Below are 1153433 nucleotides of genomic sequence, written 5' to 3'. Positions count from 1 at the left end.
TGTGGCCGTAGGCGGAAGCAAGCCTCTCACTTGCTGCTCTTCTCCTTTGCAGTCTGGCAGGCTTTTCCAGAGCTGAACACTAAGGGCCAGATTTAGCATTAGCTCAGGTCAGAATAATGGAGTGAAAAAGTCCCCAAAAAAGTCCCAAACGCTAAAACTGCGCACAAATTTGCAACTTTTTTCTGCTCTGCACTATGCTCGCCAGTTTTCTGAAAGTGGGCGTGTTTTCTTATGTAAATTAATCTAATCTAATGTAAAAAGTCGCAAAAAAGTGGCAATTTCACTCCAGTGAGGACCATGCTTATCTTATGAGACTTTTTAATAGAACATGCGACTTTTTCATAAAAACTTGCGACTTTTTCATAACAACGTGCGACTTTTGTAAAGCTGCTTACTGACGGATAAACTGCTACCGTCAAACCAGATTTATTACAGTCTTAAAGGGCCGATCATAAATCTGACTTGGCTAAAACTGACTTTAGCCATATGTTAAAGGGGAGTGAGCTGTCAGAGTAATGATAAATCTGTCCCTAGGCCTTTTTCTTCTTTCCTTCCTCTTCCTTTTTTTGCTCCCTAAAGCCTGTCTGCAGCGTAGAGCGCCTAGGAAGCTCCGGCGCCCAGCTAGCCGCCTCTAGTCCCACGCCAGCCACCTCACCCGTCACAGTCTCCCGTCTGCCTACCTCTTTACAAGGCCTTAGCCGAAACTCCCCCCACCTCCCCCGCGCTCTGGCCACCTCCTGGCCTGCATGTGCTCACCCACTCAATGGCTCTCTTACACACAGTTCCCCTTAGCAGAGGGGGACATTCCTTCTGCTGGCCGGCCATAAACGGGCAGGCACCAGCCCCAAAGCCTGGCCCAGCTGCCTTGAACCCTTTAATTTCCAAATGCCAGTATACCGGGAGGTTGTGATCAGGCCTTGGCTGCCTGGACTAAGAGCTAGGTGGGAGGCCTGCAGGGGAGGCTCGGGGAGAAGCCATTAGCAGCCAAACCGTCCCCGAGGCCTCTTGCGCTTTTCTCCTCTGGGAAGCGCCAAGTCGCTGTGCGTAGCGGCGTCGATTCATGCTGGCCGATCTGAGCGGGAGATGACAAAAATGGAAACGAGGAAGCGCAGACGGTCTACAGCACCCGCTCTTCCCTGGAGGTCTCCCATCCAAGTACTGACCGAGCCCAACCCTGCTTTGCTTCTGAGATCAGACGAGATCAGGCGTACCCAGGGTGGCATGGCCGGTAGACACCACCTGTCTTGTCGCCCAGGCAGCCTTCCTGGAGCTTGCACGGAGTCGAAGCGGCGCGCACGCTTGGTGAGCCGAGGACTGGCCAGGAACAGGAGGTGGCGCCGGAACAGCGCTAAACGGCCAACGCCCTCGGGACTTCAGTGACGGACTTCCTTCCCCTCTGTCCAGCATCGAGGGACATCTGGTTGGGGGCATGGCAAAACGCCTAACACAGTCAGGAGCTTTCGAGCCGTGAATTCTGGCACAGCGCCACTCTGGCCCATTAGGGGACGGGTCTGAACGGCCAATGGGTTAAGACCTGCCCCCCCCCCATAGCCCACCCCTCCCCATGCCGACAGGTGTCTTTTTTCAGCCATGAAAGATTTGCCGCCGTAGCGCCCCAGCAGCAGGTGTCTGTAAAAAAAAACGCTCAGGACAGGCTTTCCGCAGGCCAAGAAATGATTCCAGCTGTGAAAGGCGGAGCTGCAAGTTGGGATAGAGCGAGGTGTCCGGAGGTGAATGAAAAGGGGTATTCCGGCCACAAGCAATTCTCGCTCCCTCACCCAGCTAGCAGTTATCATCTGTCCAGTGGGTGGCGATAATTGCTTCTGGCCGGGATGCCCCTTTGAAGGAAGAAGGTGAGATGGGTGCGAATGATTGCAAGCTGCTTTTTCAGCAGGCTTCTCTTTGCTAGGGCGTATTGCCCGCAAGGATGTTGTGCTGGTGTGGCGCTGTAAATGAGCCTGCAGGTTAGCGGTGATTGCCTCCAGCCCTGCTGGAGGCATGGGTACTATGGAAGTGAAGCCTAGTCTCAAAAGTAAGAAGCAAGAATGGTGGTGGGCAGGAGTCTAACAAGCATACTGGGGTTTTGCAAGGGTTAAAGAGCAGGAGAGAGAAAGCGAATGCAATGAAGCAAGTGAGCGGTTGAAAAAGTGAATGTAAACTAGGCATAGAGGAGAGTGACCCCTGCTGGTTGACGTGAGGAAAAGCAAAAGCAAAAGTAAAAGCCTACAGCACCTGGTATTCCCAGGCGGTCTCCCATCCAAGTACTAACCAGGCCCGACCCTGCTTAGCTTCCGAGATCAGACGAGATCGGGCGTGTTCAGGGTGGTGTGGCCGTAGGCGGAAGCAAGCCTCTCACTTGCTGCTCTTCTCCTTTGCAGTCTGGCAGGCTTTTCCAGAGCTGAACACTAAGGGCCAGATTTAGCATTAGCTCAGGTCAGAATAATGGAGTGAAAAAGTCCCCAAAAAAGTCCCAAACGCTAAAACTGCGCACAAATTTGCAACTTTTTTCTGCTCTGCACTATGCTCGCCAGTTTTCTGAAAGTGGGCGTGTTTTCTTATGTAAATTAATCTAATCTAATGTAAAAAGTCGCAAAAAAGTGGCAATTTCACTCCAGTGAGGACCATGCTTATCTTATGAGACTTTTTAATAGAACATGCGACTTTTTCATAAAAACTTGCGACTTTTTCATAACAACGTGCGACTTTTGTAAAGCTGCTTACTGACGGATAAACTGCTACCGTCAAACCAGATTTATTACAGTCTTAAAGGGCCGATCATAAATCTGACTTGGCTAAAACTGACTTTAGCCATATGTTAAAGGGGAGTGAGCTGTCAGAGTAATGATAAATCTGTCCCTAGGCCTTTTTCTTCTTTCCTTCCTCTTCCTTTTTTTGCTCCCTAAAGCCTGTCTGCAGCGTAGAGCGCCTAGGAAGCTCCGGCGCCCAGCTAGCCGCCTCTAGTCCCACGCCAGCCACCTCACCCGTCACAGTCTCCCGTCTGCCTACCTCTTTACAAGGCCTTAGCCGAAACTCCCCCCACCTCCCCCGCGCTCTGGCCACCTCCTGGCCTGCATGTGCTCACCCACTCAATGGCTCTCTTACACACAGTTCCCCTTAGCAGAGGGGGACATTCCTTCTGCTGGCCGGCCATAAACGGGCAGGCACCAGCCCCAAAGCCTGGCCCAGCTGCCTTGAACCCTTTAATTTCCAAATGCCAGTATACCGGGAGGTTGTGATCAGGCCTTGGCTGCCTGGACTAAGAGCTAGGTGGGAGGCCTGCAGGGGAGGCTCGGGGAGAAGCCATTAGCAGCCAAACCGTCCCCGAGGCCTCTTGCGCTTTTCTCCTCTGGGAAGCGCCAAGTCGCTGTGCGTAGCGGCGTCGATTCATGCTGGCCGATCTGAGCGGGAGATGACAAAAATGGAAACGAGGAAGCGCAGACGGTCTACAGCACCCGCTCTTCCCTGGAGGTCTCCCATCCAAGTACTGACCGAGCCCAACCCTGCTTTGCTTCTGAGATCAGACGAGATCAGGCGTACCCAGGGTGGCATGGCCGGTAGACACCACCCGTCTTGTCGCCCAGGCAGCCTTCCTGGAGCTTGCACGGAGTCGAAGCGGCGCGCACGCTTGGTGAGCCGAGGACTGGCCAGGCACAGGAGGTGGCGCCGGAACAGCGCTAAACGGCCAACGCCCTCGGGACTTCAGCGACGGACTTCCTTCCCCTCTGTCCAGCATCGAGGGACATCTGGTTGGGGGCATGGCAAAACGCCTAACACAGTCAGGAGCTTTCGAGCCGTGAATTCTGGCACAGCGCCACTCTGGCCCATTAGGGGACGGGTCTGAACGGCCAATGGGTTAAGACCCGCCCCCCCCCCATAGCCCACCCCTCCCCATGCCGACAGGTGTCTTTTTTCAGCCATGAAAGATTTGCCGCCGTAGTGCCCCAGCAGCAGGTGTCTGTAAAAAAAAACGCTCAGGACAGGCTTTCCGCAGGCCAAGAAATGATTCCAGCTGTGAAAGGCGGAGCTGCAAGTTGGGATAGAGCGAGGTGTCCGGAGGTGAATGAAAAGGGGTATTCCGGCCACAAGCAATTCTCGCTCCCTCACCCAGCTAGCAGTTATCATCTGTCCAGTGGGTGGCGATAATTGCTTCTGGCCGCGATGCCCCTTTGAAGGAAGAAGGTGAGATGGGTGCGAATGATTGCAAGCTGCTTTTTCAGCAGGCTTCTCTTTGCTAGGGCGTATTGCCCGCAAGGATGTTGTGCTGGTGTGGCGCTGTAAATGAGCCTGCAGGTTAGCGGTGATTGCCTCCAGCCCTGCGGGAGGCATGGGTACTATGGAAGTGAAGCCTAGTCTCAAAAGTAAGAAGCAAGAATGGTGGTGGGCAGGAGTCTAACAAGCATACTGGGGTTTTGCAAGGGTTAAAGAGCAGGAGAGAGAAAGCGAATGCAATGAAGCAAGTGAGCGGTTGAAAAAGTGAATGTAAACTAGGCATAGAGGAGAGTGACCCCTGCTGGTTGACGTGAGGAAAAGCAAAAGCAAAAGTAAAAGCCTACAGCACCTGGTATTCCCAGGCGGTCTCCCATCCAAGTACTAACCAGGCCCGACCCTGCTTAGCTTCCGAGATCAGACGAGATCGGGCGTGTTCAGGGTGGTGTGGCCGTAGGCGGAAGCAAGCCTCTCACTTGCTGCTCTTCTCCTTTGCAGTCTGGCAGGCTTTTCCAGAGCTGAACACTAAGGGCCAGATTTAGCATTAGCTCAGGTCAGAATAATGGAGTGAAAAAGTCCCCAAAAAAGTCCCAAACGCTAAAACTGCGCACAAATTTGCAACTTTTTTCTGCTCTGCACTATGCTCGCCAGTTTTCTGAAAGTGGGCGTGTTTTCTTATGTAAATTAATCTAATCTAATGTAAAAAGTCGCAAAAAAGTGGCAATTTCACTCCAGTGAGGACCATGCTTATCTTATGAGACTTTTTAATAGAACATGCGACTTTTTCATAAAAACTTGCGACTTTTTCATAACAACGTGCGACTTTTGTAAAGCTGCTTACTGACGGATAAACTGCTACCGTCAAACCAGATTTATTACAGTCTTAAAGGGCCGATCATAAATCTGACTTGGCTAAAACTGACTTTAGCCATATGTTAAAGGGGAGGGAGCTGTCAGAGTAATGATAAATCTGTCCCTAGGCCTTTTTCTTCTTTCCTTCCTCTTCCTTTTTTTGCTCCCTAAAGCCTGTCTGCAGCGTAGAGCGCCTAGGAAGCTCCGGCGCCCAGCTAGCCGCCTCTAGTCCCACGCCAGCCACCTCACCCGTCACAGTCTCCCGTCTGCCTACCTCTTTACAAGGCCTTAGCCGAAACTCCCCCCACCTCCCCCGCGCTCTGGCCACCTCCTGGCCTGCATGTGCTCACCCACTCAATGGCTCTCTTACACACAGTTCCCCTTAGCAGAGGGGGACATTCCTTCTGCTGGCCGGCCATAAACGGGCAGGCACCAGCCCCAAAGCCTGGCCCAGCTGCCTTGAACCCTTTAATTTCCAAATGCCAGTATACCGGGAGGTTGTGATCAGGCCTTGGCTGCCTGGACTAAGAGCTAGGTGGGAGGCCTGCAGGGGAGGCTCGGGGAGAAGCCATTAGCAGCCAAACCGTCCCCGAGGCCTCTTGCGCTTTTCTCCTCTGGGAAGCGCCAAGTCGCTGTGCGTAGCGGCGTCGATTCATGCTGGCCGATCTGAGCGGGAGATGACAAAAATGGAAACGAGGAAGCGCAGACGGTCTACAGCACCCGCTCTTCCCTGGAGGTCTCCCATCCAAGTACTGACCGAGCCCAACCCTGCTTTGCTTCTGAGATCGGACGAGATCAGGCGTACCCAGGGTGGCATGGCCGGTAGACACCACCCGTCTTGTCGCCCAGGCAGCCTTCCTGGAGCTTGCACGGAGTCGAAGCGGCGCGCACGCTTGGTGAGCCGAGGACTGGCCAGGAACAGGAGGTGGCGCCGGAACAGCGCTAAACGGCCAACGCCCTCGGGACTTCAGCGACGGACTTCCTTCCCCTCTGTCCAGCATCGAGGGACATCTGGTTGGGGGCATGGCAAAACGCCTAACACAGTCAGGAGCTTTCGAGCCGTGAATTCTGGCACAGCGCCACTCTGGCCCATTAGGGGACGGGTCTGAACGGCCAATGGGTTAAGACCCGCCCCCCCCCCATAGCCCACCCCTCCCCATGCCGACAGGGGTCTTTTTTCAGCCATGAAAGATTTGCCGCCGTAGTGCCCCAGCAGCAGGTGTCTGTAAAAAAAAACGCTCAGGACAGGCTTTCCGCAGGCCAAGAAATGATTCCAGCTGTGAAAGGCGGAGCTGCAAGTTGGGATAGAGCGAGGTGTCCGGAGGTGAATGAAAAGGGGTATTCCGGCCACAAGCAATTCTCGCTCCCTCACCCAGCTAGCAGTTATCATCTGTCCAGTGGGTGGCGATAATTGCTTCTGGCCGGGATGCCCCTTTGAAGGAAGAAGGTGAGATGGGTGCGAATGATTGCAAGCTGCTTTTTCAGCAGGCTTCTCTTTGCTAGGGCGTATTGCCCGCAAGGATGTTGTGCTGGTGTGGCGCTGTAAATGAGCCTGCAGGTTAGCGGTGATTGCCTCCAGCCCTGCTGGAGGCATGGGTACTATGGAAGTGAAGCCTAGTCTCAAAAGTAAGAAGCAAGAATGGTGGTGGGCAGGAGTCTAACAAGCATACTGGGGTTTTGCAAGGGTTAAAGAGCAGGAGAGAGAAAGCGAATGCAATGAAGCAAGTGAGCGGTTGAAAAAGTGAATGTAAACTAGGCATAGAGGAGAGTGACCCCAGCTGGTTGACGTGAGGAAAAGCAAAAGCAAAAGTAAAAGCCTACAGCACCTGGTATTCCCAGGCGGTCTCCCATCCAAGTACTAACCAGGCCCGACCCTGCTTAGCTTCCGAGATCAGACGAGATCGGGCGTGTTCAGGGTGGTGTGGCCGTAGGCGGAAGCAAGCCTCTCACTTGCTGCTCTTCTCCTTTGCAGTCTGGCAGGCTTTTCCAGAGCTGAACACTAAGGGCCAGATTTAGCATTAGCTCAGGTCAGAATAATGGAGTGAAAAAGTCCCCAAAAAAGTCCCAAACGCTAAAACTGCGCACAAATTTGCAACTTTTTTCTGCTCTGCACTATGCTCGCCAGTTTTCTGAAAGTGGGCGTGTTTTCTTATGTAAATTAATCTAATCTAATGTAAAAAGTCGCAAAAAAGTGGCAATTTCACTCCAGTGAGGACCATGCTTATCTTATGAGACTTTTTAATAGAACATGCGACTTTTTCATAAAAACTTGCGACTTTTTCATAACAACGTGCGACTTTTGTAAAGCTGCTTACTGACGGATAAACTGCTACCGTCAAACCAGATTTATTACAGTCTTAAAGGGCCGATCATAAATCTGACTTGGCTAAAACTGACTTTAGCCATATGTTAAAGGGGAGTGAGCTGTCAGAGTAATGATAAATCTGTCCCTAGGCCTTTTTCTTCTTTCCTTCCTCTTCCTTTTTTTGCTCCCTAAAGCCTGTCTGCAGCGTAGAGCGCCTAGGAAGCTCCGGCGCCCAGCTAGCCGCCTCTAGTCCCACGCCAGCCACCTCACCCGTCACAGTCTCCCGTCTGCCTACCTCTTTACAAGGCCTTAGCCGAAACTCCCCCCACCTCCCCCGCGCTCTGGCCACCTCCTGGCCTGCATGTGCTCACCCACTCAATGGCTCTCTTACACACAGTTCCCCTTAGCAGAGGGGGACATTCCTTCTGCTGGCCGGCCATAAACGGGCAGGCACCAGCCCCAAAGCCTGGCCCAGCTGCCTTGAACCCTTTAATTTCCAAATGCCAGTATACCGGGAGGTTGTGATCAGGCCTTGGCTGCCTGGACTAAGAGCTAGGTGGGAGGCCTGCAGGGGAGGCTCGGGGAGAAGCCATTAGCAGCCAAACCGTCCCCGAGGCCTCTTGCGCTTTTCTCCTCTGGGAAGCGCCAAGTCGCTGTGCGTAGCGGCGTCGATTCATGCTGGCCGATCTGAGCGGGAGATGACAAAAATGGAAACAAGGAAGCGCAGACGGTCTACAGCACCCGCTCTTCCCTGGAGGTCTCCCATCCAAGTACTGACCGAGCCCAACCCTGCTTTGCTTCTGAGATCGGACGAGATCAGGCGTACCCAGGGTGGCATGGCCGGTAGACACCACCTGTCTTGTCGCCCAGGCAGCCTTCCTGGAGCTTGCACGGAGTCGAAGCGGCGCGCACGCTTGGTGAGCCGAGGACTGGCCAGGAACAGGAGGTGGCGCCGGAACAGCGCTAAACGGCCAACGCCCTCGGGACTTCAGTGACGGACTTCCTTCCCCTCTGTCCAGCATCGAGGGACATCTGGTTGGGGGCATGGCAAAACGCCTAACACAGTCAGGAGCTTTCGAGCCGTGAATTCTGGCACAGCGCCACTCTTGCCCATTAGGGGACGGGTCTGAACGGCCAATGGGTTAAGACCTGCCCCCCCCCCCTAGCCCACCCCTCCCCATGCCGACAGGTGTCTTTTTTCAGCCATGAAAGATTTGCCGCCGTAGCGCCCCAGCAGCAGGTGTCTGTAAAAAAAAACGCTCAGGACAGGCTTTCCGCAGGCCAAGAAATGATTCCAGCTGTGAAAGGCGGAGCTGCAAGTTGGGATAGAGCGAGGTGTCCGGAGGTGAATGAAAAGGGGTATTCCGGCCACAAGCAATTCTCGCTCCCTCACCCAGCTAGCAGTTATCATCTGTCCAGTGGGTGGCGATAATTGCTTCTGGCCGGGATGCCCCTTTGAAGGAAGAAGGTGAGATGGGTGCGAATGATTGCAAGCTGCTTTTTCAGCAGGCTTCTCTTTGCTAGGGCGTATTGCCCGCAAGGATGTTGTGCTGGTGTGGCGCTGTAAATGAGCCTGCAGGTTAGCGGTGATTGCCTCCAGCCCTGCGGGAGGCATGGGTACTATGGAAGTGAAGCCTAGTCTCAAAAGTAAGAAGCAAGAATGGTGGTGGGCAGGAGTCTAACAAGCATACTGGGGTTTTGCAAGGATTAAAGAGCAGGAGAGAGAAAGCGAATGCAATGAAGCAAGTGAGCGGTTGAAAAAGTGAATGTAAACTAGGCATAGAGGAGAGTGACCCCTGCTGGTTGACGTGAGGAAAAGCAAAAGCAAAAGTAAAAGCCTACAGCACCTGGTATTCCCAGGCGGTCTCCCATCCAAGTACTAACCAGGCCCGACCCTGCTTAGCTTCCGAGATCAGACGAGATCGGGCGTGTTCAGGGTGGTGTGGCCGTAGGCGGAAGCAAGCCTCTCACTTGCTGCTCTTCTCCTTTGCAGTCTGGCAGGCTTTTCCAGAGCTGAACACTAAGGGCCAGATTTAGCATTAGCTCAGGTCAGAATAATGGAGTGAAAAAGTCCCCAAAAAAGTCCCAAACGCTAAAACTGCGCACAAATTTGCAACTTTTTTCTGCTCTGCACTATGCTCGCCAGTTTTCTGAAAGTGGGCGTGTTTTCTTATGTAAATTAATCTAATCTAATGTAAAAAGTCGCAAAAAAGTGGCAATTTCACTCCAGTGAGGACCATGCTTATCTTATGAGACTTTTTAATAGAACATGCGACTTTTTCATAAAAACTTGCGACTTTTTCATAACAACGTGCGACTTTTGTAAAGCTGCTTACTGACGGATAAACTGCTACCGTCAAACCAGATTTATTACAGTCTTAAAGGGCCGATCATAAATCTGACTTGGCTAAAACTGACTTTAGCCATATGTTAAAGTGGAGTGAGCTGTCAGAGTAATGATAAATCTGTCCCTAGGCCTTTTTCTTCTTTCCTTCCTCTTCCTTTTTTTGCTCCCTAAAGCCTGTCTGCAGCGTAGAGCGCCTAGGAAGCTCCGGCGCCCAGCTAGCCGCCTCTAGTCCCACGCCAGCCACCTCACCCGTCACAGTCTCCCGTCTGCCTACCTCTTTACAAGGCCTTAGCCGAAACTCCCCCCACCTCCCCCGCGCTCTGGCCACCTCCTGGCCTGCATGTGCTCACCCACTCAATGGCTCTCTTACACACAGTTCCCCTTAGCAGAGGGGGACATTCCTTCTGCTGGCCGGCCATAAACGGGCAGGCACCAGCCCCAAAGCCTGGCCCAGCTGCCTTGAACCCTTTAATTTCCAAATGCCAGTATACCGGGAGGTTGTGATCAGGCCTTGGCTGCCTGGACTAAGAGCTAGGTGGGAGGCCTGCAGGGGAGGCTCGGGGAGAAGCCATTAGCAGCCAAACCGTCCCCGAGGCCTCTTGCGCTTTTCTCCTCTGGGAAGCGCCAAGTCGCTGTGCGTAGCGGCGTCGATTCATGCTGGCCGATCTGAGCGGGAGATGACAAAAATGGAAACGAGGAAGCGCAGACGGTCTACAGCACCCGCTCTTCCCTGGAGGTCTCCCATCCAAGTACTGACCGAGCCCAACCCTGCTTTGCTTCTGAGATCAGACGAGATCAGGCGTACCCAGGGTGGCATGGCCGGTAGACACCACCCGTCTTGTCGCCCAGGCAGCCTTCCTGGAGCTTGCACGGAGTCGAAGCGGCGCGCACGCTTGGTGAGCCGAGGACTGGCCAGGCACAGGAGGTGGCGCCGGAACAGCGCTAAACGGCCAACGCCCTCGGGACTTCAGCGACGGACTTCCTTCCCCTCTGTCCAGCATCGAGGGACATCTGGTTGGGGGCATGGCAAAACGCCTAACACAGTCAGGAGCTTTCGAGCCGTGAATTCTGGCACAGCGCCACTCTGGCCCATTAGGGGACGGGTCTGAACGGCCAATGGGTTAAGACCCGCCCCCCCCCCCATAGCCCACCCCTCCCCATGCCGACAGGTGTCTTTTTTCAGCCATGAAAGATTTGCCGCCGTAGTGCCCCAGCAGCAGGTGTCTGTAAAAAAAAACGCTCAGGACAGGCTTTCCGCAGGCCAAGAAATGATTCCAGCTGTGAAAGGCGGAGCTGCAAGTTGGGATAGAGCGAGGTGTCCGGAGGTGAATGAAAAGGGGTATTCCGGCCACAAGCAATTCTCGCTCCCTCACCCAGCTAGCAGTTATCATCTGTCCAGTGGGTGGCGATAATTGCTTCTGGCCGGGATGCCCCTTTGAAGGAAGAAGGTGAGATGGGTGCGAATGATTGCAAGCTGCTTTTTCAGCAGGCTTCTCTTTGCTAGGGCGTATTGCCCGCAAGGATGTTGTGCTGGTGTGGCGCTGTAAATGAGCCTGCAGGTTAGCGGTGATTGCCTCCAGCCCTGCGGGAGGCATGGGTACTATGGAAGTGAAGCCTAGTCTCAAAAGTAAGAAGCAAGAATGGTGGTGGGCAGGAGTCTAACAAGCATACTGGGGTTTTGCAAGGATTAAAGAGCAGGAGAGAGAAAGCGAATGCAATGAAGCAAGTGAGCGGTTGAAAAAGTGAATGTAAACTAGGCATAGAGGAGAGTGACCCCTGCTGGTTGACGTGAGGAAAAGCAAAAGCAAAAGTAAAAGCCTACAGCACCTGGTATTCCCAGGCGGTCTCCCATCCAAGTACTAACCAGGCCCGACCCTGCTTAGCTTCCGAGATCAGACGAGATCGGGCGTGTTCAGGGTGGTGTGGCCGTAGGCGGAAGCAAGCCTCTCACTTGCTGCTCTTCTCCTTTGCAGTCTGGCAGGCTTTTCCAGAGCTGAACACTAAGGGCCAGATTTAGCATTAGCTCAGGTCAGAATAATGGAGTGAAAAAGTCCCCAAAAAAGTCCCAAACGCTAAAACTGCGCACAAATTTGCAACTTTTTTCTGCTCTGCACTATGCTCGCCAGTTTTCTGAAAGTGGGCGTGTTTTCTTATGTAAATTAATCTAATCTAATGTAAAAAGTCGCAAAAAAGTGGCAATTTCACTCCAGTGAGGACCATGCTTATCTTATGAGACTTTTTAATAGAACATGCGACTTTTTCATAAAAACTTGCGACTTTTTCATAACAACGTGCGACTTTTGTAAAGCTGCTTACTGACGGATAAACTGCTACCGTCAAACCAGATTTATTACAGTCTTAAAGGGCCGATCATAAATCTGACTTGGCTAAAACTGACTTTAGCCATATGTTAAAGGGGAGTGAGCTGTCAGAGTAATGATAAATCTGTCCCTAGGCCTTTTTCTTCTTTCCTTCCTCTTCCTTTTTTTGCTCCCTAAAGCCTGTCTGCAGCGTAGAGCGCCTAGGAAGCTCCGGCGCCCAGCTAGCCGCCTCTAGTCCCACGCCAGCCACCTCACCCGTCACAGTCTCCCGTCTGCCTACCTCTTTACAAGGCCTTAGCCGAAACTCCCCCCACCTCCCCCGCGCTCTGGCCACCTCCTGGCCTGCATGTGCTCACCCACTCAATGGCTCTCTTACACACAGTTCCCCTTAGCAGAGGGGGACATTCCTTCTGCTGGCCGGCCATAAACGGGCAGGCACCAGCCCCAAAGCCTGGCCCAGCTGCCTTGAACCCTTTAATTTCCAAATGCCAGTATACCGGGAGGTTGTGATCAGGCCTTGGCTGCCTGGACTAAGAGCTAGGTGGGAGGCCTGCAGGGGAGGCTCGGGGAGAAGCCATTAGCAGCCAAACCGTCCCCGAGGCCTCTTGCGCTTTTCTCCTCTGGGAAGCGCCAAGTCGCTGTGCGTAGCGGCGTCGATTCATGCTGGCCGATCTGAGCGGGAGATGACAAAAATGTAAACGAGGAAGCGCAGACAGTCTACAGCACCCGCTCTTCCCTGGAGGTCTCCCATCCAAGTACTGACCGAGCCCAACCCTGCTTTGCTTCTGAGATCAGACGAGATCAGGTGTACCCAGGGTGGCATGGCCGGTAGACACCACCTGTCTTGTCGCCCAGGCAGCCTTCCTGGAGCTTGCACGGAGTCGAAGCGGCGCGCACGCTTGGTGAGCCGAGGACTGGCCAGGAACAGGAGGTGGCGCCGGAACAGCGCTAAACGGCCAACGCCCTCGGGACTTCAGCGACGGACTTCCTTCCCCTCTGTCCAGCATCGAGGGACATCTGGTTGGGGGCATGGCAAAACGCCTAACACAGTCAGGAGCTTTCGAGCCGTGAATTCTGGCACAGCGCCACTCTGGCCCATTAGGGGACGGGTCTGAACGGCCAATGGGTTAAGACCCGCCCCCCCCCCCATAGCCCACCCCTCCCCATGCCGACAGGTGTCTTTTTTCAGCCATGAAAGATTTGCCGCCGTAGTGCCCCAGCAGCAGGTGTCTGTAAAAAAAAACGCTCAGGACAGGCTTTCCGCAGGCCAAGAAATGATTCCAGCTGTGAAAGGCGGAGCTGCAAGTTGGGATAGAGCGAGGTGTCCGGAGGTGAATGAAAAGGGGTATTCCGGCCACAAGCAATTCTCGCTCCCTCACCCAGCTAGCAGTTATCATCTGTCCAGTGGGTGGCGATAATTGCTTCTGGCCGGGATGCCCCTTTGAAGGAAGAAGGTGAGATGGGTGCGAATGATTGCAAGCTGCTTTTTCAGCAGGCTTCTCTTTGCTAGGGCGTATTGCCCGCAAGGATGTTGTGCTGGTGTGGCGCTGTAAATGAGCCTGCAGGTTAGCGGTGATTGCCTCCAGCCCTGCGGGAGGCATGGGTACTATGGAAGTGAAGCCTAGTCTCAAAAGTAAGAAGCAAGAATGGTGGTGGGCAGGAGTCTAACAAGCATACTGGGGTTTTGCAAGGGTTAAAGAGCAGGAGAGAGAAAGCGAATGCAATGAAGCAAGTGAGCGGTTGAAAAAGTGAATGTAAACTAGGCATAGAGGAGAGTGACCCCTGCTGGTTGACGTGAGGAAAAGCAAAAGTAAAAGCCTACAGCACCTGGTATTCCCAGGCGGTCTCCCATCCAAGTACTAACCAGGCCCGACCCTGCTTAGCTTCCGAGATCAGACGAGATCGGGCGTGTTCAGGGTGGTGTGGCCGTAGGCGGAAGCAAGCCTCTCACTTGCTGCTCTTCTCCTTTGCAGTCTGGCAGGCTTTTCCAGAGCTGAACACTAAGGGCCAGATTTAGCATTAGCTCAGGTCAGAATAATGGAGTGAAAAAGTCCCCAAAAAAGTCCCAAACGCTAAAACTGCGCACAAATTTGCAACTTTTTTCTGCTCTGCACTATGCTCGCCAGTTTTCTGAAAGTGGGCGTGTTTTCTTATGTAAATTAATCTAATCTAATGTAAAAAGTCGCAAAAAAGTGGCAATTTCACTCCAGTGAGGACCATGCTTATCTTATGAGACTTTTTAATAGAACATGCGACTTTTTCATAAAAACTTGCGACTTTTTCATAACAACGTGCGACTTTTGTAAAGCTGCTTACTGACGGATAAACTGCTACCGTCAAACCAGATTTATTACAGTCTTAAAGGGCCGATCATAAATCTGACTTGGCTAAAACTGACTTTAGCCATATGTTAAAGGGGAGTGAGCTGTCAGAGTAATGATAAATCTGTCCCTAGGCCTTTTTCTTCTTTCCTTCCCCTTCCTTTTTTTGCTCCCTAAAGCCTGACTGCAGCGTAGAGCGCCTAGTAAGCTCCGGCGCCCAGCTAGCCGCCTCTAGTCCCACGCCAGCCACCTCACCCGTCACAGTCTCCCGACTGCCTACCTCTTTACAAGGCCTTAGCCGAAACTCCCCCCACCTCCCCCCGCGCTCTGGCCACCTCCTGGCCTGCATGTGCTCACCCACTCAATGGCTCTCTTACACACAGTTCCCCTTAGCAGAGGGGGACATTCCTTCTGCTGGCCGGCCATAAACGGGCAGGCACCAGCCCCAAAGCCTGGCCCAGCTGCCTTGAACCCTTTAATTTCCAAATGCCAGTATACCGGGAGGTTGTGATCAGGCCTTGGCTGCCTGGACTAAGAGCTAGGTGGGAGGCCTGCAGGGGAGGCTCGGGGAGAAGCCATTAGCAGCCAAACCGTCCCCGAGGCCTCTTGCGCTTTTCTCCTCTGGGAAGCGCCAAGTCGCTGTGCGTAGCGGCGTCGATTCATGCTGGCCGATCTGAGCGGGAGATGACAAAAATGGAAACGAGGAAGCGCAGACGGTCTACAGCACCCGCTCTTCCCTGGAGGTCTCCCATCCAAGTACTGACCGAGCCCAACCCTGCTTTGCTTCTGAGATCGGACGAGATCAGGCGTACCCAGGGTGGCATGGCCGGTAGACACCACCCGTCTTGTCGCCCAGGCAGCCTTCCTGGAGCTTGCACGGAGTCGAAGCGGCGCGCACGCTTGGTGAGCCGAGGACTGGCCAGGAACAGGAGGTGGCGCCGGAACAGCGCTAAACGGCCAACGCCCTCGGGACTTCAGTGACGGACTTCCTTCCCCTCTGTCCAGCATCGAGGGACATCTGGTTGGGGGCATGGCAAAACGCCTAACACAGTCAGGAGCTTTCGAGCCGTGAATTCTGGCACAGCGCCACTCTGGCCCATTAGGGGACGGGTCTGAACGGCCAATGGGTTAAGACCTGCCCCCCCCCCATAGCCCACCCCTCCCCATGCCGACAGGTGTCTTTTTTCAGCCATGAAAGATTTGCCGCCGTAGCGCCCCAGCAGCAGGTGTCTGTAAAAAAAAACGCTCAGGACAGGCTTTCCGCAGGCCAAGAAATGATTCCAGCTGTGAAAGGCGGAGCTGCAAGTTGGGATAGAGCGAGGTGTCCGGAGGTGAATGAAAAGGGGTATTCCGGCCACAAGCAATTCTCGCTCCCTCACCCAGCTAGCAGTTATCATCTGTCCAGTGGGTGGCGATAATTGCTTCTGGCCGGGATGCCCCTTTGAAGGAAGAAGGTGAGATGGGTGCGAATGATTGCAAGCTGCTTTTTCAGCAGGCTTCTCTTTGCTAGGGCGTATTGCCCGCAAGGATGTTGTGCTGGTGTGGCGCTGTAAATGAGCCTGCAGGTTAGCGGTGATTGCCTCCAGCCCTGCTGGAGGCATGGGTACTATGGAAGTGAAGCCTAGTCTCAAAAGTAAGAAGCAAGAATGGTGGTGGGCAGGAGTCTAACAAGCATACTGGGGTTTTGCAAGGGTTAAAGAGCAGGAGAGAGAAAGCGAATGCAATGAAGCAAGTGAGCGGTTGAAAAAGTGAATGTAAACTAGGCATAGAGGAGAGTGACCCCTGCTGGTTGACGTGAGGAAAAGCAAAAGCAAAAGTAAAAGCCTACAGCACCTGGTATTCCCAGGCGGTCTCCCATCCAAGTACTAACCAGGCCCGACCCTGCTTAGCTTCCGAGATCAGGCGTGTTCAGGGTGGTGTGGCCGTAGGCGGAAGCAAGCCTCTCACTTGCTGCTCTTCTCCTTTGCAGTCTGGCAGGCTTTTCCAGAGCTGAACACTAAGGGCCAGATTTAGCATTAGCTCAGGTCAGAATAATGGAGTGAAAAAGTCCCCAAAAAAGTCCCAAACGCTAAAACTGCGCACAAATTTGCAACTTTTTTCTGCTCTGCACTATGCTCGCCAGTTTTCTGAAAGTGGGCGTGTTTTCTTATGTAAATTAATCTAATCTAATGTAAAAAGTCGCAAAAAAGTGGCAATTTCACTCCAGTGAGGACCATGCTTATCTTATGAGACTTTTTAATAGAACATGCGACTTTTTCATAAAAACTTGCGACTTTTTCATAACAACGTGCGACTTTTGTAAAGCTGCTTACTGACGGATAAACTGCTACCGTCAAACCAGATTTATTACAAAAAATAGTGGTAGGTTGTGGTGGCTCACTAGCAAGTAGTTAAGGTATGGTGCTGCAAGCTCATATAGAGGGAATCACCCCACCCTCTCTTAAAGGCAAATGTAGTAATAGAGTAATGAGCGAGCACTCATACACTTGGCAACCAAATTGACATGTGCAGAAAATATTTATTATATCCCCATAAAATAAAAGTAATAAAATTTATAAGAACAATGTAGCAATAATATACAACATTACAATCACATATATTGTGGTAGATATGATCAACACTATATTCATATGACTCAATAGTGTCGATAAATTCAATAATATATATCACACCAAGAAACTTCAAGTATATGCTGTTATTTGGGAAAGAGGGGGTATTATCTTCTAGCGCTCTATCCCAATTTGGGAAACTGAATGTCACTGAAAATGTTGTAGCTGTATTCACTGGGAGCGCAATATGTTCATAAAGTGTCCACAGGAATCCTGATAATGTGAAAAGTCTCTTATAGCATATCCTTTTAAGCTCGATATGAGCTTTGGATTGGAGAAAACTTTAAATCGATGTTTGGCTTACCGTCTAGCGTCTGCTGTCTCCCTATTGCTTCAATGGAGCTTTAAATATTTGCCGGCTTATTCAGTCGCTCCATACAGCAAGCTGGTTTAAATTTCGCAGGAGTTCCAAAGATCGCAGGAGTTGCCACTCTGTTCCGCAATTTCCTTTGGTGCAGCTTTCGACGATAAGAATAGTTAATCCTTTACTGTAGAGATTTTCTTCTGTATGGCCATACAGTATTATCGGAGGCTTTTCAATGCAGGTACATCACTTGTTTCACCATACGCGTTACGGGTAGATTCACTCTCCCTTCCTCAGTGGTCCTTTAAGACTGTAACAAATTTGCAACTTTTTTCTGCTCTGCACTATGCTCGCCAGTTTTCTGAAAGTGGGCGTGTTTTCTTATGTAAATTAATCTCTAGACAGATTTACTATTGGGACTATTGTAAAAAGTCGCAAAAAAGTCGCAATTTCACTCCAGTGAGGACCATGCTTATCTTATGAGACTTTTTAATAGAACATGCAACTTTTTCATAAAAACTTGCGACTTTTTCATAAAAACGTGCGACTTTTGTAAAGCTGCTTACTGACGGATAAACTGCTACCGTCAAACCAGATTTATTACAGTCTTAAAGGGCCGATCATAAATCTGACTTGGCTAAAACTGACTTTAGCCATATGTTAAAGGGGAGTGAGCTGTCAGAGTAATGATAAATCTGTCCCTAGGCCTTTTTCTTCTTTCCTTCCTCTTCCTTTTTTTGCTCCCTACAGCCTGTCTGCAGCGTAGAGCGCCTAGGAAGCTCCGGCGCCCAGCTAGCCGCCTCTAGTCCCACGCCAGCCACCTCACCCGTCACAGTCTCCCGTCTGCCTACCTCTTTACAAGGCCTTAGCCGAAACTCCCCCCACCTCCCCCGCGCTCTGGCCACCTTCTGGCCTGCATGTGCTCACCCACTCAATGGCTCTCTTACACACAGTTCCCCTTAGCAGAGGGGGACATTCCTTCTGCTGGCCGGCCATAAACGGGCAGGCACCAGCCCCAAAGCCTGGCCCAGCTGCCTTGAACCCTTTAATTTCCAAATGCCAGTATACCGGGAGGTTGTGATCAGGCCTTGGCTGCCTGGACTAAGAGCTAGGTGGGAGGCCTGCAGGGGAGGCTCGGGGAGAAGCCATTAGCAGCCAAACGGTCCCCGAGGCCTCTTGCGCTTTTCTCCTCTGGGAAGCGCCAAGTCGCTGTGTGTAGCGGCGTCGATTCATGCTGGCCGATCTGAGCGGGAGATGACAAAAATGTAAACGAGGAAGCGCAGACGGTCTACAGCACCCGCTCTTCCCTGGAGGTCTCCCATCCAAGTACTGACCGAGCCCAACTCTGCTTTGCTTCTGAGATCGGACGAGATCAGGCGTACCCAGGGTGGCATGGCCGGTAGACACCACCTGTGAATGAATCTCTAGACAGATTTACTATTGGGACTATTGTAAAACGTCGCAAAAAAGTTGCAATTTCACTCCAGTGAGGACCATGCTTATCTTATGAGACTTTTCTAATAGAACATGCAACTTTTTCATAAAAACGTGCGACTTTTTCGTAAAGATGTGCGACTTTTGTAAAGCTGCTTACTGACGGATAAACTGCTACCGTCAAACCAGATTTATCACAGTCTTAAAGGGCCGATCATAAATCTGACTTGGCTAAAACTGACTTTAGCCATATGTTAAAGTGGAGTGAGCTGTCAGAGTAATGATAAATCTGGCCCTAGAACTTTTACCCAAACCATTTTTTTTTTTTACCCAAACATTTTTTTTTTATCAAAGACATGTAGAACATTAAATTTAGAGAAAAATTTATATATGGATGTCGTTTTTAAAAAAAAAAAATTACAACTGAAAGTGAAAAATGTAATTTTTTTGCAAAAATTTCGTTAAATTTCGATTAATAACAAAAAAAGTTAAAATGTCAGCAGCAATGAAATACCACCAAATGAAAGCTCTATTAGTGAGAAGAAAAGGAGGTAAAATTCATTTGGGTGGTAAGTTGCATGACCGAGCAATAAACGGTGAAAGTAGTGTAGTGCAGAAGTGTAAAAAGTGGCCTGGTCATTAAGGGTGTTTAAGCTAGGGGGGCTGAAGTGGTTAAATACCAATTCTAATTGAACCAGGAAAATGTATTGGATGGATCAAACACCTCTTGTGAATTTTGCTGTTAAGCCCCTTTTTTGTTAGAGAACAGCAAGTTGTGCAAAAAGTACTGAAACATTGAACAGTTGGACATGTACATTCAAAAGTTTAGAGAAGGTCACATTAAGTTCACCTGTAAAGGTTAGGCTTCCTGCACTTTTTTTTTTTCAGTTTACATTCCGTTTTTTGCATCCCGTATACGGAGCCATTAATTTCAATGGATCCGGAAAAAAAAAAAAAAGGAAGGTACACGTTTCCGTATTTCCGTTCAAAGATAGAACATGTCCTATTATTGTCCGCATAACAGACAAGGATAGTAATGTTCTATTAGCCGCCAGATGTTCCGTAAAAATCGGAATGCATACGGATGTCATCCGTATTTTTTGCGGACCGCAAAATACCGAAAAAGCCATATGGTCGTGTAAAGGAGGCCTTAGAGTGCATTTTAAGTTCATCCTGAAATTTCACCCGCAAGCGAAATATAGCTAACTGTTTATGAGAAGTGTATTTCTGTCCACTACACAGTGGAGCGAGATACTCCTAAACAGCTGTTCCGCTGGGACCCGCACCAGTGTCGAGAACGGAGCCCTGCAAGTGAAGGAGGGCGCACTGCGCATGTGCAGCCGCCTCCATTCATTTTCTATGGGACCGGCCGCAAAGAAATGAATGGGAGCGGGGGCCGCGCATACCTATATATCCTAGCGATGTGCCCCTATTGTCCATGATGAGACAACCCCTTTAATGGCCTTTTCTGAGGAGAGGCCATCAGTATAAAAATCCTAAAAAAAAAACTTGAATTCCTATGAAACATACACTGCTCAAAAAAATAAAGGGAACACTTAAACAACACAATGTAACTCCAAGTCAATAACACTTCTGTGAAATCAAACTGTCCACTTAGGAAGCAACACTGAGTGACAATCAATTTCACATGCTGTTGTGCAAATGGGATAGACAACAGGTGGAAATTATAGGCAATTAGCAAGACACCCCCAATAAAGGAGTGGTTCTGCAGGTGGTGACCACAGACCACTTCTCAGTTCCTATGCTTCCTGGCTGATGTTTTGGTCACTTTTGAATGCTGGCGGTGCTTTCACTCTAGTGGTAGCATGAGACGGAGTCTACAACCCACACAAGTGGCTCAGGTAGTGCAGCTTATGCAGGATGGCACATCAATGCGAGCTGTGGCAAGAAGGTTTGCTGTGTCTGTCAGCGTAGTGTTCAGAGCATGGAGGCGCTACCAGGAGACAGGCCAGTACATCAGGAGACGTGGAGGAGGCCGTAGGAGGGCAACAACCCAGCAGCAGGACCGCTACCTCCGCCTTTGTGCAAGGAGGAACAGGAGGAGCACTGCCAGAGCCCTGCAAAATGACCTTCAGCAGGCCACAAATGTGCATGTGTCTGCTCAAACGGTCAGAAACAGACTCCATGAGGGTGATATGAGGGCCCGACGTCCACAGGTGGGGGTTGTGCGTACAGCCCAACTCCGTGCAGGACGTTTGGCATTTGCCAGAGAACACCAAGATTGGCAAATTCGCCACTGGCACCCTGTGCTCTTCACAGATGAAAGCAGGTTCACACTGAGCACATTTGACAGACGTGACAGAGTCTGGAGACGCCGTGGAGAACGTTCTGCTGCCTGCAACATCCTCCAGCATGACCGGTTTGGCATTGGGTCAGTAATGGTGTGGGGTGGCATTTCTATGGAGGGCCGCACAGCCCTCCATGTGCTCGCCAGAGGTAGCCTGACTGCCATTAGGTACTGAGATGAGATCCTCAGACCCCTTGTGAGACCATATGCTGCGGTTGGCCCTGGGTTCCTCCTAATGCAAGACAATGCTAGACCTCATGTGGCTGGAGTGTGTCAGCAGTTCCTGCAAGACGAAGGCATTGATGCTATGGACTGGCCCGCCCGTTCCCCAGACCTGAATCCAATTGAGCACATCTGGGACATCATGTCTCGCTCTATCCACCAACGTCACGTTGCACCACAGACTGTCCAGGAGTTGGCAGATGCTTTAGTCCAGGTCTGGGAGGAGATCCCTCAGGAGACCGTCCGCCACCTCATCAGGAGCATGCACAGGCGTTGTAGGGAGGTCATACAGGCACGTGGAGGCCACACACACTACTGAGCCTCATTTTGACTTGTTTTAGGGACATTACATCAAAGTTGGATCAGCCTGTAGTGTGTTTTTCCACTTTAATTTTGAGTGTGACTCCAAATCCAGACCTCCATGGGTTGAAAAATTTGATTTCCATTTTTTTTTTGTGTGTGATTTTGTTGTCAGCACATTTAACTATGTAAAGAACAAAGTATTTCAGAAGAATATTTAATTAATTCAGATCTAGGATGTGTTATTTTTGTGTTCCCTTTATTTTTTTGAGCAGTGTATAAAGGATTAACAAAATTCCTAAATGCAGTTTTGACTAGTATCAATGGTGCAGATTTTTTTAAATGGAGTATTTTAGGGGGATTGTAATATAAACGTCCCTCAAAACCATTTTAAAACTATACGGGCCCCTAAAAAAAAAGTTTAGCAAGAAAAAGATAATAAAGCAAAACAGGCAGGTGTAAATTCGGTCTGACAGAGCTTGAGAGCACAGCCACAGCTACTGGGGCACATTTACTAAGATGGCTTTTTTTGCGGTGGGGGGGTCTTAGTTTCCCCCTTGCTCTGCCATTAGATTGGTCTAATTTATGATGAGGCGAGTGTCTGGTCATAAATTAGGCTCATCTATGGTTGTTTTTCACCAACATTTACGGTTTCCAGTCGTAAATAGTAGTACATTTTGCTCAGCCACCGAACACGGAAAACCAGCCATGCAACTAAATATTGTCGCACGTCCAGTTAAAAAAGCACCCGTGACTCCTTTTTTTAACAAAAAATTTAAAAATTAAAAAAAATCACAAATCCCTTCATAAATGACCCCCACTTTGTGAGAACTCGGGGTCGGTGCAACAATGTTTTCGTGATTGTAGTTTTCTGCTCCATGGATACAGCAAACTGTGCAAAAGTTGCATTAAAAGTTGATTATAACACTGCAGCGATATTATGTGACAGAGGACGATGAGTACCGATACTGCTAAATAACGTTATGTATCTGGCTGACATTAGCGATGTGCTAATATGCTTTATAACTCCCTGCCTGCCAACGTTCTCTTAAAATAAAGACTTTTAAAATATGCTACTGAGCCTCTAGGTGCTATTAGGACATTGCTTCAGCACCTGGAGGCTCGGTCTACGCACCCTTTGGCACGCCCAGGTCCAGTTGATCGACTTTCGCATTCTCCTCAGTGTCCCGTAAATCCTGTGCATGCGCCGCCCCGTTTAGTATTCGGCGCAGTGAGTGAAGGACGCGCTCCTGCTGCCGGCTTCCTCACTGCACCGTAGCGAGTGTTTTTTTTTTCTTCTAATAAGCAGAAAAGGGGGCACTAATGGGAGCATTATTGTTACTGAGGGCCATTATTGGTACGGGGGGGGCACTAATGGGGGCATTATTCATTCTGGGGGCATTACTCTTACTGGGGACACTAATCGGGGGCGCTAATAGAGGCATTAATATTATTGGGAACCAAAGTATGACAGCGACTTAAACGCCTCCGAACCGCCTAATGCAGGATCGCGTTCTGGAGGCGGCAGCCCTGCGCACAGTCACGCATATACGCGTCATCTCGCGAGACGCGAGATTTCGCTCAAAGCCGGCCCGCGCATGCGCATCGCGGGCCGGCAAAAGTTAGAGGATAAGTTCGTCACCAGCCTGCCAGCAACGATCATTGGCTGGCAGGCTGGCGATTTTCAAATAAACGAATGAAAAGCCAGATAACACATCATATTAGTAAATATGATGTGTTAAATGGCTTGTCTGCTCCTCTGCTGGTCCTTTTCGTCGGTTGGTTCCAGCAGAGGAGCAGAGATCACTGTGAGTAGCACCAACACTACACTTAGCCCCAGATCACCCCCCATCACCCGAATTAACCCCTTGATCACCCCTTGATCGCCCCTGTCAATCACCTAGTGAAAGGAAAAAAGTGATCAGTGTAAACTGTCACTTTTTTTTTTCACTGGTATTGACTGATAGGTTTTAGGATAGTTTAGGCCCCTTGGTTAGGTAGTTTAGCGTCAGTTAGCGCCCAGCCCACCGCACCGCAGTCACTGATTCGCTGATCAGCGTATCGCTAATCAGCATTTGTACATTTATAGTATCTGTAAGTGATCAAAACTGATCACAGTCAGATCTATAATTGTATTAGTGTCACCTTAGCTCACCCTCCACCCAAAACGCAGTGTTTGCCCGATCAGGCCTGATCGGTCGCCCACACGTGCGTTCACCCACACCCGCCCCAGTGACAAAAAATATATTTTTTTTTGATCACTGCACAATCACTTTCCAAGCACTGCGGCGATAAAAAAATCAGTTTTGATATTTTTTATCAACCGCAGCGGCCTCCGGTACTTCGCTAGCCTCCCCTTTGTAAGACAGGCTTGCTTTTTTTCTTGGGTAGTCTCAGGGAATACCCCTAAATTTAGTAGTCCAAATGTCAAACAGGGGATATTCTTCTGAAGAGGCCTACAGGCTTCTGACCCAGTCGGATGAGGAATGGGAACCCTCATCTGACGAATCTAGCGGGTCAGAATATGAACCTGTAGAGAGCAGTGGCTCTCTGACCCAAAGTTCGGACGAGGAGGTCCCTGATAGAACCAGGCGTACCCGGCCCCGTGTCGCTAGACCACAGGTTGCGCAGGATCCGCTTCAAGAGCAGCAGAGTGGGGCTGGCGCTGTCGGATCACGTGGTGAGGCATACACCAGCAGCGCAGCCCTCCCTGGACCTAGTACCAGCACTGCCGTACAACATGGTGAAGTGGCGAGCACCAGAAGGGCAGTTGAAGCTGGTACAGTGGCACGTGCAGTAGTTACCCCGTCGCAGCCACCGCACAAACAGGCCCGTAGAGCCCCTAGAGTCCCTGAGGTGCTGGCAAATCCTGATTGGCAGTCACCAACTTCAGCCGCACCTGTAGTTCCCCCTTTCACCGCCCAGTCTGGAGTTCGGGTTGAGACAGCTCAAATCGGTTCGGCCCTGGGATTTTTTGAGCTGTTCTTGACTGCGGAGCTCTTGGACTTAGTCGTGGCAGAAACAAATCGTTATGCCACTCAATTTATATCCGCCAACCCGGGAAGCTTTTATGCCCAGCCTTTCCGGTGGAAACCAGTCCAAGTTTCCGAAATTAAAATTTTTCTGGGCCTTCTCCTCAACATGGGTCTAACCAAAAAGCATGAATTGCGGTCATATTGGTCCACGAACCCGATTCATCACATGCCCATGTTCTCTGCTGCTATGTCCAGGGCACGATTTGAGGCCATCCTGCGTTTCCTTCACTTTAGCGACAACACCACCTCCCGTCCCAGAGGCCACCCAGCTTTTGACCGGCTCCACAAAATTCGGCCCCTCATAGACCACTTCAACCAGAAATTTGCAGATTTGTATACCCCAGAGCAAAACATCTGCGTAGACGAGTCCCTAATACATTTTACCGGGCGCCTTGGCTTCAAACAATACATCCCAAGCAAGCGCGCCCGGTATGGGGTCAAATTGTATAAGCTCTGTGAAAGGGCCACAGGCTATACCCACAAATTTCGGATCTATGAGGGAAAAGATCAGACCCTGGAGCCGGTCGGTTGCCCTGACTACCTGGGGAGCAGTGGGAAGACAGTCTGGGACTTGGTGTCACCCTTATTTGGCAAGGGGTACCATCTTTATGTGGACAATTTCTACACAAGTGTGGCCCTCTTCAGGCAGTTGTTCCTAGAACAGATTGGCTGCTGTGGCACCGCGCGAACTAGTCGCGTGGTCTTCCCCCAACGGCTTGTTACCAGCCGTCTTGCAAGGGGGGAGAGGGCTGCCTTGTGTAACGAAGAACTGCTCATGGTGAAATGGTGAGACAAGCGTGACGTTTACATGCTCTCCTCCATTCACGCAGACACGACAATACAAATTGAGCGAGCAACCCGTGTCATTGAAAAGCCCCTCTGTGTCCACGACTATAATTTGCTCATGGGAGGGGTGAACTTCAATGACCAGATGTTGTCTCCGTATTTAGTTTCCCGACGCACCAGACGCTGGTATAAGAAGGTGTCTGTATATTTAATTCAATTGGCTGCATATAATAGTTTTGTTCTCTACAGTAAGGCTGGGAGAACACGATCCTTCCTCAAATTTCAGGAAGAGATCATCGAGAACCTCCTGTAGTTAGCCGTCTACACGAGCGACATTTCCCCAGTGTCGTTCCTGGTACCTCAACCCAACCGTCACCCCGAAAAAGATGTTGTGTCTGTAGCAGGAGTGGAATAAGGCGTGACACACGCTATTTCTGTCCTGACTGTCCTGACCACCCTGTCCTATGCTTTGGAGAGTGTTTCCGGAAGTACCACACACAGGTACACTTAGCATAGGGATTGCATCTCACAGGACAGGCACACAGGGCTATTAGGGCCCTTTTACTCACAGCTGCTGCAAACCTCTCCTTTCACCTGGGATAAAGTGCATAATGTACTTCGCCACATCTTTGGGCGATTTGCGCTTTGCACATTGTCCCATGGGGAAGGAGAGGTTTGTCCTATAAAAGGTAAAAAAATATATATAAAAAAACAAGGTAAGCAAAAAAGTTAACTTCAGTTCAAAAAGTTAAAAAAAAGTTTATATGTTCTGTTCAAAAGTTATTATAAAGTTAATAAAATGTATTGTGTTGCGGCCTTTTTTTTTCTTTTTTGTTTTGTTTTTTTTACCTTCCAGGTGGACCAACCGATCGACTAGCTGCAGCACTGATGTGCATTCTGACAGAAGCATTGCGCTGCTGTCAGATTACACACAAGTCGGTGTATGCGGCGCTGCAAGACGAGATTTCTCCTCTGCAGTAAAAGATACGTTTGCCGAGGCATATGAGCTGAGGAGGTGGCGGTGTTCATATGCTTTGGCAAACACTTTGTATATATATAAAAATAAAAAAATCCCGGCAATGATTTATTCATCCACATCGATTGATGTGAATGGAGAAATCTGGTTTGCCAGGGCATACGGGCTAAGTGGGTTTGGATGTTGGGCGGAGCTCCTATGTCCTGGCAGACGCCTTTCCCCTCCTTTTTTTTTTTTTGGCAGAGATTTTTTCATCCACATTGATCGATGCGAATGAAGAAATCTGTGCCGTTCATTTTTTTCTTTCAGCCCGGAGGCTGAACGAAAAAAAAATCTCATTACCCGTATGCTCAATATAAGGAGAATAGCAGAAACTCCTAATGCTGGGCATACATGTAATGATTGCGGAGACCCTCAAATGCCAGGGCAGTACAAACACCCCACAAATAACACCATTTTGGAAAGAAGACACCCCAAGGTATTCACTGAGGGGCATATTGAGTCCATGAAAGATTGAAATTTTTGTCTCAAGTTAGCGGAAAGGGAGACTTTGTGAGAAAAAAACCCAAAAAATCAATTTCCGCTAACTTGTGCCCAAAATTTTTTTTTTCTATGAACTCGCCATGCCCCTCATTGAATACCTTGGGGTGTCTTCTTTCCAAAATGGGGTCACATGTGGGGTATTTATACTGCCCTGGCTTTTTAGGGGCCCTAAAGCGTGAGAAGAAGTCTGGGATCCAAATGTCTAAAAATGCCCTCCTAAAAGGAATTTGGGCACCTTTGCGCATCTAGGCTGCAAAAAAGTGTCACACATGTGGTATCGCCGTACTCAGGAGAAGTTGGGGAATGTGTTTTGGGGTGTCATTTTACATATACCCATGCTGGGTGAGATAAATATCTTGGTCAAATGCCAACTTTGTTTAAAAAAATGGGAAAAGTTGTCTTTTGCCAAGATATTTCTCTCACCCAGCATGGGTATATGTAAAATGACACCCCAAAACACATTGCCCAACTTCTCCTGAGTACGGAGATACCACATGTGTGACACTTTTTTGCAGCCTAGGTGGGCAAAGGGGGCCACATTCCAAAGAGCACCTTTCGGATTTCACCGGCCATTTTTTACAGATTTTGACTTCAAACTACTTACCACACATTTGGGCCCCTAGAATGCCAGGGCAGTATAGCTACCCCACAAGTGACCCCATTTTGGAAAGAAGACACCCCAAGGTATTCCGTGAGGGGCATGGCGAGTTCCTAGAATTTTTTATTTTTTGTCACAAGTTAGCGGAAAATGTTTTTTTTTTTTTCTTACAAAGTCTCATATTCCCCTAACTTGTGACAAAAAATAAAAACTTCTATGAACTCACTATGCCCATCAGCGAATACCTTGGGGTGTCTTCTTTCCAAAATGGGGTCACTTGTGGGGTAGTTATACTGCCCTGGCATTCTAGGGGCCCAAATGTGTGGTAAGAAGTTTGAAATCAAAATGTGTAAAAAATGGCCGGTGAAATCCGAAAGGTGCTCTTTGGAATGTGGGCCCCTTTGCCCACCTAGGCTGCAAAAAAGTGTCACACATGTGGTATCTCAGTACTCAGGAGAAGTTGGGCAATGTGTTTTGGGGTGTCATTTTACATATACCCATGCTGGGTGAGAGAAATATCTTGGCAAAAGACAACTTTTCCCATTTTTTTTATACAAAGTTGGCATTTGACCAAGATATTTATCTCACCCAGCATGGGTATATGTAAAATGACACCCCAAAACACATTGCCCAACTTCTCCTGAGTACGATTAATAACAAAAAAAGTAAAAATGTCAGCAGCAATGAAATACCACCAAATGAAAGCTCTATTAGTGAGAAGAAAAGGAGGTAAAATTCATTTGGGTGGTAAGTTGCATGACCGAGCAATAAACGGTCAAAGTAGTGTAGTGCAGAAGTGTAAAAAGTGGCCTGGTCTTTAAGGGTGTTTAAGCTATAGGGGCTGAGGTGGTTAAAGAGGACCTTTCATGGGTCCAGACATTATAAACTAACAGGATACGTAGGGCATAGTGCAGGGATATAACTGCACTTACTATTTTCCTGGGCGCCGCTCCGTTCGCCCGCTGTGGCCCCCGTTGTATTCTCCCGCCTGGTATGCTAATAGCACCGGAGCAATGAGGAGGAGACGCAGTCTTTCTCAGTGGGCGTCTTCTTCTCCCTGTAGATCTGTCCAATCGCAGCGGAGAGCGTCACAGCCAGGGAGAAAAAAAACCTCCTCTTCTCCCGCGCTCTGACGCTCTCCGCTGCGATTGGACAGCCAGGGGAGAAGGAGACGCCCACAAAGACTCTGTCTCCTCCTCATTGCTCCGATGCTATTAGCATACCAGGCGGGAGAATACAAGGGGGGCCACAGCGGGAGAACGGAGAGGCGCCCAGGAAAATAGTAAGTGCAGTTATATCCCCGCACTATGCCCTACGTATCCTGATACTTCGTTTATAATCATCGAAAAATCCAGCAATTGTTTCTCCTTCATGCACGGAAACCGCAGGTAAGACCTCGGTACTCGAAGCAAAGAATAAATATTGGATCCAGCACAGTGCTCGGTCCAATATGGTTTCTTTACTTAGTTTATAATGTTTGGACCCATGGAAGGTTCTGTTCAGCCATACCCCCACAACCACTTCAGGGTGTGCTTTAACTTAGCCAGTAATTTTTTTTTAAATGTGGCAACCCTAGTTGCTATGGGCAACTAATTTTTTTAAAAATATATATAAATCTCCCCCATAGTCTCCTGCCTCAGCCGCTTGGTAGATTGTGGTCACAGTTCACACTTGCAGCAGATTGTTTTTTATGCCCTTGCGACCAGTAATTCGCAACACGCCATTGTGACGACACGTGACTCTCCGCGGCAGACCGGAAGTGTGACGCAAGTATCGCGATAACATCCTGCATCCACTGAGCAGTCGGCGTGAAGCGGTCGTCGAGCAGGCAGTGTAGCCACAGTTCCGTCTACTCTTGTGTTACTGATCCTGGAAAGCTGGCGTCCATGAGGGACTCGATGAAGATTTTCGTCGGTAACGTCGACGACCGGACGACGCAGGAGGAGCTGAGCGAGCTCTTCGAGAAGCACGGCACGGTGGTGAGCTGCGCCGTCATGAAGCAATACGCGTTCGTTCACATGAGAGGGGAGGACCGCGCCATGAAAGCGATCGAGGAGCTGAACGGCCGGGAGCTCCACGGCAAGAAAATGGTGGTCGAGCTGTCCAAGCCCCGGCCCCAGAACACCTGGAAAATATTCGTCGGTAACGTCGGCCCCGGCTACGACGCCACCGAACTGCGAGCCTTGTTCGAGGAATACGGGAAGGTGATAGAGTGCGATGTGGTGAAAGGTAATGGCGGAGGATGGGCGGCGAGAAAGAGAGTTAGGAGGTCGCGGGCAGAAAGGAAGGGAACTAAAATGGCCGCCTGTGTGCTGGGGACATAAGATGGCGGCTGTTAGTGCGCGCGCTGTACCTCATAGCGAGCAGTGCGCCTGCGTCCTCCATGACGGCTGTGCCCATAGCACCTCAGGGGGTTCACCTGACAGAATAGGTAAGTACTTACCTGCCAGATCCTGTACCAGCAGTCACAGGTCTACATTTCTATAGCCATGTAAATAGAGTCCAGTGGGATCTGGCAGGTAAGTACTTACCTGTTCTTTATTTCAGATCCCAGGGGTTGTTGGATTTTCTCTAAGCACTAGACAACCCCTTGAAGCTAGTTAGATGCCTCCCCCCCAGAGCCATCAAATACCGTATACTGCCGTTTCCAGCGCTGCAGCTCCGGTTTCTGGTTACATGTCAGTCACTAGCCTACCTATCACATCCTGGGCCCACACCGATACCGGCCCTCTGCACGGCGCTATATTATCCGCTCACATCTATAGAAATGTCCGATCCTCGTCTACAAAACGGACAAGAATAGGACATGGTTTATCTTTTTTGCTGCCTGACAGAACAGACATACGGATTCAGGCAGCGCGCGGTGCGCTGTCCGCAATAATTTTTTTTCCGCCTCATTGAAATTGTTCCATATCTTATCTGCAAAAAATGCAGATCGGACGAGGAGCAAAACTTGGTCAGTGTTCATGAGACCGGATCAGGGAGCAGACAGGACACTTAACCCGGTGACCAACTTTTCTGTTGCAGATCCGCCAATTCCAGGACTCCTGTCATCCAAGATGGCGACACTACTCCTTAGAGATGCACACTGTGCATCGGTAGTGAATCACTTCCTGCTGCCCTTGGATTGGCCGGCTCTGCTCATGTGAATAGTGTCGGCCAATCCGAGAGCAGGAAATGTCCTGGAGTACCGATGCAGTGGGAAGGGGCCAATCTACAGGTGAAAAAATGAAATTGAGGTCACCATACAAGTGTTCTGTACGTCCCCTAGTTACTAAGAACTTCTCATAAACGGGAGGATCACTAAGGATATTCAGATGAAAGGTCCTCTTTAATTATTATCCTACCTGATAGTGCGGCCCCCACCGATGTCTTGGCACTTTTTTTATTTCATTTTTTTTTATAAAACCAACCCCCCCCCCTCCTAATTCATCCGCTGTGGTCCCTGTATCTTTTGGCGCCTCATATGCTAATGAGGCGTCTTGGTTATACTAGGCGTGGACTTGTATTTCTTCTGGGTGCGGTTATCTTCTCCCTGGCTGCGAGCTGCGTCCCGCCAGTAGAGGGAGCTCAAGTTCCCGTGAGAATAGCAGCTCCTTCTCCTGGCTAAGAGTGGGACGCTCTGATTGGATGCGCTCGAAGCCAGGGAGAAGATAACTGCGAAAACAGGAGAAATACAAGTCCATGCCTAGTATAACCAAGACGCATCATCAGCATATGATGCACCAAAAGATACAGGGACCACAGCGGACGGATGGGGGTGTTCTTTAGGGGGAAAGAAAGTGCCAAGACATCAGTGGGGGCCGCACTATAAGGTAGGATAATAAGGGAGTCTGTCACCTCCATATGGCCATATACAGCGCTCACATGGCTCTGTAGCACACCTATACAGGATTGTCACGGTACCTTTGTTCTTTTCTTTAGATTTGCACCAGCAGGAAAACAAAGTTTAATTCTTATGCAAATGAGCACTCGCAAGTGCCCAGGGGCAGCATTCAGTGTGTAGGTGCCCAGGCTGCCCTGCCTTTTCACTTTACTCCTCCCCAGTCTCTGCCTTTGCCCATCGATGAGGCAGGAGACTTGGAGGGCGGGCAGAGGAAGAGGCTGGGGAGGAGTAAAGTGAGAAGAAGGCAGGACAGATCGGGCACCTACACACTGAATGCCACCCCTGGGCACTTGCGAGTGCTCATTTACATATGAATTAAACTTTGTTTTCCTGCTGGTGCAAATCTAAAGAAAAGAACAAAGGTACCGTGACAATCCTGTATAGGGGTGCTACAGAGCCATGTAAGCACTGTATATGGCCATATGGAGGTGACAGACTCCCTTTAAGGATATCCTGGTGACAGGTTCCCTTTAAGGCACTCATGTTGATTAGTGCATTGTCAGGCGGAGATGGCGGCGGGGAAATGATTTTCTCTCTGCTGCGGTCACAGGTTGAGTTTTCGACTGCACCATGGCCCAAGTGGTGAGAGGTGGTAGAAGTAAATATATTTCCTCGATTGAAATAGCAATCTGTTGTTAATCGACCGATCAGCGCCCTACATGTAACGTCGTCTTGTGGGGAAATGGCAGCCGAATTTCTGAGAATCTGCTGTCTACTCGTGTCGACTCAAATTATCGTCACCGATATGATTTCTGCTCGGCACCAGTTGTGCGGTGTATCGTCGTGCTTCACGCGTGATCTGTACAGAACCATGATGGATGTGGGAAGCGGTGGCACTGATTTCCCCGGTCTTTGTTCCTGCACTGCTCGTACCCATGCACGGCAGAGGGCATCAGGAGTCTACCTCCAGGACAGCGTAGCAGCCATATGTTTACTGCAAGGTTGGACCTCATCCTAAGAGTCTTTGGCCAGGGTCACATCACAGTTTTTTTTTGTTTTTTTTTTCGTTCTTCTGGTCCATTAGAAGAATAGAAATATAAGAAAAACATGGACCCTGTATTTTAAAAGAGTTCTTTGTGCTTTTAATATTGATCAGGATAGGTCATCCATATCAGATCGGCAGAGGTCCGGCACCCCCGCCGCACAGCTGTGTGAGGGGAAGGTGCGTGTCTGCCGGCTCTCCCTGCTCACTGCTATGGCAAATCAGCAGCGAACAATAAGAGAGACCGCACGGGCACACTTTCCCACGCCTTCCCTTTATACAGGTGATCTGCAGGGGTGATGAGTGTCAGACCCCCGCCGGTCTATTAAAAGCCGGAGAACCCCTTTAAGCATCCTTTTATACACATTTGGCATCCTGCATGCAGGAATTTTTTTCTGTCTGAGATCTGTTATTTTTAGAGATTTTGACATTCGGTCACGCTTCGTTTGGTGGTAAAAGCAGAATTGCGTTATGGATTCCGTTATCACAGACCGTAACGCAATTCTATGACGAATCCCTTTAGGTCAGTGGTTCTCAACCTTTCTAAAGCCGTGACCCCTTAATACAGTTCCTCATGTTGTGGTGACCCCCAACCATTACATTTTTTTCCTTGCTACGTCATAACTAATTTTGCTACTGTTATGATGACCCACCAAAAACACGCACAGACACCAATACACCAAATGTTAATTCAAATACACAAGTATTCATTCATAACCACAGAACTTTAGCATAAATACAAAATATTTGTAAACCAAATAAATAACTTTAAAATAAATAATAAACAACAAATACCCCCTAAAAAATAAATCTGTACACCTCAAATAACTCAGTGGTGCTCACAGTACCCCCCCCCCCCAGAAAAAATAAAAATAAATCAGTGGTGCTCAGGGTCCCCCAAATAAATAAATCAGCGGGGCTTCAGGTCTACCCCAAAATAAATAAATCAGGGGTGCATCAGGTCTACCCCAAAATAAATAAATCAGGGGTGCATCAGGTCTACCCCAAAATAAATAAATCAGGGGTGCATCAGGTTTCCCCCCAAATAAATAAATCAGGGGTGCTCGGGGTCCCCCAAATAAATAAATCAGGAGTGCTCGGGGTCCCCCAAATAAATAAATCAGGAGTGCTCGGGGTCCCCCAAATAAATAAATCAGGAGTGCTCGGGGTCCCCCAAATAAATAAATCAGGAGTGCTCGGGGTCCCCCAAATAAATAAATCAGGAGTGCTCGGGGTCCCCCAAATAAATAAATCAGGAGTGCTCGGGGTCCCCCAAATAAATAAATCAGGAGTGCTCGGGGTCCCCCAAATAAATAAATCAGGAGTGCTCGGGGTCCCCCAAATAAATAAATCAGGAGTGCTCGGGGTCCCCCAAATAAATAAATCAGGAGTGCTCGGGGTCCCCCAAATAAATAAATCAGGAGTGCTCGGGGTCCCCCAAATAAATAAATCAGGAGTGCTCGGGGTCCCCCAAATAAATAAATCAGGAGTGCTCGGGGTCCCCCAAATAAATAAATCAGGAGTGCTCGGGGTCCCCCAAATAAATAAATCAGGAGTGCTCGGGGTCCCCCAAATAAATAAATCAGGAGTGCTCGGGGTCCCCCAAATAAATAAATCAGGAGTGCTCGGGGTCCCCCAAATAAATAAATCAGGAGTGCTCGGGGTCCCCCAAATAAATTAAGCCTTGCTCAGCCAAATAATTAAAATAAAATTAGCCAGGCTCAATTAAATCATTGGTGGCAGTGGTGCTCAGCGGCGGTGTCATTAACGAAAAAACTCAGACCTCAGCAGACAGGCCCGACTTAACCGTCCAGACGTCAGGCTCCTTCAAGCACAGGCAGTGATAGGACATCACTTCCTGTGCGCGAGGATAAGGGGCCGCTGCCGTTGTGCGGGCGACCCACAATAGGAAGCCTCAGGCGACCCCGCCGGAAAGGGCCGATCGACCCCTAGGTTGAGAACCGCTGCTTTAGAGGCATTCTGTTATTCATTCCGTCATAATAGAAGTCTATGGCCTGCATAGCGGAGAGGACCCCCCTGCATAACAGTAACAGGACGGATCTGTTTTGCAGCCCATAGACTTGTAGTATGATGGAATGAATAACAGAATGCCTCTAAAGGGATTCCGTCATAGAATTGCATTATGGTCCGTGGTAACGGAATCTATAACGCTGTTCACCTTTTACCACCAAACAAAGCGTGAACAAATTTCTAAATATGAAATTCGCTCATCTCTAAAAAATAACAGATCTCAGACAGAAATGGCTAAAACGGATGCTAAATGTGCAGAACTGTTTTCCAGCACCGCTTTGAGTGCTGATGCCTTCCCGCAGCTTACCAAGCACAGTGCCGTACGTTGTATAGCCTCTTGGTGTTGCAGATCAGCCTCTTTCACTTCAATGGGACTGATCTGCTCCTAGGCCACGTGATCCATGAACCTGTTGTCACTAGGAAAGCAGAGTAGGCCGTGGCATTACCTGTGCCCACTGCAGGGGTTCTGATAGGAAGGCAGAGGGAGTCTCTTCCTTCTCCCTAGCTCCAGATGCCGTGGTCAGCCTTGTTTGTAGAGTCTGAAGGGTTAAATGGCGGGGTTCCGCAGGATTGCCATCCCTCAACATTGAGGCCGAGTGCTGACTGTATGATAGAGCCAGCGGGTGCCGCATATAGAGCAGGCTCACCGCAGCAGCCTGCTCCATACAATTGCAGGTGCATAGTGTTCTACATGTATGGCGTTATGCGTTAAGGGGTTAAATGTAAGAACCCTTTTCCTTATTTATCTGTTCTAAATGATCAGAAAAATAAACAGTGATGTGAACCTGGCCTTTCCCAAGTGCTCCCCACGGCCATAACCCAGCCGCCTTGTACCATGCAGATTAATTCTTGTTAGTGTTTACTTCCCATTAAAATATTTTTCTGAAGTGTCGCCTTATTTACGGTCACCCACCCGATCTTACATCTGGAAGTGGAGAGTTTCTGGTATCTTACTGACAGTACAACTGCGGAGGCCATAGTATGCCCATAGGTGGCATTGGGTACCTTGACATCTGTACTGCCCAGTATGCTGCCTGCATCTCTGTATGCCTGATGTCACATTGGGATGAAGACCTCAAAGTGGCGCCTTTTAAAGGTGTTGTGCAGCCCCTAAATGCGATAAGATAAAAAATACTCTCCACTTAATCCCCCTCTGTTCTGTATTTATACTGCTGAGGCCAGTGATTGGTTGCAGCTCTGACTTGTGCTATACAGGCACATTATTGCTGCAGTCAAGTAAACTGATCTCAAGGTGGACCTTAATGGTGGGGGATAAAGTGATTATAGGATCTTTTTATTTTATTGCGTTTTGGGGCTCTTGATATTTTTAACAAAGTAGGGCAACACCTTTTAAGATAAAATGTTTGACATCTTCCTCTTGTAAAGAAGATGATGGGTCACGTGTCATTTCATCTGTATCTGCTCGGCTCCAGGCGTTTTAGCTGATCTCTCCAGTGAGAAGCATAGATGACGGGCCCATTATATAGTGGAACTAAAAAAACAACAACCTTAATGGATCGTGATAAATCCATTAAATGGATTGTGATGGATCCTTTTTAAAAACTTCACCTGATCAGTCCTGATGAAATGGCCCCAGGACCTGGACGGAGCATCCATTCCCCCCGGGTACTACAGTCTCTAGATAGAAAGCTAGTTATCCAACACAGTTGCACTTATATGTCCATAAAGAAGAGCATATTCAGTAGTCTGACCTGTTGGTTAATTTGGAGCTTAGCGATTGTTCACATTAAGTTGTTACATGAGAATTTGTGATTTAGATTTTTTTGACTGGCCCTCTGACCTAAGGCCTATCGTAGACATTTCAAGCTTATACGGTGTAGGTAACAAATTCTGAGAGATGTATAACATATTTTCTTTTCCTCTCCTTGTATGCTACTTCATCAGACTATGCGTTCGTTCACATGGAAAGAGAAAGCGAAGCTAGGGACGCTATCGACAAACTGAATGGCAGAGAGATAAGAGGCAAACGGATAAATGTGGAGATGTCGAATAAAGCTCATCGGCCCATGAGCAGTAACGGTAGTTCTCATAGCGGTCGCTCACATAGGTCTCATGAATACCGAGATGCACCACAGAGCCGCTCTGAGACGTATAACCGCAGGAGAGCACCTGAAGCGGCGTATGCATCCTATGCACTGAAATCACCATATGAGCGCTATGGTGGAGATTCTGCGCGATATGACAGTAGAGTGCGTCCATCTTCCCCAATGTATTACTCACGAGACAGGAGTCCCCTGAGGAGATCGCCCACAAGATCATACTATGAGGGGGCAATGGCCTCGGCTGCACTTGCATCAAAATATCGTTCTGCAACATCAGACTATAGTTCTTTGTCATCCGCCTATGGGGTCCAGACAACTCCGTCATTTTCGTCTGCCTTTAGCAGCCAGACATACGCGTTGTCTTCTGCTTATGCTAGCCGAGCCCCTACTGCTGGAAATCAGTCAGGATACGAGAGCCAGGCCTCTGCATATACTGTAGATCCCTCTTCATATAATACCCAGGCAGCTGCAGCTTATCGGCCACAACCAGCCTCGGGATATGCTACACAGGTTCCTTCAGTGGCGTCGGCCTACAGCACTCAGACGCCAGCCCACGCTTATGGATCCATTTCTACCACGGCTACTCCCTATGCGCCGGCAGCTGCACTGGGTACTGCATATCGTCAGCCGCAGACTTCCGCCTATGATCCCTCCCAAATGTCAGGTCTTGGAGCACAGCCTGCTTATTCAACCATACCGGCTACAAATGACGTGCTCTTGTATGAGCGCACCTGTCTGTCACCGCCCCGAAGTTCTGCTTCCGATAGTTTCAAGAAAGCGGCAGATGCTTATAAAAGGTAAGTAACTGAAAGGTATATGTGCGCATAATTGACAAGCGTTGGCTATGCTGTGTTAAGGGTATCGTCTCTTGGGTCTCAAAAAGATGTCCTGTTTTCTCATAGCAGGAAATGGGCATGCAGTTTTTTTGCCAGGCCTGGTCAAATCTTTGCCACTCTTAGAAGCCAGCTACAATGACCTACTCTAAAAGCGGGATTGGCTTTAAACCTCACATGAGGTGTTGCCTCTGCAATGTTCAGCATAGAGCTCTCTATGGTAGTTAGAGCATGACCCCTCTCTAGTAGTAAAAATGAGATCTGTTCTCTCCTCTTCATTTTCAGGTAGCGATAGTAGTCCCCTCCAATTTCTCCAGTAGCCACAGTAGTCCATGTCTTCCTCAAAAAACCTTACCCAGCAGCCAGCCTCCTTTTTCAGTATAGTAGTCAGATGCTAGACACCAGTAGAGCGGCAGTTGTTGTGCAACTTGGTGAAGTGCTCTAAATGCTCCAGCGATTGCCAGGTTTCCGTGAAGCCTGTAGACAAAATAAAGAAGAACCCCTAGTTTACTGTGACTTGTTTTCAGTCAGCGCGAGGCGGTTTTTGTAAAGGCTTACAGAAATCTTGCAGATGCGTTCTAAAAGTGCTCATGCATGCATACATATTTATTATGGCTTTTTGCCCAGTTTTTGAATTTTTTTATTTCCTAATGGGTTACACACACTTTTTTTTTTTTTTTAAACCACACACATTAATATTTTCGAGCTACTACTTGTGTGGTTGACATTTGCTTTTATCATACCTTTTCTCTAGCATTAAAAATTACTTTTGTTTCGACCGCAGGCTTGCTCCTGACCGCCGTTACGCTGAAATAGCTGATTATCGCCGATTAACACAGAAGCCACAGGATTCCTACCACCGATCGCCGCCCAAGTCTAATGTGGATTTTCGTCGTGCAGCTGAAACACAATCTGAATACCAGCAGCAATATGCCGCTTACAATGATTATCTAAGGGCGGCACAAGCAGCTGGCTATCCGCGCCGTATGTAACACCTCTTTTGGGTGGTTGGCAATAGTCAGTTTCGGATGAGTTTTTTTATATTATAGGATGACTGTCAAACAATGTCCCTTTGGCAGGCAATCATATTCCACGTGATTGATGGTCTGCTAAAGGCCCTTTTTTTTTTTTTTTTTTTTTTTTTTTTTAAACCCCTTTTGCTTATGTGTTCTTTTGCAAGGCTTTAATGTAGGTTGTCCAAATACCCATATTGAAGACCTATCCCCAAGAGTCGGACCCCTTCCAATCTGCCTATTCTGAGAATAGGTCATCAGTATGGGAAACCAGACAACCCCTTTAAGGCTTTGTAGATAAGTTTCATTTTCTTATATATGAGAAGGAGCAATTCCTTGATTTGTGTTCACATCATCTACAAATGTATAGGGGAGGGGGGGGGGGGTTTGCTTGTGTTCCCTCCATATCTTCTAACCCTGTTCTAATGTTACTAGATACAGCATATAAAGGAGATAACAGTAAAAGTTGTATCTGACTATGGCGTTCCCGTCTTGTGAAATACTTTGAACATTTGAACACAAGTAAATAGCATTTCGAGGTGACGTTTAAGTTTGGTAGTACTTGGGGGGGGGGGGGGGGGAGCACACACCTCTCCTAACCAAACTTCTCTAACTGTTTAACCTCATAAGCTTAATAGGGGGAAAAAAAGTGTGTGTGCGCCACCTTGACTGCTTACTTTGAGCTCTTTTTATCAATTAGCTTGACTTATGTCAGATCTCCTTGTAGTACACACTAAAGCTACCTTATATATAGCAAATAAATAAACTTTTTGACACCGTAAGGCCATGCAAGCCATCTGAATGAGCTACATTTTCTGATCTACTTTAACCACAAACGTATGCATTTCTGATGTAAATATTACGTAGTATACAATTTAAGTGCAAACTATATTTTCCTTGCAACACTCGCCGGTCACTCATGTTAAAGCGCCTGTTGTATTTTTCACAAGCAAATCCAATTAAACTTTCTATTTTTGTTTTCAACTTTTCTTGAATTATTTAAGTCTCTACACCTTGCCTAACTTTAACCCCTTAAGGACACACGACGTACCGGTACGGCATGTTTCCCGAGTCCTTAAGGACACATGACGTACCGATACATCATGTGCTGTTCCGATCACTGGCGGGCGGAACAAGGTGCCTGCTCAAATCATTGAGCAGGCACCTCGGCTAAATGCGCGGGGGGGGGGTCCCGTGTCGGCGATCGCAGCAAACCGCAGGTTTGCAGCGCTTTCTGCAGTTTCTGATCCCCCTCGGTCCCTGACCGTGGGGATCAGAAACTTTTTAAAATGCCCAAAATTAAAATTCCCCCCCCCGCACCCCTGAATGATTTTATGCAGGCGGGATCGCGATCCCCCGCCCGCCGCCTCTTGAATATTCATTGGCGTCCAGTGGGTATACCAGAGTGTCAGCACATAAAATACACTACACATATTAGGTATCGCCATGTTTGTAACGACCTGATCTATAAAACGGTCATGTTACTTTCCCCGCACGGTGAACACCATAAAAATAAAAACTATGAGGAAATTGAAATTTTGCCCACCTTCCCAAAAAAGGTAATAAAAGTGATCAAAAAAGTCGCATGTACGCCAAAATAGTACCAATTAAACCGTCATCTCATCCCGCAAAAATCATACCCTACCCAAGATAATCGCCCAAAAACTGAAAAAACTATGGCTCTTAGACTATGGAAACACTAAAACATGATTTTTTTTTTGTTTCAAAAATGAAATCATTGTGTAAAACTTACATAAATAAATAAAAAAGTATACATATATCACACGACCTAAAAGCTATTTTGTCATCTTGCGTCACAAAAAGTGTAATAGCAAGCGATCAAAAAGTCAAATGCACCCCAAAATAGTGCCAATCAAACTGTCATCTCATCCCACAAAAAATGAGACCCTACCTAAGATAATCGCCCAAAAACTGAAAAAACTATGGCTCTCAGACTATGGAGACACTAAAACATGATTTTTTTTTTGTTTGTTTCAAAAATGAAATCATTGTGTAAAACTTACATAAATAAAAAAATTGTATACATATTGGGTATCGCCGCGTCCGTGACAACCTGCTCTATAAAAATACCACATGATCTAACCTGTCAGATGAATGTTGTAAATAACAAAAAATAAAAACTGTTCCAAAAAAGCTATTTCTTGTTACCTTGCCTCACAAAAAGTGTAATATAGAGCAACTAAAAATCATATGTACCCTAAACTAGTACCAACAAAACTGCCACCCTATCCCGTAGTTTCTAAAATGGGGTCACTTTTTGGAGTTTCTACTCTAGGGGAGCATCAGGGGGGCTTCAAATGGGACATGGTGTAAATAAACCAGTCCAGCAAAATCTGCCTTCCAAAAACCGTATGGCATTCCTTTCCTTCTGCGTTTACGACCACATATGGGGTGTTGCTGTAAACTACAGAATCAGGGCCATAAATAATGAGTTTTGTTTGGCTGTTAACCCTTGCTTTGTAACTGGAAAAAAAATATTAAATTGGAAAATCTGCCAAAAAGTGAAATTTTGAAATTGTATCTCTATTTTCCATTAAATCTTGTGCAACACCTAAAGGGTTAACAAAGTTTGTAAAATCCGTTTTGAATACCTTGGTGTAGTTTCTTAGATGGGGTCACTTTTATGGAGTTTCTACTCTAGGGGTGCATCAGGGGGGCTTCAAATGGGACATGGTGTAAATAAACCAGTCCAGCAAAATCTGGCTTCCAAAAACCATACGGCGCACCTTTCCCTCTACGCCCTGCTGTGTGCCCGTACAGTAGTTTACAGCCACATATGGGGTGTTTCTGCAAACTACAGAATCGAGGCGATAAATATAGCATTTTGTTTGGCTGTTAACCCTTGCTTTGTTACTGGAAAAAATTTATTAAAATTGAAAATTTGCCCAAAAATCTAAATGCTGAAATTTTATCACCATTTGCCATTAACGCTTGTGGAACACCTAAAGGGTTAACGATGTTTGTAAAATCAGTTTTGAATACCTTAAGGGGTGTAGTTTCTAGAATGGGGTCATTTTTGGGTGGTTTCTGTTATGTAAGCCTCACAAAGTGACTTCAGACCTGAACTGGTCCCTAAAAAGTGAGTTTTTGAAAATTTCAGAAAAACTTCAAGATTTGCTTCTAAACTTCTAAGCCTTGTAACATCCCCCAAAAATAAAATATCATTCCCAAATTGATCCAAACATGAAGTAGACATATGGGGAGTGTAAAGTAATAACTATTTTTGGAGGTATTACTATGTATTATAGAAGTAGAGAAATTGAAACTTGGAAATTTGCCATTTTTTACAAATTTTTGGTAAATTTGCTATTTTTTTTAATAAATAAAAATGAAGTAAAATGAAGTAAAAAAATTACTTCATTTTACCAGTGTCATGAAGTACAATATGTGAAGAAAAAAATGGCCTGGATAAGTCAAAGCGTTTTAAAGTTATCAGCACTTAAAGTGACACTGGTCAGATTTGCAAAAAATGGCCTGGTCCTTAAGGTGAAATAAGGCTGTGTCCTTAAGGGGTTAAGCTGGTGTTATATCCTCTTTAGATGAGATGTCCTATTCGCAGAACAGTTGATAAATGTCTGACTACTGAGCCCCCCACTGATCCTAAGAATCATGAATGGAGACGCTCTATCCACAGTTGGGGCTGGCAGAGTGATCTTTCACAGTTCCATATACTTGGGGGGGGGGGGGGGGGAGACACAGGACAGCTGTTATCACAATCAGACACTTATCACCAAACCTGTGTATAAGTGATAAGATGTCATTCTGGGACAGCAGCCTCAAGCAGGTTTTGTTTGTCAATAATTTTATAAAAGTTGCTTGAAGAATTTACTCTGATCTACCACCCGGGAGCCAAGTGCAGATATTATGTGTGTGCTTTCCTGACTTTGCCAATGAGCCTCAGGTATCCAATTTGAAATGGCTTAAAGGGGTTGTCTGTGTTCAGAGCTGAACACGGACATACCTCCATTTTCACCGAGGCAGCCCCCCTGACTTTAGCATCGGAGCAGTTTATGCTCCGAAGCTCTCATTTGCCCTGCGCTAAATCGTGCAGGGCAAAGGCATTTTTAGGAGTTGCGGTGATAAACGGAGCTGTCCATAGGGTTGCCAGGAAGCCCGGTGACATCACTGCCACTGATGGGTGGGCTTTAGTGCTGCCCAGCCAGTAAAACTGCTAAGGCAGCGCTAAAGCCGGCCCATCAGGCGCTAAAGTTTCCGCCCGGCCGTGTGCTTATAAACAAAAGAGCCCTTGCCCTGCGCGATCTAGCGCAAGGCAAGGGAGCGCATCGGAGCATGAGATGCTCTTATGCTAGCCTCAGGGGGGCTTCCGGGGTGAAAATAAGGGTGCCAGGACATGTCATGTTTGTCATGAACAAATAAAACCTTAGTAAAATAGTTTTGAAAGCCTTCATCATAGAGTAATGTTCTTTAAGAAATGCATAAAAAACACATTTGACACAAAACAATTGGAATCGTTTATATGGGCAAATTATCAGGACTAAACAGTTGTACGAATGCTTGTTCCTGATAATTACCCAACATGATGGGTAGGTTGTCAGTAAAGTTTTGAATACTTGACGTAAAGTTGAAATAAAGGAAACCTAATACATCCAGAAATGAGGTGTGGGTAAGCCAAAATAATCTTTGCGATGTACATCTCCACAGGAGTAGTTATCTTCAGTTCAATAAAGTATCCACAAGTAAAGATGTACATGTAGCTACGGTTTATAATATAAATGGGGTTCAATAAGTAGTAAGATAGCATCAAGATATGAAAAAAACTGTGTCAAGATGTTCAATCAGAAATACAAGACACTAATGATTTCAGTTGACCGGGATCCCATCACGTAGTACATTGGAAGACTAACTTGAGGCAGTCACCTGCAAATACATTTGTGTGCCTAAAGAACTAATGCTAATGGAGTGTTTGGATAAACCATGAATCTGTGGTATCAAATAATTTCACGTAAGTACCATTTAAAATGTTAACAGAATAGTAATGTCAGGTACAGAAGCGAAACACCTTGCAGTGAGACCTGGATCAATACTTAAAATGGAGTTCTGAGGGCAGATTCTCATGGTAAAAAAAACATTGTTTATCCGGCTTAAAAATCCACAATGAATTCCATAGATGTTACATGCAGATTTTGGTGGTGATATCGGAAGAAATACAGTCTCTGCAGAGGGCGCAGTCACATGACCGATCTCCAGAGCGAGTCCGAAAAAGTGCAAGTAAATGGATAACCAGAGAAGCGACAGATGAAGAAATAGAGAAAATAAAGACGCTTTTACACTGACAAATTATTGGGCTCATTATTTGGAACTAACATTTCTATGAACACTTGTTAAAGGGCTTCTGTCACCTCCCAACCACCAATTTGACTTATTATATTTGATAATGTAAGCAGATTCCATATATGCCCCTCTTACCTCGGGCTGTGCATTAATTACAGTAAAAAACATACTTTTATTATATGTAAATTTCTTCACTACCAGCAAGTTGGGCGGACTTGCTGGTAGCCGCCGCATCCTCTGTTTGAAAAAACGCCCCCTTCTCCACTTGATTGACAGGGCCAGCGAGCGCTCTCCTCCTCGCTGGCTCTGCCTGCAGCCTCAAATCCTGCGCCGTACCGGTCGCCATTCGGCGCAGGCGCTCTGAGAGAAGGACGGCCGCTTCTTCCTCAGTGCGCCGATGACGTCAGTCCTACACCCGGAAGAGAAGACCTCTCTTCCGGGTGTAGGGCTGACGTCATCGGCGCAGGTGCACTGAGGAAGGAGCGGCCAAGTGAGCATCCTTCTCTGAGCGCCTGCGCCGAATGACGACCGATACGGCGCAGGCGTGGGATTTGAGGCTGCAGGCAGGGCCAGCGAGAGGAGGAGAGCGCTCGCTGGCCCTGTCAATCAAGTGGAGAAGGGGGTGTTTTTTCAAACAGAGGATGCGGCGGCTACCAGCAAGTCCGCCCAACTTGCTGGTAGTGAAGAAATTTACATATAATAAAAGTACGTTTTTTACTGTAATTACTGCACAGCCCGAGGTAAGAGGGACATATATGGAATCTGCTTACATTAACAAATAAGTCAAAAACTGAAAATTGGGGGGTGACAGGAGCCCTTTAATGATAATTGCCTCTTGAAAATGTGCCACCAATCACCTGATGAGTATGTCACCCAAAATCATTGTATATGAGCAGCAGGTTGTGCTGCGTAAACAGCTGTAGGGGGATTGTGGACGGAGTTGCAGTCGCTTGTCCCCATATTGAGGAGATGATTGCTGCATGTTATCCCCTCAATTGATGATTAGTGAATTTTCGGTTCCTTCCGAATAATTATTGGATGCTAGAAATGTCTCTATAACTGACTAGAAGACATTTTGCCCAATTGACAGAGGGGGCATATCACAGACAGAAGCAGGGTGGTGGTTTTGATTAAAATTGCCCACTATCTAGTCCACTCTAACTTAGCTGTTAGGGACTGTTGAGGGCAGTGGTTACTGAAGGCATGCACACCTAGTGAACAGCCTCTGGAAGGCCAGGCAGGCTACCATTAGAACCATTTCATCTGATGACCAGGATGAGTAGTTTTCTTGTCCACCATCCAGCCACAGATGGCACCTTTATTACACCTCTGTCTGAACTATTTCTAAGCACTTAGCAAAAGGAAATTTAGTGCCATAGCATCCATTACATGTCCTGCCATTGACAGACAGCCACTGTTAACCTTTGCAGTTATGTCGTGAACGGAAAACCTTGGAGTGCTATGTACTGGAACTCAGGTACGTCATCCGTGCTCGGTTGGTGGAGGGGAAGGTGAGAGCTGCTGTGTGCTTCAATATGTACTGGAACTGTATCGTCTTAAAGAGGACCTTTCACCGATTCTTACCCTATGAACTAACTATACAGACATGTGGAGCGGCACCCGGGGATCTCACTGCACTTACTATTATCCCCGGGCGCCGCTCCGTTCTGCCGCTATGCCCTCCGGTATCTCCGCTCACTAAGTTATAGTAGGCGGAGATACCAGTCCCTAAGTTATGGTAGGCGGAGTCTGCCCTAGCGCTGGCCAATCGCAGCGCAGAGCTCACAGCCTGGGAGGTTATTTTCTCCCAGGCTGTGAGCTATGCAATGCGATTGGCCAGCGCTACAGAAGAACAAGGGCAGACTCCGCCTACCATAACTTAGGGAACGGAGATACCGGAGGGCATAGCGGCAGAACGGAGCGGCGCCCGGGGATAACAGTAAGTGCAGTGAGATCCCCGGGCGCCGCTCTCCATGTCTGTATAGTTAGTTCATAGGGTAAGAATCGGTGAAAGGTCCTCTTTAAGCAACAAATCTGGGTTCAGTTTGGGACAATAAGAGTGGGGGGCTTGGCGGGGCTGATCTGATAGCAGTGGGGGCATCACATGGCAATGGTTGGCGTGGGGAAAATGTCAATGGAGGGGCTGATGGCACTGGGGGGAACTGATGCACTTGGGCTGATCGCAAAGGGTGTTGGGGACTGATGGCAGGGGGTCTGATGAGTTTTTATAAAGGAAAACAGTCATTCATTTTTTCTTATTAGAGTACTCGATTATTTGTAAAAATAATAGTTTGCTGCAAACCTAGACAGCATCGCACATAATTAGGCCTAATTCACACTTTAGTTATTTGGTCAGTTATTTCCATCAGTTATTGTGAGCCAAAACCAGTAGCGAAGGATACTCAGTCATAAGGTATAATGGAAAGCTTTCCTCCTGTACTGTGTTTTTGACCCGCACTTGGGTTTGGCTCACAATAATTGATGGAATTAACTGATCAACTAACTGAAGTGTGAACTAGCCTTATAATGATTTATAAGCATGTGAGACCTGGAATCTACTGAATAAGGCCTCTTGCACATGACCGTTTTGGTTCACAACCGAGCCTCAGTTTTTGCGGCTTGGATGCGGACCTGTTTACTTCAATGGGGCCACAAAAGATGTGGACAGCACACTGTGCTGTCCGCGTCCGTTGCTCCATTCCGTGGTCTGCAAAAATAATATAACCTGTCCTATTGTCTGTTTTGCGGACAAGAATAGGCAGTTATATCAATGGCTGTCCGTGCCGTTCTGCAGATTGCAGAACACACATGGACACAATCCGTGTTTTGCGGATCTGCAATTTGCGGACCGCAAAACACAACGGTCATGTGCATGAGGCCTTACACTGATATAATGCTGTCAGTGTAATTCACTAGATTCCAAGTTTAACAAGGAGACAAAGCCTTATAAATGGAGACAGAAATTGAGATACAGACATAGATATTGTGACAGAGATAAAGGGATATATACAGGGTGGGTCATTTATATGGATACACCTTAATAAAATGGGAATGGTTGGTGATATTAACTTCCTGTTTGTGGCACATTAGTATATGTGAGGGGGGGAACTTTTCAAGATGGGTGGTGACCATGGCGGCCATTTTGAAGTCGGCCATTTTGAATCCAACTTTTGTTTTTTCGATAGGAAGAGGGTCATGTGACACATCAAACTTATTGGGAATTTCACAAGAAAAACAATGGTGTGCTTGGTTTTAACGTAACTTTATTCTTTCATGAGTTATTTACAAGTTTCTGACCACTTATAAAATGTGTTCAATGTGCTGCCCATTGTGTTGGATTGTCAATGCAACCCTCTTCTCCCACTCTTCACACACTGATAGCAACACCGCAGGAGAAATGCTAGCACAGGCTTCCAGTATCCGTAGTTTCAGGTGCTGCACATCTCGTATCTTCACAGCATAGACAATTGCCTTCAGATGACCCCGAAGTCTAAGGGGGTCAGATCTGGAGACATTGGGGGGCCATTCAACTGGCCCACGACGACCAATCCACTTTCCAGGAAACCATCTAGGAATGCTCGGACCTGACACCCATAATGTGGTGGTGGGTGCACCATCTTGCTGGAAAAACTCAGGGAACTTGCCAGCTTCAGTGCATAAAGAGGGAAACACATCATCATTTAGCATATCCAGTGGTCTTGAGGTTTCCATTGATGAAGAATGGCCCCACTATCTTTGTACCCCATATACCACACCATACCATAAATTTTTTGTTCCAAAAGTCTTGGAGGGATCTATCCAATGTGGGTTAGTGTCAGACCAATAGCGGTGGTTTTGTTTGTTAAAGAGGACCTTTCACTAGTTTAAAAACTAACTATGGGCAGAGCGGCGCCCAGGGGTCCCGCTGCACTTACTAGTATGCCTGGGTGCCGCTCCGTTCGCCGGTAGAGGCTCTGGTGTGTGCAGCTCCCTCTGTTGTACGGGGCAGAGTTTTTGTATTAGGGTTGTCCGTTGCTGCAGCGCTGGCCAATCGTAGCGCACAGCTCATAGCCTGGGACTCCCAGGCTATGAGCTGTGCACTACGATTGGCCAGCGCTGCAGCAAGGGACAACCCTAATACAAAAACTCTGCCCCGTACAACAGAGGGAGCTGCACACACCGGAGCCTCTACCGGGCGAACGGAGCGGCGCCCAGACATACTAGTAAGTGCAGGGGGACCCCTGGGCGCCGCTCTGCCCACTGATATAGTTAGTTTTTAAATTAGTGACAGGTCCTCTTTAACTTCACCATTCACATAAAAGTTTGCCTCATCACTGAACAAAATCTGCGTAAACTGAGGGTCCTGTTCCAATTTTTGTTTTGCCCATTCTGCAAATTCAGTGCGCCGATCTCGGTCATCCTTGTTGAGATGCTACAGTAGCTGGAGTTTGTAAGGGTGCCATTTGTGAGTAGCTAATATCCGCCGAAGGGATGTTTGACTAATGCCACTCTCCAGTGACATGCGGCGAGTGCTACGCTGTGGGCTCTTGCTGAATGAAGCTAGGACAGCCACTGATGTTTCTTCATTAGCGACAGATTTCATGCGTCCACATTTTGGCAAATCCAACACTGAACCAGTTTCACGAAACTTAGCAAGCAGTTTGCTAACTGTAGCATGGGAGATGGGTGGTCTCGTAGGGTGTCTTGCATTGAAATCTGCTGCAATGACCCGGTTACTGCGTTCACCAGACATCAACACAATTTCTATCCGCTCCTCACGTGTTAACCTCGGTGACCTGTCAATGGCTGTAAACAAAGAAACTTGTAAATAACTCATGAAAGAATAAAGTTACGTTAAAACCAAGCACACCATTGTTTTTCTTGTGAAATTCCCAATAAGTTTGATGTGTCACATGACCCTCTTCCTATCGAAAAAACAAAAGTTGGATTCAAAATGGCCACCATGGTCACCACCCATCTTGAAAAGTTTCCCCCCTCACATATACTAATGTGCCACAAACAGGAAGTTAATATCACCAACCATTTTATTTAGGTGTATCCATATAAATGGCCCACCCTGTAGAAAGAATCACAGTGGTAAACAAGAGTGATGAAGAGAGAGCTTTAGATAGAGGAAAATAAATAGTGATATAGAGAAAGCAATTGATAAAAAGGACAGCTATAGAGAAACTGATATACACAGACAGAAAAAAAAATAGAAGAAAATAGAGATAGAAAGGAATATAGAGGTAGAAAGAAAAAGATAGCTATAAATAGAAACAAAGAGAGATGAAGAGACAGATTAAAGGGCCCTTTACATGGCCTGATGGAACAGGTAACTGTTGGGAAGGAAGCGTTCCTTCCTGACAATCACTTGCTCGTCAGTGGAGGAGGCCGCTGCATTTACATGTAGTGATCTTCCCCACAGTATGGGGAGAAGTGATTGCTAATGTCATTGCTCATCCCCATACAGAATGATTGCCAGCAGCAGAGTGCTGTTTAGACACCATGATCTGCTGCCAGCAAACAGGATCATTGATGAGCTTAAATTATTATTACCAAATGAACAAGCGTTTCATACTAACGCTCGCTAGCTCTAATCTGCCCTAATATTGGGCAGTGTGAAGGGGCATTAAAGGGGTTGTCCGTTTTTTACTTGCAGATAGGTCATCAATATCAGATTGGCAGGGGTCTGGCCCCCCTGCCGATTATCTGTTTAAAGGTACATTGCCTTCTCTTCAAACAGATGATTGGCTGGATGTCAGACTGATCTGATATTGTCTTCATGTTTGCTCAGCTCTGTCTGTGATCGCCATGCTTTCAGTTCTGCATGGGATCCAAGTGTCTGTCTTTGCATGTACTGGTCTGCTTGTGTTCGCCATGTATCCTTTATCTAGTTCTGCATGGGTTCCTGACTATGTGGATTGTCTGTGTTACGGTACTTGGTTTGTGTCTGAACAGTGCTCTGTGTTGCAGGTTTGTTTGGTTTCCTGAAATACTGGACTTGAGGATGATCACCAGCTGTACTGGAGCCCGGCCCGCTGGTCACCACCCCCCCAGCTAAAATATAACAAAACACTTTCAAAATAAATTTGGCTGGCTCACAGTAATTTATTTTTGCGACTTTTATTAGATTCCCCCCTATAAATACAAAAGTCTGATAGACGTTCTATAAGTTGTGCTTGGTCATTACTTTTTTATAAAGTATTCGTTTTGGCTCACTGGTCTGTTTTTCTGTATGCTTGTTTGTAGGGCAATCCAAATCTTTTGACATGTTTAAAAATGATCAGTTGCAGTCGGCAGATTCTGGTCTCTAACCACAATCTGCTGCTGGCAAACAATGATTCAGTATAGGGAAGAGTGATGGCATATCGATCACTCCCTATACTGAGGAGGCGATCGCTGCATGTAATAACATTGGTCTCCTCTGCTAGCGAACAGGCGATTGCCGGTAAGGAACGCTTCCTTCCTGACAATCGCTGGCAGAATCAGGCTGTCTAATACACTCTTTAGTGTCCTTGTGGGCATTGCAGCAGACACAGTTCTTCCCAGCATTTCCTGGCCATGTGAGAGATCAGAGGAGTGGACCCGAAAGAAGTAGCCGTCAGCGCTCAGAATTACGGAGAGGAGCCTAGGCTGAGGTGAGAACAGCTGACAGCAAACAGGCATATGGGATATTTGCTGCGACATAGGCAGGGAGACAGAATTTACAGCTGTTAGGATCAGAAAGAGCACTGGCTTCACTCCTCTTAACTGGAGATATTCTTGCTGGGACAATGAGACCTGAGACATACAACTTCAAATCAAAATGCTGCTTGATACAACTAACAAAGTGCACTCCAGCTTGAGTTCCTCAAAGGCAAAAGGATGGGACATGCTCAGCTCTGCACCCAATGTTAACAACAGGACTGGCCATAGATCCTACAGGGAAATTTCCCAGTGGGCCGGGGGACTCCCAAGACCTCAGGCCACGAGTCGGTACATAGCAATCTGATGCTCTAAGCATTAATCATGATAGGTGCATCTGGTACTTATTCCCCTGGCTGGCAGAGGAAAGTGCCCTCCTTCAACTGTACTGTTGTCCTCAGGAAGGTGATAGAGTTGAATGCTGCAGCTGGGATGGCAGTATTTTGTGCTGCACTACACTATTGTTGGCCCTGGCCACTTATATTGGTCCTGCCCTCTGTCAATTTGGACCCACCTACAACTTGGGGCCTGCTAGGTGGGGGTCCAACACCTGGGATCCCGCCATTCAGCTTGCGAGCGCTGCTGCCTTTTCAAACAGCTGATCGTCGGGGGGTCCTGGGTGTCAGACTCCCACCAATCAGATACTGATGACCTATCCAGAGGATAGTTCATCAGTAAAAAAAAACATCTCGGAAAACTCCTTTAACAGCCAGAGTCCTTTGTGATGTCATTGTCCCTGGATGCTGAGGCTCCCTGTTGGGACATGCATAGTGTTCCATCTAAGGAAATTTTCATACATGCTGCCATTTTGAATTGCAGTTGGACAGACCTGTCAGTTTAATGACAATGGCTGTTGTGAATGAGTTGGACTGCAAAAGTGAAAGCCAGCAAGGAGAACCCTACGCTGGTCTGGATCCTGCTTTTAACTGAACCAGGTAGAGCAGTAGCACTGGGGAACTTCATTATCAGCACATGCATCAGAAAGACAGGTGTGTTCTCCATCATCCTGGCCCAAAAACCCATGGAATGTAAAATTTGATGTGAACCCGCAACTTAATGGACAAGAAGCAACAGCAAGAAATGGTTCCACACCTGTGGTGGCCACTTGCTGCCCCCTTGATGCGATGGGGAATGCAGCCATGCAATCTCTAAATCCAGAGGACCATCCTGTCAGAAAAGGGTGTGGTGACATGTCTGTTCTGCACTTGCCAAAATATGCTGCAGCATTATTCCAGTCTGCACAATAGTGCCTTTTTGGACCACACCTCTCTCCCTATGGGCACGTATCCTTAGCTGACACACACACACACAAATGCACCCTCACCTGCTGATGTACATGGTTGCACACCTGACCAAGGGATGAAGTCATCATGACTACTACACAGCCAAGGTCCTAGTTATGTCATCATCCCTGGATGCTGAGGGGGGTGACACGCATGGTCTTCTATCTATGAGAATTTTCATATGCACTGCCATTCTGATTTTCTGCAGGCTGCCACTTAGGTTTGCAGTTGGAAATACTTATCAATCTATGGGTTGATTTGCAAGGGCTCAAGCCACCAAGGAGAAAGCCTAGTCTCTGCACAATTACTTGTAGCTCCACGAGAGCACAGGGACCTGAGGGGTTAACTGTCGCTGATCTGCTGCCAGTACCCGCCTCCTGTATTAAAGGTTAATTATCATTGGTGACGCAGTGCTCCCACCCCCTACAACTCCCCCAGTATTAAACTCATTGGTGGCAGTGGCCACAGGGTCCCTTCCCCTTCTCATTGGTGGCAGTGGCCACAGGGTCCCCTCCCCCTCATTGGTGGCAGTGGCAGCTTCTGATCGAAGCCCCAGCAGTGTAATTGTGGGGCTCCGATCGGTTACCATGGCAGCCAGGACGCTACTGAAGCCCTGGCTGCCATGGTCAGCTCCCTGCTGCTGTGTGTACTATGCACAGGGCAGCAGGGAGAGTGTAAGATCCTATTCACCCTAATAGAGCTCTATCAGGGGGAATAGGACAAGGGATTAAAAGATCCCAGGTTCTAGCCCCTAAGGGGGGGAAATAGTTATTAAATAAACTGTTAAAAAAAAATAAACACACCAAATATAAATCACCCCCTTTCCCAATTTTACATACAAAATATATAAACAATAAATAAAACATATCACATCGCCACGTCCTAAAAGTCCAAACTATTAACCACCTCCCGTCCGCCCATAGGAGGTGGATCTCTATTTCTGAATGGACGTTCCAAAACGTCCGTTCAGAAACTGCAGCTGCACGCTAATCGTGCAGCTGCTGATTGGGTTGCCCGCTGTCAGTGACAGCAGGGCAACCCAGAGAGAAGGCAGGGACAGTGCCCAGGTGTCCCTGCCTTCTGGATCGCTGCATACACAGCGCTCACCGAGAGCTGTGTATGCAGAGCAGGAAGCGCTATGCGCTTCCTGTTCCGGCCCGGCGGTCATGTGACCGCCGGGACCGGAGAGTGCAGGAGCTGTGTGAGGTCTTTCACAGACCTCGATCAGCCCTGCACTGAGGCTGTACAGCGCAGTATTATGCTGTACAGCCTCTCTGGGGGGGTGTATTTCTCCTGTAACTGGGGCTACTATGTCAGCCCCAGTTACAGGAGAAATCAAAAGTGAAAAAAAAAAGAAAAAGTGAAGTAAATGTCCCCCAGAGGTCTTGTATGACCTTATGGGGGACGAAAAGTGTAAAAAAATAAAAAATAAAGGGTTGAAAAAATAAAATAAAAAAAAGGTTTCACATGTAAAAAAAAAAATTCCCCAAGTAAGGAATAAAAAAAAAAAGAAATAAAATAGACATATTTGGTATTGCTGCGTCCATAAAAACCAGCTCTATAAAAATATCACATGACCTAACCCCTCAGGTGAACACCGTAAAAAAAAAAAGTGTCAAAACAAGCAATTTTTGTCACCTTACATCACAAAAAGTGCAACAACAAGTGATCAAAAACGCGTATGTCCCACAAAATGGTACCAATAAAACCGTCACCTCATCTCGCAAAAAATGAGCCCCTACATAAGAAAATCTTCCAAAAAATAAAGAAACTATAGCTCTTAGAACATGGAGACACTAAAACATAATTTTTTTGGTTTCAAAAATGCTATTATTGTGTTAAAGTGAAACAAATAAAAAAAAGTATACATATTAGGTATTGCCGCGTCCGTAAAAACCAGCTCTATAAAAATATCACATGACCTAACCCCTCAGGTGAACACCGTAAAAAGAAAAAAAAAAAACTGTGTCAAAACAAGCAATTTTTGTCACCTTACATCACAAAAAGTGCAACAACAAGTGATCAAAAATGCGTATGTCCCACAAAATGGTACCAATAAAACTGTCACCTCATCCCGCAAAAAATGAGCCCCTACATAAGAAAATCTCTCAAAAAATAAAAAAACTATAGCTCTCAGAACATGAACACATTAAAACATAATTTTTTTGTTTCAAAAATGCTATTATTGTGTAAAACTTTAATAAATAAGAAAAAGTATACATATTAGGTATCGCCACGTCCGTAACAATCTGCTCTATAAAAATGTCACTTGACTGAACCCCTCAGGTGAACGCTGTAAAAATAAATAAATAGAAACTGTGCTAAAACAACCAATTTTTTGGTCACCTTGCCCCATAAAGTGTTATAATGAATGATCAAAAAATCATATGTACCCAGAAATAGTAGCAATTAAACTGGCACCTTATCCCCTAGTTTCCAAAATGGGTTCACTTCTTGGGAGTTTCTACTGTAAGGGTGCATCAGGGGGCTTCAAATGGGACATGGCATCTAAAAACCATGTGGAGTTCCTTTTCTTCTGCGCCCTGCCGTGTGCCCATACAGCAGTTTATGACACATGTGGGGTGTTTCTGTAAACTACAGAATAAGGGCCATAAATATTGAGTTTGGTTTGGCTGTTAACCCTTGCTTTGTAACAAAAATTTTTTTTTTTATTAAAATGGAAAATCTGCCAAAAAAGTGAAATTTTGAAATTGTATCTCTATTTTCCATTAATTCTTGTGGAACGCCTAAAGGGTTAACAAAGTTTGTAAAATCGGTTTTAAGTAACTTGAGGGGTGTAATTTCTACAATGGGGTCATTTATGGGGGTATCCACTATGTAAGCCCCACAAAGTGACTTCAGACCTGAACTGGTCCCTAACCGCCTCCAGACCGCCTAACGCAGGATCGCGTTCCAGAGGCGGCAGCTGCAGGCAGAGTCACGCATATACGCGTCATCTCGCGAGATGCGAGATTTCCTGTGAACACGCGCACACAGGCGCGCGCGTTCACAGGATCGGAAGGTAAGCGAGTGGATCTGCAGCCTGCCAGCGGCGATCGTTCGCTGGCAGGCTGTAGATGCAATTTTTTTAACCCCTAACAGGTATATTAGACGCTGTTTTGATAACAGCGTCTAATATACCTGCTACCTGGTCCTCTGGTGGTCCCTTTTGCTTGGATCGACCACTAGAGGACACAGGCAGCTCAGTAATAAGTAGCACCAAACACCACTACACTACACCCCCCTTGTCACTTATTAACCCCTTATTAACCCCTGATCACCCCATATAGACTCCCTGATCACCCCCCTGTCATTGATCACCCCCCTGTAAGGCTCCATTCAGACGTCCGTATGTTTTTTACGGATCCACAGATACATGGATCGGATCCGCAAAACACATACGGACGTCTGAATGGAGCCTTACAGGGGGTGATCAATGACAGGGGGGTGATCACCCCATATAGACTCCCTGATCACCCCCCTGTCATTTTTTTTCTTTTTCTTTTTTTTTCTTACAAAATCTCATATTCCACTAACTTGTGTCAAAAAATAAAATCTCACATGAACTCACCATACCCCTCACGGAATCCAAATGCGTAAAATTTTTTAGACATTTATATTCCAGACTTCTTCTCACGCTTTAGGGCCCCTAAAATGCCAGGGCAGTATAAATACCCCACATGTGACCCCATTTCGGAAAGAAGACACCCCAAGGTATTCCGTGAGGGGCATAGTGAGTCCATGAAAGATTGAAATTTTTGTCCCAAGTTAGCGGAAAGGGAGACTTTGTGAGAAAAATAAATAAATAAAAAATTTCCGCTAACTTGTGCCAAAAAAAAATAAATTCTATGAACTCGCCATGCCCCTCATTGAATACCTTGGGGTGTCTTCTTTCCAAAATGGGGTCACATGTGGGGTATTTATACTGCTCTGGCATTTTAGGGGCCCTAAAGCGTGAGAAGAAGTCTGGGATCCAAATGTCTAAAAATGCCCTCCTAAAAGGAATTTGGGCCCCTTTGCGCATCTAGGCTGCAATAAAGTGTCACACATGTGGTATCTCCATACTCAGGAGAAGTTGGGCAATGTGTTTTGTGGTGTCATTTTACATATACCCATGCTGGGTGAGATAAATATCTTGGTCAAATGCCAACTTTGTATAAACAAATGGCAAAAGTTGTCTTTTGCCGAGATATTTCTCTCACCCAGCATGGGTATATGTAAAATGACACCCCAAAACACATTGCCCAACTTCTCCTGAGTACGGCGATACCAGATGTGTGACACTTTTTTGCAGCCTAGGTGGGCAAAGGGGCCCACATTCCAAAGAGCACCTTTAGGCTTTCACAGGTCATTTTTTACACATTTTGATTTCAAACTACTTCCCACACATTAGGGCCCCTAAATTGCCAGGGCAGTATAACTACCCCACAAGTGACCCCATTTTGGAAAGAAGACACCCCAAGGTATTCCGTGAGGGGCATGGCGAGTTCCTAGAATTTTTTATTTTTTGTCACAATTTAGCGGAAAATGATGATTTTTTTTTTCTTACAAAGTCTCATATTCCACTAACTTGTGACAAAAAATAAAAATGTCCATGAACTCACTATGCCCATCACGAAATACCTTGGGGTGTCTTCTTTCCAAAATGGGGTCACTTGTGGGGTAGTTATACTGCCCTGGCAATTTAGGGGCCCTAATGTGTGGGAAGTAGTTTGAAATCAAAATGTGTAAAAAATGACCTGTGAAATCCTAAAGGTGCTCTTTGGAATGTGGGCCCCTTTGCCCACCTAGGCTGCAAAAAAGTGTCACACATCTGGTATCGCCGTACTCAGGAGAAGTTGGGCAATGTGTTTTGGGGTGTCATTTTACATATACCCATGCTGGGTGAGATAAATATCTCGGCAAAAGACAACTTTTCCCATTTTTTTATACAAAGTTGGCATTTGACCAAGATATTTATCTCACCCAGTATGAGTCCCTTATACATTTTACTGGGCGCCTTGGCTTCAAACAATACATCCCAAGCAAGCGTGCCCGGTATGGGGTCAAATTGTATAAGCTCTGTGAAAGGGCCACAGGCTATACCCACAAATTTCGGATCTATGAGGGTAAAGATCAGACCCTGGAGCCGGTCGGTTGCCCTGACTACCTGGGGAGCAGTGGGAAGACAGTCTGGGACTTGGTGTCACCCTTATTTGGCAAGGGGTACCATCTTTATGTGGACAATTTCTACACAAGTGTGCCCCTTTTCAGGCATTTGTTGCTAGAACAGATTGGCTGCTGTGGCACCGCGCGACCTAGTCGCTGGGGCTTCCCCCAACGGCTCGTTACCACCCGTCTTGCAAGGGGGGAGAGGGCTGCCTTGTGTAACCAAGAACTGCTCGCGGTGAAATGGAGAGACAAGCATGACGTTTACATACTCTCCTCCATTCACGCAGACACGACAATCCAAATTGAACGAGCAACCAGTGTCATTGAAAATCCCCTCTGTGTCCACGACTATAATTCGCTCATGGGAGGGGTGGACTTCAATGACCAGATGTTGGCTCCTTATCTACTTTCCCACAGGACCAGACGCTGGTATAAGAAGGTGTCTGTATATTTAATTCAATTGGCTGTATATAATAGTTTTGTTCTCTACAGTAAGGCTGGGAGAACAAGATCCTTCCTCAAATTTCAGGAAGAGATCATCGAGAACCTCCTGTATCCAGGAGGTTCCGTGGCCCCATCCACCAGTGTACTGAGCCGTCTACACGAGCGACATTTCCCCAGTGTCGTTGCTGGTACCTCAAACCTACCGCCACCCCGAAAAAAATGTTGTGTCTGTAGCAGGAGTGGAATAAGGCGTGACACACGCTATTTCTGTCCTGACTGCCCTGACCACCCTGCCCTATGCTTAGGGGAGTGTTTCCGGAAGTACCACACACAGGTACACTTAGCATAGGGATTGCGTTTCACAGGACAGGCACACAGGGCTATTAGGGCCCTTTCACTCACAGCTGCTGCAAACCTCTCCTTTCACCTGTGACAAAGTGCATAATGTACTTCGCCACATCTTTGGGCGATTTGCGCTTTGCACATTGTCCCATGGGGAAGGAGAGGTTTGTCCTATGAAGGTAAAAAAAAAAAAAGTTAACGTTCTGTTCAAAAAGTTAAATAAAGTTTATATGTTCCGTTCAAATGTTATTATAAAGTTAATAAATTTATTGCGTTGCGGCCTGGTTTTTTCTTTTTTGTTTTGTTATTCTTTACCTTCTAGGTGGACCAACCGATGAACCAGCTGCAGCACTGATGTGCATTCTGACAGAAGCATTGCGCTGCTGTCAGATTACACAAAAGTCGGTGTATGCGGCGCTGCAAGACAAGATTTCTTTCTCTGCAGTAAAAGATATGTTTGCCGAGGCATATGAGCTGAGGGGCGCGGTGTTCATATGCTTTGGCAAACACTTTGTATATAAAAATAAAATAAAAATCCCGGCAATGATTTATTCATCCACATCGATTGATGTGAATGGAGAAAATCGGGTTTGCCAGGGCATACGGGCTAAGTGGGTTTGGATGTTGGGCGGAGCTCCTATGTCCTGGCAGACGCCTTTCCCCTCCTTTTTTTTTTTTGGCAGAGATTTTTTCATCCACATTGATCAATGCGAATGAAGAAATCTGTGCCGTTCATTTTTTCTTTCAGCCCAGAGGCTGAACGGAAAAAAAAAATATCATTACCCGTATGCTCAATATAAGGAGAATAGCAGAAACTCCTAATGCTGGCCATACATGTAATGATTGCGGAGACCCTCAAATGCCAGGGCAGTACAAACACCCCACATGTGACCCCATTTTGGAAAGAAGACACCCTAAGGTATTCGCTGAAGGGCATATTGAGTCCATGAAAGATTGAAATTTTTGTCCCAAGTTAGCGGAAAGGGAGACTTTGTGGGAAAAAACCCCAAAAAATCAATTTCCGCTAACTTGTGCCAAAAAAAAAAAATCTTCTATGAACTCGCCATGCCCCTCATTGAATACCTTGGGGTGTCTTCTTTCCAAAATGGGGTCACATGTGGGGTATTTTTACTGCCCTGGCATTTTAGGGGCCCTAAAGCGTGAGAAGAAGTCTGGGATCCAAATGTCTAAAAATGCCCTCCTAAAAGGAATTTGGGCCCCTTTGCGCATCTAGGCTGCAAAAAAGTGTCACACATGTGGTATCGCCGTACTCAGGAGAAGTTGGGCAATGTGTTTTGGGGTGTCATTTTACATATACCCAATGCTGGGTGAGATAAATATCTCGGTCAAATGCCAACTTTGTATACAAAAATGGGAAAAGTTGTCTTTTGCCGAGATATTTCTCTCACCCAGCATGGGTATATGTAAAAAGACACCCCAAAACACATTGCCCAACTTCTCCTGAGTACGGCGATACCACATGTGTGACACTTTTTTGCAGCCTAGGTGGGCAAAGGGGCCCACATTCCAAAGAGCACCTTTAGGATTTCACAGGGCATTTTTTACACATTTTGATTTCAAACTACTTCTCACGCATTAGAGCCCCTAAAATGCCAGGGCAGTATAACTACCCCACAAGTGACCCTATTTTGGAAAGAATACACCCCCAGGTATTTCGTGATGGGCATAGTGAGTTCATGGAATTTTTTATTTTTTGTCACAAGTTAGTGGAATATGAGACTTTGTAAGGAAAAAAATAAAAAATCATCATTTTCCGCTAACTTTTGACAAAAAATAAAAAGTTCTATGAACTCACTATGCCCATCAACGAATACCTTAAGGTGTCTACTTTCCGAAATGGTGTCATTTGTGGGTTTTTTCTACTGTCTGGGCATTGTAGAACCTCAGGAAACATGACAGGTGCTCAGAAAGTCAGAGCTGCTTCAAAAAGCGGAAATTCACATTTTTGTACCATAGTTTGTAAACGCTATAACTTTTACCCAAACCATTTTTTTTTTACCCAAACATTTTTTTTTATCAAAGACATGTAGAGCAATAAATTTAGAGAAAAATTTAAATAGAAATGTAGTTTTATTTGAAAAATTTTACAACTGAAATTGAAAAATGTCATTTTTTTTGCAAAAAAACGTTAAATTTTGATTAATAACAAAAAAAGTAAAAATGTCAGCAGCAATGAAATACCACCAAATGAAAGCTCTATTAGTGAGAAGAAAAGGAGGTAAAATTCATTTGGATGGTAAGTTGCATGACCGAGCAATAAACCGTGAAACTAGTGTAGTGCAGAATTGTAAAAAGTGGTCTGGTCATTAAGGGTGTTTAAGCTAGGTGTCACGACCGCTATCCCAGCAGCAGTCGTGTCGCACCAGACGGAGGGGAAGGGGGACCCTTATCTATGGATGGGAATAGTATGACCACCCCTGACTAACCCTAAGCTGGCACCTGTCTGCCCTGATAACCTAGACGGGGTGTGAACCCGTGCGGCGAGCAGTATGCCTAAACCCTCAGTCACCCTAACAAGCCTAGAGTGGGGAAAGGCCGATGGGAGCACTAGTCACCATCACTCATGTCTAGGAGAACAGCAGGGGAAGACAGCAACCAACAAACTATAGCAGAGATAGACTTATCCAGTCACGAGCAGAGAAGGCGATCCCAATCACGACAGTCCACGCCAGACAAGAGCTCCACAGCAACACCATCAAACGATCTCCTTCAAAGGTCAGAATAGAACTGGAAGTAAGGACTATATCTGGCAATGACTGCAAGTGAAACTGAAACTAATATAGTAGCTGGGAGTGGCAGACAGGACTCACCTGAGAAGGATGCCTACAAACTCCCAGTCAGGACAAAAAGGTTCACAAGGCAAAACCCGGATGACATACCCTGAACCATGGAGCAAACTCACAAGCTATCGCGAGTAGCAAGTCGCTGCGACCTTCTCCTCCCAGACCTGTCTTGATCAGTCACAGTCGTGACAGTACCCCCCTTTCTACGAGGGGCCCCCGGACCCTCAAGACCAGGCCTCTCCGGATGGGAGCTATGAAAAGCCCGAATGAGTCTGTCCGCTTTTATCTCTGAAGCTGGAACCCACATTCTCTCTTCGGAACCATAACCTCTCCAGTTCACCAGGTACTGAAGAGAGCGGCGAACATATCGTGAGTCAACAATCTTTTCTACCTGAAACTCAAGACTGCCATCAACAACCACCGGTGGAGGCGGTAGTGGCAATGGTTCAGGAGGTTCTACATATCTCTTAAGCAGAGATCTGTGGAAGACATTATGGATCCTTAGAGTCTGAGGTAGCTCCAGACGAAAAGCCACCGGGTTAATGATCTTAATTACCCTATAAGGACCAATAAATCTCGGACCTAATTTCCACGAGGGAACCTTCAACTTGATATTTCTGGTAGACAACCACACCAAGTCATTCACCCCAAGGTCCGGTCCTTCAGAGCGCCTCCTATCAGCCACACGTTTGTATCTACCACCAATTCTCTTCAAACTTTCTTGCACACTCTGCCACACTGAAGAAAGTGAAGACGCAAATCATTCCTCCTCGGGAATCCCAGACGGCCCCCCCTCACTAAACGTACAAAGGATGGAAACCATACGCACCAAAAAATGGTGACTTATCGGTGGATTCTTGACGACGATTATTAAGGGCAAACTCGGCTAACGGTAAATAAGATGACCATTCCTCCTGATTTTCGGAAACAAAGCATCTCAAATATGTCTCTAGGTTTTGATTGGTACGTTCAGTCTGACCGTTGGACTGTGGATGGAAAGATGAAGAAAACGACAGATGAACCCCTAAACGAGAACAAAAAGCTTTCCAAAATTTAGAAACGAATTGGGTACCACGATCCGAAACAATATCGGAAGGGACCCCGTGAAGCTTCACGATGTGGTCAATAAAAACCTGAGCCAGTGTGTTAGCATTAGGCAATGCGGCAAGAGCAATAAAGTGCACCATTTTACTGAATCTGTCAACAACTACAAGAATAACAGTCTTCCCCGCTGATACTGGTAGATCCGTAATGAAATCCATTGATAGGTGCGTCCAAGGCCTGTTGGGGATGGCTAGAGGTAAAAGACGCCCTGCCGGACGAGTATGATCTACCTTAGAACGAGCACAGGTAGCACATGCAGACACAAAATTCAACACCTCCTGGCGCCACTTAGGCCACCAGAACCGACGAGACACTAATTCAGAGGTTGCCCTACTACCTGGGTGTCCTGCCAGTGTGGAGTTATGGTGTTCTTTTAGTATCTCCAGGCGTAAATTTTCTGGCACAAACAGTTTACCCGAGGGGCAGGAGGCCGGGGCGTCCCTCTGAGCTTCCAACACCCTCCCCTCTAAACCTGAGTGTAATGCAGAGACCACCACCCCCTTTTGCAAAATGGGCTCTGGTACCTCAACATCACCCCCTCCAGGAAAACTTCGAGACAATGCATCCGCCTTAGTATTTTTTGCCCCCGGGCGATAGGTTATTACAAAATTAAACCTAGTAAAAAATAACGACCACCGAGCCTGTCTAGGGGTGAGACGTTTAGCAGACTCCAGATATAATAAGTTTTTGTGATCAGTAATCACCGTGACGGGATGAACCGCCCCCTCCAAAAAATTACGCCACTCCTCAAAAGCCAACTTAATAGCCAAAAGTTCCCTGTTGCCAATATCATAGTTCCTTTCTGCAGTAGACAATTTCTTCGAAAAGAAAGCACACGGACGCCATTCACCAGGGGACGGGCCCTGAGATAGTACCGCTCCCACCCCCACCTCTGATGCGTCAACCTCTACAATAAAAGGAAGCGAGACATCTGGCTGTACGAGAATAGGGGCCGAGGTGAATCTCTCCTTCAGAGATGCAAAGGCAGTTTTGGCTGCATGTGACCATTTGGAAAAATCGGATCCCTTTCGGGTCATGTCCGTCAGTGGTTTGACCACCAAGGAATAGTTCTTTATAAACTTTCTATAAAAATTGGCAAACCCCAGGAAGCGTTGCAATGCCTTCAGGTTCTCAGGCAGATCCCAGTCTATAATCGCCCGGACTTTCTCTGGATCCATGCGGAAACCTGAATCTGACAACACATACCCCAGAAATGGCAGTTCTTTTACGGCGAACACACATTTTTCTAACTTAGCAAACAATTTGTTGGCCCTTAATATCTGCAGCACTTGTCTCACATGGATCTTATGTGTATCCAGATCCGGGGAATAGACCAGGATGTCATCAAGATATATCACAACAAATCTCCCGATAAGGTGACTAAAAATATCGTTGACAAAATGTTGGAATACCGCAGGCGCATTAGTAAGACCAAATGGCATGACCAGATTTTCATAATGCCCTTCCGGAGTATTAAAAGCCGTCTTCCACTCATCCCCCTCTTTGATGCGAACAGGTTATAGGCTCCTCTGAGATACATTTTGAAAAACCATTTAGCACCAGCAACCTGATTAAAGAGGTCGGGAATGAGAGGAAGAGGATAGGGATCTCGGATAGTTATCCGGTTTAATTCCCGGAAATCCAGGCAAGGACGTAGGCCCCTATCTTTCTTTTTAACGAAAAAGAACCCTGCAGCCACAGGTGAAGAAGAGGGTCTGATGTGTCCCTTAGCCAAACTCTCCGAAATATAATCTTTCATAGCCTTCCTCTCCGGGCCGGAAAGATTGTATAACCGGGTTTTAGGTAGTTTTGCCCCAGGTAATAGATTAATCGGGCAATCATATGGACGATGAGGTGGTAACCCCTGACAACCCTTCTCAGAGAACACATCCATAAAATCTGACAGAAAGGCAGGTAAAGATGTTACAGAGAGTGTAGAGCACCTACTACTCAAGCAGTTGTCCTTACAATGTTCACTCCACTCCACAATCTCCCCGGCCTGCCAATCCACCACTGGATTGTGAGTCACCAGCCAGGGAAGCCCCAATACCATAGGAGCCGGAAGACCGTCCAGGACATAACAAGAGATATGCTCTTTATGGAGGTCCCCTACCTACAGATGGATATTATGGATGATCTGAGTTAACTCTCTCTGAGTAAGAGGGGAGGAGTCGATGGCAAAAACAGGAATAGTTCTGCGTATCGGTTCCGGAGTAAAACCCAGAGCCTGAGCAAACCGTGAATCCACCAAGTTGACCCCCGCCCCACTGTCCAAAAAGACGGAACAGATCTCAGTCTTATTGCCCGCCTCAACGGTAGCGGACAACAAAAACTGAGACATGCGTATGGAGGAAACGAATACGCCCAGACTGTTATCCTCCGCACAATCTGGGGACTCCGGCGGCTCCTTTGTTTGTGGTCTCTTGGGTTCTGAGGGACAAACCTTTACAAAATGACCCCTCCCCCCACAACGAAAACAAACCTCTGACCTACGGCGGAACTTAGGAGGATTCACCCGTCTAGTGGCGCCCCCTATTTGCATTGGTTCGACTGGATCATAACAAACCGATCCCTGCCCTATAGAGGCCTCCGTAAAATTTAATAGTCTCTCCCTGAGTCGTCTGTCGATTCTTATGGACAGAGACATAGCAGCCTCCAGAGACCCAGGGACCTCGTATACCGCCAGCGCGTCTTTTAATTTTTCAGACAACCCCTGGCAGAACTGACTCCTAAGGGCCGAGTCGTTCCATAACGAATCAGTAGCCCACCTACGGAATTCGGAACAATATAGTTCAGCAGACCGGTTCTCTTGCCGAAGTCTACGTAGCTTAGACTCAGCCAGTGAGACCCTGTCCGGGTCATCATATACGAGACCCAGGGCTTCAAAAAACTCCTCCACTGATCGTAAGGCCAGAGAGTCTGATGGTAGGGAGAAAGCCCAAGCTTGCGGATCTCCTTGCAGGAGAGAAATTACAATGCCCACCCGTTGTTCCTCACCGCCGGAGGATCTAGGGCGTAACCTGAAGAACAATTTGCAAGCTTCTCTGAAGGTTACAAATTGGTCTCTCCCTCCTGAGAACCTATCAGGTAAAGCCACTTTTGGCTCAGGAGTACCTTGGTTTCCCGTAGCAACGGTGGAACCCAAGGATTGCTGCTGCTGCTGCAGCACTGTTGCTTTTAATCCTGCCACTTCAAGGGATAATCCCTGTAATTGTTGTGGAACAGAAAAATACAAAGCAAAACAGCAAGCAAAAAAAAAAAGAAATGTCACTTTTTTTTTTTTTTTAAAAGGCCAGATATACTGTCACGACCGCTATCCCAGCAGCAGTCGTGTCGCACCAGACGGAGGGGAAGGGGGACCCTTATCTACGGATGGGAATAGTATGGCCACCCCTGACTAACCCTAAGCTGGCACCTGTCTGCCCTGATACCCTAGACGGGGTGTGAACCCGTGCGGCGAGCAGGATGCCTAAACCCTCAGTCACCCTAACAAGCCTAGAGTGGGGAAAGGCCGATGGGAGCACTAGTCACCATCACTCATGTCTAGGAGAACAGCAGGGGAAGACAGCAACCAACAAACTATAGCAGAGATAGACTTATCCAGTCACGAGCAGAGAAGGCGATCCCAATCACGACAGTCCACGCCGGACAAGAGCTCCACAGCAACACCATCAAACGATCTCCTTCAAAGGTCAGAATAGAACTGGAAGTAAGGACTATATCTGGCAATGACTGCAAGTGAAACTGAAACTAATATAGTAGCTGGGAGTGGCAGACAGGACTCACCTGAGAAGGATGCCTACAAACTCCCAGTCAGGACAAAAAGGTTCACAAGGCAAAACCCGGATGACATACCCTGAACCATGGAGCAAACTCACAAGCTATCGCGAGTAGCAAGTCGCTGCGACCTTCTCCTCCCAGACCTGTCTGGATCAGTCACAGTCGTGACACTAGGGGAGCTGAGGTGGTTAAAATTCGCCTGTCTATTGAAGTCTATGGCGGTTCGCCCGTTCGCGAACATTTGCGGAAATTCGCGTTCGCGAACGGAAAATTTTATGTTCGCGACATCTCTACTGGAGATATTTTGGATGCCGTTGGCGGGGACCACTGCAGCTGGAGGAGAGGGACAATTGGGACCAGACGGCCAGGACAGTAGAGAGGCTGACTGGGTGATTAATGCTGCGCCCATGCCAGCAAGGAGGAGTGGGGCAGCAGCGGGCCTGGGATGCCAGGGCAACACCAAGATTATGGTTGGGGTGGCATAATGTACGGTAGTCAGACCCCTTTAGTCTTCTTTTCAGGTACACTTGCAGCTCATCGTTAAATCGATTTGGAGCCATTTTTCAATAGGACAGTGCCAGGCTGCATGTTCCTCATGTAAGAATCCTGCGTCGTCTAAACGTGCTACCTTGACCTGCAGCATTTCTGGATTTTTCTCAAGTACTTCTGGAACGTCATTGGTCAGCAATTGCAAAGAGAGCTGCCAGCAGATCTTGATTTTGTGTTACCAAGTGCATTCAGTATGGCATAACATTGCTCAGACAATTATTAGTAACTTCACTGATAGCAGGCCAAAGTATGTATCTGCGTGTATTTCTACACATGGTGCTCATACTCGATACTGAAAAAATGTAGATGTTTTGAATGTTTTGTTACCTTTTTCATCATTTGTATATAGAAACATATAGAAAACATAGAATGTGTCGGCAGATAAGAACCATTTGGCCCATCTAGTCTGCCCAATATACTGAATACTATGAATAGCCCCTGGCCCCATCTTATATGAAGGATGGCCTTATGCCTATCCCATGCATGCTTAAACTCCTTCACTGTATTTGCAGCTACCACTCTGCAGGAAGGCTATTCTATGCATCCACTACTCTCTCAGTAAAGTAATACTTCCTGATATTACTTTTAAACCTTTGTCCCTCTAATTTAAAACTATGTCCTCTTGTAGGAGTTTTTCTTCTTTTAAATATTCTCTCCTCTTTTACCTTGTTGATTCTCTTTATGTATTTAAAAGTTTCTATCATATCCCCTCTGTCTCGTATTTTTTAAGGTCCTTTAATCTTTCCTGGTAAGTTTTATCCTGCAATCCATGTACCAGTTTAGTAGCTCTTCTCTGAACTCTCTCCAAAGTATCAATATCCTTCTGGAGATATGGTCTCCAGCACTGCGCACAATACTCCAAATGAGATCTCACTAGTGCTCTGTAGAGCGGCATGAGCACCTCCCTCTTTCTACTGGTAATGCCTCTCCCTATACACCCAAGCATTCTGCTGGCATTTCCTGCTGCTCTATGACATTGTCTGCCTACCTTTAAGTCTTCTGAAATAATGACCCCTAAATCCCTTTCCTCAGATACTGAGGTTAGGACACTATCACTGAGCTTATATTCTGCTCTTGGGTTTTTACGCCCCAGGTGCATTATCTTGCACTTATCAACAATAAATTTTAGTTGCCAGATTTTGGACCAGGAACATCAACCCTGTTACAAATCTTTGTGTCATCAGCAAAAAGACACACCTTACCATCGAGGCCTTCTGCAATTTCGCTGATAAAGATATTAAACAATATGGGTCCCAGAACAGATCCCTGAGGTACCCCACTGGTGACAAGACCATGGTCTGAATATACTCCATTGACTACAACCCTCTGTTGTCTGTCCCTCAGCCACTGCCAAATAGTGATGGACGAACATCTGCTGGGACGGTTCGCGAACGCGATCAAATGTTCGCGAACCGCAGGTTCACGGCGGGTCCCATTCATTTTAATGGCAGGCGAACCTGAAAAAACACCAGGTCATATTTGCAGCCACAAAATACTTACTAGATGTGCACACATAGTCCCACAACATGGACACTGACTTACCAAAAGTATTAAGCGAATCTGCGATCTACAAGCATTATTTTTTTATATGTGAAATTTCGCCAAAGTATTAATTGCAAGAGCATATGCACTAGGAAGGCGTGGCCTACAGCAACTGGTTTGCACTGACTAGAAACTACATGGATGCGATGGTTGGAACCAAGTTCAGCGACGAAGAGGAAGAACTCCTGGTGACTGTAAGCAATCTTACATTAAAGTAGTGTATTTGATTACATTTCACCTGCATGTCTGAACAATAGCTTTATATGCATAAAGAGTGTTATAAAAAAAATCGCCAGTGCGACCTTCTGCGATTCTAATTTTTATTAAGTGCACTCAACTTTACAATTTATAAGGTCTCACTAGATATTAGTGATTGTTGCAGTAAGTATTCCTGTGACATCACACCCACTATGTTAGTAGCATATTTGTATGGAAAGCAGAGAAATATATTTCACCCCATACCGTACCGTCACTTCACTAGACAGGTACATCTCTGCTTAGCTGGACAATATCTGATAGCTCAGACCCCACCCACATACAGTCGTAATACAATCCCATCTTCTAACCGTAACAGTAAGGCCGCATACACACGCGCGTGTTTTTTCACAACTACAGACCATAAAAACCCGGGCTGGTGTCCTGCAGAGTGGACGAGCGCCCGGCGTCATTGGTTGCTAACTCGCTATGACGCTGTGCGCTTCTTGCCGCCACCGCTGTGCAGTAATACACTTGTATAGATCATACAAGTGTATCACAGTACAGCGGTGGTGGCCGGAAGCGCATGGCGTCATAGCAACCAATGACGCCGTGCGCTCGTCCACTCTGCAGGACGGCAGGCCGTGTTTTTATGGTCCGTAGTTGTAAAAAAAACACGCCCGTGTGCAGACGGCCTAAATCTAATATTTCCACTTCAAAGACTTAACCGCTTCACGTCCGCCCATAGGATATAAACGTCCTATGGGTGGACGTCTATTTCTGAACGGACGTTCCAGAACGTCTTTTCAGAAAGTGCAGCTGCACGCTAATCGTGCAGCTGCTGATCGGGTTGCCCGCTGTCAGTGACAGCAGGGCAACCCTAAGACAAGGCAGGGACAGTGCCCAGGTGTCCCTGCCTTCTAGATCGCTGCAGACACAGCGCTCACCGAGCGCTGTGTCTGCAGAGAAGGAAGCGCTGTGCGCTTCCTGTTCCGGCCCGGCGGTCATGTGACCGCCGTGACCGGAGTGTGCAGGAGCTGTGTGAGGTCTCTCAGAGACCTCGATCAGCCCTGCTGTGAGGCTGTACAGCGCAGGATTGCTGCTGTACAGCCTCTATAGGGGTGCATTTTTCCTGTAACTGGGGCTACTATGTCAGCCCCAGTTACAGGAGAAATCAACTGTGAAAAAAAAAAAAAAAGTGAAGTAAATGTCCCCCAGAGGTCTTGTATGACCTTATGGGGGACGAAAAGTGTAAAATAAAAAAAATAAAAATAAAAGGTTGAAAATAAAAAGTTTCACATGTGAAAAAAATAAAGTCCCCAAGTAAGGAATGAAAAAAAAATAAAAAAAATAGAAAAAAAAAAAAAAGTATACATATTAGGTATTGCCGCGTCCGTAAAAACCAGCTCTATAAAAATATCACATGACCTAACCCCTCGGATGAACACCGTAAAAAAAAAAAAAAAAACTGTCAAAACAAGCAATTTTTGTCACCTTGCATCACAAAAAGTGCAACACCAAGTGATCAAAAAAGCATATGTCCCACAAAATAGTACCAATAAAACCGTCACCTCATCCCGCAAAAAATGAGCCCCTACATAAGAAAATCTCTCAAAAAATAAAAAAACTATAGCTCTTAGAACATGGAGACACTAAAACATCATTTTTTTGGTTTCAAAAATGCTATTATTGTGTTAAAGTGAAACAAATAAAAAAAAGTATACATATTAGGTATTGCCGCGTCCGTAAAAACCAGCTCTATAAAAATATCACATGACCTAACCCCTCGGGTGAACACCGTAAAAAAAAAAAAAAAAACTGTGTCAAAACAAGCAATTTTTGTCACCTTGCATCACAAAAGGTGCAACACCAAGTGATCAAAAACGCGTATGTCCCACAAAATGGTACCAATAAAACCGTCACCTCAGCCTTCAAAAAATGAGCCCCTACATAAGAAAATCTCTCAAAAAATAAAAAAACTATAGCTCTCTGAACATCGACACATTAAAACATATTTTTTTTGTTTCAAAAATGCTATTATTGTGTAAAACTTTAATAAATGAGAAAAAGTATACATATTAGGTATCGCCACGTCCGTAACGATCTGCTCTATAAAAATGTCACTTGACTGAACCCCTCAGGTGAACGCTGTAAAAATAAATAAATAGAAACTGTGCTAAAACAACCAATTTTTTGGTCACCTTGCCCCATAAAGTGTTATAATGAATGATCAAAAAATCATATGTACCCAAAAATAGTACTAATAAAACTGGCACCTTATCCCCTAGTTTCCAAAATGGGGTCACTTCTTGGGAGTTTCTACTGTAAGGGTGCATCAGGGGGCTTCAAATGGGACATGGCATCTAAAAACCATGTGGAGTTCCTTTTCTTCTGCGCCCTGCCGTGTGCCCATACAGCAGTTTATGACTACATGTGGGGTGTTTCTGTAAACCGCAGAATCTGGGTAATAAATATTGAGTTTTGTTTGGCTGTTAACCATCGATGTGTTAAAGAAAAAAATTGATTAAAATGGAAAATCTGCCAAAAAAGTGAAATTTAAAAATTTGATCTCCATTTTCCTTTAATTCTTGTGGAACGCCTAAAGGGTTAACAAAGTTTGTAAAATCGGTTTTGAATACTTGAGGGGTGTAGTTTCTACAATGGGGTCATTTATGGGGGTATCCACTATGTAAGCCCCACAAAGTGACTTCAGACCTGAACTGGTCCTTATAAAGTGGGTTTTGGCAATTTTCTTATAAATTTGAAGAATAGCTTCTAAACTTCTAAGCCTTCTAACGTCCTAAAAAAATAAAATGACATTTCCAAAATGATGCCAACATAAAGTAGACATATGGGGAATGTTAAATAATAAATATTTTATGAGGTATCACTTTCTGTTTTAAAAGCAGAGAAATAGAAATTTAGAAAATTGCGAATTTTTCAAATTTTGGGGTAAATTTGGGATTTTTTCATAAATAAAGGTGAAATATTTTGACTCAAATTTATGATTATCATGAAGTACAATGTGTCACGAGAAAACAATCTCTGAATGACTTGGATAAATAATGGCGTTCCAAAGTTATTACCACATAAAGTGAGATATGTCAGTTTTGCAAAATTTGGCCTGGTCAGGAAGGGGGCAAATGGCCCGGATGGGAAGTGGTTAAATACCGTACTTTTTGCAGTTTACTTGAGTAAATTATTTTCAATACTATTATTTTTAAAAAGTGGGATTATATTCTTGCATTTTTATCTTGCAGCGGATGTTGGGGGCGGGGATAAGACCGCACCAGGTCCCACGCTAGGGAAGCAGCGAATTGTTCGGGAGCTGGCATTTGAGATCTGGCGCAAAACGGGTCTCAAACACCGACGTCTGGACATCATTAAAAAATGGTCAGACATGAAGCGCAGACACCCCCGGTTTATAAAAAGAATACGGGACGAAAAATGCCCAGGTAGATGCGTAAATAACTTTTGTATGTTTTGCCAACACTCTGTAATGTATACAGTGCTAAGCAAAAGTATTGGCAAGCTTTCAGTAGAAAATACTAGATTAGCTTCAGCTAAATTAGGTTAGGTAGTTCATATTATTTTAAGCAGTTAGTAATAAAAGCTATATTTTAATGTCAATGATTAATATACACATGTCAAGAGTAGGCAACTAGTAGTACTGCACTATATGAAAATAGAAGCAAAAGTATTCACCCCCCTTGACTTCGTTCTTTTTTTTGTTGCCTCACATCCTGGAATTAACATGAATTGTTTGAGGATTTGCATCATTTAATTTGTAGAACATGCCCACAACTTAGAACTTTTTTTTTAATTGGTTAATTGTAAAGCATAGAACAAATAGGGCAAAATAACAGAAAAGGTCAATGTGCATAACGATTTACTCCCCTAAAGTCAATACTTTGTAGAGCCACCTTTTGCGGGAATCACAGCTCCAAGTCGCTTTGGATAAGTCTCTATGAGCTTGCCACATCTTACCACTGAGATTTTTGCCCATTCCTCCTTGCAAAACTGCTCCAGCTCCTTCAAGTTGGATGTTTTGCGCTTGTGAACAGCAATCTTTAAGTCTGACCACAGATTTTTTATTGGATTGAGATCTGGGCTGTGACTAGGCCATTCCAACACATTTACATGTTTCCCCTTAAACCACTCAAGTGTTGCTTTAGCAGTTTGTTTGGGGTCATTGTCCTGCTGGAAGGTGAACCTCTGTCCTAGCCTCAAATCACGCACAGAGTGGGACAGGTTTTGCTCAAGAATATCCCTGTCCATCTTTCCCTCAACTCTGACCAGTTTCCCTGCTGAAAAACCTCCCCACAGCATGATGCTGCCACCACCATGTTTCATTGTGGGGATGGTGTTCTTTGGGTGATGTGATGTGTTGGCTTTGTGCCAGACATAGCGTTTACTTTGAGTGTCGAAAAGTACAATTTTAGTCTCATCAGACCAGAGCACCTTCCTCCATACATTTTGGGAGTCTCCCACAGGCCTTTTCGCAAACTCACAATGTGCCTTTTTGTTTTTAGCTGAAAGTAATTGCTTTCTTCTGGCCACTCTGCCATAAAGCCCAACTCTATGGAGCGTCGGTTTATTGTTGTCCTATGTACAGATACTCCAGTCTCTGCTGTGGAACTCTGCAGCTCCTCCAGGGTTACTGTCACGGGTAGAGTTACGGGAATCAAGATAGAGCGCAGGGGCACCCCCTGAGCTGCCACCCGGTCCCCTGTCCCTGCCTACTTGCACCACCCGCCCTAGGTGACGGAGCGCAACTGGGCGACAGTCCCTAACCTACTAAGTGCAAGCAGAGAGAAAGAGACAGCCGGGAAGAGGACAGCCACTGAGAAGTTACAATAAGCGGACAAGAGGTAGAACAAAAACGGAAGGCGAGGCGGGTCAACTAGCCGAGGTCAGTCCAGGAGGTCACGTCAGATCAAGGGAAGAGGCAAAGACAAATCTGTAAACAAGCCGAGGTCAAAATCCGAGAGGTAGCGTCAAGGTACAGGGAGCAGGCTGAAGAGGTGTCAAGAGGCGGATCGAGGTTCAATTCCAGAGGTAGCTTAATAATAAAGTACACAGTCCATAGGACGAAAATCACAGGCAACCTGCAGCATGCAGGCCGCCTGTATTTATAGTGGGGAGTGAGGGTCATGTGACGTGGCCAGCGTCACATGACCGACAGACAGACAAGTCGAGCACCGAGTGATCAGCTCGGCTCTCAAGGCAGACCTAGGAGCAGGGAGCCTCCCAGCTAGCAAAGCCGCCCTGGGAATGAGGCCAAACACATATCCTCGCTCCCGAAGCTAAGCAGCAGGTCTGCGGCTGATGGGAGACCGAGTGCGCCTTCGGCGCCCCGTTACAGTTACCTTAGGTCTCTGTGCTGCCTCTCTGATTAATGCCCTTTTTGCCCTGTTTTGGTGGGCGGCCGTCTCTTGGCAGGTTTGCTGTTGTGCCATGTTCTTTCCATTTGGTTATGATAGATTTGATGGTGCTCCTGGGGATCATCAAAGATTTGGGTATTTTTTATAACCTAACCCTGAGTTGTACTTCTCAACAACATTGTCCCTTACTTGTTTGGAGAGTTCCTTGGTCTTCATAGCAATGTTTGGTTAGTGATGCCTTTGGCTTACGTGTTGCAGCCTTTGGGGCCTCAAAATAGGTGTGTATATATAATGACAGATCATGTGACACTTAGATTGCACACAGGTGGACATCATTTCACTAATTATGTGACTTCTGAAAGTAATAGGTAGCACCAGAGCTTTTCATGGGCTTCCGAACAAAGGGGTTGAATACATACGCACATGGCAATTTTCTGTTTTCTATTTCTAAACAATAATTTTATTTCGATATTTTTCTCATTTCACTTCACCGACTTAGACTATTGTGTTCTGATCCATCACATAAAATTCAGATTAACAAAACCTTTAACAGAAAGCTGTAATGTAACAAAATAAGCAAAAAGTCCAGGGGGGTGAATACATTTGGAAGGTACTATATATACAGTAAGGCCTCATGCACACGGCCGTGTTCCGCGGCCGAGAGCAGTCCGTGGTAACCCGGCCGGGATTCCTGCTGACAGCAGGAGCGCACGGCGTCATTGGTTGCTATGACACCGTGCGCTTCATGCCGCCGCTGCTGTACAGTGATACACTGACATGCCGCCGCTGCTGTACAGTGATACACTGACACGCCGTGCGCTCCTGCTGTCGGCAGGAATCTCGGCCGGGTTACCACGGACCGCTCTCGGCCTGTGTGCATGAGGCCTAATGCAAATAAGTATTTCATCCCTTTAAAACTGATTAATTAGTACCTGGTGGGACACGCCCCAAATTAACCAAATTACATCCAACATCTCAACCTAGCTGTGGTTGTATTGTATATATATATTTAAAGGGATTCTGTCACCTCGTTTTAGCCACTAGCATGTCCACAATATACCTGTCCCATAAAGCTGTGTCCTTTTACTGTGTTTAATCGCGAGATTACGTCAATATAACTGTGAAGAAAAGAGGAGATTCGGAGGACGCAGGCGGTGCTGGGCTCCTTCACAGGGGCCGTGGCTGGGCACCAAGAAGGTTAGTACAGCCCCTTGGGCACCTTACCAGGCTCATTTACATATCTGTAAAATCATGCATGTCCGCAGCTCTATAAGCTAAAACGAGGTGACAGAATCCCTTTAAACACACAGCACGATAGAGATTTCGGATGTAACCAGCTGATTTTGTACAAGTGACGGACTGAACCATCACTGGGTCTGCAGTAGAAGCCTGAGGGCTAGCCTCCTTCCTACGGGCTATGGACCCAGGACTATGGAGACCCCCACTCTGACCTATTTGGGTTAGAGGGAACTATAAACCATGATTTATTGGTTGAGTTTATAGGCCACATCTTTCCTATTCCCCATAAAAGTTGCATGGTGTGAATCCATAAACGCAATAAGGGTTAACTCTGCTCTGAGACTCCCAATGAATGTGTTAGTTTATTTGTCCCTTTGTTCTATTGTGTTAGTGATGGGATTAAGAAGTAGCCGACTCTAGTGTATAGAAGTAGATCATCCTATGATACACTCAGGAGATAATCCCATCCCATGGGTCTCCTCTTGCCCTATTGTTTCATCAAGACACTTTGGAGGGGATGTCTGTTTGCATGCTGTTCATTTTTGATTGAGTTATGCGGCATAAAGCTGGAAGCCACTGTAATTATATATAGATCCCTCCATATTGAAATTTCTTTATATCTAATGTTGTTAAGATTTCTGAGTTGTTTCTCTAAAATCTGAACATTCTGTGATTACAGAAGTTCCTATTCCCTTCATTTGGAGAAGGCGATCGGTGGAGGCTGTGGAGGTGGTGGAGGTTGAGGAGGAAGAGGAGGAGGAGGCCGGACCCTCCCAGCCTATTGAGCCACCCCCACCAGATGTGGGAGAAGTAAAAAGAGGTAGAGGTGGAAAGTGCTGGACCCTCCAGCACCGCCCCATCTCAGGACTCGGAGGAAGAGGAGGCGATCACCAGCCCCCACCAGGAGGGTAAATATGTGCACATAGCAATATGATTATGTATCCATAACATGTACATAAACATTAAAAAGGTCAACAATGAGGGGACAACATACACTATAGTAATACAAAAAAAACAACACTGGACAATAACTCTTTAATCTACATTAAAACCATTAACTTAACAAATAAATAATATTAAACTCTATTGAACTATCACTAACTAACAAACAAAATAAAGTTATACTGTACTGAAATATCACAAAATAATAAACTATATAATCATCATAAATATCACTAACGTATTGAGATTTAAATAGTTAATGTGTATAAAGACTTTAAATAAAAAAAAATAAAAAAGGTAAAAAATAGACAAACAGACATATTTTGTTCCGCCGTATACGTATCAACCGTCTCTATAAAAATATCCTATGACCTAACCCCTCAAGTGAACACTGTAAAAAAAAAAAAATATAAACAATAAAAAAAAAAAATTATTTGTCACCTAACGTCACTAAAAGTGCAACACCAAGCGATCAAAAAAGGCATATGCCCCCCAAAATAGTAACAATCTGTCATTTCATTCAGCCAAAAATGAGACCCTACCATTAAACAATCGCCGAATAAAAATAATAATATGGCTTTCAAACTATGGAGACACTAAAACATGAATTGTTTTTGCTTCAACAATGCTTTTATTGTGTAAAACAGAAATAACTAAAAAATATGGAAACATATTAGGTCTTGCCGCATCTGTAACAACCAGCTGTATAAAAATATCATACGAAGTAACCCCTCAGGTGGACACCTTTAAAAAAAAAAAAATCCCCAAAAAAGGCATTTTTTGGACAACTTTTATCACAAAAAGGTGTAATAGCAAGCGATCAAAAAGTCATATGCACCACAAAATAAAGGTTTAAAGGTTTAATAAGAATTGCAAATAATGTTCGTATATTTTTTTTCCAACAGTACTGAAGACATTGAAGTGACAAAAATGCAGAAAGAGCACCGCCAGGATATGCGGGCCATTCAGGAGCGGATGAAGGCCATGGAGGAGAGGCACTGCCAGGCCATGAGGGGGGTGCAGGAGATGCTCCTGCTATTGGAAAAGTTGCCATAAAAATATATATTTTTCCTAATAAGTTATATAAATCGTTTATACAGTTATAATGTGTATTTTGGTTATTGTAATATTGCTCTGTTTTAGTGTAATAGCTCGGCCTAAATCAGCTAGAACTGACAGCAGCCGGTAAATACATGTCAAATACATATAGGGTCCATTCACACGTCTGTAAAATGGGTCCGCATCCGTTCCGCAATTTAGCACAACGGTTACAGACCCGTTGATTTTCAAATTCAGTCAGCAAAATTAGACATTCGCAGGATAAATAAGTGTCAGCCAGTACAGGCCCCAAAAATTAGCCAACAGGCGTTCACCTGACAGCAAAGAACTTTGTATTCTGTGGCTGGAGGGACATTAGCCGTTCACAGGATAAATAAGTAAGTGTTGGCCAGTACAGGCCCCAAAAATTTGCCAACAAGCGTTCACCTGACAGCAATCAACTTTGTGTTCTGTGGCTGGAGTTGCATTAGCCGTTCACAGGATAAATAAGTAAGTGTCGGCCACTAGTACTAGTAAGTGTCAGCCCCAAAAATTAGGCATTCAACGGACATAAAAGGCCTTTTATGCCGCTGTATTTACCTAAGACAGGGACCATTAATTCTTCTGGGTGGTGGCGGATATTTGTGGGCTGTCATGAGGAATTTCAATCAAACATGGTCTACTGTGTTGAATTTCTCCGAGATCCATGCCTCATTCATTTTTTGAAATGTGAGGTAGTCCACACTGTCGTGAGCTAGGCTAGTGCGCTTATTGGTCACGATCCCCCCTGCTGCGCTGAACGTCCTTTCGGACAGGACACTAGATGAGGGGCAAGCCAACAGTTCCATGGCAAATTGTGCCAGCTCTGGCCGCAGGTCTGACAGGGGGTCTAAGTACGTTGCCACCCAGTACTGGTCCTTGCCCTTTATGCTTTTTATACGAGGGTCCCTCTTAAAACACTGGAGCATGAAGGCCCCCATTTGCACTAAACTGGAAGCGGTGTAGTGGCCTGGCTCCGGCTCATCATCCAGGATAATGTCGTCCTCGTTCTCCTCCACGGACAACATCAGGGATCCCAGAAAGGTTTAAAGCATGCTCTTCTTGCTCCTCCTCATCCGCCCCGGCACCATCCTCCTCTGACTCCTCTTCAGACTCCGACTTCCTCATCTTCCAGCTCCTGCTCCTCGACAGCTTGATCAATGACACGACGCAATGCACGCTCCAGAAAGAAGGCGTAAGGTACGATGTCACTGATGGCGCCCTGGCTGCGACTGACCAGTTTGGTGATCTCATCAAATGGCCGCAAAAGTCTGCATTCGTCGCGCATGAGTAGCCACTGGCACGGTGAAAAAAAAAACAAGCTCCCCAGAACCTGTCCTGCTGCAGAGTTCGTACAGGTAGTCATTAACTGCACATTTCTGCTGGAGCAGCCTATCAAGCATATACAAGGTGGAGTTCCATCGCATCGGGCAGTCACAAATCAGACGTCTGACGGGCAGGTTGTGTCGCCGCTAAATGTCAGCAAGGTGAGCCATAGCCGTGTAAGATCTTCTGAAATGGCCAGAGATTTTCCTGGCCTGCCGCAAGACGTCCTGGACCCCGGGGTATTTGCCAATGAATCGCTGCACGACTAAGTTCAGGACATGTGCCATGCACTGCACGTGTATCATTTTGCCCTGGTTCAACGCGCTCCGCAGATTGGCACCGTTGTCGCACACCACTTTACCAACTGTCAAATTGAGCAGGGTTAGCCACTGCTCTGCCTGTGAACGCAGAGCTAAAAGGAGTGCAGGAACGGTGTGGCTCTTGGCTACCAGGCACAACAGATGCAGCACAGCATGGCAAAGTCTCACCTGGCACGTCGAATAGGTTCTGGGGATCTTGGGGGGCGCAGCGGAAGAGATGGTAGCAGCGGAAAAGGAGGAGTCAGCCGAGGAGGAGAGGGAGGATGGAGTAGGAGGAGGAGAAGAAGAGGCAGGCCTGCATGCAATCCATGGCGGTAACACCAAATCTACACGGGTGCCACAAGTTGCATGCTTGACGGCCGTCAGAAGGTTAACCCAGTAAGCAGTAAAAGTTATGTACCTTCCTTGCCCATGTTTGCTAGACCACGTGTCTGTGGTAAGATGTATCTTGGCACCGACACTGTGTGCCAGAACTACATTCACTTGCCGCTGAACGTGGCCATATAGCTCTGGGATGCCCTTCTGGGAGAAATATTTCCTTCCTGGGACCTTCCATTGCGGTGTTCCAATGGCCACAAATTTTCTAAAGGCATCCGAGTCCACCAATTTATATGGCAGTAGTTGGCAGGCTAGCAGTTCCGACAAGCCAGCGGTCAACCGTTGGGCAAGAGGGTTTTTCGGCGCCATCATCTTTTTACGCTCGAACATTTGGGCCACGGAAGCCTGCCTTTTGCCAGATAAACGTGAGGATGGCACGGTGGAAGGTGGAGTGGAGGACAATTGGGAGGAGAGAAGAGAAGGAGAAGAGGCAGGACGTGGAGCGCAGGGAGTGTGGCTTTGTGGATTCTGACGGCGTTGCTCCCACTGGGCTTGGTGATGGGAGGCCAGGTGCCTTCTTAAGGCGGTCGTCCCTAGGTGAGTGTTGGGCTTACCGCAACTTATGCATTGACAGCAAAGGCTGCAGATGGCAACACTATTGTCAGCAGCGGACACGTAAAAAAAAAGCCCACACTGCAGAGCCATGTGTCCGTGCATGGTAGATGGCTCGCTCCTGATACATTTGCAGTCTGCTTTTTGCCTCCTGTGCAATGTAAGTCCTGCCTGCTTCTCCTCCCTATCTGCTGCTCCGTCTCTCCCTCTGAACTCCCCTCCTCTTCCTCTCTTGTGGGCACCCACGTGATGTCCATCGACACGTCATCATCGACGTCACCTTCCCCACCACTAACATTAGAGATCTCGGAGTAGGCAGCAACAGCGGCGACCAACCTGCTTGGGCTGATCTGGGTAATATCGTCAGACTGCTGGGTGGCGGCTGTTGCTACCTTGTCTTCCTGATCCAATGCAAAGAATGGCTGAACATCGGAAATGTCTTGTAATGGATCGGAAAATAAATCCTGTGACTCGAGCGGAAGGGATATGGTGGTGGTGGTGTCTTTGGGGGTGCACACAGCAGAGAGTGAAGAGGGTGCAGATAGAGAGGATGAGGAGGGTGCAGAAGCGGAAGGCTGAGTGAGCCACTCAACCAAGTCTGGTGCGTCCTTTGACGTAATCGCACGCACCTTCTGCAACTTTCCACTTAGGCTATGGCCTGGTGCTCCTGCCCAACCCCTACCACCCCTGCGGAAGGGCCTGCCTCTTCCTCTGTCTGTCATTTTTTAAATGACCCTGTGACAAAAGTCTCTATAGAAGCGCAGTATTTGTGCAAGAAGGTATATAACACCCCGCTTCAATCAGCTGTTTTTGGGGGCGACTGGTATATTACACCAGTTATAATAATTTTTTCCAATACCGTTTGTCACTGTGTGTAGCAAAGGGAACGCAGCAAAACAGCAAACAAATGCTGCAGTACCCAAATACACTATAAAGAAAGTATATTGGTATATAACACCCCGCTTCAATCTGTCGTTTTGGGGGGCGACTGGTATATCACACCAGTTATAATAATTTTTTTCCAGTACCGTTTGTCACAATATACTGGCCCAACTGAACCAAATATCACAGTGCAGCAGAAAATACTGACACCTGCGCCAGAGTATTCAACTGTATCGCTGTCCTGAGGACATTTATACAGTTAAAAATTCAGGAGGGGCCTGCGGCTGCTGACCAGGTACATAAGAGAGAACCAGATCATTATGATCCTGGCTAGCGGCAGTGAGGAGGGCTTGGTTGGCCCTCCTAGGCATCGCCCCACCGGGAATTTTCCCTGTAGGGTCTATGGCCAATCCGCCCCTGAAGGCAAAATATTAACAGATATAAAATTAAAAGTCAGCTTGATGGGCAAGCACATGGTGGATAACTTGTAAAGTTGGTAAATGCAACATAAGACACTGAGGCCACAGTAATCATACGGCTGCATACACATTAAATGGAATGAAACTGGGAACAACAGAAAGAGAAATGACTCGGGTATTCTGGTTACGAGTAAGCTAAGCAGCAGTACTCAATGTCTGGCAGCAGCTACAAAAGCAAATACAATTTTAGGGTGTATAAAAAGAGAGATAAAAGCCTGTGATCCCAATGTAATATTTTCTCTTTATAAAACCCTCGTAAGGCCACATTTTGAATATGGGATTCAGTTTTGGGCTCCATTTGCTATAAAGGATATAGGAGAGCTACAAAGGGTTCAGAGGCAGGCAACCAGATTATTAAATGGGAAGGAAGATCTCTCTCATAATGAGAGGCTTGTTCAGCTTGAAAAAAAGATGCCTTAGAGGTGATCTCATTAAGGCCTCATTGACACAACCGTATTTTTACTCTGCGTCTGAGCCACATTTTTTGTAGATCGCACGTGGATTCATTTCTGTGGGGCCACATGGATGTCATACTTGTCTGTCCTTGTCTGTGCTGCAAATCATAGAACATGTCCTATTCTCGTCAGTTTTGTACAAGAGAATTGGCATATTAACAATGGCGCCCGTGGGATGCACACGGCCTGTATACGCGATTTGCGGACTTCAAAATGGATACGGCCATTTGAATGTAGCCTTACATGTGGGGTCATTTAGATATGAATATAGGAGAAGGATTCTTTACAGTTAGTGTAGTCAAACTGTGGCACGCCCTTTCCCAAGAGGTAGTAAAGGCAAAAGCTATGTCACCATTTAAAAAAGGGATACTTATCTATTAGCAAATAGCATTGAGGTTTAGAATTAAAGGGGTTTTCTGGAATTTTACTACTGATGACTTATTCTCAGGATAGGTCATCGGTGTCTGATTGGGGGGGTGGGGTCAAACACCTGGGACCCCCGCCAATCAGCTGTTTGAGAAGGCTTCGAAGCTCTTGTGAGCGCCACAGCCTTATCTGTGCTTACCAAGCACAGTGCCATACATTGTACAGTATATCAGCTGTGCTTGGTATTGCACCCAATTCCATAAGAGTGAATGGGGCTGAGTGCGATACCAAGCACAGCCGCTATACAATGTACGGTGCTGTGCTTAGTAAGCACATAGAAGGCCGTGGCACTCACAGGAGTGCTGGTGCCTTCTCAAACAGCTGATCAGCAGGGGTCCCAGGTGTTGGACCCCACCAATCAAATACTGATGACCTATCCTAAGGATAGGTCATCAGTAGTAAAATCCCAGAAACCCCTTTAATTTAATATGTAATGTTATATAATTCATTGAGAAAGGCTGAACTTGATGGGTCGGGGGCTTTTTTTCAACCTATACAATAATGTATAATGTTACAACAGCTTAAAAAGTCAGAATAAGAAAACTATATTTAACTATTTCCATGTATAAAGTGCCCAAAGGCCACAAAATACAGGGTGGGCCATTTATATGGATACACCTTAATAAAATGGGAATGGTTGGTGATATTAACTTCCTGTTTGTGGCACATTAGTATATATGAGGGGGGAAACTTTTCAAGATGGGTGGTAAGCATGGCGGCCATTTTGAAGTTGGCCATTTTGAATCCAACTTTTGTTTTTTCAATAGGAAGAGGGTCATGTGACACATCAAACTTATTGGGAATTTCACAAGAAAAACAATGGTGTGCTTGGTTTTAACGTAACTTTATTCTTTCATGAGTTATTTACAAGTTTCTGACCACTTGTAAAATGTGTTCAATGTGCTGCCCATTGTGTTGGATTGTCAATGCAACCCTCTTCTCCCACTCTTCACACACTGATAGCAACACCGCAGGAGAAATGCTAGCACAGGCTTCCAGTATCCGTAGTCTATGTGTTTTGGTGTATCAACATCATAGATAAAGGTCCTCCTCTTAACGGGAGTCTTTCACCTAATCTGAGCGTTTTAGACCGCTCAGATCAGGTTATAGACTCTTTGACCCTCATTACAATGTTACCTTTGTTTTCTGTGTCCCTTGTCCAGATATTGAAAAATACACTTTTTAAACGTATGCAAATGAGCTTCTGAAGGTGCAGCTTTTCATATTGCGCATGCGCCGGCCAACTAAAGACAGCCGACCGGCGCATGCGCAATATGAAAAGCTGTTCCTCTGCCCATAATGGGCAGAGCAGTGCGCAGGTGCGGGCCAGTTCCCAGCCTGACTTATTCTCTTGCCGCTCGTGACATCCGCCGGCTGGAGGCAGAGGAGGAGGTAATAATAGGACAGAAGGGCGGGCCAAAGGGCTGAAAGAGGTGTGTTTTTCTGGGCACATCGCCCAGTAAGGCTGCCCCTGGGCACCTTCAGAAGCTCATTTGCATAGGTTTAAAAAGTGTATTTTTCAATAATGAGGGTCAAAGAGTCTATAACCTGATCTGAGCGGTCTAAAACGCTCAGAATAGGTGAAAGACTCCCTTTAAAACACCTTTATGTGAGTGAATGTTTGGGCCATTAAGTAAGGTGTTGGCATTCTGGCCTGTTCAGCTGATTGGCTGATATGTAATACTATCAGCCAGGGTTTCTCTTGGTGATAACAGCTGATTTCCTTGGGTTCCAGCATTGACTGATTGGTGGTGTGACTACTTTAAAAAATTAAGTTGTCATCATGAGACAACACCTTTAAGTTTTAACATACTTTATATACTAGAGTAGATTTTGTAATGCATTTTTGTCAGTTTTATGGCATAAGTACACTGAAACATATAACTTTGGGTTTGATGTCCCATTTACGAAGCCCATGTACAGCTTATTTTGACATGTCCAAAAGTGTTGGAAGAAGTGGGCAAGGCTTCAGAGATATATCTGTCACTTTTCTGGTTTTATTTCTGTAAAAATTGTTTAAATTTCCACAAACACTTGTGAGTGGTCCCCCATCTGAGTGCCCCCCTCCCCCATGAATGTTTACAACTGCAGAGGAGCATCCTAAGATAACACAGTGATAACTCTCTGAGTGCAGGTAATGTAGTAGATGTTCCTACAGTCCTATACATCACCCCAGATAACACAGTGATACCTCTCTGACAGCAGGTAATGTAGTCAATGTTATGGCTTCTTAACACTGGCTGAGCATTGGCCAGATTATTGCTAGCAAGCGTTTGTAGGAACATTGGTTAGAACTGCCGATGTAAAGATACTGCCGATCACCCTATGAACGAGCAAAACGCTCTTTCACCGGGTAAGGCCTCATGCACACAACCGTTTTTGTGGTCCGCATCTGAGCCGCATTTTTTGGTCCTCTTCTGGTAGCAGCAGGGAATCAATAGTGAGGAGGAGCAGGGGCGTAGCTATTGGGAAAGCAGGGGAAGCGGCTGCTTTGGGGCCCTGACCCAGAAGACTAAAACATTTTTCTCAGGGCCCCCTCAACAATATTACACAATGAAATTATATACAGTGACAGTATAGACAGTGTAGAAAACAGATGGAACAGCTGCCGGGCCTGGTCTGAGAGAGCGATCTTTACTAGCCACAGGAATGTGGGCGGCATGAAAGGAAGGGGTTGCGAAAAAATTACTGGGGAAGGGGGGTCCCATTCGAAAATTTGCTGTGGGGCCCAGTCATTTTTAGCTACGCCACTGAGGTGGAGGTGCCAGCTTGGAGGCCTGCACATAACTTCTTGACGCTAATTAGCGTCAAGACGTTAAGACTAAGCATTATGACTTGTGTCCAGTTCTTGGGCCGCCCACTGTGGCAATGCCTACAGCAAAAATTGTGTGCATTGCCAAGGTGTGTGGCCTTAGAATTCCGAACCTATAACCTAAAGTCCAGCGCCAGGCCTGCGGCTGTAAGCCCTGAGCAGAGGCACTCTGCTCCTGTGCACAGTTAGCATCTGTGCCCTTGGTGGGCCCCCCTGCTCAGCGGGCTAAGGGTGGCCTCCCTGTTGCCCGGCTAGCTACGCCTCCGAAGCATACAGTTGCAAGAAAAAGTATGTGAACTCTTTGGAATGATATGGATTTCTGCACAAATTGGCCATAAAATGTGATCTGATCTTCATCTAAGTCACAACAATAGACAATCACAGTCTGCTTAAACTAATAACACACAAAGAATTAAATGTTACCATGTTTTTATTGAACACACCATGTAAACATTCACAGTGCAGGTGGAAAAAATATGTGAACCCCTAGACTAATGACATCTCCAAGAGCTAATTGGACACTGAGGTGTCAGCCAACTGGAGTCCAATCAATGAGATGAGATTGGAGGTGTTGGTTACAGCTGCCCTGCCCTATAAAAAACACACACCAGTTCTGGGTTTGCATTTCACAAGAAGCATTGCCTGATGTGAATGATGCCTCACACAAAAGAGCTTTCAGAAGACCTACGATTAAGAATTGTTGACTTGCATACATTGTAACATAGTACATAAGTAACATAGTACATAAGGCTGAAAAAAGACATTTGTCCATCCAGTTCGGCCTGTTATCCTGCAAGTTGATCCAGAGGAAGGCAAAAAAAAACTGTGAGGTAGAAGCCAATTTTCCTCACTTTAGGGGAATAAAAAATTCCTTCCCGACTCCAATCAGGCAATCAGAATATCTCCCTGGATCAACGACCCCTCTCTAGTAGCTATATCCTGTAATATTATTACACTCCAGAAATACATCCAGGCCCCTCTTGAATTCCTTTATTGTACTCACCATCACCACCTCCTCAGGCAGAGAGTTCCATAGTCTCACTGCTCTTACCGTAAAGAATCCTCTTTTATGTTTGTGTACAAACCTTCTTTCCTCCAGACGCAGAGGATGTCCCCTCGTCACAGTTACAGTCCTGGGGATAAATAGATGATGGGAGAGATCTCTGTACTGACCCCTGATATATTTATACATAGTAATTAGATCTCCCCTCAGTCGTCTTTTTTCTAAAGTGAATAACCCTAATTTTGATAATCTTTCAGGGTACTGTAGTTGCCCCATTCCAGTTATTACTTTAGTTGCCCTCCTCTGGACCCTCTCCAGCTCTGCTATGTCTGCCTTGTTCACTGGAGCCCAGAACTGTACACAGTACTCCATGTGTGGTCTGACTAATGATTTGTAAAGTAGTAGGAATATGTTCTCATTAGAGTTGAGCGAACACCTGGATGTTCGGGTTCGAGAAGTTCGGCCGAACTTCCCGGAAATGTTCGGGTTCGGGATCCGAACCCGACCCGAACTTCGTCCCGAACCCCATTGAAGTCAATGGGGACCCGAACTTTTCGGCACTAAAAAGGCTGTAAAACAGCCCAGGAAAGGGCTAGAGGGCAGCAAAAGGCAGCAAAATGTAGTTAAATCCCCTGCAAACAAATGTGGATAGGGAAATGAATAAAAATAAAAATAAAATAAATAAAAATTAACCAATATCAATTGGAGAGAGGTCCCATAGCAGAGAATCAGGCTTCACGTCAGCAGAGAATCAGTCTTCATGCCATAGCAGAGAATCTGGCTTCATGTCACCCACCACTGTAACAGTCCAGTGTCATATATTTAGGCCCCGGCACCCAGGCAGAGGAGAGAGGTCCCGTAACAGAGAATCTGGCTTCATGTCAGCAGAGAATCAGTCTGCATGTCATAGCAGAGAATCAGCAGGCTTCACGTCACCCACCACTGTAACAGTCCATTGTCAGGTATTTAGGCCCAGGCACCAAGGCAGAGGAGAGAGGTCCCGTAACAGAGAATCTGGCTTCATGTCAGCAGAGAATCAGTCTTCATGTCATAGCAGAGAATCAGGCTTCACGTCATCCAACACTGGAACAGTCCATTGTCAGATATTTAGGCCCAGGCAGAGGAGAGAGGTCCCGTAACAGAGAATCTGGCTTCATGTCAGCAGAGAATCAGTCTGCATGTCATAGCAGAGAATCAGGCTTCACGTCACCCACCACTGTAACAGTCCATTGTCATATATTTAGGCCCAGGCACCCAGGCAGAGGAGAGAGGTCCCGTAACAGAGAATCTGGCTTCATGTCAGCAGAGAATCAGTCTTCATGTCATAGCAGAGAATGAGGCTTCACGTCACCCACCACTGTAACAGTCCATTGTCAGATATTTAGGCCCAGGCACCCAGGCAGAGGAGAGAGGTCCCGTAACAGAGAATCTGGCTTCATGTCAGCAGAGAATCAGTCTTCATGTCATAGCAGAGAATCAGGCTTCACGTCATCCAACACTGGAACAGTCCATTGTCAGATATTTAGGCCCAGGCACCCAGGCAGAGGAGAGAGGTCCCGTAACAGAGAATCTGGCTTCATGTCAGCAGAGAATCAGTCTGCATGTCATTGCAGAGAATCAGGCTTCACGTCACCCACCACTGTAACAGTCCATTGTCATATATTTAGGCCCAGGCACCCAGGCAGAGGAGAGAGGTCCCGTAACAGAGAATCTGGCTTCATGTCAGCAGAAAATCAGTCTTCATGTCATAGCAGAGAATCAGGCTTCACGTCACCCACCACTGTAACAGTCCATTGTCATATATTTAGGCCCAGGCACCCAGGCAGAGGAGAGAGGTCCCGTAACAGAGAATCTGGCTTTATGTCAGCAGAGAATCAGTCTTCATGTCATAGCAGAGAATCAGGCTTCACGTCACCCAACACTGGAACAGTCCATTGTCAGATATTTAGGCCCAGGCACCCAGGCAGAGGAGAGAGGTCCCGTAGCAGAGAATCAGGCTTCACGTCACCCACCACTGTAACAGTCCATTGTCATATATTTAGGCCCAGGCACCCAGGCAGAGGAGAGAGGTCCCGTAACAGAGAATCTGGCTTCATGTCAGCAGAGAATCAGTCTTCATGTCATAGCAGAGAATCAGGCTTCACGTCACCCACCACTGGAACAGGCCACTGTCAGATATTTTTAGGCCCCAGCACCCAGGCAGAGGAGAGAGGTCCCGTAACAGAGAATCTGGCTTCATGTCAGCAGAGAATCAGTCTTCATGTCATAGCAGAGAATCAGGCTTCACGTCACCCACCACTGGAACAGGCCACTGTCAGATATTTTTAGGCCCCGGCACCCAGACAGAGGAGAGAGGTCCCATAACAGAGATTCAGGCTTCATGTCAGCAGAGAATCAGTCTTCATGTCATAGCAGAGAATCAGGCTTCACGTCACCCACCACTGGAACAGTCCATTGTCAGATATTTAGGCCCAGGCACCCAGGCAGAGGAGAGAGGTCCCATAACAGAGATTCAGGCTTCATGTCAGCAGAGAATCAGTCTTCATATCATAGCAGAGAATCAGGCTTCATGTCACCAACCACTGGAACAGGCCACTGTTAGATATTTTTAGGCCCCGGCACCCAGACAGAGGAGAGGTTCATTCAACTTTGGGTTGCCCCGCAATATAATGGTAAAATGAAAATAAAAATAGGATTGAATGAGGAAGTGCCCTGGAGTACAATAATATATTGTTAAGGGGAGGTAGTTAATGTCTAATCTGCACAAGGGATGGACAGGTCCTGTGGGATCCATGCCTGGTTCATTTTTATGAAAGTCAGCTTGTCCACATTGGCTGTAGACAGGCGGCTGCGTTTGCCTGTAATGACGCCGCCTGCCGTGCTGAATACACGTTCAGACAAAATGCTGGCCGCCGGGCAGGCCAGCATCTCCAACGCATAAAAGGCTAGCTCTGGCCACGTGGACAATTTGGAGACCCAGAAGTTGAATGGGGCCGAACCATCAGTCAGTACGTGGAGGGGTGTGCACAGGTACTGTTCCACCATGTTATTGAAATGTTGCCTCCTGCTAACACGTTCCGTATCAGGTGGTGGTGCAGTTAGCTGTGGCGTGGTGACAAAACTTTTCCACATCTCTGCCATGCTAACCCTGCCCTCAGAGGAGCTGGCCGTGACACAGCTGCGTTGGCGACCTCTTGCTCCTCCTCTTGTAGTGGCCTCACGGACTAAGCGTGGGCACTACACGAGTGTCAATGGGGGTGTGCGTTCCTTCCTTTCACTAGGGACAGAAGTGTCATTTTCTATTGTGAATATTTTATGTAAATTATAAAGTATTGTTGTTATATGTAATGTTTTTCCCTGTTTTATGTAGCATCAGGCCTAGGCCCTGTAGTTAGTCATCCCAGACGCTAGAGGGAGCTAGAGTACCCCTAGTATAAGTATTCAGGCCCCAGACAGGGAAGGGAGTTGAAGGTCAGGAGTCTGCAAAGACAAGTCAGAAGGCACAAGCCAGAGCCTTCTCCTGACATGCAACTAGATAGCCCAGGCTTCTAGTTGCCACCAGGAGACTAGTAGAGGGATCCTAGTCTACCTCCTGATCCACAGAGCCATGGTTAGCTCAGAAGATCTATCCCAGGGGAAGAGGGCACCTCCTGGAAGCAACCCTGTAGTTCCCACAAAGTCCAGCAGAGCCAACATGTCCGGCTAATACAAGTAAGCTGAAGGGCAGAGAGACTAGAGGTATGGAGCAAGAATGAGCACCTAAGGAGGATTATTTACCAAGGATAAAAGCCTACAATAAGGTATCTGGGCCTTGGGATTAAAGCCAGACAGGAGTCCGAAAGGGACAGTGTACACTAATCTCCGAGGAGTCTGTACAGCCTGATTCTGCGCATGTGGAAGTTTCCCCTCTGTGTATCTTGCCTAACCACCATATACCTGCCATAATTGTGTAACCTGCTTGGGAAGTGTACTTGATATGTGGAACTGAGTTGCCAGCTAACTGTACAAAGTGGAATTTACTACAGTAAAGTAAAGTTTGGTTCACCTTCCATCTGTGTTCCTTGCTTATTAAGACCTTCCACCGGTGTGCCACCGTTACCGGCACTGGCGTCACGTACATCAAAAGGGACCTTGCCCCAGGCACATAAAACACCTGCAACATCCAGGGCACCTCATCCAACACCAGGCCTGGTCCCTAAACACAGAGTGTGCCCCAGAGGACTTTTGTGCCAGCCTCTCCTTCACTGCTGTATGCCTGCCCAGGGTTTCCATACATAACGGTGAGTAACCCTCGCTTGCCATTGACCGTGACCTCACATTCGCATTACCCTGCAGGTCTGGCGTACCGCATAAATTGGCGTCACGAACAGGATACGGAACATATCCGCGCCATTGTTGGATTACAAAACTGTGTGCTGAAAATCATCTTAAAGTGACCAAGCCCTAATGGTTTTATTCAAAATTACTGGGCCAAAGGACTGTCCTAAGTAGCGGTGTGAAAATAGTGTTTTATGGACTGTTTGCTGCTTGTTTAAGCCACCGCTTGCTGTCAGTGAATAGACAGCGTTTCTACTAAAGATGGCCGCTGAGCTTGCTTGAGATTACTGCTGCGTCATCTTCATCCTGAATTGGCGGTAAAAGTTGGCGCCTTTTTGCTGAGAAGAGCGGGAAAAAGCTCAATATTGGCGCCACCGCCTGTCTGGACATTTGCATGTCTGCCAGAATGGACTCCGCCTTCCCCATACTGGAGTACCTGGGGGGCGGCCTCTCAGTGCAATGGGAGGATCTGTCTGAACTTATTGGCGCCACCCTGTCGCTCTCCAGAGAAGGATCGAGCATGTTGGAGAGTAAAGACTGCTCTGCTGAGATGTCCGCGCCTGATTTACTGAACATGACTGACGTTGGTGTAGAGCCAGAAAAGGCTCCACCGGCCTACTCTCCGGGACCGGAGAGACCCGCCTGCTCGCCACTGGGGAAAGAACCGGAGCACTGCTACGGCTCCCGGAGAGACTTCTTTCAGCCCTCATTCAAGTGGTCGACACTTATGGCAGAGATCCGGGAGGCCGCTATAAAGAGGAATACTAAAACCAAAATATACTATGAAGAACTGACCAAGTCCATTTACGACCGTCATCCTAATACCCAACCCCGCCTGGAAAGGAGAAGGGGGTTGGTGCTGTCCTTTGACAAGACCCGTGGCTACGGGTTCATACAAGACCACATTACTGGCAGAGACTTGTACGTCAACCGGAGGTCTGTCAAGAGAGGTTACCTCCCTGAGCATCTGCACAACCTCCGCGAGGGAGAGGAGGTAGAATTCACCCCTGCCGAGAGCCTGCGAGGCCCATATGCGACTGCCGTGACCCGTCCCAAGAAGGAACCGGAGTACTGGGAGGCAGATGAGGACTACTCTGGCTGCGAGTGCAAACCTGAGCGCTCTCCAGAACCGGCCCATCACGCATTCCAAGAGCGGGGCTCTTTCATTGGTCCTAATGTATTTTGGCAGCCAACTGTGTTGGAAAAATGGGTGAGTCCCTATCCGTCCCCCGAGCTGCCTCGCCGGGAGAAAACCATCCAGGACATGGAGAATCTAAAAGGACTTTGCGTTACCCTGGAGAATATCCGGAAGGGTAGGAGACCCGATGCGCCACCGGAGCCTGCAGCGGCCACGTCCGATGCATCCTGCACTGTACCTGCGCCGGCGGCGACAGCAGAGGACAGCGATTCTGAGACCGACAGCATAGGTGACCAGATCGTCCGTCTGGAAGAAAAGTTGCGGGAGCTGCGCAAGATTGCCACCGCCAGGATCCAGACCCTGCCTAGGAAGGACGAGGTAAGGGTGCCTGTCACCACCCGTAGACCACCTTCTACCACCTCCGCACCGTCGGTGCTCCCCAGACGGCCCTCTAACTCTATGACTTGCTGCGCAGAGTCAGTCATTCCACAGCCCACCGGACCGCTTGCGGCGGCAGTATCGAGTCCACCACAGCCTACAATAATTATGCCTGGACCGGTGCGGTCCTCAAATGTCCTTACCCCTAGGCCTATGGGGCCGATACCTATAAGGGGTCCCTTCATGCTACAGCTGCCCCCTAACACTGTAATGTGGGCACATCCACCTGTAGAGGATTATTACAGGTCTTATTTGCCAGCAGAGCCGGGCAACTATGATACGCCCTTGTGAATTAGCCTGCTAGGCCTTTGATTTATCTTGCCAAGGGATGATTTTTGAAAATTTAACCCTTCCAGGACAGGAGTCCTTTGTTTCTGGTCCTTTGTTGCTGCTGCCAGTTCACCCACGGCTCAGTGGTAGTGGTCATCCACTGAAATAATAAAGTCAGCAAAGCCAAGTTTGTTTCCAGGACCTCCTGCCTGCTTCTACTATCACACACCAAGTTGTGCCTGTTCCGTTGTTGCACTTTTTACCATTAACCCCCTTTTCAGGTTGATCAGGGGTATTACAGCACTTGTTTTTAGCTGTCATTTTTATTGTGCAACGGAACTCCAAGGATACGTGCCCAGTGATAGACTCAAAAGTACCTGAGCCTCTGAGATCTTTGTTTTTAAGGAAATGTGCCCAGAGATGGACTCCACTGCACGAGAGCCTCTGTGATTTATAAGAAAGCAACCTGGGTACGGACTCATATTTATTCTTTGAGCCTCCAAGAACTTTTAAATTGTTTTTTTTGCTATTCTTGTAAGGACAATTTGCACTTATGGACTATCCTGGTAATAATGTTACGCTGTGCCAGGTCAGCGCCCCTGTTCCCTCATATGATCCTGAGAGAAGAGAACGACGCCCCTTTTCACCGAACTTGTTCCTAAGCCAGTTGGAACTGCCTGATATGTGCATATTTTATGCTTCTGCAAATGTAGATGTGTTTTCCTGCTTTGCTGTTTGGTCTCTTTTTCAGGTGCAGTATCCAGCTGGGCAGGGCCCCTCCATGTTGCGCCGAGGTCGGGCAACGTTAAAGCGTGGGGGTATGTAGTGGCCTCACGGACTAAGCGTGGGCACTACACGAGTGTCAATGGGGGTGTGCGTTCCTTCCTTTCACTAGGGACAGAAGTGTCATTTTCTATTGTGAATATTTTATGTAAATTATAAAGTATTGTTGTTATATGTAATGTTTTTCCCTGTTTTATGTAGCATCAGGCCTAGGCCCTGTAGTTAGTCATCCCAGACGCTAGAGGGAGCTAGAGTACCCCTAGTATAAGTATTCAGGCCCCAGACAGGGAAGGGAGTTGAAGGTCAGGAGTCTGCAAAGACAAGTCAGAAGGCACAAGCCAGAGCCTTCTCCTGACATGCAACTAGACAGCCCAGGCTTCTAGTTGCCACCAGGAGACTAGTAGAGGGATCCTAGTCTACCTCCTGATCCACAGAGCCATGGTTAGCTCAGAAGATCTATCCCAGGGGAAGAGGGCACCTCCTGGAAGCAACCCTGTAGTTCCCACAAAGTCCAGCAGAGCCAACATGTCCGGCTAATACAAGTAAGCTGAAGGGCAGAGAGACTAGAGGTATGGAGCAAGAATGAGCACCTAAGGAGGATTATTTACCAAGGATAAAAGCCTACAATAAGGTATCTGGGCCTTGGGATTAAAGCCAGACAGGAGTCCGAAAGGGACAGTGTACACTAATCTCCGAGGAGTCTGTACAGCCTGATTCTGCGCATGTGGAAGTTTCCCCTCTGTGTATCTTGCCTAACCACCATATACCTGCCATAATTGTGTAACCTGCTTGGGAAGTGTACTTGATATGTGGAACTGAGTTGCCAGCTAACTGTACAAAGTGGAATTTACTACAGTAAAGTAAAGTTTGGTTCACCTTCCATCTGTGTTCCTTGCTTATTAAGACCTTCCACCGGTGTGCCACCGTTACCGGCACTGGCGTCACGTACATCAAAAGGGACCTTACCCCAGGCACATAAAACACCTGCAACATCCAGGGCACCTCATCCAACACCAGGCCTGGTCCCTAAACACAGAGTGTGCCCCAGAGGACTTTTGTGCCAGCCTCTCCTTCACTGCTGTATGCCTGCCCAGGGTTTCCATACATAACGGTGAGTAACCCTCGCTTGCCATTGACCGTGACCTCACATTCGCATTACCCTGCAGGTCTGGCGTACCGCACTCTGCCTTCGCCTTGGGCTTCCACTTGTTCCCCTGTGACATTTGGGAATGCTCTCAGTAGCGCGTCTACCAACGTGCGCTTGTACTCGCGCATCTTACTATCACGCTCCAGTGCATGAAGTAAGGTGGGCACATTGTCTTTGTACCGTGGATCCAGCAGGGTGGCAACCCAGTAGTCCGCACACGTTAAAATGTGGGCAACTCTGCTGTCGTTGCGCAGGCACTGCAGCATGTAGTCGCTCATGTGTGCCAGGCTGCCCAGAGGTAAGGACAAGCTGTCCTCTGTGGGAGGCGTATCGTCATCGTCCTGTGTTTCCCCCCAGCCACGCACCAGTGATGGGCCCGAGCTGCGTTGGGTGCCAGCCCGCTGTGAACCTGCTTCATCCTCATCCTCCTCCACCTCCTCCTCATCCTCGTCCTCCTCGTCCTCCAGTAGTGGGCCCTGTCTGGCCACATTTGTACCTGGCCTCTGCTGTTGCAAAAAACCTCCCTCTGAGTCACTTCGAAGAGACTGGCCTGAAAGTGCTAAAAATGACCCCTCTTCCTCCTCCTCCTCCTCCTGGGCCACCTCCTCTTCCATCATCGCCCTAAGTGTTTTCTCAAGGAGACATAGAAGTGGTTTTGTAATGCTGATAACGGCGTCATCGCCACTGGCCATGTTGGTGGAGTACTCGAAACAGCGCAACAGGGCACACAGGTCTCGCATGGAGGCCCAGTCATTGGTGGTGAAGTGGGGCTGATTCGCAGTGCGACTGACCCGTGCGTGCTGCAGCTGAAACTCCACTATGGCCTGCTGCTGCTCGCACAGTCTGTCCAGCATGTGCAAGGTGGAGTTCCACCTGGTGGGCACGTCGCATATGAGGCGGTGAGCGGGAAGGCCGAAGTTACGCTGTAGCGCAGACAGGCGAGCAGCGGCAGGATGTGAACGCCGGAAGCGCGAACAGACGGCCCGCACTTTATGCAGCAACTCTGACATGTCGGGGTAGTTGTGAATGAACTTCTGCACCACCAAATTCAGCACATGCGCCAGGCAAGGGATGTGCGTCAAACCGGCTAGTCCCAGAGCTGCAACGAGATTTCGCCCATTATCGCACACCACCAGGCCAGGCTTGAGGCTCACCGGCAGCAACCACTCGTCGGTCTGTTGTTCTATACCCCGTCACAACTCCTGTGCGGTGTGGGGCCTGTCCCCCAAACATATGAGTTTCAGAACGGCCTGCTGACGTTTACCCCGGGCTGTGCTGAAGTTGGTGGTGAAGGTGTGTGGCTGACTGGATGAGCAGGTGGAAGAAGAGGAGGAGGAAGCTGAGTAGGAGGAGGAGGAGACAGGAGGCAAAGAATGTTGCCCTGCGATCCTTGGCGGCGGAAGGACATGCGCCAAACAGCTCTCCGCCTGGGGCCCAGCCGCCACTACATTTACCCAGTGTGCAGTTAGGGAGATATAGCGTCCCTGGCCGTGCTTACTGGTCCACGTATCTGTGGTTAGGTGGACCTTGCCACAGATGGCGTTGCGCAGTGCACACTTGATTTTATCGGATACTTGGTTGTGCAGTGAAGGCACGGCTCTCTTGGAGAAGTAGTGCCGGCTGGGAACAACATTGTCACGGCTGAGGATGGGGGAAACCCTCAGCCGTGTGCCGAAGGATGGTGGTCGCTGCTTGACCAGGACAAATAGGATTAGGGAGCAGGTCACCTCCTACAGCGTCCCTAACCTGACCCTAACTCCTACCTGCATGGGCCGACCTTGAAGGTAGGAGGACCCATGCGCAGGAACCTGGGAGCCCTAACTTACCCTCCGTCCGGTCCCTGGGCTAGGAGTCAGAGTAAGACATCCTGTTCCTTCTGGATACGGAGGAACAGGAGTCTCACTGGCCAAGCTGCAAGCAAGTGGAAACAAATGCAACCTGTGGCAATGGCAGGTACATGCCACAAACATAGCAGAGACCTACCACAGACAACCAAGCCTGGAACCCATGTGGATGTACTGCCCACAGACAGCAGGACTCAGCACACAAACACACAACACACGGGAACCCAGGACCACAGGTACAATAAAGAAACATAAAGCCGAACACATCTTCCAGACACCAAAGGACATATATATTTGCTTATGACCAGAAGGTTGGCCCCCACTGGCAGTTGGTAAGTAACCAGGAGGATGTCTACAGCCAGCATGGCTGAAACACCCTCCCTGGCTACTGCCTACAACTGAGGCTTTATAGGGCCAAGAGGCCACACCCAACAATCAGACACACCCCATGACTCACACACACTGAAAGGGAGTTAACCCTTCCAAAACCACAGAAGGGAAAACATAACTTAAAGGGGAAGTGTCCAAACAACAAACACACTGTGGCTGTTGCCGCAGGCAACGACATGGGTGGCAAGCGTGTCCTGGGAGTCAGCCCGAAGGCCGGGACACTGCCACCACATGTACAACATACAACCAAACGTTGCCACGGACAGCCACAGTGAAGGGAAAATGTCAGTGCACACCAAACATAAACAAAGTGCACACAGACATACAAAAGTGCTTACAAACGCGCACACAACTCCGAGGGAACCGCACACAAAGCTGTTGTCCGCGGCAACCGCACTTGAGGCTAACAACCTTATGCCTCAAGCTGCGGTTGACACTACAACCCAAAACCGCGGGCAACAGTATGCGGCTCCCAAGGAGTCACGGCCAAAACCGTGGCCGTGACAAACATACTGTGGGACAGCAAGCGACATGAGCTGTTTGAAGCTGTCTGTGTCCACCAGCCTAAATGACAGCATTTCATAGGCCAGTAGTTTAGAAATGCTGGCATTCAGGGCCAGGGATCGAGGGTGGCTAGGTGGGAATTTACGCTTTCTCTCAAATGTTTGTGAGATGGAGAGCTGAACGCTGCCGTGTGACATGGTTGAGATGCTTGGTGACGCAGGTGGTGGTGTTGGTGGTACATCCCATGTTTGCTGGGCGGCAGGTGCCAACGTTCCTCCAGAGGCGGAGGAAGAGGCCGAGGCGGCGGCAGCAGCAGAAGAGGCCGAAGCGGCAGCAGCAGAAGAGGTAGCAGGGGGAGCCTGAGTGACTTCCTTGTTTTTAAAGTGTTTACTCCACTGCAGTTCATGCTTTGCATGCAGGTGCCTGGTCATGCAGGTTGTGCTAAGGTTCAGAACGTTAATGCCTCGCTTCAGGCTCTGATGGCACAGCGTGCAAACCACTCGGGTCTTGTCGTCAGCACATTGTTTGAAGAACTGCCACACCAGGGAACTCCTTGAAGCTGCCTTTGGGGTGCTCGGTCCCAGATGGCGGTGGCCAGTAGCAGACAGACTCTCTTGGCGGCGGGTGTTCTGCTTTTGCCCACTGCTCCCTCTTTTGCTACGCTGTTGGCTCGGTCTCACCACTGCCTCGAATTCTGAAAGTCAGTGGCACGACCTTCATTCCATGTGGGGTCTAGGACCTCATCGTCCCCTGAATCGTCTTCCACCCAGTCTTCCTCCCTGACCTCCTGTTCAGTCTGCACACTGCAGAAAGACGCAGCAGTTGGCACCTGTGTTTCGTCATCATCAGAGACGTGCTGAGGTGGTATTCCCATGTCCTCATCATCAGGAAACATAAGTGGTTGTGCGTTAGTGCATTCTATCTCTTCCACCCCTGGGGAAGGGCCAGGTGGATGCCCTTGGGAAACCCTGCCAGCAGAGTCTTCAAACAGCATAAGAGACTGCTGCATAACTTGAGGCTCAGACAGTTTCCCTGATATGCATGGGGGTAATGTGACAGACTGATGGGCTTGGTTTTCATGCGCCATCTGTGAGCTTTCTGCAGAAGACTGGGTGGGAGATAATGTGAACGTGCTGGATCCACTGTCGGCCACCCAATTGACTAATGCCTGTACCTGCTCAGGCCTTACCATCCTTAGAACGGCATTGGGCCCCACAAAATATCGCTGTAAATTCTGCTGGCTACTGGGACCTGAGGTAGTTGGTTCACTAGGACGTGTGGCTGTGGCAGAACGGCCACGTCCTCTCCCAGCACCAGAGGGTCCACTAACACCACCACGACCATGTCCGCGTCCCTTACTAGATGTTTTCCTCATTGTTACCGTTCACCACAATAAGAAAAATATTATTCGGGCCAATGTATTGAATTACAATTCAGGCCTTTTTTTACAGACACCTAACACTATCTGGCTATCTATTTAGGTACCGTATTACACTAATACAGGCACACCAGTAATGACAGATTTAGCTGAATATAAATTTGAGGCCTATTATTTAGGCGCTGGGTGACAGGTATACGTTTATGGACAGAATTAGACTTGGATCTGCACTGTAGCGTGTGTGTGAAGTTCTTGAGAATTACCCTATCAGCACCTTGAATCTAATATACCCTTTTAGGGATAGATTTAAAGTAGGCCTGATACAGCAGAAACCACTAATTTTGAGAATTGCAAATTTGGGAATTGTTTTTCAACCCAGAACAAAAACTGTGCTTTGACGGACACTAAAAATAACTTGACCAGCTAAAACAGTACAGATTTGGATGCATATAAATGTGAGGCCTATTTTTTAGGCGCTGGGTGACAGGTATACGTTTAATCACAGAATTAGACTTGGATCTGCACTGTAGCGTGTGTGTGTGAAGTTCTTGAGAATTACCCTATCAGCACCTTGAATCTAATATACCCTTTTAGGGATAGATTTAAAGTAGGCCTGATACAGCAGAAACCACTAATTTTGAGAATTGCAAAATTGGGAATTGTTTTTCAACCCAGAACAAAAACTGTGCTTTGACGGACACTAAAAATAACTTGACCAGCTAAAACAGTAATGACAGATTTGGATGAATATAAATGTGAGGCCTATTTTTTAGGCGCTGGGTGACAGGCTCAACTTGCCCCTGATGTAGTATATGGCCAAAAAATAACCACACTATTGATGGTTAAATGCACTTTGTGACAGGCTCAACTTGCCCCTGATGTAGTATATGGCCAAAAAATAACCACACTATTGATGGTTAAATGCACTTGATGAAAGCTTGACCCTGATGTAGGATATAGCAAAAAATAACCACACTATTGATGGTTAAATGCACTTGGTGATAGCTCGTGCTGGCGCACCACAAGCCACAAAATGGCCGCCGATCACCCCAGAAAAAAGTGACTGAAAAACGCTCTGGGCAGCCTAAAAACACTGAGCAATTGAATAGCAGCAGTTCAATGATCCACAGCTGTAGATCGATCACTGAATGAAGTCTTTTGGAGGACTTAATCACTGCCTAATCTCGCCCTAACGTCGCAGCTGCAACCTCTCCCTACACTTGTATCAGCAGAGTGACGTGCAGCGCTACGTGACCCAAGCTTATATAGAAGCTGGGTCACATGCTGCACTGGCCAATCACAGCCATGCCAATAGTAGGCATGGCTGTGATGGCCTCTTGGGGCATGTAGTATGACGCTTGTTGATTGGCTGCTTTGCAGCCTTTCAAAAAGCGCCAAGAAAGCGCCGAACACCGAACTCGAACCCGGACTTTTATGAAAATGTTCGGGTTCGGGTCCGTGTCACGGACACCCCAAAATTCGATACGAACCCGAACTATACAGTTCGGGTTCGCTCATCCCTAGTTCTCATCACTATGCCCCTTTTGATGCAACCCATTATCTTATTGGCCTTGGCAGCAGCTGCCTGACACTGTTTTTTGCAGCTTAGTTTGCTGTTTATTAAAATTCCTAGATCCTTTTCCATGTCAGTGTTACCGAGTGTTTTACCATTTAGTATGTACGGGTGACTTGTATTATTCCTTCCCATGTGCATAACTTTACATTTGTCAGTGTTAAACCTCATCTGCCACTTATCTGCCCAAGTCTCCAATCTATCCAGATCCATCTGTAGCAGTATACTGTCCTCTTCAGTGTTAATTACTTTAAAGAAGGGAGAGTGAATCTACCCGTAACGCGTATGGTGAAACAAGTGATGTACCGTATATACTCGAGTATAAGACGAGCTTTTTGGCACATATTTTTGTGCTCAAAAAGCCCCCTCGTCTTATACTCGAGTCTAGGTCTGTATTATGGCAACTTACATTGCCATAATACAGACCAACAGTGGCGTAGCTATAGGGGTCGCAGCGGTCGCAATTGCGACCGGGCCCCTAAGTCAGGGGGGCCCACGGGGCCCCCCAGGAGATAATGAGTAAAGCCCTGGATTATTTATTTGGCTATCTTACTTTGTTTTAGCTCCGGTAATAGCAGGCAGTGCGGGGTTGGCGCTCACTCACTGACGTCATGCGCCTGCGCCGCCTAGTGGGAGAAGCAGGCGCGTGACGTCAGTGAGTGAGCGCCGCCCGCCCGCACTGCCTGCTATTTCCGGAGCTAAAACAAAGTAAGATATCCAAATAATCAGAGTAAAGAGCTCAGCAATGAGCAATGATTAAAGTTAAAGTAGTTACTGATTATTTTATAAATATACTGCTGTGAGCGTCGGGGAGGGGGATCTGTGGATGGCACTGTAGGGGGATCTGTGGATCTCCCCCCTAAACAGTGCCATCCACAGATCTCCCCCCTAAACAGTGCCATCCACAGATCCCCCCTAAACAGTGCCATCCACAGATCCCCCCTCCCCTAAACAGTGCCATCATGGCACTGTTTAGGGGAGGGGGGATCTGTGGATGGCACTGTTTAGGGGGGATCTGTGGATGGCACTGTTTAGGGGGGATCTGTGGATGGCACTGTTTAGGGGGGATCTGTGGATGGCACTGTTTAGGGGGAGATCTGTGGGTGGCACTGTTTAGGGGGGAGATCTGTGGATGGCACTGTTTAGGGGGGAGATCTGTGGATGGCTCCCTGTATTTAATGCAGAGTGTGTGTGTATATAATGCATATACTCTGCATTAAATACAGGGAGTCAGAGTCAGACTCCCATCAATCTGAGTCACCCTCTTGCAGATGTGTGTATATAATGTAGAGTGTGTGCATTATATACACATACACTCTGCATTATAGCTGCATTTCCCACCCTAGTCTTATACTCGAGTCAATAATTTTTCCCATTTTTTGGGGGTAAAATTAGGGGCCTCGGCTTATACTCGGGTCGGTTAATACTCGAGTATATACGGTACCTGCATTGAAAAGCCTCCGATAATACTGTATGGCCATACAGAAGAAAATTTCTACAGTAAAGGATTAACTATTCTTATCGTCGAAAGCTGCACCAAAGGAAATTGCGGAACAGAGTGGCAACTCCCGCGATCTTTGGAACTCCCGCAAAATTTAAACCAGCTTGCTGTATGGAGCGACTGAATAGGCCGGCAAATATTTAAAGCTCCATTGAAGCAATAGGGAGACAACAGACGCTAGACGGTAAGCCAAATATCGATTTCAAGTTTTCTTCAATTCAAAGCTCATATCGACCTTAAAAGGATATGCTATAAGAGACTTTTCACATTATCAGGATTCCTGTGGACACTTTATGAACATATTGCGCTCCCAGTGAATACACCTACAACATTTTCAGTGACATTCAGTTTCCCAAATTGGGATAGAGCGCTAGAAGATAATACCCCCTCTTTCCCAAATAACAGCATATATTTGAAGTTTCTTGGTGTGATATATATTATTGAATTTATCGACACTATTGAGTGGTATCGAATATTCTATAGAATATTTCAACATTGAATTTTCTACCATTCAATTTATCGAATATTTCTATCGAATATATTTTTATTGAATATAGTATCGATCATATCTACCACAATATATGTGACTGTAATGTTGTATATTATTGCTACATTGTTCTTATAAATTTTATTACTTGTATTTTATGGGGATTTAATAAATATTTTCTGCATATGTCAATCTGGTTGCCAAGTGTATGAGTGCTCGCTCATTTTCCTATTACTACATAAAGACTTACAAAAGTCTCTGGCATATGCTAACATCCCTGTTAGCGAATCTACGATACGTAAAACACTAAACAAGAATGGATTTCATGGGAGGATACCACAGAGGAAGCCACTGCTGTCCAAAAAAAACATTGCTGCACGTTTACAGTTTGCACAAGAGCACCTGGATGTTCCACAGCAGTACTGGCAAAATATTCAGTTGATAGATGAAACCAAAGTTGAGTTGTTTGGAAGAAACACACAACACTATGTGTGGAGAAAAAAAGGCACAGCACACCAACATCAAAACCTCATCCCAACTGTAAAGTATGGTGGTGGGGGCATCATGGTTTTAGGCTGCTTTGCTGCATCAGGGCCTGGACGGATTGCTATCATCGAAGGAAAAATGAATTCCCAAGTTTATCAAGACATTTATTTTGCAGGAGAACTTAAGGCCATCTGTCCACCAGCTGAAGCTCTACAGAAGATGGATGTTGCAACAGGGCAACGACCCAAAGCATAGAAGTAAATCAACAACAGAATGGCTTAACCAGAAGAAAAATATGCCTTCTGGAGTGGCCCAGTCAGAGTCCTGACCTCAACCTGATTGAGATGTTGTGGCATCACCTCAAGAAAGTGATTCACACCAGACCTCCCAAGAATATTGCTGAACTGAAACAGTTCTGTAAAGAGGAATGGTCCAGAATTACTCCTGACTGTTGTGCACGTCTGATCTACAACTACAGGAAACGTTTGGTTGAAGTTATTGCTGCAGAAGGAGGTTCAACCAGTTATTAAATCCAAGGTTTCACATACTTTTTCACCTGCACTGTGAATGTTTCCATGGTGTGTTCAATAAAAACATGGTAACATTTAATTCTTTGTGTGTTATTAGTTTAAGCAGACTGTGATTGTCTATTGTTGTGACTTAGATGAAGATCAGATCACATTTTATGACCAATTTGTGCAGAAATCCATATCATTCCAAAGGGTTCACATACTTTTTCTTGCAACTGTACATACAGACAATACATACCATGCCATAAGGAGGGACAAACAATTGATGTCATGACTTCTCCAGGTAAAAGAAGAGGCCCTGTAGCTGCCACAGGTTTGGAACCATGCATCATGTGTTCAGGCCCACTAGTCTCATGAAGCAATACCGCACACATTATTTTCCTAAAGTACTTTCCAGCAGCAACTACAAGCAATTACTCTTGCATAAATTCTACACACATTCCGTGAAATCGCCGACATACTGATATATCTGTCATGTTAAGATGCCCATTATTATTATTGTACTGAATCAAGAAAAAAAGTGAAAATGATTTGCCTCCAGATATGATGTCTTTTAATAACTGAGTATAACACGTGCAATCTTAATTTATTAAGCGTTTCAATTTTGATTTGAAGAGTTTCAGAGATAACACGTCTTCAATGCAGTATCAAAGTGACATACGGTACTTGCTATTTAGAGGGGACTATTTGTTTTACTGCTAGACTATTCTTGGATGCTGAAAGTGCTAGCAGTTTAAATGTATGCCAGGGACAGATAGCAAGGAGAGAGAAGTCTATTTCTGTATATGTGACATCATGACAGATGTCACATACAGTAGCTTTGAGAGATCTTAAGTACTTGGGAGTTACAAAGTGAAGCATGTGACAAAGACCTTTAAAAATTAGTATTATTAATATGACATGACACAAAATAAATGTAAGAACCCTATAAAAAACTTTTGTCCAAAGTTTCACCAAGTCTGAACTCATAGGACAGATAAACTAGGAGGGGTTTTGTTAGACCACCCACTCACCATTTATGGCTACCTATCTGACCACATGGTACCCAGCTGATGGTACTTATGTGCAATAGGTCACGTGTATTTTTTTTGACCAGGGACAGCAGGCTGGTAAGGAGGAAGCAAGCATTTTAAAGAGGGGATTCCTGGTTAGCTCTCCCAAGAACCTACTGCTGCAATACATTATTTAAGCCATAACCTGCTGGCCAGGGACTGCAGGAGCCTGTAATTCCAAAGCCAAGACAAATTACAGATTGATAACAAGGGAAGGGTGAGCGCAAAGATGACTACCATCGATCCACATATACAATATACCAACTCATACAATGTCGGAGAAGAAGATTACATGCCTCAGGAAGAAGACTGGGATAGGGATCTACTCCTAGACCCTGCATGGGAGAAGCAACAGAGAAAGGTAATATTATGTAGAACATTCATACTTATTATTACTTTCACAGATTGTTTCAATATAAGGGAAAGATTCATAGAAAAATCTATTCGTTTATTATCATGATGGGTCGGGAACCAATGTTGAAAATAGTAGTTAACAGCAGCAAGGAAGCTTCAGGCTGACTGCCCTGTGGGTTTAGAAGTCTGCTCAGCTGGCCCTAGAACAGGTGCTCCCACCAGAGCTCTTCCACCCCACACATGCAGCTCCCCTCCCTGTCATCGGCCTGGCTCAAGATGTCCACTGATGCTTTTTTTGGAAGGAGTGGGCTCAGCAAGAGTGATGGATTGTTTTTCATTCTCTGACCAGCCCCTTCAGTTTAGTTGGAGAGATGCAAGGTGATCCTTGTAAGGGAGGGGGCATAGGGGTGGGAAAGAGGGCCCGCATCTGTGGTTTAAGGAGCAGCTGGTCCCTTGTAATAACCCTGGTATGGTTGATGCCTTATAGGTTGGTGACATTTCCAGTAGAAGGTGTCATCATTATGTGGAATGTATGAGGAGGGTGATCAGGTGGCACAGTGGAGACTTTATGGTTGGGATATGACTTCAACATACAGATATAGAGGCAAGCATGGTTATCAAATCTCTAATGACATCAGTCTAGTCACTCTATCTGCCTGTGTCATTAATGTTTGGAATGGCATGAAACAGTGTTTGGTTTATGTCAAATGGAGGGTGACCTCCAGTTTTCCACAGACTTAATCAATATACTGTGTGTTGGCGATCACAGCGCTTAGCCAACATCTATAACCCTGGAACAGAACGTGCTCAACCAGTGCCGGGCTGCAATCACAAATTAGTAATAGGAAATACATTGTTCAGAAGGACAATCGCTGCTCAATTATCTGAATACAGACCATCATATACAATATCAAAAGAATTATTTCTGTGCATAAACAATCAACGTAAAATAATAGTTCTACTAAATAATACTAATAGCCCTCACTAATGTGAAATATTACATAGTATAGAACATAAATATAATCTAGTTCCCATAAACATATAAGCAATTTACCTATATCTGCAGCGTTTGAGAGATATAAAGTAATACAAGTAATGATGATGATGAGGATAATAATGAAGAAAACAGCACCTTCACAGCCATTTAGAGAAAGCAACTGATGAACATCCGTCTATTTACTAACCGAATTATCATCAATCTTCTTATCGTTCGCCTCCTCTTGCTGCATCAGTTTTCCGCTTCTGGATGTAATGGAATGGTTTTGATCACTGTCTGGCAGCGTGCAGAGAGATCTCCATTCCCAAATTAATTTACATAAATCATTTTTTATTGTTTTAGTGCATATAAAATAAAAATGAAACAACTCTGCCAATGGTCTTGATTGAAAGTGAACTGTTTTTTGTGCTCACAGTTGTCTGCAGACCTATATGTATTCATGATACATACTACATACATACTACATACCTTGTGTGGTCTGACCTTGCAGTCGGGTGTTACTCTTTTACTTCTGATTCATAATCCCCTCATACATTTGGCTGGTTGGAAAGAAGTAGGGAACAGATAGAAGAGAGTAACATCTGACTGTAACATCAGATTACACAGGGTTTATTTGTAGTAACAATGGAGGAACAAAGGTGGACATAAGTTTTCAGGTACTTACATTAGATATCTATCTCTCTTTCAATGCTGCCTATCCTGCTGCTGGTTATACATGAGGCTATGGCACCGTACTGATGGCACAGAACAGCTGTTGGAGTGATGTTTCATCCTTACTGAGGGCCACTGCAGTTAGGTGACAAGGCTGTAATTGGGGTAATTCTTTTCACAAAATACAAATTAAAGGGTATTGCGGGATTTTAATATTGATGGCCTATGCTCAGGATAAGCCATCAATATCTGATAAGCCAACACCACGCACCCGAACTATCAGCTTTTCAGGAGCAGTTCAGTGGGAGCAGCGCTGCAGTAACCAGTTCAGTCCACTAGCCAACGGACAGAGTTCTGGTGCCTATTTCCAGCATCGGAGCTACCCGAAAACATCTTATTGGTGGGAGGGTGGGGCGCTGGATCCCTGACGATCAGATATTGATGGCCTATTCTGCGGAAAGGTCATCAATATAAAAGGAGTGGACAACCCTCCTGGGAACCTGTCACTTTGTACATGCAGTCTGATCACTGCCAGCATTGTGTTCTAATACAGAAGGAGCTGAGCAAATTGATATACAGGGTGGGCCATTTATATGGATACACCTTAATAAAATGGGAATGGTTGGTGATATTAACTTCCTGTTTGTGGCACATTAGTATATGTGAGGGGGGAAACTTTTCAAGATGGGTGGTGACCATGGCGGCCATTTTGAAGTAAGCCATTTTGAATCCAACTTTTGTTTTTTCAATAGGAAGAGGTCATGTGACACATCAAACTTATTGGGAATTTCACAAGAAAAACAATGGTGTGCTTGGTTTTAACGTAACTTTATTCTTTCATGAGTTATTTACAAGTTTCTGACCACTTATAAAATGTATTCAATGTGCTGCCCATTGTGTTGGATTGTCAATGCAACTCTCTTCTCCCACTCTTCACACATATGTATAGTTTAGTGGGAAAAGATTCGGTAAAACTTATATTTTATTCATTTAAAGCTCTGCTTATTCGGTGCTTGCGGTACAACCACATGGGGAGTATATGCTATAGATTTTCTATGATGGAATTGCAGGAGGAAAGTTCATAGTGTTTTACAGTAGCAGCAAACAAATCTCAGCCAAACTGTGCAGAATCCTGCATAAATTGAGATACAGTCTCAGGGTCACTGAGTTTTGGTAAATACATGAGCATGTTCTCGCTGCAGAGGGGACGGAATTGAGACGGGCCCATGGACTTTATTTTTTTAAATCAGATTTTTTTTTTCGACCCATGGACTTTCTGTTGAGCCTATCTCCTCATTCTAGTTATCTGTGGGGGTCTCAGCACTTAGACCCCATCAATCAAATTGTTTGAAATGTCTCTATGACATATCAAAAGTTTTACCAATAGTGACCCTTTAAATCCTTAGCATGTCAATTTAAGCTGCAGATTTCCGCAACAGATGTCACCCTTTGCAATCCAGTAAAATCATATGGATTTGAGACAAAACCTGTGGACAAACCCTTAGGCCTCTTTCACACGAGAGATATGGATCGTGTCAGGATTACTCATGGTTTAGCAGGCAAGTTCCATCAGTTTTTTCTGAGATTGCATTCAGTGTGTGTGTTTTTTCCGATTGTATCTGGATTGCATGCATTTTTCAGGTTTGTGAAGAAAAACTGAAGAATAATCTACATCTCCAAGCAACCATCAGTGGAAAATGCATTGCATCCGGATGCTGTTTTTCACGCAAGCCCCATTTACTTCTATGGCAGCCAGGGCTACGTGAAAAATACACAATGTAGAACATGCTGCGATTTTTCCTTAACGCAAAGATAATGCGTGAAAAACAATGCTCATGTACACAGACCCATTGAAATGAATGGGTCAGAATTGAGTCCAGATGCTGTGCACAGTGGAAGACTGGGAACTTAAAATGGCCCTAGAAAAAAAAATAAAAGTGGCCCCATGTTGTAGGTAGGTCCAAACTGACAGAAGGCAGGGCCAACAGACGTAGGCAGGACCAACAGAAGTAGGCAGGGCCAGCAGTACCATAATGCAGCACTAAATACTACCACCCCTGCCGCAGTATTCAACTGTATCATGGTCCTGAGAATGGCAATGCAGTTGAAGGCAGGAGGGCAACTGTGGCCACCAGCCAGTTGCATAAGTATCTGATGCTCCTAGGATTGATTAATGCTGAGAGCATCAGATCATTATGAACCTGGCCAGCGGTCGTGAGGAGGACTCGTTTAGCCCACTGGGAAATTGCCCATCTGTAAATTTCCCTGTAGGGTCTACGGCCAGTCCACCTCTTGCTATGTGTTCACTGCTCGCAGTGCGTGTAAAGAGCCCTTAGGGTGTAGTTTTGTCCTTAGGGTGTACTGCACTTCTTGTTTTGTAATATTCTCACAGCAGACACAAGAATACTGCCAGATGGAAATCACTGGGTTATGGTTTTAGTCCTAAGGTTGATTCCACACACTGCAAAAAATTTACACCATAGATTTCTCTATCAATCCAATTTTGCCGGAAAATTTGACCACTGATTTCATCCTACATTGAAAACAGTGAAATTGTTAGCATTTCCACAACAGAATGAGTATGCGGCAGCTTTGAAAATCCATACCGTAAATAGTTTTCAGTATGGAAAATGTCCACAGCATGTGAATGAGGTTTTGTAAAGTCTCATCCACTTGACTGGTACTGTAATCTGCTGCAGATTTTACATGTACAGGTAAAAATCTGCAGCAAATCTGACCCGTGTGAAGAGGGCTGCCAATAGGAATTTCAGGGTCCTTTACAGGCAAACTGTGTGGGCCCTTCTCACATTCATAGCCATAACTGTTTTGCATCAGGTCATTTTGCCATACACATAAGATTTTATGTTAAAATTTCTATCAGCTTTTATTATGGGTTAACAAAGGGAAAACATTTGTGCCATTTTTATTGACGCTGTTTACTATATTGTATGGGTTTTTATAGTTATTATGATTTCAGGGATGCCACATACTGTTTTTGATATTTAAAGGGATATTCCGGTTATATTAAGTTATCCCCTATCCACAGGATCAGGGATAACTATTAGCTTGTTGGGGGTCCCTGGGACCCCCACCAATCATGAGAATGGGGACCCCATACCCTATGGAGGGGAAAAATGAATATAACTGGAATACGCCTTTAACAGTACGTTGCAAAAATACATTTATGGTAATGTTTTTTGCTCCATTATTTTTTTTTGTAACTTTGCAGAAAAATGTACCTTTGTCATTTAAGCTTTTCTTTTACCACACAAGAAAAGCTGGAAAGTAAAAGCTAAATTTTTCTGTCATAACCTTTACAGTATTTTACAGATCACTGCTGGGAATTAAACGCCAGACCTTCTGTATGGCAAGTTAAAGGCTTACCACTACACTATAGAAACAATCTGTTACAGCAGGCTTTTCTGTGCTTAAAAAGCCACTAAATAGTATTACTGTTTTCTTCACAGGCATTATATTAAAAAGTGTAAAGTATACAGTACTATACTGTTTAGTAGATTTTTAGCCTCATAAAATATTGACTTTCTAATAGTATAGCTCTATAGTGTAGTGGCAAACCTGCTGTCTAACCATATAGAAGGTCTGGGGTTCAATTCCGAGCTAAGACATCCAAAATAACTTTTTTAGTAAAGGTTACAGCACAAAAATGTAACTTTACAGATACTCTTTTATGGTAAAATAAATGTTAGAAAGTAAAAGTTACATTTTTCTGCAATCTTAATATTACAAAAAAGGAATGTATCAAAAACCATTACAATAAATGCATTTTTGTAACATATTGTTAAATATCACAAAATAGCATTTGGTATCCCTGTAGTCATATAAACCATACAATTTTGTGAACACATTACTTATGGCGATCAGTAAACAGTGTAAATAAAAATAGTGTTTTTGTTTTTTTTCATTTTAGTAATACTGTTTACTTAATATTATGCCTGTGAAATAAAACAATAAGGCTACTTTCACACTTGGGGTAGGGCAGATCCGACATGCTGTTCACCATGTCGGATCCGTCCTGCGGCTATTTCGCCGTGCCGCCGGACTGCCACTCCGTCCCCATTGACTATAATGGGGACGGGGCGGAGCTCCGGCGCAGCACGGCGGTGCACGGCGAAAGGCCGCCGGACTAGAATTACTGCATGTCAGGCTTTTTAGTCCGGCGGCTTTCAACGTGCCCCGCCGTGCTGCGCCGGAGCTCCGCCCCTGTCCTCATTATAGTCATTGGGGACGGAGCGGCGGTCCGGCGGCACGGCGAAATAGCCGCAGGACGGATCCGACATGGTGAACAGCATGTCGGATCCGTCCTGCCACAAGTGTGAAAGTACCCTAATACTATTTAGTAGTACAGTGTACCTCTATACTATAATGGCAAATCAGTTGCCTGTCAGGCAGAAGGTTGGGTTTCACCTATGACCTTTAAAATAATCGTTTTAGTAAATGTCTGTCTGTTGGGAGAGGGCCCCTTCCACAAACAACCCACATGGAAGTAAAGGGCCACACAGCTTCATTAGTGTTCACTGCACTGAAGTGAATATTAGGCTGATTAAGTCAGAGACTGGAAGTGTCCTCTAACAGGCTACAATGGACGCCTGAATAGGCCATGACAATGGAGCAGTGGGCTCCCATGGACTTTCTAGTTACAGTATATATAAATATAGAGAGAGAGAGGGAGAGAGAGTTTCAATGTATTTATAGAACTATAGAAATAGGTAAAATATACCAAATTGCCACCATAATCACCCTGATTAACCCCGGCAAAACAACTGAATTTTTTTTTATAGGGAATTGATTCTAACTACATTTTTAAATAAAAAATAAAAAAGGCTATAACAAAAAAAAAAAGTTGGATTTTTTTTTATTAAGTTATGAAAAAACAGCCCTAGATGTCAGGGTAACAAACACATAGATTTTTTGGGGGGAAGTTAGAAAAAAATAAATATTGCTAAAAAGGTTGTTGGTCATTTAGGACCGAAACACTTTGGTCGTTAAGTGGCTGAATGAAAAGTGGTTGCAAAAGCTAAGCCAAGATAACGCCTGGTACTGTTTTCTTTTTTTCTACCTTTTAAATTACAAATGTGTTGGAAAATATCTAAAACAAAAAGTAGACGAGAGCAATTTATAAATTGAAAGAAAATTGTTGTACATTGATAAATCTGCCCCATCATGTTTAAACAGTGCTGCCAACAATACAGGAAGATCTTGTAAGATGACTTATGCCCAAATTAAAGTTCAGCTTAGAAGATTGTTCAGGAGGGATCATAGAGGGAATGGAGATTGAGCCATCAGATAGCCAGATTTTTCACACAACAGCAGAGTCTGCAGCTTGCTATGTAGTGTAAAATAAGAAGCTGCAGAGACCAAATGAAGCAAAATAGGTAATATGAACCTATTGTGAAAATGTTTTAGCCCAAAATACATGTAAACCACTAAGAAAAGTGTTTATAGTCTAAATGTTAAAGGGGTTCATCACAGTAAATGTAATAGTAGAAGCAGTAAGGCTTGCACATCACTGCTGCAGCCAGGATGCTGTGATCGTGTGGTTTGGACAACTTGTCCTCGATCTGGGGCTGTAAACTGTGGGTATATGACTGTTTTCTTTACTTACTGGGAACCTGGTGGAGGTTATTTTTTTTATTGAAAAGCAACAGATTTTGTGCCCTTTCTTTTGCGCCATTTAGGTAGACATGTTTAATGATAACAGTACAAATGTCTTTAGGTCATCTGTATGATATCCTAGCTAAAGGATTGCCACAGAATGGCCATGAAATGCCAGTCAAGTGGCCAATGCAAATTAAAGTCCTCTCCCGTTTGTTAGAAATCTTTTCTTGTTTATTCGGAGGCAAATTTGTCATGTCTCTAAAGCTCCTCTTTTACAAACTGATGTGCATGGTGTGAACGGTCCCTTTTTCTGTTGTAAGTGGTTAAAAAATGCATTGCAGAACAAATAAGCAACTATTTTGAAGTAAAATGTGGCAGCAAAATTACATTCATCAAATTGGGATCAGGAAGGAAATGTTTCCCTTGTTGGTTTATGTGTTATGTTAGTTACACAGTTACATACAGAACAGTAGGTTAAAAAAGACCCCAGTACACCAATTATACCATATTAATTGTTAAAGGAATTATAACCCTCAATGCCATTTGCTATTAGGCCCCATCCACACGTCCGCAATTCTGTTCTGCATTTTGCGAAACGAAATTGCGGACCCATTCATTTCTATGGGGCCGCACAATGTGCTGCCCGGATACGGAATTGCGGACCCGCACTTCCGGGTCTGCAATTCCGCTACCGAAAAAAATAGAACATGTCCTATTCTTGTCCTTGTCTTGCAATTACGGACAAGAATAGGCATAGTCTATTAGTGCCGGCGATGTGCGGTCCGCGAAATGCGGAACGCACATTACCGGTGTCCGTGTTTAGCGGATCCGTGGTTCCGCAAAACACACACGGATGTGTGAATGGACCCTTAGATAAGCATCTGATCCTTTTTCAAATGCTGAAATAATATCTGCCATTACTGCCTCTTGGGGAAGGTCATTCCGTAGTTTGGTTACTCTAACTGTAAAGAATCTCTTCTTGTATTGATGTCTAAATCATCTTTCTCAGCAATATACAGAATAAATAGGACCTCACAGCACATATAGACGTTTAACTTTTAAAGTAACTAATGCAAATGGCCCTTCTGACCTGGGTACGTCTTTTTTATGTGCTGTATATTTTTAAAACTTCACTTTTATTTATTTATTGTTTAAAACATCCATTTTAACATTAAAGACACTGTGGATGTTTTAAAATGGACGTTTTAAATAATAAATAAATAAAAGTGAAGTTTAAAAAATATAAATCATCTTTCTTTCACACATAATGAATGTCCCCTGGTCCTAAAGTCCTTGACACAAATAACTCCTGTGCCAGTTCTTTGTATTGACCACAACTGTATATATACATGTAATTAACATCACCTCTGGGCTAATTTTACATGGGCAGGTCTTCTGTCTGGGCGCTGACCATTTTTACAATGGACAGCACCCAGACATAACACTGATAAATTAAAATTAATGGGTTTCTTCACATTGGTTAAAAATGTTGTTTTCTTCAGACACATGAAAAGGCATGCAGCAATCTCCGCCATTGCATGAAGACGAGGGAAGGCTATTGCAATCCCTCATCCTCATACAGAATCATGGTTTCTGAGCAGCAGATCACTGTTTAGACCACACAATCTGCTGCCCAGAAACTATGATCGGTTGGGCCTGGATGAACAAGCCTTTTGCTCATTCATCGGGTGATCCCTGGCACATTTACACGGGCAGGAACGATCGTTCCTGATAATCTGGACAATTATGGTCTCGTGTAAATGCAGCATAAGAGTGGAGCCTACACAGAGATAAGGTATAATGGAATGATTTGCTCCCGTTCTGTGTATTTGACCCCCATCTGGTTTTGGCTCACAATCACTTGTGTTCTGTAACAGAGAATTCTGCTACATAGTTCTAATGCTTGCACTTTACGGCTGAAGGTCAGTGGTGTAATGTGGGTTGCCAGCACCCGGGGTGAATCAAGTATTGCGTTCCCTAACCTCATACACTGACTGTTAGTGGGGGCTTAAATTGGAAATGGGAATGGCCTAATAAGGAGGAGTATTACTGTGGAGGCCTACGTGGAGTCTGCACAGCAGGCCCATGGGAACTTTACTTGTGCTACTCAGAGTATTACTCATACAATTCCCATGGGCCTGATGTGCAGACTCCATCTAGGCCCCCACAGTAATAATCCTCCATATTAAGCCATCTTAGGCCCCAACATGGGGCTGAAAAGGCACTCACGTGGTTCACAGCCCAGCCAGCCCCCTGTGACTTACCATGCAGAATTCTGATGGGCCATGGCTGGCACTTGCCGCCCATCACTAAAACTCCCCCTGTTCTGTCAGGTGCACCCCCTTAAACCAAAAAGGAAAAAGACACCCTGTCCTCGCTGCCCTTCCTGCATGCTGGTCTGTTGTTGCTCCACACTAGGGTGGCATGCACCCTGCCTGGTTTAGCCTACAGGCACATGCACCCTGATGACGCGTCAGTGGACATGTGCCCGACGCTCTTGTAGGCTGCAGCCTGAACCAGCCTGCACATAGTGAGCAGCCTGCGACAGAGTGAATGCCATTACAAGCACACTACATGCATTCACTGAGTAGTGATGGTGTTTGAAATACTTGGTTTCAATGTGCCTCAGAGACTGGGTGCCCCTCAGAGACTGGCCAACCTCCCCTCGCCCCCTTCCCCCCAGGCTTTGGCACTGCTCAGGGTCTTCCTCTGAAGAACCACACCATAAATAACTCTTAGCAGTATATTCTAAAGGTGCCTATATACCTTCAACAGCTACTGGATCTCTCCAGACTCCCCCGCACACATACACGTTCCCTTTAGCCAGGCATGTATGTGTTTTCTATGGGGAGAGAAGGGAAAGCTGCTGGCAGACACAATGGCAGATTATTTCATGAGCAAACAAAAGGATCGGCAAAGAAATACAGCACACCGAATGCTTCTCTCCCTGTTATGGGAGAGTTGAGAGCTCTCCATGCACATTAGATTGTCGGCTGGTCCCGCTAAGAATGGTGGGTTCAGACGACAAAAGTATAATGTGTTAGGGGTCTTAAGACACTATATAGATTTTCCCATCTTGTCCATTCTTAAAATGGCCATTCCCATTACTTAACTGTCAACGGATCCTGTTGCTGTTGACAGGATCCACTGAAAATCATAGGTGCCAACCAATGCCTGCTGTCAGTAAGTGATCAGGCAGAGTGGATAAGATACTCATCCCTTTGTACCCACCTAAATATCAAAGTTTCTGGAGGTGCCTGTCAGCCACTTATCCACTGCCTATTGCCATAAACTTTTATGCTATCTAACAGTAAGTAGACATAGAAGGAACGAACAGGTGAGGAGACTCCGACTTCATATTGACAGTTATAATAGTGATCTATTATAACTGTCATTAGCATGAGTCATTCCTATATGGAATTAATCCTTTAATTGGCACAGGCATGTGATATATAGCATGTCACGCTGTCCTGTAAGGTTCGCTGGATGAGGTGTGAATGGTCACATTGCTGAGGTGTGAAGACGTCTGACAGATGTATCTATGACATTGATCCTGTATCCCAAATATGTACCAGATATCTATATTTAACCTTGCTAGTTACATAGCACATACATTTACACGTTTTACTGCCTGGACAGCCACTCTGTGTTTGGGGCTGATTTTCATAGGAACACAAGGGGCTTCACCAGGTTACAACCGCTCTGGAGCTCCAGATTTTAAATGTGACTTAACAGAGTATGGATGTTGTATTTTTCTGCAATGTTCTAACATACATGTGTTACATGAAGACAATGGGGTTAAGCTAATGAAAAGTGTAATTAGGGAGAGGTGATTTACCAATAATACTAGTGTCACTTATTGTATGTGGAAAAAGGTGATTTTCTTCTTATGAGGCATCAGGGCCATGGTGTGACTTCTATCTAGAGATAGATAAAGCCTAGAATAACTGGGAACATGTTAGAAATAAGTTAAAAGTGGTAAAGAACATTATGTCACAAATATTAGTTTAGAAGTTACAAAAACCCACCATTATACCATTAACCCATTAACTACCGCCCAACCCTATTATCCAGATGGCAATGATAACATGAGAAGAGTGAATTTAATAAGTGATTTGGTGTGAAACGTAAATACATAAAAAAAATAAACAATATACAGTATATGCAGAAAACTATTTTCAGTATTCACCCTGCAAATTATAGAAATTATGCAGTAACTCATATGTACCCTTACACAATTCAGTAAAAAAAAAAATAATACAATTTTTCATGCATAAAACAAGGCCTCATATAACCATGTCAATGAGAAAATAAAGAACTCTGTTAAATGCACAGAGTAACAAGGATAGGTCATCAATAGCAAATTGGTGGGGTCCTGGCTGCTGGCACCCCCGCTGATCAGCTGTATGAAGAAAATGCAGTGCTTGTACGAGCGCTGAGTTCTCTTCCCTGTTTACTTGCTCTCTGTCGACAGTGTAGTGGTAAGCAGGTGTAATTGCATCTGCTCCATCCCATTCACTTCATTGGAATAGCTCCGTGAATACGAGGGCTACGTTCTCTTCATACAGCTGATCGGCGGAGGTGAAAAGTGGACAACCCCTTTAATCTTTCAAGCAGCACAATCACAGTTCAGATACTGGCCTAATAAGACAAGACTTGGATCATCTGTGAGAATATACACTGTATGCAGCCATGCAGTTGCATGAGCCTACCTCTGATTTTATTAGCTGTGTTAAGGGTCCTTACAAATATGAGTTTTGTCTGGCACTTTTTTGGCAGTAAAAAAAATACCAGATAAAGTAAATTTATTTTTTTGTCGCTTTCTTTGGACATTCTTTTCAGCTTGTTTACCCAATAGCGTTTTCTTGATGGCATTTTTATCCTATAGAGAAGCTGATGTCAAATATTTTATCCCATAAAAGTGATGTCAAAATGCCAAGCTAGAAAGACAAAATACTTTTCTAAACGACTTTAGGTGCTATTTCACAAGCAGGATGGTCATCATTTAGGCCGTTCTGACCTAGATGGTCACCATTTAGGCTGTTGTGACCTAGATGTTCAGAGGTGTTTGAAGCTATGGTTATGTGAAGGCACGCAAACACAGGCTCTAGTAGAGAGGATTGTTTGATTCACCAACAAGCAGCAATCACAGTTTTGTTGTCCATCATCCAGATACAGGAGACACCTTCATTACATACGCCTGTCTCTGTCCGGACCATTTCCAGGCGCTTAGCAGAAGGAAATTTGGTGTGAAGGTGCCCATTACATGTCCTGCCTTTGATATCCAGCGACTGTTGCCTTTGTGGTGTGAACAAAAATGGACTGGAACCATATTGTCTTTAGCGACGTATCTAGGTTCTGTTTGGGATCTGACAATGGTCTGATTCGAGTATGGAGGCTTTGTGGTGAGTGCTTCAATCCTGCGTTTGCTGTGGAGGGATACACTGCCCCAACTACTGGTGTGATGATCTCACATACGGCAGTCGGTCTTCCCTAGTAGTGATATGTAGGACACTAACAGCTCAGCTCAGGACGTCCTTCTGCCACATGTGTTGTCCCTCATGACAGGGCCTCCAACTGGCATTCTCAGAAGGATAATGTTCACCCACACACAGCAAGGGTTGCACCCTTCCTTGGCCTGCCTGGTCGCCAGATTAATTGCTAATTAATTATTAATTTTTATGTTACTTTTGTCAGTTTCAAGTTATTTTATTGACCATTGTGAGTTTTTCTTTCTTTAATGGAAGGGTAACTACAATTTTGTCCACATGTGTATATTATCATTACATTCACACATAGAAAGCTTCATTCCATTTACAGTACAACTCCTTCTTGGTGCATTATATTTTTTTGTCAATGATTGTATATAAAGATAAAGACATCAACCTCTCCATCTCATCCTATTTTATTTATTTTCTGGGAAAAAATTAATTTGGAAAAATTACTGATTGGCCATCAATGTAAATACAAATAACGAGCAAAATGACGGGGCAGCAAAACCCCAGGGGGCAGATCTCATCGATTACACGTGGATGGCCTATCCTAAGGAACCCCAGGATAGCAGTATGCTAAATAATACTATATTTCCATTTTTGTCTAGTTTATCTAGTTTGTCTTGCTGATAATACAATGTACAATGACCACTTGGGGCAAGTCTTCCTGTCTATGGCCTGAATACTTCCCAGGTCGTATGTCACTAATATTAGTAGTTTCTAGTAGTATACATGTAGTTCCATTCGTTTTTTACCATGTGAGCATTCTTTACATAAGAAATGTTGTCCTCTAGGAAAATACAAAGTTATGGAAAGCAAAAAGAACACATTGTTTCTGTTATAGTACATGTATATGGCAGTATATTATAGTTTAAAGAAGAATTAAAATTACATTGACCTCCATATTATCATATACAAGTGGTAGAACCATGTCCATAAGTGTTGTCTGTTACAATGTATGGTGATGTTTTAAAGAGAACCTGTCACCTCAAAATGTACCGTATATCTATCTATATCTTTCGGTCTATCAGTGAACTACATTCACAATGTGGAGATAGCTTTTTTTCTGCTTTTCTCCATAATGTAAATAAATACGTTTTTTTTCCACATATAACATGTATTCCCTATACACAGGGGGGATAAGTGCCTGATCACTGGGGGTCTGACCACTGGACCCCCAGTGATCATGAGTATGGAGGTCCATGGGTCTCCCTAGTGAATAGTGCACATGTGAGACCTTCACTTCTATGGGACTGTTGGAGATAGAGCTGAGCGCCATCTCTGGCAGTGAAAGAGCGGTCATTACATGTGCACTACCTCTCCTTTCACTTGGGAAAACTCTATTCTCAAGATCTCTGAGGTCTTGTGGTATATCATTGAGACATTTGAGAAGATCACATACGGGCTGTGTGAAAGGCCCTTTAACTGAGTTCCGATCAACTTGTATATCGTTGATCAGCAATCATTGTTGGTCTGGAATGCGCCTGTGTTATAGGACCCTAATTTCCAGAACAAAATTGCTCTGAGCAGTGCCAAAGGGGGTTCAATGCTATATGCAACCAATAACAGTGGTGGTCCCAGATAACAGGCTTAATCAATCTTCTCACATGTAACTACGGTACGACCCATCAGAAGACCTTTAGGACTGGATATCCTTATTCCAAGCCAAAATGTGCTGTGTCTTTAAACTAGTTTTCTGGGAATATATGTTGATATCTTGAGGTCTGGCCCCCGGGACTTCCACTGCTCAGAAGAACACATTATTTGAAGTCCAAGGCTCAGATGCATATACAAGCAAACTGTTGTGTCTGTCTAAAGAATGAAGGGGCTGTGGTACTCCCTAGAGAGCTTCTATGTTCTGTAAGGTACAGGAACTTAGAATTTTGCCAATTATAAATTGATGACCTATTTTAAAGGTGTTCTCCAGAATTCACTTTGTCTTATTTATTCTTTCCATTTTCTAATGCACTTTACTTACTTTTTTTTCTGTCTGGATTTCAAGATCAAGTTGCATAACCCCATCCACTCACCGAACCCCGTCAACATCACATCCATTGCAATGTAATTAATTCTTCAGATCCAAAAATAGAGCCTCTTTCTTCTTAATTTGCTGACTAGAGGCATGTCACCACATCACATGCATGTCTCTCGCAGCAGTGTATATACACCTGGGGAACCAGCATTCTCTATCCTCTGATCCCCTGTCATCCACAGCGCATATATTGGTGGCATGGTACCATTTATTGGTGGCATGGTACATTCAGGGTGGTGAGGAGTGGGAGGTATTATTGAAGGCCAGACTTTGTAGATGTACTGTGGCATGGAAACACAGAGGCGCAATAATCATGGTTTTGGTTGGAATGACAGACCGTAAATAAAGAGGCATTGATGTCAACAAAGCAGCGCAAAGGTCAGGCACTGAGAAAATGGTAAAATATAACTTGAAAATCTGAAACTGGACATTGCTAAAATGTCATGTGAAATGGATTGGGCATAGTTCTAAAATTGCAATAATCGATCCGAAAACCCATTTAAAGGGTTAAAGAGGTTTTGCTCTTTGTTGTCTGAACAAAGGGACATCAACTAAAGCCTAAAATGAAGGGACCGTGCCCAAACTAGCGACATTCCTTACTAGATGGTTTGTCAGGAACTGCAAAACAGCCCCCATTTAGGCCATAACACAGCACAAAGCTTGAACCCCAGTGATGAGTCCTTCACTAGATAAGCCATTAATCCTCTCCAGTATCCTCTCCAGTAGTCCTCTAAATGTCAATATAGCATGTAGATTTTTGTTAACATGACATCATCACCATCATCAATTTTAACTAATCAACTATTTTTCTTTATTTAGAGAATGTCATATTTATTTTCTTGCTGCCATTTTTCACCGTATATTTAGACAAAAACACCAGGTTTATGGAAGGCTATGGGAAATATGAAAATCAGGACAAACAGGTGTTTTTGTGGTGCCGTTATTTATTAAGTGTTCTTGCATGGCACATATATATTCTTATTATTATAGCCAAATTTACCACCCTAACTCCTCCCACAGTTTTTACCCTACATAGGCAGTAATATACCGAAACGTGCGGATTGTTCCCGATTGGTGTGCTATTACTTTGTGGAACGTTTCACCGAATGGTTCACAAAATATCGGCGTTTTTGTGGCAAAATTGGTCCCATAGGAATGAATGGCGGAATGTTCAAAACTAGAGTGGGAGCTGACAAAAGCTAGAGTGTGAGCTAAAAAATCAGGACATGATTTCTAAACTGCCACCACTCCCTCATTTTCAAGCCCACGGCTAAGCCATAGTCCTGATAGTTTTCAGAATATGACCATTTGTTTGCAACTCACGCCGCCTATTAACATTCATTGAAACTCCACTCTAGCCACCTCAAATTTGAAGGGCAATTTCTAAACTGCGACTGTGCCTTTATTTTTAATATTTCAGAGACATACTGCATCAAAATGTAGGTGTGGGTATTGTGATTCTCACAAAATAAAGCTCTTCGCTGTAGGATTTATAATTTTTAAACTACAACCGTTTGAAGATGGCAACCGCCAGTGAAGTGAGCAAGTTGGAGCAGTTTGTTTTTAACCGCTCTTCTCTGCCATTGCTGTAGAGTGAGTTGCCATAGGAACCCAGGTGTGGGAGCAGCCAGCAGAGTGACAAAAGCTAGAGTGTGAGCTGAAAAATCAGGACACGATTTCTAAACTGCCACCACTCCCTCATTTTCAAGCCCACCTACACAAATCGGCTGCTAATGTTTTTATAAATGTATGTTTTAATGTAACTGTGAAGCACTTTGGGCAACAACATTGCAATTAAATGTGCTATATAAATAAATAAAAGTTGAAATGCATTTCTCACTCTATCAAGCTTGTCATGTGCACTTTTTAAATTTGATCAATCAATTGGTTAGTGTAATGTTTACTATCTTTACTCACTCCAAACACTCCACCCAGTTACTCCGCCCACTTCAGTTGTAGACTACTGGTGGAGGCAAGAACACCTCACACAATTTCCCCAGAAATGTTAGCTTTTCTAGTTTTTTTTTTTTTTTTTCAGGGAATGGGGGGGGGGGGGGGGGGGGTTAAGGGGGGGGGGTTAATGGCATGTATTGGTCTGGGATATTTTTCCTCATTGCCTGCCATTTTACTCCCATAGACCTTCAATTGTTTTTGTCATTACATATTAATGATTCTCTATTTAAAAAAGAAAAAATTGTTGATTAGTGTAAATTGATGATGCTGAAGATGTCATGTTAACAAAAATCTACATGGTACATTCACATTTATTTAATTTTACCATGCCAGTTAAGGAAAGATGACCATAGGAAACAAAGGGGGGAATTTATCATTAATTAGCCGTAAATTACTGTAAAGGCTACCTCCTGTGACACAGGCCCTATTAAGACCAACGTAGCCCACAGTAGTCTTGACAAATCAGTGCCAAAGTGCTATGTCTTATTATCTAGGGTCACAGAGGACAGTGGTAACAGATCAGGTACATGCTGAAAGATAGCAGACAGTTGGCGGGGTTATTATTAGCCAGTGCGATGTAAAGGCCCAGGACTGGTGTGCAGGACTGCATCCTGTCTGCTACATGTAGTAACAGCTGCTACATGTCTGCTTAAAGCAGGGTTTCTCAACTCCGGTCCTCGGGACCCACCTACCGGTCAGGATTTGAGAATATCCCACAGAATGAATACCTGTGGTAAGTCCTGATTCATGGACACTAATTATATCACCTGCTCAATACTAAGGAAATCCTGAAAACATGACTGGTAGGTGGGTCCCGAGGACCGGAGTTGAGAAACCCAGGCTTAAAGGGAACCTGTCACCTCCCAAAACCATCCCAAGCCGCCAGCAGTACCTGTGTGTAGCCAGCAGTGTGTTTCTGGTGATGCTTTTCTTCCTGAAGGCAGATGCAGCAAAAGTACTGAAAACGTTTTATCCCCTGCCCGGCGCGCTTCTCCACACATGCTTGAAGTCAAGGAGGCAACCGTGCCCCCTTCCCTGCCCCTTCGCTGTGACTGAAAGGTGGCAGTTCGGCTGGCTTTGCCGAACTCTCGTGCATTAGCGCTGTCAGTCACAGCGAAGGGACAGGGAAGTGTGCGTGGTTACCGTGACTTGAAGCAAGGAGGCCGCTGCCTCCGTGACTTCAAGCATGTCTAGAGAAGCGCGCCGGGCAGGGAATTAAAGAACGTTTTCAGTACTTTTGCTGCATCTGCCTTCAGGAAGAAAGGCATAATCAGAAATACGCTGCTCGCTACACGCAGGCACTGCTGGCGGAAACATCTATTGAAAATGTAATGCCCAGCCACAATATTTTTATTTACTTACTGTTTAAACATTATTGTATGCTTCCGTTTCCGTTTGTGATCCGCATTTTTAGTGGGGTTTCTTGTAATCACCCTTGTTGGTGAGTTTTCTTGCTGCCCTTTTATGCCATATTTTTTAGGCAAAAGCGTCAACCCTAGATGGAAATCTATGGTAAATATGAAAAGCAGGACAAACAAGCACTTTTTGTAGTGTCATTTTTGGGGGGGTCAATGGCATGTTTTTTTTGAAATCACAGCATGCTGTTCTTCTGCTGTTTTTTCCATCATTGCCTGGAGTGTTGCTTCCATAAACCTCCATTATTTTTTACAGCTTAAAAAAAGTGCCATATTATTATTTTTTTTGCATGATGTTTTGTTTACCAATGCTTTTGTACCATACAGCTCTCACTGTAGCCCATACAATGTAAAGTAGTCAGCGTACAGCTTGTATAACAGTGTAAATTTGGTGTGCCCTCAAAATAAGTCAACACACAGCCATTAATGTCTAAACCGCTGGCAAAAAAAGTGAGTACAACCCTAAGTAAAAATGGTGCCCAATTAGCCATTTTCCCTCCCCAGTGTCTTGTGACTCATTAGTGTTACAAGGACTCAGGTGTGAATGGGGAGCAGGTGTGTTAAATTTGGTGTTATTGCTCTCACACTCTCTCATACTGGTCACTGGAAGTTCAACATGGCACTGGCCTAGGCTATAGGAAGATTGCCAACACCCGGAAACTGAGCTGCAGCACGGTGGCAAAGACCATACAGCGGTTTAACAGGACAGGTTCCACGCAGAGGCCTTGCCATGATCGACCAAAGAAGTTGAGTGCAAGGGCTCAGCGTAATATCCAGAGGTGGTCTTTTCAAAATAGACGTATCAGTACTGTCAGCATTGTGGGGGGATCAGCCTGTCAGTGCTCACACCATACGCCGCACACTGCAACAAATTGGTCTGCATAGCTGTCGTCACAAAAGGAAGCCTCTTCTAAAGATGATGCACAGGAAAGCCTGCAAACAGTTTGCTGAAGTGAAGCAGACTAAGGACATGGATTTCTGGAGCCATGTCCTGTGGTTTGATGAGACCAAGATAAACCTTTTTGGTTCCAATGGTTTCAACCAAGTGAGGAGTGCAAAGACAAGTGTGTCTTGCCTACAGTCAAGCATGGTGTTAAAGGGCTTCTGTCACCCCACTAAACAGTTTTTTTTTTTTTTGGTTAGTTATAATCCCTATACTGCGATTTATGCATACATACTATAATTAATCATTTCGGTTCAGCAGATTATGTTAAAAACGTACTTTAAAAATATGCAAATTTCCTTGCTACCAGCAAGTAGGGCGGCTACTTGCTGGTAGCAGCCACATCCTCCTATCCTAAAGACGCCCCCTCCGCATGTTGATTGACAGGGCCAACAGACGGGATCGTCCTCTGGCTGGTCCTGTCTGCTATCAAGATCTTGCGCCTGCGCCGTAACGGTATTCAGTCGGCGCAGGCGCACTGAGAGGAGGACGCTCGCTCGGCCGCTCCATCCTCAATGCGCCTGCGCCGATGACGTCTTCAAGTATACCCTGAAGAGATTTATTATTAATAATCATTGGTGGTATAGTGTTAATAACTGTCATTTTTATTAAATTATTTATTCCCATTTCGTTGGTTGTTTTTGTGGCAGCATGCTTATTACGTACATACTTACCTGATTCGAGCATCCAGCGACGTCACCAGACTCTCAGCCTCCTTCCAGCAATGCTGGCGTCTTCTCTTCCGGGTGTACTTGATGACGTCATCGGCGCAGGCGCATTGAGGATGGAGCAGCCGAGCGAGCGTCCGCCTCTCAGTGCGCCTGCGCCGACTGAATACCGTTACGGCGCTGGCGCGAGATCTTGATAGCAGACAGGACCGGCCAGAGGACGATCCCGTCCATTGGCCCTGTCAATCAACATGCGGAGGGGGCGTCTTTAGGATAGGAGGATGCGGCTGCTACCAGCAAGTAGCCGCCCTACTTGCTGGTAGCAAGGTAATTTGCATATTTTAAAAGTACGTTTTTAACATAATCTGCTGAACCGAAATGATTAATTACAGTATGTATGCAAAAATCGCAGTATAGGGATTAAAACCAACCAAAAAAAAAAAACTGTTTAGTAGGGTGACAGAAGCCTGGGAGTGTCATGGTTTGGGGCTGCATGAGTGCCGCCGCCTGTGGGGAGCTACAGTTCATTGAGGGAACCATGAATGCCAACATGTACTGTGACCTACTGAAGCAGAGCATGATCCCCTCCCTTCGGGAACTGGCCGCAGGGCAGTATTCCAACATGATAACGACCCCAAACACACCTCCAAAACAACCACTAACTTGCTAAAGAAACTGAGGGTAAAGGTGCTGGACTGGCCAAGTATATCTCCCGACCTAAACCCTATTGAGCATCTTTGCGGCATCCTCAATCAGAAGGTGGAGAACCGCAAGGTCTCTAACATCCACCAGCTCCGTGATGTTGTCATGGAGGAATGGAAGAGGATTCCAGTGGCAACCTGTGAAGCTCAAGTAAACTCCATGCCCAAGAGAGATAAGGCAGTGCTAGAAAATAACGATGGCCACACAAAATATTGATACTTTGGCCACAATTTGGCCATTTGTGGTTTAGATGTTAATGGCTGTGTGTTGAGTTATTTTGAGGGCACACCAAATTTACACTGCTATACAAGCTGTACACTGTATCAAAGTGTCATATCTTCAGCGTTGTCCCATGAAAAGATATAATAAAATATTTACAAAAATTTGAGGGGTGTACCCACTTTTGTGAGATACTGTATATATATATATATATATATCTTTGTTATAAACCAACTGTACAATAGTAATGAATGAAAGGAGAACTGGTTGGCACTACTTGCAGAGCTGCCTGAGCGGTGAGGGGGTGAGCCTCACTACGCATTACGCTCTAGCACTTGCATGTGCTACATATTGGTGAGTGTTCCTATCCGGCTGCGCAGCCATGATGGCATATCATAGGCAAGAGGAATCATTCCCATCTAATTTAGCAGTGTGGTGTGTAGTGAGGCCACACAGCCTCCCCCCACCCCAGGCAGCTCTGCAAGTGGTGGCAACCAGTCCTGCTCACATTCTAGGACAGGTTGCTGGCAGCCATTCTATATAATTCCCGGAGAATCCCTTTAAACTCGAGCAAGTTCTGTCAGTAAAAAATTTACTTAGTTCCCTCAGGTTTGCTTCAGTGTTTTCTTTGCTTGTGTAAATTTTTCGAGTTTTTCTACATGGATGTCATCAGTTTTCATGGGTATTTCACATGCATGAAAAAATGAAGAATTACAGCATTTCCTAGCAACCATCAGTGAAAAAGAGACAGTCCTTCAGTCTGATCCTTTTTTTTTTTTTTACCTTGACCCAATGGGCAAGTCCAGTGTGAGAAACAGAACTTCATTTGGTTGCATTTTTCACACAGACCTATTAATTTCTATGGGGTCCTTCTTGCGTGAAGACCACAAAAGATAATAGAACATGTCACATTTTTTGCACATAGCGATCTTCCATTAGAAAACATTTCTTGTGCATCAACCCATCACGTGTATGTGCCCATAGATTATAGAAACATGGCATGCTATGCTAAAAATGTTTCTGTTGGACCAGCTGCAGGTTTGGGAGATGATATGCAGTATGTCAGCTATTCTGATCCAGTTAGAAGCCACTTATTTTATTAGAGACTTACATGATCTCTTTACAAGCTGGAGAGATCTGTGGAGAATTCTTCACTGTTGCCCAGCAGATGCCATCAGAGTAGTTGAAGAGTTAATTATGCACCAATTTAGCCTTATATACCAGTGTGTATTGTGTGCTGCTACTGTGGTACCACTGACCCTAGAAGCTACTTGTTTCTGATATGTTTCAAACATTGCCGACATAAACATTCTTTATATTTATTGCTGAAAAATTCACTTAGTAAAGGGGTAATTCAGGATTACCCAGTTCACAGTGTATCTAATGACTATCTTCATATGCATTGTCATTCCTCTTTTTTTCTTTTGTGTATTTTTTTGTGGGGTTACTTTATATTTAATTTATTAAAGGCTACGTTTTAATAGGAGGTACTCTGTGATTATATGATATATACATACCGTCCTAAATATTTTCCCTCTGACGGGATATTGTCCTAGCTGTGAAATTTTGGATAATAATTAAGCCAGCATCTCATCTGCAGACAACTGTTTCAGGGTGATTACCCCTCATCAGTGCAAAGCAGAGAGTACTGGCTTAACCGGGTGAGAGGGCTAGGTCAGGATTTGGTCATGTGTCAAGGCCTTTCAAAAGGTCGAACATTGACGTATAGCATAGCTATATCCTCACCCCATTTATGGTGCTCTTGTATTCCCCAAATTCTGACCTAAGCCTCTCACCTAGTTAAGGGTACTTTCACACTAGAGTTATTCTTTTCCGGTATTGAAATCCGGTAAAGGGTCTCAATACTGGAAAAAAACCACATCAGTTTTGTCCTAATGCATTCTGAGTGGAAAGCAATCCGTTCAGTATGCATCAGGATGTCTTCCGTTCCATCCCTTGTATGGTATTTGACCGGAAAAAATACTAGTATTTTTTCCAGCCAAAATCCCAAAACAATGCCGCACTTGCGGTGATGTATTAATGTCGGATCCGGTACCAAGTGTTCCGGAAATTTCTGGATAGCTGGATCCGGTTTTCTGGTCTGCACATGCGGCGGGATATAGGAGGAGCTAGTTTCTGTTCTGATCTTCGTAAAAATGTTAATACCGGATCCGTTATTCCGGATGAGACGGATTCGGTATATCACCGTCTAAAGGATCCGGGAAAAAAAGCTATCCGTTTGTATACGGATTGCTGAATCCGGCAGGCAGTTCCATTGCCGTAACTGCCTGCCGGATTCTAACAACACTAGTGTAAAAGTACCCTAAGCCAGTACTCTCTGCTCTGCACTGATGAGAGGCAATCACCCCGAAACATCTGTCTGCAGATGAGATATTGGCTTAATTATTATCCAATTAATTTCTCAAGGTCTTTTAAAAGGTTGAACATTGACTTATAGGATAGCTACCTTATATCTGGTGGAATAAGAGTCAGAGCTTGTTAAGACCTCATTTGCATTCCCTCCTCCCAGAATTCCAGAAGAGTGTGCATGGCCTATAAGACTCCTCACGCCATTTAAGATCCTCTCCACGAGGAGATGTTATATTCTCCAAATCCTGTATTAAGAGAGGCATGGACTTGCCAGAGATGAACATCATATCACTGATTTACAAAGTTGCATATTCATCTGGAACATGCAGTTCATAGAAAGGATGCTCTGGAGTTAGAAAAAGTGCAAAGAAGAGCAACTAAACTAATGAGTATTATTGAGCGCGAGTATTCAAATAAAATAGAATAGAAAAGTTGCCTACCCCACGCCGGTATTTTGCGTGCATTACGTGAATAATACATTGCCGATTTTTGCAATCAAGAATATAATCTCGAATTCGCAAATTCACGAATATATGACAAATATTCTACAAAATATTCGCGAAATATCGCAAATTCGAATATTGCCCATGCCACTTATCACTACTAATGAGGGGCCTTATTTATGCTGAAAAGTTAAAATTATTTAGTCTTCAGAAGAGATGTCTAAGGTGGCCATAAATAACTTATGTAAATGGCCCGTACAAGAAACATGGTGAAAATCTGTTCCATGTAAAATCTCACAATGGCTCTTCATCCATCTGGAGTAGAAAAAGTTCAGTTTACAGAGGCAACACCAACATGGGTTTTATGAATCTGTGGAGTAGCCTCTCTCAGAACATGGTCACAGCAGGGACAGCAGATGGCTTCAAAAAGGCTTTGATGAATTCTTATAAACATCAAAGCTTATGTAATTATAAATCGATGTATAAATACTAATCCAGCCCGATCACCACTTAGGGTCAGCAAGATATTTTTTTTCTCCTTTAGGCCTCATGCACACGACCGTATGGCTTTTTCAGTGTTTTGCGGTCCGTTTTTCACGGATCCGTTGTTCCGTTTTTTGTTTCCGTTGTGTTTCCGTTTTTGTTCCGTTTTTCCGTTCCGTTTTTCAGTATGGCATATACAGTATACAGTAATTGCATAGATAAAATTGGGCTGGGCATAACATTTTCAATAGATGGTTCAGCAAAAAACGGAACGGAAACGGAAGACATACGGATGCATTTCCGTATGTGTTCCGTTTTTTTTGCGGACCCATTGACTTGAATGGAGCCAAGCACCGTGATTTGCGGACAAGAATAGGACATGTTCTATCTTTTCACGGTACGGAAATACGGAAATACTGAAACGGAATGCACATGGAGACACTTCAGTTTTTTTTGCTGAACCATTGAAATGAATGGTTCAGTATAAGTACCGCATACTGAACTACAAAAACGGCCAGTATACTGAACGCAAAATACTGTCGTGTGCATGAGCCCTAAAAGTAGAGTAGGTCATGCCTCATGTTTTTTTACCATGCTCAGGATCAATTTGGGGAACAAATGTACCTAAGATTTACCTTTTACTTTGCATCCACGTTCTTTCCTCTACCCTAGTTGAATTTGACACGCATTTTTTTTTTTTAAACCGTGGTAAGTAACTGTCCAACAAAAACCCCTTTGATAATGTCAATAAAATATATTGGACACAATAATAAGATAAAAATATTTGCCATTAATATCCGATCAGTGGAGGTCCAACACCACCACCGATCAGCCGTTCCCTGCAGCCTCCGTTGCTCCATGAACTAGCACTTTGAAAGGAACAGTCTAGTGGCTGTGCTGGGTTACTTCCTTAGCTTCCATTCACTATAATAGCAGCTCAGCTGCAGTAACCCAGCACAGCCTCTACACTTTGTAAGGAGTAGTACTTCCTCTATTCAAAGTGCTAGTTCTAGTTGCTAGCTGCTATTGAAGTGAATGGGAGCTCAGCTGCAGTAACCCAGCATGGCCACTACACTTTGAACGGAGGTGTGCTTCCTGTTCCATTCAAAGTGCTAGTTCTAGCACTGGAGGCTGCAGGGAACGGCTGATCGGTGGCAGTGCCGGATGTCGAACCTTCAGCTCAGATATTAATGACCTGTCCTGAGGATAGGTCATCAATATCAGGAGCCTGGAAAACCCCTTTAAAGCTATTCTTAAAAACTGGTACCAATATTCCTGTCTCTCCATGTGACATCATCAAGTGACAACTATACATTTTATTAATAAACAGTTCTTAAAATTATCAATAAAACTATAAATACTCTAAACTTATTTTTTGAAATTTTGGTATATGTTTACAATTATTTTGCTGGTGAATAATGAAAGCATCTTCGTTATCGGTCCATCAGTATCTCTAATAAATATGCCATGGAAAAGTCCATCATTTTGAACATACAGTTATTGAGAACCCATCATATAAAGATCGTGTCTGAGCTATAATGGTTTCCGTGTGTAAGGGGAGTAGCAGGAGGAATCCAGCATCATATAACAGCTGCTATTCCAGACTGCGGATCCTTTAATGGTAATGTCTAAATTAGCTCAAGATTCCTACACTGTAGAGGAGGGGTGAGTATGGAGGAAACGCAGGGCCTGAGGTCACTTGTGTATTTCTAAAGGAGGATCTGTCTTAATTAGGGTATATAAGAGACACGAAGAAACATTTAAGGGTTGTAACAGAAGCGTGAGTTGAGGAGATCTTGGAAGCTTTATATAATTTGGAAGAGACTTTGGTTACCAGTGGTGCCCATTCTTAAATTGCATAACCCTAAACAGTAGCAGTACATGACATGCTGTACATGTGGAAAGATAGTCAAAGAAAAGGAAAGAAATTAGATTATGAAGATATTATGAATACTCTATAAAATAAGTACATTGGTGGACAGTTAAGATCCACTCTACACCAACATTTAAGGGTTTGTCCCAATAAGGCAATGTATCCACTATAAACAGGATAGGGCAAAATTGTCTGATTATGAGAACTGGGGCCTGTGTGACCCGGTTTGAATGGAGCAGCCGTTCTTTTCAGCTCTGTGGGGGCTACCAGAGATAGCTGGATGCTTGTACTCTCTGTCAGCCCCATAGAGTTGAATGGAGCAGCAGGCACGTGGAGTGGCAGTATACTATTGAACTCTATACCTAAATCCTTTCTAAGGCCTCATGCACACGGCCGTTCCGTGTATTGGGGACCGCAATTTTCGGTCCCCAATGCACGGGCAATGTCCGAGCGGTGGCCGGTACGGATCGAGACCCATTCAACTTGAATGGGTCCGTGATCCATCGGTACCACAAAAAAATAGAACATGTTCTATGTTGTTGCAGTGTGGAGGCACGGACAGAAACACCACGGAAGCACTCCGTTCCGTACCACAGCTCCGGATTGCGGACCCATTCAAGTTAATGGGTCTGCATCCGTGATGCAGGGAGCACACGGCCAGTGCCCGCATATTGCGGACCTGCTGTTTGCTGTGACCTGCATGAGGCCTTAGTATCATCAAATTTAGCTTCTTTGCCCTATTTGTCCAATATTTAAGGCTACTTTCACACTCGCGTTTGGTGCGAATCTGTCATGGATCTGCACAAACGCATGCGTTCACATAATACAACCGCATGCGTCCGTTCAGAACTGATCCGTTTGTATTATCTTTAACATAGCCAAAACGGATCCGTCTTGAACACCATTGAAAGTCAATGAGGGACGGATCAGTTTTCTATTGTGCCAGATTGTGTCAGAGAAAACGGATCCGTCCCCATTGACTTACATTGTGTGTCAGTGAAAACGGATCTGTTTGGCTCAGTTTCGTCAGACGGACACCAAAGCGGAATGGAGGTGGAATGGAGCCAAACTGATGCATTCTGAGCGGATCCTTATCCATTCAGAATGCATTAAGGGCAAAACTGATCCGTTTTGGACCGCTTGTGAGATCCCTGAACCGATCTCAAACGGAAACCAAAACGCCAGTGTGAAAGTAGCCTAATGCTGGTGGTGTCCAAGAGGATGTCTATCAAATATAATGTTTAGAGCAGCAATCAATACTGTGTAGACTTGAACTGGAATGCATCAGCCCATCCTCAGACCCACCTCGGTCATCCGATCAGCATACAAAACAAATTGACGGCAGCATCTCCAGAAGTGAATTTTATTCACAGTGGGTCCATGAATAAATGTGCAAATAATGCCAGAAAGTGCAACGTTTCGATTACATAGTAGTCTTTATCAAGCATCTTTATCAACTCATCTAGGAGATATGACCAGTGTGTCTTGTAGAGGACTGTGTATGAGAATTAACTGAAATCGTGTCATGGTGAATTCACACACAAGAGATAAACTTAATGTAAAGGAAAAACATGGTGACTCAAAGACTTTTCAAAAGATTTAAACATTTGTTGCCTTTTACTAGCAGCTTAGGCAGGGAGCTAAATCACCTTCAAGAGATCAGTCCTGTATGGAGACTTATTGGCAATGCTCCATGGGAAATGAATATGAAAAGAGGTATCTCCCAATAAAGAGAACCATCTCGCCAGCGCCACCTATTGGAAGTGGCCCTCTATTAGTCAAGATCTGACTTTCCAACAAGCCCTGGAATTTGACAAGGGAACATAGCTTGGCTTTATCTGGCTTGGCTATATTCCCCTGCCAAATCCCAGGTCTTGTTGGAAAGTCAGATCTTGATTCATAGGGGGCCACTTCCAATAGGTGGCGCTGGCGAGATGGTTCTTTTTCTTGGGAGATACCTCTTTGCACATTCCCTTTTTCTTTAAAGGGACTGGAATGGTCTTGTGCTGGAGCTCAGTCTTTGCCTATTGTTAGTATCAGGGAGATTTTTTAGCAAGTAGCAGATGTAAAGGGGCAGCTTTATTGCAATAAAAATTACAGATGTAGCACAAAATGAATTGATGTTTAATTTGTTAAATGTCAAAAAGCTACAACTCCCATCATGCAGCTATGGCATGACTCGTGAAAACAACTTCTGCAGATTGCAGCTTGGTTTTATCACCATATATTTGACAGAAAGCTGACAGGTGCAAAGAAGGTACCGGTAATTGAAAATGGAGCTCATGTAGGAAAGCCTGTCCGAATCTGTGTCCAGGGCAAACAAACTAAGACGCATCCCAATTCACTGGACGGTGCCTTTACTTATCCTCTAGACCAGTGATGGCTAACCTCCGGCACTCCAGCTGTGGTGAAACTACAACTCCCAGCATGCTCCATTCATTTCTGTGGAGTTCTGAGAACAGCCAAGCAAGGGGGGCATCTTAGGAGTTGTAGTTTTACCACAGCTGGAGTGCCGGAGGTTAGCCATCACGGCTCTAGACTGACCCTCACAACTGCCATGATGGATCAACCGATGTACAGTATATAAGCACATACTGTATTTATGGAGACCACATCAAATGGATATACTGTTTATAGGCACTTTAACTGGTCGTAGTCACTGACCTTAAAGAATATTTCTGCTTAAAACACGGGTCCTTGAGCTCTCCTCTTCTGTCAGGTTGTTAAAAGACATGTCTTAGGCTACTTTCACACTTGCGTTGTTCTTTTCCGGCATAGAGTTCCGTCACAGGGGCTCTATACCGGAAAATAACTGATCAGGTATGTTCCCATGCATTCTGAATGGAGAGTAATCCGTTCAGTTTGCATCAGGATGTCTTCAGTTCAGTCGTTTTGACTGATCAGGCAAAAGAGAAAACCGTAGCATGCTACGGTTTTATCTCCGGCTAAAAAAACTGAAGACTTGCCTGAATGCCGGATCAGGCATTTTTTCCCATAGGAATGTATTAGTGCCGGATCCGGCATTCAGAATACCGGAATGCCGGATCCGTCCTTCCGGTATGCGCATGCGCAGACTGAAAAAAAAGTGAAAAAATAAATGCCGGATCCGTTTTTGCCAGATGACACCGGAAAGACGGATCCGGCATTTCAATGCATTTTTTCGACTGATCAGGCATTTTTAAGACTGATCAGGATCCTGATCAGTCTTACTAATGCCATCAGTTAGCATACATTTTGCCTGATCCGGCAGGCAGTTCCGGCGACGGAACTGCTTGCCGGATCTCTCTGCCGCAAGTGTGAAAGTAGCTTAAGATATATTCTGTTTCAGGGAAAGTTGGGTGATATAATTTAGCCACACTGTAGCTGCACAGGGGATAAATCACAGTTTTCTCTGGGTCTAGTATGACTACTGTGCATGCACCAACTACAGGATCCTCCATCCTGAAGAGGAGGTGCTCGGCTTTGCTTGGGTGTAGGATGAGATCATTGGTCTGTGCATAGTAGTCATCTATGCAGATACTGTACACTACGATGCAGGCATACGATTACAGGGTCAGACGAGATGTCTGCCCTGTGAATCATGGGGTTGGGGGAGCTCAGCTGCTCTGCGGGACTCGGGGCCACTTCTCAGTTCATCAAAGTCCTAATATATATTAATAAAAAGTTTTTTTTCTCAGGAACGGTGCAATCGAAGAACATAAATGAGGTATGTGTTTACGTAGCAGGATCAACCCTACCAGGCATTATACCTGCTTTATTAGGATTGATCCTGCTGACAGATGTTCTTTAAACTCTGTTTCCTTGTATGATCCACTACTGATTTTGGCTTCAAATACTATAAAAAAAACTCTCCACCTGAGGCATCACCTCAAGCTTTACAATACGTTTACAAATTCCTCATCATTGCTTAATTTGGCAGATTTTCTTTTAGAAGTATTGAAAAGCTGAGCGGTGACTCTTATCAGACCTGTAAAATGCTTTTCCACCCAAAAAAATCTATAGGTGGCCATACACATTAGGTAGAAGTTGGTTATGGTTGAGCAGTTGAAGTTGAACAATTCGCTGAAAGATCATTTTGCCTAAGGCACATTCTAGTCCATATTGGCCGTTACAATTCTTCATACTGCCCATTCATGTTCAGTGACACCGGGCAAAGGTAGAATTATCTTTTTGGGAATATTCTTTCAAAGAAAGATCTTTCATCCAGGAATAATCTTTCTTTGAACAAAAGACCTTTCATCGGCTAAAAATGTCAAACATGGCCGACTTCTTTTCAGACGATAATGGTCTGTGATCAGCCGGCTAAACGACCTGATGAACATTCATTTTGATTTAAATTGTCCATTTTGATCAACTTTAGACTATTATGTATGCCCACCTGAAGAATCTGCTAAATAAAATAAAAAAACTGAAAATAAGAAATACGTCTGTGAAATACAGATAAAGAAGAAATGTACCCACAGATGAATCAAAGAGTTGTGGTAGCATGAGGAGTGGACTTCTGCCATTGCTGGTGCTGTTGTTTCAGTTTTTGTCATTAGAAGGCCTAGAGGAAACAAATTCAATAGACATGGGTTATATTTACTTGCCCCTTCTATGGGTAAGATAAATCTGTTTCTGCTATCAGGGTATATGGTCCTGATCACCATTCCCATGGTAGTGATCCTGGATGAAGGGTGATAATCCCCCCTGCACAGTAATATTCCAGTCCATGCAGCGATAATCTAGAAGGTATGGAAATCATTTGGACTGTCATGTACACCAAACTCTGGCCATGGTGGGCATACAATGCTGTGGTGGTCAGTTGTTCTGTGCCTCTTAGACCAATGAATGACATCAGTCAGATTTTGATGAATGACTTAAGCGCATTGATAGTGTGGCTAGAAATACAGTGATTTAAATCTATGCATTGTCTATACAATCGAGCACTATTTTATGGCTGAAGTAGAGGTGTCATGAGGTATGCAGTGTCCTAAATAGACCATCTCTGCCATGAAGGCTGCAGGAAGATGTTACCAGCACATTGCAGACAGTAATAGGATCTCCCACCTGTCCTTCCATTTGGTATGGGATAGCCAAGCTCCCTCATTCCAAGATGATGTACAGTGTACATCCCATAAAGCCTCTTTGGGACTCTCCAGGATATCGTTACCCTAAAAATAGCATTCTAGGAAGCTGACAGATCTGTGGGTTTGGCCAGACGCCTGAAAAAAAGGTTGCTGCTACTAGTAAGATAGACAAACTAATGGACTGTGGCAAAAATATATATCTTTTTTTAAAATTAAAGGGAACCTGTCACCAAAAAAATCGCTTATTAAGTACCTTATAGTGCTACATAGTAGTGTCCTATAGCACTTTTTCGTCGTTTCCCAGCATTTAGCCTCATTGAGAAATCGATGTTTTATTCAGCTGCTACCCCGTGTTTCAAGTCAGGCTTAAGGTCAAGGGGGCAGCGGCCTAGGCGTCTCCAATCCTGCTCTCCCCGCCTCCCGCCGCCTTGATTGACACGCCGCATCGCAGTGCCAGGACCGCGCTTTCAGCCCGCATGCGCAGTAAAGGGCTGCTGTAGCGCCATCCCGGCTCCGGCTCGTACACTCAGCCGGCTTCAGTCTCGCTACAGCACATGCGCCCGCTCTGTATGCGCAGGTAGAGAAGATGGCGGGCGCGAGTATGTAAGGCTGGCGGGCGCATGCGCTGTAGCGAGACTGAAGCCGGCTGAGTGTACGAGCCGGAGCCGGGATCGCGCTACAGCAGCCTTTTACTGCGCATGCGGGTGAGAGTGCGGTCCCGGCACTGAGATGCGGCGTGTCAATCAAGGCGGCGGGAGGCGGGGAGAGCAGGATTGGAGACGACTAGGCCGCTGCCCCCTTGACTTCAAGCCTGACTTGAAACACGGGGCAGAAGCTGAATAAAACATCGATTTCTCAATGAGGCTAAATGCTGGTAAACGACGAAAAAGTGCTATAGGACACTACTATGTAGCACTATAAGGTACTCTGAACAGCTTAATAAGCAATTTTTTTGATGACAGGTTCCCTTTAAATCAATAAGCAGAAGAAATTTTATCTGCACAAATATCTTCATATGTATTTGAAAAAAAATAACTGTCAGTATTTACCAGTCTGTCTGTAGTAACGATGATAAAGTAGAAAGAAGAATACTAGGACTAATGACAGCCTAATAATTTTTTTTTATATCTATGATAGCATTCTGCTAATATTGCCACTAAGATAATTTTCTCTATTTAATAATGGATAACTAATGGATTTAATAATGGATAATTAATGGATTTAATAACTTGTAACATCCTAAATATATCAATGTCATATGTCTTCTCGGTTACAATCTCTTCAAGTCACTGGCTTTAAAGAACATTTTCTGCTACAAAATAAAAGCTCACTAGTAAATATAGGCCCTGCAATTGTCAAGCTGTTAGGGTACAGAGTAGCCATAGACCCTACAGGGAACTTTCTCAGTGGGCCAACAACAAGGGGTCCACTTCAGCCCTCCTCATAGCCGCTGGCCAGGTACATAATGATCTGATGGTCTCAGCATTAACTAATGCTAGGAGCATCAAGTAATTGTGCACCTGGCCAGTGTCCACAGGTGCCATCCTGAATTCAACTGTATTGCTGTCCTCAGGAAGGTGATACAGTTGACTGCCACAGCCAGGGCGGCAGTGTTTTGTTCTGCAATGTGGTATTTGGTTCTTCTGGGGCGGTATATTGCTTGTGGTGGCCTTGCCTACTTCTGTCAATTTGGACCTGCCTACAACATGGGGCCACTTTTAGGTTTTTTCCAGGGCCACTTTTTAAGGGTTATTCTCATCTCAGACAATGGGGGTATATCGCTAGGATTTTCCACTGCATTTTATCCCCTATGTGGAGGTCAAGGGCAGACTGGGAATTTAAAGGGGTTGTCTCATCTCAGACAATGTAGGCATATTGCTAGGATATGCCCCCATTGTCTTATAGGTGTGGGTCCCAACCCCTGGGACCTGCATCTATATCGATGCGCAGCTGTCCTCCATTCGTTTTCTATTGGGACGCCGAAAATAGCCAAGCGCTATTTCGGCTATTTCTGTCGGGCTCATAGAAGTGAATGATGGTGGTGGCCAGTCATGCGCGCTTCCATAAATTTCTATAAGGAGAGTGCTAGGTAGTGGCTGGACCAGAGTCCTCCAGCCACCATGTTGCAGGGCTCCGTTTCCGATATTGGTGCGGGTCCCAGCAGTGGGACCCACATTTATAGCGATATGCCCCCATTGTCTGAGATGAGACAACCCCTTTAAGTTCCCAGTCTGCCCCTGAACTCCACACAAGGGATAAAATGCAGTGGAAAATCCACAACGAATCTGCAGCACAATATGCATGAATTACATTCCGATTTTGCTGCAGATACGGGTGTGTGTTCACCCTCTTTATGACGAAGAGCAAAACTTGTGGTGGAAATCCACAGCATAAATTGATGCTGCAGATTTTAAATTTGCACTATAGGTCAATTTACTTTTTGCCAGGAAGTGGTTGAAATTTCTATAACATCTCATCCACTTTGCTGATACTTTAAAATCCACTTTGTTTATACCAGATGTGAACATATCCTTAAAGTCCTTCTTAGGCTACTTTCACACTAGCGTTCGGAGCGGATCCGTCTGATGTTTCATCAGACGGATCCGCTCCGATAATGCAGACGTTTGCATCCGTTCAGAACGGATCCGTCTGCATTATTACTTAGAAAATTTTCTAAGTCTGAAAGTAGCCTGAGCGGATCCGTTCAGACTTTACATTGAAAGTCAATGGGGAACGGATCCGCTTGAAGATTGAGCCATATAGTGTCATCTTCAAGCGGATCCGTCCCTATTGACTTACATTGTAAGTGTGGACGGATCCGCTCGCCTCTGCACGGCCAGGTGGACACCCGAACGCTGCAAGCAGCGTTCAGGTGTCCGCTCACTGAGCGGAGCGGAGGCTGAGCGATGGCAGGCGGATGCATTCTCAGTGGATCCGCCTCCACTGAGAATGCATTAGGGCCAGACGGATGCGTTCGGGGCCGCTCGTGAGCCCCTTCAAACGGAGCTCACGAGCGGAGCCCCGAACGCTAGTGTGAAAGTAGCCTAACCATGTTTTAGGTAAATCTGAGTGACAGTATTGCGGCACAATCGATCAAGATCAACCATAGTTTTATCAATGATATTTGACCTGCATTCACAGTCATCAGAAGCTAACAACACAATGATAACTGGCCAATGTAAATGGGCTTTTGTTCAGAGTTGGTCATCTCTAGTATTGAGGATACGAGCTTTGTTTCTCCTATATGAAGCCAGATATTCCTCCCCCTCCGGATAGTGACATACATAAATGTAAAAATTTCAGGACTAGAGAGGATATACAGTTGCAAGAAAAAGTATGTGAACCCTTTGGAATGATATGGATTTCTGAACAAATTAGTCATAAAATGTGATCTGATCTTCATCTAAGTCACAACAATAGACAATCACAGTCTGCTTAAACTAATAACACACAAAGAATTAAATGTTACCATGTTTTTATTGAACACACCATGTAAACATTCACAGTGCAGGTGGAAAAAGTATGTGAACCCCTAGACTAATGACATCTCCAAGAGCTAATTGGAGTGAGGTGTCAGCCAACTGGAGTCCAATCAATGAGATGAGATTGGAGGTGTTGGTTACAGCTGCCCTGCCCTATAAAAAACACACACCAGTTCTGGGTTTGCTTTTCACAAGAAGCATTGCCTGATGTGAATGATGCCTCACACAAAAGAGCTCTCAGAAGACCTACGATTAAGAATTGTTGACTTGCATAAAGCTGGAAAGGGTTATAAAAGTATCTCCAAAGGCCTTGCTGTTCATCAGTCCACGGTAAGACAAATTGTCTATAAATGGAGAAAGTTCAGCACTGCTGCTACTCTCCCTAGGAGTGGCCGTCCTGTAAAGATGACTGCAAGAGCACAGCGCAGACTGCTCAATGAGGTGAATAAGAATCCCAGAGTGTCAGCTAAAGACTTACAAAAGTCTCTGGCATATGCTAACATCCCTGTTAGCGAATCTACGATACGTAAAACACAAAACAATAATGGATTTCATGGGAGGATACCACAGAGGAAGCCACTGCTGTCCAGAAAAACATTGCTGCACGTTTACAGTTTGCACAAGAGCACCTGGATGTTCCATAGCAGTACTGGCAAAATATTCTGTGGACAGATGAAACCAAAGTTGAGTTGTTTGGAAGAAACACACAACACTATGTGTGGAGAAAAAGAGGCACAGCACACCAACATCAAAACCTCATCCCAACTGTAAAGTATGGTGGTGGGGGCATCATAGTTTGGGGCTGCTTTGCTGCGTCAGGGCCTGGACGGATTGCTATCATCGAAGGAAAAATGAATTCCCAAGTTTATCAAGACATTTTGCAGGAGAACTTAAGGCCATCTGTCCAACAGCTGAAGCTCAACAGAAGATGGGTGTTGCAACAAGACAACGACCCAAAGCATAGAAGTAAATCATCAACAGAATGGCTTAAACAGAAGAAAATACGCCTTCTGGAGTGGTCCAGTCAGAGTCCTGACCTCAACCTGATTGAGATGCTGTGGCATGACCTCAAGAAAGCAATTCACACCAGACATCCCAAGAATATTGCTGAACTGAAACAGTTCTGTAAAGAGGAATGGTCCAGAATTACTCCTGACCGTGGTGCACGTCTGATCTGCAACTACAGGAAACGTTTGGTTGAAGTTATTGCTGCCAAAGGAGGTTCAACCAGTTATTAAATCCAAGGGTTCACATACTTTTTCCACCTGCACTGTGAATGTTTACATGGTGTGTTTAATAAAAACATGGTAACATTTAATTCTTTGTGTGTTATTAGTTTAAGCAGACTGTGATTGTCTATTGTTGTGACTTAGATGAACATCAGATCACATTTTATGACCAATTTGTGCAGAAATCCATATCATTCCAAAGGGTTCACATACTTTTTCTTGCAACTGTAATAAAGACAAGAATCATCATGTAAAGAATTGAATGAATCATGTTGATGTCATTGGGCTTAGCTCCTACTTCTAAGCATATTGGCATGAGAAGGACATTCGAGCTACAATATGTACAGGAGAAAGGTACTCTAAGTCCTAATATACAATATGAATAACTTTATAATTTTCCTGTGAATTATGCTTTTATGAAGGATGCTTAGAGGTATACAGAAATGCATTGCAAAAATGCAAACATGTCTTCCATGGGAATGAAAAATGCAAAGCTGCCACCAAACACATAAAAATGAACCAGAATGGAGATGAACACAAACGAATCATAGTCATAACCCAATATAAATCAATGGATACTGATTATAATCTATATATATTAGCCCTATATTTTTTTACAAAAACAAACAATTGTACATTACCAATAATTTTGTTTCAAGTGCGACTGGTTATATTGGGGGCACATTATTTGTTTAAAAATGGGAATATCCTTGAAATAATGATTAGTTTGTGGTATTTCCTGTACATACCAACAACCGCGACACTCGCTTATCTTTTAATTGTTCCCTATCCCAACTGTGTATCTGAATAAAAGTGCCAAACCATCTGATTCTGGAATTGGAGCTATGGGATAGGGTGGCATCATTAAACAGCTGCGCACAACTGTCAATGTTGTGGGCAAAAGACATTAAGGTCTACCACAGTGCATCAGTAGGGAGTTCCATAAGGCCCCTCTCTTGTTAAAGGATAGGTCATCAGTATGTGATCAGTGGGGGCCCGACACCTGCAAACCCTGTTGATCAGCTGTTTGAGAAGGCACCGGTGCTTTCTGTGAGCACCGTGGCCTTCTCCATGCTCCATACATTGTATAGCGGCTGTGCTTGGTATCGCGCTCAGTCCAATTGAAGTGATTGGGGTCCGGAGGTGTATATCAGTATCTGGCTAGGCTGGCTCCAATGAACTGGGGCATGAAGTAGAGGGAGAGAAGCAGCACAGAACATGTAATTGTCATGAACCAGCGAGTGTGAACCCACTGTGCCACTGACTGGCTATACTCTGGAGGGGCGTGTCTAAGCAACTACCTGGTTTTCACTAGAGCCTCTGATGGTCAGGATAGACTTGAGCCATTAGGGTAGTTGCCACGGGCTATTCTAGAGCAATCCCCGAGTTAGTGGCAGCTGGTCCAGGCGAACCAGGAGGTATCTAAATAGGTACCAGAAGCACAAGCGTAGTCAGGCGGGCAGAGACGTACCAGGAGCAATGGAGCAGAACCGAAGGATAAGGCAGATATGTGGTCAGAAAGGGAATAGGTCAGGGCAGGCGGCACAGGAACAGGTCAGGCAATCCGGTTCGGCAAAGGGAGAGTCAAAGCAAGCAGGCGGGGATCAGACGATAAGCAGAGTCCAGGAACGAAGTATAGATCAGGAGCACACAAGAGTATCAGGAACCGGCAAACTCAAGGACCTTGACACTGAGGCCTTTGGGAAGGGGGCTGAGCCACTTAAATATATGGAGGAGAGCCAGAGTTGGTCAGCGAGGTCACCTGACCTAACCCACACAGCCCAGGGAGTGATGCGCTCCACCCATAGAGCAGTGTAACATGAAACCAGCCGAACTTATGCTCTGTCCAAGGCTGAGTGGAAGCTGTGGAGCGGAATCCTCAGAAGCAATAACACCTACAGAAACAGAGCCCAGGACCGCAGTGGTGAAATGGGAATCACTACAGTGTAGAGAGGCGATACTAGACAGCTAATCAGTGCACGCACTTCAGTAATACAGGTGTTCTACCAGCGAAATGCCCATGCTGATTGGCTGGATGTGCCAACTACTCTCTCTCTTGCCGCAGAGAGAGTAGTTGGGACATCCAGCCAATCATCATGGGCATTTCGCTGGTAGAACACCTGTATTACTGAAGTGCGTGCACTGATTAGCTGTGCCTTTGTGGCATTGAATTGTGGCATTAATTGTTGAATTTGAAAAAACCATTGTACAATATATTGAAAATACTGCAACATGGGGCCATTGTCACTTGAGGGACCACTTGAAATCAGTTAAGTAATAGGCTGAATAACTCACTCGTCATTCATTTTGTCTCCACAGACCTTCACAGCCTGGTGCAACTCTCACCTTAGAAAAGCCGGTACACAAATTGAGAACATAGAGGAAGATTTCAGAAATGGCCTGAAACTGATGTTACTGCTTGAGGTTATCTCTGGTAAGTGGTAGATGATGAGACACCTTACTGAAGTGATACAGATAAAGATGGCCACACACATGAAGGCCCCTTTACGTAGGCCAACTTTGCAAACAATTATAGGGAATAAAACCTGTGTTCCCAATAATTGCCTGTGCATCAAAGGAGGTGAAAGCTTCATTTACATGCAGCAATGACCTCCACTGTATGGGGATGAGTGATGGCTGCTGCTATTTCTTGTCTGCATACAGATTCTGGGCAGCAGAAACACATTCTTTTAGGTGTCAACATCAATGATGCTCTCACCAGATGAACGAGCATTTGCACAGAGCAAGTCTGTGATCTTCCAGTGAAGCTCCAGATGGAGGTCATATGTGTCACTGCAGCCAATCACTGAACTCAGCAGTGACCTGACCCTAAGCAGCATGTGATCGATCGTGCTGTGATAAGTCTGTGTGTGGCCTCAGATTTAGATGTCGTAAAGAGGTATTCCTGTTTTTATGATTACATTTAGGCAGAATAATCAGTTATATACTTGTATTTAAAATTTTGCTCGCAGACCTTTATTATATCTGCACAATAGCCCATTTTAGTTCGTAAAATGCATCTGTAAGAGATCTGAATAGGATTAAAGATGGCATCAATCATGTGGCCCCCAAGCCTGTCATGTGACCTCTGACACTCAGTTAATTGTCCAGATATCTAGCAGGTGAATAGTAGTTTATTGAGATGCAGCACATACAGTCAGGTCCATAAATATTGGGACGTCTACACAATTCTAACATTTTTGGCTCTATACACCACCACCACAATGGATTTGACATGAAACGAACAAGATGTGCTTTCACTGCAGACTGTCAGCTTTAATTTGAGGGTATTTACATCCAAATCAGGTGAACGGTGTAGGAATTACAACAGTTTGCATATGTGCCTCCCACTTGTTAAGCGACCAAAAGTAATGGGACAATTGACTTCTCAGCTGTTCCATGGCCAGGTGTGTGTTATTCCCTCATTATCCCAATTACTATGAGCAGATAAAAGGTCCAGAGTTAATTTCAAGTGTGCTATTTGCATTTGGAATCTGTTGCTGCCAACTCTCAAGATGAGATCCAAAGAGCTGTCACTATCAGTTAAGCAAGCCATCATTAGGCTGAAGAAACAGAACAAACCCATCAGAGAGATAGCAAAAACATTAGGCCTGGCCAAAACAACTGTTTGGAACATTCTTAAAAAGAAAGAACGCACTGGTGAGCTCAGCAACACCAAAAGACCCGGAAGAACACAGAAAACAACTGTGGTAGATGACCAAAGAATTCTTTCCCTGGTGAAGAAAACCCCCTTTACAACAGTTGGCCAGATCAAGAACACTCTCCAGGAGGTAGGTGTATGTGTGTCAAAGTCAACAATCAAGAGAAGACTTCACCAGAGTGAATACAGAGGGTTCACCACAAGATGTAAACCATTGGTGAGCCTCAAAAACAAGAAGGCCAGATTAGAGTTTGCCAAACGACATCTAAAAAAGCCTTCACAGTTCTGGAATAACATCCTTTGGACAGATGAGACCAAGATCAACTTGTACCAGAATGATGGGAAGAGAAGAATATGGAGAAGGAAAGGAACTGCTCATGATCCTAAGCATACCACCTCATCAGTGAAGCATGGTGGTAGTAGTGTCATGGCGTGGGCATGTATGGCTGCTAATGGAACTGGTTCTCTTGTATTTATTGATGATGTGACTGCTGACAAAAGCAGCAGGATGAATTCTGAAGTGTTTCGGGCAATATTATCTGCTCATATTCAGCCAAATACTTCAGAACTCATTGGACGGCGCTTCACAGTGCAGATGGACAATGACCCAAAGCATACTGCAAAAGCAACCAAAGAGTTTTTTAAGGGAAAGAAGTGGAATGTTATGCAATGGCCAAGTCAATCACCTGACCTGAATCCAATTGAGCATGCATTTCACTTGCTGAAGACAAAACTGAAGGGAAAATGCCCCAAGAACAAGCAGGAACTGAAGACAGTTGCAGTAGAGGCCTGGCAGAGCATCACCAGGGATGAAACCCAGCGTCTGGTGATGTCTATACGTTCCAGACTTCAGGCTGTAATTGACTGCAAAGGATTTGCAACCAAGTATTAAAAAGTGAAAGTTTGATTTATGATTATTATGTCCCATTACTTTTGGGACCTTAACAAGTGGGAGGCATATATGCAAACTGTTGTAATTCCTATACCATTCACCTGATTTGGATGTAAATACCCTCAAATTAAAGCTGACAGTCTGCAGTTAAAGCACATCTTGTTAGTTTCATTTCAAATCCATTGTGGTGGTGTATAGAGCCAAAAATATTAGAATTGTGTCGATGTCCCAATATTTATGGACCTGACTGTATGTATGCAGTATATACAGTATTATTGCTTGCAGCAGCTCCTCATCATGTCTGTCAGTGTCCGGGTAGAAGCACATCTAACAATGTTCTCCAGCTCCCCTATATGTCTTATGTTTGTGTGTTTGTATTTTTCTTTTTACAGTTAATTTATTAACAACATGACAACATCACCTAGAGACAGGCAGCCATTTTAAAAAATACTTGAAAACAGGCAGCCATGTAAACACACATACAGTGAAGCAGTTGTTGTAATAGCCACAATGACCACCATGAGTCCTAGGGCCCTCACTCCTAGTGTCTCAGTTGTATATTAATCAGTAACATTGTGATGTCTTTTGTTTTGTACATGAACCCTCTGAATTTGAAAGCGCTGCGGAATATGGTGACGCTATACAAATAAATATTATTATTATTATATAGTTATCCCAGGAAATGTCCTGTGTGCTGACCCAGCACATATATGTCAACTAACAATGTTGCTTACTGAATGTCAGTGAGGTGTCACATGACCAGGGGCGGACTGAAGGCTTAAAGTGGCCCTGGAAAAAACTCTAAAAGTGGCCCCGTTTTGTAGTCGTGTCCAAATTGATGGAAGGCAGGGTCAGCAATACCATATTATGGCACATTATACCACCCCAAAAGAGCCAAATACACAAAATACTGCCCCCATCAGCACAAAATACATCCCCAAAAATTACCACTGGCCGGCCGTGAGGAGGGTTCAGGCAGCCCCCTGTGCATCGGCCCACCAGGAAATCTCCCTGTAAGGTCTATGGCCAAGCCGCCCCTGCACATGACTGATGCCACATTTCAGTTAGGCCATGAATGCATTACATAGGACTGACTGATTGATGGGCTATACCATTCTGCTGTGCTGTCAACAACCTGATATAAGAAAGGCATGTAAGCAAAGTTTTTAATAATTAAAAATGTTATAATTTTCTATTATATAACCAAATAAATTAAAAATATAAAAACTGGAATACCCTTTTAAGAACAGTAATTTACTGTATGTTAATCAGGTGGGAGAGAGCCACAACCTTTATTTTCTATTTTTTATAGAACTGTCATGGTCATGTGATTCTCTTTACAGCTAGGGCATCCTAGTAACTTGGAGTTGCCCATGATTTGCAGCAGAATTGCCGCACTTTGCGCACAACTTCAATGTTTCCTAATGAGAAATAAATTTGTCAGTGAACTTGCAAAATTTTTTGAAATCTAAAATGGGCAAAAGTTCTTTCTACAGCATGTTTGCCTGTAGGAAAACGCTGAAATCACATCCAAGTCACTAAGACTTTTTGAGTAACTTGTGGAACTGTGGGCCTAAAAGGAGGAACAACTGTCTCATTTATGGATCAGTACACTGACTAGAAGTTCATCAGGCTTTGTCCGTTTCCAACCTTACCCATTGTGTCAGAATGTATAAAATGTTGAATTGACCTTCACTGCTCTGTTACAGGTGAGAGACTGCCTAAACCAGACAAAGGAAAAATGCGCTTCCATAAGATTGCAAATGTGAACAAGGCTCTTGACTTTATTGCCAGCAAAGGAGTGAAATTGGTTTCTATTGGTGCAGAAGGTGAGTTGTAGCTCAGAAAGATCACTGACCATCTTCTGGTGCCAAATGAAAGCAGAGTTGGATTTGGTGAGGTTATCTGATGTTTAGGTGGATATACTGTATACTAATCAGAATATACCTGTATAGTTCATACAGCACTTACATAACAATTCCTTCCATTCACATTTTTCATTTAGTTGTGTTCATGAACTGGAGCAGGCAAAGAGGTGGGTGACAGAAATAAATCTAGGGAAGAAACCAGTGGCGTAACTAGAAATGAATGGGCCCCAAAGCAAATTTTTGAACGGGCCCCACACCCCCCAAAACTTCTTCACAACTCCCTCCTCCTGCCGTGCAACCCCCACTCTTGAGGCTAGTCAAGATCAGTCTCTCAAACGAGACCCCACAGCAGCTCCCTCCATTTCCTACAGTGTCAGTGTATAATACTGTTGACAATAAAATCTTTTAGTTCTCCTCCTGGGTGGGCCCCTTCTGAGTTCGGACCCCAAAGCAGCTGCTTCCCCTGCTACCCCTATAGCTACACCCCTGCTTCCTTGTACAAACTCTGCACAGCTCACACATGCCTAGAAGACTCGCCCATAGAAATCAATTAGGTCCCCTCCTGTCCATTGTGTTTATAGCCCATGGGGTTGCCATAAAGCAATTTTTTTAATGCTCTGTAAATGCTGTTAAGAACAGATCAGACCAGATGGCCGCCCCCATAATCATGTTCAGATAATAAAATAAAAAATCTACAATCAGAAAATAAAAACAGATTAGAAAATGGAGATGTGTAACTATTTGGTTTTAACTGGGAGATACAATTTTTTGTGACACAGCTCCTTTAAGAAAATTGTTTGATGGCTGCCACGCAGGCCATGGACACAATGGTCTGGAGGGGACCTCACTGACTTCTATAGGAGAGTCTTCTAGGCATGATCTGTGATCTGTGCAGAGGGCAGGGGGAGCAGATAAGCTATGATATCACCTATTGTGAATGGGGGATCCTGTCTTATCTATACACAGAGGCGATATAATTACAGACAGGATTAGAATGACATTTTATGGAAAGAACCCTCCATGTGGCAAAGCGTCAAGGGAGAGGTTGGCCACAAAAATGAGTGGAGATTGGGTACAACAAGAGTAATGGTGATGCCCTCATTGCACCAACGGTCTAGTTTGCACATTAAGAAAAATTATCATAACTCATTAACGGAGCCTCGGATCAACAACCCCCCCCCCCCCAAAAAAAAACCACAGAGTTTTAGGCCTCATGCACACGACCGTATCCCCTTTAGGTCCACAAAACACGTATCCGCAACACACTGATGTTGTCTGTGTGCCACATGACACGGTCACGTGGCTGCTGTACAGAACTGGGATGGGCAGCATCTATGGACTCATTTGGAGATGAGCAAAGGTATCTAAAATTCGAATTACTTAGCCACAAAGCACATTTCTTTGTACATAGCAGGCACAATGACGTGGAACAGCGATTGCGATACACCTCCCCTGTCATTAAACCTCTAAGATGCCGGGTTCATCGCTGATTGCGGCATCTGAGGTCCATATTAAAGCATTTTACTGTTTGCAAAAAAATAAAAAATTAAATCATACTTACCTCATCCATTTGATTACGAAGAGGCTGCCAGGCCATCTTGCTTGAAGATCCAGGGTGAAATCTTGTATTTGATGACGTCATCACGTTGGCCGGCATGGTGACATCATACTTCACCACGCACAAGATTTCACGCGGGATCTTCAAGCAAGATGGCTGTGGCAGCCTCTTCGCGCTCAAATGGATGAGGTAAGGATGATTTTATTTATTTTTTACCGTATGTTTACGATTTTCAGGGGAAATCAATTCGTTACCACGAAGCACAAGGCTTCGTGGCGAATCGAATTTCTCCTGAAATTCGGATCAAAGTCCACTTCGTGAACTTCGATTTTCTCAATACTAGACTCAATGCTCATATGCACCCATGGCCACCCAGATGGACATTAGAAATAATAAAAGAGATGAGAGAACATCGAAGAGGAAAAGTGCACTGCGAACACTATATGTTAAAAATATCAGCTTTATTGCACATCATAAGTGAAAATAACACATATTTGGTAAATACATCAAACAACACATGACAAGACACCTACTAGGGCCAAAAATAACACAGTTGGACAAATGCGTATACGCCATAAAATGCAAGTACCATAAGTAACAAGGCCACAATGGAGGATAACAGATATACAGACCCAGTAGGCGCCACAAACGTGTTGGGGCTGGTGTTTGCGGCGCCTACTGGGTCTGTATTTTTAGAAGGCCCATTTTTTATAGGTGTTTCATTAAAAATAATAAAGTTGACAGATTTTATAGTAACAATTATTTTAACTCATAAAACATTATCAAAACAAGCAAAAATAATGAAAGGGGTATTCCCATTTCAGATATATATGGCAAAGCCACAGGATATGCCATAAATGCCTGACACATGCAGGACCCTCCAGACCTTGTCCTAGATGCTCTGCTTACAAGTTCTAAGATGCGGACTATGTTACACTTTTTCTGTAACTACAACTCACTTCTATGGGACTTGGACTTAGCATAGGCAACTTGGCTTTGTTCATCATTCAAACCACTTCTGGCATTAAGTGCAGGTCCCAGAGGTGGGCCCACATCTATCAAACATTTATGGCATATCTTGTAGATTTGTCATGGATTTCTGAGAAACATTTAAGACCCCTTTCACACGAGCGAGTTTTCCGTGACGTGAATGCATAGCACCCGCACTGAATCCGGACCCATTCATTTCAATGGGTCTGGGTACATGAGCGTTATTTTTCATGCATCACTTCTGCGTTGCTTGAAAATCGCAGCATGTTCTATATTCTGTTTTTCACACAGCCCTGGCCCCATAGAAGTGAAAGGGGCTGTGTTGAAGCTGCTTTCAATTAAGGCAATTAAGATACACTCTGGTGCTCCAAATCAAGGTACCCCAAGGGGTTAATATCCACGCGTGGTAGAGACAGACACTGACACAGGTGGGTCAAAGACAATCTCTCTTTCTTTTTTTATTATAGTAAGTTTAAGCAGTTTATATATCTTCAGGGAGGGCATTCCTTCACTGAGGCCCATGCATTGTTTCATTGGCTAAAAAGTTAAGAAGAAAAGCGATAACACTTGGCATCTGCGCATTGTGCACTATCTTACATACTTTGGTATGTGAACTAATGTAAACATCTGTTTGCCAGCGCCATATTGTAATGGCTTCTCACTAATATAAATACTGCATACAGTCAGGTCCATAAATATTGGGACATCGACACAATTCTAACATTTTTGGCTCTATGCACCACCACAATGAATTTAAATTGAAACAAACAAGATGTGCTTTAACTGCAGACTGTCAGCTTTAATTTGAGGGTATTTACATCCAAATCAGATGAACGGTGTAGGAATTACAACAGTTTGCATATGTGCCTCCCACTTGTTAAGGTATCAAAAGTAATGGGACAGAATAATAATAAATCAAACTTTCACTTTTTAATACTTGGTTGCAAATCCTTTGCAGTCAATTACAGCCTGAAGTCTGGAACGCATAGACATCACCAGACGCTGGTTTTCATCCCTGGTGATGCTCTGCCAGGCCTCTACTGCAACTGTCTTCAGTTCCTGCTTGTTCTTGGGGTATTTTCCCTTCAGTTTTGTCTTCAGCAAGTGAAATGCATGCTCAATCGGATTCAGGTCAGGTGATTGACTTGGACATTGCATAACATTCCACTTCTTTCCCTTAAAAAAATCTTTGGTTGCTTTTGCAGTATACTTTGGGTCATTGTCCATCTGCACTGTGAAGCGCCATCCAATGAGTTCTGAAGCATTTGGTTGAATATGACCAGATAATATTGCCCAAAACACTTCAGAATTCATCCTGCTGCTTTTGTCAGCAGCCACATCATGTACTGATGGAATCAAATGTATTGTTTTCTAATGTATTGCATCCTATCTACAGAAATTGTTGATGGAAATTTGAAGATGACCCTGGGTATGATCTGGACTATTATCCTGCGCTTTGCTATTCAGGACATTTCAGTTGAAGGTAAATATAATACATTGCACTCGCCATTATTAAGGATTGTTCATATCTGCATTGAAGGTGCCGTTAGAGGCCTCCATTCCAGATTGTCTCAAAAACACCAGAAAACATAGAACTGTATGCTGCGCTATTTTGTCCGATAAAATGTCAATCTTCCTAACGGCAACCAGGAAGACCCTATTATGGTCAATAGGTTCTATCTTTCACCATTAGTTTCAGTTATGTGCCAGATATGGCACTTCTAATTTTTTCATTGTTCTGCTACTGTAGCTGTGAAAACTGCTTACCTGATTTTATTGAACTATTTTATATACTTTTTTGTTAAATGCTTTATACAACTGTCGATTATGAAGGTTAAACTCATGCCAGACACGTCTACCACTGATCACTCATACATTTTCTTATTAGACTTTGATTATACACAGTCGATTCACATTATGACCACCAACTAATATCTTGAGTAACCACCTAGTGCGGCACAGACAGCAGCTAGACTGGTAGGTTACCACAGGTATCTGGAGCCATGGAGACTGCAGTGCATCCCACAGCTGCTGGAGGGTGCATGGGAGAGGATCCATAGATTTGGTTTTGGTCCCACAGATACTCAATTGGGTTCAAGCCTGGGGAATTAGGGGATCAGGGAAGTACTTGGAAGTATTGCTCTTCCAACCAATGTAGGACATTTCTAGCCGTGTGACATGTCGCATTGTATTGCTGGAAAATCCCATCCACTCCAGGAAAGACAATCAGCATGTATGGGTGTACATGATCTGCAAGAATGTATTCATACCCAAATCAGTTGAGAGTGCCTTCCACATGGATGAGTGGGTTCAGAGAATAGTACGAAAATATTCCCCAGACTATAACACTGCCACTACCAGCTTGTGTTCTTCCAGCAATGGTTGCTGGGTGTTTGTTCTCTTGCCTGACATGCCAACGTCTAGCCGTTCGATGAAGCAGAAAACTTGACTCATTGAAGTAGGCAACCAATCAGCGGAGGTCCAATTCTGATACTGCTGTGAAAATGGAAGCCTTTTCTGCTGATACAATTTTGTTAGCAGAGGTGCAGTGACATCTGTCTGCTTTGGAGCCCCATACACAGTAGGGTTCGCCGAACTGTTGTTTTAGACACATGTCTGGTGGTAGCCCACTGGTTCATTTTGGCAGTGAGCTGCTCCGCTGTATAGTGTTGGTCCGCCTTTGCGCAACTTCGTAGCCAACACACATCAGTGGCATGTGGTGCTCCGCAGTTTCCACATCACTTATTCACAGTGATACCATTTGTCCACTCATAATACACTTTCACCACACCAGCATGAGAACACTTAACAAACTGCACAGTTTCAGAAATTCTGCCAAATTTGGCGTGAACACCTTATATACCCACCCAAGGATGTGTGTTCAGACATCCTATCACACATCTTATATACCCACCGAGGGATATGTGTGCAGACAGCCTATAGCACACCATATATACCCACCGAGGAATATGTGTGCAGACAGCCTATCACACCTTATATACCCACCAAGGGATATGTGTGCAGACAGCCTATCACATACCTTATGTACCTACCAAGGGATATGTGTGCAGACAGCCTATCACACATCTTATATACCCACAGAGGGATATGTGTGCAGACAGCCTATCACACACCTTATATACCCACTGAGGGATATGTGTGCAGACAGCCTATCACACCTTATGTACCCACTGAGGGATATGTGTGCAGGCAGCCTATCACACATCTTATGTACCCACCAAGACAGCTCACCACACATTACTTCCTTCATGAGCTACATGCTGCTAACATTGAAAGTGTGAAGTGGTCATAATAATGGGACTCGACCATGTATATTGCACTGATTGGAGTGATTATAGCAGAGTGGTGACTGTCAAATATATTAGTGTGTAAAATACATGCTGTCTGTATGATGCTACACACTTATTTCTGTTAGTTGTCAGATTTGCCAAACCCAAGACATTAAATTCATGCGGCTTAGGTTATTTTCCCAACCTAAATAGTTCTTAGGATGATCCACCCTGCTCATGTTTTATAATGTAATATAACCTTATTGTGTTCAGAAACATCCGCTAAGGAAGGATTGCTCCTCTGGTGTCAAAGGAAGACTGCTCCTTACAGGAATGTCAACGTGCAAAACTTCCACATCAGGTAATGTAAGATGAAAGAAAAGCAAATGTCAAATATTTTGCAGCAATATGAACATTTAGAAAGGAAGCAAGAAGTGTAAGTCCAACTGCTAAGTTGACAGCGATGGAGTGCTAACCACGGAAGATCCCTCAGCAGTGTGCCAGTCCTACAGTAATTGTGAGACATAATGGGATGTAGACCCTCACGGGCCCCTACTTCATCTGCAGGACACAGACACTATAATACAAGCTTTTTATATTTTACCTGATCATTGCACAACCTTATTTATAAAGATATACAAGCCCTGGAATGGAGATGAGTGAATCGATTCATACAAACTGATTTGTCTCATCAAGAGTACTTCATGTGTGAGAGGCTGTCCCTGCTGCTGAAGAAGCTCCCACTACGGCTTGATTGACAGGGCCAGACATCTTGTCCAGCCCTGAAAATCCTGTGCATGCGCTGCTGCTCCAAGTAGCGGCGCAAATGCACAGGCTCTGGTTCCGCTACTGGAGCAGCGACTATGCATGAGCTGCTACACTTTGGGTAGTGGCGCATGAACACAGCAGCAACACAAGCATGAGATTGTCAGGGATAGGTGAGATGTCAATCAAGCGGCAGGGGGGCCTGCTGCAGCAGTGGGGACAACCCCCTGCAGGTGAAGAACTCCTGGTGATGAGACAAATGGATTTGCTCATCAATATCCTGGATGTAATGATCCTGTAAGGCTACTTTCACACTTGCAACAGCCTTCTCCGGCAGGTCGTTCCGGTGCGGGAACAGCCTGCTGGATCCGTGCTACCGCTAGTGCACCCTGCACCCGCACCACTGCAAACATGCCTTCTAATTTACAAATTTTACTGAATCGTTTCCCACTAAACTATATATCAGTCTGCTCAGCTCCTCCTGCTCTATAACACGCTGCCTGCAGATTGCACAGCTATTTGTGGTGACAGGTTCCCTTCAAAATCAACCGGTTCGTTGTTGCCACAGATTAGCTCTATTGTGTTACAATGGGCCTAATACATGTGCAGGTCCACTAACCAATCATCGCAGAAATCCACGTTTTAGTTTCAGATTTCTGCCATGGAGTTTCTTCAAATTCGTACCCTGTGGGCAAAGCCTAAAATTGCACTGTGTGAATAAGGCCTTATAGATAGCTGTGCTGGATCCAGCTTACTGTTGTAGAAGTTCTTAGCCCATGTATATTCATTCCTACTGTGCTTTGTGTCTACATATACATTTTTGGAGGAAATTCTCATTTAACTGTTCCAGACCTTTTACACAAATTGTGAGTAATTCAACCAACATTTACCTCACTATACAAAGCGACAGATTTACAAGGTGCCAAGACTCTAAACTCTTCACACATTCTTCTTTCCCAATAACCAGGATCAAAGACCGCTTTCCATTCCTGTCCTGATTTTGGCTGCTGTAATAAGCTCTGCCTTTTGACAACCGTCTCTGGAATTCGCTTATGAGAGGGAACTACAGAGCGCATCTGCTGACATCAGTCAGGACAACTATTTTTACCCCACAGTGTAGCTAATGTCATTCTCTTTATATCTGGGATGCCAGAAAACAAGTAAAATATGCAGAACTTTTCAGAGCCTAATATTTCCTATTGAGAACATTCCTGAGGAACCTAATCAGCATTTAGATTAACTAAACTGTGCCTATGGGTCCTGTTTGATGGGCCATGCCAATAATGAGTGCCAATCGATGACATAAGTCAATTGGCACTTGTTTAAAAGGTCTTTCACAGGACAGATGCAAGAATGATCACTATTACGATTGTTTGGCCCCCATTCATTTTGCATATTGCATAGCTGCACGTATATTGTTTACACATGCAAATGGGGGTGTTGTACGAAAGAAGTATGAGAGTTTGTTCCCAATAATTGGCTCAATCTTCAGCCAATCAAAAGGGGTTGCCTGGCTGTGGAAGAGTTGGATTTCTTTAAGAACAGCTTAGAGTGGTATAAAAAAATAAAGGAAGGGATACTCACCATCACTGGTTCTTCAGCACCTATAGGTCCAAACCTGACACCTAGGAATCTCTGGCATTTCCTGAATGTCAAGCCAGGATCAGGAAGTAGAGAACAGCAAGGACTCACTAAGCATCGAAATGGTGGTGAGATTAACGAGGGTCAGTATGTCAGTATCCCTTCTTTTATATCACTCCAAGCCATTTGTAAAGATGCCCCCTCCCCAGGCGCAAACCCTTCAAGGGCTGGATCCTCATAGTTACTGTGTTAGAACACATTATGTTAATTAAAGGGGTTGTCCAAGATAATTAGAAATCTCAGACATGTCCCCAAATGCCATAAAATAGAACTATGGTATACTTACCTTTTTGTCTGGCATCACTCTCTGTGCCACCAGTCCGGTCCTTCTCCCGCTTCTTATTTATAGACTGCAGTGGTGACATGCAGGTATACAGCACATGACTCCTGCAGTCAATCACTGTCCTCAGTGGTATACCACCAAGAACAGTGGTTGGCTGCAGTGGTCAAGTGCCGTATACTTGCATGTTGCAGTTTTCTGCTCTAGAAAAAGATGCACTTATACCATTATTTTTTATCTTACAGCATTCAAGGCATGGCTGAGATTTTTAACTATCTTGGAAAACCCTCTTAACGTTATACCGATGCAACAATCCTTAGCTTGACACTTAAAGAGTTTAAAAAAAAATTGACATTTCAATGACTTTTTCTGATTTGATATGACATTGTGAACCTGTCATCAACTTTATGCTGTCCATACTAACGGCAGTATAAAGAAGAGACAGGTGAGTTAATTTCAGCAGTCTGTCATTTATAAGTTAAAAGTAAGTGGTTGCCGAGAACCAACATCACAGTCATTGCAGACTAGGCCTGGAAAACAGTCACGAACTGAGAAGTGTCATGGTTATTCATGAATTCTTGCTCTTCCTGTCCACCTGCTAATGAGTGACAGTCTTCTACTGTTAAGGTCTTACCTTGTCCTCACGGTGGCTGCCATTTTGGACATGTGTAGACTGCAGTCTCTTATAACCTCTGAGTGCCCAGCTCCAAGAATTTTAAGGCTGATGCCTTGTCTCGCAAGTATTCTGAGTTGTCCAGGGAGGACTCCATGCCGACACCAGTCATACCTTCCGATCATATCCTGGCTGCTATCTGCACCAACTTGACCTCTCCTCTTGGGAAACGGATCTTGGCTGCTCAGTCCAATGCACCCACGGTGAGACCTGCTGGCAAATGTTTTGTGCCTGAGGGGTTGCGCATCAAGCTGCTGCGCACATACTACAATTCAAGGACTGCCGGTCATCCTGGTAAGAACCAGATGTCCTGGGCTGTTTCACGTCAGTTCTGGTGGTGGTCTCTCCGCACTGATGTTGCCGCGTATGTGGCTGCGTGTTCTGTCTGTGCGCAGAACAAATTTTCCCGCTGCCTACCCTTGGGTCTACTGCATCCCATTCCCAATGGGGAGCGTCCCTGGGAGCATCCCTGACTTTATTGTGGAACTTCCTGCATCCAAAGGTTACACGGTTATCCTCATTGTCGATCGGTTCTCCAAGATGTACCACTGTGTTCCGTTTAAGAAGCTGCCTACCGCTCAGGAGCTAGTCTCTGTGTTTGCCAGGGAGGTCTTCAGTTTACACGGGTTGCCTAAGGAGATTGTCTCAGATGGCGGGAGCTAGTTTGTCTCTAGGTTTTGGTATGCCTTTTGTTATCAGTTGGTTATTCACCTCTCCTTCTCCTCAGCCTACCATTCGCAGTCTAATGGTGCCGCTGAGCATCAAAAACCAAGCCCTGGAGCAATTTCTCTGCTGATATATCTCTGACCATCATGACAATTGGGTTGATCTGCTGCACTGAGCGGAGTTTGCCAGGAACTCTGCCATCAACTCATCCTCCGGAATGTCTCCGTTTATGGCAAATGTTGGTTTCCAGCCCTCTGTGTTGCCTGAGTCGTTCTTGCCACAGGACATTCCGGCTGTGGAGGATCATCTTCGTGCCCTCTGTTCCTATTGGGTGCGGATTCAAGAGTCGTTACGGGTTTCTGCACAGCGTCAGAAGCTCCAGGCTGACCAGAGGCGTTTGCCTGATCCTTCGTACTGAGTTGGGGAGAGGGTGTGGTTATCGACTCTTAATCTCAACCTCAAGGTGCCTGCTCCGAAACTGGCCCCCGTTTTGTTGGACCTTTTCGCATCCTCCATAAGATCAACCTTGTTGCCTATGCCCTTGACCTTCCTCCTGGCATGCGTATCTCCAACGTCTTCCACGTCTCGCTTTTGAAGCCACTGGTTTGCAATCGCTATACCGCTTCACTTCCTCGCCCTTGTCCCATTCCTGTGGGCAATCATGAGGAGTATAAGATTAGCAGCATCCTGGATTCTCATCTGCTCTGAGGTTAAGTCCAATTTCTGGTTCACTAGAGAGGTTATGGTCCTGAGGAGCGCTCCTGGGTTTCCAACGTTGATGTTCGGGCGCCCGCCCTTCTCCGTGCTTTCCATGCCTGCTTTCCAAAGGAACAATTATTAGCTCCGCGGAGGAGGGGACATTGAGGGGAGGGTATTGTCAAGGTCTTACCTTGTCCTCATGGTGGCTGCCATTTTGGACATGTGCTGACTGCAGTCTCTTATAACCTCTGAGTGCATCATCACTTGCCTGCTGCCTGGGCATCGCACAGTGATGATGTTGCAACACCTAACTATATCAGTCTGCTCAGGCTTCAGGTTCATTGCCCTTGCGTTTGTGCTTCAAGGTGCATATCAGGCAGTCTGAGCATCTTGTGTGTTCCTGTGTATGATCCGGCCCGGCTGACGTTTCCTCTGGCTCTCGACCCCGCATCGGCAGACGTACCTCACCCCGGCTTGGACGACTACCCGCTTTGGACCTGATTCCACTTGGACGACTACCTGCATTGGACTTGACCGGCTTCTTCCTAACCTCACTGTCCCTGATGAATGTTTATGTTCCTTTAAATAAACAACTTTATTTTACCTGCGTATGCATGTGGTCTGGTTTCCTGGCTCCCGTGACATCTACCTAGTTTTCTCCCTTTATGTCTAGTAGAGAACTGCCAATCATCAGCAGATGGGTGAGAGAGCAGGAGATTAGGAATAACCATGACTCTTCTCAAGTAGATTTGACTCTTTTCAAGGCCGGGGCTGCAATGATTATGATGCTGGTTCTCTGCAACCACTCACTTTTAGCTGATGAGTGACACACCGCTGAGATCAGCATTTCTGTCACTATTTTATGCTCCCTTCAGTGAGGTCAGCATAAAGTTGATGACAGGTTCCCTTTAAAAACTGCTCCATATGTATATTACAGTGATTTTTTACTGTGCCACACAATATCTTGAATATTGTGTATAGAGCTATTAGGATGATGCCAACCTTTCTACATCATTGTTAAAGTGCATTTCTGTGTTCTATAAATGTATGAGTACCATGAATTCATGTTTTAAAGGGGTTATCTGGGAGTACAATATTGATGACCTATACTTAGGGGTCAGACTCTGGAATTAATTCTTTCTTAAATTTTGTGCACTTTGTACCTTTCTTTTTCTACTCCTTCTCTTAAGCACCAGTGGACGCTGTATAAATTATATGTATCCTCTGTGCAAGTAGTCCTTTGTCTCAGAAGCTTACTCACCCTTGTTCTCTTTCCCTTTTCTCCTCTGTAAAGCTGGAAGGATGGCCTTGCACTGTGTGCCCTCATCCATAGACACAGGCCTGACCTCATTGACTACTCCAAACTGAGAAAGGTACAGAAAGCTTTGACCATACTCGTCATCGTTACTAGGGGAAAGGACATCTGATTTTGTACATGTTCCTGCTGGACTTTCACTAGACTTCAAGTCAGAATCCGCAGTTTCCAAAGGTTCAGAGTAATTCTGAAATATACTGAATCTATCTGTATACTTCTGTATAGTCTGTCAGATGCTTTATGCCTAAGAAACCACGTTTAATGTCAGGAAGTTAAACACATGTGAAAACGTTTATTCTCAGGACAGGTTATCAATATCAGATCAGCGGAGGTCTGACTACCAGCAACCCTGCCGGTCAACTGTTTGCAGAAGCCAATGATGTCACGTTTATCAGTTACGTGGCCTAGGCACGGCTCAGTCCCATTCATGTGAATGAGGCTGAGGTGCAATACCAAGCACAGCTGCTATTCAATGGATGGCACTGCGCTTGGTGAGCTGTTAGGAGGCAGCGTCACTTACAAGAGCAACAACGCATCCTCAAACAGCTGATCATGGGGGTCCAGGGTAGCAGTCGTGGGTCTGATCTGACAATGATGACTTGATGAGCGAAGTGAGCTTCGGATCCTAGATCCGAAGTCGCTTCACTCAGAACTTCGGATTAATGATATATGTCTCTGTACAGCATTAAAATGTACGGCATCCAATGAGACGGTCAGTTATTCCCAAAGTCTTGCGAGACTTCAGTGAATAACTTCAGTATTAAATTTTTCAACTGGAAAACCGTTTTAAAACTTGGATCCAAACCGATTCGTACCTCGGAACTGAAGCTGAGTTCGGATCCAAGTTTTAAAGTGGTTTTCCAATTTAAAAATCAAATACCGAAGTTATTCATCGAAGTCTCGTGACACTTCAGGAATAACTGACTTCGGCTCATCGGAGGCCGTACATTTTAATGCTGTACAGAGACGGCTCTCCGCACAGCATTAATCCAAAGTTTTAAGTGAAGCGACTTCGGATGTAGGATTCGAAGCTTGCTTCCCTCATCCCTAATGATGACCTATCATGAGGATAGATCAATATAAAAATCTCATAAAACCCCTATATTAATAATAATAACCTGCCTTATGCCCCCAGACTGAAATATAAAAATGGCCACCTTTATTATCTTGTAGGGGAGCATTAATACTTTGTCGGCTCCGAAAAAGATTATTGCTGTGTGTGGCACTATTATTTTGTTGGGGATGTCGTTTTACTGTATGGGCCACAACTAATGTCTGGATGTCCAGCTCATAATATGGGCACTATTTGGCACTATTAGTTTTGGGGATGGTATCTGGCATTAGAGTTTGTGCGACACTATTTTTTAGGGGGTCACCATCTTTATGACATTATTTCTGCAATACAGGTATTTGGGGGGACTGTGCCACACAGCAAGTACAGTAATAGGGTGAAATGGGCCAACAAGAGCACAGAATTGGGGGTACCAGCAAAATGGGGTTAGTGTAATATTGGTCTTTGTATAGTGTATATTTTTTCCAGTAACATTATGGAGGTAATATTTAATCACTGTATGGTGGTAATATTAAGTCCTGGTATAGTAATCATTTTTGCTTATTGTAACTGTATATAAATCATTTTAAGACCTTGCATAGTAATATCATTGAAAATATTAGTCTTTGTATAGTCTTCTCTAAGGCTACTTTTACACTGGCGTTTTGGTTTCCGTTTGTGAGATCCGTTCAGGGCTCTCACAACAAGCGGTCCAAAATGGATCAGTTTTGCCCTAATGCATTCTGAATCGATAAGGATCCGTTCAGAATGCATCAGTTTGCCTCCGTTCCGCCTCCATTCCGCTCTGGAGGCGGACACCAAAACGCTGCTTGCAGTGTTTTGGTGTCCGCCTGGCGATGCGGAGGCAAACGGATCCTGACACAGAATGTAAGTCAATGGGGACGGATCCGTTTTCACTGACACAATCTGGCACAATAGAAAACGGATCCGTCCCGCATGGACTTTCAATAGTGTTCAAGACTGATCCGTTTTGGCTATGTTACAGATAATACAAATAGATCCGTTCTGAACGTATGCATGCAGTTGTATTATCTGAATGGAAGCGTTTGTGCAGATCCATGACGGATCCGCACCAAACGCGAGTGTTAAAGTAGCCTTAAGTAACAATACAGTAATATTATTGAGTCAATATGAAGTGGGGCCAATATAGTGGGGGGAAGGGGGGGGATACGCATTCCTTGGGCCTTATGTCCCTGTTCATTTCCAGGGAATTTGTCACCATGATTTTGGAAAAGAGGTAATGGGGGGAAATAGGACAATATAAAATAGCAATCTGGACTCCTTATCTGCAATACCATTCATGCAGTACTGCAGATAATAGTCCAAGATCGAGGTGACAGATTCCCTTTAAGAGCCTAGCAACGCCCCCTGGAAGCGCTAATGATCAGAACTGTAGCTCTCTGAACACCCCCTTCTGAATTAACTAAATTGTTGTGGGTACAATTTAATTAACACTAGCATTTAGCACTAATCTATTTATGTAGATTTTTCAGATATATTTCAGATATATCTGTAAAATTATGCCGTGAGCTGGATAGACCCCTTAAAGGGGTTGTCCGAGATAATAAAAAAGGTAAGCAATGACCCAAAATGCTTTAAAATAAAAAATGATCACATACTCACCTCTTTCTCCAGCAGTGTTCTCTGTACCTCTGGCTTGGTCCTTGTTTCTTCACAAACTGCAACAGTGAAATATGGATATATAGCACATGTCCACCGCAGCCAATGACTGTCCTTAGCAGTTTCAGCCATGTATCTCAGACAACCCCTTTAATATTGATATACTGTTTTGCACATTTATTGTTCCATGCTATAAAATACCTTAATTGATAACCCCTATAGGATGACCCCATTGGTAACTTGAACACCGCCTTTGAGGTAGCAGAAAAGTACCTGGATATTCCCAAGATGTTGGACGCAGAAGGTGTGTGATTTATTAAACGTAAAGGTGAGGACTGAAATGTCTGCGTGCGATGGTATACATTATTGATATTCTTCTCTTCAGATATTGTGAACACTCCCAAGCCAGATGAGAAGGCAATCATGACATATGTGTCCTGCTTCTACCATGCATTTGCTGGAGCTGAACAGGTAATCATATTTTTCATAATGTGCAATTCTATTTGCAGTATTTTGATGTTCTTCATTTTACCTAAATATTAGTGTTGATTGAGCACCAAAGTGCTCGTGTGCTCGAGTAGAACACTTTGCGAGGCTTTAGAACACCCGAGCATTAAACCAGGCACCCCCTGCTCTGAAGAGGGGAGGGTGTCGGGACTCTAGTTCGGCTTAGGAGTCCCTGCTCTGACTCCATATATAGCTATGTCCATACATATGCTTTGGGACACTCAGTGTATTTAAATATAATTCTGACTCTATTTATGAAAAGTTTCTGGTGGGTACATTACAGCCAAGAACCTTAACCGCTACACTATAGAGCTACATGGCCAGTTATTCAAAATAAATAAATAACAAATAAAATAAAAAATATGAGACTAGTAGTAAGTATTCCTATACAGCAGAAATCTCTCTTTTTTTTTTTTTTTGTAACTGGCCATGCAGCTCTATAGTATAGTGGTTAAGGTTATTGGCTGTAATGTGGAAGGTTGTGAGTTCAAATATCGTGAGAAACTTTGCTGAAATAGAGGCTAAATTTAATTTAAACATATATATTTTTAGCCATAATATATTTACATATATTATATATTATTATATATTTAGAATATATAATATATTATATTATATGTATATATATTATGGCTAAAACAATTTAATTTAGTCTCTATTTCTGAAATGTTTCTGGCAGGATTTAAACTCACAACCTTCTACATTACAGCCAAGAACCTTAACCACTACACTATAGAGCTGCATGGCTAGTTACTAATAAAAAAAAAATAAAAAAAAATAATGAGACTTCTGCTGTATGTGAATGCTTACTACTAGTAAGTATTGCTATACAGCAGATGTCTCATATTTTTTTAAAAAATGTTAGTAACTGGCCATGCAGCTCTATAGAGTAGTGGTTAAGGTTCTTGACCGTAATGTAGAAGGTTGTGAGTTAAAATCCCACCAGAAACTTTTCAGAAATAGAGGCTAAATTAGATTTAAATACACTGACTCGAGCATCGCAATTGAGCACGCGCGATATTCGGCCGAGCATAGTGATGCTCGAGCTGAATTGGTGTTCGGCCGAGCATGCTCGCTCAACACTACTAAATATATCTTTCTTTCCTACAGGCTGAGACTGCAGCAAACAGGATCTGTAAGGTTCTTGCAGTGAACCAGGAAAATGAAAAGTTGATGGAAGAATATGAAAAGTTAGCAAGTGAGGTTAGTTTAACACTCCACTGCTACTTAGTTTCACCACACTAACTGTAAAGAACCCTTTCCTATATTGATGATCTATTACTCCACGTGTAAAAAATGTCTCTTTGCTGTTGTTGGAGTGTTGGCATGAGTAAATCATGTGCCATTTATTTGTACTGACCACACAAAAGTCTGATTTTTTATAGCCTCTCATGGCAAGATGAAGTCCCTTACCATGTAATAATCTAGTCAGCCAACTATGAGTCCTCTCCAGCTCTCATATCCTTTTTATAATGTGGAGCTCAAAACTGAATCCCATATTTAAGATGTGGTCTTACCAAGGTTTTAAGCCTCATTCACATGTCTATGTCCGTGCTCAAATCCGTGAGAAGGTGGTCAGTGATGCATCTGTGAAACTGTCCGTGAAGGATCCGTGTTGGGTCGGTGGGTCTGTTTTTTGCTGTCTGTTTGTCACTAAGACTGAACAGCTGAAAAATAATTTTCAAAGCATCTTTTCCTAATAATCCGTGAAACACGGATGCAACACGGATGGCATCTGTGTTGCATCCATGGTTTTCAAGGACCCATAGACTATAATGGGCTTGATGGATTCGTGAACACGGACAAAATAGAGCATGCATCCGTGCTGAAAACATGGATCCACGGACCGTGCTAAAACACTGATGTCTGAATACACACATTAAAATTAATGGGGACGTGTGCTGTCCGTGGAGAACACGTACAGCACACGTCCGTGAAACACTGACGTGTGAATGAGGCTTTATGGAGGGGTAATATTACATTGGGATCACACTTTTATGTCGCTCCTTTTATACACCCAAAACTAATTAGGTATTTACAGCTGCTGCCTGATATTGAGTACTGCTGCTTTGCTTATTTACTTATAGTGTAGAAAACAAGGGCACGATTATCAAGGATACATCCCATTCAACTGCAACAGGGTTCCTTGGGGAGGAGAACCCCAATTATTGAAGGGAAGCTTACACACTCTACAACTGCAAACAAAGCAGGATAAAATAGATGAAGGGGAAGGGGTGGGTGTTCTGCCAACGCTCTTAAAAAACATGACAAGTCAGGTTGTTGAAAAAGTATTGAGTATTAACCACAAACAGTGGCGTACTTATCATGGAAGCAGAGCACACAACTGCTATGGGGACCAGGGTGATCTGTTCCACTTTTTCCCAGGAAGGAAAAGTCGGTAAGGTGGAGAGTGGCTTAAAGAAAATCCTACAAATCATGACTCTTACTGGAGAAGGGGGGAGATGAACTAAGTTTTGCAGTCCATGGGGTTCTGTGAGATCTATGTATACCTCTTACCACAAATGAGCTAAAACATGGACGGGTGCCACTGTACATTTTTCTGTAGGGCCCCAACTTCTCTATGTCCAGGGGTTTTACCTGGATTTTAATACTGAGCATAGGTCATCAGTATCTGATCGGTGGAGGTCCGACACTGGGGACCCTCATCGATCAGCTGTTTGAGAAGGCACACACGCTCCTGTGAGAACCGCGGCCTTCTCACAGTTTACCAAGACGGCTCTGTACATTGTATAGCGGCTGTGCTTGGTATCACGCTCAGCACCATTCACTTCAATGGGGCTAAGTGCGATTCCAAGCACATCCTCTATCTAATGTACGGCGCTGTGTTTGGTAAGCGCGGAGAAGGCAGCGTTCCTCACGGGAGCGCTGGTGCCTTCTCAAACAGCTGATCAGTGGGGCTCATGGGTGTTGGACCCACACTGATCCGGAGGATAGGTTGTCAGTATCAAAATTCCGAAAAAATTCCTTTAATATATAGCAGACAACTTTTTTGGCCTGGAAAAATCTGTGTAATGGAAACAGCTGCCACTTTATGTGAACACATAAGAAATATGCAAAAACTGCAAATATCAGGAGCATAAAACCTTTACAGTAGAATATTCTTAGAAATGATAGCACTTAAAGGGGTTTCCGGTAAAAATGTTTTTTTTTTTTTTTTTTTAACAAGTTCCTGCAGCATGGTCCCTGAAATAGAAGGTTCATACTTACCTTCTCCATGCTGCTCCGGTGGTCTGCGCTGACTCCGCTCTCTACATCGTCTGGTCCGAGCACTGTATACATCCGGGTGGCTATGGTCATGCACCACTTGAGCAGTGATTTGGCCACAAGCAGCATGTCACCACCGAAGCCAGTCATTAGCTGGAGTGGTGCATGTGACCATGCCCATAGCCAGCCAGATGTAAAGAGTGCTAGGACCGTAAGATGGAGAAAGTGGAGGCAGCGCAGACCACTGGAATGGTGTGGAACAGGTAAGTAAGGTAAAAATACGTTTTACCGGAAACCCCTTTAAATTATGGGATTACAAATGATCCTCCGGGCCTACTGTCAAAGACTGCAAAGGGTCACTTTGCAAGAAAAGTATGTGGGACCCTTTCATGTAACAGCTGGTTTGTTGAGAGTGAGGAGCTTAACATAGAGCTCCTTTCTAGCAAGCTTTACTTATGGTTTCTAATCCACCATTAACAGCTATGACAGTAATTAAACAGTCCTTTACATGTAAAAAAAAGTAGATCTCAGGGTATCTTCATGTTGTTTTGATAAGATGATGGTTCGCTTAACGGGCTCCTCTGTTGCTGCCTAGGCTACACATATGGGATGTCCACTCCTGATCTTATTACAAGGTTAGCTCCAAATTATATTGTTTTTAGAGCCCCTTGTTTTATTAGGGCTTCTTTATTTGTGTAAAGCTCGGGCCCACCAAAGGATCCACTGGTACTCTGATGGACCAGTGTGACCCTGGCATTACTGTTCTGACCACTATTCATGTTGTAACTAAAATCATTTTCTTCACATTCTTTAGCTCCTGGAATGGATCCGCCGTACTATCCCATGGTTGGAAAACAGAACTGCTGAAATATCAATGGCTGCAATGCAGAAGAAACTGGAGGACTTCAGAGATTACCGAAGAGTTCACAAGCCACCCCGTGTTCAGGAGAAGTGTCAGCTAGAAATTAACTTTAACACCCTGCAAACCAAGCTGAGGCTCAGCAACCGTCCTGCTTTCATGCCATCAGAGGGCAAGATGGTTTCTGTAAGTATAATAGAATAAGAGGAGAAATGAAGTCATGCTACATATTTTATTCAATTATAAAAAACACATTAAATACCTATTATTGCCGAATTTTTGAGAACAATCATTTATGGTGATATTTTACATCAGGATATTGCCAATGCCTGGAAAGGTCTGGAGCAAGTAGAAAAGGGTTATGAAGAGTGGCTTCTTCTAGAGATCAGAAGACTGGAGAGACTGGAGCATCTGGCCGAAAAGTTTAGACAGAAGGCCACGCTTCATGAGTCTTGGACCAGAGGTAGGTGGACAACTGCTTCATTTAATGACATAGGAAAGCTTACCGCATGCAATTTATTAATGATTTCTTGGATTCTGTGGGAATCATTGAGAAAAAAATGTGACATGGTCTGTTGTGTGACTGCAACAGTATCAATATGGAGGCATCATACAGGAGCACACAGACCAAAAGGGGCTCACTGCAACAGTTGCATGACTCTGTATGCTGTAATTTCCCCCCAGTATCACCTTCAGACAACCAGAATTTTGTTATTTTATTCTATGACTACGTGAAGGGACTTGGAGCCTTGATAAAAAAAAATGGAGATCAGGCCCCTATAAAGATTTACTGAGATTTATCACATGCCAGATATTTTTTTATGAATTTGTTGTTGGTTGCAATTATAGTATAGAAAGTAAAGTAGGAGAAAAATGACTTTTGATTTCTCTGCCGCATTATGAGGACATTAAAGGGCTCTTCTGAGCCTTAAATGCTGATGACCTATTCTCTGGATAGGTCATCAGTATCTGATTGGTGGGGGTCCAACACTTGAAGGCAGCGACCTTTGCCAGCTTTTCCTTGGCCGAGTGACGACACGTAAATTGGTCACATGGCCTAGGCGCAGCTCTGCCCAATTGAAGTGAATGGGGCTGGGCTGCGGTACCAAGCACAGCCGCTATAGAATGTACAGTGCTTTGCTTTAGTGAGCACAGGGAAGTTGTGGCACTCACAGGAGCACCGCTGCCTTCTCAAACATCTGATTGGTATCAGGTCTCAGGTATCGGACCACCACCCATCATGTACTGATGACTAATCCAGAGGATAGGTCAGTAAATCTTGGAAAAAAATTTACCTTTTTAACTCGATCCAAGGGCCACACATTACATTCAGTGCCTTATGTTCCCACCTAAAATTTAATCTGCGAATGGGGGATTTTGGACTTATGCTCTTGATATGGGTTGGGGTTCCTGATATCAGACCCCCCCCCCCCTATCAACCTCTTTAATAAATCTGATAATACAAATACTGTATATTACATAGATAGAAAAAGGATGCCAAATGCAGCAGGGTGAGCAACTGGCTGCCAGTTGTCCACCACTCATGCATACGTATGGGACGTATCATAAGCCAATCTACTCAATATTATAGTTTCAACTATTTCCTCCAAATAACTCAACAGACACATGAAACACCTAAGTAGGACGACCGGATTGAAGACTTACCTTCTAATATCTACCCTTCTGTTCTGTGCAGGAAAGGAAGAACTGCTTTCTCAGAGAGATTATGAATCAGCTTCTCTCATGGAGATTAGAGCCCTTGTGCGCAAACATGAAGCATTTGAGAGTGATCTGGCTGCCCATCAGGACCGTGTGGAACAGATTGCAGCCATTGCCCAGGAGCTGAAGTGAGTTTAGCCTTACATTTTCTGTTGCAGTCAGTGACAGATGTATGTAGCTGTATACTCCTGTCTGAACAATTGTGAGAACCGCTTTAAAAAGTCCTGCCGTATGTAAAGACTTAAAACTGTGCCTGTTTTCTGGAGTAGAAAGTCACACATTTTTTGTAAGCCCACTTTTGCACAGCAATGTGCGACCTTTCCCAGTTTTACATCGCACTCCACTTTTCTAAAAGGTTGGCGGGGAAGGTGCCAACAGATTTATGTTAATTTACACCAGTAAACAATGAAGATTAAACCTGGCGTAGATTCCAGCTTGTGGCGCATAGACCTCTCGTAATGTGGGGGGAATCTCTTAATAATTTTATCACATCTTACACTAGTGGACTTTATATGAAACCCGGCGTATGAAATGTCAGTTTTAGTAAATTTCCACCAGTGTGTGATTTATTTAAATACTCTTTTGTTCATATTTTACATAAACCTAGTCTTGGTTCTTCATGCAGACCTTCTACTGATTTGTCAGTTGCATGTATTCATACCATAGCAGTCTCCTGTTGCTGTATATAAAGCTTTTAATATTCTGTGCCCCAACAGCGAGCTTGACTACCATGATGCTGCTGCTGTCAATAGCCGCTGCCAGGCAATCTGTGACCAGTGGGACACTCTTGGTACCCTCACACAAAAGAGGAGAGATGCTCTTGAGGTAAAATAACTGATAAATAATATTGAAACTGACAATATTATCTTAAAAGGAAAGAACATGATGTAATGATAATGTTATCTTCAAACTTACAATGCAGATATAATATTTTTTTCCAGCGTGTAGAAAAGCTTTTGGAAACCATTGACCAGCTGTATCTGGAGTTCGCCAAGAGAGCAGCTCCTTTTAATAACTGGATGGATGGCGCTACAGAGGATCTGCAGGATATGTTCATTGTACACAGTATTGAAGAGATCCAGGTGAGAAGTGCAAATAAGTATCACCACATCAGGCGTGGTATAGTAATCTGAAAAGTAAACTGTCCTAGAATGCAGCACAGACAGGTATGAGTAGCAACCAGCAGTAATCTGAAGGTCACGCTGGACTATAACATAGCCTGAAAATCAGAACAGCAGAATGAACATAGAAAGTTACCCAATATTTTATGCACTATATAAATATAAATGATGCATTTGGAAAGTCTTCAGTTCAGACCCCTTCACTTTAACATTATGTTAAAAAAATATATATACAGTACAGACCAAAAGTTTGGACACACCTTCTCATTCAAAGAGTTTTCTTTATTTTCATGACTATGAAGGCATCAAAACTATGAATTAACACATGTGGAATTATATACATAACAAACAAGTGTGAAACAACTGAAAATATGTCATATTCTAGGTTCTTCAAAGTAGCCACCTTTTGCTTTGATTACTGCTTTGCACACTCTTGGCATTCTCTTGATGAGCTTCAAGAGGTAGTCCCCTGAAATGGTCTTCCAACAGTCTTGAAGGAGTTCCCAGAGATGCTTAGCACATGTTGGCCCTTTTGCCTTCACTCTGCGGTCCAGCTCACCCCAAACCATCTTGATTGGGTTCAGGTCCGGTGACTGTGGAGGCCAGGTCATCTGGCGCAGCACCCCATCACTCTCCTTCATGGTCAAATAGCCCTTACTTTCAAAGTTTTCCCAATTTTTCGGCAGACTGACTGACCTTCATTTCTTAAAGTAATGATGGCCACTCGTTTTTCTTTACTTAGCTGCTTTTTTCTTGCCATAATACAAATTCTAACAGTCTATTCAGTAGGACTATCAGCTGTGTATCCACCTGATTTCTCCTCAACGCAACTGATGGTCCCAACTCCATTTATAAGGCAAGAAATCCCACTTATTAAACCTGACAGGGCACACCTGTGAAGTGAAAACCATTTCAGGGGACTACCTCTTGAAGCTCATCAAGAGAATGCCAAGAGTGTGCAAAGCAGTAATCAAAGCAAAAGGTGGCTACTTTGAAGAACCTAGAATATGACATATTTTCAGTTGTTTCACACTGGTTTGTTATGTATATAATTCCACATGTGTTAATTCATAGTTTTGATGCCTTCAGTGTGAATCTACAATTTTCATAGTCATGAAAATAAAGAAAACTATTTGAATGAGAAGGTGTGTCCAAACTTTTGGTCTGTACTGTATATATAATTTTCCTTCGTCAGTCTACACTTGTCTACACTAATACCTCATTGACATACAGTAAGTACTTGGACCCTTTACTCAGAACTTAGCTGAAGCACCTTTGGCAGCGATTACAGCCTCCACTCTTTTGCACACCTGGATTTGGAGATTTTCTGCCATTCTTCTTTGCAGATCCTCTGAAGCTCTGTCAGGTTGGATCGGAACCATAGGTGGACAGCCATTTTCAGGTCTATCCAGAGATGTTTGATTGAGTTCAACTCAAAGCTCTGTCTGGGCCCCTCACAGAGTTTTCCCTAAGCCACTCCTACAGTATGTTGTCTTGGCTGTGTGCTTAGGAACATTATCTTGTTGGAAGATTAACCTATGGCCCAGTCTGAGGTCTAGAGCACTCTGTATCAGATTTTCATTAAGAATATCTCAGTAGTAAGTACTTTGCACCATACACTCAATTCAGCTTTCCCTCAATCCTGACCAGCATGCTCGACAGCATGATGCTACCATCACCATGCTTCACTGTAGGGATGGTAGTGCCTGGTTTCCTCCAGACATGGTGCTTGAGGCCGAAAAGTTCAATTTTGGTTCTTACTGTCTGAAAGTCTCTTAGGTGCTTTTTTTGCAAACTCCAGGCTGACTTTCATGTATCTTTCTCTGAGGTTTCTTCCTGGCCACTCTACCATAATCTCAGATTAGTGGAGTGCTGCAGTGATGGTTGACCTTCTGGAAGTTTCTCCCATCTGCGCACAGGATCTTTGGAGCTAAACCAGAGTGATCATTAGGTTCTTGGTCACCTCTCTTGCCAAGGCCCTTCTCCCCCAATTACATAGTTTGGTAGGGCGGCCAGCTCTTCTTCCATTTAAGAATTATGGAGGCCACTGTGCTCTTGGAAACCTTCAGTGTAGCAGAACATTTTTGTACCATTCTCTAGATCTGTGCCTCCACACAATCCTGTCGGTAAGCTCTACATGCAGTTCTTTCCCCCTGATGGTTTGGTTTTTGCTCTGATATGCATTGTCAGCTGTGAGACCTTATATAGACAGGGCTGTGTCTTTCCAAATCGTGTTCAGTCAACTGAATTTACCACAGATGGACTCCAATGAAGGTGTAGAAACATCTCAAAGATAATCAAGAGAAATGGGAGGCTCCCAAAGCTACATTTCCAGTGTAATTGTGTAACATCCCAGAGTAGGTCACTAAAACTCTGTCACCCTGCTATATGATGTTAAAGTGTGAATGTGTTATCACCCTGTGCAATCTGGCATTGCATTGGTATAATCTGGATCTACTGGGACTGTTTAAGATGTATATGCTGTAATTCTCAATGTACACCAGCAGGTGGCAGCAGTATGTAGGCAGTCTACAGTTAGTTAGTTAGTTAGTTAGTTAGTTAGTTAATAGACCTAGACTGGAATAGACCATTCCAGGCTAGCTTCCCCCCTATATGAGGAGCAGTGGAATGTTCCCACATCCTACTTCAGAAGGAGGAAAGAAAGTTCTAGGCTGTGTACCAGCCACCCCCTGTTGGGGTAGGCTGTGTGAATAGGAGCTCCCAGAAATAGGGACCCCAACCAGGGATCCAAGCCTCCCTGAGGCCCAAGATCAATAATCCCAGCCTGAGTCCCTTACCTCAGCTGGAAGAACAAAGAGAAGCAGCCATCTTCAGAACTATCAGATCTCCAGGAAGAAACCACCATTCCCTGCGAGCAATCCTGTAAGTACTCTGGCATTCTGGCATTCTGGCATTCTGGCATTCCTCACCTTGTACGTGAGCTCATAACATCTTAAAGGGCCCTGCTACAGTACCTGCGCAAGCTGCAACTGGCGTCACGAACTCATATACATATAAACTTACCCACTGCATAGCAACCCCACTGACCCAGTGTCCTGCTCATTGCAATTGCAAAGGTCTGAATACTGATGTCTATGTAGAATTTTAGATTTTCCTTTTTAATGAGTTTGTAAAATTCTGTTTTCACTGTTTCATTATTGTGTATTGAGTGTAGATTGATGGGGGGAAACTTAAATTTTTTTGGTTTCAGCACAAGGCCGTAACATAACAAAATGTGAAAAAAGTGAAAGGGTCTTTCCGAGTGCATTGTATATACTTTTATTATATATGTAAACTGTAAATGGGATTCAAATGTATTCCATAGAGGAGAACTTCCAAAAGAACAATATTATATCCGTATTGGTGTGTTCTACGATTACAACGGGCTGTCCCGGCAAGTCAAGAAGCACCCACATGCCACTTAATTGACAGGCAGACATCTTGCCCAGCACTGACAATCTTGTACCTTTGCCACTGCTCCAAGTTTTAGCCCAAGTGCAGAAGCTCTGCTTCCCCGACTGGAGCAGCAACTGTGCATGCACCACTACACTTCTGGGTAGCGGTGCATGAACAGTCTCTGCTTCGAACACATAAGCAGAGCCTCTGCGCTTGCGCCACTATTCAGATTGTCAGGGCCAGGTGAGTTGTCTGGCCCTGTAATTCACTGTACAGTCTGGCAGTGTCAGCTCTGGTTGGATAGTGTCAGACTATGCTGGGACACCCCCCCAACTGGTAACGGCCAGTCAGCAATTCATTTTTAAATTTCTAGCAGTAATAATAAAGGAATGGCTCAACATAGAGTTATAAGAAAAAATGCTCCAAAATTGCTATTGCACAGAGAGTACAAGTAGATACTAAAACAGACATTTCACGAGAGGTGAAAGGTCCTCTTTAAAGCATTTTTAATATTTTAAGCATTCTGTTAATATTGGTTTGATCTATTTTAATTCCAGAGCCTTATTACAGCACATGAACAATTCAAGGCAACTCTCCCTGAGGCTGACAAGGAAAAAATGTCAATTTTGGGCATCCAGGCCGAAATTCAGAAAATTGCTCAGACTTATGGAATCAAGTTATCTGGAATTAACCCATACACCAACCTCACCCACCTTAATATTGCCAATAAGTGGGATTCGGTAAGTAAACAGAGTTTAAAATAGTATATTAAGGAATACTTCTGAAGCTTAAATGCTTAAGACCTTTTCACTATCAACAGGTAAAACAACTGGTTCCCCACCGAGACCAAACCCTGCAAGAGGAGCTGGCCCGTCAACAGGCTAACGAACGTCTGCGTCGCCAGTTTGCAGCACAAGCCAATGTCATTGGTCCCTGGATCCAGACCAAGATGGAGGTTGGTTCAACAGCATTAACATTTTGATGGTATTATATAAAGACTAATGCACTGTCCTCTCCTGAATGTTGCAAGACAAGTAACCTTTAAACAACGGTACATTGTGAATTATACTACCAGTTGTTAAGCACCCCCACCATACAGCTATGAAAAGAGTTTGATGGAATATATATTGTGTCCAGCATCTAGTTGGAAAGTACATATAGGAAGAGTATTGTAAGTTGTTGCCAGTAAGTTAGCTGTTTTTAGCAAATCAGCATTACTGGGAATGTTATCAATAATGCTAACATTCCCAGTAATGCTAAAAAGGACGCTCTACCCAAATGTCCTTTTTAGTTAGATGAAAGAAGGAGCCCTTAACTACTATTTTATAGGAATTTTCCCACACAATATTAAGCCAACCCTGAGAACGGAGGAGATGAATGGTTCATGCAGAGACAGCTGAGTACATTTTATTGACACTTATAACCTGAATTTAGAGAGTGATTGTACATGTATGCCAGGAGCTGAGACACCCCCATACACAATGCTAAGTGAGCAAAGCATTTTTTGCACTGAGAGTATGTAATTTCTGTAAACCATGCTATTGGTCATGATGATTTTGTTTTACATGTGACACTTCTGTTGAATTACCTATATTTAGGAGATTGGTCGCCTATCCGTGGACATTAGCAGTTCTTTAGAAGACCAGATGAACCACCTTAAGCAATATGAACAGAATATCATCTCCTACAAGACCAACATTGATAAACTTGAGGGAGATCATCAACTCATCCAAGAGTCCTTGATCTTTGACAACAAACACACCAGCTACAGTATGGAGGTAAGGAAGTCACAAAAGACTTACATGTATTTGAAGAGTACATTAAGATAATATTTTATAATAACTGCACTATCATTTTGTTCCGTTATAATAATAATATTACAATAATCAGCTTAACTTCAATAATCGTGTTTTAAAAAATACAAAATTTTTGTTAGAGGAGATTCCCTCTTCAGGGCTTCCTCCAAATAGCAGAGTGGAGAGTGGCTACAAAGAGTATCTTTTGGTTTGAGGACCCAGCCTACCTTTGCATAATTAGACAGCCCATTGAACTGTGTAATACTTAATTTCCCCATGGTGGCACTGCAAGGAAATTTTACACTTGCTGCTAGGTCCATCCCTAGATTGATGATGGTCACTGAAGGTTCCAGACGTTGACATGCTGTGATTAGTTGTTTGTCAGGGGAACCTACTAATAAATTGCCCAAAGTGGACAAAAGAATCTTTGAAGAAAATATTATATTCTACAGTTTCTAAGCTACTGTATGCCCCATTATTTAGATTACATACTTTACTACATTCTTCATCGTACAACTCTGTACATTAAATTCTTTATAATCAAACAAGTTAGCTAAATATTTCTTTGATTCTATTCTCATTCCTTTCTATATTATCTCCTACGTTTTCTCTCAGCACGTCCGTGTGGGATGGGAGCAGCTCCTCACTACAATTGCTAGGACCATCAATGAAGTTGAGAACCAGATTCTGACCCGTGATGCTAAGGGCATCAGCCAAGAACAAATGAATGAGTTCCGTGCATCATTCAACCACTTTGACAGGGTGAGTAGTCCGAAATCATGAAGACCAAGTTGGCTAAAAAAAATTAGTCTTTACATACTTATAGATGAATATCATATTTCAACTTTCCTGCCACAGAAGTTATCAAATCCCTTATCCACAGATATTGTAATTTCAAATAATTAATCCTTCCCTAACTGTACACAACTCGAAAAAGGAACACATAGAACAGCTAAACGAAGGCTAAAAAAAATAGGTTGCTTGTTATGTAAGAACCTGCAATTCCTATCATTGTTAAAAAAAAGTTGATTATCTTTTATCTACAGAAGAGGAATGGTATGATGGACCCAGATGACTTCCGTGCTTGCCTGATTTCCATGGGTTATGATCTGGTAAGGCTGTGAACAAAAAACAGCTTAGTAGTAAATGACTTTAGTCGATATTTCTATATTTTATTCACAATTATTTAATTTGGTTCCTTCATTTCCTAGGGTGAAGTTGAGTTTGCTCGCATTATGACTTTGGTTGATTCTAACAACACAGGAGTTGTGACCTTCCAGGCCTTCATTGACTTTATGACTCGGGAGACAGCAGAAACAGACACTGCCGAACAAGTGATGGCTTCATTCAAGATCCTTGCATCCGATAAGGTCGGTACAAAATAAAACAAGCCTAGAAGTATATTAATAGCATCGTAAGCTCAGGAAAGATCCATCAACCCATTCCTAGATTTGTTGTCCCTTTTAGCCAAACTTCCACAAAATATTTTAACATTTAACGCATCAGACCAACAAAATTATTTTATTGTGTTCCAACTTTTTTTTACTTAGGGCCTGAGTAAAGGTGGCTAAAAAATCTACAACTCACACTCAATACACAAACATTAATCGCTCATACATTAAAGGGGTTTTCTGGTTTGCATTAACATCCTTTAAAATAATTAAGAAACTAGCTGTAATTTTGTAATGTATCTGATGATAAGACACACCCTAGTTTTAGAGGAGGAAAATAGGAAAAAAAAATTTTTCATTAGAACAGACCGCAATATTTATCAGAATCACAAATTAGACCCCAATCTTCATCAGACTTCAGATCAGTCCTCCCATATCAGACCTCCATATCAGACGTCAGATCAGGCCCCCACATCAGACCTCAGATCACACCCCCATATCAGACCTCAGATCAAATCCCCATATCAGACCTCAGATCAGATCCACATATCAGTATTTAGATCAGACCCCCACATCAGATCTCAGATCAGACCCCTATATCAGATCAGACCACCACTTCAGATCAGACCCCCACATCAGACCAGACCTCCACATCAGAACAGACCCCCACATCAGACCTCAGATATCCATATCAGATGAGACCCACCATGTTATACCTGTGATCAGACTCCCATATCAGACCCCCAGATTGGATCCTCATGTCAGACTTTAGATCAGACTGCCATATCAGATTATATCCCCATGTCAGATTTAAGATCAGGCCCCCATTAGAGATAAAATAAATAAATTAACTTGCCTCCCCTGCTCTGCTGCCACCTGCAGGTCCGGTGGTCTCTCCTGCAGTCACTGCTCCCTGGTCTTCTCCAGGCACCCAGAGAAAGACCAGGGAGCAGTGAGTTTCCTGTGATGTTATCTCTGTTGGTGTGTCAAAGCAGCAGTAAGGGCAATGATGGGGGGGTGTATTTGTAACTAGCTGGGTGAGAGGAGATATAAATTAGATGGAAGTTGTTAGGGGTGGTGCTGGGCTGTGGCAGAGAAAGGGGGAGAGTATCATGGGATTGGTTGGATACAGCATCAGGAAGTGCTACATACAGGATGGAAATAAACCAGAGGGATTGGTTTACGGGCCAGGATACTCCAAATTGAAAAAAAAGTATGGGTAAGATGTACGTGAAGTAAGCAAATAAATGAGCTTATCTGTTAAAAACTGGTAGTTGGCAGCGTTACATTAGTCTGACTTATCTTCTTTGATTTTCAGAACTACATCACCATCGAAGAACTTCGCAGAGAGCTGCCCCCCGAACAAGCCGAATATTGCATCAGCCGCATGACAAAATACATGGGTTCCGATAGTGTTTCTGGATCTCTAGATTATATGTCCTTCTCCAGTGCTCTTTACGGAGAGAGTGATCTTTAAAAACACCTTTCCCCGATTCCCTTGACTGTTCCCAAGCTCTACTCCCCTTCCCTGTATCTCAGTCATTTATCTAAAGACAAAATGACCTTCCTAAAGTGTAGCAAAGAACCAAATAAAATGTATATATACACTTTACTAAACAAAATATGTCAACCTCATATATCATCAAAACATCATTAAATGAAAGGTTTATCATTTAGGGTATTTATTTTGTTCATTTTCATGCTCGATGGAGTTATACACTGTGACATTATCAATTTTAGAAATATTTGACATTCTTAAGATTATTCTACAGTCTTATGTTCCAGAACCACCAAACCTGGATGCACCTTTATTCATTATCATAGTTCTACCTATTTAAAAAAAAAAAAAAAACATATTACATTAGTCATCTCGAATTATTTATGGTATCACCAGAATGTGCACCAGGCTGTGTTACTGCTCTCATCCAAATGGTAATGACTGGAAATGATCCAAATAAATGTTGGACTGTGCTGCTATTTGGAGTTCTCTAGGGCACCATGTCTACAGAATGAATTATCTGAACCCCATAAGTGTATATATACATTTTAAATCAAGGATTGCTGTATTTTCATGAAGGTAGATTTTGTAGTTTGGCTTTTCCGGCAAGCATAAATGATACTTTTATAATGTGCACGAATCCTTGAAGCAACAGAGGTTATTGAAAGTGATAAAAAGAGTGGGACTTAGTATCCAGGTTGGTGAACTCTCGCTGAGCCAATACATATTAGTAATGCGCCTGTTTACCCAGTGTGGTGTGCTTATGGTTCGGGAACTCATTTTTTTTAAAACATAACATTGTCAACCATTTCTCTGACCTACTCTCAGAAAACCTCCTCTAAATATCAGAGGAAATAAATGTGAATATTTAATGGTTGTCGATTGTATTGTTCTTCTTTAAAGACCAATCGTCCAGACAAATGAGCTGCCTACGTCACTGGGGATAATTATTATATAATAGGAACACAAATTTATAGAATGGCGACATGAAGATGACAGACTAGACTTGTGGTTAGTAGGAAAGCAAGACAAGTATCAGTATGTGCTTAGTCAGGATGGTAACACAGAATAAAAAATCATTAAAAAGGTATTCTGGTTACATCAAGTTACCCCCTATCCACAGGATATAGGATAACGATTAGCTTGGTGGGGGTGCAACCACTGGGAACCCCACTGATTACACTCACCTAAAGAATTATTAGGAACACCATACTAATACGGTGTTGGACCCCCTTTTGCCTTCAGAACTGCCTTAATTCTACGTGGCATTGATTCAACAAGGTGCTGATAGCATTCTTTAGAAATGTTGGCCCATATTGATAGGATAGCATCTTGCAGTTGATGGAGATTTGAGGGATGCACATCCAGGGCACGAAGCTCCCGTTCCACCACATCCCAAAGATGCTCTATTGGGTTGAGATCTGGTGACTGTGGGGGCCATTTTAGTACAGTGAACTCATTGTCATGTTCAAGAAACCAATTTGAAATGATTCGAGCTTTGCGACATGGTGCATTATCCTGCTGGAAGTAGCCATCAGAGGATGGCTACATGTTCTCATTCTGTTTACGCCAAATTCGGACTCTACCATTTGAATGTCTCAACAGAAATCGAGACTCATCAGACCAGGCAACATTTTTCCAGTCTTCAACAGTCCAATTTTGGTGAGCTCGTGCAAATTGTAGCCTCTTTTTCCTATTTGTAGTGGAGATGAGTGGTACCCGGTGGGGTCTTCTGCTGTTGTAGCCCATCCACCTCAAGGTTGTGCGTGTTGTGGCTTCACAAATGCTTTGCTGCATACCTCGGTTGTAACGAGTGGTTATTTCAGTCAACGTTGCTCTTCTATCAGCTTGAATCAGTCGGCCCATTCTCCTCTGACCTCTAGCATCCACAAGGCATTTTTGCCCACAGGACTGCCGCATACTGGATGTTTTTCCCTTTTCACACCATTCTTTGTAAACCCTAGAAATGGTTGTGCGTGAAAATCCCAGTAACTGAGCAGATTGTTAAATACTCAGACCGGCCCGTCTGGCACCAACAACCATGCCACGCTCAAAATTGCTTAAATCACCTTTCTTTCCCATTCTGACATTCAGTTTGGAGATCAGGAGATTGTCTTGACCAGGAGCACACCCCTAAATGCATTGAAGCAACTGCCATGTGATTGGTTGACTAGATAATTGCATTAATGAGAAATAGAACAGGTGTTCCTAATAATTCTTTAGGTGAGTGTATAAGAACAGGTGCTTTATACACTGTGGGGATCCCAAAATGAACTGAACATTGGCAATGTCGCTCCTTTCTATGGGACTACGGGAGATAGCCAACTACAAGCACTTGGCTATGTGCAGCATTCGCATAGAGATGTATAAAGCGGGAGGGCGCATGCTCAATCTGCCGCTCCATTCATTTTGAGGGTCCTCCTGGGATAAGTGCCCCCTGTTGCCATCATCAGTGGAGCTCGCAGCAGTCAGACCCCCATCATTCTAATAATTATCAACTATCCAGGTCATAGGGGATTACTTGATGTAATCAGAATACCCCTTTAAGTGTATGTGGGTTCACAAATAGCTTTTTCCAAAAATAAACATGCTGCATTTTTCCTGCATTTTCTAGCACTTTTTGGTCTGTGTTTTTTTAAAAAAAATTGCAGCATGCTCTAGGTGTGGAGTTTTTTCAGGTGCCCCGCGATAGGCTTCACCATTGGGCTTGAAAAAAGCCTGAAAAAAAATACAACCGTCTGCATCCGTTCTGAATGGATCCGTTTGTATTATCTTTAACATTGCCGTTTGGCTCAGTTTCATCAGACGGACAACAAAACGATGCAAGCAGCGTTTTGGTGTCCGTCTCCAAAGCAGAAGGGAGACTGAACTGATGCAAACTGATGCATTCTGAGCGGATCCTTTTCCATTCAGAATGCATTAGAATGCAAATTGATCCGTTTTGGACCGCTTGTGAGAGCCTTGAACGGATCTCACAAACGGAAAGCCAAAACGCCAGTGTGAAAGTAGACTTAGCTGCTCATCTCCAAATAAAGCACCACATGTCTGGGGGAAGAGTACAACCCAGGGAGGTCTCTCACTTGGTCATATAGTAATGTCTAGGGAGACGATCTGAAAAAGGGAAAAGTAAGAATATTATATATGGCTGAAATCAGGCCTTTGGTAGAAGTAGACATCTTACAAAGCTTTCCAAAGGTAGTTGGAAAAGATACAGGTTGTCCCCCAATTAGAGTGAGAAAAAAAATGTTTAAAGGGTTTCTGTCACCAGAAATACCTAAATTAAACTGGCTGACATTAGTGAACTGCTAATGTCAGCTGAACCTAATTAGCCTATTCCTAGTTTTATCCACACCCCCGTTACTCCATAAATGTAACTTTTATAATATGATAATTAGCCTCTAGGAGCAGGGGGGAGTTGCTCCTGCTTCTAGAGGCTCCGTTCTCCCACCTCTGTCACTTCCCTCCAAGTCTTATTTGACAGGCCCAGGCAGCGTTCGCATCCTCCTGCAGGCCCTGAGTGCATGGTAAATCTCGCGCAGGCGCAGTAAGAAAGCCAGTGAGCGCCCTCCAAATGTGTTGGAAGATGCGTCGCACACATAAAAGACATGGGACCTAACAGTAGGAGTCTTCGCATTGTACACAATAGTCCCCATAATAAAAAGTTAGGATGTACAGGAGAATTTCAAAGTTCTCCATCCATTTCGTGTAAGCTAAAAGGGCCTACCAAGCCTTAGGCCTCATGCACACGACCGTTGTGTGCACCCGTGGCCGTTGTGCCGTTTTCCGTTTTTTTTCGCGGACCCATTGACTTTCAATGGGTCCGTGGAAAAATCGGAAAATGCACCGTTTGGCAGCCGCATCCGTGAGCCGTGTTTCCTGGCCGTGAAAAAAATATGACCTGTCCTATTTTTTTCACGGCCAACGGTTCACGGACCCATTCAAGTCAATGGGTCCGTGAAAGAACACGGATGCACACAAGATTGGCATCCGTGTCCGTGATCCGTGGCCGTAGGTTAGTTTTTATACAGACGGATCCGAAGATCCGTCTGCATAAAAGCTTTTTCAAAGCTGAGTTTTCACTTCGTGAAAACTCAGAACCGACAGTATATTCTAACACAGAAGCGTTCCCATGGTGATGGGGACGCTTCTAGTTAGAATACACTACAAACTGTGTAAAAGACTGCCCCCTGCTGCCTGGCAGCACCCGATCTCTTACAGGGGGCCGTGATCAGCACAATTAACCCCTTCAGGTGCGGCACCTGAAAGGGTTAATTGTACTATCATATCCCCCTGTAAAAGATCAGGGCTGCCAGGCAGCAGGGGGCAGACCTCCCCCCCCCCTCCCCAGTTTGAATATCATTGATGGCCAGTGCAGCCTCCCCCCCCCCCTCCCTCTATTGTAATAATTCGTTGGTGGCACAGTGTGCGCCCCCCCCCCCTCCCTCCCTCTATTGTAATAATTCGTTGGTGGCACAGTGTGCGCCCCCCATCGGCCCCCCCTCCCTCTATAGCATTAGCAACATTGGTGGCCAGTGTGCGGCCTCCCATCTCCCCCCCCCCCCCATCATTGGTGGCAGCGGAGTTCCGATCGGAGTCCCAGTTTAATCGCTGGGGCTCCGATCGGTAACCATGGCAACCGGGACGCTACTACAGTCCTGGTTGCCATGGTTACTTAGCAATAGTACAATAGTAGAAGATTCATACTTACCTGCTGCTGGCTGCTGCTGCGATGTTCGTGTCCGGCCGGGAGCTCCACCTACTGGTAAGTGACAGGGTCTGTGCGGCGCATTGCTAAATGAACTGTCACTTACCAGTAGGAGGAGCTCCCGGCCGGACATGAACATCGAGCTCACAGGTAAGTATGAATCTTTAACTATTGTACTATTGCTAGTAACCCGCTGCCACCAATGATCGGGGGGGGGGGGAGATGGGAGGCCGCACACTGGCCACCAATGTTGTTAATGCTATAGAGGGAGGGGGGGCCGATGGGGGGCGCACACTGTGCCACCAAGGATTTATTACAATAGAGGGAGGAAGGGGGGGGGCGGGGGGGCGCACACTGTGCCACCAACGATTTATTACAATAGAGGGAGGAAGGGGGGGGGGCCGCACTGGCCACCAATGATATTCAAACTGGGGATGGGGGGGGGGGGTCTGCCCCCTGCTGCCTGGCAGCCCTGATCTCTTACAGGGGGATATGATAGTACAATTAACCCCTTCAGGTGCGGCACTTGAGGGGTTAATTGTGCTGATCACGGCCCCCTGTAAGAGATCGGATGCTGCTAGGCAGCAGGGGGCAGTCATATACACAGTTTGTAGTATATTCTAACTAGAAGCGTCCCCATCACCATGGGAACGCCTCTGTGTTAGAATATACTGTCGGAAATGAGGTTTCACGATCTAACTCATATCCGACAGTATATTCTAACATAGAGGCGTTCCCATGGTGATGGGGACGCTTCAAGTTAAAATATACCATCGGATTGGAGAAAACTCCGATCCTATGGTATATTAACTCCTGACTTTACATTGAAAGTCAATGGGGACGGATCCGTTTGAAATGGCACCATATTGTGTCAACGTCAAACGGATCCGTCCCCATTGACTTGCATTGTAATTCAGGACGGATCCGTTTGGCTCCGCACGGCCAGGCGGCCAGGTCCGTGGATCCTCCAAAAATCAAGGAAGACCCACGGACGAAAAAACGGTCACGGATCACGGGAAAACGGAACCCCGTTTTGCGGACCGCAAAAAAATACGGTCGTGTGCATGAGGCCTTAATTCTCCAGAGATGTGTGGCCCAATAATATTTAAGAATATCAGCTATTCAGTGTCATATACTAACAGGCAATGCATTACAATACAGATGTATTGTAATGCATTGCAGAGGGGATCAGACCCTCAAAAGTGAATGTCATAAATAAAGTAAAGTAAAAAAAGTTATAAAAAAAGTGTTTTTAATAAAATTAATAAAGTAATAAAATGAATAAAGTAAAAAAGAAAAAAAAACGCCCCTTTCCCCTTATTTTATAATAAAAAACAGAAAAAAAAAAAAAACACATATTAGGTATCGCCGCGTCCGTAATGACCGGCTCTATAAATATATCACATGATTCACCCTGTCCGATAAACACCATAAAAAAATAAAAATAGTGTAAAAAAAAGCCATTTTTGTCACCTTACATCACAAAAAGTGCAACACCAAGCGATCAAAAAGGCGTATTCCCCCCAAAATGGTATCAATTAAACCGTCACCTGATCCCGCAAAAAATGAGCCCCTACTTAAGACAATTGCCCAAAAAATTTAAAAACTATAGCTCTCAGAACATGGAGACGGTTTGTGACAAAACTGCTATTATTGTGCTAAAGTAAAAAAAAAAAAAGTATACATATTAGGTATCGCCACATCCATAACAAACAGCTATATAAAAATATCACATGACCTAACCACTCAGGTGAACACCGTAAAAAAAAAAAAAAAAAAAAAAAATGTAAAAAAATGCCTTTTTTGTCACATTACATCACAAAAATTGCAACAGCAAGTGATCAAAAAGGCATATGCCCCCCAAAATAGTACCAATCAGACCGTCACCTCATCCGGCAAAAAATGAGACCCTACCTGAGAGAATCGGTCTAAAAATAAAAAAGCTATGGCTCTCAGACTATGAGACACTAAAATATCATTATTTCGGTTTCAAAAATGCTATTGTGTAAAACATAAATAAATAAGAAAAAGTTGACATATTAGGTATTGCCACATGCGTAATGATCTGCTCTATAAAAAAGTCACATGACCTAATCCCTTGGTTAAACGCTGTAAAAATAAAAAATAAAAACTGTGCCAAAACATCAATTTTTTTGTTACCTTGCCTCACAAAAAACGTTATATAGAGCAATAAAAAACCATATGTACCCCAAAATAGTACCAATTAAACTGGTACCTTATCCCGTAGTTTCCAAAATGTGGTCACTTTTTTGAGTTTCTACTGTAAGGGTGCATCAGGGGGGCTTCAAATGGGACATGGCATCTAAAAACCAGTTCAGCTAAATTTGCCTTCCAAAAACCATATGGCGTTCCTTTCCTTCTGCGCCCTGCTGTCTGGCCGTACAGCAGTTTACGATCACATGTGGGGTGTTTTATTTGGCTGTTAACCCTTGCTTTGCTACTGGAAAAAATGGATTAAAATGTAAAATCTGCCAAAAAAGTGAAATTCTGAAATTTCATCTCCATTTTCCATCAATTCTTGTGGAACACCTAAAGGGTTAAGAAAGTTTGTAAAATCAGTTTTGTATACCTTGAGGGGTGTAGTTTCTATTATGTAAGCCTCACAAAGTGACTTCAGACCTGAACTGGTCCTTAAAAAGTGGGTTTTGAAAATTTTCCAAAAAATTTCAAGATTTGCTTCCATACTTCTAAGCCTTCTAACGTCCCCAAAAAATAAAATGTAATTTTCAAAATGATCTAAACATGAAGTAGACATATGGGGAATGTAAAGTAATTACTATTTTTGAAGGTATTACTATCTATTATAAAAGTAGAGAAATCAAAATTTTTGGTAAATTTGGTATTTTTTTATGAATAAAAATGGTTTTTTTTAATTATTTTTACCACTGTCATTAAGTACAATATGTGACGAGAAAACAATCTCAGAATGGCCTGGATAAGTAAAAGCGTTTTAAAGTTATCACCACATAAAGTGACACATGTCAGATTTGCAAAAAATGGCCTGGGCAGGAAGGTGAAAACAGGTCCTGGGTTGAAGGGGTTAAATCTTTCAGTGGTACTGCAATGAGAAGAGTTTCAAAGAGACAACTTTAGAATGGTCATCTCAAGCGAAGATATGCAGCCCAATTATAAAAGTGGCAAAGCATTCCATCTGTCAAGGAGCCGTCTAATCTCAGTAAACAAAGATGGAAAGTTATAGGCATGTCATATGAGGATGTCCAAGTAGTGGGAGTGGGAGGACTGGTCACACCAATGGTAATGAAAATAATGCTTTAAAGAGGTTAATTGAATGGCTGGTAGATTTAAAGGAAGAGCTTCCATTTTGGAAGTTTTGTTCACTTTATAACCAGAAAGCCAACTTTATCTAAGATAGAAGGTAAGTTAGGTACAGTGACATGTGGATTAGTCAGGGAGAGGAGAACATCATCAGCAAAAAGAGAAAGTTTAAGTTCCTTGTCTTGCACCAGAACCCTTTGTATATCAGAATGTAGGCGTACCGCAGCACTCTAGTGGCTAAATACATAAAATGAAAACAAGGGAGGAAGGGCAACCCTGCCAAGTATTGTTAAAAATTCTAAATGGGCAGGACGTTGCATGAGGAAATTTTATGGCTGCCGTAGGGAGGGAGTACAAAGATCATATGGTTGTGATAGAGAAGTTTTCAGCTTTCCTCTGGCAGCCATTTTAGAGACTCTGGTTCAAGACAGAATTTTGTGTTTAATTTCTTAGTGCCCAATAAGAAGATGGCGACTGTCCACCTGCCAATTTGAGTGACTTGCTAAAAATCTGTGTTTGTATTAGCAATAGGCTAATTAGCCATAATGAATTATGCAAAGTATGGCTTCAGTGTTAACCAATTATGATGATACTTTGAGAAGTTACACCCGTCACACCCTGTTGGAAGGTGTATAAATAAAGGGGCTTGACCCTCCCATGGTGGAAATCTAGCTGAGTTCTATACCTCTCTGCTGAACTCCGATATTCCTATTCGCGACTCACCTGCAACACATGGCTCGATCTCCTACGTGACTGACCATTGTGTTAGCCAATGAAGGGACCAGAAAAAACAAAGGCCTCTAAAGTGTAGAACATAAAAGACCAATTCAGATGGTCAAAGGCCTTTTCAGCGTCTAAGGTCTGTTTCACACTGGCTTTACTCGTTCCAGCGGTTTTTGTCTGGCCACTTCTCTGCATATTTTCAGTACTGTACTCAATTTTTAATTACATGTAATTACAATAGTATTCAGATCCAGGCGCTGGTATGAAAAATGTAGAATATTATTTGCTGCATCACATGAATTGTAGTTTTGTGGAAACATTTCTGAATTTGTGATGTGCAATAGTAGTATGTCCGTGAAACCAACCCAAACTGAAACACTGGTAGGTTATTTCTTTCCCTGTAGTGTTACATCAATCAAAGTGATTTTGTGCCACTTCAGCTTCATGGAGGCCCTTGCAACCCATGATGCATCTCAGAATTGTCTGATGCACATATCCAGGGCTATCATTTGGTACATCTGGGCAGATACCAGAGCCCAATGGGCCACAAGACACGTTAAACACTCCACTTGTCAAGGAAAAAGTAGGGTAAACTAGGTGCCCCCTGTGACTGAGACTCAAGAGCCCACATATACCTCGAGCTGACCCTGTACTCAGCCTCCATTAAGTTGGATACATTTTATTGGGTTGTTCAGACTAAAGGGTTTACTGAGGATCTGTGATTTGGACCATAGTTTAAAATAATAGACAGGAATGAAGATCTATTAGAGATCAGCATTTGGGCCATACATGTGATGAAGATATCCCAATTAAGAAGCTTTTTTGAGGAGATACGTACACCCCATGAGTTAACAGAATCTTTTAGCATCTGATGCTTTAAATTCCTCTGCATCCATTTTCAGCAATGTTCTTGATGGATGGGATTTTGGCATGTCAACAGAGCAACATTGTAATGATACATAAGTATCCTCTTTCCCCCTCACCACAAAAATGTCATAACGGTCAATCAATCAATCATCGCTCCTTCCTTGACATTCATAACTTACCTAATTCTAATATCACCACCTCTCATTGCTTTTCATAACAATACAAGTGGTCCCTCAATTTATATTTTAACTTGAGACCATAATTGTATTGAAAAATAGTAATTGGTTCCAAAGCCCCAAAATGTTATTCCAAGGTACGAGAAAATGAAGATTAAGGAAAAATATACAGATAATGGACACGGATAAATCAGGTACCATATTTTTCGCTCCATAAGACGCACTAGACTATAAGACCATAGTATATATTGGAGGAAAATAATATAAAAAATATTTTTAGCAGAACTCAAATCAGATCCCCAAGCTCCATCAGACCTCCGACCATACCCCCAAAGCTCCATCATACTTCAGAGCACACTCACAAGCTCCATCAGACCTCTGTATCAGTACCTCATTCCTCCCAAGATCAGACCCCCATTATAACCTTCCTCAGATCTCAGATTAGACTCCCAAGCTCCATCAGACCTCAGATCTGACTCACAAGCTCCATCAGACCTTTGTATCAGAACCCCATTCCTTCTCAGACCTCAGATCATAACACCATTCTTCCTCAGACCTCAGATCAGCTGCTCGTTGGGCGAAAAATATGGAAATTACATGCAAAAATCAGGAATGGATGCTGAAAGCTTTAAATCCCTTTCTATGATGAGGACAGGATCTTATTCAGGATCCCATACAGTATACAATGTATCAGAAAAATAAAATGAAGCTGGGTTCACCTGGTGTCCAGGTAATCTTGGCACAAGTAGACAGCAGTACAATTCATTTGTTGATGGGCATCAGAAGTGTCTGAGGCATTGCATGTTGATCATAAAGTAAAAACCAGCACCTTCTTAAAATCTGTGACGATCCTTTATTTTTGAGTACAGCAAACACATACAAATAATCACGGCACTCCGACTGTAAACACGTTTTGGACATACTACATGTCCTTAATCATAGGAATGAATGTGGACAACACTTATTTTAGCCTTTAAAAAGCAAAGGACACCAGAGGGCAGGGGCGTAACTAGAAGTGACTGGGCTCCACAGCAAATATTTGTAAGGGCCCCCCCCCCCAGCGCGCTTCGCACCTTCCTCCTCCTGTGTAAACCCCACTCCTTTGGCACAGTGTAGCGGTATACTGTATATTGTGGGGCACAGTGTAGCGGTATACTGTATATTGTGGGGCACAGTGTAGCGGTATACTGTATATTGTGGGGCACAGTGGATGCCAGTATCAGGTGCCTCCCCCCATGTGCCAGTATCAAGTGCCCCCCGCTCCCCCCGCTCCCCCCATGGCAGTAACAGTCGGGTATTAAAAAAAAAAATATAAACACTTCTACTTACCTCCATGTCAGCGATGCGATGCAGCCTCTTCCTGTGTCCCGCCCTGTATGTCCATATATGGAGTCAGTGCTTATATTTCAGAAAAGGTTTCTGCAGGGATTCGAACCCCAGACCTTCTATATCAGAGGCAAAGCATCTAACCACTAGACCATAGGAGACACCTTGCTGCTGGCTGAAAAAATTTGAGACTTCTACTGTTATAGCTGGCTAAGTGTACATCTATACACATGACAGCTGCTCATATATAGAGATATAGCAGAGCTGAGTGTGCTGGGACAGCTGTCATATAGAGATATAGCAGTGCTGGGTGTGTTGGGGCAGCTGTCATGTGTATAGATGTACACTTAGCCAGCTATAACAGTAGAAGTCTCATTTTTTTTCAGTCAGTTGTAATGCAGCCTTTATGGTTGTGAGGGTTAATGCTTTGCCTCTGATACACTCAGAGATTGGAGGTTGTGGGTTCGAATCCCAGACACATCAGAAGACTTTAGGAGACAGAAAGATTAGATCATATTAGCGAGGGGGGGGGCTTGGTCATCTGCTGTGAAGGGGCCCTGAACCTGAACAGTTAAGACATCGATAGAACTTGAAAATAAACGGTCACACACGCTTGGCAGCCCGGGCCCCCTTGGCAGCCCGGGCCCCGAAGCAGCTGCTTCCCCAATAGTTACGCCACTGCCAGAGGGAATGCATCACAATGGTAATGTGAACTACGTCAGGAGACAATAGGAGTCATGTAATGTAAAATAATAATAATAATATTGTACCTATATGTTATAAAAAATGCTTTTTTGTAAAATTATTTTTTACATTGAAGCTTTCTACAAATAAATGAATAGCAAAGGGTTTTCCAAGGAGAAAATAAAAAAAATGGCCAGACAATGTTAAAAACTGAAAAAAAGCATTGTCTACCTCCACTGATCTGCTGCCTCTGCCACTCCGATGCTGCTCTGGTCTCCTCTGTTCCATTTCCTGGATCGACATGCCGTAAATGCCAGCAAAGGCCTGTTTAGTTAATCAGTGGCCTTAGTAATAAGGGTGCACTCACAAGCTGTGGACTGTGTTGCTGAAATTCTGCGACTGAAAATCAGTTCAATTTATTTGAATGGGGCAGCAAGCACGTGGATTTCTGCAAGCTTCGTTCAGGTGAATGGAATTGATATTTCTGCAAAAAAATAAAAATACAGCATGTGTGTGCACCCTGACCCAACTAAGCAGTTTTGCACACTGTAACGGATCTCCTGGCACCCCGAGCGGGTACCTCCGTCGAATGATGCTCCTAGCGCTTCCCGAGGACTCCAAGCACTCCACTTGACACCATAACCGCCACAGACCCCACGAACCGCCGAAGCTTGGTTGAGGTCTCTCCCTCTCCTACCCACCCTGGACCTACGACAAGGCTCCAGGCTCCAGTGGGTGAACCTCTCCTAAATCCAGAGAGCAGGAACAGCTCTTACAAGAGCTAATAGTATAGCCAGGGGAGTATAGCAAATCTTCAGCGTATAGCAATCCCCAGTGTCGATCAGTTACCCAAACACCAGCCTCAACATGATGAAGGGTAAAACAGGAACTCTTTATTGAACACACAGCATTGACTTATATACACATGACATACTGAGGACATGACATAGCAGCCAATCCTGTACAGTTTAAACACAAAACTAACCCTATTCAACAAACACAATGGCATTGTCTGTGACGCAATTAACAAACACACTGGCATTGTCTTTGACGCAATCAACAATTAACATACAAACAGATATCTTCACCCCCTCCATAATGAATGAATAGGGGACGAGGAGACACATGTGATAGGATTATCTCCTGAGTGTATCATAGGAGTCGGCTGCTATTATAATCAACTATCTTAATCCCATCACTAACACAATCAGTGGGAGTCTCAGTGCAGAGTTAACCCTTTTTGTGTTGCTGAATCCACACCATGCCTTTTTAATGGGCCATAGGAAATATGTGGCATATAAATTACACACATAAATCAGGGTTCATAGTTCCTTGAAACCCCAAAAGGTCTGAGGGGCATGGGAGCGTCTGACGAAGGATGCTAGGCTCCGCCCCCCCTCTACCGTGCTGCTTGACTCATGGCCTGTTCGCCTCCTCTGGGATGAGGTGCTGCCGAGGGACGCTGGTGAAGTGCTAGACGTCTCCCTTCCTGCCTGTGTGCGTTGATGATCTCCGCTTGATTCGACTGGTCGGCTCCTGTGATGCTGGGTCCTGCGCCGCCAGAGAGGTTGGGAAAAGGTTGAAGTGGATGGTCCGGCGTTTACTCCTGCCTGCGTGTCGGCTGGGTTCTGGAAAACTGCTGTGGATCGGCTCTGGATCCAGGTGGTCGTGCCGGGGGTTGTGAGTCGCTTGTTTGGAGGAGCGGAGGAGACTGTTGGTTGTCCGTCCCCCTTCCCCTTGGAGGGGCAGGTGGAGATGGGACCGAGGTCTCTCTACCAGTCCTACAGGGATGCTGGACGGTCGGTCCAGATCCCCAGCCATCTCCGCAGGGATACCTGGAGGAGGAGGTAAGCGAGCCCTCCCCTTCCCAGCTACTTCCCAACCGAGTTCTGGGGGCAGGGGATGAGCCTGCAATACCCACTGATCTCTCTCCCCAACCACAGGGGGACAGCACCCCTAACTCGAATGGTGCAGATGGGACCGCGGTCTCTGCACCAGGCCTACCGGGATGCTGGACGGCCGGTTCAGATCCCCCACCAACCCTGCAGGAATGCCAGGAGGAGGAGGTAAGCAATTCCTCCTCTCCACAGCTGATCTGCAACAAGGTCCTGGGGATAGGATTCCCTGACCCCATCCCAGCGGAAGAGCTGGCATCAGGGCAGAGCGCAGTCGGCCTCTGGCCTCCCCTATCCTCTTATCCAGAGCCTGACTCCCCACAGGCTACCCCAGCAGAAGAGCTGGCATCTGGGCAGAGCGCAGTCAGCCTCTGCCCTCCCCTATCCTCTTCTCCACAGCCGATCTGCAACAAGGTCCTGGGGATAGGATTCCCTGACCACATCCCAGAGGAAGAGCTGGCATCTGGGCAGAGTGCAGTCGGCCACTGCCCTCCCCTATCCTCTTCTCCAGAGCTGGACTTCCCACAGGCTACCCCAGCGGAAGAGCTGGCATCTGGGCAGAGCGCAGTCGGCCTCTGCCCACCAAGTACCTACAGCTACAAGCTAGAGAGCAACAAGGAAGCAAGGAGTAGCAGATGCCCCCTCAACAGCTGGGGACATACAGAACAGAGCCAGGCCCCAAAATTCAACAGGTCCAGTATTGGGTTGTGGGTGGACTGCCAGACTAACTCAGATACCGACCGGCATGAGGTCAGGTATCTGGTTAGTCTTCCCTGGGAGGGGGAGATGTGTGGCGAAACCAACCTCGCCACTGAGTGTTGGAGAGGCCTGGCTACCAGCCTCTTGCCTCAGGATTATGGCCCATACTAACTTTAAAGGAGAAGACAGACACAGCTTAAATCTGTCTTTGGAATTGTATTTTATGTTATGTGAGGGTACACAGATAGCTAATTTTATTGTATTCGTGTATTCTGAGTGCCATTCACCTAATGATATGCACTCAGACTATGGGGCTATGTTAAATGTCTGTGTTTGCTGTGGGGGTGTGACATTGTGTGTTTGGGTGGTGATTTCTGTCCTGTTGTCGCCACATGTGTATTGGTGATTTCCCTTTGTCCTGAGAGATAATTGAATTGCTCCTCGGGTGTCTCCAGGGCAGAGAGGAGGAAACCATGATGCATTGTGGGGATGTGTTGTGTCTGTGTATCCTGAGTGCTACGTATCTGTCCTGTGTCACAGTCTTCCTTCTGGTCCCCTAGGGGCGTGTCCACCAGATGGGGACCTGCATAAATACAGGCGGGTAGCCCTCAATAAAGTGTTCCTGTTTTATACCTTCATGAAGTCTTGGCTCATGTTTGGGGGATGGAATAACTACACTCTTGGGGATTGCTATATCACAATACTCCCCTGAGTATAAGCTCTTGTAAGAGCTTGCTCCTGGTTCCTGTCTCTGGATTTAGGAGAGGTTCACCCACTGGAGCCTGGAGACTTGTCGTAGGTCCAGGGTGGGTAGGAGACGGCGAGACCTCCACCAAGCTTCGGCGGGTCGTGGGGTCTGCAGTGCTGATGGTGTCAAGTGGAGTGCTTGGAGTCCTCTGGAAGCACTAGGAGCATCTATCGACGGAGGTACCCGGTCGGGGTGCTAGGCATTCCGTTACAAACAGAGTGTTCTTCCTGAGCGCCCTCGGAGGGAGGAAGAAAATAATACGCCAACAGAGGGTGAGAAAGAGGGGAAAGGAAAAAAAAAAGAAAGCGGGGTGAGAGAAAGACAATTAGACGGTCGTGGACTACGGAGTATAGCGATCGCAGTCTCTTATGTGTATACCCCTGTTGTAATTTCGATTTGGACCTTTGAATCCAACCCTCGGGAAGAAAAAAAAAAAAAAGGAAAAACCTTTTTCACTATCCACACTGATATCAACAAGACTAATCCTCCACGACACCCCTAAACTCTTCCCTACTAACCAGGATTAACGTGGATTCGGACTGCTGGACACGGCTGTTTGGGAGTTAACGTTTAAAAGATTTCTGGACACTTGATAACTGTTAAAGTCTGATTGCTGGACCTTCTTCTCGTTTGTTTTTTCTTCTTTTTTTCTCTCTTTTTCTCTCCCCACTCTCCCCTTTCCTCCCCCTTCTGGTATTGATACTCTTTATGTTGAATGGCTTACACCCTTCGGCTGTGGTATATAGGGGGTGCTGAACTTGGTGGAGACGCATACTTAGGTTGTTCTATGTTGTAGATTGTACCCTGCATTTATATTTCTGAGTAACGGTCAGGAGGAGTGGTGATTGGGTTTGGATAAGTGGGGGGGAAACGAGGGGGAAGTGGAGGAGAAAGGGAGTAGGCGGGAGGGGGAGGAAGGAGTATTGGTATTGGAAAGGGAGGTTGGAAATTGGAAGGAAAGAGACAACAGTAAGGTAAAAAAGATGTCCCCCAAGAAAAAGGAGGAACAACAAGCCCCTACTGGTGCTAGCAGTAGGAGGTCAGCAACAGGATTAGAGACCGGGTCGAAACAACAGGGACTAAGTAAATTTCTGGTACCAAACTCTCCAGGCGCTAGCCCCTTACAGAAAGAAAAAAATATAGAGGTAGAGTCTCAAGTTTTGACACAGGAAAATGGATCTTCGGGTGGCGTCGGTGAGCGGGGATCCACTGTAGTATTTACAGAAATAGATGTAAAAATGATGACGGACATATTTTGCACGGTCTCGAGGATGGAGAATCTAATGGGGAATATGGTGACACAGATCGGGGCAGTGCAAACGGATGTCAGTGTAATAAGGGATGAGATGGAGAAAATAAGGCAGAGATTGCATGAGATGGAAAAAAAGATCCCCGTCCTGGAGATCTCAGTTCAGAACTTAGAGGAGCAGGTTGTATCCCTAAAACAGATGAACAGCAAGATGGAACAAAAACGAATAAATCAAGAAGATAGAGCAAGAAGAATGAATATAAGATGTGTCGGGATCCCAGAACGGGCAGAAGGGGATAACTGTACCGAATTTATGGAGAGATGGGTAAAGGACAATTGTAGAGAGGGCATCCTTTCCCCTTTGTTCGCTATCGAGAGAGCACATAGGGTTCCCACCAAAATAGGGCCACCAGGTGGACACCCTAGACACATGTTGATTAAATGCTTACTGGATAAGGACCGGGATACAATATTGTCGGATGCTCGAACTTCCGAAAAATATCAGATACACGGTAAAAAGATAAGACTCTTCCCGGATTACTCAGCCGAAACTAACGCCCGTAGAAAATAATTTATAAGTGTTAAAAAGATATTAAAGGGACTCTGTCACCACTTTCTAACCCCCCCTTTTAAAAGTATTGTTCTCTCCATGGCGCCCTTGTGATTACAAAGGTGTTGTTATAACATAAATTCGCCTTCTCGTTTTGATAAAAATACCTTTTATCTAACCTGTCAATCTTGTGGATAAGGTGCCCAGGGCGTTTCTGAAGGTCTGAAGCTGCCGCCCGCCGCCGCTGCCGTTGGTGCCCAGCTCCTCCCCTGATCCTTTCAGCGCCGCCTGAATGTAAAGTAATCCGCCTCCGGCTCTCGCTCAGTGCCCCCTCCTCCTTTTCAAAGATCCCGCGCGTGCGCACAGGCCTGTGCCTGATGCGCCCGTGCGGACATTTACAATCAGCCTCATTGAGCGAAGTGCGCATGCACGCACTTCGCTCAACCTCCTCATAAGACGAGCACTGCAGCCAGCCACTCAGAGCCTGCCAAGCGCTGTATGGAGCTGCAGGCTCTGAGTGGCTGGCTGCAGTGCTCGTCTTATGAGGAGGTTGAGCGAAGTGCGCGCATGCGCACTTCGCTCAATGAGGCTGATTCTAAATGTCCGCACGGGCGCATCAGGCACAGGCCTGTGCGCACGCGCGGGATCTTTGAAAAGGAGGAGGGGGCACTGAGCAAGAGCCGGAGGCGGATTACTTTACATTCAGGCGGCGCTGAAAGGATCAGGGGAGGAGCTGGGCACCAACGGCGGCGGCGGCGGGCGGCAGCTTCAGACCTTCAGAAACGCCCTGGGCACCTTATCCACAAGATTGACAGGTTAGATAAAAGGTATTTTTATCAAAACGAGACGGCAAATTTATGTTATAACAACACCTTTGTAATCAAAAGGGCGCCATGGAGAGAACAATACTTTTAAAAGGGGGGGTTAGAAAGTGGTGACAGAGTCCCTTTAAGGGAGGCAGGCCTGAAGTATAGTCTATTCTTTCCGGCAAAATTAAGGGTGGAACATAAAGGAAGGGTGGAACTATTTCAGATGCCATTGGAGGCTAGTGAATGGGCGGATGGGTTGGGTCTTTGAGGGTAAGGTGTGAGGGGGGGGATAAGGAGCAATATGCAAAGTAATGGAGTCGCCCCGACTGCTGAAGAGCAGTAAGGGGGGCTATTTAAGGGAGGGGGGAGGTGGGTTGGAGAGGAGGGAGAAAGAGGACGGGGAATTATTATTTTTTTTCTTCTCCCCTCTCTGCTGGATGGTTAGGATCCTTTCATTGAACGTGAGAGGTTTAAGAGAGAGAGTAAAGAGATATGCTATCCTTGAGTGGATGAAGAGGTTCTTGCCAGCCATTGTTTGCCTCCAAGAGACACACCTAGACAAAGAATCTCTAAGGTGGTTAGAGAAGAGATGGATAGTGGAAGGGTACCATTCGGTACATACTACTTATTCAAGAGGGGTTTCAATTCTGATACATCACGGGATTAAATTTGAGTGTGTTGCATACGAGGCAGACGACTGTGGTAGGTACCTCTTTTTGCAATGTAATATAGAAGGGGCTAAAATAGTAATTGCAAATATATATATTCCTCCACCATATAAGTCAGATGTTCTGTATGAACTACATAGATTTATGTTGAATAGACAAGAATGTATAATGATAGCGATAGGAGACTATAACGCTGTAATGGATCCACTCAGGGATAGGTTCTCTAGCAGAGGGGGAAGAACACAAAATGTGGATTTGTTTAAATTGGCCTCGGAATTCAACTGGATAGATGTGTGGCGCTTTCAGAACCCGGAGGAAATCATGTATTCTTGCTATTCCAAAACCCATCAAACCTGGTCAAGAATAGATATGGTCTTGGGAAATAAAAATCTAATGTCTCAAAACAGGATTAAGATGAAATATGCACCTATGGTCCTATCGGATCATAGTGCAGTGGTAATGGAACTAGATTTGAATAGAAAGAACAACCTCCCATTGTTCAAGTTCAATGCCCATTGGCTGTCATTGATCTCAGATACAGAGAGCATAATGGATGAATTAAAAAAATTTTTCCAGGAGAATAACAATTCTGCCAACAGATTGATAGTCTGGGACACTGCCAAAGCATTTTTGAGAGGACTTTTGTTTAAAAAGGTGAATTATTGGAAAAAAAGCAATAAGGAAAGAGGGGATCTATTGGAAAAGAAATTAGAAGAAGTAAGAATGGCATGTATGATGAATCCCACTGAATATAATAGGAAGGAATGGGAGGAGGAACAAGAAAAGCTAAAAATATATGAGCTAGAGAAAAGTAGGAAAGAACTGTTCTTCCAAGGGTTTCGGTTGGCTTCAGAGGGAGAAAAAGTCTGAAAAATTTTGGCAAGTATTGTAAAAAATCAAAGAGGTAAGTCCTGACTAGGGGCAATTAGAGATAATAAGGATGAAATAATTAGTTCACCGGAAGGAGTCAAAAAGGTTTTCATGGAGTATTTTCAGGACTTTACAAAACTAGGGTACGCCATTCAAGAATAGAGTTCGACTCATATCTAGACCAGATTGGCTAGAGAAAGATATCCCGGGCTCAAAAGGAATATTTGGATAGAGAAATATCAACCGTAGAAATTAACAAGGTTCTGGGTAAGGTAAACCCTGCAAAAACACCAGGGTGTGATGGCCTCCCCTTTGAAATATATAAGGTCTTTGCCCAGGTTTTAACACCAGAATTAAAAATAACATTGAATGAGGCACAAAAGATAGGTGATTTACCAGACTCCATGAAAGAGGCAATCATTACATTAATTCCAAAAAAGGGTAAAGAACAACTAGATCCTGGATCATACAGACCAATATCCTTGTTAAACACGGACGTTAAAATTTTGGCAAAGGTTTTGGCAGGGAGGCTCTCCAAAGTGATTAAAAGTATAATCCATGAAGACCAGACTGGTTTTATACCTGGTAGAACTATATATTCAAATATAAGAAGGTTGTATCTTAATATTGAGGCTAATAGAACAGACACAGGTGACAAAGCAATACTTTCTTTGGATGCTCAAAAGGCATTTGATTGTATTGAATGGGAGTATTTATGGGCAGCCTTAAAAAGGGTCGGTATAGGCGAGGGGTTTATAAGATGGATTCAGTTTATATATTCTAATCCAAGGGCTAGAGTGATGGTGGATGGGAGCTTGTCCCTGCCTCTTGCCCTTCACCGGGGCACTAGGCAGGGATGCCCTCTCTCCCCATTACTATTTGCTATAGCAAATGAACCCCTCGCAAGTATAATAAGAAATGATAGGGAGTTCAAAGGTTTTCAATATGCGGAAGGAGATGAAAAACTATTAATGTATGTCGATGATATTTTATTATTTATGCACAATACAGGGGATCAGTTTAGCAGAGTAATAGATAAAATAGATAAGTTTGGCTCTTTTTCTGGATTAAACATTAATTGGGGGAAATCGCATATGATGTTATTGGGAGATGGTCAATCACAGAAGGACTCAAGGGTGCATGTGCTTGAGAAACACGAGAGTTTTAAATATTTGGGCATACAAATCTCCGGTAATATAGAAGACTATGAAAAACTAAACGTACTTCCCATAATAAAAGAACTCACAACTAAAATACATATTTGGAAAAGATTACCACTCTCTATCCAAGGTCGGGTAAATTTAATAAAAATGTTTTTTTTCCCAAAGTTACTTTATGTTTTACAAAATGCCCCAATAAGATTGCCGCAGAAGATATTTAGATTATTGGATCGTCTAATGGGGGAATTTATTTGGAAAGGTGCTATTCCTAGGATAAAAAAAGAAGTGCTTCAGTTCCCAGAAAGAGAGGGTGGTTTGGCGGTTCCTAACTGTTTTTTGTATTATTTGATAACACAATATAGTCAGATAAGAGATAGTTTGAATGGTGTATTGGGAAGACAGGAATTAAATAAAATGGGATGGAGAGGGGAATTTAATCACTTAGAGATATTGGAATCGGGCACATTAGGGAAAAATATTACAGGAAATAGAGTAATGAATTTAATGGATCACATATGGGGGCAGATTAAAAAACTATTGGGTATTAAAGGTTTCCTCCACTATACACCTATTTGGAAAAATGTAAAGGGAGTCTGTCACCACATTTCAGCATATTAGACCGATCAAATAGGGTTATATGATCCACCCAGAACTTAAAAACTGTACCTTTGTTGTAGAAAACGGACTTTTCTTTTAGCCGAAAATGAACTTATAAGGTTATGTTAATGAGCCCTCTCAAGTGCCCAGGGCGGTCTCTCAATCCTCGGAGCCCCAGGCAGCACCTCCTCAACGGCTCATAACCCCGCCCTCCGTGCGCCTCTGCCCGCCCGTTTACTCCTCTCCCCTATCCTTTTCCACTTCTGCTGTGCGGTCCAAATCGTAGCGGGCGCATGCGCAGTAGGTATTGCGATGCCCTGCCAGGAGCGGGCATCGCATTGCGCATGTGCCCGCTACGATTTGGACCGCACAGCCACAGTGGAAAAGGATAGGGGAGGGGAGTAAACGGGCGGGCAGAGGCGCACGGAGGGCGGGGTTATGAGCCGTTGAGGAGGTGCTGCCTGGGGCTCTGAGGATTGAGAGACCGCCCTGGGCACTTGAGAGGGCTCATTAACATAACCTTATAAGTTCATTTTCGGCTAAAAGAAAAGTCCGTTTTCTACAACAAAGGTACAGTTTTTAAGTTCTGGGTGGATCATATAACCCTATTTGATCGGTCTAATATGCTGAAATGTGGTGACAGACTCCCTTTAAATCTAAAGGAACTGCAAACGATTAGGAGTTATATCGATTGGAAAAAAAAGGGGATAAAATATCTAGCCCAAATATTTGAAGATGATAAATTGAAGGACTTTAATACACTTGCTAGGGAGTTTGGGATCCCCCAAAAGGATATTTACAAATACCTCCAGCTTACGAACGCTTTGAGGACAGCGGTAAAAGTAGATAAATATAGAAAAGAACAATCAGATAGAATATATAAATTCACTAACGGAGGAGAAAAAAAGAGGTATAACAAAAAAAAGATACGGGATATTGATGGAAGGTAAGAAAGAACGGATTAAAATACTTGCTAAAAAAAAAATGGGAGAAAGAACTTCAGCCTTTCTTTTCCGAAGAGAAATGGAAGGATGCCCTTAGAAGTTACGCTATGGTGTCGGACAGGGGTTCACATAAAATATCACAGTTTTTTTTATAGTACATAGATTACATCGATCTCCTAAGATGCTTAAGAAAATGGGTGTGAGAGTTTTAGATAATTGTCCAAAATGTAGTGGAGGGAACGCAGATTTAATACACTGTTTTTGGAGATGCCCCAGACTTTTCAGATATTGGAAGGAGATAGCAAAGATTGTATTTGTATTCCTGGATGTTCAGTAGAGATGGCCTGAATAGTTCGCCGGCGAACATAGCTTGTTCGCGGTCGCCGCTGCGGGCGAACATGTGCGATGTTCGGTCCGCCCCCTATACATCATTATTGAGTAAACTTTGACCCTCTACCTCACAGTCAGCAGACACATGCCAGCCAATCAGCAGCAGACCCTCCCTCCCAGACCCTCCCACCTCCAGGACAGCATCCATTTTAGATTCATTCGGAATCTGCTTTCACAGAGAGAGGACGGAGAGTGTAGCTGCTGCTGATTCAATAAGGAAAGCGTTAGCTAGGGCAGTGTTCTGTGTCCTGCTGTAAGGACAGCGTCCTGACAGCACCCCGAAAAGCCCTTTTCAGGGCTGTTACATCAGTCTGCTTTTTTTTAAAATATATATATATTGCAATTGCCTGGCTGCCCGTGTGTGAGAGGCTGCAGGCTCAGTCATAGACAGCACTGTGTGCACAGTGCACACCATTCATACAGGGTGTGACAGAAAATCCATTGCAGATAAAAAAAAATTCTATTTAATATTTTTCTGTGATCTAATCACATTTGCAAGCCTGTGTTTGTCAGGCCCCCACACATACTGTATTGTGTCCACTGGCTAGTGGCTGGTTCTGCCTGCACTCATACCGTTACAGGGTGTCATTCGCCCAAATACCTTTCAGGAAAAAAAAAATCTATTTAAAATTTAACTGTGATCTAATCACATTTGCAAGCCCGTGTGTGTCAGCCAGGCCCACACAGACTGTACTGTGCCCACTGCCCACCACTTATATAGAGTGGCACAGTACCTTGCACGCATAGTAACACTTATCTAATAAAAAATGACAGGTAGAGGCAGGCCACGCCGCAGGGGCCGTCGTGTTCGTGGTGCTGTGATTTCCACTGGCCCTGGAATAATGCCCAGTGTTCAGAGGCCACGTACCCTGAACCCAAAAAATTCTGAGAAAATAGTTGACTGGCTTACACAGGACACCCAATCTTCAACAGCTTCAGCTAAGAACCTTGACGCACCATCCTCCTCCAGCTCAGCTTTGGTCACCAATCTCCCGCCCGCCGCCACCACCACCACAGCCGCTTCACTTGATCCCTCAGAGGAGTTATTTACACATCAGTTGGATGAAATTAGTGATGCACAACCATTATTGCCAGGGGATGTAGATAACAGGGATATGTCTCAGTCAGGCAGCATTACACACATGGACGTACAGTGTGATGATGATGATGTTGTACCCGCTGCTGCTTCCTTTGCTGAGGTGTCAGATACAAGTGAAGCGGTTGATGATAACGATGTGTCCGTGAATGCTACGTGGGTGCCTGCTCGAAGAGAAGAAGAAGAGGGGGAAAGTTCAGAAGGGGAGACAGAGAGAAGGAGGAGACGAGTTGGAAGCAGGGGGAGGTCGTCGCAAGGAGCTAGTGGCACAGTCAGACAGCCTGTATCGGCACCCGGGGTCAGCCAGACAGCACGCCAATCAACACATGCTGCTGCCACCACCAGAATACCGTCATTACAAAGCTCAGCAGTGTGGCATTTTTTTTGTGTGTCTGCCTCTGACAACAGCGATGCCATTTGCAACCTGTGCCAAAAGAAACTGAGTCGTGGGAAATCCAACACCCACCTAGGTACAACTGCTTTGCGAAGGCACATGATCGCACATCACAAACATCTATGGGATCAACACATGATGACGAGTAGAAGCAGCACACAAGCTCAAAGCCACCATCCTCCTCCTGGTCCAGCATCTTCAGCCAAGTCAACCACTGCTGTCCTCCTTGCCCCCTCTCAACCACCCGCCACTCCGCCTCTCACCTTCAGCAGTTCCATCTCATCTGCCCACAGTCAGGTGTCTGTAAAGGAAATGTTTGAGCGTAGGAAGCCAATGTCCCAGAGTCACCCCCTTGCCCGGCGTCTGACAGCTGGCTTGACGGAACTCTTAGCCTGCCAGCTTTTACCATACCAGCTGGTGGAGTCTGAGGCCTTCAAAAAATGTGTTGCTATTGGGACACCACAGTGGAATGTACCCAGACAAATTTTTTTTTCAAAAAAGGCAATCCCAAACCTCTACTCAGTGATTGAAAAGGAAGTCATGGCATCTCTGGCATACAGTGTTGGGGCAAGGGTCCATCTGACCACTGATACCTGGTCTTCAAAGCACGGTCAGGGCAGGTATATCACCTACACTGTGCATTGGGTCAACCTGCTGACAAGCATGGAATGCGTGGCTCTGCAGCGGAGTTGGTGACACCGCCACGACTTGCAGGCAGGCCTATTGCCACCTCCTCTACTCCTCCTACTCCATCCTCTTCCATAACCTCCTCGGCTGAGTCCTCTTCTGCTGCAGCGTCTGGCTGCACATCAACTGAATCCCCCCAGCTCCCCAGGGGCTATTCCACATCCCGGATACGACAGTGTCACGCTGTCTTGGGGTTGACTTGCCTGAAAGCAGAGAGCCACACCGGACCAGCACTCCTGTCCGCCCTGAACGTACAGGTGGATCAGTGGCTGACCCCGCACCAACTGGAGATCGGCAAAGTGGTGTGTGACAATGGAAGCAATTTGTTGGCGGCATTGAATTTGGGCAAGTTGTCACATGTGCCGTGCATGGCACACGTGTTGAATCTCATCGTACAATGCTTTGCAGGCTTACAGGACGTCCTCAAGCAGGCCAGGAAGGTGTGTGGCCATTTCAGGCGTTCCTACACGGCCATGGCGCACTTTTCAGACATTCAGCGCCAAAACAACATGCCAGTGAGGCGCTTGATTTGCGACAGCCCGACACATTGGAATTCAACACTCCTAATGTTCGACCACCTGCTCCAACAAGAAAAAGCCGTCAACGAGTATTTGTATGACCGGGGTGCTAGGACAGCCTCTGCGGAGCTGGGAATTTTTTTGCCACGTTACTGGACGCTCATGCGCAATGCCTGTAGGCTCATGCATCCTTTTGAGGAGGTGACAAACCTAGTCAGTAGCACCGAAGGCACCATCAGCGACCTCATCCCATTTGTTTTCTTCCTGGAGCGTGCCCTGCGAAGAGTGCTGGATCAGGCTGTAGATGAGCATGAAGAGGAAGAGTTGTGGTCACCATCACCACCAGAAACAGCCTTGTCATCATCGCTTGCTTGACCTGCGGCAACGCTGGAAGAGGAGTGTGAGGAAGAGGAGTCAGAGGAGGAATGTGGCTTTGAGGAGGAGGAAGACCAACCACAGCAGGCATCCCAGGGTGCTCGTTGTTGTCACCTATCTGGGACCCGTGGTGTTGTACGTGGCTGGGGTGAAGAACAGACCGTCAATGACATCAGTGAGGACGAGGAACGGGAAATGAGTAGCTCGGCATCCAACCTTGTGCAAATGGGGTCTTTCATGCTGTCATGTCTGTTGAGGGACCCTCGTATAAAAAGGATGAAGGAGAACGACCTGTACTGGGTGGCCACGCTACTAGACCCCCGGTATAAGCAGAAAGTGGCGGAAATGTTACCGAAAGTCAGAAAGGATGCAGCAGTTCAAAACAAAACTAAAAAATATGCTTTACACAGCTTATAAGGGGGATGTCACAGCACAACGGGAATCTAACAGGGGAAGAGGTGAAAGTAATCCTCCTCCTACCACGACCACGGCGGCAAGGACAGGACGCTTTACAGATGTGCTGTTGATGGAGGATATGCAGAGCTTTTTCAGTCCTACACATCGCCACAGCCCTTCGGGATCCAGCCTTAGAGAACGACTCGACCGACAGGTAGCAGACTACCTCGCCTTAACTGCAGATATCGACACTCTGAGGAGCGATGAACCCCTTGACTACTGGGTGTGCAGGCTTGACCTGTGGCCTGAACTATCCCAGTTTGCGATAGAACTTCTGGCCTGCCCCGCTTCAAGTGTCCTGTCAGAAAGGACCTTCAGTGCAGCAGGAGGCATTGTCACTGACAAAAGAAGTCGCCTCGGTCAAAAAAGTGTTGATTACCTCACCTTCATTAAGATGAATGAGGCATGGATCCCGAAGGGACTGACAGTGGGGGATACGTTTGACTAACAAAAGGCCTGATGACATGCCTTGGCCTCAAAATGGTCCCCACGCTGCTGTATTTAATGTCTGCATACCGGATGACTTTCGTGAATTCTCCGCCACCAACTAGGGTTCAAGCCGCAATGTTTTAGTCACCTTTCTGCCTTGAAAACATAAATTTTTCCGGCCGCTGCTACAACAGCGGCTGCAACAATAAAATTATTTTTCAGGCATGTGTACATGCCTAATTTTTCTGGCCTCTGGTGCTGCACTGTGGCTGCAAAAACAAAACAAAAAAAAAAGGCACATACAAGTGTCAATTCCCCTTCGTGATCGTTACCTTGTTGTGGTGAAGGGGCTTGCATATCACAATGAAGCGATCATCACCTCTATGAGTGTGCTGGCAATGTTGCCACACCCCAGATAAGGCCGTTGCTTCATTATGATCAGACCAAAAGCGATCGGCTGGATAATTTTTCATAGAAAAAACATAAATTTTTTGATATATTTTTTTAAAGTTGTATGGGTGGGTTTTTAATACATAAAATAAAAAAATCATAATAAAGTCTCTTAATAGTTTATTAGAAATAATGCAGACAATTAAAAAAATCCCCATCAATTCCAATACAAAGCAAGTACAAAGCTCAGAACTAAATTATTCCAGGATGTCGTAATGGTTCGTTAATTCGACAATGGTTAATCAATTCGACACACGTCCCCAGATAGGGGACGTAACAGGGATTAAACTGATAGGAATAGTACTAGTTAAGACACCACTCATATAGGGTGTCACAGCACATTGCTCCGTGCACGCGCAGTGCCCCAACTTGGGACTGAGTAAGAGGACCGACCAAGCTGCTTTTTCCATCTCCCGGTTCCTAAAATCAATTCATTTTGGTGTATCAGAGTTTGGTCTGTCACTGTGAAGGCAGTCGAAGGTACCCGGCCTAATTTTTTTTTCACAGAAGGCAATCCCACCCTGATATTGGACGTAACAGGGATTAAACTGATGAGAATAGTACTACAGAAAATACCACTCATATCCGGTGGGGCAGTAAATTGCACGATGCAGACGCAGTGACCGTGGCGTGGATTCAAACAAAGGGGAGGGAGCCAGCATTTTTTTAACCATCTCCCCGTTCGAAAAATCAATTTAATAAATGGACCCCAGATTGGGGACGTAACAGGGATTAAACTGATGAGAATAGTACTACAGAAAATACCACTCATATCCGGTGGGGTAGAAAATTGCACGGTGCAGACGCAGTGACCGTGGCGTGGATTCAAACAAAGGGGAGGGAGCCAGCATTTTTTTAACCATCTCCCCGTTTGAAAAATCTATTTAATAATTTGACCCCAGATTGGGGACGTAACAGGGATTAAACTGATGAGAATAGTACTACAGAAAATACCACTCATATCCGGTGGGGCAGTAAATTGCACGGTGCAGACGCAGTGACCGTGGCGTGGATTCAAACAAAGGGGAGGAAGCCAGCATTTTTTTAACCATCTCCCCGTTCGAAAAATCTGTTTAATAAATTGACCCCAGATTGGGGACGTAACAGGGATTAAACGGATGAGAAGAAAGAACTACAGAAAATACCACTCATATCGGGTGGGGCAGTAAATTGCACGGCACAGACGCAGTGACCGTGGATTCAAACAAAGGGGAGGGAGCCAGCGTTTTTTTAACCATCTCCCCGTTCGAAAAATCAATTCAATTCACCTTTCGGGGACCCTTGGTGTTGTACGTGGCTGGGTGGAGGAAGAAACCTTCAATGACATCAACGGGACATGGCTAGCTTGGTATCCAACCTTGAACAAATGGGGAGTTTGCAGTTGGGCAAATGGACTGTTTGCGGTTGTTTGCGGTGCATTAAAAGGGGAGTTTGATCTGTCAATGTATGTGAAGCGGGCGTAACCCTTACACTACCTGATCGATACAACATCATACCTGATCGTATACACACACTGAATGTTTTAACTACGTTGTTAAAAAAAAAATTGGATTGTTAGGTGATTTATGCCCTTTATGGATTAACATCCAACTCTGCGTCAACTATGTAATTTTCCATGGGAGTTTTGCCATGGATCCCCCTCCGGCATGCCACAGTCCAGGTGTTAGTCCCCTTGAAACAACTTTTCCATCACTACTGTGGCTAGAAAGAGTCACTGTGGGTTTTAAAATTCGCTTGCCTATTGAAGTCTATGGCGGTTCGCCGGGTTCGCCCGTTCGCGAACATTTGCAGAAATTCGCGTTCGGCGTTCGCGAACGCAAAATATTATGTTCGCGACATCACTAATGCTCAGGTGTTTGAAGACCCAGTAGTTTGTATATTGGGAGCAACTGAACATCTGAAATTGAAGAAACTACGATTTGGTTTTGGGTAAAGTACTATTTCAAGCTAGACTCCTTATACTTAGGAAATGGATAAAGGAAGACCTGCCCACAGTGGGACAGTGGCGTGAAGCAGTGGCTAATCTTATTAAAACTCAACGGGTTTCTCAGTGCTATACTAAAATTCCAGTAGGACTCGATGAGATATGGAATAAATGGCCATATTAGGTCGAGGAATTATTATTATTTTTTTTCCCCCAGTTCCTCTCTCTCCCCTTCTTTCCATGGGGTGGTGGGTGGGTAATCTGGGTGATAAATAATAAGGATAATATTTATTATAGTGGTAATACGGATTGTGTTGTATTATGTTATTGATGCGTTGAATGTGTACTTATTATATAAAAAAAATAAAAAGAATAAAGTAATAAAAAAAAAATATATATATATATATATATTGTACGCAAATGTTCTAAAAAATGCTTTTTTGTAAAAAAAAATGTTCCATTGAAGCTTTCTACAAATAAATGAATAGCAAAGGGTTTTCCAAGGAGAAAAAAAAAATGGCCAATGTTAAAAACTGAAAAAAAGCATTGTCTACCTCCACTGATCTGCTGCCTCTGCCACTCCGATGCTGCTCTGGTCTCCTCTGTTCCATTTCCTGGATCGACATGCCGTAAATGCCAGCAAAGGCCTGTTTAGTTAATCAGTGGCCTTAGTAATAAGGGTGCACTCACAAGCTGTGGACTGTGTTGCTGAAATTCTGCGACTGAAAATCAGTTCAATTTATTTGAATGGGGCAGCAAGCACGTGGATTTCTGCAAGCTTCGTTCAGGTGAATGGAATTGATATTTCTGCAAAATAAAAAAAAACACAGCATGTGTGTGCACCCTGACCCAACTAAGCAGTTTTGCACACTGTAATGGATCTCCTGGCACCCCGAGCGGGTACCTCCGTCGAATGATGCTCCTAGCACTTCCCGAGGACTCCAAGCACTCCACTTGACACCATAACCGCCACAGACCCCACGAACCGCCGAAGCTTGGTTGAGGTCTCTCCCTCTCCTACCCACCCTGGACCTACGACAAGGCTCCAGGCTCCAGTGGGTGAACCTCTCCTAAATCCAGAGAGCAGGAACAGCTCTTACAAGAGCTAATAGTATAGCCAGGGGAGTATAGCAAATCTTCAGCGTATAGCAATCCCCAGTGTCGATCAGTTACCCAAACACCAGCCTCAACATGATGAAGGGTAAAACAGGAACTCTTTATTGAACACACAGCATTGACTTATATACACATGACATACTGAGGACATGACATAGCAGCCAATCCTGTACAGTTTAAACACAAAACTAACCCTATTCAACAAACACAATGGCATTGTCTGTGACGCAATTAACAAACACACTGGCATTGTCTTTGACGCAATCAACAATTAACATGCAAACAGATATCTTCACCCCCTCCATAATGAATGAATAGGGGACGAGGAGACACATGTGATGGGATTATCTCCTGAGTGTATCATAGGAGTCGGCTGCTATTATAATAAACTATCTTAATCCCATCACTAACACAATCACTGGGAGTGCAGAGTTAACCCTTTTTGTGTTGCTGAATCCACACCATGCCTTTTTAATGGGCCATAGGAAATATGTGGCATATAAATTACACACATAAATCAGGGTTCATAGCTCCTTGTAACCCCAAAAGGTCTGAGGGGGTCTCCATTGTTCTCGGTCCATAGTCCTCAAGCTCCTCCAGCAGCCCCAGTGACGGTTCAGTCCGTCACACACACACTCTGCTTGGGCTTTGAGAAAAGCATCTAATAGTTCAGCCCGAGCAACAGGATGGGGGGTTGTTTTAACCCTTCATAACAGGGGCTGTGTAGCTGGTCTTGTTGAAAGCTTTCAATCAAAGCTGTACAACAAGACCAGGAACGCAGCATTATGTCCTTTAAATCAGAAGATATAGCCTTTAGAAATCAGGTTGGGAGTGATAGCAGCTGAAAGTAAAAGCAGATTTCAGCTGCTTTCACTCCCGACTCGATTTCTAAATGCTATATCTCTTTACCTATTGCAGGTAATGCTTAGATCCTGGTCTTGTTTTAAAGCTTAGATTATTTCTAGCTGCTATATAGCCTGAGAAAGTTTAAAGCAGCCCCACTTAGGGGTTTATATGTATCAAACTGACCCAGAAGGCAACATTTAGGCTTAATTCACACATCCAAATTGCATAAGTTGTCCCAGCCCAATGGTTAGATCCATATGCTGTGGTGCAGTAAGGTCATTAAACACATGCTCTGGATACAAGGGGGAGATTTATCATCTCACTGCACCAGTAGCAAAAATTTTAAGCCACCTTATTTTCCAAAATGGGGGTGTGGTGAGTCCAGGAAGGGGAGCGGCAAGGGGACCTGGCACATTTATCTTCATATGTGCTAGTTTTCTGGTGCAAATAAAGACAGAAAACTAGGGCAGCTCTGAGCTGCCATAGATTTCATTCTGGCGCATGATGTGCCCATCCTCCGGCAACACAGGAGCTTTCAAAGACTGGTGTAAAATGCCACACTTGGATAAATCTCACGCAAGTTATCCAGAATCCAAACGTGAATCCGATCAATCTCTAATCTTGAGGTCTTTATGGCATCCAGAGGCATTCATTTAAAGGCAGCACGGTGGCTCAGTGGTTAGCATTACTTCTATGGGGTCCTAGGTCCAAATCCAACAATGTAAAGAAAGATCACTGAATAAAGTGGCCTAAATGGGAGGAAATGGTCAACCCCAAACACTGTAGCGTGTTTATAACTGGGGGAGCAATTCCTCCGCAAGTGATCCGTTGCTAACGGCAATCCCCAGCAAAAATGCGTACAATGGAGGATACCTGCAGCGGACCACATGCACCACAAAAAAATCCTACACAAGATTATATAATGTGTGGATGAAAATATAAAAATACATAATGCGAACAAAATTTAAAAGATGTATCGCACTCACCATCCGTGTTTACGCTTCTTTATTGGTAATGGCAGAGTTACATTCAGGGGCAGACTCACATGGAGTATCAGTTAACAGCGACGGCCGTTTCGCGGTATGACCGCTTCCTCCGGCTGTTTGATCCACTCTGGGAATCGTGTGTGCGCTGACCTATAACGTCATAAGGGGGAGGGTTCAACCGACCCATCACTCAAAAACCCCTGACGTCACATCAGCAGCGCACAGGTGAAACACAGGCGCATCGATACATTGGTGCAAAATTTAAAAACAAAGATGACAAAAATGAAATACAAATAACAACAGTTGCACAAGAATTATAAAAAGGTGACACATAGTTAATATAAATATCAGAAATGGCATCTAAGCCCTCTGGAGGCAAGCTGAGTAGAAAAATTACAAAAATACAATATATATATATATATATATATATATATGTACATAGCCGCTATTTTCCTATAGTCAATAATACATTTGGAAAACAGTCACATATCGTCCTATTCAATGAATGCTGATAAGTCATTGCGTTCATTAAGCCCTAAACAAGCGGTAGCATCTGTTTTAATAATAAACCGAGCTTCCTTCTGAAGCAGGGTATGGTGTCTGTCGCCTCCCTGAGACAGTGGGGGAACATGTTTCAAACCCGCAAATCGCAGGGCGTTTGTATATGTATCGAACATATACGGTGCCATGCTGGCACCGTATATGTTCGATTAGGCGAGTACGTCCCTTGCCTGTTTTTATTGAGTTGCGGTGTTCTCGTACCCGCTCCATTAAGGATCTTTTAGTCTTTCCTACATAAAAGGATCCACACACGCAAATCAATGCATAAACTACGTACGTTGTTCTGCAATTCATAAATTGGTGCACGCAATGTTCAAAACCTCCAAAAAAAAAGGGCGGCCTTGAAACATGTATCCGCACAGGGAGCAGTCACCGCATCGATAGTTGCCAACCGGCTTACCGAGTGACAACCAATCGCGCGGTTTTCGCTCGCTGTAGCGGCTTCGCACCAAAATATCCCTAAATGTGCGACATCTTTTAAAAGCTAGTATAGGTTTCTGATCTAAAATTTCACCTAGATCTCCTTCTGCCTTCAAAATCTCCCAATTATTTAGTATAGTTCTTTTTATACAATTGGCCATGGAGCTATGCTTAAATACGAACACAAATCTGTCCTTTTTCTCTGCATCATTTTTCACCCCACTCTTTCTGCGTTTCATCAATGATCGCTGCGTATGAACGCTTGCCCTTTCCAAAGCTGTGTCCAATTGCTCTGGCGGGTATCCGTGTTGAATCAATCTATACCTCAGTTCATTCGCCTGTCTCAGGAAACTTTCATCCTGCCTGTTAATACGTCTGAGTCTTAAAAATTGTCCATAAGGGACTGACCTAGTTATGCTACAAGGATGATAGCTCCCATGGTGCAGTAGGGTGTTGGTAGCAGTCGGTTTGCGATACCCTTCGTTATGCAGGGCACCATCTCCCACAACGACGCGAACGTCCAGGAACTCGATGGTCGGCCCCCCAAAATTGAGGGTGAACATCATGTTCATGTCGTTCACGACGTTGAGATAGGCCACAAATTGCTCGCACTGCTCCTGTGTCCCCGACCACACCATGAAGATATCATCCACGTAGCGTAAGAATAGACGTATACAACTGAGAAATGGATTAGACGTTGAGAAGACAAACCTGTCCTCGAATCTGCCCAAGAATATGTTAGCGAAGGTACAAGAGACAGGTGTCCCCATGGCCGTCCCGTAGATTTGCCTATACCACTGATCATTAAAGAGAAACGTATTGTTCTCCAAAATGAACAACAGTGATTCCTCTACAAATTCTGTAAATAAAGGGTTTCTCCCCGAATGTTCAATAAGTTCCAGAACCGCGTTAACACCTCCACGTTGTGGAATACGGGTGTAAAGATTGACCACATCTAGGGACACCAAACTCCAACCATCCTGCCACTGGAAACCATCAAGGTCCAGGAGGAAGTCGTTGGTGTCACCAAGGTATGTGGGGAATCTAAATAAAATAGGATGCAGTAACCAATCTAGGTACCTTGACAAGGGCTCAGTCACTGACCCAACCCCCGACACTATAGGGCGTCCAGGGGGATGGGTCAGTGACTTATGCACCTTAGGGAGAAAATACCAAGAGGGTTTATTCGGGAAGACAGGGACCAATTTATCAATGGTAGATCCATGGAGAACACCTGCCTCAATGTACCTCCGCAACAAATTCACCAACTTGGATCTGGTCTCAGGTACTGGATCCGAGGGTAACTTTTCATAAGTAGAGACATCATTCAGCTGTCTCTCCGCCTCAATCACATAGAAATCGCGGGACATTACAACAACATTACCCCCCTTGTCCGTCGGCTTGATAATGAGGTCTGAGTTCCGTAGCCATTGTATGGCCGTGAACTGCCTTTTATTTAAATTCTCCTTCTCTTTCGGATATATTAAGGCTTTCGTGTCTCTCAGAATCCTCTTATAAAAAACATCAATTATCGAGCCGTCGGGCATAGGGGGGCAAAAGGAGGATGGAATACCTCCTCTGAAATCGCTATGTGCGGTAACTGGTGCGGGGTCGAGACTCAAATCTGTCTGCCAAAAACTCCAAACAGGTTACTTCTTGTATATTAAAGGGTTCAGAGATGGTATACCCTATTGGATCTATATGTACAGGAGTATCTCCTTCTCTTGTGATATTGTGGGAGATCGAGACATTACTAAAATGCTTTTTTAAATAAAGTTTGCGAACATTTTTAAACAAATCAATTTCAAATGTGGTCCTGTCGAATTGTTCTGTCGGACTGAACCCCAGTCCCAAATTGAGGACCGAGGTGCAGTCCGAGGGCAATTCCACGCCACTAATATTAATTACGAGGTTAGAAGGAGAAGCATTATCTAACTCCTCCACGAGACCTGTTTCTTTCTGCGTGCCGATCTGCGCACGCCTTCTTCTTCCCCGCCCCCCTCTCCTGGTTCTCCTCCTAAAGGGGGATTACTACGGGGTTTTGTGGATGGATTATTGAATCATCGGATGCACTGGATTCCGATTCTGTCGTCCAATAGTCACTTTTTGGTCTCCGGAATGGGCGGCGCTTCTTAAACCTCTTTTTATGCCAATCAAAAATTCGCCCTGTATCATAATCCATTTTATCCCGTAGGAATTTGTCCTTTTTTTCTTTAATCTCGGTTTGTGTTATTATAAGCTTCCTATTAAGTCGTTTTTCAAATGCAACAAATTGGATCTCAGATAGACGTGATTTTAATTCATCTTTCGCTTTTTTTAAATCTGTGTTGACTATGTCATATTCTCTTTCATTTCTGTTCATAACAGCTTGTAGGATTTTTATTGAAAAGTCCTTATGCAGCTCCTTCCATTCATTAACAAACAGTGTGTTCTCCTCAAATTGTGCCAGCTCTTTATAGATGCGGAGTCCACGTGGAACCCGCCCACTTTCATTATAGGACCTTAATGAGTTTATGGTCCAAAAAAGCTGCACTTCCATGTCAGCAAGTTGCATGACCTTATATTCTAAAGTCCTTGTACTACAGGACTGTAGTAAGTCCTTAGAATTGCACTCCAAAAAATATGAGTCCGCCCCCACTCTGCCTGTCGTGACACTAGGGGTCGTGTCTTCAGCCATGTTTCCAAACGTACAGGTGCCAAAGGTAGGACGTGCTCTCTGGAGGCAAGCTGAGTAGAAAAATTACAAAAATACTAAATATATATATATATATATGTATGTACATAGCCGCTATTTTCCTATAGGAAGCTCGGTTTATTATTAAAACAGATGCTACCGGGTGTTTAGGGCTTAATGAACGCAATGACTTATCAGCATTCATTGAATAGGATGATATGTGACTCTGTTTTCCAAATGTATTATTGACTATAGGAAAATAGCGGCTATGTACATACATATATATATATATATATATATATATATATATGTGGGGGGTTAGCTCTTCTCCGGGGGTGATTCACACAAGTATCGTGGCCAGACACCAAGTTTCAGGTCCAAACATCACTTTATTTGGCACCTCAGCAAACCAAACATAAATGATACAAAATAAACACCTGCCCGGCTGGGCTCTAACTAAACATGTAATAACCTGACTCACCTAAAGTCACAGTTCACACCCTGTGAACACAAGCGGCTTTCTCAGCCAATGTCCCACAGCCTCCTGGCTGTACAGAGCACAGTACGCCCACTGTCTCCAGTCCAGTGTCTCAGCACACATGGGGAATTGTGGTCCCCCAGCCCTCCTGGCTTGGACCACACAGAGCCTCCAGGCCTCTGTCCACAGGTAACACACTCCCCCCTTGCTGACACCCTGGGAGGTGCTTTTTGGCAGCCTGATTACTTCCAGCTGGTCTCGCCTGTGGTGGAATAGGGGTGTGGACCGAACTATCCACCCCTTCCTTGCCTCTAACCTGAGTGAGACCTATCACTGTCTCACAATATATATTTTGTATTTTTGTAATTTTTCTACTCAGCTTGCCTCCAGAGGGCTTAGATGCCATTTCTGATATTTATATTAACTATGTGTCACCTTTTTATAATTCTTGTGCAACTGTTGTTACTTGTATTTCATTTTTGTCATCTTTGTTTTTAAATTTTGCACCAATGTATCGATGTGTTTCAGGTGTGCGCTGCTGATGTGACGTCAGGGTTTTTTGAGTGATGGGTCGGTTGAACCCTCCCCCTTATGACGTTATAGGTCAGCACACACACGATTCCCAGAGTGGATCAAACAGCCGGAGGAAGCGGTCATACCGCGAAACGGCCGTCGCTGTTAACTGATACTCCATGTGAGTCTGCCCCTGAATGTAACTCTGCCATTACCAATAAAGAAGCGTGAACACGGATGGTGAGTGCGATACATCTTTTCAATTTTGTTCTCATTGTATCCTGCTTTATTGTCGCACCCCGTTATCCTGGATGGTCGGAGAAGGCCAGGTTTGTGTTCCTTAACCACCTCCGGACCGCCTAACGCAGATTCGCGTTCCGGAGGTGGCAGCGCGGCGCACAGTCACGCATATACGCGTCATCTCGCGAGACGCTAGATTTCGCTCAAAGCCGGCCCGCGCATGCGCATCGCGGGCCGGCAAAATTTAAAGAACAATTTAGTCACCAGCCTGCCAGCAACGATCATTGGCTGGCAGGCTGGCGATTTTCAAAAAATCCAATCACAAGCCATATAACAGAACATATTAGTAAATATGATCTGTTATATGGCTTGTCTGCTCCTCTGCTGGTCCTTTTCGTCGGTTGGATCCAGCAGAGGAGCAGACTGAACTGTGAGTAGCACCAACAGTACACTGTAGCCCCAGACCACACCCCTGCACCCCAATTAACCCTTTGATCACCCCTTTGATCGCCCCTGTCAATCACTAGTGAAAGGAAAAAAAGTGATCAGTGTAAACTGTCACTTTTTTTTTCCCACTGGTATTGACTGTTAGGTTTTAGGGATAGTTTAGGCCCCTTGGTTAGGTAGTTTAGCGTGAGTTAGCGCCCAGCCCACCGCACCGCAGTCACTTATTCGCTGTTTAGCGTATCGCTAATCAGCATTTGTACTTTTATAGTATCTGTAAGTGATCAAAACTGATCACGGTCAGATCTATAATTGTATTAGTGTCACCTTAGCTCGCCCTCCACCCAAAACGCAGTGTTTGCCCGATCAGGCCTGATCGGTCGCCCACACGTGCGTTCACCCACGCCCGCCCCACCGCAGTGACAAAAAATATATATTTTTTTGATCACTGCACATTCATTTTACACGCACTGCGGCGATAAAAAAATCAGTTTTGATATTTTTTATCAACCGCAGCGGCCTCCGGTACTTCGCTAGCCTCCCCTTTGTAAGACAGGCTTGCTTTTTTTCTTGGGTAGTCTCAGGGAATACCCCTAAATTTAGTAGTCCAAAATGTCAAACAGGGGGTATTCTTCTGAAGAGGCCTACAGGATTCTGACCCAGTCGGATGAGGAATGGGAACCCTCATCTGACGAATCTAGCGGGTCAGAATATGAACCTGTGGAAAGCAGTGGCTCTCTGACCCAAAGTTCGGACGAGGAGGTGGAGGTCCCTGATAGCACCAGGCGTACCAGGCCCCATGTCGCTAGACCACAGGTTATGCAGGATCCGCTTCAAGAGCAGCAGAGTGGGGCTGTCGCTGCCGGATCACGTGGTGAGGCATACACCAGCAGCGCAGCCCTCCCTGGACCTAGTACCAGCACTGCCGTACAACATGGTGACGTGGCGAGCACCAGAAGGGCAGTTGAAGCTGGTACGGTGGCACGTGCAGTAGTTACCCCGTCGCAGCCACTGCACAGACAGGCCCGTAGAGCCCCTAGAATCCCTGAGGTGCTGGCAAACCCTGATTGGCAGTCACCAACTTCAGCCGCACCTTTAGTTCCCCCTTTCACCGCCCAGTCTGGAGTTCGGGTTGAGACGGCTCAAATCGGTTCGGCCCTGGGATTTTTTGAGCTGTTCTTGACTGCGGAGCTCTTGGACTTAGTCGTGGCAGAGACAAACCGGTATGCCACACAATTTATATCCGCCAACCCGGGAAGCTTTTATGCCCAGCCTTTCCGGTGGAAACCAGTCCAAGTTTCCGAAATTAAATTTTTTTTGGGCCTTCTCCTCAACATGGGTCTAACTAAAAAGCATGAATTGCGGTCATATTGGTCCACGAACCCGATTCATCACATGCCCATGTTCTCTGCTGCTATGTCCAGGGCACGATTTGAGGCCATCCTCCGTTTCCTGCATTTTAGCGACAACACCACCTCCCGTCCCAGAGGCCACCCAGCTTTTGACCGGCTCCACAAAATTCGGCCCCTCATAGACCACTTTAACCAGAAATTTGCAGATTTGTATACCCCAGAGCAAAACATCTGCGTAGACGAGTCCAGAATACATTTTACCGGGCGCCTTGGCTTCAAACAATACATCCCAAGCAAGCGTGCCCGGTATGGGGTCAAATTGTATAAGCTCTGTGAAAGGGCCACAGGCTATACCCACAAATTTCGGATCTATGAGGGAAAAGATCAGACCCTGGAGCCGGTCGGTTGCCCTGACTACCTGGGGAGCAGTGGGAAGACAGTCTGGGACTTGGTGTCACCCTTATTCGGCAAGGGGTACCATCTTTATGTGGACAATTTCTACACAAGTGTGGCCCTCTTTAGGCATTTGTTTCTAGAACGGATTTGCGCCTGTGGCACCGCGTGAACTAGTCGCGTGGGCTTCCCCCAACGGCTTGTAACCACCCGTCTTGCAAGGGGGGAGAGGGCTGCCTTGTGTAACGAAGAACTGCTCGCGGTGAAATGCAGAGACAAGCGTGACGTTTACATGCTCTCCTCCATTCACGCAGACACGACAATCCAAATTGAGCGAGCAACCCGTGTCATTGAAAAGCCCCTCTGTGTCCACGACTATAATGCGCTCATGGGAGGGGTGGACTTCAATGACCAGATGTTGTCTCCGTATTTAGTTTCCCGCAGAACCAGACGCTGGTATAAGAAGGTGTCGGTATATTTAATTCAATTGGCGCTGTATAATAGTTTTGTTCTCTACAGTAAGGCTGGGAGAACACGATCCTTCCTCAAATTCCAGGAAGAGATCATCGAGAACCTCCTTTATCCAGGAGGTTCCGTGGCCCCATCCACCAGTGTAGTTAGCCGTCTACACGAGCGACATTTCCCCAGTGTCGTTCCTGGTACCTCAACCCAACCGTCACCCCGAAAAAGATGTCGTGTCTGTAGCAGGAGTGGAATAAGGCGTGACACCCGCTATTTCTGTCCTGACTGTCCTGACCACCCTGCCCTATGCTATGGAGAGTGTTTCCGGAAGTACCACACACAGGTACACTTAGCATAGGGATTGCATCTCACAGGACAGGCACACAGGGCTATTAGGGCCCTTTTACTCACAGCTGCTGCAAACCTCTCCTTTCACCTGGGATAAAGTGCATAACGTACTTCGCCACATCTTTGGGCGATTTGCGCTTTGCACATTGTCCCATGGGGAAGGAGAGGTTTGTTCTATAAAGGTAAAAAAAACTAAACAAAAAAAAAAATACCGGTAAGTAAAAAAGTTAATGTTCAGTTAAAAAAGTTAAAAAAAGTTTATATGTTCTGTTCAAAAGTTAATAAATTTATTGCGTTGCGGCCTGGTTTTTTCTTTTTTGTTTTGTTTTTTTTACCTTCCAGGTGGACCAACCGATCGACTAGCTGCAGCACTGATGTGCATTCGGACAGAAGCATTGCGCTGCTGTCAGATTACACGCAAGTCGGTGTATGCGGCGCTGCAAGACGAGATTTCTCCTCTGCAGTAAAAGATACGTTTGCCGAGGCATATGAGCTGAGGAGGTGGCGGTGTTCATATACTTTGGCAAACACTTTGTATATATAAAAAAATAAATCCCGGCAATGATTTATTCATCCACATCGATTGATGTGAATGGAGAAATCTGGTTTGCCAGGGCATACGAGCTAAGTGGGTATGGATGTTGGGCGGAGCTCCTATGTCCTGGCAGACGCCTTTCCCCTCCTTTTTCTTTTTTTGGCAGAGATTTTTTCATCCACATTGATCGATGCGAATGAAGAAATCTGTGCCGTTCATTTTTTTCTTTCAGCCCAGAGGCTGAACGGAAAAAAAAAATCTCATTACCTGTATGCTCAATATAAGGAGAATAGCAGAAACTCCTAATGCTGGGCATACATGTAATGATTGCGGAGACCCTCAAATGCCAGGGCAGTACAAACACCCCACAAATAACACCATTTTTGAAAGAAGACACCCCAAGGTATTCGCTGAGGGGCATATTGAGTCCATGAAAGATTGAAATTTTTGTCCCAAGTTAGCGGAAAGGGAGACTTTGTGAGAAAAAGATCAAAAAAATCAATTTCCGCTAACTTGTGTCAAAAAATTTTTTTTTCTATGAACTCGCCATGCCCCTTATTGAATACCTTGGGGTGTCTTCTTTCCAAAATGGGGTCACATGTGGGGTATTTATACTGCCCTGGCATTTTAGGGGCCCCAAAGCGTGAGAAGAAGTCTGGTAACCAAATGTCTAAAAATGCCCTCCTAAAAGGAATTTGGGCACCTTTGCCCACCTAGGCTGCAAAAAAGTGTCACACATGTGGTATCTCCGTATTCAGGAGAAGTTGGGGAATGTGTTTTGGGGTGTCATTTTACATATACCCATGCTGGGTGAGATAAATATCTTGGTCAAATGCCAACTTTGTATAAAAAAATGGGAAAAGTTGTCTTTTGCCAAGATATTTATCTCACCCAGCATGGGTATATGTAAAATGACACCCCAAAACACATTCCCCAACTTCTCCTGAATACGGAGATACCACATGTGTGACACTTTTTTGCAGCCTAGGTGGGCAAAGGGGCCCATATTCCAAAGAGCACCTTTCGGATTTCACTGGTCATTTTTTACAGAATTTGATTTCAAACTCCTTACCACACATTTGGGCCGCTAGAATGCCAGGGCAGTATAACTACCCCACAAGTGACCCCATTTTGGAAAGAAGACACCCCAACGTATTCCATGAGGGGCATGGCGAGTTCCTAGAATTTTTTATTTTTTGTCACAAGTTAGTGGAAAATGATGATTTTTTTTTTTTCTTACAAAGTCTCATATTCCACTAACTTGTGACAAAAAATAAAAACTTCCATGAACTCACTATGCCCATCAGCGAATACCTTGGGGTGTCTTCTTTCCAAAATGGGGTCACTTGTGGGGTAGTTATACTGCCCTGGCATTCTAGGGGCCCAAATGTGTGGTAAGGAGTTTGAAATCAAATTCTGTAAAAAATGACCAGTGAAATCCGAAAGGTGCTCTTTGGAATATGGGCCCCTTTGCCCACCTAGGCTGCAAAAAAGTGTCACACATGTGGTATCTCCGTATTCAGGAGAAGTTGGGGAATGTGTTTTGGGGTGTCATTTTACATATACCCATGCTGGGTGAGATAAATATCTTGGCAAAAGACAACTTTTCCCATTTTTTTATACAAAGTTGGCATTTGACCAAGATATTTATCTCACCCAGCATGGGTATATGTAAAATGACACCCCAAAACACATTCCCCAACTTCTCCTGAATACGGAGATACCACATGTGTGACACTTTTTTGCAGCCTAGGTGGGCAAAGGGGCCCACATTCCAAAGAGCACCTTTCGGATTTCACTGGCCATTTTTTACAGAATTTGATTTCAAACTCCTTACCACACATTTGGGCCCCTAGAATGCCAGGGCAGTATAACTACCCCACAAGTGATCCCATTTTGGAAAGAAGACACCCCAAGGTATTCGCTGATGGGCATAGTGAGTTCATGGAAGTTTTTATTTTTTGTCACAAGTTAGTGGAATATGAGACTTTGTAAGAAAAAAAATAAAAAATAAAAAATCATCATTTTCCGCTAACTTGTGACAAAAAATAAAAAGTTCTATGAACTCACTATGCCCATCAGCGAATACCTTAGGGTGTCTACTTTCAGAAATTGGGTCATTTGTGGGGTGTTTGTACTGTCTGGGCATTGTAGAACCTCAGGAAACATGACAGGTGCTCAGAAAGTCACAGCTGCTTCAAAAAGCGGAAATTCACATTTTTGTACCATAGTTTGTAAACGCTATAACTTTTACCCAAACCATTTTTTTTTTTACCCAAACATTTTTTTTTTTATCAAAGACATGTAGAACAATAAATTTAGAGCAAAATTTATATATGGATGTCGTTTTTTTTGCAAAATTTTACAACTGAAAGTGAAAAATGTCATTTTTTTGCAAAAAAATCGTTAAATTTCGATTAATAACAAAAAAAGTAAAAATGTCAGCAGCAATGAAATACCACCAAATGAAAGCTCTATTAGTGAGAAGAAAAGGAGGTAAAATTCATTTGGGTGGTAAGTTGCATGACCGAGCAATAAACGGTGAAAGTAGTGTAGGTCAGAAGTGTAAAAAGTGGCCTGGTCTTTCAGGGTGTTTAAGCACTGGGGGCTGAAGTGGTTAATATCTCAGGTGGGAGGACGGTGCCCTCAATATCTCTCGTTATATATAAAAATACATAAATCACTGAAAAAAAGTGCACCACAATAATATGCGACTGACCATACTGGCTAGTCCCTCACGCTGATGTTAAAAGCTGAGACTTTAGCCAATACCTTCCAGTCAGGAACATATCAGAGCCCTGCGCACCCCGTCAAGGTATCTCAGTGTGGCGTCGGTCCTACCGCTAAACTACCTATCGTGTATGAACACAGTCTGATAGGTGCTAAGGACCGAATCACAGCCAAACTCCTACATACCTCCATAGTAAGATCACTAATACAATGGAAGAGAGGAGGAGGCTGCGAGCCCCACCTATAACAGGCCATGTGACACAGGCTACCTGGTGCACCAGAAATCAATGACAAGCATTAGCATATTCAATACATGTAAAGAAAAATCACTAAATAAAGTGGCCTAAATGGGAGGAAATTCTCAACTCCAAACACTGTGGCGTGTTTATAATCGGGGGAGCAATTCCTCCGCAAGTGATCCGTTGTTAACGTCAATCCCCAGCAAAAATGCATACAATGGAGGATGCTGACAGCGGACCACATGCACCACAAAAACATTCTACACAAGATGAAATAATGTGTGGATGAAAATATAAAAATACATAAATCATTGAAAAAAGGTTGCTCCCCCAATTAGGCCACTTTATTCAGTGATTTTTCTTTACATCTATTGAATGTGCTAATGCTTGTCATTGGTAACATTCTGGTGCACCAGGTAGCCTGTGTCACATGGCCTGTTATAGGTGGGGCTCGCAGCCTCCTCCTCTCTTCCATTGTATTAGGGATCTTACTATGGAGGTATGTAGGAGTTTGGCTGTGAGTCGGTCCTTAGCACCTATCAGACTGTGTTCACACCAGTGGCGGATCCAGAGCCTGGTCTCAGGAGGGGCACTTTCAGATTATTTTCTGTCCGCCGCCACAAAACAATGGTGCTTATAGAATAGACTACTCAGTGTAGAGGTATACTGTATATTGTGTGGCACAGTGTAGGCTATATGTGTATAACAAACATATTTCACATGAAAACTTGACTTGGCCCTTGGGGATCCCGGACACCACTTCAACACTTGGCTGGGGGCTCTGCGGAGCTGATGTGTTTTATCCTAATGAGAAAGATTTCTTAATAAGGATTTGGAGAAGGGGCAGAGGGATAGCAGAGCAGAGAGCAATAAAGCCCACCATAATGCCCCCCCAGTAGAAATAATTCTCCTTATAATGTGACAGTGCAAAAAATGCCCCCTTGTAATGCCCCCAGGTGAGCTAATGTCCCCATAGTGCCCCCATAATGTGCCAGTATAAAATACCCCTATATAGTGCCCCCAGTAAATGCCCCCATCGTGCTCCACACCCTCCTTCCTCCTAGTGCCCCTCATAATGTACCAGTATAAAACGCTCCAGTAGATGCCCTCAGTGTCCCCCATAATTTGCAAGTATAAAATACCCCTTCTTAGTGCCCCCCGTAGATGACCCCATAGTACTCCTCTCCCCCCTTTCCCATAGTACCCACCATAATGTGTCCCAGTATAAAATTGTACTGTACAGAGCGCCCCATATAAAATACCCCTTCTTTGTGGCCTCAGTAGATGCCCCTATAAAGCCCCCAATCATGTGCCAGTATTAACAGCCCCCCCATGTGCCAGTATTAATAACAGCCTCCATGTGCCAGTATTAATAACAGCCCCCCATGTGCCAGTATTAACAGCCCCCCATGTGCCAGTATTAATAACAGCCCCCCATGTGCCAGTATTAACAGCCCCCCATGTGCCAGTATTAACCCCTTAGTGACCACCAATATGCCTTTTTACTGACGTAAACAAAGGGGGTTTAAGACAGATAGCTGGTGTTAATCAATGATTATATGTACCCAAAATGGTGCATTAAAAACTATAACTTGTCCTGCAAAAAATAAGGCCTCATAAAGGGATATTGATAAAAAAAACTAAAAAGTTATAGCTCTTGGAATGCAATTTTTTAAAAATGTGCGTGGTCACTAAGGGGTTTTTAATAACAGCCCCCCATGTGCCAGTATTAATAACAGCACCCCATGTGCCAGTATTAATAACAGCCCCCCATGTGCCAGTATTAATAACAGCCCCCCCATGTGCCAGTATTAATAACAGCCCCCCCATGTGCCAGTATGAATAACAGCCCCCCCATGTGCCAGTATTAATAACAGCCCCCCCATGTGCCAGTATTAATAACAGCCCCCCATGTGCCAGTATTAATAACAGCCCCTCCCATGTGCCAGTATTAATAACAGCCCCCCCATGTGCCAGTATTAATAACAGCCCCCCCATGTGCCAGTATTAATAACAGCCCCCCATGTGCCAGTATTAATAACAGCCCCCCCATGTGCCAGTATTAATAACAGCCCCCCCATGTGCCAGTATTAATAACAGCCCCCCATGTGCCAGTATTAATAACAGCCCCCCATGTGCCAGTATTAATAACAGCCCCCCCATGTGCCAGTATTAATAACAGCCCCCCCATGTGCCAGTATTAATAACAGCCCCCCCATGTGCCAGTATTAATAACATCCCTCCATGTGCCAGTAATAACAGCCCCCCATGTGCCAGTAATAACAGCCCCCATGTGCCAGCAATAACAGCCCCCCATGTGCCAGCAATAACAGCCCCCCCGTGCCAGTAATAACAGCCCCCCCCTGTGCCAGTAAAAGTATTGTATATATATATTTTTTTAAAACACAAAAAAAAAAACACATACTTACCTACATGTCAGCGATGCGATGCAGGCCTCTTCCGGCCTGTGTCCCGCGCTGTATGGCTCAGGTGGCGCAATGACGTCATCGCGCCGCCTGTGCCGGCCTCTGATAGGCTGCCGGCCTAGTGCCTGCAGCCTATCAGAGGAAGGGAAAGGGACACACCTCTCCCTCCCCTGCCTCAGCATAGCCATCTGTATCGCTGTGCTGAGGACGGCGATACAGATGACTATGGAGATAAGCGCTTCCACAATGGAAGCGTTCATCTCCCTGTGCCCCGCCACCGCCGCCGCCAGCTTGGGGGGGGCAATTGTCCCGTTGCCCCCCCTGGATCCGCCACTGGTTCAGACACACAATAGGTAGTTTAGTGGTACACTGAGATACCTTGACGGGTTGCGCAGGGGTCCGATATGTTCCTGACTGACTGATATTGGCTAAAGTCTTAGCTTTTAACATCAGCGTGGAGGTCTAGCCAGTATGTTCAGTCGCATATTAGTGTGGTGCACCTTTTTTCAGTGATTTATACAAATCCAACCATGGACTACATCTGCATGAAGTTTGTATGTTCTCCCCGTGTTTGCGTGGGTTTCCTCCCACACTCCAAACACATACTGATAGGGAATTTAGATTGTGAGCTCCACTGGGGACAATGGGGCGCATTTACTAAGACTGCCTTTTTATGCCCGTCTTGTGCTGCCCTAAGATTGGTCCTTGCGTCTAGCGATAAAACAGGGGCTGGAGTCATTTTTTTTTACCAACATTTACGCTTGTTTCCAGGTGTAAATGTTAGTAAATTTACCGGGATGGGTATAAAACCGTCCGCTCGACAATATTTAAAAAGGGGAAAAATAGATAGGTGGTTGGCTCTCGCCTAGTGGTTATGATGGGTGCTACTAACTCACAACTTGGGTGCCCGACCCCAAAAGAATGTAAGTAATGAGAAAAGAAGAGGAGTGAGCACTCACAACATTTGGACCACAGGATATAGGGATATATTTAATTCTAGTAGGACCTGCTAGGTCCAATAAAATAATTCCAATCACGTACAATTCATATAATAAAATACACTAAAATACAATAAAAATATATAATTGGTACCAGTGCACAAAGTGAGGGGTGAAAATCCTAATATCACAATCCTTTGACGGTTAGTATTCAGAAATGTCACTTTAAAACACCTATTTCCTAACGAAAAACACTTGTAATGGAGAAAACCACTATTAACACTTGTGATGCCGCGAACCGTAGTTCAAATTGAAGTGTCCCAAAAGTAACTGTGATGGGTCACTCCGGTTGGTATTTTATCTCCTGGTGCATACAGATGAAAGATTCTAATGCTGTAGCAAAACAAGTCTCTCCAAAGTTATTTGGTATGACCGCCCAGAACGGCAAGTTTATAGCCACTGTCGTGCTAAATTAGCAATTCAGGTTCCTACCTGGTTCCTAATGCCGCTTCCCGCTGCTGCATCTAACAGTCCTTCCACGAGAGGCGATGCCGGCTGTTTCAGCGTCTTCCGTTGCACGTCTCGGGTTGATGACGTCACAGTATCGCGGGATTAGGCAAGGATAATATCTTATCAGTGGCGTCCGTAGCTGTATGTTGGAGCGGTACTTGTGGCTGGAAATTTTCCTATTGTTATCGCATGACCATGCAATACTTTTAGTAGGGGTCCAGCAGATTAGATGGGCGCTTTTCTTCCTGTCACCAGACGCGTTTCGGGGCGTCTACACACCTTCCTCAGTGGTTAAAGCGCCAGTCATCACTCTCCACCTTTTATAGTTCATTCGGTAATCTGGAAATTCTGGATTCTGGATTATTTGAGTATAATCCCTCCATTGCGGTTTTAGTGCGGTATAGTTGCGGTTTCTCCAACTGAATTGCGTTTTTTTTTCATAAAATGAAACTAGAACACTACATGGTTGTGTAATACCAGATATTAGATTAGAATAATACTTTAATAAATATAAAATCATATAAATTATAAATAAACACACATCTCTATCATACAAAACAAATCATTATCAAACACGGAGTCAGCACATATATTATCACAACAACGACACAAATCACCGACAGCACCATTATTCAGGAAAAGAAAGACAAGGAGAAGTAAGAGAAAAGGAGCCACGACACCGGAGACACTCACAAACCCAGAGATGGGATCAATAATTAATTTAAGTTCTAAAACCCTCACTACTCCACAAATTAATGTATTAAATAAGGGGCTGAAGTTTGCCCCGTCCAATACTGTAGATAAATTCTCAACCTATATAGGTGTTCAAATTTTTTTTATTAGGAACCTTTGCCTGAAGAAACATTATATAAGAAATCCCCAAATCAGGGAATTTCCTGATAGGAAACCAATAGAGTCATTCAAATATACCTCTCTAAAAAAGAAATCCAAAATGTTCCCACGGAATGAAATTAGTAGGGAAATTGCAACATTTCAGAAATGTGTAGAAGATGACCTGAGAAAGATTAGAGTTAGACCCCCTAATAATAATAACCTAACTAAACGGGATATTCAGGCCATCAAATCACTTCAAAAAGACAATAATGTAACTATACGCCCGGCCGACAAGGGCGGGGCGACAGTAGTTCTAGATACTGACCAATATAATAAAGAGTGTCTGAGGTTGTTAGCGGATCATAAGACATACATTAAGCTCAAGGGTGACCCAATACAGAGGTTCAGCCAAGGTTTGGAGGACCTGTGTAAGAAAGGGTTGGAACAGGGAATTCTCCTCAAACAAGAATCGGAGTTCATCTTGGGCACAGAAAGAAGGTTACCTACCGTCTACTGTTTGCCCAAGGTACACAAGAGTTTGATAGATCCTCCGGGACGCCCTATAGTGTCCGGGATAGGATCTATCACCTCCAACCTATCGAGATACATAGAAACCCAGCTCCAACCTCTAGTGAAGAACACCAAGTCCTACCTAAGGGATACCACACAGATTATCCAGATTTTGGAGGGACTGGTGATAGAACCAGGTTGGATTATAGGGACTCTGGATATCCAATCCCTATATACAGTTATAGATCATCAACAGGGGTTGGAGGCGGTCAAACGGCAATTAATAAAAAGCGGTACATTTGAAGACTCCCAAATTCAACTAATACTGGAAGGGATCCAGTATATTTTACAACATAATTATTTCTATTTTGAGGGGGAGTACTTTCTGCAGAAGTGTGGCACCGCCATGGGAACCAGATTTGCCCCAAGTTACGCCAATTTATTTTTGGCGGAATGGGAATCAAATACCATCGATCCTAGACTTGGGGCCGATCTGGTCCTATGGCGGCGCTACATCGACGATGTAATATTTATCTGGAGAAAGGGGGAGACAGAACTGCTGGAATTTCTGGAAGCGATCAACAAAAATGATTTGAATTTAGTCTTTACATCGAATATCAAGGAGGAAACAGAATTTTTAGATTTATTGATAAAAAGAGAGGATGATCACTATTCTTGCAGTACATATCAGAAACAGACTGCTAAGAATGGCTTCATCCTCTTCAGTAGTTGCCACCTACCCAGGTGGCTACTAAATATCCCTCTAGGACAATTCCGGAGGATTAGGAGAAATTGTACGGCATCAGATAGGTTTGAAGAAGAGGCAGCTAGAATGAAACTTCAATTTTTAGATAAAAAGTATCCTGTTGCCATTTTGGATGAATCCCTAGATAAGGTGAGAGGACTTGAAAGAAAGTCCTTCTTTGAAGACACAAGGATAATTGAGACATTTGAAGATCCCAAGATGGATATCAAGATGATTCTGCCCTTTAATAGCAACTATAAAAAGATTAAGAATATCATAACTAAGCATTGGTATCATATACTGAGTGACAAGGTAATTGGTTCACAATTGCCCAATACACCTAAGATAATATATACAAAGGCCCCAAGCCTGAAACTTAGAGTAGCCCCGTCAGTAAGAGAGAAAAGATCCATAACAAATTTAGGTTCTTTTATGAACCTGAAAGGGTTCTTTAAGTGTGGGAGGTGCATAGGATGTAAAACGAGCCTACAAGAAAGGAAAATAGACACAGTACACTCAGCACATAACTCTTTTACTTGGGAGATTAATGATTGCCTTACATGCAATTCATCTGGAGTCATTTATTTGATACAGTGCCCATGTAAACGGCAGTATATTGGCAGAACGAAAAGACTATTAAAAATTATAATTAACGAACACGTCTCAAATATTAAAAAGGGATATGCAAAACATTCACTCTCCAAACACTATGATGAAGTACATAACAGAGATCCGTCCAAGTTATTTTTTGTAGCGTTGGAAAAAATTAACAAACATTGGAGAGGGGGTGATTATATTAAGAGGATGTCCAGAGCTGAATCCAAGCATATTTATGAATTTGGCTGCCTGCTACCAGCAGGCCTAAATTCAGACCTGGAGATTTTCAGCTTCTTATAAGGTGGTGGTCCCTTCTCTGATGGGGGGTCCCATAGTTTGCCGTTTATCGGCACTGGGACCCCCCCTCGGAGTGGGGATCATCACCCCTAACCTCTGAACCCCATCATCTATTTGCTAGCAGTACCCCGACCTCCCCTTATGTAGATTAATTATAGGAACAGTGTCTCCAAATATAAATAAAGACTTCTCAGCCGATGGACTATAAGGGAATTTTTAAATGATTTGTTTTGTATGATAGAGATGTGTGTTTATTTATAATTTTAAGATTTTATATTTATTAAAGTATTATTGTAATCTAATATCTGGTATTACACAACCATGTAGTGTTCTAGTTTCATTTTATGAAAAAAACGCAATTCAGTTGGAGAAACTGCAACTATACCGCACTAAAACCGCAATGGAGGGATTATACTCAAATAATTCAGAATTTCCGGATTACCGAATGAACTATAAAAGGTGGAGAGTGATGACTGGCGCTTTAACCACTGAGGAAGGGGTGTAGACGCCCCGAAACGCGTCTGGTGGACCCCTACTAAAAGTATTGCATGGCCATGCGATAACAATAGGAAAATTTCCAGCCACAAGTACCGCTCCAACATACAGCTACGGACGCCACTGATAAGATGTTATCCTTGCCTAATCCTTCGATACTGTGACGTCATCAACCCGAGACGTGCGACGGAAGACGCTGAAACAGCCGGCATCGCCTCTCGTGGAAGGACTGTTAGACGCAGCAGCGGGAAGCGGCATTAGGAACCAGGTAGGAACCTGAATTGCTAATTTAGCACGACAGTGGCTATAAACTTGCCGTTCTGGGCGGTTATACCAAATAACTTTGGAGAGACTTGTTTTGCTACAGCATTAGAATCTTTCATCTGTATGCACCAGGAGATAAAATACCAACCGGAGTGACCCATCACAGGTACTTTTGGGACACTTCAATTTGAACTACGGTTCGCGGCATCACAAGTGTTAATAGTGGTTTTCTCCATTACAAGTGTTTTTCGTTAGGAAATAGGTGTTTTAAAGTGACATTTCTGAACACCAACTGTCAAAGGATTGTGATATTAGGATTTTCACCCCTCACTTTGTGCACTGGTACCAATTATATATTTTTATTGTATTTTATTATATGAATTGTACGTGATTGGAATTATTTTATTGGACCTAGCAGGTCCTACTATAATTAAATATATCCTGTGGTCCAAATGTTGTGAGTGCTCACTCCTCTTCTTTTCTCATTTAAAAAGGGGACTTGCAACTATTTTTCGACTAAAACTGCGCTAATATCTGTAAAGCGCTGCCGAATACGTCAGTGCTATAGAAGTGTGTAAAATACATAATAATAATAATAAAAAATAAATGAATGAGTCTCGGATATAAAAGGAAGAAGTAAAGTGCACCCTGCACCCTTGTATGCGGTACAGCTCGGGTACACGGCCGGAAATGCTGTGTCTGAATAAAAGTCTTCTTACTATTACGGCGACAACGCTACCACCTAGCGGCGAAAGGTAGAATAGCATATTATTATAATAATAATAATAATAATAATAATAATAATAATAATAATAATAATAATAATAATAATATGCGAATATGGACGTCTGGAGAGTGACACAAACCCTCGCACACGCTGTACCCTGCTGTTCTAAATATTCTATTAGTACCGCCAGCCCCATGAGACGTACAGTACGTCTACGCCCACAAGCATGTCACCTGACCCTGTCACATGACCCCTGTTTACATCCTCTGTGCACAGTGGCCGGCGGCGGATCTGTGTGACGATGGCTGCGGACGGCTGCTGGCTGCTGCTTCTCCTCCTGGTGCTGGGGCTGGTGAGCGCGCTCCCCCCGGTGCGGTGGCTGCAGGAAGACCCCGAGGACATCGAGCTGAAGACCGTGCTGAGACTGGCGGAGCGGGAGTACAACCGCGTGAGCGGCCGGGAGGACGTGTACCGGGCACTGCGCCTCCGCGACCTCCGCAGACAGGTGACTGCCGCCCGGGGCATTCTGGGAGTTGTAGTTTCCGAATGTCACCCATGGTTCTGTCACACTGCCATGGCTTCTGTAATAGACGCTAGTGTGCGTGATCCGCCTGGCACCAGTGGTGCCCAATATGCCGGATCCCGCGCCCCGGCTTTCGTCCGGTTTCTTCTTTCCCTGCACAGTGGAGGGGACGGTGTATTTCTGCCACCTGAGCTGATCTGCTGGGGTGCAGGAACCCCACCCCAGATATTAAAGGGGTGCTCTGATTAGAGAAAGTTAGCCCCTAACCACAGGATAGAGGATATTAGATTGGTGGGGGCCCTACAGCTGGTACCCCCCCCCCCCCCCCAATCATGTGAATGGGTCCCCGTACCCCGTGGTGCTTCGGACAGAGCAGCTGGTTAGAAATTTGTGCCACTGCTCTATTGATTTCTATGGGAGCGCCCATTACAGTGCTCGGCTATCTCCATAGAAAGGAATGGAACGGCGATGTGCATTTCCAACTAGCCACTGTGTCCATTTCAGGGGACTCCACGGGGTAACGGACTCCACGGTCCGAAGGACTCCATTTTCATATAATGGGGTAGGACCCCCACCCTTCTATAGTCGTCCTCTATCCTGTGGCTAGGGGATAATAAAATCCTGGAATACCCCTTTAAGGAGCGCTGCCGGTTCAGTTCTAATAGCAGTACATGCAGTGTACGAGGCAGTGGTGAACGCTCCTGACTTCTGTTAGAGATGGAGCTGACTTCCCAGCAGTGTTATATACGGTATTATATCACTTCTATCTGAGCCTATTTTCTTGTTGTGTTTTGCAGTTGGTGTCAGGTATAAGGTACGATTTCACTGTCTTCCTGGGACGTACATTGTGTAAGAAGGAAGACGAGGAGGTCCCGGATAATTGTAGTCTTCACAGCTTGGCGTCACTGATGGTAAGTCACGAGATATGGCCGCCCGTCGGCTGCTTACATAAAGCAAAGGCTGGGAGTGACACAGACCGGTCACGCCTGATCCTGGGACGACTCATCCTCACCACCGGTGTCAGCTGATGGTCTGGTGACTTGTGGAATTTGGCCTCTTTTCAGTCTCTGGGGAGGGACTGCAGACATCAGGTGGCGTCTGAACATGCCGACTCCGATAAGAGTCAGTGTTCAGAGATCGCCGGCTGTTACTGTGGGTATGGGTGCAGATCCTTTTACACAGTACGGAGTAAAATGGATGCCCCTGCACGTTTTCCCCTTTAATACTGACAGCTAGGGGTGCGCCCATTTACTTGTGATCATTTACCCCCAGTATTTTGCGCTCTTACATTCATTTCATCAAACAATTGTACCAGAAGGGACTTCCTATCTGCCTTGTGGTGTCAGTGCTGGATCGGTAATATACCACCCATACCATCTTCATATAAAGGGGCCTGTCGGGTTCTGTTGTTTTGATGAGAAGATCCATACATTACTATTCTTCCCGACAAATCTGCCGAAATTATTGACTGAGGAGCAGTCAAACACAGATGTGAAGTAAGCCTTACTCATGTTAAAGGGGTTGTCTGGGTTCAGAGCTGAACCCAGACATACCCCCATTTTCACCCCGGCAGCCCCCCTGACTTGAGCATCGGTGCAGTTCATGCTCCGATGTTCTCCTTTGCCCTGCGCTAAATCGCACAGGGCAAAGGCATTTTTTGGAGTTCCGGTGATGAACCGGGCTCTCCATGGGGCTGCCAGGCGGAGGCTTCTGCCCAGCACTGATGGGCGGGCTTTAGTGCTGCCCTGGCCTGTAAAATGGCTAGGGCAGCACTAAAGTCCGCCCATCAGTGCCGGTGATGTCACCGAACACACTTCAGGGTCGAGGCCTCCGCCCGGCAGTGTGTTATAGTAAATAAGAGCCCTTGCCCTGCGCAATCCGGCACAGGGCAAAGGAGAGCATCGGAGCATGAAATGCTCCGATGCTAACAACAGGGGAGCTGCCCGGGTGAAATTATGGGTATGTCCGGGTTCAGCTCTGAACCCGGACAACCCCTTTAAGGACGTGAACAAACATGGGGGCGTGTGGGTCCCTGGAGCCTCACCGTGTCCCCCCTATGTTGGGCTCACATGCTGGGTGGTGCAGCAGCCTTGGCATACCATACCCAGTGTTGTGTGGGCGCTTATGAATCTGAATAGGATCCGAGCACAGTATCGCCAGGAGTTGTACTACCCAGCATGCAGTTTCATCTCCCCATGCCCTGAATATTGGAGGGGCTAGAGTAATATTGGCAGCACACTTTAAAGGGAGTGTCATCTATATTTTTAATAATTAAAACCAAATACATATTCTTTTTTTAAATCTGATTGTAGATTAATATTAAGTTTTAGATTAGTCTTACAGCATCCACATGAACCATAGAAACCTGTAGCCTGGAGATGGCTCCTAGACATCTGTGGGAGAGTGTTGTAGGCATGCTCTGTGACCTATGTAGAGGTCATTGTGCAGGGAGGAGATGATCTGTCACCGTCACCTATTGTCAGTAGTGGATCCTATGTTATCTGCCTCCAGATCTATAATAGAAGTTTTATCCGTCATTGTAATTCTGCCCGTAATGATAATGGGATGACTACTGAAAAGAGATCTCTACAGAACACTAAAGGGAAGATCTATTAAAACTGGTGTAAAGTAGAACTGACTTAGTTGCACCTAGCAGCCAATCAGATTCCACCTTTCATTTTCCAAAGGAGCTGTGGAATCCGATTGGTTGCTATGGGTAACTAAGCCAGTTCTACTTTACACCAGTTTGATAAATAACCCCATAAGTGTCACCCTTTGGTAAGGCCGAGTGGCCAGAATAAAAACTGCAAAATGTCAAATTTTATTTCTATAATGACGTGGAAAATTTAATGAAACAGTCACCAAAAATAATTTTAACATAAAAACTTGATCTAAACAAAGCTCATTTTCCATTTAATAGGAATATAATAGGAGTGTGCGGTTTTCAACAGCTTCTAGTTACTGGTTTATATGGCGAGTTATGGGGTCTTCAGGGTTCCAGCTCTTTGCTGGAGGTTGGTGAACTGAATGGTTCATTTTGTTTTCTAGGAAATACAGTGCAGATATTCCATGCTGGTGTTTCCATGGGTGAATGAGACAAAAGTGCTGGATCATAGATGTTCTGAAGAAGGTCTGTAGATCTCCATGTCCACATGTGCGGTCAGTGTCCTCTCCTGTGTAATCTCCATGACTCTCCTTCTGCAGGTGTTAGCGCTGAACCCTCCTCTGACCAGGACGTCGATTCCGTGAAACCAGAGGTACAGTCCAATAGACCCACCTTCCTTACCCCGATATCTTTCTGTGGTGGAGTTTACATTGGTGATTCCTGTTTTAGGACGAGCTGCTGGAAACGCTATCTTTATTCAAGGACTTTGTGACCACCTACAATAAGAAATACAAAGATGATGAAGGTGAGCACCCCGGCATCTCGGATTCATCTTGAAGATGGGATTTGTTTGTCATGTTTCCGGATCCATTGCTATAATTAGATTTCTTCACATTTCTAATCTTGATTTTTCAGAGGCTTTGATGAGGCTACAGATATTTTCTCAAAATTTCAAGAAAGCAAAGGAGATTCAGGAAAAGGACCAGGGAACTGCTGAATATGGTGTCACTAAATTCAGTGATCTCACAGGTAGGAACCGGATACCTTCTGGAGGAGAAGACCGTAGACTACAGAGGAAGTAGGAAATGCTGCAATACCCCGCCAGTAGTGATGGAAGTTAAACTGTCCCTGTACTTTGAAAAAACGTTTGATGTGTCAAAGGTTTTGATCAGTGGGGGTCTGAGTGCTTAGACCACCAGTCACGAGAAGCACTCACATTATAGAGAGCTCTCTCCTCACTGCAGGTAACATAGTCAAGAGTAGGCCATCTCCTACAGTGAAGAGAGAGTCGTCTACATGAGCGCTTCTCTCTCATCATTGTAGTGATTGGTGGGCTTCTCAGACCCTTCACCCATCCAAATCTTTGATATGTTTTTCCAAATTACAGGAACATTTTAAACCCATTCCCCCGTTCTGATGGAGCAGCAGGTCGTGCATGCACACGGGCGCTCCGTTCATTTTCTAGAGGAGCGCCAGAAATAGCGGAGTACAGCTGTTACCTCCGGCGCTCCTGTAGACAATGTGTGCATGCACAATCTGCTGCTTCATCAGAACGGGGGAAGGGGACCCCTATTGTGATCGGTGGGGGTCCCAGTGGTTGAACCAAAGTGATCAGCTAGTTTAACCCTATTCTGTGGATAGGGGATAACTTAAAAACTTGGCACAACCCTTTTAAAGATCATGGAGAGGAACATTTTGTGGAACATGTAAGATTATATAGCTGAAGTATGAGTGACTGTCACTTCCCTTCCATACATGAGTTGTGTGGAAAATCTCTCCTCTGTCATTTGGGGATATCTAGTGTGGTTTTCTTCAGCTATAAATAATTGTACAATTATGATTCATTATCACAAAGTACCTCTCATTGATTTCCACTTAACATGGAGCATTATATTGGTTTTCTAAGAGTTTTCTTCTTGTAATAAGAAATACTACCCTTACTAATGTATCCTTAGGCCAAAAGGGTCACATAGCAGTTACTTTGGATTTTTTCTGGCAGTTCTCTGCACATTGCGGGGTTAAGAGCATCACTGTGCCCCTGTATCCTAGAGACTGGGTGGGCTACCAGTGGTGATAACATTATTCTGTGGGTCAGTGTAATTCTGCAGAGACATGCTTTAGTAGCCTTGAAAAAAATTCCTTGCGTTGCCAACTCCTGAGAGTCAGAACCTTACTTATTTTTCCATGCATGGAGCTGTGTGGGGGCTTGTTTTTATAGGACGCTTTTTTGGGGGGAACCAAGGTAACCGAGCAAGAGAAATAACATGATATTTTATGTTGGATACAGTGATGCAAATTATGTTTATTTTTTTATGACTTCGGTTTGTTTTTATGATAAATGGGAAAAGGGTAATTTTTTATATTATATATATATATATTTTTTTTTTACATTTTTAAAAAGTTATTAAACCTTTCTTTCTTTTTAGTCCCCCTAGTAGATTTAAACATATGATCCCTTGAATGCTTTTACAGTACACTGCAATACTGTACTGTGCTCTTACTGTTATCCTATTACACCCTGCCTCTAACAGGTTGTAAGATGGCTGGCTGCCGTGACAACTGCTTGGCACTGAGGCACTGCGTCAGTGGGTGGGGGGTGATTTAGGGACAGAGGGAGCTCCCTCTCTGTGTAAAACTGCTTAGATGCTACAGTCGCTACTGACCGCAATATCTGAGGGGTTAAATGTTGCAGGTGGGTGTCAGCATGTGTATGGCGCAGACTGCTCCTGAGCATACGCCATACATTGCTCATACACATGTAATGTAAATGTACGTCATTGAGGAGCTTTCCAGTTAGAAACATGTATTACCTATCTACTGAATGGCGGACTCTGGTTGCCTATCCTTCACCAATCACACCCCCACAGTATGGGGGAGTTTGTATGGAGCAACAGCTGTTCAGCCCCTTATTTAAAGGGGTATTCCTGTTATCCCCTGTCCACAGGATAACTATTAGATCGGTGGGGGTCCTACCGCTGGGACCCCCACCAATCACAAGAACAGGGGCCCCGGCCGTATCCCCTGCAGCCCCTGAAATGAAAAAAGCGGCTGGTCTGGTAGGACCTGAATCTATAAATTGTGTTACTCACATGAACTGTCTATAACTTTTAGAGGAAGAGTTCAGGACTCTGTATCTGAATCCATTGCTGTCTAGCCAGCCTTCTCGTCCTATGAAGATGGCTCTGGCGCCAACCGATCCGCCTCCTGCACAGTGGGATTGGAGAGAACATGGAGCGGTAACCGAAGTGAAGAACCAGGTAGTGCACCATTCTTCTATCTTGACAAAGGTTGGGCATTAGGTCAGTTTCAGCAATTTTCTTAGTTTTGCTTCTTTATTCCTTTCACAACCGTTCCATGAATCCTGTTGTGTAAGGACTTGCACAGCTTCGCTGTTTGGATAGATGTCTTGCAATCAGTTCTTAACGTTCTCGCGTTGCATCAACTATACAGCACATGCAGAAGAAAGGGGAAATCAGCATTTTTCAGATGTTCCTATGAGTTTTTTTTATTATTTTTCTGCATCTTCCTATGTTACTGTATGGCTTTTAGTGTCTTTCTTTCTTCCTGTACAGGGCATGTGTGGCTCATGCTGGGCATTCTCCGTAACTGGAAATATTGAGGGGCAGTGGTTTTTGAAGAAGGGGTCACTCCTCTCCCTCTCTGAGCAAGGTACTGTAAGAGTGAAATGAATAGCACAAATGTTCCCTTGGCTTTTAAAGTGTACACATCTTTTTATTTCAACTTCTGGCAAGTCATAGAGACATGTCAAACGCTTTAATCAGTAGGGTCTGGTGCTGAAATCCACACAAATTGCTAGAATGAAGGGGTGGAAGCATTTAACACTTTGCCTTTTATCAATTTTCCTCTCCAAGAGGTGGGGTTCAGCGATGTTTGGGCTATATACCTGAAAAAACAGGGGGAGGGGGTTGCAGCTCTAAACTGATTCTGCCCCCTCATAGCACCTGGACTCCAACCAATTAAAATATATGACCTCCACGTTTTTTTTTCTTAAATTTTTACTCCCCTTAGGCCTCTTTCACACAGGCGTCATGTTTTTGGCCCGGATAAGATGCGGGTGCGTCGCGGGAAAATGCGCGATTTTTCAGCGCGAGTGCAAAACATTGTAATGCATTTTGCATGCGCGTGACAAAAATCGGCATGCTTGGAACCCAAACCCGAACCCGGACTTCACAGAAGTGCGGGTTTGGGTTAGGTGTTGGGTAGATTGTATTATTTTCCCTTATAACATGGTTATAAGGGAAAATAATAGCATTCTTAATACAGAATGCATAGTACAATAGGGATGGAGGGGTTAAAAAAAAAAAAATAATAATAATTGAACTCACCTTAATCCACTTGTTTGCGCAGCCTGGCTTCTCTTCTGTCGTCTTCTTTTGAGGAATAGGACCTTTGATGACCTCACTGCGCTCATCACATGGTTCATCACATGATCTTTTACCATGGCGATGGATCATGTGACGGACCATGTGATGAGCACAGTTACGTCACCACAGGTCCTATTCCTGTGCACAGCAAAGATGAAGACAGAAGAGATGCCGGGCTGCGCGAACAAGTGGATTAAGGTGAGTTAAAAAAAAAAAATTTTAACCCCTCCAGCCCTATTGTACTATGCATTCTGTATTAAGAATGCTATTATTTTCCCTTATAACCATGTTATAAGGGAAAATAATAATGATCGGGTCCCCATCGTCTCCTAGCAACCGTGCGTGAAAATCGCACTGCATCAGCACTTGCTTGCGGATGCTTGCGATTTTCACGCAGCCCCATTCACTTGTATGGGGCCTGCGTTGCGTGGAAAATGCACAAAGAGGAGCATGCTGCGATTTTCACGCAACGCACAAGTGATGCGTGAAAATCACCGCTCATGTGCACTGCCCCATAGAAATGAATGGGTCCGGATTCAGTGCGGGTGCAATGTGTTCACCTCACGCATTGCACCCGCGCGGAAATCTTGCCCGTGTGAAAGGGGCCTTAGGGGACTTGAGTATGCTGTTGTTCAATGCTTATGCCATAGACTGCAATAGTATACTATTGCAGCCTACATTATTTTTACTGGCTGTTTATTAAAGGGTCACTGAGCTTTCACAAAACTTTTGATACGGTTTGACCAGTGGTGGCCTGAGTACTGAGACTCCCATTCATCTCTAGAACAAGGAGAGAGAAGCACCCGCATAATTTGCTCTCTCTGGTCGCTGCAGGAGACGGAAGCGTAAGGGGCTCATAGACTTTCTAGCGAGTCCATCTCCCTTCCTCTCCTGCAGCGAGAAGAAAGACCCTGCTATGTGAGTGCTTCGCTCTCCTTGTTCTAGAGATCGGTGGGGGTCTCCGCACTCAGTCCCACTGTCGCTATGAGTTTTGTGAAAACTTAGTGACCCTTTAAAATAAAATGAATGCAGAGGACATATTAAAGCCACCAGTCATGTGTTCCGCAGATCAGTATCACTGGGATGTGCCTCAGTGATCGGAAGAGATTACTTGTGAGAGACAGCATTTTAAATATTGTAAGACACAGAGGAGGAGATTAACTAATGGAATTAGTGATGAGCGAAGTCCTTGACATTCAATGTAGCAGAATCTGTCAGGAGATTTTATTCAAGTTCAAATACATTTGACCCTAAAAGTGCTCCAATTGCCCTTAAAAGTTGTGTGTGACACCCTGAGGTCTCCTGGGACTCTACGCAAATCATTTCAAGCTCTTTAGTGCCAAGACAGCATTAGTAACCTTAACCTCTTAAGGACACAGGGCGTACCTGTATGTTCTGTGTATTTCTGATCACCTGAAATCAATCAGCAGGCACCGTGGGTCAATGCGCCGGGGGACCCCCCCCCCCCCTCCGTGTCTGCGGTTTGCTGCGTTTCTGGGTTATTCGGGTCACTGGGGACCCAATAACTCGGAACAGGATGGTGATCGGTGGTGTGATAATACACCAACAATCACCAGCCTTAGATCCTGAGAGGTGATGGTGACATCACCTCTCAGGATCGCTCTCATTGGTCGGCTGCAGGGGCGGGCATTTCAAATTGCATCAGCGCTCCTCTCCTCCTCCTCCTTTTCAGTCTGGGAGCCGAGGAGAGAGAAGCGCTGCACGTTTCTCCAGCCAGCACCCCCATCTGTTGAGAGATCCAGAGCATCGTCCAGCACCCCCATCTCTGCCCCAGCACCACCAGGTATTTAGAGAAAGGTTAGGTTAGGCAGGGATATTCAGGGAAAGTTAGGGGGAAAAAAAAAAGTTTCTGATTGCATCACCCTAAATCGGGGGTCTGGTGTCCACAGCACAGCTGTGTGACCCTAGACCCCCCAGGGGTGCTGCAGCTTTTTGGCACCATGTCCCATTTGAAGCCCCCCTGATGCACCCCTAGAGTAGAAACACCATAAAAGTGACCCCATCTAAGAAACTACACCCCTCAAGGTTTTCAAAACGGATTTTAAAAGCATTATTAACCCTTTAGGTGTTCATCAACAGTTTATGGCAAATGGAGATGAAATTTCAGAATTTCTATTTGTGGTAACCTTGCCTCACCAAAATATAATATAGATTAACCAAAAATCATATGTACCCTAAAAATAGTCCCAACAAAACTGCCACCTTATCCCGTAGTTTCCAAAATGGGGTCACTTTTATGGAGTTTCTACTCTAGGGGTGCATCAGGGGGGCTTCAAATGGGGCATGGTGTAAATAAACCAGTCTAGCAAAATCTGCCTTCCAAAAACCATATGGTGCACCTTTCCCTCTACGCCCTACTGCGTGCCCGTACAGTAGTTTATGGCCACATATGGGGTGTTTCTGCAAACTACAGAATCGGGGCAATAAATAAAGCATTTTGTTTGGCTGTTAACCCTTGCTTTGTTACTGGAAAAAAATTAATTAAAATGGAACATTTGCCAAACAATTTAAATTTTCAAATTTCATCTCCATTTGCCAATAATTCTTGTGCAACACCTAAAGGGTTAACAAAGTTTGTAAAAATCAGTTTTGAATACCTTGAGGGGTGTAGTTTCTAGAATGGGGTCATTTTTGGGTGGTTTCTATTATGTAAGCCTCACAAAGTGACTTCAGACCTGAACTGGTCCCTAAAAATGGGGTTTTTAGGAAACTTTCAGAAATTTCAAGATTTGCTTTTAAACTTCTAAGCCTTGTAACATCCCCAAAAACTAAAATGTAATTCCCAAAATGATCCAAACATGAAGTAGACATATGGGGAATGTAAAGTAATAACTATTTTTGTAGGTATTACTATGTGTTTTAGAAGTAGAGAAATTGAAACTTTGAAATTTGCAATCAGTCATGATAGATCCACGAGCTTACCTTCAGATCACTGGAGCACTAACCGTGACTACAACAAGAGCGACCAGACCTTGTCAACATTTCTGTAGTTGGGTTGTACAATCCATTACTGGATACTTGTAATGCCACTGACTGCAAATCCTATGCGTTCTTTCTTTCAGAGCTGGTGGATTGTGATGGTGTGGATATGGCCTGTGGAGGAGGTCTCCCATCAAATGCATATGAAGCTATTGAGAAGCTGGGTAGGTGCCCATGTCACATATCACGGTAATCCTTGAGTGGGCAGGACACATACTGATCTCTATAAAGGCTATCTGTCCTAATGCTAGACTTGTTCAAACCCTCACTAATTTGAATCTCACAGAAGTGGTCTGATGTCATGACAAATTCTTCAGAACTTCTCATGCTTGACATGGCTGCAATAAGCTTTCAAATAATATCAGGCTCCTCTTTCTAAGTTCAATATTTTGGGAGCAGCATGAACAGTTCTTGGTCCTGTATGTTGGGCTGGCCATACTTATTAATTAGCTGTCGGCTAAATGTGTTGGTGTGACAGCTATCTCTCCCGACTACCCCATACACATACTTGTTAGGCTAGGCCGAGCATCATATATAGAGAATGGGGAGAGGGATACAGGCTGTGATCAGACACCCCTAACAGTGGCTTTGCAAAAGGATCAAGTTGAAATTCAAATGTCCTCCCCTGACATGTGCGATAGGGAGAGTCAGGAGGCCCACCTACACATTAGCTGGCCTGTTGGTCCCACTGAAATTGGTAATGATCTAATCTTGACCAGCCGGCCATCTAAGGACCGTTTACATCTGCGCCAGAGGCTCCATTTGGGCCTCCTTTGCAAATTCCTTTTAAAATACCAGAGATGAAACAAAAGTCCTCCATGCAGGGCTTTTTGTCTGCTCAAGTTCTGTGCTCCAGAATGGAGCCCGTAATAGTCAGTGGATTTCATTTGGCGCCATTCAAATCATCTGCTCCTAGAACAGAGCAGGAGAGTGGAAGTAAACAGCGTTGCTATGAATGCTGCCTTATGGAAAGTGTATAGTAACATAGAACGCTTACTGTCGGCGTAGAACGCTGAAGCCATGCTCCTGTCCCTTTGTCCCAGCTCTGGGAAGACACCCTGGGAAGGTAGGGAGTGGAGCGGGACTGCAGCATTCTGCACTGACAGTAGATGTGCTACGCTACTGTACACTTACTTTAATCGCTGAAGGCTGGAAGCCCCCCGATCCTTGTTCTCTTCCCCGCGCTTGCTAACAGAGAAGCACAGGGGAGAGAGACCTAAACTTCGGAGCTGCCAGCAGTGGTAGCACGTCGGGCAAGGACACAGTAGAGATAGGGCCCATATAGCGAGGCAGGGACTGGGGGAGTGACAAGAGACAGGCTGGAAACCTCTGTAGGTTACACCCCGGCATCTTCAGCGCTCAGTAGAACGCTAAAGACTGAAGATGGGCTCTGCTTTGCAATGCTCGGAGTGCTGGTAAGGAGACATTTCACACCCTCTTTTCTAGTGAAAATAAATCTATTTTACTAATAAAGTATATTACAAAAATGTTAATATTCCTGTCCCTACATCATATTAAAGATAGACTTATCAGAAAAGTATTTAGACAGCTCACCTGCTATACCGTCCCGGATGCACAGAGAATGTAGGAAAGCACAGCTGCAACCGTGAGAATCAACAAAGTCCAGCATCCGGTGAAAAGACCATGGAGACTTTATTGTGGGTCCTGAAAACCAAACCGGGAACATCATGGACACATTAAGTCGCCTACCTGTTTCGGGTCTTAACAGTATGGCATGACATCGAAACCCAAAATCACACGACACAGTAATTAGCTATCAAACACACATATTGGTTTCCCAAGTGTTAATATAGCAAAGTCTTCCTTGTAACAGTAGATATACAAGGTTATTAATGTACAATGTTGATCCATGGATAATTCCGGTTTCCAGCGGAGAACAGGAACGATGGTGTATATTTGCATGAATATTATGTCGTTTGGAAAAATCCGACATGGAATCTGCGACAGAAAGCCGTCTGCAGATTTGCAGTTTGAAGTGCTGTGGGTCCGGACATGGATTTGCCCCATTCAATGGAAAAAAAACACATGTGGCTAACCCTCCACGTCCCCCTCAGAAACCTTATCAAAAAGAAATCTGCGCAGAAAAAATTAGCATCTAAACAAACAGCAATGCGGATTCCCATTGAGAACAATGCATTGCGGATTTCATGGCAAATCAAACCGTTGTCTGAATATAACTGGGGTTTTCAACCACCATAACTGTGTCATTTCAGTATTGTCTGAGGGTTTACATCTCTGTATTCCATGGCCGTCCTCTCACAGTATATTCCTTTGTATTATGTAGGAGGACTTGAGTCAGAACAAGACTACAGCTACCTGGGCCACAAGGAACCGTGCAGCTTCTCTACCAACAAGGTCTCGGCTTATATCAACAGCTCTGTGGAGATCCCAAAAGATGAGACCCGTAAGTAGAAGGTGCCTCGTGCTCCTGGGTTGGAAATAGATATTCTAATAGCTAAGACCTGAGTATTATTGATGAGAAGGTGGAAGTCTGTTTACAGAACCCAGTTCCTCCTTCACAGAAAACGACTCTTACTTAAAGGGCTTATACCCGGAATTAAAAAGTAGCTATATGCAGAGTAGAGTACTGCACAGGATTATTTTAAAGGGGTTGGCGTTGGCCACTTTCTGGCTACTGATGACCAATGTGTTTGTAAGATGATTATATGGCACTTACTAATAAAGCCTGTGGCATTTTCTATATTTAATAAGGTATTCTCCCTTGTTGGCCGGGTCTTTTGTGCTGTCCACACAGGAGTCCTGTCCATAAAATGGCTGCTGATGGAGGATCATGTGACCAGGCAAATCAGTCAGTCTCCGCCATTAAAATAGACCACACCTGCACTAAACTCTCAAAAGTGCAAGTGTAGAGGGCATATATGTTGAATTTGAGCCGAGAAGGTTGAGTGATGTGTCTGGAGTTATTTTTGCTTGCCTCCATCATCAGCCATCTTATGGACAGGACTTCTGTGAAGATTTGCCTAACAAGGGGACATGACTTATGAAGTATAGCAAACGGCACAGAACATCAACAAAGGCTCTATTAGTAAAATTGTCATATAATCGCCTTACATACGCATTGGTCAAAAGTAGCCTGAAAGTGTCCAACAGCTGTAACTACATTAGTACAAAAAACTGCAGTGTAACTTTCACCCTTAGGCCTCTTTCACACAGTCAGTATTTGGTCAGTATTTTTGCATAGTTATTTGTGTCGGTCCAAAACACAAAAGAGGCACAAATATGTCTATTATACCTCTTCTCTGTAGATTCCACTTCTGGTTCTGGCTTACAAATACTGACCGTGTGAAAGGGGCCTTACTCTCCTTTCTGAAGTCTTGTCTATTCAGTTTTTGTGGGAGGGCAGCAGCTCTCACCCCATGTGACCGTCAAGCACCTGTATCTCCCAGAAGTGCATTGCAGTCAGCTCTCGTTAACCTCTTCCTCTCCTGCATAGAAAATAGTCCTCCATACACAGCTCCAGCAATTCCACTAATACATGGCAAAATGGTATATAATGCCCCACCCCAATATCCTTCTCTACTGTTTAGAGCGTGACATAACCATATATTTCTATGAGTTTATAAGTGGGGATGATGCATGAAATGTGTCACTGAGAATACTAAATCAGCACTGAAAGAAGGAAGAGAGCAGGGAAGTGAGCATGTTGGTCCACCATTAAATTCAGGAGAAGGTGGACCAGAATAATAAACAGCAGGGGGCGCTACCAGAGAGGGAAATGGGATGTACATAAAAAAACTAATAACATTTATACCGCATGCATATTGAAATGCCCTATCCATTGCATAAAAACACTTTTCTTGGGATAAGCCCTTTAAAAGACATCATTTATTTTCATAAATCAATAGTATAAGCAAAGATAAGAAACTTTGTAATATATTTTATTACAGAAAAATTATTCTTTACTTATCAGACTCCTCTCCTTCTTCACCTTGCCTTCCGCACTGATCACTCATTTGCAATCCACTAATAAAATCCAGACACTGTAGTCCATACATTCAGAAATCAGGTAACATTTGCTGCCCATAGAAGTCTAAGGGGATGGGGAGGTAGCAGTTGCAGAAAACAAGAGACAGGGACACACATCAGCTTCTACTGTCTCTTCCCTGTACTGGATTCACAGCAGTACTGCTCATTACTGCTGTATAATATCCTCCATGCCGCTTCTGAGGGTGTGCTGCAGAGAGATAGATCTCTTCTATGTGTGCAGTATATGGGAGACATCATTACATCTAGTCTCCAATCACCAGCTCAGAGTCAACTGAGTAAGAGATGGAGCCTGCAGAGGGGGGAACTGGTGAAGATTCCATATACAAGTCATCTAATGGGCAGATATAGTGCTATATCTCATGTACACACAGCTTATTCTGCAATAGCTATTCTTTTATGCCATGGTGTCATTTCTTCTCAGAGATTGCAGCCTGGTTGGCAAAAAATGGTCCGATATCCATAGCTCTCAATGCTTTTGCAATGCAGGTAAGACCCTCCGAATGCATTTTTTTTTTTTTGTATTATTGCCTTGGCTCCTACATCTTTCAGTTTATGCTCCTTTAACATAGAAAATGTAATAAAGTTATCTGGTTGAGACAGTCGGCTGGAGCTTGATGATTAGTTTAGTTCAGTGAAAACTATAATCACATTTACAGTTCCTCAGCAGTGAATATGAGGTTACACAATACGCCAATTAACTATAGGGGCTCATTCAGATGGCCGTATGTTGCTTTCCACATCTGATCTGCAATTTGTCCCAATTGGGTCCGTAAAACTGCGGAATGCAATTTTTTTTTTTTTTTTGCGTACAGCAAAAGAACATACAGCCATCTGAATAAGCTCTAATTCATATATTGAAAGGATGCTGGGAATTGGCAGAGCCTCAAGTAAATATCCCAGGCGCAGAGTCCCAGGAGCCATTGTGCCTGGGAATCTGCACCTCCTCAATGAGCCTCTGAAACTGAGCAGACTACTGATGGCCGCACTGTGCAGGCGCTGAAGTACGGCACAAGCACGGGATATCTGGCGCATTGCCCCAGAAGAAAGAAAACACTGCTGTCCATCAAGAATGAAGAGGTTGCAGCAAACTTGATTTGAAGCGTGAGGGCTGTTGCCCCCTTCGAGTTTTTCATTCACATACACTGAGCAGGGGGAATTGTATGTTGTATGTATTGTTGTTTTATTGTGAATTTGGCCATCTGATTCCACAACAAAGGACAGTATTGCAGACAAGATGACTTTGAGCTTTAAGGTACTGTGGTTGGTTGGGTGGGGGGGCATTGAGATTATGTTAAAAGAACCTGTCTGGTAATGTGAAACAGGCTGGAAGGTCTCAAACAGCAGCACTTGATGCCCCGTTCTAAAGAGATTCAGATAAAGATGTGAAACATAAAAATCTGCTGTGACTCCAGCCCACCACAGTGAGAGCCATTATCCACAAATAGAAAAAGTCTTGAAACTTCCCAGGAGTGGCAGGCCTACCAAAATTTCACCAAGAGTGCAATTCAGTTCCATTTCAAGAGATTAAAATACAGATGCAAAACAAAATCATTGAACTCTACTAGTCTGGAAAGGGTTACGGAGTCAATGATAAGGCACTGGGATTCCAGGGAACCACAATGAAAGCCATTATCCACATGAAGAAAACTTAGTAGTGAAGCTTGCCATGATTGGCCAGTGTAGCAGAATTTCACCGAGCGCACATTGATGACTCTAGAAGGTCACAAAAGAACCCAGATGAACATCAGAAGAACTGCGGGCCTCACTTGCCTTATTTAAGGTCATTGTACACAATTCTGTACACAGAAAGAAAGACTCTGGACAAAAATGGTATCCATGGTTGAGCTGCAAGGACAAGCCACTGCTCATATAGGACTATGTTGCCCCTGCAGGACCTGGACGATTGGTAATAATTGATTGAACCACACATTTTGATCTCTATTGGAAAATCCTGAAGGATATGTCCGCCTGAATATTTGTGACCTAAAGCTCAAGAGTAGTTGGACAATGATCTGACTCACAAGCAAGTTGACCTCTGGCTCAAAAGAAACAAAATTAAGGTTTTGGAGTGGCCAAATCAAAGTCCTGAACTGAATCCCACTGCTGTGGCAAGACCTTAAAGTGAACCTCAGGTTCAAGAAAAAGAATTCACATTAAAGGGGTTGTCTGGGCTTTTACTATTGATGACCTATCCTCAAGATAGGTCATTAATATCAGACCCCCCTGCTGACCATCTTTATGAGGAGACTTCTCACGCAGTGCTTGCGTGCAATCCTTTGTCGCTCTTCCTGTTCCCGCTACTGTCTATGGCAAAGACCATAGACAGCAGCAGTGGACAGGAAGAGAGAAGGGAGACTGCATGTGTGCACAGTCTCCTCATACAGCTGATTGGCAGGGGAGCCGGGTGTCGGACCCCCGATGATCTGATATTGATGACTTATCCTGAGGATAGGTCATTAATAGTAAAATCCCGGACAACCCCTTTAACTGGGGAGCGAGTAGAACACTTATATGTTGACCTCCTTTTCATCATTTTAGCTGCAATTTCTCAAATTCCCAGTCTGCTTTTCTGTCATCCAAGATGGTCCCACCACTTCCCAGACTACCTGATGCACACTGTGCATTTGGTAGTAGCCCAAGTTCCAACTTGGATCAGAATTTTTTTTCATTTATCCCACCTCCAAAAATGAAAAGTGATAAAGTTGTATGTACCACAAAATTCTATCAATAAAAATCCTGCAAAAAAAAAAACAAGCCCTCACATGAAAAGCAAAGAGTATCGCTGTGTCCTAAAGGCCGGAACTGGCTGCAAGGGGGTCATTTACAAATCTGAAATATGTACTTTTCGTATGTATTTCAGGTGCAAATGGCGGCAGGCCTGTCTCGTTCATCGTTTTCTACACCTGTTTTCCAGTCATAGAAAATAGTCTAAATGTAAGACGGCTCGGAAGCTGTCTTACATTTAGAACTGGGGCTGGATAACTTTGGGCCTTTATTAAAACTGGTGTCTAAAACGCCGGTCTTAATAAATGTGCCCCTAAGTGCTTAAAGGCTAAATACACTGTGCCAGACATTTTTAGCTTTATGAAGATTTCTTTTTTAGATTTTTATTTTTTTTATTGCTCTACTGTGTGTGAAAAAATCTCCACAAACAGTCTTGATTATGGTATCTTACCTTTTATTCCTTTAGGCCCCTTTCACACGAGCGTGACGGATTAGGTCCGGATGCGTTCAGGGTGCGTTCAGTGAAACTTGCACTATTTTGCAAGCAAGTTCAGTCAGTTTTGTCTGCGATTGCGTTCAGTTGTTCAGTTTTTTCCGCGCGGGTGCAATGCGTTTTGATGCGTTTTTCACGCACGTGATAAAAAACCGAAGGTTTACAAACAACATCTCCTAGCAACCATCAGTGAAAAACGCATTGCACCCGCACTTGCTTGCGGATGCAATGCGTTTTTCACGCAGCCCCATTCACTTCTATGGGGCCAGGGCAGCGTGATAAACGCAGAATATAGAACATGCTGCGATTTTCACGCAACGCAGAACTGATGCGTGAAAAACACGCTCATGTACAAAGACCCGTTGAAATGAATGGGTCAGGATTCAGTGCGGGTGCTATGCGTTCACGTCACGCATTGCACCCGCGCGGAAAACTCGCTCGTGTGAAAGGGGCCTTAAGGGTCCATTCACACGTCGGTAGTGTATTGCAATACACCCGGCCGGCACCCCCATAGAACTGCCTATTCTTGTCCACAATTGCGGGCAAGAACAGAACATGTTCTATGATATTCGGGAGCCGCGGACTGGAAGATCGCTCCGGAAATGCGGATGCGGACAGCACTCTGTGTGCTGTCCGCATCCATTCCTGCCCCATAGAGAATGAATGGGTCCGGATTTGTTCCTCAACGTTGTGGAACGGATCCGGACCCATTCTACGGACGTGTGAATGGACCCTAACCTTGTACTTCTCTTCGTCTTGCGGGAGAATTCATCACATTTCGTTCTGCTAGAAGAGAAGCCACTTTTTGCAGGATTGATTTGTAGTACAATCAGTGAATAGTTACCCCGTAGGTGTTTTTGGACTTTCACGTTGGTGAGCGGAGATCTAATGGGCCTCGTTCTGAAAATCTCTTTTGTGAAAAAGTGTCATAGCCCATAGAAGCCAATGAAATCAATTCTTTTATTTTCAGATATGAAAATGAAATCTGACTCTGTTTTTCTTAAAATAGTTTTTAAACATCCAGTGTGCTGTGTATATGGAAGCTGCTGGGCACCAGCGTCCGCTGTTCAGGTCCCTTATCTATTGAGCACTGGTTCCTTCTGCCCACATCTATGCCTTTATTTTCCACCAGAGGGCATGAATCACAGAGAGGACTTCTTCAGGATAAGTGTGGAGCTCCAATTATAGGTGTTTTAGTAGTGTCGTTTTTACCTGTCACTATTGTTTTCCTAGTAGTACTGTGCTCCTAAAAAGGAGACGATGAGTATAGAAATAGTGGGATTCTGCATAGAACACATTATATGGTCACATTCACTTCATCCTCGGATCTGGCTATCTGATCTAGGAGAAAACATCTGGCGAATGGTGGGTTTACACGGCCCGTTGTCAGGGACAAACATTCCTACGAGTGCCCATTCCTGATAATCTGCCCGGCTAACGGTGCAGCCGATCGCCTGATAAACGTGCAGACAAGTAAATGATCGTTTCTGGGCAGCAGATCATGCGGTCTAACCAGCGATCTGCCCAGCTGTATGAGGCCGAGCCATCACGGTAGACGTCACTCGTTCTCATACTGTGGAGGTGATCACTGCATGGAAATGGAGCTGTTTACCCCACACTGAAAGAGCAGCTGGTTGTCAGAAAGGAATGCTTCCTTCCCAATAATCGGCTGCTCCTAGGACCGTGTAAAGCGGTCTCTACGCATAATGCGATTTACACAATCTTCCCCAAGTTACCCCTTAAGGCTGCTCGTTCGGTAGAGGTGATGCACTGTATCTACATGCTGCGATCACCTCCACAGTCTGAAAACTAGCAATTGCTATTGCCCTGTCAATCAGGAAAGAGGGAGGGGCTGACAGGAAGTAGGAGGAGCAAGGGTGCACATAGTGGCCTGGGACCGCCCTTGGTGCACTTAATTGCTAATTTGCATATCAATGAATTGTACCTTTTCTCCAGAATGCAGCCATGGATTGCTAAGTGAAGGCTATCATTAGATTCATCTGGGCCAGCCCTACAAGGCTGCTTGCCTGGTTTAATAGTGGATTTCTCGGAGACAGATTCCTTTTAGTGATCTGTTTTTAAGCTTTTCTAACTTCATAACATTTTTTTTATATTTTTCTGTTGATCTTCTTGTAATTATATAAGTATGTTTAAGTACATTGACCCTTAAAACATTTCAGTGTTCACTGTATAAGGAAAGGCCATCAATGTTATAACCTGGAAAACACCTTAAAGGAAATCTGTCCCCACAATTTCCGAGTATTATTAGCAGTAATACATGAGTAGCAGATCGCTATGTGTTTTATCTTCAGCCTGATCCCCCTCCCCATTCAACGCTACGCAGCAGTACATTGTTCCGGACTGCTGAGCTCAGCTGAGGAGTCCCCTCATTTCTGTGCGCAAGCTCAGCAGTTTGGACTGTGGATTTTAGAGCCGCTTTTAAGCTACTTTCACACTAGCGTTTTTGCTGGATCTGGAAGGGTTTAGCAAAAACGCTTCCGTTATTGATAATACAACCATCTGCATCCGTTATGAATGGATTCGGTTGTATTATCTTTAACGGATCAGTCATGAACTTCATTGAAAGTCAATGGGGGACGGATCAGTTTTCTATTGTGTCAGAGTTAAACGGATCCGTCCCCATTGACTTGCATTGTGGGTCTTGCTCCGCATCTTAGGCTGGAAAGCATTCCGTTCTGTTCAGTTACGTTTTGTCCCCGTTGACAATGAATGGGGACAATATGAAAGCGTTTTTCTCCAGTATTGAGATCCTATGACGGATCTCAATACCAGAAAGTAGCCTTAGACAGACAGGGGACAGCTTGAAAATAAAATATACCGGTCTGGAGTCTTTATCTTCAGTACTACTCATGTATGCAAATAATACTGCCAATTTGTGATGACCTATTTGGCCCCCCCCCCCCCCCCCCCCAAACCTGCTGCACCTCCAGCAGTAAATTACCGCTCCACCTCCTCCATTCTCAGCATCTACACAGTTCAGCTAAAATAAAAGCAATTCTGTACATTGATGCGTCCTCCACAATCCAGTATATCAGCTCTCCACTTCAGAACGACTACTGGTCCCATTACTGATGCTTTTCTGTTCTCTTATTTGTTTCAGTTCTATCGTAAAGGCATATCCTATCCATTCCGCATACTTTGTAACCCTTGGATGATCGACCATGCTGTTCTTTTAGTGGGCTATGGAGACCGTAAGTTGTCTATTCTGCCTTTTATTCTCACATCGATACAGTATGCTCTTTATTACAGTTTATTTCTCTATAGGTGACGGCAAGCCTTTCTGGGCGATCAAAAACAGCTGGGGAACAGACTGGGGAGAGGAGGTAATTACTGATCTGTGAAGCCAAGGTTCTCTATTTCGTCATAATTCACACAACATACATGGGGGCATGTTCACAGGCAGCATTATGTCAGTTTAATTCAGTAGATCCCAGGTCTCCCAGCCTTATAAATCAGTTTAATGCTGTGCGATCCTGTCAGGGGAGCAGAGGACTGAACGGGGTCGCACACTGTCACACGCAGCGAGTTTCTCGCATTGAACTCGCTCATGTGTCTGACCTTAGAGGGTTTGTCCCATCTTGCCATTTCCATGGCTGAGAGCACTGGCCAGTGGAGACGGAGTCCCAGAAATGGCTGGGAGGCTGCACAAGTTACAGGAGTTACACCGACTCTTGGCTGTCTTCTGAGCTCCGGCCACCATGTTGGCCCATCTCGCCATGGAAATGGTGAGATTGGACAAACCCTTTTAACTTCTAGAGCAGCAGTTCACTCGGCAGACACGGCAAAACATCTGTGGGTTCAGTTTTGGGCTTATGACAGAGACTTCTATGATGAACAAAGACATCAGCCCCGTTACCTCAGTGGGGATCCAAGTTCGGGTTTTCCAACAAATGCTGTGCCTTTTTATTATATGATTTCCGTTTTCATAAGTTACATTTTTTAATCAGAAAATATTTTGCTACTGTGTCTTTTGTAGGGTTATTATTATTTGCATCGTGGGACTGGGTCGTGTGGAATGAACACCATGTGCAGCTCTGCGGTAATAGGTTAGAGTCCTCTCCAGAAGGCATCCCACTGATCTTCCAGCCAACATGGATGAGTGTGTACTTCAGCAGACTAGGCTAAGGTCCCCCACAGGGCGTGATTATAGTGACGTATATACCTCTGGTTATCAGTTCTTCACTAATAGTCTGTTTTAATGATAGCACTGAATGAATTTTAACTAATATATTTTACTATATGTTTTTAATATTTTGGAATGACTTCGATGTTGTTGTCTTCTGCGGGCTACACGTAGCAGAATTAAGTATGTCAGCTATGAAGTGTCAGATTTATTGTATGTAGCAGCAGATAGCTGTCATAAGTGGGCTCAGGTATAATATATATTCCTTATACATTGTATATTGTTCTAGAAAATCTGTTTTATCTTTTAAAATGCGATCTGTTTTTATGTACCCATAATTGTCTTGAATGGCTCAAACATGATCCATGTATGATCTGCAGTTTGTCTAGATACTGAAGGGCATCTGTCGGCAGATTTATACCTATGACACTGGCTGGCTGACCTGTTACATGTACAGCTGAAGGCATCTGTGTTGGTCCCATGTTCATATGTACCTGTATTACTGAGAAAAATGATGTTTTAAATATATGCAAATGAGCCTCTAAGTGCAACGGGGGCGTTGCCTTTACTCCTAGAGGCCCCACTCTCTCTGCAACTGCTGCATTTTGACAGGGCCACACAGTGAAAACATCATCGCACCTGGCTCTGACTTCTCCTAGTCATTGAAAATGCAGAGGCCACAGCAGTTTCAGAGAGAGCAGAGCCTCTAGGTGTAACGGCAACGCCCCCATTGCTCCTACAGGCTCATTTGCATATATTAAAACATTTTTCTCAGCAATGCGGGCATATATGAACATGGGACCAACACAGATGTCTTCAGCTCCCAAGTGCACATGTAACAGGTCAGCCAGTGTCAGAGGTACAGATCTGCTGACAGATGCCTTTTAAAGGGGTTTTCATATTGATGGCTGATCATCAGGGTATGCCAGCAATATCTGATCAGCAGAGGATATCAGATCAGCTGTTTGGGAGTAGCTTCACGGAAGGGAATGGGAGCAGTACTGCCGTAGCTATACAATGGACAGAGCTTTGTAGTTCCTCCCCCTGTTTTTGGCGGTAGAACTATTCCCAAACTGCTGATTGGCAGGGGTGCCGAGTGTCAATCTGATTTTGAAAGCCAGTCCCGGAAAACCCCTTTAAGACCTTGGGAGCGCTTATTTCCCATTGTTGCCCCAATCAGCCATGAAATGAGCAGATGCTTGATGGCTGATCGCATCTTTTCTGCACATCGGCCATGTAAATGGAAGGGCTGCTGCCATAATGTAAAGTGTATGAGAGGAGAGGACTACCAGCAATAGCATCCATGATGGCTCTTTCCTGTGTGGTCTCTGATACTGGAACAAAACAAGGACAAGAGAGGCCTTCATGGTTGTCCACCGGGCAGACAGTAGTCCTAAAAGGATCAAATCTGTGCATAAGCTAAAACAAATGAAAAAATATATATTCTATTAATGCTGTGGGATAGATATAATGGTGACGAACATTTAGGTATGCTGGTCAAGTGATCCAGGCATTACACTGTAAAGAGCCTACCATTGGCTGTCCATTACACAATCCATGGAGATGGATCTAGTCAGACTTATTTGGGAACTTGTTTGAAAACTATAAATGTCCTTTTATAACGGCCTGATGAGAGGTATTTTTGGCTTACATTCACACTGGATGGATACGCTGCAGATTGTGCGGCATTTCACAGTGGCAGCAAAGTAGATGAGATTTTAAGAGTTTAATTGGGCCGTCTGTGTTCAGGAAGAAACCGGACAACAAATGGGCTCCTCCTGTAAAAAAGAACTGAAGGTTACATAGCTAGCAGATCGACATCACATGACCGCTACAACCTATCAGAGGCATTAGCAGTGTACCAAAGAGGCCAGCGATTGGCTGCAGTTGTCACATGTTGTAGTGGGGTAAACATGGCCTGGCTGAGAGAAGCAGGTCAGTAGCCTGGGATCTGTCAGGTGAGTAACGCTCGGTTCTTTTTACCAGGAGGATCCCATATGTTGTCCAGTTTCTTCCTGAAACTAGAAAACGCCTTCGAATCAACAGGGTGTCAATTCATGCTGCGGGTTTCACCCTTTGCAATTCATAAGATCAAGTATGCACCAAAATCCACAACACATCTGTATGTAACACGTACTGATTTAGCCACAGATTGCATGCAGCAGTTCAGTAGTGGAAATTCTGCCCCATGAGCTTGTACCCTTATGGTCCAGACATTTATGGCCTACACACTGGGTGACTACAACTTTTCAGCACTTTTTTTTTCCCACCGTATGCTCCACAGTGTTGAGGGACCCAGATCCTTGTACAATAGCTGCTATGTGTATAAAAACATGGGGAGACCCATTCATTTTTCATCCACCAGTGTAACATGTGTTGCTCATTTTTCCACTGGATTGAACAAGAAGAAAGGTACGGCAGCGCTGAACGCTTCATCTACAGTCATTAAAGCATTTTGCTAGTGCCAGCATTCATTTATTACGATGCTTATTATTCATTAACACATATCAGAACCGCGCAGCAATTCCCAACTGGTCCCATTATAAATCACATCCATGACCAGTGATGCACAGAAGACATAGTAGCATCTTTCCAGAACAAATAACCATTAAACAGAACAAGATTCTGCAGGGATTACACAAAACTTGCGAAAAAAGGATGGCTGAGACTTCATGTCAGGTTTGAAGTGAGTGCCTAAACCTTTAAAGGGGTTTTCTTATCTCAAACATTGGGGGCATATTGATAGGATATGCCCCCAATGTCTGATAGGTGTAGGTCCCGCACCTATCTTTAGAACGGAGCACGCAAAGTGAAGAATGGAGCAACGTGCTTGCGCGGCCGCACCGCTCAGCTATATTCAGCGCTTCCATAGGAATGAATGGAGGGCAGTTGCGCATGCACGGTGCGCCCTCCAGCACTTCGCAGGCTCGGTTCTAAGTATAGGTGCGGGTCCCAGAGATGGTACCCGCACATTGACATTGGGGACATAACCTAGCGATGTGCCCCCAATGTCTGAGCTGAGAAAACCCCTTTTAACTAAACTTTATTAAACCTTTATTAAATGTCCTAAAAATAATTTTTGTAATGCACTTACATTTTTTTACATTTTCATGTGAAATAGGCCGCTGAAGTTCAGGTGTTTATGTCGCTATAGACTCTGTATCGGTGCAGTGCGGCTGCAGTGGAATCTGTATTTCCATACACAGCGCTGTATGGAAGTACGGATTCTAAAGCGCGAATAGGCACCTGAACTTCAAGTGCCCATTCTGCATGGTAAAGTAAAAAAAATATATAAAGTGTATCGCAAAAAATATATTTTTGTACATTTAGAATCGGATTTAATAAAGTTTAGTTAAACTATTCAGGTAAAGTTGTTTGTCTTTTAATGCTGTCTTTTTTGGCTTTTTTTATGTGAGAAGTGATTGACCGAAGTGGACAGATTCCGGTGAGGACAAACCGCAGCGTAGCTCAGTACCAGCAAAGTGTATGAGATTAAACAAATCTTATGTACACGTTGCGGCTTTTTTTCCGTATGGTAATTTCCAAATCTACAGCATGTCAGTTATGTTTGTGGGTTTTATTGCAGCAGAATCCGGATCAAATCCGCAACACAGACATAATTAGAAATTGCAGTTTTTGGTGCGCTTTGGGTGCATAAAACGTACAGAAATATGCTTAGAAATTTGTGTGGGTTTTCTGCACACCCTTGTGCAAGTACTCAAGGGTACAGCCAACGGTGTGTCTGGCCGTGCTCATGTTTGACAGCCAGTAGCTGCACAGTTTTACTAGAAATCCACACCGTGGGACCATATCCTACGGACCTCTTGACACGGGCTGACTCGGCAGGCAATTATTGAGAACAAACTGGTCATTCCTGATAATTGCCTGCTCCCTGGGGACAAGAAATCACTGTTGCAATCGCTCGTCCCGTAGAGAATCATTGCTTTATGAGCAGCAGATCCCGGATTACACAGGCCGATCAACTAAAAATGTGTGAGCCCAACCCACATGGTGTATGACCAGCTTTAGGGAACCACTCTTCATATAGCATAACCCCTATATGTAGTCAGCTTTTGTATTTGGCGTTACGTGGTTTCTGCTGTTCATCGCTGGGTGTGCCTCTGCCCTAAAGCTACTTGTGCTTTATTCATCAGCCGTACGCACATCCTGTTACTGGATATTACAGCTTGGTCAGACCTGAAAAAAAACGTAATTATACAACTCCTTTATGGAAGTTTTGAGTGTGAATTAAGTTCCAACATGTCTGAAGAAAGTCATAATTTTATGTATTTAAGACCGAAAAGAAGTGTTTATTAGTTTTATGCAAAGACCTTTTGATAGTTTAGACTGCACAAAGTACGTAGGAGCTCATATTGCCATTAACAAGAAGCGTTCTCCCAAATGGCTCCTTCAAATGATGTTTAGTAGTTACAAGAAATAATTTTATATTGCCACGTAGGTTACATGTATGGCTGTCTTGCACAATGCTACCTAGGTGATATAACTCTGTAATAAAGCTATGCATTATGCAAAGAAACTAAAACCTTTCTAACTGCACAAAACGGGTTTGAGTATTGTACGGTATAAGCTAAATTCTGGTGTATACCTGAGTGATTATACGTGATTCCTTTTAACATTTGTGGTCTTAAGTTATATCAAATGGTCTTCCTTCTCACTTAACGTTGCAATAAAATACATTTGCCTCTTTGACTTGTTTATTTCAATTTTCAGGGAAGATTGACCAATTGTCTTAAAGGGGTTGTAGAAGATTTTTTTATATAAAGCATAGACTGTAAGTTATTTTGCCTATACATGAGAAGTACTATCCTCTGGGCTGGGGCTTCCCATCATAATTACTAATATTATGTCCATGTAACATATTAGCAAGCTCTAGTAGTAAATGTCGATCACGGGAGCCTGTAGGCACGCAATTTGTGACACGCTAGACATGGCCACCAAGAAGACCACACTTTGGTCATATGTGGCTTTGACCAGTAGGATGTTGCAGTGTGTGTAAGGTATTGGATAAAACTTTGCAGATACTAGACTACACCAGGTTCATGCCCTCTTGTCAGAAAACCAGGGGAAGTGTAATCTGTGATGTACGGTCAACAATGTAAGAAAGCAAACTTCCAAAAACAAAAATTTTGCCTCATTTTACCCACAAATACTATTTCACAAATGCGATAGGACATTAAATAGTGCCATTAAAAACGTCAATTTCTCTTGATAAAGAAAAAAAACAAAAAAAACCCTCCAGGTTATCTTGATGGTCACATAAAAAAAAGTTACGGATCTTGGAAGGTGGGGATAAAGGAGCAAAATTGATCTTTAAGGGCTTAATGCCCTGCTACAGTTGCAAGAAAAAGTATGTGAACCCTTTTGGAATGATATGTATTCTGACTCAGATTGTTGTAATAGCGATTTATCCCTAGTGAGACCTCTATGCCTGGCCTGTATGAGCAGATATAATCACTGCGGACAATCCTTATCAGATAGCTTGAACTCGCCAACACAGAGTTTATCCGAGTAAGTTACTTTATTCTGTAGCCAGATAACAGAGTACAGCAGAACAGATGGATTCTGATATTGTGCGGTCAAAAGATGATGCTTTTGCAAGCTTGAATGAGAATACATGTGTACCTGTTGAATCCCTGGAGCAGAATGAATATACAGGAAGTGAGGTACACAGAAGAAGGGGTGGAGCAAAGAAATAAATGACAGATCATGAACAGAAAAACAAAGTGCAATACCAAAAACGACCACTAGATGGGAGCATATGACCAAATATAGAATATATGAATGGTTCAACGAAATAAACTATAAATTTAACTGTGTAACAGCACAATATGGATTTCTGCACAAATTGGTCATAAAATGTGATCTGATCTTCATCTAAGTCACAAAAATAGACAATCGCAGTCTGCTTAAACTAATAACACACAAATAATTAAATGTAACAATGTTTTTTATTGAACACACCATGTAAACATTCACAGTGCAGGTGGAAAAAGTATGTGAACCCCTAGACTAATGACATCTCCAAGAGCTAATTGGAGTGAGGTGTCAGCCAACTGGAGTCCAATCAATGAGATGAGATTGGAGGTGTTTGTTATTGTTTGAATTGTTGACTTGCATAAAGCTGGAAAGGGTTATAAAAGTATCTCCAAAAGCCTTGCTGTTCATCAGTCCGCGGTAAGACAAATTGTCTATAAATGGAGAAAGTTTAGCACTGCTGCTACTTTCCCTAGGAGTGGCCGTCCTGTAAAGATGACTGCAAGAGCACAGCACAGACTGCTCAATGAGGTGAAGAAGAATCCTAGAGTGTCAGCTAAAGACTTACAAAAGTCTCTGGCATATGCTAACATCCCTGTTAGCGAATCTATGATACGTAAAACACTAAACAAGAATGGATTTCATGGGAGGATGCCACAGAGGAAGCCACTGCTGTCCAAAAAAAAACATTGCTGCACGTTTACAGTTTGCACAAGAGCACCTGGATGTTCCACAGCAGTACTGGCAAAATATTCTGTGGACAGATGAAACCAAAGTTGAGTTGTTTGGAAGAAACACACAACACTATGTGTGGAGAAAAAAAGGCACAGCACACCAACATCAAAATCTCATCTCAACTGTGAAGTATGGTGGTGGGGGCATGATGGTTTGGGGCTGCTTTGCTGCGTCAGGGCCTGGACGGATTGCTATCATCGAAGGAAAAAGGAATTCCCAAGTTTATCAAGACATTTTGCAGGAGAACTTAAGGCCATCTGTCCACCAGCTGAAGCTCAACAGAAGATGGGTGTTGCAACAGGACAACGACGCAAAGCATAGAAGTAAATCAACAACAGAATGGCTTAACCAGAAGAAAATACGCCTTCTGGAGTGGTCCAGTCAGAGTCCTGACCTCAACCCGATTGAGATGCTGTGGCATGACCTCAATCACACCAGACATCCCAAGAATATTGCTGAACTGAAACAGTTCTGTAAAGAGGAATGGTCAAGAATTACTCCTGATCGTTGTGCACGTCTGATCTGCAACTACAGGAAACGTTTGCTTGAAGTTATTGATGCCAAAGGAGGTTCAACCAGTTATTAAATCCAAGGGTTCACATACTTTTTCCACCTGCACTGTGAATGTTTACATGGTGTGTTCAAAAAAACATGGTAACATTTAATTCTTTGTGTGTTATTAGTTTAAGCCAGGGATGCTCAACCTGCGGGCCTCCAGCTGTTGTAAAACTACAACTCCCACGATGCCCTTCTGTAGGATGATAGCTGTAGGCTGTCAGGGAATGATGGGAGTTGTAGTTTTGCAACAGCTGGAGGGCCGCAGGTTGAGCATGCCTGGTTTAAGCAGATGTGATTGTCTATTGTTGCGACTTAGATGAAGATCAGATCACATTTTATGACCAATTTGTGCAGAAATCCATATCATTCCAAAGGGTTCACATACTTTTTCTTGCAACTGTATATGAAACTGGTTTTGTCTTTATTTTGGGATAAAATTCTGACTTTTCCTTCAATTTACTTGTAAAACACATTCATCAATAGCGTGTTGCAGGCCAAAATTATTTTCTGCTCCAGCTTCAGATGTCCAGGTGTTTGTGGGCATTCCTGTGGAGCACGTTGGTTTTTGGCTTTTTTTTTTAACCGCTTCACGTCCGCCCATAGGATATAAACGTCCTATGGGTGGACGTCTATTTCTGAACGGACGTTCCAGAACGTCCGTTCAGAAAGTGCAGCTGCACGCTAATCGTGCAGCTGCTGATCAGGTTGCCCGCTGTCAGTGACAGCAGGGCAACCCTAAGACAAGGCAGGGACAGTGCCCAGGTGTCCCTGCCTTCTAGATCGCTGCAGACACAGCGCTCACCGAGCTATGCGCTTCCTGTTCCGGCCCGGCGGTCATGTGACCGCCGGGACCGGAGAGTGCAGGAGCTGTGTGAGGTCTCTCAGAGACCTCGATCAGCCCTGCTGTGAGGCTGTACAGCGCTGGATTGCTGCTGTACAGCCCCTATAGGGGTGTATTTGTCCTGTAACTGGGGCTACTATGTCAGCCCCAGTTACAGGAGAAATCAAGTGTGAAAAAAAAAAGTGAAGCAAATGTCCCCCAGAGGTCTTGTATGACCTTATGGGGGACGAAAAGTGTAAAATAAAAAAAATAAAAGGTTGAAAATAAAAAAAAGTTTCACATGTAAAAAAAAAAAAGTCCCCAAGTAAGGAATGAAAAAAAAAAGTTAAAAATATAAAAAAAAAAAAAAGTATACATATTAGGTATTGCTGCGTCCGTAAAAACCAGCTCTATAAAAATATCACATGACCTAACCCCTCGGGTGAACACCGTAAAAAAAAAAAAAAAAAAACTGTGTCAAAACAAGCAATTTTTGTCACCTTGCATCACAAAAGGTGCAACACCAAGTGATCAAAAACGCGTATGTCCCACAAAATAGTACCAATAAAACCGTCACCTCATCCCGCAAAAAATGAGCCCCTACATAAGAAAATATCTCAAAAAATTAAAAAACTATAGCTCTCAGAACATGGACACATTAAAACATAATTTTTTTGTTTCAAAAATGCTATTATTGTGTAAAACTTTAATAAATGAGAAAAAGTATACATATTAGGTATCGCCACGTCCGTAACGATCTGCTCTATAAAAATGTCACTTGACTGAACCCCTCAGGTGAACGCTGTAAAAATAAATAAATAGAAACTGTGCTAAAACAACCAATTTTTTGGTCACCTTGCCCCATAAAGTGTTATAATGAATGATCAAAAAATCATATGTACCCAAAAATAGTACTAATAAAACTGGCACCTTATCCCCTAGTTTCCAAAATGGGGTCACTTCTTGGGAGTTTCTACTGTAAGGGTGCATCAGGGGGCTTCAAATGGGACATGGCATCTAAAAACCATGTGGAGTTCCTTTTCTTCTGCGCCCTGACGTGTGCCCATACAGCAGTTTATGACCACATGTGGGGTGTTTCTGTAAACCGCAGAATCTGGGTAATAAATATTGAGTTTTGTTTGGCTGTTAACCATCGATGTGTTACAGAAAAAAATTGATTAAAATGGAAAATCTGCCAAAAAAGTGAAATTTAAAAATTTGATCTCCATTTTCCTTTAATTCTTGTGGAACGCCTAAAGGGTTAACAAAGTTTGTAAAATCGGTTTTGAATACCTTGAGGGGTGTAGTTTCTACAATGGGGTCATTTATGGGGGTATCCACTATGTAGGCCCCACAAAGTGACTTCAGACCTGAACTGGTCCTTATAAAGTGGGTTTTGGCAATTTTTTTTATAAATTTTAAGAATTGCTTCTAAACTTCTAAGCCTTCTAACGTCCTAAAAAAATAAAATGACATTTCCAAAATGATGCCAACATAAAGTAGACATATGGGGAATGTTAAATAATAAATATTTTATGAGGTATCACTTTCTGTTTTAAAAGCAGAGAAATTGAAATTTAGAAAATTGCGAATGTTTCGAATTTTTGGGTAAATTTGGGATTTTTTCATAAATAAAGGTGAAATATTTTGACTCAAATTTATGATTATCATGAAGTACAATGTGTCACGAGAAAACAATCTCTGAATGACTTGGATAAATAAAGGCGTTCCAAAGTTATTACCACATAAAGTGAGATATGTCAGTTTTGCAAAATTTGGCCTGGTCAGGAAGGGGGCAAAGGGCCCAGATGGGAAGTGGTTAATCATAAGAATTGTCTCAAAAATTCTAAACTGCACTCCCCTCCTTACCTGTCATAGCTGTGGCAGGTGGAAATAATTCTAAATTATTCAACAAGTGTGTGCCACTTTCATACATTTCTCTCACAGGCCTTTACCTTTATACCAATAAACAAATGTGAAGACAACTTTCAAATTGTGCCCCGTTGATAAATCAGGGCCTACATTTTTTTTCACTTGTTTCCCCGCATAATCATTCATGACTTACTGGCCCAAAATGAGATTTTTCGAGCTTGCTGCCTAGGTCTATGTCCTGCAGTTCAGCTGGCTTCATTTCTCTGGTCGAGCATGCTCAGTTCTAGTACTAGGGAGTCACAAGAGGCAATAACTAGGAACTAATGTGAGAGGCTCAGCAGTGAGGGAGCGCAGTATAAAACACATGGGGTTGGGGTGGAAGAATTAATGTACAGCAGCCAGGGGGGTGAGAACAGCCTGTCATATACATAGCAATGCATGATGGGAGCTGTAGTCTGCCCCCCCACATAGGCTGTTGCTGAAGTCAAGGCCACTCTTGCTGCACGGATGAGGAGCACATAGGGGGCGGCAGAGTGGCACAAAGGGTAATTATAAGTAATCCTACCCAAGCAGCATGCAGGGCTCACGCCACTTGATCTGTTGGAGTTCGGCTGACGTTTATTGTGCCATTTTCTTGAAAGGTTTACAAGTTCATAAGAGAACAGTGAGTCTTTTTCCTATACACTCCCACCCCATTGTAATTACAGGTAATTGGATGTGTTTAGGATGTAGTATTAGTGTCTTAGTGTTGCACGCTGTGTAATGATCCTGCTGTCTTCTCTCAGGCTTCATGTCGGGACAACAGAAAATCCCATTATATCTAATAGGTTAGATCATAAGGTAGTAGTGTATACTAATTGATGATTATAAAGCAGTTTCTGTGACAAACAAGCAGTCAGAATTACCTGCAATACACGAGAAAAGAACCAGTCCAATGTCAATTCACAACCCGCCAGAGAAACAATGGCGCAAATCACTACTGCAGGTGCCCGAGTTGCACCAAAACCAAATTTTTCTATGATGACTTGGACACAGCCAAAATAGCATGATATTGGGAATTTTCAAAATTGCTACATACTGTTTATCCCATACTGTCACGACGGGGAGTAGCGGAAACCCCCCATCGCGCAATGCTCTGGCTACCAGGCCGCAATGCAGGGAAAAGGGAGCTGGTCACCTCCTAACGCTTCCCTCAACAGGCCCTAGTCTCCTAACTGTATGAGCCCCCTTCAGTGGTAAGAGGACTCATACCCACGTGCCTAGAGATCTAGGAATCCCTGCATTGCCCTACAGATGATGACAGGGCAGAGAATACCTGTGCATCCACGACACGGATGACAGGCGTCTCCAGAGGCCCAGTAGCTGACAGGATGCAAGACTGTGGGTGAAACAGTACAGCAGGTAAGTCACACAGCAACATAACAATGCTATCTACACTTACCTGCCGCAGCCGAGACGGACGGATGCTCCAGGCTGGGAAACCCACAGTCTTGCCTTTGCTTAATGTATATATGTGGGCGGGTGGCTCACACCTAATAGCTATGATGGGTGCTGCTAACTCTAAATTGGGTGCCCGATCCCAATGGTAATGAGGCTTGAATGTAAAAAGGGAGAGTGAGCACTCACAACATCTGTATAATATGGAATTAGTTTTACTGAGACCTGGTTGGTCAGATAAGGTTAAACACTAATACATTAAACACTGATGCATTCACAATAAAATACAGTACAATTAACTTAAAATATATAAAATTGTTGTAATATGGTACCAAATATAATTTCCACTGTTGTGGTCGGGGTAGAAAGTTCGTGGCCGCACTCCGTAGCACTTGTAGCAAAAATGTCAGTAACTATGCATAGAGTGGGTAGAAGCGTCGTAAAAGTTCCTCATATAGTACACTTCTAAGCGGACTCCTTGTGTAATAATTCCTTTAGGAGAGTTCACTCCTATTAAGACAGTGAAGGCAATGTTCCAGACTTGTAATTACCAGTTCCTACCTGGTTCCTTTGACAGTATGTCCCACTGTGTGGCGTCTCCTCGAGGCGAGCGGTGCCGGCCGTCCGAGTATCTTCCGCCGCAAGTATCAGGCGGGTGACGTCACAGTATCGCGGGATCCTGGTCAGCGGTCTGCGCTGAAGGCTGTGTCTGTATTAGCTTTGCCAGGAATTCATTCATGCATGGCCATGCAATCCATAGGGAGATCCGGTATATTCGGTGGGCGCTTTTTCTCCTCTGTTTACCAGACGCGTTTCGGGGCGTCTACACCCCTTCCTCAGTGGTCTAGTTATTACTAGACTGGTACAGAGGCAGAGAGGACCCTGGGGCGGAGGGCTGTCATCAGGCTGTAAGAGGCAGAGAGGACCCTGGGGCGGAGGGCTGTCATCAGGCTCTAAGAGGCAGAGTGCATTGTTTTATATTCACAAAAGTACTGCTCCATGAAGGGTGAATGCCTATACTAGCGACTCAGATCGTAGTGGTATCGAAGCACTGAAACAGTACCTGCAGCCATTATCTTCCACTTCCTGAGTGAAAACCCCAACTGTCTAATGGTCATATCTGTTGATCCCTTTCTCCAGTCCTCAAAGCATGTACTCTCATTGTGGACTGCGTTGGGTTATCTCTGCCTACATTCAAAAAGAAAACATTTTTATTGAGTCAATCTTTCATTGTAATGTGCTCTGCGGTGGAACGGTAACTGTGCAGCACCATGCAGGGACACGGTGACAACACCCCTTGGTGTACGGTGTACCATGACTGCGCAATTGGACCATGAGGTGGCAGCACATTACTAAGAAGATCCAAATGCTTCTGGCTTCATATCACAGTATATACCTAGGAGAACTTAGTGTATCCGCATATCTTCTTTATTACAAGCAAGCTACCTCGGACTTTTTTTAAACAAAGCACATCCCATTAATTTCCAAAATGTGCTATAAACCATAACGTGATTATGTAACATTATATAAAAGTACTTCCTGCACTTGTCATCCTGCCTAGCTATTGCACAGTGTCTTGTTACCCTTTTATAGTCATGTGTCCTATTAGGAACATATTGTGCAATCATCTAATCAAGGTGTTTTTTTTTTGTTTTGTATTTCTTTGAGCTTATAGAATTTGGTAAAATGAAAAACTAAGGCTACTTTCACACTTCTGGCAGAGTGATCCGGCAAGCAGTTCCATCGCAATCTGCATGTAACTGGACAGCATTTGTAAACGGATCCATCTCACAAATGCATTGCAAGAACGGATCCGTCTGTCTGTTTGTCAAACGGATCCGTTTCTATTTTTTTTTTCCACATTTTTAAAGGTCTGCGCATGCACAGACCGGAAGGATGGATCCAGCATTGCGGTATTTTTAATGCCGGATCCGGCACTAATACATTCTTATGGAAAAAAAATACTGGATCTTTCAGGCAAGTGTTCAGTTTTTTGGGCCGGAGATAAAACTGCGGTATTATCTCTGTCCTGATCAGTCAAAAAGACTGAACTGATGCATCCTGAACGGATTGCTCTCCATTCAGAATGCATGGGGATAAAACTGATCAGTTCTTTTCCGGTATAGAGCCCCTAGGATGGAACTCTCTGGCGGAATTATTTTTTTTTCTGTGAACAAGGCTATACTCATGATGCGATAAGCAGAAAAGAGGAAATCTCACAAAGGAGGTACTTTGAAACTTTTAAGGAGGTAGGCCTCATGCACACGACAGTTGTTTTTTGCGTCCGCAAATTGTGCGTCCGCTAAAAAAAACGGATGCGGCTTCTGTTTTTTTTTGGAGGATCCGTTTTTTTCCATAGATCCCTTGTAATAAATGCCTATCCTTGTCCGCAAATGTGAAAAAAGTAGGACATGCACTACTTTTTTTGCTGAAGGGAAACACGGACAACGGACGCGGAACACAAATGGATGAACTATCAGCATTTTTTTGCTGACCCATTGAAATGAATGGGTCCCCATCCTATCCGCAAAAAAAAACGGAACGGAGGCCGAGAAAAACAACTGTCGTGTGCATGAGTCCGTATAAGAAGACTGTGGTTAGAAGTTGAGTGCAAAGACTGTTCAGCGCAGGCAGAAAATGTTTGGTGTAAAAGCTAGAATTCACCAAAAAAAAACACAGTACAGTGGGCTAAAATCCATGTTAGCTGGACAGAGGAAGAATGGACAGAATCATCTGGAGTAATGAGAGCAGAATCTGCGACATGCCAGAACCGCAGGGGCGACACGTGAGGTGCACGGTGGGCCGATGAGGGGGAGTAGTGATACAGTTCATCGGTTTACTCACGGTTAGCAGAAAGCCTCCCTGGGCCGGCAGCACAGTGATGAGGAAGACAGCACGAAACCTTCCGGGCACACTCTGTGGTAGGGGAGCACCAGCCAAGATGGAGGTTGAGGTGCCCTTGATGACGGCGGTGTTTAGGGTGCTTGTGGCGGCTGGGTCCCTTGGTGGTATTTGTTGTGACGCCAGTACCGTTTATGGTGGTACAACCAGTTGTAGTAATATTGAAGAATGAGGTAGACAGTGGTAGAAAACAACTCACAACTTTTACTGTAGCTGGTTTAAGTTGCAGCATAAACATGCAGACAGAATACAGTCTCTGGCTATATAGAGGAATTCTGTTGATCCACTGTTAATAAGTTTGGCTAGGTCCTGACTCAGGCTGTGGTTCAGTATAATTCTTACTGGTAGGTGACTTTGCTTCCGGTCCCTTTTTAATCCAGTGTAGTTTGGTGAGGTTGCCCGTGGCTAGAGAATCCTTCACCTAGACTCCCAACGGTCTTTGATGCCTGGGTAGTGGCTATTATCCTTTGGTTTAAAGGGAACCTGTCACCTGGATTTTGGGTATAGAGCTGAGGACATGGGTTGCTAGGTGGCCACTAGCACATCCGCAATACCCAGTCCCCATAGCTCTGTGTGCTTTTATTGTGTATAAAAACCGATTTGATACATATGCAAATTAACCTGAGATGAGTCAGAGCTTGAAAATATGACTCAATATGTATCAAATCGTTTTTTTGACACAATAAAAGCACACAGAGCTTTGGGGACTGGATATTGCGGATGTGTTAGCGGCCATCTAGCAACCCATGTCCTCAGCTCTATACACAAAATCCCTGCGACAGGTTCCCTTTAAGTCCTTTTTCTACTTTGTCCCTTCTTGGACTAGACTTCACTCCTGAGCAGACTTGTGCTTGATCTGCCCACTCCCTAACTAGCAAAAAACTGAACCCAGACTAGACCTGAGCTGGGCTAGATATCCCAGAGTGGTGCTATCCCCATCTAGTGGTGGGATGTATAAAGCACACTTGACCAGCCTATGAACAGGGATACAACAGATGTAGCAATGCAAAATGACATGCAATACAGCAATGACAATGAAGCAATACATTTGCAGTTCCACGTGTCCTGAGTGGGACGCTGCCAATCTCCCTGTTCAGTTGAGATGAACTGTATGAGATTTGTATCCAGACTGCATTACCGCTCCCATGAAGCACCCAGTTGGTGTTATGATCTGGAGATGTATGACAAGGAGAAGTGTGGGCAAAATGTACGATTAATGGGACTGTCAATGGCGAAAAATCCATAAATGAAATCCTTCTGCACGTGATCTTTTCTGAAGTAAAGAAGCTCTTCTATTTCACCAGGTTCAGCTCCATGTCATGTGGCTGCTGTGTGCAAAATAGGATAATATTACACTGCTGGAATGTCCTGGAAGTAGTCCTGACCTTAACCCCATCGCAAATCTACCGAGCCGATTAAAGAAACTTGTTAGAAGCAACCAAAGAATAAAACAATTAGAGAAGCAGTAATACAATCTTGGCTTTACATTATAACACCTGAAGAACTGAAAAACTTGGTTCTCTCAATGGGAAGGCGTCTAAAGGTTCCCCAACTATGTACTCATTGACATGGTTACAGGTGGTTTCACTTTTTTCCCCCCGTGTTTCACTTTTCTGCTCCATAATTGCTGTTCTACTACGAATCCTCTCATAAAATTTGCTGCAATACAATCTACATGAAATTATCTTTTGAACGAGTTCTCGGTTATTTCATCTTTATGGCTGATCAATTATAATCTTGAATTTTTTATTTTTATAAAACATGTCCAAGACACAAATAAATTCACTATTCTGTTTATATAAATAACTTATTAATTTATTTTAGGCAACTTCACAGGTTTAAACCTGTGCAACAGGGCGAATGTTGTGCTTTCCTATCCTGCATTGCTTCTGGAGCCTGGATATGATGGGGGCATGATTGTACAGCAGACACAGGGTTCGTGACCAGAGATGGTACAGTATAGGGCCTGTCAGTGGACCATAGGGTTCATCATAAACAAGTGCGCCCAGGTCCCAGTTCCTTCTTAGGGTACCTGTACACGGGGCATATATGTGTGCAGAAAATCCGCATGAAATCCACACCAAACCGCACGATAAACACACACACAAATCTGCATTATTTATTGTTTTGTGTTTTTTTGTGCAGATTTTCTGTTTATGTTAACTACACCATTGAAGCCTACGGGGCTACAGAAGGTGTGGAACCGCTCAAACAATTGACATGCTGCAGATTTCAAAATCCACACGGCAGGTCAGTTTCATGAAATTTGTCAAATCTCATTCACTTTGCTGGTACTACAGGGTGGGCCATTTATATGGATACACCTTAATAAAATGGGAATGGTTGGTGATATTAACTTCCTGTTTGTGGCACATTAGTATATGTGAGGGGGGAAACTTTTCAAGATGGGTGGTGACCATGGTGGCCATTTTGAAGTCGGCCATTTTGAATCCAACTTTTGTTTTTTCAATAGGAAGAGGGTCATGTGACACATCAAATTTATTGGGAATGTCACAAGAAAAACAATGGTGTGCTTGGTTTTAATGTAACTTTATTCTTTCATGAGTTATTTACAAGTTTCTGACCACTTATAAAATGTGTTCAATGTGCTGCCCATTGTGTTGGATTGTCAATGCAACCCTCTTCTCCCACTCTTCACACACTGATAGCAACACCGCAGGAGAAATGCTAGCACAGGCTTCCAGTATCCGTAGTTTCAGGTGCTGCACATCTCATATCTTCACAGCATAGACAATTGCCTTCGGATGACCCCAAAGATAAAACACCCATAATGTGGTGGTGCACCATCTTGCTGGAAAAACTCAGGGAACGTGCCAGCTTCAGTGCATAAAGAGGGAAACACATCATCATGTAGCAATTTCATATATCCAGTTGCCTTGATGTTTCCATTGATGAAGAATGGCCCCACTATCTTTGTACCCCATATACCACACCATACCATCAATGGTGCACATTGAACACATTTTATAAGTGGTCAGAAACTTGTAAATAACTCATGAAAGAATAAAGTTATGTTAAAACCAAGCACACCATTGTTTTTTGTGTGAATGGCCGACTTCAAAATGGCCGCCATGGTCACCACCCATCTTGAAAAGTTTCCCCCCTCACATATACTAATGTGCCACAAACAGGAAGTTAATATCACCAACCATTCCCATTTTATTAAGGTGTATCCATATAAATGGCCCACCCTGTATATTATGCTGACGTTTCTATAAACAAACATCAGTGCAGAGAAACTGCACGTAATCTGCACCGTGTACAGTTACCCCTAGGGTCCATCTGCAGACATGATGTGTGTGGTATGGTAAGAGAGAGGGTCCTAGACTGGACTGTTGAAATACACGTGTACTGACTGTCCGTGTACACAATGTGCTCATCGGTACCAATGCTCGTATCTGCAGGTCATAAACGTCAGGAAGACGGTCAACTCCTCCCAATAACTGGTGCCAAACCAACTCAACCCAAACCAGGAAAGGAAGGGGGGAGGACATGAAACACATGCATATGCGCCATTTTGGGAAATCTGTCGATCTACAAGACTGACATCGCTAGTGTCAAAATGGGGAAATTAACCACCCAGCTGTTCTGAGGGGTGAAAATTAAAATAGGGGGATACCCCCCTTAACAATCCCCCGCCATTCTCTACTTACTGCAACAGCCCGACACAGCGACATGTTATCCACTGCAGCCAGTGATTAACTATGCTTTTTTTACACATACTTTTTTCCCCCTGGAAAACCCCATTAAAAAGCAAAGGCAGGACCCTACCTCAATGAAGTAATTCAGACCAGTGTTCCCCAACTCCAGTCCTCGGGATCCACCTACCGGTCATGATTTGAGAATATCCCACAGAATGAATGCCTGAGGTAAGTCCTGAGGCATCAACATTAATTGTATCACCTGCTGAATACTAAGGAAATCCTAAAAACATGACCGGAAGGTGGGCCCCGAGGGCTGGAGTTGGGGAACACTGATTTAGACGGTTTTCTAACTTGAGGTTTCCATTTTAAACCTGGCCCATTAACAGTAGCTGTGAGCTGAAACGGGTTGTCTTATACACAACTACTACTAGATTCTTTTTTTTTTATTCAGTAGATGACAGCAACTCTCCCACGATGATCCAGTTTCTATTCTTTCTGTATCAAGTACAGAAAAAAAAAATATCTGAATTTTTTTTCTTTTTAATTCTTTATTATTTGTAATATCAGCATACAATAAGATATAATAAAAGGGGATAAAATACTGCTTACATTTCAACGTATTACTTTCAGGTAACTCCTTTTCCTATAACATTTTTATAATATAAACCTCACTAACCCACCCGTAACCCTCTGCCCAGGAAGAGAGAGGGAGAAAAGAAGAAAAAGAAAAAACACTCACATTATTTTTTCCAGTACCTCACACGTGGCTCCCATATCTCTTTGTACAACCCTTCTAGGCCGTTATTATAAAATATGATTTCTTCTCATTTCTTATTATATTCCACTGCCAGTTTTGCCCTAATGTATTCTTAATGGAGAAGGATCCGCTCAGAATGCATCAGTTTGCCTCCGCTCCGTCTCCATTCTGCTCTGGAGGTGGACACCAAAACGCTGCCTGCTGCATTTTTCTGTCCGCCATGTGGTGCGGAGCCAAATGTAAGTCAATGGGGACGGATCCGTTTTCTCTGACACAATCTGGCACAATAGAAAACGGATCCGTCCCCCACTGACTTTCAATGGTGTTCAAGACGGATCCGTCATGGCTATGTTAAAGATAATACAAACGGATCCGTCTTGGCTATATAAGACATAATACAACCGGATCGGTTCATGACGGATGCATGCGGTTGTATTATTGTAACGGAAGCGTTTTTGCAGATGCACGACGGATCCGCAAAAAACGCTAGTGTGAAAGTAGCCTAATATCCATGTCATTCTCTGAAACAACACATCTCTCAAATAACCACGTATATACCTCAGGGGATCCACTGTAAAGTTTTGCTCAGTATACCCATTGCTTCAATTGTTAAAGTTTTAGATGTTGTTCTTCCTCCATATAGTTATATTGATTACCGGCAGCACGTCCCTGATTACATAGGAAGATGTGCCGTGGATAATTATGCATGTTTCCTTCTGAATCAAAGATGCAAATCAGCCAACAAACAAGTGTTTGCTCATTTATCTGCTGATGGGCGGCACATTTATATGGGCCAGTTATTAGGATAGAACCTTCCTATGAATGCATGTTCCCAATAATTGGCCTAAAAATCACCCAGTCTAATAGGATCTTTAGACACCATGGGGGGGTCATTTATCAAACTGGTGTAAAGTAGAACTGGTTTAGTTGCCCATAGCAACCAATCAGATTCCTCCTTTCATTTTTGACAGCTCCTTTTGAAAATGAAAGGTGGAATCTGATTGGCTGCTATGGGCAACTAAGTCAGTTCTACTTTACACCAGTTTGATAAATGACCCCCCATGGCGTCATTGAGTTTCAAACAATTTAATAATCTCAAATATGATATGAATTAGTACACATACTACTGAAGTATCCGTTAGTTGAGGAACATTCAGGATAAGGGGTTCAGGAATATTCAGTATAAAGGGGATCAGTTCAGTATTAATGATGACATTTCCTTGTGGTTAGTTTAGTAAATTTAGTTTTAGTACTTTTGTGGGGTATAAGCAGTGGTGTACCTTGCATGGAGGCCAACCACATGACTGCTGTGGGGCCCTCGCTTTCACTGCTTCCTGACATAGTGAAATGAATTTCCTGTAGTCGCCACTCGGGGGAGCTCACCGCACAGAGATTTATACAGGTCCTATTAAAGGGATTGTCTGCGTACAGAGCTGAACCCGGATATACCCCCTTCTTCACTATTCCGGCCCCTCTGAGACTACTTTGCAACAACTTAGATGGCTATTACCTGCTGATTGTAAGCAGGCATTACACTGCCACCTTTAAAGAGGTTGTCTCAGCTCACTATTTGCTTTGGGCGGAGCTGAAATATGAGATACAAAGCACAGCGAGCCGGACAGGGAGGAAGTAACCCGCCCCTTGCTTGTGCATGCTCGCTCCTGAGGCGGTACGCAGGGCCGGCCTTTGGGGTGTGCGGGCTGTGCGGCCGCACAGGGCGCCATAGCAACAGGGGCGCTGGGCGGCCGACAGCTCGCAATGTAATATGCGGCAGCAGGCGAGGCGGCACTTGTGTTCTGAGTTCTCCCTCGGGGCGCCCCCTCCCCTGTCTGACCTGATTCGTTCTTACTCCCCTGTGTCTGATCTGCCTGCTGCTGCCCCCGCCGCTGCCAATAAGAAGAGAGACGGGAGGAGGAGAGGAGGGGCTGTGGCCACTGCGCCACCAATGAAGATAACTGACCTGAAATACAAATACAGGAGGCGGGTGCCGGAATCAAATAGCCGGCACCCGACCTCTGTGACAGGGAGCTGCGATCAGCTGCAGTTGAGTTAACCCTTCAGGTGCGGTACCTGAGGGGTTAACTGCTGCTGATCGCAGCTCCCTGTCACAGAGGTCGGGTGCCGGCTATGTGATTCCGGCACCCGCCTCCTGTATTTGTATAAGAAACGTTGGTGGCACAGTGCGCCCCCCCCTCCCCCAACACCCCAGTATAAGAAACATTGGTGGCTCAGTGGGAAGTGCCAATGACTGTTAAAAAATAATTTAAAAAAATTAACTCACCTCCTCCAGTTGATCGCGTAGCTGCCGGTCTCCTGTTTCTTCAGGACCTGTGGTGACGTCACTGAGCTCATCACATGGTCCATTACCATGGTGATGTATCATGTGATGAGCACAGTGATGTCACCACAGGTCCTTTGACAGGTCATGAAGAAAGAACAGAAGACGATCAATTGGAGGAGGTGAGTTAATTATTTTTTTATTTTTTAACCCTCATTGGCACTGCCCACTGCGCCACCAATGTTTATTATATTGGGGGGGGGGTGCACTGCACCACCAATGTTTATTATATTAGGGGGGCGCACTGTGCAAATGTTTATTATATTGGGGGGGGCCCACTGCACCACCAATGTTTATCATACTGGGGTGTTGGGGGGGGCGCACTGCGCCACCAATGTTTATTATATTGGGGGGGGTGCACTGCGCCACCAATGTTTATTATATTGGGTGGGGGGGTGCACTGCACCACCAATGTTTGTTATATTGGGGGGGCGCACTGCGCTCATGTTTGTTATATTGGGGGGGCACACTGCGCCACCAATGTTTATACTGGGGTGTTGGGGGGGCGCACTGCGCCACCAATGTTTATTATATTGGGGGGGCCCACTGCGCCACCAATGTTTATTATACTGGGGTGTTTATTATACATCATTTACTAATGGATAAAATCATGGGTCCCTGACTTTCGAGTACTCCAACAATAACGTATAAGAAAGTCCCAAACCTAGGCCTGCAAATAGACCCAAGTGTCAAGAAGCCACCCACCACTACATCTAATTGGCTGTCACTCAAAGGTTTTGATAGATGCGGACGTTGCCAGAACTGTAGGACTACATAATTCCCAAAGAAGACTACTAGGGTAGCATCCCCATACAATACTTTTGTCCTGGAGATTAAAGATAGTCTCTCCTGTGACTCTAAGGACGTTATATACTTACTAGAATGTTCTTGTCACAAACAGTATGTCGGGAGGACGAAACATCCTCTCAAAAGAAGGATCGCATACGGCCAACAGTAGGAAGGGCTTTGAAGTGCATTCTCTCTCGAAACACTACAGAGACTATCATAATAGTGACCCCATGACACTGAAATACACAGCCTTAGAGAAGATTAAGAGACCATGGAGGGGGGGGGCAATCACATTGCCAACATGTCAAGAAGAGAGTCCAAGAGGATATTCGATTTTGACACCATGATTCCGATAGACCTCAACTCCGAAATGGAACTTTTTGGTTTCCTTTAAATTTGGGTCTTGGGTCGGTCAGAGATGAGACATCGACGTCAGGCTGTTTTTACCAGTACGTCAATCTCTCCTTCCCGGCTGGGCCTCGTCCCTGTATCTACGTCCCTATTTCTATGCTGCCTATTCATGCTTTCTCCCATATCCACGTCTCCTCCTTTATTTTAGAACTATACAGTGCTTTATACATACTGGTGAGACACCCACCAGTGTTCTTTATATATATATATATCCACTGATCCACTGATTTTTATAATTATTTGGTATCATTATGCAATATTTGACTTCAACTTAACTAATGAAGTGAAAATCATGGAAAATGCAGGCAAAACGCACCTAAACCGCAGGTGCGTTTTTCTTTCTCCTACTGCGTTTCTTGACAACAATTGCATGTAAATGTTATTTCTATGTTTTTATGTACGGTCCTTTTGTATTTCCGTGTAATTTTTGGTATTTCCATTGGACTTCTTGTAAAGTTTTAAAGCTCTACATATTCCATGACATATACTGTATATGTTTTCTGCTTCTTCTGCTTACCTGTACATTTTACTGTGTTGAGACTGAAATATATGATCCACCTACTGTGGCAAGCACTAGAAGACATGCCATCCAAATTACCTATTTAGGTACTTTTATTGAGAGCCACATATTTCAGACAGATCCAGTCCGCTTTTTTAAGGTCTCTAACGTTTACTCATAGGAACCTCCCACCTATTTAACTTCCTATAAAAGGAGGTCCCCAAATACTCACTGTTGACCACTGAGGAAGGAGCATTGTGGCTCTGAAACGCGTTTGGTGACCCTAACAATGACATATGAAAACCCCAAAGAACAAGTTTTATATGTGTTCCTATTGAAGACTATCATATTCTCCACCCCTGTCAGGCTCGATCAAGCCGACCTCTACGATTCAAACAAGCCCGCTTGCAAGGAACCAGTAATTCTACCATCCACATCATGTGGGACACCACGTATGACGCCAGGGACACGTGGAAAGCCACGATCCTTGAATCCAGCTACCGAGCGCCAGAGAAAACCTTTAGGAGCAGTAAAGTACTAAACCTCTGATTTTATGGCAATCTGGCCCAGCGATATGGTACATGACTAACTACTTGGGGTATAAGTGACAGTTGATGCAGCTTAATCAATGAGTCTTGTTTCTGTTTGATTTCTTTTACACTGGAAATGACTGTTTACTAATAACACGCTGTTACCCTAAATACTAGCGAGGATTATTGACCTGCTGAACAATCAATAGACATAATCCTTGTTCTTTCCGTTTGCAATAATTGTGCGACCTGTTGATATCCACACTAGAGCGTATTATAGCTCTGATGGACCACAAACAAGCCAGTACTAACCGCTGAACGGAACCCTCTCCCTCTATATCTGAAATTTAAGAACTAATATTTCAGTCCGGATAGGTTCTCTGCAGCTTCTTCCTTTGATGTTTGGGCACTACCACATGCACAACTGCGCTTTTTAAATATATTTTATGAACATATTTTTTGTCCATTTCCATTTTATCCGACTATGTCTTTCATTTTAACTTGTCTGCAGCCTTGAGTTTTTTAGCCTGTGTATTCTGTCTTATGTTTTTAGTCGTATTATATGTATATATGATTTAGCCAACATCTGATTGTCTAAACCCACATCTATTCCTATTATATGTGCCACTTATTTTTTAATATTAAATGAGCCTCCTATTTTTTTAACTAAATTATGTTCTAGTGGTCCATGTAGATACGGATATTTGAGTGCCCCCCAACCGATTTTCTTATTTACCCACTCTCTCAGCTAAACATGGGAGGAGTAAGTTCAGTGAACCCTGTTTGAGGCCTGTTTGAGGCCTACCTATTTCCCCTCCTTTTTTTTAGGGTAGCAGGGTGTCCAATTGAGGGACAGAGAAAGGTGGGGGTACAATGTGAAATGATCCCTAACTTGATCAAACCCAGTGACCCCACCTGATAAGGAAAGTAACAATATAACACAAATACTTAATCTCTCCACCACAGAACTAAGGTCAGCACAGGTTTCACTACTACAAAAGGGCTTGTCATTTACACCCGTAGTAACATTTGATAACTTCACATGGATCAAATATGTGAATTTTCACGTAAATTAGTTTTACATAAACCACATAGTAAAGATACACAGGACTTTGGTAAACTCCTTGATAAGGACAAAAGAACTCTACTGACTCTTTAGACAGTCACGAAAAATAATGAACTAAAACAATAGATGCCAATATAATATATGGACTAAGCCCTCACTCTATTGATAGAATCTGAGACTCTTAGCCAATATACTTTGATCAAAACACATCTGTGCCCGCCTACCCGCGGCACGGTGGTCTCAGTCAGGCAGGTCCTACGCTAAACCTACCTATTTCGTTGTGCATCTATATTCAGGAGAACAGATCCTGCACATATAGTGTGCTGCTCCTAGTTACCTCTGTGTGCATCGAGCAACCGTTGAGAGGAGAAGCACGCACAGCTATATGTACCACCTAATCAAGGTCACCTATTAGATAGGTGGGGCAAAAGTGCACATGAATGCTGCTCCCAGGATAGAAGCTTCTATTCATGTTTTAGTGCATTATTTTCTGCATATTTACTATCATATCGTGCAGGATGTTTTGTATCTTTATTTTTTTGTTATTTTTTTGACTCTTGAGACACTGCAAATGGAGGGGGAGGGACAGATTATAGACATTATTATAGACTTTAACCAATTTGAAGCCGGGGTCAAGATGGACCCCGCCCTTCTCACAATTTTAAAATGTTGAGACGTTTGTGGCTTTGGTGTGTGGTGACATCTAGAAGCTGTCAACCAAGAGACCTCAGGAGATGCTTAATCTTACTATTGAAATGTAGGCAGCCCTTGATGAGTTAAAAAAAAATGACTCTGTAATAATAAAATCAAGTGATAAAGGAGGCAATGTGGTGATTGAAATGTATTCCATATTACCTAGCAATCCACTGATGGATTACCTTAAAGGGATTCTGTCATGACATTTTAGGCCTATAACCTAAACATATGGCCAGGTCCTTCCAAATTGCATGAATCCGAAACTGTACTTATTAAATGTGCCTGTGGCTCTATTAGCACATAAAACAGGTTTTTATAACCTGTCATTCACCTACCTAAGGTGCCCAAGGGGTGCAGCCGGGCACACTGTATGAAGCAACGTCCCCTTGGGCACCTTAGGTAGGTGAATGACAGGTTATAAAAACCTGTTTTATGTGCGAATAGAGCCACAGGCACATTTAATAAGTACAGTTTCGGATCCATGCTATTTGGACAGACCTGGCCATGTTTAGGTTATAGGCCTAAAATGTCATGACAGAATCCCTTTAAAAAAACTATTCAATATTCTCAAAAAAGCGAAGGATAGGCTAATATCTAAAGAAAAATTTGATTATCTATATAACAAATACCTAACAGTGGCCACTTTTTTATTCATTACCCAAAGTGCTTAAGAACAAGGTACCCATACCGGGGAGACCAATAGTCTCAGGTAATGATGCTTTGACCGAACCAGCCAGTGAATATGTCGATGTGATCCTGAGGCCCTTCGTCACCTCCCTGCACTCGTACATGTGACACTGGGGATGCAGTCACCAGAATTAATGATATAGTCCTTAATGAAAAAACCTTATTGGCAAGTCTAGGCGTTGAATCACTTTACAGTAATATAGATCATAAACTATGGTTGACTTGAGAGCAATAAATATTTTCTGCATACAAAAAACACTTCCTTTCATTCACATTTAATTGTGTAATGTTTTACAAGCAATGTTATGTAATGTAATGTGATACTATGCCATTTATTTCAACAGGGGAGGTAATGATTGGCAATGGTTGGCAGGAACAGGGCTAACCACCTTCCCCTCTTTGTAGAAGTGGACTGATCCTACTTTCTGCCAGGAAGGGTGGTTCTCGTCTAGACAGAAAGAGGAGAAGAGAAGAAAGTTCCTGTTCTGATAGTAGGAGAGTGAGGAAGCACATTCAGAGCTCCCATCCCCAGGAACCATATAATTCTCTGTGTTGGAAACTCAGAAACCAGATATTCTTCTCCTGTGAGAACCACTTAAGCGTGCCTCAAGAAAACACTTGAGAGACAAGGCAGCAGAGTGATCGGTGAAATATTGCTTTACAGACACTGCTGCAAGGTGAGGGACAAAAGCTCAGACTACCTACCTAAACAATCTCTAGGCCAGCCTAATATTAAGCCTGTACTACAGTGAGCACTTTTATCCACAAGTGCTTGATAGTGCCAACCTACTGGCATCAGCCAACCACCATAACTCATTAACTTGTGCCAGAAACTGCACTTTGTACCTACTGCTGCTGGATGTGCCACAAGTTCGCTACATGTAAATACAGTGGTCTTCTTCGCTGAACGCTTCCTTCCCAACAATCAGCTGTGACATTAGAGCATCTAAACCCACCTTAAGCTGTTGCCAGCCTCCTCTGAGGGCAATAGGATTAAGTTAAAGTTTAATAGCAAAATCCTTCTCACCCCAACTCTGCCATAGGCCAATTTCATACAAGTGCTATAAATACACTCCGTGTGTCAGAGGTACTGTATTTCCCTTCCTGAATGCTTCTCCTATGTGATGGACTCACGGCATTATAATGATTTATGATGTTGTCTGTTTTTGCCAGATCTCAACTCTAATTAATTGTACTGATGACATTATTTGAATAGAATTCATTAGAGTTGAGATTGGGCAGAAACACACAGCATTATAAATCATTATAACGCCGTGGGTCCATGTCATAGGAGTAGCATTCAGGACAGAAAATACCTCTGACACACAGAGTATAATTGACGCACTGAATAAGCTTGTGTGAAATTCCTCATACATACCATCTAATATGTATCAGTTCCCCATACATATTAGATGGTAGGCTGATCCCACAAAAAAAAACTGTGTGTCATCTAAAGTGTATGCTTAGCCTTAGGTCACATACACACAGCAGCAGGCTCGGACTGGCCCTCAGGGGTACAGGTGAATCCCCCGGTGGGCCCCTAGTCTCCCACCCCCCGCACAAGTGGCACATAACACAGTAGACTTACTGCACTACATACACATATTCAGTGTACAGCTCCTCAACCAGCCTATGTTCATATAAAAACTTGATAGATTATTAAAGTAACTCCCCAGTTTATTATTATAGACACGATCAGAGCTGAGATGACTTCTAGGTATAGAGGAAAGCCACCAGTGTCCTCTTCCCCAGGACCTACCTTCTCAAAGTTGCTGCAGGGACCCCCATATTCAATTATCTGGTAGCATCTTGCTGCTGTATGAGCAGGAAATATTTGAATGTATCCGTACGGTGGGCCCCCATTTTACTGGTTGGACCTAGGCACCCCAGTCCGACACTGCACAGCAGTGGATTTTCTGCACAGTTTTTTGTGTGAATTTAACAGCATTTTCTGTGTTACATTTGTGGCAAGAAGTCAGGTGAGAGCTGCTGTATAATATTTTTGTACATCCAAAAAGTTAATATAATTAGGAACCACTCATTACATGTCCCGGTTTATACAGATAATTTGTGGTCGTGGCTCATCAGGAAACCGCGAATCCTACGGGTGACTACTTGACCTGCCTAACTAATAGGACTAAGCGGCTTGAGTTGTGCCATAACCGCTGTGTCGTAGGGGTACCTGAATAAGAGGGCATCCCTAGAGGAATTAAACTGAATGAGGGAGGGTAGGGGGGGTATGCCGAATCCACGCAGGACGAGGTGGCGTGGGTGCGTCTAGCTATATGAAGGCGTGGGGGGAGGGGGCACCCCTCCCAGAAATACAGGCCAATAAATCGGCCTTAATATTTGTGGTCGTGGCTCATCAGGAAACCGTGAATCCTACGGGTGACTACTTGACCTGCCTAACTAATAGGACTAAGCGGCTTGAGTTGTGCCATAACCGCTGCATCGTAGGGGTACCTGAATAAGAGAGCAAAACACCAGAAATGCGAAATTAGGAATTTATTACATACAATTCTTACATCACCAAGTGCTGAAATGCAAGCAACATTTCCTGCTTAGGTTGGGGAATATATCTATTAAAGCAGGAGGATCGCCAGCGGCCTAATTTGCGAATAATATGAGCCGGGACCTTGTTTCTGGACGCAGCGGATGCAACGCCAATCCGGAATGAGTAACCGGACACGGTGGCAGGATTCAACACTAGATTCGAAACTAAAACACGGACATGCTCAATGAATTGTGACTTGTGAGGTGGTTAATGGCCGTGTGGGAAACGGCAACAGCGGCCCCTGAGGATCATGACTTGCTTGGGTGGTTAGCAAGTGTTGCAGGACCATGACGGGACACCAGGCATGTGCCGTCGGGAAAAAGGTCACCTCTGTAGGGAGACCAGTCTGGGACATCTTGGTGACCGGTAAGGATAAAACCAGACCACCGGGACTACGGATCAGCTGATTGATTCTGATGAACCTGCTGTTGGAGTTCTTGCAGGTGAACTCTTCTGGTCTTAGGAAGCCGTAGAAGGCAAGGTAGACAGCTGCTTTTAACACCAAACTGGGAAGAAGTCCGAACGGAGCTCTGTCAAGCATGTCCGATAGGTCTCGGAATAATTTGCCGGCGCGACTGGATTTCTCAAATCCTCTCAAAGCGGCCTTGATAATGTGCGCAGAAAACAGGGAGCCCCTATCCGAATGACTAAGCGAGGTGAAATGCTGGACTCCTGCGAGATAGGACCAGATGGTATTGTGTGATAGTTTACACTCCGAATGGCAGTAGCCAATGAAGGCCAGGACATAGTTGATGAAATAGGTATCTCGCTGGGGATACTTCTCTTGGAACTTGCAAAACAAGCTCCAGCCCGTGGAGTAGCTTCTGGAGGTATTGGCCGATAGGGATCTGGCAACTAGTCGATGTGCAAATGGCTGGTTAATCCAAAAACAGGGTTGAAAATGGTGGGACTGCGGTCCCTGTGGCGCGTGCTTCCGGCATTACCTGGGAAAAGAGGGAAAAATTAGCCCGAGACAAGGCGTCGGCCGCCACATTCTGGGTACCACAGATATGCGAACAGCAATAGCGGAAATTGTAAGTCAGGGAGAGCTGGACCAAACGTCTAGTGAGAGACATGACGTCTGCATGAACCCAGGAATCTTTCTGACTTCATCGGGCCAAGTCCCGCCCAACCAGTGGGTGCCAAAAATGGCGGCAAACCCTGTAGTGGCTAATGCATCCAAAAAGACCATAGGGAAAGTATTACTGGCGGCCGGAATAAAGAAGGAGACTCCATTCCAATGACACAGGAAATGATCCCACATGACTAAGTCTGCCATGGCCTGCGCATCTAATTGAACTGTACTGTCTTGGTTGGCTGCATCGGGGAGGAGGGCTAGTAACCGAGATATGAATGACCTGCCTTGAGGAATGATTTGCATGGCAAAGTTCAGCATGCCCAAGAGTGACTGCAGATCCGCCTTGGTTGTGACTCTGCCTAGCGTGAACCTGTGAATGACGTCTCTAATCCTGACTAATTTCTCTTCTGGTAACCTAGCTACCATGTTGTTGGAGTCCAACACAATCCCTAAAAAGGTGATGACAGTGGAAGGGCCTTCGATTTTCTTAGGTGACACGGGAACCCCAAGCTTGGAAAAGACTGCCAACAAGGTGTCAAGGGCCTGCGGAGGTCTGTTAGGGGGTTCGATCAATAAGAAGTAGTTGAGGTAATGAATGACGTGATCGCAGCGTAATTTGGTTTCTAAGATCCAGTGAAGGCTCTGTGCGAACTGGTCAAAAAGCCAGGGGCTACTCTTGGAACCAAAAGTGAGCTTGGTGGCGAAATAGTAAAGGTCCCGCCACTTGATGCCATGCCATTGCCATAGCGAAGGCATGATAGGGAGGAGTTTGAAAGCATTGTATATGTCAGCTTTAGACAAGTAGGTGCGGGGCCCACACTGCATTATGGTGGCTATAGCAAGGCCAATTGTTGAGTATTTCATGCCCACTTCTTCAGAAGGGATTAGGGAATTGAGGCTGGGGATATGGGAACCGTGAGGGGCAGAGAGATCGTAAATTAATCTTTCTTTGTTGCTGAACTTTCACGTCACTACCCCTATCGGACTGACCCTCCAGCGATTGAACGGTGAGGTCGCGAAAGGCCCTATAAGAAAACCTTTTCCGAGCTCGGTTTTAATCAATGTCTATGGCGTTAGGTGCTTTATTGGCCGACTGTAGGTTGCTGCATTCGTACGTCATCTCAGGAAGTGTGATCAAACCTGTATGGAAGCCCCTCTTGAACCCCGAGATGAGAAAATGAACGAACTCAGGGTCGTGATGACCCTGCAGACATTGCTGTAAATAATCAGTGTCCACTACGCTCAGGTAGGATTTATCCGGTTTTAATGTACACACCACCTTGGGGTGAGCCCGGAAACAATTGGTGCACACGTGGAGAAGGCGACATTGAACATACACTCATCTAAAGAATTATTAGGAACACCATACTAATACGGTGTTGGACCCCCTTTTGCCTTCAGAACTGCCTTAATTCTACGTGGCATTGATTCAACAAGGTGCTGATAGCATTCTTTAGAAATGTTGGCCCATATTGATAGGATAGCATCTTGCAGTTGATGGAGATTTGAGGGATGCATATCCAGGGCACGAAGCTCCCGTTCCACCACATCCCAAAGATGCTCTATTGGGTTGAGATCTGGTGACTGTGGGGGCCATTTTAGTACAGTGAACTCATTGTCATGTTCAAGAAACCAATTTGAAATGATTCGAGCTTTGTGACATGGTACATTATCCTGCTGGAAGTAGCCATCAGAGGATGGATACATGTTCTCATTCTGTTTACGCCAAATTCGGACTCTACCATTTGAATGTCTCAACAGAAATCGAGACTCATCAGACCAGGCAACATTTTTCCAGTCTTCAACAGTCCAATTTTGGTGAGCTTGTGCAAATTGTAGCCTCTTTTTCCTATTTGTAGTGGAGATGAGTGGTACCCGGTGGGGTCTTCTGCTGTTGTAGCCCATCCGCCTCAAGGTTGTGCATGTTGTGGCTTCACAAATGCTTTGCTGCATACCTCGGTTGTAACGAGTGGTTATTTCAGTCAACGTTGCTCTTCTATCAGCTTGAATCAGTCAGCCCATTCTCCTCTGACCTCTAGCATCTACAAGGCATTTTTGCCCACAGGACTGCCGCATACTGGATGTTTTTCCCTTTTCACACCATTCTTTGTAGACCCTAGAAATGGTTGTGCGTGAAAATCCCAGGAACTGAGCAGATTGTGAAATACTCAGACCGGCCCGTCTGGCACCAACAACCATGCCACGCTCAAAATTGCTTAAATCACCTTTCTTTCCCATTCTGACATTCAGTTTGGAGTTCAGGAGATTGTCTTGACCAGGATCACACCCCTAAATGCATTGAAGCAACTGCCATGTGATTGGTTGACTAGATAATTGCATTAATGAGAAATAGAACAGGTGTTCCTAATAATTCTTTAGGTGAGTGTAGTTACAGGCTGAGAAATTGTAATTATTACATATTCGGGATGTAACTAGAAATTTGACAGGACGACCCAATTTGTCGACCATGCCAATGCCCTTGTGGGCCTCTGACGGGCCGGCAGCAGAGGTACTGGGGGTTATCTCCATACCTCCAGCTACCAGGTGACACCAGTCAACGGTGTGAAAAATAGATTGACATTGAGCACAAGATGGGGCTTTGAGGCCGGCAAAATGTCTGCAGAAGAGCTCGGTGTCAATATTGGCCCAGTTATTGGAGAACTGGAACTGACTAAGAGCTGCCGCGGCTTTTGCAGATGTAATGGTGTAGCAATGGTAATCATAAAATGAGATACCGCCGTACTTATGCCCCAAGTCAATCACTCTGTAAAGATACAGATCTAGCTCTTCTCTTCTATCTGGGCGCACTGAGCAAATGACATCTCGATACAGACTAAATGCCAGAAGAAACTCAGGAATGGTGAGTTTCCTATTGAGCCTGTGGTCATGACTCCTGAGTACCACGGAAACGTTACCACAGGCGATGACCCTGTTGTCAGAAATGTCCCTGGTGGCAATCAATAAGGATGCGAGATTCACATCTCTTCCCTCTAGAATGTCTTTCTTGATGTTAGCTGGGATGAAATTAGCTGGCGTGATGATGGGCACAGAGGGTATGGTACCTGAGGGACCTGCGGCTGAGGTGGAGGCAACTGTAAGATACTGAGAGGGATTACTGGCGGGGACCTCCCGGGCCTCTACAGTCTCTAACCGTGCCTGGATGTTATTAATCGATGAAGTCAAGTTGTTGACCATTGCATGCAATTGGGTAAGAGAAGTCTGTAGAGTCGACATAGACCCCTCCTCTTGCTGTGGGCCTGTGGTACTGGCAACCAGTAAGCGGTACAGTTCTGCCTTCCTAGCCGAAGCCGAGAAAGGGATACCCCTTTTCAATAACTCAGAAGTAAGCCTAGGAACAGTCCAACTCCGGAGCGACGGAATACTGCCCGCTTCAGACATCCTGGTGACATTCTCATCCACAGAACCCTCCACGATATCAGACGCATGCGACATTGCTGACTGTGGACAAACATCAGTATTTTAGAACGGTACAGCGTTGAGGTGCGCCATCACCTGAGTGAACAACCATGTGTGCAATCATGAGTGGAACATGCAAGCGCCGGCGCGGAAGCAACTTGTAGAACCGTGACGTGAACCCACGCCCTTGACACAAGAACCACCTATGTGACACTGAACTCGTGACGAGGCAAATACCGTGAAGCCGAAACCGAGGAAAGCGTGGAAGTAGGAACTGAGAACAACCATGCCAACGTTGATCATGACGTGGACTTACCGAGACTTCAGAAAGAACCTGCATAAATGAAATAATAAAGAACTTATAACGGACATGATAACAGCAAAATGCAACTAAGAAGTAGTAGTGACACCTGCACCTGCACATGCAGAGATATTTTTTTATTTTTTTCCTTCTAGCTGATCCAACGGAAATACCGAAGCCACGGAAAAGGTGAAGCTGCAACCTAAAACTAAATGATGGGCAATTACCTTGCGGCACACGCTACGGAACCTTAAAGAGTCCCCTTGTTTTTGTTTGTTTTTTTCACCACCCAAACTCCGACTCTGTGCCCCCACCCAACATGTTTCTACTAAATACTATACCCCCTATATATTCTCCCTTTTTTTTTTAATATATATTTCATACCCCCTTCTGCTATATATTTTTTTCAAGAACCACTATCACCTTCTGCCTGGAGGCTCCAGCAGACCAGATGAATCAAGAGCCTACCAGAAGCAAACAGCCTTGCACGCACCCCTGCCTCACTACGAGCACGGTGGCCTGTGCTATACATTACAATGCGCCGAGAGCAGAGACGCGCTGACTCCTGCAACCTGAGAGTCTGCCGCATGGGGAGCCGATGCTGCCAGGCAGAAACTTTCCGGTGCGGTGGTGCTCCTTCTTACCTAAAGGAGATTAGTATGCCGAGAGGCAAGAAAGAAACACGCGAAGTAGAGCAGGTGAGCCTCCTCAAGCAGGACACACGTAGCATGCACTAGGACGCCGAATACATGCAGGACGAGGTGGCGTGGGTGCGCCTAGCTATATGAAGGCGTTAATCGGCCTTAATATTTGTACCTTCTAACAAGGTAACAATAAGATTTACCATCTAAAATAAGGAGAGAGAAAGAAAAAGCAATGATCATGTGAACTTCTGTTAGGCTGGAGATCCCTCTACTGAGCTGGAAAAAGTATATCTGATGTTAGCATTAAAGAGATTTTTTTTATGTCCATATGCAGTTTTAGGGAATTTCACCACCACCACCACCAGGGACCTCCCTTTATGAACAAAAGCAGAGAGTTGCTCTGTAAGAGAGACTCCTACTTTGGCGCATTTGGACAAACTGCCCTATTCATGTAAAAAAATAAAAATTTGTTTGGAAAACCTCTTTGAGGTCTTGATACGATCAGATCAAATCAAATCAGACTACATAACATTTACCCAAATATGTCTCTACTGTATAATGACCAGGGTATTATCCTACCTACTACCTGGTAGCACGTTGGTATCCAATGCCCATCCCCAGCAGGTGTTTATATCACATATACCTTGTGTTCATTCAAGTTTTTGTAGGGATAGTAGAGATTTATCTAGTGCTAATAAAGAAATCGGAGAGTTTTAGATTTTTATGGTGAATCTACCCCATAGTTTTATATAGTTCCTACTCCAACCATTTTAATTGTGATTTACAGCTTCTACAGTGCATTGGCCATGACAAATGGCACAAATAGGTTTGATCCATATGATAATATCCAGTTGTATGCCTCCATTTCTGTAACCATTCCTGTACTGTTGAATACATCTTAACGTATATGCCCCAGTATACACAACATTACACCCCAACTGCCTATTTATCTGATTCCATTTGCCTCTGTAATACAGTGTTCGGCTCCATAAAGATCACTATACTTGCCTGTCATGTTGGATAATCTCTGTAGGATAGTCATCTAATCATCAGACATTCCAGATATTTTTCCTATACTGTGGCCACCTTTACTCAGACTAGGCCACCATGTTGTGCAGCTGTCTATACAAGGGGAAATCTGTAGATACTGTTCACACACAAACATTTATTCCACTAACATTCACACTTGAGCTGAGCCCTAAATCTCAGTCTTATCCATGTGACTGAAAAAAGAAACTAGGATGGATCTCAAAGGTATTCTTTATTTATCACGTTCAGCATGTTCTCATATCACATCACAAGTTATTTTCATACAATGCTGAAGGAAATAGCTACCTTTTCTACTCAGTATCGCTGTGTATTAGTGCAGATACCAGAATATGACAATATTATAGAGGTAGATTCTTCAAAGCTAATGCCAGGGCTAGTCAGTGATCCTGGAGAATTCCTTTCACAATGGCGTCCATGCCTGTGTCTAGCTCAGAATGATACCTCATAATAACAGCGTACTCAACGCCTTTTTATACCTATTCTTATTCGTAGCCTTACAGCCTACTGATGCCATTTTAAAATCTCACGATAATATAAAATTCATGACTAATGACTACACTAAGGGCCTGTCCAGATATGCTTTTGTTCAAATTAAGCATGTACAATTGGAAAGACTCCAACATACACGCTAAAAATGTTCAACACTCATTAGCCTGATGGAGACTAAAAGAGAGTCCTTTGGGCACTGAGGGGCCAATATGAGTCAGTATACTGCGGAATAGAAGTTATGGAACAGTGTAGTGCACCACACTATTTTACACCTTGATAACCTTAACTTTGATAACCTTAGGATACCTTACAGGCGTTCTCTGGTTTTATAATGATTTTTTTTGTATCTGCCCAAACACTGCATATTTTTGCCCCATGTACGGTAACTGTATTCACTTCAGCACTTTAATTCCCCTTTTCTCAATATCACTGGATCCTGGCAGGATGTCTACATGCAGAACTTCCTGTTTTTATCAGCTTCTTGTTGGATTAAACCTCTGTATTTTTACACAGGGTTTGCTCCTCTGCCAGGATGCAATGATGCTGAAAACAGGGAAAAGAAGGTACTGACATGAAAAACAGGTATCTGGGGAAAAACTATGAAGTATTTGGGCAGACAAAAAATCTGAAACCCATGAATCCCATTAAGAGAAAGTCTGTCATGCTTAGGACCATACACCTACCCAACCTAGACTCCTCTTCAGTCCCCACAGCCCACAACACTTTACATACATAACAGTAAATATAGAATTTTGATGCTTTTCTATCTAAACTGACTTATATCTCAGTGGTGTACCCTTAACGTAAAATACCCTTTTACGCTCAACACAAAATATTAATTCAAAAAAATAGTTCTGATTTAAATTAAGCTATATTAATTCAATAACTAAAGTACAGTTTACAGCTAACAACATTATACAATCATTTACAACTTTAAATTAAATAAAATCAATGTTAAAAAAAGTACATTGTAATAAAGCAGAGAACATAAAATAATTGCTGAAATAAATTACTTGTAGAATTGAAAAAACTGTTTCGCTTCGAACAGTTCCAGCAGTAAATCTAGCTGATGTGTAAGAATTTTATCAACATAATTATTGTTTCACACGTTTGTCGACAGTTCTCATGGTTTTTGTCGATGTCTTTATAATAATAAGAAAGACATTTAGATGAGGCTTCTCAGAAGGGAACAGTTTTTTGGCTGAGATGTAAATGAACGAGACCCTTGGTGTCTGTATGTTTTCCAAGTACTGCAGTCCAGGATTGCATTTAGTATGTACATTACACATGTGCAGGGTCCAGGCCAACATGTCTCCTATCATCATGATAAATATATTTGATTTTCTTAGATTGATTACTGTAGAATATTGGCTCACTATAGCTGGTTTTAAGATGTGTATACTTTTGCACCTTTCTAGGACTCTTGGCTCATTGTCCTTTGATGGTGGATTCCCTGCACATAGATAATCAGAGAAGACTTATTTGGATACAAGTCATAGATCTGTGTACATGGTCAGTGGTTAGAATTTAGCAAGCCTTAATCAGCTGGGGGGCATCTTGAGATGTTCTTGTGAGGGAGATTGTGTAGATGTTAGAGATGAATGTGCCCCATCCTCGCCGGAAAGCCCGATCGATTGTCTGCAAAAAAGAGAATATACAGGTGATGGATGTGCATATTACTTATCAAGCTCCAGTTTGGTATGTAATTCAACATTTCCATTATGATTAGGGGGCAGCTGGGTGAAAAATGCGCTACAAAAAATATTTTATTACATTGCTAAATGTGTGTAGGAATAAATATGATTGATATTTGCTATGGAATTAATGGGAAAAATATCAAAAATATATAAAATTAGTGACATCTTAGGAATAAAAAACGACCCCTGTTGCAGCTCGCATATAGCACTGTATTATACTGCTGCAGAACGATTTTCAGCCAGTTACCTAGAATTTCACATTCATCTCCCACTGCAGCAGCAGAAACTATTTGGTATATAACCCTCTTTTTGAAGATCTGTCAGGAATAAAGATCGCCTTTATTATAATAGTTATTATAATGTTTGCTGTGATATTATATGTTTTTCAATTCATATCTCACCGTTCTGAGTCCTAGCATATCAAGGGTGACACGTCCAGGATGCTCAGAAGATGAGATCCTTCTTTTAAGAAGATGAAGGCGAGTTGATATGCCATGTCTGGTGTCCATGTGATGCCCCCATCATACCAGAGGTGATGAGCTGGATTTTGGGGACATCCGCCCCCCTCCTGAACAAGTTATGAAGGATTACAAAATATTGTTCATTCTTTGGTTAGGAAGCCCCCATCTCTGTGCTAACGACATCCCGGGGAGCAGTTTGGCTGTTTCCCAGGTACGAGGCGGACAGCTCGACTCTCTCTTTATGCAGCCTTAAACCAATTCATAAATGGCTGCTGGCCTTGTAATACAAATACATAAATACACACTGTATATATATATATGTGAATCACACCGGAATATGTTACACTACGACATATAACCATAAAACATATAATATCACAGCAAACATTATAATAACTAGGGATAAGGCTTCTTGTTTTTTATTCCTGACAATGGCATTTTTTTATTTTTTTAAATTTTACTTTTTTTTAAACATTTTTTAAATGTTTGGCAGCTGCAGATATGGTGTAGAATAAATTAATCTCCCAGAGCATAGTGGTAATATTAAACCTTAACTTTTATTTTCTATCCCTTAAAAGAACTATAATATATCATCTCACATAAATGCCTTTTTTTCCCACAAATTTTTCAGATTTTTAGGGAAGGATAATTAACCATGAAATTAGTGATGTATTCTGTGGGTACCCTAATATAGCGGTTAGTGTCCCACTGAGTGTGTATTCTCCAACAAACAGCAAAGACATCCAAAACATGATACTTCTTGTCACAGACTTTTATACTGATGACCTTTCTTCTGAATACCTGTCTTCTGATACTTCATCAGTATCTCATCAGTGTGGTCTGATACCCCAGACCCCTGCCGATCAGCTGTTTGAAAAGGCACCAGTGCTCGCAGTAGTGCCATCACCTTCTCGCAGCTTGCCAAGCACAGTGCCGTACATATAGTATAGCGGCTATGCTTGGTATCGCAGCTCATCCCTGTTTACTTCAAAGGAACTGAGTTGCGCCTATGTGACCGATGAAAGTGAGGCGCAACTCAGTTAGGCCTAGGCTAAGCTACTGGAAGCACCACTGCCTTCTAAAACAGCTGATCGGCGAGGGTCCTGAATACTGTATTGCCATCCTCAGGACAAATACAAATTCATGTTTTCATGTTCTGGTGTGGGCAGCAGTATTTTGTGCTGCAATGTGGTATTGCACTACATTATCGGCCCTGTCTTCTTCTGTTGACCCTGCCTACTTGTGTTGTCTCGCCTTCTGTCAGTTTGGACCCACCTACAACATGGGGCCACGTTTTTTTTCCAGGGCCACTTTAAGTTCCCAGTCTGCCCCTGTTAGGCCTACATGATTCCAGGGTTTTCCCATTTACTTAATTTATGGCATATCAACAGGATTTTCCATAAAAGCCTTGAAATTGAGTCCTACCTCTGAGACCCTCATCTATTTGAAGAATGAGAGATGCTTAATTGGCTTTTTCCATAAATCCCTCTCTACAATGGAGAGCTGTGTTCAAGCATGATCACGTCTCCATGGTAATGAGAAAGAGGGAACAGGACCTGATTCTACTAATAGGCAAGGGTCCCAGACCAGGACCATCACTAGCCATAAGAATCAGAGGGCTTTGTTCTGCAATAAACCCCAATGCAGGAAGATTCCTTCCTGCATTTGGGTCATTACCAAGGAAACCGGTGTTGGCCCAGTAATGTCACAGGCTTCCAGTAGTCTGATGAGTGAGAGTAGCATGCTGGGAGGACATGATCTCAATCATCCGAGCATTCCTCTGTATACAGATCACTGTCCGGAAGCCATTAAATCATCTCTGATCTGTGTGCAGAGGAATGCTGGTGCCACACAGATCATGTTATACCTGCTTCTTCCAAGTAAAGAAAAAAAGTAAATAAAATAAAAATGAAAAATGTAAAATTTCATAAATAAAAAAAATAAGAACATTTGTGAAATAAAAAAAGCCACCCTAGTATCTTTTCTGTGATATGGATGCATTTAATATTGACATTGTGGTTGCATATACTAATGCGTCCATTTCACAGTATATATGCTATTTTAAATCCACACAGATTATTTTGTCACTAGTTTTGACTCTCTAGCCTTGAAAATATTTGCCACTAGGCATGCAAAAAAACTTTTGTACACTTTGTGCCCATTTACAGATGCTGCATATCACTTAAAGGCAGGGGGCGCACTAGGAAGACCTTTGTTCTCAGGCAGTCTAGCAATGAAGTCATTAGGGAAAAGTGCACATATCTGGTATCATTATGTACAGGAGAGGGCGGGGATTGTTCTGAGATATACATCTGGCTGCTTAAAGTAATAAAATGTTTTATAAAATGTTTTAAAAGAAATAAAAAAAAGGAAATGTGGTTTTTCCACTGTTTTTCCATTTTGTGTGACCTAAAATGTAACAAATAAAAAGATGCCAATATGTGAAGTAAAAAACATGGCATTCCAAAGGGTTAAAATTCTGAGATTACGATGCTTTGGTTTTGAAAGCATTAATTTAATCCAGAAAAATTATCTAACTGCTCTATAAGGTCACAAAGAAACTTTGTGCCGCAGTAAGACAAAATTGACCACAATTCTCTAGGAGATTTTGGTTTGCGTTTCTCTGCATCAAGCAGTTCAATCTTATGTGTTAGTTATGTATGTGCTGCTATGTTATGTGTGTATAACTGTTATAAGCTGTCTGGTTGTAGTAGTGATAAAGGTATCTTATTGTCACCACCTAGCATGTGTTGGTTGGGGGAAGTCATCACTGGTGTGCTCATACAGATAAAAGAGAATGTTTAGGGACCAGGGTTTTTTATGAGATGACCTATTCTTAGGACTTCAATGGGAGCAGTTTTGAAGCTCCTGTCGCTACAACGTTGCTGATGCTGTAAAGTTCTGGTGCTGATTTCTGTTGACGGAGCTACACAGACAAGCTAATTGCGGGTGTGCGCGGTTGTCGGAAACCTGTCAATTAGCCAGTGATGGCCTATCCTGAGGATAGGCCATTGCATAAAAACCCTGGAGAACCTGTTTAAAGGGGTTTTCTGAGATTTATTAACTAATGACCCGCTCATCAGCATCTGATCGGTGGTGGTCCGACACCTGGGACTCAAACTGATCAGCTGTTTGAGAAGGCACCGATGCTCACAGTAGCACAGTGGCCTTTTTTCGCAGTTTTGTCTAGGCCAGTGACGACACTTTCATCTGTCACGTGGCCTAGGCGCAGCTCAGTCCCGATACAAGGTATGACACTGATCGGACCCCCACTGATCAGATACTGAGGAAATATCCAGATGATCGGTCATCAGTATAAAAGTCTCAGAAAACCTCTTTAAGAATAGTGAGAAAACTTAGACTACTGACAAAAAACGAATATAGGACCAATTAGAGAAATGAATTGATGACATTTTGTTTGACTGCGAGATATTTTAGCTAAATGTATATGGGAGATATTCCTGTTAATGTTTTATTTATTAATATTACAAGGTACAAACTGTTCTAATAAAAATCAATTTTATTTGAGCTCAAGGGTCAATGAGCTCCTGCAGAGTGGTATGGTATTAATGAGCCCAAAGTTCAAAGATTAACTTACCGTACATCAAATTATGCCAACCCGGCCAACTGGAATTAAATTCAGTAGAAGAGTAAAGGGGGTAATTTAGGTGGATTAGGATGTAATAAAAAGCTAATTTTGAAGGGCTATAAACAGCACTTACTGTAACATACACATTAGGCTGCCCGATAGCTTGCTGCATTATTATTGTACATACAGCAAATAAAAATCACATAAAAACGCATAAACTTTAATTGATGCATATAATAGCATGGTCCTACACTATTTATGTGTGATTTATATCTATGGCGAGTCTGTCATAGAGCCTACACCGAGCATGAAATCAAACAATGACATATGGAGAGATTCCCATTACTTTATATAAAAGTTACTACAAGGCAGTATTTTCAGTATAGACACAGTCTAATATACAGTATGTATAAATATAAAGTTTTACTCTACAGCCTACTGTATAGAATGTAGGGATGGACTAAATGTACCGAGGGCTGGATGGATTGAATGTACTTTACCATTTACTTTCCGCCCAGTCTAGTAAATTGCTTTGCACCTATAATGTTTGCCTTCAGTTGAAGCTGAGAATCCTGTAGGCACCATCACCAATGTATATATCAATACCTCAAGATCATGTCAGCAGAAAAATACTGAGTAGTCTGCAACTCTGCATGTAGAGTTATTGTCAACCATGAACATATAAGACAGAATCACAGAAGCAGACTGCCTGTCTAATGAATATTTCTGTTAATATATCATTGATTCATTATAATCTATTACCTTTTTGTAATGTTTCATCTTCTTGCATTTCTGTTTCTGTCCTTCATTCTCTGTCTCTTTGCAACTCTCAGAGTCATTTGACAACCTTCTTCCTTCGGAGGAACTGGGTCTTTCAGGCTCTTGGTAATCATAGGTATCGTCCACTTGTGATACCTCTGCTGATTGAGAGGCAGGGGGTTCTTCCATTGCCTGACGTGACCTGGGCAATCGTAGGCTCTTAGAACTCCACTTTTTTCTACAGTAATGAAGTTTTGGTGCCTCAGTGATCAGAGGAATTTCCCAGGAAAAGTTGTTGTTGTCTTTTTTTTCTAAGGTTTCATTCAGACCTTGGTAATCATCTTGAGGTTCTGTCTCCTCCAGTCGGTCATAAATTCCAGAAGACTCTAGAAATGGTGCAGGTTTTGGAGATCGTGGCATGCGCAGAGAATACGCTCTTCGGAATTTATTAGAGGACATTGTTTCTTCTTGAAATGTTTTATATTTATGTTATCACAAAATGAAAAATTCTGACAATAAAAAATAGTAAATTAAAAACTACCAGCGAGCATTTCCTTGGCCTGGTTGTCTGGTTGTCTCCACAGTTACTTCTTGTATTAATTTCAGATGCGTATTCTTGGTTACGTTCACCTTTCAGTGGATCTGCTTGTCTGGCGTCTTTGTCTGCTCAGCTCACAGAGCGTCTAATGAAATGATCCTCGTGCCTTTCAAAGCACATTTCCATCAGAAAGTTCCTCTTTGTAGCAGACAAGTGTCGTTTCTTCTGAGACAGTACAGTGTTTCTTATATGCCCTTTTAACCAGAGTATTGTTTCACTACAAAAAGAGTTAGTAGGAAGAGCTGCTTCCTCTAAATACTTTCTGTCCAGCCTTGTGATTATTCGTTTCACAGGAATGTTTTATGAGTCACAACTTTGCATGCTGGAGCCTGTGTTTGAGGTGATCATTGCCACATCTCACTGTTCCCTGGACTACGGTCATCAAATGCTGATAGAGCTGGCCAAAGGTTGTTAGTGCCTGGAGCATAGAGGAAAGCAGTAAGGGACATAAAAAAGTCAGCACATATTTCATCTTGGACCACACGACCCTCTGACCAGCAAACTTACACACAAATTTTAACTTGGCCTTTCCAGATTACTGGTTCAATTTTTACAAAATGTCTTCACAGACAACAAAGACCCCAGGAGACAAATAATGTAAAAATGCATCCAGGGACTTGTATAAATGAATTATCTGTATTTTCAGATTGTAGTTGGCCCTGTACTACAGGCTCAGCTTCAGAAACCTCCAGCAATCAGCTGTTATAGCTGTAATAAAAATAAGATAAAATGAGTCACTGGGTTTCAAAGGTACTTGCGCTGCTGGTCTCCCGAGATGAAGTGGGTTCTTCACGAATAGGAAATGTTAATATAGTGGGACCGCGCTGCTCCTCATTTACACACAGAGCGTTTTTCCACGAATGCAGGTGTTCACTTTATCTGGCCCAAGACAGACACCCTTCAGTTGGATCGCAGTATGCTTCTACGCAGATTGGAACTCAGCATATCTATGCTGGATTGTCATAGGCTCCTCTGCAAGGTGTCATAAACCACACAATAGTGAGAGTACCTCCGGCACAGTTCAAAATTCTGTTTTATTATACTCACAGAAATAAAATAAAAATTTGGGCATATCAATATAGCAATATTCTTTCCCTTGTGGCCTCCAGTACGTAGGAAGAACCCTCAGGAAACTGGAAGTTAGAATACAGGAGCATATCCATAACATCAAAAAAGGTCTAACTACACATAGTGTTTCTATGCATTTTAGGGAGCACCATGAGAAGAATCCTAGAGGTCTAAAATTCATGGGAGTGGAACTGGTTAATAAACAGAAGAGAGATCGAATGGATATACAAATTAAGCACCCTTCAACCTAAAGGGATGAATATTGAATTCGACCTCAAGCCCTGTTTAGTTTGAATGTATTTGGAATATTGGCATTGTAGTGTGCCGGAGCAGTGGAAGTGTGGAGTAGTGAACTGCTCAACAGGGGGAGGGAACCTACCTGGACGTGTGACTTCATGAATGAAGCACTTGGAAGGTAGTCATTGGTTGACCCAGCCGTGTTTGTAACATAATTTTCAATGAGTGTCAGCATAAAGGAAAAAAACTATATAATTTCAATATTTTATATGTGGATTTCTGAAAGATGAATGGAATGTGTTTTTATTTGTGTTATAAGTGTTTTTGTTGGAATATGAGGACTTTGGAGACGTCCTTTGTGCAATTGGATTGGTAATATAATTATCAGCTGTGCCATGTGGGGGGAAGGGGGTTAAATAACCTCCAGCCCTAGGCATGTTAGATTCTCGCCCCTGACGAAGCTACATGTGAAACCCGGGTCGGGCTGTGCGGAAAGAATATTGCTATATTGATATGCCAAAAAAACATTTTATTTCTGTGGGTATAATAAAACAGAATTTTTAACTGTGCCGGAGGTACTCTCACTATTGTGTGTTATAGCTGTGGAAAGCTGAAGCCATACATTTCTTCTGCAACAAAGCGGACTAAGGCGCCTCTTACACTGCCCAATGCCAGGCCAATAACGACAATTGACGATAATCAAGACAGTCAGTGCTCACTTAAAGAGTCTTTCATAGGACCCAATGCAAAATGAATGTCAGCGGCACACCCCCTGTACACAAGGCAATGTGTTGCTGACATACAATGCTTTTAGGTGCCGCATGAAAGAAGCGATCACCTAACAAAAAGCATTTTGCTTGTTTGTCGGGTGAAGGGTAGCACCTTTACACAGGCTATAAACCTTCCTATGAATTTTCATTCTTGATAATTGGCCCTAGCCTTGAAGGAGTTTTCTTAGATTTTAATACCGATGACCTGTCCTCAGGATAGGTCATCAGTATCTGATCAGTGGTGGTCCGACACCCGGGACCCCCACCAATCAGCTGTTTGAGAAGGCATTGGTGCTTGCAGTACTACCACGGTCTTCTCACAGCTTTCCCTAGGCCAGTGATGACACTGAGCAAGACCGAGAGCAGCTCAGCCCCATAGAAGTGAATAGGACTATGCTGGGACAGACCTCCCAGGTGTCCCTCTTTTGGAGGAACAGTCCCTATTTTGGACCCAGGTCCCTCTGTCCCTCTTTTCTCCTTAAAGGGAACCTGTCACCTACAACATACATCCCAAGCCGGCAGCAGTACCTTAGAGTAGCCGAAGCGGCCTCCTTGCTTCAAGTCACGATAACCATGCCCCCTTCCCTGCCCCTTCGCTGTGACTGACAGCGCTTATGCACGACAGTTCGGCTGGCTGTCAGTCACAGCGAAGGGGCAGGGAAGGGGGCATGGTTATCATGACTTGAAGCAAGGAGGCCGCTCTGGATGTTATCTATAGTTTATAAAGCTTGGTCCCGGGTTAGATGATTATTATGGTATTTTTCATTATTCTTAACCCTCATATATACATCACACAAATTATTGGTAGTTCTAATTATTGGGGTGACTTTTATCTACCTAATTAGTAATTGAAACTTCCACACATTCCAAAATCATGTTCAGTACATTTTATTAGTTTCTCATAAGCATAGTAACATAATAGCTGTGGGGAACCCCTAAAAAAGTAGGAGACCAATAAAAATGTATTCAACAAAGAGAAGAAAATATATCGGCTCTCATCTGCCCCTATCTGTCGCAGAAATTCACAGGTACTTTATTGGTGTGGTTAAAAATACATCCAGTACAAAAACTTTCTCAGTCTACGCGTTTCGGGCTACCTAGTATGCAGGCCCTTACTCATGACATACTACAGAACAACTGAGTGCAGTAGATATAGTGGGTCCACATCTGAAAACCTTGATTGGGAGATCACATGACCCACAATAAATACCGCCTCTCACATGCATCAAAATCCAGTTAAAAAAGTCACAATTTGCTAAAAAATATATTAAACCATAACAAACACATGTATTGGAGTGGGATGCAACACTATATCATATTCTTCGCTATTGTTGCAAAATTAAATCTAATCTTCTATTCAGTCCCTCTGGATAGCGGCTATTTAATTGGAAAATCCAAAAGGATTCCCTGTTAAGGAGTTTCCTCCTATGGTCTCCTCCCCTGATCAGTGCTTTAACCCTCTCAATTCTCTGCACAGAAATGTCGGATGTATCCCCACCATGAGAAACCGCAAAGTAGGAAATGACCACTGACAAGATGCGGCTTCCATGGTGTGGCACGTCCGAGATATGTCTGCGTATCCTCACCTTGAGGGGATTGGTAGTACAGCCAATGTATTGTAGATTGCAAATCCCACATGTAATAAGGTAAACTGCATATGTTGTGTTACAGTTAAGATATGATTTGATTTTAAACTCCTTGTCTTTAACAGTGGATTTGAAGGATTTGGCTATTACTGTATGGTCACAACATATGCATTTACCATGTCCACATTTGTAGCTACCTGTTGTTGTCAACCAAATTGGCTGTAATGTTTTTTTCTCTTGATAGAGACTAGGGCTAACATGTGTGGCCACTGTGGGAGCTCTGCGGGCAGCACACCTAACCCCCCCCCCCCCATTTCTATTTTAGCCCATTGCTTATGATATGCTAAAATCGGAAGATGTTGTCTAACGATTTAGCAAATTTCAGGATATTCTACACTATATTGCGTTACAAAAATGCTTTGGGCAATTTTTTCGGGTGAGGATAATTGTTTAATAGATTCATCCTTTCTTTTTTTGGGATAGATTAATGAATTCCTATCCACATCCAGTCCAGGGTCTGATATAGGCATCTGGAGATATGTTTTTTGGAATAACCTCTCTGTGTTAGTCTGCTCTTAATATTTTCTGCTTCCAATATAAAGGAATTGGTATCTGTACAATTTTGCCTAGCACGGATTATTTCACCCTTGGGTATGTTATGTACCATATGTGATGGGTGACAGGAAGATCCATGTAATATGGTATTGCCTGCCGTGGATTTCCTAAAGGTGGATGTACAGTAGTGACCTTGTCCCATTGTGACAGTGCCATACACTGCACATAGCTGTTGGAGTAACGCTCATGTAGCTGACAGCTATTCCTCCCATCTCCCCCATATATATATGTGTATACATATTGTGGGGTTTCGCTCTGGTAGATAGGGAAAGCGGACGCAGTACTGAGGCAAAATACAAATTTTTAACTCAAACTTCAGTGTTTATTCACACTTGCAGCATTTGCATAAAACAACACGTCACTTTTCAGTCTTCGGTGTTAATTCACACACACAATGAAAAGTTCATATTGCACAAGTCACCTTGTTGGCAGTTCTGCCTCCAGTAGTCCACAGCAGGCTTTAAGGGGTCTGTTTCCCCTGCACATGGGTCTCAGCCCTCCAGTCCGGCACAAAACCTCAGATCCCAACACAAAGAATCAGCTGCTGAGCCCAAATGCCTATTTTAGGACAGCCAGGTGCTGCCAAAACCCGGACCGGAACTTAAACTCCGGTCAGGTATTTGACCTCACCTGACTGGAAACCAGCCCAGCCGCACATGTTGAGAGGAAAATACCTGCCTTTCCCGACAAAACCCCTTGCTGTGTCACATACCCCCCCTTTGTTCAAGCCTGAGAGGGTGAACACACACCAGACAGTGTACCTGGGACAGGGCATCCGCGTTTCCCTGCAACCGGCCTGCCTGTGTTCCACCGAAAAACGTAAAGTTTTGTAAGGACAGAAACCATCGGGTGACCAGGGCATTTCTGTCATTGGCCTGGCTCATCCATTTGAGACCAGGCGGAACTTTCTTCCCAACAAATAATAGCGGAGAGACTCGAGTGCCCACCTGATGGCCAGGCACTCTCTCTCTACTATACTATACCTGGTCTCGGCTGGGGTGAGCTTACGGCTGAGGAAGACAACGTGATGTTCCTCCCTGTTGACTTCCTGAAACAGACAGCACCGAGGCCTACTTCGGAGGCATCGGTCTGTACTATAAACTACCTTTTGAAGTCGGGCGTCACCAAAACCGGGGACCCACACAGGGCCGACTTCAAAGCGGAGAAAGTCTCTTCCGCCCTATCATCCTAGCAAACCATTACTGACTTGTGTCCCTTCAAGAGCCCTGTCAATGGCACGGCCACCGTAGCAAAGTGGGGAACAAACCTCATGTAATAGCCCACTATTCCCAGGAATGACTTTACTTGCCTAGCGGTGACAGGTCAGGGCCAATTTCTTATCGCCTCTATTTTTTTTACTTGGGGTTTGATGACTCCACGCCCAATGACATACCACGGGTACTTAGTCTCCTCTAACCCAATCGCACATTTTTTTGAGTTAGCGGTTAGTCCAGCCTTCCGAAGGGAGTCCACTACAGCCTGCACTTTGGGTAATTGACTTTCCCAGTCGGTACTGTGGATGACTATATCGTCCAGGTAAGCCGAAGCATACTAACGATGTGGACGAAGCACAATGTCCACAAGTCGCTGAAAAGTGGCGGAGGCGCCATGCAGACCAAAGGGTAACACCTTATAGTGATACAGCCTCTCATGTGTGACGAAGGCAATTTTCTGTTTGGTAGCCTCCATTAAGGGCACCTGCCAGTACCCTTTCATGAGGTCCAAAACAGAAAAGTACCGTGCTTGTCCTAACTTCTCGACTAGCTCATCCACCCGGGGCATGGAATACGCATCAAACTTAGAAATATCGCTAAGTTTACGAAAGTCGTTACAAAACCGCAACGTCCCGTCCGGCTTGGGTATTAATAATATAGGACTGGCACGCTCACTTTTTGACTTCTCAATGACGTCTAGCTGCAACATTAGCTGCACCTCCCCTGAGATGGCTTGTCGCCGAGCTTCGGGTACCCGGTATGGTTTAAACCGGACTTTTGCCTGAGGCTCAGTGACAATGTCATGCTGGATTATGGAAGTGCTTCCAGGGAGGTCCGAGAACACATCCGTGTTCCGACTAACAAACTCGCTGGCCTCCTGAATCTGTTTAGAGGAGAGGCTGTCAGCAATTTTTACTGTGGCAGCCGCTTCTCTTGCATCAGACAGAGGGGCCGGAACCTCTTCTCCTAGATAACCCGGCTGTGGGCTGTCTTGAGTACAGGTTTCCCTATCTTTCCATGGTTTGAGTAAATTCACATGGTAAACCTGCTCCGGCTTTTGCCACCTTGGCTGGTGTACCTTGTAGTTTACATCTGCAATTTTCTCGAGTACCTCGTAGGGCCCCTGCCACTTAGCCAGGAATTTACTGTCCACAGTCGGCACCAGAACCAAAACCCGATCACCCGGGTTAAAGATTTGGACCCGAGCGTGACTATATTATTATAGACCCGACTCTAGGCTCGCTGAGCTGGTTCCATATGCTCCCTAACAAGAGGCAACACTGTCTCTATCCGATCTTGCATCTGTGTAACGTACTCAATGATACTTTTATGTGGAGTGGGTTGTTGTTCCCACGCCTTTTTGGCCACGTCCAAGAGACCGCAAGGGTGTCTGCCATATAGCAGTTCGAAGGGCAAGAACCCAGTAGAGGCCTGGGGTACCTCTCGCACTGCGGACAGGACATAGGACAGAAGGAGGTCCCAGTTCTTTCCATCTTTAGACACTACCCTTTTCAACATATTTTTTAATGTTTGGTTAAACCTTTCTACCAGACCGTCAGTTTGCGGATGGTAAACGGACGTCCGTAGTTGTTTTATGTGCAGCAACTTACAGAGTTCCCTCATCACCTTGGACATAAAAGGGGTCCCCTGGTCGGTCAGAACCTCTTTAGGTTGTCCTACTCGGGAAAACATTTCCATTAACTCCTTAGCTATGAGTTTGGTCAGACCGTATGAGGTATACCGCCCTCTGGCGGACTTCGGTACTGGGCCTATGAGATCCATAGCTATTCAGTCAAACGGTACCTCGATAATTGGGAGAGGTACTAGGGGACTACGGGAAAGTGGCTGGGGGCTATTTATCTGGCAGGTCGGACAAGATTTACAAAACTCTTCCACCTTTTTGAATATGCTGGGCCAGTAAAACCACTGTAGAATACGAACCTGAGTTAACCCCCGAGAACGTGTTGGTGGGCTAGATCTAACACGAGTTTGCGATAAGCCTTGGGGACCACCAACTGTTCAATAGGCTCACCCCATAGTTGGTTTACCCGATACAACATATCCTGATGAACCACAAAACGGGGAAACACTGACTCTACCCCAGGTTGTTGTGGTTCACCATCTACTATTAACACATTTTCCCAGGCTCGGGATAGGGTTAGGTCCCGAAGTTGGGGGTACCAGAATTATCCCCGCAGACATTGAGGTCTGCCAATTCAGGACCCGGTGGCGAGTACTCCACGTCTCCCACCATCACACTTAGCGGGGTTGTCTCCCCCTGTTCCACCGAAGTGGCGGTCACCTCTACCGCTGGCCCTTTGGTCTCGGGTTCCCAGGGTTCTGGTCTCCCCCCTGAGCAGGGCTACTCTGCTAGGGTTACCCCTGTCTCATGGGTATCGGTAATTCTCGTAGCAGGCCACAGTGCCGGGAAGCCCGGGAAGTCTCTCCCTATTATTAGTTCATAGTGTAGATTGGTGGCAACGGCCACATTGTGGGTCCACCTGCCAGCAACCGTGGATAGAGACACCATAGCGGTGGGGTAGTCTTGTAAGTCTCCATGAATACACATTACCCCGACTTTCCGGACAGTATACTCAGCGGGCCGTACCAGTGTAGCCCTTACCAGAGACACCAGACTCCCTGAGTCCAGCAACGCCACCGTCAGAGTGTTTCCTACTTCCACCTGGCACAAGTGGTTGTTGTCTATAGTCTCTGGGGTACTGGAGCCACACAGCTTTCTGGCATATAATGACTGGTGGTAGCCATAGTTAGTGTCCACGGGCTCACCCTGACGGGGACAGTCAGCCCTTACATGGCCAGGATCATGGCACCGCCAGCAGACTATCGGAGCCAGATCCGTAGGGGGTGCATCCCAGGCAGGCTTTGTTGGCACAAGTCGCCGGGCCTGGGGTGGAGATTTCCAGGGTTTGACTGCCCCCCCGCTCCCAAAAGAACTTAGTAGCCTCATAGTGTTTCACCAGGTCCACCATCTCAAGGGCATTACCAGGAGACACCTGGCTGATCCAGTGCTGGAGAGGGTATGGCAAAGCCCTCCAGAATACATCAGCCAACAGCCAACAGATGGTCCAGCATAGCAGTGGAACTCAGCACGTAAGGCTGCAGCCATTTTTGCAAGAGGTGTAATAGATCATAATACTAATGTCTGGCGGGTTCAGCCGGGTTAAACTCCCACTGATGCACCCGCTGGGCCCGGACCAACACATTCACCCCCAGTCTTGCCAGAATCTCACCCTTTCCTGTTCGGTAATCGGCCGCTTGATCGTCCGCTAAGTCGAAATACACCTGCTGGGGTCCAGATGCCAGAAACGGAGCGACGACCTCAGCCCATTGATCTCAGGGTAGCTTCTCCTTCACGGCCACTTTTTCGAACACCGCCAGATAGGTTTCGACGTCATCCGAGGGGGTCATCTTGGGGATCGCCGTGTGGACCGCTTTCCGGGCATCGTGGACGCTCTGGGATGCTCCTGCCGTCTGTAAAGCCATCACATGTTGTAACAGCAGCTGGTTTGTTTCTTGCTGCTGCTTATTAGCCTTCCGCTGCTGCAAGTTAGCCTCCACGAGGGCTTTCATGACAGCTTCCATTTTGTTGAGGGACACGGTTTTTAATCTCGCTGGTTTGATGTAAGACCTACAACCGTGCCCGGAAAAAAACTAAAATATTTTGGCCTTCACGCCGGCGTCACTGCGCTTGCACGCATCCTCCACCAATTATGGGGTTTCGCTCTGGTAGATAGGGTAAGCGGACACAGTACAGAGGCAAAACTTCAACTCAAACTTCAGTGTTTATTCACACTTGCGGCAGTTGCATAAAACAACACATCACTTTGCATTCTTTGGTGTTAATTCACACACAAATGGAAAGTTAAATTTGCACAAGTCATCTTGTTGGCAGTTCTGCCTCCAGTAGTCCATAGCAGGCTTTAGGGGGCCTGTTTCCCCTGCACATGGGTCTCAGCCCTCCAGTCCGGCACAAAACCTCAGATCCCAACACAGAGACTCAGCTGCTGAGCCCAGCTGCCTATTTAAGAACAGCCAGGTGCTGCCAAAACCCGGACCGGCACTTAAACTCATGTCAGGTATTTGACCTCACCTTGCTGGAAGCCAGCCCAGACGCACATGTTGGGAGGAAAATACCTGCCTTCCCCGACAAAACCGCTTGCTGTGTCACAATATACATACATATACACACCCTCAGCATGTCTTTTCAATATGGAGAGGGTAATAAGCTGTTAACAGGCTTGTTTGCTAGTGGCTTCCCTCAAGTACAAAGGATCTAGAATGTTGAAAGTCAACATGCCAAACCTTTTTAAGGCCTCTTTCACACGAGCGAGTTTTCCATCCAAGCTTGATGCGTTTAGCAAACGCATACCATCCAGACTGAATCCTGACCCATTGATTTTAATGGATCTGTGCACATGAGCGTTGTTTTTCATGCATCATTTCTTCGTTCAGGAAAAATTGCAGCATGTTCTATATTCTGTGTTTTTCATGCACTTCTGGTTCTATAGAAATGAATGAGGCTTGCTTGAAAAACGGATTGCATCCGGATACAATCTGGATACAATGTGTTTTTTCACTGATGGTTGCTACAAGTTGTAGTTTGTAATTCTTATTTTTTTTCACATGCGTGAAAAATGCATCAAAAACCGATTGCACACGCTTGAAAAACTGAAACAATGCATGCAATTCGCAGACAAGACTGACTGAACTTGTGTGCTAAACCATTAGCTTTTTCCTGAACAGATCCTGACATAATCTGTATCAGTCGTGTGAAAGGGGCCTAACCCTGTCATCTTCTACTGGATGACAATCAGGTCACCCTCATAGTGACTTGGGCAGATGAGGTGATGTTGGTGGTTTGGGCTGACTTTAATGTGTATGGGCATCTTTAGACATCTTATTGATCTTGCTAACAGTGGCGGAGTTGTGTACACATTTACTCTCATATGGAAAAAATGCGTGACCATTACTTCATTCAAACTCCTCCAGAATTGGGACTTGGAACTAGTGATGATCCTAGCCATAAGACATTTAAAACCTATCCTGTAAATAGTTGTCACAGTACATGTGTTTCATGGGACAACCCCTCTAACAGCTCATGCTAAAAAGGGAAGAAACTGTCAAACATGGCATTTACCATGGCTGATCAGAGCAGGTCTCTGCCATGTGTCTCATGTCCCTCTGGTGCTTTCAGATTGCACTCAACCTTGAATACTCAATCAACCCTATGCCCCATTGTACTGCCATTCTTGTGGCCCCTTTTCAGCCTCCGAATACAGCTCTGCTTTTCTTTTTGTCCCATGTTCTGGCTCCCACGCCCCCCTCAGCATGTCCCTACCTACTAAGCACATGCTTTCTCCTACTCCTCTATATGAGTCCCACTGCCTCTCCTTTCCTATTCACCTGCGCCTATTAGTCCCTTTCAAATGGTAGTAAATTTGCATTTGCTTCCCCTTGGGGCAGCACTGTTAGAGGCATTGTAAATTTAAAAAAAGGGAAATTTTGCCCTGGCCCAACCGGCCTATTGGGAGTCCACCTGGTAGAGCCGATGTCCAATTTACCTCTGCTTCCCATTAAGTTAGCCAAAGCTTCTGTTGATGTAAGATTAGAGCATTACTTACTGATGAAGGGACCAAGTGAAGTCCCGAAACGCGTTTAAGGAGTACGGAGGATTATTGCCAATAGAGCAATAGCAACATACAAAGAGGGACCTGGAAGTAGAAGCACTCCCCTAACATCATTTTCACTCTCAAACCGGCCTGGCAGATCCCGATCACGTGACCAACACTAGGTCACGTGCACACCTAACAACAGACGCGCGCGCTTGGATACCACGTGGGACGCCGACAGCCGGAGAACAGAGCTGCAAGCAACATCTGGTTGGAGCACCGACGGAAGACATCACCGCGTGGTGGGTAAGTGATCTCTGAACCCAAGACAGTACGGGACGCCGTACCAAGGTCCAGAACACCAATTCCCCCACAGGTTGTTGTTTCTTTCCTCCACAAGCATAAGCTTCACATCGTATACTATACAGGATAGTGCTTTTTCATCCATTTTTTCTTTTAGCGCTACCTTATATAAGCTAAAGTCCCACAAGGGACCATACTGTGTATGACTATATTTTACAAGACTTGACAACTTCTTTTTATCGCAACCTATACATCTATCTATTTATAAAGGGACATAGACTGATCACCAACTGCTGGGATAGGATATTATATCCATAGAAGCCCACCAGAAAAAAATCCAACACATGGTCAATAGCACCAGTAGTACATCTTATTGACTTTTCCAACTTTTTTCATCCTGGAAAAGTATATTATTATTTTTCACAGATTTTTATTCCTTATTTCTATGTCCTAACATTTTTTATCACCTTTTTTATCACCTTTTCCCCACCACTCTATATACCATTTATCCTAACGGACTAGACACCACTAATTTTCCCACACGGATCCATCCTAAAAAACTGGTACCAGCCACCCCTTATCTGGCACCCACCACAAGTGCCCAGATTCCCCCACTCACTCACCTATGCTATAAAAATCCCTACCTTATTTTTAAACTAGTATTTTAAATAAAACTACCATTATTAATCCAATTTATGAGTGTGCCTGCTATCTCCTTATTTTAAACTCTCTTTCTTTGACTGGGTGAGTCAAACCAGCAGTTCAGCACCTCAGCCATTCTATTGAACAGTTGAGCTGCCTTATCTCTCTTTTTTTCAAAGATTAGAGCATTACTGCCATTGACACAATGACTTATCTAAAGCAGAACTCTCTTCTCCCTTTCAATCAGCATTTTCTAGGAACGTCAAGTCTACTGTACACTTTTGTGTCATCAGCAAATAAACCTTACCTACCAAACTTTCGCCGATGTCGCAAACATATTAAAAATAGGACCCAGAACAGACCCTTGTGGTCTCCGCTAGTCTCCAGTCTCTCTTCAAAATGCAGACCATTAACTACAACACTGTGATATATATCCTTAAAGTAGTATTTCCATCTCAAACATTGGATAGGATATACCATCAATGTCAAATAGGTGCAGATTCCCCCCCCTGGGACCCACTCCTATCTCCAGAACAGGCCCCCTTAAGTGATGAAGAGCACACTGCGCAAGCGTATCCATCCTCTATTCACCACTATAGGAGTACTGAAAACAGCCAAGCACTGGCTTGGCTATTTCTGGAAGTCCCATAGTGGTGAAGGAAGTGCACTCTCCATTCACCAACATGGGACTTCTGAAAATAGCTGAGTGTGTTTGGTTTTCTATTTTCAGGACTCCCATAGCAGTGAATGGAGAGCACGCTGTGCATGTGTAGTGTGCTCTCCACTTCAGGGGGCCCCATGCTGAAACAGGAATGGGTCCCAAAGGAAGCCAATGACTGATATAAGTGGTGATATGTCTCTAAGCCACGTGTAACCCAGCAGGGGACACATCACTGCTGAGGCCAGTCATTGGGTGCAGTGAAACACTTGACCCTGCCCATCCAGAAGTTACAAGGTAGAGACCGGAAGACCATAGAAACAAGTCAGGGACCCCTGTAGGACGCAGGTGAGTATTGTTATCCCAATGGTACAACAGTCTGGGCTTCAAGTTAGAAAAAATTTTGAAAGTTGGAAAACCCCTTTAAACACCCCAATAATATTAGCAAAGAAGTAACTGTAACTATTAATTTCTGAGGTAAAGAAAACTGTGAAATTCAGTTTCGTATAAACACATCACCTGAAATGTAATTTGCTGCAGTGTTACAGAGGATCCTAAAAGTTTGGGTGAGGTTGGAGTTTCTCATCCACCTGGAATGTAAAGCGTCAGACTTGGCATCACACTCTCGTACACACAAGAATAATTATAACAAGTTAATTGCTGGTTAAAATACTTGAGGCATGTCTCAGAGAAAATATACTTCTTAAATTATCATGTGCTGAACAATGTCCAAATCCCTTAAAATGTTCCCTTTATGTATTTTAAAACAGAAGGAAGTGCACAGTTACATCATGGATTCTTGTGCTCTAGCTAGGATAATCATACTCTTATATTTCTTTATTAGTGTAGCTGATTTCTTTCTTATTTTACCAAGCCATATAGTTCACTTACAGGGGTTATCCCACACAAATTACAAACCGGATTCCAAAAAAGTTGGGACACTAAACAAATTGTGAATAAAAACTGAATGCAATGATGTGGAGATGGCAAATGTCAATATTTTATTTGTAATAGAACGTAGATGACAGATCAAACGTTTAATCCGAGTAAATGTATCATTTTAAAGGAAAAATACGTTGATTCAAAATTTCACGGTGTCAACAAATCCCCAAAAAGTTGGGACAAGTAGCAATAAGAGGCTGGAAAAAGTAAATTTGAGCATAACGAAGAGCTGGAAGACCAATTAACACTAATTAGGTCAATTGGCAACATGATTGGGTATAAAAAGAGTTTCTCAGAGTGGCAGTGTCTCTCAGAAGCCAATATGGGTAGAGGATCACCAATTCCCACAATGTTGCGCAGAAAGATAGTGGAGCAATATCAGAAAGGTGTTACCCAGCGAAAAATTGCATAGACTTTGCATCTATCATCATCAACTGTGCATAACATCATCCGAAGATTCAGAGAATCTGGAACAATCTCTGTACGTAAGGGTCAAGGCCGTAAAACCATACTGGATGCCCGTGATCTCCGGACCCTTAAACGACACTGCACCACAAACAGGAATGCTACTGTAAAGGATTCACAGAATGGGCTCAGGAATACTTCCAGAAATCATTGTCAGTGAACACAATCCACCGTGCCATCCGCCGTTGCCACCTGAAACTCTACAGTGCAAAGAAGAAGCCATTTCTAAGCAAGATCCACAAGCTCAGGCGTTTTCACTGGGCCAGGGATCATTTAAAATGGAGTATGGCAAAATGGAAGACTGTTCTGTGGTCAGACGAGTCACGATTCGAAGTTCTTTTTGGAAATCTGGGACGCCATGTCATCCGGACCAAAGAGGACAAGGACAACCCAAGTTGTTATCAACGCTCAGTTCAGAAGCCTGCATCTCTGATGGTATGGAGTTGCATGAGTGCGTGTGGCATGGGCAGCTTGCATGTCTGTAAAGGCAAAATCAATGCAGAAAAATATATTCAGGTTCTAGAACAACATATGCTCCCATCCAGACGTCATCTCTTTCAGGGAAGACCCTGCATTTTTCAACAAGATAATGCCAGACCACATTCTGCATCAATCACAACATCATGGCTGCGTAGGAGAAGGATCTGGGTACTGAAATGGCCAGTCTGCAGTCCAGATCTTTCACCTATAGAGAACATTTGGCGCATCATAAAGAGGAAGGTGCAACAAAGAAGGCCCAAGACGATTGAACAGTTAGAGGCCTGTATTAGACAAGAATGGGAGAGCATTCCTATTTCTAAACTTGAGAAACTGGTCTCCTCGGTCCCCAGACGTCTGTTGAGTGTTGTAAGAAGAAGGGGAGATGCCACACAGTGGTGAAAATGGCCTTGTCCCAACTTTTTTGGGATTTGTTGACACCATGAGATTCTGATTCAACATATTTTCCCCTTAAAATGGTACATTTTCTCAGTTTAAACTTTTGTTCCGTGATTTATGTTCTATTCTGAATAAAATATTAGAAGTTGTCACCTCCAAATCATTGCATTCAGTTTTTATTCACGATTTGTATAGTGTCCCAACTTTTTGGGAATCCGGTTTGTATTCATCTCCTATCACTGATCTGATATTTATCAGCTATTCTGTGGATAGGTTGTAAATACATTTCATGGGTTAACCTCTTTAAGTGAGTTTTGGTTTGAGAACCTGTTTTTCAGAACTATTGATAACCTATGCACAGGATGGGACATCAATACCTGTACACAACTATCTCCGGCAGTCCCATAGAGAGGAATGGAGTGGCAGTGTGTATGCCTGAGCTGCTATTGGGACCCCCGGTCTGGTGATTGTGTCATGGCCCAGGAGGAGCCTGAGCAGAGGATGAGGATAGTAGTAGTTCTGGCAGTAGCAATTTGTCACAGTGGCTATTCTCTCGCTACTGCTCCCTAGGACCGGAGCAGTGACAGGAGGGTGCACTCTTTCTTCCCTTGAGGCACAACCTGGTTCTTGGACTCCTGACTGATGGTAATTTGGGTGCCCATGATGTTAGGTCTTCATATGGGTGCAAGGTAGGGCATGTAGAGTGCAATGACCAGTGTATAGTGTAGCAGTCAGAAAACCAGGCAAGTGGTACAATAAATGTCTCTCTTTGAAAATAAGAGTTGTACCACATCCATTTATAACAGACACAGTTCCAACTGCACACAGTGTAATTCTCTCCCAGATAACAATGTATGGGAGTTATGGCCCTCTTTCCTCTCTATCTTGCTAAGGTCTCTCTCAGTGGAATCTATAGCTGGCAACAGTACTTTGACAATAATGGCTGTAGTGTCCACTGTGGAATACAGGGTTTTGAAGGCATGTCTGGCCAGAGCATGTGCAAGGGTGAAATGTGTCTTAATGGTGTCTTTCACTGCAGTAAAGTCTGAATTGCTATAGTAGCAGGTTACCTTGTTGACTCCTATGCTTGTCCATACATAATACAAGTACTCCTTTATCTTCCTATTTCTGTTATCTTGCAGTAAATCTCACAGAGATCTGTCAGTCTCTAGGCCTACAGAGAAGGAGCATAGCTCACTGCTTCCTTCCTCTCTGAACTCTCCCTAGAACTCTCTAGGGCTAGGGATGGAGCCAACCACCACCTAACAACCTGCAAGGGCTGAAGCAGGATTATCAACCTTGGCTATGCCATCCATACATGGCTATGCTGAGTATAATACAAAACATTGCAATACATAACATTACAACACATTTGCAGATACCCCCTGCTTTGGGGTATTGCAATTGGTGGGTATCCCAGCAGTCAGACCCCCATTAATATAACAGTTATTCCCTATCCAGTGTTTAGGGTATAACTTCTTCTAACCAGAATACCCCTTTCATTCTATAAATCAGTCAAGCTCACAATAATTATGCAGTGACCCAGAGGGCCACTTCAAAGGGCTAACATTTGCAATTAAAGGGGTTGTGCAGCTGGTACATTTTGATAGGATAGGTCATCAATAGCTGATCTGTGGGGTCCAACTCCCAGCAACCCCACTAATGAGCTGTTTGAAGGGTAGACCATGCTCGTGCAAGTGCTGCTTCCTCTTCTAGGTCCCGGGGGCGCAGTAATATTGTATGCACTCCTCTGGTACCTGAATACAATCACACATCCTTTCAGGCAAGTCTAGAGTGTCTGTATATTGCATTGATACAATTTTGGCTGTGGATCAGAGTACAGTCTGTGCAGGAACAATGTGTCACCATGCAGTATGTGTCTATAACAGCATCAGACTGTTTAGAAGTTCTTTTGACTCTATACTGGAAAGCCAAAATGAATTTAGCAGTCGTATATTCACAAGGCTTCCACAAATATTTGGAAATAAATGGTTAAGTCACGCCAGTTTGTTAAGGTTATCTCTGTCCAATAGGAAAATCTATTTGCTTGCAGAGGTGGCTCTGATTATAGGAGTGCTATTGGTCAGGTAACTGGTCACCTTGTATCTACTCTACGGTACATTGCACTCAGTGTTTGACGTCTTCCGAGCAAGCTATTTACAAAGCACCTCTCGGTCCTTCACATCATTGTCGTAGTACCTTGTATTTAGAATGTGGGGAATAGTTTTGTTGTTGATCCTTAATGTTACCAAAATATTGTGTACATTTCAAGTAGGTTACTACATGTTTAACCCTTTCAGGACATGTGTCCTTCACAGCCTAAATGCCTCCATTATGACCCAAAGTCCTGGAAGTGACTGTAGGTCTCAGAAGCAAACAAATGAACAGGATAACCTCTAAGCTAGAGCCATGTCATTCACATTGGTGGCTGGCAGGTAGCAGGACCACAATCAGGGTCATGGGCACACTCAATCAACATGTCGGAGAGTAACCATTGAGTTTCTCAAGAGAGTACGCTCAAGGAAAGTTTTTGTAGGAATCGATAAGGAGGAAAGGAAAACAGTCAATGTCACTGCACAACATGTTATTCACACTTCGTATATAAAGGCCAAATGTGCATATAGTGACAGTATCAAGCCTCACCTCTGAACATGTACTGTATAGGCAGTGCAGTATAGTATTGGGGTTTTTATCAGACTATAGCGTTAGTAGGTAACAAATTGGTTGACTTTTCTGAGTTCTGATTAGAAAAATGTTCCTTAGGTTATACTTACAAGTGGATTTTTTGCAATGTTTCCACTGCAGACTTTTTTCTCATGTTGGTGCTTCCTAAGACACACGACTTTTCTGCTAAGCCACCCCAGTTTTTGAGCAAGATTCAAAAGATGTCCAAAAAACATAATACATGTGGTATGTATGTCAGTAATTTGGTGCAAATTAAGCCAGAACTATGGTATTTAGCATAGTTAAATCTCCCCCATAGTGTTAAATTATAACATATCCACAGCAGTTCAGTACAATAAAGTAAATAATCTCTACAGTTTAACCCTTTAGGGTGTCTGGTATCTAGCTTGAGGATCCCAAAAGCCTCTTTATTAAATATTCTGGTTAGAGGACATAATCTCTATGCGACTGCCAGAGATAGCGGAGTACAGCACTTGGCTATCTCTGGCAGTATAATAGAGAATGAATGATGCTCAACCTGCTGCTCCATTCATTTTGTGTGTATGGTGAGTGGTGGGGTCCCAGTGGTCTACTCCCCACCAATCTAATAGTTATCCCCTATCCAGTGAATAGTTTGTACCTCAAATGAGCTAGAGCAAACGTTACAAGAAATACAAATATAGGTGCAACCTAGGGTAGGTATGTTCATATGCTGAGTTCTGACAAAGACAGCCAAATGGGAGCTCACCTGGTGTGGTTGTGCCGGCACTCGGAGACGCATCACAAATTGGTCCTGCTCATCTTCTATGTATGCCTCTGAAGCGGCTGATTAGCATACTGGGTGCCCCAGCACTGATCCAGAGTCTGATGACTGGAACCAGTTATACTAGCGCTCCCACTGCCCGGTTTGAAACGCCTAGCTCCAATGAAGTGAATGGGGCTGAGCGCGATACCAAGCACTGCCGCTATACAATGTACAATGTGCTAGGTGAGCTGTGAGAAAGCCAATGAGGCTCACGGGAGCTCCAGTGCCTTCTCAAACAGCTGATCAGCAGGAGGTCCCGGGTGTCGGATCCCCACCGACCAGATACTGATGACATATGGTTATCAGTTAGAAAATCTTGGAAAACCCTTTTAACTCATGATTGTCATGATTTTGTCACTGTTAAAATCAAGTTCTAGTTAAATGACAAAGGGCCCACACCGATCCAATGACACATCCAGACAATAAATTGCCTCACACTCAAGTCTCTGGTACACCGTAAGTACGTAAGTCAAACCAGTGGCAAGGGATGAACCAAGGCTCATGTTCTTATACACATCCTGATTATAGGCCCTTTGTATATGTGAATCGAAAAAGGTATTCTAAAGGGTCCCCCACTCATATTACTAGGACATTAACACTCCCATTGGCACCCACTCTCTCGCAGCCTAGATCCCCTGCTATGGACTCTTGCTCAACTTCTGTGGTCCAGGGCCCTTGTAGTCCTTCTCAACTGGATTATCCTGTTCATAGTAGTGCAGATCCACACAGAAGATCCCCTCAGGTTTGTTCTCTTACACCTAATAGCACTTTCCTCACTACACTAGGTAACCCAAGTTTTTATTTTGCAATTCTGAGGGACAGGATGCCAACTGCAAATTTACTCTAACGGTACTTTCACACTAAAGTTTTCCGGTATTGACTTCTGTCACAGGGGCTCAATACCGGAAAAAAACGCTGAATGGAAAGCATTCCGTTCAGTATGCATCAGGATGTCTTCAGTTCAGTCCCCCTTACGGTATTTGGCCGGAGAAAATACCGCAGCATGGAACACTTGCCGGAATGCCGGATCCGGCAATAAATGCTGGATCCGGTACCTAGTGTTCCAGAAAACCGGATACGGTTTCCCGATCTGCGCATGCGCAGACCTTTAAACATGTGAAAAAAAAAAATACCGAATCCGTTTTTCCAGATGACACCGGAGAGACGGATCCGGTATTTCAATGCATTTGTCAGCTGGATCCGGATCTGGAAACAAATGCTATCCATTTGCATACGGATTTCCGGATCTGGCAGGCAGTTCCGGCAACAGATCTGCCTGCTTTAATCCTCTAACGCAAGTGTGAAAGTACCCTTACTTGTGGTTTTAGTGAAGACATTCTGGCTGACTGCGCACCGCTCAATCTACCTCCCACATCCTTTTAATCTATACTCCAGTGTGCTGGCACCAAGAGCTACACAGGGCAACTCTCCACCGGGCCTGATGTGGAGGAGGATTCACTTATTACCATTCATCATTCACCTTTGCCATCACCCGATGAGCCATCGGCCTCTCAAGTCACTCACTTGGATGGCGTCTCTATTTCTCATCCTATGTAGTTACAGAAGCAGCGTAGCTTGCTGTGCTGCACTATTTGTGTAGTTCCCATTCACTGCAATAGGAGCTAGGGAAACAGCGGAGCGCCGGCCCGCTCAGCGGTTCCTGTAAGCCTGGCCACCTAGCGCCATCACTAAGCCTCATCTGTCCATGAAAACCACCTTCTGCTAGTTTGGACCCACCTAAAAAATGTGGTCAATTAAATTTTTTTACATTTTTTTACATTTTAAGTTCCTAATCTGCCCCAGTGAAGAGTTTAATCATTGCTTTGCTGGAATAGTGTGTACTATTCCAGCAAAGCAATGATTAAACTCTTCACTAGTTTTGAGTTCTACTGTTATGCTATTTATAATGTACTAATTAAGATATCGTATATATTTTGTTAATATTTTTGTTGGAATCAAATGAAACTTTCCATCTGTGAATGCAATGATGATATATGTAAGTGATTACAATTTTAAAGAGAAAGGGTACATTTATTGGGGAAACTGTACAGTTGAAAGGAGGCTCTAGTACCCTGTTGGACCGCCACTAGCCTGGATACAAAGATGAGATACAGTTGGGCATGGAGGCATACAGGTTCCGTATAGTATCATGTGGTACATTTCCCCAAAGATGTTGCAGCTGAGCCTGTAGATCCTGCACACTTGTAGGGCGCTGAAGCTGGTGTCTCAACTGGTCCCATAAATGTTCCATTAGTGATAAAGCTGGCAACGGGGAAGGCCAAAGAAGGGTTTCAAACTGGTGGAGACATTCCTCATTAACCCTTGATGTGTGTGTGTGCATCATCCTGCTAAAAAATGCCAGTTGGAAGCCCTTTCATGAGAGGCAACACATGTGGCCGCAGGATGTCCTGCACATATCACTGAGTTGTTAGGGTCTCTTGTATCACTGCTAGGGATGCCTGCTGTATGCCATGACTTCCCATATCATTGCACCAGCAGTTGGAGTAGATTCTCTTCACAGCAAAGACTGCAGCGCTTACCATGGGGCCTGCATACTTGAACCTGACCTTCATCAGATTTAAAACTGAATCTGGATTTGTCACTAAAGGTTCCAGTCCATTGCAGTCTGTGTTTCTTGTTCATGACACCACTGCAAACAAAGGAGATGGTGGCAGGTTGTCAATAGCAAGACATGTAATGGACACCATGACACCAAATTTCCTTCTGTTAAATGCCTATAAATAGTCCAGGTGAACTCAGGGGTGCCACCTGTGCCTGGATGGTGGACAAAGAAACTGTCAGAACTGTTCATGCTTGTCAGCTGATCAAATGATCCTCTCTATTGTTGGTCTGTCGCTGCCAGAGCCTGGTTGCCATGTATGTGTGCCCTCATGTAACCACTGTTCCCAACACCTTCTAAAAGCTAGGTCAGAGTGGCCTAGATGGCAGACAATTTGTCAAGTGATGCGCCCCCTCTCAAAGTTTCTCAACTGGGCAAAATGAGTGCAATGTAAAAGCATGTCTCGTAGTCAGCGATCTCTCACCAAGAGGTACACTACCCAAAAGATCCTCTGAGAACTTTTTCATAGGGCAGAGGGGGAAGCACTTGTATGCCCTCTTGTGGCAAGACCCAGTGTCTAATCATACCACACCTGTAATCATTTAAATATCTGCCTGTGATATATATATATATATTTTTTTTTTTTTACTCAAACAAATAAGTCAAAAATATTAGACCTGTTCATTTATTTATTGAGGCAAAAGATCCAACATAATATCTGTAAGTGGCATAAGTATGTGAACCATTGCTTTCAGTATCTGGTGCAATCTCCTTTTTCCCCCTTTGTGTAGCAATAACTGCAACTAAACTTTTCTGATAATTGTTGAGGAACTTTAGTTCATTCCTCTGTACAAAACAGCTTCAACTCTGTTATGTCGGTATGTTTCCTCCCATGAGCTGCTCGGTTCAGGTCCTCCCACAACATTTCTATTTGATTAAGGTTAGGACTTTGACTTGGCCGTTCCAAAATTTTATTTTTACTCATTTTTAACCATTCTTTGGAAGAATGACCTGTATGCTTGGGGTCATTGTCTTGCTGCATGATCCACATTCTCTTGATATTTAGTTCACGGACAGATAGAAACGTAGAAACATAGAATGTGTCGGCAGAAAAGAACCATTTGGCCCATCTAGTCTGCCCAATATACTGAATACTATGGATAGCCCCTGGCCCTATCTTATATGAAGGATGGCCTTATGCCTATCCCATGCATGCTTAAACTCCTTCACTGTATTTGCAGCTACCACTTCTGCAGAAAGGCTATTCCATGCATCCACTACTCAATTTGTCAAGTGATGTTGTTACATTTTCCTTTAGAGTTTGCTGGTATAATTCAGGATTCATTGTTCTATCAATAATGGCAAGCAATCCTGGCACAGATGCAGCAAAGCAGGCCCAAAGAATAATACTGCCACCTCTGTATTTCACAGATAGGATGAGGTTTGATGCTGGAATGCAGTGTTTTCTTTCTCCAAACATAACATTTTTCATTTCTACCAAAAAGTTCCAATAGCCTTCTGACTTGTTCAGGTAAACTTTAACGAACTGTAAATGGGCAGCAATGTTCCTTTGGAACGCAGAGACGTTATCCTTGCAATGGAATCCTGCCATGCACATTGTTGCTCAGTGTCATCCTGATGGGGGACTCATGAACATTAACATTGACTAACATAAGATAGGCCTTTAGTTGCTAAAGGCCCGTTGACGCCGGGCATGTCACGTGACCAGGAAGTGCGGGGTATTTAAACAGGAAATCTGCTGGTCACAGATTGCCTGTGAATGGTGTATATACCTTATCAGCGCTTTAGATTGTGGATTGTTCTGACCTTCTGGCTTTGGCTACTCCTTTTGACTGCGATTCTTGGATTCTGATTAGGCTTTTCTGCATCTTCTGGTTTGATCCTGGCTTGGTTCTTGGACTCTTTTCTGCCTGATGTGTTTGGACCTGGACTTAACCATTTGTATATGAACTTGCCTTGGTATTGTTTAGTGATCTGCTTTCTGATTTGGCTTTATTGTTCTTTCTTGGTTTTGATCCGGTACATTTGACTCTGAGTACTTTGTTCTGGGTTTTTCTCAGTATTTGTGTGCCTGCCTGTCCCTTTATTTATTCTTTTTCTCTGCTTTTCCCTGGTAAGCCCCAGTATGTAAATAAGCAGGGACTGTCAACCAGTTGTGGTTTGCCACATAAGGCGGTCATGCAAGTAGGCAGGGACAGAGGTGCAGGTGGAATTTAGGGTTCAATTGTTCCCCTCGTGACAGTTCCTTTGTAACCTTGCAATTACACACCTTGCTCTTGGCATGATCTTTGTTGGTCAATCACTCCTGGTCTGGGTAGTAATGGTCTTGAATTTCCTCCATTTGTACATAATCTATCTGACTACGGATTAGTGGAGTCCAAACTGTTTAGAGATGGTTTTGCAACCTTTTCCAGCCTGATGAGTGTGACGATCCTTACTCTTGGGTCACGTCACAGGCGGGAATTATATTAGCAAGCTCATCAATTTACCACATAAATTCCAGCCCACCTATTCTAGATGACGGAATTATTCTAAATGACTCCTTTAGATTTCTAACACGGCAATATTTCCTATCGCAATTGCCACCACCATATATACTATTATGCAATAGCGGCCTATATTCACTGATTCTCTCAACCCAAACTAAACACCGTAACACCAGTCATCTATATGGGACCTAAAATCCCCTGAATCACTGCTGGTAACGTTATTCCCTTCGGAAGAGCAAGTTCTATAACACAACAAGGAAGAGACTTATACATTTTAAAATTTAATACACAATAGTGCAGTACAATACAAAAAGAAATTGTCAGATAAAAACAAATATATACATACAATAATGATGCTGTAGACAGATAAAATAAAATGGATAAAATACAGAGTATTAGCTTACTGAGATGCAGCAATAATATTCCAGCTGTGGGGACAGCAGAGAATAGTGGCAGTCACTTCAAACTATATGGATTCCCAAATGGCTAACATAAACTGTTCCCAACCACCCATTTTCATCCCCCCTTAGCAAAGGGGTGGGCTGTGAAGGAACCTCCCTCTCGGTCCAGACTTCAGGGAAGTCTGACATTATTCAGGTTTTTGCCACACCTTCCCGAAAGGTCAAACATCCAGTCCTTTGCTCTTGTGGATATTGCGTCAAGCCACTGTGTTCCAATTTTGTTTCTAGTTCCAAGTAATTAAATTCACAGGCTACCACCCTTAAAACTTAGCTTTTAATGTTAATCTAAAATATACACAAAAGACCCTCCAACATAGAACAAAATAATGAACAAACATAAAAAAATGGAGCAATAGAGCTGGGTTAGTACTTGATAGGGTTAGTGTTACAGTTGTTACAGTTACACTCTGGCTGATACTTTGTTGCAACTATGTATTTTGGTTATTTAAGACATGAAAGCCGGGTCATTTGGTACTTGCCCGATTTGAACAGTGATACCCCAGATTGCTATGCCATGGAGCCCATTCGGATAATAAAGGACTATGTGAAAGTAAAGACTTTGGCTCCATGGCGATTCTACTGTATTCGTGTAGTCCGAGTGCCATTTACCTAATAATATGCACTCAGACCGGAGCTATCTGGGGATGTGTTACATGTCTATGTTTACTGTAATGGTTGTGACATTGTATGTTGGAGTAGTGATTTCTGTCCTATTGTCTCCATGTGTGTATTGGCAATCTCCCTTTGTCCTGAGAGATAATTGAATTACTCCTCGGTTGTCTCCGGGGCAGAGAGGAGAAAACCAGAATGCATTGTGGGGATGTATTGTGTCTGTGTGTCCTGAACTGTTGTTTATCTGTCCTGTGTCACAGTCTTCCATCTGGTCCCCTAGGGGAATGTCCACCAGATGGGGACTTGCATAAATACGGGCGGGTAGCCCTCAGTAAAGAGAGATTCTGCTTCTTACCCTCAATTCGTGCTTTGACTCATTTTGTAGAGCATCACTAATCACTAGCCCTTGCAAGAGCTCTCTGGATTTCATCTACACCTACAGGAGCATGGATGACTGCTAAAAGGAACCTAACAGCGCTCTCTAGAATTCGGGAACAAAGACATCTAAGCGGTCCAACCCTCAGCCAGCCTGAGGCAACCGTAACAATTGGTGGCACAGCTGTGGGATAGTCCTTTATTTCCCAGGAGAGTAGCTGAACGGATGGAAAGTACTTATGACAAGCTGAAACGGGCTACCTTAAAAGATTTGTTGGAGAGCCGTGAAGGAATTGCCAGCAACCGGCCCAGGAGAGAGCTGATTGCGGAGTTAACCGAGCTGGACCGGAATTGTACCATGGCAGAGGCATCATCACCCGGGGAGGATGAGGCCACCCGAATGGTAAAAGCCAGGATGCTGAGGTACGGACCAAATATCTCAGAGGAGAGGATTGCCGCACTATATACTGAAGCAGCCAAAGAGATACAGGATCGGAGGGACCATGAGTACCGTATGTATACGACACCGCCCCCTGTTGTACCCACAGTAATGACAACTGTCCCCTCTAGTCCTGGGAAGAAAAAGATCCCTTATGCTGCGTTTAAACAATTTCAAGAGACTGAGGTATTGATGAATACCTGGCAGATTACGAAAGATTGTGTGCCCTACATAAAATAACCACCGACGATTGGATTACATTACTTACGGGTAAATTAACTGGTAGGGCTGCTGATGCCTTCCGGGATATGCCAGCTGAGGAAGTTACCCAATACATATGAATAAAAGAGGCATTGTTAAAAAGGTATGCTGTGACACCTGATACGTATCGCCAGCAGTTCAGAGAAATGGCCAAGAAACGCAGCGATACACACACAGAATTGGCCAACCGATTGCACCGAGCTGCTAATCATTGGATTACGGGCAGTCAAGCGGTTACCGCTGAGGAAATGTTACAATTATTTCTGCTAGAACATTTTTACAAAGGATTGGAGCCAAAATTATTACTATGGTTGTTGGACAAGCAACCCACCACGCTCAAGACAGCTGCCCATCTCGCTGACGAATACGCAGATCGGGTACTACACGAACTTCCAAGCTCCAGACCCACGGGATACTTACAGACCACCTCCTCGCAATGAATTTCGGGCTCCAATTCCACCAGGCCCCACCAGGTACCAGAGACCAGTTAATACCAGTTATGACAGAGCCAGAGGAACCTGTCACAACTGCCACGAACCAGGATATTATGCCAGGCAGTGTCCACTCAACACAGAACGCCCCTACTGAAACCGACCAAAGCCACAAACCACTGCTGTACCAGCTCGCCACCCTAGTGCCATGTGTGTGTCATCACCCTCCACTCCAGAGGAATACCTAGGGTAACTCCATGAGGCCAACCCTATCTACGCAGCATCAGATGACAACCGTCAACACCACAGACAGCAAGTACAATTAGAAGGGCGGTCAGTGGAAGGACTACGTGATACTGGCGCCACCATCACGCTTGTTAAAGGCAGTCTTATTCCGGCTCACAAAAGGTCTGGGCAAACTGTGGCTGTTCGAGTGGCAGGAGGAGCAGTATACCGGGTACCCACAGCTCGAGTACATTTGAATTGGGGTGCAGGGGAGGGTCAAGTGAATGTGGGCATTATGGACAATTTACCAGCGGAAGTTTTATTGGGAAATGACTTGGGGGCCGATGACATCTGCCTATGCCCCCTCCTATAGTGCAACAGCCCATCCTGTAACCACCCGGTCGCAAGCCAGGACTGAGAGAGAACCTTCACCAGTGCGGGAGCCACAGGTAGGACAAACTCCCACCCTGACTTTCCCTCAGCCCCCAGTCCAATGGGATACTCTTGAGACATTTGAAGCTGAGACTAAGACTGAATCACAGAATTGCAGTGGCCAATATGGGGGAACTGCTCAAACCCCAAACACTGTAGCGTGTTTCTCATTGGGCGAGCAGTCCCACCGCATGTGAACCACAGAAATATCGTGGCAAATATGGGGGAGCTGCTCAAACCCCAAACACTGTAGCGTGTTTCTCATTGGGGGAGCAGTCCCACCGCATGTGGACCGCAGCAAACGACCATCCCGAGCAATTAATGCGTACAAAGGAGGATGCCAGCGCGGTCCACATGCACCACAAAAGCATCCTACACAGACCAGAGCATTGTGCGGATGAAAATACAATTATATAAATCACTGAAGAAAATGCACCAAACGGATATGCCACTGACTATACTAGCTGGTCATACAAGCAGATATTAAAAGCTGAGACTTTTGCCAATATATTCCTGTCAGGAAAATATCGGAGCACATCATGCACCCCTTGCCATGCTGAGTAACCGTGACGTGGTGCATAATGGGCTCTGATATTTTCCTGACACTTTGACACTACCTATGTCATCGCCAGCTGTCACGATGAAAGGCTACGGAAAACTTTCCATATAAATATGCTCAAGGAGTACAATGAGAGACCTGAGGAAGTGACTGCAATATGTAGTCCAGCACATGAAGACCCTGATAATCTTCCCATACCTGATCTCTTAAATAGGAAACTGCACCCCAACATACTCAGCCAAGTGCAGATGGGAGAAAAGTTAAGTACCGTTGAGAAGGGCCAGTTAAGTGACATGCTATACCAAAAGAGGTTTACCTTTTCCCAAGACCCAGGGTATACACTCCTCACCACCCATCAGGTGGACACCCCAGGTCAGATGCCCCTTCGCCAGGCCCCTTACCGAATCCCTGAGGCAGTTAGAGATGGGATGAAAATGGAAATATCTGAAATGCTATGATTAGGAGTAATTGAGTCCTCCGACAGTCCCTGGGCTTCCCCAGTAGTGTTGGTACCAAAAAAGGACGGTACCACTAGATTTTGCGTAGTATATAGAAAGCTAAATGACAAAACGGTTACTGATGCATACACAATGCCCTGGGTAGATGAGTTGCTCGATCGCATAGCCAGAGGGAATTACTTAACTACCATTGACCTCTGCAAAGGTTATTGGCAGATCCTTCTGGCCAAGGAGGCTGTCCCCAAGTCGGCCTTCGTCACCCCGTTTGGCTTGTACCAATTTTTAAGGTCATGCCATTCGGGATGAAGAATGCCCCAGCTACGTTCCAGCGCTTGGTAGACAGACTCCTTGATGGCTTCCAGGATTTTGCTTGCGCATACCTGTATGACATAGCGATTTACAGTGAGTCCTGGGAGGTACACTTAACTCAGGTAGGAACTGTTCTGGGTCAGATCCGGGCCGCTGGCCTGACTCTGAAGCCAGAAAAATGCCATTTTGGGATGGCTGAAGTGCAGTACCTGAGACATAGAGTGGGATGCGGTAAACAACGCCCTGAACCAGCGAAAAAAGAAGCGGTCGCTAACTGGCCAATCCCACTTACTAAGTCACAGGTACTGGCATTTCTGGGCACTGCAGGGTATTACAGACGGTTTGTACCAGAATATAGCACCATTGCAAAACCCCTGACTGATTTGACGAAAAAGAACCTCCCCAGACAAGTCCTGTGGTCTCCCCACTGTGAAGAAGCCTTTCAAGCTCTAAAAAAGGCTCTTGTGAATGCTCCTATTTTGGCTGCCCCAGTCCCTAACAAACGCTTTATTGTCCACACAGACGCTTCCATGTTCGGGCTGGGGGCAGTTCTAAGCCAAGTCGGAGAGGACGGGGGGAGCATCCTGTTGCCTACATCAGTAGAAAGCTCCTACCACAGGAGGTCAGTTATGCCACGGTGGAAAAGGAGTGTTTGGCCCTGGTGTGGGCCCTAAAGAGACTAAATGTCACAGATGGTGTTGCAGAAAACTGAAAGTTACAAATAAACATCCGACTGACTTGATCCCAAACTAAGGAACATATGGGTGAGCCCTATAAAACCCCTAGAGCTCTCCCTGACTACTATGCCCATGCAAAGATCTTTATGATAGACGATTGCATGCCCTCGTACCTAGACTGTGTGACACCTGAAAACCCTATAATAGTGAGGGGACACGACCACCGGCTCCCTGCACTTAATACGGGGGGAATCAGGGTCACCTAGAATCAAGCCAGAATGGAAACACAAATAAAGGAAAAAGACTTATCTGAGGAACCAGCAGTTGCAGCCTCTAGCAGTGAACACAATCCAGGAAGTAGTATAAACCACAAAGTGAGGCAGTATGGGAGGGAATATAAAGGGAGGCAATATAAAGGGAGGCAATCAGTGTAAATAGATGACAGCTGGGAGAAGGAAAAGAGATGACAGTGAAACCAAAACAAAGAACATCATGCAAGAGGTACAGAAGAACGTCTGCCAGAGCTTCTCAGAGAGCTGGCGGTGACACTAACCCCATACTTATATGATCAAGAATTTACACTCATCACAGACCATAATCCTCTCGTCTGGCTAAACCGTGTCTCCGGGGACAATGGTCGGTTATTGCGCTGGAGCCTGTCATTACCAGCTTTCAATTTTATTATTCAATACCGACCAGGAAAACAAAACGGTAATGCCGATGGTTTGTCCCGGCAGACTGATATCAGCCCAGAGTAAAGTTGTTCTGGACAGCCTCAAGTTGCCCCGAAAAGGGGTAAAACCGTGTCTGCCAGAGTGTTCCACAAGGGGGGAGCTATGTTACAGTTGTTACAGTTACACTCTGGCTGATACTTTGTTGCAACCATGTATTTTGGTTATTTAAGACATGAAAGCCGGGTCATTTGGTACTTGCCCGATTTGAACAGTGATACCCCAGATTGCTATGCCATAGGTTGTAACTCGGTTGTAACGAGTGGTTATTTCAGTCAACGTTGCTCTTCTATCAGCTTGAATCAGCCGGCCCATTCTCCTCTGACCTCTAGCATCCACAAGGCATTTTTGCCCACAGGACTGCCGCATACTGGATGTTTTTCCCTTTTCACACCATTCTTTGTAAACCCTAGAAATGGTTGTGCGTCAAAATCCCAGTAACTGAGCAGATTGTGAAATACTCAGACCGGCCCGTCTGGCACCAACAACCATGCCACGCTCAAAATTGCTTAAATCACCTTTCTTTCCCATTCTGACATTCAGTTTGGAGTTCAGGAGATTGTCTTGACCATGACCACACCCCTAAATGCATTGAAGCAACTGCCATGTGATTGGTTGACTAGATAATTGCATTAATGATAAATAGAACAGGTGTTCCTAATAATTCTTTAGGTGAGTGTATGTCCTGGGGGTATATGAGTATGAAGAAGCACTGTTGGTACTTGGAAAAGGTGACTAACATAGGTGAATTCCAGTTCTGCAATCTTATGAAAAACCAACGTCATTACAGACCAATCCAGTCCTTTACTCTTGTGGATATTGAGTCAAGCCACTGTGTTCCAGGTTTGTTTCTAGTAGTAGTACCAAGTAATGCCTGATATTTTTGGTACTACTGGCTATCTGTTACCACGTCCTGCCTTGTCTTTGATTACTGTGTTTGGTTACTGAACTGCTCTCCTGGTGACAAACCTTGACTATTTCCTGTTGAGTATGCTCTTGCTTTCTCTCTTGGTTACTGCATTTGGCCATGTGTCTCTGCTCAATGTTCCAACTTTCATGTCTTCTTTTTCCATCTCTCATGTTGCCTAGTTCGAACTCTCCAGTCTCCAGGCCACAGTGCCCCTGTCTTTATGCCTCAGCAACTCTGTCCATGGGCCCCAGAAACCCTGTCTCTAGGCCCCGCTCCCCTGTCTCCATTCCCCAGCTCCCTGTTCTCTGGGCTGCAGTTCCCCTGTCATCTGTCTCCAGTCCCCAGCTCTGAGCCACAACTCATCTATCTCCATGTCCCAGCTCATCTGTCTCCAGGTTGCAGAAACCCTGTCTCCAGATTCCACATCCTGTGTCCTGCAACCAGCCTGTGACCTGTGCCCAGACTAAGTGATGGACCATGTGATTGGAGCATGTGATCTGACGTCATCAAAGGTCCTTTAGCCCATAGTTCATCTTTTTAAAGAACTGAAGACCGGGAGAACTACGCGAACAAACGGAGAAGGTGAGTTAATTTTTTTATTTTTTTTAACCCTCAACTGATCACCTACTATGCATTCTGTCATCAGAATGCTATTATTTTCCCTTATAACCATGTTATAAGGGAAAATAATACAGTGTATAGACAGTCACCTAGCAACCGTGCGTGAAAATCGCACCGCATCCGCACTTGCTTGCGGATGCATGCGATTTTCACGCAACCCCATTCACTTCTATGGGGCCTGCGTTGCGTGAAAAACGCAGAATATAGAGCATGCTGCGATTTTCACGCAACGCATAAGTGATGCGTGAAAATCATCGCTCATCTGAACAGCCCCATTGAAATGAATGGGTCCAGATTCAGTGCGGGTGCAATGCGTTCACCTACCGCATTGCACCCGCGCGGAAATCTCGCCCGTGTGAACGCAGCCTAAGTCTCTGCCTTTGTGACCATCTGCCTGTGCTGTGACCACCGTCTGGGTGCTGCTCTGGGCGGTACTTCTAGTACTTGATTGCTGTTGCCTTTTGTCTTCTGGGCCTATTTCTGGTTGCTGCTCCCAGTGTCTCCTGGCATCACTTAAAAGGGGTTCTGCACTTTGTTTCAACTGATAATCTATCCTGTGGATAGATCATCAGCTTCTGATCGGCGGGGCTCCGACACCCGGGACCCCCACGCCGATCAGCTGTTTGAGAAGGCAGCGGCGCTGCAGCAGCGCCGCGGCCTTCTCACTGTTTACCTCAGGCCCAGTGACGTCACGACCAGTATCACTGGCCTGGGCTGGTCTAAACTCTGTTCCCTTGAATGGAGCTTAGCCCCGCCCAGGCCAATTGATACAAGTCGTGACGTCACTCGGCCTGCGGTAAACAGTGAGAAGGCCGCAGCGCTGCTGGAGCTCCGCTGCCTTCTCAAACAGCTGATCGGCGTGGGGGTCCCGGATGTCGGACCCACGCCGATCAGAAGCTGATGATCTAGCCACAGGATAGATCATCAGTTGAAACAAAGTGCAGAACCCCTTTAAGATCTGCAACTAACTACTACTCCCAGTATTTCCTAGGCTCTATGCCCATGCTCTGGATTCTCCCCGTGCTCTGGACTCAGTTATTACTCAATTCATAAACCTGCTACACCTCAACTTACAAACTGGCTTTACTACTCCATGATACTTCTTTGGCTCCTCCACGTCTTCCCTGTGTATCTCTGTTCTTCCTTATTACTCATTGATTGTTTATGTTCTCTCACCTTTCTGTTCTTTACTGCTGCACCCGCTACAGGATCCAGATTTCTTGTTAATGTTTCACTGTAACGAACTGAAATTCTGTAAGGTTCTGATATAGGCATCTATAAAATGTTTAGATACCCTGGACAGTGGCGTGCCCGGGGGTGCGGCCCGCCCCGGGTGCCGGCTCTCACGGGGGTGCCACTGCCAGGCCCAGAAGCAATGAGCGCTTGCATCAATACAGATAGAAGCGCTCATTGCTGAAGCGCTGACGCCCACATACTGCTGCGGTGCACGGGTTCCCTGCCCCGCCTCCGATCACCGCCATAGGCTTCAGGCCTAGTAGGCCTGAGGCCTATGCGGTAGTGAAATCCCAGCGCAGGCGCACGCTATGACGTCATCCCGTGCGCCTGTGCCGAGACTCAGCAGCACAGAGACGGGACTCTGCGAGCAAGCGCAGGTGAGTATTCAGCTTTTAGGTTTCTTTTTCTTTTTTATTTTATGTGCCAACTTTGGGGGACATGAGGGGGGTGCACACAGGAGGACATGTGGGGGGGGAAATATGGTGGGATACTGTGTGGGGGCAAATTATTATGGGAGGGATTACTAAGTGGGGGCAATAATTATGGGAGGGATTACTATGTGTGGGCAATAATTATGGGAGCAATTACTATGTGGGGAGCAAATTACTATATGGGCAATCTGGGGGAAACTACTGTGTGTGGGTCAGTGTGTGGGGAACTACTGAGTGGGGGCAGTGTGGGGGAAACTACTGTGTGGGGGACACTACTGTATGGGGAAAGTGTGGGGGACACTACTGTGTGGGGGCAGTGTGGGGGAAACTACTGTGTGGGGGACACTACTGTATGGGGAAAGTGTGGGGGACACTACTGTGTGGGGGCAGTTTGGGGGAAATTACTGTATGGGGGAAATTACTGTATGGGGGAAACTACTGTGTGGGGGCATTGTGGGGAAAACTACTGTATGGGGGCAGCGTGGGGAAAATTACTGTATGGGGCAGTGTGTGGGAGATTACTGTATGAGGCAGTGTGGTGGAAATTACTGTGTGGGGGAAACTACTGTGTGGGGGCAATGTCGGGGAACTACTGTATGGGGGAACTACTGTGTGGGGGGCAGTGTGGGGGGAACTACTGTATGGGGGAACTATTGTGTGGTGGGCAGTGTGGGGGAAACTACTGTGTGGGGGGAACTACTGTGTGGGGGCATTGTGGGGGGAACTACTGTGTGGGGGCAATGTCGGGGAACTACTGTATGGGGAACTACTGTGTGGGGGACAGTGTGGGGGGAACTACTGTATGGGGGAACTATTGTGTGGTGGGCAGTGTGGGGGAAACTACTGTGTGGGGGGAACTACTGTGTGGGGGCATTGTGGGGGGAACTACTGTGTGGGGGAAACTACTGTGTGGGGGAAACTACTGTATTGTGGGAACTACTGTGTGGGGGCAGTGTGGGGGAAACTACTGTGTGGGGGGCAGTGTGGGGGAAATTACTGTGGGGGGCAGTGTGGGGGAAACTTCTGTGTGGGGGGCAGTGTGGGGGAAATTACTGTACGGGGCAGTGTGGAGGAAATTACTGTGTGGGGAAACTACTGTGTGGGGGCAATGTCGGGGAACTACTGTATGGGGGAACTACTGTGTGGGGGGAACTACTGTGTGGGGGAACTATTGTGTGGTGGGCAGTGTGGGGGAAACTACTGTGTGGGGGGAACTACTGTGTGGGGGCATTGTGGGGGGAACTACTGTGTGGGGGAAACTACTGTGTGGGGGAAACTACTGTATTGGGGGAACTACTGTGTGGGGGCAGTGTGGGGGAAACTACTGTGAGGGGGGCAGTGTGGGGGAAATTACTGTGGGGGCAGTGTGGGGGAAATTACTGTACGGGGCAGTGTGGAGGAAATTACTGTATGGGGCAGTGTGGGGGAAACTATTGTGTGGGGGCAGTGTGGGGGAAATTACTGTGTGGGGGCAGTGTGGGGAAAACTACTGTGTAGGGCAGTGTGGGGGAAACTACTGTTTGGGGGAAATTACTGTTTGGGGGCAGTGTGGGGGAAACTACTGTGTGGGGGCATTGTGGGGGGAACTACTGTGTGGGGGAAACTACTGTGTGGGGGAAACTACTGTATTGTGGGAACTACTGTGTGGGGGCAGTGTGGGGGAAACTACTGTGTGGGGGCAGTGTGGGGGAAATTACTGTGGGGGGCAGTGTGGGGGAAACTTCTGTGTGGGGGGAAATTACTGTACGGGGCAGTGTGGAGGAAATTACTGTGTGGGGAAACTACTGTGTGGGGGCAATGTCGGGGAACTACTGTATGGGGGAACTACTGTGTGGGGGGAACTACTGTGTGGGGGAACTATTGTGTGGTGGGCAGTGTGGGGGAAACTACTGTGTGGGGGGAACTACTGTGTGGGGGCATTGTGGGGGGAACTACTGTGTGGGGGAAACTACTGTGTGGGGGAAACTACTGTATTGGGGGAACTACTGTGTGGGGGCAGTGTGGGGGAAACTACTGTGAGGGGGGCAGTGTGGGGGAAATTACTGTGGGGGCAGTGTGGGGGAAATTACTGTACGGGGCAGTGTGGAGGAAATTACTGTATGGGGCAGTGTGGGGGAAACTATTGTGTGGGGGCAGTGTGGGGGAAATTACTGTGTGGGGGCAGTGTGGGGAAAACTACTGTGTAGGGCAGTGTGGGGGAAACTACTGTGTGGGGGAAATTACTGTTTGGGGGCAGTGTGGGGGAAACTACTGTGTGGGGGCAGTGTGGGGGAAATTACTGTGTGGGGGAAATTACTGTATGGGGCAGTGTGGGGGAAGCTACTGTATGGGGCAGTGTGGGGGGAACTACTGTGTGGGGGCAATGTGGTGGAAATTACTGTGTGGGGAAAATTACTGTGTGGGGGCAGTGTGGGGGAAATTATTGTGTGGGGAAAATTACTGTATGGGGCAGTGTGGGGGAAATTACTGCGTGGGGAAATTTACTGTATGGGGCAGTGTGGGGCAAATTACTGTATGGGGCAGTGTTGGGGAAATTACTGTGTGGGGCAAATTACTGTGTGGGGGCATTGTGTGGGAAATTTCTGTGTGTGGGAAATTACTGTATGGGGCAGTGTGGGGGAAATTACTGTATGGGGGCAGTGTGGGGGAAATTACTGTATGGGGGCAGTGTGGGGGAAATTACTGTATGGGGCAGTGTGGGGGAAATTACTATATGGGGCAGTGTGGGGGAAATTACTGTATGGGGCAGTGTGGGGGAAATTACTATATGGGGCAGTGTGTGGGAAGTTACTGTGTGGGGCAAATTACTGTATGGGGGCAGTGTGGGGAAAATGACTGTGTGGGGCAAATTACTATATGGGGCAGAGTGTGGAAAATTACTGTGTGGGGCAAATTACTGTATGGGGCAGTGTGGGGGAGATTCCCGTAAGGGGGCAGTGTGGGGGAGATTACTGTATGGGGGCAATCTGGTGGAAATTACTGTGTGGGGCAAATTACTGTATGGGGCAAATTACTGTATGGGGCAGTGTGGGGGAAATTTCTATGGGGCAGAGTGGGGGAAATTACTATATGGGGGCAGCATGGGGGGCCGTGCTATTGGGGAAGAACTGTATTATATCTAATTCTATTATATCTGGGGACACTATACAGGGATTATTACCTGGAGTACAGTATAGGGTGTTATTATTACTGGGGGCACTCTACGGGACATTATAACTGCTGTGGACACTATAGGGACATTTGGGGTAATTTATCAAACTGGTGTAAAGTAGAACTGGTTTAGTTGCCCATAGCAGCCAGTCAGATTCCACCTTTCATATTTGACAGCTCTTTTGGAAATCCAGTTCTACTTTACACCAGTTTGATAAATGACTCCAATTATGTCTACTGAGGTCACTATTTTTTCAGCAGTATAGTACCTGGGGCATTGGGGGGCACAACGGGCACAGTATTGGGGGTGGCAGCAGGATGACACTGTTGATGGAAAAACTGAGAAATCTAACGTGTCTGTGTTACAAACTCTGTAGAGACGAGATGCGGCTGAAAGAATTTGTCATGGCGGTCTAATGAAGGAGAAGAGGAAAGAGAAGGTCTACATGACAGGAGATGTCCCTGGATGTAAGAGGTATGTGGTCAAGTATTGGGGAAGGGGGGGGGGGGTGTCAGAGAAAGGACCCGTCCCGGGTGCCAAAAACCCTAGGCAAGCCACTGACCCCGGAAACATTACCTGTTTGTTTTGCAAATCTGAGATGTACTCAGAGATCTCAGAGGTCTTTAGATTGTAGCTTTTTACATTAAACTGCAAAGGGTGCATTCAACAATATATATCACATAGGTGGTATCACAGTTGATGAAGGAATGAATGGCATCTAGTACTTTAACCCCTTCCCCCGTATGCATTTTAGGCCTTAGTGACCAAGCAATTTTTTCCATTTTTTGTTGCATTCCAAGAGCTATAATTATTTTTTTATTTTTCGTTCAATGTAATTGTAGGAGGGTTTTTAAAGGCACCATTTTGGGGTACACATAACTTACTAGTTATTTTTATTAACTCTTTCTAGGGGGATGGGAAAAAACTGTTATAACTGTGATAAGTTTTTATGTTGCAAATTTTGCTACATTCACTTTGCAGTAAGAATATGATAACTTTATTCTCTGAGTCAGTACAAATGCAGAGATACCAAATATGCATAGTTTTTTTTAAGTTTTACTACTTTTGCACAATAAAACCCCCTTTTTTAAGGAAATGTTTTTGCATTGCCGCATCCCAAGAACCATAAGTTTTGTGTGAGGGCTTGATTTTTGTGAGACATTGTTACTATTTTGTGGTTCATACATTTTTTTGATCACTTTATTACATTTTTTGGTCAAGAATAAGCAAAAAACAACAATTCAGTTTTTTTTTTACTGCGTTCACCGTGTGGGATAAATTACGTGATATTTATATAGTGCAGGTTGTTATTCAATGGAAAAAGTTTTTCTCTTTTTAACTTGGAGATTATTTTTTAACCAAAAACTTTATATGATTCTTTATTTTACAGTTAATAGTCCCACATTCAATCTTCTGATCACTTCAATAATACATTGTACTGCTTATGCAGGACAGTGTATTATACTGTTAGTAATATACTGACTATCAGCACTTTCAGACTGCACCAGAGAGGCATATACACTGAGGACAGGCCTGGGGTCCTTCATTAGACCCCAGACTGCAATGCTAAGACATCATCACTGTATGATCTCATTTGCGGGGTGCCAATGCCTGACAGAGGGAGCTCCTCCCTCTTAACCACTTAGATGCTATTGATAATGCCCTGTAAGGGGTTGAACAGCCTGGATTGGGACTTCTGCAGGAGACCCGTGCAGTGCTTATTCTAGGCCACCGTAAAGCCTAGTAATGACTGCCTTGACCTTTTTATATTATGGGAATTTAACATTGTTAAAATCATGTGAAAGCAAACAAACATTATATGCAACAACACACTGCTCCATGTGCAAAGCCACACTGAAAACATGGACAAATTGTGCCTGACCTATCTCCCAGCGACATGGTGGCTTCCAACAGATGGGACCTACACTATCAGACTTGCCTCTACTGGACCTAAGCCTACGAAATTCAGGGCAATGTAGAATTCAGCTATATTATACTCTGACTAAATACCCTGGGCAGGAGTGCAAGGCCCAAATGGAGGCAGCCTCTCCCTCAAATGTTTTTTGCATTGTACATTTGGGCAAGTGGCTGCCTTCGACTCCCACCCACTTCCTTGTGAAGCATCTGAAAAATAGCGAATCATTTTGAAACATTTTTCCATTACAGAGTTCACTGTACAGGATAAACATATTTATATTTTAAAAGTTCTAGAGTTTGGGGACATGGTCGAGCAAATCTGATCATCATAATCATGATCTTTATTTTTTTATTGTTTATTTTTATTTTATTATGGTGAAAAGGCGTTAGGTATATAGGTTTCATGTGGCTAAAATTCTTTTCTTTCAATTTGGCTTTTATCCCTCTCCCATATGCCACAGAATGGAGCTAGGTGCTTGAAAATGTGATGATCTGCAGATATCAGTGACACCTGCTACTTCCTCAATTTGTATAACCTTATGGCTTGTCCTTCTTGTTGTTGTAATTTCAATATTGAGGAGTGCATGTTGACATAAAGATTAGAACCCTTAGTACATAGGTTATTTGAGATTAGAGAGACCTTGTATAGGACATTCAGGACTAAACAATACCCTGGAAATTCACACTGAGCTGACATGAAGTTCTTAATAAGAATGTGACATAACATCACTTTACTGTGAAGACTCAAACAAATCCACAAGATCAATTACATCTTTAAAGTACATTGCCAGACATTTCTAGTAGCGTGAGATATGATGATGTGTTAAAGGAATTCAGTCATGTGTCCTCCCCTCATCGCCACCTCCCTCACCTCAGCGCCGCCTCCGAAATCGTCCGCTCTCCTCAGCCAGATCCCGCGCGTGCGCACTAGGTATAACCTGATGCGCCTGTGCGGACTCCTGGAAGCGGCCTCGTTGAGCGAAGTGCGCATGCGCACTTCGCTCAAACTTGCCTTGACCGCCCTATTGCAGCCATCCAACATCTTACAGCCGGGTGCAAAGCTGTTCGGAGGTTCGGAGCGCACAGGCTGCTTTTCTACAGACCTTTTGATCTATTTCTAGTTATACCTAGTGCGCACGCGCGGGATCTGGCTGAGGAGAGCGGACGATTTCGGAGGCGGCGCTGAGGTGAGGGAGGCAGTGATGAAGTGAGGTAGGCGGCTCTATTGAAAGGGAGGGCGCCGATTTCTAGTCGGAAGGCGGCTGCAGTCGGGCACCCTGCATGATGAGACGTCCCCTTGGACAAATTTGGTACGTGAGTGACAGGTTATAAAAACCTGTTTTATATGCTAATAGAGCCACAGGCACATTTAATAAGGTCAGTTTCGGATTCAGGGTATTAGTAGGGACCTGGCCATATGTTTAGGTTATAGGCCTCAAATCTCATGACAGAATCCCTTTAAGATTCACATGTCATGTGTTGGGTTCACTGGCGTAACTATAGGGGTCGCAGCGGTCACGGTAGCAACCGGGCCCCCCTTGCCAGAGCATCTTATAAAGGGAATACTAGTGAGCGCTTTCATAATGGAAGCGCTCACTAGTCTGCAGGAGGAGGGGGAGAGAAGCGCAGTGAGCGCTATACAGTGCTTACCCCTTCTCCTGCTCGCTCTTCTCAGGGCCCGCGCTGCTGTGTCCTGGCTGCCTGCAGGGTCAGGATGTACAGAGCGCAGAAAACTGGTGTAGGAGATTATAAAAGTTAGCTCAATCAAGAGTGCTAAAAAAAGTATAGGTGTATCCTCAACCTTAATAGTACATAAATCCTTATGGAATCCAAATGAGGAAACAGGATATTTATAGCAGATCTTGATGAACACATTAGAAACAGCATTGCTGCAACAGCACCTTAGGCAATAGCGCCCAACAATAAGGCCATAGGTTACCAAGATACATAGTATCATCCAATGACAAGATAAATGTCAGCAGTCAAAGATTGCCACACATAACCTAGATAACTAGTAATGAATGCAGTATCTTGATGGAGCTATACTTTGTCTAGAAATGTAATGCAAATGCCTCACTAGAGTCAGGAAGGAATTTTTTTCCCCCTAAAATGAGGACATTTGGCTTCTACCTCACAGGGTATTTTCAACCAAAATCAGGAGTGGATCATAAAAAGCAGAGAAAGTATAAAGGACAGATATGACTTCTCCTTGGTCCAAGGCAACGAGTTTCATCGGCAGGACTTAATTACATAGCACCAACATATTCCACAGACATTATAATCACTCGCTGTCCACACTGGAGCTCACAATCTAAATTCCCTATCAATATGTCTTTGGGAGGAAACCCACACAACACTGGGAGAACATACAAACTTCACGAGGATGCTGTCTTTTGTCGGATTTGAACCTAGGAAACCAGTGCTAACCATTAAGCCACTGTGTCTTGTGGACTAGTAGGAGAGTTCAGAGTTTAAGGCCCCCTTCACACGAGCATATTTTTGGTCCGCATCCGATCCGCATTTTTTGAGGATAGCATGCGGAGCCTTTCACTTCAGCGGGTCCGCATCTGTATGTCTATTCCGTGGCCCCACATAAAAATAGAACATGTCCTGTTTTGTGCAAAATGAGAGGCATTGTTACAAAGGATCTGCTAAAAAACGGATGCAACACGGACATCACACAGACTCCATCCATATTTTTTGCTAAATATACATACGGTCGTGTGAACGCACTTTACCTCTGCAAGAAATGGGTAGAGGTGTAAGTACAAAACAGAAAGATCTGATGGATTAAAGTAGAGCCAGTCTATTAAGTGGAATGCTGGTCAACAGTGAGTTATAGTAGTTGAGGCAAGAAATGCTTAGGGTCTGAATCAGTGTTTCTGCATCTTTGTAATGTATTATCATTACCTTTTTTGCTGCTTTCACTGGTTGATGTTGATGTTAGGATGTGACTCTGCAGGCAGCAATGTTAGCTCCTGCCCCATGGTTAGAGGAAGCAAGCTGCATTAGTGAAGAAGAAATCTCAGAGACGGCAACTACAGTCAACAATTAGAAGAGTAGGTTCAGCACTCAGTAAAGTACTTAAGCCTTTATTTGAAATTGGATCATGCTATGACTAAGGGCCCTTCTACACGGGCCGAGTGTTGGCCAGATCATTGCTAACAAGTATTCGTAGGAACACTCCTAGTGATTATCTGCTGGTGCTGCCGATTACCCAATGAATGAGCGAAACACTCGTTCATAGGGTAATTGGATCTTTCATGCGGACACCTAAAATATTGTTGGCTGGTTGTTCATCAGGTGATCGCATCTTTTATGCAGCCACAAAAATCCTCATTTTCTGGAGGCAGATTGTGCTGTCTAAACACGCTCTGCTGCCGACAAATAATGATTCTGTATAGCAGGGGAAGATTGGGAGCTTAAAGTGGCTCTGGAAAGATAAAATAAAAGTGACCCTTATTTTGTAGGCAGGTCCAAATTAACAGAAGGGGGGGTGGGAGGACACAAGCAGGTGGGGTCAACAATATCATAGTGCAAAATACCATCCCAGCAGAACCAAATAACACAGTGTAGACAGGGGCGTAGCTAAATGTTCATGGGCCCTGGTGCATAAGTTTAGCGTGGGCCCCCCTTCCCTCAGTGCTTTGTGGTCAGGAGCAGGGGAGAGCATGGCCTTCATGTTGTCTGAGGCAAAAATGTAAACAGCATCCAAATTCTTGACCTAACCAGAGGTGTAACTTGATCTCCATACACTTTCTATAATACTGGTGTCTTCTTATGTGGTACAAGGGTCTTTGGGCCCCCTTAGGCACCTGGGCCCGGTAGCCACTGCTAACTCTGCACCCCCTATAGCTACGCCCCTGAGTGTAGAACAATATACTGCCCCAAAAGCTGTCCCTCTGTGGTTGCCATCAATAGATACCATCTTCTGTCCTCCTCCAGTTGTCTATGGGCCACAGCAGTTGAATTCAGGAGGGCATGTGTTATCAATAGCTGGGTACATGAGTACCTGATTCTCACAGTGTTACTGTTGAGAGCTCATTATGTATCCGGTCAGTAGCACAGAGGAGAACTTGGGTGGCCCCCTGGGGCGTCGGCCCACCAGGAAGTTACCCTGTAGGGTCTATGACCAATCCACCCCTGCTCTATGGGGACGAGTGATGGCATTAGCGAATGCTTCTTCCCATACTGTGAAGGAGATTGCTGAATATAATAGCACAGCTTTCCTTCACTGATGAGAAGGCGACTGTTGGAAAAGCTTTCTTCCCGAAAATCGCCAGCCTCATCTGCCAGTGTAATACAGCCCTAAGAGGGTTTGTACACACTCAGCGCGTAGGTTAAGTTGATTTTAATCTGTATGTGCTCCAATTTTTGAATAAAGGATTTACTGTTTGATTGAGTGCTGAACATACTCTTCTAATTGGATTACATTACCTGGGTACCAGCCTGTGTTTGTGCTCCGGGGGAGCTGACACTTCGCTTAATTTTTGTTCATCCAACTAGAGTCAACAGAAATGTTAGCCTTGTCAAAAACTATCCAGCGCCACCTGGTGTAAGGAAATATATCTGCTTGTTATAGCAGGCAGAACTGTCTGAAGAACAAGGTTTTCATCTCATAGAAATAACTGGCTTAGGACCCTTAAGGATGGCATATAGGACAATATCATGTCTTTCTTTTCTCTAGTGCTTTTCTGTGTTTCAGTCTATGTAGCCTTATCGGCTTGTTTCTTTCAGGATACACTTTACATTTTAGGTAACATTTCAGATATATGTAGAATACTAAATGTAGTATTAGGAAAACTGTAGAAATGTTTAACAAAAACTCTTCACTACAGTTTGTAGTTCACTGATTTTCTTCATTTTCTGTAAATATACCATTACTAATAGTGATAGCGGCAATATTCGAATTCGCGATATTTCGCAAATATTTGTGTGAATATTCATCATATATTCGCGAATTCGAGGATTCGCGATTATTTTCTTGATTGCGAAAATCGACAATGTAATATGCGCGTAATGCACGCGCAATACAGGCGTGGGTCACTGTTGATACATTTTTCAAACTGCTAGAAGTTTCCTGAGACTGGAGAAAATGGTTGGCACGGCAGAACATTACAATAGCTTTATATGCAGATAGAATGCTACAATGTATTCGTGATTGCATTAATTGGCAATTAATGATGCGCATATTTTGGCACAATACGTGCAACATCACATTTTAGCAGGTCTGACTACATATTACTGATTGGTGCACAAAGTATTGTACTATGTACTATGTACTATGTACTATGACATCACAGGACTATGTCTGTAGCATGTATGTATGGACAGCAGAACTTATCACACTACCTAACACACTGCACCAGCTACACTATATCACTATCTAACCTACACTGACTATCTCCCACTATCTGTATTATATATATATATATATATATATAAGCTATCTAACTATCTATCTAATGTAATGACGCAGTAAAGCACAGAGCACAGACAATGACACTGCTCTCTCTCTCTCACAACTCCATAAGACTACAGAAAATGGCTACTGGGGAGGTTCTTATATATAGTAAGGGGAAGGCAGCTTTCCTATTGGTTGCTAGGGATGTTGCTAAGCTCAGACAAAGACATTGCAGCCTTCTCATTGGTCCACAAGCAAGAAGGGAGGTTACTGATGAAAAACAAATCTAGAATATTCGAGAATACGAATATACACTCACCTAAAGAATTATTAGGAACACCTGTTCTATTTCTCATTAATGCAATTATCTAGTCAACCAATCCCATGGCAGTTGCTTAAATGCATTTAGGGGTGTGGTCCTGGTCAAGACAATCTCCTGAACTCCAAACTGAATGTCAGAATGGGAAAGAAAGGTGATGTAAGCAATTTTGAGTGTGGCATGGTTGTTGGTGCCAGACGGGCCGGTCTGAGTATTTCACAATCTGCTCAGTTACTGGGATTTTCACGCACAACCATTTCTAGGGTTTACAAAGAATGGTGTGAAAAGGGAAAAACATCCAGTATGCGGCAGTCCTGTGGTCAAAAATGCCTTGTGGATGCTAGAGGTCAGAGGAGAATGGGCCGACTGATTCAAGCTGATAGAAGAGCAACGTTGACTGAAATAACCACTCGTTACAACCGAGGTATGCAGCAAAGCATTTGTGAAGCCACAACACGCACAACCTTGAGGCGGATGGGCTACAACAGCAGAAGACCCCACCAGGTACCACTCATCTCCACTACAAATAGGAAAAAGAGGCTACAATTTGCACAAGCTCCCCAAAATTGGACTGTTGACGACTGGAAAAATGTTGCCTGGTCTGATGAGTCTCGATTTCTGTTGAGACATTCAAATGGTAGAGTCCGAATTTGGCGTAAACAGAATGAGAACATGTATCCATCCTCTGATGGCTACTTCCAGCAGGATAATGCACCATGTCACAAAGCTCGAATCATTTCAAATTGGTTTCTTGAACATGACAATAAGTTCACTGTACTAAAATGGCCCCCACAGTCACCAGATCTCAACCCAACAGAGCATCTTTGGGATGTGGTGGAACGGGAGCTTCGTGCCCTGGATGTGCATCCCTCAAATCTCCACCAACTGCAAGATGCTATCCTATCAATATGGGCCAACATTTCTAAAGAATGCTATCAGCACCTTGTTGAATCAATGCCACGTAGAATTAAGGCAGTTCTGAAAGCAAAAGGGGGTCCAACACCGTATTAGTATGGTGTTCCTAATAATTCTTTAGGTGAGTGTATATCACTATATTCTAAATATTCGCGATTCGAATATTCGCGCCCAACACTAATTACTCATACTAGACAGGTTTTATGGTATTTGAATAACTAGGAAGTACTACATTATCTAGTGCTATTGTCTTGTTTAGTGAGTTTATTCTGCACTTTGAACATCCCATTTCTGCATTTTCTAATTGAGTAAAAGATGGGCAGGGTCCCCATGCAAGGTCCTCCTATTTTAACCACAGAAACCCGCTAGGAACAGTCTTGCTGATTTCTGGATTACCAAAACAGTTGCCTCATGTCTGAGAAATGTGTCAGCTATGAGGTAAAAAGTCAGGACATACACAAATCTCATAAGGCCCCATAGCAAAACTTACTATGATCCCCCCAGCCCACCTAGTTTCTCACTATACATACCGTACATCAAACACTCTCAGGCAATGTGGAACGCAAAATGCAAGAGCACCACTTTCTGATGAATGTACAGTCAGGTCCATAAATATTGGGACATCGACACAATTCGAACATTTTTGGCTCCATACACAAACCACAATGGATTTGAAATGAAACAAACAAGATGTGCTTTAACTGCAGACTGTCAGCTTTAATTTGAGGGTATTTACATTTAAATCAGGTGAACGGTGTAGGAATTACAACAGTTTTCATATGTGCCTCCCACTTGTTAAGAAACCAAAAGTAATGGGACATAATAATAATCATAAATCAAACTTTCACTTTCTAATACCTGATTGCAAATCCTTTGCAGTCAATTACAGCCTGAAGATTGGAACGCATAGACATCACCAGACGCTGGGTTTCATCACTGGTGATGCTTTGCCAGGCCTCTACTGCAACTGTCTCCAGTTCCTGCTTGTTCTTGGGGCATTTTCCCTTCAGTTTTGTCTTCAGCAAGTAAAATGCATGCTCAATCGGATTCAGGTCAGGTGATTTCCTTGGCCATTGCATAACATTCCACTTCTTTCCCTTAAAAAACTATTTGGTTGCTTTTGCAGTATGCTTTGGGTCATTGTCCATCTGCACTGTGAAGCGCCGTCCAATGAGTTCTGAAGCATTTGGCTGAATATGAGCAAATAATATTGCCCGAAACACTTCAGAATTCATCCTGCTGCTTTTGTCAGCAGTCACATCATCAATAAATACAAGAGAACCAGTTCCATTGGCAGCCATACATGCCCACGCCATGACACTACCACCACCATGCTTCACTGATGAGGTGGTATACTTAGGATCATGAGCAGTTCCTTTCCTTCTCCATACTCTTCTCTTCCCATCACTCTGGTACAAGTTGATCTTGGTCTCATCTGTCCATAGGATGTTGTTCCAGAACTGTTAAGGCTTTTTTAGATGTCGTTTGGCAAACTCTAATCTGGCCTTCCTGTTTTTGAGGCTCACCAATGGTTTACATCTTGTGGTGAACCCTCTGTATTCACTCTGGTGAAGTCTTCTCTTGATTGTTGACTTTGACACACATACACCTACCTCCTGGAGAGTGTTCTTGATCTGGCCAACTGTTGTGAAGGGTGTTTTCTTCACCAGGGAAAGAATTATTCGGTCATCCACCACAGTTGTTTTCTGTGGGTTCCGGGTCTTTTGGTGTTGCTGAGCTCACCGATGCGTTCTTTCTTTTTAAGAATGTTCCAAACAGTTGTTTTGGCCATGCCTAATGTTTTTACTATCTCTCTGATGGGTTTGTTTTGTTTTTTCAGCCTAATGATGGCTTGCTTTTTTGCCTAATGATGGCTTGTTTTTTCAGCTCTTTGGATCTCATCTTGAGAGTTGTCAGTAACAGATTCCAAATGCAAATAGTACACTTGAAATGAACTCTGGACCTTTTATTGGCTCATTGTAATTGGGATAATGAGGGAATAACACACACCTGGCTATGGAACAGCTGAGAAGCCAATTGTCCCATTACTTTTGGCCCCTTAACAAGTGGGAGGCACATATGCAAACTGTTGTAATTCCTACACCGTTCACCTGATTTGGATGTAAATACCCTCAAATTAAAGCTGACAGTCTGCAGTTAAAGCCTGTCTTGTTCGTTTTATTTAAAATCTATTGTGGTGGTGTATAGAGCCAAAAATGTTAGAATTACGTCGTTGTCCCAATATTTATGGACCTGACTGTACATGTTTTTTTTTTTTTATTAAGAGAAAGAAATTGTAATAAAAAAAATATAATGAAATAAAGTTACGCTCCACTTTATTTGACTTGTATTTCAAGTGCTTCATAAATATGTCACTCAATTTGTACACCATATTTCTCAATGTTATTTACATCACATAACTGTAGTAAATACATTAAGAAATATCCTCCATGCAGATCTACATTTTGTCTGCAGTTTCCCCCAGTGCATGGGAATTTATACAGCTACCCCTGAGTAAAATGGAATGCAAAAATCTCTTTTCATTTCTGGAAAACAAGGAGTTGCATGTGGACTCCCTCCCTGTAGGACTAGGTCATATAGCAGCGTGTGGTTTGCCTCCATGAAAGGTACCCCATTGTAAAAAGTATTTCATATGCTTCAGACTCCATCACCAGCCATTGATGAGGATGTTGCTATTTTAAAGGGCACATGTCACACAGAACATGGTATCTGAGCTGAGCAGTATGTTATAGAGCAGGAGGAGCTGAGCAGATGATATACAGTATCTCACAAAAGTAAGTACACCCCTCACATTTTGGTAAATATTTTATTATATATTTTCATGGGACAACACTGAACATATGAAACTTTGATACAATGTAAAGTAGTCAGTGTACATCTGTATAACAGTGTAAATTTGGTGTGCCCTCAAAATACCTCGAAACACACAGCCATTAATGTCTAAACCACTGGCAATAAAAGTGAGTACACCCCTAGGTGAATATGGCCAAATTGTGCCCGCCCCGGTGTCATGTGACTTCTTAGTATTACAAGGTCTCAGATGTGAATAGGGAGCAGGTGTGTTACATTTGGTGTTATCGCTCTCACACTCTCTCATAATGGTCACTGGAAGTTCAACATGACTCCTCATGGCAAAGAACTCTCCGAGTATCTGAAAAAAAGAATTGTTGCTTTACATAAAGATGACCTAGGCTATAAGAAGATTGCCATCACCCTGAAACTGAGCTGCAACATGGTGGCCAAGACCATACGGCAGTTTCCACTCAGAACAGGCCTCACGTGCTCAGTGTCATATGCAGAGGTTAACTTGTAGTGTTGATCGAGCATGCTCGGCCGAACACCAGTTCGGCTCGAGCATCTCGATGCTTGGCATATGGCGGTATTCGGCCGAATACCGCATGTGCTCGAGCGCAATCCTTGAGTCTCCGCCCCACACGTTTGTTGCCTGCTACGCAGCCAATAAACATGCAGGTAAGTACTGCCCTTCACTGTAATGCCGTAGCCATGTTGGTTATTGGCATTACAGTGATTGGCTGACCGGAACGCGTCATCGGGTGCTATATAGCACCTGAGGACACGTGTTCTCTCCTGGGGAAGGAAAAGATAGATCAGGAAGTGAAATTAGTTTTTTTTCTGTAGAAAAACTTGTCAGGGACCCAAAAGTCCTTTTAAGGACTATTGTGTGTGGCAGCAGCAATATATATTTTTAGCGCAACCTGCGCTTAATTGATAAAACTTTACAGACACAAAAGTCCTTTTAAGGACTATTATTGTGTGTGGCAGCAGCAATATATATTTTTAGTGCAACCTGCGCTAAATTGATAAAACTTTACAGACCCAAAAGACCTTTTAAGGACTATTGTGTGTGGCAGCAATATCTATTTTTAGCGCACCCTGCGCTAAATAGCGTGCAATAGTTAGACCGCTGCAGACAGCGATATTATCTGCGCTACATCTCCTGTGTAACCTGTGCGCATCCCAAAAATATCAGTAAAATAGTGACATCCTGTGTACTTTTTCTGTAGACGGTGTCCGCTGCGGACAGTGACATTAGCTGCGCTACATCTCCTGTGTAACGTGTGCACATCCCAAAAATATCAGTGACATCCAGTGTACTTTTTCCATAGACGGTGTCCGCTGCGGACAGTGACATTACCTGGGGTACATCTCCTGTGTAAGGTTTCCACATCCAAAATACCTATGACATTCCCTGTAATTTTATATTAGCCGCTGCTGACATCAGCAACATTATCTGCGGTATTTATCCTGTGTAACGTGTGCGCCTCCCAAATACCTTTTTTAATTTTTTGGTGCATACACTTACAAATCCTATGCTACTGTACGTGTGACATACTTTCAAGCATATATAACATTTAATATGAAGAAGGCGAGCAGTAAGGGACAGGGAAGTGGCCGTGATGCTGATGGTGCACGCAGAGGCCGTGGCCCTGGACGAGTTGAAATTGTGCCTGCTGCCAGAGCAGAAGAAAAACAATCATCCATGATATCTAGCTTTATGTCCCAGTTTGCAGGGCGGCGCAGGACAACGCTCTTGAAGTCAGACCAGTGCGACCAGGTGGTCGGTTGGATTGCAGCAGATAATGCTTCCAGTCGATTAAGCACCACCCTGTCTTCCACCAAGTCCAGTCGCAGTAGCCAAGAGTCTGGTCAACACAATCCTCACCCTGATCCTCCTTCCTCCCACCATGGAGAATCTTGCCAAGTAATCCCACACTCGGATATTCCGAGGAGCTCTTTTCAGCGCCATTCCTTCATTTGGGCCTCTCAACAAGCCCGCTTAAAGAGGGACATGAGATCTTGTGCCCTGATTCCCAAACTCTCGAGCTTCCACAGTCACAAGAAGATGACGGTGGGGAACAGCAATTAGTGTTTCACGAGGTGGATGATGATTATGAGACACAGTTGCCAATAAGTCAACGGCAATTAGTGTCTCGAGGTTCATGATGAGGATGAGACACAGTTGTCAATAACTCAGGTTGTTGTTAGGTCAACAAGTCAGGAGGATGAGCAGAGTGAGGAAGTGGAAGAGGAGATGGTGGACGATTAAGTCACTGACCCAACCTGGGAAGGTGGCAAGCCGAGAAAGGACAGCAGTACAGAGGGGGAGGGATCCGCAGCACTGCAACAGGCTGGAAGAGGCAGTGGGGTGGCAAAAGCGAGAAGGCGGGCCACACCAAACAGGCCTGCAACTGTTCCCGGAGAACCCCCTTGCGGCAATCTCCCTTGCCAAGGGGTAGGTGTTCCGCAGTCTGGCGCTTTTTTGAGGAAAGTGTGGACGACAAAAGAGTTGTAATTTGCAACCTGTGCCATACAAAAATGAGCAGGGGCGTGAACACTAGCAACCTCACCACCACCAGCATGATCCGCCACATGACATCAAAGCACCGGAATAGATGGCCCAAACGCCTGGGTCCACAATCTGTGTCTGCGGGTCACACCACTGCCTCCTCTTCCCCTGTGTTATGTGCTGGCCAAACCCCTGTCAAAGGCGCAGGCCCGGATGCCTCCTGCCCTGCACCTGGACCTTTACAAGCACCATCAGCGACCACATCCACTTCCGTGTCCCAGTGCAGCGTACAAATGTCCTTATCCCAGGCATTTGAACGCAAGCGCAAATACCCAGCCACCCACCCACCCACAGACCATAGCACTAAATGCGCAGCTTTCCAAATTACTGGCCCTGTTGCCATTTAGGCTTGTGGACACAGAGGCCTTCCGCAGCCTGATGTTGGCGGCCGTCCCTCATTATGCAGCCCCCAGCTGCCACTATTTTTTACGGTGTGCCGTGCCCACCTTACACCAGCATGTGTACCGTAACATCAACCGTGCCCTGACCAACGCAGTTACTGGGAAGGTCTACTTAACCACTGACACATGGACAAGTGCTGGTGGCCAGGGACGCTACATTTCCCTGACAGCATACTGGGTGAATGTTGTGGAGGCCGGAAGCGAGTCGTACCCTGGGATGGCACAGGTGCTACTGACGCCAAGGATTGCGGGCCTTAATTCCATCAGGGTTTCCGCCACCACCTACGTTAGTGGCTCCAACCCCCACTTCTCCTCCGCCTCCTCCTCCACTTCCACCTCAGAATTATCCTATTACAGCACCAGTCAGCCATCAGTCGGTAGCTGGAAGCAGTGTAGCACTGCAGTGGGGAAGGGTCATCAGGCAGTGCTTAAGCTGATCTGCTTAGGTGACAAACAGCACACTGCCGCAGAGCTGTGGCAGGGGATAAGAGACCAGACTGAGCTGTGGCTCTCGCCACTCAACCTAGAACCAGGCATAGTTGTGTCTGATAATGGCCGTAACTTGGTGGCGGCTTTGGAGCTCGGGAATCTCACACACATCCCATGGCTAGCCAACATCTTCAACTTAGTGGTTCAGCGGTATCTCAAAACCTACCCCAATTTGCTTGAGCTACTGGTGAAGGTGCGCAAGTCATCGACAGCTTCCGCCGGTCTGGCAACACTGCAGCAGCGCTTACAATTGCCAGCTCACCGACTGTTGTGCGACGTGAGCACGCACTGGAACTCCACGTTCCACATGTTGGCCAGGCTTAGTGAGCAGCAGAGGGCAGTAGTGGAATACCAGCTGCAACATGGTCATCGCCTTTCCAGTTAGCTTCCGCTCATCACAAGCGACAAGAGTGTATGGATGTCTGACCTCTGTGAGGTTATAAGAAACTTTGAGGAATCAACACAGATAGTGAGCGGCGATAATGCTATTATCAGCGTAACCATCCCACTTCTGTGTCTACTCAAACGCTCGCTGCTCCCAATTAAGGCCGACGCTTTGCATGTGGAAGAGGTGGAAATGGGGGAAAACATTATACAGGGTGATAGCCAGACCACCCTCAGTTCGTCTTCTCAGCACAAATTGGATGAGGAGGAGGAGCAGGAGACGGTTGCCTCCGCTACAGAGTGTGGTACCAATGGAAGTTTAATTCCATCTGTTCAGCGTGGATGGGCAGAAGAGGAGGAAGAGGATGAGGAGATTAAGAGTCATCCTCCTGATGATGACAGCGAAGCCTTGCCTGTTGGGACTCTGGCACACATGGCTGACTTTATGTTAGGCTGCCTTTCCCGTGACCCATGCGTTTTACGCATTTTGGACAACACCGATTACTGGTTGTTCACCCTTTTTGACCCCCGCTACAAAGAGAACTTCTCATCTCTCATTTCTGTGGTGGAGAGGACGAGCAATACCAGAAGGTTCTTGTGGAAAAATTGCTCCAAAAATTTCCAGCTGACAACGCTGGCAGCAGAGTACGTAGTTCCTTGGGCATCTGAGGAGGGGAGATGAGGGGAACACACAGCAGTTCCAACAGAGGCAAGGCAACACTCTTCAAGGCCTGGGACAGTTTCATAACACCCCGCCAGCACCCTGATGCATGGCCTAGTGTAACAAGGAGAGAAAAGTTTTGGAAGATGGTGAAGGAGTACGTAGCAGACCGTGTCAGCGTCCTCAATGATCCCTCTGTGCCTTACAACTACTGGGTGTCCAAGCTGGACACGTGGCACAAACTGGCGCTCTACGACTTGGAGGTGCTGGCCTGCTCTGCCGCCAGCGTTTTGTCAGAGTGGGTATTTAGTGCTGCTGGGGGCATAATAACTGATAAGCGCATCCGCCTGTCAACTGAAAATGCTGACAGGTTGACTCTTATAAAAATTAACAAGGCCTGGATTGCCCCTGACTTCTCTACTCCACCAGAGAAAAGCGGCTGATTATAAAGGCACTTTAAATGTGTTTTTTTATAATGTACTGAATACACAGTATTCCCATGCACCCCTTCCAACACAAAAAAGGGTACATGGTTCAATCTTCATTTTCTCGTCCTCCTTCTCCTCTTCCATCATATCAACATGCTTATTAGTCTGCCCTCGCTCCTAATGTTATAGAGGGTCTGCTCACCTGCAGGCCCTCGCATGTAATGTTTTAAAGGGTCAGCTCACCAGCAGGCCCTCACCTACAATATTTTAGAGGGTCAGCTCACCTGCAGGCCCTCGCATGTAATGTTTTAGAGGGTCAGCTCACCAGCAGGCCCTCACCTACAATCTTTTAGATGGTCAGCTTACCTGCACACCCTCGCATGTAATGTTTTAGAGGTTCATCTCACCAGCAGGCACTCACCAACAATCTTTTAGAGGGTCAGCTCACCTGCAGGCCCTCGCATGTAATGTTTTAGAGGGTCAGCTCACCAGCAGGCCCTCACCTACAATCTTTTAGAGGGTCAGCTCACCTGAAGGCCCTCGCATGTAATGTTTTAAAGGTTCAGCTCACCAGCAGGCCCTCACCTATATTCTTTTAGAGGGTCAGCTCACCTGCAGGTCCTCGCATATAATGTTTTAGAGGTCAGCACACCAGCAGGCCCTCACGTACAATCTTTTAGAGGGTCAGCTCACCTGCAGGCCCTTGCATGTAATGTTTTAGAGGGTCCGCTCACCAGCAGGCCCTCGCCCATAATTTTTTCAATGGTCAGCTCAGCAGCAGGCACTCGTCCATAATTTTTTCGATGTTCCGTTCAGCAGCAGGCACTCGCCCCTAATGTTTTAGAGAGTCAGCTCTGCAGCAGATCCTCACCCCTAATGTTTTAGATAGTCAGCTCAGCAGCAGGCCCTCACCCGTAATATTTTAGAGGGTCACTTGCTCCTAATGTTTTTGAGGGTCACCATCGGGCCATCAATCATCATTTTTCAAGGGTGTATGATGCCCTCCTTTATGTGTAATAAAGGGTGTATTGTAGTGCCGGTTCCTTGTCATTTTTGGCAGCCCTTTCCCACTACCTGAACAATTGTACCACAATGTGAATGAGACCCTCCATTATCTGATATACAGGTTGTATCGGAGTGCCTCTTCCTTGTAATTTTTGGCAGCACTTGCACTTTATATACAAGTAAATATACAGGAAAGAATGTTTCCTAACAATTTTTACTCAGAAAATCGATTTTATCTTCGGTTTTGTTCGTATTAGTGTCAGTCTGTAAAAGTGGAGTACTACTCGGACAACATCGTTCCCAGCAGCGACCTGGGAGTCCAAGATGCATCAAGACATCTTCCCAATGCTGTTTCCGAACCATTTAAGTGGTGTTTCCATCAATTTCTGACCTTTTCCTGTGAACCAGACACCCTCCCCTCTTCAGAGCAGGGGGTGCCTGGTTTAATGCTCGGTTTCTCCCATTGACTTCCATTGTGCTCGGTTGCTCGGTAGAGCACCCGAGCATCCCGAGGTGTTTGACCCGAGCACCTGAACACCTGAGCACTTTGGTGATCAATCAACACTATTGACTTGTCAAAATAGATGTATGAGTGCTGCCAGCATTGCTGCAGAGGTTAAAGGGGTGGGGGGTCAGCCTGTCAGTGCTCAGAACATACGCCACATACTACATCAAATTGGTCTGCATCGCTGTCATCTCAGAAGGAAGCCTCTTCTATGTTGCACAAGAAAGCTTGCAAACAGTTTTCCGAAAACAAGCAGACTAACGACATAGATTACTGGACCCATGTCCTGTGGTCTGATGAGACCAAGATAAACTTATTTGGTTCAGATGGTGTCAAGTGTGTGTGGCGGCAACCAGGTGAGGAGTACAAAAGACAAGTGTATGTTACCTACAGTCAAGCATGGTAGCGGAAGTATTATGGTTTGGCGCTGCATGAGTGCTGCTGGCTGTGGGGAGCTGCAGTTCATTGAGGGAACCATACATTAATTGGCCTCCCCCTCACTAGACTCTCCCCTCTCCAATCTATTCTTAATGCAGCAGCCAGGGTCACCTATCTGTCCAACCGCTACTCTGATGCCTCCGCCCTGTGTCAGTCATTGCACTGGCTACCCATACACTATAGAATCCAATTCAAACTGCTCCTCCTCACCTACAAAGCCCTCCACAGTGCTGCACCACCCTACATCTCTTCCCTCATCTCTGTCTACCACCCTACCCATGCTCTCTGTTCAGCCAATGACTTACGACTGACTTCCACAAAAATCCAAACCTATCTCGCCCGGCGCCAAGATTTCTCCCGACCTGCACTGGTTCTCTGAAATGCCCTACCCCAAGAAATCAGGCTTAATCACAACATGCACAGTTTTAAGCATTTGCTAAAAACACATCTTTTCAGGGTGGCCTATCACCTCCCTTGATCTAACCTCCCGAAGCCCATTTATCATTCCCTGAAGCTGAGCCTCCACTGCACCCAGAAGCACTTCGTATATTGCATGCTGAATGGCTCATGTGGCTTTATATCTGCTCCCCTATTCTCCCAAGATGGCTGGACTATCGTACATAACAAGCACTTCTACCTTTTGTGTCACCCCTATCCCCTCATAGATTGTAAGCTCTTGCGAGCAGGGCTCTCATTCCTCTTGTTGTAATAATCGACTTGTCGGTTGCTATGTTATTTATGACTGTTTGTACATGAACCCCTGAATTGTAAGGCGCTGCGGAATATGTTGCCGCTATATAAATAAAGATTATTATTATTATTATTAAAAATGCCAACATGTACTGTTACATACTGAAGCAGAGAATGATCTCACTTCAGAAACTGGCCGCATGGCAGTATTCCAACATGATAATGACCCCAAACACACCTCCAAGACAACCACTGCCTTGCTAAAGAAACTGAGGGTAAAGGTGCTGAACTGACCAAGCATGTCTCCAGACCTAAACCCTATTTAGCATCTGTGGGGCATCCTCAAATGGAAGGTGGAAGAGTGCAAGGTCTCTAACATCTAACAGCTCCGTGATGTCATCATGGAGGAGTGAAAAAGTATTCCAATGGCAACTTGTGAAGCTCTAGTGAACTCCATGCCTAAGAGAGTTAAGGCAGTGCTGGAAAAAAATGGTGGCCACACAAAATATTGACATTTTGGGAACAGTTTGGCCATTTTCACTTAGGAGTGTACTCACTTTTGTTGCCAGTGGTTTAGACTTTGATGACTGATGAATTATTTTGAGGGCACACAAAATTTTCACTGTTATACAAGATGTACACTGACTACTTTACATTGTATCAAAGTGTTATATCTTCAGTGTTGTCCCATGAAAAGATATAACAAAATATTTACAAAAATGTGAGGGGTTTACTCACTTTTGTGACATACTGTACACTGACAAACAAAATGGTAACAATGTTTTGAACTTTGGACTTTCAGGCTCCATATCTCACCATCCACTACAGCTTCGAACATGAGACTACCATCATTTTATAGACAATCATCTTGGCTATCACATACATAAATGGAACTTACAACTGTTTAGCATATGATTAGTTATGCAGATTCTTGTCACGATACTGCATTGTTACTGTTTTGCTCCTGGTGGTGGAACAATCTTTTTCTTCTTGCATACTACAAATTACAACCTCTTCTCACATTCCCTAATAGCTCAGTGTGTTATTAGGTTGATTCCCAAGTGAAAAGTCACTGGTTCGAATTGAGAAGCAGCCATGAAGAAGATTTCCCAAGAAAAGAGAAGACTCATCATCCAGGTCACCGATAGCGGTATCTCTGCCAAGAAAATTACCAAACTGCATCATGTAAGTGCAATTACAGTTGAAAGAATAGGATATGAAGTCCGTCCATCCATCCCAAAGCCAAAAAGTGGACGTCCAGGCCAGAAATCCAGGAGTCAACAAGTCAGCTCATCACAAGGTCTACCAGTCCTGGCGTGACAAACACGGCCATTTAGGTGGCTCTTATGCTTTGTAATAGTGAGATCACAGATTTCCGTGCAAGCACAAGTCTTGAATGGTGGCCCGAAAAAAGGCGAAGAAGCCTCGACTTCAATATCGTCATAAGGAGTGTCGGATCGAGTTTGCAAAAAAGAACAAACAGTGGACAGTAGAATATTGGAAACCGGTCATTTGGAGCGATGAGACAAAAGTAAATAGACTGGGCTCTGATGGATGCAAATGGGTCTGGAGGAAAAAATGGAAAAGGGGGCTAATGGATCGAGAAATTGAAGGAACTGTGAAGTTGAATGGGGGAAGCCAGATGATATGGGGTTGTTTCACAGCCAAATGTGTTGGATACTTGACCAGGGTCAATGGTGGTCTCAATGCTAAGCTATATGTGAGTATCCTACAAGACAAGTTACTTCGTACACTCGAGTACTATGGGTATGAAAAGGATGACATAGTGTTCCAGCATACGTCGAGATTGGCAAACAAATTATTCAATGTCAATCAAGTAGAGGTGCTGGATTGGTCCCCACAGTCTCCAGACCTCGACCCAATCGAACACTTGTGGGTAGAGTTGAAGAAAAAGCTGTATTTGTACCCAAGTGAATCGACTAGTAAGCACCAACATTGGGAATGTGTAGAAGACACCTGGGAACAGGTTTCAGTTGAGAAATGCTTGAATCTGATCAAGAACATGCCCAGAAGGATTCAGGCAGAGTTGAAAGCCATAAGTGGATTTACAAAATAATGAAAATTCTAATTTAGAATTTTAGGAGAAAAACAGTAACAGTGCAGTTACTCGGCTTTAGTTCCCAGGTACTAGTCGGAACTTAAGCCGAGTTTAGTTTCAAGTTTTAAAGTGGTTTTCCACTTTAAAAATCAACCACCAAAGTTATTCAAAGAAGTCACGCTCGACTTCACGAATAACTTACTTTGGCTCATTTGAGCCCATACATTCTAATATTGTATTGAGACGGATCTCTGTACAGTATTACTCCAAAGTTTTGAACGAAGCCACTTCGGATGAAGCATCCGAAGCTCGCATCACTCTACACTAGTAGTGTCACCTTTAAAGCTGTAGTGGATGGTGAGATATAGAGCCTGAAAGTCAACAGTTCAAAACATTGTTACCCTTTTGCTCGTCAGTGTATAGTTTTGCAGGATAAAATTCAGTATAACCTGTATTTTAATCATTTAAATTCCTGCTCATTCTGGGCTTTGAAGTCCAAGAGGCGGTCCTATCAGTGATGACAACCTTCCCTCTATGACTGTGTATACAGAGATAGCTGTCAATCACTGATAGGACCACCTCCTTGACTTCAAAGCCCAGAATGAGTATGGATATAAATGAATAAAATACAGGTTATACTGAATCTTATCCTGCAAAACTATACATCAATCTGCCCAGCTCCTCCTGCTCTATAACAGGGTGCCAGTAGCTTACATGGCATTTTCATAGTGACAGGTTCTCTTTAAGCTCTTTAGTATCTCAGACAATACATATCATGCTTTTCTAACTTGTACTGAATTTCAGTAGCAATTTCCTCACTCCCGTTTTACTTACGTCCTTCCATAAAATTCAATGGAATGTACAATAGAAATCTTTAGCAGAGCGTATCAATTGTTTTCTATGGGTGAAGTGTGTGCCACAGGGATCTTTGTGCAGTATGTCAAGGAAGTCTTTTTTTAGCAAAGGCAGTAGAGCATGGCTTCACACTGTGTATAATAAAAAGCTGTGAAATACGGATTATCTTTAGCTTCACACTTTGTACATAAAAAAACATGTGACATAAAGATTATTTTTTTTATAATGAGGGGGTGACATACGTAAATGCTTGACATATGATAGATTTTTTTTAAATTCTACATAAAATACACCAGTTTGTCCCAGTTGTGAACACTTAAAGGGGTTATCCGATAATTAATACTGATGACCTATCCTCTGGATAGGTTATCAATATCAAATTGACGGGGGTCCGACACCCAATCAGCTGTTAGGAGACGCCGGGCACTCCGTGAGTGCTGCGGCCTCTTCCTAGGTCATGTGACGTCACATGACCTAGTTGCAGCTCAGGAGTAAGGAGTGTGGCTTTCAGTGCAACAAAAAGCTAGAACGACACCCTCGTTGCTCTGACCAGTTAATTTGCATATGGGAAAAATAATAATTTCTCTGGAATATGGGCAACAATTTGGATGGGATCAAGAGTGTTTAATTCAGGGGACCAGCACATATCTAATCAGGGCCGTCATTAATATTGATTGGACCCTGGGCAAGAATTTACTTGGGCCCCCTGGATCCCACCTTCCCACACCCTAGCATGCAATCACACCCTCTACCACAACACACACACAAAAATCCACACACCTTGTAGCATAGTAAACTTTAATAATGATGAGTGGCTGTTAGAGGTGTTCCTTGGCAGTAATGTAAATACTGCCTAGGCATAGGCAATATTCGAATTCGCGATTAGAATATTTGCGATCAACACTAAGGGGTAGGCAACTTTCCTATTGGTTGCTAGGGATTTTGCTAAGTGCCGATATTCGCAACAAATTTGCGATAAATTCGCAATCAACACTATTCGTGAATACGAATATATAGCACTATAGTCTAAATATCCGCGATTTCTTGAATATTCGCGCTCAACACTAGTAAATACTGCCCTTTTTTTATGAAAAGGCAGTGTTTACATTAAAAAGCTTGCAGAGACATGCTATAGGCACCAGAACTACTACGTTTAGCTGTTGTGGTTCTGGTGACTATAGTGTCCCCTAATATAGAGAGAAAAAAAGAATCAGCACAAAAGTATCAAATAAAATGGCTGTATCATTATTCTAAAAATTAAAAAAGCACAATTTCTGACACAAATATATAGCATTTTGCAGATTACTTTTTTTTATTACAATGTGCAGATAGTACTGTACTACTAACCCCTCCATCCACCCCTACATACAGGCTAATACAGTGCCACATACCTCTTACTTCCAGTGACGTCTCTTTGATGTAGATGTTCTCTTTCCTCATCTTCTCCTTTCAGACCTTCAGACCAGGCCACCATTTTTCAGCCATTTCTCGTCTCTGCAGTTTGACAAACAGAATCTTAGTTTACTACTTTTCCATCTTCCTCACATCTTCTGGACAAATCATCCTACCACCCCCAATACTGTGCCGCTGTGATCCCCAATACTATACTGCAGAAACAGATAAACCCCCTGATCATAGTAGTATCATGCAGATAGTGCCCTTCAATAATTATTGGCAAACAGTGTCATAAAATAACTGCGCCCAGCAAATAGTACCCCTGACACTGATAGTGTAAACATAACGTCCTCCAAAAATAATTGTGGTAAGCTTATACTGTGCCAAGGTGCCCCCACAGTAATAGTGCTCCCAAAAGTCCCACCAATTGTAATAATTCTATGCTAGAGCACACATGGTAGTAATAGTGCTCCTACAGTGCCCCCAACATGTCCCCACTGTGCCCTAGAAGTAATAATGCTCCCATAATGCCCATACTAGTAATTATGTTCCCCATAGACCCCCAGTAGTAAAAAAGCCCATCATAATGCCCCCCAGTAGAAATAATTCTCCTTATAATGTGCCAGTGCAGAAAATACCCCCTTTTAATGCCCCCAGTTGAGCTAATGTCCCCATAGTGCCCCCATAATGTGCAAGTATAAAATACCTCTATATAGTGACCCCAGTAAATGCCCCCATAGTGCTCCTCTCCCCCCTTATTCCTAGTGCCCCCCATTACATACCAGTATAAAATGCCCCATATATAGTGCCCCAGTAGATGCCCTCAATGTCCCCCATAATTTTCAAGTATAAAATACCCCTTCTTAGTGCTCCCCATAGATGAGCCCATAGTACTCCTCTCTCCCCTTTCCCATAGTACCCATCATAATGTGCCCCAGTATAAAATGCCCCTATACAGAGCCCCTCATATAAAATACCCCTTCTTTGTGGCCACAGTAGAAGCCCCCATTGTGTTCCTCTCCCCCTTCCCCCATATAAAAAATAACCTTCTTTGTGGCCTCAGTAGATGCCCCCATAGTGCCCCCAATAATGTGCCAGTAAGAAGTGCCCCCATAGATGCCCCCATAGTGCCCCCAATAATGTGACAGTAAAAATGGGCCCCATAGATGCCCCCAATCATGTGCCAGTAACAAATGCCCCCATAGATGCCCCCAATCATGTGCCAGTAACAAGTACTCCCATAGATGCCCCCAATTATGTGCCAGTAACAAGTACCCCCTCAGATGCCCCCAATCATGTACCAGTAACAAGTATCCCCATAAATGCCCCCCAATCATGTGCCAGTAACAAGTGCCCCATAGATGCCCCCAATCATGTGCCAGTAACAAGTGCCCCCGATCATGTGCCAGTAACAAGTGCCCCATAGATGCCCCCCAATCATGTGCCAGTAAGTAGTACCATATAAAAAAAATAAACACTTATACTTACCTCCATCAGGCTGGCAGCGACGCGATGCAGGCCTCTTCTGGCCTGTGTCCCACGCTGTACGGCTCAGGCGGCGCGATGACGTCATCGCGCCACCTTCACCGGCCTCTGATAGGCTGCAGGCCTAGTGCCTGCAGCCTATCAGAGGAACGGGGAAGGGAGACGCCTCTCCCTCCCCTGCCCCACCGCAGCACATCTATCTGTATCGCTGTCCTGAGGACGGCGATACAGATGACTATGGAGATGAGCGCTTTTACAATGGAAGCGCTAATCTCCCTGTGCCCTGCCGCCACCCCCCACTTGTCACCAGAGCTGCGCCACCTGGAGCCATCGCCTCACTTTGCCTAATTGGCGGTGCAGCCCTGCTAGCGCCACCTGGAATTTTGTGCCTGGGGCAGCGGCCCCACTGGTCCCCCCAAGCTACGCCACTGGCCAGCGGGGCTCAAGAGGCAGCTGCCTTGGGCCACCCAGGAGCAACTGGGCCCGGGCAGCTGCCCATTTTGCCCCATGTTAAAAACAGCCCTGTACCTAATGATTCATTTAGATTGATATGAATGTGGTGACAGATTCCCTTTAATCATAAATTATTAGTTTGTGCTGATCTTTAATACTTTTTTGAGGGTGAGATTATGTGGTAAGTGTAGTCCATTTGTTTGTGAGACATCATATAACTTGATAAACATATAGGCCCTGATTTATTATACCTTCACTCTAGAATTCTAAAGTCACAAAAATAGGGCTCTTGCGACTTTTTGCACTTTTACGCCTGAAATAAGCGTAGAAAATGGTAAATGAGACAGTCCTGCTGGCCCGTCTCCTTTCCCGCCCACGCTACGGCCACAATTTTAGACCTGGCGTGAGAGGGGCGAGGTCGCAGATAGCGGCAAAACTAACCATTGCGCCGCCATCTGCACCTGAAATACGCCTAATTACGCGTATTTCAGAATAGTAAATCACCCCCATAGTGTATATATAGTAGATTTTCTGCATATAGTGCATGTATAGTAGAATATATGCAGGAGATCTACTATAACCTATGGGAAAACAAAAAAAAACAATATATACCCCAACCAGGGAATAATTACATAAGGAGTAGTTAACTGGCATAAGCCTATGGCAAACTACCACAATACAAAACCTACAAAGACTGCCAGACCGCTTATGATATATTATTACTTTATTGCAAAATTATAAATTTAAATTATAAATTTAGAAACATGATTAAAAGAAAGTATGGTGCAGGAGAAAAGAAAAGACGACATCACTGGAGGATAAACACAGCGGATACCATGTCCATACATCAGTCCATCTGTATGATATATTAGAGGATAAAGTGCAAATGCAAACATGTCATATACAATCTAAGGACATAGAACAACTACCCATGCTGTGTCTCCTCCAGGATGGCGCCAACCCCAACGCGCGTTTCGACTCACCTTCGTCTGTGGGTAGTGTCATCACTGGGGGACACAGGTTAAATACATCAGTCAGCCAATAACCACATGAGAGATAATGATCTTACTCTATGTCGTCTCTGCGACTCAGGAAGTGAGGTAGAAACACATAGGCGGCGCCAGGGAAATACATGTGAGCTATGTCATATCACGTGATCGCCCCGTGATCACGTGGTGACGATGTTAGCACGGAATCGCGTCACCAAGTATCGCGAGTCCGTGTGTCCACCATCATAGAACCATTGCCCATGTCAGATCTAACAGATGACGTCATAGGAACTCAATAATATAAATGTTATAAAATACCAAGCACAAAGAAAAGAAACAGAAATAAGTAGGAGCAAAACAAAAGGGCGGCGCCAAAATTTGAAATAAGTAAAAGAAAAAGAGCATCAGAATTGAAGTATAGATTTCGATCTATGGTTCGAAAAAATAATAATAAGTATTAGGCTGGGTTCACACGGGCGTTGCGGGAAAATGTGCGGGTGCGTTGCGGGAACACCCGCGATTTTTCCGCGTGAGTGCAAAACATTGTAATGTGTTTTGCACTCGCGTGAGAAAAATTGCGCGTGTTTGGTACCCAAACCCGAACTTCTTCACAGAAGTTCGGGCTTGGGATCGGTGTTCTGTAGATTGTATTATTTCCCCTTATAACATAGTTATAAGGGAAAATAATAGCATTCTGAATACAGAATGCATAGTAAACTTAGTCCACTTGATCGCGTAGCCCGGCATCTCCTTCTGTCTCCTTTGTTGAATAGGACCTGTGGTGAGCATTAATTACAGGAACAGGACCTTTGATGATGTCACTCCGGTCATCACATGGTACGTCACCATGGTAAAAGATCATGTGATGACCGGAGTGACGTCATCAAAGGTCCTGTTCCTATAATTAATGCTCACCACAGGTCCTCTTCCACAAAGGAGACAGAAGGAGATGCCGGGCCGTGATCAAGTGGATTAAGGTGAGTTAAATTATTTATATTTTTTTTACCCCTCCAGCGCTGTTTTACTATGCATTCTGTATTCAGAATGCTATTATTTTCCCTTATAACCATGTTATAAGGGAAAATAATAATGATCGGGTCTCCATCCCGATCGTCTCCTAGCAACCGTGCGTGAAAATCGCACCGCATCCGCACTTGCTTGCGGATGCTTGCGATTTTCACGCAACCCCATTCACTTCTATGGGGCCTGCGTTGTGTGAAAAACACAGAATATAGAGCATGCTGCGATTTTCAGGCAACGCACAAGTGATGCGTGAAAATCACCGCTCATGTGAACAGCCCCATAGAAATGAATGGGTCGGTATTCAGGGCGGGTGCAATGCGTTCACCTCACGCATCGCATCCGCACGGAATACTCGCCCGTGTGAAAGGGACCTTAATGAAAACATTGGTGAAGAGACATATCCATACATAATAGAGAAAGTATTGATCCTAAAAAATAGAAAATATGAAAACTTGTGAAAAAGTTTGAGAATGTAAAAACATGATGATGATGCTAGAAATGAAACGTAGTGAATCATAGCATATCAATATGTATATGTCCTAAATAATCCTTGAAGTGTCCTAGTGACCTAAAGAACAAATGTGTTGTTACAGTGCATTACTTATAAAAACAATAATAGAGAAAAAAGAGAGAAAAAAGAAAATAAAGAAAATTATATAGGAAAGATTCACATGATTAGATTATATAAATTTAGATCCATGATTCGAAAATAAATATCGAACCCTTGATTCATGATTCGAAAATAAACATCAATGAATTATATCGATAAAAAATGAATAAATACATGATTAGAAGAGGCTATTCTTGGATTGTATAAATTTCGATCCATGATTCGAAAATAGATATCGATTGGGTTACATAACCTACGATCCATGATTCGAAAATAAATATCAATAGATTATATCGATAAAAAATGAATAAATAAATAATTGGAAAAAGGCTATTCTTTAAGACAAAAAACCCACTAAAAAAGAAAAGGGAAATAATACTAAAACTTTGGACAGTGAATAAAGATAAGTGAAAATTATCATTGTATGTGTTTTAAGTGTGACCATGTCCTATATTCTGTGCATGTCACTTGCAAGAAGGTGAAACCAAGAGTGCATCATTAAATTAGGCGTATTTCAGGTGCAGATGGCGGCGCAATGGTTAGTTCTGCAGCTATCTGCGACCTCGCCCCTCTCACGCCAGGTCTTAAATTGTGGGCGTGGTGTGGGCGGGAAAGGAGACGGGCCAGTGGGACTGTCTCATTTACCATTTTCTACTCTTGTTTCAGGCGTAAAAGTGCAAAAAGTCGCAAGAGCCCTATTTTTGTGACTTTTTGACACCAGAATTCTAGAGTGAATGTATATAATAAATCAGGGCCTATATGTTTATGATGTCTCACAAACAAATGTACTACACTTACCACATAATCTCACCCACAAAAAAGTATTAAAGATCAAACTAATAATTTATTTATGATTAAAGGGAATCTGTCACCACATTCATATCAATCTAAATGAATCATTAGATGTAGAACAAATAATATAAGTTATAATACTTCTCCAGTTATGAATATAATCATATCTATATTTAAAATATGCACATCACAAGATACAAAGCAGACCATAATTCAAATTTGACCCACATTTAGTTAGTGTACTCATTAGGCGAGATCTGAACATCCTGTTAGCGGATCGGGGGACATGGATACAGGTCAAAAAGTATACATAAATGGTATGCGCATCAGATTACACATCAGATAGGACATTGTTTAGTATAGCTTTGTTATCATTTAGTATTGAACATCTGTGAGGAGTAGTCATTCTATTTCTTAAGTTAAGGCTTAATAGTAAGAATAGTTGCAAAGATAACAAGACCACTGAATTAATATCGGCCCTTAAGGGGCCAGAGACTAGATTACACTAAAAATTACACTTCTATATACTAAAAGTCCTTGGGGGGGGGGGGGGGGCTGTTGAGCCAATAAGTCCAAAGGCAATAATAACCCTAATATGTATTAGCAGCTATACTTGTGGGAGAGCACAATGTTCAATGGAGCAATGTCCAAAGAGATCAATATCATCCCCAGATTTTGACAAGTTGCAGTAATCCAATGCTATACTTTGTATAGGATATATAGAGTACTTTACCCCTCCTGTGTTCGGCCCGTTTGTGCACCAGTTTGTCAGATGCGGTGCTTTAAGCTTCCAGGACCTATCGGTAAAGTCTATGGGGTTTACACCCTTGCCTGGATAGCAGTGTGATTTCTTTGCTCTGCTTTGACCTTCCAGGACCTGTGGCGTCCCACGGGGTTGGCTGGAGCGGTCAGATGACTTGAATTTCCAGGCGGGGTTTTCAAATTAGAAAGTTGAAAAGTTGAAAACAGACGATTTCCAAATGTTGTTCCTTGATGTTCCCTCACTGTCTTTACCATACGCGTTTCGGGGTAACAGGCCCCTTCCTCAGTGGAAATGTGTTTAATGTGTGTCAATCAGTACAGAAAACGCAGAGGGAATGGAAGGATAAATGGATACAGATAGGTAGTAGAGAAGTCAATGGAATGGTATTAGAAAAGGTAGCAAAACTAAAAAGTTTAAAATTTAAATAATGCAGGGGAAGAAGATGTAGAGGACCTCAAATAAGAAGAACAATCAGGATAAAGGTGGAGATTAAATAAAATTAAAATAAAAATGCACAAAAAATTATAAGTGATAAAAATAAAAAGGGGATATAGGAAAGATATAAAGAGGAAATGAAAATTGAAAAAAGAAAATTGAAAAGAAACAGAGATGGAACAGATGGAGGAAAAGTCAGCTAGTGAGGGAAAAATAGGTGGAAAATTACCCTGATGCTAGTAAGGATACATTAGTATGCGGCACTAGTGGGGTAATGGCCGGTCAATAGGCCTGTGGGAGAAAAAAGGATAAACATATTAATATACGGTATAGAATAAACCTATTGATATATAAATTCAACCATACAAATAATTAGAGTAGACATTGTATCTCATATTCTCTGTTCAGTCCCTTTGGTTCCAGACTCTCCAGTCTGTGAATCCAGTATGCCTCTCTAAGTTTAAGCTGCCTTATCCTGTCACCACCTCGTTGGGAAATCGTAGCATGCTCAATAACCTGAAATTTTAATTGGGCAATGTTATGTGCAGCTTGATGAAAATGTGCTGGGACTGGGAGTAATATGTTTTTCCTTCTGATACTTGATTTGTGTTGACAGATTCAGTTACGAATAGTTTGAGGTGTCTCACCGACGCAAACTTGACGCAAGGGCATTTGAGAAGATACACGACATAGTCTGAAAAACTCGTGTATTGGAAAGGATTTCCCTGATTGCGGATGAAAAATATTACGGCCTTTTTTTACGTTGGAACACTGTAGGCAATGGAGACATGGGAAAGTTCCCTTCTTTTGGATGCGTAGGAAAAGTTGTCTAGGGATACTTGATGCGAACCCTACGTCTGCTATTACCAATAGGTCTCTAAAGTTTTTTCGGCCATCTATTACAGATCAATACAAGGTTATTAAACTCTTCGACGGTAGGATATGTTCTCTTTAGTAAATGCCAGCGTCCCCCATGATATTCTGAACTTTCCTCACACATGGATGGAATGTGTGCATAAATGGGATTCTTTTGGAAGCTGATGTAGACGGAGGTTTCTGATGGACTTTGGGATTAAGTAAGTTGTGTGGATAGCCTCTCTCCAGGAAACTGTGTTTTATTTCATCTAGTCTTTGGGCTTGTTTGTGGCCATACTGTACTATCCTACGAATTCTCTGGAACTGAGAATTAGGAAGTAATATTTTAGTGGGATGTGATGAAAGCTAGAGAAGTGTAATAGGTTGTTGCAGGCGGTAGGCTTTCTGTATAAGTCTGTGGAGAGATATCCCTGTTCATCCTTTGTGACTACTATGTCCAGAAAGTTAGTGGATGTTGGGTCAGAATGTATAGTAAATTGGAGTTCCGGGTAGACAGAATTGAAATTCCGTTAATGTGTCTAATGTGCCGTTCCATATACAGAAGATATTGTCTATATAACGTTTCCACAGATGACGTGTGTATTGAATCGATGTCCGGGTGAAGGTACGTATCCTCAAAATCAGCCATGTAACAATTAGCATAAGGGGGTGCTACATTCGATACCATGGCTGTCCCCTATTTCTGCAAGTAAAAGTTATCTTGGAACATGAAGAAGTTCTGGGAAAGAACTACTTCAAGGAGTTACATACACAATGCTATCTGTACTTTCACACTTGCATTAAACTTTTCCGGTATTGAGTTCCGTCCTAGGGGCTCAATACCGGAAAAAAACTGATCAGTTTTATCCTAATGCATTCTGAATGGAGAGCAATCTGTTCAGTATACATCAGGATTTCTTCAGTTCACTGTACGGTTTTTGGACGGAGAAAATACCGCAGCATGCTGCGGTATTCTCTCCGTCCAAAACTCCGGAACACTTGCCGGAATGCCGGATCTGGCATTATTTTCCATTTCAATGCATTAATGCCAGATCCGGACCCAAGTGTTCCGGAAAAACAGATCCGGTTTTGCAGTCTGCGTATGCGCAGACCTTTAAAAATGTGCAAAAAATAAATACCGGATCCGTTTTTCTGGATGACAACCGGAGAGACGGATCCGGTATTGCAATGCATTTGTGAGACGGATCCGCATCCGGAACAGTCTACAAATGGTATCCGTTTGCATACAGATAGCTGCATCCGGCAGGCAGGTCCGGCGACTGAACTGCCTGACGGAATCCAACAACACAAGTGTGAAAGTACCCTATTACGTCAGGATGCCATCCAGCCCTGCTCAGGAGTTTGTGTGTCGCTCTTAGTCCTTTCTGGTGATGTATAGAGGTGTACAAACTTGTAACATCCCACGTAACCAAGAATGTGTTGGTAGAGAGTGAATTTAGTTTCCAGGAAAGATGTGTCTAATAAGAAGGACCTTGTAGTTTTGATATAAGGTGTTAGGATTTTTTCTAGGAAGATTGACAGGGGTGACAGGATAGAATTAGTGGACTATTGGGCGGCCTAGTGGATTTTGGAGATCTTTATGTATCTCTGGTAAGACATAGAAAATGGGAATTACCGGATTCTTATTGGTCAACAATTTAACTGACGCTTCATCTATAACTCCTCTCCATCTTGTGATGTGCCTATTTTTATTATGGATATGATTATATTCATAACTGGAGATGTATAACTTATATTATTTGTTCTACTTCACTATGCTCTCATGTACTAAACAATTGTATTTATGTTATCTATTTGCTGCAGTCTGAAGAAGGCCATGCGGCTGAAATCTCACTACCGCAGCCGCAATAACTATTAAATAAACACCAAATTGCATTTGGTGCTGGAGTTTATTTTATCTATTATTTATGGGGTGGGAACCCAACAAGGATCAAATCCAGTGTATATATATATATACACTGCTCAAAAAAATAAAGGGAACACAAAAATAACACATCCTAGATCTGAGTTAATTAAATATTCTTCTGAAATACTTTGTTCTTTACATAGTTGAATGTGCTGACAACAAAATCACACAAAAATAAAAAAATGGAAATCAAATTTTTAACCCATGGAGGTCTGGATTTGGAGTCACACTCAAAATTAAAGTGGAAAAACACATTTAGGCTGATCCAACTTTGATGTAATTTCCTTAAAACAAGTCAAAATGAGGCTCAGTAGTGTGTGTGGCCTCCGCGTGCCTGTATGACCTCCTTACAACGCCTGTGCATGCTCCTGATGAGGTGGCGGACGGTCTCCTGAGGGATCTCCTCCCAGAACTGGACTAAAGCATCTGCCAACTCCTGGACAGTCTGTGGTGCAACGTGACGTTGGTGGATAGAGCGAGACATGATGTCCCAGATGTGCTCAATTGGATTCAGGTCTGGGGAACGGGCAGGCCAGTCCATAGCATCAATGCCTTCGTCTTGCAGGAATTGCTGACACACTCCAGCCACATGAGGTCTAGCATTGTCTTGCATTAGGAGGAACCCAGGGCCAACCGCACCAGCATATGGTCTCACAAGGGGTCTGAGGATCTCATCTCGGTACCTAATGGCAGTCAGGCTACCTCTGGCGAGCACATGGAGGGCTGTGCGTCCCTCCAAAGAAATGCCACCCCACACCATTACTGACCCAATGCCAAACCGGTCATGCTGGAGGATGTTGCAGGCAGCAGAACGTTCTCCACGGCGTCTCCAGACTCTGTCACATCTGTCACATGTGCTCAGTGTGAACCTGCTTTCATCTGTGAAGAGCACAGGGCGCCAGTGGCGAATTTGCCAATCTTGGTGTTCTCTGGCAAATGCCAAACGTCCTGCACGGTGTTGGCCTGTAAGCACAACCCCCACCTGTGGACGTCGGGCCCTCATATCACCCTCATGGAGTCTGTTTCTGACCGTTTGAGCAGACACATGCACATTTGTGGCCTGCTGGAGGTCATTTTGCAGGGCTCTGGCAGTGCTCCTCCTGTTCCTCCTTGCACAAAGGCAGAGGTAGCGGTCCTGCTGCTGGGTTGTTGCCCTCTTACGGCCTCCTCCACGTCTCCTGATGTACTGGCCTGTCTCCTGGTAGCGCCTCCATGCTCTGGACACTACGCTGACAGACACAGCAAACCTTCTTGCCACAGCTCGCATTGATGTGCCATCCTGGATAAGCTGCACTACCTGAGCCACTTGTGTAGGTTGTAGACTCCGTCTCATGCTACCACTAGAGTGAAAGCACCACCAGCATTCAAAAGTGACCAAAACATCAGCCAGGAAGCATAGGAACTGAGAAGTGGTCTGTGGTTACCACTCCAGAACCACTCCTTTATTGGGGTGTCTTGCTAATTGCCTATAATTTCCACCTGTTGTCTATCCCATTTGCACAACAGCATGTGAAATTGATTGTCACTCAGTGTTGCTTCCTAAGTGGACAGTTTGATTTCACAGAAGTGTGATTGACTTGGAGTTACATTGTGTTGTTTAAGTGTTCCCTTTATTTTTTTGAGCAGTGTATATATATATATATATACACTGCTCAAAAAAATAAAGGGAACACTTAAACAACACAATGTAACTCCAAGTCAATCACACTTCTGTAAAATCAAACTGTCCACTTAGGAAGCAACACTGAGTGACAATCAATTTCACATGCTGTTGTGCAAATGGGATAGACAACAGGTGGAAATTATAGGCAATTAGCAAGACACCCCCAATAAAGGAGTGGTTCTGCAGGTGGTGACCACAGACCACTTCTCAGTTCCTATGTTTCCTGACTGATGTTTTGGTCACTTTTGAATGCTGCCGGTGCTTTCACTCTAGTGGTAGCATGAGACGGAGTCTACAACCCACACAAGTGGCTCAGGTAGTGCAGCTTATCCAGGATGGCACATCAATGCGAGCTGTGGCAAGAAGGTTTGCTGTGTCTGTCAGCGTAGTGTCCAGAGCATGGAGGCGCTACCAGGAGACAGGCCAGTACATCAGGAGACGTGGAGGAGGCCGTAGGAGGGCAACAACCCACCAGCAACTCCGCCTTTGTGTAAGGAGGAACAGGAGGAGCACTGCCAGAGCCCTGCAAAATGACCTCCAGCAGGCCACAAATGTGCATGTGTCTGCTTAAACGGTCAGAAACAGACTCCATGAGGGTGATATGACGGCCCAACGTCCACAGGTGGGGGTTGTGCTTACAGCCCAACACCGTGCAGGACGTTTGGCATTTGCCAGAGAACACCAAGATTGGCAAATTCGCCACTGGCGCCCTGTGCTCTTCACAGATGAAAGCAGGTTCACACTGAGCACATGTGACAGATGTGACAGAGTCTGGAGACGCCGTGGAGAACGTTCTGCTGCCTGCAACATCCTCCAACATGACCGGTTTGGCATTGGGTCAGTAATGGTGTGGGGTGGCATTTCTTTGGAGGGCCGCACAGCCCCCCATGTGCTCGCCAGAGGTAGCCTGACTGCCATTAGGTACCGAGATGAGATCCTCAGACCCCTTGTGAGACCATATGCTGGTGCGGTTGGCCCTGGGTTCCTCCTAATGCAAGACAATGCTAGACCTCATGTGGCTGGAGTGTGTCAGCAGTTCCTGCAAGATGAAGGCATTGATGCTATGGACTGGCCCGCCCATTCCCCAGACCTGAATCTAATTGAGCACATCTGGGACATCATGTCTCACTCTATCCACCAATGTCACGTTGCACCACAGACTGTCCAGGAGTTGGCAGATGCTTTAGTCCAGATCTGGGAGGAGATCCCTCAGGAGACTGTCCGCCACCTCATCAGGAGCATGCAAAGGCGTTGTAAGGAGGTCATACAGGCACGTGGAGGCCATACACACTACTGAGCCTTATTTTGACTTGTTTTAAGGACATTACATCAAAGTTGGATCAGCCTGTAGTGTGTTTTTCCACTTAAATTTTGAGTGTGACTCCAAATCCAGACCTCCATGGGTTGAAAATTTTGATTTCCATTTATTTTTTTTTGTGTGATTTTGTTGTCAGCACATTCAACTATGTAAAGAACAAAGTATTTCAGAAGAATATTTAATTAACTCAGATCTAGGATGTGTTATTTTTGTGTTCCCTTTATTTTTTTGAGCAGTGTATATATATATATATATATATATATATATATATACAGCTGGGTCACAAAGAAAAGTCTGGGAACGTTTGTTTTCTTCTCTCTTTTCCTCAGACAACTGGGCTGTTAATGGGTGCTCTCAGTTTGGGGACGACACGGATGGACTGTTCTGAGGCCTGTGCATGCTGCAGCACCAGACATATGGTATAAACTGTGATTTGTTTTGGGGACAGTGGGTGGTAAATCACTGCAAAAGGGGCACCACAATGATATGCAACTGACAACTCTGGCTAATCCCTACAGCTATCTCTCAGTGTGGCATGGGTTCCTACCACTAGACTACCTAGGGTGTATGCATTTTTGCTGGGGGTTGCCGTTAGCAACGGATCACATGCAGTGTTTGGGGTTTTTGAGCGTTTCCTCCCATTTATGCCACTTTATTTCAGTTATTTTTCTCGATATGTTTAGAATGTGCCATTGTGTACTGCTGGTAGGCTTCTGTTACACCTGGTAGCCTGTGTCACATGGCCTGTTATAGGTGGGGCTCGCAGCCTTATCATCTCTCCGACTACCTGAGTGATCTCACTATGGAGGTATGTGGGAGCTTGGCTGTAAGTTGTATCTTAGCACCTCTCAGGCCGTGTTCACACACTATAGGTAGTCTAGTGGTAGAAACTCATGCCACACTGAGATACCTTGACGGTGGTGCAAAAGGGCTCCATTGTGTTCCTGACAGGAATACATTGACTAAAATCTCAGCTCTTAACATCAGCCTGAGGGATTAGCCAGTACTGTCAGTCCATATCATTGTGGTGCACCTTTCGCAGTGATTTATGTATTTTTATATTTGCATCCACACATTATTCCATCTTGTGTAGGATGCCATTGTGGTGCATGTGGTCCACTGCCGAAATCCTCCATTGTATGCATTTTTGCTGGGGATTGCCATTAGCAATAGATCACATGCGGAGGAATTGCTTCCCCGATTATAAACACGCCACAGTGTTTGGGGTTTTTGAGCATTTCCTTCCATTTAGGCCACTTTATTTCAGTTCTTTTTCTTGACAGTGGGTGGTAGTTTCAGGTCCTGGTAGTTAGAGAGAAGTAGGTTAGTGACCCCCGAGTTATCACAATATAACTCTGCATGAATCACTGGTATTTAATTCCGGAGATTTCTTGCACAAGTCATTCCAATTTAGGGAGCCAACAAAACATCTTCATGAGAAAATACAAGTCCAGTTGCTCGGACTTATTACTAATGATATACCAGGATCTGGATCAATGAGACCCTTCACAGACATATTGAGTTGCTGTTTTTTTTTACTGTAGGGAATAGCACTGCAGACTGTGCTATTCCATACAGCGGCATCCAATAAATAATGTATACCATGTATCTGTTAAACATGCACGTCCACACATGGAAGCACAATGCAGAACACAGTGTGAAAAGTGTCATCGCCATGCATTCGCAGACAGACAAACACATACAAAAAATTGGTAAATGGTCATTAAGGGGTAAACATCCCGTCATGAGACGTTGCAGTAAGAGTTGTAGAAGCAATAACTTGCCATCAAGCATTCTTTATTGAGGCTTGCTTTTGTGGATGTTACATAACGTTGTCTGCATCTTGTTTATAATACTTTATCCTGTCTAGCTGACGATTTGGCCTCGTTGCTACTTCTTTATGTGTGTGATACTGGCGCATTAATCCTGCACTTGTCTGGCTGTATAGGCTTAATGCTATCATACGTCAAGGTTATGTAGCAACATGCTTTAATTTGTTTGCTAGTTGGAGAGATGAATTGCAGATTAGAGGCTCTCTGGACTCGGAATGTGCAGCCATTACTTGTAGATAACCCCTCTTTCCTAACTGCTTACATTGTTCCCAGTTGTCCCTTCATTTGTACTTTCCTTACAGCAGAACACAAGACTGAAGTTGGGAGAACTGTAAATGACATTTGTTTTTTAAATTGGAGAGACTCTTACTAACATTACTTGCACCTTCCAAATGTAATTAGTTTTATTTCAGTTTACGTTATTTCCTCTGTTGAAGCAGCTGGAAACATGATCTGACTCTGGACTCATTTATGACAAATCAAACATATACTGTATACCGACCAGCCATAACATAAAAACCTTCAGTGATTTAAATTGTCTTGTTACAATGGCATACGTGTAGCCTGTTCAGCATACCATGCACGGTCTGCCAGGTTCACCAAGAACTGCCGAGCTTGCCCTTCAACGCCCCTACCACTACAGGGCCCTGCCTACAGCGGAACAGATGCCCTGATAAGAACAATCCCACTATCAGAAGTCTAAGGCTGGGTTCACACGAGCGTGTCCGGATTAGTTCCGGATGCGTCCCGGTGTGTTGCGGCAAACCCGCGCGAGTAGGAATGCAATTGCAGTCAGTTTTGACTGCGATTGCGTTCCGATGTTCAGTTTTTATCGCGCGGGTGCAATGTGTTTTGCACGCGCGTGATAAAAAACCGACTGTGGTACCCAGACCCGAACTTCTTCACAGAAGTTCAGGTTTGGGTTCGGTGTTGTGTAGATGTAATTATTTTCCCTTATAACATGGTTATAAGGGAAAATAATAGCATTCTGATGACAGAATGCATAGTAGGTGATCAGTTGAGGGTTAAAAAAAATAAAAAAATTAACTCACCTTCTCCGTTTGTTCGCGTAGTTCTCCCGGTCTTCAGTTCTTTAAAAAGATGAACTATGGGCTAAAGGACCTTTGATGACGTCAGATCACATGCTCCATCACCGTGGTGATGGACCCTGTGATTGGAGCATGTGATCTGACGTCACCAAAGGTCCTTTAGCCCATAGTTCATCTTTTTAAAGAACTGAAGACCGGGAGAACTACGCGAACAAACGGAGAAGGTGAGTTAATTTTTTTATTTTTTTTAACCCTCAACTGATCACCTACTATGCATTCTGTCATCAGAATGCTATTATTTTCCCTTATAACCATGTTATAAGGGAAAATAATACAGTGTATAGACAGTCACCTAGCAACCGTGCGTGAAAATCGCACCGCATCCGCACTTGCTTGCGGATGCATGCGATTTTCACGCAACCCCATTCACTTCTATGGGGCCTGCGTTGCGTGAAAAACGCAGAATATAGAGCATGCTGCGATTTTCACGCAACGCATAAGTGATGCGTGAAAATCATCGCTCATCTGAACAGCCCCATTGAAATGAATGGGTCCAGATTCAGTGCGGGTGCAATGCGTTCACCTACCGCATTGCACCCGCGCGGAAATCTCGCCCGTGTGAACGCAGCCTAACTAGATCACCCTGAGTGGTCCCTGCTGGCGGAATGGAATCTATCGTGCATTCATCAGGTAGCTGCTGGCAGGTAGAGCAGACAAGTCAAGTAGTAGTACTAGATGTAGTAAGGCTACTTTCACATCTGCGTTGTGCTGTCCGGTTTTGGGATCCAGCACAAGCTCTCAAAACCGCAGCACAATTCTTCAGTTTTGTCTCAATTCATTGTCAATTGGGACAAAACCGAACAAACTGGAACAGAGTTCCCACCAGAATGCATTCCGTTCCAGCTTGTTGCGTATGTTGCAAGCAGCATTTTTCTGTGCGGCGTAGGAAACTGAAGAAGTAGGTTCCAGCAACAGAAACCATGTAAGTCAATGGTGCTGGATCCGTTTTTTTCCGAGACACGAAAAAAAAAAACGGATCTGCAGCCCATTTCAACATAATACATCCAGATCCGTTCTGAATGGATGCAGCTGGTTGTATTATTATAACGGAAGTGTTTTGCTGTGGTTTTGAGATCCCCTGCCGGATCTCAAAACCGTACAGCAAAAATGAAAATATGAAAGTAGCCTAAGTCAAGTAGTAGTATTAGTTGGGGGTCAGTAACCGAGCAGTCAAACATCAAAGCCAAAAGAGTATTCAATAGGTATGTCAGAAAACAAGACAGAAAAAATGTACAGAGACACAAAAGCAGGAGAATGGTCGCTAGACAGTCCGAGGTCAAACACAGTAGTGAGCTAGGAGAAGGCAAAAAAAATTATCAGGTAAACGAACCGGGTCAGAAACGCAAGAATATGAAATATATGCATAGAGAACTAACAAACATATATGAACCAGGTACCACGTGTAATCATTGGCAAAAAGCACTCCAATATCAGTCTGTAGGACAGAGTAGAAAATAAAGTACATATCACAGTGATTGGCTCTCAAGCCAAGCCTCCTTCATCTTATTTGCAGCAAAACAGGTCTGGCTACACCTCTTCCTGCCTGTTTGCCTAACGTATGGATCAGTGACTGTTAGAATTGGTCGAGTAGTAGGATATATCAACCCCATATACGGTGTATGGCGCAAGTCGGGTCTTTAAAGATGGTGCTCTGTCAGGAAATTAACGAGAACCATAGCGCCTGTTTTACACAGCAGACACCTGGAAACGAAGCCCATGATCAGTCGCCAATCACAACTCTTAACCCCTCAGATGCCATGGTCAATTGTGATCACAGCATTTGATTGGTCTCGATTGGCCCAGCAAAAAAATTGGCTTTTACACGGTTCTGTAGATGTAAATATAAATAAGTTAAGGGAGACAGAATATGGTGATGCAAAAAAAAAAAAAGTTTTATCTTTTTAAACATTAAAGGGGTTCTCCGGGCTCTCCTATATTGATGACTTATCCTCAGGATAGGTCGTTAATATTAGATCGGCACCCCCTCTGATCAGCTGTATGACATATGAGAATGCCATAGACAGCAGCGGTGAGCAGGAAGAGAGACGGGAGATGGCACATGCACACTGCGCGCGCTGTCTCCTCTTACAGCTGATTGGGGGGAGTGCCAGGTTTCGGACCCCTGCTGATTTTATATTAATGACCTATCATGAGGATAGGTCATCAATATAAGAGAGCACAGAGAACCCCTTTAAAACACAAGAAAAACGAAAAAATGTAGCTTTGCTGTAATTGTACTGACCCAGAGAATGAAGTTAAAAGATCAATTTTACTGCTGATAAAATGAAACCCATAAAACTATTGCAGATTTGCGCTTTTTACCATTTCCACCCCATTTGGATTGTTTCTATCTTCCCAATTCATCATTTGCAATATTAAATGGTGCCTTAGAAAGTACAACTTGTCCTGCAAAAAAACAAGCTATGTGAATGAAAGAATAAAAACGTTATGGCTCCAGGAAGGCAGGGAGTAGAAAACCCTGAAAATTAGCAAAGAGTGTGGAAGGCAGAGGAAGGAGGAAAGGAGCCTGATTGTAACAGCGGCTGCTGTGCACCGCTGTTCCCCTAAACAAAGATTATTATTGATGATTTCTTAATACACATGCGTATTGTATGCTGCAAGATACTATCTGGAATTATCCCAGTCCTCCGTATAGAAAGCAAAAGAAAAAAGGTAGCGGATCTGCGCAAACTGGACAAGTGGTAAAGGTGAAACAATCAAAAGTGCAGTCTGTCAGTATATGCTCAACACAACTAACAAAGTCTGCGTGCTGTCTCTTAGCCCACGGGTGTTCACACTTCTCTTGTTACAGCAATATACTTCAGGTACCGCAATGCTCGATTCTGCCCATTATTCCAGGTTTGCAGCCTTAAGAAAAGATGCATACAAAGTGCTCACCGCGTATAGATAAAAAAAAGTCACACTTTATTGTACTTACAAAGTTGTTGTCTTAATCAAATCACATAAAATATCACTGCCCAACCCGGGTTTCGCTCAGCTTTGTCAGGGGCGTGCCAAGATTCAGTTCTGGTACGGGTAAATTTTTTCTTTCGCTGTTCCCCTGCTTACCGCCGCTGTCCCAGGCGCCGTGTTCAACGCATTGGCAGATCCAGGAAGGGGGCAACGGGGCAATTGCTCCCCCCGAGAATGTAGTCAAACATTCCGGGCCCGGCGGCGGTGGAAGCGTCAGGGAGAGATGAGCGCTTCCATTGTGGAAGCGCTCATCTCCATATTCATCTGTAACGCCGTCCTTCGGAGTAGGGCAGGTGAGAGGCGTCTCCCTTGCCTGTTCCTCTGATAGGCTGCAGGCCTAGTGCCTGTAGCCTATCAGAGGCCGGTGCAGGCCGCGCGATGACGTCATCGCGCCACCTGACCTGTACAGAGCGGGACACAGGTCGGAAAAGGCCTGCATCGCATCGCAGTGTCATAGAGGTAAGTATAAGTGTTTATTGTTTTAATTATTTTTAGTACAGTATGGCAATAAGGAGGGTGGGTGGGGCCCTATATACTGGCACATTATGGGGGGAGCACTATGGAGAGGTGGGAAGGAGCACTATGGGGGTATCTAATGGGGGCCCTATATACTGGCACATTATGGGGGGCACTATGGAGAAGGAGGGAAAAGAGCACTATGGGAGCATTATATAGTGGCATTTAATACTGGCACCCATTTTGGTGCCACTATGGGAAAGGGGGGAGAGAAGCATTATGGGGGAATCTATGTGGGGCAGTCTATAGGAGCATTTTATACTGCCACATTATGAAGGGCAGTATGGGGACAGGGGAGGAGCACTATGGGGGCATCTTCTGGGGGCACTATATAGGAGGATTTTATACTGGCACAAATTATAGGGGCACTATGGGCACCTTAGCTCAACTGAGGGCACTAAGTGTATTTTGTAGTGGCACACAGTACGGGTCATTGGAACACATGAGGGCATTCTGGAGACATTGACTGGGGGCACTAAGAGGAGGTATTTATTTTTATTTTTTTACTGCCACACAACGGAGCATTTTTTTGTACTGGCGCACATTATAAGGGGGCTTTATTACAACTGCGGGACTATGGGAGCATTTTTATTTCTGGGACACAATTACTGATGGGGGCACTAGTCTGTAGGAGCACTACAGGGAGTGCAGAATTATTAGGCAAGTTGTATTTTTGAGGATTAATTTTATTATTGAACAACAACCATGTTCTCAATGAACCCAAAAAACTCATTAATATCAAAGCTGAATATTTTTGGAAGTAGTTTTTAGTTTGTTTTTAGTTTTAGCTATTTTAGGGGGATATCTGTGTGTGCAGGTGACTATTACTGTGCATAATTATTAGGCAACTTAACAAAAAACAAATATATACCCATTTCAATTATTTATTTTTACCAGTGAAACCAATATAACATCTCAACATTCACAAATATACATTTCTGACATTCAAAAACAAAACAAAAACAAATCAGTGACCAATATAGCCACCTTTCTTTGCAAGGACACTCAAAATCCTGCCATCCATGGATTCTGTCAGTGTTTTGATCTGTTCACCATCAACATTGCGTGCAGCAGCAACCACAGCCTCCCAGACACTGTTCAGAGAGGTGTACTGTTTTCCCTCCTTGTAAATCTCACATTTGATGATGGACCACAGGTTCTCAATGGGGTTCAGATCAGGTGAACAAGGAGGCCATGTCATTAGATTTTCTTCTTTTATACCCTTTCTTGCCAGCCACGCTGTGGAGTACTTGGACGCGTGTGATGGAGCATTGTCCTGCATGAAAAACATGTTTTTCTTGAAGGATGCAGACTTCTTCCTGTACCACTGCTTGAAGAAGGTGTCTTCCAGAAACTGGCAGTAGGACTGGGAGTTGAGCTTGACTCCATCCTCAACCCGAAAAGGCCCCACAAGCTCATCTTTGATGATACCAGCCCAAACCAGTACTCCACCTCCACCTTGCTGGCGTCTGAGTCGGACTGGAGCTCTCTGCCCTTTACCAATCCAGCCACGGGCCCATCCATCTGGCCCATCAAGACTCACTCTCATTTCATCAGTCCATAAAACCTTAGAAAAATCAGTCTTGAGATATTTCTTGGCCCAGTATTGACGTTTCAGCTTGTGTGTCTTGTTCAGTGGTGGTCGTCTTTCAGCCTTTCTTACCTTGGCCATGTCTCTGAGTATTGCACACCTTGTGCTTTTGGGCACTCCAGTGATGTTGCAGCTCTGAAATATGGCCAAACTGGTGGCAAGTGGCATCTTGGCAGCTGCACGCTTGACTTTTCTCAGTTCATGGGCAGTTATTTTGCGCCTTGGTTTTTCCACACGCTTCTTGCGACCCTGTTGACTATTTTGAATGAAACGCTTGATTGTTCGATGATCACGCTTCAGAAGCTTTGCAATTTTAAGAGTGCTGCATCCCTCTGCAAGATATCTCACTATTTTTGACTTTTCTGAGCCTGTCAAGTCCTTCTTTTGACCCATTTTGCCAAAGGAAAGGAAGTTGCCTAATAATTATGCACACCTAATATAGGGTGTTGATGTCATTAGACCACACCCCTTCTCATTACAGAGATGCACATCACCTAATATGCTTAATTGGTAGTAGGCTTTCGAGCCTATACAGCTTGGAGTAAGACAACATGCATAAAGAGGATGATGTGGTCAAAATACTCATTTGCCTAATAATTCTGCACTCCCTGTATTACTACTAAGTGCACTCTGGCACAGAATTATTAATATTGTTGGGATTTTGGAGAGCACTATTACTGTGGGGGCACCCTGGCACAGTATCAGCTTAGCACAGTTATTTTTGGAGGACATTATGGTTACACTATTAGTGTCAGGGGCACTATTTGCTGGGTGCAGTTATTTTTTAGGGCATTGTGTTTCAATAATTATTGAAGAGGGTGCTATCTGTGTGTAACTAGTATTTTCAGGGGGTTTATCTGTTTCTACAGTATAGTTTTGGGGGGGCACAGCGTCTCAGTATTGGGGTGCATAATGGGATGTTGAGTAGGTGGGAGAAAAAGTAGGAAACTAAGATGTCTGTCTGTTTGTCAAACTCTGCAGAGATGAGAGATGTCTGAAAGAAAGCATCATGGCGGTCTGGTCTGAATGGAGAAGATGAAGAAAGAGAACATCTACATCAAAGGAGACGTCACTGGATGTAAGAGGTATGGGTGGGGCTGTGTGTGGGTGTGGCTTGAGGGTGGGTGGGGACACAGGGGCCCCATAATCTCCTATTTCCCGTGGAAGTGCCCCTCCCGAGACCAGGCTCTGGATCCGCCACTGGTTCAACGGTGATCTGCTGCCAGTGCTTCCCCATTCACAGCTGCAGTCCTGGGCTCTGTCCGTGTAGGTACTGTTTGTTCTGGGATCCGCTCCACAGTTTTCTTTCAGCCATGGCCACAGTATACTTGCTGCTTGTTCCCTGCAGTACTTCCTTAAGGGCCGGTGCGCATCACTTCCTGTGCTTTATGGGTTAGATCATGTAACCTTACTGACCAATCGTAGCCCTCCTGCATGTATATAACTGGCTTAGCCCCCTTTCCAGATTCCTGAGCGTCAAGGTCCTAGTATCCTGCTAAGGTTGCTGATATCTCGTGCTTGTGTTGCTGGACTCTGCTACCTGTTTGATCCCTGCCTGCTTTCTTTGACTCTCCTGTTTCCGACCCGTATTGCCTGACCTGTACCTGTGCTGCCTGCCCTGACCTATTGCTTGTTTGACTTAGTCTCTGCCTCATCATTCGGTCCTGCACTGTTGCTCCTGTTTACGACTTGGCCTGCTGACTACGTCTGTACCTCTGGTACCTTGCTCAGGTACCTCCTGGTCTACCTGGGCCAGCTGCATCGTGTGCCAATCCTCCTCAAGAGGTAGCGACCTGGTGTTCCCCTCGGGAAAGTCTATCCCCACCATCAGGGGTACTGTGAAAGTCGAGGGGTTCACTTAGACAACTCCCTTGGAGGTAGGACATGTGGCACAGTGGGTTCACACCCGCTCGTTTGTGACACTGATAATTGAAGAAAGAGGTATTTTTCTCTAATAAAAGATATTACAAAATTTTGTATCTTCAGATTTATGTGAGCATTTGTAACTTTGCATATTTGTGGGTATGCTTTAAGCAGAAAAATGAGCAAGCATAAGGATCGGGGTAATTAGAGATGTTAAAAAAGTATGATGTTAGATGACTCAATGAAAGCAGGTTTTGTGTGGTGTTCCTAGTATGCAGTGGTTAGTAGCTACCAAAAATGGTTGGCTGAGCCAGTGAACTAGCATCAGGGTCAGGTACACCCAAGTTTCATTGATGCATCACAGCTTGCTACATATGGGATGGCATAGCGATAGACCAGGGATGCTCAGCCTGCGGCCCTTCAGCTGTTGCAAAACTACAACTCCCAGCATGCCCTAATAACTGTAGGCTGTCCAGGCATGCTGGGAGTTGTAGTTTTGCAACAGTAGGAGAGCCGCTGCTCGGGCATCCCTGCTATAGACCTTACAGACAGGGACCTCTCTCCTTTGTACCAGTCTGTAACTTGTCTTGTTCATGCTTAGTTCAATTGTCTGTATTATGTATGTATACCCCTTCTCATACGTACAGCACCATAGAATGAATGGTGCTTTAATAATAAATAAGAATAAGAAAATAGATGTATCAGGGTGCAGTGTGCCTACAATGGGCAAATGAGCGTAAGAACTAGACCATGGAGTAATGGCTGAAGGTAGTCTGGTCCAATGAATCAGTGTCTTTCATCTGGATAGACATATGTGCATGTGTTCTTTAATTGAGGAAGAGAAGACAAGCCGGTGCATTTAGTGTGATACTCTGGACAATGTTTTCCTAGGTTCTGCCTAGGTTCTGTCTGCCCTAGATTTTATTTAGTTTTTTTTATTTTTAAGTTTTCGTTTTGCACTCCCTGCCTTCCCAGAGCCATAACTTTTTTATTTGTCTGTTCACATAGCCATATGAGGGCTTGTTTTTTGCGGGACAAGTTGTAATTTTTAACGCCACCATTTAATATTGCATATGATGTAGTGGGAAGCGGGAAAAAAATTCCAAATGGCGTGAAATAAAAAAATAAAAAAAAGCTATTCCACCACAGTTTTATGGGTTTTCTATTTACTACATTCGATGTACGATAAAACTTACCAGTTACTTTTATTCTACAGGTTAGTACGAATCCGGCGATACCTTATATGTAAAGTTTTTCTTGCGTTCTAAAAAGTGGGACAAAATTAGTTTTATTTTTTTTGTTGCCAAATTTTGACTCCTATAACTTTTTTGTAATTGTGTGTATGGAGCTGTATAGGGGCTTATTTTTTTGCAGGGCGATCTGAACTTTTCAATGATACCATTCTGGGGAGTGTATGACTTTTTGATCACTTTTTATTACTTTTTTTTGTAGTAAATGAAGCGACAAAAAAACGGCGAATCGGCCATTTGGACGCTTTTTTCCGTTTTGCTGTTTGCCGTATGGAGAATATATTTTTATATTTTTATACTATGGGCGTTTTCGCACATCGCGATACCGATGATGTGTATTTTTTTTATTTTATTTTATTTCTTTCATTATTTTTTTCCCACACTTTTTTATAGTTCCCGTAGGGAACTATAACATGCAATCATTATATTGCTATTCTCATAGACCCCAATGTACTAGCATTGGAGTCTATGAGAAAATTGCTTGTTTCCTATGGAGCCCTATTACAGGCAAGGGCTCCATAGGAAATACTATGCAGTAGCCTCCTGTCATTCACAAAGATCTGCTGCAGCATACACACTCCACCTCCTCCGATCGCCACACGGGGGAGCGTGAGGCTCACTGAAAGCGGGCGTTTCCGGTGTTTCACGCGCTCAGATGCCGTGGTCAGGATTGATCACAGCATCTGAGGGGTTAAATGTCCGCGATCAGAATTACTGCCGATTGCGGACATGAGTCGCGGATGTCTGCTATAAGAAGCAGGCGGCCACATGCGGGCGCCATCTTTAAAGAGTGATATTCTGTTGTGGTGGTGGCTCACTCCCTATTACCTATGGTATGGTGCTGCCAACCCAATTGAGAGGACACCCTGCCTCTCCAAAAAAGAGAGATGACTAAAGTAGGTATGTGTTGGGCGAGCACTCTAACATCAGGCTTGAGCTAACACAGATCACACATTTATTGCATAGAAAATACATAAAACAAAATATAGCAATATAACTAATATAAAATCAATATAAAACAAATAGTCGCAATATATTCGCAAAGGGGGCAATTCCAATGCGCCACCATAAATGTCTGTGTTGTAATATGGATCTCTTTACCATACATGCGCATGTAATACTCTTTGTTTCATATGCGAAGCCTGAGGGATTGGTATTGTGTCGCAGAATAATCGCAGATAGTGGAGGTATTAATATTACTTTCGGATAAGTTCTAATATAGTTCGAAGAGTGATAGTATTAAAACTATCATAAATAGTCGTGTGTGACTTTAAGTCAAGTTGTAATAGATGACGATGTCGGCTATTCAGCCGCTTACCTCCTTCCTTCGGGGCTTGTCCGTGGTGTCTCCGCTGACTTGACGAGGGGCGAGCGGTACGGGAAAATTCTGGCGTCTCGCGTCGCACTCCTCGAGTATGTATTGTCGAGATCTGTATTGTCGAAAGCTCGCGGGAAGACAATCGCGATACTTCGGTTTCATCCGGATCTAGCGTCTCTTGTATGTAAAATCAAAATCCAGTTTTTCGATTTCTTTATGGAAATGTCCGCATGGCCATGCGACTGGAGATACTTCAGCAGGTGTGCGACGTTACCAGACGCGTTTCGGGATATGTCACTATCCCTTCCTCAGTGGTCACCATCTTTAAAGACCCCGCTTTACGGGTTAAGATTGCTGAAGACCAAGTATTAATGGCAGGGGCAACACTGAAAACATTATTTAGGGACAGATTGAGGAACATGAAAGAGTTCAAGGTGTTGATTTGGCCTCCAAAATCCAAAGACCTCAGTCATCAGCATCTGTGGGATGTGCTGTATAACCAAGTCCGCTCTATGGAGCCTTCCCCTCCCAACTTACAGGGGTTAAAGAATCTTCAGCAACGTCCTGTTACCAGATTCCACAGAACATCTCCAAAGGTGATGTGGCGTTCATGCCTTGGTGGGTTAGACCTGTTACACTGGCACAAGGGGAGCTATAAAATATTAGGTGGTTTTAATGAAAGCCCAAATTATTTTTATTTCTTTTAGCTGGAAGTGGCTCTACTGAAATATTGAGTTTGCATGATACAAAGTTGTCCTGTTATATCATTGTATTGCAAGAAGTGAATTCTGTGTGACCAGGCGAAATGTTGCTTTTTTATATAGGTTATGCATAAGGGTTGCTGAATACTCATGAATCCATTTATTTAGAGACAATCTAGTCATGTAATTTATATTATCCGATCTGCCGCTGTACTGTAAATGTACAGCGGCACTTCTACAATGCATTGTTTAATCTAGTCTTAATCCAATTATCTATGAAGAATTAATTCATGGATGAGTGGCCAAACTAATTCTCTCTCTGAAAATCAATAAGAAGTCTGTGACTGGATATGTGATCAGGGAGTAAGAAGAGATTCTTTGCTTGTATGCGGTTCTATACTTGGAATCAAAGCACAAATGCAGTAAATGATATTTGTAACCAGAGTACTCCCTGAAATTGTGTACTGCACGCAAGGCAGCACCGAGGAAGGTCTAGTGGTTCTAGTAGGAAAATCATTTGTAGCTGCATGTAATAGTGCTGGTAGATAGAGCAGTCAGAATGTACCATGTCTTACTGCACCCAGCTACTGTAAACTATGATACAAAGTAGAGAATCAGTCATTTGTCCAATGCACAGTGTGGGGATTCGCTCAGGTAGTTAGGACTAGGGTTGTTTCGGGTATCGAACTTTCGATACCCAGTCTAAACTTTTGTCCCGGTATTGATACAATACTGGGATTTGCCTTTTATCGATACTAGGCCAGTATCAGAGAACATGAGCGCGCTGCTGTCAGCGCGGCCATGTTCCCTCAGCAGCACGGGGAGAAGGAAGCAGTCTCTCCCTCCCCTCTATGCTGCCGCTGCCACCAATGAGAGCACAGAGGGGTGGAGGAGGGGAGGGGCTGTGGCCACTGCGCCACCAATGATAACTAACGTTTAATACATTACAAATACAAGCGGCAGAAACACATTGCTGTGATCCATGGCAATTAAGGGGTTAACCTGAGAGGTTAACTGCTGCTGATCGCAGCGCCCTGTCAGAGGTCAGGCAATGTGTTTCCGCTGCTGGCTGTATTTGTATATTAAACGTTAATTATCATTGGTGGCGCAGTGCCTCCCCCCCCCCACAGTATTAAAAACATTAGTGGCAGTGGCCACAGAGTCCCCTCACCTCCTCTCATTAGCGGCAGTGGCAGCTTCTGATCGGAGCCCCAGCAGTGTAATCCTGGGGCTCCGATCAGTTACCATGGCAGCCAGGACGCTACTGAAGCCGTGGCTGCCATGGTCAGCTCCCTGCTGCTGTATGTACTATGCACAGGGCAGCAGGGACAGTGTAAGATCCTATTCACCCTAATAGAGCTCTATCAGGGGGAATAGGACAAGGGATTTAAAGATCCCAGGTTCTACCCGTAAGGGGGGAAATAGTTATTAAATAAACTGTAAAAAAAAAAGTTAAAAAAATACACCCCCTTTCCCAATTTTACATATAAAATATATAAACAATAAATAAATTAAATATTACCGTACATATCGCCACATCCAAAAAGTCCAAAATAAAAAAAAATATCTCTTATGCGGTGAACACTATAAAAGAAAAAAAGACAATAAAAACTGTGCGATTCGCCTTTATTTTTTTTGGGCACCCTTTCCCCCCCAAAAAATAGGATAGGACTGTTCTATTATAGGCTGGACGTTTCATAAAATGCGGAATGCACGCTGCTTTTTTTGGCGTTTTATTTTTTTTTGCGTGGTATCGAATGGTATCGGGTATCGCAATCGTTTTTTTTGGTATCGAAACCAAATAAAATTTTTTGTATCGAAACAACCGTAGTTAGGACTAGCGGATGCAGTATAGAGTCAAAGTACACAGTTCTTGAATCAAACAACTGTGTTTATTCACACATTGGTGTATAACAAAATGCAGATAAGGTGTATCACAAAAGGCAGGTGGCTTGGTGTTTGTTCACACACAAGGAGAATCCATAAACAATAAAAGTCACCTTTTCTCCTGGGTGTTAATTCACACCCTGTAAGGCTACTTTCACACTGGCGTTTCTGGGTCCGCTTGTGAGATCCGTTTCAGGGCTCTCACAAGCGGCCCAAAACAGATCAGTTTAGCCCCAATGCATTCTGAATGGATAAGCATCCGTTCAGAATGCATCAGTTTGCCTCCGTTCAGCCTCCATTCCGCTCTGGAGGCGGACACCAAAACGCTGCTTGCAGCGTTTTGATTCCCGCCTGACGATGCGGAGCCAAATGGACCGTCCTGACTTACAATGTAGGTCAATGGGGACGGATCCGTTTTCACTGACACAATATGGTGCAATTGAAAACGGATCCTTTTTTTTTTGTTCATGGTAATGCAAACGGATCCGTTCTGAACGGATACAATCGTTTGCATTATCGGTGCGGATCCGTCTGTGCAGATACCAGACGGATCCGCACCTAACGCAGGTGTGAAAGTAGCCTTAGCCGTTCAGCCTCATCAAGTCCATAGGCAGCCTGTTCGCCTTTAGAGGGGCCTGAGTCCTCCAGCCCGGCTCAAACCTCAAATCCTAGCACAGCCCTCAGTTCACAGCACACAGACTCCTGAGCTCCACTGTCAGAGGGAGGTAAATCCACACACCTGGCAGTGCTGGCTGGTTTTTATGCCTGGCAAAACCTGGCCTGAAACATGGGGAGTAGTCACCCACCCAGCACTTTGACTACTCCCAGTAAGAGCCGTCCCGGATCAGCTATGACAGCCAAGCTAAATCTTTAGGTATCAATTAGCAATAGCTGCTGCTGACACATAAAACACCGGCTCTTACTTCACCGAGGCCAGGAACCTCGGTGACACATACCTTCCATCCACGATGATTCCAGGTACCTTCTTACAACAGGTACAAACTAATGGAATGATGATAAATAAGACCATAGGTACAAACTAGAAATGAGCGAATGGATTGTAAAAAATAGTTTTGTCTCATCTGCAAGGCTTCTTCAGCTGTGGGGGGCTGTTCCCGTAGGTGAACAAGCGCCCAACTGCCGCAAGTTTGATAGGGCCAGACATTTAGCTCAGTCCTGTCAATTCCCAGCCTGAGAAGACACTGCTTTGAAGGTGAAGCAGAGTCTGTCCCCGTGCTCGGCTAAACAGCGGTAAGAAATTATCAGGGCTAAATGTCCAATCCTGTTAATCTTGCAGCAGGTCGGTGCTTCACTCTGCAGGGACAGCCCCTCACAGGTGAAGCAACCATGTTCAGGAGACAAATCGATTTGCTTATCTCTTGTAAAAAGTAAAATCCCACCCAGGGTGGCGATCCTTATATAGTCTGGGACAAATCATATTTCAGCCTTTTGCCCCTTGACAAAGGTGAGCGCAAAATGTGCGTCGGGTGGTGGTGGTGGTCTGCTTTAATACAGGATCTTCACTGCTGGTTGGTATTGATACTTTTGCTCTAACTGTTTATGCTAGACATCTCCTTACTATGATTGACCATAGGTTCTTTATTGAATCATGTTTATATGTAGCTTTCTTTAAGTTATTTGATATTCTCAACAGCATTAATCTATGGTAATGTTTTCTCAATCACTTCTACCAACAGCCTCTTCATTAGTGCACTAGCGCTTTACCTTTATACATCCTGTTCTCGGACCACCACTGTAGTGTTGCTTTTAACTTTTTAATGTGTTTGTGTCTTGCCAATCATGTTTATATTTTGATGTTAATAAAATGAACTGTTTAACCATACCTATTTTTTTGTGTTGTGATTTGACCATACTACCGAATTCCATATAGTGATGAGCGGCAGGTCCCATATTCGAATTCGCTATATTTTGAGATTCGCGATTGCGAATAATCTAAATTGTAAAAATTGCGTAATACGAAGTTGATCAAAAAATAATATATAGCAGTAAATACAGTGCTATATATTATAGCGAATATTCGAGAAAATACAAACAGAGCAATTTTGCTAAGCTAATATAGTGCTATAATATTTATTTTTAATAGTGTAAATTTTTTCGAAATCTGGAGTTCAGAAGAGAAAAAAAAATATAAGACTATATAAAAAAAATGATTATGGCACTAGATTGGCTAAATTGCTCTATATTTGTATTTAGCGAATATTCGCTATATTGCTATATATTCTTGTTTTAGAATATGACGAATATTCTAAAAAACGAATATATAGCAATATAGCGAATATTCGTAAAATACACATAAAGACTGCAATTTAGCTAATATAATGCCATAACCTTTTTTTTTCAAAGTTGTAATTTTTCTTCAAATCTGAAGTTCATAAGAGAAAAAAAATTACGACTATGAAAAAAAGTTTATAGCACCATATTACCTAAATTGCAGTCTATATGTGTATTTTACGAATATTCGCTATATTGCTATATATTCTTGTTTTAGAATATGACGAATATTCTAAAAAAAGAAGTTACAGCAATATAGAGAATATATTCGGTATTTAGAATATTTGTCTTTTTTTATTCAATGGGTACTGTTATTCCACTTTGGCATACTCCTCCCTGACAAGCGTCCCCGTCACCATGGGATCGCCTGTGGGTTAGAATATACCATCGGATCTGAGTTTTCACGATGGTATTTTCTAACCCACAGGCGTTTCCATGGTGACGGGGACGCTTGTCGGGGAGGAGTATGCCGAAGTGGAATAACAGTACAGATTTTTTTTTAAAACGAATATTCTAAATAACTAATATATTCGCTATATTGCTATATATTTGTTTTTTAGAATATTCGTAATTTTTTTTCCATATGAAAACATGATTCCTTCCTGCTTAAGTTGCTTGTGGGCCAATGACTCATTGACCCACAAGAAAGAAGCAAGGAGGAATCATGTTTTCAGATGTAAAAAAATGACGAATATTCGATATAGCGAATATATAGCACTATATTCAAAATATTCGTGAATTAGTGAAGTTGCAATAGTCGCGATATATATTCGTTATTCGAATATTCGCGCTCAACACTAATTCCATACACAGTACCTCTTTTGGTCCCATATTCCAGCCGTTGACCTTACATCTTCCTTGGTTGTCCCTTCTCGTCGCCTGGATTCTTCCTTCCACTTCTTTAGAAATCCAGACTACTTTTTTATTCCACTAAAGTAAAAGAGAGTGTTCTTTTTACCTCCATTGAGATGGAATACCTTTTTTTGCTGGGTAGGATAGTAAAAAAAAGAAACTTTTTTTTGTTTTGTTTTTTTTCATGCGTGTACGAAACAGCTGTTGCCTGTTATATCCATACCCGATTTTACTGTTTTTGAAATCAAGATTGGAATTTACCGAATGATGAGTGCCATCTATTCTTACCCTTTTCTTTCTAATATAAATTATCATACATCCTTAGGAAATTAGTCATGCTTGACGAACTCTGAAGCCTTGCTACTATTTCTGACATATTTGTATATGATGGAAAAAGTGAAAGGGATTCATAATGATGACCTTTGGTTAAACACTGTATTATCAAAGTATTTACCCCGAAAACTGGTGAAATACACTGATGAATCTGCCCTTTTGTATCTCCTCCTACTTTACTTTTCAAGATGCTCCTGTAATAGGAGGCTGAACTCTTTAAATGAAGCAACACATATACGACCCACATTACGTTGTTGTGTACTCAGCATTACAGGAGTAAAATTCATATAACAGTGTTACTGCTAACCATACATTGCAAGACATAACATTTGCAAGCCCTACTACTAGCAGCTGGCTCTAGGTTACTGCAGGACTAAGTGAACAACATTCATGGGGAGGTAGGTTGGATGCAGGAAAGCATGTGGCATCCTAGGTATGTTGTGCAAACTTTACACCCTTACCGGTAGAGGAATAGAAAAAAGGGTTAATAGCCAGGATGAAAGTTTCCTCTGATCCTGGCTTTGGATCTGAAATCTGTTCTAAATGCCAGAGCTGTTAGTAACAGCCAGGTCTTAGAGCAGTAGAGCTCTGGGAGCCTTTAATCTCCCTCTACTCCAGCGCGAACTAAAGGCATCACAGCCTCCGTTAAGGGGTAAAAAAAATATAGTCTCCTCTTAGGTACAGTAGGTACAAGTCTGACCTATTCCCCATAACCCTCTCAATGGTATCCTTTGTCCTCTCTGTTGTTTGTACAGGCTGGGCAATGAACATCAGAACCGTATCCCTTGTGTGAGTTGTAAAGGATAATGGAAGAATTACATATTTACCTGTTGCAGGACATGCTAGAAGTGGTGTCTGCTAGTGGCTTGGCAAAGTTGTGTCCATCTTACCATGTATTGTTCAGAAATACCTTCTGCAACTTCACACATTCGTTATTCTGGACATTATTTTCAATTTGCTGTTTCAGTCAGGGACTGTCTGGGGATTAGTTTCATAAACTTTACCCTAAATTAATCCCACAGATAAAAGTCATACTTTTAGGTCTGATGACTGTGGAGGCCAAAACTCTTGGTTCACCATATGTTCTTCTGTGAATGCTGCATATACTCAACATCAGGATGAGTACGACGTATGGCCAGTCACTCCGCCTTGCTGAAAGCAACATAATTTACAGTTACAATAACTGTGCATATCAATGTATAAAGCTTTGTTCACATCCTTATCAAAGAATATTGGACCTACAATCCACATACCTATAGCTGCACACCAAACAAGTTTTAGATCATAGGGTGACCATTGTTGCAGCTTGTTTGAATTTTCTATGTACAAGTACCTATTATTCTTTGATTTAAATAATGAGATTTCCAGGGGAATAATATTGATGGCCTATCATCAGGAAAGTCATCAATATCTGATTGTTGGAGATCCAATTTCCAACATCTCCACCAATTAGATGTTGGAATATGCCATGGCGCTCAGGTAAGCACAGCGGCCTGATCACAATTTCCCCAAGCACAGCGCTGTACAGTCATGGCCAAAAGTTTTGAGAATGACACAAATATTAGTTTTCACAAAGTTTGCTGCTAAACTGCTTTAAGATCTTTGTTTCAGTTGTTTCTGTCATGTAGTGAAATATAATTACACGCACTTCATACGTTTCAAAGGCTTTTATCGACAATTACATGACATTTATGCAAAGAGTCAGTATTTGCAGTGTTGGCCCTTCTTTTTCTGGACCTCTGCAATTCGACTGGGCATGCTCTCAATCAACTTCTGGGCCAATTCCTGACTGATAGCAACCCATTCTTTCATAATCACTTCTTGGAGTTTGTCAGAATTAGTAGGTTTTTGTTTGTCCACCCGTCTCTTGAGGATTGACCACAAGTTCTCAATGGGATTAAGATCTGGGGAGTTTCCAGGCCATGGACCCAAAATGTCAACGTTTTGGTCCCCGAGCCACTTAGTTATCACTTTTGCCTTATGGCACGGTGCTCCATCGTGCTGGAAAATGCATTGTTCTTCACCAAACTGTTGTTGGATTGTTGGAAGAAGTTGCTGTTGGAGGGTGTTTTGGTACCATTCTTTATTCATGGCTGTGTTTTTGGGAAAAATTGTGAGTGAGCCCACTCCCTTGGATGAGAAGCAATCCCACACATGAATGGTCTCAGGATGCTTTACTGTTAGCATGACACAGGACTGATGGTAGCGCTCACCTTTTCTTCTCCAGACAAGCCTTTTTCCAGATGCCCCAAACAATCGGAAAGAGGCTTCATCGGAGAATATGACTTTGCTCCAGTCCTTAGCAGTCCATTCACCATATTTTCTGCAGAAGATCAATCTGTCCCTGATGTTTTTTTTGGAGAGAAGTGGCTTCTTTGCTGCCCTTCTTGACACCAGGCCATCTTCCAAAAGTCTTCGCCTCACTGTGCGTGCAGATGCGCTCACACCTGCCTGCTGCCATTCCTGAGCAAGCTCTGCACTGGTGGCACTCCGATCCCGCAGCTGAATCATCTTTAGGAGACGATCCTGGCGCTTGCTGGACTTTCTTGGACGCCCTGAAGCCTTCTTAACAAGAATTGAACCTCTTTCCTTGAAGTTCTTGATGATCCTATAAATTGTTGATTGAGGTGCAATCTTAGTAGCCACAATATCCTTGCCTGTGAAGCCATTTTTATGCAACGCAATGATGGCTGCACGCGTTTCTTTGCAGGTCACCATGGTTAACAATAGAAGAACAATGATTTCAAGCATCACCCTCCTTTTAACATGTCAAGTCTGCCATTTTAACCCAATCAGCCTGACATGATGATCTCCAGCCTTGTGCTCGTCAACATTCTCACCTGAGTTAACAAGACGATTACTGAAATGATCTCAGCAGGTCCTTTAATGACAGCAATGAAATGCAGTGGAATTTTTTTTTTGGGATTAAGTTAATTTTCATGGCAAAGAAGGACTATGCAATTCATCTGATCACTCTTCATAACATTCTGGAGTATATGCAAATTGCTATTATAAAAACTTAAGCAGCAACTTTTCCAATTTCCAATATTTATGCAATTCTCAAAACTTTTGGCCACGACTGTACATTGTATAGCAGCTGTGCTTTGGTATTGCATCTCATGCCCTTTCACTTGAATGATACTGAGCTGCACATAGACCATGTGAACATGGCCTCTTCAAACTGCTGATTTGTGGGGGTGCCAGGATTCCGACCCCCACTGATCAGATATCGGGGGAGGGTTACAAACAGTGGATGCATATTATGCACTTTATCTGTTGTCTCCTGAAATATATCTCCTAACCTCTATGCCTCACCTCATTTGAGTATAGGTTCTGCTCAGCCGCTCAAGCCCCAGGCCTCATATCAATACTACATACATGCTTAATCAACTAAAGTCCCCAGTTCCGTGCCTCATATGTTCACAAATGGGAAACAGACATTGGCTTTCAACTTTACAAATCTCAATGAGTAAAACAGAGCAAAAATTCCATTAACATACTGATGGTCAAACCCTCCTATTATGTATGCATTTACCATTTCTAGGATATTCAGCTCCCAAAGTAGCCAAGTGACTTCCTTTGCTTTTTCCCCTAGGCTCTTCTCACACACTGGTCCATTGATTTTTGTAAACCTATTTAATAATAATGTAACCAACCAGATCTTTTTCTGCTGTTACAGACACACATGGTGCACACAGTGAAGAATAATCAAATAATCCTTCCCTAACAATCCCCTATTGCTTCTGTTCTGGCACTCCCCCACGTTCTCTACGTCTTTGTTCCTCTTGACACATAGGAAATTACCACTAGGCCATCCACTGGCTCAGAACGATCACCATTAGGGACTAGAGACCAGCCAAGGATCGGGATCAGCATGACTTAAAGTATGGCTTATTTTATACTGTTCTACCTTTAAAAAATTGCAGACTGAACAAACCTTTTGAATAAATCAAGTGAAGGCCCGCCAGGCTTTTAAATAGCTGCTTGGTAAAATCAGCTTTTCACAATAGAAGCACTTGCTCTTGGCGCACTCTTATATTCTGCTTAGTAAATGGTAAAGAAAGGAGTATATGAACACATTCTTTTTCTATATATTTTGTCATGACAATATGAAACTTGATTTGCAGCTTACCGCTGCCGGATTCAGCACTTTCCAGTCTACAGTATAATACACTCACAGCTCAAATTACGTCCTTCTGTCAGTGAGCAGATATAGAAGATTCAGAGATGTTTCTTCATACTTAGTTTGTGCAAGAAAAAATCCACAGTACTGACAAGAAGGCTCAAACGCCAAAAGCCCGGGTGAAAATGAGTGACCTTGAGAATAAATAATATTCAGCGAGACCTACCCTAAACACCCTTTCGTTTTATATAAATATAAGAACACAAACAACAGGTATTCATGACCAAAAGTGAAGTGAATAGGGAAAATATTCTGTTAATCACCCTGTCTGAGCCTGCCTAAAGCCACCTCCCTAATAGCCACCTCAACATGTGCAATCCAGCACTCAAACCTGCTTAAAGAGGTTGTTTGCTTTTTTTATATTGATGACCTATCCTATCCAGCACTGCCTTTTCCTCACTGTTCACGGTCTCACTGTCGCATCTGCAGAGGTAAGCAGGTGTGTTTACAAGTATGCCAGACCTTTTACTTCAATGGGATGGCTCCTTCCAGTTCAAGAGAATGGGACAGAGTAGTTATAATTACACCTGCTCACTGCTGCAGTTGTGATGGCGAGCAGGTAAACAGTGAAGAGAAAGCAGTGTTCGTACAAGCGCTGCTTTCTCTTCAAACAGCTGATCAGCGGGGGGTGCCGTGAGTAGGACCCCCTCCGATCTGATTTTGATGACCTATCTTGAGGATAGGTCAATATAAAAGTGGACAACCCCTTTAACTTAACCTGACTGGTCTTCAGATATTGTGGGAAGAGGTTATACAAATAAGGTTTAATGCCACCAGATGTAAGGCTGTTCTCCTATAAGTAAGTGTTCAACCTTTTAAAAGGCCTTGAGACATGACTTGGATAATAATGAAGCCAGCATCTCATCTGCAGACAGCTATTTCGGGGTGATTGCCACATCTGGTAGCATTAGAGGCAGAGCTTGTCAAGAGCTTATTTGCATAGCCTGGTCCTTAGATATTGAAGATGCCAACTCCAGTGACCAGGAAATTTGTAAAGTCCTATGCATACAAGATATAACAGGGTGGATATACAACACTGGGAAAATAGCCACACAACTAATATCAGTATATAACTGACCGCATTAGAAATAAAATTAATTATGTATACTAGATTTGTAGGTTTGTAGCACCCAGAGAATCTGCACTCATCCAACATACACAGCCTGCCACACTGTTCTAGGTGCTTTGTGTCCCCAAAAGGAAGGTGGAACCAAAGTTCAGAAGACAGCTAAGGGAAGGTTTTTAAGCCTGCAAAGTGAAAAATCTATATTGGTAGTGGCTAAATCCCATGTGCTGTTGGAATCTTCTTAAAAGTAATGTGACCCTGTGACATCAGATAGTCCTTACAGGGCGTGAGATTTAGACGCTAACATCCTACAGTACAGTCTGTTCTGTGTCCTGGACAGGGAAATAGCAGAAACAGAGGTGTCTACAGACCTGGGTGGGGAAAGCTAGCCACCAAGTGTGTTCTGCTCAATTCAGAAAGAACTGGGCATAAGGCTGCAAGCTGAAGTCAAATTACAGAGCCAGACTACCACCTAAGTACGAGCCCCAAAGCCAATTACAGAGGAGTGTATGACAAGAGGGAAACAGCGTGATACCAGTACAAGCACTGAACTGAAACTCAAAGTGAGTTCAAGTCATTAAAGGGAATCTCTCACCAGTGACCTCCCTATCCAACACTTAGCTGCCGTTCACCTGATTAAAACACTTTTTTTGTGTTGATCAGATGCTCCATTCCTGAGTCACAATACGTTTTCCTAATATGCAAATTAGGCCTGTCTTTGGTGCAATGAGTGCATCACCGTTGTTCTTGTTGCACTCAAGCTCTACTCCTTTCTGTGGTTAGCCCTCCCTCATTGCTTTGCCACTGCCTGACCATGTCAATGAAAGCAGCAAGGGAGGTGCTGGCCACAGAAAAGAGCAGCGTTTGGACGCACAAGAGCAATGGTGATGCCCTCACTGCACCAAATGTCTAATTTGCATATTAAGAAAGGTATGAAAACTCGGGAACGGAGCCTCAGATCAATAAAAGAAAAACAGCATTTCAATCAAGTGAACCACACCTATGTATATATATATATATATACACATACACACACATAAGGATCCACCTTATCTACTGCCTTCTGCACAGGTCACTTCCATAGAAGTTAACCACCTCAGCCCCCATAGCTTAAACACCCTTAAAGACCAGGCCACTTTTTACACTTCTGACCTACCCTACTTTCACCGTTTATTGCTCGGTCATGCAACTTACCACCCAAATGAATTTTACCTCCTTTTCTTCTCACTAATAGAGCTTTCATTTGGTGGTATTTCATTGCTGCTGACATTTTTACATTTTTTTGTTATTAATCGAAATTTAATGATTTTTTGCAAAAAAATGACATTTTTCACTTTCAGTTGTAAAATTTTGCAAAGAAAACGACATCCATATATAAATTTTTCTCTAAATTTATTGTTCTACATGACTTTGATAAAAAAAAAATGTTTGGGTAAAAAAAAATGGTTTGGGTAAAAGTTATAGCGTTTACAAACTATGGTACAAAAATGTTAATTTCCGCTTTTTGAAGCAGCTCTGACTTTCTAAACACCTGTCATGTTTCCTGAGGTTCTACAATGGCCAGACAGTACAAACACCCCACAAATGACCCCATTTCGGAAAGTAGACACCCTAAGGTATTCGCTGATGGGCATAGTGAGTTCATAGAACTTTTTATTTTTTGTCACAAGTTAGCGGAAAATGATGATTTTTTTATATATTTTTTTTTCTTACAAAGTCTCATATTCCACTAACTTGTGACAAAAAATAAAAACTTCCATGAACTCACTATGCCCATCATGAAATACCTTGGGGTGTCTTCTTTCCAAAATGGGGTCACTTGTGGGGTAGTTATACTGCCCTGGCATTTTAGGGGCCCAAATGTGTGGTAAGTAGTTTGAAATCAAAATGTGTAAAAAATGACCGGTGAAATCCAAAAGGTGCCCCTTTGCCCACCTAGGCTGCAAAAAAGTGTCACACATGTGGTATCTCCGTACTCAGGAGAAGTTGGGCAATGTGTTTTGGGGTGTCATTTTACATATACCCATGCTGGGTGAGATGAATATCTTGGTCAAATGCCAACTTTGTATAAAAAAATGGGAAAAGTTGTCTCTCTTATAGGGGGCTATGATATGCACAATTAACCCCTTCAGGTGCAGCACCTGAGGGGTTAATTGTGCGGATCACCGCCCCCTGTAAGAGTTCGGGTGCTGCCAGGCAGCAGGGGGCAGTCATGTACACAGTTCTCAGTATATTCTAACTTGAAGCGTCCCCATCACCATGGGAACGCCTCTGTGTTAGAATATACTGTCGGATCTGAGTTTCACGATGTAACTCAAATCCGATGGTATATTCTAACATAGAGGCGTTCCCATGGTGATGGGGACGCTTCAAGTTAAACTATACCATCGGATTGGAGAAAACTCAGATCCTATGGTATATTAACTCCTGACTTTACATTGAAAGTCAATGGGGGACGGATCCGTTTGAAATTGCACCATATTGTGTCAACGTCAAACGGATCCGTCCCCATTGACTTGCATTGTAATTCAGGACGGATCCGTTTGGCTCCGCACGGCCAGGCGGACACCAAAACGACTTTTTTTTCATGTCCGTGGATCCTCCAAAAATCAAGGAAGACCCACGGATGAAAAAACGGTCACGGATCACGGACCTACGGACCCCGTTTTTGCGGACCTTAAAAAAAACAGTCGTGTGCATGAGGCCTTATTCTGCAGTTTACAGTAACACCCCATATGTGGTTGTCCACTGCTACAGGTGAAACTCGAAAAATTTGAATTTCATGCAAAGTTCATTTATTTCAGTAATGCAACTTAAAAGGTGAAACTAACATATGAGATAGACTCATTACATGCAAAGCGAGATATTTCAAGCCTTTATTTGTTATAATTTGGATGATAATGGCTTACAGCTTATGAAACCCCAAAGTCACAATTTTGAGGTACCCTTTGCTCAGGGGGTATGGATTAATTAGCTAATTTGAGCCTAGAATATTAATCCTTTTCACAAAATTTTAATTTTAAGCTGCATTAAGGCAATTCCTTTTCATTTGCATTACTTAAATAAATGAACTTTTGCACGATATTCAAATTTTTCAAATTTCACCTGTATATGGGCGCACGGCTGAGCTTAGAACAGATGGAGCACAATATGGCTTTTGGAGGGCAGATCTCACTGGAATAATTTTTAGGCGCTGTGTCGCATTTGAAGGTACCCTGAGTTACCCCACAGTGGAAACCCCCAAAAAGTGACCCCATTTTGGAAACTACACCCCGCAAGGAATTTTTCAAGAGGTGTAGTGAGCTCTTTGGCCCAATATGCTTTTCATAGAATTAGGCCTCATGCACACGACCGTTGTGTGCATCCGTGTACGTTGTTCCGTTTTCCGTGATTTTCTGCGGACCCATTGACTTTCAATGGGTCCGCTGAAAACTCGGAAAATGCACCGTTGTTCATCCGCGTCCGTGATCCGTGTTTCCTGTCAGTCAAAAAAATATGACCTGTCCTATTTTTTTGACGGACAATGGTTCGCGGACCCATTCAAGTCAATGGGTCCGTGAAAAAACACGGATGCACACAAGATTGTCGTCCGTGATCCATGTCCGTAGGCTACTTTCGCACAGACGGATCCGCAGATCCGTCTACATAGAGCTTTTTCAGATCTGAGTTTTCACATCGTGAAAACTCAGATCCGACAGTATATTCTAACACAGAGGCGTTCCCATGGTGATGGGGACGCTTCAAGTTAGAATATACTAAGAACTGTTTACATAACTGCCCCCTGCTGCCTGGCAGCACCCGATCTCTTACAGGGGGCTGTGATCCACACAGTGCAGCCTCCCCTACGCCCCCAATTAAAATCCCCCCCCATCATTGGTGGCAGCGGAGAGTTCCGATCGGAGTCCCAGTTTAATCGCTGGGGCTCCGATCGGTTACCATGGCAACCAGGACGCTACTGCAGTCCTGGCTTCCATGGTTACTTAGCAATTTTAGAAGCATTAAACTTACCTATGCTGTCTGTGACCGGCCGGGCGCTCCTCCTACTGGTAAGTGACAGGTCTGTGCGGCGCATTGCTTATAGCACAGACCTGTTAACAGTAAGAGGGAGCTCCCTCCCTCTCCCATCGGGGGGCTGCTGTGCCTTTGCAGCCCCCCGATGGAGAGGGAGAGAGCCCCCAGACAGCCCCCAGACAGCTCCCCTCCTTACCCTTCCCCGTCTGCGAAGTTCTGACCACTACTGAGCAGACGAGGAAGGTTCCCATGGCAACAGGACGGCATCTCAGGCATCCTGCTGTCCATGGTGCTGAACAGATCTATGCTAAAGGCAGAGATCTGTTCATACAAAGTGTAAGTAAAATACAGTACAAAACACTATATAGTGTACTGTACTGTATTATACAGACATCAGACCCACTGGATCTTCAAGAACCAAGTGGGTCTGGGTAAATTTTTTTAAAAAAAAAGTGAAAAAAAAGTAAAAATAAAAAAACACATTTATCACTGATTAAAAATGAAAAAAATAAAATTCCCTACACATGTTTGGTATCGCCGCGTCCGTAACGACCTGATCTATAAAACGGTCATGTTACTTTCCCCGCACGGTGAACGATATAAAAATAAAAAAATAAAAACTATTAGGAAATTGAAATTTTGCCCACCTTACTTCCCAAAAAAGGTAATAAAAGTGATCAAAAACTTCGCATGTACGCCAAAATAGTACCAATCAAACCGTCATCTCATCCCGCAAAAATCATACCCTACCCAAGATAATCGCCCAAAAACTGAAAAAACTATGGCTCTTAGACTATGGGAACACTAAAACATGATTTTTTTTGTTTCAAAAATGAAATCATTGTGTAAAACTTAAATAAATAAAAAAAAAGTATACATATTAGGTATTGCTGCGTCCGTATCGACCGGCTCTATAAAAATATCACATGACCTAACCCCTCAGGTGACCACCGTAAAAAAATAAAAATGGTGTAAAAAAAGCCATTTTTTGTCATCTTAAGTCACAAAAAGTGTAAAAGCAAGCGATAAAAAAGTCAAATGCACCACAAAATAGTGCCAATCAAACGGTCATCTCATCCCGCAAAAAATGAGACCCTACTTAAGATAATCGCCCAAAAACTGAAAAAACTATGGCTCTTAGACTATGGAGACACTAAAACATTTTTTTGTTTTAAAAATGAAATCATTGTGTAAAACTTACATAAATAAAAAAAATTGTATACATATTAGGTATCGCCGCGTCCGTGACAACCTGCTCTATAAAATTACCACATGATCTAACCTGTCAGATGAATGTTGTAAATAACAAAAAAGAAAACGTGCCAAAAAATCTATTTCTTTTTACCTTGCCACACAAAAAAGTGTAATATAGAGCAACCAAAAATCATATGTACCCTAAACTAGTACCAAAAAAACTGCCACCCTATCCCGTAGTTTCTAAAATGGGGTCACTTTTTTGGAGTTTCTACTCTAGGGGTGCATCAGGGGGGCTTAAAATGGGACATGGTGTCAAAAAAAACAGTCCAGCAAAATCTGCCTTCCAAAAACCGTATGGCATTCGTTTCCTTCTGCGCCCTGCAGTGTGCCCGTACAGCAGTTTACGACCACATATGGGGTGTTTCTGTAAACTACAGAATCAGGGCCATAAATAATGAGTTTTGTTTGGCTGTTAACCCTTGCTTTGTAACTGGAAAAAAAATATTAAAATGGAAAATCTGCCAAAAAAGTGAAATTTTGAAATTGTATCTCTATTTTCCATTAAATCTTGTGCAACACCTAAAGGGTTAACAAAGTTTGTAAAATCAGTTTTGAATACCTTGAGGGGTGTAGTTTTTTAGATGTAGATGGGGTCACTTTTATGGAGTTTCTACTCTAGGAGTGCATCAGGGGGGCTTCAAATGGGACATGGTGTCAAAAAACCAGTCCAGCAAAATCTGGTTTCCAAAAACCATACGGCGCACCTTTCCCTCTACGCCCTACTGTGTGCCCGTACAGTAGTTTACGGCCACATATGGGGTGTTTCTGTAAACGGCAGAGTCAGGGCAATAAAGATACAGTCTTGTTTGGCTGTTAACCCTTGCTTTGTTAATGTAAAAAATGGGTTAAAATGGAAAATTAGGCAAAAAAATTGAATTCTCAAATTTCATCCCCATTTGCCAATAACTCTTGTGCAACACCTAAAGGGTTAACGAAGTTTGTAAAATCAGTTTTGAATACCTTGAGGGGTGTAGTTTATAGAATGGGGTCATTTTTGGGCGGTTTCTATTATGTAAGCCTCGCAAAGTGACTTCAGACCTGTAGTGGTCCCTAAAAATTGGGTTTTTGTAAATTTCTGAAAAATTTCAAGATTTGCTTCTAAACTTCTAAGCCTTGTAACATCCCCCAAAAATAAAATATCATTCCCAAAATGCTACAAACATGAAGTAGACATATGGGGAATGTAAAGTCACCACAATTTTTGGGGGTATTACTATGTATTACAGAAGTAGAGAAACAGAAACTTTGAAATTTGCAAATTTTTCAAAATTTTTGGTAAATATGGTATTTTTTTATGCAAAAAAATTAACTTTTTTTGCATACGTTTGCAATTGCACAACATTGTGTCAACGTCAAACAGATCCGTCCCCATTGACTTGCATTGTAAGTCAGGACGGATCCGTTTGGCTCCGCACGGCCAGGCGGACACCAAAACGACTTTTTCCTTCATGTCTGGTGATCCCCAAAAAATCAAGGAACGAACACGGAAACAAAAATGGAAACGGATCACGGAACAACGGAACCCCGTTTTGCGGACCGTGAAAAAATACTGTCGTGTGCATGAGGCCTTAATAAAACCCTTGGCTGTAAAAAATAAAAATTACATATTTTACTGAAAAATGGCACTTTAGGCCCAAGTTTTTCATTGTCACAAGGGGTAACAGGAGAAAGTCACCTCAAAATTTGTTACCCATTTTCTCCTGAATACCTCAACACCCCATATGTGGTTGTTGACTGCTGCATGGGCATACGGCAGAGCACAATATGGCTTTTGGACGGCAGATTTCACTGGAATAATTTTCAGGCGCTGTGTCACATTTGAAGGTACCCTGAGGTACCCCACAGTGGAAACCCCCAAAAAGTGACCCTATTTTGGAATTTTTATAGGGGTGTTGTGAGCACTTTGGCCCAATATGCTTTTCATAGAGTTTAGAAACCCTTGGCTGTAAAAAAGAAAAATTACATATTTTAATGAAAAATTGCACTTTAGGCCCAAGTTTTTCATTGTCACAAGGGGTAACAGGAGAAAATCACCACAACATTTGTCACCCATTTTAACCTTTATAAGGCAACACCCCATATGTGGTTGTCGACTAATGTTGATCGCAAATTTTTATCGTGAATATCAGCACTTCGAGAATTCGCGAAGATCTAGAATATGGTGTTATATCTTCGTAATCGCGAATATTCTAGTTTTTTTTCATCGGTAGTAGCTTCTTGCTTGTGGGCCAATGAGAAGGCTGCAATATCTTTGTCTGAGCTTAGCAACATCCCTAGCAACCAATAGGAAATTTGCCATTTTCTGTTTTTTGCAGTTCTGAGAGACAGCAGTGTCATTGCTGTGCTCTGTGCTTTGCTGAGTCATCTGGATCTTTATTCAATTACATTAGATAGTTGGTTAGCTCATATATATAATACGGATATTTAGTGGGAGATAGTCAGTGTAGGTTAGATAGTGATATAGTTTAGCTGATAGGTTCCAGGCAGGGTGTTAGGTAGTGTGATAGGAATTACTGTGCTGTGATAGGTATTAGTGTCTTGTCTTTCGTCTTTGAAAAAAAAAAGTCATTTGCTTTCTGTTTTTCTGTGCTGTGATATGGATTACTGTGCTGCGATAGGGATTAGTGTGCTGTGATAGGGATTAGTGTCTTTAAAAAAATATGCCATTTGCTGTCTGTTTTTCTGAATCCCTATTTTCTTAGTTTTTTGCTCCATTGTCCCAAACCCAATAAAGTCATCCCAAAGTCCCTCTTTATTTTTTTGTATAGTTTTTTTTGGCTGTAAATACATTTTTTGCTGATCATGAGCGCCTGTTGGTGTGTCGGCAGCCGTGGTTGTGGTAGGGGAGTTGGCTCCAGTGCTGGATTACTGCCAGCACGGGGCTGCTCATCTAGCAAAAGTGAGCCACGTCTGTATTGTACACGCAATGGGCGAATATTACATTGCCGATTTTCGCAATCAATAAAATAATGACTGGAGATCACGAATTCTAGAATTTGCAAATTTATGGAGAATATTAGGCCACAAATTAGCAAAATATTGTGAAAATGAATTCTGCCTATGCTACTCATCACTATTGTCGACTTCTGCATGGGCGTAGCAGAGCTTGGAACAGATGGAGCACAATATGGTTTTTGGAGGGCAGATTTCACTGGAATAATTTTCAGTAGCTGTGTCGCATTTTAAGTTACCCTGAGGTACCCCAAAATGTGACCCATTTTGGAAAACTACACCCCCTAAAATATTCATGTATACTTGCAATGACACTTTCATTACATGTCGTACTGTACTGTGCAAGTCATGATAAGGTAACTAACACCACATCATGACATACATAGTACGTCATTCATCACTAAGGTGTTAAAAGGGTTTTCAGGGAGTTCGATATCGAAGAATCCGCAGGAGCAATGCAGCCTCTTCTGTGCATATATATAAGCAGTGCCATACATGGTATACCAGCCATGCTTGGTATTGGAGCCCAGGCCTGTTTACTTGAATGAGAATGAGCTGCAAATAGGTCATGTGACCAATAAACAGGACATCACTGGCCTAGGAAGGGGCTGTGGCAGTCATCGGAGCGCTACAGCCTCTTTAAACAGCTGATCGATGAGGTGTTGGGAGTCAGACCCCCACGGATCAGATATTGATGACCTATCCTGGGGCACTTTTTTTTTCCAGAGTGTCAGACTTCACATTAATACAAATATATGCACCATCTACTGACTTTTTCAGCCCCTGCTGATGCGGTCTTCAACCTGTGCTGAAGCTACAATGCCCAGCATGTGGTATCAAGACATGCAGGGATCTGAAGTCTCAATACAGTGGTGGAGCCTCATGTTGCAGAGCTTTGGTATGGAGGAATGTGTATGTGCTTTCTAACATTTGTTTATACTGTTATTACCCTTCATTTCTGATGTAATGGGTCATGAGGAGGACCACTGTGCTCTCTGGAACAACAAACCCAGTTATGAATAAGCCATGTGAACTTTGAAGAGAGTCTTTCCACAGCGTGGGGCCTCCAGCTTTCCTTATATTCTCCAGTTATTTAGCTGATCTCAGCACAACTATTCTTTGTCTGCGTCCAGGCCTCTGATCCTTTCTTAGATACGTGCCACTGCTGGCGTGTGATCTGAGTTTGCTGTGTACATTTGTTAATGCTGTAGAGATTATTGCATTCTGCTCCTCGTTGGCCTCTGCAATGTTATAATGACTATTACATACAAAATGAAATATATAAATAAATGTCACGAATTTGAATTTCTATTTAATATTCTCACATAAGAAATGTCTAAAAAAAAAAGAAAAACATGGATCGCACATCCACATGCTATGCATTCATCTATAACTGCATCTCAGCACAATTACCATCGCATCTCAACGTAATAAATAGTATAAAGCCCCCTGATATACATACTGTATATGAGGCATTTGTATACATTTTGATCAAAATGTGTAACACCTCCGAGTGGTGTTTCCACTCCTACACCCTGCTACTGTCCTTAATGGTCTAACATAAAGTCATCTATGCATTATGCTCTAGGTCCTCACCATAATGTGCATCTATAATAATGTTTGCAACTGTTTATAACATATAATATGCATGATTCACCAGCAGGTGGCAGCCAACCCAGCAGAGCTGTAATTATGTAGAATAGAGCTAACCATTCCATTCTAACCCCCTCTCTGGAGAGAAGTGGGTGAGTCCTATTACCTGGAGGAATGGTGGGGACCAGTCAGAACTGGTTCTAGTGCTAGCGGTAGTGTGTGTGCTGGTAGGGACTCCATGTTGGAGCTCACCGGATTCTACCACATTCCTTGGCTGAACATAAGCCCGACCAAAGAGTGAAGCACAGCATCACAAAGAAAACAAAGACACTAATTAACTTGTCAGGACAGCAGAGTCAGATATAACAGAGCTGAGTTTGCCTGCCATTTTAATGCTAAAGTCTGCTGGAACCAAGATAAAGCCTGAAATCTGTTTTGGAAAAATGTTTACTCAAGTAAAGGTACCATTGAACTTCATCTCAAGGTCTGGACTCAAGTTCTTCCTTAATCCCTCAATTTTTCCCCCTTATTTATTGCTTCGGAGCTAAAGCCTGGAGTCCAGCGGTATCCAGGTAGGAGCACCGTGACAAACATAAAGAGAGATTTTAGGCCGCAACATACCACTCGGCATTTCCTACACCTGGGACGCGTTATATAGATGGCCCTAGGGGAGGCGACCGTTGCAAATGCATAAGCCTATTCACCACTCCAAGTTTGCCTCCTCGAGTGGGACATTCTCTAATTTTGCGTGGCACCACGTGGCGACCACGAACAATGCAGCACTGCTACCAGTTCTCAGTTGGAGTTCCTGAGAGAACATGAAAAGGTGAGCTTTTGGCATCTGTTCACATGGTGGGGTACTGCATGGTTGCCAGTGTTGCTGTGGTGCTGTGCTGGCAGGTTGGTGGGACCCAGTGCTAGGTTGGCTTTTACTGCTGGGTCCCACTGCGTGGTGGCTTGCAAAATTTGAGTAGGTCTCACTCGAGGAGACAACCATGGCGTCGTGAGCGGGCTTATGCATTTTGATCAAAAAGTATGTCTCATGTACAGTATGTATATCAGGGAGCTGTATACCATCTATTACGTTGCGAAGCGATGTTAATTGTGCTGAGAAGCAGTTATATGAGTATTACACTCACTGGTAATCTGTTTTCCTGGAAGTCTCCATGACAACACATCCTGAGACTGACTTCCTCTGATAGGACAGAAAAAACACAGGTTTAAATCCCACCCCACCCCTCCATCACGAGTGTATTTCCAACGTAACCAGGATAAAGGGATAATAAGAAACCAAAAATATAATCAATATATGTACTAAAATAAATGGGTGGGAAGTATGTGCTGTCATGGAGACTTCCAGGAAACCAGATGTCACGGCTGAGGATGGGGAAAACCCTCAGCCGTGCGATGCCACGAGATGTTAGAGGCTGCTCGGCCAGAACAACAGAATAAGGGAGCAGGTCACCTCCTAATGCATCCCTAATCTGACCCTAACTCCTAGCTGCATGAGGCGACCTTGAAGGAAGGAGGGCTCATGCTCAGGAACCTCGGATCCCTACTCACCCTCCGCCAATCCCTGAACTAGGAGCTGGGTAGACCACCTGTTCCTCCTGGATGCGGAGAAACAGGAGTCTAAACTGGCCGGGCTGCAAAGGAAACAGAAACAGACATATTGCAGTATCCCAGGGGGTCAGTAGAGCAGCTTTAGGTAAGCGGGGAGTCGTAGTGCAGGGCAACCCACTAACCTGGGATTCACTGTCGTCTTCAATCCGGGTCAATACTGGAACAGGCAGTTAATAAATGTCGTGACGCCAGTGTCAATTGAACGGTGACACACCGTGTAGTGGTAGGTGGAATAATGGAGCAGTCCAGATATTCATATAACAGGTCAACTTTACTGGATGAAGTTATAGTAGGATGAACCGCCAGTGAATACAGTTCCAAAGTTATTCCACAGTTTACCATACAGTTAACAGTAGTGATTCAGGCTTTTACTTACAAAAAGACTAACTTCAAGACAGGCCTCCTAGGATCAGGGATTCCCTCTTATGCTACTTGCAGCAATACCCTCAAGGTCCAGACACCTAAATCTTGGTGATAACCCTTGAGCAAGGACTTGGTAGAGGTCTTCTTCCCTCCTGATGGCAGGCTCTATCTTTGGAGTACCTCAGGTATAATTAACCTGGAGAACTGGGTGGGAATGACCTTCCACACCAGTAGTGCAATCTCTGCCCTCTTGACGGAGCCCTGAATCTCTTAGAACTTACTCTAGAAACTTCTAACTCCCTTCCTAGGCTAGGCCCTAGCCTATTTATACTGAACTAGGGGCTCCCTCTGCTGGCTGAAATAAGGATTGCCTGCAACAGGCCTAACTCTCTTAAAGGGAGATACACGTTATGATATAGCAGTGTCGGGTAACCTACCCGTATGCTGCACACCCCCAGACTTTAACGTGAGTAAGGCCTCGTACTCACACACACCTTCCTGAATCGGCATAAAATGGTACATAATTTAAGCACTACATACGATAAACAATTATTTCACACAGAAGACATAACATTTGTAACTCACTGGACAAATGACACAAGGGAAAGGGGCGTCTTCTTACTTCTTGGACACGGCCGCTGACCTGGCACAGCGGACTTAAGGTGAACCAGGTTAGTCCATTTTTCTTGGTTGCAGGATAATAACAGAACTACCCAGGGGTTTCCTGCGGGTGTATAACAGGCAAGGGCTCACGTGGAGGAGTCCATTCTTGCGCACAAATGTCCAGCAAGCTATTTCCAGTAGCAACTGCTCGAGAGGAGACACCACCAGCATAGTCAAAGTCCCCTAAACGGACAGGCGGACGTCCCCTGTTCATCCGGGTGGACCTTCTCAACACAGGGGTCTCCTCTTCCCTTAGCATCGAGGTAGAAGAGAGAGGAGCAACAGGAGGGTCTCCATCAGTGAGACCCTGGTCAGGTACAACAGGAACAACAGGAACAACAGGAACAACTAGATCCCCTAGAAGGGGGACTGGATCCGGGGCATCTTGAACCGGCTCTTCTGGAGGTGAAGATACAGTAGGGGCCGGAGCGGGCACCAACAAATTCAACCATGGTGTCAGGAGCCAATGCATGGGATCAGTGTCATACCTTAGATTACTGACAGCCTGCATAGGATCCTCGGGCTGTATTGATGGCTCTGACACAGGTGATTCAGATCCAGAACTCTCAGCACTGGGTTCTTGCGTCAGGCAGAGTTTTAACCGGTTTCTGTGCACAATTTGGGATCCCCTGCCTTCCCGGGTGATCTCATAAGTGTGGGTCCCAACATTTGGGATTGCAGTGACAACATAGGGACTCTGCTCCCATTTACTGTCCAGTTTACTTGTACGGCGGTTATTTTTTAACCACACCACAGCCCCTATTGTCAAGGGTTCTGCATGGGCTGCTTGATCATAGTCTCTCTGCTGTCGGTCTCTAGCATAATCCATACGTTCCTGAACAATGGCTTTGCCCGTATTCAATCGCCTTTGGTGCTCAGCAACCCAATCGGTATTAGGTAATGGGTTGATGCAATCAGGTACGTGTATGTCCAAGGAGTGATCAGCAGGCAATGTCCCTTGGCGCCCAAACATCAAATAAAAAGGGGTATACCCAGTGGAACAATGGATGGTATGGTTGTACGTGTACATGAGCTGTGGCAACAGACTGGGCCAATCTCCTCTGGTTTCAGGAGGCACGGCCCTCAGCATCTCTATCAAGGTCTGATTCATTTTTTCACACAATCCATTACCTTGAGGATGGTAGGCCGTTGTCCGGATCTTCTTACAGTTGTGTAAGCGGCACAGTTCATGGAACAGATGGGACTCAAAAGCAGGTCCTTGATCGGTGAGGATCTTTTCTGGACATCCGTAGGGCAGAAGGAAGTGTTTCCAGAACAGTTCGGCTGTAGTCTTGGCCGTCTGGTCTCTCACAGGCACCGCTACAACAAACTTAGTGAAGTGGTCAATAATAGTCATGGCATATGCATACCCTGAGCGACTAGGCTCCAACTTCACATGGTCGATGGCGACAAGTTCAAGAGGACGGGTACTTACAATGGGTTTCAGTGGTGCCCTCTGGTCGTGGTTCTCACTTCGTTTTAAGGCACAGGCTACACACTCCCGACACCACCTCTCAATGTCTTCTCTCATGCCCACCCAATAAAACCGCTGGCGGATATTAGCCTCAGTCTTTTGGACCCCATTGATTGATTGTGGTACATCTCCAACACCATACCTGCATCTCGTCGGGGTATAAGAATCTGGTGCACTCTTTCGTTGGACACTGGGTCTAGGCTTCTCCGTAGCAATAGGCCTTTTTGTATGAAGAGCTGATGGCGCTGTCTCCACAGTTTGATGAGCTCTGGATCTGCACTCTTACGCCTAATCCTCTCAGGGGCTCTGCCACTAGTAATAAAGTCCATCAACTCACCCAGCACTCTACTTTCAGACTGTAGTCTCACCCACCTTTCCTCTTTGGGCTCAGGCCTACTGGAGGGTGAAGGGGCTGCGGCTCTGTCATGGGTAGCTCGAGCCTGATCCTGTTGAGCAAATTTGTTATAGAAGGCCGGCATCTCTACATCTTCCCAAGCATCTCGCCCATCATCAGGAGCTGTCTCTGTGGGAAGCCTGGATAAAGCATCAGCATTATCATTAGTACGTCCAGCACGATATTTTACAGAGAAATCATAGTTGGCGAGGCGAGAGGCCCATCTCTGCTCCAAGGCCCCCAATTTAGCTGTATTTAGATGCGCCAGAGGGTTATTGTCAGTGAATGCAATGAACGGGGTGGCGGCTAGATAATCTTTGAATTTCTCCGTCACTGCCCACACTAATGCCAGGAACTCTAGTTTGAAGGAACTATAATTCTGGTCATTTTTCTCAGCTCCTTTCAGGGAGCGGCTTGCATAAGCTATCACTCTTTCTTTTCCCCCTTGGATCTGGGCCAACACAGCTCCCAGGCCTCGTTTGCTAGCATCGGTATACAGATGGAAGGGCTTGCTGTAGTCTGGATAACCTAACACAGGAGGCTCGGTCAGTTTCTTTTTTAACAATTGGAACGCTATCTCCCTTTCCTCATTCCACTCAATGGGCACAGGAGTTCTAGGACTTTTCTTGGGTTGCCCCCTCAAGAGTTCCTGGATAGGATCAGCTATTTGAGCAAAATGGGGGATAAAACGTCTATAGTAGCCTGCAAAACCAAGGAAACTCCTCACCTCTTTGACGGTAGTGGGGACCGGCCAATTACGGACAGCCGCTAGCTTATCCGGGTCAGGTTGCACGCCCTCTTCGCTTACCACATGCCCCAGGTATTTTACTGCAGGTTTGAGCAAGTGACACTTGGATGGCTTTACTTTCAAGCCATATTTGATAAGGATTTCAAATACTTCTGCTAAATGTTTCAGATGGTCCTCATATGTTTTTGAGTACACAATGACATCATCTAGATACAGCAGCACTGTTTCGAAGTTTTTGTGACCCAAACACCGCTCCATTAGTCTCTGGAAAGTCCCTGGGGCATTACACAGCCCGAACGGCATACAATTGAATTCGAACAGGCCCATGGGAGTGGTGAAAGCAGTCTTTTCCCTATCTGCAGGGGCCATGGGTACTTGCCAGTAGCCACTGGTCAAGTCCAATGTGGAGAAATAGGCGGAGGAGCCCAGAGCAGTTAGTGACTCCTCAATGCGGGGCAGTGGGTATGCATCTTTGTGGGTTATTTGGTTAATTTTCCTATAATCCACACAGAAACGGATACCACCATCCTTCTTCTTTACAAGGACCAGGGGGGCAGCCCACGGGCTACGGCTGTCCCGGATTACATTAGAGTCTTTCATCTCTTGGATCATTTCTTTTACAGTCTGATATGAAGTAGGCGGTAAGGGTCTGTATCTCTCCTTGATAGGAGGATGAGAGCCAGTAGGTATGGTGTGTTGTATGGCACTAACCTCTCCATAATCAGTAGCATGTTTACTGAAGGCCTGGTGGTGCTCTTTGACAAGCTGTAGGATCCCTTCTTAATGATGTTGGGGGGTAGTCTCGTCCCCTACATGGAGCTCTTCCCACCAGGGCACTTGTGGCTGGGTCACCGACGGACGTCCACTGACTGCAGCTGGCGGCTTTTCTATCACTGGAAGACGAATGATGTCTTGGAAGGACACCTGAGAAAGCTGGGCAACACGGCAATGCTTAGTAAGCGCAACAGGATGATCACTCAGGTTAATCAGACGGACAGGTACTTTACCTTGGGAGACGTTCACCAGGCACTTGGCAGCTCTCACATAAGGGTAGTTGTCCATCTGGATTGGTTCCACCAGGGCTGGATAATCTTGGCCTTGGACTCCCAGGATAGCACGACACCATAAAAGAGTTTGAGAATTAGGAGGCAAAGTCACAGGCTTAATATCACGGATCCTGGCAGTACAAATTTCTCCTTTCCCATTAGCAAACCTCTGCTGAGCACTTAACACAGTAATAGTCTTCTGAATCACCCTCTTGGATGCAGAGGAAGCAGTGGGCAAAGTCTGGTGTAATACGGCAAGTATTTCAGAATAACAGTTTTTGAAGACATTGGTGCCTAGAATGACAGGATGTCCTCCTCTGTCGCCGGCCTGTACTACTATCACCCCCTGTTGAGGCAAGGTTACTTCTCCCACCTGCAGGGTGGGTTCCCAGTATCCATGAATCTTTACCGGTTTGCCATTGCTGGCGATAATCTCTACCCAGGATTCAGGCGGCTGGGTTAACTGGTTGGTGTCCCAGAACTTTTCAAATGCGGGCAGCTGAATGGTAGTGACCTGGGACCCAGTATCTAATAGGGCTTCAAAGGGGACCCCGTTGATCTCTATAATGATTTTAGGATGGGATCCTACATACCGGGGCATCCAACTTGGATCCTTTGGACCTAATGTTCTACCTCCCGAGGGGTGGTCCTCAGCCTCGAGGGTAGCCCGTTTAACTGCCAGCACGTGGATTCTGTGTGTCCCACCTTTTTACAGTATTGCCACACGGGCCGCTTGCGATCTTTGGAACGATCTCTATTACGCCTCCCAGGATCCCTGGGGTGAGTCTCTTGGTATGGAGGTGGGAACGGCCTAGGAGGTGACAGGAACTCTTACTCTGACATTATGGGTTTTTCCCATTCCTCTATCTTTCTGCACACTCTCTCTAGACTTTTAGTGAGGTGATTTACCTGTTCCGTCAGCATGGCAATAGTATCGGTAGCTGAAGCTTGAACAGCTTGACCGGCCTCAGCTTGGTTAGTGATAAGCGGTTTTGGCCTGCAGGCTGATGACTCAGGTGGGGTGCTCAACTCCGTAGATACTGCTGACCCCAGAATTTTTATAGCCAGTTCTTTAAAGTCCAGAAAGGTACTGTTAGGGTGCTGGGCGGACAGCATCTTTAATTGGGTCCTTATTTGCTCACTAGACACCCCGGTGATAAATTGTTCCCTCAGGGTCTGGTCCTGATTATCAGCCTCCTTGGGATCTATCTGGATTACAGCCCCTAAAGCCTCCTGAAGTGATAGGGCATAGTCACGGAGGGACTCACCGGACTTCTGTTTCTTGCCAAAGAAGTGCATCTTTATCTCTGAGGCAGTCCTTGTTTCAAAAGTGGCCCTGAGGCGGGTGAATATCTGCTCTAGAGTACTCCGCTCGGCAGCAGGCCAGGATAATACTTCTCTGCGGGCAGCTCCCTCCAGTTGTGCTAGCAGGATTTCCATTTGCTGGTCGGCATTTATGGGGTACAGTTTGAATAATGCCAGCAACTTTTCTTTAAAGTCTCTTAGGGTATGGGTCTCTCCTTTATAGCGGGGAAACCATGGGGCCCCAAAATAATAAGGCATGGTAAAGGGCATCATGCTGGGGGCTATAGGACGATTAGGAGCCGCAAGCTCTCCCGGGGCCGGCTGCTCGGGCACTCCCGGTTCTGACATGTTAGCTTATTACTATGTGGCCGCTGGCGACTAAAGGGGCCGGAACAATCCCCTTCCCTCCGGGTTACAAGTCCTTACCGGTATCGCCGGGCTTGCGCAGGCCAAATCTCGAGAGACTCCGGACGTCCTGAGTACGCGGTGACGTAGAAGAAGCAGGGCCGCGGCGGTGCGATGATGAAGAGGGGCGGGATTCTCTGTGTCTTTGAAGGGATCCGCCCACGAAGGTCCTCAGCAGCGCGGGAAACTTTACTCCAGGCGGCCGGTGGCCATCTTGGTCACCATTCCCTGCCAGCAAGCAGGGTTGTTGACAAGTGAATAAATTGTAATCCACAACCACGATTTTCTTTTCCTGGGGGTAGCGCAATACAGCACAGCGCCTCCGATTCCTCCCAGGCACAATTGTAATCCACCGACTTGAAAATAAAGGGTATAGTCCTTGCAATACGGTGATGGAATAGTTAAAGCACACAGTTCACACTTCTCTGCACTCCAGAAGCATGCGTATCCTGTTTGTGACGCCAAAAAGAGCGATGCAGTATCCCAGGGGGTCAGTAGAGCAGCTTTAGGTAAGTGGGGAGTCGTAGTGCAGGGCAACCCACTAACCTGGGATTCACTGTCGTCTTCAATCCGGGTCAATACTGGAACAGGCAGTTAATAAATGTCGTGACGCCAGTGTCAATTGAACGGTGACACACCGTGTAGTGGTAGGTGGAATAATGGAGCAGTCCAGATATTCATATAACAGGTCAACTTTACTGGATGAAGTTATAGTAGGATGAACCGCCAGTGAATACAGTTATTCCACAGTTTACCATACAGTTAACAGTAGTGATTCAGGCTTTTACTTACAAAAAGACTAACTTCAAGACAGGCCTCCTAGGATCAGGGATTCCCTCTTATGCTACTTGCAGCAATACCCTCAAGGTCCAGACACCTAAATCTTGGTGATAACCCTTGAGCAAGGACTTGGTAGAGGTCTTCTTCCCTCCTGATGGCAGGCTCTATCTTTGGAGTACCTCAGGTATAATTAACCTGGAGAACTGGGTGGGAATGACCTTCCACACCAGTAGTGCAATCTCTGCCCTCTTGACGGAGCCCTGAATCTCTCAGAACTTACTCTAGAAACTTCTAACTCCCTTCCTAGGCTAGGCCCTAGCCTATTTATACTGAACTGGGGGCTCCCTCTGCTGGCTGAAATAAGGATTGCCTGCAACAGGCCTAACTCTCTTAAAGGGAGATACACGTTATGATATAGCAGTGTCGGGTAACCTACCCGTATGCTGCAATATGGCAATGGCAGGTAAGTGCAACTAGTACCACACCTACCTGCCACAGACACAGAGCCTGGAGTATAAGTGCTGCTATAAGTGCTGCTGTCCACAACAACACAAGAGACAGAGCACACACCACACAGGAACCCAGGAAACCATACGCTGCAATAAATAAGCATAACACAAACACATCTTCATAACATCGTGTATCACAATTTATGACCACAAGGGTGGCCCTCACTGGCAGATGGAATAAGGGACCAGGAGGGTGCCTCCAGCTTACAAACAAGGCTGGAGTACCCCTCAGACATCAGGTCTCAACTGAGGCTTTATAGCCCATGTAGCCACACCCACACAGACACACCCAGTGTTCACACACACACACAGAAGGGAATTAACCCTTCTCACACCAGGGAAGGGAGAACAGCCACATACAGGGGAAGTGAATAAACCCTTATCACTCTGCAGCTGTTACCGCAGGCAACGACCTGCGTGGCAACCGTGTCCTGGGAGTCAGCGAGAAGGCCGAGACACCGCCACCACATGTACAGAAATCACCACGTTACCTCGGGCAGCCACAAGTGAAGGGAAACCATCCCAGTGCACACATCCAAACTTCGTGCACACCAGATATATAAAAAGGCACACCTACAAACGCAGGTTGCCAGGTGTAACCGCATGCAGCTTGCAGCAAGCTGCAAAGCACAAACATGTTGCCAGCGGCAACCACACGTGAGGCAACAATCCAGCCACCCTCACCATGTGATTGACCAAAACCAAACCGCAGGCAACAGCATGCGGATCAGGAGTCACGACCATAACCATGGTCGTGACACCAGATTACCGGTGAGTGTAATACTCATTTCCCTAGTCGTCTCCATGACACCACATCCTGAGAAATAACAAAGAATATATTAGGGAGGGGGGACTTTTCGTCCAAAGGCCAAGTCTTTGCTAGAAAAAGCTTGTAATGCTTGGTAAAGGTATGTATTCTTTTCCAGGTTGCCTCCCTACAAATCTGTTGTAGAGAGGCTGACGATCTTTCTGCCCAAGAAACAGCATGCCTCTTGTAGAGTATGCTCTAAGTGAAGAGGGGGCTTCCTTCCAATGTATAGGCTTCTGAAATAGCTGTTATTAACCATCTGTAAATAGAACTTTTTGCCCCTCTTTTACCTTTATTTGGCCCCCAAAATTGCACAAAAAGGTTCTTGTCAATTCTCAAATCCTTTGTCACTTCTAGATACCTTAGTACTGCTCGTCTGATGTCTAAGGTATGAAAAATAGCCTCTTGATCATTTTTGGGATTGGTACAAAACGATGGTACTACTATATCCTGCGATCTATGGAAAGTAGAAACAACTTTTGGCAAAAAACTGTGATCTAACTTAAACTCTAACTTGTCCTGAAAAATACTAAGGAAAGGATCCTGAATAGACAAGGCCTGGAGTTCGCAAACTTGTCTCGCTGATGTTATAGCTACCAGAAAAATGGCTTTTAAGGTGAGCCATTTTATAAAAAAAGATTCTAATGGTTCAAAGGGGCCCGAAGTTAACCCTGAAAAGACTGTGTTAAGGTTCCAAGGGGATTCCATATTCCTGATTGTTTTTCTAAGCCTGTCTGCGGCTTTCAGGAACCTGGCTATCCAGAGAAACTCTGCCAGACTAGTATAATATAAAGCCCCCAATGCAGAAATCTGAACCCTAAGGCTGAGTTCACACGAGCGTGTCCGGATAAGGTCCGAATGCGTTGCGGCAAACCCGCGTGAGTAGGTACCCAATTGCAGTCAGTTTTGACTGCGATTGCGTTCCGTTGTTCAGTTTTTATCGCGCGGGTGCAATGCGTTTTGCACACGTGTGATAAAAAACTGACTGTGGTACCCAGACCCGAACTTCTTCACAGAAGTTCAGGTTTGGGTTCGGTGTTGTGTAGATGTTATTATTTTCATTTATAACATGGTTATAAGGGAAAATAATAGCATTCTTTAATACAGAATGCTTAGTAGGTAGTCAATTGAGGGTTAAAAAATAAAAAATTATTAACTCACCTCCTCTTGATCGCGTAGCTGCCGGTCACGTCTTACTTCTTTAATCATGAGCTGCCGGCTAAAGGACCTGTGGTGACGTCAGATCACATGGTCCAATCACATGGTCCATCACCACGGTGATGGATCATGTGATTGGACCATGTGATCTGACGTCACCACAGGTCCTTTAGCCGGTAGGTCATGATTAAAGAAGTAAGTAGAGACCGGCAGCTACGCGATCAAGAGGAGAAGGTGAGTTAATTATTTTTTAACCCTCAATTGACCACCTACTAAGCATTCTGTATTAAATAATGCTATTATTTTCCCTTATAACCATGTTATAAGGGAAAATAATACAGTGAATAGACTGTCATCTTAGCAACCATGTGTGAAAATCGCACCGCATCCGCACTTGCTTGCGGATGCTTGCGATTTTCACTCAACCCCATTCTATGGGGCCTGCGTTGCGTGATAAACGCACAATATAGAGCATGCTGCAATTTTCACGCAACGCATAAGTGATGCATGAAAATCACAGCTCATGTGCACAGCCCCATAGAAATGAATGGGTCCAGATTCAGTGCGGGTGCAATGCGTTCACCTCCCGCATTGCACCCGCGTGGAAATCTCACTCGTGTGAACTCAGCCTAAGGGTCCATTCACACATCCGTTTTTTCTTTCCTGATCTGTTCCGTTTTTTGCGGAACAGATCAGGACCAGATCTGGACCCATTCATTTTCAATGGGTCCTGGAAAAAAACGGACAACACAATGTGTGCTGTCCGTTTCCGTTGTTCCGTTCCGCATGTCCGATTAAATATAAAACTTGTCCTATTCTTTTCCGCAAAAATCGGATCCTGGTACAATACAAAGTCAATGGATCCGCAAAAAACGGAAGACATTCGGATGTCATTACGTATGTCATCCGTTTTTTGCGGATTCCGTTCCTGGAAATGACATTGAAATTTTTTTTTTTTTTTTCAAAGAAATCCAAACAACTTTATTTGCTTATTGAAATTTATACATGTTTCCGTTTTTTGCGGATCCGCAAAAAACGGATGACATACGGATGACATACGGAAACATTTTCAGGAACAACGGATCCGCAAAAAACGGACCGAAATTCGGATTATAGAAAAATACTGACGTGTGAATGTAGCCTAAGAGTATTAGGAGAAAGCCCCAGGTCTAATCCGTCCTGAAGAAAATCTAATATTGCCGATATATTGGGCCTAAACTGATCGAACAAATCTCCACACTAGAAATGAGCGAATCGAATCCCATGAAGTGGAATTCAATCCTAATTTCAGGATAAATTTGATTCACCTAGAAGCCGAATTTCCTTGTGCTTGGTGTCAGCGAGTCAGGGATAAACTAACTCTCCTTAGGGAGAGAGCACCTTAATCAGTGTGAGGAGACTTATAGGCCATACATGCTCCTCTGCATCCCCTTCCCTCCCAGAATTCAAGAGGAGCATGTATGGCCTATAAGTCTCCTCACACTGATTAACCCCTTAGGGACTTAGGGCGTACCGGTACGCCCTGTTTCCCGAGTCCTTAAGGACTCAGGGCGTACCGGTACGTCCTAACTTTAAACAGACATTGCGTCGCGGCGGGGGTTAATAGTAACAGGATGCCCGCTGAAATCATTCAGCGGGCCTCCTGTCACAACGCCGGGGGGGGTCATGTGACCCCCCCGTATCAGCGATCTCCGCAAATCGCAGGTCAATTTAGACCTGCGGTTTGCGGCTTTTACCTGCGGTTGCGGCGGCTGTGCGGCGGTGCCATCGGGTCCCCATGCGGCTGTAGCGGGGACCCGATGGCATGGAAGGCAGCGCAATGTCTAAGGATGGCATCGCGCTGCCTTCCGGTGAAGAGCCTGTGAGATCCAGCCCCCTGGATCTCACAGGCCGGAAGCTGTTTGAGTAATACACACACTATTACTCATACAGCCAATGCATTCCAGAAGTATTGGAATGCATTGTAAAGGATAAGACCTCCAAAAGTTCAAGTCCCAAAGTGGGACAAAAAATAAAGTGAAAAAAAAAGTTGAAAAAATAAAGTTTTCCCCCCAAAAAATTCAAAGTTTCAAGTAAAAATAAACAAAAACGTAATTTTCCCCAAATAAAGTAAAAAAAAAAAATTGGTACAAAATAGGGGAAAAAAAAGTATACATATTAGGTATCGCCGCATCCGTATCGACTGGCTATATAAACATATCACATTACCTAACCCCTCAGATGAACACCGTAAAAAATAAAAGATAAAAACTGTGCTAAATAAACCATTTTTTGTCACCTTACATCACAAAAAGTACAACAGCAAGCGATCAAAAAGGCATTTGCCTACTAAAATTGTACCAATCTAACCGTCACCTCATCCCGCAAAAAATGAGCCCCTACCTGAGACAATCGCCCAAAATATAAAAAAAACTCTGGCTCAGAATATGGAGACACTAAAACATCATTTTTTTTGTTTTAAAAAAGCTGTTATTGTGTAAAACTTACATAAATAAAAAAAAGTATGCATATTTGGTATCACCACGTTCGTATCGACCGGCTCTATAAAAATATCACATGACCTAACCCCTCAGATGAACACCGTAAAAAAAACAAAAAAAACTGTGCTAAATAAACCAGTTTTTGTCACCTTACATCACAAAAAGTGTAATAGCAAGCGATCAAAAAGTCACACGCACCCCAAAATAGTGCCAATAAAACCACCATCTCATCCCGCAAAAATCATACCCTACCCAAGGTAATCGCCCAAAAACTGAAAAAATTATGGCTCTCAGACTATGGAAACACTAAAACATGATTTTCTTTTCTTCAAAAATGAAATCATTGTGTAAAACTTGTAAAACTAAAATAATGGGCGAGCACACTTCATTTGGATCATAAAGTGCATAAAATTTAATTAAATCCAATAAATCAACACGTGTATATACATAAAATCAAGTCATTCAATGAAATAAAATACAATAAAATACCTATGTGCTTGGAATAGTACACTTAGATTAATACCACAGATTCACGATAAATGGGATGATTTTCCACAATGTATTGAAGTCCAATTGATGGTATTGAGACCAGAGTATTATAAACCTGTTGATATCATATGAAAGTCCACTAGTTCAGTGAGGTATCTTGGGTTCTCCTGTCCAGGAGATCTCTAATCACAGGTCTATTTCATAGATATTGCACAAAAGGTATATGCTGGTGTTGTGACTCCAATGTGGATAGAACGTATATAGATCTCCTATTTCAGTCTCTGGTCGACTGCATACATTGGACTCCTGTATATTCCCCAAACCTTGGGTGCTGGTTTTCTACACCAGTTTGCTGAATAATATTTAAAAGTCCCGTAATCACTGTGAATATTTCAACTTGTGTGTAAAAGCTTCCTACCTCCCTCGCGGTGGACGGACTGTTTCAAGCGTGAGTCGGGCGGCGCGGGACACTGCCGGCGTCTGACTTCGTTCAGCTGCAGCTGACTTACCCGAGATCTCACGAGATTTCGTCCGGCACGATAGAGAGGGCACAGTGAATCTCCAATATGTTTCTGGTTATTGAAAAAGTCCTTCAATTCAGTTTCATAGCATGGCCATGCTTGTAGACGTGGAGGTGCTTTTGCTACAGGTGTGCGATCCGGCCCATACGCGTTTCGGGAACTCTCCTTCCCTTCATCAGTGGTGTCGCATCACCTGTGAGCCTCCACCTTATATATCTTAGATAGCACCAAAATATGGATCACTGGATTATTTCTTCTAAAAAGCAAGCATGCGTTTTTTGTGCGTGCAGTTTCTAGGCATCTGTTTGAATACTTTTGCGTTTTTTTACTTACTAATCCCATCAATATAAATATGTCTGTCTGAACAAAATTTATAATATAGACTGCGCTTGGAAATTATTCAATTTTAAAGCGCCAAATATAAGTCACTGAATTTCTTCTTCTAAAATACCAGCATGCGTTTTTTATATATGCGTTTTTTGTGCATGCGGTTTTTATGCGTTTTTTTAGTGCTCATGCGTTTTTTTACTTCCCTTGTTCCTTCCATCAATATGAACAAGTCTATGAAGACAGAATTTGTAATATGGATTGCATATGGAAATTATCCAATTTTAAAATTACATTTGTGTATTTAATAAATTCACTTATTTCCTAATAATTACACCTTTATAATACATTCCAAATGTTTAAAATGTTAAGATGAGACTTAATATGATAAAAGTTATAAAATGATCTCCATATCCCTGCATTAAAAAAGTAATTCACCATATTGGAAGGCTATCCCTTTGGTCAAGTGTTCCAACCGCGGATCCTTATAAAGATATATGAACTACAGTATGCACTCATAGTTTGACACTACATTATCCGCTAATATCATTTTATAACTTTTATCATGTTAAGTCTCATCTTAACATTTTAAACATTTGGAATGTATTATAAAGGTGTAATTATTAGGAAATAAGTGAATTTATTAAATACACAAATGTAATTTTAAAATTGGATAATTTCCATATGCAATCCATATTACAAATTCTGTCTACATAGACTTGTTCATATTGATGGAAGGAACAAGTGAAGTAAAAAAACGCATGAGCACTAAAAAAACGCATAAAAACCGCATGCACAAAAAACGCATATATAAAAAACGCATGCTGGTATTTTAGAAGAAGAAATTCAGTGACTTATATTTGGCGCTTTAAAATTGAATAATTTCCAAGCGCAGTCTATATTATAAATTTTGTTCAGACAGACATATTTATATTGATGGGATTAGTAAGTAAAAAAACGCAAAAGTATTCAAACAGATGCCTATAAACTGCACGCACAAAAAACGCATGCTTGCATTTTAGAAGAAATAATCCAGTGATCCATATTTTGGTGCTATCTAAGATATATAAGGTGGAGGCTCACAGGTGATGCGACACCACTGATGAAGGGAAGGAGAGTTCCCGAAACGCGTATGGACCGGATCGCACACCTGTAACAAAAGCACCTCCACGTCTTCAAGCATGGCCATGCTACAGTATGAAACTGAATTGAAGGACTTTTTCAATAACCAGAAACATATTGGAGATTCACTGTGCCCTCTCTATCGTGCCGGACAAAATCCCGTTTGGAAATCTCGTGAGATCTCGGGTAAGTCAGCTGCAGCTGAACGAAGTCAGACGCCGGCAGTGTCCCGCGCCACCCGACTCACGCTTGAAACAGTCCGTCCACCACGAGGGAGGTAAGAAGCTTTTACACACAAGTTGAAATATTCACAGTGATTACGGGACTTTTAAATATTATTCAGCAAACTGGTGTAGAAAACCAGCACCCAAGGTTTGGGGAATATACAGGAGTCCAATGTATGCAGTCGACCAGAGACTGAAATAGGAGATCTATATACGTTCTATCCACATTGGAGTCACAACACCAGCATATACCTTTTGTGCAATATCTATGAAATAGACCTGTGATTAGAGATCTCCTGGACAGGAGAACTCAAGATACCTCACTAAACTAGTGGACTTTCATATGATATCAACAGGTTTATAATACTCTGGTCTCAATACCATCAATTGGACTTCAATACATTGTGGAAAATCATCCCATTTATCGTGAATCTGTGGTATTAATCTAAGTGTACTATTCCAAGCACATAGGTTTTATGGTATTTTATTGTATTTTATTTCATTGAATGACTTGATTTTATGTATATACACGTGTTGATTTATTGGATTTAATTAAATTTTATGCACTTTATGATCCAAATGAAGTGTGCTCGCCCATTATTTTAGTTTTACATATTTACCCTTCTGAGGGTGGGTGTCCCTCTAATTTGGGCTAGTAGCACCTGTTCCACATTTCCGTCCAGAGTGAGCCACCGCCCTATTGTTTGTACACTATATTGTGTAAAACTTACATAAATAAAAATCCGTGACAACCTGGTCGGATCCATGACAACCTGGTCTATAAAAATATCACATGACCTAACCTGTCAGATGAATGTTGTAAATAAAACGGTGCCAAAACAGCTATTTTTTGTTATCTTTCCTCACAAAAAGTGTAATATAGAGCAACCAAAAATCATATGTACCCTAAACTAGTACCAACAATACTGCCACCCTATCCCGTAGTTTCTAAAATAGGGCCAATTTTTTGGAGTTTCTACACTAGGGGTGCATCAGGGGGGCTTCAAATGGGACATGGTGTCAAAAAAAACAGTCCAGCAAAATCTGCCTTCCAAAAACCGTATGGCATTCCTTTCCTTCTGTGCCCTGCCATGTGCCCGTACAGCGGTTTACGACCACATATGGGGTGTTTCTGTAAACTACAGAATTAGGGCCATAAATATTGAGTTTTGTTTGGCTGTTAAGCCTTGCTTTGTAAAAGTAAAAAAAATATTAAAATGGAAAATCTGCCAAAAAAGTGAAATTTAGAAATTGTATCTCTATTTGCCATTAACTCTTTGTCATTAACTCTGTGAGCAACAATAGTATACACAGTAAAAGAGCTACTGACCGGACCCAAACTAGGGAGGATAAAGGGTGACCCCTGTCAGACCCTCAAAGCTCTCCCTATGCTGCTAAAGCACATGCCCGGATCCAAATGGCGGAACGAGGCATGCCCACGTACCTAAGACTGATGACCACTGTAACCCCTACAATAGTGGAAGGGGCACGGCCACCGGTGCCCTACTCAGTATATGGAGGGAACCGTGGCCACCTCAGATCCAGTCAGAAAATAATCAGGTACACAACAATGTCTGTACACTTAGCTGAAGGTGTTGCAGCCGCAGAGAAGACGGATCCAAGGAAAGCTGGCAATATCCGGAGTGCTTGCTGCAGCAGAACACAGGTCCAGTGAACTGATAGCTACAAGTGAAGATACTAAAGCAAGAGCTACAACTGAAATGAGAACTATAATCCACGCCCTACAATAGGAGGAGGGGTGATATAAAGAGAGGGAAATCAAACGCATGAGGAACAGCTGGGAGGAAGGAAACCAAAAGTAAACAGAGCAGTGAGAACTCCTCCCAGCTCTAGTAGTGACATCATCACAGGGGTGGAGAAACAGAGCTGTGAGAACGTCCCAAAGCTCTGGTAGTGACAGTACCCCCCCCCTCTACGGGTGGACTCTGGACACCCAGGACCCACCTTCTCAGGATGAGCCCTATGAAATGCCCTGATGAGGCGAGTGGCTTTAATGTCCGACACCGGAACCCACATCCTCTCCTCAGGACCATAACCCTTCCAATGAACGAGGTACTGAAGAGAACCGCGGACAATGCGAGAGTCCACAATTCTGGAAACCTCAAACTCCAGATTGCCATCAACCAAAATCGGAGGAGGAGGCAAAGAGGAGGGTACCGTGGGCTGGACATATGGTTTTAAGAGAGATCTGTGAAATACATTATGTATCTTTCAAACCCGTGGAAGATCAAGACGGAAGGCAACAGGATTGATGACTGACAAGATTTTATAAGGCCCAATAAACTTGGGACCCAATTTCCAGGAGGGAACCTTCAGTTTAATATTTCTTGTAGACAACCACACCAGATCACCCACATTCAGGTCCGGACCAGGCACACGTCTCTTATCAGCCACACGCTTATACTTCTCACTCATCTTTCTAAGATTACTCTGAATCTTTTGCCAAATGGTAGACAAAGACGGGAAAAATCTCTCCTCCTCAGGTAAACCAGAAAGAGCCCCTCCCGAGAATGTCCCAAACTGCGGATGGAACCCATATGCACCAAAGAATAGTGACTTATCAGAAGATTCCTGACGACGGTTGTTCAGAGCAAACTCAGCAAGAGGGAAAAATGAACACCAATCCTCCTGGTTCTCTGCCACAAAACAGCGCAAATATGTCTCCAGATTCTGATTGAGGCGCTCAGTCTGACCATTCGACTGCGGGTGAAAAGCAGAAGAGAAGGACAGCCGAACCCCCAGGCGAGAACAGAAAGCCTTCCAGAACCTGGACACAAACTGCGTGCCTCTATCGGAAACAATATCAGAGGGAATGCCGTGCAATTTAACAATATGGTCGACAAAAGCTTGCGCCAACGTTTTAGCATTGGGTAAACCAGGGAAAGGTACGAAATGAGCCATCTTGCTAAAACGGTCCACCACCACCAGGATCACCGACTTCCCCGAGGAACGAGGAAGATCCGTGATAAAGTCCGTGGACAGGTGTGTCCAAGGACGGGAAGGTATGGGTAACGGGAGAAGGGAACCTGAAGGCCGTGAACGAGGGACCTTAGCGCGAGCGCACGTCTCACAAGCAGCCACAAAACCCTCCACCGACTTACGAAGAGCCGGCCACCAAAATCTCCGAGCAATGAGATCTACCGTGGCTCTACTCCCGGGGTGACCAGCAAGAACCGTATCATGATGCTCCTTAAAGAGTTTGTGACGTAGCTCAGGAGGCACGAACAACTTCCCAGAAGGACAACGGGCAGGTGCCTCAGTCTGGGCAGCCTGGACCTCGGCCTCCAAATCGGAATATAGAGCAGAAACAACTACCCCCTCCGCCAAAATGGGACCCGGGTCCTCAGAGTTTCCTCCTCCCGGAAAACAGCGAGAGAGAGCATCAGCCTTCACATTTTTTATCCCAGGTCGGAATGTAACAACAAAATTGAATCTGGAGAAGAACAGAGACCATCTGGCCTGTCTCGGATTCATACGCCTGGCCGACTCCAAGTATGCCAGATTCTTATGGTCGGTAAAAACGGTGATAGGGTGCCTGGCCCCCTCCAACCAATGGCGCCATTCCTCGAAAGCCAACTTGATGGCCAACAACTCCCTATCTCCCACATCATAGTTTCTCTCTGCTGGGGAGAGTTTTTTAGAGAAAAAGGCACACGGTCGCCATTTGGCAGGAGAAGGGCCCTGGGACAAAACCGCACCCACACCCGCCTCGGAAGCATCCACCTCAACAATAAAAGGTAAGGAAACATCGGGATGCACCAAGACGGGAGCAGACGCAAAACTCTCTTTAATCTTAGAAAAGGCTGCAAGCGCCTCTTCCGACCAAGAGGAAAAATCCGCCCCCTTTTTTGTCATGTCAGTAAGGGGTTTGACAACAGAGGAATAATTCAAAATGAACTTTCTGTAATAGTTCGCAAAACCCAGAAAGCGCATCAATGCCTTCTGATTCTCAGGAAGCTCCCACTCAAGTACAGCACGGACCTTCTCCGGATCCATGCGAAAACCAGAAGCAGAGAGGAGAAAACCCAGAAATTGAATCTCCGATACCATAAAAAGACATTTCTCCAGCTTGGCGTACAATTTATTTTCCCGCAGAATCTGCAGAACCTGAAAAAGATGATCCTGATGGGTCTGAACATCAGGGGAAAAAATCAAAATATCATCAAGATACACCAATACAAATTTCCCCATTAAATGGTAGAAAATACTATTAACAAAATGCTGAAAGACGGTCGGAGCATTCATCAGGCCGAAAGGCATAACGAGATTCTCGAAATGCCCGTTAGGGGTATTAAAGGCCGTTTTCCATTCATCCCCCTCTCTGACCCTGACCAGGTTGTACGCGCCTCTCAAATCCAATTTGGAAAACACCTTGGCCCCAACAATTTGGTTGAAGAGGTCCGGGATCAGAGGAAGGGGATAGGGATCGCGAATCGTGATACGGTTCAGCTCCCTAAAATCTAGGCAAGGTCTCAGAGAGCCATCTTTTTTTTTAACAAAAAAAAAAACCAGCGGCCACAGGTGACTTTGAGGGACGAATATGCCCCTTCTCGAGACTCTCGGAGATATAAGTTCGCATTGCGATTCTTTCCGGTTGTGAGAGATTGTAGAGGCGTGCTTTTGGCAGCTTGGCGCCGGGAATGAGGTTAATGGGACAGTCAAACTCCCGGTGAGGAGGTAGCTCCTGAACACCGCTCTCGGAAAACACGTCCGAGAAATCAGAGAGAAATGATGGCACAGTTTTAGTAGACACCTCTGCAAAAGTCGCTGTGAGACAATTCTCTCTACAAAAGTCACTCCACTCATTTATTTGCCTTCCTTGCCAATCAATAGTGGGGTTATGTCTAGTGAGCCAGGGTAACCCCAAAACTAGAGGAGAAGGCAATCCGTTAAGGACAAAACAAGATATATCCTCCACATGAGTGTCACCTACAGCTAGCCGGATATTGTGAACAATGCCCTTCAGAGATCTCTGTGAGAGTGGAGCAGAGTCAATAGCAAAAACAGGTATATCCTTTTCTAATGTGCAAATCTGAAAACCATGCATGGCTACAAATTGAGTGTCAATAAGATTGACGGCCGCTCCACTATCGACAAAAATCTCACAAGAAATGACTTTGCTCTCTAGCGCCACCCTGGCAGACAGGAGAAAACGGGAACTGCAGGTCAGAGGAAAAGCATCAATTCCTACATCAACTTTGCCCAAAGTAGCAGATGAAGCAGAATTTGATGATTTACCTTTTGAGGTTTTTCTCTTATTATCGCTCTTAGTACAGTTCAAGAATCTCCTAGACGGACAAACATTTGCCAAATGACCTATGCCCCCACAACAAAAACACACCATACTCTGAGGACTAAATCCTCTTTTAGCAGGGGCAAGTCGACCTAGCTGCATGGGCTCCTCCTCAGAGGGGAGCGAGACAGGATGAGGCCCCTGCAAACTGAATGAGTCCGCACCACTGCCCCTAGACTGACAATGGCTGGACAGAGAGGTCTCGTTTCTTTCTCTTAGACGCCTGTCAAGGCGTACCGCCAATGACATGGCAGACTCTAAGGACGTTGGTCTCTCATGGAAAGCAAACGCATCTTTCAATCTCTCTGAGAGACCATGACAGAACTGACTCCGGAGTGCAGCATCATTCCAACCCGAATCAGCTGCCCATCTCCGAAATTCAGAACAATAAAGCTCCGCAGACAGTTTGTTCTGGCATAAAACACGTAAGTTAGATTCGGCCAGAGCAACACGATCCGGGTCATCATAAATCTGCCCCAGGGCCACAAAAAAATCTTTCCACGGATCGAAGGGAGGGATCCCCTGATGGCAGCGAAAAAGCCCAAGTCTGAGCATTACCCCTGAGCAGGGAGATGACAATCCTCACCATCTGCTCCTCCTTACCAGAGGAGTGGGGACACAAGCAAAAATGGAGTTTGCATGCCTCTCTAAAGCGAACAAAATTCTCACTGCCCCCGGAGAACGTTTCCGGAAGTGAGACCTTTGGCTCGCAACAGACTCCATGAGCCGGAGCAGAGCCCAATGCTTGAAGCTGAGTCATAGATTGACGGAGATCCGCTACTTCCAAAGAAAGACCCTGCATGCGGTCAACCAGGCCAGAAAGCGGATCCATGTCAAAAAAGGACGGTTTTGGTGGATTATAATGTCACGGCTGTATGTGAGCAACAATAGTATACACAGTAAAAGAGCTACTGACCGGACCCAAACTAGGGGGGATAAAGGGTGACCCCTGTCAGACCCTCAAAGCTCTCCCTATGCTGCTAAAGCACATGCCCGGATCCAAATGGCGGAACGAGGCATGCCCACGTACCTAAGACTGATGACCACTGTAACCCCTACAATAGTGGAAGGGGCACGGCCACCGGTCCCCAACTCAGTATATGGAGGGAACCGTGGCCACCTCAGATCCAGTCAGAAAATAATCAGGTACACAACAATGTCTGTACACTTAGCTGAAGGTGTTGCAGCCGCAGAGAAGACGGATCCAAGGAAAGCTGGCAATATCCGGAGTGCTTGCTGCAGCAGAACACAGGTCCAGTGAACTGATAGCTACAAGTGAAGATACTAAAGCAAGAGCTACAACTGAAATGAGAACTATAATCCACGCCCTACAATAGGAGGAGGGGTGATATAAAGAGAGGGAAATCAAACGCATGAGGAACAGCTGGGAGGAAGGAAACCAAAAGTAAACAGAGCAGTGAGAACTCCTCCCAGCTCTAGAAGTGACATCATCACAGGGGTGGAGAAACAGAGCTGTGAGAATGTCCCAAAGCTCTGGTAGTGACACTCTTGTGGAACACCTAAAGGGTTAACAAAGTTTTTAAAATCAGTTTTGAATACCTTGAGGGGTGTAGTTTATAGAATGTTGTCATTTTTGGGTGGTTTCTATTATGTAAGCCTCGCAAAGTGACTTCAGACCTGAACTGGTCCCTAAAAATTGGGTTTTTGGAAATTTCTGAAAAATTTCAAGATTTGTAACATCCCCAAAAAATAAAATATCATTCCCAAAATGATCCAAACATGAAGTAGACATATGGGGAATGTAAAGTAATAACTATTTTTGGAGGTATTACTATGTATTATAGAAGTAGAGAAATCGAAACTTGGAAATTTGCAATTTTTTACACATTTTTGGTAAATTTGGTATTTTTTTTATAAATAAAAATTTATTTTTTTGACTTAATTTTACCAGTGTCACGAAGTACAAAATGTGACGAAAAAACAATCTCAGAATGGCCTGGATAAGTCAAAGCGTTTTAAAGTTATCAGCACTTAAAGTGACACTGGTCAAAAAATGGCCAAGTCCTTAAGGTGAAATAGGGCTGAGTCCTTAAGGGGTTAAGGTGCTCTCTCCCTAAGGAGAGTTAGTTCCATCCGACCCGGACACAGGCCTCTCACCCAGTTAAGCCAGTACTCTCTGCTCTGCACTGATGAGGGGCAATCACCCCGAAACAGTTGTCTGCAGATGAGGTGCTGGCTTATTTAATATCCAAGTCATGTATTAAGGCTTATTTTAAGAGATGAACATTGACTTATAGGATAGCTGCCTTATTACTGGTATCATTAGAGGCAGAGATTGTTAAGAGCTCATTTGTATCCCTTCCCTCCCAGAATTCCAGAGGAGCATGTATGGCCTATAAGTTTCCTCACACTGATTAAGGTGCTTTTTTCCTAAGGAGAGTTAGTTCCCCCCTGACTTTGATATATTTAAACACTAATATTTTTTTTAGGAAAGCAACAATCATGGTCACAATATTGATATTATCACATGATTATGATATGGTTTTATTACTAAATTCTATTTTAATTGATATATGGAGAGGACGGAATTATCCCGCAATTCATGTCTGTAATAGTCTTAGTATGAATTATACCAACAAATGGATGGAATTATTATATATGAGTTTCTATTAATATAACTTTTGATCATGGTTTAATATAGCTCATAATGTTTATTTATATTCTTCCTTCCTTAGTTTTAAAGTATAAGATATTGGTAGATTGCCCTTTTGTAAATGGTGTCCAGGGAAGTATCATGTGCCGACTGGTATCTGTAGATGTTGCGTTTCACGTGACCTTTGTGTTCACTTGACAACGATGAAGTCAGTTTGCCGCACTCATTGCAGAGTTTCGGCGGCTGCGATGCGGTGGATCACGGGGTCAATGTGATCATGTGATCACTATGCATCGCGAGATTTGGCGGCCATATTGATTCCATTTGGCGTGATACTGCCCTTAATGTATGCTTGGCTTATAGACCTCCAGGTGTGGTTATTTATTAGTAGGTATAGGAAATAGGTAATCCTGTGATGGGGTATAAATAAGAGGTAGTGTGATGGTTGGGTACACCCCCAAGAGGAAGGGAGGCGAAACGCGCGTCGGGGCTGGTGTTCCCCCATGGTCCTCAGTCTGTATATGTTACTTCTGCCTTTTTGTAAAATTGTTGTTATTCCTTTGGTGTTGCATAGTATAGGCTATTTTGACCTTGTACCCTACTTGATATATGTCATTGGTACATTTGATTTTGGAATTGGGCTTGGTAATTTATTGCAATGTGGATAACCATATTTGGGCAGTAGCAGGGTTTATACATAAAAGGCCAGGATATTATTGATATTCTGGTAAATGTATATGTTGTATATTATATACTCGCTGGTAATTTATCTAACATGTGACTGGGTGTATTCTGGGGGGAATGCTGTTGTCACGGCACTTCATGTATTGCTGCTAAAAAATTATTTTTATTTATTGTATCATGTTATTTATCATATGTAGTGAAAATTTGTAGTAATAAAGTTGTGTCTTTACATTATACAGTATGTATGGATTCTAATAATTAGTGAATCTTACAAAAAAAATGCGCTTCGTTATGAAGTAATTTGTCACAAAGCAATTTTTTTTGTGAAATTTGGCAAATCAGCCGAATCGAACTTTTATGAAATTCACTCATCTCTACTCCACACCAAGAGGCGAATTTCCTCCAGACTTTAAAATACACCTTATTTGTATTCTGTTTCCTGCTAAGGAGTAAAGTGGAAACCACTTTATTAGATAACACCAATTTTTAGAGGATGGATTCTTCAGAATCCAGGCCGACATCTTTAGGATTTTTAAATTTGGGTGGAGAATGGGACCCTGATATTACAGATCCGATCTCAGAGGTAGTAGAAGGGGGGCTTCTATGCTGAGCGACTTTAGTAGTGCAAACCAGCACCTCTTGGGCCAGAAGGGAGCTACCAAAATCAAGGCACATTTTCCTCTCTGAAACTTCTGAAGGACCTTGGGAATTAGGTGAATGGGCTGGAATGCGTAATCTAGGCGAGATGTCCAGTCCTGATTGAAGGCATCCACCGCAGTTGGGAGATCTCTCGGATTGAGGGTGAAAAATGTATTTATTTGTCTAAAGTTTGAGGATTGTTGTCTTATGAGGTATGACCATTTGCCCTGGTAGGTTTCCTGCTGAACTAAAGCCCCCCAACCTTGAAGACTGGTGTCCGTTATGATTACAAAGGGATGTTCCTGGTTCCAGTATACTCCCTTCTTTAGGTTACTGTCTATGAGCCACCACTTTAGGGAGTTTTTTACATTTCCATCTAGAAAAATATGTTTGTCTAGAGTCACTTGTGACCTGTTACACCTGGATATAATAAGTTTATGAAGGGGTCTTAAATAAAATTGAGCCAAGCAACCGCTGGGATACATGATGAGAGACCTCCTAGAATCTTCATTGCCATCCTGATATAGCAGAATCTCCTCTTTTTGAATTCTCTTATCTGATTTAGCAATTTTTCTATTTTGAGAGATGGAAGGAATGCTCTCCGAGAAACGGAATCCAAAGATACCCCTAGAAACGTTTTCCGTCTGCTTGGGGAAAGTTTTGATTTCTCCCAATTGATGATCCACCCCAACGATTGGAGGTGGGTTAGAACTATCTGTAAATGGTTTTCTAATAGACTTTCGCTGTCCGCTATCACTAAAAGATCGTCCAGATACAGGATGACACTGATTGCTTCTTGTCTTAGTGCTGCTACCACCTCCGCCATGATCTTGGTAAAGACTCTTGGCGCTGAGGAAATTCCAAAAGGGAGACATACAAATTGATAATGTTGAATATGACCCTTCGTCTGGATTCCAAATCTTAGGAATTTCCTTGATGTTTTATGTATCGGGATATGGTAATAAGCATCCCTCAAATCGATTGAGGCCATTACCGCTTTCCATTTTATTCATTTTACTGCTGTTCTTAAAGCTTCCATCTTGAACTTCTGATATGTAACATGTTTGTTCAAGGGTTTTAGATTTATTATAATTCTGGACTTTCCGCTTTTTTTATTTATTTATTAGGAATAGGCGAGAGTAGTGGCCGTCTCCTAGCTGATTTTTTGGGATAGGTTCTATTGCTCCTAATTTTAGTAAATCTTCTATGCCAATTTTTAAGGTACCTTGCTGAGAGGGAGGAGAAGTGGTAATAACAAACTTTTCTGGAGGGGAAGATTCTAACTCTATACGGTAACCCTCTCTTTTGATGTTTAGGTTCCACGAATTTGATGTTATTTGCTCCCAAGTGCTTAAAGGGAGCTTAGTCTTCCCTCTACTTATATGGCATCATTGTTTCGGACTAGAGGAGGAGGTTTCCCCTGTTAGGGTTGAAAAGGTAATTTCTTCCCCTACCACCTTTTGCATAACTCCACCTCGCCATTTTTCCCTTATCTTTCCTTTGCTCCGATTTGTACTGACGGCCACGAAAACTCTGCCTTTTTGATTTTTATCTCTCTTCTGGAAAGCCTTTTTTCCGGTCGGTGGCGTTTTTTTTTAAAGATCTTGTCTAGATCTGGTTCAAAAACGTATTGGCCGTAAAAAGGAAGGGAAATGAGCTTGTTTTTGGATGTAATATCTCCTGCCTATGCTTTGAGCCATAGAACCTGTTTGGCTGTGTTAGATAAAACTGCAGTGCATGCTGAAAGTTTTACGGATTCAGCCGCAGCATCAGCTAAGAAAATAGTTGCCATTTTTAGTAACGGAATTGTGGCGAAACCAACCTCGCCACTGGGTTTTGGAGGGGCCTGGCTACCAGCCTCTTGCCCCAGGATTATGGGCCCTCTCATCAGCCAGGCTTCCTTTGTTCACAAAGGACTTGTACTAACTTGAACCCCTGGTCTAATTCGTGCCATTTTGGGATGTTAAATGACTATGTGTATTGAAAAGGGTGGGACATTGTATACGTTGAGTAGAGAAGACCTAGTAGTGTCTCTCTGTGTGTATTGGAGATGTCCTTTGTCCTGAGAGATAATTGAATTACGTCTCGGTTGTCTCCAGGACAGAGGACATTGTGTATTCTCCTGCCTGTGATGATTGCGTCAACCCAGAGTGAGGTAATTGTATCGCGGGCAGAGGTGAGGATTTTGTGTGGGAGTGTCTGAGTGTATTGTATGTGGTTATTGGCTGACTGTTTTTACAAAACCCTGTGGGTGGTAATCTTGTTGGAAAATGTGTATAAATCAATGCTTGTGTGTTCAAATAAAGAGTTCCTGTTTTACCCTTCATCATGTTGAGGCTGGTGTTTGGGTAACTGATCGACACTGGGGGATTGCTATACGCTGAAGATTTGCTATACTCCCCTGGCATAACTACTAGCTCTTGTAAGAGCTGTTCCTGCTCTCGGGATTTGGGAGAGGTTCACCCACTGGAGCCTGGAGCCTTGTTGTAGGTCCAGGGTGGGTAGGAGACGGTAAGACCTTAACCAAGCTTCGGCGGTTCGTGGGGTCTGCATCGCTTACGGTGTTAAGTGGAGTGCTTGGGGACCTCGGAAAGCACTAGGAGCAGCTATCAACGGAGGTACCCGGTCGGGGTGCTAGGAGATCCATTACAGGAATGCTCTCCAGAATCCGATCTCTCGCGTTTTATTGATTAGATGAATCTCCAATTGCTCTAGCCACAGATTAAGGGTTCTAGCTACACAAGTAGAAGCCAACCCTGGCTTAAGAAGGGCTGCCGTAGCCTCCCAGGTTTTCCTTAGTAGGCTCTCTGCTTCCCTATCCATGGGGTCTTTAAGTTGCGCTGAATCTTTAAATGGCAGGGCTGTATGTTTTGCTACCTTAGCCACAGGTGCGTCCACTCTGGGAATCGATTCCCAATCCTCATAGTTAAAAGGATAGCGCCTCTTGATACCCCTAGGAATGAATGAACCGTTATCTGGCTTTTCACATTCTGACTTGATTAACTGTTGAAAATTATCTGGAACTGGGAATACAGACTTTCTTTTTTCAGTCAGCCCCCCAAATATCTCTTCCTCCACGACTTAGACTTTTTAGGCACCTCCATCTGTATTGTGGCTCTAATCGCTTTTTATAAGCTCATCAATGTCATCCGGATTAAATAAGAAATGTTTATATTCATTATCTTCATCAGAAGATGCATATGTTTATTCCACATTTTCTTGTCTTTTTAGGAGCATAAGCAGAATCCTTTTCTCCCTGAAAAGTGTAAGGGAGAGAAGGATCAACTAACCAGGGTATAGGGGTGATACACCATGTGGCTGATACCAGGCTACTCACAACTCCTGGATTTGCTGCAGTCTCGACTCCAGAGCCTGGCGTGATGAGGGCAATCATCTGTAAACGCTCCCGTCCAGCAGCAGACACTGTACTACTCTCCTCCTGCTGAAAGGATTGCGCTGTCTGGACACCATTGAGCAGGTCCTGCGGCCTTTTATCTTTTGTGTGACCTGCATCGCCCCCAGCGTCTGACATTTCGTGCCGGCAGCCAGAGAGAGCGCATCACAGTGTCGCACCGGCCGCTATCCTCCTTCCCCTCTGCATATAATCCGCTGCATGTGGATCTTCGCATGGGACAGCTACCGTCTTTGCCCGTGCACAGGCCCCAAGAAGAGAAGGGAGAGCCGCCCTCCAGATCCAACCTCGGCCTGTATTATGTCTTCTCGGGTGGGCCCAAAGAGCCTCCATGCACCTCTCCTGCTTCCTATCCAAGTAGGACAAGAAAAACACTGGTGATGGAGGGGAGGGGTGGGATTTAAACCTCTCTGTGTTTTTCCTGTCCTGTCAGAGGAAGTCAGTCTCAGGATGTGGTGTCATGGAGATGACTAGGGAAAGATCAATGCATAGCATGTGGATGTGTGATCCATTTTTTCCTCATTTTTTTTTTATTATTCTCACTCTCACTCATTCTGTTCAGTTTTTTTTACAGAAAAAAATTAAAGCAATGTTTCACTTAATGCAGGGGAGAACACGTGAAGTTCACGATGGGCCGAAGGGTACAACAGTTCATCGGTTATTCACGGTTAGCAGATGCCTCTGTCAGTATGGGGTCTGTGTCCCCACCGCAGAGTGGCAGATCGCTGTCTGCACATCGCAGCATTATGGGTCCCAGTACTGGCTTACCTTGTAGGAGACACAGCGCCCGCCAGCATACCGCCGCATCCGTCCTCACTGCCAGGTGTAATCTGATGCGCAATAGCACGCGCGCGCGCACCTCTCCCTTTCTTATAGGAGTAGACAGCTGGTCCCTGATTACTGTCCCCACCCGGAGGCGGGACTATTTGTATTTAAGGCAGCTTCACTCATCATGAAGTGCCCAAGCGTGGTTATTGTACCTCTTGACTCCCGCTGAAGTGTCCCACTGTGTCTGTTTATTGGATTTCCTGGATTCTGACCTCTGCTTCATTTGACTACGCATCTGCCTGCCGTCTGTTTATTGGATCACCTGGATTATAGACCTCTACACTGTCTGACTATGCATCTGCCCATCGCCTCCTGTAAGTCTGCCTGAATCCAGACCCTGCACTGCCTGACAACGAGACCGCTTATATCTGCATGCTATATTGCTCTGAACTTTGTGTTGCCTGTATCTGTCAAGTGACTTTTGAATACTGTCTGCCAGTAAAGACCATCTGTTCCTTTACTCTGCCTTTGTTGGACTCTGTTCACACTACTGCAGGTAGCTGCATTCTGGGTAACTGGTGCAGCCACCAGGGTCCTGACTCTGAGAGTCAGCAGTCAGCAATATTGGGCTAATTCCCAGTCCTCTATCAGCTGACACAGAGGATCCACATCCTCTGGTCGTAACAGTACGATTGGGCCATAGATCCCGCTGGCTCTAAACCAGGAATGTCTGAACTACTACAGGAACTTGAACACCAGCGTACCACCCAGAAACAAGTGATAAATTACTTGCAGCATGTAGCTGCTCGCCTGGACTCCCTTTCTACAGCACAGTCTGCACAGGCTCCTAATGCTCCTGCTGTCCCTGTTGCGGCTGCAGCGCAGCCAAGCTTTTCCGGACCACGATTATCTGCTCCGCCCCGTTACAGCGGCAACCTGAAAACTTGTGCTCGGATAGGCTAAGGGTCATGCACCTACCTACGTCTTTCCACTATGAAAGCAGTAGAGTTATGCCGGAACTGCTGAACGGAGGGTAGGCTGAAGAGGCCCACCCCAATGAGGTATTAAAATAAAGAGGGTTTAGGGAAGGTGGGGCAAAACGAGCTGTCAGCAACTTGCGAATGCCGCAGTGAGTTTAAATAGCGCTTGCCCCGCCTCCCCTCACACAAATGCAGCAAGATGCTCTTGCCTAAAACTTGTGCTCGGATCGGCTAAGAGTCATGCACCTACCTCCCTCCCTCCACTATGAAAGCAGTAGAGTTATGCCGGAACTGCTGAACGGAGGGTAGGTTGAAGAGGCCAAAATACAACAAGACATAGATTCAAATAATTATATTGAATGATATTGTTTACAACACCAGATTCCTGAGAGTCTTGGACATTTCACATTGTAGATCATGTATGTATCACGTATAGCATGCTGACTTCCATCTGCCTAATTGTCTAATGATATGCACCGGAGCATTATGTTTGGATGCCGCGGAGGCTGCTCCAATGCGGAAAGAGTGCCCTGTTATCGTGCTGGAACAACCCCTACGTTGCTTAGTAATATGCGAATGAATCTCATAAAATTCTGGCTACTCCAAGGCGCTGCCAGAGTGGTAACAGGGGAGAACCACCAGGGGCAATCCCAAGGACAAGTAACCATTCCCCTAAGGCCTACACTGGACACCACCGGTTATTGGTGGGAAAATACCTAACTCCCACTTGTTGTCCTGCTAGGGCCGTCTTTGAAGAGGCTAAGGTAAGAGTGTAACACGTACCATCCCAAATCAACTGATTCTTTCTTAAATAGGACCTACATTTAGCAGCACAATCTGAACATAGCCCCTGTAAACGGCTGACGGGAAGGACGAACCACAACGGCCCCCTTCTGAAACCCCTTTAATAGCATACTTAGCGGATATGCTGAGAACAAGGAGGTTTGATTAGGGTACAACATATATAAATGATGTTGTATCCCAGCTAGATACAACTTAATCGTGCTGTATGCCAACTTAGGGTGAGAGTGGCAAAATGCGGCAAAAGCCAATAGGTAAGCTATGTCATCCACTCCTGCCGGTGAAAAATACTTTTTTAAGTCATTGAATAAGCCCCAGGCCATCTGGTAAGTCTTCCGGGTATTACTAGACAGGGCTTTAGACATGAGAGCCCTGGTGGTAGCAAGGTGATTTGCTAATCCATCACTAACTGGTCGAGACGGGGGGCAAGCGACGGTATCCGGTCCGCCTGTGGACAAACCTGGAAAAAAATGACAAGTTACGCCTAGGCAAGGCATCTGCAGCCACGTTATTTATATTTAATTGACCATACCCAGGGCCTACTCATGACCTCTTTAAAGAACCCGTGCTACCTAATGCCTGTAATGTGGCCAGCTACCGCAACCGTGCCAGTAGCCATGACGTTGATCGAAACCGTGCCTATATCCTGCACCAATCAACTAATAAGCATGGCTATAGTCCTGTCAGGACCAACATTGCTGCTGCGTTGTATGTAGTAATCGTGACCGGACCGCTGAGACCACACTGCCTGTGGCCATTACCGGCTTACTAGCCTTGTACCTGTCGTAGTAACAGGGTTTGTAATCTCGCGCCTGTCGTGACAGTACTTATGATCATGCCTGTAGTCGTGACAGACTTCGTAATATCGTACCTGTAGTCGTGACAGGACTTATGATCGTGCCTGTAGACGTGACAGGACTTGAAACCTCATGTCTGTAGTCGTGACAGACTTCATAATATCGTGCCTGCAGTCGTGATAGGACTCATAACCTCGTGTCTGTAGTGGTGCCGGACTTCGTAAAATCGTGCCTGTAGGCGTGACAAGACTCATGCACTCGTATGGAGATTGAGGGAGGCCGAGCATACCCGTATGAAAACTGTTAACTAAGCCGTTGAGCACGAACTGTACCCAAACTGGGTCTGGACGAGCGTCTAAGTGACAACTAAGGAGTTCCACATTCACCATGCTTAGTCATGCAGGATTATTGCCCTTTTGAGGACAAGAAACTCAGGGGTGGGCCCTAAAGCAAAAGCACACAAATGCAACAATCTAGACTGGCTGTAGTGGCACGCAGGATAATTGAAATTGTTAAAAATTTGTGGTTTACCTAAATATTTAATTGGCCGACCCAACTTATCCACCCCAGAGACTACCCTGCTAACTGACGGGCCCGGAACAGCGCTAGACTGGGAATGGTTCCGTTGTGTAGTTAATATTAGAAGAATTTGCTTCAGGGACCCTTTGGACCCGGGAGATAAATATTTAAGTTCAGATAGCCTATTAAGACTGGTATAAATCGGGAAGAAAGAAAAAGATTTAAAAATTTAAGTGCTGGTGAACTCTGCGGCTGGGGATATAGGTTGCTTGACCTATATACACTGCCTACCCGAATGTAACTATCCGTATCGTGGGATTATTCCAACAGATTATTCTCAGATCTCTGCTTTCCGGCTATTTATCCTACAAGCTGGGATCTTAAATCTGTGTCCCTATATGTCGCATTCGGGGGGGGGGGGGGGGAGGGCAGTATTGTCTATTATGATTTTTCCTATCCCTAAGTTCACTTTGTTTGTACTCTAATATTGCACCCTGCCGCTTGTGTGTCTCGCACGAAGGTGTCTGCAGTGCACCAAGTGAGGTCACTGAGTATGAACCACGCTTAACCTAAAAACTAGATTGCAGCTCCCCCAACATGTTTCGCCACAGGTGTGGCATCTTCAGGGGAAATGGAGCTACTGTCAACACGAGCGCCATCTGAATCAGTGTTTTTAATTACCGTGAGTGGGTCTTTCCTCATCGGATGTCCAATCAGTAGCCGGCGCTCATGTGATGATAATACAATCTGACCAATCACCTCAGTCAGCACTGATTCGTCAAACTTGCGTGTCACCAGTATCTTTAATGTCCATGCGCAAGAACTTTTAGTTTTATTTAAGATCGTAAGTTACTTCTGCGCATGTACTGTGGATCGAATATCTCCAGTTGCGCTTGCCTACCGGTTCGTCTCCGAGAGTCTAAGTGGGTGCGCATGCGCTATATCTTAGAAGACTAATTCATAGAGGAGCCTTGAGACATATATCCAGCAAGGGATGGTATATAGAGGGCTACGTATTCCCCTGAGACCAAATGCACATTTGGAGGATACACAATTTACTAAGGGCTGGGAAGGCCTATTGACAGAGTGCTCATTGAGACTATTGAAGTATCTAGCTGAATATGAGAAAGAGCATTTCAAAAAAGTGGATCAACATCTAGAGAAGGAGATTAAAGAAATACAAGATTTCAGTCAACACCCAGATTTTCTCGACCTTGAACAAAAAATAAAGAAAAACATAGACGCAATACAAAACGAAATCAAGGAAAGAAAACACGGAAAATATATGAGGGATCGTGCTGATTTCGAAAGTGAGTTTATATCTGGAGGAATAGGGGTAATAATAGAAACCCACAGCGGGGATATAAAGAAAACTCTGAAACAAAGACCTCGGGCACAGAAGGATCAGTTCACAGCTCCACTGGACAGGGGAACCGATTAAAGGGTATAAAACGTAAAACCAAAAAGAGACAGTACCCTCCAAATAAATCCTCCCTAGAGAGACATGAACCCTTCAAGGTATGCCCGAGAGGAATCTCAGGAAAACAAGCCACGCCAGATTCAAATATTATAGCAATGAGTACAAGTATGAATCCCACTGTATCCTATCCATCCTCATCCACACAACCTTTCTCATTTGGCTCATCCCACGGGGGAATATGGGACAAAACCTTACAATGTATCTGCCATCTACAATACAACCCCCAATTCAGACGCATCTGACTCAGACAAATATGGGCTTGGGAGAAAAGACTACCCCCATTGCCCCCCTTTTTTTAGGACAAGCAGGGGTTCAATTGAGGGACCGGGAAAGATGGGGGTACAGCAAATAGCTGTGACAACATCTAATGAAGATCTAGACGATAAATACATTATAAATCTGTCTACACATTTAATAACAAGGTCACAAAAAACCCTTCTGAGTAAGGGTCTTACCTTTTCACCGGTTCCACAGTGTGACAAGTTCCTATGGATTAAGGATATAAATCTCTTCGCACGAAAATTGGCCCTACACAAAATACATAAACAAGAAGAACATGATGCACGTAGACCATTCGAGAATGAAAGAAGATGTGTAGAGGTATTAGAAGAACTGTTACAAGAGAGCGAAGGTTACCAGATTAGTCCTGATCCCCCCTTCTCGACTTTAAAACCTAAATCGAGAATTTCTCCATCATTCACACAATTTCAGGAGATAGAGACCTTTGTCCAGTTAGTTACACAGGACATAAAATCACTGAAAATGAGGAAGGATCATATAGAATCTAATCTAAGTATCCAGGAACTGGAAGCCCTGGAGACACAAAAAAATAATGAGAACATCATAATAAAACCAAGTGATAAAGGGGGCAACATAGTTATCCAACATAAAGGAGACTATGTTGATATGGTGTTGAGATTATTGAGGGATAAAAAAACATATAAGGCCCTATCTAATGACCCCACAAAAGAATATCTGAATGAACTTAAAAATCTTCTTCTTGAAGCACTTCAAGATAATATAATAACAAAAGATGAATACCAGTACCTATATAACAAAAGCCCCACAATCTCCACCTTCTATGCCTTACCAAAGGTACATAAGAACAAGAAACCCATCCCAGGGAGACCCATAGTCTCGGGTAATGATAATTTAACACAGACCATCAGCGAGTATGTGGACCAAATATTAAGACCATTTGTGGCCACTCTGCCCTCATACATCAGGGACACAAAAGATCTCCTCCTCAAAATAAATGACATCACGTTGACACTATCTTAGCAAGTCTAGATGTAGAATCGCTCTACAGCAACATCCAGCACCCATTAGGAATACACCCGGTTGAACATTATCTTAACACAAGGAGTCAAAACTTTAGGAGGCACAATTAGTTTGTTTTGTCATCACTTAAGTTTGTTTTAGAACACAATTTTTTTGTATTTCAGGGACAATTTTATAAACAAATTAACGGGACCGCGATGGGGACGTCATGTGCCCCAACGTATGCAAATTTATTTTTAGGGTGGTGGGAAAATAATCACGTTTTTACGGAGGGAATGTCGTCGTATGTCTGCCACATTATATTTTGGGGCAGATATATCGACGACATTCTCATCCTATTGGATGGAGGTCACTCACTATATTAATGAATTTACTCAGACACTGAACAACAATAATATAGGAATGAAATATACTTACGAAATTCAGGATAAGGAGATTGTGTTCCTGGACCTAAAAATAAAGAAAACAGAAGGTGGACATATGGTCACAGAGGTCTATAGAAAACCCACTGCAACAAACAGCTATTTACATTGGAATAGCTGGCATCCTTCTCCCCTGAAAAGGGGAATTCCGACAGGCCAGTATTTGAGGGCACGCCGTAACTGCTCTGACAAGGCCTCCTTTGGTAAAGAAAGTGAACAACTGTTCCAAAGATTTAGGAAGAGAGGATATCCAAATAGATCCCTAAAAAATGCATACAATAGAGCTAAAAGGGTGGACAGAGAAGATCTACTAAAGGTAACAGCACCAAGAAACAGTGAAGTTATTAGATGCATAGGGACATATGATGGATATAACAGAGAGATATATGGTATCCTCAGAAAATACTGGCATATAATACAATCTGACAGAGACCTAAGTATGGTACTGATCCGAAATCCATCTGTAACGTACAGGAGAGGCCCAAATTTAAAGGACCAATTGGTTTATAGTCATCTAGTGGAGAAAGGAACTAATACTGGAAAGACAAGGGAGAGGTATCGACGCTCATCACCCTGTGGAGATTGCACCTTTTGTAAGTATATTCCCCGTATAAAGAAGTTCACTAATCCTGGGGATAAAAAATAATATGAAATTAGACAACTTATTACTTGCAAAACGCAGGGAGTGATATATATAGCCTCCTGTCCATGTCCCAAACTATATGTAGGGAAAACCATACAAGAACTGAGACGCCGTATTTCAGGCCACCTTAGTACAATTGAAACTGACAAAGATACCCCTATACTGTAGCTAGGCATATTAAAAATATCCATGGAAATAAGAGCTCCGTCTTACGGTTTTGGGGAATTGAAAAAATATCCATGGGACAAAGAGGGGGCAACCTGGACAAGAAACTTTTACAAAGTGAGGCTCGCTGGATCTACAGATTGGGCACTATGAGTCCATATGGACTGAATGAAGGTTCCTTCAAAGCATTTATCTAGAAATAAATGAGATATACAAATCACAGGAGAAAACCTAGAACACTGCATTATAATATTAAAATAATATAGGAAAAACAACAATGCAGAAGGAAGAAAAAGACCAATATTTAACCACAGTCACCTGTAGTCATAGAAATAAAAAAAAATAAAAAAAATGATAGATGAAATATCCATCTGATTGAACACTGCAAAACTACTGAATATTAACAGTAGGATCGAAATCACACCAGTGAATATATTGATACACCCTGTATGACAGGAGTCTTTAAACTCATGAGCTATAGTATACACAAAAAAATATATCAGAAAAAGTATATCATTTATATGGAGATTGATCATTGTGAAATCAAAGAATACTTTAGTAGAATGAAAAATCACACTGGTGGAGATAATAGGATGTGTATATATTCACTCTGTAGATTTGCAGATACCTACCTTTTGTATAACATCCGGGATTCGAGACATGCGCAATGAGAGAGGTGCCTTTGAATGATGGAGAAAACATATAGGATAAATGTGGGTGGAAAATGTTTCAAAACTACCAATTTCTAAGTCCCCGCGCATGCCCCCCTGCTCTAAAGGCTGGGCCGGAGACTGAGTTGTAACTCATGCACTGTGACATCTCCTCTACTAATTAGTCTTCTAAGAAATAGCGCATGCGCACCCACTTAGACTCTGGGAGACGAACCGGTAGGCAAGCGCAACTGGAGATATTCGATCCACAGTACATGCGCAGAAGTAACTTACGATCTTAAATAAAACTAAAAGTTCTTGCGCATGCGCATGGACTTTAAAGATACTGGTGACACGCAAGCACCGTGCAAACCCTGAATAACAATACCTACACCTTAGTATGAATGATGTATAGACAACCGCCACGTACAACCGTGACTAAATACACGTGAACTATAGTCGTGAACCACTATACCCCGATCCTGTACACGTGACAGGACTAATGACCGTGGACGTGGACTATAGTTAGGGTAGAGCTTACCATGCTGAGCCTGTAGTCGCAACGGAACTAGAAATTGAGTCTGAAGATGTGACAGACGTATCAATGCTGCTCCTGTAATCGTGACAGGACTACAAACCGAGTCTGTAGTCGAGACAGACATTGGAGTGTTGCCTATAGTCGTGACAGGATTTCACATTGAGTCTGTAGTCGTGACAGACATTGCACTGTTGCCTGTAGTCATGACAGGACAAGTAAACGAGTCTGTAGTCGTGACAGACATAGCCCTGTTGCCTGCAATCGTGACAGGACTAGTAATCGAGTCTGTAGTCGTGACAGACATAGCCCCGTTGCCTGAAGTCGTGACGGGACTTGACATCGGGTCTGTAGTCATGACAGACAATGTATCGTTGCCTGTAGTCGTGACAGACATTGCCCCATTGCCTGAAGTCGAGACAGCACTTAACACCGAGTCTGTAGTCGTGACAGACCTTGCGTATAAAAATAAAAATATATATATATTTTTTTTTTATAAATTTTTTATTTAATGTTTTTTTTTTTATACATTTTTATTTGATATATATATATATATATATACAGTACAGACCAAAAGTTTGGACACACCATCTCATTCAAAGAGTTTTCTTTATTTTCATGACTATGAAAATTGTAGATTCACACTGAAGGCATCAAAACTATGAATTAACACATGTGGAATTATATACATAACAAACAAGTGTGAAACAACTGAAAATATGTCATATTCTAGGTTCTTCAAAGTAGCCACCTTTTGCTTTGATTACTGCTTTGCACACTCTTGGCATTCTCTTGATGAGCTTCAAGAGGTAGTCCCCTGAAATAGTTTTCACTTCACAGGTGTGCCCTGTCAGGTTTAATAAGTGGAATTTATTGCCTTATAAATAGGGTTGGGACCATCAGTTGCGTTGAGGAGAAGTCAGGTGGATACACAGCTAATAGTCCTACTGAATAGACTGTTAGAATTTGTATTATGGCAAGAAAAAAGCAGCTAAGTAAAGAAAAACGAGTGGCCATCATTACTTTAAGAAATGAAGGTCAGTCAGTCAGCTGAAAAATTGGGAAAACTTTGAAAGTAAGGGCTATTTGACCATGAAGGAGAGTAATGGTGTGCTGCGCCAGATGACCTGGCCTCCACAGTCACCGGACCTGAACCCAATCGAGATGGTTTGGGGTGAGCTGGACCGCAGAGTGAAGGCAAAAGGGCCAACAAGTGCTAAGCATCTCTGGGAACTCCTTCAAGACTCTTGGAAGACCATTTCAGGGGACTACCTCTTGAAGCTCATCAAGAGAATGCCAAAAGTGTGCAAAGTAGTAATCAAAGCAAAAAGTGGCTACTTTGAAGAGCCTAGAATATGACATCAAAACTATGAATTAACACATGTGGAATTATATACATAACAAACAAGTGTGTTAATTCATAGTTTTGATGCCTTCATAGTCATGAAAATAAAGAAAACTCTTTGAATGAGAAGGTGTGTCCAAACTTTTGGTCTGTACTGTATATATTTTTTAAACGCACCATTTTTTTTTTTTTTAGACATATACCTTAATGGAATGCCATGACAGGTACCGACTGCAGGTACCAACTAGCCCCATACGTGAACAGTTGAACTACTAGAAACGCCAACAGGAAATCTAGTGCCTGTGGAGGAGGCGGAAAAATGGCGCACCCGTGATGAAACACAGTCTAACCCCCTGTCCAGCAGCATGCGTAAATAGTATGACAAACAAGGCCCCTACCATGGACATAACATACTTGCTCATGCAGCCTACACTAACACACACACCGCCTCCTGTGAGCGAGAAAGAGCAGATGACACCCGAACTGCCCTTACCAACAATGACCCAGAACGTGATACCCAGACGTAACGTGACAGACGTAACGATTACTGCTTGTAGCTGCACGGACTCAACCAAGTCTGTACACGTAACCAACATATACTACAAGTAGCCGTGACCGGACTTCACCGTGTCTGAAGATGAGATACCCAAGTAGCTGCCTGTAGTCGTGACAGGACTTTGATATGTCTGTAGAAGTGACAGAAATATGATTGCCTGTAGTCCTGACAGGACTTAAACATGTCTGTAGACGTGACGGACGTATGAATGCCTGTAGTCGTGACAGGACTTAAACGTGTCTGTAAACGTGACAGATGTATGAATGCCTGTAGTCGTGACAGGACTTAAACGTGACTGTGGATGAGACAGCCGTAACACTACCTGAAGTCGTGACATTATGCGACGTGACTATAAATGAGGCGGACCTGCTAACGTGCAGAAATCTTAGCGTCTGAAAACGTGCCAGACCACACTTTTTTTTTTTTGACGGTCACCCCTGTCTGTGGAACGTGTCTTAATTTAACGCCACATCTTGACCATACCTGACTGCAGCCAGCCTGCTGGAAGAAATTACGTAGCTAATCGGAGGGAAGACAGAGTATTAGAAATTGATCCTTGTCCCTTCCCACCATGACCGTGACCCCTCTATAACCCCCTCGAAATGCTTGCATTTCCCCTGATGCAGAGATGGTGCTTAGGTTTACGTTGTAGCTACTGATGTTGGACCAAACCAGAATTTTGTGGTAACATAGAACCTATAGGGGAAACAATATGCAAACAGCCGCTTATCTTTCAATAATTCAGATGACACCCCTGGGCCACATGAAAACACCACCATTCCCAGGAGCAGCAAGCTTGCACGCAGCGCACCACAGTGTGACCCTCCCTCCCCCCCCTTTGACCGCTTCAATGCCCCTTATGTAGAAATTCAAGCAATTACTGTCACCGCCAGTTCTGTGAGAAGGTCTGGCAGACGTCCTTTTCTACCTCTTGCATGACGTTCTTTGTTTTGGTTTCACTTTGTCATCTCCTTTCCTTCTCCCAGGTGTCACCTATTTAGACTAATCGTCTCCCTTTATATTCCCTCCCATACTGCCTAACTTTGCGGTTTATACTACTTCCTGGATGAAGTGTTCACTGCTGGAGGCTGCTGCTGCTGCTGTTTGCTCAGATAAGTCTTTTCCTGTATTGTGTTTCCTTGCTGGCTTGATTCTAGGTGACTCTGACTCCGTCCGTATTAAGTGCAGGGAGCCGGTGGTCGTGTCCCCTCACTATTATAGGGTTTTCAGGTGTCACACAGTCTTAGGTACGTGGGCATGCAATCGTCTACCATTGAGGGCATAGCAGTCAGGGAGAGCTCTTAGGGTTTTATAGGGCTCACCTATATGCTCCTTAGTTTGGGATCAAGCCAGTCGGACGTGTCACGAGTTGGAGGTCCCCGGAGAGACCACCGCGTTGTCAAGCAATAAACGGAAATCAGGTACAGACACATAAGAGTTTATTGCACAAACAGAAACATAGAAAGCAGCACAGATAAAACATGAGCTCTATGTACCGTCAGCACAGTGGGAGAAAACCCCCACTGCGCCACTGTCTAGTAATACTCCAGAGGGGCGTAACTAAGCAACTCCTGGTTTTCACTAGAGCCCTAGATGGTAGGGTTAGACTTAGCCGCAGAAAGTTGCCAGGGTCCACTCTGGAGCGTGACCTAGACAGTGACAGCAGGAGCGAATGGACTACAGGTACCAGAATGTACCGACGGCACATAGGCAAACATAACAGACAGGTAAATACAAAACAGAGCAAATAATAACACAAGCAGGAGTTCATGCAAGGGAGCAGGAGTGGCAATGAGCAGAGAAGGACTTGCTCCACCAGTATTAAACTGCATGGCCTTGTCATGCCACTCTGCTGCAAAAGCTTGCTGAACACAGACATCAGAATAAACACAAAGTAACTAAAACATAACTGGCAGAACAGAAAGACAGGGAAAAGGACGCAAATGAACAAGTAGGGAAACTCACAGAGCACAGACAGACAGACACAGATCCCATGGGTCAGCAGCATGGGAGAGAAAGTACAAACCAGGAGCAGAGCAGGACAGGACAACACACACCAGGAGAGCTGAAACAGAACTGAGGAAACCTCAGGCTTATATACAGGTTCCATGGGTGCAGCAGAGAGACCACACCCATGGAGCAGACAGAGAATTAACTCCTAATAGGAATACAGGGGAGTTAACCCATACAGAACCACAAAACACACAGAAACGAAACATCAGCGAGGAGCGCTGAACGAGCAAGGACGGAAGGTCACAGTCAGAGGTAACGACTGTGACAGGACGTTTATTCATAAGTTCCAGCTATCTGCAATATCATCCGTGACATTATAAACCACCGTAACCGTATTAAGCAAGAGTGTGCAAAGCAGTAATCAAACAAAAGGTGGCTATTTTGAAGAACCTAGAATATGACATATTTTCAGTTGTTTCACACTTGTTTGTTATGTATATAATTCCACATGTGTTAATTCATAGTTTTGATGCCTTCATAGTCATGAAAATAAAGAAACTCTTTGAATGAGAAGGTGTGTCCAAACTTTTATTCTGTAGTGTATATTGTTCTGAATTTCGGAGATGGGCAGCTGATACTGGTTGGAATGATGCTGCACTAAAAAGTCAATTTTGCCATGGTCTTTCGGAAAGATTGAAAGATGCATTTTGCTTTTTATGAGAGACCAGCCTTGTTAGAATCTGCCATGTCTCTAGCTGTTCGTATTGACAGGCATCTTAGAGAGAGAGAGAGAGGAGACTACTCCTTCCTGTCATATTCAGCCCAAGGACATTCAGTGCGCAGGGGTCTCAGTCTCTCTCAATCCCCTCTGAGGAGGAGGCCACGCAGCCGGGTTTGCTTGCCTCTGATAGTAGAGGATTCAGCTCTCAGAGGAGGGTTTGTTTCTGTTGTGGGGGTATAAATCATTTGGCTAATGTTTGCCCCTCTAGGAGATTCATGGAGTTTTCTGAGGGTAATAAAAAATAAAAAAACTCTAAAAACTCTCTATTTGCTACTATTGGCAAGTTTGATGCAGAAATTGAAGGTTTGCCGTTTGCTTGTAGTTCCCATTTTCTCCTACCTGCCAGGGTGGCGCTAGACAGCAAGAACATTGTTTTGAGATTTTTGTAGATAGTGGAGCAGCTTTCAATCTCATTGATAATCAATTTGCTATCAATTCAGCTCCACTTTCTCAAAGATCGTTAAAGGGTATAGTTCACAATATCCGTTTGACTGTGGGTGACGCTCATGTTGAGGATATGTCATGTTTCGTCCTAAGTGGATTACCTACTCCTCTAGTGTTGGGGATACCCTGGCTCACTAAACATAATCCCACCATTAATTGGCAAGCAAGGCAAATAAATGGTTGGAGTGAGTTTTGCAGAGAGAATTGCCTCACGGCATCTCTTTCAGAGGTTTCTACCAAGACTGTACCATCTTTTCTCTCTGAATTTTCGGATGTGTTTTCCGAGAGTGTTGTCCAGGAGTTGCCCCCTCACCGGGAGTACGACTGCCCTATTAATCTCATCCCAGGCGCTGAGCTGCCAAAATCACGTTTATACAATATCTCCCAATTTAAAAGAGTCGCTATGCGTACTTATATCTCTGAGAGCCTGAGAAAGGGACACATCCGACCCTCGAAGTCACCTGTTGCCGCAGGGGTTTTTTTTGTTAAGAAAAAAGATTGTTCTTTAAGACCTTGTCTGGATTTCAGGGAGCTGAACCGTATCACAATTCGTGACCCATATCCGCTTCCTCTGATCCCGGACCTGTTTAACCAGATTGTTGGGGCTAAAGTTTTTCCTAAGTTGGATTTAAGAGGGGCATACAACCAAGTCAGGGAAGGGGATGAATGGAAGACGGCCTTCAATACCCCTGAGGGTCATTTCGAGAATTTGGTTATGCCCTTTGGTTTGATGAATGCTCCGGCCGTCTTCCAACATTTTGTGAACAGCATTTTTTATCATTTAATGGGGAAATTTGTTCTGGTGTATCTAGATGACATTTTGATTTTTTTCTCCTGATTTCCAGACTCATTGGGACCACCTACGTCAGGTCTTGCTGATTCTGCGGGAGAATAAATTGTACGCTAAACTGGAAAAATGTGTGTATGCGGTTCCGGAGATTCAATTTCTTGGTTTTCGTCTCTCCGCTTCTGGTTTTCGCATGGACCCTGAAAAGGTCCGCGCTGTGCTTGATTGGGAGCTTCCTGAGAATCAGAAGGCGCTGATGCAGTTTTTGGGTTTTGCCAATTATTACAGAAAGTTCATTTTGAATTATTCCTCTGTTGTTAAGCCACTCACTGATATGACTAAAAAGGGGGTAGATTTTTCCTCGTGGTCGGTAGATGCGCTTAAAGCCTTTTCTAGTATCAAAGAGAGTTTTGTTTCCGCTCCCATTTTGGTACAACCTGATGTCTCTCTACCTTTTATTGTTGGGGTGGATGCTTCTGAGGTGGGTGTGGGTGCGGTCTTATCTCAGGGTCCCTCTCCTGCCAAATGGCGACCGTGTGCCTTTTTCTCAAGGAAACTCTCCTCTGCAGAGAGAAATTACGATGTGGGAGATAGGGAGTTGTTGGCCATCAAATTAGCTTTTGAGGAATGACGCCATTGGTTAGAGGGAGCCAGACACCCTATTACCGTGTTTACTGACCATAAGAATCTGGCCTACTTGGAATCGGCCAAGCATCTGAACCCGAGACAGGCCAGATGGGTCTTTGTTCTTTTCTAGGTTAATTTTGTTGTCACGTTCCGCCCTGGGGTTAAAAATGTGAAGGCGGATGCCCTGTCACGTTGTTTTCCGGAAGGGGGGAACTTTGAAGACCCGGGTCCCATTTTGGCTGAAGGGATGGTCGTCTCTGCTCTTTATCCTGATTTGGAGGCAGAGGTTTCCTGAGCCCAGGCAGAGGCTCCTGATCTTTGTCCTCCTGGGAGGTTGTTTGTGCCTCTCGCTTTACGACACAAGGTTTTTAAGGAGCACCACCATACTGTCCTTGCTGGGCACCCGGGGAGCAGAGCCACAGTGGATCTCATTGCTCGGAGATTCTGGTGGCCGGCTCTTCGTAAGACGATTGAGGGTTTTGTGGCAGCCTGCGAGACCTGCGCTCGTGCCAAGGTCCCTCATTCACGGCCATCGGTTCTCTCCTCCCGTTACCCATTCCTTCCCGTCCTTGGACGCATCTGTCCATGGACTTCATTACGGACCTGCCTCATTCCTCGGGGAAGACTGTGATTCTAGTGGTAGTGGACCGTTTCAGGAAAATGGCGCATTTGATTCCCTTTCCTGGGTTACCCAATGCTAAGACGTTGGCGCAAGCGTTTGTTGATCACAATGTTAAATTGCATGGCATTCCTTCAGACATCGTTTCTGATAGGGGCACGCAATTTATTTCCAGATTCTGGAAGGCCTTCTGTTCTCGCTTGGGGATTCGGTTGTCGTTTTCTTCTGCTTTTCACCCGCAGTCGAATGGTCAGACCAAACGCGTCAATCAGAATCTGGAGACATATCTGCGCTGTTTTGTGGCGGAGAATCAGGAGGATTGGTATTCTTTTTTGTCCCTTGCTGAGTTTGCTTTAAATAACTGTCGCCAGGAGTCCTCTTCATCCGCAGTTTGGGACATTCTCTGGAGAGGGGTCTTCTGGTTTACCTGATGAGGAGAGATTTTCCTCATCTTTGTCATTTATTTGGCAAAAGATTCAGGGTAATCTGAAGAGGATGAGTGAGAGATATAAGCGTGTGGCGGATAAGAGACGTGTGCCTGGTCCAGACCTGAATGTGGGTGATCTGGTGTGGTTGTCTACAAAGAATATCAAACTGAAGGTTCCCTCCTGGAAGTTGGGTCCTAAGTTTATTGGGCCTTACAAGATCTTGTCCGTCATCAATCCTGTTGCCTTCCGTCTTGATCTTCCTCAGACTTGGAAGATCCATAATGTTTTTCACAAGTCCCTATTAAAACCTTATGTCCAACCCACTGTACCCTCCTCTTTGCCTCCTCCTCCGATTGTTGTTGATGGTAATCTTGAATTTCAGGTCTCTAGGATTGTGGATTATCGCATTATCCGCGGTTCTCTCCAGTACCTCGTTCATTGAGAGGGTTATGGTCCTGAGGAGAGGATGTGGGTCCCAGTGGCGGACATTAAGGCCACTCGTCTCATCAGGGCTTTCCATAGGTCTCATCCTGAGAAGGTGGGCTCTGAGTGTCCGGAGTCCACCCGTAGAGGGAAGGGTACTGTCACCGCCAGTTCTGTGAGAAGGTCTGGCAGACGTCCTTCTCTACCTCTTGCATGACGTTCTTTGTTTTGGTTTCACTTTGTCATCTCCTTTCCTTCTCCCAGGTGTCACCTATTTAGAATAATCGTCTCCCTTTATATTCCCTCCCATACTGCCTCACTTTGCGGTTTATACTACTTCCTGGATGAAGTGTTCACTGCTGGAGGTTGCTGCTGCTGTTTGCTCAGATAAGTCTTTTCATGTATTGTGTTTCCTTGCTGGCTTGATTCTAGGTGACTCTGACTCCGTCTGTATCAAGTGCAAGGAGCCGGTGGTTGTGTCCCCTCACTATTATAGGGTTTTCAGGTGTCACACAGTCTTAGGTACGTGGGCATGCAATCGTCTACCATTGAGACCCTTGCATGGGCATAGCAGTCAGGGAGAGCTCTTAGGGTTTTATAGGGCTCACCTATATGCTCCTTAGTTTGGGATCAAGCCAGTCGGATGTTTATTCATAAGTTCCAGTTATCTGCAACATCATCCGTGACATTATAAACCACCGTAACCGTCTTAAGCATGGATCAGGTTTCAGCCTTGATTGACCGCATGCAAGGTCTTTCGCTGGAGGTAGCAGATCTCCGTAAAACTGTGTCTCAGTTTCAGGTGACCGGTTCTGCTGGCGTTCATGGAGTTTGTTCCGAGCCTAAGATCTCGCTTCTGGATACGTTCTCCGGGGGTAGTGAGAATTTTGTTCTCTTTAGAGAGGCTTGCAAACTCCATTTTCGCCTACTTCCCCATTCCTCTGATCATCCGTGACAATTACATGGTTAACCACAGATAGACTGTTGCTCAGCCTGCAGTACCATCCATGGTCAACAGATGGCGCGCTTGCACCAGGCTGAATGGGAGCGAGCGTTACTGCAGATGCTTTCCTCCGAACCCTGCCGCCCGCACAGCGCCTAGCTGGTGAGTAAAACCTCGATGAGCAGCCTATGGAGACCTGCCTGCCCCCATACCCAACCTACCTCGATTTTACCGGCACCCGCCGAACGCCACAAACCATGAACACACGCTGACCATCCCTGAGCCGCACACCACACTTGACAAAACCGGAAGTGACGCGAACAAGCTGTCCCGCAAAACGAGCTGTCGGCAACTTGTGAATGCCCCAGTGAGTTTAAATAGCGTTTGCCCCGCCTCCCCTCACACAAATGCGGCAAGATGCTCTTGCCTAAAACCTGTCGCGGGTTTCTTAACCAGTGTACAATTCACTTTGAACTGCTTCCTCATCACTTTCAATCAGACCGAGCTAAAGTAGCGTTCATTATCTCTCATCTCGAGGGTGAGGCTCTGGCCTGGGCGAATCCAATATGGGAGAGATATGGCCCTATCACCAGTAATGTGGCACTATTTATGGACTCTTTAAAGAGGGTGTTTGAGGAGCCAGGTGGAGCTTCTTCTGCGGCCTCCTCGCTGCACGTCCGTCAAGGAAGCTGGTCGGTGGGGCAATATGCGATTCAGTTCCGCACCTTAGCGTCTGAAGTTAGTGTCTCAGTGGAATGAGGAGGTTTTGGTGGCGGCCTTTTGGGAAGGTTTGTCTGGACGTATTAACCTCCTCAGGACCGCCGCACGCAGGATTCCTCCTGGACGCGCCGGCGCGTCCTCTCACGAGACGCAAGATTTCGGGCAGAGCCGTCCCGCACATACGCAGTGCGGGCCGGGAATCGTTACATCAGAAGTTCGTCACCAGCCTGCCAGCCAATGATCATCACTTAAAAAATCGAATCAGAAGCCATTTAACACCTAATATTTATAAATATAAGGTGTTAAATGGCTTCTGTGCTCCTCTGCTGGTCCATTTCGTCGGTTGGTCCCAGCAGAGGAGCACACATCACTGTGAGTACACACCAAACACTACACTTAGCCCCAGATTACCCCCCATCACCCCAATTAACCTCTTGATCACCCCTGTCAATCACTAGTGAAAGGGAAAAAAGTGATCAGTGTAAACTGTCACTTTTTTTTTTCACTAGTATTGACGGTTAGGTTTTAGGTTAGTTTAGGCCCCTTTGTTAGGTAGTTAGCGTTGGTTAGCGCCCAGCCCACCGCACCGCAGTTACTGATTCGCTGATTAGCGTATCGCTAATCAGCATTGGTACTTTTATAGTATCTGTAAGTGATCTGTAATAGTATTAGTGTCACCTTAAGTGCCACCCAAAACGCAGTGTTTGCCCGATCAGGCCTGATCGGTCACCCACACGTGCGTTTACCCACGCCCGCCCCGCCGCAGTGACAAAAAATTATAATTTTTTTGATCACTGCACAATCACTTTACAAGCGCTGCGGCGATAAAAAAAAAAATCAGTTTTGATATTTTTTATCAATCGCAGCGGCTTCCGGTACTTTGCTAGCCTCCCATTTGTAAGACAGGCTTGCTTTTTTTCTTGGGTAGTCTCAGGGAATACCCCCTAAATTTAGTTGACCAAATGGCAAATAAGGGGTATTCTTCTGAAGAGGCCTACAGGATTCTGACCCAGTCGGATGAGGAATGGGAACCCTCATCTGACGAATCCAGCGGGTCAGAATACAAACCTGTAGAAAGCAGTGGCAGTCTGACCCAGAGTTCGGACGATGAGGTTGATGTCCCTGATACCACCAAGCGTACCCGGCCCCATGTTGCTAGACCACAGGTTGCGCAGGATCCGCTTCAAGGGCAGCAGAGTGGGGCTGGCGCTGTCGGATTACGTGGTGAGGCATACACCAGCAGCGCAATCCATCCTAGACCTAGTACCAGCACTGCCGTAGAACATGGTGAAGTGGCGAGCACCAGAAGGGCAGTTGAAGCTGGTACGGTGGCACGTGCATTAGTTCCCCCGTCGCAGCCACCGCACAGACAGGCCCGTAGAGCCCCTAGAGTCCCTGAGGTGCTGGCAAACCCTGATTGGCAGCCCCCAACTTCAGCCACACCAGTAGTTCCCCCTTTCACCGCCCAGTCTGGAGTTCGGGTTGAGACAGCTCAGATCGGATCGGCACTGTTTTTTTTTTAGCTGTTCTTGACTTCGGAGCTCTTGGACTTAGTCGTGGCAGAAAAAAATCGGTATGCCACTCAATTTATAGCCGCCAACCCGGGAAGCTTTTATGCCCAGTCTTTCCGGTGGAAACCTGTCCAAGTTTCCAAATTTAAAACTTTTCTGGGCCTTCTCCTCAACATGGGCCTGACAAAAAAGCATGAATTGCGGTCATATTGGTCCACGAACCCAATTCATCACATGCCCATGTTCTCTGCTGCCATGTCCAGGACACGATTTGAGACCATCGTGCGTTTCCTGCACTTTAGCGACAACAGCACCTCTCGTCCCAGAGGCCACCCAGCTTTTGACCGGCTCCACAAAATTCGGCCCCTCATAGACCACTTTAACACCAAATTTGCAGATTTGTATACCCCTGAGCAAAACATCTGCATAGACGAGTCCCTAATACATTTTACCCGGCGCCTTGGCTTCAAACAATACATCCCAAGCAAGCGCGCCCGGTATGGGGTCAAATTGTATAAGCTCTGTGAAAGGGCCACAGGCTATACGCACAAATTTCGAGTCTATGAGGGTAAAGATCAGACCCGGGAGCCGGTCGGTTGCCCTGACTACCTGGGGAGCAGTGGGAAGACAGTCTGGGACTTGGTGTCACCCTTATTTGGCAAGGGGTACCATCTTTATGTGGACAATTTTTACACAAGTGTGCCCCTCTTCAGGCATTTGTTTTTAGAACAGATTGGCTGCTGTGGCACCGCGCGACCTAGTCGCCGGGACTTCCCCCAACAGCTCGTTACCACCCATCTTGCAAGGGGGGAGAGGGCTGCCTTGTGTAACGAAGAACTGCTTGCGGTGAAATGGAGAGACAAGCGTGACGTTTACATGCTCTCCTCCATTCACGCAGACACGACAATCCAAATAGAACAAGCAACCTGTGTCATTGAAAAGCCCCTCTTGGTCCACGACTATAATTTTGAGCTGTTCTTGACTGCGGAGCTCTTGGACTTAGTCGTGGCAGAAAAAAATCGGTATGCCACTCAATTTATAGCCGCCAACCCGGGAAGCTTTTATGCCCAGTCTTTCCAGTGGAAACCTGTCAAAGTTTCCGAATTTAAAACTTTTCTGGGCCTTCTCCTCAACATGGGCCTGACAAAAAAGCATGAATTGCGGTCATATTGGTCCGCGAACCCACTTCATCATATGCCCATGTTCTCTGCTGCCATGTCCAGGACACGATTTGAGACCATCCTGCGTTTCCTGCACTTTAGCGACAACAGCACCTCTCGTCCCAGAGGCCACCCAGCTTTTGACCAGCTCCACAAAATTCGGCCCCTCATAGACCACTTTAACACCAAATTTGCAGATTTGTATACCCCTGAGCAAAACATCTGCATAGACGAGTCCCTTATACATTTTGCCGGGCGCCTTGGCTTCAAACAATACATCCCAAGCAAGCGCGCCCGGTATGGGGTCAAATTGTATAAGCTCTGTGAAAGGGCCACAGGCTATACGCACAAATTTCGAGTCTATGAGGGTAAAGATCAGACCCGGGAGCCGGTCGGTTGCCCTGACTACCTGGGGAGCAGTGGGAAGACAGTCTGGGACTTGGTGTCACCCTTATTTGGCAAGGGGTACCATCTTTATGTGGACAATTTTTACACAAGTGTGCCCCTCTTCAGGCATTTGTTTTTAGAACAGATTGTCTGCTGTGGCACCGCGCGACCTAGTCGCCGGGACTTCCCCCAACAGCTCGTTACCACCCATCTTGCAAGGGGGGAGAGGGCTGCCTTGTGTAACGAAGAACTGCTTGCGGTGAAATGGAGAGACAAGCGTGACGTTTACATGCTCTCCTCCATTCACGCAGACACGACAATCCAAATAGAACAAGCAACCTGGGTCATTGAAAAGCCCCTCTTGGTCCACGACTATAATTTTGAGCTGTTCTTGACTGCGGAGCTCTTGGACTTAGTCGTGGCAGAAAAAAATCGGTATGCCACTCAATTTATAGCCGCCAACCCGGGAAGCTTTTATGCCCAGTCTTTCCGGTGGAAACCTGTCAAAGTTTCCGAATTTAAAACTTTTCTGGGCCTTCTCCTCAACATGGGCCTGACAAAAAAGCATGAATTGCGGTCATATTGGTCCGCGAACCCACTTCATCATATGCCCATGTTCTCTGCTGCCATGTCCAGGACACGATTTGAGACCATCCTGCGTTTCCTGCACTTTAGCGACAACAGCACCTCTCGTCCCAGAGGCCACCCAGCTTTTGACCAGCTCCACAAAATTCGGCCCCTCATAGACCACTTTAACACCAAATTTGCAGATTTGTATACCCCTGAGCAAAACATCTGCATAGACGAGTCCCTTATACATTTTGCCGGGCGCCTTGGCTTCAAACAATACATCCCAAGCAAGCGCGCCCGGTATGGGGTCAAATTGTATAAGCTCTGTGAAAGGGCCACAGGCTATACGCACAAATTTCGAGTCTATGAGGGTAAAGATCAGACCCGGGAGCCGGTCGGTTGCCCTGACTACCTGGGGAGCAGTGGGAAGACAGTCTGGGACTTGGTGTCACCCTTATTTGGCAAGGGGTACCATCTTTATGTGGACAATTTTTACACAAGTGTGCCCCTCTTCAGGCATTTGTTTTTAGAACAGATTGGCTGCTGTGGCACCGCGCGACCTAGTCGCCGGGACTTCCCCCAACAGCTCGTTACCACCCATCTTGCAAGGGGGGAGAGGGCTGCCTTGTGTAACGAAGAACTGCTTGCGGTGAAATGGAGAGACAAGCGTGACGTTTACATGCTCTCCTCCATTCACGCAGACACGACAATCCAAATAGAACAAGCAACCTGTGTCATTGAAAAGCCCCTCTTGGTCCACGACTATAGTTTTGAGCTGTTCTTGACTGCGGAGCTCTTGGACTTAGTCGTGGCAGAAAAAAATCGGTATGCCACTCAATTTATAGCCGCCAACCCGGGAAGCTTTTATGCCCAGTCTTTCCGGTGGAAACCTGTCAAAGTTTCCGAATTTAAAACTTTTCTGGGCCTTCTCCTCAACATGGGCCTGACAAAAAAGCATGAATTGCGGTCATATTGGTCCGCGAACCCACTTCATCATATGCCCATGTTCTCTGCTGCCATGTCCAGGACACGATTTGAGACCATCCTGCGTTTCCTGCACTTTAGCGACAACAGCACCTCTCGTCCCAGAGGCCACCCAGCTTTTGACCGGCTCCACAAAATTCGGCCCCTCATAGACCACTTTAACACCAAATTTGCAGATTTGTATACCCCTGAGCAAAACATCTGCATAGACGAGTCCCTTATACATTTTGCCGGGCGCCTTGGCTTCAAACAATACATCCCAAGCAAGCGCGCCCGGTATGGGGTCAAATTGTATAAGCTCTGTGAAAGGGCCACAGGCTATACGCACAAATTTCGAGTCTATGAGGGTAAAGATCAGACCCGGGAGCCGGTCGGTTGCCCTGACTACCTGGGGAGCAGTGGGAAGACAGTCTGGGACTTGGTGTCACCCTTATTTGGAAAGGGGTACCATCTTTATGTGGACAATTTTTACACAAGTGTGCCCCTCTTCAGGCATTTGTTTTTAGAACAGATTGGCTGCTGTGGCACCGCGCGACCTAGTCGCCGGGACTTCCCCCAACAGCTCGTTACCACCCGTCTTGCAAGGGGGGAGAGGGCTGCCTTGTTTAACGAAGAACTGCTTGCGGTGAAATGGAGAGACAAGCGTGACGTTTACATGCTCTACTCCATTCACGCAGACACGACAATCCAAATAGAACGAGCAACCTGTGTCATTGAAAAGCCCCTCTCCGTCCACGACTATAATTTGCTCATGGGAGGGGTGGACTTCAATGACCAGATGTTGGCTCCTTATTTACTTTCCCGCAGGACCAGACGCTGGTATAAGAAGGTGTCTGTATATTTAATTCAATTGGCGATGTACAATAGTTTTGTTCTCTACAGTAAGGCTGGGAGAACAAGATCCTTCCTCAAATTTCAGGAAAAGATCATCAAGAACCTCCTGTATCCAGGAGGTTCCGTGGCCCCAACCACCAGTGTAGTGAGCCGTCTACACCAGTGACATTTCCCCAGTGTCGTTGCTGGTACCTCAAACCAACTGCCACCCCGAAAAAAAAATTGTGTCTGTAGCAGGAGTGGAATAAGGTGTGACACCAGCTATTTCTGTCCTGACTGCCCTGACCACCCTGCCCTATGCTTAGGGGAGTGTTTCCGGAAGTACCACACACAGGTACACTTAGCATAGGGATTGCGTTACACAGGACAGGCACACAGGGCTCTTAGGGCCCTTTCACTCACAGCTGCTGAAAACCTCTCCTTTCACCTGGGACAAAGTGCATAATGTACTTCGCCACATCTCTGGGCGATTTGCGCTTTGCACATTGTCCCATGGGGAAGGAGAGGTTTGTCCTATAAAAGGTAAAAAAAATAAATCACTGGTAAGCAAAAAAGTTAATGTTCCAAAAGTTCAAAAAAGTTTTTAAAAGTTAATGTTCTGTTTCAAATGTTCTAAAGTTAATGATAATAAATTGATTGCGTTGCGGCCTGTTTTTTGTTTTTTTTTACCTTCTAGGTGGACCAACTGATGAACCAGCTGCAGCACTGATGTGCATTCTGACAGAAGCATTGCGCTGCTGTCAGATTACACAAAAGTTGGTGTATGCGGCGCTGCAAGACGAGATTTCTCCTCTGCACTAAAAAAGATACGTTTGCCGAGGCTTATGAGCTGAGGGGCGGTGTTCATATGCTTTGGCAAACACTTTGTATATAAAAAAAATAAAAATAAAATCCCGGCAATGATTTATTCATCCACATCGATTGATGTGAATGGAGAAATCGGGTTTGCCAGGGCATACGGGCTGAGTGAGTTCATGGAAGTTTTTATTTTTTGTCACAAGTTAGTGGAATATGAGACTTTGTCAGAAAAAAAAAAATCGAAACAAAAATCATAATTTTCCGCTAACTTGTGCCAAAAAAAATATCTCTGTCAAATGACAACTTTGTATAAAAAAATGGGAAAAGTTGTCTTTTAGAGAGATATTTCTCTCACCCAGCATGGGTATATGTAAAAAGACACCTAAAAACACATTGCCCTACTTCTCCTGAGTATGGCAATACCACATGTGTGACACTTTTTTGCAGCCTAGGTGGGCAAAGGGGCCTAAATTCTAAAGAGCACCTTTAGGATTTCACAGGGCATTTTTAACACATTTGGATTTCAAACTACTTCTCACGCATTAGGGCCCCTAAAATGCCAAGGCAGTATAAATACCCCACAAGTGACCTGATTTTGGAAAGAAGACACCCCAAGTTATTTCGTGATGGGCATAGTGAGTTCATGGAAGTTTTTATTTTTTGTCGCAAGTTAGTGGAATATGAGACTTTGTAAGAAAAAAATAAATAAAAAAATCATCATTTTCCGCTAACTTGTGACAAAAAATAAAAACTTCTATGAACTCATTATGCCCATCAGCGAATACCTTAGGGTGTCTTTTTTCTGAAATGGGGTAATTTGTGGGGTGTTTCTACTGTCTGGCCATTGTAGACAAACTGAAAAGACTAGCGTGGTATTAGCAGGAGCTGCTCAAACCCACATGCAGTCGTGCATATATATAGGGGAGCAAATCCTGCACTTGTGGCCCGTTGCTAATGGCGATCCCCAACAAAAATGCATACGGTAGAGGATGCCCGCAGCGAACCACAAGTACCACAATAGACATCCTACACAAGGTAGCAATTGTGTGGATGTCATAATCAATATAACAATATAACAAATTAATAGCAAAGACAGGTGCACTGTGCGGTCTTACTAAACCCTCAAACTGATTTTAAAATTGAGAGATTAGTCAACATGTCCTACGGTGTAGGACATGTCTAAGCCCGGGCACCACGCCAAGGTTTCTCAAGTAGCCCGGGACATAACACTCTCCTAACTGAGCCGTATGGGCAATACCAGAAGCCAATGGGCAAATTACAGGAGCATGAGGCCGACTCACAAACAACTCACCAGTTACCTCCAGCATGTAACCATGCTTGCAGTGGGAGGAGGGAGGAGTCTGCGAGTCCCACTCAAGACTGGTTGATATAGCCCAGGCCTCACAGGTGCACCTAAATGTGGCCTATAGATGGAAAACAGACACATTTAAATTGGAGTTTATACACCTCCAGGAATCTCAATATATACAAACTGAAAAGACTAGCGTGGTATTAGCAGGAGGTGCTCAAACCCACATGCAGTCGTGCATATATATAGGGGAGCAAATCCTGCACTTGTAGCCATTGTAGAACCTCAGGAAACATGACAGGTGCTCAGAAAGTCAGAGCTGCTTCAAAATGCGGAAATTCACATTTTTGTACCATAGTTTGTAAACGCTATAACTTTTGCGCAAACCAATAAATATACACTTATTGCATTTTTTTTTATCAAAGACATGTAGAACAATAAATTTAGAGAAAATTTTATATAGAAATGCAGTTTTATTTGAAAAATTTTACAACTGAAAGTGAAAAATTTCATTTTTTTGCAAAAATTTCGGTCAATTTCGATTAATAACAAAAAAGTAAAAATGTCAGCAGCAATGAAATACCACCAAATGAAAGCTCTATTAGTGAGAAGAAAAGGAGGTAAAATTCATTTGGGTGGTAAGTTGTATGACCGAGCAATAAACCGTGAAAGTAGTGTAGTGCAGAATTGTAAAAAGTGGTCTGGTCATTAAGGGTGTTTAAGCTAGGGGAGCTGAGGTGGTTAAGGACGAACTTGCAGGTCGTGATGTGCCTACCTCCCTTGAGGCTCTGATCTCTCTGGTTATTAAAATCAACATACGGTTTTTGGAGCAAGCTCGGCAGGTCCGTTGGGAAAAAAGACTTTCACAACACCTGCTTAAGTCTAATATGTCTCAGCCTCCATTACGCACCTTTTTTTCGGATCCTGAACCGATGCAGGTGAATTCCACTCAGCTCTCGGATGAGGAACGTCATCTTCGTATGTCTTCTGGACTCTTCCTCTACTGTGGTGGTCCGGGTCACCATGTCCGCAACTGTCCCCAGAAGTCGGGAAACTCCAATGCTTAGGGTCTTTGGGAGAGGCGGCCATAGGCGAAAACTGTTCCACTCTCCAAATTCCTGTGACTGGTTCTTGGGGGCATCAAAGTCTCCATATCCGCTTCCTTGGATTCCGTGTCTGCGGGGAACTTTATACACCAAACTATGGTGAGTCAATACCACATTCCTGTACGCCTGCTTAAAAATCCCCTGCTGGTGACTGCCGTCAGTGGACAAGTACTGACGGATCCAGATTTCTCTATATGTGCTCCCTGAACTGTCCCATTCTCTTTTGCTGGGGTTGCCCTGGCTTAGGATGCACAATCCAGTAATCGAGTGGAGCTCTGGAGAGGTTCTTCAATGGGGACAGCTGTGCCAAGGCAAGTGCTTATGTTCTATTCAACAAAGGGTCTCTATATCCCTCCCTAAAAACCTGGAGGCCTTGCCGGTGGTCTATCATTCCTTTGCGGGTGTGTTCGATAAAAAAGAGGCTGAAATACTACCATCCCATCGCCCCTATGACTGCCCAATTGATTTACTACCTGGGACATCTCCTCCTCGGGGTCGTGTTTATCCTCTGTCTCCTGCTGAATCACAGGCTACAGCAGATTACATTAAGGAGAACCTTGAGAGGGGTTTCATCAGGAAGTCTTCTTCACCCGCAGGGGCAGAATTCTTTTTTGTGAAAAAGAAAGGTGGGTCTCTTCGCCCCTGTATAGACTACCGTGGTCTGAATAAGATCACCGTCAAGAATAAATACCCTTTACCATTAATTTCAGAATTATTTGATAGACTCCGTGGGGCTCGGATCTTCTCTAAGATGGACTTGCGGGGGGCATATAATTTAATACGGATTCGTGAGGGTGACGAATGGAAGACAGCTTTTAATACCAGGGATGGCTACTATGAATAACTCGTGATGCCCTTCGGACTCAGTAATGCCCCTGCTGTCTTCCAGGAGTTTGTCAATGATATTTTTCGAGATCTGCTCTATTCTTGTGTTGTTGTCTATTTGGATGATATTCTTATTTTTTCCAGAGACATCAGAACTCATCGCAGGCATTTGCAGATGGTCTTACAACGCTTACGAGAGAATCGTCTGTACGCTAAATTGGAAAAGTGTGTCTTTAAAAAGTCGTCCCTGCCCTTCCTGGGGTACATCATCTCGGATCATGGTCTCAAAATGGATCCTGGAAAGGTGGCAGCAGTGCTCGACTGGCCCCGTCCCTCCGGCCTGAAGGCAATACAAAGGTTCTTGGGTTTGCCAATTACTATCGTCAATTCATCCGTAATTTTTCTACCCTGACAGCTCCTATTTCCGGTCTGACCAAGAAGGGTGCCAATCCCAAACAATGGTCCCCTGAAGCAGAGACGGTATTTTCCTCCCTCAAGCAAGCCTTTTCTTCAGCTCCAGTCCTTAGATGCCCAGAACCCAACAAACAGTTCTTCTTGGATGCATCCTCCGTGGGAGCCGATGCGGTCCTGTCACAGAAGAATGCCTCAGGTCGTATGTCTCCTTGTGGGGTTTTTTCTAAGTTATTTTCCACTGCCGAAAAAAACTATTCTATTGGGGACAGGGAAGTCCTAGCAATTAAGTTGGCTCTAGAGGAATAGAGATATCTTCTGGAAGGTTCTAGCCTACCGGTCATAATTTACACCGATCATAAGAACCTGACCTATTTGCAGACAGCTCAACGACTCAACTCTCGTCAGGCTCGTTGGTCTCTCTTCTTTGCCCGATTTAATTTTCAACTGCATTTTCGGTCCGCTGACAAAAATATCAAGGCGGACGCTCTCTCCAGGTCCTTTGAAACTACAGATTCAGAAGACGAACCCCAGTTCATCATTGAACCAAATAAAGTAGTCCCAGTGGCTCCAGTCAACCTGTCCAAGGTTCCCCCAGGTAAGATCTTTGTTCCAGAATCTAAACGAAGGAAGGTTTTACGGTGGGGGCATGCATCCAAGATTGCTGGCCATCCAGGTCAACGGGGGACCTTGAATCTCATCTCCAGACATTACTAGTTGCCATCCATAACCGCGGATATTGGAGACTTTGTGGCTTCCTGTACCTTGTGTGCCCAGAATAAGTCTCCCAGACTGAAACCTACAGGTTTATTATTGCCTCTACCGGTGCCTGAGGTCCCCTGGCAGCATATTGGTATAGACTTTATAACCGATTTACCTGTCTCCGAGGACTGTACAGTCATTTGGGTTGTCGTTGACCGTTTTTCTAAGATGTCACACTTTATTCCGCTTCCAGGTCTGCCATCTGCTCCTTGTCTGGCTGAGCTATTCATTTTACATATCTTCTGCCTTCATGGATTTCCTCTCCATATCGTCTCGGATAGAGGAGTACAATTCCCCTCCCGGTTCTGGAAATCTTTATGTAAGTCTCTGAATGTCTCTTTGGACTTTTCTTCTGCCTATCATCCACACACTAACGGCCAGGTGGAACTCATGAACCAAATATTGGTCAGCTTCCTGCGAAATTTCACCAATGCCCATCAGGACGACTGGGTGAAGCATCTTCCCTGGGCAGAATTTGCTGATAACAATAGAGTCAACCAAGCCACAGGTAAATCTAAATTTTTTTGTGGTCTACGGACGACATCCAAGTGTTCCTCTTCCCGTGCGGCCTTCTTCTGGAGTTCCTGCGGCAGATTCCTGTGTGGAGCAGCTGTCTCGGGTTTGGTCTGACACTAAGGTATCGCTTCGGAGAACAGCGGACCAGATGAAAAGGTCTGCGGATAAGAGGCGCAGACCTCCTCCTCAGTTTGCCATTGGAGACAAGGTATGGCTTTCTTCTAAGAATATCCGTCTCAGACTTCCCTCTTACAAACTGACTCCGCGATTCTTGGGACCCTTTTCTGTGATCAACAAAATGAATCCTGTTGCCTACAAGGTCAAACTACCTGCTACCTTGCGGATTCCCAACTCATTTCATGTTTCGTAACTTAAGCCAGCTGTCTTTAACAGGTTTTGCAAAAGCACTTCACAGAACCCTCCTCCTGTCACTATGGATGATGAGTTTTAAGTCAAGGACATTCTAGACAGGAGGATTATCAGAGGTAAGACCTTTTATTTGGTAGACTGGAAGGTCTACGGGCCTGAACAAAGGTCATGGGAATCCGCAGAGAATATTCATGCCCCTCTGTTGCTGAAGAAATTTCTCTCCAGGTCAGCCGTGTGGAGGAGGGGGCGTAAGAGGGGGGGTACTGTCAGTATGGGGTCTGTGTCCCCACCGCAGAGTGGCAGATCGCTGTCTTCACTTTGCAGCACTATGGGTCCCAGTACTGGCTTACCTTGTAGGAGACGCAGGTGCCCGCCAGCATACTGCCGCATCCGTCCTTACTGCCAGGTGTCATCTGATGCGCTATAGCACGCGCGCGCGCACCTCTCCCTTTCTTATGGGAGTAGGCAGCTGGTTCCTGATTACTGTCCCCACCTGGAGGCGGGACTATTTGTATTTAAGGCAGCTTCACTCATCATGAAGTGCCCAAGCGTGGTTGTTGTACCTCTTGACTCCCGCTGAAGCGTCCCACTCTGTCTGTGTCACGACTGTGACTGATCCAGACAGGTCTGGGAGGAGAAGGTCGCAGCGACTTGCTACTCGCGATAGCTTGTGAGTTTGCTCCGTGGTTCAGGGTATGTCATCTGGGTTTTGCCTTGTGAACCTTTTTGTCCTGACTGGGAGTTTGTAGGCTGTCATGGTCTTACCTTCTTGCTGTTCTCCTTCGTTTGACATGTGCTGGCGGCCATCTTGGTTTCTGGGTTTCTTGTAGCCTTCCACCCTGCGGCTCCTCCTTCCCACTGGGAGGAGCTGGATGCCTAGCTCATATATATATATAGGAGGTCTGTGGCTTCAGTTCCTTGCTTGGTCCTCTTGTGTACACATGCTTCTAAGACTGCTGCTGCTTCTGGTTCCTGATCCTGGCTTCGTCTGACTACCCTGCTGGTTCCTGATCCTGGCTTCGTCTGACTACCCTGCTGGTTCCTAATCCTGGCTTCGTCTGACTACCCTGCTGGTTCCTGATCCTGGCTTCGTCTGACTACCCTGCTGGTTCCTGATCCTGGCTTCGTCTGACTACCCTTCTGGTTCCTGACCTCTGGCTTCGCAAAGACTCTGCTCGGTTTCACCATCCGTTTGGACTTTTGCTTTACAGCTTTATTTTCAATAAAGCCTTCTTATTTTCTCTTATCTCTTGTTGTACGTCTGGTTCATGGTTCCGTGACATTAGGACCAAGCCATGAATTCTGACGGTACAGGGCCATCCTCGCTACCCACGCTGGTTGCCAGACTTGATCAGCAGGATCACCTGTTGGGTCGGTTCGCTGTGGCGTTGCAAACCCTGCTTGAACGCACGGCTCATTTCGCTCCCGTTGCCGATGGGTCGGTTGTCGCTCCTGGGCTCGCTCCTACTGCCGCTCCGGTTGTTGCGCCAGAGTCTACCCCGACACCTGTTGTTGCGCCTGCGGTGTTTCGGGGTATGATCGGTTCTGCCCCTCTTCCACAGCGCTTTGGGGGAGAGCCAACTCAGTGCCGAGGTTTCCTTAACCAGGTGGGCATTTATTTCGAGTTGCTGCCACATGCCTTTCCTACTGAGAGATCAAAGGTGGGCTTCTTGATCTCGCTGCTCTCGGACAAGGCCTTGGCCTGGGCCAGCCCTTTATGGGAGAACAACAATCCGGTGGTTGCCGAGTTTTCCGGTTTTGTTGCTTCTCTTCGGAAGGTATTCGATGTGCCGGCTCGTGCTGCCTCTGCTGCGAAGCTCCTTATGTCCATCAGACAGGGTTCACGATCCGTAGCTGAATACGCCATTGAGTTTCGTACCCTGGCAGCAGAGGTGGGCTGGAATAATGAGGCTCTGGTCGCTGCTTTCTCTCATGGTCTCTCGGATGCCTTGAAGGATGAGGTTGCAGCTAAGGACCTACCAGTTGAGCTCGAGTCTCTTATTTCATTCCTGATTTTGATTGACACCAGACTCAGGGAGAGACCTTCCTTTAAGGAGAACCTGCGGAGGTCTTCTAACAGATTGGTGCCTACGTTTGCTGTCCCACCCGTGCCTCCCTCTCCTCCCACGCCTCCTGGGGATGACTTGTCTGGGGGTGAACCCATGCAGCTGGGGTTTGCTCGCCTGTCCGAGGGGGAGAGGGCACTCCGGAGACGCGAGGGCCGATGCATGTACTGTGGTCTCGGTGGGCATTTTCGGTTGGCATGTCCGAACCGTCCGGGAAAACGCTCGTACCTGAGATCCTGTCGGGGGCAGATCTTGGGTGGAGTCTCCTCGTCCCCGGTTTCCCGTGTTGACAAACCACTGATCACTGTTGTCCTCTCCTGGGTCGGGGGCTCGGTGACGACCCAGGCGTTGGTGGACTCTGGTGCTGGTGGTTTGTTCATTGATAGTGTGTTCGCTGCCGCCAATTCCATTCCTCTGCAGGCTCGAGGTTCCCCACTGGCTCTTGAGGCGATAGACGGCAGACCCCTTCTGCCGCCACACGTGACTCATGAGACCCTTCCAGTGGGGATAGCCATTGGTGCCGTTCACAGAGAGTCGGTCTGTCTCCAGGTTATTTCGTCTCCACACTACTCGGTGGTCTTGGGGTACCCCTGGCTCCAGAAGCATAATCCGACTTTCGATTGGAGATCGGTCGAGATCCTCTCGTGGTCACCGCAGTGTGGGGCTAGTTGCATCCATGGGCCTGTCAAGTTGCTGTGTACTTCCTCGGACTCTCTGTTGCCTCCTGAATACGAGGAGTACCGGGATGTATTCGATAAGGTGCGCGCGGTTGCCCTACCTCCGCACCGCCCATACGATTGTGCCATAGAGTTACAATCTGGTGCCGTTCCTCCTCGTGGCAAAGTCTATCCACTGTCGGTAGCGGAGAATGAGGCCATGGAGGAGTACGTGAGGGAGGCGCTTTCACGCGGACACATTCGCAAATCTTCGTCCCCGGCAGGGGCTGGATTTTTCTTTGTGAAAAAGAAGGGCGGTGAGTTGAGGCCTTGCATCGATTACAGGGGTCTCAATCGCATCACGATCAAGAACGCTTACCCGATACCCTTGATTTCCGAGCTGTTCGATCGCCTTAAAGGGGCCACGGTCTTTACCAAACTCGACCTGAGGGCGGCATATAACCTGGTAAGGATCAAGGCGGGCGATGAGTGGAAGACCGCGTTTAACACCAGGACCGGTCATTATGAATCCTTGGTTATGCCCTTTGGGTTGTGCAATGCGCCCGCAGTCTTTCAGGAATTCATCAACGATGTTTTCCGTGACCTGTTGCAGCAGTGTGTGGTCGTCTATTTGGATGACATCTTGGTATATTCTGAATCCATGGAGGTCCACATTCTGGATGTCAGACGAGTGTTGCAACGGTTACGAGAGAACAAGCTGTTCGGTAAGCTTGAGAAATGCGAATTTCACCGATCCCAGGTAACCTTCTTAGGTTACATCATTTCCGCTGAGGGGTTCTCCATGGATCCTGAGAAGGTTTCGGCTGTCTTACAGTGGCCCCAGCCCAGTGGTCTTCGTTCCCTGCAGCGCTTTTTGGGCTTCGCCAATTATTATCGGAAGTTCATCAGGGACTTTTCCATGCTGGCCAAGCCTCTCACGGATCTGACCAGGAAGGGCAGTAATTCCCAGGTCTGGCCGCTCGAGGCCATCCGAGCTTTTGAGGCCCTAAAGTCCGCCTTTGTGTCGGCTCCGATTCTGTCGCATCCCAACCCTGGGTTGCCCTTTGTCCTCGAGGTGGACGCGTCTGAGACGGGAGTAGGCGCCCTTCTGTCTCAGCGTAGAACACCAGAGGGTCCTCTGCTTCCTTGTGGGTTTTACTCCCGGAAACTGTCTTCCGCGGAGTGCAACTATCAGATTGGTGACAGGGAGTTATTGGCCATCGTGCAGGCTCTTAAAGAATGGAGGCACTTGCTCGAGGGTTCGGTGGTTCCGGTTCTCATCCTGACGGACCACAAGAATCTGACCTACCTTTCTGAGGCCAAGAGATTGACACCACGTCAGGCCAGATGGGCTCTGTTCTTGTCACGTTTTAATTACGTGGTCTCCTACCTACCCGGTTCCAAGAACATCAGGGCGGATGCCTTATCACGGCAGTACTCCGAGCTGTCCAGGGAGGAGTCGATTCCGACTTCGGTCATACCTCCGAATCAGATCCTGGCCGCCATTCGCACCAGCCTGACCTCTCCCCTGGGTGAGCAGATTTTGGCGGCTCAATCTGGTGCTCCCTCTGGGAGACCCAACGGCAGATGTTTTGTGCCTGAGGAGTTGCGCACTCGGTTGTTGCGTACCTACCATAACTCCAAGACCGCGGGGCATCCTGGAAAGAATCAGCTGTCCTGGGCTGTTTCACGTCTGTTCTGGTGGCCTTCCCTACGTTCCGACATCGCCGCATATGTAGCGGCATGCTCCGTTTGTGCCCAGAGTAAGTCCCCTCGGCACCTTCCGTTGGGCCTTCTGCAACCCATAGCCACCGGGGAGCGCCCATGGTCACACCTGGGGATGGATTTCATTGTGGACCTCCCTGCATCCCGAGGCCATACGGTCATTCTCATGATTGTGGATCGGTTTTCCAAAATGTGCCACTGTGTTCCTCTCAAGAAGTTACCCTCTGCACAAGAGTTGGCCACGATTTTTGCCAGGGAGGTCTTCCGGTTGCACGGTTTGCCCAAGGAGATTGTGTCGGATCGGGGGAGTCAGTTTGTGTCCAGGTTCTGGCGCGCCTTTTGCTCCCAGTTGGGGATTCATCTCTCCTTCTCCTCGGCCTACCACCCTCAGTCCAATGGGGCCGCAGAACGATCCAATCAGGCCTTGGAGCAATTCCTTCGTTGCTATGTCTCCGACCACCAAGACAATTGGGTTGACCTCCTGCCTTGGGCTGAGTTTGCCAGGAACACGGCGGTGAACTCTTCCTCTGGGACGTCTCCCTTCATGGCCAATTATGGGTTCCAACCTGCCGTGTTACCGGAGGTATTCTCTCCCCAGGATATTCCGGCTGTGGAGGATCACCTTTCCGTCCTACGTGCTTCTTGGGTACAGATCCAGAAGTCCCTTGAGGTCTCTGCGCAGCGCCAGAGACTCCAGGCTGATCGCAGACGAGCGCCTGCTCCTTCCTACCAGGTCGGAGACCGTGTATGGTTGTCCACCCGCAACCTCAACCTTCGAGTGCCCACTCCCAAGCTGGCGCCTCGCTTTGTTGGTCCCTTCCGAGTGCTTCGCAGGGTAAACCCGGTAGCCTATGCCCTTGCGCTTCCTCCTGGCATGCGGATCTCCAACGTGTTTCATGTCTCCCTGTTGAAGCCACTGGTGTGTAATCGTTTCACTTCCTCGGTTCCTCGGCCTCGTCCGGTCCAAGTGGGCAATCGTGAGGAATATGAGGTGAGCAATATCCTGGACTCACGCCTGGTCTGCGGTCGGTTGCAGTTTTTGGTCCATTGGCGTGGTTATGGTCCAGAGGAGCGTTCCTGGGTTCCCTCCACAGATGTCCATGCTCCTGCCTTGCTCCGAGCCTTCCACGCACGCTTCCCTCAGAAACCGTTTTGTGCTCCGCGGAGGAGGGGCCCTTGAGGGGGAGGTACTGTCATGGTCTTACCTTCTTGCTGTTCTCCTTCGTTTGACATGTGCTGGCGGCCATCTTGGTTTCTGGGTTTCTTGTAGCCTTCCACCCTGCGGCTCCTCCTTCCCACTGGGAGGAGCTGGATGCCTAGCTCATATATATATATAGGAGGTCTGTGGCTTCAGTTCCTTGCTTGGTCCTCTTGTGTACACATGCTTCTAAGACTGCTGCTGCTTCTGGTTCCTGATCCTGGCTTCGTCTGACTACCCTGCTGGTTCCTGATCCTGGCTTCGTCTGACTACCCTGCTGGTTCCTAATCCTGGCTTCGTCTGACTACCCTGCTGGTTCCTGATCCTGGCTTCGTCTGACTACCCTGCTGGTTCCTGATCCTGGCTTCGTCTGACTACCCTTCTGGTTCCTGACCTCTGGCTTCGCAAAGACTCTGCTCGGTTTCACCATCCGTTTGGACTTTTGCTTTACAGCTTTATTTTCAATAAAGCCTTCTTATTTTCTCTTATCTCTTGTTGTACGTCTGGTTCATGGTTCCGTGACATAGGCATCCTTCTCAGGTGAGTCCTGTCTGCCACTCCCAGCTACTATATTAGTTTCACTTTCACTTGCAGTCATTGCCAGATATAGTCCTTACTTCCAGTTCTATTCTGACCTTTGAAGGAGATCGTTTGATGGTGTTGCTGTGGAGCTCTTGTCCGGCGTGGACTGTCGTGATTGGGATCGCCTTCTCTGCTCGTGACTGGATAAGTCTATCTCTGATATAGTTTGTTTGTTGCTGTCTTCCCCTGCTGTTCTCCTAGACATGAGTGATGGTGACTAGTGCTCCCATCGGCCTTTCCCCACTCTAGGCTTGTTAGGGTGACTGAGGATTTTAGGCATCCTGCTCGCCGCACGGGTTCCCACCCCGTCTAGGGTATCAGGGAGACAGGTGCCAGCTTAGGGTTAGTCAGGGGTGGCCATACTATTCCCATCCGTAGATAAGGGTCCCCCTTCCCCTCCGTCTGGTGCGACACGACTGCTGCTGGGGTAGCGGTCGTGACAGTCTGTTTATTGGATTTCCTGGATTCTGACCTCTGCTTCATTTGACTACGGATCTTCCTGCCGTCTGTTTATTGGATCACCTGGATTATAGACCTCTGCACTGTCTGACTATGCATCTGCCCATCACCTCCTGTAAGTCTGCCTGGATCCAGACCCTGCACTGCCTGACAACGAGACTGCTTATATCTGCACGCTATATTGCTCTGAACTTTGTGTTGCCTGTATCTGTCAAGTGACTTTTGAATACTGTCTGCCAGTAAAGACCATCTGTTCCTTTACTCTGTCTTTGTTGGACTCTGTTCACACTACTGCAGGTAGCTGCATTCTGGGTAACTGGTGCAGACACCAGGGTCTTGACTCTGAGAGTCAGCAGTCAGCAATATTGGGCTAATTCCCGGTCCTCTATCAGCTGACATAGAGGATCCACATCCTCTGGTCGTAACAGCCTCTCTGGGCCAGCAGTGTAGTGAAGGGGAGAACAGCATTAGATTCTCCGGGGCACACTCTATTACAGGGGACACCGGCCAGGTGGTGATCGAGGTGCCCTTGATGGCGATTGGGTTTCTGAGTGCTTGTGCGGCTGGGCCCCTGACTTAGGTAATGTCGTGACGCCAGCACCTTAATGGTACTAAATTATGAGAGTGGTTGTAGTATGGAGATAGAAGAACGAGGTGGGGTTTGAATCCAACTAACAACTTTACTGTAACCAGGATCTCAACAGCAATTTACATCCAGTTATAAAACAGTCTCTTATGAACATGTAGGTTGGATGTGGCAAATCCCAGTTGTAAAAAATGAAAATCAGACACTTTCACATGGGTTTAAGCAAAATGAATTGGGGGTGAATTATCGTTATTGCAATTGTTCTTCCCCCCTATTCACTATGCATATTGTTGGCAGCACATCCTTTGTTTACACTTAGCATTTTAGGTGCTGTATGAAAGATGTGATCACCTGACAATTGAGCATTTTGTCAGGTGGTCAGTGGTACCTTTACATTGACCTTTTATTCAGAACATGCTTTGTTCTTTCATTTTCAATAATTGTGAACGGTCTTGATCCTCGCGCATGTAAAAGACTCTTTTCCACTAACTCCTACATTCTTTCCACACTTTACTCTCTTAATCTTTCTCTTTTACATGACCTTCTTTTCTTTTGCTGTAAAGTTTATCATATTTTATTACTTGGTTGAAAGTCATTTCTCCCCTCTAAATCTTTAATAAGGTACTGTTTGCCCTGGCATTTCTAACATTGTGTGCAGATCAAACTCTTCATATTTCTTTATGGCATTGAGAGCTGTATCCTGGATCCCAAAGTTATGTGATGCAAAATACTTTTGTGTAAAAAAAAAAAAAGAAAAAAAAAAGTTTTATAACCATAAGGTCAAATAGCAAAACTTTAAATAGGGTTCCGATTCACCATGACCACCTTAAAAGGGTTTTCCAACTGTTTTATACAGATGACCTATCCTCAAGATAGGTCATCACTATCTAATCGGTGGTGGTCCGACACCAGGGACCCCCACCGATCAGCTGTTTAATAAGGCCCAGGCGCTCACAGCGCCATGGCTTTCTCGCAGCTTACCCTATGCCAGTGACATCATGTTTACCAGTCACAGGCAGAGGCACAGCTGCTATACAATGTATGGTGCTGTGCATGGTAAGTTGTGAGGAGGCCGCAGGGGTCCCGGGTGTTGGCCCACATCTATCTTATACGGATAGCCTATTCTGAGGATAGGTCATCAGTATAAACAGTGGGAAACCCCCTTTAGGCAGCAGGTTTAAAACAAGAACAGCTTTTATTATTTGGTCTCCCTAATGCATAGGCAAAAGGCACACTGTGATGCCACAATACAGGTATAAACACCCAGTGATATCCCAGTATAAATGGCACAGTGTTGTAACAGTACAGTCAAACAAAAGCACAGTGATGTCATGGTATAGGGCTAGAAAAACAGTGATGTCATAATAAACATAACACGGAACTGTAAGTACAGAGAAACAAAAACAGTGACGTTATGGTACAGGGATAGACAAACAGTGATGCAAAAACACAGTGATGTCACAGTACAAGGATACAAAATCACAGTGATGTCACAGTACAAGGATACAAAAACACAGTGATGTCACAGTACAAGGATACAAAAACAGTGATGTCATGATATACAGATGTAGCAGGGTTAACACACAAACTCAACTCAAATTTTTTAACTCCGCGTTATTTTGAAACAAAAGCCAATGAAAAGCTATTGAAAGTGTTTGCTTAACGCATTTAGTTTAGATAAAACGTCTCATAAAGCATGTGTGTTAACTCTACTACATCTGTAGGGATACAACAATACAGTGATGTCACAATACAGGGTGTGAGGCGTTATGCTTAGGATCGCCTTTGCTGGGGTCAAAGGACACTTGTTTGTTTCCCCCATTTCAGACCAAACACAGAGAAATACGTTTTAAGCTGACTTGTAGCCAGGTTTATTAATAAGGTTGCAAATAAAAATAACAAAACAGCAAAAGAAAACCTGGCCTGTCCGGCGCTTACTATACATATAACGTCCCTGTCTACCGGCTGGAGGGCTTCTCCTTGTCAGCTCACAAAACAAGGCTTTCAGAAACCTTTTACTCACGTTTGGCTCACTCACACAGACAGGCTTTCTGTGTCCCCAGGCAGAGACTGACTGACCTCCTGGCTCTGTTATATCCCCACCCTCAGTGCTGCTTCATTCATTATCTCACGGGTGAGAGTCTTCCACCTGCTACTTCACATAGGAGAGGAATCTTGGAGAAATATACCTCCCTTCCAACCATCTTGTCACTCTGCTATTTTTCTCTCTGTTCAGGTTCATCCACTTAAGAGGGGCATGATCAGTGACTAAACAAAACTTTCGACCCAACAAGTAATATTTGAGGGATTCTAAAGCCCAGTTGATGGGAAAACACTCCTTCTCTACAACTGCATAGTTCTTCTCATGCTTAGGCTACTTTCACACTGGCGTTTCTGGGTCCGCTTGTGAGATCCGTTTCAGGGCTCTCACAAGCGGCCCAAAACGGATCAGTTCAGCCCCAATGCATTCTGAATGAATAAGGATCCGTTCAGAATGCATCAGTTTGCCTCCGTTCAGTCTCCATTCCGCTCTGGAGGCGGACACCAAAACGCTGCTTGCAGCGTTTTGATGTCCGCCTGACGATGCAGAGCCAAACGGATTCGTCCTGACTTACAATGTAAGTCAATGGGGACGGATCCGTTTTCACTGACACAATATGGTGCAATTGAAAACGGATCCGCCTCCCATTGACTTTCAGTGTAAGTCAAAACGGATTTGCATTTTTTGTTCATGGTAATGCAAACTGATCCGTTCTAAAAGGATACAAGCATTTGCATTATAGGTGCAGATCCGTCTGTGCAGATACCAGACAGATCCGCACCTAACGCAGGTGTGAAAATAGCCTTATTTAGTTTTCAATTTAAGCAAAGCATGGGATGTTCCTCTCCATTAATATTGTGTGACAACACTGCCCTTATTCCTGAGTTAGAAGCATCTGTCTGTACCACAAATTCTTTTTTAAAGTCAGGGGTTATCAATACTGGTTGAGAACAAAAGAGCCTGTTTTAGAGTCTGAAACGCCTCCTCTGCTTCATCGTTCCACTTTATCATCACTGACCCTCTTTCCTTGGTGAGATCAGTTAAAGGGACTGCTATAGCTGCATAAATGGGTATGAACCGCCTATAGTAGCCAGTAATCCCCAGAAATGCCTTCACTTGTTTCTTATTTACAGGTTGGGGCCAGTTCTGTATGGTTTCAATCTTGGCAATTTGGGGCTTGACTAGACCTCTTCCAATAATGTAACCCAAGTACTTGGCTTCTTCTAGACCAGGGGTCTCCAAACTTTTCAACAGGAGGGCCACATTGAAGATTTTACAAGTATTCGGGGGCCGGAAAAAAAAATCAGTTATGTATTAAATTAAATGTATATATTTTACATGGATCGTTTTTGTAATCAGCATGATATGACTGAGAACAAAAGAGAAAAAACTTTAGCAAAACAACGCAAAGACACCCGTGTCCCTATCAGCGGTGTCCCCATCAGCACAAAAATGTCCCCATCAGCACAGCAATGTCCCCATCAGCACAGCAATGTCCCCATCAGCACAGCAATGTCCCCATCAGCACAGCAATGTCCCCATCAGCACAGCAATGTCCCCATCAGCACAGCAATGTCCCCATCAGCACAGCAATGTCAGCATCAGCACAGCAATGTCAGCATCAGCACAGCAATGTCAGCATCAGCACAACAATGTCCCCATCAGCACAGCAATGTCCCCATCAGCACAGCAATGTCAGCATCAGCACAGCAATGTCAGCATCAGCACAGCAATGTCAGCATCAGCACAGCAATGTCCCCATCAGCCGTGTCACCCTTAAGCACAGCAATGTCCCCATCAACGATGTCCCCATCAGAACAGCAATGTCCCCATCAGCGGAGTCCCCATTAGCAGCTGATAGGGGCCACCACTGATGGGGACACTGCTGTTGGGGACGCGGCTGATGGGGACACCATTGATGGGGACACCCGTGTCCCTATCAGCGGTGTCCCCATCAGAACAGCAATGGCCAAATCAGAACAGCAATGTCCCCATCAGAAAAGCAATATATTACCATAAAAAAAAAAATATTCCCATCAAAAAAACAATATTCCCATCAGAAAAACAATATTCCCATCATGGGGACACCCACTGATGGGGACGCTGCTGTTGGGGACATTGCTGTGCTGATGGGGACACCACTGATGGGGACGCTGCTGTTGGGGACATTGCTGTGCTGATGGGGACACCACTGATGGGGACACCATTGATGGGGACACCCGTGTCCCTATCAGCGTTGTCCCCATCAGCACAGCAATGTCCCCATCAGCGGTGTCCCCATCAGCACAGCAATGTCCCCATCAGCGGTGTCCCCATCAGCACAGCAATGTCCCCATCAGAACAGCAATGTCAGCATCAGCACAGCAATGTCCCCATTAATGATGTCCCCATCAGAACAGCAATGTCCCCATCAGCGGAGTCCCCATTAGCAGCTGATGGGGACACCACTGATGGGGACACTGCCTTTGGGGACGCGGTTGATGGGGACACCCGTGTCCCTATCAGTGGTGTCCCCATCAGAACAGCAATGTCCCCATCAGAATGGGGACGCTGATGGGGACATTGCTGTACTGATGGGGACACCATTGATGTGAGAGGGGGCAAAATAAGATATATACAATTTTGCTCCACAGGTGGGGAAAGTGGAATATCGATAAAGAGGGGAAAATGGAATATATACAGAGGGGGCAAAATGGATATAAATAGAGGGGCCCTGTATATATCCATTTTGCCCCCTCTGTATATATTCCATAATCATTTATCCCCTGTGTGTATATATTGCATTTTTGCCCCCTCTGTTATCTGTTTAATTTTTTTTCCATTTTTTTTGCCTTTTTTTCTTATTGAAATATATTTTTGTTCCCCATTGGTCCCCTGTGGAGGATTTCTTGCCTGACATTTAGTTCCATGCCAGGTGCCCCCCTGTGAGTTATAGCCAGGCAGTGGTGGTGTGCACATTTAAAAAAAAAATACTTACCTCGTCAGACTGCTCCGCTCCCGCCTTCTTGCTCTTGCTTGCAGCCCACAATCCTGTCTTCCAGCGTGCGTTGTGTGATCCCGCGAGACCTGGCTGGCGCGATATCACAGCGCCACCAGGCCTGAATGGGTGGAGGCGGAGCCCGAATGGATGGAGGCAGGGCTGGGGTTGGTGGGGCGGCGCAACTACTCACAGAGGCCGGGGGCCCAAGCGACCAGCCATTTACATAAAAATGTTAAAATTACTTGCGATGGGGCGACGGAGCTGCGGGCCCCCCCCACCGCCGGGCCCGGTCGCGGTCGCATCCTCTGCGACCGCGATCGTTACGCCCCTGGGCGGTTGTGCGGATTTGGTTCCTGCAACCTGCCAGCTGCGGGCGGGCCGGATCGAACGCACAATCGGGCCGGATGTGGCCCGCGGGCCGGGGTTTGGAGACCCCTGTTCTAGACCAATGCTACATTTCTTGGCGTTTACGGTCAACCCTGCTTTCCTCAAATCATCAATCACTGCTAGAGATGAGCGAATTTAATATTTTGAAATTCGTTCACGCTTTGTTTACTGGTAAAAGGTGAATTGCGTTATGGATTCCGTTACCACAGACCATAACGCAAATCTATTCCTTAAAGAGTCATGTAGGGAAAAGCAAGCCTAGAACCAAACTTCACAGGATTCCCATTTACCACTTTTATATTATCTCTGGCTCGCGTAAGGGTAGGGTCCTTCATTTGCTCACTTTGAAAGTTGTCTTTCCTAACGTCTAGGTCAGACAAAACCTGAAGTGTTACCCACCCCATCCTTCTAGTTACCCCATCTACCTCATCTAGCTCTCCTGCCATAACAGAGAATGGAAAAGAGGTGGAGCTATCGGCCAATACCTCAACTACATCCCCTAGTGGGGAGTACTCTAATGGTTCTGGGCCTATATCAGGTGCTGTCAATATCGGCTATGCACCTCTTTTTGTTTCCAACTTGGACTCCCATAATTTCCAAAAATATGGAAAATCTCTCTCAAGAATAACCTCATGCAGTAGTGCTGGAACTAATCCAACTTTATGAAACACTGACCCATAGAGAGTTGTAATGTAAGCAAGGGTTGTCTGGTGGTACTTTGTACCTAAGGTACATAAATCGGTTAAAAATCCACCTGGGCGCCCAATAGTGTTAAGAATAGGGTCAATTACTGAACCCCTGTCACAGTATGTACAGTCATGTGAAAAAATTAGGACACCCTTTGAAAGCATGTGGTTTTTTGTAACATTTTTAATAAATGGTTATTTCATCTCCGTTTCAACAATACAGAGAGATTAAAGTAATCCAACTAAACAAAGAAAACTGAAGAAAAGTCTTTTCAAGATCTTCTGTAAATGTCATTCTACAAAAATGCCTATTCTAACTGAGGAAAAAGATAGGACACCCTTGCCCCTAATAGCGAGTGTTACCTCCTTTGGCTGAAATAACTGCAGTGAGACGGTTCTTGTAGCCATCTACCAGTCTTCGACATCGGTCTGAGGAAATTTTACCCCACTCCTCAATGCAGAACTTTTTCAGCTGTGAGATGTTTGAGGGGTTTCTTGCACGTACAGCCCTTTTCAAGTCACCCCACAGCATCTCAATGGGATTCAAATCTGGACTTTGACTTGGCCATTCCAGGACTCTCCATTTCTTCTTTTTCAGCCAATCTTTGGTTGATTTACTAGTATGTTTTGGGTCATTGTCATGTTGCATGGTCCAGTTCCGCTTCAGCTTTAATTTTCTAACTGATGGTCTCACATGTTCTTCAAGCACCTTCTGATACACAGTAGAATTCATCGTGGATTCTATGATGGTGAGCTGACCAGGTCCTGCTGCAGCAAAGCAGCCCCAAACCATGACACTTCCACCTCCATGCTTCACAGTTGGTATGAGGTTCTTTTCTTGGAATGCTGTGTTTGGTTTACGCCAAACATGTCCTCTGCTGTTGTGTCTAAATAATTCAATTTTGGACTCATCTGTCCAAAGAACATTATTCCAGAAGTCCTGGTCTTTGTCAACTTTATCTCTGGCAAATGTCAGTCTGGCCTCGATGTTTCTCTTGGAAAGCAAAGGTTTCCTCCTTGCACACCTCCCATGCAAGTTAAACTTGTACAGTCTCTTTCTGATTGTAGAGGCATGTACTTCTACATCAACAGTAGCCAGAGCCTGCTGTAGTTCTCGAGATGACACTTTAGGGTTTTTGGAGACCTCTTTTAGCATCTTGCGGTCTGCTCTTGGGGTGAACTTGCTGGGGCGACCAGTCCTGGGCATGTTGGCAGTTGTTTTGAAAGCCCTCCACTTGTAGACTATCTTCCGGACAGTGGAATGGCTGATTTCAAAATCTTTTGAGATCTTTTTAAATCCCTTCCCAGACTCATAGGCTGCTACAATCTTTTTTCTGAAGTCCTCTGACAGCTCTTTTGCTCTCACCATGGTGCTCACTCTCACTTCAACAGTCAGGAGCACACCAAACTAAATGTCTGAGGTTTAAATAGGGCAAGCCTCATTCAACATGCAGAGTAACGATCTACTAATTATGTGCACCTGGTGTGAGATCTGAGCCAATTTAAGAGGGAATACATGTGAGGGTGTCCTATCTTTTTCCTCAGTTAGAATAGGCATTTTTGTAGAATGACATTTACAGAAGATCTTGAAAAGACTTTTCTTCAGTTTTCTTTGTTTAGTTGGATTACTTTAATCTCTCTGTATTGTTGAAACGGAGATGAAATAACCATTTATTAAAAATGTTACAAAAAACCACATGCTTTCAAAGGGTGTCCTAATTTTTTCACATGACTGTAGATTGGCTACTCCGTGCACTTCTAAATGGGATATCTTCATATTTGAGAGATACTAATGACTTTTTGAGAGCCATAAGAGATATACAGTGACAAGAAGGGGACCTTTTAGTCAATAGATGTGGAAAGTTTGTATACCACGATACCACAGGAATTGAGGGTTCAGGCAGTCAGTAAGATCTTGGAATGTCAGAAAAAAGTGAAGAATATATTGAGTTTGTGAGTGAAGCTCTAGAGTTTGCGTTGACACACAATGCCTTCGATGGTAATTGGTACTACCAAAAAACGGGAACAGCAATGGTGACACCAGTCTCCTGTACTTTTGCAAACCTGTTCTTAGCAACCTTTGAGGACGAGTATGTGTTCACCACCAAAAATATGTTTGCGAAAAACATCAAACTTTTTTTTAAGATTTATTGATGATGTCTTTATAGTGTGGAGAGGAACTGAAGTGCAATTTGAGGAATTTGGGGAGTACTTGAACACTAAAAACAGTATGAATATGAGATTCACTAGCAAAATAGACCCAAGGGAATTGGAATTTTTAGATGTGAAGGTTAGTGTACAAGAACGGACATTAGTCACCAAAGTGTATAGAAAATCGACTGCCACAAATTCCCTCTTGCATTTCAGGAGCTCCCACCCCGTATGGTAAAAATGCTTTACCATACGGGCAATTTACAAGGTTAGAAAGAATAGCAAGTAAGGACGTAGACTTCATTGAACAATCTAAGGAACTGAAGAGAAGGCTATCAGAGAGGGGTTACCCCGAGAAAATAATAGACAATTTGAAACGGGTTCACTTGTCTGGGTACAATGCTTGCACTGTGCCTTTAAAAATTCTCCTCCAACCTGGATGGCTCTCTGTATTTCTTCTTCCTTGGTTAGCTCTCTTAGGAGGAGCCAGTCTGGATTCCTGCTGTAATGATTCAAATAAGTGCACACGACTTCCTTTGTTCTTTGAATCAGACAAAATGCTCTCCTTTTATTAAAAAACAGAAATTCTTAAAAATGTCAGACCACTATCCGGCGCTGCAGGCATAGAAATCAGTCCTTGAGATGAATAAGATTCTTTTTATTATAGTCAACACGGTCGGGATATTTAAGACGCTGTTTTGGCGGGTTAAAAAGGGGGAGGTTCGGGGGTGGGGTGGGAGTGTTTGGTATAATGAACCTGATTGCCGGTATCTTTTAGTGATCAGTGGCAAATGATGTTAAGTGTCTGACCCTTTCTGTGATGTGCAGACTGGGTGGCGCAGGGTCAAGCGCTCCATGGTCTGATTACATACATTGTTTCAACAGTAAGTTTCATAATACACATAGTGATACATTTAATGATGCATTGCATGGAAACATTTGATGATACTTATAGTGGTGCGTTTGGATTACAGCGGCGCTGCTGATTCCACACTAGGTCGGCACCGCAGTGAACATTATTCCTCCACATAGAGCTGAGGGCATACCTTGCTCCCCCCTTTTACTATGCAGCGGTTCGCCTGTCAGTTATTCTTGCAGGATCTCCTGGCTCCTCCTGCATACTGTGATACTCAGCGCTGCCCGATCTCTCAGACCAGGATCCTCGCGGTCCACAGATCAATATGGTATGGCGCTGGTGTTTATATTTGCTTTATTCTCCATGTTAATTTGTGTAGTGGCTTCTAAGGAGTTCTGAACCCTTATTCCCAGAGGAGGTGGCATGATTTAAATATATGTGGCAAATGGGGTATCTTAATTTTTAAAAAGAGCCAGGCTATGAGGTGCAATTATCATCATATGCCGGCTACTTATATACGGTGCAAAGAGTATGAATAGTACTGTTTAAAACCCTTTTGACCAGCTGTGGTCTTTTTAGGGAAATAGGTAAAATAGATTCGATTAAAAGAGTAAAAGAACTCTTATACAATACAAGATGTGTTATAAGTAGAGTTGAGCGAACACCTGGATGTTCGGGTTCGAGAAGTTCGGCCGAACTTCCCGGAAATGTTCGGGTTCGGGATCCGAACCCGACCCGAACTTCGTCCCAAACCCGAACCCCATTGAAGTCAATGGGGACCCGAACTTTTCGGCACTAAAAAGGCTGTAAAACAGCCCAGGAAAGAGCTAGAGGGCTGCAAAAGGCAGCAACATGTAGGTAAATGCCCTGCAAACAAATGTGGATAGGGAAATGAATTAAAATAAAAATTAAAAAAATGAAAATTAACCAATATCAATTGGACAGAGGTCCCATAGCAGAGAATCGGGCTTCACGTCAGCAGAGAATCAGTCTCTTCATGCCATAGCAGAGAATCTGGCTTCATGTCAGCAGAGAATCAGTCTCTTCATGCCATAGCAGAGAATCTGGCTTCATGTCAGCAGAGAATCAGTCTTCATGTCATAGCAGAGAATCAGGCTTCACGTCACCCACCACTGGAACAGGCCACTGTCACATATTTAGGCCCCGGCACCCAGACAGAGGAGAGAGGTCCCGTAACAGAGAATCTGGCTTCATGTCAGCACAGAATCAGTCTTCATGTCATAGCAGAGAATCAGGCTTCACGTCACCCACCACTGGAAGAGGCCACTGTCACACATTTAGGCCCTGGCACCCAGACAGAGGAGAGAGGTCCCGTAACAGAGAATCTGGCTTCATGTCAGCACAGAATCAGTCTTCATGTCATAGCAGAGAATCAGGCTTCACGTCACCCACTACTGGAACAGGCCACTGTCACATATTTAGGCCCAGGCAGCCAGGCAGAGGAGAGAGGTCCCGTAACAGAGAATCTGGCTTCATGTCAGCACAGAATCAGTCTTCATGTTATAGCAGAGAATCAGGCTTCACGTCACCCACCACTGGAACAGGCCACTGTCACATATTTAGGCCCCGGCACCCAGACAGAAGAGAGGTTCATTGAACTTTGGGTTGCCCCGCAATATAATGGTAAAATGAAAATAAAAATTGGATTGAATGAGGAAGTGCCCTGGAGTACAATAATATATGGTTAAGGGGAGGTAGTTAATGTCTAATCTGCACAAGGGATGGACAGGTCCTGTGGGATCCATGCCTGGTTCATTTTTATGAACGTCAGCTTGTCCACATTGGCTGTAGACAGGCGGCTGCGTTTGTCTGTAATGACACCCCCTGCCGTGCTGAATGCACGTTCAGACAAAACGCTGGCCGCCGGGCAGGCCAGCACCTCCAAGGCATAAAAGGCTAGCTCTGGCCATGTGGACAATTTGGAGACCCAGAAGTTGAATGGGGCCAAACCATCAGTCAGTACGTGGAGGGGTGTGCACAGGTACTGTTCCACCATGTTAGTGAAATGTTGCCTCCTGCTAACACGTTCCGTATCAGGTGGTGGTGCAGTTAGCTGTTGCGTGGTGACAAAACTTTTCCACATCTCTGCCATGCTAACCCTGCCCTAAGAGGAGCTGGCCGTGACACAGCTGCGTTGGCGACCTCTTGCTCCTCCTCTGCCTTCGCCTTGGGCTTCCACTGGTTCCCCTGTGACATTTGGGAATGCTCTCAGTAGCGCGTCTACCAACGTGCGCTTGTACTCGCGCATCTTCCTATCACGCTCCAGTGTAGGAAGTAAGGTAGGCACATTGTCTTTGTACCGGGGATCCAGCAGGGTGGCAACCCAGTAGTCCGCACACGTTAAAATGTGGGCAACTCTGCTGTCGTTGCGCAGGCACTGCAGCATGTAGTCGCTCATGTGTGCCAGGCTGCCCAGAGGTAAGGACAAGCTGTCCTCTGTGGGAGGTGTATCGTCATCGTCCTGTGTTTCCCTCCAGCCACGCACCAGTGATGGGCCCGAGCTGCTTTGGGTGCCACCCCGCTGTGAACATGCTTCATCCTCATCCTCCTCCACCTCCTCCTCATCCTCGTCCTCCTCGTCCTCCAGTAGTGGGCCCTGTCTGGCCACATTTGTACCTGGCCTCTGCTGTTGCAAAAAACCTCCCTCTGAGTCACTTCGAAGAGACTGGCCTGAAAGTGCTAAAAAGGACCCCTCTTCCTCCTCTTCCTCCTGGGCCACCTCCTCTTCCATCATCGCCCTAAGTGTTTTCTCAAGGAGACATAGAAGTGGTATTGTAACGCTGATAACGGCGTCATCGCCACTGGCCATGTTGGTGGAGTACTCGAAACAGCGCAACAGGGCACACAGGTCTCGCATGGAGGCCCAGTCATTGGTGGTGAAGTGGTGCTGTTCCGCAGTGCGACTGACCCGTGCGTGCTGCAGCTGAAGCTCCACTATGGCCTGCTGCTGCTCGCACAGTCTGTCCAGCATGTGCAAGGTGGAGTTCCACCTGGTGGGCACGTCGCATATGAGGCGGTGACCGGGAAGGCCAAAGTTACGCTGTAGCGCAGACAGGCGAAGAGCGGCAGGGTGTGAACGCCGGAAGCGCGAACAGACGGCCCGCACTTTATGCAGCAGCTCTGACATGTCGGGGTAGTTGCGAATGAACTTCTGCACCACCAAATTCAGCACATGCGCCAGGCAAGGGATGTGCGTCAAACCGGCTAGTCCCAGAGCTGCAACGAGATTTCGCCCATTATCGCACACCACCAGGCCGGGCTTGAGGCTCACCGGCAGCAACCACTCGTCGGTCTGTTGTTCTATACCCCGCCACAACTCCTGTGCGGTGTGGGGCCTGTCCCCCAAACATATGAGAACGGCCTGCTGACGTTTACCCCGGGCTGTGCTGAAGTTGGTGGTGAAGGTGTGTGGCTGACTGGATGAGCAGGTGGAAGAAGAGGAGGAGGAAGCTGAGTAGGAGGAGGAGGATACAGGAGGCAAAGAATGTTGCCCTGCGATCCTTAGCGGTGGAAGGACGTGCGCCAAACAGCTCTCCGCCTGGGGCCCAGCCGCCACTACATTTACCCAGTCTGCAGTTAGGGAGATATAGCGTCCCTGGCCGTGCTTACTGGTCCACGTATCTGTGGTTAGGTGGACCTTGCCACAGATGGCGTTGCGCAGTGCACACTTGATTTTATCGGACACTTGGTTGTGCAGGGAAGGCACGGCTCTCTTGGAGAAGTAGTGGCGGCTGGGAACAACATACTGTGGGACAGCAAGCGACATGAGCTGTTTGAAGCTGTCTGTGTCCACCAGCCTAAATGACAGCATTTCATAGGCCAGTAGTTTAGAAATGCTGGCATTCAGGGCCAGGGATCGAGGGTGGCTAGGTGGGAATTTACGCTTTCTCTCAAATGTTTGTGAGATGGAGAGCTGAACGCTGCCGTGTGACATGGTTGAGATGCTTGGTGACGCAGGTGGTGGTGTTGGTGGTACATCCCATGTTTGCTGGGCGGCAGATGCCAACGTTCCTCCAGAGGCGGAGGAAGAGGCCGAGGCGGCAGCAGCAGAAGAGGCCGAGGCGGCAGCAGCAGAAGAGGCAGCAGGGGGAGCCTGAGTGACTTCCTTGTTTTTAAGGTGTTTACTCCACTGCAGTTCATGCTTTGCATGCAGGTGCCTGGTCATGCAGGTTGTGCTAAGGTTCAGAACGTTAATGCCTCGCTTCAGGCTCTGATGGCACAGCGTGCAAACCACTCGGGTCTTGTCGTCAGCACATTGTTTGAAGAAGTGCCATGCCAGGGAACTCCTTGAAGCTGCCTTTGGGGTGCTCGGTCCCAGATGGCGGCGGTCAGTAGCAGGCGGAGTCTCTTGGCGACGGGTGTTCTGATTTTGCCCACTGCTCCCTCTGTTGCTACGCTGTTGGCTCGGTCTCACCACTGCCTCTTCCTCCGAACTGTGAAAGTCAGTGGCACGACCTTCATTCCATGTGGGGTCTAGGACCTCATCGTCCCCTGCATCGTCTTCCACCCAGTCTTGATCCCTGACCTCCTGTTCAGTCTGCACACTGCAGAAAGACGCAGCAGTTGGCACCTGTGTTTCGTCATCATCAGAGACGTGCTGAGGTGGTATTCCCATGTCCTCATCATCAGGAAACATAAGTGGTTGTGTGTTAGTGCATTCTATCTCTTCCACCCCTGGGGAAGGGCTAGGTGAATGCCCTTGGGAAACCCTGGCAGCAGAGTCTTCAAACAGCATAAGAGACTGCTGCATAACTTGAGGCTCAGACAGTTTCCCTGATATGCATGGGGGTGATGTGACAGACTGATGGGCTTGGTTTTCATGCGCCATCTGTGCGCTTTCTGCAGAAAACTGGGTGGGAGATAATGTGAACGTGCTGGATGCACTGTCGGCCACCCAATTGACTAATGCCTGTACCTGCTCAGGCCTTACCATCCTTAGAACGGCATTGGGCCCCACCAAATATCCCTGTAAATTCTGGCGGCTACTGGGACCTGAGGTAGTTGGTACCCTAGGACGTGTGGCTGTGGCAGAACGGCCACGTCCTCTCCCAGCACCAGAGGGTCCACTAACACCACCACGACCATGTCCACGTCCGCGTCCCTTACTAGATGTTTTCCTCATTATTCCCGTTCACCACAATAAGAAAAATATTATTCGGGCCAATGTATTGAATTAAAATTCAGGCCTTTTTTACAGACACCTAACACTGTCTGGCTATCTATTTAGGTACCGTATTACACTAATACAGGCACACCAGTAATGACAGATTTAGCTGAATATAAATGTGAGGCCTATTTTTTAGGCGCTGTGTGACAGGTATACGTTTAATCACAGAATTAGACTTGTATCTGCACTGTAGCGTGTGTGTTAAGTTTTTCAGAATGACACTATCAGCACCTTGAATCTAATATACCCTTTTTGGGATAGATTTAAAGTAGGCCTGATATAGCAGAAACTACTAATTTTGAGAATGGCAAATTTGGGAATAGTTTTTTAACCCAGAACAAAAACTGTGCTTTTACAGTCACTACAAATAATTTGACCAGCTAAAACAGTACTGATTTGGAGGAATATAAATGTCAGGCCTATTTTTTAGGCGCTGTGTGACAGGTATACCTTTAATCACAGAATTAGACTTGTATCTGCACTGTAGCGTGTGTGTTAAGTTTTTCAGAATGACACTATCAGCACCTTGAATCTAATATACCCTTTTTGGGATAGATTTAAAGTAGGCCTGATATAGCAGAAACTACTAATTTTGAGAATGGCAAATTTGGGAATTGTTTTTCAACCCAGAACAAAAACTGTGCTTTTACGGTTACTAAAAATAACTTGACCAGCTAAAACAGTACTGATTTGGAGGAATAGAAATGTCAGGCCTATTTTTTAGGCGCTGGGTGACAGGCTCAACTTGCCCCTGATGTAGTATATGGCCAAAAAATAACCACACTATTGATGGTTAAATGCACTTGGGTGACACAGGCTCAGCCTGCACCTGATGTAGTATATGGCCAAAAAATAACCACACTATTGATGGTTAAATGCACTTGATGAAAGCTTGACCCTGATGTCGGATATAGCAAAAAATAACCACACTATTGATGGTTAAATGCACTTGGGTGACACAGGCTCAGCCTGCACCTGATGTAGTATATGGCCAAAAAATAACCACACTATTGATGGTTAAATGCACTTGGGTGACACAGGCTCAGCCTGCACCTGATGTAGGATATAGCAAAAAATAACCACACTATTGATGGTTAAATGCACTTGGTGGTAGCTTGTGCTGGCGCACCACAAGCCACAAAATGGCCGCCGATCACCCCAGAAAAAAGTGATATAAAAACGCTCTGGGCAGCCTAAAAAAAGTGAGCAATTCAATATCAGCACTTCAATGATCCACAGCTGGAGATCGATCACTGAATTAAGTCTTTTGGAGGAGTTAATCTGCCTAATCTTGCCCTAACGTCGCAGCCGCAACCTCTCCCTACGCTTGTATCAGCAGAGTGACGTGCAACGCTACGTGACCCAAGCTTATATAGAGGCTGGGTCACATGCTGCACTGGCCAATCACAGCCATGCCAATAGTAGGCAAGGCTGTGATGGCCTCTTGGGGCAAGTAGTATGACGCTTGTTGATTGGCTGCTTTGCAGCCTTTCAAAAAGCGCCAAGAAAGCGCCGAACACCGAACCCGGACTTTTACGAAAATGTTCGGGTTCGGGTCTGTGTCACGGACACCCCAAAATTCGGTACGAACCTGAACTATACAGTTCGGGTTCGCTCATCCCTAGTTATAAGTTATAAAATATGTATAAAACAAAATTAGAAACATCTGTTGGTATTACACTCATGACTATCGCTGTAGTCCCAAAGCTATCATTATGTAACTGTAATGAGATGGATAGATGGACCACTAGATCTCTAGCTGATCCCTTATTTGTGGACGTAATGGATGTACTCCAATAGGGCAGGGTTGTATGGCGTAATTTCTGGTACGCATATATCAGGATGTGTTCAAACAGAACAGATATAGATATATATATATATTAGGGGTGCACCGAAATTTCGGCAGCCGAAAATATCGGCCGAAAATGTACCTAATCCATTTCGGCCGATATTGTTACATATCGGCCGAAAATATGGGGTGTGGGATTTGTCACCCACCATCTGCGGGCGGGCGCCGGGCGGGCGGTTTACTGCATCTTTATTTCACCTTGACGCTCCAGTAAGAACTCTGCAGGCAGAGCGGAGGGCGGCGTAACGTCACTTACTCACGTGACGCGCCTGCTCCGCCTCCTTCATTCATAAAGTGGGCGGAGCAGGTGCGTCACGTGAGTAAGTGACGTTACGCCGCCCTCCGCTCTGCCTGCAGAGTTCTTACTGGAGCGTGACGATTGTAAGGTAAAATAAAGATGCAGTGAGTAGTCTGCTGTGAGCAGCAGGGCCGGGGCTGTTATGGGTAGGGGGATCGGTCTATGGCACTGCTATGGGGAGGGGGGATCTGTGCACTGTTATGGGGAAAGGGATCTGTGCACTGTTATGGGGAAAGGGATCTGTGCACTGTTATGGGGAAAGGGATCTGTGCACTGTTATGGGGAAAGGGATCTGTGCACTGTTATGGGGAAAGGGATCTGTGCACTGTTATGCCCATAGCAGTGCACATATCCCCCCCCTCCATAACAGCGCCACCCACAGATCCCCCTCTCCATAACAGCGCCACCCACAGATCCCCCTCTCCATAACAGCGCCACCCACAGATCCCCCTCTCCATAACAGCGCCACCCACAGATCCCCCTCTCCATAACAGCTCCACCCACAGATCCCCCTCTCCATAACAGCACCACCCACAGATCCCCCTCTCCATAACAGCGCCACCCACAGATCCCCCTCCATAACAGCGCCACCCACAGATCCCCCTCTCCATAACAGCGCCACCCACAGATCCCCCTCTCCATAACAGCGCCACCCACAGATCCCCCTCTCCATAACAGCGCCACCCACAGATCCCCCTCTCCATAACAGCGCCACCCACAGATCCCCCTCTCCATAACAGCACCACCCACAGATCCCCCTCTCCATAACAGCGCCACCCACAGATCCCCCTCTCCATAACAGCGCCACCCACAGATCCCCCTCTCCATAACAGCGCCAATCATTAAAAAAAAAGTATTTTAAAAGTATTTGGGCAAAAAGGCAGTTTCGGTTTCGGTTTTCGGTCAAGGGCATCCTGAATTTTCGGTTTCGGACCAGAATTTTCATTTCGGTGCACCCCTAATATATATATATATATATATATATATATATATATTATAATCCAATATATGAGTCAATAGGAAAATAACTGGTAGGGGAAAATTAATAATGATGATAATAATAATAAAAAATTGGTAAATAATAAATAAATATAAATGGTGTATAATGTAACGCACCTAGTTGATCAGTTAGGATCTCAACTGCGGAAGCAATGGACATCCACTATTATCCCACCGCCCTTGTTTTTGGCTGTGGGATTCGCGGTTACTCAGTATGTACCCCAGGCGTCTCTCTCAGTCTTGGGCGGAGAGTTTGGGGTAACAAAATCATTTACCGCTATCCATCTAATTAGTTACTGCTGGAAAGGAAGGTTCCCCAGTATTACAGGAGTCACAAGTTAGTATAAACTTGTGCACAGTTCAGAGTTAGTATATAGTATGCCCTCAGTTTAGTCTATAGTATGCCATAGGTTCAGGGTTAGTATATAGCATGTCCTCAGTTTTAGTATATAATAAGCAGTAGGTTCAGAGTTAGTATAGCATGTCCTCAGTTTAGTATATAATATGCAGCAGGTTCAGAGTTAGTATAGCATGTCCTCAGTTTAGTATATAATATGCAGCAGGTTCAGAGTTAGTATAGCATGTCCTCAGTTTAGAATATAATATGCAGCAGGTTCAGAGTTAGTATAGCATGTCCTCAGTTTAGTATATAATATGCAGCAGGTTCAGAGTTAGTATAGCATGTCCTCAGTTTAGTATATAATATGCAGCAGGTTCAGAGTTTGTATAGCATGTCCTGAGTTCAGTGTTGGTTTGGGAATATCGCCTCACACCAGCAGGAACCACCCCACACTGAGTTCCAGGACCTTAATCAGAGCAGGTAACAGGCATATACTTGCGGTTAGTTGGTCCTGGCTAGGAAGCCAGCAGTGGGGAAGCCAGTGGCAAGAAGGTAGGCAGTCCTTCACAATGTTGTTAGGGATCCAGGTCTGGATATGTGGACAGAGTCCTCAGATGCAATGGAGCTAGCAGGGTGCGCACTCCATTAGTGGAACACCCTGCTTAGCACCTGTCTTCTATTTAAGGCCTGGAGGTAAGTGGGCGGAGTCACAGGGAGCCGCTGCGATCCAGGCTGTACTGTTACAGTACCCCCCCCCTTAAGGGACCCCTCCGGGGTACCCCACTAGGAGAGGGTCGGTTAGGAAATCTTCTATGGAACAATCTTTGGAGTCTGGGAGCATGAACGTTTTGCACATCTTCCCAAGAGTCATCCTGAGGACCATACCCCTTCCATCTAACGAGATACTGGATCTTCCCCCGTCTTCTTCTGGAATCAAGGAGCTGCTCAACTTCAAATTCATCTTCTCCTTGGACCTCTATCGGGGGCAAGGGTCGAGGATCATTTGATGGGAACGGTCTAGGTCTAAACGGCTTCAGTAGTGACACGTGGAATGTGGGATGTACCTGTAATCGAGGAGGAAGGGTGAGTCTCACCGTGTTGGGGTTAATAATCCTTTCTATCGGAAAAGGACCCAGGAATTGTCTTCCCAATTTCTTGGAAGGTACCCCCAACCGAAGGTTTCTTGTCGATAACCAAACCGAGTCCCCGACCTGGTAGGGAGGATTTTCTCTCCTACGACGGTCGTAGTAAAACTTCTGTCTTTCCTTTGCCCGTTGAAGGTTGTCTTTTAGCGTCTTAAGGGTAGTTTGCAAAGTAGTCAGATAATCGTCTGTGGCTGGAACGTTTGTGGGAAGGCTGGTTTGAGGAAGAGATTTAGGGTGAAATCCGTAATTAGCAAAGAATGGAGAATGTAATGTGGAGGAATTTGTAGAATTATTATAGGCGAATTCAGCGAGAGGAAGTAGGCCCTCCCAGTCATCCTGGAGAAATGAGCAGTGACATCTGAGAAACTGTTCCAGACACTGATTCACCCTTTCAGTCTGCCCATTAGTTTGGGGGTGATAGGCGGTAGACATTCTGTGGTCGATTTGAAGTCTGGAACAAAGTGCTCTCCAGAATTTGGATACGAATTGCGAACCCCTGTCTGATATGACCTGGCTAGGAATTCCATGTAACTTAATAATATTAGACAGGAATACCACAGCCGTTTCCTTGGAGGAGGGTAACTTCTTGAGGGGTACGAAGTGTGCCATCTTAGTCAGCAAATCCACTACCACCATGATGGTGTTGTTTCCTCTGGAAAGGGGAAGTTCAACTATGAAATCCATCGAGACCCATTCCCAGGGTCTGTTGGCGATGGGAAGACTCATTAGGAGACCATAAGGTCGGTTCCTGTCAGTTTTACATGAGGCACAGGTCACGCACGTGGAAACGTATTCCTCAATTTGTTTGGTCATCTTTGGCCACCAGAAGTTCCTGCGTATCAGGGTTGTGGTTTTAGCAATGCCGGGATGTCCCGCGAGGGGTAAATCATGGCAAAGTTTGATCACCTGATTGGTGAGGGAGGGTGGTATATACAGTTGGCTGTCCTTGTAAAGGAGACCCTGTTGGTTCTGCGAAAGACCAGGGGGGGTATTAGCATGGTCATTAATTAGAGCATCCTTGAGCTGGGTTTCCAACGTTATGGTGGCAAGGACGAGTTTCTTCGGTGGAATGATCCATGTGGGGGCCGTGTCTGAGGTGCGAATTTCAGCCAGTCGTGACAAGGCGTCGGCCTTCCCATTTTTTGAGCCTGGTCGGTATGTAATTTGGAAGTTAAACCTGTCGGAAAAAAAACTCCACCGTACTTGGCGGCCTGATAGTGTTTTATTGGTTTTCAGGTATTGTAGATTACGGTGATCCGTATAAATTGTGATGGGGTGTATTGATCCTTCAAGTAAATGCCTCCAATTTTCCAGGGAGCATTTTATGGCGAGGAGTTCCTTTTCGCCTATGGGGTAATTGAAGTAGATCCCGATAGGATGTAACGGAGTTGAAAAAGAGCTTCGCTGGGACAGAACGGCTCCTATGGCTGCCTGGGATGCGTCTACTTCCAGCACGTAGTGATGGTTCGGATTTGGGAGAGTCAGTATCGGTGCCGTAGTGAACCTGTTCTTTAATAACTCAAACGCTGATTGGGCGTCCTTGGACCAAACGAACTTCGTGTTGACACTAGTTAAGCGGGTTAGTGGTTTAGTGGTAGCGGAGAAATCTTTAATAAATTTCCTATAGAAGTTTGAGAACCCCAGGAACCGTTGAAGAGCTTTCCTGGAATCCGGGATCGGCCAATTTTGGATGCAAGTGATTTTTGAGTGATCCATCTGGATACCCTTGGGTGAAATTATGTATCCGAGGAAGGGAAGAGAAGTAGTCTCGAACACACATTTTTCCTGTTTGACGTATAAACGATGAACACTTAACCGTGCAAGAACCCAACGGACATGTTTCCTGTGATCGTGTAAGTTATCGGAATACACTAGTATATCATCAAGATAGATGATTACACATACGTCCAGTAGATCCCTAAAGATGTCGTTAATAAAATTTTGGAATGTGGCAGGGGCGTTGCACAACCCAAAGGGCATCACTGTATACTCGAAGAGTCCATACCGAGTGCGGAAGGCTGTCTTCCATTCATCACCTTTTCTGATCCAAATTAAGTTGTATGCGCCTCTCAAATCCAGCTTGGTGTAGATTGTTGCGGTTTGTAATCTTTCTATGAGTTCGGATATTAGCGGCAAGGGGTACCGATTTTTGATTGTTACTTTGTTCAAGGCTCTGTAGTCTATGATGGGCCTTAGGCTTGAGTCTTTGTTTCTCACGAAGAACATCCCTGCTGCTGCCGGGGAGGTTGAAGGCTGAATAAAACCTTTTCGTAAATTCTCTTCTAGGTACTGTTTGAGGTGTACAAGTTCTGGTTGTGCCAATGGATAAATTCTACCCGTGGGTATCTCACTACCCGGCAGCAAGTCTATGGGGCAATCGTAAGATCTATGGGGCGGAAGAGATTCTGCCTTCTTTGCGCTGAATACCTCAGCAAAGTCTGCGTATTGGCTGGGAACCTGGTTCACTCCCACGTGCATGAGAGATTTGAGAGGAAAGCAGGTCTCCATACAATAAGGTGACGTAAACTGAACTCTCCCCTGTTTCCATAGGAGGGTTGGCTGGTGTATTTGCAACCATGGCAACCCAAGAATCACGGGAAACAATGGAGAGTGTATGATATCAAGGGATAAGAATTCTGTGTGGTTATTTTCACATGTCACCATGAGGGGTTGAGTCTGACTGTGGATAGGACTAGAAGTGGTACCGTCAATGAAACTCACGGATATCGGAACGTTTTTTCTCATGTGGGGAATTTTATTTCGCTCAACCAGATGCATGTCGATAAAATTCCCCGAAGCTCCCGTGTCCACCATGGCTTCAACGATAATCCGGCTTTGGTCCCACTGTAAGGTGAGAGACGTGTATATGTAACCACCTGTACTATTTTTTGTACTGCCTAAGGTACAAAACGTGCCGCTCTTACCTTCGCACTTCTTACGTATCGCGGGGCATCCGTCAACGGTATGGTCAGCAGACGCACAGTATAAACAGAGGTTGAGGTTACGTCTCCTGGCTTTCTCTCTCTCGGTCAGAGGTCCTCGGATCGCCCCAATCTCCATCATCTCTACAGCAGGACCCTGGCTGGACGGTCTTGGGTTGGGTGTGAAGCCTGAGACTCTCTCGGCTCTGCGTTCCCTTAGCCGTCTGTCAATGGTGGTGGCCTTCTGCATCAAGGCATTAAGTGTAAGTGGTAAATCTCCTCGGGCTAATTCGTCCTTCAGGGCCTCAGAAAGACCTAGGCGGAACTGATTCCTAAGAGTGAGGTCATTCCATTCAGTCTCCCGGGCCCAGCGAGTGTATTCCGCAATAAAGTCCTCTACAGGTCGTCTCCCTTGTTTAAGGCTGCGTATAGCGGTCTTAGCGGTCAGCTGTTTACTATGGTCCTCGTAGAGAAGGGCCATTTTTTCAAGGAACAGAGGGAAGGAATCCAGGACTGGGTCTTCCTTTTCTAAATAAGTATTGGCCCATGCTCTGGGCTCCCCCCTGAGGTAAGAGATCATGGTAAGTACTTTTGTTCTGTCAGTTGGGTAAGTCCGGGGCTGCAGCTCAAACATTAGTTTGCACGCGTTCAGGAAATCCCTGAACTGCCTTCGGTCACCCGAGAATATCTCAGGTGGGCTGACCTTGGGTTCTGGTCCATCACGGGGGTGTCCTGGCCCCTGAGTGACAAGTTGCCGTAGTGCCTGGTTTTCTAGCTGGAGATGTTGTACAGTCACGTTGAGGGTCTCCACCCTCTTAGTGAGGGTGACGAGGTGACCTGCAACCTCCGCTGGATCCATGAGGGTTCCACTAATATGTAACGCACCTAGTTGATCAGTTAGGATCTCAACTGCGGAAGCAATGGACATCCACTATTATCCCACCGCCCTTGTTTTTGGCTGTGGGATTCGCGGTTACTCAGTATGTACCCCAGGCGTCTCTCTCAGTCTTGGGCGGAGAGTTTGGGGTAACAAAATCATTTACCGCTATCCATCTAATTAGTTACTGCTGGAAAGGAAGGTTCCCCAGTATTACAGGAGTCACAAGTTAGTATAAACTTGTGCACAGTTCAGAGTTTGTATATAGTATGCCCTCAGTTTAGTCTATAGTATGCCATAGGTTCAGGGTTAGTATATAGCATGTCCTCAGTTTTAGTATATAATAAGCAGTAGGTTCAGAGTTAGTATAGCATGTCCTCAGTTTAGTATATAATATGCAGCAGGTTCAGAGTTAGTATAGCATGTCCTCAGTTTAGTATATAATATGCAGCAGGTTCAGAGTTAGTATAGCATGTCCTCAGTTTAGTATATAATATGCAGCAGGTTCAGAGTTAGTATAGCATGTCCTCAGTTTAGTATATAATATGCAGCAGGTTCAGAGTTAGTATAGCATGTCCTCAGTTTAGTATATAATATGCAGCAGGTTCAGAGTTAGTATAGCATGTCCTCAGTTTAGTATATAATATGCAGCAGGTTCAGAGTTAGTATAGCATGTCCTCAGTTTAGTATATAATATGCAGCAGGTTCAGAGTTAGTATAGCATGTCCTCAGTTTAGTATATAATATGCAGCAGGTTCAGAGTTTGTATAGCATGTCCTGAGTTCAGTGTTGGTTTGGGAATATCGCCTCACACCAGCAGGAACCACCCCACACTGAGTTCCAGGACCTTAATCAGAGCAGGTAACAGGCATATACTTGCGGTTAGTTGGTCCTGGCTAGGAAGCCAGCAGTGGGGAAGCCAGTGGCAAGAAGGTAGGCAGTCCTTCACAATGTTGTTAGGGATCCAGGTCTGGATATGTGGACAGAGTCCTCAGATGCAATGGAGCTAGCAGGGTGCGCACTCCATTAGTGGAACACCCTGCTTAGCACCTGTCTTCTATTTAAGGCCTGGAGGTAAGTGGGCGGAGTCACAGGGAGCCGCTGCGATCCAGGCTGTACTGTTACACATAAATAACTACGTCTGTATATAGTTATTGTATAGGTGTTGTGGTGTATATTAACGATACTTCCATCGCTATACTATTGGCCCTAATTCTCTGAGATGTTGTATAGATATATATTTCTCTATATATATACACGTATGTATAAATATACACACACACACAGTCATATACCAGTGCCTGTTCGTGAACCTAGGTCAAATTGATGTGTGTTGGCCAACCCTTAACCTATATATGTATATTGTTTATCATAGGATGGTCTCACTGATTTCGTTCAGGCCTCGTGGGCTCAGTGTGTCTAATTGGTACATCCAATATACTTCCCTTTTTTGTAGTCTTTCAAAGCGGTTAAAGGGATTCTCTGGTATGAAATCAATTGGGGTAATTTTAATCTCATGTTTTTCTTTTTCCGGTGTGGATGCACAATGTCTGGACACCCCATGTTTCAGATACTGTTTGCGGATATTGTACCTATGTTGGTTCACCCGGCAGTGGAGGGCTTGGGTAGTGCGGCCAACATGTTGCAGGCCGCATCCGCATTCAGTGAGGTAAATGACGTAGGTGGAATGGCAGGTGAGGTGATGTTTTATGGGAAATGATGTGCCATTGCAGTTGGAGGTAAAGGAAGTTTGTTTGTGTGTGATAATTTTACAGCACAGACAATTCTTAGCTCCGCACCTATAGCTCCCTTTTTCTTTTTCTTTCCCTTTTCCCCGGCTCAGTTCGCCTACCCCTATTGTTTGGGTATGTTGTTTGGGTTTGCTTGGGGCTAATATATTTTTTATGGTCGGTGCTCGTCTGTAGGTAATTTTCGGTATGATAGGTAGGTATTTTGCTATATATGGATCTTGTAGAAGGATATGCCAGTGATTTCTCAAGATTTTTTGTATCTGTCTATTGGATGTATTGTATTGTGTGATGAACCGGACTATTTCTATAGGGTCCTGCTGTTTAGTGGTAATTGATAGGCATTTATCTTGTGACTGTAGGCTGCTCTTTTTTATGGCGTCTTTAACCAGTTTTTTGGGGTAGCCTTTATCACGGAACCTATTTTCAAGAATTTTGGTCTGGGTTTTGAAATCCTCATTTTTTGTGCAGTTGCGTCTAATCCTTTTGCATTGGCTGTAAGGTATATTTTGCAGCCACTTTTTGTGATGGAAACTTGAATAGTGGATACAGCTGTTAGTGTCCAAACAACATTAAGGATAAATAATATTTCCCCCCTTTGTGTTCCAGCATTCATAACTTTTTTATTTTTTTATTTTTCTAAATTCTCTTTATTTTGCAGGTTTAGGCCTCATGCACACGGCCGTTGCCCGGCCATTCTGTAAATTGGGGACCGCAATTTGTGGTCCCCGATGCACGGGCACCAGCTACGCGGCTGCCACAGATGGATTCAGACCCGTTCAACGGCCTGTGAATGGGTCCCGATTGCAGACCCATTCAAGGGCTGCAATACGGCACGGCCGGGGGCATTGAGGCATTGGGGGGGGAGGTAAATACATTATGAGGGACTTCAACTACCCAGATATACTGTAGACTGTGAAACTGAATGCTGTAGATCTCATAAAAGAAACAGGTTCTTGGTAATAACTAAAGACAATTACATTTCCCAACTGGTTCAGGATCCAACCAGAGGGACGGCCATACTGGACTTAGTAGTAACCAATAGACCTAACAGAACAACAGATGTGCAGGTTAAGGTACACCTGGGAAATAGTGATCATAAATGCCAAACATACCATAAGACACAAAAATACCAAACTTCAAAAAAGCTAAATTTGACCAGTTAAGCAAAGCCATTGGCCTCACTAACTGAGACAATTTCCTCAAAAATAAAAATGCAGCCACAAAATCAAATTGTGAGAGGTACATACCTTATGGGAATAAAAGGGTAAGGAACAAGAAAAAAATTATGTGAAAAAAATAGAAATGTAAAGGAAGCAATAAATGACAAAAAGAAAGCATGTACAGTATCTCACAAAAGTGAGTACACCCCAAACATTTTTGTAAATATTTTATTAGATCTTTTCTTGGGACAACACTGCAGATCTGACACTTTGATACAATGTTAAGTAGTCAGTGTACAGCTTGTATAACAGTGTAAATTTGGTGTGCCCTCAAAATACCTCAACACACAGCCATTAATGTCTAAACTGCTGGCAACAAAAGTGAGTACACCCCTACGTGAAAGTGGCCAAATTGTGCCCATTTAGCCATTTTTCCTCCCCGGTGTCATGAGACTCTTTAGTGTTATAAGGTCTCAGGTGTGAATGGGGAGCAGGTGTGTTAAATTTGGTGGTACTGCTCTCACACTCTCTCATACACACTGGAAGTTCAACATGCCACCTCATGGTAAATAATTCTGAGGATCTGTAGAATTGCTCTACATAAAGATAGTCTGGGCTATAAGAAGATTGCCACCACCCTGAGACTGAGCTGCAGCATGGTGGCCAAGACTATACAGTGGGTTAACAAAAGAGGTTCCACTCAGAACAGGCCTCGCTATGGTCAACCAAAGAAGTTGAGTGCACGTGCTCAGCGTCAAATCCAGAGGTTGTCTTTTCAAAATAGACGTATGAGTGCTGCCGGCATTGCTGCAGAGGTTAAAGAGGTGGGGGAGTCAGCCTATCAGTGCTCAGACCATACTCTCCACACTCCATCAAATTGGTCTGCATGGCTGTCGTCCCAGAAGGAAGCATCTTCTAAAGATGATAAACAAGAAAGCCCACGATCAACTTGCTGAAGACAAGCAGACTAAGTACATGGATTACTGGAACCAAGATACAGTGGGATGCGAAAGTTTGGGCAACCTTGTTAATCGTCATGATTTTCCTGTATAAATCGTTTGTTGTTACGATAAAAAATGTCAGTTAAATATATCATATAGGAGACACACACAGTGATATTTAAGAAGTGAAATGAAGTTTATTGGATTTACAGAAAGTGTGCTATAATTGTTTAAACAAAATTAGGCAGGTGCATAAATTTGGGCACTGTTGTCATTTTATTAATTCCAAAACCTTTAGAACAAATTATTGGAACTCAAATTGGCTTGGTAAGCTCAGTGACCCCTGACCTACATACATAGGTGAATCCAATTATGAGAAAGAGTATTTAAGGGGGTCAATTGTAAGTTTCCCTGCTCTTTAAATTTTCTCTGAAGAGTAGCAACATGGGGGTCTCAAAACAACTCTCAAATGACCTGAAGACAAAGATTGTTCGCCATCATGGTTTAGGGGAAGGATACAGAAAGCTGTCTCAGAGATTTCAGCTGTCTGTTTCCACAGTTAGGAACATATTGAGGAAATGGAAGACCACAGGCTCAGTTCAAATTATGGCTCGAAGTGGCAGACCAAGAAAAATCTCGGCTAGACAGAAGCGACGAATGGTGAGAACAGTCAGAGTCAACCCACAGACCAGCACCAAAGACCTACAACATCATCTTGCTGCAGATGGAGTCACTGTGCATCGTTCAACCATTCGGCGCACTTTACACAAGGAGATGCTGTATGCGAGAGTGATGCAGAGGAAGCCTTTTCTCCGCCCACAGCACAAAAAGTGCCGCTTGAGGTGGGCTAAAGCACATTTGGACAAGCCAGCTTCATTTTGGAATAAGGTACTGTGGACTGATGAAACTAAAATTGAGTTATTTGGCCATAACAAGGGGCGTTATGCATGGAGGAAAAAGAATACAGCATTCCCAGAAAAACACCTGCTACCTACAGTAAAATATGGTGGTGGTTCCATCATGCTGTGGGGCTGTGTGGCCAGTGCAGGGACTGGGAATCTTGTCAAAGTTGAGGGACGCATGGATTCCACTCAGTATCAGCAGATTCTGGAGACCAATGTCCAGGAATCAGTGACAAAGCTGAAGCTGCGCCGGGGCTGGATCTTTCAACAAGACAACGACCCTAAACACTGCTCAAAATCCACTAAGGCATTTATGCAGAGGAACATGTGGTGTGACTTAAAGAGAGCTGTCCATGCTGGGAAGCCATCAAACCTGAATGAACTAAAGATGTTTTGTAAAGAGGAATGGTCCAAAATACCTTCAACCAGAATCCAGACTCTCATTGTAACCTACAGGAAGAGGCTGTAATTTCTGCAAAAGGAGGATCTACTAAATATTGATTGCATTTCTTTTTTGTGGTGCCCAAATTTATGCACCTGCCTAATTTTGTTTAAACAATTATAGCACACTTTCTGTAAATCCAATAAACTTCATTTCACTTCTCAAATATCACTGAGTGTGTCTCCTATATGATATATTTAGCTGACATTTTTTATCGTAACAACCAACGATTTATACAGGAAAATCATGACGATTAACAAGGTTGCCCAAACTTTCGCATCCCACTGTAAACCTTTTTCGTTCAGATGGTGTCAAACGTGTGTGGTGGCAACCAGTGAGAAGTACAAAGACAAGTTTGTCTTGCCTACAGTTAGGCATGGTGGTGGGAAGGGAGTGTCATGGTCTGGGGGTGCATGAGTGCTGCCGGCTGTGGGGAGCTACCGTTCATTGAGGGGACCATGAATGTCACCATGAACTTTGGAAACGTAGACGCAGAGAGGTATTTCAACATGATAACGACCCCCAAATGCACCTCCAAGATTACCATTGCCTTGCTAAAGAAACTAAGGGTAAGTGCTGGACTGGCCAAGCATGTCTACAGACCTAAACCCTATTAAGCATCTGTGGGGCACCCTCAAACGGAAGGTGGAGGAGCGTAAGGTCTCTAACATCCACCAGCTCCGTGATGTCGTCATGGAGGAGTGGAAGAGCATTCCAATGGCAACCTGTTAAGCTCTAGTGAACTCCATGCCCAAGAGAGTTAAGGCAGTGCTAGAAAATAATGGTGGACACACAAAATATTGACACTTTGGATGTACTCACTTTTGTTGCCAGCGGTTTAGATATTAATGGCTGTATCTTCAGTGTTGTCCCATGAAAAGATAGAATAAAATATTTACAAAAATGTGAGGGGTGTACTCACTTTTGTGAGATACTGTAAATCACAAAAACAGGAGGGTAGCAAGGAAGCATTAAAAACTGGAATATGTAAAAGACAAATAAAGCAACCAAACTGAGGACAGAGAGATTCATTGCCAAACAAAGTAAAACTAACCATAAAATGTTCTTCAATTATATAAATGGTAAAAAGTATAAATCTGAAGGTGTCGGGAGGGAGGAGCTGTAGAGAGCAATGAGGAGAAAACGAATCCATAATTTTTTTTTTTCTCCCCTGTATTCACTGAGGAAAATAAATGCAGATGAAATGCAGAGTGTAAAAGTAAATTCCCCATTAAAATCGCCGGCACCAGATGGCATACACACTCATATGAGAATTAAGTAATCTCAAACACAGACCCTTATATTTTATATTGAAGGACTCTATATTCCACTGTTCCACAGGATTGGCGCTTAGCAAATGTGGAGCCAATAATCGAAAATGTATCAAAAACAGAGCCCGGAAACTATAGGCCGGTAAGTTTAACATCTGTGTAAGAGATGCTATCCCGGAGTACCTCAATGAAAATAAGTGAATAATGCTGTATCAGCATGCGCCTCAATATGGTACCCTATGGTTCCCACCACTAGGTCATGGAGTAATCTCTAGAGAAACCGAGCGAATAGCCATCCACTGCGACCTTCTGACCCCAGGCACAACAGGGTCAGCTATAGGTCGTGACACTCTCGTGACACAGAATTGTGCTTTTTTTCCTATTCCATCCCATAATATTTTTTTAAGTTTTAGAAAATATTACATGGAACATAAAATGTTGCCATAAAAAATACAGCTTGTTCTGGAAAAAAACTAAATCTTACGTCGACAGAAAAATAAAAAAGTTATGGCTCTTGGAAGGCAGGGAAGAAGAATGGGCAAAATTGGATTGATCCTGAAAGAGTTAAATATTATGGATACAAAGCAGCTGAATGAGGGCAATGAATTGTGTGGCCACCCAGTTGTAACTAGCAAAAGCTGGCTGTGGAAGAGGAGCACTAACAGACGCTTGGCCATCTGCTTGCACTCTGCTCTTTTCATTGTTGGCAAAATACGGTTAGCTCATGCCAGTCCATTCTTACCAGCATGCGTTATGCTGATATATGGCACCATGTTTTTCATGTAACTTCAGCACTGCATAGAAGACTTTATTTGAAGAGTAATTTCAATGTAGCCCACAAGAGGGAACCATAGCTTCAGCTGAAAGTGGCTTCATAAAATAAAAGCAAGCACTTGGATACAAATGACTTCTCTGGAGAGTGACAAAAGTTCTGCCTTATTTGAAGGGATGGTTATTTAGCTGTGCTGAAATAACATTAAGTGAAGTAATAGTCTTAATTATTTCCCAGCTAATCTAAGTGTGCAGACTGCAGAGAGCTCCCAGCCTTTTTTTGCATGGTGCCACATTTATATTTTCTGAGGTCCCAGATGGATGGAGCAAGCATCTAGAATGCTTACCCCATCCATCTGGGACCTCAGAAAATATAAAATATAAAAAAGTTACTGTAATGTTGGCGCTACCTGGACCAGCGCACACAATGCAATCTGTCAAGCGGTGAGCGGTAATGGATTACGCTATACAAAACAAGTGTCTCACATAAAAAAGTGTCTAATATAAAAAAAGGAAAATTCTCATTTACAGTATTAAAATAACAGATCTCGTGCGAATTCCAAGTGAGGGACGGGTCTTACATGTGTTGGGCGCCACAGGGGACATCTCATATGTCAAAAGAAGATTAGACAGTTGCCCAACCAAGCCCTCACATTTTTATAGAAAGTGCTGAGTTTGCAAGTAGCCAGGACCAGATTATGGTTGGTGGAGGCCCCTGGGTGAAAAATCTGGTGGGGACTTCATAATGTTAAAAGGGTTTTCCAGAACTATTTTAATAGGTCATCAATATCAGATCAGCGGGGGCCTGACACCCGGCACCCCCACCGATCACCTGTTTGAAGAGAAGGCCTTCCCCTTATTGTTTACCTGCTTGCCATTGACAGCGGCAAGCAGGTATAATTACAAGCCATCCAGTTCACTTCAATAGGACAGCTTCCTTTTCAGTGTATACCACAGAGCCGTCCCATAGAAGTTAATGGGATGGCTTATAATTACACCTGCTCACTGCTGCAATGTCAAGGGCATGCAGGTAAACAATGAAGGGAAGGCAGCGCTTACACAGATTGTGGCATTCTCTTCGATCAGCTGATTGGCAAGGGTGCTGGCTGTCAGATCCCCTCCGATCTAATATTGATGACTTATCCTGAGGATAGGTCATCAATATTAAAGTCTTTTACAGTAGATCTCAAACTGTAGCATTTGGATATACAAAACAATGAGCATACAAGGGGTGTTCAATAAGTTTTCCACCTCAACATGTTCTGTCAGTGTTAGAGAGCTGAGCTTGTCTGTGCAGGTTGAGACATTTCTGGACATGCAACAAACATAGAAGCAGTTCAGTCTAATGAAAGCAGTGGAAGTGACATGATGGCAAGTGCAGTACAGTGTGGGCTTACAAAGAAATTGAGGGATTTGGAGTTTCGTTCTGTGATTAAATTCCTTACAAAGGAAGAAAAGAAGCCTAAAGAAATGTATGAAAGGATGATTGCTGTATACGCTGATAATGCACCATCGTACTACCAAGTAATGTTTTGGGCCAAGCAGTTTAAATGGGGTAGGGAATCAACTGAAGATAACCCCTGTTCAGGGCGACCTGTTGAAGCATCTTTAGAGGAAATGTGCAGTAAAGTAGAGGCCATAATTTTGGAAGATCGTCAGGTCAAAGTCAGTGTTGTAGCTCATGAATTAGACATTTCAGTTGGCACAGTTTCCAGTATCATTCATGGTGTTTTGATAATCTCAAAGGTCAGGTCCAAGTGGATGCCACGAATGTTGACGCCTTAGCAAAAAACTTGTTACCAGCAGTTTAGCCAAGAGAATTTAGACATGCTTAGAGAAACTCCAGGAGACTTCTATTCTCAAATTATTATGGATGATGAAACATGGGTCCACCACCATGATCTGAGACCAAATAAGAGTCCACACAATGGAAGCACAAGGGGTCACCATCTCCAAAGAAATTTTGTGTGCAGCAGTCAGCTGGAAAGATCATAGCAACAGTTTTTTAGGATACAGAAGGCATTTTATTACTAGAATTCATGCCACACGAGACAACAATTACTGAAGCAACTGAAGCTTCAACAATAAAGGCATTATGTGAGGCAATCACAGAGAAGTTATTGGCAGGTGTGTTGCTGTTTCACGAAATGTGCCAGCTCACAAGTCTCGCAAATCACAAGCTGTTGTCAGGGAATGTTGCTTCATGAAGCTTAACCATCTACCCTACAGTCCAGACCTGGCCCCCAGTGATTAGTTTCACTTTCGGAACCTGAAGATATTTCTGCATGGGCAACAATTTCCTGATGATAATGCAGAGGGAGTAACAGGGTTCCTGCAGCAGCAAGAAGTCTCCTTCTATTCTGAGGGCATCAGATCACTGTAGGTGAAGTGGAATAAGTGTGTTGAAGTCAAGGGGAATTATATTGAAAAGTAGTAAGTTTAGTTTTCTCATAAAATGTTTTCATATTCAGGTAGATAACTTATTGAACACCCATCATATATATTTTTATTTTATTAGGCCACATTTAGAAGTACAACAATCCCTTCATACAATCAGATACAGTGCAGGATGACCCAAAGCAGTCAGAAGAGTTACTCACATTCTTGTTATTGATCCCATCTGTAAAAAGGAACAGTAGAAAAAAAGTGTTTGCATAGCAAGCTGTATTTTCTATTAGTACCATTTTGGGGGGAACTGTTGACTTTTTGATCACTATTTCTTCCATTTCTTTTGGGGGGAGAAGCGATCAAAAGCAGCATATTGACCTTTTTTTTTTCAGCTTTCACTGTGCATGATGTTTTATTCTTATATGTAAAGTTGGGCAGGGAGAGGAGGGGTGATTTGAACTTGTAATATTTTCTGGGGGTTTAATATTAAAAATTTTTAGCTGTCATTTTTAGTCCCATTAGGGATCTTGAACATTGGATCGCTTATACCATAGACTGCAGTAGTATACTATTGCAGTTTTTGGGATTTTTACTGTCTGTCTATTAAAGGGGTTTTCCAATAATAATTATATTTCATGTAATGCCCCCAGCCTGCCTTCTCAAAAAAAGGAACATACTTACTCGCTCCACGCTACTCCAGTCCTCCTCAGCTGGTCACATGCACCTCCTCAACCAATGACTGGCTTCAGATCTGAGTCTGACATGCTGTTTGTAGCCACATCACTGACCATGCCCATGACCACAAAAATATAAACAGTGTGGGGACCGGAAGATGGAGATAGTTGAAGACTGGAGCAGCATGGAGCAGGTAGGTATATATCTTCTTTTTCGGGAGGCAGGCTGTGGGCATTATATAAAATATAATTATCACTGGAAAACCCTTTAAGCCCTGCCGTAGGTTGACACCCACCATGTATGGAGTGGACATAGCATGTGGGTGTCTATTCTATACACCACTCACTGTACACTTGTCTTTCCATCCTTTAGGGATATAATTACACGTGGCGGTTGATGTGCTGTTATAACTGCATCAGAAAGATGTATGTTTTTGTGCTGCAGTTGCATTTTCTAAAGGTGCCACATTTAATCACAGTGGGGAACATTCATCATGACTGGAGGACCCATACACCAGTCTTGATCTCCCAGCACTGGTGTGCGATGTGCCTAATTTATTAGAAGCAGATGCCTCAATAAATTAGTCACCTCTCTGCTCTGCCGCGTGCCAGAGACTGAAGTCTACATCAGGTAGGGGCTGGCATAGACTTCAGTAATAACTTAAGTCAGCTTCTGGCGAAAGTTATAGTAAGTCCAGCAGTCTGCACGAAGCCCAGCCCCTCCTGCTAAGCCCCACTCCTTTCCTTGCCCCTTATGAAACGAGTAGAAGGCTCAAAAAGTCACAAATTATTGTGCAAACGCTTGTATCCGTTCATAATGGATCCGTTTGCATTATTCATTTAAAAAAAGTCTAAGTCAAAACGGATCCGTCTTGACTTACATTGAAAGTCAATGGGGGATGGATAAGTTTTCAATTGCACCATATTGTGTCAGTGAAAACAGTTCCGTCCCCATTGACTTACATTGTAAGTCAGGACGGATCCGTTTGGCTCCGCATCGTCAGGCGGACACCAAAACGCTGCAAGCTGCGGTTTAGTGTCCGCCTAAAAAGCAGAACGGAGACCAAACGCAGCCAAATTGATGCATTCTGAACGGATCCTTATCCGTTCAGAATGCATTGGGGCTGAACGGATCCATTTTGGGGCAGCTTGTGAGAGCCCTGAAACAGATCTCACAAGCGGACCCAGAAACGCCAGTGTGAAAGTAGCCTTAGTTAAATGTGTGGTCTGAATCTACATCAAAAGTATGTGCATCCTACGCAGTTCTGATGTGGTTTAACTGTCTGTCAACCGCTATATATGAATATAGATGACGTTCCATGATTTTCAGAGGTATGTCTCATTTTTGTAACACAACAAGCATAAAATTGCAACAAAATTTTGTTTAACTACTTATTTTTAAATGGTAGTGAATAACAGGCAACTCAACCATCCAAAACTGCACCGATAGGAGATACGGTAGACACGGTATGATAGATACAATCGACAAGGTGTGGTAGAGGTATGTTTTGGGACTTGCATGTCCCTTCCTCAGTTGTACCACTGAGGAAGGGACGCGCAAGTCCCACAACACGTCTGGGGAATACATGAATGCAGTAAGATAGGAAGCTTCCGATTTACCGTACCACCCAATTACAACATACCGAACCGTTATACAGCTAAACAACATCGCTGACTGTACAACTCAGCTGGGATCCGAACGAGGAGAGATTCCTACAATCCTCACGGCGGGTGAGAATCCTACAACCCCCATACCAAGCATTCGGCAATTAACACGGCCTGCAATCCGGGATTAAAGAGCAAGCCAACACGTGGGACGCCACGTGGGACGTCAACTTCAGCTAAACCAACGCCTACACGCTGCAGCGAAGTTACAACTACAAAAGCTGCCTGTGAAGAGATGAATGAGGAGGGCACTGTTCATCGAGGCTCTTCAGTATGATGTGCGGCACAGCAGGCAGTTCCCTGTGTCTGCAGCTGGTAAAGGCCCCTTCTTTTGCTTAAAGGGGTTATGCTATTATTTATGTAAATCAGACATTATATAGTACATAACAATCTCTTCATAACAAAGCTGGAACCAGCCCTGTACCTCACATGGATCCAGAGATCTCCCCATTTATTGCTCTAATTGCTCTGCAAGATTTATTTCAGGCTGGCAGTCAGGAGCGGATTGGCCATAGACCTTAGAGGGAAATTTCCCAGTGGGCCTGGACCCTCCTCACCGCTGGCAAGTGGAAGTTTTTGGGGATATATTTTGTGATGGACTGTCTTATTTGGCTCTGTTGGGGTGGTATAATGTGCCACAATATGGTATTGCTGGCCCTGCCTTCCATCAATTTGGACCCAACTACAAAACGGGGCCACTTTTAGTATTTTTTCCAGGGCCACTTTGGGTTCCCAGTCCTCCCCTTGCTGGCAGTTTAGGCGGCATGCACTTTCTCAGGTGTTGTGTCTATTATGCTGCAGCTCTCTCCCTATCACAGCTCACAGGGTGTGTGCTTTCTGCTGCAACTTTCTCCCTGTCATAGCTCAGGGGTGTGTCCTTTCTGCAGCATCTTTCTCCCTATCACCACTCAGGGGCTGTGTCCTTTCTGCTGCAACTCTCTCCCTATCACAGCTCAGGGGCCTGTCCTTTCTGCTGTAACTCTTTCCCTCTAACGACCACAGCTTCTAACAGAAGATAGAACTGGTCACAGGTAAAGATTTAAATTGAGCATGTGCGGCCACCTCAGTGAGATGGGCAAAAAATAAAGAAAAGAACAAACAGCAGGTGGCACTACACAGATATATTATATTGAATAGCTCAGTGGCTATACAATTTTTCTTTATTACATGCAATTACAAAATTATTCAGAGCCAGGTGCTGGTTTGAAAAACATTGAATATTTTTCATTCCACAACCCCTTTAAGTGGCGGAGGCCACAGGGCGCAAATTCCGGGTGCCCTCCCCTTAATTCAGCCCTTTAAGGGGCACTTTTATTTTACATTCGCTATCATCTTTCAAGAAGGAGAGTTAATAAATCAGATGGTGGAGTTAGTAATATATCTCTTAATAGCAGCAATGCTGGACTTAAATATTTAATGGAGATGTAACACCATGGACTCCAACGCCATCCATTGTGTACTGGCATTGCCGTTGTACTGCAGCCCAGTTGAGGTGAGCTGAGGTGCAGTACACCAGTTCACAAGACAGTGGGTGAAGCCTTCGGTCTTCTGTATGCCGGCTGCTGCTCAAAAAAGCTGATCGGTGGGGGTACCGGGAGTCAGACCCTCACTGATCTGATATTGATGACCTATCCTGAGAATAGCTCATCAATATCTAAGAAAATCCCTTTAGCACCTACAAAACTGAAGGTTCATAGATACTTGGAATCTATCAATTGTATCTAGCCATAGAGATATAAACACATAAACACAAGTTAATACACCAATTTCGTGACTCTAAAAACCATATTTAATTAATATTTCAAAGCCAACAAGCAAGCTATCACATCCTAAAAACACATAAAGATAATGAAAACAAGAACCAAGATGGTAGTCCGGGGTACATAGCTAATTTGACGTACACAATAGCAAATATCCATATAAACAGGGGCATACACAGATCTCATAGACCCCCACTGCAAAAAAATAGTATGGGCCCCCTGTTCCACCTAGTTTCTTCTTATGTGTGCATCAATCATTCCCATGCAATGCAGAATCCAAAGCACAATGCTTCAGACTTCTGATGAATTTACATTTTCTTTTTATTTAAAAATAATTTTTGGGTAAAAATAAATTGTAATAAAAAGTCACACCTGGCCTCACCCACTTTATCAAACTTTTATGTCAGTAAAGTGGAACCGATGCATCATAAATAATGCACTGATTCTGCGCGCCATGATTCTCAATGTATTCATGCCAGACAACAGGCATAAATACATTGATAAATTTGCATCCCTTCTATTGCAAAACTATCTGCCTGCAGCCACATGCTGCGGTAATATCTCCGTCCAAAATTCCGGATCAGTTGCCGGAATGTATTAGTGCCAGATCCGGCATTAAAAATACCACAATGCCGGATCCGTCCTTGTGACAAAAAATAGATACGGATCCGTTTGTCCATATGACAAACGGAGAGACGGATCCGTTCTTGCAATGCATTTGTGAGACGGATCTGCATCCGGATCCGTCTACAAATGCTGTCCATTTGCATCCAGGTTGCTGGATCACTCTGCTGCAAGTGTGAAAGTAGCCTAACATTCCCCTTGCCAAAGAGACATGACCTTGTACACACCGTTACTGTCCAGTTAGTGTGAACAATTGACTGCATAGGGACACTCCTTATTGATATGGGGAACAGTAATTCCCTGTGGTCTATTTATTCATTTCCAGGAGGAATAACAGAGAAAGGACATACCACAGCGTTCCAAGATGCTCCAGAATTGTGATTGTATGAGGAAAAGAAAAGTTCAGCTGCAATGGTCCCTCTTACTAAGGAAGCATTCACATGACAGTGTGAAGACTGTGTCTGCGTTGGGGACCGCATACCGGCTGTGTGGTTCCGCGATCCGCAAGATGCAGCTAAACCTTTACTGACTGACTTTGTATATCGTCCACCAATATCAAAGAAAGCATGGGGGTGTCTTTACTACGTAATCCCACCATTATGTAATGGAATGCCCGCAAATAGAAGGGTGGCTTTATCCTGTATTCCCTTCCCTGCACCATAGCCTGAAGAAATTTGGCTTGTAGCACGATCACTATGATGTCTATGAGGAAGCTAAGTTATGGCTCTAAGGCTTGAGGCGACTTACCTTAGGCAAAAGGCTCAGAAGGGGAGGTATTTATCGTCTCCGTGTCTTCTGGCAATGTCACAGGAGGAGGGCCTTTAATCCCGTGCGCTCCTGGAAATGAGACACCTCCGGATGGGAACAATCCGGAACATAAAACAAGCGGGAAGGAGCAGCCTAGGGCTTCTAACGATTCCCGAAGCAGCAGGGGCACCTGAGAAGTAACTGGATCTGCCTGAACTTACCACTTGGTCCTACCCTGGGTACCTATGGGTATATATCACCGGGTGTAGGCCATTAGTATTCAATGTCCCTATGATGACAGTCCGTATAAGGGGGAAGAGAACAAGAGCTGTGAAAAAGGCACACTTTGAGCAAGTTGCTACATTTTTGTTAAGTGCAATGGTTAAGTGCAATCATTAGAAACAGTGCATAAATTCACATTGCGGCACCTAGAAGGATAATACACACAATGGGCAGGTTATCTTGAACGTTACATAACAGTAAACTTGTTACTTGTGCAAAATTATCACAGTATAAGATCACAAAGAGCTCAGGTATCACGTTTGAGTCCTTTCTTTGGGTGTAAGCTTTTATGTTGCAATAAAACATTTAATATAAAATAGTGCAATTTTATAAGTGCAAGTATAGGCTCAACAATAACTTGAGTCCTTTTTCCTGGAAGTGCTTGAAGTTGTAGAATCCTCTGGAAACTGATTAAAGTTCATTGCAATCCACAGGGCAAAAGTTAATTGTAATCCAAAGGGTTAAAATATTTAATAGCAGCAACAGGCTATCAAGTAACCTGAGAAAGGGGATAAAACAGTTAACTTGGACATGAGGGGGTTAAGTGCTGATGGGGGGAGTCCTTACTGACATGACCATCTGGATGAGGACTAACATTGGCAACCTGAAACAAACGGTTAAAACAGCACACAAATGCCAAACAGGTCCTCACCCGTCAGGTAGCAGTCCATGGCATGGCTCCCAAACAATATCACTGTTGATTTTCTTTGATAGTGGGACACCTTACAGGTAGGTGTCCAGCTCCTCGTCACTGCTGGAGCTGCTAAACCTCATCAGAGGGTGTTCCAGCCTCTGTTGGTAGCTTAGAGTGGCATTAGTAGTATTGCGCCACTGCCCTCTACCGGTGGCTGTAGGGATTGGCTGTGCTGACAGCTTTGAGAAGGCTGCTGTGACACGCTGTATGCCGGAATCCACAGCCGGTACAGGAGATGGCAGAACTTCTGGCTGCAGGGGTTCAGGAAGGCCTGGAGCAGTTTGTTGGGGCTGCTTCCAAGGGAGCACGTAGGGGGGCATGAAGCATGTCTGGACCTTGGGGTTAAAGGTCAGGACACTATTATTAATCTGTCCTACCCTCAAGGTTGGTGGTGGTGACAGGTCTGGAATCAATGGTGCAGGTGCAGGTTGGGGCTTCTCCCTGAACTGCATATGGCCATCTGGAGTTTCCTGCAGACAACGGGTCCTGCCCGCAGAGCCTGGATCCTCCTGCCAGGTCTCTGGGGTGATGGCAGGGGAAAGTGGCTTGTCCAATAAAGTGACTCTGGTGGCAAAAAGTCCTTGCATGGACCGCATGGGGGTATATGGACCGTCGGCCCACAAACAGTTCAGTGCCGGAGTAACTATCCTGCACGAATCTGACTCCTCTCTCCACTGAGAACCACAATACGGTTCCGGTTCTCCTGGTTAATTTTGGGTCTCCAGGCTGAGGGTTGTCGATCACCTGCTTTACCCACTCTTCAACCGCGGATTTATATTCCCATGCGGTCTGGGCAAATGCGGTTATCTCGTGAGGCACGTCGGGATTAAGGCTGCGCAGTTTCTCATAGCTGGGCGGCGGAGTGGAATCACCAGCCGCCTCCGCCGCACCAGTAGGTGGTTGTGGTGTTGCAGGCCTAAGGCTGATGGCAGGTGCTGGGGTTTCTGGACGTGGCGGAGGGACGGACACAGATCGGGCCGGGGCCTCAGGGAGCGCGGCAGCTCCTACCCGTTGTCGCGGCCGGGCGGCCGGTTCCAGTGCCTCCTGTTGGTCTTCATGGGATTCAGGCGCCATCTGGTTTTCTGGCTTCTCCATGGTAAAGGTGAGTGTGGCGGCAGTGTCCTCCGCGGGAACAGGCATGACGTCAATCTCCATCTTTATAGGCACGTCTTCTTCCGCAGGGGTGCTTGACGTGGCGGAGGGATCCACGGCCTCCGGGAACTTGATCAAGTCCGGGTCTTTGGAAGCAGGAGCCGGGACTTCAGTGGCGGTCTCCTCCGGAATGCTGGGCAAGGTAGGCGGAATATCTCTCTTGGCCAGGGAGGAATCCACAGCCTCCGGGACAGTAGCAAATATGGAGGGCCCACTCTTCTTGACAATCTGGGAGACTTGGATCTCCGGGGCACGTTCCTCGTACACAGGTTCGCCTCCAATCGCCATTTGGTCCCATTTTGGCTGGATGAATGCCATCTTGGTGACTTCTTCCATCTGGCAGATAGCAAGTTCTAAGGGCGCAGCCCAGAGGGAGGAGTCTTTATCACCTCAGCTTGCACTAGAAAGTTCACTGGGGGCAGTCTCTATTTTTCCCGCTCCCAGGGGGGCGTATTCGACATCTTCGCGCCTTTCTTGAGAGGGTGTTGCTAGATTTTCCCGCTTCTGGGGGGCGTAAACAGCATTTTCGCGCTCCTGAGAGGGCGTTGCTTTGTCTCTGGGCATGAAGATGAGGCGCCATTTTAACGAATATGGTGAATTTCACAATGTCGAATTAACTCTTTGAATGCTGGAGCGCACGTCTAGCGCTTTCTGGCACAGCAATACAAGTGAGAAAGTCACTTTTCAGGGTCTTTGCACAGGCGGCAATGCTTGCAGTACTGTGAGACATGTGACGGGATCCGTTTTTAGCGCACAATTGGATCTGGTTCTGTAGTTAGGGATGGACACACAATACAATCCGTATCCTGTTCGTGACGCCACTTTAATGCAACGAGCAGGACACTGGGTCAGTGGGTATGCTATGCAGTGGGTCAGTATAGGTATGTGTATAAGTTTGTGACACCAATTGCAGCTTGCGCAGGTACTGTAGCAGGGCCCTTTAAGATGTAATAGCTCACGTACCAGGTGAGGAATGCCAGAGGGGGATATTGTCTCTGTATAGCAGATATGGTAGTGTCAACGGTGTCTCCTACCTTGGTACGGCTGGACCCCTGTATTCTGGATCACATGCAATAAATTGAGTATGGTCAGTAGGAGTACTTCAGGAATAATTGAGATCCAAACAGGTAATAGGATCCAACTTGTCTTTACTTAATGATTTGCAGCTTTGATCCATACAGGTTACAGCAATAGTCTTGAATCCCAGCAGGTATTGGCAATATGTGGCAGGAATTTATATCTATTCTGCTTCTTATACATATGCCTAGTAGATCTGGCAGGTATCTATCTTCTGCTCTGTCTTTAGTCTGCTTAGTTTGGGTCTGACTAGCTGAAGAGGTATTTAGCTTCTCTTTGGCTTTAAATCTGTACTTACAGGACTGCTCGCAGGGTATGGTGTTGTCTTCCTGGAGATCTATAGTGCTGTAGATGGCTGCTTTCTTTGTCCACCAGCTGAGATAGGTGACTCAGGCTGGGAAGGGTGATCTTGGGCCTCAGCCGAGGCTTGAATCCTAGGTTGGGATCCCTGTTTCTGGGAGCTCCTACTAACACAGCCTACCCCAGCAGGGGGGCTGGCTCACACTGCCTAGAACTTTCCTTCCTTCTCCTGAAGTAGGATGTGGGAACATTCCACTCCTCCTCAGAAAGGGGGGAGCTAGCCTGGAATGAACTATTCCAGTCTAGGTATACTAAGTGGTTTGGGTCTGCTACATACTGCTGCCACCTGCTGGTGTACATTGAGAATTACAGCAAATATATAAAACAGGCATAGAAATACATATCATGGCAATGCACAGTTATATCACACCAGATGGAAATACACATGTACACCTAACATTATGAAGCAGGGTGAGTTTAGTGACATACTTCAGGATGTTACACATGCAGGGAATTTATCATGCCCTGTACTATAGCATTCTGGCTTTAGAGTCGCAAAACAGGGCTTTATGACTTTTTGGGCTTATTTGCACACAAGAGGGGGCGTAATTACCATAGCGGCAGACCATGCGACTGCTATGGGACCCAGGGCAAGAGGGGGCCCAGTATTAGTTGGGATTATCCCCACTTCTACTGGAGGCGAAAACTTGGTCAGGACTCTAACCTCTAACTCTAAAGGAACAACTTTTAGCAAATGAGGCAGTAGAAAAAATGTCCCAAGGGTCATTGAAAAGGGCTTAGGCAGAAACCCTTCTGTCCTGTGGGGGGCCTGGTTTGATCCTTGCTATGGGGCCCTTACTTCTCTATGTACGCCACTGGCACACAGATTTAGAGACATTTTGGATTTTCACACCACTCACTCCAGTTTTGAAAAGTGGATGAGAAAGTGGGTAAAAAGTCCCCAAAATTGTTGCAATCTTACTCCAGTAAAGAGGTGTTATCAAAAGTGGAGACAAGGTGACTGACTTAAAGATGCAGCAAACTTATCAAACATTGTGTGACATTTGTCAATGTCAATGCAGACTCCTGCAAAACAAAAAATTCTCCTCATGATAAATCTCCTCCCATATGTCAAATTCTGCACAGACTATTTAAACAGCATGTGGACAAGATAAGGTACAATCTTAACCACATTGTTGGTAGTGTTGTACACTGCGGCTTTTCCAGAATCTGGATGGTAGATCCACAAAAGTATTCTCCCTGGGTGAATATACCCTTACTGTTTCCAGGTGCACTGGAACATCGGTGCTTCCTGACATTGGCATTGGAACATTGGGGTTCCCTATTTCCACAGTCAAATTGTGTGACAAAATTTTCCTGCATGCCAACAGTTTCTTGTCCAGAGCTTTTGTTTGACTGAACTCGGACATATTCCCATCTTCATCCCTCCGTCCCCCTAAGGCTACTTTCACACTAGCGTTCGGAGCGGATCAGTCTGATGTTTCATCAGACGGATCCGCTCCGATAATGCAGACGTTCGCATCCGTTCAGAACGGATGCGTCTGCATTAAAACTTAGAAAATTTTCTAAGTGTGAAAGTTGTCTGAGCGGATCCGTTCAGACTTTACATTGTAAGTCAATGGGGAACGGATCCGCTTGAAGATTGAGCCAAATGGTGTCATCTTCAAGCGGATCCGCCCCCATTGACTTACATTGTAAGTCTGGACGGATCCGCTCGCCTCCGCACGGCCAGGCGGACACCCGAACGCTGCAAGCAGCGTTCAGGTGTCCGCTCACTGAGCGGAGCGGAGGCTGAGCGCTGGCAGGCGGATGCATTCTCAGTGGATCCGCCTCCACTGAGAATGCATTGGGGCCAGACGGATGCGTTCGGGGCCGCTCGTGAGCCCCTTCAAACGGTGCGCACGAGCGGACACCCGAACGCTAGTGTGAAAGTAGCCTAATATGAGCTTCGGAGCATTTTATGCTAGTAGTGTAATAATATAAACAAAAAGGCCTTTTCCTGCGCAATTCAGCTCAGGGCAAGGGAGAGCATCGTATAAATCACAGAAAAAATGCACCAAACGGATATGCCACTGACTATACTGGCTAGTCATAAATGGCAGATATTAAAAGCTGAGAATTTTGCCAATATATTCCTGTCAGGAAAATATCGGAGCCCATCATGCACCACGTCACGGTCTCTCAGCATGGCAAGGGTCCTACCACTACGCTAACTATGGTGTGAACAAGGTCTGAAGGTGATGTAATCCAACTCACAGCCAAGCTTCCACACAACCGCCTAGCAGGAAAATGTGAATAAAGTAAGACTGTAAGCCACACCCATATCGGACCGTGTGATGGAGGCTACCAGGTGCAAAGGAGTGTTTAAATGCCAGGTAAAGGCACGTACACTACATATAAAACAAAACAAAATCACAGAAATATCGTGGCAAATATGGGGGAACTGCTCAACCCCAAACACTGTAGCGTGTTTTTCATTGGGGGAGCAGCCCCACCGCATGTGGACCGCAGAAAACGACTATCCCCAGCCAAAAAAAGCATACAATGGAGGATGTCGGCGCGGTCCACATCCTTACACAACCGAAGCATTGTGCGGATGAAAATATAATCATATAAAGGGAGAGCATCGGATCATGTCAGAGGGGCCGGAGGGGTGAAGACAGTGGCGGATTGGCCATAGATCTTACAGGGAAATTTCCCGGTGGGCCGATGCCCAGGGGGCCACCTGGGCCCTCCTCATGGAGGGCCAGTGGAAGTTTTGGGGATGTATTGGCAGTATTTTGTGATGACTGTGGTATTTGGCTCTGATGGGGTGGTATAATGTGCCATAATATGGTATTGTTGGCCCTGTCTTCTATCAATTTGGACCCAACTACAAAACGGGGCCACTTTTAGGCCTCTTTCACATGGGCGTCATGGATTTGGCCCGGATAAGATGCGGGTGCGTCGTGGGAAAATGCACGATTTTTCCGCGCGAGTGCAAAACATTTTAATGCGTTTTGCACGCGTGTGAGAAAAATCGGCTTGTTTGGTGTTGTGTAGATTGTATTATTTTCCATTATAACATCGTTATAAGGGGAAATAATAGCATTCTTAATACAGATTACTCACCTTAATCCACTTGTTCGCGCAGCCTGGCTTCTCTTCTTTGTTCAGGACCTGGGTAAAGGACCTTTGATGACATCACTGCGCTCATTACATGGTCCATCACATGATCCATCACCATGGGGACAGACCATGTGATGAGCGCAGTTACGTCACCACAGGTCCTTTTCCTCCTGCACAGCAAAGAAGAAGACAGAAGAGATGCCGGCTGCGCGAACAAGTGGATTAAGGTGAGTTAAATTATTTTTTATATTTTTTTAACCCCTCCTGCCCTAATTTACTAAGCATTCTGTATTCAGAATGCTATTATTTTCCCTTATAACCATGTTATAAGGGAAAATAATAATGATCAGGTCCCCATCCCGATCGTCACCTAGCAACCATGCGTGAAAATCACACCCGCACTTGCTTGCGGATGCTTGCGCTTTTCACGCAGCCCCATTCACTTCTTTGGGGCCTGCGTTCCGTGAAAAACGCACAAAATACAGCATGCTGCGATTTTCACACAATGCACAAGTGATGCGTGAAAATCACCGCTCATGTGCACAGTCCCATAGAAATGAATGTAAAAACACCAAGTTGGAGCTCACCTCACCATACACCACGGAGGAGCATGGACACAGAACCGGAACCAAGGCTGAGAAGTAGCGAAAAAAGTAGATTGTTCAGCTTCACCTCGCAGTGCGTGTTTTATTAGGAAACATGCTTAAAAACCAAGCATCAGGCTCATTTCATCAACATGTTTCGGATCAACATATATTACAGATCCTCCCTCATGAGGAAGGATCTGTAATATATGTTGATCCGAAACATGTTGATGAAATGAGCCTGATGTTTGGTTTTTAAGCACGTTTCCTAAGGATCTGTAATATATGTTGATCCGAAACATGTTGATGAAATGAGCCTGATGTTTGGTTTTTAAGCACGTTTCCTAATAGAACACGCACTGCGAGGTGAAGCTGGACAATCTACTTTTTTCATAGAAATGAATGGGTCCGGATTCAGTTTGGGTGCAATGCGTTCACCTCACGCATTGCACCCGCGCTGAAATCTCGCCCCCGTGTGAAAGAGGCCTTCGTATTTTTTCCAGGGTCACTTTAAGTTTCCAGTCTGCCCCTGGGTGAAGATGGGGATATGTCCGGGTTCAGCTCTGAACCCGGACAACCCCTTTAAAGAGAACCTGTCATCGGGATCAATCTTATTAAGCCAGATACAATGCCTGGTAGAGTTGATCCCACTGAGTAAAATTATATATTTCTTATGTAACTCAGTTTCACGGTTCATGTATAGTTAAGGTTTTTATTATTATGTCAGTGAGGTGTTTGATGCTCGGACATGCCCCTCAGTGCACCTTAGATCTGACGCTATGTCTCAATTGCCACTCCTCCCTCCTCTTGATCAACAGAGCCAGGCATCTCCTGTCCCTGGGCCTGGGTTGTAGCTTACACCAGCGGTGGCGGTATCTGCAAATGTTTTATTATGTATTGTTCTTTATGTTTAGGCCAAAAATGGTTGACAAAGGTTTGGCAGGAACAGGGCTAAATATCATTTTCCTCCCATCTTGGTAGGCGTGGGCAGTCCTACTTCCTGCCTGTAGGTGGAGTCCTAACTGTGAGGAGATAGGAAGCACATGCCAGAGCTCTTACTCCAAGGGACCGTATCCAGTTCTCCTGTGAGATTCTTACTCCAAGGAAATTGCTGAATCAAGAGCACTGCTTTAGTGTGCCTAGACAGCAGAGTGATCAGCAAAACCACAGCTTCACAGACCCTGCTGCTAGTGAGGAAAAATGGGTCAGACACCCATCAACTAGAACCACCAGGACATACTAACTTTAAGCCTTCCTGCCATTTAAGTGCCATCCAAACTGCCACCATACCTCCCCATCTGGTGCCAGAAAAGTGCTCCTTACCACTGCTGTATGTGCCACAGTTATATTTTGCACTAAGTAAAAAGAGACTTTTATATGTTTACTTCTGGCCTGATTCTTCAAACCACCCTCCCACTGCACTGATCTCCACAGAGCAACGGCTGGAGGGAGTATACTGTGACATAACACCTTATCAGGACCACTACTCAAATCCTCAGCACCGTCTTCTCAGGGGCTCGCTGCACATGCACAGTACATCTGTTTCCACAGCAGCACAGAGGACTACTGCACATACACTGGTTCTGGAAGTCAAGGCGCACGATTACAGGGCCACATCACTTGCATAATTAGAAAGGTTTAATTGCACATGAACAACTCAAAAAGAAATGTATTATTTTACCCAGCAAGGTCAAACCTATCCGTCACTGTGCCTGGTTTGATACTGTTGATCCTGCTAAAAGGTCCTTGTTAAATTCATGTTTTAGAGCTTGCAAGTCTTAATAAGAACAAAAATTGACTCATTTATGGTTTCTGAAGTTTCACAAGTTCACAACTATCCTACCATAGTTATGACAGAGTTAACAGTAACATGTTGAACTACCCCTGCCAGCAGTGTCTCATCAGCGGTGACATATTGTGAGCCTGACCGTGGAAATGAATGGTTGCAGCAGTATTCCTAAAGTGAACACAGGGGACCAGCTGGCATCGCTGCAGTCACATGTAGAACAGGCCATTCTTTGTTGGGGTGACCTTTTTAATGCATTAGTTGCTCCAAGTTCTTCATTCCCCCTCTCAATGTGTTCACGTGTGAGCTGCTTTATGACTTTGCAGGGATATAGGATAAATCTTGGAATCTAGTGACTAACGCTAGCAGGTGCTTAGTATGTATTTATCATGACAAGCTTTTCTAGTTCCGGACACATCAGTGGCTCATTATTGATGTATTAAGCCTCATGCAGACATCCGTGGAACACGGTCCGTGGGTCCGTGAGATACTGGACTGGCATTGCAGGAGCGCACGGCGTGAGCTCATGCAATGCCAATCCGGTATCTCACGGACCGTGTTTCCCGGACGTCTGCATGAGGCTTTATACTGAGCATTTGAAGATCAATACGGCATAATTATGAAAGCTGCTGAGTGGTGAAGTTATGACGTCACCAGTAGCAACTGATTATTTTCTAAATTGCATTGAAAAATAGAAAATGACTGTAATAAAGCATCTGAGTTAGAACCAGTGTACAGAACAAATACCCTCAAATATGGGCTGTTTTATAGCACTTCTAGCTCAGTAATGATGTTTCTGTGCCGTGGAAATATCATACTCAGAAGATTTTGGTTAGAAGACCAGTGAAGCACTATATTTCCATGATAGTTTGCTAATTATTGTCTGCTTCAGCCATACTTTCCTACTGTCCTCGATATACTAATGGGTTCTCAGATGTCTCCCATTCCTTGGCATCCATACAGTTTTATTAGCATAAAACAGAGATAAACATATAATGGACTGAGACTTGGTGGTTACTGATGTCTGCTACACTTGTTCTCTACCCTAAAAAAAGCATTCCATAGATGTCAGTGATCTCTTACTACAGTTTATATAGAGGATATTTGTACAGCCACTTCACTTATTAAGCCTTGTTCACACTTAGTTCAGTCGGGGTGTATGTGGCGCAGTTCAGAACATAAAAATTAACCACTTCAGGACAACCCGCTTTAAATATACATTCACAATTGCAGGGCTTTGTGCAAAACTGATGGATATTTATGTCCATATCTCTGCTGGAGATTGTGTCTCACATTGCAGCACCAACACCTAGATCATAATGTTACTTACAGCCTCTGGTGCAGGTGACATCCTCAGGACATTTTATAACTCTGGAACTGGAGATAACGCTGATCCCAGTAATTAAAAACCTTAAATGCTGCAGAAAATAGGGAATGTGTCATCAAAATGGTTTTACAGTGTTCTTCCATTGACTTCATAGCCCCCAGAACTATAGACATAATAATAATGCTTTGGTATACTTAGTATATGTAACTACGACAGTTGTGCACAAGACCAAAGACCTGGACTTCACCTATAGCAGTCTCCTTTCCCAAGTTCTAACTGTGGCTCATGGTACTCAAGTACCCCCATGACTTACAGCAGGACTGAAGTGTACAACAACCAGACAGTTACAAAATGTACTGTATTCTGTGCACTGTATGTTCCAAAAGCTGTATATGGAAAGAGTGGGAAGTTGCTAGCTACTGTTGCTAGGCCAGGCTGGCAGCACCCCTTCCATTTGTCAGAGAAAGGTAATGCACCTAAATTTTGGCTACAGATGTATGCATACTGGTGAGAGTAATAAGCTTCAGGTTCCCCATCATATAAAAAAAAACAGAAAGTCTCTCTGTTCAGAGACTGTATTCTACTAAGGATACTGCAGAGATATCATATGGTGAGAGTGAGAGAGGTCAGTTGCACCCCTTAGACCAGGAAAGCAGAGACTGTATAACCTGGTTAAAAAGAGAGAAAGAGAGAGCAGTCTTCCATACACAGCCTTGGGAACTGCATATTCTAAATGTAAAGATTGTGCTTAATATGTACAGTGCCTTTGTAAAGCATCTATCGAAGTACAGAGGAATTTCTGCATTAAACCCGGCCTCATCATTGTGTGCACCAACCTGCATTACTGACATATCATTTAGGGAGCCTGCCTTGCACCTCAAAAACGCATCTACACCAAGGGTGCCCCATCTAACACCAGGCAGGAGCCTCAAAACCAAAGTGTGCCTCGAAGGGAAGAAAAGATGGGCCCCCCTATCACTGCACAGCCCAGGGAACAACATAGCAAGGACTGCTACTGTGAATACAACTATTCCTATCCTCTCCACATCCCATACGGTTTGCTGCTTCCAGTGAGCAAGAACATTGCAGAGAGGACAACAGGGAGGCCTTGCAAGCCAAGGTCAGCTGAGGTGTGCTGGTTGCACCTGTCACATTGTTTGTTGCATTATACTGGTCTTCAGAAATAAAACCGTTCATTGCACCACCTGCCTCAGCATTATTGTCGCCATCCACCTGCATCTCACGCTACCTTAGGCACTGAGATTGAATAGGCCTCATTTAATGGGTTGACACTTTTCTGAACACAATTTGTGTGGGGGTTAAAAGACGCATTGTCTTCTACTCACATTTACATTTTTTAAATCAGATAGTTTTTATTAAAACACTTTAGAGATCATTTATGAAATGACCACACTCCTTCCCCTCACCCCTCCCCTCTCCACTTCAGTGCACGGTTCTTAGAAAATTATTCCTACAAATAACAAATCTGAAGAGCGTACAACCAATTATAGCAATTTCAAGGCTCAAGTCCACACCCAGTTTTCGCAGGTGATGGCCCACAGAAGAATCCAGTGTCCATCCTGTTTGGTCATTTGTTAAGTCCAGTCCTGAAGTAGAGACAGGCCCACCATTATTCTTGGGGCCCAACCCCTATATAATCAATAAAGTTTAATAGGTTATGTATCAAAGAAATAGACCCTAGTAACAGGGGAGTGGTTTGAAAGGTGGCCATTTTTTCTCTCCAGAATCTTTGGCTTTCTTCATGGTATCAAAGCCTGGGTCGTCTGGTACTCTGGTGGGCCACCCTGAGTACAGGTCACCAGCGTTTTTCCAGAGATCAGTAGAAGTTTATAACACTTGATGGGCATGACCAAGTTCAGGCTGTGCTAACCTCCTAGACAATTCTTATCAATTACATCCACACATATTTTCTTTTCACCAACATTTTACTAACCAATGTCTAAACAATATGAGACACCCTTCTTCTCAGAAAAGTGTACATAAACCACACAAGGTAAGTGGTCTTGGGTAGTGTTGGCTAAGGTTGGGCAATAATATAACATTTCTGATGAGGAGGATATTGAGACATCACAATAACTATATGCGAGCATATATACCATCACTTACACACATATGAAAATTATGGCCATGTGTTGACAACCTCAAATACACTAATTATGATGCTGCCCCCTAAATTCTGCTGCCCTAGTCACCTGCCCAAATAAAGCCCTAACTACAGGCACATAAACCATAAATATAGTTTAAACTTCTTGATACTTTTGCATGTGTCTTTGTTCCTAAGGTGAATAGATTTCTGAAGCCATGTGTTGTCAAACGCATAGCCACAACTAAAAACATATTTTTAACCCTTTCCTGACATGGCAATTTAGTGGTTTAGTTTTTTACTATTTCTGAAGTCATTTTTTTTTATTTTTCATTCACAGTTTCATGGGTTTTGTTTTTTTATGGCGTTTCTTAGGCGGTAAAACTGATCTGTTCCCTTCATTCTCTGGGCCAGTATGATTACACCAATACCACATTCGTATTGTTTGGCTAGTGGTTCGATACTTAAAAAAATATAAACTTTTTTTTCTTTTCATTACCATATACTTTTTAATATTTAAAGATAACCTGTCAACACAAAATGCAGTGCAATCTGAAAGCACCATGTTATAGAAGAAGCTGAGCAGACTGAGATATAGTTTTATGGGAAAAGATTCAGTAAAACATGTAATTTATACATTTATACCTGTGAAAAACGATCAGTACAGGGAGTGTGCATATCGAGGTAGCTGTCAGTCACTGATAACACCTTCTCCCTGTACCAATAGTTTTTCACATCACAGGACTGCAAAAAAGCAAAGATATAAATGTATGAATTACAAGTTTTACTGAATCTTTTCTCACAAAAATATATATCAATCTGCTCAGCCCTTCCTGTTCTATAACAGGGTGCTTTCAGATTGCATTGCATGTTGTGATGACAGGTCCTCTTTTTAAGTCTACGGAGTTGTGCGAGGGCTCATTTTTTGAGGGGTGATCTGTATTTTTCAGTGATACCATCTTAGTGTGTTCAACTTTTTGATCAATTTTTATAAATTTTTTGGGGAGGTGAAGTGACAAAAAAACTGAATTGTCCATTTTGATTCACCATGCAGGATAAATACATTGATCATAGTTTGGGCATTTTGGGACTCAGTGATGTCTATGAATTTCAGTGTTTATTTTTATATTTATTCTGGGGAAAGGGGAGGGTGATTTGAATTTTTACATATTTTTTTTTTACATTTTTAAAAACTTTTTTTTAGGCCCCCATGAGGACCTCATTATGCAATTGCTATTTCTATTCAGTAATGGGATTTAATGCATTACTGAATAAACAATTCAGTATATTTTGATGTAGTGCTGCCACCTGCAGGTCTACATTGTAATACACCTGTGATCATCAGAGCCTCCAGCAAATGATCTCCTTTCCCCATTTTCTGACTCTGCTCTTTTGTGGACAGTAAATTCAGTTTCTCATTTGGCCCCTTCATCAGCCTGTATTAGTCTATACTCTGACTCTCTGGAGAGCGGTCTGCTTTAAAGGGAACCTGTCACATTGAACATGGTGCCTAAGCTGAAGGCCGAATGTCGTAAAGCAAGAGTCGCTGAGCAGATTGATATACAGTTTTGTGAGAAAAGATTCATATAACGTATATTTATTTCATTTAAATTCCTGCTCATTCTGAGCAATGAAGTCAAGGAGGTGGCCCTATCAGTGACTGACGGCTCTCTCTGTATACATAGCCATAAAGGAAAAGTTGTCAGAAACTGATCGGACCTCTTTGACTTCAAAGCTCAGAATGAGCAGGAATTTAAATGAAATAAAAGTTAGGCCTCACGCACACGACCGTTGTGTGCATCCGTGACCGTTGTGCCGTTTTCCGTTTTTTTTTCGCAGACCCATTGACTTTCAATGGGTCCGTGGAAAAATCGGAAAATGCAACGATTAGCAGCCGCATCCGTGATCCGTGTTTCCTGTCCGTCAAAAAAAATGACCTTATCAATTTTTTTGACGGACAACGGTTCGAGGACCCATTCAAGTCAATGGGTCCGTGAAAGAACACGGATGCACACAAGATTGGCATCCGCGTCCGTGATCCGTGGCCGTAGGTTACTTTCATACAGACGGATCCGAAGATCCGTCTGCATAAAAGCTTTTTCAGAGATGAGTTTTCACTTCGTGAAAACTCAAATCCGACAGTATATACTAACACAGAGGCGTTCCCATAGTGATGGGGACGCTTCTAGTTAGAATATACTGAGAACTGTGTACATGACTGCCCCCTGCTGCCTGGCAGCACCCGATCTCTTACAGGGGGCTGTGATCCGCACAATTAACCCCTCAGGTGCTGCACCTGAGGGGTTAATTGTGCATATCATAGCCCCCTATAAGAGATCAGGGGCTGCCAGGCAGCAGGGGGCAGACCTGAAGGGCACCTGCGGCACCTGAAGGGTTAATTGTGCTGATCACAGCCCCCTGTAAAAGATTGGATGCTGCCAGGCAGCAGGGGGTAGTCATGTACACAGTTCGTCGTATATTCTAACTAGAAGCGTCCCCATCACTATGGGAACGCTTCTGTGTTAGAATATACTGTCGGATCTGAGTTTAATGATGTAACTCAAATCCGATGGTATATTCTAACATAGAGGCGTTCCCATGGTGATGGGGACGCTTCAAGTTAAAATATACCATCGGATTGGAGAAAACTCTGATCCTATGGTATATTAACTCCTGACTTTACATTGAAAGTCAATGGGGGACGGATCCGTTTGAAATTGCACCATATTGTGTCAACGTCAAACGGATCCCCATTGACTTGCATTGTAAGTCAGGACGGATCCGTTTGTCCGTGGATCCTCCAAAAATCAAGGAAGACCCACGGACGAAAAAACGGTCACGGATCACGGACCAACTGAACCCCGTTTTGCGGACCGTGAAAAAATACGGTCGTGTGCATGAGACCTTATACTGGAACTTTCCTAATGAAACTATAGATCAATCTTCTGAGCTCCTCTTGGTCTATTAACATGCCGCCTGCAAATTACAGGTTCCCTTTAAATATAACTTTCAGTGTTCGGTCTCACCAGTCACTTCCATATTTATTAACCCAATGTTTATTCCTGGTTTTAACCACCTCCGGACCGCCTAACGCAGGATCGCGTTCCAGAGGCGGCAGCCCTGCGCAGAGTCACGCATATATGCGTCATCTCGCGAGACGCGAGATTTCCTGTGAACGCGCGCACACAGGCGCGCGCGCTCACAGGAACGGAAGGTAAGAGAGTTGATCTCCAGCCTGCCAGCGGCGATCGTTCGCTGGCAGGCTGGAGATGTGTTTTTTTTTAACCCCTAACAGGTATATTAGACGCTGTTTTGATAACAGCGTCTAATATACCTGCTACCTGGTCCTCTGGTGGTCCCCTTTGTTTGGATCGACCACCAGAGGACACAGGTAGCTCATTAAAGTCCCACCAAGCACCACTACACTACACTACCCCCCCCCCCCCCCGTCACTTATTAACCCCTTATTAGCCCCTGATCACCCCTGATCACCCCATATAGACTCCCTGATCACCCCCCTGTCATTGATTACCCCCCTGTCATTGATCAACCCCCTGTAAAGCTCCATTCAGACGTCCGCATGATTTTTAAGGATCCACTGATAGATGGATCGGATCCGCAAAACGCATCCGGACGTCTGAATGAAGCCTTACAGGGGCGTGATCAATGACTGTGGTGATCACCCCATATAGACTCCCTGATCACCCCCCTGTAAAGCTCCATTCAGACGTCCGCATGATTTTTACGGATCCACTGATAGATGGATCGGATCCGCAAAACGCATCCGGACGTCTGAATGAAGCCTTACAGGGGCATGATCAATGACTGTGGTGATCACCCCATATAGACTCCCTGATCACCCCCCTGTCACTGATTACCCCCCTGTCATTGATTACCCCCCTGTCAAGCTCCATTCAGATGTCTGCATGATTTTTACGGATGCACTGATAGATGGATCCGATCCGCAAAACGCATCCGGACGTCTGAATGAAGCCTAACAGGGGCATGATCAATGACTGTGGTGATCACCCCATATAGACTCCCTGATCACCCCCCTGTAAAGCTCCATTCAGATGTCCGCATGATTTTTACGGATGCACTGATAGATGGATCCGATCCGCAAAACGCATCCGGACGTCTGAATGACGCCTTACAGGGGCATGATCAATGACTGTGGTGATCACCCCATATAGACTCCCTGATCACCCCCCTGTAAAGCTCCATTCAGATGTCCGCATGATTTTTACGGATGCACTGATAGATGGATCCGATCCGCAAAACGCATCCGGACGTCTGAATGAAGCCTTACAGGGGCATGATCAATGACTGTGGTGATCACCCCCCTGTCATTGATTACCCCCCTGTAAAGCTCCATTCAGATGTCCGCATGATTTTTACGGATGCACTGATAGATGGATCCGATTCGCAAAACGCATCCGGACGTCTGAATGAAGCCTTACAGGGGCATGATCAATGACTGTGGTGATCACCCCATATAGACTCCCTGATCACCCCCCTGTAAAGCTCCATTCAGATGTCCGCATGATTTTTACGGATGCACTGATAGATGGATCGGATCCGCAAAACGCATCCGGACGTCTGAATGAAGCCTTACAGGGGCGTGATCAATGACTGTGGTGATCACCCCATATAGACTCCCTGATCACCCCCCTGTCATTGATTACCCCCCTGTCATTGATTACCCCCCTGTAAAGCTCCATTCAGACGTCCGCATGATTTTTACGGATCCACTGATAGATGGATCGGATCCGCAAAACGCATCCGGACGTCTGAATGAAGCCTTACAGGGGCATGATCAATGACTGTGGTGATCACCCCATATAGACTCCCTGATCACCCCCCTGTCACTGATTACCCCCCTGTCATTGATTACCCCCCTGTCAAGCTCCATTCAGATGTCTGCATGATTTTTACGGATGCACTGATAGATGGATCGGATCCGCAAAACGCATCCGGACGTCTGAATGAAGCCTAACAGGGGCATGATCAATGACTGTGGTGATCACCCCATATAGACTCCCTGATCACCCCCCTGTAAAGCTCCATTCAGATGTCCGCATGATTTTTACGGATGCACTGATAGATGGATCCGATCCGCAAAACGCATCCGGACGTCTGAATGACGCCTTACAGGGGCATGATCAATGACTGTGGTGATCACCCCATATAGACTCCCTGATCACCCCCCTGTAAAGCTCCATTCAGATGTCCGCATGATTTTTACGGATGCACTGATAGATGGATCCGATCCGCAAAACGCATCCGGACGTCTGAATGAAGCCTTACAGGGGCATGATCAATGACTGTGGTGATCACCCCCCTGTCATTGATTACCCCCCTGTAAAGCTCCATTCAGATGTCCGCATGATTTTTACGGATGCACTGATAGATGGATCCGATCCGCAAAACGCATCCGGACGTCTGAATGAAGCCTTACAGGGGCATGATCAATGACTGTGGTGATCACCCCATATAGACTCCCTGATCACCCCCCTGTAAAGCTCCATTCAGATGTCCGCATGATTTTTACGGATGCACTGATAGATGGATCGGATCCGCAAAACGCATCCGGACGTCTGAATGAAGCCTTACAGGGGCGTGATCAATGACTGTGGTGATCACCCTCCTGTCATTGATTACCCCCCTGTAAAGCTCCATTCAGATGTCCGCATGATTTTTACGGATGCACTGATAGATGGATCGGATCCGCAAAACGCATACGGACGTCTGAATGAAGCCTTACAGGGGCGTGATCAATGACTGTGGTTATCACCCCATATAGACTCCCTGATCACCCCCCTGTCATTGATTACACCCCTGTCATTGATCAACCCCCTGTAAAGCTCCATTCAGATGTCCGCATGATTTTTACGGATGCACTGATAGATGGATCGGATCCGCAAAACGCATCCGGACGTCTGAATGAAGCCTTACAGGGGCGTGATCAATGACTGTGGTGATCACCCCATATAGACTCCCTGATCACCCCCCTGTCATTGATTACCCCCCTGTAAAGCTCCATTCAGATGTCCGCATGATTTTTACGGATGCACTGATAGATGGATCGGATCCGCAAAACGCATACGGACGTCTGAATGAAGCCTTACACGGGCGTGATCAATGACTGTGGTTATCACCCCATATAGACTCCCTGATCACCCCCCTGTCATTGATCACCCCCCCTGTCATTGATCACACCCCTGTAAGGCTCCATTCAGAATTTTTTTTGGCCCAAGTTAGCGGAATTTTATTTATTTTTTCTTACAAAGTCTCATATTCCACTAACTTGTGTCAAAAAATAAAATCTCACATGAACTCACCATACCCCTCACGGAATCCAAATGCGTAAAATTTTTTAGACATTTATATTCCAGACTTCTTCTCACGCTTTAGGGCCCCTAGAATGCCAGGGCAGTATAAATACCCCACATGTGACCCCATTTCGGAAAGAAGACACCCCCAGGTATTCCGTGAGGGGCATATTGAGTCCATGAAAGATTGAAATTTTTGTCCCAAGTTAGCGGAATGGGAGACTTTGTGAGAAAAAAATAAAAAATATCAATTTCCGCTAACTTGTGCCAAAAAAAAAAAATTTCTATGAACTCGCCATGCCCCTCATTGAATACCTTGGGGTGTCTTCTTTCCAAAATGGGGTCACATGTGGGGTATTTATACTGCCCTGGCATTCTAGGGGCCCCAAAGCGTGAGAAGAAGTCTGGTATCCAAATGTCTAAAAATGCACTCCTAAAAGGAATTTGGGCACCTTTGCGCATCTAGGCTGCAAAACAGTGTCACACATCTGGTATCGTCGTACTCAGGAGAAGTTGGGGAATGTGTTTTGGGGTGTCATTTTACATATACCCATGCTGGGTGAGAGAAATATCTTGGTCAAATGCCAACTTTGTATAAAAAAATGGGAAAAGTTGTCTTTTGCCAAGATATTTCTCTCACCCAGCAAGGGTATATGTAAAATGACACCCCAAAACACATTCCCCAACTTCTCCTGAAAACGGCGATACCACATGTGTGACACTTTTTTGCAGCCTAGGTGGGCAAAGGGGCCCATATTCCAAAGAGCACCTTTAGGATTTCACAGGTCATTTACCTACTTACCACACATTAGGGCCCCTGGAAAATGCCAGGGCAGTATAACTACCCCACAAGTGACCCCATTTTGGAAAGAAGACACCCCAAGGTATTCCGTGAGGGGCATGGCGAGTTCCTAGAATTTTTTATTTTTTGTCACAAGTTAGTGGAAAATGCTGATTTTTTTTTTTCTTACAAAGTCTCATATTCCACTAACTTGTGACAAAAAATAAAAACTTCCATGAACTCACTATGCCCATCAGCGAATACCTTGGGGTCTCTTCTTTCCAAAATGGGGTCACTTGTGGGGTAGTTATACTGCCCTGGCATTCTAGGGGCCCAAATGTGTGGTAAGGAGTTTGAAATCAAATTCTGTAAAAAATGACCTGTGAAATCCGAAAGGTGCTCTTTGGAATATGGGCCCCTTTGCCCACCTAGGCTGCAAAAAAGTGTCACACATCTGGTATCTCCGTACTCAGGAGAAGGTGGGGAATGTGTTTTGGGGTGTCATTTTACATATACCCCTGCTGGGTGAGAGAAATATCTTGGCAAAAGACAACTTTTCCCATTTTTTTATACAAAGTTGGCATTTGACCAAGATATTTATCTCACCCAGCATGGGTATATGTAAAAAGACACCCCAAAACACATTCCTCAACTTCTCCTGAATACAGAGATACCAGATGTGTGACACTTTTTTGCAGCCTAGGTGGGCAAAGGGGCCCATATTCCAAAGAGCACATTTCGGATTTCACAGGTCATTTTTTACAGAATTTGATTTCAAACTCCTTACCACACATTAGGGCCCCTAGAATGCCAGGGCAGTATAACTACCCCACAAGTGACCCCATTTTGGAAAGAAGAGACCCCAAGGTATTTCGTGATGGGCATAGTGAGTTCATAGAAGTTTTTATTTTTTGTCAAAAGTTAGTGGAATATGAGACTTTGTAAGAAAAAAAAAATAAAAAAAAATCATCATTTTCCGCTAACTTGTGACAAAAAATAAAAAGTTCTATGAACTCACTATGCCCATCAGCGAATACCTTAGGGTGTGTACTTTCCGAAATGGGGTCATTTGTGGGGTGTTTGTACTGTCTGGCCATTGTAGAACCTCAGGAAACATGACAGGTGCTCAGAAAGTCAGAGCTGTTTCAAAAAGCGGAAATTCACATTTTTGTACCATAGTTTGTAAACGCTTTAACTTTTACCCAAACCATTTTTTTTTTTACCCAAACATTTTTTTTTTTATCAAAGACATGTAGAACAATAAATTTAGAGCAAAATTTAGATATGGATCTCGTTTTTTTTGCAAAATTTTACAACTGAAAGTGAAAAATGTCATTTTTTTGCAAAAAAATCGTTAAATTTCGATTAATAACAAAAAAAGTAAAAATGTCAGCAGCAATGAAATACCACCAAATGAAAGCTCTATTAGTGAGAAGAAAAGGAGGTAAAATTCATTTGGGTGGTAAGTTGCATGACCGAGCAATAAACGGTGAAAGTAGTGTAGGTCAGAAGTGTAAAAAGTGGCCTGGTCTTTCAGGGTGTTTAAGCACTGGGGGCTGAAGTGGTTAAAAAAAATGGCTTTAGGTGTTATAGAGACTGTAAATTACATCGGTTGCAGGATTTTCTTCTTTACGGGTAGTTTATATCATTGGCTTGTTTTAGGGGAAAATGTCCATCCCCATAATCGGAGCATTTTAGGAAACCTCAGTTTTCTTTTTCTTTTCTTTCTTTCACTTCTCTCATTAAATCCATAAAACTTTTACCGTATAAATGTGCTTTAGGAAGAAATGTTTCCAAAGAGTGTTTTTAAAGTGCTGCGAAATGTGAAAACGTTTCCATAAATTTTTGGACAGAAAGGATAGCATAATCTGCAGAAAAAAAAAAGGATTCTGAAGTGCCCGTAATCCATATGCATCCTCCAGATATCATGGCTCAGTTAGGTTCCACAGGGTCGGGCATTCTGGATCTACACATATAGCAGAACACATGCAGCGCTCCTCAATGTTATAGCATTTCAGCACATGTTGCAGCACTATAAATGGAATCTGGAAATTCTAGATGTGTAGATTCCTTTTTATGATGCTTATTAAAGGATATTATATCTTGTGTGCATTTACATCATGTGTACAGCTGTTACAGTTACTTGCTGGAGTCCTCTCTGCAGTGTCATTTGTACAGATACCTAGCCACCAGTATCCTGCCATTAACCCCTTAGTGACCACCCATACGTGTTTTTACAGCAGTCGCTAGGGGGCCTTGGGCTGGAGCATCGCCTTTTTACGGTTTTAAGTTAGCGATAAAATCAATTGCTGTAGCTCCGTGCCCGCAGCTACCGGAGGTAGCTGAGGGCTCGGGTCAGTGATCAGAGACCGTGACAAGCGGTCTCTGATCACGTGATCGCCGTGATACACTTTATCACGGTGATCACAGAAAATGCCAGCAGTGGAGCTGCCCGCACTAAACTTTCTCGCTCCTCTCATGTAAGAGAGGAAGGAGAAAGTCTCTTGTGCAGCAATCGGGTCCCCCAGCGCTTCTGGCCCGAAGCTGGGTCCCAATCCTCACCCCCCCCACCCCCCCTTACTCTCAAGAAAGATGGCGGCGGCGACTGAAAGCCGGTCGCCGCCGCTCACCGCCGCTCACCGCCGCTCACAGTAAGGGTTCTCTTACTGTGAGAAGAGAAGTTCAAATTATGCCCCGATCGGGGCAATATGGCCCCCAGATATGTTTAAATAAAGTTATTAGGGCGCCCCCCACCCAACATCTAATTAATAAATAAAAAAATGGCGCAGACATGCGCACTGGTTACTGTGCTGAAGATCTGCCTTCAGCACAGTAACCATCAGGGACCAATAATAATGTGCTCTGTAGGAAAAATATGTCTTTAAATTAATACTTGTGTAAAAAACATTTTTTTTTCACCTTCTTAGCATTCATTTCTTTAAAAAACTAGTGGTTCAAAATTCTCATTACACCCATAGATAAATACGTTAAGGGGCCTAGTTTTTAAAAAGGGTTCACTTTTGGGGGGTTCTATTATTCTGACACTTATAAGCCTCTGGCTTGTTGCAGGAAAAAATATGTACTTCAAAAATGTTAAAATTTATGTTAAAATGTTAAGTCTAAATATAAAAAAAATAGTAAAAATGTTTTGTAAGTGCAGCCAAAATAAAGTAAAGATGTGGAAATATATTTCTGATGCCGACGCAGTGACTGTCTCCCTGCGCCGGCATCTTCACTGCGCAGGGAGCGGTCCAACAGTCACTGCGCCTGCGCCGAATACAGAAGCACACGGCGCAGGCGCGAGTAGTCTGTCAATCTAGAGTAGAGGGGCGGGCTGGAGCGCGCTGGGCGGCAGAAATGGTGAGTGGACGGCTCATTTGCATACCAATAAAACTACGTTTTTTAGGGTAACCACTGCAGAGAAAGGAATTACAATAGCATGGTTAGGTAGAGCAGACACTAGCAGATCTCTAGTGTCTGACAGCTAATTAGGTCAAAATGTGGTGGTAGAAACCCTTTAAGAGTTTTCAAGACAAAGATTACATCGCATTGAAAGGCATATAAGGCACATATAAAACATTACAAAAGAGACAAGACGTTACAAAAATGCTCAGTTCCATCCTTCAACAGTCACCAGCCCTATATTGTGTTAGAAACGGTGACAGTTACACAGAGAGAGAGCTGCACCGGAAAGGACACACTCCCTGAGAAAGGACATGCCCATTGAGTTGCCAGTTTGAAATAAATGTAGCAGTGCAATTTTCAGCAATAAATGGGGGAAGCCCTTGATCTACTTGAGGCACAATGCTGGCTCCAGCTTTGTTAGAAATGAATTGTAATGTATTATAAGAGATGAATTTTTTATATTAATCATTGAATAACCCCTTTAACATGATTTTCATTTTTTTATATTAATCACAGGGTAACCCTTTAAGCCACCTCAATTGTGTAGCAATTATATTTATTTGAGACATAAATAAAAAAATCTACAATATATAGTGACATTTTTGGGAGGAATTTTTCCAGTTTTAATGTGACTGGGGGTTTACAGACACAGTCTGCATAAAAAATACAAGCTAACTATGATGTTGCGAAATTGAAGGAACTTCGAGAAACTTTGCAACAACTTTTTTGAAAAAATTGCACAGTGTTCAGTGCAACTATGAAGCTGTATTATGTGGGATCAGAAGTTCGGGAAAAAATAGACTTAACATGACTTAGGTGCATACAGGTTTTACTAAACTATGATAAAATATATATACAAAGATATACAAAGACAAAGATTAAGTAAAGTAACAGTCACTGAGTGTCGTCAACAAATGGCGGGCTTCATCGAGAGCTGAGCTCTCGGTTCCAAAACAAAGTGTTTTTTTTGCTCTCCTGGCTCCTCTTAGCCCACCTAAAGGTTACTGCGCATGTACAGTTACTTCATTCAGTGTCAGGTATCGGAAATCTCCAACCATTTACATTACAAATAATTAAAGGGGGGAAAACAATTAAAAACACTTTAAAGGGCTTCTGTCACCCCCCGCCCCAACCCCCAATTTTCAGTTTTTGACTTATTATATTTGTTAATGTAAGCAGATTCCATATATGCCCCTCTTACCTCGGGCTGTGCAGTAATTACAGTAAAAAACTTACTTTTATTATATGTAAATTTCTTCACTACCAGCAAGTTGGGCGGACTTGCTGGTAGCCGCCGCATCCTCTGTTTGAAAAAACGCCCCCTCCTCCACTTGATTGACAGGACCAGCGAGCGGTGGAAATATACTGTGGGTCCTGCCCAACCTGCCAGATAAGTGCCCCAACCTCACATTTCCGGAGTCCCTTGGTGCCTCTTCCCATCATTGAGGTACCTTTTGAAAGAATTGCCATAAACTTGGTGGGTCCCATTGTTAAGTCAGCTAGGGGGCACCAGTATATCTTGGTTGTGTTGGACTATGCCACACGATACCCGGAAGCGGTACCCTTGCGAAACATGGCGTCCAAAAATATTGCCCGGGAATTATTTTTCATGTTCTCCCGCACGGGGATCCCTAAAGAAATTCTCACGGACCAGGGTACCCCCTTTATGTCGAAGGTCATGAAAGAGTTGTGCAAGTTGTTCAAAATCACCCAGATAAGTACCTCGGTGTACCACCCACAGACAGATGGGTTGGTCGAGAGGTTTAACAAGACGCTGAAACAGATGTTAAAAAAAGTTGTAGAAAAGGATGGTCGGGACTGGGACTGTCTCCTGCCATACCTTATGTTCTCTGTTAGGGAGGTGCCTCAGGCTTCTACAGGGTTCTCACCATTTGAGTTACTATATGGCCGTCACCCGAGGGGTTTACTCGATGTAGCTAAAGAAACCTGGGAGGCTGAGGCTACTCCCTATAAGAGCGTCATTGAACATGTGGCTGACATGCAAGACAGGATAGCGACAGTGATGCCCATTGTTAAAGAACATCTGCAAAGAGCCCAGGAGGCTCAAAGCAGAATTTATAACAGGTCTGCCAAGGTAAGGGACTTTAATCCCGGGGACAGCGTCCTGATTCTAGTTCCCACTGTAGAAAGTAAGTTTCTGGCAAAATGGCAGGGTCCCTATGAGGTAGGTTGTGGAAAAAGTGGGCGAGGTGAACTATAAGGTGCACCAACCAGGAAGGAGAAAACCCTACCAGATTTACCACGTAAATCTGATCAAGTAATGGAAAGATCGGGAGTCATTGGTGGCCGCACAGACCATGAGTAAGGAGGTGTCACCACCAATTCCTCCGGTAAAAATTTGTGAGGCATTGTCAGTACCCCACAAACAAGAAGTAAAGGAGTTTCTACAGGAAAATAGAGGAAGGTTTTCTGACCTACCAGGCCGTACCCACCTGATAGAACATTCCGTGAGAACTGAACCCCACAGTAAGGTGAATCTAAAGCCCTACAGGATACCAGAAGCATGAAGAAAAGCGGTATCCTCTGAGGTCAGGCGCATGGTTGAGTTAGGGGTCATTGAGGAACCTACCAGTGAGTGGTCAAGCCCTATTGTCTTAATCCCGAAGCCTAATGGGACTTGGAGATTTTGTAATGATTTCCGGAAGCTAAATGAGGTATCAAAATTCGATGCGTACCCTATGCCCAGAGTAGATGAACTAATTGAGAGGCTTGGGAAAGCAAGGTACATCACGACCCTTGACCTTACAAAAGGGTATTGGCAGATACCATTATCAGATGATGCAAAAGAAAAGACGGCATTCTGCACTCCAGAGGGGCTGTTCCAGTACACAGTGATGCCGTTCGGGTTGCATGGAGCCCCTGCTACATTTCAGAGGTTGATGGACATGATCTTGAAGCCACATCGTGACTATGCTACCGCTTACCTTGATGATGTGGTCATTTTTTCATCTGCTTGGAGAAGTCACCTCTGGAAGGTACAGGCCGTTATAGACTCCATTAGTGATGCTGGCCTAACCATAAACCCTGAGAAGTGTGCAGTGGGTCTGGAGGAAGCAAAATTTCTGGGCTACATTATTGGTAAAGGGCTGGTTAAACCCCAGATCAATAAAGTAGAGGCGATACAAGACTGGCCTAGGCCCTTAACGAAGAAACAAGTCAGGGCCTTCCTTGGCATGACAGGGTACTACCGCGGGTTCGTACCGAATTTTGCCTCGATGGCAGCACCATTGACTGACTTAACGAAAGGCCCTAAGTCAGTAATGGTGAAGTGGACTCCAGAGGCAGAAAAGGCCTTTCAAAGCCTAAAGTCCGCTCTCTGTCAACAGCCGATGCTCATTTTCCCGGATTTCAGAAAAGAGTTTCTGGTCCAGACTGATGCATCTGAGACAGGCTTGGGAGCGGTCCTGTCACAGGTGATAAATGGGGAGGAGCACCCAGTGATGTACCTAAGTAGGAAGTTGACCCCAGCAGAGAAAAATTATGCCATAGTGGAACGAGAGTGTCTAGCCATTAAATGGGCTCTGGAGTCTGGAGTCACTTAAATATTACCTGCTGGGTAGGAAATTTCTGTTGGTAACAGATCACGCTCCTTTAACTTGGATGAAACAAAACAGGGAGAAAAACGCAAGAGTGACCAGGCGGTTTCTCTCCCTGCAAAATTTTAATTTCAAGGTTGAACATAGGCCGGGGAAATTACAGGGGAACGCAGATGCTTTGTCCAGGATACACTGCTTGTTGGCTAAAAATATCCAGACCTCCGGTCTGGAGAAGGGGGGGGGGATATGTGGTAAGGTGAACAGAAAAGTGTATGGTAAAGTCCTGGAAGGGGTGTATATCCCACCCAGCTTCCTCAACTGGGTGAGGTAAATAGAATCCAAAAGGTTAAAATGGTCTCAGCAATGTGTAGGTTGCTGAGACAGTTTTGTTAAGTTTATGGGCTGGATTTTATTGGACTGGGAGAAGGTAGGATTGGTAGAGGGACCTCCCCAGTCCACCCAATTCTGGGACAGGTTTTCCCCTAGCCTGAGGGATCCCAGCTGAAGCCAGCTGGGATCATCAAGGGGAAATAAAGCACAGTCTCGGCTGTCAGTCTGAGGAGAGTAATGCCTGGAGAAAGTCTGGGAAGCTGGCTGCGCTGCTGGCTAGAGAAGCCGAATTCTCTGTGTGAACGGTGTTCAATAGGTGAGTTAGGAACTTCACTGTATTAGCCAGAGCCCAGACGGGCAGGTGTTTATTTTAGTTTGGTTTACGTTTTGTGGTGTTGGACCTTCACCTTACCCAGTGAATTATAACTGGGGTTGCCTGTATTGCCGGAGTGTGATAAATAAAGCAACATTTGGACTTTAACCCTGTGGTCTGCAAGAGAATCTGTCATCGCCGCCCTACCTGAGAGTGTAACCCCTTGCAAATGGCAATCAATATTTTTCAATGATCTTGGATGGTCGTTATCACGTTGATAACATATATCACCTCCTTTAGTTACCCATAACACATTGTGGTCTAAAATAAAAACACATTTATTTGAATAACTTTTCATTTGTATATCTTCTTTAATATAAAGCTTTTGATATCTTCAGTGTAAGCCTTTTAACCAGTAATATCATTTTATTTATATACTCTTGATTATTTATAATGGCAATTAACACCAGTAATATTACACATTTCTTCAGGAATTTTCTAATATACTTAAGGCTACATTCACACGTCCGTATTTTTCTACATCCCGATTTTCGGTCCGTTTTTTGCGGATCCGTTGTTCCTGAAAATGTTTCCGTATGTCATCCATTTTTGGGGATCCGCAAAAAACGGAAACATGTGAAAACTAAAATCCGACAGTATATTCTAACACAGAGGCGTTCCCATGGTGATGGGGACGCTTCTAGTTAGAATATACTGAGAACGGTGTCCATGACTGCCCCCTGCTGCCTGGCAGCACCCGATCTCTTACAGGGGGCTGTGATCCGCCCAATTATTGTGCGAATCATAGCCCCCTGTGAGAGATCAGGTGCTGCCAGGCAGGAGGGGGCAGACCCCCCTCCCTCCCCAGTATTAAATGTGCCCAGTGCGGCCTCACCTCTCCCCCCCGCATCATCGGTGGCCAGTGCGGATTCCCAGTATTAATAAATGTGCCCAGTGCGGTCTCACCTCCCCCCCCCCCCCCCATCATTGGTGGCAGTGCGGATTCCCAGTATTAATAAATGTGCCCAGTGCGGTCTCACCTCTACCCCCCCCCCCATCATTGGTGGCAGTGCGGATTCCCAGTATTAATAAATGTGCCCAGTGCGGTCTCACCTCTCCCCCCCCCCATCATTGGTGGCAGTGCGGATTCCCAGTATTAATAAATGTGCCCAGTGCGGTCTCACCTCTCCCCCCCCCCCCCATCATTGGTGGCAGCGGAGAGTACCGATCGGAGTCCCAGTTTAAATCGCTGGGGCTCCGATCGGTTACCATGGCAGCAAAGACGCTATTGCAGTCTTGGCTGCCATGGTTACTTAGCAATAAATACAAGCATTATACTTATCTGCGACTGCGAGCTGCGATGTCTGACCGGCCGGGAGCTCCTCCTACTTGTAAGTGAAAGGTCTGTGCGGCGCATTGCTTTTAGCACAGACCTGTCACTTACCAGTAGGAGGAGCTCCCGGCCGGACACACATCGCAGCTCGCAGTCGCAGGTAAGTATAATGCTTGTATTTATTGCTAAGTAACCATGGCAGCCAAGACTGCAATAGCGTCTTGGCTGCCATGGTAACCGATCGGAGCCCCAGCGATTTAAACTGGGACTCCGATCGGTACTCTCCGCTGCCACCAATGATGGGGAAGGGGGGGAGAGAGGTGAGACCGCACTGGGCACATTTATTAATACTGGGAATCCGCACTGCCACCAATGATGGGGGGGGGGGGGGGGAGGTGAGACCGCACTGGGCACATTTATTAATACTGGGAATCCGCACTGGCCACCAATGATGGGGGGGGGGAGAGGTGAGACCGCATTGGGCACATTTAATACTGGGGAGGGAGGGGGGTCTGGCCCTGATCTCTTATAGGGGGCTATGATATGCACAATTAACCCCTCAGGCGCAGCACCTGAGGGGTTAATTGTGCAGATCACAGCCCCCTGTAAGAGATCGGGTGCTGCCAGGCAGCAGGGGGCAGTCATGTACACAGTTCTCCGTATATTCTAACTAGAAGCATCCCCATCACCATGGGAACGCCTCTGTGTTAGAATATACTGTCGGATCTGAGTTTTTCACGAAGTGAAAAATCAGATCTGTAGAAAACTTACTGGGAATCCGCACTGCCGCACTGGCCACCAATGAATATAGAGGGAGGGGGGCACATTTAATACTGGGGAGGAAGCCTAATTTCCAGGAACGGAATCCGCATAAAACGGATGACATACGTAATGACATACGAATGTCTTCCGTTTTTTGCGGATCCATTGACTTTGTATTGGTCCAGGATCCGATTTTTCAGGACAAGAATAGGACATGTTTTATATTTAAACGGACATGCGGAACGGAACAACGGAAACGGACAGCACACATTGTGATGTCCGATTTTTTCCAGGACCCATTGAAAATTAATGGGTCCAGATCTGGTCCTGATCTGTTCCTGAAAAAATGGAACAGATCAGGAAAGAAAAAACGGACGTGTGAATGGACCCTAATGTTGTATATTGGTTCATACTTCATATCATTTCGTATATTGTTTGCAGATGTCCCCAGTTTCCCTATGTCAGGCATCCTCAAACTGCGGCCCTCCAGCTGTTGTAAAACTACAACTCCCACAATGCCCTTCTGTAGGCTGATACCTGTAGGCTGTTCGGGCATGCTGGGAGTTGTAGTTTTGTAACAGCTGGAGGGCTGCAGTTTGAGGATGCCTGCCCTATGTTATATCAATAATTAAAAGTTGTGTCCTTTTCTATAAGAACACATATAATAATAAATACTTACAATATACTTGACACACATATACTGAGTGTATATGCTATATCAGGTATATACTCCTAGGAGACAAAAAAAAAGATTCTTTCTTTATTGGGGATAGCTTGTAGTTAGGGGAGGAGCAGAATGGGTTGTCTTTGGTTCCTGTGTTGTCCACCTTTTCTCCTCCCTTTCCCTCTATATCATCTAAGTCCACCCCTCCTGGTTGGGCTCTGTGAATCAGTTATTGTCTCCTTAGCACTGTATGAGGTCAGATCAATGGTCCACATATATTGAGTAGCAAACATAACATTTAACATATATTTGAACAGACATAGAAACAGATAAACATAAAAGGCACACTTCACACATCTGAGTTCTTTAAACTCGTAAAAAATCCCTTGGAGCTCCAATAAAACAAAACACTGGTTCGTCTCCACACACTCAGTACCTCAATTTATACATTCACTTTTTCCTTGCCGTTAATATGCCTTATTGTTAGTGATGAGCGGCAGGTGCCATATTCGATTTCGACGAAATTCGCGAATATTCGATAGAATATTCGTTTTATATTCGTCTAAATCTAATATTCGTCATTATTCTTATCGCGATTAATATACGATTTAAATAATCGCGTATTGCGATTTGAACTCAAAGACTACTCTCCTATTGAAATAGCAATGCGATTAATTCAAGTTATAATAATCGAATTTCGATTTTAACTTAGCACTGCTATATTCCATATTAGGCTAGAATTAACGAATATGGAATATAGCAGTGCTAAGTTAAAATCGAAATTCGATTATTATAACTTTAAATAATCGAATTGCGATTTCAACGTAATTCTCAAATCCGACAGTACATTCTAGTATATGGAGACGTTCCTATGGTGATGGGGACGCTCCATGAGCACGGAAGTCGGCAGAAGCGGCAACGGGCACTGACTGGAGCAGCCAGGAAGCCAGGAATCCAAAGGACAGGTAAGAACAACTTTAGGGAAGTGGAAAAAAAAAAAAAAAGAATATTCGAAATATCGAATTTATATCACTATATTCGAAATATTCGCAAATTAGCGAAGTGCCGATATTCGCGAAAAAAATTCGATATTCGAATATTCGCGCTCAACACTACTTATTGCTAGTACAGTATGCACACACACTTTGCTTTCCTTCATACAAGTACCCAGGTTTCCTGTAACTCAACAACTTACTCACACACAGCTGTTCATAGCTTCCAGAGATGCACTGAGAGAGAGAGAAACATCTTATAAACTCAGTTGCCCGTTTCTGGCTAAAAATGCACATTCTCTTTATCTTCTCTCCTATAAACAGAAAGACAAAACACTAAAAAGTGCATATAACAAAATAAATACAATGCCACATAGACGTAATCATTATATAAGGGATACCCCATGTTATATGCAAACAATAATCATTAAAATCACTTATTTATATACACACACACTTTTTGCTTCTTTATTTCCTCTACACATGCTGCACATTTTCCCTGAAAGATAAGAACTAAATAACTAGAAAAGCTACAATTTCTGGGGAAATTGTGTGAAGTGTTCTAGCCTCCACCAGTAGTCTACAACTGGAGTAGGCGGAGTAACTGGGTGGAGTGGCTTGAGTAACTGTTGTGTGGTTGGAGTGGCCGGAGTAACTGTGGAAAGGTTAGACTGGGCAGAGTAACAGTGTGGAGTGTTTGGAGTGAGTAAACATTACACTAACCAATTGATTGATCAAATTGATAGAGTGAGAAATGCATTTCAACTTTTATTTATTTATATAGCACATTTAATAGCAATGTTGTTGCCCAAAGTGCTTGACAGTTACATTAAAACATACATTTATAAAAACATTAGCAGCCGATTTGTGTAGGTGGGCTTGAAAATGAGGGAGTGGTGCCAGTTTAGAAATCATGTCCTGATTTTTCAGCTCACACTCTAGCTTTTGTCACTCTGCTGGCTGCTCCCACACCTGGGTTCCTATGGCAACTCACTCTAACAAACTGCTCCAACTTGCTCACTTTACTGGCGGTTGCCATCTTCAAACGGTTGTAGTTTAAAAAATATAAATCCTACAGTGAAGAGCTTTATATTGTGAAAATAATAAGACCCAGACCTACATTTCGATGCATAGTATGTCTCTCAAATATTAAAACTGAAGACACAGTTGCAGTTTAGAAATTGCCCCTCAAATTTGAGGTGGCTAGAGTGGAGTTTCAATGAATGTCAATGGGCGGCATGAGTTGCAAACAAATTGTGATATTGTGAAAACTATCAGGACTATGGCTTAGCCGTGGACATTTTTAGTGGCAGCAAGGATAGCTGAACGTTTTGATATAAGATTGTGTAGGTGGGCTAGAAAATGAGGGAGTGGTGGCAGTTTAGAAATCCTGTCCTGATTTTTCAGCTCACGCTCTAGCTTTTGTCAGCTCTCACTCTAGTTTTGAACATTCCGCCATTCATTCCTATGGGACCAATTTCGCCACAAAAACTACGATATTTCGTGGACCACTCGGCGAAACGCTCCACAAAGTAATAGCACACCAATCGGGAACAATCTGCGCGTTTCAGTATATTACTGTCTATGTAGTGTAAAAACTGTGGGAGGAGTTAGGGTGGTAAATTTGGCTATAATTATAAGAATATATATGTGAGATAACAGTAAGTGGTCTTGCCATGCAGAACACTTATTAATCTTCTCTCTGTTTCTTCTTGTGTATAATCTGTATTAGACCAAATAACAATTAACAATGCAACATTTCAAGCCTTAATCACTTATTTAACTTATCACTACATTTCTTTTATATCAGCGTACTTAGTTTTCCCTGTTCCCCCCACTTCTTTTGTTCTATGAACAAAGAGATGTAACTTCCTAGACTCAAAAGCAAAATATGTGTGTACTCGTACCCACTCATATCAAGTGCAGAATCTGGGAGATGGTGGCAACTTACCTATATGAACAATTAAAGCCCTGCTTAAAGGTATATAAGAGAGATTAAATCAATGACCCCAATAGTATCCCTTTTAATAAAGTATCTGTCCCCTATTTAGGATTTTTTTTGCATAATACTCTTTATAAGTTCTGTGTAGATGAAGGGGTATTCCCATCTAAGGCTACTTTCACACTGGCGTTTCTGGGTCCGCTTGTGAGATCTGTTTCAGGGCTCTCACAAGCTGCTCAAAACTGATCATTTCAGCCCCAATGCATTCTGAATGGATAAGGATCTGTTCAGAATGCATCAGTTTGGCTCCGTTGCGCCTCCATTCCACTCTGGAGGCGGACACCAAAACGCTTCTTGCAGCCAAATGGTGCAGAGCCAAACGGATCCGTCCTGACTTACAATATAAGGGCTCGTTAACACGACCATATGTCTTTTTCAGTGTTTTGCGTGCCATTTTTCCTGGATCCGTTTTTCAGTTTGTTTTTTTCAGTAGTGTTTTTACTGTTCCGTTCCATTTTTCCGTTCCGTTTTTCCGTATGGCATAGGCATACAGAGTATACAGTAATTACATATAAAAAAATTGGGCTGGGCATAAAATTTTCAATAGATGGTTCAGCAAAAACGGAACAGATATGGAAGACATATGGAGTACATTCCATATTTGTTCTGTTATTTTTTGTGGACCAATTGACTTGAATGGAGCCACGGAACGTGATTCGCGGGCAATAATAGGACATGTTCTATGTTTCAACAGAATGGAAAAACGAAAATACGGAAACGGAATGCATACGGAGTACATTCCTTTTTTTTTGCGGAACCATTGAAATTAATGGTTCTGTATACGGAACGCAAAAAATGTCCCGTGTACGGAATGCAAAAAACGTTTATGTGAACAAGCCCTACGTCAATGGGGACGGATCCATTTTCACTGACACAATATGGTGCAATTGAAAACGGTCCGTCCCCCATTTAAGTCAGGACGGATCCGAAAGAATAATGCAAACGGATCCGTTCTGAACGGATACAAGCGTTTGCATTATTGGTGCAGATCCGTCTGTGCAGATACAAGACGGATCCGCACCGAACGCAGGTGTGAAAGTAGCCTTTTTACAGGCGTTTTTATCGGACGTTTTTAAGGCGTATTTTGGGGCGTTTTTGTATTTTGGAAACGCGCGTAGTACGCGCATTTGTGTGATTAACCACAGAGGCATCCAATGAAAAACTGCCACAATACGCAGGACAATACGCCCCAAAGAAGCTCCTGTACTTCTTGGGGCGTAGGGCGTTTTACAGCACGTTCGTACGCGCTGTAAAACGCTCAGGTGAGAACCATGCCCATAGGGAAACATTGGTTTTTGCCTGTTGAGCGTTTTACAGCGTGTAGGAACGCGCTGTAAAACGCTCAGGTGTGAACCTAGCCTTAGACATTAGGGGCATATTGCTAGGATATGTCACCAGTGTTAGATAGGAGGTTGAAAAAGTGGGACCAGCTTCTATCTCCAGAATGGGCACCCTAAAGTGAAGGAAAACACATTGCACAAGCGTGACCACCCTCCATTCACCGCTATGGGAGTTCTGAAAAGTAACCGCCTGCTGCCTCAGCTATTTATGGCAGTGAATTGAGAGGTGGTCGTGCATACTCAGTGCTCTCCCCATTCACTTCTATGGGACCTCAGAAAATAGCAGAGACCGCTCACCTGGCTATTTTCGGAACTCACATAGAAGTAAATTGAAACGTGTGTGCGGTGTGCTCTCCGTTCCTTAGAAATCTCTGTTCTGGAGATAGGAAAAGGTTCCCAGAGGTGAGTCCTGCACCAATCTGACATTGCTGGCATATCCTAGCAATATGCCATCAATGTTTGCAATGTAAGCTATATACATCTATATATTCTAGCTCAGCCAGTGTTGTTAAACTGGAGGTGTAACCATGATTATTATATCTATTTTGGACTCTGCCAATTATTTGCTTTACAATCCGTCTTTAAAATTTTACTTGGAGGTCATGCAGGCTCCCTATATCTCATAACATTATGTATTTTCATAAGAGATTTGGCAGTCTGTCCATCCATCTCAGATGTTTCATATACTATACAGAACAGCCCAGTTCACTTTGGTCAATGTTCTCTCTGGTGCTCCTTTATGGGTTAAAATACAAAATGATCGTCTCTACCCTTATTGCTCCTCAGTAAATTCAGTTTCTCAGTTGTTCCCCTCATCAGCCTGTATTCGTCTACACTCTTTAACTCTCTGGAGAGCGGTTTGCTTTAAAGGGAACCTGTCACATTGAAGATGGTGCATGAGCTACAGGCAGGAGGAGCTGAGCAGACTGAGAACATTCAGTAGAACTAGCATTCATTCATTCATATATTCCTGCTCATTCTGAGCTTTGAAGTCGAGGAGGCTCTCCTATCAGTGACTGACAACTCTCTCTGTATATACAGTACAGCCACACAGGAAAAGTTGTCAGTCACTGAAAGGACCACCTCTTTAACCTAAAAGCGCAGAATGAGCAGGAATTTGAATGATGTTAGGTTAGTTTCACACTAGCAGTAAAGAGATCCTGCCGAGCTCTTTGGGGCAGGTATTTCTTGACGCTACCTTAATTACCGCCGGCTCCATTAACCATAATGGGGACTGGTGGAGATGCGATTGAAACCCGGCAAATATGGCAAGAATTGGCTGGACAAAAACTGCTGCTGGACGCGAGAGATCCGGCAGGAAATTCCCTTCCAGAACCACCTGCCGGATCTCTTTGCTGCTAGTGTGAAACTAGCCTTATACTGAAACTTTACCTACAAAACTATACATCAATCGTTTGAGCTCCTCTTACTCTGTTTGGTTGCGTTCCCATGACGGACAGAAAACGTTTTTTTGTGCATCATGGGATACTGATCAAGACGGATCCGGCATGAAACACAATGTAATTCAATGGTGCCGGATCAGTTTTTTCAGATTCGAAAAAAAAAGGGATCTCACGCCCATTGACTTACAATGGCTTTAGTGCCAGATCCGTCTTGTTCATTTTAGAGATAATACAACCAGATCCGTTCATAATGGATGCAGACGGTTGTATTATCATAACGGAAGCGTTTTTGCTGTGAAAGTAGCTTAATATGACTCAATCAACCAACCACCATCTTACACTAAGCTCCAGATTGAGTTACAATGAAAGGGGGACATCTATTGCTACTGCAAAGAATAAATATAGTAAGGCAAGATGAGACACAGTTCACACCACCTCCCAGCCGGGAAACAGCAGAGTATTCCAGCACTGTGCTTCTCATTGCCGTGTATGAGAGCTACCGAAACAGCATGGCACAGCACGCTATGCTGTTTCTGAGTTAGGGAAATATCAAAGCTTGCTGTGCTACGCTGTTTCAGTAGCTCTCATGCACGGTAATGAGAGTTACTGAAGCAGCAGAGCGCCGGAACGCTCTGCTGTTTCCCAGCAGCGAGATGAGACAACCCCTTTAAGGAAACAGCGTAGTGCCTGTCTGCTCAGCTGTTTCCATAAGCCTGGCCACTTGGGGTCTTTGCTTAGTCCCGTCTCACATACAGCGTGTCAGTGTATCTGTAGATGATAAAAGAAACACATGGGGGTACTCGTGCAGCGAGCCCCTAAGGAGCCAGTGCAGAGCATGGGAGTGGTAGTGGCCCTGATCCCTGGGGTTTGGTACAGGGAAAAAGAGATGTGAAAGGATCAGACAGACGTGGTAGAACAAGAACCTTTTTTCTTTACTGAGTGCAAAGCATGAGTTACAGTACATCCAGCTGTCGTCTGTACAAGGTACAATGTCTCTAGCCATGAATGATGAGGTATGGTGGCAGGTAAGATGTCAGAAAATAGCACTCTAGAGTAGTCCTTCTGTCTCTCCTGATTTCCCTTCACTGACACTTGCTGCTATAGGTATCCACTAGTGTGATGCAGGCTTCTGAGTGTTCTTGTTCTGAACTGTGGTGATGGGTGTCTTAACTTGTTATCCCCTCACATGCAGCAGTGTCTGTATAGCTGTAGTGCTGATCACTCTGCTGTCTTTGTATGCTGTAGCTTGCAGATGGAACCCTGGGATCCTATAGTCTCCTTGCAGTAGTCGTCCTCTCAGACGAGCTGTATCTTCAGTCCCAAGGCCATTGGAGCTGAAGCAGATGGACAAGCTCCCTCATTCCAGGCTTGCTAAGCTAACTCTGGAACTCTAGAGCTCCCCTTCCTGGTGTAGGACCAGCCCGCTCCCAGCAAAAGTGGAGGAATGGAATGGTTAATTCCATTCCTTATGCTAACCATACATTATCATTCTGAAACATAAGACGCATACAGAAAACAATATGATATAACAATACATAATAAACAATTGTAGATACCCTATCTGGGGTATTGCACTCATTTTATAGGAGGGCTGTGACCTCTCTACATGTATACGTTCCTGCAAAGCAGTGCAAAAACTGGGGGGGGGGGGCAGAGATAGAAATCTACTCTATAAGGTGCGGTCCCCTGCAGCGTGAGGCTCCTACGATATGAAGTTTTCATGGAGTTTAGCCCCATTGTAGAAGTGCCCGGAGCAGATCACTGGTTAAGTGAAGTTTCACGGCTCGGAGCATGTGATTGAATTTATTTGGCTCCAGATTATATTGTTAGGTAATCAGGGGAGTGGCTGAATCAGAGAGTTTCTTGCTGAAAATCCCCCGATTTAGAGACACGGTGCATATGACGTGTGACAATTGTGCAGTGTTAAGGTAAGTGTGGCAGTGCAGGGGTCATCTGCAGGCCCCTCACGTATCTTGGATCTAGCGGGCTGGGTGCAGGGGAGGTTGGTAGATTTCATTATGCATGAATTCTTTTATACTTTCTTACCCGTGTGGCTGCTTGGAATTCAGGATTCATATGGCAGGAAATAGACAAAAGAAAAGTTGTGCATCCAACTCAAGCTCGAACCTGAATGCTGCCTGCTTCTGTTTATTCATCAATGTAGTTAATCCAAGTTATTGATTCATTTAAGAAGTTTTTACATATAAAATAATACGGCGGAAAACAGTCATCATTGTGATCTCCTTCTAGATCAAGAGGATTCATTCAGAGTTCTGCACATTCTTTGCCATAGAGAGTGGAGGGCTGATAGGGAGGTGGGGGAGGACGAGATACACTGGGCGACACTTGTCTGTGACTGAGGCCTTCTTTGGGAGGAGGATCCTCATAACTGGTTTTTCTCCTATCCTTACATGGATGTTTCCCAGCAGTGCATATTGAAATGTTCTGCTTGTCTTATTCTGAATGGAATGTGATAAGAGATCCACTCTGTGTGGATGTGCCTGATAGAACAAGTCCCGCAATCTACATATGAGAGGGGTGGGCTGAGAGTGGGACTGGGGGAACAGGTGTCAGCCCCAGGTGAGAAGAAGTGTGTCTGCTACACACTTACAGTATAACATGGCACCCTTTTGTATGGTAGATGTGCCTCCTTCATATGCATAGCAGTGCAGTATATGTTGGGCACCTGTGCTATATGCATGTTTGTTACTTTTACAATATACTTTCCAAGAGAGAATTCCATATAAGCCACAAAAGTTCATATTAACTTGGAAACATTTTGCACAAATGTCTGACAGCTCATTATTATTTTTCATCTTTTCGTTTAGCTGTTAACAATTTGGTGTCTTGACAGCTCCTATTGTGGTCACTGTGTACAGGAGTGTTTTTTTTTAGTTATCAGCATTGTGATTATTAGCCTCCAAATTTAAACTAGAGATCAGCTTTTCCAAAGAAACATTCTCTGCCATCAAAATGAACCAAATTAAGCCAAAGAAATTTTAGCCTTAGGGCTCAAGGACGTGGTATGGAATCATAATAGTGATTCCTTGTGTTTGCATGCCTCCAATTTTATGCCTCCGAAACATGGCCTGTTCCACTGGACTCTGCATATAAGGTGGTATTCTCTTCTAGAAGTATTCTTCTCTTCTAGAAGTGTTGTTTCCAGGGGAGGAAGGGTCAGATTTACTAATACCGATGTTTCATAGGCAGGGGTGGACTGGGAACTTAAAGTGGCCCTGCAAAAAAATACTAAAAGTGGCCCTGTTTTGTAGTTGGGCCCAAATTGATGGAAGGTAAGGCCAGCAATACCATACCACCCCAACAGAGCCAAATACCACAGTCATCACAAAATACTGCCAGCAGCAGCACAAAATACATCCCCAAAAACTTCCACTGGCCGGCTGTGAGGAGGGCTCAGGCGGCCCCCTGGGCATCAGCCCACCTGGAGATTTCCCTTTAAGGTCTATGGCCAATTTGCCCCTGTTCATAGGCCAGTCTTAGTCAACTGTCAGGTGGAATGGATCTGCCAGAGAGGTGTAGGCCTCTTAATCACTTGTCACATCTTTGGGCTATGGCCTGTGTGCAAATTTTCTAGTGTAAACAAAGTTGCAAATTTGGGCACACACCATTTTTTTATACAATTTGTGAGGTTTTTGAGAATGTCCACCGCTCATGGCACCTTTCAAAAAGGTGGATGGGGCTTAGCAGAAAGGAGAGAGATCACCCTCGACCCAACAAATTTATCATTGTTTATGCCAGGGAAATGGAGTAAATTATCCCTAAAATCTATGCCGGCTCATAGCTGACGTACATTTCAGTTTGGGGCTGACAGAGAGCCAACAGGCCAACAGATATTTGACTAAGACGTACCAGTCTTGGTACATCTGCCACCATGGTACGGCAGCGCACTGAGTGTGTTCAGCTCTTTACCAGTGAACATGAGCCCTTTTACAAAATAAGGGTAAAAAAAATGCCCTGAATTAGCCCTAGGGGAGAAATAAATACTGTACATTCACACCCAGCTAGTCACTTGGGGTTGAAGTCAGGACAGGAAAGTAGAAGTTCACACCTAGAGTTACAGTCTTTCTGGTAAATTACAGCTGCAGTCAGATGTAAGCTTAGTAAAGGAAGCATGTGTCTACTTTTTTCCAGAAAGTATGCCACTCTTGTCCATGGACTATATTTGGTATTGCAGTTCAGTCTCACGTTACCTCCATTAAATCAGTTTTCAGGGCCTGGTGCACTTTTTCTGCATTGGATAAATTTTTTTCTAGAACCCTATTTCCTTGCACTGTTTTATACACTCGCTGTGGATTTTTGATACAGAATCTCCATGAAATATCCTCAACATGTTTTCCTTTTGTATTTTTTTCCCTTGTAGCTCTTTGTGAAGAGTGAGGCATTTGTGAATTATTATCAGTGTTTACAATTCGCTATTTTCTCCCCATCGATAAAACACCACTTTATTGACTATTTTTGAAGGCAGCTTTTTTGGCATTGTATGTAGTGCACAAGCTGGTTTCTGTGGCACGAACATGGGTGGACTGAGAAATATGGGCCAGTGGGTGCAGCTATCGGGTGCAGAGATAGCATCGTCATCTGGACCTGAGTTGGGTGTCTACAAGCACCTCTGCCATATTAGACATCAATATTACCACATGGTAAGTAGGAGGCCCTGTTATGGATTTTGGATTTGGGGCCCAGGAGTTTGTAGTTATGCCTCTGGGCCTAGATTTTAATGAATGGCTTATCAAAAGGTACTATACTGTAACTACCAGTTTACCATACTAGTGTTGCATCAACTAGTGACGGAATTTATACTTTAAAATCTTAACAAAAGGTGCACAAACTTCAGCAAAAATGTCCCCTGAGGGCTGAGGCAGTGCTAAGAATCAGAAGAACTCTGAACTTTGAAGGAACAGATAATATGGCAGTTTATGTTCCATGGGCCTTATAATCCAGTTCACAGGATCTTGAGTATGAATTATTGATCAACTGCAGCAATATTCTCATATGTTCATCAGTCTGGGTTCATAAGCAGAACATTTTAAAATAAATTGTAATAACTTGTAAGAAACGAAGTCTCCTCATAGTTGAGCGTCCCTGATGTACATAGCACACATAATAAGCATTTATGGCATACCCATAGGACATGGGTATGCCGTAAATGTCGAAAGGCTTTTTGGAACTGTCCAAGTTATATTTATTCAAATGAATATGAACCTTGTATTCTTTTTCATGTATTCTGCTTCTTGAATCACAATCTCTGCTGTACTGTACAATTGACCGAAATGTCTTGGTATGCTGAAGCATTAAGATTTCCCTTCATTGGAACTAAGGGGCCTAGGCAAACCTCTGAACACAGCCCCATAGCATTATGTCTTCTCCATCAAGTTTAACAGTTGACACAATGCAGTCAGGCAGGTAGCGTTCTCCTAGTACTGCACCACAGTACTCGGTGAACCTGTTCTGTAACTTTACGTGGTCTGCCACTGAGTTGCTGTGGTTCCTAAACTCTTCTACTTTGCAATAATACTACTCACAGTTGATCATGGAATATCTAGGAGGGAAGAAGTTTCACTTTGTGTGATGTTGATGATCCAGTATAATATCAACTGCAGTGATGTGCTGTTCTTGCACGTATGACCACAGAGGCCATGTTTGGCTGCAGCGGTCTTGTGACCAAGAATAGATCCCCATAATTTTGGGTCTCGTGCGGACTGCTGGGAGTGGCAGTGCTAGAACGGAGGGCTTTTTTATTTTCTAACACACGGACTACCCCTATAATATTAGATTCTAATCTGTTAGTGCATAGTATACAATGAGTTTTTGTCCCTGTGTTTTCCTCCTCACATTCCTGTTTTGTCAAGTGCAGATTACTTCTGTTTAATTCCCTAATATCCTCTTATAATGAGAACTGTTCCCTTTTAAGTAAATGTGTAAATCGAACATCTATTTGTGCTCACTATTTGTATGCATAAGCTCCTTACAGTAATGACGTTAGGTCTTCGGCAGGCACACATTTTCCATAACATTTGGTGCAATCTTTTTTTTTTAGGGTGCCATAATTTGAGCACATTTTTTTGGCCACGCAAAGTCAACAAAAGCGAATGGCAGCTGAGCTGCAGTAGGCTTGCACAAACACTTCAAAGTAGACAGAGCTTTCTAGTTCCGGTTTTGTCCACTGTGTTGTTTCCTCCTCCAGCAGCTACCGAAAACAGTTGATCAGTGGGGGTGACGGGTATCGGACCTTCACCAATCTGACCTATCCTGGGGTAGGTCATCAACATCTAGAAAACGGAAAACCCCTTCAAAACTTGGAATCCATGTTTGAATTACATAGGTTCAAATAATATAAGCAGATTGGTGGAAATGGTTTGAAGATGAGATGGAGAGAAAGGAATTTATAGGGATTGCTTGTTTTTCCTCCTTTTTCTGGGGGATAGTAAAGTAAAGCAGAGGCCTACTTAGGCCTGTCTCTGTACTAAGCAGCCATGTAGCTTACATACACTGCCTTTCCAGATTTGTGAACAGAGCTCAGCCATGTGCACAAGCCTCATTTGTATGCGGATAGTGTAGTGTCCCACTAGGTAGGCGTGGGCACTACACAAGGGTCAATTGGTTCACGTGTCACTTCTGCTCACAAGGGACAGTAATATTATATTTAACTATGTACTTTAATGTATTTTCTATGTGCTTTTGTATGCAATGTTTTCCCTGTTTCATGCATAGCAGGCCTATTAGGGTGTAGTTAGGCATCCTAGACACTAGAGGGAGATAGGGAGCCCCTAGTATAAATGTTCAGGCCCAGACAGGGAGGAGTTAGGTCTGTAGTCAGGAGTCTGTGGAGACAGAAGTGAGAAGGCACCAGCCAGAGATATGCTGAGGGCCTCCTCCTGACATGCAGCTTGATAGTCCAGGCTGCTAGCTACTACCAGGAGGCTAGTGAAGAACTCTAGCCTGCCTGTAGATAAAGTGAGCCTCAGTTAGCTCAGAAGATTACCCCAGTAGAAGAGATGTGCCTCCTGGGAGCAACCTGCAGCATCCCTCACAGAAAGGACAATACAACAAGTTCAGATAAGTAACTTGATGAGCAGAGGGATTTTAACATAAAGCAAGAGCCAATACTGGAGGAAGGATTTATTACCAAGGATTAAAGCCACCATTTAGGCATCCGGGCCTTGGGATCCAGCCAGCTAGAATAGCTGAAGGGGATAGTGCAGCATAGTTCTGCTAAGCATCAACTTTATACCCTCCAAGTATCTTGCAAGATTATACCTGCCATATTGTGAAGTAAACCTGCTTGTGGAGTATTGCTACAAGGGATTGCATCATCATTATCATCTGTATGTACAAAGTTGGACTGTTTCCAAGTAAAGCAACGTTTGGTTTACCATACCAGCTGTGTACCTCTATTACTATTCCTACCAATCGGTGTGCCACCGTTACAGGCATTGGCGTCACGATCCTTAAAGGGACCTTGCCTCAGGCACTCAAAACACCTGCAACATCCAGGGCACCTCACCCAACATCAGGCCAGGTCTCTCCATACAGAGTGTGCCCCAGAGGAACTTGTGTCTACCTCTCCTTCACTGCCGCATGCCTGCCCAGGGTCCTCCAAAAAGTGAGTAACCCTCGATTGCCCATAACCGTGACCTCACTATCGCACTACCCTGCAGGTCTGGCGTGCTGCAATAGCTCATAAGCATCCTGTAATGGTGGCTGAAGAAACATGTTATCTATGAGGTTGTCTGAGTTAAAGTTTATTTCTGAAAAAGTTAGGAAAGCTATCATAATAATGAAAAAAGTATATTCACTGTCCCAAACTCCCAGGATGTCGTGCTTTCATCTGCAGCGATGACTTGCCTGTATAATGCATGAGACCACTGCCGCCAGTCACAGGTTTTAGCACTATATAGTATGATGAGTATGTTTTTTTCACAAAAAAAATAAAATAAAATTAGAGGCACATTTATTAAGACCGGCGTTTTAGACGCCGGTCTTAATTAGTGTTGAGCGATCCCGAACTGCAAAGTTCAGATCCGTACAGAACATTGAGAGTTCCAGTACCTGGACCCGAACACAAACTTTGCCGCAAAAGTTCGGGTTCGAGTTCGGTGATCAGGCATTTAATAAAGCTTGTTGAAAGGCTGCAGGGCACTTAGAAGGCATCACAGCCATGCCTAGTAATGGCATGGCTGTGATTGGCCGGTGCATCATGTGACCCAGCCTCTATACAAGCTGGATCACGTGTAGTACCGCCCATCAGCTCTGAGTAGTGCAGCGACAGGAAGCAGACAGCTGAAGTGAGGGACAGTGTTAGGAATTTCATCTGGCTATTTATTCTGAGGGTGACCTATAGTGATTTTTTGTGGGTGCAATGCACCATCTTTGTACCCCTGACACAAAAATATAATAGTTAATCTGTCTGTTAGTTCGGTGGGTGACATATACCAATTTTTGGTGTGAAGTACACCTGTACTACATACAAGACAGGGAAATTAATATAGTTAATCAGTCTGTTAGATCGGTGGGTGACATACCCATTGTTAGTGTGAGGTACACCTGCACTGCATACATGACAGGGAAATTAATATAGTTAATCTGTCTGTTAGTTCAGTGGGTGACCTCAAACAATGAGGAGAGCATCAAATGGCCCTGGTCATGGTGCTGCTGGTGTTGGTGGAGCTCCTGTTGCAGGGAGAGGACGTGGTCAATCTGTGCCAGCTAAACGCCCAAATAAAACACCTTTCTCAGGTGCACGTAGGCGACAGAACGTTCAGCGTTATTTTGTAGGCCCGAATACCGGTGTAAGAATGGTGAGGCCAGAACAAGTTGTGGTGGTAGTAGATTGGATTGCTGACAGTGCCTCCAGTTCCTTCACATTGTCTCCCACCCGGTCCCCTGCTGAAAGCGCAGAGTTGGCACCTGCAGCCCATGGGCATCTGTCTTTCACCTCACCCCCTTGCAAATCAGCCAAGCAGTCTGAGCCCCAAGTCATGCAGCAGTCTCTTATGCTGCCCGAGAAGTGGAAGAGATTCAGTGCACTGATGCCCAACCACTTATGTTGCAGGATGTGGACATGGGAGGACCACCGCAGCACGTCTCTGATGATGATGACGATGCACAGGTACCAACTGCTGCGGCTTTCTGCAGTGTGCCAGACCAGCAGGGGGGCAGGGGTGAAGAGTGGGTGGAAGATGATACATAGTAACATATTATATAAGGCCGAAAAAAGACATTTGTCCATCCAGTTCGGCCTGTTATCCTGCAAGTTGATCCAGAGGAAGGCAAAAAAAAAAAAAGTGAGGTAGAAGCCAATTTTCCCCACTTAAGGGGAAAAAAATTCCTTCCTGACTCCAATCAGGCAATCAGAATAACTCCCTGGATCAACAACCCATCTCTAGTAGCTATAGCCTGTAATATTATTACCCTCCAGAAATAATCCAGGCCCCTCTTGAATTTCTTTATTGTACTCACCATCACCACCTCCTCAGGCAGAGAGTTCCATAGTCTCACTGCTCTTACCGTAAAGAATCCTCTTCTATGTTTGTGTACAAACCTTCTTTCCTCCAGACGCAGAGGATGTCCCCTCGTCATAGTCACAGTCCTGGGGATAAATAGATGATGGGATAGATCTGTGTACTGTCCCCTGATATATTTATACATAGTAATTAGATTGTCCCTCAGTCGTCTTTTATCTAAAGTGAATAACCCTAATGTTGATAATCTTTCAGGGTACTGTAGTCCCCCCATTCCAGTTATTACTTTAGTTGCCCTCCTCTGAACCCTCTTCAGCTCTGCTATGTCTGCCTTGTTCACAGGAGCCCAGAACTGTACTCAGTACTCCATGTGTGGTCTGACTAGTGATTTGTAAAGTGGCAGGACTATGTTCTCATCACGGGAATCTATGCCCCTTCTGATGCAACCCATTATCTTATTGGCCTTGGCAGCAGCTGCCTGACACTGGTTTTTACAACTTAGTTCCACTAAGTCCTTTTCCATGTCAGTGTTACCCAGTGTTTTACCATTTAGTATGTACGGGTAACTTGCATTATTCCTTCCCCTGTGCATAACCTTACATTTGTCAGTGTTAAACCTCATCTGCCACTTCTCTGCCCAAGCTTCCAATCTCTCCAGATCCCTCTGTAGTAGTATACTGTCCTCTTCTGTGTCAATTACTTTACACAGTTTAGTGTCATCTGCGAAAATTGATATTTTACTGTGCAAGCCTTCTACAAGATCATTAATACATATATTGAGGAGAATAGGGCCCAATACTGACCCCTGAGGTACTCCACTAGTGACAGTGACCCAATCTGAGTGTGTACCATTAATAACCACCCTCTGTTTTCTATTACTGAGCCAATTACTTACCCACATACAGACGTTTTCTCCCAGTCCAAGCATTCTCATTTTATATACTAACCTTTTATGCGGCATAGTGTCAAATGCTTTGGAGAAGTCCAGATATACGACATCCATTGATTCACTGCTGTCAAGTCTAGAACTTACCTCCTCATAGAAACTGATTAAATTACTTTGACTTGACCGATCCCTCATGAAGTCATGCTGATATGGCGTTATTTGCTTATTTTCATTGACGTACTCCAAGATAGCATCTCTTAGAAAGCCTTCAAACAGTTTACCCACGACAGATGTTAAACTTACCGGCCTATAGCTTCCGGGCTCTGTTTTTTTACCCTTTTTGAATATTGGCACCGCATTTGCCTCATGTCCCTCATTTATATCTTCCCGGACTGGGCTTTAGACAGGACTTTATATAAAGGCAGACCCCTCCCCCTCTCCAGTTTTGACGATCCTTTCTAAACAGACTGTAAACCCTCGAACATTAACTGCCCAGTCATAGCTATCATCCAGCCATGTCTCAGTTATTCCCACTATGTCATAGTTCTCCTCACACATCACTAATTACAGTTCCCCAGTTTTATTAGTCAGGCTTCTGGCATTAGTATACATACATTTGAGAGGTTTATGCATATTTTTTACCCTATACCTTTCCTTCTGAACTGTTCTAGTCCCTCCTTCCATTCCTCCCCGTCCTATTACCTTGCCCCCGGTCTCTATCTGCACTAACTTCCCATCCTATAACATAATTACCCTCCCCCCCAGTCCCTAGTTTAAACACTCCTCCAACCTTCTAGCCATCTTCTCCCCCAACACAGCTGCCCCTTCCCCATTGAGGTGCAGCCCATCCCTACGATAGAGCTTGTAGCAAAGAGAGAATTCGGCCCAGTTCTCTAGAAACCCAAACCCCTCCTTCCTACACCAGTTCTTGAGTCACTTGTTAATCTCCCTAATCTCCTGCTGCCTTTATTGTGTGGCTCATGGTACAGGTAGTATTTCGGAAAATACTACCTTTGAGGTCCTTGCCCTAAGCTTTTGATGGAATCAAGATCATGCGAGTGACATGTGCAGTGTCGAGGAAGAGGTGGTGGTCACACAGCACCAGCCACACAGCAAAAGAGGGCGCAAAGTGCAAAAGCAGAGTGTCTGTCCCCCTAGCCAGTACGCCTGCTACTGCCCACCGCACTCAGGGACTGAGCACACCAAAGCCAGCTCCAAGGAGTTCCCTGGTGTGGCAGTTCTTCAGACAATGTGCTGACGACAAGATGAGAGTGGTTTGCACGCTGTGCAATCAGAGCCTGTAGGGAGGCATAAATGTTCTAAACCTGAGCACTACTTGCATGATCAGGCATGCAAAGCACGAGCTGCCTGGGAGTACACACCTGAAAAACCACGAAAGATCTCAGGCTCCTCCTGCTCCCTCTTCTGCTGCGGTCTCGGCCTCTTCCTCCCCCTCTGGAGTGACAGTGGCACCTTCCATCCTGCAAACAGAGGATGTGACAGCAACACCACCACCATCACCAAGCATCTCCACAATGTCCCATGGCAGCGTTCAGCTGTCCATCCCCCAAACACTGGAGAGAAAGAGGAAGTACCCTATATTTATTAATGATCTTGTAGAAGGCTTGCATAGTAAAATATCAATTTTTGCAGATGACACTAAACTGTGTAAAGTAATTAACACTGAAGAGGACAGTATACTACTACAGAGGGATCTGGATAGATTGGAGGCTTGGGCAGATAAGTGACAGATGAGGTTTAACACTGACAAATGTAAAGTTATGTACATGGGAAGGAATAATGCAAGTCACCCGTACATACTAAATGGTAAAACACTCGGTAACACTGACATGGAAAAGGATCTAGGAATTTTAATAAACAGCAAACTAAGCTGCAAAAACCAGTGTCAGGCAGCTGCTGCCAAGGCCAATAAGATAATGGGTTGCATCAGAAGGGGCATAGATGCCCGTGATGAGAACATATTCCTACTACTTTATAAATCATTAGTCAGACCACACATGGAGTACTGTGTACAGTTCTGGGCTCCAGTGAACAAGGCAGACATAGCAGAGCTGGAGAGGGTCCAGAGGAGGGCAATAACTGGAATGGGGCAACTACAGTACCCTGAAAGATTATCAACATTAGGGTTATTCACGTTAGAAAAAAAGACGACTGAGGGGAGATCTAATTACTATGTATAAATATATCAGGGGTCAGTATAGAGATCTATCCCATCATCTATTTATCCCTAGGACTGTGACTGTGACGAGGAGACATCCTCTGCGTTTGGAGGAAAGAAGGTTTGTACACAAACATAGAAAAGGATTCTTTACGGTAAGAGCAGTGAGACTATGGAACTCTCTGCCTGAGGAGGTGGTGATGGTGAGTACAATAAAGGAATTCAAGAGGGGCCTGGATGTATTTCTGGAGTGTAATAATATTACAGGATATAGCTACTAGAAAGGGGTCGTTGATCCAGGGAGTTATTCTGATTGCCTGATTGGAGTCGGGAAGGAATTTTTTATTCCCCTAAAGTGAGGAAAATTGGCTTCTACCTCACAGGGTTTTTTGCCTTCCTCTGGATCAACTTGCAGGATGACAGGCCGAACTGGATGGACAAATGTCTCATTTCGGCCTTATGTACTATGTTACTATGTACTATGTTACCCCCCAAACCACCCACGATCCCTGGTCCTGAATGCCAGCATTTCAAAATTCCTGGATTTGAAATGCTGTCATTTCGTCTGGTGGAGATGGAGACTTTCAAAAACCTTATGGTGGTGGCTGTCCCACAGTACATGGTTCCCAGCCGCCACTACTATTCCAGACGAGCCATCCCTGCCCTGCACAACCAAGTGGTGGACAAAATCAGGTGTGCACTGCGCAACGCCATCTGTGGCAAGGTCCACATAACCACCAATACTTGGACCAGTAAGCACCAACAGGGACGTTATATCTCCCTAACTGCACACTGGGTAAATGCAGTGGCGGCTGGGCCTGAGGCGGATAGAAGTTTGGCGCATGTCCTACCGCCACTGAGGATTGCAGGACGTTTTTCGTTCCATCCTGTTGCTGCCTCTTCCTCCTACTCCGCTTCCTCCTCTACTGCCTCCTCATCCGGTCAGTGTAACACTGCACCACCAATTTCAGCATAGCCGGGGGAAACGACAGCAGGCTGTTCTGAAACTAAACTGTTTGGGAGGAAAAAACCCACACCGCGCAGGAGCTGTGGATGCGCATGGAACAACAGACTGATGAGTGGTTGGTGCCGCTGAGCCTCAAGCCCGGCCTTGTGGTGTGCGATAACGGGTGAAATCTTGTAGCAACTCTGGGCCTTGCCGGTTTGATGCACATCCCTTGCCTGGCACATGTGCTGAATTGTTCTGGTAGACGCGCTGCTGATGGCATTCCCACCTGACAGCGGGGGCATAGTGTCACGGAACCATGAACCAGACGTACAACAAGAGATAAGAGAAAATAAGAAGGCTTTATTGAAAATAAAGCTGTAAAGCAAAAGTCCAAACGGATGGTGAAACCGAGCAGAGTCTTTGCGAAGCCAGAGGTCAGGAACCAGAAGGGTAGTCAGACGAAGCCAGGATCAGGAACCAGCAGGGTAGTCAGACGAAGCCAGGATCAGGAACCAGCAGGGTAGTCAGACGAAGCCAGGATCAGGAACCAGCAGGGTAGTCAGACGAAGCCAGGATCAGGAACCAGAAGCAGCAGCAGTCTTAGAAGCATGTGTACACAAGAGGACCAAGCAAGGAACTGAAGCCACAGACCTCCTATATATATGAGCTAGGCATCCAGCTCCTCCCAGTGGGAAGGAGGAGCCGCAGGGTGGAAGGCTACAAGAAACCCAGAAACCAAGATGGCCGCCAGCACATGTCAAACGAAGGAGAACAGCAAGAAGGTAAGACCATGACAGTACCTCCCCCTCAAGGGCCCCTCCTCCGCGGAGCACAAAACGGTTTCTGAGGGAAGCGTGCGTGGAAGGCTCGGAGCAAGGCAGGAGCATGGACATCTGCGGAGGGAACCCAGGAACGCTCCTCTGGACCATAACCACGCCAATGGACCAAAAACTGCAACCGACCGCGGACCAGACGTGAGTCCAGGATATTGCTCACCTCATATTCCTCACGATTGCCCACTTGGACCGGACGAGGCCGAGGAACCGAGGAAGTGAAACGATTACACACCAGTGGCTTCAACAGGGAGACATGAAACACGTTGGAGATCCGCATGCCAGGAGGAAGCGCAAGGGCATAGGCTACCGGATTTACCCTGCGAAGCACTCGGAAGGGACCAACAAAGCGAGGCGCCAGCTTGGGAGTGGGCACTCGAAGGTTGAGGTTGCGGGTGGACAACCATACACGGTCTCCGACCTGGTAGGAAGGAGCAGGCGCTCGTCTGCGATCAGCCTGGAGTCTCTGGCGCTGCGCAGAGACCTCAAGGGACTTCTGGATCTGTACCCAAGAAGCACGTAGGACGGAAAGGTGATCCTCCACAGCCGGAATATCCTGGGGAGAGAATACCTCCGGTAACACGGCAGGTTGGAACCCATAATTGGCCATGAAGGGAGACGTCCCAGAGGAAGAGTTCACCGCCGTGTTCCTGGCAAACTCAGCCCAAGGCAGGAGGTCAACCCAATTGTCTTGGTGGTCGGAGACATAGCAACGAAGGAATTGCTCCAAGGCCTGATTGGATCGTTCTGCGGCCCCATTGGACTGAGGGTGGTAGGCCGAGGAGAAGGAGAGATGAATCCCCAACTGGGAGCAAAAGGCGCGCCAGAACCTGGACCCAAACTGACTCCCCCGATCCGACACAATCTCCTTGGGCAAACCGTGCAACCGGAAGACCTCCCTGGCAAAAATCGTGGCCAACTCTTGTGCAGAGGGTAACTTCTTGAGAGGAACACAGTGGCACATTTTGGAAAACCGATCCACAATCATGAGAATGCCTGTATGGCCTCGGGATGCAGGGAGGTCCACAATGAAATCCATCCCCAGGTGTGACCATGGGCGCTCCCCGGTGGCTATGGGTTGCAGAAGGCCCAACGGAAGGTGCCGAGGGGACTTACTCTGGGCACAAACGGAGCATGCCGCTACATATGCGGCGATGTCGGAACGTAGGGAAGGCCACCAGAACAGACGTGAAACAGCCCAGGACAGCTGATTCTTTCCAGGATGCCCCGTGGTCTTGGAGTTATGGTAGGTACGCAACAACCGAGTGCGCAACTCCTCAGGCACAAAACATCTGCCGTTGGGTCTCCCAGAGGGAGCACCAGATTGAGCCGCCAAAATCTGCTCACCCAGGGGAGAGGTCAGGCTGGTGCGAATGGCGTATTCAGCTACGGATCGTGAACCCTGTCTGATGGACATAAGGAGCTTCGCAGCAGAGGCAGCACGAGCCGGCACATCGAATACCTTCCGAAGAGAAGCAACAAAACCGGAAAACTCGGCAACCACCGGATTGTTGTTCTCCCATAAAGGGCTGGCCCAGGCCAAGGCCTTGTCCGAGAGCAGCGAGATCAAGAAGCCCACCTTTGATCTCTCAGTAGGAAAGGCATGTGGCAGCAACTCGAAATAAATGCCCACCTGGTTAAGGAAACCTCGGCACTGAGTTGGCTCTCCCCCAAAGCGCTGTGGAAGAGGGGCAGAACCGGTCATACCCCGAAACACCGCAGGCGCAACAACAGGTGTCGGGGTAGACTCTGGCGCAACAACCGGAGCGGCAGTAGGAGCGAGCCCAGGAGCGACAACCGACCCATCGGCAACGGGAGCGAAATGAGCCGTGCGTTCAAGCAGGGTTTGCAACGCCACAGCGAACCGACCCAACAGGTGATCCTGCTGATCAAGTCTGGCAACCAGCGTGGGTAGCGAGAATGGCCCTGTACCGTCAGAATTCATGGCTTGGTCCTAATGTCACGGAACCATGAACCAGACGTACAACAAGAGATAAGAGAAAATAAGAAGGCTTTATTGAAAATAAAGCTGTAAAGCAAAAGTCCAAACGGATGGTGAAACCGAGCAGAGTCTTTGCGAAGCCAGAGGTCAGGAACCAGAAGGGTAGTCAGACGAAGCCAGGATCAGGAACCAGCAGGGTAGTCAGACGAAGCCAGGATCAGGAACCAGCAGGGTAGTCAGACGAAGCCAGGATCAGGAACCAGCAGGGTAGTCAGACGAAGCCAGGATCAGGAACCAGAAGCAGCAGCAGTCTTAGAAGCATGTGTACACAAGAGGACCAAGCAAGGAACTGAAGCCACAGACCTCCTATATATATGAGCTAGGCATCCAGCTCCTCCCAGTGGGAAGGAGGAGCCGCAGGGTGGAAGGCTACAAGAAACCCAGAAACCAAGATGGCCGCCAGCACATGTCAAACGAAGGAGAACAGCAAGAAGGTAAGACCATGACACATAGTGGAAGCACAAGGCGAAGGCAGAGGAGGAGGGGCACCGCGAGCACCTCAGAAGGGAGGGTTAGCATGTCCGAAATGTGGAAAATCTTTGTCAGCATGCCACAACAACCAGCACCACCAGCTGATATGTAACGCAGGAGGCAGCATTTCAGCAACAATGGTGGAACAGTACGTGTGCACACGCCTACACGTGCTGACTGATGGGTCTACCCCATTTAACTTCTGGGTCTTCAAATTGAGCACATGGCCTGAGTTTGCCTTTTACGCCTTAGAGGTGCTGGCCTGCCCTGCGGCCAGTGTATTGTTCGAACGTGTGTTTAGCACGGCAGGGGGGAGATCACAGACAAGCGCAGACGCCTGTTCACAGCCAGCGTGGACAAGCTCACGTTCATTAAAATGAACCAGGCAGGGATCCCACAGGACTTGTCCGTACCTTGTGCTGAGTAGACAACTATACCGGCCGCACCCAGCCATTGTTATACTCCAGCACACTTTCTATTTGCGTTCTCTTTTCCATTTCCCAATGTTTTGGGGCCTTCCCAAATTATAAAATAAATAAAGGGAAAAAAAACAACAAAAACAGTGTTGGCTACCTCCTCCACCGCCGCTTCCACCTAAACCGAAACGTCCACCACCTCCTTAACCTCCTACTCCACTATGACCTCCGCCTCCTAGTTCAAGGGTTATTATTTTTTCTATTCTATGTTATTTTAAGTCATTTCCCTATCCACATTTGTTTGCAGGGCAATTGTCATGCTCTTACCCCCATTTTGCTTCCTTTTGCAGCCCTCTAGCCCTTACTACGACTATTTTACAGCCATTTTAGTGCACCAAAGTTCGGATCCCCATTGACTTAAATGACTTTGACCCGAAGTTCGGCCTAACCCTGCGTACCCGAACATCCACGGGTCCGCTCATCCCTAGTCTTAATAAAGGCCCATAGCTGGCAGTAGATCCGCCAAAGTTATGAAGAGGCGCTAGCCTCTCCATAACTTCGGCACATCGAGCGCCAGTTGTAAATGTAGGACAGCTTCTTACATTTAGACCATTTTCCAGGCTTAGAAAATGATGAATAAAACAGGCCTGCCAGCCTTTCCCGCCCATGCCACGCCCACAATTTTAAACCTGTCGTGAGAAGGGCGAAGTCGCAGATATATCGGAGTATTTCAGCTGAGTAAATGACCCCCTTAGTATGGCTGTGCCCTAAGTCATATTTCTAGAGGTTGCATAGTTCTACACATTTTCATAGGTGTTAACGTTATTCTATATATTTTTTTTAAATTGAAACCATGAAATAGTCCTGCTGTGACCAAGTTCTGACGTAGACTATTCTACCTCAGCAATGTAGCTGTTTTGTAAGCATTCCTTTGAAGTATGTTGTTTTTTGTCTTTTATTTATCATTGGGACATTTTGAAAAGTCCCAAAAAATTGTCTCAACTGCACTCCTCTCCCAACCGCCCAGTATTTAATGCTATTTTATATATTTATGCTTTGAAATGTGCCTAGAATAGCTTTTGTATGGGGTTAATTACCCTGGCACAGCCCCTGCAGGAAGTTGGGTGTGGATGCTGGATCTGCCCCTAGCTCAGTCAGTGGAGAGTATAGTTAGTTATCAGTTCGAGGAGGTAGTGAGAGCTGATAAATGTGCTCACTCCTCACAGGACTTGACCAGATTTCCAGAGAATCACATTTTCTGAGGATTATCTACTGAGGGGATAATTTCCATAGTACACCATAAAGGGAGAGAGATGAGAGAAAGAAGGCCCAATATCTGCATGGTCAAGCAGTGGAGTCAGTCAGACAGTAATGTATTTTGCTGATCAAAGCTGATAGACTTTACTGCTGTGAAAGGGACGTTGCAAATACACCCTTCACACTTGGCCACAGTTTGGCCAACTGTATCTTTAACCCTGTTTCCTTCAATTGTAAATTACAGCCACCAATGAAAGAGTAATATTGCCAGCCATATATTCTGCATAGAGATCCAAGAGGACTATAATTCCCTTTCTTACGCAAATCCATACATTTCTATCACTGCACCTCTTTTGCCGGGTAGGTGTCCAAATACTCAGGCTGTCCAAATCATCTGGTAGTTTATACTACAAAAATATTTAGACTAGCACATTCATAGTCGCAGGTGCACATCCATAAAGCTAGCATGCAGAAAGCAAACAAAAAAAGGTATGGCAGCACAACATCTCACATACAAACAATAAGACTGGGAAATAAGGAACATTCTAAATTAAAATTGTATTATACCTACTATAAATGAAAAAAATAGAAGCTCTTTGCGCACATTTTTAATTAAACGTGTGTCGGGCCCATCTACCAGGTGTCAAGGTGGCTTCTGCAGATGGGTCTCTCCTGGGCTTGACCTAAACCTACAATGTTTAGGGCGGTGTAGGAACCATCTACATTTATACTCTGCTCAGAAGCCCTGGGGTGATGGGCGGGGAGTGCTCAATCTAAAAGAGGCAGCTACCCTCAATATATAAAACAAGAAAATTTAGACTAGCACATTATATATTGCTAGCACAGTATATCTGCATCTGGTTAAACTGCTGAGATCTGCGTTATCTCTGATCCTGGCAGTGAGAGCCAGCTTGCAGCGTATAATACAGCTGTAATGTAGTGTTCTGTGACATATTAGTACATCACACAGCATGAAAGGGTTACTGTAGCTGTTAGCCATGTGGGTTTTAATTGTAGACATTTAGTGTGGTGGGGGGGGGTCTTTATATGCTTTGGTGGTAGTATGTTTTAATGCATGTTTTTTGTGGCATTTTTGCAAGCCATGCATTTTGAAAATGGAATGGAATTATATGGCACAAAAAGCCAGCAACTGACTAAATTGCATGCTGCAATAAAAAAAAAAACTGCCATGGACCCAAAAAATGCACTGCAAATAGAAAAAGATCACATAGACCTCTTTCCCACAAGTGACTTTTCCACCCAGATGAGTGTTGCAAATAGATGGCATCCGGACTGAATCCTGACCCATTCATTTCAAAGTGTGGACAAAACACTGAACGATATCCAAATTGCGTATCCTAATTTGAGCACTGCAGGTTTCTTGTGAAGTGGAACCTATTCATACCAAGCAGAAATCAAAGTCATGAAACCGCGCTGCTCCCAATCAACTGGAACGGACCATCACAAGATGGGACTTCTGAACAGCTCCAGATATTCCACCGGTGTAGCAAATCACTGCTCCACCTGGTAAAGCCTTCAAAGCCTCACGGAACTCAATACCGGGAAAGTTTAACGCAAGTGTGAAAGTACCCTAACTTCTGGTGGTGGTTTTTTTTTAATGCACCAAAAATGCACAGAATAAAAGCAGCAAAAACATGTTAGCAATTGCCATTAATTTATATATACCCACAGACACTCACACAGTATATATGAATCCACACTTATTCTACTGAGCTGTATAAACAGCTTATTTGGCACACTTAATGGATGTGCAATTGTGCACTGGTTAGACAGTTTTCTTTGCTATTTATCCAGTATGTTTGTACAATGTTCTGCAACATATAGCCAGGCAAAATATATAGCATATAGCAAACCATTGTTAACAGTGTATCTCTAGAACAGCTGCATTAGGCTACTTTCACACCTGTGTTCGGTGCAGATCCGTCTTGTATCTGCACACACGGATCCGTACCGATAATGCAAACGCTTGTATCCGTTCAGAACGGATCAGTTTGCATTATTCATTCAAAAAAAAGTCTAAGTCAAACCGTTTTCAATTGCACCATATTGTGTCAGTAACATAGTAACATAGTAACATAGTACATAAGGCCGAAAAAAGACATTTGTCCATCCAGTTCGGCCTGTCATCCTACAAGTTGATCCAGAGGAAGGCAAAAAAAAAAACCCTGTGAGGTAGAAGCCAATTTTCCTCACTTTAGGGGAATAAAAAATTCCTTCCCGACTCCAATCAGGCAATCAGAATAACTCCCTGGATCAACGACCCCTCTCTAGTAGTTATAACCTGTAATATTATTACACTCCAGAAATACATCCAGGCCCCTCTTGAATTCCTTTATTGTACTCACCATCACCACCTCCTCAGGCAGAGAGTTCCATAGTCTCACTGCTCTTACCGTAAAGAACCCTTTTCTATGTTTGTGTACAAACCTTCTTTCCTCCAGACGCAGAGGATGTCCCCTCATCACAGTCACAGTCCTGGGGATAAATAGATGATGGGATAGATCTCTGTACTGCCCCCTGATATATTTATACATAGTAATTAGATCTCCCCTCAGTCGTCTTTTTTCTAACGTGAATAACCCTAATTTTGATAATCTTTCAGGGTACTGTAGTTGCCCCATTCCAGTTATTACTTTAGTTGCCCTCCTCTGGACCCTCTCCAGCTCTGCTATGTCTGCCTTGTTCACAGGAGCCCAGAACTGTACACAGTACTCCATGTGTGGTCTGACTAATGATTTGTAAAGTAGTAGGACTATGTTCTTATCACGGGCATCTATGCTCCTTTTGATGCAACCCATTATCTTATTGGCCTTGGCAGCAGCTGCCTGACACTGTTTTTTGCAGCTTAGTTTGCTGTTTATTAAAATTCCTAGATCCTTTTCCATGTCAGTGTTACCGAGTGTTTTACCATTTAGTATGTATGGGTGACTTGCATTATTCCTTCCCATGTGCATAACCTTACATTTGTCAGTGTTAAACCTCATCTGCCACTTATCTGCCCAAACCTCCAATCTATCCAGATCGCTCTGTAGCAGTATACTGTCCTCTTCAGTGTTAATTACTTTACACAGTTTAGTGTCATCTGCGAAAATTGATATTTTACTATGCAAGCCTTCTACAAGATCATTAATAAATATATTGGAGAATAGGGCCCAATACTGACCCCTGAGGTACCCCACTAGTGACAGTGACCCAATCTGAGTGTGTACCGTTAATAACCACCCTCTGTTTTCTATCACTCAGCCAGTTACTTACCCACATACAGACGTTTTCTCCCAGTCCGAGCATTCTCATTTTATATACTAACCTTTTATGAGGTACAGTGTCAAATGCTTTGGAGAAGTCCAGATACACGACATCCATTGATTCGCCGCTGTCAAGTCTAGTACTTACCTCCTCATAGAAACTGATTAAATTAGTTTGACATGACCGATCCCTCACGAAGCCATGCTGATATGGCGTTATTTGCTTATTTCCGTTAAGATGCTCTAACATAGCATCTCTCAGAAAACCTTCAAACAGTTTACTCACAACAGATGTTAAACTTATCGGCCTATAGTTTCCAGGCTCTGTTTTTGGACCCTTTTTGAATATTGGCACCACATTTGCCATGCGCCAATCCTGTGGGACATTCCCTGTCAGTACAGAGTCCGCAAATATCAGAAATAAGGGTCTGGCTATGACATTACTTAAACGGATCCATCCCCATTGACTTACATTGTAAGTCAGGACGGATCCGTTTGGCTCTGCATCGTCAGGCGGACACCAAAACGCTGCAAGCTGCGTTTTAGTGTCTGCTTCAAAAGCGCAACAGAGACCAAACGCAGCCAAACGGATCCTTATCATTATAGGCAGTGCTGAGAGGTCAGGACGGGAGCTGCTGCATACTCACGCTGTGAGTAAGATGCTTGGAACTCGCTTGTCTGAAAGGGGCTAAATTCCCAACAAATTTTCAGTGTGTGAACATATCCTTATATCAGTCCCATAGGTAAACTAAGTGTTCTGTCCTCCTTATGTGTGAAGGTACATAGCTTGACAGACAGCTAAACCTTATCCTGGCAATGAATTGGAAAATGGAGTAACGTCCAACTTTATCTTTATTGCAAGGATGTAATCAGTATGCGGTAAAACAGCGATGCTACAGTGAGCTTAGATGTAGAGGATGACTCAAGAGACTTCCAAGCCATGTGCTATCCTCATGCAGTGATGACTGTGAATGAAGAAAATGGCTGCTATGTGCAGGGATGATGATGTCACTAAGATATGGAAGCTGAAGTAGACCAAACTTGTAGTATGAATAGCTGCAATTGTAAGTAAAACGGCCACTAGATGCTGCTATTACACAATCAACAGAGAATGATACAGAAGACATATTAACTATGTATGAAAGTTATGCATAAATTAACAATAAACTTGCTAAAGGCACATTAAGTCACTTTTGGAGAGAGCAACAAAATCAGTTCAGTAATGGGTCTGAGGAAGAGTTTAGGCTCATGTTGCCTGCAGACTTTAACTTCCACCTTTCTGACCTTCCCATCTTCACTTGGAAACACCTTGGTTATCAGTCCCAAAGGCCAGTCATTTCTTTTTGACTGAGGGTCTTTGACAAGGATAACATTACCAACCTCCATGTTGGGTTTGCTGGTTTGCCATTTATTCTGGACATGTAGTGTAGAGAGGTATTGGTTCCTCCATTTATTCCAGAAGGCATCTGCTAAGGGGTCAAGTCTCCTGAGGGAACTGTCTTTAAGAACACCCTTTTGATTTCGGATGAATCCAAGATCTTGAGCATAAACTTCGTGTTGGATACAACGGATGATAACGTCTCTTGCCTGTGTGAGCTCGTCCACTGTATGAGCCTTGTGACAGTAATGCCAACCTTTGCAGTGCTCTGATTCTGTGGGTGTGGTTCTGAAAGATTTGGCTATGTGGATCAAGCTAGCTATAGATCTCCACATAGAAAACTTGTTGAATCGTTTGGATCCCAGCTCTCTATTGGAAACTTTTGTGGTGAGTACAGAAACATGAGGACGAATCTCTGCATCAAAGTTTGGCTCCAGTAATTCAAATGTGTCTTTCTGAAGAGTGCCAAGCACAGGTTTGTAGAGGAATGGTGGTCCTGTGAGCCATGTGGTATCTTTAAGGTGGGCTGCAGGAAAAGCTCTTGTAGCATAGTCTGCAGGGTTGAGGTCAGTTGGTACATAGTGCCACTGGGTAGGTTGTGTAGACCTCCTGATTCTTTGAACTCTTGGATGATCACAGGGGCTGCAAATCCAAGTGGATTGTATAGACTGCTAATATTGGACAGGACTCCACGTCGTGTGAAGGGTCCCAGCTGAGCCCTAGGCTGCTCTGCATGGGAAATGGGTCTGTTGCCAAGTCTAGATCCTTCAAATCACTGGAATGATCTTGAGTAGGAAAGGCGTCAATAACAACTTTGCTGTTTGAAGCTATCTTATGTAGCCTGAGGTTTGAACAGGAAATCATACTTTGAGTCCTTTTGAGTAGACCGATTGCGGCCTCTGGTGAGGGAAGCGACTTTAAGCCATCATCTACATAGAAGTCTCTTTCAACAAACTTCTTAACGTCCTCCCCATAAACTTTTTCATCTTCTTGGGCAGAAAGTCTGAGTCCATAAATAGCGACTGCAGGAGATGGGCTGTTGTCAAAAACATGCACCTTTATGCGATATTCTATGATGTCTTGGGTAGGGTCGTTGCCCTTGAACCAAAGGAATCTTAAGAAGTTTCTGTGCTGTTCTTTAACTAGGAAACAATAGAACATTTGTTGTATGTCAGCAACTACAACAATGGGTTCTTTGTGGAATCTGATGAGGACACCGAGAAGTGTGTTGTTGAGGTCTGGTCCTGTCAAAAGAACATCATTGAGAGAAACTCCCTCATATTGTGAACTGGAGTCAAATACTACTTGGATTTGTCCTGGCTTTTTAGGGTGGTAAACGCCAAAGATTGGTAAGTACCAGCATTCTTCCTTTTCTTTTATGGGTGGAACTACTTCTACATGACTGTTCTCCAATATCTTGTCCATGAATAAGAAAAAATGTTCTATCATTTCTGGTCTTTTCTGGAAGTTGCGTTGGAGTGAACAGAAGCTTGATCTCTGTTGTTGGGAAGACGGCGTCTCTGTGTTTTGAAATGTAGTAGTGCAACCCAGGAGTTCGTTTTATCCTTGAAGAATCCTTGCTCCATTATGTTTAAGAAGGCCTCATCTTCAATAGAGGGAGCTATCTTGTGGTCTTCATTTGTCCTCTGGAACACCTTGTACCCCAAGTGGTCTTGGTCTTCACCACAAGGATGGTTCTCGATTTCTGAAAAGTCAGGATATAATACACTTGCCGGCTTCTCTCTTACAAGGAACCTGTTAGGATAAGGCTGAAGGAGGGATAGACGACCATTCACCAAGGTATTTGTGTAAAGAGAATTCACTGTAGTAGGCTTGTGAAAGTTTCCTAGGCAGACATCACCTATAATGAGACCCACCCTTGGTCAAGCCTCTGGGCATATGGAGAATTGTGAGGACCGTTTATTTGTTTTCTCACCTTGTGGACTCTTATGATATCTCTTCCGAGTAAAAGTACTATTTGGGCCTCCAGGTCGAGTGCAGGTACGAGATGCGCTATGGATTTCAGATGTCCATGATGTAATGCTGCCTCAGGTGTAGGAATCTCTTCTGTATTGTTTGGCATCCGATTGCATTCGTTCAAGGTAGGTAAAGGTAGGGATGCTTCACCATTTATGGATTCGATTTGGAAGCCAGTAGCTCTTCTGCCTTTTTCTTCACTCACACCTGTGCAAGTTTTAAGTGAATATGGAGAGCTGTGTCCTTTAATATTGAAGATGTCAAAGAAAGTCAAGTTAGCAAGAGATCTATTACTCTGATCATCACGGATGGCATGCAACCTTACTGCTTTCTCTTTATGACCAATAGGGTAAACTGTGCAAGATTTGTTTCTAAGACCTTTTCCGCAGACTTCGGTGCACTGGGGTGTCACTTCAGGAGGTACTGTGTCTCTCAGGTTTGAAAGTCCATGGAGCTGGCCCAGGGTGTAAGGCTGTATTGTGCTCTTCACTGTTGCATTCAGAGCATTTGATGTTTACGGTACAGTCTTTTGCAAGATGAGAGGTTGATGCACAACACCTGTAACAAATGTGGTTCTCCTTGAGGAAAGTTTTGCGGTCCCTGAGTAGTTTTTTTCTAAATCCTCTGCATTTCAGCAATGAGTGCGGTTTCTTATGTAGAGGACATTCCCTGCATGGGTCTTTTGTTGAGATCTTCTCAGCCACTGAGGTACTGTAGGTTTTGTTTTAGGGGTCTTTGGAAGATACACTGGTCTTGTGTATTACAACAGGTGTACTTTTCATGTTACGGAGTAAGACAAGCCTACCTGGTTTGGAGTAAGTGGTGTCAAACATCGAGAAGTCAAAGCTGGGATCATTCCTAGTTTTTGGTTGCTGGTGCACGAAGTCCACAAAGAATGAGAATGGAGGAAATGGGACGTTGTGCTGTTGCTTGTATGTGGAACCTTGAGCAATCCACTTCTCTTGCAGGTTATAAGGTAGTTTTTGTACTATGGGGTTTACACCACGCGCAGTATCTAAGAATGCCAGACCTTCTAAGTCTCCTTCAGCTTTGGCAACTTGGAGCTCTGTCAGCAGGCCACTCAGTTCTCTCAGTTTCTGGAACCCTTTGTTCTTGGGGAAATCCTCAATTCTTTTGAAGAGTGCATTCTCTATCACTTCTGGTGAGCCGTAACAGTCTCAAGTCTCTCCCAGATCATGTTTAACCCAGTGCTTGGGTAGTTAATATTAAAGGCTCTAATCCATTTTGCAAGGTCTGCCGATTCATTTCCTGACGACTTGACAAGAAGATCAATTTCCTCACATGCAGATAGATTTAGGTCTCTGATTGTATTTCTGAATGATGATCGCCATGACCTATAGCTTTCAGGTCTGTCATCAAACGTGGAGAGCCCCTTGGTAATTAACTCACGTCGGGCAAGGAATTTTAGAAATTCTGACATACCTGGATCTTTGTTTGGTGGATTGTTGCTGTAGTAGTCACCATATACTTGTTCTTTCTTAAAGGATTTGACTATACTGCGATAATTTGTAGGCCTGAATGCAGGTTGCATTGGGGGTTGATGTCCTATGAAACTGTTGTCTCTTTCAAAGCGGGGTTTTTGCTTAACTTTGGTCACTTGTTGTGTGACAGGCGCCTATTGGGGTTCTTCAGCAGGGGTTGACGCTGCTTTTGAACTTGAATTTAGGCTGTCATCCGACTCCACATGTTGCATGATGTAATCTGAATTGCGTTGCAAATTATCATCATGATCAGGTTCAGATCCAACTATGCTGCTGGGTCTATCACTTGCAGAGTTTGCTGCTTCTTCTAACGCCTCTGCCTCTGCTACAGCAGCTGCAGTTTCCTTTTCCACAGTTAGCTTTTCCAGAGCTGATTGTTGTTCAGCCAGGGTTGCTTCCATATGTACTTTCTCCACCTTTAACTGTCTTTCTTGCTCGGCAAATGTTGTTTTGGCAGGCTTTAGCTTTTGCGCGGGCAATGGCAACCGTGTAGCTGCTCACTGATCTTTTTGAACTTCTGGAGTTGGCCGAGATGCGAGACCTTGTCTCATACAGTTCGGATTCTCTTGACGACATAATGATACTGCGAAAAGGTTTGCACACTTGCAACTGTCGTGGATGATGATGCTGCACCTTGCAGGGTTCAGTACCATGCGGTCTAGCCTGTTAGAGGTTGTTGACTCGCAGGGTTTGAGGAATCAGTGTCTAGTATCTAGCTTGTAAGAAGCCGTTGTTCTACTGCGGCCAGGGAGTGTCAGTTCCTCGTATCTAGCTCGTAAGCAGCCGCTGTTTTACTGTTCTGTCCTCCTTATGTGTGAAGGTACATAGCTTGACAGATAGCTAAACCTTATACCGGCAATGAATAGGCAATGGAGTAACGTCCAACTTTATCTTTATTGCAAGGATGTAATCAGTATGCGGTAAAACAGCGATGCTACCATGAGCTTAGATGTAGAGGATGACTCAAGAGACTTCCAAGCCATGTTCTATCCTCATGCAGTGATGACTGTGAATGAAGAAAATGGCTGCTATGTGCAGGGATGATGATGTCACTAAGATATGGAAGGAAGCTGAAGTAGACCAAACTTGTAGTATGAATAGCTGCAATTGTAAGTAAAACGGCCACTAGATGCTGCTATTACACAATCAACAGAGAATGATACAGAAGACATATTAACTATGTATGAAAGTTATGCATAAATTAACAATAAACTTGCTGAAGGCATGACACTAAGACCACTATATTTGCTTATGTATTTAAAGCATACAGCAGGCAATGCTAACCCACTTCTCACTGCTCAGGCCACACTCCAGCTTGTAGCTATGACTGTACAGTATATTGAGATCTTTTAGGCTACTTTCACACTGGCGTTTCTGGGTTCGCTTGTGAGATCCGTTTCAGGGCTCTCACAAGCGGCCCAAAATGGATCAGTTCAGCCCCAATGCATTCTGAATGGATAAGGATCTGTTCAGAATGCATCAATTTGGCTGCGTTTGGTCTCCGTTCCGCTTTTGAGGCTTGCAGCATTTTGGTGTCCGCATGACAATGCAGAGCCAAACGGATCCGTCCTGACTTAGAATGTAAGTCAATGGGGACGGATCCGTTTTCACTGACACAATATGGTGAAATTGAAAACAGATCCGTCCCCCATTGACTTTCAATGTAAGTCAAGATTGATCCGTTTTGACTTAGACCTTTTTTTGAAAGAATAATGCAAACGTATCCGTTCTGAACGGATACAAGCGTTTGCATTATCGGTGCGGATCCGTCTGTGCAGATACAAGACGGATCCGCACCGAACACAGGTGTGAAAGTAGCCTTAGATATTAGCCTGTAGTACCTTCAAAACATACTTTGCCTTGACTATTACGGGGAGACATGTTGGTATCTTTTATATATACAGTGGTGCTTACAATTTTGTGAACCCTTCAGAATTTTCTCTATTTCTGCATGAATTTGATCTAAAATGATCTAAAAGTAGGTAGATAGCCAAATCAAACTAATGAGTCAAAAACATTAGACTTGCCATATACAGTCCTGATCAAAAGTTTAAGACCACTTGAAAAATGGCAAAAAATCATATTTTACATTGTTGGATCTTAACAAGGTTCCAAGTAGAGCTTCAACATGCAACAAGAAGAAATGAGAGTGAGACAAAACATTTTTTGAGCATTCAATTAATTGAAAATAATGATTAAACTGAAACAGGCTGTTTTTCAGCTGATCCAAATTTTAGGACCACATGCCTTTAAAAGGCCAAATCTGTGCAAAGATGTGGATTCATTGTCATTTTCTGTCAGGTAGTCACACGTTGTGATGGCAAAGGCAAAAAAAACTCTCCCTTTTTGAACGCAGTCGGGTTGTTGAACTGCATAAGCAGGGTCTCTCACAGCGCGCCATCGCTGCTGAGGTGGGACGCAGTAAGACAGTAATTTGGAATTTCTTAAATGATCCTGAGGGTTATGGAACAAAAAAGTCAAGTGGAAGACCCAAAAATAATTTAATCAGCACTGAGCCAGAGGATCCAATTGGCTGTCCGTCAAGACACTGGACGATCCTCGACCCAAATTAAGGCCCTTACTTGTGCTGACTACAGCCCCATAACCTTCAGATGGCATCTGAGACTTAAGGGCTTCAAAAACAAAAAACGTCTTCAAAGACCTCATCTCCTTGAACGCCACAGAACTGCTCGTTTGGACTTTGCAAGAGAGCACCAAACATGGGACATTCAAAGGTGGAAGAAAGTTTTATTCTCTGATGAGAAAAAATGTAACCTTGATGGTCCTGATGGTTTCCAACATTACTGGCATATGACAAGCAGATCCCACCTGAGATGTTTTCTACATGCCACAGTGGAGGGGGCGCCATAATGGTCTGGGGTGCTTTTTCCTTCAGTGGAACAATGGAGCTTCAGGAAGTGCAGGGGCGTCAAAGGGCCGCTGGCTATGTCCAGATGTTGCAGAGAGCATTCCTCATGACTGAGGGCCCTCGTCTGTGTGGTAACGACTGGGTTTTTCAACAGGACAACGCTACAGTACACAATGCCTGCAGGACAAGGGACTTCTTCCAGGAGAATAACATCACTCTTTTGGCCCATCCTGCGTGTTCCCCTGATCTAATTCCAATTGAGAACCTTCGGGGATGGATGCCAAGGGAAGTTTACAAAAATGGACAACAGTTCCTAACAGTAGATGGCCTTCGTGCGGCCGTCTTCACCACTTGGAGAAATGTTCCCACTCACCTCATGGAAACGCTTGCATCAAGCATGCCGAAACGAATTTTGGAAGTGATAAACAATAACGGCGGAGCTACTCATTACTGAGATCATGTTTGGAAGTTGGATTTCTGTTTTGGTGGGGTTTATTTTTTTTTTGGAGGTGTGGTCCTAAACTTTTGATCAGCTGAAAAACAGCCTGTTTCAGTTTATTTGTTGTTTTCATTAAATTGAATGCTCAAAAAATGTTTTGTCTCACTCCCATTTCTTCTTGTTGCATGTTGAAGCTCTACTTGGAACCTTGTTAAGATCCAGCCATGCTAAACATGATTTTTTGCCATTTTTCAAGTGGTCTTAAACTTTGGATCAGGACTGTATTTATTGAGATAAATGATCCAGTATCACATGTCTGTGAATGGCAAAAGTATATGAACCTTTGCTCTCAGTATCTGGCACCCCCCTCCCACCTTGTGCAATAGTAATTGCAACTAAAGATTTCTGGTGATTGTTGATTAGTCCTGCACAATGACTTGGAGGCGTTTTAGTCCATTCATTTTAACATAGGGGGAGATTTATCAAACTGGTGTAAAGTAGAACTGGCTTGGTTGCCCATAGCAACCAATAAGATTCCACCGTTCATTTTTCAGAGCTCCTTTGGAAAATGAAAGGTGGAAACTGATTGGTTGCTATGGGCAACTAAGCCAGTTCTACTTTACACCAGTTTGATAAATCTCCCCCATAGTTTGTAAGGCTGAAAAAAGGCTGAAATCTATCCATCAAGTTCAGCCTGTTATCCTGGAAGTTGATCCAGAGGAGGGCAAAAACCCAATGAGGTAGAAGCAAATTTTCCTCATTTTGTGGGAATAAATTACTTCCCGACTCCAATCAGGCAATCAGAATAACTCCATGGATCAACAAGCTTTCTTGAGATCTAATAACTATAACTTGTAATATTATTTATCTACAGAAATACTTCCAGGCCCTTCTTTTAGTGAGTTTTGAAGAATGACTTGTGTGATTAGGGTTGTTGTCCTGCTGAATGACCCATGTTCTCTTGAGATTCAGCTCAAAATTTCCTTTAGAATGTACTGATATAATTCAGAATACACTGTTCAATCAATGATAGTAGGCGGTCCTGGCCCTGATGCAGCAAAACAGGCCCAAACCATGATACTACCACCACCATGTTTCACAGATGGGATGAAGTTTTTAAACCAGATAGTTCTACTTTGGTGTCATCTGTCCACAAAAAATTTTCAAGTAGCCTTCTGGCTTGTCCAGATGATCATTAGCAAACTGCAGATGGGCAGCAATGTTCCTTTTTCGAGAACAGTGGCTTTCTCATTGCAATCCTGCCATGCACACCATTGTTGTTCAGTGTCCTCCTGATGGTAGAGTCATGAACATTAACATTAGCTAATGTCAGAATGGATTTTAGTTGCTTAGAGGTTACCTTGTGTTCCTTTGTGACCTTGAGGACTATTACATACCTTGCTCTTGGCATGATCTTTTTTTGGTCGACCATTCCTGGGGAGGGTAATAATGGTCTTAACATTCCTACATTTGTACACAATCTGTCTGACTGTGGATTGATGGAGTCCAAACTCTTTAGAGATGGTGTTGTAACCATTTCCAGCCTGATGAGCATCAACAACTATTCTTCTAAGGTCCTTAGAAATATTTGTTTGTGTTGTGATATTCTCTAACAAACATGTGTTATGAAAATCAGACTTTGCTAGATCCCTGTTCTTTAAATAATATGGGTCACCCACTCCCTCTTGATTGTCATCCCATTATCTGCTTATCCTAAAGGTCCACATACTTTTGCCACTCACAGATATGTGATATTGGAAAATTTTCCACAATAAATAAATGACCAAGTCTAATATTCTTGACTAGTGTTGATCGTTCACCAAAGTGCTCAGGTGTTCGGATGGAAGTCAATGGGAGAACCTGAGCAGTAAACCAGGCACTCCCTGCTCTAAAGAGGGGAGGGTGTCTAGTTCATAGGAAAAGGTCAGAAATTGATGGAAACACCACTGAAATGGTTTGGGAACAGCATAGGGAGGATGTCTGGATGCATCTTGGACTCCCAGGTCGCTGCTGGGAACGATATTGTCCGAGTGGTACGCCACTTTTACAGACTGACACTAATACACACAAAACCAAAGATAAAATTGATTTTTGAGGAAAAATTGTTAGGAAACATTTTTTCCTGTATATTTACTTGCATATAAAGTGCAAGTGCTGCCAAAAATTGCAAGGAAGAGGCACTGCGATACAACCTGTATATCACATAATCGAGGGCCTCATTCACATTGTGGTACAATTGCTCATATAGTGGGACTCCTACACTCATAAAGCCTATGCACTAAGTGAAAGGGCTGCCAAAAATTACAAGGAACCGGCACTACAATACACCCTTTATTACACATAAAGGAGGGCATCATACACCCTTGAAAAATTATGATTGATGGCCTGCTGGTGACCCTCAAAAACATTAGGAGCAAGAGCGTGCTGGTGACCCTCTTAAACATTACGGAAGAAGGCCTGCTGCTGAGCTAACCATCTAAAACATTAGGGGTGAGGGTCTGCTGCAGAGCGGACGCTCTAAACCATTAGGGGCGAGTGCCTGCTGTTGATCTGAGCATCAAAAAAATTATGGGCGAGTTCCTGCTGCTAAGCTGACCATTGAAAAAATTGTGGGCGAGGGCCTGCTGGTGAGCTGACCCTGTAAAACATTATGGTTGAGGGCCTGCGGGTGAGCTGACCCTCTAAAACATTACATGCGAGTGCCTGCAGGTGAGCTGACCCTCTAAAAGACTGTAGGTGAGGGCCTGCTGGTGAGCTGACCCTCTAAAACATTATATGCGAGGGCCTGCAGGTGAGCTGACCCTCTAAAAGATTGTAGGTGAAGGCCTGCAGGTGAGCTGACCCTCTAAAAGATTGTAGGTGAGGGCCTGCTGGTGAGCTGACCCTCTAAAACATTATATGCGAGGGCCTGCAGGTGAGCTGACCCTCTACAATATTAGGAGCGAGGGCAGACTAATAAGTATGTTGATATGATGGAGGAGGAGGACGAGAAAAGGAAGATTAAACCATATACCCTTTTTTGTGTTGGAAGGGGTGCATGGAAATAGTGTATTCAGGACATTCGAAAAAAACATATTTATGCCTTATACACATGTCAGTGTTTTGGTCAGTGATTTCCATCAGTGATTATGAGCCAAAACCAGGATTGGAGCCTCCACAGGCATAAGGTAGAAGGGATAGATCTGTACCTGTTTTGTGTTTATAGCCGCAGTTTTGGCTCAAAATCACTGATGGAAATCACTGACCAAAACACTGATGTGTAAATGAGGCCTTTTAAGTGACTTTATGTTCAGCCTCTTTCCTCTGGTGGAGTAGAGAAGTCAGAGACAATCCAGGCCTTGTTCATTTTTATAAGAGTCAACCTGTCAGCATTTTCAGTTGACAGGCGGATGCACTTATCAGTTATTATGCCCCCAGCAGCACTAAATACCCGCTCTGACAAAACGCTGGCGGCAGGACAGGCGACTACCTCCAAGGCGTAGATCGCCAGTTTGTGCCATGTGTCCAGATTGGACACCCAGTAGTTGTAAGGCACAGAGGGATCATTGAGGACGCTGACACGGTCTGCAACGTACTCCTTCACTATCTTCCAAAACTTTTCTCTCCTTGTGACACTAGGCCGCGCATCAGGGTGAGGGTGCTGGCCAAGGAACTACGTACTTCTGCTGCCAGCGTTGTCAGCTGGAAATGTTTGGTGCAATCTTTCCACAAGGACCTTCTAGTATTGCACCATTTTGCTTGTCCTCTCCACCACAGGAATGAAAGATGAGAAGTTCTCTTTGTAGCGGGGGTCGAGAAAGGTGAACAACCAGTAATCGGTGTTGGCCAAAATACGTATAACGCGATGGTCACGGGAAAGGCAGCATAACATAAAGTCAGCCATGTGTGCCAGAATCCCAACAGACAAGACTTTGAGAGTCATCCTCCTGATGAGGACAGCAATCTCCTCATTCTCTTCCTCCTCTTTGGCCCATCCACGCTGAACATGGAATAAACCTGCTACGGGTACTATCCTTTGTAGCGGAGGCAACCGTCTCCTGCTCCTCCTCCTCAAATTTGCGCTGAGAAGACGAACTGAGGGTGGTCTGGCTATCACCCTGTGTACTGTCTTCCCCCATTTCCACCTCTTCCACATGCAAAGCGTCGGCCTTAATTGTGAACAGCGAGCGTTTGAGTAGACACAGAAGTGGTATGGTGACGCTGATAATAGCGTTATCGCCGCTCACCATCTGTGTTGATTCCTCAACGTTTCTTAAAACTTCACAGAGGTCATACATCCATGCCCACTCCTCGCTTGTGAAGAGCGGAAGCTGACTGGAAAGGTGACGACCATGTTGCAGCTGGTATTCCACTACTGCCCTCTGCTGCTCACAAAGCCTGGCCAACATGTGGAACGTGGAGTTCCAGCGCGTGCTCACGTCGCACAACAGTCGTGGGCTGGCAATTGTAATCGCTGCTGCAGCGTTGACAAACCGGCGGAAGCTGTCGATGACTTGCAGAAATGGGCACACACACGGCGCACCTTTAGGCTACTTTCACACTAGCGTTCGGAGCGGATCCGTCTGATTTTTCATCAGACGGATCCGCTCCGATAATGCAGACGTTTGCATCCGTTCAGAACGGATCCGTCTGCATTATAACTTAGAAAATTTTCTAAGTCTGAAAGTAGCCTGAGCGGATCCGTTCAGACTTTACATTGAAAGTCAATGGGGAACGGATCCGCTTGAAGATTGAGCCATATGGTGTCATCTTCAAGCGGATCCGTCCCCATTGACTTCCATTATAAGTCTGGACGGATCCGCTCGCCTCCGCACGGCCAGGCGGACACCCGAACGCTGCAAGCAGCGTTCAGGTGTCCGCTCACTGAGCGGAGGCTGAGCGCTGGCAGGCGGATGCATTCTCAGTGGATCCGCCTCCACTGAGAATGCATTGGGGCCGGACGGCTGCGTTCAGGACCGCTCGTGAGCCCCTTCAAACAGAGCTCACGAGCGGACACCTGAACGCAGGTGTGAAAGTAGCCTTACCAGTAGCTCAGGCAAATTGGGGTAGGTTTTGAGAAATCGTTGAACCACTAAGTTGAAGACGTGGGCTAGGTATGGCATGTGTGTGAGCTTGCCGAGCTCCAAAGCCGCCACCAAGTTATGGCCATTATCAGACACAACCATGCCAGCTCAGTTTGGTCTCTTATTCCCTTCCAGAGCTCTGGGGAGGTGTGCTGTTTGTCACCTAAGCAGATCAGCTTAAGCACGGCCTGTTGACTCTTCCCCACCACAGTGCTACACTACTCCAGCTACCGACTGATGGCTGACTAATGCTGCAAGAGGATAATTCTGAGGTGGAATGTGAGGAGGAGGCGGAGGAGGAGAAGTGGGGGTTGGAGCCACTAACGTAGGTGCTGGCGGAAACCCTGATGGAATTAGGTCCCGCAATCCTTGGCGTCGGTAGCACCTGTGCCATCCAAGGGTACGACTCGCTCCCGGCCTCCACAACATTCACCCAGTGTGCCGTCAGGGAAATGTAGCTTCCTTGGCCACAAGCACTTGTCTATGTGTCAGTGATTAAGTGGACCATCCCAGTAACTGCGTTGGTCACGGCACGGTTGATGTTACGGGACACATGCTGGTGTAAGGCAGGCACGGCAAAAAACAGTGAAAAACAGTGGTGGCTAGGGACTGCGCAACGAGAGACGGACGCCGACATCAGGCTGAGGAAGGCCTCAGTGTCCACAAGCCTAAATGGCAACATTTCCAGGGCCAGTAATTTGGAAAGTTGCGCATTTAGTGCTATGGCCTCTGGGTGGATGGCTGGGTATTTGCGCTTGCGTTCAAATGCCTGGGGTTTGTTTTCTGCGCTAGGACACGGAAGTGGATGTGGTCACTGATAGTGCTTGCGAAGGTCCAGGTGCAGGGCAGGAGGCATCCGGGCCTGCGCCTTCGACAGGATATTGGCGAGCACGTAACACAGGGGAAGAAGAGGCAGTGGTGTGACCCGCAGAAAGAGATTGTGGACCCAGGCGTTTGGCCCACCTATTACGGTGCTCTGATGCCATGTGACGGATCATGCTGGTGGTGGTGAGGTTGCTAGTGTTCACGCCCCTGCTCTTTTTTGTATGGCACAGGTTGCAAATTACAATTATTTTGTCGTCCGCATTTTCCTAAAAAAAGCGCCAAACTGCGGAACACCTACCCCTTGGCAAGGGAGATTTCCGCAAGGGTGTGCTCCGGGGACAGTTGCGGGCCTGTTTGTGGCCCGCCTTCTCCCTTTTGCCACTCTACTGCCTCTTCCAGCCTGTTGCGGTGCTGCAGATCCCTCCCCCTCTGTACTGCTGTCCTCGCTCAGTTTGCCACCTTCCCAGGTTGGGTCAGTGACTTCATCGTCCACCACCTCCTCTTCCACTTTCTCACTCTGCTCATCCTCCTGACTTGTTAACTTAACAACAACCTCATCCTCATCATTAACCTCAGAAACTAATTGCCGTTGACTTATTGGCAACTGTGTCTCATCATCATCATCATCATCCACCTCGTGAAACACTAATTGCCGTTCCCCACTGTCATCTTCTTGTGACTGTGGATGCTCAAGAGTTTGGGAATCAGGGCACAAGATCTCATGTCACTCTTCAAGCGGGCTTGTCGAGAGGCCCAAATGAAGGAATGGCGCTGAAAAGAGCTCCTCGGAATATCCGAGTGTGGGATCACTTGTTTGGCAAGACTCTCCATGGTGGGAGGAAGGAGGATCAGTGTGAGGATTGTGTTGACCAGACTCTTGGCTACTGAGACTGGACTTGGTGGAAGACAGGGTGGTGCCTAACCGACTGAAAGCATTATCTACTGCAATACAACTGACCACCTGGTCGCACCGGTCTGACTTCGAAAGCGTTGTCCTGTGCCGCCCTGCAAACTGGAACATGAAGCTAGGTATCGTAGATGATTGTTTTTCTTCTGCTCTGGCAGCAGGCACAGTTTCATCGCGCCTAGGGCCACGGCCTCTGCGTGCACCATCAGCATCATGGCCACTCCCCTGTCCCTTACTGTAGAGGGGTGTGGAGTATTGTGGTCCACTGTTTTTGATACCTCCTGGCGCAATAACACGACCTAAAGTGGTTGGAGACAATTCTTAAATTTTTTTTTGCATATACGTGACAACGCGTTTTGGAGTAGAATAACACTCCTTTTTTAAGTCTGAGGCTGTAAATCCACGTGCATACAGTGCGTCCTTCACTGAATACTCCACACCCCTCTATTGTCTCTCATCACTCCTCCAGGAGGACTGGCAACTCTACAAGTGAGGAGCGAACGGTACCAGCAGCACCGACCACCACTTAAACACACGCCTACACTAGTGTTGTGCCTATGTTGCATAATCATTACCTCCTTTTAAACTACCCACCAAGAAACTATTACCCTATGAGCGCCTCTCTCCCTCTCTCGCCACATATGCTGTCCCTTACTGCTCGCATTCTTCATATTAAATGTTATATATGTTTGAAAGTATGTCACATGTACAGTAGCGTAGGATTTGTAAGTGTATGCGGAAAAATATAAAAAAAGGTATTTGGGATGCGCACACAGGAGATGTAGCGCAGTTAATGTCACTGTCCGCAGCAGACACCGTCTACGGAAAAAATACACTGGATTTCACTGATATTTTTGGGATGCACACACGTTACACAGGGTAAATACCACACCTAATGTCGCTGATGTCAGCAGAGGCTAATATAAAATTACAGGGCATGTACAGGTATTTTGGATGTGGAAACGTTACACAGGAGTTGTAGCGCAGTTAATGTCACTGTCCGCAGCGGACACCATCTACGGAAAAAGTACCCTGGATTTCACTGATATTTTTGGGATGCGCACACGTTACACAGGAGATGTAGCGCAGCTAATGTTACTGTCCGCAGCGGATACCGTCTACGGAAAAGTACACTGGTGTCACTGATATTTTTGGGATGTGCACACGTTACACAGGAGATGTAGCGCAGATAATGTCGCTGTCTGCAGCGGCCAAACTATTGCACGCTATTTAGCGCAGGTTGCACAAAAAATAGATATTGCTGCCACACACAATAGTCCTTAACCGCTTCCGGACCGCCTAACGCAGGATCGCGTTCCGGAGGCGGCAGCCCTGCGCACAGTCACGCATATATGCGTCATATAGGATCGGAAGGTAAGCGAGTGGATCTCCAGCCTGCCAGCGGCGATCGTTCGCTGGCAGGCTGGAGATGCGATTTTTTTAACCCCTAACAGGTATATTAGACGCTGTTTTGATAACAGCGTCTAATATACCTGCTACCTGGTCCTCTGGTGGTCCCTTTTGTTTGGATCGACCACCAGAGGACACAGGTAGCTCAGTAATAAGTAGCACCAAGCACCACACTACACTACACCACCCCTGGCACTTATTAACCCCTTATTAACCCCTGATCACCCCATATAGACTCCCTGATCACCCCCCTGTCATTGATCACCCCCCTGTAAGGCTGCATTCAGATGTCCGTATGTTTTTTACGGATCCACGGATACATGGATCGGATCCGCAAAACACATACAGACGTCTGAATGGAGCCTTACAGGGGGGTGATCACCCCATATAGACTCCCTGATCACCCCCCTGTCATTGATCACCCCCCTGTAAGGCTGCATTCAGATGTCCGTATGTTTTTTACGGATCCACGGATACATGGATCGGATCCGCAAAACACATACAGACGTCTGAATGGAGCCTTACAGGGGGGTGATCACCCCATATAGACTCCCTGATCACCCCCCTGTCATTGATCACCCCCCTGTAAGGCTGCATTCAGATGTCCGTATGTTTTTTTACGGATCCACGGATACATGGATCGGATCCGCAAAACACATACGGACATCTGAATGGAGCCTTATAGGGGGGTGATCAATGACAGGGGGGTGATCACCCCATATAGACTCCCTGATCACCCCCCTGTCATTGATAACCCCCCTGTCATTGATCACCCCCCTGTCATTGATCACCCCCCTGTAAGGCTGCATTCAGATGTCCGTATGTTTTTTACGGATCCACGGGTACATGGATCGGATACGCAAAACACATACAGACATCTGAATGGAGCCTTATAGGGGGGTGATCACCCCATATAGACTCCCTGATCACCCCCCTGTCATTGATCACCCCCCTGTCATTGATCACCCCCCTGTAAGGCTCCATTCAGAAATTTTTTGGGCCCAAGTTAGCGGAAATTATTATTTTTTTCTTACAAAGTCTCATATTCCACTAACTTGTGTCAAAAAATAAAATCTCACATGAACTCACCATACCCCTCACGGAATCCGGGGTGTCCACCTAGGCTGCAAAAAAGTGTCACACATGTGGTATTGCCGTACTCAGGAGAAGTTGGGCAATGTGTTTTGGGGTGTCACTTTACATATACCCATGCTGGGTGAGATAAATATCTTGGTCAAATGCCAACTTTGTATAAAAAAAATGGGAAAAGTTGTCTTTTGCCAAGATATTTCTCTCACCCAGCATGGGTATATGTAAAATGACACCCCAAAAAACATTGCCCAACTTCTCCTGAGTACAGCAACACCACATGTGTGACACTTTTTTGCAGCCTAGGTGGGCAAAGGGGCCCACATTCCAAAGAGCCCCTTTCGGATTTCACCTGCCATTTTTTACAGATGTTGATTTCAAACTACTTTGCACGCATTTGGGCCCCTAAAATGCCAGGGCAGTATAACTACCCCACAAGTGACCCCATTTTGGAAAGAAGACACCCCAAGGTATTTTGTGATGGGCATAGTGAGTTCATGGAAGTTTTTATTTTTTGTCACAAGTTAGTGGAATATGAGACTTTGTAAGAAAATAAATAAATAAAAAAATCATCATTTTCCGCTAACTTGTGACAAAAAATAAAAAGTTCTATGAACTCACTATGCCCATCAGCGAATACCTTAGGGTGTCTACTTTCCGAAATGGGGTCATTTGTGGGGGTTTTCTACTGTCTGGGCATTGTAGAACCTCAGGAAACATTTTACCCAAACCATTTTTTTTTTTTACCCAAACATTTTTTTTTATCAAAGACATTTAGAACAATATATTTAGAGAAAAATGTATATATGGATGTCGTTTTTTTTGCAAAATTTTACAACTGAAAGTGAAAAATGTCATTTTTTTGCAAAAAAATCGTTAAATTTCGATTAATAACAAAAAATGTAAAAATGTCAGCAGCAATGAAATACCACCAAATGAAAGCTCTATTAGTGAGAAGAAAAGGAGGTAAAATTCATTTGGGTGGTAAGTTGCATGACCGAGCAATAAACGGTGAAAGTAGTGTAGTGCAGAAGTGTAAAAAGTGGCCTGGTCATTAAGGGTGTTTAAGCTATGGGGGCTGAGGTGGTTAAAGGGCTTCTGTCACCCCACTAAACTGATTATTTTTTTTTTGTGTACTTATAATCCCTATCCTGCGATATTGCTATACCTTATGTTATTAATAATTTTCGTTCAGTAGATTTTGCCAAAAACTTACTTTTATGATATGCTAATTACCTTTCTACCAGCAAGTAGGGCGTCTACTTGCTGGTAGCAGCCGCAGAAAACCGCCCCCTCCTCTTGTTGATTGACAGGGCCAGCCGCGATCTCCTCCTCCGGCCAGCCCTGTCAGCATTTCAAAAATCGCGCGCCTGTGTTGATTCGGCGCAGGCGCTCTGAGATAAGGAGGCTCGCCTCCTCAGCACTCCCTCAGTGCGCCTGCGCCGATGACATCTTCTCTTTTGATGACGTCATCGGCGCAGGCGCACTGAGGGAGTGCTGAGGAGCAGAGCCTCCTTATCTCAGAGCGCCTGCGCCGAATCAACACAGGCGCGCGATTTTTGAAATGCTGACAGGGCTGGCCAGAGGAGGAGATCCCGGCTGGCCCTGTCAATCAACAGAAGGAGGGGGCGGTTTTCTGCGGTTGCTACCAGCAAGTAGACTCCCTACTTGCTGGTAGAAAGGTAATTAGCATATCATAAAAGTAAGTTTTTTGCAAAATCTACTGAACGAAAATTATTAATAACATAAGGTATAGCAATATCGCAGGATAGGGATTATAAGTACACAAAAAAAAATAAAACAGTTTAGTGGGGTGACAGAAGCCCTTTAAAAGGACTTTTGGGTCTGTAACGTTTTAGCAATTTAGCACAGGTTGTGCTAAAAATATATATAGCTGCTGCCACACACAACAATAGTCCTTAAAAGGACTTTTCGGTCTCTGACAAGTTTTTCTACAGAAAAAAAAACTAATTTTACTCCCTACTCTATCTTTCCCTTCCTCAGCACAGCTCTCCCTGACTAACACTGAGCCGAACACGTGTCATCGGGTGCTATATAGCACCCGATGACGAATTCTGGCCAGCCAATCACTGTAATGCCAGTAACCAGCATGGCTACGGCATTACAGCGAAGGGCAGCACTTACCTGCACGCTTATTGGCTGCAACTCTGGTGTTTGGCCGAGCAGGCTCGATCAACACTATTCTTGACTCTTTTGTTTGATATTGGTCTATTTTTAGGATTTGTGTGAAAATCTCATGTAGTTTTACGTCAAATGCATACAGACATATAGAAAATCCTAAAAGGTTCACAAACTTTCAAGCACCACTGTAGATGGTATAGATGTCTTCTATTAAGTTTATTGGCTTGACAGTAAGGTTTTGAAGTAGAATTACAATACAATAGGGATGTGGATAATAAATGATGCCTGTGCAAGTACCTACCCAGTAAACTCTGGGCCAAAGTGTCAATGTTGATTATGAAGAAATCCACGAGGGGCATTGACCTGTTTGAATGATTTAGATGGAGTAACAAGCATATGACAGTAATAAGAACAGAATAGCTAAAGGTCAGACAGTACTGACTGTAAGCCCATTAAATGTGTTTATTTAATTACCCCAAATGCAGCAGTTGTCAATTGCCACCATTATTACATACTGAGATGAGGGTTTACATATTACTTGTAAAATGACCAGATTTTTTATTTTAAATAATGTGAGTTAAAATCTAATTTCCTCAGTAGAAATTTACACTTGCCTACAGCTAGAACAAAGGTGTACTGTTGAATATTAATTGTGCTGGAAAGATATTGCCAATTTATCTCCGATGGGTTTCTGGCAATAAAACATTACCTCTTTCTGGAATGGTAATAGTTTTAATCGGGAAATACAGAAAAAAAGCCTGGAGACTGAGATTTTAAGATTGGACTCTTTCAGCTAATGTACTTGGAACGGCAGTTTAGAATTGTAATTTTTCACACTGGGAGAGTTTATGTGAGCTGCTCTTGGGCGTCTCTCTTCCTTTAATGTACAGGCGTGTTAATTAAATTTCGCACACATGTGTTTCCTTCACCTTATTTTCTTGTATATCTTTTTGAACCAATATTGCCAGAAGCTTTCTAATCAACGGAAATGCTCCTTTGTAGCCACTGGGAATCTGCTTTCTTCTATTCCCCTAAGTAGGGGCTTTTATAGTTTAATGCCGACAGAACAAACATTTTTGTATGCAAACGACATAAGCTTCATCTTTATGTTTGTTCGCTGGCTTTTCTATCCAGCATCATAACTCGGTCACATTTCCTTTTTTTTTTTTTTTTTACATTCATTCTTTTTTATATTGTACAATTTTGTTTTATACCTCTATAACTTTCTTACCATATTGAAATGTCTTTTCCTTGTTTGCCTACAACTGTGCTGATGTGTGAAATAACTATGCAAAGCCGATAAAAAGGCAGAACTATAATTTTGTTACAAGGCAAAAAGTGTGTAAATGATTTTAGTTTATGTGATGGAGAAGGCATACATTTTTCTCATTTCAACCTTTATATGAAATGTTACCGGTTTTAAAGATGCTTGCTCCAATAGATGTTCGGTGATGCTTTGAAAGGAGAATTTGCACTTTGCAGTGCAGAGCTCTGAATGTTAAAATAGATCTTAAGCTTTGCATATAGTGGGTTTTGTTTGTATGAGTGGTTTTTCATCTGTAAGAGCCAAGAAGGAAATGAGTTACCCATGCTGTTGAGCTAAGTTTTTGAATGCACCACAGCTAAGGTTGGCCTTAAATACTAAATTTCTGGACCACCTTCCCTCTCAGAAATATTAGATGACAAAGTTTGACAGGTAACTTTGTATAATAGGAAAAAATATTCCAGCTCACCTAACTGGTCTGCATGTAATCCCGGCTCCAGAGGCCCTAGGGAAGTGTTCCCATGGCAGGCAGAAAATAGTAAAGGAAGGGTCCCGGAGACAAATAATATCCTCTTTCAGCTCTTCTTTATTAGTTATGGACATCGACAGACATAACCATCAGTGGCACGGCAAGATTGACGCGTTTCGGGTGAGTACCCTTAGTCGTAACGAATTGCTAGCTGTGGCCCCTCAATATAAAGGGGTTGAAAACACCCCTCCTCAAATGGGGAGGAACCGGTTTCAAGCAACATCCATTGCACCACACCTAGGCACACCTTTTTTGTTTCAGCTTGCATCAATCAGTTTATAATTAGTAGTAGACTGTGCGAACCTTTCCCCGACATCTTAACCCCAGGTTGCCCTGTGATTATTTTCAACAGAAGTCGCACAGTGTGAATACTTCACTACATAGAAAACATAAATTATATGTAAAAAAAACCATATTTGATACCAACATTGACACACTAAAACAAATATAAATACAATGGTCCTATGTGTTCAAGCAGGTTCATGTTAGCAGCCTAATACTGGCAATCTCATGGCAGACTTATCAAAAAATATATATATAATGACAAAAGTACATTGTTGTATGTCAGTAGGGCTGCAAAACCACTATTACCCGGTAAAACCGGACGTTTTGAATATAATTGCAAGATAGATCAAATCACAGATGGAATGTAATAAGAAAATTTTTAGCTACACTCCTGTGCAAATTCGTTGGAGATCTTTTCTTGCAATATCCAAAACAAAACAAGACAAGAAAATAACCGCATTATATAATGTTGACATTATAGTACTAGTGACGAACAGAGATGCACGGCCCTCATAGTAGTATGAACTCTCACATGGACAATATTATTGTTGTAGTCATGTGTATCTCATTGATACCCCCAGAATGGCAATAAAGACATCAGAGATGTGTGCCCGCCCAAATGTGAATAAGCCTAACATGAATGTTGATAGTGACACATATCACAAAATTCTGCTGCGTTTGTCAGATATCTTATTGATATATATAGATGAGTTCTTTCTTGAGGTTGAGACCCCTTGGCACCCTAGTACCCAGTCTAAAAATCCAGTAAGCCTCACGTAACAGGATTTTCTTACGATAGTCTCCACCCCTTTGCGGAGCTAATACACGTTCAATGGCATACGCCTGAAAAAATGATACTTGGCGGGCATGAACGTGTATAAAATGTTTAGCTATGTTTGAAATGTTAAGAATATTGGGGTTGGCGATATAGTTGAGATGTTCTAACACTCTGGTAACTTTGTAATCTGTGAAATACATTGGTGTTGCAAGGCTTAGGCACCAGGGCAAAGTATCCCAGATCTTTTGCCTACTGTTTGTATCCTGGGCCTGAGATTCCTATTTTCAACTCTATATATTGCTCATTTACTTACCAGTAGGCTCCCAGAGATGTGACCGTCATGATCACACATTGATGTCCTACTTTAATGATCAGCCAGCAATGTTTAGTTATGGAAAAAAAAAAACTTTTATGAAAGATTCAGTGCATGCGCAGTGCTGCCTTTTTATTTTCATGTGTAGAATAGTGCTCTTCTCTGTACGAGATATGAGCTTTAGGCAGAATTTACTCAAGTAATTGGTAATAAGGAGGAGCAGAAGTGCTCTATTTATACCAAGTAGTAGAACAATACACTTTTTATGTATGAATGAGCAGTTCCATGAAGGGTCATCTACATGGAGCTCTTATCATTAACAAAGTTCACAACTGTTGAGACCTTATTGATCTTTTTGAGATCAAAGGGTCTATCACACTGCCCAATGTTTGAGCAGGACAAGCAATAATAAACATGTTGATGGTGCTCTTCTTCATTGTTCTATCACACAAAGAGAATGGGAGAAGAACAATTACTACTGCAGTCGCTATTCCCTCATTTAGTTCTAATAATTATCAGTAGCACAGCCCCGAATACACAGGGAGATGTGCTACCGATAATCGTACATCTTTCATCCCGATGAAAGATACAAATCAACCAGCTTGTTTATCGACCGATCAGCAGCACAATTATACCAGACAATTATTAGGAACGACTGTACTTATGAACGCTTGTTTCTGATAATTGGCCCTAAAACCGTCCAGTCTAGTAGAGCTTTAACACTCTGTAACCAGGTCTTATTCACTATGTACAAAAGTTCAAGCAGTTACCGATATACACTATCCTATAGCAGAGTCATCAAATCAAAAACGAATTCCAGTAAAAGTAACAACCCTTAAAATACAATACACTTTATTTTACCTTGTTAAGAAATCATCCAAAAAATTCATAATAAAGGTGACGGTCAATAGTCCATCTATTCTATGATATGACATATATGCATGTTCTAACAAGTACGTATATACTCCAGATAATACTCAATGATAATGGAGGTACACATCTAGGTGTAGGGTAGGGAATTCTTTCCCTAAGATTACCCTATACTCTAACTCAGCCAAGAGACTGCCCCTGATGGTGGAGACTCTGTCCTCGTACCTGGGCTATCACACCCTAGATGGCCCTAGTGGGTCCTTGCACCCCAACACACCCTCACTGACCCTGACCGGGTCCTCGTACCCCGACGTGTTTCCCACAAGCAGTGGGTTCCTCAGGGGGTCAATGTAGTAGGAATATAGGAAAAAATTGATTAAAAAATTTAAGATTTAGATACTAAGATATACAGATAAGATCAAACAGAGATGAGGAAGAATAATCCAGATGTAACGAGAACAGTCAATTCAAAACAGAAACACTACTCGGTGTACAATCGCACTCAGCATGGCTCATATATGCCAGAGATAACCAAATATCAGTCCCATAGAAGATCAGGCGACAGGCAGGGCTTAACGTGAATCTGAAAATGAAAGAGAAATACTAGATCTTCAGAACATCCAAATCAATTAAACCCTACACATGAAATAAGAAAAGGGTGTCACTTACATAGGCGTTAGTCAGTTGTATAATGGCAAATCAAGTCCATGAGATATAGGCAGACATGGAAAATGGAACAATTAGATAAGATATCGCCAAAACAGTGGAACAGGATCATTGTATATTCGATCCAGGATAAAAGCCTGTCCAGGACTAGATGGAGAGTGTGTCTTAGGCTACATGCACACGACTGTGGTGTGTTTTTTTTCGGTCTGCAAATCACAGATCTGCAAAACACGGATGGCGTCCGTGCATGTTCTGCAATTTGCGGAACGGCACGGACAGCCTTTAATATAACTGCCTATTCTTGTCCGCAAAATGCGGACAAGAATAGGACATGTTTATTTTTTTTGCGGAGCCACGGAACGGAGCAACGGATGCGGACAGCACACGGAGTGCTGTCTGCATCTTTTGCGGCCCCATTGAAGTGAATGGGTCTGCATCCGAGCGGCAAAAACTGCGGCTCGGATGCGGACCAAAACAACGGCCGTGTGCATGAGGCCTTACAGCTCAAAATGCTTAGAAAAAGGGGGAAACCAGCAGACACACTCTAAGGATACCTCATGATACATAATATGGCCCAATACTGTATAACACCAAAGGCTAAAGTCACTTTAAAGTAATCAAAAAGAGAGGAGATGTAATAAACAAGTAGAAGAGAAAAGAGGTAGAGCAGTGTTCACCTTTAGTAATGGTGGTCCAAGAAAAGATGAAGAAGCCTCAACTTCAATATTGTCATAAGAAGCGCCGGCTTCTTTGCAAAAAAGTGTGGATAGTAGAAGATTGTAAACTGGTGATTTTGAGTGATGAGACGAAAGTCAATAGACTGGGCTCTGATGGGTGCAAATGGGTCTGGAGGAAACAAGGGAAAAGGGGATAATGGATCAAGAAACTGAAGGAACTGTCAAGTTCGGTGGAGAAGGCCTGATGATATGGGGTTGTTTCACAGCCAAAAGCATTGGATAATTGACAAGGATCGATGGTGGTCTAAATTCTGAGCCATATGTGAGTATCCTACAAGATGAGTTACTTCGTACACTTGAGTACTATGGGTACAACGACAACGACCCAAAGCATAAATCGAGATTGGTGAAGAAATGGTTCCATGACAATGAAGGAGAGGTGCTGTATTGTCCCCCTCGGACCTCAACCCAATGGAACCCTTGTGTGTAGAGTTGAAGAAAAAGCTGTATTCGTACCCAAGTGAGTCGACCAATATATACTAACACTGGCAATGTGAAGAAGAGACCTGGGAACAGATTTTGGTTGAGACATGTTTGAATCTGATCAAGATTAATATGCCCAGAAGGATTCAGGCAGTGTTGAAAGCCAAATGTGGATTTACAAAATAATAAAAATTTAATTTTAGAATTTTAGGAGCAAAACAGTAACAATGCAGTTACATGACAAGAATCTGCATAACTAATCATATGCTAAATTGTTTTAAGTCTAATGTATGTATGAAATAGCCAAGATGATTGTCTATAAAAAGGATGGTAGTCTCACGTTTGAAGCTGTTATGGATGGTGAGATATGGAGCCTGAAAGTCAAAAGTTCTAAACATTGTGTTCTCAGTGGGGAAAAGTGAGTAAACAACTTTGGCAATGGCTGCATTCCCTTGAAAACAAAAGGATCAGATGTTAAAATTCAACAAGACCAATCCTTCCTTTCCTCAGATATCATCTGTTGGGGGAAAGTCAACATACCATCATACACATGAGATAGTCAGACAAATTAGTACTGTAGGTTCATCCAACTTCAGTGTTATGTGTACAGGGCACCTTTAAGCTATACATGTGTAAGATAAAAGTTGATCTAACGCTACAGTTTCAAAGGAATCAAAAGATGTTTCAGACTCAAAGCCCCACAGTAGATGGGCCACTGTCATAAGACTCCAGAAGCGGCTTATTTCATGGACATAAACACACATGAATACAGAATGTGCATGTTAATGGTGGAGTCAGGAGGACTGTCTATCAGTCGAACCAGCTCATAGGATAGGTATTTCACGGGTATGCTCAGGGATATGAAATTTTATGTTCTTTGTAATTCCATACTCCAGGATCAAAATAATTGATGGGCAGGGGCACATCAATTGCTCTAGAACAGCTACTGGATATTGGATTTTCTCCTTTCACAGAAGCTAGTAGAGTGATAGAGTGATAGATCTTTATACTGACTTTATACCAAACTTTCGTAGCTGTCCAAAAAGTGGACAAGTTGGCCATAGTATCAGTTCAGGTAACTATACCATGCTGCATTAAAACTAGAATTTACTGCATTTGATAACTGGCACATGTTCTTTATGTCCACAACAGTATGCATCCAAGAATCTGTATAATTACCCCAGTTAACAAGAGATTTTCCGCCAGTGTCTCATATGTGGATCATGAGGCAGACTTTCAAGGTGAATCCACTAGCTACTGTGTATTTCAAGACTGGAGATTTTGATTTTAGCAGAATTCAGATATACCTGATGTTCAAAGGCAACCTGGTGTATAGTCTTTTATATACACATAATATACTGCATATTAGATGCATTGTCCTAGATACGAAACATTAGAGGCCAACCTATCAGAAAACCCAGCCATCATTATTTATGACATCCATATTGATGGTTTCATGGAATCATGGTTTGTCTGGATACTGTGCAAAAAAGGACGACATTCCCAGAATGATAAATGTGAGGTAATCTTGCTTAGGAAAGAGAGAACATTTTTCCGTCTGTAATTGAAAATCCCCAGTAATGCAATTGAAATCACCTAATTAAGACTTGTAGCTGTGCCAAGTAATAACATTAAAATTGGACGTTACATTATATTTGAGGCAATGTTACAATGTCTTTAGGCACTTAAATTTTATATGTATTAGATTAATTGAGGAAAGACGTATTGCTCACTGAATGTGCAGACTGCGCTCCACCTTTTTTAAGCTCATACAAAAAAATGCTACTAATTTACCAAAAGTTCATTGAAGTTTTACTAATGACGACCTTTTCATTTCACAGCAAATCCAGCTAATTTTAGTAGAAAGTGCAACCATCTAATTTCCGTTAGAGCTAGCAAATATATGATGGTGGGAAGAAAATGAACTAAACCTCTTGGGCTTTGGTTCTGCTAACACAATGTTCCCCAACCAGTTACTCAGGGGCCATCATGTGGTTCTCCAGCTGATGACAAATATATAAACACTTCTGTACTAGATCCACCAGGGATGCTATAACTTTAGAAGAACTTGGTACTACAGTAAAAGATGGTCACTGTTGGTTAACATTAAGGTTTGTTTTTTATTTTATTATCTTTTATAGGCTAAAAAAATTGAAAGTAATTAATTCAAGCAATCTATTACGGTAAGTCACTCAAATTTATTTTCTTGCCCTTCTTTAATAAAAGTATAAAATAATCCAATGTTTTGCATTTTACATTCGTTATTGAGCCTTTTCCCTTTGGCTTACATGCAAATATAAATGCAATATTCTTAATCGATAGTTACTCGATTTTTTCTGGAGACCTGGATATATCTCAATTAAAGTCCCAGTACAAGAAACCCATATATATGGGTGAGTCCCAGTGGAAAATATCAAAGCTGTATCTTCAGTGCTTATATAAAGGGCATAGTTTCGCCTTTTCAGGCCTGCATAGTTAGTCAATACAACCAGCTTTCACGAATAGATATATGTTTTGGTTACTCACAACCTTTTGCGCTGATCGGGAGATTCTTTATATGGGAGTTATTTCAGGTGGCGTCCCACAATTCACATCCCAATCCAGCAATGTTGTTTTCCCTCTGCAGCAGCTCTCAGGATCTCGTCTCAAAATCTCATGGGACTTAGTCCGTCTGTAGGTTTTTGTGAGTCAAGCAGAATTCCTCTCTTGCATAGTTGATTTTAGTACATGGCCATGTGTAAATCACAGTCACAGTGGGACGCCACCTGAAATAACTCCCATATAAAGAATCTCCCGATCAACGCAAAAGGATGTGAGTAACCAAAACATATATCTATTCGTGAAAGCTGGTTGTATTGATTAACTATGCAGGCCTGAAAAGGCGAAACTGTTCCCTTTGTATAAGCACTGAAGATACAGCTTTGATATTTTCCACTGGGACTCACCCATATATATGGGTTTCTTGTATTGCATTCATTTTATTTTATTTTTATGTATGTATTTTATCTGATACGATTTTAATTGATCGATTTATCGTAATCGATTATTTTACAATCGATATTCTATCGATAATACTGTGCTATTGATGTCAGTATACACACTCAATTTATTTTACTGTGTTTAAATAAATACGTTTGGTTCCACATCTCTCTTAGTGTTTTGAGTGCCGGTCCAATCTCCATTTATTGTTCACTTTATTAAGAGCAAGGGGTGGCTCTTTTTGTCCAGAGCACCAATCGTGATTGTCCACAGTGAGCCATCTGTTTATTTTTTCCAAGTGAATTTTTATTTGCCCACATTTGCCTGAGATAAGATATACATTGTTGAAATCTCTTTGGTCTGAGTTCAAACCAGAGATGGGGGTCATAAACAGTGTTAATTATCTACCAAGTCCCAAAACTTTACTCTCCCTTACCCTATGCATTTTTTTTTACTTGCATTTGATTAATGTCTGCTAACATACACAACAATCTTCAAGGCCCTACTGTCTGAGAACAAGGTCTACTAAACTCCACTATGTCATCAAAAACACATACCGAGAAAGGGTGGGGGGGGAGGGTTTTGGGGAGATTATGTTATATGCTACAAGAGGAAACTAATGTCATATGAAGTAGGATGTGATACTGATAATCGTCTTCTGTACATGATGGATTGTTTGGACAATATGTCATTATCTTGATTTTACTCTTGTGCCTAAGCATCGTATGGAATCATATTTTGCTTCTGAAATGCTTTTATCATAAAATAAATAAAATTTTATAAAAAAAAAAAAAAAACACATACCGTGTTTCTCCGAAAATAAGACAGTGTCATATATCATTTTTTTTCTCCAAAAAAAAGGGTTAGGGCTTATTATTGGGGTAGGGCTTATTTTGGTTCCATGAACATATTTTATTTTATACAGACACATGCCAATTACAGAAGAGTCCCTGGACAGTGTTTATATTAAATATGACAATAACCCCCCTCATCCATAGGAATACACCAATATACTGCATTCCTTTGGATGAGGGGGGTTATAGTCATATTTGCCACAGATTTTTCCTTCTGGTACCGTATATTGCCCCTGAGCTGTCCTTACCCAAGGGACCTAGGCAGCAATCTATGGTACCAGGGAGAGCAGATACGGCACTGGAGAGATGTAGGGAGCTCCTCCAGGCAGCAGAGAGGAGAAGGAGATCCTCCTGCTGCCTCCTTCATGTAAGTAAGAACGTGCGGGCTGGCGGCAGTACAGGGCATACAGAGAAGCCGCCAGCCGGTCCAACGTGAAAGTGAAGGGAAGCGCGGGCTGCCGGAATAATTTAGCATTTAGTGAAGCCGCCAGCCCGTCAGGTGCTGCTTAGTGCCGTGATGTATGCGCGGGCTGTCGGCTTCACTGAAGGCTAATTCCCTGAAGCCTGCGCTGCCCGCCCGCCCACAATTACATGGCAGCTCAGGAGCCATTAGTGAGCGCTCCTGAGCTGCTGCAGCCCGCACATTTCCCCCCACCTTCCCTTTTGTATAAAATAAAATACGTCTGTATCTAGGGCTTATTTTTGGAGTAGGGCTTATATTTTAAGCCTACTCCAAAAACCCTGCAAAATAGTGCTAGGGGTTATTATCGGGGTAGGGCTTATTTTCGGGGCATTTTCCTTCGACACTCCAAAGACAGCAGGTGATGGTAATGTTCGTAAAGCACTGTGGAATATGCCAGCCAGTCAGTAAATAATTCAGTAAAATAAATAAGAGACTCAGAGGTGTGGAGCACTGAGCACTTCCCATGGCAATGTCTTAAAAAGAACAAGGAAGAGGAAAGACGAGAACAGTTTAATATGCTGGAGAAAGAAAGGAAAGATGTAGACAAAAGAATCTCAGATGCCCAACCTGTACCCCTGATGTTGCAACATAAGTTGTGGTTTTGTGGCAGCTCAAGAGCCATAGGTTGGAGTTCATTGACATAATGTTAGGAAAAACTTTAGGAAAAACATGCAAGATCGCATGAGAAAAGGACTGAAAAGTTCACCCATAAATGCACTGCTAAAATTTCATTTCGGACCTGATGGGGGTTGTAGGCTGTGAACTGCACATTCTTATCCTCTTCACCGTGCAGTAAGTAATTTGCAGGTAGGGTACAGGTGAAATATTGCTCTCTATCTGTGATGTCAAGGACTTTTCATTAGGAAATACACCTTAAGCAACATACAGCTGTAAGAATATCGGACTTATCGTATTATTTTTATCATACTATTGCAGTTTCGCTATTATACTGTTCTTATCATTGCCGCTTTGAATCTACCTCGTGACTTTCATGTGAACATTATCTTGTGTAAATATTCCTATCAATTGGGAGGAATTTCTTTAGTACTTACTTTATCCTGTATTACACCAGGCGATTGTCGGGCCAATCATATGAACGCTCGTTAGCGATGATCTGGCAGTGTAATACTGCTGCCAATTACCCAATAAACAAGCAAACTCGAGCAAAGCTTGTTCCTCGGGCAATCCAAATCTTTTAACAGGTTTAAAAATCATTGTTTGCCTGCGGAAGATTGTGTCTAATCACGATCTGCTGCTGGCAAATAACTGGACAGCATAGGAACGAGCGATGGTATAACGATCGCTCCTCTCCATACTGTGGAGGGGATAACTGCATGTAATAGCAGCGGTTACCTCCGTTAGCAAGCAGGCGATTGCCGGGAATATCATGTCAGATTAATATTTGTTAGTTGTTCGACGTTACAGAAAATTTCACAAAAGGAAGAAACTCCACTGTCTGCAAGTAGGCATATTGGCCAGCAGTCTGTTCTATACCTAGAAGTTCTTCCTCCCCTCCCCCAGCAATTTCCACCACTTTCCCTTTAAAGGGGTTGTCTTATCATGTACAATGGGGGAATATCGCTAGGATATGCCCCCGTTGTCTTATAGGGTCCACACTTATATCGAGAACGGAGCCCCTCAAGGTGGTGGCTGGAGGACTCCGGTCCGGCCACCACCAAGCCGGCTCCCCATAGAAGTCAATGGGAGTGTACCGCACATGCGCAGCCCCTGCTACCATTCATTTATATGGGGCCAACAGAAATTTTGCCAGCCCCATAGAAAATTAATAGAGGCCGGCTGCGCATGCGAAGTGCTCTCTCCTTCACTTGCGGGGCTCCGTTCTCGACATAGGTGCGGGTCCCAGCGATATGCCCCCATTGTCCATGATGAGACAACCCCTTTAACATTCTTGATGTTGCTAAAACCTCCGGCGCTACACACAGCATGCTTCATGTCATACATAGCTCTGGTTGGTAAGATTCTTTTAGACTACTTTCACACTGGCACAAGCTTTTCCGGCAGGCTGTTCCGGCGGGGGAACAGCCTGCCGGATCCGTACACGCACACGTGCGCTGCATGCCTCTCGGCATGTTTGCCGTGCTACAGCTGGATCTCCGGACGGTCCCCATCATAGTGAATGGGGCTGAGGCGGGCTTTAGGCAGCACACGTGTGCAAATGGTAGTATGGGTCCGGCAGGCTGTTTCCCTGCTGGAACAGCCTGCCGGAAAAGCTTAGCGCCGGTGTGAAAGAAGATTTAGGTTTCATGGTCTTTCTAATATTGGTCATTCACATTACTGTTACTATCAAGTGATTCCTCATTGATTCTGTCCAGGGATGGAATTTCAGCTTCTAACAAAAGGTTTCCTAAGTCCAGAGTGTTATAATGTCCAGTAACGCGATATTCATTTACTTTCACGATCCATCCAAATTGCGCAAATGGTGTAAAAGAGAAAAAGATATAGCACCACGTGTCTTCTCTGCAAACAACTAGTAGAATGGCATTACAACCAAAATCTCCTTTCCTGTGGTAATCTTTACTGAAAGAAGTTTTACTTAAAGGGGTTATCCCATAAGTAATGTAAAGAAATGAAAATCAAATATCATATAGCACATGACATCCTCTTTTTACAAACTTAGAACCAGCGCTCTACCTGACATGGATCCAGAGTTTGCCCCATTCATTACTCCAGTTGCTCTGCTAGATTTATTTCAAGCTTACACCTCAGGGGGTGTGTCCTTTATCAGAGGGCTGCAGCTGGTGGCGGTTGAGGTAACAGCTAGCTCAGGTTACTTCAGGTAACAGCTAGCTCAGGTACAAGTAATTCTCTTTCCAGATGCTTTATTATGATCAGCTCCATTCTGGTTCCTTGTCACATCACGTGATCCGCACTGTGACTACCTGACTTCTACAGCGTCTGCTGTGTGGACTGGAAATCTCTAGGCATGGCTTTGAGAGGCTCAATCTCAGTCTCATAAGCATCCACAGAGAGACTGACCTCTGGTCCACACAGCAGACGCTGATAATTCAGCCAGCGAGAGAATTACCTGCACTACCTAATACTTGATATATTTTACAAAGAAATAGTTTGGAGATTTATATGTAATTTAAGAAAGTAAAAAAAAGGGAAACTAACCCATTATAAAGGCCCTATTACACTGCCCGATGCTCAGGCAGGATGAGCACCGATCAACGATAAACAGGTCGATCAGTGCTCGTTTGCTTTGGCCTATTGCACAGGAGAGGATCGATGGCCACCGCGGCTGTTCTTCCCTCATTCAGTTCTATTGACCATTGGAAGCATGTTCCTGATTACACAGGGAGATGGGCTGCCGATAATCGTGCGTCTTTCATTTCAATCTTGATTGGCTTTTATTACAAATCAACAAGTTGGTAAATGATCTTTATTAAAAATGAGATGGTGAGAGTGGCATAAAACATAAAAAGGCTGATACTATTAATTGGCTTCTTTTGTGACAGAATTTTGGGCCAAAACGGCAATTTTTAGGCCACTATGACAGGCCTCTTTCCTGTGAAGCGGAGGTGCAGTGGATTATGTTTTTTTGGCGGCATAAATATATAAAATGAGATGTACCAAAATGCACCAAAAATGTGCCAAATTGTGCCACCAATTACGCCAGAATACGGGCGCAGCCACGATACTATATGTGTCCAGAATGGAAAAAAATTCAGTGAAAAAGAGTGGCTATTATGTATGTATATACGTGTAAACTAGTGAGAAATGGTTCCTTATGTGGCATTCTTGTCTTTTCTGTAGAGAAGAGCAAGGCGATGAGTATGAAGAGACAATAATACATCCCTATGGTGTATAAAACCCTTCAAATTAAGCCCACCTACACTCTATATGTGTCATCAGTTAGGCTGCATTCACACGTCACGTCACAACACGTGAAAAACAGCTGTGTGACGAATGTTTTCGGAACCATTGCAGTCAGGGCTGGGACAAGGTCCACCACCAACAGAGGCTGAGCTGCCCAAGTGCCCCCCCCGCCACCATGTATATATGTATGTTTGTTATTAATCATCATCCAGATCCCCCTCCCCTAAACAGTGCCATCCACAGATCCCCCTCCCCTAAATAGTGCCATCCACAGATCCCCCTCCCCTAAATAGTGCCATCCACAGATCCCCCTCCCCTAAACAGTGCCATCCACAGATCCCCCTCCCCTAAACAGTGCCATCCACAGATCCCCCTCCCCTAAACAGTGCCATCCACAGATCCCCCTCCCCTAAACAGTGCCATACACAGATCCCCCTCCCCATAACAGTGCCATACACAGATCCCCCTCCCCATAGCAGTGTCATCCACAGATCCCCCTCCCATAGCAGTGCCTTGCACAGATCCCCCTCCCCGACGCCCCCAGGAGTACATTTATAAACTAATCAGTAACTTTAACTTTAATCATTGCTGATCTCTTTACTTGAATATCTTACTCTGTCTTAGCTCCGGTAACAGCAGGCAGTGCGGGCGGGCGGCACACACTCACTGATGTCACGCGCCTGCGCCGCCTAGTGGGAGGAGCAGGCGCGTGACGTCGGTGAGTGAGCGCCGCCCGCACGTACTTACTGCTGTTACCGGAGCTAAGACAGAGTAAGATATTCAAGTAAAGAGATCAGCAATGATTAAAGTTAAAGTTACTGATTAGTTTAGAAATGTGCTCCTGGGGGCGGCGTGGACCTGTATATTCTAACCCCCAGGCAAGCGTCCCTGTCACCATGGGAACGTCTGGGGGTTAGAATATACCATCGGATCTTCTGACTCAGTGGCCTGCCTGCCGCCCAGAGGCTGGGGAGCTGGCCTGCGCCCTGAGGCTGGAGCCTCCCCAGCCTCTGTGTCGGCCCGGCCCTGATTGCAGTCTATTCACAGCCAGTTTTCATGGCCAGATGGACCCAACTGAAATCAATGGGACCGTTTTTAACAGTCGCTTAGACAGGAATGCACTTGTCTAAGGCCTCTTTCACACGGGCATCATGTTTTTTGCCCGGATAAGATGCTGGTGCGTTGCGGGAAAATGCGCGATTTTTCCGCGCGAGTGCAAAACATTGTAATGCGTTTTGCACGCGCGTGAGAAAAATCGGCATGTTTGGTACCCGAACTTCTTCACAGAAGTTCGGGTTTGGGTTAGGTGTTCTGTAGATTGTATTATTTTCCCTTATAACATGGTTATAAGGGAAAATAAAAGCATTCTTAATACAGAATGCATAGTACAATAGGGCTGGAGGGGTTAAAAAAAATAATAATAATAATTTAACTCACCTTAATCCACTTGATCGCACAGCCGGCATCTCTTCTGTCTTCTTCTTTGCTGTGCACAGGAATAAGACCTTTGATGACGTCACTGTGCTCATCACATGGTCCAATCACATGGTTCATCACCATGGTGAGGGACCATGTGATTGGATTATGTGATGTGACGTCACCACAGGTCCTTAGCCGGCAGCTCAACATTACAGAAGAAGACAGAGATCCGCAACTACGCGATCAAGTGGACTTGGTGAGTTAATTTTTTTTTAATTTTAACCCCTCCATCACTATTTTACTTTGCATTCTGTATTCAGAATGCTATTATTTTCCCCATATAACCATGTTATAAGGGAAAATAATAATGATCGGGTCCCCATCCCGATCGTCTCCTAGCAACCATGTGTGAAAATCGCACCGCATCCGCACTTGCTTGCGGATGCTTGCGATTTTCACGCGGCCCCATTCACTTCTATGGGGCCTGCGTTGCGTGAAAAACGCAGAATATAGAGCATGCTGCGATTTTCACGCAACGCACAAGTGATGCGTGAAAATCACCGCTTGTGTGCACAGCCCCATAGAAATGAATGGGTCCGGATTCAGTGCGGGTGCAATGCGTTCAACCCGCGCGGAATCACCGCCCGTGTGAAAGGGGCCTAACAGTCATTAAAAACAGGTACACTAGTGAAAATGGCCTTTCAGGGGTTAAAAGAAAAAACTAATTACACACCTCATCCACTTGCATGCACAGAGACAGTAGCCCCTCACTTAGGACTCTTGCACACGTTGTGTGCGCGTGGCTGTATTGTAGCCCACATACGACGGGTCCCCAATACACGGGCAGCGGCCCGTGTGCATTTCACATCACAGATGTGGACCCAATTACTTGAATGGGTCCTCAATCACGGAGATGCGGAACAGAAGCACGGATCGGAACCCCACGGAAGCACTATGGAGTGCTTTCGTGGTGTTTTTGTCCATGCCTCCGCACCGCAAAAAAATTGAACGGATCACGGGCCCATTCAAGTTGAATTGCGGTCCCCAATGCACGGAACGGATGCACAACGTTCGTGTCCAAGAGGCCTTAGAAACACAGGCTGAAAAAAAACATCCGTCCATCCAGTTCGGCCTGTTATCCTGCAAGTTGATCCAGAAGAAGGCAAAAAACCCTCATTAAGTAGAAGCAAATTTTACTAATTTTAGGGGAAAAATTCCTTCCCGACTCCAATCAGGCAATCAGAATAACTCCCTGGATCATCGACCCCTCTCTAGTAGCTATAGCCTGTAATATTATTACACTCCAGAAACACATCCAGGCCCCTCTTGAATTCCTTTATTGTACTCACCATCACCACCTCCTCAGGCAGAGAGTTCCATAGTCTCACTGCTCTTACCGTAAAGAATCCTTTTCTATGTTTGTGTACAAAACTTCTTTCCTCCAGTTGTATTGGACATCCCCTTGTCACAGTCAGTCCTGGGGATAAATCGCTCCCAGCTGGGGGCACATGGTGACATCATCATGGTGAGAGCCCAGGACCTTCTGCACAAAATGAAGAACGACTATCCTTGTACACACAAGTGGATAAGGTGAGCAATTATTTTTCTTTGCATATAAAAATGCTGCACATTATAACTGCTGGGGACCACCATGGGGAAGATTATTAAAGCTAGGGGTCATTGTGGGGGACATTATGTATACTGCAGGGGTTGGGATTTAAATAAAAAAAGCCAATGAAAATAATCAATTTTTAATGGTCATTTTAACGGCCATAAAAAAAATGTCCAGATAGCCAGAAAATGGATGCAAAAATGGTTGAAAAATGGTCATGAAGAACTGTCAGTGTGCAAATGTAGCCTTAGGCTAGTTTCACACTCGCATTTTGGGCGGATCCGTCATGGATCTGTAAAAACAGATCCATTACAATAATACAACCGCATGCATCTGTCATGAACGGATCCGTCATGAACTCGATTGAAAGTCAATGGGAGACGTTTTCTATTGTGCCAGATTGTGTCAGAGAAAACGGATCCGTCCCCATTGACTTACATTGTGTGTCAGGACGGATCTGTTTGGCTCAGTTTTATCAAGCAGGCAGCGTTTTTGATGAGACTGATCAGAGGCAAACTGATGCATTCTGAGCGGATCCTTTTCCATTCAGAATGCATTGAGGCAAAACTGATCCGTTTTGGACCGCTTGTGAGAGCCCTGAACGGATCTCACAAGTGGACCCAGAAACGCCAGTGTGAAAGTAGCCTTAGGCATTGTGTGTACGTTCTGTTTGTTCCCTGCTTCAGATCCTCCAGATAATACTGAGGAGAGAAACTTGCTCTTAAACATTGTAGGATTATCTTGAGAATGAGCAGTGGGGGTCATCCACTAACTTTCCAGTGGGACATCTCCAGCCAGACACACCTACCTTGCTGGCTTCTCACCACTCTCTAGCTATTTATATGAAGTCACAAAAATCAGGGCAAGATCTCTGGACCACATATGCAGTTTTTAAAGAGGACCTTTCATCAGTATAATTTTAATAAACTAATAACCCTACCTAATAGTGCGGCTTCCACTGATGATCCCCCATTTTTTTTTTTTTTTTCAAATCGCCCACCGAATGTTGAAATAATAGCCCCGTTTGTTCTGCTGCAGCGCCTGTCACTCAAGCGCTTTTTTGTATGGGGCGTTGCTAAACTTTTTTCTTTGCTATGGGCCTTGGCTGAGAGCGCAGCCAATCAGAGCGCTCCTCTCTCAGCCAGGCAGAAGGAGCTAAAGTGCAGCGATGTCTAGGGGATGATTATGATACTTACCCTGCCGCTCGTACCGCTGCTTCCACACCCGTCGCGTCCCTCGGCCGGTCTATCTGATATTTCGCTCATCTTTCTATCTGATCTGCCTGGCTGAGAGAGGAGCGCTCTGATTGGCTGCGCTCTCAGCCAAGGCCCATAGCAAAGAAAAAAGTTTAGCAACGCCCCATACAAAAAAGCGCTTGAGTGACAGGCGCTGCAGCAGAACAAACGGGGCTATTATTTCAACATTCGGTGGCCGATTTAAAAAAAAAAAAAAGGGGGAACATCAGTGGAAGCCGCACTATTAGGTAGGGTTATTAGTTTATTAAAATTATACTGATGAAAGGTCCTCTTTAATGCAATTTTTTCAGCCAAAGCCAGAAGTGGTTCTAAAAAGATGGAAAAGTATGAAGAAAAGACTGATACTACTCCTTTATGCCCATTCTACATTTACCTAAATAAAAATTCAACACAAAATGCCACAAAAACTACATGTGTTTTTCCAGCCTAAGGCAGGGGCTACACAGCGGTCTTAGATATGACGTGTCTACGGATACACTGGTCACAAGTTTCTAGAGTTGGCAATGTGTTCTACAGTACATATACACTGGTCTCTATTTTCTCTGGTTGGCCCTGTGTTCTATGTACACTGCGTGCAGAATTATTAGGCAAATGAGTATTTTGACCACATCATCCTCTTTATGCATGTTGTCTTACTCCAAGCTGTATAGGCTCGAAAGCCTACTACCAATTAAGCATATTAGCTGATGTGCATCTCTGTAATGAGAAGGGGTGTGGTCTAATGACATCAACACCCTATATTAGGTGTGCATAATTATTAGGCAACTTCCTTTCCTTTGGCAAAATGGGTCAAAAGAAGGACTTGACAGGCTCAGAAAAGTCAAAAATAGTGAGATATCTTGCAGAGGGATGCAGCACTCTTAAAATTGCAAAGCTTCTCAAGCGTGATCATCGAACAATCAAGCGTTTCATTCAAAATAGTCAACAGGGTCGCAAGAAGCGTGTGGAAAAACCAAGGCGCAAAATAACTGCCCATGAACTGAGAAAAGTCAAGCGTGCAGCTGCCAAGATGCCACTTGCCACCAGTTTGGCCATATTTCAGAGCTACAACATCACTGGAGTGCCCAAAAGCACAAGGTGTGCAATACTCAGAGACATGGCCAAGGTAAGAAAGGCTGAAAGACGACCACCACTGAACAAGACACACAAGCTGAAACGTCAAGACTGGGCCAAGAAATATCTCAAGACTGATTTTTCTAAGGTTTTATGGACTGATGAAATGAGAGTGAGTCTTGATGGGCCAGATGGATGGGCCCGTGGCTGGATTGGTAAAGGGCAGAGAGCTCCAGTCCGACTCAGACGCCAGCAAGGTGGAGGTGGAGTACTGGTTTGGGCTGGTATCATCAAAGATGAGCTTGTGGGGCCTTTTCGGGTTGAGGATGGAGTCAAGCTCAACTCCCAGTCCTACTGCCAGTTTCTGGAAGACACCTTCTTCAAGCAGTGGTACAGGAAGAAGTCTGCATCCTTCAAGAAAAACATGATTTTCATGCAGGACAATGCTCCATCACATGCGTCCAAGTACTCCACAGCGTGGCTGGCAAGAAAGTGTCATGAGTTGGAGGTCCCAGGAGAGACCACCGCGTCGTCTTGCAACAAACGGAAATCAGGTACAGACACACAAGAGTTCATTGCACAAACAGAAACATGGAAAGCAGCACAGACAAAACATGAGCTCTATGTACCGTCAGCACAGCGGGAGAAAACCCCCACTGCGCCACTGTCTAGTAATACTCCAGAGGGGCATAACTAAGCAACTCCTGGTTTTCACTAGAGCCCTAGATGGTAGGGTTAGACTTAGCTGCAGGAAGTTGCCAGGGTCCACTCTGGAGCGTGACCTAGACAGTGACAGCAGGAGCGAATGGACAACAGGTACCAGAAGGCACCGACGGCACATAGGCAAACATAACAGACAGGTAAATACAAAACAGGGCAAATAACACAAGCAGGAGTTCATGCAAGGGAGCAGGAGTGGCAATGAGCAGAGAAGGACTTGCTCCACCAGTAGTAAACTGCATGGCCTTGTCATGCCACTCTGCTGCAAAGGCTTGCTGAACACAGACATCAGAATAAACACAAAGTAACTAAAACATAACAGGCAGAACAGATAACAGACAGACAACGTTAAAGAGGACGGGAAAGGACGTAAATGAACAAGTAGGGAAACCCACAGAGCACAGACAGACAGACAGACAGACACAGATCCCATGGGTCAGCAGCATGGGAGACAGTACAAACCAGGAGCAGGGCAGGACAAGACAACACACACCAGGAGAGCTGACCCAGAACTGAGGAAACCTCAGCCTTAGGCCTCTTTCACACGACCGTTGTGTGCACCCGTGGCCGTTGTGCCGTTTTCCGTTTTTTTTCGCGGACCCCATGACTTTCAATGGGTCCGTGGAAAAAACGGAAAATGCACCGTTTTGCAGCCGCATCCGAGATCCGTGTTTCCTGGCCGTGAAAAAAATATGACCTGTCCTATTTTTTTCACGGCCAACGGTTCACGGACCCATTCAAGTCAATGGGTCCGTGAAAGAACACGGATGCACACAAGATTGGCATCCGTGTCCGTGATCCGTGGCCGTAGGTTAGTTTTTATACAGACGGATCCGAAGATCCGTCTGCATAAAGCTTTTTCAAAGCTGAGTTTTCACTTCGTGAAAACTCAGAACCGACAGTATATTCTAACACAGAAGCGTTCCCATGGTGATGGGGACGCTTCTAGTTAGAATACACTACAAACTGTGTACAAGACTGCCCCCTGCTGCCTGGCAGCCCTGATCTCTTACAGGGGGCCGTGATCAGCACAATTAACCCCTTGAGGTGCGGCACCTGAAAGGGTTAATTGTACTATCATATCCCCCTGTAAGAGATCAGGGCTGCCAGGCAGCAGGGGGCAGACCCCCCCCCCTCCCCAGTTTGAATATCATTGATGGCCAGTGCGCCCCCCCCCCTATTGTAATAATACGTTGGTGGCACAGTGTGCGCCCCCCCCCTCCCTCCCTCTATTGTAATAATTCGTTGGTGGCACAGTGTGCGCCCCCCATCGGCCCCCCCTCCCTCTATAGCATTAACAACATTGGTGGCCAGTGTGCGGCCTCCCATCTCCCCCCCCCCCCCCATCATTGGTGGCAGCGGAGTTCCGATCGGAGTCCCAGTTTAATCGCTGGGGCTTTCGATCGGTAACCATGGCAACCAGGACGCTACTACAGTCCTGGTTGCCATGGTTACTTAGCAATAGTACAATAGTAGAAGATTCATACTTACCTGCTGCTGCGATGTTCGTATCCGGCCGGGAGCTCCACCTACTGGTAAGTGACAGCCTCAGGTCTGTGCGGCGCATTGCTAAATGAACTGTCACTTACCAGTAGGAGGAGCTCCCGGCCGGACACGAACATCGCAGCTCCCAGGTAAGTATGAATCTTTTGCTATTGTACTATTGCTAGTAACCCGCTGCCACCAATGATCGGGGGGGGGGGGGGGGGGAGATGGGAGGCCGCACACTGGCCACCAATGTTGTTAATGCTATAGAGGGAGGGGGGGCCGATGGGGGGCGCACACTGTGCCACCAACGATTTATTACAATAGAGGGAGGAAGGGGGGGGGGGCGCACACTGTGCCACCAACGAATTATTACAATATAGGGAGGAAGGGGGGGGCCGCACTGGCCATCAATGATATTCAAACTGGGGAGGGGGGGGTCTGCCCCCTGCTGCCTGGCAGCCCTGATCTCTTACAGGGGGATATGATAGTACAATTAACCCCTTCAGGTGCGGCACTTGAGGGGTTAATTGTGCTGATCACGGCCCCCTGTAAGAGATCGGGTGCTGCCAGGCAGCAGGGGGCAGTCATGTACACAGTTTGTAGTATATTCTAACTAGAAGCGTCCCCATCACCATGGGAACGCCTCTGTGTTAGAATATACTGTCGGAAATGAGGTTTCACGATCTAACTCATATCCGACAGTATATTCTAACATAGAGGCGTTCCCATGGTGATGGGGACGCTTCAAGTTAAAATATACCATCGGATTGGAGAAAACTCCGATCCGATGGTATAAAAGGGACTCCAGACTTTACATTGAAAGTCAATGGGGACGGATCCGTTTGAAATGGCACCATATTATGTCAACGTCAAACGGATCCGTCCCCATTGACTTGCATTGTAATTCAGGACGGATCCGTTTGGCTCCGCACGGCCAGGCGGACACCAAAACGACTTTTTTTTCATGTCCGTGGATCCTCCAAAAATCAAGGAAGACCCACGGATGAAAAAACGGTCACGGATCACGGAAAAACGGGACCCCGTTTTGCGGACCGTGAAGATATACTGTCGTGTGCAATAAGCCTTATATACAGGTTCCATGGGTGCAGCAGAGAGACCACACCTATGGAGCAGACAGAGGATTAACTCCTAATAGGCACACAGGGGAGTTAACCCATAAAGAACCACAAATAGCACACAGAAACAGAACTTCAGCGAGGAGCGCCGAACGAACAAGGACGGAAGGTCACAGCCAGAGATAGTGGCTGTGACAGAAAGGGTATAAAAGAAGAAAATCTAATGACATGGCCTCCTTGTTCACCTGATCTGAACCCCATTGAGAACCTGTGGTCCATCATCAAATGTGAGATATACAAGGAGGGAAAACAGTACACCTCTCTGAACAGTGTCTGGGAGGCTGTGGTTGCTGCTGCACGCAATGCTGATGGTGAACAGATCAAAACACTGACAGAATCCATGGATGGCAGGCTTTTGAGTGTCCTTGCAAAGAAAGGTGGCTATATTGGTCACTGATTTGTTTTTGTTTTGTTTTTGAATGTCAGAAATGTATATTTGTGAATGTTGAGATGTTATATTGGTTTCACTGGTAAAAATAAATAATTGAAATGGGTATATATTTGTTTTTTGTTAAGTTGCCTAATAATTATGCACAGTAATAGTCACCTGCACACACAGATATCCCCCTAAAATAGCTAAAACTAAAAACAAACTAAAAACTACTTCCAAAAATATTCAGTTTGATATTAATGAGTTTTTTTGGGTTCATTGAGAACATGGTTGTTGTTCAATAATAAAATTAATCCTCAAAAATACAACTTGCCTAATAATTCTGCACTCCCTGTATACACTGGTCACTAGGTTCTAGGGTTGGAATTGTGTTCTATGTATACACTGGTCACTAGGTTCTAGGGTTGGAATTGTGTTCTATGTATACACTGGTCACTAGGTTCTAGGGTTGGAATTGTGTTCTATGTATACACTGGTCACTAGGTTATAGGCTTGGTCTTGCATTCTGCATTCGAGTTTTTTTTTTTCTAGAGGAAAGAAGGTTTCTACACAAACATGGAAGAGGATTCTTTACGGAACGAGCAGTAAGACTATGGAACTCTCTGCCTAAGGAGGTGGTAATGGTGAATTCACTAAAAGAGTTCAAGAGGGGCCTGGATGTATTTCTGAAGTGTAATAATATTACAGGTATAGTTATTAGATTTCTGGAGAAGGGTCATTAATCCAGGGAGTTATTCTGGCTTGGTCTTGCATTCTATATATACATTGGCCACTAGGTTCTAGGGTTGGTCCTGTGTTCTACGTATACACTAGTCACTAGGTTATAGGCTTGATACTGTTTTCCACATACATATACCCTGGTCTACAGTTTCTAAACTTGGTACTGTGCTCTATATATACACTGGTCACTAAGTTATAGGCTTGATACTGTTTTCTACATATACCCTGGTCCCCAGGTTCTACGCTTGGTACTATGTTCTACGTATACACTGGTCACTAGGCCTTAGGGTTGGTACTGTACCCTGGGCTTCATACACAGGTAATAGGTATCTCAGTTTCTGTAATATCTCAGATTCTCTCCAAATGTAATGTTTTTGCCAGCTCTGCCAAAAATACCATAAAAGCTTGTCCTGTTGGCAGAACCCTTTGTTATTTGAGGGTCATTGATTTCTTTTTAAAACATCCTAGATAAACAGAAAGGTTAGGCACCTGCTGTTTGTGTGCCCAAGGCTATGAATGTTTTCTGCCTGGCTAATGCTTTAGGCTGAGTTCACACGGGCGTTGCAGGATAAGATGCTGGTGCGTTGCGGGAACATGCACGATTTTTCCGCGCGAGTGCAAAACATTGTAAGGTGTTTTGCACTTGCGTGAGAAAAATCGTGCATGTTTGGTACCCAAACTCGAACTTCTTCACAGAAGTTCGGGCTTGGGCTCAGTGTTCTGTAGATTGTATTATTTTCCCTTATAACATGGTTATAAGGGAAAATAATAGCATTCTAAATACAGAATGCATAGTACAATAGCGCTGGAGGGGTTAAAAAAAATAATTTAACTCACCTTAATCCACTTGCTCGCGCAGCCCGGCATCTCTTCTGTCTTCATCTTAGCTGTGTGCAGGAAAAGGACCTGTGGTGACGTCACTCCGGTCATCACATGGTCGGTCACATGATCTTTTACCATGGTGATGGATCATGTGATGACCGGAGTGATGTCATCACAGGTCCTTTTCCTGCACACAGCTAAGGCTACTTTCACACTAGCGTTCGGGTGTCCGCTCGTGCGCTCCGTTTTAAGGGGCTCACGAGTGGCCCCGAACGCATCCGTCTGGCCCTAATGCATTCTCAGTGGAGGCGGATCCACTGAGAATGCATCCGCCTGCCAGCGCTCAGCCTCCGCTCAGTGAGCGGACACCTGAACGCTGCTTGCAGGGTTCGGGTGTCCGCCTGGCCGTGCGGAGGCGAGCGGATCCGTCCACACTTACAATGTAAGTCAATGGGGACGGATCCGTTTGAAGATGACACTATATGGCTCAATCTTCAAGCGGATCCGTTCCCCTTTGACTTTCAATGTAAAGTCTGAACGGATCCGCTCAGGCTACTTTCAGACTTAGAAAATTTTCTAAGTAATAATGCAGACGGATCCGTTCTGAACGGATGCAAACGTCTGCATTATCGGAGCGGATCCGTCTGATGTGAAAGTAGCCTAAGATGAAGACAGAAGAGATGCCGGGGTGCGCGAGCAAGTGGATTAAGATGAGTTAAATAATTTTATTTTATTTTTTTAACCCCTCCAGCGCTATTGTACTAAGCATTCTGTATTCAGAATGCTATTATTTTCCCATATAACCATGTTATAAGTGATGCGTGAAAATCACTGCTCATGTGCACAGCCCCATAGAAATGAATGGGTCCAGATTCAGTGCGGGTGCAATGCGTTCACCTCCCGCATTGCACCCGCGCGGAATACTCGCCCGTGTGAACTCAGCCTTACATGGGCAGCAGGAGAGTTATGTGATGCCTCAATCCCTATAGACTATACCGAACACAAGTTTTTTAAAAAGGTTTTTATGCAAGTTTTCTATAAAAAAAAAAAAAAAAAGCATATGGGAAAAACACCAGAATGTGCTGCATTCAAATAAATGCCACAGCCCAAAAAACAAAAAAAAAAGAGCCATAAAGTTGTCACCCAAAAAGCACTGTTTGTAGTGTGTTTCCTGTTTCCTCATAGATAGTGTTGAGTCAACTTTGCAGTTCGGGTCCGTGCCGAACTTTGCGAGTTTGGGTACCCGAACCCGAATTTGACGCAAAAGTTCGGGTTCGAGTTTGGTGTTTGGGCATTTAATAAAGCTTATTGAAAGTCTGCAGAGCAGCCAATCAACAAGCTTTTAAAGGGATATTCCCATCATACACAATGGGGGCATATCGCTAGGATATGCCCCCTTTGTCTGATAGGTGCACCTCTGGGATCCGCACCTAGAACGAGAACTGAGCGGGGAGAGCTGTGGCTGGAGGACCCCACCACCAAGCGCTGCAAACCGCTGCTCCCATACAAGTGAATGGGAGCGCAACAAGCACATGCGGCCCCTGCTCCCATTCATTCATTTTATTTCTATGGGGCAGACGGCTATTTTCGGTGGCACCATTGAAATGAATAGAGGGAGGCTGCACCTATCAGACAATGGGGGCATATCCTAGTGATATGCCCCCATTGTATATGATGGGAAAACCCCTTTAAGCTGTGGGCACTTAGAAGCCATCACAGCATGTGAGCTGACCCTGTAAAACATTATATGCGAAGGGCATATATGTGAGGGCATAATATGTGACGAATAAGCATGTTGATATGATGGAAGAGGAGAAGGAGGATGAGAAAAGGAAGATTCAACCATATACCCTTGTTTGTGGTGGAAGGGGTGCATGGGAATACAGAGTATTCAGTACATTATAAACAACACATTTAAAATGCCTTTATGTTCATCAGCTTTCCTGTAGTGGAGTCGAGAAGTCATGGTCAATCCAGGCCTTGTTCATTTTTATAAGAGTCAACCTGTCAGCATTTTCAGTTGACAGGCGGATACGCTTATCTGTTATGCCACAGCATCAGACGTCAGTAAGGGGTGGCGGGCCTCGTGATTTTGGAAGTCAAAGTATCAGGCAGCCAATATCCGTTTTGGTGACTTCCAAACCGTGAGACAGACATTTATATTGATATCTTCTACCTGCCTATTCTTGCCACCCACTTACCATATCGTCTTTTGATTTATCTTTTTATATCTATGTTTAGCATCTTACTGCTTAAGCCTTATCAGCATGAAGTTCTAACTATACCCTACCCCCCCTGATGAACCCATTTTAGTGGTGGAAACGCGTCGGGATCTCCTGGGTGGTCATTCCCCCTGACCACCTTTAGGGTTATTTAGGGAATAATAGTTGAGGAACGAGGACACAGAGTCACCACCATTAGGATTCTTCTCTGGGCTGAGGGGTACTACAGGGTGATAACTAGGGTAATTTTATCCCCCTCCCCTGAGACCCCCACCCATTCCTCACCATACATACATATTGTGTTATCAAGTGTGGTATCTGTCAGATTGGAATCCTAATCCAATCATAGTTCGGGCATTAGGTTTTAAAAAGTTATATTAAACATTATAGTTTTAAGGGTCGTATATTTGTGGATATAAATAATTTCTGCTATAATGCCACCAGCAGCACTAAATACCCGCTCAGACAAAACGCTGGCGGCAGGGCAGGCCAGCACCTCCAAGTCGTAGAGCGCCAGTTCGTGCCACGTGCCCAGCTTGGACACCCAGTAGTTGTAAGGCCGCTGACACGGTCTGCTATGTACTCCTTCACCATCTGCTGCTCACAAAGCCTCTTATTATTATGCTCCGTTTCCTGGTTTTAATAATAAATTAAACCCCTGGGAGGTGACCCCATTTTGGAAACTACACTCCTCAAGGTATTTATTAAGGGGTGGAGTGAGCATTTTGTTGTCACAGGAATTTAGCAGAAATTAACGCAGTGATACCGAATATTTCTATTTTATTTTTTTCTGTTTTTGTATCGCCATTTTCTGGGAGCAATATTTTGATTTTTCTGGCAACGGTGTCTTGTGGGGGCTCATTTTTTGTGGGAGGATGGTACCATTTTCATGTACATAGTACTTTTTGGTTGATAAATATTACACTTTTTATCAGTTTAAGTGACCAACAAAATGGCTGGGCCTCAGTCCTCTGTACATGACAGGCCCAGAAGCACTTGTATGGCTTCTAGAGGCAACAGCAACCATTGGCACCCTTTCATAGTCATTGCATGGGGAGCCAATGGGCTCATAGAGAGTTCTCTCTGCAAACCCCATAGATGCAGCGGTCAGCATTGACTGCATCATCTATTTGTTAATCCAACAGCACTGGCGTTTTAAACAATGCTGGGGGATAACAGCAGGGGCCCCTGCACTGATCAGGCACACATATGGCGCCTGTAATAAAGGTACCATTTACACAGGGCAATGATCCAGAATTAATAGTTTGTTCCGGATCATTGCTTGCTCTGCACGGGAATGAATGATCGTTACTAAGGTCATTCATCCCCATACAGATTGTTTGTTGGCAGCCTATCCTTGTTTACAGGAGGATGTCCAGAACAACGATGCCTGTGCCACATAAACAATTGAAGCACCCGCCCATTTGTTAGGCGATTGTGGAACATTTATATGGGCTGGTTACAGAAAACAAGCATTCAGGCATTCGTACTGCCCATGTAAGTGAGTTTTTAGTGTAGGGTTGGCCCTGCTTTTTTTTTATATACACTGGTCACAAGGGCTGTATTCACCACTACACTACCCTAGGTACTAAGCCTGAATATGCTCCCATTAAAGCCCATATACACTTGCCAATTAGCGCCATGATTTGCTCTTTTCTGAATGAGAATTGGTCAGCAGTAACAAAAGAGAAAATCAACAATAAAACTTCATTTATTATCAGTTGTGATGACATAAAATATAAATGCTGCACATAGTCACATAAAGAATAGATAACACCAGGCCACAGCTACTGGTTCCCAGCCAATACAGAACAGCAAGGATACATTCCAATGCAAACAATCTGCAAAAACTATGCAAAAAAGAAATAAAACCAAATATTTTAAACTCTGCACTCAGGGCTCATGCACACAAACGTTTTTTGCGTTCCGTATACGGGCCGTATTCTGATTCCGTATATGGTCCGTATACGGAATCATTAATTTCAATGGGTCCACAAAAGTTGCGGACACCACACAGAGTGCTGTCCGCATCCGTTGCTCCGTTCCGTGGCCCCGCAAAAATTATGAGGCATGTCCTATTCTTGTCCGTTTTGCGGACAAGAATAGGCATTTCTATAATGGGCCTCCTGTTCCGTTCCGCAAATTGCAGAAGGCACACGTGCGGTATCCGTTTTTTGCAGATCCGCAATTTGCGGACCGCAAAAAACGGCACGGTCATGTGCATGAGTCCTTATAGGGATGTTTGTTAATTTTTCAGTGATGGCCAGTTCGCCCGCGAACACATGCGGGCTGCCATCTTGACTCACAAGTACGGCGATGCACAGGTAAGTCCTTACCTGTGCCTGTGCGCGAGCCGGTCTGAAACAAATGTGGTCACGGGGAGCAGGCAGTTCCGAGAACAGCCCCCGGGGGCCTTCATCGGGCTGTTCTCGGAACTGCCTGCTCCCGGTGACCGCATTTGTTTCAGACAGGCTCGCGGTGCAGGCACAGGTAAGGATTTACCTGTGCATCGCCGGACTTGTGAGTTAAGATGGCAGCCCGCATGTGTTCGCGGGCGAACACGGCAAACTGGCCATCACTGAATTTTATTGCAGATTTGGAAGTCAATGGAGAAAAACTGCAACAAGTCTGCAAACAATCTGCAGATTAGAAAGTCTTCACCACAGGTCAATCTCCAGTGCAGCATGAGGATGAGATTGGGAAGAATGTTAGCCACATGTCTGCTACCGTCATCTTCTGTCAATTTTATGTATGCAAATCCACCCAGAAAATCCCCAGCATTTTAATCCTGTGCGGATATACCCTAAATATTTCCTGCCGTCACAATATATCAGAGTTCAATTGCTGTTTAACCCTTTAACCACTTTTTCTACTAACAGCCACAGCATCAGACATAAGGGAGAGGGGTATTAATCTTAGGCCTCTTGCACACAAAAGTTTTTTTTCTGTTTACGTTCCATTCTTTGCGTTCCGTATACGGACCGTATACATAACCATTCATTTCAATGGATCTGCAAAAAAAAACGTAAGGTACTCTGTATGCCTTCCGTATTTCCGTTCCGTTCAAAGATAGAACATGTCCTATTATTGTCCGCATAATGGACAAGGATAGTACTGTTCTATCAGGGGCCAGCTGCTCTGTTCCGCAAAAAAACGGAATGCACATGGACGTCATCCGTATTTTTTGTGGACCGCAAAATACTGAAGAAGCCATACGGTCGCTTGCAAGAGGCCTTATTGCGAAGGCTTACCCGCTCAGCGGTGGTGTGCCAATATCCATACCTGACAGTATTCCCACAGTGACTCCACCAGCAGAATAATGAGTGCAGCTGTGGAGTATACTGCAGGATGTAACTAAGAATCAGTACAGGGTAAGTAATGTAATGTATGTACACAGTCACTCCACCAGCAGAATAATGAGTGCAGCAGTGGAGTATAATACAGGATGTAACTTAGGATCAGTACAGGATATAGTAATGTATGTACACAGTCACTCCACCAGCAGAATAGTGAGTGCAGCTGTGGAGTATAATACAAGATGTGACTCAGGATCAGTATAGGATAAAGTAATGTATGTACACAGTCACTCCACCAGCAGAATAGTGAGTGCAGCTGTGGCAGGATGTAACTCAGAATCAGTACAAGATAAGTAATGTAACGTATGTACACAGTCACTTCACCAGCAGAATAGTGAGTGCAGCAGTGGAGTATACTGCAGGATTCAACTCAGAATCAGTATAGGGTAAGTAATGTATGTATACAGTCCCTACACCAGCAGAATAATGAGTGCAGCTGTGGAGTATACTGCAGGATGTAACTCAGAATCAGTACAGGATAAGTAATGTAACGTATGTACACAGTCACTACACCAGCAGAATAATGAGTGCAGCTGTGGAGTATACTGCAGGATGTAACTCAGAATCAGTACAGGATAAGTAATGTAACGTATGTACACAGTCACTACACCAGCAGAATAATGAGTGCAGCTGTGGAGTATACTGCAGGATGTAACTCAGAATCAGTACAGGATAAGTAATGTAACGTATGTACACAGTCACTACACCAGCAGAATAATGAGTGCAGCTGTGGAGTATACTGCAGGATGTAACTCAGAATCAGTACAGGATAAGTAATGTAACGTATGTACACAGTCACTACACCAGCAGAATAATGAGTGCAGCTGTGGAGTATACTGCAGGATGTAACTCAGAATCAGTACAGGATAAGTAATGTAACGTATGTACACAGTCACTACACCAGCAGAATAATGAGTGCAGCTGTGGAGTATACTGCAGGATGTAACTCAGAATCAGTACAGGATAAGTAATGTAACGTATGTACACAGTCACTCCACCAGCAGAATAATGAGTGCAGCTTGTGAGTAAAGTACAGACTATAACTTGTCATGATAGAACTTCCCCTTTAAAGGGGTTATCCCATGATTAATGTGAAAATGTAAACCAGACATCATATAGTACATGACAATCTGTTTGTAACAAAGCTAGAACCAGCCCTGTACCTCACATGGATCCAGAGATCTCTCCATTCATTGTTCTGCTAGATCTATATCAAGCTGGCAGCTCAGGGGGAGTGTCTTTTCTCAGGAGGACTGTCCTTTCTGCTACAGCTTTCGCCCTATCACAGCTCAGGGGGCGTGTCTCAGCTCTCCCTATCACAGCTCAGGAGGCAGTTGAAGGATGAAACTGAGCATGTGCGGCCTTCTCAGTAAGTAGGACAAAGGAATAAGAAAAAAAAAAAATCAGCAGGTGGCGCTATACAGATACATTTTATCGAATAACTCAGTGGCTATACTAAATTTTTAATTATATGCAATTATAAATGTATTCAGACCCAGATGCTGCTTTGAAAACTGTAAAATATTTTTCGTGGGACAGCCTCTATAAGGGCCTTGTTAGTGACAAGTTTCCTTAAGGCCTCTTGCACACGAACGTGTGCGCCCCGTCGGTCCGCAATGGGTCCGCAAATCCAGAGGTGCGGAATGGTGCGGAACGGAAGCACGGAACGTAAACGGTTTCGTCCCGTACCTCCGTTCCGCAAAGGGATAGAACATGTCCTATCTTTTTGCGGAATGGGCGGATTGCAGACCCATTAAAGTGAATGGGTCCGCGATCTGCTGTGGCTGCCCCACGGTCGTGTTCGTGCATTGCGGCCCGCAATTTGTGGTCTGCAGCACGGCCACGGGGCGCACACGTTCGTGTGCAGGAGGCCTAACTGTGGCCATAGGTGTAAGTATTTAACCTTGACTGAAGGAATTTTTATTCATAGCTGTACACACAGTAGTGATATGGGCGCCAGTGACCAGTTTGATGCATCTATGGTCATTATCTGTACAAGCACATGCCACACATTTAATGCAAAAAAGAACAATATTACAATAGTTTACATAATAATAAATAGAACAGCAATAGACTCAGGCTCGTAAGTACAATGGAAGCCGCTTTCTCAGCCATGTCCGGTGAGAGTACTGTGTACTGTTCTTGCTCTAATTGGGGAAGCACAGGCTGCCTGCTCCCCACTAATCGGCATGCTGTTTGCTGTGTAGTTTGTGTGGTCAGAAGTTTTAGATGTCTATGAGTAGGGATGAATATATAGAAATCCGCAGCACTCACCAGTCGAATGAAAAAAATCTGGTTACTTTATTAAAAACAGCTGTTATTATGCTGCTGGTTTTAATAAAGTAACCTGATTTTTTCATTCGACTGGGGAGTGCTGCAGATTTTTATATATTTGTTACATGACGGGACTTCCGGACAGGATCTCTACCCATTACCACTACCCTTGTTATTGATCTGTTTTTCCCAGATTGGGATCTGTAGTGCTGCTTACCCTGCATTTATCTATGAGTAGGGATGAGCGGACCCGTGAATGTTCGGGTTCACCTGGTTCGGCCGAACTTCGGGTCAAAGTTCGGGTTGAAGACCCGAACTCGAACCCGTACCCAATTGAAGTCAAGGGGATCCGAACTTTGGTGCACTAAAACGGCTGTAAAATAGTCGTAGCAAGGGCTAGAGGGCTGCAAAAGGAAGCCAAATGGGGGCTAAGAGCAGGACAATTGCCCTGCAAACAAATGTGGATAGGGAAATGACTTAAAATAACATAAAATAGAAAAACAATTAAAAATAATAATCTTGAACTAGGAGAGGGAGATCAAAGTGGAGTAGGAGGTTGAGGAGGTGGTGGCCCACGGTTTAGGTAGAAGCGGCGGTGGAGGAGGTAGCTAACACTGTTTTTGTTTTTTCCTTTATTTATTTATTTTATAATTTGGGAAGGCCCCAAAACATTGAGAAATGGAAAAGAGAACGCAAATAGAAAGCGTGCTGAAGTATAACAATGGCTGGGTGCGGCCGTAATACTTGTCTACTCAGCACAAGGTACGGACAAGTCCTGTGGGATCCATGCCTGGTTCATTTTAATAAACGTGAGCTTGTCCACATTGGCTGTGGACAGGCGGCTGCGCTTGTCTGTGATCTCCCCCCTGCCGTGCTAAAAACACGTTCGGACAATACACTGGCTGCAGGGCAGGCCAGCACCTCCAAGGCGTAAAGGGCAAGCTCAGGCCATGTGCCCAATTTGAAGACCCAGAAGTTAAATGGGGCAGACCCATCAGTCAGTACGTGTAGGCGTGTGCACCGAATTGACTTAAGTTCTGAACTCATGCCCTTGACTTCTACTTCCCCTACTTAGGGATTGCAGCACTTAGTGCTGCCCGTGACTAAAGTAACTGTTTAGTTTAAATTTGAGCCACCATAGCCGGCTCCCTTTTTCTTTGTAGCTTATCTGCTGGTGTTTTATTCATAATTGTTGTGTTTTTGTCTGATCAGTCTGTACCTGCCCCAGTGGCGTGCTTAGGGTGTTTGGCACCCAGGGTGGGTCCTTTCTCTGGCACCAATACTTGACCACATACCTCTTACATCCAGGGACATCTCCTGTCATGTAGACCTTCTCTTTCCTCTTCTCCTCCGTTAGACCGCCATGACAGTATTCCACCACAATATTTTTCCCCCACATGTCCTCCTATGTGTTCCCCCCATGTCCCCCAAAGTTGGCACATAAAATAAATAAATAAATAAAGAAAATAAAATAAAGAAAAAATAAATAAATAAAAGCTAAATACTCACCTGCGCTTGTTCGCAGAGGAAGGTGCGCACACTTCACTGTGCTGCTGCATCCCGACACAGGCACGCGCGATGACGTCATCACGCACGCCTGCGTCTGGATTTCACGACCGCATTGGCCTCAGGCCTACTAGGCCTGAAGCCTATGGCGGTGATCGGCAGCGGGGCAGGGAACTACGCGCTCCCGTGCCCCGCCGCAGTATGTGGGCGCATCAGCCCTCCAGCAATGAGCGCTTCCATCTGTATTGATAGAAGCATTCATTGCACCCCCATGAGAGCCAGCACTTGGGGCGGACTGCCCCCCCTAGGCACGCCAATGACCGGGCCGGCGGTGAACTGCGCACGCGCCGGATGTCGACCGGTACTTGGGATGATGGAACAGCCTTATAGGGCGGGACCAGCAAGAGGTTGGGGAGGGGTAATATGAAAAGAAGGCAGAGCAGCCTGGGCACCTACAACAAGAACCCCACCCCTGGGCACTTGCGAGCCCTCATTTGCATATAGATAAAACTACGTTTTTCAGCCGGTAAAAGTCAGAAGAATACAACAAAGGTACTAGGGATTGACCGATATTGATTTTTTAGGGCCGATACCGATAATTTGTGAACTTTCAGGCCGATAGCCGATAATTTATACCGATATTCTGGGAATTTTCATTTTTGAACTGCGCACTGCGCCACCAATGATTAATACTGGGGGGCTTGGGGGGGCGCACTGCGCCACCAATGAAGAGAAATCTCTCATTAATTCATATACAGGAGGCGGGAGCTGGCTGCAGAATCACATAGCCGGCTTCAGACCTCTATGAGCGGTAGCTGCGATCCTCGGCACTTAAGGGGTTAACTACCGCAGATCGCAGCTACCGCTCATAGAGGTCGGGAGCTGGCTATGTGATTCTGCAGCCAGCTCCCGCCTCCTGTATATGAATGAATGAGAGAGGTATCTTCATTGGTGGAGCGGTGGCCACAGCCCCTCCCCTTCTTTTGTCCTCTCTCCTCTAATTGGTGGCAGCTGCAGCAGCAGCACAGGGGGAGGAGACACTGCTTCCTTCTCCCCTGTGCTGCTGAGGGAACACGGAAAGCGCTGAGAGCACCGCGTTCTGTGTTCCCAATACGTTATCGGTCGGTATATCGGCAAAATAGATGCCGATACCGATAACTGTCAAAATCCTGAATATCGGCCGATAATATCGGTAAAACCGATAATCCATCGATCCCTAAAAGGTACCATTGGAATCTTGTGTAGTTGTGCTAGAGAGCCATGTAAGCAGTTTATATTGTCAGACAGACTCCCTTTAAGACAGCAAGAGATACCACGTCAGAAGCTCATCTACAAGACATACGACAATATCTAAGTCAATTTGGCCCTTCAAATATCCCAGATGAATCAGCTTCCAGTCTAGAGGAGAACTTCTCTTCCTCAGAACTTTTATGTTATAAAAGAGCTCAAAAATGGTAAAAGCCCAGGTCCAGATGGTCTGACTCCACGCTTCTATAAGATGCTCAACGAGGAACTATCCCCAATCATCCTACAGATACTCAATCTCTGAAGAATGCCCCTTTCCTCATCAAGCCCTTCAGGGCCACATTACGGTTATTCCTAAGCCAGATAAAGATCCCTCCTCATGTTCCAATTACCGACCAATCTCCCTGCTTAATGTGGACTTGAAAATCAATGCAAAATTGTTAGCTTTACAATTACACCCACACATTCCTAGCTGCATCCACAGGGAACAAGTGGGTTTCGTCCCAGGTAGGGAAGCACGAGAGAATACCCTGAAATCTATTGGAATAATTGCCATATCCAGGTTGACAAAGACACCCTTATGCCTGCTCACAAATGCGGAGAAGGCATTTGATAGGGTTAGCAGTTTTTAGCAAAAACACTGGACTGTATAGGACTGGGGAATAGGATGATCAGCAGGATCCTGGCACTTTATTCCTCACCCTTGGCACAGGTGCGAGTCAATGGCTCATTGTCTGATCCCTTTAATATTTGGAACAGGACACGCCAGGGATGCCCCCTCTCCCCATTCCTATACATTCTAGTTATGGAATGTTTGGCCAATTCTCTCAGATATAACCCATCAATCATGGGTATACAAATAGGGAAAACCAAACACAAGTTATCACTATTTGAAGATGATCTCCTGCTATATTTGTCCACCCCCAGGTTGGGGCTACCCTCGGTCCTCCGAGAATTTGAACTTTTTGGACGTGTCACGGGGTTCCGAAGGTGCACTCGGTCCCCCATTGCCCGCAGAACTGTTGCTTAGCTTTTGGAATGAGGTTCTGTGTTTGACCTCATTCCCAGGGCGGCTTTACTAGCTGGGTGGCTCCCTGCTCCTAGTCTGCCTTGAGCGCCGAGCTGATCACTCGGTGCTCGACTGGTTGGTCTGTCGGTCATGTGACGCTGCCACGTCACATGACCCTCACTCCCCACTATAAATACAGGCAGCCTGCTGGCTACAGGTTGCCTGTTAATTTCTAGGTTCCTGGCTATTTGTTGGACTACTGAATATTTACCTGATCCTGTTCCCTGACGATCCTCTGCCTGCTCCTCCTGTACTGCGCATACATCCTGGTATTGTGACCTCGGCTCCCACCTGACTACTCTCTTAGGACTCCTCTTGTACTTCGCTACTCTCCTGGTATTTGACCCCGGCTTCTCCTGACCATTCTTTGCTTAATTCGTTGTTCTGTGTAGCTCTCTTGGTTCTGACCCGGTCCGTTCATGTTCCGTATTTTGTCTTGTCTGTCTTCCCTGCACATATCCTAAGTTAGGGACTGCCGTCCAGTTGTCCCCTGTCATCAGGACTCGTGAGGCAAGTAGGCAGGGCCAGGGGTGAGGGTGGAGCGCAGTGGTCACTACCCTTCCCCCTGTGTGTGTGTGGACGTGACCGTTACAGGACGTCTTAGTAACTTCAAAGTAAACATTCAGAAGTCAGAATTATTAAACATCACTTTGCCCCACCGAGAGGTTGCCCATATTTGAGAAACATTTTAATATCGATGGGCCTCACATTCCATCAAACACTTAGAATCTGCTTATCGGCAAACCCTGCTCAATTTTTAAAACTTAACTATAAACCAATACTTAGATCCATTGAAATAAATTTTCAAAGATGGTCTCCCCTCCAAATCTCATGGTTTGGTAAAATGCATGCTCTTAAAATTGACATTTTACCCAAACTCTTGTATCTGTTCCAGACGATCCCCTGTGATATCCCTCAAACATCTCACCTCCTAAAGGTGGCCTCCCAATTTATCTGGAACTGTACTAGGGTGAGGTTAAGCTACAGTACCTTATCCCATCCAAAGATCATGGGAGGAGCGAGTCTACCTAACTTTCTCTCATACCACATGGCATCGATCGCAAACTATGTCCTAGATCTCTTTCATAACCGCGCTACAAAACTGTGGGTAGAGATAGAACACGAACTAGAACCACATTTGGCAACAGATATTTTCTGGCTACCACTCTCTCTCCAGAGACAATTACCTCAAACTCACCACTTATTCGAACACTAGCAAAGTCATGGGGTAAGTTGCATCTAAACTTATACTAATGACTACGCCCGGACCGTTAACGGTCTTGTCAAGCTATCCAGATTTACCTGAAGGCATCAAAACCCTCCCAACTTTCAGAGATTCTAATATAGTCATGACCAGGATTCAGGATTTTTATAATGAACTAGGATTATATCCTCTTAATGAATTGTCACACCTCTTGCCTAGCCCCTCAGGACAATGGTTTCATTACTTTCAACTTCGTAAATTCCTCAACTTCCTGGCTCCTGGATCGCAGTTATCGGCTTCTCTAACAGACTTTTAAAAATTATGTGTTGCAGACTCTGGACCTAGACATGCTATCTCACTTATCTACAGTCTGATGGGCACTGGGGAAGTTGGGGATGGTACAATTAATACTCAGTGGACTGCCCCTAGATTCATCCCTGCCTGGGAGAAGGATCTGGCTATAACCTTAACTGCAGAACAATGGGGAAGATCACTTTTATTTACACAAAAATCCTCTGTGTCCAGTCAAATCCAGGAACTTAACTATAAAATATTGAAACGTTGGTATAGGACACCGGTAAAGATCCACCAGTTTTATCCCTCGGTACCCAATACCTGCTGCGATGTTTAGTAGCAGTTGGCTCCATGCTCCACATTTGGTGGGACTGCCCAGGAGTGGCATCACTGTGGCAAGATGTCTTCACTTTATATAATGCTCTCTACCGGTCTAATATATTGCCCTCCCACTAATAGCACTATTGTCTATTTACCCAGGACGGATTCAACAAGTAAAGAGAGGAGTACTCAGAACCTTTATACAATCCATGAGGCAGATACTTCCCCGTAGATGGCGGTTAACCGAGAGCTTACAGAGAATAACCTGGGTATCTGCACTCGATAATTTGGTTCATATGGAAGAGATGGGAGCAGAGGCTCATAACCAGATGTCTGTTTTTGCACAGACTTGGGAACCTTGGTTTTAATTTCGGAGATCTATGCAATTTTCGACTTTGTTGACTATTGTTGTTGTCGCCTCTTAAGATGCATAGATAACCAGTCACTTACTGTACCTGATACTCACCTTTCTCCTTCTTCCCCTTCCCAGCATGTATCTGTCTAGTCTCCCCCCCCCCCCCCCGAGTATGTATTTGTTAGTCCACTGATCATTATATTTGCTTATATATGGCACTTATCTCGTTATTCTCATTGTTATGGGTACTCATAGTTACCTACTAATTTACACAATGTTTGACTTATGCTATGTCTTGGTAATTCCTACAAGATTGTATCTTCTTACTGTCTATTCTACAATTCTCTTAATAAAACAGATTGAACCATAAAAAACACCCACAAAATAGGAGCTTAGCAGGCATGGCAAGTGAGTAAACATAAAAAAAGTCTCGACAGACTCTTTTGGTAGAAAATGTAGAATATGTTTTTAATAAAGGGCATGTCCAACATTTCTAATTATCTCAGACAACCCCTTTAATAAAGAAATGAACAGTAACATCTTCATGTTTTACATCACTGATACCAAAAGGTCATGTTTTACATTCTGCTGTGGTGCCATTTCTCCCAGGACAAGGGCTGCAGGAAAAATGTTAGAGGTTGGGGGTGGTAGTTATCTGTGAAGGTGTTGTGTACAGCTCCTGCGTCTGTGTCACTAGTGAAATACTATATTTGCCTTTTAGCTGTCTTCTGTGGTGGAGGAAAGGTAACACTGGAGAGAAAAACACTGCTTGTTATGGTCAAAATGGCACGTTGCAAAAAAAATCCAAGAGCAGAGGCACGTCCAGGCTGGTGGCCTATGACCCGAGGTCTCTCTAAGTCCTGTTAGTAGAGCCAGCAGGTCCATCACTGATGGTTTCAGGCGGTAGGCAATTAGAGTTGCATAACCAGTTTACATAGCAGGATGTAATTTGCCAAGGGACAGTGACTTCACACAGATGGGGTCATGAAAACTAGGACACTTTTTTTGCTTACCTGTTGCTGTTATTTGGAGATATACAGTTCATGTTGTTCTCTAGAGGAGGCCATTTTAGGTTGGAGAGAGGCTAGAATAACTATAGGAAGACCTCATACATGCAGCTTCATGTGTGGCAATTCGGGCATACACACTGCTGCCCCATTCATTTGTATGGGACTGCTGGAAACATCTGGATATCTCCAGCATTCTAATAGAGATGAATGGCGTGGAAGTGCGCATGCTCAACCATCCGCTCATATCAAGGGGCCCTGCAGGGTACGGTGTTCCCATTTTCAGTGGAGTACTCATATGCCATATGCTGTTCTTCACGTAACGCCTATATACATAATACATTCATCTTATGTATTTTCAGTGGGAAGAGGTGAAAAAACTTCTGCCAGACAACTCTGACACTAACTTGCCTCCTGTGGGAACCAAGGATTGAAATTCAAGATGTCTGTCCTTCCCCCAACCTCAACCTTGGGAGCAGGTTGGGCCACCCCCATACACATTACATAGGGGTGTTTTTATTTATTTATTCTTGTCCGAGAGGCGGCCGGACAAAAAACGCAGCGTGTTGGAACAGCCTACTGCCAGTGGGAAAGTAGCCTAAGTCGTTTTTGGAAGAGGTGGTCATATCTTAATCCATTTTGCTGCTTCTAGTTGTATATTGTTATTCCTATTAGCCATATCCTATTAGGATTCAGTACAACCATATTACACATTGTTAGATGTGAGTGGGTATGCGCTACATTTTGCATCACAGCGTGAGTTATCACACACAGATATTTGGCAGTCACTTTCTCTGGTGCCACACCTCTTGTGGGACAACCCTACTAGATCCATGCTGAAATGTGTTTGCTTCCCTGGGGCACAAAGTACAAATACCTATCTCACAGTAGTAGAACTCGTTGTTTGACTCCACATGTATAAAGTCAGCACACGGCACAATTTCCACTGACTAGACTACAGAGGAGCACAGCTCAAGGTATGTATCTCCTACATTTATTTCTACATGTTATAGTGACTTCAATGCATTATTTTGTGAATTCGGTTTTAGTAATTGCATCTCCATAACCCTTCATAGCTGATGCCTTGTTCTGTGTTAACTAAAACACATCAATGGATAAAGCGAGATGCTTTCAACTGGCTTTAAAGGGTCTCATAGAGACATATCAAAAGTTTTGATCAGTGGTGGTCTGAGTGCTGAGACCCCCACTGATCACTAGGACGAGGGGAGAGAAGCTTGCACATATCGCGCTTTCTCTCCTCGCTGCTGAGGACAGAATTAAAACATCTACAGTCCTTCTCGTGCAATGAGGAAAGAGAGTGCACTATGCGCATGCTTCTCTCCCCTCATTCTAGGAATTGGTGGGGGTCTCAACACTCAGACCCCCACCAATATAAACATTTATATGTATCTGATGTTAATGATCCTTTAAAGCCTGGAGCCAGTCACATGCTAAGAGACTGCCCCAAGGGGCATCACCTTTACTTATTTTAAGTACAAACAGGAGTAAAATAAAAGTGTGACATGTGTGGAAATATTAATTTATCTCCTGTGAAGTCTACTGTACTTTTTTCTTCGATGAAATCCAGATTTTTTAGAAACTCTCTTTTTTATTTTTTACTATTTTTAATGATATTTTACAAATTGAAAGGGTTTTCTGAGATTCCGATATTGATGACCGATTCTCAGGATAGGTCATTAATATTAGATCAGCGAGGAGCCTGCCAATGTTCAGCTCTTAAAATTAGCCTTGAGACATGACTTGGATATTAAATAAGCCAGCACCTCATCTGTTTCGGGGTGATTGCCCCTCATCAGTGCAGAGCAGAGAGTACTGGCTTAACTGGGTGAGAGGCCTGTGTCCGGGTCAGGGGAACTAATTCTCCTTAGGGAGAGAGCACCTTAACCAGTGTGAGGAGACTTATAGGCCATACCTGCTACTCTGGAATTCTGGGAGGGAAGGGATGCAAATGAGCTCTTAACAAGCTCTAGTCATGTCTCAAGGCTTATTTTAAGAGCTGAACATTGACTTCTAGGATAGCTGCCTTACTACTGGTATCATTAGAGGCAGAGATTGTTAAGAGCTCATTTGCATCTCTTTTCTCCCAGAATTCCAGAGGAGCATGTATGGCCTATACGTCTCCTCACACTGAATAAGGTGCTCTCTCCCCAAGGAGAGTTAGTTCCCCCCTTTCATCACTGTGTAATGTATAGGACACCACTGCCAGTCTGTGATACTGCTGCAGCGGGAACATACTTTCCAGGCATTGTATGGATCTGAGCATAGTTGCTGTGTTTACATGCTGAGGCAATCATGTCAGCAGACACTAGAGATAAGGATGGGGTTGTATTATCCCATGAACAAGTAAGCTAAGTAAGAAAACAAACATCTTGGAGAACCCCCTAAATAACGGCTGTGGACCTAAAGCAATTGCACCACTGGTTGCTAAAGGGGTTCCTTGCGAAATTCATTAATGGGCTCCCAAGATTTTTCTAAAACTATCATTCCAAGCATTCCGCGAACCTGCAGCTATCAATGCATGCTGGGAGTTGAAGTTTGATTAAAATTTCAACTGATGAAGAACCACAAGTACCATGGGATGATGCATTCAAGTAACAAATATCATAACCATACTATTACTGAGCAAAGTGTATGAAGACCAATGTTACCAATAATACTATTATACATGGGAAACAAATACTGCCACACCATACCACATATTACTACTAAATAGTCACTGAAGTCCACCATACAGTAAGTGAATTATAACCACGGTAAGACCAGTATTACCACCACACAGTGGTAGACACCAGTAAGGCTACTTTCACACTAGCGTTTTGGCTTTCCGTTTGTGAGATCCGTTCAGGGCTCTCACAATCGGTACAAAATGGATCAGTTTTGCCCTTATGCATTCTGAATGGAGAAGGATCTGCTCAGAATGCATCAGTTTGCCTCTGTTTAGTCACCATTCCGCTCTGGAGGCGGACACTAGAATGCTGCCTGCAGCGTTTTGCTGTCCTCCTGACGAAGTGGAGCCAAACAGATCCGTCCTGGCACACAATGTAAGTCAATGGGGACGGATTTTCTCTGACACAATCTGGCACAATAGAAAACTGATCCGTCCCCCATTGACTTTCAATGGTGTTCAAGACGGATCCGTCTTGGCTATAGAAGACATAATACAACCAGATACATTCATGATGGATGCATGCGGTTGTATTATTGTAACGGAAGCGTTTTTGCAGATGCACGACGGATCCGCACAAAACGCTAGTGTGAAAGTAGCCTTACTCACAAGGTGCTCTACAGATTGTATAAGTGATTATACTACAGCTACATCCAGTGACTCACTAGTGACTTCTTCTCTGATTGAAGTTGTTCACTTGCCCTTTTCTTCTCTACCTGGCCAAGGGTGCAAAGAAGACTTCTAGCCATGACTCGTCTCGGCAGAATTTGACACCTAGACATAGTTGGCTTCTCACTTTTCCAGGACATCCCTAACATTTCCCTGCCTCTACACAAACTCTCCATCCACATTTCCAGATACTAAGCCCCCATAATTCCCAACTCGTCCCCCATACAGTAATAATCCCCCCTTTAGGAGGCCTTTTAGGCCCCACACACTATTAATACACCTTTTCGGCTTGGCTAACAAGTGACTTTTAATGCGACACACATTGTGTGATCAAAGATAGTGCTGTAGCACAGCCAGTATCTCAAGTAATGAAATTAAAGGGGGTGGTATTGCAACAAGAAAGTTTCTGTGACCATGACCTGACAGTTTCAAGAAGTCATCAGGTTTGGATTGCGAGTTGCAACAAAATCCCATTCATTTTATTATGAGACAGGCTGTCCTGCACCGGGACATGTGTTGTTATTAAAGTTGCTCCAGCCTTAGATCCTACAAAGTAATGGTATCTCTCTTTAGTGGCTCACAAAGTAATAATGCTCTTTCAGCATTTCAGTCATGTGTAGACATAGTCTTAAAGGGGTTGTCAAGTCATTTTTAAGTGATGGCCTATCCTCAGGATCACTAGTGGACCGATATCATTTGTTTTGTGTAGCTCTGTTGCTGGAAGTTGGCGCTGGAGCTACGAGCACCATCAACATTGTAGTGGCCAGCGCTCATCAGTACAATACTGCTCCCATTGACTGGGAACCGCAATGCAGTGATGATAACTGTCCACTATAATGCTGACAGAGCAGTGAATTACTGGCCATCACTAAAAAAAAGTCTGGAGAATGCCTTTAAGACCATGTACATACATGACCGAAATGCTGAAAGAGCATAATTACTGTGTGAGCCACAAAAGAGAGTGACCATTACCTTGTAGGATCTAAGGATGGAGCTACACGGCTGTCTGGGGATAGACCATCACTTAAACAAGGCTGGGCAACCCTTTTAACATGTTTCCCTATGTGAACTCAAAGTATAGTACAAGTACTCGCGCTAGTCAAAGCATACTCTTATCTAAAAGTAAAAAGTATCTTATACTTGCCGTTGGTGGTATAGTTAAAGTCCCGCTTGATTTTCAGTTGTGCTTGTGGAGTAGGAGTAGAGACTTCAGCTGAAGTCTCTACTCCTCAAGCACAACTAAAAACCAAGAGGGACTTGAACTATACCACCAACGGCAAATATAAGATACTTTTTACTTTTAGATAAGAGTATGCTTTGACCAGCGTTGGTACTTGTACTATACTTGAGTGTTCATAACTAGGGGCAGTGGCAGGAACCCCTCAAAATACGTACCCAGCAGCAGCCACTAGTGATTGGATACAGCATACTGGAGTATTAGAGCGGTAGCTCAGGTGTCATTGCCAATTTATAGATTGTATTTTATACTATGTTTCCCTATGTGATCGTGGGGCATCTAAACTTATCTAAACACAACTGAATTCAAACTCACTTTTCATTTATAAAATCCATTTTGTTGGCTTTTCCTATAGTACTTTACTGTTTTTCCAGTCTTCAGAACAGCCGAAAGTCCACTTGACCTAAGATGGAGGCTAAATGTGAAATTAATTTACGTAGCTGACCTTACCCAAGTTCCCACCCATTTTTCAAAATTGGAGCGAGTGGTGTACAAAGGCAAAAAGTTGCAAATTATTGTATAAATAGAATGACCCTCCAAAAAGCCCTATTTTGCTGCTTTTTGGTGCCAAATTCTAAAATACAGGGCGTAATAAATTCTCCCTTTGTCTCTGTGTCAGCCTCATGTAAATGTTCACTTATTCTTTTTTCTAAAGCTGATCATTAGGAGACCAATTACCACTGGCTTTATACATTCCTATTCAGTATATTCAGTTTCTACTTCACAATCTCTTTCTATGGTAATTTATTAATTTCTGGGACACGTTAGCCCGGTACTATACTTTTCATAATGTCATTTTCTCTGATCCAGCTTGAATTCATCAAGCATATGCAGCTCCAATCTTCTTAAAGAGAAGCTGACCTGAAAATCAGGCAGTCGGCAGTCATGGATTGGTGTTGTATAAAACCCATTCAATTTCAGAAACTTCTCCATCAGCGTTTATGGCTCACATAAGTGCGCTTTCTATACATGAATGTGAATAAAGCACATAGGCTGCTCAGGAAAGAAAAGTTACCGTTTTTACACTTTTCTGAGCTGATGACATTCAGAGTGGAACGTTTTATAAGATGCATTCCTAGTTTATTGCCAAAATTGCCACCTTGTCCTTATGTTTTCTGGAATACACCGAGACTAATGGCACAGCACTTGAAGAACCATGATAGTTGAAGCGGGTTGATCTTCACTTAAACAGCAGGAATTTGCAAATCGCTAAAATCCTCTCATTATCAGAACAACTCCATATTAGAGAGGGCAGAGGCAGGGGCTGTGAAACTGTCAGCAATGCCGGCAGCCGCTTATCCATATTTATTGTGATGATACTAAAACGAGTCAACGAGCTATGACTAGGCCGATTCACCATGGTATTTCTCCATCATGCAGAATAACTGGTACGTGCTTTATCACCCACTTTGATATGCAAACGATTATCCTATATTCTCCTATAGCATATATTAGTACAATTTCCATATTTCTGAAAGGGGTTTATAAAAATCCATGCACATGCCGGAAAAGCAACCGATTAAACAGCATGGGAAATCATATATGTGAACATACCTTTGCCGTTCCCTAAATTGGGTTCCTTTTGTTAGGATCCTAGCACCTATCTGAGTCTGGGTACACTCAACTTTTATTTAGTGCACACAACTTGCTGCCTGGGGTAAAAGATTTATCTGCCCAATAACCCAACCCAACAAGGGGTCCCAAAAGACTTGTGTGGCTGACACCTATGCTTCCTGAACCACCCATAAGCACACATTCTCAACCTTGATGGTGGCTTTTCTCTCCTGAAAACACAAAAGGATCTGCCATCAGAGAAAAGTCAGGACATCTCATGCAGATTCCTTTTGCCAAAATACTTTACAGCTTTGCCTGTTTCTGCTCCAGAAGCCAGGCAAAAAGGCAGGAGAGGGCACAGATTGAAAGCTGTGAAAAATCCTGCCTGTTCTAGCTCTTGAGATAGAGAGGAACGAGGGGGCTGTGCTTGACATTTAGTTAGATATGGGCTCTACTGAAAGCCTTCTCTCCTTCTGCTCAATGCCAGTTATTGGTCATCACCTTGGTTTGTCTCTCTATGCATTTTTTGAGTTTATTTGTATTTATTGACCAGGATCATTTATTTGACTATTCTTTTGCCTTGACCCTAGTATTGGCTACTGTGTATGACCTCAGACTGTTTCAGACTATTCTCATGCCTGTTACTGTGTACTGTTTTATCTTGGTTTGACCCGGCTTGTCTCTGTTATGGATACTGGTTTACTGATTTGGCTTTGATGTTGCTCCCATCTGGTTCTGACCCCAGCTAATACAACTATTCTACCTGTTGAATCCACTTGCTAGCAGCTACACTGTGAACACGACCTAGGAGTCCATACTACCAGCAGGGACCACCAGGGGCATACAAAGATCTCATTCAATCAGCATGACAGAGTGATATCAGCTCCTTTGTCCTTGACACTTTCTCCTACCCCAGTGATGGAGAACCTTTTACAGACTGAGTGCCCAAACTGCAAACGAAAACCCACTTATTTATCGCAAAGTGCCAACACGGCAATTTAACCTGAATACCAATATAGTATATCTTCCATGTACTTTATCATTTAGCTATAATAGCCTGCATGCAATGCCCTGCCTGTGCTGTTCATAGTGCGCCCTGCGCTGATGAATGGCAGGGGAAGTCTAAGGCATATTGGTACAACATAGACTTTTTCCAGGGTGCGGGTGCCCACAGAGAGGGCTCTGAGTGCCACTTCTGGCACCCGTGCCATAGGTTGGCCACCACTGTCTTACGCTAACAAGAAGATCACTGAAATAATGTCAGCAGGTCATTTTGTGGCAGGGCTGCAATGCAATGAAAATGGCGTTTTTGTAATTAAAGGGAACCTGTCACCAGGATTTTGTGCATAGAGCGGGGGACATGGGCTGCTAGATGGGCACTAGCACATCTGCAGTACCCAGTCCCCATAGCTCTGTGTGCTTTTATTGTGTTAAAAAACCGTTTTGGTCCATATGCAAATGAACCTGATATGAGTCCTGTGTCCGGAGATGAGTCCAATTTTCTGAGCCCAGCACCGCCCCGCGTCCTCCGAATCTCCTCCTTGCTGGCTGACGTCACAGAGCTGGAGCGCCGAAATCTCGCGATGCGCGAGCTAGCGCATGCGTAGTTAGTTCCCTGTGCTGATGCCAGCACAGGGAATGAACATGATGCCGACACTGCGCAGGCGCTACCTCGCGCAATGCGAGATTTCGGTGCTCCAGCTCTCTGACGTCAACCAGCAAGGAGGAGATTCGGAGGACGTGGGGAGGTGCTGGGCTCCTTTCCGCTTGACTCATCTCCGGACACAGGACTCATATCAGGTTCATTTGCATATGGATCAAAAGTTTTTTTAACACAATAAAAGCGCAGAGAGCTGTGGGGGCTGGGTATTGCAGATGTGCTAGTGCCCATCTAGCAGCCCATGTCCCCCGCTCTATGTCCCCCGCACAAAATCCTGGTGACAGGTTCCCTTTAAGTTAATTTTCACGGCAAGGAATGCCTTTTAAGTTAATTCCAAGTCACCTGATCACTCTTCATAACAATCTACAGTTAATTCAAATTGCACCAAAAAAAACTGAAGCAGCAAACCGTGAAAACCAAAATTTGCGCCAGCCTTAAAACTTTTGGCCATGACTGTTTGCATTTGTGTGTGAGTTAATCATATTACTGAGAAACACAAGCATAACATACAGTAGAAACTCCCTAACTGTATTGTTCCTGGTCAGTTTTGGACCTAGAACCCGAGTGTTGCTAAGCACCTGCATCACCATGCTGCCATTTTTTCCCTGGATCCTCTGACAATCTACTGAGTATGAGGAACTGTAAGACACCCTCAGTTTTAAGATATAAAAGCCACCTAGCTGATACATAAGGATAGCGTAATGGTCCAGTCCTCACACAGATGAAGGATACACGGTTGGGGGGCTCCAGAGGGTAAAATAACAGCTCCATTTTGCCAAGGGAATGAACTCTCCTTTAAATGATGGAATCAAGGGCGGGCTAAAACCGGATTTGTCTACTCCACCTATGGGTATGCCCCCCTCTCTATCAGAGGATCGCACGTTGCCATTTCTCATTGAATGGCCACGTACTGTCAGACTCCCCTATTAACCAACAATCATTGCGTCCAGGACTCACCTGAAGACGCATCTCACCGTACATAATACAGACAGGACCCTGATACGCCCCCACCATCCTCCACGCCTCTCGATGAGAGCCGCCGTTGACTGAAGCAAGATGGCGGTGCGCTCCACCAGATGCTGCTGTGGAACGCATCGCCATGTGGGATGACCCAAGATGGCCGTGCGCTCCACATACAGCGATCTTGGAGCGCATAGCTATACAGCCGGCAGGAAACATACAGGAGGACTAAAAGATGGACGTGCACTTCACGCACAGCGATCGTGGAACGCACAAGTCTGAGGCCGGCAGAGAAGGGGGCACGTGAATTGCTATATATTACAGCTCAGGAGGCTTTAATGAAGGGTCTAATGGTGTCTTGCTACAAACTACACCACTTCACACGATATATGGGGGGAAAAATATGGAGATGAGAGGGACACCATATTAAGTTTGTTTATAAAGGGGGTGCGACGCATTAATGGTAATTACAATTGGCATAAGTCAGGACAAAATATAGGGGGATAAAAAAACTAGATAAGAGAAGTATAATAAATAAGAGACCTCTCCCATGCCAAAATGTACCACTACACAACTATAGTAAATATGATCATTTCTAAGCTATCAGATGACGGACAGCTTTCATATACAAAAAGAAATGACGCTTCCGGCGTCTATATTAAATTCTGTCAGAAATACGAGGTGAAGCTATAAAGTACAGATAAGGGGCAACCTATCAGATATAACAAGAGAAGGTCAGTCTCTCGTTCAGTCCCCCAGGTGACTGAGACCTAAACCTATAGATCCACTCTGTTTCTTTTTGGAGGATTCTACGGTCCCAGTCACCTTTCCTGGGGAAGGTCTTAATAGTTCCAATGCCGAAAAAGATAGTGACCTAAGATCTCCATTATGACATTCCCACATGTGATTTGCCAAGGGGGTATTGTTCTTTTTCTTAATATCATTTACATGCTCAAGGATACGTCGACGGAATTCTCTAAATGTTTTCCCCACATAGTCCAAGTGCAGGAGCACTGGAAGAGGTATACTACCCCTTTGCTCCTGCAATTGATAAAATCCCTAATGATATAACTTCTATTTGTGGCTGAACATACATTCACTTCTGAATTCCTCACATAACGACAGGTCGAGCATGTTCCACACCGAAAAATACCCAATGGTTTCCTATCTAACCATGTCCTAGTTGGAACCGGAGGTGAGAAGTGGCTATGGACCAGTCGGTCTCATAGACATCTACTACGTCGGAATGTGATACTCGGACGGGGTAATAAGACATCAGCCACGTCCGGATCCATCCGGAGAATTGGCCCATATTTCTCAAGTATCTCCCTCACCCTTCGATTCTCGACATCGAAAGTGGAGATAATCCTGATGACCTCCTCCCCTTAGTATCCGGTTCCCTAGGGACCAAGAGAGTATTCCGTTCCCGTGACTCGGCATTCAGGAATGCATTCCTAAGGACCTGCTGGGGACACCCTCTCGCTCCCTAAAGCGGTTACGGAGTCTTCTCGGTTCATGGTAAAAGCTCTCTGGGTCTGAGCAGTTTCTTTTCATTCGCAGATACTGACCACGAGGTATCCCTTTTTTTTAGGTTCATGAGATGATAGCTTTCCCAGTGGAGTAAAATGTTTGTGGCGGTTCGTGTAATAAAAAATGGATCCTGTGAACTGATGCACAGGATCTGTTTTTTTACAAGATCCTTTTTTTCTGTTCTTCTGACGGATCAGAACGTAAAATGAAACGGAGATGTGAAAATCTCCCTAAGGGGAGACCGTGCCCATTTAACGGTCCACAAACCTGACATCATCCATATTTTTCGAATCCGTGTTTTTCGCATAGCAAAATACATATGGTTGTGTGCATGAGGACTAAACCTGATCTGTGCTTCTGTCGTCATGAATTTTCTTCACTTTGTGTCAGCACGCATCTGGTGACCTGCCCGTGATAACGGACACTTGTTTACAATTTTGACATCCTTATCGTGTTTTATATTGCGGGAAGTTATTCTGCGTGTTCCCTTTTGGCCGTTTGTACTTGAAAACACTATTAATGTTTGCTTCAAGGTCCCGGGATGTGACATTGGTGTCTGATGCACAGGCTGAACTCTGCTCCACATAAATTGCCAGCTGTATATTTATTTTACTGTCTGCCACTTTTTAACCTGGACAATATAGCATGGAGCTCCAGTGCCGGTGTGGATATAGAGCTGTTTACTCTGCCAGCTGGAGGAAAGGGCAGGCCGGCTCAAAGTCTGTATCTAGGGAAAGGTCCATTGTAATCTTCCACTGTAACGGGAGTTTGTGTACAGGTAGCACAGACACAAAGTGCAGGCAAACAAGCAACACGCGGCGTGTCCAATGACGTTTTCTGGATCATTTTTTTCTTTTTGCAATCTAATGGGTAATCCTGTTTGGGCACAGCATGTTAGTGGGCTCTGACCTGGCAGATGGGAATAAGCATTGGTTGATAGGATGATACGCTGAATTACACCACAGACTGTATAAGTGGTGCATATTCCTGCAGAGGTCCTAAAATATACCAGTTATGATGGACAGTATACAGGGAGTGCAGAATTATTAGGCAAGTTGTATTTTTGAGGATTCATTTTATTATTGAACAACAACCATGTTCTCAATGAACCCAAAAAACTCATTAATATCAAACTGAATATTTTTGGAAGTAGTTTTTAGTTTGTTTTTAGTTTTAGCTATTTTAGGGGGATATCTGTGTGTGCAGGTGACTATTACTGTGCATAATTATTAGGCAACTTAACAAAAACAAATATATACCCATTTCAATTATTTATTTTTACCAGTGAAACCAATATAACATCTCAACATTCACAAATATACATTTCTGACATTCAAAAACAAAACAAAAAAATCAGTGACCAATATAGCCACCTTTCTTTGCAAGGACACTCAAAAGCCTGCCATCCATGGATTCTGTCAGTGTTTTGATCTGTTCACCATCAACATTGCGTGCAGCAGCAACCACAGCCTCCCAGACACTGTTCAGAGAGGTGTACTGTTTTCCCTCCTTGTAAATCTCACATTTGATGATGGACCACAGGTTCTCAATGGGGTTCAGATCAGGTGAACAAGGAGGCCATGTCATTAGATTTTCTTCTTTTATACCCTTTCTTGCCAGCCACGCTGTGGAGTACTTGGACGCGTGTGATGGAGCATTGTCCTGCATGAAAATCATGTTTTTCTTGAAGGATGCAGACTTCTTCCTGTACCACTGCTTGAAGAAGGTGTCTTCCAGAAACTGGCAGTAGGACTGGGAGTTGAGCTTGACTCCATCCTCAACCCGAAAAGGCCCCACAAGCTCATCTTTGATGATACCAGCCCAAACCAGTACTCCACCTCCACCTTGCTGGCGTCTGAGTCGGACTGGAGCTCTCTGCCCTTTACCAATCCAGCCACGGGCCCATCCATCTGGCCCATCAAGACTCACTCTCATTTCATCAGTCCATAAAACCTTAGAAAAATCAGTCTTGAGATATTTCTTGGCCCAGTCTTGACGTTTCAGCTTGTGTGTCTTGTTCAGTGGTGGTCGTCTTTCAGCCTTTCTTACCTTGGCCATGTCTCTGAGTATTGCACACCTTGTGCTTTTGGGCACTCCAGTGATGTTGCAGCTCTGAAATATGGCCAAACTGGTGGCAAGTGGCATCTTGGCAGCTGCACGCTTGACTTTTCTCAGTTCATGGGCAGTTATTTTGCGCCTTGGTTTTTCCACACGCTTCTTGCGACCCTGTTGACTATTTTGAATGAAACGCTTGATTGTTCGATGATCACGCTTCAGAAGCTTTGCAATTTTAAGAGTGCTGCATCCCTCTGCAAGATATCTCACTATTTTTGACTTTTCTGAGACTGTCAAGTCCTTCTTTTGACCCATTTTGCCAAAGGAAAGGAAGTTGCCTAATAATTATGCACACCTAATATAGGGTGTTGATGTCATTAGACCACAACCCTTCTCATTACAGAGATGCACATCACCTAATATGCTTAATTGGTAGTAGGCTTTCGAGCCTATACAGCTTGGAGTAAGACAACATGCATAAAGAGGATGATGTGGTCAAAATACTCATTTGCCTAATAATTCTGCACGCAGTGTAATGTCCCTAATGTACGGCTGATTCTTTAGCTGTACTTAGTGTAAGAACTCTAAGAATTGGTACTTCACATTAAAACTTAGTAGAAAGTGAGTCAATGAATGATCAAATGATTTACCATTTGTAGAAGACGTGCGAGTTCAGTGTGAGAAACTTGCGGCGTGTGGCCGTGAAAGTCTGTGTTCTGACATCTGCTCCTCTGACAGGATCGTGCAGCATTTTAAAGATTTATAAGGCTGTGAGTCAGTGTGAGACCTGGAATCTATTGAATTACACTGACATAATGGAGGTCTCTCAGGGACACACAACCTTATAAATGACTATAAGGCCTCATGCACACGAACATATTTTCTTTCCATGTCCGTTCCATTTTTTTTTTACGGACTGTATACAGAACCATTTATTTCAACGGGCCCTCCAAAAAAATGGTAGTTACTCTATGTGCATTACATTTCTGTATGTCCGTATTTCCGTTCTGCAAAAAAATAGAACATATCCTATTATTATCCACATTACGGACAAGGATAGTACTGTTCTATTAGGGGACTGTTCCGTTCCGCAAAATACGGAATGCACACGGACGTCATCCGTATTTTTTGCGGACCCCAAAATACATATGTAACACCCCAGAGCGGTGTTACCACTTCTGCACCTTGCTACTGTCTGTTGGTCTAACCTCATGTCATCTTATACATTTATTCCAAGTCCTCCACACTGTGCATTTCTAATGTTATGTAACTGTTTATGTAATGTGCCTGGTTCACCAGCAGGTATCAGCAAATCTGGCAGAGCTATAGTTAGAGATAGAATGGAACTTACCATTCCATTCTAACCCCCTCTGGAGAGAAGTGGGCGAGCCCTATGTAACGGATCTCCTAGCACCCCGACCGGGTACCTCCGTTGATAAATGCTCCCAGTGCCTCCCGAGGACTCCAAGCACTCCACTCGACACCGATACCACCACAGGAACCAGGAAAAGGAACAGCTCTTACAAGAGCTAGGAGTAATAGCCAGGGGAGTATACAAGTATAGCAATCCCCACACACATGAGACGAGGCTCTATGTTGAGTGTAAAACAGGAACACTTTATTGAGGGCTACCCGCCCGTATTTATGCAGGTCCCCATCTGGTGTACACGCCCCCAGGGGACCAGAAGGAAGACTGTGACACAGGACAGATACGTAGCACTCAGGATACACAGACACAACACATCCCCACAATGCATCATGGTTTCCTCCTCTCTGCCCTGGAGACACCCGAGGAGCAATCCAATTATCTCTCAGGACAAAGGGAAATCACCAATACACATGTGGGAACAACAGGACAGGAATCACCACCCAAACACACAATGTCACACCCTCACAGCAAACACAGACATTTAACATATTCCCAGATAGCTCAAGTCTGAGTGCATATCATTAGGTGAATAGCACTCAGAATACACAAATACAATAAAATTAGCTATCTGGGTACCATCACATAACATGCAATACAATTACACAGACAGATGGTTCTTTCACACACCTCAAAACCCCACATGTCCCCATATGGCTTGGATCTGAGCGCTCAGATGCCACAAACACAGTCGAATCGCCATGGGGTTTAAGTTTTGCATGGGCTGATGAGAGGGCCCATAATCCTGGGGCAAGAGGCTGGCAACCAGGCCCCTCCAAAACCCAGTGGCGAGGTTGGTTTCGCCACACCCTACTTCCTGCAGGAAGGTTGACCAATTAGCTTCAGTCTAGCTGACCCCCAGCTAGGGGAAGGTGTGCAGAGGCACGTCTCTGTTGGACGTGCCCATACAAGCCAGAGCACCTTAAGCTCTGCTGCCATGGAGGTCAAAGCTTGAAGCCTCAGGAGCCAGGAGGAAAGTTCCCTGGCATAACCTAGAGTCAGACTACAGAGAAGAAGTGCAGCATACAGAAGAAGTGGAGTTATACAGCCAGCCTGTCAGTACAGCAGAGTGAGAGAAACAGATATAGCAGAGTTGAGTTTGCCTGCCAGTTTAATGCTAAAGCCTGCTGGAACCAAGACAAAGCCTGTAAACCATTGGAAGAAGCGTTTATGCAAGTAAAGCTGATGTTGAACTTCATCTCAAGTTCTGGACTCAAGTTATTTCTTCAAATCCCTCAATTATTCCCCCTATTTATTGCTTCAGAGCCAAAGCCTGGGGTCCAGCGGTATCCATGTAGGAGCACCATGACACACATATAGAGACATTTTAGGCCGCACTATACCACTCAGCATTCCTAAACCTTGGACGCGACTTAGAGGACCCTAGGGGGAGGCCACCCGTTGCACATATGGTCGTGTGCATGAGGCCTAACACTGTGCGAACCTGTCAGAGGAGCAGAGGTCAGAATGGGAACTCACACTGCCACACGCAGCGAGTTTCTCACATTGAACTCGCTCGTCTGTGTCTGGCCTAAGAGGATGATAATTGCAGCTAGGGGTACTCCGCGTGGCATACCACAGTAGTCACAATGACAACTGCATTACTTTATCTTTATTCTCTTGAGCACTGCAATTGATGTGTCCACACTGGTGGTAAGATGTCTTCATAATCATTCTCATAATGGATTGGCGTGGGTCTGACCACTGGGACCTCCACCGCTCCCCTGTCCTGATGAAGCGGCAGGTTGAGTGTACACCCTCCCAGTCCAATCATTCTCTATAGGAATGTCAGAAATAGCTGAGCGCTGTGCTTGGTCATCTCCGACACTCTCCTAGCGAGAAAGAGGGGAAATCTGTGGCAAATCTTCTTGTAACTCCCTGTGGATTCTGGCATATTTTCTGCACCAAAATAAGTGTATCTACACTACAGTATGCTGCACACTGTAGCCGCTTATCTCAGCTTATGGCAGGGTCAGCTTGGTTGTCTTCCCATGTCTTACCCTCTACAGGCTGAGATGTTAAGTGGGCAGAACTTCTTCACTCACATTGTCAATGTGTTCCCTCTGTGTTATAATCCTTGGGGATTGCATTCACTGTTCTGCAAATGGGTGAACGACGCTCTGCCTAGAACAGGGATGGCCAACCCGAGGCTCTCCAGTTGTTGCAAACCTCCCAGCATGCCCAGACTGCTTACAGGTATCAGTCTACAGCAGGGCATGGTGGGAGTTGTAGTTTTACAACAGCTGGAGAGCCGCAGGTTGGCCATGCCTGGCCTAGAAGAAGGAAGACCTGTAACTCACAGTTCACTCATGAAAAACCTCAGTGTCATTATGGAATATCATATCATTGTCAGTATTTACAATGGGGGGCATTGTTCACACTGTGGGTGCAGCCAGCCAGTAGCGCAGGGGCAACACGTGAGGTGCACGGTGGACTGATGAGGGGCCAAATTATAACACACAGTTCATCAGTTTGCTCATGGTTAGCAGATAGCCTCCCTGGGCTGGCAGCACAGTAATGAGGAAGACAGCACGAAAACCTCCGGGGCACGCTCTGTGGTAGGAAGCATCAGCCAAGATGGTGGTTGAGGTGCCCTTGATGTTAGGGGTGCTTAGGGTGCATGTTGCGGCTGAGTCCCTTGATGGTTTTTGTCATGACGCCAGTACCGTTAATGGTGGTACAACCATTAGTAGTAATAATGAGGTAGACAGTGGTAAGGTGCAACTCACAACTTTTACTGTTGATGACTTTGGTTGCAGCTGTACAAAAATGCAGTCTCTAGATGTTAACAGAGTTGATTCTGCAAATCCACTGTTTCTAGGCTTTATTTGGAGGTTAGCCGGATATTTTCTTTATCAGTGTAATTTGGTGAGGTGGCGGGAGGCTATGGTATCCTTCACCTGAATATCCCAAAGGCCCTTGATTCCTGATTTCTGGCTTTTATCCTTTGGATGTATAGGTCTGTTCTTTGGTCCCTTTCTGGACTAAACTTTCATCAGAGCAGAAGTGCTAGATCTGCACTCTCTCACTCTCAGCATCAGTCTACTACTCACTGATCTCCACTGAGAGACCTCAACTCACTAACTAGGCCTGAACTAGGTATATATAAGACCTAAGTTATATCCCCATCTAGTGGTGGGATGTATAAATTACACCTAATCTGCCTGGTAACAGGGACTTTGCAGATACATTAGTACAAAGTCATACAATACCGCACAATACAATTGTTAAGATAAAAAGTGCTATTAAGCAGTGCCCACACACACGTAGTGGGACGCTGCATGGGCACTATAGGGGACATATATATATATATATATATATATATATGTCCCCTATAGTGCCCAAAGTGTAAACAATGCCCCCCATTGTAAATACTGTCCCCTATAATGCCCCACATTGTAAATAACATTTCTTATTTTGCTGCTGGCAAAACAAACCTCCTCCACTTCCACACAAAGTTCTTATATATTTCATTTTGGGTGGTCCGGACATGGACCCATTCATTTCAGAGGGACAGCAAAAAATGCAAACGGTGTACTGTACTCAGCGCAAATCCGTCCTATTCTCCACTTTGTGGACAAAAATAGGCATTTCTACTACTGGGCCCTTGAAAAATGCGGCATGCATGCTGCTGGTATCCGTATCTTGCGGACGGCACAGCACATACGGTTGTATGCATGAGGCTTAATGGAGCGAAACAACCATTTGATCTTGAAGGTCAGAGCGGTTCCCATTCATCCTTTGGGACATTCACCATGACCTGTCTTTGCTTCCATGTGACATATAATAGGTCTCCAGATGGTTATTGATTACACTGAGCGATCTCTACAGCAGGGCACGTATTTTATGGTAATGTGCATTATCCATCATTTAAGCTTCTTTTACTATTAATTTCATCTAAGTGGACATCAAGGGGAGGTTTATCATGAGAGCATTTTTTTTACAGTAGTCTGTGTTGAGGTAATTTGCATCAAATGTCACCTTATGTTCGAAAAATGTGGTGCAGCTTTAGGGCCCTTGCACACGAAGACCGTATGCCCTCCGAAACAATAGCCCCACAGGTGGCCCAACGTGCACAGCACCATTGTAATCTATGATGTTGTGTGCCCCCCTGCGCACAATCAATGCCGCTACGGGACATATGGCCCGCTCACAGACCACATGTTTCGGAGGGCATACGGTCGTGTGCAAGGGCCCTTTAAGGGGTTTTCCAGGCTGCAATGGCTGACCTATCCTCTGGGTAGGTCATTAATATCTGATCATTGAGATCAGCCATGCCCTGAAGCCTCAGACGCTGGAGGTAGCACTTTGAATGGAACAGGAGGCACAGTGCCATACAAAGTGTAGTGGCCGTGCTGGGTTACTGCAGCTGAGCTCACATTCATTTTCCTTCAGGCTGGGTTCACACTTGAGCGTTTTACAGCGCGTTCAAACGCGCTGTAAAACGCTCAACACATGAAAACCAATGCTTCCCTATGGCCCTGGTTCTCACTTGAGCGTTTTACAGCGCGTTTGAATGCGCTGAAAAACGCCCTACGTTCAAACAAGTTCTTGAGCTTCTTTGGGGCGTTTTGACGCGCGTTTGTGGCCATAGGACACTGCAGTCAATCACACAAAAGCGCGTCAAACGTGCGTTTACTATTGCAAAAAACGCGCATAAAAACACGCGACAAAAACGCGCATATAAAATACGATCAGTTCTGAACCCAGCCTTACTGAATCACAGCCGTGTGCAGTTTGTGTTCTTCATGGACAGCACATGCCTTAGTGTGCTTATTCACACATCCCTGTTTTTCCACTAACAGCGGGTCAATGTGAAAACAGTCATGCACTTCTTTGGTCTGTGTTGTGGACTAAACACGCTCATTGACATCTACAGGTCCGTGAAGACCACTGACAGGACACAGATGGCATCCATGTTCTGTCAGTGGTTTTCACAGACCCTTGGTAGGAATCCCCTTTTCAGCCTAGCAGATGACACTTAGGCCTCATGCACACGGCCTTAGTTTGGGTCCGCATCCGAGCTGCAGTTTTTGCGGCTCGGATGCGGACCCATTAACTTCAATGGGGCCGCAAAAGATGCGAACAGAACTCTGTGTGCTGTCTGCATCCGTTGCTCCGTTCCGTTGCCCCGCAAAAAGAAAATAGAACATGTCCTATTCTTGTCCGTTTTGTGGACAAGAATAGGCATTTCTACAATGGGCCGCCATTCCATAAATTGCAGAAGGCACACGGGCGGCTTCCATTTTTTCCGGATCCGCGGTTTGCGGACTGCAAAAAACGGAATGGTCGTGTGCATGAGGCCTTAGAGGGGAAAAAACAGACCCAGGCTGTCATGGATGAAATGCAGGCGTTGTCACAGACACGGTCATGTGATATCAGCCCTCAGTGTGAGACCCCCATCAGCCCTCATAGTCACATCCCCCAGAGTTCTTTGCCAGCCCATCAGAATAAAATAACGAAAAACTCCTCTTACCTCTCCTGCCCCCCGGCTCCTCTCTATTTCCAGCAGCGCTCCCTTGTCTTCTCTGGCTGGAGCTGCACTGTCGTGCAGCGTTAGGTCATAGTGCGTGCACTATATCCTGATGCTGTGCGGGTGTCACGGATCAGAGTGGGGGTAACGCTAATCCGTGGGATGTCATTCAATATGAAAGATAGCTGCTATGCCAGGATGGTAGGAGGGCTCATACTCTGGAACCAAAGATCCCTACTAGCCCTCAGGGTGGCCCTGGACTAGGAGCAGAGTAAGGGCTCATGCACACGACAGTATTTTGCGTTCAGTATACTGGCCGTTTTTTGCGGAACATATACTGAACCATTCATTTCAATGGTTCAGCAAAAAATACTGAAGTGTCTCCGTGTGCATTCCGTTTCAGTATTTACGTACCGTGAAAAGATAGAACTTGTCCTATTCTTGTCCGCAAATCACGGTGCTTAGCTCCATTCAAGTCAATGGGTCCACAAAAAAAACGGAACACATACGGAAGTGCATCTGTATGTCTTCCGTATCCGTTCCGTTTTTGCTGAACCATCTATTGAAAATTTTATGCCCAGCCTAATTTTTTCTATGTAATTACTGTATACTGTATATGGCATACGGAAAAAAGGAACGGAAAAACGGAAAGGAAACACAACGGATCCGTAAAAAACGGACCGCAAAACACTGAAAAAGCCATACTGTCGTGTGCATGAGCCCTAAGACGACCTGTTCCTCCACATCACGGACGAACAGGAGTCTCAGTGGCCAGGCTGCAAGGAAAGAGGCACATGTACAGCATATGGCAATGGCAGGTAAGTAAACTAGTATTACACGTACCTGCCACAGACACACAGCCTGGAACCCATGCACGAGAGCTGCTGTCCACAAGAACACAAACGGACACAGCCCACACCACACATCACACAGGAACCTAGGACCATAAGCTGCAATAAAGATAAAGACACCACTAGACATATAACAATACAAGAACAATAATGTCTAACATAACTTATGACCACAAGGGTGGCCCTCACTGGATAGATGGTATATAACCAGGAGGATGACTCCAGCTAACCATGGCTGAAGTACCCCTCAGCTACAGGCATCCAGCAGAGGCTAAATAGCCCAAGTAGCCACACCCACACAGAAGGGAGTTAACCCTTCCTACACCAGGCAAAGAATGGAAACCACTTAAAGGGAAAAGCACAAACAAGCATTCCACTGCACCTGTTACCACTGGCAACGGCATAGGTGGCAACCATGTCCTGGGGAACAGCCAGCAGGCCGAGACACTGCCACCACATGCACACAACACCACACGTTGCCGCGGACAACCGAAAGTGAAGGAAGGTGTCACAGTGCACACATACATAAACCTCGTGCACACCAGACAGAGAAAGTGCATACATACACACACACATAGCCAGAGGCAACCGCACGCATCAACAATGAGACGCCTAGCAACCAGCTCAGGCTGCTACACTGCCAACAAACACCTGTTGTCCGTGGCAACCGCACTTGAGGCAAACTACTAACAGCCCCCAGCTGCGGTTGACAAAACACCCAGACCGCGGGCAACTGCATGCGGCTCCCAACACCTAATGCATACTAGTGAACACTTCCATTATGGAAGCACTCACTAGTATTTGCTTTATAAGACGCACAGACATTGGGAAGTGCGTCTTATAAAGCGAAAACTACAGTAAAAAAAAAAAAAAAAAAAGCCCAGGGATGGGCAAACTGCGTCTCTCCAGCTGTTGTAAAACTACAACTCCCAGTATGCCTACAGCTATCAGCAGGGATTTGTAGTTTTACAACAGCTGGAGAGCCGCAGTTTGCCCATTACTGGGATAGGTCATCAGCATCTGATCGGTGGGGGTCTGACCCCCTGCCCATCAGCTGTTTGAGAAGAAAAAACCTACAGATGAAGGTTCGCCAAATGCGCGTCGGGTTTGGCGCCATCCTGGAGGAGGCACAGCAGGGGTAAACGTTCTATGTCCTTTTGATTACGAATGTATCTGGCTTTGCACTTTATGTCAATTATGTGTACATACTTGGACTATTTGTGGACGTGTTATCCGCTGTGTGCGTCCTCCAGTTGAGGTCCCTTTAGTCCCTTCACCTATGTTCTTTTAATCATGTTTGTAAGTTATATGTAATCATGCAATAAAAAGACATGAATTTATAAGCGGCCTGGTAGTTATTTGTAGGTTTTTTGTTATGGTGTGTACCATAGGCTTATATTAACAATTATTCAAATTAACATAAGCATCCCTGTGTAACGGATCTCCTAGCACCCCGACCGGGTACCTCCGTTGATAGATGCTCCTAGCGCTTCCCGAGGACTCCAAGCACTCCACTTGACACCATAACCGCCACAGACCCCACGAACCGCCGAAGCTTGGTTGAGGTCTCGCCGTCTCCTACCCACCCTGGACCTACGACAAGGCTCCAGTGGGTGAACCTCTCCTAAATCCAGAGAGCAGGAACAGCTCTTACAAGAGCTAGTAGTTATGCCAGGGGAGTATAGCAAATCTTCAGCGTATAGCAATCCCCCAGTGTCGATCAGTTACCCAAGCACCAGCCTCAACATGGTAAAGGATAAAACAGGAACTCTTTATTTGAACATACAAGCATTGATTTATACACATTTTCCAACCAGGTTACCACCCACAGGGTTTTTGTAAAAACAGCCAATAACCACGTACAATACACTCAGACACTCCCACACAAAATCCTCCCCTCTGCCCGTGATCCAATTACCTCACTCTGGGTTGATGCAATCATCACAGGCAGGAGAATACACAATGTCTTCTGTCCTGGAGACAACCGAGACGTAATTCAATTATCTCTCAGGACAAAGGACATCGCCAATACACACAGAGAGACAATGGAACAGACCTCACTACTCAGCGTATACAATGTCCCACCCTTTTCCATACACATAGTCATTTAACATCCAAAATGGCATGAATTAGACCAGGGGTTCAAGTTAGTACAAGTCCTTTGTGAACAAAGGAAGCCTGGCTGATGAGAGGGCCCATAATCCTGGGGCAAGAGGCTGGTAGCCAGGCCCCTCCAAAACCCAGTGGCGAGGTTGGTTTCGCCACACCCTGGTTGGGGCATATATAGGGTTTTTAGCTGTTTGATAAGGCAGCGGCGTTGGCAGTAGCACTACGGCTCTCTCGCTGTTTCCTGCAGGGCCGTGACATCACGACTACTATCAGCCCCACTTAAAGGGGTTGTCCGGGTTCAGTGCTGAACCCGGACATACCATTTTTTTTCACCCAGACAGCCCCCCTGAGGCTAGCATCGGAGCATCTCATTCTCCGATGCGCTCATGTGCCCTGCGCTAAATCGCGCAGGGCACGGGCTTTTTTGTTTTCAATAACACACTGCCCGGCAGTGTGTTTGGTGACGTCACCGGCTCTAAGGGGCGGGCATTAGCTCTGCCCTAGCCGTTTTACTGGCTAGGGCAGAGCTAAATCCCGCCCATCAGTGCCAGTGACGTCACCGGGGTTCCTGTCAGCCCCATGGAGAGCCCAGGAACTCCTAAAAATGCCTTTGCCCTGTGCAATTTAGCGCAGGGCAAAGGAGAGCATCGGAGCATGAACTGCTCCGATGCTCATGTCAGGGGGGCTGCCGGGGTGAAAATGGAGGGATGTCCGGGTTCAGCTCTGAACCCGGACAACCCCTTTAAGTGAATGAGGATGAACTGCGCCCAGGCCATTGATAGTAGCCGTGACATCACTGGCCTGTGGGAAACAGCGAGAACACCATAGCACTACCGCCCACACTGTTGCCTTCTGAAACAGTTGATTGGCAGGTGTCAGACCCCTGCTGATCAGATGCTGATGATCGAAAGGATCAGTAATATAAAAACTACAGAACCCCTTTATTGAAAAAAAAAATGAAAAAAATGAAAAAACACCAACCAAAACCGTCGCATTACCGCACCATTCACATGAAACTATACATATTATATAACAAAATGACCAACACAAAATAGAGAACTATAATAATTTATTTTGGTGTCAGTTTGCAAAAGTTGCAAAAGCACTCATTAATATTTGCCCTATAAGATGCACTGACATTTTTCCCCGCACTTTGAGATAGAAAAAATAGTGCGTCTTATAGGGCAAAAATACGTTATTTTGGTAGTCCAACACATGAAAAAGTTGCAATCGTTTGAACCACATGCGCTAAATCACAAAAAAAAACAACAACACACCTCACCATCGCCCTGGCTGTGACGCTTTCCTTTGTGATTGGACAGCGCTACAGCCAGGGAGAAGGAGACGCCCACGGAGAAACCCTGGTGCCTCCTCCTCCCTGTACCGATGCTATTCGTTAGCATACCAGCCGGGAAAACTGCAGGGGGCACAGCGGGGGAACGGAGCGAGGCCCAGAAAAAAATTGTAAGCTCTCTTAGATCCCTGCTCTATGCCCTACTTATTTTATAATGTCTGGACCCATGAAAGGTCCTCTTTAAGCCTCTATAAAACGACATGATTTCTGGACAATTACTGGGAATAAGTGTCCATAGGAGCGCTCACTCCCGATATCTGACCGGTATAAACGTGCTGCTGATCAGCCGATAAACGAGGAATCACTCATTTGTCGGCTCATTTGCAAATTTTATCAGGATGAAAGATGTACGATAATCATCAGCACATCTCCTGTGTAATCAGGACTGTGCTGATAATGAGGGGCCTGGGGAAATGATTGTGGTAGTGATCCCCCCCCATTCACTTTGCATCAGCATTTATTTTTATTTTTTTGCAGCCTCTTGAAATAGAGCAATGTAACCCCCAGATCAAAAAATGTTGAGTACCCCTGGTATAGAGTCTACGCATACTAATACTAAGCTATGCAGTCTACGTATACTAATACTAAGCTACGCAGTCTACGTATACTAATACTAAGCTACGCAGTCTACGTATACTAATACTAAGCTACGCAGTCTACGCATACTAATACTAAGCTACGCAGTCTACATATACTAATACTAAGCTACGCAGTCTACACATACTAATACTAAGCTACGCAGTCTACATATACTAATACTAAGCTACGCAGTCTACATATACTAATACTAAGCTACGCAGTCTACGCATACTAATACTAAGCTACGCAGTCTACATATACTAATACTAAGCTACGCAGTCTACATATACTAATACTAAGCTACGCAGTCTACACATACTAATACTAAGCTACGCAGTCTACATATACTAATACTAAGCTACGCAGTCTACATATACTAATACTAAGCTACGCAGTCTACGCATACTAATACTAAGCTACGCAGTCTACGTATACTAATACTAAGCTACGCAGTCTACGCATACTAATACTAAGCTACGCAGTCTACGTATACTAATACTAAGCTACGCAGTCTACGCATACTAATACTAAGCTACGCAGTCTACATATACTAATACTAAGCTACGCAGTCTACGTATACTAATACTAAGCTACGCAGTCTACATATACTAATACTAAGCTACGCAGTCTACGTATACTAATACTAAGCTACGCAGTCTACGTATACTAATACTAAGCTATGCAGTCTACGTATACTAATACTAAGCTATGCAGTCTACGTATACTAATACTAAGCTATGCAGTCTACGTATACTAATACTAAGCTACGCAGTCTACGCATACTAATACTAAGCTACGCAGTCTACATATACTAATACTAAGCTACGCAGTCTACGCATACTAATACTAAGCTACGCAGTCTACGTATACTAATACTAAGCTACGCAGTCTACGTATACTAATACTAAGCTACACAGTCTACGTATACTAATACTAAGCTACGCAGTCTACGCATACTAATACTAAGCTACGCAGTCTACATATACTAATACTAAGCTACGCAGTCTACGCATACTAATACTAAGCTACGCAGTCTACATATACTAATACTAAGCTACGCAGTCTACATATACTAATACTAAGCTACGCAGTCTACACATACTAATACTAAGCTACGCAGTCTACATATACTAATACTAAGCTACGCAGTCTACATATACTAATACTAAGCTACGCAGTCTACGCATACTAATACTAAGCTACGCAGTCTACGTATACTAATACTAAGCTACGCAGTCTACGCATACTAATACTAAGCTACGCAGTCTACGTATACTAATACTAAGCTACGCAGTCTACGCATACTAATACTAAGCTACGCAGTCTACATATACTAATACTAAGCTACGCAGTCTACGTATACTAATACTAAGCTACGCAGTCTACATATACTAATACTAAGCTACGCAGTCTACGTATACTAATACTAAGCTACGCAGTCTACGTATACTAATACTAAGCTATGCAGTCTACGTATACTAATACTAAGCTATGCAGTCTACGTATACTAATACTAAGCTATGCAGTCTACGTATACTAATACTAAGCTACGCAGTCTACGCATACTAATACTAAGCTACGCAGTCTACATATACTAATACTAAGCTACGCAGTCTACGCATACTAATACTAAGCTACGCAGTCTACGTATACTAATACTAAGCTACGCAGTCTACGTATACTAATACTAAGCTACACAGTCTACGTATACTAATACTAAGCTACGCAGTCTACGCATACTAATACTAAGCTACGCAGTCTACATATACTAATACTAAGCTACGCAGTCTACATATACTAATACTAAGCTACGCAGTCTACATATACTAATACTAAGCTACGCAGTCTACACATACTAATACTAAGCTACGCAGTCTACATATACTAATACTAAGCTACGCAGTCTACGCATACTAATACTAAGCTACGCAGTCTACATATACTAATACTAAGCTACGCAGTCTACATATACTAATACTAAGCTACGCAGTCTACACATACTAATACTAAGCTACGCAGTCTACATATACTAATACTAAGCTACGCAGTCTACATATACTAATACTAAGCTACGCAGTCTACGCATACTAATACTAAGCTACGCAGTCTACGTATACTAATACTAAGCTACGCAGTCTACGCATACTAATACTAAGCTACGCAGTCTACGTATACTAATACTAAGCTACGCAGTCTACGCATACTAATACTAAGCTACGCAGTCTACGCATACTAATACTAAGCTACGCAGTCTACGCATACTAATACTAAGCTACGCAGTCTACATATACTAATACTAAGCTACGCAGTCTACGTATACTAATACTAAGCTACGCAGTCTACATATACTAATACTAAGCTACGCAGTCTACGTATACTAATACTAAGCTACGCAGTCTACGTATACTAATACTAAGCTATGCAGTCTACGTATACTAATACTAAGCTATGCAGTCTACGTATACTAATACTAAGCTATGCAGTCTACGTATACTAATACTAAGCTACGCAGTCTACGCATACTAATACTAAGCTACGCAGTCTACATATACTAATACTAAGCTACGCAGTCTACGCATACTAATACTAAGCTACGCAGTCTACGTATACTAATACTAAGCTACGCAGTCTACGTATACTAATACTAAGCTACGCAGTCTACGTATACTAATACTAAGCTACGCAGTCTACGCATACTAATACTAAGCTACGCAGTCTACATATACTAATACTAAGCTACGCAGTCTACATATACTAATACTAAGCTACGCAGTCTACGTATACTAATACTAAGCTACGCAGTCTACATATACTAAGCTACGCAGTCTACGTATACTAATACTAAGCTACGCAGTCTACGTATACTAATACTAAGCTACGCAGTCTACGCATACTAATACTAAGCTACGCAGTCTACGTATACTAATACTAAGCTACACAGTCTACGTATACTAATACTAAGCTACGCAGTCTACGTATACTAATACTAAGCTACGCAGTCTACGCATACTAATACTAAGCTACGCAGTCTACATATACTAATACTAAGCTACACAGTCTACGCATACTAATACTAAGCTACGCAGTCTACATATACTAATACTAAGCTACGCAGTCTACGCATACTAAGCTACGCAGTCTACGCATACTAATACTAAGCTACGCAGTCTACGCATACTAATACTAAGCTACGCAGTCTACGCATACTAATACTAAGCTACGCAGTCTACGCATACTAATACTAAGCTACGCAGTCTACATATACTAATACTAAGCTACGCAGTCTACGCATACTTATTCTAAGCCATACTAAAGATGGCATGCCTCATATCTTCTACTGCATTGTATACATAAGCTGGAATCTCTCATGTATACAATGCAGTTGCAAGAAAAAGTATGTGAACCCTTTGGAATGATATGGATTTCTGCACAAATTGGTCATAAAATGTGATCTGATCTTCATCTAAGGGTACTTACACACTTGCGGCAGGACGGATCCGACATGCTGTTCACCATGTCGGATCCGTCCTGCGGCTGTTTCGCCGTGCCCCCGGGCTGCCGCTCCGTCCCCATTGACTATAATGGGGACGAAGCGGAGCTCCGGCGCAGCACGGCGGTGCACGGAGAAAGCCGCCGGACCAAAAAACCTAACATGCAGTAATTTTAGTCCGGCGGCCTTGAGCCGTGCACCGCCGTGCTGCGCCGGAGCTCCGCTCCGCCCCGGTCCCCATTATAGTCAATGGGGACGGAGCGGCGGTCCGGCAGCACGGCGAAATAGCCGCAGGACGGATCCGACATGGTGAACAGCATGTCGGATCCGTCCTGCCGCAAGTGTGAAACTAGCCTTAGTCACAACAATAGACAATCAGAGTCTGCTTAAACTAATAACACACAAAGAATTAAATGTTACCATGTTTTTATTGAACACACCATGTAAACATTCACAGTGCAGGTGGAAAAAGTATGTGAACCCCTAGACTAATGACATCTCCAAGAGCTAATTGGAGTGAGGTGTCAGCCAACTGGAGTCCAATCAATGAGATGAGATTGGAGGTGTTGGTTACAGCTGCCCTGCCCTATAAAAAACACACACCAGTTCTGGGTTTGCTTTTCACAAGAAGCATTGCCTGATGTGAATGATGCCTCGCACAAAAGAGCTCTCAGAAGACCTACGATTAAGAATTGTTGACTTGCATAAAGCTGGAAAGGGTTATAAAAGTATCTCCAAAAGCCTTTCTGTTCGGGGGCGTGGCCGGAAGCCGATATGAGAGGACGCATGTAGAGGAGCTCCGAGCCTAAATCCCTAACTTCTACATTATCCTGAAGCTTATTCACCGCAAAAATTACCTCCAGAGCCAGCAGGAGGTCGGGGAAGTCCCGCAACACAAACATGTCCCGAAACAAACCGCAGTCTGCTGCAGAGCGGCTACGGGAGTTTGCTCGCGTGGAAGACCAAGATGGCGCGGGCGCACAGGCCTTACCAACAGCAGAGGTGACGGAAGAGCCGGCGCATGTGGGAACAGACCAAGTGACAGCCGAACCATCCCTTAAGCAAGTCACCGAACAACTGCTTCACGCAATATCTACCTGCCGCACATCGATGGTGGGTAAGCTAGAGGAAGTAAAGGTGGACATAGGCCTACTCCGCCACGACATGCAGGCTATCCGGGAGCGCGTGAGAGAGGCCGAGACCAGGATCTCTAATGTGGAGGATCGATTACAGCCGATACCTACGAAAGTGCAGGAGCTGGAGCAAAAAGTTAACTTTTGGCAACAAAAGTGTGACGATTATGAAAATCGCACACGCCGTAATAACTTACGGATAATTGGTATGCCTGAAAAAGCTGAGGGCAACAATCCGTGCGAGTTCGTCACCACATGGCTGCGCAGCTCCTTTCCAGAGGCGTCTTTCTCAGCAGCGTTTATTATAGAGCGCGCACACCGAGTACCCGCCAAGCCCTTTCCACCGGGGAACCCACCGAGACCACTACTAGCAAGACTCCTGAATTCGATGGATAGAGATCACGTGCTGCAGATGGCGCGCACCAGGCGAGAACTTAAATATGAAAATAATACCATCATGATTTTCCCGGACTTCTCAGCTGAATTGCAGAAAAGAAGGGCGACATTCATCTCAGTTAAAAGGAGGCTGAGGGAAAAGAATCTACCTTACTCCATGGTGTATCCGGCCCGTTTAAGAGTAGTGGATGGAGAAGTGAGCAGATTTTTTAATAATCCTGAAGAAGCCACTGACTGGCTGGATAGAAGAGGAAGAAATGCAGGGGCCCCAAGATAAAGATGCGGACAAACAAACCTTGCTGACGACAAGACAAGGAGAGCCGGGGACTTGAGTATATAATTTGTGATAAAGTTATACATGAAAATATAGTCAGCCTAACGAAAATTAAGATATTGCTAGGCCCTGTTATGGAGTTTCTTCTCTGTAGATATTTATAGCCATGATAATATCAGAACAGGATCAGAAAAATGAGACAGGAAGGAGATGGAGTGAATAGATCTGTTAAATTATAAGCTATATCAAGAATACAGAGCAGGCTGAAAAAGGGAAAAAAAAAAAGAAAAGGAGTGGAATCCCTTGGTGATCTAATGGTCCAAGCCATAAACCAGCTATCCGTTGGAAGTTAGGGAGGGAGCTTATGTTTTGAATGTAGTTCTTTTTATTATTCTCATATCGGTTATAAGATCTTTAGTGCAACTGGTAAATCACCAAATGCACACCCCGTTAATACGCAGTGCCACTCAACAAATGTGGTATATGCACCAAAAGCGTATTGTATGATTCTCAGTTACGTCATGCGAGCGCTCACAGTTTATGTCAGGAGGAGCCTGACAGTTCAAATTTCATATGTTATATGCTGTATCAATCATAATGTACCAAAGGGAGAGAGACGAGAGGTAAATGAGGTCCTTGAAACTAAAACATCATGTCAGAACTTCGTATAATGTCTTGGAATGTAAGGGGACTGGGAACTGCAAGGAAACGCAGCATGGTATTCTCGGCTGTCAGGAAATTTAATCCTCATATCCTATGCCTACAGGAGACTCACATGATACCCGAGAATACTGGGCGGCTGCAAAAACCTTGGGTACAGTGGATGCAACATTCATGTCACACGACTCTGTCCAGAGGAGTGTCACTAATGGTGCATAAATCTCTCAGATGGGAACTAGAACAGTGTCAGATAGATTCGGCAGGGAGATATGTATTTGTGGCAGCATACATTAATTGTAAGTTATATGTAATCCTGGGTGTGTACATTCCGCCGCCTTTCTCCATGCAGGTGATACACCAAGCTGTGAGTTTCGCAGCCTCTTACCCATCAGCCAGCATACTAAGCCCGGGAGACTTTAATATGACTCTAGATAAGGACCTAGATAGACATCAACAGGAGGGGTTGGTGGATAGCAGGACTCACAATAAAACAGCCCTTGCAGCATTACTAGAGGAGGTAGGTTGGTCAGATTTGTGGCGTCTTAAATATCCTGATGTTAGACAGTACTCATGTCATTCAGCTAGCCATAATACGCTGTCGCGAATAGATCTCGCCCTGGGTAACTCAAATATATGCTCTTTGGCATATGATATAGAGTATGGTTCTAGAGGTATATCCGATCACACGCCAGTACAACTAAAGCTGATATTGGATGGGGGAGTGATCAGACGCTCAACTCGGATTAATCCCTTTTGGTTGACCCTGTTTGGACCGTCTGATCGCATTCCTGATCAGCTGGCGGTCTTTATGGAAGGCCATGAAGAAGAATCAAACAATATGTTGCTATGGGAAACTATGAAGGCATATCTCAGGGGCTGTTTGCGTTCCTCCATATCATATATTAAAAAAACAGCAGCTAGACAGGAGGAAAGACTGGCAGCTGAGTGCTCAGGGTTGGAAGCAGCGTACATAGCTGATCCCAGTGACGAAAACAGAGTGGCATGGCTGACAACAGGAAGGCAATATTTAACCTTACTTAAAGAGAAAGCTCAAAGGAAAATGTTCTTCACCAAACAAACATACTTTGAAATGGGAAATCAATCTAGTAAACTTTTAGCCCATATAGTCAGACAGAATCAGGCCTCCCCTGCGGTACTGTGAGTAAAAGCGATAGATGGACAGACGCTTTCTGATCCGGACTCTATAGCAAACAGGTTCCAAGAGTACTATAGAGAACTATATGAAACTAGGGTGAACTATGAGATAGAAGACGTTATGCATTATTTTGAGGATTTGGAATTCCCTATTCTGTCGCAGGAGGCGGTGGAGAGTCTGGAGGCACCTATAACAGCTCTGGAAATACAGGAATCCATAGCACAGCTAGCTAGGGGAAAGGCTTCAGGTCCAGATGGGCTCCCCTTAGAAGTCTACATTAAATATGCTTCCCATATAAATCCAGTGCTACTGCGTATGTATAGAGAAGCATTTGAGAATGGCTGCTTTCCACCATCATTGTATGATGGAACTATTGTGGTGCTTCTGAAGCCGGGGAAGGATGCGGATGAATGTGGATCATATCGCCCGATATCCTTATTGAATATCGATTATAAAATTATAGCAAAGATTTTAGCCATACGACTTGGAAAAGTAGCATGCTCCTTGGTGCATTCAGATCAATCCGGATTTTTACCAGGCAGGTCTACCACTGATAATATTAGGAGGGTGCAGGTGGTGACCCAGATCGGGATTCAAAGGCAGGAAAAATGGGCTTTAGCGTCTTTGGACACAGCAAAGGCATTCGACTCTGTCGAATGGCCCTATTTATTCCAGGTTCTTAAAAAATTTGGGTTTGGCCCTAGATATCTACAGTGGGTGGAAATGCTATACAAATTCCCAAGTGCAGACATATCGGTAAATGGGATGCTCTCAGAAAGGTTTAGGCTGGGACGTGGCACCAGACAGGGATGTCCTCTGTCACCATTATTGTTCGCCTTAGCCATAGAGCCATTAGCTATAAGGATCAGGGCAGACTCACAATTCCAGGGTACTCGTATAGGAGAGCAAGAAGATAGAGTAGGTCTATACGCTGATGACATGGTGCTCTTCATGTCACAGACTGAGTCCACGCTTCCTAGGGCAATAGCAATAATAGAACAATTTAGCCAATTCTCTGGATTAAAAATAAACTGGTCCAAATCGACTTTATGCCCACTATATCAAATGGATGATAACGTTGTTCGAGGGGAGTTACCCATTGTAAATAGCTATAAATACTTAGGTATCTATATAACAAAAGATGTTGCGGCCTATCATGATCTAAACGTACAACCGCTTATAACATATTGCAAAGAAAAATGCAGGATATGGCAGGGTCTGCCCTTATCAGTTTCAGGGAGAATAAATCGGATAAAACTGATTGTATTACCGAAATGTCTGTACATTCTACAGCATGCTCCATATTTAATTCCAAAAGTCACTTTTCTGAAAATTAACTCCTTGCTTTCACCCTTTATTTGGGGAGCTAACAGACCTAAATTGTCAATAGGGAATTTAACCCGACTTAAAAAAGAAGGGGGCATGTCCTTACCAGATATACACTTGTACTACCTTGCAGGGCAATTAAGGAATATCAAATCATGGTTATACCCAGAAGGTTCTCTTTGCAGACAGGAAAAACAGCTTGCTGAGTACCTAGGTCTCACTAACCTATGGCCGGTCCTAGAACAACCGAAATTATTCCCTCGTAAACTACTACCAATTCACAGAGTAGCAATCCAGGTATGGGCGGCCTGCAAGCGCTTACATGTGATGGAGACGGATCTATTGGAGACCCCAGTTTGGGATAACCCCATGTTCCCTGATTTGTTGATTCTACAGGATAAAGCATTCTGGAAGGAGCGCTGGGTTATCACGATGGGAAATCTATATACTAATAATGTATTCAATGACTTTGAATCTATGAGTCGTAAATATGCACTACCAAGACAGGCATTCTATAGATATCTGCAGTTGAGACACGCTCTGCAGTCGCATTATCGGAACTCCCCAGTCCTTTTTTCCTCTTTTCCAATGATTGGTATAATACGCTCTCAAGGGCCACGAGGCTTCATCTCAGTATTATACACTCACCTCTTGGATGCCAAGCTGAAAGGTACCCCGATGTTAGCATTAGATAAATGGAAAGCTAAGATCCCTGACTTATCTAACGAAGAAATAGAGGATATACTAGAATCCCCCACATTAGTGTCACCGGCTATAAATAACAAATTTATTCAAGTATGCATAATACACCAAAGTTACTTAACCCCGTCCAGACTATTCAGGATAGGCAGACGTGCTCATTCCGAATGCCACAGATGTACATCAGAGGGAGCTGATTTCTGGCACCTTATCTGGGCATGTCCAGTATTACAATCATTCTGGAGTGAGGTTGTAAACTTACTAGCAGATCTCATAGATAACACACTCTCACTAGACCCGAAAACTTGCATATTTGGAATACTGGATGAAACTGTATATTCACATCATACTAGGATATTTCTAAGAGAAACATTATTTTTAGCACGCAAGGCTATAGCTATGAGATGGATGGGCGATAGGGCGCCCTCTCTAACGCAGTGGAAACAATTGGTTAACACTATCATACCATATGAAAACATAGTGTACAAGAACAGAGGCAGCTCATCCAAATTTCAAAAAGTGTGGGGGAAATGGTGCTTGTCTTCTAGGACAGCCTATTCAGCTAGAAGACTAATTGAAGCCTTAAATGCAGAACAAGTGGGATAGAAGTAAAACCTTGACATGTGGAAATTGTGGGTACAGGTAAAAGCATTAGGAACTATGAGGAGTGTGGTACTAAAGAACTTTATTCGGCTATGCAAATATCTCTTGTCTGGAATAGAAAAAATGTACAAAGATTGGATACAGCAAAAAAGTTTATTCTGTTTTCCTTTTTTCTCTTTTATTTTGCAAAGTCATATCATTTTATATGTAATTGCTAAACTAATGATGTACATTATGTCATAGAATGTGCTCAAGGTCTATCATCATACTTGACTTTGTGTGTTCAATAAAAAGAATAAAAAAAAAAAAAGCCTTGCTGTTCATCAGTCCACGGTAAGACAAATTGTCTATAAATGGAGAAAGTTCAGCACTGCTGCTACTCTCCCTAGGAGTGGCCGTCCTGTAAAGATGACTGCAAGAGCACAGCGCAGACTGCTCAATGAGGTGAAGAAGAATCCTAGAGTGTCAGCTAAAGACTTACAAAAGTCTCTGGCATATGCTAACATCCCTGTTAGCGAATCTACGATACGTAAAACACTAAACAAGAATGGATTTCATGGGAGGATACCACAGAGGAAGCCACGGCTGTCCAAAAAAACCATTGCTGCACGTTTACAGTTTGCACAAGAGCACCTGGATGTTCCACAGCAGTACTGGCAAAATATTCTGTGGACAGATGAAACCAAAGTTGAGTTGTTTGGAAGAAAAAGAGACACAGCACACAAACATCAAAACCTCATCCCAACTGTGAAGTATGGTGGTGGGGGCTTCATCGTTTGGGGCTGCTTTGCTGCGTCAGGGCCTGGACGGATTGCTATCGTCGAAGGAAAAATGAATTCCCAAGTTTATCAAGACCTTTTGCAGGAGAACTTAAAGAGGACCTTTCACTTGTATACAAACTAAAAACCATCTATATCAGTGGGCAGAGCGGCACCCAGGGGTCCCCCTGCACTTACTAGTATGTCTGGGCGCCGCTCCGTTCGCCCGGTATAGGCTCCGGTGTCTGCGCTCACTGGACTGATTTTTTGTATGAGGCGTGTCCCTTGCTGCAGCGCTGGCCAATCGCAGCGCACAGCTCATAGCCTGGCTATGAGCTGTGCGCTGCGATTGGCCAGCGCTGCAGCAAGGGACACGCCTCATACAAAAAATCAGTCCAGTACAACAGAGGGAGCGCAGACACCGGAGCCTATACCGGGCAAACCGAGCGGCGCCCAGACATACTAGTAAGTGCAGGGGGACCCCTGGGTGCCGCTCTGCCCACTGATATAGTTAGTTTTTAGTTTGTACAGTAGTGAAAGGTCCTCTTTAAGGCCATCTGTCCACCAGCTGAAGCTCAACAGAAGAAGGGTGTTGTAACAGGACAACGACCCAAAGCATAGAAGTAAATCAACAACAGAATGGCTTAACCAGAAGAAAATACGCCTTCTGGAGTGGCCCAGTCAGAGTCCAGACCTCAACCCGATTGAGATGCTGTGGCATGACCTCAAGAAAGCGATTCACACCAGACATCCCAAGAATATTGCTGAACTGAAACCGTTCTGTAAAGAGGAATGGTCAAGAATTACTCCTGACCGTTGTGCATGTCTGATCTGCAACTACAGGAAACGTTTGGTTGAAGTTATTGCTGCCAAAGGAGGTTCAACCAGTTATTAAATCCAAGGGTTCACATACTTTTTCCACCTGCACTGTGAATGCTTACATGGTGTGTTCAATAAAAACAAGGTAACATTTAATTATTTGTGTGTTATTAGTTTAAGCAGACTGTGATTGTCTATTGTTGTGACTTAGATGAAGTTCAGATCACATTTTATAACCAATTTGTGCAGAAATCCATATCATTCCAAAGGGTTCACATACTTTTTCTTGCAACTGTATACAGGATGGCATCTCATGTATACAATGCAGTCCACATATACAGGATGGCATCTCTCATGTATACAATGCAGTCCACGTATACAGGATGGCATCTCTCATGTATACAATGCAGTCCACATATACAGGATGGCATCTCATGTATACAATGCAGTCCACGTATACAGGATGGCATCTCTCATGTATACAATGCAGTCCACGTATACAGGATGGCATCTCTCATGTATACAATGCAGTCCACATATACAGGATGGCATCTCATGTATACAATGCAGTCCACGTATACAAGCTGGCATGCCTGAGCTGAATGTGAACCAGGAGTGAATGTGCTAGGAGGGGACGTAAAAAGCAGCCAGAGCTCCATGGCCACGACACCTCCATGCCCATCCCCCAGCGGAGGACAGGATTTTGCAGTATTAACCCCACCCGCCCCGCTTTCCTCTCCCCATCAGTTGGGCATGGCATACATTACTCCTCCCGCAGCCGTATCTGCTCTGATCTTCATGCACACCCAACCTTTAAATATTCTAGGGATGAGCGCGGAGGACACGCCCCTGCCTATAGACAAGTGACAAGCCGGTCTTCTAGAATATGGCGGCCTCTGTCCTATAGACGCAGACACTCCCTCTCCAGACTGTCGTCCGCGAGTCTTCCCCTGTCACCAGTGTCATCCATGTGAGGAGCAGCCGGGGTAGCACGGGGAGCCGCACTATCGCAGCTGATTGACGCCCGTCCCGTCCCCTCATCGTAGCGTTCTCGTGCGCGCGGCTTCTGCCCGACAAGTGAGCGATCACAGCGGAGTCGCCTGCAGCTGATCTGTTGTGTCTTGTCTCCTCTCCTCCAGATGCTGCGGTGTGTGAAGGGAGGCTTACGCTTCCTCTCTGTTCAACGTGTCTCAGTGCTGAACACAGCCTGCCAGAGCAGCCAGCATGTGGAGTACAAGCCCATCAAGAAAGTTCTGGTGGCCAACCGAGGTAACTAGTGCACTGCAATCATTGGTTTCTTCCACAGACCCTGCTGGCTATGTCCTGGATGCACCACTTATGTGAAGTTCCCTTCTGATCCCCCCCCACCAGCAGGACAGTGCTGCAGATATAGAGCCTGAAGTATTCATCCTGTACCCTAATAATGGCTCCCAGTCTGACAGACCCTCCGCCAATGTGCCCGCTGAGGCTTTGTGGCGGATGAGTGGGGCAGTTATGGGACCTGGGCATTCTGCACTCTGAGGGTGTGTTCACAACACCTTTGAACACTGCGTTTGTGGAATGCACAGGGAACGCCCGCTGCACGTGCACCGAACTTATATATACAGCTTCACTGACCGTATACCAAAAGGGTCAGATCCATAGAGGCCTCCTTATGACTCTGATGGAAGGAATAGTTAGTCTAGTACAGGGAAAGAGTTAATGTCAATATAACTGGTGTTCTATGGAAGTGAAGGGGTTATTGCCAGGATCCTTGGTGGTCTAGGGCAGTGTAAGGATTTGGTAGGCTCCCTGGTGATCTAAAGCAGTGTAGAGGTAAATTCCAGGGTCCCTGAAGGTTTTAGAGCAGTGAAGGAGTTATGGTCCTTGGTCATCTAGGCCAATGAAACAATGAAAGGGGTTAATTGCAGGCTCTCTGGTGGTCTAGGACAGTGAAGAGGTTAATGTCCGGGTCCTAGCGGCCTTACGGCAGCAAGGGAGCTCTATCGTCACGATCCTTGGTCATCAAGGATAATTAAGGGGTTAATAGCAGGATTCCTGTTGATCTAGGCTAGTAAAAGGTTTAATGTCCAAATCCCTGGTGGTCTAGGACAGTTAATGTCCTAATGTCAGGGTCCCTGGTGGTCTAGGGCAATAAAGAGGTTAATGTGAGAATCCCTGAAGTTTTTTGGGCAGTTAAGAAGTTTCTGTAAGGATCCCTGGTGGTCTAGGGCACTAAAGGGGTTTTGTCAGGACCTTTGGTGGTCTAGGTCAGTGAAGGGGTTAATGTCCTGATCCTTGTGGTTTTGGGCAGTGAATAGGTTAATGTCAGAATTCCTGGTGGGCTAGAGCAGTGAAGGGTTTAATACCAGAATTCTGGGTGGGCTAGGGAAGTGGAGTGGTTAATGTCAAGATCCCTGGTGGTCTAGGACAATTCATGGGTTAAGCTTTTATGCCAAAGGTGGACAAACATATATTTTCTGTGTAGCTTTTATTATCAGGATTAGCATTAATATGAAGTTTTATTCTGCCCAGTTCTAGCCCTGTAAGTGCCTTGGAGGAGGAGCTTCAGTGTGTGTGCTCCATGCAGTTCCATCTGCTCTGAGTGACAGCTCTCACATTCAACCAGGAGACCACGACAGCGGTCAGAGGGGAGCAGAGAGCACTTCACAGTGAAGTTCCACCTCCAGGAGAGGTGCTGATCCAGAATCTGGCAAAATAAAAGTACATATTCCCACTACTCCTGATGAGAAAAGGTAGGTGTGTCCGCTTCTCCCAGCCGCTATCAGTGCATCTGTTATAAAGTGATGCTTCCTCTCCCGTATCAGTCACCTCCAGAACTTCTCTCCAGGATTCTCTAAATTTCCCAGAAGGTTTTATTCACCCAGTATGTGGGTTCGTCTCCACAAAGGACATTTACCACCGGTCCAGAAATTTGAAAGAAGAATATCCAGCTCAATTCAGGTGAAATTATAAATGACCTTTATTCCAGCGTTAAAATCCGTAATGCAAGTATACATCTACGCGTTTCAGACCTCTTAGATATATGGGTCCTTCCTCATGACAAGCATGAATATGAAATGGAAGCAGCCCCCTATATATCCTAGACTAACCCCAGGTTGATAGCCATCACCTGGGAGGAGGAGACATAGGGAGGCGCTTCCATGCAATTTAATTAGGTTAAAAAAAACTTCAAGCCAAAACATGAAAAGGTTGAGGTTGAAATGTAAATTCTGACACTAAAACAATAGTGGTAAATGGGATTCAGTGTTTATAAATAATCAACATAGGGACATATAAAGAAGTATATATGTATATAGCATACAGTTAATATTGTAGAATAAGGTCGTGACGCTCAAGTCCCTGGGGCTGGCGTGATCCTAATTGGAATATCCAGAAGGCTTCCCTGTTAAGGAGTTTCCTTCTATGATCTCCCCCTCTTGGTGGCAAAAAGACCCTCTCTATGCCTTTGGCTTTTAAACCAGACACATCCCCTGCATGTGTTATTGCAAAATGTAGGCTGGCTGCAGAGACATTCCGGTCCCTGTAGTGTCGGCATCCATCATCACATTGCAGCAGGTAAAAGTTCTACAAAAGGGATTATCCTTTTCACCTACACATCACTTCGATCTGTACCGCACCATTTTGGATGTCAACAAGTTCGCCCGGAACCTCACACTGAGGAATCATTTCCGGGGGTAACATTTGGAGGATACACCAGATGCCGCTGCCTCTTCCTCCTTGCATATTCCACCGGACTCGGACGTGACCCAAGGACTTGGCAGCACAGCCCCCCCGATTGTACCTGTATGTAACCTCCATAATGATTTAGATATTGTTAATGTTACATCGATATTGCGCAGTAATACAATGAGTGTTTCTGAAATGGTTCTTTGCAATTCCCTTCAAACTGCTATACAAAATGAGGGAGGTCATGTCAGCTCTTCCAAGCAATTTTTACCCCATACAGTCCCGGTCGGCAGCTCTTGATAAATATCACAAATTGGTGGAAAGGGACTTATGTCTCTTATATGATACCACCAAGTCACGGGGTCAATCCAACATGACTCCGGCAGAAAGAGCTGCCCTCCGGGACCTAGGGGAAAGAGAAGACATTATTATTAGAGGTGCAGACAAGGGTGGGTCTGTGGTTATTTTAGACAGAGGATTATATAAGTCTAGTGACCACCATGCTATGTGACACCCAGGTCTATGTCCGACTATCCGGTGATCCACTAGTATCGTTCCAAACTGAAATGAGGAATATTTTGGAGTTGGGGCTATCATCTGGTTGCCTCAGCACTAGGGAAAAGGAATACATTTTTGTGGAACACCCTATAACTCCTATTTTCCATGCGCTACCTAAAGTCCACAAGAATGTATTCCCTCCACCCCTCAGACCTATAGTAGCTGGAATAGGCTCTTATTCTGAGCGGTTCTCTGAGTGGGTGGACTCCCTCTTACAACCTCTGGTGCCTTCAATACCTGGCTTTTTAAAAGATACGAGATCAGTATTGCAGGCTTTCTCTGATTTTAAATGGAGGGAGGGATATTCATGGGTAACAGCGGACGTCACGTCGCTGTATACTAATATCCCTCATAATCTGGCGATCACTGCATTAAACTGGTTACACTGTGACACTTAGGGAGTATGCTGCTCTGGTGGTGGATTTCCTCCTCAGGTACAATTACTTTTTATTTGATGATATTTTTTATCTGCAAGTGTCAGGGGTGTCGATGGGGGCCAAGTTCTCTCCCTCCATTGCAAATATTTTTATGGCATGGTGGGGGGGTCACTTTCTCCTCATCGACACCTCTCCGTTTTTGGACCGTCTGCTCTGGTATGGACGCTACATCGATGACCTGCTGATGGTATGGTCTGGGGATGTGGCGTCCATACCAGAGCTCACTAGACATTTCAACTCTTGTGTCGATTGTATCCAATTTGTGTTTCTAACCAATGACACTGAGATCTATTTTTTGGATCTGTGCCTGAGGGGGGAATATTTCCACCAACAGAGTCAGCACATGCACCTATCGGAAACAGCTTGCTGGGAACACCACACTACTAGCCCATTCATGTCATCCCTCTCACACCATCCACAATATCCCCAGAGGGGAATTGATTCGTGCTCGCCGCAATTGCTCTGACCCACACGTCTTTGAAAGAGAAGCTTCCAATATAAGGGATAGACTCCTACGCAGGGAATACTCACATAACATTGAACGGGCTACCAAAATGGTTCTTGATATTAACAGGCAGTCCCTAGTTTTTCCTGAATCCTCCACAAAGTTTAAACAACTGGGGAGTACTGACACCAAACAATATGCCACATATTTTATAACACAATTTAGCCAGGAATTTCCTGCTATATGCAAGATTATGAGAAAATATTTTCATGTTCTTAATTTTGATGACAACTGGGCAGAGATTGTGTCAAATGGAATAAAATGTGTGGCCAGGAGATCACCTACCCTGGGCAATATCATCAGCCCAAGTTTCTTCTCAGATAGGGAGAGACCACAAGCCACATGGCTGCACTGCAAAGGTAGTTTTAAATGTGGACATAAGAAATGTATTTGTTGCGATCACATGATGATAGAGAAAACATTTCGATCTACTGCAAATGAGAAAGAATATAAAATACAATCATATATTAATTGCAACACTCGACATGTAGTCTATCTCATCACATGTATACTGTGCTCTTTGCAATATGTGGGCTGTACTGTTAATCCATTAAAAAATCGGATACGGAAACACATATCCGACGTACCGCACTACAGAGACCGGAATGTCTCTGCAGCCAGCCTACATTTTGCAATAGCACATGCAGGGGATGTGTCTGGTTGAAAAGCCAAAGGCATAAAGAGGGTCTTTTTGCCACCAAGAGGGGGAGATCATAGAAGGAAACTCCTTAACAGGGAAGCCTTCTGGATATTAAAATTAGGGTCACGCCAGCCCCAGGGACTTAATAAGCGTCACGATCTTATTCTACAATATTAGGCCTCATGCACACGACCGTTGTGTGCACCCGTGGCCGTTGTGCCGTTTTCCGTTTTTTTTCGCGGACCCATTGACTTTCAATGGGTCCGTGGAAAAATCGGAAAATGCACCGTTTTGCAGCCGCATCCGTGATCCGTGTTTCCTGGCCGTGAAAAAAATATGACCTGTCCTATTTTTTTCACGGCCAACGGTTCACGGACCCATTCAAGTCAATGGGTCCGTGAAAGAACATGGATGCACACAAGATTGGCATCCGTGTCCGTGATCCGTGGCCGTAGGTTAGTTTTTATACAGACGGATCCGAAGATCCGTCTGCATAAAAGCTTTTTCATAGCTGAGTTTTCACTTCGTGAAAACTCAGAACCGACAGTATATTCTAACACAGAGGCGTTCCCATGGTGATGGGGACGCTTCAGGTTAGAATATACTAACAGAACTGTGTACATGACTGCCCCCTGCTGCCTGGAAGGTGCTGCCAGGCAGCAGGGGGCAGCCCCCCCCCCCCCCCTGTAGTTAACACATTGATGGCCAGTGTGGCCGGCCCCCCCCCCTCCCCTGTAGTTAACTCATTGGTGGCCAGTGCGGCCGGCCCCCCTCCCTCCCCTGTAGTTAACTCATTGGTGGCCAGTGCGGCCGGCCCCCCTCCCTCCCCTGTAGTTAACTCGTTGGTGGCCAGTGCGGCCGGCCCCCCTCCCTCCCCTGTAGTTAACTCGTTGGTGGCCAGTGGGCCCCCCCTCCCTCCCCTGTAGTTAACTCGTTGGTGGCCAGTGGGCCCCCCCTCCCTCCCCTGTAGTTAACTCGTTGGTGGCCAGTGGGCCTTCTCCCCTCCCTCCCCCTCCTAATTAAAATCTCCCCCCTATCATTGGTGGCAGCGGAGTGTACCGATCGGAGTCCCAGTTTAATCGCTGGGGCTCCGATCGGTAACCATGGCAACCAGGACGCTACTGCAGTCCCGGTTGCCATGGTTACTTAGCAATTTGTAGAACCATTATACTTACCTGCGAGCTGCGATCTCTGCCTCCGGCCGGGAGCTCCTCCTACTGGTAAGTGACAGGTCCGGCCGGGAGCTCCTCCTACTGGTAAGTGACATGACCTGTCACTTACCAGTAGGAGGAGCTCCCGGCCGGACCTGTCACTTACCAGTAGGAGGAGCTCCCGGCCGGACGCAGAGATCGCAGCTCGCAGGTAAGTATAATGGTTCTACAAATTGCTAAGTAACCATGGCAACCGGGACTGCAGTAGCGTCCTGGTTGCCATGGTTACTGATCGGAGCCCCAGCGATTAAACTGGGACTCCGATCGGTACACTCCGCTGCCACCAATGATAGGGGGGAGATTTTAATTAGGAGGGGGAGGGAGGGGAGAAGGCCCACTGGCCACCAACGAGTTAACTACAGGGGAGGGAGGGGGGCCGGCCGCACTGGCCACCAATGAGTTAACTACAGGGGAGGGGGGGCCCACTGGCCACCAATGAGTTAACTACGGGGGGGGGGGGGGGGTGTCTGCCCCCTGCTGCCTGGCAGCACCTTCCAGGCAGCAGGGGGCAGTCATGTACACAGTTCTTTTAGTATATTCTAACCTGAAGCGTCCCCATCACCATGGGAACGCCTCTGTGTTAGAATATACTGTCGGATTTGAGTTTCACGATGTAACTCAAATCCGACAGTATATTCTAACATAGAGGCGTTCCCATGGTGATGGGGACGCTTCAAGTTAAAATATACCATCGGATTGGAGAAAACTCTGATCCGATGGTATATTAACTCCTGACTTTACATTGAAAGTCAATGGGGGACGGATCCGTTTGAAATTGCACCATATTGTGTCAACGTCAAACGGATCCGTCCCCATTGACTTGCATTGTAATTCAGGACGGATCCGTTTGGCTCCGCACGGCCAGGCGGACACCAAAACGACTTTTTTTTCATGTCCGTGGATCCTCCAAAAATCAAGGAAGACCCACGGACGAAAAAACGGTCACAGATCACGGAAAAACGGAACCCCGTTTTGCGGACCGCAAAAAAATACGGTCGTGTGCATGAGGCCTTAACTGTATGCTATATACATATATACTTCTTTATATGTCACTATGTTGATTATTTATAAACACTGAATCCCATTTACCACTATTGTTTTAGTGTCAGAATTTACATTTCAACCTCAACCTTTTCATGTTTTGGCTTGAAGTTTTTTTTAACCTAATTAAATTGCATGGAAGCGCCTCCCTATGTCTCCTCCTCCCAGGTGATGGCTATCAACCTGGGGTTAGTCTAGGATATATAGGGAGCTGCTTCCATTTCATATTCATGCTTGTCATGAGGAAGGACCCATATATCTAAGAGGTCTGAAACGCGTAGATGTATACTTGCATTACGGATTTTAACGCTGGAATAAAGGTCATTTATAATTTCACCTGAATTGAGCTGGATATTCTTCTTTCAAATCTCTGGACTTTACCGCATCCAGGTGCGGCATCCGTGCACAAAGGGTGTTCACAACCAACGCAGGTATCAATGGCCTGGGCGGGGATAAGCTCTGTTCACTTGAATGGAGCATAGCCGCGCTCAGGCCATTAATACTAGTCGTGACGTCACTGGGCCAGCGGTAAACAGTGAGAAGGCTGCGGCACTACTCCCAGCGCCGCTGCCTTCTCAAACCGCTGATCGGCAGGGGTCCCGGGTGTCGGACCCCCGCCGTTCAGATGCTGATGATCTATCCAGAGGATAGATTATCAATTTAAAAAAACTGCAGAACCCCTTTAAGCTGATGTGGGGGGGAAGGGGACTAACACCCGGTACCCCCTCCGATCAGCTGTTTGCCAGTAGCTTCAACCTTGGACGTAGACATTTACATCTACTTTGTGGACTGATCTTGTCATGGTGGTGCTGCTTCCAAAGTGGTCCATTACAAAGTAGAGGCAGCTGATCGCTTCGGGTCTGGAGTGTTGGATCCCGATGATCGGGGGACGGACCATCACTTAAAGGGGTATTCCCATCACAGTCAATGGGGGCAATGGCATATCGCTATGATATTCCCCCATTGTCTGATAGGTGCGGGTCCCACCGCTGGGACCCGCACCTATATCAAAAACGGAGCAGGGAGAGCTGTGGCTGGAGAACCCCGGATTTCGCGGGGTCTGTCCACCACCAAGCGCTGCTCCCATAGAAGTGAATGGGAGTGCACCACGCACGCGCGGCCCCTGCTCCCATTCATTTCTATGGGGCAGACGGAAATAGCCGAGCCAGCGCTCGGCTATTTTTGGCGGCCCCATAGTAATGAATGGAGGGCGGCTGCGCATTTCCCCGCTCCGTTCTCATTGTAGGTGCGGGTCCCAGAGGTGGGACCCGCACCTATTAGACAATGGGGGCATACCCTAGCGATATGCCCCCATTGTCTGTGATGGAAATACCCCTTTAATAAAAGGTGGACGACTCCTTTAAGAAAATTGCCGCAATAAAAACCACGTGTAGAACCACGGCAGTGCTTTTGGAGCATGGTCCATCCGCAGCATTTTTGCTACTCTGTTGGCGGCAGATTGGCTGCGGTTTCTTTGATCCACAGCAGACTATCCTGTTTTCCATTACGCCCCACGACAGCACCTGTGAGAGATCCTACCCCTTCCGGACAGGAAACAGGAACTTCCCAGATCTTTAAAAGGGTCCTCTGTACTCCACTGCTCAGTTTGTGACAAGATTCCTAGGACTGCCAAAACACCTATACACAGTGAAACACCTCACACATAAATATCTTAAATATATGCCATTCAGTATATCTCCTCTTTAAGATAAATTCTATAAAACTAAATATATATGTACATTTAAAAAAAAATCTTTTTGGGAGAAAAATAATGTAGGTGCTGTCATGGGCTCATGGAAAACAGATTACCGGAAAGGCCCCTTTCACACGGGTGAGTTTTCTGCGCAGGTGCAATGCGTGAGTTGAACGCATTACACCCGCACTGAATCCGGAACCATTCATTTCTAAGGGGCTGTGCACACGAGCGCTGATTTTTACGCATCACTTGTGCATTGCGTGAAAATCGCAACAAGCTCTATTTTGTGCGTTTTTCACGCAACGCAGGCCCCATAGAAGTGAATGGGGCTGCGTGAAAATCGCAAGCATCCGCGGATGCGGTCCGATTTTCACGCACGGTTGCTAGGAGACTATCAGGATGGGGACCTGATGTTTATTATTTTCCCTTATAACATGGTTATAAGGGAAATTAATAGCATTCTGAATACAGAATGCATTGTACAATAGGGCTGGAGGGGTTAAAAAAAATAAAAAAAATAAAATAAAAATATTTAACTCACCTTAATCCACTTGCTCGCGCAGCCGGCATTTCTTCTGTCTTGTTCTGTGAGGAATAGGACCTTTGATGACGTCACTACATTCATCACATGGTCCGTCACATGATCCATCACCATGGTAAAAGATCATGTGATGGACCATGTGAGGAGCGCAGTGATGTCATCAAAGGTCCTATTCCTCAAAGAAGAAGACAGAAGAGATGCCGGCTGCGTGAACAAGTGGATTAAGGTGAGTTAAAATTTTTTTAATTTTTTTTTAACCCCTCCAGCCCTATTTTACTTAGCATTCTGTATTCAGAATGCTATTATTTTCCCTTATAACATGAAATAATACAATCTACACAACACCGATCCCAAACCTGAACTTCTGTGAAGAAGTTCGGGTCTGGGTACCACATTCAGTTTTTTATCACGCGCGTGCAAAACGCATTGCACCCGCGCGATAAAAACTAAACAACGGAACGCAATCACAGTCAAAACTTACTGCAATTGGGTACCTACTCGCGCGGGTTTGCCGCAAGGCATCCGGGCCTTATCCGGACACGCTCGTGTGAAAGAGGCCTAAGAGTAATCAATGTATTTCCATTACGCCCCATGACAGCACCTGTGAGAGATCCTCCCCCTTCCGGACAGGAAACAGGAACTTCCCAGATCTTTAAAAGTGTCCTCTGTACTCCACTGCTCAGTTTCTTCCTGTCTCCTGTCCATAGGACAGGGGGATGGTTCTTTCCCAGGTCTATTAAGGGGCTGCAGGACCTCTAGGGTAATTACCTTAGGCCTAGTGGAGGTACCTGACGGCATAAGTCTCCACTATGAGCCGCTGTAAAGCCCAGTCGTTCCCTCTTCATTGTGCCATGGGGGGATCCCTGGTGTCAACCTCGTACCCTTCGGTCTGTGGCCGGCGAAGTTCGGCGAGGAGGGGGGAGAAGTCGTCCTCTCCTCGTGTTTAACGAGGGCGCACGGAAAGTGACACTTGCGTTCCACCTGAACAGAAAGGTGAGGGGCCAAGAAACATGGTAGGTGGTTCGTGGCCTTTTTGAAGAGGGGACACTTGCCAGCCAGCATAGAAGGAAGCAGCAGGTTTTGACCAGACGGCCAGATCTTCCTTCCATACCCCTTGAATGCATGCAAAATGCAGGAAGAAGGGAAGATGCAACAGCGCACTGAAAGACGGGAACTACACTCTGAATCCAGCATGGTGCTCCGGGGGGTAAGAGGATTATCCCTGCTATCTCCTTTTTAGGAGATTATTTTTTCCTTTTTGGTAGCTGATTATGGGCTATGTGTTAATACAGGTTAAGGAGGCCACAAGAAAAGCTACGCACAAGACTAAAGCCAGAGAATGTGGAATTTGAAAAGAAAATTGAGCCCATCTTACCCCAAAGCTTGTTGTCAACCCTGTCTGGATAAATTGGTAGCGGAAGAATCCCCATCCTTACTCCCAGAATATTCAGGATTTAGTTAAAATGGAGGTTCGTTCCTCTGTGGAACAATTTGAAAAGTCACTTCCAGGCTCGTCCAAATATAGGAAAACTCAGGTGATTGAATGTGACACTACTGAGTCTGATTCAGACGAAGAAGGAGCAATTACAAGCTCAGATTCTTCCCCTGAAAATCTTGAGTGGAGGATACAGATTTATTACTAAAAGCAGTGAGGTCCACAATGGAGGTAGAGGAAGAGAAAGAGTATAGTTCCAGACAAGAAGTAATATTTGAGAGTCTGAGACAAAGAAAAGCTAGAGTATTCCCCATTCAGGATTGCATTAAAGGACTAGTTAAACGTGAATGGGACAAACAGGATAAAAAGTTCTTTATCCCTAGAGCTGTTAAAAGAAAATACCCATTTAATGGTGAAGAAATTGCAGCCTGGCGGGTTGTCCCTAGGGTAGACGCCCCGGTAGCAAAAGTGAATAAAAGATCAGCACTTCCGTTTGAAGATCTAGGATCCCTTAAGGATCCGATGAATAAGAGAGCGGACACCTATCTAAGAAAAAAATTGGGAGGCATCCACGTCGTCTTTTAAGCCTAATATCGCAACCACCTGAGTGGCCAGATTGCTTAAAGTCTGGTTATGAGAATTAGAATCGCATATAGTGAATAAGACCCCAAGAGAGCAATTACTGGAGGCGATACCTATCATACTAAAGGCAGTAGACTGACCAAGTCGGTACTAATACCGGTTCCCACAGAAGAAATAGGGGAAGGATTTTATTCGACTCTCTTCCTTGTCCCCAAACCTAACGGGACTTAACGGACCATAATAAATCTAAAAGCGCTCAATTAGTATTTAACATATCAAAAATTTTGAATGGAATCAATAACATCAACAGTTCTTCACCTATTCCCCAACTCCGTGATGGCCTGTATAGATACGCCTACTACCATGTACCCATACATCCTTTATCTCAAAAATTTCTCAGGGTGGCATTACGGATTGGGGAATCGATAGCTCATCTACAATTCAGAGCTCTCCCCTTTGGATTATCACAAGCGCCAAGAGTGTTCACGAAACTAATGGCAGAGGTGATGGCACAAGTAAAGAGATCGGGCATTATCATAATTCCTTATCTAGATGACCTCCTTATGGTAGGGCAGTCCCCAGATGTCCTGGCTAGTCAAATTCATGCTAAGTAAATTAGGGATGGAGGGGTTAAAAAAAAATATATATTAAACTCGCCTCATCCACTTGTTTGTGTAGTCCAGCTCGTCATCTTTCTTCTTCTTTGAGGACCTGAGAGGAAAAGGACCTTTGGTTACGTCACTGCGCTCATCACATGGTCCATCACCATGGTGTTGACCATGTGATGGATCCTGTGATGAGCGCAGTGACGTAACCAAAGGTCCTTTTCCTCTCAGGTCCTCAAAGAAGAAGAAAGAAGACGAGCTGGACTGCACGAACAAGTGGATGAGGTGAGTTTAATTCTTTTTTTTTTTTTTTTTTAACCCCTCCATCCCTAATTTACTTACATTCTCTATTAAGAATGCTATTATTTTCCTTTATAACCATGTCATAAGGGAAAATAATAAAATCTACACAACACCGATCACAAACCCGAACTTCTGTGAAGAAGTCCGGGTTCGGGTCTGGGTGCCAAACATGCCTATTATTCTCACGTGCGTGCAAAACGCATTAAAACGCTTTGCACTCGTACGGAAAAATCGCGCATATCCCTGCAACGCACCCGCATCTTTTCCCGCAACGCCCGTGTGAAAGAGTCCTTAAGGCCAAGACAGCTCCCTGGGATCTTAATATAGTACTTTCTAGGTTAACCAAAAGTCCATTTGAGCCCATAGATTATATTTCCTTGAGAATGTTGTCTTACAAGACTGCATTTAACATCTGCTAGACGAGTGTGGGAGCTTTCCGCCTTATCTGCCTCTCCACCTTATACCTTGGTACTGGAAGATAGGATAGTGTTTAGACCAGACCCAGCTTTTCTACCAAAGGTTGTCTCAGATTTTCATAGATCCCAGGAAATTGTTCTCCCGTCTTTTTGTCCGAATTCCTCGTCTTCACTTTTGGGGACATTTCATGCACTTGATGTGAGGAGATGTGTCTGTAGATACTTAAGAGTCAACAAGGGAGTGCAGGAAAGCCTCTCAACTTTTTGTTCAGTGCCAGGGTCCAAACAGAGGGTTAAAAGTTACAAGTCGCACTTTAGCCAGATGGATTATGAAGACAATAGGCTTAGCCTATTCTCTGGCAGGTCTCCAGGTTCCTATGGGATTCTCAGCCCATTCTATGAGAGCAGTGGCATCATCTTGGGCAGAGAAGGGGTGTGCCGCCATTGAAGCTGCGACCTGGAACTCTCTGACCACGTTTTACAAACATTACAGATTGAATTTATTGTCTGCTCAGGACCTGCCCTTTGGGAAAAAGGTGCTGCAAGCGGTAGTCCCACCCTAAAATTATCTAGTCTTATCTCTCACAGGTGCTGTCATGGGGCGTAATGGAAATACATTGATTACTCTTACCGGTAATCTGTTTTCCATGAGCCCATGACAGCACCTACATTATTCCCCTCCCAAAAATAAAATAAAAAATGTACATATATATTTAGTTTCATAGAAGTTATCTTAAAGAGGAGATATACTGAATGGCATATATTTAAGATATTTATGTATGAGGTGTTTCACTGTGTATAGGTGTTTTGGCGGTCCTAGGAATCTTGTCACAAACTGAGCAGTGGAGTACAGAGGACCCTTTTAAAGATCTGGGAAGTTCCTGTTTCCTGTCCGGAAGGGGTAGGATATCTCCCAGGTGCTGTCATGGGCTAATGGGAAACGGATTACCGGTAAGAGTAATCAATGTATTTTCTGCCATCTCAAGAGTCCACAAAGACCACAGTGGGAATAACATTGTGGTCTGCCATCTGCTTCTCAGTCCTGTGTGAATTCTGACTTGTGTTTGTCCCCCCCGTGCAGGTGAGATTGCCACCCGAGTATTCCGGGCGTGCACAGAGCTCGGCATCAGGACAGTGGCAGTCTATTCTGAGCAAGACACTGGGCAGGTGCACAGACAGAAGGCGGATGAGGCCTACCTCATAGGGAAGGGATTACCCCCGGTCCAGGCCTACCTACACATTCCTGACATCATAAAGGTGGCTAAGGTAAGCGATGCATTCCATGAAGTTGGAGGCATGAGTGAAAACGGCAGTAATTCACTATAATCTCATGTGCTTACGTGACAATTCAGCCTGGTAACCCACACTGGAGCTTGCCCTTCTTCAGAAGTTCTCTGTGGCCGTTAACCTGTTGTCTTCCTTCACGTGATCCTGCCTCTGATCCGTGTCTGCTATTCCATTACAGGGTGTAGTCTCCCACATGGATGGCAGGCTCTGTAGGACACATGGGTTTAGTGCACAGTGTGGGGTGGACTTCTTGCAGACATGACCCATCCTGTGATGACCTCCTGTAAATGTGCAGTAGGAATACATGTTTTATTCATGGTTTAGGCCTCATGTACATGACTGAATGTTCTTTCCATAACCGATCCACAATTTTTGTGGGGCCAAAAAGATCCGTATGTCTGGTCCGTGGCTCCGCTAGGAAGATAAAACATATCCTATTTTTAATAATTTCGGCTGTCTCACAGTATTTTTGCGTACATAAAATTTATTACTCACTTAAAATATACTTGGTTTAGTGTCGACATATCAGCATAAATACATGTATAATTTAACATTTATCCATGTATTTATGCTGATATGTCGACACTAAACCAAGTATATTTTAAGTGAGTAATAAATTTTATGTACGCAAAAATACTGTGAGACAGCCGAAATGATTATTAATTTGTTTTTCCATCAGTTGGTAACTGATAGGCTGGGCTCCAGTAGTTTGCTGGTAGAGCTTTTCTCAATATATATTATCAGTTCATATCCTATTTTTGTCAGTTTTGCGGACGAACATAGGACATTTCCACAGGAGTTAAAAAGGGAAAGCAAAAAATAATCCCATAGCAGTGGTTGGAGAGCATGATGTGAGGGGGTCTGTCGGGGCCCTCACTGATCTCTGTTTCAGTACTGAGATACTTTATTGCCCCTTCTACTTCACTGCCCTAGAACAGCAGGTGACTTGACCAAAATGACCCCCTGTTCCATCCTTTTCTACATAGGAGGGGGTTTGAGAGGGTTGACCACCACAATCATGCGGTTATAGTACGTGAACTTTATCCCACTTTCCTCCTTTTTTAGTCTTTGTATTGACCCCTCTGGGTGTGACGCACTGTAGCATTGTCTTCAGATTGAGCCCGTTTATATTTTTTGTCGTTTTTGGAGTTTCCTTGGACTTCACTAGAGTACAACACCCAAGAATGTAGAAGTCAAAAGCAAAATTTTTACTTTTATTTTCTTTTTTCACATGTACGTTATATCCCCTGTCTTAGGGGTTTGGACACTGGGTTGTATTTCCACATCTCCTGTGTATGGATGGCTTCTTGGTGTCCCCTTCCCGCAGCTTATGCTTACACTGGGTGCCATTATTTATCTCCTTATCACCAAGCATCTCATGTCTTCACCTCCCAAGTGACTGATGGAGAAGTAACCTGCTCCCAATTACCATTCCTCACTATAATCCACTTCGAGGTGTACTCACACGCCATATTCTTCATCCTGGCTGCCATGGCCTGTTTCTTCCTGTCCTCGTGGTTGTACAAGGTGCAGAGTAACATTGATGGGCGCAAATCTTACAGGTCACCAGAAATAGCTGTGGGGACATTTGTCTTGCCTTTGTCTTGCTAGGGCCTCTTGATATTCAACTGAGGATGGCGATACAGTTAGATGCTGTGGTGGGGCGATGGCTCCTAGTGTCTGTAGCCTATCAGAAGCCGATGGAGGCAGCGTGATGACATCATCACCATATCCACACCTGAGCCAGACTGCATACCCATGTGCTATGACCCGGAAGCACAATATTATAGTGCCTATAGGAAAATATTATTCATATAGTCACCGATCCTGTGGCTTTTTGTGGTTATCAAAGATCAAACGTATGCATATTCGTATCAAAATTATACATATAACGGTCTAAACGTTGTGTTACCTGTATCTCTATGCGCATGTCACCTGACCCCTCTGTGCGTAGTCTCTGGAAGCACGCTCCGTACAGCGGTGGGAGGCACTCGTCCATCCCTCACTTCGCTCAGTGCACACGTCAGGGGTGCTGCTTCGCCATGTGATTATATGGCGTCATGTAATTATGGTAACTGCATGTCAGACTTGCTCGCACATAGAAGAGCTCTCGAAGGAGATTACATGGGTCAGTAGCAGAGGGGTCACGGTTACCAGAACTTGCCGGGCCGCGAACTGATGTCATGCTGCCCATACAAGCGCTAGAGATACATTAATACCTAAATTCATACATCCACACTTTGACCTAAAGAGATCATGATCGGTATAAAGAGATTCACGTCACCTCTGTCCCCATAAACAGTGTGATGACATACAGAGGTGCGTAACATAGCCACAATTCATACAAATTATGGTAAGTAATTGACCCTTTGTTCACGGGTTCCCATGATTTCTGACATCCCTGTATGGTTGCATTGGTATACTCACATGTCCATTTGTAAGATCCTATATGTCCTTATAGTGACATCACAACGTCCATAGTGTTAGTGTCCAATTAGCGACATCTCTATACCTCTATAAGACTGAAAACAAAATACTGATGGTCCGTGACATACATGCTCACTAATATTGGTAGCCTTATTAGTAACATGGATACTCTTACCACCCCAGTGATACAAGAAGTCAGTAGTCCATCTGTAAAAGGCAAAAAGATTATCACGGCACAAATACAAGAATTGGCTACTGTGAAAGAACAAAAATAAAAACTCAGATATACATCTGCACCAACATATATTCTGTGTCCTTTTAAAAGGAAAGGAGACCGGGCAAAGGCAAAGTGGGCACACTTTAAGGTGGCATATTTTCTGTACTGGCACATTATAAGGGGTATATTTTCTCCTGGCACACATTATAAGGGAACATTTTTTTTTTTCTACAAAGAAAAAATGTGGGGGATTCAGTCAGCACAACCCTATATGCAGGTGCACATCGCTATGGCGAAATACATATACAAAGAAAAGAACACAAATGCAATAGCACTCTGCAACCAGCACTCCGCCCTGCCTCCATGCTGGATGTTGAATGAGTCATTGGTGTACATTTTGGCCAAAGCGTAATAAGCCACTCACCACGTCAAGGTCGCCTCTGAGTGGTCCCTAACACTAGTTCCTACCTGTTTATGGGCCATGACAGCCACACAAGGTCCAGGGAGTGCAGGTGCAGCATAACTTATCCCATACTGTGAACACTGTAAAAAAAAAAGAACCCCCAAAAAAGACAGAATCGCATTTTTTTTTTTTTACACCAAATAAAAAGCGATCAAAAGGTGTTGTATACCCAAAAATTATACCAATTAAAACTACAAGTCATTCTGCAAAAAAATCAAGCCCTCACACAGCTGTGCAGAAAGAAAAATAAAAAAGTTATGGGTTTTGGGATGTGCAATTTCTTTTACACTTTCAGTAGGATACTGACATGCGCTGTGCAGACACTGGAACCCCGCAACTTAATTTGCGGGGTGCAGTGTATGACAGAAGGCGCCCTCTCCTGAAACAGCTCAGATGCTGCAGTCACTATTGACCGTGGTATCTAAGGGATTAAACGGCTGTGATAGGCGCCTCTGCCAATCTGAACCATTAGGTCACCTGCACACATTGCGGAATACGTCCTTTTTCTTTTTTGCTTGGATTTCTGTGCAGAAGAACCACAGCGTAGTACAGCACCAGCAAAGTGTATGAGACTACACAAATCTCACATACACCTTGCCGATTTCTTTTTCAGTGCGCCGCACAGATTTCAAAATAAAAAGCATGCCAATTATGTTTGCAGTTTTACCTGTGAATTTCACCTCTTTCAATACAAGGGTGAGATCTCCGGCAAAACCACATCTAATCCACACCAAAAACCGCTGTTAGACATTGCGGATTTTGGTGCGGATATGCTGCAGGTGGCCTTGGAGCAGAAGCCTGGCTGTTGTGCGAGAGCCGAGCGCCTGCTGCAAGGGAGACCTGTGCAGCCCTTAGACTAGGTTGCGGTAAAAGGCAGCGGATTAGCCTATGACTGCTTACAAAGGCGTCTTGGTGGTCACCAAGTAGTTAAAAAGGTTATCCAAGTGTAAAAAACCCTTAAAAAGAGTCTGTGTGTGTGTCTGATGCTCCTCACTAGATGCCACCATAGCTCAGAAGTATTTTGCGTTTCCATTTGTGTGGCCCCGCTCCGTGGATCACTGTTTTCGTTTAGCTAAGGACAGGAGTGTGGGAGGGGTTTGCCTTTATGTAAAGTTCTGTCTAAAGCCTCATTCACACGTCCATGTCCGTGCTCAGGGCCGTAAAAATGTGGTCAGTAATGTCTCCGCGAAGTTGTCTGTGAAGCGTCTCTTCCGAATGATTCGTGAAACATGGATGGCATCTGTGATTTTCACTGACCCATAGACTATAATGGGCATGATCCATGAACACGGACAAAATAGAACATACTTCCGTGCTGAAACCACGGACCGATGCGTGAATACACACATTAAAATGGTTACCGTGTGCTGTTCGCATCTGTATGTCCGTTTTTGTGCCTTCCGCAAAAATATAGAACACGTCCTATTCTTGTCTGCATTACAGTCAAGGGAAGGACTGTACTATTATGGGCCAGGTGTTCCGTTCCGCAAAATGTGATATACACATGGTCATTATGCGTGTTCTGTGGATCCGCAATTTGCAGACCGCAAAAAACTGTTACGGTTGTGTGCAAAACTATTCCCTCAACTCCTGCTAACTATCAAGTGGTTCTTGTTCAGGCCTTCAAGAGGAGCTGTCACCACAAAGAGCAGTGCGGTCTGAAGGCAGGAGGAGCTGAGCAGACTGATGCATAGTTTTCAAATCAATAGAAATATAGGCTGGCTCACAGTATTTTTGCATTAAAATTTTTATTAATACACTAAATTAAATGACTTGTACCATCATACAACATACATACATGCATACATGTGTAAATATAGGTATATAAGTGCGGAGCTCACGCACAATCCTATATATCTGGAGTACTCCTAATAGGACCAGTACTCCAGATATATAGGATTGTGCGTGAGCTCCGCACTTGTATACCTATATTTACACATGTATGCATGTATGTATGTTGTATGATGGTACAAGTCATTTAATTTAGTGTATTAATAAAAATTTTAATGCAAAAATACTGTGAGCCAGCCTATATTTCTATTGATTTGATCTCTTTTTTTCAGCTGGTAACTGAAAGGCTGAGCTCCAGTAGTTTGCTGGTGGAGCCTTTTCTTATTTGATAATGATGCATAGTTTTATGGTAAAAGATTTAGTAAGACCTGTAATTTTGTGCATTTATATCTCAGCTTTTTCTGCCTCCTGTGAATACCCATTGGTACAGGGAGGAGGTGTTATCAGTGATAGCATTGTGTTGGCATACAGAGATAGCTGTCAGTCACTGATAACTCCTCCGTCCTGTAAGTGGAAAAAGCAGAGATATAAATTTATAGATGTTACTGAATATTTTCCCACAAAACTATACATCAATCTGCTCAGCTCCTCCTGCTCTATAACATGGTGCTTTCAGATAGCATTGCATCTTGTGGTGAAAGGTCCTTTTTTAAATAGTCATAATATGCCCCACAAGTGAATTAACTAGGCCGCACCACAGGCCGCCAGACTGCAGCTCCTCCCTAGTAGCGGTGCCCTGACCAGAGCCACCAGCAGCCTCCCCCGATTAGTACTGCCCCTCCAGGCTACCATTACCTCCATACCCCCTCCCATCCAGGCCGAAAGCACAATGAGGTTGGGTCTTCACTCTATGCATGCATTGTAAAAACCACGTGCATTTTTGCCAGGTTTTTATCATTTGGTAATCTTCCCTGCAGTATTTACAGGGGGAAAACATTTTTTAACACATTTATTTTGTAAAAGCCATGTGGACGCTTACTGCCTCACCAAAGCATGGCAATCTTGGTAATTTTTTTATTTTTTTTACAATGTTCTGTAGTTTTTATTGCGGTTTCTTTTATCATTTTTATCAGTAGAAGATGTGGCTGCCAAAAGTGAAAAGCCACTAAAATCTTACCGGTAGGTTCAGGGCGAGCAGTTCTGTCATGGTTGCCCATCAGGGATGAGCGAATCCCTTCATACAAATGGATTTGTTGATTTGATCGAGTTCTTCATCTGTAGAGGCTGTCCCCGCTGATGAAGAAGATCCCGCTGCCACTTGATTGACCTGTCCGGTACATTTTCTTGAAGTTTACGCCACAAATCTAGTGTGAGCCTGGCTTTACTTCTGCTGGGATCCAGTGCAGATTTTGGGCAAGAGAAGATTATGGAGTTGATGTAGATGTTCCCTAAGTCCAGGATGATTGGTTGTATGAAAGATGGAGGAGATCAGCGGGCACCAGCAAATGTCTGCCTGGCTTTATTAAAATGAATGCCTAAATCTATGCCCACGTACGCAGTGCAGGGCAGTGTCCTGAGACCTATTATGTTCAATTAGCGGCTTATGCTGCTCTGTTTGCCGTATTAAGATCAAGGGACGTGTCTTCAGTTAATCCTGGTGATTCTGGGTTTGTTAATTAGAATTCTGCTTGTAGCTTTTGTGTCGTAGAGTAATTGCTCTGTTATTTCCCGTAATCGCTGGCCGCTAAGCAAGGCCTGCGCTGTTCATTTACCAGCAGTGGTTATCGAAACGCGTGGTGGTTGTGGCGTCTTACTGTATTATCAGCATTGTGTGCTGCTCCCCAGGAGTCTACTGTATTGGATGTGTTCACATTCAGCGTCATCCCTTCTGCCTGTAAAGTTTACACTTGGCTGTTTCCCCTTTTTTTTTTAGGAGAACGAAGTGGACGCGGTTCACCCTGGCTATGGCTTCCTGTCGGAGCGTTCGGATTTTGCACAGGCCTGTAACGATGCTGGTGTACGATTCATTGGGCCCAGTCCTGAGGTGGTACGTAAGATGGGAGACAAGGTGGAGGCCCGCACTATCGCAATCGGCGCCGGTGAGTACACGTCACCTAAAGCCTACAAGTGACCATCTATTCGTGCATTAGAGCAGGCGTCAGCAATGTCCGCCACTCCAGCTCTTGTGAAACTACAACTCTCAGCATGCTCCATTCACTTCTATGGGAGTTCTGAGAAAGGCCAAGCAAGTGTGCATGCTGGGAGACGTATTTTCACCGCAGCTGGAGTGCGGGAAGTTGCCAATCCCTGCATTGTTGTAAGTCTTCTCTTTTACGTGGCAGCCATTTTTACCTGCAGTGCAGCCGCATCAGTTGTTCCATTTGAATTCACTTGTTATTTTATTAGGATAGTGGATAAGTAGTTGAACGGGACAACCCCTTTAAGAAACCTGGCCAATAGCAGAAAATTGTATAAAATAAAGAATATCATGTTACTGCTGAGGCCAGTGACTGGCTGCAGTGGTCTTGTGAATGATATGCACGTAACGGTGGCGGTAGGGGAATTAATTAGTTAGTTTTCTATTTTATACCATTTCATGCCGTGGCCAGCTTTTTTAATATCCTGAAATATTCCCTTAAAGAAGTTTTCCGATTACACAAAAAAAATAACCGCATTCAACCTTAATGCATTCTATAAGTCAGTTGGTGAAGTTCTGAGTGCATCATGACTCCTCCATGGAGTCTGTAGCATCAGGTCCTCTTCTTCCCCTCCCAGCTTGACCATCACAGATCCAAGCCTCCTTGAAGACCCGCTGGAAAAACCCTACGACAAAGCATCATTGCTGACATCACGTCTACAGGGCAGGGTCCAGGAGAATGAACAGAACGCTGCCCTCAGAGGCAAAGACATTGATGTTGTTGTGTACAATCCTCACCGCACCTCAGATGTAGACGTGTGGTCATCGGGAGAGGGAACCAACACAGTGGAAAATGTCATGTGACTGCGATGGAGTGCAGGAATACAAGGCATTACAGATAAATAATCTCTAGTGTGCTGTCCGCATCTGTATGTCCGTTCTGCAGAAGATAGAACAAAATGTGGATCGCTGACCCATTGGAGTCAATAGGTCTGCAAACTAATGCCGACTGCACACAGACTGTATCTGTATTTTGCGGATCAGCTGTTTGCGGACTGCAAAATATGGTCATGTTCATGAGGACTTAGTAAGTGATAATGTCTGTTTCCTGTCAAGTGCAAAATCAGAATACCTATTTAAAAGGCATCAGTCAGCAGATCTGTACCTATGACACTGGCCGACCTGTTATATGTGCGCTTGGCATCTGAAGACATCTGTGTTGGTCCCATGGTCATATGTGCCCACATTGCTGAGAAAAATGATGTTTTAATATATGCAAATGAGCCTCTAGGAGCAGTGGGGGCGTTGCCGTTACACCTAGAGGCTCTGCTCTCTCTGCAACTGCCGCAATATCTGTACTTGGATTGACAGGACCAGGCAGTGTAAAAGTGATGACACCTGCTTGATCCTGTCAATCAAAGTGCAGAGGGAGCAGCAGTTGCAGAGAGAGCTGAGCCTCTAGGTGTAATGGTAACGCCCTCATTGCTCCTAGAGGCTCATTTGCATATATTAAGACTTCATTTTTCCCAGCAATGCGGGCACATATGAACATGGGACCAACACAGATGCCTTCAGCTGCCAAGCGCACATGTAACAGGTCAGCCAGTGTCATAGGTACAAATCTGCCGACAGATGCCCTTTAAAAAGGTTTAATGAGATTTTCCTCTGGATAGGTCATCAGTAGGGATGAGCGAACTTGCGTTTTAAAAGTTCGGGTTTTTACCACGGGCGATAACTGAAGTCTATGATGGAATGCATAACCGAATGCCTTTAAGAGGCATTCTGTCCTAATAGAATACTATGGGCCGCATAACGGATCCGTCTGGTTTAAAAAAAAAAAACTGACATTCCATCTTAGAATTCTGTTATGTCCCGTGGTAACAGAATCCATAATGGAATTGTAATAAAACTCAAACTTATAAAACACAAGTTTGCTCATCCCTAGTCATCAGTATCTGAATGGTGGGGGTCCAACACCCGGACCCCCAACAATCAGCTGTTTGAGAAGGTAATGGTGCTCGCAGCAGCGCCACAGTCATCTCCCCGCTCGCCAAGAACAGCGCCATACATTTGATAGTGGCTTTGCTTGGTATTGCAGCTCAGCTCCATTCGTTTCAATGGGGCTGAGCTGCAACTGGGCCACATGACCGATGTACAGTGATTTCACATGGCCTAGGAGCAGCCTGTGATGCTCACGGCCTTCTCAATCAATTGGTGGGGGTCCTGGGTGTCGGACCCCCACTGACCAGAAACTGATGATCTATCCAGAGGAGAGGACATTCGTAGAAAAGTCTTTGAAAATCCCTTTGTCTTGGCTATTAAATTTGTAAGACTCTAGATCCACTAGTTTTAACAAACGGTCACTAACAGTGCCACCTATTATTGAGTTTGTTGGGGTTGCCGTACTTTTTTTGTCGAAAGTGTGAGTGAACGCTAGTGTGAACAGCCTCTAATAGGACCTTGTGACATGATTGTTCACTTTGGCACATATTTAGCCTTTAACCTTGGTGGGGGCATTGTTCACACTCGCCGAGATGCTGTGTCAGACATTCAGGCCCTTCAGGGTCTTGCCTTGCTGATGGAGGCTGAGCGCCAGTGTGATAGAGTCTAATACAGAGCGGGAAACACACCCTTCTCTTCATTCGGCGTTTGGCCAAATTACTCACGGCGCACAATGTGATTCCCTACAACGACGGTCTATGTATGATATGACACCTAATTTTCTTAGTGTGACCTTCCTCTGGGGCTGCTTCTTTCTGTTGTCTCTTCTCGACCTTCTCTGTCTGTAGAAAAGAGGGCGAGGAGGGAAGGATGTTTACTTAATGAGGTTGCCTTCTTCTATTGCTTATCATAGATGACTTGTATTAAGAGTTCTACCATCAGCCTGCTGCTAATTGTAGTATTTGCATGAGGATAATCACTAAATGCAATACTTAAATCAATTTAAATGTCCATGAATTGGTAGAATCTGTTTAACTGCTAGCATCATGTTTAATGGTCCCCTGGAAGCAGGAGGTCAGAGAACGCTTTAAGAACAATTATGGCTGTCAAGATTGTTGGTGAGGCATCCGTCAACCAGATATGACCTAATAAAATATGTCCTTAATGCTTGATTGATTTGAATTCTAGCAACTTAAAAGAAGATTGCCAATACTGAACATGAAACTTAAGAATTTAAGACGTATGGACATGAAGAACCAGCAGGTTTAAAGGGAACCTGTCACCATGATAATGCAAATGAATCTGCAGGCAACATGTTATAGAGCAGGAGGAGATGAGCAGATTGATATAGTTTTGTGGGAAATTATTTATTCATTTAAAGGGGTTGTCTGTGTGAAATTATGGGTATGTCCGGGTTCAGAGCTGAACTCGGACAACCCCTTTAAATTGTGATCTTTGAAGTCCAGGAGGTGGTCCTATCAATGGGGTGGTCCTATCAGTCATTGACAGCCTTCCCTCTATGACTGTGTATACAGAGATAGCTGCCAATCCCTTTATAGGGCCGCCTCCTAGACTCCAAAGCCCAGAATGAGTATGGTTATAAATGGGAAAAGTGCAAGTTTTACTGAATTTTCCCCCCATAAAACTATATATGAATCTGCTCAGCTCCTGCTCTATAAAATGCTGCCTGCAGCTCAGACACCATGTTCAACCTGACAGGTTCCCTTTAAAGTACTGGGTGTCCTGTGTAAATACTTGTAACAGGTCTGTTCATCTATACCAACTGCTAGATTTTCCATAAACCTCAAACAGGGGTATAACTTGTTGCGAGGTTTGGTCCTTTTGCCCTATCTTCTGCCTGGATGGCCCAGTGTTTGTTTGCCTCCTCCCTTCTATTTAGGAGATAAGGTTGTGGTAACCTCGTGCTAGGGCCGAGCTGAACATGCATGGGGTGATCAGGACTTCAGGAGAGATAACTGTCTGCAGGGCGAGTGTTCACCCGGCCTCCTTCTGCTTGGGCTCCATAGTAGCCTCGAGGGCTTCATATGCTGATGTGTTGTAAAGAAGGGTCTCCTCTGCTGGGGCCATGGTTGGACCAGCAGTGATTACACATTGCAGGCGTATCCTTAACAGTTTGGCGGTACGTGCTGTACACTTAAAGTGATGGCGTTATAGCGTTAGTACCATAAATGTATATTGTGGGTATGGAGCAAACATAGAAGCGTGGCCCATACCATCCACGGTGCTGATGCATTGGTAAAGATTGGAGATTAAATTGCTCCCAGGCGCTTAACCCCTCAGATGCTATGGTGAGTAGTGACTGCAGCAATTAAAGGGGTTTTCCAGTAGGGTTGTTGCGGGTATCGAAATTTCGATACCCAATCGATACTTCCATTTTTTCGATACTGGGCTGCGCTGCTGCGCAGTCTAGTATCTCCGAACATGAGCGCGCTGAGTGCGCTCATGTTCCCTCAGCAGCACAGGGGAGAAGGGGTTACTCTCTCCCTCCCCTCTGTGCTGCTACTGCCGCTGCCACCAATGAACGGAGAGAGGGGCGGAGGAGGGGCGGGCGCACTGCGCCACCAAGGATAGGAGTTTTCCTGGCTCTGGACTTAGTTAAGTAGAGGCTACATAGAGCGGCGCCCAGAGATGTCCCAGCTACTTACTATTATTTCTGGGCGCCGCTCCGTTTGCCCGCTGTGCCCCATTACTGTCTCCTGCTCCATATGGTAATTACTATCGGAGCAATGGGAAGGAGACATCAGCTTCTCTAGTGGGCGTTCCTTCTCCCTGGCTGTAGCACTGTCCAATCGCAGCGCAGGGAGAAGGAACTCCCACTAGAGAAGTGGCACCTGAGGGGTTAACTGCCACTGATCAGCTGCCAGTACCCGCCTCCTGTATTAAGGGTTAATTATCATTGGTGGCGCAGTGTTTCCCTCCCCCCCATTAAAATCATTGGCGCAGTGCTCTCCCCCCCCCCCCCCCCGCCCCATTAAAATCATTGGTGGCACAGTGCGCCCACCCCCCCTCAACCCCCCCAGTATTAAAATCATTGGTGGCAGTGGCCACAGGGTCCCCTCCGCTCCCTCTCATTGGTGGCAGTGGCAGCTTCTGATCCTGCAAATCAGCTGTTTGAGAAGGCACCGCCACTTCTGTGAGCACCGCTGCCTTCTCCGTGCTCCCCAAGCACAGCACCGTACATTGTATAGCGGCTGTGCTTGGTATCTCGCTCAGACCTATTCACTTCTATGGGGCCGAGCTGCTCCTAGGCCATGTGACCGATGAATGCGTCATCACTTGGCCTAGGAAAAGCAGAGGGAAGGCCGCAGCACTACTGCGAGTGCTGGTACATTTCTCAAACAGCTGATCGGTGGGGGTCCTGGATGTCGGCCCCCACCGATCAGATATTGATCATGACCAATCCAGAGGATAAAACTCCCAGATAACCCCTTTAAGTAGATGGACATAGAAAGGGGGCTACCTTTGTCACCTGATTGGCACCCCCACAACATGATCATGGCAAATGAGGGTCTAAAGCAGTGTTTTCCAACCTGCAGTACGTGTACTTAAAGGGGTATGCGCCACAGGCTGAGGAGGTACGCAGGACTGGCTTTAAACTGCATTGTCTTCTCCAGGATGACTATACCGCTTAGGGTTGTCCAAGTTATTTTTGATGACCTATCCTCACACTTGTATAGGAACGGGACGGTGTAATTACACCTGCTCACCGCTGCAGATGCGACGGCGAGCAGGTAAACAATGAAGAGGAGGCAGCGCTGGTACGGCGCGCGCCTTCTATTCAAATAGCTGATCGGCGGTTGGACCCCTGCCGATCTGATATTGATGACCTATTCTGAGGACAGGTCATCAATAAATATAACTTGGACAACCCCTTTTAATACTGCGATGAGGCATGGGAGACTATGGGAATTATTTATCAAAACTGTCTAAAAGGAAAACTTTATTAGTTTCCCATAGCAACCAATCAGAGCTCACCTTTTATTTCTTAAAGTGTTTTAAAAAAGGTGAGCTCTGATTGTTTGCTATGAGCCACTAAGACCGTTTTGATAACTGTGGCCCTATGTCTCCCTGCCCCGTCGTTCACTCTCATAGGCCGCAGGCCTTTGGGCTTGAACCCTATTGGAGGACAGCACAGGTGACGCGATGATGTCATAGTTATTGTGCCGCCTGAGCCAGGATGTAAGCAGCTCAGGATGCAGACTGGAAGAGGCCAGTGTCCTGCGTCACATCACAGATGGCGGCATGGAATGGCAGTGAGGTGAGGATATGGTTTTGTTATTTTTCGATTGGGAAGCATATTGTTGGGTTACTGTTATTATTAATGAGATGCACTATTCTGGGCTTTACAACTTTTGGGGGTACTATAACAGGGCATTATAGTGAGCATTATAACTACCGAAGGTCACTGTGGTGAGCTTTATTACTACTGGGGCACTATGGTGGACTTTATTACCCTTGGGGCACTCTTGTGGGGCATTCATACTACTGGGGGCACTATAGGCAGGCATTATTACTTATGGGGGCATTATTTCTACTGGGCGCATCATGGTGGGAACTATAGGGGAATTACTACTAGGGGCATTACGGTGGGCCATATCACCACTGGTGAACTATGGGGAACATTATTACTACTGTTGGCACGGTGGAGGCATTATTACTTCTGGGGCACAATCGGGGACATTATTAGTATTGGCGGCACTATTACTACCAAGGACACTCTGGGAGAGAATTATTACTATTAATTGGACTTTTGGGAGCACAATTACTAAGGGGGAACAACCCGGCACGGTAGTAGCTTAAAGGGGTTGTCCCACAAAAAATATTCCACAGTTTTCAAATCAACACCTGGATCTGAATTCTTTTGTAATTGCATGTAATTAAAAATTTTGCATATCATAGTAACATAGTACATAAGTACATAAGGCCGAAAAAAGACATTTGTCCATCCAGTTCGGCCTGTTATCCTACAAGTTGATCCAGAGGAAGGCAAAAAAAAACCCTGTGAGGTAAAAGCCAATTTTCCTCACTTTAGGGGAATAAAAAATTCCTTCCCGACACTCCAATCAGGCAATCAGAATAACTCCCTGGATCAACGACCCCTCTCTAGTAGCTATAGCCTGTAATATTATTACACTCCAGAAATACATCCAGGCCCCTCTTGAATTCCTTTATTGTACTCACCATCACCACCTCCTCAGGCAGAGAGTTCCATAGTCTCACTGCTCTTACCGTAAAGAATCCTCTTCTATGTTTGTGTACAAACCTTCTTTCCTCCAGACGCAGAGGATGTCCCCTCGTCACAGTCACAGTCCTGGGGATAAATAGATGATGGGATAGATCTCTGTACTGACCCCTGATATATTTATACATAGTTATTAGATCTTCCCTCAGTTGTTTTTTTTCTAACGTGAATAACCCTAATTTTGATAATCTTTCAGGGTACTGTAGTTGCCCCATTCCAGTTATTACTTTAGTTGCCCTCCTCTGGACCCTCTCCAGCTCTGCTATGTCTGCCTTGTTCACTGGAGCCCAGAACTGTACACAGTACTCCATGTGTGGTCTGACTAATGATTTGTAAAGTAGTAGGAATATGTTCTCATCACGGGCATCTATGCCCCTTTTGATGCAACCCATTATCTTATTGGCCTTGGCAGCAGCTGCCTGACACTGGTTTTTGCAGCTTAGTTTGCTGTTTATTAAAATTCCTATATCCTTTTCCATGTCAGTGTTACCGAGTGTTTTACCATTTACTATGTACGGGTGACTTGCATTATTCCTTCCCATGTGCATAACTTTACATTTGTCAGTGTTAAACCTCATCTGCCACTTATCTGCCCAAGCCTCCAATCTATCCAGATCCCTCTGTAGTAGTATACTGTCCTCTTCTGTGTTAATTACTTTACACAGTTTAGTGTCATCTGCGAAAATTGATATTTTACTATGCAAGCCTTCTACAAGATCATTAATAAATATATTGAAGAGAATAGGGCCCAATACTGACCCCTGAGGTACTCCACTAGTGACAGTGACCCAATCTGAGTATGTACCGTTAATAACCACCCTCTGTTTTCTATCATTGAGCCAGTTACTTACCCACTTACAGATGTTTTCTCCCAGTCCGAGCATTCTCATTTTATATACTAACCTTTTATGTGGTACAGTGTCAAATGCTTTGGAGAAGTCCAGATACACGACATCCATTGATTCGCCGCTGTCAAGTCTAGAACTTACCTCCTCATAGAAACTGATTAAATTAGTTTGACATGACCGATCCCTCACAAAGCCATGCTGATATGGCGTTATTTGCTTATTTCCGTTAAGATGCTCTAAGATAGCATCTCTCAGAAAACCTTCAAACAGTTTACCCACAACAGATATTAAACTTACCGGCCTATAGTTTCCAGGCTCTGTTTTTGGACCCTTTTTGAATATCGGCACCACATTTGCCATGCGCCAATCCTGTGGGACATTCCCTGTCAGTATAGAGTCCGCAAATATCAGAAATAAGGGTCTGGCTATGACATTACTTAATTCCCTTAGGATACGGGGGTGTATGCCTTCTGGTCCTGGCGATTTGTCTATTTTGATCTTTTTAAGTCGCTGTTGTACTTCTTCCTGGGTCAGACAGGACACTTTTAATGGCGAATTTATTTCAACATTCAGCATTTCATCTGACAGTTTATATTCCTCAGTGAATACATTGGAGAAAAAAATATTTAACAGCTTTGCTTTCTCCTCGTCGCTCTCTGCGACTCCCCCCTCATTACTCTTTAAAGGGCCGACACCTTCAGATTTATACTTTTTAACATTTATATAATTGAAGAACATTTTAGGGTTAGTTTTACTCTCTTTGGCAATTAATCTCTCGGTCTCTAGTTTGGCCGCTTTTATTTGTTTTTTACATGTTCTGTTTTTTTCCTTATAGTTTTTCAGTGCTTCCGTGCTACCCTCCTGTTTTAGGGTTTTATATGCTTTCTTTTTGTCATTTATTGCTTTCTTTACAGTTCTGTTTATCCACATTGGTTTCTTTTTGTTCCTTAACCTTTATTCCCATACGGTATGTACCTCTTACAATGAGATTTTAGGATGTTTTTAAAGATGTCCCATTTTGTGGCTGTATTTTTATTTTTGAGGACTTTGTCCCAGTTAGTTAGGCCTATGGCCTCTCTTAGTTGGCTAAATTTAGCTTTTTTGAAGTTTGGTATTTTTGTTCCTCCCTGTAGAAACGCTCTTTTGAATGATAATTGGAAGGTTATTACTTTATGGTCACTATTTCCCAGGTGTCCCCCAATCTGCACGTCTGTTGTTCTGTCATGTCTATTGGTTAATACTAAGTCCAGTATGGCCGTCCCTCTAGTCGGGTCCTGAACCAGTTGGGAGAGGTAATTGTCTTTGGTTGTTGCCAAGAATCTGTTTCCTTTATGAGATATACAAGTTTCAGTTTCCCAGTCTATATCTGGGTAGTTGAAGTCCCCCATAATAACTACCTCATTATGATTTGCCGCCTTGTCTATCTCGTTTAGTAGTAGATTTTCTGTGGACTCTGGTATATTAGGTGGTTTATAGTAAACTCCTATTAGTAATTTATTGTTGTTTTTAGCTCCATGTATCTCTACCCACAGTGACTCCACATGTTCATGTCCCTCACTTATATCTTCACGGACTGTGGGCTTTAGACAGGACTTTACATAAAGGCAAACCCCTCCCCCTCTCCGGTTTTGACGATCCTTTCTAAACAGAATGTAACCTTGTACGTTAACCGCCCAGTCATAGCTATCATCCAGCCATGTCTCCGTTATTCCCACTATGTCATAGTCCTCCTCACACATCACTAATTCCAGTTCACCAGTTTTATTAGTCAGGCTTCTGGCATTAGTATACATACATTGTTATTCAATAAAATGTATCTGTATAGCGCCACCTGCTGTTTTTTTTCTTATTATTTTTTTGACCTGCTCACTCAGAAGGCCGCACATGCTCAGTTTCATCCTTCAACTGCCTCCTGAACTGTGATAGGGAGAGCTGAGACACGCCCCCTTAACAACAGCAGAAAAGACACTCCCCTTGAGCTGCCAGATTGATATAAATCTAGCAGAGCAATGAATGGGGAGATCTCTGGATCCATGTGAGGTACAGGGCTGGTTCTTGCTTTGTTACAAACAGATTGTCATGTACTATATGATGTCTGGTTTTTAATTTTTTACATTAGTCATGGGATAACCCCTTTAACACAAATATTTTTTGGGGACACTGTTTACAGCGCTATTATCGTCAGGGACACTATTTGCTGGGCACAATTATTTTTGAGAGCACTGTGTGGCAATAATTATTGAAGGTGGCACGTTTTTTGTGGTACTAGTATTTTCATGGGGACTATCTGTTTCTGCAGCATAGTATTGGGAGCACAGCAGGCACAATACTGGGGGTGGTAGGATGGGGTGTTTAGAAGGTGGAGAGGATGATGAAAAAGTAGAAACCTAAGATGTCTATGTGGCAAACTTTGTGGAGATGAGACGTTAAGTTGTCATGGCGGTCTGGTCCGAATGGAGAAGATGAGGAAAGAGAACATCTATATCAGAGGATACGTCACTGGATGTAGGAGATATGTAGTGCTGTATTCTCCTGTATGTTTAGTTTAAGAATGTAATATAATTTAAATAGTAATAGTCATACATCTTGGATCCTAATGTAGTGTCTGTCATTTTGATAGGGAGATTAGCGCTGCATGCTGTCAAATCTGAAGAACTTCTTGTTACTAAAAGGGGTACCTGGTGTGAAGAGGTTGAAAACCACTGGTATATGGCAAAAAAATTAAATAAATCTCTATGTCCTCAAAGGCCAAAGTAACTGCACTGTTAAATAGATTTTCTGCCAAAAACTCAATAATGGTGATGAGCAGAAAATAAATGGAATGGCAACAGGGTGGTGTGCACGTTTTGTACAATCCTGCAGGTCATGAGAAGTCTGTACTGTATGGTACTAACATGTTTGCAGGCAGTTTATTGGATTTTAAAAGTAATATTTCATCAGAAAATGACAGATTTACAGAAAACCTGTCAGGTGACTTAATCCGTTGTGTCCAAGAGCACTATATGATGGCGTTATGGCAGCCGAGCTCCGTGATCTGTAGGTTTATTGTACTGCTGAAGTCCTAAATACATCCGGATAGCAGCACTGTCCATACAGATATACGCTGTATGCAGCCCCCCTGCCGCCCCGCTCTCTGCCTCTTTCTTTGAGGTACGGACTGTACTCAATCCTCTCCTCGGGTCTGGCTGTGTGCCAGCCATGCCCGTGCTGCAGACCACAAATTGCGGTACGCAATGCATGGGCACAGACCGCGTGCTCACCGTCTGCAGATGCGGACCCATCCAACGGTCCGTACCGTTAACAAATGTGTGCATGCACTACTTTTTTGCAGTGCTGAGGCATGGACAGAAAACCATGGAAGCACTCCGTACTGCTACCGTGGGCTTCTGAGCTGTCCCTCCATTCCGCACCGTATCTTCCGGATTGCGAACTCATTCAAGTGAATGGGCCTGCATCTGTGATATGATGCGCACAAGGCTGGTGCCCGCATATTGCGGACCTGCTGTTTGCAGGCTCCAATATGGGCACGGACCTGCCACAGTCGTGTGTATCAGTCCCTAGCTTGGATCCCCTCCGATCAGCTGTATGAAGAGAATGTAGCGCTTGTGTGAGCTATGCCTTCTCTTCACTGTTTACTTGCTCAAAAGTCTGTGATTGGAGTTGTCACCGATCATGGACTCTGCTGCTAACTATCTGCTGTGTAAAACATGAGGCACCCGGTGACTATGTCGCCCACTCAGCTACTGAGTGGGTGGCATCTTTAAGGACCCAACATCCATTGTACATGTATGGGAACCTTATTTACCGTATAGTGTTAATAATAAGATATCTTCCAGCTGCTGTCTTTCTCCTGAACTTATGTTTCAATTGAGGAAGGGATGTGCAGAGCGTAATCTCGGTGATTGGACATTTTAGAGGTGTTTATTGGGTGCTCTTTTCATACCCTTCTTCACTTGTCATATTTAAAAGAGACTGATGCGCTTTAGGTAGGTGCTTTGCAGCACCGTTATTGTCCAAAAAGCTTTCTGCCTTGGTGCCAGTGTTGAAATGTACCCACTTAGAGCCTCATATACATCTGACAGAACGCTCTCCCTCCACCAAGATTCATACCTGTAAATGAATAGTTTTGGCGATATTACAAAATATGTTCTCAGAAGTGATGCAAACCGCCAGCCTGCATCGCTAAACTGCTATGAGCTATGTCCACTTAGGGGGATTTATGGGAGGAAGCCAGCATTATTACCTCCGCTGGTGCTTGACTTTGAAGGTAAATTGTTTATAAAGGAAAACAAAGAGCATTGTTTTATTATGTGCCGTTCTTCTAGATGCCAGATCTGGGGTTCAGCACTTATTACAAGAATGAGCACCACATTTTAGGGTTACATTTACCCACAGAGCAAGAATACCTTTGAACCTTGAATTGCTTTTTTAACCCTTTATGGACCCAGCTATTTTCAGGCTCAGGGACTTTATTTATTTTAATTTTTAATTTTATTTTTTTCTGTGATCCAAAAGATGGGGGACTTGTTTTTCTGCAAAAAAAAAAAAAAAAAAGTGATTCCCTTAGGCTTCGCTCACAGATGGTCCTCTGTACGATATTTACCGTATATGCCCTATTGCTGAGAAATATGTAAATAACTGTTCTCTATGTCCCAGGACATCACCCCGTCCTCTCCTCCTAATCCTGTGTCTGGCTGTAAGGCAACTGGCTGCAGCAGGATCCTCCTTCCCCCTCTATTCTGTCTGCGCTAGGACAGAAACATAGTCTCCCCCTCTGAGTATTTCCTGTAATCCCCTGTACTGTGTGCAGGACTTCTGCTTTACTGCTGGTGTCAAGTACATACTGAAAGTGAGGGCAAGTGCATGTCCCGTTAACTCCTAGCTGGAGTAGATTTCAGACAGCAGTGTGCGCCTCTTAATAAATTGGTTGAATCTTCTTCCAGGTGAGTTTTCATTAAGACTGGTGTGTGAGAGGTGACTCCTATTGACTTGAAATTTGCCATGGATTTGCTGAGGAATATGACGTGCATTGTAAGCTTCTCTGGCAGCATCTCCGTTTCCATGATCAGGCTGCCTGATCCAGCACGAATGCCAGCTGTGGGTCGGACAAAAAAATGCTGCATGCAATGGTTTTTGTCCGGCCGAAACCTGGCATTTGTGCCGGAAATCGTCCAGATCACTGCTGGACTTCATTGCAGTCAATGGGGATCTGGTGGTGAAGTAGAGGATGCGGTAGGCTGCTCTGTGCCGTTCATGTGCATGAAGCCTAAAGGGAATGAACGCCTATCTTCTATCACTCTGTGCTGCCGATATGTGAAGCGGATAATGGTTATAATTTCATAGTGTCAGTGAAGGTTCTGGCAACCTTGGAGAAACTTAAGTCCTGACCTCCAAATTGACCTCCAAATTTTCTTCACAGGTGTTCCCGTTGTTCCAGGCACAGATTCTCCTATAACTTGTGTAACAGAAGCCAAGGAATTCTCAAACAAACATGGCTTCCCCATAATCTTCAAGGCTGCCTACGGAGGTGGTGGACGAGGCATGAGAGTGGTGCGGAGTTATGAGGTATGGTTTACAGAGCTCCTAACATGTTCACCTGTATTTTTACCACATCGTGGATTTAATGAAGATAGGTGCTTCAGATTCTGGTTTTATAGTGTATTCTGTGCCTCGTGTACCACACATATAGGAATTATTGACACCGAGGTCTAGCTAAAAGAATGCTTATCAAGAAAACAGATCTCCTGCATGTAAGTGGCCATTACCGATCCTTAGCCCGGTCTGTTTAACTCACTAGTGTGATAAGGCTGTGTTCACACTGCTCTTCAAGCTTCCAGTTAAAGCCTCTGCCTACATTTCTCTCCATTTTGCAAGGAAAAAAGGTGCATTGTGTGTTCATTTTCTTGATGTCTGTAGAAGGAAACAGGACGGTTACTTGGGTAATGTTTGTAAGATAATATCGATATCTAGCAATCACACGGTATATGTCTTCCACCCACCCATTGTGGAAATAAATCATACTTGCTGCCCCTGTCTCAGCTCCCTGGATTCCTTCTGCAGTCTTCCGGTCCCCTTCTTTAAACGTCCAGACAGATGAGTCACACTTCCCATTGTAGCCAATGGCTGGCCTCAATGGTGTAGTGTCCTCAAAAAGCAGGTCTTTGTCTGGAAGTTTAAAGGATGGGCACCGGAAGACTGCAGATGCGAGTCATGGAGCTGGAACAAAGCAACGGGATCCAAGTATGTTTTTTTTAATTTTTATTTTATTTTTTATAAACGGGTACAGCAGTCTCAGCTTGAAATTTAAAAAAGGTCCCCAAAGCTGGACAAATCCTTCAAAACCTTAAGGACCCTTGCCGTACATGTACGTCACAGCTGGAGGTGACTTAAGGACCAGCGACGTACAGGTACGGCAGGCTGATCGGGCACGTGCAGGAACTGCGCCCACCCGATCAGCGGCACGGACCCGGCAGTCACTGACAGCCGGGTCCCTGCTGCATATGCCGGCATCAGTGAAGACAACGATGCCGGCGTATTAACCTCTTATATGCTGCGGTCAAAGCTGACCACGGCATGTAGAGGGTTTGCGGAGGGTACGGGTGCCCTCTGCATCTCCATCGGGTCCCCGCATTACAGTGACGGGGGCCCGATGGCAGAGAAGGCAAGCCCGATGCCTTTCATAGAAATCGGGGCTTGCCTTCTACAGAAGCCTGTGAGATCCAGCCCTTAGGCTTGGTCTCACAGGCAGGCTGTCAGCATAAAGGCTGACAGCCAATGCATTACAATACAGGTTGTATTGTAATGCATTGCAGAGGGTATCAGATCCCAGAAGTTGAAGTCCCATAGTGGGACAATAATAAAAATAATTCCCCAAAAAACCCATAAAATTGTGAAAAAAATAGAAAAAAACCCGACATATTGAGTATTGCCACGTCTGTAACGACCGGCTCTATATAAAAATATCACATGATCCACCCCCTCACCTGAACGCCATAGAAAAAATAAAATAAAAACTGTGCTAAAACAACCATTTTCTTTGGTCACCTTACATCACAAAAACAGCAAGTGATCAAAAAGGCGTATGCCCCCCAAAATAGTACCAATCAACCGTCACCTCCTCTCGCAAATCTCGCAAAAAATTAGCCCCTACCAAAGACAATCGCTCAAAAAATAAAAAACTATGGTTTAGAATATGGAGACACTAAAACATGATTTTATTTAATTTTTTCCGTTTCAAAAATGCTTTCATTGTATTAAAAATGAAAAAAAAATATATATATATAGGTACATATTAGGTATCGCTGTGTCAGTAACAACCAGAGTCTATTAAAATATCACATGAACTAACTCCTCAGGTGAACACCGTAAAAAAATAAACCTTACATCACAAAATGTGTAATACCAAGCGATCAAAAAGTCATACGCACCCCAAAATAGTACCAGTCAAACCGTCATCTCATACCGAAAAAAATGGGCCCCTACATAAGACAGTCGCCCAAAAAATAAAAAAACTATGGCTTTCAGAATATGTAGACACAAAAATTTTTTTTGTTTTTTAAAATGCTTTATTATGTAAAATTGAAATAAACAACCCAAAAAAGTAGTCATATTTGGTATTGTCGCGTCCGTAACAACCTGCTCTATAAAAATAGCACATGATCTAACCTGTCAGATGAACATTGTAACAAAACAAAAAATAAAAACTGTGCCAAAACAGCAATTTTTTGTTACCTTACCTCACAAAAAGTGTAATATAGAGCAACCAAAAATCATATGTACCCTAAAATAGTACCAACAAAACTGCCACCTTATCCTGTAGTTTCCAAAATGGGGTCACCTTTTTGGAGTTTCTACTTTAGGGGTGCATCAGGGGGTCTTCAAATGTGACATGGCAGCTTAAAATTATCTCAGTTAAATCTGCTTTTCAAAAACCATATGGCGTTCCTTTCCTTCTGTGCCCTGCCGTGTGCCCGTACAGCAGTTTACGACCACATATGGATGTTTCTGTAAACTACAGAATTGGGGTAATACATATTGAGTTTTGTTTGGCTGTTAACCCTTGCTTTGTTACTGGAAGAAATGGATTAAAATGGAAAATCTGCCAAATAGTGAAATTCTGAAATTTCATCTCCATTTCCTTTAATTCTTGTGGAACACAAAGGGTTAACAAAGTTTGTAAAATCAGTTTTTAATACCTTGAGGGTTGAAGTTTCTAAAATATGGCCATTTTTGGGTGGTTTCTATTTTGTAAGCCCCACAAAGTGACTTTATTTTTTCAATCAAATCGTTTTTATTATTCAAATAAAATTGGCATATTACAAGACAGTTTGCGTTTACAATTTTTCTGTAATTTTCCCCCCTCCACGTCTCATATACACAGAATTGTATAAAACATTATCACATATCCAAATATTTGATACATCTCCCACAGCTATTGTACATAATGAATATACCAATACAAAGAAAAAACAGTTACAAGATTATTTGACTGTTAAAACCCAACAATCCCCACCCCCCCTCCCCCAACTACCAACCCCCCCCCCCCAGATCAGAGCATGAATTTTCAAGACTTTTTTATATTACGACATGAGTGTGAGACAACCATTCATTCCACAACTTTTCAAGCTTCTGAGGACATCCTCTCCTAACAAACACTCCCCTCTCTAAAGTCAACATATCATGAACCTTTCTCACAAATTCCTCCACTGTTGGCGGACTCCCCTGGATCCACCTAAAAGCAATCAACTTCCTGGCCACATACAATAGTCTCCCAACTGCCACCTTGACCGCCTCTCCCCCACCAATCTCCTTCACATATCCCAGCACACAGATCTTCGGGTCCTTCTGCACCCTCAACTCCAGGTTACGATTAATCAAAGTCAACACCTCATCCCAAAAACTACTTAGCACTGGACAAGACCAAAGCATATGAAACAGATCTGCACCTTCCGCCATACATTTTGGACAATTGTCATCAGTTCTAACCCCAATTTTCCGTAAAAACACTGGAGTTTTGTAGACTCTGTGGATGATAAACAGTTGTGACAACTTGCCCTGTTCACTTACAGACACTCTCGGGACTGCCTCCAATATATCTTCCCACTGTTCCTTAGGGATGTCCCCCAGATCCTTTTCCCATTTCCTCATCCTTGTAAGAGGGAATCCTATCAAAAATTTGTCTAAAAGCAGAGTATACACCTGTGATATCAGACCTCTCTTTCCTCCAGCTGGAAGAACCAGTTTATGAACCACATCCATTTTTGCAATAATGCAACCCTTCCTCATCGTGACATCATAGGCGTGTCTCAGTTGCAAGTATTGATAGAACCACACTTTAGGAATGTTGAATTCCTGCTGTAGGCCTTGAAATGATTTAAATACATTAGTCTCGATCAATTGACCTATCCTCATTACTCCATGGGATTCCCCATTTCGGACTCCTGATAGAGAAATGAACTCTGGCATCAAGTTATTGTTCCATATTGGGGAAAGCTCACCTACCCCACCAACACCCCTGATCAATTTCACCTTTGTCCACACTTTTTTCATAAGCTCTATAAGTGATACTTTCTCTCTCCCCCCATGCATCCCTGCACCCTCCAGAATACCCATAAGGTCCCTACTACCCAACCAGTGTTGCAGTATCTTCCCCGTCACATCTGGTAGCTGAAATTCCATCCAACCCTTAAAATGTTGACACTGAGAGGCTAAGAAATAAATCCACGCGTTAGGGACAGCCAAGCCACCTTCAGACTTGGGATATTGCAGCGTCTCCAGCTTAATCCTAGCTTGACTATATTTCCAGATAAGATCTCTGAATATCGAATGTATTTTCCTAAATCTCTCAACTGGGATCCATACAGGGGCGTTATTCAATATGTATAGCAACTGAGGCATCATTACCATTTTTAAGAGATTCACTCTGCCCACTACCGACAAAAAGAGTCTACCCCATGTCCTTGCCTTCAGCCTAAAAGTATTTAGCAAAGGAGTTAAATTAAGATCTTCAAAATCCAGCAGTCTAGGTGTTATATATAGCCCCAAATATTTAAACTTGCCCACCCAGGGTATCAAACTATCTGCCTGCACACCAGAGAGTGCCTGTCCGTCTACCGGCATCAAGGCAGACTTCTGCCAATTTATCCGAAGCCCAGAGAAGCCACCAAATCTTTCTATTAAAGCCATGGCCGCATCCAAAGAGCCCCCAGTGTCACCCAAAAATAACATAGTGTCATCAGCATACATTGCCACATTATTTTGCGTCTCACCATATCTAAACCCCACAATATGAGGTGACAGGCGGATAAGGGCTGCAAGTGGTTCAATTGCTAAAGCAAACAACAAGGGTGACAATGGGCACCCCTGTCTGGTGCCTCTGGCCAAAGAAAAGCTATCTGACAACCCCCCATTAGCTCTGATCCGTGCCTTTGGACTTGAATACAACACTTTCACCCACTGAATAAATCGAGCACCAAAGCCCATGACTCTCAAGGTTTCCCATAGGTAGTTCCATTCAACACTGTCGAACGCCTTGGCGGCGTCTAACGCAAGTAAGGCCCTATCTCCTCCATTATCAGCTGGAATATTCAGACTAGCATATACTCTACGGATATTTATAGCAGTCGATTTCCCAGGCATAAAGCCCGTTTGATCCGGGTGCACTATATTTAGTATTACCCTGGACAGCCTGTTCGCCAACACCTTCGCCAGGAGCTTCACATCTGCTGTTAATAGCGAAATTGGTCTATAGCAGTGATGGCGAACCTATGGCATGGGTGCCAGAGGCGGCACTCAGAGCCCTCTCTGTGGGCACCCGCACTGTGAAAAAAGTCTATGGTGTACCAATATGCCTTAGACTTTTCCTGCCATTCATCAGCGCAGGCGCTCTATGAACAGCACAGGCAGCGCACTGAATGTAGGCAGGCTTTAATAGCTAAATGATAAAGTACATGGAATATATACTATATTGAACTATAGTATTCAGGTTAAATTGCCGTGTTGGCACTTTACGATAAATAAGTGGGTTTTGGGTTGCAGTTTGGGCACTCTGCCTCTAAAAGGTTCGACATCACTGGTCTATAGGAATCAGGAACTTTGGGATCTTTCCCAGGCTTAGGAATAACTACTATGATAGCCTCCTGCATAGAATGTGGTAGCGAACCCGTCTCCAGAGAATGTTCAAGAACCTTAAGTAATTCAGGAAGAAGTACCCCTTGCAACTTTTTATACACCTCCACTGGTATACCGTCTGCCCCCGGCGCCTTACCGTTCGCCATCCCCCCAAGAGCTACCTCTAACTCCTCCAGCGTGATCGGCTCTTCCAGTCTCTCTCTATCCTCCTCTGATAACACTGATAGCTGAGCCTCAGCCAGAAAGGCGGACAAGGCCTTCTCAGAGCTAGACGCCTTGGAAGCATAGAGAGAGACATAAAAACCTTTTAGAATATCTAATATCCCTTTTGTATCCTGGCTACTATTCCCATTACCATCCATTAGCTCTTGTATACAAGAAGAACCCCTCTGTGCCTGAGAAACCACTGAGAGCAAATGCCCAACTTTCTCTCCCTCCTCAAAAGATCTTTGGCGGTAAAAACTACATTTCCTCTCTGCAGCCTGTAGTAGGTGACACCTCAGTTGTTCCTGAGCTACCTCCAGCGCCTCACTATTATCCATGGTGGGGGTTCTACCAAACTCCCTTTCAGCCTCAGTTACTTGTACATGAGCTTTAACATCTGCCTCTCTGGATTTAGATTTATGCTTACTTATTTCTTTGATCAGTACCCCTCTCAAAAACGCTTTCATGGCATCCCAGACTCCGTGTATTGAAGCCGTCCCTCCATTAATAGAAAAGTACTCCCTGACCTCCAGAGTAATCTCAGACAAATCACCAAGTACATTCAGCCAATGCGGATTACATTTCCACAACCTCGGTCCCTGCCTAAGCACGCCCAGGCACAAATCAATCTGCACCAAGGAATGGTCAGACAACGACCGAGGGTGATAAATAACATCTCTTATCAGTGGTAGCATTACATCATTAACCAAAGCCAGATCTATGCGTGATAGTGAATGATGCGTAGCAGATCTACATGAAAACACCCGCTTATCCGGGTTACGCAGCCTCCAAACATCAAGTAAACCAGTTTCCCTCATAATATTCTTAAGAGCCACACTCCCCGGTGATCCACTGGCACCTTCTACCCGACATCTATCTATGGAGTCATCCAATGTGCAATTGAAGTCCCCCACTAGCAGCCACGGCAGTCCAGGGAAGTCCGCCACAAAGGTCATAATATCCCGTATTAAAGGGGAAGCAAAAGGTGGAGGCACATACACTGACACCAACACCACCTGGATCCCATCAATCTTGCACACTACACACACATACCTGCCCTCATCATCCACACATTGCTTCAGATGTTCATACCTTATACTTTTATGCACAATCACACTTACACCCCTGGAGTGAGAGGAATGGATTGCATGTACCACATGTCCTACCCAATTTTTGTTCAGCCACTGCACATTATCATTGGACAAATGCGTTTCCTGCAGGCAGCAGATAGCTGGCTGAAACCGACCCAAATATTGAAATATACATTGTCGTTTTCGTGCATCAGCCATTCCCCTCACATTCCAGCTCAACACTTTAATCACCTGTGTCATGGTGAAAGATTACGGCATGTTCGAATCTCACACCCCATACTAATGTCACTCTCTCATAATTCACGCCCCTCACCCATCTCTGACCCGTCACCCTCCCCCCCCCCCATCCCTCCCCCTCCCCAGTAATCAGGCTGCCCAATGCTGAACAAAAATCATTTCTGATTCCAACACTCTCCCTCAGGTAGAGAATCCTCTCCACAACTGGGAAATACATTTCTTATCCCAACCTCCTACTCCTGCATCAGGATCTACCATGTGGTAGCAACACTCAATACACTTTATAACTGGTATAACGTTCAAGTGACATTAAGGTGCAGTCTTATGCATATATAAAGTGAACACAAACTGCAAACTATTTCCTTCAAGTGTTCAGGGCCCCACTTCTCAGTTGCCGCTCATGGACGTCCAGCCACTGTGTTGCTTCTTCAGGGTCCTCAAAAAATCTGGTGGATCCCAATGCCACCACTCGCAATCTAGCCGGGAACAACATGGCGTACGGAACTTGTAGCACTCTGAGCCTTTTCTTTATATCTATAAATCTGCTCCTCCTCCGCTGCACCTCATTGGAATAATCCGGAAAAATGGACACTCTGACCCCATTCAGGACCATCTCATCATTGTCCCTTGACTGGCGTAGGATATTGTTCCGATCTTTAAAATGTAAAATCTTCGCCAGTATGGGGCGAGGAGGCCTGCCTGGCGGGAGCGGCCGCGAAGGGACTCTGTGCGCCCGCTCAACCGCGTACAGGGAAGATAGGCCCTTCTCATGGAATAACTGGTGCAACCATTTCTCCTCAAACTCTGTAGCATTGGCCCCTTCTGTTTTTTCTGGCATTCCAACAATTTGCAGATTATTTCTCCGCGATCTGTTCTCTAAATCATCCGCTTTGGCGTATAAGGCAGCTATATCTTTCCCATTCATTTTGGACGCCATTTGCAGAGGTTGAATAACGTCTTCCAGTGAGGATACTCTCTTTTCCAAATCAGAAGTGCGCTCAGAAATCTTGTGCAGGTCGTGCCTGATTATGGACACATCTGATCGCAGGCTGCCCACTTGTACTGTGAGCACTTTAAGGGTACTGTTGCAGCTTGCCACAGCCACCATTATATCTTTCAATGTGGGCTCCCTTGTAGAATCAACCCGCAGGTCTACTGGAACTATTGCTGGGGCTGAAGATTTGAGTACCGGCTGACCGGCCGAAACCGGATCGTCGCCGTCCATGGATCCGTCCTCCTGATCAGAGGAGGTAGGTATATCAGTCCCTTTATCGCTAGCCGAATCGCCCACTCCACCGTCCAGTCTGGCATATTTGCTGAGTTTAGCAGCCGCGCTCTGGCTCACCGTCTCCTGCAGCGCCGACACCTCTCCACTTCCGGCGCCATCTTGGCCCTTCTCCAGGCGGTCTTGTTTCGCCAGTTTGGACGATTTCCTCGGCATTTTCAGGCTCCCGATTTTTGTCACCACAATCACCGGACACCTTCCTCTCCCCAGGTAAAGTATTTTCAGGCAGTTTGAGTGCGCTTCCAGTGTAAATGAGCAGGATTCTAGCAGGAGCAGTGAACAGTGCGTCTTACTCCATGCACTCACAAGCCACGCCCCCCCGTGAAGCCACAAAGTGACTTTGGACCTGAACTAGTCCTTAAAAATTGGGTTTTGGAAATTTTCTTAAAAATGCTAAGATTTGCTTCTAAATTTCTAAGCCTTCTAACGTCTAAAAAAAAAATAAAGAAAAAGAAAATGTCATTTACAAAATGATCCAAACATGAAGTAGACATTTTGAAAATGTAAAGTAATAACTATTTTAGGAGGTATCACTATCTGTTTTAAAAGCAGAGAAATAACATTTTTTAAATTTGCTAATTTTTCCACATTTTTGGTAAATTTGGTATTTTTTTTTTTATAAATGAAATATTTTGACTCAAATTTACCACTGTCATGAAGTAGAATATGTGACGAGAAAGCAATCTCAGATAAGTAAAAGCGTTTTAAAGTTATCACCACATAAAGTGACACATGTCAGATATGCAAAAAATGCCCTGGTCCTTAAAGTGTAACTGCCATTTCACTACCAAAAATGAAATTCCTAACCTATGTGATGCTGATGGGAAAATATTCATGAAGCTGCATTTTTCAGCTAATTTTACTTTTTCTGATGTTTTTATTCAGCCCTTAGCAACCATATTTCTCTGTGCCTCTATTTCAGCAACTTCCTCTGCTGCTCTTCCTGTGATCATCTTTGCCCTTCCTTGAGGCCATCCTGTATTTCCCTCCCTTCCCATAAACCCTTGCTCTCTTCACATGAACTAGCAGGACCAATCTGAGCGCAGATAACTTCCCACATTACCCAGAGCGGTGTGTATCCTCACATACAGCTAACCAGAGACAAACCCTGCAATTACACTAAATCAGTAAGCATTTCTTTTAACCTCTTAATAGCCAGCTGTCCCTCATTCTCTTCCAGACTGACAGGGGGGGGGGGGGGAGAGCTACTTTAGCTGCTTATATCTCTGGTTTGGTACCAGCTAGAAATATGGGCTTTGTATTGTCTGAAAGCTTTAAAACAATACCAGAATGTCATAAATCTGCTCAGTACAGGGGGAGATATCAATGATAGAAATCAGGATGCTGTGAATGAAGCTGAAAGTAAAAGTAAAAGCAGATTTTACCCATGATTATTCCCGATTCTATATAGAGCTGTCATTCTGGTCTTGTATGAAAGCCTGGATTGTTAGCGTTCAAACAAGACCAGTTGCATATTTCTAGCTGCTACCATTGAGAAGATATCACCATCTAAAGCATCCCTCCCCCCTCCACTTTCTGCCTCAGCCCAGCTTCAGGCTGTCAGGGCTGAGCTCCTCCTCCCAGAGCTCATCCGTCTCTTGTTATAAGGCCCCATTCACACGTCCGCAATTTCGTTCCGCATTTTGTGGAACGGAATTGTGGACCCAATAATTTCTATGGGGCCACACGATGTGCGGCAGCGATCTGGAAATGCGGACCCGCACTTTCCGGGTCTGCATTTCCGTTCCCGAAAAAAAATAGAACATGCCCTATTCTGAATAGGCATATTCTATTAGTGCCGGCGATGTGCAGTCCGCAAAATGCGGAACGCACATTGCCGGTGTCCGTGTTTTGTGGATCCGCTAAACACACACTGATGTGTGAATGGACCCTTATACTGAGAAGACGGACTGCACATGGCAACGCTGTGAGATCAGAGCTGCTGAATAGGAAAGTAGCATGCATTTGTGGGAGTTTTTAGCAGGTGAAACTGAAAATGATCAAATACTATATTGGGTGTACTATACTATTAGGGAATAAAAAATGAAACGGCAGTTACACTTTAAGGTGAAAAATGGCAGTGTCCTGAAGGGGTTAATAGGGGAGAAGAAGGGTTGCCAAGCTGTGTATCTTGTCTAGGAGATATTTAGGTGCTGCAGGGGCTGAGTTTTCTTGTGGTCTAGTGGTGGGGGTCCTGCACCCTGTATTGTGGTGGGGACAGTGTGCTTGCTTAGGCAACCTGTTTATGAAGGCATGCCTGGGAGCACGGAATCGGGTGGACATGAGGACTGTGTGTGCCACCCATCATCCCCCCCATAGAAAGAAAGCAGAGACTCACTCAAAACCCTGGTAGCTAAAGCAGAGGGACGATAAGAAAGTATAGCTAACCATACTGGCAGACTGGGTGTGACTATATATTAAAGCATTCCGGGATATGTGCTTCAGGGTGTAAATTCGGGTTTCTAATCTAGAATTAAAACTTCATAGCTGCATGTTGTTTATTAGCTTCATTCACTTGCATCCCGGACGCTCCATGCCTTTCAATATGGGACAAAGTTGGAAGAGAAACCAATAGATAGCGAGATAGAAAGGTGTAGCTAAAATAAACTTGAACCCAAACTTCCTGTTTGTTTTAAAGTCCTACGATCCTGGAAGTGGCAAACCTGATTGAAGCAACATTTGCAGTATGAGATGGGAGGTGTAACGTGAGCTGGTAGAAAGAGTGACCATGACCGAGCCACAGCTCCACTGTATGGAGGAGAGGTCTGAGGCACAAATACCTGGGCTTTCAATGGAATTTCAGAGCTGAGCTTTTAGTTGTCAGTGCCCATAAGCCATAGAGCCCCTCACTATCTGGATAATGCCACTGTACATGTAGTGAATAATTGTGCAGACATTATTCTGCTTACTAGCAGTGTTAATGTGCTGCATTCCCATCACGCATGGTGTGTTAGGGTCACTTGGTTTTCCACCTTTGCCCCTTTCTTTTCATTTCCGTTTGCCTCCTCTGTAACACATTCCCATACATGTATCTCCTGATGTTTATTACTTAATGATGCCCTCCGGGTCCCTTGCAGCTGATTAGGATAAATACTCATTGGATTTCCCAAGCCATAAATATTCTGATCCCTTCTTAGTTCCCCCACCACTGTAGCTCCAGGCCCCGGCTCTGCATGCTGAAAGGTTTTATTTCCATGTATCCGGCTGTAACAGATGGTCTTCTGCTCCCGCTTAAGAAATATTAATAAGAGGCTCTATGAGCAGCTGAGATGCAGCATTTTCTGTATGTTTATTTCACATTTCTTACAGATCCCTGGCAGTAGACGCTCACCATGCAGCGTTCAGCCTTTTTATTTGCGGGAAATTTTAAGGGAACCGGTCACTAGGAAAATGCAGTATATTAGTGTTGAGCGACTCAAAGCATCCGAAGTGGAATTCGATCTGAAGTTTATGAAATATTTGATTCGCTACGAATCCAAATTTTCTTGCGCTTCATGGTAACGATTAGTTTTTTCCTAAAATGGCGGCTACACATGTTGTAAAGGAAAGGAGCCCGGGATTGCAATATGACCCATAATGCTATGCAGCCAGCCAATCAGCAAGATGGCCAGCCTCTGTGATGTCACATCCCTTTAAAAGCCTCACCCTGCGTTGTCTCCGCCATTTCACTGTGAGCTGAGCATAGAGAGAGCGGTCACAAGTGCTAGGCAAAATGTTCAAGGAGCCTTTAATTGTGGAGTATTGGATAGGGAGACTACAGGGACAGTGTAGGGTGAGTTTTTACACACTGTAGGGTGAGCATATTTTCATCAGACCTCTGTATCAGACCACCATCAGACCCCTATTCCTTCTTAGACCTTAGATCAGATCCTCAATTCCTCCTCAGATCAGATCCCCAAGCTCCATCAGACCTCAGTTCAGACCTCCAAGCTCCATCAGACATCAGTTCAGACCCCCATTGCTCCTCAGATCAGACCCCCAAGCTCCATCATACCCCCATTCCTCCTCAGATTAGACCCCTGTCATACCTCCATTCCTCCTCAGACTTCTGTATCATACCTTTATTCCTCCTCAGACCTCAGTTCAGACCCCCATTCTTCCTCAGATCAGATCCCCAAGCTCCATCAGACCTCAGTTCAGACCTCCAAGCTCTTTCAGACATCAGTTCAGACCCCCATTCCTCCTCAGATCAGACCCCCAAGCTCCATCAGACCCCAATTCCTCCTCCGATTAGACCCCCGTCATACCTCCATTCCTCCTCAGACTTTTGTATCATTCCTGCATTCCTCCTCAGACTTCTGTATCATACCTTTTATTCCTCCTCAGACCTCAGTTCAGACCCCCCATTCCTCCTCAGATCAGACCCCCAAGCTCCATCAGACCCCTGCCATACCTCCATTCCTCCTCAGACTTTTGTATCATACCTTTATTCCTCCTCAGACCTCAGATCAGACCCCCATTTATTCTCAGACCTCAGATCAGACCCCCAAGCTCCATCAGACAAAAATAAATAAATAAATGAACTTGCCTGTCCTGCTCTGGACTGTGCTGACACTCGCCATTCCCTGGTCTACTTCTGGCCTGAGCTGCCTTTCGACCTGACATTGCACAGCAAACTTCTATGTAACTGGACAAGATAGAGGAGGCCACAGTGGGATATGGTGGTCCAGTATAGACATGCGTTAGCTTATGGCGTATTACATCTCTGTAAATCTCAGAGGATGTACACAATTAGTTGGCCCTTCAGCTTTCCAAGCAGTAGCTTTAATAAAGAGAAATGAAGTAGACTTATTGAGTCGATAGAAGAGGGGGATTGAAAATTGTGGACTTGGACAGATGCAATATAATCTAGAATATAACTCGCTATCGTTCTTCTTTGTGTCTAGTGAGCGGAGGGGAGGAGGCTATCCTAGACAGAAAATGAATGAGAGAAGCCAGTGCCATAATGGAAATGGAAAGTCGCGCTCATTAACTAGAGCGGCAGAATGAAATGAGATTTAAATTGTGATAAAAGTGCGAGATTTGAGTAAATGAAGTCATCGGCAATTCCGGGGCGATTCCTCCAGCAATACTTTACGGCTTAATAATTTGTCTTTTTTGTTGATGGAGCAAGTGCCTGAGGAATGCCATAAAGTCTTGGTGCTGTAGCCTATATAATGGGTCTCATGTGTCCCTTAGTACTGTTGTGGTCCAGTTTCCACCAGGATTTTCCAGTTGTCCTCCTAATGGACCCAGTTCTACTTGTTAACTTACATAAAGGCTCAAATAATGCAGCACTCTATTTTTAATTAGTACCATTCGTCTAAGGCTACTTTCACACTGGCGTTTCTGGGTCCGCTTGTGAGATCTGTTTCAGGGCTCTCACAAGCGGCCCAAAACAGATCAGTTTGGCTCCGTTGCACCTCCATTCCGCTCTGGTGGCGGACACCAAAATGCAGCTTGCATCGTTTTGGTGTCCGCCTGACTATACGGAGCCAAACGGATCCGTCCTGACTTACAATGTAAGTCAATGGGGACGGATCCGTTTTCACTGAAACAATTTGGTGCAATTGAAAACTGATCCGTCCCACATTGAAAGTCAATGTAAGTCAGGATGGATCCGTTTTGACTTAGACTTATTTTTTAAAGAATAATGCAAAGGGATCTGTTCTAATCTGAACGGATACAAGCGTTTGCATTATTGGTGCGGATCCGTCTGTGCAGATACCAGACGGATCTGCACCGAATGCAGGTGTGAAAGTAGCCTAAAATTGGCATTAGACTGCGGACGCCCTTAAAGCAGGATTGAGCCAATAGTATTGTAATATCGTGAATGTAAAAGCAAGTTAGAATGTCATTGGCCAGAATTAACCTTTGCTGTACCAGGTGACACTGGTTTGGCCCTCCATGGATCTTCCTGATGTCTGTAGAGCAGAGCTGGATTATTAGTGTCACATTATGTCTATGATATGGTCATTAACACATCTGAATCTCTGCAGGAGTTGGAAGAGAATTATACCCGGGCATATTCCGAGGCCCTGTCTGCTTTTGGAAACGGAGCTCTGTTTGTGGAGAAGTTCATTGAGAAGCCACGTCACATAGAGGTCCAGATACTTGGTGAGTAAACCTTTCAAGCACAGAGTGAATACGGTTATTTGCTATGGAGATATGACATATGCATGAATCTTATTCTTCCAGTGCAGAGTGTTATGGCGGAGATTTATTTACCCCTTAAGGGCCGGAGTTTTTTTTTTTTTTTTTGCGTTTTCGTTTTGCGCTCCTTACCTTCCCAGAGCCATAACTTTTTTTTTTTTTTTTCTGTTCACATAGCCATGAGGGCTTGTTTTTTTCGGGACAAGTTGTATTTTTCAACGCCACCATTTAATATGGCATATGATGTAGTGGGAAGCAGGAAAAAAAATTCCAAATACGGTGAAATTGCAAAAAATAAAAAAAAACTATTCCACCACAGTTTTACGGGCTTTTTATTTTCGATGTGCGATAAAACTGACTGGTTACTTTTATTCTACAGGTCAGTACGAATCCGGCGATACCTTATATGTATAGTTTTTCTTGCGTTTTGATAGTGATAAAAAAAGTGGGAAAAAAAATCAGTTTTATTTTTTTGTCACCATATTTTGACCCCTATAACTTTTTTGTAATTATGTGTACGGAGCTGTATGGGGGCGATCTGAACTTTCCATTGATACCATTCTGGGGTGTGTATGACTTTTTGATCACTTTTTATTTTTTGTAGAAAATGAAGCGACCAAAAAGGCGAATTGGCCATTTGGACGCTTTTTTTCATTTTACTGTTTGCCGTATGGGGAATATATTTTTATACTATGGGCGTTTTCGCACATCGCGACACCCATGATGTGTATTTTATTTATTTTTTTAGTTCTTTTATATTTATTTTGGGAAAAGGGGGTGATTTTAGAATTTCAAATTTTTTTAAACACTTTTTTATAGTTCCCATAGGGAACTATAACATGCAGATTGCTATTATCATAGACTCCAATGCACTTCTATTGGAATCTATGATGATTTTACTACTTTCCTATGGAGCCCTTTTACAGGCAAGGGCTCCATAGGAAATGCTATGCAGTAGCCTCCTGTCATTCATAAAGACGGGCTGCTGCATACACGCTCCGGCTCCTCCGATCGCCACACGGGACCGGAGCACAACCGAAAGTGCGCACTTTTGGTTTCAGTGCGCTCAGGGGTTAAATGTCCGCGATCGGTTGTACTGCCGTTTGCGGACATGAGCCGCGGGTCTCTGCTAAAAGAACCAGGCGGCCACCCGCGGCTATGGCGCCCGGAGCTGGTGCCATCTTTAAACACCCGCCCAGCCCCGTACACGTGAAGTGGTTAAAACCAGGGCAAAGGAAAACAGTCTTAATTGCCCACAGCAACCATATTCCACTCTCTTTGCAAATGAAAGGATCAATCTCATTGGTTGCTTTGGGCAACTAAGCCAGTTTACCTTTGCTCTGGTTTTGATAAATCTCCTCCTATGTCCGAAGAACGTTGCTCCCTCTCGGGCAAGCAGTCGCGTTCCATACAGAGATATCCTGGAATGTTGCCTGTGAGGAGCGGTAAGCTAGGGGCACACAGTAGATCACTTTTTTTTTTTAATACATACCCAGTACAAGCAGACAGTATCGAGCAGAAGACCTTCTGACCCTCTTGCCAATTGCAGATAAAATACTAATATTTATCTAGAGCACACGTGTCATGGACGAGATGTGATGCTAGAGCACACGTGTCATGGACGAGATGTGATGCTAGAGCACATGTGTCGGGGACGAGATGTGATGCTAGAGCACACGTGTCGTGGACGAGATGTGATGCTAGAGCACACGTGTCGTGGACGAGATGTGATGCTAGAGCACACGTGTCGTGGACGAGATGTGATGCTAGAGCACACGTGTCGTGGACGAGATGTGATGCTAGAGCACACGTGTCGTGGACGAGATGTGATGCTAGAGCACACGTGTCATGGACGAGATGTGATGCTAGAGCACACGTGTCGTGGACGAGATGTGATGCTAGAGCACACGTGTCGTGGACGAGATGTGATGCTAGAGCACACGTGTCGTGGACGAGATGTGATGCTAGAGCACACGTGTCGTGGACGAGATGTGATGCTAGAGCACACGTGTCGTGGACGAGATGTGATGCTAGAGCACACGTGTCGTGGACGAGATGTGATGCTAGAGCACACGTGTCGTGGACGAGATGTGATGCTAGAGCACACGTGTCGTGGACGAGATGTGATGCTAGAGCACACGTGTCGTGAACGAGATGTGATGCTAGAGCACACGTGTCGTGGACGAGATGTGATGCTAGAGCACACGTGTCGTGGACGAGATGTGATGCTAGAGCACACGTGTCGTGGACGAGATGTGATGCTGTCACCTGCAGTCTATTAACTGAAGCGTCTTCTACTATCTCTGCTGTTCAGTCTACAAAAATTTGGTTGCGTAAGTGAAGGATTAGTTGTTTGGGTGGTTTTCTTGAGCTCAGAAATGGTTTATAGTCCCTCCATGACTGCATGTATGCCTGTACTATATGTGTTTTAGACTCTTTTTGTACTCCTGTAGATAAGGGGCATGCCTGAACATGCTGTGGATTTGTTTGTGGAAATGCTGCAGGTTTGCCGCAGACTTCACCCTTTGCATTGTGAAGGATGAAATCCGCAACATAAATTGTCACTTTCTTGGAAGTTCATAATTTCCCCCTAAATCTCTTTATGACTTAAAAACATCGCAGAACCCTGGTTTTGCAACTTTTTTTTATGCCATTGCAACTTTTTTAGTCACAGCTGCCACTTTGCCCAGGTTTAAGAGAAGGGGGCATAGTGAGGGTCGGGATGGGGACAGTGGCACAGTCATTATTACTTACACCAGCTACGAGCTCCCGTAGATGACATTCCTGCACCTCGTCATAAATGACATACCTCCTCCAGTGGCGCAGAGCCTATCCAGACTGGTGCAGTGGATGCAGTTCTTGATAAATCAGGGCCTTTGCACATTTACAATCTGCACCGCATGTCAGGTTCATCATTTATGTGCACCCCACTTATGTTACTGTGTACGCCCTGCTAATGGAGGATCCTGAACCTTGTTTTATCAGGTGACCAACATGGCAATGTGATACATCTTTATGAGCGAGATTGCTCCATCCAGAGACGTCATCAGAAGGTGGTGGAGATAGCACCAGCTGCTCAGCTAGACCCACAGCTACGAGACCGACTGACCCATGATTCTGTGAAGCTTGCAAAGCAGGTGAGGTTAACTGGGTTCTCTATACTTATACATTCAGGATATTGCAATTTTTAGAAGGTTCTCATGTACGTAGCTGTGGATATCTGTGATGGTACCATGGATCTAAACCAGTCATGCCCAACTGGCAATCCCCATGTGCCTATCGGTAAAGGATAATTCATATGGTTCATCTGACAGAATGGTGATCAGACGTTAGCGTTCCTGTATGCTGAGTTGGAAGATCTCCTCTGTGGCCTCCTCCTAATTTCCAGAAGTTTTGAGTGCCCATGTATGGATATGTGCAGTTGTAGACTTTTTTATGTCCGTTTTTCTGGGTTTAGGTTCCATCCCTAGGGATTTTGCCAAAAATAAGACCATATCTGTTTGGGAAGTTCCTTTATCTAGAATGTTGTTCGATATAATCTATGAAGAAAACCCATGTCACCAATGCAGCAGTGTAATATGTTTGTAATCGTTGACCTGGGTCATGGGTGAAGTCAATGGCCTCTTTTGACACCACTATAATATGTTTGATATATCACTAATAATTTATACCCTACAAAATCTGCTGTGCTGGTTTATGTTAAGGGGTCCATACACCTTCAGTAGCTGACTCCCCCACTCCAAGCATGTATTCAATAGGGAGAGAGGCGAAAGCCGCTTCCACCTCTGGCGGTGGCTTACCTCCCAGGAGAACAACAGGATCTGGTGTTGAAATGCGATGCACCTGATCTTCTCTCCAGGAGGTTATCTGTTTGGGAGGAGTCGTGAGTTCTCCATACACATTAGATTGTTTGCCTGATTTGGTCTACAATGGGTGTACTCGCCATTTTAAAGCCCGGGTCTTCCTCACTGGGATTTGTTTACTTGGCTGCAATGAATACATATCGTGTGCCCCATGTCACTGCTGTGGCCAATCACTATCATTAGTGATATACAATGCTAGAGCGCTGTGGCCAATGGCTGGATGCAGTGGTCGTGCTAGGTATGTGGCTACTTTACTGCAGCCATATAAACACTGTCCAGAGGGGAGGAATGGAACGTGGCACTGGAAGCGGTGGGGGATTAATCTGTTGAGTATAGGACTTTTTTTTTATTTTTATTACACTTAGTAGCTTTTGGTTCCTTAAAGAAAAATTCTGTCTTTAAAGGGGTTTTCCATACTTTTGATGGGTCAAATATCAGATCCGATCAGTTGTATTAAAGAAGGCACGTGTCGTCTCCTGTCTCTCTTCCTGCTTGCCATAGACCTAGCAGCAGCGAGCAAGAAGAGACAGGAGATGGCATATGCGCACGAATAGGTCATTAATATTAGAAGCCTGAAAACCCCCTGGCATTTTTATTATGTAGACTGTAGGCACGTAGGCACTTACTAATGTATTGTGACTGTCCATTTTGCCTCCTTTGCTGGCTGCATTCATTTTTCTATCACATTATACACGCTTGTTTCCATGGTTACAGACCACTCTGCAATCCATCAGTGGTGGTCATGCTTGCACAATAGAGGAAACAGCACCAGCCTCCATGTATGTGCGCTCCCACGGTCCCAGCCACCAGAGAGGCTGATGCTTTTTCTGATGGATAGCTGGGTGGTCTACAACCTTATTTATTTTAATCAGCTTTAAGAAAAGACAAGTACGTTAGTATGTTTCAACATAATCTCCCTAGTCACTGCTGTTGTGGTTTGAACGTGTTTAGTCAAATCTGTTGTGACTGTGGGGCAAGAAACAATTGCTGCCTCGCTTATGATTTGCACAAAAGAAGAGTGCCATTTTACTTATTTTGGGCTAAAAGTATTTTTTTCAATTGGTCTTCATTAAAAAAATTCTGCAGTGTTTTTTTTTTTTTTTTTAGATACAGGAGTTGAAAATCAGTCTGTTGGTAGACTATGGCTTCTGACTCCTGTCAGCTGACGGTTCATGTGAAGCCTTATCTCTGATCTCATAAACACTCATTTAAAGGGGTTGTGCAAGTAATTTTTTTTGTTCTTTGTATGTTTCTAACTAATCAAATGTAAAAGATTTACCATGCACTTACTGCATCTGTAGTTGCTCCTTTCTCATATTTCACTGAGGGTCACATGACCTGTGATGTCAGCTTCTCTCCCTGCTCTGATAATGTTTCGTGCACAAGCCTGAGAGAGCAGATATGTGTCTGTACACTAGACATCACTGTGCTGGCCATGCCCCCCTGCACTGCCGGCTGCTGCTTATTGCTCTCTCCCTGGATTTTTAACCCCTTCAGGGCAGCACAGATTCAGGGCTGAAGTCTTTACTGAGTAGCTGCAGGCAATGAGGAGACAAATGCTGGGTACAGGAGCTGAAAGAAGTTCTGCAGAGCATTGTAGGTAGGGGGAAGACCCTGTGTCTATTAGCAGTGTCATTGTACAGCTAGGACTTGTAGTTCTATACATACAACATGCTGCTGAGTCTCCCAGCAGGCAGACATGTCACTCAGGGCAGCACTTGTATTCACTCCCTTTGCAGAGCATGGGGAGGGGCAGAGATTGTAGTTATTGCAGGTAAACAAAGGGCCAGAAGAGAACCAGGGAAATGAGGAAATATATATATGAGGAAGTATAAATGAGGAAATATATATATATATATATATATATATATATATATATATATATATATATATATATATATATATTTTTTTTTAGCTCCGTTATATATTGCTGCCCATCAGAATTACAGTGCTATACAGTATATATTTTTTTCATAACAACCCCTTTAAAGAGGACCTTTCACCGATTCTTACCCTATGAACTAACTATACAGACATGTGGAGCGGCGCCCGGGGATCTCACTGTACTTACTATTATCCCCGGGCGCCGCTCCGTTCTCCTGCTATGCCCTCCGGTATCTCCGTTCCCTAAGTTATGGTAGGCGGAGTCTGCTCTAGTGCTGGCCAATCGCATTGCAGAGCTCACAGCTTGGGAGAAAATAACCTCCCAGGCTGTGAGCTCTGCGCTGCGATTGGCCAGTGCTAGAGCAGACTCCGCCTACCATAACTTAGGGACTGGAATCTCCGCCTACTATAACTTAGTGAGCGGAGATACCGGAGGGCATAACGGGAGAACGGAGCGGCGCCCGGGGATAATAGTAAGTGCAGTGAGATCCCCGGGTGCCGCTCCACATGTCTGTATAGTTAGTTCATAGGGTAAGAATCGGTGAAAGGTCCTCTTTAAGCCATATTCTTATTACCGTATTTTCCGGCATATAAGACGACTTTCTAACACTAGAAATTCTTTTTAAAAGTCGGGGGTCGTCCTATACCCCGGGTATACTAAGATCCGATGGTATATTCTAACCCCAGGCATTCCCATGGTGACGGGGACGCTTGCCTGGGGGTTAGAATATACCATCGGATCTGAGTTTTCACGATCTTAGTGAGATCGTGAAAACTCAAATCCGATGTTATATTCCAACCCCCAGGCGTTCCCATGGTGACGGGGATGCTTGCCTGGGGCTTAGAATATACAGGGCCCTGCCGCTCACAGGAGTAGATTTATAAACTGTAATCCCTAACTTTAACTTTAATCAGCGCTCATCTCTTTACTAGGGTACCTTATTCTCATCTCCAGTAACAGCAGGCAGTGCGGGCGGCGCTCACTCACTGACGTCACGTGCCTGCTCCTCCCACTAGGCGGCGCAGGCGCGTGACGTCAGTGAGTGAACGCCGCACGCACTGCCTGTGACCGGAGATGAGTAAGGTACCGTAGTAAAGAGATGAGCGCTGATTAAAGTTAAAGTTAGGGATTACAGTTTATAAATGTACTCCTGTGAGCGTCGGGGATGGGGATCTGTGGATGGCACTGTTTAGGAGAGGGGGATCTGTGGATGGCACGGTTTGTGGGGTGGATCTGTGTATGGCACGGTTTAGGGGAGGGGGATCTGTGTATGGCACGGTTTAGGGGAGGGGGATCTGTGGATGGCACGGTTTAGGGGAGGGGGGATCTGTGGATGGCACTGTTTAGGGGAGGGGGATCTGTGGATGGCACTGTTTAGGGGAGGGGGATCTGTGGATGGCACGGTTTAGGGGAGGGGGATCTGTGGATGGCACGGTTTAGGGGAGAGGGATCTGTGGATGGCACTGTTTAGGGGAGGGGGATCTGTGGATGGCACTGTTTAGGAGAGGGGGATCTGTGGAAGGCACTGTTTAGGGGAGGGGGATCTGTGGATGGCACTGTTTAGGGGAGGGGGATCTGTGGATGGCACTGTTTAGGGGAGGGGGATCTGTGGATGGCACTGTTTAGGGGAGGGGGATCTGTGGATGGCACTGTTTAGGGGGGGGCGGGGGAGATCTGTGGATGACACACACAGCATAAGATGCTATATAGCATATTGGTAGACCATAGACTTTTTCCAGGGTGCGAGTGCCCACAGATAGGGCTCTGAGTGCCGCCTCTGGCACCCATGCCATAGGTTCGCCACCACTGCTATATAGTGTCATCCATAGATTCCCCCCCCCCCCCCCATAGCAGTGTCATCCACTGGATCCCCCTCCCATAACAATGCCATCCACAGATCCCAGTCAGTTCCCTGGACTGGAGAAGATCGTCTTGAAGACAGGGAGGGCTGGGCATTCAGGGGTAGTCCTATACGGCGAGTATAGCCCAAACCCTATATTTTAAATGGAAAAGTTGGGGGTCGTCTTATACGCCGGAAAATACGGGTAGTCTGATTAAAAAGCTATCTATATAATGAGTGTTTATGAGGTCAGATGATCAGGCTTTACATGAGTCGTCAGCTGACAGGACTCAGAAGTCATAAGCTTCAAACAGACAGATTTTTTTTTTTAACACCTGTAACTCAAAACCTGTAAAATGAAATCACTAAAAAAAATTTGCCCCAAAGTTTTTCATAGCCTTTAAAGTATCCTGTAGTCCTGATCTTGCCCCATCAGACTATCACCTGTTTGGTCCCCAGAAAGAAGCCCTACCAGGGTGAAAATTCACGTCTGATGAAGCGGTGAGGACAGCGGTGCATTTATGCATTGCAGCTCAGCCTAAAACTGTTTTTTATGAGGTAATCCTCATTAAAGTTAATGAAAATAAATTCTACAGCCAGAGTGCAGGTAATTTTTGACTCGCCCTCGTATGCTCTTTGTAGTGGTATACAGTATAAGTGTGATCATGAAACCAGAGCAGAAAGCCCCTTTTGGAGCAAGATGAAAAGGTCCATTGGGATATCGCAGCCTCATGTGATTATTCGTGTATGTTCTGATATCTGGTCACTGCAGACATTTGTGTTCATTCTTGCTTCCAGTAGAGGGCAGTGGATCTACGATGTAAAGCTTCACTTTGTTCCACTGTGTATAGGGAGCTTTATTTTTATGGTGCGGGCTCTTTCTTTTCAGGCTGTGTAAAGCCGCTGTGATGTAATGAGTCCAGGTCACGGCTAGTTTTAATAGAAAGTAATCTGACCTTGTTTAGAACTTGTTTCCTTGAATATTATATCCTAATTACTGGAACTTCAGAATTTAAAGGGGTTGTCCATGAGTTTACAATTGATAGCCTGTCCTCAGGATCTGATTGATGGGGTTTGACATTGACACCCCACACCCTGCTGATCAGCGCGGATCCCATTTTCTTTACCGACAACCATTACGGAAGAGCCATTTACGTCGAATGACAGAAACAAACAGCGTGAGATAAATGGTGCAAGATGGACACCCTGCACTTTAGTGGGGTCTATCAGGGAGCCCAGCATTTTACAGGAAAAAGAGTACAGCAATACCTATTGTGTCCAGCTTTCTCATTATTTTAATTTTTTTACGAAAATGGCGACAAAGGTCCCTAACGGAGCCTCCAACCAAGACGTGCAGCTGACTGGAGGTTGCCTTCATCGGGCATGTACATATAAGGGGTCATTTATTAAGACCGGCGTTTTAGACCCCTATATCTGGTGGTGGATCCGCTGAAGTTATGAAGAGGCGCCGGACTCTACATAACTTCGGCGCATCCAGAGCCAGTTCTAAATGGAAACCAGGTCCTAGCCATCCTATATTTAGACCATTTTCTACGCCTAAAACGGGTGTAGAAAATGGTGAATCAGACGGGCCTGACGGTCCACCCCCTTCCGCACCCACTCCCACAATTTTAGATATGCCGTGAGCAGGGAAAAGTCGCACATTGCAGCGCAACTAACCGTTGCGTCTGAAATCTGCCTAATATAGGCGTATTTCAGAATAATAAATGACCCCCATCATTTTTAAGTTTGATAGACGCTCCATCCATACTCCTGGTTCCACACTTTTCTATCCTGCAGAGTCTGGTGATAAAACGTATACGTTAACATATAATTTTTTTTTTTTTTTTTTTACAATAGAATTCTATGGTGAACAGATGCCACAGTACGGCATCTGTCTGAGGCGTCCGATAACGTATACTTTTTTTTTTTTTTTTTTAGAATGGCACTCTATAGCGAATGGATGCCACTGTATGGCATTTGTCTGAGGCGTCCCTAAGCCTATATGTTTTTTTATATGTTAAACGGATGGCAAAAACCTGAGGTGAACCCAGCCTTATTGCAGGCCGTATTGTGCTGCATTCGGGCAGAATAGCTCGGAGACTGCTCGTTATCATATGTGAATTCCATGTCTTGGCATCTGAATGGGTGATTGACCTTGACACGCCGCGTAGGTAGGCATCGCTCCGATTTTACATTCAGTGCCTTCCTGTCTCTCCTCCTCATAAGCGCCTGATACGCCGTGAATTCAGATACTCGTACAACTCCCTTTTCTTTTATTACAGCCATTTGTAAACACTGTTAAAAGAAATTGGCTTGGCGTCCTAGCTGCCCTCATGTCTTGTGGGTTTTGGAGGTAATCCAGATCCGGAGCCTATTTTGCCGGCTGAGAGCAGACATCGTGGGGCTGATACAAATAGAAGAACCTATCTTACTGCTGCTTCTCTTTCATTTAGTTATGTTGCTTTACTAAACTGGGAGATAGTACTTGAAAACAAATGTGATCCTGTTAGTCCTTCTTCGTGTATTTTTTGTTTTTTGAACCTAGCTTCCTGAATGTCCACATACCATCTGATGATGGGTAAGTGAGCACACTTGACCTACCCGGTAGAAGTGCCTTGTGGAGAGACGCTCTGGTGAGATCTTGAGTAGATTGCAGACGAGCTGTAGAGCGGCACACAGGCAAGAAATAGTGCGAGGCTCTCCAGCTGGCGAGAGTTCCTGCCGGGCAGTGCCAAGTGTTTCAAAAAAGGTTTGCTAGGGAAATAGGGAAAGGTGGCAGTGCCCAGCATGCAGTAACCATCTAGCCTGGTGGTTTAAAGGCCAGAGTATTGTTTGATGCCTGAGGAGCTTCTGTAGCTGATGATTGTGCTGCCATCTGTTGTGCTGTTTTCCTCTCCCTCTTGGGTTGCACCCTAATTAAAGAATCCTTCATTCTTCTTCCTTTTTTTGTGTGCAGGTTTATTATATCGCGCTTTAACAATATCTCAAAGGATTTGAGAGTCCTTCAGATATTGTAGTGGGGCCGTTCTAAGCCAGGGACTATCATTATGCCATTTAGAAGCTGGAAGTGGACCTGCCAGTGTTAACTGTATGAATGCACGGTATTAAATCCACAAATAAGACCTATGGGTATACATACTGTAAACCGGTATAAAAATAACCTACTGCATAATGAAAAATATGACTTAATGATATGTAGTATCTGCACCTTTATTTTCCGTAAAAGAAGCCGTAGTGAAAACACCTTTACGGGTGCTTACTACTTCATCTGTTGATTACCGGCAGCAAGTTTCCCATGACAACTCTTCCGGTCCTATCTTCTGACAGGCATAGTGTTAGGACAAAGACGTCTTGTTGAGCCATGTCGCTATCCTCGAGGTGCTTACATGCTCGCCCTATATGAGCTTTTTTTTTTCATTTTTTTTTTTGTGAACAATGATGTGATTGGTCATTTGGATTCACGTAACAGTCCAGATTTACCAATGTGTTTGCTCCAAAAGTCTGTCTAAAAAGTGGCGCAATCTGGCACATGTAGGGTTTCCTCCCTTTTTTCTGACGTGCTCAACGAGGGGCGGGGCTTTTCAGAAAGGGAGGAGCTTCACAGGACCATTTTGTGCAAAAATGATGCCACAATTCTGGCGTAAAATTCAGTCTCAAAGTAAGTCAACCAGTAGATGGTATAGAGTCGGGGAAAAGTGGCCCTGCGCCAGATTCGTCATCCAGCCTGAGCCCCTATGATAAATCTGGTGCAGGTCTAGACAGCCGGTCTAAGCTTACACCATCGTTAGTATTGGTGCCACAGTGTACATTTCCTGGAAGTGGTTCAGGAGAAATCGGTAGAAAATCTGCAACAAATCTGCATAAAAAATCTTACGCTTTTCAAGCAGATTTCACCCTTTATATTGGCAAGAATATGCAAGGAAGAGAACCACCTTGCCAGCACCACCTCTTGAGAGTGACTCCTTATGAGTCAAAATCTGACTTTCCAAACAATCCTTTGGATTTGACAAGGGAATACAGTCCATTCGAATATCCAAACTTCCAGTTGTTTCAGGGTGCTTGCCCCTCGTCAGCACGTAGGATTCTGCTGGGTGCAATGTGGCTTAGGCAGAGTACTGAATCTCCTTAGAGACCAGTCTTGTATGGAGACTTACTGGAAGTACTCCATGGTATGGAGAATTATTGGCAGCAGTAAGCAAAAAGGTATCTCCCAAGGAAGAAAACCATCTCACCAGGACCACCTCTTGGGAGTGGCTCCTTATGAGTTTGCATATTTGTTTCCCATGGTGCATTGCCAGTAAGTCTCCATTCCATGGAATACAGGAGCTTTCCTTCAGGCTGTCACCCATGTTATCTATGATGATATGTGCATGAGTAATGTGTAAACTGTGTACATCTTGAATTTTATTTTAAAGCGGTGTGGTGCATCAGAAACTCTGGTTAGGTCAGACTTTGTCGCAAACCAGAATTTTTTTATTTTTATGAATTTTTGCAAAACATTAGGTTTTGATGCAAAATTGCATGAAAGCCCCGTTTATTGCAAATAGCTGGGTGCAATTTTCGCAATATGGAAGGTATCAGAAATTATTTGGCGGTGATAGCACTGCTATGCTTTTTATTGCCAGAGCCTTGGTGTTAGATAAGGGATGTGCCTATATACCCATCAATCACAAAAAAGGGATAGCAGTAGAAGGGATGTGGATAGATTTATGGTACTGCAGTGTAGATTAACAGAATAGATTAGGCTTAATAGTATTCTCATCTTTTGTAGTTGTGGACTCCATGGGCACAGCTCTATAAGGCCTCATGTACACAAAAGGGGAAAAATGGCCGAGTGACAGCAGCCATTTTTACAACCAATTGAAGACTATGGGGCTATTCACATGGCCGTTACTTTAATGGCCAGTAAATATTGGCTGCCAAAAAATCAGACTTCCCATTTTTGACAGTTTTCAGAGCCAGGCGTGCAACGGTCTATCAGAATTTTTTCTTTCCCCCTGTCATGTGCATGTAGCCTGAAGAACATATGAGATACTAAACCAGTGGTGTTCTTGGAGGCTACGTTGTCAGCGCAGTAAGGCTATGTTCACACGTAAGGGCATTCAATTTTTTTTTTTTAAATCCTGGTCCCCATAGTGCCCCCCCGGACATCAAATGGTCCCCATAGTGCCCCCCCGGACATCAAATGGTCCCCATAGTGCCCCCCCGGACATCAAATGGTCCCCATAGTGCCCCCCCGGACATCAAATGGTCCCCATAGTGCCCCCCCGGACATCAAATGGTCCCCATAGTGCCCCCCCGGACATCAAATGGTCCCCATAGTGCCCCCCGGACATCAAATGGGACATCAAATGGTCCCCATAGTGCCCCCCGGATATCAAATGGTCCCCATAGTGCCCCCCGGACATCAAATGGTCCCCATAGTGCCCCCCGGACATCAAATGGTCCCCATAGTGCCCCCCGGACATCAAATGGTCCCCATAGTGCCCTCCAGTATACTGCCAGCAAAATAACCTCCAAAAACATCTTGAACGCATGGGGCCCTCGCTACTCATTGGATGCTGCAGGACCTATGCTCCCAACCTGATCATGTGACGTCATCGTGCTGAGAGTGCTGAGAGTGCAGGTTCTGCTGCATCCAGTGAGGAGCGAGTGTTCTCTGCATGTTCTAGTAGATGAGTATATTTTATTTTAACCTGTAAAAGGCCCTTCTAGATGTTTTTTAACAGCCATTAGATGGGCTCATTCCTGTCTATACACCCATTAAAAACAGGCCCATCGATTTTCAGTGGGGTCTGTCTGGCCTATTTTTTGATGGCAGCCATTCACTGACTGTTAATAAAGATGGCCATGTGTACAAGTTCCCAGTCTTGAAGAAGGGAAAAAAAAAGGTTGTGCTGCTCACAAACGTGAAGTGGGGTCTGTGGATGGTAGCACAACGCATTTTGGCTCTGCATAAGCGCCTTCATCAGGTGTATAAAAACATTGGTAAACAGTAGATATATAGTAGACTACAAATGAGCGGACAAGAGCATTTTTGCGCCATTCAGGTAAAATCATCTATTGAGTTCAGCAGTAAATACAGAAAATAAATAAGAAATGCAATAAATGTATTAAATAAATGGGTAGAAACATAGTGAATGTGCGAAGATGACCTCTAACTGCACAGTATAATGCTAAAGGCTCACAGGCAAAACGCTCCCCTTTACGTCCGTGTCATGTCCTCCTAATACATGAACAGTTCACACTTTTATTCATTCAGAATTTCTTGAGGAGCCGAGATGTCAAACTTGTTTCTAGATTTAAGCATTTCCAAAAATCTACAGATTACTTAATTTAACGCCTACTTGTTACTTCACCGGCCCTTGATGACCTTTGTGAAATCTGTTGCTTCTCATTCTTTCTGTTTAAACGTTTTTAACCCTGTTCGGCTTTCATAGTCGGCTAACTCAGGAGCATAGCCCGCTATCGGCATCTGCGGCGTATGTCGCATGTTTAAGCCACGTGGCCTGTGACTCCTAAATCTATGGCAGCACCGTACACTGCTGTCCCACAGATCATACGTGATCCTTCTCTTTGAATTGATAGAGCCGCAGCCGCACTGTTCAGAGCAGTGTCGCGCCAATTCATCCCAGTCACTCCAAAAATGCTCTAATGGGTTTTTAATAAGTACTTTGCTCCAGTCAAGCATATCCCTTTCCCTGGCACCTGCCTTTTATTAGATTTATTAGTTTTAAGTTACTTTAGCTTTCCTAATTTGGGGTTGTACGGTCGGAGGCCATGTTCACACCTTCACTATGTCTCTATGCATTTATCTTAAATATTTTTATTACATTTCTGACCCTTTTTATGCATTTATTGCTGAACTCAATGGATGACCGCTACTAATAAATTTCGAGATATGTTGACTAAATGGAGGCAAAATACTCTTGCGCCCATCTGAACTGCACGACGTATGCCCGCGGTATAGCACCCGATGACGGCATTTATCCAGAGCAGAAATATGTTGATTTGCATTAGAGAATAAAGTAATCCTATTGCTCAGTATTCCATGGTGATCCCTTCTTTGTTTGAGGTCACTAAGCAGCGTCAAGTTTTTCAATGAGGTATGCCTTGATTGATGTAAAAAATGAAAATCAACAATCTAACAAAGCTAGAACCAGCCCTGTACCTCAAATAAATCCAGGGTAATCCCCATTCACAGCTCGGGAGGTGTGTTCGTTCTCAGGGGGCATGCCCTTTCTGCCGCAGTCCTTGCGAATTTCACAGCTTATAACAGTAGATATGGCTGGTGGCAGTTGAAGGGGGGGACTGAGCATGTGTGTCCACATCAGTAGCTGGACATGCACATTACTATATAGATTAAACACCAAGGGGGCACCATTATAATAAAGTCAAGAAAATATCTCACCACTGGAGTATTTTGTAGCAGAAAGTAAAGTACAAAAGTAAATGGTGGGACAAGTCCTTTAAGTAGCCAACACACTAGCTGCTTGCATCTCCTCTCTTCAGGCTCCCTACTGGCACACAGCGCCTTCTTCCCTTCACCCCTTATATCCACCATCCTCTCCACCGGTCCGCCACCAGACCACTTGGCCAAAGCAAGCAGCTGACCCATCCGCCACAGCAGGGGGCGACCCAGGAGAACTCCCAGCTAGGTGGTCAGTGGGCTTATATATTTTTTTTACTTTTGGACTGCTAATATATTTATGGACATATCCCCTATGCTGATGTTAATAGGTTTTTCAGGAAATTTTAGCTTACTTGATGTATTATATAGTAATCCCATAGACAAGGGGCTAGGTGTATGCTTTGTACAACACTAGATACGTTAGTGCTATAAATGTCTACATTGGATTTCTGTATATGTGTTTTTGAAGTGAAGAAGATGAGAAATTGGACCCAAAGCTTTGTGTGTAATGGAAGACTGCCGTGGTCCTAGTAGCTTCTGAGTCCTGAATCCTTGAAGAGGTATTAATAATTATCTACCTGGAACATCATGCATCACTCACATCATGAAAGGTTCTCTTTGGTGTGTGGGAGAGATGCATTGTTTGTTCCGTGCTGACCTGCTGGTGACACTAGGCTGGATATGGAGAGGGGGAATCGCAATATTCGCTGCTGCTGTAGTCCCCTTAAACAAGATATTTAACTCTCGAGCAGTTCCTGTAAAAGTTGCGGATTATTCTAACGAAGCCTTGTTTCATCTACATGATATTAGGGGAGAAGGTGTTCTTCATTGAGAGCTAGGCGTACTTTCTTTGGATGGAGGCCATGAGATTAGAAAATAAAGGAGACTTGATTGTCTCGGGCTCTGTGCTTATGCCTTGTTTGCCCGCCAAGAAATAACCAATCACAGATTGCATAGTTGTGTGCCAGACATCTGCTCCCCTTAGAGATCAGTGATCACCTTGATGAGCATGTTCCTGTCCAGGCAGTTCCTGTCCGCCCCCGGTAAGAAAGGATTGCGGTAAATTATACCTTCAAAATGGTACAGTCATTGGACACCATCTGTAGGCCTGTTTTCTGCCATGGTTGCTGCAAGGTTTGTTCTTGCCCTAAGGCCCCTTTCACACGGGCGAGTATTCCACGCGGATGCGATGCGTGAGGTGAACGCATTGCACCTGCACTGAATACCGACCCATTCATTTCTATGGGGCTGTTCACATGAGCGGTGATTTTCACGCATCACTTGTGCGTTGCGTGAAAATCGCAGCATGCTCTATATTCTGCGTTTTTCACGCAACGCAGGCCCCATAGAAGTGAATGGGGTTGCGTGAAAATCGCAAGCATCCGCAAGCAAGTGCGGATGCGGTGCGATTTTCATGCACGGTTGCTAGGAGACGATCGGGATGGAGACCCGATCATTATTATTTCCCCTTATAACATGGTTATAAGGGAAAATAATAGCATTCTGAATACAAAATGCATAGTACAATAGCGCTGGAGGGGTTAAAAATAAAAAATAAAAAATTTAACTCACCTTAATCCACTTGTTCGCGCTGCCGGCATCTCCTTCTGTCTCCTTTCTTCAGGACCTGGGTAAAGGACCTGTCGTGACGTCACTCCGGTCATCACATGGTACGTCACATGATCTTTTACCATGGTGAATCACCATGGTAAAAGATCATGTGACGTACCATGTGATGACCGGAGTGACGTCATCAAAGGTCCTGTTCCTGTAATTAATGCTCACCACAGGTCCTATTCCACAAAGGAGACCGAAGGAGATGCCGGGCCGCGATCAAGTGGACTAAGGCCTCTTTCACACTTGCGTTGTCCGGATCCGTCTTCAAAATGCGTTCAGTGTTACTATGGCAGCCAGGACGCTATTAAAGTCCTGGTTGCCATAGTAGTAGTGGGGAGCGGGGGAGCAGTATACTTACCGTCCGTGCGGCTCCCGGGGCGCTCCAGAATGACGTCAGGGCGCCCCATGCGCATGGATGACGGGATCCATGCGACACGTCATCCATGCAGGTGGGGCGCCCTGACGTCACTCTGAAGCGCCCCGGGAGCCGCACGGATGGTAAGTATACTGCTCCCCCGCTCCCCACTACACTTTACCATGGCAAACAGGACTTTAGTGTCCTGGCAGCCATGGTAACCATTCAGAAAAAGCTAAACGTCGGATCCGGTAATGCGCCGAAACGACGTTTAGCTTAAGGCCGGATCCGGATTAATGCCTTTCAATGGGCATTAATTCCGGATCCGGCCTTGTGGCAAGTGTTCAGGATTTTTGACCGGAGCAAAAAGCGCAGCATGCTGCGGTATTTTCTCCGGCCAAAAAACATTCCGTTCCGGAACTGAAGACATCCTGATGTATCCTGAACGGATTTCTCTCCATTCAGAATGCATGGGGATAATCCTGATCAGGATTCTTCTGGCATAGAGCCCCAACAACGCAGGTGTGAAAGAGCCCTAAGGTGAGTTAATTTTTAAAAATTTTAACCCCTCCAGCGCTGTTTTACTATGCATTCTGTATTCAGAATTCTATTATTTTCCCTTATAACCATGTTATAAGGGAAAATAATACAATCTACAGAACACCGATCCCAAGCCCGAACTTCTGTGACGAAGTTCGGGTTTGGGTACCAAACATGCACGATTTTTCTCACGCGAGTGCAAAACGCATTACAATGTTTTGCACTCGCGCGGAAAAATCGCGGGTGTTCCCGCAACGCACCTGCACATTTTCCCGCAACGCCCGTGTGAAAGAGGCCGAAGTGCTAAACAGACAGGCAATTGAGGAAGCATTTCCAAATAATCTGACGGCTACCAGGTCTCAGGGCAGAATCTCCCATTTTGCTGGGTCATGGGGGTCCCTGACTATTGCTACACTGGGGATCATTTTACCAGATTTTGGCAGCAAAAACTCCCACCAAATGGTAAATCCCTAAAAGATCAGTGACGACATGTAAGAAGCAGGTCAGATAACTGGAAGAATCTCCAAAAGACGCAATGTTTGGCTTGTATAAGCCCTTCTCAAGAATGAAAGTCTAAGGATTCGCGTAAGGGCCGACCGTAATCCCATGGAGATACCTCCTGAGCGGCTGTACATTTTATAGGTAAGGTTTTTGTCTCTATTTTATACCGCCCCCTGCTCTGTGCCTTTTTTTTTTATTTATTTATTTATTTTTATCTCTGAAAACCGCATTAATGCCCAGGATCTTTCCATTATAAATAGTTCTGCATATTTGGATGGTTCGCTTATAGCGAGGTCTTGTAAATGACATAAATTCTGGATGTGTTTTTTTCCCTTTTTTTTTCTAGCCACACGGTCATTTGTTTTAGCTTTCTATGCAGATTTGCTCTTGCAACATCTGGTGCACAAGGTACTAGTATAGGCTCCGTCTGTAAATGTTGAATTATGTATTTGTACATCATTTCCCACCATATACATGTGCTGGAGTATATCTTGTATCCATTAGAGATTCAGAAGGTCATGCTCATTGTAAAAGTCTCTTCAGGAACCCGCCATAGCAGCAAATTAGTGAACAGTTGCAAATTGCAAGCGACTTCTGCCAATGAATCTGGAACCAGCCGCCTGCAGTGACTTCCATTACTTAACCCAGCGCTTCACTCGCACTGTGCTTCTGTAATTGTATGGCTGTCAGCTTGGTATCGGGGAGGTGCCGCTGTAGTCCTCTTCGTGCCCCCTAAGGACAGTGACCAAAGTAATGAATTTGATACATGAGCAATATAGAATGGGCGTTCAATGATGGCAGTAGTGTATTTCAGGGTTACTTTGCCCAGAGTTTATAGAAGCAGGACCTAGGCCACAAGAGCGGTGATGGCCTTGTGTAGGTAAAGTCTGCAGTACCGGGAATACGGATGATATTGTATTAAACATACTGTGGGGATTTGCTCTTGTAGACAGGATTAGCGGACGCAGTATAGAGGCAACGACAACGTCTTTAACTTAAACAGTTCAGTGTTTTATTCACACATAAGGATAAGCAAAACAAAAAGTCAGTTTCAAGGAAAACAGTCAGTTTGGTGTTTGTTCACACCATGCAGCAATGCAGAAGTCCTTGGACATAGCAGAAACCACCTGCTCTCACGCCAACAAGGTAGCAGGCCTTTACCCAGGCCCAAACTCCCAGGTCCCAACACAGAGACTGACAGAGCTTCACTGTCAGAGAGGAGTAAATTCCCACCACCTGACAGTGCTGCCTGTGTTTTATAGCCCAAACCAAGACCCGGCCTGGAATGTGGGGAGCAGCCACCCACCCTGCACTTTGGCTGCTCCCAGTAAGAGCCGGCCCGGATTGGCTTTACAGCCACTAAATCGCAAAACCATGTCAGCCAGCACTAGCTGCCGCTGACACATGAAATTACCGACTCTTACCTCACCAAGGCCAGGAATCTCAGTGACACATACCTTCCGTCAATGACGAACCCTTGCGCCTTCCTACAATACATAAAAATACACATGCTATGGAATTTTTTCTCACAGAAATTGACCTGTGGTGTGAACTTTTAAATCGACTGCAACTCAGTGGGGGTTTTCACCATAGATGTCACCCCCTTCAGTGTAGTGGGGCAAAATTTGCTTATTATCCATGCAGAGTTGCAGCAAAATCCACCGGCGTGTTTGTGCAGGAAGGATCAGCCATGTGTGGACCGACTTTTGGGTTGTTTTGGTGCAGTTTTTGAAACCAATGTCAGGAGTCGAAGAGTGGCCCTGGGCAAAATTAAAACCAGGGCCCCAAATGGCGGTTTATTATGCCAACAGTTCAGTATTGAATACACTGCAATCCGATCCAGTGACTTTTATACTCTGTTGTCATTCCCTATTCCTGTCTATTCCTTCTGACCCAGTTTACTTTTTCCAGCCATGACTTGTATCTGCAACGTTTGCAACACAAACATCTTTGCCCCCTTACTTTTCCAGCATACTTCCTGCCTTTTCCTAACCTAAAGCGACTCCTCATCCTGCTGAGAACCCCAATTTTGTGCCTTCTGCTGCAGCCGCATGAACTAGAGAATCTCTCGATGCTGGATCCTGCGAAATCTAGCAGGTTGTTCTCTCCCCGAATAGCCTGCTGGATCTGTTTGATGGAGTTGTGAACCAGGTCTAAGAATGGATCTTTCCATTGCAGAGATGGGCTGCGAACATCTGTGAAAAGTTATTTATTCCCAGACAACCCTTTTATTGCAGCACTGATTATAGCAGCTCCACTTTTTACATGTTTCCTTTATTCCCATTTAGACTTGCACTGGATTCTCTGCAGGGCATACATCTGCACGTGATTCTCTCCAGGACACACATGTAGAGCTTATACAGTTTTTCTAACTTTATTTTAGGACAATTTCATAGATTTCTTACAATTATTAAGTGTATAATAGTGTTTTCCAGTAATTTTTTTTTTTTCCTGTTCAGGCTACAGAATGTGCATCTGTTGTTTACCCTGCGTACAGACTACGCAGCAAAATGAAAACTAGGTATTGCATGTTTTATCTGGACTGTTTGTAGTCCATCCAGAAGATAAAAGGGTTTATGCCAGGATCAAAAACGTATTCCCTATTCACAATATACTGAATAGGCATCTACTTATTAGTGGACTGACTGCTATGACCCCCACCAATCCGGAGAACAGGGGTCCCGATACCCCTGAAGGAATGTAGCGGAGCATGTGTACCACCCATTCATTATTCATGGAAATGCCAAAAGTAGCCAAGTACAGCGCTCGCCTACCTCCGGCAGTCCCATTGAGAATGAATGGAGCTGGGGAACATGCACTTAACTGCCGCTCCATTCACCCAGGGAAATCGGATTCGGGACACCCGTTCCTGGAATTTGTGGGGGTTCCCAGGAGTTGACCCTCACAGATCAGATGCTTATATCTAGGGATGAGCGAATCGACTTCTGATGAAACATCCAAAGTTAATTCACATAAAACTTTGGTCGAATAAACTGTACGAAGCGAACGCTCCGTACAGTATTACAGTATATTGGCTCCGATGAGACGAAGTTATTACTTTGCGAAGTCTACTGTAAAAAAAACAATTTCCCGAACTCTGGTTCGGTTCCAAGGTACCACTAGGTAGGGTCTTATTTTTTGCGGGATGAGATTGGTACCATTTTGGGCTAAATATGCCTTTTTTAACGCTTGGTATTACACTTTTTGTGAGGGAAGGTGACTGTTCCGATGCTCTCCTTTGCCCTGCGCTAAATCGCGCAGGGCAAAGGCATTTTTTGGAGATCCGGTGACATACAGGGGCTCTCCATGGGGCTGCCAGGAAGCCAAGTGACGTCACCGGCACTGATGGGCGGGATTTAGCGCTGTCCTAGCCAGTGAAACGGCTAGGGCAGCGCTAAAGCCCGCCCATCAGAGGCGGTGACGTCACTGAACACACTGCCGGGCGGAAAACAAAAGAGCCCGTGCTCTGCGGGATCTAGCGCAGGGCAAGGGAGCGCATCGGAGCATGAGATGCTCCGATGCTAGCCTCAGGGGGGGCTGCCTGGGTGAAAATAAGGGTATGTCCGGGTTCAGCTCTGAACCCGGACAACCCCTTTAATTTTGGGAAAAGAACGCTTTTTTTTAATTTATTTTTTACTTGAAACTTTTTTTATTTTTTATTATGCAAAACTTTTTTTAAACTTTTTTTTCCCTGCAACTTTTGGGGGTCTGCTCCCCTGTACAATGCATTACAATACTTCTGTATTGTAATGCATTGGCTGTAAGTGTATTACACAGTGTAAAACACTTACAGCCTTCATGCCTGTGAGATCCAGGGGGCTGGATCTCACAGGCTTACATGGAAGGCAGCCATGATGCCTGTGGAAGGCATTAGGCTGCCTTCCCTGCCATCAAGTCCCCGTCACAGCAGCGTGGGGACCCGATGAGGAAGGGGAAGGAGCTCCCTCCCTCCACATACCCCGCACAGTGAGTGTTAATGCGTCGGCATCGGTGTCTTCGCCGATCGGCGCATACAGCAGGGGTCCGGCTAACAGGAACAGCTGGTCCCCTGCAGCTGATCGTGCAAGCGCAGCTGCTGCACCCGCCCGATCAGCGCTCTGTAGTACTACGCCGCTGGTCAGGAAGTCGCTTTACGCAGCACCGTACTATTACGGCGCTGGTCGGGAAGGGGTTAAACAATAATATTTCCATACAAAGTAAAACATCAAAATGTATTATTTCCATTTTCTTAAGCCTTACCCCCACAATTCCCTCCCAAACTCCCACCCCTTTGCAATGCGTCTCCCATCCCCCCCGGTCAAAAAGAGACGGAACGGGGATAGTGAGGAGGTTGAGGCAGGGAAAATAAAAAATTCCATTCTCCCCATACCTTAAACCATTGATCCTCAGAGTTTCTTTGTTAATATAAAATATTTTCTTCTTGTTAACGAGATTTAACCATGTATTTATACTTGGAGTATTGGATGAGAACCAAGCCTGTGCAATCAAGAGCCTCGCCAAAAACTTTATTTTAACCAAAAGAACCTTTTTGTGTTTATGGCACCCAACCTTGGAAAGGTCACTCAAAATCCAAGACTCTACCGTAAATGGAATCGCCACTTTCAGTTTTTAGGTTAATATAATTGTGAATTGCCCCCCAATATTCTTTTAGTTCTATTATCTGCCTCAGGTGAATCACACCGTGGACAGTTAGAATTGTTTCTCAAACCCCATTTGTTAACCCCTTAAGGACCCTGGGATTTTCCATTTTAGAGTTTTCGTTTTTCACTCCTCGCCTTCCCATATCCTTATGATGGCTTATTTTTGGTGGAAAAAGTTGTACTTTCTAATGGCACCATTTGCGGTTGCATACCATGTATTAGGGAGCCGGACAAAAATTCCAAATGGGGTAGAATTGGGAAAAAACGCAATTCTGATAAAGATTTTTTTTTTTTTTTGCACTGTGCAGTAAAATTGACCTGTTATCTTCATTCTCCAGGTGAGTACGGTTCCAACGATGCCACACTTGTATAATTTTTCTTGCATTTTAATACTGGAAAAAATTATTAAAACCTTTGAGGAAAATTTTTTATTTTTTTTCAGAACCATGTTCTGACCCCTATAACTTTTTAGTAGCCATTTGTACAGGGCTGTGTGAGGGCTCGTTTTTTGCGGGATGATCTGTTCTGTTCTTTTCAGTGATAACAATTTGAAGTGTGTGCGACTTTTTGACCACTTTTTATAAAAAAATTATTGCGCAGTTAAAGTGACAAAAATGGCAAATTGTCAGTTTTTTTTTTTTTCGCGCTACGCAATTTGCCATTAATATTGTTATATTTTAATAGTATGGGCATTTTCGCATGCCGTGATGCCCATGATTATTTTTTGTATTGGTTAAGTATTTTTATTTTAAGGAAAGGAGGGTGATTAGAACTTTAAATATTTTTTTGTTTGTAAATTTTTTTTCCCCTTTTTAAGTCACCTTGGGTGACAATAACTGGCAATCATTCGATTGCCCGTAGTATTCAGTGATGGCTAAATAGCCATCATTGAAGACTTCATTTGCACTATATCAATACAAGGCTGCCACCTAATGGCCTGTATTGATATATACATCTAATTCTCCGAAGCCTGCTTAAAGGCTTCAGTCATTTAGCGCAAGGTAACAGATTCCCTGATCTCAGCCGGAGAAAGATGTTACCGGAGCGGAAGTGCGCGACTTCCGGTTTGCGCAGATGCCGTGGTCACATTTGACCACGGCATCTGAAGGGTAAGATGTATGCGATCAGCCTTATGGCTCTCTGCTATTTAAAATAGCAGAAACCCCGCGGCTAAGGCACCCGCTGCACGTGCGAGCGGGCGCCATGTTTAGGGATTGGACCCATGACGTACAGCTACGTCATGGGTTCTTAAAGGGTTAAACCATAAAGGTGTAATATAGATTCTGTGTAAAATATAAAATTTTAACCAATATGTAATAAAAATTATGAGAAACTAATCCTACATTCACCAGTATATTATCCCAGTCATCCAATTGAATCATTGGGCAATCCCCTCTCCAGGCATTTTGCCCAGGGGAATGTATATTATTAGATCGTGCTTTTAAGTAGATATTTATAACCTTAAGAAATCTTAACCCTCTGTGCTGGCTTTACTATTAAATCCTGCAGAAATGTGGAAGTGTCTATATAAAAAAGCGAGCATCTGTGAAAAGTTTTTTATTCCCAGACAACCCTTTTATTGCAGGACTGAAATATAGCAGCTCCACTTTTTACATGTTTCTATTATTCCCATTTAGACTTGCACTGGATGCTCTGCAGGGCATACATCTGCACGTGATTCTCTCCAGGACACGCATGTAGAGCTTGTACAGCTTTTCTAACTATTTCTGAGGACAATTTCATAGATTTCTTATGCCCGCTGTGGCTCCCGTTGTATTCTCCCGCCTGGTATGCTAATTTTAGCATCGGTACAGGGAGGAGGAGAGTGCCCTGTTTCTCAATGGCTGTGACGCTCTGTGATTGGACGGTGCTACAGCCAGGGAGAAAAAAAACCTCCCCTTCTCCCTGGCTGTGACGCTATCTGCTGTGATTGGACAGCGCTACAGCACGGGAGAAGGAGACGCCCACAAGGACTACGTCTCCTCCTCATTGCTCCGATGCTATTAGCATACCAGGCGGGAGAATACAACGGGGGCCACAGCGGGCGAACGGAGCGGCGCCCAGGAAAATAGTAAGTGCAGTTATTTCCCTGCACTATGCCCTACGTATCCTGATACTTAGTTTATAATGTTTGGACCCATGAAAGATCCTCTTTAAATGCATAGTGCATTGCATATGTACTTACAGGAATTTAGAAAATTTCAGAAATTGTATTCCAATAAATATGGTTTAAGTTCTATCTAGGTAGCCGGATTACTTACAGATGTAGTAGAGTTAACACCACATGCTAAACTAGACGTGTTAGCTAAACCATTTTCCGGCGTATAAGACGACCCCCAACTTTTCCAGTCAAAATATAGGGTTTGGGCTATACTCGCCGTATAAGACTATGCAACCAGGGGGTGGCTAGGCAGCCGTTCGTGATGGCTGCATAGTCTTATGATAAGACTATTCGCTGTTGTGAGATTGTGAAAACCCAGATCCGATGGTATAGTCTAACCCTGAGGCATTCCCATAGTGATGTGGACGCCTCGGGATTAGAATATACCATTGGATCTGAGTTTTCACGATCTCACAACAGCGAATAGTGTTGTCATAATCTCCAGTCTGGCTCGGAAGTAAGTACCGTAAGTTTCAGCATGCTGTATACCGGTTTATAAGACGACACCCGGCGTATAAGACGACCCCCGACTTTTGAGAAGATTTTCATGTGTTAAAAAGTCGTCTTATACGCCGGAAAATACGGTAGTTATGTTAAGCCGACATCTTCAATTGCTTTTCAATGGTTTCTGTTTTAGAATATCACAATGAGTTAATAAATTTCAGTTAAATCGTTTATCCAATTTCTCAAACAGCCTCCCTGTGTACTGGGCCCCTCACAGGTAATATACTTGCCCCACTCCTGGTCCCCGCACTGCTGCTGCTGCTTCTCCCTGTACACGGATGAAAACATCCGGTGTCGGGGGGGGGGGGGGGGGGCAGCAAATGGCAGGCGGGGACGGGGAGGCTCGTTCCCGCCTGCCATTGGCTGCTCCCCCCTCGACACCAGATGTTTTCATCTGTGTACGGGGAGAAGCAGCGGTGCGGGGACCAGGCGCGGGGCAAGTATATTACCTGTGAGGGGCCCAGCACACAGGGGGGCTGTTTGAGAAATTGGAAAACCCATTTAAGAGTTTAAGTGTTAACTGTGAAAAAAGCCCAATGTCACAATTTTTACTACAATAAATTTGTTACTACTAAATTATTGGCCATTTATGAAGGAATCAAAGGTGGAGTCAGAGTGTGAAAAAAAACAGGACTAAGGCCTCTTTCAAACGGGCGTTGCGGGAAAATGTGCGGGTGCGTTATGGGAACACCCGCGATTTTTCTGCGCGAGTGCAAAACATTGTAATGCGTTTTGCACTCGCGTGAGAAAAATCACGCATGTTTGGTACCCAAACCCGAACTTCTTCACAGAAGTTTGGGCTTGGGATCGGTGTTCTGTAGATTGTATTATTTTCCCTTATAACATGGTTATAAGGGAAAATAATAGCATTCTGAATACAGAATGCATAGTAAAATAGCGCTGGAGGGGTTAAATTTTTTTTTTTAACTCGCCTTAGTCCACTTGATCGCGATGCCGGCATCTCTTCTGTCTCCTTTGCTGAACAGGACCTGTGGTGAGCATTCATTACAGGTAAAGGACCTGTGGTGACGTCACTCCGGTCATCACATGATCCATCACCATGGTAAAAGATCATGTGATGACCGGAGTGACGTCACCACAGGTCCTTTACCTGTAATGAATGCTCACCACCGGTCCTGTTCAGCAAAGGAGACAGAAGGAGATGCTGGCATCGCGATCAAGTGGACTAAGGTGAGTTAATTTTTTTAAATATTTTTTTTAACCCCTCCAGCGCTATTTTACTATGCATTCTGTATTCAGAATGCTATTATTTTCCCTTATAACCATGTTATAAGGGGAAATAATAATGATCGGGTCTCCAGCCCGATCGTCACCTAGCAACCATGCGTGAAAATCGCACCGCATCCGCACTTGCTTGCGATTTTCACGCAACCCCATTCACTTCTATGGGGCCTGCGTTGCGTGAAAAACACACAATATAGAGCATGCTGCGATTTTCACGCAACGCACAAGTGATGCGTGAAAATCACCGCTCATGTGAACAGCCCCATAAAAATTAATGGGTCGGGATTCAGTGCGGGTGCAATGCGTTCAACTCACGCATCGCAACCGCGCGGAATACTTGCCCGTGTGAAAGGGGCCTAAGAGTCAGAACTTACCGACTCCACAGCTCTGCCGTTAACGCCATCCTAAAGGGAGGGGTTGTACATAGTGAAGACTTATAATAATAATAATAATAATAATAATAATTTAATAATAATATTAAATTTTTTTATTTTTATTTTATTTTTTGAAGGTGCTTTTAGTTTTTTGTCTTCAGAAAGTTCCTTGTGAACTGAAGATTTTCTTAGATTGCATGTAATAATACCTTAAAGGAAACCTGTCACCAGGATTTTGTGCATAGAGCTGGGGACATGGGCTGCTAGATGACCACTAGCACATCTGCAATACCCAGTTCCCATAGCTCTGTGTGCTTTTATTGTGTTAAAAAACCGTTTTGATCAATATGCAAATGAACCTGATATGTGTCCTGTATCCGGAGATGAGTCCAGCGGAAAGGAGCTAGCTCGCGCATCGCGAGATTTCGGCGCTCCAGCTCTGTGACGTCAGCCAGCAAGGAGGAGATTGGGAGGACGCGGGGCGGTGCTGGGCTCCTTTCCGCTGGACTCATCTCCGGACACAGGACTCATATCAGGTTCATTTGCATATGGATCAAAACGGTTTTTTAACACAATAAAAGCGCAGAGAGCTGTGGGGACTGGGTATTGCGGATGTGCTAGTGCCCATCTAGCAGCCCATGTCCCCAGCTCTATGCACAAAATCCTGGTGACAGGTTCCCTTTAATATAAACCCTGACCTGTCAATTTCTAATGGAGCCTGTAAGAAAGCACTAGTGGAACATTAGATCAAGCTACAGTTGCTTCATTTTGGCAGCTGCGACAAGATATCAGGCCATTTACATCATTTCATGTATGCTTGAATACTGCATCCAGGAGGATGGGTTTGTCAGTCATTGAAGCGCGCTCCGTGTGTGGAGGCGACTTTGCATAATCTAAACTCGTATACATAGTTTACTCCTATTTTATGCCTAGAGTTTTCAGTCTGGTGCAGTTGACAGGTAGCTGTTTGTGCATCACTGAGACATGACATGTGAATGTGGCCTTATTATCTCTGTGATTTTTACAGGATGGATAATTATATTTTTATGAGATTAACTTGAATAGACTGTTTAATACTTAAAGTCTGAACCTTGTGAAGGCCTTTCAGACATTTCAGAAGATTTCACAGTTTGGCAGGGTCACAGTCCATAGGATCCTCTATTGGCCCCAGGCTTTCTCATTAATAGGCCTCAAATACAGCAGGGTCCCATGTGGAGTGGAGTCTGGAGCCAATCACTTCTTACTAGGGTCTATTATATTATAATAACTCACTATAGTCTAGTACATACAGTATATTATACACAGTCCAGTCACATTATTATAGCCACCAGCTAATATGCAGAGTATCCGTCGTGCTAAGAGTGACTCTAAGGTCCTAGTAGGTTGTCCCAGATGTCTGGAGCCATGCTGATCGCAGTGCATCCCACAACTGCTGGATGGTGCATGGGGAGGATCCATAGAGTGGACACGACGATCGAGATGGTCCCACAGATGCTCAATTGGGTTCATGTCTGAGGAATTAGGGTATAGGGTAGAACTTGGAAGTCTTGTTCATGCTCTTGCAATCCGTATCAGACATTTCTAGCCATGTGACATGTGGCTTTACATTGCTGGAACATCTCATCTGCCCCAGGGAAGACATTCAGCATGTATGAGTGTATGTCATCTGAGTGATTTATACCCAAAATGGCTGAGATGGTTCCTTCCACATGGATAAGTGGGTTCAGAGAATGCCCTGAAAATATTCCTCAGACCATAATGCTGCCACCACCAGCTTGTGTCCTTCCAGCAATGGTTGCAGGGTGTTTGGACTGTTTCTCGCTTGACATGCCAACATCAATCGGTTCAATAATAATAATAATCTTTACTTATACAACGCCAATATATTCCACAGCGCGTTCCAATTCAGGGGTTGAGACAAGCAACAGACAAGTCCATAATTAGAACAAGAGAAACAAGATCTCTACTCGCAAAAGCTTACAATCTGAGGAGATAGGGTAGATATAAGGCTGCATGAGCCAGTCACCACCCAATATTGGTAGTGCTTCTCGGTGCGGTGGAGGATCAGGTTCAGAAAATAATGAATGGGCTACATATGGAGAGGAGTTAGATCAGGGGATTAGAAAACATGACTGTCATTACATCAGAGAAGGCAACCCTATGCCAATCAGCAGATGTTTTAGACACATCTGGTAGCCCCCCGTTTTTTGGCAGTGAGCTGCTCCACTGTATCATGTCCCTCGCTCACCTTCGTAGCCCATGTTGACTTCTCACATCCGTGGCATGTGGTGCTCCGCAGTTTCCACGTTGCTTATTCACAATGGTGCCATTTGTCCGCTCTAATGGCATCTCTTGTAGTTTGTATTTTTTTTCAATCTGCACCACTCTGGTATAAAACCTTACTTAGGACCTTGCATGAAAAGCATCTGCATTTAGCAGTTTTGAACGTTAGTAGGGTTCCTAACTTACAGGTATACTGGTAAGTTGATCATAGTACTATGTCCAGTACTATTAGGTGGCCAGCTCCTACAACAGAACTAACTAGTAGCCCCTAATAAATATGCAAACAATCTCGTATAAAATATAGCAAAAATGTTTATTAGTAATAGAAATACATACACATAGGTGAAAACATGGGGGGAAAGGCCCGTAGGACCCCTCCACCACAAAAACCCTGGTAATAGAGACCACCCGACAGCAACTACAGGTCACAGGCCCATGGGATATACAATTAATGGTGCCAGCAAACAATACACATATATGCAGCCTGGTTAAATACAAAGTGTGAACATTATTGGAAGAATGCTATACTTGTAAGCAAAAATATCCTACAATCTAGCATTGTGTAGAGACTATTGGAAAGCGGGAACCAGTGCCCAATATCAAGGATGCATAGTAAGTAGTCTGAGGGCATAGATGCACAAACTGCATGGCAATATAATGACACTGGCAGCTATGACAACATAAATAGATTACCCATATCGGACAGGTGACCTGAGGCTCCCGGTATACTGATGCCTCAACGCGCGTTTCGCCAACCCACTAGCTTTGTCAGGAGGCTTAAACAAGTGAGGTAACTATTAGGTGGCCAACCTGAAAGTAACTCCATAAGACAGTGGAGGAATGGAGGCCGAGCATGTGTCTGTTAAGGGCCCTAAGTGCTCAGCACTGAGTTACCTTACTTGCTTCATGACACAGTCAAGTGAATTCTTGCATAGAGATTTATACAGCTCCCATTGAGCCCTGGTGTAACTGTGTTCATATGTACGGAGCTCCCCCTAGTGGTGGCTGCAGCCACAGATTTATTAGTGGGCAGTTTTCTAGTATAGATACATAGAAAAATATGACCTTTAGAATGAACACCATACTTTTCCGGACATGTGCAACTGTGTTGCTGAGTCTGAACAATATCTATCCCTTATAACGGTGGTGGAACATATAACATATTTTTCTATTTTTTATTATTTTTTTCTCTTCAAAAACAGTGGCATCCAGGCGTTAACATAAAAGCAACCAGGAAATATAAAATGCACAATTTTTTTATTAGGCTTTTTTTTTTTTTTTTTTACTTTTGGTGCATATTGTGACATCATTTTTGGGCCACAAAAAAACCCTGAGAAGATAGTCTTAGAAAAGTAACAGAATACAATGGGGGAGACTTATCAAAGACTGTCGTTTTATACCGGTCTTTGAAATCTCCTGCCCTGCCGGAGAATGTGACTGATTCATGAGTAGACGCAGGCCTCCTCATAAATTAGGCGCACCTCTGGCTGTCCGTGGGATAGAGTAAAATCTACGGCAACTCCGAAAACAGGCTCAAATTAGGATAAACACCCCCTGGTGTTCAGAAAGTCGCAACTTTTTTACGCTACTTTTCTGGCGTAGGGAGATGATAACTCTGTGTTGTTTGTGGGTGGGTGGGTACATTCTAATTTTGCCATGGTGTCCTTTGATTTCTGTGTGTGCCCCTGTTATAAGGGTACAATTTTTTCCAGTTTTAGGGCTAATTCACAACCCATTTTCTCTCTGTGTAGTATCCAAGTCTACAGCAGCCTGTGCACAGCCTCTGTAATAAATGGTTTGATTCACGTGAATGTTTTCCTGCACAGAGACGCACAGTCAGACACCATAAAAATCATATTGTAGCACGTGCTATTGGATGTTATTTTGTGCCCGAGTCTGGTCCGTAGAAGTCAGTGGAGTCCCAAGATAATTGCATTTGTTATACAGTTTTGTAAACTAAACTGCGGTATTTTTTGAATGTGATGGACAATAGTGAATTATTTTTTGTGAAGTTTTAGAATTTGTGTGGATGTAAAAAACGGATCTACTATGGATTCAATAGGGGCATGCTTGCAGAACGCCATTTAAGATATGACTGTTTTGGCAGAGGGCATAAAATAATATCAACCACTCTACTCCCCAAAGAACCGTCTTATGTCACAATTAGAGATGAATCTATGCTAATTTTCCTGAAATTTCTGCTTCTGAAGAATCGAGGAGAGCGATTGATTCGTGTAGAATTCATTTGAACCTGATTTGAATCTTCTGACCGATTTGGCGGAATCGGGCCAGAAATTAATTTTGAGCAATTCGCTCATCTGTAGTCACAATGTCTTGCGGCGATATTATCATCAGATTTGTAGCGTCGTGGTCTTAAGACATTGTTCCTAGGAGCGGTAGAATAGCATCTCTGCTGTGAACAGTGATGGAGCATTGTGGGTCCCTCCTGACAGTCACATCTAACACTGTATTCATTTCACAGTCTGGAATCTTAATAAGGGACGGTCCGCATGACTGCCTCCCAATAAACTGTACTCCCCACTTCTCCTGTTGTCGAGATACTAACACGCAGAAACAGCCTTTCATTTCTCGCCTTAGCTGAGACACAGCCAATCAGCAATTGAATGTTCTGCATATTTATATAGATGTGTGAAGATCTAGTTCATACATTCTAAATGTCAATCAGCAGATCTCTTAATATGTTAGATCAGTGCACAGTAAATAAATAATTAGGGCTCCGAAAATAGCCGTTGCGTCTGCACGGAGTGAAGGTTGTCTCTGCATTTCCAATTACTTGGAATAGACCTGGAAGTATAAAAATAGCTGTATACCCGGCATTGCAGGCTGCAACGAAAGTGAAGTTTTATGTAAGACAGATGGGGGTGGCAGAACCCTGAGCTGTTACGTACCTTTTAGCCAATGTGAGCTTCAGGCCATGGCCGTATCATTTGTGTGCCCGTATGAATGTATGCATCCAATTCTTAGGATGACCTGTATTTACCACTGAAAAAAAGCCGTATTCACGGATACAGGGTTAAACCTCCAGTTCACTGACGAAGGCAGGCCCCAATGGTATGTAATGAAAGCTGCTGTAATTATGTCCATTTCAATGAACTGCTTTTGATTTTAGTGCAAGGACCTTTGACGTGGGAGGCAATCTTACGCATTTTAGCTAAAAAGAAAATCTCAACTATACCTCATGGTTATCATTTTTGCAGGATGCAGTCAGACCTTGTAATGCTGAAGGTTATAGGGGTTGTCTCGTCTCAGACAATGGGGGCATATCGTTAGGATATGCCCCCATTGTCTTATAGGAGTGGGACCCACACCAATATCGCGAACGGAGCCCTGCAAAGTGGTGGCTGAAGGACTTCAGTCTGGCCACCAAGTGCTCTCCCATAGAAGTGAATGGGAGCGCACCGCGCATGACTGTCCACCGCACCCATTCACTTCTATGGGCCTGACGGAATGAGACAACCCCTTTAATGGCCTGTCAGATTTAACAGTATGACCAGCAGACTTTTAGTTAGCATAGTGGACCACACCTAACCATGCGACTGGCTCCCTATCGTAGCCAAAGGGTTAAAACCACATCAGAAAAAATTCACCTTTTTTATGCAGTTTTTACATGTTAAAGGGTTTGTCCCATTATGACAGTTTATTCCCTGTCCACAGGATTGTTAGTGGACCAATCGCCGGTGACCCCGATGATCACAAGAATGGAGTCCATTAGCATGAAGCAATGGTCACTGTATTCAGCTCTCTAGATACCTAGCTGTTTGTACTAGGACAGTGATGGTGAACCTCTTAGAGACCGAGTGCCCAAACTGCAACCCAAAACCCACTTATTTATCGCAAAGTGCCAACACGGCGATTTAACCTGAACACCAATATCATATATCTTCCATGTACTTTATCATTTAGCTATAGCAACCTGCCTACATTCAGTGTGCTGCCTGTGCTGTTCGAAGCATGTCCTGCACTGATGAATGGCAGGAAAAGTCTAAGGCATATTGGTACACCATAGATTTTCTCCAGGGTGCGGGTGCCCACAGAGAGGGCTCTGAGTGCCGCCTCTGGCACCCGTGCCATAGGTTCGCCATCACTGTACTAGGACATCTCTGTCAGTCTCATAGAGTTGAATGGAGTGGCAGTCATTCATACGCTCATTCACTGCTATATTCAGATGGGGAGCTTGGACCCGGTTCTTGTAATAAACGGGGACCCCAGCAGTCGGACCCACGCGATCAGATTCATATCCCTTGTTCTGCGGAGAGGGGATTAGTTGTCTTAATGGGACAACCCCTATAAATTAATATTTCAGTGCTCCAGCCTAAACAAAATAACTGGGAGCCATTGGCTCTTGAGCTGAAAAATTTAGGAGCCAAATTAAATTTTTAGTCGCCAAATTTAAATTCATATAAATCTAATTAAAAAAGACTTGGAGGAGAAGATGAGATGCAGATCACAGTTGTGAGCCAGCTCTACATACAGCAGACTTCTGCCAGCACTAGGAAACAAAGGAGACTACAACAACACATACCTCTTCGATCCAGTGACATCTCCTGTCATTTAGACCTTCTCTTTCCTCTTCTCCTTCGTTTGACCCAGACCGCCATGACAAATTCTTTTAGCCACATCTAGTCTGTGCAGAGTTTATGAAAAACATCCTCCCTACATTTTAAGCACAACCTCCCCACCCTGGTTCCCCAACAAGGTCATCCTGCTGTCCCTCTCAGTCCTGTGCCCACTGTGGTCCCCAATACCCCGGCTGAAAAAATAGTGACCCCAGTAGACATAGTTTAATAAAACGGTAACGGCAGCATCTCCAGATATTTCTTTATTGGACATGCTTCAACTAATGTGTACACAAATAGCCAAAATGTAACGTTTTGGCTACATGGTAGCCTTTATCAAGCATAGTAACAAATGATATTCCCATGTCTAATATAGTAAGCACAACTTCTCCCTTATTTCTAAAGTACCAATCAATTCAGCGTCACAACACCCACCAATAAAAAAAACAACCAATGCACAATGGATCTTAATAATGTGTCATATCGATCACAGTTGTGTATAATTGAAAACTCTGTGTTACCTTGTGGGGGCGGCAGCCAGAGAAGCTTATATACCGAGCACCTGAGATCCATTTTCGCGTCCTAAGAACTTCACTGCACATGACCGCGATGTCATCAAACGCTGCCCACATCCCAAGCAGCGCGAGTGACCGCGTCATCATGCTAGATCACATGATGGTCGCATGACGGTCACATGACCGCTATTCGATCTCCGCCCAGACAGGTAGAAAGTATACTACATAGAAGTGTCTCCATTGCCATGGAGACCCACTCCACCTTGGATATAAAGTATAATCATCTGGATTTGCATGAGGTGTCCCACTGTCATTGCGTACTGTGTGCTGGGAGCATCTCTAAACAAAGAGGCATCCCGCACTATACAGTCACGCAGTCAAACATCTGTCTCACATACAGTACAGACCAAAAGTTTGGACACACCTTCTCATTCAAAGAGTTTTCTTAATTTTCATGACTATGAAAATTGTAGATTCACACTGAAGGCATCAAAACTATGAATTAACACATGTGGAATTATATACATAACAAACAAGTGTGAAACAACAGAAAATATGTCATATTCTAGGTTCTTCAAAGTAGCCACCTTTTGCTTTGATTACTGCTTTGCACACTCTTGGCATTCTCTTGATGAGCTTCAAGAGGTAGTCCCCTGAAATGGTTTTCACTTCACAGTTGTGCCCTCTCAGGTTTAATAAGTGGGATTTCTTGCCTTATAAATGGGGTTGGGACCATCAGTGGCGTTGAGGAGAAGTCAGGTGGATACACAGCTGATAGTCCTACTGAATAGACTGTTAGAATTTGTATTATGGCAAGAAAAAAGCAGCTAAGTAAAGAAAAACGAGTGGCCATCATTACTTTTAGAAATGAAGGTCAGTCAGTCAGCCGAAAAATTGGGAAAACTTTGAAAGTAAGGGCTATTTGACCATGAAGGAGAGTGATGGGGTGCTGCGCCAGATGACCTGGCCTCCACAGTCACCAGACCTGAACCCAATCGAGATGGTTTGGGGTGAGCTGGACCGCAGAGTGAAGGCAAAAGGGCCAACAAGTGCTAAGCATCTCTGGGAACTCCTTCAAGACTGTTGGAAGACCATTTCAGGGGACTACCTCTTGAAGCTCATCAAGAGAATGCCAAGAGTGTGCAAAGCAGTAATCAAAGCAAAAGGTGGCTACTTTGAAGAACCTAGAATATGACATATTTTCAGTTGTTTCACACTTGTTTGTTATGTATATAATTCCACATGTGTTAATTCATAGTTTTGATGCCTTCATAGTCATGAAAATAAAGAAAACTCTTTGAATGAGAAGGTGTGTCCAAACTTTTGGTCTGTATTGTATATAATTTATTAACAGGTTACGGACTCCAAAAATACCCCATACAAATCCAGATAAGGGAGATGAATAATCTGTCATAGATTCCTACCATAGATTCCTACCTGATAATTCATAAATAGAATCCAGGTGACTCGGTCGCCCCACTAGGCTCCGCCCACCACCTATGAGAAATAAAGTGAAATATTAAAAAACATGTAAAAAACATATATACAAATAAAATAATAAATACTGAATCGGACATAAAAACATAATATGATCACCTCCTACTTTGATTAATCTATATCGTTCAATATCTGCAATGTCACCACTGTGACCACACTAAGTAGACGCAAAAGGAATTCTATACGTCTCCTTGTCCACCGGAGAATTGTGCAGTGTGGTCTCCCTATCAACCGAAAAAAACTTTTCACTGGTCCTCTGTAAAAGTTTACGAGGATACCCTCTCATGGAGAATTTGTCGCACATTTCCACCACTCTATCACAAAAGTTTGCGTCATCAGATACTACTCTACTAACCCGTAATAAATGACTCCAAGGCAGCGAATCCAACATGCGTCGAGGATGATTGCGGTCATACTGTTCCTCAATAAGTTATTCCTGTCTGTGGGTTTTTGATGCAAATCTGTCTTAATGGTCCCCTCCTCTACATATATCCTCACATCGACTAACTGTAATTCATGTTGAGAGGCAGTTACAGTGAATTGTAAACCTGGAATACCCATATTAAAATGTTGATGGAAACTAGCAAGTTCCTCCATGGTTACACTCCATTTCAAAAAAATGTCATCAATGTAGCGCCACCAGCACAGGACTCTCCATAAATGCAGATCGATATACCAGCCTGTCCTCCACATCAGCCATAAAGATGTTGGCATACGTAGGGACCACATTCGACCTCATCACCATACCTCGCTTCTGTTGATAAAAGGTGTCCCCAAAGAGAAAATAATTCCTCCTGAAGACCACCTCCAACAGTTGGAGAACAAACTGGCAAGCACCTGGAGAGAGTCCCGTTCCGGTAAGCGCCACATCAACGACCCTCAAGCCGTATTCATGTTCAGTGGAAGTATACAATGATACTACATCAAAACTAACTAAAAGAAAATGAGTGGGCAAAAAGACATCCTGTAATTTGGTGAGAAAATGGCCTGTATCTCTGGTATAGGAGGGAGCACTGACCGAATGGACACGCAACTATCTGTCAAGAAATGTAGTGGTAGTGCTAAATATTGACCCCCTGGAAGACTGATAGTGTCTGGCAGGGGGTCAATATTTAGCACTATCACTACATTTCTTGACAGATAGTTGCGTGTCCATGTCCTCAAGTCTCTTGTGTATCTTCGCGAGAACATATAGCATTGGGGTGATGGGATGTTGTACCTTCAGGTATTCACTTAAGTCTTTATCAATGAGTCCTTTATCCAAGACCTTCATTTTTTCCTATTTTGGATCACCTCCTAATATTTCTTATACTTCCTCATCATCCAATTGTTTCTGTATCTCCCCAATATATTTGTGTCCATAACGACCACTGCTCCCCCCTTATCCGCAGGTTTTGTCATAATGTCTTTATTCTGCTCAAGCGACCTCAACGCCATCCACTTTTGTCGTGACAGATTTTGCCCAGCTGACCTTCTATTCTGTTCCCTTAGATTTCTAATCTGTTTCATCACTATCTCAATATACGACTCTGACATGGTTATTTTTAAATCTCTTTAAATCCAACTCCTTCAATGACAATTCAACTGTGTTTTTATTAGATATAACATTTGGGCCCACATCCATAGCAAAAAAAAAATTCAACCTCCTAAAAAAACATTGAAGATCTAATTCTATATCAAACCAGTCGCTATCAGCTGAGGGACAAAAGGTCAGTCCACGACCCAATACCCTAATCTGGTCAGTATTCAATTCAATGGAGGAGATATTCACAACTAATTGATTAATCTCTTCTGATTGCGTCTTGTCACTCTCCCTTGGGTTTCTTTGCTGCGACCCTGATATGCTGATGGAGGCAGGTTCCTTCTGGGACCTGTGGTGCTTCATCCTGCCCCGTCTGTATTTCCTTCTTTTGTGTGTTTTGATTGCCCTAAAAAAAAACGGACTTTCCCGATTTATGAGTGGATTCGAGTCACAGGTGGTAAATCCAAAATGTCTTTGTTAAAATTGTCTCCCTTTTCTTTCTCCTATTTTGAGTCTGTTGATTCTTCCAATTATATACTCCTCCAGACTGATAATCTTCTAGGTCCCTATGCCATTTATCGCGCTTGGTTCTTTCAACTACTGCTCTTTGACGTTGTACATGTTATGCAGTTTTTTTCTTTAAGTAAGGCAAAATCATCCGCACCCAGAAGACCTTGTATTTCTGTATCTAATGTCATCAAAGTTCTCTTAATGCTTTCTGTTTCCTTATGTATATATTCAATGTTCAATAACATCAACTCAAATGAGTACTTATTGTTCACCAACTCGAATTTTTTGCAGAATTCTTTGTTATTAGGGAAGAGTTTAGGACGTAAGTGAGATCTCAACCCCCTTGGAATTCTTTGTGTTTTATAATATTCCCTCAATGTACTGAGGTGTAATTCAATTGTAATGAGTCTTTTGGACTCCTGTTCATACTTCCTTTTTAACAGATCAATTGATGGTGTACTCAAAAATTAGGCATCGCTCCTATTATCATTAATCTGTAAATGTCCTCTTCAGTATACAGGTGCACATTCATATTGATAGTCTCTTTGGTCTTACCCGGTCCTAGGGGTTCATCCTTCTTAGATCTTTATATATAATCCCTGGTGCATGCTCCCTTGGACCCCTGCTGCTCTACATTATTTTCTTTCCCAGTAGAAATAGTGTCCCTGTGGTGCCTCCAGCAGTTGTAATGTCCCCTAGAGTGCCCCCCCCATTAATAATAATGTCCACTAAAATGCCCCAAGTAATAATAATAAAACTCTATATTGTGCTCCCAGTAATAATGCCTGTATAGTGTCCCCAAAAATAATGTCCCCTATTATGTCCCTGTAACAGAAATGTTCCTACAGTGCCTCCAGCATTAATATCTCCTATTTTACCCCAGGTAAAAATGCCACTATAGTGCCCCTAGTAATAATGCCCATGTACAAAAAAATCCCGCTATAGTGCCCCAAGATTAAAATGCCCCCCCAATGCACCCAGTAATGCCCCGTATATTTCCCTCATATAAAAAAATTCCCTGGTAATGCCCCTGTAGAGCCTCAGTATTAAAAGTCCCCAGTGCCACCAGTAATGGTCCTTATACTGTCCCCTGTATTACAAATTCATTTAGAGTGCCCCAATAATGCTGCCAGTTATGTCCCCGACAGAGAACTCCAGTATTAATCTCCTCCAAAGTGCCTCTCCCAGTAGTAATGTCCCCCACAGTGCCCTCCACTAGTAATGTCCCCCACAGTACCCTTTCAACAGTAAACTTCCCCACAGTGCCCCTCCAGTAATAATGTCCCCCACAGCGTTTCTCCACTAGTAATGTCCCTCACAGCGCCCCTCCAGTAGTAACGTTCCTTACTGTGCCCCTCCTGTAGTAGTGTCCCCCACAGTGCCCCTATTGTAGTAGTGTCCCCCACAGTGCCCCTCCTGTAGTAATGTCCCCCACAGTGCCCCTCCTGTAGTAATGTCCCCAATGCCCCCTGCAGTGCTATGCTTCCTGTATGTAAAGGCCCCCAAGTCGGCAGTGAAAAAAAACGACAACGAATACTCACCTGTATCCCATGTTTGCTGGCACTCGCGATGCAGGCCACGTCGGGTCTAGTCGCAAATGGTGACAAAACTAAAAAGTCTTGTCGCCATTTGTAAATTCTAAGTCGCATTGGCGATGTGGAGCACTGTATTTCCCCTCTCTACAGTACGGCCTGCACTCAGCTAACATGAATGTTTTACTGCACAGACACAGGAAAAATCCTTCCCATGATTCTTCATAATGAGGGAGGTGCAGTCCACTGATATGGTGCAAAGAAAATGCTGAACGATCTTCTATGCTTGTCTCATACTGGAAACAGACAAAGCCCTGGAGGGTCTTCACTGGGTTTGGGATAATGATCTGTGAAAAAAGTCAAAAGGGGTAAATGTACCGACATCTGTCTGTCCCTACATCTGAGGAGGGATACTATGGCCTAGCAGAACCCAGGCTTGATATGTCTGACATGAAACCAAATGAGACCGTGTAGATGTGAAATCTCCCGGTGCGACGGAATGAATGCAGACTCGTAAACCGTGATGGAAAAGAGCGATGGCAAATTATAGCAAGAGATTGATTGCAATTATGGCTTCTAAAGGTGATGCAACCAGTTACTGTGTGACATTTGGGGGAATTTGCTCCTTAACCCTTTAGCTGCTCATTTTACAGCTTGGGTGTAATAATGATAATAATCTTTAATATACAGCACCAACATATTCTGCAGTGCTTTGCAATTGGGGGTTCATGTACAAACTAAATCATACATCATATAGCAACAAACAAGTCAACAAATAAAACAGGAGGAATGAGGGCCCTGCTCACAAGAGCTTACAATCTATAAGGAGATAGGGGTGACATACAAGGTAACAAGTACTTGATTTGTACATAATTGAGGAGTGGATCTAAGGCTGCACGAGCCAGTCACCAGCCATTATCTGTAGTGCTTCTGATGGTATAGGGCAGGGATGGGAAAACTGCGGCTCTCCAGCTGTTGTAAAACTACAAATCCCATCATGCCCTGCTGTAGGCTGACTGGGCGTACTGGGAGTTGTAGTTTTACAACAGCTGGAGAGCCGCAGTTTGCCCATCCCTGGTATAGGCTATGGTGGGTTGTGTTTGATAGGTCAGGTTCCAAACAATGATGTTGAAGGTGGACGATAGGAGAAGCGTTAGATTAGGGGATGTGATAGGCCATCCTAAAATGAAGATATTTTTATGGTGCGCCTAAAACTGTGGACATGCTCCTATCTTTTTTTCCAGCACCGCAGAATGGAACAGCGGATGTGGACAGCACACGGTGTGCTGTCCGAATCTTTTGCGGTCCCATTGAAATGACTGGGTCCGCACCAGTTCCACAAAAATGCGGAACAAAACATAGGGCCGTCTGAATGAGCTCTAAGAAAGGGGTGGATTCTGGAGATGTTACTGAGGTGCGGGCAAGCAACTAATTATAGGGGGCAAAGGAAGAATCGGCGTCAAACAGTGCATTGAGACAGCGAGTCTGCTGGCTAGGAAGGTGCAACCTGTGTACATGGCGGATTGTGCCCAGGCCCGGATCACGTGCACACGTACGGCAGGAGATCCAGGAGGTGCGGGGAGTGCAGCGCTGGCCTGCTAGGGACGTTGTGATAATTGTAAGCCACATGAAGGGGACAAGTTACCCCCTTAAGTTGATTCAGGAAGGTTAATAAAGCGTGCGAGCTGTACATGGGTGAGGGAAGAGAGAGGGACTGATATGGAGAGAGTGAAATGGAGGGGTAACAGGGCAGTGCGTGTGGAGGAAAGGGGCACATAATAATGAACATGGATACAATAAGCAAAGTCAGCGCTGTGGGCGCAGTTTTATTTGTGTGTCTCTCGTTACATACCTGTGTCCTGCCCTGTATAACTGCAAGGCACTTGGTGACGCTGACACTTTGTGTAAGATGAACCATGCCCAGACCCTGCACCCGTGCCCCCCTATACTGTGACGGGCAGCACAGTGGCTCAGTGGTTAGCACTGGAATCTGACAAAGGACAACATCTGCATGGATTTTATATGTTCTCCCTGTGTTTGCGTGGGTTTCAGCTGCTTACCCTGCCCCCCCTTCACTCCAAAGACATATTGGTAATGAGGCAAAAGGCCACATGGGGCAGCACTGAGGCACTTTCACTGCGGGAGAGAAACGCGGCAGCATGTGGCCACTGCGGTTTTTAAATAGATTAGCCACTTGATTTTTTGAAGTAACAGCCATTACACCCACGAATCTGTGCTCCCCCCCATCAGTGCCTCCCCATGTGGCCCTATACGAAGAACGATTAATTCTATACCGCCGATAGCCATATATTGCGTAAAAGTTCTTATAACGTGGAATGTGGATTGGGTATCTTCAGGTATTTCTTACATTCTTGCAGTGTTGCTTCAAACAGCAGTTTTCTGGTTCCCCCCCCCCCCCCTCCTTCCTACCAGCTCTGTCTCCCACTACAGCCAGCACTTTATTATGAATGATTTCAGGCAATCCTTAGTACATCTATCAAGGCAGAAGCTATGTGCTTGTAGTGGAGTGGTGGCATAATAAGTAGTTCCGCTATTAATGATCATTCTGGATTAATAGGTTTCCTAGAGCCTGTCCAGGGGTTTCTCACAAGACAGCAGAGGGTAGACCTGTCACTTTTACCGTAAGGATGGAGTAATCACTCAAAGCAGCCAACAAATTATGTAGGAATGGAAGTATGGTTTTCTCAAAGATTGAAACTTTCATCCATGGTAATACAGATGGGAATCAATGCTTAAATTCTCAATATACCATAGACAGGGTTTCACGTGAGGGACTCTGTAACATCTATATGAACTAATAGGGCATTTTAAGAGGGGTCCGAAGTACACCCTTTTTAATATTTCAGGTAAAGTAGCTTAGGTCTATATCTACTTGTGGAAAATGAAAAAAAAAAAAAAGAACACCTTAATGCGATTGAGCTGAGGCTGACAAAGTATAAACTGCTAGTGGTGCTTGGTCAATGGTCACACAGCTAAGGTGGTGCCCCCTTTATTTTGGGTTCTGCAGCAGGGTATATGTTGAGGCAGGGTCACATTAATACTGGGTGACATCTCTCCTTGCTGTAATACAAGCGGTTACTCTGGCATGGTAGCAGCATGTTTGTAGCGCAGGTAGTGTGTGGACAGGCATTATCGTATTGGAACCCCACATCTCCAGACTGTTCAAAAAGGTAGTAGGACTGGTTCCACAATGTCCTGGATATGCTGAAGGCTGGTCAATGTTCTGTCCACGAATACCAGACAGAAGCGGGCATGATAACCAATGGTGGCCCACATCATTGGTCCTGTGTGTCTCTGCACAATGCTCTTCTGTGAACTGTGATGTGGCCATCATTAGTAGCACCAAGGTAGAACCTGCTTTCGTTACTGAACACTATTCTTTGCCATTCTTGCCTCCAATGGGCGCTCTCGCAGCATCAGTAGAGGCGCTCTTGGTGCTGATGATGAGAGGTCAGTGCCAACAAGCTGTGTGAATGCAGTCCTGTTTCAAGTAGACAATATCTTTTTTTTTTAAACCACCACCTCTATTATTAGAAAAGGTGACACAAATAAGAAGACTCATAATTCACTCATAATGTTTTTTATTTTCTCAATTGTATATTTCATGGCCTTCCTGTGCCAGCTGGAGTGTGTACCTAGCTGCCTGTTTAATGGCAGCTGAGCTCCTGCTCTTATGACTAGGATCAGACCCTCCGATCCTGATCGTGTAACCTCTAACATGCCATTGACAATAGCGACCATCTATGGGTATAATACGCTTCACTGTATAAGTAGTGTTGTGTATTATGTGAACGATTGCAGATTCAAGTCGCCTGGAAAAAATAATAAAGTTTTCTTTTACAAAATCTTTTTATTTATTTATTTATTTATTTTTAATTTTTTTTTATTAAAAACTGCACATAATGGGTATAGCAGCATCCATAAAAACCTAAGCTATATGTAAAAATTATCCTGCACAATAAACATTATAAAATGAGTTAAGAAATGGCAAAATTTTTGTTTTTTTGTTTATCCACTTCCCCAAAAAAAATTTAATTAGAAGCAATCGAAAAGTCAAACGTACACAAAAATCATACCCATAAAATACTTGACATTGCAATGTGAACAGTTTCCCACCCAGTCACCCAAGTTCACGTGTTGTGAACGCTGACCACTTACTGTATCCTATAAACCATTTCACTTGATGTATGACCCATTTTCCACACATATTTGTTCAGTTAGTATTAGATTTTACCATCTGGTACTTTGGATTTGTGGGACCGTGCTGAGTTGTGCGTAGACCTTATCTTTGAGCTCCTGTCCCCTGGGCTTGGTTCCACAAGATCTTCGTCAGAAGAGAAGGGTCGAGTGATTTTCGGTACGGGGCCACCTGAAGAAGTGGTAAATAAATCTTGCATTTTAGCAATGGCCATGCTGGGTCCCATCAATAGCAATGAATTTGTTTTCGAGAGGCAGATAGCAATATGCTGTTTTATTCATCTCTATTCTCTCTCTTTTTCTCTCTGGGATTTCTCTTTAGTTGCCTAGAAACTGGAGTCATTTACTTCTCTTCAAATGAGAAAAACCTTTTTGGATTTCAGCTTTCCACCACTCGGGGTTTCTGAATGCAGAGTATGATGTTCGAAATTCACAATACCGATCACTTTAACTGTTTTAATACCAGTTTATGATATTGGTAGAAACTGGTTTTCTTTTTCATTTTGCTGCAGATTTTCATCTCATTATAGAATGCTAAAGATGAAGTGGGACAGGTCCATCTTTTCACAAGTGCTTTATCCCATCACCCTAGATGTCACTTTAGCAATCTACCACATTCAGAGAGCTTCAGATAGACTAGTAAGATCCTGGCCAGCTCCAGGTACACGTAGAGCCTCCAGAAACTGAACAGCACCCATCTTCTGCAGGTCTGGCTCCTAAGTTCAGAGACCAGTTTAGCCCAACCTGTATTAAAAAAAAGTTCGACATCTACAACTGCATTTAGCAGCTTATGACACATGAGACCTTGTTTGCCGTTTTCGCAATTTTTTGTTTGTTAGATTTTTTTTTTAGGGAAGTTTCTCAGTTTCGTTGTATTCTGGCAACTTGATCAACCATAGTAAACTTGTGAGCGCCTCGGCCTTATCACAGCGCCGTACATTGTATAGTGTCTGTCCTTGGTATCGCGCTCAGCCCTATTCACCTCAGCAGCGCTAAGCTGTGCCTAGGCCATGTGACCAATGAACATGTCATCACTGGCCTAGGAAGAGTTGCTCACGAGAGTGCGGGTGCCTTCCTAAACAGCTGATCGGCCGGGTGTCAGACCCTCGCTGATCAGATATTAATGACCTATCCTGAGGATAGCTTAGTGAGTTTTTATTATACCAAAGCTTGTTGAGGTCTAGAGCCATATATACAGTCTGCACTGCTGGGATTCGTGGAGGTCCTTTTTAGGACACTTTCCCTATTCCCTAGTTAGGCTATTGCTGTTTACTATCAGGGGTGTAGAATGTATGTTGGACTTCTGTAGTAAGGGTTCCTGTGCTAAGGAGTATGCTTACCTGATTGACTCTGAGTAAGGGCTCTTTCACACTTGCGTTCTTTTCTTCCGGCATAGAGTTCCGTCGTCGGGGCTCTATGCCGGAAGAATCCTGATCAGTTTTATCCTAATGCATTCTGAATGGAGAGAAATCCGTTCAGGATGCATCAGGATGCCTTCAGTTCCGGAACGGAACGTTTTTTGGCCGGAGAAAATACCGCAGCATGCTGCGCTTTTTGCTCCGGCCAAAAATCCTGAACACTTGCCGCAAGGCCGGATCCGGAATTAATGCCCATTGAAAGGCATTAATCCGGATCCGGCCTTAAGCTAAACGTCGTTTCGGCGCATTGCCGGATCCGACGTTTAGCTTTTTCTGAATGGTTACCATGGCTGCCGGAACGCTAAAGTCCTGGCAGCCATGGTAAAGTGTAGTGGGGAGCGGGGGAGCAGTATACTTAACGTCCGTGCGGCTCCCAGGGCGCTTCAGAGTGACGTCAGGGCGCCCCACGCGCATGGGTGACGTGATCGCATGGACACTGGACACGTCATCCATGCGCATGGGGCGCCCTGACGTCATTCTGGAGCACCCCGGGAGCCGCACGGACTGTAAGTATACTGCTCCTCCGCTCCCCACTACTACTATGGCAACCAGGACTTTAATAGCGTCCTGGCTGCCATAGTAACACTGAACGCATTTTGAAGACGGATCCGTCTTCAAATGCTTTCAGTTCACTTGCGTTTTTCCGGATCCGGCGTGTAATTCCGGCAAATGGAGTACACGCCGGATCCGGACAACGCAAGTGTGAAAGAGCCCTAAATTGCTCTAAAAGCCTGAATAATACACCCCAAAAACATCTCCAAATATAGAAGCAGCTCTCCAAAAACATTCAACAAATTTTTATTTTATTTACTCACCCGATGAACAGCAACGATTCATTCTTTCTATGGGACCATTCTCGAAGGGACTGAAACGTTGCGGTTCATTTGATGAATAAATTACCTTTTTTGGGTGCTTCTTCTTTATTTGGATATGTTTGAAGGTTTTTGGAGCTCAGCTGTCTGAGGCTTGCACCCTTTTTCTATGTATACTTTTTGCTCTGCTGCTCCTTTTTTTTTTTTTTTTTTTTTTTGACTTCCCAAACATATGCCTAGTCAAACCACTAAATAGAAAATAAAATTCTGTACATACTGTTGGCAGAATTCAGAGGGTTTTCTCAGCAGGGTTCATGTAATTTGTTCCAAAGATGCTTGTTTGTATAAGAGAGTAATATGTAGAGGATACGGTCGGCACTGCTGTAGGTGCTGCACTGATCGAATGTGAGTAGTGGTGGGGCTCAGCATGAAAAACAAGTAGTATTTGCAACAAAGGAGAGAAAAGAAAAAAGAATGCGGCACTCGCCAAAAAATACTCATTGCAGCTTTATTCACATAAAAAGGTCAGCGTCATGCGGGCAAAACACAGCTAGGAGGCCACAGCCGTTTCGTGCTTGTTGCACTTTTGTATAAGAGACCCTGCAAATTGCATCCATATTACATGTCTAAGCTGGTAATGCTTAAATCTGAGACTGAGTAGAAGATGAGACCTTGCCTTCTGCCATTTATTAAGTGTTCAAATCTTGTCATCGCCTATAGCAGGGGTGGCCAACCTTACAGCCACAAAGAGCCAGAAAAGAAAAACGTATGACTGCCAGGAGCCACAAATATGCGTGCACACGACAGTATTACTGTAATTGAGTTATCAAACATTTAAAAGTGCATTTAAACCACCTTTCCTACCTGTAATGTAGACGGCTTTAGTGAGACTTCTGGCAATCTTTGTTTTTCACAATGTGTTTCAAATCTGGCTTGTATTCAGTCGTTGCTACTCGAGGCAATTCTTAAGGATACTGTCACACTAGCGTTAAAGTTTTTCGGTATTGAGTTCCATCATAAGGGCTCAATACGGGAAAAAAACGTTCATTGTCATTGGGAACAAAACTGAACTGAACAGAACGGAATGCTCCAAAATGCGTTCCGTTCCGTTCAGTGGGTTTCCCAGACCGGAGAGCAAACTGCAGCATGCTGTGGTTTTCTTTCCGTCTTGGGTTGCGGAGCAAGACGGATCTGTCATGACCCCAATGCAAGTCAATGGGGACGGATCCGTTTTCTCTGGTACAATATAGAAAACAAATCCATCCCCCGTTGACTTTTAATGGAGTTCATGACCGATCCTTCCTTGCTATGTTAAAAATATGTTAAAGATAATACAACCGGATCCGTTCAAACAGATGCAGACGCTTGTATTATCAGTAACGGAAGCGTTTTTGCTGAACCCTGCTGGATCCAGCAAAAACTCTGGTGTGAAAGTATCCTAATGTGTGTCAGTAAGAATCATCAGTAAGTCAGTAAATAATTATCTCAATTTGAGTTGTTGCTTTATCCTCCACCAGCGGGGGTTTCAAACAAATTATGTGAGACGGTACTTTGGGGGTCACTTACTATTAATGTGAGGCACATGGGGTCCAGTCCAAAAGCATGTGCCCAGCCTGACATTAAAAATAAATGACCCCCCCCATCATGTTTAAAACATGGCAGTGGCAAGATTGGGGTTAATGAGTCACATTAACCCCAATCTTACTGGCTGCCTGATGCATATGTTTTTTGCCTGCCTCTATTTTGAGGCAGGCTACACTTGCACTGCGTGGGGTACCTGCTATGCTGGCTGCTCAGTGCACTAATGCACACGGACTCCGGGGCTGAGGCTAGGACACTCAGGAGGAGGCAGCTGCTGCTGCTGTTTGCCGCGCTCACTAGCTCAGACGGCGCAGCAGTTTATTCCCTCCCTCATCCCTCCTCCTGCTTTAGGGCTCTTTCACACTTGCGTTGTTCTGTCGTCTGGGCTCTATGCCGGAAGAATCCTGATCAGGATTATCCCCATGCATTCTGAATGGAGAGAAATCCATTCAGGATGCATCAGGATGTCTTCAGTTCCGGACCGGAACGTTTTTTGGCCGGAGAAAATACTGCAGCATGCTGCTCTTTTTGCTCCGGTCAAAAATCCTGAACACTTGCCGCAAGGCCGGATCCGGAATTAATGGCCATTGAAAGGCATTGATCCGGATCCGGCCTTAAGCTAAACGTCGTTTCGGCGCATTACCGGATCCGACGTTTAGCTTTTTCTGAATGGTTACCATGACTGCCAGGACGCTAAAGTCCTGTTTGCCATGGTAAAGTGTAGTGGGAAGCGGGGGAGCAGTATACTTACCGTCCGTGCGGCTCCCGGGGCGCTTCAGAGTGACGTCAGGGCGCCCCACGGGCATGGATGACGTGATCGCATGGATCACGTCATCCATGCGCATGGGGCGCTCTGACATCATTCTGGAGCGCCCCGGGAGCCGCACGGACTGTAAGTATACTGCTCCCCCGCTCCCCACTACTACTATGGCAGCCAGGACTTTAATAGCGTCCTGGCTGCCATAGTAACACTGAACGCATTTTAAAGACGGATCAGTCTTCAAATGTTTTCAGTTCACTTGCGGTGTTACGGATCTGGCGGGCACTTCCGGCAAATGGAGTACACGCCGGATCCGGACAACGCAAGTGTGAAAGAGGCCTTAATTAGCCGCCCATTCATTAGTGGCAGCTTCAGAGCCCGCTTTTTTCATTGGGCTCAGCGGCGGCCACGTCATAGGAGGGACTCCCTCCCTCCTTCTCCACTGTCTGGCTGGAGAGAACATAGCGCGCGCCGAGCGCAGCACGCGCCATGTTCTCTTATAAGAGGAGATACTAGGCAGTGCAGCCTAGATAGTAAGAGCTGGCCGCACCGCTCCCCTGCTAGCTGCAAATGAAGGAGCCACAGGTTGGCCACCCCTGACCTATAGCGTTACTTTGGGTGCCAACACTAGGGAGGCTGCAGTCACTTTATTTCTTGCAGAGGGGTATTCTAGTTCCTGTAGATACATGTTCTCTTTTGTAGCAAATACATGTTTTGCAGCTCAGTCCTATTCACTCCTATGAGGCTGAGCTGTGCCTAGGCCATGTGATTGATGAATGCAAGGCCGTGGCCTTCTCAAACAACTCATCGGCGGGGGTCCCGGGTGTCAGACCCCCACAATCAGATTCTGATGATCTATCCAGAGGATAGGTCATTAGTAAAAAAAAACTCTCAGTAAAACCCTTTAAATGTGACCTTGCAACCAGTCCCTATATGTTTGGGTGTTTTCCTTCAGAGTTGCAACTCCAGCACGTTTCCCAGTATCGGACTCTGGTTCATCAGGGAGTTGACATAGAGCAGTATGGAGTTGGAACCATTTGTACAATGGCAGTGGCCCCCTCTCACTCTCTTGTAGTTGTCTTTTAAAGCGGTAAAAGCGTGCACCCCACAAAGCATGGGAAAGGAGGATTTAATTCAAGATCCATTCCTTCAATGCCATGGATGAGCTCGAAAGCCAGGTACTGCTATTGTTCATGGCCACATCAAAAGCCTGTTTGATTATGCTCTCAGGATAATTTCTGTCCTGAAAACATTCATGCAGATCATTGGTCTGTCTAACGAAGGTCCTCATATCAGACATTGATGGGAAATCTCCCATCGCAGACCTCTGTTTCAATGTAATCCGTAGGACTTCTTTTGATGTCTGATTTGGTGCATCTCAAACCCAGTTCATGATGATTTGATGTTGGAGACTAAACTTAAAAACTTCACAAACTGTGTTCCTGAGCAGATTATAAAAATATTGTGAAAGGGGTTTTAGAAGTGTTTATGTTCATCGGTCACATTGCCTTTTTGCAGCTCAGTCCCATTCAAGTGAATGGACTGGGGCTGCAATACCAAACACAGGTACTATAACGGTGTACGGTGCTGTGCTTGGTAAGCTCCGAGGAGGCTGCAGCGTTTGCTGGAGTTTCGTGGCCTCTACAAACAGCTGATTAAAATGGGAGTTGAACCCCCGCTGATCAGATATTGATGACCTATCCTATGGATAGGCTACCAGTATTACATTTCTGGAAAACCCCTTTAAGGGGCCATTCACACGTCTGCGGAACAGGTGCGGACCCATTCAGTCTCTATGGGGCAGGATCTTCTGGTCCGCGGCTCTGGAAAAAAATAGAACATGTCCTATTCTTGTCCACAATTGCGGACAAGAATAGGCAGTTCTATGGGGTTGCTGGCCGGGTGTATTGCGGATCCGCAATACATTTCGGACGTGTGAATGGACCCCAAAGGGACATTACCATAAAAAAGAATATTTACAACTCATGTATGAATATTTATGTAATTGTTTTTACAAAAATAGCAGGTGGATGGTTCTCTGTATTGAATTTTTTTGAAGTCTATTCTACTTTCTGTCCTTATACCTTTCATCAGAACACTGAGCTAAAGAGCTGCCGCAGCCTCTCTGCTCTACTTGTCAGGGGTTATGATCCTGAATACAGCTGATAAGATCTTCAGCTGAATCTCTATAGGAATGGATTTGAAGACACAGCAGAAGTACAGACAGGATGGACGGGCAGGGATGTGGCTAATGAGCAGCAGCACCTCTATGCAGTCTTCTACATTACCACAGTCTGTCATGTCCATTTTCTCTGTACTTCAGATGTCTTCTCATGAACTCCATTTTTATATGGATTCAGCTGAAGATCTTAGCTCTATTCAGGTTCATAATTTCTGACAAGTAGAACAGAGGATGAGGCAGCTCTTTAGCTCAGTGTTGTAAAGTAACTTTCCTCCTGTATGATTAGGACAGATTTTGTGTGTACTAATAGGACGACAGCCATTTTATTTTCCCTGATGATTGTTCCATGGACCAAATGAGCCATTATAACTAATGAAAGGTATCTGGGAATATATTTATAATAAACTCATATTTAAAGGGATTCTGTCATGAGATTTTAGCCCTATAAGCTAAACATATGCCCATGTCCGTACTAATAACATGAATCCTAAACTGGCCTTATTAAACCTGCTTGTGCCTCTATTAGCCCAAAAAACAGGTTTTTATAACCTGTCAATCACCTACCTAAGGTGCCCAAGGGGACGTCCGCTAATACAGGGTGCCTGGCCGTCTGGTGCCCAGCGCCTCCTTCCCAGTCTTAATGGCCGCCCTCCCTGTCTACAGTGCCGCCTCCGCAATCCTCCTGTCCCTCTGCCAGATCCTGCGCACTAGGCTCAGCCTGATGCGCCGCGGGATCCTGGCAGCAGCTTCGTTGAGCGAAGTGCGCATGCGCATCAGGCTGGGCACATAGGGCTAAAATCTCATGACAGAATCCCTTTAAAGAGGTTGTGCAGCAATTTATATTGATGGCATATCCTCAGAGGAAATGCAGTGTAAAGAACAGGGAGTATCACTCGCATGGACCGCCGCCTCCTCTTTAAACAGCTGATCGGCGGGGGTGTCGGACCCGCACCGATGAAGAAAACCGCACGTAATCCTCATCATGTCCAGTTACCCTCATTGTTTTCCAATGGATAATTCTCTGGCCTGGCGCGTGATTACCACCCAGGTGCTTGTTAAAAAAAAACTCATATGGCTCTGTTCACATTTCTTTGAGAGGCTTTGGTTGTAGCCATGCTTTTTGACCCAAGTCAGTGCAGTCTGTAGGGGGCCTTTGGGATTCGCCAAATGATGTGTACTGCAAAGCTCTATGGCTTCCAAAGAGGTGTAGATGTGAACTGTACTGTAACTGCGCCTCCTGCACACAACCAGCAGGGATTGTTATCGCCAGGAGGTAAGTGTACGGGGGCAGTGCTGCAGTAATCATCTCCGTCCACGGCAGAGCTGTGTACTTCCAGCACCGAGGCCACTGTAGAACAGCTAATCAGTGGGGTGTGATGGCCTATCCCAAGGAAAAGCCATCACTATAAAACCTCCGGAGTGCTCCTTTAATGTATGTTGCAAAACTGTACTACTTTTTATTATCATGTATTGCTTCTCAAGCACTGACGGCCCGCTCTAGCATCGAACACTCCCCAACAATAGTTCCTTTGTAGTCTTTGCAAAATGATCTTAACCCTCACCCCAAAGCTCCCGTTGCCTGCAAATACTTCCGTGCAGCATTCGTAGCGCCACATAATGGAACCAGGAGAACCAAGGTTGGCTTTTTTTTTCTCTAGCTGCTGATTGCCACCTCCTCGCGCCACATCTGTCACTGCATTTATAGTTCCGTACCTAGCTAAACTGTTAATAATGTTGGCGCTCCATCATCTCAGCCCGTTGCTGTGGTGACGTCTCCGCGCTTTTGTGTCTTACAGAACTGTGCTACCTTATTGATTATATGTGACTGGAGTCTGTTTCTAAGGTTCACTCCTTTATGTCTTTTATTTCTGGAATTCCTAAACCACAATGGTATTGTTCTTCAATTCCTATCGGAACTAGGCTTCTGCAGCGTAAGCGCCATAAGAGCCTTCCTTCTGCCGAGAAGGAAAAGAAATCAAGCTTCTGAATATGAAAGAAGTTCACCTTTCTTCCCCCAATGTGTAGGGTCTGCAGAGAACCCATGTGTGACGAAGCTTACATGCCATACAGGGCCATTTAGCAGAGTGATGTCAGCACAATATCGCATGTCTCAGTGGTGCAGTAGATCCATAAGTTAGGTCTCCTGTTGATGTGACCATCTCTATTTCAGTATAATTTCTGTCCCGTGTCCTGGAGCTAGGAGCTTGCTCAGTGCTCCTTATCTAAACAGCAATTAGCCATTTATAGGATGTGATTAACTATCTTCCCTCCCGTGTAGTCTGGCACATGGGAAATTTCAAGCCAGTTTTCCGCTCCTGCTGATTGGAGACCTGCTTCTGCTGCTCGTCAGTATGTATGACAGGATTGCATTCACATCCCCCTATATGTGTCTGTTAGCAGAATCGGATGCTATACAAGTGGGGGCCCACTCCAGAATACAGGCACACCCCCCATTTGCGTGCTTGGAAATGAAGCCCCTTTGCTCTGAGAGTAATTGGTGGTGTAATGGGACCAGTTTTTGTCTCGGTGTATATGATCGGGCTTGGTTCCCCGTTGTAAGCCATTCTGAATAAACCTGGCCGCAGGTCCTTTGTCTGCACATGGAAGTGACCCTTTAAAGGGAACCCGTCATCAACTTTATGCTGACCTTACTGAGGGCAGCATAAAATAGTGACAGAAATGCTGATGTCAGCGGTGTGTCACTCATCAGCTAAAAGTAAGTGGTTGCCAAGTACCAGCATCACAATCATTGCAGCCCAGGCCTTGACAAGAGTCAAATCTACCTGAGAAGAGTCCTGGTTATTATAATCTCCTGAACTCTCATCCATCGGCTGATGATTGGCAGTTCTCTCCTAGAGAGAAAGAGAGAGAACTAGGTAGAAGACTGCCAGCCATCAGCAGGGGGGCAGGAGAGCAGGACTTCATGAATAACCAGGACTCTTCTCAGGTGGCCGTGACTCTTTTCCAGGCCTAGTCTGCAATGATTGTGATGTTGGTTCTCGACAACCGCTTACTTTTAACTTATAAATGACAGACCGCTGAAATCCTCTCACCTGTCTCTTCTTTACTGCTGTTAGTATGGGCAGCAGAAAGTTGATGACAGGTTCCCTTTAATAGTGCCGCCTTCTATTTCATTATATTCCCCTGCCTCCTGGTCACTGTGAGTTTACATTCTTTGTGCGAGGCGTACAACATAAAACCCCCGCCGGCTTATGTTTTTATTACTGCAGGTGTCACGCTTCCCGACAGCAGTTTTTATCAGGAAGATTTAGCTGCATAAGTTAGCAATAACCTGACTCCAAAGTGGATTTCTCTCATACGAAAACCACAAGGGCTGCGATTTAGTGCAGCGATAAGGCAAGCGCTGCATCCGCTGCTGACACAGCAAGAACCATGATGTGGCTATTAACGGGGCTTAACATATTGGTGGGGGTTCACGTTAAAGGTGAAGTCCTGACCTGATCTTACGTCTTGCAGTGATTTATGGGAGTCGTAATCTTACGTAAGGTGCAGTGACACAGAAGAGGGCTCGTACATCATAATGATTTGCCTGCTGATCGGCATATTAGATCAGCACCTTCCTGTCCGTTTTCTGGGTTTTTCTTCGCGGTTTCTTGTAGCTGAGCAGTGATCTTTCTATTTTTTAGTGTGTTCTGTGTTCTCTGTTTGGGCAGTATGCCATCCGCCTGAGGGGTGAACAGGAAGGCACACGGAGCGCATGTAAAGTACCATCTAGTCAGTGCCCTACTGCGGCCTTCATAATTCACTTACTGCTTGCTCCCCGTTGCTCAGGTCTGCAGCTTCCTAGCGAGGAACGAAAAGCCAAAATTTCCATATTTTAGAAAAGTGCTTATCCAGCAGGCCTCCCTTACTCGTGCAGCTGCCGCTCTGCATAAAGCTTAATAATATCAGGATGTGCTCATTTCTCCTAAAAGACCATTCACTGGTGGGTGGTAAACATAATACCTGCTGCTACTTTGTGATTTTCCATCTTGTCTAATGTCAATGTTCACGGATCCCTCATGCCCATTATAGTCTATGGGTCAGTGAAAATACACGGACAAAACACAGATGCAAGTCATTGCAGACTGGGCCGTGTTTCATCCGTATATCACAGATCTTTGCTAGGAGATGCTCTGGAAATAAATTTTTAGCAGACCAGCGTCCATGGAATACAGATGACACATGGAGGGCAAAAACCGGACATACGGACCTAACACGGATCCTTCATGGATGATGATGAATAAGGCCTGTTGTCATCATGCACACAGACATGTGAATAAGGCTTAAGATGCCCTAAATGTATTATTAGATGTGTAAGGGGTTATCAGAGAGTATAAAAAGCCCCCGCCCCCCCCATATGCCGGGCCCCTCAAATTGAATATACTTACCTGGCTCCCCGCGCCGTTCCTGGTCCCCACACCGCCGCTGTAGCTTCACCCCGTGCGCGGATGAAAACATCTGGTGGGGACTGCGACAAGCCTCCCTAGCATCGCGGTTGACGTTAGGGAGGCTCGTCCCCGTCTCCTCCTGCCATTGGCTGCCCCCCGACACTAGTCTCCAGCACTCGGTGGTGTGGAGAACATCATTGATGGCCATGCTATCATTCTAGCCTTTTGCCCGGACTGTAATGAACAGCTCACGTTGGGACCGGGGAATTACAGCATCCCCTCCAATTCTCTTTATTTTACAGTTTTGTTTAGGCTTTTCTTTTATTACTTTTTCTATTTGCCTTTTTGCATTTGACCAGCACATGCCATCATTTTCTCAGTTATGGTGCAGATCTGGCAGGTAGAGTAAGGGCTGTTTACTTCCATCCTGTATTTGTCCTTGAGGTAGACAGTCGGCTCCTTGTCAAGACACCTGTCATCTTATATTTGTTACGTTTTTCAAGCTTCACGTCTGTCCTTTCACATAATGATCTTATATGCGTAGAGAGATGTGTGTAGATTTATTATGCATGCATTCGTCTCATTTTTGTGAATCCAGTTTGGAGCCACCCTGTAAGTGTTGCAATCCCCACCACAAATGGTAGGGAGTGGCAGTATACTGCTCTAAGTGCTAATGAATTGTGCAGAACTTTAAAGATATATTTAAGTTTTAATGATTACATTTCTTTATTTGGAGAATAAGATGTTGAACACTTTTTCTATTATATATGTTTAAAATTTTGCTTGCAGACCTTTATTATATCCATACAGTAGCCTTTCCCTAAAGGAAAAAGGTATGGCCTAGTTTAGTCTTGTAAAATGCATCCATAGGCGACTTGGATATGACTTAACATGGCGTTTAATTATTTAAAGTGAAATGGCCGGCACTGCTCACCTTGTTTGTTCAGCGGTGCACGTGTCAAAGGGCAGGCAGCCCAAATAACGCTGTAAAGGAATGACCGGCACTTGCTCTTGATTTTTAAATGCAGGATTTATTTTCAGTCACTTCTTATTTCTTTAGTTAGTGACGCGTTTCAGCACATATCCGTGCTTTCATCAGACAATATCCACATACCTCAAACATGTCTTAAATAACAAAAATTGCAAAGGAACGGACATCATACCACTGACCCCTCCCCCTGATTAGATGCAGGATAGCTTTCACTTGTTTCCAATTATTTCAAAGGAAAAAAGTCCCATAATTAATTCCTCTGCAAAAAAAACAACATAAATTTATAACTTTGAGCATCACAGCAAACTACTAATATTGTATTCGCGGTTTAAGCCTCTTGGATCCATCGTTTGTAAACGGTGGATCCAATATGCCTCTTTTTGCAAAAGTTATTTATTACGATCACCACCACGGCGAGGCAGTGGGACACCCTCAATCGCCTGATAACGCAATTGCGCTATAGTATGCTTTTTTTCATGAAAGTGATACGGTATAGGGAGCAGTAAATTACCTTTTCTAATGGTGGATTTGTGTTTGCTCAACCTATCCTTCATTCTCATAGAGGTTTCCTCCACGTATAATAGTCCACATGGACATTTCAAAATGTATACGACAAATCTGCTGTCGCACTTAAATACGCCTTTTATGGGGATTCTCTCTCCAGAATGCGGGTGTGAAAAGTAAGTCCCCTAATCACACTTGAGCAATTTACACAATTGAGGCTGGGAAATGTACCCTGTCTGGGAGAAGATAGTACACTCTGTTTAAGATCCTGTTTATTGCTGCCAATGACGGTCCTGACTATAATGTTATCTGCCCTTTTGAAGCATAACATAGGGGGTGTCTGAAACTCCTCAATCTGAGAATATGATTTGAAGACCGTATGCCAATGTTTATTGACAATGCCCCTTAATTGTTGGGTCAATGGATGGTATTTCACCACCAATGGCATTCGTGTTGGCTTTTCTATCCTAATGTTTCCTAAATTATCAGATTTATTCCTCTGTTCTTGTAAAAGGGACCTAGGGTAACCTCTAGCTATGAACTTATTCTCCATTTCTTGTAACCTAATCTCACGGACCTCAGTATTGCTGACAATTTTCCTGACTCGCTGGAATTGAGAGAAGGGGATGGATTTTTTTGTTGGAACCGGATGGCTACTTGAAAATGCAAGTAGGGTATTGCGATCCGTCTCCTTTGTAAATAAATCCGTATATAATCTACCCTCCTCTCCCTTCAAAACCCATGTGTCTAGAAAAGAAATTTTGTACATGTCATGATGCATGACAAGCTGTAGCTCCGCCCAGATCGAATTTAGATAAGTAGCAAACTCCATCAGGGATCGAATGTCGCCCCCGCCATACGCAAAAAGTAATTTATTAACATGGCGTTAGTCATGTGAGATGTCATGTGACCCTCAGAAGTATCATGGGACTTGGCTGTCCAGGTATCTTAACCCCTTCTCTACATGTACGGCACTGGAGCAATAGGCAAACATGGCGCCCGCCCGTTTCAAACAGCAGAGACCTGTGGCTAATTACCGCAACCGGCAATAATGCCGATCGCAGTAATTAAAGGCTTTGGATGCAGTGATCAAGTGAGATCACGGCATCTAAATGCGCAAAAACCGGAAGCTCGTGCTTCTGCGAGTGTTACCAGCATCCCCTGCAGTCAATGGGGATGCCGGTAATTGATTTGATTTGAATGGGCTCATCCTCGCTGAAGAGGTTGAGAACATTCAAAGTGCAATTCCTATTTTGGGCACCAGATAGCAGGCCAACATAAGAAATGACCAATTTTCAATAATAAGTGTAGTTTAAAAATACATGATTGTTCAAAATTCAAAAATAGATTTTGTAAGAAAAATTAAAACGCAAAAACAAAAAAAAAGTCTCCGGTATCCTAAGAGTTAACAGGTGCATAGTAGGTCATTGAACAGCAGAACATATATGATATATGCAGTATTGCTACCTGCAGCACCACCTAATCATATTTGTCAGTGTCTGAGTACAGTCCCTGACAAAAGTCTTGTCGCTTCTCTATTTTGTAGAAACTCCTGCTATTAACCTGACTTTTAATTAATCAATTGGTGTTAGAAATAGCTCATATGAAAAACTAAAGCCCTCCCAAATGATGTTTAATGCACTGAAATAAATTAGTTTCACTGAAAAAAGATTTATCATTTAATCAAGACAGAAAGGTCAAATTTTGGCAAGAAAAAAAGTTTTGTCGCCTATACAGAAATTGAACAACTTTACTGCAAATCCAAAAATATGTCAGCAAACTAAGTAGTGGTGCTGTGAGATCCAAATTTAATATCTTGTATGACTTCCATGAGCTTGAAGGACAGCATCCATGCGGTTTGGCAAGGATTCATACAATTTATTGATGAAGTCATCAGGAATAGCAAAGAAAACAGTCTTACATGCCTCCCAGAGTTCATCAATATTCTTTGGTTTCGTCTTCCATGCTTCCTCTTTCATCCTACACCACATATGCTCAATGATGTTCATGTCTGGTGACTGGGCTGGCCAATCCTGGAGCATCTTGATCTTCTTCGCCTTAAGGAACTTTGATGTGGAGATGGAAGTATGCGATGGAGCACCATCCTGCTGCAGAATTTGGCCTTTTTTTACGGTTGGGAATATAAGAGGTAGCTAAGATTTCTTGGTATTTTAGACTATTGATGTTGCCTTCCACCCTGCAGATCCCTCGCACACCCCCATACTGGATGTAACCCCAGACCATGATTTTGCCTCCACCAAACTTCACTGTTTTCTTGGTAAATCTCGGCTCCATGCGGGTTCAAGTAGGTCTCCTGCAATATTTGCGGCGACTGTGGTGTAATTCAACAGAAGATTCATCTGAAAAATCCACCTTCTGCCACTTTTCCAGCGTCCATCCTTTTAGCAGGCTGTGGGCCTTGGCAAATGCCACACGGTTTTTCAATTGTATTTGGTTTAGTGCTGGCTTATGGGCACTGATTCGACCATGGAGGCCATTTTGAGACAGAATCCGACAAACTGTTCTGGTTGACACATGGATTTCAGGTGACCAGGTCTCGTAGAGCTCTTCTGCAGTGGAAAATGGTCTGGCCTTGGATTTTCGAGCCAACAAACGGTCTTCTCGAGCAGTTGTCTTGCGGGGTCGGCCTGACCTGGCCTTGTCCAAAACGTCTCCTGTCTCTTCAAATCTTTTTTTTTATCATCTGAACTTGACACTGAGACACATTGAAGGTGTCTGCTACATCAGCAGTGGATCTGGTCTTCAGCCTCTTGATAATCAACACTTTAGTCTCCGGGTGAATCTTAGGCATGTTTGCAGAGGTCTAGTTGCAGTTAATGTGAAGGTCTAGTGTACTGGGGTTCTTTTTATACACACCTGAGACCTAATTGATTCTTTATTGGTCACAGGTGAAGCTCATATGACAAGGCGACAACACTTGTTTGCACTGAAACATTATTACAAAAGCTGTTGGGATTAAAATGACCCATTTCTTGTAACAAAATCTTGATTAGAAATATATTTTAGCGGCACTTCAGGTCAATTTGTACACAAGCGACAAGACTTTTGTCAGGGACTGTAGAAGCAGATCTCTATGTGTGTTTTGTTTGTTTTTTACACTAAACTTTATTAACAACATGACATCATCCAGAGAAAGGCACCCATTTTACAACATCACCTAGAGACCAGCAGCCATCTACTGAAAGACAGGCAGTCATCTTACTGTAGTAACCACAGTAAACATCATGATTCCAACCCTAGTCCTATTTACTTATGACATGAGGGGCCGCAAAAGATCCGGACAGCACACTGTGTGCGGTCTGCATCCGTTACGTTCCGTGGCCCCGCAAAAAACATGGAGTATGTCCTATTCTTGTCCGCAAAACACGGTCGTGTGACTGCACCCTAAGGCCTCTTTCACACTACAGTATGTCCATTTCAGTGTTTTGCGTTCCGTTTTTCACGGATCCGTTGTCCCGTTTTTGGGCTCCGTTGTGTCTCCGTTTCCGTTCAGTATGTCCGCAAAAACCTTTCAGTATGGTTTCCGTATGGTTCCCGTATACGGTCCGTTTTTCACGGATCAAAAACGGAAGCCACCTGTATTTGTGCTCAGCCAAAGTTTGGCAACAAAAAACACATGGCCACAGTGGGCTGGGCCTAGCATTTGTTAATGACGGATCCGCAAAAAACGGATGACATACGGATGACTTCCGTATGCATTCCGTTTTTTTGCGGACCCATTGACTTTAATGGAGCCACGGACCGTGATTTGCGGACAAACATAGGACATGTTCTATCTTTTCACGGCACGGAAATACTGAAATACTGAAACGGAATGCACACGGAGACACTTCAGTATTTTTTGCTGAACCATTGAAATGAATGGTTCAGTATATGTTCCGTATACTGAACTCAAAAAACGTCCAGTATACTGAACGCAAAATACTGTAGTGTGAAAGAGGCCTAACACTGATGCTTACTGATTGTTAGGGATTATATGAAGTGTCACATGACTGACATGTTTTAATTAGGCCATGGATACATTACACAGGACTGATATATGGACTATAAAATTCTACTGCACATATGGTCCAAAGTTTGTGTTCGAAATGTTAAATACATGTACAGTTGCAAGAAAAAGTATGTGAACCCTTTGGAATTATATGGATTTCTGCACAAACTGGTCATAAAATGTGATCTGATCGTCATCTATGTCATAACAATAGACAATCACAGTCTGCTTAAACTAATAACACACAAAGAGTTAAATGTTACCATGTTTTTATTGAACACACCATGTAAACATTCACAGTGCAGGTGGAAAAAGTATGTGAACCCTTGGATTTAATAACTGGTTGAACCTCCTTTGGCAGCAATAACTTCAACCAAACGTTTCCTGTAGTTGCAGATCAGACGTGCACAATGGTGAGGAGTAATTCTTGACCATTTCTCTTTACAGAACTGTTTCAGTTCAGCAATATTCTTGGGATGTCTGGTGTGAATCGCTTTCCTGAGGTCATGCCACAGCATCTCAATCAGGTTGAGGTCAGGACTCTGACTGGGCCACTCCAGAAGGCGTATTTTCTTCTTTTTAAGACATTCTGTTGTTGATTTACTTCTATGCTTTGGGTCGTTGTCCTGTTGCAACACCCATCTTCTCTTGAGCTTCAGCTGGTGGACAGATGGCCTTAAGTTCTCCAGCAAAATGTCTTGATAAACTTGGGAATTCATTTTTCCTTCGATGATAGCAATCCGTCCAGGCCCTGACACAGCAAAGCAGCCCCAAACCATGATGCCCCCACCACCATACTTCACAGTTGGGATGAGGTTTTGATGTTGGTGTGCTGTGCCTCTTTTTTGCACACATAGTGTTGTGTGTGTCTTCCAAACAACACAACTTTGGTTTCATCTGCCCACAGAATATTTTGCCAGTACTGCTGTGGAACATCCAGGTGCTCTTGTGCAAACTGTAAACGTGCAGCAATGTTTTTTTGGACAGCAGTGGCTTCCTCTGTGGTATCCTCCCATGAAATCCATTCTTGTTTATTGTTTTACGTATCGTAGATTCGCTAACAGGGATGTTAGCATATGCCAGAGACTTTTGTAAGTCTTTAGCTGACACTCTAGGATTCTTCTTCACCTCATTGAGCAGTCTGCGCTGTGCTCTTGCAGTCATCTTTACAGGACGGCCACTGCTAGGGAGAGTAGCAGCAGTGCTGAACTTTCTCCATTTATAGACAATTTGTCTTACCGTGGACTGATGAACAGCAAGGCTTTTGGAGATACTTTTATAACCCTTTCCAGCTTTATGCAAGTCAACAATTCTTAATCGTAGGTCTTCTGAGAGCTCTTTTGTGCGAGGCATCATTCACATCAGGCAATGCTTCTTGTGAAAAGCAAACCCAGAACTGGTGTGTTTTTTTTTTTTTTTTATAGGGCAGGGCAGCTGTAACCAACACCTCCAATCTCATCTCATTGATTGGACTCCAGTTGGCTGACACCTCACTCCAATTAGCTCTTGGAGATGTCATTAGTCTAGGGGTTCACATACTTTTTCCACCTGCACTGTGAATGTTTACATGGTGTGTTCCATAAAAACATGGTAACATTTAATTCTTTGTGTGTTATTAGTTAAAGCAGACTGTGATTGTCTATTGTTGTGACTTAGACGAAGATCAGATCACATTGTATGACCAATTTGTGCAGAAATCCATATCATTCCAAAGGGTTCACATACTTTTTCTTGCAACTGTATATTAGAAAATTGTATGATTTTCTATTATATACAAAAAGATAAACTTGAATACCCCTTTAAGTTCAGGATGATCCCCTTTCACTGGATTGTGTTTCATTTTGTTACGTTGCTTCAGTCGCTCATGGACAGCAGTTTTGTCATGTTTTTAGATCTCCACTGTCCTTTTCTTTCTTCTCTGGGTTTGTAGGTTAAACCTCTGCAGTGGATTAATATTTAAAGTGGTTATCCCATAATTAATGTAAAAAATTAAAATCTGACATAATCTACTACACGACATCCTCTTTCTAACAAAGCTAGAACCATCCCTGTACCTCACATGGATTAATTGCCCTGAATGTTCTGCTAGATTTATTTCAAGCTGGCAGCTTAGGGGGGCATGCATTCTCAGGTGGGCGTGCCCTGTCTGTGACAGCTAGAGGCAGTTGAAGGATGGAACTGAGCATATGCTTCCATCTCTGTGAGCAGGACAGAGATATTAGAAAAAGAGCAAACAGCAGGTGGCGCTATACAGATAGATTTTAGTGAATAAATCAGTAGCAATACAATTTTTTTAATTACATGCAGTTACAAAAGTATTCAGACCCAGGTGCTGGTTTGAAAACTGTAGAATTCTATTCTCGGGACAACCCCTTTAAGGTGACGCTTGTCTGAAGCTGCATGCAACCAGTTGTGCACAGTGTAATGCACATTAATAAGGTCAGGTTTTTGCTTTATCTTAACTTTCTGCCTTTTTACAAGCGGCAATAAGACAACAGCTGCAGTCAGATGTTTTTGCCGTCATCTCTGCAGTAATACTAGCTCAGTTTGACTTGCCATATGCTGCTTTTTCACCTGATCTCTTGGTTTTACAATTTTACTGGCCTAAAAATATTGTCTGTTCGGTGAGGAGAAAGGTTGGCTGGCAATGCATTTTGGAAATGTTTCTACATATTACGGAGGAGCCTTGTCAGCTTTAACAGCACCTGAACGCTGTGTCACACTCGTGTAAGCTATTCCAAAGAACACTCTAAGGCTGGTATCGCACCAGTTTTTTTGTTTGTTTTTGACGCAGTTTTTTGAGCCAAAGACAGAAGTGGGTTGGAAGGAAATGAGAAATATAAAAAAAGGACTTCTTCTATCTGCTGGGTCCACTTCTGGCTTTGTCCCAAAATCTGCCACAAAACGCTGTGTGTGACACCATCCTGAGGGTGGCAGTAATGTCATTGCTCCTGTGCAACAGTCTGAACAACTTCTGGAATCCTCTATTCTCAGTGGTTATGTTCCATGCATGCTATATGATTACCTCTGAGGCCATTGTTCCACTCCAAAGTGCTGCAGTAAAGCTTTACAGGGGTCTTCCCCTCTTAAACATCTATGGCATTTCCACTAGTGTTATTATCTGTGCTGATTAATTTTATAATGCGTCTTTAAGTGGGTTGAGAGATTCAACTTGGGTGCAAAACCATCCGTTGCATTTTACTCTTTTTCGGCTAAAAATCAATTTTTCAGTTGGTCTTTATTAAACATATTGGGCCATTCTTTCACAAACTGTTTTTTTCTAGCTGTGTGAATCTTTTTACTTTCACTTTCTGCTTGTCATCTAATAACCCTTATCTCTAATTTAGGCCTCTTGCACACGAACGTGTGCTGCGGTCCGCAATGCACGAGCACCGCATGCTGATCGCGGACCAATTCACTTGAATGGGGTGCGCGAACCGTCCGTTCTGCAAAAAGATAGGACAAGTTCTATCTTTTTGCGGAACAGAAGCACGGAAGCGAACCCCATGAAAGCACTCTGTAGTGCTTCCTTTCCGTGGTTCCGTTCCACACCGCATCTCCGGATTTGCGGAACCATTTAAGTGATGCGGAGTGCACGCGGCCAGTGTCCCGTGTATTGCGGACCTGCTGTGTGCGGGCAATATGGCCTCTGGGGACACATGTCGTGTACAAGAGGCCTTACTAAGAGCTCATAACCACTTATTTAAGCCACATACTTATCAGTAAGAACTGAGCTATAATGATCATTTATAATGTCAGATTGCAGAGATAAGGAGCCTGTCGGGTTAGGGTACTTTCACACTCGCGTTTTGGCTTTCTGTTTGTGAGATCCGTCATGGGCTCTCACAAGCGGTCCAAAACGGATCAGTTTTGCCCTAATGCATTCTGAATGGAGAAGGATCCGCTCAGAATGCATCAGTTTGCCTCCGATCAGTCTCCATTCCGCTCTGGAGGCGGACACCAAAACGCCGCCTGCAGCGTTTTGCTGTCCGCTTGACGAAACTGAGCCAAACGGATCCGTCCTGGCATACAATGTAAGTCAATGGGGACGGATCCGTTTTCTCTGGCACAATAGAAAACTGATCCGTCTCCCATTGACTTTAAATGGAGTTCATGACGGATCTGTCATGAACATGTTACAGATAATGCAAACAGATCCGTTCATGACGGATGCATGCGGTTGTATTATTGTAATGGATCCGTTTTTGCAGATCCGTGACGGATCCGCCCAAAACGCAAGTGTGAAAGTAGCCTTAGCTGGTTTATGGAATTGAGAGAAAATTCAGATCCCTCAATTAGAGCATCTCAGCCCTGTACAGAAAAAAGGGCTCCATATTTGTAATAAAGACCAATTAAAAAAATTAGTTTTGGCTCAAAATGAGTACAATGCAATAATAAAAAACTTTTCCCCCAAAGGTGTACATATCCTTTTAAGGTGGATTACACAGATTATCGGGAATAAACGTTCCTGTGAACGCTTGTTCTTGACTATTGTTTCTGGTTAGCAGATCATGCTGTCTAAACAGTGATCTGCTGCTCAGGAACAATGATTCTGTATGAGGACGAGCGATGGCAATAGTCATACCATCCTCCTCATACTGTGAAGGAGATCGCTGCATGTAATTGGAGTGATCTCCTTCACCGAATGAGCAGCCGACTGTCGGGAAGGAACGGTTCCTTCCTGACAATCTGCTGTACATTGGAGCCTCTAAACCTGCCTTTTAGGCTTCATTCACACATTCAGTGTTTGTTCAGTGATCTCCATCAGTGATGACATAGGGGCCACTTAATATGGTGGATTTGGTGATCTCTATAATGGGGACACCCCTTTGCTTGGTTTTCCTTCCTTGGAGGGATATCTGGCTTTCACTGTTTTGAAGACCCATAACTGGGGCTCCACGGTTATTTTGCATATCACTGTTTCCCAGGGAGCTTTGCACTTTGGATTGCTGTGTTGAGACTCTTAAATGAGGCTCCACAGTGTTTGTTTTTTTTTGTAGATGGTCTCCATCAGTGATTGTGAGCCAAGAAAGATCTGCACCGGTTATGTGTTTAGAGTCGCACCTGGTTTTAGCTCAAAATCACTGCTGAAAATCTCTGACCAAACACCGACTGTGTGAATAAAGCCTTAAAGGGGTTGGCCACTTTCTGGTTATTTTCACCAATCTGTTTCTAAGATGACTATATGGCACCTACTTATATAACCTTTGTTGAAATTCTGTGCTAGTTTCCATATTTCACTAGGTATGCCTCCTTATTTGGCAAGTCTTTTTATGCTGTCCACATGGAGGTCCTGTCCATAAAATGGCCGCTGATGGAGGATCATGTGACCCGGCAAATCATCTCCAGGACACATCACTCAGCCTTCTCCATTCAAATACACTGCACCTTTCATCTGCACTCGCACTGTTAGGAGTTTAGTGCAGGTACAGTGTATGTGAATGGAGGAGGCTGAGTGATGTGTCTGGTCACCTGACCCTCCATCGGCAGCCATGTTGTGGACAGAACCTCTTTGAGGATAGCACAAAAGACTTGGCAAACAATGGGGCATACCTTTTGAAATATAAAAAATGGCACAGAATTTTAACAAAGACTAGATTACTTAGTGCCATGTAGACTTCTTACAAACCCATTAGTCAGCAGTAGCCAGAAAGTGGCCAACCTCTTTAATAAGTAGTGTGCAGGATTAGGGTCCATTCATGGGTTCGCAAAATGGGTCTGCATCCGTTCCGCAATTTTGGGGAACAGGTGCGGACCCATTCAGTTTCAATGGGGCCGGAATTTGCTGTCCACATCTGCATTTGTGGATCTGCACTTCCGTTCCGCCAAAAAATAGAACATGTCCTATTCTTGTCCGCAATTGCAGACAACAAAAGGCATTTTCTATGAGTGTGCCGAAGATGTGCGGTGCCCAAAATGTGGAACGCACGTTGCCGGTGTCAGTGTTTAGCGGATCCGCAAAACACCTACGGACGTGTGAATGGACACTGCTCCAAATTTAGAGACTCCTGCTTTTTAAAGTGTACCGGTCATGCTTTTTTTTTTATTTGTGCAATGTGTAGGGGCAGTGATACTGACCATTTTTGTAATATACTTTAGTTACTGAAATTGTACATTTTCTATTAAAAATAGCTCTAAAGTGGCCCTTTTTTAGCCTTATCAACGCTCCTCTGTCTTCTGCTTACATAACAGTGGAGACTTGCTCAACACGGACTGTGTTATAACAGAAGGACAGAGGAGCGTTGCTGAGGCTCAAAATGGGCCACTTTAGAGCTATTTCCCAATAGAAATTTAATTCTTTTAGTAATGAAAGTATATTACAAAAAAAATTATAAATGACCGTTACACTCTAAGCACATGTTCTGGTACTCTATGCACCAGAAGAGCAAATTTAAATCTAAAATGGAAAGCCGTGCCTGGGGGTAGATTTTCTGTATAATTTACACCAGTTTCTGTACAACTGTTGGGCTGTGAAAGGTGACACCCCTCCTGCTAAAGCACTCCCACATTATTTAAAGGTCAGGAGTATAGCAAAATTCCAAAAAGGTCACAGTATGTTGCGCAACTTGCTCAAAAAATTCCATCTTTTGTATGCCAGAAAACTGGAGTGTACAGTGATAAATTCCTTCATATGTGTTAAACAATAAGTCTGGTTACCTACAACCACCACCAGGTGGAGCTTGTCTGCATTATGTTTTACTGAGTACAATGTAGAAACCGTAAACACTAAGTTTCCCATGTGGTTTGTACCGCAACTTAGCTGCTAAGTGTGACTATACCCTAAAGGTAGCTGTACGCAAAGCGGATTTGTGGCGATTTTGTGCAGAAAAAAATACAGTATAATACAGTGCTAAAACAAAGATATATGGGGTGGCTCACCCTGATTTAGGATTTCTATGGTGCTCCAACTGCAATTGATGCACCCAGATCAAGAGGTAAAAGTTATAAAATGGAGATATGTAGAAGGGCACTCAACAAATGGAATCATATCGAAATACTGGAATTCGAATATATTGCGATTTATTGAACATAATCTAAAATAGACATTTGGAGTAGTGAAAACAGCAAAACTAAAACACACAATAAAAAGCGTATCATATAGGCATAAAATGGCAATATAGACAGGTTAAAAAATAGAATAACGGGAGGAGGGAGTTCCAATTAAAATGTCCAGTACCACAAAAAACACAGGTGAACGCTGCATCCAGATTAGGGTCCTAAATCTGCAATTGTGGGGACTTTCGATATTTTCCTAATGTATAATCGTATAGTCTTAGGTCGTCTGTATTAAGACCATTTAGTGGCGTCCCACATAATCGAATGGTATTAAAATCTGCACAACAGCAATATTCGACAAACAGTAGGAATCTTTACTTCGCTTTATACTTAGAAGCTTATTCAAGGCCTTCTGCTGGTAAACGCTGTAGCAGTGATCAAATTATCCACTGTAGGGTATAGAGATTTTGTGTACGGCGTCCCACACGTCCCACACGGATTCGATGATTACCCCAGGCACTGTGGTAATCGAGTCACACTCATTCGATGGATCCTTTTCGGGTGCAGCAAGATTGAATGCTTGCCTCTTCCTCGATCCTAGTATTGTGTCTTTCGGGTAATTGAAGTCCGTGCTCTTTAATCTTTTCAATAAGCAAAGTCCAGTAAATGTGGATTATGGTTATGTCCCCACTATGCAAGTCAATAGGTTAAGCACCAAACGCGTTTCCGAGTGTTACTTTCCTCCTTCATGTGTTACTGCAAAACTTTTCTGTGAGAAATACTTCATTTTCTTGAAAAATTTCAGGGGTGCCAAAATTTACGGCCATGACTGTATATAGTGGTTTTCCCCATAAACTTCAATGAAGTTGTTAGTATAAACAGAAAGTCTTCACAGAAATGCATAAAAACTCACAAAGATGCACGAAAACCAAGATACATAGTGTGGATTAATGTTTTGTGTTTTTTATGCATTTTTTGGTGAAGATTTTCTGAATACAAATCCACCTCTGCGTGCAGTGTCACTGCAACAAATAGCATTCATCATGTAGAGAAAGTTACCGTAATACATGACACTTACTAATGTATTGTGATTGTCCATGTTGCCTCCTTCGCTGGCTGGATTCATTTTCCCATGACATTATATACTGCTCGTTTCCATGGTAATGACTGCCCTGCAATCCAGTGGTGGTCGTGCTTGCACATTATAGGAAAAATGACCAGCCTATGTGCACTCCCACAGTTTGAGCCACCAGAGAGGCCAGCTCTTTTTCCTATAGTGTTCAAGCACGGCCACCACTGATGCAGGGTGGTCGTAACCATGGAAATTAACATGAATCTAGCCAGCAGAGGAGGCAATATGGACAATCACAATACATTAGTAAGTGCCTTGTATTAACTTTCTCTACATGATAAATGCCACTTGCTGAAGTGAGACCAACCCTTTAAGGCTTTATTCTTAGGGTGGGTTTCCACTAGACTGCCCAAACTGAAGAAGCCATTGGAAACACAGCCTTATAGGGTAGTCATAAATGGCTGTTTTAGAGTTTTGTCTTTCATTTATATGTGTCCTCAAAAAATCTGAATGTGAAAACCAAGCCTACAAACTTAAGTGAATAAGAGTCATCTGGTGCCAATGGCTCCTGTCAAGTTGTGGGCTTTGTTTGCACAGCGAGTGAATGGTCCGTTCTTGAAGTATATGTTGGAAGCATTATAAATGGACAAACATATGCATCTGAGTGACTTTGGTAAGGGCCAAATGAGGGCTAGATGGCTAGGTCAGAGCCAGTTCAAAATGGCAGTTCTTGTGGGGTGTACCCAGTATGCATTGTATAGTAAATAGCAGAATGGTCCAAGGAAGGACAACTGTTAACTGGCAACAGAGCCATGGACACTTGATGCATATGTGGCTGTGAGGTCAAAATGGCTAGGTGAGAACCAGTTCAAAATGGCAGGTCCTGGAAGTTACCGGCTAGTCAACACCTAAGAACATACTATTGAGTCGGTTGTGTAGGATTTAAATTAACCCAGGCCAGCAATGTGTTGCACTACCGTCCGCTTCTTTTTTTTTTCACCAGTGCATGAACAATTCTGGTTCAGCTTCTGCTTTTCCTAACGGTAGCCATTGCTCCTGGTAGATCTGCATAGCATTGATGCATATAAGGCACGTGGCACTCTCTGTATAAATCACCTGCATCAGATCTTTCAGTGTTAGAGACCTTATTTACACCTAACAGGACCCCAGTCCGCCCCACATACACCAAAACCTCCATGTGCCCTAAACATAAAGAGTAGACAACAAAGCTGTATTAATGATGGTGTAGGGTCACGTCTTGCAGTAATGTACATAACATTTGCCCTGTTTTGTTATCCATATTACAATTAATTTATTCTAGCTTTCTGAGATACTATGGATCCTCTGCCAAAAAAAGTTTAACTTTTGCTACATTGTAGTTGTTAGTCTGGGCATGTTGCCAGATCTAGCAAGTACAATCATGTGACCTTTTCATTTTTTGGGTATGGATAGCTGAACTCAGACAACCGGCAACAGAAGTCATAAAGAGTCTGGCCTTCCGTGTGAGAAATAGATCATCAGCAAGGAGCACTTTGTGTCCTCTATGGCTATTCATTACTCTGGAAAAAAAGTTATCTTAATCTCTGATATAGGATAAGAATATTGTGGAAGGAAGGCCATTTTATCCTTTCGTGTAGGTTATTATTATTATTATTATTATTATTATTATTATTATTATTTTATAGTGATATTAGCTTCCCGGGGAAATATAGAGGGGTATAGATCCATAACAAAAACAAACAATAAAAACAAGCAAGCCCGATAAACCTGAACTTACAGGTGACAGACTGGTACAGGAGGCAGGAGCCTGTCTACAAGGGCTCATGAAGGAAAGGGGAAAAGTACAAGAGGTAAGGATAGAAACTGCTTACATAATCATGTAGTGGAGGTGGAGAATTGCCGGTTGTAAGCTTTTCTTGAAAGGTGGATTTCAGTTTGCTTTTGAAAGGTTTGGTTGAAGGTAGACTTTTTGATAATGTTGGGTGTAGGTAGGTTGTTCCAGGGTGTTGGGGAGGCACAGGAGAAATTTTGGAGACAATGTTTAAAATGATCCTTCAGTTCAAGAAAAAAAAAAAATTGACGTTAACAGAGGAGCGAACAGAACATTTACATGGTGACCTCTTTTTGTTTTTTCAGCTGCAGATTCACCAATTCCTGGGCTCCTTCTGTGTCATCCAAGATGGCTGCACTGCTCCTTCAACTACCTGATGCATACTGTGTGTTTGGTTGTCCAAGACACTTCCTGCTGCCCTTGGATTGGCCAGAATAGCTGTGCTAGGCAATCCAAGAACAGGACTGAACAAGCAGGAAGTGTCTTGGACTTCCTAATGCACAGTATGCAGCAGGTAGCTTCAGAAGCGTTGCGGCCATCTTGGATGGCAGAAGAGGAGCCCAAGAACTGGCAGAAATGCAGATGAAAAGGAGATCACCATGTAAGTGTTTTGTTCTTTCCCCAGTTTGTGAAGTTTTTTCTTGAACCAAAGGTTCACTTTAAGGCAGACGAAAGCAGAGCAGAGAAGATGATCTTAGAAGGACTACACATAACTTGTGGAATTACATCAGGAGATTGATGTAGACATGTATGAAGAGGTTGTAGATGGCCTTGTGTGTCTAAGTCAGTTTTTGCAAAGAATTTTCTCAATAATGGGTAGCCAATGAAGGGACTGGCATAGAGGAGAGGTGCTTTTTCCAGGCTTGGATGGTTGTGAAAGGGAAAATGTTGCAGTAATCTAGGCGAGACATGATGAGGACACGTATAAGCATTTTGGTTGATTTGAGGGTTAAGAGCGAGCAGATTTGAGAAGTACAATTTCGCCACGCAACAAAATAAATCTTTTCGTCTGCTACTGGGCAAAAACAATTTTTCCTATACTAAATTGTGTGTGCGGATTACAAATCCGAAGTCAGAATTGTTGTAACACGTCACAAAATTTTGCTTTGCATAAGTATGAATTAAGCACTTGGAAAGCATTGAATAATTTTGAACAGAACGAGTTTTACTCCAACAATTACCTGATCTACATCAAAGTTTGCGTAGTAAACAGCGTATGAAAATGTAATGGAATAACAACATTTCAAAAAGTCTAGTTTTTCAGTTTAAAAGTCCTACTTGAGCAAGGCCCAGTACTGTTAAAAGTGCTTCAGGCATCTGCTTTTGCGTTTGTGAACGGTCATATTTTCCCGTTGCAAAAACCAGCAGTAGTCCCCATCATGTTGGGATTCCAACGGCCTTGATTTCTGTTCTCCAGTGTAGAATATCTTTATGGAAGCACTCTCCATGGTCGTCATTTACGTGTCCCAAATTGGGTGGGAAAAAGTCAAGATGAGAATGTAAGAAATGCACTTTCAATGACATTTGGCAGCCAAGTGGTTCACATGCTGTAAGCACGTTTTCTACTAATTCAGCATAATTTGCAGCTCGTCTGCTCAAATGCATCCCAAGCTGCAAGACACACTCGCTTTGTCAGATTCTTGCGCTGATCATAAGTAGTGTATTTGCCACATATGTAACAGAAATTGTCTGGATCGTCAACACATTTGCGTTTATCCATCTTAAGTTTCAAAACTGATAGCACTATAACAGATCACTTCTGTTCAGCTTGCCTCATATACTTACTGCTGACATCAGCCTGAGTGCGTCCGAACAGGACTGGACATGTCCATTGGAATATCTCCAATATAATGCATTAATATTTTAACTGAATAGGCTTTGCATGTATAACTTAACACTTTAAGGACCTCCATTGTACATGTACGGCGGAAGTCTGGTCCCCAAACATGGCGCCTGCTCGCACGTGCAGTGGGCACCATAGCCACTGGGTTTCTGCTATTTTAAATAGCAGAGACCCGCGGCACATGTATGCGATCAGCTATAAGGCTGATCGCATACATTTCCCCTTTCAGATGCCGTGGTCTAATGTGACCACGGCATCTGCACAGTCCGGAAGAGGAAGTCGCTCACTTCCGCTCTGGTAACAGCGTTCCTCGGCTGAGATCGGGGAACCTGTTGCATTGATCTAATAGGCTGAAGCCTCAAACAGGCTTCGGTGCTTATTAGATGACTATACCAATACAGGCAGCATTGTATTGGTATAGTGCAAATGAAGTGTTCAATGGTGTCTATATAGACATCAATGAACACAATAGGCAATCTAATGATTGCCAGTTATTGTCGCCCAAAATAAAAGTTGAAATCACACCCTTTTACTTAAAATAAAAATACTTAACTAATAAAAAAATAAATAAAAACTGGGCATTGCCGCATGTGAAAATGCCCATACTACGACATACGGCAAATGGCGTAACAGGAAAAAAAAATAAAAACAGCCAATTTGCCATTTTTTGTCACTTCAACTACCCAATAATTTTTTTAAAAAAGGTGATCACAAAGTAGCACACACTTCAAATTGGTATCACTGAAAAGAACAGATCGTCCCTCACACAGCCCCATACACAAAACTACAAAAAAGTTATATAGGTTAGAACATGGTTATAAAAAAAATTGTTTTATAACCATATAAAGGGTTAAAAAAAGAAAATCTGTATTAAAACACAAGAAAAATAATACAAGTGTGGTATCGTTGTAACCGTACTGACCTGGAGAATGAAGATAACAGGTCAATTTTACCGCATAGTGTACAGTGCAAAAAAATAAAAAATAAAAACCTTTATCAGAATTGTGTTTTTTTTTTTAATTTTTTTTTTCAATTCTACCCCTATTTAGAATTTTTTTTCCTGCTTCCTACTACATGGTATGCAACCGTAAATGGTGCCATTGTCCCGCAAAAAATAAGCACTCATAAGGCTATGTGAATGGAAAAATAAAAAAGTTAGGACGGGGGAGTGAAAAACGAAAACGCAAAAATGGAAAATCCCAGGGTCCTTAAGGGGTTAAAATCTAGACGACTCAGGCAAATTCTGAGTTCATATTTGGAATCAGCGTGCTCGTTTTAGTATAAATCACATGTTTTTCTCTCTGTAGCAAAATCATTATTGCGCGGGGTATTGAGCTTTCCTTGTACAGTACATTTTACTACAAAGTCACATTGTGTGCTGTGAAATAATCTGTGGTCACATAAAACATCCTTCCGACTGTCCTAGTATCAATGGTCTGTGACAATGGGCATACAATATTTCATACAAAAGGCTTTGCTTTTAATGTTTGATACCCGTTTTCTTTGTCTGCAGGTCGGCTATGAAAATGCAGGTACCGTCGAGTTCCTTGTGGACAAACATGGCAAACATTACTTCATAGAGGTCAACTCTCGGCTGCAGGTGGAGCACACCGTGACCGAGGAGATAACAGAGTAAGTTCTAATATTCTTCAGCAGGTAGTTAATTTCAATGGTAGATTTATGTGTGTGCGGTGGGGTCAGCAATGTGGACTCTTGTCCTCTACATCACAGCCTACTTATTTCAAGGTGTTAAATGCCATGTCATTAGCCCGCAACGAGTATTTGTCTAGAGCGTTTAATACCAATTGATCTTTTACGGAGTTAATATCTTCTCAGGAATCGGAATGCTCTTGGTGCACTCTTCATGCATTATTAAACCAATGAGAAACAACAAATTCACTGTGATTCACAATGTTGACTTGTACAAACCAAACGCCGATCCAGGGTCAAGACTCCCGTTAGCATTAGAATCTGCACGCCATTGTATTTTTATACGGGTTATACATGTCTTTTATGCAGAGGCTGTATTACAATCTCCACTGACCGTCATCAGATATGTATCTAGGATGTAAATGGTGCTTGAGATTCAGAACCCACTAAGAAACGGTTTTCTTACTGTTTTCACTTATACCTCGCCAAGGAACTGTAGTCCTGATCCCCTGATTCCTCTCATGAATAACTGGTTTGTGTATTTAATCCTGAAGAACGGGCTCATTACTGCTTTACTTTGTTGCCATCCCACTTGTATGCTCTTGGACTGCTCTTCCTGGGGTTTCTGCTGCAATAGATCACAACTGTCCATTCGCTTCCAGTATGCCTTTCCTTTATGCAATCCTTTCCTCTGTTAGGCCTCCTGCACACAAACGTGTGCGCCCCGAGGTCATGCTGCGGCCCGCAAAATGCGGGCCACAATGCAAGAACACCCATCGTGGGGCAGCCGCAGCGGATTGCGGACCCGGACCCATTATTCACTGTAATGGGTCCGGATCCGGCTGTTCCGCAAAAAGATGGGACATGTTCTTTCTTTTTGCAGAACGGACGTACGGGGCGAAACCCCACGGAAGCACTCCGTAGTGCTCCCATAGGGTTCAGTTCCACACCATTCCGCATCCCCGGATTTGAGGACCCATTGAAGTGAATGGGTCCACATCCGTGATGCGGAATGGCCATGAAACTGCGCCCGTGTATTGCGGATGCGGGAAGCACACGTTCATGTGCAGGAGGCCTTATGGTTCTACTTCTGTAGTATACTATGTTCCACACAGCGTTACGAAGTTATTTCTGCTGAATGTTCACACCGGATTTGGTTTCTGCACAGCTCTCTTTTGTATTGTACATTGCGTTATATTTACTTATGATACATTGTATTATCACACATGATCGCTGTTCAGGTGCATGTAGTTGTCCTCCATTATGTTTCCTTCTGTCTTTGTTACCTGCTGTCAAAATTCTAAAAACTGATGAAACTAATTATATAGATCTTGTCATGATCATCGATTCTTTGCCTAGATGTATCAGATGCCTTTGTATAATGTCCCCAGGTCTGGGTATAAGAAGCGTCATTAGATCTCTGTATTGATCTTGGATATAGTATGTATTGTGGTAATGTGAACAGTGCTGGAAGGTGTGTTGTCCCACTTCAGGTACCTCAGATGGATGAGACAGATAAAATCCAGAGAGTAGCAGTAGTCTCAGCAAAGCATAGTTTGCTGAGACATTTTTGTATACATTTTCTGGGCTGGATTTTACTTGGACTGGTGGCTAGGCTTGGTAGAGGGAGTTGCCAGTCCACACCTTTCCAGTACGGGTTTTCCTTTCTTCCTGAGGTGATCGCAGGTGAGGCCTGCTGTAATCAGGCTGGCATAAAGCGCCTCAGAGTAGGTCAGTCTGAGGAGGGAGAGCGAGACTGTTTTGTGAAGCAGAGGCTCTGTGTGTGGTCTCAGTCAGGAGGACTGAGGGGCCACAAGGCTTTGAATAGCCTGAGGTTTGGAGGACCTAGCGACACCTAGAGAACGAGGGTTGCATGCCCAGCGTCTGGAGGACTACTGGGCCACACTCCCCCCAAAAGGTACTGGAGTTGCCACAGCCTGGAGGCTGCAGTATTGATGTTGGCTGAGGAAAGCCGCATATGTTGTCCATGTGTGAACTGAGCTCTGAGTGAGGTAGGGACGTATTTTGTTTAGGTAGCGCCTAGACGGGCAGGAGTTTATTTGTGTTTTAAGTGTTGGCGGTGCGGGAACCTCACCCCACCCAGTGATGTATAACTGGACTATCCTTTCTAAGAAGACTGTCCAAAATAAATGCACAGTTTGGACATGAAAATCCTTTGTCTGGTGAGATATCTGTGAGTGTGACCCCCTGAAAAGAGACGATCCCTTACAGTATGTATATGCAGTGGATATAAAAAGTCTTCACACTCCTGTTAAAATGCCAGGTTTTTGTCATGTAAAAAATCAAGGACCAAGAAGAATGATTTCCAAACCTTTTCCACCTTTTGTCACCTATAATCTGTACAATGCAAAAGAAGAGCAAAGTAGAAAAATAAAGAACTAAAATAATGTAGTTGCATAAATATGCACACCCTTAAACCAATAATTTGTTGAATAATTTGTCTTTTTGACTAGGAGTGTATCAGCGTGGGACATCTTTGCCCACTCTTCCTTGAAAACGCGCTCCAAATCTGTGTGAGGGCATCTTCTGTGTACACTCCTCTTTAGGTCAACCCACAGATTTTAAATTGGATTCAGGTCTGGGCTCTGGCTGGGCCCTTTTAAAACCTTGATCTTCGTATGGCAAAGCCATTCTTTTGTTGATGTGGAGGTACGTTTTGGGTCGTTGTCGTGCTAAAAGGTGAAATTCCTGTTTGTCTTCAGCTTTTTAGCAGAGGCCTGAAGATTTTGGGCCAAAATTGACTGATATTTGAAACTGTTCATAATTTCCTCCACCTTGAATAAAGCCTCAGTTTCAGCTACAGAAAAAGTACCCTAAAGCATAGTGCTGCCTCCACCACACTTCATTGTGGCTATGGTGTTCTTTTTGTGATGCACAAACCAACCTTTTGGAATTATTATCAATTATCATTTTGCCACATGCTTTTGGCAGATTTGATGTAGGTTTTTCTTCGTAAGAAAAGGCTTCCACCTTCCCATCCTACCCCACAGCCCAGACATTCAGTGCACAACCGGTACTTTCCAGAAATTCATGGAGCTCCTTTATTATTGCTGTAGGCCTCTTGCCAGCCTCCCAGACCAATTTTACCCATGTCTTGATGAACGTCTTCACTGTGTTTCATGGTATATCTAGTGCCTTGGACTTTTTTTTTTTTTTTTTTGTACCCTTCTCCTGACTGATGCCTTTCAACAATGTGATCCCTTTGATGCATTGAAAGCTATTTACAGTCAGACCATGGCTTTTGCTGTACATGGCAACTAAGAACATATCAGGAAAATCCTACTGGAACAGCTGGGTTAATCAGAATCACTTTAAGCTGATGGCAGCTGTGTACTGACTACTATTTAAATGTGATTGGCTAATTCTGAGCACAGTAATATCCCCAATTATAAGAGGGTGTTCACACTTTTGCAATGACATTTTTCATTTTGTTAATTTTATTCCCCCCCCTAAATAATTCAGTTTGTTTTTCAATGGAAATGCACAGATTATCGGTCATGTCTGAAGATGGAAATAAATCAGAAATAATTTTCATGACAAAACCTGGCATTTTAACTGGGGTGTGTGTGTGTGTGTGTGTGTGTGTGTGTGTATGTATGTATAGATAAAAAAAAATAAAAAAAAAATAAATACACACACACACACACTGAACAAAAATATTAACACAGCACTTTCAGTTTTGCTCCCATTTTGCATGAGCTGAACTCAAAGATCTGAAACATTTTCTACATACACAAAAGACCCATTACTCTGAAATATTGTTCACAAATCTGTCTAAATCTGTGTTAGTGAGCACTTCTCCTTTGCCGAGATAATCCATCCCACCTCACAGGTGTGGTATATCAAGGTGCTGATTAGACAGCATGAATATTGCACAGGTGTGCCTTAGACTTCCCACAATAAAAGGCCACTCTGAAATGTGCAGTTTGATCACTCGGCACAATGCCACAGATGTCAAAACGTTTGAGGCAGTGTGCAATTGGCATGCTGACTGCAGGAATGTCTACCAGAGCTGTTGCCCGTGAAATGAATGTTCATTTCTCTACCATAAGACGTCTCCAAAGGCGTTTCAGAGAATTTGGCAGTACATCCAACCAGCCTCACAACCGCAGACCACGTGTAACCACACCAGCCAATATTTGAGAGTAATGGGTCTTTTGTGTATGTAGAAAATGTTTCAGATCTTTGAGTTCAGCTCATGCAAAATGGGAGCAAAACCGAAAGTGTTGCGTTTATATTTTTGTTCTATATATATATATACCGTATATACTCGAGTATAAGACGAGTTTTTTGGCACATATTTTTGTGCTCAAAAAGCCTCCTCGTCTTATACTCGAGTCTAGTCTAGCTCCGGTAATACAGGCAGTGTGGGGGGCGGCGCTCAATCACTGACGTCACGCGCCTGCGCCGCCTAGTGGGAGAAGGCGCGTGACGTCAGTGAGTGAGCGCCGCTCCCCGCACTGCCTGTATTACCGGAGCAAAGACAAAGTAAGAATACTGCTGTGAGCGTCGGGGAGGGGGATCTGTGGATGGCACTGTAGGGGGATCTGTGGATGGCACTGTAGGGGGATCTGTGGATGGCAGTGCCATCCACAGATCCCCCTACAGTGCCATCCACAGATACCCCCTCCCCTAAACAGTGCCATCATGGCACTGTTTAGGGGAGGGGGGATCTGTGGATGGCACTGTTTAGGGGGGAGATCTGTGGATGGCTCCCTGTATTTAATGCAGAGTGTGTGTGTATATAATGCACACACTCTGCATTAAATACAGGGAGTCACCCTCTTGCAGATGTGTGTATATAATGTAGAGTGTGTGCATTATATACACATACACTCTGCATTATAGCTGCATTTCCCACCCTAGTCTTATACTCGAGTCAATAATTTTTCCCATTTTTTTGGGGTAAAATTAGGGGCTCGGCTTATACTCGGGTCGGCTTATACTCGAGTATATACGGTGTATGTATGTATATATATATATATATATATATATATATATATATATATATATATACTCACCTAAAGAATTATTAGGAACACCTGTTCTATTTCTCATTAATGCAATTCTCTAGTCAACCAATCACATGGCAGTTGCTTCAATGCATTTAGGGGTGTGGTCCTGGTCAAGACAATCTCCTGAACTCCAAGGTGATTTAAGCAATTTTGAGCGTGGCATGGTTGTTGGTGCCAGACGGGCCGGTCTGAGTATTTCACAATCTGCTCAGTTACTGGGATTTTCACTCACAACCATTTCTAGGGTTTACAAAGAATGGTGTGAAAAGGGAAAAACATCCAGTATGCGGCAGTCCTGTGGGCAAAAATGCCTTGTGGATGCTAGAGGTCAGAGGAGAATGGGCCAACTGATTCAAGCTGATAGAAGAGCAACATTGACTGAAATAATCACTCGTTACAACCGAGGTATGCAGCAAAGCATTTGTGAAGCCACAACACGCACAACCTTGAGGCGGATGGGCTACAACAGCAGAAGACCCCACCCGGTACCACTCATCTCCACTACAAATAGGAAAAAGAGGCTACAATTTGCACGAGCTCACCAAAATTGGACTGTTGAAGACTGGAAAAATGTTGCCTGGTCTGATGAGTCTCGATTTCTTTTGAGACATTCAAATGGTAGAGTCTGAATTTGGCGTAAACAGAATGAGAACATGTATCCATCCTCTGATGGCTACTTCCAGCAGGATAATGTACCATGTCACAAAGCTCGAATCATTTCAAATTGGTTTCTTGAACATGACAATGAGTTCACTGTACTAAAATGGCCCCCACAGTCACCAGATCTCAACCCAACAGAGCATCTGTGGGATGTGGTGGAACGGGAGCTTCGTGCCCTGGATGTGCATCCCTCAAATCTCCATCAACTGCAAGATGCTATCCTATCAATATGGGCCAACATTTCTAAAGAATGCTATCAGCACCTTGTTGAATCAATGCCACGTAGAATTAAGGCAGTTCTGAAGGCAAAAGGGCGTCCAACACCGTATTAGTATGGTGTTCCTAATAATTCTTTAGGTGAGTGTGTGTGTGTGTGTGTGTGTATATATATACATTTAGTCCCCTGCTGAGATTTTAGTTGAAGATATTCTTTCAGATACCCAAAAACGGTATTCAAACATATACCACAATGCATCCATTCACTTAAAGGGGTTGTCTCACTTCAGCAAGTGGCATTTATCATATAGAGAAAGTTACTACAAGTCACTTACTAATGTACTGTTACTATCCATATTGCTACATTTGCTGTCTGGATTCATTTTTCCATCACATTATACACTGCTTGTTTCCATGGTTACAGACCACCCTCAAATCCATCAGTGGTGGTCGGGTTTACACACTATAGGAAAAAGCGTCAGCCTCTCTGGTGGCCGGGACCATGGGAGCGCACATAGTCTAGTGCTTTTTCCTATATTGTGCAAGCACGGCCACCAATGCTGGATTGCAGGGTGGTTGTAACCATGGAAAAGAGCGGTGTCTAATGTGATGGAAAAATGAATCCAGCCAGCAAAGGAAGCAATATGGAGAATAACAGTATATTAGTAAGTTGCTTGGATTAACTTTCTCTACATGATAAATGCCACTTACAGAAGTGAGACAACCCCTTTAAAGGCTATGTATGCCTTTGGAGGCAATTTTTGTTTGATTGTATTTTACTCATTTTTGGCAAAAAAACAACAACATATATTTTCAATTGGCCTTTATTAAAACAATTGAGCCATTCTGTCACAAAGGGTTAACTGTTTTTCTAACTGTGTGACTGGTACTTTCACTTATCTCTAAATTACTAAAAGGTCATAAACACTTATTTAAAGAGGACCTTTTACTAGTTTAAAAACTAACTATATCAGTGGGCAGAGCGGCGCCCAGGGGTCCCCCTGCACTTACTAGTATGTCTGGGCGCCGCTCCGTTCGCCCGGTATAGGCTCCGGTGTCTACAGCTCCCTCTGTTGTATCTGTTGTAACTGATATAGTTAGTTTTTAGTTTTTAAACTAGTGAAAGGTCCTCTTTAAGCCACATTCTTCTCAGTAAGATAAGGATTGAGCTTTAAAGGGGTATTCTCATCTCAGACAATGGGGGTATATGGCTAGGATATGCCCCCATTGTCTGATAGGTGCGGGTCCCACCGCTGTGACCCGCACATACAACGAGAATGAAGCGGGGAGCGCTGTGGCTGGAGTACCCCGGGGTCCGTCCACCACCAAGTGCTGCTCCCATAGAAGTGTATGGGAGTGCACCGCGCATGCGCGGCCCATGCCCCCATTCATTTCTATGGGGCAGATGGCAATAGCCGACCCAGTACTCGGCTATTTTCAGCGGCCCCATAGAAATGAGTGGAGGGCGGCTGCGCATGCGCAGTGCACCCTCGGTTCATTTGCCCGCTCCGTTCTCATTGTAGGTGCGGGTCCCAGAGGTGCACCTATCAGACAATGGGGGCATATCCTAGTGATATGCCCCCATTGTCTGAGATGGGAAAACCCCTTTAATGAGTGTTTATAACGTCAGAGAGCAGAGATAAGGAGTCTGTTCCCCAGGTTGACAGAAAAGACATAAAATCCACAGGCAGCTAGTAGAGCATGTCAGCTGTGTACAGAAAAAAAAAAGATTCCATATTGTTAATAAAAACCAATTGAAAAAATTATTTTTACAATGCAATAATGAAAAAAAATTGCCCCAAAGGTGTACCTAGCGTTTAAGTAAAGCAAATGATTCCCTACTGCTACATTCATACAAGTATATAGTTATATCTCTCTGTAGAGAGTGGAGAAGGAATTTGGGGGGGGGGGAGGGAGGGGGTACTACATGATCAACAACCTTCGGCACTGTAGCCATTCTGAAATTACAACTCCCAGAATTCTCCTTTCACTTCTATGGGAGTTACAAGAAAAGCAGAGCATGTGTGCATGTTAGGGGTTGTCGTTTCACAGCAGCTGGAGTGCCAGAGGTTGCTGACCCCAACTGCAGTGCTGTTCATTAGTGGTATCGTTGGGACTGTGTATGAGGGGCTATTTTCATTGCACATTAGGAAGAGGTTAACAGGAGCTGACTGCAATCATCTCCTGGGAGATGCAGGTATTTGATTGCCTCATGACAACCTGCTGCCCACCCATAGTAACTGAGAGACAAGATGGGAAATGACATAGCCGAGCAGCGCTGTTTGAATTGAGATTGTTAAAATAACGATGTGCATGAATTACTCTAGATTTTTTTTTTTTATTCAGCAGATAGACCCTTTAAGGTAGATGTTTTTTCTTCTTTAACAGTGAAAGTCAATGACCCCTTTTGGACACTGTGCATTTTTTGGCGCATATGTTTTAAGTAGGACTGGGCGTTTTTGCCCCACTTTGGACCAAACAAAAATTGATTTGACAATTTTCTTAAAAATGACGTTTGAATCACGCAGCCTAATTTTCAAAATGTACTTGTTGCTCTAATGTAGACATAGTAAAGGGTTTTCCATGATTCACCGTTGTAGAAAACAACTTAAAATGGCGGATGTGTGAATGATCTGGCTGTAAGTTCTGTGAAGGATATGTCCTCTACAACGCACATGTTTTACTTAGTGGCTCAGTTGGCAGTATGCATACATGTATTCTTAATGCTAAATATCTTCCTATTTATTTCCTGCTTGACAAACGCAGCCATAATTTTACTGAGCTGTTAGAACACAGGGGGACAGTCCATCAGATCACTGCTGTGTTAATGCCAATTTGACGATTTGAGAATAAGTAGGCTTAACAGGCTAAGTAATTAAAATATTTACTGAGTGTGATTAAAGCGAATGTAAAACAGACAAATCACCTACAGAGTAAATAATAATAAATCATATATATATATAAAGCACAATACAATATGGAGGGACGACGCCTGTCACCATGTCGTAGCACATGGCTGACACCCCATGGTGATACAAGAGATAGAGATGGTAACCTTACAACATCCTACCTGGATGATGTTCTCGATGGAGTTCCAGTTAACCTTCTGTGTGTGGCAAAAAAGTGTATACCTTGCTGCTCCTCCTCCTAAGGATGTCCAGTGTGCAGCACACATGTCTCCGAGATAATTGGCCTTCTCAGCACCATGTATAACTATCCCTTACTCACTACATTACAACGAATATGGAAGGTGATATTAAGGGGGACAGTTCTTAATTATGTATATAAAATAAAACCAATAAATGTATATGGAGTCCAGTAAATCAGCATTAATGAGACTACCACACAATATTCATGGTATAACAATTTATTAGATATTCATGAAAACAAGACATGACACCATTAAAATGATAAAAACTTCGCTTATAATGATGGTGGTCCGGGGACAGGGATGGATAAAGTGTTAGTGCATTAATAATGACTCAATGGATAAAACAGGTTGGACACAATTTTACCCAATATTACAACGAAAAAGAACACTTAGTGAAAAATGGAATTAGACTCAAATCAGCAGCATGTGTATATTAAAGGAGTAATAAAGGTATGAACACACATGATTGCTGAGGAGTCTACGGCAGTTTAACAAAAAAGTGCTCAATAGGTGTAATTATTCAAACCCAACCAGCAGCATGGAGCCTGTTATAGTGCAGACCACCTCTACACCCCGGCACGTGTTTTACGGTCAAGTTTTGTCAGGGGGTGTACCCATCATTAATAGCAATGTTTTAAAAATTTTAATTAATTGTGTCGTGCCTATTATGTCCTTCTCATGAATATCTAATACACCGTGATTGTGTGGTAGTCTCATTGATGTTGATTTACCCGACACACATCCGTTTATTAGTTTTTGTCTTATTTAGTTAGTATATGGCCTCTAATTATAATGTTTGGGGATTTTTTAAAATAAATTTTTGGTGGTCATACTGTATGTAAGTAAAATATCCTTAAAACACAACCGTTCAGACCCCGGTGTACACTTTACAGTCACCAGAGCAGACATTGGCCCAGATAATAAATGCCGGGAGATTTTACATCCAGAGACTCCAGACTTGTGTTATTGCAGTTATTCTCTGTATTATTTTGGCCCAGTACCACCGGCTCAGCCATAAAACCAGTTTGGTGAAGTTATAATACCCTGGCTTCTAGGCGATTCAAGGAAATTAAACTAAAAACACATTATGGCAGCACAGTTCTCAATTTTATTTATGCGTTTCCAAGAGGAATAACGTGACTCTTATTGATCATGGACAGCGTTTCTGGACTGTACCTATGATCTGTATGGTCATTTATTACTCTGCTGTACATTTAGTGCAATACAACATTTTCTAAGAAGTTTGCGCTGGTTGTAACATTCCAGTTTGCTGGGTATCACCGGAATAGGCTGCGTCCCAGTAGCTACTGGAGGCAGCAGAGGCCTGTGAACTGCTGGCGCTGTTAGGCACCATTCTTTTTGCCTTGCTGCCCATCATCCAGATCTTTAGCAGCTGCTCTCGATTTGACCAGCTGGCTTCCAGTGCATTTACACAGCAACATCTTCCCAGACCCCAGGTTTTCAGAGCAATGCTTTATGCCCACACAGTCATTTCATGCCTCAATACACTGCACTCCGTAGGTGGGCAAAACATGGAAAATGCGAAATAATAACTGTAAATGGAGGCCCTCACAGTCATTTGGGTTACATTACATCATAGATCCCCATCAACTGAAGCCTGTTCTATTTTTATAGGCTTGTTAGAGAGGAAGTGCTAGCTGTTATTTTGCAGTATAATCCTGTTTTTGATGGCATTATGGAAGTCACTACTGCCAACTTCAGTTCCAAGTAATCAAGGGAATGCGTCATCATTTTCATGTCACTATATTTTAAAAAAATCCAGTTATCTTATTATGATCACAGGCAGGATTGCAGGGAAAGGTAACACCTATATATTGATAATCCACCATTCACAGTAGATGATGGTCACAGTTTATGTACTCCCTCTCGCTTTACAGTGGCATCTGCTCAGGTCACATGTCTAGACAACTCTACTATAAACAACTACCATCTTTTGTGGTCAATGGCCCATGTGGCTGCTGGAGCTAATTGGAAAAATTAAAGGTGATAAATTGATGAATTCCCTTTTAGTGTACATGGCTTAAACACTGCGTCAGAGTCACATTGTCGCAGTACAGTACCAGTAGAGTGGATGAGACTTTGAGAAAATTCACCCCGTGTAGTGACTTGCTCAGCAGGTTTTCAGTCCACAGCTTGTCAGTTTATGATGTGGGTTTTACCCACAGCTTTCAACTTTTATAATACAAAGGTTGATGGCACGGAAAACCCACTGCAATCCCAGCAGCAATGATGCAGTGAAACCCAGCCCATTTCAGATGGTTTCTGCAGCGGCAGGTTTCCTCACGATCGGCTGCGGACTTCCAGTGCAATTCTCTGGTGGTTTACCGTGGTATCTAAGTGGTTGTCATAGGGAGAGGGCTTAGGCTGGCTGGGAGCCAAACAATGGCCTCTAGGTCTCTATAGAAGCCGTTTAGACCAACAGACTGACAGATGCAATACAATGTAGTACAAAAGTGTTGCAAAATCTTTGATTAGCAGTCAAGATGTTGAAGTCCATGTCCCCTAGGGACTTAAAAAAATTAGGCTACTTTCACACTTGCGTTCAGAGCGGGTCCGTCTGGTATCTGCACAGACGGATCCGCTCCTATAATGCAAACGCTTAGATCCGTTCAGAACGGATCCGTTTGCATTACCATGAACAAAAAAAAAAATTTTATTTTTATTTTTTTTTGTTCATGATAATGCAAACGGATCCGTTTTCACTTTACATTGAAAGTCAATGGGGGACGGATCCGTTTGAAAATTGAGCCATACTGTGTCAACTTCAAACGGATCCGTCCCCATTGACTTACATTGTAAGTCTGGACGGATCCGTTTGCCTCCGCACGGCCAGGCGGACACCCGAACGCTGCAAGCAGCGTTCAGGTGTTCGTCTGCTGAGCGGAGCGGAGAACAAACGCTGCCAGACTGATGCATTCTGAGCGGATCCGCCTCCACTCAGAATGCATTAGGACTGGACGGATCCGTTCGGGGCCGCTTGTGAGAGCCTTCAAACGGAGCTCACAAGCGGAGCCCCGAACGCTAGTGTGAAAGTAGCCTAAGTGAAAAAGGGCTTTTGAAAAATTAAAAAGCTACATTTCAATTTTTAAAAGTCCTTTTATTATTGGGGACTACACATAATTAGTATTGCCACATCTATAATGGCGCCCAGTCTATAAGATGATCTCGTTACTTATCCTGTAAGGTGAATGCTATAAAAGTATATAGAAAAAAAATGTTGAAATTGCTGTTTTTGGCATTGAGAGATCAAAAGTCATATGTTTCCCAAAATGGTACTACCGTAGTAAAAACTACAGCTCATTCTGCGAAAACAAAGCCATAGAAGAAGAATAAAAAAACTATATTAAATATAAAAAAGATGGACTAAAAAGTGATCAAAATGTTATATGTACCCCAAAATGGTGCCAATGGAAACTACATTTTGTTCCTCAAAACACGTTTTCATACAGCTTCATCAACAAAAAAATTAAAGTTACGGGTCCTAGAATATAGTGCCTCAAAATACAAATGATTTTCTTTTACAAAGTGATTTTATGGTATTAAAGTATAATAAAAAAAACACCAGTATCATCATGATCATATCCACCTTCTGAATAAAGTTATCCTGCTATTTACCCCGCATCAGGAATCCGATATAAAAAAATAAAAGCAGAATTGCTAGGATTTGAACACTTAGCCTCCCAAAACATATAGTAAAAAGTGATCAATAAGACATACTGTATATGCCCAAAATTATAACAACAAAACCTGCAGCTTGTTCCTCAGAATAAACAAGCCCATAGACAGCTACATCGACTGAGAAATAAAGGTTATGGATCTTAGAATTATGTGAGACAAAACAAAAAAAAAAAAAAAAAAAGTGATTTTAAGATGCATAAGTAGTAAAACATAAAAAAACATACAAAATGTGGCATTATTATAAATGTACTGAACCATAGAATAAAGTTAAAATGTCATTTATACTGCATTGTGAAGCCCATAAAAAATAAAACACATTGCTATTTTTTGGCCCCCTCGTCTCACAGAAAAATGATAAGTCAATGAAAACACCATATTAATCCCAAAATGATAAAAAGTACAGCATGCCCAACAAAAAACAAGCCCCCACCCAGAGCAGTGCACAAAAAAAATTATGGCATTTAGAAAATCAGTTCAGCAAAATCCAAATGGCACTTCTTCCTTTCTGAGCCCTGCCATGTCCCTAAACAGCCGTTTACCACTACATATGGGGTATTGCCATACCTGGGAGAAATTACTTAATGTCAAAGGGGCTTTCTGGGATTTTATGTTAAAAGCGTGTCCTTGGTCATCAATGAGATTGGGGGGGTCCGATTCCCTTCTCCCCTGCCGACCAGTTGCATGAAGAGACTATGGCTTTCAGTGAGCACTTGGGCCTCTTCCTAGGCCATGTGACATCAGGTTAATTGGTCATATGGCTTAGGCACAGATCAGTCCTTTCAAGTTAATGGGGCTGAGCTGCAATACCAAGCAAAGCTGCTATCAAATGGACGACACTGTGCTTGGTAAGCGGTAAAGCTGCAAGGAGGGAGGCTGTAGCATTTATTGAAGTCCCGCAGTCTTTTCAGACAGCCGATTGGCTGGGATGCAAGGAGTCAGACCCCTACGATCTTATATTGATAACCTTTCCTGAGGGTAAGAAATCAATGTGAAAATCCTGAAAATCCCTTTTAACCCTTGTGAAAATCAAAATTTTTTAATTTTCACACTTTAGTTCTAATAAAATTCTGTGAAGAGTTTAGTTTGAACAATGGTGTCTTGTTTCAGCACCTCAAGGTGTTTGCAAACTTTAACTCATGCCGGAAAGCATCTTAAAAAAATGGAGGCCCCAAAATGCAGAAAGTGTAACTTCACTTCTGAGGTCAGTATTGTAGTCAAGTAGCACACTAGAGCCACATATGGCACATTTCTAAATACTGCAGAATGAAGGTAGTAAATGAAGGTAGTAAATATTGGGGGTCACTTATTATGCTCCCCTATGCCTGAAACTGGCATAAAAAGTCAAAAGTCCCCCGTTTGCGACTTTTTGTAAACCCGTATGTCTATCTTTAGGTGCACACAGTGTTTTTACACCCTCACCACTGGGGAATGGGGTAATGGTGGAGTCAGGTTCATAAGCCCCGGCAAATTCACTGTCATTTACTCCTGTTTCCTGGCGTAAATGACGATTGAAATACTCCAACTATGGGCTGGAGTAGATTTCAATCTAGGTTTATGGACTGCCAGAGGAGGCACCTAATTTATATCAAAGCCTGTGCCTCGTCCTAAATGAAGCTCATCCTTCAGCATCTTGGGCTACTTTCACACTTGCGTTTTGTGCGGATCTGTCATGGACGGATCCGTTCAGATAATACAACCATCTGCATCCGTTCAGAACAGATCCGTTTGTATTATCTTTAACATAGCCAAGACAGATCCGTCTTGAACACTATTGAAAGTCAACGGAGGACGGATCCGTTTTCTATTGTGCCAGTGAAAACGGATCCGACCCCATTGACTTTGGCTCAGTTTCATCAGACGGACACCAAAACGGTGCAAGCAGCGTTTTGGTGTCCGTCTCCAGAGCGGAATGGAGACTGAACTGATGCATTCTAAGTGGATCCTTTTCTATTCAGAATGCATTAGAGTGAAATTAGTGTGAAAGTAGACTTAGTGTGCTTTATCACCTGCTGTGTTAAAATAGGATTAAAATTGATAATCTGCAACAAAAAAAAAAATTCACCTCCATTTTAAATAAATTCTGTTTTGAATAGCTTGAGAGGTGCACTTTTTAAAACGGGATGATGTATGGGTTTCTAATATATACTGTAGGCTCCTCAAAGACACTTCAGAATTTAATTGGTCCCTAAAAATAGGTGTTGAAAATTTTCTTGAAAGTGTGAAAAAAAAAATCCCTGCTAAACGTATACCGTAAGCCTAATGTTCCTAAAATCTAAAAGGATGTTTAAAAACTGACAAAAAGTGGGCATATGGTAAATGTTAATTACCGTAGTTATTTTTTTATGACTTTGTCTTAACCCTATAAGAATGTACCCTTGTCTGGTACGCCGCATTTAAAAAGACATAACGTAATTTTTCTTTAACAAATCTAACGTATGACTGTGTGAGATAACGCTGCAATTTCACCATTGTTTTTAGTGTTTTGTTTTTATGTTGTTCACTGCTCTGTAAAAATAACATGTTCATTGTATTCTGTGGGTCAGTATGATTATAGGAATATCAAATTTATATAGTTTTTATTATGTTTTACTACTTAAAAAAAAAAAAAAAAGTAAAACAATACTCTTGCTTTGTCCTGCCATAGATATTCCGATACCCATAACTTTTTAGTTTTCTGCTGATGGAACTGTGTGAGAGTCATTTGTGGGACAAGCTTTGGTATTTATTTGCACCATTTTGGGATACATGTGACTTTTATAAAAAAAAATTCGGAAGGCAAAGTGACCAAAGAACTAACAAATAATGACAACCAATTATGTTTAGCTTTTTATTGTGTGATATATAGTCACAGGTTAAAGTGCCCTAAAAAAAACTTAAACAAACTTTCCCCTATATATACAGTACAGACCAAAAGTTTGGACACACCTTCTCATTCAAAGAGTTTTCTTTATTTTCATGACTATGAAAATTGTAGATTCACACTGAAGGCATCAAAACTATGAATTAACACATGTGGAATTATATACATAACAAACAAGTGTGAAACAACTGAAAATATGTCATATTCTAGGTTCTTCAAAGTAGCCACCTTTTGCTTTGATTACTGCTTTGCACACTCTTGGCACTCTCTTGATGAGCTTCAAGAGGTAGTCCCCTGAAATGGTTTTCACTTCACAGGTGTGCCCTGTCAGGTTTAATAAGTGGGATTTCTTGCCTTATAAATGGGGTTGGGACCATCAGTGGCGTTGAGGAGAAGTCAGGTGGATACACAGCTGATAGTCCTACTGAATAGACTGTTAGAATTTGTATTCTGGCAAGAAAAAAGCAGCTAAGTAAAGAAAAACGAGTGGCCATCATTACTTTAAGAAATGAAGGTCAGTCAGTCAGCCGAAAAATTGGGAAAACTTTGAAAGTAAGGGCTATTTGACCATGAAGGAGAGTGATGGGGTGCTGCGCCAGATAACCTGGCCTCCACAGTCACCGGACCTGAACCCAATCGAGATGGTTTAGGATGAGCTGGACCGCAGAGTGAAGGCAAAAGGGCCAACAAGTGCTAAGCATCTCTGGGAACTCCTTCAAGACTGTTGGAAGACCATTTTAGGGGACTACCTCTTGAAGCTCATCAAGAGAATGCCAAGAGTGTGTGTAAAGCAGTAATCAAAGCAAAAGGTGGCTACTTTGAAGAACCTAGAATATGACATATTTTCAGTTGTTTCACACTTGTTTGTTATGTATATAATTCCACATGTGTTAATTCATAGTTTTGATGCCTTCATAGTCATGAAAATAAAGAAAACTCTTTGAATGAGAAGGTGTGTCCAAACTTTTGGTCTGTACTGTGTGTGTGTGTGTATATATATATATATATATATATATATATATATAATATATATACACAGTGGGATGCGAAAGTTTGGGCAACCTTGTTAATCGTCATGATTTTCCTGTATAAATCGTTGGTTGTTACGATAAAAAAATGTCAGTTAAATATATCATATAGGAGACACACACAGTGATATTTGAGAAGTGAAATGAAGTTTATTGGATTTACAGAAAGTGTGCTATAATTGTTTAAACAATATTAGGCAGGTGCATAAATTTGGGCACCACAAAAAAGAAATTAAATCAATATTTAGTAGATCCTCCTTTTGCAGAAATTACAGCCTCTAAACACTTCCTGTAGGCTCCAATGAGAGTCTGGATTCTGGTTGAAGGTATTTTGGACCATTCCTCTTTACAAAACATCTTTAGTTCATTCAGGTTTTATGGCTTCCGATTTTCAATTATATTCAGGTCTGGGGACTGAGATGGCCATTCCAGAACGTTGTACTTGTTCCTCTGCATAAATGCCTTAGTGGATTTTGAGCTGTGCTTAGGGTCGTTGTCTTGTTGAAAGATCCAGCCCCGGCGCAGCTTCAGCTTTGTCACTGATTCCTGGACATTGGTCTCCAGAATCTGCTGATACTGAGTGGAATCCATGCGTCCCTCAACTTTGACAAGATTCCAGTCCCTGCACTGGCCACACAGCCCCACAGCATGATGGAACCACCACCATATTTTACTGTAGGTAGCAGGTGTTTTTCTTGGAATGCTGTTCTTTTTCCTCCATGCATAACGCCCCTTGTTATGGCCAAATAACTCAATTTTAGTTTCATCAGTCCACAGCACCTTATTCCAAAATGAAGCTGGCTTGTCCAAATGTGCTTTAGCCCACCTCAAGCTGCACTTTTTGTGCTGTGGGCGGAAAAAAGGCTTCCTCTGCATCACTCTCGCATACAGCATCTCCTTGTGTAATGTGCGCCGAATGGTTGAACGATACACAGTGACTCCATCTGCAGCAAGATGATGTTGTAGGTCTTTGGTGCTGGTCTGTGGGTTGACTCTGACTGTTCTCACCATTCGTCGCTTCTGTCTATCCGAGATTTTTCTTGGTCGGCCACTTCGAGCCTTAACTTGAACTGAGCCTGTGGTCTTCCATTTCCTCAATATGTTCCTAACTGTGGAAACAGACAGCTGAAATCTCTGAGACAGCTTTCTGTATCCTTCCCCTAAACCATGATGGTGAACAATCTTTGTCTTCAGGTCATTTGAGAGTTGTTTTGAGACCCCCATGTTGCTACTCTTCAGAGGAGGGAAGCTTACAATTGACCCCCTTAAATACTCTTTCTCATAATTGGATTCACCTGTGTATGTAGGTCAGGGGTCACTGAGCTTACCAAGCCAATTTGAGTTCCAATAATTCGTTCTAAAGGTTTTGGAATCAATAAAATGACAACAGTGCCCAAATTTATGCACCTGCCTAATTTTGTTTAAACAATTATAGCACACTTTCTGTAAATCCAATAAACTTCATTTCACTTCTCAAATATCACTGTGTGTGTCTCCTATATGATATATTTAACTGACATTTTTTATCGTAACAACCAACGATTTATACAGGAAAATCATGACGATTAACAAGGTTGCCCAAACTTTCGCATCCCACTGTGTATATGTATATATATATATATATATATATATATATATATATATATATGAGACTTTTAGAAGGGCCTGGCTGCTATGACAACTGCTCGGCACCCCTCAGTTGCATTCATAGGGTGCTGATCAGATGACAGAGGGAGCCCTCTCCCTCTGTCTAAGGCCTCATGCACACGACCGTTCGTTTCTTTGCTGTTCGCAAACCGCAGATCCGCAAAAAACGGAAGCCGTCCGTGTGCCTTCCACATATTGCGCAACGGAACGGGCGGCCCTTTGTAGACATGCCTATTCTTGTCCGCAAAACGGACAAGAATAGGACATGCTATATTATTTTTGCGGGGCCTCGGAACGGAGCAACGGATGCGGACAGCACACGGAGTGCTCTCCGCATCTTTTGCGGCCCCACTGAAGTGAATGGGTCTGCAACCGAGCTGCAAAAACTGCGGCTCTGATACGGACCCGAAAAACGGTTGTGTGCATGAGGCCTAAAGCTCAGATGCTGTGGTTGCTATTGACTGTGGCATCTGATGGGTTAGGCTGCGTTCACACGGGCGAGATTTCCGCGCGGGTGCAATGCGGTAGGTGAACGCATTGCACCCGCACTGAATCTGGACCCATTCATTTCAATGGGGCTGTTCAGATGAGCGATGATTTTCACGCATCACTTATGCGTTGCGTGAAAATCGCAGCATGCTCTATATTCTGCGTTTTTCACGCAACGCAGGCCCCATAGAAGTGAATGGGGTTGCGTGAAAATCGCATGCATCCGCAAGCAAGTGCGGATGCGGTGCGATTTTCACGCACGGTTGCTAGGTGACTGTCTATACACTGTATTATTTTCCCTTATAACATGGTTATAAGGGAAAATAATAGCATTCTGATTACAGAATGCATAGTAGGTGATCAGTTGAGGGGTAAAAAAAATAAAAAAAATTAACTCACCTTCTCCGTTTGTTCGCGTAGTTCTCCCGGTCTTCAGTTCTTTAAAAAGATGAACTATGGGCTAAAGGACCTTTGATGACGTAAGATCACATGCTCCAATCACATGGTCCATCACCGTGGTGATGGACCCTGTGATTGGAGCATGTGATCTGACGTCACCAAAGGTCCTTTAGCCCATAGTTCATCTTTTTAAAGAACTGAAGACCGGGAGAACTACGCGAACAAACGGAGAAGGTGAGTTAATTTTTTTTATTTTTTTTACCCCTCAACTGATCACCTACTATGCATTCTGTAATCAGAATGCTATTATTTTCCCTTATAACCATGTTATAAGGGAAAATAATAACATCTACACAACACCGAACCCAAACCTGAACTTCTGTGAAGAAGTTCGGGTCTGGGTACCACAGTCGGTTTTTTATCACGCGCGTGCAAAACACATTGCACACGCGCGATAAAAACTGAACATCGGAACGCAATCGCAGTCAAAACTGACTGCAATTGCATTCCTACTCGCGCGGGTTTGCCGCAACACACCGGGACGCATCCGGAACTAATCCGGACACGCTCGTGTGAACCCAGCCTTAAACTGCTTAGTTTGCTCTCACTGCCGGGATTGGAGATGAGTGCCAGCTGTAAACTGCAGCTGGAGCCTGCAAGTGATGGTGCAAGCATCACTGCATAGTACTTTTGGTACTTGAAGCGACATAAAAGTATTGCGCAGGGCAGGAAGGAGTTAAAGGCTGAGAAAAAAAAAAGTAAAATTGCAGATTTAAAAATTAGCATTTCTTTTATAAGTAAGCGTAAAACAGATCGACCAAAACTTGCTACCAACATTGTAAATTGTGACCCGAAAAGACAACAGCAGAATCGCTTGGATCACCTCACAAAGTAACAAATATCAGGCTTGGAAAATAAGGCTCCAGCGCATGGTCCTCACTGGTTAATCATCCTCTTGGACGTTGATTTATTGATTTATTTTTAGGATTTTTTTATGGAAATGATGTCTGTTCTTTATTGTAAGACATTTAGACCTTGAATTCTTCATGCAGAAGACTCGAGGCGATTTGTCTTCGGTTAGCGATCTATTCTCCAGCCATAAATTAGAGCCCCAGCACCCTGCAGGGTTTTGGAAGAAATCCTGCTTCTATATATATGCTGTGTGTGTTATTGCTTAATTAGAAGTGTAAGGGACACATTGCATCTCTGCTCAGCAAGGCACGGCAATGAAAATTGCTCTTCCATTTCTCCCCCAAAAAAGTTTAAGGGCAAAGGCATGATTTTATCACTTCACATCTGTTGAGTTTTGAAGAGGAAGCTAAATCTCATTACTCTAGTTCTTAATGATCCTGCATTGGATGGCTGCATAAAATAACTGAAGGAGTGCGCTTCTGTTAGTATAGAACTTGGAGCACAGTCAGTGTTCTATGTGCAAGAATCATCCATTGGCTTATTTTCTGTAAAGGACAATGTCTCGTCAGCCTTGAATGGAGTGACCCTTTGTCTAGATCTTGCTGTTATTGTTGTTGATGGTGCCTTTCTGCTGTTCTTTTCACTCCCTCTCAGGATGTCCACCTACAGTGTTCAGTGCTGGTGAGGATCTGCTGCTTCTAGTACACTGCTTCTTATTGGGTGGCACAATAGCTGGAACCAGCCTGCTACCCGTATACGAGAGGATCCCGGTTGTGAGACTGAGCATGTGTGACCACTGGCACTGGAAAGAATGAAAAGAATTGTATGGGTCCTATGTTATGTTTTCTAAAAATGTGTGAATAAACTGACAGTTTTACCGGTCCCCTTGTCAGCGGAGTGTGTCTATACACAGACTGACATGATCAGCGCTCATTTGAGTATGTGGGACGTTCCCTTCACCAGTTGTAAATTTATTCACAGATTGCCTTTATGTGTGGCACGGTGTAAATCACAGCTCTTTCTCTTACATAGGGTCTATAGGGCACCTGTAACGGTCACGTACACACACACTCAGGGGGGAGGATAGTGACCACTGCGCTCCACCCTCACCCCTGGCCCTGCCTACTTGCCTCGCAAGTCCTGATGACAGGGGACAACTGGACGGCAGTCCCTAGCTTAGAATATGTGCTGGGAGGACACACAAGACCAACAACGGATAGTGAACGGACCGAGTCAATACCAAGAGAGCAACGAAGTGTAAAATGGAGTAAGCAGAGAATAGTCAGGAGAAGCCGGGGTCAATACCAGGAGAGTAATAATGTACCACAGAAGTCTTCAGAGAATCGTCAGATGGAAGCCGGGGTCGGAATACCAGGAGAGCAGCGTAGTACAGGAGGAGCAGGCAGAGGATTGTCAGGGAACACAGGAACAGGTAAGTATGCCAGGTAACAGAATCGCAAATGAACCTAATTAACAGGCAACATGTGGCCAGCAGGCTGCCTGAAATACTGACTAGCTGGGGTCATGTGACGTGGCTAACGTCACATGACCCACGCTGCTGAATACAGCTGAGCACTGAGTGCCCAGCTCGGTGCTCAGACTTTCCCTGGTTGCCGGGAGAAAGGAGGACGCCGGCCGCGCTGAGGAGACGTGCGCGGCCGGTCCGTCCCGCCACCTATCACCTAGGAGACGAGGAAGCTGCACGCCTCGTCGGCGTCCCGTGACAGCACCACAGTTGTTTTTGAATAGGAGTCTTAGAATTGACGCTAAGGGCTCTTCCACAGCAACGTTCTTTATTTCCATTGTTCTGCTCCGTTATGGGAACGGTACAATGAACATAACTGAAGTGCTGGATTCGGCACATAACTGACATTAATGGAATGAAACAGATGCCATTGGCTATAATGGCATCAGTTAGGTTTCAGTTTGGGAGAATGCATTTTTTAGTGGAGAAAAAAGCCCTTTTCTCTCCATTAGTTTTGGTAAAATATGTGACGGAGACCCCAAATGTGCCTCCACCGCAGATGTGAACATGCCTGAGGTGTCCTAAATGTCCAGCTCAGGAGGCAGATCTTAAACACTATATGGTCCTGTTCAGCTTTGTCTACGTTGGGGTCAGAGTTAGGGTCCATTCACACGTCCGCAATTTTGTTCCGCATTTTGCGGAACGGAATTGCGGACCCATTCATTTCTATGGGGCAGCATGATGTGCTGCCCGGATCCGGAATTGCGGATCCGCACTTCTGGGTCCACAATTCCAATCCCGAAAAATATAGAACATGTCCTATTCTTGTATGCAATTGCGGACAAGAATAGGCATTTTCTATTCAGTGCCGGCGATGTGCGAGCCGCAAAATGCGGAACGCACATCGCCGATGTCCGTGTTTTGCGGATCCACACACACGGACGTGTGAATGGACCCTTACTGTGTCTGATGTCTTAGTGGTGGTGTGTACAGTAGGAGAACTGAGGACTCCGGTAGTGGGTCCTGTCCCACCAGGACTAGGAAGCTACTTGGTCCCATGACTGCTGCAGCCAATCGCAGGCCTTAGCCTTCACAGCAGCTTGAACAGTACATCACTGCTATGAGGTAGAATTCACGCTGCTGTGACTGCTGAGGTCTGTGATTGGCCACAGGACCAGCCACTTCCTGGTCTTGCAGGGGACCTGAAGCAGCCATGAACACAGCAGTGGTGGGTGGGGTGGTGTTTTTATTTTTAAAGTTCAGGGGGATAAGGGAGGGCTTCAGGCGTTGTCTGCTCCAACACCAGACAACCGCTTTAAACTTTATATTGGGTATTCTGGTTTGTAAGCGTCAATTTTGCTGATGAACTCCTTTTAAGCAAGAATATTCAGAAGAAGCAGCACTCAAACATTAGCTCTTTCCCATGGGTGCCGCCATCCAAGTCCCAGCTACAATCCATGGTATTCCAAGTAGAACAGTACACACTTGTGCAAACATTTAAAGCCCCTCTGCAAAAATTTTTGCAACATTTTGGGTTTAGCCCCCATAGAGGGTGGAGGGGGGACATCCCTTGCTTCAAATACAAGTGTGTGCTGTCCTACTTTGTATACTGTGGAGTGGACTCCCTTTAAACCATCTGCTACTGTTTCCTTCATAGGATGACCAGCTTGATGCATCACAGAACCTTAGAAAATATTCTTCTCATCCTAGTTACATCTAGTGAGAGCAGTCACCATGCACTGGATGACGACATGGTTAAAATAATTCATTCCTTTCCAGAATTTAGATTTAAAGCGGTCCTTTTACTTTTAAGTGAGACAAAGAATTTTTTTTTTTTTTTTAACTCCTTGCCATAAGGTCGTCTTACTCTTACATGGGACACCTCGAGCCTCTTCTTTGTACTTTACATAAGCCTTCCTTTGATCCTAATCTCTGTCTTAACCTTCCTTTGAAATTTCCTTTTCACAGACTCGCCCACAACACTGTGTTTTTTGAAAAGTTCATGCTGGATTAACCTCTCTCCTTTCAAAAGCAATTCGAAATCCACATTGTGGCGAAATGTATTTATAATAAATGTGAGTTTCATGTAAAATTGATATAGACGGTCTGCAATATATATGAAAGCAGATTCTCCGCTGAATAATAGAAGCGGCAGGACAAAAGCGCGCTTCTGCTATTTTTGGTGCCTGGCTTTGAATTCAGCAATGCTAGTTGTTGGAGAAGAGCGCCATTTCCCAAAATGCTTGGCGGCTGCTGCTCGATATAGCACATCAAATGCATTAGAGTACCCTATTTAAAAGATTGTTAATGCTTTTTAGGAAGAAATCGATAGAAAGCATACTAGAAATTCTCTTTAACAGTTGTTGCTATGCTATTGATTTATTTTCTGTTTTTCTAACTAGAAGCAATCCATTAACAGAAGGCAGAAAGCGGCTGTGATTCTGGTTTTAATTATTTCCTTTATGCTCCACAATGTACCGTCTACCTGGACACATCCAATTAATGGTGTGCACTATAGAATGTATGCCTTGACAATTGACGCACAATTGTTTTATTCTTCCCTGCATGCGTTGGCTACACCTATTAAATGCCCATTAATCAGAGCAATTTGTAGTGTGCTACCTACAATCACCATGACCAGGCTAGAGCAGAAAGATTAGACTGTCTGAAGTACTCATTCTTTAAAGGGTTTGTGTGAACGGTATAAATAAAGTTTAAAGGGGTTGTCCGGGTTCAGAGCCTTTGCCCTGCACGATTTAGCGCAGTGCAAAGGAGAGCATCGGAGCATGAACTGCTCCGATGCTCACATCACGGGGACTACCTGGGTGAAATTGGAGGGATGTCCGGGTTCAGCTCTGAACCCGGACAACCCCTTTAATGAAGAACCCACAGAACATGCCCCCATCCTGTAATATATTAAGCCCTATGTTCCTTTACTGCCTAAATGTAGTAGAGCTAAGGGTCCAAATTATAATGTACGGTTTATTACTTTACTGAAGGGATTATACCGTAGTACAGGCACACTCTCTGAAGAATATCTTCACGGTTAGATGTAATGCTTTAGCCACTCCAACATGGAAATACAAATCATTTTTGCCTATATGGCATTAATGGGAGTCTGTCAGCTCCATCTTGCCTATAAAAGTACTACCAACATGTAGAGGACTTACACAGTTGGTAAAGTATTACCTTTTTTTTTTTTCCAAAGAAAATGTAGTGTGAGATATGAAAATAAAATAGTAAGTGCACTCTTTTCACAGAACTCAACCCAGTTCCTCTCCATAGCTCATCCGAACTTTTTGATAAGTTTGGACCAAATCCCAAACCGATAGAACCAGTTCACTCATCCTTAAGTCAGACCTTTATGCACTGCAGCACTTGGCGATCCCGATCTGTAACTTTAAGTGGTCTGCACTTCATGGCTGAGTTACTGTGGTTCCCAAATTATTCCGAAGGCAATAATACCACTCATAGTTGATATGCAATATGTAGAAAAAAAGAAATTGCATGAACTGACTTGTGAAAGACTGTTACGGTACCACAGTTGTATTCAGTGAGCTATTTAGAACTATCCATTTTTCCACCAATGTTAGTAAAGGCAGACTGCATGGCTAGGGGCTGGATTTTATACACCTGTGGCAATGGGACTGAATGAAACTCCTGAATTCAATGACTGAGAGTTTTGTCCATACAGTATACATAGAAGATAGGGTAGTGCAATCAATTGGCTTACCTGCCTTTGTGTTGTGGAATTACGAGCTCTGATCCCAGTCACTGTTCCACCACTTGACTAGTCATTTCACACATCTGAGTTTTTAATGCAAAAAAAGGTATCCTCTAAGGCAGGGTTGCCCAACCTGCGGCCCTCCAGCTGTTTCAAAACTACAACTCTCAACATGCCCAGACAGCCTACAGCTATCAGGGCATGTTGGGAGTTGAGGTTTTGAAGCAGCTGGAGGGCCGCAGGTTGGGCATCCCTGCTCTAAGGGCTCTATTACACAAGTGAGTTTTCCGTTGCAATGCGTATAGTGAACACATGGCACTCGGACTGAATCCTGACCCATTCGTTTCAGTGTGTCTGTTTTTCGTGCATCATACTTGCGTTCAGGAAAAATTGCAGCATGTTCTGTATTTTGTGTTTTTCACGCTGTCCTAGCTCCATTGAAGTGAATAGGGCTTGCATGAAAAGTGGAAGGCATCCGGATGTAATGCATTTTTCACTGATGGTTACTTGGAGATGTAGATTGTCAATCTTCAGTTTTTGTTCATGCGCATGAAAAATACATCAAAACTGATTGCATCTACGCGGAAAAAACACACGCAGTGAACGCAGTCGCAGACAAAACTGGTTGAACTTGTGTGCAAAACAATCCGTTTTTTCCTGAACAGATCCTGACACAATCCATATTGCTCGTTTGAAAGAGACCTAACAAACACTTAAAGGGAACCTGTCGCCTGGATTTTGGGTATAGAGCTGAGGACATGGGTTGCTAGATGGCCGCTAACACATCCGCAATACCCAGTCCCCATAGCTCTGTGTGCTTTTATTGTGTAAAAAACCCGATTTGATACATATGCAAATTAACCTGAGAGGAGTCCTGTCCCTGACTCATCTCACGTACAGGACACATCTCAGGTTAATTTGCATATGTATCAAATCGGTTTTTTACACAATAAAAGCACACAGAGCTATGGGGACTGGGTATTGCGGAGGTGCTTGCGGCCATCTAGCAACCCATGTCCTCAGCTCTATACACAAAATCCCTGCGCCAGGTTCCCTTTAAGTCCTCTGCACACTGCTACATGGAGCTGCCAGATGCCCTTTAATGATCTCCGCATGTAGTGATTTGTTTCTGTGCTAGCAAGAGAAAATTTAAATAGTAATACCCACAGGAGACTTTTTACATTCTTTTGTTTGAAAAGTGTGATGCTTACAGGGTAGAACTGTAGGGTAGGTCTCCTGGGCTTTACTGTAGAGCTGACACAAGTCATCTTGTCATCAAGAGAGACAACGTTTAGCTAAAATCTAGACACCCATGTAGATGAGCAGCACTTGAAACAGATCAGTCCCAACACCATTGTTCTTAGCATGTTGATGGCAGTGTTTTTTGTATGCATTATCTATGAGGGTGCGGCTACACGTTGCCACTGGTCACGGCTAGGATCGCGGTGATCATATAGAAATGAATGGGGTTGCATGTGTGCCACGACTGCGACCCCCGAATCGCAAAAATCCAACTAAGCTGCATTATTTGCAATGCAGGGGTCGCAGTGGCGTCACTCGCGCTGCAACCCCATTCCTTTCTATGGGATCACTGCTAAACTGTGATGCTCCTGCAATCCTGGCCGCTACAACTGTGGCGCAACCTGTGTAACCGCACCCTAGTGGAGATCCGTTTTAAATATACAGTATATTGTGGTGTGCATTATAGTCAGTATTTCAGAGAAATGTGGTGTGTGGGATTTGGGATTTCATTCTCTGTCTTGGCACATCGTGGTAGTCTCATCCCTCGTGGAATATCATCAGCTCATTGTTGCAATCAACATAACATTGCTTCTTCAACCAGAAAATGTTCGGGATAATTAATTAGCAGCGTAATGTGCTCCCACCATTCATATTTATTACATGCATAAATGTTGAATAGAGTTATACACATGTTTATTCAGAACAGAATCCTCAGGTGTGAAGTATGTGGTTCCGGTGTATGTAATTGTACGTGTTCTTTCTTTGTGGCTGACTTGCCCCATTGTCGTTTTTTATCCTTAGCAATTGCTCTCGTTTTAATCGTTAAAGTTTTCTTCGAGGATATGGAATGCCTCCTTGGTGTTCTGTGCTGTTTTTATTTTATTTATATTTTTTTATTTATTTTTGTTAGTTTTTTTTACTTTTTGTTGTTATGCAGCATAATTTCCCCGGTGTACAAGAAAAATAAAATGTAAGTAAAAGGTGAGAAGAGTTCCCTGCGCGAGATTATTAATGCTGCTAAGGCTTGACATACAGCATTCAGCTCTGGAGAATAGTTCTAATTGGACGTTGTGGGGGATCCGCATCCGAGCCGCAGTTTTTGCGGCTTGGGTGTGGACCCATTCACTTCAATGGGGCCTCAAAAGATGTGGACAGCACTCCGTGTGCTGTCCGCATCTGTTGCTCCGTTCCGTGGCCCCGCAAAAAAAATATAACATGTCCTATTCTTGTCTGTTTTGCGGACAAAAATAGGAAAGTCTAAATTGGGCCGCCCGTTCCGTTCCGCAAATTGCGGAAGGCACACGGGCAACTTCCTTTTATTGCGGTTCCACGTTTTGCGGACCGCAAAAAATGGAACGGTCGTGTGCATGAGGCCTTCTACTGTACTTTTCTAGGTTTACTTTTGAATAGCCACCATAGACCAATTATGTTCTCTAGCCTCAGAACATAGAGCTGTCCCTCACATTGATATCATGGTATTGATTTTGTGTTCTTATTCCGAGTTTAACGCATGACCCTGAAGGTTGACACTCCGAATTACCGTTTGTCTTTTCCGTAGCTCTGACTGAAGTTGGAGCTAGCTGTGTAGGATATTGATCTTTCCCAGATGGAATTGACACTTGCAGGCCAGATCTGCACCAATGTGTCAAGCATCTACCTGGAAAAAATCTTTACGCTATCCTTAGAGTAGTGTTTTATTAATTTATTTTGCTCACTTACTGTATATAGTGCTGACATATATTTCACAGCGTTTTACAGACATTGTCGTCAGTATGTCTTTGTAGTGTGGGAGAAAATCATAGTACACAGAGAAAACCAACGCATACACAGGGAGAATGTACAAACTCCATGGAGATGTTGTCCTGGTTTGAGTTGAACATAGGACCCCAGTGCTGCAAGGCAACAGTGCTAACCACTTACCTGCCAACTGTTCTTAGTACAATAAGTGTAACACAGTGTTTTCTCTGCTTTCATACACTGAATTTTGAATACTGTTACAGCATGTAATGACTTATTCTACATGTGGTCCACCATGCATAATCTAAGTCGCGTTTAAACTGAGTTCCTGTAGGGTCCAGAATGGCCTGTACCAGAAGTGGTTGGAATATGCTTAAAACGTAATGCGATCTTCTGGAACACAACTGTGAATAGACTACAATGGGGGATTCAGTAATCTAGAGTCAAAGTACAGATGCAGGATTGTTAGAATTTTATTATATTCTAAACCAGGGATCTCAAACAGGCCGCCACCTGTCACCTTATGGTGAACATTTCAGATCTGTGACCACCACAAGAATTTCATATAACCTCTAATCCCAGTTATGAGCACCACCAAACCCAGAACTATGTTTTTTCCAAATGTGTACAGATGCCATGAGAAGGTCGCAGTGACATGATCACTAGAGATGAGCAAATCATAGTTAATGAAGTGGGATTCGATCCGAATTTCAGGAAAAATTCGATTCACACCGAATCTCCTCAAGCTTCGTAGTAACGAATTGCATTTTTTCCTAAAATGGCTGCTGCACGTTTTGCGACATGGAGCAAGGAACTCTGGGAATGAGGGATCAGCCCACAATGCCATGCATGCAGCCAAATAGCAGCCAGCCCTGTGATGTTACAGTCCCTATAAATAGCCTCAGCCATCTTGGAATCAGCCATTTTCCAGTGTACTTAGTGCAGGGAGAGACGTCAGCAGGCGCTAGGGACAGTGCTAGGAAAGACTTTAAACTTTTTATTTTGTTGTACAGAAGTTCAGGGAAAGGACAGGGAGGAATCATTCCACAGTATTGAAGCAGAACAGGGTTCAGTAAGGGAGTTTACAGCCTGGGTAGTAGGAAAAATCCTATTACACCTTGCTGCACTGTGCAGCGAGGACGAGCTACTAGAGGACAGTCAGCAGCTACTGGTCAGCCAAGATGTGGAGGAGACATCAGCCGCTTCCTCCATTAGGCGGGCAAGTAGTGATGAGGAGAGTGGCGTGGGAGCTGGTGTTGCGAGCGGTCAGGCTCCTGACCCAGAGACCGTTGAGGAGGACATCAGTGACGTGCAGACAGTACTCGATGTTGATGATGTAGCAGACCACACTTGGGAGCCGGGTGAATTAGGGGCTTCATCATCATCGGTAGAAGAGGGTGGCAGCTTGCCCGTGAGGCAGCGGCAGAGCCAGCAAGTCGCTAGCGTGGCCGGGAGTCAGCAGGGTGGCAGCAGTGGGAGGTTGGGAGCCAAACATGCCTGGGGTAGACCACCCGTTTCGTAGGAGCCTACCTGCCCATAAAGTAGTGGTGCAGGGGTTCAGCGGCAGTAGCAGTCAGTCAATACGGAGTGTTGGAGGTAAAATCACCTACTCAGCGGTGTGGCGCTTTTTTTGTTAAGCCGCCGGAGGAGGTGAGCATTGCCACTTGTAGAATTTGTGGGCAGAAGGTAAAGCGTTGCCAGTGTTGGCACCACAGCCCTGCTTTAACATATGCAGTGTCATCATTAATGGTCCTGGGAGAACCATGGCTCCGATGTGGTGGTCCAGCCTGCTGCAGCAACCGCTGCGTCACCCCGTGACACGCACCCGATTTCAGGCAGTCAAGGCTCCACCAGCTCAGCCGAAGGGAGCAGTCTATCCTTCCCATCATCTGCTGGTCCTGATGCTCCTGCTCCTACTCCTCGTCAGTCATTCGGTCAGCAATCGATCACCGAAGCGATTGCCAAGAGACAATAGTATGCGTGCACTCATCCAACGGCGCAGAAACTGAATGTACTCCTGGCCAAGTTGCTGGTGCTATAGTCCCTCCCTTTCCAAGTGGTGGACTTTTCACCTTTCAGAGAACTGATGGCTTGTGCCGAGCCAAGGTGGAGAGTCCCATGCCGTCATCTCTTTGCCAAAAAGGCAGTACAAGCCCTGCACACGTATGAAGAACAGAAGGTGGGCCAGTCCTTGAGCCTGTCTGTGTTTGCCAAAGTGCACGGCAGCGCCGACGTGTGGAGCTATAACTATGGTCAGAGACAATAAATGTCCTTTACTGCCCACTGGGTGAATGTGCTTCCTGCACAGCCACATCAGCAACTTGGCCAGGTGACACCGCTTCCGCCTCCACGTTCTCAAGCCGTTGGTCCTGCCACAATGTCAGCCTCTGTCTCCTCATCCTCCACCGTGTCCTCAGCCTCCATTGCACGGCAATTCACAGTGCCCCTCCAGCATACCACATGTGCAGGGCATGGCGGTGTCATGCTGTTCTGCACCTCGTTTGCCTGGGCACAGGGGACAAACTGCTCCGTGTCCTTCATCAAGAAATCGAATCCTGGCTTTCTCTGCGACAACTCAAAATTGGAACCATGGTAACCGACAACGGGAAGAACATGGTGTCGGCGCTGCGTCCAGGAGGGCTGAGCCTTGCGCCCTGCATGGCACACGTGTTCAATCTGGTTGTCAAGCGGCTCCTGAAGTCTTCCACCCATCTGCAAGACATCCTAAAAATGGCCAGGAAACTTTGCATGCACTTTAGCCACTCGTACACCGTAAAGCATACCCTCCTTGAGCTGCAGTGGCAGAACGGCATCCCGCAACATAGGCTGATATGCAACGTTTCTACTAGGGTTGTTGCGGGTATCGCAAATTTCGATACCCAATCGATACTTGGGATCGATTACGATACTGGGATTTCCATTTTTTCTAGTCTAGTATCTCTGAACATGAGCACTCTGCTGTCAGCGCGCTCATGTTCCCTGAGCAGCACAGGGGAGAAGGAAGCAGTGTCTCCCTCCCCCCTGTGCTGCTGCTGCCGCTACTACCAATGAGGAGAGAGGGGCGGAGGAGGGGCAGGCGCACTGCGCCACCAATGATAAGACTTTTCCTACACAGAGCGCCTGGGCGCCGCTCCGTTCACCCGCTGTGCCCCATTACTGTCTCCTCTCCTGCTCCACATGCTAATTACTATCGGAGCAATGGGGAGGAGACATCAGCTTCTCTAGTGGGCGTTCCTTCTCCCTGCGCTGTGATTGGACAGCGCTACAGCCATGGAGAAGGAACGCCCACTAGAGAAGCTGATGTCTCCTCCCCATTGCTCCGATAGTAATTGGCATATGAAGCAGGAGACAGTAATGGGGCACTGCTGGTGAATGGAGCGGTGCCCATGAATAATAGTAAGTGCAGGGCGCCACTCTGTGTAGCCTAATACTGAAAGTCTGGACCCATATAAAGAAGTATTTAACACATAATAATAATACAGGAGGTGGGTGTCAGCAGCAGTATCGCATTGCCGACACCCTGCACCTGACAGGGAGCTGCGATCAGAGGGGTTAACTGCCACTGATCTGCCAGTACACGCCTCCTGTATTAAGGGGTAATTATCATTGGTGGCGCAGTGCGCCCCCCCTCAACCCCCCACCCCATTAAAATCATTGGCACAGTGCCCCCTCCCCCCACCCCCCATTATTAAAATCGTTGGTGGCAGTGGCCACAGGGTCCTCTCCCCTCCCCCTCATTGGTGGCAGTGGTAGCTTCTGATCGAAGCCCCAGCAGTGTAAGCCTGGGGCCCCGATCGGTTACCATGGCAGCCAGGACGCTACTGAAGCCCTGGCTGCCATGGTAACATCCCTGATGCTGTGTGCACAGAGCACAGGGCAGCAGGGACAGTGTGAAGTCCTATTCACCCTAATAGAGCTCTATAAGGGTGAATAGGACAAGGGATGAAAAAATTCCCAGGTTCTGGCCCCTAAGGGGGGAAATAGTTATTAAATAAAAAGTGTAAAAAAAAAAATATTAATTATGAATCACCCCCTTTCCCAATTTCACATATAAAATATATAAACAATAAATAAACATATAACCTATCGCCACGTCAGAAAAGTCCAAACTATTAAAATATTTTAAAAAATCTATGCGGTGAACGCTGGAACAGAAAAAATAAAAACTGGATAATTTTTTTGGGTGGTATCGAATGGTATCAAGTATCGCAATACTTTTTTATGGTATCAAAACTGAATAAAAAATTTGGTATCGCAACAACTCTAGTTTCTACCCGTTGAATTCCACCCTCCATATGTCGGACCGACTATACGAACAGAGAAAGGCCATAAATGATTTCTTGATGATCCCCTGTGTAACTTCAGTGGCAGCTCATGCTCCGGCCCTTTGAGGAGGCCACGTTATTTGTCAGTCGCCAGGACTACGCGATGAACAACGTCATTCCACTGCTTCATGTCCTGGAACAGATGCTGGTAAAACTGTCTGGTCAGGGGACTGGAGATGTGGCGCCTAGATCTCACGCCCAAATGAGCCCTGTGGGGGCTGAACTGGAGGAGGAGGACATTGAAGCACAAGCAGTGTGTAGCAAAATGGGTGGTTTTTCTGCACAGGTGACAGGAGAGGAGGCGCAGGAGAAGCTACAGGGCGATGAGGAAGACGAGGCAGAGGACCCAGACACATCGTGGCAGTATGCAGTAGAGATGGAGGCAGGGAGTCCCTCCGAGTAACTTGCACAAATGGCCCGATGCCTGCTTGCTTGCGTAGTGACAGCCGAGTTGTCACCATTCGGCAGAGGGATGACTTCTGGCTCTCCACCTTGTTGGACCCTCGATACCGGTCCAAAATGGGGGCCTTTATTACACCCGCTGAGAGGGAGGACAAACTGAACAACTAAAGGTTTGTGGTCGCAACTGGCTGAGTTTGCCCTGGAAAACCTGACCTGCCCTTCCAATAGTGTGGCATCAGAGCGGGTGTTCAGTGCGGCGGGGGCCATAGTTACCCCAAGAAGAACCCGCCTGTCCACCCAAAATGTGAAGAAACTGACCTTTCTCAAGATGAATTATGCGTGGATCAGCCAGGATTTTCATCCACCAATGCCTGATGCATCACTAGATGCCACACCATCTTCAGCTGGTACTGGTATTGCCACCCACCTCCCCACTCTGTCACCGAGTCACTCTGTAGTCTCCTGATTCTGCTGCCACCTCCACACTGTCGCCTTGCCACTCTGTGGTCTCCTGATGCTGCTGCCACCTCCAAACGGTCATTGTGCCACCCTGTGGCCTCTTCCTGATGCTGCTGCCGCCACCTCCACACTTTGTCATTGTGCCACCCTGTGGCCTCCTGATGCTGCTGCTGCCATCTCCACACTGTCGTTTTGCCACTCTGTGGCCTCCACCTGATGCTGCTGCTGCCGCCATCTCCACACCCTGTCATTGTGCCACTCTGTGGCCTCCTGATGCTGCTTCCACCTCACTACTAGGTCATAGGGCCACTCTGTAGACTTCTCATGCTGTTCCCACCATCTCCACTTCATGACTGGGCCACTATTTTGCCTTTCGGCCTGGGTGACATCATTTATTTGACGCTTCTGATCTCAAGGAAGGAAAAATGAGATGCACAACGGATCCTGTGTATGTATCGGCTGTAAGGCCTGCATGACATCAGAATTGGCTTATGATTTGGTAGCCAAAAGCAAGAGTGGGTACAAAACACAGAAGACATGCAAATATTCCATTCACGTTTTAATTCTGTTTTGGATCCACTCCTGTTTTTTTTGGGTTTTACCAATACTGATGGATTACTGACCAAATGCTGATCGAGTGAAGGCGGATGCTCTACAGACAGGATCCATTTTTTGGGGGTTATTGTTCTGACGTATCAGAAGAAGGGCAAAATAATCAGTGACGTCAACACAAACTTACTGCTGACACCCACTCCACTCTGTTGGGGGGCTCTACTTGTATAAGCGTTTAATAGAACAAGTTCTGTAGACTTCTATGTGGAATCAGCTGCCGGCGGTGTAAAAGGAGTGCGCTTGTTCTTGATGCTAACATTGACCTGTAAGGCTGAGTTCACACTTGAGTTATTTGGTTTTGGCCCCGTAACTGCCCAAATAATTGAAGTGTGCAGTGATTCTAAGAGCAAAGCCTGTAATCTGCATGTCATACTGACTCACAGTATTCACTACCACAGCAGACTCCCTATGCGTGTTACTGCAAGGCACAGTGTTCTACACCACTATAAAGGCTCTCTGCAGCCAGAAAATAGCCTTTTTTTAACATGATTCGCCACAAATAAATTTGTATCGAACAGAATTTTTTCGAAAAATTCGGCGAACCAGCCGAATCAAATTTTTTTGAAATTTGCTCATCTCTAGTGATCACATTAGACCTGACACTTGCCCTTTACAGTTCTGTGAGATTCATTGATTCCTGTAAAGATCTAAAGGGCACTTGGTTTAATGTTTGATGGAACATGGTAAGAACAAGTTTGGTGAAAAACGTGTGATTTTTATGTGAGATAGACGGTGCATCCTATGCATTTCCCTATAGCTCTTCGGATTACTATACACCATCTATCAGCTTCTCTGATTCAGGAGATTGTCAGATAATGTAAAATTCTGATGGAGTGGACAGTCATGGCTGCAGCATTAAAAGGCCTAGGCAAATGAAAACTGTCACTATGTATACTCTTGGCAAATCTCACCCATGGGGCCACCAGAACTAGATTCTAGAGCAGGGGTAGGCAACCTCCGGCACTCCAGGTGTTGTGAAACTACAACTCCCAGCATGCATACTTACTCTGCTCTTCTCAGAACTCTCATAGAAATGAATGGAGCATGCTGGGAATTGTAGTTTCACAACAGCTGGAGTGCCGGAGGTTGCTGATCCCTGTTCTAGAGTAACTGGATTCTAGATCATCAGAATGTTACCTTTGTTGGTTTTACCAAAAGATTAGAAGGAGAATAAAAAAAAACTGTTGCAGCAAACTCTACATAATGAGGAGACCCTCATATAAAAAAAAGAAAAGAAAAAAAAGGGGTTCCCGGTATTGTGCTTGTAGAACGCTGGGACATGTGGATGTATAGCTAACCATGATGAGACCCATAAGCCATAAGTTACTGAAGGTTTTTATCAATTTATGTTGTATATAGAACAAAGTCCAGCTCTTAAAGGGGTTGTCAAGGTTCAGAGCTGAACCCGGACATACCCTTATTTGCACCCAGACAGCCCCCCTGAGGCTAGCATCGGAGCATCTCATGCTTTGATGCGCTCCCTTGCCCTGTGCTAGATCGCGCAAGGCAAGGGCTTGTTTGCTTTCAATAACACACTGCCTGGCAGAAGCTCCCGCCCGGCAGTGTGTTCGGTGACGTCACCGGCTCTGATGGGCGGGCTTTAGCGCTGCCCTAGCCGTTTTACTGGCTAGCGCAGTGCTGAATCCCGCCCATCAGTGTCGGGGACGTCACCGGGCATCCTGGCAGCCCCATGGAGAGCCCCGGTACGTCACCGGATCTCCAAAAAATGCCTTTGCCCTGTGTGATTTAGCGCAGGGCAAAGGAGAGGATCGGAGCATGAACTGCTCCGATTCTACTGTCAGCAGGTGTGTGTGTGTGGGGGGGGTCAGCCAATGGCAGGCGGTTTTGGGGACGAACCTCCCTAGCATCACCTGCGATGCTAGGGAGGCTCGTCCCCGTCTGCCATTGGCTGCCCCCCCCAACGGGTAGGGTAAGTACATTGTGTGTGAGGGCCTGGGGATATGGGTGTGGCATTTCAGGGGTCGGGTAACCCCTTTAACTTCAGTAAAGTGGTGGCATAAAAAGTGGAGTAACCTTTTAAGACAGAAGAGTTGGATTTGGATTTAACGTTGTACGATATTTGAAATAAATGCTACATCTGAAGCATGCTGTGTTTTGAAAAATTCCATGGACACAAAAAAAAAACAAAAAACACAAGTTCAGAAGTTCTATTAACTTGCAGCTGATCGGTGCAATGGTTTGTCCAAAATGACTATTAGGTGTCAGGAAAAAAAAAGATTTTGCTTTCCTTTGAATCACTTAACTACCGTATTTTTCGCCCTATAAGACGCACCTAGGTTTTTGAGGAGGAAAATAAGAAAAAAAACTATTTTTTAACCAAAAGGTGTGCTTTTGGTGGGTTTTGAACTAATGGTGGTCTGTGGATGGCACTGTTATGGGGGCATCTGTGGATGGCACTGTTATGGGGGCATCTGTGGATGGCACTGTTATGGGGGCATCTGTGGATGGCACTGCTATGGAGGCATTTGTGGATGTCATGACACTGCTATGGGGGCATCTGTGGATGTCATGACACTGCTATGGGGGCATCTGTGGATGGCACATATATAGCAACTTATCTAATGTGTCATCCACAGATCCCCCATAGCAGTGTCCCTGTGTAGTGAATGGGGGCGGGCATCTGGTTTTGTAATGGCAGCGGGGCCCGGTGTAGTCACTTTATTCTACAACACCGGGCCCCGCTCACAGTAGTATCATCATATCTAACTTGTAGGTATTGTTAAACTATTCAAATAGCATCTGAAATCCAGCGCTTTACTTACTACTAACTTCGTAGCAGTCAGGAGGCCGGGCGGACGCTCGCACCATGACTCACTACGTCACGCACCTGCTTCATTCATAAAGTGGGCGGAGCAGGCGCGTCATGTAGTGAGCCACGCTGCGAGTGCCCGCCCGGCCTCCTGACTGCTACGAAGTTAGTAGTAAGTAAAGCGCTGGATTTCAGATGATATTTGAATAGTTTAACAATACCTACAAGTTAGATATGATGATACTACCAGCCCCTCCTCCCTCTCAGCCGATACACACGACGGCCGCAGCATTTGCCCCATAAGACGCACTGCGTCTTATAGGGTGAAAAATACGGTAATAATTAGTTGTATAACCACTGTTTCTGAGAACTGTTGTACATCTGAGTTGCATGGAGTCAACCAACTTCTGGCACCTGTGAACAGGTATTCCAGCCCAGGAGGATTGGACTACATTCCACATTTCTTCTCTCTTTCTTGGTTTTGCCTCAGAAACTGCATTTTTTGTGTCAGCCACAAGTTTTCTATTGGATTAAGATCCGGGGATTGGGCTGACCACTCCATAACGTCAATCTTGTTGGTCTGGAACCAAGATGTTGAACATTTACTGGTGTGTTTGGGGTCGTTGTCTTGTTGGAACACCCATTTCAAGGGCATTTCCTCTTCAGCATAAGGCAGCATAACTTCTTCAAGTATTCTGATGTATTCAAACTGATCCATGATCCCTGGTATGCGATAAATAGGCCCAATACCGTAGTATGAGAAACATCCCAATACCATGATGCTTGCCCCACCATGCTTCACTGTCTTCACAGTGTACTGTGTCTTGAATTCAGTGTTTGGGGGTCGTCTCTGGTCACTAGACCCAAAAAGAACAATCTTACTTTCATCACTCCACAAAATGTCTCTTTAGGCCAGTCAATGTGCTCTTTGGCAAATTGTAACTTCTTCAGCACATGTCTTTTTTTCAACAGTGGGACTTTACGGGGGCTTCTTGCAGATAGCTTGGCTTCACATAGGCGTCTTCTAATTGTAACAGTACTCACAGGTAACTTTAGACCTTCTTTGATCTTTCTGGAGCTGATTGTTGGCGTCCTTGCCATTTTGGCTATTCTTCTATTCATTCGAATGGTAGTTTTTCGCTTTCTTCCACGTCTTTCAAGTTTTGGTTGCCATTTTAAAGCATTTGTCATCATTTTAGCTGAGCAGTCTATCATTTTCTGCACTTCTTTATATGTTTCCCCCTCTCCAATCAACTTTTTAATCAAGGTACGCTGTTCTTCTGAAAAATGCACTGTAACCAACATGTACAATATTTGCTGCCTTCGTTCTTTAAATAAGGGCAATAATTGCAACCTGTTTTTCAAAGAATGAATGACCTCACTCATTGAACTCCACACTGCTATTATTTTGAACATGCCCCTTTCAATTAGTGATTCAATTACACAGAATCAGCAGCATGCATGTCATGACTGTTGGGTCTGTTGGGTTTCTATTACTCTACTACACCTGCTAGTAAATTATTTGCCATGTAGAAATATCATTTCTACCAAAAACTGTGATTGATCAGGTTAGTGATGTCAACTGTATGAAAGTTCAGCGCGAAACACAGAACCTGTGAACAAGGAGGGAAGTGTGCTCCATCTTTATTCTAGCGCAAACATTAATTTGGCATTGATTTATGGACATGTTGGAACACTGGGGTCTCATAAACAGCGCCATTCCTCACAAGAGCTTCATTCCTCCCTTCATTAACCTTTAACTGCCATAAAAAGGAAAGGCAACCTTTCCGCGTGAATAAATGGGAATAAATACCAATCTGAATTATAGCTATTGTGATAGGAGCAAATAAAATCTGGCATTGGGATATACAGATGGCTGATTTTACAAACAAATCTCTGATTAGGAACAAAAGATGGTGAAAATTTATGGGCGTACGGGGCTTTGGTTTAATTGAACCCTCCCTAGCCGTATGCTTCATGTCCTCCCTGCATAAACACAAGTTAGGCATCCATAAATATGAGAAGTCGTAAATATCACCCCTTTCTATGGCTTGCGGTTATTCTGGAGGTTTCTTTGAAATAAAATGGGGGGGGGGAGTTGCAGTTTTGGAAGGTCATCAGAAAATGTTACTCTGAAAGGTTTCTATATAACATGACACTTAAAAGAGTCTGAGCAGCTAAGTTTAAGGCCTCTTTCACACGGGCGTTGCGGGAACAACCGCGATTTTTCCGAGCGAGTGCAAAACATTGTAATGCGTTTTGCACTCGCGTGAGAAAAATCACGCATGTTGGGTACCCAAACCCGAACTTCTTCACAGAAGTTCGGGCTTGGGATCGGTGTTCTGTAGATTGTATTATTTCCCCTTATAACATGGTTATAAGGGAAAATAATAGCATTCATAATACAGAATGCAAGGTAAAATAGCACTGGAGGGGTTAAAAAAAAATTACAAATAATTTAACTCACCTTAGTCCACTTGATAGCGCAGCCGGCATCTCCTTCTGTATTCTTTCTTTAGGACCTGGGTAAAGGACCTTTGATGACGTCACTCCGGTCATCACATGATCCATCACCATGGTAAAAGATCATGTGACGTACCATGTGATGACCGGAGTGACATCATCAAAGGTCCTTTACCCAGGTCCTAAAGAAAGAATACAGAAGATGCTGGCTGTGCTATCAAGTGGACTACGGTGAGTTAAATTTTTTTTATTTATTTTTTTATCCCCTCCAGTGCTATTGTACTATGCATTCTGTATTCAGAATGCTATTATTTTCCCTTATAACCATGTTATAAGGGGAAATAATACAATCTACAGAAGACCGATCCCAAGCCCGAACTTCTGTGACGAAGTTCGGGTTTGGGTACCAAACATGCGTGATTTTTCTCATGCGAGTGCAAAACGCATTACAATGTTTTGCACTCGCGCGAAAAAATCGCGGGTGTTCCCGCAACGCAGAATATAGAGCATGCTGCGATTTTCACGCAACGCACAAGTGATGCGTGAAAATCACCGCTCATGTGAACAGCCCCATAGAAATTAATGGGTGGGTATTCAGTGCGGGTGCAATGCGTTCAACTCACACATCGTATCCGCGCGGAATACTCGCCCGTGTGAAAGGGGCCTAACAGTCCATCAAGGCATGAACCGCAACCATTTATGAACCGTGGCCACATTTATTTGATGAATTAAGCACCGTCCAAACTACAACTTCTATGCCGGAATAATCCTGATCAGGATTATCCCCATGCATTCTGAATGGAGAGAAATCCGTTCAGGATGCATCAGGATGTCTTCAGTTCCGGAACGGAACGTTTTTTGGCTGGAGAAAATACCGCAGCATGCTGCGCTTTTTGCTCCAGTCAAAAATCCTGAACACTTGCCGCATTGAAAGGCATTAATCCGGATCCGGCCTTAAGCTAAACGTCATTTCGGCGCATTACCGGATCCGACGTTTAGCTTTTTCTGAATGGTTACCATGGCTGCCAGGACGCTAAAGTCCTGTTTGCCATGGTAAAGTGTAGTGGGGAGCAGTATACTTACCGTCCGTGCGGCTCCCAGGGCGCTTCAGAGTGACGTCAGGGCGCCCCACGCGCATGGATGACGTGATCGCATGGATCACGTCATCCATGCGCATGGGGCGCCCTGACATCATTCTGGAGCGCCCCGGGAGCCACACGGACGGTAAGTATACTGCTCCCCCGCTCCCCAGTACTACTATGGCAACCAGGACTTTAATTGGCTGCCATAGTAACACTGAACGCATTTTGAAGATGGATCCGTCTTCAAATGCTTTTAGTTCACTTGCAGTGTTACGGATCCGGCGGGCACTTCCGGACAACGCAAGTGTGAAAGAGGCCTAAGACTGATCAGGATCCTGATCAGTCTTAAAAATGCCTGATCAGTCCAAAAAATGCATTGAAATGCCGGATCCGTCTTTCCGGTGTCATCCGGCAAAACGGACTCGGCATTTATTTTTTTTCACATTTTTTTCGGTCTGCGCACGCGGGTCCGGCACTAATACATTCGTATGGAAAAAGGCAAGTCATTCAGGCATGCTACGGTTTTCTCTTTTGCCTGATCAGTCAAAATGACTGAACTGAAGACATCCTTATGCATCCTGAACGGATTACTCTCCATTCAGAATGCATGGGGATATACCTGATCAGTTCTTTTCCGGCATTGAGCCCTTTTGACGGAACTCAGTGCCGGAAAATAAAAACGCTAGTGTGAAAGTACCCTTAGTGCCCCCACTCTGTAGTTAGGCCTCCTTAGTGCTCCTTTTATAGTTGCAATTGCCTCATGGTGCCCCCATACAGTAATTATACACCTAGTTTCCACCTTACAGTAATGCCCCCTTGCACTAGTTATGCCCCCCCTAGTGTCCACTAATAATAATACTCACTTAGCCTCGTTCCCCTGATTAATAAAGCAGATCACGCCTGCTGAGCTGGGGAGAGTACAGGCCAGGAAGGATTGAGGTCCAGGTCATAATGGGTGAGAGAAACATCAGCCGAGCTGGTGCCTGAGTCCTGCTTCTGTGTCTGTCATCCATCCAGAGCTGAATCCGGACATTTCCACCTCTCGGGCCCCTCTGACATGAGCATTACATGCTCCGACGCTCTCCCTTGCCCTGTGCTGGATTGTGCAGGGCAAGGGCTTTTTTGTTTGTATTCTTACATTACTAGGCAGGGGATTCCGCAGGATTCAGCAGTGTTGCCGGTGACCTCATCGAGACTGATAGGCGGGCTCAAGCGCTGCCCTAGCCGGTTTACAAGCTAGAGCAGGACTAAATCCCGCCCATTAGTGCCGGTGATGTCACCAGGCTCAGTTCTAGGCAGAAGCCTCCACCTTGCTTTCCTCAGTGAGAGCCCAGTACGCCACCGGATCTCCAAAAAAAGCCTTTGCCCTGCACAATTCAGCTCAGGGCAAAGGAGAGAATCGGAGCATGAAATGCTCTGATGCTCATATCATGGGGGCTGCCTGGGTGAAAATGGGGATATGTCCGGGTTCAGCTACTGCGAGCACTGCTACAATGGTAGTTCCACCCCTGCGTTACTTGATTTAATGGCCAGCCTCTGCTGGTGAAACATGGCTTGATTGGGAAATAAAATTTTACATTTTTGCATGAGGATGAGCTTGGGCCCCCGGTACATTATATTGCATTGGAGTGGACAGTTTTTTTCTCTTCAGAGATGGCCGATGACATTACGAAGGGGTGATAAATGGAGCCTTTTTTAAAACAACAAATGGGTCGCAGTCTGTGCAAGGCTGAATCCATAATCCCTTTTTCTAACATGTTGCTCAAATACCAGATTTTTTATTGTGTTCAGACCAGAATTACAATGGTAATCCTACCCACACGTCTTTCAGTATTATGTCCGTATGTATTTTACGGCAGTTTTTATATAATCATGTATTTTATTAAAAGATTTTGCAGGTATCTTTAATACCTTTCTGTTAGCACCCAAGTTGGCTACAAGTGATTGCATATAAAAACATTTTTTTTAACATTTTTTTTATTATGTAGGTGAGACAGTCCAATTTTCCTTTGTTACCTCTACTGTTTCTTTTGGTTGCGTGAGTCCCCAGCCTGACATGTCTTTTGTTTTTCAAAATCTAAATCCCATGTCTTTGCCAGAATGTAGGCTTCTGCTTGAGGTGAGTGCCCTTATCAAGCTAACAAGTCTTCTACAAATGACTGCTGAACTGCTCCGCAGGGGCTCCCTGTGGATCTGGAGTGTTTTGTGCCTCATTACACCAACCCCTCATTAGTTTTTTGCTCTTCCTAAACCTTTCCTCAAAATCCCCTTGTGCTGGTAGGTGTCCGCAGGTATGAAAGAGGACTATAATGAGATCACATATTGTAGCATGTATGGATTCTATGTACAGTATGTTCATGCTTTTTATAAGCTTTAGCTGATGTGTCTTCCAACAGAGCAATAAGGTTTTCTTTTTGTTCTCTGTAATTGTTGTTAGGTGGTGCCCATGGACCTTATCTTGGAGAATGAGACTGTGATCATCTTTGGGGCATTTTTCTGGTGTCTAACTAGAATTACAGTGCACATATCAAGTCCCATTCCACAGTGCTAAAATTCTCCACAGAGCTTCTGCAGCATTATTGTAAAAGTGCTGAATGTCCTACTGCTACCTTTAACATGACCGTACACGTGACGTCACTTACAGGTTTCCCCCAATAGTCAGAATAGAGCTCCCCATCTATTAGCTACAGAGAGCGATGCAGTCGGGACAGTATCTGCATGCTTTCCCTGCTCATCAGGGAGATGTTGGATATGGATATTGTTGCTGGAATTTATGAAGGGCAGGGAGAACAAAAATGGTCAGTGGGGTCTGATATTGTAGCCACCATGGGAACTTAAGGGCCAGATTTTGTCCAGGGCTCCATTAGGTTCATACAATTTAGTCATACAGCAAGAAAATTGCAAATATTGTGTCATGTAGTTCATTACAAAAAGAAGAAGAAATTTTTTTTAAAAGCAAGTATAATTTACATTTCAAAAAGGTGAAACTCATGAGATGATTTTCTCGGGATCCCAAACTGGATACAGAATGACCGTGTTTTCTTTTCTCATTTGTAGGATCATGCTTGCAGAACTCACAATCAGGTTTTTACTGATGCAGTTTTGGAAGCCAATATCAGGAGTGAATAATAGGAGGAAAGTATACAGGCCCGATACGACTTCTCTATTTTCAATTCACTACTGGTTTTGACTTCCAAAACTGCATCAGAAAACCTGACTGGTTGTCCGGACCCTTATTTATATTCACAAAGGGATGAGGCAGATGGATGTAGATGGACACCAAAAAGCATGTCAGGCACACAGGTTGTGGCAGTACTGCGTTTAATATATTCCCTCAGCTACCAGAAATGTGTAACTTATTTATAGGAGCACTAAAGGAATTGTGTCATCAAGAAAATGACCTACCTATTGTTTGTCATGTTTTATGTTAAATATATTTTTAAAGATGGTGGTTATTATTATCCATGTCACGTACTACCGTGTTTCTCCGAAAATAAGACAGGGTCTTATATTATTATTTTTCTCCGAAAAAAGGGTTACGGCTTATTATTGGGGTAGGGCTTATTTTGGCTCCATGAACATATTTTATACAGACACATGCCAATTACAGAACAGTCCCTGGACAGTGTTTTTATTAAATATGACTATAACCCCCCTCATCCATAGGAATACACGCATATACTGCAGTATATGGGTGCATTCCAATGGATGAGGGGGGTTGCAGTCATATTTTCCACCCATTTTTTATTCTGGTACCGTATATTGCCCCTGAGCTGTCCTTACCCAAGGGACCTAGGCAGCAATCTACGTTACCAGGGAGAGCAGATACGGCACGGGAGAGATGTAGGGAGCTCCTCCAGGCAGCAGAGAGGAGAAGATCCTCCTGCTGCCTCTTTCATGTAAGCAAGAACGTGCGGGCTGGCGGCAGTACAGGGCATACAGAGAACCGTCCAACGTGAAAAATGAAGAGAAGCTCGGGCTGCCGGCATAATTTAGCATTTAGTGAAGCTGCCAGCCCGCCCGTTAGGTGCTGCTTAGTGCTACGATGTATGTGCGGGCTGGCGGCTTCGCTGCCCACAGTTACATGGCAGAGAGAGAGATGTGTGTGTGTGTGTGTATATGTATATATGTATATATGTATATATATATATATATATATATATATATATACAGTACAGACCAAAAGTTTGGACACACCTTCTCATTCAAAGAGTTTTCTTTATTTTCATGAAGGCATCAAAACTATGAATTAACACATGTGGAATTATATACATAACAAACAAGTGTGAAACAACTGAAAATATGTCATATTCTAGGTTCTTCAAAGTAGCCACCTTTTGCTTTGATTACTGCTTTGTACACTCTTGGCATTCTCTTGATGAGCTTCAAGAGGTATTCCCCTGAAATGGTCTTCCAACAGTCTTGAAGGAGTTCCCAGAGATGCTTAGCACTTGTTGGCCCTTTTGCCTTCACTCTGCGGTCCAGCTCACCCCAAACCATCTCGATTGGGTTCAGGTCCGGTAACTGTGGAGGCCAGGTCATCTGGCGCAGCACCCCATCACCCCATCACTCTCCTTCATGGTCAAATAGCCCTCACTTTCAAAGTTTTCCCAATTTTTCGGCTGACTGACTGACCTTCATTTCTTAAAGTAATGATGGCCATTAGTTTTTCTTTACTTAGCTGCTTTTTTCTTGCCATAATACAAATTCTAACAGTCTATTCAGTAGGACTATCAGCTGTGTATCCACCTGACTTCTCCTCACCGCAACTGATGGTCCCAACCCCATTTATAAGGCAAGAAATCCCACTTATTAAACCTGACAGGGCACACCTGTGAAGTGAAAACCATTTCAGGGGACTACCTCTTGAAGCTCATCAAGAGAATGCCAAGAGTGTGCAAAGCAGTAATCAAAGAAAAAGGTGGCTACTTTGAGGAACCTAGAATATGACATATTTTCTGTTGTTTCACAATTGTTTGTTATGTATATAATTCCACATGTGTTAATTCATAATTTTGATGCCTTAATAGTCATGAAAATAAAGAAAACTCTTTGAATGAGAAGGTGTGTCCAAACTTTTGGTCTGTACTGTGCGTGTGTATATATGTGTGTATATATATATATATATATATATATATATATATATATATATATATATATATATATACAAACGGAAAATGCAAATGTGATCGCACACTACATCCAGCATTCTGCCCTGCCTCCATGCTGGATGAGACATTGGTGTACATTTTGGCCAAAGCATAATAAGCCACTCACCGCGTCAAGGTTGCCTCCATTTGAGTGGTCCCTAACGCTAGTTCCTACCTGTTTATGGGCCATGACAGCCACACAAAGTCCAGGGAATGCAGGTCAGCATGCAAGCCAAGCACACTCTGCTTTTAACCCCGTCCGGTGCCATTACAGCTTTCATCGGATCCAGGGATTCAAGTACCAACATGCATGCTGAGCCCACCATATACTTCTCCTGGAGCTAAATGGCTACTGGTAGGTTCTATATAAGCAGACTCAGTTTTATACTGACTTTAAAACCAGCCTACAGGACAGATTGACTGGTCAGGTGTGCATGACTGCATGGAGATCGCCACGCCTCCAATATATACTACAAAGAAAAAATGTGGGGGGTTGAGTCCGCACAACCTGTATGTAGGTGCATATCACTATGGCGAAATACATCTATTCTATAGATCTACAGGATCGCCATTCACAATAGGTGATATGACAACTTATCTGCTCACTCCTGACCTCTGGACAGAGAACATGCCTAGAAAACTCTCCCATAGAAATCAATGCAGTCTCCTCCTGTCCATTGTGTCTATGAAACATAGTGGCTGCTGTGAAGCATATCCTCAAATGCTTTTAACAGCTCAGGCAAGATGCCTTCCCCCACAGTCAATTTCAGGAAATATCATTAAAAATTCTGCAATCAGAAAATAAAAACAGAAGCAACAAACCAAAAGATTATTTATTAATATCTGGTTTTAACTGGCAGAAGAAACATTTGGGTGACACATTCCCTTGAAGACACAAGGCAACACAGAGTTTAAAATGCTGAGTCCTTACTGTGTCCTAAATGAGCCCATCCTTGTGTTATACAGTGGTTTCCAGTGACTTCTATTGTATTCTATTCTATATATGGTGGATTCTGTGAAGGCTTAGAATAATGTAGACATACATGGCACTGATATTTAATATGGGAGTTCTTGCATTATGTGTATTGTCAGCTGTATTGAACCCTGTATGTAACCCGTAAAATAGCGAATCCAGGTAAGAGGTGCTGAATGGGCATTTTTAGCTGTGCTAATGTTACTCCGGGGAGGTAGGTTGTACCTTGGCAATGGCTTTGTCCATAGAGCATAGAGCTTTTGTGGTTCATAGTAAAGATGAGTCGTCCTAGAAATAAATTCCTTTTTGTTATCAGGTCTTTATAGTGGGAATATATACTTAATGCAAGAGCCTTCGAGCACCAATCCATCAGCACTGCTGAAGTGTCCTAGTTAATGACCCCCTGCTCACTATATCATCGTCTTCTATTTATTTCTATATCCATTGCTTCCTGTAATGTGAGATTGTCCAACACTTACATACACCACAGTAAGGCTCCTTGCGCACATTGCGGAATACACGTGGTTTTTCTGTGCGGATTCTCTTGCAGAAAAATACACAACGTAATACAGTGTCTCATGTCCTCTTTTTATATGTGTAAATTCGCCTGCTGCCCGGATTTTGTAATCTGCAGCATGTCAATTCTTTGTGCTATTTTTTTAGTCCGGATTTCACCTTTCCATGCAAGGGTGAGACCTGCAGAAAATCTCCATCAATTCTGCTCCATAAACCACAGGTAACACATGCAGTTTTTGGTTCATATTTGGAAACGTGTAGAAATCTGCACAAAAAAGTGTGAATTTTGAAACCTGCACCCATGTTCAGGTAGCCCAAGTCAACTTCTTTACAAATGTGTAATCTGTGTTCCTTTAATCCTAGTCTGGAATGATGGAATGTCTCTTGGGTTTGCATTATTGTTTTATGGACTGTATCTCTTTTCCATTGGCCTGTTTTTTTTACTAAAGTTGTGTCTTTATCTGTAGTTCATTGTTAAAAAAGCGTTCCAGTCTGTTTCAATAAGAAGATATAGCTTTTTTTTAAATCTCATTGGTGAATTGGCAGCCTGTTTTTCATTTTAAGGAAAAAATTTATCTCTGAATTAATACTTGTTTTTTCTCACTTATCTTACTCATTCCCCATCTTACTCATTCCCCATCTTACTCATTTTCCCTTTGTATTAACAGTTCTTTTCATTTTGATCTTTCCATGCACATACGGTCCGTGTTGGCAGTATATACACTGCTCAAAAAAATAAAGGGAACACTTAAACAACACAATGTAACTCCAAGTCAATCACACTTCTGTGAAATCAAACTGTCCACTTAGGAAGCAACACTGAGTGACAATCAATTTCACATGCTGTTGTGCAAATGGGATAGACAACAGGTGGAAATTATAGGCAATTAGCAAGACACCCCCAATAAAGGAGTGGTTCTGCAGGTGGTGACCTGACCACTTCTCAGTTCCTATCCTTCCTGGCTGATGTTTTGGTCACTTTTGAATGCTTCCGGTGCTTTCACTCTAGTGGTAGCATGAGACGGAGTCTACAACCCACACAAGTGGCTCAGGTAGTGCAGCTTATCCTGGATGGCACATCAATGCGAGCTGTGGCAAGAAGGTTTGCTGTGTCTGTCAGTGTAGTGTCTAGAGCATGGAGGCGCTACCAGGAGACAGGCCAGTACATCAGGAGACGTGGAGGAGGCCGTAGGAGGTAAACAACCCAGCAGCAGGACCGCTACCTCCGCCTTTGTGCAAGGAGGAACAGGAGGAGCACTGCCAGAGCCCTGCAAAATGACCTCCAGCAGGCCACAAATGTGCATGTGTCTGCTCAAACGGTCAGAAACAGACTCCATGAGGGCCCGACGTCCACAGGTGGGGGTTGTGCTTACAGCCCAACACCATGCAGGACATTTGGCATTTGCCAGAAAACACCAAGATTGGCAAATTCGCCACTGGCGCCCTGTGCTCTTCACAGATGAAAGCAGGTTCACACTGAGCACATGTGACAGACGTGACAGAGTCTGGAGACGCCGTGGAGAACGTTCTGCTGCCTGCAACATCCTCCAGCATGACCGGTTTGGCATTGGGTCAGTAATGGTGTGGGGTGGCATTTCTTTGGAGGGGCGCACAGCCCTCCATGTGCTCGCCAGAGGTAGCCTGACTGCCATTAGGTACCGAGATGAGATCCTCAGACCCCTTGTGAGACCATATACTGGTGCTGTTGGCCCTGGGTTCCTCCTAATGCAAGACAATGCTAGACCTCATGTGGCTGGAGTGTGTCAGCAGTTCCTGCAAGACGAAGGCATTGATGCTATGGACTGGCCCGCCCGTTCCCCAGACCTGAATCCAATTGAGCACATCTGGGACATCACGTCTCGCTCTATCCACCAACATCACGTTGCACCACAGACTGTCCTGGAGTTGGCAGATGCTTTAGTCCAGGTCTGGGAGGAGATCCCTCAGGAGACCGTCCGCCACCTCATCAGGAGCATGCACAGGCGTTGTAGGGAGGTCATACAGGCACGTGGAGGCCACACACACACTACTGAGCCTCATTTTGACTTGTTTTAAGGACATTACATCAAAGTTGGATCAGCCTGTAGTGTGTTTTTCCACTTTAATTTTGAGGGTGACTCCAAATCCAGACCTCCATGGGTTAAAAAATTTGATTTCCATTTTTTTTTTTTGTGTGTAATTTTGTTGTCAGCACATTCAACTATGTAAAGAACAAAGTATTTCAGAAGAATATTTAATTAATTCAGATCTAGGATGTGTTATTTTTGTGTTCCCTTTATTTTTTTGAGCCGTGTGTGTGTGTATATATATGTGTGTGTGTGTGTGTGTGTGTATATATATATATATATATATATATATATATATATATATATATATATATATATATAAATAGAAAGAATGGGCAGCACTCCAAAATACAAAATATGAAAAAACTTTATTTACCCCAGTGGGAAATGCGCGACGTTTCGGCTCCAAACCAGAACCTTTCTCAAGCAGTGTGTGAGGACAAAATGCCAACAATATATAATGGCAAACCCATTCATTATCATTTACAAAATCAGTGCAATTAAATCACAATAAAGCAAAAAATGATTAAATTGTGCATCATATCAGATATACAACAAATTACTAATGTGTACCAATGCAGTATAATATATATTTCCTTAAAACTGTGTACATAATTATGAATAATAAAAAGGAAATAATCATACATAGTTGATTACTTCAATTATCAAAATCAGTGCCATATGTGCATAATAAAAATAGGTGCTTACTATAAAATATTACAACAGGTGGGCAAAGGCTGAATAGGAGAGTGAGTGGCCGCCATCCAGGAAACAGCATGTCAGTCGGCGTGCCCGAGTCGTCTCTGCGCATGTCTTGATGACGTACATAGGGCCCTTCCGGTTGTGGGTGCATACATCTCCGCGCGACTGCGCATTGCAATTCAGAATCTGTAGCGGCCATATTTATCAAGGGAGCAGAACAACCACCACAGACGTCATGCAGTATTCCCATATGTACATTTCCGCGCAATTGCGCATAGCGATTCAGGCTCTATAGCGGCCATATTTATCCAGGGAACACAACATCTACCGCAGACGTCATGTAACATTCTCATCACGGTCTGTTATATAGGGGATTAAGGTGGCGCCAGCAATATTTTATGCCAGCATAATGTCAGTGGCAATGCGGGGTCACGTGAAGGCTGCGTCCACAGATTAAGTTAACATGGGACCGTACTGTACACCCGGTCAAAGAAAGGCCCACGCAATATCACCACTAAAGAGGGTTCTCCTCAATATCGCCTCCCATGTAACCCACAGACCATGACTATGTTATGTAAAAAGAAAGTAATAAAAAATAAAAAAATAAAAATAAAGACATTATTCAAAAAGACATGGAGATAAACTCAGGTAATCCCGACAAAATGCGAATCCTGGTCGCACGCCACTCAAACCACTCCTTGTATTCTCCTTTGCCACACACCCCTGCAAACCATCTGTGAAAAAAAGAGGGAAAGAAGAGAAATTTTTATTTCTAATAAAAACAAAAAGTTTATTAAAAAATGGCAATCCATAAGGAACTACGGTTTTGTCCCATACAGTTAATCACCAAATATACTCAGGTGCAGTGTATCGGTACCATGTGTTGATCAGGGGCAAGCCACTGACCTATATCACCCCAATATTGTAATCCACATTCAAACCATGCGGTTTGCGGGAGTTAAGTACATGGATCCATTACAATTCCCTTTTTTTTTTTTTTTAAATACTGACTCTATCGCCACCCCTTCTCAGCTTTGGAACACAATCAATGATGCAACACCTCATGTCTCTCTCAACATGTTTGAATTCTGCAAAGTGTTTCGAAACCGGCAAATCCAGTCTTTTCTTTCTTATGCTCAACCTGTGGTTGTTGAGACGCGTCTTAAAATCCGTGGTTGTCTCACCAACATACAAAAGATTGCATGGACAGGTTAAAACATAAATAACAAAGCTGGAATCACATGTCAGATAATGACCAATCTGATATGTTGTGCCGGTTTTCGGGTGTACAAATGTTTTACCCTTGAGTATGTACCTGCAATTAACACAGGATAAACAAGGGAAACAGCCAACACTAGATTTTGTTAGTGTTGCCTGTCTACCCTTTTTCGATGTACCCACATCTGCCCTCACTAGCTGATCCTTCAAACTTCGGGACCTTCTGTAGGACATTAGAGGGGAACTCTGGAACTCTGTGATCGTGTTGTGGCAGCCTTTTAGTATACCCCAATGTCGTCGTATGATGTTCCCTATCTCAACACTCTGTTCAGAGTGTGTCGAGATAAAGGGAATCCTCATCATTTTTGAGCGTTCTTTTTTGGTTATTTTAAGGGTGTCATCCCTATTCAATTGTCTGGCCGCTTCCTTTTTCTCCTTCAATAGTTTAGTTGGGTATCCCCGTTTTTGGAACTTGTTAACCATCGCGTCAAGGGTTTTGTCAAAGCTATCAGGATCTGAGACAATACGTCTAGCCCTTAAAAACTGTGAGTACGGCAAAGAGTTTACCATTGGTCTGGGATGGTTGCTGCTGTACATCAACAGCGTATTCCTGTCAGTAGGCTTGGTGAACAACTCAGTTTCCACCACACCGCCTGACAGAACCACGTTGGTGTCTAGAAATTGCATTTCCGTTTGTGAATGTGCCAATGTGAATTGAAGCATATCATCCCTCTCATTAAGAAAACCATGGAAATCATGGAGCTGCTGGACACTACCAGTCCAAATGAGGAAGATGTCGTCTATGTACCGCCACCACGCCCTGACAAATTGGAAGTGGTGGCTTCCATAGACGACATCCTCCTCAAATCGACGCATGAATATGTTGGCGTAGGTGGGGGCCACATTGGACCCCATCGCTACGCCCTGTTCCTGTATATAATAAGAATCCCGAAACAGAAAGTAATTATATTTCAAAACAATCTCTAATAGAGATAGGACAAATTGTTGACATTGACACGTGAGTGTAGAGTTCTCAAGCATATAGGCCACTGCAGCCAGTCCCTTACGATGGTCGATTGAGGTATAGAGGGAGGTGACATCAAAAGACGCCAATGTCACCCCCTCTACCCCATCCAAATCGACCATCCGAAGCCCAAGCAAAAAATCAGCTGTATCCTGTATGTATGAACTGCCCCCACATGAAAAGCCTCGCAAGACTTTATCCAGAAAAACCGAAATACGGCTAAAGATCGAGTCCGAGCCCGAAACAATGGGGCGGCCTGGTGGGTCGACGAGAGACTTGTGGATCTTAGGCAACACATAGATCACAGGGGTGACCGGATGCGTTACAGTAAGAAAATCCACAAGTCCCTCGTCTATGATCCCCGCCTCTAAAGCCCCAGTCAACACATTCCCAATGAGTCCGGCTATCTTGAACTTAGGATCCGTATCAATGTGTCTGTAGATGGTGCTGTCACCCAATTGCCTCAAAATTTCCGCAATATATTTATGGGTGTCCAACACGACCACCGCGCCACCTTTATCGGCGGCCTTAATTGTAAGCTCATGGTCGTGTTTCAATTCATTCAGGGCCAACACTTCATCTACAAGTGTTGCACCCGCTATATATATACAGTTGCAAGAAAAAGTATGTGAACCCTTTGGAATGATATGGATTTCTGCACAAATTGGTCATAAAATGTGATCTGATCTTCATCTAAGTCACAAAAATAGACAATCACAGTCTGATTAAACTAATAACACACAAAGAGTTAAATGTTACCATGTTTTTATTGAACACACCATGTAAACATTCACAGTGCAGGTGGAAAAAATATGTGAACCCCTAGACTAATGACATCTCCAAGAGCTAATTGGAGTCCAATCAATGAGATGAGATTGGAGGTGTTGGTTACAGCTGCTCTGCCGTATAAAAAACACACACCAGTTCTGGGTTTGCTTTTCACAAGAAGCATTGCCTGATGTGAATGATGCCTCGCATAAAAAAGCTTTCAGAAGACCTACGATTAAGAATTGTTGACTTGCATAAAGCTGAAAAAGGGTTATAAAAGTATCTCCAAAAGCCTTGTTGTTCATCAGTCCATGGTAAGACAAATTTTCTATAAATGGAGAAAGTTCAGCACGGCTGCTACTCTCCCTAGGAGTGGTCGTCCTCTAAAGATGACTGCAAAAGCACAGCACAGCGCAGACTGCTCAATGAGGTAAAGAAGAATCCTAGAGTGTCAGCTAAAGACTTACAAAAGTCTCTGGCATATGCTAACATCCCTGTTAGCGAATCTACGATACGTAAAACCCTAAACAAGAATGGATTTCATGGGAGGATACTACAGAGGAAGCCACTGCTGTCCAAAAAAACCATTGCTGCACGTTTACAGTTTGCACAAGAGCACCTGGGTGTTCCACAGCAGTACTAGCAAAATATTCTGTGGACAGATGAAACCAAAGTTGAGTCGTTTGGAAGAAACACACAACACTATGTGTGGAGAAAGAGGCACAGCACACCAACGTCAAAACCTCATCCCAACTGTGAAGTATGGTAGCGGGGGCATCATGGTTTGGGGCTGCTTTGCTGCGTCAGGGCCTGGATGGATTGCGATTATCGAAGGAAAAAAGAATTCCCAAGTTTATCAAGACATTTTGCAGGAGAACTTAAGGCCATCTGTCCACCAGCTGAATCTCAACAGAAGATGGGTGTTGCTACAGGACAATGACCCAAAGCATAGAAGTAAATCAACAACAGAATGGCTTAAAGAGAAGAAAATACGCCTTCTGGAGTGGCCCAGTCAGAGTCATGACCTCAACCCGATTGAGATGCTGTGGCATGACCTCAAGAAAGCGATTCACACCAGACATCCCAAGAATATTGCTGAACTGAAACAGTTCTGTAAAGAGGAATGGTCAAGAATTACTCCTGACCATTGTGCACGTCTGATCTGCAACTACAGGAAACGTTTGGTTGACGTTATTGCTGCCAAATGAGGTTCAAGCAGTCATTAAATCCAAGGGTTCACATACCTTTTCCACCTGCACTGTGAATGTTTACATGGTGTGTTCAATAAAAACATGGTAACATTTAATTCTTTGTGTGTTATTAGTTTAAGCAGACTGTGATTGTCTATTGTTGTGACTTAGATGAAGTTCAGATCACATTTTATGACCAATTTGTGCAGAAATCCATATCATTCCAAAGGGTTCACATACTTTTTATTTCAACTGTGTGTGTGTGTGTGTGTGTGTGTATATATATGTATATATATATATATATATATATATATATATATATAATATGCGTTTCCATTCACTTTGCAATACTGTAGGCAATATAAATCAATTGGCACAGTAATTAAGGTATGGGTTCAAAGCTATAGGATGGTCTCTAGGGACTAAGGGGATTGATGAAAGCTCCTCGGCTGTGTATCTTCTGACTGCTTAAATAGTCTGAGAACATAACAATTCAAGTGATCACCCTGAAATGCTAACTAGAAACCTGTTCTGGTTTACCAGTCCGCACGTTCCCAGTTACGGTCTGTGTCTGATGAAGGCAATAATGGTGATTCTTTTACATATTTTTTTTATCTGTCTTGTCTAGAGATGAGCGAATTGAATCCCACAAAGTGGAATTCGATCCGAATTTCAGGAATTATTCGATTCGCCTAGAAGCCGAATTTCCTCGTTCTTCGTGTCAGCAAATCGATGAATCCTGAAATTCAAACTTACCACCTCCATTTGCGCGCGAAGGGCCGCCAGCCTCCATCTGGATTTCGGATGAGATCTTCAAGCAAGATGGCGGTGGTCGGCCTGTCTCGCGCAAATGGACACGGTAAGTTTGATATATTGGTTTGATATAAATGGTATATTTTTTTTTAATGTTAATTTCACACTGTTTATACAATGACGGGGGCGTCGCTATCTCAGCTCCCTGTCATTGCACCCGCTACTTTAAAAAAATGCGATTCGTGGCGAAGTAATTCGTCACAAAGCGAGAAAAAAAATTGAAATTCGGCAAATTAGCCGAATCGAATTTTCAAGAAATTTGCTCATCCCTAGTCGTGTCCTTTATGCTTATATGAGGTTATACAGTATATCTTTAGAGGAGAGCTTCATCCAATCCATATGATGATTACACAGCTGAGTTCAGTGGGAGTCTTTTCCACTTTCTGGTTCTCCTAATCTGCCTATCTGCATAGCTCTGACCACTATTATTTATTATTAAAGCGCCATTCATTCCATAACGCTGTACATATGAAAAGGGGTGTACATACATAATACAGAAAATTGCACTAAGCATGAACAAGACGAGTCTTGTCTGAAGAGGTGGGTTTTTTGGTTTCTTTTGAAGGATTCCGCTTTAGATGAGAGTCTGATATGTTGGGGTAGCGTGTTCCAGAGTGTGATGGATGCACGGGAGAAATCTTGGAGGCGATTGTGTGAAGAGGTGATAAGATGAGAGGAGAGAAGGTCTTGTGGGGATGTATCAGGAAAGTAGCTCAGAGATGTAGGGAGGGGACAGGTTGTGGACAGCTTTGTATGTATTTGTTAGTGTTTTGAACTGAATTCGCTGGGCAGTAGGGAGCCAGTGAAGGGATTGGCAAAGGGGAGAGGCAGAGGAGTAACCTGGTGAGAGGTGGATTAGTCGGGCAGCAGAGTTGAGGATAGATTGGAGGGGTGCGAGAGTGCTAGATGGAAGGCCACATAGGAGGATGTTGCAATAGTCTAGGCGGGAGATGAGGGCATGTACAAGCATTTTCGCAGACTAAAAGTTCAGGAAAGCATGGATGCGGGAGATGTTTTTGAGTTGGAGGTGGCAGGTGGTGGAAAGGGCTTAGATGTTCGGTCTGAAGGAGAGGGCAGAATCCAGGGTCACTCCAAGGCAGCGGACTTGGTTGACCGGGGAGAGTGTGCAGCCATTGAACGTGATAAATAGATCTGTTGGGGGGGTTGAGCAAGATGGGGGAAAGATGATGAATTCTGTTTGATCCATGTTAAGTTTTAGAAAGCAAGAGAGAAAGGAGGATATGAAAGATAGGCATTGTGGTATTCTGGATAGTAAGGTGGTGATGTCTGGACCAGAGAGGTAGATTTGTGTGTTGTCAGCATAAAAGTGATACTGAAAGCCATAGGACTCTGAGCTGTCCCAGGCCGAAAGTGTAGATAGAGAAGAGCAGGGGTCCTAGGACAGAGCCTTACAGGACACCAACAGAGAGGGAATGAGACGAGTAGGTGGTGGGAGACGCTAAATGTTCGCTCTGTGAGGTATGATGTGGTCCAGGAGAGGGCCAGGTCAGTGATGCCAAGAGATGAGAGCGTTTGTAACAGAGGGGAGTGTTCGACAGTGTCAAAGGCAGAGGACAGGTCAAGGAGAAGGAGAACAGAGTAATTTTTTGGGGTTTTGGCTGTTAGTAGGTCATTGGTGACTTTGGTGAGGGCAGTCTCAGTTGAGTGGTGGGGTCGGAAGCCAGATTGTAGCCAGTCAAAGCGGGAGCAGGAGGAGAGATGAGAGGACAGTTCAGAATGGAAATGTTGCTCAATTAGCTTAGAGGCATATGGAAGAAGTGATATGGGGCAATAACTGGACAAAGAAGATGGTACAAGTGAAGGCTTTTTGAGGATGGGTGTAATGGTAACATGTTTAAAACCAGAGGGGGAGACACCAGAGGTTAGTGATAGGTTGAAGAGATGAGTTAGGGCTGGGATAAACACTGTGGTGAGGTTAGGAATGAGGTGGGATGGGATTGGGTCTGTGAGTGGCCGAAGGAGGAAGAGAGTGATAGGAGTTTAGAGGCGACTGAGTTACAGTTGTCAATAGGGATGTTAAAGTCACCCATGATAGTTAGGATGTCCACAGAAAGAAAGTGTAGAAGCCAGGTGTTAAAGTGGTCAAGAAAGATGGTGCTTGGGCCTGAGGGGCGGTAAATGACAGCTACTTGGAGGTTTGAGGGAGAGTAGATGCGAACAGAGTGTACTTCAAATGAAGTGAATGTAATGGAGGGTGGCAGTAGAGTTGGGCTGTAGGAGCAGGTGTCTGATAGGAGAAGACCAACTCCTCCACCATGTTTGCTGCCGGGGCGGGGGTTGTGAGTGAAATGAAATCCGCTAAAGGAGAGTGCAGCAGGGGAGGAGGTGTCATAGGGTGTCAGCCATGTTTCTGTGAGACCCAGAAAGGAAAGTTTTCGAGAGATGAAGAGGTCATGAATGTAGGACAGTTTATTACAGACAGGGCGTGCATTCCATAATGCTCCTGCAAGAGGAACCAAAGGAGCAGGGGTCAGAGGAATGGTTATTAGGTTTAAGGGGTTGCATTAATTTGTAGAAGGAGATTTGTAGTGGTGATAGTGGGGATTTGCTGAGGGGGGCCTGGATTTGGAGAGATATCACCAGCAGTAAGGAAAAGCAGAGAAAGTGTTAATAGATAAGAATAAGAGAGGGCATGAGTTATCTATGTGTGTTTGGGAAGGAAGTGTTTAACGTTGCGAAACAGGTTCGTGCAAGTGGTCAGATGAGAAGGTAAGATGGAGGGAGAGATGAATAGTTCCTTGCTGGGTAAATGAATAGGGGGGTATTTCAAGAGGTTTTGGAAAAGTGGGAAGAGTAAGATGAAAAAGTGAGATATTGTTTGCATCAGGGTGGATTTGATTTAAATCACTAGTCAGTAAGGCTTGATTTAAATCATAGTTTCCTACATAAAGACTAATTCTTGCTGGTATAACTTATAATATGCAAGTAGATGAAGATTTTTAGAATAACAACTTTTCATATTAGTTTGATTAGGTTGATTCTGCATTCAGTTTGTAGAAGTTAGGATTAAGGTATTTTTCTCAACTCTGTTAAATATGTTATAACATTTTTGCTGTGAAGAAGAGGCATGTGGTCTCTGCTGAGTCAAATTCAGTTTTGAGAACTGCAAAAGTAAACCAAGCATCTGTGATAATATCTTGTAGGCAGAGAAACTGCCCAATAATCTTACAAAAACCTCTGGAAGAGCATGACATTGTGACTGGAATAATGGAATTTATTTACCAAAAAAATTACACATATAGAAACATATAATGTGTCGGCAGATAAGAACCATTTGGCCCATCTAGTCTGCCCAATATACTGAATACTATGGATAGCCCCTGGCCCCATCTTATATGAAGGATAGCCTTATGCCTATCCCATGCATGCTTAAACTCCTTCACTGTATTTGCAGCTACCACTTCTGCAGGAAGGCTATTCCATGCATCCACTACTCTCTTAGTAAAGTAATACTTCCTGATATTACTTTTAAACCTTTGCCCCTCTAATTTAAAACTGTGTCCTCTTGTAGCAGTTTTTCTTCTTTTAAATATTCTTTCCTCTTTTTCCTTGTTGATTCCCTTTATGTATTTAAAAGTTTCTATCATATCCCCTCTGTCTCGTCTTTCTTCCAAGCTATACATGTTAAAGGGCTTCTGTCACTCCACTAAAGTCCTTTTTTTTTTTTTTGGCTACTTATAATCCCTATACTGCGATATATCAATACATAATGTTATTAATCATTTTGGTTCAGTAGTTAATTAAAAAAACTGACTTTTATCATATGCAAATTACCTGTCTACCAGCAAGTAGGGCGGTTACTTGCTGGTAGCAGCCGCATCCTCCTTTCATGATGACGCCCCCTCCTCATGTTGATTGACAGGGCCAGCGAACGCGCTCATCCTCTGACTGGCCCTGTCTGCGTTTTAGATCTCGCGCCTTCGCCGTACCGGTCTTCAGTCGGTGCAGGCGCACTGAGAGGAGGATGCTCGCTCGGCCGCTCCTTCCTCAATGCGCCTGCGCCGATGACGTCACATCTACACCCGGCGCATTGAGGATGGAGCGACCGAGTGAGCGTCCTCCCCTCAGTGCGCCTGCGCCGACTGAAGACAGGTACGGCGCAGGCGCCAGATTTTGAATGCAGACAGGGCCAGCCAGAGAACGAGTGCATTCGCTGGCCCTGTCAATCAACATGAGGAGGGGGCGTCATTATGATAGGAGGATGCGGCTGCTACCAGCAAGTAGCCGCCCTACTTGCTGGTAGCAAGGTAATTTGCATATGATAAAAGTCAGTTTTTTGAATTAACTATTGAACCAAAATGATTAATAACATTATTTATTGATATATCGCAGTATAGGGATTCTAAGTAGCCAAAAAATAATAATAAATGACTTTAGTGGAGTGACAGAAGCCCTTTAAGGTCCTTTAATCTTTCCTGGTAAGTTTTATCCTGCAATCCATGTACTAGTTTAGTAGCTCTTCTCTGAACTCTCTCCAAAGTATCAATATCCTTCTGGAGATATGGTCTCCAGTACTGCGCACAATACTCCAAATGAGGTCTCACTAGTGCTCTGTAGAGCGGCATGAGCACCTCCCTCTTTCTACTGGTAATGCCTCTCCCTATACACCCAAGCGTTCTGCTAGCATTTCCTGCTGCTCTATGACATTGTCTGCCTACCTTTAAGTCTTCTGAAATAATGACCCCTAAATCCCTTTCCTCAGATACTGAGGTTAGGACTGTATCACTGATTTTATATTCTGCTCTTGGGTTTTTACGCCCCAGGTGCATTATCTTGCACTTATCCACATTAAATTTTAGTTGCCAGATTTTTGACCTTTCCTCTAGTTTTCCTAAATCCTTTTCCATTTGGTGTATCCCTCCAGGAACATCAACCCTGTTACAAATCTTTGTGTCATCAGCAAAAAGACACACCTTACCATCGAGACCTTCTGCAATTTCTCTGATAAAGATATTAAACAATATGGGTCCCAGAACAGATCCCTGAGGTACCCCACTGGTAACAAGACCTTGGTCTGAATATACTCCATTGACTACAACCCTCTGTTGTCTGTCCCTCAGCCACTGCCTAATCCATTCAACAATATGGGAGTCCACGTACAGCCTTATTCTACATAATTAAAAAAATAATTTTTATTTCATGATGGAATAACCTTTGGATGGTAATATATTTTCCTCAAAAAGCATTTTATATAAATAAATTCGATTTAAATCAATAAAATCTTATTATTATTAATATTATTATTATTATTATTATTATATATATTTTTTTTTAATCTTTGATTTTTATCCACCCTGGTTTGCATTAACTATTTCTGTAATTACCTTTTGGTTCCATTCTGGTATAATTAGGTATGTGCACTTAGAGTTGAAAAATGTTGCATTATAAAGACCAATGTCTGAAAGACCCAAGGACTTAGATGTATACCACTCAGTGTTCAATCGTGTGAACAAGTGGTAGGGGCTACATTTGGCCTAATCAAGGGAGCACCAGATACAGGGGTGAAATAGTCAATGTAAACAAATACTCAATAAATCCAGCAGGGAAAGAGATATTAATAGTTCAATGCAGACATACCAGGGGACGAGAAGGAAAAATGAGGGGTGTGGACGATATTAGACTCTGGAAAAAGTGCGTGCAGCCTTTAGGTTCAATGCAGACATACCTGGAGAGGAGAGAATTGGGTGATGGTCAGTAGACAGTGAGGACCAAGTGGATTCCATATCTATAATATTACATTCTGGTATAATTCGGTATGTACACTTAAAGGGAGTCTGTCATCAAAGTTTCACCTTTTTAACCCTTCCCATAGCTTTCTAGCATCCTTACAGTTAATAAAAACGTTACCTTTATGAGCAATCCTGGACTTATAAAACCGGCAAAAAACAACTTAGTAGCATATGCAAATGAGGGCTCGCAAGTGCCCAGGGTTGGCGTTACCCTCGTAGGTGCCCAGCTAGCTCAGCCTTATTGTTGCTTCCCCCCGCCCATTCTTTCCCTCTGACCACCCATCTACTTACTTCTTGTTTCGCGAGATCCCGCGCCTGCGCACTCAGTCCGTCGGCATGCGCAGTGCGATGCCCATTCCTTGTACGGCATCACAATAATTAATGCGCATGCGCCGGCTTTGCGCTGTTAGCCGGCGCATGCGCATTAATTACTGTGATGCCGTACAAGGAAACGGACTGAGTGCGCAGGCGTGGGATCTCTGCGAAACAAGAAGTAAGTAGATGGGCGGTCAGAGGGAAAGAGTGGGCGGGGGGAAGCGACGATAAGGCTGAGCTAGCTGGGCACCTACGAGGGTAACGCCGCCCCTGGGCACTTGCGAGCCCTCATTTGCATATGCTACTAAGTTGTTTTTTGCCGGTTTTATAAGTCCAGGATTGCTCATAAAGGTAACGTTTTTATTAACTGTAAGGGTTAAAAAGGTGAAACTTTGATGACAGACTCCCTTTAAAGAGTTGCACTTGAAAGATATTGCATTGAAAAGACCAAGGTCACTATAACAATATGTTAGGAAATTAATCTGCATACATTTTTCTACATATTCAGAGTAAAAAACATATTCTTTTTTAGTCCGTACCTTCAAACAGCAGTTCTATATATCTGAAAAGCTTACCATTATTCTTGTGTATCTTTCAGAGAATCCATTTGTGGTTCATTTTCTTTTGGATCATTTTCATAACTACTGTATATGAATGCATTTATTTTCTGGCATGGCCTGAATTCTTTTTCTATAGCACTTATGTTTTTGCTTCACAAGCCTATTATCACATATTTAATTGGCATTGAAATGAGAGGAAAAATTTGTCTTAAAGGGAACCTGTCACTGGGATTTTGTGTATAGAGCTGAGGACATGGGTTGCTAGATGGCCACTAGCACATCCGCAATACCCAGTCCCCATAGCTCTATGTGCTTTTATTGTGTAAAAAAACGATTTGATACATATGCAAATAAACCTGAGATGAGTCCTGTCCCTGACTCATCTCACACACAGGACTCATCTCAGGTTAATTTGCATATGTATCAAATCGTTTTTTTTACGCAATAAAAGCACACAGAGCTATGGGGACTGGGTATTGCGGATGTGCTAGTGGCCATCTAGCAACCCATGTCCTCAGCTCTATACACAAAATCCCGGTGACAGGTTCCCTTTAAAGTGTGTGTTCTCACATTATTGAGATTCATCTCTTAAAGTTATGGGTACATAAATTTAAGGGGTTCTTTCCTTTCATTTTCTACTCATTAGAAGGGTTTCATAAAGCTGATTACAGCTCTGATATGTGGGGGAACTGGTCAGTAATTGTTCAGTTTCTCTGCAACGCCACCACTAGGTGAAATTGAGCAATACAGATTGCTTGTTCAGAGTGGTGGGGCTGGGACTTCAGCAAATTTACAATAATTTATGCCTGAAAACAGGCGTAAAAGATGAGTAAAAACTGCTCCAGTCAGGGGCTTCCTTGCACCCTTACCTCCTGATATCCGGGAAGTCCCCTACAGACATAATATTGCCAATTAACAGCGAGTTCACATCTGCGTTGGAGGTTCTGTTCGGGGCCTCTGTCTCAGATTCTGTTAAAAAGACTGGACAAAAAAGACCTGCTTGGAGAACTTTTTCATCCGGTAAAAAACAGTAGTCCGTAGAGTCTTTTCAGTTCTGTTTGGGTCAGTTGTGTTTCCTATCCGGTGCTTCCATTATTTCCTCTAATGGAGTAGAACAACAGGAAAAAAAATACCGAAACATTGATGTGTAGCTGGCCTAAGTCTACAACGGTGAACTGTGCAACTCTGTTCTCGGGCCCCAGCAGAAGGACCAATTGCCTCCACACATTGATGGCATATGATAGAAATATACAATACATGCTGTCTTGCATGCAGGTTTATTATATGCGTATCTTGCCCTCAAGATGGTGGAGTTCTACAGCCTGGATTGTGTATATGTAGTTGTCGAGCTTATTTCCTTCCTAAGGCCTCCTGCACACGGTCGTTTTTTTTTTTCCCGTTTACTGGCCGTTTTTTGCGTTCCGTATACGGTCCGTATACGGAACCATTCATTTCAATGGTTCCGCAAAAAAAACGGAATGTACTCCGTATGCATTCCGTTTCCGTATTTCCGTTTTTCCGTTCCGTTTTAACATAGAACATGTCCTATTATTGCCCGCAAATCACGTTCAGTGGCTCCATTCAAGTCAATGGGTCCGCAAAAAAAACGGAACACATCCGTATGTCTTCCGTTTCCGTTCCGTTTTTTGCTGAACCATCTATTGAAAATGTTATGCCCAGCCCAATTTTATCTATGTAATTACTGTATAGTGTATATGCTATACGGAAAAACGGAACGGAAAAACGGAACAGAAACGGAAACACAACGGAAACAAAAAACGGAACAACGGATCCGTGAAAAACGGACCGCAAAACACTGAAAAAGCCATACGGTCGTGTGCAATAGGCCTAAAGCAAATACTCAAGCTACCTGAAATCCTGGCCTTGATTGCAAACGAAGTAGAAATCCCCGTCATGTGAAACAGACCCCTATAAATTAATATTCTTGTCACTAGCACATTTCCCTGCTAAACCATTGCTGGTATGGAACCGTAGAATAAAAAATATATTTAACCCATCGCTATGGCTCTGCCCTGTTAATAAGAATTTTGCAGGCTCATAAATCATATTTCTTTCGCTAACAGCTTTATGACAATATGCTATGCTGCTCATATATATTAATGCTCTGCAAATCAGATCCTCATAATCAGGGAGCTTTATCTGGCTGGATATTTCTCTTGCACTCCTGTCTGGTAATTTACCAGGGCTAAGTTCACTTTCAGGTGGTATGCTCATGTATACGATGGTTCAGCCTAATGGGATGACCTTATTGTCTAGAAACTGATTTCTTCACAGGATGTTTTCCTGGTTATTATCTCTACGATATGTGTGGTATAATAAGCCTGACTATATTCTTATACTATATGTGTGAAATACATACGAGGAGCGCACGTGCTCACGTTGACAGGTCCATAAATATTGGGACATCGACACAATTCTAAAATGTTTGGCTCTATACACCACCACAATGGATTTGAAATGAAACTAACAAGATGTGCTTTAACTGCAGACTGTCAGCTTTAATTTGAGGGTATTTACATCCAAATGAGGTGAACGGTGTAGGAATTACAACAGTTTGCATATGTGCCTCCCACTTGTTAAGGGACCAAAAGTAATGGGACAGAATTAATAATCATAAATCAAACTTTTGCTTTTTAATACTTGGTTGCAAATCCTTTGAAGTCAATTACAGCCTGAAGTCTGGAACGCATAGACATCACCAGACGCTGGGTTTTATCCCTGGTGATGCTCTGCCAGGCCTCTACTGCAACTGTCTTCAGTTCCTGCTTGTTCTTGGGGCATTTTCCCTTCAGTTTTGTCTTCATCAAGTGAAATTTATGCTCAATCGGATTCAGGTCAGGTGATTGACATGGCCATTGCATAACATTCCACTCTTTGATTGCTTTTGCAGTATGCTTTGTGTCATTGTCCATCTGCACTGTGAAGCGCTGTCCAATGAGTTCTGTAGTATTTGGCTAAATATGAGCAGATAATATTGCCCAAAACACTTCAGAATTCATCCTGCTGCTTTTGTCAGCAGTCACATCATCAATAAATACAAGAGAACCAGTTCCATTGGCAGCCATACATGCCCAAGCCATGACACTACCACCACCATGCTTCACTGATGAGGTGGTATGCTTAGGATCATGAGCAGTTTCTTTCCTTCTACATACTCTTCTCTTCCCATCACTCTGGTACAAGTTGATCTTGGTCTCATCTGTCCATAGGATGTTGTTCCAGAACTGTGAAGGCTTTTTTAGATGTCGTTTGGCAAACTCTAATCTGGCCTTCCTGTTTTTGAGGTTCACCAATGGTTTACATCTTGTGGTGAACCCTCTGTATTCACTCTGGTGAAGTCTTCTCTTGTTTGTTGACTTTGACACACATACACCTACCTCCTGGAGAGTGTTCTTGATCTGGCCAACTGTTGTGAAGGGTGTTTTCTTCACCAGGGAAAGAATTCTTCGGTCATCCACCACAGTTGTTTTCTGTGGTCTTCCAGGTCTTTTGGTGTTGCTGAGCTCTACCGGTGCGTTCCTTCTTTTTAAGAATGTTCAAAACAGTTGTTTTGGCCACGCCTAATGTTTTTGCCATCTCTCTGATGGGTTTGTTTTGTTTTTTTCAGCCTAATGATGGCTTGCTTCCCAGATAGTGACAGCTCTTTGGATCTCATCTTGAGAGTTGACAGCAACAGATTCCAAATGCAAATAGCACACTTGAAATGAACCCTGGACCTTTTATCTGCTCATTGTAATTGGGATAATGAGGGAATAACACACACCTGGCTATGGAACAGCTGAGAAGCCAATTGTCCCATTCCTTTTGGTCCCTTAACAAGTGGGAGGCACATATGCAAATTGTTGTAATTCCTACACCGTTCACCTGATTTGGATGTAAATACCCTCAAATTATAGCTGACAGTCTGTAGTTAAAGCAAATCTTGTTCGTTTTATCTCAAATCCATTGTGGTGGTGTATAGAGCCAAAAATGTTAGAATTGTGTTGATGTCCTAATATTTATGGGCCTGACTGTACATCTGAATGCTAGGTCACAATTTACCCCCGCCACACAGGAAAAGGTCCCCGCGTCTCTATTTGTGGGCTGTGTAAACATTAGCACTCTTTGGTCGATGTGTCCATAGAGTGCGGAGTGGTGGTGGTGTTGTGATTCCCCCACTGCACCTCTTACTGTGCTGACCCTTGACGGATTCTCTTCTGCGCGTGCACAGAAAAGATAATTTACTCCTCAGACCATTTGCAGAAGAATTCCTTTACCAAAAAAAGCATACTATCCCCAAAAAAACATTTGCACACGAAATGTGGTCAGTCTTACTTTAGCGAGCCCAAGGAGGAGGTACTCGAAACGTCTCCTACTGTACAGTATCTTCAAGTTTGTAGCACAGGGAGTTATCAGACCTCTGTCCACCATACTAGCTCCTTTAGGATTAATTTCTCTGGGTGACTTATCATCTCTCACTGGCTCATTCCATCCCAATGTTCTTGATTGAATTCATGCCTCTAGGGCAGTGATGGCTAACCTTGGCACTCCAGCTGTGATGAAACTACGACTCCCAGCATGCTCCATTCATTTCTGTGGAGTTCTGAGAGCAGCCAAGCAAGGGGGGCATCTTGGGAGTTGTAGTTTTATCACAGCTGGAGTGCCAAGGTTAGCCATCACTGCTCTAGGGTGTAAAACATGAAATGGTTGCCCTGATTTTGTTTATGTGCTATTTGTCCAGCAGAGCAGAATCTTCACTTGGAAATTTGTCTGTAATGGTACAGGCATTATTTCAGTTTTTTAATGCCGTTTTTGAAGTCAAAACCAGGAGTGGATTGAATAAAGTGAAGAATCTGTCTGCCCTGTATATATTTATGGTCCACATCTGATTTTGGCATCAAAAAGCCTGAAAGTGAGGCAGCAGCCTAAGATTTTAGGCTAGTTTCAGATGAATGCCTCATTATGTGCGTTAATCTCGACACAATCCCTATGATGCTGTTCAACCAAGTCACTATTCTTGTGGTTGGGTCAGAATTTGTCTCCTGTTTGGCTGAGGCTGCACTTAAATGTTTTGTAGACCTCATGTACAAGGTGTGTATTTTGTATGTCAGTGTGTTGTGGTTTTCACTAGGGATGAGCGAATCGACTTCGGATGAAACATCCAAAGTCGATTCGCATAAAACGTAGTTTGAATACTGTACGGAGCGAGCGCTCTGTACAGTATTAGAATGTATTGGCTCCGATGAGCCGAAGTTATTACTTCACGAAGTCTCGCGAGACTTCGCGTAGTAACTTGAGAAATTAATTTCTACTCTAAAAAACCATTTAGCAAACTCTGATTCGGTTCCAAGTGGTACATTGGAAGCGAACCCGAGGTTTGGTAAATGAGACTTCGCGAAGTAATAACTTCGGCTCATCTGAGCCAATACATTCTAATACTGCACGAAGCACTTGCTCCGTACAGTATTCAAACAAAGTTTTATGCGAATCGACTTTGGATGTTTCATCCAAAGTCGATTCGCTCACCCCTAGTTTTAACCATAGATTTCAAAGGGGTTGTTAAAATACACAGAAAATCTGCACCATAAACTGCACAAAATTTGCACAAAAACCACAATAAATAATGCAGGTTTATGTACGGTTTTATCACATTTTTCATGCAGACTTTCTGCTTACAGATTTGCACCATGTGCAGGTACCATTTGGGTGGATATACAGGTGAAACTCGAAAACTTTGAATATCGTGCAAAAGTCCATTTATTTCAGTAATGCAAATAAAAAAGGAATTGCAAAATTCGAATTTTGGGAAAAGGTTCAATATTCTAGGCTCAAAGTGTCACACTTTAGTCAGCTAATTAATCCATATCCCCTGAGCAAAGGGTACCTCAAAATTGTGACTTTGGGGTTTCATCCAAATTATAACAAAAAATGGCTTGAAATATCTCGCATTGCATGTAATGAGTCTATCTCATATATTAGTTTCATCTTTTAAGTTGCATTACTGAAATAAATGAACTTTGCACAATATTCTAATGTTTCAAGTTTCACCTGTATATACTTTTTTGTGCCTTTTTCTGTAGTTTTTCTATTCCCCTCTCTATAGGGGGAAAAGCCAGGAAAAAATACATGTTTGTTTAGGGGGAAAAAAAGTCATAAAGAATACATGCAGTCTGGAGAAAAGGATCTTTTTTAGTCGTCAAAATAGCTAGGGCAAATTTGTGAAGGGAGCCTTTTGGCACGATTATAAGCAAGTTAGCGGCCACGGGTAAAGCCTTATTCAGACATCATTGTTTTAGTCAGTGATTTCCATCAGTGGTTGTTGTCCAAAACCTGGAGTGGAGGATACACAGACACAAGGAATAATGGAAAGATCTGCACCTGTTCTGTGTTTAAAGCCACACCTGTTTTTTTCTCAAAATCAATGATGGAACTCACTGACTGAACACTGAGGCCTTGTTCACATTTCCATTTCAGTATTACGTACATGAAAAAAGTGTCCTTGTTTAATCCGTGAGGCTGTCTGGGAAGGATCCGTGGAGAGTCCATGTGTCCGTTTTTACCCTCTGTGTTTCATTCGTGATCCACGGATGTTGCTCAGCTGAAAAATAATTTTGAGAGCTTTTCCTATCTGTCATTTGTGAAAAACGGATGCACCACTGATACCATCCGTGTTGTGTCCATGATTTTCATGGACCCATAGACTTCAATGGACGTGTTTGGTCCACATCACAGACTAAAGCAGTGCATGTCTCCGTGATTTTTTTTTTTTACTGACCCATGGTCGGTAAAAAAAATACTTGTGTGTTGTCCATGGAAAATGAAAGATATATACAACGATATACAAAGATTAAGTAAATTAACAGTCACCGATTGTCGTCAACAAATGGGCTGGCTCCATCGACCAGTGCCCAAGTTGGCCGACACCCATATGATACAAAGAGAGGTGATGATGTCTTTAATGGAGCTGTGCCCTCTGTTCCAAAACTAAGGGGGTAATTTACAAACAGATACACGCCACTTTTTGGCTTATCTGTCAAAGATTACGGCTCGGCGCAAAGGTTATCTAGACAGGTGATGGGTACAACAAAGTAAATTTGGCACATCCACCGACAGCTAAAGGGGTATACACATCACTAAATAGCTTCATGAAGTTAAACTGGAAGAACCAATTAAAAACCTTGCTTTACATTTCACCCTTAGTTCTTCCACTTTAATTCATTTCAACTCTTCTCAAAATAGAAAACCTATCAAAATATGTATAAATGTATGAAACTACTATTACACTGTAATATGCACTGTATCAAAGCAAATTCCATAAAAATTTCTACAGACTAAGTGACCTTTTCTACATAATTTATCAATGCTATTCATCAGAGAATACTGCCCTTATTGTTTAACAGGAAACCACCTTGGCACCACTAGGCTTCTAAAAAAATAAAAACTCTATGTTGGACTAACAAGTGTTTCTCTAGTAAGGATCTTAAATGCTCAGTCTCTGGTGCTGCTACTTGATCTTGACATTAGAATCTTCCTTTTGTCAATGTCCTCCTTTCAATAAAGTGAGTCGCATCAGCCCATCCCAATTAAAGGGTTCTCCCAACACTCACAAGTATCAAAGTCAATTTTCCGTTTCCTGGTGCTCTGTACACCAGACTGTGCGGCGTTTCATACCAGGATATAGATGTGAACTTTCCTGGTTTTCGGCCACTTTTGCTAAATGTCCAGTCTTTGTGACTTTGTCTAGTTCAGTCCCTTTCCCCCTCCTCCCTCGATGTTGATGTATCAAGGATTGCAGGTGTAACCACAATCCTATGTGCAGGTTTCACAGCCTCTTTTCAGTGGTTGTAGGACAGTCCATAACCTTGTCTGTGGGAAGAGCTTTGACACCGGGGGCTCCTCCCTTCACTGGTCTGCATGTCTTTGTAAGGGCATCAGCCCTGCTGGTTGGTTGGAGTACTGCGGGAAGTCTTGGGCAGACGATTACCTTTGCGATGTCCACCCGGACAACAGTAGTGCGAGCAATAAGGCCTTGTTCAGCGTGGTTGAAGGCAGGCCATCAAAACCTGTGTCTTACCACACGTGGTCCTGTTGACTTGGGCAGCACCTGGGCACCGCAGAGGTTGTCAGTGAGCACATGGGCACTGTTAAGGTGGTCAGTCAGTTCTTGGGCACTTTTGAGGTTGTCAGTTCTGGGTCTGCTAAACAGCTGATACAGCCTACACTTGGGGAAGAATTGAAGACAAACTTGAACAGTTCCACATTTTCTAGCAGAAATGTTTCAAAATACATTTAGCTCGAAATTAACTCAGCCGATAGGTTTAGAATCAGTCCAAAATAACTCCATCTATGGCAATTTCTTCCCATCAACCCCACAACGGATGGATTAAACAAAACACACAAATGTCCCATTATGACTTTTGTTGGTCCAACACTGCTTTTAAATAACATGGCACAATGGAACCAAGAGGTCCCCTGTCAAAGCAAAAACTTTGATGATCCCTATACCTAACTCTCATTGTACACTTACATATACATGTACTATTCTCAATTGTTTAATATTTTGCCCAATGAGTGAAAGGGTTTCCAAAATAAAAAACGTACATGAAGTAGGTTGCACTTCAGGGGGCGGTCCTCATCTTTGTTCTTAAAGTATAGCTGTCATTTTATATACTTTTTGGGGTATTGGATTGTGGTGATTAATATCTCCTTGGTGGCCCTATTTCAACCTTTTACTGTGTATTCAATTACCCCTTAATTCCACAGTTTTGTTCCCTGTACTGCCTACTTTTACCTGTGCTTAAAATAGGGTTGCTAGGCATGGCAGCAGACAGCCAGGGACTGTAAGTAAAGGATTAAAGCCAGGTCCTCCCCAGCAGCTGATAACAGTGCCTGGGCTGTGTGCACTTCTCCCTGTCCCTGCGCTTGGCAGACACTCCCTCACTCAGCAGAGCTGGAGAATGCAGATTTGGAGCAGCGCAGACCAGGAAAGGGAGATCTGCCGTCTGCTCAGTGTATAAATGAAAGCAACATGTGGTAAGAGGACCCCTTTGTGCTGCAGGAGATTAACCCTTTAGGGGGAGGGCTCTGGTTACTGACACTTTTGGGGGGCTATTGTTACTGGTTAGTGAGGGCAGGCGGGATTAGCCTCAGGGTGAGGGCAGTGGCGGCCATCTTAACTGAATAGTGAAATTGCAGTTTTATGCAGACTGGTTGCTAAGGGCTGAATCTTATTAAATATGGGGTAAGTCAGTCTAATAGGAACGGATTCTGGAATATCATGTTATTAGTAACTACATATATGAAAAATGAACTTGGGGTCTAAGTGTGACTGTTATCCTTTAACCCATAGCATACAAGCTCCGTATATGTATGGCACTGGGAACTGGGTCAGAAATCCCAGCGCCTTACAGCTACGGCGTTCTGATCTGGTGGGCGCAGGAGCTGCGCCCGCCCGATCAGCTGCAGGAGTCTGGCAGTCACTGATAGCCGGACCCCTGCTGTATTCGACGGCATCGGTAAAAACACAGATGCCGGCGCATTAACCCTTGCACTGCCGCGGTCAGCACTGACCGTGGCACGTGCGGTATCCTGACGAGTCCGCGTGTCCATTGGGTCCCCGCGCTGTTGTGACGGGGACCCAATGGCTTGGCCGGCAGCCCAATACCTTCCTTAGACATCGTGGCTGCCATCCGTGTGAGCCTGAGATCCAGCCCCCTGGATGTCACAGGCAGGAAGGCTGTAAGTGTATTACTCTGGTAATAGACTTACAGCCAATGCATTACAATACAGAAGTACCCCCTACCTAAAACAATCGCCCAAAAATAAGAAAAACACAAACAAGATTTTATTCTGTTCAAAAAGGCTTTCAATGTGTAAAATTTTACAAAAATAAAAATTAGACATATTAGGTATCGCTGAGTCTGCACCAACTTCCTGTATAAAAAATATCACATGAGATGGCCCCTCAGGTAAATGCTGTGAACAAATAGAAAATATTACCTTGCCTCACAAAAAGTGTAACACCAAGCAATCAAAAAGTCTTGATCTTACAGCAGTTTAACACCACATATGTATTGTTGATGTATTCAGGAGAAAATGGGTAACAAATTATGGGGTGCTTTTTCTCCTGTTACCCCTTGTGAAAATGAAAAATTTGGGGCTAAAGCAAAATTTTTTGTGAGAAATGAAACTTTTTATTTTCACAGCCAAGTGTTTCCAAATTCCGTAAAACGCTTAGGGGGTCAAAGTAGTCAGTACCCCCCTTATTATATTCTTTAACGGGTGTAATTTACAAAATGGGGTCACTTTTTGAGGGTTTCCACTGTAGGGGTCTCTTCAAATACAAAATGGTGCCTAAAAACCATTCAAGCTAAATCTGCCACCAAAATCCATATGGCGCTCCTTTCCTTCTGATCACTGCTACATGCCGATAGAGCAGTTTACTGCCACATATGGGTATTTCTGTAAACTGCAGAATCAGAGTAATATATTTTGAGGTTTATTTTGCTGTTAACCCTTGCTGTGTTGCAAGAAAAAAATTATTAACATAAGAAATCTACCAAAAAAGTGAAATTTTGAAATTTCACCTCCATTTTCCTTTAATTCTTGTGGAAAACCTCAAGGGTTAACAAAGTTTGTAACATCAGTTTTGAATAATTTGAGGGGTGTTGTTTCTAAAAGGGGGTCATTTATGGGTCGTTTCCATTAAGTAAGCCCCTCAAAATCACTTTATAACGGAATTGGTGCTAAAAAAAAGGTTTTAAAATGCTTCTAAACTTCTAAGCCTTCAACCGTCCTAAAAAAATAAACTTACATTTACAAAATGATGCCACCATAAAGTAAACATATAGGGAATGTTAAGTAATAAATACTTTGAGGTATCACTTTCTGTTTTAAAAGCAGAGAAATAGAAATTTTGAAAATGTACTCAGTGTTGTATATTGGTTCATACTTCATATAATTTGGTATTTTGTTTGCAGATATCCCCAGTTTCCTTATGTTTTATCATTAATTAAAAGTTTTGTCCGAATCTCCTCTCTCCTTTTCTCTCTCTCTCTCTCTCTCTCTCTATATATATATATATATATATATATATATATATATATATATATATATATATATATATATATATACTCACCTAAAGAATTATTAGGAACACCTGTTCTATTTCTCATTAATGCAATTATCTAGTCAACCAATCACATGGCAGTTGCTTCAATGCATTTAGGGTTGTGGTCCTGGTCAAGACAATCTCCTGAACTCCAAACTGAATGTCAGAATGGGAAAGAAAGGTGATTTAAGCAATTTTGAGCGTGGCATGATTGTTGTTGCCAGACGGGCCGGTCTGAGTATTTCACAATCTGATCAGTTACTGGGATTTTCACGCACAACCATTTCTAGGGTTTACAAAGAATGGTGTGAAAAGGGAAAAACATCCAGTATGCGGCAGTCCTGTGGGCAAAAATGCCTTGTGGATGCTAGAGGTCAGAGGAGAATGGGCCAACTGATTCAAGCTGATAGAAGAGCAACGTTGACTGAAATAACCACTCGTTACAACCGAGGTATGCAGCAAAGCATTTGTGAAGCCACAACACGCACAACCTTGAGGCGGATGGGCTACAACAGCAGAAGACCCCACTGGGTACCACTCATCTCCACTACAAATAGGAAAAAGAGGCTACAATTTGCACGAGCTCACCAAAATTGGACTGTTGAAGACTGGAAAAATGTTGCCTGGTCTGATGAGTCTCGATTTCTGTTGAGACATTCAAATGGTAGAGTCTGAATTTGGCGTAAACAGAATGAGAACATGTATCCATCCTCTGATGGCTACTTCCAGCAGGATAATGCACCAGGTCACAAAGCTCGAATCATTTCAAATTGGTTTCTTGAACATGACAATGAGTTCACTGTACTAAAATGGCCCCCACAGTCACCAGATCTCAACCCAATAGAGTAGGCATCCTCAAACTGCGGCCCTCCAGCTGTTGCAAAACTACAACTCCCAGCATGCCTGAACAGCCTACAGGTTTTAGCCTACAGCAGGGCATTGTGGAAGTTGTAGTTTTACAACAGCTGGAGGGCCGCAGTTTGAGGATGCCTGCAATAGAGCATCTTTGGGATGTGGTGGAACGAGAGCTTCGTGCCCTGGATGTGCATCCCTCAAATCTCCATCAACTGCAAGATGCTATCCTATCAATATGGGCCAACATTTCTAAAGATTGCTATCAGCACCTTGTTGAATCAATGCCACGTAGAATTAAGGCCGTTCTGAAGGCAAAAGGGGGTCCAACACCGTATTAGTAATAATTCTTTCATCTTTCATTTTAACGTTTGTGTCGTTAAGATATCGACAACATCCCCTATAAAAGTGACATCTACAGTACCCCTCCCTCTTAACAGTGACCCCGACAGTGCCCCTCCTGTTTAAAATGGGACCTACACAGCAGCCCACCACTTTAACTTTGACCTTCACAGTGAGTTCCACAGCACCCCACTCCTTGACAGTGACCTCCACAGGGACCCGCCCCCTTAACAGTGACCTCTACAGCAGTGTTTCCCAACCAGTGTGCCTCCAGCTGTTGCAAAACTACAACTCCCAGCATGCCCGGATAGCCTTTGGCTGTGCGGGCATGCTGGGAGTTGTAGTTTTGCAACAGCTGGAGGCACACTGGTTGGGAAACACTGCTCTGCAGCACCCACCACTTAACACTGACCATAGGTTACAGTCCCCTTAACTGTGACCTCCACCATTCCCGGCCCCCTTAACTGAGACCTCCACAGCGACTTCCCCTTTAACAGTGACTGCCACAGTACACCGCTCCCTTAACAGTAACCTCACAGTACCCCACTGCCCCTTTAATAGTGGCCTCCACTGTCCCCTCCTCCCTTAACAGTGACCTCCACAGCGACCTGCCCCCTTAACAGTAACATCCACTGCGCCCTCCCCTTTAACAGTGACCTCCACACAGGCCGCCCCTTTATTAGTGACTTTCACAGTACCCAGTCTCCTTAACAGTGATTTCCACAATAACCCACCCCCTTAACGGTGACCTCCACAGCAGCTGCCCCTTTAATAGTGACCTTCACAGTCCCCCCCCCCCACCCGCTCCTTTTACAGTAACCTCCACAGTGCCTGCCCCTTTAACAATGACCTCCACAGCGGTCGGCTCTTTATCTGTGACCTTTGTAACCTGTCTCATTAACGGTGATTTCCACAATAACCCGCCCCCTTTACAGTGAATTCAACAGCGCTCCGTTCCCTTTAAATGTGACCTCCACAACACCCCGCCCCCATACAAGTACCCAGCTTTCCTGTAACTGAACAAACCATTCACACACAGCTGTTCATAGCTTCCAGAGATGCACTAAGAGTGAGCGAGAAACATCTTCTACATTTTTCTTATCTTCTGTCTTTTCTCTTCTCTCCTACAAACAGGAAGTTATACAAACAGATGAAAATCCAATTATTCAAGGCAAAAACGCTAAAAAGTGCATATATTAGACAAACAAAATCAATACAATTCCACATGGGCTTAATCATTATATAACGGATACCCCATATTATATACAATCATCATTAAAATCACCTCTTTAAGTACACATATAAAAGTACAGTTTTCTTTTTTTCCCTCTACACATGCTGCACATCCTTCCTCAAAGATGAGCCTTGTATGTGAAAGAAAGGAAGCTATAATTAATCTTCACTCTGTTTCTTCTTGTGTATAATCTGTATTAAACCAAATAACAATTAACATGCAACATTTAAAGTCTTAATCACTTACTTAACTCAGGACTACATTTCTTTTGTATCCGCGTACTTTCCGTTAGTTTTCCCTGCTTTCTCCCCCTCTTTTTTTTTTTTTTCTTTTCTGAAAAAATAGATATAACTGCGCAGACTCGAAACCAATTTGTGTGCTCGTACCAACTTATACCAAGCTCAGAATTTGGGGAGAGGCTGGCGTCTTAGGCTACTTTCACACTAGCGTTTTTACTGGATCCGGCAGGGTTCAGCAAAAACGCTCTCGTGACTGATAATACAACCGTCTGCATCTGCAACGGATCCGGTTGTATTATCTTTAAGGCTAGTTTTACACTAGCGGCAGGGGACTCCAGCAGGCTGTTCCGGCGGGTGAACAGCCTCTCGGATGCTTCCTGCCGCTAGTTCACGTGTGCCCCCAGACTGCCGCTCCGTCCCCATTGACTATAATGGTGGCGAGGGCGGAGTTCCGGCGGTGGCATGGCAGCGCACGGCGAGAGGCAGCCGGACTAAAAGTCAATGCGGACGGAGCGGCAATCCGGGGGCTCACGTGAACTAGCGGCAGGACTGATCCAACAGGCTGTTCACCCGCCGGAACATATCTTTAATATTGCCAAGACGTCATTAACTCCACTGAATGTCAACGGGGGACGGATCCGTTTTCTATTGTGGCAAATTGTGTCAGAGAAAACAGATCCATCCCCATTGACTTGCATTGGGGGTAATGCCGGATCCCTGTTGCTCCGCATCCCAGGACGGAAAGCAAAATACAACATGTTGCGGTTTGCTCTCTAGTCTGGGAATGCAACTAAACGGAACGGAATGCATTTTGGAGCATTTAGTTCTATTCAGTTTTTTCTCCATTGACAATGAATGGGGACAAAACTGAAGCCATTTTTTCCCCCAGTAGTGAGCCCCTATGATGGAACTCCATACCGGGAAACTTTAACGCTAGAGTAAAAATACCCTGACCTATATGAACAGTCAAAGCCTCACTTAAAGGCACCCATAGTTAAAGGGATTTATACATTTTTTTTATTTAACCCTTATTTTTCCCTAACTCTTTAACTCCATGAATATTTGCAAGTAAAAGTCATGGATCTACTACACTAGGGCTCTAAATACACAGGTGCATTTTTCACAATGTTTCCTAAACATCTGGACACTCTTCCTTATTAACTATTGGATGAACTCCAATATCTACAATGCACAGAATCTCAACTGCCCAAGTTCCTGCATTTTATTAGACTGTGTCAATGATCTCTATGGATATATTTAGCCACTTCTAGAGATCCGATATGACAGCTTTACTGTCACCTTTCCCTTGTCTAATGGATGCCCAGGGTCCCATTTATAGACAACCAGACGATATCAACATTTTGTATCATTTTATAAACAATAAGCGTATTTTTGGTACCAGAAGTGGGGGTTGGGCACAAACATATTATCATGAGATCAAAAGTTTGGTGGAAAATAGATTTAACATGACATACTAAACTGTGAAAAAAAATATATAGAAAGATTAAGTAAAGTAACAGTCACCCAGAGTCATCAATAAATGGGTGGACTCTATCCACCAGTGCCCAACATGGCAGTCGGCTAATGGCCATATGATACAAAGAGAGGTGATGGTAGCAAGACATCTTACCATGATGTCTTCAATGGAGCTGAGCTCTCTGTTCCAAAACTAATTGTTTTCTACTCTCCTGGCCGCTCCAAGCCCCACCTAAAGATTAGTACACATATACAGTTACCTCATACTGCAGAGATGTGGCCAGGTATAGACATCACTAAATAACTTCTTAATCTGTATTTGTAAGCCAAAACCAGGAGTGGAACCTACAGAGAAAAAGTATATTGCCAAGATTTATCACTCATCTATGACTTGGACATACTACTGGTTTTGGCTTATAAACATGGACAGTGCAACAGTGGCCTTATGCTTTATTCACACGTCAGTGTTGTGGTCAGTGATTTCCATCAGTGATTGTGAGCCAAAATCAGGACTGGAGCCTCCACAGAGATAAGATCTAGGGGAAAGATCTACACCTGTTCTATGTTTAGAGCAGCACCTGGTTTTGGCTCAGATGGAAATCACTGACTGTGTGATTAAAGCATTAGTCGAAATAAACGAAAGCATGTATATCTAGTAGAAAATATTTTTTGGCTTTACCTCTCTCTTGATATGTTATAAGGCCTCTTTCAGGTCAGTGTTTGGTCAGGGATGTCTATCGGTGATTCAAAACCATGCGCGGGTCTACAACAGAGAACATGTGCAAATCTTTACATTATACCTTGTCTCTGTTGTGAGGAATATGGTTTATCATTTATTGGCAGCCCTGATTGTCATGTGATTCACCTTTTAGCATATACACAGTCAGTGTACATGCAAAATAATTTCTCACCCCCCAGCCATCTGATGTCAGCTAGCAAGGGAGGAAGCCCCAGGGGTCCAGGCTTCAAGAAGGCCACAGGTGGATAACGTCACACCTCAACCAGACAGTTTGGAGGCAAGCTAATCCTGCAGGAAAACCCCCAGCAGGAGGTTTCAGCCCTTGCCCAGGATCAATGATACCTCCCAGACATGTTGGCACCTACATTTCATAAGGAATTATGAACTGTCCGTCCATCCCAGGCATAATTCGGTAATCTTTTTGCGATCCTGGGGCAAAGCCAAACGTCAACGTGGTCCTGGCTTGAGGTTAGGATGCCCGGGAGGTGAGATATAGATATCTCCCCACAGAAACCACATAGTGGCACCATGTTTGGACTCTAGTTGTAGCCGGATAAATTGGGCCCGGAACCATCTTCCTGCGACATTCTGGTCTGGGGCTATGAGCCCTAAGGGGTTTTATGGGTCATTTTCTGCCAGCACCAGAGAAGGAGGGGTGGACCCTACCCATAGGCGGGGAGGGGAGCGGCTAGCTACAGTTCATAAGCCCATGTAAGCCAGCGGGCGGCGTCTTTTCTGAAGGGGGTCACATCATGCCAATGTGTTTGGAGAGACTGGGAACCAGCTGACATCACTGCACCCAAGGACTATTCCACCATTATAACCAAAAGGAACTTTTATCTTACCCGGTAACTGACTTTTGCTCTGCTTAACCCTGTTGTACCTAGATCACCTGTATTTGTAACCTCAGACCACTGTATATGTTCTCTGTGTATATTGTGTTATATCTAGTGCGCCCTTAAATATATAATTTCATCTTGTGCTATCTTGTATCTTGATCACGAATCCCCACGTCCGTGTTTCGGCCTGGTTATAAGCTACCGCAGGTTGGTTTCTCACCCTATATAATCCCGTTAGCAGACCGGGCTTATATCAAACGAGAAGCTGGTGGCAGTATACCCAGGCTGAGAAGGCGCTTTTTCACGGCGGCAGTGAAAAGGCTCTCAGCTCGTTGCCTCTCTGTGCCCGCGTGGACAGGAGATGTCTGTGTAAACTGTACCAAGCTGACCTTACCTGCTCCTCTGGAGGGCATAACGTCACGCTGTGGTAACCCGTGACCATACCGCATCTCGTGAGCTCGACGTAGGTGACGTCAAGTGGGCACGAGGCGTGGTATCCGTCACATACCGTATAACCCCCACTCATGATTTTGGCTTGCAATCATTAATGGAACTCACTGATGTGTGAAGAAGGCCTAAGGTTATAGCCGCAAGGTCCAAATTCAGTATTGGAAGCCAAAATTAGGAGAAGATTATAAAAGGAAATAAAGTATAAAGGACAGAAATTCCCTCTGTTTTGAATTCATTCCTGTTTTTTGCTTCCAAAACGGCATCAGGTAACCTGACCATATGGCCGTAATCTAAGGCTGGGTATTATACGTTTATGCAGTTTTGGAGCCAAATCCAGGAGTAGATTCCTTTATGATCTACACCAAATTTGGCTTCAAAAACTGCACCAGAAAACCTGAAACCCAGCCAAAAGAAACCCGTCCTCAGCTATAACATATGAATGCATTACAGGCTTCATGTATTTGTAGTGCATATGTCTCATTCCCATGCTGGCTTGAATTTAGCAGGAATTTCCTCATTTAGTATCCTGATGTTCTGCCTGCAGTCGTAGCATCAGAAATGGGCCTTTCACATGCAGTAGGTTCAACACAATTAGCATCTCAATTGAAGTTAATGAAAACAGCAGCATTCAATTTTTCATCTGAGTAGCCGAGACTTCACAGAGCAGTCTTCAGATGTGCCAAACTGTTTCACAGGAAAGGGGGCCAGGTGTGTTCACGTGATGCCATTCCAATTCATGGGAGCTTTGTCTAAAAACTATAAACTGGAAATGTAAAATATAAGAGCAAAATAGTCTGTCAAGCTTTTATGCAGCTTTGGTCCAGAAGGAGGTAAAATCAAAGCCTTTGTGAGATGGTCTTTTATTTTTTTTCTTGTGGTAAGTAAAGGCACGTCTTGAATCAAGTGCTCGCTGATCCACCGAGCACCACATCCCCGTCATTGCTCACAGGGCACAGCGTCTTACTCTTAGCAGTGGCTGGTATTGCTGCTCAGTTCTATTGATTCGAATGGGACTGCGCGGCTCTTTGTTGTAATACCAGGAAGAGTCGCTACTAAAATTATGGAACTAGCTCGGTAAATCTGTAGTGGCTATCTAGACTGCAGTCTAATCAATTACTTTTATTCCATTTCACATTCCAAATAAAATTTCCTATGGTTTAAAAAATATATATGACGTACTATTTGCCTAAATCAAAAACGTAGATTACATAAACAGGAGTTTTGTGCTTATCAGTAAGATGCAAGGGCCCTGCGAATAGCGGCCTTCTGGACCCCAGTGTCTTAGTGCCTCCATTTTTAATTCACCTATATTTTTATTTTACTTTTAATTTGCCTATAATTTTTAATCTGTTTGTGTGCTGTGTTTTGGACTTGAGCAAATAGTAGTCATGTATTTTTTTTAAGCCAGGAAAACATTTTTTGGAATGTAAAATGGAATAAAAGTAATTGATTAGACTGCAAATCTAGAGTGCCACTGTCCTCCTGACGTGATTACCTGGTATTGACCCTGTTTGGTATTGTACTTCGACTTTGTTTCGCATTCTGGTTATGATATTTATTCCCTGGTTCCATCCTGGTTTGTCTGACTTCTCTTTCCTCTCTAGTTTAGGTCCTGTGCACTTAACCAGGGTAGGGACCGTTGACCAGTTGGGGGTCTCCATTTAGTGCAGATTTTCCAAATAGGGTGGGACAGTGGTGAAGGTGGAGTTTAGGGCTGCACTGTTCCCTACTTCACCTAACGGCCACAATAGATTTATACTTATGTGTTTATTTGATTTTAAGGGTTCAGAATAATGTGCACATTGGACTGCACATTTATCTGTTTAGTGATGAGGTGAGCCCATAAATTTGTTTTTCAGTGGCAATAGCTGTGCCTGGTAAACATAAAGGAGGACACAGTGCTCGCCACTTTTGAAAATCAGATGATTAACCACAATTGCATTATCATCAGGAAAATTTCAGCTATCACCCAACCCTCATTCAGTCTTGCCCTTTGATCATTATTTTGCATCATTTGTAAGCTAAAACTGTGAATGGGTCACAAACATGGGAGGGGTACAAATCTTCAACGAAATCTCTGTGCAGGTTAGGCTGAGTGCAGTTATTTTGTAAGTTTTTTCCATCAGTTATTGTCAACAAAAACCAGTGAAGCCTTATTCAGAGATATGGTATAATGGAAAGATTTGCATCTGTTCTGTGGTTTTTGACCCAAATCTGGTTTTGGCTCACAATAAAGGGGTGCGAAAGGGTTTTTGAAGAATTAGGCCAGACATAAAATTATATCAGTCTCTCTTTACAGAATATAACTTCTGGTGACCACTGCATCTGGGAACGGGAAAAAAAAACAGAAGCGCGCGCTTCCAGGTGTGTACCAACTCCCCCTAGCGCGGACCAGGGGACCTGGATGGCTTGTGCGGCAGAATCTGTACTCCTGAATTAAGAAACTGCCACACATAGGCTCCTATGGACTTCCTGCCTATGGCAGGGCTCCATAGGGATGTAGTGTACGGTAAGTCTCATATACCCCAGTACTAATGCATTGGGGTCTGTGAGAAAAGCACTCTGTCCAGTTTTACCTCTGCATTGTGTTTTTAGAAGATGAAACCACCATCATAAAATGGTAACTGTGGCTTCACCCAGTCTAAGGATGCCTTCACACATGACAGATTGTGTTGAAAACCAGTTTGGTTCTTCTGAATGGGATTGCTTTAGCAACAAGCATGTGGATTTCTGCAAGCTCTATTCTGGTGAATGAAACCGATTTTTAGTCGCAGAAAATCGGCTGCATGTGAAGGCTCCCCAACTCTCAGCATTTCTCGTGATCACTGACATTTAGGTTGAGATCATTTGGTAGTTGATTTAAACATGACTAAATATTCAACTGTTTTACCAGATGAGATCACTTAGAAAGTCAATTTACTCCCCCGAACAAGCCCACGTCTCAGGTGCTGACATTTCATCGCTCGTCATCCATTCACTCATATCCCTATGTGCATTAGATTTATTCAGCGTAGAAGTTTTCAATCCGGCTCTGGCACTATGCGGCTGTTTTTATGTTTCACTTTGACATACAGCTTGAGATGAATTTTGGAAGTAGAAGATTTCCCGTTTTACGATTTCAGGACTGCCACCTTACCATCACAAAGTTTTTTTTCTCCCTTTTTTGGATTCCTCAGTTATTTGTCACATTGGTTGTTGCCAAATATGTTAGTGGTCCGTCAAGTTACGACATCAGGTTACAATATTTCCAGCATATATTTATCATTCCTGGGCTGTTGTAACTTGAAATCACATTCAGCTTACTGCCATTCTGCATGTGATTGGGTGGAAGATCCAGCCAATCAACATGACCATTTCACGTAAACATCCTGCAGTACATGCACTGATTGGCTGCCTAGTAGCGCCTCTGACAGTACGATGCAGTACTACATGTTCTGTACCACCTGTGCTAGGATGAGTAGCTCCAGTTGTACACCAAGTGAGGTAGGTCAAATTCTTTTTTTTCTGGTACCTGTGTGTGCTATACAGGGCGCTGAAGAAGGTCCTGTACTCGATTTACAGCTTCCCGAAGCTACTTCTGTATGTAAAACTTTATTTTTAATTTTGTGGATATCAGAACCAATGATTAGTTATGGTCTCAAGTATCGATTTTCTCAACTTATAGTTGCCATCCTGGAACCAATTAAAGGAAACTTGTCACCAGTGACCTCTCTATCCAACTGTTTGCATTGATACATTGCAGTTGCACCTATTTAAAACACTGTTTTTCTTTTGTCAATATGATGCTTCGTTCTTGAATTATGATACTGTTACTTAATATGCAGATTAGGCCTTTGGTGCAATGAGGGCGTTACAGTTGCACTTGTTGCACCCACACTCCACTCATTTCTGTGACCAGCCCCTCCCTGGCTGATTTTCCACTGTCTGGCCCTGTCATTCAGAGCAGCCAGGGAGGGGCAGGCCACAGAAATGAGTGGACCTTAGGCCTGTTTCACATTGGCGTTAATGGTTCCAGCAGGGGAAAAGCCTGCCGAATCCTTAACTACCATGTGCAGCCGTTAGTCCGTCCGACCCCATTCACTATAATCTGGCCACAGCACGGCAAAGAGACAGCCGGACAAAAACCGCTGCGTGCATATTTGGGGCCGGACAGACTAACGGCAGCACATGGCTGCACACGGTAGTTACGGATCCGGCAGGCCAGAACCATTAACACCAGTGTTAAAAAGGCCTTAGGTGCAACAAGAGCAATGCTGATGCTCTTATTGCACCAAAGCCCAAATTTGCATTTTAAGTAAAAGTGTCATAACTCGGGAATTGAATCTCAGATCAACAAACAGTGTTTTAATCAGGTGAACTATGTGTCTGTGCAGTTTGGTAGGGAGGTCGCTGGTGGTAGCTTTCCTTTAATATTGTAACTTCAGCAAGCACTACACTAGTTATAGGAAACATTCCACTGAAATTCTCATTTATTTCTTGAGCAAATGTATCCAGCATAGGCTGGAGCTATGGAACTACCCAGAAAACCATCAAAAGAAGGATTAACCTTTATAATCAGAATCAAGATGGAGCCAACAAAGATTCAACAAGCACACAAATTCTATGATGATGGGAAAAGAACACAAAGAGTAGTTCTGTCTCTAGAGTGAACGACTTCCCATCGTTTCTCCGAATGATCAGTTTGGAGGTTTCCAAGAAGTAATGCATTTAAGTGCAAGACTTCAGATGGCAGTATGGCCCCAGGCTATTATTCCCTGCTGGAAAGCCACAGAAATGTACGCTCATGGCTACTGGATTCTCTTGGGTATTGCTTGGAGATTTCTAGTTCTCGGATACTTCAAGCTCTCACTGTACAGAACTGGGTGATAGACTAACGTGGCGTGTCTTGGCATATCTACAAAGTCATAGCAGCTTTGTATTTCATAGAGATGCCTATCACAGAAGCTGTGCTACATGGGACTGGGTTTCAGTCTTGCTTCAGCTGTAACTATATCCTCATGGTTGGGACACATTTCTTTATTTTTATGGCCCAAACTTGCTCCTGAAGATAACAATGTGTATCTAAGATTGCCCATGCCACCTGCCATCTTCCTTTAGTCCCCTAAGTCCAGGGCCACTTCTGATTTCAGGGGCGGCTGGCTGGGTCCTTTTGGACATTGTCATTTGGCACTACTGGACTAAAGGCCCTTTTTTGTGGGCCATTGATTGGAGGAACGAAAGTTCATTCAATTATCAATTCTGAATCCATCAATCTTCGTGAAGGGTGATACATAGTCCATCGGTGCTCGTTTAGGTCCTGGCATCTAGCCATGTAAAACTACCCTTCATGGTACTTGCTTATGTTAGATGATATAGGGTGTCTTCTAATCCTGTCTGGAAAGACTTGATAGTGTAGGAGCTCTGTGGGGGGGTCTAACATCATGCCATTAACAGGTTAAAGATAGAATTGCTGTTACTTGTTCACACTTCTCCATCCAGTGTGATGATATATGAGGCAGGGTTGTATATATACACACAGTGAAGTGTGAACGGTTGTGCATAATGTGTCTATTCCCGTACAACACCTTTCTTTATCCATCAAATAGAACAGTTTTTTGGATTTAAGATTCCACATGCTGGTGGTAATATTTTTGGGAAGCGTTTGATCATATTCGGCTATGCTGGCCATTCACATTAAATGTTAAAAATGAAACTTTAGCCAAATGATCTGCTAATTAGAACTTTGGCACCCACATTCTTTCCTCACACTGCCATGACACTGTCTTCTCACCATACTTTTACAGTATGCAGAAAATGTGCGCACTGTCTCATGGCTTATGAATGTGTTGTGAGATGTCTCTTCCAGTAAACTACATTGCTGTTAGGAAAAGCACTTCAGTGTTATAAGCAGATGACGCGTTGACACTATAATTGAGGCCTCCTTCCTTCAGACCCTGTTCTGTAGGCCTCTCTCCTTCCACCCCATTGCGTTTTTGTCATGATTACAAAGCCATCAACCTTCATCTGATGTCTCCCTCAGGGCCTATGCCTGCTGTGGCAGAGATAATGGCTGTTGGCATGAGGGTGTCCATCTTTAAATTGTATGCACACTTTCTTGCTTCCTATTTAATTGTAAAGTATTGCTCCATTCTTTTAACCCTTTCATTGCTAATATATCAGCGTATCACATGAGAAAGGGTTTTTAAGTGCCTTATGGAAGCAACATGCTCAGCTCCATTAAACTCAATTGTATCGTTGAAACTATTAGCAGCTGAAGGGATTGTGCATCGTCTGATGTAGCGCATGGTAGTCACTTGAGTACTGTAAGGAATAATACCTGGAATTAACTCTCAATGTTCTGGAAGAATGGGTGGTCATTAACTGGGTGTAGGTACACATAGTCTTGTGTCTTTGGCTTTCTGATTCCCGTTGCCATCAAAGCTTACATCTTCATAGTACCTGTATGTGATATACTAGTGTGCTATATCAATGGCAGTTAAATAGGTTCTCTGGGAATGACGAAAATAAACTTATTGAAAATACTTAAATATTACTTAATTATAAATATATTCCCAAATACCTTCATTAGTTATAAGTCGTCCTACTAGTACACACAAAACCTGTCCTAATCAGACAGGAGGACAAGTTACTTCAGGAAACTGAGCTAAAGAGCTGCCTCGTCCTCCTCTCTTCCCTACTTGTCAGGGATTATGATCCTGAATACAGATCTTCAGCTTAATCTCTGTGAGAATAGAGTTCATGAGGAGACATGAGGTACAGAGAGGAGGGTGGGGAACAGTTTTGTTGTTTTTTTTTAGCTTTGTGACTATTCTTTTCACTTTGTGCTGGTCATCTAATAACCCTTAACTGTAAACTACTGACCGGTTCACACTTAACACTTAATTAAGCCACATTCTTATCACTTAATTAACACTTAATTAAGCCACATTCTTATCAGTAAGATAATAAGTGTTTATAAAAGGCCAGAGAGCTAAGAAGCCCATCTGCCCCTGGTCTAATGGAAAAGACAGAAAATACAAAGGATGCTACTAGAGCATGTCAGCTCTGTACAGAAAATAAGATGCCATAAGTTTAAGAAAGACCAATTAAAAATTTATTTTTAACTCAAAATGAGTACAAATTGCAGATCCGCAAAAAAAACAAAAAACGGATGACATCCTTATGCACTTTCTTTTTTTTTTTGCGGATCCATTGTAACAATGCCTAAAACGGACAAGAATAGGACATGTTCTATTTTTTTTTGCGGGGCTGCGGAACGGACATACTGATACGGACGGCACACAGTGAAAATTGAAATGAATGGGTTTGCATCCGATCCGCAAAAAAATATAAAGGAACGGACACTGAAACAAACAACGTTCGTGTGCATGTAGCCTAAATCTTCATAAAATCTATATGCTAATTCAGGAGCACCAAAATCAGGTCTACGCGCTTCGGATCGCTGAATCCTTAATCATGACCTGATCGTGTTATCTGATTGCTTAGTTAAATGAGATATCTGTTAAGGTTCTCTATATTTATCAGGTTTTTAACAGTATAGAGTAAAGGGGCCCATCAAGTAATGTTTCTGTGTTTTCTTGTAGCGTTGACTTGGTTCATGCTCAGATCCACATTGCAGAGGGGAAAAGCTTGCCTGAGCTTGGCCTGAAGCAGGAAAATATCCGAATCAATGGCTGCGCCATACAGTGTAGAGTCACTACTGAAGATCCTGCCCGTGGATTCCAGCCTGACACTGGCAGAATTGAGGTAAGGATTTAGCCTATTATCACAAATCTTTTCACCACCCCATTGTCACAATATCTTCAGTCTTTTGTGATTTTCTTTGATATGAGATTACTGAAAGGATTAAGATTTTTATAGTGAAATTAATTGCAGATCTCTGTCTGAAAGCTTAGGTGGTTCGAAAGAAAGATCTACTATTTTCCAGCCTGTCAATGCCACCCTTGTTCATGTACTATGTCTTGGATAAAATTGTCATTAATCTAAAATGAACAGATATAAGGAAAGATACCCTGAATGCCAAGGAGGGCTCCAAAAGGAATTATGTCTATGAAAGGTTTTACATCTATACGAATGCTCCTAGAGCTTATATAAATAGAGAAATGAAGATAAAGCCGGTATCTGACAATGAGATCGTCCATACGGTCATTTTATTTAGCAACAATGTGTTGATTGACAGTAAAGAATGAATTCATAATAAAAATTCCCCCATTTCATCTATCAATATGCTAATAGAGCTGGCAATGGAGATGTAAAGATGGCTAAAACTGTTTTTTTTATTTTTTATGGTGAGGGATGATGATCCTGAAAGGTTTAGGAGAGATAGAAACTGAACTATCCTGATTTATACACACATACACATCCATGAGCCAGAAGTAAATAAGGTGTTATCTTAATACAGTGAACCCTGTCAGGGTGTCTAAAATGTGAGGCAGCAAGTGAACATTCCATTCTTAAAGTTATGTTGGAAGCTGCAAAACTGGACAAGCTTAAGGATCTAAGTGACTTTGCCAAAGGTCAAATTATTTAGACTAGATGATTAGGTCAAGAAGACATCTCCAAACAGCAAGTCTTGGTGGGTGTTCTTGGTATGTAGTGGTTAAATACTTACCAAAAATTATCCAAAAAAGGACAGCTGGTGACTGTCACAAGGTTACTGACACACAAGGGTAGCGAAAGGTGACCCATGTAATTAGATCCCACATAAAAGCTACTGTTGTAGTGCTGTCTATGATAGAAAAATGCCAGAACACACAAGACATTGCAGCTTGATGCATATTGGGCTTCGTAGATATTGACCTGTCACAGTGCCCATGCTGACACCTGTTCTAAACATTGTTCTACACCAAATGCATCTGTTTATTGAAACGGCAATTCCAAATAGTCCTTCATCAGTACAACGCTCCCTCCAACACTGCAAAAGTGATTTTGGAATGGTTTGAGGAAGAGTTCAAGGTTTTGCCTCCGTTGCCTAAATATAGAAAATGGAACATGCTGGAAAAACAAGTTCGATCCATGGAGGCTTAACTTCAAAACTTACAGGACTAATGGCATCTGCTGCTAGTATCTTGTGGCCAGATATCGCCTGAGACCTTCAGAAGTCTTGGGGAGTCCATGTCTGGACAGGTCGGAGCTATTTTGCTAGCATGAGGGGGACCTGTTCGATATTAAGCAGATGGTTTTAACAGATCTATATACTGTGTATATATACATATTTCATTTGTTCCTCATTTATGTTGCATTATTTTGTATATGCCCTTATTTGCCCTAACATAAATATACATATCTCGGGCAACACAGAGATGTATACGAAAAATGTCATTCAAGTGTAAAATGTGAAATAAATAAGGTATTTAGCTCCAATGGTAAATGAAAGAAACACAGGAACTGCACAGCTAATACAGTAGGGATAGGTACCTAAGGAAAGGCTCTGGTGCCATCTGCCCTTTTCAGGTTTAACACTTGGCCTTTCCACTCAGCCTATCTATATTTCCTCATGCAAAAGCGTAGTAGACCATGCTTTTCCATCCTGCATAATCCAGGAAAGAAAAAAGATATACATTGAGGATAAGTTTTTCTTTTTGTTGTGTTTTTTTTGCTCTAGAACCCTATAGTGACGGATGCAATTGTATGGTTTTCGTCAGAGACATCCTTTTAACATATACTTAAAGAGGACCTTTCATGGGTCCAGACATTATAAACTAAGTATCAGGATACGTAGGGGATAGTGCAGGGATCTAACTGCACTTACTATTTTTTCTGGACGCTGCTCCGTTCGCCCGCTGTGGTCCCCATTGTATTCTCCCGCCTGGTATGCTAATTTTAACATTGGTACAGGGAGGAGGAGAGTGCCCTGTTTCCCAATAGGTGTCTCCTTCTCCCTGGCTGTAGCGCTGTCCAATCGCAGCGGAGAGCGTCACAGCCAGGGAGAAAAAAAAAAAAAACTCAGCTTAAAATTCTTTAATTAATGAAACATTCCCTACGGAAATTTAAGGGATGTTTTACTTCTTCCTTGTGACTGGATCTGTTCCTATTTTTGATTTAAAAAGAGCAGTGTATTAATGGAACTGCTACATGTTTACGGTATGTTCACACTGAGTTTTTTGGCGCGGATTCCATTCCAAATAAAACACGCCACAAACGCATGCCGATCTTCCCCATTGAAATCAAACATGTGAATGCATACTATGCTTTTTATTTCTACACACCGTTCTAAAACTTCACTATGGGAAAAAGAAGAAACCAGTCTATTCTTGACGCAGATTCTGCATCCAGAATTCCCATTGACTTGGGCAGGAATATCCACGTCAAATCCGTCTAAAAAAGGTGAAAAAATGTGTCAGGGAAAAAAGGCTCCAAAAAAACCTGTTGTAGATTCTACATGAGTATTTCTTAATTTTTTTATTTTTTTCAGCACTGAAAATACTCAGTCTGAACATACCCTTAAAGAAGAACTCCCACCAAAAATGTTATTCTCTGATGTAACGTAAAGTGAATTTGAAAGATTTGAGAATGAATAAGCTTACGCAGACTACATAAATAAATATATTTACTAAGTGATTAAATATACGACAGCACAAAGAAATCACATACAGAATAATAAAAAGTAAATAAACATCACTAGCCTAAATGTTTGTGGAGACCGACACCCCAGGGTGTACAAGAGACATATGGCAATCATACTCACATCCTACCTAGAATGGAGGGCCTGGTGGAGTCTCTTGAGACAAGGTGGGTAGCAGAGTTTTAACTTGTTAGCTCCTCCTCCAGTGTGCATCATGCATGTCTATGAGATCACTCAGGAATGTGGTCTTATCAGCACTATGGGGGATGGGTACTATCCCTAGCCCACTTTATTACAAGGGAAACGTATAAACTATTACACAGAGTATTAAGCAGAATTAAAGGGGAGAACCAGTCAGTCACTTAAAAATACCCTTATAATATACCTGACCTGCTAGAAAGGTAAATGATGTAATCTGTAGTGAATGTAATTTTCTTGCCAGTGTCTGTATTTGTTAGATATCCTCTCCCTTTTAATCCTCACCTGTATCATGTGACCAGCAATCAGACTCCAACTGACACAGCATCTTATGTGTGGACAGGAAGTCTGTTTCTCTATGTATTCCTTTGGTGCCTCAATGCCAGTCTCATAGGCATGAATAGAGAAGTAACTGACTTTCTGTCTTATGTCAGTTGGAGATCAGAGTGTTGGTCATATGACAGCACTGTCAAGGAAGGTCAGAGAATAAACATTTTGCCGGGAGTTCTACTTTAGGTGGTTAATAGTAACAACTTTTGCGCTGTACAGTAGTTGAGGTTAATACCTACTTTCTTTATGGTCAAGAGTATCTGAGGGATAATGACTTCTCTTTTGGTCTAACATAGTTAAGGGGTTAATGGCTGGTGGTCAAGGGTAGAGGAGTGGCTAATTTATATTTTCCTATGGACTGCCGAAGTGGTTAATGCCCATTTTGCTGGAAGTTTAAGGTAGTGAGATTGGTTATGGCTGTCTCCTTTGTGGTATAGGGTAGTGCATGGATGAATAGCTGCCTTCCGTGATGGCAGGCTCGGACTGAGCCACAGGGGAATCCCCCGGTGGGCCCCTGAGCAAGGTGGGCTCCTAGTCTCCCACCCCCCTCACAAGTGGAACATAACACAGTAGACTTACTGCACTACATACATATATTGAATGTACAGCACCTCAACCAGCCTATGTTCATATAAAAAACTTGTTAAATTATTTATTATATTTGAATGTATCCATACGGTGGGCCCCCAAAATAAATTTTACTGGTGGGCCCTAGGTACCCCAGTCCGACACTGCGTGCTGGTCTAGGGTATTGGAGCGAATAATGTTCATGCCCCTACTGGTCCGTGGTAGTGGAAGATTAAATGGCAATCAATCAATAGCCATTTCCCTGGTGGATTAAAGTAGCGAAGGGATTAATGCCAATTTTCCAAGCTGTGGTAGTGTTTTCTTTCTCTTAAGCAATGTCTGCTGTCCCCAGGCTCTGTAAAAGGAAGTTGAGCTTGATGTGCTTCTAGCTCTCACCTTCTGCTTCACGCCCTGTATTGATTGCAGAGATCAGTTTAGGCAGAAATTTTAAGAACAGTGATGATCTATAATTTAGCAGTTTTCTTGATGAGTTCTTTGCCTTACAAAGGAAACCTCCTACTCAGTGCAGATGTTTACTGGATGTCATCTATTTGTAGGTTTAGTGTTTCTTTACATAATCATTTAGAATTATCATTTTTAAAAACTGCCCTATTTTCTGTTCTTGTACTTCATCCAAAACTGAAGCACAAAAATTATTTTCACAAAATATTGTTGACCACGACATTCATATGTGGGAACATAGGACCTCTGTTCTTATGATCAGGGGAGGTCCCAGGGGTTGAACTCCCACAGATCAGACGCTTATCCCCTGAGGATAAGTGTTAACCTTGGTATAACCTCTTTTGTGTCTGGTTTTGTGACGTGGTTAGGCCTAAAGATGGATGAGTACCTATCTCATTCTCATTCTTATTCTTCTGGAATGTGAGTAATTAGCAGTTTTGCGGTGGTATGCAAACTCCAGTGGTACTTAAATGGCATCTTAAGCTATTAACCTGAATGTGAGCAGAGGATTATATGATGAGAGCATTATTGGAATATCCGTATGAGATTAGATTTGGTTGGAGTTTCATTCGATCTGAATCACTAATCACTCTGCATCAGTTGATAACAAGCCTGTAATGTCGACTTGTCTGTCCCTTGAGTAACCCCCAGCCCTTTCCAGATGTCACATCTGTGTCAACATGCTCTTGTCCAACTTAGCAACATTTTTTATTTGTACTAGAGCCAAACTGACAATGATTGAATGCATCTCAGGCTGAACATGTGACAAGTCCATTGTGTGGATTCTGTTTAGCCATGACCCCTGCAAAATAGTGAATTATTTGGATTCCTGAATAAATGATCTTCTCGGCCACATGCATACAAATATTCAATATTGTTACCTTTTATAAAACCTTTACCTGAACCAAGTATTTACTCATTCAAGGTCATTGATGGAAGAATCACAAACTCAAGGGCATTCCATTTGAACTCAATGTTTAAGTCAATTCACACATGGATATTGATTTTTCTGTTCTGAATGTAACACCCAGAAGTTACTTCAAAAAGCTACCAAAATAGTCTCCAATGTCAATTGAGCCTTTGCCTGACAGATGGTTTACAAATGCAAAAACAATTAAAACTAGAAAAGCTACAATTTCTGGGGATATTGTGTGAAGTGTTCTTGCCTCCACCAGTAGTCTACAACTGGAGTGGGCGGAGTAACTGGGTGGAGTGGCTTGAGTAACTGTTGTGTGGTTGGAGTGGCTGGAGTAATTGTGGAAAGGTTGGACTGGGCAGAGTGACTTTATGGAGTGGGCAGAGTAACTGTGTGGAGTGTTTAGAGTGAGTAAAGATAGTAAACATGGCACGCTTGATAGAGTGAGAAATGCATTTCAACTTTTATTTATTTATATAGCACATTTAATTGCAATGTTGTTGCCCAAAGTGCTTCACAGTTACATTAAAACATGCATTTATAAAAACATTAGCAGCCGATTTGTGTAGGTGGGGTTGAAAATGAGGGAGTGGTGGCATTTTAGAAATCATGTCCTGATTTTTCAGCTCGCACTCTAGCTTTTGTCACTCTGCTGACTGCTCACACACATGGGTTCCTATGGCAACTCACTCTACAGCAAGGGCAGAGAAGAGCGGTTAAAAACAAACTGCTCCAACTTGCTCACTTTACTCGTGGTTGCCATGTTCAAACGGTTGTATTTAAAAATGATCCTACAGCGAAGAGCTTTATATTGTGAGAATCACAAGACCCAGACCTACATTTTGATGCATAGTATGTCTCTGAAATATAAAAAATGAAGGCACAGTCGTAGTTTAGAAATTGCCCTTCAAATTTGGCTAGAGTGGAGTTTCAATGAATGTCAATAGGCAGCGTGAGTTGCAAACAAATGGTCATATTGTGAAAACTATCTGGACTATGGCTAAGCTGTTGACATTTTTAGTGGCAGCAGGGATAGCTAAACGTTTTGATATAAGAATTGTGTAGGTGGGCTTAAAAATGAGGGAGTGGTGACACTAGCTTTTGTCAGCTCCCACTCTAGTTTTGAACATTCCGCCATTCATTCCTATGGGACCAATTTACCGTTACCCTTCCGCCTGGCCTGCCTGCTACGGTATTTTTATTGACTGAGTACTACTACAGAGGATTGCGCTTTTGTGAAACTGCATGCAGCTGTGATGCAGTTTTTGGTACACTTTATCATGCTATACAGACTGCCCAGTGTCCTGCTTAGACTGCCCAAAGAGTCCGCTATCTACCTGGCCCTGCTGCAATTTTATGACTGCGTGACAGTCGCAGAAATGAAGTGCACATGGCGGGAGCAGAATGAGGACCTCCTGATCCTCATACGGTATAATGCGGAGGTGGCAAGAGGTTAAGGATTACATGACTACAGTTTAGATATGAAGACTGCTGTGAGCAGGGCCAGGTGTATTGGGGGTTACTACTTACACAGGGACACTGTTATGGGGGGGATCTGTGGATGACACATATATAGCATATAGCATAAGATTCTATATATGTGTCATCCACAGATCTCCCCCCCCCCCTTCAAAACAGTGTCATCCACAGATATCCCCATAAAAGTATCATCCACAGATATCCCCATAACAGTGCATCATTCACAGATGCCCCCATAACAGTGTGTCATCCACAGATTCCTTGTAACAGTGTGTCATCCACAAATTCTCCCATAACAGTGTGTCATCCACAGATTCTCCCATAACAGTGTGTCATCCACAGATTCCCCCATAACAGTGTGTCATCCACAGATTCCCCCATAACAGTGTCATCAACAGATCCCCCATAATAATGTCACCCACAGACCACCATTAGTTCAAAACCCACGAAAAGCACAACTTTTGGTTCAAAATATTTTTATTATTAGTTTCCTCCTCAAAGCGTCTTATCAAGTGCGTCTTATAAAGCGAATAATACAGTAACTCATTTAGAACTTGATGGCATCAGCGCACCTCAAAAAAGTTGGGACTTTGTGTAACATACCATATTCTTTTAACTTTGTAGCAAATTGCTGCTCCAGCTGTTTTTTTAATAGTAACACTTACCTTCCCAGTCTTTTGTTGCCCCTGCCCCAACTTTGTTGAGATGTGTTGCTTCTAAGATTTGCTTCTTAGCGTTTAAGTTTTCCTTAATATCATGTTCCTTCATAGGGGCTCAAAACTGGAAAAAAACGCTACAGTTTTGTCCCCATTCATTGTCAATGGGGACAAAACTGAACTGAACAGAACGGAATGCTCCAAAATGCATTCCCTTCCGTTTAGTTGCATTCCCAGACCAGAGAGAAAACCGCAACATGCTGCGGTTTGCTTTCCGTCCTGGGATGCGGAGCAAGACGGATCCGTTCTGACCCCCAAAGCAAGTCAATGGGGACAGATCCGTTTTCTGACACAATATAAAACGGGTCCGTCTCCCATTGACTTCCAATGGAGTTAATGACGGATCCATCTTGCGTATGTTAAAGATAATACAACCAGATCCTTTCATAACAGATGCAGATGGTTGTATTATCAGTAACGGAAGTGTTTTTGCTGAACCCTGCTGGATCCAGCAAAAACGCTGGTGTGAAAGTAGCCTAAGAGCTGTTAAAGGGACACTGACAGGGCCAATAAGCATATTGAGGTATATATATGGCAGTACAGGTCTTATAATGGGTATTACAATCATCTAAGTATCCCCCCTGTCCACCTTATACATACAGTAAACTTAAGTTTTATAACCTGCTCCAACGGTCTTCAATCTGCCCAAGGGGCGGCGTTTCACCTCTCTTGCGCCCAGCCAGCCTCCCCCAACTGCCGCTTTGAAGCGCCGCCCAGCTCATGAATATTCAGTTTGCTGGGCGGCTTCTGCGGTCCCCGCTCTGAAGCGCTGCTCTTAACAGTGCCCTGCGCATGCGCCGGATCTTGTGAAGTCGGGGACAGTAAGCGCCGCCCAGCGAAGTGAATATTGATGAGCTGGGCGGCGCTTACTGTACCGGACTTCACAAGATCCTACATTTATTTTCTTTTTACACAGCTTTTTACACTAAATAATCCTAACTGAAAATCTTTCTGGATACTATAGTCCACCCATTCCATTAATTATTTTAGTTGCCCACCTTTGAATGCGCTGAAGCCCTACAGTGTCTTTCTTATGCACAGTTGGTAGAACTATATATTGTGAGCTTCTTCTATGCCGCTCTTAATGCTTCTATGCCCCTCTTAATGCATCCCATAATCTTATTAGCCTTCGCAGCAGCTGCCTGACATTGTTTCCTACAGATCGGTTTACTATCAACTAAATTTCTCAAGTCCTCATCCATGTCAGTTTTACTCAGTGTTTTGCCATTCAGTACTGGGGAATGTTTTTTCTGTTTACCATTACGGCCCTTTTCTCACAGATATTAAAGGCTATGTACACCTTTGGGGATATTTTTTTTAAATTAGTGCATTGTACTCATTATGAGCTAAGAATCATCTTTTTCAATTGGTATTTATTAAAAAAATATGGAGTCTTTTTCTATGTACAGAGCTGAGATGCTCTACTAGCAGAATCTAAATTTTCTCTCTGCTCTGTCAGACAGGGAGCTGACTGCTCCTTATCTCTGCTCACAGACCTTATAAACGCTCATCAAAACTCCATCCTTTTCTTACTAATAAGAATGTGGCTTATGACCTCTTACTAATTTAGAGATAAGGGATATTAGATGACCGGCACAAAGTGAAAGTAGGATGCGCACAGCTAGAAAAAAGTTAACCCTTTTGTGACAGAAGGGCTCAATATTTGTAATAAAGACCCATTAAAAAAAATATTTTTAGTCCCAAATGAGTAAAATGCAATCATAAAAAAATATTGTCCCCAAAGGGGTACATAGCCTCTAAGGATTATACTCTTGAGTGTAAGAAACACATTTTAAAGATATCTACCCTTGAACAACTATCTTACGATATCCATATGCCCTGTTAGAGTATTTGTACGTCATAAAGGGGCTTTCCTGCTTGGAATTGTGTTTAGTGAGCCAGAACGGGGACTTTGCACTTATATGCCTATTACATCAATATCGATAATACCACATCTTCACACATTTTCCTTGGTATTGAAGCCAATGATCTCCAGAGTTGGATTGTGACTAGTACTAGGACAAAGGTTCATTGATCCTGTTTGCTTCATCCATACTACACACTCAGAGACTGAGAAGCGCTGGATGATTTTTTCCTTTTTTTTTGTGACAATAAACTGTGAAGGCTGTTTGCCATCTGTCCACATTGTATAAAGTTGTTGAAATAAGGAGGACTTGATTTTAGTGCTAGATGGTGAGTGCACAAATTTCTTCTTATTGCAATACATAAACTGTGAAATATTGACCAAGAGATTATTTTTCTCTATAAAACAAATATCGGTTGTCCTGAATAATTATTTTGTAGAATGGAGTATAATACATATCGGCCAAAAAGATGTTTGTTTCATTTTTCTAAACTGTGTGGGCACAATTAGGAAGCGCTGCAGCATCTGTTTATCTACTGTGGATTACAGCTTCTTCTCTTCTGTACATTTTTTTTATGCCAAGAAAGGATTTCACAATTTCCTCACTAAGCTTTCGCTCTACTGGAATACTTGTCGTCTAGAAACAACAGTTCTCCAGAGGGCCTTGTCCTCTCATTAATGCCCTTAGATTATATTCTTGTCGATGTAACTGTTCATGCCTTGTGCTATTGTCTTTTAATATTTTCCATAGTGTAGGAGCCATTCTTTAGATACATGCTTGTCTGTTAGCTCACAAAAACTTTATTTTTTTGGGCAATAACTGGGCAGGTCATAAATTATGATAAGTAGTGGTCAGATGATTACTGGGGACCTAAATCCCCATTCCAGTTAGGCAGAGTAAAGGTGGCCATACTCATTAGTCTACAGTTGATCAAAGTAGATTATTCCAACCAAACAAATGTTCATCGGATGAAATTTAACAACGAACAAACATTTTCACAGACTGATGACATACCGTTATCTTTTCAAGAAGTCGGCCGTGTTTTCAATATTTTCGTCCACTTCTCGAATGAAAGATCTCAAAGAAGGATCATTCATGGATGAAAGATCTTTCTTTGAAAGAATCTTTCCAGAAAGATCTTTGTTCCGTTGCCTGGTTTCATTGAACTTGTATGGGCAGTTTGAACTATAACAGCCAATATGGACTAAAATTTTTATGTTCATGTCTGAGAAATTACCAATCACCAGATGTTTGTTTGTTCAACTGTCGTACAACCATCAACCAACTGTCATGTATTGTGTATGACAACGTGAAAAATTTAATTAAATTTGCACATCAATACTAATGCATCTTGTAGGCTTCCATTTCTTAGCCCATCCTATTTTGTGTGGAGTGCATTTACCACATGTACTATTTTGCAGTGTGCCATACCATGATCTGTCATGCAGAGTACTCTAACTATGTTGATGGTGTGTGCTTTGGAATTATTAGTATGTGTGACAGATACTGTGTATTGCACTGTTCTTCATAGTGCACACTAATATGTATCTGTTTCTCTTCTATACAGCACTCCATGTTCCTTTATGCCATTGTTAGTGTAGAATATCACAGAGAATAATGACTTTTCATATAAAACATAACTTTTACTATCAATTGTTAAAATATCATCCCATCTATATGTAATTAATAATAAACTATGTCAGATATTTCGACAAAGCCTTACTTAGGACGTATCCAGGAAAATTGCGGCAACTTACGTGGACTTGGCCAGGTGGTGAACGGGAGGTGAAGTCTGGACGGGGAGGGGGGAAAAATCCCTAATGTGTCCCTCAATGTACCCCTAAGGGGCGACCCCACCTCTCGGTGGCTAAGCCCTCACTGTTGCCTACTTAAACCCTGCCTGTAGAGATTGAGGTACTTGTCCCTTTTTAGCAGCTTGTCCTGACGCGTTTCCCCAGTATCCGTAAAAACTGGATCATCAGGGGACTGAGGATGAATAATCAGATGTTAAAAAACTTCAGTTCTGATAATTGCAGGATAAAAAATCGGTTGCTGCAGGCATCACTCTGGGTAGTTGCCCATCCGATATTCTTGGGCAAAAAAAATATGATAATTATATCACAGACCTCCTGGTATTATTCATCCTCTGTCCCCTTATGAACCAGGTTTTACGGAGACTGGGGAAATGCGTCGGGACAAGCTGCTAAGAAGGGACAAGTACCTCAATCTGTACCGACAGGGTTTAAGTAGGCGACAGTGAGGGCTTAGCCACCGAGAGGTGGGGTCGCCCCTTTCGGGCGGGTGCTCTGCCTGTAGGCAGGGGTACATTGAGGGACACATTAGGGATTTTTTTCCCCCCTCCCCCTGTCCAGACTTCACCTCCCAGTCAACACCTGGCCAGGTCCACAGTCATCAAACTGTAAGTTGACGCAATTTTCTATATCGGATTGTACTATCCTGGATACGTCCTAAGTAAGGCTTTGTCAAAATATCTGACATGCATAAAACGTATGTAGCTTAAAATCGCCTAATGATCCTGACCTAAAATCAATAATGCTGGAGTGCTAAAAATATAAATATCATATATCTAATCGCAGATATAAATATACGTATATTGTAAATATATTTGAAAACATAAACACATAGTACATTCTGGGTGGTGTAAATAAAGGCCTCCGTACTGAGCAATATGACAACCCTCTTTGCTCTATGTCTTATGGGACTATTGGTGTCCTATGCAGGCATGAAATCCTCAAAGATCGCGTTTCCTCCAATTATACTGGTAATGTAAAACTTGTATGGTAAGTTTCAGTGATTGTTTTAGCGGACCACTGAGGAAGGGGTGACTGTAAGCCCCGAAACGCGTTTGGTTCAAGACTCCTCTGATGGATCGCAACAATACCTGCTGAAAGACCACAGGTGCCGAACCAACCCTGAAAAAGTAAAAGACCCGACGCGCTACCAACAAAACTATCGCACGGCTATACAAGCGACTTCACACGTGCAAACAAAGAGCAGCGTGGAAGACGGTGGGAATAAGCTCGCAAGACACCGGCTCCCACTCATAGCCGAGTGGCATCCAGAGCCGTCAAAGGGATACGGCAGAAGCACCTACGAGGGTCCTATACAGCAGTCTACTGAACGGAAATACCAATAGAGGGAAATCGACTACTGAAGGAACTCAGCGGGACGCCGCTGAACAGTGAATATAGCGGGACGCCGCTAAAACAATCACTGAAACTTACCATACAAGTTTTACATTACCAGTATAATTGGAGGAAACGCGATCTTTGAGGATTTCATGCCTGCATAGGACACTAATAGTCCCATAAGACATAGAGAAAAGAGGGTTGTCATATTGCTCAGTACGGAGGCCTTTATTTACACCACCCAGAATGTACTATGTGTTTATGTTTTAAAATATATTTACAATATACGTATATTTATATCTGCGATTAGATATATGATATTTATATTTTTAGCACTCCAGCATTATTGATTTTAGGTCAGGATCATTAGACGATTTTAAGATAGATACGTTTTATGCTTATATTCATTGTCAAACACTATTGGTTTCATTTATTAATAAACTATACGGTCCCATTTAGAGCGAGAGTGCCCAGTATTTTCATTTCCTATTCATAGTTTATTATTAATTACATATAGATGGGGTAATATTTTAACAATTGATAGTAAAAGTTATGTTTTATATGAAAAGTCATTATTCTCTGTGATATTCTGTATTGATACTTTTTTAACCCTATAATTACTACGGTGATATTCATTGTTAGTGTAGCTTCTTCAGCTGAGAATGAAGTCAGCAATTGTATTGAGTCTCCAATTAACCACCACAAGCAAAATGGGGAAAGAGTAGAAGCTCCCGTAAATAGTCCATTTAGGAATAATTAATGATGGGATCTGGGCAGCTATTATCGACCTTGGCAACTCTCCTTCTGACCTTCACATTGGGTCTTCTTTTGTTGAGTTCCTCAGAAAGATTGGAGAATATTTCACATTTGATCAGGTGAACTGCACACCCTTCTTGAAATAATTGAGGGATTAACTCAGCTTATTGGCATTCTGGTTTTTGGATGATGTGTCTGGTAATAAAAGAAGCATAATTTTGTATGTTTTACTTCTGGGATATTGTGTAGTAGAAAGTTTTGCAGCTGTGTATTGACGTTTCTGACACTTCACTTGAATGTAGTGGTGTTGCAGTTCCATGCGTATTGGGTGCCAGCAGCGCTGCTGTACACCTTGGTTCCTTTGGACTGACAAGAGGGAATGGGGGGGGGGGGGGGTTTGGTAGGGTCCCAGAAGTATTCAGCCTTCTTGGTGTTTTTCCTCTTTTGTGTCACAGCCTTAAATAAAAATCAATAAGGACCTGACAAAATAGTCCAAATTGTGAAATGAAAAAAAATACTGAAAACTAAAAAGTTGTGAGTGCATATACAGTATCTCACAAAAGTCAGTACACCTCTCAAATTTTTGTAAATATTTTATTATATCATTTTATGGGGGAACACTGAAGATATGACCTTTTGATACAATGTAACGTAGTCAGTGTACAGCTTGTTAAACAGTGTAAATTTGGTGTGCCCTCAAATTTACTCAACACACAGCCATTAATGTCTTAACCGCTGGCAACAAAAGTGAGTACACCCCTAAGTGAAAATGGCTAAATTGTGCCCAAAGTGTCAATATTTTGTGTGGCCACCATTATTTTCCAGCACTGCCTTAATTCTCTTGGGCATGGAGTTCACTAGAGCTTCACAGGTTGCCACTGGAATCCTCTTCCACTCAATGATGACATCACAGAGCTGGTGGATGTTAGAGACCTTGTGCTCCTCAACCTTCCGTTTGAGGATGCCCCACAGATGCTGAATAGGGTGTAGGTCTGGAGAAATGCTTTGCCAGTCCAGCACCTTTACCATCAGTTTCTTTAGCATGGCAGTGTGTTTGGGGTCGTTATCATGTTGGAATACTGCCCTGCAGCCCAGTTTCTGAAGGGAGGGGATCATGCTCTGCTTCTGTATGTCATGGCTCCCTCAATGAACTGAAGCTTCCCACAGCCGGCAGCACTCATGCAGACCCAAACCATGACACTCCCACTACCATGCTTGAATGTAGGCAAGACACAGTTGTCTTTGTACTCTTCGCCTGATTGCCATGGCACACACTTGACACCATCTGAACCAAATAAGTTTTTCTTTGTCTCATAAGACCACAGGACATGGTTCCAGTAATCCATGTCCTTAGTCTACTTGTCTTCAGCAAACTTTTTGCAGGCTTTCTTGTGCATCATCTTTAAAGGAGGCTTCCTTCTGGGACAACAGCCATGCAGACCAATTTGATGCAGTGTGCGGCGTATGGTCTGAGCACTGACAGGCTGATCCCCCCCCCACCTCTTTAACCTCTGCAGCAATGCTGGCAGCACTCATACGTTTATTTTTTAAAAGACAACATCTGGATATGACGCTGAGCTTCATTGGTCGACCATGGCGAGGGCTGTTCTGATGGAACCTGTCTTGTTAAACCGCTGTATGGTCTTGGCCACTGTGCTGCTCAGCTCAGTTTCATGGTGGTGGCGATCTTCTTATAGCCTCGACCATATTTACGTAGAGTAACAATACTTTTCTTCAGATCCTCAGAGAGTTCTTTGCCATGAGGAGCCATGTTGAACTTCTAGTGACTAGTATGAGAGAGTGTGAGAGCGATGACACCAAATTTAACACACCTGCTCTCCATTCACACCTGAGATCTTGTATCACTAACGAGTCACATGACACCAGGCAGGGAAAATGGCAAATTTTTGCACAATTTGGCCATTTTCACTTAGGGGTGTACTCACTTTTGTTGCCAGCGGTTTAGACATTAGTGGCTGTGTGTTGAGGTATTTTGAGGGCACACCAAATTTACACTGTTATAGATACAAGCTGTACACTGACTACTTTACATTGTACCAAAGTGTCAGATCTGCAGTGTTGTCCCACGAAAAGATATAATACAATATTTATAAAAATATGAGGGGTGTGCTCACTTTTGTGTATATTCACCCCCTTTGTAAACCCTAAATAAGGACTGGTCCAATCAACTCCCAATGTCACATAATTTGTTGAATAAAGTCCTCCCATGTGCAATCAAGCTGATTTTAATTGGTGTGGTATAAATCTGGAGTCTGCTTTTCCTGTATTAATTGGAGGTGTGCTAGCACCAGGAATAGCATATAGAGTGGGTTCAGTTTATATGTGGAACCAGCCTTCCCTAAATACATTGGATACTGGTTGGCACCACAAGAGGTAACATTTAGCATAGGTTCCCATCCAAAAGAGGTCACCTGCCGTGGTGGATAAGCACAAATGATTTTGATCAACATATTGCATTATTTTATGTATTTTTTGATCATGTATTTTGTGTAAGTAGAGTGCTTTTGCGTTTTGATTTTGTATTCTCGACCATGGCGAAATGCACCTGTGCATTAGGACATGCTGACTAACTTTGATGTTTGTCTATGCAACTTTTTTATGCCACAATAGTGGTAAAAAAAGCTTTAACCCCTTAGTATCACAATAAGTGTGTGTGGGGGGGTGGGGGGGACTCCACACTGAACACAGGAGGGAAGGGGAACAGTAACAAACTATAAACTAGGGAAGAAACAGGTCACCTCCTAGACAACCCTAATCCGGGCCCTGACTACCTATCAATATGAATAGACCTTGAAGGTAGGAATATTCATAAGCCGTATACCTATGCCCTGATTTCCCTATAAGGCCACTGAATAAGTATAGGACCAGAGACAACCCATTCCTCCCCAGATGGACGAATGGAAGTCTGTCTCAGGCCCAGATACAACAACAGGGAATATAACAAATACAAACAAACGCAACACTTAACTTCTGGAGAGATAGAAGAACAGGAACACCAGAGAGGATCTCACACCAGCTCAGCCAAACCCAAATTAAGCTATCAACCGCATAGTTAGAAGGGTGGGGTGAGACTATAAAGGGTAGAAGTGATGACCACTGAGCAACAGATGAGAAAAGGGAAGTGGTCATTAACCCTATCAACACTAAATCAAGAGAAATCAAGGAGGCTGTTAGATTCCTCCACGCTCAGCCAATCTCCTTGATTTCCTGACATCAGCCACCTGAGGGACCGTGACACCATCAATATGCCTTTTTACGGCGGTCACAAAGGGGCTTTATGATGGGCGGCCCAGTTTAAGTGCTGCATGGGTGTCCTGTGGCTCGGACCGGCAGGTGCACCGATCTGGACGGTTTAAGCCGTTACAGCGGGAGTGGACTCGCAGAGTGCTGATGTGTGTCCCAGCAGGGCATACCTCTCTGATGCAGCCTGCTGCTGAATGTCAGTATAGCAGTGACTTTAAAATTCATAGCACTACAGGAATAGTGCAATGTATTTTAGAAGCAATCAAAAATCACCTATTATAGTACCCTTGTGGGACTAGTAAATTAATTTAAAAAAATGTATTAAATGTGAAAAATTCCAAGAAAAAAAATACCTATTTTTCCATTTGAAAAAAATGCTTTTCAAAACGCTATGCGATTTATCATGTAATTTATCTTGTATGGTGAACGCTGTGAAAAACAGCCAATAACCAAAATTGCCAGAATTGCTACTTTTTACTAATTTGCCACCAAAAAAAAGAATAAAAAGCATAAACAAACTGTTATTGTTTTACCGTAGGATCTAACGTTCAAGAAAAATAGATTTAACACGTCTTAGGTTTCTAAATAGTTTAACACTCACCGAGAGTCGTTAAACAGATGGGCCAGCTCCACTTTGTCCAGCGTCCAACATGGTACTCAGCCATAGCCCATATAATACAAAGAGAGGTGATAATAGCAAGACATCTTACCCCGATGATGTTTTAAATGGAGCTGAGTCGTTGTTACAAATCTAAGTGACTCCTCTCCCTTCCTAGCCCCACCTAAAGGTTTGTACACTGTACAGTCACCTCATACTGAAGAAATATGGCCAGTATCGGCCATCAGTAAACCGTTACCTTACAAGGAATTAAAGTGGAAGGACCAATAAAAACCTTGCTCTACCGTTATGTACCCCAAAATGATACTAATTAAAACTGAAAGTCATCTTGCAAATATCAAGCCCTCACACAACGCTGGAGAAAACAAAATAAAAAGTTATGGGTCTTGGGATGTGGTAATACAAAAACATTTTCTTCTTTTTAAAATAAGGGTTTTTATTGTGCAAAAGTAGTAAAACATAAGAAAACTGTATTTGGTGTCATTCATGCTGAAAAATGGACGCAGCAAAACTTATAATGTAAAAACTTAGTGGCAGTATTTCTGTTTTTTCCCATTCCCTTCCCAGAAAGAGTTAATAAAAGTTAATCAGTAAGGGCGGGTTCACATCGGTGTTCCGAAAACCTTCAGAGGCATTCTGTTTTGATCCGTCATAATAGAGGTCTATGGATAAGCATAATGGATCTGTCTGGTTTCCGTTATGCAGTACGGAAAAGAAAGTCCTGTCGAACGAATTCTTAACAGTGATGTAAGGGTACTTTCACACTTGCGTTGTTGGATTCCGGCAGGCAGTTCAGTCGCCGGAACTGCCAGCCGGATCTGGCAATCTGTATTCAAACGGATACCATTTGTAGACGGATCCAGATGCGGATCCGTCTCACAAATGCATTGCAATACCGGATCCGTCTCTCCGCATGTCATCCGGAAAAACTGATCCAGTATTTATCTTTTTCACATTTTTTTTAAGTCTATGCATGCGCAGACCGCAAAACCGGATTCGTTTTTCCGGAACACTTCGGCCGGATCCGGCATTAATGCATTTCAATTGAAAAAGTGTTCCGAAATTTTTTGGACAGAGAAAATACCGCAGCATGCTGCCAAAAAACGTGAGAGGCACTGAACTGATGCATACTGAACGGAATGCTCTCCATTCAGAATACATTAGGATCTGTTTTTTTTCTGGTATTGAGCCCCTAGGACGGAACTCAATACCGGAAAAGATTAACGCAAGTGTGAAAGTACCCTAAACCCTAAGTTATGTGTACCCCAAAGTAGCACCATTAAAAACTACAACTTGTCCTGCAAAAAATAAGCCCTCGTATGGTTATATCTATGGAGTAATAAAAAAAGTTATATATTTCTTTAAAGGCGATGATAAATAATGAAAAAAAAAAATAATAATAATAGTAATCGCTTGGTCATTAAGGCCCAAAACCGACTAGTCACGAAGGGCTTAATAAATGTCATCCATTGTGTTTTTTTGTTTTGTTTTTTATTTGCTGGCTTTAAATATGATATTTTGATTGCATTCTTTAAATCTCTTTAGAATAATTTGCATTTTAAACTGATGATGCATTATCATACTTCTTTATGTCTGTATGCTAGTACTGTACATTATGATTTGTGTCACTTTTAAAGCAACACTTTAATTGTTCATGAAGCGAGTTTTTGAAATGCGCTTTCTTGAGTCTGACGTAATTTGCTACCAAATTTATCAACTGTCACACAGTGTTGAATAAATGTGGCACCTCTATAAGCAGAACATTTTTGCGATGTTACTCTGGTTTTTGTATTCCACCCCCTTCTGCATTGATATTGCACCTTTTTTTGTGACCTTTAAAACATTGCAGTTGATACATTTGAGTGCTCTTCTTTAACAAAACTAACTGCACCCAGTTTTCAAAAAGTGCACAAAAACTTTGCTAATCATGGTGTTCCGCAAACATTGTGACCTTTTGATGCCAGTTCTATGGCCAAATGTAATGATAAATTGCCCCTTTTTGTGGCCTAACAGCAGTGTAGAGCTAGCCCTGGGTCCCCTGCACAGGGATCCCCCCCCCCCAATAAAGAGAACAATGGGGGTCCTGTGTCCTCTCTTTGAATGTAGCGTTGCACATGCATGCCCACTCCAATTACTATGGGTCTAACAGAGATAGCCAGACCCCATGCAGTCATATATTGATCAATTATGCTTTGGATACGTGTTAAACTTTTTTGTGGGCCATCCCCATTCAGGGTTGAAAATGTGTATTTCCAAAGCAAAATGCAGATCTGGATTTGACGTTTCAGTCTTTTTTTCCCCCCCCTTCTATCCCTACTGGTTGCACTCGTCCTGATTTCTTAGTCACTTTACCTTACATTACCTTTCTACATCTCCCTTTTCTAGCATAAAATTGCAGTCCACTCTTGACCAGTCTAGTCTTTTCTCTCTATTCTAGTCATCATTTATTTACACGTTATCAGTCAGATCTATAATACCGCTCAATACATTACCAGAAAACAAGACTACAAACACAGCAAAATGTTTTCTGGGGTTTCCTTTTCCTGAGCTGAGGTGGTAAAAGGCACAGATTTCGCAGATTTAGTACTACTTTAACACTCTTGTTTCAGTAGTTAATAGCTAGATCACTAATGTGATATACAGTGATTGTGGATGTTTTCTGAACATAAAGTGTATACTGCCCTGCTTATTATGACCTACCTGGCTTTAATCTAAATGACACCTTTTAATGTCCTGACTCAGTGTACATTGTATACCATATGTTGACTGCCCCGTTTTGTTGAGCATGTTTATTATAATGTGTACGTGTCATATATGGAGTTTTTTCGTGTGTATGTATTCGATGCAATAATTTCTCAACCACTTCTTTACTTTCATGAGAGATCTGTAAAACTCTGTTCACATCAGCATCCGTTTCACATTCTGCCCATGGTCACTAACCTCTTTCCTGGTAATACATTGTGATTTGAGATCACCACTGTCACATTGTTGTGAAACTCTGCCAGTGCACCGGAAACCTAATTTGCATAAAAATAGAGGACAAAGTGCCAACTGCTACCGTAAAGAGGATAAAGTGCCAACTGCTACCGTAAAGAGGATAAAGTGCCAACTGCTACCGTAAAGAGGATAAAGTGCCAACTGCTACCGTAAAGAGGATAAAGTGCCAACTGCTACCGTAAAGAGGATAAAGTGCCAACTGCTACCGTATAGAGGATAAAGTGCCAACTGCTACCGTAAAGAGGATAAAGCGCCAACTGCTACCGTATAGAGGATAAAGTGCCAACTGCTACCGTAAAGAGGATAAAGTGCCAACTGCTACCATAAAGAGGATAAAGTGCCAACTGCTACCGTATAGCGGATAAAGTGCCAACTGCTACCGTATAGACTAGAGGATAAAGTGCCAACTGCTACCGTATAGTGAACATACAACAGCCAGTGTAGTAGTTATCTAAAAAAAATATATATTAAAACTTACAGAAATGGTTGTATCATACAGTGGGCAAATAATATTTAATGAAATCTATTGTTCAAAACAAAGTACATTCAGTGCACATTTACTACTGCCGTACAGAGGGGAAATAATACCAGAAACAGTGCTAAATACTGGCATGAAGTGACAAATGCTTTAACTATACCGGGGAGATTTATTATCTCCCTATGGCAGTTTTCTGATAAAAAAAAAAAAAAGCAAAACCTTGCTTCTGACTTTTTAAACATCATTGTGACTAGGGTTGTTTCGGGTATCGAAATATCGATACCCAATCGATACTTTTGTCCCGGTATCTATACAATACCGGGATTTGCCTTTTACCGATACTAGGCTGCACTACTGCGCAGCCTAGTATCAGAGAACATGTTTCGTCAGCAGCATAGGGGAGAAGGAGTCACTCTCTCCCTCCCCCCTGTGCCGCCGCTGCCACGGAGGAGGGGGGGGGGGTCACACTGCACCACCAATGATAATTAACGTTTAATACAGGAGGCTGGGTGCTGGCAGCATAATCACATAGCCAGCACCCAGCCTCAATGACAGGAATCTGCGATCAGTGGCAGTTAACCCCTCAGGTGCCGCTGACCGCAGATTCCTATCATAGAGGCTGGGTGCTGGCTATGTGATTATGCAGCCGTCACCCGGCCTCCTGTATTAAACGTTAATTATCATTGGTGGTGCAGTGTGCCCCCCCTCCTCCTCCCCAGTATTAAAATCATTGGTGGCACAGTGCGCCCCCCCTCAACACACCCAGTATTAAAATCATTGGTGGCAGTGGCCACAGCGTCCCCTCTCCCCTCTTGATTGGTGGTGCAGTGGCAGCTTCTGATCCGAGCCCCAGCAGTGTAATCCTGGGGCTCCGATCAGTTACCATAGCAGCCAGGACACTACTGAAGCCCTACCTGCCATGGTAATCTCCCTGCTGCTGTGTGTACTTGTCACGGATGTAGTAGGGGAGAACACCAAAAGACAACAATAAGAAAGGGGAAATACACTAGGCCTCACCGCTAGGGAAGGAAAAGGGCCACCACCTATAAAACCCTGCTCTTGGCCCTAACTCCTATCCGTATGGGCACCTCTCGATGTTCTTCGACAGGAACCTAGAAAACCCTGGTGACCCTCGGATGCCCTAAAGGTACATGATAGGGCAGAGACGACCCGTTTCTTCTTCCCTGGTGAAGGAACCAGCATCTCGCTGAGGCCTAGTAAACAACCGTGGGGGGGGGGGGGGAGATACAAAACACAACAAGCGGAACACTTAACTTCTGAGGATGATGGATGAACAGGACTTCAACAAGAACCACACTCCAGCTCTTCCAAAACCAAATGAAGCTATCCAGAGCAAGGAGTGATGGGTAAAGTCAGACTAAATAGGGGGAGGTAAAAGTCACATGATCCACAACTGAACAGGAAGTGTGGACATACCAGCAACACACAAAGTGAAACCAAAAGAAGCTGTCAGATCTTTCATGTGCAGCCAGTCTTTCAGACCTTCTAACACCTGTCACAGGTGTGACAGTACTATGCACAGGGCAGCAGGGAGAGTGTGATATCCTATTCAAGCTAATAGATCTCTATCAGGGTGAATAGGACAAGGGATTAAAAAAATCCTAGGTTCTAGCCCCTAAGGGGGGTAATGGTTATTAAATAAAAAGTAAAAATTTTTTTTAAAACACCTAAATATTAAGTATATATCGCCCCCTTTCCCAATTTTACATATGTTTATTTATTGTTTATATATTTTATATCACATATCGCCACGTCTGAAAAGTCCAAACTATTAAAATATTTTAAAAAATGTCCTATGCGGTGAGCGCTGTAACAGAAAAACAAAAAAACTGCGCGATTTGCCTTTTTTTTTTTTGTCACCTTGTCCCCCCAAAAAATAGGATCGGACTGTTCTATTATGGGCCGGGCGTTCCATAAAATGCGGAATGCACGCGGCTTTTTTGGGGGTTTTCTTTTTTTTGCCATGGTATCGAGTATCGCAATACTTTTTTATGGTATCAAAATTTTGGTAAATCTACGGCAGCTGTGACCTACCGTAGATTTCATTCTGACGCACGGACCGCTAGAGGATGTTCCTAATTTATGATGAGGTGTGCACTTCATCATAAATAAGGTGCATCCTCTGACAGCACAGCGGATGTCAAAGACCAGCGTAAAACGTCAGTCTTTGATAAATCTCCCCCTTTGTTGCCAACCAAGCACAGCACGAGGCCCTGTATAGTTTGCTACCATTTAGGTGCCTTCACACGCAGCAGATTTTGTGGCAGGATTTTCTGCGACCGAAAATCAGTTCCATTGATTTGAATGAGGTGAAAAGCGGGATTTTTGCAAACCCCATTCAGGTGAATGGAACTGATTTTCAATCATGGAAAATTCTGCCACAAAATCTGCTGCGTGTGAAGGCATATTTCATCATGGATCTGATCTCTTTATGGTTAGTGGTTGGACCGTCTTTGCGTTACGTGTCATGTCATTTGTAATTATGGAACATGTAGAATTTCCTTTACCTCTAACCACACAAGCCTTTGAGCACATTCCTTTGATTTATTAGTCTCTGTTGTTGAAACCCCTTGCGCCCCTCTTCTCCCTCCACTGCATGGCCAGCCTCCCCGTTATCTTTGTAGGTTGAGACCCTTTGAATAGTCAGGGAAAGTTCTGATGCCTTTAGTCCCTTTTTGATTACCTCTTCTCTTCCCCCTTATGTACACAGAGACTGATTTTTACTTTTATCTCTCTTCTATGGTGTATAAAGAGCACACAAACTGACACTTTATAAATAGCCAAGTGCGTTCCTTGCCCATAAAAAAGAATATTCGGAATGCCTTTTTTATTGTTTCAGGCTGCAGAGAAGGAGCTGCTGTTCTCCTTTATGATATCATTTATTTATCAGACGTGTCAACTAGGAGTCTTTTCATCTTCTCTAGAAGTGCCTATTACCATCACCACCTTCCATTTATTTATTATTTACTCTTATTATTGAGGAAGATATAGGTCTCTGCATTAACTATTGCATGCCCTCGGCATTGTGTGTGCAGCAAATGCACAGCGTTTGTGTAAGGAGGCCAGTTCACACGACTGCAGAACAGGACTCGCCTATAGAAGTCACCTTTCAAGAATACCAACTGTGTCTTTTAGTACTCAGACACTCCCAAGGCTTACAGTAGGGCCAAAGTGCATAAGAAGTGGACAGTAGTAAGAATATAATATTATGAAGAATGTTCCAACACTAGCAGGCAAGAAAAACCCAAGAATAAGCTTACACTAGATAACGGGAACCAAAAGATGATGGCAAATGGATGAAGAAGGTGGTAATCAGGCAATGGGGCAAATGGAAGATGGTAATGGTATCTAGGGCGAGACCGATGGTGAACTAAGACACTAACAGAAACTGACCCTGATCAGCAATATTAACCCAACAAGACAGCCAGAGACCAATCAAAAACCAAACTCTGCACAATCTATAGGAAGGCAACAAACCTCACTGCTGGCTGCAATGAAGAGCAGAAGGACCACAGATCCCAAGCTACACTGACTCTACAGATATAGACTAGAACTGGATACTGGCAATGCAAGGATTCTGGATACAAATGCACAGATTATGCTATACCATGCAAAAAAGAAGGAAATTTAAAGAAAGGCTAACTAATCAAAAACTCCTCGCTAAATGAAGCAGACATAACGAGGATGATCTGACCCATGCATAGCAACTTTCTCTAACGATGTTAGAAAACAGGAGGACTTGAGGTGACAGGCAAATCCCTGTTGCTCGTAACAGTTTACCTATTTTCATATATGCCATACAATTTCTCTGTTAAGAGCCCAGGCCCTCATGATCTGCGCCTTTTTTGCTCTGCTTTCTACTGGTCACACACTTCACCATTTAATGCGGTAACAATAAACCAAGAACAATTCGATGATGGCGTAAATTTTTTTGATTAATGTTGCAAACTTTATTTAAAATATTCAAAAACTCTAAGAAAGTGCAAAAAAGTGTGACTAGATGCAAAGGATAAGATGCCTGGACTTTTGCAAGGTGTTAGGCTAAATTAACAAGCTGACGTTCGTTTAAAAAAAAAAAAATTCAGTCCCTCACCTATTGCCACCCCTTCCCCTCTAAAGGAGTGACCCTAACCTTAGAGGCTTATAACCTTTTAGTGACCACCAATAAGGCATTTTACTGACGTAACCAGAGGGGACTTGGGCTAGACCGCTGGTTTTAATCAGTGATTATATGTAGCCAAAATGGTGCATTAAAAACTATAACTTGTCCTGCAAAAAATAAGCCGTCATACAAGTACTTTGATGAAAAAAGCATATATGAAAACATTTGCGTGGTCCCAAAGTTAATGAAACTGCAGGAAATTTCTATTTGCCTTGTACTAGCCTCCATCCGTCATTTTTTTTAGAGTATGCATCTTCTGCTGGCAGCATGGAACACCCCTCCTTGAAGCGCAGACATTCAAGAATTTGGCAATGGGCAGTGGAGGACATTTGGAGGATATTTTAACTTGTTTTGCAAACCAGTGCTTCTTTACAAGCTTTAACTTTACAACTTGGATCCTGTGGGTTGTCATTTGGGAAAGATGTTCCACAATTGATATTGGCAAGAACCTGAAATTAAACTAAATTGGTCAGACATGGCTGTGCACTTTTCAAAATAGACCCCCACAAAATAGAAATGAAAAGTTCAACTGTCCCTCTGAGCCGCAAAACCATTCAGTTCTCTTCTGTGCCATAAAAGGTCAGAGCACAATGCCCATACAATGCCCAGGGCAGGGTGGTGGGTTATATGTATGTCTAAGTGAGAGTGGGATCACTGGAGCATGCCTCCCCCATTCATCTCCCAGATAATGGCTAATGAACTCATTAGACTAATGACAGCGTGGATGACATTCTAGCCTGTAATGCCGAGAGTGGGTGTAAAGAGTATCAGCTATGCAAATGATAAGCAATTGTAATATTCTGCATTTACCAAAAGCCATCATCATATCTTATCTCATAAATATATACCAAGTAGGGAAAATATGTCCAGACTACAAATACATTTGACAGTGTCTTTTCTGTTTATCCTGTTTTTGTTGCTTTACAACCTCAAATTAAAATGGATTTTAATTTAGATTTGTAATGGACCTGACAAAATGGTCCAAATTGTTACAGTCGACAATTAGGGCATAATCAGGTATTCAACAAAGACATAAAAGATGACACTGAAGGAGCGCCAGAGAGCCACGTCGGAGGTGAAGCATCTATCCATACAGAGTGGGGCTTTATGGAAGAGTGGCCAGAAAAACATAAGAAAACACATTTGGGGTTCACCAAATAGCATTCGACAGACTCCCGAAACACATAGGAGGTTTTTTTTTGGTCAGATTGGACTAAAATGGAACTTTTTAGCCATTATGGGAAACTCTGTGTGCTGCAAACCCAACTCTCACCATCACCCCAAGAACACCATTCACACAGTGACTCATGGTGGTGGCAGCATCATAATGTGATCAGCAAGGACTGGAAAACTGGTCAGGATAGAAGTTAAAAAGTATAGCAGCAAATAGAGGGCTATTCTCTAGGGAAATGTTTCAGTCTGCCAGAGATTGGAGCCTGGAAGCAAGGTTCACCTTCCAGTGACTCTAAAGCTATTGCAAAAGCTACACCAGAGGGTTTTAAGGGGAAAACTTGAAATGTCTTGGTACCTGCTAGTCAAAGCCCAGACCTCAGTCTAATGGAAAATGTGTCATGAATTGGACTGCTGTATGCCAGCTCAACCCAACCTGAAGGAGTTGGTGCAGTTTTGCCTGGAGGAATGTGGAAAAATCCCAGTGTTCATGTAACAATCAGTTGGTATGAAACCACTCTATCAACCAACTGGTTTGACTTTGGGCTAAACTTAAGGACATTATCCTGTTATTCACCATTTAAAGGGTAACTGTCATGTTTTCATCCAAAAAATTAATTTTTATTATATGTTCCTTAAGTTTGTCCCTTAGTTACGGCTGTTTAAACATTTACAATATGAAGACCTTCTCAAGATGGCTCCTCTGCCAGTTCTCCGAGGCCAAAACTGATTTCCCTCACTGCACATATACACTTGCTGTAGCAAGCAGCTCCCTGCCAGCCAATCAGATTGGATTACTGAGAGACACACCTCCTCACTCTGAAGCCTAATGCAGGCATGCAGTGTGAAGGACCGCCCCTCCGTATTCCTAGCCGGAGACAGACGAGCCATAGAAACTGTATTTACGGGAACAGTGGAAAGGGACAGAGGACATTAATGAAAGCTGCTATTATAAGGTAATTACAGATCTTTTTACAATCATTGACAGACTAACTCAGGTATACATGCCTAGCTCTAATAAACTAGCAAGTAAAAAAAATTACAGTTACCCTTTGTACAGGGATCTGGACTAGGGGACCAAAAGGTTGCAATCTCTTGGAGTAGTCCTAGTGTGGTTGACTGCTAACCCATGGATAAAAGTACTTGTTGGCTTCCTGTTTGTGGAAATTGCTAAAAAAAAAAAAAATTTAACCTTAAAGGGGCTGGTCACTTAACACGTTAGGTTTCTACTGAGCTTTCTACATGAGACAATATGTTTGAATATCCAAAAATGGTATTCAGACATTCCTGAGTGGATCCATTCACTTCAATGAAGCAGACAGAGTCTAAAACATTAAACTTTGGGCCCCGTTTGACCTGCTTTCCAGCTTTTTGGAGGACACAATAGTGTAGTCTACCACTCTATTGTGTCCTGCAAAAAAGACATACACAGATGGAAAGAAGGTTAAATGGGGTCCAAAGTTTAATCTTTAGGGCTTCTTTTGCTTCATTGAAGTGAATGGATCTGCTGCAGAATGTCTGAACGCCACGAGCAGGAAGAGCAGCAGATATAATGTGAACGATATTTAGAAAAAACTTGACTGTATGGGCTCATGCACACAAACGTTTTTTGCGTTTAGTATATTGGCCGTTTTTTTTTGTTTAGTATGCATTACTTATACTGAACCATTCATTTCAATGGGTCAGCAAAAAAAAAAACTGAAGTGTCTTCGTGTGCATTCCGTTTCCGTATTTCTGTTTTTTTGTTCCGTTGAAAGACGGAACATGTCCTATTATTGCCCGCAAATCACGTTCCGTGGCTCCATTAAAGTCAATGGGTCCGCAAACAAAAAGGGAACACATACGGAATGTACTCCGTATGTCTTCCGTATCCGTTCCGTTTTTGCGGAACCATCTATTGAAAATTTTATGCCCAGCCCAATTTTCCCTATGTAATTACTGTATACTGTATAGACCATACGGAAAAACGGAACTGAACCGGAAACACTACTGAAACGGAAAAACGGATCCGTTAAAAACGGCCTGCCAAAAAAAATGAAAACGCCATACAGTCGTGTGCATGAGCCCTATAGAGGAGTGAATTACTTAAAGGGGTTTTCTGAGATTTTATAACTGATGACCTATCCTCTGGATAGATCATCAGTATCTAATAGGTGGGGGTCTGACACCCTGGACCCCCGTTGATCAGCTGTTTGAGAAGGCACCGCCACTCCTCTGAGTGCAGCGGCCATCTCCAAGCGTTTCCTAGGGCAATGATGACACATTCATCAGTCACATGGACTAAGAGTAGCTCCGTTCCATAAAAGTGAATGGGACTGAGCGTGATACCAAGCACAGCCGCTATACAATGTATGGTGGTATGCTTGGTGAGCACGGAGAAGGCAGCGGTGCTCACAGAAGACAGATGACCTATCCTTTATTATAACAGACCTGGAAAAGCCTTTAAAATGTAAGAGACCTGAACAGCTGCCCCCCTCCATAAATATTAGCACAGTATTACTAATGTAGTGCCAGGGTAGAAGCTGGTCAAGTGGAATCCTGGCTGTAGATCTTGCCTAGCATCAGTATGTCCAGAATCACTATATATCGCTTAAATGAAAAAGGCGATGGATGGCGAGATCTCTTTCAGAGGCGGCCTACTTGTGTATACATCTTTAGGCTTCCACAGCAGAGGGCTGAGGCTTGGGTTCTGATCATGTGGCTAGATGTGTGTTCGTAACATCATCTTTATATTTTTGCTGAAAATTGGCCATTGATTTCCTTGGCTGTCCAGGGATAATTATGCTGGTCATACCGAAGAGTAAAGACCGATCTTACACAGTCATTTATGGGCTTTGCTGGTGCAGACATTCACAAACTCGGATTTTGGTAGTACATTTTTTCCTCTTGCTGTCACATTACCAGATGGCGTGATAAACATATTTCTAGTAATATGGAAGCAAAAAGTTATTTTAGTGCTTTTTTGGAACATCTCAAGTAAGCTTGTAATTCACTTGAAATTTGCAGAGTTTGTGTTTGGCTTTCATAATCCTCTTAAAGGGGTCACGCAGCATATTCTACTTTGTTCAATCCAGCACCTAGATCTGAATACTTTTGTAATTGCTTCTAATTAAAAATATAGTATAGCCACCAAGTTATTCACAGAAATCTATCTGTATAGCGCCACCTGCTGTTTGTTCTTTTCCCTATTTTCTTTGTCCGTCTCACTGAGCGGGTCCAACGTGCTCAGTTTTAAAATTCGACTGCCACCAGCCATATATTCTGTTAGCAGTTACAGGGAGAGAGCTGCAGTGGAAAGGACACGCCACCCTGAGCTGCCAGGCTCATGTACTATATGATGTCTTAATTCAATCATGGCATAACCCTTTTAAGGTTGCACAAGCTTTTTTTGTCTGAAAAATATAGGGTCCTACCCCCCACTTTTCTGTGGAATGTGTGTCCTTTTGATCCGTAGACCCAGATCACAGGACCCTTGTTCTCTTATGAACACTGGACCACCTCCTACATATAAGTATAGACAGGCATGACGTTATTGCAGCTAAGGAGAGGACTTTGAGGACTATCCCAGTTGGGTCTGTGGTACTCCATGCAATGCTTTCCGAATATGTCTCTAGCATGACTTCACATAATCGAACATACCATTTTATTTCACAGATTCACGCAAAGTGATCCGGAAAAAAAAATTACTCTAAACCTCCATATAAAATTTTAGGCACTCAAAGGTACAGTATGTGTCCATAGAAGTCCACGGGTGTCTGTACAATGCTGATCTGTAAGGGTGTGTAAATCACACCAAAAAGTGCTATTGGACAGCAAAGTGTGGATTTAGTCTTTTTAATCTAGTTGGTCGAATAGAGACCCAAGTCTATAAAGTTCAACCATTCAGCACTTACAAACCCAAGCTGATCCAGAGGAAGGCAAGAATCTCTCTGAATGGCAGAGCTCCAATTCGCAACCCTCCTGGACAGATCCCTGAATCAGCATTATAGATTGTCTGTATATTTGTGTTTTTCAAGAAAGATAACTAACCCCTTCTTAAAGCTATCCACACTTTCAGCCAGTAACAAATCCTGTGGGAGATTGTTCTATGTCTTTAAGGGCCGGACAGTAATAATTTTGGGACAAAACTGTACTACATTTAACTGTAATCAGTGACCACATGTTTTGCGTTGGCTGATCGAAACACATCAATTATTGCATAGGTTATTATAGGGACCTTTTATATCTATACAGTATACTGATACCATATTTTCCCTGGCCTTCTCTTCTCTAGACTATACAAGTTTAGTTTGGATAACCTTTCTTCATAAGTGAGTTGTTCCATTCATCATATTAATTTGGTTGCCCTCATGTGTCCTTTCTCTAGCTCTCCGATATCTTTTTTTATGGGCTTGTGACCAAAACTGGACTGCAAGCTCAACATGTGGTCGCACCAGTACTTTCTTCTCCGAAAGCCAATATCTTTGTGGCTTTTGATGCAGCAGGCTGGCATTTAGTTTATCATCAATAATTAACACCCAAATCTGTTTCCATTTTGGACTTGCCATATAGTGATACATTCAGGGTTTACATAGCATATCTATTTTTGACCCACAATGTACCTGTAGAACCTTAAGGCCCTTTGGCTTTACACAGGTCAACGATTTTGGTAATTATTGGGAAAGGAACATTCCTAAGAACACTTGTTCCCAAACATTGCCTTGTGTAAAGGTGTCACCTATAACTTAATGAACGAGCAGACGATCATTTTTTGGGTGGGACCATCATTGATGTGGCACCCAAAGTAATAGTTTCTTCGTAGCCGATCGTTCTGTACAAACAGTGATCTGCTGCCCACCAACACTGAATGTGAATGGGGACGAGCGATCACAGCAATTGCTCATTCCATAGAGTGATGGATTATTACTGCATGTAAATGCAGCTCTCACCTATTAGTTGGCACGTGTACAGGGGCACTTGCACTCATCGGCCATTTTGTCATCCACTTTTAGCCAGTTTATCTAGGTCACCCTGTAGGGATTGGACTTCAGAAAACAAAGAAGGTACTAGGAACGTCTTTGTAATTTAAGAGTTAAACAGTAATGGTCCCAGTACCGACCCCTGGGGGACGCCACATTTTCAGTATGACCTGTTTATCACTGCTCTGAGGCCTTACATGTACAAGTGTGAATGTGTCCATACTCCATGGGATCGGTTCACATTGCAAAGGCTCTTCCCATCAGAACGAACATCCATTCCCTTGCCATAGTTCCCATCATGGTACCCGCCTTTGTCATCGTTCACACAGGTTTAGCGCCTTTCTAGTTGTGGAGTTGTGAGAAGGACTCTTATCTGGTTGTGCCGCAGTAAGGCTATATTCACACTCGCTTTTGGTACGGATCTGTCATGGATCTGCACCGACGGATCTGTTCAGATAATACAACCGTCTGCATCCGTTCAGAACGGATCCGTTTGTATTATCTTTAACATAGCCAAGACGGATCCGTCTTGAACACCATTGAAAGTCAATGGAGGACGGATCAGTTTTCTTTTGTGCCAGATTGTGTCAGTGAAAACGTTTGGCTCAGTTTCGTCAGACGGACGCCAGAGCACTCCAAGCAGGGTTTTGGTGTCTGTCTCCAGATCGGAATTGAGACTGAACTGATGCATTCTGAGCAGATCCTTAGCCATTCAGAATGCATTGGGGCAAAACTGATCCGTTTTGGACCGCGTATGAGAGCCCTGAACGGATCTCACAAACGGAAAGCCAAAACACCAGTGTGAAAGTAACCTTAAAAATGACAGTATTTTGCTTGTGCACATTTGTGTCAAGGTAGAAAACCTGACTGGAATAATTAAAGGAAAAGAAGAGTAATGTGGGGCCTATCAATCCTATTATGAAGGCTGATATCTTAGCAAATCATAATTATTCAGATATGCAGCGGCTGAATAAAATAAATTCACCAGATATATCCTGTGCTTTAAAAAGCTTCTTATTATCCGGGCTTGTCAGTCGCTGCTCCATCAGAATGAAGAATCACGTAGCCGCCGCCGCTGCTAGAAAGTCAAGGCCGTCTATTACTTATTAATCTGCCAATCTTCTCCAGGTTGTCCGGCAGGTTTAGCCTTCCCAGCAGAATCATGAAATGGTCAGTATAGAGTAGGTATCCCGCCAAGCAGCAACACAGCGAAACGGGGACATTGACCATTCATAGTGATCCGGGAATGGGTTAAGAATGAGTGCCAGCACCCGCTTGACATTTCACACACACATCTTGTCACTTCTTTCATACTTGAACTGTGTTGCCCCCCACCCGTTTCCCAAGTGTCTGCATTAAGCCATCATTTTGCTCAGCTTTCTGGGTAATGGCTCGATTCCCCTCACATTAATTACTATGAGAAGATCAGAACATCTGCCTCTACCACAGTTTCTGTCCTAGTGGAAGAAAAAAAGTCCCAGATTCAGCTGATGCAGAGCTTTATTTACTGCGGCCAGACGTTCTCCGGTCCCTGGAGAGACCAAGTTGCTAGCTAGATTTATTAATTTCTTTCCTCTTCTTCTAAAATCACAAGTAAAGAAACCTTGGTTTTTCGACCAGCTATTCTAGAGGCTGAGATTTCCGGGGTACTGTCATAGGCCCTAAAATCACAATGCAGCATGATCGGTAATATGTCCATCACCAGGCATGTAGACATAGGACAAGGCGTTGTACTGCTGTAGACCCGCGTTCTTGAGGGATCCTTCCCTCTGCATCCAGGATGGGAGAAGAGACTACTCCAGATTACATCCTATGGTAACACCATTACAGCTTGGCCAAAATAGGGATATTTCATATTTCAAGGCTGAAAGCTTCCAGCTGCACCGCTGGTGGGTCCTATGACAACACTTCTGTCCTATTCAAAGTGTTACCCTACAACTTGTGCAGCCATATTTGTACTGGCCTGTTGTAAGGATCTAAGTTTTAGTTTATGGTGCCTGTAGCTAATATCTCTGTGGCTTTAGCAGTGACATGTCCACAAGAGACCTGTCACCACTGGTTGGCTTCGGTGGAGCAGATGATCATGCCCATGCCAGGAATGTAGTTAACAAGCATTGGACTGGAGGATGGAGCAGGAGCGGCGGAAAGCAGATAAGTTTCCATAGGGGAAGCAGGCTGCAGACATCTGTGTAAAGTTATTTATTCATGGACAACCCCTTTAAGGCCCCTTTCACACGAGCAAGTTTTCCACTCGGGTGCGATGCGTGACGTGAACACATAGCACCCGAACTGATTCCTGACCCATTCATTTCAATGGGTCTGTGTACATGAGCGTTTTTTTGTTTTTTTTTCACGCATCAGTTCTGCGTTGCGTGAAAAATGCAGCATGTTCTATATTCTGCGTTTTTTCACCCAGCCCTGGCCCCATAGAAATGAATGGGGTTTCAGTGAAAAACGCATCGCATCTGGATATAACCTGGATGCAGTCCGGGTGCAAAGTGTTTTTCACTGATGGTTGCTAAGAGATGTTGTTTGAAAACCTTTAGTTTTTTATCATGCGCGTGAAAAACGCATCAAAACGCATTGCATCCGCGTGGAAAAAACTGAACAACTGAACGCAATCGCAGACATAACTGACGGAACTTCCTTGCAAAATGGTGCGAGTTTCACTGAACGCATCCAGAGCCAATCCGTATCGTTTGTGTGAAAGAGGCCTAAGGGGTGTAAATATCATTTTTTTTTTTTTTATTTGCTAGTTTATTAGAGCTAGGCATGTGTACCTGAGTTAGTCTGTCAATGATTGCCAAAAGATCTGTAATTACCTTATAATAACAGCTTTCATTAATGTCCCCTGTCCCTTTCCACTGTTCCCTTAAGGCCTCATGCACACGACCGTATGGCTTTTTCAGTGTTTTGCGGTCCGTTTTTCACGGATCCGTTGTTCCGTTTTTTGTTTCCGTTGTGTTTCCGTTTTTGTTCCGTTTTTCCGTTCCGTTTTTCCGTATGGCATATACAGTATACAGTAATTACATAGATGAAATTGGGCTGGGCATAACATTTTCAATAGATGGTTCAGCAAAAAACGGAACGGAAACGGAAGACATACGGATGCATTTCCGTATGTGTTCCGTTTTTTTTGCGGACCCATTGACTTGAATGGAGCCAAGCACCGTGATTTGCGGACAAGAATAGGACATGTTCTATCTTTTCACGGAACGGAAATACTGAAATACTGAAACGGAATGCACACGGAGACACTTCAGTATTTTTTGCTGAACCATTGAAATGAATGGTTCAGTATATGTTCCGCATACTGAACTACAAAAACGGCCAGTATACTGAACGCAAAATACTGTCGTGTGCATGAGCCCTAAGACAGTTGCTATGGCTTGTCTGTCTCCGGAAGACAGAAGGGCGGTCCTTCACACTGCATGCCTGCATTAGGCTTCAGAGTGAGGAGGTGTGTCTCTCAGTAATCCAATCTGATTGGCTGTCAGGGAGCTACTGGCTACAGCAAGTATGTATGTGAAGTGAGGGAAAGCAGTTTTGGCCTCAGAGAACTGGCAGATGAGCCATCTTGAGAAGGTCTTCATATTGTAAAGGTTTGAACAGCTTTAACTAAGGGGAAAGCTCAAGGAAAACAATGGTATGTGAAGAAACTAAAGATTGCTTTATGTATAATGCTGCTGCAGCAGTAACATGTGCTAAAATGGATTTTTTGATGAAAACATGACACCCTTTACCCTTTAAGTTACCCTTTAATATATATGGCATGTCCAGAGGCTGTAGGGCCCAGAGCATGCTTACTTGGCTATTTTCAGAAGCTCTTATAGAAGTAAATGGAGAGGCATGCATGCACAGTTACCCCTTCATTTGCTGCTGCTGCAAGACAGGGCCTCATTCTTGAGATAGGTGTTGGTCCCAGAGGTAGAACCCTACCTATCATGATATGCCATAAATGTCGAGATGAAAATTCCTCTTTAAAGACAAGCATCTTTCCCTATACTGTTCCTCACTTATTGCTGCTAGAAGTTTATGAATTAATTATCAGCAGTCTGCCGTAACGGTCTGTCTGGGTGTTACCAGTTTGGGCTGTGTCCCTGCACAATCTGATATTGTCAGCACCTATAAGATAGTGTCACACTGTGCCGGAATCCTCTCCCCCCCCCCCTCCCCCAATGGTAACCCCCAGTTGTACATTTATTCATAAACTTTTAGTAGGAATAATAGAGCAATAGTCATAAGATTAGATGCTGCAGAAAGATCATTTGATGTGGAACACAATTATTTAATAAAACAGACATGTCAGAAGTGGCAACTGGTCCTCTTTAAGTAGAAACCAGAGGTTACAATCTCCCAGAATGTTTTTTTTAAAACTCAAAAGCATTTTGTGCTCATTTTGGTCTTTGGTGCTGTAATATTTTTGTTTTACCCAAGCTTTATGTGCTAGCTTACACATGGGTGCGCTTGTCAAGATAAATGCACTCTACAATGGAGCTTTGAACATGAAACCATCAGATTTTATTTATTTTTTGTTTTCTCAGTGGGATTATAATTTTTAAGTCCTGTGATAGTTAGCCCGCAGCAGGACAAGCTGTAAAATGCTGCTTTATGGGGAACGCAGACCCTGGATTTACTGGGACAGTTTGACCTGCATCCTCCGGCGCAGAGCGTGCCGCCCTGTGCGCTCATAAAAGAGCGGTTCTGGAAGACGCAGGCCTTGTGCGCACCAACCCATCCCCTAATTGTTTCCTGCCACTTCGACAGCAGCTAAGAAGATTTATTTTCTAATCTGACAGGTTATAAAAGTGTGATGCTTCACCTAGTGGGTGAACGATAAGATTTCTATAGAAGGATTTGGACCTAAAGGATGAGGATTTGAGAGAGGCAGAGGTTTTGCAGCGGCGCCTGCTCTCCGTCTAGATCACACCGATGGCCGTATTCTGGATTATGAAAAAAGACAAAGCCACTAAAGGCCGCATTAATGTAAGCGATAATTGAGCTTAAGCACAAGCTAAATAAGAATATATCTATCTGTGACATGCTGATATAGCAGAGCTCAGTTTGTCATTTGGTAGACGTGTTATAGTCCATTGGACTGCGTACACACTTGGTAATTTGCTCTTCTACATCTATATAGAACCTTTTCATGGCATAAAGGCAATCATTTGTTACAGATTGCGTTGCATAAACCATGTCAGGGGTTTGGACGTGTCCTTGCCCCTCTTTCAGGGAGGTATGTGTGATATACGGCTTTGTTATGTTACTGTTGACCCTGTTATAGTGGCAGCACCACTAAAGCTGAACCGTTCTATGGCTGATGCTGGATGACAAATTCATAGTCATAGTCATAGTCACAATTATAGACAAACCAAGTGATGAATAATAGCAGACGTCTGCACCCTTCATGTCTTTTACTGAGCACACTTCCCCAGTGCAGGGAGGAAATGTAGCAGTAAGTAACTCCCCCAAACCTTTATTGTAGCTGCACATAAGATTTGCACAATGTTGAGGGAGAATTTTGGGCTATTCCTCCATGTCAATGTGGCTCAGTTTATTAGTTTTTCTGGGATGCCATGCGTGCACAGCTCCTCTTTAGGTCATGCCATAGCATCTCAATACGGTTGAAGAGGTTGTCATACACAACCTAAAATGGCCTCAAAAAATTATATAAATATATATATATATATATATATATATACCGGTATATAACATTATATTCCCCCCCCCCCCCCCCCCCCCTTTTCCAGAACTGTGGCGTTGGTCCAGATCTCCTGTGACTGTTTGGCGTGTCACCACTGCTGTTTATAAAGCATCATTGTCCTCAGTGGTAGACCACTGAGGACAGTGATTGGTTGCAGCAGTGATGTGCTAAATACCAGGATGCCACTGTGCACCTCTCATTGCCAGTGACCTGCTGGAATATGGCACGTGACTGCTGCGGTGAAATCACTGTCCTTGGCAATAGACCTCTGAGGACAGCGATTGGCTGCAGCTGCCACATACCGTATCCAGATATGTCACCGCTGCCGTTTGAAAGCAAACTTCAACATTTTACACCACCCTCACCACTTTTCTTAAAGTGGAGCGTAGCAAGGGTGGGAAGCGGGCATGACCAGCAGCCATTTATGCCAGTTTTCTGGGGCAAATAAATCCAGAAATCTACTGCAGATCTGAGCCGTCGTAGATTTCAGTTCAGGCTCACGGACTGCCAGAGGATGAGCCTTAATTATAATGAGGTGTATGCCTCATCTTCTATTAGGGGCATCCTCCAGCAGCGCGGGGGATATCAAGACCAGTGCACAAAGTGCCGTTCTTGATAAATCTCCCCCAATATGTTAGGTTTAAAGATGCGCCAAATGTAGCAAACGTGCAACATCTGATAAATTTGCCGCAAAGTTCTCCAACGCAGACTGGAGCAAAACTGACCTGAAATATCCCCCTAATGTTAATTTCTATAGTATCTTTCTATATTGGAGGTATGCATACATTTCAGTGTCTAGAGTCTCCAGGGGGCGCTGTAACGCTTGCCGGTGACTTCATGTGAGTTTATTGAAGTAGACTTCTATTAGATGGATATCAGTATTCCTAGCTATGTGTATTTATAGAGAAGTAGGTGTTGGATTCATTACTGTTGATTTCATTATCGCCCCCCGAACATTAGTCCCAGTTCCATTATGAGTGAATAATTTTCACCACTTTTTCTAATTCTCCTACGGCATGCGATTTTGCTGAGCTTGTTGGATACATGAGGAAGCGTGACCCTCGAGTATGTTGTTGGTGGTAATATTAATGGGGTTTGTGGCTTTACATGGGGCCTGGATGCAGCAGATTATTCTCTACGAGTCCAGGAATGCTCTTTGGTCTGCCTTCACAAATCGTGGAAGAAAATATGAAAAGACTATATTCAGGGTTAATAGAAAGGACTCAGGAGGGACGCTTAAGCGAGCGTGAGCATGTCAGCTCTGCTTAACAGCCAGGTCTGTGTGCCCTACACAGGGTTTGATTTTGTAGTGTGTAACCTACCCAAAGGGAAGCGCTGTCACCAAGGGCCGAGGTGGTTGTTATTCTATGTGCGTTTCCCTGGATCTGCACACAAGCCGCTCACCTCTGGACCGAGCATGTGCGCTGCAAGCTTTTTTCAGAGTGCGTTCCAGGGGTGTGAGGAGGATATCTACATGGAGACGACATGATGTGAGAGGATGGAGCTTCGGTACATTAACACACACAGGCAGTCTGCATTAGGTGCCCCCATCATCTCGTGTGTATTAACCCTCTCATGGCCTGCAGTGCGGATGGTAAATAATCATTCTATTGGCGCATATCAAACTGCTTGTGTAGATGCGGCCAGCTGTGGTGGAACAAAAGACTAGTGTCCTAGTGAAAAATCTGCCTTTAGTTCCATGAAAGACCCTCATATCGTCAGTGCTAAGATATGATTCTTGTAAACCTTGTGTGTGTGTGTGTGTGTATATATATATATATATATATATATAACAGAAGAAAATCCGCAGCACTCCTTGAAGTAAAAAACGTATAGTTAAATATAGCTCATCAAGAGAATGCCAAGAGTGTGCAAAGCAGTAATCAAAGCAAAAGGTGGCTACTTTGAAGAACCTAGAATATGATATATTTTCAGTTGTTTCACACTTGTTTGTTATGTATATAATTCCACATGTGTTAATTCATAGTTTTGATGCCTTCATAGTCATGAAAATAAAGAAAACTCTTTGAATGAGAAGGTGTGTCCAAACTTTTGGTCTGTACTGTATATATATATATATATATATATATCCATCATGTCTCTATTAATCTCTCATCTATATCTATCTTTCATCTATCTATTACCTGTCTGTCCATATCTATCTACCATCTTTTTATCGATCTCATATCTATCTGTCTATATAGATCCCTTTACACAGGATGATACAGCAGACAATCACCTGCTCGCTGGTGGAGGAGACCGCTACTATTACATGCAGTGATCTCCTCCACAGTATGGGTAGGATTGATCACTAATACCATCACTCTTCCCCATAATGACTTGTTTGCCGCCAGCAGATGCTGTTTACACAGCACGATCTGCTGCCGGCAAACGATAATTTTTGCATGAACAATCTATTATCCGATAAGGGGCATGTTTAGCTTGTTCATTGGGTAATCGGCAGCACTTTTACACCGCCAGATATTCGCCAGTTCATAGGAGCCCTCGTTAGAAATTTTCACTGATATTCATGGGGGTAAACCACTTACAGACCTGTGGTAGTTGTAGATGCAAGTTCACCACAGAAATCCAAGGGTCAGCCCCGGGTTTCTGTCTCTAATTCTACCGCAAATACGTGTTTCTGACGTGTATTTACAATGCGTGAACGTCCTCTTAAGTTCCTTACACACCGTGTTAGCCGGCTATGTTTACCGGAAGTGCAGACATTTAAAGGGTCACAGAGCACGCCTAGAAAACTCTCCTATAGAAGTATTTTCTTAATGCTTTGAAAATGCTGTTAAAGGGTTTCTGTCACCCCAATTTTCGCTATTAAACAGGCTGACATTATAGATGTGAAAATGTCACCTGAATTTAACTCTGCATTTCTTTTATTTAAGTATGCCCCCGTTTTCGTGTAATTTTAACTTTTATTATATGCAAATTAGCCTCTAGGAGCAGGGGGGGCGTTGCACCTGCTCCTAGAGGCTCCGTTCGCCCACCTCATTTCCACGCCCTTCTGTCTTGACTGACAGGGCCAGGCCAGCGTTGGTTCTCCTGCTGGCCCCGTCAGCCATGTAAATCTCGCTCCTGCACCGAATACTGAATGGGACGGCGCAGGAGCGAGATTTACACAGCTGACGGGGCCAGCAGGGGAACCAACGCTGGCATGGCCCTGTCAATCAAGACAGAAGGGCGTGGAAATGAGGTGGGCAAAAGGAGCCTCTAGGAGCAGGTGCAACGCCCCCCCCTGCTTCTAGAGGCTCATTTGCATATAATAAAAGTTAAAATTACACGAAAACGGGGGCATACTTAAATAAAAGAGATGCGGAGTTAAATTCAGGTGACATTTCCACATCTATAATGTCAGCCTGTTTAATAGCGAAAATTGGGGTGACAGAAACCTTTTAAAAACAGCTCAGGCAAGATGGCCGTCCCCATAATCATGTTCAGGAAATAGAAAAAAATAAAAAATCTGTAATCACAAAAAAAAAATCTGATGAGAAAAAAAAAGGAGATGTGTTACTATCTGCTTTTAACTAGCTAAAATTTTTGGTGACACGTTTCCTTTAAGTGACCCATAGGCCTCCATTCACCCGGCCAGAAGTGTGTTCCTTTGGCTTCCACTGGGCCTGTGTCTGTCAGGGACGCAGTTTTCTTGCCACGTGAAGTAATACAGCAGACTGTGCTATTTAAACACAGAGGCATCCATGAAAAAAGTTCCAGTATGTGGTCCACAAGAAATGGCGCTGACCATGTCAGACTGAGCAGGCAAACGCCCTATATAAACAAGGGACATATTAGTGATCTTTTTTAGGCCTCCTGCCGTGGCCGTGCTGCGGCCCGCAAATTGTTGGCCGCAATGCACGAACACCAACCGTGGGGCAGCTGCAGCGGATCGTGAACCCATTCACTTAATGGGTCCACGATCTGCCCATTTCGCAAAAAGATAGGACATGTTCTATATTTTTGCGGAATGGAAATACGGGACTAAACCCCATGGAAGCACTCTGTAGTGCTTTCGTAGGGTTCCGTTCCGTGCTTCCGTCCCGCACCATTCCGCATGTCCGGATTTGCGGGTCCACATCCGTGATGCGGAAGGCAGACGGAACGGATCCGCAAATGTGGTCCACAATATTGCAACGGGAAGCACACGTTCGTGTGCAGGAGGCCTTATTTTTACATTCCCATGAGGAATATCAGAGAAAGAGCTGCTCCAGCATATGTGTGTAATGTAGACATCTCTGCGCCCAATATCTTCCTTCCATGTTCTTATTTCATCTGGGAGCACCTTCTTGTTTCTTCAGTCTGCCCTTCATTACGTGTGGCTTCTGTAACTCTGACATCTCTGCTCCTCTGAGTTCATTTTCCAGCATTACCATCTAGATCTTCTGACTTAATTCGTATCTTCTCTTTAGCCGCACTCTCTTCCCTGGTTTCAAAACAAGCCATAGATCTCTGACAAAGGAAAGAATATCCCTGCTCGCATCTTCTTAATATTCCTGACAGCACGTCTTGGCTTCATATTAGAGAGTTGTCTTGTAGTAGGAAGCTGTAATTTAAGAGCCTACCCTGAGTTTATTTCACTTTTGAACCATGCAGCGCTCTCCTCTCAGACACCGTGAGATAAACACGGTGACGTGGATGGAATACATAGCTTTTCCTGCAGTCACCACTTAATACTAAGTATAGACCTTCTTAGTTTTATTGAAGCCCATACACTTTCAATAACAGTCGGGCGAACAAGCTATTTATTCTGCTTTCCCCGATTATCCTCTAGCTGCGGTTTATCTCCACCCAGAACACAGGGATTGTGTATTAAAATTTAAAGAGAACCTGTCACCATGAAATGCAGTGCTAACTGCAGGTAGCATGTTATAGAGCAGAAGGAGCTGAGCAGATTAATATATCGTTTGTGGGGAAAGATTCAGTAAAACCTGTAATTTATACATATGTCACTTCTGTTTCTGATTTCATTGTTCACGGGGGAGGTGTTATCAATGGCTGACAGCTATGTATTCACAACTACATGGGGAATGCTATCAATCACTGATAAAACCTTCCCATGTACAGATATCTCTGTATACACAGAAAATGCTATCAATTACTGATAACACCTTCCCCGTGTGCAGCTATCAGTGACTGATAGCTATCTCTGTATACACACTTACACAGAGAATGCTATCAATTGCTGATAACACCTCCCTGGGTACAGCTTTAAGTGACTGACGTATGTGTTTTGCGGTCCGCAAAACACGGATACCAGCCCGTGTGCGTTCCGCACATGGCCGTCACTCTCATAGAAAATGCCTATTCTTGTCCGCAAAGAGAATAGGACATGCTCTGTATTTTTTGCGGGGCTGCAGAACAGAACAACGGATGTGGACAGTACACGGTGTGTTGTCCGCATCTTTTGTGGCCCTATTGAAATGAATGGCTCCGCTTGGAGACGGACTCGTTCATATGGTCATGTAAATTAGCCCTTACACAGAGAATGCTATCAATCACTGAAACATATGAGATGATGCAGTTTTTGACCCCAATTGTTCATTATGTAAAAAGCTAAAAATACAGCTGCAGGGAAGCCCCCTATTTCAAGTGGAAAAAATAAAAATGGCACCCCAAAAGGTAATACAGTAGAACATGAATCTAATGGCCAGATTTAGCTGGTGACCAGTATTGTGCCTTGATCTGTTATTCTCCTGAGACTATACATTTTTAATGTAAAAAACACTTACTGCCAGTAGAGATTTTATGAAGAAGCGCCCATGGTTGTGCGCCTTTCCCTCGGCAGTATTCACAGTCGCCGTGTACGGTGGTTTGTCTTCTTGATGTCATCTCTGAGGGCATTACTTGACTGTTTTCATTAGTAGCCATTATTCTGACCGCTGCATAGCATGTGGACATTTACTGGAGATAATAAACTAGTTAAAAGGTTTAGAAATGTGATCTGTCAAGTAATCCTGTGGTAATTCTATTACACCAGTCCCTGTCGCTTCACATTGTAGAGCAGAATAATCATGATGAATACAATATGGAGCTAGCTGGGAATTGGTGGTCAATACTTATTAGACACACATGAATTACCAGTATTGCCCCATGTAGTAGGGCGCTGGGAACAGCACATGGAGGGGGAGAATAAATTACTGCGTGGGCATGGACGCAGCGCTACATGGATTACGGTTTTCCGTCTCATACTTAGTTGTGCTGCTTTTTAGCTGTGTATTGTATTTTAGGCACTTTTGACTTTTGCGAGGCTCTTTAGTGTTCTGTTAATACCATGTAACATCACCAATAGGGACCATGGAGACTGTTTTGTTTAGGGTACTATGGGGCGCTGGTGGAGGGGAGGACACAGAGACGGTTGAATGTGGCAATGGCTGGTTCCAGGGCATCCAGGCTTTGAACTATATGCCCTGGTGCCAGCCACGACACCACTTGAGACCACAAGTCATTTTATTAAACTATTGTAAATTAGAACTGACTTAGTTGCCCATAGTAACCAATCAGATTCCACCTTTCATTTTCCAAAGGAGCAGTGAACAATGAAAGGTGGAATCTGATTGGCTGCTATGGGCAACTAAGTCAGTTCTACTTTACATTAGTTTGATAAATGACCCCCAATACATATATGTAAATCGACTCTGTAGCTGGACTGCGGCACATGTTGCGTCCTATAAATTCCAGGCGACAAGACAACAGAAAATAATTTAATTTTAATGACTATGGAGTTTAATTTAAAGTGGGTCATACAGTAGGAAGCTTCCTCTGTAACCAGTCTCCTCGCAGGATCACTGTCCTGATTAAACGCCTTGTCTCGCAGCGTTGCCGCTCCTTCAGATAAATTGCCTGCGATGTAATTAAGATACTGTGGTCCCTCTACAATCTGTTATTGTCCCACATTTAAAGGGAATTGAGAGATAAAAGAAGCTGTTGATGACTTTGTGCGGCTGATGATATTAAAGAGGACATGGCCGGCCTCAGAATAAAATCTTGAAATATCTAAATCTTTTTTTTTTTCTCCTCCGTTTTTGCGCACGTGTAAGGGTTTTTTAAATGCACCTTTTCCTATAAGTTGTGCCTGGTTTGGCACATCTGAGCCTGTTATCCAGACAGACAATCACATTCTCTTCTTTCATAATGACTTTCAGATCCTAGATGAACTAATAAGCTTCCAACACTTGAAATAGGACGGTAGTGAAATCCTGCCTTTGATCATTTGAACACTGCTGCTTTTTGCCGTGTTTCTCATTTTCCAGGTGAATAGTATTTTAAAGCCTCAGTCTCCTTTCGCATTTATTGGGCGTCCAGTGACCACTCTTTAAAGGGGCATTTGTTGAGCAAAGTGCTTTGTTCTGCTAAAAATAATTTGTTTCTTCTGTTAGACAGAAGGATTGGCAGTGGTTAGGAATAATCGGGGCGTCTTCACACTGATTCAGCCATCGGCCTGCTGTTCCTTTAGAAACTGATGATTTTTTTTTTTTTTTTTCATTTTTTACTTTGGCAGAGCAATCACTATGGCAGCTTTCACTTATTAATGAAGCTGCATTAACTGTGGTTTCATCTGCTTGATGGGATGCGTCTATAATTCTACTGAACCGCCTAAGATCACAAGGAGTTATCGAGCTTAATGCCCAGTTATGCGCTGACACAACGGTCAAAAAGGAATACCGTACGAAGAGCTCTTTATATAGAGAACCATGTAGGCAACCGTAACACCCTATGTATCTGCAGGTCTTTTTGTCATCCTAAGGCACTGCCCAGCACTGCATCATTCTTCTCCAATCCTCCGCATTGTGGGCAGAGTGCCTTAGGTTTAGAGAGGGCTGATAGGTTGCCCGCTGACTTGTAAGGGCCAGTTCTCACAATTAATTTTGAAATGCGGAATCCGCATGTTTTTTTTTTTTTTCAGCACGGAAATACACTTTTTTTTTCCCGTGTGTTTTTTTAGGTGGTTTTTTGACACGTCATTTTTTTAACCAATGGGTGTTCACGTCAATACAAAGCTGAAGTTTCAACTTGAGGTTTTTGAAGCAGATTTTAAGCCTGCGCAGAAAACGCACAAAAAACGCATGGACTTTCATGGAAATGTTTTTTTTCTCCTTCACATTAATTTCAACAGAGATTTAGCGCTGATTCTGCCCCAAGATAGGACTCGCTGCTTCTTTCTTATATGTGTAAAAAAGAAGCAAGTGCTGCTTCCCATCTAGGATATGCTCTCATTGTCTGATAGGTGGGCACCTACACCGAGAACGGAGGGGGGAACATGGTGGCCGGAGGAACCTGGGTTTTGCCGAGTCCCACCACCACCAAGCGCTCTCCCCATATAAATGAATGGGAGTGCACCATGCTTGCGTGGCCACTGCTCCTATTCATTTTTGTGGGGCCGACTGAAATAGCTGAGCCAGTGCTCGGCTATTTTCGGAGGCCACATAGAAATTAATAGAGGGCAGCTGCGCATGCGCAGTGCGCCCTCCTCAACTTCTGGGCCTCCATTCTAAGGTGGGACCCGCACCTATCCTAACAATATGCCCCCATTGTCGCAGATGGGAAAACCCCTTTAATATATGCAAATGAGCCACTAGGAGCAACAGGGGAGTTGCCGTTACTCCTAGAGGCTCTGCTGTCTCTGCAACTGCTGCACCCTCTGCACTTTGACTGGACCAGGCAATGTAAATATCATAACTCCTCGCTGTCAATCAAAGTGCATGGGGCGTGGCAGTTGCAGAGAGAGCTGAGTCTCTAGGTGTAACAGCAACTCCCCCGTTGCTCCTAGAGGCTCATTTTCATACATTTAAAAAACATGCATATATTGCATTCTAAAAACAATTTTTCTCAGCAATGCGGCCACATATGAACATGGGACCAACACAGATGCCTTCAGCTGCCAAGTGCACATGTAGCAGGTCAGTCAGTGTCATGGGTACATATCTGCCGACAGATGCCTTTAAACAAGGATTTCAGATCATGAATGCATTTATGCAAATACAAGACAAATGACTTGGTCAATTAAAAAAATGAGAGTGGAAAAACCCATTAAGAAGATTGGAATATGAACTGGTGGACGACTTGCTGAGAATGTCCATGCGTTTGATGTAATTTTGGCGTCTCTACGTCCGGTCGATCCATGGATGATCATATCTCATGCATTTTGTTGGTGCTTTTTCTGTGTTTAAAATGCCTTTAGCTGCTGAAAACTGATTCAGCGTTGACAGGAATCATTGATCCTTCTGAATTTCAGTACTTTCTACACGGGCTGCATCTGAAATATGGTTATAGAGGTAATAGATCATGCTGCAGTGGCCGCGCATTTTATACAAAAAAAAGGAAAGCTGGGACCAATAATCCACCTGGACAGATACTACTGCGCGGTGACAGCTCTATTACATCCCAGTACTGTGCGTGATTTCTGCCAGTTTCCACCCCCAGTCAGCGCTGGATTTCTGTAAGCGGCCCAGTCACCTGTCCAGTGTCCAGCATTCTGTGCTGGTTCATTTTTTAACGTGTATTTAGCTTCTTTTTTCTGATGCAGAGCTAAAAACATAAGTGATAACGCCAGGCTGTACGGGGGAGTTCGGCAGACTGTTCTATTCTTATCTGCCATCTATGATTATAGACAGCCTGCAGTAAGCCAGAGGTTTCTGAAGGGAGCCTGACTGTAATCATTTAACTCTCTTATTAGGCAGGATTCAGACGACTGTAACACGCAGTTTGTACTATTCAGTGAAGACTGTATGTCCATAAAGGGGTCCCTAGATCTGTGTTCTGTGAGACGCAGGCTATAGTAATGGATGCCCCAAGGATCTGTGTGGAAAAACAAAGAGGCAAATTGCACCATTCACTTCTATGGTTCTGTGCGCAATCTGTTGCGCACACGGATGCAAAAATATGGCCTTTGAAAATGGTGCTCTGGACCCTATACAAATAGATTAAGAGACTATCACCGACCTTTGCACATACTTAACCTTTTTGGGGGTTTAGCAACCCCTTGCCCCCACTTACTGGTCAGACCTGCAAAGGAAAGCATACTTAAGGTACAATTACACAGAGTGAATATTGTACCGATTCTCGTTCATGCGAGCGAAAATGGCCGAGAATCGTGTGATGTAAAAATTATAAACTATTTAAAAAATGAGTGATACATCGCTTGTTTCTCATCCATCGTGATCTTTCTGCATGGTAAAAATGTATTGTTCCTCGTTAACAGATCCATTCGTATAATATGTAGTCATCTAGTCGCTAATGATCCACTGCATGGCTTGGCGGAGCGGCAATAGGTGTGTCTTTGAAATGTACGTGTTTTTTTCCCATTCGCTACCTTGAAACGGAAATATGTTATCAGATGGGGAATGGGACATACAGTGGGTGGTTATCAGGTGATGTACACCCATCACCACGACGTCATCCATTGTCACACCTTTTATTCCATCTGAAGACCAAACTCTTGACAAGCATCTGTCCACCATCTTTACACGTAATAACAACAAACGATTTAAAAGTGAACGAGGGGCGATCGCAGGTACGAGCGATTATCGATGCGTATGATTAAGCGAAAGTTTAGTCGCTAATAAGTCGCTACATCTTCGACCGTTTATCGTGATCCCCCGGCCTCAGCTGTCTCGCTTGGGTCCCCTGCTGTCAACATCAGCCAGTCCCTGGCTGCAGCGATGAACTGCCCCCCTTGAATCATGTCAGTTGGGTATGTGATGCAAGGGGCCAAGTCACCACTGCAGGCAGCAATTGGCTGCAGCAATGATAAAGCGGATATTGACAGCGGGGGACCTGGGCAAGACAACCAAGTCGGGAGGAAAGGAGCTGGGACCCAGTGGCAGGGAACAGGTAAGTATGCTTCCCTTTGCAAGTCTGCCTAGAGGGGGAGGGTTACCAAAACCCCCTTAAAAGGTGGCCAACTCCTTTAAATATGTGCAAAGGTCTGTGATAGTTTCTTAATCTATCTTTATAGGGTCCAGAGAGCCATTTGCAGGTCTGCCCAGGGTTGGGTGTTGTCGAAACCACCCCAAAACGTGGCCAACCCCTTTAAAGATCATGAAATGTTATCCAAGGGTCAATATTCATGGTAAAGAAATCTCTACCATTTATCTTTTTCAAAAATTGTTTTTTAAGGTTGATTGCTTTCCTGATACCAAATAAAAAATGTGACATGTAATTGTGATATATATTTAGTCCTCACATTGACCATATTGGCTGCAGATTTTTAGGAATTGTTAATTATGTTCACAGCCGGCTATACAGTTGTACTTCATTTCCCCAATTTTTATCTCCATTGACAAAATATCAGAGTGTACTTATATTTTGAATTTGAGAGGAAAAGCATATCCATTTACTGCTCACATGTGTAGATGGTGTAGGACAGGAGCTTTTGTGGCCTTGAGACATTCTTAGCACCTCCAGAGACTCTGAAGCTCTGCTGCATGGCATTATCTTTTCAAGGAGATTCCGCCTGTGAGCACATTTTATATCATAAATATAGCTGACCCAGAGGATTTGCTAGGAAAATTAGATTTGCCGGTGCACTGCTATGTGCATATTCTGTGAGTACAAAAATGTTTATAGGGGAGAATTTACCAGAACATTGCCCTGATGTCTGAGAACGTTGCGTGTCAAATCTGATGACAAGATCTACGGGAGCAGATTACATGATATTACCAGGTATTATTGTAATTGCATTTTTGTACTTACCAAAAAAAACTAGAGAGAACAGAAAAATCTGTGCTAGGTATATAGATGGGTGACATGGAAATGGAGAACCTACGAGGCATCTGTCCATCAATGATCCTGTCCCATAGGTCAGTAAGAGTTCATCAACACCGTTTTTTTTATGAGATTTTGAGGCAGATCTGCCTGCTAATTTTTTTGCCAAAGTCAGAAGTGGATTCAAAAGGAATCTGAAATATAAAGGAAGGATCTGCCTCAAAACCTCAGCCAAATAACTCTGTGTGGCCATACCCTGATGGATCGTGTTGCTTTCTGTGCGAAGAGCTTTCTCATTTTGAGTTCACAACGTATAAATCTCTGGTCACAAGACCTTCAGAACAGTCACAAAAACACTTCTGGGACTAGTCGGCAATTTGCTATTGTGCAACTTTTAGGGCTGTTTCACACGAGCGGATGGCGTGCGTGACATCCGCTCCGTGAATGACAGCCAAGACCCGATGCAGACTGCAGAAGCACGGAGCATTAACATGATTGATTGCCTCTCTGTGATCTCTATACTACGAAATCACAGTGAGATAAAGTTGTCTCTGTGATTTCGTAGTATAGAGATCACAGAGAGGCACGGAGCATTATCAGTCATGTTAATGCAACGTGCTTCTGCAGTCTGCATCGGGTCTTGGCTGTCATTCACGGAGCGGATGTCACGCACGGCATCCGCTCGTGTGAAACAGCCCTTAGAGCTGTGATTTGGCTGTAAAAAAAATCGCTAATGGCTGGCATTGTGGTCTATGAGGGCAAAGTCTTGTGCGACTTGAATCCAACCATGTTGGATTTTTTTGTGATGTTCATGTCCCAGTTGCAGGAGGTTGCATGTTGCATCCCAACCACAACTCCACAGACAAACATTACATGCAGTGTCACAATGTCGTGTGACCCCAGCCCCAGCCTAAAGGTTTGCATTGTTAAGGGGATTTTACAAGATAATTTTTTTTTAATTGGCACCGAGCAGAGGGCAATATAAAATAAGCAAAAAAAACAAACAAAAAACACACTCCCCTTTCTGTTTGTTCTTTTCCTTATTTCTCTGTCCACCTCACTGTGGTCACCTGTCCACCTCATGCTCACTTCCATCCACCTGCCACCAGCTCCGATCTTCTGTTAGAAGCTGTGACAGTTACAAGGAGAGAGCTGCAGCATAAAAGGACACATCCCCTGAAAAAGAACATGCCCCCTGTGCTGCTAGCCTGAAATAAATGTAGCAGAGTAACTGGAGCAATGAATGGGTAGATCTCTGGGTCCATGTGCTGGTTCTAGCTTTGTTTTAAAGGATTCTCATATTATTTTTTTTCACATTAATCATGAGATAAATGTATGTTTCTTGCAGTTATGGTTTATTGTAATGTGTTAATCAATTTTGAATTGAGGTCACACAACATTTTTAACATTGCATTCCATGACGTTGGTCCTGACAATGGGTTTTAAAGTAGTTTCTCTTTTGTACTTTTGCTTCTAAGGACTTTTTTTCTTGCCTGTAATTTTTTAAAGTTTTTTTTTATATTTTTTTATAATTCTTTGAAGATTACCTAACCTGAAATGCATTTCTGTGGTCGGGTTCATCTAGAGTACATTATATTCTTTCATTTTACAGATGAGGCTCTGGTATGACTGATCCACAGTGCCTTGCTTCTCACAATATTTGTTTGTATAGATGTGTGAATTCATGTATTTTCCGCATTTTCTGTACTCATACCGGGGCATTGTTCATTATTATTGCTGACTGTTTGCTTTGCATGATAGACCGTTCCCCCGCATTCCTGTATTCTCTCCCAGTATATGCTGTTGCTATAGCTCTCTGTGACATCTTCATTAACATGCTAATTCTCCCACGCCCGGCGTTCTGCAGGATATTTTAATTCTCACCATGTTATGAACAGAAGCATTTTATGAAATCTCACACCTGGTGTTCCTAGTGAGGTGACACCAGTGTCAGGTCACAAATCTCCTTCCAACTCTGTTTATACTGGTCTTTTATATTCATTTTAGCTCCACTTCTAGAGCTTTTAGGGTATGGACTAGTCATAGGCTGCGTTCACACGGGCGAGATTTCCGCGCTGGTGCAATGCGGTAGGTGAACGTATTGCACCCGCACTGAATCCTGACCCATTCGCTTCAATGGGGCTGTTCAGATGAGCGGTGATTTTCACGCATCACTTGTGCGTTGCGTGAAAATCGCAGCATGCTCTATATTCTGCGTTTTTCACGCAACGCAGGCCCCATAGAAGTGAATGGGGTTGCGTGAAAATCGCAAGCATCCGCAAGCAAGTGCGGATGCGGTGCGATTTTCACGCACGGTTGCTAGGAGACGATCGGGATGGAGACCCGATCATTATTATTTTCCCTTATAACATGGTTATAAGGGAAAATAATAGCATTCTAAATACAGAATGCATAGTAAACTAGCGCTGGAGGGGTTAAAAAAATAATAATAATAATTTAACTCACCTTAGTCCATTTGATCGCAAAGCCCGGCATCTCCTTCTGTCTCCTTTGCTGAACAGGACCTGTGGTGAGCATTAATTACAGATAAAGGACCTTTGGTGACGTCACTCCGGTCATCACATGATCCATCACATGATCTTTTACCATGGTAATGGATCATGTGATGACCGGAGTGACGTCACCAAAGGTCCTTTACCTGTAATTAATGCTCACCACAGATGCTGTTCAGCAAAGGAGACAGAAGGAGATGCCGGGCTACGTGATCAAGTGGACTAAGGTGAGTTAAATTATTTTTATTTTTTTTAACCCCTCCAGCGCTAGTTTACTATGCATTCTGTATTCAGAATGCTATTATTTTCCCTTTATAACTATGTTATAAGGGGAAATAATACAATTTACAGAACACCGATCCCAAGCCCGAACTTCTGTGAAGAAGTAAGGGTTTGGGTACCAAACATGCACGATTTTTCTCACACGAGTGCAAAACGCATTACAATGTTTTGCACTCGCGCGGAAAAATCACACATTTTCCCGCAACGCCTGTGTGAACCCAGCCATAGGTTGTTGTGGCAGACCTAGGGTCAGTTACGTGTTCAAGGTGAATGACGTCGACAGAGGAAAATGACAGAAATCAGCACACAGGTTAAAATTCTCTCAAATTGGGAGTGTCCTAGGCCCTTTATTTATACACATTCCAAGGGTGTAACCTCTTAAAGTATTGACATAATTGGTTTACAAAGATTCCAACAATAACTTCTGATTGGTACACAAATAATCTACTAAAGGGTTAATTGCTGAGACTTATGCTTTTTAGCAAGAAATGCACACTGCTTGTTTAGCAGTACACAGCTTATCTTATCTCAACACACAGTTTTAACTTATGTCATCGCCATCTTCATCTTCTTACACACACAGAAACACAAGTTTTTTTATGACATGGAGGTCACAGGAAAGCTGGATACTTCTTTAACATAGGTCTACAGTAGAGATTAAAAAAACGCCAAAACCAGCATGTATTTCACCTCTAATCAAACTTTTGATGTTTTTGTCAGACTCCTAGACTTTGATTGGGGTGACTTTGGGTGTGTTATGTCACCCAGAGATCATAAAATACATGTATCCCATATCATGTGGGTAGATGAAAAAGGTGTTTTTGCAGGAAAGTTCCTGGGACTTTACTGTTGATGACCTAATTATGAGATAGATCATCAGTATCAGACTGGCAGGTCAAATATTGAGGACAGGTCATTAATATTGTACTCCCAGATAACCCCTTTAATATTAACTGGAGTTATTAGGGCTTTTGAAAAACCCACTTTCTACTCACTCATCCATATGTGCAGCGGTGATCTCCATATGACACTTGCCCAGTCATACTACCTTATAGATGTGATCCTGCTGATTAAAATAATGCCTTTCTCATGAAAATCGGTTGAAGTGTTCCCCAGAAGAAATATTTTTATTCTTTATGCAAGTTAGAGCTTGAGTGCAATGAGGGGTGGGGCCTAGTCTCTCTCTGCACCTTAGCGCCTGAGATTTCCAGTGCCTGGCCACACCCCCAGTGCGCTGACGCCCCCACTTGCATAAAGAATAAAAAAATAATTCTCGGGAGCATCACACCCAATTTTCACAAGACTGGTATCATTTTAATTAGCAGAATCAGCTCTACAAGGTAGTATTCCTGGATTAATGAGGTTGATTCTGCTGACAGATGACCTTTAACATACTTCATACTGTAGAATGAAAAATGCTTTAAAATGGTAATCCAGTTAAAAGGATTTACTGACATGTTATAGATGTGTACGAGAAGATCGCATCAGCGCTGGTTTCCAGAATGAGAGGCATTTATTGGTAGTTGATGAAAACCTGTCACCATGAAAGGCAGCGCAGTCTGCAGGCAGCCTGTTATAGATCAGGAGGAGCTGAGCAGACTGATGTATAGTTTAGTGGGTATGACACACATATTTATATCTCTGCTGTTTCTGAGCTCAGTGGCCAAGGGGCATTCTTAACAGCATTTACAAAGCATTAAGAAAATTGCTTTACGGCAGCCCCATGGTCCATTGACACATTGGTCTGGAGGGAATCTCATTGACTTCTATGGGAGAGTTTTCTAGGCATGTTCTGTGACCTGTGCAGAGGTCTTTGTACAAGGACAGAAGAGAAAAGCTCTGACAATCACCTATTGTGAGTGGCGGATCCTGTCTTATCTCTACACAGAGGTGATATCATTACAGGCAGGATTAGAATGAAAGATCAGCAGGTAACTGCAGTAAAGTGATCTGTACAAACCAAGAAGTGGTGCCTATTATTAGGCTTAGTGGCCAGTGCGAAAACTGCAGAATTTTATGGTTGACATGGAAAATTTAAAATAACATAAAAAATTCTTAAAAAATGTGTTAAGCATAAAAGCGTGATGTTAACAATAGGTGAATTTCAGATGACGCGTTATTTTTAAAGCTTTGATGGTTTTAGTGGCTACTTATCTTGTGCACATGGTTGATAACTTTATACTATGAATTCTGGAGATATTAATTGAGAAATGGTGTTCTGCGCGAAAGGGTGGCATTTAGACCTGGAAGAGTGTGTACATAACCACAGTATCTGCCAGTCTGCTTTGAATAAAAGAATTAGATGTCTGTACAAAGTGAGTTTGTACACAAGGGATTTGAGATGGTAACCGCTCGATTCACCTCCCTTCCATGAACGTTAATCTCCCATGCTTTGTACTAGGCGTTCAGCTTGTTGGGAGCCCACAATCTATCTCACATGCTAATCGCTGCCCTCCATATGAACCGTTCCTTAGAGGAAGCGATTAACTTGGAGAGAAGCGGAGTTACCTTTCTTTTTTAGTGTGCTTTGTAGAAACCAACAGCTGACTGCAAATCCATTGCTGACAGGCCACCCAGGTCTGCCCCGGTTACCTGAAGAGGAAAGGAATAATGATGCCCTTTTTTTCCCCCGTCTATGGCCTTTAATGTTACAACTATTAATTTTTTCTCTTCTCTATTTGTTGTACCGGGGGGTACAAAAATTAGAAAGGGCAACATCCCAACCTTCCCCTTAACCCGAATTCTGCATAATTTCAGCCTATGGAGACATCCTCATACTTCCCATATTAAATGTATAGGATCTAGATTTATTCACGAGGGAATTTAATCAAGCTGTTTTTTCCGCCATTCATTAGCTCTCTGGGCTTTCTGTGCAGATTCCTAGACCTTAGTCCCAGTAGGCTGCTTCGTATCCGTAGACTCATTTCAGTTCTTCTCGGGAGGGTGATTTGATAAGAGAACACTCGGCGGGGTTTCTTAGGTTATAGAATTAGCACAGATCTTCCGAGGTAGATGGAACGGTAAACTGGAGTGTGTGTGAACTGCTGATGCCTTCCCATCACTCTCCTCTATTCCCTGCTCTTTTTCTTAGTCTATTGTGGTGGGCTGGTCACAGACCTTGCCTTCAGCAGTTATCGCTTAGTTTTCTACATCTTGAGTCCCTTACCAGAATGTATTGTGATACTTAAATTTCAGAACAATTAACAATGCATTATTCTTGAAATACTACATACATAAGACTACATGCACACGACAGTGAAAAAGACACAGTTTTTCATGGCCATTTTGCATCAGTGTGTGCACCCATTTTCTATCCGTTTTGCATCCATTTTGCAACAGTTTTTAACGGCCATTAAAAATGGATTTCATTGGCTTTTTTTTTTTTTTTAAACAAACCCAGTCCCTGCAGTGCCCTCAGTATGCCTAATTTCCATAGTGCCCCATGGACTTCAAATGCCCCCTTAATGGCTCCCAGTATAATGCCCCTCTTTTAAATAAAGAGTGAGAGCTTTGCCAAAACCACATAAAATCTGCACCAAAAACTGCTATTAGAAATTCAGTTTTTTTGGTGCGGATTGGGTGCAGAAATGTACATAGCTTTGTGCGGATCTTCTGTACATTCACCCGTGTGCAGGTGCCTTAATTGGTTCTAAAAATGGCCATGTGACACAGCTATTTTTCACGTCCTTTTTGTAGTGTAAATATAGCCTTACATTACATTTTCATACTTTCACTCAGTACATAGTTGGTCTGTAAAAGCTGATGCAGAAAGAAAGTGGATATGCTGTGCATAGTGTTGACTTCACTGTTTATATATTAGCCGAACTGTACCCGAGGCCCTGTGACTGGCTTTATGAAGTATGACTGCATATACAGGGAGTGCAGAATTATTAGGCAAATGAGTATTTTGACCACATCATCCTCTTTATGCATGTTGTCTTACTCCAAGCTGTATAGGCTCGAAAGCCTACTACCAATTAAGCATATTAGGTGATGTGCATCTCTGTAATGAGAAGGGGTGTGGTCTAATGACATCAACACCCTATATTAGGTGTGCATAATTATTAGGCAACTTCCTTTCCTTTAGCAAAATGGGTCAAAAGAAGGACTTGACAGGCTCAGAAAAGTCAAAAATAGTGAGATATCTTGCAGAGGGATGCAGCACTCTTAAAATTGCAAAGCTTCTGAAGCGTGATCATCGAACAATCAAGCGTTTCATTCAAAATAGTCAACAGGGTCGCAAGAAGCGTGTGGAAAAACGAAGGCGCAAAATAACTGCCCATGAACTGAGAAAAGTCAAGCGTGCAGCTGCCAAGATGCCACTTGCCACCAGTTTGGCCATATTTCAGAGCTGCAACATCACTGGAGTGCCCAAAAGCACAAGGTGTGCAATACTCAGAGACATGGCCAAGGTAAGAAAGGCTGAAAGACGACCACCACTGAACAAGACACACAAGCTGAAACGTCAAGACTGGGCCAAGAAATATCTCAAGACTGATTTTTCTAAGGTTTTATGGACTGATGAAATGAGAGTGAGTCTTGATGGGCCAGATGGATGGGCCCGTGGCTGGATTGGTAAAGGGCAGAGAGCTCCAGTCCGACTCAGACGCCAGCAAGGTGGAGGTGGAGTACTGGTTTGGGCTGGTATCATCAAAGATGAGCTTGTGGGGCCTTTTCGGGTTGAGGATGGAGTCAAGCTCAACTCCCAGTCCTACTGCCAGTTTCTGGAAGACACCTTCTTCAAGCAGTGGTACAGGAAGAAGTCTGCATCCTTCAAGAAAAACATGATTTTCATGCAGGACAATGCTCCATCACACGCGTCCAAGTACTCCACAGCGTGGCTGGCAAGAAATGGTATAAAAGAAGAAAATCTAATGACATGGCCTCCTTGTTCACCTGATCTGAACCCCATTGAGAACCTGTGGTCCATCATCAAATGTGAGATTTACAAGGAGGGAAAACAGTACACCTCTCTGAACAGTGTCTGGGAGGCTGTGGTTGCTGCTGCACGCAATGTTGATGGTGAACAGATCAAAACACTGACAGAATCCATGGATGGCAGGCTTTTGAGTGTCCTTGCGAAGAAAGGTGGCTATATTGGTCACTGATTTGTTTTTGTTTTGTTTTTGAATGTCAGAAATGTATATTTGTGAATGTTGAGATGTTATATTGGTTTCACTGGTAAAAATAAATAATTGAAATGGGTATATATTTGTTTTTTGTTAAGTTGCCTAATAATTATGCACAGTAATAGTCACCTGCACACACAGATATCCCCCTAAAATAGCTAAAACTAAAAACAAACTAAAAACTACTTCCAAAAATATTCAGCTTTGATATTAATGAGTTTTTTGGGTTCATTGAGAACATGGTTGTTGTTCAATAATAAAATTAATCCTCAAAAATACAACTTGCCTAATAATTCTGCACTCCCTGTACACTATGTGGAATTTTTGCCCATTCATCCAGAAGATCATTTATGAGGTCACACACTGATGTTGGATTAGAAGGCCCTGCTCATTATCTCCATTCTAGTTTGTACCAAATGTGTTGGACGGGCTCTGTGTGGGGCAGTCACGTTCTTCCACACCAAACTCTCCCAACCATGTCTCCTTCATGGACCTTGCTCTGTGCACAAGGTCACAGTCATGGTGGAACCAAAAAGGGCCTTCCCCAAACTAGCATTAGCTAAACTTGTCCTTCAGACTTCCAGATAGAGACCTGAGATTCATCACTCCACATAACTCATTTCCACTTCTCCAGTGTTTGGTGATCTAAGCCTTGCAGGCAGCTGATTGACCATGGAAACCCATACCACAAAGCTCCTGGCGTACACGGAAGTGTGGCAGAGCATGGACAGTCGGCATCTGTGCTGCTTAGGTAGCAGCAGCAGAGCCTCTACTCTTGCGCTTCTACTCGGGGTAGCGGTGCAGGTGCGGGACTGATAGGACCAGACAAGATGTCTCACCCTGTCAGTCAAGGAGGGGGCAGTCTCTTGAGCAATGGGGCCAGCCTTGTATTGCTCAAGCAGGCTGATTTCTGAACGAATCAGATGTGTTAATCGATTCGCTCATCTCCAGTGCCAATACCTTTGTCCATCTAGTGTAATATTGTATGCTCGTATCTGTCAGGGGGGGCTCTCATTCAGCCTACTCCTGCCGTTAGTATAATAGGAGGGGTGCGTGTACATTATTTATACTCTTCAGCAGTTACTCAGCTCTGTATACTCGCTCTTCCTTTTGAAGTTCGGAAAAGTCTGTCATGATATGCCATTTTACCTTGGGCATCTAATAAAGAAAGCCGGCTTTCTTCCAGTGTCAGTCTCTAGTGGTAATTAAATTTGTATGAAGGGATATACAGAGCTGGCACTTGGAGGGCATAGTTAAAAGCCATAAACTACAGGCGGAGCCGAACATCGGGCTCAAGACACGGCTTATCAATGCCAATGGAAGAATTGAATTAATGCACAGCTGGATTATACTTCTCTGGCATTTGATGCCTTAACTGAAACAACCCGAGGTATGAATACTGAAATCTCTCCTTGTTTCTTCCTGTTTACTCCAGATTTATATCAGACGTACAGAAGTTACATTATGTAGCTAACATATAGTGGACAATTTGTACCAGTAATTACTAAAGGCCATCTGCCGGCAGATTTATAGCTATGACACTGGCTGACCTGTCACATGTGCGCTTGGCATCGGAAGGCATCTGTGTTGGTCCCATGTTCATATGTGCCCACATTGCTGAGAATGGACCTCTTCCCTGTACTGCAGCTGCGCTGGATACTGAAGCGCACAGAGCAGTGCAAGACTTTAGGAGAGGTCGGGGCCAGGCGCGATGACGCTTACACTGCCTGGCCCTGGAAATCAAAGTGGACAGGACGTGGCAGTTGCAGAGAGAGCTGAGCCTCTAGGTCAGGGTTTCTTAACTGGACCCAACTATCAGTCATGTTTTCAGGATTTCCTTAGTATTGAGCAGGTGATATAATTAGTGTCCATGCACCAGGACTTACCACAGTTATTCATTCTGTGGGATATTCTTAAATCCTGATCGGTAGGTGGATCCCGAGGACCGGAGTTGAGAAACTCTGCTCTAGGTGTAACGGCAACGCCCCGTTGCTCCTAGAGGCTCATTTGCATACATTTAAGCATCATTTTTCTCAGCAATGTGGGCACATATGAACATGGGACCAACACAGACGCCTTCAGATGCCAAGCGCACATGTAACAGGTCGGCCAGTGTCATAGGTACAAATCTGCTGATAGATGCCCTTCAGAGAGAACCTGTCATTTCACTCCCCAAACTAACCATACCATAAGTCGGGGTCTGGAATGTCAGTCACCTCTGACCCTCAGTCATGAATTAAATAGCCCATGTAACTTTTTAATTAAATACTTTAGTGACCTTATGATGTATACAAATGACCTGAAGAGTCATATCGCTGTTGGGAGAAGAGCCGGTTGTTGATGAGCTCAACACGCCAAACCGCGACTCCTTATTCTTGATGGACAGCTCTTTCCATGTAAGACTGCAGGAGGACGACACAGGCATAGACGCCAATGAACAGGCAGTTAGCAGGGATGAATCAAGTTGAACATGGTCCTGGTGACTTATTGCTGCTTATTAGCATATAGGCATGTCATTTTAATAAAGTTGGATGAGTGATACGCCCCCGTGTCAGATTGCTTCTTCATAGCAGGATGTCAGCACTGCAGCTGGTAAAGTTCTGAAGACTTCTGGAACCAGCAAGCCTATCACCATCTTATACTGACCTCAAGGAGGGCAGCATACAGATGGTGGGAGGCTCCCTCTGAAGAGCATCTGCCAGCAAAATCAGCCCTAACCTGGTGTAATGCCTGATGAGGTTGATCCTGCTGAGTAAAATTACACCTCTCTTATGTTTTGCTGAAGCACCATTACTAAGTAAAACTCGTATTAGAGCACTGAGGGCAGGCCCAGCCCCTTGGAGCATCAGATCTTCAACACCCTGCTCCTCCTGCCAGTCCTCTAAACAATTCTGTTACTTCATCTCCAGTTGTGATTTACTATCTTTCATGAAGTAAGACGGAACCTGACTGCACGCCTCCCATTGATTGGCAGGGCCAAGTATCTCGCCTGGTCTTGTAATCTAGAGCCTGCACCGATAATTGCAGGTTAGACGCATGTCTACTGCACATTTGCCGATGACATCCAGAACTGCGTGGAGGATCATAACTTGGGATATACTTACTTTACAATCTTCCCCCATCTCAGGACAACTGGGTGGTCAATGACACCATTGTCCCATGCACAGCTGAAGCAGATGCTCTGCGCATTCACCGATCCTGCGAGCAATGTCGCAGGCGCTAGGTTACGGTGCTTCAATAAGCTCATTTGCCTAAAAGTCGTATTAATCAGTAATGGCACTTCAGAGAAAAAATTAAAAAGTCATTTTACTGGTTTCTTAGAGAGTTGACCCTGGTTTACATCCCTCTAGTTGAAGTGGCTATAAAATGGAATAAAGCTAATTTCATATGTCAGTGCTAGGCTACAAGGCCCAGACTAGCAGCAAGTTTACTGACCTGGAATCAGAGCATTTCAGTAGAATAGCATAGTCTGAGTCCACAGCTGTATTGTTACCATCAGGACCTGGGTGCGATAGGGGAAAACATTATTTTTTTGAGGCCATGGATTTTTTTTATTTTTGTTAAATCCCCCTAAATCTTGTATGTATGTATGTGTGTATATATATATATATACAGATGCAGAAATGTTGCATTTATCCATAAAACGGACACCTTGTGTAGATTAGTGCGGCGGTGAAATGATAGCAAGAACAATTTATAATTATGACTATTGTAAAGTCACGATTATTGGCCCTATAAAGCCTTCTGGTCATGAAATGCGAGCGCTTTATATTATATTTATGACAGCTGCCGGGCGCATTTCTGGACGGGCTCATTATCATGAGGCGTCTTCTTTTCCGAAGGCTTTCTGTTAATTGTGGTCTTTCCATTCACCTCCAGCAATTATTTTACTACAAATGACATTTATTATAGCAGTTGTAAAGCCTTAATTTTTGTGATGCTGGACAGCTGTAGTAATAAATCTCCCATTTAAACCTCTTGCCCACGAAAGCAAGGGCTCTGTGCCCGTGCTGCGGACCGCAAATTGCAGTCCGCAATACACTGGCACTGACCGTGGGGCAGCCGCATGCAGATCGCATACCCATTCACTTAAAATGGGGTCTGCAATCCGTTCGTTCCGCAAAAAAGTTCTATATTTTTGCGCATCGGAAGCAAGTAACGGAACACCACGCAAGCACTCCGTAGTGCTTCCGTGGAGTTCCGTTCCGTGCTTCCGTTCCACACAGCATCTCCAGATTTGCGGAACCATTTAAGTGAATGGCTCCGCATCCGTGATACGGAATGTACATAGCTGGTGACCAGTGTATTGCGGCCCACGATACAGCCACGGAACCAATACGTTCGTGTGCAAGAGGCCTTACTGTGTTATTGAAAAAGACTTAAAATAGTGTTAAGTTTTACCTTAAAAGTTTCCCTGTAATTTTTCTCCCTAGCCATCTGTATTTGTGTAGGCGTCAATAGTCAAAGGGAATCTGTCGCCAAGAAAATACAGTGCAAGCAGCATATTATAGAGCAGAAGGAGCTGAGCAGATTTGTGTATTACTTTTGTGGGAAACAATTGGTGTAACTTTAATTTCATTGTTTTAATTTCCTGTTTATTTTGGGCTTTGAGGAGGTCCTATCCGTGACTGACAGCTATCTGTGTATGCACGCTCGGAGAAGGTGGTCAATCACTGATAGGACCCCATCCTTGACTTTAAAGACCAGCATAAAAACAAGTTATTCTGAATGTGAATCTTTTCCCACAAAACGATTTACTAATTATTTGTATTAAATTTTTTATATATTATTTAATATATGAATCTGCTCAGTTCCTCCTGCTCTATAACCTGTTGACTTTGTCTGATACACCATGTTCAACATGACAGGTTCTCTTATCATTTATTATTTTTTTTTTCAGTATAAAAATGCTCCAAATGCAGTTAAAGGATAACTGTCTTATTTTTTATTTTTTTTTGCTAGTTTATTAGAGCTAGGCATGTATACCTGAGTTAGTCTGTCGATGATTGCCAAAAAATCTGTAATGACCTTATAATAACAGCTTTCATTAATGTCCCCTGTCCCTTTCCACTGCTCCCTTAAAATACAGTTTCTATGGCTCGTCTGTCTCCGGCTAGGAAGACGGAGGGGCGGTCCTTCACACTGCATGCCTGCATTAGGCTTCAGAGTGAGGAGGCGTGTCTCTCAGTAATTCAATCTGATTGGCTGGCAGGAAGCTGCTGGCTACAGCAAGTGTGTATGGGAAGTGAGGGAAAGCAGTTTTGGCCTCCGAGAACTGGCAGATGAGCCAGTTTGAGAAGGACCTCATATTGTAGGATTCAAAACAGCCATAACTAAGGGGAAAACTCAAGGAAAACAGTGGTAAGTGAGGAAACTAAAGATTGCTTTATGTATAATGCTGCTGCAGCAGTAACATGTGCTAAAATAGATTTTTTGATGACAATAACAGTTATCCATCAAGTTTTTTTATATGAACATAGACTGGTTGAGGAGCTGTACATGGAATATATGTATGTAGTGCAGTAAGTCTACTGTGTTATGTGCCACTTATGCAGGGGGTGGGAGACTAGGGGCCCACGGGGGGGATTCACCTGTACCCCTGTGGGCCAGTCCGAGCCTGTTGATATTTATTAAAAAAGGTGCGGACCTACAAATATAAAAAAAAAAGAACAGAGACAAAAGACAAAATATATGCCATATACAAGCAGGAACTTTGCAATAAAAAAGGGAGGAAAAACAAAAGGATCTAACCCAAGTCTTTCTACTTTCATGACTCTAGGAGGAACAAGGGAACACACCTTAGTCTTGGCCGACCCCACAATGTGAATCATGTTTTATTTTTCCATAGTTGTCTATTACTTGAATCAGGTTTTAGATCTCCCCATTCACTTATTAGGAAAATGTGTGTGGTACTACTGGTGGGTAGATAATAGGGGCAGGGGCAGATCCAGATACTATATTAGTGAGTGGAGCTGAAGATATAGAGGAGGATCAATCAGGCATTCTTATAGCACAAAGGGGAAGATTTATCAAACTAGTGTAAGGTAGACCTGGCTTAGTTGCCCGTAGCAACCAATTCGATTCTACCTTTCATTTTCCAAATGAAAAGTGGAATCTGATTGGTTGCTATGGGAAACTAAGTCAGTTCTTTTTTCACCAGTTTCTCCCCCAAAGTTTGTGCCAGCTATCAACATCTGTGGGATTAAAATACCAGGAACGGGAGGACTATGCCGCCTTAGTAGTACTGATGTCCGTCACTATCTGGCACTCTGTAGTTCAGTCTTTATCTGTGAGTGGAATATTATCTTATCGTTAAGGCTGACGATCCTGGAACTATAGATGTCAGTGTGTGCACAAGCACTTCCAGTTGTTTCAGTGGTATCCTCTTGCCTCTTGTGCTGTGTTCTCTTCTCTGTTTACCGGCTTGCCATTGACATTGCATCGGTGAGCAGGTGTAATTACAGCTCCACCATCCGCATTTAGTTCAGTTGGACGGCTCCTTCTCTGTGACTAGGACAGAGCTGTCCCATTGAAGTGACTGGGGACGGCTGAGCTGTAAGCACACTGCTCACCGCTGTGATGTGGATGGCGAGCAGGTAAACAGAGAAGAGAACACCGCACTGGCACGAGTGCTGCCTTCTCTTCAAACAGCTGATCGGTGGGGGCCCCCACCAATTTGATATTGATAACCGATACTGAGGGTAGGTCATCAATATAGCAAAAGCGGAGAACTCCTTTAAGGCCCCTTTCACACGGGCGAGTATTCCGCGCGGATGCGATGCGTGAGGTGAACGCATTGCACCCGCACTGAATACCGACCCATTCATTCATTTCTATGGGGCTGTTCACATGAGCGGTGATTTTCACGCATCACTTGTGCGTAGCCTGAAAATCGCAGCATGCTCTATATTCTGCATTTTTCACGCAACGCAGGCCCCATAGAAGTGAATGGGGCTGCGTGAAAATCGCAAGCATCCGCAAGCAAGTGCGGATGCGCTGCGATTATCACGCACGGTTGCTAGGAGACTATCGGGATGGAGACCCGATCATTATTATTTTCCCTTATAACATGGTTATAAGGGAAAATAATAGCATTCTGAATACAGAATGCATAGTAAAACAGCGCTGGAAGTTCGGGTTTGGGTACCAAACATGCGCGATTTTTCTCACGCGAGTGCAAAACGCATTACAATGTTTTGCACTCACGCGGAAAAATCGCAGGTGTTCCCGTAACGCACCCGCACATTTTCCCACAATGCCCGTGTGAAAGAGGCCTAAGCAGTAACAGTACTGTGAGCCTCTAGTATACTATGCATGAAAAGTATCTTACTGGGGACAGATGCGCTGTGGCTTAGGGTTCAGAGAAGACTTAGTGGATGAATCTGCACGAGATGTCCCCATCACTGGGCCCTCATGGCCAAACAATAGTGTGAAAGTATGGTTTCTGACTTCTGTACTCCATTGAAAGGGTTTCAAAGTGGAAATATGCATATGTCCACAGCGTCCTGCCTGCAGTAATCCAAATCACCTCTTGGGGACTGAATTTCAACCCCTAGACGTACCGTACTTGTGTTAAGACATTGTGTCCACTTGGCCTGGTTATTTTTCTTCATTTATTCGTTTTCCTAAAAGCGCACAAGAAAGCGGATTTTACTTGGGGCTGTGCGGCAGAGGGTCAGCGGGATCTCACGTTGTCTGCATGGGTTTAAAATGTCCATTGGCTTCAAAGTTAGCAAAGCTCATCCTATATTTATAAAGATATTGATCTGGAGGAAGCCAAACATAAAACCCTTAGTGTGAGATTTGCAAATTACATTTCTCATGGGAAAAATAAATTCTCTCCTGACTCCAGCAAAAAAGCTATCAGACTCCTCTGATCAATAGAGGTTGTACTGAGCTTCCTGATCAATGAAATGTCTCTCAGATCAATTTTGTGACACTTGGTAACATAATCAAAACCTGTATCATCGATGGCAATTGTTCCCACTTTACTTCAGTTATTTCTTTAATCAATCAGTAGCCTTTGCCTGACATTAACTGATGGTCGATCTGATCGATAGAGGCTCCTCATCCGTTTTCTGGGACCATGTCGTCCTTCAAGCCAACATGATCTAATGTCACTGCTAATGTAGTAAGTGAAAGGTTAGCCATTTGTATCCCGCTATTTATGGTCCTTACATAGATTAGACATTCAGGTCATAATTGTCCCCATTACCTCCAGCGTCAGCTCTTTCTCGCTCTTGTAAATGTGCCCTATTCATTCAGATTTCACCTGTTTGTTGTCTCCTCTGTGGAAATTACAGGATAATTGTAAATTACCTGCAGCATGTGAACACGAAACACCCCAAAGCTGCAATTATGGAGCACAACGTGCTCACTTTCTATGAAGTCGGTTCATTTTTTTTTTCCTTGTCTGACCACTAGAGATTTTGAAGACGTGGAAAATAGCTGACATTTATAGTATTATATGTTCTTTCTATACAGGTCACAATTCTGTGTATGATGATATGTAAAACTGTATGTGCATCCTATATTATAGTCTAAGAATTGCATTCTCTGTTCTGTTGGTTGTAGACTAGCCCTGACAGCCTAAAGGGGTTTGACGGAATTTCACTTCTATGGGCCTGAGCGCAATACAATGTATGGCGCTGTGCTTGGTAGACAGTGAGAAGGCTGCGGCGCTCGCAAACAGCTGACCGGTGGGATCCCAGGTGTCAGACCCCCACAAATCAGATTGGGGGACCCAAATCCTGGAAAACCCCTTTAACAAAGCTCCCCCAATGCAGATCACAGCTCCTAATTTAAGTATTTTCTTCTGAAAGCTGATAACTGTAATGTTTGAAAAGTTTCTTTTTTAATTTACTTTTTTATTTTTATAATTCTGTATGGAAACTGTAAAATGTTTTTCTTATGTGAAAATTCAATGTGATTTTGAAGATACGGCATGCCTGGGGCAGGAGGGGCTGAGCAGACCGATACATAGTTTGGTATAATTTGTACCAAAAACCTGATTTGTGTAAGAATAATGGTCATTTTTCAGGGCAGCTATCCACGGCATTATGATTACTTTGAAACACATTTAGAAACAGGATTGCCTTTTTAATGATCTTTTGAATGCTTTGCATTTTTTTTTATTTTTTCCCCTTTATTGGTGATATCCACACTGACAGGTGTAGCATGAGACGGTGATCTACACCAGAGCTCACGCGCGCTCTCCTCGTGGATGCCGTGATGGGCCCTGTCTCCTCTCTGGGCGTGTGTGGTACCGTTCATTATGACCTCCCGTTTCTCAGGGCTATGTTCTATTTTTGTTTTCCCTTACTGAAAGGTACGTCTGATGCCTGTGAACGCTTTCATCTAGTCATACTTGACATCTGTACATGCCTTCCAGGGTGAAACATTTTGTTCGAATGGTTTATCTTGCCCTTAAATTACAGTATACTTGCATATATAGCATTTGAGTATCTTTTTCTGTTGCATTAGAATCAAATTGTGTCTTGTCAGATCATAGTAGATTTCCATAAAATGAAATGTGCAGCAATATTTTTAGGCAACATTTGGCAGAACCTATCATTAGATTAATGGGTTCATCAGTAAGGATATGTTATTGCAGCTTGTAGGAACAGTTTTGAACTATATTGGAGTGGGACCCCCAGGACCCCTCCAAGCCCCCCCCCCATTCAGCTGTTTGATAAAGCGTCAGCTCTGACAGTAGTAACATAGTACATAAGGCCGAAAAAAGACATTTGTCCATCCAGTTCGGCCTGTTATCCTGCAAGTTGATCCAGAGGAAGGCAAAAAACCCTGTGAGGTAGAAGCCAATTTTCTCCACTTTAGGGGAATAAAAAATTCCTTCCTGACTCCAATCAGGCAATCAGAATAACTCCCTGGATCAACGACCCCTCTCTAGTAGCCATAGCCTGTAATATTATTACGCTCCAGAAATACATCCAGGCCCCTCTTGAATTCCTTTATTGTACTCACCATCACCACCTCCTCAGGCAGAGAGTTCCATAGTCTCACTGCTCTTACCGTAAAGAATCCTCTTCTATGTTTGTGTACAAACCTTCTTTCCTCCAGACGCAGAGGATGTCCCCTCGTCACAGTCACAGTCCTGGGGATAAATAGCTGATGGGATATATCTCTGTACTGACCCCTGATATATTTATACATAGTAATTAGATCTCCCCTCAGTCGTCTTTTTTCTAAAGTGAATAACCCTAATTTTGATAATCTTTGAGGGTACTATAGTTGCCCCATTCCAGTTATTACTTTAGTTGCCCTCCTCTGAACCCTCTCTAGCTCTGCTATGTCTGCCTTGTTTACAGGAGCCCAGAACTGTACACAGTACTCCATGTGTGGTCTGACTAGCGATTTGTAAAGTAGTAAGACTATGTTCATATCACGGGAATCTATGCCCCTTCTGATGCAACCCATTATCTTGTTGGCCTTGGCAGCAGCTGCCTGACACTGGTTTTTGCTGCTTAGTTTGCTGTTTATTAAAATTCCTAGATCCTTTTCCATGTCAGTGTTACCGAGTGTTTTACCATTTAGTATGTACGGGTGACTTGCATTTTTCCTTCCCATGTGCATAACTTTACATTTATCAGTGTTAAACTTATTTAGTGTTGCGGCCTTCTCTCTGCTCACCAAGCACAGCGCAGTACCTTGTATAGTGGCTGTGCTTGGTATTGCAGCTCAGCCCCACTCAGTTCAAGGGGGTTGAGCTGTGCCTAGGCCATGTGACCAATGAACATCCCATCACATGGCCTAGGCAAAGCTGTGAGAAGACTGCGGCGCTACTGTGAGCGCCGGTGCATTCTCAAATAGCTAATCGGCGGGGCTCCCGGGTGTTGGAACCCCACCGATCAGATACTGATTACCTATCCGGAGGAACTACAGCTGTGATAGTATTACATTCTTCAGAGAGACCAAGGCTATTACAGAGCAGTAACAGCTTCCTCGATCACCGATCAGGGAAGCAATTCGAGCCCCGAGAGCATATCGCTCCTGGGGAAAGCCGCCTCAGGTGCCGTGGTCACAATTGACTATGGCATCTGAGGGGTTAAATGTCTGCAATTGGCATTGCCTCAGGGTGTCTGCTGCTTAAAACAATGGCAACCTGGTGACTATGGTGCCTTCTCTGCTGTGGAGCGTGGGTGCCATCTTTAAAGGCCGTACCACTGACTTATATAGTCGTACGGCGGTAGAAAAGTGATTAATAAAGACCAAATTGAGTAGAATGTCATTAGGAATTAGCTAATCTACTTCAGATGAAACATCCGAAGTTGATTTGCATAAAAAAAAAGTTGTTCCAATACTGTACGGAGCAGGAGCTCTGTACAGTATTAGAATGTATTGGCTCTGATGAGCCGAAGTTAAACATTTCCCGAACTCTGGTTCGGTTCCAAGGTACCACTTGGAACTGAACCAGGGTTTGGGAAATGTTTTTTTTACAGTGCAAAACTTCGCGAAGCAATAACTTCGGCTCATCAGAGCCAATACATTCTAATACTGTACTGAGCTCCTGTTCCGTACAGTATTGGAACGAAGTTTTATGCGAATTGACTTCAGATGTTTTATCGGAAGTCGATTCGCTCATCCCTAAATGTAATAATAAAAAATGGCCCCAACGGTGTCTCGAATTGTATTTTCAACTTTGTTTAGGTCAGCATTAAAATATCCAGTCAACGACAAACGAGCGTTTGCTCACTTGTCGATTGGTCAGTGGACATGCCTACATGGGGCAGTGATCCTGGACTAGTGTTTTTACAAATGACTCTTCAGGCAATTATCGGCTCCTGTAAAAGGACCTTAAAGGGATTGTCCGAGGGCTCTCGAACAAGCCTTGAAACAGTAACTAGGGATGAACGAACTTCAAGTTTTGAAGTTCGAGTTCGGGTATATGCTGAATTGCGTTATGGATTCCGTTACCACAGACCATAATGCAGTTCCATGACGGAATGCCTTTAGAAGCGTTCCGTTATGCATTCCGTCATAATAGAATTCTACGGCCAGCATAACAAATCCGTCCAGTGTCCGTTATGCAGGAGAGGACTCTAAAGGCATTCCGTCATGGAATTGCGTTATGGTCTGTGGTAACGGAATCCATAACGTATTTCAGCATATACCCGAACTTCAAAACTTGAAGTTCGCTCATCCCTAACAATCACATGTTCTACTCCCCCCTTTCTGTAGTGTCATTCTCTGCAGTCTACCTCTGAGGGGAGTAATTGGCTGCAGTGGTCACATGCCGTATCCAGACACGTCACCACTCGCTACGGTTTGTAAACAGAGCGCGAGGAGATCTGGACCTGAGCCGCAAAGAAAGGGTTGAGCATAACGTTTCTTATTGTAAGACATTTTAGGGCTTGCCTGACATTTTTAATTATGTCTCAAGCCCCTTTAAATCAATAGTGAGACAGGAAGTGCCGCAGCCTCTTTTCTCTATGCAGGTGACAACACCGACTTGATCACCCGCGGGCCACATCTGCGGTTAGTAAGCAGCAGCCCAGAGGCCGCCGCTTAGTAAACGGCTCGGCTAAGCAATGCATCATTAGAAGTCCTGGAGGACTCTCTAATAAGTAATAACAAGGGGAAAGCTTCATTTTTTACAAGAGTTTCCCTTCATTTTGTCAGCCCAGCCTAAAGCTCGAGCGCCAAATGTTAATGACATGTCAGAAGGAATCTCCTGCAAGGTAAACTGCGGCATGGGAAAACTGCAAAAAGATGAAATGCCGATGTATTGCTAATATTCATTTCAACATATGGACGCTGATAGCTTCCCACAAGGTAGAACATCGAAAATAATTGGAAAAATGCTGAAAATTATTGAAATAATTTACAAATTCTTTTGAGGAGCAAGCATAAAAGAAAATCGCTTTTAAGGAGATTCTTTCAAATATATGTAAATGTACAGAGGACAATAAAATACATAAATATGAAAGGAGGCAATCTTCATGTTTGAGACACTCTACAAGGCAGGCAACAGATGTTCCAGCACTGCGCTGGCTGGATACCATCACCATAAGAAAGGGAGCCATGTCTGCAGCAATAAGTACATTCATGTTCAATGTCTGCAGGTGGATCTTAATAAGAATCACAGCTTAATACATTATTTTCCCTGCCGATCATATATTTATGGCTGCCGATTTCCATCTCAGGTGTCATTTCTCAGACACTCGGGAATGAGAGTACATTTTTTATGGTAGAGGTTTTTTTGGGGTACTATCACTACATTGAAATGAATGGGTCCACATCTGTGCTGCAAAATTGTGGAACGGATGGGGACTCAAAAATATGGTCGTGAACGGGCCCTAAGTCACGGGTTAATAATATTTTGGGTAGTTCTCCATAGACCAGTAATTGCCTGGGTTTTTATGAATAATATGCTAAAAACAGACTTGACCTTTCCCAGCGTGGCCTGGGCCGGTCGCTGAGCAGTCTTGGTGCGGCCAGTCATTATTCACGTGTTTTTGCTGTTGCTGCGTTCATGCGGCGCGCTGTCTCCCGCAGTCTGTGTTTATGTACGAGGCTTGGCATTGTTTATGTATTTAAGCAGAAGCTGTAAAACTGGCACAGATTGTGTGAGAGATGCTGGGAACGTTACATACACTCCAGTAAAGTGCACAGTACGCCTGCGAGCGGCTGATCCGCCACCAGCATTTACCTTCAGGAAGTCTTTGTGTTTCTTGTGTTCTCCCTGTCTCGCATTCTATATCACACACGCAATTTATAGGTTACTAAACCCCACCAGTGATTATTAGCATGTAATACCGTATGTGCTGTGGATTTACAATTTATCGAGAGACTGCAAAAGCTGACTGACTGACCCTTTGGGGTGGCCATATTGCCGGTCATCAAGATCTCCTAGAATGGAAATAAGTTAAAGCGACCTCCTGGTTCAAGAGAAAAGAATTCACATTAACTGGGGAACGAACAGAACAATTACATGGTGACCTCCTTCTTCCATCTTTAGTTGCAGATCCGCTAATTCCCAGACTCCTCTTCTGTCATTCAACATGGCCGCACTGGTCCTCAGACTTTCTGATGCACACTGTGAATCGGTAGGTCAAGACACTTTCTACTTGCCCAGCCCTGCTTTTGGATTGGCTAGCACTGCTCACATGAGCAGTGCTGGCCAATCCAAGGGCAGCAAGAAGTGACTTGAACTACCAATGAGAGAACAGGAGCCTGAGGATTGGTGGATCTGCAGCTAAAAAGCTGAAAAGGAGGGCATCAGGTAAGTGTTCCCAATTCATGTGATTTGTTTTTGTTTGTTTTTTAGCCAGAGGGTCGCTTTAAGAGATGAATAAAGTTACTCCAGCCACTGTAGATAGAAGAGGACAGGACCTCAGGGATTTGATCATTTTTGTGGTTTGCGCTTATCTTTTTAGTTACTACTGTTCTGATATAGCTGTGGTCTCCTGCTGGCTTGTATTGTCTGAAGGAGCGACCTCCCCAAAGAATAACCCCTGTTATATGGGAGTCATGGCTGGGGGCCGTACCCCGTTTTTGGTTCACTGGTTATACCTATACGGTAGAGTCACTAGAAACTGTCCTCCAAGATACTATTGGCGCCAGCATTTATACATAGTATTGGCACGCTCACCTGTCTGAACACTGTGCAATGAGTGTTGCTTAGTAACGGACTATATAAAAGATGAGATATCAAGAGAGTCATGTCTGGAAATATACAGCAAGACGAATAATGTTGTAATGCAGCAGAACACTAAACACTTGTGTTTAGAAGTAAATGGGATTAGAATTTCTTTTGAGGATAAATTCTCTTTAGCTTCCATTTTCATGAATAGAACAGAAGCCGGTAACGAGGAGTGTGTCAGATGTGGGACAGCCGGCTGATGGCTAGAAAGAGAATTTTACATGCTGAAGGCTCGCCTTATTTTGAATACTAGATTCCCATCAGCTTTGAAGTTCTGTCTTCTGTGGGCTTTTTATTTTGAGGATTGTTGAGTCTACATCTCACGTCTGAGAAATTCCATGTTTGGAAAAATACTTGTTTGACAGCATATAACAAATTTATACTTCTAGAAGGTGGCGCTACTGAGATGGTTCACTTTCCTTGGAAGGTACCTCTTTGCATATTATTTTCTTAAGAGAACATTGCCTATAAGTCTTGATATACAGAAGGTCTCGTTAAGGAGAGCCAGCTCCCCCCTAAGCTGCACCCAAGACATTGCACTCAACCAGCCAGGATCCTACTCCGTACTGATGAGGGGCAAGCACCCTGAAACAGCTGTCTACAGATGGATATTTGGCTTGGCTATTTTCCCTTGTCCTGTTCCAAGGCTTGTTTAAAAGTTGGATTTTGACTTATAGGGAGCCACTTCCACAAGGAGGCGCTAGCAAGATGGTTCTCTTTCAATTGGTTTGAATTTAGACATTAGCATAATGGTACCGCACACCTCTATATGCTGGGTGTCAAGTAGAAGGATTCACTGTAATGTAAACAAACCAGGCACTCCTTATGATGCGATGCACAAATTAAAGGAGTTGTCCAGGATTAGAAAAAATATGGTTACTTTGTTCCAAAAACAGTGCCACCCTTGTCCATGGGAGTCAGTGGACCAGATTCGCAAAATACCACGCCCAACCTGTTGTCAGGGGTGATGCTGTTGTTAGTAGAAAGCAGCCATGTTTTTCTATTCCTGGACAACCCCTTTAATAATAAATTTTTATTTAGTCATGAAAAAGCAGTAGTATGTATACTTCATCCTCAGTTCATATTTCAGACCAAGCAGATAAATAGGCGACTCTTCGGTCACAACCAGGTCTTTATCACCTCTCATTCCAGTCAGCGCAGCACTACAGATCTATCTACAGCCATTATCTTTTAGTTTCTGATATTTTTTTGCAGTGTTCATCTTGCGAGTTAAATATAGGACAGTTTGTTACGGATGCAGCTATATCAATTTAGTTTCTTTATTTTTATATATTTTTTTCCCCCCTTTTTTATTTAATTTAGCCTTTTTTTTTTTTTTTACTATATTCATTAGTCCCACCAGGGAAATTGAACTTGTGACCTTCATGTTTATAATATACCACAGTGCTTATGTAGTGTAGTGTATTATGCCTGCCCGTAGCCTAGTAGACCTCTCCAAGGCCTAATAGTCTTCCGTACTATCCAAACTCCGAGGACATTCTTAGGCCATAGTAACCATTGTCACCCCACTATCGTTCAGGGGGCTGTGTGCAAAGTACAGATGAAACGCATACAGATAAAGGAACCAGCAGCAATTTCCCTTTGGGTGTGAATGGAGCGATACCAAAAAGTCAGCACAAGACATGAAAGGAAAATTATTTACTAAGATACTCATCTGAGATGTTCAAAAGCAGAGTTTTCTTTCAAGTCCTGTGAATGTCAGCTGGCCTGGAGCTTTGACATGAAGCATGGAGTGAACAGGGTTCTATGACAGAATGGGGAGAGCTCCTCTGGATATTTGCTGTAGGCGCATTGACAGAATCAGATTGGGCATATTGAGAATTACCAAAGCTGACACTGTGATTGTTAAAGGGCAGCGGAGCTCAACCCTGGAGAGGTGGTATGGGAAGGGAGATATAGATGATGGACGATCCTTGTATATATGATGGCGGTACTGCACTAGCGGTGGCTGTAATTGTATCATTTGGAGTCTGAAGTGTCCTCTACAGCGGAGGCTTGAGTAATGAATCTGTCAGTACTATGGAGTGCAGCCTAATATTTCTCGTTATTTTACTCTGTGCTAGTCTTATATTTGTTTCTCCATCTGTAGGGTATTTGATGGACATCCCAGTATCCTTTGGTGTACTAAGCGGAGATGTTCTGACCGTGGACTTCACATATTTTCATAGACTCATGATAGTTTTATGACGCCACTCCTATATTGAGCGTGTAGTCTCCATGTATTTGCTGTAAAATCCTGTACACCTCATTAATAGAACAGGAATTCTGACATTTTTACATCTCCATAATCAAAGAAGCAAATTTTGTTCGTTTGGAAAGATCATTAGAAATGCGTTGACAGCCGAAGCTTCCTTCCTGACGGTGTCTGGTGTGGATGAATTACTGTCATTGCTACTTAGGAGAATCTTGGAGGCACCAGCAGCAAAGCTACAGTTCAAGAGCTTGTGTTATCACGTAATGCTATCCATGGGAATGTGAAATGTTCCCCTTATCTTCGAATTACCTTGTTAATGTGTGTCTGCTACCTACAGACAGCCATTCCAGCAGGCAGCCGAAAAGTAGCTGCATAATCCACCTCTCCGTCTGTCAGTGGCCGTGAATTCCTTTTTTTTCTTCATTTTCATGAATCGTATGATTCATATAACTTGCACTACAGCGATAACAATTTAGATAAAAGCAGCAAGCAATCTAAGCAATCTTTACAATGACCAACATTTAAAGAGGATATTCATGCCTCATACCTGGAACTGTAAAGTGAATGTCCCCAATTGGCATCACTAAATACTGTAGCTTCAAAATGCTGTGCGGATTCATTTGGTAACATAGGCTTGGTTCACATCTACACTGCAGTAAACTACAGTAGTTTGTTCCTCCACCGAAATAGTGCCAGAGTTCACCGTATCTGCATAGCTGGATACCACCGTGCACCACCAGGTCCCCATTCATTGTAATGGGATCCAGCAGTAATGGCTCTGATGGGCGTGCTTTAGCGCTGCCCTAGCCAGTTTACTGGCTATGGCAGCACTAAAGCCCACCCATCAGTGCCGGTGACGTCACTGGGGTTCCTGGCAGCCCCATGTAGAGCCCGGTTCGTCACCGTAACTCCTGAAAATGCCTTTGCCCTGAGCAATTTAGCGCAGGGCAAAGGAGAGCATGAACTGCTTTTTTAGGACCGTATACGGAACCATTCATTTCAATGGTTCTGCAAAAATACGGAAATTACTCCATGTGCATTCTGTTTCCGTATGTCCGTATTTCCGTTCCGCAAAAAAATAGAACATGTCCGATTATTGTCCGCATTACGAACAAGGATAGTACTGTTCTATCATGGGCCAGCTGCTCCTTCCACAAAATATGGAATGCATGAGGCCTTAATAAGATTTTTTGTGAGGCCCGCACATGAGAAGCACACCATCCATGTTTATAAGCGAATGAAGCCTCTCCTAAAAGGAATCATCTTTACTCGGGCTGGCAATAGAAGGCCTAAAGTTAATTAAATCTCCCTTGAAAATGTGAATTCATCATTTTGTATCCTAGATGTGCTATGCGATTGCACTAACACTGCAGCTATGAGTTTAGATCTTTGATTTGTTAAGACACCATATTAATTGGTTTGACACTGTGTTAATGCGCTGTAAGCAGTGAGGCGTCTTCTATAATGTCTCCTGAATGTAGGTCACGACAATTTCCTGTCCATTTCATCAAAGAGACTCCTAATGTCGCTAATGAATGCATGATAAATATTGCTTTGCCTTCATAACCTGAGACGTACAAGTGTATAAGTGTTATGTTACACAGCATACGAACCCGTCCACGCATCCCATTGCTTTTAATGGGAACCCATGCCGTAGATTTTGTCCGCCACAGATTTGAAATCCACGGCACAGAAAAAAAAAGAAAAACAACTTGTCACCTCTTGACCTGAAGTCTAAACAGAAACTGGGGCCAGATAGCAAAATACAGATTAGCCTTATTAAATGGAGCTAATTTGTATGCTGATCAACTGCCGAAAGCTGAGGGTCAACCTCAGAGGTCTGACAGCATTCCACTGCAAAACCTACTTGTTACTTCTGCAACAACGGAAAGTCTGCTACTTTTTGAATCTTGCAGGCTATGTCCACCTCATAAGATGAGAGCTTAGGCTGCAGAGGCGAAAGCAACTGCTAAGGGTTAATGTTACCCTGAAACAGTCGCCCTAATCTTAATGCCAAGGGATTGATTGGGAACCTAAAGTGGCACTGGAAAGAACCTATAGGTTGCCCTAATTGTAGGATACTCCAAAATGAGAGAAGGTATGGCATCACAACATTACGTACCTGGCCAGCGGCCGTGAGGATGGCTTGGGCGGCCCCTGGGCATTGGGCCACCAGGAAAAGTCTATGGCTAGTCCACCCCTGATTAATGCTCCTAATTAGATTTCGGTGCCACGGTTTGTAGCCTATGATGTGTGTTAGTGGTGTGTCGTCATCTTCTGACACCTTGGCCTCCATTGGAACAAGGGTTCTTAGACATTCCTACAGTTTTATGTCTTTTCTATTACAAATTTATTTTCTGCCTAAACTTCCAAAACCCCACTATGTATATATGTTTGTAGTGTATATATGTGTGCAGTGTATATATGGTGTATTGTATATATATGTACAGTGTATATATGGTGTATTGTATACATGGGTGTAGTGTATTTATATGTTAGTGGACTGACCGCTAGTGTTGATCGCGAATATTCCAATCGCAAATTTTAATCACAAATATTGGCACTTCGAGAATTCGCAAATATCTAGAACATAGTGCTATATCTTCGTAATCGCAGTACCCATGATCCCTCACTGTTTCTTGCTTGTGGGCCAATGAGAAGGCTGCAATATTTTTGACTTTAGGAGTAGTGTTGATCATGAATTTTCGGATCGTGAATTTTTTATCGTGAATTTTTCGATAAACGGTTTTAGCAATCAAGAAAATAATTACTGGAGATCTCGAATTCGCAAATATATGACGAATATTCTCTTAAATATTCGCGAAATATTGCGAAATCGAATATTGCCCCTACCGCTCATCACTGCTGACCGCTAACTTAAAGAAATGCGCGATAGGGTTAGAGGAGACTAAGCACCTGGCGTACGTAATTGGACATGGAGTTATCAAACCCCAAGTGAATAAAATAGAGGCGATTCAGAATTGGCCCCGACCTGTCACCACGAGGCAAGTAAAGTCGTTCCTGAGAATGGTGGGCTATTATAGGAGGTTCGTTCCCCATTTTGCCACTTTAGCGGCTTCCCTTGATAGGGCTCTTGAAAGGAAGGAAATTCCGTGATGGTCCGCTGGAATAAGCGGAGGAGGCTTTTTCCGCGTTGAAGTCGTTCCTGTGCGGGTCACCGGTTTTGGTGACGCCCAACTTCAAGAAGGAGTTTGTGGTACAGACTGATGCCTCTGAAGTAGGCCTCGGAGCTGTACTCTCTCAGGAAATCAGTGGGGAGGAACATCCTGTTGTTTTTCCTGAGCCGCAAACTCACCCCAGCCGAGACCAGCTACTGTATAGTGGAGAGAGAGTGCCTGGCCATTAAGTGGGCACTCAAGTCTCTCCGCTATTATCTATTGGGGAGAAAGTTCCGTCTGGTGACTGACCACTCCCCTCCCAAGTAGATGAGCCAGGCCAAAGAGAGGAATGCTCGGGTCACCAGATGGTTCTGGTCATTACAGAACTTCAAGTTCTTAGTGGAACCCAGGGCAGGCCGCTTGCAGCGAAATACGGATGCCCTGTCCCGGGTACACTGTCTGGCAAGTGTTCTCCCCCTCAGAGTTGAACAAAGGGGGGAGGTATGTAGGAAGGCGCAAGGGACAGTGGTTGAAGGAAGGTATGTGTCACCGAGGTTCTTGGCCTCGGTGAAGTAAGAGCCAGTTTTCTTGAGTCAGCAGCAGTTGCTGTTTGACACCTTGCTATTTAGTATTGCTGTAATAGCTGATCCGGGACGGCTCTTACTGGGAGTAGTCAAAGTTCTGGGTGGGTGACTACTCCCCACGTTCGAGGCCGTGTCTTGACTGGCCTATATAAAAAACCCAGCCAGCAGTCTCAGCTGGTGGTAATTACCTCGCTCTCTGACAGAGGAGCTCTGGCTATCGCTGGATTGGGATCTGAGCGTGTGCTAGGCTGGAGGCTTGAGTTTGGGAGATCTTCTTTGTCCTGAGCAATGCCGATCGGGTGTGAACTAACTACTAGGATAACAGATCAATGTTTTGCTGTATGAACTGTCTAGGTGTGAACGATCACCAAAACTGCAAATGGACTGTCGTACTGTTTTGTTGCCATAAGTGTGAATAAAACACTGAGGTTTTTGAGTTACAAACTGGTCTTTGCCTCTATACTGGGTCCGCTTGTCCTGTCTACCAGAGCGAATCCCCACAAGGGACATAACAAGTTCAGGGTTCAGCCAACTTTGGCACTACTGCTGTTTTGAAACTAAAACTCCCTAGGGTGTTATAATAAACGCAGAGTAGTGAGCCGATGGGAGTTTTACTTTCACAGCAGCTGGAGTGCCCAAGGTTGCTGATCCCGTCAGCAACAGTCGAGTCAACAATTTTTATTTTTTTTATTGGTGGAAAAAATAACAATCTGTGTGTGTGTGTATATGTGTATATATACAGTCAGGTCCATAAATATTGGGACATCAACACAATTTTAACATTTTTGGCATTTTTATACACCACCACAATGGATTTGAAATTAAACAAACAAGATGTGCTTTAACTGCAGACTGTCAGCTTTAATTTTAAGGTATTTACATCCAAATCAGGTGAACGGTGTAGGAATTAACACAGTTTCCATATGTGCCTCCCACTTGTTAAGAGGGTGGGTCAGTAGGGTGGGTCAGTAGGGTGGGTCAGGAGGGTGGGTCAGTAGGGTGGGTCAGGCACCCGAGTGCTACTGGCAGTTCTGTAGAAAAAAAAAAAGTAAATAATTGGCCTTCAAATACTGCTTCCAGGTTCTATTCTATGGCTACCTCCGACCGTAGGAGGCTGTCCGAACTGGAGGGGCCATACGCTCCTCTGTATCAGACAGCCCCTTTCACTCAGAGGGAGAGAACAGTTGTCCCTCTGACCATAGGGGGCTGCCCGAAACAGAGGGGCCAAATGCTCCTCTGTCTCAGACAGCCCCTTGCACTCAGAGGGAGAGGAAAGCAAACGCTTTTTCCAGTCCTTAAAAAAATAAAATTACCTTCGTAGTGCCAGCGTCCGTCTTAGGAACCCCAAGGCTGCACTATTCATATATGGCGGCCTTGAGGTTGCTGCGGATCCACTCGGGGCCTCAACCTCCCGGTTGTAATCCCTCTTACAGTGGTCCGGGATTGACTGCCACCGAATAAGAACCTTTTGAACTGTGATAAAAAATAATTAGTATGCATATGAATGTGGTAAAAATACATATTGCTGTACATACCGAATTCCCTTTGAGCCGCCTCTGTGAGATCCCCCCAGGTGGTGAATAACGCCTCACCGATCTCCCTCCAGAGCCGCAGGGTGCGCTGATGGTCGGCATGGTGGCACTCAGTGTGGTCCCATAAACGGGATGCGCCTCCACCAGTTGGATAAGGAGTTTGTTATCGATGTGAGGGAAAACAAACTCATCTTCCCTGATGGAGACTCTGGAACCCTGGAAGAAGAAGAAAAACAAAATTTAGTAAGTCCAAAAACCAAATGCAAATTAGATCTACGTATTCGATACTTACACGTCTCCGACTGCCACGGGCTCTCCCACACACTATTGAGGAGACTGGGGGATCCTGCCTGGCGGCTTTAGGTGCAGGTTCCTGAAAAAAATAAAATAATTAAATGTTAAACCATAATTATATTTTTTAAATGAGCATATATATATATATAAATATACTTCTTGCCAGCCCTGGTCTGTTATCGGTCCACCTCCCCTTGGTGATACCGAGGCCCCAGCAGGTGAGCCGGAGGATGAGATGATGATGAAGAAGACTAGAATAAATCACATACTGATTAATGCAATGAATCAAACAGTATTCCAAACTCCAAGTGTTGCTTGTTATACTTACCGGATGCTGAATTAGACGGCGCTTCTGGGTGGGCTTCTCTGCTTCGATTCAGATGCGGTCACCGGGAGCAGGCAGTTCCGAGAACAGCCCGATGAAGGCTGTTCTCTGAACTGCCTGCTCCCGGTGACCGCATGTGTTTCAGAGCGGCTCGCGGCGCAGGCACAGGTAAGGACTTACCTCTGCATCGCCGGACTTGGGAGTGAAGATGGCAGATCGCATGTGTTCGTCGATGAACACTGCGAACTGGCCATCACTGGTGAAGAGACATCTGTACAAGACATAATACAAGACCAAATGCAGATTAAAACAGTTTATGAACATGTTTAGAGCACCATTGACAGAGATATCAGATTTATAAAATATTTATTTCAAGAACTTACTTTCAAGTAGATAAGTCCTTAGATAAAGAAAAAATCCTTCCAATTTACTTACTTTTTTGGTTTATATGGCTTTTTGAAGATGCTAAAAAAAAATATTATTCCCAAGATGATGTTTTTGAAGCCCCCCCCCAATGCCATTCAGCCCCCTCACTGCCATCAGCCCCCTCACTGCCATCAGCTCCCTCAGTGCCATCAGCTCCCTCAGTGCCATCAGCCCCCCTCAGTGCCATAATCTCCCCCTCAGTGCCATCAGCTCCTTCAGTGCCATCAGCCCTCCCCCATGCCATCAGCCCCAACTCAGTGTCATTAGCCCCCCTCAGTGCCATCAGCCCCCCTCAGTGCCATAATCTCCCCCCCCCCCCCCCCCAGTGATTGATAGACAGATAGATAGAAAGAGATAAAGAAAGATAGGTAGACATTAAAACTTTCTATACTTACCAGTTTGTTTGCCAAGTCCAGCTTGTTAGGACAATTCTTGAGCATGCTCAAACTGAGCCATTACAAGCTGATCCGTTCCCATTGACTTACATTGTGTGCCAGGACGGATCCGTTTGGCTTCGCTTCGTCAGGCGGACAGCAGCGTTTTGCTGTCTGCCTCCAGAGCGGAATGGAGACTGAGTGATCGGAGGCAAACTGATGCATTCTGAGCAGATCCTTTTCCATTCAGAATGCATTTGGGCAAAACTGATCCGTTTTGGACCGATTGTGAGAGCCCACGACTGATCTCACAAATGGAAAGCCAAAACGTGCGTGTGAAAGTAGCCTTATTTCTTTGTATGTACATAGCGTACAGTATATATGATGATTGTGTGTATATTAAATATGAGTTATGTATATAGCATACTGTATATACAATGCGTGTGTTTTTTGTGTATATAATATATATATGATGTATGTAGCATACAGTGTGTATATATAATGTATGTATTTGTATATAACATATAGTCTATGTAATGTATGTGTGGTATCTTTTTATGACCTATTCTCTGGATAGGTCAGCAGTATCTAATAGCTGTTTGAGGAGGCATCGGGCTCACAGTAGCAGCTCTGTTTGGTATCGCATCTCAGCTCCATTCACTTCAATAGGGCTGAGCTGCTCCTAGGCCATGTGAGCGATGAACGTGATGTCAGTAGCCTAGGAAAATCTGAGAGCAGGCTGAAGCGCTACTGTGAGCTCCGCTTCCCACCGATCAGATTGGTCGCCAGTATCAAAGTCTCGCAAAACCCCTTGAACCCTGTAGAGCCATCATTTAGTCAATTGGCTGCTACTGTACCTCTGAGTCACAGATGCAGGGACCTTTAGCTTGATCCCAGTCAAGCCTTCATTTTTAGGCTGTGTCTAATATCTCCTTTTGTTTTCTTTAAAGGGAACCTGTCACCGGGATTTTGGGTATAGAGCTGAGGACATGGGTTGCTAGATAGCCGCTAGCACATCCGCAATACCCAGTCCACATAGCTCTGTGTGCTTTTATTGTACAGGGTGGGCCATTTATATGGATACACCTTAATAAAATGGGAATGGTTGGTGATATTAACTTCCTGTTTGTGGCACATTAGTATATGTGAGGGGGGGAAACTTTTCAAGATGGGTGGTGACCATGGTGGCAATTTTGAAGTCGGCCATTTTGAATCCAACTTTTGTTTTTTCAATAGGAAGAGGGTCATGTGACACATAAAACTTATTGGGTATTTCACAAGAAAAACAATGGTTTGCTTGGTTTTAACGTAACTTTATTCTTTCATGAGTTATTTACAAGTTTCTGACCACTTATAAAATGTGTTCAATGTGCTGCCCATTGTGTTGGATTGTCAATGCAACCCTCTTCTCCCACTCTTCACACACTGATAGCAACACCGCAGGAGAAATGCTAGCACAGGCTTCCAGTATCCGTAGTTTGCACATCTCGTATCTTCACAGCATAGACAATTGTCTTCAGATGACCCCAAAGATAAAAGTCTAAGGGGGTCAGATCGGGAGACCTTGGGGGCCATTCAACTGGCCCACGACGACTAATCCACTTTCCAGGAAACTGTTCATCTAGGAATGCTCGGACCTGACACCCATAATGTGGTGGTGCACCACCTTGCTGGAAAAACTCAGGGAACGTGCCAGCTTCAGTGCATAAAGAGGGAAACACATCATCATGTAGCAATTTCGCATATCCAGTGGCCTTGAAGTTTCCATTGATGAAGAATGGCCCCACTATCTTTGTACCCCATATACCACACCATACCATAAATTTTTTTGTTCCAACAGTCTTGGAGGGATCTATCCAATGTGGGTTAGTGTCAGACCAATAGCGGTGGTTTTGTTTGTTAACTTCACCATTCACATAAAAGTTTGCCTCATCACTGAATAAAATTTTCTGCGTAAACTGAGGGTCCTGTTCCAATTTTTGTTTTGCCCATTCTGCAAATTCAGTGTGCCTATTTGGGTCATCCTCGTTGAGATGCTGCAGTAGCTGGAGTTTGTAAGGGTGCCATTTGTGAGTAGCTAATATCCGCCGAAGGGATGTTCGACTAATGCCACTCTTGAGTGACATGCGGCGAGTGCTACGCTGTGGGCTCTTGCTGAATGAAGCTAGGACAGCCACTGATGTTTCTTCATTAGATACAGATTTCATGCGTCCACATTTTGGCAAATCCAACACTGAACCAGTTTCACGAAACTTAGCAAGCAGTTTGCTAACTGTAGCATGGGAGATGGGTGGTCTCGTAGGGTGTCTTGCATTGAAATCTGCTGCAATGACCCGGTTACTGCGTTCACCAGACATCAACACAATTTCTATCCGCTCCTCATGTGTTAACCTCGGCGACATGTCAATGGCTGTAAACAAAGAGAAACTTGTAAATAACTCATGAAAGAATAAAGTTACGTTAAAACAAAGCACACCATTGTTTTTCTTGTGAAATTCCCAATAAGTTTGATGTGTCACATGACCCTCTTCCTATTGAAAAAACAAAAGTTGGATTCAAAATGGCCGACTTCAAAATGGCCGCCATGGTCACCACCCATCTTGAAAAGTTTCCCCTCTCACATATACTAATGTGCCACAAACAGGAAGTTAATATCACCAACCATTCCCATTTTATTAAGGTGTATCCATATAAATGGCCCACTCTGTATAAAAAAAACTGATTTGATACATATGCAAATTAACCTGAGATGAGTCCTGTCCCTGACTCATCTCACGTACAGGACACATCTCAGGTTAATTTGCATATGTATCAAATGGTTTTTTTTACACAATAAAAGCACACAGAGCTATGGGGACTGGGTATTGCGGATGTGCTAGCGGCCATCTACGTAGAAACCCATGTCCTCAGCTCTATACACAAAATCCCGGTGACAGGTTCCCTTTAACTCTATGGAGTTTGTTTTTTATTAGTACAATTAAACTGTATGAAACCACTGGATGTGAACATGTCTCATACAAAACAACCACACAGAGCCATAGAGATATGTGTGTCATTACATTTACCATCTTTTATTTTTTTATTTTTTTTTATTGAATATGTCAGGCAGAACTTGTTTGATATATAAAGAAGTCATCATGAATAGAGAAGTGTAGACAGCGCCTTATTTCCCTCCATCTTGTGATTGTACATTATTGTAAGGCTCCGTCATTGTGCTGCATAATCATTCGATAAACTAATCTTTCCAGGCTTCAACCAGATTTCAACATTTTGCACTAAAAACATTGTACAAATAAGGAGCAAGATGCATGTTTGTTCTATACAATGTAGTTTGGAATGATTAACACATTTCGACAGATGTGAGCCTAATGCACCAAAGTGTCTCCTCCGTTTATTTGAGGATTTGCTTCTGGAAGGTAAAATGAATCCACGCCAGCTCCGTTCTGTTTCATTGCTTCAAGACGGGCTACTAGACTTTTTTCTTTGTAGACTATATGGGAGGAGGGGTTCAGAAAAGTGATGGTTTCTTTATAGAGGTTATCCGGGAATTTGATATTGATACCTGTTCTCAGGATAGGTCATCAATATCCGAACAGGAGGGGTTTGACTCCCAGGATGCCTGCCAATCAGTTGTTGGAAGAGGCCGGTGCTCCATGAGTCCTTATGCCTCTTCCTAGACCAGAGTGACATCATGTTCTCCAGAGCTCCAGTGAGCGTAGCAGTCTCTTTAAACAGCTGATCGGTGGGTGAGCCAGGAGTTAGACACCCACTGATCTGATGACCTATTATGAGGTTAGGTTATCAATATCAACTTCCCGTATAAACCCTTTAATAGGGCTGTCTCATTAGGACAAACCCTATTCTATACAGTTGCAAGAAAAAGTATGTTAACCCTTTGGAATGATATGGATTTCTGCACAAATTGGTCATAAAATGTGATCTGATCTTCACCTAAGTCACAACAATATACAATCACAGTCTGCTTAAACTAATAACACAAAGAATTAAATGTTACCATGTTTTTATTGAACACACCATGTAAACATTCACAGTGCAGGTGGAAAAAGTATGTGAACCCCTAGATTAATGACATCTCCAAGAGCTAAATGGAGTGAGGTGTCAGCCAACTGGAGTCCAATCAATGAGATGAGATTGGAGGTGTTGGTTACAGCTGCCCTATAAAAAACACACACCAGTTCTGGGTTTGCTTTTCACAAGAAGCATTGCCTGATGTGAATGATGCCTCACACAAAAAAGCTCTCAGAAGACCTACGATTAAGAATTGTTGACTTGTTTAAAGCTGGAAAGGGTTATAAAAGTATCTCCAAAAGCCTTGCTGTTCATCAGTCCACGGTAAGACAAATTGTCTATAAATGAAGAAAGTTCAGCACTGCTGCTACTCTCCCTAGCAGTGGCCGTCCTGTAAAGATGACTGCAAGAGCACAGCGCAGACTGCTCAATGAGGTGAAGAAGAATCCTAGAGTGTCAGCTAAAGACTTACAAAAGTCTCTGGCATATGCTAACATCCCTGTTAGCGAATCTATGATACGTAAAACACTAAACAAGAATGGATTTCATGGGAGGATACCACAGAGGAAGCCACTGCTGTCCAAAAAAAACATTGCTGCATGTTTACAGTTTGCACAAGAGCACCTGGATGTTCCACAGCAGTACTGGCAAAATATTCTGTGGACAGATGAAACCAAAATTGAGTTGTTTGGAAGAAACAAACAACACTATGTGTGGAGAAAAAGAGGGACAGCACACCAACATCAAAACCTCATCCCAACTGTGAAGTATGGTGGTGGGGGCATCATGGTTTGGGGCTGCTTTGCTGCGTCAGGGCCTGGACGGATTGCTATCATCGAAGGAAAAATGAATTCCCAAGTTTATCAAGACATTTTTAAGGAGAACTTAAAGAGGACCTTTCACTACTGTACAAACTAAAAACTAACTATATCAGTGGGCAGAGCGGCGCCCAGGGGTCCACCTGCACTTACTAGTATGTCTGGGCGCCGCTCCGTTCGCCCGGTATAGGCTCCGGTGTCTGCGCCCCCTCTGTTGTACTGGACTGATTTTTTTGTATGAGGTGTGTGCCTTGCTGCAGAGCTGGCCAATCGCAGCGCACAGCTCATAGCCAGGCTATGAGCTGTGCGCTGCGATTGGCCAGCGCTGCAGCAAGGGACACTCCTCATACAAAAAAATCAGTCCAGTACAACAGAGGGAGCGCAGACACCGGAGCCTATACCGGGCAAACCGAGCGGCGCCCAGACATACTAGTAAGTGCAGGGGGACCCCTGGGCGCCGCTCTGCCCACTGATATAGTTAGTTTTTAGTTTGTACAGTAGTGAAAGGTCCTCTTTAAGGCCATCTGTCCACCAGCTGAAGCTCAACAGAAGAAGGGTGTTGCAACAGGACAACGACCCAAAGCATAAAAGTAAATCAACAACAGAATGGCTTAAACAGAAGAAAATACGCCTTCTGGAGTTGCCCAGTCAGAGTCCTGACCTCAACCTGATTGAGATGCTGTGGCATGACCTCAAGAAAGCGATTCACACCAGACATCCAAAGAATATTGCTGAACTGAAACAGTTCTGTAAAGAGGAATAGTCAAGAATTACTCCTGGCCGTTGTGCACGTCTGATCTGCAACTACAGGAAACGTTTGGTTGAAGTTATTGCTGCCAAAGGAGGTTCAACCAGTTATTAAATCCAAGGGTTCACATACTTTTTCCACCTGCACTGTGATTTTTTACATGGTGTGTTCAATAAAAACATTGTAACATTTAATTCTTTGTGTGTTATTAGTTTAAGCAGACTGTGATTGTCTATTGTTGTGACTTAGATGAAGATCAGATCACATTTTACGACCAATTTGTGCAAAAATCCATATCATTCCAAAGGGTTCACATACTTTTTCTTGCAACTGTATGTTCTGTTAGGGGCCCCTTCTGTAAGCCAGAGAAGAGCAGCTCTCTGGTGGACGTTGCTCATCCATGTATTACATGAATGGCCATTCAATTACCATGGAGCACTCATGAGGGGAAACGGGCAACTTTTTAAACCTTGTTTAACCCTATCCAGCCGTTCACCTGGTGAAACAAGATAGGGTTAATACCGTATATTTACTACATTAGCACCAATTATATGAATACTAGGCTAGATTATAGGAACTAGGAGGACAGTTTTCATGTTGAAGTTAGTGCCTTTAAAGGGGTTTCCCACCTTACACATTTATGGCATATCCCAGCCAACCGCATCGGGCAGGGGTCAGGTGAACAGTCTTCTCCACATAGGTGCTGGACATATGGTGTCTGCTTTTTCGGCTACCAGTCCTCCATCCGGCGCAAGGCCTGGACAGATGCCCTGGAGTCCTCCTTTTCTGTGGCTTGGCGAGCTCAGGCAGCGGCATTGCACTGTCTGACATGCACCGTAGCCACAAACGGAGGCTGGCTCTCACACTCGGTCACCAGAGGCGGCCTGGCAGTCCGCTGTGTGACTGGAGGCTGAAGTAAGCGATTCGTTAGCTGCTGAGCCAATCCAGCTGTGAGTGAATAGCTTGTGTCCTCACACTCAGCCGGTCATAGAGCAAGATGTCATTCTAGTGACTGACCGAGGGTGAGAGAAGCAAGAAGGGGTCACACGCCTCCCTGTAGGGTCTCAGGACTATGTTATGTGAGGCAGTATACAATGGGGTATACTCATTATTGAGGCACTATATAATGGGGTGTACAAATGATATGTGAGGCAGTATATAGTGAGGTATACACATTATTAGAGGCATCATATAATGGGGTATACACATGTTATGTGAGGCAGTATATAATGGGGTATACAAATGATATGTGAGGCAGTATATAGTGGGGTATACACATGGTATGTGAGGCAGTATATAGTAGGGTATACACATGGTATGTGAGGCAGTGTATAGTGGGGTATACACATGGTGTGTGAGGCAGTGTATAGTGGGGTATACACATGGTATGTGAGGCAGTATATAATGGGGTATACACATGGTATGTGAGGCAGTATATAGTGAGGTATACACATGGTATGTGAGGCAGTATACAATGGGGTATACTCATTATTGAGGCACTATATAATGGGGTATACAAATGATATGTGAGGCAGTATATAGTGGGGTATACACATGGTATGTGAGGCAGTATATAGTAGGGTATACACATGGTATGTGAGGCAGTATATAGTAGGGTATACACATGGTATGTGAGGCAGTATATAGTAGGGTATACACATGGTATGTGAGGCAGTGTATAGTGGGGTATACACATGGTGTGTGAGGCAGTGTATAGTGAGGTATACACATGTTATGTGAGGCAGTATATAGTGGGGTATACACATGGTATGTGAGGCAGTGTATAGTGGGGTATACACATGGTATGTGAGGCAGTGTATAGTGAGGTATACACATGGTATGTGAGGCAGTATATAGTGGGGTATACACATGGTATGTGAGGCAGTATATAGTGGGGTATACATATGGTATGTGAGGCAGTGTATAGTGAGGTATACACATGGTATGTGAGGCAGTGTATAGTGGGGTATACACATGGTATGTGAAGCAGTATATAGTGGGGTTTACACATGGTATGTGAGGCAGTGTATAGTGGGGTATACACATGGTATGTGAAGCAGTATATAGTGGGGTATACACATGGTATGTGAGGCAGTATATAGTGGGGTATACACATGGTATGTGAGGCAGTGTATAGTGGGGTATACACATGGTATGTGAGGCAGTGTAGTGGGGTATATACATGGTATGTGAGGCAGTATATAGTGGGGTATACACATGGTATGTGAGGCAGTGTATAGTGGGGTATACACATGGTATGTGAGGCAGTATATAGTGGGGTATACACATGGTATGTGAGGCAGTATATAGTGGGGTATACACATGGTATGTGAGGCAGTGTATAGTGGGGTATACACATGGTATGTGAGGCAGTGTATAGTGGGGTATACACATGGTATGTGAGGCAGTATATAGTGGGGTATACACATGGTATGTGAGGCAGTATATAGTGGGGTATACACATGGTATGTGAGGCAGTATATTATGGGTAATACACGTTTTGTGACTCAATATATAATGGGGTATAAACAATGGATATTATATAAGGGCATTTTGTATGATGATGGATATTATGGGAGTGTTTTATCTAAGGGTGTTTTAGATCAAGATGATATTAGGGCATTCTATATGAGATTGTTGTGGGTCACAGGGGTTGCGCCTCCACAGATCAGATACTTATTCCCTATCCTCTAGATGGGGGATACATTTTGACCTTTATGGCTCTATGCACAAGCTATTTTAGCCTTTGGTATACCTCTTACCTCTGACAGAAGCTTCTGATGTATGACTCTGGATATGCAGGTATAGTGGCATATGTCGCCCATTGACTCCAAAATGTATACTGTGTGGTGACCTTCCATATAGGAGAAGTGCAGTCTGCTCTGCATTTCCATACAATTGATAAAAAAGGATAGAGATACCACACCAACAAAATGAGACCATCATGTTCTTTGTTGGGTGAATCGAGCTCTATGGATGTGTGCCAAAAACCCATCCTTGACCAACGTGAATATCACCGACCAGCCCAGGTTAGCAGGTGGGTGATGAAAGGAAAGGATGTAATCGTGTTCTAAGCACATGTGATTTGAGGATTGAGGCCAGTACTAGTTTTGGCCCAATGAAACATGGCCGTGTTTTATACTGTATGAATGTATGTTCCCCAGATAATTCTGTTGACCTATCAAGGGTATACATTTACCTGCATCCATAGGGATCAACAGTGCAGAGCATGTACCACCACAGACCTGAAAAGTCAGCAGGGTTGGACATCTTTTGTATTTTTCGTGATATACTGTATTTTAGTGTATTTGGACCATTTTGAATGACATCCTAATTAATCGAGTTATCAAAGAAGACCAGACTTGTGTAACCATAAGAATGCATAAAAAGTGTATCTAGCCTATTAAAAGCGAGACTATAGAAGTGTCACAGGATGTGTGGTGCCGTTTTAAGACATTGCTATGGTAACAGATTAGATTTGCATACACAATTAACACGTATTCAAGTGTATGCCTGGACAGTATTATGGCACATACCATGTGTGTTGGGGAGGGGGGTTCTGGCATTATAGGTCGGAGCACCAGGTTTCTGAAGATAGTTAATAAGACTGCGCAACATGCTGAAAAGTGGTTTGTGAGGCCTCTAGATCAGATAAAACCATCATCCGAGTGTTTAATCGGCTGTTGTCTGTGCTTCGCTTTTTAATTCTCTCTTGTCATTGTTCTCCAGCCTTAACAGCACTTGAAAAGCCTTCGCTGTAGGATCCATAAATCATGTGTTTTTAAAGTATGCGGCTTTGACAAACTGCTTTAGATCTGTATAACCTCATGTGGACAGATTCCCAAATTCGCTTGTTCAGTGAAATAACATCTATTTTCTCCATTTTTGAATCGCCTGAACACTGATCTATCTAAAATTTAAGTGGACAGGTAGCTTTGGCGACTTAAAGGGGTTTGCTTCAAAATCCTTTAAAATAATCACTTATGAAGGCAACTGTAATTTTGTAATGTACCGGTATTTCTTTTACCTTTTATTGCTCCTCTCTTCTGTTCTGGGCTGTGATCACACGACTATGTCCATGCAGCTCTTTCTTATTTCCTTCCACATTATGTCCATGGGGGCGGGGCAGTGACAGGGGAGTGTCTATGTAACTAGCTGGTGGGAGGGGCTATAAACTAGTTGGGTGTTGTTAGAGGCTGTGCTGGAGCTGTGGCAGAGAAAGGAGAAGTGCATCATGGGTTTGGTTGGAGACAGCAACAGGAAGTGCCACGTACAGGATGGAAAGAAACCAGAGGGATGGTTTACATGGTAAAAAGGGGTCAGGAGAGTCCAAACAAAAAAATAAATAAATATGGGGAAGATGTACATGAGGTAAACAACTACCTGAGTATATCTGTTAGGGGCACATTTATTAAGACCAGCATTTTAGACACCAGTCTTAATAAAGCGCTAAGCTGGTGGTGGATCCTCCGGAGTTATGAAGAGGCGCCGGCAGTTCTAATTGTAAGATAGCTTCCTTACTGTCTTACATTTAGACTTTTTTCTACGCCTTCCCCGCTCACACCGCACCCTCTTTTTTAGTCGCAGATAGCAGCGCAACTAACCGCTGCGCCTCAATCTGCACCTGAAATAAGCCTTATATAGGTGTTTTTCAGCGTTATAAATGACCCCCATTGTGTCTAGCTCCAGTTTTGAAGGGAAGTTTGCCATTAGTGAGGTACATGCATAGCAGTTCTTGAATATTCTCTTATTACTGAATATGTTCCATCTCTGAAATTTAGCCATTTGAAATCGTTCATACTGCCCATCTGCTCTCAGACTACTTGGTGCCAGCTGTCTTTTATGGCACCTAGGAGTCACCTGAAGGGATTGTAATCGGTTTGCCTAGATCGGCAGCCTCTTTTTAACAGGATATGATTTCTCTTAATCTGTTTTTTTTTCTTGTACGGATGATCTCTAGTATATTTCACATGAAAGTTAGCTTTTTTTTATTGATACCATATTTCGGTTTTATTGGCCTTGGCAAAATGCTTCCTTTTTTGCATTTAGCACATTCTGTTCAATACCTGTTCCCCCTAAAGTTGTTCGGATCAGCAGTTATTTTAGTTACTTGATAAGCCTGATGTTCTCCCATAGTCTCCATCGAATATTTTACTTACTGATCTCATTCTTCCTGTCACAGGTCTTCCGGAGCGGCGAGGGTATGGGCATCCGATTGGACAGTGCATCGGCCTTCCAAGGAGCTGTGATATCCCCGCACTATGACTCTCTTCTTGTCAAGGTCATTGCACACGGGAAAGATCACCAAGTGGCAGCGACCAAAATGAGCAGAGCACTGGCAGAGTTCCGAATCCGTGGAGTGAAGGTAGGACTGTCCTAGCACCCAGCTCAGATATCATTTTATTTTATCTTTCTTTTTGCAGTGACGACAAGGCTACTAAGTAGTATTGAAACCCATGGGACTGGCCTTCTGTAGGAAAGCAGTTAGATTAAAATGCAGAAAGGTGATAGCTAGATATTTTAAGAAAGGGGACAGATCAAAAATCAGTTTTGAATCATGAAGGCTTCTTCACACAGTCACATTTATGATGAAAGGTCGTTTAATAAAAGTGCATTATAGCAGAGGTAGCAGCTCAGTGGCGTCACAGAGTACTTCTGAAATGTGACAATATTAAGGATATACGCCATTGAAAATAGGACACAGCTATCTATAGAATTTATTCTAAGAAATTGTCTTAGCTTATACTCGTTTTAGGAATTTTCCACTTTCATGGTGTAGAGCTTTCCCCTTTTCTGCCTTTCCTTTCTTATTTTTGTTTAACTCTAAAATATTTTAAGAATGCTTCAGTAGTCAGATATGTATAAGATATATCCTTTCTAGTGAGGGTTCTATCCTTTTGTTTCATAGCCAAGAATCTAAGCTTTAAAACAAGACCGTGGTTATGATATATGCACTATACAACCCAAGATACAGCAGAGTGAAGTGGGTGCTGCATATACTAATACTAATTAGACTGTTTATTAATTAGTAGTTTACTAGCTGCTGGATCACCATATCTCAAGTCTCAACACTCACAGACACAACAAAAGTTTACATTTTACACTGCCTTTCTGAACACAAACTTACTCGATGCATTATATTAGGTTGAAAAGATTGATCATTTTTAATTGGGATTACAGTTTGTATAGGGGATGATGTACCTATAGTATCTCACAAAAGTGAGTACACCCCTCGCATTTTTGTAAATACAGTATTTTCTTATATATTTTCATGGGACAACATTGAAGATATGACACTTTGATACAATGTAGTCAGTGTACAGCTTGTATAACAGTGTAAATCAAAATAACTCAACACACAGCCATTAATGTCTAAACCGCTGGCAACAAAAGTGAGTACAACCCTAAGTGAAAATGGCCAAATTGTGCCCAATTAGCCATTTTCTCTCCCTGGTGTCATGTGACTCATTAGTGTCTCAGGTGTGTTTAATTTAGTGTTATTGCTCTCACACTCATACTGGTGACTGGAAGTTCAACATGGCTCCTCATGGCAAAGAACTCTCTGAGGAGCTGAAAAAAAGAATTGTTGCTTTACATAAAGTTGACCTAGGCTATAAGAAGATTGCCAACACCCTGAAACTGAGCTGCAGCACTGTGGCAAAGACCATACAGCGGTTTAACAAGAGAGCTTCCACTAAGAACAGGACTTGCCATGGTCAACCAAAGAAGTTGAGTGCACATGCTCAGTGTCATATCCAGAGGTTGTCTTTTCAAAATAAACATATGAGTGCTGCCAGCATTGCTGCAGAGGTTAAAGGGGTGGGGGGTCAGCCTGTCAGTGCTCAGACCATATGCTGCACACTGCATCATATTAGTTTGCATGGCTGTCGACCCAGAAAGAAGCCTCTTCTAAAGATGATGCACAAGAAAGCCTACAAACAGTTTGCTGAAGATAACCAGACGAAGGACATGGATTACTGGAACCATGTCCTGTGGTCTGATGAGGCCAAGATAAACTTATTTGGTTCAGATTGTGTCAAGCGTGTATGACGGCAACCGAGTGAGGAATACAAAGACAAGTGTGTCTTGCCTACAGTCAAGCATAGTGGTGGGAGTGTCATGGTTTGGGGCTGCATAAATGCTGCCAGCTGTGGGAAGTTACAGTTCTTTGAGGGAACCGTGAATGCCAACATGTACTGTGACATACTGAAGCAGAGCATGATCACCATCCTTGGGAAACTGGGCCGCAGGGCAGTATTCCAACATGCTAACGACCCCAAACATACCTCCACTGCATTGCTAAAGAAACGGAGGGTAAAGGGGCTAGACTGGCCAAGCATGTCTCCAGACCTAAACCCTATTGAGCATCTGTGGGGCATCCTCAAGCAGAAGGTGAAGGAGCGCAAGGATTAAGGCAGTGCAGGAAAATAATGATGGCCACATAAAATATTGACACTTTGGCCATTTTCACTTTTGTTGCAGCCGTCAGGAATAAGGACCACCTTATCCCTAGTCATTATAATGGTTGCTGTCATATTATATGTTTTATAGTTATATGTCATAGTGTAACATATTGCGGTCTGATTTACATGTATACAGTGGGTATTTATGTATTTGTATTACAAGGCCAGCAGCCATGTTGGGGGTAATGGATTTATGAATTAGTTAAAGGCTGCATGAAGAGCCGAGATGTCTGCCTCGTACCTGGGAAAACAGCAGCCTGCTCCCCGAGGGGTAGTTGGCACAGAGATGCTAACGAGGATGGGCCCGTTTGCTGGTCACACTCGGGACAGGGGACAGCAGACTCTCCGGCGCCTTGAGTCATCATGGGGGCTTCCTAACCAGAGCATGAACATAATTCGTAATCCTTCATAACTTGTTCAGGAGGGATCGGATGTCCCCAAAATCTAGCTCATCATCTCTGGTATGATGGGGCATCGCATGGACACCAGACATGGCATATCAACTTGCCTTCATCTTCTTAAAATAAGGATCTCATCTTCCGAGCGTCTTGGACGTGAAGCGTTTGATATGCTAGGACTCGGAACGATGACATATGAATTATGAAGAAGGGCTGGGGCCTGTATCTTGACCAGGGCAATTGGGAAACTATCTTTTTGATATTTTCATACCTGTTCCCTAGTTGGCCAGGGGGCCGGCTGCATGGGTAATGTAGCTTGGCCCAGAGGGGCTGAGACAGAGGTGGGAGTGAGACTCCCCCTCAGGCCTTCCCCTGGAGGAAAGGCATAAAAATGCAATCCCTGAATTTTTGGGTGTCACAAAGGGGGAGATCCAATCGAATTGGTTTGTGCACCATTACTCTGCCCAATCTCCTGGGAGGAAAGGACTTTTACCACACAAATGTTAAGTATTAGAACTTTCTTTGTGTTCTCCTTTTTTATTTTACAATTGTTTGCCATTTATGTATGTCTCTTGTTAATCATTTTTTGTAACCAAGTACTGTCTATTTTTTATACATTAAACCTAAAAGTTTGATGGTTTGTCTTGTAACCTTAAGAGCCTATTAGCTCCATGAAGAGTGTGTGTGCAGTCTGAGGCTGTATGTTTTTTTTTCCGTGAGGCTTACTACAGTGTGTGTGTGTGTGTGTCTGCTTGCGAGTGGAGCACTCAGGGGTGTCCGGTCGACCTTATAACGGGCAGGTGGTGGCGGCAAAAGTTTTGGGTTATTGCGTGGGTGTGCTTGCAGGCTTCAGGTAGCGATTTATGCTCGAGTTACGGCCCGGCGCAGGGCGTAACAGCGCGTGGTTGCGTGAGTGAATCGGCCTGAAGGGGTTGGGCAACCCTTGTCACGTGACGCGGTGGGCCGGACTGGTCCCCGGTACGTGAAGCCAGCTGTTTAGACATTAATGGCTGTATGTTGAGTTATTTTGAGGGCACACCAAATTTACACAGTTATACAAGCTGTACAGTGACTAATTTACATTGTATCAAAGTGTCAGATTTTCAGTGTTGTCCCATGAAAAGATATAATAAAATATTTTCAAAAATATGAGGAGTGTACTTACTTTTGTGAGATACTGTATATATAGTGATATGCCTATATAATTCCCAGTATTTGCTTGCTAAATTTGGTTGGCACACAGCCGGGCTCCTGAAACAGAAAATGCATACTGCCTTCTCTCTTACCTGCCCCCCTGTAAAGAGGTTCTTCTGCAATTATTCCAAAAACACGTTAATATGGATAAATTCCTAAATGACTTTAATACTTTTTAATGGCTTGTTCTGTCTAGGGGGCGATCAGTAGGGAAATTAAATTGGCTCCTATCCGATTGCTTCACATGGAGTCTGTGTTATAGACTGCAGGACGGCCTGATAATGCAGAGCAGAGAGCAGAAGCTGTATGGAAGCTCCGACCTCTGCTTTATCAGCCCTGTAAAACCGTATTATCTAGAGATTACAGAAGTCATCCGTGCCTGCCTCGGAGCTCACCTCTCACCCATATTTACTAGAATGAAGGACAAGACACAAGCTGGAAATTGTTTGTTAATGACACCTCCTCCACTGTGGTCCTACACCTAAACCTACATTCACCTGGCAGATCACCGTAATCTGAAGTCATTTGCACAAGTACTGTATTTCATTCCTAGGGAATTACTCTCATACCGACAGGTTGTACTTATCCAGCTGAATTTAAAGTCAATGTTTCATGCACAAAAGGAAAGCTTTTCATGCCTAATTTTTAATGGACTTCCGTTTTTGGCAAAAATAAGGTCTACAAAAAATCCAGTTGTGTATTGAGCCCTAAGGTCTTATTTTACTGGCGCTTTCATATGAGTTTAATAGAACTGCGACAGTCCGGCTTTAACTTCCAGAATACATATAGGTTAAGGGATTGTCTGAGTTGTAATTGACTTGCTGCAACAATAAATGTGTTCAAATAAAAGATGTGATACTTACCATTTTTCTCCGCCGAGTTCCTGCATACTGCTTTGGTCCTCCACGCCAATGTTTGCTTTCCTGGGTACAGTGGTGACCTCTCGTATATCCCATGTCAGAGAGGACCTGTTACCTCTCCTGAATACGACATGTTTGTATTCCCTATTAAATAACTATGTTTTATCATCTTTTCTTAGCACTCTACATTGTGCTTCTCTGTTGTTCCTTCTGGAAAAATATAAATAAATAATTAATAAAATTTTTCATCTTTGTGGGTCTTATAGAAGCAGAGTCCCCCAAATGGCTAGACCTGGGGAGGGAAGCATACTTGCCTGCTTCCAGCCACTGGGTTCTGACTCCTTCTCTCTCCTACTGCTACTGCGGTGACATGTTCCCTTTGCGTCATGTCAGTGGGTCACGTGACACAAGAGGGATGTGATACCACTGCAGCGGGACAGAATGCGGCAGCAGTGCACGTGAAGAAGTTTTCATGTGGGGACCAGAAGAGGGCCAGGGAGCCATGGAGCCAGAACAGTTGGGAGCAGGTACATATTCTTCCCTTCACAGGCCGGCATGGTGGGGGTAGTATTTAAAAACAATGCCAGTGTTGGACAACCCCTTTAAGCTTTTGTTAATATACTGAATCTTCGTTTGCTGTCTTGGAGCGTTTAGTGCACTTGTACTATGCATCTTAATGTCTGGAACCATCCTTTAGCTGCTCACATAGATGAATTGTGCAGGGTAATTATTAATTCAGAAATAATTGCAGTTCTGCTTGGAGATCTAAATAATTCATTGGGTTTCTAGTCTGCAAGTCAGCACCCCATGCAACATCCAGGTTCCATAATGATGCCCTCTCTCCACCTCTCGCTGCATTATTTAAAGTGTATGATAAGAGCAGAATGATGAGACCGGATCACTCGCTCCTACTTTCTGCCTTAATAAAGCTGCTTCCTTCATTCTAGTAACTTTGTACATTGGTTTATTGGCATTGCCTCTTACTTGGTGGTTCTTTTGCCCACGTTACTGTCCTTATTTTCTCTACATAGTGCGTTCCTTCTTTATAAGGTGCTGTCCCATCTTCTCTCTCTTTCTTCCCCATTTGTTCTGCTCCTTATTTCCTCGTAATCCCTCTTCTGTTCACTTTCTGCTCTACTGCTTCAAGGATCAGACTGAATACTATTGATTTTTGCCTTCTATCTTTCTACTCGTCTCCAGATAAAACCATGATCATCACTAGGTTACTGGAGCAAATCGCCATTGGTTGTACCCTGCGCCCGACACGCTCTGTTGGCGCCATCTTTACTGAGCCCTCTTAATTTTCTTTTCTCTGCCCAGAAAGGCCATTATTGCTCATCCATCACCCAAACACCTCCAGTATTTGCAGCTACAGTAGCCAGCAGTGAGATATAATGCTATAATTATATTGTGAGCTGGCTCTTTTCTGGAACCTGTAAAATAATAGTAAAGCTTCAATTAATTTCTAGTACAGTCGCACTTTCAAGGTGAACTTTTTGTTTCCTGCAAGTCGGGTAGACAGACATCGCTCATGTTGGCACGGCATCAATCTGTGTCTTGTCGTGCTCTAATCAGTCATGGTGCACACATTGGGAATTAATTCTCTACATTAATGGGAGTGAAAACCAGATATTTCAATAAAGCACTTGAGTTAATACCATGAGAAACACTTTGCTGCTTATGATATAATCAGCTTTTGGTTTTAGAGGAGGAAACAGATGTATTTGCCCCTTTTTTACTTTATCACTTGACATTTCATCTTCAGAATTAACCTAAATGAATAGCTTTATAAGTTCTAAGCACTTTACTTGGAGGTTTGCTCTCAAGGTACCGTAGAGCAGACTCTGTGTCCCTAGTGTGACCTCCTGAAGCCTGTCCAATCTGGCAGCTCATCCTCTGGTTGTAAATTTCAGGGCATGTTTACAGAGCTGATTTCTCCGCTGCTGATTTGAAAGTGAATCCTGAACCCTGGATTAGAGCTGCGGATTTGCTGTTTGCACTGCCACGGATCCACGTGACGATTAGCTCCACTCATCCATGTGTGGCTACCTGTCAGTTTCTACATGGAAACCACTTAAATAATTGACGTCTCATTTTTGTTTCTTCCCTGCCTGACTGCATTCAGGTGGCGAATGAACGAAGAGGAGGCCATCGATCAACGTGTGAAGATCTCTCCAATCACTTTTATAGTGAGCAGATGGCAGTGGTGGGACATGCATGCCTGATATTTAAAGTGGTTGTCCAGGTATTTCTACGTTTTCAAATTCTCCACCCCCTCCCCGTCAAGTACTGGGTCACGTGCCGCTTGGGGGACACATCACCACCCTCCTGGCCAGTCAATGCCATTTCAGCCGCACATGTAACCCCTATCCACACCACAAGTTTATATCTGGGGACTGGAACATGATGAAGAGAGCAGTGGACTGAAGGTGCAAGTATGCTTGACGCCGCAGGTCCGTCGAGTTGGGGGGGAGAGAAAACGTATAAAAAGCTGGACAACCTCTTTATGGTATATCATATAGAGAAAGATTTACTGTACTTTATTCTCACAGCAAAAACCCACAAATCAGAATTGGGTAAAATGAGGTAAAAAATTAGTTCTGGTCAAGTCCTTTAAATTCCCTCCTACAACTAAGTTACTATTACTGCTCTTTCTTAAAGGGGTTGTCTCAATACAGCAAATGGCATTTATTATGTAGAGGAAGTTAATACAAGGCACTTACTAATGTATTTTTATTATCCATATTGCTTCCTTTGCTGGCTGGATTCATTTTTCCATCACTTTTATATAGTGCTCGTTTCCATGGTTACGACCACCCTGCAATCCAGCCGGTGCTTTTTACTGTAGTGTCGCAGCACGACCACTGATGGATTGTAGGCTGGTCGTAACCGTGGAAACAAGCAGAGTATAATGTGATGGAAAAATGAATCAAGCCAACAAAGGAAGCAATATGGATAATAACAGGATATTAGCAAGTGCCTTGTATTAACCTTCTGTACATGATAAATGCCACTTGCTGAAGTGAGACAAACCCTTTAAGCCCAGTGTAAAGCCCAAAAGTGAGATCCTGCTACGAATGAGGGTGCAGAAATCTCTTATCATCCCTTTACTGCAAATTGCCACAAAGTACAGCCCATTGTTGAAAATGAAATGTTATGTGTAAAAGACATTTCGTGGTTTTGGTAGTCTGGTCTCCGTGGACCTTGTGTACTAGCAGACATCTATTCACAGAACGTTCTATGGAATGACTGATCCTGGATTAGCACAAAGGTTCTCTTGATTGATTTAATCTGTATCCAGCTATTTTCCTCTTTGGGCCAACACTGGGAACAGTGAGATTAATGGATTATCTAGTTATTACCATTTCATAATATATGATCTTTGGACAGTAGATCCATCTCTTTGTCTAACGTTGCTGTGATGGGCCTAATGTTTCCCCATAGTTTATGAACTATTGGGATTCAGTTCACTTTCAGTAGAAGGTGAAAAGCCAGTTATCGTGTAGCCACATTTACCGATCTCGAGGTGACGTGGCTGGAGATTTCTGTGGATATTACATATGGTAATACAATAGTGTTAAAATAGCCAAAGAGCATACAGTATGCCGCATTGCAAACCCCAGCTATGTCTGCTGCTTTTAGCAACACCTTAGGATTATTGAGGCTGTATATCGCCTGTGGCTTTATTTAGGTGGTTTTTAAATAGAACAGCTGTAAGAACATGCTAAATATGTTGGAAAGGTAATGACGCCATTATACGCCTGCTGTAAATGGTTAGTCACAGAACATTTTGTGGTCTCAAATAGCTCAAAGTTGGTGTTTCAAGGTGTTTTCTAATAACCGATAAGTAGATTAATTATTATTTATGATTAAAAGGAATTACAGCTCATATATAGGTGGGACTCTGCCAGAGGAGGTAGTGATGGTGAACTCACCAGAGGAGTCCTAGAGGGGCCTGGATGTATCTCTGGGGTGTAATAACATTACAGGTTATAGTTACTACTAGGGATCGACCGATATTGATTTTTTAGGGCCGATACCGATAATTTGTCAACTTTCAGGCCGATAGCCGATAATTTATACCGATATTCTGGGTATTTTTATTTTTGAGGGAAAAAAAATTTTCCTACACAAATCTGCTGAAAATCAATGTTTTTTGTTAACGTGTATTATTATTTTATTTTTTTGTAAATCTTTTTCATTTATACTTAATATTTTTGTGGGGTTTTTTTTACTAACTTTTAGACCCCTTAGGGACTAGAACCCTTGTCCTATTCACCCTGATAGATCTCTATCAGGGTGAATAGGATCTCACACTGTCCCTGCTGCTCTGTGCTTTGTGCACACAGCAGCATGGAGCTGACTATGGCAGCCAGGGCTTCAATAGCGTCCTGGCTGCCATGGTAACCGATCAGAGCCCCCAGGCTTACACAGCTGGGGCTCCTATCGGAGGAGCAGGGGAGAGGGGATCCTGTGGCCACTGCCACCAATGAGTAATACTGGGTGGGGGGGGCGCACTGCGCCACCAATGTTTTTACTATTGGGATGGGGGTGGGGGGCGCACTGCGCCACCAAAGATTAATACTAGGGGGCTTGAGGGGGGGGGGGGGGCGCACTGCGCCACCAATGAAGATACCTCTCTTTCACATACAGGAGGCGGGAGCTGGCTGCAGAATCACATAGCCGGCTCCCGACCTCTATGAGCGGTAGCTGCGATCCGCGGCACCTAATGGGTTAACTACCGCGGATCGCAGCTGCCGTTCATAGAGGTCGGGAGCCGGCTATGTGATTCTGCAGCCAGCTCCCGCCTCCTATATATGAATTAATGAAAGACTCATCTTCATTGGTGGCGCAGCGGCCACAGCCCCTCCCCTCCCCTCCTCTTGTCTCCTCTCCTGCCATTGGCGGCAGCGGCAGCAGCATCACAGGGGGAGGAGACACTGCTTCCTTCTCCCCTGTGCTGCGGAGGGAACACAGAACGCGCTGTCAGCAGCGCGTTCTGGGTTCCCAATATGTTATCGGAATATCGGCAAAATAGATGCCGATACCGATAACGTTCAAAATCCTCAATATCGGCCGATAATATCGGTAAAACCTATAATCGGTCGATCCCTAGTTACTACAGATCTAGAGAAGGGTCGTTGGTCCAGGGAGTTATTCTCATCATTCTCTAGATGAGATCTCATCTAGATTTGGAGTTGGGAAGGAATTTCTTCCTTAAGAAGAGGCAACTTTGCTTCTATTTCATGTTTTTTTTTCCACTGAATCAACTTTGCAGGATTTCTTCACCCTTGCTGTATGTTATCATGTCTAGTGTCTTGCTTTCATGAATGGAACAAATTCAGATATTTGATGATTGGATCTTCTGGACATCACTGGATAACTCTAGTTCCTCTATATCTGATAGAACAAAATACGACGTGTAGTTGAACTGAACCTATGTATAGTGTACTGTACAACAACACCAGAAAGCAGGAACATCCCTCACGTGAATCGAGAGCCAGCCCACAATTTACTCGGAGTGGGCAGATTACAAACAAATTACTTTTCCAGCTCTGAGTTCTCCATAAGTAGACAACACTAAGGGGGATTTATCACAAGGGGAATTCTTAAAGTTAGTTTTGCATTGCTGGAATTTGCACCAAATTTATTAAATATCACAAGATTTTGATGAAGTTTGTGCATACTTAACCTCCCTGACTGTATTCCCGAGTGTGACTCGGGGTTAATTTTCGCTGCCAGGAGCGGTAACCCCGAATCACGCTCGGGGTAACATTGCAGAGTCCCTTCACCTTCTGCCGGCGATCCGGGGATGTCCTCCGCTTGTGTTCTGCCAGATCTCTATACCTTGCGAAAAGTCTATACCGGAAGTGACGCGGCCGCACCGAAATCAGCTGGAGGGGGGTGTGCGCTGCTCTGCGCAAGCGCACATCCACTGGCTTAGGAAAGAATCGTTGCAGCGCCGAGATAGAAGTACTTCATGCACCGTGCGTGCGCACTTAGGGGTATAGAGATTTTGCAGCGCACAACGTTGCATCAGATCTCCCTACCCCTGAGTGCGCACGCGCGCACAAATCATCAGTTGCAGTTCATCCTGATTTGATCTAATGATTTGTGCATTCGTGCAGGGAGATCAGATGCGCACACCCTCCTCCAGCTGATTCCTGTGCGGTCGCGTCACTTCCGGTATAGACTTTTCGCAAGGTATAAAGATCTGGTAGAACACCGGCCGGCATTTGACTTCCTGGTTCCGTTCCCTGTGAGCAGCAGCTGCGCATGGGAGCAGAACTGGGCGGGAAATTCAAATAAATATAAACATAAAAAGTGACAAACAAAATCTCGCAGCCCTGTTCTGTGACTTTTTAAAGCCAGAATTATGGAGCACAGGGCTTGATACATTCCCCTGTATGTCTTAAACTTAAGGGGAAAAAAGCAGTTATAAGAGTAAATAGACATTTTTGTCCCAGATTCCTTTGTCCTTTTGCACCCCAAGTACTGATGTGGCCAGTGTTATTTTGTCACTAGCTGCCCCAGGATGGTCACTTTAACATGATTTCTTGTATCACTGCAATGTGACTTTGTAGTGTTACACCTGTCAAAATAACAGTGAGGTTGTTGGTGAAGAATCCTCAACAATTGTCCTGCCTTAAAGAGTAAATGTCATTTCATATTTTTTTTCTATACATGACTATTGCAAGCAAATATAAGAATCTTTGTGATATATTTTATCAGAGAGAAAGATGCTTCTTTCTCCTCTTATCAGACTCCTTTCCTTCCATCCTCAGAGGATGGACTGGTTGCTCACTGTAGGATCATATTACATAGAAGTCTATGGAGGGGGGAGAAGGAAGGGGCTGCTGGAGACAGGCAGAGGGAGAGAGACTGACAGAGAGACTGCTGCTGATTTGTAAGTGTTTTACTGTCTAGCTTAACTGTTGAATTTATATCTAAACAGCTCAGTACTGCTGTATAATGTCCTCCATTACTGCTGTTGCCTCTGAGGATGTGCTACAGAGGGTAGGAAGCAGGAGCTGGAGAAATCCAGTTATGCAGTCGTGTGGACAACCAGAGTAGTTACATTATGAGGACTTTCTAGTTCTTGCAGTCCTCAGCTCACAGTTCTGAAACTGTTCAATAGTGATTTTAACAAAACGACTGGGTCAGTCCAGGTAAGAGGTCTCAGTCGCCAGTTTTTGCTGCCCTTAGATGGGGTCTATATACACTGCTCAAAAAAATAAAGGGAACACAAAAATAACACATCCTAGATCTGAATAAATTAAATATTCTTCTGAAATACTTTGTTCTTTACATAGTTGAATGTGCTGACAACAAAATCACACAAAAATAAAAAAATGGAAATCAAATTTTTCAACCCATGGAGGTCTAGATTTGGAGTCGCACTCAAAATTAAAGTGGAAAAACACACTACAGGCTGATCCAACTTTGATGTAATGTCCTTAAAACTTGTCAAAATGAGGCTCAGTAGTGTGTGTGGCCTCCACGTTCCTGTATGACCTCCCTACAACGCCTGTGCATGCTCCTGATGAGGTGGCGGACGGTCTCCTGAGGGATCTCCTCCCAGACCTGGACTAAAGCATCTGCCAACTCCTGGACAGTCTGTGGTGCAACGTGACGTTGGTGGATAGAGCGAGACATGATGTCCCAGATGTGCTCAATTGGATTCAGGCCTGGGGAACGGGCGGGCCAGTCCATAGCATCAATGCCTTCGTCTTGCAGGAACTGCTGACACTCTTCAGCCACATGAGGTCTAGCATTGTCTTGCATTAGGAGGAACCCAGGGCCAACCGCACCAGCATATGGTCTCACAAGGGGTCTGAGGATCTCATCTCGGTACCTAATGGCAGCCAGGCTACCTCTGGCAAGCACATGGAGGGCTGTGCGGCCCTCCAAAGAAATGCCACCCCACACCATTACTGACCCAATGCCAAACCGGTCATGCTGGAGGATGTTGCAGGCAGCAGAACGTTCTCCACGGCGTCTCCAGACTCTGTCACGTCTGTCACATCTGCTCAGTGTGAACCTGCTTTCATCTGTGAAGAGCTCAGGGCGCCAGTGGCGAATTTGCCAATCTTGGTGTTCTCTGGCAAATGCCAAACATCCTGCACGGTGTTGGGCTGTAAGCACAAACCCCACCTGTGGACGTCGGGCCCTCATATCACCCTCATGGAGTCTGTTTCTGACCGTTTGAGCAGACACATGCACATTTGTGGCCTGCTGGAGGTCATTTTGCAGGGCTCTGGCAGTGCTCCTCCTGTTCCTCCTTGCACAAAGGCGGAGGTAGCGGTCCTGCTGCTGGGTTGTTGCCCTCCTACGGCCTCCTCCACGTCTCTTGATGTACTGGCCTGTCTCCTGGTAGCGCCTCCATGCTCTGGACACTACGCTGACAGACACAGCAAACCTTCTTGCCACAGCTCGCATTGATGTGCCATCCTGGATAAGCTGCACTACCTGAGCCACTTGTGTGGGTTGTAGACTCCGTCTCATGCTACCACTAGAGTGAAAGCACCGCCAGCATTCAAAAATGACCAAAACATCAGCCATGAAGCATAGGAACTGAGAAGTGTCTGGGGTCACCACCTGCAGAACCACTCCTTTATTGGGGGTGTCTTGCTAATTGCCTATAATTTCCACCTGTTGTCTATCCCATTTGCACAACAGCATGTGAAATTGATTGTCACTCAGTGTTGCTTCCTAAGTGGACAGTTTGATTTCACAGAAGTGTGATTGACTTGGAGTTACATTGTGTTGTTTAAGTGTTCCCTTTATTTTTTTGAGCAGTGTATATCCCCTTGAAACAGTGTTTTTTATGTGCCATTTATATGTGTGCATTAGACAACCCCTCCTAAAATATCTTGGGAAACACCTTTAAATCCATAAATCCATATCTTGTGAAAATATCCTGCTGGTCTTAGAAATAGCAGATTGGCACATTGAGATCCTTCTGCATTGTTTCTGGTCTAGTAAGGACACCCCGTTATAAATGCTTGCATGTTTGTGGAAATATCTGATATTTTGTTCTTTTCATGACACATACGCCATACGCCAGTCTTGATCCCCCTCTGCGCTGCAGTGAGATGAGGCTAATTTATTAAGATGAAAATGTCTCTTAATAAGTTTGTCACATCTCTGGCCATCCATGTGCCGGAAACTGAAGTGTAAGCCAGCAAGGAGCTGGTGTAGGCTTGAGTTATAACTTATGTCCGTTTCTAGTGCACGTTATAGTATGTCCAGCAGGAAGCCTCACCCCTCTTGTTAAGCCACATCCTTTTCTAAGAAATGTTCCCCGATATATGTAAGTTTATTTTTTTATTTTTTTTCGTGACATCTACTGCATATGTTATCTTAAGTTATTTTTACTGTTTGAAAAGTGTGACTTGTTTCTTCTCTAAATGTGTCGAGTGCAGCAATTGAACAAGTGACAGCAACGCATGTTAGTGAGTCAACTGAGCTATTTGATTGACGAACCTTCTAATGAAGGATGACATTTCTTAAATGTTTCTTAAGACCGAAAAGATGATTTCTGCTGCGTCGAAGCAGAGGGCTATCATTAACATGAAATATCAAACTCCTTTCACATCAGTGCCTCAACACAACGGGACTACAGGAACTTATGGCTTGATGTATGAATATTCAAGAATTCTAAAAAGTAATCCATTGCATGTCATTGAAGAAGAATTTTGGAAACAAATGTGTTTTATTTCACCAGTATTTCTGCACACCTCAATCAGGAAACCTTAGTTATATGGTGTTCTAACTAAGGGCAGCATACACCAGTCACTTTCTTCAATTGCCCAAGCCATTTTACTGAAATCTTGTATTGAACCGCTCCAGTACATGCCAATGACTCACCCCACCACCACCTTCTGCTGTCAGTACGGTCAGTATGGTGAGCGGGAAGAGCCAGGACTTGCGCTGGAGCTTTAAAGGGAATTTGTCACCAGCTTTATGGGGTCCTGACTAACGGCGCCATAAACTAGTGACAAATCCACTAAGCTACACGCTGGGTCACTTTCTAGTACAGGACAACCCCTTTAACACAGAGGTTCACTTAGTTTTTCTCCTTGCTGTGTGGGTGTTTACTTAATGTTCTCAGTAAAAGACATGAAAGGTACAACTAATTGTGTGTTATTAGATTTGCTAGATTGGGAATATCTATAGCTATGATTTACTGTAGATAATAGGGTTGTCCCGATACCACTTTTTTAGGACCGAGTACAAGTACCGATACTTTTTTTCAAGTAGTCACCGATACCGAATACCGATACTTTTTTTAAATGTCATGTGACCGTTTTGGGGGATCTGTGGATGACGCACTGTCATGTGGGGGATCTGTGGATGGCACTGTTATGGGGGACCTGTGGATGGCACTGTTATGGGGGATCTGTGGATGGCACTGTTATGGGGGATCTGTGGATGGCACTGTTATGGGGGATCTGTGGATGGCGCTGTTATGGGGGATCTGTGGATGGCACTGTTATGGGGGATCTGTGGATGGCACTGTTATGGGGATCTGTGGATGGTGCTGTTATGGGGGATCTGTGGATGGCACTGTTATGGGGATCTGTGGATGGCACTGTTATGGGGATCTGTGGATGGCACTGTTATGGGGGATCTGTGGATGGCACTGTTATGGGGGATCTGTGGATGGCACTGTTATGGGGGATCTGTGGATGGCACTGTTATGGGGATCTGTGGATGGTACTGCTATGGGGTGGAATATCTGTGGATGGCATTGTTATGGGGTGGGGGGATCTGAGGATGGCATTGTTATTTGGTGGGGGATCTGTGGATGGTGCTGTTATAGGGGATCTGTGGATGGAACTGTTATGGGGAGGATCTGTGGATGACACTGCTATATGTCATCCACAGATCCCCCTCATAACAGTGTCCCCCAATACACCGGGCCCCGCCGCTCACCGAAGTATTTATAAACGTGAATCCTTATCCTGTTATTAAGTTGAACTAACGCTGCGCTCTCCCATGTTCCCCTGTATCCCCACAGCACTTACTTAAGCTTCCATAGCAGGCAGAGCGGACGGCACCAGTAACGTCACTCACTGACGTCGCGCGTCTGCTCCGCCTGCTTCATTCATAAAGTGGGCGGAGCAGGCGCTCTACGTCAGTGAGTGACGTTACTGCTGCCGTCTGCTCTGCCTGCTATTGAAGCTTACAGGGGGATACAGGGGAACATGGGAACATGGGAGAGGGCAGCGTTAGTTCAACTTAATAACAGGATAAGGATTCACGTTTATAAATACTTTGGTGAGCGGCGGGGCCCGGTGTAAGAGTACAGTGACTGCACCGGGCCCCGCCCATAGTTACGGACTCCAGCCCCTCCTCTCTCCCGATGGAAAAAAAAAAAGTATTCTATTTATGTATCGGGGCGGGGTATCGGCGGCTGAGTACCGCCGAGAAAACTCGGAATCGGTCCCGATACCGATACTAGTATCGGTATCGGGACAACCCTAGTAGATAACATCAGACCACATTGTAAATGTAATCAATCCAGAAACCCAGCTAATTTCAAAGGGTTTACTTACATTTTCTTGCAACTGTACATATTCAGGTATGTAAGATAGCATAGTCCAATTAATAAATTGTACAATGGAGAGAAAAGTTGTGCTTGAGTGAAGATTACACAGAAAACTCCATGGATTATCAATTTATACTTAAAGGACTTCTGTCACCCCAAAAACACATTTTTTTTTTTTTTTTGGGGCTTGTTAAAATCCTTATTTAACTACTATTCCCTATATAGGGCTCTTACCTTTGTCTGTGGCTTCTTTTCCTTAAAAATCGATCTTTTAAAATATGCAAATCACTTCACTACCAGCAAGTAGGGCGTCTACTTGCTGGTAGCCGCCGCAAAAAACCGCCCCCTCCTTCTGTTGATTGACAGGGCCAGCGAGCGCTCTCCTCCTCCGGCTGGCCCTGTCATCATTTCAAATCCCGCGCCTGTCTTCATTTGGCACAGGCGCTCTGAGAGAAGGAGGCTCGTCCCCTCAGCACGATGATGTCACCGAAAGAGAAGACGTCATCGGCGCAGGCGCACTGAGGGAGTGCTGAGGAGGCGAGCCTCCTTCTCTCAGAGCGCCTGCGCCGAATGAAGACAGGCACTGGAATGATGACAGGGTCAGCCGGAGGAGAAGAGCGCTCGCTGGCCCTGTCAATCAACAAGAGGAGGGGGCGTTTTTTTGCGGCGGCTACCTGCTGGTAGTGAATTGATTTGCATATTTTAAAAGATTGTTTTTTAAGGAAAAGAAGCCACAGACAAAGGTAAGATCCCTATATAGGGAATAGTAGTTAAATAAGGATTTTAACAAGCCCCAAAAAAAAAAAATGTGTTTTGGGGGTGACAGAAGCCCTTTAAGAGTCTCCTCAGGGCAATGCAAGATAAGCCTGAAGGAAAAAGAAGACAATTCCTGGCACCGCAAAAAGGCAACCAAGCAAAATTACCATGTAAGTAATATATTAATTAAACAAGGTAAAACAAAGCCTAAGCAGAAACAATCAAGAAGAACAATGGAATAAAGGAAAGAGGGGGGGGGGGGGGGGGGGATTAGGTACAGTATGAAGCTCCAGGACAATAACCTAACAGTGAAGGAAGAGGTGGTGTGGATTAGGGCTCAATCAAGCATGGGTAGGCCAATAGTCTTAGATTCCTAGTGAGCTAAAAATGATCCACAATGTGGAGACTAGTGGTTACTTATTCCATGTTACAGACATCTGGTGGATTAGGACATGAGTGGAAGGGAAGGATTTTGTTTCCAATGTTATCCAACTACTGGAGTAACTGTGTACTTTTGTAAAGTCTTTGTTTGAAGCTTTCTGAGGCAAAAATACCTTATTCACTAAAATTTCAAGATTCAACCCGATTGACAAATTGCCTGTCCAATCTTCCATCAGATTACAGGAGATATGTTGTATAAGATCTCTTGATAATGGATTGTAACAGATTCCTCATCAGATCCCATCCAGTTATGTGGATTCAGACTGAAAGGGAATAGAAGGTTTCTTGCCTCAGCAACTGTATCTTTTTCAGCAATCTTCAGTGTTGTGCCTAACCGACACACCAGTTAAGTATCACATCTCACCTGAGTACTAGTGATACTACCCTAAGGATCACCTGATTGTTTCTTTTTAAGATGCTTAATGTCGCCAACAGTAAAGCATTTTAACCCTGAAATTCCCCAGACTTGAAAAGACATTGACCATAGACTTTGTTTTGTAATTTAAATAGTATAAAAGGTTTAAAGGGGTTCTGCAGGTTTTTTAAACTGATGATCTATCCTCTGGATAGATCATCAGCATCTGATCGGCGGGGGGTCTGACACCCGGGACCCTCGCTGATTAGCTGTTTGAGAAGGCAACAGCGCTGGCAGTAGCGCCGTGGCCTTCTCGCTGTTTACCGCAGACCCAATGACGTCACAACTAGTATCAATGACCTGGGCGGGGCTAAGCTCCATTTAAGTGAACAGAGCTTAGCCCAGGCCAGTGATACTAGTCATGACGTCACTGGGCCTAAGGGAAACGGAGAGAAGGCAGCGGCGCTCCTGGAGTGCCGCTGCCTTCTCAAACAGCTGATCGGCGGGGGTCCCGTGTGTCGGATCCCCGCCAATCAGATGCTGACGATCTACTCAGAGGATAGATCATCAGTTTAAAAGAACTACAGAACCCCTTTAACTAGTTCTTTATTCTTTAAATGTATAGATTAATGCAAAAGTAAATTATGCTAATGAATTGTGTCGCTCTTGATGAATGGTGATGGTTTGGGTTGGTACACGGGATTTTTGTCTTTAATTTTTTCTCTTCATTTGAATTTTTGTGATTTCATTTTTACTTATGTATGAGTATATTTTTAGTGCATAATGTATATCCAAAGAAGTCATAAAAGAACTCTGGGGGCATCTATAGCTCCAGAACCAAGATCATAACATAAATACAGCTCCAAAACCAGGCTCTTTTTTGTAAACACAGCACCAGAACCAAATTTTGCACAGAGATAAACTGCAAAGTCAGGTTTAATCCCTCCCACAAAAGTTTATATCATGTGAAATTACATCTAGCAGTATGACCTGAACAAATCTAGGCATTCTGGGAGTTGTTGCTTCACAGACAGAATTGCTCCCCATCATTTCTTCATAGAGTTGCTCGTTCCTCGCAACCCAACTATCCCAGACCACCATGATAACTTCTGACGACATCTCAACTCTGTAGAGTTTGTCGCCCTGTTGTCCACACACCCTTTTTGGATTACTCTCCTTGTGAAGGGTGTCAATGACTGTCTTCTGGACAACTGTCAATTCAGTCTTCCCCATGATTGTGTAGCCTACTGAACTAGACTGAGGGACCATTTAAAGGCTTAGAAACCTTTTGTCTTGTTTAGCGTGTGACACCATGAGTCTACAATATTAAACTTTTTCACAATATTGTAATTTTCTGAGATACTGACTTTTGGCTTTTCATTAGCCGTAAGCCATAATCATCGACATTAAAAGAAATAAACGATTGAAATTAATTACTCTGTGTGTAATGAATCTATATAATATATGTTTCACTTTTTGAATTGAATTACTGAAATAAATTAACTTTTCGATGATATTCTAACTTATTGAGATGCACCTGTATATACACATACATAGACACATTGTGTGCCTCTGTGCCAGACAGCCATTACAGGAAAAGAAGATCATCAGTCAAAGCTAAATGTAGGGTTTTATGACTGTCAATGTTAAAACATATGACAACTGTTTTGAGGTGATTGCCCCGCCACAGAGCAGAAAGTACTGGCGTATCTGGGTAATCTCTGCACTGAACTGATGAAGGGCAATAACCCTGAAACAGCTGTCTGCAGATGAGGTGCTGGCTTATTTAATATCCGAGTCATGTCTCAAGGCCTTTTTAAAAGGTTAAACAATGACTTATAGGATAGCTGCCTCACATGTGGTGGCATTAGAGGCAGAGCTTGTTAATAACTCATTTGCATACCTTCTTCCCAGAATTCCAGAGGAGCATGTATGGTCTATAAGACTCCTCATGCCGTTTAAGGTGCCAAGATCCCACTTTAGGTTTTAGGTCTTTCTCTCTTTCCAGGCATCGTGACAGTTAAGCAGTTGGGTATGAAAGAGCAAGTGGGACAAGGCCACATGTATTGGGGATAAGGATTATTTTTATACGTTTTGGTAACACCCATTCTATGTTATATGGGCACACTGCGATATGGGACAGTGGAATTCTCATAGGAAGTCTATTTTAGGCTACTTTCACACTAGCGTTCTGCTGTCCGCTCGTGAGCTCCGTTTGAAGGGGCTCACGAGCGGAGCAGAACGCTTCCGTCCAGCCCTGATGCAGTCTGAATGGATGCGGATCCGCTCAGACTGCATCAGTCTGGCGGCGTTCAGCCTCCGCTCCGCTCGCCTCCGCACGGCCAGGCGGACAGCTGAACGCTGCTTGCAGCGTTCGGGTGTCCGCCTGGCCGTGCGGATCCGTCCAGACTTACAATGTAAGTCAATGGGAACGGATCCGCTTGAAGATGACACCATATGGCTCAATCTTCAAGCGGATCCGTTCCCCATTGACTTTACATTGAAAGTCTGAACGGATCCGCTCAGGCTAATTTCGCACTTAGAAATTTTTCTAAGTTATTAATGCAGACGGATCCGTACTGAACGGAGCCTCCGTCTGCATTAATATGATCGGATCCGTTCAGAACGGATCCGATCAAGCGCAAGTGTGAAAGTAGCCTTATTTAGAATGCATGATACAGTACATGTGTACCATACCTGGACAGGACAGTGTTTTTAGGATTTTTATGAGAATTTGATATGTGACTTATGGAACTACAATATATTAGGTGTTTTAGTGACACATTTTTTCATCTCAGCCTGGTTTGGAGAACTACAGTGTTAAAATCAGACAAAAATCTGCCAGCCTGAATATACCGATTGTAGACTCAAAGGGAGTAGCCAGGTTTTGTAAGCTCACACAGGATGGAATTTCCGCATGATTTGCAGTGGTTTTTTTTTTAAATACCGGTAGCATGTCCGTTTCCATTGCATATTTAAAGAGTACTAGTTTCTACAACAAAATCTGTCTGTAGCGGTGGATTTTGCTGCCAATTTGCCCTAGATTTGTGGTCCAAAATCCACTGCTTGTTGACCTACACATGGCTAAATATCAGGCGCTAGAAACCATAATGTAACAGTGAATAGAGCGAATGCATAGCTTATACAGTGTATAATAGCAGAACATACAGTGACTGTATTTTTCATACTTTATTGTAGTTTTTCTTCGTGACCAGCCTGTTTTGGACCTGGTGACCAAGCAAATTTTTATTTATTTATTTTTAAGTTTTTCTGCTCCTTCCAAGAACTATAACTTATTTTTATTTTTATTTTTTTTCCCATCAATGTAGCTGTATGAAGTTTTGTTTTTTGTGGGGCAAGTTGTAGTTTTTAATGGTGCCATTTTGGGGTACACATTACTTACCGATTAATGTTTAACTCTTTCTGTTATGGGGAAAAGCAGCAATACTGCTACTGAGTTGTTTATGAATTTTGTGTAAATTTTTGGGCATAAATACCATGATAACTTTACTCTGTGGGTCATAATGATTACAGTGATACTAAATACATGTATTTTTATTTAACATTTTACTACACATACTACAGTGCACAAATAAAACCCTTTAAAATAAAAACTGTTTTTGCATCACTGCTTCCCAAGACCCATAACTTTTTCTTTTTTTCTATGGTGAGTGTGTAAAGGCTAGATTTTTGCAGGACAACTTGTAGTTTTCATTTTTATCATTTTAGGGTACATAACACTTTTAATCACTTTTTATTCCATTTGTTTAGTGGCCTATGCAAAAGCTACAATTCTGGGATTGTTCAATGTTGTCCATGTCAGACTATGCAGGGACACCTCTCCGACTGGTACCGCCCAGGTGGACCTTTATTGCAGACTTCCGGCACTTCGTTCATAGAGCAGTAATAGTAGAGGAACAGCTCAACATAGATTTATATGAAAAGATGCTCCAGAATTGTTTTTACATGGGGAATACAAGTAGCTAGTAAAACGGACTTCAGTAGAGGTGACAGCTCCCCTTTATGTTAATCCTATAATTCATTCACTGACTTTTTCACTGGATGTTATCAGGCCCAAGTTACATGATGTCTTCTCAGTGTAGCCACAAGCAGTGTTTAATAATGTAAACCCTCCTCGTGAGCTAGTACGTGCACCTTTACCAGCTTTGTGGAACATACTGTATTCACGTTTAAAAATCTCCAAAAAGCCATAAAAATAAATCACATCTTACAAATAGAAGCAATGGCTGTAGAAAAACCTATCATTCTCCATAATACAAAGACAAGGTACAATCACACTGAATTATAGAGCAAGACTGCAGCCAACAGACGGCTAGAGTATAGATATAATTTACATCTCAAATATAAACATTCTGTGTGTGTATGTGTGTGTGTATATATATATAAATAAACAAACAAGGAAATCACTGCAGCTCTCACTTCCTAGTGGAGCACGGATATTCAGACCTGGACTCAGTCTGGAGCAAATTGTAAAAAGAACACGGATTCCAGCTCTTCACAATAAAATGGCTTCTTTATTCCACTTCCTTAAAATCAGACATCAAAAGTGGGACAGTATGCTGACGCGTTTCGGGCTGTTACATCTTAGCCCTTCATCAAGACAAACTTAAAATTTCCTTTTTATACACATTTAGGATAAATCCCTCCCATCTGATTGGTCAATTATCATCCCCTGGAGCAATACCAGGTGTCCATGAACTGCTGATCGTAGGGAAGATGACTCCAATCAGGTGGAACATGATCCTTAACCCAAGAAAACCACATCATTTATATTGTAAGGTTAAATTATGCTTCCTATTTAATCCTTTAGGTATACATGTTCCAAGATTAAACATCCAATACGTTTCTCGACTATATAGTTTCTGTCTACGATCACCTCCTCTGACCGGAATGGTGACTCTTTCGACACCCTGTACATAAAACGCAGAAGTATCGCTTTTATGTACTATCGCAAAGTGTGATGTGGCTGCTGAAACATTGCGTGATGAAATATGTGGGATGTCACTGTGTTTTCGAATTCTTACTTTAAGCTGATTAGTCGTGCATCCAACATATTGCAACGCGCAGGCTCTACATGTGATGACATAAACAACATATTCCATATTGCAATTAATATATTGCTGCAATTTATGTATGCTACCATTTGATGTGGATGTTATATCTTTGCTAACTGACACGTGCATGCAACATATACATTTTTTACTTCCACATTTAAAATTTCACTTGGTGGTTAGCCTCACTGGTCCACACTTTGCGTTTTCCATGAATAGGCTAGGACTAACTTTTTGTCCTATAGTCGGTGCTTTTTTCGCAATGCACCTAATGCTTTCCTCTGCAATGTCCCCCCAACCTTCATCAAAGCCTATCACTGGAAAATGTTTGCGTAGGATGTTGCAGACAAGGGGATATTCGGCACTATAATTTGTGACAAAAGTCACAGGATCACTCAAATCTCGAGTGCGAGCTCGAATATTTCTATTTCTTTTAGTTTTTTTCTTTTTGTTTGCATTCTTTATTCGAGCGAATATAAGTGAATCTCTATCTACCGATGTTGCATATTCCATTGCCTTACGAATATTCTCTCTCGAATATCCCCTGATCTGCAACCTTGCAGAGATGTCAGATGCTTCCCTTGCAAAAAAACTCAAGGATGAGCAGTTTCGACGTGCCCTTAACATCTCCCCTTTGGGGATGTTCTTTGCTACATGGGGGGGATGGCAGGATGATGCATGCAATAGAGTATTCCCTGCAGTTTCTTTGCGATGTGTACGGGTGCAAACTTTCTGGTTCTCTCGATCACCCAATAGTAAAAGATCCAGAAAGACAATCGAGACATAATCGCTGATCATAGTAAGTTTGATCGAGGGAGTACAGCTATTCAAATATTCCCCAAATAACGTCAAATCTTTTACATTACCCTGCCAGACTCACAACAGGTCGTCAATAAAACGCCCATACCATTTTAAGGACGTTAGGTACGGGTTACTGTCTGAAAACAAAAAACTACTTTCCCACCATGCCATAAACACATTTGCCACCGAAGGCGAAAATTTGGCACCTATTGAAACTCTGGATATCTGTAAATAATATGAACCATTAAACATAAAAAAATTGTGTTTTAAGTAAAAAATCGGTACATATACAAATATATTCTCGAATTTCCAAGGTGTAGTTGCTGAATACATCTAAAAATAATTTCAAGGCTACAATCGCCAAGTGGTGGGGGGTATTGGTGTACAGAGAGTTAATATCCGCAGTAACCCATACGAAATCTTCTTGCCATGCAAATTGATGGAAATTCTGAAGCACACTGCATGTGTCCCTGAGATAGCCCGGTATATGAGGTACAAGGGGTTGCAGTAGGGAATCAACCCATTCCGAAAGTCGTTCTGAATACGATCCAATTCCTGCCACAATTGGTCTTAATGGTGGAGGAAAACCCTCCTTATGCACTTTAGGAAGGGCATGGAATATGGGTGTATTCGGATGCTCAATATATATATAAATTCTTTCTCCTTTTCAGATAAAACACCCAGGTGCACCCCTTCCTGAAGGATGTCGTGTATCCTGGACTGATACTGGGGGAGAGCTGGAATCCGTGTTCTTTTTACAATATATATATATATATATATATATATATATATATATATTACCTACAGAAACACACAAGGTCCAAATATTAAAAATATGGGCTTCATTAAATCATTATAAATTCATAAAATCCTATCCAAAATGGAGTGAACTCAAAATGCAGAGCAAAAATGTGGAAAAATAATAAGAGTACAATATGTACAAATACAGAAGTATGCTGAAAGACTCCAAATCCAGCACGTAAAAAACAAAAAATAACAAAGGGAATATCAGTCTATTGGGAGTACTACCAATTGGAAATTACTTGCTGAAGTGCTTATAGGCTAATCCCAACAAGACTAAATGGAAAAAACCACCCACAATGAGCCTCTGCGCTCCAACACGCGTTTCATTGATGCTGTTTCTGGGCAACAATCCTATGGTGCACTGCATCCTTCTTTGATATTGACCCCAACCGATCCCATCATACACAAACTTAATTACCCATTGTAACACAGTGAGGGGTTTTGTCGGGGAAGGCATGTGTTTTCCTCCCAACATGTGTGGCTGGGCTGGTTTCCAGCCAGGTGAGGTCAAATACCGGACCGGAGTTTAAGTGCCGGTCCGAGTTTTGGCAGCACCTGGCTGTCCTTAAATAGGCAGCTGGGCTCAGCAGCTGGGTCTCTGTGTTGGTATCTGAGGTTTTGTGCCGGACTGGAGGGCCGAGACCCATGTGCAGGGGGAACAGGCTCCCTGAAGCCTGCTATGGACTACTGGAGGCAGAACTGCCAACAAGGTGACTTGTACATCGTGAACTTTCCATTGTGTGTGAATTAACACCAAAGACTGCAAAGTGACATGTTGTTTTGTGCAACTGCCGCAAGTGTGAATAAACACTGAAGTTTGAGTTAAGAACTTGTATTTTGCCTCTGTACTGTGTCCGCTTACCCTATCTACCAGAGCGAAACCCCACACCATATATTTTAATAAACGACCAACACTTCCCAGTAAAAAGTGATGATACAGGTTAACCAATTCTGTCACAGGTCTATTCATTACACACCAGCAATATACAGTACTCACAGGCGCCATATTCCTGGAGACAATTATGGGTATTTTTATATGGATTCCTCTTTCTCCCTAGCAAACAGAAATTGCTGTTATGGAGGGCGTGATGTCATTTTCTGGGAACATTGGTTAAACTGTGGCTTTTCTATTTACTAGGTAGGTGTTAGTCTTTTATTTAAATATATGGCTATCACCTATCTGTGTGTATAATGGGTTTGGTTCGGGTCAATATAAAAGAAGGATGTAGTGCACCACAGGCTTTTCCCCCAGAAGAAGCATCTGCGAAACGCGTGTCGACATGCGGAGACGCACTGTGTGCTTTACTCCATTTAGTCTGGTTGGGATTAGCCTATAAGCAGTTTAGCATGTAATTCAGTTTGGTCGTACTCCCTATAGATTTATACTCCCTTTGTTTTTTTTTTACGTGTTGTATTTGGAGTCTTTGTCATTTAGCATGCTTATACTGTATATTTATATACAATTTATAATTACATTGGATTATTTATCTTTGCATTTTTAGTTCATGCCAATTTTATGTGATTTTTATGAATTTATAATGATTTACTAAAATCATATTTAATATTTGGGGCCTTGTGTGTTTTTGTAGATACTTAAATTCTTTTTACAGTACTGGTATATAGTAGAAAAGGCCTAAAGTGACATTGAGCATACTTCCTAATGCATGTGTATTGGGCTTCAAGATTTACCGTAATTAAAGGAGTTTTCCAAGACTTCGGAGAGTGGCCAACCCATGGTGGGGTTCATACTTACCCAAGTGCCTGCTTCATTGCTGTCTGGCCGGATACCAGGTAAGTATGATCCCCACTGAGAGTCTTTTTAAGTCTTGGATAACCCCTTTAAAGTGTAACTAACCCTTTATAGAACTTTATTTTAAATGCCCTAAAACTCATTTTTATAATGTATTACGGACTTTACTGTTTTACTGCCAAAATTGGCATCCGAAGTCCAGAATGTCTCTAGCGCTTTTCGCAGTTTGGAATCTGTGCGCCGCTGATGTATATGGTCTATGGGTGTACACACTCCACAGTGCTGCATGAGTAGAGGCCGCCGTGAGCTCAGTACTGGCAGGAGCATATATTGCTGCTGACTGCGCCTGCCCTGCTCAGCTAAAGCGTGGCAAGCAGATCAGTCCGGGTTTCCTGCACCAATGTGTTATGCAGAGCAATTTTGGCAGTAAAAGAGTAAAATCAATAATATAAGTGCTGTATGTTACAAAAATGAGTTTTTGAGTATTCGCAATAGTTTCAAAAAAATTTATATAAAAGGTTAATTACACTTTAAAAACCCACTGTCATACCAGTATATTCGTAAACCCACTGTCATACCAGTATATTCGTAAACCCACTGTCATACCAGTATATTCGTAAACCCACTGTCATACCAGTATATTTATCTTACAGTGTATTCATACCAGTATATTCATCATACAGTATTGGTCATACCAGTCATCATGCAGTATATTTGTAAACCCACAGTCATACCAGTATATTCCTCATACTGTATATGCGTAAACTCACTGTCATACCTGTATATTTATCATACAGTATATTCGTAAACCCACAGTCATACCAGTATATTCATTATACAGTATTGGTCATACCAGTATATTCATCATACAGTATATTCGTAAACCCAGTCATACCAGTATATTCCTCATACTGTATATGCGTAAACTCACTGTCATACCAGTATATTCAGCATACAGTATATTCATAAACTCACTGTCATACCAGTATATTCATCATACAGTATATTCGTAAACCCACAGTCATACCAGTATATTCATCATACAGTATATTCGTAAACTCACTGTCATACCAGTAGATTCATCATACAGTATATTCGTAAACTCACTGTCATACCAGTATATTCATCATACAGTATATTCGTAAACCCAGTCATACCAGTATATTCATCATACAGTATATTCGTAAACCCACAGTCATACCAGTATATTCATTATACAGTATTGGTCATACCAGTATATTCATCATACAGTATATTCGTAAACCCAGTCATACCAGTATATTCCTCATACTGTATATGCGTAAACTCACTGTCATACCAGTATATTCAGCATACAGTATATTCGTAAACCCAGTCATACCAGTATATTCATCATACAGTATATTCGTAAACCCACAGTCATACCAGTAGATTCATCATACAGTATATTCGTAAACTCACTGTCATACCAGTAGATTCATCATACAGTATATTCGTACGCCCACAGTCATACCAGTATATTCATCATACAGTATATTCGTACACCCACAGTCATACCAGTATATTCATCATACAGTATATTCGTAAACCCAGTCATACCAGTATATTCCTCATACAGTATATGCGTAAACTCACTGTCATACCAGTATATTCAGCATACAGTATATTCGTACACCCACAGTCACACCAGTAGATTCATCATACAGTATATTCGTACACCCACAGTCATACCAGTATATTCATCATACAGTATATTCGTAAACCCAGTCATACCAGTATATTCCTCATACAGTATATGCGTAAACTCACTGTCATACCAGTATATTCATCATACAGTATATTCGTACACCCACAGTCATACCAGTAGATTCATCATACAGTATATTCGTACACCCACAGTCATACCAGTAGATTCATCATACAGTATATTCGGAAACTCGCTGTCATACCAGTATATTTGTTTACTGTCTTAATGTTATAACATTACCATTACTTTTTCAGTTATTTATTGATATGCAACTTATGTGTCTTTGGTTAGAAGTACAATAAAATCTTTTATATTTATAGTGTACACATAATGCAGTGGTTTTTAGTGTACACTTTATTACTCAATATTGCCATTAGTGCCTTGGCACTTAGACTTAAAGGGCAAGAAGTTTATGTTGAAAAAGTTTACAGATGTAGTCATGCCTACACCCTACTACCACTCCTAAGCCACTATTACACTGGCCAATTGTCAGCTAGATCATCGGTAACGAGCGTGCATATGAAGTCTCATTAGCAATGATCTGGCAGTGTAATACTTTTGCAGATTACCCAATGAATGAGCAAACGCGCATTCATCGGACAATCCAGATTTTTAAAGATGCTTAAAAATCATTGCTTGCCGGCGGCAGATCCTGGTGTCTAATCACAATCTGCTGCCGGCAAACAACTAGTCAATATGGGGACGAGCAATGGCATTAGCGATCGCTCCTCCCTATACAGTGGAGGAGATCGCTGCATGTAATAGCAGCAGTCTCCTCCACTAACAAGCAGGCAATGCTTCCTTCCAAACAATTGCCTTCAAATTCTGTTAGTGTAATTCTAGTCTTAAAGTGAACCATGAAATGTAGCGTAGTCTGCAGGGAAATTATTCAGCAAAACATCTAAGAAACAACGCAGCGTCAAATAGTACTAACAAAGCGAATTAGAGAATACAAATCTCATGTAGACTTTTTTTAATTTATTTTTTAGGTGCAGAAATTGACCTGTTGTGCAGATTTTAAAATCTGCAGCCTGTCAATTGTTTTTGCGATTCAGCACCTTCTGTAGTGTTTTTTTTTTTTTTTTTTTTACAAAAACAGAAAATCTGCAACAAAAAATGCACCAAAACCGCAATATATGTGCTAATTTATGTGCGCTTTTGGGGCAGATTTATTGCGGATTTTCTGTACACAAATATGCACCATGTGCAGGCCCCCTTAGGGCTGTTTCACATGAGCAAGTCTATGGCGGGAATCCCGCTCCCTGTGTGAGTGTGATCCTCCGTTCTGGACTTGCAGGAGCGCACAGCATTATCAGGATTTATAATGATTTGTGCCTCTGCTTGACCTCACTTCTACAGAATCCTAGTGACATAAAGCGGTCAGAATGATCCTGTAGAAGTGAGGTCATACATAGGCTCACTGCATTATAAATCCTGATAATGCCGTGCTCTTCTGCAAGTCAAGAATGGAGGATCGCGCTCACACATGGAGCGGGATTCCTGCAATGGACTCGCTAGTGTGAAACAGCCCTTAAAGGTGACTAAACCTTTCTTTAGTTAATTGAGCTGCTCTGCTCCTTCAGCTCTCAACGGCTGTGCACGGCTTTTCAAGCGTGTGGAGCACAAATCCCATATACATGCAGTGGAGTCATAGTCCACATGCTCAAGTGGCCAAGCAGGGTTGTTGAAAGCCGAGGAGCAGTGCTTCTGCCCCTACGTATTTTTCAACACAGGTTTTAAATCTTTGCTGGAGAGTCCAGGCCATACTGGAACTGGCACCGTAGCTTTCCTCTAAATAAAATGCCCATATGTTAACCCATTTATTAAAGTGTATGGACTACAGTGTTGGCTCACAGAATGAAAAGAATGTGTGTTCTCCAAACCTCCAGGCCACGGCCACGATTTGTAATTCAGTTCAAGACACTACTGCATTTTTCCTTTGATCTTTATTTTATTGGCAAATGATAAAAAAAATTCCAATGAGTAGAGATATTTATATTTGAAGTTGAACTTTAAAGTGCTGCAGTCATTTAACTCACTGTGTAAGACATTTGCATGTATGAAAAAGGTAAATTTGCCTGTAAATCAGGAGAAAGCAGAAGATTCAATGGCAAAATAGGACAAGGTTCCACTTTGGATCCATTACAATGCGTTATGCCAACCAAGCATGTGTGTAAACACTGAAATCCGTTGCCCGCAGACTAAGTAGAACTTGTGTGGTTCTCTCCTAGCCAGTTGTCAGACAACATAACAAAAATCGATGTTCTAGCTTGGGCTACTGTCACACTAGCGGATCAGTTTTATCCTAATGCATTCTGAATGGAGAGCAATCCCTTCAGGATGCATCAGTTCAGTCGCTCTTATGTTTTTTGGCCGGAGAAATTTTTCTTTCTAGCCAAAAATCCGGAACACTTGCCGGAATGCCGGATCCAGCATTAATTTCCATAAAAAATGTATTAGTGCTTTAAAATTGCCACATTGACGGATCCGTTCTTCCGGTCTGCGCATTCGCAGACCTTTAAATCTGTGGGGGAAAAAATACCGGATCCGTTTTTCCGGAGGACACCGGAGAGACTAATCCGGTATTTCAATGCATTTGTCAGACTGATCCGCATCCGGATCCGTCTGACAAATGCATCCGTTTGCGTCCGGATTGCCAGATCCAGCAGGCAGTTCCGTTCCTCTGACGCAAGTGTGAAAGTAGCCTTAATATGGTAAATGTTATATTCCATGGCTTTGTGAACCCACCTGGCAAATATTCCCCCAGATCTGCATGTAGAGAAGGTGGTGACCGTATATGTGACAGTCCTTCCTGTGAGGATTGACTTTTCTGAAACACATTGAACTTTGTCAGGTTTGAGCCATAACCCTGCCGCTCCTGTACAGATCTTTATAAACTGTTTTCCCATTTCACTTTTGTGTGTGTTCCAAAAAGACGTCTTTGAGCTCTGGAAGGTTGTTTGCCTTATACATCCAAGGGTATAATTACATCCACAGAGAACTTCACAATTTCCAATCATATACGAATAAAGGATTCCCTTTTAGGTCAGAGAATTTTTTCACTTTCAGTCCAGTGGTTAAATCCTGGCAATGAGACAACTATCCAGTTTTCAGTCTAATTGTATGTTTAGTGCTTTCATTCTTTGTATCGATAAAGAAAAGTGCTTGTTCATGGCTCATTATTGAAGTGTTCTCTGGTGCGTCTCACCAAAATGAGTCCTTGTGCTGCCTCCTTATGAAGAGGTGGTTACTGTAACTGTTCTGTAAGTAACAAGGACGAAAATTAGACAATACTTTCTTCTAGCTCATCTGAGCCAGTGAATAACACTGGTTTTCCCTTGGGTAACTCCGTCCCACAGTGCGAAAGCATGCCATGTACAGATTGACTCCTCTTTGTCCATATAACACTGAGTCGCTTGGCATAGCTATAACAAGTTGTGGTTGCCATTTCCCCCATGTCCACAGAACAGCTTCGCTTTGTTTTTGGAATACCAAAACCTATACCATCTTCAGGACTTGATCCACAATGTGACCCTTCAGTACGTGAAGCCTTTATAGTTTTATCCTCCATCTTCTGTGACACTTCTCTCTGTCTGACCTTTCTACGTTGAGGTTTAACTCCATGGACAATCCTCCCAGAATCCTCTTTATACGTCACCTGGGAGCAACTGGCTTTGGCAGACTCGTTGTTTAGTCTTCTTTGTAGAAGCATGCCATTGGGTGTTAACTGGTTTCCATTAGTTTGGGAGTAAACGTTGGTTACTTTTGGAATGTCTGAGTGGGCAGTGCTGCATACCTTGTATTTTACCATCATCACCACGGTAAAGACCAGCAAAGTCACCACAATGACTCCCCCAATGATAATGGTTAAAGTGCCTCCCAGAAAATGAGCATGCAGTGAGCGACAGTCTGGGTATGCCTCTCCTGTAGTAAACTGAACACATCCCAAGGATTTGGTTGCAGCCAGTGAGGTTGCAACATCGTCAAAAATGGCCAAAATGCAAAGATCATAGTCTACTCCTGAAACTAGGTGCTTCAAAGTAAAGTACTTGGTTGTGGATGGCAGAATCCTAGAAGGAAAAAAAGATTGCTTTAGTTTTACACTTTTTGTACAAATAATCTCAAATTCTTCTGCCTTACTTATCGTTGACTATCTGCATCATTTCAAAGGATATAACTTTTTTTTTAAGCAATTATTACAATAAGAGATCCATTTTAATGATGGGAATTCTTAGGCTGACCATACACCATACACAATGTGGTCAGGCAATCCGCTTGTGGATGTCCGCTGATTGCCAGGCTACATCTGTACTTTCCAGTCAGCGCCTGTATGTGCTCATTGTTTCAAATAGCATTCACAGACACAGACCAGCAATTCAGGAGGGGACTGGCAATTAGCACTTCTCCACATTTATATCCCCCTGCTTGACTGCATCATGATCGGGCAGCCTTAAAGGCTTCTGTCACCCCAAAACCCTTTCTTTTTTTTTTTTTTGGGCTTGTTAAAATCCTTTTATTACGACTATTCCCTACATAGGGATCTTACCTTTGGCTGTGGCTTCTTTTCCTTAAAAAACGATCTTTTAAAATATGCAAATCACTTCACTACCAGCAAGTAGGACGTCTACTTGCTGGTAGCCGCCGCAAAAAACCGCCCCCTCCTCCTGTTGATTGACAGGGCCAGCGAGCGCTCTCCTCCTCCGGCTGGCCCGGTCATCATTTCAAATCCTGCGCGTCTTCATTCAGCGCAGGCGCTCTGAGAGAAGGAGGCTCGTCCCCTCAGCACTCCCTCAGTGCGCCTGCGCCGATGATGTCACCGAAAGAGAAGACGTCATCGGCGCAGGCGGGAGGGAGTGCTGAGGAGGCGAGCCTCCTTCTCTCAGAGCGCCTGCGCCGAATGAAGACAGGCGCGGGATTTGAAATGATGACAGGGCCAGCCGGAGGAGGAGAGCGCTCGCTGGACCTTTTTAAGGAAAAGAAGCCACAGACAAAGGTAAGAGCCCTATATAGGGAATAGTCGTTATAAAAGGATTTTAACAAGCTAAAAAAGAAAAAAAGGGTTTTGGGGGTGACAGAAGCCCTTTAAGTATCAGATTTATTTATGTACAGTATTTACAAGAATACTGAAGCCTTTAAAGGGTTTGTACTTAGATAGAAACTTATCAGTTAGACCCTCTGGCTCCTGACTGATTTCACTGTGAAGGGGAAGCAACATACGCCACATGTGAGATGTTGACTGCAGTGGACAAATGGAGAACATTTTCTAAAAATTCTATTCGAAAAATGGCCTTTACCCTTTAGCCCAAAATAAGTGCAATGCAATAATAAGAAAATTGTGTTCAAAGGTGTTCATAGCTTTTAAATCTTCTTTAAGGGGTTGTGCAGCCATTAATATTGATGACCTATCCTCAGAATAGGTCATCAATATCGGATTGGTGGGGTCCGATTCCCGACTCCCCTGCCGATCAGCTGTTTGAAGAGGAGGCGGTGCTCATGCAAGTGCTACTTCCTCTTTAAAGGGTTTCTGTCACCCCATTAAACGTTTTTTTTTTTTTTTCTTTAATAATAATCCCTATAGTGCGATCTCATGATACATAATCAAATTAATAATTTTGGTTCAGTAGATTTTGGTAAAAAACGATTTTTAAAATATGCTAATTACCTTGCTACCAGCAAGTAGGGCGGCTACTTGCTGGTAGCAGCCGCATCCTCCGATGGTAATGACGCCCCCTCGGCATGCTGATTGACAGGGCCAGGGAAGGTAATCCTTCTCTGCTGGCGCTGTTAGAATTTGAAATGTCGCGCCTGCGCCGTACCTGGCTTCAATCGGCGCAGGCGCACTGAGAGGCGGCCGCTCTGCTCGACTGCTCCATCCTCAATGCGCCTGCGTCGATGACGTCATCGCATACACCCGGAAGAGAAGACGCCGGCGTCTTCTCTTCCGGGTGTATGCGATGACGTCATCGACGCAGGCGCATTGAGGATGGAGCGGTCGAGCAGAGCGGCCGCCTCTCAGTGCGCCTGCGCCGATTGAAGCCAGGTACGGCGCAGGCGCGACATTTCAAATTCTAACAGCGCCAGCAGAGAAGGATTACCTTCCCTGGCCCTGTCAATCAGCATGCCGAGGGGGCGTCATTACCATCGGAGGATGCGGCTGCTACCAGCAAGTAGCCGCCCTACTTGCTGGTAGCAAGGTAATTAGCATATTTTAAAAATCGTTTTTTACCAAAATCTACTGAACCAAAATTATTAATTTGATTATGTATCATGAGATCGCACTATAGGGATTATTATTAAAGAAAAAAAAAAAAAAACTGTTTAATGGGGTGACAGAAACCCTTTAAGATTACACTTCCATTCACTTGAATGGAACAAGCACTTGTAAATACACTGCGCCACCGCTGGAAGCGAGACAACACGCAATGTAATCTTGAAGAGAAAGTAGTGCTAGTGCGAGCATCTCCTCCTCGCCAAACAGTTGATCATCAGGGGTGCTGGGAGTCGAGCCTCCATCGATCAGATATTGATGACTGATCCTGAGGATAGGTCATTAATATTACTGGCTGCACAAACGCTTTACATAACGTCAGGTCATTTTGTAGCCCAGTCAGTCAGACAGTACATGTTTAGATTGAAGCATTTGGGACTCAAGTAGAAGACTAGACACACACTGCCAAGAACATCAGCCCTACCAGATAATACAGTAGTTGGGCCTTTAAACATATATCTAATGCTAGCAAAATGCTGATCTTTTAATTTAGTACTAAGATTATTTTCATGGTTATGGTTTGTCGCATTATGACCAAGAAATGCTTCACAGTATACTTGTCCATTGTTACATTATTGCACAGGTTTCATTCCATCAACTTGATTCAAGTCCATTGATCATACCGTAAAACAAGTCTTAAGAGATTTATTTGTGTCATTATTGCTCTTTGCAAATGACAGATATTAGTTCACTGCATTGTTGGGCTGTGCATATCGTTTCCTCTCAATCCATACCAGGCATAATCGCTACATTTTATCTTTGCATACAGACGTCTGTTGGGTCTCATCATTTGGTAATCTTTAGGGAAACGGCTGTTACTGGCAGAATTCTATTATATCTCTCCCACAGGCGCTAGAATATGGCTCCATTATCCCCTTGAGACTGTAGTGCTGACACCGGATCCTCAGGCTCTCTGCAATAGATGCCCTGAAATGAACTGCAGTTGCTCCGTAATCAGGTTCAGCTCTCCAAAAAGTGTGATTGGTGAAATAAAATCAAACTGAGAATTGGAACAAAGAATCCTCTCATGAAATGTGAAAATGTAGACCTGTCTGACGTTCACTTAGTGAGTTTGTCAGCGTCTGTCTTAATGGATCCAATTAGGGATGCATACATGAACTGTTTAATATTAATGTAGAAAGTTAGGGGTTTTGTTTGTTCAGGGAGAAGGCCAACCATTATTCCTGTAATTAGAGCTCACCGCCAGCATATACATTCAGTAATGTAAAGATCTGAGACCCCCCAGCAGTAATCTTTTTCTGGATGCTTTTGTCATGGTACATGATGTAGATCTGTCATCCCTCTTGTAAGGTCAGAGTTTGGAGAACAATTACAAAGGAGTGTCCAAAAAGGTCTTTTCATAGACTGTCTTTTATGGAGATTGCAATACCAAAAAATATTTAAGCCTTAAAGGAAGCCTGTCTCATTATACATGCAGTCCTATATGTGGGCAGCACGGTATAGGAGTAAGAACCAAGCAGATAGGGGATAGTGGGAGAAGATTCAGTGGAATTGATGCAATAAAACCTCTGGTCTTTCCATGCTCAGCAATCCTATGGACCGTCCAACTCAGGAAGGCTGCATGCCACTGAATAGGGCCGCCAACTGGACTCCAAATCTTAGAAAGCACAAAGATTTTAATGGACAAGTTACACGGAATATTTTCTCATAAAATCTGCTCAAGTCCTCCTATTCCATAACTTTCTGCCCACAGATCAGATGCCATGTTCAACATGACAGGTCCCCTTTAGCTACCCTACTTGTTCATTTGTAACTTCCTCACCAATATAAACGAAACTTATCACTAGATGAGTTGAGAACTTTTTATTTATATATATAGTTTTACTTTAAAGCATCATTCTAAGGGTCCATTCACACGTCCGTAAGTGTTTTGCCGATCCACAAAACACTGACACCGGCCATGTGCACATGGCTGGCACTATAATAGAAAATGCCTATTCTTGTCTGCTATTGCGGACAAGAATAGGACATGTTCTATCTTTTTGCGGAACGGAAGTGCGGATGCGGACAGCACACTGTGTGCTGTCCGCATCTTTTCCGGCCCTATTGAAAATGAACGGGTCCCTAAAATGAATGGGTCCGCACCCATTCCGCATCATTGTGGAACGGATCTGGACCATTCATACGGACGTCTGTGTCAACCAACTGTTTGACGGGCTCTCAGTTAAAAGGACCCTCAAGTTGGAATGCTCAGTATAAATAAAATTAAAGAGGACCTTTCATGGTTTTGTATTAATGGAGATAAATACCTTTACTTGCGGGGTAGCCCCGCTGATGCTGCCACCCTGCCTGATTTTTTAAAATATAGCTGCTCTGCCCCCTAACTCCTGTCCGTCCCCCCGCAATTTTCATGCTTAGGATGCTAATACTGAGCATCGGAACAGAGAGGAGGAGACGCCAGGGTTTCTCGATGGGCGTCTCCTTCTTCCTAGCTGTGCCGCGATCCAGTCACAGCGGAGAGCGTCACAGCCAGGGAGAAAAAAAACTCACCTTCTCCAGGGTGGCAGCATCAGCGGGGGGTACCCCGCAAGTAAAAGTATTTATCTCCATTAATACAAAACCATGAAAGGTCCTCTTTAGGAAGTATTCTGGTAAGAAGACGTTATCCTCTATAACTATTAGATTGGCAGAGGTCTGATCACTGTCACCCCCGCTAATTTCAAGAACAGGGGCTCACACTACTGCTCCATTCATCTCTATAGGACTTTTGGAGATAGCGGAGTACTGTACTCGGCTATATTCAGCAGTGTGCATGCTCATTTATTGGCTCCTTTTATTTCTGGGGTCCCCGTTCTCAAGATTGTAGAGTTCCAGCAGAATTCCGACCAAAATAATTGCAGCCCACAGTTTCCCCAAGCTTGGCCTTCCATGTGGTTTATAGGAAATTTAGGCAACAAAGTGCTAGTTTTAAATCATGTTTTTGGGTTAAAGTTAGGACTTAGGATAGGCTAATCTTAGCCTTTTAATTATATTCTCTTCAATCATTCAGCTGTAGTCTAACTTTTGCCCTATAGATCTTGCTACATAACCCAAGTATGATTCAGCTTAGAAACAACTGACTGCATTTCAGTAATGGCGTATTGTTCCTTCCTTAGTGGTGAGGTCCTAAGCAGCTTCTCACTACTGCTGCCACCACCATGTTTGATTCTAGGTGTAATGTGCTTACTGAAGAAGACTACACTTATCTAATGCCAGACATATTAGGACCTGTGTTCCACTTTTCACTCATTTGTCCCTAAAACATAATTTCAAGCAGCATGACAGCTTATTGAGAATGTTTTTCTTTAGATTTTGGTCTAAGATGTTTTATGATGTTTTGTGCTTTATGTCAGCCTGAAAGAATTTAGCTTTAAATGTCAGTTTAGAGATAATGATGCAGAATGTGGTTCCGGGGGAATACTAGGATCATAGAACTAGCTGTATAACTCTTTTTACATTGTTGTATTTCAACAGTTTTTCCCTCCTCTTTTCTGGTATTTGCTTTTATTATGGCGTAAGTTCTTGTACAAACTTTGCAGTGATTATTTCAGAGAGACTAAAACACGGAATAATGAAAAACATTTGAAATAGGGGCTAAAAGAGGTGGAACCAGTTATTAACTTTAGTCCTTTCACAAGGTTTGACCATCATTATTATTAGTGCAGTAACGTTTTTCTCTAGTTACTGTATATTCTAAAGAGAGCAAACATTTTTTTCTGCACTCATCTACAACCACCAAATAATAATATAATGGCCAGCAGCCAAAAAGAAGGAGCAGACATCTGCTTCTGAGATTGCCTTGAGCCTGGATAGAGGAACCTCAATAGAACTGTACCTATCAATTAAAATACTGTGTGATAATTGACAGAACTAAGAACATTATAATATTCAGTATCAATTCATTCAAGACCTTCATCTATTGCATTTTGTCAGTAGCTTAGGATATAGGTAGAAACATCATTATCTGGAACTATGAGAAGAAAGTTGCTTTTTTATTGTAAATTAATTTGCTAATAGTCTTAACTAAAAATCCTCAATGGACTGCAAATTAATCCTGCAGGTAACAGATAAAATGATGGAGTATGACTGTAGTCTGCTACCATAGAAACACAAAGGTCTGCTTAACAGCTGTATACAAAATAAGATGAGAACATTTCTCATTAAAGGGGTTCTATACCTTTTTCCTACTGACAATCTATCCTTTGGATATGTAATCAGCATTTGATCGGTGGGTCCATCACCCGGGATGCCAGTCAGCTGTTTGAGAAGGCAGCGGTGGGTGCTCTCAGTAGTGTCACAACTATGTCACGTGGCCTGGCCACAGCTCAGCCCCATTGAAGTAAATGGGGTTGAGCTGTGCCCAGGCCACTAGACATAGTTGTCACATAGCTGGCCTTCAGGAAGCAGCGATAAGGCTGCAGTGCTACTGCCTTCTCAAACAGCTAATCGGCGGGTGTCACGGTTGTCGGACCCCCACTGATTAGATGCTGATTACCTATCCAAAGGTTAAATTATCCGTAAGAAAAAGATATAGAACCCCTTTAAGTTGATTTGCACAATTGCCCCTCTTTGCATCTAGATGCATTGGGGGAAATAAAACCATGGTGGAGACTCTACTCTGGAATTACCATAATGGTGCTGCCTTGCTGAAACCTGAAGCTAATGGGTTAATATTATGTTGTTAATTCATATTAATATTCTCTTTCCTTTAATTACGAATAAGAGAGTGTCCGTGGCATTTGCTATGTAGAGGAAGACAAATTGTAATCTACAGTACAGAACTTAGATACACAGCTGAGTTGTTCTTACCTGTAAACCAGTGTGTCGTCCGCAGTGCAGTTGTATTGGACCTGGTACATCCATACTACATAGGCTGACCTGTTTATGTACCATCTTATCAGTGCAGAAGATGAAGTGACTTCAGTCACCACAACAGCATTGTCCTGTGTCTTCCTGTCTTCTGTAGCATTAACAGATGTCTTTGATGAAGTGGTGATATCAGAAGACCCAGGATCCTGCCTCAATACACTAACTGTTCCATTATTACGATGGGGCAAAGGGATCATTTTTAGATCTACTTGGGCTGTTGATTCCCCAGCAGCATTGATTGCTATACAAGTATATGCTCCATCGTCCCTGATAGTTGTAACTAGTATGTCTAACGTTCCATTTCGATAAGAAGCTGTCCTAGATGAGTTTGCCATTATTTTATCATCTGGTGATACCCAATGAATTACAGGCTCTGGGTCTCCAATCGCACGACACTTTAGTGTTGCCCTTTGTCCTTCTAACACCCAAAGCTGATGTGTGTGACGTGTAATTAGTGGGGGCTCACATGTGAACTCCTCTTCTGGTATTGACCAGAAATAACGCCCAGCTAGCTGTGGAGGGGATGCACACGTCTCCATGTCATCCTCTCTTACTAATCTGCGTAACCATAATAGCTCACAGTTGCAATGAAATGGATTACCTCCAAAATTTAGCACAATTGTTGATGTATAAGGGGTAGGGCTGACCACTCCAGTTTGGGAACGGACAAAAAGTGGGTCTGGAGGTAGTGTACGCAGCCTGTTAGATGTCATGTCCAGTCTGGAAAGCTTGTAAAGTTCTGAGAACGTGCCTTCCATTACAAAGTCTATAAGGTTGTGGTCGAGATTGAGTGTATGTAAACTAACCATGTTCTGGATAGCCTCCCATGGAACACTAATCAGATTGTTATAGGATAAATCCAAGTCCTCCAAAGTTGAGAGGAAATCATCAAAAGTAGCCACTGGGATTGTCACAAGCTGGTTATTGTTGATAATGAGATGTTGAAGATTTAGCATGCCTCTCAAAGAGTCTTCATGAATGGTAGTAAGACGGTTTCCATCTAAATGTAAAGACCTCAAGCTCTCAAGATCACCAAAGGCATAAGGTTGAATGTCATCAATTGTGTTTCTTGATAATGTGAGGTCCACCAACCCTGTCATATTAAGGAAGTTTTCTTGATCCACTACTCTAATAAAGTTATCCGCCAACCGTAGCTCCACAGTCCTGCGATCTATATTGGGTGGCACATAGAGTAGTCCCTTGTTAGCGCAGAGTGTGCTGAGAGATTCTGAAAGGTTTTGGCAGGTGCAATGAAAGGGACAAGAATGGACCATGGTCACAAGGCTTCCTAGCAGTAGAACACCCCAGACCAACCTTTCCATGGTAGATGAAGTGTTAACGCCTGCAAAAGAAAAATTATGTTTTGTTAACTTGTCAGGTTTTGTAATCTTGATTAAAAAAAAAGAGAAAACTAGAAATTTTTCAGATCATCCATGTTGCGCTAAAGTTTGTCATCTCCTTACGCCTTTAACGCAAGAACATCTCTCATATCTGCTTCTTCCGCAACCCTGAGTGATCATCATCTCCCGTCTGGACTACTGTAATATCCTCCTCTGGCCTTCTGTCTAGCACTCTCGCACCCCTCCAATCTATCCTCATATATTCTGCTCTGTTTCTCCTCTGCCTCTTTCCTCTGTCAGTCCCTTCACTGGCTCCCCATTGTCCAGCAAATTTAGTTCAAAGTACCAACAACTACATATAAAGCTGTCCGCAATCTGTCCCCTCATATCTCTGACCTGCTTTCCTGATACATCCCCACACGTAATTTCCAGTCCTCACAAGGCCTCTTTATTTGTTCTCCTCTTGTCTAGTCCCTGCACAATAATTTACAACATTTCTCACCTGCATTTCCCATACTCTATAACTCACTACCCCTGCACATGACTCTCCCCCAACATTGAAAGCTGGAAAATGTATATGAAAACCCACCTCTTTAGGAAAGCCTACCTCCTGAAATAATCATGCTGCCACCACACAGTCAGATGAGCAGCTTTTACCCTTCTCTACTGTTTCCCCTTTTCCTTGTAGATTGTAATATCTAGCAGGCAGGGTCCTGTCCCCCTCTATATACCCCCTCTTACAATAGGTTCACTCTAGGGTTAGGCAATCCAACAGCATGTTCCAGTAAAAATGCTGTCTCTCAGCTGGACAAAAGCCATTGCATGCAGCAGTTTTTGTCTGGTCCAAACCTGACATTCATGCCGGAAAGTGGACAGATCCTCGCAAGATCCCTTTCTAGTCAGTGGAGATCCATCGGTTACCGGCAGTATCTGGCAATGCTGAATAAAGTGAAATCTGGCAGGCTGCTGTATTTCATAACGCAGATGTGAACCTACCCTTAGATGTACAGCACCATGAAATGAATGGGGTTGTCCAATAATAAGTAGTCTGAAGCACACCTTGCCTCTCATCAGTGGCTCAGAATGCTGCTTTATCGTTCGCTCTGTTTTGCTATAAATTGCTGGTCTATGTCCGGCACAAAATCACCAAGCCTTTACATTTTTTGTACATTTTGAGAAGATTTCCTGTACAGCAAGAATAGAATATCTATAAACTACAAGCAAGTAGACCACTTGTGATTAAAGTAATGATCCTGTAATGGATGCACATGAGCCAAATGAGGCTTGGTAAGTGGTAGCCGGAAGTGCTACGTTTACTACTCGTAGGTCCATACTTCCTATACTCTGCACTGCCTTCGAGGCTGTAATCTAGGCCATTCAGCCGCCATTACTAATGAGGTCATTTTTGCAATAGTAATATCCGGGAAATACATATGGAGACAAAGAAAGAAAAGGGAACTATATTGAGAACCTATCGCAAAATGCCTGAGCTATATCTCAAACATGAAATAAACTGCTAGTGACATCTCCTAAACACAGTAGCCATTGACAAGGGTTGTATTTAAGTATAGGAATAACTTTGAGAACCATTTGAGACCTTACATTTCTGTAAGGTCTAATTTACAGTTTTCCTTAGTTAAGCTGAAGAAGATATTAAAGCTAATATGTAGCACTTTAGCATAATTTCCACTTAATCATAAAATACGCAATTTTTCATCAAATGCTCTCTTGAGGCTGCCATTAAAAGGGAGTGTCAATACAATCCATTATATTGCACTTAGTCGCTATACATCTGAATGCACATTACGTAAAGGAATTTTGAATGTTTTACCACTTTCTCTTCTGTGCCTGCTATTATTGCTGTCGCTACGTGAATATGCGAGAGTAATGGCTCTCCTCAGCACGAGCCCACTTGGATAGTATTGAATTTCCATCCTGCATCCTTCTATTGCAAGATCAATAGCTATTTTCAGGCAGGTCTTTTCCTTCGTTCCTTCTTTAAGATGATTTCTGTTATTAGGCTCTGCCCTACAGGCATGAACTTGTTTAGTTAAGAATGTGGTTAGGGATGCTTGACCTTAAACTTGATTCCTACTGCAACAGAAGGTCTAAACCTGTATTTACAGTCAACCTCTTTCTTTTGGGTAAAAAATTAAGGCAATTTTTCTACCTCATGTACCAAAACTGCCAGAAAAAAACTGCCTTGTTGCAGCCAATGGTTTAACTTTTTCTTCTTAGGCCTCTTTCACACAGGGGGCGTCCCGGATTTGCTCCGGATGCGTCCTGGGTGCATTGCGGGAAACCCGTGCGAGTGCGCACGCAATTTCAGTCAGTTTTGATTGAGATTGCGTTGTGTTATTTAGTTTTTTTTGCGCGAGTGCAATGCATTTTGCACACGCGTGATAAAAAACTGAATGTGGTACCCAGACCCAAACTTCTTCACTGAAGTTCGGGTTTGGGTTTTGTGTTGTGTAATTTTTATTATTTTCCCTTATAACATTGTTATAAGGGAAAATAATAGCATTCTTAAAGGGAACCTGTCATCGGGATTTTAGGTATAGAGCTGAGGACATGGGTTGCTAGATGGCCGCTAGCACATCCGCAATACCCAGTCCCCATAGCTCTGTGTGCTTTTATTGTGTAAAAAAAAACGATTTGATACATATGCAAATTAACATAAAAGAGTCCTATCTTACTTGTGTGACCGGAGAAGAGTCATATTTTCAAGCTCTGACTCATCTCTGGTTAATTTGCATATGTATCAAATCGGTTTGTATACACAATAAAAGCACACAGAGCTATGGGGACTGGGTATTGCGGATGTGCTAGCGGCAATCTAGCAACCCATGTCCTCAGCTCTATACCAAAAATCCCGGTGACAGGTTCCCTTTAATACAGAATGCTTAGTAAAATGTGCCTTGAGGGGTTAAAAAAATAATAATAAATTTCTCACCTCATCCACTTGATGGCGCAGCCGGCATCATCTTCTTTCAGGACCTGCAAAAGGACCTTTGATGACATAATCACGCTCACCACGTGGTGAGCGCGGTGACATCAGAGCAGGTCCTGCTGAATGAAGATAGAAGGATCTTCTATCTTCATTCAGAAGGACTTGCGCTGACGTCACCGCGCTCACCACGTGGTGAACGCGATTAAGTCATCAAAGGTCCTTTTGCAGGTCCTGAAAGAAGACGATGCCGGCTGCGCCATCATGTGGATGAGGTGAGTAATTTTATTTTTTAACCCCTTAAGGCACATTTTACTAAGCATTCTGTATTAAGAATGCTATTATTTTCCCTTATAACAATGTTATAAGGGAAAATAATACAGTGAATAGACTTTAATGGGATCGGGGTTGCTCATCCTTATCATCTCCTAGCAACCATGCGTGAAAATCGCACCCTATCCGCACTCGCTTGCGATTTGCACATTCATTTCTATGGGGCCTGAGTTGCGTGAAAACGCAGAATATAGAACATGCTTCGAATTTCACGCAACGCACAAGTGATGCGTGAAAAACATTGCTCATGTACACAGCACCATTGAAATTCATGGGTCAGGATTCAGTGCTGGTGCAATGCGTTCACCTCGCACATTACACCCACGCGGAATACTCGCCCGTGTGAAAGTGGCCTTAAACTGGACTAATTCAAGCTGTACTGGATTAATTCAAGCTGTGATTGGTTGCTCAGGGTAAGAAGACCAGGGTTTCTGGATGACCATTTTCAGAAAATGTTTCATATTGAGGTGTTTTTTATGTTTTAGTTCTATTTATTCCTTTTTCTATTAAAGAGTATCACTTATATTCACTAATAATTTCTAACGGTACCACAACATGGCATGGTCGTGATCCATTCTGGTCGCAGCCAGCTACGGTCTAGAACTGTTCTGTCAATTAGGCTAAGAAGGCACCTTCAATACCGTGTGGCCATTAAGAATTCTGGCCGCCTATACAGTGTCTTTATTAGTTATCTATCAGGCAGCTGCGGCCTTATTGGCTGTGCAGTTCTTGACCACAGCTGTCCGCAACAAGAACGGATCACAACCGTGCCGTGTGGTCATACCCTAATACGCCATTGTAAACTTACACGGTCTCAGCGAGTGATTTCCATCAATGATTTGAGCCTAAACCAGAAGCAGGACCAAAACACAGAACAGCAGCAATAGGAGCTTCCCTTTATACATACCTTATCTCTGTGTAGGCTTCACTCCTGGTTTTGGCTCACAATCACTTATGAAACTCTCTTACCAAAACACTGACGTGTGAACTAGGCCATAAACTGCACAAGATTTATTTTTCACATCCAATGATGCTGGATGATAAATTTAGTGTATTTTTGCATTAACTTTACACTACCTATGCATCGAGTTAGTTTACTAGAAAAAAAAGTACCCTTTTTTTTGTTGTTGCACAAACCATGTAGAGGCTTGCATGCCAGTCTATCCCTGATAAAAACCATGTAGGCAGTTATGCCAATATCCTTGGGATTTTAACAGAATGGTTTTGCCCTGTGTGGGTAGCAATGCCATCTCATACAATAGACATTATTAGGCACATAGAGCTCCACCCCCTACACACGGTCTTTGAAGATACCCACTTTTCATATTTCAGTGGATGTTATTACTATAACAGGGCAGTTTTTTCCCAAAAAGGACCGTAGGAAATGGCTACCTTTACAGCCTCCATTGTGGTTGTCCCTGAGCTTTTCAAGGTATTTATATAGAACTATCCTCCCAGTTTCTGCTATTCACACTTTGACATTGTAAAGCTAATGCATGAAATATACAGTATATATAACTAAAGGACTGAGAAGAATTCTCAATGACTTTTCATTCAAGGACAACTCAAGGACCTTTTTTGTATGTTTGCTGGAAATGCTTTTTAATCTTGTCCCTTATATTTTGTTCTGTTCAAAGTTACAAATATCAAAAATCATTCAGGGACATTCCTATTTCTTTTCAGATGTGAGCATTTAGAATATCTGGATGGTGCCTATTTAAATATAAAATGAACACCCCTGCATATTTTTACATCGCTTCCTCTATGTATAAAGTTGCAGTCTACATTTTGCCATGTTTCCCATTGCTTCTCGTCCATATTGCATGTATTTTCTTCCCAGTGCTCTAATTTATTCTTCCTCTTCTTCCCCTCTGTTCTCATGCTTCTTTTCTTCCCTCTGCTATTCTTGTCTCTAGTTGACAGTTAGCTCTGTGACCCCTTTATCTGAGAATCTGTACAAACTCCCAGGCGGGAGTGAGATCTTTGCCGGGAGCTTAGTGTCGGGGTTAATATAAATCTGTCCCTGGATCTGTCTCTAACCGTCAACATCTCACGTCGTTTCGGCACATATACACCCTAGGCTGCTGCTATACTCCTTATGAATACATGTATCAGAGGTGTATCCCTCACCAATCAATATGATCCAATTATTCATTACAGTTTCCTCACGAATTAGCGCCTGATGAAGGTGGTCTATTTAACATACTTGTTATATGTTTGTTCATGAAGTGGGTCCTAAAAGAATTGGGCGGCAGACATGTTCTGCATGGCAGGATTTCAAGCTTTCCTATTGAGTTAGTATTCTGCAGTATTTAGGGAAACTTTGGATTGTGAAGAGTATAACGAGCGATCTAAGGATTTAGGAAGCACCATGAGTTGGCATTTGTTAGATGTGGTGAGATCTCCCATGCAGATAATAGCAATGCAGATATATTTATTTGATGTCTGGAAGTATGTAAGTATATGCAATAGCATGAAAGTAACCATGGTTTTAGATGAGGTAGGCCACCAGAGTCTGCCCAGGGGGTTGCAGTGTGTGGCAACTTCTAGAGATAACCATGCGGCCTATACTTCTCTATGCAGGATACAAAGAGAAACATTTTAAGCAGCACCACATTGTGGATGAAAAGCCTTGATATTGGATTTTACTACATGTGATACTTTGTAAGGAAAGAGTTATAGGGCCAGCTGACAATTGAGAGATACACATAAGTGTGAAGATACCATCAAGAAGAAATCTAGAACCTGCCACTGGGATCTTTTATGTAGACCCTGTTAACATTAATTCTTGTGTTGTACAGGCTCCATTCTGCCATTCCTTCCTCCTCCATACCTACAGATGAGACTTTATCAGCTTCCTTGTTGCTTAGCAAATGGTTGCTAAGCATTTCTTCTGAAAACCGGACTGTGCCAAGTGGTAAAAGATGGACACCAGTCATGGCAATTGCTTAAGATGAACCCTCAGTTAAAAAGTAAAAAGAATGAATGTAAATGGGCTCAAACTATTTGGCAGTGAATGGCTTTTGGGCTTCAAAAAACCTTGATGTGCCAGAACTGGGTGGTGAATTCCAAAAGTATTTTACAGGCCAAGGCTAACGAGGATAGACATCTGATATAACTTCTTAGCGCTAAAATAATGAAATATTAATTTGAGACAATTATCATAACCAGCCCTTCCTCCATTATGTTCTCTAAGATGCAGCACCTCCTACTGACGAGTTCCAACCAACTGGAGGACTTGGCTCTCAGGTAAAGCAGTGTCCTTACTTCTCCTCAGTCAAAGGCTCTAAGGGCCCAGCAGCTCATCAGGGTCACGTGTGATCTCATTATCACGATTGGGAAGCCTACACACACATATCTACATATATCCTCACATACATATCATGACATTTCTCAGTCTGGTGGCTCAGGTTGCCTCAGTCTCACTGGCCTCGACCCCAGGCAGCAGTTGTGTTGTTTTTTTCCTATTGATTTTCTTTTTCTCCTCTTAATTTTACTGCTGCAGTCCTGACATAAGTGTCACGGTGCATACTGATGTGAACGCTATATATAGGTGAGAATACAGACTTTGCATCACTGCTGTCTAAAGGAGGCGCTCCTCAGCACAAGATTTCCCCTTTAAATTTCTCTCCGACCAGTAAAGAAAGCAGTAATATAGGATCATTAGAATTGACCGGGCACAGGCAGACGGGCAAATATAATCATTTAGTGCCTGAGTTATGAGTCGCACATGCCAGGGCGCTTTATGTCTTCACCTCTATCTCTATGGACATTAAGAGTCACCCTATGAGGTTTCTCTGATTTCATTGCCTTTATATTAGTAGCGCACTGGCAATATTTAGCCTTTATAGCTCCTCTCCATGTTGGAGAAAGTTCAGGCGACCCCCCTGCCTCGCCCCTGTGTGGGTCTCCAGCTTCGGTTTCTCCTAGGAGGTCTACATCAGGATTTTCATATCTAGTTCTCTCTGAATGACGGCTCAGTGTCTATCTTATAATTCCTAATATTTCTTACATTTCTTATCAGTTTCTATGTCAACAATCTAGTGGCTGGCGTTCTTCGAGCATATATTGTATTAGCTGGGGCTGTGCACACATATCTCTTACCAGTCCAAGATACAGTCTCTATTGGCTAGCACACATAATATGCACATGTAACCAGGCAGTGTTAAGGTACGCAGGGATGGATGCGTTGCCTTCACATATATGTAACATACATTCATTACAGTAAGCAGCCAGTATATATGTATTAATGCACTCTTTCTTCTCTAATACCTGTGTGTTCCTCCTTGCCTCACTGGTCTCCCTCGGTTGTCACTGTTCTTTTGCCCTCCTGGCCTTGAGTACTTGGCATCTGTGTTGAACAGGGCATTTCCAGGGGCAGAAGACCTGAGAGCAGGGCTGTTTTTTATTTCTTTTTGGAAGCCCTTTTTCTCCTCTGTCAAAGTCTCCTTTTCTTTACTGCAGTCCTCTCTCTCTCTGTCCCTCTGACAGATCCCACAGGAGAGATCGGACCTTCTGTGCAGGACCAATCCTATGGCACAGCCCCATTATTTCCCAAACAATTTGGGCCTTAATGTGACCCCAGTCATGAGCCCTGAGAAGATCCAGACAGAACAGCTTATTTTAGAGGCATGAATATTTCCCAGCCTCTAAATCCTTGCTTCGTAGATGTGTTAACCCATCAGAGAAGAAGTCGCAATCCTTCTTTCTTGCAGTAAATTTTATATATTCCTCATATAGGTGAACTGTATGGTCAGTGAGTCAGAGAGATACATGAGCGAGCAGGAAAGGATGTAAAAGTAGCACTAGCATATTTCCAATGTAAATCCTGGGGAAGAAAATCTGCTTGCTCCCAGGGTCCCAGGGTCCAGATATGAGGAGGCAGGAATCCAGATGTGCTCATCTCATGTACTTACGGGGAAAAAGTAACAGGGGGCTATAGATTTAAATTGCTGGCATGGCGGACCTCTTCATTGATTTCTGTCTGTTACATATATGATTTATTAGCGCTAGAAAGCTGCAGATCGTTTCCAAAGGGTTTAGCAAAGAGATTTGTGAGACGCATCATAGCAGCCAGAAATCCAGAACCAGAATTGCGGTGGCTGTTAAGGGTTAAAATCCAGACAGGAAAGTGAAAAATATGAAAGGTCTGGATTGAAGTCTTCCATGAGAGAAGCCTCTTAAGATGAGAGCCATAGTGTCAGACCCTTCTAATAGGTGACATTTAATAAGACAATGAAAAAATTGTAGCCCCTTTCCAGTAGCCCAGCTGTGAGGAAAAGGTTTTATCTCCTCTCCCTGGGTTCCCCAAATTTTCTTCCTTGTCATTCCACGGCCCCAGTGGGTGGCATCTTTCACCCCTTCCAATCCGGGTGAAAACAGAAACAATACAGAAAGGATGCAACATAGAGGAGCTGAGATGTGAGAGGGAACTGAAAGAGAGAACAGCCTGGGGGGGGTGTGGAGGGCACGGCGAGGAAGGGAGGAGAGAATGAGACGGAGGAGGGGAGAGAAAGTAGCTTTTATCTCAGCCGCACTGCTGCGCCTGCACAGCATCTTAAGCTGTGATTCCTTTTTAACACTTTAATAGGAATGACTATGTGTTGTGTGACAGCTCCCCTTGGTGTATTCTCACCCTGTGGGATGCTTTCTGGAGGACCCTTCCCTTATTCCTTCACAGAGTACTGAATCATATTCTTGCAAAAAAAAAGCAGTGCAGAGATCAAGTATCTGGAATTCGTAGGCTATCTGAGACGCAGTTTTGGAAATTGTACGTTTTTCGAGACTTCTGCTGCTGTGTTGGAGATGAATTGTTCTCTTCGGTTGCGCACAAACTCGGTCAGGTATTCTGTCTCATCCAGGACATGTCCTGGGTCTCCATGTTGCATTTTTGTCATTGTGACCTGAGAAGGTATTACTTCTGATAACATTGAAGCCCATTGCTTGCGATATCTTATGATGCACATCACTGGACGTTCTCCATTGACATGCCTGGAAATAATGTTTGTATACACAACACATTCTGAAGCCTCACCCTTGATTATACAGAGATGAGCGGCGTTACGTGGACGGTCATCTGTCATACTTTCCTATTGCTAGACGTTTCCTCTGCTGTGTCAATCACTGATTGACAGAAGCTTTATCGACCTCAGCTACTGCAGAACGTCATAATACACAAGTGGGCAGAGCAGTGGGATATGAGATATGATAGATACTTATGAGAATGTTTTTATCAGTATATTGATGGTGGACAACAATCTTTTTCTTCCTCTCAAAAAAGAGCTTCTGCAGCAGCTGTGTTAAAAGGATTAATGTACATGTACTATGAATGATAAAGATTAGTAAAAATTACCCTGGAGTTACATGATCTGGAACCTTGTCCATTTTTATAGTTCTACAACTTCTTCAGGTCTTCTTATATCCTTATAATATGCAGTACAAACATAAGGGAGGAGATTATCATTCCCCCACACCAGTTTTCTGGTTAAGAAGTTTTTTAAATGGCATTGTGACTTTTTAAGTCGCAGCTGTCATTTTTACACAGCCCTCGCAGGTTTCTGAAAAAAGGAGGGTGAGGAACTGGTGTAAATAATGACTGAAATGTATGGAAGCTCTGAGCTGCTGTCGATTTCAGTCTGGTGCACAGACTGCCGGAGGAGGCATCGCAGGGGTTGTGCCAGCGATCAGCTAGTTATGCCCTATCCTGTGAATCAAGGATAACTAGCTAATTGCTGGGGGACCAACAGCTGGGACCCCCATCGATCACGAGAACAGAGGTCCCGTTCCCCCATTCTGATGGAGCGGCAGGTTGTGCATGCGCATTTCCATTCTATTCATTCTCTATGGGAGCACCAGAGATAGCCCAGTACAGCGCTTGACATGCATGACCTGCCGCTGCATCAGAATGGGGGGACAGGAACCCTGTTCTTGTGAACGGTGGGGGTCCCAGCAGTTGGACCCCCAGCGAACAGCTAGTTACCCCCCTATCCTGTGGAGACCTGTGCCTCATAATAACTTAAATACCACCTCCTCCAACAGCTCGGGCCTTATCAAGACAGGTGTAGCACAAGCCATTCTTGATAAATCCAGAAGATAATGGTATGGTTCACTACTCACCGAGTATCTCTCTAGAAAACAAGGCAATGGGCTGGTAGTTGGTAATTGCCATATTTAAAAGGTGTAAGGGGCTGCAGCCAGCTTGGTTATTACTGCATATTTCTAACTATGGCCGCATACCGGTATTAGACACCATTTAAAGTTTAATTTCTTCTTACCTCTTGGCCTTTAATGGGTCGTAGATTCACATTTATAGACATCTCGACCTACCTACTGGAAAACCTGTACTTATGAACTAGTGGAATAGCCCTGACCAGCAAAGCCACAAGTGGTGCCTGTTTTCAAGCGAACACTACCCAGTAAACCCCTTCTAGAGATAGCATTTATGGCAGAAGTGATACAGCACTTGCTGGTTCGTGAAGGGACCGCTTTCAGGGAAATTATATGATCAGCAACTATCAGCATTGCTTTATGAAAGCCATGGTCTTATCAGAAAAATAAATTGGACAGTTGATAGCAGTGTGTGTAGATTATTCAGAAGCATTTACCGCTGTGCTTCTCCCGCACTTCATTTATAAATGAGTCTGTTGGTCCGGAAAGTGCAATTTGCTAAAGGATAGTAAACTGGTTAAAAAACGAGCAGCTGAACAATTCTTACATTCTGACTGCCGAAGGTGCTGTGTAGACGAGCTCTGAACCAGTGTTATAATTATTATGTAGATGAGTTATATAATGGATTATAGAAGATATCTTCTCCTCCAACAGCCAGCAGAATATTGTAATGTTGTCTAAGATTCAGTGAAGACTAATGTTTCTTCTAAAAGCAGGAGGGTGCAATGTACAAAGGGTTCTTTACTGTAAGAGCACATTTACTGTAACAGATTAATAAAGATCATATTTTATTAGTTCTGCTCCTGTAAATATTTATTCCTATCATTTCTTGTCATCAATAGGAATGATGGTGAGAGTACAATCCTAGGTGACCACCACCAATTTGGATGTTTGTGAGAGAATTTCATTCTAATGATGGGTTATGGCAGTCATGCTCCCTTCAGTCAGTGATCTTAGCGATATGCCATTTCTACGTACTTTAGTAGGAAAATCCCTTTAAGGCTCTAGAAACAGCTTGTGTTTTTTTTTTCTGTTACGTGGTTTTTATGGTGTTTTTTTTTTCTTTTCTTTTTTTTCCCCTGTAAACAAATGTGTGAAACTTTTTCCCAGTGCTTTTTTTCTCTGTAGAGAAGATGTCCAAACGGCAGAAAAAAAACACAAAGCTTCAACATGGACCCCAATAAAACCAGCTAATTAAAGGGGTTGTCGAGGTTCAGAGCTGAACCCGGACATGTCCCCGTTTTCATCCAGGCAGCCCCCCTGATATGAGCATCGGAGCATTTCATGCTTTGATGCTATCCCTCGCCCTGCGCTGGATCGCGCAGAGCAAGGGCAGTTTTTAAAATATTTTTAACATTGCTAGGCAGACACTTCCACCTAGCAGTGTTCCCGGTGATGTCACCAGCTCTGATGGGCAGGCTTTAGTGCAGCCCTAGCCATTTTACATGCTAGAGCAGCACCATTCGTGACGGTGATGTCACCAGGCTCACTGCTGGTAGAAGCCTCCACCTAGCTTTACCCATGAAGAGCCCAGTACGCCACCGGATCTCCCAAAAAAGTATTTTCCCTGCGACATTCAGCGCAGGGCAAAGGAGAGCATCAGAGCATTAAATGCTCCGATGCTCATATCAGAGGGGCTGCCTGGGTGAAAACAGGCTCTTAAGTCGGACAACCCCTTTAACAAAAGTGGCAGTAGCAAATAATTGCTTGTGTGACTCCGCGTTTCATATTTCACATAGACTCTCAGCCAATCTGGGGCTGACATTTTACCACAAAAAATCTGCAGGTGCAAAAAAAAAAAAAACTCAAAAGTGCACAAAAACGCCATTAGGCCTCTTGCACACGACCGTATGGCTTTTTCAGTATTTTGCGGTCCGCAAAAAACGGATACTCAAAAAATACAGATGACTTCCGGGTGCTTTCTGTTTTTTGCAGAACGGAACAGCTGACCCCTGATAGAACAGTACTATCCTTGTCCGTTATGCGGACAATAACAGGACATGTTCTATCTTTGAACGGAAATACGGAAACGGAAGACATATGGAGCACCCTCCGTTTTTTTGCAGATTGAAATGAATGGTTCCCTATATGGTCCGTATATGGAACGCAAAGAACGGAAACAGAAAAAAAAAGTTTGTGTGCAAGAGGCCTAAAGGCGCATTTACACGCGCCGAGGAGCAGCCATTTGTCCGGAAGGAAGCGTTCCTTACTGACAGTCGGCTGCTCGTCAAGAGGAGGTGAAGCTCTGCATTTACAAGCTGCAATCTCCACAGTATGAGGACGAGAGGTCGCTTATGCGATCACTTGTCCTCATGTAGCTGCGCTGTTTCTGGGCCTGCATGAATGACAGGATCACCTGATGAACAAGCTCGTTCATCGGGTGATCAGTGGCACCTTTACACAGGCAGATTGTCGGGAACGAGCATTTGCTGGAACGTTCGTTCCTGATAATCTGCCCGTCTAAATCCACCTTAAAGGAATTACAGGGGTTATCCAAGACTAATAAATGCCCTCCATACGCCCGGGCCCCTTACAATGAATATACTTACCTGGCTCCCCGCTCCTTGCGCCACTCCTGGTCCCCGCGCCGCCGCAGATCCTGCTCCCCGTGTGTGGATGAAAACATCCAGTGGGGGGGGGGGGGGAACGAGCCTCCCTAGCATAGCGGGTGACACTAGGGAGGCGCTCGTCCCGTTCCCGCCTGCCATGGTGACCATTCAAATGAATTGTCAACCATGTAATACGTGGTTGGCTGAAGTCTGCAAGTCCATGAGATGCCCCGTTCTGGCCTATAGAGGGGTGGTTTATGAACGAGGAACCCCCTCTGATATCTCTATGCTGTAGTAGGCATAACCTGTAATGCATATGTTTGCATATTTATGACACCTGTGCACTTTTTATTAATGTATTTATGAATTACCAGATTTTTTGTATCCATGATCTTCTCAATATGGTGCCCACCATGATGGTTTTTATTAATCTCTGCACTGCAGGCAATTTTTTAAATCGGTAGTAAATAGCTGGTGATCCACAGCTTTCCAGTGTGAGGCCTAAATAGCTCAACCTATCTCAGCTTCCGGGACCCCTGTGAGGATGACGTAAGAGAGTGGGGTAGGGGATTTTCAAGGGTTCCAGTTTGTGTCTTTTTTTGAGACACCGGTTAATGGTTTATCAACCAGAAGACGTGTGGATCTAATACCCCTGTTACATGAACTGTTAGGATGACATGAGTCAGTCAGTGAATGAGTCATTTCTTCTGCTTTCCCACACGAGGCCAGGAATCCTGTGCCGTGAGTGACAACATGCTATCATAAGCACAATTTACACACACAATCTGTGTGACTGTTGCCTGTCTCTTAGCATAAGCAGCTCATCAGAGCCTGATCTTCCAGGACCCTCTCTCGCACTGCCCCCACATTTGCAGCCCTGGCCTAATCATTGCAGCTCTAATTAGCAGGTCTTTGAGCGACCAGAGTGATGCAGTAAGCGGCTCCCTGGAGTCCAAGAAATGGGACATTGGCGTCATCCTGTGTGTGCAAGTCTCAATCTTCTATCAAGTATTATTTTTTTTCATCCTTCCTTGCCCTTGGTCTTTCACACCATAATTTCCTCAGATAATGTTCAGCGGCATCTAATGAAAATGCACTCCGCTAAGCTCTTGTCACTTTACAGAAATCTTTAAGGGACACGCCAATGTTAAAAAAAAAAAACTGTGCCTGGCATAATGGGCAGAAGGTGTGGTCTCCCTTGTGAAATCTGTCATTTATTGCTGTTAGATGGCAGTCCTGCATTACCATAGCCTGGACTTACGAAAACGTCTCCTACATGGATCTGTCACCACATACCTCGGTAGTAAAAAGTGTATAGTTAGATTGCTGTCCTCATCCAGATCTGGGCCCCTGTTCCCAAGAAATCCGTATTATGTTTAATATGCAAAATGAGCTGTTATGGGCAACAAGGGGCTGTCACTGTTTTATCTCGATGCACCAAAAGCCCCTCATCGCGGCCAGCCCCTCCACCTGCTTTGATTGACAGAGCCAGGTAGTGTTAAAGAAGATGGATCTGAACTGCGGTTTGCACATGGTGCACGTGTCATCGGTGACTAGTTTCGGCTCAAGCCTGAGACTTTTTCAAACTGCAAGCTGCTGATGATGTCACTGATGATGCTATTATGCTTTGAATAAAAGTCTCTTCATATCGTTAAGAAAGTGAGTGCCGATCCTTCTTTGCTATAGAGCCAGGTGGTTGGCCCTGTGTTCTTGCGCATGCGCCCTCACTTCGGCAGTCTGTACACAAGCATACTATAACTGCAATACTTTGACTTTTGGGAATTTATAGAATGTGTCGGCAGATAAGAACCATTTGGCCCATCTAGTCTGCCCAATATACTGAATACTATGGATAGCCCCCGGCCCTTATCTTATATGAAGGATGGCCTTATGCCTATCCCATGCATGCTTAAAGGGTTTCTGTCACCCCATTAAACCGGTAATGGTAATGACGCCCCCTCAGCATGCTGATTGACAGGGCCAGGGAAGGGAATCGTTCTCTGCTGGCGCTGTTAGAATTTGAAATCTCGCGCCTGCGCCGTACCTGTCTTCAATCGGCGCAGGCGCACTGAGAGGCGGCCGCTCGCTCGACCGCTCCATCCTCAATGCGCCTGCGTCGATGACGTCATCAAGTACACCCGGAAGAGAAGACGCCGGCATCGCTGGAAGGAGGCGGAGAGTCTGGTGACGTCGCTGGATGCTCGAATCAGGTAAGTATGTACATAATAAGCATGCTGCCACAAAAACCACCAACGAAATGGGAATAAATAATTTTATAAAAATGACAGTTATTAACACTATACCACCAACGATTATTAATAATAAATCTCTTCCGGGTGTACTTGATGACACCTCTCTCAGTGCGCCTGCGCCGATTGAAGACAGGTACGGCGCAGGCGCGAGATTTCAAATTCTAACAGCGCCAGCAGAGAACGATTCCCTTCCCTGGCCCTGTCAATCAGCATGCCGAGGGGGCGTCATTACCATCGGAGGATGCGGCTGCTACCAGCAAGTAGCCGCCCTACTTGCTGGTAGCAAGGTAATTAGCATATTTTAAAAATCGAATTTTAGCAAATTCTACTGAACCAAAATGATTAATTTGCTTATGAGATCGCACTATAGGGATTATTAGTAAAGAAAAAAAAAAAACGGTTTAATGGGGTGACAGAAACCCTTTAACCTCCTCCACTGTATTTGCAGCTACCACTTCTGCAGGAAGGCTATTCCATGCATCCACTACTCTCTCAGTAAAGTAATACTTCCTGATATTACTTTTAAATCTTTGCCCCTCTAATTTAAAACTATGTCCTCTTGTAGCAGTTTTTCTTCTTTTAAATATTCTCTCCTCTTTTACCTTGTTGATTCCCTTTATGTATTTAAAAGTTTCTATCATATCCCCTCTGTCTCATCTTTCTTCCAAGCTATACATGTTAAGGTCATTTAATCTTTCCTGGTAAGTTTTATCCTGCAATCCATGTACTAGTTTAGTAGCTCTTCTCTGAACTCTCGCCAAAGTATCAATATCCTTCTGGAGATATGGTCTCCAGTACTGAGCACAATACTCCAAATGAGGTCTCACTAGTGCTCTGTAGAGCGGCATGAGCACCTCCCTCTTTCTACTGGTAATGCCTCTCCCTATACACCCAAGCATTCTGCTAGCATTTCCTGCTGCTCTATGACATTGTCTGCCTACCTTTAAGTCTTCTGAAATAATGACCCCTAAATCCCTTTCCTCAGATACTGAGGTTAGGACTGTATCACTGATTTTATATTCTATATTTTATATTCTATATTTTATATATTTTATATTTTATATTTCTAAACGATAACCCTTGCCGGATTTGGATAGGTGTCTATATTCGGTCATTACACAGATTTTATAGCTAGGAATAGCTTCTGAAAATGTTTGTCACGTTGTCGCGGTGGTGCCTTTATGTCACAGTTTGATTCTGCTTGCTATATGGTATTTCTGGCATTATACTTCTTTACATTGAGGAACAGACTTGACATTGGCAACATGTTTTTCTTGTAGACCAATATCCCTTTCTTGCAAAACGTCTTGAATAATCATCAGTTTCTCCATGGAACAGTGGACACCCAGTTTATCGATGAAAATCCTGACCTCATCAACCTACGACCGGTTCAGAACAGAGCACAGAAGCTCCTTTATTATCTAGGTAAGAGAGCTGGCCTGTATACAGTGTACACTTGTCCATATATGCATTGCAGAATCCTTAGATTGTGAGCCCCATTGGGGACAGTTGGATGCTAATGTCTGTAAAGCGCTGCGGAATATAGTAGCGATATATAAGTGCATAAAATAAATAAAATATGGAGCTAAGTGAATGAATGAGCCCCAGAGAGTAATGAATGAATGATGATTTACAGGTCACGTGATGGTGAATGGACCAACTACACCCATTCCGGTTAAAGCCAAGCCATCAGCTATTGATCCTGTTGTACCACCTATTTCAATGAGTAAGTAATGCAGCACTACAGTTCATTTTTTATCAGTTTATGAGATTAATATGCAATGTGATATACTCCTGGGTCTGTAAACTGGAACTGTGACTCAGTCAAGGAAATTAGCTATAGATATTTCTTTGCCTGCCTCAGCGTTCTCTGTGAATAATGCTTTAATTGGCGGATAGATTCATGTATCGTCTGCCAGTAGAACTGGGGGGGTCATTAGATCCATGTTGATAGTTCATGATTATGGGATCACTTGGACAGATGTGGATATTTTTCACATCTTAGAATACAGAATATGACTAGCACTATATAGAAGCCGGGGAGACGTCATATTATACAGTATGATATTGTGTGTACAATCAGCTGTAATTCTCAGTATTGCTTTTCCTTTATGTCAGGTGAGCCACCTCCAGGATTTAGAGATGTCCTTCTTCGCGAAGGTCCAGAGGGCTTTGCAAAGGCCGTCCGCAAGCACCAAGGAATGCTGCTTATGGACACCACATTTCGAGATGCCCACCAGTCACTACTAGCTACACGTGTCCGAACTCACGACCTTAAGAAGATCTCTCCATTTGTCTCGCACAATTTTAACAATCTGTTCAGTTTGGAAAATTGGGGAGGTACGGTCTAAAAAACTGCATGGCTTCAATCAAACCTAGGGAATAGGTACTCTATGGGATTCCCAGTTAATCCTCCATTCCTGTGCTGGAGAGGCCTTATAGGGGTATTTCTATCTGGGACATTGATGGCATATCACTAGCATCCAGATTTATTATTTGTATGCTGTATATCTTTTAGAGAACCTCTGACTTGGTTTTCCTCTACTACACCACCTGTCACTTGGTTTTCCTCTACTACACCACCTGTCACTTGGTTTTCCTCTACTACACCACCTGTCACTTGGTTTCCTCTACTACACCACCTGTTACTTGGTTTCCTCTACTACACCGCCTGTTACTTGGTTTTCCTCTAGTACTCCACCTCTGCCTTGGTTTTCCTCTACTACACCACATGTCACTTGGTTTTCCTCTACTACACCACCTGTCATTTGGTTTTCCTCTACACCACCTGTCACTTGGTTTTCCTCTAGTACACCACCTCTGCCTTGGTTTTCCTCTACTACACCACCTGTCACTTAGTTTTCCTTTACTACACCACCTGTCACTTAGTTTTCCTCTACTACACCTCCTTTCACTTGTTTTTTCTCTACTACACCACCTGTCACTTGGTTTTCCTCTACTACACCGCCTGTCACTTGGTTTTCCTCTACTACACCGCCTGTTACTTGGTTTTCCTCTCCTACACCACCTGTGACATGGTTTTCCTCTCCTACACCACCTGTGACATGGTTTTCCTCTCCTACACCAACAACAACATATTAATCAGCATGTTACTAGCTTTAGCTGTATACTTTTGTGGAGACTAATACTGAATTATGTAAAAACAAACTTCTATTTCTGTACGTGGTGAATGCAGTTTACCTCCCACCAGCTATCTGGTTAGTGTCATGCACTCTGGGCTGTGATCACGTCCACCATGGCATGATTGATATCCAAAGAGGCTCCAGTGTTCTCCATAACTCTGTCTCCTGCCTTCCAACTCATAGTGCAGTGAATCTGGATGTATTTGCTTCTGCTTCATCTGCGCATGCGCAGTAAGGTGGAAGATAGACTGAACAAGATTTCAGCAGAGATTCTGATAACATTGGAACCTCTTTAAGATGTCAGTCATGCCACAATGGATGTGACTGCAGCCTGGCGTGTGTGTTTATGGGCACGGCACCATCCAGAAGTCTAGTAGGCGCATACACAGCGCACATAAGTATGGCTTTGTTTTTTACAGTACATTGTTCAGTATCTATGAAAGCATACTGCTCAAGCTAGTAATGTGCCGTACAGCGTGTTGGTGGTGGTGTAGCAGATGAAGTCTTTGTAAAGTGAAGTTCATTTCTGATGACGGTCAAGCAACTTTCAGAATGACCGGGTCTCTCGTCGGTGCCTGTCAGTATATAAATCTGGTAATGTGCCTCTGGTTTTAGACTGTTGCATTGTACTGATGTGCTTGAATGATTATCATGACTTGCTTCACTTCATTCTCCATGTGTAACTGAACGGAGTGTGTGAGCTGATGGTTAACTGTCCGGAACATAGTACTGCTGTCTGACTGCGCTGTGGTAGTACCGCTTGCTCACAGGCGGAGAACTGAATATTTTTTTCTGGTGATAGGTGCAACTTTTGACGTTGCTATGCGATTCCTTTATGAATGCCCTTGGAGACGACTACAAGAATTAAGGGAGCTCATCCCTAACATACCCTTCCAAATGCTTCTCAGAGGTGCAAATGCTGTGGGATACACCAACTACCCTGATAATGCAGTTTTCAAGTAAGTCTGGTGAAAGATCACGGGCTCATCTTACTTTTTTACCTGTAGGTCCGGGGCACTTTCATCATCAATGGTTTAACTGTTTCTTTACTCAGGTTTTGTGAAGTGGCGAAAGAGAATGGAATGGATATCTTCAGGGTGTTTGACTCTCTGAATTATCTACCTAATATGATTTTGGGTATGGAAGCAGCAGGCCAAGCTGGTGGGGTCGTAGAAGCTGCCATCTCGTATACTGGGGATGTGGCAGACCCTACTCGCACCAAGTACACATTGGATTACTACGTAAATCTGGCTGAAGAGCTTGTCAAAGCTGGAACACACATCTTGTGCATAAAGGTACTGTATATAAAACTTTGGAAAAATGCCATAGCTTTCATTTTACAATGATTATTTCCTTTCAGCAGCCTGTGGCGCCGCAAATACGATAAGGATAGGGCTACACGGCGACCCTGGTCGTGGCCAGGATTGCAGAGTAACCATTGGTGACCCCATTCATTTCTATGGGATCACCTCTACTCTGCAATCCTGGCTGCGACCAGTGTCGCCATGTAGCCCTTGCCTGATGGTGTACAGTACTTGTATCTGCATTTATATAGTCCAAAGGAAATTATTCTGTGGTCATTTTCTAAAATTGCTCAGTCTTTTTGTGCAGGAAATCTTACTTGTGAGTGCGAATTCTGAATTTACTCTAATTGTAATTAATGATTGTAAGAATGTTCCTGTCCCTCCAAGACCCTCATGCAGTAGGCATACCAAAATCTTTATATCTGGTTTTGTGTCTTCTAGGACATGGCAGGACTGTTGAAACCCAAATCTTCAGATATGCTGATTCGAGCTCTCAGAGACAAATTTCCCGACACCCCAATTCATGTGCATACCCATGACACAGCTGGTGCCGGGGTGGCTTCTATGCTGGCATGTGCACAAGCTGGAGCTGACATTGTGGACGTAGCGGTTGACTCCATGTCTGGGATGACTTCTCAGCCTAGTATGGGGGCTCTGGTGGCATGTGCAAAGGGCACAGAACTGGACACAGGTAACTTTGTATGAAAGCATGTTTGGCTTTTATTGGTCTAGTAGTAAATACATGCTTTGCTATGTTACATACAGAACATAGTAATTTTCTGGACTAAAAAGTCCTTGTGTCTTATAGTCTGCAGTCAGGGTGGCACCTGCACACTTGTCTCTCTCTGCTCAACACCGATCAGTGCAGGCAGGAGAGGAGCACGGTTCAGCACATGCAGTGCAGCAGACGACTCAGGCCGAAGGTCTTTAATCTGCAGTTACGGAGAAGAATGCATCGATCTGCAGCCTAAGGACCTTCAATGATGTCACCAGTGAGGGGGGCAAGATGGGAAGTGCAGAAAAAGGAGTTTTCACTAAACACCTACCCTATGTCTGTGTGTGTTGCAGGGCTGTGTTTGTTGTATGCATGTAGCATAGCAGTGAGTGTGCGTGTAGCAAAGCTGTGTTTGTTGTGTGCATGTAGCAAAGCTATGTGTGCATGGAGCAGTGCTGTGTTTGCTGTGTACATTTAGCATAGCATTTTTTTTTTTTCTGTTGCCCATACCTGGGGTGCGTCTTATAGTCAGGAAAATATGGTATGTAGTCCATGTGAAGATATAGCTGTATCCACAAGTGTACCCCTCAGGATCAGCGCTGGTATATTATTTACTGACCCACAATACAGTCTGCATGGTATGTGGTCACGACGGAAGCGTTAAGAGGACATGTGCCACATTCAGTACATCATTTACCTTTCAGGCGATTTCATCTTTTTCGATCATTTCTATTTCGAGCCAAAGTGTGACCTGACATCAGGCTGTAATATCAGCTCTCTTCTGTCCTGCGTATTGACGCTGCCACACAGCAAAGCAATGGCCCATTTCAGTTTTTGGGGGTATCGCCTATTTATACAAAACCAAACATATCGTTATAGAGGAGCAAACCTCAATTTTTCCTATACAGACTCCCAGTTTATGCCTTCTGTATGTATGCAGTTTATATATGATAAATGTAATATACAGTTTTGTACTTTACCATTTTAGAATAATACTGATGCCTCATTTAGTCTTGCTGACATTATCTGAACGCAGTATTCGCTGATGTTACAGCACTTTTTTAATGAATCCCTTTGACGTGGATGGACGGTACAGATTTCCATAGCAGGGGTAGAGCAGGCGGATTGTCTGTGGAGGCACTTCTGTCGCAGGTCCTTACAGTGTTATCCTTTTACTTATGTAGACAATCCCTTTCATAGTGCCTGTGTATTAACGTCCCCCCTGTGTTCTCCCTGGCATTCATTTTGGCATGCAGTCTGGGCTTTAAAAGCAACAAATTGCAAGTGTTACATGTGTCCTGGGAGTGCTGCCTCTTAAGCAGTGATTAGCAGCTGGCATTTTACCCTGTTTAAAAAGCCTGGCAGCGGCACGCTGGGATGCCTGTTGTTAGGTTACGTTTCCGATAACCCCTTTTGTGCCACATGTAAGTTTGGAGTATAGGTTTAATGTTGTGATTCATCGGCAAACAATATACACCACTCAGCATTAAAATATTAAAACCACTGAAGGTGAATGAATTACTGTATTCTCAATCCTAGGCCACCCGTTCCCTGAACATCTCTACCCTGTGCTCATTACATTGCCCTCTCATAGTAGAATGGGGTTTAATAGAACAATAAAGAACATAATGCTGTAGAAGAGAGTTTTTGAGGATTTGGAGCTAAAAAGTGAGTCACCCCTTTATTTGTAATATTGTGAGACGTAGTCTTTCCCTGTCTTTGTACCCTAAATGGACAATAGATAGGGCCGTCAAGGTGGTCCGCAGAAAGGTTTTCACATCCTTGTTGGATAAAGATGCTGAGCTGATACTGACCACATACCAGCCAGTTTGAATGCAGCCGCATATAGTAAGGATTATCCAGGGATAGAGAACACTGTGAGAAATAATGTGCCCATATCAGGACGAGATATTGGCAGAGGTTCTAATAAAGGGAAGTTACTTTGTAGTGAAGAAAGGTGGATCGCTGGGGAGTAGTTTGTCGTCTAGCTATTTTGAGAGCAAACAGCCCAAGGATACGCGGCTGGAATGAAAAAAGATTCTACAAGTGCGGGTCAGAGAGGTGCCGCCTATGTAAACATACATTTGCCGCAGAAATTTTCTGTTCCAGTAGCAGTGATTTATCCCCTTCACAGTCTGTGTGATGAAGTATGTCCTCTATACAGATGTAGTAGAGTTAACACTCATGCTTTATGAGATGTGTTATCTAAATTAAATGCGTTAAGCAAACACCTTCAATTGCTTTTCAATGGCTTTTGTTTCAAGATAACACGATGAGTTAAGAAATTTGAGTTAAGAGTTTGAGTGTTAACCCTGCTACATCTGTATGTGATAATCTGTACTCAGTGTGATCTCATGTACACATGGCTGCACAATAAGACCTGTCATCCAGATTCTGTGGTGTAGAGCAGGTGAAGAAGCCCTCTGGAGGAGGACACTCAGGGACGCCATCTTAAGGGCTTATGCCCACGAGCGTAAGCGCTCAGTGCTCGTGCTGCAGACCACAAATTGCAGTCCTCAATGCACGGGCACAATCGTGGGGCAGCCACATGCGGATCGCGGACCCATTCACTTGAATGGGGTCAGCGATCCGCATCTGACGGTCCGTACCGCAAAAATGTAATGCATGCACTAATTTTCACTAATTCAAATGATGCGGAATGCACACGGCCAGTGCCCCGTGTATTGCGGACCCACCGGGGCGACTGTTGTGGGCATGAGCCCTAACAGTGACATGCCATTCAAGATGTGACTGCTGAGGCCTGTGATCAGCTGCTGCAGTCACAGGATTTAGCCACTGCCTGGTCCTGTGGGGGCCGGAAGTGACCGGCAACTAGGCAGCATCATGGGCATGGTGGGACCATGGACAGGTATTTTTTTAATGGGGCACAGATTAGGACCATTGGGCTTGTCTGTCCTATATACATCATAAGCAGAATGCTTGTAAATTGTATTTGGATTGTACAGGGGATAATATACTTATAATATTCTGAAATACTCACAAAATATTTCTATGACCCATTGTACCATGCGGTTTACCCCCTCAGTTTTCATGCAGTAGTAGTTGATAGTATCTTTTATGGGCACATTTTAATGATGCATTGTCCCAAGCCTTCATTGTGCGGCATTGGAAGTGGAGATCTCTGACAACATCGGAAACGCACGGAACAGATGATAGAAGTGCTCTACTTTGTCCCATACACCTTGTTCACCGGTATCATCTGTTCAGGTGTGAAGGACTCCGGTCAGGGACAGACTGGCTATATACCCTACAGGAAAGTTACCAGGTGGGCTGATGCTCAGTGGGTCACAGAGTCCTCCTCACGGCCACTGGCCAGGTACAACGATCTGATTCTTCCAGCATTAATTAATCCTAGGAATATAAGCTACTTATGCACCTTACTGCCACCTCCACTGCCCTCCTGAATTCAACTGTATCACCTCAGTATGGTGCTAGGGCAGTATTTTATCCTGCACTGTGATTTTTGTGCTGCACTACATTATTTCTAGCCCCACATATTTCTTTTGTCCCTGCCTACTTGTGGCTTGTATTGGTCCTGCCTACTTTATTTCCAGCCGTCTGTAAATTTGGACTCGCCTACAACTTGGGGCCACTTTTAGTTTTTTTTTCCAGAGCCACTTTAAAGGGGTTATCCAATAGTACAGATACCTCCCACAATGCCCGAGCCCCTCCTATAGACAATACCCACCCGGGCCCCGGCAACCAATAAGGGGCTGTGAGGTTGACCATGCTCCCTAGCATCTCGGGTGACGCTAGGGAGGCTGGTCAGTGTTGCAGCCTGCTATTGTCTGCTGCTCCCCGTTGCGGGATGTGTTGATCTGCGGCTGTGCAGGGATCCGGAGGGATGTAGGTGTCGGGGACCGGATAAGTATCTTCTATCAGAGGGACCCGTGCATTGTGGGGGTATTTGTACAAATGGATAACTCCTTTAAAGGGGTTGTCCGGGTTCAGATCTGATACCCATATTTTCACCCAGGCAGCCCCTCTGATGTTAGCATCGGAGCATGTCATGCTCCTATGTGCTCCCTTGCTCTGCGCTGGATTGCGCAGTGCAAGGGCTTTTTTATTTACAATAATACACTGCTGGGTGGAGGCTTCCCCCCAGCGGTGTATTCGGTGACGTCACCGGCTTTGATGGGCTGACTTTAGCGCTGCCCTAGCCTTTTTACAGGCTAGTGCAGCACTAAAGCCTGCGCATCAGTGCCGGTGACGTCACTAGGCTCACTGCTGGGCGGAAGCCTCCGCCTGGCAGCCCTAAGGAGAGCCCAGTTAGTCACCAGAACTCCTGAAAATGCCTTTGCACTGCCTGATTTAGTGTAGGGGAAAGGAGAGCATCGGAGCATGAAATGTCAGGGCCCCTGCATGGGTGAAATTCTGGGTATCTCCGGGTTCAGCTCTGAACCTGGACAACCCCTTTAAGTTCCCAGTTCGTCCCTGACTCCAGTTGATGGTTAATGTGATGCAGTAGAGCATGTGATCGCACCGCGCTGTATTTCTTTTTAATTGTGTTTTATATGTTGATGATCACACTATCTATGAGGAAGCACGTACTGTAAGCAGGACACTCTGCTGGCTGTAACCTTTTCTAACTCGCAGGAATAAAGTATTCATTCAGGTTTTAGCTTAGGGCGGCAGAGCTTTTACCACTGTGTCTATGGACAGGTTCTTATATACGGAGACCTCTCGCCACTATGTCTGATCCCCTTTTCTCCGGTCTCTACACTGTGCTGTTCTTCCTAAAGATGTCATCTTATTCCTTGGGAGGAATAACAGGAACAACACAAGAAACAGTTCGAAGAAAAGATGCTCCAGAATTTGTTACATTATGGGAAATGCAGGTCTTTACTGAAATAGAGATGTCCAAGGCGCTGACAGATCCTCTATAGAAGGGTTGTACGAGAATAATGCTCTTTGTCCCTGGGCTGTGTCTGGTATTGTTGCTCTGCATTCACATGAATAGACATGATTCCAGACCTAGCTCATGAAGATTAATACAATTTCTGGGCGAAAACAAAGCAGAGACATGTTTTCTAGTCCCAGACACCCTATTTAAATGCAATTTCACTGATTTAGTGTTTTTTACTCCTCCCAGGAATCCAGCTGGAGAAGGTTTTTGACTACAGCGAGTATTGGGAAGTAGCTAGAGGTCTCTATGCTGCCTTTGACTGTACAGCAACCATGAAATCTGGAAACGCGGATGTCTACGAGAATGAGATCCCTGGAGGCCAATACACCAACCTTCATTTCCAGGCTCACAGTATGGGGCTGGGGAACAAGTTCAAGGAGGTGAAGAAGGCATATACTGAAGCCAACAAACTTCTGGGAGATGTTATCAAGGTAATAATATGTCGCTCTGCGTCTCGTATATGCGCTGTGATGGCCAATAAATCACATAGTTACCTACAATGAAGTCTATTATAATGAAAGTGAAGACTTTACATGGCAGACATTCCAGCTTGATGGACAATGAGGTAAAGTGGTTACAAGGTTATCTGCATACAAGAAGCTTTTATCATTCCCTTCATACCAGTACAGGCAATAACATGAATATAATAAAAGTATCTTTTCTACATGTCCCTTATGAATGCATTCCATAGGTGGTTCTCCACCTACATCTGTTTCTAGAGAAGTCTAATTATTAATGGAGTCTGATATGGTTTCATCAATTTATCTAAAATTTCTCAGTCATTTCTTCAGTGTACGGCCTAAATTGGAACAGAATACTTACGACACACCGGTCTCTATCTCTATCATCAGCATAGATTCAACTGAAAATAAGTGTAGGGTTTGACGAGAATTATAAAAACACAGTGCCACGCCTGGCCACAAGTTGCATGTGGTATTGCAGCTCCTTCCTAGTCACTTCAGTGATTCTGAACTACATTACCATAGGCAAACCACTGATAGATGTGGTCCTGTCTCTGAAATAAATGCAGCACAGTTATCTAATTCTGTACAAACCCTTTAAATGTGACTTTCTTGACTCCATGATCGCAGACAGAACAGCAGAAGTGGTAGTGCCCTCTAGGTTGCCAGCTGCTGTAGAATTATATGAAATCAGTCACCAGGATCTAATACATTAGTACTGCAGATAAGGAGTCCTGATGAGTATTTTTTATTTTCCTACTGCCCCACGTTCCCCTGGCGTCAGAGTTTAAATACATTGTGAGGACTGCTGTGCATGTGCACAAGTCCTCTCCATTATGTATTCCAGCACAGTTTTGATTGCGGATGGGAGAACAGGGGCAGTAGGGAAATAAAAAATAGCAATCTGGACTCCTTGTCTGCAGGACTACTCATGTATGACTACCGAACAGTCCAGAATTGTGGTGACAGATTCCCTTTACATCACAATATTCTGGCTATGAGTAGCCACCACCAGGGGGAGCTTACTAAAGATGGATTTACAATGGAATTAAATTGAAGATTTAGAAATCTCCATGTATTGAGTTCCAGCCTGGCAGCCAGAATTCTAGGATTATAATATATAAATATATTAAATGAATCAGCAGAGAATTTTGGAATCTGAAGAATAAATATAATGACGTTATAGGTACACCTGGACCCCCTGGTACAGATCACTGTGTAATTTCCATGTAGCGTTCATACTGTAAAGCGAATTGTTGTAAAGCTGGGTGACAAGGAAGGGATCCCTGATCATTTTTTTACTGTATGGGGTCCAGAAATCTCGGCACTGTAATGTAGAACTCTTCAGTATACAGAGAGATTTTACAATTACAACTTGATTTACAGCAACAATGTGAAGTCGGCAGGCTGTGATCTTTAATCAATTGCTACAGGTCCCATATATTTCACCTTATGTAGTTGGTTGTTTTATTGACCTCCCTGTCATATCATGTCTGTAGGCGAGAGTTCAGCAGCAGCATGACATCGTCTGTTACTCTGCGCTTTACCGGCTTTGTTTTTATCTGAACGTTTGAGCTGGAATAGTGCAGAACGAAATTCACTTACTTTAACTTGTTTATTAATAGATCATGAACTTTGTGTGCTGTATACTGTGAGACACCCATGACCCCACCGGAGGATGGTTTTCTGTGCTGGTTTTCTTAATTGGGATCTAACCGCCTTTCAGTGCCACATACAGCCCTGGTTTAAAGCAATATGCACATAGAGGGTCGAGTTTTTAATGAATTTATCAGACTTAAGTTGCGCATTATAATTCATTTTAATTAATGCTCCCTGACAGGTTCCGATCTTGAATTAATTGGCCGCTGTTTCTAATAGCTTGGGAAGGAGCTATGATAGATGAGCAAAAAAAAAGTAGATGTTAACACCCATGTAGATGAAGACCCAAGATAATGAAATAGCTGCTCTAATAATTAACTATTTTGATAAACTGCACCAACCTCACCAGAGAGAACAAGTATTAACCTTTAAGTCCTTCTACACTACATGAAAAAGAAGCCGTCACAGGACAGTAACATCTCCACTTCTCTCCTGTGACATAGTAGGAAAATCCTTCTACTAAGATGTCAGAAACACTTTAAAGGGAATGTGTCATTTTCCCATGTTAATATCTATATTTAAACAAAAAACATAAAATCCTGCAGAATTTTCACACTGGCAACTAAGCCTAATAATAGGCGCTACTTCTTGGTCTGTACAGATCACTTTACTGCAGTTACCTGCCTATCTGTCATTCTAATCCTGCCTGTAATGATGATATCTCTGTGTATAGATAAGACAGGATCCTCCATTCACAATAGGTGATAGGGAGGTAAACTGTCCCATAGAAGTCAATGAGGTCCCCTCCTGACCATTGTGTCTATGGCCCATGTGGCTGCCGTAAAGCAATTTTCCTAATGCTTTCTAAATGCTGTTAAGAACAGCTCAGGCAAGATGGCCGCCGCCATAATCATGTGTCGCTGTCTGCTTTTAACTGGCAGCTAAAACTTTCAAGAGTTTTTTGGACCATGAAAATACTGGACAGTTGGGCAGTTCTTCGTCAGATTTGGACTACTGGGGATTATGCCAAATGGCATAATGAATTTTTACTGTGGTAATTGGTAAAGTGGTTTTCCAGACTACTGATACTGATGTCCTCAGGATAGGACATTAGCATCTGATCGCCACGAGTCTCAACACCCTGCACCCTTTCCGATTAGCTGTTCCCTGAAGTCTCCAGCCCATACCTAACTGTAACCCAGCATGGCTGCTACACTTTGCACAGAGCTGTGCTTCCTGTTTCATTCAAAGTGGTAGCTCCAGGGTTGGAGACTTCAGGGAACAGCTGATCGTCAGGGGTGCAGGGTGTTAGACAATCGGCTGTTAATGACCTATCCTGAGGATAGGTCATCAGTATCAGGACCCTGGTGAAAACTCTTGAGGCCTCACACAAAATTGCAATACAAATAGTATTTTAGATAAATGGTCCTTTTAAAAAATGGGGGACGATATAGAGGAATTGAAAGACTGTCATAGAAAAATGTGGAGTAGATCAGTAGTGGTCTTCTCACAGAGGTGGACTTTTGGAGAGGATTCGCTTTCTTTCAGTCAATGACATCTGAGCAAGTTGCAAACTCGATGACCTGAAAACAGATGAGTGATCTCTTCTTACCATTGTTCTACTAGGTAACACCTTCCTCCAAGATTGTGGGAGACTTGGCCCAGTTTATGGTACACAATGGCTTGTCACGTGAAGAGGTTGAAACAATGGCAGATGAACTCTCCTTCCCGCTCTCGGTGGTGGAATACCTGCAAGGTTTTGTTGGAATTCCTTATGGTGGTTTCCCAGAGCCATTGCGCTCAAAGGTAAGTTCACTTTTCTATAGGTATTAATGACTTCCTGAATTTCTGATGCTATCCTATAACCTCCACAGTAATTTAGGATTGTAAATACTAATGAGGGCATACTGTATATCACAAGGGGGATTTTTAACGTAAGATTAGATGGAGGTAAGGTTGACATTATTTGTGATCGATATATCAGAGGGTTGTGCAGTGCTCAGATATTTTAAATATGTTTAGAGATGTTTCTTCAACTTTTCTGTCCCTCCTCCTACCTATTGTCTAAATGCTGGCCAAACAGCGAGTCACGTCCACTTTTCACTCCACTTTTACAAATTAAAATGCATGGCACAAATAGCTTTGATTTCTGGTTAATAGATCTGTGCCACAGTGGTTTACAGGTGCAGCAGATTGATGTGTCTAGTGTAGTGATAGATTTCATTCGTATATGTTGCCCTGTGAGCATTTTTGTTTATATGGTCATAAAATGGAAACCGGATATTTATTCATAAAAGTGCAGATGTAACGATCATTGCTATCAGCAAATGGCGGTAAGAATTAGAATGTGGCATTTTTATTTGTTGAATTATGAAATATAAAAATAGCATATGTCCACATTTCCATACCCTTAAATATTCTGCAGACCTAAGATTAGTCTGAGTGTCAGAGATCCATTGAGGGCTGGTTTGATGAGGAAAGTTTGGCCAGAAATTTTAAAATCGCTTACCTACCTTAACCTACAGGTTTTGAAAGACCTACCACGCATTGAAGGTAGACCTGGAGCCACATTGCCATCAATGGATTTTACAAAACTGGAAGAAGGGTTGAAGAGCAAATATGATGATATCACTCCGGAGGATGTTATGTCTGCTGCTATGTATCCCAAAGTATTTGATGAGTACAAGGACTTTAGTACTCAGTTTGGTCCAGTTGAATGTCTCAATACTCGCCTCTTCTTGGAGGGACCTAAAATAGCTGAGGAATTTGAGGTATGTTTAATACAGAACATAATAGCCCCTATTTGTAAGACACCCGGTATAAACAATGTATGGAAGTATAGTCACATTTTGACGCTGTTCATGTCACTCTATGGTGACCTGTGGTTCAGTTGAACTACAGTAGATCCAGGTATTGCAGCCATAATTTTACATTTTATCAACCTAGGTTTATTTTTCATCAGTATTAACCCTCTTTGAAGTAACAGAGGAAAGTGGTCTTGCAGTGGTCTCCCTCTTGCATTATAATGTTAGTGAGAACGTACCTACCTATAAATAAGCATACCTTTTAGTAAGGTCTTGACAAAAACAAAATAGAAAAACTATGAGAGGCATATCAATTAAACCAGGCACAAAGTACCTAACGGGGGGTCTCCCTGTGACGCGTCTCCCTGGTCCCGGTTGGTTTGTAAACCATCTTTTCTATAAGGTTCTTCAGGTATTCAGACTAAAACATGACTCTCTCTAATGAGGGAGCCTGTTGGGGTGTTCTGCTTCCCGTGGTTCAGGCAATATGAATCTCTTGACAGGTTCCTTTTAAGTAAAAACTAAAACTATATTATTTGCATGTGGGATGTTGTCGATCAGGAAAGTCTAATACCATGAAAAAGCTGAACAGCCAAAACAACATGAAACTAACAAGGATCTGTCCTTGTATTGTGTGTGTTCTAGCTAGACTATAATGCTTTCTGATACACAGCAGAGTCTAGAGATGTTTGCAAACCGGTCAAGGACTATGAGTAAACATTGTAGAAATGGAATGATGGCTAAACGATCTACTGCAAACTCTTACTTCTACTTTTCCATCAAGTTTCAACTATTGTTTAATTTCTCAGGTGGAACTGGAAAGAGGGAAGACACTACACATCAAAGCCCTTGCTCTAGGGGATCTGAACAAGGCTGGTCAAAGGGAAGTCTTCTTTGAGCTCAATGGTCAACTTCGATCCCTCCTTGTTAAAGATACTCAGGCCATGAAGGTAAAGTGGCTTCATAAGTAGTTCACATGGGTAGACAGTAATAGTATGGGCAGAAAATGCATCACAATGTATGAACAATGGTGTTCTCAATACAAAGTTCCAACTGTTTTTACCTATATGCTTTGATGGAAATATGCTTTCAATTGCATAGGTGGGAAAACTCCTTTGAAGGAAGTCTGTAGCAGTTTCGACCACTGTCAACTGCTGACACCACTGGGTAGAAGCTGGGGAGAGCAGGACAAACATACCTATTGTGGAACTTTTATTATCAGAAGTAGTATAAATATGAACTTTTATTGTACTGGGCTGTGCGGCTGCAAGTGTCCCGGAGGTGGTGCTTCACTGTGAAGTGCACCCTGAGTTGAGCAGTTTTATAACCCCTCTCCACTGCTCTGAATGACAGCTGTGGTGTTCTTCAGGTTGGATGCTACAGCTGTCACTGAGAGCTGATGGGAAGGGCTGAGTGCTGAGAGCCTTTCACAGTGAAGCTCTGCCTCCAGGGCACTTGCAGGAGCAGAACATAGCAGAATGAAAGTTTTTATTCACACTGCACCTGGTGATAACCCTCAACAAAAAGTATATTTGTTCTGCTTCCAACAACCCCTACCTAGTGCCCTCAGCAGTTTAACAAGGTCAAAACTGAAGACTGCCGTTATTTCCCCAGTGAAGCAATGTTGTTTCAGTATAAGGCTTCATGCTATGCCCATGACCGTATGTTTGGTTCGCATCTGATCCGCATTTTTTGCAGATTAGGTACGACACTTTCATTTCTATGGGGCCACAGAAAATGCACACAGTGTGCTATCTGCATCTGTATGTCCGTTCTGCTGTACTGCAAAAAAATAAATAGACCATGTTCTATTCTTATCCGTTTTGTGGACAAGGACAGGGCATTTGTATACAGTCATGGCCAAAAGTTTTGAGAATTACATAAATATTGGAAATTGGAAAAGTTGCTGCTTAAGTTTTTATAATAGCAATTTGCATATACTCCAGAATGTTATGAAGAGTGATCAGATGAATTGCATAGTCCTTCTTTGCCATGAAAATTAACTTAATCCCAAAAAAAAAATTCCACCTTATTTCATTGCTGTCAATAAAGGACCTGCTGAGATCATTTCAGTAATCGTCTTGTTAACTCAGGTGAGAATGTTGACGAGCACAAGACTGGAGATCATTATGTCAGGCTGATTGGGTTAAAATGGCAGACTTGACATGTTAAAAGGAGGGTGATGCTTGAAATCATTGTTCTTCCATTGTTAGCATGGTGACCTGCAAAGAAACGTGTGCAGCCATCATTGCGTTGCATAAAATGGCTTCACAGGCAAGGATATTGTGGCTACTAAGCACAATTTATAGGATCATCAAGAACTTCAAGGAAAGAGGTTCAATTCTTGTTAAGAAGGCTTCAGGGCGTCCAAGAAAGTCCAGCAAGTGCCAGGATCATCTCCTAAAGAGGATTCAGCTGCGGGATCGGAGTGCCACCAGTGCAGAGCTTGCTCAGGAATGGCAGCAGGCAGGTGTGAGCGCATCTGCGCGCACAGTGAGGCGAAGACTTTTGGAAGATGGCCTGATGTCAAGAAGGGCAGCAAAGAAGCCACTTCTCTCCAAAAAAAACATCAGGGACAGATTGATCTTCTGCAGAAAGTATGGTGAATGGACTGCTGAGGACTGGGGCAAAGTCATATTCTCCGATGAAGCCTCTTTCCGATTGTTTGGGGCATCTGGAAAAAGGCTTGTCCGGAGAAGAAAAGGTGAGCGCTACCATCAGTCCTGTGTCATGCCAACAGTAAAGCATCCTGAGACCATTCATGTGTGGGGTTGCTTCTCATCCAACAACCCAAAAACACAGCCATCAATAAAGAATGGTACCAAAACACCCTCCAACAGCAACTTCTTCCAACAATCCAACAACAGTTTGGTGAAGAACAATGCATTTTCCAGCACGATGGAGCACAGTGCCATAAGGCAAAAGTGATAACTAAGTGGCTCGTGGACCAAAACGTTGACATTTTGGGTCCATGGCCTGGAAACTCCCCAGATCTTAATCCCATTGAGAACTTGTGGTCAATCCTCAAGAGGCGGGTGGACAAACAAAAACCCACTAATTCTGACAAACTCCAAGAAGTGATTATGAAAGAATGGGTTGCTATCAGTCAGGAATTGGCCCAGAAGTTGATTGAGAGCATGCCAAGTCGAATTGCAGAGGTCCTGAAAAAGAAGGGCCAACACTGCAAATACTGACTCTTTGCATAAATGTCATGTAATTGTAGATAAAAGCCTTTGAAACGTATGAAGTGCGTGTAATTATATTTCACTACATCACAGAAACAACTGAAACAAAGCTCTAAAAGTAGTTTAGCAGCAAACTTTGTGAAAACTAATATTTTTGTCATTCTCAAAACTTTTGGCCACGACTGTAGTTGCAGGAAAAATGGCGGCATACACACATCCGGAATCCAAAGAGTGTAAGCATTTAAAAGCTCTGCAAACAGTTTCCCATTGTTTTTGGTAGACCGCATCAACATTGTATTTTGTCTGCTAACCCTCAGCTGAATATTGAGCAGCATCTCGGCTCAAATTCTGCTAAATAATGCTGCTGAGTATAGCATTTTTATGATATACTGTATAAATAATGCACATATTAATATATAGTAATATATCGCCATGAGCACACCCCACGGTTGTCTCCTAGATATCAGTACACCATTGACCACACTTTGCCTGATACCAGTAAAAGGCATGAAAACCACAATGGTCACAGTTCTGAATATTATGAAATGTAAAGTAAGTGATTCTGAGTATATTCTTGAGGTCCTCCCCGACCTCTTATTGTTTTTAACAACTTTCCCTTGTTTTCAGGAAATGCACTTCCACCCCAAGGCCCTGAAGGACGTAAAAGGTCAGATTGGAGCCCCCATGCCAGGAAAAGTGATTGACATTAAGGTGAAAGAAGGGGATAGAATTGAGAAGGGACAGCCTCTCTGTGTACTGAGTGCCATGAAGATGGAGACCTTGGTGAATTCTCCAGTCTCTGGAACAATCAAGAAGATCTACGTGAAACTCGACATGCATCTGGAAGGAGAAGATCTTGTACTAGAAATAGAATAAATTGAAATTAAAATGGAATAGTTGTGCCGGGAAAGGGGATTAGTGAGTTGCCTAGGTTTCTGTTCCCTCTTGTAAGATTGAGAGGGTGCTGTATACTCATCTCCCCATGCCTGCTGACAGTGTGTCTGATCTATGTAAATGTAATGCTTTACATGCGGGTTTAGGGACCTAAATTGATATCTGGATTATTTTCACTTTGCTGGTTGAAAAAAAAAAATTTGCTAAATAACACACACAAATGCTTTTTCCTGAGCTTTCAGGCGAACATTAGGGAAAGTGTTTGCCAATCTGTGCTCTTGTCTAGGTGCAGAGAAATTGCTCCGCTGGAGATTGCTTGCCATTTGAAAGGGAGTCAGATGTTTCACATAAAATATAAATCTCTCCGATTTTCTTTTTAGTGCCAAACAGCAAATCGCTGAGCTTGCAACTACCACTTGTGCTCCATCCAGGTCCTGAATGAATAGGGATTGGATATGTATGAGACTCCCTACATGTTCGATATATGCCAATTGCATACAGTGATTGGCAGTGTGTAGCTGCTGAAGCTGTGACTGCATTTAGCGATGACGCACATAACTCCTGATCACTGCTTTCTTACTAACCGGTGCATTCCTTTCCATCATCTCGTAGCTTTCAGCACCATGGACAGAGCAACCGCCTGCTACTGTTCTATTGTGCACAAAACATTGCATCAAAACTACTTCTCCTGTAAGGCAGATGTGAGGTGGAGCAAACGGCAACAAGAAGTAGAAAAATTATGTCTCTGAGCTGAAAAGTCACTTTGTTTTACCATTGCATGCAATGTCCACAGTATGTCCATACTCCTTCTTCCGTCTTACGAACTCCGCAAACAAAGCATAACACCAGCAGGTTTTCTTGGCCTCTGGGCACAGATCTTCTCAGCATTCAGACTCCATTAGTCACCACGCTCCATGAAAGCCGAAACACCAGCAGAACAGGGGAGAGAAGGACAAAAAAGATTACTCGATAGGATCCATATTACAATAAAATACCTTGCTGTATTGTGTAAAACTTCCAAGATATCGCCTTGTTCCATTACACATCAGTAAAGGCACCCCGGGAGCTCATGTACAACTAGGTTTTACCTTTTTGGCTTCATCAGGAACTAAACTCCAAGGAATCGGAGTGAATAAATTGGAGTTTGGTCCCTGAAGAAGCTCTAAAGGTGAAACCTGGTCGGACGTGGGCCCCGGGGTTGTTTTATTGATGTGTAATGGAACAAGGTGATATCCTGTAAAGTTTACAGACTTGGATCCCATTCAGTAGTCCTTTTTGTCCTTCTCTCTCTTGTCCTGGCTGTCTATCTGCTTCAATGGGTGACTAATGGAGCCTAAACGCTGAGATCATCTGTGCCCAGAGGCTGAAAAAACCTGCAGTGGAAGTTTTATGGTATAAGAAGTGGTTGGCCCAGCCTGTGAAGGCCCTAAAACAGGTGGAGAAGTGTGGACATATTGTGGACAATCTGGAGGTACAGACGAGCTACTCTTCAGCATCGGGACATTGTTTTCTATTTCTGCTACATATCCTCTTACTGCAATATACATATAAAATGGGACTCTTTTCTTTAAAATAGTAATGTTTACTTTGTTTCCCCTGATTTTGGTTTAGCGTTTCATGATACTATGCAATTAATTTGGAATATTTTAAGCTGCAGAGTTTCTTAAGAGTGTTTTTGCCTATGTTCTTTTGAGAGCATTTTACATTATTTTGCATTTCATATATTATGATTTTTTTATTACTTTGTACCTTCACAGCCACACTTATTCTGTCTATAGGTTGCTGATTGTTGCCTTCCAGACCCCGGATTATATTTGTAGTAATGGTATTTTTATTCTATATGTTCATTTTTTTTAAGACTGGTAACACTGTAAATGAATCATACCCTCATATAGTAGGCAAAAATGGGGCACACGGAATGACCTGGATTACTGTGACTTGTAACTGGGAAAAACGAAATTCCTAATCCTTATACATATCATCAGGATGTGGTGTATTCTGTTGTTGGAATGTAAGGTTATTTTTCCGCTGGTTCTACATAGTATTCTTCCGCTGTGCATAATCAGGACTGCAGCTCATGCACTAGGAAGCAAATTCCCTTTTGCTTATACAATTACAGTTGTCAGCATCAAGATGGCTGCCTTAACACTACGAAATCTCATCAAAGACGCCACTGAGAGCACAGCCTGTAAAGAGCAGTTTGCAAACCATGTGGCAGGTGCTGAGGTTGTCAAGGAATAGTAACTCGTATGCTCGAGTAACTTTATAGACAAAATTTGTCTCTGGAGGATATATGAAGAGTTTAGGCAACGACATACGTTTGCTGTATTCTCTGCTTTCAGTCTATAAAAGACATCAAAATGAAATAGAGGAAATAAAATGTTTGCATAACCAACACTGCTATATAGTGCACATACCCGACGGCTGAGATTGTACGTCCCTATTTTCTGTGGTCGTTAGAGAGGGAATGGCAGAGGTGGATCACTTCCAGTATTGTTACATGGAGGATTGCAGCTACACACAGTTATAACTATAACCATGAGAGTACATAACGGTGCACATAGAAGGCTGGGATATTCATTTCGGTAGGGGGGAGCTATGTATTTAAAGGCACGTGTGAAAACCCGAGCACTTTTATTGACACTGTATTAGCACAGCTTAAAGGGGTTATCCAGCAATTTGATATTGATAACCAGGATAGGTCACCAATATCAGATCAGCTGAGGTCTGAATCCCGGAACTTCTCATAGGCCAGTGACATCTCTGTACATCAATCAAGTGAATGGATCCGAGCTGCAATACCAAGTACAGCCACTATAATATGTATGGCACTGTGCTCCAACTCAAACCATTTCAGACAGCTGATTGGCAGGGGTTTCGGGGATCAGACTGCCACCAATCTGATATTGATGGCCTATCCCGAGGTCATAAATATTAATGGTGGACATTATAAGCCATACTAGTTTAGATGTGAATCCAGCTGTGAAATGAGCTAGTAAATCACCATCTAGCCAGCAGCACCATCTCTGTCTGTGTGTCTGCCTCTCAGCAGCAGACCTTGCCTCCTTCTCCAGAGACATCTGGGTTGTAATCTGATTTTTCTGAACCTCTTCATTGAAGACAGATTCGAGCAATTGAGAGTGAGGCGTGGGGGATGCATTTTTCTGTGATAAGATACATTACAAAGTTTCTTCGATTTTCCTGTACTATTCAATCATGTGATCCAAACATATAGTAGATGAAAACAAATAGCATCAAGAACCAGAATTACTGTAGCCTAACTTCCCTGCCCTTCAGCAGTATAAATACTACATTTTAATTTAGGACAGCAGCTGTGCATTGTGGGGAAATCATAGGCATTTAGGGATTGCCAGCTGCTTGTTTGGACTACCCCTGGTCTTGAGTGCCCTTGGGCTCTGCCTATTTTAAGATTTTTACCATCTAACCTCCCTTGCCTAGTTAAGAATTTATAAAGACTGAGCTGTAAGATGCTATGTGATGTGTTCTACATTAAGATTCTCAGTCCTGTACCCTCTTTTCACCTTCACTTTTTTTTCTCATGTAGCAACATTTTCTGATACGTAGAGCACTCATCGCCAACACCTCTTTCACCACATTAACTCTTCCCTAGCATGAGCGTGTGCAGTAGAAGTTGACGTACATACATGTGCTCAGCGGTTGTCCTTTATTCGCATGAATCTCTGATATCTGAGCTCTGCTCATACAGAGGGAGCACTTTGTTACTCATCTCTGCTGCATCTTTAGATTGGAAAAGTCTATCCAGTTGCTTTGTTAAAAATGCGTTTGCCGAGGACGTTGCTAAATGTTCAGCATTGTAATCGTTTCCCCTCCAATAATGCAGTGGACTCGGCGCCTTGTTTTACCTTACGTAACTGTCAGACTGGATGATCTCTTGGTATGATTCTTATAGGTCTGGATAAGTGAATAGGTAAAGGTTTCCGAAGGGCTGTTTGCATTTCCATTTACTGTGCCATGATGATCCGTTTACAGATACTCTGTGCAAAGAGCCTGTGGGCAATACATAGCACATTGTGAGCGCTCTGACCTTTTAATGTCTAGAATACAATGAACTATGTGTGAACCCAGTCGGGCCATATAGTGATAAATGAGAGCTGATGTGCGGCTGGTATCATGGATGGCTACTATGGAGTCCATGGAATGTGGTGGATCACATCTATCCAAAATTGTAATGTTGCAGATCTATTCTAGCTCTCCTCACGTCATATCTAGTATATTAAGTCCAGTGTTAGGCCTACACGTAACGCACACTTTCCATATCACTCACCTCCAGGTGCATTTTTTATGCTGGGGATCTTTTAGTTCTAACATTTTCTTGAGCACAAAATGTTTTTACCTTTTAATAAATGAGCAGCTTCTTATCTGCTTAGTCTATGCAGAAAGGTACTCCGCACTTGCACAGTGAATCCGTATCGAATACAAGCACCCAAGCTGTCGTACAGAAGAGCTTCTCGGGGTAGCAATACAGATGGGGTTTTTTGTGCATTTATACAATATGTGCTTGCTTTTTTACATGTATTCATTTAAAGTCACAGCAGCAAATGTTTTAATATATTGTACGTGTGCCTATCAGGCACCTTTTAACCACTGTCCACAAAGGTTTAATAGGACTAGGGGGGAGATTAATGACAGACCGGTGTTTTACACCGGCCTATGATATCTCCTGCACTGCCAGAAGATGCGACTAATATATGACGAGGCACAGCCTCTTCAACAGTTATTGGGCACCTCCAGCCGTCCGTGCACCAGACTGAAGCTAAGAGCTGCCGTACATTTCTGTCTTCATTTGCGCCTGAAAACAGGCACAAATAAAGATAAATGGGGTGGACCTGCTGGCCCACGCCATGGCCCGTTTTCAGAAAGAGGCAAAGACGGTGTAGAAACACCACTTGCAACAAAATTTGAGGAACATGGTTTACAACTTTTTCTGGCGCAGAGAGATGAAAAATCTCCCCCTTGGTGTTTACCCTGGCTATGTTTTCAGGCTCATCCATAAGCTGGGTGCACAATACCTTTTAGTCACGCTCGTCCCACTTTATGTATCCCAGTATTTTATGTTGTACAGTCATATTGGGTGCCCTAATTACAATACGTGTTGACTGTTCTGTCCAATAGTGTTACATGCTTCAAGCCAACACGTAAGCCACGTTATTATTATTCATTGCTGGGCACCTAGATCACATATCTTACCAATTTATAATGGACTCTGGCAACAGAGTGGGTGATCACATTGGGTGGGATTCTCTCCGTAGAGGCTGGGTTCTTATTGAGCTTTTAGTCAATGTAATAGAACAGTAATGGAGACTTCGTCCCCTTCTCTCCACTCCATATCTTAGGTTATAAAGGCTGCTTTGTGAGTCTAGTAACAATTGAAAATAAGTAGCAATTATGGTGAAAATTGTAACCCCCAAATCATTAACTGTGGACCATTAACTTTTGTTAAACCAGTGTTTACTATTAAATTGTTTACATTGTGAACTAACTGGATAATTTCCTTGATTGTCTAATGCCAGGGAAGTAACAAAGAGAATTAATTTGTGAAATGTCTTAAATGTACAGGTTGAATTTTGCCTTTGGACACCTTGTTGTGTGTGTGACTTACCCTCATGTTTATCCATTGGAAATAAAGCTGAAATTATTCTATTATATAGGCCTGCATTTGTTTGTTGCCTTTGGTCATTTATTTAAATTTTAAATTTTGGGAAATTACCAATAAAACACCACATACGCCTGACGATGACCTAGACAACAACTTTCATCATCCATATCATGACATATACTGACTGGCATTGGCAGCAGTGCCACCCCCATTATCCAGACTGCTCTGTGTCTGTGACTCATTTTGAGCAGTGAATAAATGATGACACTAATGGACTGTGACAAATTCGGCTCCTGCCACCAGCCAGCCAGTGCTGTGTGCACCAATGCCAATCCCAGCCCCAGTTATATGGAATCCTCAGAGGAGGAGAGTGGGCGGCCCACTGTGGACACCAGCCAATCTGGCATTTGCCAAATGGTCAGTCCGGCCCTTACCTGACTTCTGAAGAACCAAACGCCTTCATGAAGAAGTGTCTAAGGAGGAAGGTTGTGTGCTTGAATCCAGACCTTTCTTGAGTAGTAGTACTTTATTTTCAAGTCTCACACAGAACACATTTTGGGGATGATTCTCCTTCGTCAGATCAATGAGACACTAAAGCTATGTTCACCTTGGATGGGGAAGAGGTAGAGCTATGGGGGAGTCAGGAGATGAGACTGAAGAGAGTGGGCCGGCCCACTGTGGACACCGGCCCATCTGGCATTTCCCTCACCTGACTTCTGAAGTAGTGTCTAAGGAGGAAATAACCATCATTGTTCTGCTTTCACTGGAAATATCAATGATCAGTATGTTAACTGGATTCTATGGCTGTCCTTCCTTATCAGGAATAGTGACACCTATCAGATTTAAAACCTCCTTATGTTATTAGTATATTGAATGCAATGGTTTGATTGGGGTGAACATCTCCTAGGAATAAAGGGAACCATTATGATGATTAAAAGAAAGCAGCATAAGGTTACAGATCCACAGCTAAATCTTCAGTTATGTTGCAAAGGGAGAAATGCCCGCTTTGCTGAGAAAAATTGTTTTAATTTATGCAAATTAGCCTCTAAGAGCAATGGCAGCATTACTGTTATACCTAGAGGTGCCACTTTATCTGCAACTTCAGCGTCCTCTGCATTTTGATTGACAGGACCATGCAGTGTAAACGTCATCATGCCCCCTTTGCTCCTGAGAAAAACTTTCTTTTTCTCAACAATGCGGGCACATATGAAAATGGAACCAACACTGTTCTGCCCATCAGGGTTAGAAAATGATTCTAGTTCATTCTGCCAGAGCCTTGGTAATTCTGAAGGGTTTAATGTGGTTATAGCTCATCTAGCGGTGTTAAGTTGTATTACACTTTGTATTTTTGTTACAAAGACTACTGCATTTTAGGTGGTGCACTGTATTGTGGGAGTGAAAAGCATCCTGGGAAAGAGAAATCTCCAGGACACATCACCAGAGCTGTCCTTTTGCCTATCTCCTTCTTAAACTCCACCATGCTTATATAAGCATATTTGGTGAGAGACCTACCTTTGTTTCAGGGAAATGATGTTATGCAGAGCTAGTTGTAATTGTTACGCAGGTAGTTGTTACTACTGTTAGTTAGACATGTAATCCTATGTATAGGCAGCCATTTTACAATGTGCTTTCAGTGTTAATGCAAATGTTATAGTACATGCTATCTATACTTGCTATTTGTAAAACTATATTCTTATAGTTTTACCAATCAAACAATCCTGTTTTACCAATAAACAAGTTAGACTACAAAGAACAGTCCTCTTATTTGGAAGACAGCAATGATTTATGCTGAATGTCAGACTGCACACTGTGTGAACGTGTAAGAAAACAGAACAAACAGATGCCTTCATCTGCCAAATGCACATGCAGCAGGTCAGCCAGTTGCCAGTTTATAGGTACAAATCTACTAATAGGTACCCTTTAATATATTTGGCACATCTTACTGCAGCACACTTTTTACTAAGGCTGAGTTCACATCACTGTTTAGCTTTCCGTTATTCTGATCCATCAAAAGAAGAGGGGAAAAAAGGATCCTGTAAAAAATAACGAATCCTGTTGCATCAGTTGGCATCTGTTTGAGCCAATTCCGTCTGAAATCCGTTTTTATAGACGGAAAAATCGTTCTGCATGCAGTACTTTTTCTTTCACGTCTTAAAAAATGGATCTCAGATGGAAATGGCTCAAACAGTTGACAACTGATGCAACAGGATAATTTATTTTATTTTTTTTACAGGATCCTGTATTTTTCTCTCTTTCTCTCTCTTTTCTTCTGACTGATCAGAAGAACGGAAAGCAAATGGTGTTGTGAACTCAGCCTGAGCCTATCATTAGAAATGCCATTCTCAGTACATATCTCTCAATGACTTTTTCAATAAATTTTAAAGTCTTTTGTGATATCACAGTCCAGTTAAAAACTGCTTCATCTGTACTGTTCATAAATATTCCATGGGTAAAAATGTGAAATATCTACATAAAAAAAAACTCTAATCTGCACATTCAGATCAAAGCACAGTAACACAGAGATTTTAAAAGACTATCTAAACAGTATCAACATTTCTCTCAGCTTCCAAAAATATACAGTAACCTCTTTATTATGCTGAAGGCAGAAGTGGAGTTTTTGATTTTTTTTTACTGATAAGACAAAGTTCCAGTGGCTGATGTCAGCATGTGATTTTACCAGCCAATGGGAGACAAATTTATCTGTGTTAGGAGAATTCCTATCCGCACAGATACAAGACCCAATATGGATTATAGAACATGACATTATTAGTCACTATGACTGTAGATGCAGGAAGTACTTTCTCTTGAGATGTATAGAAAAATGATATTACCAATCCCTTATGGATTCACACATGGGAGTCGGATGAGGACCATAGATAGGGAAGTCTAGGGATCTAAAAACCCAGATAAACCATACATACACACTGTTCTACACATATATACAGTTTCGTCCATATATATTTGGACACTGACACAAATGTGGTTATTTTTTTACTTGTTTACTAAAACATATTCAAGTTATAGTTATATAATGGACATAAAGTCCAGACTTTTAGCTTTCATTTGAGGGTATCCACATTAAAATTGGATGAAGGGTTTAGGAGTTTTAGCTCCTTTACATGTGGCACCCTGTTTTTAACCCCTTACGGACACATGACGTACCGGTACTGCATGTTTCCCGAATCCTTAAGGACACATGACGTACCGGTACGTCATGTGTTGTTCCGATCATCCCCCCCCCCCCCCCCTTCCTCCTCCAGTGTCGGCGATCGTCGCTAACCGCAGGTCAATTCAGACCTGCGGTTTGCGGCTTTTACCTTATGCGGCGGCGGTGATCGGAGGTGCCATCGGGTCCCCATGGGGCTGTGGGGGGGACCCGATGGCATGGAAGGCAGCGCGATGCCTTCCTGAGGCATCTGCGCTGCCTTCCGGTAAAGAGCCTGTGAGATCCAGCCCCCTGGATCTCACAGGCCCCGGAAGCTGTATGAGTAATACACACAGTATTACTCATACAGCCAATGCATTCCAATACAGAAGTATTGGAATGCATTGTAAAGGAATATACCCCCAAACGTTCAAGTCCCAAAGTGGGACAAAAAATAAAGTGAAAAAAAAAGTTTTCCCCCCAAAAAATTACGTTTCAAGTAAAAATAAACAAAAACTTCATTTTCCCCAAATAAAGTTAAAAAAAAATGGTAAAAAAAAGTATACATATTGGGTATCGCCGCATCCGTATCGACAAGCTCTATAAACATATCACATGACCTAACCTTAACCCCTCAGATGAACACCGTAAAAAATTAAAACTGTGCTAAATAAACCATTTTTTTGTCACCTTACAAAAAGTACAATAGCAAGCGATCAAAAAGGCGTTTGCCCACCAAAATAGTACCAATCTAACCGTCACCTCATCCCGCAAAAATGAGCCCCTACCTGAGACAATCGCCCAAAAAAATAAATAAAATATGGCTCAGAATATGGAGACACTAAAACATAATTTTTTTTGTTTGAAAAAAGCTTTTATTGTGTAAAACTTACATAAATAAAAAAAAATATACATATTAGGTATCGCCGCGTCCGTATCGACCGGCTCTATAAAAATATCAGATGACTTAACCCCTCAGATGTAAAATGTAAAATAAAAACTGTGCTAAATAAACAATTTTTTGTCACCTTACATCACAAAAAGTGTAATAGCAAGCGATCAAAAAGTCACACGCACCCCAAAATAGTGCCAATAAAACAGTCATCTCATCCCGCAAAAATCATACCCTACCCAAGGTAATTACCCAAAAACTGAAAAAATTATGGCTTCAAAAATGAAATCATTGTGTAAAACAAAATAAAAAGTATACATATTAGGTATCGCCGCATCTGTGACAACCTGGTCTATAAAAATATCACATGATCTAACCTGTCAGATGAATGTTGTAAATAACAAAAAATAAAAATGGTGCCAAAACAGCTATTTCTTGTTATCTTGCCTCACAAAAAGTGTAATATAGAGCAACCAAAAATCATATGTACCCTAAACTAGTACCAACAATACTGCCACCTTATCCCGTAGTTTCTAAAATGGGGCCACTTTTTTGGAGTTTCTACTCTAGGGGTGCATCAGGGGGGCTTCAAATGGGACATGGTGTCAAAAAAAAACAGTCCAGCAAAATCTGCCTTCCAAAAACTGTATGGCATTCCTTTCCTTCTGCGCCCTGCCGTGTGCCCATACAGCTGTTTACGACCACATATGCGGTGTTTCTGTAAACTACAAAATCAGGGCCATAAATATTGAGTTTTGTTTGGCTGTTAACCCTTGCTTTGTTACTGGGAAAAATGGATTAAAATGGAAAATTTGCCCAAAAATTTAAATTCTGAAATTTCATCTCTATTTGCCAATAACTCTTGTGGAACACCTAAAGGGTTAACGACGTTTGTAAAATCTGTTTTGAATACCTTGAGGGGTGTAGTTTCTTAGATGGGATCATTTTTATGGAGTTTTTACTCTAGGGGTGCATCAGATGTAAACTACAGAATCAGGGCCATAAATATTGAGTTTAGTTTGGCTGTTAACCCTTGCTTTGTAACCGGAAAAAAATTATTTAAAAGGAAAATCTGCCAAAAAAGTAAAATTTAGAAATTATATCTCTATTTTCCATTAATTCTTGTGGAACACCTAAAGGGTTAACAAAATTTGTAAAATCAGTTTTGAATACCTTGAGGGGTGTAGTTTATAGAATGGGGTCATTTTTGGGTGGTTTCTATTATGTAAGCCTCGCAAAGTGACTTCAGACCTGAACTGGTCCCTAAAAATTGGGTTTTTGAAAATTTCTGAAAAATTTCAAGATTTGCTTCTAAACTTCTAAGCCTTGTAACATCCCCAAAAAATAAAATATCATTCCCAAAATGATCCAAACATGAAGTAGCCATATGGGGAATGTAAAGTAATAACTATTTTTGGAGGTATTACTATGTATTATAGAAGTAGAGAAATTGAAACTTAGAAATTTGCAATTTTTTTACACATTTTTGGTAAATTTGGTATTTTTTTATAAATAAAAATGAATTATTTTTACTTCATTTTACCAGTGTCATGAAGTACAATATGTGACGAAAAAACAATCTCAGAATGGCCTGGATAAGTCAAAGCGTTTTAAAGTTATCAGCACTTAAAGTGACACTGGTCAGATTTGCAAAAAATGGCCTGGTCCTTAAGGTGAAATAGGGCTGAGTCCTTAAGGGGTTAAAGCGACCAAAAGTAATTGGACAATTGAATCAAAGGCTGTTACGTGGGCAATTCCTTCATTATTTCATTCTCATTTAAGCACATAAAAGGCCTGGAGTTGATTTGAGGTGTAGTGCTTGCATTTTGAAGATTTTGCTGAGAAGTAAACATGCGGTCAAAGGAGCTCTCCCTGCAGGTGAAACAAGCCATCCTTCATCTGTGAAAACAGAAAAAAACATCTGAGAAATTGCTACACTATTAGGAGTGGCAAAATCTACAGTTTGGTACATCCTGATAAATGAAGAAAGCGCTGGTGACCTCAACAATGCAAAAAGACCTGAACGCCCACGGAAGACAACAGTGGTGGATGATCACAAAATAATTACCATGGTGAAGAGAAACACCTTCACAACAGCCAACCAAGTGAACAGCACTCTCCAGGATATAGGCGTATCAATATCCAAATCTACTATAAAGAGAAGACTGCATGAAAGTAAATACAGAGGGTTCACTGCACGGTGCGAGGCACTCAAGAATAAGAAGGCTAGATTGAACTTTGCTAAAAAACATCTTAAAAACCAGCACACTTCTGGAATAACATTCTTCAACCTCTACCAGAATGATGGAAAGAAAAAAGTATGGCAAAGGCATGGTACAGCTCATGATCCAAAGCATACCACATCATCTATAAAACACGGCGGAGGCAGTGTGATGGCTTGGGCATGCATGGCTGCCAGTGGCACTGGGTCCCTAGTGTTTATTGATGATGTGACACAGGAGAGAAGCAGCCAATCGAATTCTGGGGTTTTCAGAGACATACTGTGTGCTCAAATCCAGCCAAATGCAGCCAAACTGATTGGTCGGCGTTTCATAATACAGATGGTCAATGACCCAAAACATAAAGCCAAAGCAACCCAGGAGTTTATTAAAGAAAAGAAGTGGAATATTCTTGAATGGCCAAGTCAGTCACCTGATCTGAGCCCAATAGAGCATGCATTTCACTTGACTAAACTTCAGACAGAAAGGCCCACAAACAAGCAGCAACTAAAAACTGCTGCAGTAAAGGACTGGCAGAGCATTAAAAAGGAGGAAACACAGCGTGATGTCTAGAGTTCAAGACTTCAGGCAGTCATTGCCAACAAAGGGTTTTCAACCAAGTATTAGAAATAAAAAATTTATTTTCAATTATTTAATTTGTCCAATTAATTTTGAGCCCCTAAAATGAAGGCATTTAGTTTAACCGCCTCCGGACCGACTCCGCGTTCCAGAGGCGGCAGTCTGAGGCAGAGTCAGAATCAGAAGCCATCTAACACCTTATATTTATAAATATAAGGTGTTAAATGGCTTCTGTGCTCCTCTGCTAGTCCTTTTCGTCGGTTGGTCCCAGCAGAGGAGCACAGATCACAGTGAGTACACACCACCACCACACATAGCCCCAGATCACCCCAATTAACCCCTTGATCGCCCCTGTCAATCACCTAGTGAAAGGGAAAAAAGTGATTAGTGTAAACGGTCACTTTTTTTTTTCACTGGTATTGACGGTTAGGTTTTAGGATAGTTTAGGCCCCTTGGTTAGGTAGTTAGCGATCGTTTAGCACCCAGCCCACCGCACCGCAGTCACTTATTCACTGATTAGCGTATCGCTAATCAGCATTTGTACTTTTATAGTATCTGTAAGTGATCAGAACTGATCACAGTCAGATATATAATAGTATTAGTGTCACCTTAGTTCGCCCTCCACCCAAAACGCAGTGTTTGCCCGATCAGGCCTGATCGGTCGCCCACACGTGCGTTCACCCACGCCCGCCCCGCCGCAGTGACAATTAATTTTTTGATCACTGCACAATCACTTCACAAGCGCTTCGGCGATAAAAAAAATCAGTTTTGATATTTTTTATCAATCGCAGCGGCCTCCGATACTTCGCTAGCCTCCCATTTGTAAGACAGGCTTGCTTTTTTTCTTGGGTAGTCTCAGGGAATACCCCTAAATTTAGTTGACAAAATGGCAAACAAGGGGTATTCTTCTGTAGAGGCCTACAGGATTCTGACCCAGTCGGATGAGGAATGGGAACCCTCATCTGACGAATCTAGCGGGTCAGAATATGAACCTGTAGAAAGCAGTGGCAGTCTGACCCAAAGTTCGGACGAGGAGGTTGAGGTCCCTGATACCACCAGGCGTACCCGGCCCCGTGTTGCTAGACCACAGGTTGCGCAGGATCCGCTTCAAGGGCAGCAGAGTGGGGCTGGCGCTGTCTGATTACGTGGTGAGGCATACACCAGCAGCGCAGCCCACCTTGGACCTAGTACCAGCACTGCTGTACAACATGGTGAAGTGGCGAGCACCAGAAGGGCAGTTGAAGCTGGTACGGTGGCACGTGCGGTAGTTACCCCGTCGCAGCCACCGCACAGACAGGCCCGTAGAGCCCCTAGAGTCCCTGAGGTGCTGGCAAACCCTGATTGGCAGCCCCAACTTCAGCCGCACCTGTAGTTCCCCCTTTCACCGCCCAGTCTGGAGTTCGGGTTGAGCCAGCTCAGATCGGTTCGGCACTGGGATGTTTTGAGCTGTTCTTGACTGCGGAGCTCTTGGACTTAGTAGTGGCAGAAACAAATCGGTATGCCACTCAATTTATAGCCGCCAACCCGGGAAGCTATTATGCCCAGTCTTTCTGGTGGAAACCCGTCCAAGTTTCCGAATTAAAAAAATTTCTGGGCCTTCTCCTCAACATGGGTCTAACCAAAAATCATGAATTGCGGTCGAATTGGTCCACGAACCCAATTCATCACATACCCATGTTCTCTGCTGCCATGTCCAGGGCACGATTTGAGGCCATCCTGTGTTTCCTGCACTTTAGCGACAACAGCACCTCTCGTCCCAGAGGCCACCCAGCTTTTGACCGGCTCCACAAAATTCAGCCCCTCATAGACCACTTCAACACCAAATTTGCAGATTTGTATACCCCTGAGCAAAACATCTGCGTAGACGAGTCCCTTATACATTTTACCGGGCGCCTTGGCTTCAAACAATACATCCCAAGCAAGCGTGCCCGGTATGGGGTCAAATTGTATAAGCTCTGTGAAAGGGCCACAGGCTATACCCACAAATTTCGGATCTATGAGGGTAAAGATCAGACCCTGGAGCCGGTCGGTTGCCCTGACTACCTGGGGAGCAGTGGGAAGACAGTCTGGGACTTGGTGTCCCCCTTATTTGGCAAGGGGTACCATCTTTATGTGGAAAATTTCTACACAAGTGTGCCCCTCTTCAGGCATTTGTTCCTAGAACAGATTGGCTGCTGTGGCACCGCGCGACCTAGTCGCCGGGGCTTCCCCCAACGGCTCGTTACCACCCGTCTTGCAAGGGGGAGAGGGCTGCCTTGTGTAACGAAGAACTGCTCGCGGTGAAATGGAGAGACAAGCGTGACGTTTACATGCTCTCCTCCATTCACGCAGACACGACAATACAAATAGAACGGGCAACCAGTGTCATTGAAAAGCCCCTCTGTGTCCACGACTATAATGCGCTCATGGGAGGGGTGGACTTCAATGACCAGATGTTGGCTCCTTATTTAGTTTCCCGACGCACCAGACGCTGGTATAAGAAGGTGTCTGTATATTTAATTCAATTGGCTGCCTATAATAGTTTTGTTCTCTACAGTAAGGCTGGGAGAACAGGATCCTTCCTCAAATTTCAGGAAGAGATCATCGAGAACCTCCTGTATCCAGAAGGTTCCGTGGCCCCATCCACCAGTGTAGTGAGCCGTCTACATGAGCGACATTTCCCCAGTGTCGTTTCTGGTACCTCAACCCAAGCGCCACCCCGAAAAAGATGTTGTGTCTGTAGCAGGAGTGGAATAAGGCGTGACACCCGCTATTTCTGTCCTGACCACCCTGCCCTATGCTTTGGGGAGTGTTTCCGGAAGTACCACACCCAGGTACACTTAGCATAGGGATTGCGTTTCACAGGACAGGCACACAGGGCTATTAGGGCCCTTTCACTCACAGCTGCTGCAAACCTCTCCTTTCACCTGGGACAAAGTGCATAATGTACTTCGCCACATCTTTGGGCGATTTGCGCTTTGCACATTGTCCTATGGGGAAGGAGAGGTTTGTCCTATAAAGGTAAAAAAAAAAAAAAGTTAACGTTCTGTTCAAAAAGTTAAATAAAGTTTATATGTTCCGTTCAAATGTTATTATAAAGTTAATAAATTTATTGCGTTGCGGCCTGGTTTTTTCTTTTTTGTTTTGTTTTTTTTACCTTCCAGGTGGACCAAACGGTCGACTAGCTGCAGCACTGATGTGCATTCTGACAGAAGCATTGCGCTGCTGTCAGATTACACAAAAGTCGGTGTATGCGGCGCTGCAAGACGAGATTTCTCCTCTGCAGTAAAAGATACGTTTGCCGAGGCATATGAGCTGATGGGGCGGCGGTGTTCATATGCCTTGGCAAACACTTTGTATATAAATAAATAAATAAAAAATCCCGGCAATGATTTATTCATCCACATCGATTGATGTGAATGGAGAAATCGGGTTTGCCAGGGCATACGGGCTAAGTAGGTTTGGATGTTGGGCGGAGCTCCTATGTCCCGGCAGACGCCTTTCCCCTCCTTTTTTTTTTTGGCAGAGATTTTTTCATCCACATCGATCGATGCGAATGAAGAAATCTGTGCCGTAAATTTTTTCTTTCAGCCCAGAGGCTGAACGAAAAAAAAAAATCTCATTACCCATATGCCCCCCGTGAGGGGCATGGTGAGTTCCTAGAATTTTTTATTTTTTGTCACAAGTTAGCTGAAAATGATGATTTTTTATTTATTTTTTCTTACAAAGTCTCATATTCCACTAACTTGTGACAAAAAATAAAAACTTCCATGAACTCACTATGCCCATCACAAAATACCTTAGGGTGTCTTCTTTCTAAAATGGGGTCACTTGTGGGGTAGTTATGCTGCCCTGGCATTTTAGGGGCCCTAATGTGTGAGAAGTAGTTTGAAATCAAAATGTGTAAAAAATGCCCTGTGAAATCCTAAAGGTTCTCTTTGGAATGTGGGCCCCTTTGCCCACCTAGGCTGCAAAAAGGTGTCACACATGTGATATCGCCGTACTCAGGAGAAGTTGGGCAATGTGTTTTGGGGTGTCATTTTACATATACCCATGCTGGGTGAGATAAATATCTCGGTCAAATGCCAACTTTGTATAAAAAAATGGGAAAAGTTGTCTTTTGCCGAGATATTTCTCTCACCCAGCATGGGTATATGTAAAATGACACCCCAAAACACATTGCCCAACTTCTCCTGAGTACGGTGATACCACATGTGTGACACTTTTTTGCAGCCTAGGTGGGCAAAGGGGCCCACATTCCAAAGAGCACCTTTCGGATTTCACAGGGCATTTTTTACTCATTTTGATTTCAAACTACTTCTCACACATTAGGGCCCCTAAAATGCCAGGGCAGTATAACTACCCCACAAGTGACCCCCTATTGGAAAGAAGACACCCCAAGGTATTTCGTGATGGGCATAGTGAGTTCATGGAAGTTTTTATTTTTTGTCACAAGTTAGTGGAATATGAGACTTTGTAAGGAAAAAAAATAAAAATAAAAAAATCATCATTTTCCGCTAACTTGTGACAAAAATAAAAAGTTCTATGAACTCACTATGCCCATCAGCGAATACCTTAGGGTGTCTACTTTCCGAAATGGGGTCATTTGTGGGGTTTTTCTACTGTCTGGGCATTTTAGAACCTCAGGAAACATGACAGGTGCTCAGAAAGTCAGAGCTGCTTCAAAAAGCGGAAATTCACATTTTTGTACCATAGTTTGTAAAGATCAAAGAAGGTCTAAAGTTACCTATAAGTAAGTGCTGTTACAATTAGAAGACGCCTTTGTGAAGCCAAGCAATGTGCAAGAAGCCCCCACAAAGTCCCACTGTTTAAAAAAGACGTGCTGAAGAGGTTACAATTTGCCAAAGAGCACATTGACCAGCCTAAAAAGACATTTTGTGGACTGATGAAAGTAAGATTGTTCTTTTTGGGTCTAGTGGCCGGAGACAGTTTGTCAGACGACCCCCAAACACTGAATTCAAGCCTCACTACACTGTGAAGACAGTGAAGCATGGTGGCACAACATCATGATATGGGGATGTTTCTCATACTACGGTGTTGGGCCTATTTATCGCATACCAGGGATCATGGATCAGTTTGAATATATCAGAATACTTGAAGAGGTCATGCTGCCTTATGCTGACGAGGAAATGCCCTTGACATGGGTGTTCGAACAAGACAACGACCCCAAACACACCAGTAAATGTGCAACATCTTGGTTCCAGACCAACAAGATTGATGTTATGAAGTGGTCAGCCCAATCCCTGGATCTTAATCCAATAGAAAACTTGTGGGGTGACATAAAAAATGCAGTTTCTGAGGCAAAACCAAGAAATGGAGAAGAACTGTGGAATGTAGTCCAATCATCCTGGGCTGGAATACCTGTTCACAGGTGCCAGACGTTGGTTGACTCCATGCAACACAGATGTACAGCAGTTCTCAGAAACACTGGTTATACAACTAAATATTAGTTAAGTGATTCAAAGGAAAGCAAAATCTTCAAACATTTTTAATAGTTTTGATCTCCTTCTCCCATATGACATATAGATCTTGCATCTCTTTCTCCCAACACTATTTTTCATTTATAGATAGGCGTGAAGTCAGTTATTTTGTTGTGCCTTTAATGGATTCCTCTAATTCACATAGAGTTTTATCATTTAGTTCAATGATTGCCTGGATTAATGATCTCGAACATGCATTACATGTCTCTTCCCATTTCGTAGTAAAGTCCACGTCTTGGCTACCATAGGTTGGGAAGATTTGAATCCTCAACCCTCTAGGGATATAGTTATATTTCAGATAGTTCACAAGCGATACCTTGTTCCACCATGTCCTCACATGCTTCAATTGATACTTCTTAAGATCATTCTTGAGATCCCTAATCTGCCAACCATCTGTATCCTCACTCCCATTACCATTACCGCTGAATATATCTTCTGCCTGTGATTGAGGGGAAAAAAAAATTGATCTCTGTAACAACAAAGAACATACAATACCCACTAGATTTGATCACCGGGTTATAATGAATATATAGTGCTGAGTGCAGCCCAAACAGTTCAATGTACTAAACACACCAAAAACTAGCACCAAACACATGTATATATATAAACATGAAAGAGTCTTTATTTAACATACATTAATTTAACATGTATAAAAATATACTTTATAAAAACATAGGATAAGCAAATAACTACCCAAGGATAAGCAAATAACTACCCAAGAATGCGTGTGGAACCCTCAGCCACCTCCTCCCGACGTTGTTTCGACAGTAACACCTGGCTTCTTCCGGGGATAAGAAACGATTACACAAACTCCTCTTTTTATAGCGTCTTCCCATAATCAAATAAAGTAAAATTGATACCAGATGTGTCCTGGAACAATGCTTTCCAATCAGGCATCGCATATCAGATCATGTGATTAAGAGGAGGGCCAAACAGGCAAAGACGTATAGGACCTGGCATTAAGCAGCGATGATGCACTGATCACAAGGGGTACATGTGACCATTACATGCGTCTGACATCACCCAGGTCCTTAAACCATTATGAGTACCGGAGCATCATAGTTATAATTATACAGATTTATAAAGAAAACAAGGCTACATGGACATCACATCATTCATAAAGGGGTAGCGGGACAACTATAGATACAGCCTATAAATTCACATATGTAAATGTTATATACACATATGAACGCAAGTTCCAAACCATAATAAAAGTAGCTCACTGAATAATAAAATTGCAAACACATGATCTGATATGTGATGCCTGATTGGAAAGCATTGTTCCAGGTCACATCTGGTACCAATTTTTTACTTTATTTGATTATGGGAACACGCTATAAAAAGAGGAGTTTGTGTAATCGTTTCTTATCACCGGAAGAAGCCAGGTGTTACTGCCGAAACGACGTCGGGAGGAGGCGGCTGAGGGTTCCACACGCATTCTTGGGTAGTTATTTGCTTATCCTTTTCACACATAGGTCTGTTTATGCCTTACTTTTGGATTTTTATGTCTGATGGCTTCTATTGTCTTACTGGCTTGCTTGTGTGTGGCTTCTCTCTGCAATCTATATACCCTTGTGTGTTGACCCCTCAGCCTCCTCTAGGGTTGTTTTTTCCTCACTGAAGATTTCCCCCTTCCTTGCTGCTGTTTTTATAAAGTATATTTGTATACATGTTAAATTAATGTATGTTAAATAAAGACTCTTTATGTTTATATATACATGCGTTTGGTGCTAGTATATTTTAATACAAAACGAGCAGACTGATGTGATGATGTTAAAAGCTCTGTCACTAAAATCCAGGTGACAGAATCCCTTTAGGGTTACTTTCTTTCTGTGTTGACGAATACTTTGTTAAAAAAAGTAAGGACTCTTTATTTTTTCATATTAAAAGAATATGGAGTTTGGATCACTTTGTTTCTTACACCGTTCACACAATTCTTATGTACAGGATTCGTAGGATTCGAGATTCGAAAGATTCAATATATTCGAGAACCTTTTCGGATTCGGATTCGAAAAAATTGGATTCGTCCCACCTCTAATGGAAACTTTTAAATAAATAAAGGGAATCAACACGGTAAAAGAGTAGAGAATATTTAAAAAAGAAAAACTGCTACAAGAGGACATTGTTTTAAATTAGAGGGGCAAAGCTTTAAATGTAATATCAGGAAGTATTACTGAGAGAGTTGTGGATGCATGGAATAGCCTTCCTGCAGAAGTGGTAGCTGCAAATACAGTGAAGGAGTTTAAGCATGCATGGGATAGGCATAAGGCCACTCTCCATATAAGATAGGGCCAGGGGCTATCCATAGTATTCAGTATATTGGGCAGACTATTGGGCAGACTAGATGGGCCAAATGGTTCTTATCTGCCTAAACATTCTATGTTTACAGGGTCAGCTCACCTACAGGCCCTCACCTACAACATTTTAGAGGGTCAGCTTACCAGCAGGCCCTTACCTACAATCTTTTACAGGGTCAGCTCACCAGCAGGCCCTCGCATATAATGTTTTAGAGGGGCAGCTCACCTGCAGGCCCTCACCTACAACATTTTAGAGGGTCAGCTCACCAGCAGGCCCTCACCTACAACATTTTAGAGGGTCAGCTTACCAGCAGGCCCTTACCTACAATCTTTTACAGGGTCAGCTCACCAGCAGGCCCTCGCATATAATGTTTTACAGGGTCAGCTCACCAGCAGGCCCTCACATATAATGTTTTAGAGGGGCAGCTCACCTGCAGGCCCTCACCTACAACCTTTTAGAGGATCAGCTCACCAGCAGGCCCTCACCTGCAATCTTTTACAGGGTCAGCTCACCTTCAGGCCCTTACCTACAATGTTTTACGGGGTCAGATCACCAGCAGGCCCTCACCTACAATCTTTTAGAGGGTCAGCTCACCTGCAGGCCCTCACCTAATTATACCTAATAGGTAATTTGCGCGCACGCTGCCTTGCTTGTATGTGGTAGCCGTAGCCATTTCTCAGGCTCTCTCTCCGGAATCGAACCCTGATTCCCCATTACCCGTGGTCACCATGGTAGGCTCAGAAAATAACATCGAAAATTGATAGGGCAGACATTCGAAGATCAGCAAGCCCTTGCTCCAAATGTTTTTGAGGGTCACCAGCAGGCCATCAATCATAATTTTTCTAGGCTGTGTATGATGCCCTCCTTTATGTGTAACAAAGGGTGTATTGGAGTGCCGGTTCCTTGTAATTTTTGGCAGCCCTTTCGCTTAGTGCATAGCATAGGCTTTATGAGTGTAGGAGTCCCACTACATGAACAATTGTACCACAATGTGAATGAGGCCCTCCTTTATGTGATATACAGGTTGTATTAGAGTGCCTCTTCCTTATAATTATTGGCAGCACTTGCACTTTATATACAAGTAAATATACAGGAAAGAATGTTTCCTAACAATTTGTCCTCTAAAATAGATTTTATATTTAGAGATGAGCGAACCCGAACTGTATAACATTTTCGTAAAAGTCCGGGTTCGGTGTTCGGGGCTTTCTTGGCGCTTTTTGAAAGGCTGCAAAGCAGCCAATCAACAAGCGTCATACTACTTGCCCCAAGAGGCCATCACAGCCATGCCTACTATTGGCATGGCTGTGATTGGCCAGTGCAGCATGTGACCCAGCCTCTATATAAGCTTGGGTCACGTAGCGCTGCACGTTACTCTGCTGTTACAAGTGTAGGGAGAGGTTGCAGCTGCGACGTTAGGGCGAGATTAGGCAGTGATTAACTCCTCCAAAACACTTAAGACAGTGATCGATCTACAGCTGTGGATCATTGAACTGCTGCTATTCAATTGCTCACTGTTTTTAGGCTGCCCAGAGCGTTTTTCAGTCACTTTTTTCTGGGGTGATCGGCGGCCATTTTGTGGCTTGTGTGCCAGCACAAGCTGCCACCAAGTCCATTTAACCATCAATAGTGTGGTTATTTTTTGCTATATCCTACATCAGGGGCAAGCTGTCACCAAGTCCATTTAACCATCAATAGTGTGGTTATTTTTTGGCTATATCCTACATCAAGGGCAAGCTGCCACCAAGTCCATTTAACCATCAATAGTGTGGTTATTTTTTGCTATATCCTACATCAGGGGCAAGCTGTCACCAAGTCCATTTAACCATCAATAGTGTGGTTATTTTTTGGCTATATCCTACATCAAGGGCAAGCTGCCACCAAGTCCATTTAACCATCAATAGTGTGGTTATTTTTTGGCTATATCCTACATCAGGGGCAAGCTGCCACCAAGTCCATTTAACCATCAATAGTGTGGTTATTTTTTGGCTATATCCTACATCAGGGGCAAGCTGCCACCAAGTCCATTTAACCATCAATAGTGTGGTTATTTAAATCTATCCCTAAAAGGGTATATTAGATTCAAGGTGCTGATAGGGTCATTCTCAATAACTTCACACACACGCTACAGTGCATATCTAAGTCTAATTCTGTCTGTAAACGTATACCTGTCACCCAGCGCCTAAATAATAGGCCTCAAATTTATATTCAACTAAATCTCTGGCTATTGCTGTAGCTGGTGAAGTTATATTGTGTCCGTCAAAGCACAGTTTTTGTTCTGCTTTGAAATACAATTCCCAACCTAGCAATTTCCTAAATTAGTGGTTTCTGCTGTATCAGGCCTATTTTAAATCTATCCCTAAAAGGGTATATTAGATTCAAGGTGCTGATAGGGTCATTCTCAATAACTTCACACACACGCTACAGTGCATATCCAAGTCTAATTCTGTCCGTAAACGTATACCTGTCACCCAGCGCCTAAATAATAGGCCTCAAATTTATATTCAGCTAAATCTCTGGCTATTGCTGTAGCTGGTGAAGTTATATTGTGTCCGTCAAAGCACAGTTTTTGTTCTGCTTTGAAATACAATTCCCAACCTAGCAATTTTCTAAATTAGTGGTTTCTGCTGTATCAGGCCTACTTTAAATCTATCCCTAAAAGGGTATATTAGATTCAAGGTGCTGATAGGGTCATTCTCAATAACTTCACACACACGCTACTTTGCATATCCAAGTCTAATTCTGTCCGTAAACGTATACCTGTCACCCAGCACCTAAATAATAGGCCTCAAATTTATATTCAGCTAAATCTCTGGCTATTGCTGTAGCTGGTTAAGTTATATTGTGTCCGTCAAAGCACAGTTTTTGTTCTGGTTTGAAATACAATTCCCAACCTAGCAATTTCCTAAATTAGTGGTTTCTGCTGTACCAGGCCTACTTTAAATCTATCCCTAAAAGGGTATATTAGATTCAAGGTGCTGATAGGGTCATTCTCAATAACTTCACACACACGCTACAGTGCATATCCAAGTCTAATTCTGTCCGTAAACGTATACCTGTTACCCAGCGCCTAAATAATAGGCCTCAAATTTATATTCAGCTAAATCTCTGGCTATTGCTGTAGCTGGTGAAGTTATATTGTGTCCGTCAAAGCACAGTTTTTGTTCTGGTTTGAAATACAATTCCCAACCTAGCAGTTTCCTAAATTAGTGGTTTCTGCTGTATCAGGCCTACTTTAAATCTATCCCTAAAAGGGTATATTAGATTCAAGGTGCTGATAGGGTCATTCTCAATAACTTCACACACACGCTACTTTGCATATCCAAGTCTAATTCTGTCCGTAAACGTATACCTGTCACCCAGCACCTAAATAATAGGCCTCAAATTTATATTCAGCTAAATCTCTGGCTATTGCTGTAGCTGGTGAAGTTATATTGTGTCCGTCAAAGCACAGTTTTTGTTCTGGTTTGAAATACAATTCCCAACCTAGCAATTTCCTAAATTAGTGTTTTCTGCTGTACCAGGCCTACTTTAAATCTATCCCTAAAAGGGTATATTAGATTCAAGGTGCTGATAGGGTCATTCTCAATAACTTCACACACACGCTACAGTGCATATCCAAGTCTAATTCTGTCCGTAAACGTATACCTGTTACCCAGCGCCTAAATAATAGGCCTCAAATTTATATTCAGCTAAATCTCTGGCTATTGCTGTAGCTGGTGAAGTTATATTGTGTCCGTCAAAGCACAGTTTTTGTTCTGGTTTGAAATACAATTCCCAACCTAGCAGTTTCCTAAATTAGTGGTTTCTGCTGTATCAGGCCTACTTTAAATCTATCCCTAAAAGGGTATATTAGATTCAAGGTGCTGATAGGGTCATTCTCAATAACTTCACACACACACTACTTTGCATATCCAAGTCTAATTCTGTCCGTAAACGTATACCTGTCACCCAGCACCTAAATAATAGGCCTCAAATTTATATTCAGCTAAATCTCTGGCTATTGCTGTAGCTGGTGAAGTTATATTGTGTCCGTCAAAGCACAGTTTTTGTTCTGGTTTGAAATACAATTCCCAACCTAGCAGTTTCCTAAATTAGTGGTTTCTGCTGTATCAGGCCTACTTTAAATCTATCCCTAAAAGGGTATATTAGATTCAAGGTGCTGATAGGGTCATTCTCAATAACTTCACACACACGCTACTTTGCATATCCAAGTCTAATTCTGTCCGTAAACGTATACCTGTCACCCAGCACCTAAATAATAGGCCTCAAATTTATATTCAGCTAAATCTCTGGCTATTGCTGTAGCTGGTTAAGTTATATTGTGTCCGTCAAAGCACAGTTTTTGTTCTGGTTTGAAATACAATTCCCAACCTAGCAATTTCCTAAATTAGTGGTTTCTGCTGTATCAGGCCTACTTTAAATCTATCCCTAAAAGGGTATATTAGATTCAAGGTGCTGATAGGGTCATTCTCAATAACTTCACACACACGCTACAGTGCATATCCAAGTCTAATTCTGTCCGTAAACGTATACCTGTCACCCAGCGCCTAAATAATAGGCCTCAAATTTATATTCAGCTAAATCTCTGGCTATTGCTGTAGCTGGTGAAGTTATATTGTGTCCGTCAAAGCACAGTTTTTGTTCTGCTTTGAAATACAATTCCCAACCTAGCAATTTCCTAAATTAGTGGTTTCTGCTGTATCAGGCCTACTTTAAATCTATCCCTAAAAGGGTATATTAGATTCAAGGTGCTGATAGGGTCATTCTCAATAACTTCACACACACGCTACAGTGCATATCCAAGTCTATATTCAGCTAAATCTGTCATTACTGCTGTGCCTGTATTGGTGTAATACGGTACCTAAATAGATAGCCAGATAGCGTTAGGTAATAAAAAAATTAAAAAAGGAATGACTGGGCACACCTAAGGATATATAGTGACCAAAAATTTATTAAGTTAAAAGGACAAATAAATTTGCGGTAATTGCAGTAACAGATATATAAATACAAAACCGTTAAGTAATATAGGTTTGCACACTTAAACAATAATTCACAAAAGGTTCATATAAAAATCCATGTATAAATACTCTATATTTGTGGTCAATGTGTAGACCAGTCACTGGATGGTAAGGGTACCGCCCGCGACTGATAGCTACGCCTAAAACACAAATGGATAACTGAAATACAAGATGATTAGACTAATAGCAATCAAGTATCAATATAAATTCAGTACAGACAATAGTTAGTGGATATATGAACTGTGTACACATATAAGCCGCGATTAGGTGATGATGTAATAATCAACCAGACATAAGAATTCACTGCCCCGGAGTGGTCATGGGAGTCCAAGTGAACCAAATGTTAGTTAGGGATAGATGACTGGCCTTGATATGGCCAAAAGTGCAGAAATTGTAAGTATTGACTTACTCCATAGCTGATTTAGCGGCGTCCCGCTTTCAGTCAGAGAGGGATCCGACAATAAGATGGAAATATATTAAGGAACAGTCTTACCGGTGTTAGAGGGTTTCTCTCGTATAGAAGAAGCCTCAGCCGTCTCTCGAAACTTTAATCCCGGATTTTTCGTTACGGTCTGGTGAATCCCGCAATGAGTAAATAATCTGGGTCACCTGTTACCCTGTTCAGCTTGCTGCACGTGGTTCCGCTTGTTTGGATGCGGTTACAGTATCGCAGCCTTCCGGGCGAGAGTTTCAGACCGACTTATCTTTATAAAAACGGTACGAGCTTGTTCCTGATTGGGGTCGATGTGGTGCACTCACATAAAGTTGAACTTGGGGGGTCAGACCAAACGCGTTTCGGGGCTAGAGTATCCCCTTCCTCAGTGGCTATCTGACCACCCCAAAAGACCTTTCTTTTATACTCCACAAGAGGACTTTTACAAAACCCGGTTCGTACTTGGTTCCGGAAGTCCTATGGGGATAATTATCCTATCGGAGAAATATTTTCATTACTTGTATAAAGAAGCGGCTTGGTTGTATTTGTTATAAACTTCCATTCTTTCAGCCATCGATGATATGTGTCTACATCTTTAGGTCGATGGTATCATATAATTACTAAAATAAAGTCAATATCCTTGCGGTTCCTTAGCGTTTTTTTTTGGGTATGTGTTGTAACTGCAAAAACGTCTAAACAATTAAATGTCTGCATATCTACACCATGTATAGAGAACATTCCATAAATATTTACCAGTACATATATATATTTTTAAATGGTGAATTAAAAATATTATTATAGGGAATTATTTATAAAAGTTTTTTTATAAGAAATTTTGTTAAAAATTTTTTGATTTTATCAAAGAATGTGGAGAATAAAATAGAACAAAAAAGGATTTTATGATCAAACAAATAATTAGATAGCATAAAAAGTTATGTTATATAGATTTCAATATATTAGGGATAAAAATATGTATTTGCATATTACTCTATGATGAAATCCCTATAAAATTCCAGAAACATTAGATATCCTATTAGTTTATATATTATATAGTATCCAAAAATATTGAAAATATCTTAAAACATCTATAGATGTATTGACCGACTGTACATGAGACTGCCTCTATCTCTATCATTAATATAAATAATAATAACAAAATTTCTTTCAGTGGCAAAGTTATGAATATTTATCAATTTTTATGCATTTTTAGACTTTTATCCATTCCCATAGGATTATTTCAATACATCTATAGATGTTTTAAGATATTTTCAATATTTTTGGATCCTATATAATATATAAACTAATAGGATATCTAATGTTTCTGGAATTTTATAGGGATTTCATCATAGAGTAATATGCAAATACATATTTTTATCCCTAATATATTAATATTTATTTTTTACTTTTTATCGCTATTTTTGTTTTTATTCTCATTTTTACTTTTATTTTTACCAATATATCGATATACACGCTATTGTATATACTACTGGGTACCTTTTCCTATTAAAATATATTATTGAAATCTATATAACATAACTTTTTATGCTATCTAATTATTTGTTTGATCATAAAATCCTTTTTTGATCTATTTTATTCTCCACATTCTTTGATAAAATCAAAAAAATTTTAACAAAATTTCTTATAAAAAAACTTTTATAAATAATTCCCTATAATAATATTTTTAATTCACCATTTAAAAATATATATATGTACTGGTAAATATTTATGGAATGTTCTCTATACATGGTGTAGATATGCAGACATTTAATTGTTTAGACGTTTTTGCAGTTACAACACATACCCAAAAAAAAAACGCTAAGGAACCGCAAGGATATTGACTTTATTTTAGTAATTATATGATACCATCGACCTAAAGATGTAGACACATATCATCGATGGCTGAAAGAATGGAAGTTTATAACAAATACAACCAAGCCGCTTCTTTATACAAGTAATGAAAATATTTCTCCGATAGGATAATTATCCCCATAGGACTTCCGGAACCAAGTACGAACCGGGTTTTGTAAAAGTCCTCTTGTGGAGTATAAAAGAAAGGTCTTTTGGGGTGGTCAGATAGCCACTGAGGAAGGGGATACTCTAGCCCCGAAACGCGTCTGGTCTGACCCCCCAAGTTCAACTTTATGTAAGTGCACCACATCGACCACAATCAGGAACAAGCTCGTACCGTTTTTATAAAGATAAGTCGGTCTGAAACTCTCGCCCCGGAAGGCTGCGATACTGTAACCGCATCCAAACAAGCGGAACCACGTGCAGCAAGCTGAACAGGGTAACAGGTGACCCAGATTATTTACTCATTGCGGGATTCACCTGACCGTAACGAAAAATCCGGGATTAAAGTTTCGAGAGACGGCTGAGGCTTCTTCTATACGAGAGAAACCCTTTAACACCGGTAAGACTGTTCCTTAATATATTTCCATCTTATTGTCGGATCCCTCTCTGACTGAAAGCGGGACGCCGCTAAGTCAGCTATGGAGTAAGTCAATACTTACAATTTCTGCACTTTTGGCCATATCAAGGCCAGTCATCTATCCCTAACTAACATTTGGTTCACTTGGACTCCCATGACCACTCCGGGGCAGTGAATTCTTATGTCTGGTTGATTATTACATCATCACCTAATCGCGGCTTATATGTGTACACAGTTCATATATCCACTAACTATTGTCTGTACTGAATTTATATTGATACTTGATTGCTATTAGTCTAATCATCTTGTATTTCAGTTATCCATTTGTGTTTTAGGCGTAGCTATCAGTCGCGGGCGGTACCCTTACCATCCAGTGACTGGTCTACACATTGACCACAAATATAGAGTATTTATACATGGATTTTTATATGAACCTTTTGTGAATTATTGTTTAAGTGTGCAAACCTATATTACTTAACGGTTTTGTATTTATATATCTGTTACTGCAATTACCGCAAATTTATTTGTCCTTTTAACTTAATAAATTTTTGGTCACTATATATCCTTAGGTGTGCCCAGTCATTCCTTTTTTAATTCTTTCTCTGTAACAGCGGGGTGACGCTGTAAGACTGAGAGCACCCTTCTTTGGTGTATCAACCTCCCTGTGCATCCGACTAACACCATTTTATCAGATAGTGTTAGGTGTCTGTAAAAAAAGGCCTGAATTTGAATTCAATACATTGGGCCAACTAATATTTTTCTTATTGTAACAATGAGGAAAACATCTAGTAAGGGACGTGGACATGGTCGTGGTGGTGTTAGTGGACCCTCTGGTGCTGGGAGAGGACGTGGCCGTTCTGCCACAGCCACACGTCCTAGTGAACCAACTACCTCGGGTCCCAGTAGCCAGCAGAATTTACAGCGATATTTGGTGGGGCCCAATGCCGTTCTAAGGATGGTAAGGCCTGAGCAGGTACAGGCATTAGTCAATTGGGTGGCTGACAGTGCATCCAGCACGTTCACATTATCTCCCACCCAGTCTTCTGCAGAAAGCGCACAGATGGCGCATGAAAACCAAGCCCATCAGTCTGTCACATCACCCCCATGCATATCAGGGAAACTGTTTGAGCCTCAAGTTATGCAGCAGTCTCTTATGCTGTTTGAAGACTCTGCTGGCAGGGTTTCCCAAGGGCATCCACCTAGCCCTTCCCCAGGGGTGGAAGAGATAGAATGCACTAACGCACAACCACTTATGTTTCCTGATGATGAGGACATGGGAAAACCACCTCAGCACGTCTCTGATGATGACGAAACACAGGTGCCAACTGCTGCGTCTTTCTGCAGTGTGCAGACTGAACAGGAGGTCAGGGATCAAGACTGGGTGGATGTCAGGGATCGAACCGGGAGACTCCGGCATCTTAGGCTGTAGCCTTGCTCACTAGACCACAGAGCTTCCTGGACGGTTTCTGTTACCTTTTTGAACCATCTCTTTGACCTGAATGTTCCTGCTTTTGGTTTTGACCAATCAGATCTGTGTACGCCCTATTTAAGGAAGACCATGTCACTTCCTCCCTTGCCAGATTATTGAGCTATCTCAGCCTTAGTCTTGCTTCAGCCTCTCAGCATTTTGTCTGCTAACCTGCTCGTGTACCGAACTCTGCCTTCATCGACTACTCTCCTGCCTCATCCTGAATCCTTGCACCTGCCATCTCGTGTACCGAACTCTGCCTCCATTTGACTACTCTCCTGCCTCATCCTGAATCCTTGTACCTGCCATCCCGTGTACCGACCCAGGACTGCCTGACTACTCTCTTGCCTTCCTCGTTCTTCGGCACTCATCTACCACGTGCACCTTATCGGGTCCATTGAGCCACCGCCATTCCTGCATATCTGGATCATTCATCCATTCTGTTTCCGCGCTCCTCTGTTCCTGTGTCGCTGCCATTGGACTCCTTCCCCTCTTCGAGTAACCTCTACAAGCAATTGTGCAGGTAACCTTAACATAATAATCTGGCCACAAAAATGGAGTCCGCGGTGACGCTCCTGAAACAACAAGTTATAGAGCTACAAGAATTCGGAACCACTTATCAGGAAAAATTTTCCCAGTTACAAAGTGTGGTACAAGATCAACAAGGGGAAATAATCGCCCTACAGAGACAACTCCTGGAGGGGCAGGCCCCAGCTGGAGATACTCGCATGCCACTCTCAGCAAGGTTTAATGGAGATCGACGCCAATTCCGAGGTTTTTTGAACCAATGTCGAATCTATTTTGAAATGAATCCAGCCCGGTTCACTACTGGAAAGATGAAGGTATTGTTCATCATCAATCTTTTGTCTGATGAGGCTCTCGCATGGGCATCTCCTTACGTGGAGACCGACAGCAGCCTTCTGCGGGATCTGGAGACCTTCATCTCCGCCATAAGTCAGGTGTTTGATGATCCTAATCGTTGTGCTACTGCGGAACTAAAACTACATAATCTACGCCAAGGAAACCGTTCAGTGGCCGTTTACACAGCCGAATTCCGCCGCTGGGTGACCGACACCACCTGGAATCATGCCGCCCAAAAGAGTCAGTTCCGGCGGGGGTTGTCTGAGCAAATGAAAGATGAACTTGCTAGGACAGATATTCCAGAGGACTTTGAAGACTTCATTCAACTTTGTATCAGAGTCGACCAGAGACTTACTGAAAGGAGAAGGGAGAAAGCATGGGCGCAGGAAAACCGACCCACCTATTCTTTCAGACCATCAGCTCCCCGTAATCCTGAACCTGCACCGGAACCTATGCAAATCGATGCATTACGGAGATCCATAACTGTAGCGGAAAAGGAAAGACGCATCTCAGAAGATCTTTGTCTCTACTGCGGAAAACCAGGACATTATGCGATCGACTGCCCTAGAAGGGTCCGTAGAATAAACGTGGTCAGAGAGATAGAAGAACAATTGGAATCAGAAATTCCATACTCCATACACTCTGAAATAAACTCTATTTCCCCTATTGCTTGGAAGAAAGACCAAACTACTATCCCCGAGTCTCATTTCATGGTACCCATTCAGATCTTCACTTCTGAACTTGAAATCTCCTGCTCTGCTATGCTGGACTCTGGGGCCGGGGGCAATTTTATGGACTTAACATTTGCACAAAAAAACCATATCCCACTATTAAAGAGAACAACACCATTGGATATGGAGACTGTGGACGGCTCACCTCTTTCCTCAGGTCCAGTTACGCAAGAAACGGGAAAGCTCCAAATACGCATCAACACGGATCACCTTGAGGACATCCATTTTTCTTTGATCTCTTCACCCAAATTTCCCATAATCTTGGGGATCCCATGGTTGGCGATTCATAATCCATCCATTGACTGGGAAAATCATGTACTACACTTCCCGTCGGAATTCTGTCAGTGTAATTGCCTGCAAGACACTCAGTCTTCGGCTCCAGCGATCCCTCTGGTTCCGGAACAGTCTACAAGTGAGTTATTACCTCTGCCGTACAAGAATTTTCAGGATGTTGGCGACAAGAAAAATGCAGATAAGCTTCCTCCTCACCGTTCTTACGACTGTCCGATTGAACTATTACCGGGAGCGGAAATACCGTTTGGCTGCATTTATCCGCTTTCTGATCCTGAATTGAAGGCTTTGAAAAAATATCTAGATGAAGATATAAAAAAGGGGTTTATCCGACCCTCCACCTCTCCAGCTGGTGCTCCTTTTTTCTTTGTAGAAAAGAAAGATTCCTCTTTACGCCCCTGTATAGACTACCGGAAACTTAATAGTATCACTGTAAAAAATCGGTATCCCCTTCCTTTAATATCTGAACTTCTCGAAAGACTGCGCACTGCCAAAATATTTACGAAACTCGATCTCAGAGGAGCATATAACCTGGTCCGTATTCGTCCGGGTGACGAATGGAAGACTGCTTTCCGAACTAGGTATGGACATTTCGAATACCTCGTTATGCCTTTCGGACTGTGTAATGCGCCAGCTACATTTCAACACTTTGTTAACGATGTGTTCCGGGACATGTTGGATCAGTTCGTAATAATATACTTGGACGACATTCTAATCTTTTCTGAAAGTCTGGAGCAACATCGTATGGACGTCTGCAAGGTTCTACAGAGACTTCGAGAACACCAACTCTACATTAAACTTCAGAAATGCGAATTCGAAAAAACAACTGTTCAGTTTTTGGGATACATCATTTCTCCGAAGGGTCTAGAGATGGACCCCAGCAAGATTAGAGCTGTAACGGAGTGGCCTACTCCCAGAAATGTAAAAGACATACAAAGATTCATCGGTTTTGCCAATTTCTACAGGAGATTCATCCGGAATTTCTCCAGGGTCATCAAACCAATCACACAACTCACAAAGAAAACCGTACACTTCACCTGGACTCCCGAGGCACAAGACGCATTTAGTCAACTAAAGACTCTGTTCACAGGCGCACCAATACTAATCCATCCAGATCCAGAACTACCATTCACGGTAGAAGTGGATGCATCTTATTCAGCAATGGGGGCGGTTTTGTCACAACGTGCAGGAGATAAAGAGTTGCTTCACCCTTGTGCCTATTTTTCTCGCCAAATGTCCCCAGCCGAGAAAAATTACGACATCGGGAATAAGGAACTACTTGCAATCAAGGAAGCTTTCTCGGAGTGGAGACACCTTTTGGAGGGGGCCACCATTCCCGTAACCGTCTTGACTGATCACAAGAACCTTGAGTTTCTGCATAACGCCAAAAGATTATCCTCCAGACAGGCCAGATGGAGCCTGTTCTTTTCTCGTTTTAACTTTATTATTACCTACCGTCCAGGTTCTAAGAACGGCAAAGCAGACGCGCTGTCCAGAATGTTCTCTGACTCCTCCCAAGAAAATAAGAATCAAACCAAGATCCTGCCTGAAAGAAACTTCTTGGGGGCCACCCATTCGGGGGATTTATGGAAACTAATTAAAGACGGATATCAGAGTGACTCTTTCCTTAGCCACCCCACTAGTGAGGTAAACCTTCACTTCCAGGATGGTTATTGGATCAAACCGGATCATCAACTATATGTTCCCGAAATAGCTCGACTTGAAGTCCTTAAACTGGCTCATGATTCCAAGTTGGCCGGTCACTTGGGCATAAAAAAGACTCAAGAACTGTTATCTCGTTCCTTCTGGTGGCCCAATTGTAAAGGGGATGTGAAAAGGTATGTTTCTTCATGTTTGACCTGTGCACACTACAAGACACCACGTTCTTCCCCTCTGGGATTATTACAACCACTTCCTGTTCCATCTCGCCCTTGGGGCTCAGTTTCTATGGACTTTGTGGTCGATTTACCTCCTTCTCAAGGAATGAACACTATCCTTGTTGTCATAGACCGTCTTACCAAGATGGCACACTTCATACCATTCAAAGGAATACCATCTGCAAAACAGACAGCAGAACTCATGATCCGTGAAGTGTTCCGGCTACACGGGATTCCAGACAACGTGGTCTCTGATCGTGGGGTACAGTTCACGTCCAAATTCTGGAAAAACTTCTGTTCTGCCCTTGGAATCAAAGTAAATTTGTCATCAGCTTTTCATCCACAATCTAATGGTCAGACTGAAAGAACTAATCAAACCCTCGAACAGTATCTACGCTGTTTTATTACCCATTTACAAGATGACTGGATGGAACATCTCTCCACTGCAGAATTTGCATACAATAACTCGGAACACAGTTCGACTTCTTTCAGCCCGTTCTACGCAAACACAGGCCTCCATCCAGTCTTCATTCCTCATCTGCCAATCACCACGGCCCTCCCAGCAGTAACCGAACGGTTAACTAACCTGCAAGAGGTACGGGGAAAAATCATGGAGAATTTACACGAGGCCCAAAGACGCTCCAAACAAGCTGCGGACAAACACCGTAAACCAGCACCAGTTTTTCATATTGGAGACAAAGTGTGGCTGTCTACAAAAAATATTAAGCTGAGAGTCCCTTCTCAAAAACTGGGTCAAAGATACATTGGACCATATCAGATTTCGGCTCAAATTAATGATGTCACATTTAAACTCAAACTCCCGGATTCGCTCAAGATACATCCAGTCTTCCATTGTTCACTCTTCAAACCATTTGTCGAGAATACTTTCCCTGATCGCTTTTTGATGCCACCCCCACCAGTCAGGGTGCATGGAGAAGAGGAGTTCGTTGTAGAAAAGATCCTGGACTCTAGAATTTGTCGAAGAAAACTGCAGTATTTGATCCGTTGGAAGGGTTATGGTCCTGATGAGGACTCGTGGGAACCCAAGGAGAATGTACACGCTCCCAGACTGGTCAGTGAGTTTCATCGGCAATACCCCGACAGGCCTATCTTGGAGATGCCCGGAGGTCATCGTGGAGGAGGGGAGTACTGTCAGGGATCGAACCGGGAGACTCCGGCATCTTAGGCTGTAGCCTTGCTCACTAGACCACAGAGCTTCCTGGACAGTTTCTGTTACCTTTTTGAACCATCTCTTTGACCTGAATGTTCCTGCTTTTGGTTTTGACCAATCAGATCTGTGTACGCCCTATTTAAGGAAGACCATGTCACTTCCTCCCTTGCCAGATTATTGAGCTATCTCAGCCTTAGTCTTGCTTCAGCCTCTCAGCATTTTGTCTGCTAACCTGCTCGTGTACCGAACTCTGCCTTCATCGACTACTCTCCTGCCTCATCCTGAATCCTTGCACCTGCCATCTCGTGTACCGAACTCTGCCTCCATTTGACTACTCTCCTGCCTCATCCTGAATCCTTGTACCTGCCATCCCGTGTACCGACCCAGGACTGCCTGACTACTCTCTTGCCTTCCTCGTTCTTCGGCACTCATCTACCACGTGCACCTTATCGGGTCCATTGAGCCACCGCCATTCCTGCATATCTGGATCATTCATCCATTCTGTTTCCGCGCTCCTCTGTTCCTGTGTCGCTGCCATTGGACTCCTTCCCCTCTTCGAGTAACCTCTACAAGCAATTGTGCAGGTAACCTTAACAGTGGAAGACGATGCAGGGGACGATGAGGTCCTAGACCCCACATGGAATGAAGGTCGTGCCACTGACTTTCACAGTTCGGAGGAAGAGGAAGTGGTGAGACCGAGCCAACAGCGTAGCAAAAGAGGGAGCAGTGGGCGAAAGCAGAACACCCGCCGCCAAGAGACTCTGCCTGCTACTGACCGCCGCCATCTGGGACCGAGCACCCCAAAGGCAGCTTCAAGGAGTTCCCTGGCATGGCACTTCTTCAAACAATGTGCTGACGACAAGACCCGAGTGGTTTGCATGCTGTGCCATCAGAGCCTGAAGCGAGGCATTAACGTTCTGAACCTTAGCACAACCTGCATGACCAGGCACCTGCATGCAAAGCATGAACTGCAGTGGAGTAAACACCTTAAAAACAAGGAAGTCAGTCAGGCTCCCCCTGCTACCTCTTCTGCTGCTGCCGAATCGGCCTCTTCTGCTGCTGCCGCCTCGGCCTCTTCCTCCGCCTCTGGAGGAACGTTGGCACCTGCCGCCCAGCAAACATGGGATGTACCACCAACACCACCACCTGCGTCACCAAGCATCTCAACCATGTCACACGGCAGCGTTCAGCTCTCCATCTCACAAACATTTGAGAGAAAGCGTAAATTCCCACCTAGCCACCCTCGATCCCTGGCCCTGAATGCCAGCATTTCTAAACTACTGGCCTATGAAATGCTGTCATTTAGGCTGGTGAACACAGACAGCTTCAAACAGCTCATGTCGCTTGCTGTCCCACAGTATGTTGTTCCCAGCCGCCACTACTTCTCCAAGAGAGCCGTGCCTTCCCTGCACAACCAAGTATCCGATAAAATCAAGTGTGCACTGCGCAACGCCATCTGTGGCAAGGTCCACCTAACCACAGATACGTGGACCAGTAAGCACGGCCAGGGACGCTATATCTCCCTAACTGCACACTGGGTAAATGTAGTGGCGGCTGGGCCCCAGGGGGAGAGCTGTTTGGCACACGTCCTTCCGCCGCCAAGGATCGCAGGGCAACATTCTTTGCCTCCTGTCTCCTCCTCCTCCTACTCAGCTTCCTTCTGCTCATCCAGTCAGCCACACACCTTCAGCACAGCCCGGGGTAAACGTCAGCAGGCCATTCTGAAACTCATATGTTTGGGGGACAGGCCCCACACCGCACAGGAGTTGTGGCGGGGTATAGAACAACAGACCGACGAGTGGTTGCTGCCGGTGAGCCTCAAGCCCGGCCTGGTGGTGTGCGATAATGGGCGAAATCTCGTTGCAGCTCTGGGACTAGCCGGTTTGACGCACATCCCTTGCCTGGCGCATGTGCTGAATTTGGTGGTGCAGAAGTTCATTCGCAACTACCCCAACATGTCAGAGCTGCTGCATAAAGTGCGGGCTGTCTGTTCGCGCTTCCGGCGTTCACATCCTGCCGCTGCTCACCTGTCTGCGCTACAGCGTAACTTCGGCCTTCCAGCTCACCGCCTCATATGCGACGTGCCCACCAGGTGGAACTCCACCTTGCACATGCTGGAGAGACTGTGCGAGCAGCAGCAGGCCATAGTGGAGTTTCAGCTGCAGCACGCACGGGTCAGTCGCACTGCGGATCAGACCCACTTCACCACCAATGACTGGGCCTCCATGCGAGACCTGTGTGCCCTGTTGCGCTGTTTCGAGTACTCCACCAACATGGCCTGTGCTGCCACGCAGCTTTTACTGTCTAGCAGTTGTTATTACATGTTATGTTACTATATTATTTGGTATGATCCTTACACCCCTGCTGTTTCTGGCTAGTTGGTTGTTCCTACCCTCCATTTCCTGCTGTAACTCCATTTTGTATAGTTGTTATGAGGAGACTGCAGAGTGTGGAAGCTGTGTAACTTCATTAGAAATTTACCTATGAAAAAGCCTCTATGTTTATACCCTTGCTACCTTGAAGCATAAAGAAGCATTGAAAATCACCTCTGGAGTCTTTATTCATTGAGTAAGCTATCTGTTAAAGTGATCATTCAACCTGCCGCACACATCCTTACAGACTGGGTCTACAAGAAGCTTGTCGCAGGTACAACCGATGCTGAGACAGAACAGTAAATTTCTAGAAGAATCCATCACATGGCTATCTCTGCAGCTTCAGAAACGTGAAACGCCTGTGTGAAGAACTAACACCCTAAGACAGGAAGCCATCTTCAGGCTGTGCACTGAAAGTTCAATGCCTGTGTGTCACTGCCGCAGTCAGCAGAAGCATTACTCTGCATATAAAGCCAGCCACCTACTGAATGCTCCATAACTGTTACAGCCTTTACTGCCAGGGATTGCTGGTCTGTGCTGTGGACCCATTTCTCTAGTAATACCAGCTTATACAAGTTTTGCTTTTATTGGGGAGCCATAAGTACCTTTTGAACTGTGCACTGAGCTGAGCTAGCCAGTCTGAACCAGTTGCAGCACTAGCTGGCTCATTGTCACAAATATCCAGCTCCTCAGCTCAGCCTGCTTACTAACAGAAATCACTACCTACAGAGCTGAGCTCTGGCAGATTTCTAACAAAACACCAAAACTACAGCACTTGTCACTATGTCTGACAGAGATCCCACAGAGTTACCTGTATTTAATCAAGATAAAGCAGACTCCTTACTTCATCCTGCTCGTCCTGTTAGAGCCCCTCATCAATCCTTGAAGGCAAGGGAGGCTTATGAAGCAAGTAAGGAAGAAACATCTAGTAACCTGACTGCATTATGGGAGAAGACTTTAAGTTGTATAAAGACCACTAATGAAATTAGCAACAATTCTGAGCAATTGAACACTGCTCTCTCAAGGGTTAAGAAGGCATTTGAGAACTATAAAAGACTTTCTGAGAAGTACTATTCCCTATTGTCTCATTCCAACATAGAGGAAGCTGCATTGGAATTAAAGGACTTTACTTCTACTGACCAGCAGAGGCATAGCACATATCTTGAAGCAAAGGCACAGATAGAAGGTAGATTAGCACAGCTACATGAAACTACATCCTGTAAATCTGCTTCTTCCAGACACTCAGGAAAATCATCTAGATCTGCCCGCTCCTATCATAAATCCTCTTCTAAGTCACTGCGGTCCTGCTCTGTAAGGTCAACACTGAGCGACCAAATAGTCAAAGCTCGCCAGAAGGTTGCAGCAGCCCAGGTTCAAGCCGCTTGTTCTGAAAGAGAAGCAGCCATCAAAGCAGAAGCTAAACGCATTCAAGCAGAAACAGAGGCTCAGCTAGAAATCCTTCAGAAGAATAAAGAAAAAGAAGTAGCCTTAGCTGAATTATCTGTCTTGGAACAAGCCCTATTGGAAGAAGAAGGAGCAGCTTGTCCCAGCTTGGCTGCTTGTCAGGACCCTGTTGAAAGGACCCTACAGTTTGTCTTAACCCAGAACCACGACAATACAGTCCCACCTACAGTTGGAGATTCTTCTCATAATCATCCAGCAAGTGGATCAGAAGGCAACGTGTTGCCAAATCAAGCTCGTCAACTACACACACCTACTAACAGAGACACTCCACAACTACCGCATGTCACAAAATCAAGTGAATCAACCTACGCAGCTCATGTGCCACCACAACCCTATGTGAATAGAGATTACAAGGGCACAGCAGAAAACTACAGAATGAACTCTATACCCCCTGTGATACAGCTCTCTTCAGCTTCAAATGCTCAGAGACCTTCAGACGACAGACCCTTACCTAGTTTGAACCCATCTGCAACACCTTCTCTCCACCTACCAGCCAACATCTGATACCAACCATGGTCCAAGTCAGTGCACCATCAGTATCCCCTGTGGCTATAAAAACCGAAAGCACTGATGCTGCAGAGTTCAGCAAGTATATGATTCGACGAGAGTTGATTACTATTGGACTGTCTAGATTTGACGACCGCCCAGAGAACTACAGAAGTTGGAGATCTACATTTAAGGCGGTAACCAAGAGCTTGGACATTGAACCTCAAGCAGAACTCGACTTACTAATAAAGTGGTTGGGGCGTCAATCTTCAGAACAAGTAAAGAGACTTAAATCTGTTTACATTTATAACTTTAAAGCAGGCCTTGATGCTGCCTGGGAACGTCTAGAACAAGACTATGGGAGCCCCGAAGTCATTGAATCTGCCTTATTCCAGAGACTAAACGACTTTCCTAAGATCTCTGTTAAGGACAATCATAAGCTTAGAGAGTTAGGTGACCTCCTTCATGAACTTGAAATTGCTAAGTTAGATCCTAGTTTACCAGGTCTTAGCTATTTAGACACTGCTCAGGGTGTAAATCCTATTGTAGCAAAGTTGCCTAGTTATCTTCAGGGAAAGTGGACTAGTGTAGGATCAAAGTATAAGTATGAACATCATGTTTCCTTCCCTCCTTTTTTTTATTTTGCAGAGTTCGTGCAGAAGGTTGCAAGATCCAAGAATGACCCAAGCTTCTTCTATCCAGATACAACCACCATTCCTTTAACTACTTCAAGGGATATTGCCACCAACAGTAAATTTAAGAATTTAAGGCATCCTATTGCCGTGAGGAAGACCGCGATAGCATCCAACGTCTTGGCTACAGACATTAAGGCAAGCAATCTTAATCGTGTCCTATTCATAATGCGCCACATTCTCTCTCCAAATGTCGTGCATTTAAGGACAAGCCTATTGAAGAACGCAAGTCATTTCTCAAAGAGCATAATATCTGTTTCAAGTGTTGTGCATCCTCCGATCATTTAGCTAGAGACTGTAAGATCGCCATCAGATGTTCCCTGTGTAGCAGTGCCAAACATGTGAACGCTCTTCATTCAGACCTGTTCAAAAGGAAACCTTCACCCGGCAGCAACCCCAAAACTACATCAGATGATGGCGGGGAGAGAACTGAGCAACGTGCCAATCCCGTAACCACAAGGTGTACAGAGGTATGTGGAGAAGGGCTTCATAGCAAATCTTGTAGCAAGATATGTCTTGTAAGGGTTTTTCCTGAAGGATGTCCACAAAATTCCATAAAAATGTATGCCATACTCGATGATCAGAGCAATCGCTCATTGGCCAGTACAGAATTCTTTGACCTATTCAACATTCATGGAGAGACCTGGTCCTATACCTTGCAGACATGTGCAGGAAAGATCAATACTTCTGGAAGAAGAGCCCATGGCTTCATAGTGGCATCAGAATATGAGGACATAGAGTTTCCTCTTCCAACTCTAATCGAATGTGATCAGCTACCGAACAATAGAGAAGAAATCCCCACACCAGAGGTTGCACGTCATCACCCTCATTTGAGCCACATTGCTGACTACATTCCACCTCTTCACAAGGATGTTAAGATTTTGATTCTACTAGGGAGAGACATTCCTAGAGTTCATAAAATAAGAGAGTTATGTAACGGTCCAGATGATGCTCCTCAGGCCCAGAAACTTGATCTTGGATGGGTGATAATAGGAGAAGTCTGTTTAGATCAATCTCACAAGCTCTTGGACGTAGCTTCCTACAAAACTAATGTTGCCTATCGGTCGATGAAATGTCCATTGCACTATTATGTGAAGGAAAGACTTGATTTTAAAAACGAAGTTCCATATCAAGCACTCCAAGGTATAAACTGCAAACTCACTTCTCAGAAGGACCTTGGTGATTCAGTGTACCAGACTACTTGTGATGACAACAAGATTGCCCCTTCAGTCGAAGACAAGGAGTTCATCAAGATTATGGATGAAGAGTTCTTCAAGGACAATTCCAACAGTTGGGTAGCTCCATTACCCTTCCGAGTACCAAGGCTTACTCTCCCTAACAATCGACAACAAGCTTTAACCAGATTTGCTGCACTTAAGAAAACTCTCTGTAACAAACCTGAGATGCAAGAGCACTTTATAACATTTATGCAGAAGATTTTAGATAACCTTCACGCTGAGCCAGCACCAGACCTTATGGAAGGTGAAGAATGCTGGTACCTTCCATCCTTTGGAGTCTACCATCCTCGTAAACCAGGGCAAATCAGAATAGTCTTTGACTCAAGCGCTCAGTTCCAGGGAACCTCTTTAAATAACGTTCTTCTAACTGGTCCAAATCTAACAAACAACCTTGAAGGAGTCATTTAAGACCTTTACTATAGCTAGCTTATAGACTTGAGAAGGTTAAATAGCATGTTACTGTATGCAATGTTAATAGTATGTTAAAAGAAAATAATGTAGTGTATAGTGGTATCTCTCGATACCAGGCGGGGAGTGTGCTGCCACGCAGCTTTTACTGTCTAGCAGTTGTTATTACATGTTATGTTACTATATTATTTGGTATGATCCTTACACCCCTGCTGTTTCTGGCTAGTTGGTTGTTCCTACCCTGCATTTCCTGCTGTAACTCCATTTTGTATAGTTGTTATGAGGAGACTGCAGAGTGTGGAAGCTGTGTAACTTCATTAGAAATTTACCTATGAAAAAGCCTCTATGTTTATACCCTTGCTACCTTGAAGCATAAAGAAGCATTGAAAATCACCTCTGGAGTCTTTATTCATTGAGTAAGCTATCTGTTAAAGTGATCATTCAACCTGCCGCACACATCCTTACAGACTGGGTCTACAAGAAGCTTGTCGCAGGTACAACCGATGCTGAGACAGAACATGGCCAGTGGCGATGACGCCGTTATCAGCGTTACAATACCACTTCTATGTCTCCTTGAGAAAACACTTAGGGCGATGATGGAAGAGGAGGTGGCCCAGGAGGAGGAAGAGGGGTCATTTTTAGCACTTTCAGGCCAGTCTCTTCGAAGTGACTCAGAGGGAGGTTTTTTGCAACAGCAGAGGCCAGGTACAAATGTGGCCAGACAGGGCCCACTACTGGAGGACGAGGAGGACGAGGATGAAGCATGTTCACAGCGGGGTGGCACCCAACGCAGCTCGGGCCCATCACTTGTGCGTGGCTGGGGGGAAACGCAGGACGATGACGATACGCCTCCCACAGAGGACAGCTTGTCCTTACCTCTGGGCAGCCTGGCACACATGAGCGACTACATGCTGCAGTGCCTGCGCAACGACAGCAGAGTTGCCCACATTTTAACGTGTGCAGACTACTGGGTTGCCACCCTGCTGGATCCCCGGTACAAAGACAATGTGCCCACCTTACTTCCTACACTGGAGCGTGATAGGAAGATGCGCGAGTACAAGCGCACGTTGGTAGACGCGCTACTGAGAGCATTCCCAAATGTCACAGGAGAACAAGTGGAAGCCCAAGGCGAAGGCAGAGGAGGAGCAAGAGGTCGCCAACGCAACTGTGTCACGGCCAGCTCCTCTGAGGGCAGGGTTAGCATGGCAGAGATGTGGAAAAGTTTTGTCACCACGCCACAGCTAACTGCACCACCACCTGATACGGAACGTGTTAGCAGGAGGCAACATTTCACTAACATGGTGGAACAGTACCTGTGCACACCCCTCCACGTACTGACTGATGGTTCGGCCCCATTCAACTTCTGGGTCTCCAAATTGTCCACGTGGCCAGAGCTAGCCTTTTATGCCTTGGAGGTGCTGGCCTGCCCGGCGGCCAGCGTTTTGTCTGAACGTGTATTCAGCACGGCAGGGGGCGTCATTACAGACAAACACAGCCGCCTGTCTACAGCCAATGTGGACAAGCTGACGTTCATAAAAATGAACCAGGCATGGATCCCACAGGACCTGTCCATCCCTTGTGCAGATTAGACATTAACTACCTCCCCTTAACCATATATTATTGTACTCCAGGGCACTTCCTCATTCAATCCTACTTTTATTTTAATTTTACCATTATATTGCGGGGCAACCCAAAGTTGAATGAACCTCTCCTCTGTCTGGGTGCCGGGGCCTAAAAATATCTGACAGTGGCCTGTTCCAGTGGTGGGTGACATGAAGCCTGATTCTCTGCTATGACATGAAGACTGATTCTCTGCTGAGTCGCTGACATGAAGCCAGATTCTATGTTATGGGACCTCTCTCCTCTGTCTGGGTGCCGGGGCATAAATTATATGACAATGGACTGTTCCAATGTTGGGTGACGTGAAGCATGATTCTCTGCTATGACATGAAGACTGATTCTCTGCTGACATGAAGCCAGATTCTCTGCTATGGGACCTCTCTCCTCTGCCTGGGTGCCTGGGCCTAAATATCTGACAATGGACTGTTCCAGTGGTGGGTGACGTGAAGCATGATTCTCTGCTATGACATGAAGACTGATTCTCTGCTGACATGAAGCCAGATTCTCTGCTATGGGACCTCTCTCCTCTGCCTGGGTGCCTGGGCCTAAATATCTGACAATGGACTGTTCCAGTGGTTGGTGACGTGAAGCCTGATTCTCTGCTATGACATGAAGACTGATTCTCTGCTGACATGAAGCCAGATTCTCTGCTATGGGACCTCTCTCCTCTGCCTGGGTGCCTGGGCCTAAATATCTGACAATGGACTGTTCCAGTGGTGGGTGACGTGAAGCCTGATTCTCTGCTATGACATGAAGACTGATTCTCTGCTGACATGAAGCCAGATTCTCTGCTATGGGACCTCTCTCCTCTGCCTGGGCCTAAATATCTGACAATGGACTGTTACAGTGGTGGGTGACGGGAAGCCTGATTCTCTGCTATGACATGAAGACTGATTCTCTGCTGACATGAAGTCAGATTCTCTGCTATGGGACCTCTCTCCTCTGCCTGGGTGCCTGGGCCTAAATATCTGACAATTGACTGTTCCAGTGGTTGGTGACGTGAAGCCTGATTCTCTGCTATGACATGAAGACTGATTCTCTGCTATGGGACCTCTCTCCTCTGCCTGGGTGCCTGGGCCTAAATATCTGACAATGGACTGTTCTAGTGGTGGGTGACGTGAAGCATGATTCTCTGCTATGACATGAAGACTGATTCTCTGCTGACATGAAGCCAGATTCTCTGCTATGGGACCTCTCTCCTCTGCCTGGGTGCCTGGGCCTAAATATCTGACAATGGACTGTTCCAGTGGTGGGTGACGTGAAGCCTGATTCTCTGCTATGAAATGAAGACTGATTCTCTGCTGACATGAAGCCAGATTCTCTGCTATGGGACCTCTCTCCTCTGCCTGGGTGCCTGGGCCTAAATATCTGACAATGGACTGTTCCAGTGGTTGGTGACGTGAAGCCTGATTCTCTGCTATGACATGAAGACTGATTCTCTGCTGACATGAAGCCAGATTTTCTGCTATGGGACCTCTCTCCTCTGCCTGGGTGCCTGGGCCTAAATATCTGACAATGGACTGTTCCAGTGGTGGGTGACGTGAAGCATGATTCTCTGCTATGACATGAAGACTGATTCTCTGCTGACATGAAGCCAGATTCTCTGCTATGGGACCTCTCTCCAACTTATATTGGTTAATTTTTATTTATTTTATTTTTATTTTTATTCATTTCCCTATCCACATTTGTTTGCAGGGGATTTAACTACATTTTGCTGCCTTTTGCAGCCCTCTAGCCCTTTCCTGGGCTGTTTTACAGCCTTTTTAGTGCCCAAAAGTTCGGGTCCCCATTGACTTCAATGGGGTTCAGGTTCGGGACGAAGTTCGGGTCGGGTTCGGATCCCGAACCCGAACATTTCCGGGAAGTTCGGCCGAACTTCTCGAACCCGAACATCCAGGTGTTCGCTCAACTCTATTTATATTCAGTTTGGTGCGCATTATTGTCAGTCTGTAAAAGTGGCGTACTACTCGGACAACATCATTCCCAGCAGCGACCTAGGAGTCCAAGATGCATTCAGACATCCTCTCCATGCTGTTCCCAAATCATTTCGGTGGTATTTCCATCAATTTCTGACCTTTTCCTATGAACCAGGCACCCTCCCCTCTTCAGAGCAGGGGGTGCCTGGTTTAATGCTCAGGTTCTTCCATTGACTTCCATTATACTCGGGTGCTCGGTAGAGTACCCACCCAAGCATCCCGATGTGTTTGGCCCGAGCACCCGAGCACTTGTTGCTCGATCAACACTAATCATCTCCCTTGTGCCTGACAAGAGGCAAACACATAGTTTGCAACTTTTTTACTGCAACTATTCTCTGGGATTTTACACTGCCCTTACATCTTTCCTAAAGGGTGCATGTCAAGGGAGGGAAGAGGGCGTGACTAGCCATCCCAACAAATGTATCTTTATTTTTTGCCAATTTTCTGGTGCAAATAAAGCCAGAAATCTATGGCAGCTCTGAGCTGAGCTGTGCATCTACTGGTGGCCGAGAGGATACCACGACTGGCAAAGAAAGTTCCAGACTTTATAAATCTCCCTCATAGTGTCTATGACACATGTCTATATCATCCCCACTGATTGACTGAAGCTGAATGCAAGGCATTATACGTGAGCCCTCCCACTAGGGCCCTGCACAGGATCATCTAATCCTCCTTCATCTTCTCTGCCCTGCTAAGCTAACTATTGTACTGTGATATGTAAAATGGTGGAAAACATTTACAGTGCAGCTTTCAGCAAACATCTGGCCGTATTTAAAAAAAAAAAAAAAAAAACACTTGAAACAGCGGGAAAAGCACTACAATAGTGATGCACCATTCATGTGATGTGCCGGTATCTCTATCCTGTGCTCTCCCAATTGATGAATCTGACTAAATGTCAGATTGGACATCTTCCAATACTTTTGATTTTTAAGAAACAAATTGCACTGTGTAACACACTGAAACCTGGCCCACAATGACTTCCTAAATATGGCGCAAAGTCTAAGCAACATATTTTTCAATGGATTTACACTGGAAAACTGGTATAAATTGATAATTTATTACTTTGCCCATAGATTATAAAAGAGACTTCTCAAAGCCACTATTGCATAGAAACTTATTTAGCTACCAATGGACTTAATGGAGTTTCCCCATGCAGCTTCGACTGAAAATGTTTCTAGTTCTACAGCCAGAGGCAGAAGAAGTTCAGCACCTGGTCTCCTATCACCATGGCAGTGGCATGTTCTGCCTCTAGTGCGAGTACTCCACTGGGAATGGTTTATGTCAGGGGATAGACATAAAACTGATTTGTTAAATTGTTCTTTCACCTCTCATAACTCCTTATTACACATTGGCATGCAAAAGTTTGGGCAGTCTTGAAGATGAAACGATTTCCAAAAAACATAAAGTTAAAGATGAAACACACATTTCAACATTTTTAGCAATATCAGCAAAATTATACAATTTTAGAGTGAAAAAAGGAAAGGGGGTCTCAGCCAACTTTGATTCACAGGTCTCAGACCTTAAATAGCCTTTAAGGGTTAAGGTTTGTTCACAATCATCACTAGGAAATGCCAGGTAATGCAAATTTCCAAGCTTTATAAATACCTAGACTCCTCTAACATTGTCTCAAAAAACAGAAGCCATAGGTTCTTCTAAGCAGCTCACTGAAAAAATGCACCAAAACGATACGCAACTGACAATACTAGCTAATTCCTCATGCCGATGTTAAAAACTGAGAACTTTGCCAATATCTTCCAGATAGGAACATATCAGAGCCCCTTATGCACCACGTCACGGTGTCTCAGCACGCATGGGGTCCTACCATTCAACTGTCTGTGGTATGTAAACAGGGTCTAAACAGTGCTAGAAACCATCTCACAGCCAGGCATTTTTTGCTGGGGATTGCCGTTATCTGCGGACCGCATGCGGAGGAATTGCTCCCCCGGTTATAGACACGCTACAGTGTTTGGGTTTGGAGCATTTCCACCCGTTTAGGCCACTTTTTTCAGTGAGTTTTTTTGTCTTTATGTGTATGGAATGTGCCATTTAATTTTGCTGGTAACGTTCTTTTGCACCTGGTAGCTTCTGTGTCACATGGTCTCTTGTGGGTGCGGCTCACAGCTTTATTCTACCTCACAGTGCATTGGTGATACCACTATGGAGCCATGTGAGAGCCTGGCTGTGAGTTGGTTTCTAGCACTGTTCAGACCCTGTTCACACACCATGGGAGGACCCCATGCGTGCTGAGACACCGTGATGTGGTACATGAGGGTCTCCGATATGTTCCTGACTGGAAGATATTGGCAAAGTTCTCAGCTTTTAACATAGTCCCGAGAGATTAGCTAGTATTGTCAGTTGCGTATCATTTTGGTGCATTTTTTTCAGTGATTTGTGTATATATACACTCACCTAAAGAATTATTAGGAACACCATACTAATACGGTGTTGGACCCCCTTTTGCCTTCAGAACTGCCTTAATTCTACGTGGCATTGATTCCACAAGGTGCTGATAGCATTCTTTAGAAATGTTGGCCCATATTGATAGGATAGCATCTTGCAGTTGATGGAGATTTGAGTAATGCACATCCAGAGCACGAAGCTCCCGTTCCACCACATCCCAAAGATGCTCTATTGGGTTGAGATCTGGTGACTGTGGGGGCCATTTTAGTACAGTGAACTCATTGTCATGTTCAAGAAACCAATTTGAAATGATTCGAGCTTTGTGACATGGTGCATTATCCTGCTGGAAGTAGCCATCAGAGGATGGATACATGTTCTCATTCTGTTTACGCCAAATTTGGACTCTACCATTTGAATATCTCAACAGAAATCGAGACTCATCAGACCAGGCAACATTTTTCCAGTCTTCAATAGTCCAATTTTGGTGAGCTTGTGCAAATTGTAGCCTCTTTTTCCTATTTGTAGTGGAGATGAGTGGTACCCGGTGGGGTCTTCTGCTGTTGTAGCCCATCCGCCTCAAGGTTGTGCGTGTTGTGGCTTCACAAATGCTTTGCTGCATACCTCGGTTGTAACGAGTGGTTATTTCAGTCAACGTTGCTCTTCTATCAGCTTGAATCAGTCGGCCCATTCTCCTCTGACCTCTAGCATCCACAAGGCATTTTTTTGCCCACAGGACTGCCGCATACTGGATGTTTTTCCCTTTTCACACCATTCTTTGTAAACCCTAGAAATGGTTGTGCGTGAAAATCCCAGTAACTGAGCAGATTGTGAAATACTCAGACCGGCCCGTCTGGCACCAACAACCATGCCACGCTCAAAATTGCTTAAATCTCCTTTCTTTCCCATTCTGACATTCAGTTTGGAGTTCAGGAGATTGTCTTGACCAGGACCACCCCCCTAAATGCATTGAAGCAACTGCCATGTGATTGGTTGACTAGAGAATTGCATTAATGGGAAATAGAACAGGTGTTCCTAATAATTCTTTAGGTGAGTGTATATATTTTTTCAGCTGCACAATGTATCATTTTGTGTAAGATGTCTTTGTGATGCATGCGGTCCGCCCCGACATCCTCCATTGTACATATTTTTTCATGGGGATTGCCGTTATCTGCTGACCACATGCGGAGGAATTGCTCCTCCGGTTATAGACACGCTACATTGTTTGGGTTTGGAGCATTTCCACCCGTTTCGGCCACTTTTTTCAGTGAGTTTTCTTTTCTTCTAAGCAGCTGCCTAACACTCTGAAATTGAAAATGTTTGAGGCCCACAAAGCAGGAGAAGGCTATAAGAAGATAACAAAGCGTTTTCAGGTTGCCACTTCCTCAGTTCGAAATGTACAGTAATTAAGAAACAGCAGTTAATAGGAACAGTGAAGGTCAAGAGAAAGTCTGAAAGACTGATAAAAATTTCAGAGACAGCTGCTTGTAGGTTTGCCAGAATGGCAAATCAGAAACCCCACTTGACCACAAAAGACCTTCAAGAAGATTTAACAGACTCTGGATTTGTGGTACATTGTTCTACTGTTCAGCGACACCTGCATAAATATGGCCTTCATGGAAGAGTCATCAGAAGAAAACTTCTGCTGTGTCCTCACCTCAAAATTCAGCGTCAGAAGTTTGCAAAACATATCTAAACAAGCTTGATGCATTTTGGAAACAAGTCCTGTAGGCCGATGAGGTAAAAATTTTACTCTTTGGCCACAATAAACAAAGGTATATTTGGAGAAAAAAAGGCACATAATTTAATGAAAAGAACACCTCTCCAACCATTAAGCACAGGGGTGGATCAATCATGCTTTGGGGTTGTGTTGCGGCCAATGGCACAATTTCACAGGTAGAGGGAAGAATGGATTCAATGAAATTCTAGCAAATTCTGGAAGCAAACAACACCAATTGTAAAAAAAAAAAGCTGCAGTTGAAAAGAGGATAGCTACTACAAATGGATAATGATCCTAAACACACCTCAAAATTCTCAATTGACTACCTCAAAAGGCAAAAGTTAAAGATTTTACCATAGCCCTCACAGTTCCCTGATCTGAACATCATTGAAAATCTGTGTATATACCTCAAAATAGCAGTGCATGCTAGGCGGTCCAGAAATTTTAGAGAACTGGAGGACTTTTGTACAGAAGACTGGATCAAAATCATTCAAACAAGATTTGAAAGACGCTTTGCTAGTTACAAAAAGTGTTTACAAGCTGTGATACTTGCCAAAGGGGGTGCTACTAAGTGCTAACCATGCAGGGTGCCCAAAGTATTACTTCAGGCCCTTTTCCGTTTTTCTTATTTTGAAAATGTAAAAAATGAAAAAAAAAAAAGTTTTGGTTTCAAATACAAAGGGAATGTGTAATCTTTAACTTTATGCGTTTTGGAGATCATTTCATCTTCAACTTGCTTTACTGGTCACAGTTAACAGTACCTTTGACCAGGGGTGTCCAAACATTTGCATGATGTGCCTCTGTGTCCCTGTTTGTTATTGTATGCGTGTTGTAGTCATGTACCAAACAAAGCTGATGGGACCCTTGTGTAGTCCTGCTTGCTGCCCCTCCACTGGAAGCTAGCAAATGAAGAGAGAGGAGGCGGGGCATGGTGGTCTCAGGTGATGCTGTCTTTATATACGGTTGGAGAGAAGGAGGAAACAGTGACAGCTGGTGATCCGCCATTTTATGTGTGCGACACAGATAGAAGAAAGCTTCCAAGCTCACGCAAAGGAGGACTAAGAGGGACTAAATTAATTTACACAGTGTGGTATACTGCACTGTGTGAACTAAACTTAGTCCCCCTTTGCGTGAGCTCCACAATCAGGCATATAACAGGGACCGTGAATTGTTTTGCATATATGAATTACTTTAGATACATGGTTCGAAGTATTTTTATATGTATTTATTTAAATAAGATGAATTACTAAATAGTTTTAATAAATTGCTCATTACTATTTTATTCTGTGAGCCGGCCATTTTGTACATGGCTCTAATAAACGTCATCACACCTGACCCTGTTACTTAAAGTACAGAGGGCACGGAAGTTGCAGAGAGAGCAGAGCCTCTAGGTGTAACAGTAACACCCCCGTTGCTCCTAGAGGTTCAATTGCATATATTAAAACATAATTTTTCTCAGCAATGCAGGCAGATATGAACATGGGGTTAACAAAGATGCCTTCAGCTGCCAAGCACTCATGCAACAGGTCAGCCAGTTTCATAGCTTCAAATCTGCTGACATATGCCCTTTAATTGCTCTGCAGGGCTAGTTAAATACCATATGTCTAATTAGCCAGCGCTAGTTATATAGCTATATATACAGTAGATGTGTTTGTATGTGTATGTTGAACATTTGAAAAACAGGAGATTTAAGAGTAGAACATGTCACCTGTTCTGCTCTACATATGGTCTCTAGTCCTCCTGCAAACAATGTGATCTGGGGACATGCACGCAGCTGCCTAGTATCAGCTGTGGCACGGTCTGGTGTTGGCATTATCTGGGGAAGATTGCAGTCACCTTATGTTGCCAGCTGCATATAAAACAAGTGATGAACACTAGCAGGAAGCTATGACCAAGTCTGGTCTCCAATTGTTTCTCCACAGTAAACTCTTTTCTCCTGAATACATAAATGGGAAAACAAATTCTGATCAGCAGCTTGCAGACTGGGATGTTTCTAGTAAGAAAACAAATAAATTTGGAAAAAAAGAACTACAAATGGTGCATAATATCTGTAACAAAGTTATAGGTCCCATGTCTGACAGCTGCATCATGTTGTAAAATCTCTTTTTACACTCCAAAAAATGAACAATAGTAAATCCTGTAACAAATAGGAGGTTTTACCAAAGCCATTTCAAATATAAAGTATATAAGCATAAGTATATAAAATAAGAGCAACTATAATAAAAGCCAAGAGCTTTATCACAACAATGTTTTCTCAAGAACCCTCATGACTCTTGGTACAGGAAAATTTCCTAAGTCTTCAAGATGTAGGAAGGGGAAAACATATAATAAGGAATTACCAGTAGCAGCACCTATAGAAAATAATCCAGTCCCTTCCTTCATGAACATCAATGCTCCATGACATGCTACAAAACAGAATAAATTACACTTTCCATGAGCATCTTCCCTTTCTTTTGGGCACAGAAAACAAAAAAATCTCAGCACTTGAACAATACTTCATAAACTTCCTCATATCAACAGGGTAATGCATACAAAGAGCAGTCTGACAATTTTTACTGACCTACAGTTAGAAACTGTATAAAAGTAGAGTAGTTAGGATCAGTTAGAAACTGTATAAAGGTAGAGTAGTCATAGATCCTAGTTGTCTGCAGATGCTAGTGTTTAGTAGTAGTGTTGATCACGAATATTCGAATTGCGAATTTTAATCGCAAATATCGGCACTTCGAGAATTCATGAAAATTTAGAATATCGCTAAATATATTCGTAATCGCGAATATTCAATTTTTAAAAAAAATACCAGTTCATGTGAATTTCTATGCGAATTTTATGCGAATTTTCGCAATCAAGAAAATAATGCCTGGAGATCATGAATTCGTGAATTTTCGAATATATGGCGAATATTCGCCCAAATATTCGCGAAATATTGTGAATTCGAATATTGCCCCTGCCGCTCATCACTATTTAGTAGGAGAGACTCTACCAGGCTTCATGAGTTACCAGATGATGCTGAGACAATGATGCCCTGCCCACATACCCTGGGCCAGGGAAGCAGCTGTCACACATACGGGGAGTGGGGAGGTGACCACTGAGCTCAACCTGCACCCCTATCCCTGCCTACTTGCCTCGCAAGTCCTAGTGACAAGGGACAAATGGTCGACAAACCCTCAACTAGAATAAGTGCAGGGAAGACGGACAAGACATACAACAGAGAAGTCAAACGAGCCAAGTCAGAAACCAAGAGAGCAGCAAGGTACCAGAGTAGCAATCGGAGGATCGTCAGGAAGAAGCCAAAGTCAAAACCAGGAGGGAACACCAAGACCAAGGGATAAGACAGACGGGTAGTCACAACATGAGCAGGAGACCAACAAACCAGGTAAGTATAAATCGCAGGAAGGACCTTAATAACAGGCAATCTGTGGCCAGCAGATTGCCTGTTTAAATAGGGCGCTAGTGGAGTCATGTGACGTGACCAGCTTCACATGACTTCTGAGTTCCAATACAGCCGAGCACCGAGTGAGCAGCTCGGCACTCAGCCCTAGCGCGGTTACCACGGGAACGGGTGACGCCGGGAGCGCTGATGACGCTGGCGCGCCCCGGCCATCCTAGTCTCCTGGAACCCCGCACAGAGCACACCGTGACAGTACCCCCCCCCCCCCTTTTCTAGAAGCATTAGAGGCATGAACATCCCCAGGACCTTTCCTCCGGTCCATAGCCTTTCCAGTGCACAAGGTACTGTAAAGAGTTACGGACTCTCCTAACATCCAATATCTTGGAAACCACAAACTCCACGGAATCATTAACCAGTATCGGCGGCGGAGCGGACTGTGAAGGAACAAAAGGATCAATATGTCTTTAAGGCAGAGATTTGTGGAAGACGTCATAGATGTGGAAAGACTCGGGCAGTTTCAACCTAAAAGATACTGCGTTAATTACCTCTGTAATCTCGTACGGACCTATAAAGCAAGGTGCAAACTTTTTGGAGGCCACCTTAAGAGGCAAATTTTTAGAAGATAGCCACACCTTCTGTAACGGGGCGCCGAAGGCGCACTCTGTCTCCCATCAGCCGCACTCAGTGCTCGACTTGCCTGTCTGTCGGTCATGTGACGCTGGCCACGTCACATGACCCTCACTCCCCACTATAAATACAGGCAACCTGCTGGCTACAGGTTGCCTGTGATTTTGGTCCCTTAGGCTGTGTATTATTATTGTTATTTAGCTTACCTTTGGATTTGACCCTTGATCTGCTTCCTGACACCTCTTCTGCCTGCTCCCTGAACCTTGACGCTACCTCTCGGATTTTGACCTCGGCTTGCTTTTGGATTTTGTCTTTGCCTCTTCTCTTGTACTGACGTGACCTCCTGGACTGACCCCGGCTAGTTGACTCGCCTCGCCCTTCAGTTTTTGGTGGTACCTTGCTAGTTCCACCTCTCTGTCCGCTCTAGTGCTACCTCTCATTGGCTGTCCGCTTCCCTGCTGTCTCTATCTCTCTGCTTGCACTTACTCAGGTCAGGGACTGTCGCCCAGTTGCGCCCCATCACCTAGGGCGGGTGGTGCAAGTAGGCAGGGACAGGGGACCGGGTGGCAGCTCAGGGGGTGCACCTCCGCTCTATCTTTATACCCGTGACGCTACCCCGTGACAGAATCACAGGCCTTAATTTAGCATGTACCCTCTACAGAGCCTCACCGAACATGTGCAGGGTCTTGCTCAAATAGTACAGGAACTTGGGGAGACCGCCTACAGGTTCAGGAGACCGCCCGAACTCCCCCCATTCTTGCTCCCACCACCGTTCAGGTGGAACCACACATTAAATTACCCGATTGGTTTTCGGGTGACCGCCGAAGTTTTTTAGCTTTCAAGGAAAGTTGTAAACTATTTTCGACTATGTCCTCACTCCTCTGGTCCTGATACACAGAGGGTTGGTATTATCATCTCCCTGCTTCAAGGGGACCCCCAGGAATGGGCCTTTTCTTTGCCTCCGGATTCCCCTTGTCTTAATTCTGTGGACCTCTTTTTCCAGGCGTTAGGGGTTCTTTATGATGAACCAGACCGAGCCTCTGTGGCAGAATCCAATCTTAAGGCCCTCACTCAGGGGAATCGTCCCGTGGAGGATTATTGTACGCAGTTCCGCAAGTGGTGCGTTCCCTCGGGTTGGACCGAACCAGCGCTCAAATGTCAATTTAGGGCAGGCTTGACTGAGAAGTTAAAAGACATGTTGGTTTGTTATCCCTGTCCTGACTCTTTAGAGTAGACCATGACGCTAGCCATCAGACTAGATAGACGGATCAGAGAGAGACAGCGAGAGCATTTGTTTTCTCCTCATACCCTTCTTCAACCTGAGGTTTTCCCTATTGAACCCAAGGTGGGGGCCCACTCGGACGAGCCCATGCAACTCGGGATGACGCGAAGAGAGCTACGCCGTCGCGTGGACTCTTGTTTTTATTGTGGGGATCCCGACCATTGGATCAGTCAGCGTCCTAAAGCTCCGCCTTCTGAAAAGTCATCCAAGTCTGAAGGATCCAAGGACAAGGTACTCCCGGAGGAGGTAAGAAATAAATTATTGTTGCCGGTTTCTATTGCCTTTGGAGTTTTAAAGGGGTCAGGAAATCCCTTTGTGGATTCAGGGTCAGCTTTTTAGTTTTATTGATTGCAAATTTGTTGAACAAATGGGAATTCCTATACTAGAATTGTCCACACCCCGATCCAGGTTGTCGCCATCGATTCTACCCCCCTGCTAGGGGGCACGGTAAAACTCCATACTCCGGAGGTTACCCTGTCTGTGAGGGTCCGCCGCTCAGAGAAATGCTCTTTCTTTATTTTCAAGAATCTTCCTGTTCAGGTAGTCCTTGGTATGCCCTGGCTTCAGTAACACAATCCGGTCATTAACTGCAGTTCGGGCGAGTTAGAGAGATGGGGGCCTAACTGAAGTTCTTGCTTAACCGTAGTTCAAGCTGGGGTTTCATCAGATATTATTCCTCATTTTATTTCTGATTATTCAGATGTTTTTTCCACCACTGAGAGAGATACTCTCCCTCCCCATAGGTCTTATGACTTGGTACCCAAGTCCAAATTTCCTAAAGGACGGATTTATAATCTTTCTGATCCTGAGCGCAGGGCCATGAAAGACTATATCCAGGAGAGTCTCAAAAAGGGACATATTAGGCCCTCCACCTCTCCCCTGGGAGCAGGATTCTTTTTTGTTAAAAAGGACGGTGGTCTCAGGCCCTGCATTGACTATAGAAATTTGAATAAAATCACTATTAGGAATCAGTTGATTCCCGTTGAATCCCGTTGATTCCTGATTTGCTTAACCAGATTTTGGGTGCTTCGTGGTTTTCTAAATTTGATTTGAGAGGAGCGTATAACCTAGTTCGTATTAAGGAGGGAGATGAGTGGAAAACTGCTTTTAATACTCCAGAGGGACACTTTGAGTATCTTGTTATGCCATTCGGTCTTTGCAATGCCCCAGCTGTGTTTCAGACATTTTTAGAGAACTCATCGGCAAAGTTATGATTGTTTATCTCGATGATATTCTTGTCTTTTCACCTGACTGGGATTCTCATGTGTCTCACATCAGATTGGTTCTTAAAATCCTCAGGGAGAATCATCTGTCTGTTAAATTAGAGAAATGTGTGTTTGGAGTTCAAGAGATTCCTTATCTCAGCTATATTCTTACTCCTCGTTCATTTAAAATGGATCCCAGTAAGGTTCAGGCTATCCAAGACTGGGTAAGACCATCCTCCTTAAAGGCACTCCCACGGTTTTTAGGATTCGCCAATTTTTACCGTAAATTCATAAAGAATTTTTCTGTTATTGCCAAGCCCCTTACTGACTTAACTAAAAAAGGTTCTGATCTGGTTAACTAGCCGTTGGAGGCCTGTCGGGCCTTTGATACCCTTAAAAAAAATTTCAGATGGCTCCAGTCTTGGTTCAGCCCGATACCGAGGAACAGGAAAATCAAAGGGGCAGTAACAATTAAAACAAGGTATTTATGTCACAGCCAGACAGCTGAGAAGCGCTCACAGGAGCTTCTCAGATCCTCCTCCTTGAATTTCTTTGTTTTGGTTTAGTTTCTCATCTCGTTAGTCTATCTCAGCTGTCATGCAGTTGGACTGATCGCTACCCTTTAAGTTCCTCCCCATAATGCAGTAGTGTGCGGCTGATACAACTTCCTGGAGTGTGTGTGCATGCTGTTCCCAGTTCCCAGTTCCCAGTCCTCAGTCGTCTGCAAGATAAGTGCTGTTTATGTATTTATGATTTTGTCTTTTCTGGATCCAGGTGACCCTGACTCCCTCCGTGTCAGTGTAGGGAGCCGGTGGTCGTGTCCCTTCACTATTGTAGGGTCTTCGGGTAATAGATAGCCGAGGAACGTGGATATGCGGCCATCCACCTTTGGGGTGTTCGCATAGGCTGAGCAGTGAGGGAGAGCGGCAGGTCTATTGCAGGGGTCTCCCTTTGTTCCTTAGTTGTGGATCCAGAGAGACATTGTTTATATGGTATTGTCTTGTTTCCTGTACACCATCCGTGACATTATCAGCCGCCAAAACCGTCTCAAGCATGGATCCGGTTTCACTTTTGGCTGAACGCCTCCAGGGTCTTTCATTGGAGGTAGCTGATCTCCGTAGGATTTTTTCTCAGTTTCAAGTGACCGGTTCAGCTTGCGTTCATGGAGTTTGTGCTGAGCCCAAGATCTCGCTCCCGGATACGTTCTCTGGGGGTAATGAGAATTTTGTGCGTTTTAAAGAGGCTTGCAAACTCAATTTTCGCCTTCTTCCCCATTCTTCTAGTGATGAAGAACGGAGGGTGGGGATCATTGTATCGCTGCTCAGGGGTAACGCTCAGTCTTGGGCCTTTTCGCTACCGGAGGGGGCACGGCCCCTCCGCTCAGTGGATGAATTCTTTTTAGCCCTGGGTCAGATATATGATGATCCGGATCGTATTGCTCTGGCTGAGTCTAGACTACGTCTGTTATGCCAGGGTAAACAATCCGCAGAGATATACTGCTCAGAATTTCGGAGATGGGCAGCTGATACTGGTTGGAATGATGCTGCACTCCGAAGTCAATTTTGCCATGGTCTTTCAGAGGGATTGAAAGATGCATTTTCCTTTCATGAGAGGCCTATCTCCTTGGACTCTGCTATGTCTCAGGCCGTTCGTATTGACAGGCGTCTTAGAGAGAGACGAGAGATCTCTCCTTCCTGTCCTACTCAGTCTCGGAACAGTGCAGCGGTCTCATTCTGTGCGAAGGAGTCTCAGTCGCTGTCAGCCCCTTCTGAGCAGGAGCCCATGCAGCTGGGGTTGATTGCCTCTGACAATAGAAGATTCAGCCCGCATGGGAGGGTTTGTTTTTGTTGTGGAGGTATAAATCATTTGGCAAATGTTTGTCCCTCTAGGAGATTCAGGCAGTTTTCTGGGAGTAATAAAGAGAAAAAAAGGAAAAAATCTTTTAAAAATGTTCCGTCTGTTACTATTGGCAGGGTTGAGGCGGAAATTGAAGGTTTTCCGTTTGCTTGTAGTTCCCGTTTTGTCCTGCCTGCTAGGGTGGCGCTAGAGAGCAAGAGCATTTTTTGTGAGATTTTTGTGGATAGTGGAGCAGCTGTCAACCTCATTGATAATCAATTTGCAATAACTCATGGTTTCCAGGTATGCACTTTGGGAAAGGATATTCCTGTTTTTGCTATTGATTCAGCTCCACTTTCTCAGAAATCATTAAAGGGCATAGTTCACAATATCCGTTTAATTGTGAGTGATGCTCATGTTGAGGATGTGTCATGTTTCGTCCTTAGCGGTTTGCCTACTCCTCTAGTGTTGGGGCTACCCTGGCTCACTAAACATAACCCCACCATTGATTGGCAAGCGAGGCAAATAAATGGTTGGAGTAACTTTTGCAGAGAGAATTGCCTCATAACATCTGTTTCTGAGGTTTCTACTAAGACTGTACCACCTTTCCTCTCTGAATTTTTGGATGTCTTCTCTGAGAGTGGAGTTCAGGGTTTACCTCCGCACAGGGAGTATGATTGCCCTATTAATCTCATCCCCGGCGCCAAGCTGCCTAAATCTCGTTTATACAATCTCTCCAAACCTGAGAGGGTCGCTATGCGGGCTTATATCTCTGAGAGTTTGAGAAAAGGACACATACGACCCTCGAAGTCACCTGTTGCCGCTGGTTTTTTCTTTGTTAAGAAAAAAGATGGTTCTTTAAGACCTTGTCTGGATTTCAGGGAGCTGAACAGTATCACTATTCGTGATCCTTATCCGCTTCCTCTGATCCCGGACCTGTTTAACCAGGTTGTTGGGGCTAAAGTCTGGTTAGGGTCAGAGAAGGAGACGAATGGAAGACGGCTTTCAATACCCCTGAGGGCCATTTTGAGAATTTGGTTATGCCTTTTGGTTTGATGAATGCCCCAGCCGTTTTTCAGCATTTCGTCAACAGCATTTTTTATCATTTAATGGGAAAATTTGTATTAGTGTATTTGGATGACATTTTGATTTTTTCTCCTGATTTCAAGACTCATAAGGAACACTTACGTCAGGTCTTGCTCATCCTGCGGGAGAATAAATTATACGCGAAACTGGAAAAATGTGTGTTTGCGGTTCCAGAAATCCAATTTCTGGGGTTTCTTGTCTCCGCTTCTGGTTTTCGCATGGACCCCGAGAAGGTCCGCGCTGTGCTTGAGTGGGAGCTTCCTGAGAACCAGAAGGCGCTGATGCGTTTTTTGGGCTTTGCCAATTATTACAGGAAATTTATTTTGAATTATTCCTCTGTTGTTAAACCACTCACTGATATGACCAGAAAGGGGGTAGATTTTTCTTCCTGGTCGGTAGAGGCGCGTAAGGCCTTTTCATATATCAAGGAGAGTTTTGCTTCCGCTCCCATCCTAGTACAACCTGATATTTCGTTACCCTTCATAGTTGAGGTTGATGCTTCTGAGGTAGGGGTGGGTGCGGTCTTGTCTCAGGGTTCTTCTCCTGCCAAATGGCAACCGTGTGCCTTTTTCTCAAAGAAACTCTCCTCCGCAGAGAGAAATTATGATGTGGGAGATAGGGAATTGTTGGCCATCAAGTTAGCTTTTGAGGAATGGCGCCATTGGCTAGAGGGAGCCAGACACCCTATTACCGTGTTTACTGACCATAAAAATCTGGCCTATTTGGAGTCAGCCAAGCGTCTGAACCCGAGACAGGCCAGATGGTCTTTGTTCTTTTCAAGGTTTAATTTTGTTGTTACGTTCCGCCCTGGGGTTAAGAATGTGAAGGCAGATGCCCTATCACGTTGTTTTCCGGGAGGTGGGAATTTTGAAGACCCGGGTCCCATTTTGGCTGAAGGTGTGGTGGTCTCTGCTCTTTTTCCTGAATTGGAGGCAGAGGTGCAGGCAGCCCAGTCAGAAGCTCCTGATCTTTGTCCTCCTGGGAGGTTGTTTGTGCCTCTCGCTTTGAGACACAAGATTTTTAAAGAACACCACGACACGGTCCTTGCTAGGCACCCGGGGGCAAGAGCCACACTGGATCTCATCGCTCGGAGATTCTGGTGGCCTGCGCTTCGTAAGTCGGTTGAGGGTTTTGTGGCAGCTTGCGAGACTTGCGCTCGTGCCAAGGTCCCTCATTCACGGCCATCAGGTCCTCTCCTTCCTTTGCCCATTCCTTCCCGTCCTTGGACACATCTGTCCATGGACTTCATAACGGACTTGCCTCGTTCCTCGGGGAAGTCTGTGATTCTGGTGGTGGTGGACCGTTTTAGCAAAATGGTGCATTTTATCCCTTTCCCTGGTTTGCCCAATGCTAAGACGCTGGCGCAGGCATTTATTGACCACATTGTCAAATTGCATGGGATTCCTTCAGACATAGTCTCTGATAGGGGCACGCAGTTTGTTTCCAGATTCTGGAAGGCTTTCTGTTCTCGCTTGTGGGTTCGGTTGTCATTCTCTTCTGCTTTCCATCCGCAGTCGAATGGCCAGACAGAGCGCGTCAATCAGAATCTGGAGACATATCTGCGCTGTTTTGTGGCGGAGAATCAGGAGGATTGGTGTTCTTTTTTGTCCCTTGCTGAGTTTGCTTTAAATAACCGTCGTCAGGAGTCCTCTGATAAGTCACCATTTTTTGGTGCATATGGGTTCCATCCGCAGTTTGGGACTTTCTCGGGAGAGGGCTCTTCTGGTTTGCCTGATGAGGACAGATTCTCCTCGTCTTTGTCATCTATTTGGCAAAAGATTCAGGATAATCTAAAGAGCATGAGTGAGAGATATAAGCGTGTGGCGGATAAGAGACGTGTGCCTGGTCCGGACCTGAATGTTGGTGATCTGGTGTGGTTGTCTACCAAGAATATCAAATTGAAGGTTCCCTCCTGGAAGTTGGGTCCTAGGTTTATTGGGCCTTACAAGATCCTGTCTGTCATCAATCCTGTTGCCTACCGTCTTGATCTTCCTCAGACTTGGAAGATCCATAATGTTTTTCATAAGTCCTTATTGAAACCTTATGTTCAACCTATTGTACCCTCTCCTTTGCCTCCTCCTCCGATTATGGTTGATGGAAATCTTGAATTTCAGGTCTCTAGGATTGTGGATTCTCGTCCAGTACCTCGTTCATTGGGAGGGTTATGGTCCTGAGGAGAGGATGTGGGTCCCAGTGACGGACATTAAGGCCTCTCGTCTCATCAGGGCTTTCCATAGGTCCCATCCTGAGAAGGTGGGCTCTGAGTGTCCGGAGTCCACTCCTAGAGGGAGGGGTACTGTCACAGCCAGACAGCTGAGAAGCGCTCACAGGAGCTTCTCAGATCCTCCTCCTTGAATTTCTTTGTTTTGGTTTAGTTTCTCATCTCGTTAGTCTATCTCAGCTGTCATGCAGTTGGACTGATCGCTACCCTTTAAGTTCCTCCCCATAATGCAGTAGTGTGCGGCTGATACAACTTCCTGGAGTGTGTGTGCATGCTGTTCCCAGTTCCCAGTCCTCAGTCGTCTGCAAGATAAGTGCTGTTTATGTATTTATGATTTTGTCTTTTCTGGATCCAGGTGACCCTGACTCCCTCCGTGTCAGTGTAGGGAGCCGGTGGTCGTGTCCCTTCACTATTGTAGGGTCTTCAGGTAATAGATAGCCAAGGAACGTGGATATGCGGCCATCCACCTTTGGGGTGTTCGCATAGGCTGAGCAGTGAGGGAGAGCGGCAGGTCTATTGCAGGGGTCTCCCTTTGTTCCTTAGTTGTGGATCCAGAGAGACATTGTTTATATGGTATTGTCTTGTTTCCTGTACACCATCCGTGACAATTTATTGATATAACTAAAACGTATATATTAGGGTTGTCCCGATACCGATACTAGTATCGGTATCGGGACCGATTCCGAGTTTTCTCGGCGGTACTCAGCCGCCGATACCCCGCCCCGATACATAAATAGAATACTATGGGCGTAACTATGGGCGGGGCCCGGTGCAGTCACTGTACTCTTACACCGGGCCCCGCCGCTCACCAAAGTATTTATAAACGTGAATCCTTATCCTGTTTACTAACGCTGCCCTCTCCCATGTTCCCATGTCCCCCCTGTATCCCCACAGCACTTACTTAAGCTTCCATAGCAGGCAGAGCGGACGGCACCAGTAACGTCACTCACTGACGTAGAGCGCCTGCTCCGCCCACTGACGTCGCGCGTGAGGGACGTTAGTGGTGCCGTCCGCTCTGCCTGCTATGGAAGCTTAAGTAAGTGCTGTGGGGATACAGGGGGGACATGGGAACATGGGAGAGGGCAGCGTTAGTAAACAGGATAAGGATTCACGTTTATAAATACTTTGGTGAGCGGCGGGGCCCGGTGTATTGGGGGACACTGTTATGAGGGGGATCTGTGGATGACATATAGCAGTGTCATCCACAGATCCTCCCCATAACAGTTCCATCCACAGATCCCCTATAACAGCACCATCCACAGATCCCCCACCAAATAACAATGCCATCCTCAGATCCCCCCACCCCATAACAATGCCAGCCACAGATATCCCACCCCATAGCAGTACCATCCACAGATCCCCATAACAGTGCCATCCACAGATCCCCCATAACAGTGCCATCCACAGATCCCCCATAACAGTGCCATCCACAGATCCCCCATAACAGTGCCATCCACAGATCCCCCATAACAGTGCCATCCACAGATCCCCCATAACAGTGCCATCCACAGATCCCCCATAACAGTGCCATCCACAGATCCCCCATAACAGTGCCATCCACAGATCCCCCATAACAGTGCCATCCACAGATCCCCCATAACAGTGCCATCCACAGATCCCCCATAACAGTGCCATCCACAGATCCCCCATAACAGTGCCATCCACAGATCCCCCATAACAGCGCCATCCACAGATCCCCCATAACAGTGCCATCCACAGATCCCCCATAACAGTGCCATCCACAGATCCCCCACATGACAGTGCGTCATCCACAGATCCACAGATCCCCCAAAATGGTCACATGACATTTAAAAAAAGTATCGGTATTCGGTATCGGTGACTACTTGAAAAAAAGTATCGGTACTTGTACTCGGTCCTAAAAAAGTGGTATCGGGACAACCCTAGTATATATATAATCCCCTTACAAACAAAAAAGAGACAAACAAACACAGTCGGGACCTGGGTACTAAAGAGCCGCAGTAAAGCGGGTCGCGGTACACGGAGTCCCTAGGGCGGGCCCTTAATAGGGCTGTGTGGACCCCAAGGGTCAAGAGGAGCCACAAAGAATGCTGAGAAACACCCCAGCGTGGGCGTCCTGAAACCCGGTTGGGAACAGGTAATGCCCAGTCAGGGTAAATAAGGGTAGATCTTACCGGTGTGAGGTCAGACCAACCATGTGTCCAGCGGACACAGGAGACGCCCGGGCAGTGGATCTTATCTCAGCACGTTGATAAGGTGTTCAAATTGCGGGGGAGGGAATCTTCTTAGATTAGGTCAATCCTGGTCAGGGTCCGCAGGGAGAGTGAACTGTCCCTGTTGTACCCTGCTTGGCCTACTATGACCCTAATGCCCTAACACGGGATCCGTGCCCCGCAAGGGGTGGTCCCGTCCGGAACCTGACCCTGGTATAAGGTCCCTAAGAGACCCTGCCAGGGTGGTGTGTGGAACACCTAATCTAGTGAGACTAGAAGGAATAATGAAACCGTGGATATAAAGGGGGGTATGTTCCTATGTCCCTACGCGTTTCTTCAAATAGAACATACACGGAAAATATATAGCACTACAGGCAACACACAAAAAAAGGGAATACAGGAAGCCCTATAAACTGCTGTAAAGTAGTGTGCATATCTGATAGAAAAACATATACAGGCAAGCACAATGACCCCCTGATGCCGATGTGTGAATAGACACTATCCAGGCATATAGGTAGGGACTCAAACATCAGCTGATAATTCATCAGATATGCACACTACTTTACAGCAGTTTATAGGGCTTCCTGTATTCCCTTTTTTTGTGTGTTTCAGATGTACCTGGACTCTGCCATACGCACTCTAGTTACAGTAACCACGTTACTTATCAATTAGTGGTTAGAGGTAGCCAGCACCTCCCTCCCATTTGTCCATCATAAGTACAGCTTCTTATGTGGCTATGAGGTCTCTCTTAGTGTAAATAGACTAAGCCTTTTCAGTCTGCCCTTGCCCACCTAGGTTCAGTAGTACATCACTGACACTGAGTGGTCTAGGAGGCAGCTATTAGTACTCACCCCCGTCCCCTGACGATTCTAGGGGTTGCCTGTAGTGCTATATATTTTCCGTGTATGTTCTATTTGAAGAAACGCGTAGGGACATAGGAACATACCCCCCTTTATATCCACGGTTTCATTATTCATTCTAGTCTCACTAGATTAGGTGTTCCACACACCACCCTGGCAGGGTCTCTTAGGGACCTTATACCAGGGTCAGGTTCCGGACGGGACCACCCCTTGCGGGGCACGGATCCCGTGTTAGGGCATTAGGGTCATAGTAGGCCAAGCAGGGTACAACAGGGACAGTTCACTCTCCCTGCGGACCCTGACCAGGATTGACCTAATCTATGAAGATTCCCTCCCCCACAATTTGAACACCTTATCAACGTGCTGAGATAAGATCCACTGCCCGGGCGTCTCCTGTGTCCGCTGGACACATGGTTGGTCTGACCTCACACCGGTAAGATCTACCCTTATTTACCCTGACTGGGCATTACCTGTTCCCAACCGGGTTTCAGGACGCCCACGCTGGGGTGTTTCTCAGCATTCTTTGTGGCTCCTCTTGACCCTTGGGGTCCACACAGCCCTATTAAGGGCCCGCCCTAGGGACTCCGTGTACCGCGACCCGCTTTACTGCGGCTCTTTAGTACCCAGGTCCCGACTGTGTTTGTTTGTCTCTTTTTTGTTTGTAAGGGGATTATATATATACGTTTTAGTTATATCAATAAATACCTTGTTTTAATTGTTACTGCCCCTTTGATTTTCCTATTATGCTTTCTAGCAGTACCTTGGGGAGAGGTGCGGCTTGCAACGTCTCACCCACAAAGGACAACCTCATCCCCTTTTCGATACCGAGGAACCTTTTGTGGTGGAGGTTGATGCCTCAGAGCAGGCTTCCTCAAACTGTGGCCCTCCAGCTGTTGCAAAACTACAACTCCCAGCATGCCCGAACAGCCTACAGGTATCAGCCTACAGCAGGGCATTGTGGGAGTTGTAGTTTTACAACAGCTGGAGGGCCGCAGTTTGAGGATGCCTGCCTCAGAGGATGGTGTGGGGGCCATCCTTTCTCAGGGGTCTTCTAACCTCACTAATTTAAGGCCATGCGCCTTCTTCTCTCGTAAGTTCTCTCCTTCGGAGAGAAGTTACGATATTGGAAACCGCAAATTACTGGCCATAAAATGGGCATTTGAGGAATGGAGGCATTTTTTAGAAGGGGCTAGACACCGTATTACTGTCCTCACCGATCATAAGAACTTAGTGTTTCTTGAGGCGGCCAAACACTTTAATCCTAGACAAGCCAGATGGGCCCTGTTTTTTACTCGTTTAAATTTTTCTGTTACTTTCAGACCAGGAAGTAAAAATATTAAGGCAGATGCCTTGTCCCGGAGTTTTAATGCCGTCCAACCTCCTGACACCCCCCCGGAACCCATCTTGCCGGCAAGCATCTTTGTGGCAGCAGTTTCTGCGAATTTTTCCTCTGAGATTCAATGGGCTCAGCAACTTGCTCCGCCACAAACACCGGCAGATACGTTATTTGTTCCTGAGTGCTTTCGTTTTCAATTATTGGGTGAATGTCATGACTCCATGCTCTCTGGTCATCCAGGTATTGCTGCCACTAAGGAATTGCTGCTGAGGTCTTTCTGGTGGCCCACTTTGTCGAAGGATGTACGGTCTTATGTTTTGGCTTGCAATGTTTGTGCCAGGTCTAAGACCCCGAGAACACTTCCCGCTGGTGAACTACAACCACTACCCATTCCCTGCAAGCCATGGTCTTACATTTCCATGGATTTTATTTCTGATCTGCCCCCTTTTGTGGGGAAATCAGTGGTGTGGGTAGTGGTTGACCGTTTTAGCAAGATGGTGCACTTTGTTCCTTTAAGTAAGCTCCCTTAGCATCCTTGTTCATTGAACATGTGGTACGTCTGCATGGTGTCCCTGAGAATATCGTCTCTGATAGAGACGTTCAGTTTGTTTCTGGTTTCTGGAGGGCTTTTTGTCGAAGATGCGACATCTCTTTATCCTTTTCGTCTGCTTTCCATCCACAGACCAATGGGCAGACGGAACGGTTAAATCAGGCAGTGGAGCTTTTTCTAAGGTGCTATGTATCACATAATCAACTCTTATGGGTGATATACCTCCCGTTGGCAGAATTCACTATTAACAATCGAGTTAATTCTTCCACGGGGGTGTCTCCTTTTTTTTGTAACAGTGGTTTGCATCCTCGCTTTTGTTCTAGTCCCTCTGTATCCTCACTCAACCCGCAGGCAGATTCTTTTACCTCTAGACTGTACACAGTCTGTGGCACAGGTTCAAAAGAACCTGGAAAAGGCCCAGGAAACCCAGTGTAAACATGCCAATAAGAGACGTTCCAAGGGGGTAAATTTTGTACTCGGCGATAAGGTGTGGTTGTCGACTAAGAATCTTGCTTTGAAACAGTGTTCTAGGAAATTCTCTCCGCTTTTCATTGGACCATACAATATTATTGAGGCTGTTAACCCAGTGTCCTTTAGACTACCCAACTCCTTTTGTATACATGATGTGTTTCATAAGTCGTTGCTTAAGAGAAATGTGTCACCAGTGGTTCCGGTTAAAAAAAACTCCTCCACCTGTGGAGGTTGAAGGTCAAGAGGAATTCATCATCTCTAGAATTATTGATGTTAGAAAGGTTAGGAACTCCTTTCAATACCTGGTGCACTGGAAGGACTATGGACCCGAGGAGAGGTCTTGGGTCCCAGCTATTGAGATCCACGCCCCGAGGCTCATCAAGAAGTTTCATGATGAGCATCCTGGGAGATTTGTACCCAAGGGCTTGGGTCCAGTAACTCCTCGTAAAAGGGGGGGTACTGTAACGGGGCCCCGAAGGCACAATCGGTCTCCCATCAGCCGCAGACATTCTGCTTAGCTTCGGGAGCGAGGATCTGCGTTCGGCCTAGTTCCCAGGGCGGCTTTGCTAGCTAGGAGGCTCCCTGCTCCTAGGTCGGCCTTGAGCTCCGAGCTGATCACTCAGTGCTCGATTTGCCTGTCTGTCTGTCATGTGACGCTGGCCACGTCACATGACCCTCACTCCCCACTATAAATACAGGCAACCTGCTGGCTACAGGTTGCCTGTGATTTTGGTTCCTTAGGCTGTGTATTATTATTGTTATTTAGCTTACCTTTGGATTTGACCATTGATCTGCTTCCTGACACCTCTTCTGCCCTCTCCCTGAACCTTGACGCTACCGCTTGGATTTTGACCTCGGCTTGCTTTTGGATTTTGTCTTTGCCCCTTCTCTTGTACTGACGTGACCTCCCCGATTTTTACCTCGTCCCGCTCTCAGATCTGTCTCTGTCTCCTCCCTCTCTGTACTGACGTGACCTCCTGGACTGACCCTGGCTAGTTGACCCGCCTCACCCTTCTGTTTTTGGTGGTACCTTGCTAGTTCCACCTCTCTGTCCGCTCTAGTGCTACCTCTCATTGGCTGTCGCCCAGTTGTGCCCTGTCACCTAGGGTGGATGGTGCAAGTAGGCAGGGACAGGGGACCGGGTGGCAGCTCAGGGGTTGCACCTCCGCTCTATCTTTATACCGGTGACGCTACCCCGTGACACCTTCTCCCTAACCTGAAAATCCATCCCCTTAGAACGTTTCTTATTCGCTTTGATTTTTATATTGTTTTGAGCTTTTTCTAGGTTTGACTGAACCCGAGCCCAAACTGTGCACAGTTCTGACGAGACCTTATCCGCCTCAGGGTTAGACGAGGAGACGGATGACCCAGAATGACAACAAGAATGGAAACCGTAGTTACAAAAGAATGGGGAGACACCAGTGGAGAAATTAACATGGTTGTTTATCACAAATTCTGCCAAAGGAAGGTACTTTACCCATAATTGTTGATCATCTGAGACGTATGACCTGAGAAACTTCCACAGACTGATTAAGTCGTTCAGTCTGCCCATTACTCTCAGGATGATAGGCAGACGAGAAAGACAATGAGATTTGGCACCTCTGACAGAAGGCTCTCCAAAATCTAGACACAAACTGGACACCCCTATCAGATACAATGTTCTCAGGAATACCGTGCAAACGTACAATTTGTTCTACAAATACAGAGGCCAGAGTCTTAGCATTAGGAAACTTAGAAAGAGGAATAAAATGTACCATCTTGCTAAACCTATCGACCACTACCCAAACCACAGTTTTACCCTCCGCAGGTGGCAGGTCCGTGATGAAATCCATAGAAATATGAGACCAGGGTCTACTGGGAATGGGTAGGGGTCGCAACTCACCAGCAGGGCGAATTCTAGGGGTTTTAGACTTGGCACAAACCTTGCAGGCCGACACATAGGACTTGACATCCTTGAATAGGGTGGGCCACTAGTAAAACCTTGATACCAGCTGTTTAGTACTCTCGATACAAGGATGTCCACACAAAACAGAATCATGACATTCACCCAACAGCCGGAGACGAAATTGTTCGGGGACAAACAACTTATCTGTTGGTGTGGGTGCCAGGGCCAGATGTTGTTCTGCCTTAATGAGAGCCATAAGATCTTGGGACAAGGCTGCTGAAAAGACATTAGCTGGCAGTATGGTTTCAGGCTGAAAAAAACTCAGAGACAAAGCATCTGCCTTCATGTTCTTACTTCCTGGCCTGAAAGTGATGGACAAATTAAAACGTGTAAAAAACAACACCCATCTGGCTTGACGAGGATTCAACCTCTTAGCAGACTCAAGAAACATTAGATTTTTGTGATCAGTGACACAATGTTTAGCCCCTTCAAGAAAATGCCTCCACTCCTCAAATGCCCATTTAATGGCTAGCAATTCCCAATTCCCCACGTCATAATTTCTCTCAGTGGGAGAAAAATTTCTGGAAAAGAGGGCGCAAGGCCTTAAATTTTTTGCCCCCATACACTAAGTAATCGTGTACACGCAGAATTTAGTGAGGCATTGTACTCTCTTTTTCTGCCTCCGTTCTTGTACTCCATTCCTCCCCTTCATGTTTCACCTGTGCTGATATGCTTCCTCAGATGTAGCCATTTTTTATCTGTTGTCTCACGTTCTTGTCTATATGTTATTTATTCAATAAAGGATTTCTTTTTGATGATATACACGTTTAATCTCAGTTTATTCTCGTTGTTTGGTATATCTATGTACACTGAGTGGGTTTTTACTTACTTTTTCCAGGTCTATTTAACATAGTACATCTAATTACCGTTTATGTGTATGTCTATGTTTTGTGTAACCTACTTGTAACAACTTAAATTGGTAAGACTAGAGGGGCTTTGTGAGAGGACCGCCCCTACTCCATCCTCAGAGGCATCCATTTCCACAATGAAAGGTCTCTCTTGATCCGGCTGTATCAAAACAGGAGTGCTGCTGAAGGCCTTTTTAAGAGTTTCAAAAGCTTCAGTAGCTTCAACAGACCAATTATCCAGGTCCGCCCCTTTTTTGGGGAGGTCAATCAAGGGTCTAGCAATTACCGAAAAATTATTTATAAATCTACGGTAATAATTAGCAAACCCCAAAAAACGTTGTAAGGCCTTTAAGGACGATGGCCTTACCCAATCCATAATTGCTAATACCTTGCTAGGATCCATTTTAAAGGCTTGAGGAGTGAGAACATACCCGAGATATAATATCTCTTGCACCCCAAAAACACATTTCTCCTGTTTGGCAGCCAATTGATTCTTCCTCAAAATCTCAAACACTTGTTTAACATGAAACACATGACTTTTAAGATCAGGGGAAAAAATCTAAACATCATCAAGGTAAACAATCAAAAATTTACCCAAGAATTCTCTGAAAATATCATTCATAAAATTTTGGAACACCGCAGGTGCATTGCTGAGTCCAAAAGGCATTACAAGTAGAGTTGAGCGGACACCTGGATGTTCGGGTTCGACGGGTTCGGCCTAACTTCGGAAAAAAGTTCGAGTTCGGGACCCGAACTTGACCCCGAACCCCATTGAAGTCAATGGGGACCCGAACTTTTGAGCACTAAAATGGCTGTAAAAATGTCATGGAAAGGGCTAGAGGGCTGCAAATGGCGTCAAAATGTGGTTAAGAGCATGGCAAGTGCTCTGCAAACAAATGTGGATAGGGAAATGACTTAAAATAACATAAAATACGTAAAAATAAAAAATAATAATCTTGATCTAGGAGGACCAGGTCCATATGGAGTAGGAGGTTGGGGAGGCGGTGGATGTGGCGGTGTAGATGGAAGCGCCGGTGGAGGAGGAGGTAGCCTACACTGCTTTTTGGTTTTAAATTTTATTTTTAAAATTAGGGTACACCCCAAAACATTGAGATATATAACCTGTGATAACCCTCTCCAGTCATGCTAAACACACGTTCAGACAATACACTGGCTGCAGGGCAGGCCAGCACCTCCAAGGGGTAAAGGGCAAGCTCAGGCCATGTGCCCAATTTGGAGACCCAGAAGTTGCAGGGGCTGACCCCTGTCAGTCAGTTCGTGTAGGCGTGTGAGCACTTACTGCCCCACCATGTCGCACGTCCCCGTGATGTTCACGATCCAATTTGATATCTGCTCTATCAACTTTCGATGTTCTTTTATGCGCCTACCATGGTGATCACGGGTGGCGGGGAATCAGGGTTCCAGGCTAGAGAGGGAGCGTGAGAAAGAGAGACCACATCCAAGGGAGGATTCATTTTTTCTAATTTTAAATTAGAGTTTAAATATGGGAGAAATTATTAAAGCATAAAAGTGTGACATCTTTTCAAAGTTTGAGTCTTGAATGAAAGGATGTGGTGCGCATTAATTACGGAATAATTTATTACATTTTATTCCCTGTCACCTATGCATAGCAGGTGTTTATTCACATCTAAAATTGTATAATGTCAACCCAAGAATGTAACCGAAAAATTATTGAAATTTATTAAGCTGTCAACTAGATAGAGGAGGGGTATATTACACCCAAAAAATTGTGATTTTTTTTTCGGTCTACTAGGTATAGGAGTGGTACATCACGCCCAAAAATTGGTGAATTTCACCAGAATATATAACTGACAATTATTTTTTTGTTTAACCTGTCTACTAGGTATAGCAGTGAAATGCGAAATAGGTTACATGAAGGGATGCGTCAAGCAACAACGTGGCAAAAGCCCCGCAGCAAAAGAGCTAACTCAGGGATAACTAGAAAAACCTATAAACGAACACTGAGGGTTGATAAGCTATAAAAATAATATTTATTGAAATACATGATTAAAAAACATACAATGAGAGATGACAGACAAATCGATAGTTGAAAAAAAGTGCGGTACAACCCTGGGAGAGTTTAGTAAAGCAAGTGACATAACATTGGAGCCTGAAGACAAGAATCTACTGCATAAAACAAAGTATATATATATATCTAACACGGCCTGAACCAGTGTAGGCCTAAAGTAAATATTTCTTTGCACAAAATGGCTGTATTTCAAATGGCTATATTTCAATTCCCTGATTCAAACCCCTGTATGTAGAGGGGGTATCTCATGGGGCCTGAACCAGTGTAGGCCTGAAGTAAATATTTCTTTGCACAAAATGGCTGTATTTCAAATGCCTGATTCAAACCCCTGTATGTAGGGGGGTATCTCACACAGTCTGAACCAGTGTAGGCCTGAAGTAAATATATCTTTGCCCAAAATGGCTGTATTTCAAATGCCTGATTCAAACCCCTGTATGTAGGGCGGTATCTCACACAGTCTGAACCAGTGTAGGCCTGAAGTAAATATATCTTTGCCCAAAATGGTTGTATTTCAAATGGCTGTATTTCAAATGCAAGATTCAAACCCCTGTATGTAGAGGGGGTATCTCACACGGTCTGAACCAGTGTAGGCCTGAAGTAAATATTTATTTGCACAAAATGGCTGTATTTCAAATGGCTGTATTTAAAATCCCTGAATCAAACCCCTGTATGTAGAGGGAGTATCTCACAGGGCCTGAACCAGTGTAGGCCTGAAGTAAATATTTCTTTGCACAAAATGGCTGTATTTTAAATGGCTGTATTTCAAATGGCTGTATTTAAAATCCCTGATTCAAACCCCTGTATGTAGAGGGAGTATCTCACAGGGCCTGAACCAGTGTAGGCCTGAATTCAATATTGGTGCATCAAATGGCAGTATTTAAAATCTCTGAATGTAACCCAAATGTATTAAGGGTATATCTCACAATAACATCTGCATCAAAGGCTGCCAACTAAATTTTTTGTGCCCAAACGAGTGTTTGTTTAACAACTGAATTTGACAGCAGTATATAAGCCTGTAATTTCACACATGCTGATGCTGCAAGGCTTGAAAATAGTGTTTTTTGACAAAAAAGTGTGTTTTTCAAACCCCAGAAAATGATGGGTGTATTTCTAGCTTAAATTGCATACTGACTAATCCAGATGTTGTAGATTGCCAAAAAAGTCTTTTTTTGGTAACAGAATTTGAAAGCTGTATATATTAAACTTGAATTTGACACTTGCAGATCTGGAAAATACAGTTTAAAAAAAAAAATGGTGTTTTTTTAAAACCCAAGAAAATGATGGGTGTATTTCTACCTTAAATTGCACACTGACTAATCCAGATTTTGTAGTTTGCCCAAAAAAAAGGCCATTTGCAATGACCCAAAAGCTCAGATGCAGTGCTGGTGCACTGAGCTTGCATAAAATGGCCGCCGCCGCCACCCACCTAACTAACAGAATACTAAAAGCTTTTTTTTTTTTTTGGTCAATGGCCTCAGGGCAGGGTAAAACGATTGTGTCCTGCACCCACACAACTATTTCTAGGTAGATCGCTGAGTTAGATTTTCTCCTATTCTCTCCCTGAAATCACAAGTCCAGCAGCATCCTTTCCTTACACTTGTAACAGCAGAGTGACGTGCAGCGCTACGTGACTCAAGCTTATATAGAGCCTGGGTCACATGCTGCTCTGGCCAATCACAGCCATGCCATTAGTAGGCATGGCTGTGATGGCTTCTAAGGTCAGACAGTTAACCGCTTGTTGATTGGCTGCTGTGCAGCCTTTCAAAAAGCACCAAGAAAGCGCCGAACACCGAACCTGAACTTTTATGGAAATGTTCGGGTCCGGGGTCCAAAAATCCTAAAGTTCGGTACGAACCCTAACTTTACAGTTCGGGTTTGCTCAACCCTAATTACAAGATATTCAAAGTGTCCAGTATTGAAAGCTGTCTTCCACTCGTCTCCCTCCTTAATTCGAATTAAGTTATATGCCCACTTCAAATCAATTTTAGAGAACCAGGAAGCCCCCAGTACTTGATTAAACAAATCAAGAATCAATGGGAGGGAGTATTGATTCTTAATCGTAATCTTATTTAATTCCCGATAATCGATACAAGGTCTGAGACATCCATCCTTCTTTTTGACAAAAAAAAATCCCGCCCCCATAGGAGATACAGAAGCCTAATGTGCCCCTTACTGAGACTCTCCTTAACATAGTCCTAGAAAGATTATAGATGTGTCCCTTGGGAAACCTGGCACCCTCTACCAACTCAATGGCGCAATCGTAAGACCTATGGGGCGGTAGAGACTCGGGGTCAGATGAGGAGAACACATCCATATATTCCTTTATGACTAGAGGCAATGTATCTGATTCTGCTGAGACCCTAGCTTGCACCACAGACAAGCACGAGTCGCATTTAAACCCCCATTTCACCAGTTCTCCCTTGGTCCAGTCAATAATGAGATTATGTAACTGGAGCCAAGGCATCCCCAGTACTACCTCTACTGGTAAGTTTTCAAGAACTAACAGGGAACATATTTCGGAGTGACACACCCCCACAGTCAAGAATATCTCAGAGGTGAAATACTTCACAGTACCACCCACCATGGGGGTGGAATCGATAGCCATGATGTGGATGGGAGTGGGTAGTGTCAAAATCGGAATACTCAACCCTAGTGCAAATTTATGATCAATAAAGTTGGCAGCAGAACCAGAGTCGATAAAAGCATTACCAGAACATTTGTTATTTCCCATGGAGATAGTAATAGGTACTAATAACTTACTCTTGACTACGTTTGGATATACCTGATTCTTAGGCTCTCCTGTCTTGGTCGATTTACCGGAGGAAGGCTTCTTGGAGCACTGGTTAATCCAATGGTCCGAGTCTCCACAATAGAAACAAGCCCCACATCGGCGACGCTGATCTCTACGAGTCATCCCGACCTGCATGGGTTCCTCAGAAGAGATATCGGCTCTGCTCATCGGACAGACCTCTGGCTGGACTGCCTCCTGTGGAAAAAGCAAACGTTCCTGCCGTCTCTCCCTAAGGGCTCTTTCACACCTGCGTTCTTGTCTTCCGGCATAGAGTTCCGTCGTCGGGGCTCTATGCCGGAAGAATCCTGATCAGGATTATCCTAATGCATTCTGAATGGAGAGAAATCCGTTCAGGATGCATCAGGATGTCTTCAGTTCCGGAACGGAACGTTTTTTGGCCGGAGAAAATACCGCAGCATGCTGCGCTTTTTGCTCCGGCCAAAAATCCGGAACACTTGCCGCAAGGCCGGATACGGAATTAATGCCCATTGAAAGGCATTGATCCGGATCCGGCCTTAAGCTAAACGTCGTTTCGGCGCATTGCCGGAGCCGACATTTAGCTTTTTCAGAGTGGTTACCATGGCTGCTGGGACGCTAAAGTCCTGGCAGCCATGGTAAAGTGTAGCGGGGAGCGGGGGAGCAGTATACTTACCGTCCGTGTGGCTCCCCGGGCGCTCCAGAATGACGTCAGGGCGCCCCAAGAGCATGGATCACGTGATCGCATTGGACACGTCATCCATGCGCATGGGGCGCTCTGACGTCATTCTGGAGCGCCCCGGGAGCCGCACGGACGGTAAGTATACCGCTCCCCCGCTCCCCGCTCCCACTATGGCAACCAGGACTTTAATAGCGTCCTGGGTGCCATAGTAACACTGAACGCATTTGGAAGACGGTTCCGTCTTCAAATGCTTTCAGTATACTTGCGTTTTTCCGGATCCGGAGTGTAATTCCGGCAAGTGGAGTACACGCCGGATCCGGACAACGCAAGTGTGAAAGAGGCCTAACACGTCTGTCAAGTCGAACATCGAGTGTCATAGTCTCCTCCAATGTCTCAGGAAGCTGATAGTTTACTAATAGGTCTTTAAGATTCTCGGACAAGCCTGACCTGAACTGGCTTTTAAGGGCTGGTTCATTCCAGCCAGAGATAATACACCATCTTCTGAACTGGGTGCAATACTCTTCTGCAGGTTGATCTCCCTGCACCTTAAGAGCGGTTTCGGCTACCATAGCCCTGTCAGGTTCGTCATACAAAATTCCCAGAGCCTGAAAGAACCCCTAGACGGAACTGAGACAACTAGCATCGGAAGGCAAAGAAAAAGCCCAATCCTGGGGGTCCCCCTGTAGTCGAGAGATAACTATGCCCACTCATTGGCTCTCAGAGCCGGATGACAAAGGGCGTAATCTGAAATAAAGCTTACCGTTTTCTTTGAAAGAAAGAAACTTTTTACGGTCACCAGAAAATTGTTTCGGAAGCTTTATCTGAGGCTCCATATGATGACTAGGTGAATGAGGAGTGGAGGCACTCTGTCCTGACTCATTTAAACTGAGTTTCTCCCCCAACTCGAGTCAAATTAGAAACATGCTCCGTCAGGGTAACCAAAGGATTTATAGTAACAGCGGTAAATTTGGCCTGTTATTCTGTTACACACACGGGGAGTGGGGAAGCGACCACTGAGCTCAGCCCGCACCCCTATCCCTGCTTCCTTGCCTCGCAAGTCCTAGTGACAAGGGACAACTGTTCGACAAACCCTCAACTAGAATAAGTGCAGGGAAGACGGACAAGACATACAACAGAGAAGTCAAACGAGCCGAGCAAGGTACCAGAGGAGCAAGCGGAGGATCGCCAGGAAGAAGCCAAAGTCAAAACCAGGAGGGAACGCCAAGACCAAGGGATAAGACAGACGGGTAGTCACAACACGAGCAGGAGACCAACAAACCAGTAAAGTATAAATCGCAGGAAGGACCTTAATAACAGGCAATCTGTGGCCAGCACATTGCCTGTTTAAATAGGGGGCTAGTGGAGTCATGTGATGTGGCCAGCGTCACATGACTCCTGAGTTCCAATACAGCCGAGCGTCGAGTGAGCATCTCGGCACTCAGCCCTAGTGCAGTTACCACGGGAACGGGTGACGCCGGGCACGCCCCGGCCGTCCCCGCCTTCTGGAGCCCCGCACAAAGCTCACCGTGACAGCAGCCCTCTGAGAGTGGCACGGTTTCTCAGCTTTCCTCTCATCTCCCTTCAAGGACTATTCTAATAAGTATGCTATTTTACATGTACTGTAAACTGTATTTAGTAGAGTTGATTGATCAATACTATCTAAATGGAAAACAAGTTGTTGCCCATAGCAATGAATCACAGTACAGCTTTCATTTACCAGAGCACTTTAAGAAATGAAAGCCAAGCTCTGATTGGTTGCTATCAGTGAAAAGCATAGTCTTTTCGGATACTTTTGATAAATAAGCACATTTATATCTCCAGTATCTGCTCCACGATAATCTTGCAAATGTTTATGCAATTGTGTATTTCATAAAAAATTAAACAAATTTCAAACAAAAGTTTTCTAGAGCCCATTTTTGTATAATGGGCATACATGGGACAGTGGTGGCATACACAAGGGACAGACTGATGTCATATTAGGGGGCAGAATTTTCTAGAGCCCTTTAAAATTCTCCAAGTAACTGGCTTTTTTGCTAGTTGACTAATAGGTTCTATTGTGGTTTCTGTGATTTTGATGGGAAGAATACCACTGCATACATTATTCCTCCCGTCAAATCTGAATTTAGCCTAACACTGAAACTTTAAATCTTTTATTTACACAGTTTTATGATGTAAAAAAAAAAAACATTTTGACAAAAAATATGCTGGTTTCATAAGAGTTTAATCCCCACATGTTAATATTTTGTAGAGCCACCTCTGCAGCAATGACAAGTGTATGTCTTTTGGGGGTAAATACAGATGTTGCACGCTTCAAAGAGTCAGCTAACATTGAGGATTATCATTTATTTTGTATGTTGTGACACTTCAAAGAAATGCATGTGTCAGTTCTGTTTTGCAGAGCAGAAAATGTAAATCAGTACACTAAGTAATTCTTTAGAGTATTGTACTACATGTGCCTAAATAAAAGTGCTTTGTGCTCAGTGTCGCTCAAGGACACATTTCATGGTAAAAGAACATTATGTGCTTGAGGTCTGACTCCACCCTGAGCAAGAAAATTCAGAAATTTACCTAATTTAAGTCCAACCTACACTACTCACTGAAGTCTAGAAATCTGAGATTTACAATACTTTCAAGGACTGGGGAAAGTGGAAACAAGATGGTCTCCAGTAAATTACTTCAAAGCAATGTAGTTGAATGGTCAAGGAATTAATAGTGGATTTTTGACCCTGCCTGAACTACTATTTTGTTAGAGAAAGACAGCTGTTTTCAAGGGGTTTTCTGGGATAGGTCAAGATAGGTCACGATATATGATAGTTGGGGTCTGAGTCTTGGTACCCCAGTCAGTCAACTGTTTAAGTCCATGGCACTCTGGCTTATGAAGCACAGTGCCATACATTGTGTAATAGCGGTGCTTGGTATTGTAGCCCAGGCCCATTCACTTGGCCCTTTGACAGGCATAATAAATGAGAAATTAAAAAACAACAGAACAACAGCATTAGCTTAGAGAGTGAGCCCTTACTTAGCTTCCAGATAAGGCTGTTCAAATCTTCAGTAGAGGTTCCAGCAGGAGCCTCCATTGCAGATTTTGGCAGTGGTATATTGTCTGGCAAAATGCTGGTATTCATGCTGGAAAAATTACGGCCCTCATCTTAGTGAATGAGATCTGTCAGGTGTCAGCTTTGAAAACTGTTGAAAAATATAATAAATACAATTTTTAAAAAAATGTTTCTGTAAAAAAAAAGTATTATGGGAGCAATTACTAGAACTTGTCACTGCCAAAACATATGTGGCCACTAAAACCTTTTTAATACGTGATTAAAAAGAGCCGAATATAAAAATTCAAAAGGATATAGAAAAACAATAAACATAGGAGTTCAATTCAATGTGCCCAGTCAAGGTATGCCATCACACTGTTAAGTCAAAAAATGACCATCTGTATACCAAGTATATTATATATAGAACACAGAAGAGCAGTAGATCCAGACTAGCCAGATAATGCCGTTCACTGCCGGACCCTATTGACTATAATGGGATCCATATGGTTTCCAGCATGGGTGCCAGGTTTTGCATGGACAAAAATTGGTGCATGCAATCTATGCTCATAGGGTCAAGACTCAAGAGCCATACAATTTTCTATAAGCATAGCATTCGGACTGCCATCAAGAGGAGGTTCAGGCAGAGATGGGGGTCCCCATTCATAGCTGTGTTGGTGGTGGTAGTAGTAGTGGCACTTTTAGCTACAGTTGTGGCAGTAGGGGCAGTGGTTGCGACATCGGCACTTGGGGCAAATTCATAGAATGTATTTGGGAAGAGGGCAAAGAGCCCACAATTACATTTCACAGTCTGGTAAAAGTATCGGTGGAAGATGAAAATTATTATGATGCCGGTGTGTTAGAAGCAAATCGGGTTGCTAAGGAGGAGACATCAGAGGAGAATGGTGGTGGCCCTGGTAGCAATAAATAGAGAAGGCAATGTACGTTCAAAACCTCAAAAAAACTGACAGGGTTCAATCTGCTTCTATTTTGGTCAGCGGGAAAAGTAGTGATGCCTCTGATACTGTGGGCGCAGGCTAAGGACGTGCCAGAGCAAGGCCAAGCTTGGCTGCTGCTAGCTTTCTGAAAGTATCTCTGGTATGGCGTTTTTTATCCACAAGGCTAGCACACAAAACCACAGCCATGTGAAAGATATGCAGAATTAAAATAAGTCACGGGTGTTTAAACACAAGCATAGGTATCAGGGCTCTAATGCACAACATGAAGCCGGATCCTGTGGTAAAATAGAATAGGCCAGCATTCCGAATTGGAACAAATCTGTCCTACTTCTCCCGGTTTTCTTTATAGCAGCCAAGCCACATTCCCAAGCAATACAGTGTCATTGTCATCATCATCAGCTGCCTCTTCTCCTGCTCCTCCTCCATCATGAGACATCCATAATGGAATGTTTGGCCATGAGAAAACTATGAGAAAACAATTTGCAACCAGCAATTAGCTTGTGTGCAAGCTAAACCCCCCACCACCATCACCATTTTGCCAAGTTGCTGGTGGTGCAGTTGCTGCCGTACCACTTAGTTGTAGTAAATGTGGCGCAGTTCTGCTTTTTCCCCAAAGTTTAGTTCTTCTCTAAAAGGTAACTCTTCTATATGCCATCAGCCATAGTGTTTGCCATATACTATCCATTGGACTTTTGGCCAGGTGTCCGTAGTGGTGCAGTTCCACGCCTTCGTCTAAATTTAATTATTTTCAAAAATTGAATTCTTCTGTATGGCATCAACCATAGTGCTGCACTTAACAAAAATTTGGCATTCAACTGACAGAAAAGAACAAGTGATTATGTGTCTGGAAGGTATATTAGACGGTCAGTGGATAGCAATTTTACTGTAGGCCAGTACATGCCCCAAAAATTAGGCATTCACCTGACAGAAAAGAACTAGTGATTATGTGTCTGGAGGTACATTAGGCGGTCACTGGATAAAAATTTTACTGTAGGCCACTGGAGTAGAGGTCCCAAAAATCAGGCATTCATCTGACAGAAAAGGCCTTCTATGCCGCTTTATATACATAAGACAAGGACCATTCTTTGTTCTGGGTGGTGGCGGATATGTGTGGGCTGGAATGAGGAAATTCAATTACACGTGGTCGTCACAGGTGTTAAATTCCTCCGAGATCCATGCCTCATTCATTTTTAGAAATGTGAGGTAGTCCACACTGCCGTGAGCTAGGCCTGTGCACTTATCGGTCACGATCCCCCCTGTTGCGCTGAATGTCCTTTCGGACAGGACACTCGACGAGGGGCAAGCCAAGAGTTCCATGAAAAATTGGGCCATCTCTAGCCACAGATAAAGCCTGCACACCCAGTAGTCCAGGGGTTCCCCGCTTCTCAGAGCGTCCACATCGGCTATTAACCCGATGTAGTCAGACACCTGTCGGTCTGGGCATTCCCTGAGGCTGGATATGGAGGGCGGCTCTCGATGGGTTGGCTGCAAGAATGATCTCAGATCCGAAGTAACCAACACATCCTCAAACCGCCCTCTTCTTGCAGGCGCGGTAGGATTGGCACCCGCACCTTTTTTGCTGTGGGTGGAAATTCCTCTGCCAGCGCCCGCAACAGCAGAATGCAGCATCTCTCACAGCAAGGCCTGGAAATGCTGCATTCTGACACCCCTCTGTGATGCTGGTAACATGTCTACCATTTTGTGTTTGTACTGGGGGTCTAAGTACGTTGCCACCCAGTACTAATCCTTGCGCTTTATGCTTTTTATACGGGGTCCCTCTTCAAACACTGGAGCATGAATGCCCCCATTTTCACTAAATTGAAAGCGGTGGAGCGCCCTGGTTCCTGTTCATCGCCCAGAATGTCGTCCTCGGTCTCTACCTCCCAGCCACAGACAACACCAGAGATCCCCGAAAAGTTTAAAGTCCCCCTCAAAGCCTGCTCTTCTTGCTCCTCCTCCTCCCCCCAGCCACCATCCTCCTCTGACTCCTCTTCAGACTCCTGCTGACTTGTCTCAGATGGAGTAGCCCCCCCTGGGAATTCATTCAGCATTGCGACTTCCTCATTTTCCAGCTCCTGCTCCTCGACGGCCTGATCAATGGCATGACACAATGCATGCTCCAGAAAGAAGGCGTAAGGTACGATGTCACTGATGGTGCCCTGGCTGCGACTGACCAGTTTACTGATCTCATCAAATGTCTGCAGAAGTCTGCATGTGTCGCACATGAGCAGCCACTGGCGCAGTTAAAAGAAACCAAGCTCCCCGGAACCTGTCCTGCTGCAGAGTTTGTACAGGTAGTCATTAATGGCATGTTGCTGCTGGAGCAGCCTATCAAGCATATACAGGGTGGAGTTCCAGCGCGTCGGCCTGTTACAAATCAGACGTCTGACGGGCAGGTGGTGTCGCTGCTGAAAGTCCGCAATGTGATCCATGGCCATGTAAGATCTTCTAAAATGGCCAGAGATTTTCCTGGCCTGCCTCAAGACGTCCTGGACCCCGGGGTATTTAGCAACAAGTCTCTGAACGACTAAGTTAAGAACGTGTCCCATGCACGTTTGCCCTGTTTCAGCGCGCTCAGATTGGCACCGTTGTCGCACACCACTTTACCAACTGTCAAATTGAGCGGGGTTAGCCACTGATCGGCCTGTGACCGCAGAGTTGAAAGCAGTGCAGGACCGGTGTGGCTCTTGGCTTCCAGGCACAACAGCCACAGTACAGCATGGCAACGTCTCACCTGGCACGTCGAATAGGTTCTGGGGAGCCTGGGGGGGTGCAACGGAAGAGGCGGAGTCAGCCGAGGAGGAGACGGAGGATGGAGTATTTAATCCTTGGCAGTAACACCAAATCCACACAGGTGCCACGGGTTACATTCTTGACGGCCGTCAGAAGCTTCACCCAGTGGGCAGTTAAAGTTATGTACCTTCCCTGCCCGTGTTTGCTAGACCACGTGTCTATGGTCAGATGTATCTTGGCACTGACACTGTGTGCCAGAGATATAGTCAATTGCCGCTGAATGTGGCCATATAGCTCTCGGATGCCCTACTGGGAGAAATATTTCCTTTCCGGGGACCCTCCATTGCGCTGTGCCAATGGCCACAAATTTTCTAAAGGCCTCTGAGTCCACCAGTTTATATGGCAGTAGTTGGCGGGCTAGCAGTTCCGACAAGCCAGCGGTCAGCCATTACGCTTGAATATTTGGGCCACGGAAGCCTGCCTTCTGCCAGATGAACGCGATGATGGCACGGTGGAAGGTGGAGTGGAGGAGAGAGGAGTAGTAGAAGGAGAAGAGGCAGGACGTGGAGTGCCGGGAGTGTGGCTTTGTGGGTTCTGATGACGTTTCTCCCACTGGGCTCGGTGATGGGAGGCCAGGTGCCTTCTTAACCCCTTATGGACCGGGCCATTTTTCACCTTAAGGACCGGACTGATTTTTGCAAATCTGACATGTGTCACTTTGTGTGGTGATAACTTTAAAACGCTTTGACTTATCCAGGCCATTCTGAGATAGTTTTTTCATCACATATTGTACTTCATGACACTGGTAAAATGGAGTAAAAAAAAAATCTTTTTTATTTATAAAAAAATACCAAATTTGCAAACATTTGGAAAAATTAGCAAATTTCCAAGTTTCGATTTCTCTACTTCTATAATACATATTAATACCTACAAAAATAGTTATTACTTTACATTCCCTATATGTCCACTTCATGTTTGGATCATTTTGGGAATGACATTTTATTTTTGGGGGATGTTACAAGGCTTAGAGCCAAATCTTGAAATTTTTCTGAAATTTTCAAAAACCCACTATTTAACCCCTTAAGGACATAGGACGTACAGGTACGCCCTTGTGCCCTGGTACTTAAGGACACAGGGCGTACATGTACGCCCTGTGTATTTTCGATCACCGCCGCGCAGTGGGCGGTGATCGGAACCCCGTGCCTGCTCAAATCATTGAGCCACATATTGGGTGTTTCTGTAAACTGCAGAGTCAGGGCAAAAAAGATACAGTCTTGTTTGGCCGTTAACCCTTGCTTTGTTAGTGGAAAAAATGGGTTAAAATGGAAAATAAGGCCAAAAAATGAAATTTTCAAATTTCATCCCCATTTGCCAATAACTCTTGTGCAACACCTAAAGGGTTAACGACGTATGTAAAATCAGTTTTGAATACCTTGAGGGGTGTAGTTTCTTAGATGGGGTCACTTTTAGGGAGTTTCTACTCTAAGGGTGCATCAGGGGGCTTCAAATCGGACATGGTGTAAATAAACCAGTCCATAAAAATCAGCCTTCCAAAAACCAAACGGCGCACCTTTCACTCTACGCCCCGCTGTGTGGCCGTACAGTAGTTTACGGCCACATATTGGGTGTTTCTGTAAACGGCAGAGTCAGGGCAATAAAGATACAGTCTTGTTTGGCTGTTAACCCTTGCTTTGTTAGTGGAAAAAATGGGTTAAAATGAAAAATTAGACAAAAAAATTAAATTCTCAAATTTAATCCCTATTTGCCAATAACTCTTGTGCAACACCTAAAGGGTTAACGACGTATGTAAAATCAGTTTTGAATACCTTGAGGGGTGTAGTTTCTTTGATGGGGTCACTTTTAGGGAGTTTCTACTCTAGGGGTGCATCAGGGGGGCTTCAAATGGGATATGGTGTAAATAAACCAGTCCATAAAAATCAGCCTTCCAAAAACCAAACGGCGCACCTTTCACTTTACGCCCCGCTGTGTGGCCGTACAGTAGTTTACGGCCACATATTGAGTGTTTCTGTAAACGGCAGAGTCAGGGCAATAAAGATACAGTCTTGTTTGGCTGTTAACCCTTGCTTTGTTAGTTGAAAAAATGGGTTAAAATGAAAAATTAGACAAAAAAATGAAATTCTCAAATTTCATCCCCATTTGCCAATAACTCTTGTGCAACACCTAAAGGGTTAACGACGTATGTAAAATCAGTTTTGAATACCTTGAGGGGTTTAGTTTCTTAGATGGGGTCATTTTTGGGTGGTTTCTATTATGTAAGCCTCGCAAAGAGACTTCAGACCTGAACTGGTACCTAAAAAATGCGTTTTTGTAAATTTCTGAAAGATTTCAAGATTTGCTTCTAAATTTCTAAGCCTTATAACATCCCCAAAAAATAAAATATCATTCCCAAAATAATTCAAACATGAAGTAGACATATGGGGAATGTAAAGTCATCACAATTTTTGGGGGTATTACTATGTATTACAGAAGTAAAGAAACTGAAACTTTGAAATTTGCAAAGTTTTCTAAATTTTTGTTAAATTAGGTATTTTTTTGTGCAAAAAAATAATTTTTTGGACTTCATTTTACCAGTGTCATGAAGTACAATATGTGACGAAAAAAATAATCTCAGAATGGCCTGGATAAGTCAAAGCGTTTTAAAGTTATCAGCACTTGAATTGACACTGGTCAGATTTGCAAAAAATGGCCTGGTCCTAAGGTGAAATAAGGCTGTGTCCTTAAGGGGTCCAGGACCAGTTCAGGTCTGAAGTCACTTTGTGAGGCGTGCATAATAGAAACCACCCAAAGTGACCCCATCTAAGAAACTACACCTCTCAAGGTACAAACTTTGTTAACACTTTAGGTGTTGCACAAGAGTTATTGGCAAATGGAGATAAAATTTGAGAATTGAAATTTTTGGGCAAATTTTCAATTTTAATCAATTTTTTCCAGTAACAAAGCAAGGGTTAACAGCCAAACAAAACACTATATTTGTTGCCCTGATTCTGTAGTTTGCAAAAACACCCCATATATGGCCATAAACTACTGTACGGGCACACAGTAGGGCATAGAAGGAAAGGTGCGCCGTGTGGTTTTTGGAAGGCAGATTTTGCTGGACTGGTTTATTTACACCATGTCCCATTTGAAGCCCCCCTTATGCACCCCTAGAGTAGAAACTCCATAAAAGTGACCCCATTTTGTAAACTACGGGATAAGGTGGCAGTTTTGTTGGGACTATTTTTAGTGTACATATGATTTTTGGTTGCTCTATATTACATTTGTGTGAGGCAAGGTTACCAAAAATATAAATTCAGAAATTTCATCTCCATTTGCCATAAACTGTTGAGGAACACCTAAAGGGTTAATAAAGTTTGTAAAATCTGTTTTGAATACCTTGAGGGGTGTAGTTTCTTAGATGGGGTCGATTGCATGGAGTTTCTACTCTAGGGGTGCATCAGGGGGGCTCCAAAGGGTACATGGTGCCCAAAATGAAAGGTCATCAAAATCTGCCTTCCAGAAACCATACGGCGTTCCTTTCCTTCTGCGCCCTGCCGTTTGGTCATACAGCAGTTTACGACCACATATGGGGTGTTTTTGTAAACTGCAGAATCAGGGTAATAAATGTTAAGTTTTGTTTGGCTGTTAACCCTTGCTTTGTTACTGGAAAAAACGGTTTAAAATGGAAAATTTGTCAAAATATAGCTTTTATAGTATTGGCACGGTTTTTATATATTTTTTTTACCGTGTTCATCTGAGGGGTTATGTCATGGGGTATTTTTATAGAGCAGATTGTTACGGACGCGGTGATACCTAATATGTCTATTTTTTTTATGTATTTATGTTTTACACTATATTATCTTTTTATAAACAAAAAAAATACATTTTAGTATCTCCATAGTCTAAGAGTCAGTTTTTTTTTTTTTTTTAGCCGATTATCTTAGGTTGGGGCAAATTTTTTGCGGGATGAGAGGACGGTTTTATTAGCACTATTTTGGGGGGCATATGACTTTTGATCGCTTGCTATAACAATTTTTGTGATGTAAGGTGATAAAAAAATACCTTTTTTTGCACCGTTTTTATTTTATGTTTTGTGTTCATCATGGGGTATTTTTATATAGCAGATTCTTACGGACCTTGCGATACCTAATATGTCTTTTTTTATTTATTTTAGTTTTACAAAATAACATTTGTAAAAAAATATTTTTTTAGTTTTAGTGTCTCAAGTCTGAGAGCCATAGTTTTTTTCCGATTGTCAGTGGCTAAATGGAATTAAAATTGGGGAAGGGGATTATAAATGTAGTACTCCATGGAAGTGTGGTACTCCCTGAAGCAACCGTCAATGCAGAGGCCCGGATGATCGGGGCACGTGTCACACTGACTGGAGGTGTCCTTCTGTATCCCCCTCCTGTGACACACTCTGCACTTTTTTGGGGTCTGTCCCTTCTTTTCAGTATGGGGGATCACACCTGGAAAGTGTTGGCCAGGGACGATCCGGGCCCCTCCAGTTCCTGAGGTACCCCGGCTTGCTCTTTCCCGGTCAGAAAAGATCAGGGCCTTGAGGACTGCCTCATAGAACTGAAGGAATTTCCCTGTGTTGCCAGCGCTCTGGGACAGCACAAAAGAGTTGTACAAGGCAACCTGTACCAAGTAGACCGCAACTTTTGTGTACCATGCCCGGGTTTTGTGCATGGCATTATATGGCTTGAGGACTTGATCAGAGAGATCAACTCCTCCCATATACCGATTGTAGTCAACGATACAATCGGGCTTGAGGACCGTTGCCGTGGTACCTTGCACAGGGACAGGGGTGATGCCGTTACCGTGAATTGTGGACAGTATAAGGACATCCCTCTTGTCCTTATATCTGACCAGCAACAGGTTTCCACTGGTAAGGGCATGGGTCGCACCCCTGGGGATAAGTACCTGGAGGAGGTGGGTAGGGAGGCTGCGTTGATTTTTCCGCACGGTCCCACATGCGGACGTGGATCTGGCAGCTAGGGACTGGAACAAGAGGATACTAGTATGAAAGTTATCCACGTACAGGTGGTAACTCTTATCTAGCAGTGGGTGCATAAGGTCCCACACAAGTTTCCCGCTAACAACCAGAGTGTGGGGACATTCTGGGGGTTCAATACGGGAATCTCGCCCCTCGTACACACGAAACTTGTAAGTGTACCCTGAGGTACTCTCACAAAGTTTGTACAGCTTCACGCCATACCTCGCCCGCTTAGAGGGAACATACTGGAGGAAAATGAGTCTCCCCTTGAAAGCAATGAGAGACTCATCAACCGCGACCTCTCTTCCAGGTACATAGGCCTCCACAAATTTGGCCCCAAAGTGATCGATGACCGGCCTGATTTTGTACAGGCGGTCATAGGCAGGATCACCTTGGGGGGGACATGCTGCATTATCTGCATAATGCAGGCATTTCTGGATGGCCTCAAACCGGGTACGAGTCATGGCCGTACTGTAAAGGGGGGTCTGGTAGAGGACTTACCCAATCCAGTAATGCCTGACACTAGGTTTTTTGACTAAGCCCATGTGCAGCACGAGGCCCCAAAACTTCCTCATCTCGGCTGCACTGACCGGAGTCCAGTCACCGGCCCTAGCCAAAAAGGAGCCCGTGTGTTGAGCAATGAACTGTTGGGCGAACAGGTTCGTTTGCTCCACTATCAGGTTCACAAATTGGTCACTGAAAAAAGACTAAAATAGTCATATTCAGTGAAGCCCTCTGCGCGAATCTGGATTCCTGGTTGGCCAACAAAATAAGGAATCGCAGGCTCAAAATGCTCTGGGGTACACCATGCAAGTTCACTGGTAGGGGGCTCCGATGGACTTAACTGGTGGGCCGGAAAACTAGTACGAGCCCCAGAGCTTCTCGTATTAGTGTGGGCGACAGGGTCCCTAGCATGGCAGTCCCCTTGCTCCGCCTGGCGGCGTCTCTTCCGCCTTGGGGGCTCATCATCATCGCTAGATGATGAGGAGGACCCGGATGACAAAAGGAAAGCGGGGTCATCCTCGTCCTCACTGGGACTCTCTGAGTCGGAGGCAAGCTGGGCGTATGCCTCCTCGGCCGAGAACATCCGGCGGGCCATAGGGGAGTGTGTGTAAATCATTATTTGGTGTGCGTGTGTGTGGGGGCACGGGTGTTCACGAACTCACCCTAAACCTAACATTAAAATAATAATAATAAATTTTAAAAAAAAGGGCTAAAAATGAGGAAAAAATATAAATATAAATATAAAATTCAAACTCGCTGATCAGCCGTCTGGTGGTGGTCCAAGTTTACTCTTTAATTGGGTTTGGGGGTGACTTTGGGTTGGAGGGCGTTTGGCATGGACGTGTCCTACGCCTCTACCCCATTATAGGCTTGTGGTGATGATCATGCATAATGATACAACTAAAGGGCCCCCTCTGTTTACCCAGAAAATGTTTGGTGTCATAGCCATGTATTATATATGGGTTCTTTCCCCCTTTTTTGGTTTTATATAAACCATTGAACCATGATCACTCCGATATATATGCTGAGTGCAGCGGCGATATTTATGTCCTTATTTATATGATTTAGACATGCAATATTATCTATACTTATTGGTCTTTAGACCATTTTCCTTGTGCCTTCTGTCTCCCCATTTCTCTCTAGATGTGACTGCTGTGTCTGGTTGCCGAATTGGTTATTGCTTCGCCTGCGTTGGGCAGTCAGCTGTTACTATGGCGACGACGCTAGTTTGGTTACTGGCGATTGTGGCCCATGTACGCTTGCTCCTCCCCGTCGGCTTGGCGTGTCCAAGCGCTCCTCTCTGCGTAGTCTCGCGATGGCTGTTCGGGTCATGAGGTCGGTCATGTGATCGATCATGTGGCTTGGATGACGTCTCCTGATTCCATTTGTTTGAGGTGTGGTTGCTAGGCTTCTGGACATGCGCAGTCGTACTTTGAGGACGCGGATCTTGGCGCCACATATCTGTCCCCGCTGTGTGAGTTCTTTTTATCTACAAAGGCTGTTGCTGACACTAAATGACGCACAAGTGATTTATTGAGTTTAATTTACACATTTTATATTATATGTATTAATGATGTATGTTAATAATTTGCATATTTACACATAATCATGGATACTGTATTTGTGTCACACAAGTAATTATATAATTATTTTTTATGGATTTTAAACACTTTTTTTTATACCATTATATTATTGATTATTTGATTGTCACTTAATTTGCTGCTATGTATTCTGGGTATATATACCCCTGTGAGACACCATTTTATATGCTTGATAAAGACTGCATTGAGTGGTTGAAACGTTGCAGTGGGGTCAATAAAGGGTCCACCGTTTTTCACTTTATCTATTGGAATGCTGCCTCATCTTTTGGATATATACACTGCGTGCAGAATTATTAGGCAAATGAGTATTTTGACCACATCATCCTCTTTATGCATGTTGTCTTACTCCAAGCAGTATAGGCTCGAAAGCCTACTACCAATTAAGCATATTAGGTGATGTGCATCTCTGTAATGAGAAGGGGTGTGGTCTAATGACATCAACACCCTATATTAGGTGTGCATAATTATTAGGCAACTTCCTTTCCTTTGGCAAAATGGGTCAAAAGAAGGACTTGACAGGCTCAGAAAAGTCAAAAATAGTGAGATATCTTGCAGAGGGATGCAGCACTCTTAAAATTGCAAAGCTTCTGAAGCGTGATCATCGAACAATCAAGTGTTTCATTCAAAATAGTCAACAGGGTCGCAAGAAGCGTGTGGAAAAACCAAGGCGCAAAATAACTGCCCATGAACTGAGAAAAGTCAAGCGTGCAGCTGCCAAGATGCCACTTGCCACCAGTTTGGCCATATTTCAGAGCTGCAACATCACTGGAGTGCCCAAAAGCACAAGGTGTGCAATACTCAGAGACATGGCCAAGGTAAGAAAGGCTGAAAGACGACCACCACTGAACAAGACACACAAGCTGAAACATCAAGACTGGGCCAAGAAATATCTCAAGACTGATTTTTCTAAGGTTTTATGGACTGATGAAATGAGAGTGAGTCTTGATGGGCCAGATGGATGGGCCCGTGGCTGGATTGGTAAAGGGCAGAGAGCTCCAGTCCGACTCAGACACCAGCAAGGTGGAGGTGGAGTACTGGTTTGGGCTGGTATCATCAAAGATGAGCTTGTGGGGCCTTTTCGGGTTGAGGATGGAGTCAAGCTCAACTCCCAGTCCTACTGCCAGTTTCTGGAAGACACCTTCTTCAAGCAGTGGTACAGGAAGAAGTCTGCATCCTTCAAGAAAAACATGATTTTCATGCAGGACAATGCTCCATCACACGCGTCCAAGTACTCCACAGCGTGGCTGGCAAGAAAGGGTATAAAATAAGAAATCTAATGACATGGCCTCCTTGTTCACCTGATCTGAACCCCATTGAGAACCTGTGGTCCATCATCAAATGTGAGATTTACAAGGAGGGAAAACAGTACACCTCTCTGAACAGTGTCTGGGAGGCTGTGGTTGCTGCTGCACGCAATGTTGATGGTGAACAGATCAAAACACTGACAGAATCCATGGATGGCAGGCTTTTGAGTGTCCTTGCAAAGAAAGGTGGCTATATTGGTCACTGATTTGTTTTTGTTTTGTTTTTGAATGTCAGAAATGTATATTTGTGAATGTTGAGATGTTATATTGGTTTCACTGGTAAAAATAAATAATTGAAATGGGTATATATTTGTTTTTTGTTAAGTTGCCTAATAATTATGTACAGTAATAGTCACCTGCACACACAGATATCCCCCTAAAATAGCTAAAACTAAAAACAAACTAAAAATTACTTCCAAAAATATTCAGCTTTGATATTAATGAGTTTTTTGGGTTCATTGAGAACATGGTTGTTGTTCAATAATAAAATTAATCCTCAAAAATACAACTTGCCTAATAATTCTGCACTCCCTGTATGTATGTATGTATGTATATATATATATATATATATATATATATATGCATGTGTGTATGTGTCCATATTTATCTATGCATGCATGTGCTTATATGTGCTATATATATATATATGTGTGTGTGTCTATATGTATGTGTGTAAATATGTCTATATTTATCTGTGCATGCATGTGTGTGTATATGGATCTATATATATACAGTGTATATAAAAAGTCTACACACCCCTGTTAAAATGTCAGATTTCTGTGATGTAAAAAAATGAGACAAAGATAAATCATTTCAGAACTTTTTCCACCTTTAATGTGACCTATAAACTGTACCACTCAATTGAAAAACAAACTGAAATCTTTTAGATAGAGGGAAGAAAAAATATAAAAATAAAATAATATGGTTGCATAAGTGTGCACACCCTTAAACTAATGCTTTGTTGAAGCACCTTTTGATTTTATTACAGTACTCAGTCTTTTTAGGTATGAGTCTATCAGCATGGCACACTTTGACTTGTAAAAACACTTCAAATCTGTCAGATTGTGAGGGCATCTCCTGTGCACAGCCCTCTTCAGATCACCCAACAGATTTTCAATCGGATTCAGGTCTGGGCTCTGGCTGGGCCATTCCAAAACTTTAATCTTCTTCTGGTGAAGCCATTCCTTTGTTGATTTGAATGTACGCTTTGGGTCGTTGTCATGCTTAAAGATGAAGTTCCTCTTCATGTTCAGCTTTCTAGCAGAAGCCTGAAGGTTTTGTGCCAATATTGACTGGTATTTGGAACTGTTCATAATTCCCTCTAGCTTAACTAAGGCCCTAGTTCCAGCTGAAGAAAAACAGCCCCAATGCATGATGCTTCACTGTGGGTATGGTGTTCTTTTGGGGATGTGCATGTTTTTGGGCCAAACATATCTTTTGGAATTATGGCTAAAAAGTTCAACCTTGGTTTCATCAGACCATAACACCTTTTCCTACATGCTTTTGGGAGACTTCAGATGTGTTTTTGCAAAATGTAGCCTGGCTTGGATGTTTTTCTTCATAAGAAAAGGCTTTCGTCTTGCCACTCTACCCCATAGCCCAGACATATGAAGAAAACGGGAGATTGTTGTCACATGTACCACACAGCCAGTACTTGCCAGATATTCCTGCAGCTCCTTTAATGTTGCTGTAGGCCTCTTGGTAGCCTCCCAGACCAGTTTTCTTCTCGTCTTATCATAAATTTTTGAGGGACGTCCAGTTCTTGGTAATTTCACTGTTACATAGAAACATAGAAACATAGAATGTGTCGGCAGATAAGAACCATTTGGCCCATCTAGTCTGCCCAATATACTGAATACTATGGATAGCCCCTGGCCCTATCTTATATGAAGGATGGCCTTATGCCTATCCCATGCATGCTTAAACTCCTTCACTGTATTTGCAGCTACCACTTCTGCAGGAAGGCTATTCCATGCATCCACTACTCTCTCAGTAAAGTAATACTTCCTGATATTACTTTTAAACCTTTGCCCCTCTAATTTAAAACTATGTCCTCTTGTAGCAGTGTTTCTTCTTTTAAATATTCTCTAATCTTTTACCTTGTTGATTCCCTTTATGTATTTAAAAGTTTCTATCATATCCCCTCTGTCTCGTCTTTCTTCCAAGCTATACATGTTAAGGTCCTTTAATCTTTCCTGGTAAGTTTTATCCTGCAATCCATGTACCAGTTTAGTATCTCTTCTCTGAACTCTCTCCAAAGTATCAATATCCTTCTGGAGATATGGTCTCCAGTACTGAGCACAATACTCCAAATGAGGTCTCACTAGTGCTCTGTAGAGCAGCATGAGCACCTCCCTCTTTCTACTAGTAATGCCTCTCCCTATACACCCAAGCATTCTGCTAGCATTTCCTGCTGCTCTATGACATTGTCTGCCTACCTTTAAGTCTTCTGAAATAATGACCCCTAAATCCCTTTCCTCAGATACTGAGGTTAGGACTGTATCACTGATTTTATATTCTGCTCTTGGGTTTTTACGCCCCAGGTGCATTATTTTGCACTTATCCACATTAAATTTTAGTTGCCAAATTTTTGACCATTCCTCTAGTTTTCCTAAATCCTTTTCCATTTGGTGTATCCCTTCAGGAACATCAACCCTGTTACAAATCTTTGTGTCATCAGCAAAAAGACACACCTTACCATCGAGGCCTTCTGCAATTTCGCTGATAAAGATATTAAACAATATCGGTCCCAGAACAGATCCCTGAGGTACCCCACTGGTAACAAGACCTTGGTCTGAATATACTCCATTGACTACAACCCTCTGTTGCCTGTCCCTCAGCCACTGCCTATTCCATTCAACAATATGGGAGTCCAATCCCAAAGACTGCAATTTATTGATAAGCCTTCTGTGTGGGACAGTATCGAAAGCCTTACTGAAGTCTAGATAAGCGATGTCTACTGCACCTCTGCCATCTATTGTTTTAGTCACCCAATCAAAAATATCAATAAGATTAGTTTGACATGATCTCCCTGAAGTAAACCCATGCTGTTTTTCATCTTTCTATCCATGGGATTTTAGATGTTCCACAATCCTCTCCTTAAGTATGGTTTCCATTAACCACCTCAGCTCCCCTAGCTTAAACACCCTTAATGACCAGGCCACTTTTTATACTTCTGACCTACATTACTTTCATCATTTATTGCTCGGTCATGCAACCCAACTTACCACCCAAATGAATTTTACCTCCTTTTCTTCTCACTAATAGAGCTTTCATTTGGTGGTATTTCATTGCTGCTGACATTTTTACTTTTTTTGTTATTAATTGAAATTTAACGATTTTTTTTGCAAAAAAATGACATTTTTCACTTTCAGTTGTAAAATTTTGCAAAAAAAAAAAGACATCCATATATAAATTTTTCTCTAAACTTATTGTTCTACATGTCTTTGATAAAAAAAAAATGTTTGGCTAAAAAAAAAATGGTTTGGGTAAAAGTTATAGCGTTTACAAACTATGGTACAAAAATGTAAATTTCCGCTTTTTGAAGCAGCTCTGACTTTCTGAGCACCTGTCATGTTTCCTGAGGTTCTACAATGGCCAGACAGTACAAACACCTCACAAATGACCCCATTTCGGAAAGTAGACACCCTAAGGTATTCGCTGATGGGCATAGTGAGTTCATAGAACTTTTTATTTTTTGTCACAAGTTAGCGGAAAATGATGATTTTTTTTTTCTTACAAAGTCTCATATTCCACTAACTTGTGACAAAAAATAAAAACTTCTATGAACTCACTATGCCCATCACGAAATACCTTGGGGGTGTCTTCTTTCCAAAATGGGGTCACTTGTGGGGTAGTTATACTGCCCTGGCATTCTAGGGGCCCTAATGTGTGGTAAGTAGTTTGAAATCAAAATCTGTAAAAAATGGCCGGTGAAATCTGAAAGGTGCTCTTTGGAATGTGGGCCCCTTTGCCCACCTAGGCTGCAAAAAAGTGTCACACATGTGGTATCTCCGTACTCAGGAGAAGTTGGGCAATGTGTTTTGGGGTGTCATTTTACATATACCCATGCTGGGTGAGATAAATATCTTGGTCAAATGCCAACTTTGTATAAAAAAATTGCAAAAGTTGTCTTTTGCCAAGATATTTCTCTCCCCCAGCATGGGTATATGTAAAATGACACCCCAAAACACATTGCCCAACTTCTCCTTAATACGGAGATACCACATGTGTGACACTTTTTTGCAGCCTAGGTGGGCAAAGGGGCCCACATTCCAAAGAGCACCTTTCGGATTTCACCGGCCATTTTTTACACATTTTGATTTCAAACTACTTACCACACATTAGGGCCCCTAGAATGCCAGGGCAGTATAACTACCCCATAAGTGACCCCATTTTGGAAAGAAGACACCCCAAGGTATTCGCTGATGGGCATAGTGAGTTCATGGAAGTTTTTATTTTTTGTCACAAGTTAGTGGAATATGAGACTTTGTAAGAAAAAAAAAATCATCATTTTCCGCTAACTTGTGACAAAAAATAAAAGATTCTAGGAACTCGCCATGCCCCTCACGGAATACCTTGGGGTGTCTTCTTTCCAAAATGGGGTCACTTGTGGGGTAGTTATACTGCCCTGGCATTCTAGGGGCCCTAATGTGTGGTAAGTAGTTTGGAATCAAAATCTGTAAAAAATGGCCGGTGAAATCCGAAAGGTGCTCTTTGGAATGTGGGCCCCTTTGCCCACCTAGGCTGCAAAAAAGTGTCACACATGTGGTATCTCCATACTCAGGAGAAGTTGGGCAATGTGTTTTGGGGTGTCATTTTACATATACCCATGCTGGGTGATAGAAATATCTTGGCAAAAGACAACTTTTCCCATTTTTTTATACAAAGTTGGCATTTGACCAAGATATTTATCTCACCCAGCATGGGTATATGTAAAATGACACCCCAAAACACATTGCCCAACTTCTCCTGAGTACGGAGATACCACATGTGTGACACTTTTTTGCAGCCTAGATGCGCAAAGGGGCCCACATTCCTTTTAGGAGGGCATTTTTAGACATTTGGATACCAGACTTCTTCTCACGCTTTGGGGCCCCTAAAATGCCAGGGCAGTATAAATACCCCACATGTGACCCCATTTTGGAAAGAAGACACCCCAAGGTATTCAATGAGGGGCATGGCGAGTTCATAGAAAAAAAAAAAATTTCGCACAAGTTAGCGGAAATTGTTTTTTTTTTCGTTTTTTCTCACAAAGTCTCCCTTTCCGCTAACTTGTGACAAAAATTTCAATCTTTCATGGACTCAATATGCCGCTCAGTGAATACCTTGGGGTGTCTTCTTTCCAAAATGGGGTCATTTGTGGGGTGTTTGTACTGCCCTGGCATTTGAGGGTCTCCGCAATCATTACATGTATGGCCAGCATTAGGAGTTTCTGCTATTCTCCTTATATTGAGCATACGGGTAATGAGATTTATTTTTTCCGTTCAGCCTCAGGACTGAAAGAAAAAATGAACGGCACAGATTTCTTCATTCGCATCGATCAATGTGGATGAAAAAAATCTCTGCCCAAAAAAAAAAAGGAGGGGAAAGGCGTCTGCCAGGACATAGGAGCTCCGCCCAACATCCATACCCACTTAGCTCGTATGCCCTGTCAAACCAGATTTCTCCATTCACATCAATCGATGTGGATGAATAAATCATTGCCGGGATTTTTTTATTTTTTTTTTATATACAAAGTGTTTGCTAAAGTATATGAACACCGCCGCCTCCTCAGCTCATATGCCTCGGCAAACGTATCTTTTACTGCAGAGGAGAAATCTCGTCTTGCAGCGCCGCATACACCGACTTTTGTGTAATCTGACAGCAGCGCAATGCTTCTGTCAGAATGCACATCAGTGCTGCAGCTGGTTCATCGGTTGGTCCACCTAGAAGGTAAAAAAAACAAAACAAAAAAGAAAAAACCAGGCCGCAACGCAATAAATTTATTAACATTATAATAACTTTTGAACATAACATATAAACTTTATTGAACTGAACGTTAACTTTTTTTGCTTACCGGTGTTTTTTGTTTTGTTTTTGTTTTTTTACCTTTATAGGACAAACCTCTCCTTCCCCATGGGACAATGTGCAAAGCGCAAATCGCCCAAAGATGTGGCGAAGTACATTATGCACTTTATCCCAGGTGAAAGGAGAGGTTTGCAGCAGCTGTGAGAGAAAGGGCCCTAATAGCCCTGTGTGCCTGTCCTGTGAGATGCAATCCCTATGCTAAGTGTACCTGTGTGTGGTACTTCCGGAAACACCCCCCTAAGCATAGGGCAGGGTGGTCAGGGCAGTCAGGACAGAAATAGCGGGTGTCACGCCTTATTCCACTCCTGCTACAGACACAACATTTTTTTCGGGGTGACGGTTGGGTTGAGGTACCAGCAACGACATTGGGGAAATGTCGCTCGTGTAGACGGCTCACTACACTGGTCCTGGATACAGGAGGTTCTCGATGATCTCTTCCTGAAATTTGAGGAAGGATCCTGTTCTCCCAGCCTTACTGTAGAGAACAAAACTATTATAGGCAGCCAATTGAATTAAATATACAGACACCTTCTTATACCAGCGTCTGGTGCGTCGGGAAACTAAATAGGGAGCCAACATCTGGTCATTGAAGTCCACCCCTCCCATGAGCGCATTATAGTCGTGGACGCAGAGGGGCTTTTCAATGACACGGGTTGCCCGTTCAATTTGTATGGTCGTGTCTGTGTGAATGGAGGAGAGCATGTAAACGTCACGCTTGTCTCTCCATTTCACCGCGAGCAGTTCTTCGTTACACAAGGCAGCCCTCTCCCCCCTTGCAAGACGGGTGGTAACGAGCCGTTGGGGGAAGCCCCGGCGAATAGGTCGCACGGTGCCACAGCAGCCAATCTGTTCTAGGAACAAATGCCTGAAGAGGGGCACACTTGTGTAAAAATTGTCCACATAAAGATGGTACCCCTTGCCAAATAAGGGGGACACCAAGTCCCAGACTGTCTTCCCACTGCTCCCCAGGTAGTCAGGGCAACCGACCGGCTCCAGGGTCTGATCTTTTCCCTCATAGATCCGAAATTTGTGGGTATAGCCTGTGGCCCTTTCACAGAGCTTATACAATTTGACCCCATACCGGGCGCGCTTGCTTGGGATGTATTGTTTGAAGCCAAGGCGCCCGGTAAAATGTATTAGGGACTCGTCTATGCAGATGTTTTGCTCAGGGGTATACAAATCTGCAAATTTCTGGTTGAAGTGGTCTATGAGGGGCCGAATTTTGTGGAGCCGGTCAAAAGCTGGGTGGCCTCTGGGACGAGAGGTGCTGTTGTTGCTAAAGTGCAGGAAACGCAGGATGGTCTCAAAACGTGTCCTGGACATAGCAGCAGAGAACATGGGCATGTGATGAATTGGGTTCGTGGACCAATATGACCGCAATTCATGCTTTTTGGTTAGACTCATGTTCAGGAGAAGGCCCAGAAAAAAAATTATTTCGGAAATTTTGACTGATTTCCACCGGAAAGGCTGGGCATAAAAGCTTCCCGGGTTGGCGGATATAAATTGAGTAGCATACCGATTTGTTTCTGCCACGACTAAGTCCAAGAGCTCCGCAGTCAAGAACAGCTCAAAAAATCCCAGGGCCGAACCGATCAGAGCTGTCTCAACCCGAACTCCAGACTGGGCGGTGAAAGGGGGAACTAATGGTGCGGCTGAAGTTGGTGACTGCCAATCAGGATTTGCCAGCACCTCAGGGACTCTATGGGCCTGTCTTTGCGGTGGCTGCGATGGGGTAACTATTGCACGTGCCACCGTACCAGCTTCAACTGCCCTTCTGGTGCTCGCCACTTCACCATGTTGTACGGCAGTGCTGGTACTAGGTCCAGGATGGGCTGCGCTGCTGGTGTATGCCTCACCACGTAATCCGACAGCGCCAGCCCCACTCTGCTGCCCTTGAAACGGATCCTGGACAACCTGTGGTCTAGCGACACGATGCCGGGTATGCCTGGTGCTATCAGGGACCTCAACCTCCTCGTCCGAACTTTGGGTCAGACTGCCACTGCTTTCTACAGGTTCATATTCTGACCCGCTAGATTCGTCAGATGAGGGTTCCCATTCCTCATCCGACTGGGTCAGAATCCTGTAGGCCTCTTCAGAAGAATACCCCCTGTTTGACATTTGGACTACTAAATTTAGGGGTATTCCCTGAGACTACCCAAGAAAAAAAGCAAGCCTGTCTTACAAATGGGAGGCTAGCGAAGTACCGGAGGCCGCTGCGATTGATAAAAAATATCAAAACTGATTTTTTTTATCGCCGCAGTGCTTGTAAAGTGATTGTGCAGTGATAAAAAAAAATAAAAAAATTTGTCACTGCGGTGGGGCGGGCGTGGGTGAACGCACGTGTGGGCGACCAATCAGGCCTGATCGGGCAAACACTGCGTTTTGGGTGGAGGGCGAGCTAAGGTGACACTAAAACAATTATAGATCTGACTGTGATCAGTTTTGATCACTTACAGATACTATAAAAGTACAAATGCTGATTAGCTATACGCTAATCAGCGAATAAGTGACTGCGGTGCGGTGGGCTGGGCGCTAACCGATGCTAACTACCTAACCAAGGGACCTAAACTATCCTAAACCTATCAGTCAATACCAGTGAAAAAAAAAAAGTGACAGTTTACACTGATCACTTTTTTCCCTTTCACTAGGTGATTGACAGGGGGCGATCAAGGGGTTAATTGGGGTGATGGGGGTGATGGAGGGTGATCTGGGGATAAGTGTGGTGTTTGGTGGGTACTCACAGTGATGTGTGCTCCTCTGCTGGAACCAACCGACAAAAGGACCAGCAGAGGAGCACAGAAGCCATTTAACACCTTATATTTATAAATATAAGGTGTTAGATGGCTTCTGATTTGATTTTTTAAAAATCAGCAACCTGCCAGCAACGATCATTGGCTGGCAGGTTGCTGACTAAATACTTCTCGAACTTTTGCCGGCCCGCGATGCGCATCCGCGGGCCGGCTCTGACCGAAATCTCGCGTCTCGCGAGAGGACGCGTATATGCGTCCAGGAGGAATCAATCGACCACCTCCAGGACGCGTCGCTACGTTCGGCGGTCCGGAGGTCGTTAATTTCCCCACTATTGATGTCAGGCTTACTGGCCTATAGTTGCCCGATTCCTCCCTACTACCTTTCTTGTAAATGGGCACAACATTTGCTAATTTCCAATCTTCTGGGACGACTCCTGTTGCCAGTGATTGGTTAAATAAATCTGTTAATGGTTTTGCTAGTTCACCGCTGAGCTCTTTTAATAGCTTTGCGTGTATCCCATCAGGCCCCTGTGACTTATTTGTATTGATTTTAGACAGCTGACTTAGAACCTCTTCCTCTGTAAAGACACATGCATCAAAAGATTCATTAGTCTTCTTTCCTAACTGAGGTCCTTTTCCTTCATAAAGACTGAACAGAAGTATTCATTGAGGCAGTCAGCTAGTTCTTTATCTTCTTCCATATACCTTCCTTCTTTTGTTTTTAATTTTGTAATTCCTTGTTTTAGTTTCCTTTTTTTCATTTATGTATCTGAAGAATGCCTTATCGCCTTTTTTCCCTGACTGAGCTAATTTCTCTTCTACCTGTGCTTTAGAAGCTCTTATAACTTGTTTGGCCTCTCTCTGCCTAATCTTGTAAATTAGCCTGTCATCCTCGTTTTGTTTTGTTTTATAATTCCTAAATGCTATCTTTTTGTTTTTAATGATTTTGGCCACTTCTGCTGAGTACCACAGTGGTCTTTTCCTTTTTTTGCTTTTACTGACAAGCCTAATACAATTTTCTGTTGCCTTCAATAGTGCCTCTTTTAAGTAGTCCCATTTCTCCTGGACTCCAATAAAACTGTTCCAATCTGATAGGGACTCGTATGCCACTAATCTAATTTTAGAAAAGTCTGTTTTTCTAAAATTTAAAACTTTTGTTTTTGTGTGGTGTGACTCAGTCACTGTACTTATAGTAAACCACACTGACTGGTGATCACTAGATCCCAAGCTTTCCCCTACAGTAATTTCCCCTATGTTGTGCCATATTTTCTCCATTTAATGATGACTGTATTCACTGTGTTCCATGGTATATCTAATGCCTTGGAAATTCTTTCGTACCCTTCTCCTGACTGATACCTTTTAACAATGAGATCCCTCTGATGTTTTGGAAGCTCTCCGTGGACCATGGCTTTTTCTGTGGGATGCAACTAAGAAAATTTCAGGAAAGACCAACTAGAGCAGCTGAACTTTATTTGGGGTTAATCAGAGGCACTTTAAATGATGGCAGGTGTATACTGACTCCTATTTAACATGATTTTGAATGTGAATGCTTAATTCTGAAAACAGCTACATCCCCAGTTATAAGAGAGTGTGCACACTTATGCAACCACATTATTTTAGTTTTTTTTGTTTTCTTCCCTCCACCTAAAAGATTTCAGTTTGTTTTTCAATTCAGTGGTACAGTTTATAAGTCACACTAAAGGTCTCATTTTTTTACAGCACAGAAACCTGACATTTTAACAGGGGTGTGTAGACTTTTTATATCCACTGTATGTCCAACATACTGCTTATGACAAGCGTGACCATAGGCCAAATACACTTCATGAGTAGTATTGTAGTTTTTATAGCTCTGATATCAAACATCTCACCTGCAAGAAACAATTAAAATTGTTGGGACCTGTTTTACATAGGGACACACCTTGTAGATCTTATGTCCACACCAATAGTATGCCATTATTCTCCGACATATGCCTGATGCGTCAAATAGAAATAATATTTCTGCTATGTTTAAGAATTTGAGGGATGCCCATCAGTGAGATTTTTCCTCCTTTTCCTTTTAGGGTATTGAGCATGTGTCCAAACCATACAGAGGGGGAGACTATACTAAGAAGTTGTTCACATGGGAAACTTACTGGATGTTTTTACACCACCTGAGGGCCTAAATCGTAGGTTGCATTTGATTTGCTCCTATTAGTCCCCATGGGCAGTATTTGCGGTCATATAACTGCTGTTTTTCATTAGCCAACATGTACCCTTCTTAATTCCTCCTCACCTTTCTTTCCCCTTCACCATCTTTTCTTAAACTCACATACCGCCCACCAGTATCACACTATCATTACACTCAGTACAGTAATTTTCACCCTTCTCCTTTCCTACACTCAACATGACCATGACAGTCTCAGTGAGTCTCCACCTAGCCTTTTTTTAATGTGTCCGCTGCTGACAATAGTGTTGCCATATGCAGCCTGTGCGGTCAACGCATAAGTCGCGGTAAGCCCAACACTCACCTAGGGACGACCTCCTTAAGAAGGCACCTGGCCTCCTATCACCGAGCTCAGTGGGAGCAACACCTTCAGAACCCACAAAGCCACACTCCCTGCGCTCACCGTCCTGCCTATTCTCCTTATCCTTCTCCTCTCTCCTCCCAGTTATCCTCCACTCCACCTTCCACCGTGCCATTCTCGCGTTCATCTGGCAAAAGGCAGGCTTCCTTGCCCCAAATGTTCAAGCGAAAAAAGATGATGACGCCGGATAACTCTCTTGCCCAATGGCTGACCACTGGCTTGTGAGAACTGCTAGCCCGCCAATTACTGCCATATAAACTGGTGGACTCAGAGGCCTTTAGAAAATTTGTGGCCATTGGAACACCACAATGGAAGGTCCCCGGAAGGAAATATTTCTCCCAGTAGGACATCCCAGAGCTATATGGCCACGTTCAGAGGCAAGTGAATGTATCTATAGGCAGGGAAGGTACATAACTTTTAGTGCCCACTGGGTGAACTTTGACGGTCTTAAAGCATGCAACCCGTGGCACCCGTGTAGATTTGGTGTTAATGCCACGGATTGCATGCAGGCCTGCCTCTTCTTCTCCTCCTCCTACTCCATCCTCCCTCTCCTCCTCGGCTGACTCCTCCTTTTCTGCTGCTACCATCTCTTCCGCTGACCCTCCAAGCTCCCTAGAACCTATTTGAAATGCCAGGTGAGACGTTTCCATGCTGTGCTGCGTCTGTTGTGCCTGGAAGCCAAGAGCCATACCGGTCCTGCACTCCTTTCAGCTTTGCGTTCACAGGCAGATCAGTGGCAAACCCCGCTCAATTTGACAGTTGGTAAAGTGGGGTACGACAACGGTGCCAATCTGCTGAGCGCACTGAAACAGGGCAAAATGACACACATGCCATGCATGGCACACGTCCTGAACTTAGTCGTGCAGCGATTCGTTGCCAAATACCCTGGGGTCCAGGACATCTTGCGGCAGGCCAGGAAAATCTCTGCCCATTTTAGAAGATCTTATACGGCCATGGCTCGCCTTGCTGACATTCAGTGGCAACACCACCTGCCCGTCAGATGTCTGATTTGTGACTGCCCGACACGATCGAATTCCACCTTGTATATGCTTGATAGGCTGCTCCAGTAGAAACATGCAGTTAATGACTACCTGTACAAACTCTGCGGCAGGACAGGTTCTGGGGAGCTTGTTTTTTTTTTTCATCGCGCCAGTGGCTGCTCATGCGCGACGCATGAGATCACCAAACTGGTCAGTCGCAGCCAGGGCGCCATCAGTCACATCGTACCTTACGCCTTCTTTCTGCAGCGTGCATTGCGTCATGTCATTGATCAAGCGGTCAAGAAGCAGGAGCAGGAAGATGAGGAAGTCGCAATGCTGATGCCACGGTCTTATTGTTGTTTGACCGTGACGCGGTTGCCGTGCAGACTCATTGCTGGTGGAAACGTGTAGTTTTTGGTTTGCACGTGCAATTCCCCTTTAAGGTGTGCCTCCCTGCTGTTTGGTTAGCTAGGGGTTAATCTTTTAGCTAGTGGGGATTATGGTGTGTCCTGGGTGTGGCCGCAAGCTTGTTATATACCTGTGGCTTGCAGGCTGGGGGCAGTGGTTCTACAGCCTTGTTTGGGTGATTCTGCCCAGTCCTTGAGGGCCACCTTATTGGACATAAATTGTCTTTCCTTATGTTTGCTCCTGGTTTCCTACCTCACTTTTTTATTGTTAGGTGTGGGTTTATGTTCACGGTGTGTTGTACGTCTTCATGGTTGTTACATGGTGTTTTTCCCTACATGTATGTTTGATGTTTGCCCTGTATGTTGAAGCCTGTTTGCAGCGCTGCTTGGGGCTGCCATGCACTGTGTGAGCATGGGAGGCTCTGGCAGAGTTGGTATGCTGGATTCCTGTGTGGGTTGTTTGTACTGTGACCTGTTGTGTGTTCGGGCTCCTGTACTGATGGATGAGTTCCAGTTGTGGAGGCTTCGGCAGGTAAGTGAGTTGTCTGGTTGTTCTTACCTGCCAGTCCTCTTGCTGTGAATGGTCTCTCCTTTTCCCTTTGTTGCTAGGCCTGTGGGGACTCTGGTTCATCCGTGTCTTGGATGAACCTGGTTGTCTCAGGTCCCTGTCTCCTAACCTCCAGCGTATGGGTCCTCCTACCTTATGGGTCGGCAGAGGAATTTCCACTCACAAAGAAACAGTTGAGGGTACCAATCCAACAGCGCATGGAAGAAGAGGGCGGTTTGAAGATGTGTTGGTCACTTCGGATATGAGATCATTCTTGCAGCCAACCCATTCTCCGGATCCAGCCTCAGGGAATGCCTAGACCGACAGGTGTCCGAGTACATCGGGTTAACGACCGATGTGGACGCTCTGAGAAGCGATGAACCCCTGGACTACTAGGTGTGCAGGCTTGACCTGTGGCCAGAGCTGGCACAATTTGCCATGGAACTGTTGGCTTGCCCCTCGTCCAGTGTCCTGTCCGAAAGGACATTCAGCGCAGCAGGGGGATTATGACCAATTAGCGCACTCTCCTAGCTCACGTGTGGACTACCTCATGGATCTCAGAGGAATTCGACACATGTGAAGCGTCGACCACGTTTGATTGAATTTCCTTATGACAGCCCACAAATATCTGCCACCACCCAGAACAAATCATGGTCCCTGTCTTAGGTAAATACATCGGCATAAAAGGCCTTTTATGTCCGTTAAATGCCTAATTTTTGGGGCCTGTACTGGCCTACAGTTACATATTTATCCTGTGAACGCCTAATGTACCTCCAGCCACAGAATCCAAAGTTCTTTGCTGTCAGGTAAACGCCTATTGGTTAATTTTTGGGGCCTGTACTGGCCGACAGTTACATATTTATCCTGTGAACACCTAATGTACCTCCAGCCACAGAATCCAAAGTTCTTTGCTGTCAGGTGAATGCCTATTGGCTAATTTTTGGGGCCTGTACTGGCCGACAGTAAAATTTTTATCCTGTGACCGCCTAATGTATCTCCAGCCACAGAATCCAAAGTTCTTTGCTGTCAGGTGGATGCCTATTGGCTAATTTTTGGGGCTTGTACTGGAGTGGCAAGTTCTCACAACAATACTTAGTGCACCAATCACTAATATCTCATGAGACCTTATAAAATATGAAGTTGTGTGTATAGCGGGAAAAAAAATTGCATCATTAGGGATTTTCGCAATGGCGCTTTTTTTAAACACTCGGTCTGCATATACAACGATTGTTATAACATGCATGTGAAATGTAATCAAATACACTGCTTTAATGTCAAATTACTTACAGTGATCAGAAATTCTTCCTCAACGTCACCAAAATAGTTGTCAATCATCTTTCTGATCGCATCCAACTTTGGTCTGGTGGAAACCAGTTGCTGTAGTAGGCCGCGCTTATTTTGCGCTATCACATAGGCGAAAATTACTCCGAATATCCCCTAAGTGGCTGACAAGATAGCTGCTATGATACTCATCATTACAAGGGGCCAGTATTCTCCAGTCTCTGCTGTCTCCTGGCAGGGAGTAGTGCAGCATTTTCACTTGTGGAGCAACAGTAACATCAAGTGATCAAAAATTGCTGCTGTTCTTCATCAAACACTGTGCCATCAACTGTCTGCACCCCCGCCTAGGGCAACGCAATGTCTGAACGATATGGGCTGAGTTTTATTAAGGCGGGCTCTGGCCCCCACCCTAACAATCATATGTGCTCAATGACCTACTCTATACTGGACACAGCTGTAATGTACACATCATTTATAAATAAGTGTAAGATTCTACTAACATATTTATCTCAGATACCTGACCTACTTCCACCTCTTCTTTCTAGGAATGGTCTCCTGTTCTGACGATGGTTATAGTCAGAGCCGGCTCCAGATTCATGTGGGCCCTTGGGCAATAAAGTCTCAGTGGGCCCCATTACACAGTGATAACTCTCTGAGTGCAGGTAATGTAGTAGATGTCCCCTGCAGTCCTATGTAAAAACACAGACAACACAGTGATAACTCTCTGAGTACAGAAAATGTGGTAGATGGTACCTGTTGTCCTATGTAAAACCACAAATAACACTAATGCTAATAATGTGTTAGTGTTACCTGCATTCCTATGTAATACTACAGATAACACTTGTGCTAATAATGTGGTAGCGTTACCTGCAGTCCTATGTAAAACCACAGATAACACTAGTGCTGATAATGTGGTAGTGTTACCTATGTCCTTAGTGTGCCTCCCTGTGCCTCTCTCATGGACTCCATGCTGGCGGCGCTTCCTCCTCTTCCATCTTCTTCTTACCCCGCACAGAACGTCCTGATGCAGCTGCGTCAAGACATAGGATCACTGTGGGCATGGTGATGGTGACACACACACACAAACACACAGGGACAGACACACAGCTAGGCCTCACCACATTCCAGCCAGGCTCCTGTCCTACCGGAACACAGCTCTCTGCTCCTCCGGCTCCTCCCCCACTGGTCACATGGGGCTGCAGGGATGGGGAAATTCTCATCATCCTTCGGCCTCTGTGGTCTGATATTCATCTCTGAAGACGCAATGGGAATGCCGGCAGTTGAATGGTAGAGCAAGGAGTGGATGGCTCCTGCTTCACCATTGCACTCAACTGTCCATGCATCCATGCATCCTAAGGACACAGAGACAGTTGAGGGCAGGACATTCTGCAGCTTCAGAAATTATTATATATTTAAATATATATAAATATATACTATATATAACACGCCCTCTTACTGGATCTGATTCGAGGTTGGATGCAATAAATGAGACACAAGAGTGAACGTATAAAAAAAATATATATTGCATAGTGTGGAAAATTGATACTGTAGTTATTATTGATGAGTTACAGTGGAACAAAAAGAAATAAATATTACATAGAGAGAGACCTATACACAATAATTACAATTACTAGCAATTTAAGTCAATTTCACAGTTTTTAGTCCATCACAGCCGTCTTATCGGACAGAGTTTTGCTCACTGATGCACTGTTGTTGGAGCAGTCACTCTTCAGGTTGGAGCAGAAATGCAAACATATTCACATACGAAACAGCATCTGTGGTACAAGATAACAGGATACTGGTGGCTTCAGGAATTATTACTAATATAAAGTTATGCATCTTGGTAGTAATAATCTCTGTGCTTCATATGTCCTAGGTGATGTAGCGCTGGGAGAGTCACTTAGGCTACTTTCGCACTTGCGGCAGTGTGATCCGGCGGGCAGTTCCGTCGTCGGAACTGCCCGCCGGATCCGCCGATTTGCCGCTGACTGAAAGCATTTGTGCGGCGGATCCGTCTCACAAATGCATTGCAAGGACGGATCCGTCTCTCCGCTTGTCATGCGGACAGACGGATCCGTCTTGTACATTTTTTCACAGACGGATCCGGCATTCCGGTATTCTGAATGCCGGATCCGGCGCTGATACATTCCTATGGGAAAAAATGCCGGATCCGGCATTCAGGCAAGTCTTCAGTTTTTTTTCGCCGGAGAGAAAACCGTAGCATGCTGTGGTTTTCTCTTTTGCCTGATCAGTCAAAACGACTGAACTGAAGACATCCTGATGCAAACTGAACGGATTACTCTACATTCAGAATGTATTAGGATAAAACTGATCAGTTTTTTTCCGGTATAGAGCCCCTGTGACGGAACTCTATGCCGGAAAAGAAAAACGCAAGTGTGAAAGTACCCTTATAGAGAAGGATTTGGTGTCCTTGTGGATGGTAGATTAAATTACAGCACACAATGTCAATCAGCTGCTTCTAAGGCCACCAGGATATTGTCATGCATTAAACGAGGCATTGACTTGCGGGGCAGGGATGTAATACTACCACTTTACAAAGCGCTGGTGCGGCCTCATCTGGAATACTCAGTCCAGTTTTGGGCACCAGTACATAGAAAGGATGCACTGCAGCTGGAAAAAGTACAGAGGAGAGCGACTAAAATGATAAGGGGCATGGAGGGTCTTAGTTATGAAGAAAGATTAAAATAATTGAATTTATTTAATCTTGAGAAGAGACGTCTAAGGGGGGACATGATTAACCTGTACAAGTATATAAATGGGCCATACAAAAAATACGGCGAAAAGCTGTTCCATGTAAAATGTGCTCAAATGTGCCTCCGACTGAAGAAGAAAAAGTTCAGTCTCCAGAAGCGTCAGAGCTTCTTTACTGTAAGAACTGTGAAACTGTGGAATAGACTTCCTCAGGACGTGGTCACAGCAGGAACAGTGGACAGTTTCAAAAAGGGTTTAGACTAATTCTTAAAAGTAAAAAACATAAATGCTTATGAAAACGTGTAGAAATCTGAGTCTCACTTCCTTCTGGGATTTGTGTCCCCACCTATCCCTTGGTTGAACTTGATGGACGTTTGTCTTTTTTCAACCGTATTAACTATGTAACCCAAATTAGGGTATTGTACTACCAGCCAATTTCTAAGGCTGTCCATGTCACCTTTGTCTCAGCACTTCTCTCAGCTGCAAGTTCTACTAAAAAGACACAAAACACAGTTTATTAAAGAAAGAGAGCTCACTTTGAGAAAAGACCTTTTTGGAGAGACCTTGTGAAATTTAAAAAACCCATAATGTAGTGTAAACAGGCTCGGACTGGCCCACAGGGGAACAGGTTAATCCCTCAGTGGGTCCCTGAGAAAGGTGTGCTGCAGGTCCACCAGCACAGCATCTCAAATAACCTATATCAATATTAAAAAAAATGTTTATTATTATAGATGCATTAGTATACTCTCTTTGAAGTTGTTGCAGAGACCCCCATAATCAATCATCTTGCAGTGTCTTGCTGCCTGCCTCTGTGTAAGCAGGTAATATTTGCATGTTGCTATATAGTGGGCCCCAGAATGAATTTTACTGGTGGGCCCTAGGCATCCCAGTCCGACACTGAGTGTAAATGTACCATATAATATTGTGTATGACATTTCATATACTTGATTAACAAACTACTGTGTAATTATAGCTCTTGTGTGAGCTACAGACAACCAGATAACAATGTGTTTATTGAGACAGACCTTCTAAAACACACATAGACGACCAAACAAGAAATTAAAATAAAACTAACAGAATGCTGGTAGTAATGCTGCTTCCTATACCATTATTCTTTTTTATCATGGATGACTTTTCTGGTATTAAAGTAGCATGCAATCTGTTAAAAAAAAATCATTAAACTTACTGCCAGTGAGACTAATCCACAAAAACTTAAAAGATATGCAAACTAGTGCACAATCAGAATGCGTGAATGAGACTACGCTGATTACAGCCAGCCACATTGCTAGAGAGGTGTGATTGTCCCCAAATACAATCCTCTCCATCATATTTGTCTCACAATAGCAGCTATTTTCTTTCTATACAGTACAGGCTTTTGGGGAAAAATAAAACAGCAAAAAAGTTAATTTAGAATTAAGCATACCTGACGGCACATTATATTAGTAAATTTAGAGGCTTCTCCTTAAAAAAAAAAGTACAAAAACAATACAGAAAGGTCCTCTAATATCCAGTTATCTAGTTAAAATACAGTTAAAACTGCACATCTCCAGGTTCTTCTGTAAATCTCTAAGTTTCCCTAAAAGACAAAACTAGTAAAATATTAATAACAAGAGACAGAACCTCCTCAAGAGAGCTTCAAATTGGGAGGCCCCTCTTCTGCTTTCTTAATACAATTTAGCGATTTAAACCTTCACTTTCTGCTGGTCTTATTTGCAATTCAAGTTGCCTTATTTCACTCTCTAGTTTTTCATTTTGGGCCCTGACCACACGGAATGGAAACACTCATTTTCAACTTTTAAATACTTGTTTTCTGCTACAACTAACTGATTGCTAACAGACATAAGCAGTAGCAGTTTTAGCCAGTGGCGACTCTAGGAACAATATATAGGGGGGCACAAACATACCACAGTCAAAAATGGGGGGGCAAAAACAAAATAAGTATATATAAATAAGATTACAAAATACGAGAGAATTGCGGTATGCAGGGATACATTTATAATAAAACAATTTACTTACAAAAGAAGCTATTCAGTCGTCTGCTGTGCCGTCCTCTGCTTGCTTCCGCGGATTCTTTCCCCTTCTTTCTGTCTCTCGTCAGTGCGCAGGCGTACTGTTATGGTGGATCTGTGGAAGACACACTGTTATGGGGGCATCTGTGGATGACACTTATTATGCCTCTCATTAGCCCTCATTATGCCTCTCATCACTCCCATATCAGCCCTTATGCCTCATTAGCCCCCATTATAAGCCCTTATGCCTCATTAGCCCCCATTATTCCTTTTATTAGCCCCCATTATGCCTCTTATCACCCCCATATCAGCCCCCATGCCTCTAATTAGCCCCCATGCCTCATTAGCCCCCATATCAGCCCCCATGCCTCATTAGCCCCCATATCAGCCCTTATGCCTCATTAGCCCCTGTAGTGTCCCACTAGGTAAAGGTGGGCACTACACAAGGGTCAATTGGGCCACGCCGTACTCCACCTCCTGTGGAACAGGGCCATTGTGTTCTATATGTCATTTTAATGCAAAATGTCACTTTATTCATGTTATTTATGTGCATTTTCCCTGTTTAAATGTGTATCAGGCCTGTTAGGGTGTAGTACTTCCTCCTAGACATTAGAGGGAGCTAGGGAACCCCTAATATAAATAGTCAGGTCCTGTTCAGGGAAAGGAGGGTAGAGTCAGAAGCAAGAGGACACTTTAGCCAGAGAGCAGCTGAAGTGAGCTCCTGACATGCAACTAGACAGCCCAGGTTTCTAGTGTAGTCCAGGAGGCTAGTGAGTGAAGACTAGCCAGCCTGAGAATATTGAGCCTAGAGTTAGCTCAGAAGATAGTCACCAGGGGAAGAGTTGCCTCCTGAGAAACCAAGTTCCCATAACCAAGCAGAGCAGAGCCAGTATTCCAGCTAGACAAGAGAGTTGAAGGGCAGAAGTATTTTACCTAAAGCAAGGATATATACCTGAGGAAGTTTTCTACCAAGGATAAAGCCAGCATTGGGGCATACGGGCCTTGGGATAAAGACAGCCAGGAGTTCTGAGGAATAGTGCACAGGATTTCTGAGGAGAAGTGCAGATTGGTCTGTGAGTGTTTTACCCTCTGTGTATCTTGCAAGAACATTGTGCCTGCCATATATTTATAAAGCCTGCTTATTACTGCTGCTGTACCTGGAACTTACAAAAGACTGTATAAAGTTAACTGTTTCCAGTAAAGGAAGTTTTGGTTCACCACAACAACGTGTTCCTCACTTATTACCACTATCATCAACCGGTGTGCCACCGTTACAGGCACTGGCGTCACGAACCTTAAAGGGACCTTGCCCCCGGCACATTAAATTTATCCCACCTCCAGGGCACCTCACCCACCATCAGGCCTGGTCCCTATATACAGAGAGTGCCCCAGAGGACCCCTGTGCCAGCCTCTCTATCACTGCTGTACGCCTGCCCAGGGTTCCCCTACAAACTGTGAGTAACCCAGAGCAACCCTCGTTTGCCTAAGTAACCGTGACCTCACATCGCAATACCCTGCAGCTCTGCATACTGCACCCCCATATCAGCCCTTATGCCTCATTAGCCCCCATATCAGCCCTTATGCCTCATTAGCTGCCATTATGCCTCTTATTAGCCCACATTATGCGTCTCTTTAGCCCCCATATGCCTCATTAGCCCCCATATGCCTCATTAGCTCCCATATGCCTAATTAGCCCCCATTATAAGCCATTATGCCTAAATAGCCCCCATATGCCTAATTAGCTCCCATATGCCTAATTAGCCCCCATTATAAGCCATTATGCCTCATTAGCCCCCATTATTCCGCTAATTTGCCCCCATTATGCCTCTAATTAGCCCCCATTATGCCTCTAATTAGTCCCCATTATGCCTCTAATTAGCCCCCATTATGCCTCTAATTAGCCCCATTATGCATCTCATGATTAGCCCCCCATTATGCCTCTCATGATTAGCCTCCCATTATGCCTCTCATGATTAGCCCCCATTATGCCTCTCATGATTAGCCCCCCATTATGCCTCATGATTAGGCCCCAATATGCCTCTCATGATTAGCCCCCCATTATGCCTCATCATTAGCCCCCCATTATGCCTCTCATGATTAGCCCCCATTATGCCCCCAGCAGCCACATTTTTTATAAAATAAAAAACCACTTACCTCTCCTGCTCCTGGACGCCGCCTGCAATTTTCTTTCTCCTCAGTCGACTGTGCTCTGAACTGGCGCGCACAGCGTGAGGTCACAGAGCGCCCTCACGCTGTGCGCAGCCCTGCACAGCCGGCAGCCGAGGACCAGGAAGTGGTAAGTACAGAGCGCTTACCGCTTCCGGGTCCTTCGGTACTAATGAGCGCTTCCATAATGGAAGCGCTCATTAGTATTCACCTGGGGGAATCAGCAGGGGGGCACCCGGGGGGGGCAAAGAACATCATAAGGGGGGGGTGATTGCCCCCTCTTCTCCCCCCTCTAGCGACGCCACTAGTTTTAGCAGAAACTTTTGATGCTTCAATATCTCTTAGTTAGTACTTTCACATGATCTTCAAAATTTTCTTTTTGTTCTCTCATACCTCCATATAACTCATCCAGACACTCAACTTTGTTCTGTAGAGTTTCATTTTGCTCCTTTAACTTTGAGTAATGTTCTGCTATCCAGCAGGCAGCAAAAACTAGAGCACATTTTCCCTCTGACTTTGTGAACTTCTTGACAGAAATAGCATTGGTTGCAAAACTTTTGGCTTCTAACCAGGGGTCTCTAAAACCCACCATTACATTTACAATCGTTTTAGTATCCTTGACCTTTGCAATCTTTTTCAAGAAACATTCCATGGTAAATTCTACACAAACAACTATACAACCAACTATACAATCAAAATTCCCCGCTATACAATATTACATTCAAATGTACCTCACAACTACACTCCAGCCTCCTACCCGGCTCGCCAATTATGTAAGAAATTATTATATATACATATATATTAAATATATACTATATACAAGAGACCCTCTTACTGGGTCTGATTCGAGGTTCGATGCAATAAATGAGACACAAGAGTGAACGTATAAGGCTACTTTCACACTCGCGTTTGGTGCAGATCCGTCATGGATTTGGCCAAACGCACCCGTTCAGATAATACAACCGCATGCATCCGTTCAGAACGGATCTGTTTGTATTATCTGTAACATATCTGTGCCATATTGTGTCAGTGAAAATGGATCCATCCCCATTGACTTACATTGTGTGTCAGAACAGATCCGTTTGGCTCAGTTTCGCCAGACGGTCACCAAAACGCTGCAAGCAGCGTTTTGGTGTCCGCCTCCAAAGTGGAATGGAGGCAGAACGGAGCCAAACTGATGCATTCTAAGCGGATCCTTATCCATTCAGAATGCATTAAGGGGAAAACTGTTTTGGACCGCTTGTGAGATCCCTGAACGGATCTCATAAACGGAAACCAAAACAACAGTGTGAAAGTAGCCTTAAAAAAGATATATTGTATAGTGTGGAAAATTTATATTACAGTATTATTAATGAGTATATATGGAGTTACAGTGGAAAAGAAATAAATATTACATAGAGAGAGACTTATACACATATAATAATAATTATAATTACTAACAATTTCCAGGATACAATATAATGCTACTTTAACTCAACATAAAAGTTCCTTACAGTTTATAGTTACCACACATGGGCCTCCAATCCTCGTCTCTCCTTGCCCTCTCCAGTGCTCTCTTCCTCCCAGCCTCCTCCTCCAGCTTCCCCAAAGCATGGATCTTTTATTCCTTGAAAGCTCTCAACCCCCATACTTGCCAACGCCCCATATCAGTTATCTGAGAGTCACTGAATCTTGGTCAACCAGTTATTTTAGCATTTTATGACACTCTGCTCTTATTCACACATTTTGGGTGCCTTTTGTCCTCTACCAATCAGAATATGTAAGAGATACAGGATATTCCAGGACCTTTATCTGTGAGAATCAGGGGGAGACAAAAGGAGCTAGATACATACTAATGAAGTATACACACCTACAGTCACCTACCCGTCTCTGATTCACACAAATAAATCCCTCATAATCTATACAATATAATGCAATATAATGCATATATTATTTCCAAAACTTGTATTTCTTACATTAGTATATATCTTCTTGATTTTTAGGTAAGGAGAGGTATAGTTGAACATGAATTATCCTTCTCCTGAATGCTGTCTAACATGGTTTTATACTGGAATTAAAGTCTTAATTACACAGTTTGCTGCATTTTTTATTGACTTGTAAAAATCAAAATAAATCCATAGGGGAGCTGTATCATAGCCTGGTGGCGTACGCCGGGCTATGATACCCAACCATGCTACCGTATGCCTTGTCACAAATTAGGCACAGCATCTAGCACTGTTCTTCTATGCCAGAAAACTGGTGTATGAGATGATAAATGTGGTGGCCTTACCCCCTCCTCACATCTCCTTTTCAGGAAAGTGAAGAAGGCAGAGAAACACTACTTACGCCAAAGATTTTTCACAAGTGGCATTGAAAAACTCACAAATCTTTATGATAAATCTTTATGAAATTTTTCTTTAGTCAATAATTTTACATGCATTTCTCATGCTTCTTTCCATTTTTTGTCTTTATTCCCCCCCCCCCCAAAAAAAACAGTCGTCTACAGAACATACAATGATAATCTTCATTGCATAACAATCAGGTAGCAACATGATCAAGTTCTACAGTGTAATAAAAATTAGCAAAAATAAAAATATATGTATATATTAAAAAATGTTTAAAAGAAAAGTAAAAAAATATATATTGGCTGTCCATCAAACCCCTCATCCAGATCTGTCTGACCCGGACCGGGATTACAATTTCTGGAGCAAAGTATCCCAATATCACAGTCAACATCCCAGGATTATATGTCGAAGAGGACTTCTTTTGTAGGGTTGCAAAGACCTGTTCCCAGTACTTTTTTAGTTTACTACAATTCCAAAGTAAGTGGCTGTAATCCGCATTCACATATCCACATTTAGGGCAGCAGCAGTCTCAGCCTTTATTTTGGGGAAATGTCGCTTGCATTTTTGGCGTATAATACAATCGGTGCAAGATCTTAAATTTAATTAATCTGTGAGCATTGGAAATTGTAGCCTTTCTTACATTTCTGTAAATGCTGGTCCACTGTAGTGGAGGGCAATGCAACTCTTGCTCCCACTTACTTGGGCTTTTAAAAAGTGTTACAGTTGCCAATGCCATTCGGAGTTTGCAAAATAATCTAGCTATCTTAACCTTCTCATCTTTCTGGGCATAACAATAATCAAAAAATAAATTCTCTCGTGGAAAAATGTAGCCTTTATTCCTAGAGGCCTCATATACAGTACAGACCAAAAGTTTGGAGACACCTTCTCATTCAAAGAGTTTTCTTTATTTTCATGACTATGAAGGCATCAAAACTATGAATTAACACATGTGGAATTATATACATAACAAACAAGTGTGAAACAACTGAAAATATATCATATTCTAGCTTCTTCAAAGTAGCCACCTTTTGCTTTGATTACTGCTTTGCACACTCTTGGCATTCTCTTGATGAGCTTCAAGAGGTAGTCCCCTGAAATGGTATTCCAACAGTCTTGAAGGAGTTCCCAGAGATGCTTAGCACTTGTTGGCCCTTTTGCCTTCACTCTGCGGTCCAGCTCACCCCAAACCATCTTGATTGGGTTCAGGTCCGGTGACTGTGGAGGCCAGGTCATCTGGCGCAGCACCCCATCACTCTCCTTCATGGTCAAATAGCCCTTACTTTTAAAGTTTTCCCAATTTTTCGGCTGACTGACTGACCTTCATTTCTTAAAGTAATGATGGCTACTCGTTTTTCTTTACTTAGCTGCTTTTTTCTTGCCATAATACAAATTCTAACAGTCTATTCAGTAGGACTATCAGCTGTGTATCCACCTGACTTCTCCTCAACGCAACTGATGGTCCAAACCCCATTTATAAAGCAAGAAATCCCACTTATTAAACCTGACAGGGCACACCTGTGAAGTGAAAACCATTTCAGGGGACTACCTCTTGAAGCGCATCAAGAGAATGCCAAGAGTGTGCAAAGCAGTAATCAAAGCAAAAGGTGGCTACTTTGAAGAACCTAGAATATGACATATTTTCAGTTGTTTCACACTTGTTTGTTATGTATATAATTCCACATGTGTTAATTCATAGTTTTGATGCCTTCAGTGTGAATCTACAATTTTCATAGTCATGAAAATAAAGAAAACTCTTTGAATGAGAAGGTGTGTCTAAACTTTTGGTCTGTACTGTACGTGTTTTAAACGTAATTTAAAATTAAATTCCAAAAACGATTTAAAATGTCCCGAAGAGAAAAGGGTACACACCCTGACAACTCCCTTACATAACCAGTAAACAAAATCTGTGATTTTGAAGAATTCCACCAGACTCCTGTTCTCCCACAGAGGGGTGAAAGCAAAAGGACAGGAAACTTTTAGAATCTCCTTAAGCTTATTCCAAACCCTCTGTAGGGTCCAAGGGATCAGTAGGGACTTCCTCAATCCAATATACCCAGACTCTAAACATGTGAAGATATTCTCTATTGGTTTATCCATAACCTTAGTCAAATATCGTGCAAGTGAACTCTCTTTAAAGTTACAACATCGCTGAATCTGTGCACATAAATAATATCTTTGAAAAAAAGGAAATGATAACCCGCCCTCTGACTCCGACAGCCATAAATATCTTTGTTTTATACGCACCCTCTTCCTTCCCCAAATTAGATCGTTAATAAGAGTCTCCAATCTATGGAAAAAGATATCATCAATCCAAACAGGGGAAGCACACATCGGGTACATCACAATAGGCAAGATAATCATTTTAACCAATGCTATTCGATCAGTCTGTGCCAATATCAATTTCTGCCAAGCGCATATTTTAGACTTAACTTTATTCAAAACCGGGGCCAAATTAAGCTCATAAAACCTATTTATGGGAACCCTAATCTTAACCCCCAAATAGTCCAAAGTATCATTTGGAGCAAGAACCCGGACTCCACTCCCCTCATCTACGGCCTTACGATTCAGCGGGAGGAGCGATGACTTAGTCCAGTTAATCAGATAACCCGATAATTTACCAAAATCCTCTATTGCTTCTATCACATAGGGAAGTATTTTCCATCCCTGATCCAGGAACAGAATCACATTATCAGCATAGAGGCTTATTTTATCGCTCACACCCGCCACCCCGAAGCCGTCTATACGGTTATCTAAACGGATCTTACAGGCCAACGGTTCAATAAATAGGGCAAAAAGAAGAGGAGAAAGGGGGCATCCCTGTCTCATCCCTCGCCGCATCATAACAGGAGAAGAACTAATACCATTGATATTAATACATGCTAACGGCTGTTCATATAGCATTTGAGTCATTTCCATAAATACAGTCGTGGCCAAAAGTTTTGAGAATGACAAAAATATTAGTTTTTACAAAGTGTGCTGCTAAACTGCTTTTAGATCTTTGTTTCAGTTGTTTCTGTGATGTAGTGAAATATAATTACACGCACTTCAAACGTTTCAAAGGCTTTTATCGACAATTACATGACATTTATGCAAAGAGTCAGTATTTGCAGTGTTGGCCCTTCTTTTTCAGGACCTCTGCAATTCGACTGGGCATGCTCTCAATCAACTTCTGGGCCAATTCCTGACTGATAGCAACCCATTCTTTCATAATCACTTCTTGGAGTTTGTCAGAATTAGTGGGTTTTTGTTTGTCCACCCGCCTCTTGAGGATTGACCACAAGTTCTCAATGGGATTAAGATCTGGGGAGTTTCCAGGCCATGGACCCAAAATGTCAACGTTTTGGTCCCCGAGCCACTTAGTTATCACTTTTGCCTTATGGCACGGTGCTCCATCGTGCTGGAAAATGCATTGTTCTTCACCAAACTGTTGTTGGATTGTTGGAAGAAGTTGCTGTTGGAGGGTGTTTTGGTACCATTCTTTATTCATGGCTGTGTTTTTGGGCAAAATTGTGAGTGAGCCCACTTCCTTGAATGAGAAGCAACCCCACACATGAATGGTCTCAGGATGCTTTACTGTTGGCATGACACAGGACTGATGGTAGCGCTCACCTTTTCTTCTCCAGACAAGCCTTTTTCCAGATGCCCCAAACAATCGGAAAGAGGCTTCATCGGAGAATATGACTTTGCCCCAGTCCTCAGCAGTCCATTCACCATACTTTCTGCAGTAGATCAATCTGTCCCTGATGTTTTTTTTGGAGAGAAGTGGCTTCTTTGCTGCCCTTTTTGACACCAGGCCATCTTCCAAAAGTCTTCGCCTCACTGTGCGTGCAGATGCGCTCACACCTGCCTGCTGCCATTCCTGAGCAAGCTCTGCACTGGTGGCACTCCGATCCCGCAGCTGAATCCTCTTTAGGAGACGATCCTGGCGCTTGCTGGACTTTCTTGGATGCCCTGAAGCCTTCTTAATAAGAATTGAACCTCTTTCCTTGAAGTTCTTGATGATCCTATAAATTGTTGATTGTGGTGCAATCTTAGTAGCCACAATATCCTTGCCTGTGAAGCCATTTTTATGCAACGCAATGGTGGCTGCACGCGTTTCTTTGCAGGTCACCATGGTTAACAATGGAAAAACAATGATTTCAAGCATCACCCTCCTTTTAACATGTCAAGTCTGCCATTTTAACCCAATCAGCCTGACATAATGATCTCCAGCCTTGTGCTCGTCAACATTCTCACCTGAGTTAACAAGACGATTACTGAAATGATCTCAGCAGGTCCTTTAATGACAGCAATGAAATGCAGTGGAAAGTTTTTTTGGGGATTAAGTTAATTTTCATGCCAAAGAAGGACTATGCAATTCATCTGATCACTCTTCATAACATTCTGGAGTATATGCAAATTGCTATTATAAAAACTTAAGCAGCAACTTTTCCAATTTCCAATATTTATGTAATTCTCAAAACTTTTGGCCACGAGTGTATGTTCCCCAAACCAAATTGAGACATAGTAGCCCACAAAAAAGACCACTCCATCCTGTCAAACGCCTTTGCGGCATCTAAGGACAGGGTGGAGTGGTCTATACTACCCCCAACAGAGAGATTCAAATACACCCTATAAAGACTCATCTGTATTTGCCGGCCCGGAATAAAACCCATCTGATTGGGATCTAAATGATGGAGGTAAACAGATTCATTCAAGACCCGCACAAGAATAGGAAGGAGCGATTTAGCGTGGTACCTATAAAGTTCAAACGGCAAGCCATCGGGACCAGGGGATGAATTATACTTTAGGGATGGGAGTATCGCTTGCAACTCCTCCAAAAGAATAGGGCGATCCAGCATTTCCCTGTCCTGTGAATCTAACTGGGGAAGCTCCAATTGTTGTAAATATTGATCCATATCATTCCGACTAAACATAGAATCAGACTGATAGAGTAGAATAGTATTTCACAAATTCCTCCCTAATCTCCTCTGAGGACCTCACCCTATTACCTTTTGAGTTCCTAATCTCCCTTATACTAGTAGCCTCTCTCTGATTAGCCACAAGAAACTTGCCCATTTTACCCGATTCACAGAAGCGATTTTGACCTTGGAAAAGAAGCTTATGCTGTGCTTTACTGTACAGAAGTGTCTTAAGCTGTAGGTTGGCCTCCTTTAACTGAGTTATATATTGCTCATTATAATGAGCAATTAATAAAGCCCGTAGGCTCCTAATTACCTCTGTCAGCTGTTGTTCCCTTCGACGAAGTTCAGATCTATACCTATTGATTTTAGTAAAGTATAAGCACCTTATATGGGCCTTCAATGCATCCCACACATAGTGTATATGTGTTGAGCCTACATTAAAGCCCCAGAATTCCTGTATATCCAGATCAATTCGGCATTTCTCCCCTATCACATCAAACCAATGCAAATTCAGTTTAAAAGTTCTACCTGGGGCTGGAGCATCCGCCTCTCTGAACATAATCAGAACTGGGGAGTGATCTGAAATTCCATGAGGTTCATACTTCATTTTCACAATTTGATGACTCAAATCACGACTTGCGAAAGCCAGATCAATACGGGACATTGACCCATAGGACTGGCTGAAGCAAGAAAAGATTTTCTTATTGCCATAGAGGTGGCGCCAGATATCAACCAGCGCCAGCTCCTGTCAAATAGTACTCAGAGGCGATCCAGTCCGACCTTGCCCAGAAGAGGTGGAGAAGCGATCCAACTCAGGATCAAGAACTGAGTTGAAATCTCCAGGTACTAATAATGCACATTGATTTTTTGTGGCTATGTATTTAGCTAATAGAGAAAAGACAGTTGATTTGTATGGTGGAGGAATATAAATAAACGCCAATATAATCTCCTGCCCTTTCCAAAAGTCATGAAGGAAAACAAATCTCCCTTCTTTATCTATCATATTATCTACAGGTTGAAACTCCATCCCGCGGTGAATATATACGCTGACCCCTCTTGCATACGAGGAGAAGTAAGCGTGATATTCAAAAGAAGCCTATTTCCTTTTCAATGTATAAAGCCTATCTACTGTTGCATGTGTTTCTAATAATACCACAATAGCCGGCAGATGACGTGCCACAAGATCAAATACCACCATCCTCTTCGTTCTGTCTCCCAACCCTCTCACATTACAGAATAGAATATTACATGGCATAGACAATATATAAATCAGAATCCCAGTCCCCTATCCAGGAGAGAGAGACATAGACCAAAAGTCAGTGACGACAGCCAATCCCTCCCTCAGACCCACCCCCAAAGAACCCGCTACATGGTTAATAAGGTACATAACCTTACCCATCAACCTCTTCCAATTCACCAAACCTCCCCCCCGCCCATTTCCCCCCTTTGACCTCCCTCCTCCCCAACATTTGTTATTCTCATTATAACCCCTTCGAGTCCAGCCATTGAACCGCATCCACCTGTGTAGAGAAAAACCTGACAGCATCATTGTGTACCTGTCATGCCCTGCTCAGACGATGTGCGGAGGTCTGTCATATTAGCAGCACGTGTCTAATCCTTTGTTTTGTTTTGGAGTCGTGCTAGATCCGCCTCCCTTCAGGTGCTCTGGGTGGGGTCATTGGCTTAAATTACTTTCAGTCCCAGGGGGCCGTGCGGGTTATAGCTCAGTCAGTCTGTGGAAGTAAGGAGTGAAGGATTGGCTTTTCTGGCTCAGATAAGATAAGTTGGTTTCTTATTTCTTTGGTTTGCTGTCTTGGCTTTTGTGTGTCGTCTGTCCCCTCCTGGTTCTGAGGGAGCAGGATGTCCCTTTTTGCCCTTTCCCCATCTCAGGGATTCTAGGGTATTCTCAGCCCAGGCACGAGGACACATTATTCCTACTTTCAAGGTCTGAATGTGGGCAAAGCAGAATAGGGAGAGCAGTTAGGGATTAGCTAGGAGGTGACCTTATCCCCAGCTTCTCGCCTAGAAAACTTGTTTTGTGATTTATGTATCTTATATCCTGTCCGCCGTGACAGTACCACCCTTAATTTCACTGGGAATGACATTGAGTACTTAATATTGGCTGCAGCCAATCTTTTTTTAACATCAACGAAAGATCTTCTTTTAATTTGTGTCTCTCGTGAAAAATCTGGGTATATAGATATCAGGTTTCCATCGAAATATGTGTCTAGTACTTCTCTTTTACGTCTGAGTACCCAATCCCGATTCTTCGAACAAACCAGTTTCGCCAAAATTGACCTAGGGGAAGCCCCTGGAGGAGGTTTTTTAAAGGAAATTCTGTGGGCCCTTTCCACACAAAAAGTAGATGCATCCTGGTCTTGCCCTAAATTTTTCGACCAGCCATTTTTGAATAAATTTGGCAGGATTATCCTGTTCTACCCCTTCTGGGAAACCCACCAGTCGCAAGTTAAATCTACGGGATCTATCCTCCAGGTCTATCACTTTCCTTCTGAGCCAAAAACGATCTTGATCTACCTCTTCTAATCTCTTTTTTAATACAGTGTTCTCTGAGGTGACAGAGATAACTGCTAATTCCAATTCCTTCACCTTCAGTCTCAGTTTTGTCATTTCATCTCTAATTATCGTAACATCTCCTTGTACTACTGAGAGGAAAGAGGCCAACTCTGCAACGGAGGTGCTGGTGGAATTTACTACTCCTAATATGTCCGAGAGTTTTTTATTAATACTATCCAACCCTTCACTCTGGGGCGTACTAGATTTTGTAGTGGCCAATTCTAGCCGATCCGTATTAACCTCTCCCAACTCAGCCTGTGGAACAGATCTTTGAGCACCCCCCCTAGTTTTAGGTGGTGGGGATTTCAAAAATTTGTCTAGTCGAGCCTGGAGGCTCCCCCCCGAACCACCTTTCGGCGAGGGGACCCCTCCAGATTTACGATACTTAGGCGGCATGTCTAAAAGACCTAATAGGTAATCTCTAGACAAACAATTCACATAAAGAAAGGACTAATGTAGGGTCCAGACAATATGAAATACAGAGGAACTTCCAACAACAGATCCACTATAAATCCGGACCGGCTTGAGAAATGCCCTGTATTAACTATAGGGCCTAGACAATCTATTCCGTGCTCACAGAGACATAAGCATCCAATACAGAGATATAGCACATGTACATACACAGCGCGAAAAATAGAAAAGACCATAAATACTGGATACATATAGGCTGAGAACATAAATCAAAGCATATTCAGCTGGATACATAAACAATCCAAGTTACAGTTTGCAGAATCAAGGCGGAAGTTTCTAAATACGCAGCGGAGCAGCCGGAAGGGTCACATTTTGAATTAATTATCCCCTCTCAAACAACCCTGGAGTAGAACTAACATCCGGATCCAATTTTACACAGAAAGGAGATCTGATTCTATCAGAGGCCAGAATCTAGGATAGGGCTTGCCCTTTATCCCCACTTGGAAATGACGATCAGATTCGGCTTAGATACAAGAATTATATAACTAGAAGCCGCTGTATGTCCAGGTGACTTGCTAGATGAGATTTTAACCTATGATTCACGTACAGTACATAGGGTACAAGCCTCCCTTAAAGTTCACAGTCTTGGCCTCAAAAGGAAAATCCCATAGACGCCCTTTCCACCCAGGGATAGGAATGGATTTATCAAAGCACCCAGCTGTATGCCCCCCAGCGCAATATATTTTCCTGGGCACAGATCCAACCAACTCAACAAATAGAGCAGGCACCCGGCAATCAGTGGCCGGCAATAGAGGCCTCAGCTACGGTCTCACCCCCTCTCAGGCGTTAAACAGAAGTCGGCAGGACCAGGACCAGGACACCAGATCACCTCCACGACCTCCACATCCGGGATCCACACCAGGCGCCACCAAGATCCACAGCTATACCCCGCGGTCCCAGGGAGAAAGGCACAGCGTCACCTGAGTCTCCTGCCGCGCACCGGAGGTAAGTATCCATACCAAGCCACGAGCTCTGCCGCACACAAGACTCAGGCTCGCATCACGATCCAGCCAGACGGAATACACGCCGTAATGGTGATGGCAGCATCACAGGGCGTCAGGGACGACTACTCCGGACATCAGATCAGCGCTTCTGCACTCCACAAGTCACGGCTGGGCTTGGCGTTCAACATCAAACCTGGCGGCAAGTAGAGAGGAGGGAGGGAAGGACGGCAGGAGGAGGAACGCGGCACACACCCCTACGTCATGCCGCCTAGCTAAAGAGAAAAAAAGAAAGGAGTCTTCTTTTAAAGGAAAGCACCTGAGCAACTTTGGTTCCTAGCCTTGTCTAGTTCCTGTGAGTTCTGCTATTATTGTGTACAGGGCCCTGCATCTTGTTTAACAGACCTTGACTTTCTGCTGCTTATCCTGACCTTGTATTTTGTCTTACAAATTTTATCTCGCTGTCTGCCCTGAGCTTGGACTCTGTATCCAGACCTTGCTTAGCCTCCATCTGATCAGTCTCTGGCTCTCTAGCACCCTCTGGGTGTCCCGTACCATCTGGAGTCCGGTCCAGTGGGTCCACACCCAGGTTCTTGTTTCCTCATGTTCCAACACTCCCTCAGAGGTAGGGCCTGGTGTACTCCTCAGGAAAGTCTATCCTCACCATTAGAGTTATTGTAAAGAACAAGGGGTACAGTTAGTCATTCCCCTCTGAGAAGGATGGTCACATGGGACAGCAGGTTCGCACTTACTGACCATTATAATGTCTTTTTGATCACATCTTTGTCGCTCACAATATTCTCCGTAGAGATTTTTTTACAAATTTCTGTAACTATGGCATTTTCTATCATCTCTGTCCTTTAGTGATACTGGCCCTAGCACACAATATGAGCTATAATTAAAAAAAAAAAAAATGATAAAAGGGGTGTTGCAGGTCTATCCTATAATCGTAACACTATTAGGTTACCTTACATTTATAGAGCTCGAAAGGAGAAAGATATTAACTGCACCTTTACAGGTAATGAATGGTCTGCAGCATTTACCCTTCCTTATAAAACCTCTCATTGTATTAATCACCTCAAGGCATGTAGAAAACTTCTATACTGTCTCATCTATGGAAACACACATGCTGGATCCATCCTTAGCTGAGAATTGTCAGGCACGTGCAGTCCATTTGCAGCATCCCACTAGTGTATGTGGGCACTGCAAAAGCTTATTATGTCATATGTTGTATCATGCTGTATTTCATTCTTATGTGGAATCCCTGTTACAAGGCTGTTAGGTGCATTTCACACATTCCACCACAAGACGGGGATAGCACTAACATATATATAGCTCAGTTCATGCCTAGTTTTAGAGAGAGGAGTGAGAGTGCAGTTGCTAGCTGTGTCTAGTGTAAATCAGTTTAAGTGAAAAGGTGTGGATAAAGTCACAAAGGACAATCGCCATTTTACCAGGCTTCAAGGACCTTTGGATTCAAGGTGAAGGACTTATTAGCTTCCGGCAGCACCATTAATAAGCTGGAGAAACAGAACCAAATCCAGGACTGAATACCTGTGAGTACACAACTTCCTACTATAGCCTGAGACATAATCACATGTACAGCCTGATACTGGGCTTTACCACTTCCAACCTGCATGTTCATAAGTGACTGTTTTAGAACTGGATGTAAACTGCTGTCAAAATCCTGGTTACAGTAAAGTTCTTAGTTTGATTCAAACCCTGCCTCATTCTTCTATCTCCACACTACAACCACTCATCATTTTGCACCACCAAGGTGCTGGCGTCACAACATTACCTAATTCAGGGGCCCAGCTGCACAAGCACTCAGAAACCTAATCACCATCAAGGGCACCTCGATCACCACCTGGCCGGTGTCCCCTGTAATAGAGTGTGCCCCGGAGAATCTAGTGATGTTCTCCCCTTCACTGCACTGCAGGCCCAGGGAGGTATCTGCTAACCGTGAGTACCCGATGAACTGTTGCATCCGTCGGCCCACCGTGAACCTCACGTGTTCTCCCCTGCGGACCGGCACGCTGCATATTTAAAATTGGCATCACGAACAGGATCCATATCCTCTGTGCCTTATGTGAATGAGCCCCATTTGTTTGACTGTTTTATTGGGCTAACGAACAGTGCAAACTATGTAAAAAGTGCGTAAATATACTGTACTAATCTACTTTGAAATCGCACTGTTAAAACTGGAAAAATCGCAGATTTCTGTGTCACTAAGACTGCTTGCCTTGACTGAATTGACTCTACCCTTGAACCTAAAATGGCCGCCAGAGGCCTTCTTGTCTAATCCATGGTGCCATCACTCTGAAAAACACCTTGTTGGGTGGGAAAAGTAGAGTTCCGCCCCTTGAAAAGTGCGGGAAGATAATTTCTGGTGCGCCATCACCTCGGTAACATGGATTACAATATGAGCATCGCCTCCCTCATGCTGCAGAACCTAGGGGGCGTGCAACAGGAAAGGTGGAGCCTTCATGATCAATGGATCACTCTTCTAGACGCGTGGCTGCTTACAGACATGCAGAGAGACGCTAGGCCTACAGATATGTCACAGCCTGAGCCAGATTGCGAGATGGAGGTGCAAGAGAACCTTCGGGCCTACCTGGGGAGCCAGCGCACAAAGAGATGATTGACCCTCCTGAACCGGAGCCTGAAAAACAGATTGTCACACCGGAGCCTGCCTATGTTCCGGAGAAATTGTGCTACGCCCGATCAAGGATCCGTGCCCAGGAAGAGATCTTGGCTGACATAATCGAGCCTACTGGAGTTCGAGTGCAGATTCTGTCCCCTGATGGTAGAATCCTCTGGCCCGTACCTGTGAAAGATCCAGAAGAGGAGGACACCTACTTGTGAGTAGGCCTGTAGGCCATTCTCTAATGACTATGCCACTAGAGAGTCCTTCGTTGTTGCCCAGCATGGACTGTTGCCAGTTTCCCAAGTCACTATTCAGCCTGCTGTCCCTTTCACAGCCTTATTTCACCTTAAGGACCAGACCATTTTTTGCAAATCTGACCAATGTCACTTTAAGTGGTGATAACGTTAAAACGCTTTGACTTATCCAGGCCATTCTGAGATAGTTTTTTCGTCATATATTGTACTTCATGACACTGGTAAAATGAAGTCCAAAAAATTAATTTTGATTTATAAAAAAATACCAAATTTAGCAAACATTTGTAAAAAATTTCAAATTTCCAAGTTTCAAATTCTCTACTTCTATAATACATAGTAATACCTCCAAAAATAGTTAGTACTTTACATTCCCCATATGTCTACTTCATGTTTGGATCATTTTGGGAATGATATTTTATTTTTTGGGGATGTTACAAGGCTTAGAAGTTTAGAAGCAAATCTTGAAATTTTTCAGAAATTTTTAAAAACCCAATTTTTAGGGACCAGTTCAGGTCTGAAGTCACTTTGTGAGGCTTACATAATAGAAACCACCCAAAAATTACCCAATTCTAGAAACTACACCCCTCAAGGTATTCAAAACTGATTTTACTAACTCTGTTAACCCTTTAGGTGTTCCACAAGAATTAATGGAAAATAGAGATACAATTTCAAAATTTCACTTTTTTGGCAGATTTTCCATTTTAATAATTTTTTTTCAGTTACAAAGCAAGGGTTAACAGCCAAACCAAACTCAATATTTATGGCTCTGATTCTGTAGTTACAGAAACACCCCATATGTGGTCGTAAACCGCTGTACGGGCATACGGCAGGGCGCAGAAGGAAAGGAATGCCATATGTTTTTTGGAAGGCAGGTTTTGCTGGACTGGTTTTTTTGACACCATGTCCCATTTGAAGCCCCCCTGATGCACCCCTAGAGTAGAAACTCCATAAAAGTGACCCCATCTAAGAAACTACACCCCTCAAGGTATTCAAAACTGATTTTACAAACATCGTTAACCCTTTAGGTGTTCCACAAGAATTAATGGAAAATAGAGATACAATTTCAAAATTTCACTTTTTTGGCAGATTTTCCATTTTAATATTTTTTTTACTTTTACAAAGCAAGGATTAACAGCCAAAGAAAACTCAATATTCATGGCCCTGATTCTGTAGTTTACAGAAACACCCCATATGTGG

General features: G+C 44.1%; 5 protein-coding genes, 3 long non-coding RNA genes, 7 other non-coding genes and 9 pseudogenes across 16 annotated transcripts in view; 5 read left to right on the top strand and 19 right to left on the bottom strand.

Moving 5' to 3' along the window:
* LOC120981259 overlaps positions 1–13 on the bottom strand; it is a 119-nt gene extending 106 nt beyond the window's left edge. The window contains exon 1 of the ribosomal RNA XR_005774671.1: positions 1–13. This exon is cut by the window's left edge and continues 106 nt beyond it. This is a non-coding gene — a ribosomal RNA (5S ribosomal RNA).
* Positions 14–1114: 1101 nt separating this feature from the next.
* On the bottom strand, positions 1115–1234 carry LOC120981303 (annotated as a pseudogene).
* Positions 1235–2220: 986 nt separating this feature from the next.
* LOC120981247 lies at positions 2221–2339 on the bottom strand. The gene has a single exon (XR_005774660.1). It is a non-coding gene; the product is annotated as a 5S ribosomal RNA (ribosomal RNA).
* Positions 2340–3440: 1101 nt separating this feature from the next.
* On the bottom strand, positions 3441–3560 carry LOC120981302 (annotated as a pseudogene).
* Positions 3561–4546: 986 nt separating this feature from the next.
* Positions 4547–4665, bottom strand: LOC120981318. The gene has a single exon (XR_005774701.1). It is a non-coding gene; the product is annotated as a 5S ribosomal RNA (ribosomal RNA).
* Positions 4666–5766: 1101 nt separating this feature from the next.
* Positions 5767–5886, bottom strand: LOC120981293 (annotated as a pseudogene).
* Positions 5887–6872: 986 nt separating this feature from the next.
* On the bottom strand, positions 6873–6991 carry LOC120981312. The gene has a single exon (XR_005774700.1). It is a non-coding gene; the product is annotated as a 5S ribosomal RNA (ribosomal RNA).
* Positions 6992–8092: 1101 nt separating this feature from the next.
* On the bottom strand, positions 8093–8212 carry LOC120981292 (annotated as a pseudogene).
* A 986-nt stretch (positions 8213–9198) lies between these two features.
* Positions 9199–9317, bottom strand: LOC120981301. Its single transcript, XR_005774699.1, has one exon. It is a non-coding gene; the product is annotated as a 5S ribosomal RNA (ribosomal RNA).
* A 1101-nt stretch (positions 9318–10418) lies between these two features.
* Positions 10419–10538, bottom strand: LOC120981299 (annotated as a pseudogene).
* A 987-nt stretch (positions 10539–11525) lies between these two features.
* LOC120981289 lies at positions 11526–11644 on the bottom strand. The gene has a single exon (XR_005774698.1). It is a non-coding gene; the product is annotated as a 5S ribosomal RNA (ribosomal RNA).
* A 1101-nt stretch (positions 11645–12745) lies between these two features.
* LOC120981290 lies at positions 12746–12865 on the bottom strand (annotated as a pseudogene).
* A 981-nt stretch (positions 12866–13846) lies between these two features.
* On the bottom strand, positions 13847–13965 carry LOC120981240. Its single transcript, XR_005774654.1, has one exon. It is a non-coding gene; the product is annotated as a 5S ribosomal RNA (ribosomal RNA).
* A 1102-nt stretch (positions 13966–15067) lies between these two features.
* Positions 15068–15187, bottom strand: LOC120981291 (annotated as a pseudogene).
* Positions 15188–16173: 986 nt separating this feature from the next.
* LOC120981287 lies at positions 16174–16282 on the bottom strand (annotated as a pseudogene).
* Positions 16283–18550: 2268 nt separating this feature from the next.
* Positions 18551–18670, bottom strand: LOC120981307 (annotated as a pseudogene).
* Positions 18671–29228: 10558 nt separating this feature from the next.
* On the top strand, positions 29229–39250 carry LOC120981205 (RNA-binding protein 14-like). The gene is made up of 3 exons (XM_040410745.1): positions 29229–29696; positions 36272–37226; positions 38047–39250. The coding sequence occupies exons 1-3, from the start codon at positions 29354–29356 to the stop codon at positions 38252–38254; spliced, it is 1506 nt and encodes a 501-aa protein (XP_040266679.1). The 5' UTR covers positions 29229–29353; the 3' UTR covers positions 38255–39250.
* Positions 39251–102590: 63340 nt separating this feature from the next.
* Positions 102591–175931, top strand: ACTN3 (actinin alpha 3). The gene is made up of 21 exons (XM_040409673.1): positions 102591–102922; positions 140872–140986; positions 144815–144934; positions 148918–149004; positions 151085–151172; positions 156830–156908; positions 159765–159846; positions 159928–160013; positions 161160–161252; positions 164089–164319; positions 164449–164596; positions 165830–165980; positions 166569–166677; positions 166794–166934; positions 170927–171109; positions 171190–171324; positions 171968–172147; positions 172781–172927; positions 173212–173277; positions 173377–173535; positions 174875–175931. Exons 1-21 carry the CDS (start codon positions 102791–102793, stop codon positions 175031–175033), a joined length of 2691 nt encoding a protein of 896 aa, XP_040265607.1. The 5' UTR covers positions 102591–102790; the 3' UTR covers positions 175034–175931.
* A 50738-nt stretch (positions 175932–226669) lies between these two features.
* CTSF (cathepsin F) lies at positions 226670–248599 on the top strand. Its single transcript, XM_040410599.1, has 14 exons — positions 226670–226925; positions 227741–227854; positions 229992–230073; positions 230148–230200; positions 230278–230353; positions 230464–230577; positions 232660–232805; positions 233121–233217; positions 237017–237097; positions 239239–239358; positions 241384–241448; positions 247301–247391; positions 247465–247523; positions 248177–248599. The coding sequence occupies exons 1-14, from the start codon at positions 226722–226724 to the stop codon at positions 248249–248251; spliced, it is 1377 nt and encodes a 458-aa protein (XP_040266533.1). The 5' UTR covers positions 226670–226721; the 3' UTR covers positions 248252–248599.
* A 107427-nt stretch (positions 248600–356026) lies between these two features.
* On the bottom strand, positions 356027–384832 carry LOC120980799. Its single transcript, XR_005774580.1, has 3 exons — positions 384577–384832; positions 381272–381596; positions 356027–356455 (listed from the first exon to the last, which is right to left on the bottom strand). It is a non-coding gene; the product is annotated as an uncharacterized LOC120980799 (long non-coding RNA).
* A 9063-nt stretch (positions 384833–393895) lies between these two features.
* On the top strand, positions 393896–403296 carry LOC120981162. The gene is made up of 3 exons (XR_005774635.1): positions 393896–394002; positions 401920–401924; positions 403285–403296. It is a non-coding gene; the product is annotated as an uncharacterized LOC120981162 (long non-coding RNA).
* A 134143-nt stretch (positions 403297–537439) lies between these two features.
* PC (pyruvate carboxylase) lies at positions 537440–1032947 on the top strand. Of its 2 annotated transcripts, XM_040410263.1 has the most exons (22): positions 537440–537480; positions 584901–584942; positions 652962–653091; positions 666543–666727; positions 673520–673685; positions 687195–687340; positions 701701–701818; positions 704840–704991; positions 775354–775472; positions 861778–861940; positions 952511–952693; positions 1009508–1009652; positions 1009864–1009953; positions 1010346–1010567; positions 1012173–1012329; positions 1012425–1012665; positions 1013116–1013365; positions 1018503–1018747; positions 1022003–1022182; positions 1022902–1023147; positions 1023990–1024130; positions 1026993–1032947. In XM_040410263.1, the coding sequence occupies exons 3-22, from the start codon at positions 652962–652964 to the stop codon at positions 1027239–1027241; spliced, it is 3528 nt and encodes a 1175-aa protein (XP_040266197.1). In that variant the 5' UTR covers positions 537440–537480; positions 584901–584942; the 3' UTR covers positions 1027242–1032947. The 2 variants fall into 2 exon arrangements, with proteins under 2 accessions (XP_040266197.1, XP_040266196.1); XM_040410262.1 differs by lacking the exons at positions 537440–537480; positions 584901–584942 and adding an exon at positions 617247–617342.
* On the bottom strand, positions 940963–963049 carry LOC120980899. Its single transcript, XR_005774587.1, has 3 exons — positions 962931–963049; positions 952152–952165; positions 940963–940974 (listed from the first exon to the last, which is right to left on the bottom strand). It is a non-coding gene; the product is annotated as an uncharacterized LOC120980899 (long non-coding RNA).
* LRFN4 (leucine rich repeat and fibronectin type III domain containing 4) lies at positions 983786–1000663 on the bottom strand. The gene is made up of 3 exons (XM_040410264.1): positions 1000532–1000663; positions 991580–992981; positions 983786–984572 (listed from the first exon to the last, which is right to left on the bottom strand). Exons 2-3 carry the CDS (start codon positions 992959–992961, stop codon positions 983786–983788), a joined length of 2169 nt encoding a protein of 722 aa, XP_040266198.1. The 5' UTR covers positions 992962–992981; positions 1000532–1000663.
* Positions 1032948–1153433: the final 120486 nt, after the last annotated feature.

This window comes from Bufo bufo, chromosome 10, assembly GCF_905171765.1.
Source record: "Bufo bufo chromosome 10, aBufBuf1.1, whole genome shotgun sequence".
Classification (NCBI taxonomy): domain Eukaryota; kingdom Metazoa; phylum Chordata; class Amphibia; order Anura; family Bufonidae; genus Bufo; species Bufo bufo.
The sequence above is the reverse complement of the archived record's forward strand: the minus strand, read 5'-3'. Positions and strand labels throughout refer to the sequence as shown.

What these genes read in the sequence shown, in the direction of transcription:
- LOC120981205 (XM_040410745.1), top strand. Translation starts at nt 29,354, where the DNA reads ATGAGGGACTCGATGAAGATTTTCGTCGGTAACGTCGACGACCGGACG. An exon ending in AGAGTGCGATGTGGTGAAAG is followed by an intron (nt 29,697 to 36,271) that starts GTAATGGCGGAG and finishes CTACTTCATCAG; the next exon opens with ACTATGCGTTCGTTCACATG. An exon ending in GCGGCAGATGCTTATAAAAG is followed by an intron (nt 37,227 to 38,046) that starts GTAAGTAACTGA and finishes TTTCGACCGCAG; the next exon opens with GCTTGCTCCTGACCGCCGTT.
- ACTN3 (XM_040409673.1), top strand. Translation starts at nt 102,791, where the DNA reads ATGACTACCATCGATCCACATATACAATATACCAACTCATACAATGTC. An exon ending in GGTTTCTATTGGTGCAGAAG is followed by an intron (nt 144,935 to 148,917) that starts GTGAGTTGTAGC and finishes TCCTATCTACAG; the next exon opens with AAATTGTTGATGGAAATTTG. An exon ending in CAGAGGGCAAGATGGTTTCT is followed by an intron (nt 164,320 to 164,448) that starts GTAAGTATAATA and finishes ATTTTACATCAG; the next exon opens with GATATTGCCAATGCCTGGAA.
- CTSF (XM_040410599.1), top strand. Translation starts at nt 226,722, where the DNA reads ATGGCTGCGGACGGCTGCTGGCTGCTGCTTCTCCTCCTGGTGCTGGGG. An exon ending in TGAAGCTATTGAGAAGCTGG is followed by an intron (nt 237,098 to 239,238) that starts GTAGGTGCCCAT and finishes TGTATTATGTAG; the next exon opens with GAGGACTTGAGTCAGAACAA. An exon ending in GATCCCAAAAGATGAGACCC is followed by an intron (nt 239,359 to 241,383) that starts GTAAGTAGAAGG and finishes ATTTCTTCTCAG; the next exon opens with AGATTGCAGCCTGGTTGGCA.
- PC (XM_040410263.1), top strand. Translation starts at nt 652,962, where the DNA reads ATGCTGCGGTGTGTGAAGGGAGGCTTACGCTTCCTCTCTGTTCAACGT. An exon ending in AGTTCTGGTGGCCAACCGAG is followed by an intron (nt 653,092 to 666,542) that starts GTAACTAGTGCA and finishes CCCCCCGTGCAG; the next exon opens with GTGAGATTGCCACCCGAGTA. An exon ending in TCCGAATCCGTGGAGTGAAG is followed by an intron (nt 952,694 to 1,009,507) that starts GTAGGACTGTCC and finishes TTTTTCTTGTAG; the next exon opens with ACCAATATCCCTTTCTTGCA.
- LRFN4 (XM_040410264.1), bottom strand. Translation starts at nt 992,961, where the DNA reads ATGGAAAGGTTGGTCTGGGGTGTTCTACTGCTAGGAAGCCTTGTGACC. An exon ending in GACGACACACTGGTTTACAG is followed by an intron (nt 984,573 to 991,579) that starts GTAAGAACAACT and finishes TTTTCCTTCTAG; the next exon opens with GATTCTGCCATCCACAACCA.